The sequence below is a fragment of the Schistocerca serialis genome, chromosome 2, assembly GCF_023864345.2.
Source record: "Schistocerca serialis cubense isolate TAMUIC-IGC-003099 chromosome 2, iqSchSeri2.2, whole genome shotgun sequence".
Taxonomy (NCBI): Eukaryota; Metazoa; Arthropoda; class Insecta; order Orthoptera; family Acrididae; genus Schistocerca; species Schistocerca serialis.
Window position 1 is genome coordinate 982,853,025 of NC_064639.1, and position 1,153,433 is coordinate 984,006,457.

The window sequence follows — 1,153,433 nt, forward strand, 5'->3', positions numbered from 1 at the left end:
AGCCGATGCTTTCTGTTGACACTGAGAGTCGTTTGAAAGATGTGACGAGTAATAATTATCTGGGCTGACTCGAAGTATGCAATACAAAAATGAAATTGCAAATATCTGCCGAAACACCAGAGAAAAGACGCCCGACGATTCTTAGGAGAGGACGCAGTATAAAAGACAAACATAACTGGAAATGTCGTCAATGTTTAGTAAGTGCCACAAAAAGAAGTAAGGAACACACCAATTTGAGAAGAAAAAATAATAAGTGTCTGAAATAGATTTAGTGATAATCGCTTCAAAATATCAAGAACATGGAGGGAGTATCAAGAGCTAGATATGAAATATAAAGGACTCAATCAGAAACATCGCTAAGCCCAAGAATGCACTGAGGTTACTGACAGACCTATATCGAGGCGATCCTGCACCTTTTGGAAGAACTCCCAAGACTGCACCTTCCTCTCCTCGCCCTACCACTGTAAAGAACCTTTCGAGACAGGTTTGCGAAATTTTGTATTTTGTAAGCCAAGTTCCATTAAAATAAACCATTATTGAATAATATTGCTTAATTGAGCTTTAGAGCTGGAAACTATTGCACACAACAATTTAAATGTTATTATTACATCATCATCATCATCATCATCATTTATTGCCTTATCGGGCCTTTAAGGCCTACAGCAAGAAGAACAAAAGGAAAAGTAAAGACAAAAAGACTTACAAAAGTACTCTATACAGTAGTAAAAGTTACATATGTACATTACAGCTTAAAGAAAAACGAAAAAATAAACAGGGCATTCAATCAAAGGTTTAAAAGGCAAGAGGGATACATTACAGAAACAAAAAAAAAAAAAAAAAAAAAAAAAAAAAAAAAAAAAAAAAAAAAAAAAAACAAAAAAAAAATGTTATTATTACAGTAAAAAATTCTAAAAATTGAAAGTAAAGAAAATCTTATGTTATTGTTTATGAGAGCTACTGTGCATTGATTTTAGTATGATGTGTAGTAAAGAGAACACTTGATTTGCTCTTCATTAATTATTAGTAGTGCATTAATTAATTTAAATTAAGAAAAGGCTATACTTAAGTGTTGAAAACAATACGTTTCTTTATAATTTTTACTTTCCATTTCCTTGTTTTAAGTGAAATAAGCTCATTGATTGTGTCACTGAAGTCAAATTTAGCTGATGTCTTGCATTTTATGGACAAGACAGCTGAATTTAACAGTCTGCATCAACCTACACTTGATCTTAAGCACTTTAATCATCACCTTTAATTTGTTGAAACTGCATTGACGAGATGCACTAGTGAGTCGCACTGCTATAAATATTCTCTAAGCTACTTCAGTATTTCAATAAGCAGCTTGTTACCCCTACATTGTCTGCCCCCGGTAGCTGTGTGTTCAGTGCGACAGAATGTCAATCCTAAGGGCCCCGGTTCAATTCTCAACTGAGCTGGAGATTTTTTCTGCTCAGGGACTGGGTATTGTGTTGTCCTAATCATCATCATTTCATCCCCATCGACCCGAAAGTCGCCGAAGCGACGTCAAATCGAAAGACTTGCATCCAGCGAATGGTCTACCCGACGGGAGGCCCTAGTCACACGACATTTCCATTTACCCATACATAAAAAGAAAAGGCAAAATATTCAAATGGGAAACATTGTCAGTATTCTTCATAAGCTCTTTCTACTGGGATTTGGAAGACGCTATTTCGTTAACTAGCTCTGCTGTATCAATACATACCAAAGATTTTGCGCTGAAATCTGCAGCTCCGTTAAGGCCTTCCTGATAGAAAATTAAAGTGAGATGAGACGATGTGTTATATGTGAGATCTGTTTCCCACTTCACTTAATATTCTCTCCAATGCTTTCAAGCACAATTTCACTCCAGCCCTCATTTGCAGAAATTGGCCAAAATCGGAAGCCTTTGGTTAAAAGGCATATTTCCTTCAGCACCCTCTCGACAACCTTTTGAGGTCCCCCATTTTCGTACCACACAAGCAGCAAAACCTCCATTGTTCAACATGAGCTAGCTGTACATGTGGCAGCCGTATGAATTAATTGCACACACAACCCATGTGACATTTATTTGTTAGTAATCATTTATTTTTGATGGTACTTGGACGAAATATCACTTTGACAACAGCCAGCATTTATAAATTCGAGCCAAAGGAAAACACTTCTTCTCAAAGGCAGAATGTGGCATCATGTGGTGCATGAAAACTTGTGTACCTCTCACAGTATTTCCTAAATCGTCTTTCTTGTTCTTTCTTTCAGTCAGTTTTTGCCCCCCCTCTCCCCTGTGCATACATCCTTGGTGGGTGCCTATCTCGCCATGGCCTCTGTGTGGCCTTGGTTAACAGACATTCCTCGTGTGGCCACTGCCGAAAAGTGAAAAGATTTGTCTTATCCGCAAACCATTTTCTTTGGAGCAGTTCGATGTCCGCTTTCTCATGTGCTGTAACACGTTTTCTGCTGTATTGTGTCCAATTATTCAGTGTTTAACAAATTTATTTCAATCAAAACATGTGTTATTAGTGACATATGTTACCTTAACTGTGTTAATAACCACACTGATAACCCCAACAGCCATTAGTGACATCAGAAAAAACTGTGAGTGTTTATCGCCTTTCTTTTGTGTGCTTCGGTTCCCATTGTTCAAAAAATGGTTCAAATGGCTCTGAGCACTATGGGACTTAACATCTATGGTCATCAGTCCCCTAGAACTTAGGACTACTTAAACCTAACTAACCTAAGGACAGCACACAACACCCAGCCATCACGAGGCAGAGAAAATCCCTGACCCCGCCGGGAATCGAACCCGGGAACCCGGGCGTGGGAAGCGAGAACGCTACCGCACGACCACGAGATGCAGGCGTTCCCATTGTTCATCGACAACATGGACCACATTATTCTTTCACTTTCGGACTTCTCCATGTCTACAGTGAAATTTGACTGTGAATCTGCTATCGTATCCACCTTGTCACTCATGGCTAAGGCAGAACTATGTGACTTCCTTTCACAGGTTTCTGATGCCATTGAGTCAGCCTCACCCTGCACAATATGGCCGACCTCAACTGCTGCCCTGCATGCCTACCATGCCACACTGAGCAGGTTGCTCACCAACCTTGTCCCTGTAAAGCATGTCGCCACACTTTTCCACACCACTTCGCCAGCCCACAGAGACGTTTCAAGCCACCACTTGGTGAGTCTGCAGCATGCTGCCTTGTTCCATTCAGTTTCTCATTCTGCAGTGTTCTCACAGTTCATGTCGACGACGCTCACTTGCCCTGCCACGATGGACTCCGTTCACACAGTTTCATTTTTACACACTTACCCGGCGATGATAGTCACCTCTGCCGACTCAGTTATCCTGTATGCTCACCAGGTGTCACATTTCCTCTCTTCTGCATCGGCTCTATGGCCTACTTTAGCGGCGACGCTGGTCGCCTCCGCCACGTCGGATGCCTGCACCTTCACTCATCTCGCCTCCCACACACACGGATTTCAGCGATGCTGGGCTTCTGCTGTGATAGCTGCTTTCGCTCTCTCGCTTTCTGCGCCTGTTCCTATCGCACTAACCTACAGCACCCATACTCTGTTCACGCCCGTTTCAAATGCACCAGCCCATGGCGCCGCAGCGTCCTTCATGCCTGCCTCGCTTGCACCCACTCCTGCTGCTATGGAGCATGGTGTTCCTTCCTTGCTCGCACCTAATTCTTTTAGGCCTGCTGCCTCTGACTATGGCGCTGCTGCCTCGTGTGCACCTGCTCTGCTTGCCACTGCCGCCCACCCGCCTTACCCTGCTGTTAAGGACCATGCCACTCCTGCTCTGCTGCTTCCTCATCCACTCTTAATATTACCCCTCCAAGGTGTCCCAAGCTGCCAGGCCTTTGAAAAGACGATCCGAGGACGTGGTTTGCCCTAGCGGACAATATCCTAGATTTCCATGGTATCTCAGATGATAGCATGAGGTTTTTCGACCTCATCAGTGACCTACCACTTTCGTCACCTAAGGACGCAAATATATTTTGACTAAAAATTGCCCCATCGAGTGCCTCTCCAGTCCTCCAGTGGAGGCTGTATACCACTTTACTCATGATGAACTACTAGGCGAGCGCACTTTCGCTCCCAAATAGACAGAAATTCTGCCTGACGTCACTCTCTGAGCCCTTTGGCTTGTCAAACTTCCTTACATGATACAGCTGCAAATGCATTTGCATGTCACAGTCCCTCTGGAGTCACGCCCCCGTTTCGTTGACCAAACATTCAATATTATTCGCCACCGCCGGCGTGTGCCTCGAGCGCTGTCGCCAATGATGGTGGTGGTGACAGCGCTTTCACTGCTAACCCTCCCTCACGCGGCCACAGCCGCCCTCGACCGGGCCGCTCTCATTGCTACACTGCTGCCGCCTGGTGGCCTCCAACCTGCACTGCCCTGCCAGTGTCAATAACCTGACGTGCACCGACTTTAGCCGAAGCCGTGCCCAGCCAACCCTCGATCGCTCAGCAACGACGCGATCCATCTGCCATCACTGCCTCCCCTCCCTACCTATCTGCACAGTTCATTTCACACGACGTTTGGCGCCGCTGCAGGCAACTGCAGGCCTCTGTGCAGTCACCCAAACGCCAACGGCGGGCACGTTTAGGCACCATGTCCTATCTCGATTCTACATAGTGCCTACAGAATCCTAAATTATCGCACAATCGTCAATAACTACCCTATTCCCCACATCCAGGACTTCAAACAGTTGCTACATGGTGTCCAGGTATTTATAACGCTTGACTGCCGTAAGGCATACCACAAAATTCCCATGCACCCACCTGACGCATCTAAGACTGCTATCATTACGCCTTTTGGGCTCTTTGAGTACCAATTCATGCCTTATGGCCTTAAAAACGACGCCTAAAGTGACTACGTTCTATCGAATCATTTTTGTTTACGTTTCCCTTTGCCTATGCATAGCTCGAAGATATCCTTGTGTTCTCATGACCACCTCGACCTCATCTGCCAGGATTCCACAGACACATGATACATCCATGGGCAGAGGATGTGGTGGTGGACTACCTCTCACGCATCATTATCATTGCCACACGTGTCGACCTCGAAGACCTCACACACTGGCAGCCTGCCGACACCCTAGTGCAACAGCTCCACACTGACCAATTGAGTTCACTTGCACTTGAAATGTGCCACCTTCCCAGAACGATGACAACAGTACTCTGAGACAACATCGACAGGCATGGTCTGTCCAGTCGTCCCAACTGAATTGCCATGTGACATAATTGTTGCCTTACAAGCTGGTAACCAAGTGTTGTATCTGGCCTGGAGTCAAGCACGACTGCCGCATGTGGGCTATGGTGTGCACCCCTTCCAAAGTAGAAAGATTGGCAAGCATGCCTCACCCATTTCAGTACCTTTGTCATCCCACCCCAGCAGGCTGAGGCACATCAACATCGATTTCATGGGCCAATTCCCTCCAGCCGAGGACTTCTGTAATCGACGGGGGCACCTAGTGAGTTGAAGTGGTTCCTCTGGAGGACATTATGGCTGACACTTTTGTCCATGTGTTCGTCAACATGTGGATTTCCTGATTTGGCTCTTCTTTGTGCCTGACAATGGACCAGGGCTCCCGTTTCAAGTCTAACCTGTTCGACCGGTTGTGTGCCCTGTGTGGTGTGTCAAAGTTTCACACCACGCCCTACCACCCATAGAGCAATGGCTTGGTCAAATGCTGGCACAGGTTACTCAAAGCTGCACTCATGTGCCATGGCGGGCTCTGGTCTGAGGCACTTCCCTGGGCACTTCTAGGCATGGGTGTGGAGCACAAGGAGGACCTAGACCATCACTCACAGAAATCCTGCATGGCAAGCCACTAATCCTACCCACCGATTTCATGGACAAAGTTCCACATTCCTCTCTAAACTCATTACCTGCCCTGGTCGAGGATGTCTGCACACACATCTCTAACTTTCAGAGACCACCACCTAAGCCTCACACCACTCCATGCATGTTCCTCCATAAGGACTTGGAAACATGCCACTCTTCATGTTACAGGGCGATTCCGTATGTGCAGCTCTTCAACCCCCCTACTCAGGGCCACATAAAGTGCTCTCATGCAGCACCAATACTATGTGCATCATGCTTCATGGATAGCCTCAGACAGTACCGGTGCACCATGTCAAATCCGCTTGGACCCCGGAAGACTCCCCCAAAGCACTGGCTTCCCCATCGCCCCAAGACGACGTCCCTTCAGGTCTCCCCTCTGTGTACGGACAAGATGACAATACTTCCGCTGAACTGATGCCAGCTGATGCATCTCCTGTCTTCAGAGATGGATACTGTATTCAACCACCCTGCTGGCTTGAAGACTACCATGTTTTGCTGCAGCCAGCCTCCTACACACCCCCAAGAGTGTGCTCCCTGCCGCCATTGGATAAGCAGCTGAGCAGCAAGTCGTATACTCCTAGCTCACTCGTTTGTTACATAGTTTAATTCTTAATTTCTTTGCGTGTTTTTGGTACTTGCATTGTTTAATTCATAAATTTCGGGCGTATTATAGTATTTGAGAGTTGTAGCATCGCGTTTTAGTACCTGAATAGTGTAAATTCGCGTAGTCGTTTGTCTACTGTTTTTGTTTTGAACGGCCAGTGTCGGTTGGTCACAGTCAGTGTGCTCCCTGCCGCCGTTGGATAAGCAGCTGAGCAGCAAGTCGTATACTCCTACCTCACTCATTTGTTACATAGTTTAATTCTTAATTTCTTTGGGTGTTTTTGGTACTTGCATTGTTTAATTCATAAATTTCGGGCGTATTATAGTATTTGAGAGTGTAGCATCGCGTTTTAGTACCTGAATAGTGTAATTTCGCTTAGTCTCCTTCCGCCGCCGAGCAGTGTCAGCACTGCGCAAGTAGCTGTATTACTGCATTTACTAGGCAATCTTGTATTTTAATAACCGTTTAAATTTTGTCGATTTGTTTGCGCTCTCTGTAGATTAGTTCAGACATTCTTTGCAAAACAGTTTTTAGCATGGATAGGGACTGCAACTGCTGTGTTCGGATGCAGGCTGAATTGGCATCCCTTCGCTCCCAGCTTCAGGCAGTGTTGGCTTCGGTCACACAGCTTGAGGTTGTTGCCAACGGGCATCACTGTGGGGGTCCGGATGGGGGTTTGTCGGGGACGGCCAGCTCGTCCCACGCATCCCCTGATCGGACTACGACTGTGGTTGCCCGGGATACTGCCCGCATTGAGGCTGATCCCTCACCTGTGGTAGAGTGGGAGGTCGTTTCAAGGTGTGGCAGGGGGCGAAAGACATTCTGGAGGGCTGAACGGAAAGCCTCTCCAGTTTGTCTGACGAACCGGTTTCAGGCTCTGTCTCAGGCTGATACTGATCTTCGGCCTGACATGGCTGCTTGTCCTGTTCCAGAGGTTGCCCCTCAGTCTGCAAGATCCGGGCAGTTGCAGAGGGTGGGATTACTGGTAGTTGGGAGCTCCAACGTCAGGCGCGTAATGGGGCCCCTTAGGGAAATGGCAGCAAGAGAGGGGAAGAAAACCAATGTGCACTCCGTGTGCATACCGGGGGGAGTCATTCCAGATGTTGAAAGGGTCCTTCCGGATGCCATGAAGGGTACAGGGTGCACCCATCTGCAGGTGGTCGCTCATGTCGGCACCAATGATGTGTGTCGCTATGGATCGGAGGAAATCCTCTCTGGCTTCCGGCGGCTATCTGATTTGGTGAAGACTGCCAGTCTCGCTAGCGGGATGAAAGCAGAGCTCACCATCTGCAGCATCGTCGACAGGACTGACTGCGGACCTTTGGTACAGAGCCGAGTGGAGGGTCTGAATCAGAGGCTGAGACGGTTCTGCGACCGTGTGGGCTGCAGATTCCTCGACTTGCGCCATAGGGTGGTGGGGTTTCGGGTTCCGCTGGATAGGTCAGGAGTCCACTACACGCAACATGCGGCTACACGTGTAGCAGGGGTTGTGTGGCGTGGGCTGGGCGGTTTTTTAGGTTAGATGGCCTTGGGCAAGTACAGAAAGGGCAACAGCCTCAACGGGTGCGGGGCAAAGTCAGGACATGCGGGGACCAAGCAGCAATCGGTATTGTAATTGTCAACTGTCGAAGCTGCATTGGTAAAGTACCAGAACTTCAAGTACTGATAGAAAGCACCGAAGCTGAAATCGTTATAGGTACAGAAAGCTGGCTTAAGCCAGAGATAACTTCTGCCAAAATTTTTACAAAGGTACAGACGGTGTTTAGAAAGGATAGATTGCATGGAACCGGTGGTGGAGTGTTCGTCGCTGTTAGTAGTAGTTTATCCTGTAGTGAAGTAGAAGTGGATAGTTCCCGTGAATTATTATGGGTGGAGGTTACACTCAACAACCGAACTAGGTTAATAATTGGCTCCTTTTACCGACCTCCCGACTCAGCAGCATTAGTGGCAGAACAACTGAGAGAAAGTTTGGAATACATTTCACATAAATTTTCTCAGCATGTTATAGTCTTAGGTGGAGATTTCAATTTACCAGATATAGACTGGGACACTCAGATGTTTAGGACGGGTGGTAGGGACAGAGCATCGAGTGACATTACACTGATTGCACTATCCGAAAATTACCTCGAGCAATTAAACAGAGAACCGACTCGTGGAGATAACATCTTGGACCTACTGATAACAAACAGACCCGAACGTTTCGACTCTGTATGTACAGAACAGGGAATCAGTGATCATAAGGCCGTTGCAGCATCCCTGAATATGGAAGTTAATAGGAATATAAAAAAAGGGAGGAAGGTTTATCTGTTTAGCAAGAGTAATAGAAGGCAGATTTCAGACTACCTAACAGATCAAAAAGAAAATTTCTGTTCCGACACTGACAATGTTGAGTGTTTATGGAAAAAGTTCAAGGCAATCGTAAAATGCGTTTTCGACAGGTACGTGCCGAGTAAAACTGTGAGGGACGGGAAAAACCCACCGTGGTACAACAACAAAGTTAGGAAACTACTGCGAAAGCAAAGAGAGCTCCACTCCAAGTTTAAACGCAGCCAAAACCTCTCAGACAAACAGAAGCTAAACGATGTCAAAGTTAGCGTAAGGAGGGCTATGCGTGAAGCGTTCATTGAATTCGAAAGTGAAATTCTATGTACCGACTTGACAGAAAATCCTAGGAAGTTCTGGTCTTACGTTAAATCAGTAAGTGGCTCGAAACAGCATATCCAGACACTACGGGATGATGATGGCATTGAAACAGAGGATGACACGCGTAAAGCTGAAATACTAAACACCTTTTTCCAAAGCTGTTTCACAGAGGAAGACCGCACTGCAGTTCCTTCTCTAAATCCTCGCACAAACGAAAAAATGGCTGACATCGAAATAAATGTCCAAGGAATAGAAAAGCAACTGGAATCACTCAATAGAGGAAAGTCCACTGGACCTGACGGGATACCAATTCGATTCTACACAGAGTACGCGAAAGAACTTGCCCGCCTTCTAACAGCCGTGTACCGCAAGTCTCTAGAGGAATGGAGGGTTCCAAATGATTGGAAAAGAGCACAGATAGTCCCAGTCTTCAAGAAGGGTCGTCGAGCAGATGCGCAAAACTATAGACCTATATCTCTTACGTCGATCTCTTGTAGAATTTTAGAACATGTTTTTTGCTTGAGTATCATGTCATTTCCGGAAACCCAGAATCTACTATGTAGGAATCAACATGGATTCCGGAAACAGCGACCGTGTGAGACCCAACTCGCCTTATTTGTTCATGAGACCCAGAAAATATTAGATACAGGCTCCCAGGTAGATGCTATTTTTCTTGACTTCCGGAAGGCGTTCGATACAGTTCCGCACTGTCGCCTGATAAACAAAGTAAGAGCCTACGGAATATCAGACCAGCTGTGTGGCTGGATTGAAGAGTTTTTAGGAAACAGAACACAGCATGTTGTTATCAATGGAGAGACGTCTACAGACGTTAAAGTAACCTCTGGCGTGCCACAGGGGAGTGTTATGGGACCATTGCTTTTCACAATATATATAAATGACCTAGTAGATAGTGTCGGAAGTTCCATGCGGCTTTTCGCGGATGATGCTGTAGTATACAGAGAAGTTGCAGCATTGGAAAATTGTAGCGAAATGCAGGAAGATCTGCAGCGGATAGGCACTTGGTGCAGGGAGTGGCAACTGACCCTTAACATAGACAAATGTAATGTATTGCGAATACATAGAAAGAAGGATCCTTTATTATATGATTATATGATAGCGGAACAAACACTGGTAGCAGTTACTTCTGTAAAATATCTGGGAGTATGCGTGCAGAACGATTTGAAGTGGAATGAACAGATAAAATTAATTGTTGGTAAGGCGGGTACCAGGTTGAGATTCATTGGGAGAGTGCTTAGAAAATGTAGTCCATCAACAAAGGAGGTGGCTTACAAAACACTCGTTCGACCTATACTTGAGTATTGCTCATCAGTGTGGGATCCGTACCAGATCGGTCTGATGGAGGAGATAGAGAAGATCCAAAGAAGAGCGGCGCGTTTCGTCACAGGGTTATTTGGTAACCGTGATAGCGTTACGGAGATGTTTAATAAACTCAAGTGGCAGACTCTGCAAGAGAGGCGCTCTGCATCGCGGTGTAGCTTGCTCGCCAGGTTTCGAGAGGGTGCGTTTCTGGATGAGGTATCGAATATATTGCTTCCCCCTATTTATACCTCCCGAGGAGATCACGAATGTAAAATTAGAGAGATTAGAGCGCGCACGGAGGCTTTCAGACAGTCGTTCTTCCCGCGAACCATACGCGACTGGAACAGGAAAGGGAGGTAATGACAGTGGCACGTAAAGTGCCCTCCGCCACACACCGTTGGGTGGCTTGCGGAGTATCAATGTAGATGTAGATGAAGAGCCTCCGGACAGTTACTCCATTGTGCTCTGCACTTCCAGGAAAGGGGGGGGGGGGACTCTGTAACAAGTATCTGTGAGCGAAAAGTGTGTTTATCTGTGAACGACTTTCCTTTGTGTCTAGTTATTCGGAGTTTAATAAACGTATTTCCTTCGAAACGTGTGTTATTAATGACGTACTTTGTCTTAACTGTGTTATTAACCACACGGGCATTAAACGTGTTGTGTGCTGAACAAAAGGTGTAAGCAGGGCACAACACAAAAGTACAGCCCAGTGACATTGCTTCATAGCCTTAAAACTTGTGTTACAGAGACAATTGCTCAAGAATCATACTGGTTTAAAGCACATGGATTTCTGCTTAGTGAAAATAAAACTCAGCAGATAGTATTTAGTCTAAAAGACAAGCTACCATCTGATGATCCTAGTTATGTTAATTTTTACGGGTATATTTGGATGACAATTTATCTTGGGGCCAACATGTCAAGTACGGTATCTTAGTGGTAAGTTGTCTAGGGCAGGGGTCTCCAAACTTTTTAGTCTGCGGGCCACATTGACTCCTCCACGAAGTCATAAGGGCCAAGATCTACCTAGTGGGATTAAAGCACCCTAGCAATCCACGATCACCGTAATGTAACGCTAAAGGACAGATGAAATCTCAAAAATCTAAGGTTTTGGGAATAGCTAGCACTGAAACGAACTACAATTTTTATTTAATTACATAATTTTGATTGGTGGACGTACCTGACCGAAATTCTGGCGTATTTTATTCTGGCGAATTTCACCGACAAAAAAGTATGTCACTGCACATTCTTCACGAAAGCGTCCTGCAAAGTTAACGAAATCTCAAAATCATTGTTAGCAACACTATTACTGCAAGACGTAACAGAGGTAGAGTATGTTAACGCATTGTTATTTCAAGCGGCGCAACAATAAGTTTAGTTATGCAGTCTTGTAGCGAGTAGCAGAGCCAATGTCGCGATGTATTGGTCGCGATAGGCCTCGAAACTCAATTGTTGTCAGTATAGGTACCACCTCAACTATTTGGCGGGCCGGATACGGGGGATGTCCGGCCAGCTAACGCGGGCCCGTTTGCCGGCTCTCGCAGGCTGGTTTTGGCCCGCGGGCCGTAGTTTGGAGACCTCTGGTCTAGGGTAAGCTATCTGTCAAGGCAACTAATCGATTATGTACCTAAAAATTATGTTAAAATATCCTATCTCTCATTCTTCCAAAGCATAAAAGCCTATGGTATCATTATATGGGGAAACTCCAGTTGTCTTCGTGACATCCTTCTACTGCAGAAGAAAGCTATTAGGGTAATTACTGGCTCACCATATAAGACACACTGTAAACCTTTGTTTTCTGAGCAAAAAGTATGACAATAGTAAACCTATATACATAATATGTCTTAATCTATACCTAAAAGAAGCTACCCGAAGCTAAACACAGAGAAAATATATATTGCTGCAACACTAGGACGAATAGATGTATTTATACTCCATTCCACAGACTCTTAAAATCACTGAACAGTTATGAACTAACGGGACAAATTATTTAATAAACTTCAACTCGCTATGCAAGATTTACCAGAGCAATCATTCAAACAAGCACTGTATAGTATGATTGGTTAGTTGCCCACCCACTCTATGACATAACAGATTTCATCAGTTGTAATATTATACTGTAATAACAAAGCAATTACTCTTTTGCAACAGGAATTATATAGTATTATAAGTATGATGTTGTAGGATTTCACCAATCGTAATACTACACTGTTGACTGTACTAACAAACCTTTTGTTCTATTGCAACATGAGTTATACCGGTACTGTATTATATATATGATTTTGTCTATTGCCTTAATGGCCTAAGGACAATAAAATTATTCTTATGTATTCTATTCTATTCCATTCATATAAATTTTAGGCGTCGGACACTGATTGTGGTAATACAACCATGTAGGCGAACCGAAAAACATTGATAAAACTTTCGAAAAAGTTTCGGTAATCAACTGTCTGATGCAAAGATGCATCAAATGAAACCTACTGTGTGCTACAGTGCCTACAGACATGAAAAACAACCTCTACACAAGCGTTTTTTCGAAGGTTAAGCCCCGTCCCATATTAATTGAAGTGGGAGAATAAAAAAAAAGTTCATGTTGTGATTATAGGCAGCAACAGCGATGCTTACAAAAACGAAAACAGGCCAGCGATGTTTGCAAAACTTATTGCATAAACTATTTCATACGAACATCGTGATCACAAAATTGCCTGTGAGACTTGTTCCTCTCTGCGACAATGGTCATGTGTAGACAAAGAAATACAGTTCTACAATTCTGAGTGAAAAAACGGTATGAGACCCAGTTAATGCAACAGGCAATCGTAAAAATTATAATTCAAATAAATGTGATTCGTGCAATGTGATAAATCAACAAGAAGGGACAATACTCTTAAAGCTGATACATTTAAATATTGAGTATCTCAGAAAAAACTCGATTTACTACAAATGTTCTTAGAGAAACACAAATGTCTTGCTAATACCATTGATTAAAAACCTAGTGAAACAACATATTGTAGTTTAGAAGGTTACTAGCAAACAGTTATTGCAGGTAATGTCATAAAGGTGATGGTGTGACAATTTATATTAGTAAGGATATACCAATTTAAAAAATTACTTTTCTTGAATACGGCATCACAGAAGGATCATCTGAAATCTCAGATCTTGTGCTCCATGGTAATGACCTTAAGTTAGCTAAGCATCAGTTTTCCCAGGGGTCTGGAAACAGGAACTGGTTAAGTCAGTACATAAAAAGGACATTGTCACAGCACCCTCTGATTACAGATCGATTTGCATTCTTCCTACACTTCCAAGGCCTTAGAATATATAGTCCACAATCCGCTAATATCCTACATAACTACAAACAGCCTACCAAACGAATACCAATCAGATTTCCGTAAACATCGCAGCACGACATCTGCCTTAACAAAGGTTACAGATGATCTGAAGCTTGCTTTTGGTCCACAAGAGGCAAATATCGTGTACTTCTTAGACATCAACAAAGCCTTTGACACTGTTGACTGCAACATTTTAGGTAGCAAATTAGCAGCCTAAATTACTTGTCAAGTATTGTGCAGTGGTTTCGCTCATACCTGACGTCATATGCATCATATGTGGCACCACAGAGTCACAATGGAGGCAGGTAGTATTAAGCGTCCGCCAGGGTTCAGTATTGGGTCCTACACTCTTTTCATTGTACATAAACGATGTGTCATCAGTTTGGCCTTTTGTAAAAAGCAAATGTACACTGATGGCTCCAGCTGTATCTGAGTCAAACCAATAACGATGAACACCACTTTCAAGAATCTCAATACCAATCTGTGTACACTATTAAAATGGGTGCAAGATATAGGGTTAAAACTCAACCCATCAAAAACCCAGACATACTGGCTGGTCATTCGAGGCTTATTAGCCCGAAATTTCCGGAATCCCCTACCATCTTTAACTCTAAATAGGAACAAAATGAACTTCTCTCCTTCAGTAAAGAGTCTAAGAATAATAACAGATGAAAATATAATTTGGACTTAGCACATAACTACAGTGTGCAAGGAGGTCTTAGCATCTCTCCATGATGTACAAAAATATACAGAACTATTCCTTCTCGACTTGAAACAGAACCTTGTACAAACACTTATACTTTCAATTATAGATTGCAATGATGTTATCCTGAAAGTCCTTTCTCAGGAAAGCTCAAAGCACATATAATTTGATATTGCCTATGTTCCTTACATCTGTGATGTTCAAATTTTTGAACATATTTCATCATCATACATACAACTATCCCAGCTACATGCAGGCAAGCACAGAGTTTTCCATACCCTCTGTCTTCTCTACTGTCTTATCAACAAATGCTGTCCCTCATATCTCTCCTTAACCTTGATACTCATATCTGAACAACATGACATAAACACATGTTAGCATCAGAGGAAAATCTTTTCTGTCCCACTCCATCCTTCAGCCACTTTCTCACAGTGCCTCTCAGCAGAAGCAACCCGACTCTGAGTAACTTCTCCAGCTTCAGAAGACAGTTAATGAATGACCTATATACTAAAGCGACAATAAGAATTACCTTTGTCCTGTATGCACTTGTTACCCTTGTACATCCTTATTTACAACCAGATCTTGTTACTGGTGCAGTCTCCTTAAATTTCCTTTCCTGAGGACTCGTTACATCAAAAACATCTACCTTGTACACCTATAAATTCTTTTGATATCCATCACTATCATTATTGTTATTATTGCCATTAGTATTATTATTGATATCACTACTAGTAGCAGCAACTGCAGTAGTACAATTACTACCAGTATTATCATTATTATTTGTTCCTAGTCAGTATTATTTACTCTCATTGCCACTTAATACACTCAAATCATTTTAGTACTTTTTGTCATATTAAAGCTGTTATTTTTCTAGGAAAATTTCTTTTAAAAAATGTGTGAAACTCAGGTTCAATGTAAAAGAGGGCCTGATGACACTAATTAGATCAGATGAAACAAACAAATAAAAAATAAACAAATGAAATAGTTTGGATACAGGGTCCATCAAATGCAGACAGATGTATACTTTGTGGATAGACTTAGCTGGCTTGTTGATCAGACTGGTCATAATGACCTTACTAAATCTTATGACTTAACTTAGATGCAAACTGTACCCACAACCAGAAGGATGCTGACCTCTGAGCCAATGTCTGTTAAAAACCTTAAGCCCAGAATCTTGTCAAACATGTGCAACTGACGCCATGCCATGCTGCGACTCATCAGAGCAGAAGTGAGTATGCCACCATGGACCTCAACTTCCCCACGTGTCCATCTGTATGTAGCTGTGATATGACTTTTCTTATGTTGACGGTACTGTTTGTGAGTGCTGCAGCCCATAGCACCTAATTCGGACTACCCTTGCCATTTGGGTGCCTGTTTGGTATCATGCACTTTGTAGCTTGGGGACCGAACTGTTGTGACAGTGCCACGACACTTAACAGTGACGCCACGACAGTACGCGCAAACGGCGATAGAGGCGCTCCGCAACTCGGCTGAGCGCGGGAGCGCCACCTAGCTACGAACGGCGCCGGCAGCATGTCACGGCACGGCAGTCGAATAAGAGATACTGAGTTGTTATCATGTAACCAGCTATTGTTTCGAAGTGCGTGTTTGACTATCCACGCAATTATTAGTGATTAAAGGTTATAACACTTTTTGGCGACGAGGTCAGATATTTTCACTGCGTTGTGGATTTGTGTGTTCGTGACGGGGCAGACATGGAACAGCTTATGCAAGCGCTCATTGAACAACAAACACAGCTGACGGCTGCTATTCAGGCACAACAAACACAGCTGACGGCTGCTATTCAGGCACAACAAACACAGCTGACGGCACAACAAACACAGCTGACGGCTGCTATTCAGGCGTTGTCGACGTCGCTTACTCATCGTCTGTGTTCCTCTCCTCCGCCTCCATTCCCTCCTTACGACGAGGTCGCTGAAGACTGGGAGGATTATGAGAAGCGTTTGCGGCAACACTTATTGGCTTTCGGCGTTGTCGACGCTCCTATGTGTAAGTCGTTATTTCTATCTTGGATTTCCCCACGGATCTATCAGCTGCTATCTCAGTTAGACCCTCTGCGGGAACCTGCCTCTCTGTCCTTCCAAGAAAAGTGTGACTTTTTGTCTAACTATTACCGAAAAAACACCCACGTCGTTGCCGCCCGCGTGGCGCTCTACCGGTGTCGTAAACAGCCCCATCAATCTTACCGGGCTTGGGCGGCGGAACTACACGGTCTGAGTAGGAAATGTCAGTTTGTCACGGACACTCATCATGAGTCTTATGCTGATTCAATGGCTAGGGATGATATTCTACGACTTGCTCCTGATAAAGAAGTTCGGCAACGTGCCCTACAACTGCCAAACCCGTCGTTACCGGAAGTTCTAAGCATCGCTCAATCCTTTGAACTGTCTCACGCTGCTGGCGCGCAAATAGACGCGTGGTGTGATGTAGGCGCTGTACAGTCAACTTTCGACACGGACAATTTGCCTGTTTCACAGGCGAACGAAGATGTGGCGGCGGTTCACTCGCGTAAACAACGTCGCGTTGGGCCGCAACGCTCGCAGCGAAAACAGCAACCACAGAAGCAGGTTCGTTCCGCACTTCCTTCTTGTCCACGTTGTTTCGTACAGCATGACAGGGCCGCGTGTCCAAAAGGTTGGGCCACGTGTAATTCATGTAGGAAAAAAGGCCACATTGCTTCTGTGTGTCAGTCCCCTAAAGTTCCTATCGACGACAACGAGGCATCGGACATGGATGTTAACTGTGTGCTTTCTCAAACAAATAAGTTGTTTGTTACTGTTCGTGTTCTGGATAAAGACATTCGCATGCAAGTGGACACTGGCTCTGCAGTAACTCTCATTAATTCTCGCACGTATTTGGAGTTGGGCTCCCCTCCCTTGTCTCCAGTTACGTGAAATCTGAGAACTTATAATAAACAGAAAATTCCTATCATTGGCGAGTTTGATGCTTCCACTGCCTACAAGTCTGTTGTTATGCCCCTCACGTTTTATGTGGTGGATCATGCGGGCACTGAAAACCTGTTCGGTTATGATGCTTTCCAGTTGTTCGGGTTCTCCATTGATGATGACGTGCACCTCATATCTGAAGATATTCCGTATCAACAGCTGGATGGATTGTGTTCTGAATTTTCGTCCGTGTTCTCTGCTGGTCTGGGTCGTGCCAAGGATTTTGGAGCCCACATTAGTCTTAAACCTACAGCTCCCCCTAAGTTTTTCCGGGCACGCCCTATTCCGGTGGCGTTGCGTGCACCTGTCAAGGCTGAGACAGACAGGTTAACAGCTTCAGGGATTCTCCTTCCTGTTACCTCCAGCGAATGGGCATCGCCAATCGTGGTGGTTTCTAAACCAAACGGGAGTCTGCGATTGTGTGGTGATTTTAAAGCCACCGTCAACGCTCAGAGCCTCATTGACACTTATCCTCTTCCCCGTCCTGAGGAGTTATTTACCAAGCTCGCTGGGGGCCAGTTCTTTTCCAGACTTGACTTATCAGAGGCGTACCATCAGTTGCCATTGGATGCTTCTTCCAAGGAATTTCTCATCATCAACGCTCCTTGTGGGTTGTATCAGTACCAGCGGTTACCATTTGGCGCCTTGTCTTGCCACATTCCGTCCGGGTCAGCACTTGGTTCTGGCGACTGACGCGTCACAGTATGGCCTAGGGGCTGTTCTTGCCCATCGGTATGAGGATGGGTCGGAACGTCCCATCGCCTATGCTTCCAAGACCCTCAATGATGCGCAACGGCGTTACTCTCAAATCGAAAACGAGGTGCTCGCTATCATTTATGCTCTAAAAAAGTTCAGCGTTTTTTTGTATGGTTCTAAGTTTCACCTCATCACTGACCACAAGCCACTGGTCTCTCTGTTCAGCCCATCGGCGTCGCTTCCGGATAAGGCAGCTCACCACCTGCAACGTTGGGCCTTATACTTGTCTCGTTTTCACTATGAGATTCACTATCGCCCCACGGCCCAGCACGCCAATGCTGACGCATTGTCGCGATTGCTGATGGGCTCCGACCCGGTTTTCGATCATGATGAACTACTCTGTTTCCACATTGATGAGGAAGAACGTCATGCGATCGAGGGTTTTCCACTTACAGGTTCGCAGGTCACGTCGGCTACTGCGCGGGACCTGGTCCTGCGTCAGGTGATCGGTTTTGTTCAACAGGGTTGGCTGGACAGGACCAAGGGTCGGGCATCGGATCCCCTTCGCAACTACCATGCCTAGTGCCTTCGTCTGTCTGTTCGTGATGGTGTTGTTCTTCTGGCCACGGATGGCGCTTCTCCACGGGTCATGGTGCCAGCCTCTCTTCGAAAAGATGTTCTCAAACTGTTGCATGAAGGCCATTGGGGGATTTCTTGGACTAAGTCCCTGGCCCGCAGGCAAGTTTATTGGCCCGGTATTGATTCGGACTTCGCCCATATGGTTGATGCGTGTGGTCAGTGTGCTCAACAACTGGCTGCACCTCGTACAATGCCCTCTCCGTGGCCTGATCCGACGGCCCCTTCCTCGGTACTTATTGGCTACTGTTGATTGACGCCTTCTCGAAGTTTCCGTTTGTTGTTCGATGTCCCTCACCCACCACTGCGGCGACGACACTGGCTTTGTCCAAAATCTTTGCGCTAGAAGGTCTTCCATCCACGATCGTCACGGACAATGGCCCTCAGTTCTCTTTGCAGGCCTTCCGTGATTTTTGTACTGGACAAGGGATTCATCATGTTACAGCACCGCCCTTCCATCCGCAATTGAATGGGGAGGTCGAGCACCTTGTCCGCACTTTCAAAAGCCAGATGAAAAAATTCCTTAGTGATTTTTCCACAGATGATGCTCTGCTGCAATTTATGAGTTCTTATCGCTTCACGCCTCTGGGTGATTGCAGCCCTGCTGAACTCTTGCATGGCCGCCAGCCGTGCACTCTACTGCACCTGCTTCACCCTGTCAGGCCTTGTGCTGTGTCCCCTAGTGCGGGAAAATACTCGGTGGGCGCCGACGTGTAGGCATGAGGGTATGGATCTCGCCCTAAATGGATTCCAGGGATGGTCAAGGCTCTTTGCGGCCGCCGGCTTTGTGAAATACGTACGGACGACGGCATGGTTGTTCGCCATTACGACCAGATGCACCCACGAGTGGTGGCCACGCCGGTGCCACCGCCCCTTCCTTCGCCTCCACCAGCCCGAGAAGCCAGTCCTGCCGCTGCTGCCGATCTACCGTACCTGTTGATGCAGCCGACGTCGCTACCGCTTCCGAATACGCCCGCACCGGCCCCAGTCGCGACGCCGCCTTCTCCGGGACCCATCTCGCTGGAGCACACCCCCAGGTCCACGACACCTATGGATGCTGCTCCGGAGTTTTCACCCATCATCTCGTCCAGGAGGCACGTTCCACGCACGAGCTTCTGTCCTGGATATTTTCGACCATACTCTCGTGTCTCTCCGCGGGATCTTCTCGGGGCCTCACAAGAGGCCATGGATGTCTCCGCACTGTCCATGTCTCCAAGGAAGTGAGTGTTTTTTTTTTCAAGGGGGGAAAAGTGTTGTGACAGTGCCACGACATTTAACAGTGCCGCCATGACAGTACGCCCAAACGGCGATAGAGGCACTCCGCAACTCGGCTGAGCGCGGGAGCGCCACCTAGCTACGAACGGTGCCAGCCGCATGTCACGGCACGGCAGTCGAATAAGAGATACTGAGTTATCATGTAACCAGCTATTGTTTCTAAGTGAGTGTTTGACTATCCACGCAATTATTAGTGATTAAAGGTTATAACACGAACCATGTGTGGTATCAGAAGATATTATCAGTGCTGGCTTGACCTTAACTGGGGTATATTGGCTGTAGGTTGGATGTACACTGTAAGTATGTCCTCTTATCAGAGTTCATTCATAAGTCTAAGTTCTGTAAGGGCATTGCAGTCCTTCCAGCTGTGGTCTGCAGCTCTTGGAGTTCCTCAGTGATGTTCAGTAATTGTTGATAATGTGTAGCAGCAGAATTTGGCATATGCTCCTCCAAGAACTTCAGTGTTTGTGGCATCCCGCTGTGAAGCTGGTAGTTGTCACTGCTACGGATACCACAGCAATCCACTCTAATGTGTCATATGTTCTATCAGCTACATGTAGTTACATATCCAACCGTTGTCCATCATATGCTATTAATATCAACTGCACTTGAGGCGGAAGCTGTTGTCACTGGAATTGTATGTCTGTCAAGCACATAAGAAGATTAAGAACCACATGCTTAACAAATGTCACTACAGTGTAAGTGAATAGCTCTGCTCAACTGTATAAGAATATATGATATCATAAATGTGTCAAATGGAATCACAACATCAAGGAATAGGTCTGTCAAGCACATAAGAAGTTATGTTATAAAAGCACTTATTAGTTGTATATTATATTAAACATTAGGTAGATTCATATGAATTCAGCATAGAAAAATTTTTTGTAAAAATATTACATAGTTTTTAAAATGTATACTGAAAAATCCTGTATCACAAATGTGATCATTGGGATGATGATAATAAATAAATAAATAAATAAATAAATAAAAGCAACTTGTTAGATATTATGCTAATGTTCACTATCACATGCAAATGCCTCCAAAATCCAGATGGGTTTTTGTCTCCATGTTTCTCCTGGTAAATCGCTTCCGAAAGCCTCTGCGCAAGTAACTTTGTGCAGTGTGTGATTAATGAAGTCTTCAGTATGAGGTATGCATGTTGGTGAGGTGGAAGTAGAACTATGTTGGAAAGTGTCATTGTTGCTCTCTGGTCCAAATTGCTGATTGCCAGTGTAAATCATTCAGTCTTCTGTAATCCATTGTTGTGTGGAAATGCTCTCCAAGATAGCAAACCATATGTCCTGTTGTATGGGTGTCAACAGTGATGCTTGCAATTGTAGGCACAGGATAGTTGATGTGAATGTGACAACATATTAAAAAATTTTAGCATGGGTGTATGATCGTGGTGTAGCTGTGATTGCTGAAGCTTCTTATCTCATTATGTCCATCTTGCTGTTATCTCTCAGCTTCAAAAGTTCTAAAACTTCAAATTCCTGTTGCAGCAACCAAATCTCATCACCAATGGTTTGTAATAAAGAGATTTTTGTGCTTTGCAAGTTTAACTAATGTTATGTGAAAAGTTTTGTTGTGACTAAAACTTCCTGTTTTTGGGATCAAGAATTACACAGGCCAGATGTGAAATCCAGATATATTTCACAACGTTTATTTTTCTCAGTCACAATTAGAAGTAAGAGTTCTAAATCAGCAAAGAATAAAAGTCTTTCCCAAAATCCACTATACTTACAATGAACAAACAGTCCAGCTTACTGATCAGTTTCTCATGCCTACAGCATAAGAGTCTCTATCCCTAATCAGAAGTGGTGTAATTAACATATACTGTGTTATAGAAGCAGAGAACTACAAAAGCACTTTAAGTGGCTTGGCAGTGAACTTTGAATACTAGAAAATATGGCACAAAAATCTGTGTTTTTAATTCAAAATACGTGTTTTAGATGACAATGTCTTTCATTTACACTTTACGGGTGAGCTTCATACTCTAATAGTAAATTGCGTGTCTGGAAACCAATAGGTATTTGTGACCTTGCAAAGTAATATATCTATTTGAGAAATGTGAATCAAAAACTAAGATTAACTTCTCATATCTGGGGTTTACATGGGCATGCATGTTTCCTTCGTTTTCTGTCGGAAGGAACATTTTGAATGAGTGAGAGAGTATTTTCGTGTAGTCCCAAAAAGTCATTATGGAAGGGTAGCCACAAATTATCAGTTCCAGCAACATCTGTATGGAGACTTTTAAGAAGATGCTTGCAACTAGATCCTTATTCACAGTTGTTACAAGCTATAAAGCCTACAGACTCTAGTTTAGGTACCAAATTTGCAAGTGAAACATTGCTGTGTGATGGTGAAGTTTTTATGGATTGTTTTGTCTTTAGTGATAAAATGATATTTCACCCAAGTGGAAATGTGAACATGCATAATATGCACATCTGGGGCTCAGCAAATCCCCATGAAATGGTACTGTTGCAATGAGTCTTCCAGATGTTGAATTTTTTTTGTGCCATATCCCTTTAGAAAGTTTACTGGCCTTTAATTTTCGTCGAAGCACCTGTAACTAGTGTTTTTATTTTCATGTTCTAGAACTATTGCTTCTTTCACAATTGGAAGAGTATGAACCACAGAACTTTATCTGGCAGCAGGATGGTGCACTGTCTCATTGGCATATCTGAGTACTGGTATGCGATTGGTTAAACATTGTCATACCTGACCGCTGGATTGGCCACAGGGATCAGATGACAGAGCTGGTTTCACATGGTCTCCACATTTGCCTGATCTAACACCATTCAGTTTTTACTTTCATGAAGGATAATGTGTGTGCCACTGCTACCCTCTGACTACTTGACGCAACGAAGAGGATTAAAGTTGAATGTCATATGTTGATTTTGGTACAGATTTAATTAACTCTAGAACTCATTAATTTGAATTGTTTCCTTGTCTGTTTCAAATTCAACTGAGTAATACTGATGCTCAGTTACCCGCATTTCAGCATATTTTAAAATGTTCTTTATGGTTAAATATCTCTACTCTGTGCTTATTGACTTCCTTGCATGAAAATGAATTGCATAAGTTTAGCTGGGTGTTGCTACTCTGCCTTGCTGGAGGACGCCAGGGAGAGCTGTTAGCTTTCATGGGACACTGGCCACTGGCGGGATGGATATGAAAAAAAAAAAAAGAAAAGGGTTGCACATTTCTTTGTGAGCTATGTGACTCATGGGATGTAAGAGGGTGGAAAAATGAGCTTTCGCTCCAAATTTTTGGGCAAGATGTTTCATTGGATTTTCAGATTTCTCAAGAGAAGATTCAAGAAGGATCTAACAGCTTTCTCTTTTCGCAAGGGAACCATTGAAAAGTATTCTTGGGGGTATTTCTTGGATTCTGCGCTATGCAGAGAAGTGTGACAGTGTATTCTTTGAGAGGACTGCAAAAGAGGTGGGAGGGAGGCAATGTTTCTTGCTGGCCTGTAATCATATAGCCATGGGGTTTCATAGGGTACAGCCAGATAGCTGTGGGAGCGATAGAAACTAGCTGTGTGTTGGTTATGGAGAGTAATTTTGATGTTATAGAGTACAGTCAGCCAGCTCTGAGGAGATGTATAATTCAGTCCAACAGCAGGGGGAAGTTATAGAGAGCATTTTTTATGTTCAAAGTATCAGATAGAGATTGGGTGCTGTATAAATCATACCTATGTTGCTCACAGCAGAAGGCTAACGGAAGTCTTCAGAGGTTACTACCATGCAGTGCTGCTGCAATCTGAAAGCTGAGATGGTAACAGAACATGTAATTGTAAGTGATGTTAGTGAGGAGGTTAGCCATGGTGTAATTTTGTAACATCAGTGCTTATGGGACTAGAGAACATTCTGTGTTGCACAGTTTTGCTTTGCATGTGCATATGAAATGTGGCAATATATGACCATTAGGATGCGTGTGACATGAAGTGTTCATTTCATTTGTCAGGCTCCCATATTTACTGGTTTATATACATTTTATAACCATCTTATTTCACTTATCTGGTCACTTTAGAACTCAATTCTTATAATGATTCAAATTGTGCCTATAATTTCTTTTTGATTTTAGCAATCATACTCTGTGCTGGTTTCACTATTACTAATCGATACTTCAAGATAAAACAAAAACAACTCTGGTTTTGAAATAACTTTCAGAAGAAGTGACACAAGTGTCCCATTAGTATTTATGGAATAAACCCATGCAAATATTAGAAACACTTTCCAAGTAATAGTCGTCATGACATAAGCAACTTCATAAAAAGCATTGTTATCAAACATTTTTGTGAATTTCAATACTAAAAGCTAAAAGCCATATATAACTTTATGTTGAAATCTGGTAGGAATGAACTAATACATAATTTCATGATGTCAACCTTGATACACCAGCATGTTTATGATTGCAATCCATAAATTTTATGTGTCTAGTAATGGATGACATAACAAATAATTGTTCAAATAATATATAAGGCATGACAATCAGTCACCAGAGTCTCATTTTCCTATCAGTTTATGTGAACCAGTTTTGTTATAATTTTGTAACCATATTACACAGTAAACATGTAATTCTGACAGAGAACATCATGTCAACCCGAATTTCTTGAAATTTCTTGGAAGTTCCAAATAATTAGCTACACTGTCAATAACTCGGAAAGTGGCAGCAAATTGTGGTGGAACAGATACTTGTAAATCTTTTTACAGCTACTGCAGCAACGGAGATCACCGAGAAATGAAGATGAGTGTTTGCTATTAATTGTTACACCCTGCTGTATTTCACACACACGTATGTACAGACAACTTAGAGCCATGCTTTTAGGTTGCAAAATTGACTGGTGAGCTCTTTTAGAAAAGGGAGAGCCTAAGAGGATCAAAGCTTCAATTAACGGTGTTCTAGTTTAAATGTCAAAGAAAAACGCCTTCAGCCATCTAAATTTGCGGTTTTACTTTATTTGTGCAAACAGTTTTAGCATTACATTACTTCACTGTCAGGCCCCTAATCGATGTTATATAATCAAAATATGGGCTAGCATTCAGTTACTGGTATCCATAGATTATTTCTTAACAGAGCGATCCCTTTGATCATGACTTGCCAACTATGTGGTCTACCAATCGACACATTTGTTGTAGTACATGAGTTTAAAGCCTTGCTGAATATGAGATCTAATGGAGAGAACTCGAAATGTAACTCGTTTCTGTTGTACCCTTGTGGATTACATTCTTAATGTTTTCTGAAGTGGGAAAATTTTTTTTATATTTCTTTAAAAGTGAAGTATACATATCAAAGTGACTTAAAACTGGTGTTTCATTTTAAGAAAGCATATGTACACCTGAAATATGTCATTTTGGGAGCACAACTGATCTACTTTATTGACGACTGTGTTTGCTGAATGAAGGAATTATGTCACAGTATTAGGACCAAGAGGAAGACTAACATGTTGTTCTTAAACACTTTCGAGACCCAGGAACCCTCTCAGTGAAATCATGTTTCACTTATTTTCGGGACAATGAGAAACAAGAGTAACATCTACAGATACAAACAGAAATATGAGTATTGTTTCCAACTACTGACTTTTTTTACGATGAGCTGTGTTAATGAATTAGTTCTTGGATCTATGTCTTCTTATTCAACTTAATAACTTCTATGTCTGGTAATTAAGGACAAAATTATAACAGTACTTTTTTTACATCAGTTAGGCAACAATAATTTCAATTATAGGCAGGACAGGGTACCATTAGACTCCCCAATAAGAAATTACATGAACAACAACACATTATCATATCTGTACAAGACACAGCCATAGAATAAATTCCAACTCCAGAGATCACCTGTGGAAGACCACAGTCAATAATCAGTGAGGTTAATAAGTTGTGACATTCCAACAAGATAAAGAAAATTATTCAAATAGTTAAAGCAGATAAAGAAAATTACTCAAATAGTTAAAGAAGATAATGAAAATTATTGTTAAAAGAGATAAAGAAAATTATTCAAACAGTTAAGGGATCTGAAATTTTAATTGTGGTGGGTGACTGGAATTCTATAGTAGGAAAAGGAAGCAAAAGAAAAATAGTATGAGAATATGGACTGAACGAAAGAAATAAAAGAGTAAGCCATCTGATAGAACTCTGCACAGTGCATAATTTAATTATCATTAACACTTGGTTTAAGATTCCTGAAAGAAAGTTGTTTATATGTGGAAGAGACATGGCACCTCTGGAAGGTTTCAGATTAATTATGTAATGATAAGAGAGAGATTTTAAACTGTAACAAATTTCCAGAAGCGGATGTGAAGTCTGGTTACAATTTGCTGGTTATAAATTGCTGATTATAGATAAAGAAATCACAAAAAGTGGAAAATTAAGAAGATGGGAGCCATATAAATTGAAGGATCCAGATGCTGTTGACAGTTTCAAAGGGTGTGTCAGGAAAAGTTAGGCTGAAAAAGGGAGAACGAATGCTATACAAGACAGATGGGTAGCTTTGAGAGATGAAATAGGGAAGGCAGCAAAGGATCATGGAGATAGAAAGATGAGGCCTGGTAGAAATCTCTGGATAATGCAGGAGATATTGGCTTTAGTTGGTGAAAGGAGAAATATAAAAAGGGATCAGATGAAGCAGGCAAAAGAAAACACAGTTGTCAAAAAAATGAAATTGAAAGAAAGTCCAAAAGGGCCCAGATTTAATGGCTAGAGCTCAATGCAAGGCTATGGAAGCATGCGTAATTAGGGGAAAGGTAGAACAATTGAACAGGGCTTTGGAGAAAATATAAGGTTCTGTATGAATAGTAAGCACTCAGAGGGCAACCCAGTACAAAGGAAAGGAGATAAATCTGGAAGGTAGAAGGAACAAACAGATTCAGTGACATCAGTGTTGCACATGAAAATCAAGTTATGGGCGAAGCTCAGTCCATTAAATTCTTGGAACTAAACTTGGACAAAAATCTAAGCTACCAAGCACATATAGATTATTTAACTACAAAAGTAAACAGGCTTGCCTTTGCAGTGGATTTACTATCTGGTATAACAGACATAAGCTGCATAAAAGTTACTTTGAATCCATGATTAGATATGGTTTAATTTTTTAGGGAAATTCAAGCTACATGTCACAAATACTGATACTTCACAAAAGAATTGTTAGAAAAATGTGTCCTACCCCTCCAAGAACATCTTTCAAGAACCTAAAAATATTATCTGCCCCTGCATTGTTCATATTTGAAATTATCATCTTTTTACATAGTAACTGTCAGGTAACTGAAGAAAACCATTTCAAACATATGTACAACACTAGACACAAAGAAAATTTCATGCTTCCACAACATCACCTAAAATTCTACCAACAGACACCACATGAAACCAGAACAGCTGTTAGCATGTGACATAAAAGTTGATATCTTAGGTGTTGTGAAATAACTCAAATCACTTAAGGAAGGCAAATTTTCTGGTCCAGATGGTGTACCAGTCAGGTTACTTTCAGAGTATGCAGACACAATAGCACCTTTCTTAGCAATACAACTGCTCACTTGACATAAGGTCTGTTCCTAAAGACTGGAAAGTAGCACAGGTCACACAAATATTCAAGAAAGGAAATAGGAGTGACCATTGAATTACAGACACATATCACTGACCTCAACTTGCAGTAGGATTTTGGAGCATATACTGTACTCGAACATTATGAATCACCTTGAAGAAAATGACTTATTTATACATAACCAACACAGATTCAGAAAATATCATTCTTGTGCAACACAGCAAGCTCTTAATTCCCATGAAGTAATGAGTGCTGTCGACAAGGGATCTCAGATCGATTCCATATTCCTAGATTTCCAGAAGGCTTTTGATACCGTTCCTCACAAATGACTATTAATCAAATTGCGTGCATATGGAGTATCATCTCAGTTGTGTGACTGGATTCGTGATTTCCTCTCAGAGAGGTCACAGTTCATAGTGATAGATAGTAAATCATCAAGTAGAACAGAAGTGATATTTGGCATTACGCAAGGTAGTGTCAAAGGCCCTCTGCTGTTCCTGATTTACATAAATGATCTAGGTGATAATCTGAGCGGCCCCCTTAGACTGTTTACAGATGACGCTGTAATTTACCGTCTAGTAAAATCTTCAGATGATCAATTCCAATTACAAAATGATCTAGAGAGAATTTCTGTATGGTGCGAAAAGTGGCAATTGGCATTAAACAAAGAAAAGTGTGAGGTCTTCCACATGGGTACTAAAAGAAATCAATAAATTTTGGGTATACGATAAATCACACAAATCTATGGGCTACCAGTTCGAATAAATACCTAGGAATTACAATTACGAGCAACTTAAATTGGAAAGACCACATAGATAACATTGTGGGGAAGGCAAAACAAAGACTGCACTTTGTTGGCAGAACACTTAGAAGGTGCAACAAACCCACTAAAGAGACAGCTTACATTACACTTGTCCGTCCTCTGCTGGAATACTGCTCCACGGGTTGGCATCCTTACCAGATAAGATTGATGGAGGATATCGAAAAAGCACAAAGAAGGGCAGCTCGTTTCATGTTATCGTGCAATATGGGTGAGAGTATCACTGATATGATAAGCGAGTTGGGGTGGGAGCCACTGAAACAAAGGTGGTTTTCTTTGCAGCGAGATCTATTTATGAAATTTCAATCATAAACTTTCTCTTTCGAATGCGAAAATATTCTGTTGATACCCACCTACATAGGGAGAAATGATCATCATAATAAAATAAGAGAAATCAGAGCTTGAACGGAAAGATTTAGGTTTTCCTTTTTCCCATGTGCCATTCGAGAGTGGAATGTTAGAGAAGTAGTATGAAAATGGTTCAATGAACCCTCTGCCAGGCACTTAAGTGTGAATTGCAGAGTAACTATGTAGATGTAGATGTAGTACATGGGAATGAAAAATTACAATAAACTCAAGGGTAGAGATGTACTGAGCATGGTGATAGGTTCACTGAAGAGAAAACTATATGATCTCCTGGTGGAAAAATGCTACTATTCAGTTGAGGAATTTATGAATGATGAAATCATCATTTGAACAGTGCGACTGTTTAATATTATTGCACTGTGTATAATACTGTATACATATATAAAGATAATGTACTGTTAACCCACAAGAAAAACAATTTAATAATATTACTGTGTCCAATGTCAACCTGTACTGTAAAAAGTTGTGTTAGGGAATTACGTAATTACATATATCATAAGACTAAAATTGACATGTCTCCTGTACAACATGATTGGACGGTCTGTAAGTGTATGTTATGAGATGAATAAAATAGAAATACAAGTACAAATACAAAGTCTACATAAGGAAAACAAACTTGTGGACAATGTTATAGAAAAAGAAGAGGAAGAAGGTGAAGATATGTTGAGTGATACAATACTGTCCAAAGAATTTGTCAAAGCACTGGAAGCTCAAATTGAAAACAAACCACCAGGAACAGACACCACTCCCTCAGAAAAATTGAGATCCTTGGAAGAACCATCTATGACCTAATAATTCCACTTAATGTGCAAGATACATGAGACAGGCGAAATACCCTCAAACGGGAAGAAGGGAACGATTTCAGCTCCAAAGAAGACAGCTGCTGATAGATGTGAGTATTACTGAATCATCAGTTTAATAAGTCATGGTTTCAAAAAAATGACACAAATTATTTACAGAAGAATGGAAGACTGACAGAAACCAACATTAGGGAACGTCAGTTTGGGTTCCAGAGAAATGTAGGAACATGTGAGGCAATACTGGTACTAAATGTACATCTTACACTGAAAGGTAGACTGAAGAAAGGCAGATCTACATTTATAGCAGTTGTGGATTTAGAGAAAGCATTTGACAATGCTGATTGGACTACACTCTTTGAAATTTTAAGGGGTGCAGGGATAAACACAAGGAGTGACATGTTATTTATAACTTGTAAAGAAATCAGACTGTAGTTATATGAGTCAAAGGATATGAAAGGGAAGCAGTAATTGAGAAGACAGGGTTGTAGCTTATCCCCAGAGTGTATCAGTCAGTACACCAAGGAATCTGTGAAGGAAAGCTAGGAAAAATTTATAAAGGTCGTTAAAATTCGTGGTAGAGCACTTGCCCGTAAAAGGCAAAGGTCCCGAGTTCGAGTCTCGGTCGGGCACACAGTTTTAATCTGCCAGGAAGTTTCATATCAGTGCACACTCCGCTGCAGAGTGAAAATCTCATTCTGGAAACATCCCCCAGGCTGTGGCTAAGCCATGTCTCCGCTATATCCTTTCTTTCAGGAGTGCTAGTTCTGCAAGGTTCGCAGAAGAGCTTCTGTAAAGTTTGGAAGGTAGGAGACGAGATACTGGCAGAAGTAAAGCTGTGAGTACCGGGTGTGAGTCGTGCTTCGGTAGCTCAGTTGGTAGAGCACTTGCCCGCGAAAGGCAAAGGTCCCGAGTTCGAGTCTCGGTCGGGCACACAGTTTTAATCTGCCAGGAAGTTTCATATCAGCGCACACTCCGCTGCAGAGTGAAAATCTCATTCTGGAAACATCCCCCAGGCTGTGGCTAAGCCATGTCTCCGCTATATCCTTTCTTTCAGGAGTGCTAGTTCTGCAAGGTTCGCAGAAGAGCTTCTGTAAAGTTTGGAAGGTAGGAGACGAGATACTGGCAGAAGTAAAGCTGTGAGTACCGGGCGTGAGTCGTGCTTCGGTAGCTCACTTGGTAGAGCACTTGCCCGCGAAAGGCAAAGGTCCCGAGTTCGAGTCTCGGTCGGGCACACAGTTTTAATCTGCCAGGAAGTTTCAAGAAATACAAAGTTTGCCGTGAGCCCATCACTTTGTAAATCTGTCAGAGACAGCAAAGGATTTGGAAGATCAATATAACAGAATGGATAGTATCTTGAAAAGAGGTTATGAGAGGAGCACCAACACAAGGAACACAAGGGTGTGGGGATATCAGTGCCAATGCTGCTTGGATGTATAAGCATTGCTGGGTGGAAAGAAGGCAAGAACATGAAATATTGAACTTTATTCAGAAAGTTTTAGAGTAAATACAAAAGTGTACAATATTTCAGAAATCAACTAATTCATTTTCAAACTACATGTTACACTATGGTAACTATTTACAAAGAGAATATATCATATATTAATGATACTGTACAGTGTGAATATGAGCATTAATATTCAAATAAATGGGCTCTGGTATTTGAAAACAGTCCTGTGTTGTTAGTTGTGGCGGACTGATAATTCGTATTAAAACCTCCAGTTGATTAAATGGTTTATATTTTTGTTCTGGACATTTGTAGTAGGATGTTGTCTTGCCCATACACTCCACTCATCACTCACAACAGTCAAAATTCTGGGATATTCTTTTTGTCATATAAAAGTGTAACATATTACTCAATTGCAGTAAACGACCGTGCTCTTATGGATATTGATCCATCCACCACTACCAGCTGCCATCATGTTGCTTACAGCCTGAAGATTGTCTAAATTGTAGGTTGAAACCAATTGCCTAATAAATAAACATCCTTTGTGATCAAGACTGTGGTACTGAATTTTAACATTGGAAGATAGCCGCAATGAGTTAGCTGTTGTTCAACATCATTAGCCAGTTCATAAGATCATGTTCAATGTGTTTATCTTTGATGAAGAGGAAAGTGTGCACCACTTCCATGGTGAGGTCATTAGGTTGTAAATCACTGGTCGACAGTGAGCGTCGTCTACACGATTGCATTGTCACGGATCTTGGTGGGGGTCGATTTATCGGCAGTGGGTGGATTGTCTTGAAGTGTCCACATCAGTTTCAAGTGGTTTATTGATATTGTGGTGGCTTTGCCATTGAGAAGTATGTCAAAAGTACGCATGTTGTATTTCAGCTGCTTGTGCAGGCTTGTGTAAGGAGACTGCAAAGCAGGCCGGATTGTATCATTCTGGAGCATGATGTGGGTGCAATCCAGAAGCACTTCATATGTGAAAATCTTAGGGGCACAGTGAGGTCGTAGAAGCAGAATTTTCTGGTGAGTAGTATGTTCTTTAACTCTTGTGATGAAGGTGGAAAGTTCAGTAATATACAACAATGGTACCTGAAGCATGATATCAGAGGGAGGGTGAGCAAATCACCATATAAGAGTTTGGTGAGGGATGCATTGGGTTCTGTCGTGTGTGGTGCATATGCCTAAAAGCACCCATAGCAATGCTTCAGTCCAGTAATCTCCAAGGGACATAAGTGTAACATTCAACAGGCAGGGTCATTGTTCCACTACATCACTGATTTGCAGGTGGCACACACCAGAGGCTGATACTCAGGTGGCTGACTGTGTGTGGGGTGCATACAAGGTTTTGTTTTAAATTCAGCAACTCTCTGTCCAATCCAGATAACAGCAGCTGTTGGAAACTGAGAAGTATAAATGTAAGATCGAAAGAAATTCCTCCCACAGATGATAGTATTAAAATGCTAATGGTAAACTGCCTAAGCATTTGCATCAAAGTGCCAGAGTTTGAAGTGTTCATGAAAAGCAGTGATGCTCACTTAATACTAGGTATAGAAAGCTGGTTGAAACCTGAAATTGACAGCAGTGAGATTTTTGGGGAAAATTTAAGTGTATATTGAAAGGATAGACAAATGGGAAATGGAGGTGATGTATTTGTCGCAGTAGACAAGAAACTCAGATCCACTGAGATAGAAATTGGAGCTGTCTGTGAGAGTCTATTGGCAAGACTGGGCATCAGGGGAGGGCACAAAATGATAACTGGATCCTTATATAGCCCAACAGACTCATCTCCTGATGTAAATGAAAACTTTAGAGAAAAACTCAGTTCACTTGTACATTAGTTCCCTAGTCATATCGTAATCATCATTGGAGACTTTAATTATCCAGCAGTTAATTGGGAAAATTACAGTTTTGTTAGTGGTGGACGTGATAAAACATCCTGTGAAACATTACTAAATGCCTTCTCTGAAAACTACCGAGAACAGATATTTAGGAACCCCACTCATGACTAAAATATATAGGATCTAATGGCAACAAATAGATCTGACCTCTTTGAGGATATCCACATCAAAAGTGGTATCAGTGACCATGATGTGGTTGTGGTAACAATAATTACCAAAGTACAAAGGACAACCAGAACAAATACAAAGATATCATATTCTGTAAACTAACTTAAAAAAACCAGTAGCATCATATCTTAATGAGGAACTTGAAACTCTCAGCACAGGGCAGGAACATATGGTATATAGTCACTGTAAATAAACTTCTAAAGAAACAGAGATTACTGCATAACAGGTGTAAAACAAGCCATAGGGCTATAGACAGAGAGATGCAGGGCTATAGACAGAGAGATGCTGAATGAAACACGTTTGGCTATCAAGAGAGTGATGCCTTCAGTGACTAGCGTAGCAGAATATTCTCAAGTAGTCTTTCACAGAACACAAAGAAATTTTCGTCATATGTAAAGGCTGTTAGTGGCACCAAAATTAGAATTCAGTCCCTTGTAAATGAGATTGGAACTGAACTTGAGGGTAGCAAAGCAAAAGCAAAATGCTTAGCTCCATGTTCAAATGATCCTTTACAAAAGAAAACTCAGGTGAATTGCCCCACTTTAATCCTCACACCACTAAAAAGATGAATGAAATAAGTGTTGATGTCTGTGATGTTGAGAAACAAATGAAATCATTAAAACTGAACAAAGCTCCAGGGCCTGATGGAATCCCTGTTGGATTCTATACTGACTATAATCTATTATAGATTCCCCCCCCCCCCCCCCCCCAAAAAAAAAAAACAAACCAGTGCCCTGTTCTTGGAAAAAGGCACAGGTCACACCCGTCTACAAGAAGGGTAGTAGAAGTGATCCAGAAAACTCAAATACAATGAGATATCTTGAACAGAATGACCTCCTCAATGCCAGCCAGCATTGATTTTGAAAACATTGATCATGTTAAATCCAACTTACACTTTCTCACATGACATGCTGAAAGCTTTGGATCAAGGTAGTGAGGTAAATGCAGTATTTATTGAATTCTGAAAAGCATTTGACTCAGTACCCCACCTACCCTTATTGTCAAAAGTACATTCATAGGGGGTATCAAGTGAAATTTGTGACTGGATTGTGATGGGAGAGTCATCATCAGTTGTAGAAGTAACTTTGGGTGTGCCCCCAGGGAAGTGTGTTGGGACCCCTGCTGTTCATGTTGTATGTTAATGACCTAGCCAACAATATTAATAGTGAAATCATCCTTTTTGTGGATGATGCAGTTGTCTATAATGAAGAACTATCCAAAAGAAGTTGCATAAATGTTCAATCATGTCTTGATAATATTTCAAAGTGGTGCAGAGATTGGCAGCTTGCTCTAAATGTTCAAAAATGTGAACTATTGCACTTCACAAAACGAAAAAAATGTAGTGTTCTCTGACTATAATACCAATGAGTCACTGCTGGAATCAGTCAACTCATACAAATATCTGTGTGGGACACATTGTAGGGATATGAAGTGGAATGATCACATAGGTTTAGTCACAGGTAAAGCAGGTGGTAGACTTTGGTTTATTGGTGGATACTAGTGAAGTGCAATCAGTCTACAAAGGAGATTGCTTACAAATCACTCATGCGACCGGTTCCAGAATGTTGCTGAAGGGTGTGGGACCCACACCATATAGGTCTAACAGAGGATATTAAATGTATACTGAGGAGGGCAGGTCACAAGTTTGTTTAATCCATGGGAGAGTGTCACAGAGATATTGAAGGAACTGAACTGGCAGAACTGGAAGTCTCTTGAAGATAGACACAAACTATCCCAAGAAAGCCTGCTAACAGTGTTTCAAGAACCAGATTTAAATGATTACTCTAAGAATGTATTGCAGTCTCCTATGTATTGCTCACATAGGGATTGTGAGGATAAGATAAGAATAATTACTGCACACACAGATGCATTCAAACAATTGTTCTTCCCACACTCCATACCTGAATGGAACAGGAAGAAACTCTAATAACTGGTGCTATGGGAGACATTCTCTACCTTGCACCTCATGGTGGTTTGCAAAGTATAGATGTAGATGCAGATGTAGGTATATGCAGTAGTTTGATAACTGTGAGTACCATAGAGAGTGTACAGTGCCTAAAACAAAGTGAACTCGAAGTGTTGGCCCTCATCAGTGGTAATGGACACAGTGCATCCATAGTAAGCAATCCAGGGGTCGATGAAAGCTCTGGCTGTTCTCTCTGCTGACATGTGTAGATGAATAGCTTCCACCCACCAAGTGATGTGGTCAACGATTGACAGTATATTTCAAAACCCTCAGATTCAGGAAGAGGTGCCACCAAGTTGATGTGAAGTTGAAGCCACACTTTTAGTAGGGTAAATTGTCCAAGTGATGGTTTTTGCATGCTGTCTCACTATATCTTTCTGATGAAGTATAGATGTGCATGCCCATTCTCTGCTATCTCTCTTGACACATGACCATACAAGATGGCCAGTAACAACTTCTGTCATTGGTTGGATGCCGGGGTGTACTAAGTTGCACAGCTGCTTGCAAACGAGTTTCCTAAATTGCCATAGTATTAGTGGATGAGTTTGATTTTGTGAGACATCACACAAGACTTGTCTTATTGTACCTGGTTGAAGGTGGTTTTCAATCTTGAGATTTGTGGTTGTGTCTTTGAGCAGGTCTTGAATTTGTATACCTTGCTGTTGTGCTTTCAAGAACTAGTCATAATCTGTATCGAGGTAGCTTTGAAGCATTGTAAGTAATCAGTGACAATGATATCCACAGCCTTTAGGTGATTTACATCCATTAAGAATTGCGTGATGTTATCAGGTTTCAGAAACACCTCAGGTGTAAGTCTTTTGGGGGGTTATGGATTGAGTCTAATAGTTGCCAGTGGTGCAGGCAGATAATTAATGTCTGCCCTTGACATCGTTCTTAAACTGGGGAATTGCCTCATAGACTGTGAGGAGTTCACTTTTGTAAGTTGCCCAATTGCTTTATAAGGCAGAGAGTTTCTGGGGAAAGAATCTAAGCATAGTTGGATGCCTGTTGCTTGACCCACCATTACTGGTAACTGTGTTACTGATAGTTGTTGCAAGGTTGTTGCATGGGTGAGGTAGTCTTTTAGTTGTTAAAAAACTGTCTGCATGTCAATAGTCTAGTGCACTTTCCATTTGCCATTGGTGTTTATGCCTTGTAGCACCTGTGTTAGTGGGGCCTGTAAGGTAGCTGTGTGCGGTAGGTGGCACCAGTAGAACTTTATCATCCCCAGGAAGTGGCATAATTCTCGGCAGTTGTGGGGAGGGATGGTTGATAGATGAGTTCTATTCATTGTGATGTTGGGCAGATGCCTGCTGTGTTAAGTAAGTGACCCAGGAAGGTAACTTTGGTATGTCATAGTTGGCTTTTTTCATTCTTGATAATGATGCCATTTTTTGAAAGAACATTGAAAGATTGTTTGAAGTATGCAAGCATAGCAAAAGGACAACTTGAACAGGACACTGTCTACAAATCTGTAGCACATCTGGGCAGCATTTTTGAGGCCATAGTGCATGAAGAGATATTCAAATAGGCAGAACAGCACAATGTTTGCTGTCTTTAGAACATCTTCCAAGTACATTGGTATTGGATGATAAGCTTGTTTACAGTCCAGACACTGAATACAGACACACCCACAACACAGTTAGTAAAGTTTTGAATACTGGGTTGTGGATAACTATTGATGATAGTACATGTGTTACACTATAGAGCAATCACCACATAAGCATAAAGTACTGTCTTTCTTCAGCACTAGTTTGATGGGTGAAGCTCAAGGGCTGTCTGAGGGCCTAACTGTTTCTTATTTGAGTAGGTCATCAACTGCTGATTTTGCTCGTGTGGTCTGTGTCAAATCAGGATTCCTGTCATGGTAATATTCCAGTGTACAACACTGTCTGTGATGGCACATTGAGTGAAAGACACTCATGCAAGATGCATAGGTGGCTGCAGGTGCAGACTGGGTGTACATTACTGACATTGCTGGAATGTGAAGGTTCTGTATGCGGTGGCTCTTCCCATAAGGCAGATGGAGACATGCCTTGGCTGTGTTGGGTCTGCATGGTGAAGTCATCATCAATGGCTGGAATTCATTGCAGGTCATGCTGTGGCAAATTCATTGAATGCTTGTTGTATTGCCGGTCTTAGTGTTTCATTATCCTCATGGAGGTTTAGAGTTTCATTGTAACGGAACTAGTTTTGTTGAATTCGTTCAAGTACGGTGAAGCAGTTGTGGAGATGATGGTAGTGTTGACCCGTTTCAGAACTTTGCTGTTCATTGTGTGAGGAAGAGACACCATAGACTACACAGACACTGTTGTATTGGATTAGTCTGCAATAATGGAGGAAATCAGCTCTGAGTATGAGTTCATTAACCCCTGCAATTTGAAAGTCCCCAGATCTAAGGTGCATGTTTCAGGGCCCTAAACAGTGATTGTAGAACTGTTCACTGCACAAAACTGCAAAGTCAGTTTGCTGTACACTTTAGGGCTTGAAGTCAGGGGTGCCACACTAACATCTGAGCCTGAATCAATGAGGGAGTATCACTCTCCGAGTTGGTCTGTGATACAGAGCGTGCCATTATTGCATGTTCATGAGGCATGCAGTGAACCATTGACACTTGAAATATGGCAACTTGCATGGTAATCACGGCTCTGTGTGCCTATTGCATACTGTCTGAATCTTTTGGGTTGAAAGAGGGTGAGTGACAATTATGTGTGGTGTCACCAAACTGTGCATGATACAAGCAGTAGCACAGGGTGGTCGCCAATGGAGCACAGTTGCCAGTGGTTTGCTTTGTTGTCCCAACTATGTGGGGGTCACTGTGCCAGGGAGAAGTTGTGATGTATAGGCCAGCAGCAGTCAGAGGCAGACGGGCCGGTTTGGCAGGTGCAGGGGCAGTGCACGACAAGGCTGCTGCTGCTGGCTGCATGCAGTGGCATTGTTGTCAACTAAACTGATACACAGTCTGTGCTGTATAATGACAAAGATTCTATCCTCTAATATGTGTTTATGGTCCAGCAGTTCCCATGCAGTAATCATGGTGACACGTACTTGGGACAGAAGTTTTGCTGCCCATATGGTTCACAGTGTGTGACTAGACATTAATTGTGGATTTATTGGTGTACATGTTGGTGCCGTAGTTGGATGGTCTTCTATTTGTTAGATATTTATCTCATGTTACTTCTTGTAATGGCACTTCAGGCAACCTGGAGGGATGTTGCAGGAGTGTTGATTTTGCTGTCGAATATTTATTTTCCACTGGCAATGCCAAGATGATATCACTAATCATGTGTGCACATTAACCTAGGTTGTGACAAGTTTAGCTATGTCACTTGTGACATTTTGGGTACTGGGAATGGTGAACCATACAAAGGTGTGATCCGGGGGAAACGGTGGAAGTATGGGTTGGACTCCAAATCATGAGAGCTGGATTATCAGTGGTTGGTTGAATCTGTGGTTGTGGTAGAATGTGCACTGGTAGTGCAGATGAATGTCCTGTTACTGTATGAAGCACAGTTGGTAGCATGAGGGAACCATGCAGTTGTATGGGCATTTTTGTTGACATCAGTTCAAAATTTAGTTCATGTGGCGCAATAGGATCATTGTGCACTTTTGGTGGTTGTTGGTGTCAAGTGGTAAGGGTTCAGAATGTACCCAAATGTGAAGTAGTAGTGGTGCTGGAGTCATACGGTAGGTCCACAGGAGGACACCGTTGTTCAGCCTTGATGTTGGTAGTTGCTTCAGTGCACTGTTGAGTGCCACAGTCACTTTTAATTTAAACACTTTGTTGGAAAGTCAGATGTGAAACACGGTATGCCACAGCATTGTACTTATGGGTGGACATTGCGAATTGTGATGTACAATGACTACATATAAACTGCATTGTTGTTGTGTAGTATCCAGTTTTGGTACATATTTGCTATGATTCACATTCATCGTGGGTGACCAGTGTAGTCTGGTATGGTGTAAGAGCAGTATAATTAAAGTACAGCATGTTAGGATATGATAACAATTCTTTCTTTCTTGAATATTACATTGTAAATGAACTGACAGACTCTTGAAGACAGACATAAACTTGCCCGAGGAAGTCTATTAAGAAAGTTTCAAGAACCAGAACTAAAGGATTACTCTAGGGATATACTACAACCTCCTACATATCGCTCACATTGGGATCTTGAGGATAAGATTAGAAAAATTACTGCATGCACAGAGGCATTCAAACAATCATTCTCCCCCATGCTGCAAATGTGAATTGAACAGGAAGAAACCCTAATAACTGGTACAATTGGACATACCCTCTGCCATGCACCTCACATTGATTTACAGAAGAGTATAGATGTGGATTTAGATGTAAGCCACACACACACCTGTTCTATCAGAAAGCATAGGATGTGCTGTCTGAGCATACAGGCAGGTCAAAGACTCTCCGCTCTTATGAAAATCAGTTTTCAGTAATGTTACATAGCACAGAGTTCCCACATGCCAGATCTCATGAACTTCCATGGCAGTTAAATGTTGTTAGTGAAGAAAAACAATAAAGAAAAGTATGTGGATATGTCATGAAAGCAAATGAAAAATTAAACTTATTCCATTGTGCAATGTTGAGTGATAGAGAAAATATGAAGCTAAAAGAAGCCTTCGAAATTTATCAAGAGTTAAAGCTAAAGCTCTGTCTACTGGTCCTTTTGGGCCAATCAATACTGACTAGCCACCATGTCAGTCTCTGCCAGTGCCATTGTTCAGAGGAACATTGGTTCAGCACACTGCTCTCCTGGCCATTGTCAGCTTCCCAGACCTTGGAGCTGCTTCTCACTCAGTAGCTCTTCAGTTAGTATCATGAAGCTGATTTCACTCTATTTCTCTCCTCCCACCAAGCAAACATCCCCGGTAGACTGGGAATCAAACTCAGATCCTCCTCATAGTTATGAAGAGTGCAAAAAAGATTTATTAACAGATCAGGAGCAACTCCATTGCAACCAAATTCAGGCTTCACACAATATTACTGAAGATGTTTAGGCAGTGCTAAACACTTTCAGAATGGGCATAGACAAATTCTGCGTGGACTTTATTATTAAACTGCAATCGTATATAAATAAAAAACAACTTAGAATTGCTAGAGTATACTGTGAATACTTTTCTTCAGTAGGGAAAGCCATCAATGACAGATATAAAAACCTACAGTATAATTACAAATGAAAAGCACAATATAGTGTACGTTACATAGTATTTTCTACTGTATTATGTGGAACATACACAACATTATGCATTTTGTTTGTAATAATGAAATTGCTGTTCTAAGAAATAATGGGATGATAAGTTAACCTACAGTATAAATTAAAGGCAGTCCATCTCCTCATAGCATATATATCTAACTCCTACAAATTGCAAAGAAATAGTGAACATCATTAGCTCTTACAATCTTCCAGTTCTGCAGGGCATTTTGGCCACAATATAACATACTAAACATGTGTAGACAAAATGTCTCTTTATCTCTGTCTGTAGCAGTAAGCAATATACCCTAGACAATTAAAAAATGGCCTAGGTAACATGTATCTTTGAAAAAGATTCCAGGCACAAAATTGCAAATGCAACTGAAGGGGTGGTAAGCGTCATTGAGACCAAGGAAATTGCTGTTGTTACATACCTACACCTTGAGAAAGCTTTTGACTTAACAAGGATTCCTAACCCATTATTGAACACTGACGTAATAGGCGCTGCTTATGATGTAACGAATTCCTACTAAAACCCATTTGACTGCTTAAAACTGAAAGTGGTGTTCACAAATCTAAAATTACTAGTATCAAATATAGTTTCTCATAGGGCTCAGTGTTGGGCCTTTTCTGTTTTTGATTTTTGTGAGTGACATTCAGTATCACTCTCTAAGCTCCAAAGTAGCTCTGTATGCTGATGTTGGATCCATTTGTGTTAAAAGTGATCAGTTAATGAACTAAAAACACCTTGCAGTAATGTGACAACTGAAGTTGTTTTTTTATTTTAATGAAAGCCACCTAAGTATAAGCACCAGTAAGACATGACTCATGGAGTTCAACAGCATTAAACTAAACAATGAAATTAAACTGTACATAAGTAATGAAGTGGTAAAAAAAGAGTTTAGTGTAAATTTCTGTGATTTAAACCTTTAAAGCAATCTAAAATGAGGCATGCACATTGGCTCTTTAGTGTATGAGTTATCTAAGTATATATTTGCATTAAATATGATCAGCAACTTTTGCAAGGATGCTGTTGTCCTAAGTCCTGCATACCAAGCATTATTTTTTTCATGCCTAAGCTATGGAAATTAAATCTGAGGAACAAGAACCAAAGTAAATCTCAATAAGTTCCTGATGCTTGAAGACAGGGCTGTAAGAATCAGATGCAGAGCTAAACATAAGGAAACATTTTGTGGCCTTTTTCCAAAACCTGGCATGCTGACCAAACGTTTATTTATTTATTTATACTTTGCCCATGAACTCCAGCTAAAAATCCAGCTGAGAGTATTGGGTGTGTCATATGATAGGCTATTAACATCAAATTTGATTTCATTATTATAAATGAAACAAATAATTAAACAAAAATAGTCTATAAGCATACAAAGGTATTAATGTTTCACATTATATATATACACAAATTCAAACACCATACAGAAATGATAATTTTTGAAGGTACATTTCAGTAATGATATAACATATTTAAACACCATCTTAGTATTCACTCAAACTGTATATACATTTCTCTGTGAGATAAAGTTTCCCATGATTTTTAAAACATTTTAGGTCTGTTTCTTGTTTAATGATTTTGGGGAGTTTATTAAAAAATCTTTTACCTGCTTCTTCAGGGGCACTCATAGACAGTTGTAAATTTCTGTTTATCATATAGTAATTTTCATTTCCTCTTGTACCGTGTTTGTGTACATCTTTATTTAGGTGGTGTTTATAGCTTGACCTTACTGCCATTATGCTTTGGTATATGTACAGTGAATATACCGTCATAATATTATAGTGTACAAAAGCTTGCCTACATGGCATTGGTTGTATTTTTGCAATGCATCTCACTGCCCTTTTCTGAATTGTGAATATTCTTTTTCAGTAGCCAGCTTGTGCACTTCTCCATATATGAACTGAATAAGACAAATGTGGGAAGAGAAGTCCATATTACATTGATCTGAGGACTTTATCATCCACAGTCTTAGCTGTTTTATGCATGATGAAGATCTCTTTGTTTATCTTTTTACACAGTGCATCTATGTGTTCCCCCCGTGCCAAATGTTTGTCTATTATAGTTCCTAGAAAGTTTGTGCTGGTTACTTCTTTAATAGTTTTTCCATTTATATTAACATTTATGTTATAATTTTCACTATGCTTGGTCTGAAATACTACATTCATTGTTTTAGACTGATTCATAAACAGGTTGTTTTGTGTTAAATATTTATTTGCATTTTTGATATTCAGGAGTGCTTCCTTCTCAAGCTCCTCCTTTGTGTCACCTGTGCAAATGATTGTTGTGTCATCAGCATACATTATAAGTTTCTGATTTATATAGCTAGGGAAGTCAATTATGTAGAGTATAAATAGTATTGGCCCAAGCACCGACCCTTGCGGCACACCGTGTTTAACTGTTTGCAATTCTGATCTGTAGTTTGTTATATTTCCCTCACTAGTATGTCTGATTTCCGTGCATTGTTTCCTATTTGTAACGTATGATTTAAGTATGTCATAGCATTTCATCTAATTCCATACTGATATAATATCATCATTAATTTTGAGTGGTTCACACAATCAAATGCCTTAGACAGGTCCATAAAAATCCCACAAGTCTTTTGTTGCCTGTCAATTAAATTAAGAATGTGCTCGATTATGTCTGTTGATGCTGCTTTTGTTGACTTCCCTTCTCTGAAACCATGTTGTGATGAATGCAGTATACTATACTTTGTTATAAAACTTACAATTCTATTCTTTATTATCATTTCATAGATTTTAGCAAATGTTGAGATCAATGATATTGGCCTGTAATTTCCTAATTCATCCCTGTTCCCTTTCTTAAATATTGGCTTCACTTTACTTACTTTCAGTGAATCTGGAAATATACCTTCTTCTATCGCAGCATTCAGCATGTGTGTCAATGGTTTTAATATACATTCTCTGCATTCCTTTATGAGATGTGATCTAACACCATCCACGCCAGATGAATGTTTAATTTTAAGTTGTTTTATTAGGTTTGACACATCTGTATCTGTTATAAGTATGAAAACCATGGTATGATTTGTATGTGGGGGGTTTAACAATTTACTTACTGCATATGTTTTATTTTGTCTTATTAATTTGTCTGCTACAGTAATATAATATCTCTTAAAAGTATTGGCTATTTCTAGAGGGTTTGCATTGCTCAGTGGGCAGATGTCCTCTGCCCGATTTGTTACTTTTTCTCTCTCTACATTAATGAAAGACCATAAACCTTTTGAGTAGTTCTTTCCCTTATTTATAGACATCCTGATGAATGATGCTTTAGTTTCTCTGATGAAAGTACAGTACTCTTTCTTCTTTATTTTATACAGTGTGTTGTAGGCCTCAGTATTTCTTTGTTTGGAGAGGTCATAATACACTCTCAGATTATTTCTGGCATGGATTACTTCTCCAGTCATCCAGATTTTCTTTTTTTGTCACTTTTTGACAAGCCTTTTACTAACAGGACATGTAACATCCTAATAATAATTGAATAAAGAAAAAAACTGGTTCCATTTTGTGTTTGCATCTTTAGCTGCGTATATTGTTTCCCAGTTTTCTGCCTCTTAACATCTTTTTAGCAGATTTATGTTATGTGGGTAGTTCTGTCTTCTCATCTCCCATATCTTCTGCACTGAATCACTAGTCTTTATATTTATGTCTATCATGATTGCAAAGTGGTCTGCTAATGTGGAGTTTATTACCCATGTGTCACAATAGCATGTAGGAATATTTGTTATTACATGATCAATTGTAGTTTCACTGTGCTTTGTTACTCTGGTTGTTTTATCTATTTTTATTTTTATATTGTATATGGACAATAAGTCCAGTAGGGTCTTAGTATTGTCTGTATTTTTACTTATGTCTATGTTCAGATCTCCTATAATGATCAAATAAGCATATGTTTTTGAGAGGTGTTGGATTATATCTTCCAGCTGTTCAAAGAAGGTTTTAATTACACCATTTGGTGATCAATACAAACCTAATACACAACATAAATTCCCAGCAATTTTAGTTTCCAGTGCTGTAGCTTCAAAGCTCAATTCTATAGTATATTTTATTATATTTATGGCTTTAGTTGATTTATAGTTAGAAAAAATGGCAACCCCACCACCTTTATAGGAAGTTCTGCGAAAACTGTCTACTTCCACATAATTTTTCAAGTTGTACATTTCTATGTGATTTCTTTTAGCCCATGTTCTGTAACTACTAGAATGTTGGGCCTATATTCCTGTAATATTACCTCTAGTTCCTCTGTTTTATTGTTTATGTATTGAACATTTTGGTGAAGTATTCTAACAGTTGGCTTTAAATTTAATACTTCCCCTTCCTGTAATATACTAAGCACTTCACCTGCTCCCTTTGTTTCTGGTACTATGCAGTAATTTTTTTCAGTCTGTGTCATTATACCTGGGTCATATCTTTGTCCTATGTTTATATTCCTCTCACTATTGTCACACTGGTATTGAAGATGGACAGTTTTACTTACATCATTTTCCATGCTCTCTTTCTGCTTACTCGATACCATAAAAAATCCTCACTTAGTGTAGCAGGTCTCCTAGTTCTCAGGCATCTTTCTTGATTGGAAGCTGCTTCTGCTGTTGATCTCCCAGGCCTCAGGTCCCTCTTCTGTGTGGTTGCTGTTGCTGGTGGCTCCTGTGCTCTCCGACTTGGTGACTGCCCTTCTTTGTTAGCTGCTGCAGCTAATGACCCCTGTATGTTTTCCTCACCAGCATTTTCATTGCCTTGAGATGGTATTATGGGGTCTGCTGTTCTGGATGCTGTTGCTGGTGATGACAGCTCTGCTGATGATTGTGATGATTCTGCTGCTAGTGGTTTATCTGACACTGCTGCTGAGAATATCAGAGCCTTTCCTGCTGCTACTGGTGTTTGTTGTAGCTCTCCTGCAGATAATGATGGTTCCACTGCTACAGACGACTCTTGTTTTGACGGAATTGGGATTGGAGACCCTTTCATTACAGATGACTCATTAATAAATTTAAGTATTTCAGCACTAATAATCTTTTTTCCTTTTACGTTCACATGGAGACAATGTCTTGTGAAGTGCTCTCTGTGAATACTGTTTATCTCTACAAAAGTCGTATTCTGGAAACCTCTACATATTTTCTCAAATAGCCTGTTTGCTGTAACAATCTCGATGTTTACACATGACTTTTCCATCAGATCATGTCTCCTGGGGATACTAACAATGTAGAAATACACTCGAGGCATCCTTTTGATTGTTTCCTATAGGATTCTCGTTGCACACCAAGTTTCATTACAGTAAACGTCATTTCCGCCACCAATTATGACGCAGCTGTTACCGGTCATCAATATGTTGTCACTGTTTTTCAAAATTTCGCGTAGTGGCGCACCTGGTTTGGTGATGCCTGTTACATTAAGGTCTGGGTGATTTCTTCTCATAATTTCTGAAACTCCTCTCCCATGACTATCTGCAAAAATATATGTCTGTTGCTTGTATCCTTGCTTATGCATAATGTGGTTGTTTACTTTTCTTTCTTTACAAATATTTACCTTGTGTTTTTCTCCATTTAATCCACTTGCATCTTTTTGTGTGGATAGTTTGTCCATATTTTTATCCATAGATGCACTATTAACACTTTCTTTTCTTGCATTTAATTCACTTGTGTCTTTTTGAGTGATCAGTTCGTTCATATTTCTAGTTACAGTCATACTGTTTACACTTTGTACATTTGGCTGTGCAGACCTACGAATTTTATGGCCAGCATTAATGAGATCTTGTTGCCTTGACGATTCAGTCAGTTCCCATATGGTTAGTGCCACATTTCCCATTGTTTTTATACATTTTTTTATAATATCAAGTTCTTTTTGAAGTTCATCATGCACGCTGTCTTATAATCCCACGTATATCATTAAAGCTGTATTGCTTGTTAAAAGCAAAGAACTATGAAACTTAGCAATGCAGAGAGTTGTACCATAGTTACAAACCCAACAGGGGGTACCTGTGGAGAGGTCAGACTGACCCCTAACCCTTGGTTCTTGAAGAGAGCAGAAGCCTTTTCAGTAGTTGTAGGTGCACAGTCTGGATGACTAGCTGATATGGCATTCTAACATCAGCCAACATGGCCTTGCAGTGCTGGTACTATGAATGGCTGAAAGCAAGTGGTAGTTACAGCTGTTGGTTTTTTCCTGATGGGATTAAACTCTACAGTTTGGTTAGATGATAAGGAATTCTCTTGGTTAAAATATTCCTGTTTAAGTGATAAGGCATCTTCTAGGATAAAATATTCTGAGGTAAAATAGTCACCTATTCAGATCTCAGGGCAGAGACTGCACAGCAGGATGTTGTAATAAGGAAAAACAAAACTGGCTTTCTACAGATTGGACTGTAGAATGTGAGATCCCATAATGAGTAGATATGTCAGTGAATTTCTAAAAGGAAATGAATGGGTGAAGTCAGTTATAGTGGGTATTAGAGAAGTGCTATGGCAGGAGGAACAGGACTTCTTATTTTTTAAATTCATTATTAGACTTTCTTCTGCATTACTCCTATTTGATTTTGAGTAACCCTGTACTGATAGTGTCAGTACAGGGTTACTCAGAATCAAATAGGGGTAATGCAGGAGACAGACAAATAATGAATTTAAAAAATAAGAATCAGGTGAACTACTATGAACAGCACAGCGATTGCCTTATCATAGCATGGACATGAAGGCAACACCCACTACAACGGTACAAGTTTGTTTGCTAAGTAGCTCCATGAATGATGAAGAGGCTCAAATAATGTATGATGAGGCAAAATAAATTATTCTGATAGGTAAAGGAGACTAAAATTTAATTGTGATAGGTGACTAGAATTTGTTAGTAGGAAAAGAAAGAGAAGTAAAATGGGAAAAATTAACTAGTGGAAAGGAATGAAAGAGTAAACTATCTGGCAGAATTTTGCAGATAGCACAATTTAATCATCAATAACATTTGGTTTAACAAACCTGAAAGAGGATTGTATATGTGGAAAAGAGCTGGAGATGCTGGAACATTTAAAATTGATTATATAATGGTAAGACATAAATAATGGACCCGTGGTCTCAGGGCATCAAAATGTCTTGGGCTGAACCTAATCACTGCTTAAATTTTGGATAATAATCATTAGCAATGTTGGCTAAAGACTTCTGCCATAAGAACTCACACATGTTCTGCTAATGGGTTTGTCAAGTAGGATAGAGGAACTGATGTTCATGTCAACCTTGTGCCCTTCAGGTGGGAAACTTTCTCTGAAAGGTGGATGAATCAGCAGTGATCAATGGCATGAGGATGCAGAAGGAAATGGAAGCCACTGCATTGAAGACACACAAGGTCTGGTAATAGTAAAAGTGTCATGATTCTCTCTTCATTGGCAAAATATTTTGGACTAGTCCTGGGAGGAAACTGCCAAGAGGGACGTGAGCATGAGAAAAGGATGTAATAACAAATGAGAGGGTAACATTCTGTGAGTCAGGGTGTGGAATGTCAGAAGTTTGATCATGGTAAAAAAGCTAGAAAATCTGAAAAGGGAAGTGCTGTGGGTCTATCTAGTTATAGTGTTGGTCAATGAAGTGAAATTAGAAGAAGATGAGGATTTCAGTTCTGACGAATATAGGGCAGCAGCAGAAAATGGAGTAACAGGAATAGGACTTGTTACGAATAGGAATGTAAAGCATAGAGTGAGTACTGTGAACAATTCAGTGATTGGGTTCACCTTACCAGAATCAAGAAGTAAACAATACCAACAACAATAGTTAATGTAAACATGCGGACTTCACAAACAGAAGATGAAGAGAGAGAGAAAGTATCTAAGGATATTTAATGGGTAATTTTTTTCAGTGTATAAAGACAGATGAAAATCTAATAATCATGGGGGTATGGAATGCAGTTGGAGGGGAAGGAGTACAAGAAAGGGTTACACAAGAATGTGGGCTTGATAGAAATTAGAGAGGAGGAAGACTAACTGAGTTCTACAATAACTTTCAGCTAGTAATAGCAAACAAAGTGTTCAAGAATTACAAGAAGAGGAGTTATTTTTGGAAAAGGCCCAGAGACATGGGAAGATTCCAGCTGGATTGTATCATGGCCAGACAGAGATTACAAAATCAGATATTGGATTGTGAGGTGTACCCAAGAGCAAATGTAGACTCAGATTGCAATTTAGTAGTGATGAAGAGTAGACAGAATTTTAAGAGGATTGTACAGAAGAAACACTTTGGAAGGAAGTGGGTACTGAAGTACTGACGAACAATGAAATTCATCTGAATGTCACAAAAGATGTGGATATTGCAATAAGGAATAAAACAACAGGCAGTATAGTTGAAGATGGGTAGACATCACTAAAAAGATCAATAACTGAAGTCGGAAAGGCAAACACATCTTTGAGTGACAGAAGAAATACTTCAGTTGATCACTCAAAGAAGGGTGTACAAAAATGTTTAGAGAAAGACTGGAGTACAGCACTATAAATCATTTAGGAATGAAGTAAATAGTAAGTGCAGGGTGAAGGAAAAATGTTTTCAGGTAAAATGTGAAGAAATGGAAAATGAAATAGTTGAAGAAGGGTAGACATCACTAAAAAGATCAATCACTGATGTTGGAAAGGCAAACACATCTTTGAGTGACAGAAGAAATACTTCAGTTGATCATTTAAAGAAGGGTGTACAAAAATGTTTAGAGAAAGACCGGAGTACAGCACTATAAATCATTTAGGAATAAAATAAATAGTAAGTGCAGGGTGAAGGAAAAATGTTTTCAGGTAAAATGTGAACAAATGGAAAAAGAAATAATCATCAGAAGGACTGACTCAGGATATACAAAAGTCACAACAATGTCTGGTGAAATTAAAAACAAAAGTTGCAACACTAAGAGTGCAATGGGAATTACGCTGTTAAACACAGAGGAGAGAGCAGATAGATGGAAAGGTACAATGAAGACCTCTATGAGGGAGAGGAATTGTCTGATGATGTGACAGAAGAAGAAATTGAAGTCAGTATGGAGGAGATAAGGGATCCAGTACACTGAAGACCTCTATGAAGAGGAGGAGTTTTCTGTTGATGTGATAGAAGAAGAAATTGAAGTTGATATGGAAGAGATAGGGAATCCAGTATTACAGTCAGAATGTAAAAGATTTTTGGTATACTTGAGATTAGATAAGAGAGAAGAGAGAGATAACATCCCATTTGGATTTATGCAGAACCAAACAACTATTCAAGTTGGTGTGCAGAATTTATGAGGCTGGTGACATACCATCAGACTTTCAGAAGAATGTCATCCTCAGAAATCCAAAGATAGCAAGATAAATTAAGTGTGAGAACTATCACACAATCATCTTAAGAGCTCATGTATCCAAGTTACTGACAAGAACTATGTACGAAAGAATGGAAAAGAAAACTGAGGACCTGGTAGGTGATGATAAGTTGGGCATTGAAAAAAAAAAAAAAAGAGGACAGCAGAAGGGCAGTCTTGACATTGTGCTTGCTATCCTTCTGAATCTGCTTAGTGTATTCATCTCTTGGTCTCCCTCTACAATTTTTATCCTCCACGCTGCCCTCCAATGCTAAATTTGTGATCCCTTGATGCCTCAGAACATGTCCTACCAACTGGTCCCTTCTTCTTGTCAAGTTGTGCCACAAACTCCTCTTCTCTCCAATTCTATTCAATACCTCCTCATTAGTTATGTGATCTACCCATCTAATCTTCAGCATTCTTCTGTAGCACCACACTTCGAAAGCTTCTATTCTCTTCTTGTCCAAACTATTTATCGGCCATGTTTCACTTCCATACATGGCTACACTCCATACAAATACTTTCAGAAACGACTTCCTGACACTTAAATCTATACTTGATGTTAACAAATTTCTCTTCTTCAGAAACGCTTTCCTTGCCATTGCCAGTCTACATTTTATATCCTCTCTACTTCAACCATCACCAGTTATTTTGCTCCCCAAATAGCAAAACTCCTTTACTACCTTAAGTGTCTCATTTCCCAATCTAATTCCCTCAGCATCACCTGACTTAATTCGACTACATTCCATTATCCTTGTTTTGCTTTTGTTGATGTTAAAGCTGCATGCCCTCGGGAAAAATTACCGCTGTAGTTTCCCCTTGCTTTCAGCTGTTCGCAGTACCAGCACAGCAAGACCGTTTTTGTTAGTGTTGCAAGGCCAGATCAGTCAATCATCCAGACTGTTGCCCCTGCAACCACTGAAAGGGCTGCTGCCCCTCTTCAGGAACCACACATTTGTCTGGCCTCTCAACAGATACCCCTCCGTTGTGGTTGCACCTATGGTATGGCCATCTGTATCGCTGAGGCACGCAAGCCTCCCCACCAACGGCAAGGTCCATGGTTCATGGGGGTAGATAAGTACTGGGAGATGAAGAAGCTTGCACAGGATAGGGTAGCATGGAGAGCTGCATCAAACCAGTCTCAGGACTGAAGACAACAACAACAATGAAAGAAAGACTGAAGAAATATCAAGACATGTTCATAGGATCTGTTAAGCTGGAGAAAACGTCTGACAATGTAAAATGGAGCAAGACATTCAAAATACTGAGAAAAATAGGAGTAAGCTATAGGGAAAGATGGTACATTATATACAAGAAACAAGGGGTAACAATAAGATTAGAAAATGAAGAATGAAGTGCTCAAATTAAAAAGTGTATAAGACACTGATGTAGTTAGTCTTTCACCCCTACTGTCCAATCTATACATCAAAGAAGCAGACAGAAATAAATGAGAGGTTCAAGGTGAAAGGATATCAATGATAAGATTCCTTGATGACATTGATATTGTCACTGAAGGTGAAGAAGAATTACAGGATCTGTTGAACAGAATGAATAGTCTAATGAGTACAGAATATGGATACTGTGTAAATCAAAGAAAGATGAAAGTAATGAGAATCAGCAGAAATGAGAAAATTGAGAAACTTAACATCAAAATTGGTCATCATAAAGTAGACAAAGTTCAGAAATTCTGCTACCATGGAAGGAAAATAACTCATGACAGACGAAACAAGGAGGTATCAAACTTAAGTCTTAACTTGAGGAAGACATTTCTGAGAACATTCATTTGGAGCACACTATTGCATCATGGACTGTGAGAAAATCAGAACAGAAGAGAATCAAAGAATTTGAGATGTAGTGCTACAGAAGAATGCAGAAGATTGGGTGGGCTGATAAGCTAAGGAATTAGGAGATTCTCTGCAGAATCAGGAAAGAAAGGAACATACGGAAAACACTCACAAGAAGAAGACACAGGATTGTAGGACAAGTATTAGGACTTCAGGGAATAAATTTCTTGGTACCAGAGGAGACTGTTGAGGGTAAAAGCTATAGAAGAAGACAGAGATTGGAATACATACAACATATAACTGACAATGTAGGTGTTACTATGAGATGAAGAGGGTGGCATGGGAGAGGACTTTTTCATAGGCCACATCAAACCAGCCAGAAGACTGATGACAAAAAAAGAAGAAAAGAGAGCTAGAGAGAGAGAGAGAGAGAGAGAGAGAGAGAGAGAGAGAGAGAGAGTGTGTGTGTGTGTGTGAGAGAGAGAGAGAGAGAGAGAGAGAGAGAGAGAGATAGAGAGACAGATAGAGATTCTGTGACCAGATTTAAACTGTATGACTTTTATGGGGGCAGATTTGGAGTCTGACCATACTTTATAGGTCATGAACTGCAGGTTAAAATAGAAGAAATGGTAGGAAAGAAAGAAATGAAAGAGATGGAACATGGATAAATTAAAGGAACCAGAGGTTGCTGAGAGTTTCAGAGGGAGCTTCAGGAAACAATCGACTGATAAAGCAGAAAGGAGTACAATGGAAGACAAATAGATAGCCTTGAGAGTTGAACCCTGGAAGGCAACAGAGGTAGAAAAAGAGGCCTAGTAGAAATCCCTAAGTAATACAAGAGATAATGAATTTAATTGATGAAAGTATAAAATATAAAAATGCATCAAATGAGATAAGCAAAAGGGGACATGGATGTGTAAAAATGAGATTGGCATATAGTGAAAAACAACAAAACAGGAATGGCTGGAAGACAAATGCGACATTGTAGAAGCATGTGTAACTAGTAGATAGATAGATACTCCCTGCATGAAATTTAAAGTGGCATTTAGAGAAAAGAGAAGTAGCTATACAAATATAAGAGCTCAGAAGGTAAGCCAGTACTATGCAAGAAAGAGAAAACTGGAAGGTGGAAGGAATATATAGATGTTCTTTACAAGGAAAACAACTGGAGGATAATGTTATAGAGAGAGAAGAGCAAGTAGGTGAAATTGAGATGGGAGATATGGTACTGTGAGAACTCTGCAACAAAGAACTGATAGATTTAAGTGGAAACACGGATACTGGAATACACAACATTCCCTCAGCAGAATTGAGACTCTTGGATGACCTATCCATGACAAAATAAGTCCAACTGATGTGCATGGTATATGAGACAGACAGAACACTCTCAGACCTCAGGAAGAATATAATGTATTCTAATAAAAAAATAAATAAATAAATAAAAAAAACTACACACCATGAAGAAATTATCTGAATGGGACAGAAATTGGTAAATGTACAGACAAACAAATGATTACAATTTCAGAAAATTTGGGTCATTTATTCAAGAGAAAGAACTTCACAAATTAAGCAAGTCAGTAATGCACTGGTCCACCCCTAACCCTTATGCAAGAAGTTGTTCTTTTTGGTGTAGAGTTGTTGGATGTCCTTCCGAGGGATGTTGTGCCAAATTCTGTCGAATTGGCACTTTACATCATCATAATCCCTAGCTGGTTGGGGGGGGGGGGGGCACGTTACAACAAAATGTTCTTCTCAGTTGGGGAGAGATCCAGTGACTTTACTAACCAAGATAGGGTTTGGCAAGCATGAAGACAAGCAGTAGAAGCCCTCACCACATGTAGGCAGGCATCATCTTGCTGAAATGTAGCTCAGCATAGCTTGCCATGAAAGACAACAAAACAGGACATAGAATATCGTTTAGTTGCCATGGTGCTGTAAGGGTGCCATGGATGACAACCAAAGAGGTCCTACAATGAAATGAAATTGTGGTGTCTGAAATATATGTGTTCAACTTGACATTATAACAATTGGGCTTAGGTGGCACAGCTGCTGCATGGCTGGCAGACAGCGCCGCACTTAGAGGACGTGCGTAATTGCGCGGCGGCGCTTTGAATGATCGTCGAGTCACAACACATTCTTTTTGTCTTAGAGTGTAATTACAATTCCACAGAAATCAGGTGCTGACAGGCATTGTTACAAAATATTGAAATGAATTATGTATAGAAAAATGGAAAGACTGGTAGAAACTGAAGTATCCCAATGTTATTTGATCTGAACATTCAGCAAACTGTGAAAGAAGCTGAGGAAAAGTTTGTAAAGGTGCTTAAATTTCAGGGAGAGAACTAAAAATTTTGTAGGTTACTGATGGGACTGTGATTCTATCACAGACAGTAAAGAACTAGGAAGAACTGTTTAATGGAAAGGATAGTGTCTTGAAAAGAAATTATAACATGAAGATCAACACAAGTAATTCAAGGATAATGGAATGAAGTTGAATTAAATCAGATGATGCTAAGGAAATGAGACACTAAGAGTAGTAGATGAGTTTATTTATTTGAGCAACAAAATAACTGATGACAGCAAAAATAGAGAGCATGTAAAATACAGACTGGTTATAGGTCGAAAAGCGTTTTTGAAAAAGAGGAATTTGTTAACATTTCATATAAATTTACATTTTGGGAAGCTTTTTCTGAAGGTATTTGTCTGGAGTGTAGCCCTGTATGGAAGCAAAATGTGGACACCAAACAGCTGAGCCAGGAAAAGAATAGAAGATTTTGACATGTGATGCTATAGAAGAATGCTAATGATTATATGAGTAGCTCAAATAACAAATGAGGAGGTACTGAAATGAATTGGTGAAAAAAGTGGCAAGTTAAGTGTTTCTCTTTTACTATCTTTCCCTTGTAGTATATCTCTAAAATTTTGTGCATGTTTCCATTTAAGAGGTGTAACCTCACATTTTGTAAGCGTATATTTGGGCAACCTGTAGCACAGGTTGCATTTCTTCTAGACAGCCAGCTACATAGCTTATTGAGGCATCAGCATTGATTGATGGCACATCAGGAGGATAGGAAGTTACATATCTAAGATTTGTCTGCTTTTATAGTTTAATTTCTCATTTAGTCTTATTAGGATGGGTGCATGTTGTGTGCAGATGCAGGAGGTGCTGCCAGCAGTCCATGAACAGCTGAATGCACTTTTGGCTACGGTCAGTCACCTTCAGACTGCTGCCCCAGGGTGTAGCAGTGGTGGAGAGTCTGGCACGTTGCTTGGCACACCTCAGGTGTTGCTTGATTCACCCATGGGTTGTGGTACCAAGGCACCTCCTCACCTCCTAGTTTACCCGACCTGGTGGATCTGCCCTCACAGCAGAATGAGTGGTGGGTGATAACGCATTCGCATTGCTCGTCGATTCACCCTGCGAGAGGACATGCCGGGGGAGGGGTTTACTTGTTATAGGGAGCCCTAACGTTATGCATATCATGGAGCCCTTTAAGCAGGTGGTGTTCAGGGCTGGAAAGAAAGCCAATGTGAACTTGGTATGTCCAGCAGGTGGCCTCATCTGAGATGTGGCGGCAGCTTTGCATGCAGCTATTGAGTGTGCAGAGTGCAGTCATCTGCAAGTCGTGGCTCACATAAGCACCAATAATGCCTGTTGCATGGGTTCTGAGGCCACCCTCAGTTCATATTTGTGGTTGGTGGAAGTGGTAAAGGCTGCTGGCCTCACACATATGGTGCAAGCAGAGCTTGCAATTTTCAGCATTGTTCCCAGAGCTGATCGGGGTCCTTTCATTTGGAGCCAAGTCTAGGGCCTCAACCAAAGAATTTGATGGCTCTGTGATGGTATTGGCTGCAGATTTCTAGATCTGCATTATCAGTTACAGATTTGTAGGATTCCCCTTGATAGGTCAGGGGTGCACTATAGAAAGGGAGCAGCTACTCAGGTAGCTGTGGAGTGCACATGAGGGATTTTTATGCTAGGCAGTAGTTTGAGACACTTTGATGAACACTCACCAGTCAATACACAGCAAGTGAAGTCAGTCCATGTTCAGAGTAAAGATACTTTGACTGTCAAAATTTTATCAGTACTATTACTATATGAGCGAGGTTTCTACAGCTGCCGCCGCCTCTTGCATCCCAATCTCCATCATGCACGGTCATTCCAGTCTCCATCATTAAGACCTCTCGCCACCATTGCTTCGTTGATGTCATCTTTCCAGCATCTTGCAGGTCTACCACGCTTTCTTCTTTGATGTGGAGTCAATTGCCATACCCGTTTTGGCCAGCTTGTGTCTGGCATACACTGTAAGTGACCATACCAGAGTAGGTGCTTCCTTTCTATGTGGTCTAGGATTGTGCTTTTGACATTCATAACCTCTCTGATCCTATCATTTCTAATATGGTCAAGTCTGGAGTATCCACAACTCCGTCTCCAGAAATCCATCTCGACAGCCAGCAGGTGATCTTTCTGCCTCTGAGTTAGTTCCCACAACTCTGCACCATACGTTGTGATACTTTGAACAGTTGTGTGGTAGATGGTATGTTTTGTTCTGCACGTTATGTTTTTGTTGCAGAGAATACCATTTAGTTGTTTTATGTCTCACTTGCCCTGGCCTATTTTGTTGTTTACATCATCCATACTTCTACCATTGGACAACAGTGTCACTCCCAAGTACTTAAAATTATGACATCCTTTAACAGTATCAGAACCGAGCTGTAAGTCGTTAACAGTATTTTCTCCCACTTTCAGATATTCTGTTTCAGATACGTTTATGACAAGACCCCATTTTTCATATTCTTCTTTCAATTTGCAGAGCATGTAATTTGCATCTTCCTCATCTACAGCTACTAACACTTGGTCGTCAGCAAAAAATAGAGTGAACAAGATCTCGTTGTCTATAGGGACACCCATTCCTCCGTATTTCCTTTTTCATGATTTTAGTGCCTCCTCTAGGTAGATCTTAAAGAGTGTAGGGGCAAGTGTGCATCCCTGATGTAGTCCCTTTGTCACCTCAGACTCTTGAGATAGTTGATTTCTCACTTTAACCATTGCCATACAACCTTGGTAGAGGAGTCTGACAGCTTTCACATAGCTCGGTGACACACCATTATCAATTAGACTTGTCCATAGCTTGTTCTGTGGAACTGTGTCATAAGCTTTCTGGAGGTCTACAAAGACAAGGTGGGTTGTAAGGCTCCTTGCTGTCCTTTTCTCCACTAGGTTTTTGAGGGTAAATACTCCACCAGTACAGGAGCGACCAGATCTGAATCCATTTTGTTCTTCAGATTCAGTTATTTCTTCTTCTATCCTCTTTTTTAGTATACAGCCATAGACTCTCACCATGGATGGTATCACACTAATACCATGATAGTTTGCACAATTCCTCCTGTTGCCCTTCTTAAATATTGATGTAATTGTTGCCTTTTTCCACTCTTTTCGGGTTCCGCTGGATAGGTCAGGAGTCCACTACACGCAACAAGCGGCTACACGGGTAGCAGGGGTTGTGTGGCGTGGGCTGGGTGGTTTTTTAGGTTAGATGGCCTTGGGCAAGTACAGAAAGGGCAACAGCCTCAACGGGTGCGGGGCAAAGTCAGGACATGCGGGGACCAAGCAGCAATCGGTATTGTAATTGTCAACTGTCGAAGCTGCATTGGTAAAGTACCAGAACTTCAAGCACTGATAGAAAGCACCGAAGCTGAAATCATTATAGGTACAGAAAGCTGGCTTAAGCCAGAGATAAATTCTGCCGAAATTTTTACAAAGGTACAGACGGTGTTTAGAAACGATAGATTGCATGCAACCGGTGGTGGAGTGTTCGTCGCTGTTAGTAGTACTTTATCCTGTAGTGAAGTAGAAGTGGATAGTTCCCGTGAATTATTATGGGTGGAGGTTACACTCAACAACCGAACTAGGTTAATAATTGGCTCCTTTTACCGACCTCCCGACTCAGCAGCATTAGTGGCAGAACAACTGAGAGAAAATTTGGAATACATTTCACATAAATTTTCTCAGCATGTTATAGTCTTAGGTGGAGATTTCAATATACCACATATAGACTGGGAAAGGACGGGTGGTAGGGACAGAGCATCGAGTGACATTATACTGAGTGCACTATCCGAAAATTACCTCGAGCAATTAAACAGAGAACTGACTCGTGGAGATAACATCTTGGACCTACTGATAACAAACAGACCCGAACTTTTCGACTCTGTATGTAGAGAACAGGGAATCAGTGATCATAAGGCTGTTGCAGCATCCCTGAATATGGAAGTTAATAGGAATATAAAAAAAGGGAGGAAGGTTTATCTGTTTAGCAAGAGTAATAGAAGGCAGATTTCAGACTACCTAACAGATCAAAATGAAAATTTCTGTTCCGACACTGACAATGTTGAGTGTTTATGGAAAAAGTTCAAGGCAATTGTAAAATGCGTTTTAGACAGGTACGTGCCGAGTAAAACTGTGAGGGACGGGAAAAACCCACCGTGGTACAACAACAAAGTTAGGAAGCTACTGCGAAAGCAAAGAGAGTTTCACTCCAAGTTTAAACGCAGCCAAAACCTCTCAGACAAACAGAAGCTAAACGATGTCAAAGTTAGCGTAAGGAGGGCTATGCGTGAAGCGTTCAGTGAATTCGAAAGTAAAATTCTATGTACCGACTTGACAGAAAATCCTAGGTAGTTCTGGTCTTACGTTAAATCAGTAAGTGGCTCGAAACAGCATATCCAGACACTACGGGATGATGATGGCATTGAAACAGAGGATGACACGCGTTTAGCTGAAATACTAAACACTTTTTTCCAAAGCTGTTTCACAGAGGAAGACCGCACTGCAGTTCCTTCTCTAAATCCTCGCACCAACGAAAAAATGGCTGACATCGAAATAAGTGTCCAAGGAATAGAAAAGCAACTGGAATCACTCAATAGAGGAAAGTCCACTGGACCTGACGGGATACCAATTCGATTCTACACAGAGTACGCGAAAGAACTTGCCCCCCTTCTAACAGCCGTGTACCGCAAGTCTCTAGAGGAACGGAGGGTTCCAAATGATTGGAAAAGAGCACAGATAGTCCCAGTCTTCAAGAAGAGTCGTCGAGCAGATGCGCAAAACTATAGACCTATATCTCTGACGTCGATCTGTTGTAGAATTTTAGAACATGTTTTTTGCTCGAGTATCATGTCATTTTTGGAAACCCAAAATCTACTATGTAGGAATCAACATGGATTCCGGAAACAGCGATCGTGTGAGACCCAACTCGCTTTATTTGTTCATGAGACCCAGAAAATATTAGATACAGGCTCCCAGGTAGATGCTATTTTTCTTGACTTCCGGAAGGCGTTCGATACAGTTCCGCACTGTCGCCTGATAAACAAAGTAAGAGCCTACGGAATATCAGACCAGCTGTGTGGCTGGATTGAAGAGTTTTTAGCAAACAGAACACAGCATGTTGTTATCAATGGAGAGACGTCTACAGACGTTAAAGTAACCTCTGGCATGCCACAGGGGAGTGTTATGGGACCATGGCTTTTCACAATATATATAAATGACCTAGTAGATAGTGTCGGAAGTTCCATGCGGCTTTTCGCGGATGATGCTGTAGTATACAGAGAAGTTGCAGCATTAGAAAACTGTAGCAAAATGCAGGAAGATCTGCAGCGGATAGGCACTTGGTGCAGGGAGTGGCAACTGTCCCTTAACATGGACAAATATAATGTATTGCGAATACATAGAAAGAAGGATCCTTTATTATATGATTATATGATAGCGGAACAAACACTGGTAGCAGTTACGTCTGTAAAATATCTGGGAGTATGCGTGCGGAACGATTTGAAGTGGAATGATCATATAAAATTAATTGTTGGTACCAGGTTGAGATTCATTGGGAGAGTGCTTAGAAAATGTAGTCCATCAACAAAGGAGGTGGCTTACAAAACACTCGTTCGACCTATACTCGAGTATTGCTCATCAGTGTGGGATCCGTACCAGATCGGTTTGACGGAGGAGATAGAGAAGTTCCAAAGAAGAGCGGTGCGTTTCGTCACAGGGTTATTTGGTAACCGTGATAGCGTTACGGAGATGTTTAATAAACTCAAGTGGCAGACTCTGCAAGAGAGGCGCTCTGCATCGCGGTGTACCTTGCTCGCCAGGTTTCGAGAGGGTTCGTTTCTGGATGAGGTATCGAATATATTGCTTCCCCCTACTTATACCTCCCGAGGAGATCACGAATGTAAAATTAGAGAGATTAGAGCGCGCACGGAGGCTTTCAGACAGTCGTTCTTCCCGCGAACCATACGCGACTGGAACAGGAAAGGGAGGTAATGACAGTGGCACATAAAGTGGGTGGCTTGCGGAGTATAAATGTAGATGTAGATGTAGATGTAGTTTTGGGGCTTCGTCACCTCTAAGGCATTTGTCAAAAATCACTGCCAATATCTCAAAGAGTTTTGATGGTGCTGCTTTAACCAGTTCTATATAAATTAATCCTGGACCTGGCAACTTTCTGTTTTTCATGGCATTAATTGCATTTTGGACTTCCTTTGGGGTTATCAGTGGTATATTATCATTACTGGTTTCAATGCCTGGTGGGTTCTCAGTGAATGCAGCTCTGTTCTCAATTAGTAGTCCTTGGTAGTGTTGTACCCATTCCTGCATGCTAATGAGGTTTATATTTGCTTTATCTTTATTCTGTTGTCTTATTGCATTTAATACCTTCCAGGCTTTATCTGCTCGTGTATTCCCCATGCTTTTTTCTATCTTTTCACTGGTTTTCTGCCCGGCTTCATTTTTTGCCTTAATTATTGTTTTCTGTGCATCTTTTCTCTGTATTCCAGCCAATCATTGTCTGATCTTGAGTTTAACAATTTATTATAAGCTTCCTTCTTACTTTCTACCTTCTCTTGTACTGAGTGGTTCCACCACTCATCACATATTCTATTACTCTTTTGGATTTCTTTTTTTCCCAGTGCTTCATAAGCTGCATTATTGATGGCTTCTTTAAAAATCTCATACATCTTATCTGCAGAGGTTTCTTCAATGGCAGCAAGTTTTTCTGCTAGCCTTTGGTGGTACAAGAAGTGGATAGAACTATGGTCAGGGCTTTTTAAGTTATATTGAACATTCTTGGCTTTCTCTGGTTTGGCTTCCACTTGAATTTCTGTGTCTTTCATAAACTTGAATAATATCTTAGACATTAGCACAAAATGGTCTGATCCACACTCTGCACCTCTCATACAACTATCAGTACTAAATTGGTGAAGTATTCATAACAAAGTTCCTGAATTTACTGTTCTCCAGGGGAGTTCTCATGCTCAAATTATTCCAGGACCAAGAGCTGGCTGAAACCCAAAGTCGAAAGCTCTGAGATACTTAACAAGTCATGGAATGTATACCAGAAAGACAGATTAGAGGCTGTAGGAGGGGGAGCTTTCATTGCAGTTGACAAAAATATTGTCTCTCTTGAAGTCAAAGTTGAGTGTGACAGTGAAGTTACCTGGTTGCTTGAAGCAGGTGTAAGTAAAACAAAGTTAATTTTTGGATGTTTTTACTGGCCAGACAATTCTGCTATTACAATTCTAGAGCCATTCAAAGAATGTCTATAATCAGTAGTGTGTGAATATCCAGATCATGCATTTCCTGTCAAAGGCCACTTTAAACTACCCAGTATAGACTAACATGTCTATGGATTCATTGCAGGGGGGACAGACAGACAGTCATGTGAACTACTTCTGAACACATTTATGAAAACTGTCTTGAGCAGCAACTTCAGCTGTCCAGATGCAATGGAAATACCTTGGACCTTGTAGCTACAAAGAGACCAGACCTTATCGACATCAGTATAGAAATAGGGATTAGAATTATGATGTCATTATAGCAACTATGTTACAAAAGTTAATAAATCAGTTAAGAAGGCTAGGAGGGTATTTATCCTAGAAAGAGCAGATAAGCAGTTATTAGCATCTCACTTAGACGGTAAACTGACATCACTTTGTTCCAGATAGATGTAGAGAAATTATGGGTAAAGTTTAAGCAGACTGTAAATTGTGGTCTGGAGAATCATGTGTTTAGTAAGTGGATTAAGGATGGAAAAGACCCACCATGGTTTAATAACAAGCTTTGGAAACTGCTGAGAAAGCAGGTGCTGCTGTACTCAGCATCCCTAACACAGAGAAACTACTGAAGGAGTTGAAAAAAATAAGTCACCATGCCTGGATGGAATCCCAGTTTGGTTTTCCAAAGAGTACTCTACAGCATTGCCCCTTACTTAGCTTGCCTTTATCACAAATCTCTTGCCCAGCACAAAGTCCCAAGTAAGTGAAAAAAAAAGCACAGTTGACTTCTGTGTATGAGAAGGGCAAAGGAACAGACCCGCAAAATTATAGGCCAATATCCTTAACTTTGGTTTGCTACAGAATCCTTGAAAATATTCTAAGTTAGAACATAATAAATTTTCTTGAGAGCAAAAAGCTTATGTCCAAAAATTAGAATGATTTTATAAAGCATCACTCTTGTGGAACTCAGCTTGCCATTTTCTCAGATGATACACTGCGAACTATGGATGATGAGCAACAGACAGATACCCTGTTTCTAGGTTTATGGAAAGCATTTGACACAGTGCTGCACTGCAGGCTGTTAAAGAAACATATGGAATAGGTTCACAGACATGTGGGTCACTTGGAGACTTCTTAAATTATAGAACCCATTACATTGTTCTTGATGGAGAATGCTCATTAGAGACAAGAGATCATCAGGAGTGGCCCAGGAAAGTGTGATAGGGTTGTTATTATTCTCTACATACAGAAATGATTTCGTGGCCAGGGTGGGCAGCAATCTGAGGTGGTTTGCTGATGATGCTGCAGTGTTCGATAGGGCATTGTCATCGAGTAGTAGGATACAAGATGACTTAGACAAAATTTCTAGTTGGTTTGATGCATGGCAGCTAGCTCTGAATGTATAAAAATGTAAGTCAACGTGAATGAGTTGGAAAAACAAACCCATAATGTCCAAATACAGCATTAATAGTGTCCTGTTTGATACAGCCACATTGTTTAAATATTGGACATAACATTACAAAGCAATATGAAATGGAATCAGAATGTAAAGATTGTGGTAGAAGAGGCAAACGGTCTACTTCAGTTTATTGGGAGAACTCTAGGAAAATGTGGTTCATCTGTAGAACAGACCACACATAGGATGCTAGTGTGAACTTTCTTGAATGCTGCTGTAGTATTTGTGATCTGAACCAGGTCAGATTAAATGAATTCATTGAAGTAATTCAGAGGCGGGCTGCTAAATTTGTTACAGATAGGTTCAAACAACAGGCAAGAAGCAGATGCTTCGGGAAATCAAATGGGAATCGCTGGAGGGAAGGCGACCTTCTTTTTGAAGAACACTATTGAGAAAATGTAGAGAACAACATTTGAAGCTGACTGGAGAATGATTCTGTTGCCTCCTACATACATTGTGCATAAGGACCATGAAGATAGGATACAAGAAATTAGAGCTCAGATTGAGGCGTACAGATACTTGTTTTTCCCTCGTTCTGTTTGCGAGTGGAACAACAAAGGAAATGACAAGTAGCAGTATGGGGTACCTTCCACCACATGCCATAAGATGGACTGCTGAGTATCACCATAGATGTAGATGAGAAATGTAAGGCAGAACCTGAGTAAAAGAAGGGATCATTTTGCAGCAAAATAACTGATGATAGCAAAAGTAGAGAGGACATAAAATGCAGACTGGCTATAGCTCAAAAATCATTTTTGTAAAAGAGGAATCTACATACACAACTACATATATGTAGTTATCAAACAACCATGAACTGCATTGCAGAGGGTACATCCCACTGTACCAGTTGTTAGTGTTTCTTCCTGTTCCATTCATGTATGGAGTGCGGGAAGAATGATTGTCTGAGTGCCTCTGTGCGTTCTTTAATTATTTTAATTATATCCACAGGATCCCTATGTGAACGATAAATAGGAGGCCGTAGTAAATCCCTAGGGTAATAGTTTAAAGCTGGTTCTTGAAACTTTGTTAATAGGCTTTCTCAGAATGGTTTAGATCTCTCTTCTGCCAGTTCAGTTGCTTCAGTATCTCTGTGACACTCTGCTGTAGATTAACCAAATGTATGACCATTCATGCTGCCCATCTCTGTATACGTTCAGTATCCCCTGTTAGTGCTAACCCGGTCACACAAGTGATTTGTAAGCAATGTCTTTTGTATAATGGTTGCACTTTGCCAATATTCTACCAATGAACTGAAGTCTACGACCTGCTTTACTTATGACTACACCTATGTGATCATTCCATTTCATATCTGTACAAAGTGTTACACCCAGATAATTGTACAAATTGGCTGAGTCCACCAGTGACTCATTGATATTATAGTCATAGGATACAACTTTTTTTCGTTTTGTTTTCTGAAATGCAAAATTTTACATTTTTGAACATTTAAAGCTAGTTGCCAATCTCTGCACCATGTTTAAATCGTATCAAGATCTGATTGAATATTTATGCAGCTTTTTTTAAAGATAGTACTACATTATAGATAACTGTATCATCTACAAAAAGCCTGATGTTACTATTAATGTTGACTGCAAGATTATTAATATACAACCAAAACAGCAAGGGTCCCAACACATTCCAAGGGGTACACCTGAAGTTACTTCTACATCTGATGATGACTTTCCATCCAAGATGATATGCTGTATCTTCCCTACCAAGAAGTCCTCAGTCCAGTAACAAATTTCACTTGACACCCATATGATAGTACTTTTGACAATAAGCATAGGTGTGGTACTGAGCCAGATGCTGGCTTGATGCAAAGCTTTCAGTATGTCATGAGGGAAAAGTGTGAGTTGGGTTTCACATCATCGATATTTTTGAAATCCATGCTAGTTGTCACTGAGGAGGACATTCTGTTCAAGATACCTCATTGTGTTTGAGCTCAGAATATGTTCTAAGATTCTGCAACAAACTGATGTCAAGGGTCTCGGATGGTAGTTTTGTGGACCACTTCTAGTACCCTTCTTATAGACATGTGTGACCTGCGCCTTTTTCCAAAACTGGGCATGGTTTTTTGTTTGAGGGATCTACAATAGATTATAGTTAGAAGAGGGGCTAACTGAGCCACAAATTCAGTATAGAATCCAACAGGGATTCCATCGGGAGCTGGAGCTATGTTCAGTTTTAATTATTTCAGCTGTTTCTCAACAACACTGACTAATACTTATTTCATTCATCTTTTCAGTGGTATGAGGATTAAATTGGGGCAGTTCCCCTGGATTTTACTGTGTAAAGGAACATTTGAAAATGGAGTTAAGCACTTTGAATTTGCTTTGCTACCCTCAGTTTGAGTTCCTGTCTCATTCACTAGGGACTGGACACTAAATTTGGTGCTACTAACAGCCTTTACATATGACCAGATTTTCTTTGGATTTTGTGAAATGTCATTGAATGCATCATGCATCTATACATATATAGAGGGAAAAATATATCTAAAAACAAAGGTGATGTGACTTTACCGAACGAAAGCGCTGGCAGGTCGATAGACACACAAACAAACACAAACACACACACAAAAAATTCAAGCTTTCGCAACAAACTGTTGCCTCATCAGGAAAGAGGGAAGGAGAGGGAAAGACGAAAGGATGTGGGTTTTAAGGGAGAGGGTAAGGAGTCATTCCAATCCCAGGAGCGGAAAGACTTACCTTAGGGGGAAAAAAGGACGGGTATACACTCGCACACACACACATATCCATCCACACATATACAGACACAAGCAGACATATTTAAAGACAAAGAGTTTGGGCAGAGATGTCAGTCGAGGCGGAAGTGAAGAGGCAAAGATGATGTTGAATGACAGGTGAGGTATGAGTGGCGTTACCCACCAGGCTTCAATCTCCACTAATTTTATGTTGCCGCCACTCATACCTCACCTGTCATTCAACATCATCTTTGCCTCTTCACTTCTGCCGCGACTGACATCTCTGCCCAAACTCTTTGTCTTTAAATATGTCTGCTTGTGTCTGTATATGTGTGGATGGATATGTGTGTGTGTGTGTGCGAGTGTATACCCGTCCTTTTTTCCCCCTAAGGTAAGTCTTTCCGCTCCCGGGACTGGAATGACTCCTTACCCTCTCCCTTAAAACCCACATCCTTTCGTCTTTCCCTCTCCTTCCCTCTTTCCTGATGAGGCAACAGTTTGTTGCGAAAGCTTGAATTTTTTGTGTGTGTGCTTTTTCTAATACTATTTGTCTATAGTATAGACCTGTATGGAAGTGAAACGTGGCCAACAGACAGCTGAGCCAAGAGGAGAATAGAAGCTTTTGAAATGTGATGTTATACAAGTGGTGTTTGAAAAGTCCGTGCAAAAATAAAAACTACTTACGTGTTTGAGGTAAACCTTTTTTATTTTTTGACATAGTCTCCTTTTAGACTTATACACTTCATCCAACGCTGTTCTAATTTGTTGACCCCTTCCAAATAATAGGAATTGTCCAAGTCTGCAAAACAGCTATTAGTTGCTGCAATCACCTCCTCGTTTGAATAAAATCTTTGTCCCGCCAGCCAGTTCTTCAAATTGAGGAACAAATAGTAGTCTGAGGGAGCCAAGTCTGGAGAATAGGGGGGATGTGAAACGAATTGGAATCCTATTTCCATTAATTCTGTGACCACAACTGCTGAGGTGTGTGCTGGTGCATTCCCGTGATGGAAAAGGACTTTTTTGCGGTCCAATCGCCAGCATTTTTTTTTTTTTTTTTTTTTTTGCAGCTCAGTTTTCAAATGGTCCAATAATGAAGAATAATATGAACCTGTAATAGTTTTACCCTTTTCCAGATAGTCAATGAGGATTATCCCTTGCAAATACCAAAAGACAGTCGCCATAACCTTTCCGGCTGAAGGAATGGTCTTTGCCTATTTTGGTGCAGATTCTCCCTTGGTAACCCATTGTTTAGATTGTCCTTTGGTCTCAGGAGTATAGTAATGTATCCATGTTTCATCCACAGTGACGAAACAATGCTTAAAGTCCTGCAAATTCTTCCTGAACAGCTGCAAACCATCTTTGGAACACTTCACACAATTCCGTTTTTGGTCGAGTGTGAGAAATTGTGGAACCCATCTCGTGGATAGTTTTCTCATGTCCAAATGTTTATGCAAAATATTATGTACCCATCCATTCAAGATGCCCACAGCACTAGCAATCTCATGCAACTTAACTCTTCTGTCATTCATCACCGTATCATGGATTTTATCAATGATTTCTGGAGTCGTAGCCTCCATAGGGCATCCAGAATGTTCAGCATCACTTGTGCCCATATGGCCACACCAAAAATTTTGAAACCACTTACAAACTGTTCTAATTGAAGATGCAGAGTCACCATAATGGGTATCAAGCTTCTCTTTAGTCTCCTGAGGCGTGTTGGCATTCATAAAGTAATGTTTAATCACCACACAAAATTCTTTTATGTCCATTTTTTGACAATCACTTGACTTCCTTCATTCACGCGAATGCCAAACACAAAGAAATAGACCAATATGGCTGAAACTTGGTGTGCGCTCTTTCCAAAGATGCTACTAACTAAACATGACCTCGATACATGCCAGTCGTAACATCTCTCAGACTTTGCACGGGCTTTTCAAATGCCCCTCATAGAAGAGTGCTGATGATTAGGTGAGTTGACTGAATAACAAATGAAGAGGTACTGAAGTGGATTGGGGAAAAAGAAATTTATGGCAAACTTGATTAAAAGAAGGAATCATTTGACAGGACATTGTAATGTGGCAGATTTCAAAAACAACATTATGTACTTACCAACACTGAGACTGATAATCAGCATGATCCATAGTAAATTTTAATTGTAATCAGGCTTTTCCCTGCAGCTTCATTCAACACACATATTAAACACACCAACTCCTCTCCCTCTGCGTGTCCATCTCTTTCTCCCTCTGTCTGCCCACCTATCCTCCCACCTCCCCTCTCTTTGTTTTCCGCCTTCCCACTAACCCTCTACACCTTCCACCTGCCTCATGGATCTCTCCCTGCTCCCATCTCTCTGTCCATTTCCTCCTACCCATCACTCTGTCCTTACCTCCTCTATCCATCTCAACCTGTCTCCAGCCCGCACAACACCATGTGTAGCCCTGCAATACAGTTCAACAAAGCAGGTTGATAATATTCCCAGAACACGTCATGCAGGGCAGGATGCAAATCAGGGGCCCGACAATAAATTATTTGCCCGTGAAATACAGGCTGCCGTGCAAAGCAGGCTGATAAAGGAGGCTGACACTATTCCAACACAACACACCTGTCATGCAGGACAGCCTGTATATCAGTTTCTTGCCCCTGACATGTAGGCTGCCTTGCAAAGCAGTTTGATTTGGTAGACCAATACAGCTCCCAAACATGCCTGTTTTGCAGTGCAGCATATGCACCATGGGCTGGGAAGTACATGTTTTTGCCTGTATCTTTGCTACAATTGGAGCAAGACAGTTATAAACCCCATAGTGCTGATACTTGTGAGGGCTGCTGTCTCTGTACCAAATTTGGCTGAAATCAATCCATTAGTTTGGAAGATGATTTCCGGCGCACATACATAGACTGTGCTTATATATATGTGTGTATAACAAATTTCATTCATGTAAGTGACTTAAAATGACTTATAAAATTCTGATTGTTAAAATATGGCAGATTCCACACAAGGCAGATTTTGTAAATAGTTTCTGATTGTTAAAACATGGCAGAAGCCACAAAAAACAGTTTTTGTGATCAGTTCAGTCCAGACAAGTTCAGTATTACTTTTTTTCCATGTACAATATGCTGATATTAAACTGTATTAGAACTTGAACTTTATAAATTCTATGAGAACTGTGAAACATGTAATTGGAGAATAAAATAAAGATTTGGTATTCATTTGAAGCAATAAATAAAAGGTTAAGAGAAATCTGAAATTAGGTTATTGATGATGAAGAACATATTTAGGCAACAATCAGTTTAAGTAATTTTTATTATAAATCAATTTTAATTCTGCATTACCATTTAGTACTGTTAACTTTTGGTTATGTAGATTGGCTTGTTGCAGTCAGATCACCTATAGGTAACAATTTTTAGCTGTTTGCAAATTTTGATCTTTGACATATGATCAGATGGTACCGTTAGAACCCATGCTGAGGCATTAGGGAATTTTCAATTTGGTAATACAATGAAATGCAGTAAGTGAAGATTCTAGATGGAGACCATGGTTTGAATACAGTAAGCAAGTTCGTATGGATGTAGGTTGCAGTAATTATGCAGATATGAAGAGACTTGTGCAAGCTGCATAAACCAGTCTTTGGGAAGAAGTACACGACAACAACAATATGAGAAATGAAGAAAAAATTTACATTAGGAGCCACAGTATAGAACTCTAGGAAAAGGATTCACAGTATACAGTGTTGTAATTAGCCAATGCACTGTCCAGTACAGTTATCACTCTTCCCACAGTGAAGCTTGAGTTTCAGTTTCAGAAATTCCTTTCTTTATGTTGGAAGAATATCATAGTTATACACAGAATAAGAACTGTTTTGAAATATATGTAAGAATCAGCAAATCATTATGTATAATAGCACCAAATCTTAATCAATGATGAATTCAAAAGAATTTATTGTTGAGTTGTGTATCAGGAATTGTAGCCACTGCTGTTTTTGTACATATACAATGAGACATTCAATGTTGAATAAAGCATTATTATTATTATTATTATTATTATTATTATTATTATTATTTTTATTATTATTACTATTATTATCATTATATATCGATACCTAGTATGCAGAAGTCAGTGCCTCAATATTCTCTGTTACTTGACCAAGGCCACTGCCAAATTTTACAGTACTTGTTACATGGTACCCCGATCCTATTTTTTCCTTCCGATGTTGGTGTAGAACCCTCTGATGTCTGCTACCTAGCAACAGGATATTTGTTTTTGTACTAAACTTAGTTCCTGACCTATCAACTACATTCTTATTATTGGTGTACTGTGTCCTGTTTTCTTTTACAGCTGAATGAGGCTCTCTCCCACCCATTCTAGCAGGCAACAGGCAATATGTGTTGTACATCCTTCTTGTTCCTATCCTGTTACCTTTTCCCACTTTCCCCAACTACTCTAACACAGTTTTCATGTCCTCATTCTCTGCCTGAAGGGCACATATCTTCACCTGTTCTTCTGTGATCTTCCACTCTTTTACATATCCAAGGGAGAACCTCACTATGACCTTTTCTTTATCCCTCTGCATTCACCTCAGTGAAACAACAATTGACAACTCCCACACACCAGTGCCATACCATTAACCGAACTATGGCAGCATGCACGTCTCTCGCCCATGGCTGTAATACGAGGGCAGTTCAATAAGTAATGCAACACATTTTTTTTCTCGGCCAATTTTGGTTGAAAAAACCGGAAATTCTTGTGGAATATTTTCAAACATTCCCGCTTCGTCTCGTATAGTTTCATTGACTTCCGACAGGTGGCAGCGCTGTACGGAGCTGTTAAAATGGCGTCTGTAACGGATGTGCGTTGCAAACAACGGGCAGTGATTGAGTTTCTTTTGGCGGAAAACCAGGGCATCTCGGATGTTCATAGGTGCTTGCAGAATGTCTACGGTGATCTGGCAGTGGACAAAAGCATGGTGAGTCGTTGGGCAAAGCGTGTGTCATCATCGCCGCAAGGTCAAGCAAGACTGTCTGATCTCATGCGTGCGGGCCGGCCGTGCACAGCTGTGACTCCTGCAATGGCGGAGCGTGCGAACACACTCGTTCGAGATGATCGACGTATCACCATCAAACAACTCAGTGCTCAACTTGACATCTCTGTTGGTAGTGCTGTCACAATTGTTCACCAGTTGGGATATTCAAAGGTTTGTTCCCGCTGGGTCTCTCGTTGTCTAACCGAACACCATAAAGAACAAAGGAGAACCATCTGTGTGGAATTGCTTGCTCGTCATGTGGCTGAGGGTGACAATTTCTTGTCAAAGATTGTTACAGGCGATGAAACATGGGTTCATCACTTTGAACCTGAAACAAAACGGCAATCAATGGAGTGGCGCCACACCCACTCCCCTACCAAGAAAAAGTTTAAAGCCATACCCTCAGCCGGTAAAGTCATGGTTACAGTCTTCTGGGACGCTGAAGGGGTTATTCTGTTCGATGTCCTTCCCCATCGTCAAACGATCAACTCTGAAGTGTATTGTGCTACTCTTCAGAAATTGAAGAAACGACTTCATCGTGTTCGTAGGCACAAAAATCTGAACGAACTTCTCCTTCTTCATGACAACGCAAGACCTCACACAAGTCTTCGCACCCGAGAGGAGCTCACAAAACTTCAGTGGACTGTTCTTCTTCATGCACCCTACAGCCCCGATCTTGCACCGTCGGATTTCCGTATGTTTGGCCCAATGAAGGACGCAATCCGTGGGAGGCACTACGCGGATGATGAAGAAGTTATTGATGCAGTACGACGTTGGCTCCAACATCGACCAGTGGAATGGTACCGTGCAGGCACACAGGCCCTCATTTCAAGGTGGCGTAAGGCCGTAGCATTGAATGGAGATTACGTTGAAAAATAGTGTTGTGTAGCTAAAAGATTGGGGAATAACCTGGTGTATTTCAATGCTGAATAAAACAACCCCTGTTTCAGAAAAAAAAATGTGTTGCATTACTTATTGAACTGCCCTCGTATTATAAATATTTACACTGATGTACTTGTTTGTATGTATTGGTGACCTATTACAGGTATAGTTACTCTCACGGATACGTGTAAACAAGTTAGGTCTACTGTCGTGACTCCCAAAACTAAGTTTCATGTGAAATTAATTGCTTTGTGGTGATGAGAAAGGCAGCTGCAGGTAAACTTCATCACCAATGCATTTGAAATAATGGGTCTGACTTAGCACGCTCTTGCACAGGCACTGTTTCCTTACTAGATACAAATTTTTGGGTATACATATTGATGAAAATGTGAACTGGAATAAGCATATTACTGAGCTTCTCAAACACTTAAGTTCAGCTTCTTTTGTCTATGCATAATTGCTAATCTTTGAAACAAACATACCAGCTTCCTGTCGTATTTTGCTTATTTACATTTAATTATGTCATATGGAATAATTCTCTAGGGTAACTCATCACTTAAAAAAGGAAGGAATTATTGCACAAAAGCATGCAGTAAGAATAACACTGATTTACAAATTTCAACTTTGTAATATTTTGAAGCAACAGAATAGGCTATCCAAATGTATTTTGATCTGCTGAACATGAATTTGGCACTGGTTTGTTCACAGCACATACAGTTTTTGTGTGAATTGTACTCGTCACTATCTAATTGTATTTTGTTTTTGTGTTAAATAAAATGTAGTGTGACTAGGGCCTCCTGTTGGGCGGACCATTCGCCGGGTGCAAGTCTTTCAATTTGCGTGTCGATGGGGATGAAATGATAATGATTAGGACAACACAACAACCAGTCCATGAGCGGAGAAAATCTCCGACCCAGCAGGGAATTGAACCCTTAGGATTGACATTATGTCACGATGACCACTCAGCTACCGAGCACGATTAAACAATTTTATTTCGTCTTTAATTGCTAATTTATCAACACAAAGAGCATGAAATGCTAATGAAATATGTTTTCATGCATATCTAAATTATTTTTGGACATTTACTGCACCTCTTACATATGGCACTACTATCCTGCGGTAGTGTCCAGCAGCAGTCAGCCAGCATACTTGTCACACCTTGCCCCTGACAGCATAGCTCCAATGTAGGTATGATTTGATGAAATCTTACTCCATGTTCATTTGTCCGAGAGCACCAGCATAAAAAGAATCCAGCTGTGAGTGAAGAACATGCAGTTTTAATGATGTGTAACAATCAAGATTATGGTAAGACTGTAGCAGTTTGTTGACTAATACATCACTATCATCTGCTCTCTTGTTTTCAAAGAAATCAGAACACAGTTTTTTGAAAGAATTCCAGCAGTCCAGTTCAAGACGGCTCAAATCAGGATCGTAAATAAGCAAATAAGCTGTATGATTTGAGAGCCAACAAACTCATCTGCTTTCACTTTGATGTCACTTGCGCGGTGGGTTTCTGATGTACGCACATAATACCAGGACAACTTTTGTCCTTGCAACAATGAATCACTTCATAAGTGCAAGTTTTATGTTATGTGGTGGCAACAAAATGTTTTTCAAATTCACCAATCGAACATTTGCTACATTCTTGCAACCAGGTTCCATTTGTGTACAGGCAGGGAAAATCCGTCTATTGTACTGACAATTATGATCACAGATATCCCATTTACAAAGAAAACAGCAATGCTTTGTATACCCAGATCGTAATCCTGAAGTATCCCAATTACTTTGAAGCCAGCAGAGATTTGTCACTTGTGGGTGTGGTATTGAACTTCATTCAATGAAAGTTCCATACTGCTGTATGTTTTCTTAAAAATAGTGGGATAAGTTATGGGAACAGGACAATATACATTGCTGTTGTGAAAGAGTACTGCTTTGAAGCTAGTTTTGGAGCCATCAATGAATAGTCGCCATTCCATTCATATATGTTTCATTCCCGAAGCATTAAACAGACCATTCATGTTATTGCAGTAAGTGAGTTTTCCATTTCAAAGAATGGTGTGAAGGTAGCCTGTGATGTTAAAAGAAACAAACTCTACCACCTTTGTCTAGTAAATTCCACTGTTTTAGATGCAAACCCAAAAGTTTAGCTTGTGCCTTAGAAAGATTTGGGTTCCTAATGAGGTCATTTAAATAATTTTATGTCAGGAGATGTGCCATTATTTCTTCCTAATTGAAATCAGAGCTATCATTCTCTGCAACTGTACTAGATTTTACTTGGATTTCAACTTTCAGTAAGCATGTGTCTGCAGGAATGGCGACAGGTAAGGAAGAACTGTATGGTACAAGTCGAATAGCTGACTTGATGGAGGGATACTTGATCGTCTTTGTATCCTTGCCCTTCATCCCTGCTATTTTAACCATGCAGAAATAGCAATCATGTATGTGATTGGTTGGTTCCCTCCATATCGTTGGAATAGCAAAAGACATAGCAACTTTACCTTTTTCCTTCACCCAGCCATTAAGATGAGACAAATAGCTGACACAGAAAATATGTGGAGCCCATTTTCGGTCCTGATCATCTAACTTGCACCTGAAATAAAGATTATACAATTTCCTCAATATGGGTGTCATATGTCATCTGTGTGATTTAATAGTGTACTCCCCACAGATGTAGCAGAAGTTATTTGGTGATTTAAACATACCCATGACATTGTACAAACATAACACAAGTGCACCACCAAACCAAAACAAAACACTCAGCACAAGGTATATTTAGACAGCACAATTCACACTAGAGAATGCTCAGCCAAACAAAGGAACCATTTCCTCAGGTCTGATAAGAACATGGTGTTCAGGAGCAAAAGATGATTCTCACACACTGTTGCCATGTTGGGAAAAATTAATTACAAGAAAACTTTCTGGGAGTCACATCATGAGGGCACATGAGGGCGGCATTAATAGGTTGCATTTCTTAAGAAATCTACAAAGATGATGTGACTTACCAAACGAAAGCGCTGGCAGGTTGATAGACACACAAACAAACACAAACATACACACAAAATTCAAGCTTTCGCAACCAATGGTTGCTTCATCAGGAAAGAGGGAAGGAGAGGGAAAGACGAAAGGATGTGGGTTTTAAGGGAGAGGGTAAGGAGTCATTCCAATCCTGGGAGCGGAAAGACTTACTTTAGGGTGAAAAAAGGACAGGTATACACTCGCACACACACACATATTCATCCGCACATACACAGACACAAGCAGACATTTGTAAAGGCAAAGAGTTTGGGCAGAGATGTCAGTCGATGCGGAAGTACAGAGGCAAAGATGTTGTTGAATGACAGGTGAGGTATGAGCGGCGGCAACTTGAAATTAGCGGAGGTTGAGGCCTGGCGGGTAACAAGAAGAGAGGATATACTGAAGGGCAACTTCCCATCTCCGGAGTTCTGACAGGTTGGTGTTAGTGGGAAGTGTCCAGATAACCTGGACGGTGTAACACTGTGCCAAGATATGCTGGCTGTGCACCAAGGCATGTTTAGCCTCAGGGTGATCCTCATTACCAAAAACACTGTCTGCCTGTGTCCATTCATGCGATTGGACAGTTTGTTCCTGGTCATTCCCACATAGAAAGCTTCACAGTGTAGGCGGGTCAGTTGGTAAATCACGTGGGTGCTTTCACACGTGGCTCTGCCTTTGATCGTGCACACCTTCCGGGTTACAGGACTGGAGTAGGTGGTGGTGGGAGGGTGCATGGGACAGGTTTTAAACCAGGGGCAGTTACAAGGGCAGGAGCCAGAGGGTAGGGAAGGTGGTCTGGGGATTTCATAGGGATGAACTAAGAGGTTACGAAGGTTAGGTGGATGGCGGAAAGACACTCTTGGTGGAGTGGGGAGGATTTAATGAAGGATGGATCTCATTTCAGGGCAGGATTTGAGGAAGTCGTATCCCTGCTGGAGAGCCACATTCAGAGTCTGATCCAGTCCTGGAAAGCATCCTGTCACAAGTGGGGCACTTTTGGGGTTCTTCTGTGGGAGGTTCTGGGTTTGAGGGGATGAGGAAGTGGCTCTGGTTATTTGCTTCTGTACCAGCTCGGGAGGGTAGTTGAGGGATGCGAAAGCTGTTTTCAGGTTGTTGGTGTAATGGTTCAGGGATTCTGGACTTGAGCAGATTCGTTTGCCATGAAGACCTAGGCTGTAGGGAAGGGACCGTTTGATGTGGAATGGGTGGTAGCTGTCATTGTTGTGGGTTGGCAGGAGAGCCAACACGGTATTAATAGAGGAAGCTGAAAGGCACGTGTTTTAGCTCACGCAGGCTGGCGTGAGGTCTGGAACAGGACAAGGAAATTAGAATTTAGAAAAACAGACGTAGCTGGTGGAATACTTAACTTTAATCCATTAATGGTGAACGTTGGTCTGACGGTACATGAATCACAAGATCAATAGCAACTGGTAATGGCGCCTTGCTAGGTCATAGCAAATGACGTAGCTGAAGGCTATAGTAACTATCGTCTCGGCAAATGAGAGCGTATTTTGTCAGTGAACCATCGCTAGCAAAGTCGGTTGTACAACTGGGGCGAGCGCTAGGAAGTCTCTCTAGACCTGCCGTGTGGCGGTGCTCGGTCTGCAATCACTGATAGTGGTGACACGCGGGTCCGACGTATACTAACGGACCGCGGCCGATTTAAAGGCTACCACCTAGCAAGTGTGGTGTCTGGCGGTGGCACCACAGTCGTAATGGAGGTACTGTTGCTTGTTGGTGGGTTTGATGTGGACGGACGTGTGAAGCTGGCCATTGGACAGATGGAGGTCAACGTCAAGGAAAGTGGCATGGGATTTGGAGTAGGACCAGGTGAATCTGATGGAAACAAAGGAGTTGAGGTTGGAGAGGAAATTCTGTAGTTCTTCTTCACTGTGAGTCCAGATCATGAAGATGTCATCAATAAATCTGTACCAAACTTTGGGTTGGCAGAGCCACGTGTGAAATCACCCACGTGATTTACCAACTGACCTGCCTACACTGTGAAGCTTTCTATGTGGGAATGACCAGGAACAAACTGTCCATTCGCATGAATGGACACAGGCAAACAGTGTTTGTTGGCAATGAGGATCACCCTGTGGCTAAACATGCCTTGGTGCACGGCCAGCACATCTTGGCATAGTGTTACACCGTCCGGGTTATCTGGATACTTCCCACTAACACCAACCTGTCAGAACTCCGGAGATGGGAACTTGCCCTTCAGTATAACCTCTCTTCTCGTTACCCGCCAGGCCTCAACCTCCGCTAATTTCAAGTTGCCGCCGCTCATACCTCACCTGTCATTCAACAACATCTTTGCCTCTGTACTTCCGCCTCGACTGACATCTCTGCCCAAAATCTTTGCCTTTACAAATGTCTGCTTGTGTCTGTGTATGTGCAGATGGATATGTGTGTGTGTGCAAGTGTATACCTGTCCTTTTTTCCCCCTAAAGTAAGTCTTTCCACTCCCTCTCCCTTAAAACCCACATCCTTTCGTCTTTCCCTCTCCTTCCCTCTTTCCTGATGAAGCAACCATTGGTTGCGAAAGCTTGAATTTTGTGACTATGTTTGTGTTTGTTTGTGTGTCTATCAACCTGCCAGCGCTTTCACACAAATCTCAAGCTTTCACAACCCACGGTTGCTTCATCAGGAAAGAGGGAAGGAGAGGGAAAGATGAAAGGATGTGGGTTTTAAGGGAGAGGATAAGGAGTCATTCCAGTCCTGGGAGTGGAAAGACTTACCTTAGGGGGACAAAGGGAAGTATGAGCTTGTGGGATCAAAATACATAAGAAACCCCCATTTACACACTTGAAAAGTTCTCATTGTTGACCAATATAGTATGTTGTGTCCACCCACAGATATCATGTAGGTACCACTTTAACTGTGCTTTTGTGCTTTCACAATACATAGTTTCACTAAGGGAATACATCATAAATAAAAGATGGATAGTAAAGCAAGTTTTAAATCTGACTGAAAATCATTTCCCCTGGACAACTCCTTCTATTTCACTGATGAATTTCTACTTAAAAACTGGTAGCCAGTGTAAAAAATAATTAAACAAACTCATTTTTAAGTGTAAATGCATGAATAGGAATAAAATGATAATGTAGTCATTAATGTTAAAAGTAATCATGTATACATATCCTGTAAACTGATTTGTTCCACATCATTTTGATAAAAGAATTATTGAAATGATGTATGTAACTAACTGACTGACTAAATCCTGGATATTATCCACTCACCTAAAATGATTTGCAGTGCAACTCATTTTTGTAGAAGAATAAACATCTCATGCAATGAGAACCAAATAATTAATGTGATGTGTTAAGTTTTGTTGACGGAATTGACGATTTCTAGTTGCAAACATGACAATCTGGAGATTAACATAATGCAACATGTTACATGACAGTGAATCTTCTATGATAACTCATTAAACTGCCTGAGAATTTATGTTTGTTTGAGATCCTCAAGTTATACTGATCTGGGACTGAGGTTAAGGAATCACAGTCTATGGAACAAAAAGCAAGCTACATTTTTGCTTGTGACATTCATAGTTCAAAAGATTAAAAAAAATTCAAATAAATACCACTGAATTATAGTATTCCTTTGTTGCAAATTTTACTGCAATTGATAAGCAACATGTCAATGACGGAGGAGCCACTTAGCATCTCAAAGACATGCATGAATTTCTTCAGTGGTGTGAGAACAAGAAACCTGTGTTTTTGCCTTTGAGACACAACATCTCATCCCTGTTCAGGCCCCAGCAAAAATACAACAGCTCATGAGACCTTTGAAGGACAATCTAGATCTTAGAATGCCTACAGTGTACAAAATACCATGTTAGTGTGGCAGCTATTAAGTTGGTCAAACAGTACATTTTGTGGAGCAATGTCAGATGGAATGCGAGAGATGCTTAAGTCTGTGCTATCCTGAAAAATCGACAATGGCGGAGCTTTCTTTACAAAATTGACACCGAATTCTATTTGATGAAACATCTGTCATTATGAGGATGAAGGCATTTTGGGATAGTATCATAAAAGAAGTGGTACAAATTAAAATATGTGAGAACATCATCAACAAGGATAGTGGTTTGCTGCTCAGCACAGCATGGGACCTGGTCATCATGAGGCTGAAGTGAGTGTGACAGACATGGGACGAAAACATTCCATAGTTCGCAAGGAAGAGGGCACCAATGACGTAGCAGCCAGCAGCATGGCTATATAATAGTGGGGCAACGGCAACACGACAGTCGTTTACCACTTGACAATGGCCAAGGAGGGATTGGTCGAAAGCTCGTGAGATTTTAACCACCTTATGCAGCTGGGAGCCTGAGAAGATTTTATTAATTCATATCGTGGTGAGACCGTGCGTTCATACAAAGCTAATAACAGGGAATGTCAATGTTGCTTCTCACATGTTATTCACTTAAATAAATGGGTGAATCAGTGATATTTGATATAAAATATGAACTCTAATACCAGCATATTATCAAAATATTTATAAGGAAACAATGATACATACATAATGAACCTTGAAGGACAAGTAGGTTACAAAACAATTTTATAATGAAATGAAGAAATGAAAAAGTGATAAACTTCTTGTTAAATATTTATTGTTTCCAATTTCACTTCTTTTTTACAGTATAATTCGGCAGAGAGATCAAGGTTGAGAAGATGGGTGATAAAAAAACTATTCTACATCAAGACACAAGTAAAGACAACATTAAACTTTACATGACTATACAAAGTAGATTAAATAAGGACTTATCTTAAGATATCACAGATTTTCCAGGTAGAGTCATTATCTTTTGTAAGATATAAGTGTGAAACAAAGTTAAATGTTGTCATAAATCATAATAACATAAGAAATCTTAGTAGCAGTCACCTGGATTTTTTTCAGTATAATATTACAAATGCCAGACGGAACTTTCTGTTGTGTCATAATCTGTATACACTAGTTGTTCTGCTGTTTATTGGTGCATGACAAAGATGACAATGAGCATAATCAAAATGCTGCGGTAATTCCATTTGAATTTAAAATATAGGTGTCAAATAAGTTAATGTTAAGATGAGAGGCATTTATGTTAGTTTACATTGTGACAATTTTTGATGTGATTTTTAACATTAGTCATTTGCATATTCCGTTGATATCTTAAATTCTTTTCATTAATCATTTGTACACAATTATTTTCTGTTTTCTTATGAAGTGGTACATTGTTGAGTGACATGCATACATCTAATTTCTTATTGTATAGTTAAATTATGGCCAAATCCCATATTTTATGGACACTGATGATAATATATAAATAATAACAACAGTTGTAATAATGGTTGTTTTACGCAAATGCAGATGTTAGCAGTCTTCCATGCTACTAGTAACAAGTGACTGATAACATTGTTCAGGCAGTTATAGGATTATTAAAAATAAATTAAAAATAATGATAAAATCTTGAGGTTAATAGATGATAATATTTTATCATTTCTTTTTAGTAATGAGTATATTGAATACCAGAGGAATAAATACTATCGTAACCTTCAGTTGCTTATTGAACTTAATTTTCTTTGAAACTTCCTGGCAGATTAAAACTGTGTGCCCGACCGAGACTCGAGTCTCACACAGTTTTAATCTCCCAGGAAGTTTCATATCAGCGCACACTCCACTGCAGAGTGAAACTCTCATTCTGGTAATTTTCTTTCTTCGTAAGACGAATAAAAATTGAACACTGTTAATTGTTTTCTTTATATTTAATTAATGTTAGGTACTTAATTTGACACCAATCAATATGTTGTAGGGCCTACATTCTGATTTGTATAGTAATGAGTTAAAATAGTGTTGACTTCTGATGGAATTATGTACTGAAACTGAACTGCTATTTTCTCTGTAGACTTATATTTGTGTGTGCCTATAAATACGAGTAATAATGAAATGTGGGATAATTTATTGTTACCTCTTCTCAATTTAATTTCACTATGGGCAGTGGACAACATAAAAAGGTAATGACCCAAAAAAGTGTAATAAGTTACATTTGTTCTTACCAAGACATAACATTTTTTGGAGTAAATAAACTTATGAAATGAAAAACACAATACAGGTTACAGAGCACTGAAACCATATGGTACCTTTAATACTTAATGTTGTAGAGTTACTTTCAATTATGCACTGGACTGTGATATGCATTTTACTACTGTCTTTTAGCGGCAACTTAATATAACATTTTAAAAAACATAATCACTACATTTGAAGATAGGTCCTACAAGTGATTTATCACTCTGCAGGTGAACTAGAAATTTGTGTAACTGTTGAATTAGCATAGCCAAAGAAGTCGATATATAACTGTAAATACCATAATTGTTAATGTAGTTTTATAATGCCAAGCACTGAAAGGAAGTTCTGTTTGTGTTCATATTATTCTATTCTTAATGAAATTAAAATGGAAACCATCATTCAGGCTGTATTTCCTTTGTTAATACCACTCTATTGTGAAATTCTGCATAGTTCATAACTGAAGATGAAATTAAATCATGAAAGAAAATTGCAGAACACAGATAAATGGTTCTACTCACTGAATATTCACTAGGTCAATTGATGCTAAAGTTTTAAGAAGCAGCATGTTTTAATGACATGCCACAGAAAAAAATGTTATATGGGTTAGAGATGTGGAGGGTGTTTATGCCTAAAAACAACAACAGATACATGATAGAAGTAAAAAGATGGAGGAAAAATTACTTTTGGAAGAGAAATGTAGAAGAAATGCAAAAGGAAAGTAAGTAGACAGTTTACCTGTATGCAGCAATTTTTAATTTTCTTAAGTTACTTGAAAATTCAGACTAGAAACTATGCTTTAAGAAATATTGAATAAAAATTCTGAAATTCAAGAACAGTTGGGTATATGGTAGATCTGTCATGGCTGATACCTTATTCTGGCCAGAAATCCAAATGCCAGTAAATCAGTGCTTGTTGATTTACTAACTACTACATACTGGTACATGTTTGTTAGTTTCCTACTGTGGATAAATAAGTTTTGTATGAGATTATATTGTGTAGCATTTATTATAAGCAACAATATATACAGCATCACTCATGTAAATTGTGCACAAGTACTTCGTGCACATGTTTTGAAAGCACACATTATGTCATAAATGACAAGTGATGCTCAATCAAATACACAATGAATTTTTACACAACAGTATGTTAACAAATATGGTATTCCCTCCTCCCTCCCAATATGAATGGTATGGTGAACCAAAAACTCGGAAATAGGGTGCGCATAGTAAATAAAATGTGTCACGTAAGACAAATTTGATAATAAAAATTTACTAATTTTTAGTTATTAATTCACAGTTAGTTTACACAAATTAGATGCTGTTTCTAATGGAAGCAGTCTGCATTATATAGGAATCACTATGACTGCTCTGCTAGGGATTTATTTGCTGTAGCACCTGATCTGCTCAATATATTTTCCAGTTTTCTTTTAATATTTTGTTGCAGGTGAAAGTATGCATACTGAAGCTTCAGTGCTTGCAAATAGCTTTCAAAAATAAATGTTTCAGCCTGCAGCTTCCTTCTCTTACTGTATAGTTTGCAAAAGTAAAATCACTAATAGATGTTAAGATAATTTATTCAAACAGTCTTACAAGAATTCCAGAATGGAATGTAACAATATTATGAAAAGGAAAGTTGCTACTCACCATATAGCAGAGATGCTGAGTCGCAGGTAGGCACAACAAAAAGACTGTCACAATATAAGCTTTCAGCTAGCAAGGCCTTTGTCGAAAATAGATCTCACACACACACACACTCACACACACACACACACACACACACACACACACACACACAACTCCCACACATGACTGCAGTCTCTGGCGTGTGGCTTCAGCTGCCAGAGGCTGCTTTTGTGTGTGTGTGTGTGTGTGTGTGTGTGTGTGTGTGTGTGTGTGTGTGTGTGTGTGTGTGTGTCGTCTATTTTTGATAAAGGCCTTATTGGCCGAAAGCTTATATTGTGACAGGCTTTTTGTTGTGCCTATCTGCGACTCAGCATCTCCACTATATGGTAAGTAGAAAGTTTCCTTTTCATAATAGTCTTACATCAACAGATTCATGAAGCACTGTTATAGTAGAAAGAATTGGATTGATAGTGAATGACATATACATATTAGCTGTTGTGGATTACTACATTTTGTGATACTCTACTAACTGAAATATATATTACTAGTGATGGAACAAGTGTTAGCAGGTGTATCCATAGGACAGGTTTGCAGTGGGTGCAGTCCCAAAGATGAGAACAAGAGAAAGGAACTTTTAGAATGTTCCAGAATGCACGGGGAACAGAAGACTTCTTTCAATGGCTGGTGTAAGACATATGTGGCCCCTGATTGGAGGGTTATGAAGCACAAGTGAAAGTTAAATGCAGTACCAGATCTGTCCAAGGCTAAAGTTACTGTGAGAGGTATGTAATGTAGAAATATGGTAATTTAGGTGGTGTGCTTGCTAAGAAACTTTGTGTTAGAACAGATTGACAGATAAAGAAACCATGCCTAGACTCACAATCAAAATAAAGTGATAGGCACATAGATTTTGAAAGAGTATGCATCAGTTTATTGAGTAATTCCAGGTGAAATTCAAAACAGAAGTTATCATATCTATGTTAAAAATGTCATCGTTACTTCTTACTTAAAAGGTAACAGATAATAATGTATGTGCTAATGAAACTATATCATCAACACCATAGTGTAATTTCTCTTCTGGCCAAATAAAGAAATTAAGAATGTCTTTCATTGATTGTTCAAAGGCTGTGAAAAACTATGGAATTATAGGATAATGAATATTCATGAAATGCTTATATGATAAATTATTTCCATTCCTTCATTTATAACTCCTATTTGGAGATGACCTATACAATGACTGAGGCACTCAAGAACAGGCTGAAATTGCTACCAAACTATCACACTTTTGTAGTTTTATCAGTAGTGTTAAAGAGTTAGTGGAAGAGCTTGCATATGAAACATGCTTTCCCCATCATGTGCTTGTATCTGATGTAGATGCAAACCTTAAACTTTATGGCTCTTCTTACATAGCTCATTCATTTACATGATACACAATTATGAGAATCTCCTTTGCTCACAAAGTTGCTGCATAAGTTAGTGATGAGATTTCAAAAATTTATCATTTGATTTAGGTTATGTCTTACCATTATTAAAGAAAATCAATTTTGTGTGTGTTTTAGAAGATTTTGGTTGACTTTGCCTTTTTTGGAAGGTAAAAGGGAAAGACTATAAATTCTGAAAATTTCCCGTTGAAGTATGTTCTAAAAGCTGTCAAATGTTTCAAACTTCTAAGGCGGAGATAACTATAACTGACTTACCCCCCATATATTAACAAACCATTTTCAATGGTATCACATTACCACATATATGCAAGTGTACAGAACCAAAAAATATTACAGTATTATTTGCCAAACTGATACAAATCATATACTGTTCATACCACATTTCATGAAAGGTACTTTAAACACATTGTTTGCCTGTGGAAACACAGTATCAGTGTTAGATAGTAGAAATTAACCACAGATACTGGGTTATAATATCAGCATTCATTTCATTATTGGTACTGGGAAAAAAGTAGGGCGGCAATATACCCAGAATTTTCTGTTCAAAATGCAAGACATGTATTCCTATCATATCTTTCTCACAATATTTAAGAATGAAGTGACAAAATTAAGAGATTGAGTAACTATCCAGTTTGAATGCACTGTGCAGGCATATAATTAATGCGAATTACTGATAATACACTCCCTCCACTTACATTTCTTTCCCCTTAGTTTTTTTCAGTTCCATTTATAGTTATTCTGCTTTCGACAGATTCTAAGTTTACGACAAAATAATACATTGATAATAATATTTTTTATGCTGAGTAGTTTGATACAAGCAGTGGTACTTTTGAGTTCAAACTGAAATAATTTTCATATATCTTTCTTCTTTACTATTTATGAAGATGTTAATCTTTTTTAAGAAGTGACATGTTGTCAAACAGAAGCATATGTCCTTATAAATGTTTACATAATAATTTATGGTGTGAAGACTGCCTAACAACTATGTTTCCCTAACTGATTGCCATCTTCATATGTGATGAATCCAGTAGCAGCTTTGTCATACTATATAAAAATTCTGTTCATGCACTATGAACGTAAAAGTGGTATAAATATGTCAATGAATTATGCATCATGTCATCAATTCATTAAAGATAGTTTCTTCTGCTTTGTGTAAAATGATGCATAATTTGTTGAGGTATATTATAATATTTCATGATGTTCAGAGAGCATAATGAATTTTTATATATCATGACGGAGCTGTTAGCAGATTAACCACACCTAAAGATGCAATATACTGTCAAAACCAGTAATGTGAATTTTTTCGTTATTAGATTATCTCGATGCAATAAATTATTATACAAACATGTCTTTTTCCCAATCTAATCTAATAGAAATATGCATACAAACACTAGTTATTGTAAAATGTCTAATATTTATAACAGAATTTTTAATTTAGATTATCAATCTGGCCTGATTATGTTTTAGAATTTATTTCAATTTATAACCCATATTTAATGATTTTTCTTTTTTCATAATTTTTTTCTCACATCAAATAATCACTTTATCCTTAGAATATTGTTTTTTTTTTCATTTTCTTGCTTGATTTCTTTTTCATTTAATTTACATTCTACATCTCATTTACTGTGTCATTTTAATTCTGCCTGATTTATCATGCCATATTTCCACCATGTACCTCCTTTGTTGCAATACTGGCAGTACAGTGTTAGCATCCTCTTCAGTTTAAATGTTTTAGCCACTATAACAAAAATTCAGTTTACATAAAATATTTCAGAATAGGTATTCAGCAGCCAAAATTGAAACATTTTGCTGTATCACTATAGAGTTATTCAAGTATTCAAACATTTCACCACATTCTTCTAATCCTTTCATAGTATAAATACAAAGTACCCATTCATTTCGATTACAAGCTGAAATGAAGTATGGTATATGCGCCACAGGCTACAATGTAAAATTCTGAAAGCCATAAAGTATTGAGAACAATGGATGTGAAAAGTTGACAAAAAGTAATGAAACCTGGAAATCATGCAGTTATAGGTACAAGTGGAAGCAGAAAATGGAAAAATTGCAGAAAGATGAGTAAAAAAACTGTCAACCTTGAAACAAGAGAAATATGTGTGGTCATGAAAGAGAATACATGGATTATCTCTTATTTGATGAGCGGAAAACCACATTCAGGAGTCCAACATTCATTGTCTGCCGTCATTTGATTATACTGTGCTGGGCAAATTCTTCTGTGCCTATGTATCTATGTAAGAGCTCTATCTGGAAAAGAAACAGTAATTTATGTACACCAATTTACCAAGACATGAAAATTTATAAGTGTGTTTATCTTCTCATTTAATTAATAAGTTGTTTTACTAAACAAGAACTAATAAATTATGACAACTGAGAAAACATCTGAGGTTACAACTCAGTTTTGTGCTTGATAACGATATAAATATGGAAGCACTGAACAACATGAATAATGCATCTTCACCAATGATTTAATCTTCTCTGACTTTCTCTGAATGGATGCTTTTTCTATATTCAGTATTTTATTTGAGTGAGGTAATGACTTCTCTTCAGATCACCATCTATAGCTGTGATTAGTGATACTTCCGGCCCCACTAGTGAGTTATGCCAAAAGAATGAGTTTCACAGAGCCTTCAGATGTAATGTAGAAAACAGTGACAAAATTAAGTCTGTGTGTATAATGAACATGTATAAATACAGAAAACATGTAGGCAGCCATACTGATTTCCAGGCTTTGGAAGGAAAAATCAATATAAAAAAGATTCAAGTGGGAACTGAAAAGCCATTAGCATAATGTTTAACCATATGAAATAATTACTTTTTATGAGAAAGGGGAAGGAGAGAAATAGATTATAGGATGCCATTAAAAAAGGAGCAAATTACCAAGTTATTCTTATTTTTACAAATGGCACTGCTTCATTAGTCTATGTGGTAGTGTATTACAAAATATTTTAAGCAATAAGAATTGTGTTGCAAACAGGGCCAGCATAGGTGTAAGCAGGAAACACAAAGAAAGTATTAAAATGTCTGAAATCTGATGCAAGTCAGCCTAGAAACTCAATCCTGTTCGACTACTCAAAGTAAACTATAGTGTATGTTGTAGAAAATACGTTATGTGCAGCAATGTCACAAACTTTTTTTCTCAAAAAATTGATTTCTTTTGTTCGTCATATTTGTTATTAAAAAATAAGAATCACAGTGATTTGAAAATAAATAATATTCCCAGAATGTTGAGTCAGCACTATAGTTTAAGCACACCATGATAATTTTGGTTTTGAAATTAAATTTGCCATAGCTGCATCAGTATTTTTCTTGATTTTTTAAAAAAGAAGGCAAAACCTATGTTTAACTTTGTTTCACAAAAATTTGCATCTTTATTAGTTGCTGTATATATCAGATTTCCTTAAGACAACATATTTATGTAGCAGGACAGTCATCAGTACTCTGTTCAATTCACTATCAATTCCTTGTGTAAGGAATGCAAACTTACTTTTCCTAACAAATAATTTTCTCATTAAATTCAAATCATATGCGTACTTCTGACATTTCTCTTTAACTTCACTTCAAAGGTAAAATCATACATGAAAATTCTACCATTAAATGTTAGATACTACTGGACAGAGACAGAGAGAAAAGTTATAATTAGCTCAGTTAATAGTGTGGTAGAGGTAGCGGATTATTTAGAGGTATTACATGAATTTAATCATTTGGTAAGCAAGTAACAACTGGTGGCCAAAACTGCACATTCCTATTTCCTGAATGGTAGCTCCCTCAATGGCATCACGTTATCGATAGAAGCATAATGATACTCAAAACTTCATCACAAAGTGAAATAGATTTTAACATTAGAATTATCTAGAAGCATGTGACAGAGAGTACCATTAACTTATAATATATGTTTAGGATAGACTGAGTGTTTATTGCACAAAATAACTGTTTTGTGGTTTGTAATGATGTCCTCCATACACACACAGTTCAAATTTTGTGTTATGTACGGTTTTCATATGGTAAAAAAATATCATTGTGCTACAACGAACTAGTAATCAGTGTTTGCTTTTTCTCTATAATTAGAAAAATATTCAGCTATACAAATTCAAAGCAATTCTACCAATGATATATGGTATGCAATGAAATTATTTCCAAGCTCACATCTGAGTGAACAGTCCTTTCCACAACATTGTTTGGAGCAGTAGAAAGAACAAAGGATAGATGAAAATCTATTGTAATCTGCAGTGTAATAATTGAAGACAACTTAAAACATGTCTGTCCATATGAAAATGTTACATATAAAGTTTTAAAAACATTGTTAATTTACTCATTCATAGAATATTTCTAGAATTAAAACTGGAAAAAACTATTTAGTTGCATTTGTTTCAGATGTTGTTAGACTAACAGATAACTACTAATAACCCACATAACATTTTTGCAGTTCTACACCATTGAAATTTTAGTGTTGAGGAATGCCACACAAATACTGTAGAAATGTTACAGAAACATCTTGCTACATGGACTTAAGATCACAGATAATATTAAGTGTAAGTACCAGTCATACAAGTTTGAATTTTAATTGCACTTAGGACATTATATACAGCTTCCAATAAAGATGCTTTGTAGATTCTCATATTTAGCACTGGCTATCAATACAGTGTAGCAACAAGTGTAGTTGCTTGTACTAAAATAATGCTATTTTATGAACATTAGAGATCTACATTCCATACTTTTAGTGAGAATCACTACCTTTGAGGCAATGTTACTGACTACTTTTTAGCATCACAATGCGAAGTTAGTGATGACTTTACCACAATATAATGGTTTATAAAACTATTCAATGAAAAAAAAGGGAATATAAGGACATTATAGTAGCACCAATTAAGCAGGCATAGTAAATCAGAAAGAATATCTGCAGCAGACATGATTTTAAAACATAGTGTGTAGCAGATGAAAAATGACAAACATGTTGAAGCTCCTTACTGTTTTACCATTCCGTTTTGTTTTGAATTTTTATAAATGACTAATATGTGGTCAGTAACGAGAATTAGTTTAGTAAATAAAAATGTTGAGAACTATTAAAAAAATTAAGAGGGAACCAACTAAATAGTAAAAATATTCATGATAAATTTTTATTACTATGATTTTTGTGTGGGTTATACCTGTCAGCCAAAGCATTTTCAGCAAATTCTGAGTCTCTGTCAAAGATCTGAACCAATTATTTGTTTATGCCAATCACAACATATTTTTTAATACCATTCATTAAAATATTCATGCTGTATAATTTATACAACATAACATTTTATACAGACTCTTTTATGATTAAAACAACACTGTACAATTAACAACTGCTAATCATTTATCAAAAAATTGATTGTATATTTTTATAAACAATTTTATACAGGTGTAGTTTTTTGAACAGTTTTCCTTTCATAAATGAAACATAATTTTAGCTGAACAGCATTAGACTTTTGATATAAATAACACAAAACCTTTTTTAAAAAACTTTATGCTTACAAAAATTGAATTTGATGTACTAACATTACTAAACCTTTTTGAAACTTGAATGATCATACAAAAATCTTTTTAAACATGAATTAGGATAAAAATGTCATTTTCTTGATTTGTAATTAAAATAATGTTACTAATGACACTTTTATGGAGAAACGAAGAGACCCCGTTGCCACAGATATGAAAAACTTAATGAAGACACAATTCTTGTGTCCCTAAAATCATATTGGCTCCTGTGTCACAGGTTCTAATTACGTTCCCATGTCTGTTCCTGTGTACTGGAGCATTTCTTTCAAACATTGCAGGCACAATGTGCCAGACCTGGGAAGTAGGAGAACCTGCTGATATTTCTGATTTTAACTAAATTTCAAGTATTGTTTATGCAGTTTCTCACTGTCAGAAATTTACAAAGAGGTGCTAGTTATGGATGATGAGAGTTTTAATAGTTAGAAGTAAGAGAAAATGGAAAAGTTAAAATAAAAAGATATGACACATTTTTGCAACATTTGAGGATCCTTTTATTTCAGTACTCTTTTAAACTAAAATAACCATGTTTTAGAAGAGAGTACTATATGCTTGCTGTTTAATTTGGTAATCTCTTTCTTAGCAGAACATCTATTTAATGTTGTCTCTATTTTTATGCACCTCCCTTTTTGAAATGACAGGTACTGATTTCACCTAATTTTAACAGCGAATAGTCTATGTACCTCAATTTTCTCTCAGATACTATTGTCATCCTATGTGACTGTTATTACTCACATCAACTATGATATGTGTCTGTTAGCCATTAAAAAGAAATTAATCAAACTTCAGCAACAAACTATGAACTAAATTTATTATGAACAAAAGTATTAAATACATAATTAAGTTTTTGACCAGAATGTTTACTGCGTAAGTCATTTGGATATTGTTCTTGGTTCACTGCTGTGTCCAGCACTTTTACTGTCTTCTGAAATGAGACTTCTGTAAATTGGTTCGGTAGCACTGTCATCCACCTCAAATGAAACTTGGAAAAGGTCACACGTATCATCACATTCCTTATCTGCTTTGCACTCTCTTGTGTCTATATCTATTTTACAAACATTGTCCTTTTCACTGTCCACACTGTCACAATCTACAATGATTCTGTCAGTAACTTCACCTACAATGACCGGTCTGGAGGTAGATGGAGATTTTCTTCCACTGTGTGATGAGGATGAAGAACTTGGAACTGATACCGTAATTTCACTGTGTGTAACAAACAATGGTGTAACATTTGTTAATTCTAAACTGGAGGCATCACTTGAAAGACTATCATCTGCATGTTCACCTTTTGATGAGGACTGAAAGTGAGTATGCACTGCCTTTTCTGTTAACAGTGCTGGTGGGGACTGAATAGCAGTTGCTAATTCACAAATGTTTTCACTTCTTAAGCTGCTAGTCATACTGCCACTTCTGTTTAGATCATGAGCTGTTACTAAAGTCAAAGAGGGAGTTAAAAACCGTGGACCAGCCATAGTTCTGTCTAAAACAGGGGCTTGTAGAGTAGACTGTTCTGCTGTGGCTGCACGATAAGGTGGGGGTATTAGTGTAGCTGTTGGAGATACACAGTCAGGGGAAATATCATCAGATGGAGTCACGGACTCTGGATCTGCCCAGTCAGTTCTCCTTGACTGGGTGCCAACCAGGAGCTCTAGACGTTGTGTGCTGCCCAGATCACTACGTCGCAAGCCAGGCACTGCCAGCAGACCTCTACTCCCCTCATGTGGGTCACTTGCAGTTCTTTGTATTGGTGCTTTCTCTTTCACCTGAGGCAGCAGCTTAAAATTTGAAAATACATACATTAATGAAGGTGCCAAGAAACATCTTTTCAATAACACAATTAAAACGATCTTTATTAATAACGAAACAAGAACAGTAGGATAAGCAGTCTGACAAACATAAAAATAAATAAATTAAGAACTGGTTCAGAATTAAAAACAGAAGCTTCACTGAAAAGCAAAAGATGTAAATGATGTTTCACAATTCCTATTAAGGGCTTCTAGGGCTTGTAGTGGGAATGATAATGTTTTGATAAGGAACCCATGTCTAGAAATGTACCATTTGGTTATGAAATAAGTTTGAAGTTTGAATTACTTTCAAATCTCCTGCTTCCTGGTATACATAGAAACCAAGAAGAGGGCACTGTCATCAGTCTCTGTTGTAGTTATGGCGTCAGGTACCATTTTTGTCCACCTACAACAATGGCTGCAAGGAACTGGTACATCTGCAACTAGGAAGGTTGAATGTAGTGCTCCACAGATGTGCCTCACTCTTGATTTTGAAGAGGATGTCCTCCATCACTTAGAGGAGGACCCAACAATAAGTACTGCTTACAATGAGTACTCAAAGCATTGTCATTTACATGGGCTCCTGTACAGCATGCAAGTAAGAGTTCATTGGCTCTACTGTGTTTGTACTGTGATATGGGAGATTTGAATGCGAGAATTGAATGTGGTCTGATCTTGAAACATGTTTTACATCCAACTGATACATTTCCAGATGTGGGTTCATTATCTAAATTTTACCTACTTAGTCTCCTCTACAACCCCTCGAAGCCTGTAAAAGTAATTGTGAAATACCCTGTATAATAAGTGTTTTGGTGCCTGTCACCTGAAAAGAAATGGAAATTCCTTTCCCAGTCCAGGGCTTATAGTATCTATTAGTAAGTATGGAAGTAGATTTCCATTAAAGATCAATATTAATGGTTTTGTTAGGGACTATAATTCGGTCTTCGTGAGGTTAAGATGTAAGTGTAGGTGTGTGTGTGTGTGTGTGTGTGTGTGTGAGCCCAAAAACAGATTTCATTAATGATGCTTCTTTAACTAAAGTTTTACCTTTCAAACTATTAATTTGTTACTGAGTAAGTATATGAATGGTTCTGAACTACTGTCAGAATTGTTACTTATCTATCCATTTTCACAATTACGGCGGAAAAGTTCTTATCGTGCTGACATCACGCAGTTTCCATACAGATTAATTACCCAGTTCATTCCAATGGCCCTTAATGAAAGCACCTCAAGGATGAGAAAAAGTCGGACAAACAAAAATACATAAAATATGATATGCTCGTGTTTCTTCCACATACCCTCAAGAGTGTTTTATGTTTAAAAAGTGAAAAAAATACCATTTTTATTTATGTACATGTTAATTAAAATGCTTACAACAAATTATTTAAATGTCTACATACTAAGCTGCATAAGATAATTCCAATGCTATTGTAACCAAGCACCACCAAAAATGAAAATAGTTTGCAAAACTGACTTACACAAATTGCAGTACTGTTCTGATGCTAACTTAAGTCAAGTGTTACAGCACCCATGTTACATGATATAGTACGTAAATTGGTTCTGGCATGACTTTGCCATCAGACTATTGGAGCAACTGGATTGGCTATACACTGATTAAAAATAGGTATCAGTCTATAGACTTAGAATACACTATTCTCATAGATGAACCTTGTACTAATAACATTTGAGGTCATACTGACAGAGAGGAAGGATGTAATGCTAGTACATATAATCAGTAACTCACAGTGTAATCATACAGCTACAATAGCCATGATTCGAAAGGCTAAGTGGAATGTTTAGAAACATTTATTCCTGTTACAAAAACCAATCCATTACAGAAAAATTACGTTGTCCACAACATTTTAAACTAATGGTGTTAACTATTTGGATCTAAATAAATTCACGTTGTACATTATCATTTGCAGAGACCACAATAATGTGATTTTTATATGCAAAGAAGAAATCCCCTCCAGGATAATGTACCGGTATGTTGATGATGATGGAGGCAATAATAAATGGCAAAAACTACTTAAAGATGAAAAATTAAACAACAAATTCATATTTTTAATGTGTATTAAAAAAGCATTTTATGATTTTCAATGAATAGATTGCTGAATGTAGCAAAGGGAAAAACAATTCTATCCTTATATATCACATTATCAAAAGTGCTAAATTAAATGCCATTGTCAAAACCAAGCTTCCATGTAATTCAAAAGGAAAGCTTACAATCAATATATGGAACCAGTTATTACTTAATGGGAGTGAGACATGGACTTTTAATGAAGAAAAAGAACACCCCAGAACTGAGGGTATCAGGGCAAGCAGAGAAGATATGCATGTTTTGAATTATCGAGAGAGACAGAATGAATAGAATGGAGTAGAAGACATAATGACTGTTCTGAAAATGAATTGGAGCAGGAGGGAACTTATACCCAAGTGACTGGAATGTAAATCCACATAAAAAATCCTTTGGTGGATTCCAAGAGATAAGAAAACACTGACACTATGGCTTAATCTAAAGTGGCAAATGAGACTGGAAGACACACAGAATCAACATGGATGTGCAGAGGTGAAGACTGTAATCCATAGGAAAGGCCTGTATCAGCAGTGGATATTGAACAGGTAAGATTATGGCATTAGTTGGAAAATAACTCATTATTCACTGAACAGCTGAGGGTTGAGGGAGATTTACTCAGTTCTGATATGCACACTCAGGCAAATTACAAAGTAAGGATTGCAAAACTGTATAGCGAATAGTTGGTTGAGCTAGAAGAAAACTATTTAGGATTTACTGTTTGGGAGAAACTTTTTATGAAACAATGGGCACTCTCCGGAAGGACACCTAAAGAAGTGAGTGCTTAAATTTCATTTGAGACACTGAGAATTCCTCTGTAAGTTGGAAATATTTGCTTGATGAACTTTAAAAAATTCATTCATGGCAGGACAAACAAATCTGCTGGGAAAGGCATCTATGTTTATACAATGTAATAAAGGAACCTATAGCTCCAAAGACTCTGATACTATCTCTGTGTGCCAGTTACTGCTATCACTTTGTACAATATTCTTCTAGCTTTACAGTTTTATTTTGGTGCCAGTTTCCCTTATGTATGTAAGCTCAGAATAAATATATGAAGATGGACCAATTTGTTAAGGAATTACATTGATTGATTCCTTTCTTCTGTTCATATACTGCAAGATGAGGTAATATCAGATGGAATTTTCATTTTATTTAAGGTAACTTCATAAAGAATATTAAATTCTTGAGACAAAAAGTGCAAGATATTTTGGATGACATTGGAGAATAATATGATCAAAGAACTTCAGTCACAAATATTTTTAATTAGTTAGAATCCAACAAATAAAACTGTCTGATGTTACCCCCTTGATGGGATAATTACTGACATTCATTGGATTTACACACAAAGGTCTATATTACATCTAATGGGATAATTTTGTACAGTGACTACCTTTTTAAAAAATAGACATACTTAGAAACACGTTTTACGTGTTTAGAAAACATTATTTGCAGATGGCTACAAAATATTCTACACATCTTCAATAAACATTTGACACATATTCAGAAAACTTTCACAGACATATTTACAAAATATTTCATTAATTAAGGCAAACTACTCATACAACAAATCAATAATAATCTACAATATGGTCTCAGTTAAAGAAAACTCCCCCTTTTCTTCTCTTTGAGTCAGCAACACTCTTACAAGTTGGCCTTTGTCTACAGTATCATCATCTGGAATGACAGGAAAAATAAATACAGATTTGCTGCTTGAAATGGATGCAGAAATCTGACTTCCACTTCTTTTGTGCCCACATTTGTTGCAATTCCAACAAACTGCCTATTTTGCTGCTGCCCCCCAAACATTTGTGGACAATCCACAAGAACAAAAGCCTCCACTTCCAAAACTGCTTCCCCTCACTGCTGCTTTTGTCACCAGTTGGTATTACATCATTATTCACAAGCAATTCAGACACTGAGTCAGCATTATATATCTTTCTCTTATTGATGCATAAAATGGATTTTCCTTGGGAAACATCTAATTTTCACTTTTGTTGGACACTCGTGTTATTTTTCATTCCATAGTGAACATTCTGAAGCATATCTTCAAAGCTTGAAGACAAGGCTTCTACAGAACTGTTTTGAGAATGACTTCCATCAGGTAATTTTTTGAGGACTCTTTCAGGGTCAAATGGAATTAATCCCATTGCATGAAATGCAGGAGCTTTTCTTCCATTGTATAAGCACTGCCCACCAAGCAGCTTTTAAAGGTCTGAAGAAACCTATGTCTAATGGCCACAAAATATGAGTACTGTTTGGTGGCAATAAAATAAAAGAGATTTTATTCTTCTCACATTTGTCAATTACTCACAGTCAAATGTGATTTGAAAGGTTGTCTCCTATCATAACTTTCTCCCCATCCACTGAGTTCAGGTAAGGCACTGCAATAGTAATACACCAGTCTTCAAATATAGACAGACAAAACCATCCACTTTTATTGTGGTTATAGCACGTTCCTTTGGATCTCCTTCTTGCCAGGTGTCCCATATATGCTCCAATTTGAAGACCACATAGGGAGGTAATAGTTTTCCATCCCCAGTGGCAGAAGAATCTAAGTGCAGAGCAACGTTGCAGTAGAAGAATCTAAGCTCCTTTCAGGATGTTTTGTTCCCCTTCTATCATATGCTTCCTCTGAGGGTCATCACACAGATTGGTCTTGTCATAATTGATTACATTTTTGGGATCGATATTTTCCATTTATTCACCAACATTCTGGAAATATGATTTCACTGTCTCTAACTCGCTTCAGCACATTGCCTTTTAATGTTCTCAGATAGCTGGACACTTAATATGGCAGAGTGATGCTGTAAGAATGAACGCGACCACTCAATCCCTGTTGTGTTACAAGGCAAGCAATTTTCCCTTCATCCACATTTATCACGATATCCTTTCACTATGTACCAAACATCATCAGAGGTAAAAGGAAAACCCCAATGTGCAGGCCTTAAAATACCACAGACAAGTGTGTTCGCTTCAATAGTACTTAAGGCAGAAGGCCTTCCAATCACTAGAGGGTTTGTGTTATTAACTTCATTCTCTAATGTTGAACATGGTACATTGAATTTGCTTGACGTCTTTCAGTACGATAGTTTTCCTGATCTTACAGCAACAAACCACCTTTTCAAGATTTTCACGATCACCTTGGAAGAGCACCAAGCCTCCTTTCGTAAGTACATGGCATTGTCCGATATTATCTCAATATTTGTAGTTATCTAAAAATAGTTTACTAGTCACTAGTGAAAGTGAGATGTGGAGACAAACTGCATTTACATTTTCTTCTTAACATTTAAGTAAATAAACTATAAGCAAATTAGGCTTACCAATTTTTCCTCTTCTTGTACAATGCTGAAAGTATTCGCATACAGATAACTAGCAACCACAATTGCACACTGCACTGTAACCTGCTAAACACCACTGTTTCAACTTCCAACTGCAACAATGTGTATTCGTATATGCTTGACAATAATTAAGGTACGCAAAATGTGCACGTGAAATAAAAGCCTGCATTCAGTGATACCAAGGTAAGAACAGAAATACACTGTTCCCGTCCGAAATAACCTGTGTGTCTGATATTTCCCCATCTTAAGGTACTGAGAAAGAGAGACTAGGAAGGGAAGAAGAGACTGAAGTCAGTTGAGGATACCAAATTTACTTACTGACTTACAGAGCTTATTTTCATTATAACATGAAGCAATAACAATAATAAAAGTGCAGTACTATAATCCTTTGGCATGTAAAAGGCTCATATATAAGACTTTATGGAAGAATCTCATTTTGGAATGTGTGTTCCAACATAAATCATCATCTTTCACAAGAAATTTGAGTCAAATGTAGGCTCATTAAGCAGCAATTTCAAAGCAAGTCAGATTCGACAAACAACCTTATAATCATATACATACATATCAGTTGTGTCAACTCAAGCCTGACACTGATATCAAGAGAGAGAAATTGGTGATGAAAACCTCATGCTGTGGCAGTCTGAAGTGGAAAGCAAGGGCTACTGTGAACAGGAGAAGGTCCACAAAGGAACCTCAAGCAGTTAAATTTCATCTCCTTTTAGCTAAGATAGTGGCTATGTTCCCAAAAAGCTTTGAATTTAGTTTTACCTTGGTGCATTTTGTGTACTAGAACTGACTGATGTGCTGATTAACAACAGTAACTTCAATCAGTAGTGAAACTGGTTATTTAACATATGTACAGCCCATCCATTCATTCCAGTACACTATATCCAGCCAATGGCTGTTTGTGACTGGCATGATATTTCTGTAATTTCACGGTGAACCGACCACAGCTCGTGGTCTATCGGATAGCTTTGCTGCCTCTGAATCACCGAGTCCTGGGTACTGTTCGCAGCTAGGTTGGGGATTTTCTTCACCCAGACACTCGGTGTTTGTGTTGTCCTCATCATTTCATCATCATTGAGGAAACTGGTGAACCTGGACAGTGAAAAGATTGGGAATTCGTACGGGCACTGATGACCATGAAGTTGAGCACCCCACAAACCATATACCATCATCATCATCATCATAATCATCATCATCACATCCACGGTGAACAATACCTGTATTTAGGCTATTATTACAATGGGATTGTGACCCCGAAAGACATTTTAAAGCTACTGCTGCCTTCAAGCTCCACCCTGCCCCCTACTTGAGGAGGAATCCAATTACCACTGTTATCTGTGTCTAGTGATATCACATGGTCAAATGTGACATAGTTTTTCAGCGTGTTAGCACATCAAACAACTGAGGCAAAACCTGGGAAACAGACAAATATTTATCTAAGTCGACGTGCAAAAGTGCCTATAAGCCGCATTCAGACTGGCCAGCATGCCAGCCCTCATTGTTAATCTATGAGACAGATTGATCAGGAGCTGGCACACATCCATGTCCTGGAAGGGGGTGCTTTAATGCTCTTATCTATCCTGGCGAGTGTTTAACATACGTAAAGGACACTGAGCTAACAAGATTGTGTAACACTGAAAGACTTTGATGTTTTAAAATATATGACCTGTAAATAATATAATTATCCAGAAACAAATGAATTGTGTGAAATATGTCACTCCATATACCAGTATTTCCTACCTGTGTATTACTTCAAAGAAAGTATGGGGTAAAATTAGTGGATACTATGTACTAGGTACCTTACTTACCCAGTTTGGTGATTCTTCTTCAGCATTTTCCTCAACTGTATCAGTATTGATGTCACTGGCTGCTTTGTAGACAGCTGTATATTCAGTTGCAGGATATGCAGGAGGAATGCTGGGAGGCAGAAGAGGCCCCTGATGAGAGTGAAAAGTCTGCCGGCGTCGATTATGTGCTCCACGTCTGCTGCGAAGCTCAGTGGAATCTCTGCGCCTCTCATTCATACCACATAATCCTTCATCTATTGAGAAAGTGTTATCTTAACACATTTCAAGATGCTTACAGTAAAATAAATTAGGAGGAAAACGTGAAGTATGAATCTATCTGTTTTAGTTACGTGGATCCAAAGATTCTTTCATTATTCCTTCAAAACTATTACTTAAGAGGCAATTAGTGTCATTTGTAGCTGATAGACATTGTATATGTTACATATAAATACAAACTAAAAGATTAGTCTTTTTAAAAAAAGAAAGGATTAATTTGCTTTGAGGAATGTACTTCCAATATTGGAGTGATGCTTTTAAGTTTTACAGTTGAAGCCCATAAATTTCTTTGTTCATTATTCTTAAAATAATTGAAAAGAAAAATATGATGTGTAATAATTGTCACATCTGTGTAATGTGAGTTTTTGTATTTTTGCTATGTGAGTACAACTGAATCTTTGAACTGGTAAACTGAAAGTACAAGGGTTGGAACTTTAATAGTGGCAACTATTTATTTACAACTCATACAAAATAGATACATATTTCAAAGTTTTACTGACCTTCAAAGTAGTCACCAGCATTGTGCGAAACTCACTGCCAGCAATGTGTAAGTTGTAGGATACTCTTAGCAGTGCCAGTTGTATTGACAGTTTGAGCCACGCGGTATACTGCCCAACGAATGTGTAGCAGTTCTGAAGCGAATGCCATGAAGTGTTTCCTTCAGTTTAGAAATTGAGTTGAACTTATGAGGGCTTAAGTCAGGTGAGTGCAGTAGGTGGTACAGAACTTAGCAGCCCCACCAGTCAAACAAATCAGTAACAGCTTGCACTGTACGTGCTTGAACATTTTCCTGCAATATGATGGTCAGGTCCTGCAGAGAGTGTCATCACTTCTGTCTCTAAGCTGGTCGTAGGTTATGTTCCGAAAATGAACAGTGTAGAGACAGAAGTGATGACATTTTCTGAAGGACCTAACCATCATTTTGCAGGAAAATGTTCATGCACATACAGTGCAAGCTGTTACTGATTTGCTTGACTGATGGGGCTGCTAAGTGCTGTACCACCTACTACACTCTCCTGACTTAAGCCCTCATAATTTCAACTCTATTTATAAACTGAAGGAAACACTTCACGGCATTCACTTCAGAACTGCTATAAATTCATTGGGCAACAGACCACGCCACTCGATCTGTCAACACAACTGGCACTGCTAAGAGTATCCTACGACTTCCACATAGCTGGCAACAGGTTATACACAATGCTGGTGACTACTTTGAAGGTCAGTAAAACTTTGAAACACATATCTATTTTGTACGAGCCATAAATAAATAGTTGCCACTATTAAAGTTCCAACCCTCGTATTTGGTATTTTATTGTTGTCAGTACATCTCTGAAGAACCAAGCTTTGCAAATTTTTGGTAACCTGTTTTAAATAAATAATCCTAATAGGTCATGGGCCCAAAGTGTGTGTGAACAGTTGTGAAATGTTTATTTTACTTGTGAATAATTTTTTGTAAAATAATGTGAATCTGGCCACTGTTTTGTGTTTGATGAAAATGGTAGCTGGCACTAGTGATTAAAAAATAGAAGTGGATAAACTCAGAGCACCTTAAGACTGGGAAAAATGGAAAAGGTATGTGGTGATGCTGCTCCAAGCATAAGCACCTGAAGATATTGTTAACAGTATGTACAAGTGTCCTGAATTGGCAGAACATGTGAGCACAGAAACATTAGCAATACATGAACCGAGGTTGAAAGTCATTGTAAAGTGACATGTTTATTAGCATGCAGACTAGGAAAATCTGTTGCTGAGCTGGTGCTGACATGCATTCACACAAGTGAAATTTGGGATAAGTTACTTGCTTGATTCGAACAAATGAGTACACAGCAGCTGCACAAGCTGATCAAATCATTTTTCTGTGTTCAACATGATAACAAAGAGAACATTAGTACACATGCTGTGAAGTTGCAGAAGGTTTTTGTGGATTTGAACGATGACTGCAGAAGCATGAGAAAAATGTTTTGTCTGAAAGAAAGGTTTTTGTGGATTTGAACGATGACTGCAGAAGCATGAGAAAAATGTTTTGTCTGAAAGAATCTTAAATGGTCAAGTTTTATCCTCGCTAGGCAAAGAAAGTGGCAATTTAGACCAGTGGGAAATGATTGCTTTTGAAAGTTTAAGTATGAACCATTTGATTGAAAAACTGTGAACGACTGAATTGCATTCAAAGTATAGTTGAGTCAACTGTGGTTGCTGCATGCAATGGTCCTAAGGAGAAAATTCAGTGATGTAAAAGTGAAGATATTGCAATCTTTAAAAACAATCTTGAATACGCAATATGAAAATTCGTTGTCGTAAGTGCACCATTGGGCATCAGAGTGTGTTGAGCAAGACAGTTAGTAACACTTGCATCAATCAATTTCAAAAGAGTGTTGCACTTCTGATACATGTTTCTGGTGCCTCAGTCAATAAATGTGTTGAAGTATACTCTTAGTACTGCGACAGTGGTGCCACAAATCACATCAATGTAAATAAACTATACCTTGTATTGTATACAAAATTCGTTGTTGGAGGGAGAGAGAAGCAGTTGAATAATGCCAGAAAAAATGCTGAATTGAAAAATGTACTTTATGTTCCTGAAGCAAGTGCTCCTTTGTTACCCACAAAAGCAGATGCAAGAAATGGTTTTTGGAAGAGAATTGATAGCAAAAGTATCAAAATTGAAGACAAAGTGACTCAGGAAAAGATGATGACTGGTCATGACAGTCATGGTCTCTCATGAGAGTTTTGGTCACCAACACAAGCAACACATAAAAATCATCTTGAAGAAGAATGATTGTAGCTCTTAGGGAGTAGCATGAGACAGGAATGGACACTATGTGCGCTCAGTGGGTATGCCTGGGGGCCTCATTCAACATGCTGAAAAGGATATTCCAACAGTCACTGAGCGAACAGGGTGCAACCAACTGCAAAATGTGGTGCACTCTATCCAATACAGATAATGACAGCTGTAGAAAACCCAGAAGTAACTGTGTAAGATTGAAAGAAATACCTCCCACAAGTGTGAGTATTAAAATCCTAATGGTAAACTGTTGAAGCATTCACAACAAAGTGCCAGAGTTTGAAGTGCTCATGAACAGCTGTGAAATTCACATAATACTAAGTACAGAGAGCTGGTTGAAACCTGAAATTGATAGCAGTTAGATTTTTATGGAAAATTTAAGAGTATATTGAAAGGATGGGCAAATGGGAAATGAAGGTGGTGTATTTGTCACAGTAGACAAGAAACTCAAATTCATCAGGATAGAAATTGAAGCTGTATGTGAGATTGTTTTGGCAAGACTCAGTATCAGGAGAGGACACAAAACGATAACTGGATCTTTTTATCACCCAAGAGACTCATCTCCTGATGTAACTGAAAACTTTACAGAAAAGCTCAGTTCACTTCTACATTAGTTACCTGTAATCATCATTGGAGACATAATTATCCAACAATTAATAGGAAGAATTACAGTTTTGTTAGTGGTGGGCGAGACAAAACTTCCTGTGAAACATTACTAAATGTTTTTTTTTTCCATAATGTGGGGCCAGTCATAATATATTTCCTTAAAGTCAGTACTGCCATTAGACTGTTTTTTATTTGCAGTGTTGCATTTACACGGTCACGATTTTGGCTTTACAATGCCATTTTCAAGTGTTTTAATGTTATACAGTGCCTAAGATGGCATACTGTCGTATTTAAAATACACTATTAGACACATTGTCTAAGGGTCAATATTTCTGGTAAAAGCCTACTGCTTTATTTTATCACTGAGTGAAAAAAAAAAAACACTGTTAGACACATTGGGCTTTTACCAGAAATATTGACCTGACAATGTGTCTAATAGTGTATTTTAAATATGACAGTATGCCATCTTAGCACTGTATAACATTAAAACACTTGATAATGGCATTGTAAAGCCAAAATCATGATCATGTAAATGTAACATTGCAAATAAAAAACAGTCTAATGACAGTACTGACTTTAAAGAAATTACTAAATGCCTTCTCTGAAAACTATCTAGAACAGATAGTTAGGAACGCCATTCATTACGGAAATATATTGGATCTAATGGAAACAATTAGTCCTGACCTCTTTGAGGATGTCAACATCAAAACTATTGACCTTGGCATGGTTGTGGCATCAATGGTTACCAAAGTACAACTGAAACTAGTAGAATGATACATATGTTCAGTAAACTAGATAAAAAACCAGTAGAGTCATCACTGACGAACTTGAAACTTTCAGCACAGGGCAGGAGCATGTAGATGAACTATGGCTCAAGTTCAGAAGAATAGTTGACCATACACTGGATAGATATGTACCCAGAACAGTTCATAATGGGAGGGAACTTCCATCATATACAATCACTGTAAAGAAACTTCTAAAGAAACAGAGATTATTGCATAATAGGTGTAAGACAAAGTGTAGGGCTATAGATAAAGAGATGCTGAATGAAATGTGTGGATGTCAAGAGAGAAATGTGTGACACCTTCAATGAGTACCACAGCAGAATATTGTCGAGTGATATTTCACTAAAACTAAAGAAATTTTGGTCATATGTAAAAGCCGTTAGGGACACCATAGTTAAGTGTCCAGTCCCTAGTGAATGAGACAGGAACTGAATTTGAGAATAGCAAAGCAAAAGCTGAAATGCTTAACTCTGTTTTAAAATGCCGCTTCACAAAGGAAAACACAGGAAAACTGCTCCAATATAATTGTTGTACCACTGAAAACATGAATGAAAAATAAGTATGGGCATCAGTGGTACTGAAAAACAGCTGCAATCGTTAAAACTTAACAAAGCTCCAGGGCCTGATGGAATTCCTATCAGATTCTATACTGAATTTGTGGTTAAGTTAGCCCCTATACTAATCAGTGCCCAGTTACTGGAAAAAAGCATGGGTCACACATCTACAAGAAGCGTAGTAGAAGTAATCCACGAAACTACCATCCAGTATCCTTGACACTGATTTGTTGTAAAATCTTAGTATACATTCTGAGCTCAAACATAATGAGATATCTCAAACAGTATGACCTCCTCAATGCCAGCCAGCATCAATTCTAAAAACAACGATCATGTGGGGCCCAGCGCGCATTTTTCCCACCTGACATACTGGAAGCCTTGGATCAAGGCAGATTGCCGAAAACATTTGACTCAGTAACACACCTACACTTATTGTCATTATTAGGATCATATGGGGTATCAAGTGAAATTTGTGAGTGGATTTAGGCGGTTTTGGTAGGAAGAACACAACATGTTATCTTGGCTGGAGAGTCATTGTCAGATGCAGAAGTAGCTTCAGGTCTGCCCCAGGGAAGTGTGTTGGGACCTCTGCTGTTCATGTTGTATATTCATGACCTTGCAGTTATCTATAATAAAGTACTGTCTGAAAGAAGCTGCATGAATGTTCAGTCAGATTTCAATAAGACTTCAAAGTGGTGCAAAGACTGGTAACCTGCTTTAAATGTTCAGAAATGTAAAACTGTGCACTCCACAAAACAAAAGAACATAGTATCCTATGACTATAGTATCAATGAGTCACTGTTGGAATCAGCCAACTGATACAAATACTTGGGTGTCACACTTTGTAGGGATATGAAATGGAATGATCACATAGGCTCAGCCATGTGTAAAGCATGTGAATAACTTTGTTTAATGGTAGAATAATTGTGAAGTGCAATCTGTCTACAAAGGAGACAGCTTACAAATAAATCATGTGACCAGTTATAGAATATTGCTCAAGTCTGTGGGACCCATATGCACAAATGACTGGCAATTCCAGCAGCTCAGGCTAGAATGGCTCCAGATTTGGCCATCATGTGCAGATGAGGTGTGCTTGCTTGTGTGTATGAATGGTGTGTGTTTCTCTTTTGCTGATGAAGGTTTTGGCTGAAATCTTTGTGTAAGTGTCTTTTATTTGTGCCTGTCTGCAACTTAAACATGTCTTCTTTATGGTAAGTAGCAATCTGTCTTTTCCTACATTGTTGATATTCCTACCTCGAGTTTCCATTGTTTGACTATGTACTTTTAAGTGGTCAGCCTTGGCCATTTCATCTTTTCCATTAAAATATGAAGTATTGCCAATTCAACCACTTTCATTTTCGTACAGCCATAGTATTATTAGAATTACTGAATTTAGTGTAAGAGAATGATTTTATTTATGTTCAGTATCATTTGGAGCTGTTGTAACATAAGGTGGCAGAGTCAACTTTTCAATACACCTGTAGCAATTATTGATAGTCCACCAAGCCTCTATGATGATAAATGCTAACATCTTTGGGCTTTGCTGTCATGATGTATACTTGTGATCTTGTGTATACAGTTTATTCAGACAATCAAGTTCACATTGTTTCTTATAGCTGGGTTACCTCTCTTACCTCCAATGAGTATAGGGATAAAAATCCACACACCAAAAAGACTTGAAACAAAGAAATTTTGTTTTTATTGTGGATTGATGTGCTTGTTAGTTAACATGAAATTAACTCACAAAGATGCTGACATAAAGAATGTCACTGGCATGCTTTGCTCTTAAGGTTCTGTCATCAGTTTGCAACAGCCAATGTCTTGTGATGACATACTATTGCTACATGCACTCACTTCTTTGCTAGGAGATTCTCTTCTGGGGCTTGATGGCACAGGGCACGGACACAACTTTTAATCTGCAGAAAAGGGCTATAAGACTAATAACTAGAAGTAGTATGTGGGCTCATTGTAAGGAACTGTTTTTTTCTTTTGTTTTTTAAAAAGAAAAAAACTGGATACTGTATCAAGTGCGTACACCTATGAATCTGCTATGCATATCAGGATAAATATAACTAAGAATTTCACCAACAAATCAAGGAGCAAGAACTAGTTTGAACTTACAGTTTTGACTCACATTTACTAAGGAGAAACATACAAAAATCCAATACAGCATTTTCTATCAAGGAATAAAATTGTATAACAAATTGCCCAAAGATATGGAAAAGATTTCTAAAATACATCTATTTAAAAAGGCAGGCAAACCATTCTTCATAAGTAATACATACTGCTCAATCAAAGATTACTTAGAGGATTCAAAACAGTGGTTAATAACAAAAGGGTATAACTACAACAATTTATCACATTACAATAATGTAATGCTTTTACAAGAACATTATGTGCCAATATCAATAGCACATGATAGTAATATCTTGTCCTTCTTGTGAGTACAACACCTCACTCATTGTGGGGGATGCTGACTCAGTTTTTCAGGTGGACTGAGAGGATGACACGAAGAAGGCCTCATGGGCAATATGGCCGCGAGTGTAGAAGTGTGTGAATCTAACTTGAGAAATAGTTACAGTTATGCTGTTAAAAAGGGAGTTTGTAAGAATTGTAACACTGAAATAACAACGCTAAAAGAATGAATTGATAGCTTACAATTCATAGTCAGTTCCTTAAGAAGCGATATTGACTCACTCAAGAAAGAAAATCGGGATCTGCGATCGAAGCCAACACTAAGTGAAGTGATACAAGACAAAAGTAATATATCGTCCGAGTGGGTAAAAGTGCCATACAAAAGTAGTGTTCCATCTACAAAAAGAACAACAAAGTTTGCTAAAACTGTCACATTTTCGGAAAAAACAAATATCATGTTTTGCAAACAAGTGACTGTGATAACGACTCTCCAAATGATTGTGAACTTGAAAAAGTCAGTGAACTAAAAATGAATAGCGTTTTTTCAAATAATGCCAACAACAAACACAGATCTTCAGGGAAAAAGAGTAATGTACTATTACTAACAGACAGTCATGGCAGGAATCTATCCAGCATGCTCCGTGAGAAAAATTGCGACATAGCAGTGACTAGTGTAGTGAAACCGGGAGCGGGATGTAAAAATGTTGTAGACATTAACTCTCAGACGAAATTAATGCAAGAAAATGACTTTATCGTCTGTATAATGGGTTCAAACGATGTGGCAAAAAATGAAGCAGAGGTTTGCGTGAAAACACTACAGAATGTTTTACAAGCTAATAAATGCAGAAACACAGTAGTTGCCACACTTCCTCATAGGCATGATCTGATTTATGGTTCATGTGTAAACAAAGAAATTCCGAAAACAAACATTAAAATAAGGAAACTGTGTTCTCAATACACTAAGTGCGATGTACTGGATATAAGCAAGCTGCATCGAAATCTGCACACGAAGCATGGAATGCATTTGAACTATGAAGGGAAAAGATTTGTTTGTGATCGTGTTAGTGAAATAATTAAAGAAAGACTTGTAAGGGATAGAACAATTTATCAGCTTCCTGAACATCCTTCCAACAGCGAGGAAAACAAAATAAACAAGAAAGAAGAACGAAAATACAACACTGCTGATGTTCCTAATTTAAACTAGAGGTATGTGATGCTGTAAATATGATTCCCAATTACCAAATCGTGAATACGCCTGAACTAAAAATTTATCACCATAATGTGCAATCCCTGCATAATAAGATCAATGAAATTAACGTTCTATTAACACATGAACTTAATGATATCTCAGTGTTATGCATTTCTGAGCACTGGCTTAACCCAGAATTAATCCAGAATACGAAAATAAACAAATTTGTCTTGGCTGCTTACTACTGCAGGAAAAACAGCAAGCAGGGTGGGGTAGCAATTTACACAAAGGATAATGTAGATTTTATTACACTACCTGACTTAACTAGGGCAAATGTCGAAAAGGATTATGAAATTGCAGCTATAAAAATTACTCAGTTCAACCTGGTTATTGCTACAGTTTACCGATCACCGTCCGGGAATTTTGAACTTTTCTTAAACAAAATGGAGTAATTGCTAAATAAAATAAATAAAATGGATTGTGAATTGATAATCTGTGGTGACTTCAATATTGACTTCCTCACGAATAGTGGAAATAGGGAGACCATTTTGAACCTTGCAACGTCCTACAATTTAAAGGCTGAAGTAAAAGCAGCTACCCGAGTATCAGAAACTTGCCAAACAGCTCTTGATCAGTTTCTAGTCAAGAAGAGTTTACACAACACCTCACTAAAAATTTTCAATCCAGGTTTTAGTGATCATCTTGCTCAAATATTAGGCATAAAAGTACAAGGCAGTATTATTAACAACATGTCTTTCAGAACAGCATATCGAAGTTATAATCAGCATAATGTGAACTACTTCAACAACTTATTACAGAAAGAAAAATGGCTAGGTGTGTACAAAATGAACGATCTAAATGAAAAATTCAACACTTTCATTGATACATTTACCCATTTCTTTGAACTTGCATTCCCACTGAAAACATTAACCATACGGGGAAACTCTAGAACAAACAGCTGGATCACAAAGGGAATAAGGGTTTCATCCCAGAAGAAAAGACTACTTCATGAAATATGTAGCTCAAAAAATTCCTCACCTGTAGTACGCGCATACTATAAAAAATACTCCAAAATATTAAGAAAAGTAATAAAAGCAGCAAAAATAATGGATAATGATGAAATCATTTATAATTCAGCTAATAAATCAAAAGCTATGTGGAGTGTTATAAAAAAAGAATGTGGAGAATACAGACAACCTTGGAAAAATATAACACTATCACATAAAAATAAAAAAGTAACAAACCCCTTAGAAGTAGCCAACGCATTTAACAACTTTTTCACAGGTGTTGCTGAAAATATGTCACAGTCAAACTTTAAGAGCACCCAGGCAAATGAATACAAAATAAGTGCATGTAGAGGATCAATGTACATCAGTTCTGTTTCACAAGATGAAGTAGCTAAAGCAATAACAGGACTAAAAAATTCCAAATCGGCAGGTATTGATGGTATACCTGCAACAATGTTAAAGAAGAGCACATCAAACCTAATTGAAGTACTCACACATTTATGCGACTGCTCACTTCAGGCAGGCACTTTCCCTGATGTGTTGAAAACATTAAAAGTTATTCCTGTGTATAAAAAAGGGGATAAAGACAATGTAAATAACTACAGACCCATCACAATTTCCTCCTGCATCTCTAAAGTACTGGAAAAAGTTATGTATGAGAAACTTATGAAATTTATAAATAAAAACAGCATCCTATGTAATGAACAACATGGATTCAGAAATAAGAGGTCAACGACTACTGCTGTCTATGAGTGCATCAATTCCATCCTAAATCTGATGGACAAAAAACAGGAAACAATAGGAGTCTTTATCGACTTGTCAAAAGCTTTTGACATGGTGGACCATAAAATTCTGCTATCAAAGCTAGAAAGATATGGTATTCGAGGTCTGTCCAACAAGTGGATCAGTTCCTTCCTGACAAATCGTATGCAGGCAGTGTGCGTCAAGCACACAAATATTGAACTAAAAACTGTATCTAATCACTTATCTGACTATAAACAAATACAATGTGGTGTACCCCAAGGATCCGTTTTGGACGCCTTCTGTTTCTTCTGTACATAAATGATCTAAGCTTAAATATTGATGCGCACAAAACAATCATATTTGCAGATGACACCACGATTCTACTAAAAGGAGACGACGATGAACAGTTACAGCAGACAGTAAACACGGTCACGAAACAACTTAGCAGCTGGGCACAGAGTAATCAGCTTGTAATAAGCAGTAAGAAAACCATTGCTCTAAAATTCCACAATGTCCCTAACAAGGACATGTTTATCCCATCAGTCTCTATCAATGACGAGCCAGTTGGTAACAGTACTGAAACCAAATTCTTAGGGCTTTGGCTGCAGAGTAACATCAGATGGAATAAGCATATTGAATATCTCAATGCAGAACTGAGCAAAACATGTTATCTTCTTTGTTCATTAAAATCATGCTGTAGTGAGAAAACAGTATTGAATGCATATCATGAGTACTTTCATTCTCGTCTTACATATGGGGTCACCTTCTGGGGAAACTCTAAAACAGCTAATAGCACTTTTAAGCTACAAAAAAGGGCCATTAGAATCTTGTTTGGGTGCAAGCCTAGAGACTCTTGTGAACCCCTGTTTAAGAAATCTGGTATTCCTCCATTACCGTGTGTATACATTATGGAAACCCTTTTGTTCTTTAAATTAAATGTAATAGGCAAGGACCGGAGACTACAAAAAAACTGTGATATACATGAGCACTTTACCAGACAAAACAGAAACTTACATATGACTCAAATCAGCACAGCACTGTGCCAAAAAGGTACTTTTCACATGGGAGTTAAGCTTTATAACAAACTTCCTGAAAACATAAAAGCTATCACTGAGGTCAATACATTTGGAAAATCTCTAAATTCATATTTACAGCATCACTGCTTTTACTCCATTGAAGAATATTTAAATTTATGAAATGTGTTATATAAATACTTACGTGTAAAGTGTATTATTGTAAGCTTAAATATGTATGCCTTGAAATTACTTTCAGCCTGTATATTTATAACTTGACTTGTCCAATGTCTTATGCATAAGCTGTATGTAGACAACAGGATCAATAAAATACAATCTACAATCTCTTAAAGCACAACTGCATAGCCTATGTGTATATACATTTTTCAAGCTATTTATTTTCATTGTATTAAGATGACAAATCCATTACCATTGTAAGATGATCCAGGGATGAGTACATGAGTAATATTGATAGTAATAAAAATTATCCAGTCCACAGCAGACAATCACAAACCCTCTACAGCAGAGTGACATGTTCCTTTATGCAACTGTGACATTAGCAAACAGTAGCAAGTGGTGCAAGCACATCTCATGAGGAGAGAATTTGACAGTTGAGAAATTTTTGGTGAGCTTGTGATATTCTCATTTTACAATTGTTTGATGTATAACCCACTTATGAAGACTTTCTAAGGACTTTCCTAGGTGACACAAATATTATGATTGGAAGAAACTGAAGTAAAAATGGTTGAAAATTGAATTAATGAGAATTTAGCAGCTTATCGTAAATGTTACATCCCAACAAAGAAAGAACTTTGCAATCAGTTATATGGTAAGTTAAAGAAGTAAATATAGAAGTTCTTTCTTTAGCTTTCTGTTTATTTCACAAGTTTGTTAAGTGATTTTCACTTTTTTTATTTCAGAGAAAAATGTCTACAACTTAATTTCAGCGAGACACAAGTCATTGAAGAGCATCTTAAAATTGATGACAGCTTTCTCTACGAATGTCCTATTATATGGTTAAAAATGCTTCATTTCAAAACGCCAGAAAGCAGGTTTCAATGCTGAGGGCAGTGAACAATACAGCTTAAAGAGCAGTCAAGTTGATGCAAGATTTTCATGGTTTTTTCATGGTTCAGGAGGAACAAAAGTAATTTTTATTACATTGTATACAAAAACATCAGAAGATTTATTCTGAATGCAGAAAGTTTACTTTGAAAAGAAAATTTAAAGAATAATATTTTTTACATTTTAAACAGTAAATAAACATGATCTGGACGTATTGGCGTTTTATTTAATAAATAAACATTAATTTATAGAATCCTTCCATATTTACAAATTTTTACGACTTGTGTTTGGTATTGAGTCAGCACGTGTTATTGTAATTAAATCAAAGTAATATTTACCATGTGAGTTATTAAGGCCAAACAGAAAAAAATATAGGGTATGCATATTTGATTTCACAAAAAAATATCTCTTATGACTTGGGACAACCTAATGCACACATAAAGCAAGAAATTGGAGACCCCTAGACTTTCAAAAGAAAGTAACAGCACATCTTAGCAGCCACTATTTTACAACTCATCTAATTGTCTGCACTGAATTGTCTACACTGGAGCACTGGAAGTCTTTGTTAATAATTTGGCAAGAAGTAATACTAATTTCAATAGAGCTTCACTCTTGCAGTCTGTAGGTACATTATCTTTCTTTAATTTTTGAAGAAATGATTAGCTTTTTGTGTGTTAAAACTCTTTGGTTCATACAAAATCTCTGTTATCATGCCAGACTAAAGATGCCACACAAGTTACATTTTTTTAAAAGTTTATGATGAAATCTGACCTGTTTCTGCTGCAGAATCAAGAGATGTGAACATGAAGTCTGCTGGCAGAGAGCGACCTCTAGTGAGAGTGGGATGGGCTTGCTGCAACTGAATCTCTTGTTGTTGCTGCTGCTGCTGTTGTTGCTGTGACATTGCAAGTTCCATTTCTAGAACACGCTGTAGTTCCTCTTGCTGCTCTTCCTCCAGGAGTTCTTCTTGCTCTGCTGCAAGTTCTCGTTCTAACTCCACTTCCATGTCCAATTCATCTTCCATCTGAAAATAAAGGTGATTGTAACTTCATCCTAGATACTATAATTGTAGGTCATGCCAGTCCTGACTGAAGCTATATTATATATTTATTTTTGCATTCTTTGACAGTTTTTGTCACATGATGTGCAATGCAGTACTACTTGTTTTGGGTGGAATTACCACAGTATTAGAAATCCAAAAAAATGATAAAACCATTTGATAAGTATTTTCTTATGTCTTCTATTATTTGCAAAATACTGATCTCCATTTCTGATCTGACATGATCTTTGTGCTTTCCTACCTGTGTGGCTTATGTTTCCATACAATGTGCATCTTCTTTGCATAACTCATGTATTGTCTTAGCAAATGAATGAAGTGTGAGTAACTAAAAATATACATATAATGGAAGGAAACATTCCACATGGGAAAAATTATATATAAAAACAAAGATGAGATGACTTACCGAACAAAAGCGCTGGCAGGTCGATAGACACACAAACACAAACATACACACAAAATTCAAGCTTTCGCAACAAACTGTTGCCTCATCAGGAAAGAGGGAAGGAGAGGGGAAGACGAAAGGAAGTGGGTTTTAAGGGAGAGGGTAAGGAGTCATTCCAATCCCGGGAGCGGAAAGACTTACCTTAGGGGGAAAAAAGGACAGGTATACACTCGCACACACGCACTTTCCATCCACACATACAGCCACCTCATGTCTGCTTGTGTCTGTATGTGTGGATGGAAAGTGCGTGTGTGCGAGTGTATACCTGTCCTTTTTTCCCCCTAAGGTAAGTCTTTCCGCTCCCGGGATTGGAATGACTCCTTACCCTCTCCCTTAAAACCCACTTCCTTTCGTCTTCCCCTCTCCTTCCCTCTTTCCTGATGAGGCAACAGTTTGTTGCGAAAGCTTGAATTTTGTGTGTATGTTTGTGTTTGTTTGTGTGTCTATCGACCTGCCAGCGCTTTTGTTCGGTAAGTCACCTCATCTTTGTTTTTATATATAAAAATATACATATATTAATGTGGATGATCGCTCCCACATGTGGTGACCCAGACAAGACCATGGCAGATGACAAATGCATCACACATATGGATACTACCACGTGTGCCACCTCATCAGGTCACCTGTTTGGTACTTCATCTGGTACTGTCGAGGAAGTGACTACATTCCATCAGTGGCAATAAATTTCTCACACATGGTCTGCACTTTCCACCATATGCAGCTCATGGACAATTCACTAAAAAGCTGCATCATGTATACCATGCCTTGTGGAAAATTTGCCACCCCGCTGTACGTGACTGAACAGCTAGATCTATGATATCAGGTTCTGGACCTTTCTTTTGAAGCCTATAGCATAACATGATAACCTGCAATTCATCCTGACTTTAAACACTTTGGACTCTCTCACCTATTTGTTAGTGACTGATGTCATGCATACCACATCTTTGGTGTGCAGGTACAAGCATCTCAAGGACAATGTGCTTTGCTAGACATGTAACCAGTTGAACTGCAAATCCAACATGATCTGACAAGTGAATTTATCAGCAACAGATCACCTTCTGCATTCTGGCATCATCTTCGACCCTTTGTGAGTAATGCCAAAGTGTCTGAAACCACACTTAAACAGTTATGGATAATCTAGTAGCCTTTTGCCATCACTTGTGCTGCAGTTGTAATTAATGCCTCAAACGTATACTTACAGTTACTCATTGCTGATCAGATACATATTTTGTTGTTAGATGATAATGCAAGTGGGGCCCCATTGTGACCATAGATCCAGAGGCCACTAGAGGGGAGCAGCATCGACTCACAGAACAAGTTGACTCTCTACAGTGTGACGCCAGCACTTTCCAATGACACTGCAGGCAACTTCCAGCAGATCCCAGCATTCCTCAGCTTACTGCACAACATGGCACTCGCCATGATGTCAGCACATGCTCTAATGTAGAAGTAATGCAACACTTTTTTTCTGAAAGCAGGTTGGTATTATTTACAATTCCAATACACCATATTATTTCCCACTCTTTTGCCTGCAAAACCCTTTTTTTCAACATAATAGCCTTTCAATATGACAGCCTTATGCCACCTTGTTGGGAGGTCCTGTATGTCGGCATGGTACCACTCTACTGGTTGTTGTCAGGGCAAACGTCCAGAAATAACCTCCCCATCATCCACATACTGCTTCCCGCGGAGTGCATCCTTCATTGGGCCAAACAGGAAGTCAGAAGCTGTGAGATCTGGCTGTAGGTTAGATGAGGAAGAACAGTCCAATGAAGTTTTGTGACATCCTCTCAGATGTGCAGACTTGTGTGAGGCCTTGACATTGTCATCTGCATTTTTGTTTCGATGCACAACACTGAAGTCATGTCTTCAGTTTCCTGAGAGTTGATCAGTACACCATGAGGGAGGACATCAAACAGAACAACCCCTTCAGACTCCCAGATTGATTGTGGTCTGTCAGTCACCTCAAATGAGAGTGTCTGCACTTTCCAACATTGCACCAATGTGCAGCCTGCTGGCACACAGAAACTGGACAGGTTTACACTACCTTGTTGCAATAATTAAGACACCTCACCCAATGATTCATTGTGCTTTTGTTCACTGCCAGGTCTCTGTAGACATTCTTCGAGCACCTAAGAATATCTTTGATGCTCTAGCTTTCCAACAAAAGAAATTCAATGACAGTTCTCTGCTTGGAATGCACCTCCATTATGGGCATTATTTTGAAGGCTATATTTAGCACCATCACCTATTGGAAATCCAGGAAACTATATGGGCTGAAGCTTGAATATTCAACGATGTCCCAAATTAAATTCCACATTTTTTTTTCAACTGAAATTGCCTGAAAAAAAAGTGTTGTATTACTTATTGAATGTCCCTTGTCAATATCTGCAGTCCTCTACTAGGCAAACAAAGGATCTTCCATTCCACATAGTATTGCATTGACTAACGACAATCATTCTCAAGAGGGCAGATGCCTTAATAATATTGGATATGTGACTCTCCCTGACATTTAAACTCGACAATCTACAGCTCAAAAAATTGGTACATCATGTCATTTACATGTCCAGAAAATGTGTGTGTTCCGAACACACTTAATAGACTCAGAGTTGCACATCAGCAAAATCTGAAGCCTGAGATTCTACTGTATCCTGGCTAATGGCAGCAAAAAACTCCAGAATTCCTACTTTCAGATGATTTGACCTTTGTGTTTGGGTTTCAAGAAAAAATTCTAGCAGATGTTTGTCATGGATGTGGCCAAGCCTATTCATTGAGCAGACTTTCTGCACCATTTCAACACTTGTGTGTCCATACAAGAGGCTCAATTCTGAATGAAGAATGAGAGTATTTACAGACATACAACATGTTCATATGATGCTCACACCTATAGGTGACAGCCATGCGGGAAGTGATACTGCCCACTGTTAACAGCAATGAAACATATCGAGCTGCTGCTATCAGGACAGCTCTGACAAAACTCATAAAGATAAAAGATGACATCATTCCCCTGTCTATTCTGCTGCCACTAAACAGCTGCATGCACCTCTCATTGCCATGTTTCAAAACAGCTGCCATCGCTTTCCTAACCCACCAGGATGGCCGATCACTTTTCTGCCATCCAAGTTAACACCTGGCCAAGAACAAGAAAAAGAGCATTTGACATTCCTATACACTGTGGGCATGGCCCCTCCTATCAGCACAGCAGACACCTCCAGATTATTGCCCACATTGCACCACGCACCAGCTGACCACTTCACACAATCCCCAGATAAACATGCACAACCAATGCCTACACTGATTGACACATCTGCCAAAGATGCCATGCCATTGCTAGATGAGCCTCCACAGGATACTTCCCCAGTTTCTTCCATTTTATGGCTGGTCCACATGAAGACTGGCCGGAGTGTACCACTTGAATGTTCATTCATTCCAGGAGCTCCACTCTATAGGGATAGGGGTAGTCCAAGACAGATTGAAAATGTGGAATATCTTCCTTTCTGAACTGTCATGATTTCTGTATCTGTTTTTCTGCCAGTGTGTCTTACCTTTCCACAAAAGGTGTATCCTCATTTCATAGCTTCTGTATTACATTAGTCAATTAATAACGTTTCCAGAATGAGATTTTCACTCTGCAGCGGAGTGTGCGCTGATATGAAACTTCCTGGCATATTAAAACTGTGTGCCCGACCGAGACTCAAACTCGGGACCTTTGCCTTTCGTGGGCAAGTGCTCTACCAACTGAGGTACCGAAGCACGACTCACGCCCGGTCCTCACAGCTTTACTTCTGCCAATATCTCGTCTCATACCTTCCAAACTTTACAGAAGCTCTCCTGTGAACCTTGCAGAACTAGCACTCCTGAAAGAAAGGATACTGCGGAGACATGGCTTAGCCACAGCCTGGAGGATGTTTCCAGAATGAGATTTTCACACTGCAGCGGAGTGCGCACTGATATGAAACTTCCTGGCAGATTAAAACTGTGTGCCCAACTGAGACTTGAGCTCGGGACCTTTGCCTTTCGCGGGCAAGTGCTCTACCATCTGAGCTACCGAAGCATGACTCATGCCCGGTCCTCACAGCTTTACTTCTGCCAGTATCTTGTCTCCTACCTTCCAAACTTTACAGAATTCTCCTGCGAACCTTGCAGAACTAGCACTACTGAAAGAAAGGATACTGCGGAGACATGGCTTAGCCACAGCCTGGGGATGTTTTCAGAATGAGATTTTCACTCTGCAGTGGAGTGTGCGCTGATATGAAACTTCCTGGCAGATTAAAACTGTGTTCCTGACTGAGACTCGAACTCAGGACCTTTTCCTTTTGCGGGCAAGTGCTCTACCAGTTTCAATTAATAACGTGTTTGTAACTAAAAGTATACTCATATTAATATGGATTGTCATTCCCACAATCATTTGAAAAGCTTGTGAAGAATTCAAGTAACTCAACACATAAGAACTGCAGGACGACACAGCCCACAACTGTTTTATGAGTATGTGCATGGCAAGCATAGGGGCCCAAGCTATTGAGGCACTTCTTCCTTCCCTGTGATACAATTTTTCTCTCTGATTAATTCTCTAGGGCGGATTTCCTGCAACAGCGTAGTTCACTCATTGGATATTGATCAGCTTCTTCCACTTTGTACTCTCACTTTATATCACACATTTTAGTTAAGTAATGTCTGGTCCTCACACTTTTTAAAATTTTGTACAAATTGTGTGGGCCATGAGGTGGGGGTTGCTCACTACTTAGCAAGGTAGCCAGACAATTTGGGGAAGATCCTCAGGTACACTTAAAGTGATAGCCCCCTCGACTGCACAGGGATCACTCTGTTGCTGCCCGAACTGCACCTCCTCATGCATATCAAGCAATACGTATCTCCCATTTGCAGGCACCAGATATTCAGCTACTGGCCATCATATGAAGTGACCTTTGCTCAGGATCGGTGGTGCCTGTGTGGAGAGCACTTATTTGGAGTAGGTGACATGATGGCAGGTACTCAGCTTAAAGACCAAAGTTATCAGCCCGTGGCCATGAGACTCTGGCAGTCTCTTTAGACAGACCAAAATTTAGTGCCAACTGTTACAACCCTAGGAACGTTCCCTCCTTGGTTCCACTGTGGGAGGAAAGCAAAACCCAGAAACTTGTAGACAGGTATTCCCCACAGTTCCTGATTTGCACCCACAGATGGAACATCTTTTTTCCATATTTAACCAATGTTTCTTTGTGGAGAATATTGAAAAAGTATTTGGTGAATCTCTTCCGTTAGCAAAATTTGAAATCATTTGAGGCGTAGCACCTTACATCATGCCTATTGAGATTGTGACAGCAGTGAACAGACATGCAGTATGAGTCACGCGCAGGATAAGTGGAATCAGATGCTCGAATGTATGTAGTTTCTATGCGATCTGGTGGAGGTCACTAGCTGGCAGACACTGTCTGAGCTGCAGTCAAAATATTGTCATTTTTATTTGCAGTTCTGTTTTTTTAACGTTCTAATTGTTTATTGATTACTATTATACTTGTGCTTAGTTATGAGAGTAATGAAGGTGTGAATGTGAAATAATGTTCTATATAAAATTTTTATACTATACATTCAAGTAACTGGTCTTGTGAGGAACGTTCATACCATGAAATTTGTTATTAACTACACTACCATTTGTGGAAACTGCAACACAAAGAAGAAAATGCATGAATTCAATTAATTTAATACCACAGATTAGGTACATGACAAGCAACAAATGATTACCTTTTCAAATCTGTACATGTCCTTTGAGCCCTACTATTCAGGATGTTGTGCGGCCACTGTGTGCTGCAATTAGAGCTGCTATACATGGTGGCATTGAATCAGTAAGGTTGTGAATATGTTCCTGAGGGATTTTCCTCCATGCAGTTTGTATCCAAGCCCACAAATCTGTGACACCAGTTACTGGAGGATTGTGACACACCAGGTGCTGACCGACCATATCCCAGACATGTTCGATGGGTGACATGTCTGGCGAATATGCAGGCCAGGGAAGCAATGATACTTCACTCTTCGACAAAGGCCTGTACATTCCTCGCAATATGTGGCTGGGCATTGTCTTGTTGAAATGTAGCCTGTGGAGATTCCTATGTGGCCTGTGGAGATGACTGAAGCAGGGGAAGTGCCTCAGGCTCCACAACCTCCGTTAGGTATTGGTTGCTGTTTAAAGCACCCGCAATATGTATGAGGCAAGATTGATTGTTGTAACCAATGGCACCCCAAACTGTCACATCTTGTGTTTGTCTGCTATGCCACTCTAGCCCTCCAGGTTGCGTTCACCACAGTACCGCTGGACACGTATGCAGCTATCACTATAGGACACACTGAAGCGGGACACATCCGAAAAGAATACATGTTGCCACTCAGCACCCCAGTGGCGGTGTTCAAGAGCCCATTGCAGTTGGAGGAGCTTGTGGTTTCTGGACAATGGAAGCCGACGTAATGGCATGCATGCAACCAGTCCAACTACAGCAGACATCGCAGAACCGTTGAAGCAGACGAGTTCCCACCTGTTGCAGTGTTCCAATGATAAGCCAACATTGGATGATGCTGTAAAGTCCGTAATGGCCATGCTGACAAGATGATGGTCATCCCATGCTGTGGTCATGTTCCATGATCCACTTCCTGCTCATCACTGCGTATGACCTTCCTCTATCTACTGCTTCCACACAGGCATCACTGTCATAGTAGCATGTCCTGTGCGAGCCAAAATGTCACGGTATGTCAACACTGTTTCCTGGAGACTGATCATTCTGCCCTGTTCAAACTCGCTGATATGGCTCCCTTTGACGTCAATGCAACATACTGGCTCTCACTGTATTGTTTCCACATTGTGTGACAGCTCTGCACCAACTACACCAGGCGTAACACCGACCCTGTCAGACTGACACAAGAGGGCTCTGCTCAGCCTACATGTACCCCATCTCGATGCAATGTATCACGTATTGCTTGCACACTTGCTATTCAGGTGATTCCTTCTCGGTGTTGCGCTTTTCACAAAATGCAGTGTATTTCATCAGTTTATGGTACTGGGGGAATGATATTGTGATTTCAGTTAAGTAATTTTGCTATGAGGGAGGTAATTCTATATTTGTGGGTTTTCAAAATTTATTTATGTTTATTTACTGTTTTGATTTAGTGACATGTTTTGATTGGTTCTGTGCATATGTGAGGGATTGAGTAGGTTCAATGTTGCTTTCTGACTGGCTGTGATGTTTCTTTGCCAATCAGAAATTAGCATATTCACATGTATTTTGGGAAACAGAACTTCTTTTGTGTAGAAAGATGAATAGAGCTCATAGTGATCAGACCTATTGACAGGTACTCTGATGAAAATTATTAATATTGTGATATTTTGGTACCCAAATGTTTGAGAAGTGCCGTAAAGTGTGGTAGAGAGTACAATTTAATGCACGGTGTGAAATTCAGAACTTTTGGTGATATTTTAAATAATTAAATTCTGCATGGCTTGTTGCTTACTCGCGAACATGAACATTTTGTTATGTGAGACTGATTATAGCAACATTTGAGTGAGCTATTTTAAAAGTAACAATCCATTTGTAAACAATCAGTGAAGGATAACTAATAATTACTGTAAACTGGATATGGTTATGAATGATGTGTACCTGTGGACTTTTCAGACTTTGTACGTCTTAGAGTAAGGCTTGGTAGTAACTGGTGTATGCATGCTTACCATAAGAGAGTGAAATTTTATGCACATGAATACTTTCATTTAACTGTTATTAACCTTCCACCAGCAAAACAATTTTTAGTGCAACTTTTGGTTTCTAGGTATACAGCTGTTTTTTTCTATAGCTTTTTCTGGCTGAAAACTGTATTTTAGTAGCTTCAGGGAGGCATGCATGTGAGAAGAGATTCACCACAAGATGAGTGGAACTTCATACGCAGCAGAATTGCACTGCACCACCGCAAATGGTACATTGGCAGGGAAGTATAAAAAGCTGTAGAGAAGAGAACTGTGATCGAGAATAAATGTGAAAATGAACAGAGTTGAACAGTGATCAAAAGATGGGATACAACAGTGCATGACAAAGTGGAAAAGCAGGACACTGCAATGAGAACTGTAACCCCACGGTGGGAAGAAGAAGAAGGGATGTTGTAGATATGACAGAAGAAGCTGTGTGGATTTAGCAGATGGAATGATGAATGTAGCGGCAGCCACTATCTCAACAACTGCACTGACGGTGTTGGCAGTAAATGATAGCCCACGAACTGGTGTAGTTGGAGGCAGAGGACAGACCTGCAGTTTTTGCACGCTGTGACTACAGTCATCAAATAGAGGTGAGTTAAGTTTAGTTCATCTGTTGTTTGCTTGTATCAAAAGACTTTTTAAAATGGAAGATAATGATAATTCTGTAGCTGTGAAGGAAGAGGATGTGATTTAGTTTGATGGAAGTGCCAGTCAGACAAGCACTAAAGGGCAGAGAAAAATGGGTGAATTAGAAATGAATTGTGTTTCACTTCCTAGTTTATGACAGTTATCTACAATTGTGGGAGAGAAACAAGGCCAAAATGTTTTAACAGATGTAACTACGGGAGATGGTATCAGCTCTTTTAACAATAGATAGAGTGATTTTAGTGATACTGATTTATTTGATATGAGCCAGGGTGACCTAAATAAACAGATGCCACACTCGATATGTTGCCGGTAAAGCAAACTGAACAGGAAGGTATAAAGGAGATGTTAGCAGCATTTATGATTAGCATCAATGAAGCGAATACAACTATTAATAGGAATACTGATCAGCAGTCCAATACTTCAAATGGTTTAGTTAGTGAGATTAAATAGCAGTGTGTTACTACTATTAGGATTTAGTTGGTGAGCTTACATAGGTAAAAGTTGAAAATGATACTAAGTTAAAAAAAAAAAAGAAAAAAAAAAAAAAAAAAAAAAAGCGCTTCTGACCTGAAGAAGATGTCACAAAAAGAATTGAAGGCTTTTGACGAAAAGTTCAAAGTTAAGGTTTCTCAAGTTGAGGAAAGTTGTAAGAAATCCTCAGATAGTGTAAGAAACGAATTAAGAGACTATACAAAGGGTAGCTAATGAATGCAAGCAAAGAATGGGTCAGATCCAAGAACATGTTCATAAAGTAAAGCATAAAATAGCTATAGTTACAGGTGTATGTGAAAGTGAGCATACAATTTTGAATAGTAAAATCAATGAAGAAAGTGAAAATTGTTTAAAAGCTGCAAAGGTTGTGTCTGAACTAATCGCAGGGGGATGGTAGCAAACAAATTGCATGATCATAACAACAGACTAACTAAAGTAGAACACAGTATATACCGTAAGTTGGTACTAACAGTCTGGGTGGTAGTCTGATATCAGAGTTGGCTGAAGTAGGTTACAACACTAACACAAAGTTCTTACATTCTGATCCTGCTGGACATGTGCATCCAAAGGAATTTTGGAATGATTCTGAAAATGTGTTACCAAGATTGTGGATTGATAGACAAAAGATCAGCTTTATTTCAATAAGTTTTACGGGGGAAGCCAGGACCTGAAGTGTGAATGCTACTGAACAATATGATACTTTGGAAAAGTATAAAGATGCTATTTCAGAGAATACTGGGGTAAACAAAAGCAGATGGAACAGCAAAACAATTTATGGGCTGGTGAAAACTTTAATCCCAGAAAGGAGACTGTGAAAAGATTTGCTTTAAAGTGGGTTGCTAATTTATTGTATCTCACTGACAAACTAGAGCCTTAGCAGATTATAATGGGTTTAGATGGGAAGTTGCCTATAAACTGATATAACAAAATAATTGCTGCTCCCAGAGATGAAATTAACAAATGTATTAATTATCTGGAAAGAGTACAGAGGCTAATGCAGGAGGAGGAGAGACTAAAGCAGTAGGAGGAGCAGGCTAACAGAAACTTTAGGCCTCCAAATAAAGCACAATTTCAACAGAATGTAAATGTAGAGTGGGTGTGTCTTGAGATAATGACAGGGGAAGAGTTGTAAGAGGCTGGCGCCAGGCTATGGCAAGTAGGCAAGCTAACTCTGATAATGACATGCTAACAGATTGCGATCTCCAATATATTAAGATAGTGATGTCTAAAACAGGCAACAGAGGAGTCTGTGAGCACTAGCAACACCTTTTGTGATGTGTACGATGAAGCAACTGAAAATGAAGCAATGATGTGGGCAATACAAATGAGGTAAATAACATCAAAAAATGGGTATTTAACAGTGGCTTAGGTGACTTCCTGAATAGGAACAGGTGGAAGGAACACTGCAGTAATGAGGATTTGATACGAGTGTGTACAGATGATGAACAGGTTCAAATCAATAAGGAAATGTAAACAATGTAACAGACAAGGAATCTTTTGATGAAGAAGGGGAGAGCACAGATAGTAAAGAATTGCAGAGAAATATCGTGGATGTGGCTAATGAGAATTTGTTTGCAGTAAGGGCAGAGGTGCATGCTCAGGGTGACCATAGAGGGGGTCAATTAAGTGATAGATTAGAGGTTCAGGAAGAAAAAGGAGATGCGTCAAGGTGTTTCGATTTGTCATTAGTGGACAGCAGTCTGCTACTAAGAGGATAAATCCTGGAAATGTCTCTGTAATCTCTAGGCCTGGGGAAGGTTTTGAGAGAAGGGAAGTTGTACGTGATTTACTAGATGAATCTGAAGTCAGTAATAGTGGGGAGAAGACTGGACAACTAGCAGTTAAGTTAGTGGTTCTAGGAGAGGAAGTGCAGTGTTTAGCTGACAGTGGCAGGGATTTTGAGCTGTTAGTCAAAAGTGGTCAGATACTTTGACAAATGAGGAGGAGTTAGTAATAATGCCTGTTATGAGGATTCAAATAATTGTAGTAACAGAAAATGTTAAGAAATCCATTAAATATGAAGTATTGCTGTCTCTTAAAGTAAATGGTATACAGGTGGATAATAACTTCCTGGTAATTCAAGGATTAAGTATGGACATGTTGATAGAGATGGACTTTTTCAATAAATACCAAGGGAAGTTAGATTTCAATGAAGATTCTACGATGCTGGAAATACAGGGAAGAAATGGAATGATGCCATTTTCTAGGAAAAAGAATCCGGCCGCTGAGGAGAGTGACAGTTTTCCCATTAGGTACTTCAGAAAAAGGAAATATATGAAAGGGTATAATGAATATGGCACTGAGGAAATGGGGATTGATCCATAAGAGTAGCTGGTTGTACAGGTAAAGATAGAAGGGAAAGTAGAAGAAATAGCTGAATTAAATGATAGTCAGAAGAAGGAGTAAAATGAAGTAGGGTGTCTGCTGAATTTGGTAGGCACACCACTTGGTGAGTAGTACCTTCCCTGGCTGGGTGTGTCCATTCTTATTTTCTAGTGCACTCTATCTTAACTCTCTTATATCCGAGTTCTATTCCCACAGTGCTCTTCAATTTTTGTTTTACTGTTTTCTATCTGGGTTTCCATTTTATGTGACAACTTTTGTGGATGAAGTGATTTGGAAAAGGAATCTTTAGAACAGTTCACACTTGTAACACCTGCCATCTCTTGGATAAAAATTCTAGCAAAGTAGGGCAAGAAAGAATTTTTGTTGTAGTATAATTTTATGTTCTGAGGGTTCAATGTACTGTATGGAAGTTAAATTTGGAAGTAATGAGGTTCTGGTATCCATTCTGGATGATAAATTAGAGTCAATTGTGGAGTTTGGTAAAATGAATGTTACTGTGGTGATAAGAGATTAATGATGGACAGCAGTGACAGTACTGAAGGAAGTAAAGTGGAGTCTGCTTCAGCAAAAATCAGTGGTTATTGAGTACAGGCAGAAGGGACTGAAACTGGTGTTTTTGCATGCAGTAATACATCAAAATGGGTGCTTACTCCAATGAAAAAGTGGAAGTTTAGAATGTTGTGGTTGAAATGGTAATGCACAAAAAGATGCTTACTTTAAGGAAGTATGAGAGGTTTATATGGAAGAAAAAGGTGTTGATGTCGTTCTGATAGCTGAAGCTGTAAGCAAAGAAATGTAGCTTAATGAGGTAAGTTCTGCTGCTTGTGTTATGAATGTACGTGTTGACCAGGCACATTTGTTTTGTTAAACCATGTGAAAGTAAGATGGGGAGAGAATTGGATTGTAGTTATTGGTAAACCAAGGGAAAATAGATTCAGAAATGAGCCCTTGAAAGTTGTGAGTTTAGTAACGCTGAAGGTAGTAGGCAGATAAAAAAGAGGAGTTGGGGTAAATACCACAGAGGGCATTGCACTCTTTGCAATGCTAGATAACTGTCGATTACCAGATACTCAAGTTACTGACAGTACTACTTTAATTTATTTTTGTGTTGTCAATCTTTCTCTTCTCTCATTCTGAACTTTTGTCTATCATCCTCAACTTTTTTCACTTCTGTAGAAAAGTAGAAGCAACAGGGGGTACTGCATGTTGAAGCTTATAGAAAGAGAGAAATGTATAATTGTGGAAGGGAGGGTTAAGGTAATTTGAAGTGATTATAGGATTTGGTCGTGAAAATGAAGTGACTTATGATAATTTGAGGTAGCTTGGGGTAATGAGAGGTTTTGTGTAATGACAAATGGGTAGTGGATTTCGAATTGGTTTTGTAAAGTTTGTTGAAGGTGACAGCTATTTATGTATTTATTTATTTTATTTATCCATCTGTTGACAATAAATATTGTATGGATGTTGTCAAGGGTACATGTAAGCCATTTCAAAGAAATGGGACACAAACAATATATACTTAAAAAAGTACAAAACAAAATAATACAATGAAATTAATATAGCCTATATACATCCCTGCTTGTTATTTTAAATGCATAGTCTGTTTTTCATAAGGCTTTAGTTTTGTCCTCCCTAAACGGCAAGACCTTATATACACAACACTGCTTAAGTATATATTTACATCACACAACAGCTGTCCTTTAAGTATGTGAATGTAATGAATGATTAGGTAATGAATGATTAGGTACAGATAGAGTATTTTCCATTTTGCCTTTATAAATATCATCAGAAAACATTTATTGACCTACATAGTCATTTACAGAATAAAAACATTATTCTACTAGAAATTTTTGAAATTCTGTTTTAAATTTGTTATCGTCTTCTAACTGCCTGATGTTGACTGGCAGTGCATTGTACAGTTTTGCACTGATATGGCTCACATGCCTTTGTGTACTTGTTCTTTTTGTTTGCTGAGTATGGAGTGCTGCGCTATTACGGGTATTGTAGTTATGAAAGTCAGCATTTGTCTGAAAGTCTGCAATGTGGGTCCTGACATACAATACACATTTGTATATGTATAATGATGGTATAGTAAGTATTCTAAGCTTTTGAATATGGGTTTGCAGTGTGTCTGTGGATGACTGTGAGTTATTATTCGGATGGCCCTCTTCTGCAACAGAAAAATTTGTTTTAGGTGCCCTGTTGTGGAACCCCAAAATATTATTCCGTATGTGGCAAGAGATTGAAAATAGCCGAAATATGCCATTCTGGCACCTTCTGAGGTACAAACATTTCCAATAATTCTGAGGGCAAAACAGGCTGAATTAAGTTTCTGTGCAAGTTTTATTACGTGGTCATTAAAATTTAAGTTTTCATCCACATGATCAAATGGTTCAAATGGCTCTGAGCACTATGGGACTCAACTGCTGAGGTCATTAGTCCCCTAGAACTTAGAACTAGTTAAACCTAACTAACCTAAGGACATCACAAACATCCATGCCCGAGGCAGGATTCGAACCTGCGACCGTAGCGGTCTTGTGGTTCCAGACTGCAGCGCCTTTAACCGCACGGCCACTTCGGCCGGCATCCACATGATCCCCAGCAATTTTGTGGATGTCACTCTGTCTAAGGCTTTGTCACCCCACACCAGATCGAGATTTACATTTTGACATCTTTTCCCAAACTGCATATAATTTGTTTTATTTAGATTAAATGTCAACCTGTTTGCATGTAGCCAAGAGTGGATGTAGTTTAGTACTTTATCAGCAGTTGTTGGTAGCAATTGTTTTGGTGCACTTATTATCACACTAGTATCATCTGCAAATATTATTGCTTTGGCTGCATCATCTGAGGTGTGAAAATCATTTATATAGATGAGAAACAATATGGGCCCTAGGATGCTGCCTTGTGGTACTCCTATTTCTACATTTTTTGCCTCTGATACTGAATTTATTTTGTGGTTGGAGTAAGTTGATGTCAGTCCTACAACCTGTGTTCTGCTTTTTAGGTATGATTCAAACCATTTTTTTCCTATCCCATGTATACCCAACGCTTCCAATTTTTCTAAAAGAATGTCCTGGTTCACAGTGTCAAAAGCTTTGGAGAGGTCTAGATTTACTCATACTACACTATAATCTTTTTCTAGATTTTTGATTATTTGTTCAGTGTAGCGCATTACTGCTATTTCGATATTTTTACATGCTTGGAAGCCATGCTGATTTCTGTTAAGTAAATTATGGTCATTTAGATATTTGTTGATTCGGTGCTTCATCAGTTTTTCCAATATTTTTGAAAATGCTGGGCGAAGGAACATATTAGTAAGTGGGGACTAATGGGGAATGAGATGTTTTGTTGCAACCAGTGGTGTGTTGTCATGATGAAAAACAAATAACAATGTAGTAAGATGACTTGTTGGAAGGAGAGGCATGTCATTTTGGTGGAAAATGGTTAACAGATTTTTGTGACATGGGAAAATACTGGATGTGATTATTGAGATTAACTGATTAGTATGGTGATGTAAAGAATCAACTAAGTTTGGAAAGGAGAATACAAGTATTGACATTAGCTAAATTCATATGTCAGAGAGTTGGAAGGTGAAACAAAAAAGTTGTAAATGAGTTTTTTTGAATTTGTAAAGTCAAAACATCATGTGAAGATAGAGAGAGACATTGTGGCTACACTCTAATATTTTTACCAGATGAGTGACTGTACATGAGTTGTAATGAAGTAACTGATATAAGCAGTGGTAACTATGTTGTGTTGTAAATATTGCCAAAGAATGATTTGTACTAGATGAAATCAATTTTTAAATAACTTGAATCTACTTAATGTAAATACTTCACTTCACTAAGTAAATAATCAAGGCACTTGCTGAAGTTTGGAAATTATTTTGATTTGTTTACTTATGGTGTCAAGTAAATTTAATTGAGTGCCATTTTAATGCACTAGTTAGGGTAAAGTCTCTGTTACTTTAATTAATAGGGAAATGAAATTTAAGAAACATATGTAATAATGATTCATTTCTGGAAGATGTAATTGTTATTTGCAGGTTTAGACCAAACTCTGTTTTTAGGAAGTATGGACTTCTAACTGAAACTTGGACTGTAGCTGAAGGTCAAATGTTATGGATGCCACATACCAGGGTGCCCTACATATATGAGAAGCAAGTGTAGAAAAATTGTGAAGCTAATGAACTGCCAACATGAAGGTAGGAGAGAATTTAATTGGTGTAAAATACAGACACACAGTCCATTACGAAAAAGGAAAATTTTATAACTATTGGAAAGTGCACAGGAAATAAAAGTTTCACTGTTATGTGAAAAAAACTAATTTTGTATGAAAAACTACTTTGATGAATTTGAAAGCAATATAACTTTGTCAAATAATATACTAGGTTAGTTTTAGAACTACTACGTCTGAAATAAGGGAAATGTAATTTACTATATTTTGGTTTTGGTATTGGCCTGATGTCTGAGTTAAATAATCAAAATTTTTATTTGCAAGAAAAACTTTTTCATATTTAAAGGGGGCATGAGGCATAGTGCCCTACATCGTGCCTATTGAGATCGTAACAGCAGTGAACAGACATGCATTATGAGTCACGGGCAGGACAGGTGGCATCTGGTAGAGGTCACTAGCTGACAGACACTGTTTGAGCTGCAGTTGAAATACTGTAATTTTTATTTTCAGTTCTGTTCCTTTAATCTCTTAATTGTTTATTAACTACTATTACAATTGAGCTTAGTCATGACATTAATGAAGGTGTGAATGTGAAATAATGTTACATGTAAAGTTTTTTATACTATACATTGAAGCAACTAGTGTTGTGAGGAATGTTTGAGAATGGCGTGTGTGTTAGTCATTCATTCCATGGAATTTGTTATAAATTATTTCATCAGTTTATGGTACTGGGAAACGAGATTATGATTTCGGTAAAGTAGTTCTGTTAAGAGGCAATTAATTTTATATTTGTGGGTTTTCAAAATATATTTATGTTAATTTACTGTTCTGGTTCAGTGACAAGTTTTGATTGGTTCTGTGCATGTGCATGGGATTGAGTGGGTTTGATGTTGCTTTCTGACTGGCAGTGATGTTTCTCTGCCAATCAGAAATTAGCATATTCACATGTATTTTGGGGACTAGAAACTTCTTTTGTGTAGAGAGATGAGTAGAGTTGGGGCTTAGCTCACAGAGTGATCAGACCTATTGATAGGTCCTATGATGAAAATTATTAATATTGTGATATTTCGGTACCCAAATGTTTGAGAAATGCCGTAAAGTGTGGAAGAGAGTTCAATATAATGCATAGTGTGAAATTCAGATCTTTTGGATATATTTTAAATAACTAAATTCTGCATGGCTTGTTGCTTACTCGCGAACATGAACATTTTGTTATGTGAGACTGATTATAGCAACATTTGAGTGAGCTATTCTAAAAAAAAAAAAAAATCCATTTGTAAACATTCAGTGAAGGATAACTAATAATTACCATAAACTGGCTATAGTTATGAATGATGTGTACACATGGACTTTTCAGACTTTGTAGATCTTAGAGTAAGGCTTGGTAGTAACTGGTGTATGCAAGCTTACTATAATAGAGTGAAATTTTATGTACAAGAATACTTTCATTTAACTATTAATAACCTTCCACCAACAAAACAATTTTTAGTGTATGACTTGTGGCTACTAGGTGTACAACTGCTTTTTCTGTAGCTTTCTCAAACTAAGAACTGCATTTCAGTAGCTTCAAGGAAGTGTGCATGTGAAAGGAGCAGAACTTCATATGCCGCAGGTTCCCTCAGTCCAAGTTGTTACTCCCCTGTAATATGATGGTGATTTACATGGTACAGGGATTAATTTCCCATGTAAGATAATGCTGCAAGAAGACAAAGAACTATGCAAACATTTGGAGAGGCAAGGGATACCTTGCGTATACCATGGCCATCCAGAGAGCAAGTAGACACCAGTGTAGTTATCCTCTTTGTTAAGGGGTCTGCTTCCATAAAATTTTAAAATCAAGTGTTACCACTGTGATGCAAAGCTGTATTTCCTGCCCCAAACGTGGCATTTTAAATGTCAAAGTTTCGCACATATGTGTTCTCAGAGTACATACAGCATGGTTTGGGGAGACAGTGAGGTCCACTTCATGGAAAATCATCATGTGCACTATCATCTGTCTGTCTCAGTTGCAGGGATCACTATCCAACCCAATCCCCAAAGCATCCTAACCTACTCACAAAATGCTAAATCTAGGAACTGAGAGTCACAGACCATCTCTCATATTTTGAATCCCAGAAAAATATGATCACTTGTATCTAGCTTCACTGATATTGACCTTTGCAACTGCTGTGGCTGGTTGTCAGCAGTATCTTAGGCACTTACCCCTTCCACATAAACATCCAGTACCCACAGAAATAAACTTGACGCTAGGGGCAATAGTCCTTCCCCTCTCATAGTTTGAATGGAACCACTTCAGCCACTTGCCTGGAGAGGCAGCATCCTCCTCCAGCACGTACCAGTGACATGGCTCTCTTGCATGAACCCTTTTTCTGGAAATCTAGAGGTCAGAGGCCTGACACCAGCCAGTGGCTGAAGGAGTCATAGACTGGGAATCTCATCGTTGCCTGCTCTTTTTCCATTCCTATACCCACAGCGGATAAGCCCTCAGAAGAACCTCAACTGCCAAACGTCATGAAAGAGAAGAAGAAGTCTTGGAAAAAGGCTGTTCTAGCGACCCCGGAGGTGAGAGGTTCCCCCATGCCTGTGGATTTCACATCAGTGTTCGCTGAGATTGTTCAACTGCCTACAGTGACAGACAGTATGCTGAGGTATAAACTGTCCCCATGGTGCCTTCATGCCTAACAATGAAACCATCAGTCTGATGATCCAGTGGAACTGCAATGGATCTTACTGTTACCTGCTGGAATTAACTAATTTCCTCTTGTTCTGTGATCTGTGTTGTTCACCAAGAATACTGATGACCATTCCCCAACTCTTCAAGTTACCATGAATACTGTTGGAACCACACTGGTCCTGAGAGAGCATCTGGAGGGGTTTGTATCATTGACATAGATGTCATCAGTGAATGGATTCTGCGAGGCCTCCCCCTCTTCCGTGCACCATATTGGAAACAATAGCATTGTGAGTGTTAAAGACCAAAAGACCCAAGAGTTCATCATTTGCAACATTTCTTTACTTACAGGTGGGGCCACTGCCTGTTCTGAGATGACCACCTTAATCCAACAACTTTCTCCCCTCCCCCTCCTCCTTTCTTCCACCTGGGTATTTGAATGCACACTACTCCCTGTGGGGAAGTACCACTTAATCTGGTAGGGGCCTTCTGATTAACCAACTTCTTTCTGGTCTCAATTTGTGTCTCCTAAATTATGATACTCCCGTCTGCTTCAGTAATTCCTGTGGCACCTTTTCAGCTACTGACCTTATGATGTTTTTCCTAAATCTCGTGACTTCACTGCATTGATCACTACACAATGATCTGCATGACAGTGACCACATTCTGGTGATCCTGTCCATTGCCTGTCATCACCTGACAGATGAATTACCATGTTGCACTCTTCAAAAAGCCAATAGGCAGTCAGTTGTGTACTCTGTCGTCACCTTCGCCCTCTCTCTGTTAGATTGCATCCATAAAGTTGTGGGAGACATCTCCAATGTGATGAACTGCACTGCTGGAACTGCTGTTGCCTTTCTGCAGTCTCCCTCCACCACCAGATAGTACCATGGTGGACCAAAGACATTGAAACAGCTATTCAGAATCATTGAAAGACAATGAAGTGTCTCAAGTGATATTCTTCACAGACCACCATTCTCATTTGTAAGTGGCTTCACACTAAGTCTAGCTATCTAAGGAAACACTTCCTTCAGGGCATACACATATCAGTTCTTGCGGAACACCTTGTGACTGACTTTGTGACAGCATTAGTGTCCTCTTTCTATCTGGCTATCTACAGAACACATAAAGGCAAATTGACAACATCCCCCTATCCTTCATCCACACCATTCCGAATTATATAATGAATATTTCGCTGACAGGGAACTGGTTTGCCACATGATGTGGCCCCAGATGCTGATTGGTATTCACAATCAGATAATCCAATATCCAAATGTTACTCAAGGACTCCACCAATTTAGAATATTCTACCATATTTGGGTACAGCATTTTTTCCCTTCACAGTGGGGAGATAGTGTCAATGTCGTGATCCTTAAGCCAGGCAAAAAATTCAACATCCACTGACTGACAGCCATCAACCGATTAGCCTCATTAACACAAACTGCTTGAAAGGATGGTAGGCAGCTGATTATGCTGCATACTCAAAGCATGGGGCATTTTGTTGCTCTATCAGTAGGTTTGTGGGAAGAACTATCCACAACCAATCATCTGATTATGTTGGAAAGAGCAATCTAACAGGCTTTTTCTAAATGCTGACACCATAAAGCAGTCTCTTTTAACCTACACAATGCATATGACACAGCTTGGAGTCACTACATTTTACTTTCCCTCCATGACTGGGGCTTTTGAGGCTCTCTATTAATTTTTATTCATCAACTTTTATTCCAGTGGCTATTTGGGTTAGAGTTGGTACAACACTCAGCTCCTTGTGGGTCCTAGCAAATGGCATCCCCACAGGACTCCATGCTGAGTGTTGCATTCTTCCTCATCGCCATGGATTGGCTAGTAACCTCCATTGGCCCACAGGTATCCCTCATCTTATATGCTGACAACTTCTGCATTTGGTAAAGCTCCCAGTCTGCAGCCTTGGTTGAAAACCAACTCCAGGGCATCATCTGAAGGGCATCCACTTTGATCCTTTCTCATATTTTCCAACTCTCCTACAAAAACATGAGCCATGCTCTTTTGATGATGTACCGCTGTACATTCTGACTCATAAATCCACTTGGAGAGCCATCTCTTGGACATTTCTGCACAGTCCCCATTTTAAGGACTCCCCTTTGATAAAAAAAAGCTTGCAAGGGCATCCCATAACATGAATTATAGACTAGTTTCATGCAATACCTTAAAACTCTCTGCTTTCTTGCCCTCTCCTTTTTGGAATGTGGAATGAGGACTGAGGCAGCTGGTTTCCCACTTTTATGTCAGAATCTTTTAAAGGAATCTTTCAAAGAGGAACGTATTTATCTTTTATGTGCTTCGACAGGAGCATTTTTCAGCTGCTTCCCTTCTTTCCCCTTTTACAGCAGGGTGCACTGCTTATATAAAACTAATTCTGTTGATCAGTAAAGTTTTAATGGTTTATTTATACACTTTGACACACGTACATACTTTTGCACATATAAGTATACATAATATAAAAATGGAAATTAAGTCCCATGCTTCTTTACAGAGCATAGGGGAACGATGCGGGAGACCCGCACCGCCTTACTAGGCAAGGTCCTAATGGAGGTGGTTTGCCGTTGCCTCCCTCTGACCGTAATGGGGATGAATGATGATGATGAAGATGACACAACAACACCCAGTCATCTCGAGGCAGGAAAAATCCCTGAACCCACCGGGAATCGTACCCGGGACCCCATGCTCGGGAAGCGAGAACGCTACTGCGAGACCACGAGGGGCGGACATACATAATATAAGGTTAACACAAAACTGTTTCCCATCCAACGCAAGTTCACTTTACACTACTTTACATTAAAATGCACATTTTTAGGCTACAAATTCAGTACACAAAAAAATCTGATATCTGATTTGCAACTACAAAGAATTTTGAATGACAAAATAACTTTTGAAAGGTGCTTACACTGTCAGGTGGCACAATCAATAACTTCCAGGTCAAGACAGCCTGTATTGCCATGAAGTGCCCATTATACAGAGATAGTGCATCAACAAGTTTTATTGGTGAAAAATGGCAACTAAAAACATAGTTTTGTGACCTCAGAACTCTTGCAATGACACCAGTGCCTTCGCCATTATGGCAGTTAAAACTACAATTACATCTCAGGCTGGATATTATGAGTATATTTTATGTGCATAAGTACAGTAACTGTGAACCTCTGGATATCAGTAATGTATAATTATATCAAAAAAGTTTCCAGGTTTCCTGAGAACATCATTTTAAGAACATGTAATAAAAATTTTGATGATTTGCCATGAATAGAAATTATAGAAGTGGCCACCCCCACAGTTGGTACTTTTAGTACCTAAACATCATGGTTCTTCAGGGTTTTCTCAGGAACTGCACATGAACTAATAGGGCTTTTATAAGTCATGTGTGGCTCACCCTAGATCACACTTAATACAACAGGACCAACCGATTTGCTCAATGTGCCTGGGCTGGAGGAAGTGTGTGTGTGTGTTTAAATTTTGACCCTGTATTGTAGGATACCTATAGTATGACCATCCTTCTGATAGGTATATAAATGGTAACAAGGCCACAGTCTATCCAGAACACTTGAACCCTTATCTCCACAATGAATAGAACCCAAGATATAACTTTCTGAAAAGTCGCATTTTCGTGCATGCCTTTTTGAAACATACTGGTACTACGCGCTGTCATGCAAGGATCGATTTCCTGCACCTGTTGAACATACATGGAATGAAATAATGCATAGGCAGAATTTTGACATAATTCATGCTAGTGATCTATGGAACATGTATGGACCTAACTTTGCCTTGGGAAGAATAGACATAACTGCTGTCTTTACTATATTAGAGCTTAGCAGAGAAGCTACTCCAAACATTGAATGGTGTAATTAGTAACAAAAAGAAATGCTAGACACTGTCTATATGGCTTACATATCAGGCACAAACTGCAGTCAGTTTCTGGGGACTTTAGGATATATCTTTCAGAATTCAAGAACTGTGGAATAAATTTGAAATCTAATAGCATTCATTCAGCGTATCATGTTTACAAAGAATGAGTTCAGCTTCATATGTATATACTTCATGAAGACCACTCTCACTTTTGTGGAGAAATTCATTGTTCCCATGTAATATAAGTATAAAAGAAGTGTCAAACAGAAATGATAGTACAAAACTATACCACACAGAATTTTCATACACTTCTACATTGAAAATATTTGTATCAGCATCTATACTCAGCAATTCCTGTTAAGTGTGTGTCAGGGCTACATTTTATCTCACCACATGTGCTACTCAGGGATAGAGCATGGGAACAGTGATTTCTAATTTGTCTCTGTGTCAGCTGTTGTCAGTCTGATTTTACTGTTCCAATTTCACCAGATAAGAGTCTGAAGAACACTAACATTCCAATTTGCAAACTAGCTCTGGGGGGGGGGGGGGTTACCAAAATAATTTTTGAAAGCTTTTATATGCCCTTCAGGTTTCTGCCTTTCTGTTTTGCACCTTGTCTGTTATGTTCTCAAATGAGTCAATGAAGCAACTGGCAATTTTTGTTGTCCATCTTTGTATGTGCTTGATGTTCCCTGTGAGCCCATCCTTCAGAACTATTTCAGTATAGGCCATTATATTGTTTTCTGTAAGCAGTCTGGTTTATAATGTACTGCAGTTTCCCAGAGGCACCCAGAAGGGGAGGAGGAAATGAAATTAAACATCAGGGTTGAGGGATATTTAATGTTGTTTCAGTGACTACAAAAATGAGTCAAATTTACAAAATTTGACACTGTGAGCCCACTTATCAGTGTGACACTGCACTCCCTCTGGCCTGGATGCATGCCCTGATTCAGTTGGGAAAATATTCAAGCTGAGCCTTGATATGTTGGGTACTGGCACTGGTATAGAGTTGACCTCCTAGCTGGTCCCATGCATCTTTTATCGGGGACAGATTTGGGGATCTTGCTCACCATGGAAGTTCCTCAACATCACTCAGATAGTTCATAGAGACATATTTCCTTTGTGGATGAGCATTATCCTATTGAAAAGTGGCACCAGAATACTGTTAATTGAGAGGTAACACATGAGGATGCAGGATGTCCATGCATACAGTTGTGCCCTCAGAATTCCCTCAATCATCACCAGCCAAGACTTGATGTCCTACCCAATGGATTTCCAGACCTTGATGCAAGGAGTAACATCAATGTGCCTCTCCATAACTTTGGAAGAATGGAACCTCTCCCCGGGTCACTGTCATACTCGCCAATCATGGTCATCCACATAGTGAAGAACTACAATTCATCACTGAAACAACATGATATCATTCATCAGCAGTCCATGCTTCATGGTCAGAGTACCACTCAAAATACAGCTGTTTGTGTTGTGCTGTTAATGGCAGCCTATGCGTGGGAGGCTAATGCTGGAATCTGACTGCTGCTAGTCACCAACCAATGGTGCAGGATGACACAAAATGTTGAAGGGAGTGCATTACTTGTTCTTAGATGGCAGGCACTGATGTGAAGGGTTTACAGTGGACTTAGTGCACACTATGGTGATCCTCCCTTGTGGTGAACAGAAATGCTCAACTAGAACCTTGATGACGAGTATGCCAGCCCTCATGTTCCCATCTGGTCACATCTCTATGCCCCTCCAATCTGGATATTGCATCGTTTGACCCTGTGGCCAAAGGGAGACGCACAATGAGGCCCCTTTGAAACTCTATCAGGTGCTGATAACACTGTCTCACAAGAGTATGTCGCATCTCTCTGTCCTTCACAGTGCTCACTCAACATCTAACACTATCCAGTCACCTATTATATACCCACTATCTTTGTAACACCATCAAACATGAATAATGCTAACACATATTGATGGCTGTTCTAGTTGCTACAGAACTGTATCTCTAATTATTTACATACAGGGTGTTTCAAAAATGACCGGTATATTTGAAACAGCAATAAAAACTAAACAAGCAGCGATAGAAATACAGCGTTTGTTGCAATATGCTTGGGACAACAGTACATTTTCAGGCGGACAAACTTTTGAAATTACAGTAGTTACAATTTTCAACAACAGATGGCGCTGCAAGTGATGTGAAAGATATAGAAGACAACGCAGTCTGTGGCTGCGCCATTCTGTACATCATCTTTCTGCTGTAAGCGTGTGCTGTTCACAACGTGCAAGTGTGCTGTAGACAACATGGTTTATTCCTTAGAACAGAGGATTTTTCTGGTGTTGGAATTCCACCGCCTAGAACACAGTGTTGTTGCAACAAGACGAAGTTTTCGACGGAGGTTTAATGTAACCAAAGGACCGAAAAGTGATACAATAAAGGATCTGTTTGAAAAATTTCAACGGACTGGGAACGTGACGGATGAACGTGCTGGAAAGGTAGGGCAACCGCGTACGGCAACCACAGAGGGCAACGCGCAGCTAGTGCAGCAGGTGATCCAACAGCGGCCTCGGGTTTCCGTTCGCCGTGTTGCAGCTGTGGTCCAAATGACGCCAACGTCCACGTATCGTCTCATGCGCCAGAGTTTACACCTCTATCCATACAAAATTCAAACGCGGCAACCCCTCAGTGCCGCTACCATTGCTGCACGAGAGACATTCGCTAATGATATAGTGCACAGGATTGATGACGGCGATATGCATGTGGGCAGCATTTGGTTTACTGACGAAGCTTATTTTTACCTGGACGGCTTCGTCAATAAACAGAACTGGCGCATATGGGGAACCGAAAAGCCCCATGTTGCAGTCCCATAGTCCCTGCATCCTCAAAAAGTACTGGTCTGGGCCGCCATTTCTTCCAAAGGAATCATTGGCCCATTTTTCAGATCCGAAACGATTACTGCATCATGCTATCTGGACATTCTTCGTGAATTTGTGGCGGTACAAACTGCCTTAGACGACACTGCGAACACCTCGTGGTTTATGCAAGATGGTGCCCGGCCACATCGCACGGCCGACGTCTTTAATTTCCTGAATGAATATTTCGATGATCGTGTGATTGCTTTGGGCTATCCGAAACATACAGGAGGCGGCGTGGATTGGCCTCCCTATTCGCCAGACATGAACCCCTGTGACTTCTTTCTGTAGGGACACTTGAAAGACCAGGTGTACCGCCAGAATCCAGAAACAATTGAACAGCTGAAGCAGTACATCTCATCTGCATGTGAAGCCATTCGGCCAGACACGTTGTCAAAGGTTTCGGGTAATTTCATTCAGAGACTACGCCATATTATTGCTACGCATGGTGGATATGTGGAAAATATCGTACTATAGAGTTTCCCAGACCGCAGCGCCATCTGTTGTTGAAAATTGTAACTACTGTAATTTCGAAAGTTTGTCTGCCTGAAAATGTACTGTTGTCCCAAGCATATTGCAACAAACTGTGTATTTCTATCGCTGCTCGTTTAGTTTTTATTGCCGTTTCAAATATACCGGTCATTTTTGAAACACCCTGTACCTGCTGATGGTGTACATGTGTCTAAACTTACATTGACATACAGCCATATCTTCTGGTTGATCACATTTATTGTCAGGCAGTTGATACATAACAAATGAGTTTTGGAAGTATATTGCACTGATCAATACCACAACTCTCAGATCATTTAGGGCAAGTAATCACTGAGATTTCAATTAATGGCAAAATTACAATATCCAAAAATTGTTAGAAGCAGTTATTTCTGCCTTTTGAAGAATATAAAATATAAATTACTATGAAACAGCAATATCTAATTTACAGAATTTGGTCAATTGGTAGGAACGTCAGAGATTATCATATTCGGTTGTAATTAACATGTAATGAAGTTATATAATAGAATGCTACTCATTTTCCTTCTGTTCACCAACTTGAAATAGCATATGATCTTACACTGTCAATCTGTAAAAACAAATCTATGTGAAGCAAGTCTTTAATTTTCAAAGTAATTCAAATAATCTGCAAAATAATGCAGCCTTAAAGATGTCAACAAAATTATCAAAAAGTACTTTTAGTCTGACGCACAGAACTGCTGTTTGTACTTGTACAAAGATCTAATTCTATTCCTTAATCCACATAGCATGCCAAATGGACCAAGGATATGAATCCAGTTCTCAGGAAGAACTCCAGGACAATGAGCAGATATTAGGTTAAGATTTCTAAGCTGCACCACCCATTTAGACTGCTCACATTTCATCAAATTTAAAAATGAAGCAAATTTATATCATTTCAACTGTAGCAAGTTTACATAAATTTATTTTGTTTAAAGTAGGAGATGGTATATCATAGTGTGATTGGAATATCTGGAATAAATTTGAGTGAAGCCTCACACAGTGTAGTTTACAATATCGTCAAAAACTGAATGGATATTATCATTATTATCTGGTTATATTTCCTATTATGTTGTTACGTTATGTGCAAAAGCCCTAAGATTCAAATCAGCACTATACAATACATCACACTTCCTTGAAAAACATCTTAAATTCATTCTTCACTCTTGGATGACTAACTAGGGCCTATCAAGTAGTCCTCAATCCAGTTGTGAACCTGGCTAGATATCTTATGTAGTAGGTATTGGTGTAGTACTAAACTAAAGGTTTCTGAAAACATAGAAACTCAGAATCGAGTTGTATATCTCTGTTTATGGCTTTTAGGATGTCACATCTGCAGAAAATGATAACAACAATGACACATTGAGTTGCAGACAGGCACAAGAAAAAAGGAAAAGGTAGTTACATATTAACTTTTGGCCGAAACCTCCTTCAGAAAAGGAAACACATACACATTCATTCACACAAGCAAGCACACCTCATACATGCATTATTGCACTTGAAGTGTGCTTGCTTTTGTGAATGAATGTGTGTGTATTTCCTTTTCTAAAGAAAACTTTGGCTGAAAGCTAATGTGTAACTGTCTTTTTGTTGTGCCTGTCTGGAACCCAACCTCTCATCTTTACAGTCAGTAGCAATCTGTCTTTTCCTTAAGTTGTTCATATTCTGACATGGAATTCCACTGTTTTTCAGATAGGTTACAGTGTCTGCACTCATAATATGTTCTAAAACATCACTAGAGATAGAAGTGGAAATTAGGACAATAGCTCAGTCAATCACTTCTGCTGTTCTTGTTGTAGATAGGTGTGACTTGGGCTATATTCCAGTTCCCATGGTGTCTTTTGGAATTTAAATGTATAGAAACATTCACCAAGGTGCTTGGTCAGCGGAGGCTTTCCTGCCATTTTATGCAATGGCATCTGCTTCCTCTGCTTACAGTTTTGCACTCAGGACTCCTTAATGGTATTGGAAATTGCGCTTATACTGAGTTAATATAAATGTTCATAGACTTGATCTGTAGAGCCCAGTACAATATCTACAGATTTATTGTGTTGCACTGCATTGTATTTGACAATTTTTAGTTCAAGTGTCATCATTCCTGTTTACATGTCTGTATGTTTGTCTACGGAACATATTACAAAAAGACTGTCTGATAACTCTCAAACTTTCATGCATGTATTTTCTCCATTACTTATGGATGTAGTTATTTTGAAACTCCTAGAATGAAATGAGAAAGGATCTCAGCAATAATAGAAATTCTAATAATTACCATTTCAATGAAAAACAACAATACTAATTACAGCAGCTCTGACTTCTGCAATACCTAGTCCATGAAATGAGAAAGGATCTCAGCAATAATAGAAATTCTAATAATTACCATTTCAATGAAAAACAACAATACTAATTACAGCAGCTCTGACTTCTGCAATACCTAGTCCAAGAACTTATCAGTACTACGATTAAAATTTTTTGCAGTAGTTCCCTTCGGTGTTGACACAGATTGCCTATCATGATTTTCAAAGTTGCTAGGCATCCTCAAAGGCCTTTTCTGTAATGATGATTAGGTGCCCTTTTATGTCTCTTTCATGCTTCCACTGTCACATCATTTCAGTACTCTTTTTATCTGGAACACTCCTTAGTTCAGATTCATTATTCCCTCCCTTCACCCTTGCCCTTGGTGAATGCAGTGAGCATGGCATGCCTATGTGGTCCAAAGAAGCTGGCATACATGTCTTTGGTCTTTGGAATCTTGTATCCAGATCATACTAAAAACAGAGTTATTATTGTCAATAATTAGAATTTAGAAACATGCTTCAAATTTTCTGGAAAACAAGCACATGATCATTCAGTTTCTTCTGCTCACTGCATAACACTTTGAACATCAGCCTTGCACTCAATTCCTCATCTGCAAATTTAAGGTTCAAGTTTTTATGTTCAGTACTTTTTCCATCCCTACAGTCTCTACTATCACTTATCTGTCACTTCAACAGCCAGTATTCTAAAATTTATGCTTATAGCACATTTTGTCCTAAGATTTATCACTTGATTGACATCCAGGATGGACTTTTCCTTCAGTCTCTCTTTGACCCATCTTGAACATCATGTGCTATTTCAAAACTTATGACTTTGAGAGGCACTACACTCCTAAGGCCCACTAAATATTGGCAATACCTCACTTGTGGTTATGAGGAGCACCATAAGAAAAACTGATGGTGTATTTATTACTCAATGGAACATAACATCTTGAGCTTATGACTATAATCTGTTTTATATTCTATGAGAATTACGGATCCTGCGCAGACATCCATATCCTTCTTCCATCATGTTACCCAACTGTGTAAATTCATGTTACCATACTGTGTAAATGTAACTAAGAAATATTAAAATGCTATGAGACTGGAAAACATAATTTTTCTGGAGATGAGTGTAATGCACGAATAATAGCAACAACAAATTAGTAAGTGACAGTGCATAGTTATTTTATAGTCTGCAAATGAAACTTCAACAGTTTACTTGCCTGTTTGTGTGATTCTTCCAGATGTTTCATTAGCACAGCAACGACAACATTCACAAGCACAAACTGTGCCATAAGAACAAATATAACAAAGAAGATGGGTGCTATCACTGTCGAAACACAGCAGTTTCTGACACAGTCAGCTGAATTGTCACAGTCTTCACGTAATGTGTCTTTCATTATTCCATTCCAGTTGTCTCCTGTAGCTACACGGAACAGAGTGAGAAATGCCATTCCGAAGTTACTAAAGTGTGCATGTTCACCCAGTCCCTGGCATGGTCTCTTTTCGCTGCATTCTGTAAGATATAAAATACTTTGAACTTCTGATCTTTCAAAACTTGTTTTCGTGAACTGTTTAGCTAAAGTTACATTAATTATATCAGTCATATATTTAAACTGCAACTAGTGACTGAAATTTTTATGCAAGAAGATATACTTTTGACTCTTTTTCACAAATCTTGTTCCACGTTAACTAGGTTTTGATATAGATAGCAATTTTCAACTAGATCATTTAGAACCAACCCTGGTTACAAAGGATAAACTTTGTGTGAGGAGGAATAGGATAGATGTTTATTGTCTCATAACCTACCATTTCAAGTTATTGATTTAATGTACAAGAAACTTGTCAAAACACAAAAATTGATTAACAGTTTTTCTTAAAATATCTTTAATATAATATACTGTACTGGACACATAACTGAAACACAATAATTTTTTTAAAAAATAATGAACTTTAATTCTAAGTATGTGTTCTGCTCAAATTTTCAGAGCATCCCTCATGAACTTTTCAGTTGAATAATAATATTCTGCACCACTTTGTCATACAAGTTTTTTCAGTATTCTAAATTAATGCTGAGCAACTTTTTTCCTTTCATTTTTCATAAATTTTCATACCCATTTACTGTGGAGATTGGGCATAAAGTTATAAATAATGGGTGGGTGGCATAATATTATTTTGATTCCTGGTGTTGTAATCATTTTGAAATTGATTTGCTACAAATAAATTGGACTATAATATACAAAAATAATCAGTTCATAGATGTACAGTGAGGGAATACTAAACATACATAGGTAAAGATGAAAGTAGAGGCATCAGAGAGAATAAAAGATCAAGGGTAGTATGTTAGAATGCACTATGTGAGGTTAAATTCACAAATGATAGGAAGTAGAAACTTAGAAGTGGTGATACATATACAAGATGAAGAAGAGAAAATGGCAAGTGAAAGAATAATATGAAAAAAGTATTGGAGAATAGAATGAACAAACAAATAATAATAAAGCAGCTTTGAGGAACACAGTGGAGGAAAGAAAGAATGAGTGTTAATCTAATGCAGTTTTAGCCCATGAGGGTGACAGGATATGGAGGTTGGTTGCAATAAATTTGAATCCACAATCAAGGACTGAGGCAGCAGGATTAGGGAGCATGGGAAGGTATTCCATGGCAAGGATACACTTGACAAATATCACCCTAGCTCAATGCTGATTGTATGAGATGCCCAGTAAGCACTACTAGAAAATAAATGCTGCTTCTGCTGCCTTATGGGTAGGCATTCAACACCAGGTTTAAAGCATGGCAAACCACAACAGATCACTGTTGGACAGAAATTCATATGGTGAAGTGAAGCCAGTCTCTCCATGGGAATAAACCCACATTAATACTGGTCCTCCAGGTTGGAGATTGAACACTGGGCTGACAACCCACTCTGTTACAAAGACCTTCTATGAAACACTGAAAACAAGCCTCAGAGATGGCTTCATATGTTGACAGTTATGGCAAAGAACAAGGACTAAAATACAAACATTTATTTGTGGGGATATGGAATTTCAAAACAGTGAATGGACTGAGATCAGTGAAGGCAATGGATGATAAATTGTGTAACGAAAACATGGATGTGGTGTCTCTTCAGGATCAGGTGGAAAGATGAATCCATACAGAAAGGAGAGAAAGACACCACATTTCACTACAGGTCTGGAGAAAGGAAAGGACATCCTTGAACAGGAATAGCAGTCGACAATAAAATAGTGTACAAGAAATGATCAGTCTTAATCGGAAAAATATTTTTTTTAATGTTCTATATTAATGGTAACTGGTTTCAATCTTGACAGTCATCATCAGACCCTTATAAGTCTCTTTAGGTGATGTGCAGAGATGCTGAACAGAGTATGAACACAGGTCAAGAGACACACGTGTCTCTTGGCATATGTTCGTGTTCAGTTTGGTGTCTCTGCACTCCATCTATGGAGACGTGTAATGGACTGATAATTTTCATCAACACTGATAAACCACTTACCATTAAAACACAACATTAAAAAAATATTTTTGCGATCAAAATGATTATTTCTTCTAAATTTCAATACAAATCACTGTTTTTCCACTAATGTTATACAAAATCAATAAAACTGTGCATGATCTAACTAAATATGAAGCAACCAGTGAAAAGCTCTGCTATTTGAGACTCAAGGTAAGTTTTAAGAACACTTCCATCCTTGCTGTACATGCCTGTTCTAGAAGAAAAGGATGATGAGGAGACGTAACGTTTTTATGAAATATTTGAACAAGTGACTTACAAGATGCCACAAAACGACATGAAGATGTTGACGGGAGACTAAAATGCAATCATTGATAGCTGCATCTACTAAGAGATTTATGAGTGGGTCATACATCTTGCACAAACAATCTAATGACAATGGGATAAGACTTGAAACATTTTCAACTGCAAAGAACAAGATGTTTGTCAGCACAATGTTCCTGCCTAAGGAAATACAGTTAGAAACTTGGAATGCTCCAGAAAGGAGGTTTACCAACCAGACTGACTGTGTGTGGGTGGTTTCAAAACATGTAAGTAGAATCAAGGGTGCCAGAGTAGCATGAGGAGCAGAAGTGGGAAGAGATCATAATTTTGTACAAATTATAGTAAAACAAAGAACATCACAAGACAATATGAAAGACAAAATAGATATAAGTCTATGTGGGACATGAGGAAATAAGAAGCAAATATCAACTGAAGCTATAGAATTGATTTCATATTCTGCATAAGATAAAAGAAGAAGGTGAAAGAAAAGTGACAGAGGGGGGGGACAAAAAAAAATGGGAAACATTTAAATCCACCACGACTGAGACTGAAAAGAAACACCTAAAGGAGTACCAAAAGAGGATGCTACACAGAGGCAGCAAGAGAAACAAGGAAAGTAAAATGAAGAGAAAAGAGGTAGTTCATCAACAAGCAACCAGAGAAGGCTGAAGAAGGACATAAGAGAATTATGTAGATGTCAAATGATGGAAAGATGAGGATGGAATAATAAGTGCATGGAAAGGACAGACTACTACTCACAAAATACAGGAGGCACTGAGTTGTAGATAGGTATAATGAACAGAACACTAGAAATATTTAAGATTTTGGACAAATTCCTTCCTCAGGAGGAAAGACTCTCCAAAAGTTTAAATATTTGTAATACTGCTTTCATTGCACCTACGTATGTCTCAATGCCTCCTCTATGTAGTGAGTAGCAGTATACTTTCCCTGTTGTTTTAATTGTATAGATGTACAAGATATTTAAAGGTGAGGTGCAAAACCAAAAATGGATGGAAAACAATGGAGGGGAGTTGGTGACCAACCAAGAACATGGCATGAACTTATGGAAGGACTGTTTCGAAGAACTGTTGAATGTCCCTATAGAAAAGAGATGACAGAGGAGATTAACCCTTCTGTCAGAAAAGGATCCATTGGCTCTGAAATCTCATGCATTTCCATATCTTTTATGTGTTTTCTGCTGCCACTGCATGTTGAGCAAATTGTTTATTTTAAGAACCTTTCAGAAACTTTCATGTAGTGTGTAAGTAATTCAAATTTGTATTAAAATGGAAATAAATAGTACAGGATTTCCACATCACAGACTCACATAACCTGTGCTGTTTAAAGATTAATTATATAATAGTAATAACACTAACAGTGGGAATGTTTACCTTCTGGAATAATTTAATATCCTCAAGACGATAGTCTTAATGTATTTTATCTGCCAAAATTATTCCGTATGTTGGAAAAATGTCAATATAAAACTGGTAAACTTCAAAAACATAATTATAAGTTTACATAACTGTGGTAGGTACATTGCATGAACACTTACCTAGGCGCCCAAATAACTCAACACCAAGTGCTGCAAAAATGAAGAACAGCAAGAAAAATAACAGCCCTAGGTTCCCAACCTGTGGTAGAGCCTGCATTACTGTGTCTAGCAGGGCCCGTATTCCTTTAGCCATCTTTAGCAGTTTGAGCACTAGGGATTGAAAATAATAACTGTATTACTGTGTAATGTAACATATGAAATAACTTCAAGAAATTTTATGAGCGTGTCTGAAAAAACAAATATATGACTGAAGTCACATGTGCATACCTCTTGCTATCCTGAGGACCCTCATCACTCTTATAATTGTTGGATTTATAGGAATAAATTTTGATTCAACTTCTTCTAGCACAATTCCAACAATAGATAATATTACTATAATAACATCCAGCTGATTCCACCTGGAAGAAAATCAGAGTGCTGATTCAAATGATAAATAATGCAACAAAATAAGTTAAAGGCTAAAGATGTACATTAAAATATTAATACGTCACTTCAATTTTAGAAAGAAGGAAAAAAAACAGTAGAAAGTTACCGATGACACATATAGGATTTCCAGTGAAGGAGTCCCTGATTTCAACATTAAATAGCTCAGAAACTAACATCAATAGATGAGTGCAGCAAAAAGTATATTTAATGCGGGAGCTGTAAGAATTTTATACAGAAGTTTCAAAATAGTTCAAAAAGCTGTTAACAGGCAGTACTGTATGCTGTGCAGTGCATACAGTATCAGTGTGCATACTGTATCTGCAAACAAAATTGACACTTGGGTGCACTGGCTGCCGGGAGCGACCGTAAAGGCATTTCCCGTATATAGCCACTCCCATCAATACCGTGCTGAGTGTCAACTTTGTTTGTGTGCATAATAAGTAAACTCATCTTCTCAAGCAGTCTCTGCAGTCACATCACAATCTTCTCAAAATGTCCACCACTTGCAGTACAGAGGTAGGGAAAATGCACAATGAAATTTGCCATTATGTCCTGTATTGTCTCAAAGAAAATTGATTCGGGTACCACACAGATCACCGATTCAACCTCATCCAGCATGACATGATTGTTTTGTTGGACAGGACTTTTCAATGTGCCTCACAAAAAGTAGTCACAAGCAGTCAGGTCAGGTGAATATGGAGGCCAATCCGTTCCTGTGACAGTTAATTTACAACAATCCAACACAATGACTGTTTTCTTGAATTATTCATCAAGAAAGTGGAAAACCTTTTCAATGTGATGTGGTCTGGGCCCATTTTGCATGAACCATTTCATGCCTTGTTGATCCTCCTGTGTGGCGACAAATTGTTCCACAAGTTGCAACATAACATTCAGTAGTGATCATTTCTCACATGAAAAAAGGACCAATAATGCCTCTGCTGCATACCATAGCCCAAACAGTAATTTTGGTAGAAAAATGTAGCTTCGCTTCACACTAATGGGGATTTCCGGAAACCCAGATTTGCCAGTTTTGTTTATTCATGGCTCCTTTCACATGGAAGTGTGCTTCATCTGTAAATCAGATATCCAACATCATTATTGATCATTGTGAGGATACGGTTCACAAAGTCAGCCCTCTGTTACACACCTCCTACAGTTATGGCCTGGTGGCCTCAGATCCTGAATGGAAATGTGTAGGATCTGCTTCAGTATTTTCTGCATGCTGGAACTCTTCAAACCAGCCTCTGCTGCAATTCTTTGAATGGAGTTTCTTGGATTTTGCTGAATAATTTCAGAAACAGTAGGAAATATTTTCAAGAGTAGCTACAGTTTGCTCAGTGCCAACATTCCCTGCTAGATCATCAGCCATAATGTCTTGAAACTATGCCCTCTTGATAAAATTCTTCAAAGGAAAAATCCTCCAGCTAAATGAACTGAAAACTGTGAATGATTTAAACGTTTCACACACATATTTTGTCGCATCAAGAAGGCACATTTCAAATGCAGTAGGTTATCTTTTATGCTTATAAACCACATGAATGTCTTCTGTAAGACCTTTTGTGATCTGAAAAGATAAAAATGTCAGTAATAATTATTCCCTTCACCATTTAAAAAAACTGATAACTCAGGCCAATGCGTTTTAATTTTCTGCTGATATTGTTCAGGGATTCTTGACTATGAAAGCATAACAAAATTCTTACACTGGATAAATGTAGAAATTAATGTAACTGGACTTTGATATAGATGAAATAGTTCCTTTCTCTATCAAGAGAATAATTAACAAAAGAGCATAAATGAAGCTAGAATCATTTGGTCACTAACAGTCTTGCTCCGACCTTTTGAAAATGGTCTCTGAAAATCATAAATAACACATGAAATCAAAAAATGTTATTCAGATATGGTAATTTCATCTGGCACTATGAAATTAAACAGAGTAAGACAATTCATGTTAACTTATTGTTCCATAAGCAGACTGTACACGACACATAATGTCGCACCCACAGTGACAAGACAGAGAACAGGTAAGTAAGTACAGAAGTGACAAGTGAAGTTAAAACATACTCTTGATAAAACAAGATAATGTAACCTGTGGTTCATCACTCAGGTTTGTTTTCTTAGTAATATACATTGGTATTCAGACATTGAGCAATTAAAGTTTTATTTCTTTTTTGATCTTAAATACTGCACATGCAAAAACGAATAATTCTGTAACACATTTATGTTTGTAACTAAAAAGTAATGTGTTAGCCTATCGATTGGAATTTGGCAAAGAGCTTGTGAATGGTTTCTGCATTGGGTTGTTTTGGAACATTAAGTCATGTTTGAAAATTGTGCCTTGTTGCCATTGGATTGTATTCTAACCTGTTGTTTTCCAGTACCAGAGAAACACACTGTTGAATGAAACACAATTTCAAACCCTTCCTTCAGCACACTAACCTCTTTCATATTTCAACAATGGAACTGATCGCTCTGAGCTGTGGCACACTATTATAGGCACTATGTATTGTGATTACAGTGCCATCTGTTAGCAGCTTCCTGAACTATTTTGAAACTTCGGTATATCTAATATGTAAACTGTGAGTGGAAGGGGGTGAAAGGAAAGGGAAGGGAAGGAACTACTGATGTCAGCTGTATTGGGACTTTATGTGGAATCAGAGGCGAGGAGTGAAAATGTGTGTCAGATCGGGATTCGAGCAGGGGATCTTCTGCTTACTAGGCAGTTGAGTTAACCACTGCACCATGTGGACACAGTGTTTATTGCAATTTTTTTAGTTGATGTAATTACAGATTAAACAATGGAAACCCAGGGTGGAATATGACATTATTATGAAAAGAATAGTTGCCACTCAGCATACAATCGAGATGCTGAGTCACAGACAGTCACAACAAAAAGATTTTCAGAAAGTAAGTTTTGGGCCAACGTTACTTTCTGACAGTCTTTTTGTTGATCTGCGACTCAGCATCTCCACTACATGGTGAGTAGCAACTATTCTTTTCATAATATTGTCAAAATTACAAATTAACAATTTACAGATTCTTTTCCTTTAGTTGTAAATTCAAACCTTGCTTCCTGTCAAATTTCTTGATTTTAGGCCAACAGGAAGTATCCTAGAGGTTTTAATGAGTGAGTTTGCAAGCATCAAAATATGTGACATACATGGTCTTATCTTTTGATTGCACTGACTTAAAAGTTAAGTTTTTTACTCAACCAAGGGACAAAAGACCTAAGTATGTAACATAAATTTCAACTTGATATGTCTAAATTTTTCTGAGGAAAAGGGGTCTTAACAGATGGACAGACAGACAGATTACGAATGAAAAAAGCAATTTCTTTGTGAGACATAACTACAAATTAACAATTTTCAGATTTTTTCCCTTTACTTTTACTGTAAAACTTCACTTCTTGCCAAATTTCATGATCCTAGACCAAAGCGGAGTACCCTATGGGTTCTGATGAGTGAGTTTGCAAGAATCAAAATATGTGGCATAAACAGCCGTACCTTTTGATTGCATCGACTTAGAAGCTTACATTTATTATGTATTGACTTAGAAGCTTCAATGTTTTACATCACTAAGGAACTGTAGACTTTTGTATGTGGCATACATTTTAAGCTGTTATGTCTAAACTGTTCCTGAGACAAAAGGCTTTAAATAGTCGGACAGACAAACAGACAACAAAGTGATCCGGTAAGGGTTCCTTTTTTACTAATTGAGGTACAGAACCCTAAAAAGGGTAGTAGAAGTGATGCAGAAAGCAGCTGTTCAATGTTACTGACATCCACCTGTTCTACAATCTTAGAAAATATTCTGAGAGCAAACATGAGGTGTCTGAAATAGAATGAACTCCCTCATGACAACCAAAATCGATTAGAAAAACAATGATCACGTGAAACGTAGCTTTCAATTTTCTCACTTGACATCCTGGAAGCTATAGATTAAGACAATTATGTGGGTGCAGTATTTCTTGACTTCTGAAAATAATTTTGACTAATATCACAGTAACACTTTTTAATGAAAATACAACTGTGGGACATAAAACAAAATTTGTGACTAAATTAAGGATTTCGTAGTATAGAGGAATCAGTATATTTTCTTCGATGAAGATGCAGAAGTAACTTAAGAGTGTCCCTGAAAAGTGCATTTGGTTCCTTGCTGTTCTTGTTATGCATTAATACCTTGGCAGACAGTATTAATAGTAACTTACAGTTTTTGAAGATGACCGACATTGAAGCACTGTGTGAAATAGCTGCATAAACAGCAGTAAGATTTTGAAGTGATGCAGTGATTGGCAAACTGCTTTAAGTATTCAGAAATATAAACTAGTGTTGTTATTGTCGTGGTCTTCAGTCCAAAGACTGGTTTGATGCAGCTCTCCATGCTACTCTATCCTGTGAAAGTCTCTTCGTCTCCAACTAACTACTGCAACCTACATCCTTCTGAAACTGCTTACTGTATTCATCTCGTGGTCACCCTTTACAATTTTTACCCTCCATGCTTCTTTCCAGTGCTATATTGGTGATCCCTTGATGCTTCAGAATGTGTCCTACCAACCAAGCCCTTTCCTAGTTAGGTTGTACCACAACTTTCTCTTCTCCGCAATTCTATTCAGTACGTCCTTATTAGTTACATGATCTATCCATCTAATCTTCAGCATTCTTCTGTAGCTTCACATTTCAAAAGTTTCTATTCTCTTCTTGTCTAAACTGTTTATCATCCATGTTTCACTTTCGTACATGGCTACACTCCCTGCAAAGACTTTCAGAAAATACCTCTTGACACTTAAATGTACACTCAATGTTAATAAATATCTCTTCTTCAGAAATGCTTTTCTTGCTATCACGTGTCTGCATTTTATATCCTCTCTACTTCGACCAACATCAGTTATTTTGCTACCCCAATAGCAAAACTCATATACTACTTTAAGTGTCTAATTTCCTAATCTAATTCCCACAGCATCACCTGATTTAATTTGACTACATTCCATTATCCTCATTTTGCTTACTGTCCATTCCATTCAGCTGCTCTTTCAAGTACTTTGCTGTCTCTGACAGAATTACAATGTCATCGGCAAACCTCAGAGTTTTTGTTTCTTCTCCCTGAACTTAATACCCACTCCAAATTTTTCTTTTGTTTCTTTACTGCTTTCTCAATATACTGATTGAATAACATGAGGATAAGCTACAACCCTGTCTCACTCCCTTCTCAACCATTGCTTGCTTTTCCTGCCATCTGGTTTCTGTACAAATTGCAAATAGCCTTTCGGTCTCTGTATTTACCCCTGCCACCTTTATAACTTGAAAGAGAGTATTCCAGCCAACATAGCCAAAATCGTTCTCTAAGTCTACAAACGCTATAAATGTTGGTTCGCCTTTCCTTAAGCTACCTTCTATAAGGAGTTGTAGGGTTAGATTTGCCTCATGTGTTCTTACATTTCTCTGGAATCCAAACCGATCTTCCCCGAGGTCAACTTCTACTAGTTATTTTATTTTTCTGTAAAGAATTCGTGCTAGTATTTTGAAACTGTGACTTATTAAACTGATAGTCTGGTAATTTTCACACCAGTCAGCACCTGCTTTGTTTGGAATTGGTATTATTATATTCTTCCTGAAGCCTGAGGGCATTTAACCTGTCTCATACATCTTGCTCACCAGATGGAAGAGTTTTGTCATGGCTGGCTCTCCTAAGTCTATCAGTAGTTGTATCAGAAAGTTGTCTGTTCCCGGAACCTTGTTTTGACTTAGGTCTTTCAGTGCTCTGTCAAATTCTTCACACAGTATTATATCTCCCTTCTCATCTTCATCTATGTCCTCTTCCATTTCCATGCTATTGACCTATGCTATAATGTGTAGTATATTATGATTACAATATCAATCAGCTGCACATACATGAACCTAACAATTTGTGGGGATATGACACAGTGTCACTTGTAAGTAAAGCAGATGCCAGACTTTGCTCCATTGGTAGGACACCAGAACAATGTTGTCAGTCTACTAAAGAGATTGTTTACAAAACACAGATTTGAACCATTCTGGAGTATTACTCAAAACCGTGGTTGGAACTCAGGAGATGCTGAATGTCTACAAAGAACTGCAACACAAATGTAACTTTTTTTAACAGCTCCTGTTAAAACATCATGCAAATGGTGAAAAACATCAGCAGGAATACAAATGTCAATCATCTTGCAAAAACCTTACTTAGCATTTGGGAAACACTACCAAATGAAGAATATGGGAATATACTACAGTCCTCTTCATATTAGTTTTGAATTACAGCATGAACAGAGGCATTTATTTGACCATTCTTCCTGTACTCTATATGTGAATGGAATGGGATAGAATTCTAATACATAATAATACAGGAAGTACCTTTAGCACACAGTGGTTTGCAGAGTACAGATGAAGATGAAAATGGCAGAATTTTGCACAAAACACATAGCTAACATTGAGTTTAAGAATGATGAAAGAAGGATAGAAATGTGGAGCCAAGATAATGGAATAAGTGGTAGAAGACATTGTGGTGGAATATCAGTTTGGGTTCTGTTGACATGTAGAACCATTTGAGACAATACTGACTCAACTACACATCTTAAAAAAAGAGACTGAAAAGAGCCATTGACCAAGATTTGCAGATCTAGAAAAAGCTTTGACAATGTTGAGTTTAATACACTCACTGATATTTTGAGATATCAGGAAGAAATTACAGGAAACACAAGGTTATCTATACCTTGTATAGGAACTAACTGATTTCCAAGTGTTGACAGAAGTGATAGCGAGGTATTAGACAAGAAGGGAGGGCACTTGGATAGTAGCCTGTCCTTCAAGTATATAGCAAAACCGATCCATTACTTTTGGTGCCTCATTTCCTACAGTAATTCCTTCACCATTGCTTGATTCAATTCAACTAAATTCCATGCCCTGACTTAATTTGGCTACATTCCATTACCACTGTTTTACTTTTGTTGATGTCCATCTTATTACCTATACCAACACATTACCTACTCCCTTCAACAGCTCATCCAAGTTCCCTGCCATCTCTGACAGAATTTCAATAACGTTTCCAAATCTCATAGCTTTTATTTCTTCATCCTGAATTTTAATTTTTTCCCCAAGTTTCTCCTTGATTTTCTTTACTCACTGCTCTATGTACTGACTGAGTTATGTAAGGCTCAGTTACAACCCTGTTCCACTTGTTTCTCAACTACTGCCTCCCTTTATCCTTCATTCTTTTATTTGTAATCTCATTTGTGTTACTCTTTCATTTCCTATAACTGGTACCATGCCAGCTGCCTGGCAATTACTGCCGCCAACATACATCTGCAGCCAGTGAGTTGCTGTACTCCTGACATCATCTGTCGAAGCCAGCTACATGCAACCACACATACTGCTTGATTACTAACATCGGCAAATGATGACAGCACACTGCTGATCTGTGTACACAGTGCATGTCACTCTGTGTACACAACAGGCTCCACTACAGGAAGCAGCATCACCCAACAGCTGTGCATGCATCCAACACAGTGCTGTGAGCACAGTACTATGTTGCCTATGCATGTCACATGACACCTCATGGAGATCCTCCCACTGGATTATTTAAGACACTATATGACCGCAACTTGACAGCATTCACTCATGCTCTGGGCTCGACACCAGGTGCACCCTGCAGCCCATCTCTCAGTACCATCCAGCACAGCACAGGTTTCCAACCAAAGGTTAACTCTAACTGTACTCCAACGTAGACACTGGCCAGAAATGGTCTATGACATTTTTGCTGACTGAGCTCTTCGGCATCCTCACATCCTGGCAACTGACAATGGTTCAAGCACAAGTCTCCCACTGCCTGCCACCACTCAGCCTATGTCCCACCAGCCAGCCTGCACCTGACGGGATATCACTTACGACATTACCACCTGGACAAGTCTGTTGGCACCTTTGCATCTCAACCATCACCATTGGTCCGAGCACAAGTTCCCCACTGGCTGCTGGCATTTGACTGACATCCCACCGCTTAGACTGCACCCTACTTATTCAAATACCATCTAGGACCTCAGCCAGATACTGACCCAGGGTCTTGAGCTGTACTCCAGTCGAGAGGCTTTATTATTCTACGAGAAGTGGCTATTATTTTCTGTTTCACATCAGAACTGTGAATTGTTCACTTATGTATTTACCAATAAATGTGTTTCTTTTACTGTATCTTGGGAGCTAACTTTATTAAATGATGTCCTTGCCACCATGTGAGGACAAAAGATATAAAACATGTGTTTTACCTATGATGATTTCACAATTTCAAGAACATATTCCAGTCAACACTATCAACCAATTTTTTTTAAATCTAAAAATGCTGTAAATGTGGATGTCTCTCTGCAGTCTATCTTCTAAAATAAAGAACCAACCTTGTGATCAGCGTGGGAGCAGGTTGCAGAGCATGCACTGCCATCTGCGGTGATCACGCACTATGCTAAGAAACATGCCCATTTTTTGTAATGTTCAGGGGACCATCATGAACCACAGTGACTTCAGTGTAATTATTGCCTGTGAATAAAACTGTCATTTCTGTTCATCTCATTGGATAATTCTTTGTTTAAGTTCTGCACACAACGGTATTTAAAAGCTCCTATCGGAGCACAAAAACAAAGATGAATACACTAAGCAGATTCAGAAGGATGTAGGTTGCAGTAGGTACTGGGAGATGAAGAAGCTTGCACAGGATAGAGTAGCATGGAGAGCTGCTCATCAAACCAGTTTCTGGACTGAAGACCACAACAACAACATACAACAATTTACATTTCTTGTATATCAGTTTTGTTGTTATAAACAGTAGGAATCATGACCCATAGTAATATCACTATTCTGCAAACATGCTCTATTTTTATTAGTTTTCACTGTAAGAAAACTACTAAACTGTTTGAAATATTTGTTGACAAAAATGATGGTATTTCATGGATAGTGACAAAGATATTAGAGAAATTATGGTAAAACTTGCTGCTATGACTGAAATGGAATGGCTGAGGCTGCAGTACTCCAAAACATCAAAATCTGGATTAATATAGGCAAAAATGAGATAATACAAATAATAAACACTCATTATTGAAATGTTAATTATGCTAAATATTAATGATGCTACATAATATTTTATCCAATGCATGATTAATAATTTGCAGTTTTCTTGTCTGTCTTTAAAAGATAACAATTTTTCTAAGGTTTATGAAAGAATTTATGGGCTGCTTACCTATCTTTAAAATACAATAGGAAACCCAGAGCTACAAGTTTCATAACAGCTTCCAAAATGAACACAGCCGTGAAGAAATAATTGAAAATTTTTAATGCATACTCCAAGGGCTGAAACAAATAACAGGAAGTTATTTTAATTTTTTTTTACCAAATATCAGATTATTTATTTATTAGGAATATTATTTGAGGACAGTACCTTAGGCATCTTGTAGAATTCCAAAGCCATAGTTACCACATTCAGGCCAATTACTGCAGCAATAGCCAAGTCAAAATATTTAGATGTCACAACATTGTGAATCATCAGCCGTGAATGTGTGTAGTTAGTGTAATATGGCGGCTCATGCATCTCTGAAAGAAATTATATATTACTGAATGTATTCAAAATGAGATGTAACAAAGAGGCAAATATATTTATGAATGGTCAATGAGTTTTCATTTTTAGGAATAAATATGTTTATGTAACAACACCTGTTTTGATCAAATGAAAGTAAAACACAAATGCAACTGCCAGTTAATAGCGATCACTGAAGAAGTTGTCCAATGCTGTAGAGAAGCAATGCTATTTCAACTTTTGTTGTTGTACAGAGACATTAATGTTATTCCAACACTTTAGCAGTACTATTGTTATAGTCAATGATGAGAAAGCTATATAAAATATGGTATTCTACTGAGATGTCATGACATGTTACACATTTTCTGTAGAACTTCTGTAACTGCTAAGAATGTGAATCTAAATACCAACATTAGGAGTGATGATTTGTACCGGGTGGTTATAATTAAAGTGCAGCTACCCACAGAGGTCCAATGTAGGCTGTAATTATTGTATGACAGTAAAACATGGTTGATATTCTAATGCGTTAATGTGGAACCTAATTATGCTAGAAAAAAAAATGGATCCAATTTTGGTCACCAGGTGCAAATCTGGTTCTGTGAATGCAAGAAAGACGTACAGAAATGTTTCCATATGTAATGGATTAGGAATGGAACATGGGCAGGAAAGGTCAAACAAGTGAAAAAGGCATAATTTGATTTGATTATTAACCACTGCTTACACAATTTGTTCAATATGAGCACTGGACACATCGATGAGATGCTGTACAGTGCCAGATTTGCACCTGGTGGCCAAAACTGGAATTAATTTTTCGAGCGTAAATCAGTTCTGCATTAATGCAAGGGAATATCTACCAAGTTTCACTGCCATTACAGCCCAGACTGGGATTTGTGAGTAGTTGCAGTTTAATTATAACCACCTGGTACTACATAGATCTGTAGAACAGTGCTTATTTTCAAACAGGAATGTTATGAGGAAATCTGATATGCACAAACAGAGAAAAAGGCAGTATTCTGAATTGTCGAAACATTGTAAGGCAGATGCAAAAGAGGAAAATATTCACGAATGATTTAATTTTGATAAAAAATAAAAATAATAAAAGTATTGAGAACTCTGGAACAGAGCCAAGTTGAATTGTCAAAACATTGTAAGGCAGAAGCGAAATAGGAAAATATTCAGGAATGATTTGATTTTGATAAAAAATAAATATAATAAAAGTATTGAGAACTCTGGAACAGAGCCAAGTTGAATTGTCAAAACATTGTAAGGCAGAAGCGAAAGAGGAAAATATTCAGGAATGATTTGATTTTGACAAAAAATAAAAATAATAAAAGTATTGAGAACTCTGGAACAGAGCCAAGTGCACACATAGCAGTTCTTAGGGAAAGGAAAAAATATAGTGTTACCTGGTGTTTTTCTTCCAAAAAAATATTTAAATGTCGGTAGTAAGCAGATTTTTAACATGGTTGGAACTGCAACTTTCTTATGGCTACTTACAAGTCACCTATCATCTTACAAAGTATTAAAAATACTTAATGACCAACCCCCCTCCCTCCCGGCTGGTTTGGTTCCCACTCTCCCTGCAAACTATTGTGTGGGTGCTCTTGAACAGAGCCACACTAGGTAAAGATACGAAATCAAAATTTGGAATAACTGGATTTTAATTCGTAGAGCACAAACAATGAAAGATCTGGTATGATGATAAAGATAGCATATTAAAGAAAGGGCTTTTTAACAAACAGGGTGTCCACAATTAAAGTTTCAGTTTCAAAATGCTGCAGAAAGAGAATCACTGCTCGGAATGATGTCAGATAAAAAAAAAAAATGTAACAAAAATTTTATCAGTAGATGACACTGTAAATGTCTCAACATAAATGAGGTCGCCACAAATTTTATCAATAGATGACACTTTAAGTGTCTTAACATAAATGAGATCGTCCACAAATGACAGGTGAATCGCAATACAATGACAATCGTTGAAGCTGCATGTTACACCATCTGAAATTTTCAATGTGCATGACTACAAAAGATTCGCATCCAAAAGTTGTGGCACTGTATAGTAAGCCCATCCACCACGGAAAGATTGTGCCACATTAGATGGGAAAAATCGGTTTTTAATTGTCCTAAGGCCAAAAACTGCATAAAAAGCAAAATGGCATCATTTTCTAATTGTCCTGGAGCCAAAAACAGCATAAAAAGAAAAATGACATTGGTTTTTTATTATTCTGGGACCAGGAACCCACAAAAAGCAAAATTTTATCAGTTTCTAATTGTCGTGAGAGTAACACAAGACATGTTCCATATGCTGTCCACTGCTTTCTGCCACAAGTTGAAATTGAGAAACAGCATGTTCCACAACAGATCATAATGTCTTGGGGGTCATATTCAGAATATGTTGCACAATGCATGCCTTTAGTTCAGCAGCATTTGTAATTGGAGCACAGAACACAACACATTTCAGATAACTCCACAGCCAGAAATCACATGGATTAAGATCAGGTGATCTGGATGGCCAGGCTGTAGGGAAATAATGACTGATGATTCTAGAATTTATAAAATTCCTCTGCAGCAGCCACTTCACTGGCTGTGCATTGTGCAGAGGAGTGCCATCTCGCATAAAAATGACCTCAGACATCCATGCTATAGAAGGGTTGGAATGACAGTGGTGTACAAAAGACACTTATAGCATTCACCAGTGGCTGTACAGGTAACAGGACCCTATGACTCACCTCCTTGAAAAAATACAGCCCTATGTTAAAGCATGTCATGAACCTGCACCAAACAGTTACTTTTGCAGAATGAGGTGGTACCGGCTGATGTGTGTGTGAGTGTGTTTGTTGCCCATATTCTGCAATTCTGTGTATTGACATATCCTTGGAGATGGGCTTTGTCTATCCACAGAATGTTCCATCGACTTTCATTGTCCACTTCCAAGCAAGACAGAAATTCTAGAGTGAACATTTGTCTTGCTGTCAAGTCAGCAGGAAACAACTTATGAACATGGGTGATTTTGTATGGATAGCAAATTAAGATGTTTCATAGGATTTTATGCAATGTGCCTGCAGGCATGTCCAATGTTTGGGCAGTTGCTTGTGCACTGCTTGTTTGCATACCACTGCTCAATCTCTCTTGCAATGCTGTGGTCACATCTTCAACAGAGGTTGGATCAACTCTTCCCTCCCTCTGCCACATTGTAGTCCAAAAGAACCCGTATTTTTGAATTTCATCATTTTCCACAGACCTTTAGCAGAAATTGGACCAATGCATTTTTCATGCCCTTGAGTGTCTGGAACTTCTGCGGGGCTACGGGTGCATGGCTTCTGTAAAAGAGCTTTACCAACAGCATGTGAACCTTCATGGAAGCCACATTGGGTGTCACAGACACAAACTGGGGAACAACCCTGTGCCTGTGAGCATATTCTGACACTTACAGCGCCATCTGTTGATCAAATTTTAATTAAATTTCTTTTTGTTCTGCCACCTTTTCCTCTGCATCAATAGTACACTGTTCAAATTTGACATTATTCTGGGCAGTCATTCTCTTTCTACAGCATTTTGAAACTGAAACTTTATAATTATGGACACCCTGTATAACAGCAAAATCATCCTACTGACTTCAGGTTCCCTGCTGAATGTGTTTCTACTTTAACTGACTATTACCTACAAATCATTCTCTATGATACTAACCACTTTACTGACCTGCCAAAATATGTAAACATCTTGTCCCTACTAATATTCATCCCCCAATTTCACACATCTGCACTTCCACTTCAGACTTAACTTTTATCTAACTCTGTTAGGTAAACAAGGCACCAGTTGTGTGTAAATAGTATAAATATTACCTTTAGTTTGCTTATAAATTTGCATTGGCAGCTATGAACCAACATTGCTTGTGCTTCAAATTGTATCATCAAGCGCACACACACTGTGGGCAGAAGGGAGCATACCAGTTATTGAGCTGCCTGCACATTGCTTAAGTTTTAAATCCACAACAGTGTGAACATGCAAAATATCAATAACCAAAGCATCTACATCTACATCTACATGACTACTCTGCAATTCACATTTAAGTGCTTGGCAGAGGGTTCGTCGAACCACAATCATACTATCTCTCTACCATTCCACTCCTGAACAGCGCGCGGGAAAAACAAACACCTAAACCTTTCTGTTCAAGCTCTGATTTCTCTTATTTTATTTTAATGATCATTCCTACCTATGTAGGTTGGGCTCAACAAAATATTTTCGCATTCAGAAGAGAAAGTTGGTGACTGAAATTTCGGAAATAGATCTCGCCGCAACGAAAAACGTCTTTGCTGTAATGACTTCCATCCCAATTCGCATATCATATCTGCCACACTCTCTCCCCTACTACGTGATAATACAAAACGAGCTGCCCTTTTTTGCACCCTTTCGATGTCCTCCGTCAATCCCACCTGGTAAGGATCCCACACCGCACAGCAATATTCTAACAGAGGACGAACGAGTGTAGTGTAAGCTGTCTCTTTAGTGGACTTGTTGCATCTTCTAAGTGTCCTGCCAATGAAATGCAACCTTTGGCTCGCCTTCCCCACAATATTATCTATGTGGTCTTTCCAACTGAAGTTGTTCGTAATTTTAACACCCAGGTACTTAGTTGAATTGACAGCCTTGAGAATTGTACTATTTATCGAGTACTTGAATTCCAACGGATTTCTTTTGGAACTCATGTGGATCACCTCACACTTTTCGTTATTTAGTGTCAACTGCCACCTGCCACACCATACAGCAATCTTTTCTAAATTGCTTTGCAACTGATACTGGTCTTCGGATGACCTTACTAGACGGTAAATTACAGCATCATCTGCGAACAACCTAAGAGAACTGCTCAGATTGTCACCCAGGTCATTCATATAGATCAGGAACAGCAGAGGTCCCAGGATGCTTCCCTGGGGAACACCTGATATCACTTCAGCTTTACTCGATGATTTGCCATCTACTACTATGAACTGCGACCTTCCTGACAGGAAATCACGAATCCAGTCGCACAACTGAGATGGTACCCCATAGGCCTGCAGCTTGATTAGAAGTCACTTGTGAGGAATGGTGTCAAAAGCTTTCCGGAAATCTAGAAATATGGAATCAACTTGAGATCCCCTGTCGATAGCGGCCATTACTTCGTGCGAATAAAGAGCTAGCTGCGTTGCACAAGAACGATGTTTTCTGAAACCATGCTGATTACGTATCAATAGATCATTCCCTTTGAGGTGATTCATAATGTTTGAATACAGTATATGCTCCAAAACCCTACTGCAAACCGACGTCAATGATATAGGTCTGTAGTTAGATGGATTACTCCTACTACCCTTCTTAAACACTGGTGCGACCTGCGCAATTTTCCAATCTGTAGGTACATATCTATCGGTGAGCGAGCGGTTGTATATGAGTGCTAAGTAGGGAGCTATTGTATCAGCGTAATCTGAAAGGAACTTAATCGGTATACAATCTGGACCTGAAGACTTGCCCGTATCAAGCGATTTGAGTTGCTTCGCAACCCCTAAGGTACCTACTTCTAAGAAACTCATGCTGGCAGCTGTTCATGTTTCAAATTCTGGAATATTCCATTCATCTTTCCTGGTGAAGGAATTTCGGAAAACTGTGTTCAATAACTCCGCTTTAGTGGCACAGTCGTCGGTAACAGTACCATCGGCACTGCGCAGTGAAGGTATTGACTGCGTCTTGCCGCTTGTGTGCTTTACATACGACCAGAATTTCTTCGGATTTTCTACCAAATTTCGAGACAATGTTTCGTTGTGGAACCTATTAAAGGCATCTCGCATTGAAGTCCGTGCCAAATTTCGTGCGTCTGTAAATTTTAGCCAATCTTCGGGATTTCGTGTTCTTCTGAACTTCGCATGCTTTTTCCATTGCCTCTGCATCATCATAGTGAACAGTGTAAGTTAAGTTATAAGAGGAAAAAGGGGTTGCATTACGGTTCAGTGCTTATAAATCAGTAAATTAAAGCCTCACTATTGAAGTTATTCATGTGTTATGAATCGGGTATGATTTCATATCCCAGTCCATTGATGAGAGATTAAATTGGAAGAAACACATTGATGATCTGCTGAAACGTTTGAGTTCAGCTACTTATGCAATAAGGGTCATTGCAAATTTTGGTGATAAACATCTTAGTAAATTAGCTTACTACGCCTATTTTCACTCATTGCTTTCATATGGCATCATATTTTGGGGTAATTCATCACTGAGGAATAAAGTATTTATTGCACAAAAGTGTGTAATCAGAATAATAGCTGGAGTCCACCCAAGATCATCCTGCAGACATTTATTTAAGGATCTAGGGATATTCACAGTAGCTTCTCAGTATATATACTCTCTTATGAAATTTGTTATTAACAACCAAACCCAATTCAAAAGTAATAGCAGTGTGCATAACTACAATACTAGGAGAAAGGACGATCTTCACTATTCAAGATTACATCTAACTTTGGCACAGAAAGGGGTGAATTATACTGGCACTAAAGTCTTTGGTCACTTACCAAATAGTATCAAAAGTCTGACAGATAACCAACAAGTATTTAAGAAGAAATTAAAAGAATTTCTGAATGACAACTCCTTCTACTCCATAGAGGAATTTTTAGATATAAATTAAGAAAAAAAAGAAAAAAAAACAAAAATATTAAAAAAATAAAAAAAAATAAAAAAAATAAAGAAAAACAAAAAACACAAAAAAATAAAGTTGTTATATTAACTTAAGTATGTTGCTAAATTAATCTAATTATGTCATGTATTGGAAAATTCGACTCGTTCCACATCATTACGAAATATCGTATTCATGATCCATGGAACTAGTATTAATCTAATCTAATCTAATCTAATCTAACCAGTGAAGACTGAATCTGTTTCAAACCAATTGAGAGCTTATACATTGTGGATGGGGACTGAGCAATTCTGGATTAGAATGGCTTTCTAACACTTTTGGTGTTGCTCACAAATGTATATTTCAATTACAGTGAGTTTGCTGTGCAACACATTTTCTTCTCCTGTGCAAGCTTGAGACATCATACTTATTACCATTACCATTTCTCATTTCCTTCCTTACTTCATTTGTTCACATATCATGTTCTGTTATTCACCTCTTGAGGAAAACTCTCTGGGGAGTAGATGAGTACAACCATACAACAGCACAGAGATGCAGATCTGTTGATTACATTTACAAACAGCTAATCAGTGACTTGTTGTTTACCAAAGGTACTTATCATACACTTTTTGCACCAAAAAGGTTGCAAATTAGCATTTTAGACAGTTAAAAAAATCGCAGCTCTGAAAACAGCTCTTGCTTTTATAATCATACTATTTAGTTGCTCTTCATGTACAGCAACAAAATTTACAAGCTTGTGAGTATACTCGTTACTTTTCATTCTAGTTCAGCTTAGAATTTTAAGTGGCATGTTATTAGTACCTATTCAAAAACAATTAAGACTATTCAAACAAAGAAGAGAAATTAATAAAATTGTGAAATTAAAAATTAAAAATGAGTTTAACGCTGTAAGAAATTAAGCAATGTGGAAATACATTAAATCTGCCTTTGTAACAATTTGGGGATAAAATGTGTTTCCTCAGAATTTTATGACACATTTGGAACTGGCATTATAACTGCCAAAAATTGGATGCCTATCACCATTTTAACCATTTGATAGCTCTGGAGGGGATACAAACAACTCTGTCAAATAAAGTAAATTATTATGGAACATAACAAACTATCTGTCTCTCACAATGAGGCAAAAATATGTAGTTTTAAGAGCAATTTGCCGTATGTAAGTGATGTAGAATAACCTCTTTTCACTGTAAAGTTACTTAAATGATTAATTTAAAATATTGGTAAAAACAGCAGCTGAATAGTGTATGGGAAAGGGCAGTGACACTTTTCAAAATGGCAGCTGTTTTGGAACATGATCTGCAACTGAGTGAATGAATGATTGTAACAAACAGTTGTTTAATTACCTTAAATATCTCTGGTGGAGATGTTAACAACACTCTAATTTTAGTATGTCTGTGATCAGTATTTCTCTACTGTTATTGGTGTTCCTATTCCCAACTTAGTGGTATCGTTGATTGGGTTTAGAAACTTTAGCCATGGCCTTCCCCAGTTCCTTTGATTATCCACTGAAAACTCCAAATCAAAGGGCAACTACATAACGCACTGATGGTTTACACATGAACCACCACAGTTCTGCCCACCTATCCATAACTGATGACTCACACTCATCTTTTTCCTACTGGATAACAGTTGTCTTGTAATTACTCATCTAGATATATTAATATCTGGTGTGGGTATTTATAACAAATGAAGAGAAATAGGGAAGATGCATTGGTTAAAAATTGATAGGAGAGCTATTTTGAGCAATTCAGTAAGGGCTGACTTGATGAGACACTCATTCAGTGAAACATAGATGAAATAAATGACAGTATCAGGGTCTAATGTAAACGAAAGAGTTTCACCATTAGCAGTACACAATACGTCTCTTTACTACACATCATGATACACTGCAACTTTGTTATATGTACACAGATGAAAGACATTCAACAAGTATTGCACCACCTTTTTTTTTCTCAAAGCAGACTGGTTGTATTCAGGTAATGGGAGCCTGGTATCTAGAACACTCTTTTTTAGATGCATATTGTTTACTACTAACAATGTTCCTGAGTGCATTGTGTGTTCCCACCGTTCACCAAATAAGGGTACATCCAGCATTGTCAAATACGATTAATGTAATTCTGTAACTGTACTCCTCCCCCACGTGCACCTTTACAGGGGAGCATTTGGCCCTGACCTCATTTTTATGGATGACAATCTGTGATCGCATTGAACAGTGTAGCTGGGGGAGCTCCCGGAAGGAGAGAATATTCGGAGAGTGGATTAGCCTGCCTATTCCCCCCCTGCACCAAGTTAAATTCCATTGAGCATGTAGGTGAAACATAGGGAAGGCATTTAGCAGCATGCTAAAATGCACTAATGACAATCCAGCAGTTGTCAACTACACTGGAGGAGATGGAGTGCCTACCAGAAGAACTACGTACCAACCTTGTGGTCAGCATGGGAGCAGGTTGCAGAACATGCACTGCCATCTGCGGTGATCACACACTATGCTAAGAAATATGCCCTTTTTTGTAATGTTCAGGGGACCATCATGAATCACAGTGACTTCAGTGTAATTATTGCCTGTGAATAAAACTGTCATTTCTGTTCATCTAATTGGATAATTCTTTTAGTTACTGTCTGTACTATACTGCAGCAGTTCTTTCACTGTTTAGTCCAAGTTTCATCAAGTATAGTCCAAGCTTCATCAAGTTATGTTCCTTGATAGTGACACATCAGGTGAAAGTTACTTTTGTTGTTTAAGTTCTGCACACCACGGTATTTAAAAGCCATGAAAAAATGCTCCTATTGGAGCACAAAAAGGCAAATATGATTGAAAAATGCAATATCAGCTGCCTTAGCACCTGTAAAATTTTTCCCAAAAATTCTGGCATGCAAACATATTTGCACTCTTTTTAATGTGGAACTCGTCCCTCACTCCCACAAGCTCCCCCAACTGTAACTCACTCACACCCACTAGTCCATTGCTGCTAGTCACTCATACCCCTCCACTCCCACTTGCCCGTGCTCACTCAGTCATTCAGCCCAACTCAATGTCATTATCTCTCTAACTGTCACTGTCTCCTGTCTCAAAGCCACAGCCTCTTTTGTTCTGTAATGCTATTACTGCCTCCTCTCACTGTTTCTGTCTTCCTTGTGCTCCTCTTATTGCTATTATCTCATTCATTCCTTCCCACTGCTGCTGTGTCTTCTCCATGTCACTATTTCCCTCTTCCTGATTGTCACTGGCGTAGTCTCTGTCTCTCATTACCACTGGCTCTCACCCACTTCCATTTTCTCCTTCTCTTTTCTCTTTATCCCTCTCCCTCTCCCACTGACAATTCAGGACAGACTCTTGAATCTGCACGAGAAAAAAATAATATAATATTTGAAAAATCGGTTCATTGGTTTAGTGCAAACTCCCTACTCATAAATGAAACAAAACCTGAGGAAATATTCTTTAATTTGAAGGTATCAAACAAATAAAATAAGTCTGTTAAACTGCTAGGAATGATGATTGACCAGAAACTTAGCTGGGATAAACATATCACATACCTCTGTTCTAAACTTGCACATGCTATGTTCCTACTTTATAAGCTTAGGAGTAATGTCAGCCAAAACTTACTGCTGCATTCATATTTTGCTGATATCCACCCCTATCTTTCATATGGTATTCTGCTCTGGGGAAATTCTCCCAATTCAATATCAATTTTCAGATGGCAAAAAAAAGCTCTTCGATGTATAGTGGGTTTATCTCCTAGGGATACATGCAGGGAACATTTCAAAAAACTTAACATCATGACAGTTTCTTCCAGAATGAGATTTTTCACTCTGCAGCGGAGTGTGCGCTGATATGAAACTTCCTGGCAGATTAAAACTGTGTGCCCGACCGAGACTCGAACTCGGGATCTTTGCCTTTCATGGGCAAGTGCTCTACCATCTGAGCTACCGAAGCACGACTCACGCCCGGTACTCACAGCTTTACTTCTGCCAGTACCTGCAGGAGAGCTTCTGTAATGTTTGGCAGGTAGGAGACGAGGTACTGGCAGATGTAAAGCTGTGAGTACCGGGTGTGAGTCATGCTTCGGTAGCTCAGATGGTAGAGCACTTGCCCGCGAAAGGCAAAGGTCCCGAGTTCGAGTCTCGGTCGGGCACACAGTTTTGATCTGCCAGGAAGTTTCATGACAGTTTCTTGTTTGTACATCTATTATTGCTTACTACACATAAAAGAAAACATAGCTCAATATCCCCTTAGGTCATCTGTCCACACCCACAATACAAGGCGAAACCACACAATTGATCTGCCATACTCTAGACTGTCTAAGATGCATAATAGTTATACATATGTAGGCCTCGAACTGTTTAATATGCTCCCTAAAATTGTACAAACAGTATCTAAAAGTAAATTTAAGACAACATTGGGTCAATGGCTCAAAGGTAAAGCATTTTACTCAGTTGATGAATTTAAAGATTGTAATATGGCAGATTTGCTGTTTTAACATAGAGAAAGGTACCGCTGCCTGTTGTAGGACCTAAATTTGTGTCAATAGCTTAGGATAATGACATAGTGTTATCAACATGTATATGATAATGACATAGTGACATCAACATGAATACTCCCTGCTTAATATAAATCTACATAATGTTTTCCTTTTTATTGTAAAATTAATAATATATAAATTTCCAATTGTGTGCTATTGTACTACACTAAATTTCATATGATTTATATACACATTGTTATGAGAATATTACCATCTTTATACTGTAATTGAACTTACTGACAAAGCCCATTGTATAAGAAAATACTGAACGGCTAATAAAGATTCTTATTCTTATTCTTCACTCTTTTCCTAACACTGTCCTGTCACTGTCAACATTTTCCGCTGCCACTGTGATCCTCTTTCTGTCTCACACTGCCATTGCCTCATTCGCTCTTTCTATAATACAGTCACTGTCAACTACCTTCCAGAATTTATAACTTTTCCATCTCTTTATTATTATTAATTGAAAAGTGCACAATGTGCAAAGAGAAATCACAAATTACAAATGAATAGTTATTCCAGAGCCAGTTTTATAATCGACACTTTCCTCATTTTACAGTTTTGAGCGTGGTATCTCTCACAATGTTTCTTACACAAATCACAAACACAGTCTTCATTCGGCTGGTGAAATCTCTTGTTTTGGCAGAGTCTATGGTGAAATCCATGTGTGATGTAGCTTGTAGTTTGCTTGTTTCCATTTGTCTGTCATGGAGTAGTCTGTGGAGTAGAAATCAGGCCAGATGGCTCTGCACTTCCTGGTGAGGGTTTGACGTGCTTTCTCGTAGAGCTTGGTATTTGGCAGCCAATACTGCATTTTGATGTCATTGATGAAGTAGTTTCCTTGGTTAATGCATATCTTAGCCTTGACGATGCTGACTTCTCGATGCCTAGAATCCTCTTCATTTTCTATTGTTATCAGGTCGCTTGGGGTGAGTTTTTCCCATATGGGGAAATGGCTGTCTTGAACAGTAACATTGCTGTATCCAGTGATATTTGTTGAGTCTGTAGGATGTGGTAGATGGCTTTTATGGCATAGTTACTGAAGGATGACAAGGTGGTTTGCAGGGTGACTCCAAGATACTTGAATTTTGTCACTACCTCTAAAGGTTTACTGTGCAGGGTCATTGTATTTCTGGAAGCGTGTTTCCCTCCTTTCCTAAAAAGTCATCTGTTTGGTTTTGCTGTGGTTTATTTGCAATCAATTTCTTTCTGCCCATGATGTGAGCCTGTTGGGACACCTTTGAGCTCTTCTACATTTCCTGAGCCTATTGCCATGTCGTCCGCATAGAGAAGAAGTGATGCTGAAGTGTCTCTGATTTTGTGTGTGATGTCTGCGGTCATGATGTTGAATAACGTTGGACAAATTGGGTCTCTTTGTAGAACTCCATTTGTCTGGATTATGTCCTTGGATATTGCTATGCTGTTTGATACTTGGATATGTATGTATCTGAGGATATTTGAGATTGTGGTTGCCAATGGGCGTGTGGCTCCTATCAGATGACTGAGTGTTTGGACTAGTTCACTCTGTTGATGAGGTCAAAGGCTTTACAGTAGTCCACGAAGACTACAAAGTATTTCTTTCTTGGATGTCTGAGTGTATCTTGTGATTGCTCCATTAGGTAGCTTACGGCATGCAGCATGCTTCTTCCTTTTCGAAAGCCAAATTGATTCTCTGGTATTTGTGAGTCTATCATTTTTGTGAGTCTGTTTGTTAAGATTTGCATGAATATCTTGATTTTTGAGTCCTATACCTTGGTATGAGTCAGGACTGCAGGGGTCTCCTTTCCCTTTGAACATCACCTTGATTAATGATGACCTCCATTGCTCTGGTATTTTCCCGGAGTGGATGCATTCGTTGAATAGTTCTACCCAGTAGTCTTGCATGACATGAAGTGATACCTTTAGGTGTTCGATACAGATGCTGTTTGGGCCTGGGGCCTTTCCATTTTTTTGCTGTTGTTATTGTCTCAAGTCCCCCCCCCACCCCCCCATGAACCATGGACCTTGCCGTTGGTGGGGAGGCTTGCGTGCCTCAGCGATACAGATAGCCGAACCATAGGTGCAACCACAACAGTGGGGTATCTGTTGAGAGGCCTGACAAACGTGTGGTTCCTGAAGAGGGGCAGCAGCCTTTTCAGCAGTTGCAGTGGCAACAGTCTGGATGATTGACTGATCTGGCCTTGTAACACTAACCAAAACGGCCTTGCTGTGCTGGTACTGCGAATGGCTGAAAGCAAGGGGAAACTACAGCTGTAATGTTTCCCGAGGGCATGCAGCTTTACTGTATGGTTAAATGATGATGGCGTCCTCTTGGGTAAAATATTCTGGAGGTAAAATAGTCCCCCATTTGGATCTCCGGGCAGGGACTACTCAAGAAGATGTCGTTACCAGCAGAAAGAAAACTGGCGTTCTACAGATCGGAGCGTAGAATGTCAGATCCCTTAATCGGGCAGGTAGGTTAGAAAATTTGAAAAGGGAAATGGATAGGTTAAAGTTAGATATAGTAGGAATTAGTGAAGTTCGGTGGCAGGACGAACAAGACTTATGGTCAACTGAATATAGGGTTATAAATACAAAATCAAATAGGGGTAATGCAGGAGTAGGTTTAATAATGAATATGAAAATAGGAATGCGGGTAAGCTACTACACACAGCATAGTGAATGCATTATAGTGGCCAAGATAGATACAAAGCCCACGCCTACCACAGTAGTACAAGTTTATATGCCAACTAGCTCTGCAGATGACAAAGAAATTGAAGAAATGTATGATCAAATAAAAGAAATTATTCAGACAGTGAAGGGAGACGAAAATTTAATAGTCATGGGTGACTGGAATTCATCAGTAGGAAAAAGGAGAGAAGGAAACGTAGTAGGTGAATATGGATTGGGGGTAAGAAACGAAAGAGGAAGGCACCTGGTAGAATTTTGCACAGAACACAACTTAATCGTAGCTAACACTTGGTTCAAGAATCATAAAAGAAGATTGTATACATGGAAGAAGCCTGGAGATACTAAAAGGTATCAGATAGACTATATAATGGTAAGACAGAGATTTAGGAACCAGGTTTTAAATTGTAAGACATTTCCAGGGGCGGATGTGGACTCTGACCACAATCTGTTGGTTATGAACTGTAGATTAAAACTGAAGAAACTGCAAAAAGGTGAGAATTTAAGGAGATTGGACCTGGATAAACTGAAAGAACCAGAGGTTGTAGAGAGTTTCAGGGAGAGCACAAGGGAACAACTGACAAGAATGGGGGAAAGAAATACAGTAGAAGAAGAATGGGTAGCTTTGAGGGATGAAGTAGTGAAGGCAGCAGAGGATCAAGTAGGTAAAAAGACGAGGGCTAAAAGAAATCCTTGGGTAACAGAAGAAATATTGAATTTAATTGATGAAGGGAGAAAATATAAAAATGCAGTAAATGAAGCAGGCAAAAAGGAATACAAAAGTCTCAAAAATGAGATCGACAGGAAGTGCAAAATAGCTAAGCAGGGATGGCTAGAGGACAAATGTAAGGATGTAGAGGCTTATCTCACTAGGGGTAAGATAGATACTGCCTGCAAGAAAATTAAAGAGACCTTTGGAGAAAAGAGAACCACTTGCATGAATATCAAGAGCTCAGATGGAAACCCAGTTCTAAGCAAAGAAGGGAAAGCAGAAAGGTGACAGGAGTATATAGAGGGTCTATACAGTGGCGATGTACTTGAGGACAATATTTTGGAAATGGAAGAGGATGTAGATGAGGATGAAATAGGAGATATGATACTGCGTGAAGAGTTTGACAGAGCACTGGAAGACCTGAGTTGAAACAAAGCCCCGGGAGTAGACAGCATTCCATTAGAACTACTGACAGCCTTGGGAGAACCAGTCCTCACAAAACTCTACCATCTGGTGAGCAAGATGTATGACACAGGCGAAATACCCTCAGACTTCAAGAAGAATATAGTAATTCCAATTCCAATACATGGTACTATGTTTTATGCAATGCCTGTGTTTCTCTACCAAAATTTTGTAGAATTCATTTTCACAGTAACATTCTGTTATATTTTAGTCCTATGAGCCACCCTGCCTGCCTCTCTTGGTCATATGTTACAAAAATTTAGAAACACCCTTATAGTTTTACAGTCACTAATGACAAAACCAGCAGAAGGAATAGTTTCAAGCTTATTACAGTTTTAAAACCACTTACTTGATTTCAAAATGTATTTCTATTTCCACAAACAATACATGACTGGAATAGAAAGGAAAACCGATAGAGGTACTCAAAGTACCATCCGCCACACACCATCAGGTGGCTTGCGGAATATACATGTAGATGTAGAGTGTTACCATGACAAAGAGTGAATGTGTTTAGGTATCTGCTTGTGATACTATGTGTAGTTGCTTATACAAGAAAAAGAGCAGTAGCTTGAAAGCTAATTGAGTACCTGTGCTATGTCATGTGTCTATGTGCCACAGATCAACCAACATCAGTGAATTTTGTTTCCAAAAGTCCACATGTAAGCAAGATTAAATTTTAAAAAAAAAGTTTAGTTCTCATGTAAAATTAGCAGCAGTATGTCCTAAAGAATGGAAATTTAAGTATCACTTTATGAATAACTTTGACATTGTCTCCTGGAAAGCTACCATAGCTACAGAAGCAGTACTAGTAAATCGATTTCTGATACATAGTTTTAGCATATCATTAATAATATTTCTTGCCTTGTTGAAATATAGAGTGAAACTGAAGCAATTTAATTTGCACTAATTATGGAATTTCATCTGCATAGGTGGATGCAGAATGGGAAATGGAAAATGCAGTGTTATTTTTCTTGTGATCCACGCAAAAATAAGGTTCAGTATAGTTCTTTTTTCCATGGTAGCTATAGTTTTTGTTCTTGGCAAAAACTTAATAATAAAATCTATCTCTTATCTTTATAGCATTTTTACTATGCCAGTTCTGTAGCTAAAGTTTGATCAACTGCTGAGGGTGAAGCTATGAATTCAAAATATACAGTGGTGTAGTAAAAATGCTTTAGACAGCTGATAGATTTATGGCCAAGTTTTTTGCCTCAGTATTGTTGTTTGTGTTTGTTTCCAACACTTTTAAAGTGATAGGTTAGTCGTTTACCATGTTCGCAGTGGGTTAGTGAGTTTTACTACAAATTCAGCGTGATTTGTCAATCTCCTTACAGGCGTACTCAAACTAATTATTTTTGTAACAGTAATGAGCACATTGCAGCTCACTACAAAATAACAAGTTTCCTTACATGTTGATTCACGGAAAATGATTTAACCAAGCCAACATCAAATGTACATGCAAATAATTTTTCAACAGTTTGTAGTTCTCCCATTGTAATTTTAATGCTTCCATGAAAAGATGAAAAATATAATACATGAACACTTAAGTTCAAAAACTTACTTCTCCTTTTCTTCTCCATTTGTTTTGCTCTTTTAGCTGCTCTCCTAACACGCTCTTCTTTCTCTTGCTCTTCTCTACATCTATGGAAGTTTTCCACCACAACACCAACAAACATGTTAAGGACAAAGAATCCAACAAGCAAGATAAATGCGATGAAATAGAGTAGTCGCCATTCTGAATAGTTTTCAATTGGCTGAAAAAAACCACAAGAAAAACAAAGTATAAGACATTATGGGTCAGTTTACTAAAGTGCTGCATTATTTATAACATGCATTCCCTTACAGGTTAACATTCCTGTATTCAATTAACAATATAAGGAAAAGACAGATTGCTACTTGCCGTGAAGATGACACGATAAGTTGCAGACAGGTGCTTTTGGCCAAAGCCTTCGCCAGAACAAAAAACACACATACATTCATTCAGACAAGCAAGTACATATCTCTCTCTCTCTCTCTCTCTCTCTCTCTCTCTCTCTCTCTCTCTCTCTCTCTCTCTCTCACACACACACACACACACACACATACATATACACACACATTGTGCCTGTCTGCGAGTCAACATCTCCACTACATTGTGAGTAGCAATCTATCCTTTTCATAATATTGTGAGGTGCATTGGTACCACATACAGGCCTTAAATTAAGGAGGAAATTTCTCTGAATGTAGATCTGGAGTACAGCATTGTACAGAAGTAAATCATGGACTGTCAGAAACCAGAAAAGAATCAAAATTCCTGATGTGTAGTTTACAGAAATACACCGAAAATTAAGTGGACTGATAAGATATGTAAGGGAGAGGGTCTGCTTTGAATTAAATATAAATTTGTGCGTCTGCTAGTCTTATTGAAACTGTAGATGTTTTAGCGACTGGTGAACAAACATACATATTTTTTCACAAAGATTATTAATATTGATGTTTGACTTTTACTATACAACATACTTAGTAACAAATAATACAAAAGTTTTGTACCATTACTAAAAACTAATATTAGTAAATACGCCTATGGAGAAAGCTATATATATTTACTGAGGGCCATGTGTTCACAATAGGGGAGCTTGCTTTGCTTGAATTTTGTGAGGATATTGATTAAGTTTGCATTATAATTCTTTAGTCTATTTTTAAACACACTTAATAATTAACAGTAAGTTATCATGAACATATGCCTTATTTGAGGACATCTATACTACAGTTTATATATTCTTTAAAAATAAATCTACATTTAATATGTGTGGGCAACACTTACTTGTTGATCTACTCCCACAGCATCAAGACCAGTGTACATGATGTTTACCCATCCATCTCTTGATGAGAGGACAAACAGAGACATGAGTGCCTTTCCCAAGTCATCAAAATTGTATTTACGGTTAACCCATCTATTGTTTTTGTCCTTCAGGCAGTCTGTTTTGTTGCGAACATTCTTTATATCCGCCCCCTCACAGTAGTAAAATGTACCTTTAAATAACTGAAAATTTTGCAGTGTAAGGTCAAGCATACAGAACTGATACACAATAAAACAAAAAATAATTGAATGGGCACAGAAATTTTTTTAATAATCATATAATTAACCCTCAAGCAGGTGCGCTCATTTTCATAACACGAGCGGACGTGCAGCTTACTTTATACACAGGTAGAGAATAGTTGTCTTTACGTTACTAAGGTAAACGTGTATGAGCAAATTCATGGCATAATGTTAGTTTAATTAAACAACAATAAAATACACTCCTGGAAATTGAAATAAGAACACCGTGAATTCATTGTCCCAGGAAGGGGAAACTTTATTGACACATTCCTGGGGTCAGATACATCACATGATCACACTGACAGAACCACAGGCACGTAGACACAGGCAACAGAGCATGCACAATGTCGGCACTAGTACAGTGTATATCCACCTTTCGCAGCAATGCAGGCTGCTATTCTCCCATGGAGACGATCGTAGAGATGCTGGATGTAGTCCTGTGGAACGGCTTGCCATGCCATTTCCACCTGGCGCCTCAGTTGGACCAGCGTTCGTGCTGGACGTGCAGACCGCGTGAGACGACGCTTCATCCAGTCCCAAACATGCTCAATGGGGGACAGATCCGGAGATCTTGCTGGCCAGGGTAGTTGACTTACACCTTCTAGAGCATGTTGGGTGGCACGGGATACATGCGAACGTGCATTGTCCTGTTGGAACAGCAAGTACCCTTGCCGGTCTAGGAATGGTAGAACGATGGGTTCGATGACGGTTTGGATGTACCGTGCACTATTCAGTGTCCCCTCGACGATCACCAGTGGTGTACGGCCAGTGTAGGAGATCGCTCCCCACACCATGATGCCGGGTGTTGGCCCTGTGTGCCTCGGTCGTATGCAGTCCTGATTGTGGCGCTCACCTGTACGGCGCCAAACACGCATACGACCATCATTGGCACCAAGGCAGAAGCGACTCTCATCGCTGAAGACGACACGTCTCCATTCGTCCCTCCATTCACGCCTGTCGCGACACCACTGGAGGCGGGCTGCACGATGTTGGGGCGTGAGCGGAAGACGGCCTAACGGTGTGCGGGACCGTAGCCCAGCTTCATGGAGACGGTTGCGAATGGTCCTCACCGATACCCCAGGAGCAACAGTGTCCCTAATTTGCTGGGAAGTGGCGGTGCGGTCCCCTACGGCACTGCGTAGGATCCTACAGTCTTGGCATGCATCCGTGCGTCGCTGCGGTCCAGTCCCAGGACGACGGGCATGTGCACCTTCCGCCGACCACTGGCGACAACATCGATGTACTGTGGAGACCTCACGCCCCACGTGTTGAGCAATTCGGCGGTACATCCACCCGGCCTCCCGCATGCCCACTATACGCCCTCGCTCAAAGTCCGTCAACTGCACATACGGTTCACGTCCACGCTGTCGCGGCATGCTACCAGTGTTAAAGACTGCGATGGAGCTTCGTATGCCATGGCAAACTGGCTGACACTGACGGCGGCGGTGCACAAATGCTGCGCACCTAGCGCCATTCGACGGCCAACACCGCGGTTCCTGGTGTGTCCGCTGTGCAGTGCGTGTGATCATTGCTTGTACAGCCCTCTCGCAGTGTCCGGAGCAAGTATGGTGGGTCTGACACACCGGTGTCAATGTGTTCTTTTTTCCATTTCCAGGAGTGTACATTTATAATATATGAGCTAAATTGCTGTTCAATTAAACAATAATAAAATAAACTTTCACTGTATCACTCTGTTGCCATTTATGAGTGTTACACCCAGTAACAACCTACTCAAAGCATTAAACAGTGCAGTTGCATCAGTTTCCAGCCAAATAGTCACAAATTATCTTGTAGACAACTGTCTCACTGTGCAACTGAGTTGCTATCTTGGAATCTGGATAATTTTCTTTAACAGATCATAATTTTTTTCTCACCTAGTTCACTGTTTGTTTTACATTACTGCAGCTCAATTGGACCCATGAAAACATAAGATATCACTGTGTTAGCTGAAGCAATAATGGCAGAGTAGGTATAGTCTCACAACTGTAAAACTACAATGGAATGGTACAAGATAAAGTTATTTGTGCTTGGCGTACTTTACATATAGGTGCACCCACTTGAGGGTTAATATGACTGAGAAATCTGTTTCCAGGGTTTAATATGACTGAGAAATCTGTTTCTCTTCCTGTGCCTCTCAGTTCAAGCCATGGACTTATAAAAGGAGACATTTAATTTCATCCAAAATGATGATTTCTATGAAAAGAGGGATATTACATGAGGCAGTATCTTACAAAATACTTTTTAAAACACATTCTTTCTATTATAGTCATTACTTTTACTTTCTTTGGTTGTTTTTATTAATATTAATATGTGGTATGACAATGCGTAAATTATCTTGTTTTCATTTGGAATTTATTTTGATGTATGAAAATTGAACTTTGCCTTTTGCTGTGAATTAAGATTACAACTGTATGCATGATACTTTATGGGTACATGCAGTGTGAACATAAATTTTAATACTTTGACTGTAACTGTAACTTGCCAACACAGAAAGCCTATCCTACTGTATGTGGTCAATGACAAAAAAAAAATCTGGATAAAGACAACATACACCATCTGCATCCAAATCCACTTCAGCAGAAAAAGAAAAGTAGGAAGTGACCTCACATTATAAGTAAATTAATATGTTGTGGTATGTGAACCTTTGTCCTTTCAGTGTTATTTAATTAATGATTGCACAATTATCTAGGATTTTTCTTAAATTATGAGAATATGATTGAAATCAAACTTATATATTGATGTAGATTCCAAATTAAAATGGTCAGCAAATCACTTGATACCATCTGACATTGCAATTTTTGGCTTTGATTTGTTTGAAGTAACTCCTTTTTAAATTATTGGATAAGGAATAAAATTATTTTTTAAATCTCCCTGTTGATGCAGTGAAACATAGGGAATATACATCAATTTGTACAGTTAACCCAAGAACAGTGGATGTTCTTGCTGTTCTGCTTTCACTATTCCTGAAAATGATTAGTGAATCCAGCGCATAAAATAAACATTTGTTAATTATTCTTTTGATCTATTTGCAAGTTGCATAATTCTGTCTTTCATCTAACTGTACTACTTAGAATATTTATGGAAAAATCATGGGTACTAACCTGCACTCCTAAAATACCAAAAATAATGAAGAATGTGCAGCATATAAGCACAATATTTCCAATGGGACGTAGTGAAGACAAAAGTGTTTGTACAACAAGTTTAAGTCCTGGGGCACGGTTGATAACACGCAACGGGCGAAGGGAACGCAGCAGCCGAAAAACCTGTGGAATATGTAATTCTATCATCATTCTGTATATCTAGCAACAAAAAATGCCACAGACATATTATCTACGTAATATGAATTCAGTAATTTATCACAGACAATGATAGTATTTGGAAACAAATATTTTCATTTTTTAGCACTCTGAATGAAGAATTTATATTGGAAGTGCTGTGTAGAATTAGGGCAACTAACTCTGTAAACAGGATTCCAGATGCTGAAGTAACTAAATCATTTTTAGCCAAACTACAGTGTCTTTTTGGGAAACTTAAAAGAAACTGATCTGATGCAGGACTCTGGTTTCATCCTAAATTTCACCAGTTTTACTAGGACAAATGGTAAGTCAGTTGTGTGTAGACCTTAGACAATATTTTCGCAAATTATGTATTTGACAACACTGCTAAGTTCAGTTTCAATCCAGAAATTTCAAATCATTCTTCTTTACTGGTTGATTTGGTGTAGTAAACATCCAGAATATCAGGAAAACATTTCCACAAGAAAATTCAGTCAGGAAAACATGAATTTGTTATGTAATAACAATATGAAAGTGTACATAGCTACTCATCAAGTAGAGGAGGCAGCGAGTGGCAGACAGCACTGCTGGATATCACTCAGCTATTGGACTAATTTCTTCATCAGACACCAGTAACAAAACTCTCACACTCTCACACAAGCACAACTCACACACACATAGCCACTGCCATCTCCAGGCACTAAGGCCCAACAGCAAATGCATTTGAGATGAGCACTGATCTTTGGTGGGATGGGTAGTGGGGTACAGAGGAGTTGTGGAGCAGGGAGGGATAGCAGGATAGGAGTGGAGGAAAATGACAGTGCTGCCTGTGGGTGCATACAGGCAGGTGATGGAGGCAAGACAATGGGCTGCTAGGTGAGATATTGGGAAGATGTGCAGGGAGGGGGGTGGGGGGGATGCAAGGGGGGACAAGTACAGAATGTCAAAGGACTGTGCAGGTGCACTGTCAAGACACACGGTGTGTGTAGGGCTGGAATGTTGCAGTCAGACCTTAGTACAATGTGTGTGTGATTTGTGCATGTGTGAATATTTGTGAGTTTTGCTGTCTATTTCTGAGGAAGGACTTAGTCCAACAGCTAAGTGATATCTAGCAGTCTTTTCCATTGTGCCAGTCAACCACACACAATATTCCCTTTATGTGGCAAGGAGCTATTTATCATTTCATACTGTTATTATCGTATCCTGGATTTTTCATTGTTTAAATTTTTTGTTGCAGATTAAATGAGATTCATTGACCAGTACAAATTAATCTTCACTATGTGGAAATTTTTGGAATTTTTTACAGAGTTTTCCACTACTCCACAAAGAAACATTTCCACCACTAGACTACCATAGAAAGGCAGCTAATAAATTGAAATGGATTACTGCTGGCCTAAGAAATCTAGCGACGAATACATGGAACTATATGCAGAACTGAAATACAATGAAGTCCAAATTTATAAATTATGTCGAAAACTATAAAAATATTTAAGAATGTTGTAAGACAGGGAAAGAAATGACAAATAATAAATTTATTAAAAATGTCAAATGAAGTTTGCAAATAAAGCCAACAGTCTCTTTAAATCCTGCTCATATACCACAATATTTCAATAATTTCTTTATAACTGTAGCAAAATATGATGTCAATGTAGGATTATCTAGAAAATGAACATTTATTCATTCCCAATAAAAATGTGACTAGATGTTTTAGTAAATTTGGCGAAGTAACAGACAAAGACACTCAAAAAATAATAACTCTGTAATATTGGATGAAATATTGACCAGGTCCTTCCATTACATGGTGTCCCAGGACAGGGATATGACAGAAATGACCAATCAAAGCAAAAAAGTCTACTAAACATGGTCTCTAAAATGTATGTCTTAAGAGCTGTGAGCACTGCTTCATCTTTGACACTATTAAACAAATTTCTTGTACTGCGGGCACTTTGCTTTCCACCCAAAGTGCGTACCTAAAGACTGGGCACTTGTTCTGTAGAAGAGATGTCTCGCAGTAGCAATGATGAACAGGTGCTCATAGTTCTTAAGGTATGCACTTTAGTGCCTATGTCTACTGGAATTTTTTTCTGGGTTCGGTCCCTACTACAACCTCTCAAAATGAGGAAAGCAAAGAACTTGCAACAGAAGGGGTTCGTTTCACAGTATTGAAGACGAAGAAGTGCTCACAGCTCTTAAGATATGCATTTTAAAGCCCACATTTACTCAACTTTTTTAGTTCCATTCCTCTCATACACCTGAATACTGACCTTCCTCCTGGGACATACCGTACAATAATGCGATTATTATCCATAATTACAAATCAGTTATTTGAAAATGTGATACTTCCCAGATGCATTGAAAAATTCTGTGATGTAATTATGCAACTATGTGTGGGCCAATGCAACCTATATTTAAGTAGTTAAAACAAATCACATGTATCTAACTGTGGATTACATCTTAAGCAGCTTGAAAGCTGTCTTTGAGCCAATAAATAAATAAATAACTTAAAAAAGTCTTCACAGAAGATATGGGACACCACCACTCCATCTCTATTGATCTAATGTTTTCTAAAATCTTTGAAAAACTTTCTGCAATACAGGTTATAAATTTCACGAAAAATTTAATGCGTACTCAGAATATCAATTTCCAAAAATGCAAAAGCACAGGTTGTATTATTCAAGATTTTGTGGAAAGAATTTGTTCATATATAGATAAGTCTTAGAGACCTGCAGGAACTTTCTGTGCCTTATTAAAAGCCTTCAACAGCACACACAGCTGTTCACTTCTGCACAAATTGGAAAAATATGGAATTGAGGGTTGCATTTCAAGATGGTTTAAGTCATACCTGACAAAAAGAAAACAAGGGGATCTCATCTCCTCAGGTAATAGAAAATGTTCCTCACAACAGAAGAACTTTGTAAATAGAGTTCCAGAAGACTCTGTATTAAGGCCAATTCTATTCATTTTTCACATAAATGACCTACCACTAAATGTAAAATTTCGATTCTGTACTATTCACAATGATACATTAGTGCTGAATGAAAATAGTAAGGCAGACAAACCTCCCAGAAATACTGTAGATGACCTAAAAATAAATGTAAATGTCGTATGACTAGGGCCTCCCGTCGGGTAGACCATTCGTCGCGTGCAAGTCTTTTGATTTGATGCCACTTCGGCGACTTGCACGTCAATGGGGATGATAATTACAACAATCCAACACCCAGTCCCAGAGCAGAGAAAATCTCTGACCCAGCTGGGAATTGAACCCTGGCCCTTAGGATTGAAATTCTGTCACACTGACAATCAGCTACCGGGGGGAGGACTGTAGATGACCTAGAAAAATTAGATACCTGGTTCCATCTAAATTGATTAAAATTAAATACACTGCCTGATGAAAAAGAGAAACATTCAGAAGGGGAAGATGAACCAAAATGAAAATTCGCAGGTTTGTACACTGCAACTGTAGCTCAAGGCACTTCATTAAGTTTACAGTGTGGATTTTTCATTTGAGTATGTGGTTACCTGTAGTCCTAAAAATTTAACTACATAATGAATTCTAAACTGCATGTACTGAGTCTTGTCAAAATTTAATAAACTTTATTTGACTTGAACCCATAACATGACAGCCAGTGGGAAGCTCCTCACTGCCAGGAACCTGGACTTAAGACAGGGATGGTCACCACAGTAGCTCCTCCAAGTACTATATGTGCTGCCATATTTTGTTGGTTGGCTACATGCACACAGATATTAAGTCAAGAAATACTTCCTTCACCAACTCCCAACCCCTTTACCACCTGGATTCCTACTCATCACTGTTGAAGCCACCTACCTACACACAAACATCCTCCTTATCCACGACTCATAAACAGGTTGGCAAAGGAGGGTGCCATGTGGGTGCACATGGCCGTGTCACAATTTGTTTTGAAGGCTATGCTACGAAAAAAAGAAGGTAGTCAGCTCTGGCTTTGAGACTTTTAAAGGTGATAAAAGAATCTTTCAATGAATGGCACTTGGAGTACCCTTCTGCAGCATTTAATGACTGCAGAAATTTCCTGTACCTACCACAGAACTGGCCTCAGAGAGTAGGATCTTGAAAAAGTAGTATCACCAGTTCTGCTGAGAGTAAGATCTTGGTTGCTGTATGTCTGAGGGTCTCTTCCATAGCCCCTTGGGGAGATGTAACGAACATTAGGGAAAAACTAAAACTGTGCTTGCCAGCATTCTTAAAACCCCATTGCAGGTACTGTCCCATTGAGAATCAGGAAGGGAGGGATAAAGTGACCACATAGTGATCGCTATCAAACAGGTCATCGTGAATCTTCCTTTGATGAAAAGGGTGTAGACCAGGGCTACAGACTATTGGGTCAATGGCTGAATAGGCTCTGTGCGCTGTATTAGAGTGGACGAGTCATTATTTGGTATACAAAAGTCAAGAATCAAAAACACCAACTCTAATAAATAACCAAGTTTAGTGGTCTTACAGCTCCCTCATAAAGGCTTATGAGCATTAATATCACCAGTAAAAGAGAGGGTGGAGTAACTAGGAGATCTTCACTTAGGGGAGAGCTTGGGGGGGGGGGGGGGGGGAGAGCTGTTGCAAATAATGAATTCTATATTCGTTCATATGTATGTAGTGCCATTGTTGGTATTAAGTGGTTTTTGAACACTAGGGCTAGTCTCTATGACTATTATATATACACTGCCAGGAGTTCATTTAGGCCCAACTCTGTTCTTACAATAGGCTAGATAATTACGTAAAATGGGTGAACATGTTGTAGGAAATCAGGTTTCCAGCAGAGCTATGCAAAATGCTGAATAGATCAAGGACAAATTTTCTGTTTTGCATGGTGATGAAAACAGCTGATAAAATTCCACTAGACTAGGTTACTGTGTGCATCCTGTGGCAGTGCAGAAAGGATAGAAGTGTTAATAATAATACAGTTTGGGTTAGCAACACTTTCTGGTAGTCATCTACCTACATGATTTTGATAGTAGTGGAGGGGTGACCTGGGGCAGGTGGGGCTACCAGGTCTGCCTTCACCTTAGGGTTTTTCTCCTTTTTCACCTCCTTCTTCTTCTTATCCTTATGGGATTAATATCTGATGGGAGAAGTATCCAGATAAGAGTCTGGTCCAGGTGAGAGGTAGACAGTTCTGTAGCCTGATGTCCATGTCTCTTGCAGCTGCTGGCTCTTACTACAGTGTGGGGTCATGGTGGTTGGGCAGTAGGACCCGGAGGTAGTAACACTCCACTAATGGATGTAAACCAGGTAGGAGTCTTTATTAAACAAGTTGAGGGGGCCAGGATTTCAAGTGCAGATGTAGAAGTAAGAGTGGGGTGGGGGTAAGAGTGGGGTGGGGGTGGAGATTTGGGGGTGGGGGGTGGGGGGTGGGAGGTGTCGATGGATTAATTAATGTGGGCACCAGGACCCATTGACAAGAAGCTGTCTTCTGGACTTGAAAAAGGCACTTATACTTGTTCCTTACTTCCCAGTATGTTAAAGGATCAAAGATATTGAAGTCTTGGAGCTCACATTCCCTCCTTACAATGTGGCAGGTTGGTGTCCAGTGACCCTCTCGGCAATTGGTGCAGTAAGGCAGTTAGAGGGCATCCCCATGCAGCGACTATCTGCAGTCACAACAAATGTGTTGATTTGCAGATGTAGACTACATGTGGGCAAATTTCATATATTCGAAGCACCTCATGGTGGGTGTGATAATAAGGTTTGGCATCACATAGACTTAGCATTATCCGGCTGGCACGATAGATCAGCATGTTCGGTCAGAGTGTAAGCTGCCCTCTGTAATAAAAATACTGAGTTCATCGATCAACAACAAACTTAAATGGGTGTCTTACGACGTCCGCACCAAGCAGATGTAATGAACGAAAGTGGGGGGGGGGGAAAAAAAAAAAAAAAAGAGTAGTACGTCATACTCAAATCCAAAGATAAATATTCTGGTGTTTACTTTATTATCTTCAGACTCTTACTGGATTGGAGGATAAAATGGACACAATGTCAGTCCAAATTAGCACATAATTCCTCATATATTCGAAGCACAAGGTCCCTGTGGAAGGTCATATTATTAATCATGTTTAGGACCCTTGAGGGATAACTGTGAGAAGAACTTCACCAAGTTCCTTGCAGCTTAACAATGCCCTTGACAATGCGGAGATGGATGTTTTGATCAGTACAGATCCATTCCACATTTTTTATCGAAGAGACCTCACTATACTTGTCTTTGATTTCCTCTACAAAAAATAATGGCTCAATATTTAGGAAGGATTCACCAACAGGCCTGATACAGACTACGAATTGAGGTATACATCTCTGTCCTTGTTTGACAGGTCAGTTTCCATCTTGATATGTACCTAATGAGGAAAACATACTTGGATTATAACCTTCTGCGTTAAAATGACCTGTTTGCTTTGATGAGACTGTTGGGGCCAGTGAGGTTCACCTTAGTTCTCTTTCACTGTACTTAGTCCACCATGTTGGTAGCTACTGTCACCCAGGGCTCCAACCTGCGTAAGTGATGACCACACAGCCTAGAGGTCATTGTGGAGTCCCTATATATCAATACACATTCCTCAGCATTCACAGGGAGGAAATAGTGCAGAAACCAACAGCAAGAGGTTACCACCATACTAGTACCTGACAATCCATACCATAGACAGGGTACCATGGTTTTGGGCAACCTTTCTCGCATGGCCTGTGCTACTGAAAAATTTTGAACATAAATTGGAGGTCAAAGCCAGTAACAGATGCTATTTTTAAACAAAAGCCAAAAAAGGTGTATGATTTAACAAAAAAAGTAATTAACTGAGTAACAGAAAATGGAGTCAACATTGATAGGTCATCTGTTAAAGATTAACTTAAAGGAAAAGAAATAGTTTGAGAATACAAATGTGGTACACAAAGAGAAGAAATGCCACAGTGCTTGGGCCTTAACTTGCCACACATGTACTTCCAAAAGAGTTGTGACCCCCTGGGGGTACTGTATAGAAAACAATGTAGGTATTAAATTAACTGAAAACTCTCAAACCACTACCAGTGTCCTAAAACAGCAGGCAACAACTTACACCATTTTTTCTGAATAAGTCCAATGTCAGAACACATGGATGGTGCAGTTGAAGAGAAGATCAACAAATAATCTGTGGTGTCATTACACGCATGGTGTCTATGTACAAGAAAGGAGACCCAGAAGTAATCTCTAACAAGATTTTAGGGTTTGTGCAGGCCATATCAACATTTTAGTTTTACCTATCTGTGATTACTTTAGCATTTAGTCATTTTTTTAAAAGTTATATGGGATATAATGTTAATGCAGCGCAATAGACATGCTGTAATGGCAGGAAATGCTCACATGTCACGTGAGCAGTAAGAGCCCAGGAGCCCTCTAGGACACTACTGTTTGATGCAGAACATGAGTTGTCACAGTGGAATGCTCTAAGTCACTTCTGTAATAGGCTAATGAAGAAAACAATGTAACTGATGAAATGAAGAAGTCCCAGTTAGGACTCATGTAAGCCTATATGTGGCAAACTTCAAACAGGATCTGAATCTACAAATACATGCTACAAGCCACATTACAATATGTGCAGGGGAGACTTAATATAGCTCTGTCTCTTCCCACTTTTCATGCCCCACACATACATATATAAAGTACACTTACATACATATATAAAATACAGGATGTGAACGGTAACCTACAACTTGTACAGCAGCCAGACTGTAGTTGTAAGAGCTGAAGAATACGAAAGGGAAGCAGAAGTTGAGAAGGGAGTGGGACACGATAGTCCGCAGTGTTATACCTTCAAGGGAGATTTTTGGTGTCCAAAATAGTGAGCAAAAAGCACGTTCCATAACTCTACAACTGACTGGCGACTGCAATTTTACAATATGAACTATAGCAAATATTTGTCATCATGTGCCAAGAAGAATTAATTTCCACATGACTATACGCAAGTTGTTAAGGTTTACAGCATAGTAGTGGGTATAGGTAATCTCAGTTATACACCTACAGCTCATGATGGCATCAGGCACATTACTGAGAATGCTCCTCAGATCTCTGTGAAGAATGTATCGCACATTGAGAGGTATAATAGTCCTGAATGAAGTGTTTTGTGAACCATGTTAATTCAGAACTTAGAAAATTACTCATGGGCACTATCACTCAAAAATAGAATGAGCCTCAGAAAGGACAGATTTAATTGACAACAAACAGGCTATAAACAAGGACTAAGATTTGGAACATTAGATATACAAACAATGACTGGAGAGGTGGAGGAGATGGTAGACATGATGGAAAGAAGGAAGTTAGAGCTACTGGTGTTAGATGAAATGAGATGGAAAGGAGATGGAAGGAGAGAACTGAGGAAAGGCTACCACCTGTACTGGAGTGGAAATGAGGAGGGAGGGAGAAATAGAGTCGGAATAGTAGTAAGAGATGGATTAAAAGAGGAAGTAAAGAGAATAAGTGATAGGCTGATGAAGACCAAAATATCACTCAACGGGATGACCATAGAGGTAATACAAGTGTATGCGCCACAGGTGGGTTGAACTTCTGAGAAGAAGCAAGAGTTTGAAGAGTAAATGCAGAAGCAGATGGGAAGGAAGAATATGATGGTAATGGGGGATTTAAATGCACACATTGGAAAGATAGACAAGGCTGTGAAAGTGTGCTTGGACCAGAGGGTTGGAGCTGCCAAAATGAGGAAGGCGAAAGACTGTCAAAGGAATGGCTTGCTGGTTGGGAAGTCTTGGTTCAGGAAAAGGGAGAGCCACAAGATTACCTGGTACAGTCAAGACTTAAAGAGAAATAGTGAGATGAATAGGAACATCACTGACATAAAGGTATTACCATCAGGGGCCTTGGATAGCGACCACCGTTTGATGGGAATGAACCTGAGAGGGACTAAGGATAATAAAGGGACAGGAAACCAGGAAATAGGTATAAGGGTATGGAAGTTGAAGGAGGAAGAAAGCAGGCTACAGTACCTAAAAGTAGTAAAGGAAAGCATCCCAAAGGATCAACTAAAAATGGTAGAAGAGGAATGGGGTAGATTCAAGGGAACATTAGTAAGTGCGATGGAAGCAATATGTGGGAGGACAAGCAACAAAACGAGATGGAAAGAAACACCCTGGTGGAATGATAAAACAAAGGATATAGTACAAAAGAAGAATAGAGCCTTTAGGGTATGGTTCCAGAAGAGAACAGTAGAGACAAGGGAAGAGTATCAGGCAAGAAAGAAAGAAGCAAAAAGAGTGGTGGCGGAGGAAAGAAGAAAGTTGATGGAACAGTGGACCAGAATGATGGAGGAGGATAGTGAAGGTTCAAAAAAGGTCTTATATGAGATGATTAAAAGTAAGAGGAAGAACTGTATGAGAGATTATGCTCAAATGGTGAACAAAAGTAGACAAGATGTAGAGAATAAGGAGGAACTCAAGAATATGTGGAAGTGTTTGCAGATGATCTGATGATTTGGGGGAATGAGGAGGAGGAAGTACAAGAGCAGTTGGACGTATGGGAATGAACAGTACAAGAATATGGGATGAAATTTAGTATAAGTAAGAGTGAGATTATTATCACAACAAGAAAGAAGGAGAGAGGAACAACTGGAATAACAATTGGTGAGGAACAATTGAGGAGAGTGGATAGTTTCAAGTACCTAAAAGCCTGATACAGGAAGATGGAAAAAACGACAGAGAAATAAACAAGAGAAGATGATGGAGAGGCCTATGTTCCATACAGACCTGACCAGAGGCTGGAAACTGTCCAAGATGATGATGATGATGATGATGACTATCCCTCAGACCTATTCTGCAAACAGATCTGCTACGCCATTTCCCCTAACACCCCCCCCCCCCCCCCCTCTCCCCATCCTCCCACACCCCAGGAATCAGTCACAAAGGAGGGTTCCCTTCATCACCCAGTACCATTCTTGACTAGAACAACATCCTTGGCCAGAGCTTTGATTACCTATAACCATGCCCTGAAATAAGGACATCCTACCTGAGATCCTCCCCACCCCTCCTAAAGTGGTGTTGTGTCGCCCAACCAACCTCTACAACATACTAGTCCACCCCATGTGCACTCCCAATCCCAATACCTTGCCACAAGGATCATAGCCCTGTTGAAGACCCAGGAGCAAGACCTGCTGAATTCACCCATCCAGCACTTCTTATTCCAGTCCTGTCAGAGGTTTATCCTACCCCATCAGGGGCCGGGCCACCTGCGAATGCAACCATGTCATTTACCAACTCTACTGCCATCGTTGCACAGCTTCTTATATTGGTATTATTACAAACCAACTGTCCACCAGGATGAAAAAATGGTTCAAATGGCTCTGAGCACTATGGGACTCAACATCTGAGGTCATCAGTCCCCTCTAACTTAGAACTACTTAAACCTAACTAACCTAAGGACATCACACACATCCATGCCCGAGGCAGGATTTGAACCTGCGACCGTAGCGGCCGCGCAGTTCCAGACTGAAGCACCTAAAACCGCTCGGCCACACCAGCCGGCCCACCAGGATGAAGGGCCACTACCAAATCGCAGCCAAGAGCAAAGTAGACCATCCTGTGGCAAGAGGGTTGATTTCAATGGCTGCTTCACTACCTGAGCTGTGTGGATTCTCCCCTCCACCATCAGATTTTCTGAAATGCACAGCTAGGAGTTATCCATACAACACATTCTCCACACCCATAATTATCCCGGCCTCAACCTATGGTAATGTACGAGGTGAATTCAAGTTCTAAGGCCTCCGATTTTTTTTCTAATTAACTACTCACCCGAAATCGATGAAACTGGCGTTACTTCTCGAAGTAATCGCCCTGCAGACGTACACATTTTTCACATCACTGATGCCATGATTCCATGGCAGCGGCAAAGGCTTCTTTAGGAGTCTGTTTTGACCACTGGAAAATCGCTGAGGCAATAGCAGCACGGCTGGTGAATGTGCGGCCACAGAGAGTGTCTTTCATTGTTGGAAAAAGCCAAAAGTCACTCGGGCCCAGGTCAGGTGAGTAGGGAGCATGAGGAATCACTTCAAAGTTGTTATCACGAAGAAACTGTTGCGTAATGTTAGCTCGATGTGCGGGTGCGTTGTCTTGGTGAAACAGCACACGCGCAGCCCTTCCCGGACGTTTTTGTTGCAGTGCAGGAAGGAATTTGTTCTTCAAAACATTTTCGTAGGATGCACCTGTTACCGTAGTGCCCTTTTGAATGCAATGGGTAAGGATTACACCCTCTCTGTCCCAGAACATGGACACCGTCATTTTTTCAGCACTGGCGGTTACCCGAAATTTTTTTGGTGGCGGTGAATCTGTGTGCTTCCATTGAGCTGACTGGCGCTTTGTTTCTGGATTGAAAAATGGCATCCACGTCTCATCCATTGTCACAACCGACGAAAAGAAAGTCCCATTCATGCTGTCGTTGCGCATCAACATTGCTTGGCAACATGCCACACGGGCAGCCATGTGGTCGTCCGTCAGCATTCGTGGCACCCACCTGGATGAAACTTTTCGCATTTTCAGGCCGTCATGCAGGATTGTGTACACAGAATCCACAGAAACGCCAACTCTGGAGGTGATCTGTTCAACAGTCATTCGGCGATCCCCCAAAACAATTCTCTCCACTTTCTCGATCATGTCGTGAGACCGGCTTGTGCGAGCCCGAGGTTGTTTCGGTTTGTTGTCACACGATGTTCTGCCTTCATTAAACTGTCGCACCCACGAACGCACTTTCAACACATCCATAACTCCATCACCACATGTCTCCTTCAACTGTCGATGAATTTCACTTGGTTTCACACCACGCAAATTCAGAAAACGAATGATTGCACGCTGTTCAAGTAAGGAAAACATCGCCATTTTAAGTATTTAAAACAGTTCTCATTCTCGCCGCTGGCGGTAAAATTCCATCTGCCGTACGGTGCTGCCATCTCTGGGACGTATTGAGAATGAATGCTGCCTCATTTTAAAACAATGCGCATGTTTCTATTTCTTTCCAGTCTGGAGAAAAAAAAATCGGAGGCCTTAGAACTTGAATGCACCTCATACTGTCCCCACACCCTCCACCTAACAGTTTTCACCCCTCTGTCGTGTCGTCATCTCTGTCTTCCACATTTTAACAGACTGCATTTTATACTGTGATGCAAGGGCAGAAGCACAAGTTGATGGGGATATGCCATGTGTTTTAGCTAATGATGAGACGTGTGTGTCTAGGGTTTTAAAGTTTTGTGATGTGTCTGGACTCTGGCCTAAACTTTTAGGCTGGAGTTTTAGTGTATTTCGAAGTGGCTGGCTCCTCCCTTTTTTCCTTGTGGTCAGCCAGCCACTTCCATCTGCTATATTGTTTTAGCTCCCTCTACCACTTTCTTCCTGTGTTGTCCATGTTTTACTGCTGGCGGCATACTCCATCCCACACTTCGGTGTGGGTGGGCACATATTTTTCCAAGTTTGTTACCTGTGTTGTATGTTCTGTTTTATCTTATTGTTCTGAGTCTTTTCTTGACACCCGTCTCAATCTGTTACTGAGTGGGTGCTGAAGACCTATCCGTCATGTGCCCATACAACCCTCTCCATCCACATCCACATCCTTCCCATTCCTGTCTCCCACCCTCTTTGTTTGCCACCCTCTGCCAATGCACCCATCCGTCTTTCCCCGCTCCCCTCCTTTTTTCCTCACTTCCCTGCCCCACAACCTCCTGCATCTGTTGGCATTTTAGTCCCTGCATGCTACGCCAGACAGTGGTCACCTCTCCCCCCACCCATACACTGCTGTTCCGTCTCCTTCCCTGCCCCTTCAGATTGCTGCTTGCATCCCACGTGATGCTTGCATTCCAGCTCGAGCTGCTGGAGTTGGCCGTCATGTGTTCACTAGGTGTGCTTGTTTGTGTGTATGAATGGTGAGTGTGTGTTTCTCTTTTGCTGATGAAAGCTGTGACCGAGAGCTTTATGTAAGTGTCTTTTAATTGTGCCTGTTTGCAACTTAACATGTCGTCTTTACAGTAAGTAGCAATCTATCTTTTCCTCCATTGTTGATATTCATGGTAGAGGGATGTTCACACATAGGTGTGACTGATACATCACACCTCAGCAGGACACATCACACAGAGCATGCTTTGCATTTGAATGCTGCTGGTACAAAGCTATTTGCATGGCTTATTGCCAGAAGCAGCCAGTCTGACCATAGCAGTGTCCACCCTATTTCACCATTCCATACGCCTTTTTAGAGCAAATTCACCCAATAGACAGGGCTGTAAAATAAGTATAGTTACAGCTGAAACAATTACTAGAAAATAAAATACTATAGCTCAGTCAAATCCATGGATATTGCGTATTACAACATTTCCAGTCACCACCTATGTAATTGATACATACAGTACTTAGCTGAAGGAATTTTATAACTAAGTGTTCTCTAACTAAGTGCATTTTTTATTGTAGAGTGACCTAGATATCTTTCTTTTAACTAAGAATTGAAGAAAATGAGACCACTAGTTTCTGAAAGTGTCTTGAAAATATGAGATGTTACTCACACGGAGAATGCCAAAGATGCGAGGGCTGGATTCAGAGACGAGTGACATCAATAGATCTATGATTGATATTATAACAAGTGAACCATCCATAATGTTCCAACCAGACGTGAAGTATGCATCTCGGCCATAAATCATACCTGTAGCAATAACCTGCAAGAAAAGATTTGTTGCAGTTTGTAACATACTGTACTATTCCTAAAAACGAACAATTTTTCCTGAAAGTGAAAAATAATTTCTTATTAGACAGCTCCAGCAAAAAAATAAGAATACTATGTCTGTTATTCATAAATACCATATGATAGAACAGGACATAGCACATGCACCTGAATAGGAGAGGTAGGACAGAAAATGTGAATTGTAAACAAAAAGGAAATATTTCTTTGATGTCTGGGGTCAGAGGGGATAACATTTTTTACACTGGAATCAAGTTGCAGACAGCTTGTCTTGAAAGAAATCAGAATAAAATATCTAACAGTTTAAAAAAAAAAAAATAAATAAATAAAATATGCCACCTTGTTTCACAATCACAGAGCTAGTAATATCAGATGGAAGTGACCTTGGGTTCTCACCATTTTTGTGCATAACCAATATGGAAAAAAAGTATTACTCTTTGTGTAAAAGTTGAACACAAAGCCAGAAATATTTTTATTGTTAGTTTTTGTGTATCTCAGAACTCAGAAGTATGTGTTTGTGAATTGTTACTGAAGAGTAATAATTATAACAGTCTACAGATCAATTCTGGGAACATTTCATGCACTTATGAGAAATCTAGAGTAACTATTGAGGTACTAGCTGGACATGAAGAAACAGTGAACAGTATGAGGAGATTTCAGTTTGGATTTCTTCAGGTTCTGACAGGAGAAATGAGTTGGATAAGTAATTTTGCTGATACAATCTGTTTCAATGTAGGACTTTGATAATATTTTCACAGGCAATATTCACACAAAAAATTACTGTTTATCCCACTGTCAGTACACTATTTGGCCACGGTAGACAAATACTAAAAATGAACAATATGGTACCATACAGCCATGCTATATGTCCATTGAAACAATGAATATTACTGACAATATCAGGGAACAATATTTGGAGAATAAGATATAAGAGTGGTTTGGTATGGGGTACACAGGCTGGTAAAAAAGGGTGTCAAATGTTTTGAGTGGTGGTAGTTACTCCAAAACAAGGAAAGAAGTCCAATGAACATGGGCTCTAAAATGCTTGCCTTAGGGTCTAGAACCACTTGTCCATCTTTGAAACTGTGAAATACATCTCTTCTACTGCACGTTCTTTGCTTTCTATATCTTGGGAGGAAGTAGTATAGAGCAAAACAAGGAAAAAAGAAAGTTCCAGTAACACAAGCTCTAAAATACAAACCTTGAGAGCTATGAGTACTTGTTCATATTTCGTATTGTGAAACACATTTCTATTGAACAAGTGCTCACTGCTCTTCAGGTACACATTTCAGAGTATATGTTTACTGGACATGTTTCCCCTGTTTTGGGGCATGCTACCATCTCCCAAAATATGGCAAGCAAAGAGCTTGCTGTAGAAGAGATGTGTTTTCCAGTACTGAAGATGTGAAGATGAATGAGTGCTCACAGGTCTTATGGCATTATTTTAGACCCGATCTTTATTAGACTTTTTTTGGTTTTGGTGGGTAGTATCGTCTCTCAAAATATTTGACACTATTATTTAATACCCTCTGTAAGGAAAAATATGGTTTTGTAAAATTTAAAATAATGTCTAAAAATTTATATCAATATTTGAAAGTATCTCTCTAAACAACACTTCAAAAAGTTTATTAAAATAATTAGAGCACCAGCGATAACTAAAATAGATTGTAAACAGCAAAGGAAAATATATATAATTGCCAGTGCAAATGAAGTTATTTTAATGAAGTCAAAAGTCGTGCCACACTGAAATAGAAACAGTATACTCAACACAACAGTTTGGTTCTCATCACATTTACGGCCAGGAAAATAATTGCAAAAGACAAAAGGGAGTGAACCTATAGAAAATAAGCCAACACACTTGTCTTTTGGTTCCCTTGTTGAGGAATATTTCTAAGTGCAAATCAGCTGAACTGAGCTTCTCAATTAGTTTATCTATGTGTAAGTTTTAATTCAGTTGGAGCCATGGGAATTAACAGTGTGTTTCATTTAGTATATGATCATTTATGTCCTCTTTTGGTGGAAATAGGTCATTATTGTCAAGTCTCAAATTTTCGAGGTGTACTGGATGCTCAGTGATGTTTTAGGAATGCAGATGGTCATTATTTTCTGCCCAGCCTGATATTTCCTCTGAGAACCACCCAGACGTCTATAGGTGAGCTGTTCAAGTCTGACACTGCTCACCCACATGTATGTGTTTGCAATTGTGTTACCATTATAATTGCAAGACTGACCGGTGCTCCCCCATTGAGGGTATAGCCTGTAAGCAGTGTGGCTGCCCCTGGAATTATGATCATTCTAAAAATGCATACAATACACTAATAAATTGTGTAACATGGATAACTGATGTCAGTCTTTGATGGCTCACCTGAAGATGTTTGGCGGGTGCCGAGATGGAATATCATGCTTGGTAGACAATAACAACCAGCTGCTCTCCTGATCATCATCAAGTATTCAATACACCTCAAAAATTTCAAGCTGCACAATAACGACTTCAATTGAGTAGGTCATTATTGCTTGTTTGAAATTATATGATAGGAGTCTTTGTGAGCATAAGTTTCAAAATGGGACCTTTAGAAAACCTGTAGGCCTGCAAAAAAATCATCTGAATTGTATTTCCTAAGGTTGAGTTTGCACCATTGAAATGAAAGGTGATGTGGCTAGGGCCTCCTGTCGGGTGGACTGGTGTCAGAAAGCCTTCGTATTCTCTCCTGAGGCAAGGTGACTGACTGACTGTAAGTGGTCGTTGATACCTTGGATATTGGCACTGGGGCAGAGATTATACCTGAGCTGGTACCACACATGTTCTATCACAGAAAGATCTGGGGATCTTGATGCCATGAAAGTACCTCAGTAGCATGCATACAGTTCATAGAGAGAAGCACCATGTGTGGAGCAGCATTGTCCACTCAAAAAATGGCAAAAAAATACTGTCGCATGAGATACTGTACATGAGGATCCGGAAGTATGTGAAATACTGTTGTGCCATCAGAGTTCCCTCAATTACTACCAGCCTTTACCTGAAATCATACTCAATGGCTCCTCACATCATGACGCCAGGAGTACACTGCTGTGTATCTCCCAGGTCGCTGCCACACTTGCCAACGGTGGTCGTCCACGGTAATGCAGAACCGTGATGCATAATTGAATGTAATGCAACCCCAGCATCAGCAGTCCATACTTATCAGTCACAGTACCTCTATGAACACAGTCACTTGTGTTGCGGTCGCGCGGTTCCAGACTGTAGTGCCTAGAACCACTCGGCCACCCCTACCAGCAGCTAGACTGCCTGATAAATCAAACTGTACACCTTTTATCTGAGGTAACTTTCTGTCTTCGTTTACAGGGAGACAACAAAATAGTGAAAGTATTATGTAGCTCACCTTGACAAACATTTCAATAGCAAAGACAGCGGTGAACACATAGTTGGCGGTGGCGAGGAACAAACGCTCTGGACTGTCTGGAGGGATGTTGGGCCGCTCCATGGCCAGCGTGATGCAGTTGAGCCCAATGAAGAGCAACACCACGTTGTCAAACCACTTCTGCTCCACGAACCAGCAACAGAGCAACCGGAATCTGTGGCATCCAGAATAGTTGCATCATAAACCAGAGTCAGGGTAAATGACAGAGTACAACTTTCTACTGGTAAGAGGTGTATTTTAGTATTCATTCATTCTTTCATAAAGTGTACACTCAACCAGCTTCAAATGCTGGTCTTCAGTAATAACACAGCAAATCATTTTTAAAAAGGAGCACAAAGACAAAAAAAAAAAAAAAAAAAAAAAATTGAAAAAATGTCACTCTCTCATACTGAACCTAAAGGTTCACTTACAAGGGCATATTCATGGCAATATTATTGCAGACAACACTGATAAAAAAGGACTGCAATACATCACAGTATTGTGATATGGTCAGCCAGTATTGCTGATGGAGCAGGCTGTTGCAGACTTACAGCTGATGTGTTGCTGGTGTTGCCCACCAAGCCCTGGAAATATTCTGTATGGCTGGGCCATATCTATCTCTATCCTTGTCTGTAAATCTTTCCTCTGCATCTTGTCAGCAATGCATCTTCTTTCTCACACCTACAGAGCTACAGTGTCAAGTCATGCAGATAGCCTACAATGAAGTCATATAATCTGAGTGGTGAAGCAATATTATTTCAGTTCAACTGCAAGTTGGTTTAACTTAGAGGCATTCGATTTGTTTGTCGCCGACAGGTATGCAGAAGTCAGTAAAAGGAAGAATTTCATAGGTGTTACACACACATCTACAGCCAGAGCTATGGAAAATGGAAAATAATCAATACTAACATCACAATCTGTAAAAATGACTTCTCACTGCTACTATAGCGTTACAAGATGATCTGCAGCCAGGGCCATAATTTATTTTATGACTCCCATTCCAAAACTTCAGCATTACTGTTCATTTTCAGACTGCCAACAATAAATCTGCGTACGGTAATCATTAACTTCACTTCTATACTTTACAGACGTAGCCTATTTAAACAATGTATAGCACAAAAGTAGGTAGGTAGGTAAAACCGGCTATTAAACAGTAGTGCTTATTATTTAACTTGCACATGTACTTTGTGCTATGTTGTTGTTGTTGTTGTGCTGAAGACCACAACAACAACAACATAGCACAAAGTACATGCGCAAGTTAAATAATAAGCACTACTGTTTAATAGCCGGTTTTACCTAAAACTTAATACAGAAGCATCGAATTTGGGCACTATATATGGTAAAAATACAAAGTAAATCATTACAGTTTAGTAACCTACACCAAAATTACTTCTGCAATATCATTTAACTGATCTTTTCCCCTTCACGCTTCTGTTCTTGATTCTCTTTAACAGACATAACCCATTTTTTAAAACCAGCATTCTATAGAGAAATGGAAAAGGGGTCAACTTGTCCCCCATCTTCTTTCTTCATAGATTACAGATGGCTTTTAAAATGTACACATTGTTCACAAAGTTGGTCTACGTCAGAAGTTCCTCTACAACATAATAAATCTGAACAGCTTCCAGTTTGGTGATATTTGAGAGAAATGAAAATTTTAAGTTATACTCTCTGTAGGCTTTAACTCTCTTCTGTAACTCAATGATAGCTGCAACAGTCAGAAAACGTGCTTTGTTGGTGCTGCACATTTTAGCGATTTTCATCGAGATAAACTTACTCTGCAGTGTTCTTCTTCGGCGCACTAGTGTAGAAGCGTGTACAGAATCAGGCAAGTGAAAAAATCCGCGCAATACGCAAGTTTGTTTATATGTAAAAGCCAACTTAGAAATTTTCCCTTGTGTGAGACCGCTTGTACAAGATCGTGTGCCGCTTTTAAGTTCTAGATTCGCATATTTTACTGTTCGTGTCGTTTCTTGTGCGTAATTTTTCATTGATTTTATCAATACCCGTTTGTATTGTGATATAATGTGAAATTTCGAACATTCGGGAGTGCTGCGATAAACTAGTAGTACTGTTATCGTCGATTGTAATCTTTAGCTAAATTGTGATCCTTTAAAATTTTTTGAGAACATTGGGACTGCCCTCGTTCAAAATAATCTTTCTCTAATTTCATTCTACAATTACGTGAGAAACACGTTAGTTTCAGAATTTGTTGGGCGCTTACAAAACTATATTTTGCTACGTTAGCGGCGCGAGTGTTATGGATAGGTGATTAAATTCGAAGCAAATCAACGTCCGTGTTTCACAGTTCAGCCAAAGTATGCCTCAACCCTGAGTTTCATTGCATATCGACTCAAATAAACGTGCGTTTTTGAGAATTTTCGGAAGTTATCATCGTCCTTTGTATAATTGTAACAAATCGTCGTTTGTGGTCAAGATATTAACTAACATATTGTATTACATCTAGTTTTCCGTTAAAGAGGGGTAGCCCTATATATTATCTGCAGTTATGGTAAATTAACTCTGTTTCCGAGTTTCCTACCAACTATAACTAACATCAAAATATTTTAGGAAACTGGTAATTTTACCATAGGTTTTTATGTTACCGTAATAGAAATCTTGTTTTGTGAATTTGCTTCAATTCTGATAGGAAATTAACAACGTCTTAGCTCAAAGGATTAAAAGAAAGTCAGCAGGTTTAATTTAAAGTTATTTGTTCACTGCCTTGTAACGCATTGCACCAGCTAAAATACAGGCCCCCTGTGAATGGTGTTCTCAAACACGGGATGAGTTGGTTGACGTTCGTAAGCAGCTGGAAATCGCCGTGGTACAGTCAAACGATTGGCAGCTGATGTGAATCGGTGTGTTGGAGGAGCTCCCGAAAGTCGTGTGTCTGTGATACCTGTACCAGAAGTAACTCAAGTACTGTCCTCTCCTGTGGATCTCTCCTCTGTAGAAAGTACAGGATCTGTCATTACCCGCCCACTTGACTGCGAGTGACATGTGAATGACGGATCTAGGCGTCCTGTAAAGGGTGGACGAGGACCAGGGAGGACTCAGGGTGTTGTACTGATCGTCTTAACCAACAAGTTTGAGATGGTGTCTTTCACTGAAACTGAAGCTGAGCCAGTGGGATTCACTTCACCTGCTTTAGAGAAACCTGTTTTGTCGGGACTCAGGAGGAGGCAAACACAAAAGGGTAGGGGTATAGTAATTGTTGGCAGTTCAAACGTATGGCGAATGGTGGTACGCCTTAGGGAAATGACGGCAACGGTCAGGAAAGGACACCAGGTGCTCTCAGTGTCTATGTCTCGGGACCTCATTCAACATGTTGAAAAGGCTATCCCGGCAGCAGTTGAGGGAACAGAGAGCAACCAACTGCAGACTGTGGCGCACGTTTGAACAAATGATATCTGTCGTCTGAGCTCCGAGGTCGTTCTTGAGTCGTTCCAGCGACTGGCAGAGAACGCTGAGAAGACCAGCCTTGTGTGTGGAATTTCAGCAAAGCTCACAATTTGCATCATTGTCCCCAGAACTGATCGTAGCCCTCTGGTTCTGAGTCGACAGGAAGGAGTGAACCAGAGACTTTGAAAGTTCTATGACAAGCTAGGCTGGGACTTCCTGGACTTGCGCTATAGGATTGAGGACTGTAGATTCCCTCTAAATAGGTCAGGTGTGCACTACATATCAGAGGCTGCTACTCAGGTAACTGAATGTGTGTGGAATGCAGTCTTTTTTTTTTTAGATTAGGCGACACTCTATCCAATACAGATAACGAGCGCTGTAGAAAACGCAGAAGTATCAGTGTAAGATCGAAAGAAATACTTCCAACAGGTGAGAGTATTAAAATCCTAATGGTAAACCTCTGAAGCACTCACAACAAAGTGAGCTCATGAAAAGCAACGAAGCTCACATAATACACTACTGGCCATTAAAATTGCTACACCAAGAAGAAATGCAGACGATAAACGGGTATTCATTGGGCAAATATATTACACTAGAACTGACATATGATTACATTTTCACGCAATTTGAGTGCATAGATCCTGAGAAATCAGTACCAAGAACAACCACCTCTGGCCGTAATAACGGCCTTGATACGCCTGGTCATTGAGTCAAACAGAGCTTGGATGGCGTGTACAGGTACAGCTGCCCATGCAGCTTCAACACGATAACACAGTTCATCAAGAGTAGTGACTGGCGTATTGTGACGAGCCAGTTGCTCGGCCACTATTGACCAGACATTTTCAATTGGTGAGAGATCTGGAGAATGTGCTGGCCAGGGCAGCAGTCGAACGTTCTCTGTATCCAGAAAGGCCCGTACAGGACGTGCAACATGCGGTCGTGCATTATTCTGCTGAAATGTAGGGTTTCGCAGGGATCGAATGAAGGGCAGAGCCACGGGTCGTAACACATCTGAAATGTAACGTCCACTGTTCAAAGTGTCGTCAGTGCGAACAAGAGGTGCCCGGGGCGTGTAACCAATGGCACCCCATACCATGACGCCGGGTGATGACGAATACACGCTTCCAATGTGCGTTCACCGCGATGTCGCCAAACACGGATGCGACCATCATAACGCTGTAAACAGCACCTGGATTCATCCGAAAAAATGACGTTTTGCCATTCGTATACCCACGTTCGTCGTTGAGTACACCATCGCAGGTGCTCCTATCTGTGATGCAGCGTCAAGGGTAACCGCAGCCACAGTCTGTGAGCTGATAGTCCACGCTGCTGCAAACGTCGTCGAACTGTTCGTGCAGATGATTGTTGTCTTGCAAACGTCCCCATCTGTTGACTCAGGGATCGAGACATGGCTGCACGATCCGTTACAGTCATGCGGATAAGATGCCTCTCTACTGCTAGTGATACGAGGCCGTTGGGATCCAGCACGGCGTTCCGTATTACCCTCCTGAACCCACCGATTCCACATTCTGCTAACAGTCATTGGATCTCGACCAACGCGAGCAGCACTGTCGCGATACGATAAACCGCAATCGCGATAGGCGACAATCCGACCTTTATCAAAGTCGGAAACGTGATGGTACGCATTTCTCCTCCTTACACGAGGCACCACAAAAACGTTTCACCAGGCAACGCCGGTCAACTGTTGTTTGTTTATGAGAAATCGGTTGGAAACGTTCCTCATGTCAGCGCGTTGTAGGTGTCGCCACCGGCGCCAACCTTGTGTGAATGGTCTGAAAAGCTAATCATTTGCGTGTCACAGCATCTTCTTCCTGTCGGTTAAATTTCGCGTCTGTAGCACGTCATCTTCGTGGTGTAGCAATTTTAATGACCAGTAGTGTAATAGGTACAGGAAGCTGGTTGAAGCCTGAAATTGATAGCAGTGAGATTTTTTGGGAAATTTAAGTGGATACCGAAAGGACATGCAAATGGGAAATGAAGGTGGTGTATTTGTCGTAGTAGACAAGAAACTCAAATCCACCAAGATAGAAATTGGAGTCCACCAAGATAGAAATTGAAGCTGCATGCGAGATTGTTTGGGCAAGACTCACTATCAGAGGTGGGCATAAAATGATAATTGGATCCTTCTGTCACCCACGAGACTCATCTCCTGATGTAACTCAAAACGTAAGAGAAAACCTCAGTTAACTTGTACTTAACTTCCCAATACCTACTGTAAACATTGGTGGAGACTTTAATCATCTAACTATTAATTGGGAAAATTACAATTTTGTTAGTGGTGGGCATGTTAAGGCATCCTGTGACACTTTGCTAAATGCCTTTTCTGCAAACGACCTAGAACAAATAGTTAGGGATTCCACTTGTTCCGGCATACAGTTCCGCACTGTCGCCTGATAAACAAAGTAAGAGCCTACGGAATATCAGACCAGCTGTGTGGCTGGATTGAAGAGTTTTTAGCAAACAGAACACAGCATGTTGTTATCAATGGAGAGACGTCTACAGACGTTAAAGTAACCTCTGGCGTGCCACAGGGGGGTGTTATGGGACCATTGCTTTTCACAATATATATAAATGACCTAGTAGATAGTGTCGGAAGTTCCATGCGGCTTTTCGCGGATGATGCTGTAGTATACAGAGAAGTTGCAGCATTAGAAAATTGTAGCGAAATGCAGGAAGATCTGCAGCGGATAGGCACTTGGTGCAGGGAGTGGCAACTGACCCTTAACATAGACAAATGTAATGTATTGCGAATACATAGAAAGAAGGATCCTTTATTGTATGATTATATGATAGCGGAACAAACACTGGTAGCAGTTACTTCTGTAAAATATCTGGGAGTATGCGTGCGGAACGATTTGAAGTGGAATGATCATATAAAATTAATTGTTGGTAAGGCGGGTACCAGGTTGAGATTCATTGGGAGAGTGCTTAGAAAATGTAGTCCATCAACAAAGGAGGTGGCTTACAAAACACTCGTTCGACCTATACTTGAGTATTGCTCATCAGTGTGGGATCCGTACCAGATCGGTCTGACGGAGGAGATAGAGAAGATCCAAAGAAGAGCGGCGCGTTTCGTCACAGGGTTATTTGGTAACCGTGATAGCGTTACGGAGATGTTTAATAAACTCAAGTGGCAGACTCTGCAAGAGAGGCGCTCTGCATCGCGGTGTAGCTTGCTGTCCAGGTTTCGAGAGGGTGCGTTTCTGGATGAGGTATCGAATATATTGCTTCCCCCTACTTATACCTCCCGAGGAGATCACGAGTGTAAAATTAGAGAGATTAGAGCGCGCACGGAGGCTTTCAGACAGTCGTTCTTCCCCCGAACCATACGCGACTGGAACAGGAAAGGGAGGTAATGACAGTGGCACGTAAAGTGCCCTCCGCCACACACCGTTGGGTAGCTTGCGGAGTATAAATGTAGATGTAGATGTAGATAAACACAAGTGCCGGCACGAAGACGAAGAAAGCAGGAGCAAAGAAGGTTGTGAGACGAGGTCAGCCAATAGCCCACTGACAAGGACCGCATCAAGACAGGAGTGCCCTCTAGCGGAAGAGAATATAAGCGCCGCTCCTGCTAGCCTCGCTACCACACAGTATTCGCACAATATTGGACAGTACCAGACCAGCACTACGAAAGCATATCAATTGCTTACATGGACCTTGTATACAGCAAAGAACTCTATTTGCATGTCGCCCATCGCTTGCGACACCATTGTAAATTCAAAGTTAAGTATTGTCAGTCTGCTTTATTGAAATAAGAACTATTAATGTGATTTGTTTGAATTGTTCTATAGCTATCCGAGAACGCAGCATCCTTTGAGCATCCTATAAGCGAAGAGTGGGCAGGGCCCCACACCACTCATGATGGAAACATACTGGATCTAATGGCAACAAACAGACCTGACACCTTTGAGAATGACCACATCGAAACTGGTATCAGTGAAGATCAGTAAACTACTGTAGATCAAAAATCATTAGTGGCATATCTCAGTGAGGGAATAGAAACTTTCAGCACAGGTCAGGAGCATGTAGAGGAACTCTGGCTCAAGATTAAGAGAATAGTTGACCATGCACTGGACAGATGTGCTCCCAGTAGAACAGTTTTTAATTGGAGGGAACCTCTATGGTATACAGACACTGTACAAGACTGCATTAAAGATGTAAAACAAAGCTTAGGGCTATAGGTAGAGAGAAAAATGTTCAAATGTATGTGAAATCTTATGGGACTTAACTGCTAAGGTCATCAGTCCCTAAGCTTACACACTACTTAACCTAAGGACAAACACACACACCCATGCCCGTGGGAGGACTCTAACCTCCGCCGGGACCAGCCGCACAATCCATGACTGCAGCACCTTAGACCACTCGGCTAATCCCGCGTGGCGGTAGAGAGAAAACTGAAACTTTTAACTCCATTTTTAAATGTTCCTTTACAAAGGAAAAACCAGATGAATTGCCCCAATTTAATGCTCATACCACTGAAAAGGTATGAAACAAGTATTAGTGTCAGTTATTCTGAGAAACTCCTGAAATCGTTAAAACTGAACAAAGCTCCAGGCCCCAATAAAATCCCTGTGAGATTCTGGAATGAATTTGTGACTGAGTTAGCCCCATTTCAAACTATAATCTATTGTAGATCCCTCATATAAAAAACCGTGCCCAATTCTTGGGAAAAGGCACAGGTCACACCCATCTACAAGAAGGGTAGTAGAAGTGATCCACAAAACTACCATTCAATGGCCTTGACATCGATTTGTTGTAGAATCTTATAACACATTCTGAGCTCAAACACAATGTGGTATCTTGAATAGAATGACGTCCTCATTGCCAACCTGCATGGATTTCGAAAACGTCGATCATGTGAAACACAATTCGCACTTTTCTCACGACATACTGAAGCTGTGGATCAAGACAACCATGTAGATGCAGTGTTTCTTGATTTCCGTAACGCATTTGACTCAGTACTGCACCTAAGCTTATTGTGAAAAGTAAGATCGTATGGGGTATCAAGTGAAATATGTGACTGGGTTGAGGAGTTTTTGCTAGGAAGACCAGCATGTTATCTTGAACGGAAGTCATCGTCAGATGTAAAAGTAACTTTGGGTGCTCCCCAGGGAAGTGTGTTGGGACCCTTGCTGTTCATCTTGTATGTTAATAACCTTGCAGACAATTAATAGAATGAATAGTAAAATCAGGCTGTTTGCTGATGAGGTAGTTATCTACAATGAAGTGCTATCTGAAAAAAGCTGCATAAATATTCAGTCAGATCTTCATGAGACTTCAATGTGGTGCAGAGATTGATAACTTTTTTTGCTCTAAAAGTTCAGAAATGTAAAATTGTACACTTCACAAAACGAAAAAAATGTATTAACCTATAACTATGACGTCAATGAGTCACTGTAGGAATAAGCCAACTTATACAAATATCTGGGTGTAATACTTTGTAGGGAAATGAAAGGGAATGATCACATAGGTTCAGTCATAGGTAAAGCAGATGGTAGACTTCGGTTTATTGGTAGAATACTGGGGAAGTGCAATCAGTCTACAAAAGAGATTGCTTACAAATCACTCGTGCAACCAGTTCTAGAATATTATTCAAGTGTGTGGGACCTGTATCAGATAGGACTAATAGGGGATATTGAACATAGATAGAGAAGGGCAACACGAATGGTCACAGGTTTATTTAATATGTGGGAGAGTGTCACAGAGATACTGAAGGAACTGAACTGGCAGACTCTTGAAGACAGACGTAAACTATTCCGAGAAAGTCTGTTAACTAAGTTTCAAGAACTGGCTTTAAGTGATTACTCTAGGGGTATACTACAAGGGTAAGTCAATTATTATCCGCAAAGTAGTTATAAAATTTTATTGTAATCAAGTAGGAAACTTACAAGAACATCATTTTTCGACATAGTATCCTTGCATTTCAACGCACTTGGTCCATCGTTGTACAAGCTTCCTGATGCCCTCATAAAAAAAGGTTCTCGGTTGAGCTGCGAACCAGGAATGCACCGCTTCTGTCACTGCTTCGTCCGAGGCCAATCGACGGCCCGTTAATGCCTGTTTGAGTGGACCAAACAAGTGATAGTGAAAAGGGGAAAGATCAAAACTATATGGAGGATGATCCAGTACTTCAAATTTGAGTTTCTGGAGCGTTTCAGCAGTGTGGGCAGCAGTATGCCGACGGGCATTGTCGTGCAACAACACAACAGGCTTTGACAGCAATCCTCAGCGTTTGCTTCTAATTGCAGGCTTTAGCCTGGCAGTAAGCATCTCACTGTAACGTACACTGTTTATTGTTGTGTCCCTTTCCCCATAATGTTCCAGTACTGGATCATGTGCGTCCCAAAAAACCAGAAGCATCAGTTTTCTTGCGGGCGGTTGGGTCTTGAACTTTTTCTTGCACGGTGAATTTGGATGTTTCCATTCCATACTCTGCCGTTTACTCTCCGGCTCGTAATGATGGATCCATTATCGTCATCAGTAATGATCCTGTCTAAGAAGTTGTCCCCTCCGTTACCATAGCGATCCAAATGTTTTTGCAGATGTCCAAGCTTGTTTATTTATGCAACTGTGAGCCGTTTTGGGACCCATCTTGCAGAAACTTTATGAAACCCAAGTCTGTTGTGGATGATGTCATAGGCAGAACTGTGACTAATTTACAGACGATGTGCCACTTCGTCAATAGTTAATCGTCTGTCTAAGAGAATCATTTCACGTGAACGCTCCTCAATGGTTTCTTCATTTGTGGCGGTAAACGGTCGTCCAGCTCCTTCATCGTGCGTAACACTTGTGCAACCATTTCGGAATTTTTCAATCCATTTGTTGACACTCCGTTGTGGTAGAACACTATTCCCGCACTTGTCGAAACTCATCTATTAATTTCGGCCCCTGATACACCTTCCGAAAAAAAAAAGAATCACTGAACGTTGCTCTTCTTTCGTGCAAATAGACAGCGGAGCAGCCATGAAGCCATGGTTAACAGCACGGCAGCGATAACGAAACTAACCTAGCAGCTAGAAAATTGCAAAGATATAACAACAAAGCCGGCCGGCGGTGGCCGAGCGGTTCTAGGCGTTTCAGTCTCGAACCGCGCGACCGCTACGGTCGCAGGTTCGAATCCTGCCTCGGGTATGGATGTGTGTGCTGTCCTTAGGTTAGTTAGGTTTAAGTAGTTCTAAGTTCTAGGGGACTGATGACCTCAGATGTTAAGTCCCATAGTGCTCAGAGCCATTTGAACCACATAACAACAAATAAACAAAGCATGCATCATCAACATAAAACGACAGTCCTACCAAAATAAAAAAAAAAATATAACTAAACTGCGGATAATAATTGACTTATCCTCGTACAACCCCCTACGTAGCGCTCACATAGGTATCGTGAGTATAAGACTGGCATAATTAATGCACGCACAGAGGCTTTCAGACAATCATTCTTCCCGCGCTCCATTCGTAAACGGAACAGGAAGAAACCCTAATAATTGGTACAATGAGACCTATCCTCTGCCATGCACCTCACGGTGGTTTTCAGAGTATAGATGTAGTTTCTGAAGATTTTGTATAATCTTAGATTAAGACATTTTCATTCTTCTCCAGATCTCACAATCTGATCCTGTTTCTTATTCAGGGCGTTTGTGTTCGTCTTCTGAGTCAGATGACTCATAAAAGAATCTCTTGTGTTTAATTTTACGTTTCCTTTTTTGATTCTTAGCAGCTGAAGGAGGTGAAACTGATTCCAAATTCCTGATTTCCATAAGTTTCTTTTCAGCTGAGTCCTTGTGAAATGAAACAGATGTCTGAAGCACAGCTAAAAACACTAAGTCACACATTTCAACAGAAGTACAAATGTTTACATCCTCAGCTTGCAGTTTTTCCATTGCTTTGCCAAACTGTTGCAGTATACAACATCACACTGATCTCAAGAAACCCTACTTAACTTTCTAAGAAGGCCTTCAGCTTCACACCTAACTCTATCACAATCATTTTCTGAAATTGTTTTTAATGAAATAATACAGCTTTCCAATCTGAATTCAAACTCTTACTAGTAGCCTCACATGCACACCACCATGTTGTAGTCAGTGACTTCACTGTCATACAGAATCAAAAACTGTTTCCAGGATATTCCATCTACTTGTAGAATCTGCAAAGAAGTTGTATAAACCTTGAATTAACACAAAAAATCATATTGCAGCTGTGCAGTTCGTGAGCCAACTACATTAAGCGAGTGAGCTGAACATGGAATGAAGAAAACCTGAGAGTTTCAGTCCCTGAGTCTTGCAAGCCTGAATGTGTACAAGACATTTTGGCTGCGTTATCGCGTGACTAACCTCTGCAGTTGTCGAATTTCAGTAAAGGATTCTAAAGAACTCAAAATTTCTTCAGAAATCTTCTCTCCAGTGTGACCTGCATTTTTGGTTCAAATGGTTCAAATGGCTCTGAGCACTATGGGACTTAACATCTGAGGTCATCAGTCCCCTAGACTTAGAACTACTGAAACCTAACTAACCTAAGGACAGAACACACATCCATGCCCGAGGCAGGATTCTAAACTGCGACCGTAGCAGCAGCGTGGTTCCGGACTGAAGCCTTTAGAACCGCTCGGTCACAAAGGTCGGCTGCATTTTTGGTAAAACATACGAATCTTTCAACTTTAGAGCCCATCTTCATTTACATATGGTATCTAATTATTATACTTAGCCAGTTATGGGATATATCCGGAGTAGAATCTACTATGACTGATAAATATTTAGAAGCAATAACCTCATTACATATTTTTTGGGTCACTGATCTCTCCATGTTGTTGTGGTCTTCAGTACAGAGACTGGTGTGATGCAGCTCTCCATGCTACTCTATCCTGTGCAAGCTTCTCCATCTCCGAGTAACTACTGCAACCTACATCCTTCTGAATCTGCTTAGTGTATTCATCTCTTGGTCTCCCTACACGACTTTTACTCTTCACGCTTCGCTCAAGTCTAAATTGGTGATCCCTTGATGCCTCAGAACGTGTCCTATAAATCGATCCCTTCTTGTAGTCAGGTTGTGCCAAATTACTCTTCTCCTCTATTCTGTGCAGTACCTCCTCATTAGTTATGTGATCTACCCATCTAATCTGCAGCTTTCTTCTGTAGCACCACATTTCGAAAACTTCTACTCTCTTGTTGCCCAAAACATTTATCATCCATGTTTCGCTTCCATACATGGCTACACTCCATACAAATACTTTCAGAAAAGATTTCCTGACACTTAAATCTGTGGTTGATGTTAACAAATTTCTCTTCTTCAGAAACGCACTCCTTGCCATTTCCAATCTACATTTTATATCCTCTTTACTTCGATCATCATTAGTTTTATTTTCTCCCCAGATAGCAAAACTCATCTACTACTTCAAGTGTCTCACTTCCTAATCTAATTCCCTCAGCATCATCTGACTTAATACGACTACATTCCATTATCCTCGTTTTGCTGTTGTTGATGCTCGCCTTACATCCTCCTTTCAAGACACTGTCCATTCCGTTCAACTGCTCTTCCAGGTCCTTTGCTGTCTCTGACAATGTCATCGGCAAACATCAAAGTTTTTATTTATTCCCCTTGGATTTTAATTCCTACTCCAAATTGTTCTTTTGTTTCCTTTACTGCTAGTGCAACATACGGATTGAATAATATTGGGGATAGGCTACAACCCTGTTTCACTCCCTTTGCAATTACTGCTTCCCTTTCGCATCCCTCGACTCTTATAATTGCCATCTGGTTTCTGTACACATTGTGAATAGCCTTTCGCTCCCAATATTTTTACCCCTGTCACCTTCATAATTTGAAAGAGAGTATTCCAGACAACATTGTCAGAAGGTTTAAGACGTATTAAATCTTCATAAGTTGCTGGTGACAAGTATGAAGTAAATCCGATTCCATGGTTACCAAACCTTACTATTTGGTCACCCATAAAAGACTCACACACCGCAATTAATTCGAGACCCATGAGGAAATTATCATTTTTCACAGAGCCAAAGACCTCTTCGTCTCCACGAAGTGCAAGACTTCTGGAGACTAGCTTCTTAACTATAGAAACAACTCTTTTTCAGTACATTTCTCCAGTGTGCAACTTAGTATTCATGCTGGGTGAGCAACCGTTTGTCTACTCTATTCATCTCGTTTCCTCTGTTTTTCAATTTTAATAAGCCCCCCCCCATATGGACCTTGCCGTTGGTGGGAAGGCTTGTGTGCCTCAGCGATACAGATGGCCGTACCGTAGGTGCAACCACAGCGGAGGGGTATCTGTTGAGAGGCCAGACAAACGTTTGGTTCCTGAAGAGAGGCAGCAGCCTTTTCAGTAGTTGCAGGAGCAACAGTCAGGATGATTGACTGATCTTGAAACACTAACCAAAACGGCCTTGCTGTGCTGATACTGCGAACGGCTGAAAGCAAGGGGTAACTACAGCCGTAATGTTTCCCGTAAACATGCAGCTTTACTGTATGGTTAAATGATGATGGCGTCCTCTTGGGTAAAATATTCCGGAGGTAAAATAGTCCCCCATTCGGATCTCTGGGCGGGGACTACTCAGTAGGACGTTGTTATCAGGAGAAAGAAAACTGGCATTCTACAGGTCAGATCCCTTAATTGGGCAGGTAGGTTCGAACCTTTACAAAGGGAAATGGATAGGTTTAAGTTAGATATAGTGGGAATTAGTGAAGTTCGGCGTCAGGAGTAACAAGACTTCTGGTAAGGTGAATACAGGGTTATAAATACAAAATCAAATAGGGGTAATGCTGGATTAGGTTTAATAATGAATAAAAAGTAGGAATGCGGGTAAGCTACTACGAACAGCATAGTGAATGCATTCTTGTGGCCAAGATAGATACGAAGCCCACGCCTACTACAGTAGTACAAGTTTATATGCCAACTAGCTCCGCACGTGACGAAGAGATTAATGAAATGTATGATGCGATAAAAGAAATTATTCAGATAGTGAAGGGAGAGAAAAATTTAATAGTCATGGGTGACTAAAGGGTATCAGATAGATTATATAATGGTAAGACAGAGATTTAGGAACCAGGTTTTAAATTGTAAGACATTTCCAGGGGCAGATGTGGACTCTGACCACAATCTATTGGTTATGACCTGTAGATTAAAACTGAAGAAACTGCAAAAAGGTGGGAATTTAAGGAGATGGGATCTGGATAAACTGAAAGAACCAGAGGTTGTACAGAGTTTCAGGGAGAGCATAAGGGAAGAATTGACAGGAATTGGGGAAAGAAATACAGTAGAAGAAGAATGGGTAGCTTTGAGGGATGAAGTAGTGAAGGCAGCAGAGGATCAAGTAGGTAAAAAGACGAGGGCTAGTAGAAATCCTTGGGTAACAGAAGAAATATTGAATTTAATTGATGAAAGGAGAAAATATAAAAATGCAGTAAATGAAGCATGCAAAAAGGAATACAAACGTCTCAAAAATGAGATCGACTGGAAGTGCAAAATGGCTAAGCAGGGATGGCTAGAGGACAAATGTAAGGATGTAGAGGCTTACCTCACTAGGGGTAAGATAGATACTGCCTACAGGAAAATTAAAGAGACCTTTGGAGATAAGAGAACGATTTGTATGAATATCAAGAGCTCAGATGGAAACCCAGTTCTAAGCAAAGAAGGGAAAGCAGAAAGATGGAAGGAGTATATAGAGGGTCTATACAAGGGCGATGTACTTGAGGACAGTGTTATGGAAATGGAAGAGGATGTAGATGAAGATGAAATGGGAGATACGATACTGCGTGAAGAGTTTGACAGAACACTGAAAGACCTGAGTCGAAACAAGGCCCCCGGAGTAGACAACATTCCATTAGAACTACTGATGGCCTTGGGAGAGCCAGTCCTGACAAAACTCTACCATCTGGTGCGCAAGATGTATGAAACAGGCGAAATACCCTCAGACTTCAAGAAGAATATAATAATTCCAATCCCAAAGAAAGCAGGTGTTGACAGATGTGAAAATTACCGAACTATCAGTTTAATAAGTCACAGCTGCAAAATACTAACACGAATTCTTTACAGACGAATGGAAAAACTAGTAGAAGCCAACCTCGGGGAAGATCAGTTTGGAATCCGTAGAAATACTGGAACACGTGAGGCAATACTGACCTTACGAATTATCTTAGAAGAAAGATTAAGGAAAGGCAAACCTACGTTTCTAGCATTTGTAGACTTAGAGAAAGCTTTTGACAATGTTGACTGGAATACTCTCTTTCAAATTCTAAAGGTGGCAGGGGTAAAATACAGGGAGCGAAAGGCTATTTACAATTTGTACAGAAACCAGATGGCAGTTATAAGAGTCGAGGGACATGAAAGGGAAGCAGTGGTTGGGAAGGGAGTAAGACAGGGTTGTAGCCTCTCCCCGATGTTGTTCAATCTGTATATTGAGCAAGCAGTAAAGGAAACAAAAGAAAAATTCGGAGTAGGTATTAAAATCCATGGAGAAGAAATAAAATCGTTGAGGTTCGCCGATGACATTGTAATTCTGTCAGAGACAGCAAAGGACTTGGAAGAGCAGTTGAATGGAATGGACAGTGTCTTGAAAGGAGGATATAAGATGAACATCAACAAAAGCAAAACGAGGATAATGGAATGTAGTCGAATTAAGTCGGGTGATGCTGAGGGAATTAGGTTAGGAAATGGGACACTTAAAGTAGTAAAGGAGTTTTGCTATTTGGGGAGCAAAATAACTGATGATGGTCGAAGTAGAGAGGATATAAAATGTAGACTGGCAATGGCAAGGAAAGCGTTTCTGAAGAAGAGAAATTTGTTAACATCGAGTATAGATTTAAGTGTAAGGAAGTCGTTTCTGAAAGTATTTGAATGGAGTGTAGCCATGTATGCAAGTGAAACATGGACGATCAATAGTTTGGACAAGAAGAGAATAGAAGCTTTCGAAATGTGATGCTACAGAAGAATGTTGAAGATTAGATGGGTAGATCACATAACTAATGAGGAAGTATTGAATAGGATTGGGGAGAAGAGAAGTTTGTGGCACAACTTGACCAGAAGACGGGATCGGTTGGTAGGACATGTTCTGAGGCATCAAGGGATCACCAATTTAGTATTGGAGGGCAGCGTGGAGGGTAAAAATCGTAGAGGGAGACCAAGAGATGAATACACTAAGCAGATTCAGAAGGATGTAGGTTGCAGTAGGTACTGGGAGATGAAGAAGCTTGCACAGGATAGAGTAGCATGGAGAGCTGCATCAAACCAGTCTCAGGACTGAAGACCACAACAACAACGGGTGACTGGAATTCGATAGTAGGAAAAGGGAGAGAAGGAAACATAGTATGTGAATATGGAATGGGGGTAAGGCATGAAAGAGGAAGCTGTCTGGTAGAATTTTGCACAGAGCATAACTTAATCATAGCTAACACTTGGTTGAAGACTCATGAAAGAAGGTTGTATACATGGAAGAAGCATGGAATTACTGGAAGGTTTCAGATAGATTATATAATGATAATACAGAGATTTAGGAACCAGATTTGAAATTTTAAGACATTGCCAGGGGCAGATGTGTACTTTGACCACAATATATTGGTTATGAACTTTAGACTAAAACTGAAGAAACTGCAAAAAGGTGGGTGCAACCATTGGATAAGTCCTTCATGTCCACTCTCAAGTTTCACTATAGTGAGAATGTTAGGCAATCAATGCTCCATAATGATAAACCACTTGGTCCTTATGAGGTAGGTGAACTGTTTGGAAAAGCATACCTAAGGTGCCAGAGTGGTCAAATAGCTGTGAATGGGTTTGAAGTTTGTGGGGGACTTTCCCGTGAAATCGAAGTGTTTTGACAGATGTCGACTTTGGGCCCTCAAACATGGAAGAGTTGGAAGTTAACACCTTCCAGACACATAAAGGAAGGAAGCGTTCTAAAACAAAACCAAGTTTACTGCCTAAAGAAAACCAGCCTGATAACACAGAAGGCTCGCCCAGAATATATGCCAGGCCCCTACTGGTCCACACAAGGCTCACACCAGCGACCAGGGCCACCACATACCGTGTGCCAAAGACCTACCAGAAGCTGGCCCTAGCAGTGCGTCCCACTTTTCAATAGGAAACATTAAGATATCACCCAAGGACATTTTGCCAGTTCCAAAAAATGAGAAAAAAAACAAAGAAAGTATCTAAGCCAGGAAAGGCAGCTGTAATTACAGGATTACCTTACAAAATAGGCTATATTTGGAAGAAGCTCAAAAAAGCATGAAGAAAAGGAAGCTGATAAAAAAAGGAAAATAAAGGAGGAAAAAGAAGTGGACAAAAAAAGGAAGATTGAAAGTGATACTATAAAAGAGAATACGAAGAACGTGAAATGTGGGAAAGGTGTTGAGAAAAGAAAGAAACAAGGAATAAAAAGCAAAACGCCATCAGTGAAGCGAAAATTGATCATCAATCTCCAATCATCATGCTAGAGCTCAGGGGAGGGATCGATAGACTCTGAGAAGTCAGTTCCAGAGCCGCGTATTGGTGCTGAAAGGCCTTGAGATGAAGATGCTACCTGCCTTTTATATGAGGGGTTATATTCCAAAGACACTAAAGGAGAGCTATGGATTCAGTGCCTAATGTGCGAGACGTGGGCGCACAACGAGTGCGCTGACTGCAAAACAGAACATTATATTTGTGATTTCTGCCGACCCTTAATGAACAGCTTGTGATAAACATATCTTAGTATAAAGGGTTTGCTATTTTCTAATTACTCCACAAAAATTTACAGGAAATAATATTGACTTTTTTGTTTTTATAGGGTAGCCAATATTACTACCACATTTCCATTTTTTCACAATATGTCATTTTGATTTAAACTAAAAAATATGTGATTGGCTTTTTTATAACATAATAAAGATTATAACATAATAAAGATTATTTTTTGAGGTTTTCATCAAATTTCAGTAACAATTTTGGAATTTATGGTTTAAAAATAAAGTGGTAGCCCATAATACTACCTTCGCCTTTGCATAGTAAGCTGGCAGTGCGTTAATCAGCGTTGTTACGGATTTCACACATTATAAAAACAGTATTTTTTGGTGTGTCTTTCATTATTTGTTTGTCTGTAATTGAAGGTTTCTAATTGTAAGTGAACGAATTGGTGATGCATAGCAATAGATGGATATAATTTTGACGAGTACTTTAACATGACGTTATTGAAAATTGCACTTCAGTGTTCAAAAGGTGAAATTACTACATAGATCCTACCTAATGATATAACAATTAAGCAACCTGAATCAGCTTTAGTGTCGTGTGAAAGATAAACTACATTAGTTCTTGGAATCATCTGAATATTGAGCTGTTACGTTTTATAGTCTACCATCCCCTGTCACATCTCTGACAGACTGCCTGTCGCTGATCCGTTCGTAGGTCAAGAGTCTGTATCCGCATAACCAGAGTTGGTTATGCGGGAAGCAGTTATAAACCAGTAAACCGCCGATTCTTTAAAGAATCGAAATCGCATGTATAAAACAGATTCAAACGTTTGATTACTTTACAAATGAGTTGATGTGTTAAATACTTGACTTTAAGTATGTAAGCGATGAAGAAGTGTAAGAAAGGTTTCAATTATGGTTAAAGTTTGTTGGAAGTCGACAAAGTGCTCACATTATGAAACACTGGGTAAATGCAGCCTGAGTAATTTACTCTTCATTTTGAGCAAAGGCTAGTTTTTCACGTATCTCAAAGTTTATCATGTTATATCTCCTGAAGTGCACGTTGTGAATGATATAATTTTTCACGTACATACAGTGAAATAAGTAGATACTGACTACAAAGTGTGTTGCGAATAGAGTTACCATAAAAAATAGTAAAGAAGTAATAAATCGAAAACGTCATGCCTCATGCGGCAGTTTTCCTGCATAAACAGTTGCGGGCTTTCCAAAAACTACGCACCCTCCGACTCAGATTTGAAATATTAAAAGTTTTGGCTGGCTTCGTTGTCTAGGGGCTGAGATACGTAGTTCCCGCATTACAGGCCAAATACTATTGAGTCTACAGTATACGATAAGAATATACACATGAATCGAATGGTCGAAGGTTTCTATCACTCGGCAATTGCGAATTACGAATGCAACATATAAATTTATAAATGAAAGATTGCAATTAAATAAAATTTGCAGGTACTATCTTAACGACTTTAAATGATAATTGTGATAGTAGAAGTACTTTTGAGAATGCGGTATATTTCTGCAAAACACTTATTGGTGTCGATGGTCCAGCAATGAAATAAAATATAAGTTGAATAACAGGGAAACAATAGATTCCTACTGCACGTAATTAGTTATGAACAACAACGTAGCTCGCGAGATATTCACTTCTGAACGCGTACTGCGACTTCACTGCAGAAGCCACGGAAATCACACAAGAGCACAGGTCGGCACTCCGAAATATTTCTATCCTCCGCGGTCACGCGCAAAATGCTCCACTGTCCAAGTCTTTCTTTCTATCTCTCCCGGCGCACAGCGTCACCAAGGAATTCCCAGCCACGTACTCGATTGATCACATGCTCCGGCCGTTGTGAGGCACCACGCGCTTGCTAACTAGCTGCGCCTTGCCAAACGGCCCGAGCGGTGGCCGCCAAACTCTGAACTTAAGAATCTTTTCAGGGAGCCACAACTCGCCCGTTACCTCACACAGTGAACATGTTATAAGCGGTAAGCTTTTTTCGATTCATAATTTCGTAGGAGGTGCTTGAGAAAAGTAATTTGGGAAAGTATTGGAACCGTGTGTGAAGTGCTTTTATTCTCAAACAGTTGACGAAAATAATGTGGGTAATTTGAGCGCCGTGGGCTTCGCTGCCTCGAGACACAGTGATGGCTGTATCGAAGAATGTCTGAAGGGACTTTGTGACAAAGAGGAGCGCAATATCCTTCTGAGGGAAGGCTAGAGATTACGCAAGTAGTTTTATTTACTCGAAGGGAGGATTCACTCAGTCGGAACGTGGGAAATACGGAAGCGTCCGATCCCACCCGTCTGCTTTGACCCATGACGTCACAAATATGGCGGAAACAAAAACAAACACACACACTTTCCACAAGAAGCCTAATGACACTAACGGGACAAGCGCGGGAAATGGGGTATTTTGGGTGGGGGGCGAACTAAATATAAACAAATTTAGACGCCTTGCGTAGCTACAACGTGTAAGTGAAGACAGCCATGCATGAATACCGACCCACCTCCCCAGGGGTCGTAACCCCTGCAACCCATAGAAGATAAAGATGCTTCAGTAGCTGATTAGTGTTTTTTGTCTTTTAAAAAAAAAAAATCTCACGGGATAGAACGAACAGATCAAAGATAAATATAATAGACTAAAACAGAAATTCGAGGAAACAGATAATTAAAATAAGTAATAAGTGTTTTTAAATTAAAAAAAAAATCTCACGAGATAGAATGAACAGATCAGAAAAGTAAATAAAGTAAGATAAAACGGAACTGGAGACAGCCACACTCAAACCAAACTCCGCGCCGTCATGACGTCACACACAACACCCTTACGTCACGGGTCAAAGCCGACGCGTTGGATCGGACGCTTCTGTCGACTCGGAACGTGTTACGGGTGGGCTAGCAGCGCCTGCGCATTCACGTTACCTGTTGCGCGGAGGGAACATGTAGAGCGAATAGTCGTCGCGCTCTTTCAGGCAGCCGCGGGGCTCGAAGAACATGAAGATTTTCTTGATGGCCTCCGGCGGTGTGGGCGTCGCGCCTTCGGCGGAGCCCGAGCTGAGCGAGCCGTGGGGCGACGTCCGACTGCCGCCCCCGCCGCCGTTTCCGCCCCCGCTTCCGGCCCCGGCTCCGCCGCTGTCGTCCGGCACGGCCGCAGCTCCGACGCGCGGCAGTGGCGAGCCCTCAGCCATCCCTGCAACACGAATGGTGATCGTATCTGTGTACACTGTTAAGTACGCAGGTGGTCGAGCAGTATTGGCTGAATCGGAGGGAAAACAACAATGTAGGATGGACAGTGTCGCAAAAGTGGCAGGGCCACCCTCTTCTTCTTCCTGCCTTCATTACTTCGTAAAATCATGATCTAAATATGTTTTACCAAACCAATTCACCAAGTCACAGATTGTTTCGTTTTGATTGTTTGCACCTTTAACACAACAGGATTATTCAAACTTCCGCGTTTGCACGTTGCACTTCATAGTGATAGAGCAATGGCTGGCTTTAAGAACCTATTGGTCAGCCTGCCTTTTATTTCATTCAGTCGGCGTTTTCACTCGAATGAGACAGTCGAATGAAACAACCGGCAATGTCAGCTATATGAATTTCACTCAGTCTCCGGGTTTCAGTGACTAGAGTTGCATACTTTTCAGCCTTTTCGGTTGTGTATGAACCATGACTAGGGTTGTCAACTTTTTTTGGAGACAAATGATGTATCTTATTTCAAGTGGAGGCGAATAAAAAGTATATTTTTAAAAATGAATTATTTCCAAAATTTGTGTGTTTATTTATTTAAATGCGAATTTTTCACACTTCTGGCATTAAATATGGATTTTTAGTTGGTTTTAAAACATTAATTATTGAGATAAATTAAAGATCTTTTTATAAATAGGTTATCAATTACTTGTAATTTAAAGTTGTTGAAGCTTTGTATCCCTCTTCCCGCTGGTTTGTACTCTCTGCCGATAATTCTGTTTTGGTAAATGCTGAAATGGCGTGAAAAGAAAACATAATTTTATAAAAATTGTTTGTTGACTTAATCGCTTGCTTTTCGAGCATGTACTGTAGCTTATCAGAAGAAATTTATTTTTTATTTTTGAGGGGAATATTTATCATCAATCGTTAATTTTGTTTGAATTTCTTTAATTAATACTGTCTCACAGTATTCTGGGTGCTTGACTATTTTTATTTAGGTTTCCGTGTACTTAAACGATCTACGTGTATAATGTCGGATGGTGACGTACCCCTGGCGACGAGGGCGTTGACGCACTTGGGCTGCGGCAGCTCGTCGTCGGCCCTGCAGGAGACGAGCGACGCCTGCGGGGACAGCGGCTTGTGGCACGACGCCGCACCAGCTGCCGACGCCACCGCCGCAGCCGCCGCCGCCGACGACGTCACCGACCCAGGCGACGACACCAGCGAGCCGTGCCTCGACACTCCAGCCGGCGTCGACACCTGCGGTCCGGTACGAGCATACGATTTTCATTATGTCCCGACATGGTCAGGGTGCAGACAAGCGATCTGTGAAAATGTTAAGCTTTAAAAGACTCCTAACACATTAGAAAAATGGATGTACGTACACTACTGGTCATTAAAATTGCTACACTAAGAAGAAATGCAGATGATAAACGGGTATTTATTGGACAAATATATTATACTAGAAGTGACATGTGATTACATTTTCACGCAATTTGGGTCCATAGATTCTGAGAAATCAGTACCCAGAACAACCACCACTGGCCTTAATAACGGCCTTGATACTCCTGGGCATTGAGTCAAACAGAGCTTGGATGGCGTGTACAGGTGCAGCTGCCCCTGCAGCTTCAACACGATACCACAGCTCATCAAGAGTAGTGACTGGAATATTGTGACGAGTCAGTTACTCGGCCAACATTGACCAGACATTTTCAGTTGGTGAGAGATCTGGAGAATGTGCTGGCCAGGGCAGCAGTGGAACATTTTCTGTATCCACAAAGGCCCGTACAGGACCTGTAACATGCGGTCGTGCATTATCCTGCTGAAATGTAGGGTTTCGCAGGGATCGAATGAAGGGTAGACCCACGGGTCGTAACACATCTGAAATTTAACGTCCACTGTTCAAAGTGCCGTCAATGCGAACAAGAGGTGACCGAGGCGTGTAACCACTGGCACCCCATACCATCACCCCGGGTGATACGCCAGTATGGCGATGACGAATACACGCTTCCAATGTACGTTCACCGCCATGTCCCCAAACACAGATAGGACCATCATGATTCTGTAAACAGAACCTGGATTCATCCGAAAAAATGACATTTTGCCATTCGTGCACCCAGGTTCGTCGTTGAGTACACCATCACAGGCTCTCCTGTCTGGAGCCATGGTCTCCGAGCTGATAGTCCATGTTGCTGCAAACGTCGGCGAACTGTTCGTGGAGATGGTTGTTGTCTTGCAAACGTCCCCATCTGTTGACTCAGGGTTCGAGACGTGGCTGCACGATCCGTTACAGCCATGGGGATAAGATGCCTGCCATCTCCACTGTTAGTGAGTGATACGAGGCCGTTGGGATCCAGCACGGCGTTCCGTATTACCCTCCTGAACCCACCGTTTCCACATTCTGCTAACAGTCATTGTATCTCGACCAACGCGAGCAGCAATGTCGCGATACGATAAACCGCAATCGCGATAGGCTACAATCCGACCTTTATCAAAAACGGAAATGTGATGGTACGCATTTCTTCTCCTTACACGAGGCATCATAACAACGTTTCACCAGGCAACGCCGTTCAACTGCTGTTTGTGTATGTGAAGGCGGTTGGAAATTTTCCTCATGTCAGCACGTTGTAGGTGTCGCCACCGGCGCCAACCTTGTGTGAATGGTCTTAAAAGCTAATCATTTGCATATCACAGCATCTTTTTCCTCTCGGTTAAATTTCGCGTCTGTAGCACGTCATCTTCGTGGTGTAGCAATTTTAATGGCCAGTAGTGTATGTATGTACCTATGTATGTATGTTCCACATCTCATCCTAAACCACTGGACCGATTTCAACCGAACTTGGTACACATATAATTTACTGTCTGGACATTATCGCTGTTGGTTAAGAATCACCACCTATCAAAGGGGTGGGGACAGGGAAAGCAATGTAGCTCACGACCCGAGAATACCCGTACCTCAGCTGTCCAATAGTTGAGAGTGAGAGCACTTAGAGACTTACAACAAACTTTACACATAATGTGAAACTTTTAAAGAACTCTTTCTCGCTGAGAAGTCCTACAAGATGATGAAAGGAAAAATAGTTTATTGTGTACTATGTTTTGGTTGTTCATGCACTAAAACTACCACAAAAAGGATTAAGTTTTAATTTATTACTCCTTTGTACTAACTGTATTCGTGACACATTTTTCAGACAATGTTTGATCTTATATTGAAATTAGCATACGGTTGCTGAATAACAGCCATGTTCATAACTGTACTATTCACGAATGTCATAGAACGAACCAGCAAAATTTTATCATTGTACGACACATAGTTCACGAGATATGGCGTCAAAAAACGCTGACATTCATGAAAAACCACCGCGTCAAACAAGACGTTTATATTTACTACTTCGTTGTTACTTACTCTATTCGCAACACTTTTCGCAGACAGTATCCATGTATGTCGCTGAATGTACCTACAAAATATGTCGTATTACTACACACAGTTCAAACGCCATAAGCACTGCGATGCTTGGAAAACTGCCGCATCATGCATGTCGTTTTAATTTATTACTTCGTTACTACTAACTGTACTCAACACATTTCACAGACGGAAGCCACATATACCACTGGATGTGCGTAAAATGATATCATTCTACAGTACATAGTTCAGGAGATATTGTGTCATAAACATTAAACTGCGTGAGACTGAAACTGCAGAGCGAAATTCAATTGAGACACGGGTGAAACATGTGTACATATATGTGAAATATATCTGACATATGCGTACGCGGGCAAAGCCACGGGTAAAAAGCACACCCTACACCTCTGGAACGATTGCAACCAAATTTGGTGCACATATTAGTTACGATCTGGAAAGAAGTACTGTGGGAGTAAGAACCACCGGGTTCCTATTGGGGTTAGTGTGATGACGTAGAGGAGAAAGGAGGAGGAGGAGATGGCCGGACAACGGAGGGGAAGGAGGCTATGCATACAGACAGGGGGAGGGGGGATGGACAGAGAGAGGGGGCAATGGACAGAGAGAGGGGAGAGGTGAAGATGAACGGACAGAGGAGGAGGAAGGGATGGACAGAGTCAGGGGGAGGAAGAGATAGGCAGAGAGAGGGGGGAGAAGGAGATGAACAGAGGGAGGAAGGAAGAGGAAATAGACAGAGAAAGGGGCAGAGATGGACAAAGAGTGGAGTGAAGAGGAGAAGGGCAGAGGGAGGGGAGATGAGGAGATGGAGAGAGAGGGGGTAAAGGATGAGATGGGGGACAGAGAGAGAGGGAAGATGAACTAATAGAAGATGCAAATGAATACATACTTGGGCAACCCCGGGTACTCAGCTAGCTTTTATATAACATCCTTTAACAATCCAGATTCCAATATTTTAACAATCATTGATTACAACTTTCGGGTGAGCAATCAGCCATATTCAGATCTGAATTATTACGGAAAATTGCACGTAAAGGAGAAACAGTGTAAAGGACGCTGACAAATTTACCGAGAGGTAAATGAAGGCAAATACATACCAACTAATAAAATGAGTGTAATGTCTAATCTTAAGACTGGACTCAGACACAGTGTCACCAATATAACACTTGCTTGTTGTGCGTGAAAGAGGCCACCGTTTGTGTTACAAACATGTATTCTTTATTTAAGTGTGTTTACGACAGTGGCACCTATAGGCATGTAGTTGGGGTGAGGCCGAGCGCGTAATATCAGTCGGTCCGCTCGCTGCTCCGAATTGGGCACACATCACATCACTATTGTTGCCTGATAACTACGTCACAGCTGCACCTTTTTTTACGGCTCCGTATTGGGTATATGACCCATGTTGCTACTGAGGTGCTACAATGTTGCTGTACAATGTGTATGACTTTTTTTAATTTATTGGCTTTCGGGACATGTCCATACAACCATCCCAGTAGTGGCAAGTCAGTTATGACGGTACTAACGTGAGACAACCCAACACCTAGTCCCCGAGAAAAAAAAAAATCTCCGGCCTGCCCAGGAATCGAACCCGAGCCGTGTAGGACGTCCTTACGCGTTTGAAGAAGGAAAGTTTATCTTCATAAACTTACACTCGTGTAGTGGTGCATTATGTCACGTTTTATATTACTCGGATTATTTACATTTTCTGAGTATTGCTCACATACAGCTTCATCGATTTGTAACATGCAAAACTTTTCCTGTGGTCACTTTTGTGCACAAGCATCCATTTTTGTGATAAGACACTACACTCTTTTTATCACTTGTATGTATTTGCCTTCACTTACTTCCTGTTCAATTCATTAGCGTCCTTTACACTGTTTCCCCTTTACGTGCAGTTTTCTTTACTGTTCAGATCTGAAGACGGCTGATTGCTCAGAAAACTAATAATCAATGCTTGTTAAAATATTGCGATCTAAACTATTAAAGAATTTCATACAAAAGTTCTTTAACGTTTAACGCGTCTCTTACTTAGGTGCCGAGATGCATGTGACCCAGTAACACAGCTACGCTTATTATGGACAGTACGATCGTATGGGGTATGAAGCGAATTTTGCCACTGATTTCGTGTCAAGGAGGACGCAGCATGTTATGTCTCATGTATGCACAGATATAGAAGTAACTTCGTGAGTCCGTCGGAGCCCTTGCTACAAGACTCATCCGACCAAATGACGTTCTTCTTCTATTGCTCGATAATCCAGGTTTTAAAGACTTCGGCACCTTGCTTTCCTGTTGTGGGCATTTGCACCACTGGTGAGTTGTTATGGGATTCCAGCTCGCCCTGCAATTTCATGCTCATGGAGTTTATTTTATACTTCGCCTAACATGACGCTGTGTACACTTTTATGTAAGTGATATTCCGTTAGGCATTCGTTGGTGTTGATATTTATATCAGTTAACACATTCGGAACAGCTTAAACCATTAATGTTACTTATGTACTATTTTATTTGGCATATGGGAACTTGATGATGGTCAGACGACTGAAACTGGTGCAGAACTATAGACCTATATCTCTAACGTCTATTAGTTGTAGAATTTTGGAACACGTATTATGTTCGAGTATAATGACTTTTCTGAAGACTAGAAATCTACTCCGTAGGAATCAGCATGGGTTTCGAAAAAGACGATCGTGTGAAACCCAGCTCGCGCTATTCGTCCACGAGACTCGAGGGCCATAGACACGGGTTCCCAGGTAGATGCCGTGTTTCTTGACTTCCGCAAGGCGTTCGATACAGTTCCCCACAGTCGTTTAATGAACAAAGTAAGGGCATATGGACTATCAGACCAATTGTGTGATTGGATTGAAGAGTTCCTAGATAACAGAACGCAGCATGTCATTCTCAATGGAGAGAAGTCTTCCGAAGTAAGAGTGATTTCAGGTGTGCCGCAGGGGAGTGTCGTAGGACCGTTGCTATTCACAATATACATAAATGACCTTGTGGATGATATCGGAAGTTCACTGAGGCTTTTTGCGGATGATGCTGTGGTATATCGAGAGGTTGTAACAACGGAACATTGTACTGAAATGCAGGAGGATCTGCAGCGAATTGAAGCATGGTGCAGGGAATGGCAATTGAATCTCAATGTAGACAAGTGTAATGTACTGCGAATACATAGAAACAAAGATCCCTTTTCATTTAGCTACAATATAGCAGGTCAGCAACTGGAAGCAGTTAATTCCATAAATTATCTGGGAGTACGCATTAGGAGTGATTTAAAATGGAATGATCATATAAAGTTGATCGTCGGTAAAGCAGATGCCAGACTGAGATTCATTGGAAGAATCCTAAGGAAATGCAATCCGAAAACAAAGGAAGTAGGTTACACTACGCTTGTTCGCCCACTGCTTGAATACTGCTCAGCAGTGTGGGATCCGTACCAGATAGGGTTGATAGAAGAGATAGAGAAGATCCAACGGAGAGCAGCGCGCTTCGTTACAGGATCATTTAGTAATCGCGGAAGCGTTACGGAGATGATAGATAAACTCCAGTGGAAGACTCAGCAGGAGAGACGCTCAGTATCTCGGAACGGGCTTTTGTTGAAGTTTCGAGAACATACCTTCACCGAGGAGTCAAGCAGTATATTGCTCCCTCCTACGTATATCTCGCGAAGAGACCAAGAGGATAAAATCAGAGAGATTAGAGCCCACACAGAGGCATACCGACAATCCTTCTTTCCACAAACAATACGAGACTGGAATAGAAGGGAGAACCGATAGAGGTACTCAAGGTACCCTCCGCCACACGCCGTCAGGTGGCTTGCGGAGTATGGATGTAGATGTAGATATAAATAAAGTATTTTACGAGCAGCTCAGGCCGGTAATATGACGTTTTTCAAATATATAAGAGCTGTGGCGTACAGAATTCTGAAGATAAAGATTACGTTGAACGCAACTGCCCCATTAACCCTGTTTTGGGAATCTAGGTAAGTTGCGAGGAATGTTGCTGTGGACTCTACAATACATGGATGACTGGATCAGTCCTGGAAGGATGCACGGATAGCCGAGTACTTAAGGCGACCGCTCACGATAAGCGGGGAATGCGGGTTCGAGCCCCGATCCGGCACGAATTTCTTAGCATAAATATCCAATCAAGAATCGAACTCCCACAGATAAAACAACTTCAGACGTCTGATTACTTTGCAAATGAGTTAATGCGTTAAAGATTTCACTTTAACAATGTAAGCGAGAAGCAGCTTAGGAAAGATTTGAAGTTATACATAAAAGTTTGCTGGAAGTTGCTAAATACTATAGTTCCCTATATTTACATCTACATACATACTACGCAAGCCGCCGTACGGTGGTTTCCTGTTCCAGTCTGAAATGGAGCGAGAGAAAAGCGACTATCTATACGCCTCCACATGAGCCCTAATTTTTCATACCTTATCTTCGTGATTCTTAAGCGTAATATTTGTTGGCGGCATTAGAATCATGCTGCAGTCAGCTTCAAATGCCGGTTCTCTAAATTTTGTCAATAGTTTTCGTCTAAAAGACCATCACTTTCCCTCCAGGGATTCCCATTTGAGTTTTCGAAGCGTCTCCGTCATACTCGCGTGTTGTTCGAACCTACCGGCAATAAACCTAGCAGCCAGTCTCTGAACTGCTTCGATGTCTTCTTTTAACCCGACCTCATATGGATCCTAAACACTCGAGCAGTACTCAAGAACACGCCGCACTAGCGTCCTATATGCGGTATCCTTTACAGATGAACCACACTTTCCCAAAATTTCCCCAATAAACCGTGGTCGACCATTCGTCTTCTCTACCACAATCCTGACATGCTCGTTCCATTTCATATTCCTTTGCAACGTTATCCCACAGACATTTGAACGAGACGACTGCATCAAGCAGGACACTACTAATACTGTATCCGAACATTACGGTTCTTTATCCCTACTTAGCTGCATTAACTTACATTTTTCTAGAATGAGATTTTCACTCTGTAGCGGAATGTGCGCTGATATGAAACTTCCTGACAGATTAAAACTGTGTGCCGGACCGAGACTCGAACTTGGGACCTTTGCCTTTCGCGGGCAAGTGCTCTACTAACTGAGCTAACCAAGCACCACTCACGACCCGTCCTCACAGCTTCAATTTGGAAGGTAGGAGACGAGGTACTGGCAGATTTGAAGCTATGAGGACGGGTCGTGAGTCGTGCTTGGGTAGCTCAGTTGGTAGAGCACTTGCCCGCGAAAGGCAAAGGTCCCAAGTTCGAGTCTCGGTCCGGCACACAGTTTTCATCCGTCAGGAAGTTACATTTTTCTACATTGGTGCTAGTTGCCATTAATTCTACCAAATATAAATTTTGTCTAAGTTGTCTTGTATCCTTCTACATTCACTGAACTTCGACATGGACACACACAACACTGTGTGAATATAAACTGAGTAATTTATGCTCCATTTTAAGCAAAAGATAGTTTTTCAAGCATCTCAATGTTTATGACGTCGTGTCTCCTGAAATACGAGCGTCACTTTGATATAATTTTGGAGATACATTGCATGATGTATGTAGTTACTGTCTACAAAATCGAATCGAGTTAGCAGTTAAGAAGTAACAAATTAAAACGTCATGCTTGCTGGTGAAAATGTGTAAGCGATGAACTTTTTTTTCCTTTTGTCATTTTACGGGCGATGTCAGCAAGGAAACGTCCGTAAAAGTTTCAAATTATGTATAAGGTTTGTTGGAAGCCGCTAAGTGTTCTCATTCTAAAATACTGGAGGAATGAAGTCTGTGTATTTGTGCGCCGTCAGTTACGCTGCCTCTAGACAAACACACTGTAATGCTTGCCTTACTGTGTTAAAATTTTAACATAAGATATACCTCTTAATGAATAGATTATGACAGCATTTTGGCCGGCCGAAGTGGCCGAGCGGTTAAAGGCGCTACAGTCTGGAACCGCACGACCGCGACGGTCGCAGGTTCGAATCCTTCCTCGGGCATGGATGTGTGTGATGTCCTTAGGTTAGTTAGGTTTAAGTAGTTCTAAGTTCTAGGGGACTTATGACCACAGCAGTTGAGTCCCATAGTGCTCAGAGCCATTTGAACCATGACAGCATTTTAGATTTTTAAATTTAGTGGTACGAGGGCTGATAAAAAAGACTGAGACTGATTTTTTCCTGTTGCTTCTGTGCTAGTTTCCTACTTGTACCATGAATTTTGAAAAAAGCGAGTTTGCATGTATAATGTTCGTAGTTAGCAGTACTCTTGCGTGGGTAGGTTGGAAGTAAGCTCTATTTCGCAGATGTTCTTTGCATTTCGCATACCAAACAGTGAAGTGATTTAAGAGGAGCAGTACGGCGCAATAAAATTCTGTGTTCGTTTAAGCCGTGCCGTCACTGAAACTTATGAAAAGCTACAGCAAGTGTACGATGAAGATGCACTATCTCATAGCTATCTTGTTTAGGTGGTTCAAGGAATTCAAAGAACGGCGACCTCTTTGTGTTAAGCAATGGTGTTTCGGCTTCTGCTGTGACTGAAGTCAGCATTAACGCAGCTGCTGTGATTGTCCATGAGGATTAGCTGATAACACTGCGCAACATCAGTCAAGTGTTGAGAATTTCATATGACAGTGTCTTAAGGATCATGCCGATCATGCATGATCACCAAGTGAGGTGGCTCAGTGGTTAGCACACAGGACTCGCATTCGGGAGGGAGACGGTTCAAACCCGCATCCGGCCATCCTCGTTTAGTTTTTTCGTGATTTCCCTAAATCACTTCAGGCAAATGCCGGGATGATTCCTTTGAAAGGGCACGGCCGATTTCCTTTCCCATTCTTCCCTAATCCGATGCGACCGATGTCCCCCAAATCAACCACCCAACCTTCCACGATCATCTCATATGACCCGTTTTTGTGTCCGTTGAGTGCCACGTCTGTTGACTCCCGAACGAAAGCGTGTGCGAATAAAGACAAGCCGAGAGGGGCTGCGTCTCTTTGCTGATGGATGGTATGCGTTTCTGAAATCGATTATTACCGGTGGTGAAATATGGCGACATCATTATGATCCTGGAGAAAAACGAACCAGAATAGCGCGAAATCGCCAGATTCTCCAGCACCAAAAAAGGCGAAAGTTTTTCCATATGCAGTGAAAGTGATCGTCATCACATTTTATCACTATTATGCAAAGATTTACCAGAATGCAGTTCCCTCTCGCATTACCGTTAGATTTGCATAGTACATGTCAGTATTGGCTAGACTGAGGACACGTATTCCAAGGAAAGAACTAGAACTTTCACAGAGTGGCGTCTTCATCATGACAATGCACGGCCTCATGTCGCAAATCAAGTCATGCAGTTTCTGGCTCAATCCAACATTACCCGTGTACCGCATCCGCCCTTGTAACCACGATCTTGCACCATGTGATTTTTTTTAATTCCCATAACTAAAGGCAAAGCTTCGGGACACCTTCAGCTTGAGAACTCTGAGTCAGTGCTTAAGAAATGTGAGGCGATTTTCAAGGACCTGACAAAGAATGGTCTGCCTCTTTTGTTTGTGGACTGCCAGAGGCGCTATAAGAAGTGCATTCAAGTAGGAGTGGAGTACTTTGAAAAATATCATGTTAACAATGAAATGCAGAACAAACATCAGTGAAAAAAATCGGTCTCAGTCTTTGTTGATCAGCCCTCGTAATTGGGCGTAATACTGACAATCGAAATTTTGTTGCCTTAACGCTGCAACTGGTTCCGTGTTCGGGGATAACGTTTTAGTAATATAAGTATGACAACAGGGATGTAAGAAGGGTGTAAATAAAAACAAATTGTTGTATTTATCGAAGATAACTTCGACATCACGACGTATCGATACTCTTCTATTGATGCCGATCGTGAGTAAAGTATCGATACTGTATCTCCGGCAGCGGGAAGAAGGAGGCGCGACCCCGCAGGGAGCCCTGCGGGCTGAGCTGCGGCTCATTTTTTTTTTTTTATCAAAGGTGGATTCAATATGGTATCGATACTTTCCTTTCCATACGGCTAATGAGCAGAGTATCGATACCCTGCGTTCGATACTGTACCTGCGGCAGCGGGCAGTAGGAGGCGTGTCCCCGCAGCGAGCCCTGCGGGCTGAGCTGGCGGCTCGCGCCGTTGCCGCCCCCGCCGCCGCCCCCGCCGCCCCCGCTACCCGTGTCGTTGCGGATGCTGCCCACCAGCCCGCCGTTGCAGTGAGCGTGTGCGTGCTCCCCGCACTGGCTGCAGCTCCGATGGCTCGTCCTGTCACTGCGGCAAAAAAATACATCACGACTGCTGTTACGACAGCCTGCGAACAGAGTAGCGAGGCGCAAAAAAGCAAGCGAGGCCAGCTGACTCCAGTGCGTAGAATTCACATTACTGTCAGATCAGCAGAAGCGTGGAGTTCCCCATCAGATATCAGGCAACGTAGTTTCACGACACTCTTCATTATGCTAAAGCTCTACTAGTTGTTTTCGCCAATGCTGCAATCGTTATCACTATTACACCTACTACAAATTGGGGAGCATGAAACGTTTGATATAAAGCACGCTCCCGATTATCCGGCTAGTTCGGTGGTTTTTCAAAAAAACGAAGCCTGAAGCCTTTTCTTGTAATTAGAACCAATAGTTTCGTTTAGAATACGTTATTATGCATGTAGCTCATGTTTTACCGTGCACACCGAGGCAGTGAAATGCGTTGATCTGTTATTAAACTATTTATGACAAAATTTGTGTGAGCATGCCAGTATTTTGACCCTCCAGAAAATAGGAGCATCGTCAGGACGGAAAATGTAAGTGAATGAAAGAAACAGAGAAAAGTTGTACGATTATTTCCCGAAAGTAACTGAAAGCGAGGGTACGAAATACAGTGTATTTAAAGCGCAATTTTGTAAATAAGTTATTAGTTTCCGGCGAGAAATGTGCAAGTTATCAGTGACACGCATCATGTATTGCAGATACAGTAATTATAGCAGTTTCCAATGATATGTATTTTAGATTATTGGTATTTCTTACTTCTCAGTGCAGTCTTGGTTACGAATTAGCTTATTGTAATAATAATAATGATGATAATAATAATAAATGATGGAGGTTCCGAAAAATACTAGAGGAAGAAAAAAAGGCTTGTTGTGAACTAATATAATTTTTGACGGTTACTAAATGTGATGTATGCGACATAGTATTGTAAATGACTTCTGCAGGGATGTGCTCAAAATGAATGACTCCGAATTTTTTATATGAAAACTCTTAAAGCTTTTTAAATGGAACAAACTTTAGTAACATTCTACATCATTATTCTTCATGTATTCATATTTATTTCTCTGCATACTAACCGTAGTGACTAACACATTTCTCCTAGCGAAGGGTCAGATTGTTGCTACAGTCACTGCAGAATGTTCGACTTCGTTGGCAGAGCCACAGCCTCACCTCTGCTTCCACCGCTACATCACTATCGAAGTGAAGGCTTCGAAGGTGTTATTTAAGTTTTGGAAACAGATGAAAATCGGATGGGTCCATGTGGGAACTGTATGGAGTATGGTCGATGACTGTGAATCCAAAGCGTCGGATTGTTACAGATGTCATAGCGCTCGTACGTAATGTTGTATTGTCATGGCGAAGGTGAGAGTTCTCCATGTGTGGACGAACTCTTCGAATTCGAAACTTGATTAGAGCACGCTGTTTCTCACGCACCGATATAGTTCATTACACACCGACATGTGACACGCTAGGGAGCCTATACTCGTATACGGGGAGAGGAAGTGGCCACTGCTCATTAGACCATAGATAATAAACACTGTCGACTGTTAACTATCACAAGACACTCACATTATAGCAGAAATTCCAGCTTGTAATATAATGTATGACTGCTATGCATTTAATACGACGTAAATTAAAGTGTATCATGATGCAGCATATTAGCCATTTATTACGATGTTCCGCAAAAAATGGGAATCGACCAGGAAAAAAAGTATTTCATTTATATTACTTGATAGTCTCTAAACTTTATGTAGTTTTTTCCTTCCGAGATAATATATTTTAGGTGAGATATTGTGAATCTACAAACTGTCTCATACTGGGAAAATCCAGCACACATACTTCTGTAATGATGCTTAGAAACACTAAAGAACGGAAGCATGGCAAAACAATTTCACAGTAGCTGATTTTCGAAAACGAAACATGTGTTATAACAGATACTTGCATTTTCAGGCGATTAGCAATTAAACATAAAAAGATTACGATTTATGGTTCAGAATTTGTTAATCGACATTTCAGTTCGATAAAATAAGCAATTCCAAAAAAAAAAAAACTAATTTGGTAACATCGAGAAACGAACTGCCAACAGAATAGTTTATAATCTTCAATTGTTCTTACGAGCTACATGCGACTTTGAGACACACAGGTGAAATGTTTGAAATATTTTGTACATAATGGTGCCCACAAATTCTGGAATCGTACTTTTTTCCCTTTTGTGCGCTATAGACTGGAACAGTTTTCCAACTCCAGCAAGCACTGTGAATATACGAATTGAGAGGAACATATGGGCCAAAATGGCGTCGCAGCTGATCAGCCAATCACCAACGGTCGCTCCCCCTCTGTGTATGGGCTCTCTAACTACACGCTACAATTCGGGTCCTTCTAGCGGCAGAGGGTTTAAACTTATGTCAGCGAAGCGGGAAAGTCGACCGAATAACATGCATGGCATGTAAAACCTCAACTGATATTCAGTACAAAATAAAAATTGGGAGGCATTACTTTTCAGCAACGCCCTCGATTATTGGTGTATTTGACATGCCAGTTTTTAGCCCCGTATTGCATTCTCTCGATGATGTGGTTGATTCTGTATTTACGAAGTTTCCATATTAGTATTCGTCCTTCGACAGGTAGTCATAAAGTTAAATTATCATCTCAATAATAGGGTTACATAATTAACTTTTGTCTGCAGTCATGGTACACAATGAAATACCCGCGCCGCGGTACCGTAGCACTCCACCAGAGGATCCAAAACAAACTGGCAATACGTTTTCTGATTTGAAAGGGAAAAGTACTGAAGAACCCATGCAGAGGTGTGGAAGGTCACCAAAGCGTCATCAAGAGACACATTGGTTAAGGGGTGCAGTCGCTGCAACTGTGGTCAAACGAATCTCAACTGTAAAAACGAAGTGGCAGGTCAACTCGCAGTGAAGATTCGAAAAAAGCAAGATAAATGGAGGCCCTTCTGCTTTAAGGCCGGCGTATCACTTTCGAAGCGATAGTGGTAAAAATGAAAATCAGTCGTGGCCAAGTTTTCTACATCTTGCAGTACAATTGGAACATGAGAAAAGTCGCCGGGACTCACCGTGTTCCGCGACTCTCACACCCACTGAAAAAAAAAAAAAAAATCCGCCGAACCGAGGTAGCAGCAGAAATGTCGCAGCAGTGTCTTTGGTTGTATAACCGTCATGGACGAGTGGTGATTGTGTCACAGTGATCCGTAGGCAAAGGAGCAAACCAAACAATGGAAACATACGGATTCACTACTTCTAGTAGAGACGAGGTGTTGCTCATTCCCGGCCGGTGTGGCCGAGCGGTTCTAGGTGCTTCAGTCTGGAACCGCGCGACCGCTACGGTCGCAGGTTCGAATCCTGCCTCGGGCATGGAGTGTGTGATGTCATTAGGTTAGTTAGGTTTAAGTAGTTCTAAGTCCCATAGTGCTCAGAGCCATTTGAACCATTATTTTTGTTGCTGATTTTTTTGGGGGGGAGGTGTCATGGTGTTCTGTTACCTGATTAGGCTCGTAAGAGGCAAACTGTCACTGGAGGATACTACCGGAATCTCTTGACGAGGTTACGGGAGGCTATCAAGTCGAAGCGTCACGGGAAGCTCTCCTAGACAGTAGTTTTGTTCCACGATAACACCCCATCCATTTCTAAACAGGAGAAGTCACATAGGCTGCTACTTTGAGCTATCAAGTTTTACCTCACCCCTTTCGTGTTTTCCTAACAAATTGAAAATGGTTCAAATGGCACTGAGCACTATGGGACTTAACTTCTGAGGTCATCAGTCCCCTAGAACTTAGTACGACTTAAACCTAACTAACCTAAGGACATCACACACACCCATGCCCGAGGCAGGATTCGAACCTGCGACCGTACCGGTCGCGCGGTTCCAGACTGAAGCGCCTAGAACCGCTCGGTCACACCGGCCGACAACAAAATTAAAGGGTCACTTCTTCGAAACCCCGAAATTATCTCCAATTCCGACGTATAAGTTTGAACTTTGGCTCAAAGATGCCTACAACTTTCTTTTGTGATGGTGTAAAGGCGTTGGCTCCCTGCAACGTTACTCTCGGGCTCGGCGAAGCTTCAAACAGCAAGGTGTTGACACGTGCGAAGAAAGAGGACACAGCTCAGAGGTCAATGTGAACTGCAAGGTAGGTTAATAATGTCACATTGGCACCAAGTTTCACCACAATTGTGCCTATACACGTTTCGCTCCATGGGAAGGCCATCAGCCATTGTTTCCCACATTGCACCCCCTTTTTTTTCTTTTTTTTTTTAACTCTTCAGCGTTGGAGGTCAGAATCGCGACGACCAGCGTTGAAATTACGCGTGTTTCTTGTGGGTGGCCGAGGAAAGTATTTCAGACACACTGCCGCTCAGATTCGAGGTGAAAACGTCTCAGGTTTTGGCATAAAGGGCGTCAATGAAACTATCTCCTCGCTTGGGGAGTTCATTCCCACACATTTCGCGGTCGAGAACGACAACTTTCGACACTGCTGACATCCCTTGGACGTTCCAGCTATAACCTAAGGACATAGTGAGGCTGCAACCTTATTGAACGTGATCTCACCGCTGTGGAGTCTACCGCGACCGCAGCTTTTGCTCTTCCAGACAGCTGGGAATCACTAGGGACTGTTAAAAACTATTCGATGAAACCTGAACTTGATCCTAAACAGCAAAGAGTGCTTTTGCTACTTCATCCCTCCTTCTTCGCACCCTCCCATGACGTGATCATCGAGGGGGGGGGGGGGATGTAACATTAAAATATGCCTGAATTAAACGGCAATGGGGCCCCTGTAGGACCCTGCAGTTCGGAAACACCCTCGGTGCCACCCACGCACCTTAGATGAGCAAGTTACAAACATATACACTATGTGATCAAAAGCATCCTGACACCCCCGAAACCACACGTTTTTCATATTAGGTGCATTTTGCTGCCACCTACTGCCAGGTACTCCATGTCAGCGACCTCAGTAGTCATTACACATCGTGAGAGAGCAGAATGGGGCACTCCGCGGTACTCACGGATTTCGAACGTGATCAGGTGATTGGGTGTCACTTGTGTCATACGTGTGTACGCGAGATTTCCGCACTCCTAAACATCCCTAGGTTCACAGTTTCCGATGTGATAGTGAAGTGGAAACGTGAAGGTATACGTAAAGCACAAAACGCACCGCCGACAATTGAAGAGGGCCATAATGCGTAGTAGGCAGACATCTTTCCAGATCATCACACAGAAATTCCAAACTGCATCAGGATTTACTGCAAGTACTATGAAAGGTAGGCCGGAGGTGAGTAAACTTGGATTTCATGGTCGAGCGGCTGCTCGTAAGCTACACATCACGCCGGTAAATGCCAAATGACGTCTCGCTTGGTGTAAGGAGCCTAAACACTGGACAATTGAACAGTGGAAAAACGTTGTGTGGAGTGACGAATCACAGTACACAATGTGACCATCCGATGCCAGGATGTGGGTATGGCGAATGCCCGGTGAACGTCATCTGCCAGCGTGTGTGTGCCAACAGTAAACTTCGGAGGTGGTGGTGTCTTGGTGTGGTCGTGTTTTTCGTGGAGGGGCTTGCAACCATTATTGTTGTGCGTGGCATTATCACAGCACAAGCCTACATTGATGTTTTAAACACCTACTTGCTTACCACTGTTGAAGAGCAATTCGGGGATGGCGATTGCATCTTTCAACACGATCGACCAACTGTTCATAAAGCATGGCCTGTGGCGGGGTGGTTACACGACAATAACACCCTTGTAATGGACTGGCCTGCACAGAGTCCTGACCTGAATCCTACAGAACACATTTGGGATGTTTTGGTACGCCGACTTCGTGCCAGGCCTCACCGTCCGACATCGATACCTCTACTCAGTGCAGCCCTCCATGAAGAATGGGCTGCCATTCCCCAAAAAACCTTCCAGCACCTTATTCAACCTATGCCTCCGGGAGTGGAAGTTGTCATCAAGGCTAAGGGTGGGCCAACACCATACTGAATTCCAGCATTACAGATGGAGGGCGCCACGAACTTTTAAGTTATTTTCAGCCGGGTGTCCGGATACTTTTGATCACATAGTGTATGTCAGGAACTTAGACACATACATTCAGTGAGGGCTAGGCAACCCCTTCGGAACCTGAGAGGTGTATCGACACCTCGCTGTTCGAAGCGCCGCCGAGCCTGAGGGTGACTTTGCAGGGCGCTACAATTTTGCACCATTACAGAGGAAGGTTCTAGGCATCTTGAGCCAAATTTCAAACTTAGTTGTCGGATGGAGAACAATCATGGCACTTTGATAAAGTGATCCTTTAATGTTGTTGTGCGCTTTAGAATGTCGACGAGGTGACTTTTGTGATGCAGACTTCTACAACCGAAGTGCACACCAAGTCGTTCATTGTTGGGAGAAATGAATCGCGTTGAAATGCAGAAGGATAAACAGCATCGCCATGTTTTACGCTCACAGTCTGATTTTTTTTTCGAGATTATACTTACAGCTTTATGACAAGCCCTCATATATTAAGTGCAGTCACCTTAGTTTAGAAGCTTTGTCAAATGGTCTGTACGTAACTCATCAATTGTCGACGAGTTATTAGATGACACTAGCGTTGAAAATTAGGGGGCAGATGAGGCGGAAATAATATTTCTCTGAGAATGGACAGAAAATAAGGATGTGATTGGCGTATAAAATAGAAGAAACTATATAATCGTTATTACCGGGAACACTAGACGAGGCAGCTGTTTCGAAGTGCGGTGATTCCAGAAAAGTGGGAGAAGCGTTTTACTCACTTTGTATCAATGAAAAACTTTTGAAATAATTCCTTAGCCGTAACACAGACACATTAATTTTCATTTTCAACACAAAATCATCAGTAGGATAGTAGCGTTACTATTATTTCTTTCTTCTAGGCGTATAAATATCTTTAGACACTATACCGATCACTAAATGTCTCCTCGAACCTGAGATAAAATTGGGACATTAACTGTTAATAGATGTATCTTTTTACGTATCGTATTTCATTACCGCGTCCTTCGTTTAAATATGTCCGATTTCCAATGCATTCCAACTACGGCATCGTGAATCTGCGTTGCTATACTGTTATACACAAAAGTAAGTGTCTGTTTGGCACATACTGCACTTTAAACTGGAAAGGAAGTAATAGTTTATCGACTAAAGATGGAGACGGCATTTCTACGAACACCAAATTTCAAAGGAATTTGAGCGTACTCTTTTCAAAATACGAATTGTGCATTATTATACCTGTTCGCGGTATTTGCCATTTCATTCATAATAGACAGCTTCTTGGCTGCTGATTAGGTGTAAAGCATACTGCGTCACTGAAACCGAGAACTAAGTGACAAATTGCCTGTGTACAATTGTACGAATGGCATTAAGAGTGAACCAGTGTGACAGTATCGCGAGCATTTTTCGCACTGACAGCACCCACCGGGATGCTGGCAGCGGTCTACGAATATTGTCGCACATGTGCAACAGGTTCAGTACAGCCTGTCCGAAAGACTTAACAGTCGACTCAGCCACATACGAACACCTTGAAACACCCGTTCTGACCTACAGGTATCGATAACAGTTCCTGCACAGTTGATTTACTACTTAAATATGTTCTTCGACGCGTACCAGTTACTGCCGCGAATACGTATTAAGGGGGAAATATGTAAGAATCTATATTTCGCAGAATTCTTTCGAATCAGCCCCTAGCGTTAGTAGAGTGTCTTTGTCAGATGTATCCTCCTCAATATTTCCGCGGAGAGGACAGCGCACCGATACACATCTCTTATTGCGTTAGGTGCTAGTGCGCTTGGATATCAACTTCTGCAGATTTCACTCAAGAAATCTCACGGATGCCGTCAAATTCTTCTGTGATGCCTGACAGCTCAGTCAAAATACTTTTACTCCTTTTTTAATAAGATTTAGTAGCACAAATCAACAAAAACTTAGCCGGCCGATGTGGGCGAGCGGTTCTAGGTGCTGCAGTCTGGAGCCGCGCGACCGCTACGGTCGCAGGCTCGAATCCTGCCTCGGGCATGGATGTGTGTGATGTCCTTAGGTTGGTTAGGTTTAAGTAGTTCGAAGTTCTATGGGACTGATGACCTCAGATGTTAAGTCCCATAGTGCTCAGAGCCATTTGCACCATTTGAACAAAAACTTATTACAAATTCTATGCACTGCGGCCATGCAATTATGGTTGTTATGACTGCAGAATTACGGAGTTTGCTGTTACACGAGATCGTATAGCTTTGGGCACAATACGACTCGTTTTCGTAATTTAAACCTGAAACATTCTATCAAATTTATAAATAAAAATCTCGTAATTTCTGTTCCTTTTGCAGTTTTTGCTTACAGTTTCGCGTTAGAAAAAGAAATGGTTACTAATAAACTTGCAAAATCCATGTGCAGTGTTCGCCTTTTTCCCCAACCCGGTCAGTAGTGCTGACCTCCGAAGGTGTTCACATGAGGTACCACCCAGCATCCGCCGTTCCTCGATGGGAGGGTCAGCGGCGACAACTGGCAAGCCGACAGAAACAGCTTCTCTGCACTGCCTAGGTTCAGCACGCCGCACCATGGCTAGCGTGAAGAACAAAGCGCGATCTTTACCAATGAGTGAAATAAAAGAGAAAATTACAAGATTTACCTGAAACGTCGCAACTTGCCACAGACATGTTACAACATGTGAACAATGATCCACATACGACTTTTCAGCAAATGCGTCGTGAATGCAGGTTAGTCACGTGTTTGTGTGGCGTATTGTTCTTGATGATATCTAGTATCCACACATCATATAAAAGATGCAGCGACTAAGCGAGGCTGATTGCCATCTACCGCCATAATTTTGCTGTACATTGCTCCATATGCCTGCTGTCTATTGCGCTGCCCATGTCGTCACCGATTATGCAGTATTTGAGCGATATAGTATTAAAGCCGTATGTATCACTCTTGGGCATATGCAAATGCCAACGAAATAGTTGCCGCTAATCATCAATAGAATATTGGCTCATTTGGTATATTTTTATCCAGGACAGCCCACACATGCTGCCCCGACGACTGAATGGACTAACGTACTTCACCTCTTGTGTGACAACATACTGTAGTTGGAGTCACGAACGATGGCGATCGAGTTTAGGCTTGTTCTGTGCAGCTACGCCACGCATTTTCCGAGGTCAATGGACGTTCAGCATGTTCTGAGCGCTCTGCCGTGAATGCTGTAGCTAATGCGAACATTAAACGTGACCGTAGCGAGTTGTAAATTTCGATTCCATTTGTTGCGAGTTGTCATCGCTGATTGTGGTGGTAAGTGACGAATTCTGCATAAGCAAGTGAGAGTCATAATTTGCAGCATATACAATGTCTTCAAGCGGAAAGCACGCGCATGCGCACACCGTTACTGTCGCTTGGAATCGTTAACAATGCAGTCCGCATCCGTGCCTCGAAGTGCGCGAACCGCTTCATTCGTGGATCGGACTATAGTAGTGGAAGAAGTTCTTGTGGTAGTTCGCTGCATTATGCGATTCATGCATGATGGAGCCCCCGCAAAATTTGCATATAAGTAAGGTTTTGGACGAAATCTGCCCATGACAATGGATCAGGTGCCCGAAGTCTAGTGCATCTACCTACCCAATCTCATGAACCTTTTTTATGGCGACATTAAAAAAGTGTAGTGTGCGGTATTTCCTTTTAACGACATCTGTTACCTTGAGAAGTGTGTTCTTATCGCCTGTGCAGCTCTTGAACAGCGATCATCGAATAACTTTACTATGCTGTTGTTGTGGTCTTCAGTCCTGAGACTGGTTTGATGCAGCTATCCATGCTACCCTATCCTGTGCAAGCTTCTTCATCTCCCAGTACCTACTGCAACCCACATCCTTCTGAATCTGCTTAGTGTATTCATCTCTTGGTCTCCCTCTACGATTTTTACCCTCCACGCTGCCCTCCAATGCTAAATTTGTGATCCCTTGATGCCTCAGAACATGTCCTACTAACCGGTCCCTTCTTTTTGTCAAGTTGTGCCACAAACTCCTCTTCTCCCCAACTCTATTCAATACTTCATCATTAGTTATGTGATCTACCCATCTAATCTTCAGCATTCTTCTGTAGCACCACATTTCGAAAGCTTCTATTCTCTTCTTGTCCAAACTATTTGTGTTCCATGTTTCACTTCCATACATGGCTACACTCCATACAAATACTTTCAGAAACGACTTCCTGACACTTAAATCTATACTCGACGTTAACAAATTTCTATTCTTCAGAAACTCTTTCCTTGCCATTGCCAGTCTACATTTTATATCTTCTCTACTTCGACCATCATCAGTTATTTTGCTCCCCAAATAGCAAAACTCCGTTACTACTTTAAGTGTCTCATTTCCTAATCTAATTCCCTCAGCATCACCCGACTTAATTCGACTACATTCCATTATCCTCGTTTTGCTTTTGTTGATGTTCATCTTGTATCCTCCTTTCAAGACACTGTCCATTCCGTTCAACTGCTCTTCCAAGTCCTTTGCTGTCTCTGATAGAATTACAATGTCATCGGCGAACCTCAACGTTTTTATTTCTTCTCCATGGATTTTAATACCTACTCCGAATTTTTCTTTTGTTTCCTTTACTGCTTGCTCAATATACAGATTGAATAACATCGGGGAGAGGCTACAACCCTGTCTCACTCCCTTCCCAACCACTGCTTCCCTTTCATGCCCCTCGACTCTTATAACTGCCATCTGGTTTCTGTACAAATTGTAAATAGCCTTTCGCTCCCTGTATTTTACCCCTGCCACCTTCAGAATTTGAAAGAGAGTATAACTTTACTAGTCCATATTGAAAACCTACCATGTATCCATTGCTGCTTATGGAGGCTGCTTTGTGCGGTTCTAATGACTGACTGATTGAGGCGGCCGCTGTACGTTTCGTACACTAACATGTACCTGAGTAATAACGCACTGTGCGTACGTATGTCTTGTTTTGACTGAGGAGACGGAGCGAGGTTACGTAGTTGTATTACCCTGGAGGACGGTGATTCAAACTCACGTCCAGCCATCCAGACTTACGTTTCCAGTAGTTTCACCAAAATTCTCAATGTAGATACCGGAATGGTTTCTTAGGAAAGGATGCGGCTGTATTCCTCCTCCATTCTTCCTACACCCCTCCGTAAAGTCACCGTAGTCGGTTGGACGTTAAACAGTAATATTCTTTCCTGTTCTGATCATGGCAATTAAGCCCCTCCCCGTCTTTTCCTCGCCCTGTCGCTATTGCACAGGTGCAGAAATACTTAGAAAGTTCGGGTTAACTTGCTCTGTCAAATAACGATTAAATCCTAACATTTCGATGATTTCCTACATCATCGTTGTCAAAGGCTACGTCTGGCTGCCGTGAAACTTGCGAGTCTTCCACTTTTATGCCCAGAGAACGGCATATGATTGGTTGCATTACATCATGATGATGTCAAAGCTGAAGTGGCGCCCTTTTGCGCCCAAAGACTAGAAAAATCAGTGTATGCTCTCAGTGAAGTAAACTTTGCTGAGAACCTCTACCATATAAGCAGGACAGGCAAGAGAAACTTTTATCAAGAGATATACTGTCCATAATTAGGCTAACTGCTGCATTACAGCATTTCAGTACAGTTTAATGAACAATAACGCATGTAATGTTAACGATATTTTAACTGGAAAGAAACAAAATATTTTAAATTTCCCCATAACTGTAAGGGATATTTCGCAAGAAAAAGCATCTAGTCAGTACTTGCAAGGTAGTAAAGATACACGTTTTAAGGAGCAGCTTTTCATTACTTAAAAGCAGAAATTATAGCGTCGAGCGAGCATCTTTATTACGTTCGTGGAGGTACTACAGAGAGACACGTTTATGAGCACCAGGAGATGTTTTAGAGACAAATTGCTCATCTTTCTTGAAACTATTTGCGCTTGGAAGATTAAACAGTCAGGGGGATACTCGGAAACAAAATTTTTATTTGATGTGACAAACGATAATTTTTTTTAATTAGCCCAGATGACAGCAGGCGCTTATCAAGTGTTTGTACGGTACGCAAAATAAGCTTAAGTTTCAGATACTCATTCTCTATTGAGCCATTTGTCCCTGACAAAAGAGGTAAATAACAAAAGAATAGTTGTTCCTTATTTGTTTTCCATGGCGGATAAGGTGATTTCAGGGGTGGTCCCTCGATACCATCTAAATAATACGTCACGTTCAAATAATTTGACCCGGAAGCGCACATAATGTAAATTCCACTTTGCAACGGAGAGTAATACGAACCTACCTGATTCGGGAGCCTGACCGTCGAACTTGTTCTTCAGGCGAATGATCCGCTGTCTACATTACCTAAATGCTCTTTTAATGGTTTATATCAGAAATGAACTGGTTGATACGCAGGATGTTCTCCATATTGTCACATAACAGGAGTTTACAGGTAGGTCTGTATCTGACACATAAGGGCCTGCGTTGATATGTTCCATTACTTTTTCCTAACGAAAGCAATAGTTGAATTTTCGTTACCTGTTCTTTTAATACATCAAACTATTTTTTTTTTTGTACACTTAGGTTGTCTTTGACAATCTGTCCAGCTGTATCCACTTGAGTATTTGTTCTAGGCGGTTTGCCATCGCGCTAGTTCCTGTCTATTCTCTTAGAGTTTTTGATATAGATGAAGAGTTTTTGGGTTACGGTGTGTGTGTTTTAAATTCATTACCCGTTCTCCATAAACTATACTTCAGATTTTCTTTTTATGAGTGTACCTTTTCTGATGTTTTGACGTAGTCCACATTTGGCTGTATTTCAAAGGCTTTCAACTCCATTCAGTCATCCAGTTTGTGGAATTCGACGCCTTGGATAACTCTTATTTGTTATATTAAAGCTTTGTCCAGACAAAGTTTAACCATTGATATCGCAGTCGTCGGCCGCTAGTCGTGGAGTACCGGTCCTCTTAGAAGTCTTGTGACTGATGAAGAATGGTTGACCAGCGGATGGCAAGACTTTTGAATATCTGGACGTTCAGGTCTATTGGTACTGCTGAAACGAGTTGCCCACACTCAGTGGCGTTCTCTTCCTCCAAGGAGGTAACGGCCGCACCAGAGAGGTCAATCCACAAGCAGTCCAACGCCGTGTCTTGGAATTACTTCACGAAGACCATTGGGATATGGTCCTCACCGAACGGTTGGCCTGCCAACGACTTCTGGAGGGGCATGCTGCAGCATCCCCGTGGACCCGCATCCATCTAAACTTTCTGGCTTACTCTTTGTTGGTCGTGATAGATGCTGGCAGCAGTTTGCCATGAATTTCAAGGATGCATCAGTAAAAACCTTCAAGGATTTATCTCTTGTCTCCTCAATTGAAGGACGGAACATGGCTCTCAGTTTCGCAGTTTTTGTATGGTGAACGGCATATCTTTGGTATTTACAGCGCCATTCCACCCTGCTTCTAACATAATGGGGGCGATGTTCATCCACTCTTTTAATACTCAGTTGGTGTTATGAATAACATCACGGACGGTATTGGGAAAGTTTTGGCCAGGTTTCAAGTGGAGACAATCTTTCGACCTACCAAGAAAATTAGTGAAAGTTTAAGATCGGTGAAATAGGCACGACACCCCTTAGCAACCCCAGGTGTGTATAAAATTCCGTGAAGCTGTGGCATGGTTTATGTTAGAACAACTAAAAGGAGTGTTAATACCCGCCTAAAGGAACACAAAAGGAACTGTAGATTAGGACAAATTGACAAATCAGCTGTATCGGAACACGTTTTCAAAGACGGTGATCACGAAATAAAATTTAGTGAGACATACGTGATAGCTAGGACCTCACATTATTATATCCGCATGTATAGAGAAGCTGTAGAGATCTACAAGCACGAAAATAATTTTAATAAACAAGAAGAAGGATTAGAACTAGACAAGATATGGCGGTCGACTTTGTACCAACGAAGTGACACTCGATTACCTGTAATCGAGAGAGATGGCACTAGCCAGAGATAGTTTTAAAGTCGAAAGCACGTGATGAGTGGTGGCGCCATCTAGGCGTTCTATGTAAGTGGGACCTCAAGCGCCTAGCAGCCAGTCGCCGACTCACCTCGGAAGATGTTGCCCGCAGTAGGCAACGAAACGTCAGGAAGGAGAAGAAGTTTTATATATGGACCACGGCAATTCAGCCCGGAAGTTTTAATTAATGAAGACGCCGGCCGTGAAAGCTTACATGTTATGATACTGCGATGTTATTACCAAATGCATCCAAACTGAACCAACGTGCTGTTATTCTTTTTTTGTTGCCGAAGGACAAACACCGCTAGACATCCAACAGACAATGAAGAATGTGGATGGGGTAACCTGTCTGCCAAAAACCACCTTTGTGGAATGGTGCATGAAGGGATACTGTTGCTTCATGATAACGCACTTTCCCACGTCACAAATGTCGTAATGCCGAAGTTACGCCAACTCAAGCGGAAGACACGCGACACTCGAACGCCTCCCCCTCCCCCCTCCCCCCCTGCCTACTATAGTGAGGATCTTTCCCCATTCTCCCCATGCGATTATCACACCTTTCGTCCCTTAAATAAATCCTCGAATGGTCGACGGTTCCTGTCGCATGAGGATGTGCAGCAGGCAATTACATACTTCTTCATGCCGCGAGACACGGTGTTCTGCCAAACGGGTATTTTCAACCGGGTCCGTCGGTAGAATGATTGCCTTAGTGCTCACGGGGGTTTTGCCTGATTGGCATATCAGTACTGGACAGTGCAGCCTTCGAACGGAAACTTTTTTTATCTCCTCCTACGTTTCTTGTGTTATCTAATTACGCTCTGAGGAATGGAGAAATGAAGTTTTATGTTTATTTCAATAAACTCCTTTTCATTGTCTATCCGGGCTTTAGTTTTTCTACACCCGACCCGGCGTGGGCCATTTTAGCTAGATCGTCTGCTACGATGGCAGGGTCGTCTGCGTGTCTGATGTAATTAATAACTTGCTTCCTTGAAAACTGGCACAGAACTTACGTTGAACAAAAGATAATACACAGCCTTGACAAACACCCTGGCCGGCTGCTGTGGTCGAGCGGTTCTAGGCGCTTCAGTCTGGAACCGCGTGACCGCTACGGTCGCAGGTTCGAATCCTGCCTCGGGCATGGATGTGTGTGATGTCCTTAGGTTAGTTAGGTTTAATTAGTTCTAAGTTCTAGGGGACTGATGACCTCAGAAGTTAAGTCCCATAGTGCTCAGAGCCATTTGAACCATTTGACAAACACCCTTCGTGACTGAGGCCGTTCATGTAGTTCTTTGATCAGTTTGACATCTGCTATCTGATTGCAGTATATGTTAGAGATCATGTGTAAATCATCGCGGTCAATACCATTTTGTCGAAGAATCTCTATTCGTTTTCAGTATGACACATCAAAGCCCTTTTTGTAATCTATAAAACAGGCATAGACACCGACATTCATACCCCTGACCCGCTTTACGAGTATATTTAACGAGAACATTCCCTCGCGTATGACAACACCGTTTCGGGAACCGAACTCTGATCCTTGAGAGTTTCACATTTTTCTGTTTTCGCGTGTGTATGATCAGTACAAAAACTTTTAGTACGTGAGACATCAAGCAGATGATATGGTAGTCATCACACTCAGATGAGTTACGCTTTTGGCAGCAGTATCAACATTGATTTCATCCATTCAAAAGGTATCACTGCTAAGTTACATATTTACTTGAATAACCAAGAGAGATAATTTTCATAAAGTGAGTATTATGACAATTATCACGGTTGAAACTTCCTGGGAGATTAAAACTGCGTGCCGCGGCTAGACTCGAACTCGAGACATTTGCCTTTCGCGGGCAAGTGCTCCACCGACTTTTTTATTTTCATTTTGTTCGTGATTTTTCATTCTATTTGTTTGGGGTGGACGTCCCATGATGCTTTTTTTATTACAGAGGGTGGCTAACCCTTTGACCGAACACGCGGAGCTTCCGGTGCGGCGTCGACTGAGCTATCCGAACACGCCTGACGACCCGTCACTAGAGCCCACGAAAAGGCAAAGGTCCCGAATTCGAGTCTCGGTGCAGCATGCAGTTTTAATCTGCCAGGAAGTTTCATATCAGCGCACACTCCGCTGCAGAGTGAAAATTTCATTCCGGAATTATCACGGTTATTCAAAGAGGCAGTTAAAATTTATTGCCAGGTTAACATCACACTCTGCAAACTGGTGGGTAATCCAAGAGATCTAAGATTCTCTTAAAAACCCGAATGATTATCTTGATTTTATGCTACTGCCTTGCACTATACCTGTAGAGTCTAAACAAACCGTGGTTGAATAAAAAAAAAATCTGTGAAACGGAGACTACTTTCTTATACTGTAGGGCAATTTAGAATGTACACAAAATTGGAAAACTGGAATAGAGATCAACATAAATATCATTTCCGCCATTTTTATTGCTCATGAAAACCATACATTGCATGTTGTACCATCATACAGCGAGACCTTCAGAGGTGGTGGTCGAGATTGCTGTACACACCGGTACCTCTAATACCCATCAGCACGTCCTCTTGCATTAATGCATGCCTGTATTCGTCGTGGCATACTATCCGCAAGTTCATCAAGGCACTGTTAGTCCAGATTGTCCCACTCCTCAACAGCGATTCGGCGTAGATCCCTCATAGTGGTTGGTGGGTCACGTCGCCCATAAACACCCTTTTCAATTTGTCCCAGGCATGTTCAATAGAGTTTATTTCTGGAAAACATGCTGGCCACTCTATTCGGGTGATGTCGTTATGCTGAAGGAAGTCTTTCACAAGATGTACGCGATGGGGGCGCAAATTGTCGTCCATGAAGACGAATGCATCACTAATATGCTGCCGATATGGTTGCACTATCGGTCGGAGGATGGAATTCACCTTCCATGACTACCAGCGGCGTACGTCGACCCCACATAATGCCACCCCAAAACAGCAGGGAACCTCCACCTTGCTGCACTCCCTAGACAGTGTGTCTAAGGCGTTCAGCCGGATCGGGTTGCCTCCAAACATGTCTCCGACCATTGTCTGGTTGAAGGCATATGCGACACTCATCGGTGAAGAGAACGTGATGCCAGTTCTGAGCGGTCCATTCGGCATGTTGTTGGGCCCATGTGTACCGCGCTGCATGGTGTCGTGGTGGCAAAGATGGGCCTCGCCATGGACTTCGGGAGTGAAGTTGCCCACCGTGCAGCCTATTGCGCACAGAGTCGTAACACGACGCCCTGTGACTGTACGAAAAGCATTATTCAACATGGTGGCGTTGCTGTCAGGGTTCCTCCGAGCCATAATCCGTAGGTAGCGGTCATCCACTGCAATAGTAGCCCTTGGGCGTCTTCAGCGAGCCATGTCATCGAACAGTTCCTGTCTCTCTGTATCTCCTCCATACCCGAGCAACATCGCTTTGGTTCACTCCGAGACGCCAGCACACTTCCCTTGTTGAGAGCCCTTGCTGGCAGAAAGTAACATTGCGGACGCGATCGAACCGCGGTATTGACCGTCTAGGCGTGGTTGAACTACAGACAACACGAACCGTGTACCTCCTTCCTGGTGGAATGACTGGAATTACATCTTTGGGCAGGTTTAGTGAAATCTCTGAACAGTCAAAGGGACTGTGTCTGTGACACAATATCCACTGCCAACGTCTGTCTTCAGGAGTTCTGGGAATCAGGGTGATGCAAAACTTTTTTTGATGTGTGTATATAGTGATTCCAAACAATTACAACTATTTAATACGTAGCGATACCCAGAGAAGAATGATATAGAATTTAAAGAAAGTTCAGAATTTCGATTGATGTGCAAGTTCAGTGAATCTGAAGCCAGCGCGTGCACGGTGATAATGTAAGCGGAAAGTTCCGTGTCATAAGAGAAAATGGTTGATCCCCTACAGAAAGCATTCTTAATGTAAGAATAAAACAATTTTCGTTCTGTCACGACAGTGCAGAGAAGATTTCGTTGGCGATACGAGCAAGCACCTCCAAATGCCATAAACATTGGAAGATGGCATCGGCTGTTCGAAAAAATAGGACGTTTGTGCAAAGGAAGAAGTTCCGGCCGGCTGCACGTATCAGCGCTAAACGTGGAAATAATTATTCTTTCGTTTATCTTTCCACGAAAATCGACATTTTAATGCAATAGGTGGCTTCAAATGCCACAAACAACGATCGCAAATCGAGCTGAAAATGAAACCGTACGTAATTCAAAGTTTACAGCAAGACTACGTTAAATGTACGTATTATGGTACGGTACTGTGGGCTATGGAGAAAGAAACATTTATTGCACGTCTCATTTCTAGCGATGAGGCAACCTTCCAAATAAGTGGCAAGGTTAACCGGCACAACATTCGAATACTGGTACAGAAAATCCTTCATGAGTAAACTCAACATCAGTGTAACTCACTGAAAGTTAATATGTTCAGTGCAATGTCAGCACAAGAATGGTGTGGTCATTTTTTCTTCACTAAGCTAGTTGTTTCAACATTTATCTGGACATGCTTGAGCAATGGCGGATGTCACATCTTGATAGGGATTATATTTTTCGGCAAGATGAGGCACCCCCCACGTTGAGGTGTGGAGATTCACCCATTTCTAAATTAACATGTTCCAAACCGCTGAATCGATCATACTGCATATGACGACGTTCTGTTGCGCTCTTGCCCATCTTATGTATCCCGACCTGACATTCATGGATTTCGTTTTATGAAGTTATGTGAAAGACACTTGCGGTGACTCTGCACATGATTCAGATTGTATGGCGTGGAATGGATTACCGCTGAGCTGTAGCTTGTGTGACCAAAGGGAATTATCTATAAATTATATAAAAACGTTCTGTAACGTTCTCTGTAATTATTATTATACATTAAATAGTTGCAGCCTTTTGTATTCGCTGTACTCACTTCGAATAGTCCTGTATTTCAGATACGTAGACAATGGCACGGAATTGAATATGGGAAGACTGCCGGGCGCTACTGTTAGTACAAAGAACAGAGCGGTCACACCTGATGTCAGCAGGGCGGGGACAATGGCTGCTGATTGGAGGGAGGCGGGATGAGCAGCGCCCCCGCACTCGCAAATTGCTGCACCCGTGGGTCGAAACTGCGCGGGCAAGACGCTCCTGCAATTCACCTCTCTCTGAAGGAGCGCACTCCCACTGTCTCGACTGACTGAAGAACCGTTCCAGTACAACATGCATGTCTTTTTTTTTCAGCAGCTGTGAATGAGAAATGTGTATAAACCGCTTCATTTAACCGATTTTCAGTTTTGATAGTCAATGTGAATTTTCAGGCCTAGTGTATTGTACTAACCGTTCTTCTGTTGCTAAACTTTTACGAACTTTTGAAATAATTTAATGTTAGTTAAATACGCGAGTCACTCCAAAAGAAATGAACGCTATTTTTTTAAAATCAATATTTTATTCTACATGTTAAAGGAACCTTTGGAGAAAAGAGAACCACTTGTATGAATATCAAGAGCTCAGATGGAAACCCAGTTCTAACCAAAGAAGGGAAAGCAGAAAGGTGGAAGGAGTATATAGGGGATCTATACAAGGGCGATGTACTTGACGACAATATTATGGAAATAGAAGAGGATGTAGATGAAGATGAAATGGGAGATATGATACTGTGTGAAGAGTTTGACAGAGCACTGAAAGACCTGACTCGAAACGAGGCACCGGGCGTAGACAACATTCCATTAGAACTACTGACGGCCTTGGGAGAGCCAGTCCTGACAAAACTCTACCATCTGGTGAGCAAGATATATGAGACAGGCGAAATACCGTCAGACTTCAAAAAGAGTATAATAATTCCAATCCCGAAGAAAGTAGGTGTTGACAGATGTGAAAATTACCGAACTATCAGTTTCATAAGTCATAGCTGCAAAATACTAAAACGAATTCTTTACAGACGAATGGAAAAACTGGTAGAAGCCGACCTCGGGGAAGATCAGTTTGGATTCCGTAGAAATATGGGAACACGTGAGGCAATACTGACCTTAAGACTTATCTCAGAAGAAAGATTAAGGAAAGGCAAACCTACGTTTCTAGCATTTATAGACTTAGAGAAAGGTTTTGACAATGTTGACTGGAATACTCTCTTTCAAATTCTAAAGGTGGCAAGGGTAAAATACAGGGAGCGAAAGGCTATTTACAATTTGTACAGAAACCAGATGGCAGTTATAAGAGTCGAGGGGCATGAAAGGGAAGCAGTGGTTGGGAAGGGAGTGAGACAGGGTTGTAGCCTCTCCCCGATGTTATTCAATCTGTATATTCAACAAGCAGTGAAGGAAACAAAAGAAAAATTCGGAGTAGGTATTAAAATCCATGGAGAAGAAATAAAAACTTTGAGGTTCGCCGATGACATTGCAATTCTGTCAGAGACAGCAAAGGACTTGGAAGAGCAGTTGAACGGAATGGACAGTGTCTTGAAAGGGAGAGTCTAAGATGAACATCAAGAAAAGCAAAACGAGGATAATGGAATGTAGTCGAATCAAATCGGGTGATGCTGAGGGAATTAGATTAGGAAATGAGACACTTAAAGTAGTAAAGGAGTTTTGCTATTTGGGGAGCAAAATAACTGATGATGGTCGAAGTAGAGAGGATATAAAATGTAGACTGGCAATGGCAAAGAAAGCGTTTCTGAAGAATAGAAATTTGTTAACGTCGAGTATAGATTTAAGTGTCAGGAAGTCGTTTCTGAAAGTATTCGTATGGAGTGTAGCCATGTATGGAAGTGAAACATGGACGATAACCAGTTTGGACAAGAAGAGAATAGAAGCTTTCGAAATGTGGTGCTACAGAAGAATGCTGAAGATTAGATGGGTAGATCACATAACTAACGAGGAGGTACTGAATAGGATTGGGGAGAAGAGGAGTTTGTGGCACAACTTGACTAGAAGAAGAGACCAGTTGGTAGGACATGTTCTGAGGCATCAAGGGATCACAAATTTATCATTGGAGGGCAGCGTGGAGGGTAAAAATCGTAGAGGGAGACCAAGAGATGAATACACCAAGCAGATTCAGAAGGATGTGGGTTGCAGTAGGTACTGGGAGATGAAGAAGCTTGCACAGGGTAGGGTAACATGGAGAGCTGCATCAAACCAGTCTCTGGACTGAAGACTACAACAACAACAACATGTTTGAAAGTTTTACAGTGTGTAGATACATCCTTTAGGAACAATATTTTCATTTCTCCACATAATTTCCATCCCTCTCAAGTGTCTTGCGCCGTCTTGGAACCAGCGCCTGTATACCCGCACGGTAAAATTCTGAACCAACCTGTTGGAGCCTCTGTTTGGCAGAGTGCACAAGGGAGTCATCATCTTCAAACCTTGCTCCACGAAGAGAGTCTTTCAGTTTCCTAAAGAGATGATAGTCACATGGAGTCAGGTCAGGCCTGTAAGGCGGGTGTGTTATTGTTGTCCATCCGAGTTTTGTGATCGCTTCCATGGTTTTTTGACTGACATGTGGCCGTGCATTGTCGGGTAACAGCAAAACATCCTGCTTTTGCCGATGTCGTCGAACACGACTCAGTCGAGTTTGAAGTTTCTTCAGTGTTGTCATATATGAATCAGAATTTGTGGTGATTCCACTTGGCATGATGTCCACAAGCAAGAGTCCTTCGGAATCGAAAAACACCGAAGCAATAACTTTTCTAGCAGAAGGTGTGGTTTTGATTTTTTTTTTTTTTTTTTTTGGGTGAATTTGCCTCTTCGTCTCTGGTGGAAAATGATGAAGCCATGTTTCATCAACTGTCACAATTCTTCCAAAAAATTCATCTCCACAATTTTCGTACTGTTCCAAAAGTTCGCTGCATACCGTTTTTCTTGTTTCATTGTGAGCCACTGTCAACATCCTGGGAACCCACTTGGCACAAACCTTTTTGAACGCCGACACTTTCAGTATTCTGCAAACACTTCCTTCCCCTATTCCAACGTAGCGTGACAATTCGTTCACTGTGATGTGTCTATCAGCAGTTACCAATTCGTTAACTCTCTGCACGTTGTCTGGAGTGTGTGCAGTACGAGGCCTGCCGCTGCGAGGACAATCCTCAATATTGCCGTGCCCGCTTTCATCACGTAACCTGCTTGCCCACCGACTAACTGTACTGTTATCGACAGCGGCATCCCCATACACCTTTTTCCACCTCTTGTGGATGTTTCCCACTGTAGCAGCCATCTTGAAGACATGCTGTGACGGCGCTACTCACGGGAACAGGTTGAACTGAGTTTTAAAACAAGCGGGAAGGATGTATCTACACACTGCAAAACTTTCACACATGCAGAATGAAAACTGTATTTTTACAAAAATAGTGTGCTTTTCTTTTGGAGTGACTCTCGTAATAAAATAATTATTTAAATAAAAATAAGTTTTTAATATGACATCTTTCTATATTCGACTAAAAATATAAAATAATTTGTCCTAAGTACATAAGATTCGAGGTGAATTATTCATGCATCAGTTACTTATTGAACACGCTCCACGTTTTTCGTTATAAATCTTACAAGTATTATTATAGCTATTAAAAATTCACAGTTACCAGTTTTCAGAATTATCTATGTGGCTGATTAAAAAGAAACACGTATCTTTTTTTTTCTAACCGAGAAGTCGAATATCATTTGTCATAGATGTAGCCATAAAAATTCTTTACTAGTTCTTTAGTAATTATTTATTTCTAAAAAACTTTTACCCAATATTTTACCCCCTTAGTGGTTGAATTTCCAAAAATGCTTGATTACCAATTTTTTATTTTCTTGCCGGGAAACCAAATACCATGTTTCGAACTTCTAGTTTCAAAGTTCCCTTAATAGAGATATTGTTTCAAAAAGGCTTTCATCCCCTATTTCACCCCCTTATGAACGAAATTTCGAACAACTCCTTCCTGAACGATACCTGCAGTATAAGTTCCACACCTTCTCCAAATTTCAAGTTTCTATCCTTAGTGGTTTGAGTTGGGCGATGATGAGTCAGTGAATCAGTCTGACCCTATTTCAACCCCTTAGGGGTTGAATTTCCAAAAACAGTCAAACACGTATATTTTAATCTCTATCCGAGAAGCCAAACATCAATTTTCAAAGATTTGGCTTTAAAAATGCTTTCGCAATGAAATAGTTTCATAAAACGTTGCACCCCCTATTTCACTCCCTTAGGGGTTGAATTTCCAAAAACAGCGACTTGCGTAAGGGAGAGCTCGGCTACAAGTTACCGAGGTAAATTGTTCCGACTGAAATAACTCCGCGAGGGAAAGAGATGTGAATATGAAGTAAACACATCGTGAAATGAAACGCCACAGCGCACCGTCGGCAGCCATCGTAAACAGGCCAGTGGTGGCATTTTTTATCTCACGAATCTTAACGAGTAGCCTTTAGTGTTTCAATGTTTTATTGTAAGGATTTATCTACTGTTTTGGTACACAATGCGTAAATTACCTATGTTTCGTAACGTAACCAATTTCTTGCTTTTATTTAAACATGTGTGATTGGAGCTAGATGTTCCGTTTTTCGGGGGCACGTTGTGACCTCGGAACAACTTGCCCCAATTCATTTGTACCACCAATGGAATATAAACATCGTTATTTTTTTCTTTTGTAGTATGAGGACGTATACCCGAAAAACAACACGATGTTCTGTGTCACAGGAGTTGATGCAAAAAGGCAGCAGATTCAGTTCTCAAGGATGGCGGGAAAATAAAAACTGTTGCCAAAGAACTAGATATTTGTCATATGACTCTATACAAATGTTTCAAAAAGCTAAGATCTGGGGTAGAAAATACCGCGACTGGTTACAAAAAAGCAAGATTGGTCTTTACTGAAGAACAGGGAGATAAGTTAGCAGAATATCGGTTGTAATGTGCTTCAATTTTCTTTGGTCTTCTGCCAGAAGAAGTCAAAAAGTTGGCGTACGAATGTGCACTGAATTTCAGTGCTCGCAATATTCCACCATCGTGGCACGAAAATATAAAAGCTGGTCCAGACTGGCTGAATGGTTTTTTAAAAAAGACATCCTCACCTGCCAATAAGAACACCAAAGTCAACGAGTGCCAAAAGGGCGACATCACTTAACAAAACAATGTTACCCAATTTTTTAAAAAGCTGAGCACAGTGTTGCATAAATATAAATTTCCATCTTCAAGAATATACAATTTAAATGAAACAGTCGTAACCACAGTGCTAAAGCCAAGGAAAATTATTGCCAAGAAGGGAATGAAGCAAGTTGGACCATAGTAGCTGCTGAGCAAGGGACATTTGTTATAGTGGAACTGGCAGTAAATGCATTAGGTCATGCAGTTCCTCCCATGTTTAATTGCCCAAGGTTTAAATATTAGGATTTGTTTATAAAAGTCGGACCACCGGAACCTATCGGCGCAGGAAACAGTTCAGAATGGATGACAGCTATGGAGCTCGTGAAATATGTGGATCATTTTGACAAACGTACTAAACCATCACCTGCACATCCAATTTTGTTGTTGCTCGATAATCACCAATCTCATATTGTTATCAGTGTGGTGGAAAAAGCGAACTCCATTCCCACCTCACTGTACACACCACCTACAGCCATTGGATGTTGAAGTAAATGCACCTTTCAAAAGCTATTGCGCAAAGGCTCAGGACAATAGGCTACGCAATAGGCCTGGCAAGACAATGTGGATATATGAGATCCCAGAAGTTATTAGATACGCGCTACCTCGTGCATAAAGGTAATGAGCACTTTCAGAAAAGCTGACATTTGACCTTATGACCCAACGTTTTTACAGAAAACGTCTATGCTCCATCATCGTATGTTACACATCGCCCTTTAGCTTTAGTAAACGTATCAGATGTGGCTTTAGGCATTTCACATGACATCATCACCAATACGTCGGAAGCAGTACCAGAGGTTGTTACTAGCATAGACGCTAATGTATCTGAAGTTGTAAACATTAGTACAGATACAAGACAAATCGTTGATGCGACAGGGCCATCAGGGGTTGTTAATCTGCCCGCATCTTCTGGTGTCATAGAAGAACAACTCGGAGATCAAGTCCCTTTCTTTCCAGATGCAGTACGTCCTTTTCCACCACTAAGGATTGGAACAAACAAGAGACGTCTTAGAAAATCTGCTATTTTAACTGATACTCCAGTAAAGCAGACCTTAGCAGAAGAGCAAAGCAAGAAAAGGAAAGTGAACATCAACGATGAAAAACTGAAAAAAATAAAGGAAAATGGAAAGGTAAAGCAACACAAGGAAATGGAAAAGGAAAAGGCAAAGGGAAGGGGAAGTCTGTTAAACGACAGGCTTTGCAAACGAGTTGTGAAAGGTCTGAGAGTGAAGAGGACAGTTTAGAGTATTATTGTCTAGTGTTCAGTGACATTTACTGTAATTCACGTTCTAGGGAAGAATGGCTTCAATGTCAAGAATGTAAGAACTGGGCCCATTCCAGATGTGGGCAGAATCAAGCCTTATTAACCTACCTATGCCCGAACTGTGATTGTGGTATATCTTCTGATGATTAAGTAATTGTGAGTATATGACGGTAATATGATAGACATTTTCAGCGAATGACAAGACCAATATGATTGAAGACTGAATTATCAAGGCTGAGTAGTTACCTTCCCTGACTCCAGCCGTAACACCGTGAAGCTGATTCCACTGAAAGTTGTAGTCATAATATTTAAATTTAAATTGTATCACAACGTCTCGTGTTCCATTGAGTTTTATCAAACAAACTGAAGTACCGTCGGCGGGCCGCATGAACTGACAACGACGGTACAGTACTAACGAATGATCCAAGATATGACATAGAGTTAGGGCCCTTGTCATTATGGAGATGCCACGTCTTAGTAAGCTATTTTTGTGATGTTACCATGGTGGTCTATTGGTGAAGCGCGTGACTATAAAACCGAGAGGTCGCAGGATCGAATCTCGACCGAACCACGGAAATTTGTCAGTCTACCTTTAACCTAGCCTTCACGTCTCAATGCTGTGGATTCACCAGGGCCGGCCGCGGTGGTCTAGCGGTTCTAGGCGCTCAGTCCGGAACCGCGTGACTGCTACGGTCGCAGGTTCGAATCCTGCCTCGGGCATGGATGTGTGTGATGTCCTTAGGTTAGTTAGGTTTAAGTAGTTCTAAGTTCTAGGGGACTGATGACCACAGATGTTAAGTCCCATAGTGCTCAGAGCCATTTGAACCATATTTGATTCACCTGGAACAACAAGTGGCTCGTGTTCTACATTACACTGGAGGTCCCCCTTCCCTAACAGGATACAGCCGGCCACTGTGGCCGAGCGGTTCTAGGCGCTTCAGTCCGGGACCGCGCTGCTGCTGCAGTCGCAGGTCCGAATCCTGCCTCGGGCATGGATGTGTGTGATGTACTTAGGTTAGTTAGGTTTAAGTAGTTCTAAGTCTAGGGGACTGATGACCTTAGATGTTTAGTCCCATAGTTCTTAGAGCCATCTGAACCACATGAACCCTAACAGGATTATTAGGGTAGTCGAAGTGGCGTCTAGGAGAAAGACTTGCACCAGACCGTTGACCCTACGAAATCATTTATTAATACACTGCTCTGCAAAACTTAATGACGAGGTAGATAAAGTATCGTAACATATTAACCACTCGATGTAAGTGAATGAAAGTGCTGATGTCTGCCAGTGGTGCACCGAAAGTTGGACGTAGCATGGCATGAGGTCAGCGTGGCTATAGCTTCAAAAGAGACTGGACCCGAAAACGAGGCAGTTGAACGAATGGGAAAAGACAGTGCGTGTCAATCAGCAAGCAGTTACGTTGTACTATTGTGGTATCCTCCATTACAGCATGGCTCAGAGGCAACATTTGGATGACTTCACACGGGGAAGAATTATCGGAGAACTGGAAGACGGACAAAGTGTGATGGGCGTAGCCCAGGAGTGTGATACTGCTCACAGCACTGTTTCACGTGCATGGAGAGCGTTCCGAATCAATCCCATGCTGCCCGAAGAAGAGTAGGCGGTCGACGACGATCAAATGCAGCAGCAGATGACCCCTACATTGTGCAAGAGACCAGAAGTGACCTTAGTCAAACGGTGGGTGCAATTGCAACAACATTTAACAGGACTGAAAGATACGTAACCTCATGCTGCACAATGGCACAGCAACTGCAGGGGGGTCGTGTCTTTGCCCAATGGCCAGAGCGTTTTGTTCCGTTGGCACCTCCGCATCAATGACACCGTTTGCGATGGTGCCAAGAGCATAGGGGCTGGGTCAACGGGGAGTGGGTTTGTGTGGTCTTCTCATATGAGAGCAGATCCAGAATGAGTAGTGATTCTGAACGTACAACCCTATGGCGTCAGGTGGAAATACATAATGCAATCAGAAACATTGTCGAACATTAACGTTTTGGTAGTCCATGCGATATCGTATGAGGAGGCGTAACGCTGCATGGTCGTACTGGTATCCAAATCTTTGAACACGGTACACACACCAAACGTTATTGTGAAACTATACTCTGTTCCCAAGTGCGTCATTTCAGGGTTGCATTCGGTCCTGATTTCATTGCCGAATATGATCGTTTTGGTGGTCCGTGTGATGTATGGCGAGGCATACTGTTGATGGGCGTACTAACCTCCAAATCTTTGAACACGGCACAGTCACCGGTGAACGTTTTGTGGAACTGTACTGTTTCCACATGTGCGCCCTTCCTAGGGTCCATTCGGCGCTGAATTTATTATTTAAGAGTCGTAATGCTCAACCGCGTCGAACAGCGCATGTGGAAGAGCTGTTGGAACGAGAAGATGTTCAGCGAATGAATTGGCGTGTCCGTTTCCCCGACTGAAATCCATTGAGCACGTGTAAGAGGCGTCGGAGAGATGTATTGCAGCGCATCCACATGCACCACCAACCATCCAGCAGTGGTCAACGGCCCTGGTGGAGCAGTGGATCGCCCTGCCTCAAGAATTCCTTCCCTAGCATGTGACCATCATGGGAGCGCGTTGCAGAGCGTGCATTGCTGCCCGAGATGATCACACACCGTGTTAAAAACCACGTCCTGCCTTTTTTGATGTCCAGGGACTGTCATAAATCGCTATGACTTTAGTGTAATAATTGTCTTTATATGTCCGAAAGAACAGATACCACTTCATTTATATATAGTTAAGGCTCACCGGCCATTTGACCATCTTCTTCTGTGCGGATGGACAAACAGTGCCCGAACTCTTACGGGAATCGGCAGTAAAGCCGCGAGTAATGAGTATGATGGGCAGGGGCATTATGAATATAGTGCGGGACAATAACTTGCGAATGCGGGTCTCACGGGAGGCGTGCCAGAGATAAGTCCCGGCAGTCGAACTATTCTCTGTGTTCTCGGGGTCTCAGATGGATGCCGGCACGGTAGCTCAGCATGTTCGGTCAGAGAGTTGGTTGGCCTCTGTAAAAAAAAAAAAAAAAAAAAAAAAAAAAAAAAAAAAAAAGAAAGTGAGTGAAAAGATCAACAACGAACTTGAACGGATGTCATGTGACGTCCGCAACGACCAAACGCAGCGATCAACAACGAATAAAATGGAAAAAAAGATGGCTAGAGCGTCTGTTATGTAAGCAGGAGATCCCGGATTCGAGTCCCGGTCGGGTACACATTTTCAACTGTCCCCGTTGGCTTATATCAACGCCTGTATGCAGAGAAGGGTATTCATTTCATTGTAATTTCATTATTGTCTTTGATTAAAAGTGTCATATCTGTTCGTCTCAACGCGTATTTCTTTAAGTTACTTTATGTTTTGTACTGTAGCAGTTCTTTCTATGAGTGGTCTAGGATTGGTCGAGCTTTTTTACGTGGCATTGTTTCATCTTACGGAAGTTATTTTCGTCCTTGAGTACCAGCGTGTTATGCTGCTTGTAGCTAAGAACCGTAGCGCCATGAATACTGCACAAAATAAAAATTTGGTTCATTAGACATAATTGCACTTTCAAGTGTCCTAGGGTTTCATAAATGCGTTCTTTCGCAGAAGGAAAATACAATGTTGCTTATTTGTTCGTACTGTTTTGTTTAGGTGCAAATAGTCACGGAAATCCTCCCCATATACATGTACGTGATTACTCTGCTATTCACAATAAAGTACCTGGCAGAGGGTTAAATGAACTACCTTCAAGCTGTCCCTCTACCATTCCACTCGCGAACGGCACGCGGTAAAAACGAGCACTTAAATTTTTCTGTGCGACCTCTGATTTCTCTTATTTTATCGTGATGATCAATTCTCCCATGTAGGTGGGTGCCAACAGAATGTTTTCGCAATCGGAGGAGAAAACTGGTGATTGAAATTTCATGAGAAGATCCCGTCGCAACGAAAAACGCCTTTGTTTTAATGATTGCCACTCCAATTCACTTATCATGTCTGTGACACTATCTCTCCGATTTCGCGATAATACAATACTAGACGCCCTTCTTTGAACTTTTTCAATATCATTCGTCAGTCCCACCTGATAAGGAACCCACACCGCACAGCAGTACTCCAGAATAGAGCGGACAAGCGTGGTGTAAGCAGTCTCTTTAGTAGACCTGTTGCACCTTCTAAGTGTTCTGCCAATGAATCGCAATCTTTGGTTTGCTCTACCCACAATATTATCTATGTGATCGTCCCAATTTAGGTTATTTGTAATTGTAATCCCTAAGTATTTAGTTGAATTCACAGCCTCCAGATTTGTGTGACTTATCACGTAATCGAAATTTAGCTGATTTCTTTTAGTACTCATGTAATAACTTCACACTTTTCCTTATTCAGGGTCAATTGCCACTTTTCACTCCACACAGATATCTTATCTAAATCATTTTGCAGGTCGTTTTGATCATCTGATGACTTTACAAGACGGTAAATGACAGCATCATCTGCAAACAATCTAAGAGGGCTACTCAGATTGTCTCCTATGTCGTTAATGTAGATCAGGGACAATAGGGAGCCTATAACACTTCCTTGGGGAACGCCGGATATTACTTTTGTTTTACTCGATGACTTTCCCTCTATTACTACGAACTGTGACTTTTCTGACAGGAAATCATGAATACAGTCGTACAACTGAGGCGATACTCCGTAGGCTAGCAGTTTGGTTAGAAGACGCTTGTGAGGAACGGTGTCGAAAGTCTTCTGGAAATCTAAAAATATGGATCAATTTGACATCCCCTGTCGATAGCATTTATTACTTCATCAGTATAAAGAGCTAGTTGTGTTTCAAAGGAACGATATTTTCTGAATCCCTGCTGACTACGTGTCAGTAAATCGTTTTCTTCGAGGTACTTCATAATGTTCGAATACAGTATATGTTCCAAAACCCTACTGCAAATCAACGTTAGTGATATTAGGCCTGTAATTCAGCGGATTACTCCTACTTCCCTTTTTGGGTATAGTTGTGCTTGTTCCTTTAGTTGTCTACAATGGGAATAATTGCATCGCTCTGTATGATGTAAGTTTTAGCAACACATATTGCTTTCGCTTTTGTGGACGTCTACATACGTCCTGCTCCATTGTTCCCCAGGTGCTGTGGACGGGTAAACGCGTATTTTCCTACAGTGCTCTTGAAGTCTGTATGCCCCCTGAGCCGCTGATCTTTCAATGCCGCGGACGAGTTACTTTGATATCTTGGTGAATAAAACAGTTTTGAGTATTTATCAAAAAACATGTATGCCTCTTTAGGTGCTATCATTTGCTAAAAAACCTCGTTTCGAGATCTTGAACCGTTTATGAAATACGATTGTTGTGGGCACATGGTTCCCGATTTGCAGGGATGGAAGTGGGCGTGTCTCCTGCGGCCGTCTGTCTGATACAAAAATCAATACCTAGAGAATGAAATGAGATATCATTCTGCTCTCAATTTTAAATAAAATTAAGATATATTATCTATATTTTGTATACTCAAATGTATGGGCTGAAATCAATCCTAAGCAAAGATTAGACAATGCATTTTTTACCTCTGCAGACTGTAGTGTTTTAGTTCGTTTGATGTAGCGCAGTAACTGCTACGTGTAACGAATAAAAATTCAGCCCTATACCGAGCGAAGATCTTAGACTGTAAGGTGTGGAAAAATCAATCTTTTTCGGTTATTAGCTTTCTTAAAATCGGATGATAAGTATTTCATAGCTGCCGGAATGCAGCACAGGTATTAGCATTTGGCGATCAGTACAGCCTAAACAAAACTGTGCTCAGCACGGAATGCAGAGGCCACGTCTGTAGCAGTGAGAGGATTAAGCAACATATATTTTATTGGCCTCTAGCCCCTCCAAGAAACAAATTACGTAATGCTGAAACTGGCAGTGATGTATGAAAACCCCATACAGGACCACCGTTTAAAAAGCGTGTGCAGATGAGCATTGACGCGCGATGAGTAATGAATCAACTAGTAAGCAAGCAAGGTGAGTTGTGTACTCACGTGGGGCTGGCCAGGTGGTTGTGGTTGTTGAGGCCATTGTTGAGGACGGGCGGTGCGGCGTCGGCGTCTGCTTCGGCGGACGCGTCGTCGGCGTCAGAGGAGCGTCGCGACGCCCTCCTCCGCAGCGACGGCCGGGACAGTTTCCAGGGGCAGCCGCGGCTCCCACTGGTGCTGCAGCACAAGCAGCAAACTGTTAGGTCAGGCTGGCGAGGCGACTGTTCGTGAGCGAGCTCGTCGTGGATTCGTTTCGGACTCCCAGGAACGAGCACTCTACACTGAAGTGACAAAAGTCTTGGGATAGCTATAAGCACATACACAACTGGCGGTAGTGTGGCGTACACAAGGTATAAAAGGGTAGTTCATTGGCAGAGCTGTTCCACATCCCACCCACTCTCCATCTCTCCACACTCCATATCCTTGCCCAAGGTGACTTCCGCCAACTCCCCCTCCCTGATGATGCCTTCATCCCCTCCATCTACCCCTCCTACCAACTCTGATCCTCCCCTTCCTCCCCCTGTGTTTTTCCCCCAGGGCACCCTCTCATCCTTCTCTCCCTCCTCTCTTCCTCCCTCCGTCCTTTCCCCCAGTCTTCCCCTACCCCCCCCTACCTTCTTCCCTCCGCCACCCTTCTCCTCTGGCACTGGCATCTACATCCTCTCTCTCTACCTCCTACCCACACCTTTTCCCTTTGGCAGGTCCCCGGCTTTGTGCGTGAACAGTGAATCTTTTCTTGCGCCGGAGATCGTCGCCAGTATAATATATAATGTCGTGTGACGAGAGTGTCCCGCCGGGTTGACCACTCGCCTGGTGCAAGTCTTTCGATTTGACGCCACTTCGGCGACTTGCGTGTCGATGGGGATGAAATGATGACGATTAGGACAACACAACACCCAGTCCCTGAGCGGAGAAACTCTCCGACCCAGCCGGGAATCGAACCTGGGCCCTTAGGATTGACAGTCTATCGCGCTGACGACTCAGCTACCAGGGGCGGACATCGGTGCCAGTGCTTGTGTGTGTCTTCGTGTTAGTGCTTAAGTGTCTCTAGGTTTGTGCTCCACCGTTCACGTGTGTAATTTCTGTCTTCTCTGATGTGTACAAGTGTTGAACGTTTTTTATTCGGACAATGCCCCTGCGAACGGCTACATGTATTTTAATATATCTGACTACCGTTTTTTATCCACCATGTTTTTTTGTCTCTCATTATGCTGTATGCGTTATCTGTGGTCGAAGAGCGGCATAGATAGACTGCTGACCACCTACCTTTCCTGTAAAGGTGTTAAAATAACATTAAAGAAAAAAAAAGCGGAGCTGTCATTTGTACAAAGGTGAGTCTTGTGGAAAGGTTTTTACCGTGATTATGGCCGGACGACGGGAATTAACAGACTTTCAACGCGGAATGTTAGTTGCAACTAGATGCATGGGACATTCCATTTCGGAAATCGTTAAGGTATTTAATATTCCGAGATTCACACTGTCAAGAGTGTGTCGAGAATACCAAGTTTCAGGCCTTACCTCTCACCACAGACAACGCTGTGGCAGATGGCCTTCACTTAACGACCGCGAGCAGCATCGTTTGCGTAAAGTTGTCAGTGGTAACAGACACGCAACACTATGTAAAATAACCGCAAAAATCAATCTGGGACGCACGACGAAGGTATCCGTTAGGACAGTGTGGCGAAATTTGGGGTTAATGTGTTATGGCAGCAGACGACAGACAAAAGTTCCTTTGTTAACACCACGACATAGCCTGCAGCACCTCTCCTGGGCTCGTGACCGTATCAGTTGGACCCTACGCGACTGGAAAACCGTGGCCTGGTCAGTTGAGTCCCGATTTCGGTTAGTAAGGGCTGATTGTAGGATTCGAGTGTGGCGCATACCCGACGAAGGCATGGACCCAAGTTGTCAACAAGGCACTGCGCAAGCTGGTGATAGGTCCATAATGGTGTGGGCCGTGTTTACATGGACTGGATTGAGTCCTCTGGACAACTGAGGCAATCTTTGACTGTAAATGGTTATGTTCATCTACTTGGAGAATTTGCAGCCATTCATGGACTTCATGTTCCCAAACAACGATGGAATTTTTGTGGCTAGCAATGCGTCGTGTCACTGGGCCACAATTGCTCGCGGTTGGTTTGAAGAACATTCTGGATAGTTGGAGAAAATGATTTGGCCACCGAGATCGCCTGATTGAATCCCAACAAACATTTATGGGATATAATGGAGAGGTCAATTCGTGCAGAAAATCCTGCAGCAACACTTTCGCAGATTTGGAAGGTTATAGAGGCAGCATGGCTCAATATATCTGCAGGGGACTTGTTGACTCCATGCCACGTCGAGTTGCTGCACTAAGCCAGGCAAAAGGAGGTCCGTTATTACAAGGTATCTCGCGACTTCTGTCACCTCAGTGTATGAATTTCTTTTCAACAAAAGTTAATCTACACTCATGCTCATAAATTAAGGACAATCCTGATACATGGTGAAACAACGCTCTGGTGGGGGGTTTGCTGGTTTAAATCACCTCGGGGTATGACCATGCGGTGCATTTGACCTGCAGTCGTCGCACGGTGGCGCTGGCAGCAGTCCACATACGCAGAGGTGTGTTGGTGCTTGTCAGAGTACGGTGCAGCGAGTAAGTGTCCAGACGTTTTCAGATGTGTTAATAGTGACTGTGTGTTGAAAAGAATTTTCTGTGAACACCTTTATTTTTAAAGTTACGATAGTAAAAGATATTTAGTTCTTGTAGGTGTTTTATAGAACCAGGAACCAATGCTTCAGAGAGACTACTGGTACTACTTATCACTAGCAAAATTTTTTTATAGAGTGATGAAGCAGCTCTCAATGCATCGCAAGTGCCACCTACAGCTTCTTCGCAGAAAAGGAAGCTAACATGTTTCATTTGCACCAATCCTATCCCTAGCGACACTTAATTCACCCACACACTGCTTCCTAATTTAAAATAAGTCAAACTAAAACGCTTACACTAGAATTACTGTTTGTAAATCACTTGCCTGCTGGACTCCTTACTTCTGAACTGACAGAAATGGGAAAACTTCGGGCTGCCAATGCTTTGTGTCTGACCACAGCCGCTAATGATAATAACAATAGTACTGTACAGGCCCTACTGCAATGTAATAACCATTACCTAGCTACTGTTGTGTTATGCTGTCAGTAAATTCGTTTATCCGTTGCGAAGTGAATAATGGCGCAAATTCCTGGTCCATTGTGAGAACTACCAACTTGGAAAAATGTGTTTTCATAAGACATTTTTATGTCTCAGTTTTACTATCTTGGAAGCATAGTACACAGTAGAAAGTATGTATGTAGCTTATGCGATAGAAAGTAACATTTTATTCAGACATTCGTTTCTACCCTCCACCACACTGTGTTACGGGTAGAGTTGTGCCGGCCGAAGTGGCCGCGCGGTTCTGGCGCTGCAGTCTGGAACCGCGAGACCGCTACGGTCGCAGGTTCGAATCCTGCCTCGGGCATGGATGTGGCCTCGGGCATGGATGTGTGTGATGTCCTTAGGTTATTTAGGTTTAACTAGTTCTAAGTTCTAGGGGACTAATGACCTCAGCAGTTAAGTCCCATAGTGCTCAGAGCCATTTGAATCATTTGGTAGAGCTGTAAAACTTACGTAGGCTACCGTAGACTATCATACCTACGGCGGTGTTCCTAGCAGCCCTGGTGACTTCAGATCGTAGCCGCGTTACATGTACACTAGGTGTGTTGCATACCGATCGGGCGTGGTCTCATTCCATCGCCTTGTCTGCGTATGTGATCTGTGTCTTACTAGATTCCCCCAGAAACCGGCAGCGGTGAACCGTCTAGAAACTGAGTGTGGGTATGTAAAGGGCCGCGTAACCTACAGAATACTTTTTTTCTACATACTTGTCCTCCTGTACGTTACTTCAAAATAAAACGTCTTTATAGCAAAATTGAAACATTCAATGTTAAGTTCAGGTTTTATTTGAGAACAGAGGGATCTGTAGTTGTTGTTGTTGTGGTCTTCAGTCCTGAGACTGGTTTGATGCAGCTCTCCATGCTACTCTATCCTGTGCAAGCTTTTTCATCTCCCAGTACCTACTGCAACCTACATCCTTCTGAATCTGCTTAGTGTATTCGTCTCTTGGTCTCCCTCTACGATTTTTACCCTCCACGCTGCCCTCCAATACTAAATTGGTGATCCCTTGATGCCTCAGAACATGTCCTACCAACCGATCCCTTCTTCTGGTCAAGTTGCGCCACAAACTTCTCTTCTCCCCAATCCTATTCAATACTTCCTCATTAGTTATGTGATCTACCCATCTAATCTTCAGCATTCTTCTGTAGCACCCCATTTCAAAAGCTTCTATTCTCTTCTTGTCCAAACTATTTATGGTCCTTGTTTCACTTCCGTTCATGGCTACACTCCATTCAAATACTTTCAGAAATGACTTCCTGACACTTAAATCTATACTCGATGTTAACAAATTTCTCTTCTTCAGAAACGCTTTCCTTGCCATTGCCAGTCTACATTGCCAGAATCTGTAGTATAAAATGAAATATGAAATATAGAGCAGGAGAATAAATAAAAAATACGTAAAACAGGGACATATCAAAAATCGCGTCAATAGCTCGTCGAGCTTATATGAAATACGTTTCTGTTATTTATGAAATAATTTCGCTCTTATCACTAATAACACGAAACAATTGCCTTTGGTCATGACGAAGAAAGTTCTATCGAGTATAAAATTACAAAAGTAATAATATACTTGCTTTTTTCATGTTTGCGCATGAAAACCAAACTTACAGCAAAAGTAGTTGCTTTGGTTACCTTAAAGCTCAGAAGTTACGCGACCGAGTAATTTTTATTGCTTAAAAATGCGATTTATAATTTGTAGGGACATAAAATGCACAAATGAATAACACTGAACGAGGTGCGGTTCTAATTAAGTGTGAAACAAACATACAAAAACAACCAGAAGTCTTCAGCTCCCAGTCTCTTTCCGTACCAATGCTACCAATATCACCGGTAACACTACAATTTGCTGCGTCATGTAAGTACTCTAACAAAACTACCAAACCGTCGTTTTGGTAGAGCGCTCCTCAAGTCACGCGTTATGCTACTATTTGAGAAAAATGTAATTATTGGCAACTTCTGCAATCAGTATTACACTCATACGAGATAGTGATAATCTTTTGAAAATAATTTAGTTTCGTGTCAGAAGCACAATCGAGCCCTTTTGTTTTACCTTTGAGAACATTTCATTTCCCCAGGTTGGGAACGACTGATGTAGGCAGAATAGAAATTAAAGAAAAATATAAAGGTGATTTTAATCGAAGACTATCAAACTTGAGAAATTAACGGGAAGATATTCGGTACCCGTGTTTCCAACTGTGATAGAAGCACTAGAGTGAAATGCATATACTTTCGGAGTGAATGCAAGTAATAGTTCACAGAGGATTAAGACGAGAAAGTATTACATAGGTGTTGCAACGCGTAATTTTTAGGAAGTAAAGTTGCCGAATGTGGAAGCACAGAAGTATAAAAACGGTAACGAATAAGAAATGAAAGTGCGCAACGTGCAGAAATCAAAGGTGGAAAGAAACCGAGGAAAGATTTTCTTTTGATGGAATGTGGTGATATAGAATTCTTGAACTTCACATCATATCCAAAAGCTGTTTGATATAGCTACAGCAATACGAAATTTGTATTCATGTTATTACGAATCCACCAAGCGAAGACGGTTAGCGTGCTAATCTCGACAGGCCATGAGAATAACAATAATGAGAGTGATTATTAATACGCAGTGTGGTGCTCTTAAGCAGAATTCTTAGCTTATCACGATATTTAGCCTGCCTGGAGTTTACTCTTTTGCTCACCTGGAAGCCGTTGACTCCCGCCGGGAGCTGACGATGGCCACCAAGCTGACGCGCCGGCCCTGATGCAGCTGGTGGCCGTTGTTGTTGTTGCCGTGGTTGTTGTAGCTGCTGCCGCCGGGACCGCTGGCGCCGTTGCCGCTGAACTTGGTGTTGGGTGGCTTCAGCAGGCCAGGCACACTTTGCTCGGATGTCTGCCAACAAAGTAAACATGTCAGTGTTGAGTAGTGGTCACTCCAAGTTGGACCCAGCTTGCACTGAGAGGAGAGAGAGAGAGAGAGAGAGAGAGAGAGAGAGAGAGAGAGAGAGAGAGAGCGAGAGAGAAGAGAGTGCGTGAGAGAGAAAGAGATGACGATAGACAGACGAGAGGGAGGGTAACTATCTGAGTCTATCTCGAGTTGAGTAAATTACAGAAGTGGCAAATTTTTTTTAAGAAATCGAAAGATACCTGCTGACAGGAATGCTAAGCTACAGTAAGATTTTCAGTTACTACGGTTCTCAAAACTGTCCAATAATTCGTTCTTGGATTGCTGAGTTCTTTCGCTTTGGAAAAGCCAAAGATACGACTTCGAGTATTGGTCTCGCACACGATTTTATTCTGTCATATAAGTCAACATCAGCAAACGTTATTTTATTTTGTGAGAGCTTTAAATATGAAATAAAGAGGGATGAATAGAACTTCGGTAACGGGAGCACCTGCACATATCTGTGTCACAACTAAAACATCAATCAATTGATCTAAAACTGTTTGTAGTGAGATTAAACAGTGGCTTCGTTCTTGGTTTTCTTAAGTGCATAACTTGTTGTACAAGCATAAAACGACCCACAATTCAATCAATCACAAAACACAACGTGACATTATAAATTAATTTAAATCTAATTCTCTCATATATTTTCCCAAAATGGAATTATGCACCTTCTATTTTCCATCTCTCTTTTGTGTGTTGCTAATATCTCTTTGTTTCTATCTTATTTTATACGTTACGTCTCTCGCTTTATTTTTCCTCAATAGTATTGCAGTCGATTTGTCTAAAACACCGTTAAACAAATATTTGAAACGTGCGTTCCGTATTTGAGGAGGGTTCCACAACTATACATGATTAGTAGTAGGTAAAGCTGGTATAAACATGTGATCAACTTTAAGCTAAAGTAGGGTTTCAGCTGTGTGAATGTTGCACATAAATCGAAAATGAACGTCAGAAACTGATTAAGAGTATGTAGTGTTTATTAAAGGGAGAAAGACGAACGAATTGAGTTTTGGTCCACTATTTATTTCTTACAACCGATTTTCAAGTCATTGCACCTTTACCAGGTAGCTACTGACTAACATTCACCGAAGACACTAGTGTGCAAGGTACAAAACCCTGGAAACGAAAGTTTTTACTAACATACAGACTCACTGGTCATGACATTAGTCAGAATATGTCAAATCGAGTAATCATCACTCGTCTTATGTATGAAATATATTACGATAATTAGAGCATTTTCTAATAATAGTGGATGAATTACAATTTAAATTATACCAACGTAATGGAGACTAATTTAAATACAAACATTGGCTTTGGTTTCTTGCACACTAGTGTTTTTTGGGACACTAGTCTGTTATGACCTGATGATGATCTAATAAGCTGAAAACTGGTCTGCAATAAATTTCTCTTCACCTTTAAATATGAAGTAGTTGCACCACGAACTGGAAACAGAATTCATTAAAACGTTTACTATTAAATTATTTGAGTAAAATGCAATTAAATAACTCCCAGTACTCACTTTTCATAGAAAACATTCATGGGTGTAATGCAGATTTCAATTCTCGTTGGAGTATCATGCTTAATTTTTTTCGATTTTTCTATTATGGTAGCAATATCTATAATGGGACTGTTGGATTGAGTGGGTGTGTCATCTCACTGCTAGAATGCGGACGAGCTCCTCAAAGAAGTTGCCTAGTCGCTTAATAATAAAGACAACTCATTTTACTAAGAGGCTTGTCCACTTAAGCCTGTGGAATAAATAAGAGGTAATTAGTTGTTATCTAACACAACATACTACTCATTTTCAGAGAAGAGGCATCAATGGAATCCAAACTAGCTTTGGGTTTGCCATGTAGAGTCGGTGAAAACGCTGACGACGAGAAGGATACAGGATATTCTGACGTGTTCATCCAAAAGCCTCACGGAAAGTCGTCGAAAAGGGGAGAAAATTGGCGTTCAACGGATGGCTGTGGAATTATGAAACATACAGAAATTCTTGATGCGGTGGTTGAAGACTGACTTCTGTTTCATCGACATCACGTTAGTTTTGCATGCATCACAAAAACATTCGTACACATCTGTTGTTCATCCCAGAAGAAACCAAAATTTAGGTATGTCGACTAACTACGGTAATTGACTTTGTATAAAGAAGCGAAGCGTGTGATCACATGCATAATTGACTGGCAATGAAAACAATAGACATTTTGGGTTAAAACGACGAATTGCAGTGTAGATTTTGTAAGACTTTGCTTAATAAACTTCAAGAAACGTCTTTCAGGTCAAGAACTGTTCTTGAGCCCCTTACGTAATTGTCTGAAAGAGGCTGTGCAGATGGAATTAAGCAAATAATAATTCGTACGAAGGCGTACAAGCAGTCATTCTTTCCAGGGTGCATCCTTAAACGGAAGGAGAAGAATTGTTATTACGAGTATATAAAGCGTCCTTAGCCACGCAATTCACTGGGTTCCTCAGGGTGCAGATGTAGCTGTTGGTGGAGTTGAATGCTACTTGTTGACAGACTTCCTATTGGCTCCTGTGTCGGGTTCTTCGGACGAAGTTCATCTGATGATTTTACTGACGTTTCGCCAGTACGAGTGTCTGGCATTGGTCAAAGCTTCACCCTCCATTGCTGGTGGTGAACTGAAGCCGAGCTCGCGGCCGCAGACTATACTGTACGTACCTACAATGTTGGGAATATGCCGCATACCATGCACATGCGGAAAGGTTTATGTCGGAGTAACTAGACCATCAATCAACACCATGATCAAAGAATATAAGCGACATTACAGGTTGCTGCAGATGGAGAAATCGGCCGTGGCAGAGCACGCACTGAGCGAAACCGACCACGTAATAAAATTCGCCGACACGGAAGTTCTGGCCGTAGAGAAGCGCTATCACACCCGCTTGTTCAGAGAAGCTATAGAAATACAAAAACACGGGAATAGCTTCAACAAGAACGAAGAAAGCCTTAGGTAAACGGATCGTGGCTTCCCGTGCTGCAGCGAACGACAGTCGCTGGTAGCAACAGAAAGCCGCACCGGAAATGACCGCGGAGAATCCCTCGGACGTTGGCGTGCCAGATACATTCAGTATAGTCTGCGGTCGCGAACTCGGCTCCAGTTCACCACCGGCAATGGAGGGTGAAGCTTTGACAATGCCAGCCACTCGTGCTGGCGGAACGTCAGTAAAATCATCAGACGAACGTCGCCCGAAGAACCCGAGATGGAAGCATATAGGCAGTTTGTCATGAAAATTACACAAAAAGAAAATAATCTAGAAAAATAATGCCCTTTTTCAGCATACTGCTCTCCCTGCTCTATGAAGCATTTGAAGCATCGTTTCACAAATGTGTGGAAGTAGTAGCCAACAATTCTTTTGGAGGCCGTCGAGTTTGGCTAAAGTCTCTTCTTTCTTTATCTTAATCTTCAAGAAAACGTTTGCACGTACAATTATGTTAAAGAACAAAAAGCAAATAAAGCTTGCGTTAAACAAAGCGTATTGTACGTAGAGGATGTTTGAGGATATTCCACTGGAAATTTCACGTGGTCTCATTTTTTTTGTTGGCACGGTAAATTTGGATCACACGGAGCATTTTCAGTTCGTCCTTCATGATTGTATACAGTGAACAGTACAGTTATCGTTTCGGAACTCAATGAGTTGGATCGCTATGCCAGCAGAAGGTCTTTTCGCTGGCGATGGTTTTTAGATTATTATTTTTACATACGTAAATTCACTGTAAAATAATATAAGTCCTCAAACTATAATGTATGCTGCAACTGTTTATTGTAAATATACACTTACGCACCCAAACAGCAATCAAAGGATGAATGACTAAATAAACTGACGAGCTCTCTGTCTGATGATGATGAATCACGAATCACCTCCTGTCTGGGGTCGTGAACAGTCGATAGCAGTGTCAGTAAAGCGCCTGATAATGCTTCTTTCTTCTCAGACTTAGTCTTCTACACTCTTGATATTTGGCTCTGTGGTAATCATTGTTGCTTGGCTTGCACAACGTGCACAATCACTACGTGCTCATCGATTGAAAATTTTATCGTCTAACTCTAAATAGCTTGACATGACATACTCTGCTAACCGTAATTTCTTTATGAAAACTCTGTCAGCCTACACATTTTTGCTGCAGTATTCGTACAAGTGTTGCTGTTCGAGGGTTTTACATTCATCCAGGGGAGCCTCCGCCTTGTAACTGCGCTTTCGAAATGTCTCGTGCTGAAAGTTGTCTGTTGTCTCCGAACTAATGCCGCCTTCTTGTAGTACGCAGTAATTCTCGTCTTTCTAGCCTTCCCTTCAGTTAATTCATACTGTTGCTTTTCAGTCTCATCAGCATAGAAATGTTAGTCTTACGATCAGCTGCAGTAACAGCAGAACCCTTCACCTTCTTATCAAAATCAATTGTGTTTTAGGACTATATTTTAAACAGATATATTATTCCGTTCATCAAATACATCGTAGATTGGTAAGTGTAAAATTACTTTTACTTCTTTACGCTCCAATACGCCGCCCCCTTCCCCCTTCCCCCCTGCAACCCCGCAGGAGCCCTCTTCTGTTAGATGGGAAACAAGATGTGCCGTAATATTTTCTGACGGAAACTACAGAAGAGTCAGTGCATACTGTCATTTTTTTTCATTCTGTACCCGAGATGGTATAGTGAATTGTTTAAGGACCTGCCAGTTCAATTGTTGAGCCTTAGTACTATTCAGCCAAATACCTGGATGTTTGGTAGTGATGTAGAGTGTTCCCCAACTGGAAATAAATGGGAGGGGATTACCAGTTTTGGTATTTGCCACCCAATCGAGAGAAATCTTTTGAAATTAGGGATTGGAACCATGGTGAGTAAAACTGTATATCGCCCCAAACGAACATCAGAAGTAGGTGTATGTGTTCGCAATTGGGAATAAATCTGGAGCAGATTACAAATTGCTGCACTCGTCTTACATCTATGAGAAACCTCAAAAACCTTGGTCGGTTCGGGGATCATCAGATAGTAAAGGCAATGTATTGTTCATTTAGCGATCCTTTTCTGTCTCTCGCCATCTGTACGAGTTGGTTGTAGTTGCAGTTCATTCCGTTGATAACACTTTGTAATATGCACGTGCAGAACCTGCCCCTTGATTTTTTAGGTAATTTCTTTGCAAGAAATCTGTTATGTCTAATTAATTCGCCATAGGTGGCGAACGTACGCGAGGATCGAATGGCTGCCGATAAAAGCCGTCTCCTTCCTTATGACCATCATGAGGTAGTCAGTGCAATCTCTTGTCTTGGGTTAGGGAAACTGAACCAGAAGGCGGACGAATCTCGCTGAGGATCAATGGAAATGGGAAGGCAAGGAGGAACCAGCGCAAAGTCCTTAAGGATATCTCAAGCTCTGTAGCCAAAATGAACAGAAGTGAGGCCCAGGGGATTGAAATTATCATTTGTTTCGGATAGAGTTAAAAGCAGGAAATTTGAATCAATGAGTGAGAATTGGGATTCAGAATAATACTGCCTGGTTTCTCACGAATAGACAGGTATGAAATGAGTATGTATTTGTGTAGAGTGATACATAAAGCACTAGTGCGAAAATTGGATAGTTTCAGATACAGGTTGATTGAACATCTGATCTGCTAAAAGCTCTGCATCCCCACCAGCCTGGCTCTGTATATGACAGTTAAAGTTTTCTGATCGAGTGGAAATTGTTTCAAGAAAAGCTGTTAAGCGTGAACTCGACAAGAACAAATGCACAGAGGCAGTTCGTCCAACACGTCGGTTGAACATTTTACACTACTGGCCATTAAAATTGCTACACTAAGAAGAAATGCAGATGATAAACGGGTATTCATTGGACAAATATATTATACTAGAACTGACATGTGATTAAATTTTCACGCAATTTGGGTGCATAGATCCTGAGAAATCACTACCCAGAAGAACCACCTCTGGCCGTAATAACGGCCTTGAAACGCCTGGGCATTGAGTCAAACAGAGCTAAGACGGCGTGTACAGGTAGAGCTGCCCATGCAGCTTCAACACGATATCACAGTTCATCAAGAGTAGTGACTGGCGTATTGTGACGAGCCAGTTGCTCGGCTACCATCGACCAGACGTTTTCAATTGGTGAGAGATCTGGAGAGTGTGCTGGCCAGGGCAGCAGTAGAACATTTTCTGTATCCAGAACGCCTGTACAGGACCTGCAACGTGCGGTTCAAAGTGCCATCAATGCGAACAAGAGGTGACCGAGACGTGTAACCAATGGCACCCCATACCATCACGCCTGGTGATACGCCAGTATGGCGATGACGAATACACGCTTCCAATGTGCGTTCATCGCGATGTCGCCAAACACGGATGCGACCATCATGATGCTGTAAACAGAACCAGGATTCATCCGAAAAAATGACGTTTTGCCATTCGTGCACCCAGGGTCGTCGTCGAGTACACCATCGCAGGCGCTCCTGTCTGTGATGCAGCGTCAAGGATAACCGCAGCCATGGTCTCCGAGCTGATAGTCCATGCTGCTGCAAACGTCGTCGAACTGTTCGTGGAGATGGTTGTTGTCTTGCAAACGACCCCATCTGTTGACTCAGGGATCGAGACGTGGCTGCACGATCCGTTACAGTCATGCGGATGAGATGCCTGTCATCTCGACTGATAGTGATACGAGGCCGTTGGGATCCAGCACGGCGTTCCGTATTACCCTCCTGAACCCACCGATTCCATACTCTGCTAACAGTCATTGGATCTCGACCAACGCGAACAGCAATGTCGCGATACGATAAACTTCAATCGCGATAGGCTACAATTCGACCTTTATCAAAGTCTGAAACGTGATGGCACGCATTTCTCCTCTTTACACGAGGAGCATCACAACAACGTTTCACCAGGCAACGCCGGTCAACTGCTGTTTGTGTATGAGAAATCGGTTGGAAACTTTCCTCATGTCAGCACATTGTAGGTGTCGCCACCGGCGCCAACCTTGTGTGAATGCTCTGAAAAGCTAGTCATTTGCACATCACAGCATCTTTTTCCTGTCGGTTAAATTTCGCGTTTGTAGCCCGTCATCTTCGTGGTGTAGCAATTTTAAAGGCCAGTAGTGTATTACCTGCTGCATAGTTAAATCTGCTGCTTCAGAGAGGGAAGAAGTCGTACTCACCAGAGAGCGATCGATGGACTCGAGCGACATGGAGGAGCCGTGGAGGGCGAGCACCGGCGCCAGACGGCAGTCGCGCATGCCCGGGTCCATCGTCGTGTTGGGCGAGTCCTGGGGCGTCGCCGCCGTGTGCGTGATGATGGGCGGCTGCGACAGCATCTTGCTCTCTGCAACAGGCCGCGGTCGACGGTGCTCTGGAACATCTCTAGTATACATCAGCTGGACGCTCCCTTTCTCGTATTACTAACGTAATTCTTTACTTCCTTTGAGCCCAATTTTGCTTCGTCACTTGAGTCCCGTGTCACGTGTTGCGTTGGATAAACGTAACCTAATGCTCGTTAAAACTGCAGCTCAGTTGATGGAAAGAATAAGATTTTAGTGTGAGACCAATGCAGCCACATTAGCCTAGGTCCGCCAGCATTTCTGGTTCTAGGAGCCTTAATATTTACAGGTATTACGATGTTGCAGTACCTGTTTGTAAAGAAGGAAGATGCAGGGAACAGGCACTACCGCATTAATCCCGCTATAAAATACGTGAAATGTACTCTCAGTTGCAAAATGCAGAACTATTACACTCATGCTCAGAAATTACGGATAATACTGATACATGGTGAAACAACGCTCTGGTGGGCCGTTTGCTGTTTTAAATCACCTCTGGGTATGACCATGCGGTGCATTTGACCTGCGGTCGTCGCACGGTGGTGCTGGCAGCAGTCCACATACGCAGAGGTATGTTGGTACATGTCAGAGAACGGTGCAACCAGTAAGTGTGCAGACGCTTTCAGACGTGCTAATGGTGACTGTGTGTTGAAAATGGCTCAAAGAACACATATTGATGACTTTATGAGGGGTAGAATACTAGAGCGACCGGAGGCTGGTCAAACACAGCAGGTCTTAGCACGGGCCTTTCGTGTGCCACAAAGTGTGATCTGAAGGTTATGGCAACGATTCCAGCAGACAGGAAACGTGTCCAGGCGCCACAGTACGGGACGTCAAAAGTATACAACACGACAAGAAGACCGATTTGTCACCGTCAGTGCCCGCAGACAGCTACGGAGTACTGCAGGTAGCCTTGATCGGACCTTACCGCAGCCACCGGAAGAGCTGTCTCCAGACACACAGTCTACAGACGTCTGACTAGACATGGTTTATTCGCCTGGAGACCTGCAAGGTGCATTCCACTGACCCCTGGTCACAGGAGAGCCCGTAAGGCCTGGTGTCAAGAACACAGTACATGGTCATTGGAACAGTGGCCCCAGGTTATGTTCACGGACGAGTCCAGGTATAATCTGAACAGTGATTCTCGCCGGGTTTTCATCTGGTGTGAACCAGGAACCAGATACCAACCTCTTAATGTCCTTGAAAGGGACCTGTATGGAGGTCGTGGTTTGATGGTGTGGGGTTGGATAATGATTGGTGCTCGTACTCCCCTGCATGCCTGGCAGAGGAACTGTAACATGTCAGGTGCATCGGGACGTCATTTTGCACCAGTATGTCCACATTTTCAGGGGTGCAGTGGGTACCACCTTCCTCCTGATGGATGATAACGTACTGCTCCACCAAGCTGCCATCGTGGAGTAGTACCTTGAAACAGAAGATATCACGCGAATGGAGTGGCCTGCCTGTTCTGCAGACCTAAGCCCCATCAAGCACGTCTAGGATGATCTCGGTCGACGTATCGCTGCTAACCCCTATGGCACTTCAGGCACTGGTGCAAGAATGGGAGGCTATACCCCAGCAGCTGCTCGACCATGCGATCCAGAGTATGCCAACTCGTTGTGCGGCTTGTGTACGTGTGCATGGTGATCATATCCCTTGCTGACGTCGGGGAACATGCGCAGGAAACAGTGACGTTTTGTAGCACATGTGTTTCGGGACGGTTTTCTCAACTTATCACCAATACCGATGGACTTACATATCTATGCTCTTAGCGCAAGTTTTGTGTAGTGCCACGTTGTGTGGCACCACATTCTGCAATTATCCTTAATTTATGAGCATGAGTGTAGTTGTATAAAGGAATGAAGACAATGAAAATTTATGCCAGACCAGGTCTCGAACCTGGATTTTCCGCTTTAAGCGAACCGTCGCCTTTATCGCTCGTCACAATCTGTACTCGTACTTACACTATGTAGCTCCTGTACAGGGGAGCACGTTTTGTAGGGCAATCAGATAATGTGTGTACGAGTACAGGTTGCGACGCAGGAACGATGACATATGAAGTTTGGGTCAAGCCGTGGGTCGGGCACGGATAGACAACACAGTTAAGGCGACAGCTCGCGTAAAGAGGGAAATTCGGGCGTGAGACCTGGTATGGCACAAATTTTCATTGTCGCCATTCTCTTTTACAGCTACTTGTTGTTAGTATTCGCAACTAAGAATACATTTCGTGTATAAGATTTGTTCGCAGTTGCTCACTTGTCTGCGTGCCGCACTTGCTCACCTTTCTGGATGTTGCACTTGGGCTCGCAGTCGTGCAGCAGGTGTCGGCGCCGGTGGCAGCTGTTCTCCTTCTCGCGGTGGCCGTTGTGCTTCGACTTCCTCAGCTCCTCCGCGCTGCGCCACTCGTTCGTCATGCCCTGCCGACACAAACGCCCCTTCTGGTAATGCTTCATTAGTGCAAGATAGTTGTCTGTTAGTTGACACAAAATACACAAGAAGATATTGTGGAACAGTGTGAATAACCAATAATTATAATCATCTGTATGTCATCCATAACAACCACTGTTAAGCATAAAGGTGTTAAAACACTACTGGCCATTAAAATTGCTACACCACGAGGATGACGTGCTACAGACGCGACATTTAACCGACAGGAAGAAGATGCTGTGAGATGCAAATGATTAGCTTTTCAGAGCGTTCACACAACGTTGGCGCCGGTGGTGACACCTACAACGTGCTGACAAGAGGAAAGTTTTCAACCGATTTCTCATACACAAACAGCAGTTGACTGGCCTTGCCTGGTGAAACGTTGTCGTGATGCCTTGTGTACGATCACGTTTCCGACTTTGATAAAAGTTGGATTGTAGCCTATCGCCATTGCGGTTTATCGTATCGCGACATTGCTGCTCGAGATCTAATGACTGTTAGCAGAATAAGGAATCGGTGGGTTCAGGAGGGTAATACGGAACGCCGTGCTGGATCCCAACGGCCTCGTATCACTAGCAGTTGAGATGACGGGCATCTTATCCGCATGGCTGTAACGGATCGTGCAGCCACGTCTCGATCCCTGAGTCAACAGATGGGGACGTTTGCAAGACAACAACCATCTCCATGAACAGTTCGATGACGTTTGCAGCAGCATGGACTATCAGCTCGGAGACCGTGGCTCCGGTTACCCTTGACGCTGCATCACAGACAAGAGCTCCTGCGATGGTGTACTCAACGACGAACCTGGGTGCACGAATGGCGAAACGTCATTTTTTGGAATGAATCCAGGTTCTGTTTACAGCATCATGAAGGTCGCATCCGTGTTTGGCGACATCGCGGTGAACGCACATTGGAAGTGTGTATTCGTAATCGCCATACTGGCATATCACCAGGCGTGATGGTATGGTGTGCCATTGGTTACACGTCTCGGTTGCCTCTTGTTCGCATTGACGGCACTTTGAACAGTGGACGTTACATTTCAGATGCGTTACGACCCTCGCTCTACCCTTCATTCGATCCCTGCGAAATCCTGCATTTCGGCAGGATAATGCACTACCGCATGTTGCAGGTACTATACGGGCCTTTCTAGATACTGAAAATGTTCGACTGCTGCCCTGGCCAGCACATTCTCCAGATCTCTCACCAATTGAAAACGTCTGGTCAATGGTGGCCGAGCAACTGGCTCGTCACAATACGCCAGTCACTACTCTTGATGAACTGTGGTATCGTGTTGAAGCTGCATGGGCAGCTGTACCTGTACACGCCATCCAAGCTCTGTTTGACTCAATACGCGGGTGTATCAAGGCCGTTATTACGCAGGCGAATGAGAATTCAAATGGTTCAAATGGCTCTGATCTCTATGGGACTTAACATCTGAGGTCATCAGTCCCCTAGACTTAGAACCACTTAAACCTAACTAACCTAAGGACATCACACACCTCCATGCCCGAGGCAGGATTCGTACCTGCGACCGTAACAGCAGTGCGGTTTCGGACTGAAGCTCCTGGAACCGCTCGGCCACAGCGGCCGGCTGAATGAGAATTGAACGAGTACATCAGAGAATAGGGAAAATGTTAAGCCATTGTGTGAAGTGCCATCACAATGACTGGGATACCCTTTCGCCATACAAAATCGCTGCATGTATTTCTAAGGTTTACAAGAGTATGTATCTATAACCGTATGAGACAGCAGATGGACGGAAAATGCCATCATCATTAGAGATAGTCATGCCTAAAGTAGGGAAAAGTGAGGAGTCGGTAAGAAATTTCGCAAGAACTTTACGGGAAGCAAGTACAAAAAGCCAGTACGAAGGGCCTTGAACGTCAGGAATGTGTGAGACAACGGAGTGTGGAGTTAACTGAATGCTATATAAGACATTATGTGATGTTAGCGAACCCGTACACCCTATAGGGTAAGAAAAAGGAACTCCTCACACATTATCAGAGTCAATACCAAAAGGGTGAAATGACTTCACCAGTGAATGTAAACCTACAACTTCCTGCCCGGACTATGGTCACTCACACTTGGCACATCCATCCCTTTCAAGGCGCACCAGACTCTTTATCAGCATTGCTGGCACCAGGCCCAAAAAGGGAGCAGGATGTAGAAAAGGGAAGAGAATGCAGAACATCGAGCAGACAGTCCCTGCCCCATCTTTCCATACATTTCCTTTTGGTTGAGATCTTGCACTGGACGTTAAAAGTGTCATAGAATCGCCTGGCCATTGAGAAATGAGATTTGGAGGGTGGAAGAACAGAGGGAATATCTATTAATCAGTGTCGCCTATGATCATTTTCGGGAATGCCTAGAGCAAGCCATGGATTTGATTCCCCACACTCAGAGGAGATGGAATCAGCGATAGATTGATGCGGGGGTTCGATTGTTGAAAACTGTGGGAGGAACAAACGACAGCGACGATGTAAGACAGGTAAACGATACACTGATTCCCGTACTGGGGGAAACGGAAAATATCAGAGTCCCGGCAGACTGGCATAACCCAGCTGGCAAACTTGGAACAGGAGTGCTGAATAACACTAGGTTGCCATGGGGGTTAACAGCAGGGGGGCTGATTGTGTGTGGATGACAACCAGTTCGATGAATCGGATTCTGAGCGTGTTGCAAGCCCAGACGGACCTATTGGGTGCCCAGTCTTCCACGGCAAGGTTGTACTGTTCAGTTATAGAAATCAGCACCTGATCCAAGGAGGGACAGGCAAAGAGTACAAACGCTTGGGATTAGGGGGCAGCGAGATGTGCTGAATGGCATGAAGTACAACATCTCAGGATTGACTTCCTGACTTACTGCAACAATAACGGAGGTTACGGCTCTACACAAAACATATCCACCACTAGATGTGCCTGACAATCTTTTGAGAATACTACCCGGTAAGAACTTGACTTTCTTGAATAATCGCTTGGATCCTACATTATTCAGTTCTCTGGACGAGCTTACAGCGTCCCAGAAGAAGCGGGTTAGTGTAGAACATATTCCAATATATCCAACAGTATCGCAGCAGATACCAGTACACGATCACATTGATCGGGAACCATCTTACTCCTGGCTACAACGGAGAATCATCCACCTTTCTGAACTCTCATTCCATCACTTACCGACCGAGAGGGTCATCCCTAAGATATAAATAGTTAAGAATGTACCATTATCAGTACACCATGTGGCAGAGTGTACAAGGGACAGTCATTGCAAGAATTATAAATAAGAGTGTAAGAGAATGTAAATAGTACTCTGTAAATGTGTTTCACAGACGTAGCTACAGTCTTGGATTCAATGGACAAATCTCTAAAGGGGTCGAGTATTGAGGCTACATAACGCGTGATCGAGGCGAGCAAGCTAGCTATCTGTGAAAACCTGATGCCAGCCCTGAAATATTGGTGAGGCGGAATGGCGCAAGACTCGAGTCTGTCACAGTGGCGAGCTGAATTACCTCTTGCCATGGCATAATGGTACGCCGCTTCGGTCCCCAACGTGGGCAAAGGTGGGTCCGGTCACAGCAGAGCTGGGCAAATCCACTGTAAACACTTCCCACGCAGACCTCACAGTATCTTGTCTTCGACTACTACGGACGCTGAGACATACACCGTGGTAGCTAACGGCCCGATAGGGGCCAACCAGCTTCATCTACATCTAGTCACTTCACCTGCTAGCTGCTGCTCTACATACCATTGCAGTACTAAATGATTTCAAGATTCGAGCTGGAGACACCGACAGTAAGCCCCCTTTAGGGTGACTTCATCCAGTCTCTGGGCATCTCCAAGGGGTCTTGGATTCGGACCCTGCACCCAGTGTTTGCGAGTACGACGCAGACTTGGTGAGTGCTGTCTCGTTCATTCGTCCAAGATACAGTGGCCCCACCCCAGGCCTCACAGTCTGGGATGGACAAGCTACAACTCTCGTTCACCTTTGGCGTTTCTGGAGGGGACACTAACCAGGGCTCGGTACGTGAAGAATGTTGTTAGACACGTTCTTTTATCCTTCTTGCAAAAAGAAGGTGATGTGTTGCACCAACAGGATAATGTTCGCCCACACACTGCCCGTGAAGATCAACGTGCTCTGCAAGATTTGCAGCAACTTTCCTGGGCAGCACGATCTCCGGACTTGTCTCCAATGGAGCACGTGTGGGATATGATTGGACGAGAAGTGACTCGTGCCACTCATCAACCAACAACTCTCACAGATCTACGTGATAGGTTGAGCAGGCGTGGTATAATGTATCCCAGGACAGTATTCGGCATCTGTATGATTGACTCGACGCAAGAGTCAGTACCTACGCTGCAGCCAGTGGGGGCTGTACCACATACTAATACAGGTTACCAGCATGGATCGACACTTGGTACTTCAATACCGCTCGCGCTATTGATCTGTAAATGTAATCATTTCACTGACACCACATGCACTGTTGCAACGATAAGTCTTGAGTCAATTGGAAACCCCTTAAAGGGTGTACAAATTTTTTCGGGCAGTGTATAAACAGCTGTAGTCTACGTTCAAGTTACTTACGGGAATGGTCGGCTGCATTCCTTTAAAGTATCTGCACGTTGTATACGCCTGGAGAAACTTACGCCTCACAACTGTAGTCTATACGATACTGCAGTGCCTGTATTATTTCGAATTACGATGCAAAGTTCCTTCAGACACGCGTATGTGGTTGAAAGTGCGAGTACAGTTTGCAGACACATGGTTGACGACATGTGGGAGTTTGGATCTGGCAGTCAGTCTTGCTCGTATAGCCTCATGGCAAGGCGATCGTTCGCGATAAGAGAGAAATTCGGGTTGAAGTCCCAGTTCGGCACAAATTTTCATTGTCGTCATTCAATTATACAGCTGATGGTAGTCTATATCGCAACTGCGAATAAATTTTTTTGTACCCCATGTTTACAAGCTGAAATATCGCTCGGTCCTGGCGAAACAGCGCTGTTTCCGGTTACTTAATAGACATGATTTTCGGGCACGCGCGTGCAGGTGATGACTATAGAGAAGTGAACAGGTACATGTATACACACAGAGCCGTGTGTTTCCATAATACCGTAACCTATCACACTTACAGTAGTGTGTAAATGAATTGGGACAAGTCGGTTAAACTTTAACTGCATTTGGTTGAACAGCTCATTTCATAAGACGCCTCTTCACAGTACTCCACAGCTTCTCGATGGGATTTCATTGGTTACAGCTAACAAACTTCATTTCCTTGTAAAATATGAGCTCGCCTCAATTAATTTGCACACTACTGTATGTGGTTCCAACATAACTGGAGTCGCAACTCACTTTGTAACGCCTGCGACGGGCGTTCCCTGAAAAGTGGATAGGAAGAGCAGCGACTGTTTCGTGACAAGGGTGTTCGACTGCTCTGTTGCCACCTGGTGTTTGTACGATGACGTTAGGCACACATACAATCTGGAGGACGCAACTGTGTTATGAGTGTAGCATCTTGTGCAGGTTACGGATATAGATAAAATTATTTCGTGGGAGTGAGGCAGGGTTGTAGCCTATCCTCAATGATTTTCAATTTGTACATTGAGCAAGCAGTGAAGAAAACCAATGAGAAATTTCGAAAGGGAATTTAACTTTTTAGAGACGAAATAAAAACTTTTAAGGTTTGCCACGTTCATCGTAATTCTGTCAGAGACGGCAAAGGAGTTCGAAGAGTAGTTGAATGGAATTGATACAGTCTTGAAAAGTTTTATAAGACGAACATCAACAAAAGTAAAACAAGGGAAATAGAATGAATTAAATCAGGCTATGCTGCGGGAATTGGGTTAGAATACGAGACACTGAAAGTAGTAGAATTATTTTGCTACTTGGGCAACAAAATAATTGACGATGGTCAAAGTAGAGAGATAAACGACTAACATATGGATTGGCTAAAGCAAGAAAATAGTTTCCGAAAAACAGGAATTTCCAAAAAATGTAATAAATCGTTAGAACTTCAGGAAGTCCTTTCTGAAGGTAATGTTCTGGAGTTTAATTTTGTTCAAAAGTGGAACGTGGAGGTTAAAAAAATATTCATACGGCAGGATTGTTTGGGAGTCCCTCCAGAGTAATGTTCAGCCGTCTGGTTCACGTCTTTTAAAGAATGCCACTTAGGCGACTTGTGTGCTCCTAACCTATCTCAGTAACTTACGGGGAAAGGGAAGCTACAGTATAACCTCAAATTGGAACCGCGTTTCCTGATGTGCCCTCACATCACTAAGAGGTGACGGCTAGAGTAAACGCAGAAATGGCTCTGAGCACTATGGGACTTAACATCTGTGGTCATCAGTCCCCTAGAAATTAGAACTACTTAAACCTAACTAACCTAAGGACATCACACACATCCATGCAGGAGGCAGGATTCGAACCTGCGACCGTAGCAGTTGCGTAGTTCCAGACTGAAGCGCCTAAAACCGCTCGGCCACAGTAAAGGCAGACTGAGAAGTTTAAGCTCTGACCAGGGTTTGATTTCGCGACCATTCAGTTCCCGGGCATGAGTTTTATCACTAAATCACCAAAGCCGACATAAGTGGATGATAATTTATATAGCAAGAGAATAGAATCTTTTGAAATCTGGTGCTACAGAATAATAGTAAAGATTAGATGGGCAGATCGACTAACTAATGAAGATGTCCTGAAATAAACTGGGAAAAATGAGCGTCGTGGAGTAACTAAACTGAAAGAAGGGATCAGTTGATAAGACACGTCCTGAAGCGTCAAGAAGTAGTTTCGTTATGGAGGGAAGTGTGAGTCGTAAACGTTGCAGAGGGAGACCAAGGTCGACTACGGCAAGTAGTTTGAAGTGGATGTAAACTACAGTAATTGTAGACATATCAAGAGTCCTGCACAGGATGGAGTAGCGTGGACAGCTGCATCAAACGAGTCTTCGAACTGAAGCTCGAACGGAAGCTCGAACTGAAGTCGAAAGCTAAAAGACGACTTACGTTTTTATCCCAGTCAGCAAAAGACGGTAAATTCAAAAATTCATCGTTTTTGCTCATAACTTTAGATTCAGTTGTTTCCAAATCAGAGTTCTTCATTTCACATTAGCTCTTAACAGTGGCTGCACCCACATGTCAGTAGTTTTGTTATGATGAATGACGGTCACTAAGTAAACATCTGTTTGTGCAACAATGTCAGCTGCCTCCCCTAACTGCCCTACATAGGCGCAATGTTGTTGCCGAGTGGTGTGTGCGGAGGGGTGTGGACGTGAATGCAAATCTGTGCATCGTGCTATTGAAGTGGCTATACATTATAATACGTGCACATTATGTAAAATATGTTTTATGTTCAATGATGTAAAAAAGATTTTCTATTCCTTGCTTTAGCCTAGTAGGGTTCGATAGTTTAATTTTTTGCTTTTTGAGGTACAGTGCAGCCTATGCTCTTCCTCAGGGTTCCAGCCGTCTCCATACCAAATTTCATCAAAGTAGGTTCAACGATTTCGTCGTGAAAGCGCAACAGGCAGAGTTAGTTTCGCATTTATAATATTAGTATGGAACTATGGATTAAACACGTTGAGAACTGTAGATGCATTGAATTCTTTAGTTTGAATCGTGCTATCTACAATATATCAATCAATAAACGCATTTTCACAGATATGACAAAGTTCAAAAGCCAAAGAGTAAGTAGCTTTCTCAGCAAGTAAATATTTTTCCCTAATGCGCGTTATATTCCTCAAATCATCTTGTACACTTTCTTAAGTGTACTATGTTCTTCTTTATGATTCAAACCCTCCCCACACCAATTTTCATCAGAATCAGTTCAGCGGTTTAGTCGTGAAAATGTAATAGAAAGAGTTGATTTTGCATTTATAATATTAGTACGTATGAATACTTATTCCCTTCTCTGTCATCGCGATAAGTTCGCATCATCATCACAGAAACGCCCTGTATATTTAATATTGTTATTCCTATTCTTCGTTTATCTGTGTCATGCTGTGGAGTCCATCCCCGAGCTAACAGATGTTCGATAGTTACATGTGGTGGAGCCTGTTATATGCAAATTTCTCGTGATTATACATTGTCTGTACGCATCAAAATGCCGACACACACGGAAATATAGCCATATTCAAAACACGAGTGGTACCAAAAAAGTAATGCAGGGGACAGGATTCGATCCATCCAAGAGAAGAGTGCAATATTTAGCTCTAAGCAAGTACATAGATTTTCTAATATGAAGCAATGGAAACGAAGATGAACTGAATCAGTGAATACTTGAGTTTTTACGTATTTTCTATTGGAAATAATTTACCAACAAAAGAGAAAATCAATTGCATGAAACGACATTCGGCCTGCAGCAGGTTACTGACAGAGTGCCCAGAACGTTTGACATAAACAATTCGTAAACAGAGAACTATATAATTAACAATTTACCCACTCTGATACAAAATAGATATTTATCTGTGTTTAACGAAACATATTTGAGCAACGTTTCGTTTATTTTATTATGCTAAGTTATTGTACGTTGCTGTCTCTGCATTGAAAAGTTATTCAAACTGTGTGCAGCATGTGTCTAAAACACAACTGTTTGTCTGTTGTAGATTGGTTTTATCTGTTGTGGAACATTGTGTCGTTTGATACTGAGAATTTATGTTATCGATTTTTGTTTTCTATTACGAGGCATAGGGAATCAGGTTTGTTTCTGTTTCAATTGTGAAACGCATTTTGTTGATTTCTCTGTATAACACCTATGTTCCGAAACGTAATTCATTGTTATCGACGTTAGAAAAATTACAACCATTGTCATTACAGTAACTACTGACGCAGTAGTTTCCAACCTTTCTGAGACTATTACCCACAGGTGAAATCAGCTATTGGGTGGTACCCACCACGCCACGCCCCCCCCCCTCCCCCCCACCATCAACAGCCTAACTAAACATTAGAATGAAACAGAATTTTCTATGAACGCTTTTAATTTGTAAATGATGGAAGGTAAATGATACGTGTTTTCGTAGGTGTGTTATTAAGTCCCAAAATAAAGAGTCAATGAGACAATTGGTACCGCTTAATTCTAACAACCTTTCATTGATATTTATAAAAAGATGAGATTGTTCTTAGTGCATCGCGAGTGCTACCTAGAACACCTTAAAAAAAAGCTAACCATCCTGTTTGATGGTAGATACTCAGTACAAAATGTGCTTCCTCTGCAGCACTTCTCTCGCTAGTGACTCTTGCTTCCCTCACACCCTGCAATGCCATTGTAAAATCAACCGAGCCAAAGACTGTACATTACACTTACTGCGCGTGTGCCACTTGATTCCTGGACTCCTTACCCCTGGAATGGTAGAAATTTGAAGACTTTAGGCTGCCATTGATTTCCGTGTTACCACTGCCGCGCAGCAACGTAGTAGTCATTACATAATTACAACCATTTTGTGATCTCAGTTAAATCGTTTATTGTAGCGAAGTGAATAATGAAGCAATTTCTGCGGGAACTACATACACTACATACAACTCGGAGAAGGCATTTTCATGGGATATTTAAGCATATATATATCAATTTTACTGTCACAGACGGAGATACAAAGTTTGTGTGCAGCAGGTGAAATATGTGAGGAACAAGGAAGATGTTCATACATTCGTTTCACTAGCTGAAGCCTCCGCCACATTGTCTCACGCGTTAATGGTAGTATTTGAAACAAAAAATGTAGTTTTTGGTGACTTCTGTAATCATTATTACGTTTTAGGAAACAGTGATGATGATAGTAATAATGATCTTTTGAAAATAGTTCAGTTTCGACACCCAAACACTATTGAACCATTTTTTTTTTTGCCCCTCAGAAAATTTCATTTTACCCCTCAGGGGGTATTTCCCTCAGGTTGGGAGCTATTGTACTAGTGGAACTATAGTTTCTTTGAAGTTATTAAGTTTACTTTTCTTTGCAGGCAGAACTGGGCATGCGAATCCCACTTTGTTTCCACTTCGAGCTGTACAACATACAAATTGTGCTTCATCCTCAAGGACATAGACTTAAACGTTTCACGTTCGCCAGTATCTCGTCGATATTTCCTCACAACGAATATTCTTCTGCATTTCATGTACCGCTGTAACTTCAGAAAGCTTTAACTCTGCGATCTCGTCTCCTTCAAAGACTTAAGTGAGGACCACCTTGTGATCGCGAAATTCTGGCCAGCCCTGACCTATGCAGCCTTATGGAAATGTGTGTCAGTATTCTTCGCCTCCGGCAGGCGCGAAACGGCCTCCTGCAGATTTCCCAGAGGCACGTCTCAGAGCTATAAGTGGCGCATGGTAATGTGGAACCCTCGTCTGCACATTACGAAAAACTGAGTCTTATTTTCTACCAAGCAATCTTATCTGAAATGTTGCCAAAACCACACATATCATCTGCATCTATTTATCTTGCGGGATGTACGTTCCTTAGGGCTGACAGACCAAATAAACGAGGCGGAGATGTCAGTGTGTATACACAATCTTACCTCAAACCCAAGGTCGTTAGCACGTAGAACCCTTAAGAAGAAACACAGGCAGAACTTACGTCCATTGCAATAAGTATACAGAGCCGAAAGTGTTTAGCTAGGGTTGTATCTAAATGCCTAAAAATCAGCTCAGTGACTTCCTTTCAGTCAGAAACACATTAATTTCAGCGCCCGTGCTTTTCACATTACAACCCACACACCGCATGGCGCACAGACACATTCTTATAGATGTAATCGCAACTAGAAAGGAACGTTAAACGTATAGTGCGAGACGTCTAATAACTGGACTGCTCAGAAACTAAGTGAACTCAAATATTCAGAGTAAACCATAGCTGAATGCAAAATCCATGAACTTAGTGATAAGTTCACAGCTCTCTGCGACACACACTTCTATACGTACGATCCGCATAAGAAAAAGCCGTCCTCCTTGGCAGACAGCTGACTTACGTCTGAAACTTACTGGCAGATTAAAACTGTGTGCCGGGCCGAGAGTCGAACTCAGGACCTTTGCCTTTGATAGGTAATTGCTCTACCAACTGAGCTACGCAAGTATAACTCAGGACCCGTCCTCAAAGCTTAATTTCCTCGGGTACTTCATCTACTACCTTCCAAACTTCACAGCAGTGCTCCTGCGAAACTTGCAAGACTAGAATTCCTGGAAGAAAGGATACTGCTGAGACATGGCTTAGCCACAGCCTAGGAAATGTTCCCAGAGTGAAATTTTCACTCTGCAGTGGAGTGTATGCTGACATGGAACTTCCTAGCAGATTAAAACTGGCGGAAGTAGCGCTGAGAGAACGTGTCCTGAGTCATGCTTGGGTAGCTTAGTCGGTAGAGAAGCCTGCGAAAGGCAAAGGTCCAGGATTCGAGTCTCGGTCCGCCACAAAGTTTTAATCTGCCAGTGACTTTCATATTAACTCAAACTCCGCTGCAGAGTGAAAATTTCATTCTGAGTTACGTCTAATGATGAACAGCAGGGACCCTGCTCATACAAATTTCGAGGCAAATCCGAAACAGGAACACTACGAAGCATACAGAATGCTGCCAAACAGGGCAAACCAATGCGTCCGCAGCGCCGAATTCAGGAACGCTCGTTCCATTCCATGCAGTGATACGACACCCGAAGATCTGTGGAAGAAGCTTCGTAGCTCGGGAGTCGGAAAAGCAAAATGAAAAATAGTTTTTCAGGTCTCAGCTGACGAAATAGGCCCCAAAGCTACAAAGCGCTGTCGTCCGCAAGAATCCCCGGACTACATTCTTAACCAAGACACTTTCCATCTAAAACACGTTAAAAGAAAAGTAACAACGAAACTCTCTTCTACAGAGATAGGCAACTATGCTTTCAGCATTGCAATGATCAAGAATGTTGTAGAACAGGCAAATTTAATTTTCCTCTCGTGAATGAAATATATTCCACGCCATGGAACTGAAGCTATCCCTAAGAACGAAAACCCGTAGCTACCTTGTGATTACCGTCCAATCAGCATTTAACCTGTTTTGCCCAAAGGCCTGAAATATATTGTTTACGACCAAATTACTGAAAACTTAGGCAAATTCAACTTTTGTGACCAATATCAGTCCAGCTTTCGCAAACACCATAACACAAACACAACATTAATTGGAATAACTGATGGCCTGAAATAGGTATACCACGGACAAGCGAGAGGCCACAATATTGACACTAGTAGACTGAGACCAAGGAGAGCTACCCGAGCACGTATCACTACCTGTCTCCGTGGCATTAAAGCTTTTGTTATTGCCCCAAAGATTTTGTTTTCAAAGTTGTTTAGGAAGATATTAACCAGAAGGCCTCTTCCTTTGGATCAGTGGGTACCTTGCGCAGAAAATTCATTATTAAATTTGAAGTTTGTTCTCTGATTACTTTTAGGATGGCTGGTACTTCCTGTATCTGTTCAAAAATGTTCAAATGCGTGTGAAATCTTATGGGACTTAACTGCTAAGGTCATGGGTCCCTAAGCTTACACACTACTTAACCTAAATTATCCTAAGGACAAACACACACAACCATGCCCGAGGGAGGACTCGAACCTCCGCCGGGATCAACCGCACAGTCCATGACTGTAGCGTCTGTATCTGTGTTTCTAGTTTAGTTTGACCTTGTTGTAACAGTTTTTCAGTTATGTTTATTGTTGTTTCTTTTGATGGGTGATAGTACATTGCTGTGGCATCAGTTGAACGAGTGTGTCTGTTACAGGTAAGTTTGTGTCTTAAATTTAGAGATTAAGTACTTGCTGTTTCTACGCATATGTTGTTTATGCGTAATGCTTTCGCAGGAAAGTGTGCATGTATCTTTACAAATCGTGCATTAGAGCCGTTGTAAAATTTATCACCAATCTGATTGTGAGTGCGTGTTTCTAGTTCAAGAGCTTTACATATTTTTATGAAATCTTTGAGTTCGGTTGCTTTCTAGTTGCATTATTTTGTTTTCTGTTGCAAGTTTCGATGTTTTTATCTATCTAATCCTTCTCATGTATGATGGTTAGTGTGTTACCTTTATCTGCATTAGTGACCATAGTCCCGAGTGAACATAATTTCTTGTTTTTATCTCTGCAGTTATCTTATTATGGTTAATGGTGTTTCTGTTCTTAAATCCAAACCTCCAGATGTCAGACACTCAGATCGGTACCATACGTTGTATGACGATAGAGTATCAACCAAAACACCGATTTACTTCGTGCTATGTGCTGTCGTCCAGTAGAACATGCGTAAACGTAACACCAGAACTATGGAGGACAGGAAAAGCGTATTTGTGAGTGATTCTGCAGTAGATCTCGCGCAGACGCGTTGATGGAGTGTGATGTCGACGTATCAAAGGACCTGCCATTCAGATACCAAAGATGAAAATTTTTTTAACTGTTTCTGCGTGAAACTGTATAATGGGTGAACTTTCTCCTGACATATAAAAGGACTTTCGGAGTTTGCAGCAATGTTCCCATGGCACTACTTTCGCTTCGGTAGTTGAAAGTAGCAGACCTATAGAGTATATTCTTATAGATAAATGTGGTGTTCTGTCAGACATGTGTTCTATATGGGATTCCATCCTCTATGTAATTCATTAGGTATGACAATTGTTTCGTTGCATTTCCTAGTTGATTGAGTGCTTTGTATTATGTGTTGTAAGTAGACTGTTTACGTTTTTTTGTTGTTAACGCCACGTAGCGGTCTATATGAAAATCACTGACTGTGCTGTGTGAAGGCTGTGGTTGGTTTGCATTGTTGGAGTATATGCTATTGTAGTGTTGGGCAGTTGGCCGTTAACAGCGCGTAGCGTTGCGCAGTTGGAGGTGAGCCGCCAGCAGTGGTGGATGTGGGGAGAGAGATGGCGGAGTTTTGAGAGCGGATGATCTGGACGTGTGTCCATCAGAGACAGTAAATTTGTAAGACTGGATGTCATGAACTGATATATATATTATGACTTTTGAACACTATTAAGGTAAATACATTGTTTGTTCTTTATCAAAATCTTTCATTTGCTAACTGTGCCTATCAGTAATTAGTGCCTCCAGTAGTTAGAATCTTTTATTTAGCTGGGAGTATTGGCGCTCGCTTTATTGCAGTAGTTCGAGTCATTACTCGATTTTTGTGAGGTAAGTGATTCATGAAAGGTATAGGTTATTGTTAGCCAGGGCCATTCTTTTGTAGGGATTATTGAAAGTCAGATTGCGTTGCGCTAAAAATATTGTGTGTCAGATTAAGCACAGTCATTTATAATTTTTCTAAAGGGACGTTTCAGTGTTGTTGAGTGACGTTTTGACAGAATGGTTACATATTTCCTTTCTGTGACATGACATGTTGCTTCCATTTTATTTGACATAATTAGGGATAACATTGCTGAATAAATTTGTTTTGTTAAACTTGATGTCATACGTGGTCTGGTTGAGCATCATTTTTGTCTTTCCATACTTGTGGTAGAGCTTTGAGGAAAATGACTGGCAAGACCTTGCTGTAATCTTTCTGTATTATTAAGCTCTGTTCCTGTGTTAATATAAAATTTGATTGGTAGGATCCACAAACCTTTTATTTGTTTGAGTTTACCCGACCACGTTTCGTCACAGTTGTGGCACACTCAGAGAGATACGTACACAGTGTTTCAGATAAGGCATTTTTCTCTGTCACTTGCAAAATAATAAGTGAAAGGAATGGAGTTTTTAACTTTGTTTTTGTTTTGTTTTAGACAGTTATAGCAACGAGTTGTAATATTTGTAATAGAACATTATTTTTCTGTCGAGTAGCTGATGTGTTTAAACAAACTGTGTACAAATCAATTTAAATGAAATTTCTATCAATATTCGTTAGGAAACTAGAAACGTTCAAAGTTTTACAGATGGACGGAAAATGCTGTACATAACAGTATGCATTCAGATGGATATTAGAGTGATGGAATGTTCATTTAAGTGAGATGTTCAAGCGTGTGACAATTTTTCTGAACGCAAAACTTAGTGCGCCCTCTAACAACCTACGTCGAGATGTAAAATTGCTGGTGTTTAGAAGGCGAGCTGAGTTTCGCACTCAGGAAAATGGGCACTTGTTTGAAAATCTCATTTACATGGAAATTCCGCCACTGGAACATCCATCTGAACACAACCAATTATGTACTCCATGTTGCATCCACCACCAAAATTTTCAGCGTTTCTGAATCCCTAAATAAAACTGACAAAAATTTCAGTTAAACTGGTTTGTACACACTTGGTTTTAATAGATGAGCTACAGCACAAAACAGTTTTATTTAAAAATTTTGAGTCATTGCTGCAAACCTCTGGAAAATAACCAAATAAATGATGTTCATAAGTACGCAGAAAGAGTAACGTTTCTTACGTTTACTTGTGTAAATAAATATTCCTTCCATTAATTATTTTGTAAGTTGCATAAAAAACAACACGTTACGTAGAACACCGTCTATCCGTTGAAACGCATGAGACAGTAATCAGAGAAAATAAGAACTATGAAACAAATGCCTCTCCGACATATAGGCGGGCAAGCTAACGGGTAAGACACTAGATGATTGTCGATTAGGTTCCCACTTAGCCTTTCGGACGTCACTATTGAAAGAGTTTGAGAGTAACGTAAATGTAAGATCATTTAGGGGGTCTGAAATATTCTACAATCAACTAGATGAGATGATAGCGTTTTAGTTCGTAGGGAACATACTGATCCGGGTCATCGGTGGCCTCCATAAAGAGATAAGCTTCGCTTTCAGTGAATAATCTATCGTTACGTTATGGCGGCAAGTTAAAGAATGTGGTATACTAGAGATTATAATTTACACTCGCTGGCAACCCTGTACGACGAAGAGAGGTACTAGCGGTGCGAGCTGGAACATTAGATGTGCTCAGTTGGTCTGAACTTTGCTCGGGATAGAGGATACAGCTTCGAATCCTGGTCTGACATGGGTTTAATCTGTCAGCAAGTTTACGCTGCACAACGAGTTCCACCCGTGATATGCCTTTTCGGCATCTCTTTAGTAACCTCCGATAACAACATCTGTGGCTGCAGGTATGACCGCCGGAAAAAGGGTGATTAACTCAGCTACGTAGAAGGTCAGATAGATTATGTAATGGTAAGACAGAGATTTAGGAACCAGGTTTTAAATTTTAAGACATTTCCAAAGGGCAGATGTGGACTCTGACCACAATCTATTGGTTATGAACTGTAGATTAAAACTGAAGAAACTGCAAAAAGATGGGAATTTAAGGAGATGGGACCTTGATAAACTGACTAAACCAGAGGTTACAGAGAGTTTCAGGGAGAGCATAAGCGAACAATTGACAGGAATGGGGGAAAGAAATACAGTAGAAGAAGAATGGGTAGCTCTGAGGGATGAAGTAGTGAAGGCGGCAGAGGATCAAGTAGGTAAAAAGACAAGGACTAGTAGAAATCCTTGGGTAACAGAAGAAATATTGAATTTAATTAATGAAAGGAGAAAATATAAAAATGCAGTAAATGAAGCAGGCAAAAAGGAATACAAACGTCTCAAAAAAGAGATCGACAGGAAGTGCAAAACTGCTAAGCAGGGATGGCTAGAGGACAAATGGAAGGATGTAGAGGCTTATGTCACTAGGGGTAAATTAGATACCGCCTACAGGAAAAGAGTACCACGTGTATGAATATCAAGAGCTCAGATGGAAACCCAGTTCTAAGCAAAGAAGGGAAAGCAGAAAGGTGGAAGGAGTATATAGAGGGACTATACAAGGGCGATGTACTTGAGGACAATATTATGGAAATGGAAGAGATTGTAGATGAAGATGAAATGGGAGACACGATACTGCGTGAAGAGTTTGACAGAGCACTGAAAGACCTGAGTCGAAACAAGGCCCTGGGAGTAGACAACATTCCATTAGAACTACTGACGGCCTTGGGAGAGCCAGTCATGACAAAACTTTACCATCTGGTGAGCAAGATGTATGAGACAGGCGAAATACCCTCAGACTTCAAGAAGAATATAATAGTTCCAATCTCAAAGAAAGCAGGTGTTACAGATGTGAAAATTATCGAACTATCAGTTTAATAAGTCACAGCTGCAAAATACTAACGCGAATTCTTTACAGATGAATGGAAAAACTGGTAGATATCGACCTCGGGGAAGATCAGTTTGGATTCCGTAGAAATGTTGGAAAACGTGAGGCAACACTGTCCTTACGACTTATCTTAGAAGACAGATTAAGGAAAGGCAAACCTACATTTCTAGCATTTGTAGACTTAGAGAAAGCTTTTGACAATGTTAACTGGAATACTCTCTTTCAAATTCTGAAGGTGTCAGGGGTAAAATACAGGGAGCAAAAGGCTATTTACAATTTGTACAGAAACCAGATGGCAGTTATAAGAGTCGAGGGGCAAGAAAGGGAAGCAGTGGTTGGGAAGGGAGTGAGACAGGGTTGTAGCCTCTCCCCGATGTTATTCAATCTGTATATTGAACAAGCAATAAAGGAAACAAAAGAAAAATTCGGAGTAGGTATTAAAATCCATGGAGAAGAAATAAAAACTTTGAGGTTCGCCGATGACATTGTAATTCTGTCAGAGACAGCAAAGGACTCGGAGGAGCAGTTGAACGGAATGAACAGTGTCTTGAAAGGAGGGTATAAGATGAACATCAACAAAAGCAAAACGAGGATATTGGAATGTAGTCGAATTAAGTCGGGTGATGCTGAGGGAATTAGATTAGGAAATGAGACTCTTAAAGTAGTAAAGGAGTTTTGCTATTTGGGGAGCAAAATAACTGATGATGACAGTAGTAGAGAGGATATAAAATGTAGACTGGCAATGGCAATGAAAGCGTTTCTGAAGAAGAGGAATTTGTTAACATCGAGTATAGATTTAAGTGTCAGGAAGTCGTTTCTGAAAGTATTTGTATGGAGTGTAGCCATGTATGGAAGTGAAACATAGACGATAAATAGTTTGGACAAGAAGAGAATAGAAGCTTTCGAAATGTCGTGCTACAGAATAATGCTGAAGATTAGATGGGTAGATCACGTAACTAATGAGGAGATGTTGAATAGAATTGGGAAGAAGAGGCACAACGACTAGAAGAAGGGATCGGTTGGTAGGAAATGTTCTGAGGCATCAAGGGATCACGAATTTAGCATTGGAGGGCAGCGTGGAGGGTAAAAATCGTAGAGGGAGTCCAAGAGATGAATGCACTAAGCAGATTCATAAGGATGTAGGTTGCAGTAGGTACTGGGAGATGAAGAAGCTTGCACAGGATAGAGTAGCATGGAGAGCTGCATCAAACCAGTCTCAGGACTGAAGACCACAACAACAACTACAACAAACTCGGCTTCTGATAATTTGTTTTTCTTCAGTGTGTTGAGGCCGGTAGCCAAAGATGAACTTCGCAGTCCCATCCAGATGCTACGCTCTAGTTTCAGTCTACATAAATAATAAATTTGTTAATATGTTCTTCAGATCATTGCATCGATTAGCAAAAAAATCATATGTATCCAGAGAGAACAAAAATAATCGAAGACGTTTGTCACATTTTTGAAACTCTACATCTATACTTACATCTGCATATGTACTCTGTGAGCCACTGTACAAAGTCTGGTGGAGGGTATTCACACCAGTATTAGCTTTTTTGTGCCCTGTTCCATTCGCATATCGAGCGAAGGAAAAACGACTATATACACTACTGGCCAATAAAATTGCTACACCACGAAGATGACGTGCTACAGCCGCGAAATTTAACCGACAGGAAGAAGATGCTGTGATATGCAAATGATTAGCTTTTCAGAGCATTCACATAACGTTGGCGCCGGTGGCGACACCTACAACGTACTGACATGAGGAAAGTTTCCTACTGATTTGTCATACACAAACAGCAGTTGACTAGCGTTGCCTGGTGAAACGTTGTTGTGATGCCTCGTGTAAGAAGGAGAAATGCGTGCCATCACGTTTCCGACTATGATAAAGGTCGGATCGTAGCCTACCGCGATTGCGGTTTATCATATCGCGACATGGCTGCTCGCGTTAGTCGAGATCCAATGACTGTTAGCAGAATATGGAATCGGTGGTTTCAGGAGGGTAGTACGGAACGCCGTGCTGGATCCCAACGGCCTCGTATCACTAGCAGTCGAGATGACAGGCATCTTATCCGCATGGCTGTAATGGATCGTGCAGCCACGTCTCGATCCCTGAGTCAACAGAGGGGGACGTTTGCAGGACAACAAACATCTGCACGAACAGTTCGACAACGTTTGCAGCAGCATGGACTATCAGCTCGGAGATCATGGCTGCGGTTACCCTTGCCGCTGCATCACAGACAGGAGCGCCTGCAATGGTGTACTCAACGACGAACCTGGGTACTCGAATTGCAAAACGTCATTTTTTGGGATGAATCCAGGTTCTGTTTACAGCATCATGATGGTCGCATCCGTGTTTGGCGACATCGCGGTGAACGCACATTGGAAGCGTGTATTCGTCATCGGCATACTGGCGTATCACCCGGCGTTATGGTATGGGATGCCATTGGTTACACGTCTCGGTCGCCTCTTGTTCGCATTGACGGGACTTTGAACAGTGGACGTTACATTTCTGATGTGTTACGACCCGTGGCTCTACCCTTCATTCGATCCCTGCGAAACCCTACATTTCAGCAGAATAATGCATGACCGCATGTTGCAGGTCCTGTACGGGCCTTTCTGGATACAGAAGATGTTCGACTGCTGCCCTGGCCAGCACATTCTCCAGATCTCTCACCAATTGAAAACGTCTAGTCAATGGTGGCCGAGCAACTGGCTCGTCACAATACGCGAGTCACTACTTTTGATGAACTGTGGTATCGTGTTGAATCTGCATGGGCAGCTGTACCTGTACACGCCATCTAAACTCTGTTGGACTCAATTCCCAGGCGTATCAAGGCCGTTATTACGGTCAGAGGTGGTTGTTCTGGATATAATTTCTCAGCATCTATGCACCCAAATTGCGTGAAAATGTAATCACATGTCAGTTCTAGTATAATATATTTGTCCAATTTATAGCCGTTTATCATCTGCATTTCTTCATGGTGTAGCAATTTTGATGGCCAGTAGTGTACTTCTACAACCACCCTAATCTCTTTACCAACCTTGTGGTCTGCACGGAAGCACTTTGCAGAGCACGCACTGCCGTTCGTGGTGATCACACGAACTATGTCCCGTGTTTTATAGTGACAGGGGACTGTCATGACTCCCGGTGAGTTGAGTATAGTTTTGTCTTTGAATTAAAGTGTTTTTTCTGTCCGTCTCATAGCGTATTTCCCTCAGTTAGCTTCTGTACTACAGTGTAGCAGTTCTCTTTCTATGTATGGTCCAAGCTTCGCAGAATTATGTTACTTGGCAGTGACACTTCATGCGAAAGTTACTTTCGTTCTACAGTTTTGCGCACCAGAGTATTTGCGGAGCTACTCCATATAATCGTATCTGGGTTAGTAGGCGACAATGTAGGGCAGTGTGGAATGTATTTTCGAAACCTAGGAGGGCGGAATCGATCTGTTCTCAAGCATCTACTGCTTGCTATTTGTCATGACTTGTAAAGTGAGATTGCCGTTGTAATACCGGGTGGTTGTAATTAAAGTGCAGCTACTCACGGATGCCCAGTGTGGGCTGTAATTTTGTTACGTTAATGCCGAACGTATTTACGCAGGAAAAATAATTAACTCCAATTGTGGCCACCAGATGCAAAGCTGGCTTTTTACAGAGTTTATCTGACGCTATGACATCCACGCTGTCATTTGCAACCCATAACTTGAGTGAAGAGTATGATTATTGAGAAAAGAGACAGTGAACTGTTAGTGAAACCGTTTTATGTCAACGGCAGCGAATAGCGTTGCATCGATAGAATATCGTCGACTGAAAAGCCTGAGGAGAGGATCGATGTCATTAAATGGCTTAAAAAGATCATTTTAAAAATAGGGAACACGGGTGAGTTTGGTGTGGTACCTGGAAGAGGAAGGAGTCCTATCCTGGTGGAATTTATTGACGAGATTGCTGTAACTGACCAGGCATCACGCGCTTCGGGTGTAGCTAGTGGTCGTGCAGTGTCACAAGAATTATCCACCCCAAGGTCAACAGTACGGCAAGTTTTGCGATCTATTTTACGCTGATCCATATGGTGCTGAAAAATAAACCTCATGACCTGCAGCGATGTTCTGAATTTGCTCTTCGGTTTCTGGCACGGTTCGAAGTTGATGACCTGTGGCTGGGCAATATTCTATGGAGTGACGAGGCGTATTTTACACTACAATAGGCAGTGAACACAGAGAAATGCCTAATTTAGGGTATTGTTAAATCACGTGTTGTGCACCAAGAGCAAATGCGATCACTGTATGTACTGTGTGGTGTGGATTCACAAGCAAATTTACTCTCGATCAGGTCTTCTTTGAAGAGAGTACACCCAGAAGACCTGTCATCTGTACCGTGACGTCTGCACATTTTCGGAACTTCCTTGTACAACATATGATTCCCTCTGTGGAAGAGGGCAACTTTTTTGATGCAAGACGGGGTAACTCTTCATGTTGTTCGTCCAGTGAAAAATCTTATTGCAACCTTCCACGAACGTGTTAACTCCAGAGGTTTTCCAGATACATGGTCTGCAAGGTCACCTGGTCTCAATCTATGCGACTTTTGGTTCTGGGGATATCTAAACGAACCCGTTTACCAGGGACACGTGAGATCTCTTATCTGATCTGAAGGCCAATATACAGGAACACGTTGCTCAGAATCCACCAAAACTGCAGCGAGCAACTGTTAATCACGTCGTTTTACGGACGCAGCATCTCGTCGTCGTGTCCGGTATTCATACTGAACAACTTCTGTAAGCGGCCGATAACAATAAAATCAACATTATGCTTTTCTCACTTGTTTGATTTTTGCTGCCCCGTCCTAATCGATTACATATGGAAACATTTTTATACGTCTTTTTTGCATTTGCAGTGTCAGATTTGCACATGGTGGCCAAAACTGGAACTAATTTTTTCTAGCGTAAATCGGTTTCACATTAACACATTAGAATATCTACCAAGCTTCACTGTGAGCCGTGGCGGCTGGAGCTAGGGTTTTCCATTTGCATCACTGATATCGATATTCGGCTGTCCTGCTATCTTTGACTGCTCCCCCAGGCGGTTTTCATGGTACACGTGTGACGAGTGAGTCTCCGGTCGGCGTTCAACGAGCCAACTTGTGTTGAAAACAAGCCCGCTTCCCTAACAGTGGTGCATGGGCCTCGCCGTGCTCGCCGCCCTTGTCTTTTGGCTCGCACTGGATGTACAATGCCGATCATTGACGTGCAAAATTGTGGTGGGTTAGTCGTATCACGCTGAATTGCTTCCCAGCTCGTAATTTGCAAGCTCCAAGTTACGTATGACTTTTATTCTGTGTTTAACTAAGAAGATTATTGAAACTTACTGTGACATGGTTAGCTACCGGAGATGGTTCTGAACTTGGTTCCACAGTGGCTATTTTAAGGAGGCTGATGTTCCTCATTCCGTTTTTGATCATCTGTGGAGTGTGTGTTTTAAGTGGTTTTCACGCAAATTTTAACTTGTTTTAGGGCATATTGTCCGCTTTGGGACTGGCTGCGGTTGTGTACGTGCCCGGCAGCCGTAGAGTTAACGGTTTAATCATTTGTCACGGCAACATTTGGTATGTTTATTTAATGTTGAAAGTGCCTTAAGGCAACTGAAAGTGATCTTTAAGTTTCCTGCTAATTTACTGGGACACGGGTAATGTTAGAGTATTGCTCCTTAAGAATCTGGGGGCGTGGTTATTATATATTTCAGTGTGGCTATGATTTGACCTTGTTTTCATTGCAATCTATTTGTGCTACAGGCCATTTGTTAAGACTGGTCGTTCCCTGTCGTCGGCGCGGTTATGGATTCTTGTTAGAACCGCTCATTGTGAGGCCGGTCGGATTGTATATAAATATATACCGCCTGGTATGTGACACTGTGCCCAAGCCGTGGGGAGTGAACGCTGGTATAGCCTGCCGGCCGTAGCGTTATTGCTTCCAAACACTGCTGTGGGCCTTAACGCTGTTCTCTAAAGTTAAGTGCAATTTGGGAATCATTCTAAGTCATTATGTCCGTTTGTTAAGTGAGGCCACCTTGTTAATAATGGCGCTTCTGTAAGTAAGTTTATTGACTGAGTTACTACTAGCCCTTCTTATTTAACTCTTATGTTAATCATTTGTGTGTCTTTAATGAACGTGAAACTTGTTATTATTCCTGTGTGCAAGTTTTGCTACCTTGGTTGGCCCACTTTGTATTTTTGGTATAAGCATGTTTCACTGTGCACCTTTACGTGGGTAGTTCAGTTTTATTAAGCTTTAAGATGTCTTTGTTCTTTATGAAGTTGTGGTATTATGTGGCTGTGTAACTTCGGTTGGAAGTGTATTGTATTATTAGTCTCTTGAGACACGGTTAAACAAGAACGATTGTTTGTGATTGATTATTCACCGTGCCTACTGTCAATGATTTTGGTTGCGGACGTAAAATAATGATTGTCATTCGTGTTTATGTAATTCAATCAAAGTGAAGATTGGTATATTGCATCAGTAAAGGGGCAAATGCCCGAATTGAAGTTTATAATAAAGTCTGTTTTGAGTCAAGTTAAAATTGAAAAACAATCACAAGCTTGTCCATCACCAGTAATCCAGGGCTTCCTATTTCATTTAAATAACTATGGTGAGATTGTAATTTTGATTTTCTAATGAACGGGGTAGTACCACGGTTCAGACTGCCATATGATAATTACCATCCACATTAGACCTCTGTGAGTAGCTTCACTTCAATTATAACCACATGGCACAAGAAGTAAGGAACTGTTAATTCTATGTCACGTGTACCAATTACTTAATTTACAGTCCCAGAGGGCTGTCATTCGGGAACCATTGAGAACAGAGCGCATTTTACAGGATGTTTTGTCCGTTCTTAATGGCCCATAATGTGACCCCCTCATCAAACTTACTCCATAAAAAGGCAGCGACATACACCGATGAGTCAAAACATTATGACCACTACCCACCGCTAAGTTGCTTGTTGCGGACACATGACTCGGTAACAGAAGTATACAGGGTGTCACAGGAGTAATGGTTAACATTCGGGGATATGACAGGAACGATCATTCGAAGCAAAAAAGTCTAGTAAACGTGGGTCTAAAAAACATAACTTAAGAGCTATGAGCACCCTCTTTGATATAGTGAAACATATGTGTTTTACTGCTAGCTCTTTGCCTTCCACATTTAGGTGGGAGGCTGTATGGACCAAAACAAGAAAAAACTGTCTAGTAAACATGGACTCTAAAATGCATAAGTTAAGAGCTACAAGCACTTATTCAGTAGAAGAGATGTGTTTAACAGTAGCGAAAATGGACAAGTGCTCTTAGCTCTTAAGGTGGGCAGTTTCGAGCCCATGTTACCGGACAGTTTTTTCTTGTTTTGGTCAATACCATCACCTCTTAACCTGGGGAAAGCAGAGTGATTGTGGTTGAAGATGAAGAACTGCTCATAGCTCTTGAAGTGCGCATTTTGGAGCCCATGTTTGCTAGACTTTTTTGCTTCGAATGACCGTGTTTGTCATGTTGTTGTTGTAGTGGTCTTCAGTCCTGAGACTGGTTTGATGCAGCTCTCCATGCTACTCTATCCTGTGCAAGATTCTTCATCTCCCAGTACCTACTGCAACCTAAATCCCTCTGAATCTGCTTAGTGCATTCATCTCTTGGTCTTCCTCTACGATTTTTACCCTCCAATACTAAATTGGTGATCCCTTGATGCCTCAGAACATGTCCTACCAACCGATCCCTTCTTCTAGTCAAGTTGTGCCTCTTCTCCCCAGTTCTATTCAGCATCTCCTCATTAGTTATGTGATCTACCCATCTAATCTTCAGCATTCTTCTGAAGCACCACACTTTGAAAACTTCTGTTCTCGTCTTGTCCAAACTTCTTAACGTCCGTGTTTCACTTCCATGCATGGCTACACTCCATACGAATACTTTCAGAAACGACTTCCTGACATTTAAATCTATATTCAATGGTAACAAATTTCTCTTCTTCAGAGACGCTTTCCTTGCCACTGCCAGTCTACATTTTATATCCTCTCTAGTTCGACCATCATCAGTTATTTTGCTCCTTTACTACTTTAAGTGTCTCATTTCCTAATTTAATTCCCTCAGCATCACCCGATTTAATTCGACTACATTCCATTATCCTCGTTTCATCTTATATCCTCCTTTCAATACACTGTCCATTCCGTTCAACTGCTCCTCCAAGTCTTTTGCTGTCTCTGACAGAATTACAATGTCATCGGCCTGTCTGTCATATCCCGGAATATTGACCATTCCTAGTGGATCGCCCTGTGTGAACGGAGCAGCGGCGAATGTGGAATCATTTGACTATAAGTGCCGCAAATGGACTAATCCGCCGACTTAAGCGACTTTGACGAAAGCCAGACTGCTGTGCCCCCGTGCCTGGGAGCGATTATCTCGAACGGCGAAGCTGTTCGACTGTATGAGTGCTACTGTCGTGAGTATCTTTGTAAAGTGGTAGAAGAATTCTGAACCACAAGTAGACGGCAAGAAGTTAAACGTCCATACATCGCCACAGAAAGTAGAGATCGAAGGATTGTCCGCTCTCTAAAGCAGGATAGGCTGCGATCTGTGGCAGATCTGACGACAGAACACAATGCTGGCGCAGGCAAAAGCGTTTCGGAGCACACCGCGTACCTCACGGTGTTCCGCAGCAGAGGACCCCAACGTGTTCCCATGTTGCCCCAACAGCATCGTCAGTTACGATTACCGTGGGCATGGAATCATCGTGATTGGACCGCGGATCAATGAAATCGTGTCGCCTGGTCGGATGAATCCCGTTTATTTTAAACCAGGCAGGATGGTCTTGTCCAGATACGCCGGCATCCAGACGAACGGCTGCTAGAAACATGCAGCGCGCCATGGACGCAGGCCGGTGGGAACAGTGGGACATTCATCTGGGCATCCACGAGACCTGCGGTTCTAACAGGAGGAACCATGGCAGCAGCGGACTACGTGAACATTATTAGGGACCACCTGTAACTCCTTATGATTGATGTCCCCTCAATAGCGGTAGCACCTTCCAACAGGATAACTGTCAGTGTCACGAAGCCAGAATGCTGCAATGGTTTCAGGAGTATGATAGTGGACTCACGTTAATGTCATGGCCATCAAATGCGGCTTGTCTGAATCCGATGAAACCCAACTGGGACGCTATCGCGCGCTATCTCGGTGCCCGCTAACCAGCAGCGTGTAAATTAAGGAAAGTATGTGACCTGTGCGTAGGCATCTAGTGCCACAAATCTCTGGAAAGCTATCAAGTTACTTATCGAATCCACTGCACGCAGAATAACCGCCGAATTGCGTTCCAGATGTGGACCCATACGCGTTTAAGCAGGTGGTCATAATCTTGTAAATAATAGATTTCAGTTATCAGTCGTCCTTCTTAAATTTTATTGGCAGATCTAAATTTCAGCTAGAAACTAGCGATTCTCAATGCTAAGAATACAAAAGGTACATAGTTAGATGGTGTCATCAAAAAGCTGCAATTAATGGCTTAACTCATATGGCTTGTATATTACGTATCACTATCATTTTTGATCAATGGATGTAATGCATGTTGCTCCGGCTTCATCCACAGTTCATTGAATACTACTATTTGCGGAAGGCGGGCTGTATGGAGAACACTCCGGTTGGTTACATGGCGCCATCTATATGAACTACGTATGAACCTCAAGGGAAGTAAACCACTTCAAATTTAATTACACAAAATGAAACATAAGTGAAATTCTAACATTGTAGTCCGATTTATTTCATATTTATCACCAAGTAATAAAATTTCCAGGTTCACTCCTTGAGTCCGTTATTTTTATTAAAACATTTAAATTACGTCAGGTGGATAAAACTTTTTTGAATATTTTAAAACATTTTTTTTAAATTTATACAACACTAGAATACACGTGCTGTGTAACACATATTAGTTGATGTGGCTTAAATATATTTATTTTTATATTATATTATATTATATTTGCATTCACAAGGAAAATCGGTTTTAAGAGAGAAAGAGGTTAGCACCCTCTATATCTATAGCGGAATAGCCAAATTGTAATAATCATGCAGCTGACTGATGTTTGGCGCCATCTATGAACTATTTAGTAAATATGATGAACAATATACTTACTATGTTTTAATAAAGGAAGATATAATTTAAAATAAATATGTTTAAGCGATATCAACTAACATGTGTACACAGCACGTGTCTTCTAGTGTTTTAAATACTAAAAAAAGTGTTTTAGAAAATTCAAAAAAGTTTTACCCACGTGACGTAATTTAAATGTTTTAATAATAATAACGGACTCACAAGGAGTGGACATGGAAATTATGTTACTTGATGATAAATATGAAATACGTCGGACAACAATGTAAGAATTTTACTTATGTTTCATTTTGTGTAATTAAATTTGAAGTGGTTTACTTCCCTTGAGGTTTATACGTAGTTCACATAGATGGCGCCATGTAACCAACCGATGTGTTCTCCGGACAGTCCGCCTTCCGCAAACATTAGTATTCAATTAACTGTGGATGAAGCCCGACCAACAGGCATTACATGCATTATGACATCTATAACTACACTACTGCCATTAAAATTGCTACACCACGAAGATGACGTGCTACAGACGCGAAATTTAACAGACAGGAAGAAGATGCTGTGATATGCAAACGATTAGCTTTTCAGAGCATTCACACAACGTTGGCGACGGTGGCGACACCTACAACGTACTGACATGAGGAAAGTTTGCAACCGGTTTCTCATACACAAACAGCAGTTGACCGGCGTTGCCTGGTGAAACGTTGTTGTGATGCCTCGTGTAAGGAGGACAAATGCTTACCATCACGTTTCCGACTTTGATAAAGGTCGGATTGTAGCCTATCGCGATTGCGGTTTATCATATCGCGACATGGCTGCTCGCGTTAGTCGAGATCCAATGACTGTTAGCAGAATATGGAATCGGTGGGTTCAGGAGGGTAATACGGAACGCCGTGCTGGATACCAACGGCCTCATATCACTAGCACATTGGAAGCGTATATTCGTCATCGCCATACTGGCGTATCACCCTGCGTGATGGTATGGGGTGCCATTGGTTAGACGTCTCCGTCACCTCTTGTTCGCATTGACGGCACTTTGAACAGTGGACGTTACATTTCTGATGTGTTACGACCCGTGGCTCTACCCTTCATTCGATCCCTGCGAAACCCTACATTTCAGCAGGATAATGCACTACCGCATGTTGCAGTTCCTGTACGGGCTTTTCTGGATACAGAAAATGTTCGACTGCTGCCCTGGCCAGCACATTCTCCAGATCTCTCGCGGACTGAAAACGTCTGGTCAATGGTGGCCGAGCTACTGGCTCGTCACAATACGCCAGTCACTACTCTTGATGAACTGTGGTATCGTGTTGAAGCTGCATGGGCAGCTGTACCTGTACACGCCATCCAAGCTCTGTTTCACTCAATGCCCAGGTGTATCAAGGCCGGTATTACGGCCAGATTTGGTTGTTCTGGGTACTGATTTCTCAGGATCTATGCACCCACATTGCGTGAAAACATAATCACATGTCAGTTCTAGTATTATATATTTGTCCAATGAATACCCGTTTATCATCTGCATTTCTTCTTGGTGTAGCAATTTTAATGGTCAGTAGTGTATGTACCTCTTGTTTTCTTAGCATTGAGAATTGCTAGTTTCTAGCTGAAATCTAGATCTGCCAATAAAATTTAAGAAGGACGACTGATAGCTGAAATCTGTTGTTTGCAAGTCAATATAACAGTCACGAGATATCCCGTGGTCTAGGAGTAGCGTCTTTGATTCATAATCAAAAACGTCTTCGGTCCCGGGTTCTATCCCCGCGACTGCCTAAATTTTGATAAATAATCAGCATTGGCGGCCGAAGACTTCCGGCATAACAAGTCAGCCTCATTCTGCCAACGGTCTTGTCAAAGAGGGCGGAGGAGCGGATAGAGGTTCAGGGCACTCTCTTGTCCAAGGGGTGGGAAATTGCCCCTAAAGGCGGAAGAATCAGCAATGATCAACGACATGAGGATGCAGAAGGCAATGGAAACCACTGCATTAAAGACACGTAACGTGTATCCACAGGACATGTGGCCTGTAATTGAAGAAGTGTCATGATGATCTCTCCATTGGCAAAAGATTCCGGAATAGTCCCCCATTCGGATCTCCGGGAGGGGACTGCCAAGGGGGAGGTTACCACGAGAAAAAGATTGAATAATCAACGAAAGGATAACGTTCTACGAGTCGGGGCGTGGAATGTCAGAAACTTGAACGTGGTAGGGAAACTAGAAAATCTTAAAAGGGAAATGCAAAGGCTCGATCTAGATTTAGTAGGGGTCAGTGAAGTGAAGTGGAAGGAAGACAAGGATTTCTGGTCAGATCAGTATCGGGTAATATCAACAGCAGCAGAAAATGGTATAACAGGTGTAGGATTCGTTATGAATAGGAAGGTAGGGCAGAGGGTGTGTTACTGTGAACAGTTCAGTGACCGGGTTGTCCTAATCAGAATCGACAGCAGACCAACACCGATAACGATAGTTCAGGTATACATGCCGACGTCGCAAGCTGAAGATGAACAGATAGAGAAAGTGTATGAGGATATTGAAAGGGTAATGCAGTATGTAAAGGGGGACGAAAATCTAATAGTCATGGGCGACTGGAATGCAGTTGTAGGGGAAGGAGTAGAAGAAAAGGTTACAGGAGAATATGGGCTTGGGACAAGGAATGAAAGAGGAGAAAGACTAATTGAATTCTGTAACAAGTTTCAGCTAGTAATAGCGAATACCCTGTTCAAGAATCACAAGAGGAGGAGGTATACTTGGAAAATGCCGGGAGATACGGGAAGATTTCAATTAGATTACATCATGGTCAGACATAGATTCCGAAATCAGATACTGGACTGTAAGGCGTACCCAGGAGCAGATATAGACTCAGATCACCATATAGTAGTGATGAAGAGTAGGCTGAAGTTCAAGACATTAGTCAGGAAGAATCAATACGCAAATAAGTGGGATACGGAAGTAGTAAGGAATGACGAGATACGTTTGAAGTTCTCTAACGCTATAGATACAGCAATAAGGAATAGCGCAGTAGGCAATACAGTTGAAGAAGAGGAATGGACATCTCTAAAAAGGGCCATCACAGAAGTTGGGAAGGAAAACATAGGTACAAAGAAGGTAGCTGCGAAGAAACCATGGGTAACAAAAGAAATACTTCAGTTGATTGATGAAAGGAGGACGTACAAACATGTTCCGGGAAAATCAGGAATACAGAAATACAAGTTGCTGAGGAATGAAATAAATAGGAAGTGCAGGGAAGCAAAGACGAAATGGCTGCAGGAAAAATGTGAAGACATCGAAAAAGATATGACTGTCGGAAGGACAGACTCAGCATACAGGAAAGTCAAAACAACCTTTGGTGACATTAAAAGCAACGGTGGTAACATTAAGAGTGCAACGGGAATTCCACTCTTAAATGCAGAAGAGAGAGCAGATAGGTGGAAAGAATACATTGAAAGCCTCTATGAGGGTGAAGATTTGTCTGATGTGATAGAAGAAGAAACAGGAGTTGATTTAGAAGAGATAGGGGATCCAGTATTAGAATCGGAATTTAAAAGAGCTTTGGAGGACTTACGGTCAAATAAGGCAGAAGGGATAGATAACATTCCATCAGAATTTCTAAAATCATTGGGGGAAGTGGCAACAAAACGACTATTCACGTTGGTGTGTAGAATATATGAGTCTGGCGATATACCATCTGACTTTCGGAAAAGCATCATCCACACAATTCCGAAGACGGCAAGAGCTGACTAGTGCGAGAATTATCGCACAATCAGCTTAACAGCTCATGCATCGAAGCTGCTTACAAGAATAATATACAGAAGAATGGAAAAGAAAATTGAGAATGCGCTAGGTGACGATCAGTTTGGCTTTAGGAAAAGTAAACGGACGAGTGAGGCAATTCTGACGTTACGGGTAATAATGGAAGCAAGGCTAAAGAAAAATCAAGACACTTTGATAGGATTTGTCGACATGGAAAAAGCGTTCGAAAATATAAAATGGTGCAAGTTGTTCGAGATTCTGACAAAAGTAGGGGTAAGCTATAGGGAGAGACAGGTCATATACAATATGTACAACAACCAAGAGGGAATAATAAGAGTGGACGATCAAGAACGAAGCGCTCGTATTAAGAAGGGTGTAAGACAAGGCTGTAGCCTTTCGCCCCTACTCTTCAATCTGTACATCGAGGAAGCAATGATGGAAATAAAAGAAAGGTTCAGGAGTGGAATTAAAATACAAGGTGAAAGGATATCAATGATACGATTCGCTGATGACATTGCTATCCTGAGTAAAAGTGAAGGAGAATTAAATGATCTGCTGAACGGAATGGACAGTCTAATGAGTACACAGTATGGTTTGAGAGTAAATCGGAGAAAGACGAAGGTAATGAGAAGTAGTAGAAATGAGAACAGCGAGAAACTTAACATCAGGATTGATGGTCACGAAGTCAATGAAGTTAAGGAATTCTGCTACCTAGGCAGTAAAATAACCAATGACGGACGGAGCAAGGAGGACATCAAAAGCAGACTCGCTATGGCAAAAAAGGCATTTCTGGCCAAGAGAAGTCTACTAATATCAAATACCGGCCTTAATTTGAGGAAGAAATTTCTGAGGATGTACGTCTGGAGTACAGCATTGTATGGTAGTGAAACATGGACTGTGGGAAAACCGGAAGAGAAGAGAATCGAAGCATTTGAGATGTGGTGCTATAGACGAATGTTAAAAATTAGGTGGACTGATAAGGTAAGGAATGAGGAGGTTCTACGCAGAATCGGAGAGGAAAGGAATATGTGGAAAACATTGATAAGGAGAAGGGACAGGATGATATGACATCTGCTAAGACATGAGGGAATGACTTCCATGGTACTAGAGGGAGCTGTAGAGGGCAAAAACTGTAGAGGAAGACAGAGATTGGAATACGTCAAGCAAATAATTGAGGACGTAGGTTGCAAGTGCTACTGTGAGATGAAGAGGTTAGCACAGGAAAGGAATTCGTGGCGGGCCGCATCAAACCAGTCAGTAGATTATTGACAAAAAACAAAAAAAAAGAAATATATAACAGTCACTGCGTGCAACAGCCTTTTGAATGGAAGGTAACCTGAGGTGGTCATAATGTTTTGGTGGTGGTGGTGGTGGTGGTGGTTAGTGTTTAACGTCCCGTCGACAACGAGGTCATTAGAGACGGAGCTCATGCTCGGGTTAGGGAAGGATTGGGAAGGAAATCGGCCGTGCCCTTTCAAAGGAACCATCCCGGCATTTGCCTGAAGCGATTTAGGGAAATCACGGAAAACCTAAATCAGGATGGCTGGAGACGGGATTGAACCGTCGTCCTTCCGAATGCGAGTCCAGTGTGCTAACCACTGCGCCACCTCGCTCGGTATATAATGTTTTGGCTCGTCAGTGTACAGAAGGCGACGCAACGGATAAAAGGGCACCGCCTGAGAAAGGAACATTAACGAGAGGGAGCTTTTGGCAGTAAACTGACCTGGGTGGCGAAGTAGGAGTCTGTGGTGTCTGAGCTGGAGTCGGTGCGCGAGCACTCGTAGCTGGAGGCGGCCAGCTGCGCCTCGCGGTGCATCTCCTCGTTCTTCAGCTGCTGCTGCTTGGCCAGCTCCCGCTGCTCGCGCTCCCGCCGTTCGTTGCGCTGCGCACAAAGGATCACAGTTGGTAACGGAACAACAACAAAGTACATATGGTTCTTCAGTTTCTCCCGGCGTATTTGTTGCTCGAACAGTCCACGGGTATACTGCCGGTTCATAGTGTCCAACGGGCACAATATTTCGGCGATCAGACATGTCGCCATCGTCAGGTGCGCTGAGGAACTGAGCCCCTGAGGGCGGGCGGCCGATTTAAATCCCCTCCCCCGCGGGCCGCTCTCTTCGCCATCCGCGCCCGCGCGCCGGCGGTCGCGAAGACGTGGGCGTCGGAATCTGTCGTAGCGTCGATGTGCTAGCTACGTCCTCCCTGGTCGCCAGTTCGTACTTCTTGCTGAGAGTCTTCTTAAGTACGAACTGGCGACCAGGGAGGACGTAGCTAGCACATCGACGCTACGACAGATTCCGACGCCCACGTCTTCGTGACCGCCGGCGCGCGGGCGAGGACGGCGAAGAGAGCGGCCCGCGGGGGAGGGGATTTAAATCGGCCCCCCGCCCTCAGGGCTCAGTTCGTCAGCGCACCTGACGATGGCGACATGTCTGATCGCCGAAATATTGTACCCGTTGGACACTATGAACCGGCAGTGTACCCGTGGACTGTTCGAGCAACAAAGTACATGTCTACACGCTGAACAATTTAAAACTTTTTTATGACATTGTATATTGGTAAAAATATTATGTTGAATCGATACTGAATTATAAAAGAAAGCTTATCTAACCATGATATACGGAATAGTCACATTAACGTGACGACCAGCTATTTTCGATGTTAACGTGCAATAATCACTCACACACAGCAGGCGAGAGCACTTGGAGTGGAAGCTATACAGGGTGAAAAGTATTTAAACCGACAAACTCTGGGAGGATGTAGGGGACATCAAAACAAATATTTTTCCCTAATGTCATTTTGTCCTACGAAGATTATTTAAACCAGTGGAGGCCGTATTACGCTCTTCAGTTGTTAGAGGCTGTATTACGATCTTCAGTTGTTAGAGGGCGTATTACGCTCTTCAGTTGTAGGCAACTGCTGTCCACCAGTGTAGTAGTGCTTTGTCTGTGTTTACTAATGGAGCGCTACACCTGGAGTGAGTACACTGATATGGTTGGTGCGTACTTACGTAGCGCACCACAACGGACGAACTGCACAGCGGGTTTATCAACAACAATATCCTAATCGCCGTATCCCGCATCATAAGACCTTTGCTGCTGTGTACCAACGTCTGCATGAGACCGGGTCATTTAGCAGATTACCTGGACAGGGACGCCGTCGCACGGTAAGAAAGCTGCAATTTGAGGAAGCTGTCTTGCAGCATGTGGAGCGGGATCCTTCAATCAGCACTCGTGTAATTGCACGTAACATGGGGACGAATTAGACGAATGTAAGAACAGTCCCTCGAGAGCAATTGTTACGTCAATTTCACTTACTGCGCGTCCACAACCTAGAACCAGTTGATTATCCACCCGGGGCACAGTTTTCGCAGTGGTACCTGGAACAGTGTGAAGTGCAGCCTACATTTCCATCCTCTGTGTTGTTTACTGATGAAGCAACGTTCGGGCGTGATGGAGTCTTCAACATGCACAATTCGCATGTTTGGAGTGAGGATAACCCACATGCCACAATTACTAGCGCTCATCAAGTGCGGTTCTTCGTTAATGTGTGGGTCGGTGTTATTGGGAACTATTTAATTGAGCCGTATCTGTTGCCTAGGCCATTAAATGGCAGGCACTATTACAATTTTCTCGCCAGAGCGTTGCCATAATTGCTGGAAGACGTCCCGATCCCTACAAGACAACGCTTGTGATTCCAACATGACGGGGCGCCGACACATTTCAGTAGTCGTGTGCGTCGTTTCCTGGACCGTCGGTTCCCAGGAACGTGGATTGGCAGAGGTGGTCCTGTACCATGGCCTGCTCGATCCCCAGATATGTCCACTCTGGACTTTTCTGCTTGGTGAGTGATGCGCAACCTTGTTTACGCAACCCCTGTTGCATCAGAAGAGGATCTTGTTGCCCGGATAGTAGCAGCAGCAGGAACAATTCAGGATACTCCTGGGGTTTTTGCCCGTGTCAGACAGAACATGATCCGACCGTGTAACCTTTGTTTACGTGTCAATGGAGGCATTTTTGAAAACCCACTGTAATTGAAATTGGGTTGTGTTAATGTGTTGTCTCTTGGTCATAAAAAAATGGAAAAGTGTATTTTGGTTTAATTAATTTGCTGCCAGAGAAATCTGCCTCTACCGGTTTAAATACTCCTCACAGGAAAAAATGACATTAGGGAAAAATATTTGTTTTGATGTCCCCTACGTCGCAGGTTCGAATCCTGCCTCGGGCATGGATGTGTGTGATGTCCTTAGGTTAGTTCGGTTTAAGTAGTTCTAAGTTCTCGGGGACTGATGACCACAGAAGTTGAGTCCCATAGTGCTCAGAGCCATTTGAACCATTTGATGTCCCCTACAACCACCCAGAGTTTGTCGGTTTAAATACTTTTCACCCTGTATAAAACGTGTCGGGGAGACGTCGAAAACATTGCGGTCGTTGTCGTACTGAGGAAACGGAGCTGTTTATCTGACGCCCAAAAGGGTCTGATCATTGGCTTTCGGGCGAAGGGTGGAAGCATTTCCGAAATGGCTAAGTCTGTTAAATGTTCGCGTGCCATCGTGTTTAAAGTATACCGTGCTTGACAAAATAGCGCTATTCAAAACCGGCGCCGAGGCAACTGTGATACACCACAACTAATATACATGTGTAAACTGTAGCTGCGGCGATGTCTACGGGCGAACAGACGTGCATTTGTTGAGCAACTGACCGTTCGGGTGAACTACAGGACACCAGCAGTGTCTCCTCAACGATCTATCAGCGAACGTTGATGCGTATGGGTTTCTACACCGGGTCCCTGGTTCATGCATCCATGCTGACTGCTGTTCACCGCCGAGAAAGGCTGGAGTTTGCACGCCAATACTGCAACTGGGCGAATACTAGGTGGCGACATATGGTCTTTTCACACCAATAATGTTTTATGCTCCATCTGACAGACGGGAAACACCTTACAACAAGCGTCGGAAGGTTCCAGGCCGTAGGAGGGAGCGTTTTGGCCTACTACTTGTTTTCGTGGTAATCACTGGTTGAACTCAGCATTCTGGAAGGCACAGTGGATTAATACAAGTATGCATCCATCCTTGGAGACCATTTTTACCCCTACATGCACTTGCAGTTTACATGCATGGCTAAGAGCACCAGGGTGAGTTTACCGTGCTCCCCGACCACCAAATTCCCAGGATTTAAACCCATCTAGAATCTATGGAACCACCTCGATCCTGCCGTTCGCATCATGGATCCTCAACCGAGAAATTTAGCGCAGTTTGTCACTACACTGGAGTCGGCATGGCTCCACATCCCTGTCGGTAGCACTCCCATCCTGCAAGCCTCATATCGGCCCGCACTCCAAAAGATAGTTACTCAGGCTTTTGACGGGTGGAGACACTGATGTGACTGGACAGTGTATATTTGGATGTTTAAAAATTGATACGAGTTGTTAATTGGAATGCAACGTAGAATAGTTCGTTAGTTGTAAATAACTGTTCAACTCCTAAAGGAACTTTATTATACTGGATTCACATGTGTAAAAACTGTTTCGTGTAAGGCAGGGAACAGGGTTTTTCTTTGGCCACGGAAGTTTGGAACACCTTGCCGAGCTTAGCGACCGAGGACAGTGCCGAACTGGAAACAAAGCGAGGCTAGGTAGCAGACACTAAAGCCGTGCAATCGATGTTTTGAAGAGAACAATGAAAACAATCAGTTCTGTGCGTCGAAAATGCGATTACAAGACCAATGGCATTGTGTCGGGACAGTTTGCGCGATTATAAGTAAGCCGTGCTGCGGCTCGCATTGGTGCTGTTTTTAGGTTTCCGTCCTCTGTTGGAGGCCAGACTGTATTGTATAGCTGACATGGCTGCGGTTGTTTGTATTCTTCTTGTGTTGGCTGGCGCCACTTGGTTTCGAAAGCGTTGCCTGTCCACTAGTGGCAGCAGCGGCGTTATCGATATGTAGTAACTGTGGCCCTATCTTTGGGGTGACGTCGTTGTTCTTCCGGGTCGTGTGAGTGAGCAGTTCGGTTGGGGACTTCGGAGGAGCCAAGAGGGCAGTGCGAGAACATGCCGGGACCACTGGCGGCACGCATGCACTGCCAGATGGAATGGCTGTGGTCGCGAGGGTACACGACCTAGTCGTCAACCGGATCCAACAAGCTTTAAGTTCAGTGGATTTTAATTCTAGCAGTGAAACCTCAACCGTTGTGAGATCTCGCGATTCTCCAGTGAGATGGGTTCGTGTTGCTGCTCGCAGTGTCGCCGAGACGAGGAGCAGCGAGTGGAGTGCTTGGGGAAGGCGGATCTAAATAGATTTCCTCGACTTCTTGTTACTAATTGCTGCATTCTATGTGTTACTATTTGTTAAGTTCAACCAGCGGTATTTTTCCTGCCTGGTGGCCGCTAACGCTCCAGTGACCTGTCCTGGAGGTTAGTGTATGTAACGGCAGTGTACGTTTCCTCGCCTTGCCGCTGCTGTCCGGTAAGGCGTGTTGTTTTGACAGTTTCCTTGATTTGTGGGTCGGTTGGTGTTTCTTCTACTCTGGTAGTAGTGGTTCCTTTCTCCTTTCGGACGCTCGAAACACAGCATTGGTTCAAATGGCTCTGAGCACTATGAGACTTGACTTCTGAGGTCATCAGTCCCCTAGAACTTAGAACTCCTTAAACCTAACTAACCTAAGGACATCACACACATCCATGCCCGAGGCAGACTGTAGCGCCTAGAACCGCTCGGCCACAAACACAGCATTCTGAGGACGTAGTGCTGACCGCCGGTTCCGGCTTTGGCGTGGTGCTTTGGTTATCGGACGTTAGGTAGCTTCAGCATGTTATCATTAGTCATTCGTTAGACTGCCACTAGTCTCAGTTACCATCTTGTGAAGTGGATGCAACTCTTCGCTGCATTTCTCATCGCTCGCGAAAGTGTTTTTGGCCTGACCTACTCAGAGGTCGATTCCTGGAGCATCGTCTGTGACTAGCCCTTGTGTTTTATTATGGTGCTATTATTTTATTATTGTATTACCAACGTGCGACTGCTACGGTCGCAGGTTCGAATCCTGCCCCGGGCATGGATGTGTGTGATGTCCTTAGGTTAGTTAGGTTTAAGTAGTTCTAAGTTCTAGGGGACTGATGACCACAGCTGTTAAGTCCCATAGTGCTCAGAGCCATTTGAACCATTTTGTTAAGTCCCATAGTGCTCAGAGCCATTTGAACCATTTGCATTACCAAGCTACCAGTTGCTTGTCCTTTTGAATTAACCTTGTTATTATATTTGCTGTTTTATTGTATGTTTCTAATTTTTTTTTAAATATAATTGCCATTCCTGGCGTTACAGCACGTTTAAACGGTTGTGCCATAAAGTTTACTATCATTTTATCTCACTGTTTGGTGATCAGTTGCCTGTCTTTTAAATTAGCTTTTGCTATTGCCTTGCTGTTTGACAGTATGATTGTTAATTTTTTTTTAATAGTTGCCATTATTGGCGTTAAGGGCCTTCAGCCGTGACTGTCGCTACATGTCCTAAAATTCTAATGTGGCAACTGTATTTTAGCAGTTAACCTTTAAGACCTAAGTGATTTGTTTTCAGTATTTTAATAACTGTAGTTTGTAAGTTGTAACAAGTTATACAATTCTTAATTTATTGCCATTAAGGCCTTCAGCCGTGAAACTATTCTTAATTTTTTATCATCAAGGCCTTCAACTGTGAGTGTCGTTACTTGTATTAAAATTTTAATTTGGCAATTGTATTTTGCAGCGAGCTTTAAGACCTTGGTCACTTGTCTTTTGTATTTTAATAACAGTAATTGTAAGTTAAAGCAAGTTTAATCAATTCATTAAGGCCTTCAGCCGTGAAACAATTCTTAAATTATTGCCGTTATTTTAATTTGTTGTTGATTTTAAATAAATTGTGTGTGATTAAAAGAAAAGCCAACCAATAGAAACTGATTACGGCCCCGTCCACAATCGTAACCGAATCCTGCCTTCCTTGACCACCAGGTCTCAATAAGCCTTCTCAACAAAAGTTTCGTTGCGGGTGTAAGAATTTCCGGACATAAATTGTGGAGAAGTAAGTGCTCCACAAGTACATAAGAAACAATGGCTGTGGGAGACACCACAATAAGCCATAACTGCCTACGTTATTTGAATGATAAGCTGCCGACAGGTGTTGTTGATATACCTCGATGGGGACAACTGAAAATGTGTGCCCCGACCGGGACTCAAACCCGGGATCTCATACTTACATGTCAGACACTCTATCCACACACACACACACACACACACACACACACACACACACACACATATATATATATATATATCATTTTGTTCGTTTTCGTTCGTTGTATCTGCTCATGGCGGATGTTGCTAGACATCCGTTTCAGGTCGTCGTTGATCCATTAACTCAGTTTTTTTATTACAGAGCGCAGCTAACTCTCTGACCGAACACGCTGAGCTACCGTGCCGGCAGTCCATCTGAGCCACCGACGACACAGATGAATATCGCGACTGCAGGGACTTATCCCTTGCACGCTTCCCGTGAGATCCACACTCCCAACTGTCCACAATCACATACGTGATGTTGCTAATAGATATTTTCCCATCCAATCATTACTCGCGCCCACTAAGGTGACGATTCCCCTAAGATTTCGCGCAACCTGTGGTCGGGTAGCCATTCAACTATATATGAAGATAGGTATTGTTCTCAAAAGAAAAGGTACCATTGATGACCGTGCAGCTTCTCTAGAATAAATGATAACTGACTGAAACCCTCAGATGCCGACAGGTGTTGTTGATATACCTCGATGGGGACAGCTGAAAATGTGTGCCCCGACCGGGACTCGAATCTGGGATCTCCTGCTTACATGGCAGGCACTCTATCAATCTGAGCCACCGACGACAGCTCTACTTAGCTGGTACCCCGTGTCACGGTTCATGAGATTATCGGTCACTGTGGCATGTCCTAAATTGGCCAGACGACAAGAACAGTAGATATCACGTGCAAGGAACATCAGAGGCACACCCGATTAAGACAGGCAACAAAATCAGCCATTGCTGAACACTGTCTAGAGCTAGGTCATACCATGAATTATGAAGAAACCAAGTTTCTAGCACAGATGCCCAGATTTTGGGACAGTGCTATAATGGAGTCAATAGAGATAAAAGTGACCGGGAACAGCAAAACGGAAAAGGGAACAGCAATTCTCCCGAAGATCACAGCGAGCGGGCGCGGACCGCAAAGGGGGCGCCTGATGGAGGGGGAAGGCCACAGGCATAAATACTGGACCAGGTCCACTCGAGTAGTAGTCTCAGGTCGCACCTGATGAAGGTAACGAGCTACGTTACCGAAATATCGTGCAAGTACGACGCTGATATCCGGCAGAACGTCGAACAACCCAAGATGTCATCTATGAACTGGCTTCCGTAGAATACTGTAAAAGCAACTAGCAACTCAAGGTGGAATATTGAGTCACCGAAACTGGTTACAATATCATAAAATTATCTCAAAACGACGGCTGTAGGTGTTTCATTTTATTATGTCAATGCCCAATGTCTGCGCCTCTGCTATAGCTTCCAAAAAATCCAAGACATATCTGATAGTCCGTTTATCAACGCTAAATATTGTAATTTCTGCAACACGCTTTGGGAGTCCGTGATGATTAGTTCGAGCTGGTACGTCTGTGTGCCGTAATAAATTGTCTCACAGATGCCCGTAACTCCGCTGTGTAGATCGACGCCTCAGAGAGGCAGAAGAAGGCATACCTCGCACCATCCTCACTGCAAGCGTTCTGTGACCAAAGTTGGGTTCGTCCCCGTTCTGATATCGGATATCAAGTAAGAAGGGTAGTGCAGCATTCAATAAAGTTACTTGGCCTGCCATAATAATGTGTAACTTACTTTTCGAAATGCCCTCGTAGCCGCGCGGGATTAGCTGAGCGGTCTGAGGCGCTGCAGTCATGGACTGTGCGGCTGGTCCCGGCGGAGGTTCGAGTCCTCCCTCGGGCATGGGTGTGTGTGTGTTTGTCCTTAGGAAAATTTAGGTTAAGTAGTGTGTAAGCTTAGGGACTGATGACCTTAGCAGTTAAGTCCCGTATGATTTCACACACATTTGAACATGTCCTCGTAGTAATGAGTACAGGATTATATCATTGTCAGTCATACTGAAAGGGTGTTAAGTAATTTAAGTAACAGTGACTCAAAAGAAAAAAGCCTTTTGCACTGTTGCTCGTTAGATTTTTTTATTTATCTTGTGCATACAGACGCGTTTCGCCTTAATTACAAGGCATCTTCAGCGGGTGGCAGATCAGCGTCTAATTCTTTATTTCTAAGCCAAACAGCTTTCTCTCGGGTGACGAATTGGTTGAAAGTTTGCACTTTTTTTTACCGTTTTCAATGTATAGCAGTTTAATTGCCATTTTTGTGTGTCACTCAAAACTGACAGTTAAATTGCTACGTATTGAAAACACTGACAAAAAAGAAAACTCCCAGAAGCTGGAAATTTCAGCGTGAGCTGGAATTCCAAAACCACTCATCAGTGATGCAAATTCCTATAACATAAACGTGCTGCTGAAGCCATAAAATTTGAACTATGATGCAATGGAAGAAAGTCATTTGGTCCGATGTATCCTGTTTCACACTGTTTCCAACTTCTGGCCGAGTTAATATCCCAAGAATGGAAGATGACGAGGATTCGGTACGATATGGGTAAGGATATTATGCTATTCCGTGGGCCGTTTTGTTACTCTGCTGGGTCACATTACTGCGAGGATGAACTGTTGCACCTCTCCTGGCCACCACAGTTATCGCATCACGATGTTATAGATGATTGAGCCTTTGTGGTCTACGTTGGAAAAAAGGGTGAATGATCGCCTCTCTCAGTGTTACCGAACTTCCCACTATTTTGCAGGAACAATGCTGTAAGACTCCCTTAAAATCCACACAGGACCTGTATTTATCCATTCCGAGATGACTGGAAGCTGTTTTGAACGCTAACGGGTTACCTACATCGTAGTAGGCATCGTAATGTGTTGTTTTTCGTGTTACCATACTTTTGGCTCCCTCTTTTTGTGAAATATTGAAACGCAAATTTGTGTTGCCCCTGGAAGTCGTTAAACAGGCAACCCACAATATCTTTAAATAGGCAGCCTGTAGCTGAGAATGGTTAACTGCGTTCCAGGTTACCGGTATAATACTGTAGATTTGGACTCGCATTCGGGAGGACAACGGTTCAATGCAGCGTTTGGCCATCCCGATTTAGGTTTCCGTGATTTCCCTAAATCTCTCCAGGCAAATGTCGGGATGGTTCCCTTGAAGGCCACGGCCGATTTCCTGCCTCTTCCTTCCTTAATCCGAGCTTGCGCTCCGTCTCTAATGACCTCCACGGGACGTTAAACTCTAATATCCTCCTCGTCCAATACTGTACATTCTCTGTAATTCTTATCCATGTATCGCTACGCACTGAATAGTTATAGCCGAATGTAACCGCTATATTCGTTTTGAATTGCTCTGTACACGAAAAAGCATTTGAGATTGAACCTGTGGCCCTAGCCACAAAAAATGTACGTAAACGAAATGAAAGCAAAAGGCACCTGCGAAACATATATTTTGAAAACAAATACTTTATCAGTTACGGAACAGCAAACAGAATTCCTCTTGGTAAATAATGTACCAGGGTTGCCCAGGAAGTAAAGCACCGCATTCTTTTTCTTTAACAATTCTTTATTGAACATAATGAGAATTACACACACGAAGCAGTAGTGTTTTATCTACACACTCTATTTTTCCACGTAATCTCCATCCCGTTCTATGGCCTTTCTCCAGCGCGAAACAAGGGCGTGTGTACCCTGTCGGTACCAGTCTTTGTCCTGGTGGCGGAGTCGAGTGCTTCACTGTGTGAACTTCCTTTGCTGATTGACAGATGCAGCGCCGACTGCCGAGTCGTAATGCGTCTGACCTCGTGTATGACAACATCAGCTCGCTGCAATATGTCAGGTATCCTCGACCGCTGCAAATCGTAAAGCTCCAACGAACCGTCTTCTGATGATCTCACCCTCCATGGCTAGCGATTAACTGTATTTCTGTCGACAATAGATGCTCCATAGACTTTGCTCAAGCGTTTGTGAATATTTCCCACTGTTTCTTTCTCTGCAGTGAGAAATTCAATGACAGGACATTACTTGCAACGTACATCGCGTACAGACACCTATTTGAAACTGTCCTGCAGCTACGCTATCTGTCGGAAGTGACAGAAACCTGGCGCGCTCACTCAGGAGATTTCAAATAACACATATGTAACGTTTCGCATTCGAAGCATTGTTTTTGGCTGAGAAAAAAAATGCGGTGCATTACTTCCTGGTTAACCCTCGTATAAGATAATGACAGATGTTAGCTGCCTATTTCTCTTTCAAGCACTGATCACATTTGTTTTTCCATTCCATAATAAATGCCTAACTATAGCATCTCCGCCGTCCGGTGTGGCCGAGCGGTTCTAGGCGCTTCGGTCTGGAACCGCGCGACCGCGCGACCGCTGCGGTCCCAGGTTCGAATCCTGCCTCGGGCATGGATGTGTGTGATGTCCTTAGGTTGGTTAGGTTTAAGTAGTTCTAAGTTCTAGGGGACTGATGAGTTCAGATGTTAACCGACAGGAAGAAGATGCTGTGATATGCAAATGATTAGCTTTTCAGAGGATTCACACAAGGATGGCGCCGGTGGCGACACCTACAACGTGCTGACATGAGGAAAGTTTCCAACCGATTTCTCATACACAAACAGCAGTTGACCGGCGTTGCTTGGTGAAACTTTGTTGTGATGTAAGGAGGAGAAATGCGTACCATCGCGTTTCCGACGTTGATAAAGGTCGGATTGTAGCCTATCACGATTGCGGTTTATCGTAAAGCGACATTACTGCTCGCGTTGGTCGAGATCCAATGACTGTTAGCAGAATATGGAATCGGTGGCAGGAAAGTAATACGGAACGCCGTGCTGGATCCCAACGGCCTCGTATCACTAGCAGTCGAGATGACAGGCATCTTATCCGCATGGCTGTAACGGATTGTGCAGCCACATCTCGATCCCTGAGTCAACAGATGGGGACGTTTGCAAGACAACAATCATCTACCCGAACAGTTCGACGACGTCTGCAGCAGCATGGACTATCAGCTCGGAGACCATGACTGCGGTTACCCTTGACGCTGCATCACAGACAGGAGCGCCTGCGATGGTGTACTCAAAGACTAACCTGGGTGCACGAATGGCAAAACGTCATTTTTTGGGATGAATCCAGGTTCTGTTTAAGCATCGTGATGGTCGCATCCGCGTTAGGCGACATCGCGGTGAACGCACACTGGAAGCGTGTATTCGTCATCGCCATACTGCCGTATAAACCGGCGTGATGGTATGGGGTGCCATTGGTTACACGTCTCGGTCACCTCTTGTTCGCATTGACGGGACTTTGAACAGTGGACGTTAAATTTCAGATGTGTTACGACTCGTGGCTCTACCCTCCATTCGATCCCTGCGAAAGCCTACATTTCAGCAGGATAATGCACGACCGCATGATGCAGGTCCTGTACGGGTCTTTCTGGTTGCAGAAAATGTTCGACTGCTGCCCTGGCCACCACATTCTCCAGATCTCTCACCAACTGAAAACGTCTGGTCAATGGTGGCCGAGCAACTGGTTCGTCACAGTACGCCAGTCACTACTCTTGATGAACTGTGGTATGGTGTTGAAGCTGCATGGGCAGCTGTACCTGTACACGCCATCCAAGCTCTGTTTGATCCAATGCCCTGGTGCATCAAGGCCGTTATTACGGCCAGAGGTGGTTGTTCTGGGTACTGATTTCTCAGGGTCTATGCACCCAAATTGCTTGAAAATGTAATCACGTGTCAGTTCTAGTATAATATATTTGTCCAAGGAATGCCCGTTTATCATCTGCATTTCTTCTTGGTGTAGCAATTTTAATGACCAGTAGTGTAGAACCCATGTGGATGACTTCACACTTATCTTTGTTTAGTGCCAATTGCCACTTTTCTCACGATACAGAAATTCTCTCTAGATCATTTTGTAATTGGAATTGATCGTGTGATGATTTTACTAGACGGTAAATTACAGCGTCATCTACTAACAGTGTAAGGGGCTGCTCAGATTATCACCTAGATCATTTATCTAAATCAGGAACAGCTGAGGGCCTGTGACACTACCATGCGGAACGCCACATATCACTTTTGGTCTACTCGATTATTTACGGTCTGTCACTACGGACTGTAACCTCTCTGAGAGGAAATCACAAATTCAGTCACACACCTGAGACGATACTCCATATGCACGCAATTTGATTAATGGTCGTTTGTGAGGAACTGTATCAAAAGCCTTCTGGAAATCTAGGAATATGGAAGGGATCTGAGATCCCATGTCAACAGCATTCTTTACTTCATGGGTATAAAGAGCTAGCCGTGTTGCACAAGAACGATATTTTCTGAATCCGTGTTGGTTATGTTTCAGTAAGTCATTTTCTTCAAGGTGATTCATAATGTTAGAGTACGGTATATGCTCCAAAATCCTACTGCAAATTGAGGTCTGCGATATGGGTCTGTAATTCAATTGATTACTCCTATTTCCTTTCTTGAATACTGGTGTGACCTTTGCTACTTTCCAGTCTTTAGGAACAGACCTTTCGTCAAGTGAGCGGTTGTATATGATTGATAAGAAAGGCGCTGTTGTGTCTGCATACTCTGAAAGAAACATGATTGGTATACCATCTGGACCGGAAGACTTCCTTTTCTTAAGTGATTTGTTTCGCAACACCTAAGATATCTACTTTTTTGTCACTCATGCTAACAGCTGTTGTGGTTTCGAATTCTGTAATATTTACGTCGTCTTCTTTCGTGAAGGAATTACGGAAAACTGATTTTAGTAATTGCGATTTAGTGGCACCATTAGCGGAAACATTCCCATCGCTATCGCGCAATGACTGGTGTACTTTACATACGACCAGAATCTCCTTGGGTTTTCCACCATATTTTGAGACGATGTTTCATTGTGGAAAGTATTAAAAGCATCTCGAATTGACGTCTGCACTAAATTTCGATCTTCCTTCAAACTTAGCCAGTCTTGGGGATTTTGCGCTCTTCTGAATTTGGCATGCTTTTTTCGTTGCTGCTGCAGCATAGTTCTGACGTGTTTTGCTACCAGCTAGCACCATGACTGTGCGTGGGGAGTTAGAAAGACTGGGGAACAACGGTTGTCAGTTCCTCATAAGCCACACATTCCTGCAGTATCAGCTAACAGACGCTTGGGGTGGTATAAAGAACGACGCCACGAGGAAGAGGATCACTGGAGATGAGTAATTTCGAGTCATGAATTCCGCTGTATTCTGTAGCAATCCGATGTAAGGGTTTGGGCTTGACGAATGCCTGAAGAACGTTACCTGCTGTCATCTGAGCAGTGCCAACAATGAAGTACAGAGGAGGTGGTATGGGTGCCGTTTTCGTGCTTAAGTTGTGGTCCCCTTACTGCACGTAAGAATATGCTAAGCGAGCAAGCATCTGAACTCATTTTACAGCATTATGTACTTGCATTTACAAAAAAAAAAAAAAAAAAAAAAAAAAATACGTACTTTATTTCACTAAAGTTAGAACTGACAGTAACTAGCTCTCCAGTCGATATGAATCTCTCCGTTGTTCCGAACGAACACTAAAAATCGATCATACTAAAGCAGATGCAAATTATTACAATGATCCTGTATCTACAAAATACTGAACTCAACCTTACACTGATTAGCCAAATCATTATGACAGCCTGCTTAATAGCTTGTTTGTCCGTCTTTGGAACGAATTACATCAATGAATCTGCGTCAGGGATCCGACAGTTTGTTCGTAGGTTTGTGGAGGTATGTGACAATAAATTTCTACGAAGAGGTCATATAATTCGAGTAAACAATGGGCCGCTGATTTGCGTACGTGTTGACGGCACCCGATAGCGACCCAGGTGGGTTCCATAGGTTTTACATCAGGCGAATTTGGTCGCCGAGACATCAACGGGAGTTCACTATAATGCTGCTCAAACCACAGTAGCACGGTTCTGACTCCTAGACACGGACAATTATACTGCTGAAAGATGACAGTGCCGTCGGGGAGGACATGAAGCATGAAGGAATGCAGGTGGTTCGCAGCTGTCAGCGTGTCTTCGATTACTATCACAGGACCCACACATGCACAAGAATGTCTCCCATAGTATAATACTGCTCCAACCAGCCTGTGTCCGCGGCGCGCTGCACCTTTCGAGGCGCCATTCACCGCTTCTGTGGAGACGACCATCGTCCTACTGTAGGAAAAATGTGATTCAACTGAAGAGTCGACACGTTTCCATTGATCGACGGTCGAATCTCGATGGTACCGTTCCCACTGTAATAGTAACTGACAATGTCATTGGGTCATCATGTGAACACATGGGGTTGGCCTGTTGCGAGCTCCGTGTTCAACGATCTACAATGAACATTGTGCTCCGAAACACGTATGTGTGCACCAGTATTGCGCTCTTTCGGCAGAGGTGCCTCAGTTCACCATCTATCCTACTTTACAGAGCAGACAAGCCTACGAGCCCCAAGTTCTGTGAAGAGTCGTGGACGTCCAAGCGTTTAGCGCCTAGTCGTAGTTTTCTGTCCTTCTACCTCTTTCCGCAGATGGTCACGACAGTAGCACATTCGACCAGCTTCACCGTTTTCGAGATACTCGTTTGCAGGCTCTGCATGAAAATAATCTGCATTTTGTCAAAGTCGCTTAACTCAATGGATTTCCCCATTTGCAGGCCATATCTTCGCTAGGGTGATCCCCCCATCCGTGTCTGCTTCGCTTAAATAGTTTTTTTTTTTATTTTATTTTATTTTATTTTTTTTTTTTTTACCGCGTAACGTGCCCGCAACGCCACCAGGCGGCATCCAGCGTCGTTGTTCGCAGTGGTCATAATTTTTTGGCTCATTGATGTATACTTGCCGGAACGGGGTCTCGGGTTCGATTCCCGGCGGGGTAGGGGAGTTTCAATTGCCTCGAGATAACTGGGTGTTTGTGTTGTCCTCATCATTTCATCATCATTCATGAAAGTGGCGTGATTGGACTGAGTAAAGGTTGGGAATTTGTACGGGCGCTGATAAACGCGCAGTTGAGCGCCCCACAATCTGAAACATCATCATCATCATACTTGCCGGCTCCGTACATGGACCTGTGATGATCGTTGCAACCTAGGTAAGCAGTAATAAAATGTTCACCCTTCGCCGCAAAGTTGATTGATTTCTCACACGGAATAATATTTTCCATTTTCAAGTGTGTTTAAGTGAAATATTTAGATTATTCGCGAAATTAAAAAAAAAAAAAATGTTCAAATGTGTGTGAAATCTTATGGGACTTAACTGCTAAGGTCATCAGTCCCTAAGCTTACAGACCACTTAACCTAAATTATCCTAAGGACAAGCACACACACCCATGCCCGAGGGCGGACTCGAACCTCCGCCGGGACCAGCCGCGCAGTCCAGGACCGCTCGGCTAATCCCGCGCGGCGCGCAGAAATACACTCTTGAAATTAATTTAAATATTCCGCCTAAACACACGAAGTTGGAAGGTGCCTTCCGAAACATGTAGTGTGCGGAATGAATCAGCTGAGGTTCAAAGATTCAGCATTTTATTACTGACTGTATGCAGTCGTGTAGCTAAGAGCGTGCTGTAATATTTTAGTAGATAATTTTGATTGCACGATTTCAAAGAGCGTCTGTTAGAAATTTAAATGTTTATTTTTCCCGTTTATTGTTTAGTTTTCAACAATAGATCAATCACGAACGTACCTGCGTAAAGCCCTGGTTTGTGACACAATGAGGTGTACCAGACTCGTTTCGAATCCGCAGTCCATCAACGACCGATGGACTGGTACAACGGCCAGACTGGGTGTGGTTTTGGCTCGGTTGCATACAGCCATGTACCTGCATGTTAACCTGATTCGCACCCCACACACAACACACAGAACGTGACGTGAATACACACAGAACAAAGTGTACACGGTTCATAGTGGTCACGACACTTCTCCCTTAGATTACAATGACCATGTGTCTTCTAGAAGGAGACAGTTTCATATAAACAAGTCAAAGAGACCCTAAGCACGGAAGAGACCAACTTTATATGGGTAGCAAACTACCTAAACATGAATTTTTTATTTTACATTGACATAATTCTACGTTGACGTTTATAAAAACTCCCCAATATGTTTGTAAGACATATTCATAGCGTAGATTAACGATAGCTCGCTGCTATGACAATGTTAGTAAATCTCTGCAAATCACTGTGAACTGCACGATGAAGGGTATGTGCCATTACCAATTATTAGGGTTTCTTCCAGTTCTATTCACGTATGGCACGCAGGGGGGATAATTGTTTAAATGCTTCTGTGCGTGCTATAATTAATCTAATATTGTCTTCACGATCCCTATGTGAGCAATACGCAGGGAGTTGTAGTATAAGCCTGTATTCATTATTTAAAGCCGGTTCTTGAAACTTTTTAGGCAGGCTTTCTCGGGATGGTTTACGTCTATCTTTAAGAGTCTTACGTTTCTTCAGCACCTCTGTGACACTCTCCTAGGGGTCAAATATATGTGTCAACATTCGTTCTGTCCTTCGCTGTATCCATTCAGTACCTCCTCTTATTCCCATCAGGGTCGGCCGGTGTTGCCGAGCTGTTCTAGGCGCTTCAGTCTGGAACCGCGCGACCGCTATGGTCGCAGGTTCGAATCCTGCTTCGGGCATGGATGTGTGTGATGTCCTTAGGTTAGTTAGGTTTAAGTAGTTCTAAGTTCTAGGGGACTGATGACCACAGATGTTAAGTCCCATAGTGCTCAGAGCCATTTTTGATTCCCATCAGATATGACTCCCGCACACTTAACAAATATTAAGGGATGTGTCACACAGCTGTTCTGTATGCAGCCTCCTTTGTAGAATGAGCACATTTCCTTAGTACTCTACCAATGAACCGCAGTCTGACACCTGATTTGCCTACAGCTATGTGATCCTTAAAAATAAGAGTGGGTAACCTAGAACGAAGTGCTCGGATTAGAAAGGTTGTAATACAGGGACGTAGTCTTTAGCCCCTACTGTTCAATCTGTACATCGAAGAAGCAATGATGGAAATGAAAGGAATGTTCAGGAGTGGAATTAAAATTCAGGGCGGTCGAAAGGACATCAGTGGTACGATTCGCTGGTGGCGTTGCTATCCTGAATGAAAGTGAAGAGTTACATGATCTGCAAAATGGAATGAACAGTCTAATGAATACCGAATATGGATTGAGAGTAAATCGAAAAAAGACGAAAGTAATGGGAAGTAGCAGAAATGAGAACAGCGAGAAACTTAACATGAGGATTGATGGTCACGAAGTGGATGAAGTTAAGAATTCAGTTATCTAGGCAGCAAAATAACCATGACAGATGGAGCAAGGAGGACATCAAAAGCAGACTGGCACCGACAGAAAGAGCATTCAGGGCCAAGAGAAGTCTACTAGTTTAAAACATAGGCCTTCATTTGAGGAAGTAATTTCCGAGAATGTACGTCTGGAGCACACCATTTTATGGTAGTGAAACATGGACTGTGGGAAAATCGGAACAGAAGAGCATCGAAGCATTTGAGATGTGGTGCTACAGGCTAATGCTGAAAATTAAGTGGACTGATAAGGTCAGGAATGAAGAGGTTCTGCGCAGAGTCGGAGAGGAAAGAATATGTAGAAAACACTGACAAGGAGGAGGCATACGATGTTATCTTAAGACATCAGGGAATTACTTCCATGATACTAGAGGGAGCTGTAGAGGGCTAAAACTGTACAGGAAGAGAGAGATTGGAATACATCCAGAAAATAATTGAGGACGTGGGTTGCACGTGCTACGCTGAGATGAAGAGTTTGGCACAAGAGAGGAATTCGTGGCGGGACGCTTCAAACCAGTCAGAAGACCGATGAGCCCAACAAAAAAGTGTAATTCTTCTGTCCTTCTGTTTCATATCCTTATAATTACACCTTGGTGTTCGTGAGAGTTGACCTATTCCAACTGTGACTCATTGATATTATAGTCATAGTCACGTTCTAAATCGTTGCATAGTTTTCTTCATTGAAAATAATTAAGCAACATTTAAGGTTTTCTACTTCGCAATATTTCCACTGTTGAATGAAACTCAATTAAAAACCCACAAGTGAGTCATTTCATGAATAACCCGGAGAATAAAACCCTCCACGTCGTATGCTTGTTCGCAGTGACAGTTAAAAGGTATTTCCATTTTCAGAAAGAATATTTCTCTAGCACGAAAGGTTCCCGTCGTTAACAACAGTTGTTCGTGGAGTTACAACACCCGCTCCTTTCACCCCCACCGTCCACTGTCATGATATAAAGGTCTGAGGATGATCAAAACCTGACCGAAACAAGTTACCATCAAAATAAATATTTTTGCGGTCGACACTGTTTGTGTCCACTTTTAAACTGTTAGAGAACCTTGACACGCCTAATGTGTTTATCCACTCTTAATCATTTACTGACCAACACAGCATTAATTACGCGACCAGAGGAGCGATAAACAGGGATCCGATACACGAGCAAAGACTTGCCGCAAGATTCGACCTTTATCGCCGCTATTATTTAATCTGCAACTGCGGATCTAAATTTAGTTGTGCAAGACAATTTCAAACTAATACAATAAGCAAACGACCTATACGTCTACACCTGAAGCGTAGGCCTCACGGAACGCGAACTTTAGATGTCTCTCATTATGGAAAAGTTTCAGGATTGGTTCCATCGGTTTTCCTTAGAAACAGCGCTAACCAAATCCGAGGCTCTCTTTACACTCGGCCTAGACGACAAGAACCAAGAACGATAGTACTGAGTCCTGTTTGTATACCAATCGAAGAGGTTCTCAAATAGCTTGGATTCGGGTGTTGGCAGAGAAATTCTTTACTAATGTATGTTGGTTTATACAGAAAATTCAACAACTAGCACATATCTTTCATGATATTTTACCTCTGTGTCACCGAACTGCAACAGTTGCGCACCCTGTGTGTCTAATGATATATTGTAGGAAAACGCTAACAGATTTACACATTCGAACTGATACATTATGGAACCTAATACGACCACACAAATGTTAAAAGATTTTTAAGTGGATGGGAACATGTGCATCATCTCTACACAGGTGGATCACGTACTTCAGATGTCGTGGGAAGTGTGTTTTGTGGCCAATTGCTCGCCACAGCGGCCAGTTTCAGCTCCCTCCGGAAGCAATACTAGATATGCTGATGGCATGTCATCAGTACCAGCAACAATTACTTTGTGTATCACATTATAGACCATATTGCCGGCCGGTGTGGCCGTGCGGTTCTAAGCGCGTCAGTTTGGAACCGCGTGACTGCTACGGTCGCAGGTTCGAATCCTGCCTCGGGCATGGATGTGTGTGATGTCCTTAGGTTAGTTAGGTTTAAGTAGTTCTAAGTTCTAGGGGACTGATGACCTCAGTAGTTAAGTCCCATAGTGCTCAGAGCCATTTGAACGAATTTAAGCATCGTAGCAAGAAAATCATCAAGCTGTCGTTAAAGGGGCACTATGACGTCAGGAGCAATGAAATTGTCGGTGATCTCACTAAGGATGCCATCCACCGTGGGACAAAGACGTACTAACATTTTCTTTACGCGTACCTCCAGCGAGACGTGCGGCAGCAGATCAGAACTTTGCGAAACAATAAATGGCGCCTGTAGTACCAACAAAGGGGTAGACATTAAGCAGCTATTCTATCAAATATTCCTGCACGACCGTGGTACTAACTTGCGATATGACACAGAAAGTTTCTGGTCACAATACTAAGCCCAGTTTTAGCCATGGACGGACCGACTGCACCTCTACCGGCTAGAACTGACAGATTCACTCCTATGTGACTTTGGCGCAGACGAGGACATTGGCCACTTCGTTTTCAGCTGCCCACTGTGATTCCACGTGAACCGAACTGCAGCAATTCTTGGCGTTTCGTCGACAACAGTTTCCTACCAGTGTGAAGGCACTACTCGCAGCACGTGGACATATGTATAACATTTTTGGTGGCTGAATAAATAAATAAATAAATAAATAAATAAAAGTGTACCCCCTCCCCTTTGAAACACACCGTACTCTAGCTTGCGGGGTAGAGCAATTTCTATTATCATTACACAAACGTCCATAGATACGAAAAGATCCACTTAGAAAAAAAAATGAAAGGGTGATAACGGCGCAGATAAGCCTCAAAACAAACAGAAGGTTGCCGTCAAAACTTGTGCAATGTATTTACAAAGTTCAAGACATCATTGTGAATTTATTATTTATGGAGAATATTTAATATATGAAACCGAAACAGCCAGCACTCTAATCTATGTAGTTCATAAGAAAAATAGAATGAAAATCCGTCACTCGATTCTATTCTCAAGACACGGGTACCCTGATCCTAGTAAAAACAGTAGAAACAATAATAAATAGGCGAAATTATAGACTAGAATGTTCTAAGCAGAGTGAACGGCGAAAGAAGGGGCAGGGGCAGAGATAAGAATAGGAAACTGTGGGGTAATAAGTCGTGATCAATGGCGTTTAGTTTCAGAACAAAAGTGATATCATGACGTGAGAGACAGGACAGAAGCTATACATTGTACAAATACATCGTTTTTAATTACGAGGAGATATTCTCCTCTGGAAATTATCCAACTCGAATCTTCGAATGGTAAATCTTCAAAGACAAATAGAAAGGGATGATGGTGGAAAATTACACAAGAAAAAATGATTTTATGAATGCTAGTGTGAAACTTTGGGTTTGAGTGTCGGTGCTGTGAAAAGTCTAAATGAGGCGGAAGAACTGTAAGGCTAAAAACATTTATTTTAAATATTTCAGTTTGCAAATTGCCATTAATGACTACTAGATTCGATCACTTAGTCATCTTCTTCAGATCTTATTAATCATGAGCTGTGAAAAGCTTTTTTTCTTTTTTTGAAGGAACCCAGTCATAAACTGTAAATTAGTTTTGCTGCAAGATATTTCACAGCTTATGACTGAGTTCCTTAGAAAAAAGACTTTTCACAACTTCTGATTAATCAGATCTGAAGATGACTATTAAGTGATTGAAACTAGTAACCATCTGTTAGAATTTGCAATTAAGGCTGTTAAATATTTAAAAAAAAGTAGTTGCATTATGTTTGATGACAGTATGTCACCTATTATCAAAATATACAGTATGTCACCTATTATCAAAAAATACAGCATGTCACCTATTATCAAAATATAGAGTTGTTCAAAAGATGGATACTACAGAAGTTAAATGATGTGAAACAGGGGAAAAAACCAATTTTCGTCAGGCAGCGATGACGGCAGTGATTGTCGCGATAAATGTGACATTTAAGGAGAAATAAATGAATAATGATAGTAACTTAGATTGAACAGTAAGAACTACACATTAAACACGAAGGAAAAAAATAATAAACGACGTGAGAATATTTAGTTGTAGGGGAAGCAAGTTGCGCAACATAGCAAATGAAAACTATAGATGTACTATTGATTGTTGAAATTAAATTGTGCTGATATTCGAATCGCAGGTGACGTAATTCGACCAAAATTGTTTTCTATCGTGGTATTTCTTTCTAATATTATATAATTTCTTCCTCGAATGTTTCAAAGTGAAAGAAACCGCAATCCTGCTACACCGTGAATATGCCTTTCTTTTCGGAGCTTTATTTTCAAAGCTATTGCAGTTTCCAAATCAATTAAGTGAAAACAGTTAATTATTTTCAGTTGAATACAAAAGAAAGAAACTGAAAGAAACGACATATCTGCACACGCTCACTGTGCTGTGGTTTACGATGTTTCTGACAAATTTTTGATATGTTTTAAACTGGCCATAAAAATAATTATGCCAAAACGCAAAGTTTGTGAAAATTTCAGTTACTTGTGATTCGTAAGTTAATAACTTGAACTGAATACCACGACACTATACCTTGTGGAAGACTTTTGCACGTTTGGCATCATTCCACCTTATCCTAGGCAGGAATGGAAAGACGAGGCACAGCGCCGCAAACGGATCGAAAACTTCTCGAGCACCTAGTTCTTGGAGCAGAGCTCAAGCCGCATTGAGCAGTGCTTCAGCCAGGTGCTGTTAAGAGTTTTACGAGTTTTTGCCGACACCACACGTCGTAGCACTACGTCACGGTGGCGTCAGGAATTGGCGACATCATTTTCTTCTTATCTCCGTTACTTACAGACTGTATGAATAAAAGTGATTTGGTACATTTCAAAGACAGTTAATGAAATTGGACTGTAGATGTACGAAAAAAAAAAAAACAGTCGAGAAGTCGGCAGTACTGTAATTTTGTACTGAGAAGCTTCAGTATGCGTGACGGAGACGACAGATATGATTTGGATTTAAAAGAATGCAATAGGTGGCTTAATTGAATTTAGTTATCCTTAAACACAAGTGCAAAATCCTCTGGCACTGAACGGTCTTTTAAGAGGAACATTGATTTAAATTTTTCGTGTTATATTTTTCAGAAGGAAACTATCCGCAGCAAGAACTGGTTACAACGTAGGATCAGTATTTGTTACTGTAAGAAACTGTAACAGCATTCAAAAACTCAGAAGTTACAATGGCACCAGTTACGAATATGTTTATATTTATAATCCGGTGACCCTGTAAACTGAGCCAATGGATATCAACTTATGAAAGCATTTGCTGATGTCGACTGAATTATACGCATATTGAATTTAAATGTACATGGAAGAATTTGTGCATTCAAAACAAATCACTGAAAACGATATTTATTGAGCCGCAACTCGTCACGCTGCAATTATTTCACAAGGATGTTCCCAGAACACAATATTTTTCGAGAATTCTTCGGAAATATTCTGCGTATCAAAACGGAACACATGTCATCCGTATGTCCAAGGCTCGCATGTCTGCATTCGAGAGACAGGTGGTCTGCACACTTCATCCTGGTCATTAATTTCAGCTTCTCATAAATGAGCAGTTTTTTCAAATAGCTCCTCATTAGCATCTCAGTTGTTTGTGTCTAAGCTCGGATGGTGCACTGATTATCTATTAATCATGCAACTGAACGAGGACAAAAGACCCTATCCCCTTTGTATACTTTCTCATATTCTTCTGCACTAACTTATACTACACTCCTGGAAATGGAAAAAAGAACACATTGACACAGGTGTGTCAGACCCACCATACTTGCTCCGGATACTGCGAGAGGGCTGTACAAGCAATGATCACACGCACGGCACAGCGGACACACCAGGAACCGCGGTGTTGGCCGTCGAATGGCGCTAGCTGCGCAGCATTTGTGCACCGCCGCCGTCAGTGTCAGCCAGTTTTCCGTGGCATACGGAGCTCCATCGCAGTCTTTAACACTGGTAGCATGCCGCGACAGCGTGGACGTGAACCGTATGTGCAGTTGACGGACTTTGAGCGAGGGCGTATAGTGGGCATGCGGGAGGCCGGGTGGACGACCGCCGAATTGCTCAACACGTGGGGCGTGAGGTCTCCACAGTACATCGATGTTGTCGCCAGTGGTCGGCGGAAGGTGCACGTGCCCGTCGACCTGGGACCGGACCGCAGCGACGCACGGATGCACGCCAAGACCGTAGGATCCTACGCAGTGCCGTAGGGGACCGCACCGCCACTTCCCAGCAAATTAGGGACACTGTTGCTCCTGGGGTATCGGCGAGGACCATTCGCAACCGTCTCCATGAAGCTGGGCTACGGTCCCGCACACCGTTAGGCCGTCTTCCGCTCACGCCCCAACATCGTGCAGCCCGCCTCCAGTGGTGTCGCGACAGGCGTGAATGGAGGGACGAATGGAGACGTGTCGTCTTCAGCGATGAGAGTCGCTTCTGCCTTGGTGCCAATGATGGTCGTATGCGTGTTTGGCGCCGTGCAGGTGAGCGCCACAATCAGGACTGCATACGACCGAGGCACACAGGGCCAACACCCGGCATCATGGTGTGGGGAGCGATCTCCTACACTGGCCGTACACCACTGGTGATCGTCGAGGGGACACTGAATAGTGCACGGTACATCCAAACCGTCATCGAACCCATCGTTCTACCATTCCTAGACCGGCAAGGGAACTTGCTGTTCCAACAGGACAATGCACGTTCGCATGTATCCCGTGCCACCCAACGTGCTCTAGAAGGTGTAAGTCAACTACCCTGGCCAGAAGGATCTCCGGATCTGTCCCCCATTGAGCATGTTTGGGACTGGATGAAGCGTCGTCTCACGCGGTCTGCATGTCCAGCACGAACGCTGGTCCAACTGAGGCGCCAGGTGGAAATGGCATGGCAAGCCGTTCCACAGGACTACATCCAGCATCTCTACGATCGTCTCCATGGGAGAATAGCAGCCTGCATTGCTGCGAAAGGTGGATATACACTGTACTAGTGCCGATATTGTGCATGCTCTGTTGCCTGTGTCTATGTGCCTGTGGTTCTGTCAGTGTGATCATGTGATGTATCTGACCCCAGGAATGTGTCAATAAAGTTTCCCCTTCCTGGGACAATGAATTCACGGTGTTCTTATTTCAATTTCCAGCAGTGTATATCCCTTTTGTTATTAAATCTCTTCATAAACAAGGTGACAAGAAAGACCTGAATAATTGTTGTCCAGTTTCCTTACTGACATCTTTTTTTCAAAAATATTCGAAAAATTGATTTACTCGAGAGCAGTCTCACATTTAAATACATACAGTTTCCTTAGCTTATCAATGTGGATTACAGAAGGGTTACTGGACTAAGAATGCTATTTGTACATTAACTTATCAAATACTACAAGCATTAAGCAATAAAATAGCGCAAGTTGGTATTTTTTGTGGTATTTTTAAGGCGTTTGATTAAGTAGACCATGTTCCACTCTGAGAAAAACCGAAGTTTTGAAGGCTTTACACACAACTGGTTTCAATCATACTTAGCAAACAGTGTGCAAAAAGTTGTGCTCAATAATGCAGACAATGTCAGGAGGGTAGAATATTTTAGTGACTGGGAAGAAATCACAATGGGAGCCCCACAGGGTCCAAGTTTTGGTCCACTCCTATTCCTTACATATGTGAATGATCTTCCTGTTACATTCAGCAAGCAGAATTGATATTTGTCGCAGTCAGTACTAGTGTTATAATAAGTCTCGTTGAGAGGAAGCCACAAAAAAGACTGTTTTTCAACGAATTGTTAAATTGTTCTTTGAAAGTATTCTCATTAAACTTTGAAAAAAACTCACTATATTTAGTTCTGTAAAACAAACAGACCCATACAAACAATTAATGTATCATATTAATAGAAGTCAGTAAATAGGGCAGAATGCTCCAGATTTTTTGGGTGTACTTATATATGAAACTTGAACTGAAAAGAACATATTACTTACAAGGGAACCTCCCCATCGCACCCCCCTCAGATTCAGTTATAAATTGGCACAGTGGATAGGCCTTGAAAAACTGAACACAGATCACTCGAGAAAACAGGAAGACGTTGTGTGGAAATATGAAAAAAATAAGCAAAATATACAAACTGAGTAGTCCATGCGCAACATAGGCAACATCAAGGACAAAATGAGCTCAGCAGCGCCGTGGTCTCTTGGTTAGTGTGAGCAGCTGCGGAACGAGAGCTACTTGGTTCAAGTCTTCCCTCGAGTAAAAAGTTTAATTTTTTATTTTGAGACAATTATCAAAGTTCAGGCACTCACACATAGTCAACTTCGCTCTCCAAAATTCCAGGACATGTTCAGATTTGCTTGGACATATGCAGGATTTGACGGTCTACACACGGAAAAATTTGAAATCGCAAAGACATATGTTTTGCCAGAGCACAGGGAAAACTGTGCGACTGTGAAACTGTTGCATTCATTTTTTGCAGTTTATGTGACAAACTCTTATGTTTTCATCACTTTTTTGGTAGTGATTATCACATCCACAAGAAAACCTAAATCGGGCAAGGTAGAAGAATCTTTTTACCCATTCGCCAAGTGTACAAGTTAGGTGGGTCGACAACATATTCCTGTCATGTGACGCACATGCCGTCACCACAGTCGTATAGAATATATCAGATAAGTTTTCCTGTGGAGGAATCGGTTGACATATGACCTTGCGATCAAATGTTTTCGGTTCCCATTGGAGAGGCACGTCCTTTCGTCTACTAATCGCACGGTTTTGCGGTGCGGTCGCAAAACACAGACACTAAACTTATTACAGTGAACAGAGACGTCAATGAACGAACGGACAGAGAGAGAAGACTTGAACCAAGGACCTCTCGTTCCGCAGTTGCTCACGCTAACCATTTTTTTTTTTAATCTCATTTGGTTCACTATCGTTCGTTGCATCTGCTCGGGGCGGACGTCGGAAGACGTCCGTTTAGGTTCGTTGTTGATCGATTAACCCAGTTTTTTTTATTACAGAGGGCAGCTAACCCTCTGACCGAACACGCTGAGCTACCGTGCCGGCGTACCATGCGACCACGGCGCTCCTGAGCTCACACTATCCTTGATGTTGCCTATCTTCCGCATGGACTACTCAGTTTGTATATTTTGCTTATTTTTTCATAGTTCCACACAACTTCTTCCTGTTTTCTCGATTGATCTGCGTTCAGTTTTTCAAGGCCTATCCACTGTGCCAACTTATAACTAAATCTGAGGGGGGTGCGATGGGGAGGTTCCCTTGTTAGCTCCTATAACCGCTAACTTCAGCTGATTTTGTTCTTCGCTCAATTGCTCTTTTGGAAACAAACGAATTAACATCCTGAAATATTTCGCAATATTTCCGCTCAGTAATGTTTTACGCAATAATTTTCTGGGGTGGCTCACCACTTAGGAAGCGAGGAGGAAGAATAATATCTTGTGATCTATCATGGTCATCATATAGGCACCTGTTCAAAGAAACAGGCATTTTGCCTTTACCGTTGCAGTACATATATTCCTAATGAAATTTGCCATATACAATCCATCACAATTTGTGAACAGTGATGTTCATACCTGCAACACGAGAGGAAAAAATGACTATTACTAGCCATTATTAACGCCGTCAGTGGCTCAGAGACGAGTTCAATGTACAGCAACAAATATTTCATCATTTTCCCAATAACATAAAATGTCTGACAGGTAGCAAAGCAAGTTTTAAATCTAACGTAAAATAAGTTCTCATGGACTAATCATGTATACATACGCTTTAAACTGACTCTTTCCACAACATTTCGATAGATTTGTTCAAATGATCTATGGAACAAGTAACTAACTAACTATGTACAGAACCCTAGATTTTTGACTACACTTTCGTTGACTTCAGTCTCCGATAAAATCGCTTTTATCATAGCCGTGTTAGAATTTTGTTGCCTGTGGGCCGTATGTGGTGGGACCAAAAAGTTCTGGCTCGGTGCTGTCTTCACCGTAATTCCTTGAGGACAAATGGAGGAACAGAAAGCAAAACAAGAAGTAACCTTATAAAAAAATTTATTTCACCCTTCCATGATGTGCGCAGTTTGCATTTTTTAGTTCAAACACTTTTCTACAATACTGTCTTCAGCACAGGAATTCGTAATTTACAGCCACCTGTGTAGTGAAAGTAAAAGCAAACCTGCATTCAAAGTATAGTTGAGCGACGTACTGTGAACGCGGCAGTGTGGCTTGAGTAGGCTGTCTAGCCTGTCAGTATGCCTGAGCAGGTCATTTCAAGCTTAGACTTCGCACACATTGCCACTTTAAGAGGAAAAAAGCTGCACACTGAACTGTTGTGTATCACAGCGACATCATTCATACGTTCGTGAGACACAAAATATCAAAAGTCTGCACGGAGTAGTCCACTGTGTTCAACACCACTGACCACTGCCTTCAAACTGGCTCATAGCCAGTTACGCAGCAAGGACTGTGTTGAGCAAGACAGAACGCAGCCTTCTCCACATGATCAGTCTGTCCTGTAGGTGTACAATATTAACAACTGTGGCCCCCTCCACACTTACCTACCATTGGAACGACTAGAATGGAAGCTGGATCAGTGGCATTGGATTCTCTTCACCGACGAGTGCAGCTATTGTCATAGTAGAGTGTGGAGGTTGTCAGGTGACAAAGAATGTCAAAGACATGCAGAACGACAGATTCAGCAAGGAGGTGCGTCAATCATGCTTTGTGGGCGGATATCATGTATGAATGACTCTGATCGCCATCAAAGGTAGACTGAGAGCAGTGAGGCACTTGGACATTGTCCTCCACCTTTCATCCAGTCCTACAGTCAATACTTCGGCAACAGGTTCTTCTTTCACGATTATAGAGCACGAGGACACTGCCCCTCCTCATGAACACATTTTTTCAAGAGGAAGGAATCAACTGAATGAGATTGCCTACGTTATCTGGTAACATGAACCCAGTGGAGTAGGATGTTCCAACGCTGTCCCATTTGGGGGACCACCAGACGGTCATGTTGCACTCCTCCTGCACATGAGCACAGGTGCGCGCTTAACCTGCCCATGGTTGTCTATTAACCTAAGAGGCTGGCAGCTCCATCCAAGTCAAGCTATGCCCAACCTAAGCAGGCTAAAGAAGTCTTGCTTGCGCTGCCCGTCTTTCCTCTGCGCTGCGCTACGTAGCAATTTATTCTGTATGCTGTTGTAGTCTTACGAGTAGTAGAAGGTGATGAAAAGTCTTTTTTTTTACCGGAGCATCACATTTATTTATTTAAGCGTATGGCTACGGCCCCACGTCGGACAGGCCGTTCGCCGGGTGTCGGTCTTCCAATTTGACGCCATGTCGGCGACCTGCATTAGATGAGGATGATAGGATGATGATGAGGACAACACAAGGCCCAGTCCCTGGGCGGAGAAAATTCCCCGACCCAGCCGGGAATCGAACCCGTGTCCAGAGTTTTGACAGTCCGTCAAGCTGACCATTCGGCTACCGGGGGCGGACAGGGAGTATCAAATGACGAGACTCAATGAAATATACATTCATTTTACGTCTTTCTAGGCCAAAAAACGATGATTTTATTTGTTCTTGTTTTCCTGTTTCCTTATTTCGGCTTATTTACTTATTTCGATATGAACGGTTATCTCTGCAGTTTCACCCTCTTTCGACTAGTACTGACTATTCTCCGTTATGACCAGCATCAGGTCATCTCTAACACATGTTTTCTGTAGTAAGCAGAACCATCTCTGAAAGGCGAGATCCTTTGCACCTAAGAACCTGAAGGTGTCTATTATACTGCAACACCAACTAAAATAAGGTTTTGGAAGTCTTTCTGTAACCTAAGTGTTTTCCAGCCAAATATGACCCCAATTATACAGATTTTAATTACTTTCTCCAGGATGTGTATTGTGAGTTCGTCGAATGCCTTATAAATGGCAAAAATAGTTCATTCTAAATTCCTCAAATGCTTTTTAGCTAACACGAAGTTCGTTTTTCATACTATGTTAATGTAAAAAGTGCAAGTATGAAAGAAGAAGCTTTTCTTTCAAATTAAGCTTTCTTCACTCTACGTTGTGTACCACTGGTATGTGGTCTTTAACATCCAATAAGCCACGCTTTTTTCCTGTTTCAATAAATGTTTGCCCCAAATTTAGGATGTCTGTATACTGCTAAATGGCTTCAGATATTTAACAAACATTTCCACACACTTGTCAGCCCCCAAATCGTTGTCCTACTTCGAAATATTTCTGGAGTGATGGAACAGGTGGCCAAATTTACAAACAATCTCGTTACGTACTTGCGGTTCCCGAATGTGTGTTTATTAACTTTTTGAACAATTTGCATTACGAGATACCAATAGGTTTCTTTAAAGCTCTCTTATACACACAACTTTTCCCCTGCTGAACTTGGGCTCTGTTCCATGTCTGGTATATATTCCGCAACTCTTAGTTTCTCCTCAACCTCCCTTAACCCAAGAACACTAAAGGTGGGAAAATGTTACACTGTTACTAAACTATCGTAAATTTTAGTACTCCGTATCGTATTTTATTCAAGTCACAATTTGTGGTTTATGCACTAATTAATTACAATTATAAGGTCTCCAGTGATATGCCACATACAAAATAAGTATAAAATGCCTTGTTTTATACCCTACACTGGCAATACCAGATTGGCGTTAACCTGGAATTGGTACCAACTGCATTCGAATATTTTACGAGGGTTTAGTAATCTAGGGTTAAGTCCGGAACCACCGTTATGATAAATGAGCTGCAGCGAAACTACCTATGCAAACATATAACTGGCTATTCTGTAGCCACGTTGGATCGACAGCGCAACCTTTTACAACCTCTTATCAGGTGGAGCAGGTTGAACGGCTCCCGTTAAACTAGCCAGGCCTGCAGAAAACCAAGTTGGTCTGCTTTAACCCGAGCTGTTTGGTCACCCCTGGCCGCGAGCGGCCTGTCAGTGGATTACAATCGTGTGCATCACGGTTTGGCTGCAAAACTGCTTGCACTTCAGCCATTTGTCCACCCCTGTCCACCTGTGCCCGTGTCGGCCCAGCTGCCGCTGTTGCACACGTTAGCTGGAATAGTCTACGGACAGAACCAGTTGAAACTTACAGTGTGTTATCTCAAGAATCAGCCTCACAGACTGAGTGACCTCAGTAGCGCCGCTATTGGGTAGTGGGCCAGGCGTGTGCATCAGTGTCTCCACTACTTTGTGGACAGCATGCTATGGAGGCTCCACGAATGTTACAATGCAAGAGATAAAGCAACACGGTATCAAATGTTACGCTGTGGCTATTATTGATCTCACAAATTTGCAAAGGTGTCAGGATGCAAGTCATAAAATCACGGCTAGACAACAAAATGTCTGGATAAATGCACGAAGGTTTCTAAAATGTAATATGATATTAAACAGATATTGGCAGCAAAGAGACACTACCTCTTTGAACTTCTGTATGATAGGTTTGAAATTTTTCTATGCCGTTATCACCCTTTCACATTTTACTAACTGGTTCTGTTCGTATCAGCGTGTAACGACAAGAAAAATCATTTCTGCATCTACAGGTCTATTCCGTAAACCGACGTACGGTGTGTTTAGTGGGGTACATAGGACACAAGAATCATTCCCATCGCTTCCTGCTTCAATGAGAGGTGCTGCGAGGAGAAAAAGACGGTCGGTATACAGTTTTCACAGATTCCTCAATATTTAGCTTCGTAATACTTACGCGAGATGTATACTGGCAGAAACTGTAGGTTTCTTGTTTGGCATCGTGGGCTCTCGGAATTTTGTAAATTTCTTCACGATGTAAAAAGTCTTTCATCTAACGTCTTCCACTGAACTGTCTTCAGCATCTCTGTGACATTCTCATGGTGATTAAACCAAATGGAGACAAGTCTATCTCTTCCTTGAATCTCTTATCCTGTCTGACAAAATCCACCTTGGTAAGGGTTCCAGACAGACGACTGGTCTTATGAGAAACCTTATTTTGTGGCAGAAATACGTTTCTGATAAATCAGAGCCTGACATTTGCCTTCCACAGGGCTAGATTTGTGTGGTGGTTCGCCTTTAAAACGCACCATACAATTGTTTGAACGTTTTCACCAATCCTAGTGGATTATCATAGACGCAGGAGTAATGACAGTCTGTTAAGCTTCACTGAAACCATGTCACACTGATCAATGTTGCCCAGCCTGCTACTTGCTTGCTGACTACAACACCAAGGGACAGTCAGCTGATGCATACCAATGCCATGGTCAGTCACGGATGCCTTCTGGGACATTGCGGATGAGATGACTGGCAAGCAGCCAGAATTCCTTCACTACTGGGTCATCACAGATGATCTGCAAGCCGCCATCGTCGTACCGACCAGGCTAGGCGCGTCCGTGCCGCCCCCTGACCGATTCGAGAGCACCTGCTAAAGTCTTAGTCGATCCCTAGTGGGTGACCGGAGTCTAGTCTTCACGACAAGCATCATCCTAGATCACAGTCGGCACTCTACAACTGAGCACAAGCGGGCTGTCTTTGAGAGCGCTGAGATGGATGCCGCACTGGGTCATCGCATTGCCTCTGAGTCGGTCATGCCTTCCTCGTCCAGTTACCGTCACCAGAACAGCTTGCGAATGTGGAACTGATTTGTGGTGGCGACAACACGACTCGCTGACGGGGCGTCAGTATACCGACGCAGCACGTGCCCTCATGGCTGGCCGCCGCTTGCAGCTCTGAAGACGTTTGTAAGCTCAGATCGTCCAGTAAATGTTGTTACAGATAACGATGTATCCTTGACGCCCCTGAGCATGCACTGTACCATTGACCCTCACTCTGTGCTCAACCTCCTGATGACAACGTGACAGGTCCGATGAATGGGACCAATGCAGTCATACAACAAGAGCCACTAAGCCGTAGATGCAAGCTCGATCTGTTAATTAGAGAGGCTTTTGCATCTCAGTAACACATTCTGTCGTGCTCCCATCGTGTCTGCGTGGCTAGAACCAGGGAGAATGCCAGTCTGTTGATTTTTAGTGAAACCATGACACACCGTTCGATGATGGTCATCCTGCTACTTGCATCATAACTTCAGCACCAGGGGACAGTCAACTGGTGCATACCATAGCCGCGGTCTGTCACAGCTGCCTACTGGAACATCGGGGCTGAAAGGACTGGTGAGCAGTCAGTACTGGGTCATCGTGGATGATCAGCAAGCTACGTACCATCTTCGAACCGATCAGGCGAAGCGATCTGTGCAACCTTCTAGCCGACTCACGAGCATCTGCTGCAGTTTTGCTGCATCCCTGGTGGGTGACTGGGGTCTAGTCGTCACGGCAAGTAGCATCCTGGACCACAGTCGACAGTCTCCACCTGAGCACTCAATGAGCTGTCTTCGAGAGCCCTGAGGAGGAAGTCACACTGGGTCATTGCAATAGGCCTGGGTGGGGTGCGCCTTCCAGTACCGTGTCCAGCACAGCACGCATCTGTCACACTAACCTGCGGGGGCGACGTCAAGACACACTGGCGAGGCGTCAGCATTACATCGCGGCATGTGTGCCTGTGCCCGGCCGCCGCCTGCAGTTCTAAAGACAGTTACACCTTTGTAAATTCTGCTCGACCAATAAATTTTATTACAGACAATGCTTTATCAATGACGCCTCCAGGCGTGTGCTGAACCACTAACTCGCATTCTTTGCTAACAACGTGACTTCCACCCTGGGTCGTTGAAGAATGATCAACGACCACACAGTCAAACAATACCTGATCTTTCCGTTTATTTATGAAACAAGGCCCCGGGAGTAGACAACATTCCATTAGAATTACTGACAGCCTTGGGAGAGCCAGTCCTCACAAAACTGTACCATCTGGTGAGCAAGATGTATGAGACAGGCGAAATACCCTCAGACTTCAAGAAGAATATAATAATTCCAATCCCAAAGAAAGCAAGTGTTGGTAGATGCGAAAATTACCGAACTATCAGTTTAATAAGTCACAGCAGCAAAGTACTAACCCGAATTCTTTACAGACGAATGGAAAGATCAGTTTGGATTCCGTAGAAATATTGGAACACGTGAGGCAATAGTGACTCTACGACTTATTTTAGAAAATAGATTAAGGAAAGGCAAACCTACGTTTCTGGCATTTGTAGAGTTAGAGAAAGCTTTTGACAATGTTGACTGGAATACTCTCTTTCAAATTCTGAAGGTGGCAGGGGTAAAATACAGGGAACAAAAGGCTATTTACAATTTGTACAGAAACCAGATGGCAGTTATAAGAGTCGAGGGGCATGAAAGGGAAGCAGTGGTTGGGAAGGGAGTGAGACAGTGTTATAGCCTATCCCAGATGTTATTGAGCAAGAAGTAAAGGAAACAAAAGAAAAATTCGGAGTAGGTATTAAAATCCATGGAGAAGAAATAAAAACTTTGAGGTTCGCCGATTATATTGTAATTCTGTAAGAGACAGCAAAGCACTAGGAAGAGCAGTTGAACGGAATGGGCAGTGTCTTGAAAGACGGATATAAGATGAACATCAACAAAAGCAAAACTAGGATAATGGACTGTAGTCGAATTAAGTCGGGGGATGCTGGGGGAATTAGATTAGGAAATGAAACACTTAAAGTAGTAAACGAGTTTTGCTACGAGGTCGAAGTAAAGAGGATATAAAATGTAGACTAGCAATGGGAAGGAAAGCGTTTCTGAAGAAGAGAAATTTGTTAACATCGAGTGTAGATTTAAGTGTCAGGAAGTCGTTCCTGAAAGTGTTTGTATGGAGTGTAGCCAAGTATGGAAGTGAAACATGGATGATAAATAATTTTGACAAGAAGAGAATAGAAGCTTTCGAAATGTGGTGCTACAGAAGAACGCTGAAGATTAGATGGGTAGATCACGTAACTAATGAGGAGGTATTGAATAGAATTGGGGAGAAGAGGAGTTTGAGACACAACTTGACTAGAAGAAGGGATCGGTTGGTAGGACATGTTCTGAGGCATCAAGGGATCATCAGTTTAGTACTGGAGGGCAGCGTGGAGGGTAAAAATCGTAGAGGGAGACCAAGAGATGAATACACTAAGCAGATTCAGAAGGATGTAGGTTGCGGTAGGTACTGGGAGATGAAGAAGCTTGCACTGGATAGAGTAGCATGGAGAGCTGCATCAAACCAGTCTCAGGACTGAAGGCCACAACAACAACAACAACATGTGCTTTACATTCATTTATCAAGATCAAGGTCATATCCCAATTTTCGAACAGACTAAGCTAATTCTGATTACTTTTGTTCTTATTTCACGAATTTTAGCCTCATAATTCATTCATCCTCTGTTCGCATATAACCCCCGATACGTTAGGAGATAAGCACAGGGAGCGAAAATGTTTTGAGCGTTACACTTAGTTTTGCTAACTCAGAACAGACGGTGTCGGTGCACGGTGAAAAACGGGGTAGGAGGGAAGCTGGCTGTTGCATTCCGATACGGCGAGGCAACAGATAGCGCGCGCCCGAGGCGGGCCACGGAGCCACGCGCGTGACGTCAGCGCGATATTGACGCGCCGCGTGCGCTGCGGCCTCCAGTGCGAGCGCGAGCGCCGTGACTGTTTAGGCGGGCGTGCTCGTTACGGCTGCCTGCTGTCGGCCGCGCCAGGCAATCATCTCCTGGCCTGGCGTTGCGCGGCGGGGCAACCGCCCCTCCCGTGGGGACGCGGTGCCGTGCTGCCACTGTGGGCCGCCGCCTGGCGTTGCCCCACCTGTACCGCAACCCGGTGCGCACGCGACACACTCGGCACACCAACAACCATCTGACGCCAAAGATAGTAATGCGCACCAGCGATGTGAGGACATCAGAGGAGTAGCAAATTGCACGAAGCCTACTGGGGAGTTGCGTTTTTTTTTATTGTAAATTTTCATACCTATACAGATACATAGGTAGGCTGGAAGCAGCATCGTACGCTGCTCTTCAGCCTTCGATTTTCCAATAATAAAAAATAGTAAGAAGATACATAATAGTTAGAGTGACGGGTAAAAAAAAACAGTAAACATACAAAAATACAAAACACAGAGCCGTTCACACTCGATGAAAATTACACTGAAACACGTTGGCACGGCGCACAAACACTGATGATTCGACGGCACAGGTGAACGTAGGAGTGTGACGGTGAACACTAACACAAACACGACGGCACACACACGAGAAACTGATGGCGATGATCTCCGGCGCGCGAATGTCCACGTAACGTGTGCGAGTCCGGGTACCTGCCAAGAGGGGAAGAGGGGTGAGGGGGAGGGAGAGGGGAGAGCAGAGATGGCAATAACCAATGACAGGGGAGATGGGAGGAGGAGTAAAGGGACGGGGGTAGGGGAAGCCCAGGGGAGGAGTCGGGAGAAAGGGAGGAGGGAGGGAAGGGGGAGAGAAGGGAGAGACGGTGCCCAAAGGAAACAAACACAGGAAGAGGGAGGGAGGATCAAAGTTGGTAGGAGGGATAGATGGAGGGGAGGAGGGCATCATCACGGTGGGGGAGCTGGCGGAAGCCACCTTGGGAGAGGGCGTGGAGGGTGGAGAGATGGAGAGCAGGTGGGGCATGGAGGTACAGGCGCGGCAGCGGACGGGGGCGGGAGAGGATGGGAAAGACCAGCGGGTGAGGAGGATCGAGTTTGCGGGAGGTGTAGAGGATCCGTATCCGTTCGAGGGAAAGGAGGAGGTGGGGGAAGGGAATTAGGTCGTACAGGATCAGCATGGGGGAGGGGAGACGGATGCAATAGGCGAGGCGAAGAGCATGGCGTTCCAGGATCTGAAGGGATTTGTAAAAGGTAGGGGGAGCGGAGATCCAGGCAGCATGGGCGTAGCAAAGGATAGGGCGAATGAGGGATTTATAGGTATGGCGGATGGTAGAGGGGTCCAGACCCCAAGTTTGGCCGGAGAGGAGTTTGAGGAGACAGAGGCGGGAGCGTGCCTTGGCTTGGATCATGCAAAGGTGGGGGGTCAAGGGTGACACCAAGGTACTTAAGGGTGGGGGTGAGGGCGATAGGACGGCCATAGATGGTGATGTAGAAGTCGAGGAGGCGGAAGGGAGGAGTGGTTTTGCCTACTATGATCGCCTGGGATTTGGCAGGATTGACCTTAAGCAACCACTGGTTGCACCAAGCGGTGAACCGGTCAAGGTGGAATTGGAGAAGGTGTTGGGAGCGCTGCAGGGTGGGGGCAAGGGCAAGGAAGGCAGTGTCTTCGGCGTACTGGAGAAGGTGAATGGGGGGTGAAGGCGGCGGCATGTCCGCCGTATACAAGAGGTACAGGAGAGGGGAGAGGACGGAACCCTGGGGCACACCGGCGGAGGGGAAAAAGGTGTAGGAATCCATGTCATGGACGGTGACGTAGGAAGGACGGTGGGAAAGAAAGGAGCCGATCAGACGGTCGTAGTTTATAGGAAGGGCGAAGGTTTGGAGCTTGAAGAGGAGACCGGAAGGCCACACGCGGTCATAGGCTCGTTCAAGGTCAAGGGAGAGGAAGATAGCGGAAAGACGGGAATTAAGCTGTTCGGAGAGGACATGAGTGAGGTGAAGCAGAAGGTCATTGGAAGAGAAGGACGGCCGAAAGCCACACTGGGTAGCGGGAAGGAGGCGGTGCTGGCGGAGATGCTGGTGGATGCGTCGGTTGAGGATGGATTCCAGGACCTCGCTGAAGACCGATGTAAGGCTGATGGGACGGTAGGAGGAGACAGCGGATGGCGGTTTACCGGGTTTAAGGAACATGGGAGTTGCGTCTAAATGACGTGCACTTGTCCCGCACATTCGTCGACTGCTATCGAGTATCGCATTGTTTTTTGTGGATGTTATGTACCGGGTGATCAAAAAGTCAGTATAAATTTGAAAACTTAATAAACCACGGAATAATGTAGATAGAGAGGTAAAAATTGACACGCATGCTTGGAATGACATGGGGTTTTATTAGAACAAAAAAAAAAAAAACTTCACAAAATGTCCGACAGATGGCGCTGGACAGCAAAACGTCAGTGACTGCGCATGATAATCGTGTATAAAAGGAGCTGTAATGAGAGAGAGAATCAGATGCGCCAGCAGTCGCAGCATGTTGACGTTACCTGAAAAGGCGCTTTTAGTGAAGCTGTGTTATCAGAATGGGGAATGTGCTAGTTCAGCGTTACGATCCTATCGCCATAGGAAGGGGATTCGATCGGGTAAAGGTCCGTTGACAAATGCAGCTGTGACGAGAATGATTTCGAAGTTCGAACCCACGGGTTGTTTAGACGATAGACCCCGTAGTGGCCGACCGAGCACAAGGCGTAATGCTGCTGAGACAGTTCAGGAAGAAATGGAGACTGTAGCGGGTTGGTCTATGCACGGTGAAGTCAGCGCTCGTGCAGTCGCACGTCGCACCGGCATTCCATACACTACTGTTTGGTAGGCACTTAGGCGTACCCTCCGATGCTATCCGTACAAAATCCATCGGCATCATGAACTGTTACCTGGCGATTTAGTGAAGCCGAGGGCATTTGCGGTGTGGGCGTTTCAAAAGATGGCGGAAGATGACGATTGGTCGAGTAACGTGTTGTGGACCGACGAAGCTCATTTCACGCTCTGAGGGTCTGTCAACGTCCACAAATGCAGAATTTTGGCTACCGAAAGTCCTAGAACTGTCGTGGAAACTCCATTACGCGACAAGAAAGTCACGGTATGGGTTGGATTTACCACATCTACCATTATCGGGCCTTTTTTCTTCGAGGAAATGCGTGATTCTGGTTTTTTAACTGCTACCGTGACGGGTGAGAGGTACGCCGATATGTTACAGAATGCCGGCCGGAGTGGCCAAGCGGTTCTAGGCGCTACAGTCCGGAACCGCACGACCGCTACGGTCGCCGGTTCGAATCCTGCCTCGGGCATGGATGTGTGTGATGTCCTTAGGTTACTTAGGTTTAAGTAGTTCTTAGTTCTAGGGGACTGATGACCTCAGATGTTAACTCCCATAGTGCTTAGAGCCATTTGAACCATTTTTTTTTGTTACAGAATCGCATCATTCCCAGCCTGGCTGATAAACACCTGCTGGAACGTACGATGTTTATGCAGGATGGCGCACCACCCCATATTGCTAGACGCGTGAAAGATGTCTTGCGCGCGTCGTTTGGTGATGATCGTGTGCCGAGCCGCCACTTTCGTCATGCTGACCTCAGTCCGTGCGATTATTGGCTTTGGGGTTACCTGAAGTCTCAAGTGTATCGTGATCGACCGACATCTCTAGGGATGCTGAAAGACAAAATCCGACGCCAATGCCTCACCATAACTCCGCACATGCTTTACAGTGCTGTTTACAACATTATTCCTTGACTACAGCTATTGTTGACGAATGATGGCGGACACACTGAGCATTTCCTGTAATGAACCTCATCTTTGCTTTGTCTTGCTTTGTTATGATAGCTATTGCTATTCTGATCAGATGAAGCACCATCTGCCGGAAATTTTTTGAACTTTTGTATTCTTTTGATTCTAATAAAACCCCATGTCATTCCAAGCATGTGTGTCAGTTTGTACCTCTCTATCTACATTATTCCGTGATTTATTCAATTTTCAAATTTATACTGACTTTTTGATCACCCGGTATGTGAAGAGGGGAAGTAAGGTTGGTTGAGGAGTGCTTAGGGGGAGGAAGGGTTTCACTGGAAGCCGATTCGGCAATAACGAGGCACTGTGGTCGTGTTGATACAACGCAAGCAGGTATGAAACGTTTTTGTAAGAGAGAAGATAATGTCACTTTGAGCTTACAATTCAATGCCAGTTAATTACAGATCAGCGGTAAAGCCTTTCATTTTGACAACAGTGCAGAAAGAAAAATTTGTAGTTAACACTTTGCCGTCCGCACGTCTCGTAGAAATTTATTCGCTTGGCGCCGGGCGCTTGTCACCTTTCCGTTGATGACAAGTTTCAAACACATTGCGCGCTTTAATTTTCCGTAAATCCTCTATTTTGCTGTATCGTTCCATAAACTCCAATTTTCTTTTCAAGTAACTTCTTTGCAAGTTCTACACTGCTATAATAATTATCCATGCAGAGGTGATGCCACTTTCCATCAGAAGGTGTCAATAGTTCCTTCACCGTTTTTTCTAAAGACTGTCCAGCGCCGGAACATATCTTGAATGAGGAAATGTATCCTGTACTCGAATCACACAGCATCCGAATGAGTATGCCGTATTTCGCAATTTTCGACGTATTAAAATTTAACCGTCCACGCCACGGTATCATTCCTACATCAATTGAGATGTTTTGACTTAGATTAAACGCTTCTTTAAACTTTTTGGAAAAATAATCAATTACGAATTGCAATTTGACAAGCCGGTCAGCACTATTCAGTTTATTGTTGCTGTCGGAAAAATGTTAAAATGATAATATTTGCCGGCCGGTATGGCCGTGCGGTTCTAGGCGCTTCAGTCTGGAACCGGGTGACCGCTACGGTCGCAGTTTCGAATCCTGCCTCGGGTATGGATGTGTGTGATGTCCTTAGGTTAGTTAGGTTTAAGTAGTCCTAAGTTCTAGGGAACTGATGACCACAGATTTTAAGTCCCATAGTGCTCAGAGTCATTTGAACCATTTTTTGATAATATTTGTCTGAATCGGTTGCGGGAGATCGTTTTGCAAAATATCGGTGTGTCTATCAACGGATTCGTTGACCAATGATCATTGATCCCAGCTTTTCTTACAATTCCCATAAGGATAGCAAGCTCAAACCATTTTCTAAGTTCGGGTCCCGTAACCTCGACAAATTTGGCAGTTTTTTTATCCAGTTTCCTTCCATTGCAATTTTGACTGCAGTACTTTTTGGTTTCGTTGCTAATATATTCAAATAGATCGTTCCCAATATATAATTGTACGACATCCTCGACGCTCTGTGTATCTTTGGGAAATATGTTTGGACTCGGGGATCTTTCAAATTTATTATTGGTCCTCGGTAAATCAAAGTCTGACCACTGTGAACTGTCTTCTTCGTCTGATTCAGCCGAATCAGTTGGCAATCATAGCGTTCACCGAATTCTTCTTGGACGTATTTCACTATCTTCTTACGATTTTGTTTCACTTTCATTTTTTTAATATCCAATGTCTTCTTCCCAATCGGCCAAGTCATCCGGAACGTCAGGCAAGACATCCACGCATTCATCGTAAATAATCCTGTTGTCTCTTACGTCCTCCTTGATGAAAGGGCACAAGTACTTATTAAAACAAAACACTTATAGACGTGTGTAACTTATTCAAATGGTTCAAATGGCTCTGAGCACTATGGGGCTTAACTTCTGTGGTCATCAGTCCCCTAGAACTTAGAACTACTTAAACCTAACTAACGTAAGGACATCACACATATCCATGCCCGAAGCAGGATTCGAATCTGCGACCGTAGCGGTCACGCGGTGCCAGACTGAAGCGCCTTTAACCGCACGGCCACACCGGCCGGCTGTAACTTATTGTTACCTAAACAAAACACCAACAGAATGCAAAAGATACTAACGTGCTGTTGCCGGCCACTGCGCGATACTATGCAGACGACACCACAGTGGTGTCGCCGGCCGTTGACCGCAATTGCGCGCACGACACCACTGTGGTGTCGCCGGACGGCAGACTGTTAATACGGGATAAATCATAAAGTCTTCTGTTGTCGTGTTTGAATTAATTACACTGCTTCTGTTGATTCAGTTGTGATACAAAATCTATTCTACAAATCTCTTCCAGTTACACCATGTCGTTATTATTAAAGTGCTGCTACCCATAGAGGTCCAGCGTGGGCTGTAATTATCGTATGGTAGCAAAACTTGGTAGATACTACAATGTGCTAATATGGAACCGATTTACGCTGGAAAAAAATTAGTTTCAATTTTGGCCACCAGGTGAAAATCTGGCATTGTGAATGCAAGAAAAACGTATAGAAATGTTCTCATATAAAGTGGATTAGGAACAGGACATGAGCAGAAAACGTCAAACGAGTGAGAAAGGCGTAATGCTGATTTTCTTATCAACCGCCACTTACGCAGTTTGTTCACTTCGAGCACTAGAGACGTCGACGAGGTACTGCATCCATAGAACGACGTGATCGACAACGGCTTCCAGAAGTTTCGGTGGGATCTGAGCAACGTATTCCTGTCTATTGGCCTTCAGATCAAGTACAGACCGAACACAACCCCGGTAAACGCATTCTTTTACATATCCCCAGAGCCAAAAGTCACATGGATCCAAATCAGGTGATCCTGCAGGCCATATATTTGGAAATCCTCTGGAGATAACACGTTAGCGGAAGGTTGCATTAATTTCACTGAGCGAGCGACATGTGGTGTTTGTTGCCTCATCTTCTATGAAAACGGTGGTTTCCACACACAGTTCTGTTCTTTCAAAACAGGAATCACTTGCTGTACCAGGAGGTCTTGACGATGTGCGGACGCCACGGTGCACATGACATGCCCTCTAGGTGTATTCTCTTCAAAGAAGAAAGGACCAAAAACAATGGTGCTTGTGAATCCACACCACAAAGGCACATACGGCGAGTGAAATGAGTCTTTCGTGCACGACACGCGGTTTAACAATACCTCAAACGCGGTAGTTCTGTGTATTTACCACTCCGTGTACTGTAAAATGTACCTCGTCATTTCATAGAATATTGGTTCAAATGGCTCTGAGCACTATGGGACTTAACATCTGAGGTCATCAGTCGCTTAGAACTACTTAAACCTAACTAATCTAAGGACATCACACACATCCATGCCCGAGGCAGCATTCGAACCTGCGACAGTAGCAGTCGCGCGGTTCCAGATTGACGTGCCTAGAACCGCTCGGCCACCGCGGCTGGCTATAGAATATTACCTGGACACATGTCATCAACTTCAATCCGTGCCAGAAACCAAAGAACAAATTCAGAGCGTTGCTGCAGATCATGATGTTTCAGCTGCTGCACCGTCTGGATCTCGTACGGGTACCAGCGCAAAGTAGACAGCAAACTTTCCGTGCTGTTGACCGTGGGTCGGACAATTCTCGTGACACTGCACGAGCACTAGAACTAGCCGGGCACGTGCTGCACTGTCAGTTACAGCAACAGCAACCTCCTCAATAACTTCCACCGGGATAGGACGCCTTCCTCTTCCAGGTTTTTATTTATTTATTTATTGTTCCGTGGGACCAAATTAAGGAGAAGTCTCCATGGTCATGGAACAAGTCAATACATCAAATTATAGCACGATTGTAAAAACAGATAAAATGAAATGTAAGAAACATATTCAGGCGACAAGTCGTAAGTTTAAATAAAGAAAATCAACAATGAAACACGGGAATTTGCTTAATTTTTCAGCTCTTCCTGGAGCTCTTCTACAGAACAGAAGGAGTGAGCCATGAGGAAATTCTTCAGTTTAGACTTAAAAGTGTTTGGGCTACTGCTAAGATTTTTGAGTTCTTGTGGTAGCTTATTGAAAATGGATGCAGCAGAATACTGCACTCCTTTCTGCACAAGAGTCAAGGAAGTGCATTCCACATGCAGATTTGATTTCTGGCTAGTATTAACTGAGTGAAAGCTGCTAACTCTTGGGAATAAGCTAATATTGTAACAACAAACGACATTAAAGAAAATATATACTGTGAGGGCAATGTCAGAATTCTCAGTCTATTGAATAGGGGTCGACAAGAGGTTCTCGAACTTACACCACATATAGCTCGAACAGCCCATTTTTGAGCCAAAAATACCCTTTTTGAATCAGAAGAATTACCCCAAAAAATAATACCATACGACATAAGCGTATGAAAATATGCGAAGTAGACTACCTTTCGTGTTGAACTGTCACTTATTTCAGATACTGTTCTAATGGTAAATAAAGCAGCATTTAGTTTCTAAACAAGATCCTGAACATGGGCTTTCCACAACAGCTTACTATCTATCCGAACGCCTAGGAACTTGAACTGTTCCGTCTCGCTTATAATATGCTCATTCTGTCTGATCAGAATAACGGTTCTTGTTGAATTGTGAGTTAGAAACTATAAAAACTGAGTCTTACTGTGATTTAGCATCAAATTATTTTCCACAAGCCACGAACTTATTTCATGAACTACATTATTTGATACTGTTTCAATATTACACACAAGATCCTTCACTACCAAGCTAGTGTCATCAGCAAACAGAAATATTTAAATGCTCCAGTAACATTGTATATACAACCTTCTCGATAACTTTAGCCAACACCGATGGCATAGAAATAGGTCTAAAATTGTCAACATTATCCCTGTCTCCTTTTTATAAAGTGGCTTCACTACCGAGTACTTTAATCGGTCAGGAAACCGACCACTCCTAAAGGAAAAGTTACAGATATGGCTAAGTATTGGGCTAACCTACATAGAACAATACTTCAGTATTCTGCTAGATACCCCGTCATATCCATGAGAGTTCTTGGTCTTCTGTGATTTAATTATTAACTCAATCTCCCTCTTGTCAGTATCATGGTGGAGCATTTCAGGTAACAGTCTCGGAACACTTTTTTCACCACCCTGTTGGGACTAAGTTTCTATTTAGTTCACCTGCTATATTGAGAAAGTGATTATTAAATACTGTACATGTATGCGACTTATCAGTGACACGGACATTCCCACTACGCACTGATTCTATATCCTCGACCTGTCTCTGCAGACCAGCCACTTCCTTTACGACTGACCATATGGTTTTAATTTTATCCTGAGACTTAGCTATTCTATCTGCATACCACATACTTTTTGCCTTCCTAATAACATTTTTAAGCACCTTACAATACTGTTTGTAATGGGCTGCTGCATTTAGATTCTGACTGTTTCTAACGTTTTGATGTAATTGCCACTTTGTTCTACAAGATATTCTTATCCCTCTAGTCAGCCACCCAGGCTGCCCATTTGTGCTAGTACCCTGTTTTGAACGTTCTAACGGAAAGCAACTTTCAAAGAGCATGAGAAAAGTCTTGAGGAAAACATTATATTTATCGTCTACTGTATCAGCACTACAAACATCTTGCCAGTCTTGTTCCTTGATAAGGTTTACATAGGTCTCTACAGCAACTGGATCCGCTTTCCTAAAACGTTGGTAACTATGTTTAACATGTGTTGCAGCGCAAAAATCTTTTAGAGTTAACAGAATGGCCTTCTAGTAATGAGGAATGAACAAAAATGTTGTCTATGGTTGTTCTACTGTTCCCTTACACTCTCGCTAGAAAGAATACGGTTTGCATAAGATTATATGAATTAAGGATGTCTACCAGCATCCTTTTCCTTGCACAATCACTTATACAATTAATATTGAAGTTACCATATATAACTAACTTTTTGTATTTCCTATAAAGTGAACCAAGAACCTCCTCTAGCTTTAGCAAAAATGTTGTGAAATCGGAGCCTGGGGATCTAGAAATAACAACAGTTAGAAGTTTAGCTCCACTAAATTTAATCACACCTGCACAACATTCGAACACCTTATCAGTGCAGTACTTTGAAACATCAATTGACTCAAATGGGATGCCGTTTTTCACATACATGGCTACACCCCCACACCGCAAAGAGCTCCTAGAAAAGCTGCCAGCCAACCTGTATCCTGGTAAAGGAAGCCTCTGAATTGTTAAACTAAGCTCACCGGCGTTTTCGAATTTCATTATCATCTCCTTTAAACCACGTAGTGACATCGAGTCTCTCCTCAGACTTCCATCCGGCGACACTGTAATTGCTGCCGTTCGCATAAAACAGTTTCACTAACAGCGCACGGTCTCTCTTCTCAGTAGTCATACTGTTCACTCACGGCTTGTCATATGACAGCGTGGATGTATTACAATCGTAGAAACAGTGCACAGCGCCAATTTGCAACACTGGAACTAATTTTTTCCTGTGTAAAATGGTTCCGCATTAATGCATATGCATATCAACCAAATTTCGCTGCCATAGGATAATTACGGCTCAGATCTGGCCTCCGTGAGTACGTACATTTTATTTATAACTATGCAGTATTTACAGAGAATTACGTGTGCTCCACACCTTAGTAATGAAATTCAATGCTAATACACGCACTCCAGGAACAGTGAGTGTAGAATCCAAAAACGTGTGTAATTGCTTCGGCGGAAAAAGAAACAAGGCAATTGGTTGCAAAGTATACACGTCATTCTTATTAAAAAACGAAAGTTATCACGCAACTCTAGTACTTTACTTATATTTTCATTGACTATTTGAAATTAATTATATCAGCACGTCATTTATAAAATTCATTACCACGTTATATCCGCAATTTTCGCGATTAATGTGGATGTGGTTTAGATCACCATTCTTCCAATTTTTTCATCCAAATTCACAAAACTGAACAAACTCAATCATGAGAAACAGCGCTCTTATAAATATGTAACTTCGTTTACTACAGAACAGCATAAGAAAATTTCAGAATCTTTTACAAATGGAAAGATGTATGAAAAAATATTTGAATATACCAGGACGTAAACCTACTCCTTTCGACTCCGCAATCACAATCCTCCATCTACTACACTACGATGAACTCTTTGCATTTCATTTTACACTTAGGATCACCTGAAGACTTTTACCACCGATAGATCATTAACTGACATTTAGTTATAAAAAATCATACCAAGATTGAGGTGTGTGTGAGCGTATATTCATAGGACGTAGGTAAAATCGACGAATTTCTGTATGGTGCCTTCAAAGTTCTTAATTTTTCGATTGCTACCGAGTTTCGTGTTCGTATCGTGTGTTACGGAAGACACGTCATTTTGGCGTCACTTCCCAGTAAGTTACAAGTGACACAAGCTTCACCCAAACATCAGAACAGAAAGTAAGAAGTATGAAGCGCTTAGGAGAAATGAAAAGTGAGGAAGCCGAAAAGTGATGTGGAATAGAATGTGATAAACAGGAAAGAGTGGCTTTCATCGAAGAATATGGGTTGGGGAATAGAAACGGAAGAGGGGACAGGAAACTGGAGCTCTTTAAAGAGGGGTACTATGTAAGAATATTGGACGAGAGGGGGGCTGCAGACTGTAAAGTAAAAAATAAGGATTGGGGGATGCAAATAGAAGAAGAGTGAGATCTAGAACTCTTTACAGAGGGAAAACGTAAGGAAAGTAAGGAATTCTGAAAGAGGTGTGGTATAGACTATGACAGAAGGCGATGGCTGGCATTTATCAAAAAAATATGGGCTGGTATATAGAAATGGAAGAGGAGACAAGAATCCGGAGGTCTTCAATGGATTTGGCCTGTTATTTATAAATCATAAGAGAGAAACGGTATTTAGAAAATGACTAGAAAAAAGAAATACACCATTTAAACTTTATATTTACACAGACATTTAGAAATCAGTTTTTTTTTTTTGCAAAAAAGGATACTAAGATTATTCTGATAACAAGTTTATAACTATGACTGAAAATAACCAGAAATTCAGAGAAATGAAGGAAGAGGTATACCACAATGGAAAATGGGGGCACAGACAAAAGGAAAAGATAAATTAAGAAAGCTTTCGAACAAAGTACTGAAGGAAATTTGATAGTTAGGGAAAAGAAGTAAAAAAGAACGAAATACTTGAGATTATTGAAATGAGTTTACAACTAACGAAAGACAGAGATAAGGAAAGGGTAAGAATAATTGAAGGAAGACGGTATTTAATCAATGAGACGAGGGAATGCAATTAACAGGTACAAAGGAAGTGTAGCAGGTTTTGCATAGAAACATCAGCGAAAGACAAAGGAACACAAATGTAGACTGGCCCATGCACGGGGGTCTGAAAAACCACAAATACAATCCAAGAAACGAAAGCGTGGAATAGGAAAAGACAAAGAAATCGTATAAATGTACCTATATCAAAGATTTTCCTTTGACTCAATGGAGACTTGTAGGAGACCGAAGAAAGGGACTTTCAGAACAGGCACTCGACTGATGATTAATAGAAAGATCCCTAATCGTACATATCTTCAATATGTTTCATCTCATATGTAAAGGTACAGCGGTCAGTTCCGACTGTAGAACAGTTCTTGTCGAATATTGCGAAAATGGAAAGTGCTATTGATATGCGGTTTTCACAGAATGGATTGGTAGTCAGGGGCTTGTCTTGTTAGCCAATGAACAGTTAGTAATAATACTTAGAAAGTGTATTTTTTGTGCAAACACACACTTTTTTAAGCGGAACAATGCCTATCGTCAACAAGCTAAAAGTAGGATAATCAGAATGTCAGTGTTGTTTGTTGCAAGATATCGTATTTTGAAAAGTTTTGACCCCTACATTGTCTGTGTCATTTAACTTGCGTAGTTGCTAGGTACGTTGTTGTTATATTTGCTTATAGTGTGCCTGTGTGTTCCTTGATTGTATTGCGACTTACCAGTGAGTTAGTCCAGGCAGTAGGTCGTGAGTGGTTGACGGGATTTACCAATGCAGAAAAAGCCGACATGCTCATGGTGTATGAAGAGTGTAGGAACAATGCAGTTCGTTCTAGTACGGTGTATGCGACACGATATCGCAATAGACGTGAACCATCTTGGCAATTATTTATCGATCTCTTCAACTAGTTACGTGAAATTGGTAGTGTAACACCTAGAGAACGTAGTAGAAGGAAACAACAGATGACAAGAGGGGGTAATTAATGTTCATGTTTCAGTTGATCCGCACGTTAGGTCCTGCGCAATCGCACAAGGAAATGGCATGAGACAGGTAAGTGTCCTGAGCATTGGTTCAAATGGCTCTGAGCACTATGGGACTTAACATCTATGGTCATCAGTCCCCTAGAACTTAGAACTACTTAAACCTAACTAACCTAAGGACATCACACACATCCATGCCCGAGGCAGGATTCGAACCTGCGACCGTAGCAGCCGCGCGGCTCCGGACTGAGCGCCTAGAACCGATAGACTACCGCGGCCGGCTCCTGAGCATTCTCCATCGACATACGTTCCATCCCTATCACATGTCTCTCCATCAAGAGTTTCACGGAGACGATCATGAGAATAGTGTTAACTTCTGCACATGGACATTAAGACAGGATACTCCTTACTCCTGTACCTAATTTAGTGATGAAGCCACGTTTACCAATCACGGCCAGGTAAACCCCCGAAACATGCACTATTGCTCTGTTGACAATCCCTGTCCATCCAGCGTGAATGTTTGGTGCGGTATAGTGAACCCTCAGCTCATAGGCACGCTTTTCGTAGACGGAACATTGAAGGCGGCACCGATGCTACTAGTAGAAGACGTTCCTGTCAGGCTAGGAGGAAACTGCGGCAGCAACGTGATGGCTGTCCAGTCCAGCACGAAGTACTACAGCATGTCTTCACGAACAGTTTCAAAGTCGTTGGAATGGACGCTGAGGACCCGTACTTGGCTGCTCCCTTCCTCAGATTTGACTCCTGTACACTTTTTTTTGTGGGGAAAGTTGAAAGACGCTATCTGCAAGGACTTATCAACTACACCCGATGACGTACTATTGCAGCCTACTTGGACACCTCCGCTAAAATGCTAGCACGTGTGCAGCAGTCGTTCCATACCAGACTGGAAGCGGTGTATTGCCGCTGCCGGAGGTCATGGTGAACACAACGTGTGTATGGCACGTGTCTCGTTAATGGTCAGAATACACAAAAGTAGTGTATGCACTCGGCTGTTCTTTAGTGTGTGCTGCCACAAGTATTGTCCAACTGTCGGTGTCGGAACTTTATAAAATACGATAACCCATAAACGACTCGCACTAGAATCCTGCAACAAACATCACTGCCATTGTAATTTAACCTACTTTTAGTTTGTTAATGTCGGTAGGCATTACTCCATTTAAAAAATGTACACTCCTGGAAATTGAAATAAGAACACCGTGAATTCATTGTCCCAGGAAGGGGAAACTTTATTGACACATTCCTGGGGTCAGATACATCACATGATCACACTGACAGAACCACAGGCACATAGACACAGGCAACACAGCATGCACAATGTCGGCACTAGTACAGTGTATATCCACCTTTCGCAGCAATGCAGGCTGCTATTCTCCCATGCAAACGATCGTAGAGATGCTGGATGTAGTCCTGTGGAACGGCTTGCCATGCCATTTCCACCTGGCGCCTCAGTTGGACCAGCGTTCGTGCTGGACGTGCAGACCGCGTGAGACGACGCATCATCCAGTCCCAAACATGCTCAATGGGGGACAGATCCGGAGATCTTGCTGGCCAGGGTAGTTGACTTACACCTTCTAGAGCACGTTGGGTGGCACGGGATACATGCGGACGTGCATTGTCCTGTTGGAACAGCAAGTTCCCTTGCCGGTCTAGGAATGGTAGAACGATGGGTTCGATGACGGTTTGGATGTACAGTGCACTATTCAGTGTCCCCTCGACGATCACCAGTGGTGTACGGCCAGTGTAGGAGATCGCTCCCCACACCATGAAGCCGGGTGATGGCCCTGTGTGCCTCGGTCGTATGCAGTCCTGATTGTGGCGCTCACCTGCACGGCGCCAAACACGCATACGACCATCATTGGCACCAAGGCAGAAGCGACTCTCATCGCTGAAGACGACACGTCTCCATTCGTCCCTCCATTCACGCCTGTCGCGACACCACTGGAGGCGGGCTGCACGATGTTGGGGCGTGAGCGGAAGACGGCCTAACGGTGTGCGGGACCGTAGCCCAGCTTCATGGAGACGGTTGCAAATGGTCCTCGCCGATACCCCAGGAGCAACAGTGTCCCTAATTTGCTGGGAAGTGGCGGTGCGGTCCCCTACGGCACTGCGTAGGAGCCTACGGTCTTGGCGTGCATCCGTGCGTCGCTGCGGTCCGGTCCCAGGTCGACGGGCACGTGCACCTTCCGCCGACCACTGGCGACAACATCGATGTACTGTGGAGACCTCACGCCCCACGTGTTGAGCAATTCGGCGGTACGTCCACCCGGCCTCCCGCATGCCCACTATACGCCCTCGCTCAAAGTCCGTCAACTGCACATACGGTTCACGTCCACGCTGTCGCGGCATGCTACCAGTGTTAAAGACTGCGATGGAGCTCCGTATGCCACGGCAAACTGGCTGACACTGACGGCGGCGGTGCACAAATGCTGCGCAGCTAGCGCCATTCGACGGCCAACACCGCGGTTCCTGGTGTGTCCGCTGTGCCGTGCGTGTGATCATTGCTTGTACAGCCCTCTCGCAGTGTCCGGAGCAAGTATGGTGGGTCTGACACACCGGTGTCAATGTGTTCTTTTTTCCATTTCCAGTAGTGTATGTTTGCACAAAAAATACACTTTGTAAGTATTATTACAATCTGTTGATGGATACGAGCCCCTGGCTACCAACCCATTCTGTGAAAACCGCACATCAGTAGTACTTCCCATTTCTGCAATATTTACGTTGCAAATTTTAGGTGATTCACACTTTACGTATACAGGTCGACGAAAATATACCGCATTTGTAGGTTGGTATGCGACTCCTCCTCCAGATTCTATGTAGTAAAATCAGATCGGGTGCATTTTTGAAAACACATGTGTGATAACGAGGAGCTGACAATTCACATCGTGCAGCGCATCGGAATGCACAGAGGAACGTATCATCCCCCACTACCTTCCCAGCCGCCATAGCTCACTGAATACACTGCTGGGACATCAAACCCACATGTTATAGTTTGAATCCTCATTAGGTTCCTTTTTTTTAATTTTTTTAAGACGTCCGTTCCCTAGTTCTCGTCGTTTATAAGGAGGACATAATTTTGTTGCATGACAATAGCTTGTGACATGACAGTGGAATCCGTTGAACTGCATGCACGTATCTACTAAACACGCAGAGCACAACAATAAGTAGTTCTGTCAGTTTCATGTAGGACGTCTTTCCGATGAAGTACGCAAACGATTAATATGTCAATATGCTTTTCGTGCTGGGTGCAACCGATAACGAAACTGCTGCTATTGCTGCTCCTGTGTATGGTGCAAGGTATCATAAAAGGCACGATCTCTATAAGATTGTATTTCGTCACCTGGAGCAACGCCTTCGGGTAATCAGTAGTCTTCGCCCACAAGTATTGGACACAGGTCGTCCAAGGACAAAACGTACTCCACACACAGGGATGCGATTCGTAAAACCGTTTACCAGTCACCTCGGCGAAATATCCGTGATCTTGCAAGGCAGTTCCAGTTGAAGTGTTGCACGATGAAGAACTGTATCCATATCACTACACGTTAACTCAGCACCAGGATCCAGAAGACTGCATTCAACGAGTACAGTTTTGTGAATGGCTTTTGCACTAAGGGGAAGATAACGAACATTTTATAAACATGCGATATCACTTAGGGATCTTGCGTCACTCGTGAAGGTATTTCCAACCTCCACAACAGCCATTATCAGTCAGAACACCTCCAACATGTCACCCGCAAACATGGCTTTCAGGCACGCTTTGGCGTAAACTTGTGGGGTGGAATCGTGAGAGAAGTGCTTTCGGGCCCTTACCTATTTCCGTGCAAGCCGACTGTCGTACGTTTTTTTGCAATACTTTGACTGACACGCTAGAAAACGTTCACTCGGTGTTTGGTGACAGCTATGGTTTCAGTATAATGATGCACTGCTACACTTTGGAATGAATGTGTGTAACTATTTAAATGAAGCGTTTCCAGGGAAATGAATTGGTTGTGGAGATTCAGTGCTCTGGCCTCCATGTTCCCCGCACCTTAATCCACTATAATTTTTATTTGTGGGGACACTTCAAGGAACGAGCTTATAGTAGGCCACCAGTGCATGTACCGACCTAAAAGTTCGCGAGTATGCCACCTCGGCAATGGTGGATGCAGGTGTGTTGCGCAGAGTCCAGAAAAGTATGAATCAGCAAGAGGGGAAGTACTTGAAAATGCAAGGTAGTCGCTTTGAGCATCTTCTCCGAAATGAACGTTGCTCCTATGTGTAAATACTGTCTCTGCGAAAATAAGGCTGGACGTCAAACGTAAAGAATGGAATTACTGTGCTTAGCATGATGTGCAGTCTAGTGTACCCTACCTATTAGGTTTTTTTGTACCTCATTGGATACAGAGGATGTTACTGTATCAACTATTATTTTATATTGGCTTTATTTGTGTCATAGACAAAACAAAGTGGTCGTTTACGTCAATATGACGTTCGTATTATATCTTAATGTATAAATAAAGGTCGGAGTAACAGAGAGAAATACACAAGATATCGCATTGTGGAGGTTTAAACTGAATACTATCTGATGCTTGAACTGAAGAATAAGGAGGGTTTGACGCGAACGCAACTCAAACGTTGGTGAGCTTGTCTACCTGTTCCCCACCGCAATGAACTATTTGGGCGGCTCCTGCTACCTGTTCTTCACCACGCAGCATGCCGATACAGTATAGCCAGAGTCTCTGTTTCTAAATCGCATCTCTATTAGACCTATTGTTGGGACTAGGTTTTGCTAGATACACCTTTGTCTTGAATTGAGATGAGAAATCGCACGCCGACCGACCGCCCATTCGCCGCCCATCCACCCACACGTAATATAGGGCGTAATGGGTATAAGTGCAAATATTTGTACTGCTGAGTGCGGATGGTTTACTCAACAACACCACATCAGTATTTCCGTCATTTGCAGGCCAGTAATTATAGTTATTACAAGTTGTATGTTTTTAGGTTGGTTAATACCTCGAAGTATATGTGGCAAGAACAAGCCGTAAATGCTTATTTTGTCCTGGGTAGCAGATCAGGTGTTAAAGTGTGGATACGTGGACTGCAAACAGTCTAATGCAGTTACGACTGTACGGAAAACATCAAGCAGTAAATTACCCGTGGTATTAGTGAGACGATTGTTAGACACAAAGAAAAAACGACCAACTCACTGATGGGTGTACATAATAAAGTACCACATATAAAAATATCTGCAATTATACCCGTTCACTCTGAATACACAAAAAGTTTTGATTTTTTTTCGCTCAGTGCTCGAAACTGTTCCTGAAATAAATTAAAAGTATGTCCAAACTGCTCCTTGATTCCGCTCCTCGTTAAGGCAAAAAAACGTCGGGAGCTTATTCTAGGTATTACTTTTTTGTTTCACTCTCTACTTCAAGAAGAGGAAGCAGAAGAGAGGCCATTTGTGATTCGGCTCATTATAGAGTCACAGTTCTTTGCAGGCAACGGCGAGGCGAGCCTGAATTGGGGCAATGGAGTACTCAATTTGTGAACAGGACGGAAAGAGTGACTAATACGGGATTCGCCTTACTAAGAGAAACCGCTAAATAACTTTGACTGTAAAGGGGGGAAGCTAAATCTATTTCCAGTTTATTTCAGGAACAGTTTTGTATTTTGTCCCAAATAATAAATGAGTACATACGTGACTCCTAGTATATCAGGTGAAGAATTAAATTCGCTCACTAGAGCAACTGTCCACCACGTAGATCTAGATTTATCGTGATGTTCCAAAACGACCCGAGGAAAATGCTGAGATTATTGCTTTGAATATACCACGGCCGGATTTTTGCCCCATCCATCTTTGACAATTGTAATTATGAAGTACGTAGTAGCACACTGGTTACTACCGTGAACGTACGGAAGCAGAGGCGGCAGTCTTACATCAACGTTCTACATGAGGTCCTAGTGGAGATGGTTTTCCGTTGCATTTGTCCGACCTGGTATGTAGTGTCAAGTGTGTTTCCGTATCATGTGACAAGTGCTTGTACAATACAGTTGATTTAGGTTGTTACGGTGAGGAGAAGAGAGAGGATGGAGTCCCATACCAGCACATAGTGTACTCCTCGTGAGTAGCAACAACGGGGCGTCAAACTTATTTTCCCCATTTGACGGACGGATCAACAGGACATTGGCGCAAAGACTGATAATCAGCACCACATCTGTGTCCTACTGCTGGCCAAACACTGCCAATGAAAATTTCATCCACCACCGGGATTCGAATCGGCTTATTTCCGAGTCGAGCGCTACCGCACATGCGTGCCGAGGTGAGTGATGACTATAGGGGCCATGGTTAAATTCCAGTTAATAAAAAAGGACAATCATTGCTCATGCCCTTCCTTGTAATGTTATATTGCCCCTTTCAGTATCAAAACAGTTTTTTTCCTGGCACGACTGCAGGATCCAAACATGATGAGTATTTTGTCGCCTTGGATCTGACGCTAATTTCTGTGTCCAGATGTCCTTCTGACAGTAGAATGTTATGAGAGAGGCGTCACGTACGCCACCTGTGTGCCATTGCGTTTTCTACTATTTCGTTTCAAACTGGTTATCAGTCTTATACCCAGATGCAGAGGTAGGTGCACAAACCCGAGTTCAAATGAACGATAGTGGGAAAAACTATGACATAAATATCAAGCTGGCTATTGTAACGGGCCATCGAAAGCTAATGGTCTACTACGTCTTATGCTGCACGAGCAGACCTCAGAAATGACTGACTCTTTGTATGTTATCAACAAAGACTACTGAATACTTTCCAATAGTAAGTGTTTCTGAAGCTGCTAGTAACTAAACGATGATCAACTGTACATAACAACATCAAAATCGTCTTCGACTCAAGATCACAGTTTATTGACAAATATTACCGAGGGATAACCAAAAATGCCCGTTTGACGTCGTGTTCTTTAAAGAGTAGGGCAAAATCAAAAAAATTCTAGGTTTAGACTGTCTACATTGTGAATTTCTATTGCATGTATACTAATGAACAATTTTTATTTGACAGTATATTAAGGCTTCGTCCCTTTGCATTTACGGATGGACCATGGAAAGATTGATTACCTTTTATTCTATGTGCTAACTGTTGTTAGTCTACTTTGGTCCGCGCGACAACTGCGAGATCTGTATGCAGTGTATTCCAAAATATTCGAAGTACCCAACCTGTACCCCGGTTTCTGGATTTTTTAAATTTAGGTTTTCGCAAGAAATACGATTTCTTCCAGTGCCTGGCCTTCCTTATATGTTCTAGGTATCCCCTGTTAGTCAGATCTGATGTTGATTACACACATTACAAAACTTCCGTACAAATATTTTATCCCACTTTTTTAGCAGACAAATTACGTTCTCCCAGCCATCATACCCATAAACTGAAGTCTTCTGTTTGCTCAACCTATAACTAGGCTTACCTGTTCGTTTCATTTCATCTCTAAAACATTGTTACTCCAAGCTATGTGCACAACGAGACTTACACCTTACTGCCGGCTTCTGTTTGTCAAGAAATATTAGATCAAACCACACGTGTGTGGAATCTTTGATGTAATGAATATTGTGATTTATGAAGTATCGAGTAGCGAATGTTTTATCTTTGGTTATATCTTGATGTATCTTTGATTGTATGATTTTTGATGAAATACGAAACGCATACGCGACATATAAAGATGCTGGTATCGAAAGCCGGGAATACCCTTAACTCCAGTTCAACTGAGTATATTTAGCGTGGAGATCGCAGACTGGCGGAACACGTTGCATCACGCCGTATCGTAATACTAGGGAATTGCGATGGATAGTCGCGTCACGCGTTCTGCGTCTCAGGAAATCGCTAAGGTGAGTATCCCCAACATTCTGATACTGTTTAGGTTCCTTTAGTCGTTTTTGGGTTAGTAATATTCCGCAAACGTGCAGTATTATTGCAGAGTAAGTATGCGCTTTTGTATTCAAAGAGGTATAATTTTAGCAAATTCAAAAGTGATTTCAGGACAAACTTTAAATACATGTATATGACACTAAACTGTAGACAATAGTCATGTCTATTACTTGAAATCATAAACATTGTCATAAGGTGCGCTAGAATGGGGTTTAAAGAAAAATGTGCGAATTTCGGCGTCATAATGAAGTGTTACTTTTTAGGACATGACAACAACCAATGTGGAGTCAAATTTTAGCACTAACCACCACTTCGGAAATCAAGACATAATGTATTCCGAAAGTTTGTGACAGTCATGATTGCAAATATTTTTGCTGCTCGTAGCAATTTAAGCTCTGCTATTAGGTGCCAAACTAACCGCCATCTCGGAAATTGCGACGTATTCAGAAAATAAACGTACGTCGAACATCACTTGATAAGATACCAAGGCAAATCAAAGACGTTTGAATTTGTTTCCTAAACAGAATCTCAACAAATCTCATTTAGTTCACATATATTCCGGAAGAGGCGCCACATCAGCGTTGATTCGAACCTAGTTCGTACATTGTCCGAAAGAGGCGCTATCACAGTCCTTGCCAACTTCTCTTATGTTCAGAGCCCAGAAAACGATGCGTTACCGTGTGACACAACTTCCGGAGGACGAAAATCGAATTTAGAAACCATTTTTGCCTGTCCTGTTTACATGTGACTCCTGAGTCAATTTTGATAAACCTGTCAAATTTTGGAAAGATCATTTTTTGGATCGGTAGATGTTTTACACAAATGGCCTCTGGCCATTCAGTGTTCCGTTTTCCGATTAAGTCAGCACGATAAATTAAATACTGTTGATTAAATTCCTGTTGAGCCTAATACTCGTTCTTCTTTGCCGCACAAAAGTCATTCCACTCAGATTAACTGACACTTTTAAATGCTTGAATGAATGAACCTGACAATCCAAGCAGAATTCAAGAAGCGGTTGGCGCGAAAATCGATAATGGAAGAGGAAATTCAGCACTTCCTAAATCGCTTTTGAAATATTAAATGACCAGTCAGAAACGGCATTAGGAAACCGGATTACGAAAGCCGGTTTTCGGAGCCCCTTGTAAACGTTATAAAAGAGTATCTATTTCTCCCTGTTTACACCAGTTCTACTGTATGCACCTCGTTTGCACTACGTTGTAGACAGAACACAATTTATATAGGAATGGAATTTCTGTAAAGGTGTCAGATGTAGAAAACTGGTACTATAACGCACGCAAGTATCAATTAAGAAGTCGACGGACATGCAAAACAACAAACAATACGCGCTTTGTCGGAGGTGCAGGAGTTTACCGATTCGGAGCCACTGGAGAACGTAGAATATAGAACGGTCAGATTACAGGAGAAACGATGAGCTGAAAGCGACTGACGACGAGATTCATAACTTTGTTGACGATACAGAATACGCTGTTGACGTAAAAATAAATGCAACGAATATATAGAAACAAATGGTTCAAATGGCTCTGAGCACTATGGGACTTAACAGCTATGGTCATCAGTCCCCTAGAACTTAGAACTACTTAAACCTAACTAACCTAAGGACATCACCCAACACTCAGTCATCACGAGGCAGATATATAGAAACCATCAAACGTGTTCTCTCAAGAATTTCGCAGAAAATGAGGACGAAACAGTCAGGTACTGTGTCACGTGCTCAGTCATGGAGTGTGCGGCTGGTCCCGGCGGAGGTTCGAGTCCTCCCTCGGGCATGGGTGTGTGTGTTTGTCCTTAGGATAATTTAGGTTAAGTAGTGTGTAAGCTTAGGGACTGATGACTTTAGCAGTTAAGTCTCATAAGATTTCACACACATTTGAACATTTTTTTTGTCACGTGCTACCATTAACGACACGCGCAGCGATTGTCTTATCAGTTGTCTATTAACTACAATAAAACTCCCCTGAATAAAACTGAAGCCATTTTCAGTAGGCATGGAAACAGGGACACGCTTTTGGAAACAGTTCGAGCAGTCAGTTGACCACCGAAACATGCGAAACAACGAAGGAGATAATTAAGCCTAGCTACGTCAGCAAGGATAGAATATGTATAGAGTTAGGCAGGACTATATGGATAGTACGAAGCCTATAAAGAAGCACTTGACCCCACCTATATCGAATGTAATCGAGGCATTATGACTTTGCACGCACTCGACGAAGGTGTGAATGCGTATGGTAGAACATTTGCATCGAAGATACTCAGAGCATTCTCCGACGATATATAATGTCTTTAGATCAATAATGTTAAGCGAGAAGGTCTTTCAGACGACGAAATCCTTAAACTGATGGAATTAATTGGATAGGAAGCGGACGGACAGTAGGTCTGTCAAGGCACTGAATAACAGATACAATTACCATAATTTTCTTTTAACTAGTGTAGCATACAACGAACATAATCTATAATGCTGTGATCATCCGATCTGTGGTTTATTGCAGACCATGGGGATTATATTAGCCATTAATTTCCCATAGCGTAGCATTTGTTTATCCTGTTCGACAGTGCATTTAGTACACTGAGAGAACAGTGCCTGTTAATAGCTGCGTTCTCCCTATCATTAACACACTTTAAAACATCGTATGAGAACGGTATTTCTGTTTGTGAATTACTTTTCTCTGAACTGAAGTCTGGAAGAAATTAGGTCCTAGCTACAGAACAACGTTGTATATTTTAGATGCTTAAATGTTGAAGGTATGAAAACTTGATTGTGTTGGGACGAGGGAAGGAAAGGACCAAGTTGATAGACGCGAAACTGGTGGTAAAGAGAAAACAGCCAGGGACACTTGACACAGGAACGAACTGATTCAGGTCTATTTTCCACTTACTGAATTCATATACAGGCAAAAAAGAACAAAATAAGTACGTGTCTAAATTGTGCAAATAATTGAAATAAGAGGAAATCCATTCTGAAGCGGAGATTAAATGCAGCGTTTTTTAGTTCGTTAGATTCTTATTTTTCAGAAGAGATTGAAAGTATGAACACATGAGACGTAAACAGCACTTCATGACTCCTTTGTCATCATCATCGATACCAAGAAAGTAACAAGCTTTCTTACTAAAAAAGATCAATAAATGGGGTAAGTCATCCGATTTGCTAGGATAAAGGTAAAAAGCAAATGACGTTTCCAGATCTTAAGACCTAACATAATTGTTTGTGTAATCTTTGAATGTTATCTGTAACTCAAACAATACCGCTGACTAGCTATAACTACTCTGTAAATATACAGAATCACTGAGAACTGTCAACTAGCTGTCAGATTACCACGTGACATTGTTTTACCAACATAAAAACAGCGACAATTGACAAAAGGATTCATCAGTGACGCAATATGTATGTCTCGCCCAGCTAGACGTAAGTATACATGAACAGTTAACTAAAAATGAACTCTCGCGAACAGGCTATGAAGGCCCAACGGTACCGACCGGCCGCCTTGTCATCCTCAGCCCACAGGCGTCACTGGATGCGGATATAGAGGAGAATGTGGTCAGCAAACCGCTCTCCCGTCCGTTTTGTCAGTCAGTTTACGAGACCGATGAAAGGTTAAATCAATATACAAAGTAAATGAAACTTACAAACTGTAATATTCGCAGTTGGACTTGATAATGGTAATACCGCCGAAATAGTATATATATATATATATATATATATATATATATATATATATATATATATATATATATATATATTGGTGAGCTATTTTGAACAGTTAAACGGTGAGCGATTATTTGACAGGGTAGAGACGTCCTTAACGGGACGCATCTTCACTTCAATTGGGAATGTGAAACGTGACATCGGTTATACAAATCAGTCTTTCAGCTGAAACCATCCATTGTACAAGTCGACTTAATCTACCTATCGTGCTTAAATCAACATCATTTTATATGCTTCTCTCCACACCCCTCTAGTTTCTCTTCTTTTATCTTCCTACGTTTATACGATAGCGGTCACATTGTGTGGACCTCTGTTTTTTAATTAACGGTAGAGGACTTAATGTTGAGTATGAGACGCCTGACTATTGTGCGACGGGCAGATACGTACCTCTGCGGAGAAGCCCTCGACGAGGATGGCGACCAGCAGGTTGAAGAGCACGTAGTTGCCGAACGTCATAAGAGCCACGAAGTACAGGGCTGCCCAGTGCGTCGTCTTCTCCATGCCGTTGAACAACACCACGTTCCAATCTTCCTGCGTCAGGATCTGTATGACACGCACCAAACGCACACTTACTTTCCGCTTGTACCTACATTTCTTATCAATAAAGAATTTATCGGATCTACTACAGAAACATCGACTGACTGTTTTAGTGTGGCAGTTTAATTTCTTTCTTAATTCTTGGAAGTGTACACGGCGTAGTCATGAAGTTTTAATTATAACCTCGGAAAAATAAAATTAGATAATTACCTTTTTTTTTTTTTTTTTGACATGCAAATGTCTCAAATCCCAGTACATACTGAAATCACCACGCCACAGTACCGTATGATGCCTCCAGACGAGCCAAACCAAAATGTGGAGCCCATTGATAAATCGGTGTATCAAGTGGCAATTCGTTTACAGTAGCCGCAGAAATGTTGCAGCTGTGTCAGGCGAATTCTGAACGTTAAAGAAGTTACCTGGATTGGCGTGACACGCCTCAAACTTTTCCGCTGTTGCTGAAAATGGATTGCCACATGATACCCCAATTTATCAATTGTCTCCGCCATTTTGCTTTGGTTCATCTAACGGTATGCTAAGGTATTATGATGCGGGATTCCAATACAGAGAGTGATATCATGATGATATTACAAACTTCCACGAATTATGGAGAAGGGAAAATGTATCAATTTGAGTTAAGGGACCCCTGGTCGGGAAACGAGGAAGTCGATGGTTATAAGCGAAAATTGTTCTGATACCTCTGACCGTAGTCCTTTTCAATTGCAGTCTCTTTATTTTTCACATTTTAGGAGAATGTAAGATGAACCAAAACAAGGAAAAAATGTCTAGTAAACACGGGCTTTAAAATGGCTACCGTAAGAGCTCTGAGGACTTGTTCTGTAGAACAGAAGTGTTACACACTAGCAAAGATGAACAAGTGCTCATAACTCTTTAGGTATGTACTTTAGCGTTCATGTTTGCTTGACAATTTTTTCTCGTTTGGTCCCTACAACCACCTCCACTGTCAGAGGCATCAGAAGGATTTTCGCTTATAACCATCGCTTATAGCTTTCGATTCGACTTTTTCCGGACCAGGGTCCCTTACCTCAAACTGATACATTTACCCTTCTCCATCACCCATGAAAGTTTGTAATATCATTGCGGAATCACCCTATGGGCCAGCACACAAAGACTTGACTGCGTAACTTTATTTTTTCGAGGTGGTACTTAAAACTTTATTTGTGCTATTGCAGCCTTAAACATGATAGGAATTAATTTGATGTCGATTATTTTAATACCGTTGTTGCTCACAGGTATATGATGGAAAACTGGATGGAGATAAAAGCTAAGAATGAAATCTTTTCCATACATTACCAACTACAATTTCAATACGAAGTCTAAAACCATTCAAAATTTCGGATTTAGGTTAACTGCAGTGTCAGTGATGTACTTTTTATTTCTCGACTCCACTAATAGAACTCTAAATAGGCAGTGGAAATGATTTTCACTTGAAAGTTTAAGATGAACAAATATTGGAAGTTATACAGGGTGGTCATAAACATTCCGAAAAGCTTGTAAGGATGTTGCAGAGTAGATTGTGCTGAGAAATAAATTTTATGGAAGAATTCTATACGTTTCATCGTTTCAGAGTTAATTAGCATTGAGGTTAGCTGATCAGGCCGAAACGCGCGCAAATTCAGTGGTCCGCCAGAAACAATTAGTGTCGGTTGTTCTCAAAGCGCAGATGATAGAGCACGAGATCGCTCAACCTTTCGCCCAGGTTCGACGCTTACTACCATCTCATGTGCAACTGTTGTATCGCTCTCTTGTTCGGATTTAGGAAACCAAACGAAAAACACGTTTGGCGACACTGTCGCTGGCGGGCCGCTTGAATTTGTGCGCGCAACCGCCAGATTGGCTAACTTCAGTGCTAATGAACTCGGAAACGGACAACATACTGACTTTTTCTTTACAGTTAGTTCGCAGCACAGCCTACCCTGTAACACTCTTACAAGGTTTTCGGACTGTTTCTGCCACCTTCTGCTAAGGGAAAGAAAGGGCATTTGCGGCTTGTTAACGCACAACTTCGTACAAATACTTTACCCAGTATTTTTCTGACTCGTTGGAGTATCCTTATATTGTGACAATTGAACAGATTAAACCTTATTCTGTGACGATTGAACAGATTAACGTGGACTGCGAAGAGCTGTATAATTAAAAATGATATTTAATTTGCATGTTCGAGAATCAATGAATTGTGAAAAATAAAGCTCGCACGAGAAATAAAAGTCCAAAGGAAAAGACTTCATTGATAAAATTTGCAATTGAGGAAAGTAAAGAAAAAGAAGAAGAAATTTTCAATTTTATGGACAGATAGTTTTGGACAGCATTCGATTTAAGAATGAACGAAAGCAAGATCTGCTAAACACCAGATGCGGGGAAGACAAATTAGAAGAAATTTTTACAGGGCAGGTAATGTACGAAATACGCAGGCTTAGCTGGAAGATGTGTGGAACTATTCTACCTGACGTTCTTTCCAGAATAACGAGCAGGCTAGTGGGATGTGTGCCGCCCCCGGAAATAGTTAATCTTGCGACTGAAGAAGCAGGAGAGAGGAATAACTGAAGAGGACCACAAACATTGGTATACGTCTCATGGATTCTTCACAGTATTGGGTGTAGCAGTCATGTCCACACGAAGAGGGACTTGGGAATTATAGACTCCAAGCTCTCCATTGTCTTTCGGGGAAAATGAAAATGGGACAATTTGCAAGGATCGCTCTGATAAATGCAAGCGACTGCGGGTTTTTTGAAGCTGATGCTGTAAAAAATCTGATGAATGTATTTTCCTCTTCCAAGGAAACTGACGCTTTCGGCTAGGAAAGTTTTATTATCAAGGTCGGTCTCTGTCCTTGAAAGTAATGACTGTGAATGATATCAATTTTTAAAAGAAGTGATTTCGAGAAGCTATGGCATTTGAATGTACGACAAGCAAGGCCACAGTGCCCGTCTTAATTGATATGAGAGACAACAATACGTTGTCATTTGGACCATATTTTGGAAGAATTATTACATTAAAATTCATTTTGTCAACATAAGTGCAATTTTTCTGCACAGTTAACGCAGAGATATGAGGTTGCATCCTCTCACAACAACTGCTGATATCAGATGAACACTCAGTCATTCACCTAGGGAAATGAAGAACTACGATAGTATTTGTGACCGTTTAACGGTTCGCTTGGTTGGACGTTAATCACAAACAAAGTGTTACAGTGAGGGTGCATTTACTGAATAACGCGGAGTAAATATTCGCAAAAAACTTGGATATAATTGATTTGCTGTCTAAAATGGGTAGGCCATGCAGTTGTAGAGCTTGCGGTATTCCATTAACAAAAGGAATGCTAGTTGACAAGAATCTGAGGAAGGTGTTACTGTTCCATCACTTTCCTTGCAACCGATAGAAATCTCCTTAATTTCTACTTGTAATCGGGGACGTGTACAATAAAGATCAAGTAAAAATTGATCAAGTGTATAATAATTTAAAGAGACGATATTGTCGTGGAGTAATATGCTATATCATGTTACTGATAGTCTCAGTAGCGCCCGCTGTGAAGCATTGCTCAATAGCTAGAACTTTGATAAATATGAAGCAGCGGGGACACCGGAAAGCTGCGGAATGGAGACCGCAGAATTAAAATCTCCCGCGCTTTGGCTTCGACCTGTGCTTGCCTTCCAAGTTAAGGAAGATAAATAAGCTTGCTGGAAACGGGAGACCTGTTATGGGCAAAGAAAAGAGCTTTCCAAAGTTTACAGAAGCAAGAACAATACGCGCTTCATAACTTCATCAATTCGAAATTGGCCGATGAAGTTTATAGAGTTTCCTCATATTTTTAAGGCGTTTCCTGCGGAGCTCTGAGCGACGAACTGCCCATAGCCACTGACTCCCAGATCGTAAACGTTGCCATAAGAGCATGCATTCCAGAGGACTCGTTGCCGCAGGAGGGTTTCTGTTTGCATAATGTGAACTTCAGAGTTACCTTACAGGTAATTTTAAACCGTGGTATGCATTCCTAGTATAAAAATATTTGTGAGAACCTCAGCAGTAAGACAATACAGAAGACTCTGAATAAGTATTGTGTCAGAGTGTAGAACGATTAATACCATATAAGAAGTCTGTTTTGTGCGCCCCCGGTAGCTGAGTGGTCAGTGCGACAGAATGTCAATCCTAAGGGCCCGGGTTCGATTCCCAGCTGGGTAGGAGATTTTATCCGCTCAGGGACTGGGTGTTGTGTTGTTCTAATCATCATCATGTCATCCCCATCGACGGGCAGGTCTCCGAAGTGGCGTCCAATCGAAAGACTTGCACCCGGCGAACGGTCTACCCGACGGGAGGCCCTAGTCACACGACATTTATTTAGTCTGTTCTGATATAACAATGTACTTGGCTCTTTACCCATTTGTTTCCTAGGCTATATGGCACAATGACACAAGAGGCGCAATAATATATCGTGAGAGAATCTACTACAGTTAACCTCACCGTATTTTGATTCCATGGTTAATTTCAAAGAAATTACCGTTTGACATCTCACGTACAATACATTAAATCATAATTATTTTTTTAAAGATAAGGTAAACATATTGTCGGAAAAAGCAGTTATCGTTGAAAGAACTGTTTTAGTCCTGGAGATAACGGTCATAACACTACGATAATCATTATATCTACTATTTGTCAAAATTTTCTAACAAATTAATAAGTGATTCGATAGTCAGACTTAAATGTAAGGAACCAGTACAAATTAATTCACAACAGCTATTCTCAGTAAATTATATATCTAGCAAAAAATAGAATAGAAACACTACACATGTAAACAATAGACAATTTGTATCTTTATATTAATAATGAGTTGAAAATAACTTGCATATTAATCGTGCAGTAAAGAAATTAAAATTTATGTGTTAGTCCAACTACAGTGAATTTGAAAGCACACAAATAAACACAAAATTACAATTGTATAGAGAAATTTGAGGCTTACCTGGAAAACTGTGACTGTTGCCCAGAGAATATTGTTAAAGTGTTTCCTATCACAGACACAGTTCGGGTGCCTCGTGATGATTTCGTGACAAGTACATCTTCTGGATCCGTCTGAGAGCATGCAAAACTTACCACCAAACAGGTACATTCCTAAGATACTGCAAGAGACAGAAACACACAATATAAACAGCCCAAAACAAGTGGTGACGAAAAGTACATGTAAAGATGAGTAACTATAGAGGTAAGGTGAGGTAAGCGTGGCAAGAGAGTCGCAGGGACGGTTGGCTGGCTTGTGTCATTGTAAAGGCGACACCGCCCCGACAGGAGGCAATGTTCGGCCCTGGCAAGCACCACCCAACGCCCCGACGTCGCTCCCGCCGTGATAAATACAGAAGCGCTTGCAAAATATCTATTTCTATCTGTCTGCACTGTTACTGTGAGTAAAGACAGAGTTAAAGCAGGGTGTGGTACAAAGTATGTCTTAAGGAAGATTTTCAACAGGCACTCGATACATGTTTATACACGACTCGACTGCATGTGGCAGAGTGGGGAAGTATAGTACAGGTGTCACACTACGTGAGGAGCAGCACTTTAATACTAAGCGTTCGTCTCTCAGTTACCCAACAACTGTGCAACATGCGACATTATTAATCAGTGGTGGTTGTTGCCGTGATTGCATGTGTTACAGGTCTCCTTTACTTTAATTAGTTCTTGGACTGCTTCGGTATACAAACGCTAGTTTTTATTTTCTAGGTATCCATGCGCTAACAGTGGGCATGTGACAGAAATGCTTTATCAATTTTGCACACTAGAAATTCGAAAACCACTACAGCAATCAGTTACGTTCTGAGCACTACAATGGTCCTAATTTTTCGATTATATTTGCAGAGTTAGCTTTTGAAATACAGTAGTTTTTAGAACTTGTAATTCTTCTTATGCAGCTATTTATAGGGCCGGAATTCATTCACACGGAAAATATGTGCATGATGTCCATTGTGTTACGTTCTCAGCACCCGGCAAGAGCTCACTACCCACCAGTAATGTTCAGAGGTTTTTGTTGCATGTTGGTAAACAAATTCAGTACTTCTTAGGCCAGAGAGAGATAGAGCGAACGAGAGAGACAGAGATAGACAGAGGGAGAAAGAAGGAGAGAGAGAAATAATAGAAGAAAGCAAATTCTCTCAAATTTAATGCACTTTTTAAAATAAAGGAAAAACAGTTCATGTAATGTGTTAATAATACATTTTTTCTGTATATAATTCCGCAAATCACTACATCGTGAGATTGTATTGTTGATTCCCTTCAGCTGATATGGTATGTTATGTTTATAAGCGAGATGAAGTTAGTTGTAGTAAGACTAAATTAATGTGGCATTTTATCATCTAATATTTGTTTAAGAAACAACACTTTATAAAAACGAAGTGTACAGCATTAGTGTTGTTTCCTACCAAAGACTAACATGTGCTTGTTGTAAGATAGTTTCGACACCATAAATAAGACAGACATCGTGGATAGTTCTTGTACAGGGTTAGTCATAAGTACCTCCAGGGTTTGAGAAGGCGACTGCGCGAAAACTACAATACATAGAGAAAAATGACACATTCAGTGGACAGAGCATCATTCCAAGTTTCTATTCGTCATATATGCCATGGAGGAGTAGTAGATCTCACCATTAGGGGACAGACGTGTAAGAACATGCAGACAAATCATTTGCTCTGCATTGTCGCATCGAATTAATTTACGAATGTTGATAGGGAACCCAATGAACACAGTTCGAATGCGCTGTTGTGATTGCACGTTCCTGGGCAGCAGTGACTTCAATGAACTGCATGTGCGTGCTCTTGCATTCGTCGTTTGCCGCATCAGAAAAGGTACCCGTATTGAGCAACTGTAATGCGAGTTAAAAAGTTGAAGAGATGCTCTACCCATGAATATATGTTTGTTTTCTATATGTCTTCTAGTTTTTGCGCAGGTGTCTTCGGAAGCACTTACGAATGACCCTGTCTTTATTGCTCATAACAAGTAAGTGTAATCTATTTGTTTCTAGCTTTCAGTTTTCTTAGATATTTGGCAATAATGACAATTGCATTATTTCAGTCAAATTATTCTTGATGTTGACATAAATTATTATAATGACGTAATTATCAACAAATACTACGATTAGTACAATGACTGCCCAGTCATGTTCTTCGAAAGCATGTTGTAATCCTGTGCCACACGATAAGACGTATCGGTCGATCTCTATTTTTTAATCAAGTTAATCCCTGAAGACCTTTTCTCCCCTATTCGAGTCAATACCTGTTTTTTTATTTATGTCGGGTATTGAAAGCTCGCGAAGCAAAGATACCACAAGAAATCTTCTTTATTTGGGTTAATTACTAGTTTCAGCTAACAGTCTAGTCATTTCAGATCATAAAATATTCTTGGTAAGTGTTGGTGCCATTGCAGTTCCGCACATCGTTAAGATGTATCTTAAAACGACAACATCCATACATAACATAATGAAAAACAGCTTTTCATCGTTTGTGGTCAGTGTAATTGAACGATGATCATAAAATAAAGGCGTTATACCTTTACAACTTTGAACCTGACACCATCAGTCTTTACATCATTTCGTGACAGACATCGTCATATATATATATATATATATATATATATATATATATATATATATATATATAGCTGTAACGTGGTACATGTGAATAATGTGCATATATAGATGCAAATACTGTTTTTTCACGTTACAGCAATATATATATGATGATCTCTATTACGAAATGATATAAATACAGATTGTGCCAGGTACAAAGTTGTAAAGGCATAACGCCTTTGTTTTGCGACCATCGTTCAATTATGCTAGCCACGAACGATGGAAAGCTGTTTTTAATTACGTCGTGTATGGATGTTGTCATTTTAAGAAAGTTTTTAACCATTGTGAAGCCGTAACGGCACAAACACTAATCAAGATTTTTTTATGATTTAGAGATGGCTAGATTGTTAGCTGAAACTAATAATCAATCCAAATAAAAAAGATTCCATGTGCCACCTTGAATTGATGGGTTTTCAATCAAAACTTAAATGTAAAAAATCATGACACATCGCATATCGCCTGGCTGACGATACCGAAAAACTTGATTCAATACCTTTCCGTTTGATACTCTATTTTCATATCTGACCTTCGATATTTATATGTTTTGTTGTCTTTGCTGTTTTATTTCCGTATACACTCCAAATACCTTCGGAAAAGACTTCTTAATACATTAATTTCCGTTAGATATTGACATAATTGCCATTTTTAGAAAAGTTTTCCTAGCTGCTGTAATCCTCCATTTTCTAGTCTCTCTATTTTTGCCATCGTCCGTTATTTTGTTCCGCAAATGGCAAAAACGTGCCTACTACGTCCTGAAGAAAAAAATACTAGCGTGAGATCAGACACGGTAAAGGTAATGCACGAAAATGAAGTAATGATTGATTTGAGAAGTAAGATTACTAGTAATATCAGTTGAAAAGTGTGGGAATGGTCTACACGCAAGGATAAGTGCCGTGTGGTCATTCGACCCCACGTTACCGCCCCCTCCCCTCCCCTGCCCATCCACCCCTAAAGTATCTGTTTACTTACGAAGCTTCTAACGGTACTGAAAACATGAACAAGCACTACATAGCAGCTGTACGCGACGTCGTTTAGCACTAAACATGTTAGGCTAGCGCCTGAATTCCATGATGTAACACCGATAGCATTTCAGTTTCTAATTTTACAGAGCCAAGCAAAACAGTATGTAAGGAATATTTCCGCGCTATTTTGCGTGTTACTTGTAGCTGCTTTAAAACCAACAGCGTTTCAAAGCTCGTACTAATTACTAAGAGCCAGCCATAACTGTTCTGCTTGGTATGCAAGATATATTGCCGCGGGTTGTGGTCCATGTCGAGTGATATAGAAGTTAGTGTCGTTGGCTGGCGCGTTGCGATGCATCTGTGATGTGGTAGTACTGAGATTTTTCAGTACTGAGAGAGTTTCAATTTTCTTACAACCCTGTAATAATATCTGCGACGTCAACATCGTTTGAAAGGGTTAAATTTTTCATTGTTACCGTCTGTTTTAAATATTTTTAAACGTTGGAAGTAAGAAAATACTTTTATCAAATATAAGAATAAATAATTCGAAATTGTCTGAGATAAGAATAGCTTCTGTATTGTATTGACAATGGTAAAGGGTAAATATTTACTGTTATGATTACCACCACATAGCCTCATGTGTAATTTAAACTTTGACTTAATTTTATCTATAATAAATTATGTTGTTGGACGTATGCAACAATACCAGTACAGAATTAGAATAGCAGATTAACTTCACTAACTATGTTTTTTGTGTTTTTAATACAACGTGCTTCGGAAATTGATTCATATTTTCAAGTGCTTCGAGAACTACATCCACTACAGAGACATCATATTTCATATGTTCCCAGACCACTTGATATGGGAAGAAATTCCCGAAAAGCATTGTGCCACGGATATATAGTGCAACTGGTGCAGTTCGTTTGATCCTCTGAATGTTTGCTTTTCTTTCATTTCTCGTGAGTTGTTATCTAGCTTCATCTTTTCTATACATTTTCAGCAAATGGTTACAAAGCAAAGCTTAACATGTCAAAGCCATCATATTGTTACAAACGTTAACAACATCAGGTCTACAAAGCTGTATTACTAAGGTTTGCTCCAGATGTTTCTTTCATTTACGGTTATCGTGGGAGAAAGTGTTGCCTGGTTAGACACTTTGGTTTGAAACCAGTTTTTCTTTTGAAGGCATTCACCGAGTAATAAATTTCACATTATCAACTGGCAATGCACCTCGTATGATAGATTAAAAGTTACCTCTTATGTACGTCAATTTCCAATTTATCGCATTTTATGCGTCTATTACCTCGTAAGCAGTTTCTGTGACAATGTGCCCCCTCTAGTCGATATATGCGGTGTAGACAGCCCTGGTTCAGTTCTTAGAGTGAGCTGCGGTTCAGCCAACAGGAATTCTACACGTCCTGTGCGAGCAGCGTGGTCAGTATGTTTTAATGAGGAGTAAAGGAGTTATTCTGTTCCGTTTTGGTGCATTCTGTGGGGTGTTGCGCTTAGGGATGAAGCGTGGCTACCCAGAGGTATGTCGAGAGGGAAAGAGGTTGGTTCATGATGGCAACCTGGATTTGTTTGTGAAAACTTGTACTGTTAATTGCGACCTGGATTTTTCTGCGCACGAGCTTCTATATACGAGGTAATATATGCTGCAAATGCTTTACTTGACCTGCCATGTTGATGCAAAATATTGTCGTGAGTACCGAGATATTATGAGTGATATTGCGGGACATGAAGCTTCCATTATCATGTGCCAGAATTTGTTTTCTCTGTGCTATGCATTTATTTCGTAGGTCAGCTATGTTTATCCATTCGTTATTCGTCTAACGATTATTTTCATTTTGGTTGCTTCCATGAATTTTTGCAAACAAAGTCTTCGTCATACTGTGGTAGAGAAGCCATGCGGTTCATGCAACTTCAACTATTTTCTTCGTGTAATGTTCCTTTGGGTTTTAATAATTAACAACTGATATTAAATTTTTCTGTATTTATTTATGCACCTTCCCATTATTAAATTCAGAGCAGTTATATGCCATTTCTTTTCAAGAATACAAGTGGTCGTCGACTTATAAATTGTTAAGTCGTGGGGATCCTAATGTAATCTTTTGCCTTCAGCAGGAGAATTCATTCAGTGCGAATTGAAGACCTCAGCTGTATACATTGGTCGGGGACAGTTGATGAGAAACGGATCTGTCGCATGCAAATCATATTAAAATTATTCGTATTAGTTGATAGTTTCACGATAAACCGAGAAATGGCAGCTCCTATCTCCAATTTCAGGTTCTCGCTAATGGTAACTTTGTCGGGATATGTGCGTGTAAACAGTGACAAGTGCCAGACACGAACTGCCAGTGATAGTAACACGTGCGGTGTTCGTGGCAAGAAAATGCTTTTCAGGGACGATTTTTAGGAATCTGATGATAATTTGGGTAACTACATGTTTCCTGAACATGTTTCCGTACGCATATGCGCTTCAAAACCATCACTAATCAGGTAAATGTGAATATTTATTTATGCAAGTAAACAACGTTAAGCTGTGTTCCTTGCCATAGTTTATGTGAATTTATATGAGAGGGTGATAGTAGACATGTTAAGGGGCATCATTAACATTATTTATGAGCTGTAGTAAGTTTCTTGCTAAAATAAATTTTATATTTTGCTGAATCATAGATTGATTTTTGAGGTTATTATACTTTAGTATTACAAAAATTGTTAAAGCAAATCATATTATCAAGAACTGGAACAATTCGGACCTTTTCAATTTCTATTTTTGATGGGTTCTGTCGCCCAGCAACTATACATTGGTAAGTCCATGCAAACACATGTTAAGTGCAATGAAATAGCAAGTAAACAGTGTTAAATACCCATTGACGAAATTTTAAGAATAAAATTTTGGGTGGACTTTATCATTTTAATATGTCATTATTGTAAATATATTTGAAACCCATGACCTACCCAAAATAAAAAAAAAATCACACTGCACGTTTTGGAATATCTTATTTTTGAGATTTTGTTGAACCTTTGGTGAGAAATTTCTTTAAAAAAAGAAAAAAAAAAAGAACTTGCCCTTTGCAGCTGTTTACAGCCGAGATCTTCAATTGTTTTCCATGTGCTGCACGCATTTAGTCAGCATAAGTGTGCTAGCAGTGTTTTTCGTCTAGATCTTCAGAACGGCAAATACTGTGTCATGTGTTACGCAGTGTTCGTCTATCGTTCACTATCTTCAGGTTCTTTGTAGAAAAGTGTTTGAATTACAATTATGAGTCAATAATATTCACTGTACATAGCTTGCTTATGAAATGAACTATACTAAATTTTTCCAGAGCCAAATAATGGTTCTTTTGTTAAGAATCTTGATTATTAGAGTGAATTAAACATTCTTAATACCCAGTTTAACTGTTGCTCGAAGTAAGAGGTTTCTGTGTTAGCTTATTCGTGGGATAAAGTCAGATCACATTATAATATTACTTTCATGAGTCAATACTGACAGATACAAAAGGACATTTTAATCAGGGTATTTTTCTGTCGGGATCCTATGTGCTATCAGATTAATTTAACATAAAGGCTGCTTACAAGATGAACTAAAAATAATTTTCTTTTGTTGAAAATATTACACTTTTATCAGTTGTGGTGTCTTAACTCTATAAATGATAGCTGTTTAATTTTGAAGGTTCCCGTGGGGTATCTAAGCAAAATCAGACTGATTCTGTCAAATGTATTTATCGTCTCCTGTGAAATATGACACCGAAGAAATGCCATTACATCATCTTATATCTGTATTAAGCTAGAATATCAGCGATTATTTATGATGTGGTGGGAGTTTGAAATTTTTTACAGCAAGATTACATTAATTACACCACGCAGAGGGGTATTTATGCAGTCATTGTTCGTACGCCGTTGGAACGGGAAAAAAGCCTAACATTTCGTTCTCAGAGTTTGTGGCACGTAATTTTATTCATTTTGTATGCACTTGTATACGTGAATTCAGTTTCTGCGTCCTAACACAATCTAAGAAAGAAAAAGAAAATGAAAAAAAGTACACGATGCACTACGAAGGAATTCCCCGAAGGAGACGAAACTTGGTTGATGTGACGTACATGTACAGACATTCAAATTATTATTAATTCAGAAAAACTGGATGATTTATTCAAGAGAAAAAGCTTCGCAAACTAAGTCAATAATGCGTTGATCCACCTCTGCGCATTATTCAAGGAGTTATTCGGCTTGGGTTGGATTGACAGAGTTGTTGGATGTCCTTCCGAGGTACATCGTGCCAAATTCTTTCCAGCTGGCGCATTATTTTTTAATAGTTGGAGAGCCTTCGCATAATACCCCTAACGTTCTAAGTTGGTGAGAGATCCGGTGACCTTGCTGACCAAGGTAGGGTTTGGCAACACGGAGACAAGCAGTAGAAACTTCGCCGTGTACGGGCGGGCATTATTTGCTGTAATGTAAGCCCCAGGATGGCTTGCCATGAAGGTCAACAAAACAGGGTGTAGAATATCGTCGAGGTACCGCTTCAGCCTGGAACTGACTGAAGTAGAATTGTCTGCAGTTATATGTACCACTTAGAACTGAGCCCCGATGACCAACGAAGACGTACACCCCAGACAGCGGTGGGTTACTAACCTGACTGTCGCCCGCCATATGGCCCGACAACCGAAGTAATGGTCTGAGGTTCCATGGTTCCATTTCATTTCATAACAGGACCAGTTTGGTTGCCAAACGCGGCACCCTTACATCGCAACGATACGTCGACGGTATTCTATGCCTCGTTTTGTTGCCCTTCATGGCAAGCCATCCTGGGGCTTAAATTAGAGCAAATAATGCCACCGCGCACGGCGAGGTTTCTACTCCTTGTCTTCGTGCTTGATTAACCGTACCTTGACTAAAAAGGTCGCCGGATGTCTCCCCAATGAAGAACATTTGGAAGATTAGGAAAGGGCGCTCCAACCAGCTCAGGATTTTGACGATCTAAAGCGCCAATCGGACAGAATTTGTCGCGATATCCCTCAGGAGGACATCCAGTCAACCAATGCCAAACCAAATAACTGTTTGCATAAGGGCAAGAGGCCGACCAAGGCATTATTGACATAATCAATTTGTGTAACACTTTCTCTTGAATAAATCGTCTAGTTTTTTTGAAACTGTGATTATTTGTTTGTCTGTACATGTACATAACATCTACCTATTTCCGTCCCATTCGCATGATTTCTTCTTGATGTGTCGTTTTCTGTCTTAGTGTATATAATGAATCGTTGCTCTAATGTGTTATTACGGACGTCATGGCAAGTTTTTCAAATTAAATCATAATCATTGTAGACATTCTTGTACTATAAACGTCCACGTAGAATACAATTATTTGATCGCAGGCTGAAAGTTATTTCAGAATAGCAACTAGAGGGGAATTGAAGCATGAATACTGGTGATACCTAAACCTAGTGCTAGAGAAACTCAAGAAATAGCACGCAGAAACTGAGAAATTGTGTAACAGTCACATATATGTCAAGAAATTAGAGGGGGACACGTATGCGTATAAACAGAGAGCGCAACTCCCCTCTGGCATCAGTGCAGCCGGCCGCTGTGGCCGAGCGGTTCTAGGTGCTTCACTCCGGAACCGCGCTGCTGCTACGGTCGCAGGTTCGAATCCTGCCTAGGGCATGGATGTGTGTGATGTTCATAGGTTAGTTAGGTTTAAGTAGTTCTAAGTCTAGGGTACTGATGACCTCAGATGTTAAGTCCCATAGTGCTCAGAGCCATTTGAACCATTTTTTGCATTAGTGCATGGGCGCCCCTGATGTTGACAGCGTCGTCTGTTGTCAAAATGTTGTGTATACCTCCATCTCCCGAGAACTTTTAGTACAACTGATTCCTCTTTCAATGAAGGGTTCCAAGGGGTTTCGTCGTTAGATGCTGACGTTCTAATTCGAAGATCAGTATGACAAGAACATATTTATCCATATATGCCTGTTACAAACTCGCAGAGATATACATCGTCCGTCCAAAAAATTTCGAGACTGTTCGTATCCTATAAGCCACATCAGTGCAGTAACTACGATAGCAGCCTGAACCAAGAACTGTAAGAAATATTATTGCTTTCGACCGGTCTGTTGCCAATATTATTGTGTTACAAATCGCAATGGAGCAACGAACTGCATCTCTAAATCGATGTTCAAAACATTCTTCGGGATCTTTTTCTGGAAAAAAATCATCACGGGTGACGAGATTTGGTATTATCAATACGAATCTCTCAAAAAAAAGGAAAGTGCACTTATTCCCATAAAACGTCAACGCTTTGAGGACCTAACCGACATGCAAGGCAGTGGGAAGCGGGAGCTGAACTACACCCCGAAGACGGACTTTTCTGACAGTGACGAAAGCAGTAAGGGTAGCCGTTTACCTGCACAATGCTGTATGGAGAAACAAATTTACTAAAACTAAGAGGAAAAATAAAAACATGTAAAACAATGGTGCGTCCTATTATGACATATGCAGCAGAAACTACAGCGGAAACGACAAAGGTAACATAAAAGTTAACGGCAGTGGAAATGAAGGTACTAAAACAGATCCAAGGAGTAACCATGTGGAACAAGAGAACAAATGTATTGATAAGGGAACGGTGTGGAATACAAGACATAAATAAAAGATGAAGACAAGAAAAAGAAATTGTATTGATAGACCGCACAAGATAGATAATTTGCAAACATGAAAACGACTACCTGGACGACCACATAAGAGATGGAACAGCAGTTGGTCCAGTACATCCACAGAATGTGGCAGACGAACTGGGTAACCCTAGTCATCAGAGAGAGAGAGAGAGAGAGAGAGAGAGAGAGAGAGAGAGAGAGAGAGAGAGAGAGAGACCACAAAGATTAAAAGAAAACCATGTCAAATGTAATTTATCGTAAATATTTTTACATTTTCCCAAAAAACGTAAGTGTCTTACTGACTATCGGCCCAGCACAAATCTGTAAACTGTTATACATTTTCAACGCATCATATACTCAGTTCAACATTAAAACACTCTTATGTCAATACTGACAGTGTTTGTTTAAGCTTTCAGCTTTTACGCTTCCTGCCGGCCGCGGTGGCCGTGCGGTTCTAGGCACTCCAGTCCGGAGCCGCGCTGTTGCTACGGTTGCAGGTTCGAATCCTGCCTCGGGCATGGGTGTATGTGATGTCCTTAGGTTAGTTAGGTTTACGTAGTTCTAAGTTCTAGGGGACTGATGACCACAGCAGTTGAGTCCCATAGTGCTCAGAGCCATTTGAACCATTTTTTTTTACGCTTCCTCTCCATGATTGGTTAGATGTTGCACGCTTCAACACTTCCCAATACTTTCATCTACACTCCTGGAAATGGAAAAAAGAACACATTGACACCGGTGTGTCAGACCCACCATACTTGCTCCGGACACTGCGAGAGGGCTGTACAAGCAATGATCACACGCACGGCACAGCGGACACACCAGGAACCGCGGTGTTGGCCGTCGAATGGCGCTAGCTGCGCAGCATTTGTGCACCGCCGCCGTCAGTGTCAGCCAGTTTGCCGTGGCATACGGAGCTCCATCGCAGTCTTTAACACTGGTAGCATGCCGCGACAGCGTGGACGTGAACCGTATGTGCAGTTGACGGACTTTGAGCGAGGGCGTATAGTGGGCATGCGGGAGGCCGGGTGGACGTACCGCCGAATTGCTCAACACGTGGGGCGTGAGGTCTCCACAGTACATCGATGTTGTCGCCAGTGGTCGGCGGAAGGTGCACGTGCCCGTCGACCTGGGACCGGACCGCAGCGACGCACGGATGCACGCCAAGACCGTAGGATCCTACACAGTGCCGTAGGGGACCGCACCGCCACTTCCCAGCAAATTAGGGACAGTGTTGCTCCTGGGGTATCGGCGAGGACCATTCGCAACCGTCTCCATGAAGCTGAGCTACGGTCCCGCACACCGTTAGGCCGTCTTCCGCTCACGCCCCAACATCGTGCAGCCCGCCTCCAGTGGTGTCGCGCCAGGCCTGAATGGAGGGACGAATGGAGACGTGTCGTCTTCAGCGATGAGAGTCGCTTCTGCCTTGGTGCCAATGATGGTCGTATGCGTGTTTGGCGCCGTGCAGGTGAGCGCCACAATCAGGACTGCATACGACCGAGGCACACAGGGCCAACACCCGGCATCATGGTGTGGGGAGCGATCTCCTACACTGGCCGTACACCACTGGTGATCGTCGAGGGGACACTAAATAGTGCACGGTACATCCAAACCGTCATCGAACCCATCGTTCTACCATTCCTAGACCGGCAAGGGAACTTGCTGTTCCAACAGGACAATGCACGTCCGCATGTATCCCGTGCCACCCAACGTGCTCTAGAAGGTGTAAGTCAACTACCCTGGCCAGCAAGATCTCCGGATCTGTCCCCCATTGAGCATGTTTGGGACTGGATGAAGCGTCGTCTCACGCGGTCTGCACGTCCAGCACGAACGCTGGTCCAACTGAGGTGCCAGGTGGAAATGGCATGGCAAGCCGTTCCACAGGACTACATCCAGCATCTCCACGATCATCTCCATGGGAGAATAGCAGCCTGCATTGCTGCGAAAGGTGGATATACACTGTACTAGTGCCGACATTGTGCATGCTCTGTTGCCTGTGTCTATGTGCCTGTGGTTCTGTCAGTGTGATCATGTGATGTATCTGACCCCAGGAATGTGTCAATAAAGTTTCCCCTTCCTGGGACAATGAATTCTCGGTGTTCTTATTTCAATTTCCAGGAGTGTATAAAATAGCCACTGGCTGTAGAACTTGATTTACAGATTGTTACCTTTAAAAAGTTTCACATCGTCGTCCACGTAGCTGGAATTATAATACGAATGTGTTTAGTAGGGTTATCTTCGACTTTTTCTTCGTAAAGTATACATGGTACCCTGGAAAAAACGGTCAGTATTCAGGAATATGACAGGAATGGTCATTCGAAGCAAAAAAGTCTAGTAAACATGATCCTTAAAGTACGTGGCTTAAGGACAATGGCCACTTATACATTTTAGCTACTGTAGAACACATTTCTACTGAAGAGGTGCTCATTGCTGTTAAGGTACGAATTTTAGATCTCTTGTTTACTAGCGTTTTTTGCTCAGAAAGATCGTTCTTGTTATATCACCGAATATTGACCATTCATCCTGGGACACCCTATATTAACACTGACGCAATTATTTCTCTCAGAATCTAGTAGCTATTGTAATTTCAGGCGACTTTGTATCAGGTTTAGAGGAGCAATAACTAGCTCCATAGTGGGAAGTGGCAGGTTCATCCGCACCTATGAACTGCTAACGATGTGCATGACACCTCCAGTTAAGACTGACTTATTTGATGACAGTCACTGTCTGTTTCGGACTCCTGTGATGCTACTATCAAATGGGGGCATGTTCTTGATTCGGTGTATCGAGCTACGTCAAAACTTGATAATGGCATCCCATGAGACTTAAACTGGTCGTTACTTACCAAGAAGTAAATCAGCTGCTGTTGGAGCTGCTTCGTTCATCATTAACACCAACGTTGACTTTACAACCACGACGCTCCATTGCGTCCTTACATCTACAGCCCTTACATCTACAAGTTCCTTAACGAACATGTGGAACACGGAGTTGGACATATTAAATGAACCGTGTTCTATATTGTGTTAGTCATAAACGAACACGGAGATTCCAAAGGTTTCAGCGGTCGTTATACGACAGATCACAGACATCCTAATCGTCACCTAGCTCTTCACAGTCATACCATTAAACTACAACGGATATTTTTCCATGTGATCCCATAAAAAGCATGGGTCAATCTGAGAGATTATCTTCACTGCGGTAGTAATTTCGTCAACTGAATTCATAATTTGTTACATTAAGATGAAAACCCACCAGTAATCAACTTTACAATTCTGTAGGAAAGAAATTACAAAGCGTAACTGCTGTCGCTTGCACGTTGCTTAATTTTTCTGTTATAATAATAGGATGGTTTGTAAGCCACAATCAATGACTGATAACTTTATTACCCTAAGTCAGCAAGATAACGGAAAAAATATAATGGTCTCTCGGCTGGCGAAAGATCACAGGAAACCGTTATCGCGTAGAGAGGGGAGTATGCTTGTAATTTTCGTAATGTGGTGTAGTCCCCGGAGTATAATTTACCGGTAAAAAAATTTCAATAGCAAACTGCAGAAAACATGCATCAAAGTACTCTGCTAGAGTAGGTAGCATAATGCTCACAGTTACGAAGAGAAACTGGCAGTGGTGTCTGCAATACCTTCTATATCTACTGCCGAGAAGGGGTTGTTCTGTGTTTGGACAGGTCACCTGACGTCGATACATATGTTTACCTCTCATATTGTTAGTGGACTGAGTGTGGAACGGTCTATGAGTTTACCCTCCCTAGGGGCCATGTTTATGTCTTACTGTGCACAACGATAAATGCACAAAATTTTTACTCTCAGGTGACTATATTCCTGCAGAACTTTCCTCTAGTACACAGCAGGTTTCTGAGATGGTTAGATATTACGTGTAAATCAATAATACACCAAGAAAAAAAAAGAGACACACAACTAAGATCCGAATGGGGCGGAAACCGATATATGTAATGTACATTTACAGACAAACAAATAATTACAACTACAGAAATATTGGATAATTTATTAAAGAGAAGGACTTCACAACTTGAGAAACACAATGACGCGTTGTTGGATGTCCTCCTAAGGGATATCGTTCCAAATTCTGTCCAACTGGTGCATTAAATCATCAAAATCCCGAACAGGTTCGAAAGCCTTGTCCATAGTGCTCCAAACATTCTCAGTTACGGAGATATCCGGCGACCTTGCTGACCAAGGCAGCGTTTGGCAAGCACAAAGACAAACAGTAGAAAGTCTCTCCCTGTATGGGTGGGCCATATCATGCAGAAATGTGAGCCTAGGACCACGAGGGGAAACAAAATGGAACGTAATATATCGTCGACGTACTATTGTGCTGTAATGGTGCCACGGATGACAACTAAAGGGATCCTGTGTGGAATTTGCTACATACCGTGTCCGCCCCCGGTACCTGAGTGGTCGCTGGCACGGTAGCTCAGCGTGTTCTGTCAGAGGGTTAGCTGCCCTCTGTAATTAAAAAACTGAGTTAATGGATCAACGACGAAATGAAACCGGTGTCTTGCGACGTCCGCCCCGATCAGATGGAACGAACAAAATGAGATTAGAAAAATAAAAAATAAAAAAAAACTGCCGGCACGGTAGCTCAGCGTGTTCGCTCAAAGAGCCGGTTGGCCTCAGAAAAAAAAAAAACTGAGTGGAAGGAGTGGAAGGATCAACAAATGAGCTTGAACAGAAGTCATGTAGTCATGTGACGTCCACAACGATCAAACACAACGATCAACAACGAAAAAAAAAAAAAATGCTGGCACGGTAGCTCAGCGTGTTCGGTCAGACAGCCGGTTGGCCTCTGTAATAAAATAATTGAGTGGAAGGATCAACAAACGAACTTGAACGGAAGTCATGTGACGTCCGAAACGACCAAACACACACACACAAAAAAAAAAAAGAAAAAAAAAGTGGTCAGCGTGACAGAATGTCAATACTAAGGGCCCAGTTTCGATTCCAAGTTGTGTCGGAGATTTTACTCGCTCAGGGACTGGGTGTTGTGTTGTCCTAATCATCATGATTTCATCCCCATCGACGTGCAACTCGCCGAAGAGGCGTCGAATCGAAAGACTTGCACCCGGCGAACGGTCTACCTGACGGGAGGCCCTAGTCACACGACATTTTTTTGCTACATACTATGCACTATAATGTCAACATAGCATTTCTGATACAGTCATAGCCGGCCAGAGTGGCCGTGCGGTTCTAGGCGCTACAGTCTGGAGCCGAGCGACCACTACGGTCGCAGGTTCGAATCCTGCCTCGAGCATGGATGTGGGTGATGTCCTTAGGTTAGTTAGGTTTAATTAGTTCTAAGTTCTAGGCGACTGATGACCTCAGAAGTTAAGTCGCATAGTGCTCAGAGCCATTTGAACCATTTGATGCAGTCATAATAGAAACGAACGTATAACATGTTTTCTGAAGGTGAAAATGTAGGATTTCCATTTCCTCATTTGTAATGGCAAATATAAATAATGGTTATAGATGTACTCTGTGTAAATGAATCAGTTTACAGATCATAAGATGACAGTCTTAATTGCTGAAACCGGTCTTCAGGTATCAGTAATATAAAGTATCTTATGCGATCTTGGCTATTAAAAGCTGCTTCCAAGCAAATACAAAAATGGCTCTGAGCACTATGGGACTTAACGTCTGAGGTCATCAGTTCCCTATAACTTAGAACTACTTAAACACAACTAACCTAAGGACATCACACACATCCATGCCCGAGGCAGGATTCGAACCTGCGACCGTAGCAGTCCCGCGGTTCCGGACTGAAGTGCCTAGAACCGCTCGGCCAAAGCAATTAAAGATCGTTAGTTCTAATTTCTGATTATGAGGAATTTCAGTTAATAAGAATGTACGAAAGTTAAACATTTACTCAATTCTAAGAGAGCTTCGATTTTATCTTGTTCTGTTTGTGAAAGACTTGTTTCTACTTGCACTACGTTTACGTACCTTCAAAATTTTTTCATTGTCTGATAACCTTGATCTGTACCTGCACTACTAGTGCATTTATTTTCTAGGTTTAGGTATATTTACCCATTGTCATTTAACTTCGATCAAATAGATTTGCTTTTACCTGCAATACTACTGCGTGTTCTCTCTTGGTTTTGTATCTTAAACATTTTTCGTTGTCAGGTTTGACAGGCCAATATGTGTGTTGTAATTTATGTAGTTATGTAAATTCTAGTCTGTTAACAAGTACTTGTGAGTCAAACGGACTGAGCTGTCTGCCCTCATTTCCGCTGTCATGGGTGGGGGCCTGTGTGTTATTTTTGTTACGTAAGTTTACTGTATTTTTTGTGTGTACGTTTTAGAATGTGTACTGAATCGAGCAACAGTTCGGGGTGTCAGTCTTTAACATTCTTCCTGCAAAACAATGGCAAGTTCGCATAACGATGATGGAGGTTGGTAGTCACAATCCTCTTCAATGGCCGCCTGTCACGGTCACTCAGCACACACATTCTTCCGAGTTGTGACTTAGCGGATTATTTTTTTCCTCTTCTGTCCAAAACCGACCAAAATGTCTCACTGATATACAGATATGGCGACTGTGGTGGCCATGGGAGATGCGACAGTTCATCCTCAACCAGTCCTCAACGATGAGACCTGTGTGAACAGGTACCTTGCGGAGTACCCCTAGGGCTCATATCATCACCCAACTCCCGCCATGTTTCCTTCTTGGAACTTAAACTCGACTTGTGCAACAATACTCACCGACCAAATGACTTTCTTCCACTGTTCCATAGTCCAGGTTTTATGGCTTCGGCACCATGGTTTCCTGTTGAGGGCATTTCCACAACTGTTATGTGGTTTTGGGACTCCAGGTCGCTCTGCAATTCTCAACTTATGGAGCTTCATTCGTGATGTTCTGGTGCTGGTAGTGTAAGGACACGGGAGATAATGTGGCCATAGAGCAGCTTTGCTGGCAATGGAGAAATGGATGGGACGTGAAAAGCACAAAGAAAAGTCAATAACTGTTATGTGCATGGCCACAAAGTTAGAATTTTTTTTTAAATAAATAAGTTTCAATCTGAACTTGTATAGTGTACCTCATTTTGCGCAAGGTTGAGGTATAGACAATTGTATATTCAATTCACTGCTGTTCAAAGGGTAGCCAATATATGACTCAATATTAGGGGCGCAAATGCAACCGTTCACTACCAACCCCCTCTGCAGATCAGCCACGTGTAAAATAGGTAGTGAATGAACCCGAGTACAGTTGCAGTAGGGTTTGCGAGTTCGATATTCAGTGCTGCAGTGATTTTTGCAGCTTTTATTTTTCGTCACAGTCCCTTCAATGGCCATCTGTCACGATTACTTAACACACACTTTTGTCAGCAGTGTGTCTTAGTGGATTATTTTCTTTCCACTCTCCCTGCATGTGTTATGAATCTTCGATGAGTACCTCTTGAAGCACCAGGCACTTAGGCTACCTTGGTTACGGAAGCATCCAAAATACGAGCACCAACATTACGCGCACGTTAGACTTCACTGAGCTCCAACATAATGCACTCACAACTGCACAGAACACTGTTCTGTCCTTAACTAACACTTTCAACGTAATGAGGACATTGCACGGGTGTCGCTCGTGGTCAAATTCAACAGCGTAACCTCCATGCTTGGTTAGCATCTGCATTTATGTTCTCACGGTGTTTCCGTATTTTTGTCCAACCTCTGTATATCTCGCACAGGATTGTGAGAAAGATGTAAGAGAGATTAGGGTGCATACAGGCGCATTTATACAATTTTCCCCTCGCTCAGTACGCGAATGGAACTGGAAACAAATTCCATAATTACGATGTACCCTCCTCCACGCACCGTGCAGTGGCTTGTGGAGTATTTATCTAGGTTTACACGCATGGGCTGCCCCCGGATTTCGGGGGTCTTCTGCCCTCGTAGGCAGGCCCCTATCATCATTGGACACTCGCGCCCATTGGTCAGCATAGGAGGTAGCGCAACGAGAGCAAACTAGACGAACCAGGGGTGGTGCTGGACAGAAGACAGAGTAATTTGTTGTGCCAGTTAGCACTTCACACTGCCATGTCAGTAGTGTGTGGTCACAGAGCTTTGCAAATGCTCACATATACAGATGGCAGTAGTATCACGCACACAAGGTATAAAAGAGCAGTGCGTTGGTAGAGCTGTCATTTGTACTCAGGTGGCTCATATGAAACGGTTTCCGAAATGATTATGGCCCCACGAATATAACTAACAGATTTTGATTGAGGAAAGGTGGGTGGAGCTAGACGCATTGGGCGTTTCATTTCTGAAATCGTTAGAGAATTCAGTATTTCGAGGTGTACATTGCCAAGAGTGTGCCGAGGATACCAAACTTCACGCACGACCACTCATCATGGCCAACGCCTTGGCCGATGCCCTTCACTTAACGACCGGGAGCACCAGTTACCAGTGCTAACAGACAAGCAGCACTGCGTGAAATAATAACAGAAATCACTGTGTGATGTACGACGAACATACCCGTTAAGTGCGGCGAAATCAGACGTTAATGGGCTATGGTACACTACTGGCCATTGAAATTGCTACACCAAGAAGAAATGCAGATGTTAAACGGGTATTCATTGGACAAATATATTATACTAGAACTGACATGTGATTACATTTTCACACAATTTGGGTGCCTAGATCCTGAGAAATCAGTATCCAGAACAACCACCTCTGGCCGTAATAACGGCCTTGATACGGCTGGGCATTGAGTCAAACAGAGCTTGGATGGCGTGTGCAGGTACAGCTGCCCATGCAGCTTCAACACGATACCACAGCTCATCACGAGTAGTGACTGGCGTATTGTGACGAGCCAGTTGCTCGGCCACCGTTGGCCAGACGTTTTCAGTTGGTGAGAGATCTGGAGAACGTGCTGGCCAGGGCAGCAGTTGAACATTTTCTGTATCCAGAAAGGCCCGTAAAGGACATGCAACATGCGGTCGTGCATTATCCTGCTGAAATGTAAGGTTCTACAGAGATCGAATGAGGGGTAGAGCCACGGGTCGTAACACATCTGAAATGTAGCGTCCACTGTTCAAAGTGCCGTCAATGCGAGCAAGAGGTGACCGAGACGTGTAACCAATGGCACCCCATACCATCAAGCCGGATAATACGGCAGTAAGGCGATGACGAATACACGCTTCCAATGTACGTTCACCGCGATATCGCCAAACACGGATGCGACCTTTCGTGATGCTGTAAACAGAACCTGGATTCATCCGAAAAAATGACGTTTTGCCATTCGTGCACCCAGGTTCGTCATTGAGTACACCATCGCAGGCGCTCCTGTCTGTGATGCAGCGTCAAGGGTAACCGCAGCCATGGTCTCCGAGCTGATAGTCCATGCTGCTGCAAACGTCGTCGAACTGTTCGTGCAGATGGTTATTGTCCTGCAAACGTCCCCATCTGTTGACTCAGGGATCGAGACGTGGCTGCACGATCCGTTACAGCCATGCGGATAAGATGCCTGTCATCTCGACAGCTAGTGATACGAGGCCGTTGGGATCCAGCACTGCGTTCGGTATTACCCTCCTGAACCCATCGATTTCATATTCTGCTAGCAGTTATTGGATCTCGACCAACGCGAGGAGCAATGTCGCGATACGATAAACCGCAATCGCGATAGGCTACAATCTGACCTTTATCAAAGTCGGAAACGTGATGGTACGCATTTCTCCTCATTACAGGAGGCATCACAACAACGTTTCACAGGCAACTGCTGTTTGTGTATGAGAAATGGGTTGGAAACTTTCCTCATGTTGTAGGTGTCGCCACCGGCGCCAATCTTGTGAGAATGCTCTGAAAAGTTAATCATTTGCATATTACAACATTTTCTTCCTGTCGGTTAAATTTCGCGTCTGTAACACGTCATCTTCGTGGTGCAGCAATTTTAATGGCCAGTGGTGTAGCAGACGACCGACCCGAGTGCGTTTGCTAACAACGCGACAATGCCTGCAACACCTCTCCTGGGCTCTTAGCAACATCGATTATACCATAGACGACTGTAATACCGTGGTGTGATGAATCGTGATTTCCGTTGGTAAAAGTTGATGGCAGGGTTCGAGTGTAACGCAGACCCACGAAGCCATGGACCCAAGTTTGCAACGAACCACTGTGTAAGCTGGTGGTGGCTCCGTAATGATGTGAGATGTGTTTACATGGAATGGACTGGATCAATAAATGGTTCAAATGGCTCTAAGCACTATGAGGTCATCAGTCCCCTAGACTTAGAACTACTTAAACCTAACTAACCTAAGGATATCACACACATCGATGTCCGAGGCAGGATTCGAACCTGCGACCGTAGGCACTTCTGGACTGAAGTGCCTAGAACCGCTCGGCCACAGTGCCGGCTGCACTGGATCCTCTGGTCAATTGATGCGATCATTGACTGGAAATGGTTAAGTTCGGCTACTTGCAGACCATTTGTAGCCGTTCATTGACTTCACGTTTCCAAACAACGATGTCATGTCAGCGGCCCACAATTGTTCGCTATTGGTTTGAAGAACATTCTGGTCAGTTCAAGTTAACGATTTGGCCACTCAGATTGCCCGACGTGAATCACATCGGACATTTATGGGACATAATCGAGAGGTCGGATCGTGCAAAAAGTCGTGCACCGGCAACACTTTCGCAATTATGGACTGCTAGAGAGGCAGCAAGACTTTCAACGACTTGTGGAGTCTATGCAATACACCGGGCAAAAAGAGGTCCGACGCCATATTAAGAGGTATCCCATGACTTTAGTCACCTCAGTGTATAATGGAGAGGTTGATCCAGAAACGCTGTTTTTTCTGGTGAAGCATGGCTGTACTTAGTGAGGTACGTGCACTTGCAAAGCAATCGACGTTCGAGTTCTTAAAATCCTCTTCGAGGTCTTCTGCATGATGTGAAAACAGGTGTGTGGTTGCAAATGAAGCAATATGAAATATTTTACCGAAGGTATTCCATCTTATCGTAACTTCCAAAACATCTGTAAAAAGTTACAGCAAGTTTTTTCAGAGTTTTAATGAAGTAACTAACGTTATTTATTGCAGGACAGTGCAAGAGCGAACACCGATAACACATACACAGGTCTGCGAAACTGAAGGACGAGATAGATAAAGTAGTATAAATTATTGACCACTCGCTGATAATGAATGAATGTGTGGGGCATGTTGCCAGACGACTTCTTGTCGGGCATACAAAGCTGGATTTCACATGGCTCGAGGTCAGTGTGACTGTGGCACCAAATGGGGCTGGCCCCACAACGCGAGGCATTTGAAGGAACGGGAAAATATAGTGTCTGCCAATCAGCGGGCAGTTACTGTGCACTATGATGATGTTCTCCATTATTGTACGTTTTTGTGCCTGGAAAACTTTAGCTTGGCTTGATGAATTACCCCAAAAAAAAAAATCCCATATGACATTATGGAATGAAAGTAAGCATAGAATGCCAACTTTTTCATTTTTATATCCCATATGTCTGAGACAATTCGTATTACAAACAGAGATTTGTTAAGACCCTTCAACACCACAGAACTGCTGAAGCGTCTTAACAAATCTCTGTTTGTAATGAGAATTGTGTCAGACATAGGAGATATAAAAATGCAGTAAATGAAGCAGGCAAAAAGGAATACAAACGTCTCAAAAATGAGATCGACAGGAAGTGCAAAATGGCTAAGGAGGGATGGCTAGAGGACAAATGTAAGGATGTACAGGCTTATCTCACTAGGGGCAAGATAGATAATGCCTACAGGAAAATTAAAGAGACCTTTGGAGAAAAGAGAGCCACTTGTATGAATATCAAGAGCTCAGCCGGCCAGTGTGGCCGTTCGGTTCTAGGCGCTTCAGTCTGGAACCGCGTGACCGCTACGGTCGCTTGTTCGAATCCTGCCTCGGGCATGAATGTGTGTGATGTCCTTAGGTTAGTTAGGTTTAATTAGTTCTACGTTCTAGGGGACTGATGATCTCAGAAGTTAAGTCTCATAGCGCTCAGAGCCATTTGAACCATTCAAGAGCTCAGATGGAAACCCAGTTCCAAGCAAAGAAGGGAAAGCAGAAAGGTTGAAGGAGTATATAGAGGGTCTATACAAGGGAGATGTACTTGAGGACAATATTATGGAAATGGAAGGGAATGTAGATGAAGATGAAATGGGAGATACGATACTGCGTGAAGAGTTTGACAGAGCACTGAAAGACCTGAGACGAAACAAGGCCCCGGGAGTAGACAACATCCATTAGAACTACTGACGGCCTTGGGACACCCAGTCCTGACAAAACTCTATCGTCTGATGAAGTCTCAGACTTCAAGAAGAATATAATAATTCCAATCCCAAAGAAAGCAGGTGTTGACAGATGTGAAAATTACCGAACTATCAGTTTAGTAAGTCACAGCTGCAAAATACTAACGCAATAACGCGAATTCTTTACAAAGAATGGAAAAACTGGTAGAAGCCGACCTCGGGGAAGATAGTTTGGATTCCGTATAAATGTTGGAACACGTGAGGCAATACTGACCTTACGACTTATCTTAGAAAATAGATTAAGGAAAGGCAAACCTACGTTTCTAGTATTTGGAGACTTAGAGAAAGCTTTTGACAATGTTGACTGGAACAGTCTCTTTCAAATTCTAAAGGTGGTAGGGGTAAAATACAGGGAGGGAAAGGCTATTTACAATTTGTACAGAAACCAGATGGCAGTTATAAGAGTCGAGGGACACGAAAGGGGAGTAGTTGGCAAGGGAGTGAGACAGGGTTGTAGCCTCTCCCCGATGTTATTCAATCTGTATATTGAGCAAGCAGTAAAGGAAACAAAAGAAAAATTCGGAATAGGTATTACAATCCATGGAGAATAAATAAAAACTTTGAGTTTCGCCGATTACATTGTAATTCTGTAAGAGACAGCAAAGCACTTGGAAGAACGGAAGAACGGAATGGGCAGTGTCTTTAAAGACGGATATAAGATGAACATCAACAAAAGCAAAACGAGGAAAATGGAATGTAGTCGAATTAAGTCGGGTGACGCTAAGGGAATTAGATTAGGAAATGAGACACTTAAAGTAGTAAAGGAGTTTTGCCATTTAGGGAATAAAATAACCGACGATGGTCGAAATAGGGAGGATATAAAATATAGACTGGCAATAGCAAGGAAAGCGTTTCTGAAGAAGAGAAATTTGTTAACATCGAGCATAGATTTAAGTATCAGGAAGTCGTTTCTGAAAGTATTCGTATGGAGTGTAGCCATGTATGGAAGTGAAACGTGGACGATAAATAGTTTAGACAAGAAGAGAATAATAGCTTTCGAAATGTGGTGCTACAGAAGAATGCTGAAGATTAGATGGGTAGATCACATAACTAATGAGGAGGTATTGAATGGAATTGGAGAGAAGGAAAATTTGTGGCACAACTTGACTAGAAGAAGAGGTCGGTTGGTAAGGCATATTCTGAGGCATCAACGGATCACCAATTTAGTATTGGAGGGCAGCGTGGAGGGTAAAAATCGTAGAGGGAGACCAAGAGATGAATACACTAAACAGATTCAGAAGGATGTAGGTTGCAGTAGGTACTGGGAGATGGAGAAGCTAGCACAGAATAGAGTAGCATGGAGAGCTGCATTAAACCAGTCTCTGGACTGAAGACCACAACAACAACAACATAGGGGATATAAAAATGAAAAAGCTGGCATTCTATGCTTACTTTCATTCCCTAATGTCATATGGGATTATTTTTTGGGGTAATTCATCAAGGCAAGCTAAAATTTTTCGGGCATAAAAACGTGCAGTAAGAGTTATATGTGGTGTGAACTCAAGAACATCCTGCAGAAGCCTGTTTAGTGAAGCAGGGATTCTAACTACTGCTTCCCAATATATTTATTCCTTAATGAAATTTGCATTAAAAATATATCACTTTGTCAAACCAACAGCTCAGTTCATGGAATCAATACTAGAAATAAGAATAATCTTCACAAGGATTTAAAGTCACTTACTCTTGCGCAAAAAGGTATGCATTATTCTGGAACACACATTTTCAATAACTTGCCAGCAGCCGTAAAAAGCCTAACAACCAATGAAATTCAGTTTTAGAGAAGCCTAAAGGATTTATTGGTGGCCAACTCCTTCTACTCCATTGATGAATTTCTCAGTAGAACCAACTGTTTTGTATATATATATATATATATATATATATATATATATATAACTTCTGCACCATTTCAGTGCAGTAATGTGTTCATTGTAAATAAGTGTGTGTGTGTGTGTGTGTGTGTGTGTGTGTGTGTGTTTGTGGGTGGCTGGGTGTGTAAGTACAATCTAACTTCTGCGTCATTTCAGTGCAGTAATGTGTTCATTGTAAACAAGTATTGTAGTAGTTCTATTACATGTTTATTGCCTTATAAATTAAAAAAAACCTTTTTTATTTTAAATTCAGTGCATTAGTGTTTGTAAAATGAATCTTTCATATAGTGTTCATTAAAAAAATGTCTATCATTCCACTTGGGACCTGTGGAAAGTACATTAGGTTATTTGTTTCAGTTGTAAATATATCTCATGTATTATTGTTTTTCTGACATGGTCTACATCCTGGAGGACCTCCTCACTACGTATCAATTAGAATGAAAGTAAATCTAATCTAATCTGATCTAAACAACATGGGCCGGAGAGAACATTTCGATGACTTCACACGGTGAAGAAACATTGCGAAACGGGAAGAAGGACGAAGTGTGACGAGTATAGCCGAGGAGTTTGGTATTGCTCGCAGTTTTGTTTCACATGCATGTGCAGCTTTCCCGAAGGAGTGGAGGTGATCGACCACATTTCAGCTACAGAAGCAGACGTCCGCTACATTCAAAAAGGTACGCACGTCAAAGAGCGGGTGGAATTACAACCACATTTAACAGGACTGTAAGTCACTTAATCCCACGCTCACAAGTGGCACGACGACTGCATGAGGAATGGTGTCTTTGCCTAACGAGTAGTACGTTATGTTCCGTTGACACTCGCACTTCAGTGGCACTGCCGGGTATGGAGCCAAGTGCCCAGGGACTCGACTAACAAGGAGTAGGGTCGCATGCTTTTTTCGGATGAGAGCAGATTGAGTCTGCGTAGTGATTCTCGACATATTCTCATGTGACAAGAAGTGGAAATATGTAATGCACTCAAGAACATTATCGAACATGATCGCTTCGGCGGCCCAACTGTAAGGATGTGGCGAGGCATAACGTTACATGGGCTCACTGTCCTCCAAAACTTGCAGCACTATACTTTCGACGGTCAGCTATTGTGAAGCTGTACTTCTTCCTTATGTCAGGGATACAATCGGCCATGACTTCATTTTTATAGATGACAAAGCGCTACTGCATCTAATGGCGCAGGTGGAGGACCTGTTGGAACGACAGAATATTCGCGAATGAACTGACCTACCTGTTCCCCTGACTTAAATCCCATCGAGCACGTGTGGGATGCAGTGGCAGACGTGTTCCGGCACGTTCACATGCAGAAACGACCATCAGTTTTGTCTGTTACGCTAGTGGGGGAATGGGAAGCCCTACCACAAAAATTCCATACCGACTCAGTGGCCAAAACGGGAGCACGCTGCAGAGCAAGCATCGCTGTCCGTGATGAGCACACCTTATTAAGAACCATGTCCTGCCTTTTATAATGTTCATGGAACCATCATAAATCGCGGGGACTTCAGTGTAATTATTGTCTCTGAAAGTGTCATTTCTGTTTGTGTCAGAGCGTATTTCTTTCAGTTACCATTTGTACTACACTTCCGCAGTTGTTTCTAAGTATGGTCCAAGTTTCAAGGAGCTATGTTACTTGGCAGTGATATATCATGTGAATGTTACTTTGGTTTTACTCCTGTGTATCCAGGGTGAGTCACCGAAAACTTGCACAGCAGATGTTGCGGAAATGGGAAGTGCTATTGATATACTGTTTTCACAAAAAAATGGTTCAAATGGCTCTGAGCACTATGGGACTTAACTTCTGAGGTCATCAGTCCGCTATAACTTAGAACTACTTAAACCTAACTAACCTAAGGACATCACACACATCCATGGCCGAGGCAGGATTCGAACCTGCGACCGTAGCGGTCGCGCGGTTCCAGCGAAGCAAAAATTCTGCTGAATGTACACGCTGCCTTGGCTTTGCATACCCTCGAAGTCCCCTGTTAGCGCAACCTAATATTGATATCACACATGTCTGAAATATTACTGTAGGTGTTACAAGTGTTTTCGGAAACGAACTTTAGCGTAAAAAATTGAGTATACTATCAGTCAAACAAAATTTACCATTTTCTTCACATAGAAATGACTCTAGATGATTATTCCATTTCATTTAGTTACGTTTTGTCATTACAAGCTGTTTTTCAATGGCTCTAATTGTGCTTTATTAACTATGTAGTTAAAGACCAATAACTTTTATGTTCTGTGAAATGCACAGCTTCACATCTGTCTCGCTCATTGCGACTCACTCATTGCGACAAATTTATCTATGAAGATCTGAAGGGATGCTACCACATTTTAATCGTACAATTCACGGACGGGAAAAAAGTCGCAACACCAAGAAGGAGCTGTGCAACATAAACTAAAGTTGGTAGTCGTGTTTCCACATCTGAAAGACGTTGTCTGTTCAAATTTCGCGTCAGTCGCTAGTAGCGCCAGTATGAGGATGCAGATCAGGTTAAATTTAAATATACGTTGTAACGGTCGTGAGCGTTGCTTACCTTTGAGATTGGACGTGGTGACTTGATGCTGGTCAAGAACGCCTTTAAGGCGAGAAAGACGCAATTATCAGCAACTCACTGAGTTTGACAGAGGTCGTGTAATAGTGCTACGAGAAGCTGGATGTTCCTTCTGCGATATTGCACGGAGACTAGGAAGTAATGAAGTCACCGTATATGACTTCTGGCAGCGGTGGTCACAAGAACGTACTGTCGCAAGAAGACCGAGCTCCGGGAGGCCACATGGCACTACCGAGAGGGAAGATCACTGTGTTCGGCTTACAGCCCTGGCTCATAGTACTGCATCTGCAGCAGCAATTTTCGCAGCAGTTGGCACCACAGTGACACAACGAATTGTAACAAATCGGTTACTTCGAGGACGGCTTCGAGCCAGACGTCCTGTAGCGTTCACTCCACTGACTCCAAATCACAGCCATTTGCGACTTCTGTGGTGCCAAGTGAGAGCTCATTGGAGGGCAGAGTGAAGATCTGTTGTGTCTTCTTATGAAAGCTGGTTCTGCAGGGTGGTGGTCCGTTGTGATTTGTTATGAAAACTGGTTTTGCATCGGTGCCAGTGATGGCCGTGTGTTGCTTAGAAGGAGGGCAGTTGCTACACACGCAAGACCTACACCTGGAGTCATGGTCTGGATTGCAATTTCGTATGACAGCAGGAGCACTCTCGTGGTTATCCGGTGCACCATGACTGTAAATTTGTACGCCAGTCCGGTAATTCGACCTTTGTGCTGCCTTTCGCGAACAGCATTCCAGGGGTGTTTTCCAACAGGATAACGCTAGCCCACATTACCGCTGTTGTAGCCTAACATGTTCTACAGAGTGTCGACATGTTACCTTGATCTGCTAGATCATCAGATATGTCTCCAATCGAGCACATATGGTACATCATAGAACTGCAGCTTTATCCGCAAACTGCATTAACTGTCCCTGTATTGACCAACCAGAAGCAACAGGCCTGGACCTCTATCCCACAAACCGATATCCGATGCTTGTACAGTACAATGCATGCACATTTCCATGCTTGCATTAAACATTCTGACGGCTACACCGGTTGCTACTATACCAACATTGCACATTTGCAATGGCTTATCTCCTTCTTACACTAAACTGTTGATCAGTTAAGTATGTTACATACAGAAATTTTAATACTCTATATGAATTATGTTTTGGTGTAAGGATTTTTTCCGGCAGTATATTTTTTCCAAGATCCAATTTCAGACTTTTGCAAACGATGCGATTATTAATCCTATCCGCTAAATTATTAATATATAATGGACGATAACAGCCCAATCGAACATCTTTAAGACACGCCCGAGATTATTTGTGACTAGTTCTATTGATTTTTCCCACTGCTTATTTGGTAGACAACTGTGGCCCATGCCTATTCCAGTCTCTGATGGACATGCCTTCTCTTGGAATCAATTATAAATTATGGTTATGAATGAAGCTGAAGCGCTTACAAAATTCTGTACAGAAGCTGATAAGGGTTCAGCCGCCCCTGGGGCCTTGTTTACTAGTTTCAGTACCACCAGCACGGACTACTGTGTACTCATCCTTCGAGTGGAACGGATTTTGAATGTTGAAAACTATCCTAGATTCTGCCTCGTGGAGAAATATTTGAAGTAAAATTCTACCTTTCTTCTTTTATTTTTCTGATATCTGAGTTGGTTATTTAGTTATCAACTAACAACATAATTTTTTGTGTTCCATACTGTCTCAACATATTTCCTTAATTTGTTTGGACTATGGAAAATGTTTTACGTTAGCGTTATATTGAAGCAGTCGCTTTAGGATACCTGGATTGCTCTTCCGGTAGCGACGTATGTGCTACGATCAATATCTGCATCATAGTGCAACAGGCATAGTTCTTAAGACGCTTCCATGTTTTGATTTTATACAAATGCAGTTGTTATCATCTCTAATAATTATTCTGGAGCTACTTGTCATTTTCTAGTGGTGTATCAACTGACTGCATCAGTTTGAACCATAGTTTACCTATATGTTAATAAATAACCTGAATTAAATGATTCTGGGTTCTGCATGGAAAACGCAGGGGACCTTCTCCATATTTCGTACAAACCCTCGATGTCAAGATCATTACAGACAGAGGACAATATCAGATTTAACACAGAAGGAAGACACAAGTCGTCCAAGTAGTCGTCTCAGATGGATTGGGAATTTCATGAGAAATATAAATGGGGCTGGCTGGGTAGCTATTTCAAACCTCCGCTTCACGAGTACAGGCCCAATATCATAACTACATGCTCCGCCTAGCTCAAATTATAGGTCTGGCTTAGCTCTGTCACGTTGCAGTGAAATTGTATGAAACTATGTGCTTTTAAGCTCGAGAACATACCATACTTCATATGCATAGTGCTATTTTGTTCTTAAAGTCATTACTGTTAACAGTACCTCATTATGTTTTTGAACAGAGAATCTGAGTAAAGTTGTATAAGTTTAACAGAAACTATTTGATGCGATTTTTATGTATGAATTTATTCGTGAACTGATGAACTAATGTCACGTAAGAAAAGCAGAATGCCTTAAGAAAATTTGTTTTAATGGACCTCGTTTTCGAGCTGCTGCGTATAGCACTCTGAGATAAAGAAATTAGAACTGTTTTATAGTAGCACAAAATGCTAAACAAGCTGATCCTTCTAGTTTTAGAATACTCAGCAGATATGTATGGTTCTAGAAAAGTAATTACGGGGGCACATCCTTCCCACTTGCCTTTCTTTCGAAAGAGAACGCTGCGGAAGAATTACTCCTTGATCATATGTTCACGATTCAGAATATACACTTATAATCCAAAACATTAAGACCACTGCAACAGCGATGCTGGATGCCGCCTGGTGGCGTTACGGGCACGTGATGTGGTAACAAACACGATCGGGGGATCACCCTAGCGAAGATATGGGCTGGAAATGGGGAAATCAATTGAGATAAGAGTCCTTGACAAAGGGCATGTTATTATTATGCAGAGCCTGTAAACGAGTATCTAGAAAAAGGCGAAACTGGTCGAATATTCACATGCTATTGTCGTGAGCATCTACGGAAAGTGGTAGCAGGACAGTGAAACTACCACTAGTCGCTAAATGGTTGGACGTCCACGACTCTTCACAGAACATGGGGTTTGGAGGCTTGTCTACTCTGTAAAGTGCGATAGATGGTGATCTGTGTCATTTCTGCCGTAACAGCACAATGCTGGTGCACGCCCAAGTGTTTCGGTGCACACCATTCATAGCACGGTATTGAACATGGAGCTCCGCAGAAACCACCCCTACGTGTTCACATGTTGACCCAACGACATCGTCAGTTACGATTGCAATGGGCACGGGACCATCGGAGTTCGACTGTCGATCAATGGAAACGTGTCGGCTCTTCGGGTGAATCACATTTGTGCTACACTTTGTCGATGATCATCTTCACAAACGTGTCACCGAAGAGAACGGCGGCCCGAAACGTGCAACGCGCCACTGGCGCAGGCTGCTGAGAGCAGTATTATGCTATGGGTGACATTCTCTTGCGCTTGCATGGGACCTGTGGTAGTAATTGAAAACACGCTGACAGCTGCGAACCAACTGCATCTCTTATTGCTTGATGCCTTCCCCGAAAGCGATGTAATCTTTCAGTAGGAGAATGGTGCGTGTCTCGGAACCAGAACCGCGATACAGTGGTTTGAGGAGCATTATAGTGAACTCTCGTTGATGTTTCGGCAACCAGATTCGCCTGACTAAGTCCTACGGAACCTATCTGGGTCGCTATCGGGCGTCATCACCGCGGACTCAAACCAGCCGCCCGTTATTTACGCGAATTACATGACCTGTGCGTAGACGTCTAACGACACATATCTCCACAAACCTACCAAAGAACTGTCGGATCCCTGATACGCAGATCAGTGATGTGTTTCGTGCCAAGGACGGAGAGAGAAGCTATTAAACAAGTGGTCAAAATGTTTTGGCTCATCCGAGAACAAACTTTTGGTTGCCAACATGTTATCCGGGTCGTCTAATAGGGCCTTGTTGGAAATGTGTACTAAAGTTTCCACGGTGTATGGTTAATGTTGAGACGTACAAAAGAGCATATTTCTCATAGTATGACGTTGTCATCTGAGCTAGATCTCTACAGGCACTATGAGGTTGCGCTCCTGAAATAAAACTAGGTGAACAATATGGGGTATACTTGATGACTATCTACTACTATTGACCGACCAACAGCGTGCTTCTTAATACTAATGTAGATGATAATACTTTTATGTTGTACAGTGCTCTGGCAAACTAATCTTTTCAACACAGATACTTCTGGTTTTCTAGTCTGTTGCCTTCTGACACAAATCATGGTTCTTGTCGTGGTAGTTCGGCTTGCGTGCCTCAACGACACAGACAGCCGTACCGCAGGTGAAACGACAACGGAGAGGTATTTATGGAGAGGCGAGAGTAACATTGATTCCTGAAGAGAGGCAGCAGCGGTTTGAACAGTCTAGATTATCGACTTACCAGGCCTTATAACATTAGCCATGGTCTTGATATGTTGGTACTGCATCCAGCGAGAAATTGCAGATGTTATATTTTGTGAAGACATCCAGCTCTACATGCTTGGGTAAAATACTTTGGAGAGTGAATGATCTCCTATTCGGACGTTCTGTCGGGGACTACTCGGGAGAATATTATCATCAGAAAAATCAAACGTGGCGTTCTGGGCGTCGGAGCGAGGAATTTTAGATTTCTCAATCGGGAAGGTGGATTAGCTAATTTGGAAAGAGAAATGGGCAGGTTGAAGTTCTATATAGAGAAAATATTCCGGTGGCCGAAAGAACAGGATTTCTGTTCAGGTGAGCACAGGATTGCCAGCACAATATCAAATAGGGATAATTCAGGAGCAAGTTCAGTAATGAATTAGAAAGTAGAAACACGGGTGAAACACCTAAGAGAGACACAAAGCTAAGACCAATCATAGTCGTGAAAGCATATATGTACAAGTATATATGCCTGCTAGCTCCGCAGATGCTGAAGAGATTGAAAGAATGTATGATGAGACGAAAGAACTCATTCATTCCGTTAAAGGAGACAAAAATTAACTGTGTCAGTGGACGGGAATTCGGTAGCAGAAAAATGAAAAGAAGGAAAATTGAGAGGAGAACATGGAAAGGAATGATGGGGGAAGCCGCTGGTAGAATTTAGTAAAGAGCGCAATTTAATCAGTAGTAAACCATGAAAGAAGGTTTTGTACGTGTAAGACACCTGGAGGCACCGGAAGTTTTCAGACATATTATAATAATGGCTAGATAGAGGTTTAGAAACTAGATTTTAGACTGGAAAGTATTCCAGATTCCAGGGATGGATATGGACTCTGACCATAACTGACTGGTTATGAACTGAAGGTTGCAAGTGAAGAAACGACACAAAGGTAAGAAATTAGAGATCTGGATTTATATAAAAAAAAAAGAAAAAGATAGTGGTTGTTAAGAGTTTCAATGGATGGACTAGATAGAACTTGACTCAAACAAAGGAAAGGAACGCAAAATAAGATGAATGAGTAGCTTTGAGCGATGCAATATAATGAAGGCAGCTGAGGAGCAAATAGGCAGAAAATATTTGGATAATATACGAGAAGTCGAATGTAACTGGCAATAGGACAAAATATAAAAATTACACAGATGAGGCGGGCACATGTATATATAGACTCTTAATGTATGAGATTGTCAGGAAGTGCAAACTGGCAAGAAATAATGCCTAGAGGATTAATGGACAGTTGCAAAAGAATACACTACTATGGGAAGTACAGATGCTGCAAACAAGAAAATGAAATAAACTTTGGAAAAAATGTTCATGTGGCAAGCAAAGAAAGCATTGCTGACAGTTGGCATTGTTATGTAGACGGTTTGCACAAATGAAACTAAGTTGAAGACAGTATTATGGAAAGAGAAAAGGAAACATATGACCTTGAGTTGGGAGTTACAATATTACGAGACGAATTTGACATAACACTGAAAGACTTAAGTCGAAACAAGGTGTTTGGGCTCTACGACGTTCCCTTTTAATTACTGAAATGCCTGGGAGAACTTACCAAGACAAAACAACTCGGCCTAGTGTACAAGATACATGAACCATGTAAAATATCCTAGGACTTCAAGAAGACTGTAATAATCCCAGTATAGAAGTAGGCAGATGCTGAAAGGCGTGAATGGTACCTAGCTCGCAGATTAGAAAGTTGTCACTGCAAAATAAGCTCACTAATCAAAATACAGGGTGATCCAAAAATCCGTTACCATTTGAAAATTCAATGCTTCACGGAGTAATGTAGGCAGTGAGGGAAAGAGTAAGACACAAGCAGCCGCGGCGGGGACGGAGCCTCTCCGTCGCTTCTAGGCCTCCGGTTAACATACAATACAATACAAAGTCACGGCCGTGAAGTGCCCTGTACTTGCCAGACGGGTGTATGGAACCACTGATGTAAGATGGTTTGACGTTGAGACGTGTCAGAATGCCAGAAAAAAGCTAACGTGCTTGGAAAAGCACATGACCACAACGTGAAAGAAATCCACGATTTGTTAGTGTCCCAGCTCTGTTCAACATGCCTACAATGAGTGGTGTGCCACTCATAGTCATGTTACACGGCGTGGTCATAAGAAGAGTCTAACTGTCGGGACTAGTGAAGAATGTGACGCCTTGTTAACGACAATGTTTCAGCTCCGACAGGGACTGCTGCTGTCAGTTATGCAAGTTCATCTTAAACACTTTGCAAGCGACGGGAACTGCATGCAGTGGACATTTGAAGTCGGATGCCCCACAAAACGTCCCTGCTCACAGCGGCACATGAAACTGCACGTCATCAATGGACCAAAAGTCACAGGAACTAGAGAGTAGCTGTCTGCAGGTGTGCAGTGTGGTGCAAAAAGTTGTAATTTCAAGTCTTTTCAGACTACGCAAGGTGAAGACTGCCAAATGAGATGTTTAACCGACCATGTGTGGTGGGTGTAGTTCAGCTCGGAGGTGGATCTGTGATGTTTTGGGGGATGTTTTTCGCGACACGACTTTAGGATTGCTGGTCGTTGTGGCCGAGCGGCTCTAGGCGCTTCAGTCTGGAACCGCGCGACCGCTACGGTCGCTTCGAATCCTGCCACCGGCATGGATGTGTGTGATGTCCTTAGGTTAGTTAGGTTTAAGTAGTTGTAAGTCTAGGGGACTGATGACCTCAGATGTTAAGTCCCATAGAGCTCAGAGCCATTTGAACTTCAGGATTACGGTGACATTCAGGTAACCGTGATCATGAACCCGGACCTTGAATAGTTCTCGGGTATTCAGCCGAGTGGTGTCGTCCAAAAGGCGCGACACTTCCGCAAGCCGTCTTCTTGCCATCTTGAGGCTTTTCTGATGACTGAGTGATATCTGCTTGGTGCTGCCTTTATATGCTCTCTCCCTCCTCCCTCCCGCCCTCTCCAGCCGGCGCCCCCGGGTGTGGGTGTGATGCCGTGGTGGGGGAAGAACGGCGTCGGGCGTCGATCCGGTCCTCAGTAGCGCCGCGTCCGGCGCCGGGCGCGGACCCCTGCTGGCCAGGCGACAATGCTTCTGCATTCTTTCCACTTGTCATGACGAGAGCAGACCTCCCCGAAGACTGCCACTGTGCGGTGATTGTGCCAGAGATGGATCCCAGGCCTTCTTAGTTGAAAACCGCTGTCCTTATTTATTAGTCTGTCACGCAGTGGGATCTCTACAGTTCCTTTGAGAATACAATCCCAGAAAGCGTTGGATTGTTGCAACAACTTGATGTCGTCATGATCCATGGTATGTCTGCGGGAGATGCAGTGCTCTGCCATAGCGTACTTTGTCGACTGAAAGTTGTCAGTGTGCCGTTTAAGCTCATTGCATCTGTCCTGTACTTTCCGGATAGTCTTGCTTACGCAGGGTGATCCACTAACTATTTCTAGCTAGAATCACTCCGAAAGTATGATAATAGCTGAAAAGTTTGTGGGACAAATGTTGCATGAGACAACGGGGGCCATAATATGACGTAGGATTTTTGTTGCTCGGTGGGGTCGCGTCAGAGATATGAAGGTCAGCTTTGTTTTTAAATAGGACGCTATAGTTTGGTACTTATTTCTGATAGCGGCTATCGAGACGAATCCAATGATGTGTAACACTAAGGTCTTTGAAGGTCAACGAAGGTCTAAAAGGTGGCATGAACGTCCATTTAAAGAAGGTGTTGGAAGTGATGAGCATAGGTATCAACGCAATGCTGCAATCTTCTTATCATGGATTGAAAGGGTATTCCTTATCGCTTTGGCACTTATCGAAACACATTCTCTGACAATTCTGTCCCGTATATAGTGCAAATAGTAAATATTTGCCGAATACGGTGTATCCATCTAACGTGCCACTGATATGTGAACGCCATTCGACGGTTTTGCAATACATCACTAATGGGAACGGTAAGACTAGTATCGTCGAATCAAGAAAATGTGAATGATGTATTCCTTGAAGAGCAAGTCGGTATGCTTCTCAATTACGGAGAATTCCAACGAAATTCAGTGAGAGCAAGAGACTTATACGCTGAAAGAATCCTCAATGTACTCACTCTACACGTCGTACATCTAAATATGTTTATGATAAATTGATAACAACTGGATCTTTAGCACGTCGGAAACATATCTGGCAAAGGAAAGTTACTAACCAGGAAACGGGAATTGGTACTCTTGCCACTGTTCGAGATCCTTGTGTTAGTTCGTGTCAAATCGCAAGGGAATCTGACATGAGCCAGAGTAGTGTCGCTCGTGTTCTGCATCACCATAAATATCATCGTTACAATATCAGTCTCCATCAAGAATTAACTGGTACGGATTGTATGCGTCGCACTGAATTCTGCCGATGGGCTCAACTTCAGATTCAGAGGGATCACCCATTTATTAATTTGATTTTATTTACTGACGAGGCTACATTCACGAACCATGGAAATATTAATTTGCATAACATTCATTATTGGGCAACTGAAAATCCATCTTGACTGCGGCGAGTTGCACATCAAAAACCGTGGTCGATGAATTTATGGTGTAGCATTCTGGAGGACAGAATTATAGGCTCATATTTCATCGAAGGAAATCTTAATGGTATGAAGTTCACCACATTACTGTAAAAACATTAGGTCTGTTATTGGAAGAAATACCTTTTTGAACAAGTAACAGAATGTGGTATCAACACGATGGGTGTCCAGCACATTTTTCGCTGATGGCTAGAAATGAGTTGCAGAGACAATTCCCAAATCGTTGGATTTGACGCGGAGGGGATGTGTCGTAGCCGGCTCGTTCGCCAGACTTAACGCCTCTGGATTTTTTCTTTTGTGGATTCGTAAAAGACATTGTTTATGGCTCTGAGCACTATGGGACTTAACATCTATGGTCATCAGTCCCCTAGAACTTAGAACTACTTAAACCTAACTAACCTAAGGACAGCACACAACACCCAGCCATCACGAGGCAGAGAAAATCCCTGACCCCGCCGGGAATCGAACCCGGGAACCCGGGCGTGGGAAGCGAGAACGCTACCGCACGACCACGAGATGCGGGCTAGACATTGTTTATAAAGACGTTCCAACTACACCTGAAGATATGCTGGAAAGAATTGTCAGAGCATGTGCTTCGATAAGTGCCAATGTGATAAGGAATACCACTCATTCCGTGATTAGAAGATTGCAGCACTGCATTGATACCAACGGTCATCATTTCGAACACCTTCTTTAAATTGACGTTCATGCCACCTTTATGACCTTCACTGACCTTCAAAGATCATAGTGTTACACATCACTGGATTCGTCTCGACAGCCGCTGTCAGAAAATAAGTACGAAATTATAGCATCCCATTTAAAAAACAAATCTGACCTTCATATCTCTGACGCGACCCAACCTAGCAACAAAAAAGCAACGTAGTATTATAGCCCCCGTTGTCCCATGCAGCTTTTGTCCGACAAACTTTTCAGCTCCTATCATACTTTCGGAGTTATTCTAGGTGGCAATAGCTAGTGAGTCTTGCCGGAGGAGAAACACCCCCTCTGAAGATGTCCAGCGAAGCACTGGACGAAACGTCAGGAGCTGAAGAGTTTCATGGACCACGACCTTACATCCCGCAAGGTTTACCAGAAGATATTTCATCCGGTCGTGAAAGCCTTCATACTATGAATAGCTAGTGACTCACCCTGTATATGAGGGACGTTCATACGTAATGCAACCCATTTTTTTCCCGGCCACTTACGCCTGAAGAAAACGCAGAATTTGTTGTGGGACATCGTGGAATATTCCCTCTTTAACTCCTATACTTTCATGAAGTTGGGATAGGTTGAGTCGCTATACGTATCCTACAGAATGCCGTCTGTAACGAAGGTACGTTCCAAGCAGAGAGCTATAACTGAGTTTCTTTTGGCGGAAAATCAGCGCACCGCAGGCATTCATAGGTGCTTGCAGAATTTCTACAGAGACCTGGCAGTGAACAAACGCACAGTGAAACACTGGTCGAGGCGTCTGTCATAATTGCTACAAGATCGCAGCAACCTGTCCTGTCTCCCGTGTACCGGCCAACCGCACACAACTGTGTCTCCCGCAGTGTTGGAACGTGCGGACACACTCATTCGAGGAGATCGAGGGATCAGAATCAAACAAATCGCTGCATAACTGGGCGTCTCTGTTGATACTTCTGGAACAGTTGTCCACCAGCTGGGGTACTCAGAGGTGTGAGCCTGCTGGATTCCTCTCCGCCTAACAGAAGACCATAAAGACTTGCAACTAGTTGGGGCCAGTGAAGGTTGCAGTCCGCGGAAAGCAATACTTGTATGACGGGGAGATTATTGATGCAGCAAGATGATGGTTCCGACGTCGACCAGTAGAGTGGTAGCATGCGGGCATGCAGGCTCTCCCAGTAACCTGCCGTAAGGGCGTCAAATTGAAGATTACGTTGAAAAAGGGGTTTTGCAGCCAAAAGAGTGAGGAGTCATATAGTGTATTGGAATCCTAAACAAAGCCAACTTGCTTTCAGAAGCCGGCCGGTGTGGCCAAGCGGTTCTAGGTGCGTCAGTCTGGAACCGCGTCACCACTACGGTCGCAGGTTCGAATCCTGCCTCAGGCATGTATGTGTGTGATGTCCTTAGGTTAGTTAGGTTTAAGTAGTTCTAAGTTCTAGGGGACTAATGACCTCAGCTGTTGAGTCCCATAGTGCTCAGAGCCATTTTGCTTTCAGAAAAAAAATGATTTGCACTATTTATTGAATTCCTCTCGTACATTTTCGCACACTGGCGAGGTATGCTATAGGCTCCCGGTTACCGGAGTCGTAGGTTAGCCTTCACTGGTCCGAATAAGGATTTCGTCTTGGTTGGTGGACGGAACACGCACTTGACATTTCCCGGGGTATTCTTCTGATTTTTCCTGATCTGTTCGCAATGTGTGGAATAATCACCGTCGCAACCAATCTTCAGCAGGTTGTGGTCGTGGCCTCTTCGTTCTTGAGGCACGTTGTATCTGGCGGTTGCTGTTACCGAAGTATCGTACCTTTTGGAAGACGCCACTCGAAAACTGTTCAAGATATCCCCAGGCCAGGAAAACCTAAAATCAAGCATGAACCGGGATGTTTATGTTACCAAGTGTTGCTCTTTCTACTACTTCTTCATAATGAGTAAGCTGTTGAATTCCCGTCTTCCTGACAAACAACAGCTGTGCTTATAGGACTACAGGCTTACTTTTCTGATTGGACCTCTAAACAAACCTATCTTAATCCCAGAGGAAACGTCTTGGACTATTTAAAACAGCGGTTGAAACAGAGCAGTCGGGTTTGATCATCAAAGAGTAGCTTAAGCTGATTGTGTCGTGCCTGAAGAAACATGTGTATTTTCTAATTTTGTGCAGGGTAAAGGCGGTGTTACACGAGTTTCGCCTGATGTACCCTGGAGATGACACATTTCTTGTCCCATGTCGTAACTAAGACAAATTACACTCCCGGAAATGGAAAAAAGAACACATTGACACCGGTGTGTCAGACCCACATACTTGCTCCGGACACTGCGAGAGGGCTGTACAAGCAATGATCACACGCACGGCACAGCGGACACACCAGGAACCGCGGTGTTGGCCGTCGAATGGCGCTAGCTGCGCAGCATTTGTGCACCGCCGCCGTCAGTGTCAGCCAGTTTGCCGTGGCATACGGAGCTCCATCGCAGTCTTTAACACTGGTAGCATGCCGCGACAGCGTGGACGTGAACCGTATGTGCAGTTGACGGACTTTGAGCGAGGGCGTATAGTGGGCATGCGGGAGGCCGGGTGGACGTACCGCCGAATTGCTCAACACGTGGGGCGTGAGGTCTCCACAGTACATCGATGTTGTCGCCAGTGGTCGGCGGAAGGTGCACGTGCCCGTCGACCTGGGACCGGACCGCAGCGACGCACGGATGCACGCCAAGACCGTAGGATCCTACGCAGTGCCGTAGGGGACCGCACCGCCACTTCCCAGCAAATTAGGGACACTGTTGCTCCTGGGGTATCGGCGAGGACCATTCGCAACCGTCTCCATGAAGCTGGGCTACGGTCCCGCACACCGTTAGGCCGTCTTCCGCTCACGCCCCAACATCGTGCAGCCCGCCTCCAGTGGTGTCGCGACGGGCGTGAATGGAGGGACGAATGGAGACGTGTCGTCTTCAGCGATGAGAGTCGCTTCTGCTTTGGTGGCAATGATGGTCGTATGCGTTTTTGGCGCCGTGCAGGTGAGCGCCACAATCAGGACTGCATACGACCGAGGCACACAGGGCCAACACCCGGCATCATGGTGTGGGGAGCGATCTCCTACACTGGCCGTACACCACTGGTGATCGTCGAGGGGACACTGAATAGAGCACGGTACATCCAAACCGTCATCGAACCCATCGTTCTACCATTCCTATACCGGCAAGGGAACTTGCTGTTCCAACAGGACAATGCACGTCCGCATGTATCCCGTGCCTCCCAACGTGCTCTAGAAGGTGTAAGTCAACTACCCTGGCCAGCAAGATCTCCGGATCTGTCCCCCATTGAGCATGTTTGGGACTGGATGAAGCGTCGTCTCACGCGGTCTGCACGTCCAGCACGAACGCTGGTTCAACTGAGGCGCCAGGTGGAAATGGCATGGCAAGCCGTTCCACAGGACTACATCCAGCATCTCTACGATCGTCTCCATGGGAGAATAGCAGCCTGCATTGCTGCGAAAGGTGGATATACACTGTACTAGTGCCGACATTGTGCATGCTCTGTTGCCTGTGTCTATGTGCCTGTGGTTCTGTCAGTGTGATCATGTGATGTATCTGACCCCAGGAATGTGTCGATAAAGTTTCCCCTTCCTGGGACAATGAATTCACGGTGTTCTTATTTCAATTTCCAGGAGTGTATTTACCAAACAATGAAATACTGGTAGAAGCCGACCTCAGGGAAGATAATTTTGAGTGAAGAAGAAATGTAGGGAGACGCGAGGCGAAAGTGACCCTACGATTTGTATAATATGTTGAAGAAAGGCAAATCCACATTTGTAGCGTCTGTATATTTAGAGAACACTTTTAAGAGTGCTGACTGGACACACTATTTGAAATTATTAAGGTATCAGGAACTAAATACAGGGCGCGAAAAGTTATCTCCAGCTAGTATAGAAGAGTTGAAGGAAATATAATGGTGTTAATAGTCGAGAAGAGATCGACGAAGGGGGGTAGCCGGTGCCTCATCTTATTCAATCTGTGCAATGGGCGAGTACTTAAGGAAAAGTAAGGAGAAACGGGAGAAGGGAACTGAAATTCAGGAAGAAGAAATAAAAAAAAAAAATAAGTGGGTTGCCGATGGTGTTGCAATTCGGCCGCAGACAATAAAGGGCATGGGAGATCACTTGAACGACATGGATATTGCCTTGAAAAACGGATATATGTTGTTCAGTAACAAAAGTATAATTAGGATAACGGAACTTTGTAGTATTAAATAAGGTGATGCTGAGAGAATTAAATGAGGTAATGAGAAAAAGAAAATTGTAGTCGAGTTTTGTTGTATGGGGAGCAAATTAACTGATGATGTCAGAAGAAGTGATAGCACGTTTTTTGATAAGGCTTAATTTTTGGTCACTGTAGTGGAAGACAGAAAAAATAGAAGAGTCTTTCCACCAAATAATGACAGCAGTTACTTCTGTTGTGTTACGCATCTTCACAACAATGAGCTGTTTGTACAACGTTGTCGTTTTCTTGTTAGTTATTGCTTGCTAATTATTGGTCCCATACTGGCTCAGTCAAGGTAAATCTCAAAGGTCAAGCCGGAATTAGAAGCAAACGCTCAACACTTTATGCTTTATATCTGTCTTACTGATGATTGCTCAGTACCAAGAGGAGACGCCAACCTAAAGTTATTTGAACGAGGTGTAAAGATCTAAGTAAGTAGGATTACAATGGAGATTTTGCTATACAGGTCTGGTCAGGATAAATGAACAAGTTTAATCCGTCGTTGACAGCGGAAACATTTGTTTTCTTTAAATGCACGGATTTAAGTAAGGATTAGTGTTATGTAATACATGTCCAAGATAATCAGCACAATGTGTAAAAAAGGGCTGTACACATAGGCTCATTTTCGTGTCATTCAGAAATTCTTATTTAAGTGACCGAGCCCACTGGCTTAGTAAAAGCTAGATCCAGGTTAAATGGAAAACAGATATATGAGATATATAATTATAAGATGAATCCGGGGAACTCATTTAAAAAGAAAATGTAAAAATACGTCATTGGCATAATGCATCACCAAGAAACTGCAGTTAAATCGACTGGAAATCTGGACAGTAGTGATTATCAGATACTTCCAGTAAAGCAAATTGAAGAAGCATTTCACACCCTGTTCAGTTGAAATGCACCGAGAAGATCCACTGAGATCAAATCCGACGAGAAAATCCACTGTGACAGATACAGAGTCGTCTCTGAACCGATAGAGAAGCGCGGGGGGCCACGAGAAGAGCGATGAGCCACGTGTTGCACTTCGGAGCGGCAATCGACGTAGCGTAGTGGGGAAGAAGCGAGAGGTTGTGGCAGCCCGTTGTGAGAGAATAAAGCACGATGAACGACTGGAAAGATATAGACGCTGGCCGCCTCTTCCTGTTACACGTGTTGCGCCCTACTTAAGCATGTAGATAAATATCAGCACGTTGAAAACGGGCCATAGCCTATATATGTCAACACATTTCGTTGCCTCGTGGGGCTTAAATTTCATACGAGGGGCGTTGAATTACAGATCCATACCACTGACCTCAATTTGCAGTAGGATTTTGGAGCATATATTGTACTCGAACATTATGAATCGCCTTGAAGAAAATGAATGGTTCAAATGGTTCAAATGGCTCTAAGCGCTATGGGACTTAACATCTGAGGTCATTAGTCCCCTAGACTTAGAACTACTTAAACCTAACTAACCTAAGGACATCACACACATCCATGCCCGAGGCAGGATTCGAACCTGCGACCGTAGCAGCAGCGTGGTTCCGGACTGAAGGGTTTACAACTGCTCGGCCACAGCGGCCGGTGACGAAAATGACTTATTGATACATAACCAACACGGATTCAGAAAATATCGTTCTTGTGCAACGCAGCTAGCTCTTTATTCCCATGAAGTAATGAGTGCTGTCGACAAGGGATCTCAGATCGATTCCATATTCCTAGATTTCCAGAAGGCTTTTGACACAAGCGACTATTAATCAAATTGCGTGCATATGGAGTATCGTCTCACTTGTGTGACTGGATTCATGATTTCCTCGCAGAGAGGTCACAGTTCTTAGTGATAGACGGTAAATAATCGAGTAGAACAGAAATGATATCTGGCGTTCCGCAAGGTAGTGTCATAGGCCCTCTGCTGTTCCTGATTTACGTAAATGATCTAGGTGACTATCTGAGTAGCCCCCTTAGATTGTTTGCTGATGACGCTGTAATGTACCGTCTAGTAAAATCATGAGACGATCAATTCCACTTACAAAATGATCTAGAGAGAATTTCTGTATGGTAAGAAAAGTGGCAATTGGCATAAACAAAGAAAAGTGCGAGGTCATCCACATGGGTACTAAAGAAATCCGATAAATTTTGGGTATACGATAAATCGCACAAAACTAAGGGCTGTCCATTCCACTAAATACCTAGGAATTACAATTACGAGCAACTTAAATTGGAAAGACCACATAGATAATATTGTGGGGAAGGGGAAACAAAGGCTGCGCTTTGTTGGCAAAATACTTAGAAGATGCGACAAACCCACTAATGAGACAGCCTACATTACACTTGTCCGTCCTGTGCTTGAATATTGCTGCGCGGTGTGGGATCCTGACCGGGTAAGATTGACGGAGGACATCGAAAAAATGCAAAGAAGGGCAGCTCGTTTAGTGTTATCGCGCAATAGGGGTGAGAGTGTCACTGATATGATACGCGAGTTGGGGTGGCAGTCACTGAAACAAAGGTGGTCTTCTTGGAGGTGAGACCTATTTATGAAATTTCAATCATTAACTTTCTCTTCCGAATGCGAAAATATTTTGTTGAAACCCACCTACGTAGGGAGAAATGATCATCATAATAATATATGAGAAATGAGTAACCATGTAGATGTAGATGTTCAATGCAACACATTTTTTTCTCGGCCAATTTCGCTTAAAAAATGTAGAATTTGTTGCAGGAGATTCTGGAATATTCCCACTACAGCCCCTATAGTTTCATGAAGTTCCAATACGTGGCTAATTTCGATTAAAAATTCAGAATTTTTTGCAATTTTGTCATATGATGACATGGTTGGAGACCGTGGCTGTTATTTAGACAAATGTTGATGGTGTTGAGACAGCAACCAGCCACAAATTTATTTTCAGCTCCTTTATTCAAAAGGTACCGTTACCGGTTTCGAGTCATTACGATTCATCTTCAGACGGTTTTCATGCTTTCATTAGAATATGTGGTGCGTTTTGTTACAGATTAATTGTCCTAAAATATAAATAATACATAATTATAAGCACGCCACACAGATGGTTGTGTTACAGATTTGCATTGGATGTGTCTTACGTGAAATGTCGGATGGAGTGTTTGTTTCAAGAGTTTTCCTCCAACAGATGTGAATACACTCCCACTGCATTCATATCGTTGCACACGTAAATTTTTCTCACTGAACTTTTTAGACTTGTCGCAGAATAGATTTCTAATATGCACCACATATTTTGATAGCTACAAAGTGCCTACAATCATATGAGTGTCAAGGATGCTACGATATATCGTAACATTATAATGATGTCCCATGTTCGGAAAAAGATCATATATATACTTATGCAACTGAAACGCCTTTTACACTAGTACAGAGAGACATTGATTTTGTGAGTTTTAGAGTGAATATTGTTATATTAATTAAAAAGATGTTCCATGTCAAAGATAGATTTTTTTTGGGAGTACTGTATAGGCAAGACAGTACATTATTTATTTACATTTAGCATCATGAGAATTGTAGTAACATATAAATTTTTGCTTGATCTGCAGATAGGTGTAGGAATATTACTTGCTTTGGAGGGTGGAAAATAATTTTTGGAATTTTTTTAGGAAAGGGGTGTTAGCTAACTCGGTTTGTTCATTAAGGATATAGTGTGGGGTGCTGTTTCTGCGTGTGTGTGTGTGTATTTCTAATTCTTCTAATATATTCATAGTGGCTCCTTTTCCTGCTAGATGTAAATTTTTTGAGTTGTTCTCAATGTTCCTTACTGAATGGTTTTCTTCAGCAATATGGGCTGCAAATGCAGATTTGTTCAAGTTGCCAAGACTTGAAGCATGAATGTGTTCTTTGTATCTAACTTCATAACTTCTGCCTGTCTGTCCAATTTAGAATTTTGGGTATGTATCACATCTGAGTCTGTATATTCCTGATTTACCGTAGGGACTCTTGGAGGTATTTACATGCAGAATTTGTTGCGGAACATTCTGGAATATTCCAATTACAGCCCCTATAGTGTCATGAAGTTCCAATACGTGGCGCTGCCATACGTAGCACTGAAAATTGTGTCTTTAACGGAGGTGCATTCCAGACAGTTCTTTTGGTTGAAAACCAGAACATCGCAGCTATTCATAGGTGCTCGCAGAAAGTCTACGGAGATCTAACAGTGAAAAAAAGCACGCTGAGTCGTTAGGAGAGACGTTTGTCATCATCATAAAAATGTCGCGCAAACATGTCTGATCTTTCACGTGTCGGCTGGCCCTACGAAGGTGTCACTCCTACAGTGTTGGAACGTGCGGACCCTCTCGTTCGAGGTGAGCGGCTGATCACAATCAAACACCTCGCTGCTCAACAAGACGTGTCTGTTTGTAGTGCTGACACACTCGTCCACCATTTGTGGTACTAAAAGGTGTGTGCCCTCTGGGTTCCACAGAAGACCATAAAGGGCAACGAGGGACCATCTGTGCGGATTGCTTGCGCGTTACGAGGCTGATCGTGACAATTTTTGTCGAACACCGTCACAGGTGATGAGACAAGGGTTTATCACGGCAATACATGTAGTGGTGCCACATACATAATTGTAAGCACGCCACACAGATGGTTGTGTTACAGATTTACATTGGATGTGTCTTACGTGAAATGTCGGTTTGGAGTGTTTGTTTTCATAGTTTTCGTCCAACAGATGTGAATACACTCACACTGCATTCTTATCGTTGCACACGTAAATTTTTCTCACTGAACTTTTTAGACTTGTCGCAGAATAGATTTCTAACATGCACCACATATTTTGATAGATACAAAGTGCTTACAAACATATGAGTGTCAAAGATGCTATGATATATCGTAACATTATAAGGATGTCCCATGTTCAGAAAAAGATCGTATATACACTTACGCAACTGAAACGCCTTTTACACTAGTACAGAGAGACATTGATTTTGTGAGTTTTAGAGTGAATACTGTCATATTAATTAAAAAGATGTTCCATGTCAAAGATAGATTTTTTTGGGAGTACTGTATAGGCAAGACAGTACATTATTTATTTACATTTAGCATCATGAGAATTGTAGTAACATATAAATTTTTGCTTGATCTGCAGATAGGTGTAGGAATATTACTTGCTTTGGAGGGTGGAAAATAATTTTTGGGAATTTTTCAGGAAACGGGTGTTAGCTAACTCGGTTTGTTCATTAAGGATATAGTCTGGGGTGCTGCTTTTGTGTGTGTGTATTTCTATTTCTTCTAATACATTCATAGTGGCTCCTTTTCTTGCTAGGTGTAAAAATTTTAAGTTGTTCTCAATGTTTGTCACTGAATGGTTTTCTTCAGCAATATGGGCTGCAAATGCAGATTTGTTCACCTCTCGTTTGAGGTGATCGACTTATCACAATCAAACACCTAGCTGCACAACTAGACGTCTGTTGGTAGTGCTGACACACTAGCCCACCAGTTGTGGTACTCAAAGGTGTGTGCCCGCTGGGTTTCACAGAAGACCACAAAGGGCAACGAGGGACCATCTGTGCGGATTGCTTGCGCGTTACGAGGCTGATCGTGACAATTTTTGTCGAACATCGTCACAGGTGATGAAACAAGGGTTTATCACTTCGAACTGAAAACAAAACGGCAATACATGTAGTGGTGCCACATCACCTATCCTCGAAGAAAAAGTTCATAGCCGTACCCTCAGCCAGTAAAGTCATGGGGACGTCATTCTGGTATTCTGAAGGTGTTATTCTATTTGATGTCCTCTCTCGTGGTGCAACGATCAACTCTCAAGTGTCCTGTAATACCCCCAGGAGATCGAAGAAACGACTTTAGTATGTTCATCGCCACATAAATGCAAACAAACTCCTCCTTCTCCATGCAAGGCAAGGCCTTACAGAAGTCTGCGCACCCGAGAGGAGCTAACGAAACTTCGTTAGGCTGTTCTTCCTCATCCACCCTACAGCCCGGATTTCGCATCTTCAGACTGCCCTTTATTTGGCCCAATGAAGAACGCACTCCTGAGGAAGCAGTACGAGGATGAGGGACAGGTTACTGATGCAACAAGACGTTGGCTCCGACATCGACCAGTAGAGTAGTACCACGCAGGCATACAGGCCCTGCCAGTAAGACCGCCGCATTGAACTGGGATTATGCTGAAAAATAGGATTTTGTAGTCAAAAGAGTGGAGAACAATATGATGTCTTGGAATCTTGAATGAAACCTGCCTACTTTCAGAAAAAAAATGTGTTTCATTACTTACTGAATGCTCCCCGTTTGTTACGTATATATCAAAACAGGAATACACGTATAAATAAGAAACTTAGCTGGACATTCACAGTGATACACAGCAGTACGGATAGGTTTGGCGGTGACAAGTTGTCCTACATGCACATCGTGTACAGGTTCACTAAACCAATGGAAGCCTCTGCAACAAGCCATCAGAGCTGACGGGTCTCTTAAACAAAAACATTTCTAGAATATTCCTGAACAGTCTGTAAAATTTTGTCAGTGGAGTTCGGGTTCATGTCGTAGATTTACAAGCGTCCGCCCACTCAGTTTTCTTTTCTCCGCAACGAGATTGTTTCATGTGACTACCGGTGGGAAAGCTTTACACAAATACATAGTAAATGAAATGAAACAGTGACAAAGTTAGCACATCTTAAGTGGCAGAATGTCATGTTCAGTGAGTGTGCACGTTGTGTCGATTTAATTTGAAAACACACGAACGAATATAGATTAATTTGTTCATATTTAGCGTGAAACATTAGTTCAGATGCGTCCATGTTCTTCTGTCAGACAGCAGACTGCGCAATTTGGTAACCTGAAACAACGACTTAAATTTATTTGTATAAACCGTTGTAAACTAATCTCCGTAACTCGAATATGTATGTCACGTAAGAGGTGTAACGTCATTGATCTACCTATTTGTAGAAATAGCGTGTAGCAGTTTTTTTAGTTTTAATTTATTTATTTTAGATGACATGATTTCATAAAAGGTGCAACACTTTTTTATGTGTCTTATAAAATACATTTTCCTTCCGATCATAGGTCTCATTCATGTCCTATCATTTAATTACTAATTCGTCGTCTATCAAATTGTTTTACTGCAGTTACACAAAAAAATCGATATTAGAATTTCATGTTAAAAATTTTCTTGAAAACCTCACTGTATTGCAATTACTTTTTCTTTAATTCAGTTTTTTACGTTATTACACTCTGTCACTCGTTTTCACTCTTCAATAGTTGAGTCGCTTCAAGTGGTTATTTATCTGCAAGCTTTTGTACAAGTGCTCCTCCGCCGTTGCCAAGTGGTGACTGACGTGTGGTTGCTGCTGCCGTCTTGTCAAGATGTACTGCCGCCTGGTGCCCAGCCGAGGACTATGCTGTGACATACAGTCAAATGAAAACCGAAGACACTCCACAGCGGGACTATCGAATGGTTTCACTCGACAGTAACCACCATACGCGTTAAGACATTTATCCCACTGAGAGACGAGACGATCAGTTCTTGTTTCGTTGAACGCTGTGGTTCGCTGCCGGGTCCACAACCACGCCCAGTCTTGTACTTCCTCGTTCAACTGAAACCTACATTCTCACGCCTTTCTTCATGTCGATGAAGGTGAAAATCACATGGTGAAAGATCCCGGCTATTTGGAGGATGTTGCAGTGTTTCCGAAGCAAATCACTGATGCAGAGCTTTCGTCCGATTGTGGTTCCACGCCCGAGGAACTTGTTTCCATGTGATCGCCAGGGTTCGTGCAGCGATGTGCTGAGGTATGCAGGCCAGCTCTGCTGTCTGAAAGGTAGTGGAATCGTAGGCACTAGCCGTAGGATACTATGGCAGCTGGACGAACACGCTAGACCCATCCGCCAACAACCAAGTCCATAACCCAACAACTGTGTGCAGCTGTGATGTGGCACTATACCCTTGCCGCACCACAGCGGTGGCAGTATGGGAGCGTAACAGTGGGACCACTTGTCGCTAAACTGTGTATCACTGCGGGTATTTAGTTCTCATTTGACTCGCCCTTACACGACAGTCACTGAGTTTTGAGACTGACCTCTGGAGAGCAGGCATCGACAAGAACTTGGATATCTCTCGTGTTTCCGCAGAACACAGTGTATACTTTTTTTTAAAAAAACTGACATTTGGCCTGAATTCTATACGGCAAAGGCGTACACTTACACAGATTCACATCCCCCATCGCCGGCCTTGTGGCCGAGCGGTTCTAGGCGCTTCAGTCTGGAACCGCGCTGCTGCTACGGTCGCAGGTTCGAATCCTGCCTCGTTCATGGATGTGTGTGACGTCCTTAGGTTAGTTAGGTTTAAGTAGTTCTAAGTTCTAGGGGACTGATGACCTCGGACGTTAAGTCCCATAGTGCTCAGAGCCATTTGAACATCCCCCATCATCCTGTGCATGTCTGCCAGCGTCCATATAGCTTCTGAAACGTACTGGCAGGGAGGTACCGTACGGTTTGTCTTTGGCAGTTATGATCTCTTCGGACGAATGAAATCTTTTCCCACATAGGGGTGCTTTCAAATAGGGAAAGAGACAAAACCCGCATTGTGCGAGATCAGGTGAGTACGGTGAGGGTGGCAACACGGTGTCCTATTGCTTTGCAAGTTCGTCTTGGACGAAGACAAATCCAAGTGCAGGGGTGTTGCCGTGCAGCAACAGTTAATTCGTCCCACGCCGAAGCTGAGGACTCTTACAGCGAACTGAATCGCGTAAACGGTCAAGGCTCCCCTTGTAGTGTTTCTGTTGTTGTACCGTCTCGGATGGATTCCACGTGAAATATTTCCTATGAATCAAATACAGTTCAAGCGTCACCGTTCAAGCGTCACCGTGCCTTTTGACTGGACTTGTCTCTGTTCTTTCTGTCGAGGCGATACTGGCGTTTTCTGTTGCGGGTCGTGCAGGAAACACCGTGTTTCGTCGTCAGCTATGATCCGGTTGAGAATCGACGTCTCATCGTCACCACCATCCACCAAGTCCCCACAACTCATCATGCGAACATCACGTTGGTATTTCTTCAGGATACATAGCACACCGTGTTGGATAATACACCACATGACAATGTCATCAGTCTGAATGTTGTAGCAGATACTACGTCTGATCCCTATTGCTGCTGCAAGATCGTCTACCATTTGGTCGGAACGCATCAGCATTGCAACCTCTTAAATTCTATATTCAGTTCGAACCATTTGTGGCCGACCATCCTCCAAACTGTCTCCCCCTTGCAATAACGTCGGTATCCATCCCCTCCCCCCCAAACACAACACTGCTTCTCATGTATAGGTACGTGAAAAGAAAGTAAGAACATTTTTGCTTGCGAAATAAAACGAGAGAGGTTAGAGTACGTAACGGCGATGTATTGACCGCAGGATTGAGAAAATTTGGTATTTTAAGATACTGCAATCTTTGTAAGATGTGTTTAGCAGTCGGCCGGTGTGGCCGAGCGGTTTAGGCGTTTCAGTCTGGAACCGCGCGACCGCTACGGTCGCAGGTTCGAATCCTGCCTCGGGCATGTATTTGTGTGATGTCCTTAGGCTAGTTAGGTTTAAGTAGTTCTAAGTTCTAGGGGACTGCCGACCTCAGATGTTACGTCCCATAGTGCTCAAAGCCATTTGAACCATTTTTTTGTGTCTAGCTAAGAGGTCAACATCTTGTATGAATTCGACTTAACATGAAAGAAATTGACGAGGCGCTTCAGCGACATGGGTTAGAAACTCGTGTGAAGTATTGGAAGAAGACGTGATACCGGACAGAACCGAATTTCAGTTTGGAGGACAAACCATTTCGGCACGGGTATATAACAGGGTGTTTCGTGCAGAAATAGAGGGGTTGGACAAAATTATATGGAAATAGCTCCAGAAATGCACGCTTGATCATAAACACAGATGCTAACCAAGCCTGCGGGTTGCGTTCTTGTACCTGATCACAAACGGCATCTGCGCATTGTCCTCAATACAAGTATCAGTCGTGGTGGGAACAGTACTCTGTGTAGAGCATTAAGAGCTAAGTGAAGTCAAACGTGCGCCAATTGTTGATGCTAGTATGGTGGGTGCTTCCTTAATCAAGGTAGCCGAAGTGTTTGGCGTCTCAAGAAATATCTGTCGAAGATTTATATGGCGTACAGTGGAAGCGGGAAAACATCATCCGCCAAGTAGCGACGCAGACGGAAGTGCGTGTTGGGGTGATCGTGACATACGATCATTGTAGATGATTGTTACGAAAAATTGGAGGACGACACCCGCAAAAGTCACTGCAAAACAGACTGTCCCACTCGCGAACCCTGCCAGCACCAAAACAAAACGAGGGCAGCTCCATAAGCTGGGAATTGTAGGGCGACGTGGAATCCCAAATCCACACATCAGTGGTGCGACTGCCCTTAAAACATGGACAATGGAGCAATGAAAGAAAGTCATTTGTTCAGATGGTTCTTGTACAATGGACGAGTTTACGTCCCAAGAGTGAAACGTGGCGGGGGTTCTGGATGATCTGAATTGCCATACTGTGGTATTTCATGGGCTCCATGGGAAATCTGCAGGGTCATTACTGCCAAGGATTATTTGACCATTTTGGCTGATGAGATCCTTCCCACGCTAAAATGCATGTTCTTCATTAGTGATGCCGTTTTTGAAGACCGCGCACAGCTCGCATCATCCATGACTATTTTTGTGAGCATCTCCGTTGGCCCCCCAGCCAACAGATCTGAATATTATAGAGCTTTTGTGGTTTTCTTTGGAGGCAAGGGTGTTTGATTGCTATCCACTTCCATCATCGTTAGCTACAGTTGCCAGTGTTTTGCAGGAAGAATGCCATAAGATTTCCTTGAAAACCATACGGGACCTGTATTTATCCATTCCGAGACTACTGGAAGCTGCTTTGAATGTCGACTATTTACGTGTACGGTGTTAGGCATGATAATATGTTGTGCTTGCGGGGTTTCCACATTTTGTTCACCCCCTGTACACTATGTGGTCACAGAAGGTTGTGTACATCCAGTGTAGTACGTTTCAAAGAGTCACGTAACAGCGCCTATGATCTCATTTTTCTGCTTCTGCAGCGTGTAGTCCCCGTAATTTTATTAAGCTCTGGTACGCTGATGACAGAATTTGTTTCCATTCTTGCTGAAGAGTGGTGAATTGTTGCTTTTACGCGTTTGGGCGAACTGGTCCGCCGTGCCGTAGTTACTCTAGTTCACCCTAAAGACGCTGGATTATTTCAGACTGCGGTATCGTGTAGGTCAGTTTCTTCGAATCGCAATGCAGTGTTCCATGCTTTTCAGGCAGACCTCATACGGAAAAAGGTCCAACAACAAACTATGGTGACAAGCTTGACTGCAGGGTGTTCTCTAAAATGTTCTCATGAGCAACCGAATTCATTTTACCATAGAGAGAAACTAGTTGTGGTAGCCCAAAACAGGAATAAAAAATCAGGTCATGGCCTTCACACTGCGTGCACAATTTTCACTGTTGCCACATAGACTCCGGTAAATACCTTGTCCAAGCACTCTTCATGTCCACATTCGCCCGTATGATTTTTAGGTCATGTATCGTGATCGTTATTAGTTTCGAAAACATTCACGGCATCGATTGGGTTAAGTGGTTGAAATCTGGAAGTTAGTAAAGAGTGATGCTTAAGAATTAGTGCTGCACAAGATAATCTTACTCGACGTACGAAGGAAGCTAATATGAATATAAACGGTGGATTTTACTCAGTGAAGGTAAAACAGAAATCATAGTGGTAGATGCGCTGGTTCCTCAAACTAAACTACACTTGTTATAAGTTAAGTTTTTACCATTTCCGTTGCGGTCCAATATAGCAGGATTATATATTTATAAACTCTAGTCTTATTGCAATGTTTGCTCTAAAGTCTAAAACAATATTATTTCTGTGCTTTCCGTGCACGACCAGAATAAAACGTAGGGCGATATTTTCGCTTATTTCGGGGGAGCACTTCATTTCACTGCTGAGAGAAGGCGATATGGGGTTCGTTGTTCATTTTCCACCAACTCTTACTTCGAGGCGCTCTTCAAGCGCCCAAAACTTGAACGAATTTTCCGGAACTTTTTCTATCACGATTCCGCCGGCCATTCGCACTTGCCGACGCTCGGTGCTTGTTGGCAGCGAGGCTTCAACGTTTTGTATGCGATATTTCGATATTACAAAAACTTTCTTTGAATGTAGTTCTGTGTGCAACCGAAAAAATGTTTATGTTTGAGGAAGAACCGCAGTATGGGTGTCAAGGTTACGAGCTCGTCAACAGCCTCCTTATGTTCACACTTGTGTCATTATTAAGTGCTGACCCGTTGGAGCAGTTTCATCTAGATCTACATCTACGTGAGTACTCTGCTATTCACAATTAAGTGCCTGGCAGAGGGTTCAATGAACCACCTTCATGCTGTCTCTCTACCGTTCCACTCTCCAACGACACTCGGGAAAAACGAGCAGTTTAATTTTTCTGTGCGAGCCCTGATTTCTCTTATTTTATTGTGATGGTCATTTCTCCGTATGTAGGTGTTTGCCAACAGAATGTTTTCGCAATCGGAGGAGAAAACTGCTGATTGAAATTTTATGAGAAGATCCCGTCGCAACGAAAAAAGACCTTTGTTTTAATGATTGCCATTGCAATTCACGTATCATGTCTGTGACACCATCTCCCCTATTTCGCTATAATACAAAACAAGCTGCCCTTCTTTGTACTTTTTCGATGTCATCCGTCAGTCGCACCTGATGTGGATCCCACACCGCACAACAATACTCCAGAATAGGTCGGACAAGCGTGGTGTAAGCAGTCTCTTAAGTAGACCTGTTGCACCTTCTAAGTATTCTGCCAATGAATCGCAGTCCTTGGTTTGCTCTATCCACAATTTTATTCATGTGATCTTTCCAATTTAGGTTATTTGTAATTGTAATCCCTAAGTATTTAGCTGAATTTACAGCCTTCAGAGTTGTGTAACTTATCGTGTACTCGAAATTTAGCTGATTTCTTTTAGTACTCATGTGAATAACTTCACACTTTTCCTTATTCAGGGTCAATTGCCACTTTTCGCACCATACAGATATCTTATTTAAATCATTTTGCAAGTCGTTTTGATCATCTGATGACTTTACAAGACGGTAAATGACAGCATCATCTGCAAACAATCTAGGACGGCTACTCAAATTGTCTCCTATTTCGTTAATATAGTTAGGAACAATAGAGAGCCTATAACACTTCCTTGAGGAACGCCGGATATTACTTCTGTTTTACTCGATGGCTTTCCGTCTATTACTACGAACTGTGACCTTTCTGACAGGAAATCACGAATCCAGTCGCACAACTGAGGCGATACTCCGTAGGCACGCAGTTTGGTTAGAAGACGCTTGTGAGGAAGGGTGTCGAAAGCCGTCTGGAAATCTAAAAATATGGAATCAATTTGACATCCCCTGTCGATTGCACTTACTTCTTCATGAGTGTAAAGAGCTAGTTGTGTTTCACAAGAGTTTCTTGAGTACAATTACACTCTAAGGAAAAAAAATTATCCAAATGGGACTGAAAACAGTAGATGGGAGGTGCATATATAGAAAAACAAATAATTACAATTTTAAAAAATGGATGATTTATTCAAGAGAAAAAGCTTGACAAAGTGAATAAATTAATAATGCGTTGGTACCACTTCTGGCCCTTATGCAAGCAGTTATTTGGTTCGGCGTTGATTGATGGAGTTGTTGGACGTCCTCCTGAGGAATATCTTGCCAAATTCTGTCCAATTGACGCGTCAAAATCCTAAGACGGCTAGAGGGCACTGCCCATAATGCTGGAAACGTTCTCAATTGGGGAGATATCCGAAGACCTCGCTCATCAACAGTAGCAAGTCTCGCAGTGTGGGCGGACATTATCTTGCTGAATGTAAGACTAGGATGGCTCGCCATGAAGGACAACAAAACGAGGCGTAGAATTTCGTCGAGGTGCCGCTGTGCTGTGAAGGGTACCACATATGACAACCAAAGGGTCACCCCAGACCATCACTCCTGGATGTCGGGCTGTATGGCGGTCGACATACTGGTTGGTATCCCACCGGCGTCCGGGGTGTCTCCAGAGACGTCTTCGGCCTGGAATCTCATTGACTGAAATAGAACTGTCTTCAGCGATGAGTCCCGATGGCCAGCGAAGACGTGTCAGAAGTCATCACCGAGAGTGGGGGGTTACCAACCTGACTGTCGCCCTCCGTACGGACCGAAAAATAGGAGTGATGGTGTGGGATACCATTTCATTTCAAAAAATGGCTCTGAGCACTATGGGACTCAACTGCTGAGGTCATTAGTCCCCTAGAACTTAGAACTAGTTAAACCTAACTAACCTAAGGACATCACAAACATCCATGCCCGAGGCAGGATTCGAACCTGCGACCTAGCGGTCCTGCGGTTCCAGACTGCAGCGCCTTTAACCGCACGGCCACATCGGCCGGCACCATTTCATTTCATTTTTCATTTCATTTGGTTGTCGTCCGTTGCACCCTTACATCACAGCAGTACGTCGACGATATTCTACGCTCATTTTTATTGCCCTTCACGGAAAGCCATACTGGACTTACAATTTAGCAAGATGATGCCCGGAGCGAGTTTCTAATTCTTGTCTTCGTGTTTGCTAAAGCCCTACCTTGGCCAGCAAGGTCGCCGGATCTCTCCTCAATTGAGAAAGTCTGGAGCATGATGGACAGGGCCTTGCAACCAGCTCGTGATTTTGACGATCTAGCGAGCCAGCTGGACAGAATATGGCACGATATCCCTCAGGAAAACATCCAGCAATTCTATCAATGACTTCCAAGCCGAATAACTGCTCGCATAAGGGCCAGAGGTGGACCAACGCCGTATCGACTTGCTCAATTTGTAAAGCACTTGTTCTTGGATAAATCATGAATTATTCTGAAATTCTAATCACTCGTTTGTCTGTGTATGTACATCATATCCATCGGTTTCCGTTCCACACGGGTAATTCTTTCGGGGTGCGTCATTTTTCCGTATTTGAGTGTAAATAGGGAAACACACTGATCAGCCAGAACATTATGACCACCAGCTTAATATCGTGTTGGCCTACCTATGGAACGCAATACAGCATAAATTCTGAGTGTCATGGATTTGACAAACCCTTGGTAGGTTTTCGGAGGTATGTTGCGCAGTATTTACCGGTCAGTAATATGTGAGTGCGGAGCTGGCGCTCGATAGCGTCCCAAATGTCTTACAGAGGGTTCAGATCAAGCCAATTTGGTGACCGAGGCATCACTAACATGCTCCTCAAACCACTGTAGCACGATTATGGCCTTATGACTGAGCCATCTCTTGAGTTTTATAACCCGGCTACAGTGCAGACGGCTTTAGTTCCACCTCTCGATATTATTCTGCATTCACCTTGGAAATGGTTAATTCCATTAGAATATCTTTATCTTTTGTCATCACCTCTGTCGCATAAGAGACTGCCATTGGGTGTAATTCCATCCTTCCAAATGGGCACCGTATCACTGAAATAGCCGCAAGCTTCTTTGATTGTATTTGTTTCTTGATCTTGCTGACACAACCACCAACCTGCCCATATTCTGCTCTGTACCATGTACACAGTTCTGTAGTAAGACTAATTCCCAGGGAACCACCTACTCGCTGTGTACATAAAACTTGATTTCCGCTTTGATAGTGAGGATAAGCAGATACTATGTGGCTGACTCTTTTAATTGAGTTTTGAATACTGGTTGCGTAATCCTGCTACAAATCCAAGGTTACATAGTCATAAGAAAAATTAACGGTGTGACCCCTTGTTTGTGTAATTTCCATGTCGCCCGTGCAGTAACGTGTTTGGCAACTTGTGCTTGTATACCAATTTTCTAAGGTTGCTACAAGTGGTTTCCAGTTCCTCGCTGAATAACGCATCTGAAGTCACCATCTTTTGGGACGCCTAACTCACTCTAAAATCAAGTTAGGTTGCGAAGTGGCACTGTCGTGCAAAGGAACCTTTGAACGTTTCCTGTCTCATTCAGGACTGCACGTTAATAATTTCATGTATGCTGTATTAAAATGTAATTTTATAATTATGGCGTTTATAATTCTACACTAATGTCTTTTTAGATCAGTAAATAGTTTGTCGATTACTTGCGCAAGTACAGAGTGTGCCACATCACGACCAGAGTCACTGAAGAGCTATGCTTTCGTATTTTCAAAGGTGAAGCTTAATTTCTCCTCTTAAGTAACAGAACAGGTACCCAGTTGGCTACACTGTATGCACAAGTTAACTGCTCTCCGCTGCGCACGATAAAAGAAATTATTGTCCTCATGCACAGTGAACGAAGAGTGCAACATACCAGGTAACCCAACTGAGGGCCGTTAACGATTATTGTCTGTTGTTTCACCTTCTGAGGTCAAACTAATGAAGTCTGCTGATCACTTCAGGTTATCTGCAAATAAGTGATGGAAATTTTGTAATTGTTAAGTTTGTTAACCCACGCGGATTTATTTTCTTACAACGTTTTAAAAAGGACATTTCATGATAATCACCGTTGTTGGGGTTTATACCATTTACAGAACAAAGCTTTTGTCTTATGACAGTGAGACACGGACTTTTGATGCGAAAAACACACGGAAACTGAAGACTGCACTACAATAACGAAAGACGCAGGATGCGAATTACTGTAAGGGACAGGAGAACTATCGATAGCATCATGGGATCGCGTGTAGTGAGAGACGAAATTATTATCGCAATGAAAATGAGATAAACGTGAGACATGTAGCGAGACGAATTAATGGTAGACGGAACAAGGTGTTTTTGCTGAATTTCAAGAAATCATAAGATGAGACGACGACTTAATGGAAGTAGATATACGACACTGGGAAACAATCAGGAGCAGGTGTAATGCATGAAAAGTGCAGAGGAGGCCTTCATTCACCAGTGCATGTCAAACGGCTGATGATCATGATGATTGCTTAATCTCCTGCATACGCTCGTCATCATCGACAGCGGAATCATGACCCACAACAGCTGTCAACAGCCTAAGCCTACAGGGCGCTGATAACCTCGCCTTTGAGCGGCCTTAAGCTCCAACCGCACACACACATTCTACGGAAGTGGACGAGGCCGAATCCAAGAAGTGCAAATATGTTCAACAGGACTGAAGTTAGCAAACCACACCACCACTGTCATTTGTGTGTGGCGTTAATCTAACAATTCTCACAAAATCCGGGAATGACGAACAGGTACATTGTTCTGCTTTATGTTGACGCGATGAGACAGCAGGTTCTCGTATCAGTTATCCGTGAGAAATGGTAACAGTCTGGAACGTCGTTCATCCCATGTAAATATCTTCCGTTCAAGGAAACCTTCACGTGTCCGAATGGTGAACCATTACACCACAGCGGTGCGTCGACGTAATTCTACGCCCCGTGTTGTCGTCCTTCATGGTGAGCCATACTAGGCTTAAATTTCAGCAAGATAATACCCACCCTCACGCGGCGAGAGTCTCTACTGCTTGTCTTTATGCTTGCCAAACACTACCGTGGCTAGCAACGTCGCCGGATCTCTCCCCAAATGAGAACGTTTGAAGCATTATGGGCAGAGTCCTCCAACGCGCCAATTGGACAAAATTTGGCACGATATCCCTCAGGAGGACATCCAACAACTCTATCAATTAGTGCCAAGCCGAATAACTGCTTGCATAAGGGTCAGAGGGTGGACCAACGCACTGTTAACTTGCTCAATTTGTGAAGCTCATTTTCTTGAAAAAATCATCCTGAGTTTCTGAAATTGTAATCATTTGTTTCTCTGTTCATGTACAGCATATCTACCGATTTCCCTCCCCTTCGGGTAATTCCTTCGTGGTGAGTTTTTTTTACTTAGGTTGTAAAAAAAATGGTTCAAATGGCTCTGAGCACTATGGGACTCAACTGCTGAGGTCATTAGTCCCCTAGAACTTAGAACTAGTTAAACCGAACTAACCTAAGGACGTCACAAACATCCATGCCCAAGGCAGGATTCGAACCTACGACCGTAGCGTTCTTGCGGTTCCAGACTGCAGCGCCTTTAACCGCACGGCCACTTCGGCCGGCACTTAGGTTGTATTTCTAACATAATTTCTCACGAATGTAAGATACACTATAAGCAACTGCTTTCTATGTCACTTCCCAGACCGTAAGGGCTATAATTTCAGATGGTTGTCTGTCATCTATAGCGACGACGAAGTGTAATTGGAGAGCGTCTCCTGTAACCATGTTGATCTTGGCAGGTGAATGAGTGAGCGTGATAAAATTTCTTGGTCCGCCAAATTATACAGGTAACGTCCAATCTTCCTGAAAGTGTGTGCTGTGATGGTATTTCGTCTGAATGAGGGAATACGTATTGTATAAAACAACATTTTTGTAATGGTTTTTTCTCGAACTCTGTTACGAAGAAAATGAAACAGAAATAGAGCACTGGTCCGCAACAATATTGTCCTACATACTGAACTTGCATCCTATAATTTACATATTTCAGTAGACCCTTATAATTCTCAGCTGTGCTTGTAAATGAGACTTTCTTTCGCCGGCGTACGTCTGTAGTGTCTAACATGTAGCAACGCAATCGATTCCCCAGCGAACCTATGTAACCGGAAGCCACCTGAAAGTTTATTGGAAGAAAAGTAACCTTCGTAAATTTAATCTATAATAAGTGGTAATTTAATGGCCTCCTATATCTTTTTAAAAAGAAAAATATTCGTGTCAGATAACGTAATGGATCGACTTTGTCTTTGCCATATGGTTTAATATTTCGATTCTTTTCCATCATATTTCTATCTCATTTATAATTATCTGGTCATGACATTTTAAAGTATATACGAGGGTCGTCCACAAAGTAAGTTCCGTTTCTATTTCTATCCGCGGCAGCGCTGCAATCGTAGTTCCGAGCATGCGCGGCAGTTACTCTGACTCAAGGAGAAGACATGTACACCATTTTCAGGTCGCTGTTGCCGACGTGTGCTTTGTAGTGCTTCTTTATTCTGTCAACCGTAATTGAAAATGCCGCCGCGTATGAAATCAGATCTGTGATTCGTTTTCTAAATGCAGAGAAAGTTAAACCAAAGCAAATTCGTTGGCAAATCTGCGAGGTTTGCGGTCAAACTGCTATGAGTGATTCATTGGTTAGAAGATGGGTCAGACTGTTCAATGAAGGACGTGATCAAGTGCACTATGAAGAACGAAGTGGACGCCCGACTGTGGTTACTGATGAACTGGTTCACACAATTGAAGAGAAGATTAAGCACAACCCTAAGTTTACACTTAGTGCCCTTGATATGGAAGTTCCGGAAATCTCACGATCACTAATTCATGAAATTGTTACTGAAAAACTGAAATTTCGAAAACAGTGCTCACGTTGGTTACCCTAAATTCTTACTGAACAACACAAAAAACAACGGATGGGCATGCTACAATGAAGAAGGCGATGGTTTTCTTCCTCGTACAGTCACGGGGGATGAATCTTGGATATCGTACGACACCCCTGAAACAAAACGGGTGTCAAAGGAGTGGAGGCAAACTTCATCCCTACCGAAGGTTAAGCCTAAGCAAATCTTGACACCTCGAAATATCATTTTGCCGATTGATTTCTTACCACGAGGCCAAATAATCAATGTACATGCTTACTGCGCAATAGGGAATAAGTACCGAGGATTACTGTCAAAAGGTGTTGTTTTGTATCACGATAATGCCCGACCTCACACAGCGAATGTGACCAAACAACTCTTATGGGAATTTCACTGGGACGCGTTTGATCATCCTCCGTACAGCCCGGACCTCGCTCCTAGCGACTTTCATCTCTTCTTACACCTAAAATCTGTGCTTGGTGGTCACCACTTCAACGATGATGACGAGCTGAAAGAACACGTTACCACATGGTTGAATACACAGGCGGCAACCTTCTATGAAGAAGGCATACAAAAACTTCTGCCACGCTACGACAAGTGCCTACAAAATTTCGGAAGCTATGTAGAAAAGTAGTTTAACAGTTGTAGATTTTAGTACAATAAATATTTTTTCTGTATCTGTACACGTTTGTTTCATATAACCAAACGAAGCTTACTTTGTGGACATACCTCGTATTTCGGAACCTTGTTTTATCCACTTCAAAACTTTAGAGTGAAGTGCTCGAAAGATATACATCATTTGGATTTGCAGCTCTTTGTGTTTTTCGTGTTTGTAGTTAAATTTGTCGGATGTAAGGTCCGCCAGTTATGCAAAACATAAACAGCTAAAAGGTCTACCCACACACACACACACACACACACACACACACACACACACACACACACACTCAAAGATATAATGTAAACAAAAAGCCGGCCGCGGTGGTCTAGCGGTTCTAGGCGCGCAGTCCGGATCCGCGCGACTGCTACGGTCGCAGGTTCGAATCCTGCCTCGGGCATGGATGTGTGTGATGTCCTGAGGTTGGTTAGGTTTAAGTAGTTCTAAGTTCTAGGGGACTGATGACCACAGTAGTTAAGTCCCATAGTGCTCAGAGCCATTTTTTTTGTAAACAAAATTCAAATTTGGCACCAAACTCACTGGTGAACAGATGAACACTGATTGGGCTGGGTCACACAACAACCACGGCTACAGTGTGTTTTGGTGAAGCGCAAAGTGATTTTACGACCAATTACTGAAAATATGTGTTATATTTACGTGTGCTTCACACCACCTCATCAGGACACTGAGAAAAAAGGGCTTGCCGCAGAAAAACGTAAGTGAAAACGAATATAGGCGCGAAATATCGCGACAAACTGAATTAAAGCATAAAATGATAGGTTATCTTCTAATAAAATTTCTCATCAACATCGTTTGGTTGCAGACGACAAGTTACCTGTGATAAATAATACACAAGTGGTCCTGAAAAACCATACCAACCGAGTCTAGAGAAATTAACCAAAAGGAACAAATTGTTGTTTGAGCTAAATATTCCCGTAATTTTGTAATCATTTAGTAAAATCTTTCACATTATAGATTAAATAAAACAGAAACTACTGATGATGGCAAAGAGGTTCTGAAACATGTTTGGGAACTTGGAAAAACAGTGTTTTGCGTAACTGACGGACCTTACATCCAATAACGTGCTCAAAAGATTTTATTTCAATCGAAGAATTGTTTGATCCAGTCTCCATGAACTATTAAACCATGGAAATTAATAGCAAAATTCCTCTTTAATTTGTGGAATAGGAGAGGCGTTTGTGTTGAGACAGCGTATACACATTGTTACAGTTTTCATTGATATTTTTCTCTGCTTTAAGCGGTTCGCATTCTTACTGTGACGGATAATTTTGATGTAGATAGTTTTGGAGTGGTTGCTGTTTCTTAGCCGATTCTGGGTACGATTGATGTAGGTAGTATATTCTTACCACTGCTCAGCCGCCATGCTATTTTTATTTTTGTAACTGTTAAAGCTTTGTAAAGCCCTTACAGCGTAGTATGAAGACTTTTTTAAGACAAAGAAACTCACCTTGTCCACTGAAAGGCCACTTGACAAAACAGAGCCTCTGTCAATCACTAATAAACTCAATGTTAAACGAAGAGCTCATACAATTGCAGTAATTAAAAAGTTGAAAGAATTATCTCAATTCTTTCTCGTGAAATGGAAGCTATAACACTTTCGTTTCCGTCTTTCTTTGCTCAAATTTGATTTCGTAAATCACAACACTCAATTAATTACGCGTGTGTTGAATCGGCACTCAAACTTGGATCTCTGCGTTTCTCTAGAAAGCTAGAAGTCGGCAAGTTATTTCATCACGCCTCGTGATTCGAAGTAATGTTTCTTCTGACCATTCCGGCTTGATGTCATCGAAAAAAGCCTGATGTAGCAGAACTACAATTGTCGCGAACTACAAGGCAAGGAACGGAGGAAGACATCTTTGAATGAGCCGTGAGAGTTACGTAGTGCAGCCACAGATCTCATTTCTTTGATACCACCACTTGCTGGCCACCGCCGACATTTCCTGGGATAACAAGGCGGGGAGTCAATGGGACCTGAGGCTACGGAGAACAGCCAACCGTAATCCGTCTTGTTATCGACTTGCTGTCGTGGTACGTTCCCAGATACGGCCGGCTAAGTGATTTAAAGCTGCTGATATCTGCCCCAATTCAAAATACAATCTAAATTCACATCAGCACTACGCCTATCGCACAACGCAGTAGTCTTCTCTTGATAGATGAGCTCACTGACTTCTTTCTTGAAAGTATCGCTGGGTTGTAAACTTCGACAATCAAGAGTTCTTCGATTTGTATTAATGTCTTGATTACGGTTGCGTTTCGAAGAGAATATAAAAGCTCTTTTGAAAACTTTTTCTGATTTTAGAATTTCATTTTGGAATATATCATCGCTCTAAGGTTCAAATGGCTCCAAAGACTGTGGGACTTAACATCTGAGGTCATCAGTCCCCTAGACTTAGAACTACTTAAACCTAACTGACCTAAGGGCATCACACACATCCATGCCCGAGGCAGGATTCGAACCTGCGACCGTAGCAGCAGCGCGGTTCCGGACTGAAGCGCCTAGAACCGCTCGGCCACAACGGCCGGCTATTTTACAACAGAAACGATTTTACCTTACTAGAAAAGTAATTCTTGCAGCGTGTCTTTTAGGTGAAAAGAGTAAGGAAAGATTCTGCTAAATGCATTACAAGCATTTAATCATATTTCACGTTTCACATTCTCACCTATTGATTAAATATTGTTTTAGTTACTTACAACGCACATTGTGGTACATGTTACCCTAGGAGGAGGGTGCAGTTTATCGTGAGGCCTTAACAATAGTCCAACAGGCGACTTTCACACATATATCTGTGTTGCCAGAGCTTAAGCTAACAAAGCAACAGAGGAAAGAGGAAACATACGAAAATCGAATATCCATCTTCGACATATTCGATTAATAATTGATGCGTCACTGAACCATTGAACTTAAATTGCCAAAACTAACTTTTCTGATAATTTTTCGTAATCACATAGTAATAGGTACATGTTTTTGATAGTGGAAATAGCAGAACTTTTGTTTTCACGCATTTTGGAGCATCTGTTTTGTTCCTTCCTTTAAATGTAAGGAACACCTCTCATTTGTTACGAGTACTTCCATTTATTTGGCACTGTCCAGGAAAAGTTTGCTATCTTAAATTCGCTTACTTTGCTGCTCTAATAGTTCATGTCTAAATAAGTGTTTGTGTCTAGGTTACAGCACGTGAAAAATAACTGAAGTTAACATATAACCCAGTGAGAGAATGATAGGAAATTCTCTGCGTCTTGTAAACACAAACGTATTTTGCTTGCTATGTTACAACTTACGAAGCTATATTATCATTACCCAAATACTTATTTCGTTATACTTTTAAAGAAACTGACTAACATTAATGCCTTAGAGTTTGGTTTAAGTTGTTTATATATTTAAAAAATCACAAAAATTCTACAGTTCACTTTATTATCGACGTACAACTGTCTGCATCGTACCTCGGACAAAAATGTACCTTATGATAAACATCTCTCACTATCATTTCTTTTGCTGCTAGTAAAACAAATGAAGCAGCGGCCATATTAAGAAAAGTTACTGATCAGTTGCATATGATATACATTTCTGTAGTCACCTGTTTCTGTTGATGTTAGGTGCAGAGTGAAAGTGCAACGCATCAGCAGTTCACATATGAGACAAATGTAACATTTGTGTGTGTGCTTTTCAGCAACACAACCTGTCTGAGTTCACTGAGGCATAATACACGTTTCTATGCAAGTCTGAAAAACTACCTCCCCAGAATTTATTCTCTCACAAGTAGTAATATCCTGTCGAAATACTGAAGTTTTTGGATGACACACTTTCATTCGTTCTCCTTAACGCAAAACATTTGATGCAGTCCTACTGCAACGGGCACTAAATATTCCACAAGATGGAAATAAAATTTTGTCGAATGTGAACGTATAGGAGTACAACCAATATTTCAGTGAGCTGAATGTTGCAGTAATACGAGCACAAGAGAATGCAGAATCAGATAAAGTTGCTTGATTAAATGTGGCAACTATAAGTGACAGTATAGTGGTACCAAAATAATACTCCGCTACTTCTATCACGTGCCCTAAGTTGTTCGTGTTCGCCGCTTTACTACTGACGTTTATCGTAGTACAGAACGGTTGACAGTGTAGTGTTCAATCAGGGATTTTCCAAAAGAAGATCCCGTATTGCGGAGCTTTAATCATATTTCTGCTGTTGACTACTTTTACCCCAAAAAGATAGAAAATTCCAACTTTATCGAATTTAGCCGTTAGAAGTCAGTTCACTGACGGAGGGTAGCGCGACCTTTTTTCGCTTTTCTTTGTGTTTTCCGTATAAAGTAAAATCAGTAAAAATTAAAATGTTTTCTTTGAAACATTGCATGTGGTCGAAGTCAATAGAAATGTACTGAAGAGAACGTAAAAAAAGATTCAGAAGTCATAAATGAGATTTTAGGCAATTTTGACTATGTTTCCCTTTCTTGCCACTAATGTCAGAGTCTGCTCCAACACTCTTTTGACTGACACTTGGTGCTACCTGCAAAACTCAGCTCCACGGTTCAGAATAAACTGAACTTGAGCCTTTTAGTTCTGAAGTTAGTAAAGATTTTATGGCTAGGTTTGTGAAATACTTGTTGTTGCTTGCCATGCCTTCTGTGTCGGTGAAATTGTTTGTTAAACTGTCATTTTCGAAGAAGAGTGACAAATACCGCTTGAAGATCTAATGAGTAATATGAGTGGCTTTTTGTCGTTATCGACGGATGCCCTGTTGGTCTCAGTAGCTGAATTAGAGGCTAACGTGCGTGTAATCCACGTCGGTCGTATAATTGTATATTAATGCTATGGTTGGCTGTTTCATGCTCAGGCATGGGGCCGTTGACTGCGCGTGAGCTTGAACTTACAAATGAGTCTCGTTAAAGTGGAAGCCGGTGCAGTCACAATTTTTTGGTGTCCAGAGGCATTCTATTAACGCATTAATGTACTGGAAAAACATGTTCGACTTTTCAGAGTGCAGTTGGAGCAGAGTGCCTTCCATGGGCGATATGCTTGCGTGTCACGTCGGTGTAACTTATGAATTACCTTGCATGGAAGGATATTTGTCCCAATGACTAGCCACATGTGTTTCAGTGTGTAAATCATACATATCACGAACACCAACACTGCAACTGACTTCCATCAAAAACTCCATTCTCAGAAAACTTATCGGCTGCCAATTCACTAGGGGTAAGATAGATACTGCCTATAGGAAAATGTAGATGAAGATGAAATGGGAGATATGATAATGCGTGAAGAGTTTGACAGAGCACTGCAAGACCTGAGACGAAACAAGCCCCCGGAGTAGACAACATTCCATTAGAACTACTGACGGCCTTGGGAGAGCCAGTCCTGACAAAACTCTACCATCTGGTGAGCAAGATGTATGAGACAGGCGAAATACCCTCAGACTTCAAGAAGAATATAATAATTCCAATCCCAAAAAAAAAAAGGTGTTAACAGATGTGATAATAACCGAACTGTCAGTTAATAAGTCACAGCTGCAAAATACTAACGCGAATTCTGTACAGACGAATGGAAAAACTAGTAGAAGCCGACTTCGTGGAAGATCAGTTTGGATTCCATAGAAATGTTGGAACACTTGAAGCAATACTGACCCTACGACGTATCTTAGAAGCTAGATTAAGGAAGGGCAAACCTATGTTTCTAGCATTTGTAGACTTAGAGAAAGCTTTTGACGATGTTGACTGGAATACTCTCAAATTATGAAGGTGGCAGGGGTAAAATACAGGGAGCGAAAGGCTATTTACAATTTGTACAGAAACCAGATGGCAGTTATAAGAGTCGAGGGACATGAAAGGGAAGCAGTGGTTGGGAAGGGAGTGAGACAGGGTTGTAGTCTCTCCCCGACGTTATTCAATCTGTATATTGAGCAAGCAGAGAAGGAAACAAAAGAAAAATTCGAAGTAGATATTAAAATCCATGGAGAAGAAATAAAAACTTTGAGGTTCGCCGATGACACTGTAATTCTGTCAGAGACAGCAAAGGACTTGGAACAGCAGTTGAACGGAATGGACAGTGTCTTGAAAGGAGGATATGAGATGAACATCAACAAAAGCAAAACGAGGATAATGGAATGGAGTCGAATTAAGTCGGGTGATGCTGAGGGAATTAGATTAGGAAATGAGACACTTAAAGTAGTAAAGGAGTTTTGCTATTTGGGGAGCAAAATAACTGATGATGGTCGAAGTAGAGAGGATATAAAATGTAGACTGGCAATGGCAAGGAAAGCGTTTCTGAAGAAGAGAAATTTGTTAACATCGAGTATAGATTTAAGTGTCAGGAAGTCATTTTTGAAAGTATTTGTATGGAGTGTAGCCATGTATGGAAGTGAAACGTGGACGATAAATAGGTTGGGCAGGAAGAGAATAGAAGCTTTCAAAATGTGGTGCTACAGAAGAATGCTGAAGATTAGATGGGTAGATCACATAACTAATGAGGAAGTATTGAATAGGATTGGGGAGAAGAGAAGTTTGTGGTACAACTTGACTAGAAGAAGGGATCGGTTGGTAGGACATGTTCTGAGGCATCAAGGGATCACCAATTTAGTATTGGAGGGCAACGTGGAGGGTAAAAATCATAGAGGGGGACCAAGAGATGAATACACTAAACAGATTCAGAAGGATGTAGGTTGCAGTAGGTACTGGGAGATGAAGAAGCTTGCACGGGATAGAGTAGCATGGAGAGCTGCATCAAACCAGTCTCAGGACTGAAGACCACAACAACAACAACAACATTTCGAGGATGCGTTGATCCTATACTATAGCCATAGTTTAAAAAGGGATTTTTCTAAACTTCACCTTTAAGAGGCTGAAATAGGGGATAGAAGGTTTTTGGAAAATATGTCGGTATTAAGGCAGTTTTGAGGCTAGACCTACGAAAATTGGTATTTGGTTTCTCCATTAGAAATAAAGAAATACGTGTTTGACTATTTTGGAAAACTTATCCCCTTTGGCACTGGATGAACATTTTTGGAAATAAATGATTATTAAGGAGCAGCTAAAGTACTTTTATAAGGCTACGCATATGAAAATGGTCATTTGAGTTCTCGGTTAGAAATAAGAAATACATGTTTCACTGTTTTTGGATATTTAACTCCTATGGTGGTGAAGAAGGGATTGTAAATTTTTAAGAAAGACCGTACATTACTGAAATGAGTATGTCGATTTAGAAAGTATCAATTTAATTTTTTTGTGGAAGGAATGTTCTATAATACTTACAGCTGAAGGACGAAACACATTAATTATGTGAAATGTAACCATTAATAAAATATTCCAGGCTGTTATGTCATGGTCGGATGGATTTCACATTAAAAGCCAATGTTTTGTCCCCATCTACGGAGGACGCTTTCAACGGGCATCGTAGCTTCTTTGAATATTCGTTTCACACCCTGGCTCGCTAGTGACTGTAGGAAAATTCCGTTTACACCTTTTCCCGCGTAGTGGTGCGACAACACATGCTTTGTATAACCAGACGAAACTGGCCGCTATCGGTCACCATCGTCCGCTATTGCTATCACCCCATGGTGGAAGAAACGTACACTTATTCTTCAGTATCGTGATCCAGATGTCATTTAGTTCCACGCCCTGCACCTTTCTATTAAAATACCTGGGGCGTTTAACAAACTCTATGGTCTCTCTGCATAGACTTTCGTGGTACCCACTTGTGGCTGTCAGTACTTGAGTCCTACCAAAATGAATATTGTGATCTCCTGGCTACGTAGTATGTTCCGCAACAGCTGATCTGTCAATGAATCCCCTTTTACAGTTGCAGCTGTCCTTTAGTAGTCTTTTTTGACCGGTCCTTTTTCGGTATCTACGTACACCTCCACATAGATACATGGAATCTTATAACTTCTTTGTTTTTTCAGCAGTTTGCGAGCATTCTTGGTCAATTTTGGGTGATCTTGTATCACCAGCCCAGGTGGCTTGTAGATTACCGAATGTCCGTTTTGTCAAGATTTTTCCTCTGCGGTTAGTAACGTCCTTAACGGAAGGCAGGAAAAATTCCAATTCAACAGGCGCTTGTGTATCGCTGTGATTTTTGCACGGTGGTCTTAATGGAGGGATAATAATTACTGAGCTATTCATTGGTGATTCCCAAATGTTTCTTGCTCGGTCCGCCAACGTTTGTTGTTGCCTCACTTTTGTTGTGGGTGGTAGTTCAAATCCCGGCATGGATAATATTAATTTCATAAATAGATAAAATTCTTGAAACAAGCCGACAGGCCACATTTCTTTCGAAACGCCTGGGCGAACACAACAGCTAGATAGTAGTGTAATATCTATCGACACAAGACGAAATGCTACGAAAAATACGAAGTTATGGTTGCTCAAATATATAAAGCAACAATATCACATCGGCGGTCGTAGTTTCACTGCAGCAGATTCAAATTATAGTGCCATGACAAAAGGAGACTGACATGAAATTCACTGTGGCTCGTTATCTCGATAACAGAGACAAAAACGATGCCCAGCATACCATTCGATGTCATTTAGAAGGATGATCCAGATTTCCTGAATTCTCAGTTGACGTTTTACGAATAACCTCCAGAAGTATCATTTACTTTACGGAAGCTATTACCTGTTAGCTCAGTAACTGTGGTGGAACTGCGGGTTATTACTGGGAAGACGAGTGCATTGTTAAACAGAGGGAAGAACGTAGTGAGACGTAGGTGGCAAGTGATAAGGGACAACCGTACAGCACGATCAGGCGCTAACGATGTACTCGGCATTTTTCAGTACTTCTTTTCTTTTTATTTACCTAACTGGTGTTGCTCTCTATTGATCCCAAGGTATTTTTAATGCGTTTCCTTATTTATCTATCAGGTACCTACAATTACCGCGCGCACATACTCCAGTCCACCTCTGAGTAGTTTTTAAATGTTCGTACGGTACAAAATGATCCAGGTAAAGGAATTTTCCTAACTTTTCAGTTTTTTGATTTCCACATAAGGATTATTTCTGATTCAAGTATGCAATTACATCGTATCCGAAACGTCTGCTAACTTGTGACTTTGATGCCATGACTTTATGTTTGAACTTTAAACATTGCTATTGTTATAGCTTTCATTACGCTTAGAGCTCCAAGTCTGTTTAGTACGATGGAAGTTGCAATCTCGTACATAAATTTGTTACCATCTGAATAGCTTTTTACCTCTTAATGATAGCGTTTGCTATATTATCTCCACAATAAATATCACGGTTTAGAGTTGAGCGCTATAATTAGGCGTGGTGTAAGTGTTTAAATTAGGATTTACTTAAAAGACATATATCTTCTATTTCCAGAGCAACATTAAGGGAAAACGTAAATGCAAGACAAACCCCTAACTGTAGTTTGATAGATATCGTTTCCGAATACGTTAACACAGCAACATTACTTTGTAATGTGTCGCAAAGTTCATTTTACAGCAGAAAATAGAATATGTGCTGTATAAAATGACAACCACACAATCACATTTTATATTTGCATCAACCGCTTTTTGCGTTTTTTGTTTTAGGTGTTTATTCCGTTGAAATCTCAGCTAATGCCTTAGGCTGCTCGTAACATATTTTCTTCTGTCGAATTTTCTTGCAGTTCTTGCATGGACAGCGTTTTAGATTTAGATTCCTTAGGAATGCTGAAGTCTAGTGAGAGACTATGTGGTACATCCGAATGGTTTCCTGGCAGTGCAGTGATAGTGTTACTAATCGTAACAGCGAACAGCTATAAACTGCCGTGATATACATCTTTATGTAAGATATACAAAGCCCTATATCTTCACAGGTAAATATTGTAGTTATATAGCATTACGTAAGTCATAATCATTTTTAATCGATGACAGTTGTGAATGACATCATTATTTGACATCCTGAGGTGTCGGGTGTTCTGACGGCTATGCGTGACATCATACTTAATCGTCATAAACGTCACAAATTTTAAGACGTTCATTCCTTAACGTGTATGGTGCGCATGGCAATTGCAAACATCTCCATCAGTTTAAACAGGATATCATTGTGGGTTGCGCGTTTGCGGAGCTATTCATAAATTAACCTCCGATTGGTTATTAAATAAGGAAAACAATAGATTATTATTTTGAGGTGCAGTCTGTATTTGCATGTTACATGTTACAAATTCAAACATCTGTCGTACCGTTGACACCAGCTTCTCTAACCATTCATCATAGAATGGTGCCACCTGGTGCTCCAATTAGTTGTGAACATGCTTGGGCTCGTCGCACGTCGTGAAGTGTGGATTAGCCAATCAGGCCTTCATACTGGGAAGGAGATTAAAGTCACTTGATGGTAAGTCCGGACTTAGGAGGAAAAACCTCCCAGTCAAAACGTCCGAGTTTTCCTTCGTTTAGTTCGCAGTGCTGGGTCGTCCATTGTCACCAAGGATAATGATTCCTTCTCGCCGTTTGTTTTGGCTTGACTTTCAGAGTTTCGTAAGAGTCACGATAAACCTGTGATGTCACAGTAGTCTCCCATGCTACTCTCATGAAACCTGTTGTCAAACTTCTTTTTCTGTCTCAAAAAGTACAGCCATCATTTTGCGGTCTGAAAACCTTTGCTTGAATTTATGGGCTTATTTGGAGAATAAGTGTGCAGCTGCTGTTTGGACTATTCCTTTTTTCAGAGCTTACGCGTTGCACCCATGCTTCGTCCCCAATCACGTATCTGTATAGAAATTCCTCCGCTTTTCAGGATAACAGTGAAGGAATGTCTAGGCCGAACTGTCTAGGCCGAACCCATCCTTTCAGTTTTGTGAACATCGTTTACAGAGTTTGGTGCCCACCGTGCACAAAGGGTGACAATGTTAAAAAAGAGATTTGTCCTTGAAATCTGAGGTACATTTTCAGAAAGTTGTGAAGCGATGTCTCGCACGCATCATCAACATTTTGCACAAGCTCATTAGTCACATCAGAATTTCTTCAGCGATCACAATCATCGTACACATCCTTGTGACTAGCTTTGAATTTCTGCACGACTCCCTCAGAACACTACCGCTCAGTCCTATTCCCATACATACGACACAGTCGACGATGGATCCCGGCGACACTGACTCCCACTTGAAGTGAGCGAATGACAGAACGTACCTCGCAACTGGAGGGAGGCGAAATAACACAGTTCATTTCAGTCGCTTGCTGCTTACACACTAACTAACGAAAAGTAGAGCTAACTGAGGCAATGTGACCTTCAAAGTCTGCTTTTGTAACCGCGCCAGCGCCATGAAGCTAAAAGCATTTATTTCATTTTAATAGACAATTGAAGGTTAATTTATGAATAGCCCTCGTATTTTACTTTGAAATCTGCAGAAAGTATTCCAGTAATTAAAACCACGAACTGTGGTGCTATCTCTAATTAGGGCAATGAATGTAAACAATACATGCAACACGGCATAATGCTACCTCTTAAGCGGCTCTAGGCGCTTAAGTCTGGAACCACGAGACCGCTACGGTCGCAGGTTCGAATCCTGGCTCAGGGATGGATGTGTGTGATGTCCTTAGGTTAGTTAGGTTTAAAGTTCTAGGGGACTGATGACCTCAACAGTTAAGTCCCAGAATACTCAGAGCCATTTTTTAAGCTGCCTCTTAAGTGACGACAATGATGCATCAATGTAGTGTAATCGTACAATAGGAATGGAGAAACGCTATTTTTCCTGAGAGTTGTTACTCTGGTGCATTTCTATATTTTACTTGTCTGACGCCGAACCTTGCAGCTGTGTAGAATTATCTAGAAACCCCGCACTACAGACCGTAGCCAAGCAATATTGCAAGTATTTGAGATTAGATTCCTGAACCTAATTAAGATGGTGTCTCTCCGACTGCCAGGCGACCTGGAATACGGTGCCGTAAGGCTCGAACCTCACCGCTGATCTATGGACGATGTCTAATAGTATCTTTATACAGTCATTACAGTCAGCCATTTTCAACACTCATTTCGCCGTCAGCTGTAGCTAATTTTCGCTCCAGCAGTTTCTGTAACCATGATCAGAAAATATTCAAATACTATAGGACCTACAAAGCGACCCGGAATACTCGTCAGCATCGATTTCGTCCAATTTGTGGTATGTGCAGGGCTCGGTTAGAAATGAAAGTGGTAGATGTGGGAGCTTTAGATAGCCAAACATTTAGAAAAAATAGCAGTTTTGGCGCGTAAAAAGCAAGGCATAAGCCAATTATGGTAGCACAGCTCCTAAGCAGCGTTTGGCGCAACGACAAGAGTTCAGAATGGTAATCCGAGAGTCATGGGGTTGAGCACCTGTGCAGAATTTTTTTGATGTTCAGTTTTTACGTTACTTACACTGAAAACAAACCGAAATAATACTCAATATATTGCATATTTTATGGAAATTTAATTGCAGTCCCAGATTTTCCTTTGCTTTCCTTTTCATGCTTTTTATGAAAGTATGAATAAATATAATATATTGAGCATTATTTCGGTTTGCAGTGTGAGTATTATAAAAATTGAAAATATGAAAAACATCTGCACAGGGACTCGAGTCCACGACCCACGGATTACCGTTCTGCACTCTTTCAGCTGCGCCAACAGCTGCCTGGAAACTTTAGTAACATGCCTCGTCCCACCCGCTCCGAAAATCCTATTTTTTTAAACGATTTACCATCTGGAGCCCCCTCTTCTGTCACTTTCATTTCTGGCCAAGCCTTGCATACACCATGAATTTAGACGAAATCGGTGATGACGAATAGGCGCTGTTCCCTTGTTAGATACTTTAATTCCACACAGCAGGAAAAGTCGCCTTTACTCGTTGTTAGAAATACGTCGACGATGTGGTTCTTGAAATATTTTACTTTTTGAATTCATATAAATTTTTAACATACTAGTTTGAATATTTTTTATATTGTTATTTTAAGAAAAACAAATGTTCAAGCAAATGTCTGTGGCAACCATTGTTATTTGAGAGCAGTGATGCTCAGATTCCCACCGGATAATCTGATTTCGGTTTCCTGAAGTTTCCCTAAACCATCTCAGTCGCACGCAGTGACTGTTTCTTAAACGGGTCTTACTTCTCCAGATGAAGCAGTGCTCTGGGTGTAACAAGGTCGTCGTGGAAGGGATGATAGATTCTGACTTTTCTTTCGCCTAATCGTGCGAAAAAGAGAACAAGGCTAAATATGCTGCTTCGTTCGGTTAACGTACATCCGATCGTTACACTTTCGTATCCATTCCTCCAGGTGATTCTTGAGACTGCGGGGCAAATATCAAAAGTTTACAAAGTGTGGGTAACCTTCCAGCCATTTCTGGTAATTGTGAGCGTGAAAGTCATTTGCGGAACTGACACTGAGGGATGGCATGGGGAACATGTACGTAGAACATAAATTTGTTTTCATTTGGTACTAGCTTCATCGATCGGCGCGTCGCCAGTCGTCCCTGGAGATTCCTAAAGTTGTAAGGAGAGCTAGATTTTGTTTCAAGTATGGGATATTGTTCTCCTGGAATCATTCTTGTTACGTGATCGTTTGCCTGTCTCAGTATTACTGTCTCCTTGGACTTCTTTTAGTTTTTCACAATATCACTTAATAGCAGTAGTCCCAGAAGAGTCCTAAAACTGGAAGGAGAGCTAGATTTTGTTTGAGGTATGGGATGCTGTTGTCCTGGAATAATTCTTTTTACGTGATCCTCTGCCTATCTCTGTGTTGTTGTCTCCTTGGACGCCTTTCAGGCATACTCAGTACGATGGAGTCGATGAAGTCAGAGTAGTGAGATGCCCTGAAAAAACAGTTCCTCCCTTTCGCTTGCCGCACATGCTTTAACTCTAAGCGAGCTTGAAGTGCATCAGGCAGCAGGGAATGCACTCGAAGCTTCAGCAGCGTAGCTGCTAAACAGCCAAGGCAAATCAACTGCTCAGTTTCTCGCTAACTTATGCTCGCACTTTAACGTGCGAAATACGCGGCACAGCTAGTCTTAGAATGATAGACACTATGAAGTACAATTTTTTGTTTGGTTGTTGAACTTCTTTTAATACTTTACATTTCGAAAGAAAATGGCGGTTGAATTTAGACTTTTTTTGCGGGCCTTACTTTTAATACTAAAAAGAAGCAAACAGTAATAGTATTTGCTCTACCAATGTACCAAATTTTGTTTGATTCAAAGGCATTTGAAAATGTCTTTAACTCTGCTATAAACGCTGTTAACTGAAGTTTACGGACGTTAATATCATAAGTTTTGTTGTTGTCTTTAGCCATGCTAATATGGCATGATAAATGTATTTCGTATCTTGTTAAAATATTTATTGGGATAGGATAGTACGGTGTGTTAAATGTTTATTTGCTAGGGGGACACAGATGTGGTGTGTAGATGGCATATCTACTTCGAACCACCACTTTCCTTAGGCTGAAACGTCCTGTTCCCTCTTGCGCGTGTGTAAGAATGAAAATTTTATTTTTAAAAACCTCCATTCCGCGAAATACAATTTTTTTCCTTATTTTTTATATTTTTCGAGATTTACAGTACGCATCAACATATTTTATTTTTGTAAAATATTGTACAAACTTTTAGTTGGTTTTCTGTTTTAGGCCTAAAACTACAACATATGAAATAGTGATCACTCATCTGAAGTTTCATTTATATGAAACGTTGAGTTTAGATGATCGCCTGCTTATCGTACAGTAATCTTTGACCTAATAGAATGTCATCTACAAAATCGCAGCAAAAATGTTTTCTTGATTGAACAATAATTGTTTTTGTTGTTTTGTTCTAGAGTAACAGTAGTGCACGTGCAATATTTATTTTTAATCAAGTTTATAATTACGTATTTATGATTAAATTATACGAAACACAGCAATGCACAGTAAGCGAAAAAAAGTAAATGCGGATAACATGAAGTCAGTTTACAAAATTCATAACAACAGGCCACCGTATAAAATCAAGCTTTTAAATTATACAGCTTCAAACGAGCAATAACGACAAGAAATATGCACGTGTTATAGTTTTAGGCCTAAAGTAGAAAACCAACCGAACATTGGAATAATATTTTGCAGAAATGTAAAGGAGACCCACAGAAGATGACAGACACATTTTAATCTCGACTGAAAGCAATACTGTGTGATTTCGCCAGTCACAATACCGCGACTGTCCTCACAAGAGACTCTCAAAACATTGGTACGTGTTCTCTGCATTTATTTTAAAACTCCGTCTTCGGCAAAGCGCAGTGTTTCTCTATTTTGAGACACATTTTATTTTGCAGAAGGTGGAGTTTTTAAATCAAAAGAATACACAGAAAATGTGTATCAATGTTCTAAGAATTTCTTCCGAGGACAGTCGTGGTATTGTGGTAGGCGAGATCACGGAGTACTGCTTTCAATCAACGTTAAAAAAAAGTTTCTGTACGGCACAAAATTCATAAACTTACTTTCAATTCCTCGTACCTGAGGCGACATTTTTTAGGTGGAATTTTTGCAATCAACGAACCATGAGACTCCACCGTGACTAAACGTTTACCCCACCAAAACTCTGAACTGATTTGAGGGCCTTGGATCACTACAATCATGAGAGAAAGCCTGCGAAAGAAACCCTGCACGACCAATTACTCCACTTCAAGCTAGTTTGACGGCCAACTTGTGTATTGAGATTATCATGTAGCAATGCTTCATGTCAATTATTTGAAATCAGCAGATTCATTTGGCTGTAGAAATTTACACAATACAGTGGTAGAGATAAATCAAGGTTCGTAGAACACCCCCATTACGCAAACGCGATTCCTCTCACAAATATCTCTGATTAAATTTCTAGAAATGTGATTATAGAATAACAGATCTGTAGAAATAAGTTATATCTTAAAATATATAATGTAAATAACTAAATGGAAATTAAATTTCACTATGATATGGATGAATTTAATTTTTTATCGTATTTAAGAACATTATAAGAAATCATATGTCTTAAAACTTGAACCGTCCTTTTATTAACCGCTTTATTCGGACAGTTTGATTTTTATGCTTCGGCCATCACGCTAGAAAATAATTCCAAAGCTTTGAATCTGAATCAGTTTCATGTGATTTTGAAATTCTGCTTAGACGTCGTGGAAGTTCACTTAGATTCTATTGTGAAAGTATGAGAAGGAAGCAGATCGTGGGAGGAAAGAAAAACAGAACATTTTTCAGTAGAATTTACCTTATTTGAAAGTGGAAACAGTAAATTGCTTTAAATACTTTGCGGCTTAAATCACATACATTTCACCTAGGGGACCAAAGTCTTGGAACGGTAATAGCATAAATTAAAATTACAACAGATGGCAGAAGTAATGAGTATTAATGAAATATTTTCCACGCATGACCATTGACTGCAGTGTGGAACAGTATGAACGATATTTCCGGCAAAATAAAATGTTACAAAGCAGTTGTGTATTAGGTCTCACAGTGAAATCTCACCGTGAAATTTTAAAATCACTCAGTGAATTAAAAGTCCAAGTAGCAATCTGTAACAATCCGTCATAAGATTTCAACTACGACTAATTACTGTTTATATTTTACGTTCCTGCGGTAAATGTCTGTAGAACACTTTGCATCGAAGAGAAAATAAAAGTGTCAGAGTTACGACATATGATGTCAATATAACGTTTCAGAGCAATGTCTCAGCATTGCAGGTACGAACAACTACTTATAAAACATACTCAAGGTGTATTTGAAGAACAACAAGTGAAAATTTCGAATGTAGTGTGTGTGAAGATGATTGCTGAAAAGTTCGATTATCTCAGCAACTATCGTTGAATTCCGATATCGTGTTTGCGATTCAGCAGATTCCTGATACTTCAGTAAGACAATTAATGACCGCATACCTATCACACGATCGGTGCCATTTTCATAGCACAGTAGCCTACATGCTTATCAGATGTGTGTTCTGATACATATGGTGTGGTCTGGTCATCTAGAAATTGTTCAGTTCATTAGCAGAGATTAGCAAAGAAGTGATAACTCTTATCGGAGGAATCTGGAGGCAACCGACAGAGGACTTAGTGTTGCAATTCGATATTACAATGTATTGTTTGTGGATGCTTAACGGTTCACGAAGTAGCTGTTCTGGATTGGAAAAGTTTTCTACCTGTCTACAGATTTTTGTGTTGTTGTTCCAGTCTAATTTCCGACCTTGAACCTGAATTCAACTTGATACGTTCTGCTTTCCTTTAGTTACTGAAACTCTCTAATGTTTGTCATAGAAGGTTACTTATGCCGAAACGTTTTTCATCTGATACGTCACTTTTTAATTATGTTTACTGCACCGAGCGTGACACGGTTCGAGGTTTTGCTCATATGAGAAAAAACAGTTAATTATAGTGTTGTCAACAATTCACCTGTTTCTAAACATTCTGAAAGTCATAACTATAGTGCTTCATAAATTTCAGCACAGTTGTATTAGTCTCTCTCTTTCTGTAGGCCGAACGAAACTAAAGTGTGAAACGCAAAATCGCACAAGAATACACATGTCGCCAGATTGACATAAGATTATAACTACGGTACGAGAATTGGTGCGAAACGTGACGTGCTTAGAGCAATGAAGACAAATAAAAAGTGACGGTGCAATGGAATAACAGCTTGTAAACAATGACAATGGAAGAATAGAAGTTTAAGCAAAAGTAACCCGAAGAACGATCTCGATCCCGTGACTATAAATCGTTTTACAAATATTTGCTTAAAGAAGCCTAGCGATGCCAATTTCGTACGCGCGGTTTCGGAGATTCTCGACAGTTTAGATCTTCAGTACATAAATACGTCAAAGGAATTCTATAATAATACTAAATAATGGATTTTGCGTTACATTCGGTCTCTCCGTGGCGTAGGAGGTACACTAGCGACTACATCTTTGTCATTGGGAAACGGTGATCTAGGTGAGACTTTACTGAAGCAACACGCAACGCTAATGTACAGTACGTATCGCTGCGTCTCTCTAGCCAGGCTTTACTGTCAAGCGTAAGCTGTAAACATTCTGCGACCAGTCCGAATTGAGTGTTTAAGCAAGTAAGCTTAAGCGTGGCTTCAGCAAGCATTACGATAACTCTCTGTCGCAGTGCAAGGCTATCTGATTACGTCACAAGTGTGCTTGTTTGAGGAATGCATGCGCATGCTATTCTAACACACATCAATGCCATACTTCCGTCAGAAATGGATAGATACAACACTTACTAAACAGTCATTATGACTAATCTATTCACAGATACGTCACAAATTCTTGGACGGCTGAAGTTTCCTCTGAAATAGAAAGAGTGTCCTACTCGTCCGAAACGCGGGAAAGCTTTCCGTTTCGAGAGAAAACCGCCGCAATAGAAAAGCATTTTATCAGCAAAAGAACAGAATTTGTACTGGGCTAAGTGAGCTACTACTGTAAACATCAATAATTTTTCCTAGTAGAGAATACTTCTGCAAGATAAAAAGAATAATAAAAAGATCCCAGAGAGGAAACGGAGAACATTTATTCCTTGTAGAAGTTAAGTATGAAGTAATCGACGTACTATTTCATTCCATACCCATTAAAGAAGTAAGCTGACATCGAATTCGCAAAAGTTCAGGCAAATCATACCGTAGGTATTCTACACTGCCATTCTCAGAGTTACAAAAATAATAAAAACACTTAATCATTCACGCAAATAGATGGCAGATTAGAATAGAAGATCACACTGCACAGGCATTCCTCTGAGAATGCTAGAAACGCTATTTCGCTATGAGATAGCATACAAGTACATGCACATATAACACGAGTTTTTGAAGGAATACATTTAACAAACATAACATTTTCTTACTATTTGCAGTCACACGTACTCAATGCGGGATCAACAACGTGTCGCATCTAAACAGACGTTGCATAGTGTGTTGGGTAAGTAGAAACAGACAAATCACGGTCACTTCCAAGCTCCCTCGCACGGGGAAACAAAGGGCAGCTCAAATGCAGAACAAGGATAATGATGCTCGCTCTGCGTTCTTCCAAAAAAGAAACAAAATCATAGAGAAAAACAGTTAATGTCTCCCAGAAATCCACGAATGCATTCAGAAAGGGAAACAACAGTGCCTGCTGAATGGAAATTTGGCCGATGCGCATTCAGCGTGCTGGACAGGTGGGCGCTAGCTACTCGGTGGCATGCCTGGGCTGGTGGGATGGAGCATGCACTAATCTAGGGCAAGATGCCTGACCACATGTCCAGGGCCGACGTTCATCTCTTTGTGACGTAATCAGTCTGCTTGCATCGTCTTCGGGGACAGGCTGAGTGCATGCGATTATTCTGCATTGGCGTGAGAAAAATACTGTTAGTATTATCATTAAAAAATTTTGGTGAAAAATGTTTCTCTGTCTCACAGAGATACTTTACCTGTGACGGCTACAGAGCCGCGAATATTCCCGAAGAGAAGGGTTGGGATTGTGAGAGAGCGACAGTTAGTGAGTGAAAAGTCGCAGCGCTGCCTCCCAGGTGGCGTGCCGCTCACCGCCATCGACCAACTGTGTGACAACTTTTACCTCTACGTTCAGCTCAGATATAATTTTCTCAACGAGTACTGGTAACTTAGTAGAAGAAGAGTTACGTACGTGTCATACTCACATCCAGTCTCTCAACATTACGTTAGGCAATTAATCGAGAAGTCGGTTTACTGTATCAGCAAAATCCATCATCATCGCAACGTTGATGTTTGTCAGCACAGAAGTCATGAGAATGGCTCGTGTGATCCCCTGTTACTTGAAGAAATGTGAGCTTTCAGCTTTTGATACATTCGTTAACTGAATGGAAGCAATTTTGGAAGACGGTTTAGCTGTGTGTAAATAGAAACAAATTTCTTCTTTTCCGTGTGCCATTGTCCCACATTTACGAAGGGTCGGCATGGTCGGAATGGTTACTCCCCTTCCGGGGTGTTTGGTGGCCGGGAGAGCACGGTACCTCATCCTGCTGCTCTTCGAGTCACGCACGTACACCGCGAGCTGTGTGACATGTTGCATTTTCCTGTTGGTGATTGCCATCGTGACGAGGAAAAAATAAACTGCGTGTAACTGTGGATAGGTATCCTTGTGTTGATTCATTGTGCTTCCAGAATGATAACATCACTGAGGGAACGCCACGAAAACATTCCCCAGACGCTAACACTCCCTCCACCGGCTTGGACCCTTCCGACGATTGATGCTGGGCCAACGGCCATATATGTCCGATGCAGCATAAAACGCGAGTCACCTTTCGCCACTCGGTAGACGTCCAGATGCGGTATTGACGTATAGATTCCAGCCTTTGTCGCCGATGAGAAGCAGCCAGTATGAGTGTATGAACCACGGAGAGCCCATACGCAGTAACATTCTCTGTACGGTCATTGAGGAGACACTGTTGGTAGTCCCTTGGTTCATCTGGGCGGGTAGTTTCTCAACAGTTGCACATCTGTTTGCCGGTACACAACCGTCGCTCACCCCTGTTTTCTATAGCCTTTGGTGAGTCACAGTTGGCGCCACTGTTGCCTAGGCGCCGGTTTTGTATAGTGCTGTTTTGCCACATACGCTATACTTTAACCAAGGCCGCACGCTAACTGTTTACAAACTTAGCCGTTTCGGAAATGCTTCTACCCTTGATATGGCCAATTATAATGCCCTTCTGGACGTCAGGTTTTGGATAGTGCTGTTTTGCCACACACGCTATACTTTAACCAAGGCCGTACGCTGTTTACAAACTTAGCCGTTTCGGAAATGCTTCTACCCCTTGATCCTAAGGCCAATGATAATGCCCTTCTGGACGTCAGGTAAGACGCTCCGTTTCCGCATTGCGACAACGGGTGCGTTTTTTCCTGCGTCCTACCGAGTGAGGTACGCAGTGGTTAACACACTGGACTCGCATGCGGGAGGACGACGGTTCAATCCCGCGTCCGGCCATCCTGATATAGGTTTTCCGTGATTTCCCTAAATCTCTCCAGGCAAATGGCGGGATGGTTCCTTTGAAAGGGCACGGCCGACTTCCTTCCCCGTCCTTCCCTAATCCGATGAGACCGATGACCTCGTAGTTTGGTCTCTTCCCCAAAACAACCCAACTTTTTCCGCGTCCCCCTTCGACGCGTTTTATGTACTCTCCAGTACTGGTGTTGCCACCCGACGTCTGTGCGTGTTTGTTGCACGTTGACGTCGAACATAAGCGATTCCTATGCAGTAACTGATTCTACGAAGATGAAGCACGGATTGCTACTTCCACAAAAGCTAAGAAAATAAATAAGCAAATGACCACAGTCTTTCGTAGAGGCTTTCGCCAATTAATTATTCCATGAAAGGTACCCGACCCTCTCATTCCAGTAGCTTCTCCAGAATCACAATCCAAGATCTCGTGACGTCTCCGCTATATCCAAATGCAGCCTCTAGATACTGTGTTTTCTGTATAATCCACATGTTTCTCTGACAAGTATTAATGCCGTGGCAGAGACTTCTTGGTGAATCATTCACTCCTCTTTCTCTTGGAAGGCAATAACGACTCCATTACCTTGTTGGACGTGTTTTGTCTATGTTCTGTACTAACGAGCTTTATCCACAGCGTCTTGTCTGTTACTGCAGCCATTTATTACTGGCCGTTACTGTTCGCTGTCAGCACAGGCCACTTCGCTGCCGACACTGCTAATACTTTGAGTGCAGTTTGCCGGGTGCTTTTGTGGCATGGTGGATCCACGAACTTCGACCTCCAGAAGAGTTTTGGATATGAAGTAACCCATTGGGTGTACCATCAACAGGGAGTTCTGTACGGCCATAACTTCTTGTCACGAGAAGGAGAACCTGTCTTCAAGGAATGATCGAAACCAGTTGAGACAGTCTTGCAGCTTACATGGTGACAGGAGCTGGTGGGGACGCCAGGTCCACGGACGAAAATAAATACTATTTATTAAATTTTTATTTATATGTTGAAACGGTCATATTATTGCTTTCCACTTTAATTGTTATATGTTCCAGAGCTACTAGCAACTTGACGCACAAAAGCCAGGAATCGACGTACAGTATATCCGCAAATATATCATATGAGTGTGAGGAAACTGCTCATCCATCCATGAAGAGGTACGGAAACACCTTAGCTTCTTGTAGATGTATTGTACATCGACTACTGCATTTTGTGTCTGAAGATGAAGCCTCGGGCTTCGAAATCGATAACAATTGAAGTGGAAGACAATAAATGAATCTGTTTCCATAAAAACTGAAAAATAAATAAATAGTATTTATTTCCCACAGTGAAAGCCATTTGAGAAAGGCCTCTGCGTAGCCAAGCCATAACACGCTTTATACTTGTATCGATATCACTTCACTAAGCCATTCCCATGACCTCTGCACTGCAAATGTAACACCGGAACGTGAATGAAATAGGACACGTACTTTTAGGGTTTTACAGGTCGTAGGAATTCAAATATGAATCCTACGCTAGAACAGATAATTTTGACCATTAGGGGAAGAGAGAAAAAGTGGCGTAATTTCTTCGTGTCTGTTACGTTTCGTCTCAAGCTGTTGGACGGTGGCCACGATTGGCAGGCGCTATGGGAGGCAGCGCATGCGCAGTTTTGATTCAAGAAGCCGAGTGTACCTGAAACACCGTCACAATTGCCCAGAGCAAGGAATCGAAATTCTTTCTGTCGCATTCATCTGTCTCTCCGTTGTCGGCCTTATTGCAGAATTTGCAACCGAACAGGTTCATTCCAAGTATACTATAACGAAAAGAAATACGGATAAATGTAATCAATGTATGTAAGTGAAAACTTGTAAGTCATCAATTCGATTCACTAACACAATTATTTATTATGTATACTAGCATTCTCGTGAGGCGACGGTGTGATAATAAGTTTTCAAACTACATTATCCTTTTAAACGTTCTGCTTTTATAGTATGAATATTTGTCAGTTTCTAACTAATTAAAGTATAAAAAGCAGATTCTGTGCATCTATTCCGCAACATTTCTGTGTCGATCTATGATTTAATAGTAATGGCGTAAAACTGAGGGACATGAGTCCTTGGATCATAAGGACAGACAAACAGGTGACAGTATACCAATTTTATTAGCAAATTTGCACAAATTTGTAATGAAGACACTCTTTTTATATAAATGCAAGTTAACTCATACGTTATTTAGTTATAATACTGATTTAAGGGCTACATAAAACTACAAAATTGAATCATGGGTGAGTGTTTTGTATTTGATATTTACATTACTGTTCTTAATGTGGCAACTGCGTTGACAATACAGTGCAAGTAAGGGAAAAAGGAAATAAAGAAACAGTCTACAATAAAAATGATAAAATTGTTGATGAATAGTTGTGTGTGTCTGCGATTGAATTTAATGAAATATGTGATAGCCAGGTGATGAATCTTTAAGTTAGAAACAGTCTTAATTAAGAACTGAATTTACACACAGATTTGTGTGAGAAGAGTTATATAGCAACTATTTTTCGCATGAGTATGATACAGTGTATTGCTCTAATTTTAAACGTGCATAAAATATATCGCGTTCAGTGCAGACACTAATATAATTTAACTATGAAAAAATTCTGTGGTCTCAGGGAAAAGAAATTTGCATCGTTTAGTTGTACTACATGAGAAATTGCTACTTTTATTCACTAAGAGAAGGAAGAGATCCATTGTCTTAAGGGTAGTCTCTGCTATGAAAGACGAATTCTGTAGGCATACAGTTCGTCGCCTGTTGGAAGAAGAGAAAAGACAGTTATGAAGAATACAAGAGAAAATTCAATGTAGGTGAGAAAAAAAGGAAAAGAGACAGTTGTTGATAGAGTGAAGCTTTATACGTAGTCTACAAGCCCAAAATATATGGATCTTATAATATATCAAACGGTGCTCAAAAGATTTCAAATTTAGTTTTCATCTTCAACGACAGAATAATGAAGAAGAGCGGGTACACTGAAACGAAACTGCTTCCAATAAATAAATGCCGTAAGTACCGAAACGTTGTTAAGAACTTACAACAGCGCAAGTTCATTTATAACCAAACATACCACAGACAAATTTCCAAAGTAAAGCCTGAGTTGACAATATTGTTTAGATCGTGGACATACATTTGGAATCTTTTGAGCTACGATAACAACTTTATAGTAATTTATTCAGTATTGTGTGAATTTACTGTGAACCTGTACAGTTGTCTTTGTGCAGTGACATTTGTTATGAAGTATATGATGCAGGCACTTTAGTTTAAGACTTTTAGCTGTATAGACATGCATCATTTAATTTTTTCATTTTTGTTTTGTTTGTTTTTACATGTGCATTTTCATTCAAGTAATTTAAGCAGCAGTCTTAGGAACATGCTTTAACAGTTTGGTTTTATAAATGGATGAGCACAGCACGCTTTGCTTTTAGCAGTTTTATTGGAATGCTTTATTTGATGCCTTATTGCTGTAAGGTGAATGAATCAGCAAACACCTAAGCAGCATAAAGGAACGAGCTCTGACACGGCAAGCCATATCCACGAAATAATAAGAACCTGAATTTGCAACAAATCCACATTCAAGGCAAGTCTTCATTAGAACGTCAAAACTGCCAAATTCTAGTGCGTTTTTACTTGACTAATTTTCAGATGAAGCATTAAAGCTACTAGATATATCTTATCGGAACTACATTATGTGCTGTACCCTGGTGTAGCACCTATCCAAATATATTCATGAGCGTATCGATAAATTAGAGAAATTCAGAAATAATACCATTATTCCAAGAACTAATCCTTTTATTTGTTATTTTATCCCTATACCCTGTGACAGTTACTGAAGTTTATTGTACTCATAATAGCCTTAGTCAACGTGACACAGATCGAAAATAACATTAATAGACTTAAAAAACTATATCTCAATATCGACCAAAAGCAAACAGTGCCAGTATGGTAGTATTTAGCCATTGTTTAACTGCGAAACAAATGGAATACTGGACGCCTAAGGTACTTTAAACACAAGAGATGTTAACGATGCGTTCTTTTTATCCTTTAAGTGTTACCTTCCTTCAAAACATTTAGGACACATACGGTGCGCAGTGTGTGTATAGTCTTTAGTGGTTAACTCCCAAAATTTCTTCAGTACGTTGGCTGAGTGGTCTGATATAAGTAAAGCACGATCTCCAATTACTCGTTACGAAGTACCTGAATATTTCACAAGTACTGATAACACTCGCCTACAAATGGTTTTTTGCCTATGTGCTCCATTTCCTGTAAGGTGTGCCAGTTACAGTTGGTATACTTAAGTGAGTTCTATTAACAAAATAAATATTTCACTCAGCAACGGAGCGTGCGGCATTACGAAACTTAATGGCAGATTGAAACTGCGAGCCGGATCGGGGCTCGAACTTCTGCTTGCTGGGAAATTCAGGACACTTAGGACGAAATTTTTGCACTATCTTTACTGTAAACTTTGACCAATGTGGAATATGTTGTTGCACTCTTGTTCTATAGCTTTCTAGCCCACCATAAATGAAGATGGGACTGTCAATGAAAACAACAGATTACGAGAATTCAGTCGCTACTCTAAAGCATTTGGTTTGTAGGATTCTTGCAGTCTTTGAAATTGCTCGACTTTCTTATGGGATGGCCTAGAGCTGTATACTGAGCAGCACCGCAATTAAAGTATACGTGTATCGTCTGAGAATATTTGTGTTACTCAATAAAAGTATCATTGTTCACTTTTGTTCCATTCTTGTAAAACACGGTGTTAATTTATCAGGGGGTAACGGACATTTATCGATTTATTTGTCATATAAAAATCCATGGCATTATCATAGAGGTGAAAATTTTGCAAGAAACAGAGATCAAAGCACTCGGTAACGAAGCAATGGAGATCATGGAGTTCTCATGTGCAAACTGCTCAGCAAACCTCTTTGATTAGCCACCTAAAATCTTACCACTAGAGTCAGTACCCACTGCGTACATAATGTTCTGTATAACTTGAGCAACTGAACAATATTTTATTACAAATGTTGGGGAAACATTTGACTACTGCACTTTAAAGATACGTAGTTCATTGTTGTACTAGAAATGAGAATTGGAAAGGAAACTTAATTTTGCTAAAGGCAATCGTAGCAAAACAACTATAACTCGCAGGAATATTATGTCGTTTTGTTGTTACAGGCGTATCAGTGAACACGAAGGACTATTGGATGTATTTGAACACAAACGCATTTGCCTGATACAGGCTTTAAAACGAGAGCAGCAAAAAAACTTAACGAAATGTGCAGGACGTAATACATTTCTTATTAAAATGGGTGTGTTGGTTAAATTATTTCAGATTTGTGGTTTTCTGCTGTTACTGCGGGAAAGATATGGTGGGAATGACCAGCGGCAAAAGCAGCAGGAACTGTACCAGACTCGAGCTCCGGAAGGTCTCAAAAGGTACCTCACAGAGTTCTACCAAGCCAGCATCCGAAGTAATTAAAGGGGGATCTATTCATTTAGAGAAGAGCAGCTCGAGTATTTCTCGCGTCTGTACAGATCTGCGCCACGGCTGAAAGTGCAGGTATCTGTTGTTTGCTGCTAGTTCTTTGAACAGGGCTTAACGAGCTGGGAGGCGTCCCTGCTGTGTCGAAGGAGTGTCGGCGCTTTGTTTCGCAGCGAGCCAGCAGCGAATGCTGAGCGGCGCTCCGGGGTACGTACCTGAAGATGAAGATGAAGAGGATGAGCAGCGAGAAGAAGACGGCGACGTTGTCCATGGTGCGCAGCATGACGAACAGCTGGCGGCGAAGGTTGGGCATGAAGCGCACCAGCTTGAGGATGCGCAACAGCCGGAAGGTGCGCAGCACGCTCAGTCCCGAGCTGCCCTCACCCTCTCCCAGGTACGTCTGGCACATCTCGATCACGCTGCGCAACGGACACAGACCAACCTTCATCCACTTACTCTATACAATTACTCACACAGTGGCCAAAGGTCAGGGGGATGCACTGTGGTGCGAGTCAACATTTGACTGCTTCGGACTATGCTGTACATTTTTCTCCATACGGATTTTACAGTGAACTCAGCATATCGTTCATAAAGGAGAGAGGTCTTGAGACGCAAAAGTAACTTCGGGCGACCACGAAGGCAGCGTTATACGGCCATTACTATTCACGATATGCACAGATGAGTCGAAACATTATAACCAACCTTGGGACCCGCACCCCAAGCCCCACCAGTAAGATTGATGCCATCGGGCGGCGAGGTGGGCACGTGACGTGGGTAGGAACGTATACTAGGGTGCAAAACTTTAGCATCAAATTAACTTTCTTGTCACCTGTCACTGCCAAGCTCCATCAAACTTGGACCATGCGTGGCAAGAACTGCTGTAGAATACACTGTGGTGACAACAGTCAGCCGGCCGTTGTGGCTGATCGGTTCTAGGCGCTTCAGTCCGGAACCGCGCTGCTGCTACGGTCGCAGGTTCGAATCCTGCCTCGGGCATGGATGTGTGTGATGTCCTTAGGTTAATTAGGTTTAAGTAGTTTTAAGTCTAGGGGACTGATGGCCTCAGATGTTAAGTCTCATAGTGCTCAGAGCCATTTGAACCATTTTTTGACAACACCTATGGGGTACCGATATGCACATATAGAGGTAGCGGTAGTATCGTGTACACAAGGTATTAAAGGGCTGTCATTCGTTCTTAGGTGATTCATGTGAAATGATTTCCGCCGTGGTCGCACGACCGGAATTCATACACTCTGAGTGCGGAATGGTAGTAGGAGCTAGGTGAATCGGATATTCCATTTCGGAAATCGTTAGAGAATTCAATATTCCGAGATCCACAGTGTCAAGAGTGTGCTGAGAATACCAAATTTCAGGCACTACCTCTCAACACGGACTACGCCGTGTCCGACGGCCTTCACTTAATGACCGAGAGCAGCGGCGTTTGCGCAGAGTTGCCAGTGCTAACAGTCAAACAACACTGCGCGAAATAACCGCAGAAATCAATGCGGGATGTACGACGAACGTATCAGTTAGGACAGTGTGGCGGAATTTGGCGTTAGTGGGCTACGTTAGCAGATGACCGACAGCCTGCAGCGCCTCTTCTGGGCTCGTGACCGTATTGGTTGGACTTTGTACGGCTAGACAACCGATGAGTTCCGATTTCAGTTGGTAAGAACTGAGGGTAGGGTTCGAGTGCGGCGCAGACTCCACGAAGTCATGGACTCAAGTTGTCTGCTAGACACTGTGCAAGCTGGTGGTGGCTCCATAATAGTGTGTTCTGCGTGTACACGAAATGGAATGGGTCCTCTGGTCCCACGGAGCCGGTAATTGACTCTAAATGGTTACGTTAGGCTGCTTGGAGAACATTTGCAGCCATTTATGGACTTCATGTTTCCAAACAACAGTTGAATTTTTATGGATGATAATGCACCATATGACGGCCACAATAGTTCGCGATTGGTTTGAAGAACATTCTGGGAAATTTGAGCGAATGATCTGGACATGAATGATCTGGACACCCAGATCGCCCGAAATAGGACGTAAACGAGGAGTCAGTTCGTGCACAATATCCCGCACCAGCAACACTTCCGCAACTGAGGACGGCTATGGAGTTCGCATGGCACAGTATTTCAGCAGTGGACTTCCAACGCTTTGTTGAGTCCACGCCATGTCGAGTTGCATCACTATGCCGGACAAAAGGAGGCCCAACACGATATTGGGAGGCATCCCAGGACTTTCGTGACTTCGGTGTACTTAAATGGGGATCCTAGGAAGAAAGACGCCCTTTGTACCTTGGTGGGAGAATGTGGAGATCTGTATTCCAATAAGACTGAGTGATCATTATCCTGCCCCCATTATAGGAATCATGATAGTAAAAGAAGAGAAATTATGACACGTACAGAGACATAATTTTTTCCTCACTCAGTACCAGAAAGGAACAGGAAAGAAAGTCGCTAGTACTTGTACCATTCATTTCGCCATGACCTGTACTGTGGGTCCCTTACATCCCCCGTTGATCAAACACCTGTGGTGTTCCTGCGGAAAAAATATCTCCGCGATGTTGAAAATCCACCACACACACTGGTGATCTTGGAAACTTGAATTCTTCTGTATTTTCCGAAATGCTATGACCCACGAATCTTGCACCGATTATCATCTCACTCTTAAAGTCCGTTAACTGGCGCCGTGTTGCTGTGTCTGTAACAGACAACTCTGATACCATTTCTATATTTGTGCCAAGCGCCACATCTAACCACAACATTTGGGCACTGTGTATGGCACATTTTCAAACGGGACAATGCTTCCCCTGACTTTTGGCCTCTGAATTTACAAGTTGCTAGGATCTTTACTTTGTTAGTTACATGTTCCACAGATAATTTGCACAATTTTTATCGAAATGATTTGGACGGATTCACTTTACTTGCTACATGTGTTAGAGCTGTTTGTGAGTATGGCTATGTGCTATGTGTTTACATGGTACTAAATAGCAAAAACTGACTTAAAAGGAATACGAGTGAACATATTAGTCTTTAATACTACTCGCATAACTATTGACACACTTAAATTCTGTATTATATTAGTTTTTAATAAAATTATCGTCTGCGGAGTGGAAAGTGTTGTCCACAACAACAATTATTGATTCAGGGTTAGTAATGTTAAACAAACCACCAATTTTTAATTAAAAATCCGTCTACTGACAGGAAAGAGTTCTCCAGAAGAAGTAACATAAGGCTACTCATGTAACTAGTGAATCAATTAATTTTAATATTTTTAGTTATGCTTGCTTCCAGTTTTTAATTACAAATCGTCTATGGAATTGCTGGTGCAGTTAGAAAAAATAATTGGAGGTTTTGCTACCTGTCAGACACATTTTGCTATTGGGCAAGTGATTAAAGGTTTTTTTGGATAAATATAGATTTCCTTTCTGAGCCACTGACAGTTGCGTTGACGAGTAATGCAAGTCAACTGTCTTCTAATGTGCGATTTCCAATGCACAAAGACTACTGGATAGTTGGAAGCGTCGCAGAGGATGGCATCAAAGAGGCTGGTAAGTTTCCTTACTAGCATGATGTGGCGAAGTGGGCGCATTTGATTATATGGTCCCTGTGGACCCCAGAAATATTTGCACTGTGGACCACACTAATTGTGCAATTTTCATGTATGCAACGAACGCGAGCAGTATAAAAACATTTCAGTACGTATGTAAGGCAGCAGAATAAATGAAGGTCAATATTGCACCTTACATAAGAGTTTGATACGTCTTAACAGGAAGGTGAATACGAAACCTAACTTACTTTTGCGGTAATGAGCAGATTTGCCTATAAGTATGTAAAGCAAAAGGTATGACACTCAGTCGACGGTATTAACACACCACTCGTATAAAATGCATGTCAATGAGCAGAAGGTGAAAGAAGGAGCGAGAGGAAACGTTTTGTGTGGGAGCAGGCGTGGACAGAAGCAGAGGCCACACCATGGATGGGAGGCACCACGAAAACCTCTTAGGGGGCGTTCCGCGGCGGGAGTCAGTGACCGGGCAGGTGACGCATACTGGAGAGCAAGTAATGAGCTAACAGAAATAGGACAGAAAGAAGCTTCAGAAAACTGCCTTTCAGAATTCCAAATGGACATGAACAAAACCAGTCACGCAGTTGATAACGTGAACAGCGAGTGGTACACTTGTGATGTACGCATGTAACTTTTAGGCATCTGGAGCGGGTACAAAACGTCTGATTGGCGGAAACAAACTAGGAAGGAGTAAAGTGCCGAAATTTCAACGCAGTTTCATGGTAGGGCCTTTGCGATTGGCAGGGAGAGTTTCCTCAAAATAAGAGGAATGCTCCTATTGGTCGAAAAAAGCTGTGATGTGGAGAACGAAAGAACCCAGGTTGGGAGATAGTTCGGTTACAAGAAAGACAAGAGGGAAATTTTCAGGGACTCTTCTCTGAACTGGCGTCAAGTGCAGAATGGAGCGCATAATGCTCTGTACAATGCAGAGGAGAAATTTGTGTGAAAATGCGTTCACTGTGTCTGACATTCAGCTAGATATCATCTGTAGCGTCGTTTAGCTCGAACTGTGGGGAAACGATCAAGCCAGTTAGTTAATTGTTCTTGCGAGGACTGAGAGGGCATTTTAATATACAACCTGCTCCAGCTACGCAGTGTATATCGCCATATTCCAACGAGAAACATACGGAGGTTTTTGCTGGAAAAATCAGTAAAGGCTTAGTTAGTTTTTATAGGAATTTCAGAGGACGAGAGCAGCTATTCAGACGACAGCTCATCACAGCTAAGGTAAATACCGTGAGCAGAGGCGTAAACTTTGTTGGTTCACCAGCTTGCATCCACTGTAAACCTGAGCGACCTTGGGTAATATTTTGCTCAACTTGTCACAAAACTAACCACCCTCCGTAGACTTGACTGTTATCCTAAATAGTACCGAACTTTGAACCGGAATCGGATGATTTATTGCAGTACTGGTCAACATCATGACGTAGTCATAAGAATAATTTTGTAAAGGAACTTGTAGTTAAAATTTACCATTGTTGTGTTTAAGATTATTTCACTTTCTGAGGAAGAGATGCGTTCGTTTGACAACTGTCATAGCATTGTCACATTGTAAACTGTGTAAATGCATATCTTTCTGTGATAAGATTGCAACATTAAACGAAAATATTTACAGCTTACACAGTTGTTCTGTCGTCAAAACCTTACACATATTATATTACAAATAAGACATATGTCGTTTTTGTGGTCTTCAGTCCAAAGACTGGCTGCATCTTTCCATGATACTCTTCCCGGTGCACGCCTCTTTACCTCCAAGTAACTACTGCAACCTACATCCTCCTGAATCTGCTTACTGCATTCACCTCTTGGTCACACTACGATTTTTACCCTCCACACTTCCCTTCAGAACTAAATAGGCGATCCCTCGATGCCTCGGAATGTATCCCATCAACCGATCCCTTCTTCTAGTCAAGTTGTGCTACAAATTCCTCTTCTCCACAATTCTATTCAGTACCCCTCAACTTTGTGGATTCTAGGGAGCATGTTCATAGCGATCTCGAAGGTTTATGTATTTTACTATTCGCCTCGTTCGTGTTTATATCTCCCACGATATTTTCGGTGGGATGCAGGTTGCTGAAATCTGGCTCATTATTTCTCTAATCATGATGCGTATTCTGTGCAGTCATTCTTCGCCGTCAAAGGGTGTTGCGAAACTGGGGACCATGGAAGCTGAACATGTTAGGTGATCTACCCATCTAATCCTCATCATCCTTTTGTAGCATCACATTTCAGAAGCTTCTATTCCCTTCTTGTCTGCACTGTTTATCGTCCATGTTTCTCATCCATGCATGGTTACACTCCATACAAATACTTTCAAAAAAGACTTCTGACACTTAAATCTATAATCGATGTTAACAAATTTCTCTTCTTCAGAAACGCTTTCCTTGCCATCACCAGTCTACATTTTATATCCTCTCTACTTCGACCATCATACGATATTTTGCTTCCCAAACAGCAAAACTCATCTCCTACTTTAAATGTCACTTCCTAATCTGATTCCCTCAGCATCACATTCCATTATCCTCGTTTTGCTTTTGCTGATGTTCATCTTATATCCTCCTTTCAAGACACTGTCCATTCCGTTCAACTTTTCTTCCAAAACCTTTGCTGCCTCTGACAGAATTACAATTCCTTCCCCAAACCTCAAGGTTTTTATTTCTTCTCGCTGTTTTTCAATTCCTACTGCTGTTTTCTTTACTGCTTGCTCAATATACAGATTGAATAACATCGGAGGTAGGCTACAACCCTGTCTCACTCCCTCCTCAACCACTGCTTCACTTTTGTGTCCCTCGAATCTTGTAACTGCCATCTGGTTTCTGTACAAATTATAAATTGTCTTTCGCTGCCTGTCCTCTGATCCTTCAGAATTTGAAAGAGAGTATTAAAGTCAAGACTATCAAAAGCTTTCTCTAAGTCTACAAATGCTACAAACGTAGGTTTGCCTTTTCTTAACCTATCTTAAAAGATAAGTCATAAAATCAGTATTGCATCACGTGTTCCAACATTTCTGCGGAAGCCTAACTGATCTTCCCCGAGCTCGGCTTCTACCAGTTTTTCCCTTCGTTTTTAAAGAATTCTTGATATTATTTTGCAACCGTGACATATTAAACCGATAGTTCGGCAAATTTTCACACCCGTCAGCACCTGCTTTCTTTGGAACAGGAATCATTATATCCTTCTTGAGGTTTGATGGTATTTCGCCTGTCTCGTACATCTTGGTCACCAGATTGAAGTGTTTTGTCATGTCTGGCCCTCCCAAGGCTATCAGTACTTCTAACGGAATGTTGTCTATTCCCGGGTCCTCGTTTCGACTTAGGTCTTTAAGTGCTCTGTCAAATTCTTCACGCAGTATCATATCTCAATCTCATCGTCATCTACGTCCTCTTCCATTTCCACAGTACTACCCTTAGGTACATCGCCCTTGTATAGACCCTCTATATACTCCTTCGACCTTTCTGCTTCCGATTCTTTGCTTAGGACTGGCTTTACATCTGAGTTCTTGATATTCATACAGTTGGTTCTCTTTTCTCCAAAGATGTGTATCATTTCTAAACGTAACAATTGTATTTTTCTCATCACGACTTGCGAGAAATGTTTATAACTCATTCTGTCATTTGTGTGCTTCCCAGTCGCTGCAAATGGTCACGTAGCGCCAATTAACTTACCAGGTGCGCGTGAGAGTGATCACTGAACTGAAGACTTGTCTAAATAATAATATCATCTAACGTAGTCGTTCCACTGGTTCCTCTCAACTGACAGTGATTATCCTCAAAATAGTTCATAATATTTCTCAAAATGCCAACTTCTACTGCATTCAGGGTATCATTGATGGGTGCCTTCAAAATCTAGGATAGCAGTGAAGATTGCAATTTTTTTAAGAGTTGGAGTCGACATGACTGGATTCACTTGCCCTGTTACTTCGCGCAGTTCTATATGTTTTAATCACTCCAGTGAGGCAGTTACTCGCTGCATTGTTCTAGTCTACTGGATATAATAAATGTTACTACATTGAGCAAGCAGTAAAGGAAACAAAAGAAAAATTCGGAGTAGGTATTAAAATTCATGGAGAAGAAATAAAAACTTTGAGGTTCGCCGATGACATTGTAATTCTGTCAGAGACAGCAAAGGACTTGGAAGAGCAGTTGAATGGAATGGACAGTGTCTTGAAAGGAGGATATAAGATGAACATCAACAAAAGCAAAACAAGGATAATGGAATGTAGTCTAATTAAGTCGGGTGATGCTGAGGGAATTAGATTAGGAAATGAGGCACTTAAAGTAGTAAAGGAGTTTTGCTATTTGGGGAGCAAAATATCTGATGATAGTCGAAGTAGAGAGGATATAAAATGTAGGCTGGCAATGGCAAGGAAAGCGTTTCTGAAGAAGAGAAATTTGTTAACATCCAGTATTGATTTAAGTGTCAGGAAGTCATTTCTGAAAGTATTCGTATGGAGTGTAGCCATGTATGGAAGTGAAACATGGACGATAAATAGTTTGGACAAGAAGAGAATAGAAGCTTTCGAAATGTGGTGCTACAGAAGAATGCTGAAGATTAGATGGGTAGATCACATAACTAATGAGGAAGTATTGAATAGGATTGGGGAGAAGAGAAGTTTGTGGCACAACTTGACCAGAAGAAGGGATCGGTTGGTAGGACATGTTCTGAGGCATCGAGGGATCACCAATTTAGTGTTGGAGGGCAGCGTGGAGGGTAAAAATCGTAGAGGGAGACCAAGAGATGAATACACTAAGCAGATTCAGAAGGATGTAGGCTGCGGTAGGTACTGGGAGATGAAGAAGCTTGCGCGGGATAGAGTAGCATGGAGAGCTGCATCAAACCAGTCTCAGGACTGAAGACCACAACAACAACAACTACATTCTTCGCCAAAAATAAGTCTGCTAATATGAAACACACAACTTAATTTGAGAAAGAACTTTCTCAGAATGTACGTTTGGAGCACAGCATTGTATAGAAGTGATAATGGACTGTGGAAAAACTGAAGGGTGAGAGAATCGAAGTGTTTGAGATTTATTGAATTATGAGGTTGATGCGTAAGTTCGTAGCGTTTTTCCAGAAGCTTAATAAGCATAACAGATACACTTGTCAGAGACTTCACACCCCAACGCTGGGGTGACTTTTCGATTACGCGACTGTAGAAATCACGTGGCTTTGAATGAAGAACTCCCTGTTCGGAGCGCATTTTCATCCGGAAAGGAAGTTTCTTGAAGGTTGTTCGGTAGAGAGTGGAAAAGGTGAAAGTCTGAGGGAGGAAAATCAGGTGAATAAGATGGGAACTGAAGCAGAATGCGCTCGGACGTTATCGTGGAGTTGTGTCACTTGATGCAGTGTTCCTAATCGTTGTTATTGGATTGCGTCTGCGACACACCATTTACCGTCAATAGTGACGAAACAAGATGGGAGTGGTCGATGTTGTTCAAGCGCCAATTGATGACGAGCAAGCAGATGTTCACATAGAGGACCTCGCAGATTTGTGTGATTTTGGCTTAAATCATGCGGTACCCATACACCCGATTTTTTAAGGGTCCCCATTGCATGCAAATGTCTTACGATGGTGGAATGATCACAGTGCACCACATTTGCCAGTTCTCGAGTGCACTGTCATGGATTATTATGGATTAATGCTTTTAAACGATCTTCATCAAACCCCGAAAGTCTTCCTGAATGTGGGGAGTGACTAATGTCAAAACGACCCTCCTTAAAACGAGAAAACAGTTTTCTTATAGTGCTCTGTCCAACTGCAATACCCCATACAGGCGCAAATGTTTTTGGCTGCCTCCGTTGCTATCACCTCTCTGTTGAAATCAAACAGGAGGATATGTCGGAAATGTACCGATTTCTCCACTTGGAGCTCATACTCTAGTGAAGACAGCTCCACTCACTATCTCCAAATGACAAAATCACAGTACATAAACTCAAATAACAACAGTGAACTGAAAAGAAAAGATATTAGTAGGAGCTTCCAAGAATCGACGAGGAGAGGAACATTCGCAATCATTGACAAGGAGGAGGGACAGGATGATAGGATATTTGTTGAAACAAGAATAATCTCCATGGTACTCGAGGGAGCTGCAGAGGGTAAAAACTGTACGGTAAAACTGAGATTGGAATACATCCAACAAATAGTTAAGGATGTTGAATGCAACTATTACTTCGAGATGAAGAGGTTGGCACAGGAGAGGAATTCGAGGCAGGCTCTATCAAACCAGTTTGGTGGTTGACGAGCTGAGTAAGAAGTATGAACTGTAGCTTTTAGTGTTAGTAAGTATTTTAAGAAATACTCGAATGAAGTAATAAATCAAAACAGCCAGTTATAAACGTAAAATTGTGTCGAGGAAGTAAGTGGGAAGTGTATGTAGCATAACAAAGTAAGGAAATGAAAATACGTCATATTGTTTGTTCATTAACTTTCGACTTTTTAATGCAGACGATGAACAGGGGTGAACAGGGATTAACTATATTGCAGTCAATGTTTCCGTTTCGTCAGGCAGAAAGGGCGGAATTTTCAGAAATCGAAGACGGGCGTTCAAAGGGAATCGGATTGAGCTCCGGGCGGGCGGAGGTGCGCGGTATTTTTAATCTGCCGGCTTCGCGGGCCGCTGGCTGTGAAACGCGCCCTTTGGGAGCGGCGTGGGCGGCTCAAATGTCGCAGCAGGTGAACCAGGGCCGTGAGGGACGCCTCGCAATGGGCCAAAACTAAGTGGAAGAACACTCTAAAGGCGTAAGACGAAGTACCTGCAGCGAAACTCTAACATCCGCCGGCGGTGTAGCGACGACACTTGTAACACTGATATGTCGTGCGACCCAGCTACGAAACATTTGGAGGCAAAGTAGCAGCCAGTCCAAATCTCTAATATAGGGAAAGTGCCCCAATAACATTTAGTCATAACCTTCGACAACAGATTTAGCTTCGTCCTTAGATTACGAGTCGATAGGTATAAGTCACGGGCTGATTAAAAGCCGAGTTAATTAATTTCCGATTAAATAATATCAAATGGATTTTCCCCGGCAATGAGGGACCTCCGTAGGCTTGCCTAACAACATGACTCGCGGCCAGTGAAGAGATTGCAGTTTTTTGACGCATGGTTTAGTTAGTATAGAACTGGCACTACAAGTGGGACACACACTTCGCCCTCCGTTCTTGCGGAAGACCCGCTATTCCAGGTTTCCCAACTGAGAGGTCGCCGACACTGCCTTCACGGGCTGGAACGAGTGCGCAAGAGGCGGACCTTTTAAGCTGGTCACGGAACTTCTCTTCCTGTCGGCGGAGGCAGATAGTGCTGTTCGATCTTCGGACACGAAAGTGATGGGAGACGCTCTCGATGTCCCAGTCGAAGGCAGCTGCAAGAAGGTAGCTGCAAGTTCGTGACAATCGTCCGCGAGTGAGCCGCCGCCATAATTCACAGACGTACATGCTAGTTACATTGGTAGCGGCCATTCATCGCGCGACACAATACAGAATGGTCAGTAAATAGTTTACTCATGCTAATCGGAAATAATTTCGACATGACACGATACGTGTTCACCAAATTGTTGGTGCAGGAATCGTATTATGTTTCCGTTAAAGCAATCTCAGTCACCCCTGCCTGTGCTGGTCTCGTCAATTCTCATGACTATTAGTACTTCAACATCCCTCAGTGCACTTCCTCTTAATTCAGGGGTTGGATCATTCAATGTTTTGTCCGTAATTTGTACTGCTTGATTGTTATTGTGTCTTGACCTGCAGCAAGACGAGTTCTCCCCAGTTTCTTAACTTCGTTGGTGAGGAGTAACCATTATTCACATCTAAAAGGCTACCTCTCGTTTAACGTTTTGTATTGAAACAATGTACACATCATACCAGTTATGTCTGTTTTCTTGGTCTGTTGTCTCTCCCTGCTGTCTCTTTCTTTAGCAATCAATCACTGAAACCATGCTAGACGTGATGGAGCCTAATGCTGGCCGCGGTCTGGACAGCGGAAGCATCACGAGTGAGATTTAATATCACCAGTTCTTAGGGGAACAAGGAAAACAGACAGCCAAATTAATTATTCAATCATTCTCCTCGAGTAGCCGCACTCTGACGGGAAAGGAAGGTACCGAACCATGAACAGCTCCTTCACCCCTGCGTTATCAAAGTGATACTCAAGCATTTCCATACCACTGGGGATGATATTCTAAATTTGATCCTTATGCAAGCGTATTTTAAATATATTTATCCTGGAAAAAAGCCATTCCTAGAGATGAAGAATGACCTGAGTACATGATAGCTGTAGGGCGTATCTAATGTTACTTGACATTTTAGGGTGGAGATCGCAACACAGCATTCCCTGAGGTCGTTCACACGTAGCCTATCGCCTCTCTGGGGCTTTGAGAATGGTCAAATCATCGCCATGAGGGATGCGGAAGCGTCATAGTGACACATCGCACGAACAGTTAGCTGCAGTAGAATGGCAGCAGAACGCCTGTTGACGAGATGGAACCAACAATTTGACAAGAAGATTAGACAGTGGTTCTTTCAGAATAACTACACCACTATAAGACTGTAGAGTTGATCTGCTAGAATTAAATTTTCCTTATCTTCGATAAGGACAGAAGCTGAAGTAATGAATTTAAATTTGTGCCAAGGTCAGGACTTGAACCCACGTCTGTTGCTTACTAGGCAGGTGTGCTAACCGCTACACCATCGTGGCAGAGTGGCTACGACATCTGCGTTGACTACCACAGTCCAGTGCTCTCTCTAACGCAAACTTCAATTCATGCCTTCAGCCCGTTTTCCCCTTCTTAAGAGTCGCTACTGCCAAGACTATTTGATATTGGGATAGCACCCCAGCTTTGTAAATAATGGGAAAATACCGCCTGTATCTTAGACGTAGGTGATCTATTGATCTGATAGAATTACATTTTTCTGAAGACATGTGAGTTTCATCTTTATCTTCGATAAGGTCAGAAGATAAAGTAATGAATTAAAATAGACTCAAGACGTGAATTAATGTTTGTGTTAGGGAGATCACTGGACCACGGTAGTCTGTGCAGGTGTGGTAGCCATAACGTCACGGTGAGGTAGTAGTTGGCACATCTGCCTAGTAAGCAGGACACGGGGTTCAAGTCCTGGCCTCGGCACAAATTTGAATTCGTTACTTCAGCTTCTTACCTTCTGGAAGACTGTCGAGATGTTCGACTGGCACTGATAAATATGCAGATGTTACCAGCTGAAATCCGGGCTGTGCTTACAGGTAAAGAGTCACCACAAACCATCGATAACAGATTACAGTGACCTGTAATGAGATCTCGAGTTACCGCTGAAATCATATCACAAACAACACAGACTTGCATCGTGCAGAATCAGAGTCAAATGGGACATTGAGTGCTGTCCTGCTGTCCTCAGCGGTGAGTCTAGCTTCGGTTTATGGCGATCAGATCGACGCCCACGTGTTCTCAGACTACTTGTGAAACGATTCAGGAAGCTACGATTTTCGAGACCCATACTTCTCCAACTCTTGGAATTATGGTGTGGGGATGTATTGGATGTGACAACAGAAGTGATGTACCAATTGTGGAAATGAGGCTGAATGCTGATGTGTATGTGTCATGATGGGAAACGCTGTTGTCATGCCCTTCCTGCTGGTATGTTCCAACAGGATAATGCAAGACCCCATACTGTAGTTCAAACCACAAGTGCCGTGAAGAATATACAGATGCTTGACTGGCCTGCCAGGCCCACTGATTTTCTTCTATCAGAGCATGTCCAGGATGAAAAGGGTAGCTGTATAATTTCACACCATCCTCCACCAGCAAAATTTATGAACTGACACAAAAGGACATTCACACATGCCAAGAAATTCTTCATGGCATTCAGAGGCTGGTTGCTCCCATACCACAGCATATACCAGAGTGTATTTAGGCTCGTGGGGGCTGCACTTCATACTAATGCAGATGATGGACTTGTGTGCCCAAAACATAAACACCAATGATGAAGCTTTATGTATATTCCGACAGGCCCACAGCTGCCTACAAGGCAGTACGAGGAGCGATCTATGGTCGTGGCATGTGTGCTCAGCATTTCGCCAAACCTGTATCCTAATGGTGCGGCTGCATTTTTATTCAAGCAACTCCTTGTTTGGCCTTGTGAGGCCGTGTGTAGCCCCTTCCAGATCTCCTTATCTCAGAAAAAAATTGCAGTGTTACCGGGAATAGAACCCAGGTGAAGCATGGAAGGGAGCGGCATTAACCATTTTTTTCTATCATTTCCTTCATCATTTTAGTCAGCAATTCTGTGCGGATGTCACCTAACACTAGTAGTGGAACAAGGGCGGTGTGGTCCCAAATCCAAGATGGTGGCGATGACGTCATCAAAGATGGCGTCTGTGATGTCATCTGCTTACGTCATCCAAGATGATGGCCATGATGTCATTCAGATGGCAAATGTTGTTGGGAAGATAGGTCAATTAGGCTACCTCCACTAACCTAACCCCACTCCCCTTCCCTTCCCCAAAAGATGGTGGAAAGTTCAAATTCCATCAGGACAATGCAATACACCTATACTAACCTGAGAAAAAGGCACGAAAATAGGTCACTTCGGCTACCTCCACTAACCTATATCATGTGACCACCACCTCCTCCTAGGAACTGGCTGGAAAAGGACTCAATCTGTGATGGACCAAAGTCTTTATTTTGCATGCACTATTTATTTAAACTATTAGAGGCAGTACTGCCATCAAGTGTGTTCACCCTGAGGTCCAGAGTCCAACTGGCCTAGTACACAGTACTGCCACCAGAGGGCACTGTTATCCATTCTGTGATGTAATGCGAGATGGTGATCTGGGGTGGGGGGAAATGGCAGGAAACAGTGTGGTCACCATGGGGTCAGGAGTCCAACTGACCTAATACACAGTACTGCCACCAGAGAGCGCTGTCATCCATTCTGTGACGTAATCCAAGATGGCGGGGAAAATGGTGGGAAACCGTGTGTTCACCAGGGGGTCCGGGTCTAGTTCACAGTACCGCCACCAGAGAGTGCTGTCGTCCATTCTGTTACATAACCAAAGATGGCTGCCTGTCGGGGAAAATGACTGAGCCTGGCTGCTGAAGAGAGGAAGGAGTGTACTTTATCTATTTTGGAACAATTTATTTAGGGATGGATTTGAGATAGTATATTTATCACACTGTTACAAAACACATGATCTGACATACTTGGGGTCACGCCACACATCCTACAGACCTGTAAACTACTTGTAAATTACCGAAATAACGCTCTGCAGACACGCAAACAACTCCTAAATTACCGAAATGATTTCAGTACACAGCACACTCCTCCTAAATAATGCAGTACACTGTTGTGCAGACACGGAATCAATTCATAAACTGTCCAAATAACGCATAGCACAGCCTACAGACCTGCTCACAAAACATTGCAACAGACACACAAACAATGTTTGCAGGTACCACCTCCCACCCCCTGTCCACTGAACCACACAGGAGGCTACTGTACACGCTCCCAGGAGTCGGGATACACCAGCAGCCCCAGTGAAGAGGAATTTTTCAGGTGTCAAGTATGAAAGGGATGCCACCACCTTATGCTTAAGGGACCAGAATGGGCACCTGGGTCTGGCTTGGCAGCTGACAGCCACGTCACTTCGTGGGGGCTGCTGGTGTATCCCGGCTTCTGGGAGTGTGTGCTGTAGTCTCCTGTGCAGTCCAGTGGACAGGGGGTGGTGGGTGGTGCTTGCACACGTTATTTGCGTGTCTGTTGCATTGTTTTGCGAGCAGGTCTGTAGGCTATGCTATGCGTTATTTGGACAATTTGCAAGTTGATTTCGTATCTGCACATCAGTGTACTGCATTATTTAGAAGGAGTTTGAATGTCTGTGTGCTGTGTACTGATATTATTTCGGTAATTTAGGAGTTGTTTGCGTGTCTGCAGAGCGTTTTTTCGGTAATTTACGAGTAGTTTACAGGTCTGTAGGCTGTGTGGCGTGACTCCAAGCATGTCACAGCGTGTGTTCTGTATCAGTGTGATAAATATGCTATCTCAAATCCATCCCTAAATAAATTGTTCCACAATAAATAAAGTACACATCTTCCTCTCTCCAGCAGCCCAGCACAAGCTGAGTCAGTTTCCCCTCCAGACAGCCATCTTGGGTTACATCACAGAGTGGACGACAGTGCCCTCTGGTGGCAGTACTGTGTACTAGGTCAGTTGGACTCTGGACCCCATGGCGACAACAGTGTTTCCTGCCATTTCCCCCCACCCCAGACTGCCATATTGGATGATGTCATGGAATGGATGACAGCACCCTCTGGTGGTCATACTGTGTACTAGGCCAGTTGAACTCTCGACCTCGGGGTGAACACACTTGACGGCGGTACTGCGTCTAATTGTTTAAATAAATAGTGCATGCAAAAAAAAGACTTAGGTCCAGCACAGGTTGAGTCCTAGGAGGAGGTGGTGGTTGGATGTCTTAGGTTATTGGAGGTAGTCAAAGTGCCCTTTTTTCCGCATTTTCTTAGGTTAGTGGAGGTAGTCGTGTTGTATTGCATTGTTGTGATGGAATTTGAACTTCCCACAAATCCCTAGGAAGATAAATTAAGAAGCGCTGGATGAAGATGAATTTGGTTTCAGAAAATGTATAGGTATCACAAATTTCTGTCCTTGAGCTCATTAACAGAAAAATGGGAAAGGAAAAATAAGATCGCTTTTATCACATTTGAAGAACTAGAAAAGGCCTTTTGTGATGTAAAGAGGAATAAGGAGTTAAATATATATAGATGAACAAGGATAAAAAGCAGTGATGGATGAGTACTGTACAGTATTTCCGAGAATTAGATGGGACTAATGAAAATGGAAAATCAAGAAAAAAACATTATTTGTGGAATGTGCAGGGACAGAATGCAGTTTATCCTTTGTCTAAGAAACAATGAAGAAGACCAAAGATCAAATTTAAAAAAAGAAGTAAATGTGTCAGGAGGGCAGATGCGACATAGGCCTTTTAGGTGAGCGTAAGGAACATTTAGAAGAACTATTGAATAAAATGAACTTAATACTTTGTGCATAACTTGAGTAAAGAATAAATAAGGCAAATAAAAAAGTGATGAAACGTAGAAGGAGACAAATAATTTCATAAGTATCGACAATGTAGTACGTGCAGCAGAAGTACAGAAAATTTTTTCCTGCACGATAAGTACGACTGCAAGGAATAGACGGACCGAGGAAGACATCAGAAAGAAATTGACACAGACGAAAAGGAGATTTAAAATACAATATTGCTATCAAATATTGACAAAGAATAGAGCTGGATGTTCCTGAACCATTATGTGTGGGGCACAACATTTTTCGGAAGTGAATGTTGACTGTTGAAAAATAACTGAATAGAAAAAGTGGTAGCACCTGAAATATGGTGGCACGGAAGCGTGTTAAACATCAGATGCACGAGGAAGTACGAAACAAGAGGCATCTGGGACAACAGGCCGTGATTAATGTCTAATTGAAATCATTGTCAGAAAAAAGGACGGGCTTGTCCTTTATTGACGTCGGCGTTTACGAGTTGCGAACTTGACGTTGGTGGGAACAGTAGAGAGAAAAAACTACAGGAGGAAACACGTGTTAAGTGTAACCGTGACGCCGTTGAGTGGAGTAAGTATGCAGAAACGAAAAGATTAGCTCATGATGGAAATAGATGGAGAAGGACGTTGACGGAGTATTAAAAAATACTTGACGAATATATGTTACTTTTTAAGGAATTAGTAGAATTTTATATAAGAGTGCGTTATTCGGTAACATCTGGCGTACAGGGAGAGAAATGATGTACATACCGAAATGGATTACCTTCTTAAGGTTATAAAATAGTATTTCGAAAACTAAATTCGGACGAACAAGTAAACATTGCCATTACTGAACAACACCTATACAGTAGTAGTATCAAATATAACTTGACGTAGAAAATATGTTGGCGCAATTACGTTCAGTCAGAAAAACACCAGATTAGGTCAGGATAGAAAATAACTTCTGTGTACAATAAGATTTGACCCACACGGCTTGTTTGCATCCAAGTGTCACGTTTGTCTGCTTAGTTCAATGACTTATTTTGAGACGCTACTACACATCTCACCGTATGACTAACAGTGAGTTGGTGAGGAATGCATATTTATATTTGGTGCAACAGCAAAGATATGGCGCAGCTTCCGTGGCAACACTGCCGTTCTACATCTACATCTACCCAACGGTGTGTGGCGGAAGGCACTTAACGTGCCACTGTCATTACTTCCCTTTTCTGTTCCAGTCGCGTATGGTTCGCGGGAAAAACGACTATCTGAAAGCCTCCGTGCGCGCTCGAATCTCTCTAATTTTACATTCGTGATCTCTTCGGGAGGTATGAGTAGGGGGAAGCAATATATTCGATGCCTCATCCAGAAACGCACCCTCTTGAAACCTGGCGAGCAAGCTACACCGCGATGCAGAGCGCCTCTCTTGCAGAGTCTGCCACTTGAGTTTGCTAAACATCTCCGTAACGCTATCACGGTTACCAAATAACCCTGTGACGAAACGCGCCGCTCTTCTTTGGATCTTCTCTATCTCCTCCTTCAACCCGATCTGGTACGGATCCCATACTGATGAGCAATACTGAAGTATAGGTCGAACGAGTGTTTTGTAAGCCACCTCCTTTATTGATGGACTTCAAATCGTTCCGCACGCATACTCCCAGATATTTTACAGAAGTAACTGCTACCAGTATATGTTCCGCTGTCATATAATCATACAATAAAGGATCCTTCTTTCTATGTATTCGCAATACATTACATTTGTCTATGTGAAGGGTCAGTTGCCACTCCCTGCACCAAGTGCCTATCCGCTGCAGATCTTCCTACATTTCGCTACAATTTTCTAATGCTGCAACTTCTCTGTATACTACAGCATCATCCGCGAAAAGCCGCATGGAACTTCCGACACTATCTACTAGGTCATTTATATATATTGTGAAAAGCAATGGTCCGATAACACTCCCCTGTGGCACGCCAGAGGTTACTTTATCGTCTGTAGACGTCTCTCCATTGATAACAACATGCTGTGTTCTGTTTGCTAAAAACTCTTCAATCCAGCCACACAGCTGGTCTGATATTCCGTACGCTCTTACTTTGTTTATCAGGCGACAGTGCAGAACTGTATCGAACGCCTTCCGGAAGTCAAGGAAAATAGCATCTACCCGGGAGCCTGTATCTAATATTTTCTGGGTCTCATGAACAAATAAAGGGAGTTGGGTCTCACACGATCGCTGTTTCCGGAATCCATGTTGATTCCTACAGAGTAGATTCTGGGTTTCCAAGAACGACATGATACTCGAACAAAAAACATGTTCTAAAATTCTACAACAGATCGACGTCAGAGATATAGGTCTATAGTTTTGCGCATCCGCTCGACGACCCTTCTTGAAGACTGGGACTATCTGTGCTCTTTTCCAATCATTTGGAACCTTCCGTTCCTCTAGAGACTTGCGGTCCACGGCTGTCAGAAGGGGGGCAAGTTCTTCCGCGTACTCTGTGTAGATTCGAATTGGTATCCCGTCCGGTCCAGTGGACTTTCCTCTGTTGAGTGATTGCAGTTACTTTCCAATTCCTTGGACACTTATTTCTGTCAGCCATTTTTTCGTTTGTGCGAGGATTTAGAGAAGGAACTGCAGTGCGGCCTTCCTTTGTGAAACAGCTTTGGATAAAGGTGTTTAGTATTTCAGCTTTACGCGTGTAATCCTCTGTTTTAATGCCATCATCATCCCGGAGTGTCTGGATATGCTGTTTCGAGCCACTTACTGATTTAACGTAAGACCAAAACTTACTAGGATTTTCTGTCAAGTCGGTACATAGAATTTTACTTTCAAATTCGCTGAACGCTTCACGCATAGCCCTCCTTACGCCAACTTTGACATCGTTTAGCTTCTGTTTGTCTGGGAGGTTTTGGCTGCGTTTAAACTTGGAGTGAAGCTCTCTTTGCTTTCGCAGTGGTTTCCTAACTTTGTTGTTGAACCATAGTGGGTTTTTCCCGTCCCTCACAGTTTTACTCGGCACGTACCTGTCTAAAACGCATTTTACGATTGCCTTAAACTTTTTCCATAAACACTCCACATTGTCAGTGTCGGAACAGAAATTTTCGTTTTGATCTGTTAGGTAGTCTGAAATCTGCCTTCTATTACTCTTGCTAAACAGATAAACCTTCCTCCCTTTTTTTATATTCCTATTAACTTCCATATTCAGGGATGCTGCAGCGGCCTTATGTCACTGATTCCCTGTTCTGCACTTACAGAGTCGTCGAAAATTTCGGGTCTGTTTGTTACCAGTAGGTCCAAGATGTTATCTCCACGAGCCGCTGCGCGTCGCTCACCTGAGTACCACGATTACTCCGTCGAAGACGTTGAAGCCGTTGCTGATGTAGCCGAACGGCCCTTCGGCGATTATCTTGAGCATCATCTCGACTGCGAAAATGGCGGAGAACACGATGTTACTGATCTCCACCGTCACGGTCAGTTCTTCGGGCTGTACAACAAGAGAACAAATAATTTACGACAATACTCTTATTAAAGTAAGAGAGAACTATAGTGTAGATGAAATCATTGCCATTACTGAAAAGCACTTATACAGTAGTAGTATCAAAACGTACTGTCAGCTTACGAAATTAATGTCAGAGTGGTAAACAGGACAAATTCGCAACTAGGACTTGACATCAAATCTTCCAATGCCTTCATTCGGAATTACGATAATTTTTTACTAAAATACCAAAAACACATTTTTTTGCATCCATTTCGCGTGTGTCATATTTAGGTGCCACCATTTCTAAGTTTGGTTTAACACAGGCGGTTATTTGTTTGTGCTATACTTCATATAACTGGTTACAGATTGGCATTGTGAAACCGAACAAGTGAATTAAAAGTTTATGATTATTTTCTCTCTTATCCTCCTACCACTGCACAAATTAGGATTGGGTGAAAGAATCAGAAAGAATTTGGAAGAACTCGAATCGGCAAATCACTGTTGTCTCTCAACACATTGTAATTTAGCCACTCTACAAAGCTCAGATATAGACGTAGATGTCGTTCTGAGATGTAAGTAACACACAAATTATATAACACGAGCAGGTGGGACTACACCAACTGTATGATGAATGTTTAATTACTTGAACGAGAAGCTACCTGTACATCTTAGGAGTATCGTTAATGGGCTACGTAAATAAAGCTATAGCGAAATACATTTCGTTACATTATTTTGGGACCTGTAAATTTACTACATAAAATGGATGGGACAGCGTTGGTTTTTCTTCTCGAACATGAATGTGTACCACAGTAATGCTTGTCTAGTTTACATGGCTATTTTTATGATGTGCTGTTTGATGTCAACATGTGTTTGGACTGTAGAAATGATGCAGATATAAAGGCGGAGACAATGTTGCAAATGTTTATCCACTGGTGCCACCTTGCAAGCATCAGTTTCAGTATTGTATACTGCCATTATCTCAGTTGATACGCACCCAGAGATGTACAGTCTAACACTAAACATTGTGTAATCTTTAGCCTAATAACTACTACTGACATATGTTCAGTACCACATTTCCCTTATTTATAGGTAGTGTTGAAGCGTGGCTGCAAACATCGTCTCATTACTAGGATACAGTTGTTTCAAAGATGCATTTATTGGCGTTTAGCATCTCCAAAGATGCGCGCAGTAGTCGATCCTAGCATGACTTGCGTTGTGTTTTTTGAATTAGTACGTAGGCAGTAGTATCTTCGTGAGTTCTCAGCCCGCCTAGACAAAGAGCGGCAAGCGAACTCTTTCCAGGTGAAAGAGTTCTATTGGCGAAATTTAGCCACTCATTGTATGTGAAATACGTTGCAACAGGTAATTTGTCTGTCATTGCTAATAGGCTTCCTTAGTCTAGTGACTTTGTGCGAGTGCGTTTACCAGTCGGTTTTCATAACCATTACAATTTCATAATGGTTTTGCATGAGGTGGCCACGTTAATAAGTCTATCCATATGATATTTGTCCATCGGTATTTGTATCTAGTCTAGTCAAGATCTTTCAAACAGAAATGACAGTAAGCTTCCTCTTGCCGTTGTTATTTTGTTTTGGTAATGTTTAGTTTTTTGTGTCAAGATTTCCTGCCAAGTTCTTTAGTTAGAAGTGACCGGAAACAGTGTGTAGCCATTAATTATTACATTCTGCATTTTGACGATGTGTGTTTGTCCAGAAGTATTAATAGAAACATACCGTGGAGGAAAATTTAATTTTTTTTCAAGAAGTCTTTGAGAGTCTGAACTTTTATAGTGTGAATTATCTTGGTCAGGTGGCTTATGTATAAATAACGATTTCATAAGCTGGTTACCAAGTACTATCAGTGGTCACATATGTAACTGCTTGTTAAATAAACAGATGTCTGAAAATTCATTTTTGCCACATGAGAATTTTTTAAAATTATGTTAACGTCAGGCTATCCGTTACGAACGACCTATGCCAATGCCTGAGTACTCTAAAACAATCTTTTAAATTATACAAATGTCTCTACGTTACAACCTCCTACAGTAATAAAGCGGTTTTTATGTTTGTTGTAATTTTAAGGTGAGTTCAGCTAGATGTGACAACATTTAGTACAAATTTTTGTGAGAGTCAGGAGTCGAACTCTGTTGCGGACTATGGAGACAGTCAAAAGTGTATCAGTGCTTCGACTTTTTCTGGGATTGCAGACAAATCAATGGAGGTATTGTTATCATAATCAGATGCATGTACTCGTATATGTGTTCAGCTGTCAATATTTCAACTTCTCTTTAAACTTGTAGACATACGAGTGGACCTATTATGATCGTAGTCAGATGCATGAACATTTTCTCAATTATTCTTTTATGCAATTGTTGATGAAATGCAGACAGAAAAAAAAGTGTCCTGCACAGGTTTGCCCTGTAATTAATGACCTACTTACACTAAAGTATTATCAAATGATGTACAGAATGTATCAAAAAATCATCCGATTTAAAAAAAGTCATAACAATTACGTTATTTGAGATATGTGCGTGAACAACGTACTGTTGGAAAGAGCAAATTCTTGAGTTTTACATGGTTCCCGCTAGGTAGCAGCAGTGTTCGCCCACTTCAGTTCTAGGGAAAATGGTGTCGGGACAACAGAAAGTGTTGCGTGTTCTACGCTTTGCGTGACTTTCGCACTAGGTATGGTGTGGACCCTCTTACAGCACAGAGCATTAGACGATGGCATGAACAATTCCGAGCAAGAGATTGGTTGTGTAAAGGCAAAACGCCGTGCCATCTCCGAGTGTCTGACATAGACATCGAAAGCATCTGCCATAGTTTCACAAGGAATCCACAGAAATCGGTTCGCCGTGCAGCTCGACAGCTCAACATGCCCCCGACGTCCGGCTGGCGTATGTTGCGTCGATTTTTACACATGAAACCATATAAAATTCAGCTACTGCAAGCTCTTCGTGAAGGTGGCAAACAACAGCGTGTGGAGTTCTGCAATTTCGTTCTTGGCAAGATCAAAGATGACAGTTTTCTTCCACACTAAGTGTTTAGTGACAAGGTAACATTCCTTTTAAATGGAAAGGTGAACCTTCATAATGTGAGAATATGGGGTATGGAACAAGCACATGAAGTTGTTCAAGCGAGGGACTCGCCAAAATTTAATGTGTTTTGTGCAGTTTCACGGGAGATGGTGTATGGCCCATTTCTCTTTGCCGAGAACACTGTTACGGGAAGCACATACCTCGATATGACTGACAACCTTCTTTTCCCACAGTTGGAGACTGATGCGGACGACTTCATTACCAAAAGGATGGAGCACCGCCACACTGGTATCAGAAAGTGCGGGAATTTTTAAATTATACGATTACTGAAGGATGGATCGGTCGCACTGGGCCAAATGATTCAGCCTTACATTACTGGTCTCCAAGGTCACCGGATCTGCCTGTATGTGATTATTTCTTGTGGGGGGTTTATACAAGACTCTATTCATGTGCCTCCATTACCAACAACAATGGATGACCTGAGACGTCGCATAACAGCAGCTGTAGAAGCTGTAAGTTAAGACTTGTTCGTTGCAGTGTGGGAACAATTTGAATACCGCATTGACATATGCCGTGCATCTCAAGGGGATATGTTGAACACCTATGAAAAGGTATAAAAGCCCGCATCTCGTGGTCGTGCGGTAGCGTTCTCGCTTCCCACGCCCGGGTTCCCGGGTTCGATTCCCGGCGGGGTCAGAGATTTTCTCTGCCTCGTGATGGCTGGGTGTTGTGTGCTGTCCTTAGGTTAGTTAGGTTTAAGTAGTTCTAAGTTCTAGGGGACTTATGACCACAGCAGTTGAGTCCCATAGAGCTCAGAGCCATTTAAAGGTATAAAAACAACTTTTTGAGTTTATCATTAATCAAAAAACAAAATTCATTGTATATTTTTATTAGTTTCAGAAATATAGACGTGGCAAATCGGATGATTCTTTTCGATGCACCCTGTATGTTTCCAGAGATTAACCTTTTACAATGACTATTTTGTTTCATTTCATTTGGCAACAGCTACCAGGATATTAATTGATAACACAGATCTACAAATTAAAACTTGTTGAGAGATGTGATTCTTAACGTTTCAATGCCATTACTTTAAAAATGACTTTCAATCACGTTAGATTTTACTATCATTTTAGCATTTTATCATTTAGCATTTTACTATCAAATTACAGGCCTGTTTACCTTATAAGCAGCACGTTAGTAAGATCTTATTCGTTTGTTCTAGAATGTTTGTGTCTCGGATTTAATCTTGTGTTTTTCTTTAGACTCCCTACACAGCGTCCAGCGGTAATCTGCAATCACTGAAGTATTCCATCGTTCTTGGTGTCTCCTCTTCATTTCTCGGAAACCGTGATGCAACCTTGTTCCTCACTGCCCCCATGTTCCCAGGAAACATGCCCAAATATGAAAATAGATAGTGTAATCTGAGACTCATGTTGAATACTAATGTAATCAGCTTCTGTAGCATGTTGGTTGCAATTTTGATATAATAACTGCTCCTTAGAAAATCATCCATGACTTCTTTCAATGCACACCAAGCATTTTTCTCTTTGGAAGTCACAGTAGCTTCAAATTGGCTGGCTTTAGCTAGGACTGTGATTTGAAGATCTACAAAGATTCTTTCTTCAATTTTGGTTCCAGACAGAGCAGGAAATTTAGCACTGAGATATTTAAAACAATCACCATTTTGATCAAGAGCTTCCGCAAACTGTTTCATTACACCAGCCAAGAGAAATGGAGGCCCTATTACTCGATGACCAGTGAATCAGAATTGAAGAGATAGTGGAAAAATCGAAAATCAGTCGGGTATCAGTTGTCTACATCTTATGGGAACGAAGTTTTTCGCGACGACACTTATATGTAAAACATTCTCGGTATTCTTGCCGCGTCAGTTCTGGATAAAATTTCGAGCCTTCGACGATTACCTCCATCGTCATCGTCATTATCATTGTCTATATCTTGCCTGACAATGGAACATCACAAAGGTCGCCGCCGCTGATTTCCGCGACTGCTCACACCTACAAAAATTCCCCTTAACGGATCTGTAGTGGAATTGTTGCAGCTCTGTGAGTCGAATCCAGATGACTCTTTTAGGCGCGTAATAACCACGAACGAGAGCTGCATGTAGATCTATGACCCTTAGACAATGGAGCGAAGGAAATAGGAAATAAGCGGGTTCAGAACCTACGCAAGAGACGAATACCGAATCGTAATTAGGCAAGGTAATACTGAGTGTTTTTTGAGATTGCCATGATACTAATGGATTACTCGCAAGGAGAAAACCGTCACTGGAGCGCATTACCGAATTTATCTGAGGGGATAATGGGAGGCTGCCAAGGCGGAACGTGTAGTAAAGCTGTCCAAGGGTGCGTTTTTGCTAAATGACAACGCATCAGTTCGTTCTGGACACGACAGAGCCACACATGCTGCTTCTTTGGACTATCAGTATTTGCCTCACCGGCCGTATTCTCTTGACGTAGAACCCAGTGTCTCTCTCTTTCGACGGATGTAGAAGATATTTCTAGAAAGACGATGAGATGATTACCGACGTGATACGGTTCCTGAATAGGCACACTTCTACTGCCGAGGCCTCCGCTAAGTCATCCATCGTTGTGAGAAAGTCTCGGTCTGAAGGGCGAATATATAGAGGAGGACTAACACCAGCACCAAATTTCGTGGTTGCAGTGTGATTCCTTTTTTATTGAGGTTTAAGTACCGCCCATCTCTACAGTGTGCTTACTACGAGGGGTGTCCAGAAAGTAAGTTCCGGTGAGTCGCGAAATGGAAACCGCAATGAAAATTCTATGAAGTGTAGAAAAATATCCGCTACCAGTCACAATAAAAGGTTATTTGTTTGTCACACTATCGGTTTCGGGCTTGCGCCCATCTTCAGGTGTTTATACATTCAAAAATGGCTCTGAACACTATGGGACTTAACTTCTGAGGTCATCAGTACCCTACAACTTAGAACTACTTAAACCTAACTAACCTAATGACATTGCACACATCCATGCCCGAGGCAGGATTCGATCCTGCGACCGTAGCAGTCGCGCGGTTCCAGACTGTAGCGCCTAGAACCGCTCGGCCACCCCGGCCGGCTTTATACATTCATGTATATGTTTATACTGTTGGAGATCACTGTATAAAGACAAAACATTAATTAGCTGTTGACTACACAGATACAGGTGGGACAATTGTAAGTGGTAGGGTAGCATTTGACGAAAATGTATCTGTACTTACATAAATATGAAGGACCATTATTACAGTTATGCTGTGGTGATAATTTTACCACTTAGTTACAACTATCACCACAGCATAACTGTAATAATGGTCCTTCATATTTATGTAAGTACAGATATATTTTCGTCAAATGCTGCCTTACCACTTACAATTGTCCCACTTGTATCTGTGTAATCACCAGCAAATAATTTTTTTGTATTTATACAGTGATCTCCAACAGTATAAACATGTACATGAATGTATAAACACCTGAAGATTGGCTCAAGCCCTAAACCGGTCGTGTGAAAAATAAATAACCTTTTTTTTGCGACTGGTAGCGGATATTTTTCTACACCCCATAAAGGAACAGTCACGGAGTTCGACAGCATCCACTATGGATAGAATTCATTCAGTCCTATGAAGCTTTGCACTGAGGTATTGGGCGGTGTCTTTAGTATCCTTGTCGAGCGCGTCACACTGCACTTTGCACTTCTGAGTCCTCAATGAGCACATAAAAATACCTAGAAAATAACCACCCCGCAGTTATGGATGCCGGCCGAGATGGAACTCCACATAACGTAACTGTCATGCATTTCCTTCTTCAAGCCAATTATCGGCCGCACACTGCAGGAGCAATGAAGACGCTTCTGCAGTGTTTTCGATGGGAAGTGTTTGATCACCCACCACACAGGCGGGAGGCGGCTTCCTCTGATTTTCATCTCTTCTTACCTACCGCTGGCCATGAAGACAACACTTTGGCACAGAAAACGAACTGGGGACCAGTGTAGGGAGCTGGCTGCTGCCTTCTATGATGAGGGCATTGGAAGGTTGATATAACGCTACGACGAATGTCTGAGCCGGAACGGCGTCAGGGTAAAGAAGTACCTGGAAGGTCTAGCTAACTGTTGCAAATAAAACGCTGTGGTTTCCATTTCGCGACCGATCGGGGCTTACTTTTTCTCGACAACCATCATGCATGATGAATCTATTGGTGACAACAGAGAATGGATCGACTGTAGGTCTACGCGGATGATAGTTAGCTGGGTGTCGCTGACCTGGTCGTGGTACTCGATGCCCATGCTGAGCGTGTTGATGAGGATGGCGAAGAGGATGCCCTGCTGGAAGTACTTGTGCGTGACGAGGGAGCGCACGCCGCGGCGTACCCAGCGCAGGCAGCCGGTGCAGCAGGCGAGGGCGTGCCTCCAGCGCTGCCTGCGGCGCCGCGCCGCCGCCCCCGCCGCGCCCGCCGCCGCCGCCGCCTTGTCCTCCAGCATGGCCGCCCACGGCTGCTCGGCGCAGCACGCGCCCTCCGACAGCCCCGACTCCAGCTCCAGCTCCCAACACCCCGCCTCCTGGCAGCACAGCGGCTCGCCGCCTCCTGCGGGCACCAAAATCACCAGATTGTGAGGTTACACGAGAAATTGATTGAACACCTGGGTAAGGTATAAGTTGGCTCTTTTTAGAAATTGCTCGGAAAATTTTCAATAAAATTTCGTCTTAAGGATAGACGCTGAAGCAATGAATTAAAATTTGTGCGAAGATCGGAACTTGAACACAATTCTGCTCCTTACTAACGAGGTTAACTAGCCGCTACACTACCGACTACTCCAGTCCAATATACTTATGTAGATGTGGTGTCTCTTCTTTCGGACATGTCCGAAAGAACAGGTAGTCCCTGCAGTCCCACTATCCTCTGTGCCCTCGGTGGCTCAGATGGATAGAGCGTCTGCCATATAAGCAGGAGATCCCGGATTCCAGTACCGGTCGGGCACACGTTTTCACCTGTCCCCGTTGATGTATAACAACGCCCGTCAGCAGCTGAAGGTATTAATATAATTCTAATTTCACTCTAGTCCAATACCCTACACAACACAAACCTCAGTTCATGACTTAAGATTGGACTAGAGTTCCGTGCAGCTGTCTGAGCCACAGTGCTCTTGTGGGGTAACGATTACAACATTTGCCTACTAAGCAGGAGACTCAGGTTCAAGTCTGGACGTTGGCACAAATTTTCATTCATTACGTCAGCTTCCATCCTTATCAAAGACAAAGTTGAGGCTCATATGTCACCAGGAAAAAGTAATTCTATCGTATTAAGACATTGAATCCATGGTGATCTTTCGTCATGACGTATTATTAAAATCGTCAAATGTATCAAAATTGATATTCTTAAAAATACGTCAATGGGTACTTAATATTGTTTACTTGCAAACTAAGTGGGCTTAACATCAGTTCGCATTGACTTAGCATTGCATATTTGCCCGGTTAGGTAACGAAACATTCCTTAAATACGCCTTTAAAGGTCAGAATTGTTGCAGTTTCTGATACTAACAAGGGGAGGCCACGACGTTTGGAACGCGGATTTACTGCAAACTTCGTACACTCGTAGTACTCCATGAGGACAACAAAATGTGTAAGCAGTAGCTCGTACTTCTCAAACGTTACTGAGAAAATCGCAAGATAATTTCGGTCGTCAAATATATATCTGTGCGTGGCCATTTTAACCATGAAGTGGCTGCAGCTGAGTGGTCGTGGCACGGCAGTTCAGCGTGTTCGGTCAGAGCGTTAGCTTTCCTTTCTAATAAAAGAGCTGAACAAACGGACCGTCGAACAAACTGAACAGGTATCATCGGACGTCCGCCCTGAACAAATTCAACGAATAATATAGAACAATTAAAAAAAAAAGTGGTTGGCGTTCAAGTCGCTGGATCGCTGGTTCGAGTTCCGTTCGTTAGTTTTTTTTTTATTTTCGACACAGTCATTTTCTTTATTATTTATATGACAATTGATATAATGGGGAAAATACGTGTAATCGGATGAACTTTTATTAAATTTACAATGTTAGTCTACTAATATTTGACGACCGAAATTATATTGCGATTTTCTCAGTAACCCTTGTTAAGTACGCGCTACTGCTTACACATTCTGTTGTCCTCTTGGGTTACTACGAGTGTACGAAGTTTACAGTAAATCCGCCTTCCAAACGTCGTGGCCTCCCCTTGTAAGATCTGCATTACCAGTTACTGCAATAATAAAGTACGCTGTTTGACAACTGCTAATGAATGACACATTATAGGACGGGAATAATCACAGGCAATGTTGGACAACATGGAACACAGCATACGTAGTAATGACGGCTCTCTGGAAAGTGAGGTCCAATCCATCACGAAATGCAAATGACAGTGAAAATCTGATGAATTTTTGCATAAATTTGATAGATAGGGTCTGTAATATGCCCGTCGATGGCGTCGTAGCGCTCTTTTCAATTCTGCATGCGTAGTGAGCACGTGGCGATGCGTAGAGAGCAACGTCTCCCGCCAAGTGTGAGTGCCTGTGAGAGATTTCGCCTGATTTCATGCAGCCCGTAACATCACGTAACTGTTAAGCATTTCCTTCTTCATGACAAATCTCGGTCGTACACTGCCGGCGCACTGAGGACCTGCTGCAGCATTTTTGTTAGGAAGTGTTAGACCACTCTCCATACAATCCGGACTTGGCTCCCTCTGACTTTCGCCTCTTCCCACATGATCCGCTGGCTGTGAAGACAACGTATTGGCACAGCCAACAAGCTGCAGATAAGCATAGACAATTGGTAGAAAGCACAGGCAGCTGCCTTCGCTGACGAGGGCACTGGATAGTCGGTACAATTCTCCAAGAAATCTCTCAATTGGAGCGGCAACTATTAGAGCGAGGGAAAACGACCATCTATATGCCTGCGTATGACCCCTGATTCCTCGTGTGTCATATTCGTGGTAATTGCGCGCAATGGATGTTGCCGGCAGTAGACTCGTTCGGCAGTCAGCTTCAATGCCGGTTGCATCTCCTTGTCTCACTCGACCCTCAAGGCCGTTCGGGGAGGGGCCAAGAGGAACCAAGAGCATCCCAGGCATGATCTATTGGGTTTAGATCTAGGAGATTACATAGGACACTCCATACGTTCAATATCTTCACTTTCAAATTTGCCCGACACCTCAGCAGTCCTGTGCTGTAATGGTACCTCGCACAAGGGTATGCTGCAGCGTTCCATTGTGCATAGTTCCTGCCTACACCAAAAGTCTAAGCCATATAGTAGACATTCATGAAACATCTGTGATATAACGTGTTCCATTCCCTCTCCACACTAAATTGTGGCCGTACGTGAAGCGGGATTCGTCGGAGAACATCACTCTGGACCGTTGTTGCTGGCCCCAACCAACATGCTTACACCAACGAACTCGTTCTAGATGTTGGCGTGTTTGAGGCGGAATGCACTTAACAGGCTCCCTAGCATAAAAATCGGCCTGATTAAAGGTAGCGAAATGGTTGTAGCAGAGACACGTATGCCAGTTGCAAAGACTGCAACGACGTGCCTATGAGTGTGCGTCTGTTCCTTTTCGCCAGTTGAACTACGTATCAATCCTCTTGCGGTGTGATGGTCCGTCTACGACAAAGGGCGTGCTTTCGCATAGCATTTACACGTTCGGCGGTATTTTTTTAATCGTGAAATGACAGTTTTCGACACACCTATTACTGTGGTCACAATAGTGACACTCTGACTGGCTTCGAGCCGTCCAGCTGCACGTCACCGATCTTAATCACTTGAATAATGTCTTCCAGGGATATTGGCGTACCACACGGAATGTCACACTAATTCGTTACACAACAACCTTCGTCAAACACGGTACTGCATGAACTGTCGAATGCATACAGAGCATTCGTGCACAGGCCTCTCTGCAGTTAACGCGTCCCACCCTCTACATTTCCTTTCACTATCATTGGTTGGGTGGTCCGTAGCAATTGTCGGTTGTTCCCCAACAATCAGCTGTTGTTCCTTTGCAATTGGCAAGCAGTGTATAACAGCCTCAAAAATTAATCTATGATGCAGCACAATATAAAAGTATTTCGCTGTTGCCATAGTATGGAGTTTGGCACAGGAGAGGATTTCGTAGCGGGCCCGCATCAGACCAATCAGATTGGTGACTAAAAAAAAACACTCTTATTTAAATCCACGTAAATCATTCTACGGATCGGAGCGTGGAATGTCAGATCCCTTAATCGGGCAGGTAGGTTAGAAAATTTAAAAAGGGAAATGGATAGGTTAAAGTTAGATATAGTGGGAATTAGTGAAGTTCGGTGGCAGGAGAAACAAAACTTTTGGTCAGGTGATTACAGGGTTATAAATACAAAATCAAATAGGGGTAATGCAGGAGTAGGTTTAATAATGAATAAAAAAATAGGAGTGCGGGTTAGCTACTACAAACAGCATAGTGAACGCATTATTGTGGCCAAGATAGACACAAAGCACATGCCTACTACAGTAGTACAAGTTTATATGCCAACTAGCTCTGCAGATGATGAAGAAATTGATGAAATGTATGACGAGATAAAAAAAAATATTCAGGTAGTGAAGGGAGACGAAAATTTAATAGTCATGGTGACTGGAATTCGTCAGTAGGAAAAGGGAGAGAAGGAAACATAGTAGGTGAATATGGATTGGGGGGAAGAAATGAAAGAGGAAGCCGCCTTGGTTCAAGAATCAATCATAAAAGAAGGTTGTATACCTGGAAGAATCCTGGAGATACTAAAAGGTATCAGATAGATTATATAATGGAAAGACAGAGATTTAGGAACCAGGTTTTAAATTGTAAGACATTTCCAGGGGCAGATGTGGATTCTGACCACAATCTATTAGTTATGAACTGCAGATTGAAACTGAAGAAACTGCAAAAAGGTGGAAATTTAAGGAGATGGGACCTGGATAAACTGAAAGAACCAGAGGTTGTAGAGAGTTTCAGGGAGAGCATAAGGGAACAATTGACAGGAATGGGGGAAAGAAATACAGTAGAAGAAGAATGGGTATCTCTGAGGGATGAAGTAGTGAAGGCAGCAGAGGATCAAGTAGGTAAAAAGACGAGGGCTAATAGAAATCCTTGGGTAACAGAAGAAATATTGAATTTAATTTATGAAAGGAGAAAATAAAAAAATGCAGTAAATGAAGCAGGCAAAAAGGAATACAAACGTCTCAAAAATGAGATCGACAGGAAGTGCAAAATGGCTAAGCAGGGATGGCTACAGGACAAATGTAAGGATGTAGAGGCTTGTCTCACTAAGGGTAAGATAGATACTGCCTACAGGAAAATTAAAGAGACCTTTGGAGAGAAGAGAACCACTTGTATGAATATCAAGAGCTCAGATGGCAACCCAGTTCTAAGCAAAGAAGGGAAGGCAGAGAGGTGGAAGGAGTATATAGAGGGTTTATACAAGGGCGATGTACTTGAGGACAATATTATGGAAATGGAAGAGGATGTAGATGAAGATGAAATGGGAGATAAGATACTGCGTGAAGAGTTTAACAGAGCACTGAAAGACCTGAGTCGAAACAAGGCCCCGGGAGTAGACAACACTCCATTAGAACTACTGATGGCCTTGGGAGAGCCAGTCATGACAAAACTCTACCATCTGGTGAGCAAGATGTATGAGACAGGCGAAATACCCACAGACTTCAAGAAGAATATAATAATTCCAATCCCAAAGAAAGCAGGTGTTGACAGATGTGAAAATTACCGAACTATCAGTTTAATAAGTCACAGCTGCAAAATACTAACGCGAATTCTTTACAGACGAATGGAAAAATTTGTAGAAGCGGACCTCGGGGAAGATCAGTTTGGATTCCGTAGAAATGTTGGAACACGTAATGCAATACTGATTTTATGACTTATCTTTTAAGATAGGTTAAGAAAAGGCAAACCTACGTTTGTAGCATTTGTAGACTTAGAGAAAGCTTTTGATAGTCTTGACTTTAATACTTTCTTTCAAATTCTGAAGGATCAGAGGACAGGCAGCGAAAGACAATTTATAATTTGTACAGAAACCAGATGGCAGTTACAAGATTCGAGGGACACAAAAGTGAAGCAGTGGTTGAGGAGGGAGTGAGACAGGGTTGTAGCCTACCTCCGATGTTATTCAATCTGTATATTGAGCAAGCAGTAAAGAAAACAGCAGTAGGAATTGAAAAACAGCGAGAAGAAATAAGAATCTTGAGGTTTGGGGAAGGAATTGTAATTCTGTCAGAGGCAGCAAAGGTTTTGGAAGAAAAGTTGAACGGAATGGACAGTGTCTTGAAAGGAGGATATAAGATGAACATCAGCAAAAGCAAAACGAGGATAATGGAATGTGATGCTGAGGGAATCAGATTAGGAAGTAAGACATTTAAAGTAGGAGATGAGTTTTGCTGTTTGGGAAGCAAAATATCGTATGATGGTCGAAGTAGAGAGGATATAAAATGTAGACTGGTGATGGCAAGGAAAGCGTTTCTGAAGAAGAGAAATTTGTTAATATCGATTATAGATTTAAGTGTCAGGAAGTCGTTTCTGAAAGTATTTGTATGGAGTGTAGCCATGTATGGAAGTGAAACATGGACGATAACGTTTGGACAAGAAGAGAATAGAAGCTTTCGAAATGTGGTGCTGCAGAAGAATGCTGAAGATAAGGTGGGTAGATTACGTAACTAATGAGGAGGTATTGAATAGGATTGGGGAGAAGAGAAGTTTGTGGCACAACTTGACTAGAAGAAGGGATCGGTTGGTAGGACATGTTTTGAGGCATCAAGGGATCACAAATTTAGCCTTGGAGGGCAGCAGTGTGGGTAAAAATCGTAGAGGGAGACCAAGAGATCAATACACTAATCAGATTCAGAAGGATGTAGGTTGCAGTAGGTACTGGGAGATGAAGAAGCTTGCACAGGATGGAGTAGCATGGAGAGCTGCATCAAACCAGTCTCAGTACTGAAAACCACAACAACAACAACAAAATCATAGAAACGGAAACAACACTGCTTCTTGGTTAAGGGTTATTCACATTATCTGATTAGCAATAACTTTTGAAGGGTATTTATGTTCAGGAACATATTCAGAATCTGAATCGCAGTTATCTACATCATTCTCGGATTTGTTCAAATTGTCCCAGAAAGGCATTTTCCTGGCACCGAAATCACACTAGTTACTATTGCTGGCAGCTATGTTTCTGTTCATATGCAGACAACCTGGTAAAGTTACCATTGACTAGAATGTGAATATAGAGATAGAGCTGGCATTTCTCAGTTTCTCGTGTAACTGTCAACTAATATGAACGAAGCACAGCATGTAACATGTTTTATATGGAATAAGTCTCCTTCTCATCGACTTTCCTTAGCGTTGGTTAAGCTGAGATATTCGGTTTACCCACGTTAAAGATGGTCTGTTGACCGTGGATCGAGTTACTTGAAGCAGTACAGGTTAACAGCCACTTTTTACGTAAACTTTATTTATGCTAAAACGCGTTTCACACTTTCAGCCGTCTTCAGCTGGTGTAATTCATTTACATCTTCAACTACATAACGTTTTTGTCGACTGTAATTTGAACGTTAATTTGAGTATCAGTGCTCCACCAGTGAACCTAAACGTGGTTTTGTTTTGTAGCGGGTAGTTATGATTAAAGTGCAGCTACTAACGGAAGTTCAAAGTGGGCTATAATTATCGTATGTCCTAATCAAATGACGTATGGATGCATTTCTATACATCTTTCTAGCGTTCACTGAGACAGATATGCACCTGGTAGCCAAAATTAGAACTAATTTTTTTCCAGTATAAATCGTTTCCAACTCGTTAATGTGGAACCGATTTACAGTGGAAAGGTCTGAGGAGAGGCACGATGACATTAAATGGTTTAAAGAATATAATAATGAAATTCCCAAACACGGGTGAGCTTGACGTATTACCTCGAAGACGAAGACGTCCTATCCCGGTGGAAGTTATTGATGAGGTAGCTGCTGCTGCAACTGATCATGCAGCTAGTTCTAGTGCTCGTGCAGTGTCACAAGAATTGTCCATCCCATGGTCAACAGTACGGAAAGTTTTGTGGTCTGTTTTTTTACTCTGGTACCCCTAAAAGGCCCAGACGGTGCGGCAGCTGAAAACTCATGATCCGCAGCAAAGTTATGAGTTTGCTGTCTGGTTTCTGGCACGCATCGAAGTCGATGACAAGTCGCCAGATAATATACTATGGAATGACAGGCACATTGTTCGCTATAGTGTGCAGTGAATACACAGAACTGCCGAATTTGGGATACTGTTAAACCCGTTTTGTGTACGAAGAGCCGTTGCACACGCCGTATAAGTCTGTGTGCTGGGGTTTCACAAGCACCTTTATTCTCAGTCTGTTCGTGTTTGACGAGTGTACACCCAGACAACCTGTCACTTTTACAGTGACGTTTTCCCGCTAACGAGGTGTCCTTGAATAGCGTGTGATTCCTGCTTTGGAAGATTGCGACTGTGTGGAAACCGTTGTTTTCATGTACGATGGGGCAACACCTCATGTCGCTCTCCCAGTGAAATATCGGCTTAATGCAGCCTTCCACGATCGTGTTGCCGACCACTGCGCCGTATTCTCCCTGTTAACATATCTCTGTATTTGAATACGCCAGCCTACACCAGTTTCTTTAGCTCTTCAATGTATTGTCGTCACAAATCCGATGTAATACCAGGATATAATTATTGAAATGCAGTTACTCACAGATATCCAATGTGCACTCAAATATATCGTATGGCAGCGAAATTTGGTAGATACTCTAATTGGTTACTGCGGCCCCCATCTCTACTGGAAAAAAAATAGTTTTGATTTTGGTCACATGGTGCAAATATGGCGCTGTGAATGCAGGAAAGACACATTGCGGAGGTCTTTATTTTCATATTTCGATGACGCATTTCGCTTGTGGTGGGCATCTTCAGATTACAGAAACTTGTCCTTGAGCACGCCATCCCTAAGAACGATTACACGATGCGAATGCATCGCAAAATGCGACCAGAATAACAAAAACTTGAAAATCACCAATGCCTGTCTACTGGGTTCCTTACTCATTGCCACCCATTTGACAGGCAATGAGGTTTTTCAACTTTTTGATATCCTACACTAGTGGCCATTAAAATCGCTACACCAAGAAGAAATGCAGATGACAAACGGGTATTCAATGGACAAATATATTATACTAGAACTGACATGTGATTACATTTTCACGCAATTTGGGTGCACAGATCCTGAGAAATCAGTACCCAGAACAACCAAATCTGGCCGTAATAACGGCCTTGATACACCTGGGCATTGAGTCGAACAGAGCTTGGATGGCGTGTACAGGTACAGCTGTCCATGCAGCTTCAACACCATACCACAGTTCATCAAGAGTAGTGACTGGCATATTGTGACTAGCCAGTTGCTCGGTCACCATTGACCAGACGTTTTCAATTGGTGAGAGATCTGGAGAGTAGGCTGGCCAAGGCAGCAGTCGAACATTTTCTGTATCCAGAAAGGCCCGTACAGGACCTGCAACATGCAGTCGTGCATTATCTTGCTGAAATGTAGGGTTTCGCAGGGATCGAATGAAGGGTACAGCCACGGTTCGTAACACATCTGAAATGTAACGTCCACTGTCAAAGTGCCGTCAATGCGAACAAGAGGTTACCGAAACGGGTAACCAATAGCACCCCATGCCATCACGCCGGGTGATATGCCAGTACGGCGATGACGAATACACGCTTCCAATATTCGTTCACCGCGATGTCGCCAAACACGGATGCGGCCATCATGATGCTGTAAACAGAACCTGGATTCATCCGAAAAAATGACGTTTTGCCATTCGTGCATCCAGGTTCGTCATTGAGTACACCATCGCAGGCGCTCCTGTCTGTGATGCAGCGTCAAGGATAACCGCAGCCATGGTCTCCGAGCTGATAGTCCATGCTGCTGCAAACGTCGTCGAAGTGTTCGTGCAGATGGTTGTTGTCTTGCAAACGTCCCCATCTGTTGACTCAAGGATTGAGTCATGGGTGCACGATCCGTTACACCCATGCGGATAAGATGCCTGTCATCTCGTCTGCTAGTGATACGAGGCCGTTGGAATCCAGAACGGCGTTCCGTATTACCCTCCTGAACCCACCGATTCCATATTCTGCTAACAGTCATTGGATCTCGACCAACGCGAACAGCCATGTCGCGATACGGTAAACCTCAATCGCGATTGGCTACAATCCGACCTTTATCAAAGTCGTAAACGTGATGGTAAGCATTTCTCCTTCTTACACAAGGCATCACAACAACGTTTCACCAGGCAACGCCGGTCAACTGCTGTTTGTGTATGAGAAATCGGTTGGAAACTTTCGTCATGTCAGCTCGTTGTAGGTGTCGCCAGCGGCGCCAACCTTGTGTGAATGCTCTGAAAAGCTAATCATTTGCATATCACAGCATCTTCTTCCTGTCGGTTAAATTTCGCGTCTGTAGCACGTCATCTTCGTGGTGTAGCAATATTAATGGTTGGTAGTGTATTCTTAATATTCTTATACGGTGCAGGAGAGGACGAAATGCTACTAAAGAATTGAAAAAATGAGCCGTCTGAAGATGGGCATGATGAACTGAAGTAGGTAATGACATTAAAATACATATTTTTAAAAGTATTTGTCACTGGTTGCGTTGTTCACCAGCAGCAAAAAATCGCATGTTCAGCTTCTGGTTTCCTTCCGTGAGGTGCACATATGCCGGCAACTCTTTTCTGTCTTCGAGATGACGCAGGACGTCTCCGCCTTCGACTCTGATGCCTGGCGGTGGGGAGCACAAAGGCAGCTGTGCTGCCAGTGGCGCGCGGTACACGGCCGCGAGCAGCTGTCACACGATACTCGCGCTCCCACACTGCAGGGTAACGAGGTGGCGGCAGGCAGGCGCGCGCAGTAATTGGGCCGTGGGTGTCGCGCCACGCGTGTGCCGAATCACGGCTGCCGACTGCTCCTCATTACAGCGCCGGGCCTAGCCTTGTTTCGCCTTGCTTCCCGTCTCGTCTCGCCTTGTTCGCCGCCGCAGACGGGTACACACGCTGCCGCGACCGCACGCCGTGTCCCACCAGCAGACGTCTTGTTCAAAGCGTCTCCTCAAACTCTCTACACTTGCGTATGAATTCAGTTTACTCGTACACACACACATACACACACACACACACACGCACACACACACACACACACACACACACACACACACACACACACACACACACAACCTTCACTGTGGCCAAGTCTTCTTAATGTTTTCGTATCTACTGGAAATTGTAACACCGATCTACACAGAGGCGACAAAAGTAAGGGGACACATCCTAATATCGAATGGGACCGCCTTTTGTCCAGCATAATGCAACAACTGCATGTGGTATCGACTCAACAAGACGTTGGAAGCCCCTGCAGAAATACAGAGCGATGCTAATCCTAGAGCCAATACTGAGCCATGCTAATCCTATAGGCGTCTATAATTGTGAGAGTGTTGCCGGTGCAGGATTTTGCGCACGAACTGACCTCTCGATCAGGTCCCACGAATTTTCGATGGGATTGATGTCGGGCGATCTGGGTGGCTCGAACTGTCCAGAATGAGATTTTCACTCTGCAGCGGAGTGTGCGCTGTTATGAAACTTCCTGGCAGATTAAAACTGTGTGCCGGACCGAGAATCGAACTCGGGACCTTTGCCTTTCGCGGGCAAGTACTCTCCAACTGAGCTACCCATGCACGACTCACGACCCGTCCTCACAGCTTTACTTCTACCAGTACCTCGTCTCCTACCTTCCAAACTCCACAGAAGCTCTCTGCATACCTTGCAGAACTAGCACTCGTGGAAGAAAGAATATTGCGGAGACATGGCTTAGCCACAGCCTGGGAGATGTTTCCAGAGTGAGATTTTCTCTCTGCAGCGGAGTGTGCGCTGATATGAAACTTCCTGCCAGATTAAAACTGTGTGCCGGACCGAGATTCGAACTCGGGACCTTTGCCTTTCGCGAGCAAGTGCTCTACCAATGCAGGAGAGCTTCTGTGAAGTTTGGAAGGTAGGAGACGAGGTACTGGCGGAATTAAAGCTGTGAGGGCCGATCGTGAGTCGTGCTTGCGTAGTCCAGTTGGTAGAGTACTTGCCCGCGAAAGGCAAAGGTCCAGAGTTGGAATCTCGGTCCGACACACAGTTTTAATCTGCCAGGAAGTTGCTGCCCAGAATGTTCTTCAAACCAACCGCGAACAGTTGTGGCCTAGTCACAGGGCGCATTGTCGCCTATAAAAATTCCATCGTTGCTTGGGAACATGAAATGCAATGGTATCCAAATAGCCGGACATAGCCTGCTGGATCAGACGACATAGTACATTCCATGTAAACACAGCCCACACCATTAAGGAGCCGCCAAAAGCTTGCCCAGTGTTTTATTGAGAACTTCAGTCCATGGCTCCGTGGGTTCTGTGTCACACGCGAACCTTATCATGAGCTTTTACCAACTGAAATCGTGATATGGCTGTTAGGAAAGGCACTGGCGTCTGTCGTTTGCTGCTACAGCCCATTAACGCCAAATTTCGCTGCAGTATCCTCTCTCGGGCGTTAAGTGAAGGCCGTCGGACCCTGCGTTGTCTGTGGTGAGAGCTAATGCCTGAAATTTGATATTCTTGGCACACTCTTGACACTGTGCCATCGGATTATTGGATTCCCTAACGACTTCTGAAATGGGATATTCCATTCCTCTACCTCCAACTACATTCCGTGTTCTAAGTCTATGAATTCCCGCCGGAAACCTTTTCACATGACTCACCTGTGTAAATATTACAGTTCCTTTTATACTTTGTGTACGCGATACTACCGCCATTTATATATGTACGAGTACATATCGCTATCCCCTGACTTTTGTCAACTCAGTCTGTGTAATATTAGATGGTTCAAAATAAATTTAGATTCTTAACTAACTTCTTTTGACATCTATTCCCACATCGGTGGAATTTGGTTGTGTAACAAAATACCATCAGATTTGAATCCCTGTTATCTACGAGACTAACAATGCGAAAACAATGGTTGAGCCCGCAACAGGCAGATATAGTCTATATGTTTTTGTTTTGTCTGTGACGTCGTCGTACCAGTGTAGGCGCATGCACGTGACAGTTGCGAATTAGCTTTATATAAAGTTATAAATTGTTGTAGCGTGGAAACGCGTTTAGCTAAGACGTTGATTCGGACGTCATTATGAATAGTTTAAGGTGCACTGCTAGGACTCAGATTGAGACAATAAAAATATTCTCCGGAAGAAAGGCAATATTAAACTGAAAATTGCAAAATAATGGACGGCGTAGTATCATATGACTAGTAAACATGCTTGGAATTGCAGAAAACGCAAGTAAAAACAAAAGATGCGTCGAAACTGTGACAAGTAGGCTGATTCCCACTATCCTACTTTGTGTGCACTCCTGTTTCATGTATTAAGGTCACATAAAATGTTCGCTTTCTTTCTAAAATTCCGATATTAAAGTTCCTACATTAAGCAATTAGTGTTTATATTATCAAAATGTAGAAACAAAGACCCCACCACAAAAGTTTATTATTGAGATCACTCAATTTGTTGCCTTTGTTGCAATGAGAAAATTAGTTTCTTCAAAAATGATGGCAATCAAACGTTATTGTAATCATAAAAGTTCGTACATCTAGTCGTAGGGAAATATCTTATGAGCTAGTGGTTAAACCACTTCCAAATTAAAGAGCTGTTTGTCTTCTTTTCAGTAAAGTACTTACGTTAACCCAAACCCAATTAGTTCAAAAGATATTGTTAAGTAAATATTCTACCTGATCAAAACTGTAAGTGCCAATTGTAGACAAATTACGTAAATTTCCGTGATCTGTTGATATACTTTCGATCACCTGAGTTTTCTGAATCTACTGACACCCATAGTAATGATCAAGTGTTATTTTCAGTAACTAAATTTTAATCACCAAAATGGATTCCATGGCTATGAACCCGGGATTCTAAACTGTGTAAACAAGAATAAGTACTGCATATTTTAGCAAATGCTGCTCATGATAAATAACATAGAAACAAAATACGACGACAAAATCAATAGCAAGTAAAAGATGGATTTTATGACCTATAGAATTAATAAGATACTATAAATTAAAAAAATTGAACAATATGCTGAAGCGAATCTTTATTAGGCCAAAATACGCTCCATTTACAGTCAGGGAGTCTGCGTCCGCGCTCGTTCTGTTCAGTGTGACTCTGTTCTTATTCTGCTCTTAGTCTTTATGTGGCATTTCTTCGGGTTAGCTACCCTGTATTCTAAAGTAGCCTCGGGAACCGTTTGGATTGCCTCTACTTTCGTTTCATTCAAGCTGAGAAAGCACGGCTTATAATTATGAGCAACAGACTTCAAAAATTTGTGATCTTGATCATTTAAATAATATTTGTGAGTTTAGGTACTGTGTGCTCTTTTACGTTGTGACGAGAGAAGAACAATCAAGCTTCGCGTATGTCCATAATAACTACATGTTTGTAAACCTAGAGACTGTAAGAAATCTGGTCAGCACCAGTAGGATCTTAAAGACGTGATTAAAGGTTGGTAAACTTTCAATTTTGAACTGAAAGAGGAAGCTTCTGGCTATTCATTTCAAGGACAAGTCCTACAACAACACTTTCAGGTGGCGGTCCAGCGAAACTTCGCAGCTGACGAGGCTTATTCCACAACTTGTAGTACTAATTTAAGCCACAAAAGGAACCGAGAAAGCCTAAAATGTCAGTGCCGAGTGAATGCGAGAGCTATGGCAGCGTCGAAAATGAAAGCCATTATGTAGTTGGTCCATCAGGCGTGCAGCGGCCAGCGACAGTCAAAAACCGTAATTTATCTATACTGTAGTCATTATACTACACAGTGCTACCACTGTATTAAAATGATTGATTATTAAATTACATATTAATACGAAACGTTTGGTATTCATTTCTCCCGACATTTTCACGGAAAATCTACGGCGCAATCCCGAATTGTGCACAGAGAACTTTGAGATGCTGATTTTGAGAACTATTCTTAATTTTCTTATACCACGTACAGCTTTTCTTCGGAATGGAATATGTTTTATTTTTAGATACCAGAATTTTACTAGGACAGTAATGTAGGTAAACCAAAATGCCCTGATTTATATGTGAATGGGGTAGCTGGGGCAAGCAAATTTATCTGAGTGTAAAGTTTTGGCCAAATAGGAGACATTTCACGACTGGTCTAGAAACATATTGCATGAACCACTTGAAGACCACAAAAAATTACTGCTCCCACTACTACATATCAAACTAAGATTGATGAAACAATTTGTAAGAGTACTTCAACAATACGGATTCTGCTTTAAGTAGCTTTCTATGAAACTTTTCTTCATCAGTCTAGAAACACTGAAAGCTGGAATTTTCGTCGGTTCTCAGATTCAAAGACTGATGATGGATCCCTAATTTGACACTAGAACGAATTTAAGGTTTGTTACTGAAAACATTACAGGAAATTAAAAAAATCAAAATTAAAAGAAAAATGTCAAAAATACGGTGGAAAAGTTCATAAATTTGAGTAAATATGAGTGCAATAGCCCAATTCACATATTGATAATTCGTTGAAAATCTGAAGCATTAAAGTGAAGAACAAGGAGAGCTCTTCAATTAGGACGTTAAGGAGTGGAGAACAGGTACCAGGAAAGACGGAATGACCGTATGATGGCCGACTATTGCTAGACGTTGAAGAGGGGCAGTAAAGATGAAGGTTCGTCGAAGCAACAAAAAAGAAAATTTGACATAAAACAATTGTTACAAAAACACAGACCTCGGTTGAAATTCTATTTTAATCCTTAGGCCTTAGTTACATAAGTATTTCGAGTATGATACCTTATTTTGCGGAAATTCCTGACGTGACAGGAAACTAATTTTCAGAATTATAGCGTTATTATTTGATCCTAACCCTACTTTTAAGAAGTCGTCTGACAAAAATTTTAAAATGTACGCTTGTGTAATCAATACTTACAATATGCAGCTAAATAAGTCAGGAAATGAGCGGATGCAGGAGTCCTATATTTTCATTTGATATGAGGTCCTAGTGTAGATGATTTTCAAATATCTTCCTCCGATTGCTAAAAGGTCACACATCTGTACCTATGTCATGCAGATGCCCGATGAGCTCTTGTACTGAGGCGAACTTTTTATGTGAAGACTTTTAAGGCTTTTCAGATAAAACGAATGTCATTAACAGTCTACATATTTATATTCATGCCTAAACATTTATTTCTCAACATAGACAGCCTGATGACAAACACATTTCTCCAAACGAGAGACGAGTTTGTTGATACCGTCACCATAGAATGTGTTGATTTGTTGATGGAGCCACAACCTCACCCCTGCTTGCTCCGCTTCATCACTATGAAAGTGAAATTAGTGACAGTGTTCTTTAAGTTTAAGAAATATATGAAATTTGGATGGACCAAGTCGGGATTGTATGAAGAATGATCGATGACAGTGAACTCAAAGCGTCAGATTGTTGTCGATGTCGCAGCATTCCTGGCTGGTGACGGAAATGGTGCATGAGGCTGAAGAAGTCAACGCCCCCCTCCAAAATACCAACCACCGTCAACCGTATGACATTTCAACAGATATAGCTAAGGGGTTAGGAATTTGATTATGTTCTATGGTGGAAGTGTGTCACCTTTGCTCTCGTGCCGGCCAAATACTGGTGGTGAAAAGCACTTCCACCATAAGATTTGTAGTGCCTACTCACTAGTTGTGGATTACCGCAAAAGCGTGTGTTAACGATTTCATATACGGAGGTGGGTTCAGTTAAGAGTCGCTTCGGAAAACTGAGACAAAGAAAGACCTTGTGAATGTTGACGGCAGGTATGGTTGTGGCTTATAGCGCCGTGATATTACTTCCATATCTAAAAGACGTTGAAGGAAACTAAAAATAAGTTATCAAAGAGGAATAAATGCTAGAATTCACTGTTGAAGTTAACTTTCTCTCCATAAGGGTGGGCAAGCTCTTGGCCTAAAATTTTGTGAATAACAAACGAAGGTAAGAGAGTAGATATGCACTAGTAACTTGCTGAATATCACAATTGAGGAATAGTACTTATTTGTGCGCAAAAAGTCAGTTTATTAACAATGTGCCGTAGAAGCTTTAGAGGAGTGGATACAGAGATATATGATAACATCCTATAACAGCACAGTTGTCATAGACTAAAAGAAATTCATTGTATGTATGTTTGAAGCAAGACTAGTGCCAGTAGCAGAATGACAAGTAAAGAGACGAAGAGCAGAACAGGAGGATACAAACCTGTAGCAAGGTTCCTACAAAATGTAACTGCGAGACGGTATCGTTCGCATGTATGGTAAATGCAACATTAGCGGTAAGATTTTTTCTTTACTGTTATTTTTATTTCAGACGACCGGGGTGGTCTGGAAGCAGGTAAAATCGCTCTTCATCTCAAGATTTTGTGTCATTAACGACTCTTTAATTCTATAAAATAGATTGAACAAATTCTGTCTTTAAATATATTTCGATGAAAAATTTTTATGATACATAAATTTAAATGTTCTTTACACAGCAGGTAAGATATAATCACATATAATGATATTGGTCTATAAAAGGTCGTTTTTATGATGGAGGGGGAATCACGAATACTACAGAATTGAAAATGCAAGATAAAGGGGAAAATAAAATAGTATTTTTCTTTACCTTGCGCATTTGAATTTTTTATATCTAATACTTACTTTTTCTGAATTTTTAGTTCTGACGATGACTCATGCAGCTGCATTTGCATGGTTACTCAACAATTGACACTAACACCTTTGGCCGAGAGTTCATAGAACCAATTTCAGACTGTTTCTCGACCATTCCATTCTCGAATAGTACGAAGGAAAAATTATCACCAAAATTTTTCCGTCCTAGCTCTGATTTCTCTTATTTTATTGCGACGGTCATTTGCTCCTATGTAAATAAGAATCCAGATAATATTTTGGCCATCTGAGGAGAAAGATGGTGATTGAAATTTCGTGAAAAGATGCCGCCGCAGCGAGAAACGCCTTTGTTTTAATGTTTGACAGCCAAACTCGATTACCCTATTCATGCAGTCTCTCCTGTATTTCGCGATAGCACAAAACGAGCTTCCCGAATTTGAATTTTTTCAATGTCCTGCTTCAGCTCTGTTTGGTAAGGACCCACACCGTGCAGCAATGCTCTAAAAGAGGACGGAGAAGCGTAGAATGGCAGTCCCTTCAATGGATTTGTTGCCTTCCAAGTGTTCTGCCAGTCTTTGGTTCGTATTCGCCAACACATTTTCCATGGGATGGTTCCGATACAGCCGGCCGCGTTGGTCTAGCGGTTCTAGGTGCTCAGTTCGGAACCGCACGACTGCTACGGTCGCAGGTTCGAATCCTGCCTCGGGCATGGATGTGTGTAATGTCTTTAGGTTGTGTAGGATTAATTGATTTACGCACCATGCAAGAATTTTATCTAAAGCACTGTGCAATTATTTTTGATCTTCTGATGATTAGCGGCTAAACGACACCATCATCTGCGAACAGTCTAAGAGGAAACACCTAAAGCATTTATAATGATTAAGCGCAGTGGAGGACCTATAACGCTACCTTGATGAACTCCTGATACAATTTTTGTTTTTCTAGGAAACTTCACGCATATTACAAAGAACCATGATATCAAGAGAGGCTTGTCACTTGCTAGACAGTCAGCGTCGAATGTTGACAACGTTTCACGGAGCAAAGGTGTAGCTTTAGCAACATTTATTCATACAGTGTGGACTATTTGTATAGTAAGGCCTGTTTGTGCTGCAGAGATGTGAGATCCAGACCACAGGAAAGAGTGAACGTAATAGAATAGACTCCATTGAATTGTGGTGTTGGGGGAAATTCCTTAGTGTTTCGTGGACTGCAAAGATATTAATTCAGTATTACTGCAATTGAAACAAGGTTGCTCTCTTTAAGCTGTGATACTGAAACATAAACAGATCTACTTTGGGAAGGTCATGAGAAGACATGATTCCCTGGAAAAGATCTTATACTAGGTAAGATGGAAGGCATATAGCGAAGAGGACTGCAAAGGATGAAATGGATTGACGACAATTCATTAGTAATGCATTCCACCTTGGATAGTCTTCGGGAGATTGTACGGGATAGAAGAAATCATGAGGAATCAGAATTGACTAAACGAATAGAGACAGAGTGAGAGAGAGACAGAGAGAGAGAGAGAGAGAGAGAAAGAGAGAGGAAATGACGAATCCAGTCGCACAATTCAGTCGATAACTCCATAGGTCGGAAATTTGATTAGAAGCCGCTTGTGGGGAACGGCGTCAAAATTGTTCTGGAAATCTAGAAAAAATGTAGAAAGATGGAATCAGCTTGAGACCTGGGTCGGTAGCACTCAGTACTTCGTGTGAATAAAAGGCCAGCTGTGTTTCATAAGAGCGATATTTCTTGCATCCGTCCAGTTGTATGTCAATAGATCGTTTTCTTCAAGGTATAACATAATTTTAGAACACAGTATATCGATAGCAGGCAATGAAAACGTCGTAAGTCCATCTGTCTATGAAAACCACGTAATTACATTAACCACTAACTCCATTATAAAAGACAGATTTGAAAGTGCATGGATTTCTCTAATGTGTTAATAAATAGGTTTCTACTATAAAGTTGCACATGCAGCAAATTTATCTGTATCACTTAATATTTTTTAAGAAATCGTTTTTGCTTCTCCTTTGAAATTAAGCAAATATATTTATGAGGTTTTCATTGCCTTCCATCGATATGTTCCAGAATTGCCACTCAAGTCGAAATTGATAAATTGCTGCGAGTCCAGCCAATGTGTTGAAGAAAACTGAGAACAAAAATGTATTTTTGAAATTATGAGTGCCATTTTTTTCAACCTCCGATCGATCGCGAAATTAAAACCATAGTGCAAATTGGGTGAAGCTTAGTGCATAGGTGTTGCGCAGTGTGTCTAATTTGTCCATCTATTACGTCACTTCGCATGTTTCACTTCTGAGTGCACAGTGAGCAAGTAAAGATGTGTAGAAAATAGTGTCTCCCACCAAGTGTGAAGTCCTGCGAAGGCTTTCGCCTGATTTCATGCGCCCCGTATAATGTAACTGCCATGAGTTTCCTTCTTGATGAAAATTCTCGACCACACACAGCAGGTGCAACGGAGACTATCCTACTGCGTCTTCAATGGGAAGTGCTTGATCACTCACCATACAGCCTGGACTTGGCTCCCTCTAACTTTCATCTATTGGTTCACATGAACCACTAGCTATGAGGATAGCATTTTGGCACAGATGACAAGCTACAGACCAGTGTAAGGCCGTCGGCCCATGGGACAAGGCAGAAAATGCTGACATGAATGCAGACGGAACACCCAGTGACACCGCTAATGGCACAGAGCACAAGCTGGTTAACATTTTTTTGCGTTGTCAGCGCTCTCCTGCGCCAGGTGTCGGCTTTATTTTCTTGCTAACCATACAGTATGTTCACGGAAGTGGACGTGCGTAGAATTCCTGTATTAGCTCTACTAAAACGCATAATTGCTGTCTTGACTGTATGCTAGTCATGTTGTTCTGTCTATGCTATATGAGGGTTGCCCAGAAAGTAATGCACCTCGGGCGTGTATGCCCTGTCGGTAGCAATCCTTGTCCTGGAGGCGGAGACAGTGCTTCAGTGTGTGAATCACCTTCTCATCGCCTTCAAAATGTCGTCCGCGAATGGCATCCTTTAATCGCCCAAACAAGTGGAAGTCTGAGGGGGCTAGGTCATGGCTGTAGGGTGGATGGGGTAATACCATCAGACCCTGCTTTGCGACGTGTTCAGCAGTCCTCAGACTTGTGTGGGTCCGAGCGTTGTCGTGTTGCATTTCCTGGATTGCTGTGGCGCCGAAGTCGCCGGAAGCGCATCTTGAGTTTTGTTAATGTGTTGACATATACTTGTGAATTAACGGTACCGCGTCTTGGCATCATATCAATGAGAATCACATGTGCACAGTCCCAGAACACGGAGATCATGACCTTACCGGTGGAGCAGTTGCTTTGAATTTTTTTCTTCTGTGGGGAGTGGGAATGGCGCCATTCCATCGACTGTCGTTTTGTTTTGGGCTCAATCAGGGACAAGAAGGCCTCCCCCTCAGGTTCAAAACGTTGCAAAAAAACAACATATCAAGGCAAATGTTTTTTTTCTGTGCGATTTGTGGTCCACAGTTAGACACCGCGGGAACCATCTTGCACACACTTTTGAATATCCGAGAGGGCGGATAATTGCATCCACACTTCCTTTACTGATTGACAGATGCAGCGCCAACTGCTGAGTCGTAATGCGTCTGTCCTCGCGAATGCCAACATCAACTCGCTGCAACATGTCAGGTATGACAACCATGGATGTTCTCTCCGATCGCTGCAAGTCGTGGAGCTCTGCCGAACCGCCTTCTGATGACCTCACTCTCCGTGCCCGGAGACTAAGTATACTTCTACCGACAACAGATGCTCCATAGACTTTGCTTAAGCGTTTGTGAATATTCCCCACATTTTCTTTCTCTGGAATGAGAAATTCAATGACGGCACGTTGATTGTAACGTACGTCATCTACAGACGCTATTTTGAGGCTGTCTTAGAGCTACGCTGTCTGTCGAAAGTGACGGAAACTTGTCGTGCTCACTCAGGAGACTTGAGATAATACATACGTCACGTTACGCATTCGTAGCAGTGTTTTTGGCTGAGAAAAAGAAATGCGGTGCGTTGCTTTCTAGGCAATCCTCGTACAGAAATAAAAGCTTCAATAGCTGAGAACGTATAATAAGACAAAAACGAAAAATACATTTTCATTCAGTAAGGGTATCGGTTTATAAAAGTTCACCAAATCAAACAAACTCACTCTTGGCAGACAGAGGACTTATACAGGGTGTTACAAAAAGGTACGGCCGAACTTTCAGGAAACATTCCACACACACAAAGAAAGAAAAGATGTTATGTGGACATGTGTCCGGAAACGCTTTATTTCCATGTTAGAGCTCATTTTAGTTTCGTCCACCTACGCTCAATGGAGCACGTTATCTTGAGTTCATACGGCATACTCTACCTGTGCTGCTAGAACACGTGCCTTTACAAGTACGACACAACATGTGGTTCATGCACGATGGAGCTCCTGCACATTTCAGTCGAAGTGTTCGTACGCTTCTCAACAACAGATTCGGTGACCGATGGATTGGTAGAGGCGGACCAATTCCATGGCCTCCACGCTCTCCTGACCTCAACATTCTTGACTTTCATTAATGGGGGCATTTGAAAGCTCTTGTCTACGCAACCCCGGTACCAAATGTAGAGACTCTTCATGCTCGTATTGTGGACAGCTGTGATACAATACGCCATTCTCCAGGGCTGCATCAGCGCATCAGGGATTCCTTGCGACGGAGGGTGGATGCATGTATCCTCGCTAACGGAGGACATTTTGAACATTTCCTGTAACAAAGTGTTTGAAGTCACGCTGGTACGTTCTGTTGCTGTGTGTTTCCATTCCATGATTAATGTGATTTGAAGAGAAGTAATAAAATGAGCTCTAACATGGAAAGTAAGCGTTTCCGGACACATGTCCACATAACATATTTTCTTTCTTTGTGTGTGAGGAATGTTTCCTGAAAGTTTGGCCGTACCTTTTTGTAACACCCTGTATTTACATAACATACTAAGAAATTATTTCTGTCAGTTTCATAGGAAACTCCCACAACTTTATAGAAAAGGGGAAGTGAAAAAATATCTGTACAGTAGGATACGAACCCTCTACCGAACTAGCCTTGGTTCCGTAACGGGGCACCTCGGCCAACTACGCTATACTTCATCTCAACTTCTAGCAACCTCATATTTTATGCTTCTAAAGACTTTACTGGCCGACATTATTGACATTTAATTATAACAAATCCTTATAAGAACGATACCCTTTCATGACTCTTCAATATGTGGTTGCCTTGAAATGGCTTACTCTCCTAGCACACGAGTTATAACGTGAAAGGAACTAAATACGTAAGTTCTTTAACGACCAATATGACGTTTCCCGCCATTTTATTACAACAAATCGTACCAATAACGATTCTCTTTCGAGAGATTCAACTGCTTAGAAACAGCAAATATTTATAGGGTGCAACGTATAACATAAAACTCGCCGAATATGGACTTCTGCTGAACACGCCAAGTACAGTACGGGGGTCTTGCTTTATACTTGTGATGCAGGAAGCATTCTTGTTACCTTTTGGTCCTACTACACGTGGTACGTTGCAGAAATATCGCAGAACTTGTTTTGTGTCTCACGTGACGAAATGGCTCCTCAACGAGAAATAGCAGGAGGTGAAGTCGGAAAACTCGTAGAGCGCCACGTCAATGTTGGCTAACTCCTCCCGTGTGCTGAAGGCTTAAGGAGTTGGCGGAAATCACAGGCGGCTGCCCTCTATGGCGAGGGTATTGGAAAGATGGCATGACACTGCGACAAACGTGTATATCGGAGCGGCCACTATTTAGATCAGTAGCTAGAAGGTGAAGCTAATGAAATGATAGTTAAATTAGGTGCAAACAGACGTTGATATACGTCATTGGGGACATGTTGAAAATGTGTGCCCCGACCGGGACTCAAACCCGTGATCTCCTTCTTATATGGCAGACGCTCTATCCATCTGAGCCACCGAGGGCACAGAGGGTAGTGCACCTGCAGGGACGTATCCCTTCCACGCTCCCCGTGAGACCCACATTCCCGACATGTCCACACCACTACATTCGTAGTGCGCCTAATAGATGTTTTCCCATCACACTCATTACTCGTGGCAGATTAATCTACCAAGTCCCGTACGAGATGGGGCATAGCGAGAGCGTTCGCACTAGAAGGTCAATGGCCGGGTAGCTATACCTTCATATATAGTGTAGCTAAATGTTACAAGTAAAACATTTTTGATTTTCGTTGTGGTTTCCATTTCGCGACCAATGGGAGGTTAACAAAAAAAATGACTAGATGCTAGCAGGACTCATGCTCTAAGGTTTCTGCACAAGTTTAATTATATACATACGCTGTTCATCCATTCCTGGGAACCAAGAATCGCTACGATTTTTGCCTATTATCCACATTGTTACTTGCAAGATATCACTCCCAGGAATTCCAAGACTTCAGAGTATGTTTTAATTTTAAGTACAAAGTCGGGTAATGAACGTAAGAAAAAAAATTTTCGTGTGATATAATTACAAATTAATTCTCTGATCTTTTCTTTACTTGTACTGTGAGGTCTTGTTTCCCGTCAGATTTCAAGACTCTAAGTCAATGGGAAGTATCTTTTAGCCTTTGATGAGTGTGTTTACAATTGTCAAAATACGTAACAGCCGGCCAGAGTGGCCGTGCGGTTCTAGGCGCTACAGTCTGGAACCGAGCGACCGCTACGGTCGCAGGTTCGAATCCTGCCTCGGGCATGGATGTGTGTGATGTCCTTAGGTTAGTTAGGTTTAATTAGTTCTAAGTTCTAGGCGACTGATGACCTCAGAAGTTAACTCGCATAGTGCTCAGAGCCAATTGAACCAATACGTAACGTATACAGCCATATCTTTTGATTACATTGACTTAGAAGATTAACATTTTTACGCCACCAAAAGATGTGGTGACATAAATTTCGATTTGCTGCCGGTTACTGAGGAAAAGGGTTGTTAACTGTCGCACAGGGACACAGGGACACAGACAGACGGACAAAAACATGATACTATGAGGATTCCGTTTTTACCGATTTAGGCACGGAACCATAAAAACATCTGTCGTAGGTCACGTGGCAGTGTCAAAGTTACGACACAGAGGAATTACAGACAATGGCTACGAATTGGCATTGATTTAAATCGATGGGGAAAATTAAAAATATGTACCAGATTGGGACTCGAATCTGGAATCTGGGTTCCCTGCTTACTAGACTGTTGCTCTGCTCACTTTTTTTTCTTTTTTGGGCGGACGTCATAAGAAATCCATTCAAGTTGGTCGTTGATTCCCTTACTCAGTTTTTTTTTCTTTTTTAGTACAGAGGGCGAGCAGCCCTTTGACCGAACGCGCTGAGCTACCGTGCTGGCTCTCAGTAAGCCATCCAGACACAGCGAACATCGCAGCTGTACGGATTACCCTAGCACGCCTCCCGTAAGACTCAAATTCTCCATTTATCCACTCACTCCAAGTGTAGTGTTCCTTGCCCATTATCCTCATTACTCGTGGCATTTCGCCAATTCCCGTAAGAGTTCGAGAATGATGTGTATCTGCGCGTAACAGATAATTGGCAATCGTTGCCTTAATTATATATGTATTTTAATGCCAAAGTTGATGACTATTTTGTTAGGCAGTGGTTATTGGTAGCAGTGAGAGGAGAGGCTTGCCTTACCTGGTCCCTTGCTGAGCGACGAGAAGAAGGAGTCGAGCGCGAGCTGTCCCGTGGGCAGGGCTGCGCTGAGAGCGCCGGAGAGCGCCAGCAGCTCCTGGCACGTCATCGCCTCGGACGCGGCGCCGCACGCGCTCTCCGACAGCGGGCACTGCCACAACAACGTCACAACACTCACACTCACTTCACGAATAACTTCCATGTTGTTTGTTTCTGTAGAGCGCGCACAAAGTAACTCGGATCGTAGCTGCGCAGACTGCGCGGTAGCGGAGGGGACAGTGGTGCTGGTGGGGGCTTCGTTGTGAAGGTAGGTGTGGTGCAGTTCGGCGTTTGAAGCCTATCCACAAACGTATTATCTCGCATAACTTGTAAGCTACACTAATGAGTCTGCAAACGGCAGTACAGTGGTCAAAATAAATGCTGCATTTTGCGTTATTGTCTATACAGAAAATAATAGGAAACAAACGTGATTTCGTTCTGTAGGTACGGTCATAAGAAAACAAAATTAAAAATGATAATTGATAAACACAAACTAAAAACAAAAACAACACCTTACAAGGGACTCCACACAGTTTGCTCTCACTGTCATCTCGCATAACGCATTGTTCGTGAAGCAACTGGCCCTCTTCGTAATTGGCCGCACTTTTGAACCCTGTTAGGCATACTCCTTAGCAAGTTGTCTAGATAAGTCTTTCGGATATTGTCTCATTCGTCCATAGCGGCCTTTATGATGCCCTGTAAGGTTTACGGTGGGACAAGACGATTGCAAACCGCTCGTTTTAGCATGGCTCCTGTTTTCTAAATGCAGTTGTGATCTGGAGAATATGGAGGCCACTCCATCCGAATAATTCTATGCTCTATTAGGAAAGTGGTCACAAGATTGTGACGATGGGGCGTGCATTGCCATCCATCAGCGTGAATCCCGCTCTGATATGTTAAGCAAATGGAACAATAATGCGTGCAAGGATGTTGTCCCAGTCCTTCACACGAATCACCCTCCCATGTACTGGGACAAGGAGTGTCGTTTGGAAGTACATTATCCCAACCCAAAACATGAACGAAGCACCTTAAGAAGAGTGGCAGGCTACAGTTATGGTGTAAACGTTGTCTTTGTTGTCTCCACACACGGATATCAGTACTGTCAACGCGGAGACTGACAGAGTCTTATCAGAAAATAGTAGTGTGTGCCACTGTTGCCTAGTACACAGACTGTGATCTTGTGCCATGCAACACGAGCCCCTCTCCAAACCCAGTTTGGAGGAGGAGCCTTGAGAGACAATGCCTGCTCATGGAGCCTGCTTCGTACTGTTTGTGTTGACAACTGCACTCCTGAACGTGCTTGGAACTGCCGCTGTAGACGTGTAGCATTGTGTTGAAGGTTTCTGATTGCTGTTATACGCAGATATTGGTCTTATACACTTGTTACTATTCTTTCGCGCCCACTTCTGTGACAATTTTTCTGTAATGATTTCGAATGTCACAGATAAAATGAATGCATGATGTGTTGGACATGTGCTCAGAATGTTAGACATACCTGTGATAATCCATGAATGCTGATTAAAATTCTGTGTTATCTGCCCTTGACTGGATCCAAAAATATGTGACGAGTTGTGAAAACTTCACTGAGTCACTGAGAATCTATAATGCTTCAGTATAATGTGTATGTGTGTGTGTGTGTGTGTGTGTGTGTGTGTGTGTGTGTGTGTGTGTGTGTGTGTGTCAGAGAGAGAGAGAGAGAGAGAGAGAGAGAGAGAGAGAGAGAATTTGTGCATGTGTTGCATGCATATTTCTACAGTAATTCCATTTCTCTTCACCAAAAGGACTTCTTTACCATATAATGCCAGTGTTAGATGATGATGATGATGATGCTGATGTCAAAACCACAGCATGCTCCCAGCACGCACCTAAAAGAGTAATTTTGAAGTAATTTCTTCATAGGTGCCAAATGAATGAAGCGTGCAGCTACTTTTCATTGTGCAATATTAATAAAAAAATGTATCCCATTAACTCTTCGTGCAGATTGGCCGATTACAGTAGTAGTACACGGTTTTAAAATCATTTCATTTTGCATGTTGAAAGTGTGAATCATATCAAATGTACTTAGGACCATTTGTGTGCTATTATCGCCATATTGCATATTTAAGTAGTACCACTCGGCTAAGTCTACTATCTACGGCGTTTCCCATCGGAAATGTAGCGCTGCTAAGTGGGGCTGGCACTTAAAGGAGGACAGGACGGTGGAAAATCTGGCAAAAAAGCTGAGTGCGTCAGAATCAGCATTTAATAACTACTGATGTTCAGATTTTCTACAGACATTTAGTCGCCTATGACCTGGTTTATTTAAAATAATTTTACATTTTCGGTCACATATTTGAAAGCGTTATTTATTAGATATTACTAAGAAGCTGAAGCTCCTGTGTGGTTTTTTATGTAAATACAATCACCGCTAAAAGCATAATTTTATAATTGTAGGTTTCAAACATTCTCTTTTCGTTTTGTTTTCTAATATCAGACTTAACTGATCGAGATGACACAGGAAGAAAACTTCTATTTGGAATGTAATGTGGTTCAAATATCGTTCATATCGTCTTCATTTAGCTTCCCCATGATTTTCTATTCAATGAGATAAATCAATGGGCTGAATTATTTCTTTACAAACATACAGTCCATTTCCTGCTGAGTTGTGGGTCCATTCGCAATGACCCTGAGGTTGTCAGGTCACAAATTACAAAACAAATGGTAAAGGTTATTCTTCACAGAAGTGTCAAGGGTCCTTCAGAAATATGACTGCAGATACGAATATTATAATGTTATAGCTCAAGTCAACATCTGACCAGTTATCCTTTCCGAAAGTTGCATGTTCACAATTGAGCTTAGTCTCATTATGGTGATCTTGCACTATCTGCCAGTAATGGTTTATTATGGGTGTTTAACATCTTGCTACTTCCGACCAATATTGCATCAAATCTCTAACTGCGTCACGTGGATGACTGCGTGTTCTTGTGCGATAATTCATTGAGATTTTGTTGGTACAGTTCCAGACGCCACTGCATAACCATCCTCTGTTAAAAGCAATTGAGGGTCACAGAGTTGAACATTCAATTTAGAAAGAGCAATTGCAGTCAGCATCTTAAGTATTTATTTGGCTTTACAAATGTAAACCCGCAGTCTTGGAATTTGTATGGCGGGTCGAAAGTTTCGCTGACAGTCATTCATTTTTTTTTTGTAAACATACGAAAGTAAAAATGTACGTGTAAACAATGTTTATAGCATACAAACAATGTTGATATAAAACTATATATAAAATGAAAGAAAGAGAATATTAAATTTTGAATCATAATGCTTAGGATAAAAACGATCACAAATGTGCAAAATAAAAGCTGAATACCTATTACCAAAAACATCATCTGAAACTAGTAGGGTCGACGTCAACATTAATGGGAAATGAAACAAGAAACATCCTCCCGTCCCATCCCTCCATGTAAAGTGGCATCAGTTGAGTAGCTACGATTAACAGCCTTAAGATATGTTCCACTAATGAGTGAAACGCCAAGGGAAACTAGGAAATGCAGGGGGTATATTTCTTTCTTGTATGAGACTACTTGACGTACCATTAGTAACCGGTTTGAAACGAACAGACAGTGAATCGTGACAAAGTAACTAAGAGGCGGTGTTTAAAATTAGCCAATGCAAGAAAACCGTAGTACGTTTCATTTCGTTTTTATCTTTCGTTGTCACTCTTTTCGGGTTCTGTATGGCGACAGCATTTTATTGACATAGTTCTGTCAAACGAATGGAAAGTCATGTGTAACATTTATCTGAAAATTTGATTAATTTTTTTGTGTATTACTTGTATTTTAATTAGTTAGGTGTTAATGTTGCTGTACAGATTTTCGTGCTTTTGTGTTGGGTACCTGAAAAACTGAAATAGTTACCAATCCATTAATTTTCTTAGATGGATGTGTAGAGCATTCCCAGATTACCGTCGGACCACATCAACAATGGTTAATAAGGCGGGCGGTTTTGGCCCACTCTTATGTCTCGGAAAGCTGCGTTCTACACGCAACACAAACCTAAATTGAACCTCAAAAGAGATACGAAGTGAGATCTGCTATCCCCATAACGCAGCAATGTACTTGAAATAGGCATGTGATACAGCAGATTAAACACAATCACATAGTGGGTAATAGCGTTAAATACTAGGTGCGTCTAACAGACTTGGTGAATGGTCTAATACTCAAATGACAACATGTGATGAAGATGCATGCTTGCAGAAACATTGCATAACACGAAACACATTTAACACGAAGCAGAATTATCAACTACAATCAGTGGAGGGTAGCGAGGCTGAATACTTGCGTCATAGACCAATGGAGCAACGCATTAATCTGAAACATTTTTGAAATCGTGGAAGATGTCCGAGAAGGTGCAAGTGTACAGACAAAAGTTGTTCAAACACGTCCGGGGCTGATGACGCATCACATTTTGATTAATCATCAAGATGATCAGCAACAAGTAACACTGAACAAGTGAGACACGCTCTGGCACAAAATCGACAACTGTCAATGAGACTCACATAGCAGGAACTGCTGACGCAGCACGGACATCGTCAACACCAGATTTTACAAATATTTTTGAAAGCGGAGCACCTATTGCGGAACTGTGTTGTACAAAGTGACTAACGAGCAGAAGACAACACAATTGGAAAACAGGTGGAGCTCTCGTTGAAATGTGTGACCGAGATCTGTCTGCGATCATTTCAATCTGGAGTAAGGCAGTCAACTATCAGAGTTGCGCTGCAGAGCTGCTTTGCATTACATTTCGGCTGTTATTGTAAAATGTGGAGCATCAGTGCCTTGACTTAACACAAAGTGGTCTTCACTGACAGTTTTACACCAGATTTGTAAGCAATAACATAAATGCTAACGACGTATTCTGTTTATATGTTGAGTTTTATTTGCCTTATGACACAATTCCGCGATCTCATTAGACTTCTCTAGTAAAAAGTAAATAAATAAATAAATAAATTCTGAGCCTCCCAGATTTTCATTCAGATTTAGCGGAAGAACCAATGTCACAATTTGTCAGTGTTTATCATAAAAACAGGCGAAATGTCTGAAAAAAATTTATGACGGTTTTTAATCAACTAGAAATTAAAAAATTAAAAACACAAGTAGTCTAAAGGGTAATATCCAGTATGAATAAACACATGAAATCTGAAAATACGTTTTTGCTGTTTATCTTGTTATGTTTTTATTTTTTATGTTGTAGTTTAGATTTTAGAAGCATTGGTAAAATACTTTATATTTTATCAGTAATTTCGTTTTCTCATGAACAATTGTTTTTAATTAGTGATAATTTATACAAAAATTTGTTATCCTGTAACTCACTGGTGAACGGTAACTTTATGTACTTAACACCTCCTACTTCCCTCCCCACACGCATCCCCAGTTTCGACGTACAATTCAGCGAGATGCTCGGGTGTTCCCTCTCATTATTTGAACATCGAGACAGACATGAACGGTGACGAAGTAATGAGTGTTATCGACAGGGTATCTCAAGGTGATTCCGTATTTCCGGATTTTTGGAAGGCTTTTGGCACAGTTTCTCACAAGCGAGTTCCAATAAAATTGCATGCTTAGGAATATCGTCTCAATTGTGCGATTAGATACGTGATTTCCCGTCAGAAACATCATTGTGTTGTAGTGACTGACAGGAAGTCATCTAGTGAAACTGAACTGACTCTTGGCGTATCCTATGGGAGCGTTCTCAGTCTAAGTAAACGATTTAAGTTGAGCAGTTCTCTTAGATTGTTTACAGATGGTGCTGTCGTTTACCGTCCAGTAACGTTATTAGAATACAAAAATGATTTAAAGAAGACGTTTCCATGGTGCGAAATGTCCACGTTGACCATAAATATTAGCAGGTGAGAGATCCCCTACAAGAGTACTACAAAAAATTCCGTTAAACTGGGTCTGCACAATAAATCACAAAAATTTAAAGATCGGAGGGGCACACAGAAAATGTTGTGGGGAAGGCGAACCAAATATACTTTTTGGTAAAAAATTTAGAAGATGCCTACACGATGCTTGAACGTCCTCTTCTGGAAGCCTTCTTGGATAAGATTTATGGACATCGAATACGTTCAAAGGGCAGCTCGTTTTGTATTATCACGAAGTAGGGGAGAGGGTTCACGTTATGATATGCGAATTGGCCGGCAATCATTAAAGCAAAGGGGTTTTCGAAATTTCAGATGCCAAAATTCTCGTCCGAGCTAGAAAATATTTTGTTGGCTGCACCTACGTGGTGAGAAATGACTATCGTAATAAAGTATGAGAAATTAGAGTTTGCTCGGTAAGATTAAGTTTTCCATTTTTCCCAAGTACTGTTCGAGAATGGAACGGTCAAGAAATAGTCTGAAACTGGTATCACGAACGGTTTGCGAAAAAAATTAGTGTGATTTGCAGAGTAATTACGTAAATGTGTATACAACGTATCCAGGCTTAAACAGTTAATGTAATTTTGTACATGCACCGGGTGCCCCTCTTCAGAGTCGTCGGGCGCATTTTCTCCGACGTTTCGGCGGATGTTTACAATTTTTTTTTCGCAATGTGGAGCTTGCGTTAACCCATGGAAATTCTGCTCGTCACGTCTTTCATGCGACGGAAAGCGTCGGCCTGTTTTTCGTCACAAACAGTACGATTTTTAAAGCGGAATTTCGCAGGACCATTCGATAGAGTGGTCCCCAGTTAGTGTAGTTTTATCGATATGTGTTAACAGTGACAGTAAGATACGATGAATAACCAGCACTCCAGGAGCGATCGAGCAGCGCTGCTGCACGGCAGTAGCAGGCAACGCGGCGAGGGCTGTGCTATCGCTGTAGGAGTTCTGCTTAAAACATATCACGATGAGCATTTATTTGGGCTAGCTCCAGCTAATCGCCGGAGAGTATTGAAACGATTGCAAATGATGGGCAAACTAAAACTGGCCCGGAAAATGTTTCATGCACCTTAAGATAGGCAACCCAATTTACATCGTGCACGTCTGGGGTAGATGGTGTAAGTTGTTTTTTCTGTTTTGAGACGCATGAAATATTTTCCGGACCAGTATAATTTGGTCCATCTTGACATATTTATTTACCTAGTAGTGTGGGGCTTCCTGTATATTTGTCATTTTTGTAGCTGTGAAGACAGGCTTCAATGGCCGAAACGAGTAATCAAATTTACTAGGTTGTTGTCCACCTGAGTAGCTGCGTAGTAACGTGCTCACCTCCCATGCAAGTGGGCCCGGGTTCGATTCCCGGAGGGTTGGAGACTTTCTACACTTGGGAACTGGGTGTTGTGTTGTTCTCATCATCATTTCAACTCATCGCCGGCGCGCAAGTCGTGAGTCGAATGAAATAAGACTTGCACTTGGCGGCCGAACTTCCTCGAACAGGGGCCTCCCTGCCAACTATGCCGTACGCTCATTTCCATTTATCGGGTTGTTGTATTTAAGGGCAGCTACACGTGAAGGTTCATTGTGGGTTGTAATTATTGTATGGCAGCGAAACGTAGTAGATAAACTAAGGCTTTAATGCTAAGCCAATTTGCACTTGAGAAAAATTCCATTGCTGCCACTAGATGAAAATCTGGCGCTGTAAACTGTTTTATGGCGGTGCTACATCTAAGTTCTCATTTGACAAGCCATAAAGTGAATGAACAGTATGGCCGTCGAGAAGAGAGACCGTGCGCTGTTAGTCAAAGTATTTTATGTGAACGGCGGAAATTGCAGTGCTGCATTGAGAGAATATCGCCCACTGAATGGTTTGAGGAGAGGCCCAATGTCATTACATGGGTTAAAGAAGATGATAATGAAATTCGAAAACGGGTGAGCTAGGTGTAGCACCTGGAAGAGGAGGGCGTTCTACCCCGGTGAAAGTTGTTGAGGAGATTGCTGTGGCTATTACTGACCATGCAGCACGTGCTACTGTAGTGCTAGTGCTCGAGCAGTGTCACGAGAACGGTCCTATGGTCAGCAGTCTGTTTTGCGGTCTACTTTAAACTGGTACCCGTACAAGATCCAGATGCTGCAGCAACTGAAACCTGATGGGCGCAGCAACGTTCTGAATTTTCTCGCAAGGATCGAAGCTGATGACATATCGTCAGGCAATATAGTACGGAGTGACGAGGAACGTTCTTCACTCAAGAGTGCAGTGTGTACACATAACTGCCGAATTTGGGGCCTGTTGTGCACAAAGGGCCATTGCACTCGCCGTATGTGACTGTGTCGCGTGGATTTAGAAAATGGTTCAGATGGCTCTGAGCACTATGGGACTTAACTTCTGAGGTCACCAGTCCCCTTGAACTTAGAACTACTTAAACCTAAGTAACCTAAGGACATCACACACATCCATGCCCGAGGCAGGATTCGAACCTGGACCGTAGCAGTTGCGCGGTTCCGAAATGAAGGGCCTAGAACCGCTCGGTCACCACGGCCGGCGTGGATTCAGAAACACATTTATTCTGGGTCCGTTCTTTGGAGAGAATATACCCAGAGTGCCTTTCAGATGTGCCGTGACGTCTCCAAACTATAGAGACCTTGTACAGCATGTGATTACCACTCTGGATATGCGCGTCTGTGTGGAAACCACTCTTTTCATGCAAGAAGGGTAACACTTCGTGTCGATTGCGCAGTGAAAGATCTGTTTAATGCAACTTTCCACGAACGTGTTATCTCCAAATGTTTTCCAGGTGCATGACCTGCAAGATCACCTGATCCCTTCCATGTGGGTTTTGGATCTGGGGTTATTTGAAAGAACGCTTTTAAACGTTTTTATCAGGGGCACGTTCGGTCTCTACATGACCTGAACGGCAGTGGGCAGTACACAGGAACACGTTGTTCAGATGCCACCGGAACTGCTGCGAGTAACTGTTGATCACCGCGTTTTACGGATGCAGCATCTCGTTGATGTATCAGGTGCTCATATTGGGGAAATTGTGTAGCCGGCAGTTCATAATAAAATCAACATTATGCCTTTATCAGTTGATAATCTTTGGATAGTTTGGGGCAACAATCACATAATAGCGCTTAAATAAAGTTTCAGTCAAAAGTGCAGTAAAATGGCGGAATTTTTATTTAAAAAAAGTTTCTCACTTGTTTTCTGCCCACGTCCTGTTAATGACTCATTGCATACGAAACACATCTATTCAATTTCTTCCATTACACCGTTGCGGCTGATTCAGCAACCAGTGTAAGATTTTAGCAAAAAATGCAATCTTGGTTGCAGAGAATTTTATTTTCAAATTTGAATTACGTGTTTTGCTATGTAGGAATTTGTACACAACGGTAAGGACAGGTGGGCTACAGAGTGGTCCAGTAACTTTCGTCATGGCAAAGCTGGGCACGAGCACGAATGATTAACGAACAAGCTGACACAGCAAGCAGAAGATTTACTTAACCTGTATTTCTACATGTGGACGAAAGTTCATTACAAAGAATGCAGCAAGAAATAGAATCCAGCTCTCAAGGTCAACAAGGAAGATACTCCCTAAAGTAAGCACAAACAACGGTGTCGTAGCGATGAGGCTCCCAGTGCAAGTGGGCTGAGCGGCTGCCGCCGGCCGTCCTGTACCATGGCGGCTGAGGGCACTCGTGGTCCAGAGCCGCTGGAGTTGTGGCTCAATGGGCACACACCATTGGGTCTGCCTGATCCCGCCTGACCGCTATCAGCGTCTAACGGAAACTTACAATTCTGTTACCAACGGTGTCGATATCTGATACCACACCTTTAGCCTGTGGTAGGTATCTTCAGATTATAGAATCTTGTGACGTCACACACAATACATAAAAGTGATTACACGATGCAGACACATCGCAAAATGCAATTATACTACTGGTCATTAAAATTGCTACACTACCACGAAGATGACGTGCTACAGAAGCGAAATTTAACCAGCAGGAAGAAGATGCTATGATATGCAAATTATTAGCTTTTCAGATCATTCAGTCAAGGTTGGCGCCGTTGGTGACACCTACAATGTGCTGAGATGAGGAAAGTTTCCAACCGATTTCTCATACACAAACAGCAGTTGACCGGCATTGCCTGGTGAAAAGTTGTTGTGATGCCTTGTGTAGTGAGGAGAAATGCGTACCATCACGTTTCCGACTTTGATAAAGGTCGGACTGTAGCCTATCGCGACTGCGGTTTGCGGTATCGCGACATTGCTGCTCGCGTTGGTCGAGATCCAATGGCTGTAGGCAGAATGTGGAATCGGTGGGTTCAGGAGGGTAATACGGAACGCCGTGCTGGATCCCAACTGCCTCGTATCACTGGCAGACGAGATGACAGGCATCTTATCCGCATGGCTGTAACGGATCGTGCAGCCACGTCTCGATCCCTGAGTCAACAGATGGGGACGTTTGCAAGACAACAACCATCTGCACGAACAGTTCGACGACGTTTGCAGCAGCGTGGACCATCAGCTTGGAGACCATGGTTGCGGTTACCCTTGACGCTGCATCACAGACAGGAGCGCCTGCGATGGTGTACTCAAAGACGAACCTGGGTGCACGAATGGCAAAAAGTCATTTTTTTTCGGATGAATCCAGGTTCTGTTTACAGCATCATGATGGCCGCATCCGCGTTTGGCGACATCGCGGTGAACGAATATTGGAAGCGTGTATTCGTCATCGCCGTACTGGCATATCACCCGGCGTGATGGCATGGGGTGCTATTGGTTACCCGTTTCGGTCACCTCTTGTTCGCATTGACGGCACTTTGAACAGTGGACGTTACATTTCACATGTGTTACGAACCGTGGCTCTACCCTTCATTCGATCCCTGCGAAACCCTACATTTCAGCAAGATAATACACGACTGCATGTTGCAGGTCCTGTACGGGCCTTTCTGGATACAGAAAATGTTCGACTGCTGCCTTGGCCAGCACATTCTCCAGATCTCTCACCAATTGAAAAGTCTGGTCAATGGTGACAGAGGAACTGGTCACAATATGCCAGTCACTACTCTTGATGAACTGTGGTATCGTGTTGAAGCTGCATGGGCAGCTGTACCTGTACACGCCATCCAAGCTCTGTTTGACTCCATGCCCAGGTGTATCAAGGCCGTTATTACGGCCAGATTTGGTTGTTCTGGGTACTGATTTCTCAGGATCTATGCACCCAAATTGTGTGAAAATGTAACCACATGTCAGTTCTAGTATAATATATCCGTCCAATGAATACTCGTTTATCATTTGCATTTCTTCTTGGTGTAGCAATTTTAATGGCCACTAGTGTAGGATATCAAAAAGTTTAAAAATCTCATTGCCTGTCAAATGGGTGGCAATGACGAAGGAACCCAGTAGACAGGCATTGGTGATTTTCAAGTTTTTGTTATTCTGGTCGCATTTTGCGATGTATTCTCATCGTGTAATCGTTCTTAGGGATGGCTTGCTCAAGGACAAGTTTCTGTAATCTGAAGATGCCCACCACAAGCGAAATGCGTCATCGAAATATGATAATAAAGACCTCCGCAACGAAGACTATATTTTTATCTCACAATTCTATGTGTCTTTCCTGCATTCACAGCGCCATATTTGCACCCTGTGACCAAAATCAAAACTAATTTTTTTCCAGTAGAGATGGGGGCCGCAGTAACGGATTAGAGTATCTACCAAATTTCGCTGCCATACGATAATTTGAGTGCACATTGGATATCTGTGAGTAACTGCTTTTCAATAATAATATCCTGGTATTACATCGGATTTGTAACGACAATACATTGAAGCGCTAAAGAAACTGGTGTAGGCTGGCGTATTCAAATACAGAGATATGTTAACAGGGAGAATACGGCGCAGTGGTCGGCAACGCCTCTATAAGACAAGTGTCTGGCGCAGTTGTTAGATCGGTTACTGCTGCTACAATGGCAGGCTATCAAGATTTAGGTGTGTTTGAATGTGGAGTTACAGTCGAGTGATGGGACACAGCATTTCCGAAGTTGCGATGAAGTGGGGATTTTCCCGTACGACCATTTCACGAGTATACCGTGAATGTCAGGAATCTGGTAAAGCATCAAATCTCCGACAGCGCTGCGACCGGAAAAGATCCTACAAGAACAGGATTAACAACGATTGAAGCCGCCGGTGTGGCAGGGCGGTTCTAGGCGCTTCAGTCTGGAACCGCGCGACTGCTACGGTCGCAGGTTCGAATCCTGCTTCGGGCATGGATATGTGTGATGTCCTTAAGTTAGTTAGGTTTAAGTAGTTCTAAGTTGTAGGGGACTGATGACCTCAGATGTTAAGTCCCATAGCGCTCAGAGCTATTTTAAGCCAACGAGTGAAGAGAGTAGTTCAACATGACAGAAGTGCAGCCCTTCGGCAAATTGTTGCAGGTTTCAAAGCTGGGCCATCAGCAAGTGTTAGCGTGCGTACCATTCAACGAAAAATCATCGATATGGTCTTTCAGAAGCGAAGGCCCACTCGTGTACTCTTGATGACTGGACGACACAAAACTTTACGCCTCGCCTGGGCCCGTAAACGCCGACATTGGACTGTTGATGACTGGAAACATGTTGCCTGGTCGGGTGAGTCTCGTTTCAAATTGTCCACATCTCGAGGTCTAGTGGCTAGCGTTGCTACCTCCGGATCACGTGGTCCCAGGGACTGGGTGTTCGTGTTTCCCTCATCATTCCATCATCATTTATTGCGAGATTGGACTGTGTTTAGATTGGGGCAGTGTACGGACGCTGATGACCGCTCATTTGAGCGCCCCACAAACGAAACATCATCATCATCGTCATCATCAACATTTCTAATTGTATCGAGCAGATGGAAGTGTACGGGTTTGGAGACAACCTCATGAATCCACGGACCCTGCATTTTAGCAGGGAACTGTTCAATCTGGTGCACGCTCTGTAGTGGCGTGGGGCGTGTACAGTTGGAGTGATACGTCTATATACGACTCTGACAGGTGGCACGTACGTAAGGATCCTGTCTGTTCACATGCATCCAATCATGTCCACTGAGCATTCCGCGGACTTGGGCAATTCCAGCAGGACAATGCGACACCCCACACGTCTAGAATTGCTAGAGAGTGGCTCCGGCAACACTCTTCTGAGTTTAAACACTTCCGCTGGCCACCAATCTCTACAGACACGAACATTATTGAGAATATCTAATGCGTTGCAATGTGCTGTTCACTTCTGCGTGTGTGGGACCCCTATACACTATAAGGCAGGTGTACCAATTTCTTTAGCTTTTCAGGGTACTTTAGTAGTGTTTCCGGTTCTCGCAAACAGGGCTGGAAAGAAGGCGTTGAGTATTCGCGGCGGAGCTTTGTGACAAACGTGAATAAACTGAGTGCGGTGGACGGGGGGGCGTGCGGCTCACCTGTCGCAGCGGCGGCGGCTGCGGCGCGGCGGGCGTCCAGACGTTGCCGTCGCCGGTCTGCGTCATCTTCTCGCTGGAGCAGACGTTGCGCGCGGCGCCGCCCGCGCCCGCTGCGCCCCCGGGGCCGGCGCCGGCGCCGCCGTGCAGCAGCACCACCTCGCTGAACATGACGCTGGAGCGCCGCCGCGGGCCGCCCGGCGGCGACAGCAGGCCCGGCGTCGCCTGCGGTGCACGGGCCGCGCTCGGCTCAGGGGATCGCTCCACACTCACTACTACCGTCTCTCTGTGCCTCAACAAATCTGCTAGCGTGGGACAAGGAAGCAGGACAGGTTAGGATTTAACGTCTCGTAGAGAAGGAGCACTCGAGCTCACGTGGGGGATGCATGGAGGAGAAAATGGGCAGTGTGCTTTTTAAAGAAAATGTCCGTGGCGTTTGCCTTAAGCGATTTAGGGGAAAAAAACCGGATGTCCAGACAGAAATATGAACAGTCGCCCTACCAAATGCGAGTCTGTTGTCTTGGCAGTGCGTCTAGATGCAGCTGGAGAAGTCACGTTGGAAAAGCGAATGAACAACCAGAACGATTTTAATAGACAATGGATCACTTCTTTTAAATACTTATATGGATATGGTGTCTGTTCTTTCGGACATGTCCGAAAGAACAGACACCATCGATGATCTGCAGCCGTATAGAACGAAGTTAGAATTATATATTAATACCTTCAGAGGGTCTATACAAGGGCGATGTACTTGAGGACAATATTATGGAAATGGAAGAGGATGTAGATGAAGATGAAATGGGAGATATGATACTGCGTTTGAAGAGTTTGACAGAGGACTGAAAGACCTGAGTCGAAACAAGGCCCCCAGAGTAGACACCATTCCATTAGAACTACTGACAGCCTTGGGAGAGCCAGTCCTGACAAAACTCTATCGTCTGGTGAGCAAGATGTATGAGACAGGCGAAATATCCTCAGACTTCGAGAAGAATATAATAATTCCAATCCCAAAGAAAGCAGGTGTTGACAGATGTGAAAATTACCGAACTATCAGTTTAATAAGTCACAGCAGCAAAATACTAACGCGAATTCTTTACAGACGAATGGAAAAACTGGTAGAAGCCGACCTCGGGGAAGATCAGTTTGGATTCCGTAGAAATGTTGGAACACGTGAGGCAATACCGACCGTACGACATATCTTACAAGGGAACATCCCCATCGCACCCCCCTCAGATTTAGTTATAAGTTCGCACAGTGGATAGGCCTTGAAAAACTGAACACAGATCAATCGAGAAAACAGGAAGAAGTTGTGTGGAACTATGAAAAAACAAGCAAAATATACAAACTGGGTCGTCCATGCATAGATATGCAACATTAAGGGGTTGTGACACGAGGAGCGCCGTGGTCCCGTGGTTAGCGTGAACAGCTGCGGAACGAGAGGTCGTTGGTTCAAATCTGCCCTCGGCTGAAAATTTTAACTTTTTATTTTCAGTTTATGTGAAAAACTCTTATGTTTTCATCACTTTTTTTGGAGTGATTATTACACCAACAAGAAAACCTAAATCGGGCAAGGTAGAAGAATCTTTTCACCCATTCGCCAAGTGTACTAGTTAGGTGGGTCGACAACATATTCCTGTCATGTGACGCACATGCCGTCACCAGTGTCGTATACAAAATATCAGACGTGTTTTCCTGTGGAGGAATCGGTTGACCTATGACCTTGCGATCAAATGTTTTCGGTTCCCATTGGAGAGGCACGTCCTTTCGTCAACTAATCACACGGTTTTGCGGTGCGGTCGCAAAACACAGACACTAAACTTATTACAGTGAACAGAGACGTCATTGAACGAACGGACAGATCATAACTTTGCGAAAATAAAGAAAGCAAAATTTTCAGTCGAGGGCAGATTTGAACCAAGGACCTATCATTCCGCAGCTCTTCACGCTAACCACGGGACCACGGCACTCCTCGCCTGAGAGTGCCCTTAATGTTGCCTATCTTACGCATGGACGACCCAGTTTTTATATTTTGCTTATTTTTTCATAGTTCCACACAACTTCTTCCTGTTTTCTCGATTGATCTGTGTTCAGTTTTACAAGGCCTATCCACTGTGCCAACTTATAACTAAATCTGAGGGGGGTGCGATGGGGAGGTTCCCTTGTTAGAAGAAAGATTAAGGAAAGGCAAACCTACCTTTCTAGCATTTGTAGACTTAGAGAAAGCTTTTGACAATGTTGATTGGAATACTCTCTATTAAATTCTGAAGGTGGCAGGGGTAAAATACAGGGAGCGAAAGGCTATTTACAATGTGTACAGAAAGCAGATGGCAGTTATAAGAGTCGAGGAGTATGAAAGGGAAGCAATGGTTGGGAAGGGAGTGAGACAGGGTTGTAGCCTATCCCCGATGTTACTCAATCTGTATATTGAGCAAGCAATAAAGGAAACAAAAGAAAAGTTCGGTGTAGGTATTAAAATCCACGGAGAAGAAATAAAAACTTTGAGGTTCGCTGATGACATTGTAATTCTGTCAGAGACAGCAAGGGACTTGGAAGAGCAGTTGAACGGAATGGACAGTGTCTTGAAAGGAGGATATAAGATGAACATCAACAAAAGCAAAACGAGGATAATGGAATGTAGTCTAATTAAGTCGGGTGATGCTGAGGGAATTAGATTAGGAAATGAGACACTTAAAGTAGTAAAGGAGTTTTGCTATTTGGGTAGCAAAATAACTGATGATAGTCGAAGTAGAGAGGATATAAAATGTAGACTGGCAATGGCAAGGAAAGCGTTTCTGAAGAAGAAAAATTTGTTAACATCGAGTATAGATTTAAATGTCAGAAAGTCGTTTCCTAAAGTATTAGTATGGAGTGTAGCCATGTATGGAAGTTAAACGTGGACGATAAATAGTTTATGCAAGAAGAGAATAGAAGCTTTCGAAATGTGGTGCTACAGAAGAATGCTGAAGATTAGATGGGTAGATCACATAACTAATGAGGAGGTACTGAATAGAATTGGGGAGAAGAGGAGCTTGTGGCACAACTTGACTAGAAGAAGGGATCGATTGGTAGGACACGTTCTGCGACATCGATGGATCACCAGTTTAGTATTGGAGGGAAGCGTGGAGGGTAAAAAAGAGATGAATACACTAAGCAAATTCAGAGGGATGTAGGCTGCAGTAGGTACTGGGAGATGAAGAAGCTTGCACAGGATAGAGTAGCATGGAGAGCTGCATCAAATCAGTCTCAGGACTGAAGACGACAACAACAACAACCCTCAGCTGCTGAAAGGCGTTGATACATATCAACGGGGAAAGGTGAAAATGTGTGCCCCGACCGGGACTCGAACCCGAGGTCTCCTGCTTGCATGGCAGACGCCATGGGCACTGAGGATAGTGCGACTGCCGATGTCCGAAAGAACAGACACCATATCCATATAAGTATATAGTTCTGGCAATACCGGCCATGACCTTCCTCTTCTGTGCGGATGCACATATATTACCCGAACTCTTACGAGACTTGGTAAGAATGTCTTCTACGTGTAATGAGTGTGTTGGGTAGGGACTCTGCGAATTTAGAGTGTGGACATATAAGGTGAGAATGTGGGTCTCGCGGGAGGCGTGCGCGAGATAGTCCCTGCAATCGCACTATCCTCAGTGCCATCGGTTGCTCAGCGTGTTCTGTCAGAGGGCTGCTCGCCCTCTGTAATAAAAAAAACTGAGTACAGGAATCAACGATCAACTTGAACGGATGTCTTGTGACGTCCGCCCAGAGCAAACGCAACGAACAATACCGAACAAAAATGAAAAAAAAGACGGATAGAGCTTCTCCCATGCAAGCAGGAGTTCCCGGGTTCGAGTCCCGGTCGGGGCACACATTTTCACCCGTCCCCGTTGATATATATCAACGCCCGTCAGCAGCTGAAGATATTAATACATAACCTTTTTTATAGGTCTGCGTAGTGTCTACTCTTTCGGACAAGTCTGAAAGAACAGACACCACTCTTTCTGTTAGCTGACTCGCTTCGATGGGCAATGGATGCACCACCTTCAGTGCGGGCGCACAATTCTATGCGAGCTCCTGCGGGAATCTCAAAGTAGCGAGCAAGGAGGACGTCGAGGGGGACTGCCGATGGGTAGCGCTAGGCGGGAGTGTGTGTCAGCTGAAAGGCTTGCCGAGACAGTCCGAGCAACTGCGGTGAACACTGTGTCCAGAAGGCACAGTGGTTAACGCAACTGCCTAGTAAGCAGGAAATACTGGGTTCGATTTCCGGTCCGAGCACATTTTCACTTGTCGCCGCTGAATCCGCATGAAGTTCCCATGCAACTAACATCAATAAACCCTCCCCTTCCCTTTCCTCCCCCCCCCCTGCCTCTCCTTCACTTCAAATTTAAATTTTTTCCCTTGAAATCGGCCTGGTTTTACAACATATTATTACCTACTCTTCTGGGTAAAAAAAAAAAAAATCCTACCGAGCGAGGTGGCGCAGTGGTTAGACACTGGACTCGCATTCGGGAGGACGACGGTTCAATCCCGCGTCCGGCCATCCTGATTTAGGTTGTCCGTGATTTCCCTAAATCGCTCCAGGCAAATGCCGGGATGGTTCCTTTCAAAGGGCACGGCCGACTTCCTTCCCTGTCCTTCCGTAATCCGATGAGACCGATGACCTCGCTGTCTGGTCTCCTTCCCCAACACAACCAACCAACCAACCAAAAAATCCTATTCTTGAACATAATCGCAATTTAATGCGACGGCCTTACGCCACCTTAGTGAGAGGACCTTTGTGCCCACGTAACACCACTCTACTGCTCGACGTCGGATAATGTTCGACAAAAGATTGAGACACTCAATCTCATAACGCGCAATCTATTCCGCGCAGATGGTCCTTCCTTGCTCTTTATGGTCTTCACTTAAGTGGCCAAGAACTCTCCGGACATACAAACCTGAGTACTCCAGTTGGTGTAAGAGTGTGTCAGCACTGTCAATAGAGACATCCAGTTGAGCAACGAGGTGTTTGATTGTGATCCGTCGATCACCTCGAGTAGAGTGTCCGCACATTCCTACATTGCAGGAGTCACAGGTGTATATGGCCGACAAGCACGTGAGACATCCGATAGGTTCGAGCAACATTATTGCAATCATGATAGACGCATCGCCCAATGATTCACCGTGCTTTCGTTCACTACCACGTCTAGGTAGACATTCTGCAAGTGCCTATGAATATCTGAGATGCTCTAGTTTTCCGCCAAAAGAAACTAAAGAACAGCGCTCTGCTCGGAACGTACCTTTGTTACAGATGCTATTTTGAAGGCTATGTACAGCGCTGCCACCCCTCTGAACTTCATGAGACTATAGTTTTCCGCGATGACCCACAGAAAATTTCAAAAATTTATTCAACCGAAATTGGCCGAGAAAAAGATGTGTTGCATTACTTATTCAACGTCCTTCATACAGTCGGATTCCGATGAAGCAAGTTTCAGAGTACCAGGAAAATATTACGAGTGGGAAACCCACAACACCAGATGCTACGAGTTCTCCCAAGAATTCCACGTGTCGTGACGAGCAGATGGGAGGCTGCACAAGAGCAGAAACAAAGGATGAGTCCAGACGTAACAAATAAAGTGACAGATTCGGGACCCTTTGATGATGAGCAACCCGCTGGTATATTAATAATTTGTATACCAATTTTACTTCGTTTTGTCTAAAAATTCAATCGATAATTACAGCATTAGAGTAACATTTTGGGAAGTAATGAGAAGGGTTGTTGAGAGAAAAGTAGATTAACCTGGTTAAAATGTTACACATGAACACAAAAGTAATGAATGACATGGGAAACAAGCTTACTCAAAGTATTTTACTAGACAAATGTCTAAACCAGGTTGTGGAATGTCATCTATTATTTATTTGGAACAGGCTACGAATGGCTGATACAAAAAACGCTCAGGCCGGTGATCAAGTTATTTTCTCTCAAGATCAAGAGGATATGGATACATGCTGAGGAAGCTTAAGAGGGGGACATCAAACGGAGTTCGGCAATAAGTCAGGAAAAGACGCAGTGAATGTTTAGGGGACTGTATTTGATGAAATCTGACGCTGAGAAAGCTAAAAATATTCGGGAACAATAACAGATAACTTGGGTACATGTGACAAGGATATTAGTTCCAGGACAACAGTGGGGAAGAGAGCTAATAAAGCTTTGCGTGGAGTAATACGGAATAATAATATTGAGCAAGACACAGAAAATGATATTTAAAATGTGGTGGACAAAATAGTTTGATATGGAGCTGAAATGTGGCCTGAAACAATGAAAGTTACGCAGGAAGTAGAACATGGGAATTGAGCTTTATGAGAAGATATCTCAGTTAAGGAGGCAAGATACTCGTAGGATATGAAATGTGTAGGTGTGGAGGCGAATGGAGATAACGCGCTCCGTAACAAAAACTTTGGAGGTTGGAACGCTTCAGACGTACAAGCATGTACAGAGAGTGCCCAGCCATAGATGGCCAAGGAAGATTTTAAACTAGCAGCCTCCCGCAAGAAGAAGGAGAGGAAGGCCAGCACTAAGATAGAAAAAATCATACAGGAAGCAATGGAAGACACAAATCTAGCCCCGGCAGACTGCAACGAAAGAGGCCTGTGGAGGTCGAAAACAGCTAACTCCTGGGGGAAGCTCCGAAGTAGAAGAAGAAGATATTTCAGAAAGGAAGAAAGCGATGTAATTATAGGCCAGACATACAGAGGAGCTGGAATCTCGGCTGCCGTCGTTTTGAGAGCAGTTAATAGCGTGTTCGAGATGGCGGTATCGTTAAAACGATTCAAGTTTGAAGGGGGGTCTTCTTAGTCGTGAGACGCACTAAAACACAGAAGAGACAGCCGCTCTAACGGTTGATACGGCGCCAGGGCAGGGAACTTCTGTGGCCAAAGGAAAGTGGCCAGTCTCTGTGGCCCATCAGGCTAGAAGTATACGCTCTTCCTTTGAAGGCGTAGGTATATTAATGTGGGGCAGCAATCGGTCTTTAAAAGGCCTGGCCAGCGTCACTTCTGCCCATTGTGTGAGAACTTCTCGGAGCGACTAGTAGATGCCGATTCTACACCGCCTGAGACCGCATTGTTCTATACTCACAGCCATGCTGTAGTAAAGTTAAACTGTTCATTAGTTTGAATACAGGTCAGTAACGTCGATCGATTCCATCGCCGTTTCGTTCGTTTGGTCATAGCGAGTATTTCTACATCTGCATTCCGCAAACTACCTTACTTTGAGTGGCGGAGAGAGTTTGTGTATCACTGCCACATCCCCTTTTTCTGCTCCAGTCGCGTATGGTTCACGGGAAGAACGATTTGCTGGTAAGCCTCCATGTTGACTCGAATCTCTCTAATGTTATCTTCATGGTCTTTTGTCGATTTATACATAGGAGGAAGCAATTTACAGGGTGTTTAAAAAGGACTTTACAACTTTGAAAATTCATATAATTAATTCATAGTACTTTCAGAGGTGATTGTAATGTCAGTTTGTAGGGAAATACATCAAATTTTGTCTCGCGTAGTTCGCTAGTGCCAAATTAGAACGTAAGGAGCACTAGTAGTTGTTGTGTTAAGGATGGCGGCCTTCACTGGACTCGAGCGTGCTAGCTGTTTGTTTTGATTTGAAGAATCGAAGTCGGCGACAACAGTTCAGCGTAATTTCCGTACCAAGCACGCTAAAGACCCTCCTAGTACGCCTACAATTTATGAGTGGTACAAATGTTTTGTGGAAACAGGGTGCTCGGTAAGACATGGGGAATCCTCAGGTCGTCCAACCACATCTGACGACATCCTTGAGCGAGTGAGACAACGTTTTGTCAACAGCCCTACGAAATCGACCCGGCTTACATCTAGCTAACTGCAAATCGCACATACGACTGTTTGGCGTGTGTTGGAAAACCGTTTGCATTTGAAACCGTACATATTGACGTTCGTACAAGCAATAAAAGACGCTGATAAAATTACTCGCAATAACGTCTGTACGTATTTGTTAAATCGATTACTTGAGGATGAACATTTCTTGGACAACATCATCTTTTCTGACGAGTCGAATTTTTACTTAAGTGGCAAGATTAGTACACCTAACTGTAGGATCTGGGGCAGTGAACATCCACATAGAACATTGCAACGTATTCGTGATAGCCCTAAACTGAACGTTTTTTGTGCATTGAGCAAGAACAAAGTGTACCGCCCCTTTGTTCTGTGAGAGAACCATCAATGGGATAGTGTATCTGAATATGTTACAACAATTTTTGATACCACAGATCGATGAGGATGACTAAGAACGAAATGTTCACTTCATGGAAGGTGGTGCACCACACCATTACTGCCTGACTTCCGGGATTTTCTCAGTGACCGCTTTCCAGGTCAATGGATTGGCCGTGATGCGCCAATTGCATGGCCCCCACGTTCCCCAAACCTGACACCACTCGATTTTTTTATGGGGATTCATAAAGGACGTCATGTTTGTACCTCCTGAGCCGGCTTCTCTATCTGAACTTAGAGCAAGAACTTGCGCCTCCACTGAGCAAGTTACACCTGCAATGCTACAGCGAGTTAGGGAAGAAATAGACTTCCGATATGTTCAGGATAACCAACGGAAGTCACAAACAACATCTTTAGTGTAAGGTAAAATAACTTGATGTGTTTCCCTACATAATAACACTAAACCCAGCTCTATATCTTGTTTCAACGAATTTATATGAATTTTTAAAGTTGTAACGTCCTTTTTGAAACATCCTGTATTGGTTGTCTATTCTAGAAATGTATTCTCTCGGAATTTTAACAGTAGATCGTATTGTGATGCAGGACGCCACCCTTGCAGCGTCTGCGTCTGAGTTGAGTGATCATCTCGCGGATGCTTTCGCGCTTACTAAATAAACCTGTAGCGAAACGTGCTGCTCTTCTTTGAATCTTCTTAGTTTATCAATACTATCTGGTACAGATACTCAGGTGTTGGCTATACGAATGTTTTGTAAGCTAGTTCCTTTTTTGATGGATTGCGTTTCCTGAGAATTCTTCCAGTAATACTCTGACATCTGATGTTTACGTGGCCTTTTCATTTCATATCGTTCCGTACGTTACGTTGAGGGTCAATTGCGACTCCCTGGGCTAAGCGTTGATCCTCTGCAGGTCTTCCTTCATTTCGCTAAAATTTTGTAGCGTTGCGTCTTCTCTGTATACAACAGCATTATCCGCTAAAAGCGTTATGGAACTTCCGACGTTCTACACACATCGAAAAAAGTTTTTCATCACCTCGGTTCCGGGAGTTCCGGAACCTCTACAGGAAATTGGAATAGAGATCAACATAAACATCGTTTCCGCCCTTTTTATTGCTCATGGAAACCACACATTGCATGTTGTACCACCATACAGCGAGACCTTCAGAACTGGTGGTCCAGATTGCTGTACACACCGGTACCTCTAATACCCAGCAGCACGTTCTCTTGCATTGCACGTCGTGGCATACTATCCACAAGTTCATCAAGGCACTGTTGATCCAGATTGTCCCACTTCTCCACGGTTATTCGGCGCAGATCCCTCAGAGTGGTTGGCGTGTCACGTCGTTCATAAACATCCCTTTTCAATCTATCCCAGGCATGTTCTATACGGTTCATGTCCGGAGAACATGCTGCCCACTTAATCGAGCGATGTCGTTATCCTGAAGGAAGTCATTCACAAGATGTGCAGGATGGCGGCGCGAATTGACGTCCATGAAGACGAATGCCTCGCCAATATGCTGCCAATATGGTTGCACTGTCGGTCGGAGGATGGCATTCACGTATCGTACAGCTGTTAAGGCGCCTTCCATGACCAACAGCGGCGTACGTCGGCCCCGGATAATGACACCCCAAAACAGCAGGGAAACTCCACCTTGCTGCACTCGCTGGGCAATGTGTGTAAGGCGTTCAGCCTGACCGGGTTGCCTCCAAACACGTCTCCGACGATAGTCTGGTTCAAGGCATATGTGACACTCATCGGTGAAGAGAACGTGATGCCAATCCTGAGCGGTCCATTCGGCATGTTGTTGGGCCCATCTGTACCGCGCTGCATGGTGTCGTGGTTGCAAACATGGATCTCGCCATGGACGTCGGGAGTGAAGTTGCGCACCATGCAGCGTATTGCGCGCAGTTTGAGTCGTAACACGTCGTGCTGTGGCTGCACGAAAAGCATTATTCAACATGGTGGCGTTGCATTCAGGGTTCCTCCGAGCCATAATCCTTAGGTAGCGGTCATCTACTGTAGTAATAGCCCTGGGACGGCCTGAGCGAGGTATGTCATCGACAGTTTCTGTCTCTCTGTATCTCCTCCATGCCCGAACAACATCGCTTTGGTTCACTCCGAGACGCCTTGTTGAGAGTCCTTCCTGGCACGTCTAGGTTTGATTGAACTACAGACAACACAAGCTGTGTACCTCCTTCCTGGTGGTATGACTGGAACTGATCGGCTGTCGGACCCCCTCCGTCTAATAGGCGCTGCTCATGCAAGGCTGTTTACGTCTTTGGGCGGGTTTAGTGACATCTCTGAACAGTGAAAGCGACTATGTCTGTGATACAACATCCAAAGTCAACGCCTGTCTCCAGGAGTTCTGGGAACCGGGTGATGCACAACTTTTTTTGATGTGTGTATATTAGATCGTGTTTATACGAGAGCTTGCTAAAAAGTAATGCCTCCGAATTTTTTGTGTGAAAGCTCATCAAACATTTTAAATAGAACAAACGTCATTAACATTCTACATTTTTTTCTTTACGTCTACATAGTTTTTGGGGTGTCGTGTTTCAATCGGTAAAAACGGAACCCTTATTGGATCGCTTTGCTGTTCGTCTGTGTGTAAATTTGGCTGTAAAAACCCTTTTCCTTAGGAACGGGTAGACGTACGAAGTTGAAATTTAACATATTGAGGTGTACAGCCCCTTGGTGGTGTAAAAGATCGTAGCTTCTGAGTCAATGCAATCAAAATATACGGCTGTTTATGTCACATACGCTGATAGTCGCAATCTCACTCATCGACTCGTGTAGGGTACTTCTCATTGATCTGCAGTGATGAAATTTGGCAAGAAGTAAGGTTTCACAGTACAAGTAAAGAAAAAAAATCTCTCCGTCGTTTCTAGGTCCCCAGTTCAATACATACATACATGCACCTGTTGCAAATGTAGCAAGAGAAATACGACTGTTGCTACGGTACCGTACGAGCTCTGGTTTCTTTTGTCTTAGCGGTCCTCATGCGAGATACCTGTCGAAGATAGTAGGATAGTTCCGTATTGTGTCGCAAATGCCGGTTCCCTAAACTTCCTCAACCGTGTGTCGCGAAAAGAACATCTTCTCTCCAGAGACTCCAGTGTGACGTCATGGAGCGTTTTCGTATTACTTTCGTGTTGACTAAACCTACCGGTAACCAGTCTTCTTCAACGACTATTTTTAACTCAACCTGTGGAGATCCTAAACACTCGATAGTACTCAGGAATGGGTCACACAAGTGTTCAACAGTCTCCTTTATAGATTTACACCTTTCTAGAATTCTCCCATTTCTGAGTCGACCATTCACCTTCACTACTACTGTACGTACTTGCTGCTCTATTTCTGCTTTGCAACATCATCCCTAGATATTTAATCGACGTGACAGTGCCAAACAGTGCATCACTATAACAGTATTCGAACATTACAGGATTGTTTTTCCTACTCATCTGCATTAGCTACATTCAGAGCAGGCTGCCATTCATCACATCAAACACAAATCCTGTCCAAGTCATCCTCATTTCTCCTACAGTCTCAACTCAAAGATAAGACTTCCCGTGCTGCTCAACCTATCTGTCAGGTCGTTTACTTATAGGGTTTTTATAAATTAATTACACAAAAATAACTTTAAATTGCGAAAAAAGATGAATAACTTGCAAAAATGTTTGATACAGCACTGAATGCCGTCGTAAATGTTGTTTTAACTGACGAAATGATCACATGGCAAGGGTTCTATGGTCAGAGTAGCTTTTCTGAGGTCACTAAACTATGTTTTCATCAGCATATTTTCAGCAATTAAGCTTTGTGACGCGCTGTCTCTGTATAATGGGCACTTCACGTCTATAGAAATATACCCAAAGTGGTGCTGCAGTGACAAAAAATGAAGACAAAGGTTCTTAACATGCCTGAAAAGAGCTTAGAATGACACGAAAAATTATCTAAAATTGGAAAGACTGAAAATCGAGTAAACTATTTAAAGTAAAATTTTTAAATTTTTAAAATGCAAACCATAAGCCGATCTTTCGCAATAAACTGCAACCGAGGAGCAAAGTACGCAGGAAAAAAATTAAAGTGAGCGATTTCGTGTTAACCTTATATTGTGCCTAAGGTCTTGTTAAGTATGTCAAAGCACATAAACCTGCCGAAGTGCACTACCAGAAAAAAATTCGCAGCACCAAAACAATTAATGTTGAGCAATAAACTTTTGGGAATACTTTTGTCTAGGTAACAATGAAAGTGATCAGTGCTGCAAAATCACAAGTAAATGCTGGCATATTAATAGCTTGTGTAACCGCCAGAATGTTTAACGCAAGCATGGAAAAGTGCATGCGTTGTGTTGCACAGGTGCTAGATCTCAGTTTGCGTGATGGAGTTGTATGCTTGTTACTCTTGGTCGGTCAATACAGGGACGGTTAATGCTTTTTGTGGATGACGCTGGAGTTGTCGTCCAATGATGTCTCACACGTGCTCGATAGGCTACAGTTCTGGTGATTGAGCAGGCCAAGGCAACATGTCCACACTCCGTAGAACATGATGGGCTGCAACAGTGGAACGTGGGTGAGCGTTATCCCGTTAGAAAACACCACTTGGAATGCTGTTCGTGAATGGCAACACAACAGGTCAAATCAGCAGGTTGACGTACATATTTGCAGTCAGGGTGCGCTGGATAACCACGAGATTGCTGCTACCGTCATCCGAAATCATACACCAGACCATAACACCACGTGTAGGCCCAGAGCGTCTAGCACGCAGACAGGTTGTTTGCAGGCTTTCAACTGGCCTCCTTCTAACCAACTCACGGCGATCACTGGCGCCTAGGCAGAACCAGCTCTCATCAGAAAACACAACAGACCTCCGCTCTGCCCTCCAATGAGCTCTTGCTTGACACCACTGAAGTCGCTAACGACGATGGATTAGAGTCAGAGGAATGCACGCTACGGGGTGGCTGTCTCGGAGCTGTCCTTGAAGTAACCGATCAGTAACTGTTGGTTGTGTCTCTGTGATGCCAAGTGCTGCTCAAACTGCTGCTCCAGATGCAGTATGATGTGCCAGAGCCATATGCCGAACATGATGGTCTTCCCTCTTAGCAGTGCAGCGTGGCCTTCTGGACCCCGGTCTTCTTATTCTCGTGACCACCACTGCCAGCAATCATGTACAATGGCAACATTCCAGCCAAGTCTTTGTGCAGTAACTTCCAGCTTCTCGTAGCCTTATTACACGATTCCATTCAAACTCAATGAGTTGTTGATAATGGCGTCTTTGTCCCCTTAAACGAATTCTTGGCTAACATCAATTCACCACGTCCAATGTTAAAGATAACCAACGTTCACGACTTTTACAGCATGTGCGTAAAGGAAACCTGATTTTCACCCTCATGGTGGCGCTATACGCCACTCCTATGCGTTCGATACAGTTCCCCAAAGTCGTTTAATGAACAAAGGAAGAGCATATGGACTATCAGACCAATTGTGTGACTGGTTTGAAGAGTTCCTAGATAACAGAACGCGGCATGTCATTCTCAATGGAGAGAAGTCTTCCGAAGTAAGAGCGATTTCAGGTGTGCCGCAGGGGAGTGTCGTAGGACCGATGCTATTCACAATATACATAAATGACCTTATGGATGACATTGGAAGTTCACTGAGGCTTTTTGCGGATGATGCTGTGGTATATCGAGAGGTTGTAACAATGGAAAATTGTATTGAAATGCAGGAGGACCTGCAGCGAATTTACGCATGGTGCAGGGAATGGCAATTGAATCTCAACGTAGACAAATGTAATGTGCTGCGAATACATAGAAAGAAAGATCCCTTATCTTTTAGCTACAATATAGTAGGTCAGCAACTGGAAGCAGTTACTTCCATAAATTATCTGGGAGTACGCATTAGGAGTGATTTAAAATGGAATGATCATATAAAGTTGATCGTCGGTAAAGCAGATGCCAGACTGAGATTCGCTGGAAGAATCGAGAGGAAATGAAATCCGAAACAAAGGAAGTAGGTTACAATACGCTTGTTCGCCCACTGCTTGAATACTGCTCAGCAGTGTGGGATCCCTACCAGATAAGGTTGATAGAAGAGATGGAGAAGATCCAACGGAGAGCAGCGCAGTTCGTTACAGGATCATTTAGTAATCACGAAAGCGTTACGGAGATGATAGATAAACTCCAGTGGAAGACTCTGCAGGAGAGACGCTCAGTAGGTCGGTACGGGCTTTTGTTGAAGTTTCGAGAACATACCTTTACCGAGGAGTCAAGCAGTATATTGCTCCCTCCTACGTATATCTCGCGAAGAGACCATGAGGATAAAATCAGAGAGATTAGAGCCCACACAGAGGCATACCGACAATCCTTCTTTCCACGAACAATACGAGACTGGAATAGAAGGGAGAACGGATAGAGGTACTCAAGGTACCCTCTGCCACACACCGTCAGGTGGCTTGCGGAGTATGGATGTAGATGTAGATGTGGATGGAACAAAATTTCAGATGTAGCCTTCCAATTTCTTTTATGTCACACAACTCCTTCTTGGTGTCCCGATTTTTTCCGTCAATACATGTAAAAAAAAAACAGTCAAAATCTATTTAGCTATATAATTTATAGCTGGCCGCTGTGGCCGAGCGGTTCTAGACGCTTCAGTGTGGAACCGGGCGACCGCTATGGTTGCAGGTTCGAATCCTGCCTCGGGCATGGATGTATGTGATGTCCTAAGGTTAGTTTGGTTTAAGTAGTTCTAAGTTCTAGGGGACTGATGACTGCAGATGTTAAGTCCCATAGTGCTCGGAGTCATTTGAACCATAGTATTTATTTTCTATAAGCAGTACATCTTGCTGTAGCTGCGAAAAGAAGGGACCCACTGGAAAAATGCTCCTGGCGCAGCACAAAAAGGGCGACTATGTTCCCCTAAAGGTCTCTGACAGAAAAGTGGGGAATCAATTACCTCAGTCCCCAGTCTGCCTTCTTCACCACAAAAATTGGACCTGGGACATATTCGCATTTCTTTGTACTAAAGGAGAGTAGGAGAGCTACCGTGACCAGTAAGAGAATGGAGGGAGGCCATTGAGAGAGAAAAAGTGAAGAGACCGTGATGATGAGAGAGAGAAAGTGACAGTGAAGGAAAAGAGAGATGGATGAAGACAATAGCAGCGGAGTAGAAAGAGGGAGGAGATTGCGGTGTTCGGTGAGAGAGTGAGAGTAAAAGTGAAAGAGAGATGGATGGAGGTAGAAGTAGTGGGAGCAGAAGAGAGAGGAAGGAATGGAAAAGATTAAAGAGAGATGACTGGAGACCATGCATGTGCTTGCGGGGTCTAGACCCACCTCAGACCGACGAACTTGAGCGGGGTCTGAACCCACCTCAGACCGGCGAACTTGAACACATAGATGTAGGGAAGGGCATATTTTTGAATGAATTTTGTAACGCGTGGATATAGGGGAAAAATAAGTTGGAGCCCCCAAAGTTTTTGAGCTGCCGAGGTGTAGTGGAGACAGCGGCAGTAAGAAAGAAAGACAAAAGGGGTCAATGTACTGAGAGAGAAGATAGTGAAGGTGGGATGTACTATAAATCGATGGGAGAAAAAGAAGACAGTGAGAGAGATGTACCAGGTGTAGAAGTATGAAACCGGAATTTGGTTGCAGTAATTACACGTCTGTGGTTTGAAATTGATAAACAATATTTCATTCAAAATAATCTCCATTGCTATTCATACATTTCTCCCACCGCTCTGGCGGGTTATGAATGCCACACCAAAAGAACAGTTCTTCTTTTGAAGCGAACCAGTCAGCGAGCCATTTTCGTACATTTACGTACGAACTGAAATGTTGTTTAGCGAGAGGTGTCCCAGTGATGCAAATAGACGATAATCGGAAGGAGCCAAGTCTGGAGAATAAGCCGCATGCCCTAGTATTTCCCAGACCCGTTTTACTGTGTGTGATAGGGCGTTATCATGGAGCAATATGACTTTGTGTTGTCTTTTTCTATATTCCGGTCGATTTTCACGTAATGCTCGATTTAAATCGATCATTTGCTGTTGGTAGCAATCAGTGGTAACGTTTTCACCAGGTTTTGGCAGCTCATATTCGGTGATACCTTGTGATCCCACCAAACACAGAGCATTGTCTTCTTTCCAAAGCGATTTGGTCTTGTAGTGGATGTCGATGGTTTGCCTGGATTCACCCATGATTTACGACGCTTAGGATTCTAGAAATATATCCATTTTTTGTCACCTGTCACTATTCGATGGAGAAACGACTTTCTTTTGTATCTGGCGAGCAGAATTTTACAAGTGGTCTTTCGATTTACTTGCTGTATCTCATTCAGTTAATGCGGAACTCATTTTCCCACTTTCTTCACCGTCCCCATAACTTCCAATCGAAGAGAAACGGCTTTCTGCGTCACATTCAACTGTTCCGCGAGCTGCTGTTGAGTTTGAGTATCATCTTCATCCAATAAGGCCTGCAATTCGTTGTCTTCGAACTTTTTCGGTGGTTTCCTGCGCACGTCATTTATCAAGTCAGGACCACCACTTTTGAATTTGAACCACTCGAAACATTGTGTTTTCCCAAGAGCATGTTCGCCTACAGCTTCGATTCTGCAGCAGTTTTCTTCAAATGATAATAGAAAACCAATTCTCTCCACAAATCGTAGTTCGTAGTCACAAAACTCGACATGTTTACGGGTTTGAAGCAGATACAGATGTATGGAACTTGGGTTACTGGGTGTTGGGTGTGGACATTCGTAGTCAGCCGTTACAGGAACAGGTGGCGCTGCAGACGCGGTCCCACGGGCCCTGTACTGACGACTAGCGCCGTCTGTAGGGAAATTCCGGTTTCATACTTCTATACCTGGTATACTTTGAATAGACAGTGGCAGTGAGAGGTAGATGCTGAGTATGAAGGCTTAACTGCAAAGAGAGACTGAGTAAAAGGATTTAGAATGTTGCATTTTAAAAGAGCACGAAAATATTCTTATGCCAAATTTTTTTATGAGGACGGCGAAACCAGGATTGAGACAAGTGGTTCCCCATTTTCCTGTCAGAGTCTTTTAGAAGAACATACCACTTTTTTGTCCTCCGACAGGAGCGTATTTCCACTTGTAGTTATGTAGTTTATAAAAATGTCAAATCAAAATACCTTCAGCCGTCCAAATTTCCAGTTTTATTTTATTTGTACAATCGGTTCAGCGTTATATTACGCCATCTTCATACCCCTTGACCGATGTATGGGAAGAATCTACCTCTGCCCCAACCGAAATAGGGACCAGCATTCAGTGACTGGTATCCGTAGATTTCTTCTTAACACAGCGATCCCTTCGATCATCACTTGCCGAACAGCCGATGTCCAGCAACGATCTTGCAAAAAGATGGACTTACAGAGCTTTGATATACTTCAGTTTTTGAATGCCGTGTGAAGTGGCTGTGTCAGTTTATTTGTTTTTGTTTTTTGTTATGTGCTGTGAAATTATATCTGTTTGATGTTTACTATAGCACTAGTTTAGTGCAGTGTATTTGATGTCGTTTATTTCTGTCTCGTAGTCGGCAGCATTAAGTGGGAAGTTCTTTGCTCTGTCTAAGAAGCATCGTAATGCAACTTGTTTATGCGAGGTGGGGTGTGTGGAGGATTTATTAAAGGCAGTGCCTGCGTTTGTTGGTTTTTCTGTGCACATTGCTGTTCAGGATCTGGTTTGTATTGTTTATTGTTAACTTCAAAAAATGTATTCTGTTACCCTCCTGATATTGTGTTATTATGAAACTGTCACAGTCGCTCATTTTTTAGCATATTTCGCTACCCAAAATCAGTGATGCGACAGCAGAAGACACTGCAAGTGACTGAGAACAACAAGATCGACATATCAATAATCAAATAGAAATAAACTTCATCAGGTTACCCTCCATTCAGAGACTGTTGCACGCAGCGATCGTTATTTTGATTTGTAAATAATAGATTTCAGCCATTAGTCGTCCTTTGGGATTTTAATTGCAGATCTAGATTTCAGCTAGCAACTAGCCATTTTCAATGCTAAAAATAAAACAGGTACATAGTTAGCTGATGTCATAAAAAGTTGGAATTAATGGTTTAACTCATATGGTTTGTATATTACATACCACTATCCATTTTTAGCATTGAAAATTGCTAGTTGCTAGCTGAAATCTAGATCTGCCAATAAAAATTCCAAAGGACGACTGATAGCTGAAGTCTATTATTTACAAATACAAAAGAAATAAACTTTGTTTTGACCGCCATCTTGTATTCTGCACTGTTGATTTGTTTATGATATCGTGTTTCAAGTTACATTTAGAAATTTGTTAACAATGGCTTACAAGTTCAAAAGGTTCATAGAAAGAGGGTGGAGCACCTCAACACATCATAAGAAGACTATCACCTCACAAGAACAAACTCAGTAATTATTTTTGAAACATTTTTCATGTGAACAGCAGACCAACAGACAAAGTGGCATCGCCATTTATTAGCTCGTCCTTCTATTTCCCCATATACCAAGACTATACAAAGAAACGTTAATATCTAGGTGCACTTGTGTTAAATGTTTTTTGTACTATCACTGTAGCCTGATGATGAGATATAACCTCGAACGATTCAGCTAATTAAATAATTTAAGTAGTTAACAAGTTTTATGACAGGGAGCGATATTTGTGAAAGGTTTTCTCTTCTTGTCTGAACTGTTTATTGATCACATTTCACATCTGTACAGGTTTACAGTCGTAAAAAATGCCTTCAGAAACAAGTTTTTAACATTTAAATTTATATTAGATGTTAACAAACGTATCTTTTTCAAAAATGTTTCTATTATGGATCCACTACTTCTGTATTATCAAATCGACGGCCACAAATTTCTTTAGTCAGGGTTCCAAAAAAATTTACATGGAAAGAGATTGGGCTGCATGGAGGGTGTGTAAAGCCTTCCGCATACTTAATTAAATCCAGAACTCTCCCCATGCGAGTTCTATATTTTTGGAGCCTTGACGAAGGACATTCGTGGTAGTCGATTTGTTTCGGACGAAGATGTGCTTGCCTGGGTACAATCAAGGTTCCGTAGGCAACCGCAATAATTTTTCCATGAAGGCATTGACCGTCTTGTCTCACATTGAGATAAATGTATTAACAGTTGTAGCGGTTTCTTTTGAAATAATGAACAGTTTATTTACTTTTTTCCCGTCTGTCTCTTTTTGATTTTACTGCCTCTTATAATAACTTTATTTTATTTTCCAACAGATGGTGGCTCTAGTTTCCTCCATTACATGACTGCAATTGAATGCATCGCCAATGAAATGCCGTAGATGTAAACGTAAAGTGTGAGTAATAACATAAAACAATATTCAGAACTTTGATAACTGATCTTCACTGTTGCTTTTTTTCAGTATCTTTGGAATTAAGGACAGAACTAGACCCTGGATCGAAGCAGGTGCTTTAAAGTGAATTAGGCGTGTTACAGCAAAAGATTCCACTGTGCAGGTGATGGTGCACATAGCTAGCGGTAGTTCAAACCTACAAGCCGTGAACACTGGTAAGTAATACACAGTGCAGTATGAAGGTTAAGATAAACTGCAAAACTGCAAATACGAGAGCGCTCATTCATTAAAATAATTCGAGAATTGGATTCACAAATTCTTCTGTTTGTAAAGTTTCCCGGAGGAATCAGGGTACTGGAACAAGACAGAAAGACATGGATAAGTTTGCTGGCACTTCCGACAACCACTCCCATCACACTTTCAAATTTCCTTCATCTGTAACCCAGTGCATTTTGCTCCGACGTAGTACGTTTCCGCCTTATGTTGAGCCCTCATGTAGGACGTAATTACTGGCAGTTCACTGGTCCTGCTGTGAAGGTTGTCTTCTTAATCAATTTGAACATTACATGATTTTCTCCTGTAATGAACAATGATTTTAATTCATAAAACATTCCATTTGACTGAAAAATCATTCCACCTGTCCTTGTCTTGGATGAACTAATTCAGTCCCTTCTATGATGGAATTACAGGCAACCATAAAAGGAAGAAGAAAATTTGTCCTTTCCACTCACAGAATTTTTTTAAAAAGGAAATTGTATGTACGAACTTGTGTTTGGAGCTCTCAGAATTCGTTGTCCAACACCATCGTTTAACTGAGAGCCTGGAGCTGGTACCATCGTCCAAACAGATGTTAAAGTGTTATGTAATTGAACCGTTGGCGATGGCTTAGAGGTCGGTAATGTACGTAGCGGAACTGATTAACTGTTGAACGTTAATCCAGTCTCAAGCTTAGTTTCTTAAGGGAAAGAAACATACTGCGAGGTACCACCCTTTCATAAGAAATTCTCTTTATGTGGTCATGTCCGTTTACTGCAACTATTGCCATCCAGCAGGAATTCTCACTGCAGCGGAGCCTGAGTTGATTTGAAACTTGCTGGCAGATTAAAATTATGTGCCAGATCGGGAATCGATCTGGAACTTTTGTATCTCACGGAAAAATTTCTTACCAGTGGCTCTACCGCCATTATTTCTTATCTACTTCCCAAACTCCACAGAATTTACGTCTTATGGGAAGAGTTGAGTGCTAATGAATACCACTTCATAACTCAAGGAACTAGAATCCATCGTCTATAGTCGGCTTAGCTACAGAGAAGAAAATCATGGAATTTTTTGCATATCAGTTTGAACTCAATAACACGCGGTCGATGTGCGGGTACATGCAACAGAACTAGCACGGGACAGAATTCAAAAAGCTTCTGTCAGGAACATCGTATGAAGATATCGGAAGTGCTCCATGTGCCTGTATCGCAAGATCTCACAACAGAATTGCGTGGCTGATTTTTAACCTCCACAAAGTTTGGCTTGGACAGAAAGATGAGTCTACGTGGACATCATCTGATGTGGGATGGAACTAGAATTCAGCGATTAAAACGTTTGAGCACTTGAGTAAATACACTTGAGTAACTACAGTTTCTTCTGATCTCGATACTTGTTGTTGTTGTTGTGGTCTTCAGTCCTGAGACTGGTTTGATGCAGCTCTCCATGCTACTCTATCCTGTGCAAGCTTTTTCATCTCCCAGTACCTACTGCAACCTACATCCTTCTGAATCTGCTTAGTGTATTCATCTCTTGGTCTCCCTCTACGATTTTTACCCTCCACGCTGCCCTCCAATACTAAATTGGTGATCCCTTGATGCCTCAGAACATGTCCTACCAACCGATCCCTTCTTCTGGTCAAGTTGTGCCACAAACTTCTCTTCTCCCCAATCCTATTCAATACTTCCTCATTAGTTATGTGATCTACCCATCTAATCTTCAGCATTCTTCTGTAGCACCACATTTCGAAAGCTTCTATTCTCTTCTTGTCCAAACTATTTATCGTCCATGTTTCACTTCCATACATGGCTACACTCCATACGAATACTTTCAGAAATGACTTCCTGACACTTAAATCTATACTGGATGTTAACAAATTTCTCTTCTTCAGAAACGCTTTCCTTGCCATTGCCAGCCTACATTTTATATCCTCTCTACTTCGACCATCATCAGTTATTTTGCTCCCCAAATAGCAAAACTCCTTTACTACTTTAAGTGCCTCATTTCCTAATCTAATTCCCTCAGCATCACCCGACTTAATTAGACTACATTCCATTATCCTTGTTTTGCTTTTTTTGATGTTCATCTTATATCCTCCTTTCAAGACACTGTCCATTCCATTCAACTGCTCTTCCAAGTCCTTTGCTGTCTCTGACAGAATTACAATGTCATCGGCGAACCTCAAAGTTTTTATTTCTTCTCCATGAATTTTAATACCTACTCCGAATTTTTCTTTTGTTTCCTTTACTGCTTGCTCAATATACAGATTGAACAACATCGGGGAGAGGCTACAACCCTGTCTTACTCCCTTCCCAACCACTGCATCCCTTTCATGTCCCTCGACTCTTACAACTGCCATCTGGTTTCTGTAAAAACTGTAAATAGCCTTTCGCTCCCTGTATTTTACCCCTGCCACCTTTAGAATTTGAAAGAGAGTATTCCAGTCAACATTGTCAAAAGCTTTCTCTAAGTCTACAAATGCTAGAAATGTAGGTTTGCCTTTCCTTAATCTTTCTTCTAAGATAAGTCGTAAGGTCAGTATTGCCTCACGTGTTCCAGTGTTTCTACGGAATCCAAACTGATCTTCCCCGAGGTTGGCTTCTACTAGTTTTTCCATTCGTCTGTACAGAATTCGTGTTAGTATTTTGCAGCTGTGACTTATTAAGCTGATAGTTCGGTCATTTTCACATCTGTCAACACCTGCTTTCTTTGGGATTGGAATTATTATATTCTACTTGAAGTCTGAGGGTATTTCGCCTGTTTCATACATCTTGCTCACCAGATGGTAGAGTTTTGTCAGGACTGGCTCTCCCACGGCCGTCAGTAGTTCCAATGGAATATTGTCTACTCCGGGCGCCTTGTTTCGACTCAGGTCTTTCAGTGCTCTGTCAAACTCTTCACGCAGTATCATATCTCCCATTTCATCTTCCTCTACATCCTCTTCCATTTCCATAATATTGTCCTCAAGTACATCGCCCTTGTATAGACCCTCTATATACTCCTTCCACCTTTCTGCTTTCCCTTCTTAGGCAACTTTAAAATTCTAAAGCATGGTGTCATTTGATAGAAAAATTCGCCGATTGAAAATAAGTGATGAGTTATTTTAGTTCATCTCAGCTAGAATGTGAGGACTCGTCAGGTTTGTAGAACGTTTAAAGGTAAGATTTTGAAAGGTGTTGAGAGTGATCAGTACGTCTGAGTATCACACGGAGAATCGTGTTTGGATCGCAGTTTCGTCTGTGGGAGGGCTGGATCGGGATCCATTCAGTTTGTTGTGATCTGCCCGAATTGGAAGCAGTTGCTCTTGTTTCGCAAGCGAAATTTTCTGAAGACCCCATAATCGAAGGAAGTTTAAAACCAAAGCTTCTTCCTTTCTTTTCTTCTTCGAAAGCGGACTTTAATGGTCAGGAGAGCGATATGCTGCTTCAGCTCTGGAGTCCAGTGTCGTATTACGCTTAGGACGAGGCAATGGTAATTCATAGCGCCACGTCTCTACTGATAGTTTTCGTAATATTTGTACGCGATGACAATAATAGAGCAATAAGTTCTCCTGTGGTGTTGGATAAGGAGCCATTCCATTGTTTGTCTGCATTAGTTTGAATGTATGTGTCAGGAATCAACTCCACATCATCTTGGACACTTATATCATTGAATTACACGAAATAGAACATGCGATTCTTAACAGAAAGAAACCTTCAGAAGTAAGAATAATCCTGGGAGTACCCAAGAGAGTGCTATGGGATTATAATGTACATAATAGAGAGTGATTTTACTAAGTCGGAACAAACTGCAGGAAAAGATTTCGGAGAGGTCAAGGAGCAAACACGGTCTTAGAGACATAAGGCTGGAGATACGTTCCTACTAGGGTGGTACACCCACTTCGGGCTGTCTGACAGATTTCGAAGGTTCAAAGCGTACACGAGATCTACGGATGGGAAAAACCGACCGGTTAAAACAGATACTGGTATTTTAGTTCTGCTTAACCGGCACTTTTAGGTATTTGTTTATTTTCGGTCATAGCAGCTTTTTTATTTGTTATTAATATCCGGGTAAAAAGCCATTATATAAATTTGCCATGTAAGTGACGCTAAAATTTTTGATTTTTAAATAAAATGTTTTTAAAAATGGATAATGTCTATTCGTATAGTTTCCATTGCTTTGAAATATTGGGTTATTATAGAACATGGAAAACCGATCGGAGCTATTTTAAATAAGAATGCCAAACGAAACGAGCAAGAAAGATACATCATAAGCATCGGCACAGCATTGCTGAGGAAATAAGGTACCTGTTGTCTTTTACTACCCAGAAGTTGCGATACGTTCGTTGTTTGGGAGTAGAGTAGAATACTTGTCATTTATAATACAAAAATATTTCTCGTTGATAGGAAGTTCTGTGCCTTCTGATGGACTGGTATCGTCTTCGAATGATGATGTTTCTGACGAAATGAGTCGACTAGCAGATCAACATATTATAGAACCGGTATTTATGAACAGACTGGACAATAAATATTGGCCGGTCGATTAATTCGTTGCCGACATTTTTGTCGAGCAATGGTTCCTACTATAGGTTCTGTTTTACCTACTGTCTAAACTGTTCATTTAAAATTTTTGGTAGAGCGTTTTTAATTTTGTCATCAAAAAATTAACTGCATTCAAATTCCTGTTAAAAAGCAAATATAGATATTTGACTAAAAACCGGTTTTTCATTCGAAATTATTAAACAAACAACCTACAAATTTCGCACATAAGCTTATTATTTATCTGATGTTTCTATGAAATAATAAAAAAGACAGGAAATTAAGACAAAAGTAATAAATTAAAAATCAACAATTCATTCATTTCTTATAATAAAAATGGGAAGTAGTTGGCCAGCTGCCTGTGTTTACATAGTATGCCTTTGTCTATTTGTAGCCCGTGGAAACGGACAAAAACACGAAAAATAGAGTTCTCCAACTTCAGTTTTCATCCTTTAAGAATGATTATACGTACTGCCCAAATAGTTGAACGATCCTAGATTACAGAACAATTTTTGAGCAGAGTTTCAAAATAATTAGAATCAGTAGGAGAATACCAGTGCTTTTTTGAAGTATTCAGCGCCCCATTACTTTTATAAAAAAACCTAACTAACCTAAGGACATCACACACATCCATGCCCGAGGCAGGATTCGAACCTGCGACCGTAGCGGTCGCTCGGTTCCAGACTGAAGCGCCTAGCCGGGCGGCGTGGCCTTGCGGTTCTAGGTGCTGCAGTCTGGAACCGAGCGACCGCTACGGTCGCAGATTAGAATCCTGCCTCGGGCATGGATGTGTGTGATGTCCTTAGGTTAATTAGGTTTAATTAGTTCTAAGTTCTAGGCGACTGATGACCTCAGTAGTTAAATCGCATAGTGCTCAGAGCCATTTGAACCATCTGAAGCGCCTAGAACCGCTCGGACACTCCGGCCGGCTAACAGTCAGGTTAACCTGGAGATGGAAAACGTCGGTATAACCGAGAACCTGTTGTTTGAGCGATAACTGCCAACTATAATGAGTACGCACGAGGCAAACGAGGATGTTCTGTCGTTACGAATGTTTTAGCCGCACACTCAAGAGAGCAGTGAGCTGGAGCACCATCATGTAGTAGCCACGTTACCATCGTACTAAAGGCATTTCGTGCAGAAGGAGAGGCAAGGTCATCTACGGGAAAAGCAGATATGCCTCGCCTGTGAGGCTTTGTGGAAGGATAACTGGTGCCGCGAGGCGGTCAGCAAATATACTCTCCCACACACTGGGACTGAACTGGTGCTGATGGTTTGGTGCCACCATATCATGGGGTTTCTCCATAACTCACAGGTGACTGTTGATCATACAGCCCTTCGTAAATGAGGCCTCGTGTGTAAATAGGATAGATGACAGAGTTCCCAGCACCATGATGGTCTGTGCAACGAACCAGCCATAAAATCATCGCCACGGGAGCAAGTCCGTAGGTGATCAGGCCTGCGTACACTGAGGTGAGAACAGTCACGGGATAGCGATATGCACATGTACAGATGAAGATAGTGTCGCGTACACAAGATATAAACAGGCAGTGCATTGGCGCACCTGTCATTTATACTCAGGTGATTGACGTGGAAAGGTTTACGACGTGTTTATGGCCGCACGACGGCAATTAACAGAGTCTGAGCGCGAAATGATAGTTGCAGCTAAACGCATGGGAGATTCCACGTCGGAAATCGCGAGGAATTTCATATTGAGAGATCCACAGTGTCAAGAGGGTCCGAGAATACCAACTTTCAGACATTTCCTCTCACGACGGATAAGGTAATAGCCGACGGCCTTCACTTAATGGCCGAAACCATCGACGTTTGCGTAGAGTTGTCAGTGCTAACAGACAAGCAACACTGCGTGAAATAACCGCAGAAATCAATGTGGGACGTATGAAGAACGTATCCACTAGGACAATGAGGCGAAATTTGGCCTTAATGGGCTGTGGCACTAGACGACCGACGCGACTGCCTTTGCTAACTGCACGACATCGCCCGCAACGCCTCTCCTACGATCGTGATAATATCGGACGGACCCTAGGCGACTGGAAAACTGTGCCCTGGTCAGATGAATCCCGATTTCAGCTGGTTAAGAGCTGATGGTAGGGTTCGAGTTTGGCGCAGAGCCCACGGAACGAAGTTTTCAACAAGGCACTATGGAAGCTGATGGTGGCTCCATAATGGTATGATCTGTAGTTACGTGGAATGGACCGGATTTTCTGGTCCAACTGAACGGAACGATTACTGGAAATAGCTATGTTCGGCTTCTTAGACCATCCACAGCCATTCGTGGACTTCATTTTCCAAACGTCATCTGTCACCGAGTCACAGTTGTTCACGAATGGTGTGAGGAACATTCTGCACAATTCGAGCGAATGATTTGGCACCCAGATCGCCCGACGTGAACCCCATCGAACATTTATAGGACGTAATCGAGAGGTCAGTTGGTGCACAACATCCTGCACCGGTAAGAATTTCGTAATTATGGACGGCTGTAGCGGCAGCATGGCTGCATATTTATGCAGGGGACTTTCAACGACTTGCTGAGTCCATGTGACGTCGAATTGATGCTCTCCAGCTGGTAAAAGGAGGTCCGACATGATGTTAGGAGGTATCCCACGGCTTTCGTCACCTTAATGTACGTTGGGAGCCAACGGCCTTGCCACAGTGGTAACATTGGTTACCGTCAGATCACCGAAGTTAAGCGCTACCGGGCTGGGTTAGCATTTGGATGGGTGATCATACGGTCTGCCCAGCGCTGTTGACAAGCGGTGTGCACTCAACTCTTGTGAGGCAAACTGAGGAGCTACTTGACTGAGAAGTAGCGGCTCTGGTCTCGTAAACTGACATACGGCAATGAGAGCGGTGTGCTGACCTCATGATCCTCCATATCCGCATCCAGTGACGCCTATAGGCTGAGAATGACACGGAGGCTGGTCGGTACCGTTGGGTCTTCCAAGGCCTGTTCTGACGGAGTTCAGTTCAATTTACGTTGGTACGGGTAGTGGTAGTATTCGTGGAAGATGTTCCACACTGTTGTCTGGCTTACCCCACGCTGGCTGGCCACCTAACAGTTGCTGATACTGGAGTCACTATCAAACATCTTTTACCTTAACCTTCAAGCTGGTTGACCTCTCTTGGAGTACATATCCAATCTTACGCCCCTGTGTTATTTTTTGCTCCTCATTCACTCAGCGATAGTTTCCTGCAGTCTGCTCTCATTTAAAAAAATCGTCCTGTGTGTGTTAATGTGCCAGCATCTAGTCTATGTCTATGAGGCTATTCACTGATGACGCCTTTGGTTAGGGAGAAGTCGCATTGCTATAATATTGCAGCAAAATTCAGAAAGAGTTGCAAAAGATCGTCGGTTGGGGCAGAGATTGACAACTGACCCTCAAACTAATGAAATGCAAGCTGTAGGGAGAAAAACTCTTTGTTGTATGACTAGACAACAGCTTATCAATCACTGGAGGTAGTCACATCCATTACGTATATGGAAGTATGGGAGCGGCGTGATTTAAAGTGGAATGACTAGGCCGGCCGGAGTGGCCGAGCGGTTCTAGGCGCTACAATCTGGAGCCGAGCGACCGCTACGGTCGCAGGTTCGAATCCTGCCTCGGTCATGGATGTGTGTGATGTCCTTAGGCTAGTTAGGTTTAAGTAGTTCTAAGTTCTAGGGGACTGATGACCACAGCAGTTAAGTCCCATAGTGCTCAGAGCCATTTGAACCATTTTTTGGAATGACCAGATAAAATTAATCATCGGAAAAGTAGATGCCATATAGATTGATTGAAGAATCCTCAGAAAATGTCTTCCGTCCATGCAGAATATAGCTTTCAAAACCCTTATTTGACCATTACTCGAATACTGATTGTATGGCTGAGACCCACACTAGAAAGGATTTATACAGGACGTAAGAGAAGATCCAAGCAATTCGTCACAAGTTTGATTAGCAACCGCGAAAGCGTCACGTTGATGCTTATCTATCTCTGGTGGCAGACGCTATGAACGAGGAGTTGAGCATCGTAGTGTGGTTTACTATAAAAATTCAGAGAGTGCACGATACCGAAAGGGTCAACCGACATACTGCTTACTCCTACGCACACCTTGCGAAAAGACTATGAAGGCAAAATGAGGAAGATTCGAGTTTACATGGAAGCTTATCATAATAATTATTCACTAAAGGAACAGGAAGGAGGGGTAGGGGAAGGGGGAGGGGAAAATTAACAGTAGTACACAAAATATCTTCTGTCCACACTGAAAGAAATATTGCGGGGTGCAAATGTAGATGTAGAGATCATTACTAGGAACTATAGGAAGACTATACCAAGAGCAAACTTCTGTCTAAATTTCGTTAGTGATAAAGCAATTAGTTCGCGTAGCCTGAACAAGAAGGCTCGGTCGTTAAGACACTTATTGAAAAGCCAGATTTGCTTACGGATATCAGTAGATAGTTGTTCAGTAATAACTACGCTGCCAATGAAAGGAGTATTGCTACCTATTTGGCAGGTCATTACGTGAGGATTGGGTCAAATCGCAAGAAGACTGGACCAAATTTCAAGACTATTTGTTACCACAAGAAGAATCTGAAAGCAAGAAAATCACTACTTTTGCGAGACACCCTTCCGGGTAATCCGAACGAAATTGACATGTGGTGTGTGTTATATCCTAGCCAGTAATGCCACCCGAGCCCGCTGCCAAAAGGTTGGCAGCATCAAAGTCCGGACGCCGTCCGCATAAGCAGCGCCAGCGAGACAGGAAATCGCCGCAAGTCTGCGCGCGCCACCGCTGGCTTCTGGGTTCTTAAGCGCTGGAGTCGCGAGCGCTAGGACAGTTCTGTATTCGCCGCTCAGTTGTATACTCGCCACCGAATTGTGTACTTGCTAGTCAGTTGTGTGTTCATCGCAGCAGAGTTGTTGTTTGTCGTCAGCCGACGCTGACCTAGCCGCTCCGACTCGAACTAGACAGATTTCTGTAGACACGGAGTTCACTACTGTGTTTCTGTATCTTCGTTAATAAAGATAAGTACCGACTTTTATTTAATCAGAGTATTTGGGTTTTCATCTTTCTGCCCACTGTTCCAGCGGACCGGTCGGCCCGCTATTAAAAGTGTGGCGGTGACTTCGTAAGCCGTTTCTACAGCGAATTGTTTGTCGCTACGAACGCCGCCACAAAACTGGCGACGAGGGCTTCCGAACTCGTGTGCAGGGCTGGTTCAACTTGTTTCTGGTTATACTAATTATAGCGATAAAATTTTGGGGGGTGGTTTAATTTGTGTTCACTATGTCTGCCGAATTACAACAGTTGATCTTGTTACAGAGTCAGCAAATACAAAGTTTGGGGGAAGCAATCGCCAAACAAACGGCTAATCCTCCAACACAAAAGGAACAAGCACAGGCAGCACCACCTTTCCGTGCTTTTGATGCATCAAGAGAAGAATGGCGAGAATATTTCGCGCAGTTGCAGGCGCACATGACAGTCTACAAAATCACGGGTACTGAGCGGCAGCTTTATTTAATTTCCATGGCAGGCGTGGAAGTATATCGACTACTTTGTAAGTTGTTCCCGGAATCCAAGCCAGAAGCTTTAGACTATGACGTTGTTGTTAACAAGCTTGCTGAGTATTTCGAGTCGCGAGTACATGTGGCAGCAGCCAGATTCAAGTTCTTCAGATTAAAGAAACTGCCACATCAATCTAATAAACAGGGGTTAACAGATTTACGGGGCCTCACCCGTCAGTGCCGATTTAATTGTGTGTGTGGAGCTTCCTACAGTGATGTCATGTTACGAGACGCTATTACTCAAAACATTGCAGATTCTCGTTTCGTGCTGCTATCTTAAAGTTGCCTGACCCGTCATTAGAGACTGTGATGAACATCATTGAAGCCCAAGATACTTTTGACTATGCTGAGTGTGAGTTAGATCAGCCATGTATTTCTCAAATTGCCTGTGCTAAGCAAGTTATGTCACGCCCGCGGCCCCACCGGCAGAGTCATACTGTAAACACTAGCCGGCCGCGTCATGTTAAACACATTCGTCAGCCGCGTGTGCAAAATGATAGAGTTAAGTCTTGCCCTAAGTGTGTTCTTGCTCATCCTCGTGAACGTTGCCCGTTCAGAAACGCGGTTTGTCACTTTTGTCAAAGGAAAGGACACATCCAGACTGTTTGTTTGCGTAAACGCAAGAACAATTCTAGTGCTGCCCAGCCCATGGATATTCATGTTCTTCAAAGCCAGCCCGCCCAGAAGGTCGCGTTTAAAGACTCTTCCACGGTTCGTGTGGGTAATAAACTTGTTCGCAATAAGCCACCCACCCAGCCTTCTGCTATGCGACCCAGGCGTAATGCAAACGTTGTAAAAAGTAATGTACAGACTGCACGTGAAGCGGGAGTTGTTGTTCCACCCGCCCAACCCACGAGTTGTCGTAAGCAGCGAACACGCGCTAAACGCGCTGATTTTGTGTCTTCCGCCTCCACTGCACCGATCCAGAGACAGTGTAATAAACTATTTGTGAAGCTACGCATCCAGGATAAGACCTTCACTTTTCAATTAGACACTGGTGCGTCTGTGACTCTCATAAATAATGCTACGTATGCGGCTATCGGCCGCCCTAGACTTTCAGCGGCAAAACATTCTTTGGCTACTTATAGTGGAGAACAAATTCCTGTGTTAGGAATTGCCACATTCCGTGGCAATACAAAAACAGTTTCATTCACAGTGCTCCGCGCTACAGACAGTGTAAACATTTTCGGATTAGACTGTTTTGACTTGTTTGGCCTGTCTATCCAAGACAATGTGTTGCAAATTAATTCTGTTGTTGTTCCTCAAGACAGCATAACCGATTTGTGTAAACAATACAGTGACATATTTAAAGACGAACTAGATTGTGCTGCGAACTTTGCCGCTCATATTACGTTAAAAGATAATGCTCAGCCTCGATTTTTTCGTGCTCGTCCAGTGCCTCACGCCCTCCGGGCACCTGTAGCAGATGAACTTCGTCGTTGGCAAAACAACGGTGTTATTCAACCCGTTTCAGGGAGCCAGTGGGCTTCTCCCTTAGTTATTATAAAGAAACCGTCTGGCAAGTTACGTTTGTGTGCTGATTTTAAGTCGACAGTTAATCCTCAGACTGTCATTGATTCTTTTCTTTTGCCTAGACCGGACGAGCTGATGGATAAGTTAGGGGAAGCTCGTTTCTTTTCCAAAATTGATCTCCGTGAAGCATATTTACAATAGCCCCTCGACGAGCAATCACAACAGTATTTTGTCATCAACACGTCGTTGGGGTTGTTCCGTTTTCTGCGTTTGCCTTTTGGTTGTGCGTCAGCTCCAGCTGTTTTTCAGCGTTTTTTGTCACAACTTCTGGCTAATGTGCCATCGTGTTGCAACTATTTAGACGATATTGTTGTGTCCGGTCGGACGCCTGCTGAACATTTCCGTAATTTGGAGTGTTTGTTTACAGTGTTGTCTCAGGCAGGCCTACGTTGCAACATCGATAAATGTTCATTTTTCCTTACGGAGATGGAGTATCTGGGACATGTTATTAATGCTCAAGGCATTCATCCCTCCCAGTCACATTTAGCAGCTATTCGTGATTTGTCCGCCCCTCGCAATCTGCATGAATTGCAAGCAGTTCTTGGCAAATTGACTTATTATATTAGGTTTATACCTAATGCATCACAGATTGCTGCACCGTTGCATCGTCTCCGCCGTAAGAATGTTCCGTTTGTGTGGTCAGCTGATTGCCAATCAGCCTTTCAGCAGCTTAAAGAGGCTTTATTGAATGATCGTTGTCTGGTCCATTACGACCCTAACAAGCCTCTGGTGTTAGCTTGTGATGCCTCTTCTTTCGGCCTCGGTGCTGTGTTGTCTCACCGAGTCGGTAACACCGAACGTCCTATTGCGTTCGCATCTAAATTGCTAAACAAAGCTCAGTGTAATTATAGCCAATTGGACAAGGAAGCGTTGGCTATTGTGTTCGGTGTCACAAAATTCCATCACTACCTCTATGGTAGACCATTCTATTTAGTAACAGATCACAAGCCCCTGACGTCACTGTTTCATCCGTCTAAACCAGTTCCTCAGCGGGCAGCTCAGAGACTACAACGTTGGGCTCTTTTGTTATCACAATACCAGTATGAGATACTGTATCGCCCTACAGCTCAGCATGCAAACGCTGACGCGCTTTCTAGATTGCCGATTGCTGCGGATGATGTCTTCGATTCCTCTGACGACTCTTGCCATCAGATTGACGCTGATGAGCATCAATCCCTCCGGGATTTTCCGATTGATTATCGTCAGGTGGCACGTGAGACAGCTACGGGTCCTCATCTGAGTTTACTATTACGTTTTGTTCAACGTGGTTGGCCGTCCAAGGCAAAGGACATATCGGATCCTGTGGTTCGTCGCTATTATCCGCAACGTCATCTGTTGTCTGTTTCGCACGGAGTTTTGCTGTTACGCACCGAGAATGACCAGCTTCGTGTAGTGGTTCCCCAAGTGCTCCAATCCAAGGTCCTCGACTTGTTGCATCAAGGTCATTGGGGAGTGGTCCGCACCAAGCAGCTTGCCCGCCGTCATTGTACATGGATCGGCATTGATAAGCAGATTACGCAGATGTCTACAGATTGTTCGACGTGTGCCGAACACCAAGCTGCTTCGCCTCAACGCTATTTTGAGTGGGCACGCCCTGCCGGTCCCTGCCAGCGAGTACATATTGATTTTGCTGGCCCATATTGGAATTCTCGTTGGCTCATCGTGATAGATGTATTTAGTAATTTTCCGTTTGTTGTGCCCATGCAGTCTACAACGTCTGCACAAACTATACAGGCGTTGACTTCAATTTTTTGTATTGAGGGTCTTCCAGAAGTTTTAATGTCTGACAATGGTCCACAATTTACCTCTGCTGAATTTGAAAGTTTTTGTTCTGCCAATGGCATTCGCCATGTTCTTACTCCGCCGTTCCACCCTCAATCGAATGGTGCAGCGGAACGTTTTGTACCCACATTCAAGGATCATATGGACCGCCTTCGTGCTACGCACTCTCGTCAGCAGGCCCTCATCACGTTCCTGTCATCGTACTGGACCACGCCACGCGGCGGCCCTTCGCCTGCGGAGCTTCTCCACGGCCGTCGTCATCGCACCCTACTACGGTTGTTGCACCCCCCGGATCGACCCGCCGCTTCTGAGCATCGCACGCGTTTTCAGCGCAACGACGCCGTTTTTTTCAGAGTTTATCACGGTCGCCGTCGTTGGAAACGTGGTACCGTGATAAGTGTCCAGGGTCGCGGTTTTTATACTGTTCAAGGTGCTACTGGGGTGCACAGGAGGCATCAGAACCAGTTGCGCCGCGCTGGCCGCCCGGATTCTGCCGCTCGTTCTTTGTCCACAGATTTGGTCCGCGGCGGGTTCCAGGCGCGCCTTCCGACTTCGCTGCCGCCCCCAGGGCAGCAGCAGCAGCCGTCGCCGCTACCACGCCGACAGCCCGTCCCGTTGATGCCTCCCGCGCAGCTTCATCCGGGAGCGCCCCAGGTGGTCGCTCCGGCGCCTGCGGTCCCTCTTCAGTCGCCACCGCCTTCGGAGCTGATGGACGTCGACCCCTCAGCCGGGCCGCCTTCCCAAGCGGTGGCTGTGCAGCCTGTCCTGCAGCCGCTTTCCTTGGGCACCCCCAAGAAGTCTGACACCGCAGCGCCTTGTCCGGCGCCCACTCAGCAGCCGTCGACGCAGCGTCAGGAGACGCTGCCTCTCTTCGTGGGTCCCGACGCCCCGTCGCGTCCAGTACCAGAAGCTGCGCCCGTGGTCACAGGCGTGCACCCTGACCTCGGTTTTCAGTCGGTGTTTCCCGAGGCCCCGCGCAGCCAATGCTGGGGTGCGGACCGGGGACTGCCACCGACAACAGTCTCCGCCCCGGTCTCTTCTGCTACGCCTGCGGCCAGACCCCTCCCCCGCCGTCGACGCTCGCCACGTCATTATTCAACGACGGTGCGGCGATTTGGGGGGGAGGAGTGTTATATCCTAGCCAGTAATGCCACCCGAGCCCGCTGCCAAAAGGTTGGCAGCATCAAAGTCCGGACGCCGTCCGCATAAGCAGCGCCAGCGAGACAGGAAATCGCCGCAAGTCTGCGCGCGCCACCGCTGGCTTCTGGGTTCTTAAGCGCTGGAGTCGCGAGCGCTAGGACAGTTCTGTATTCGCCGCTCAGTTGTATACTCGCCACCGAATTGTGTACTTGCTAGTCAGTTGTGTGTTCATCGCAGCAGAGTTGTTGTTTGTCGTCAGCCGACGCTGACCTAGCCGCTCCGACTCGAACTAGACAGATTTCTGTAGACACGGAGTTCACTACTGTGTTTCTGTATCTTCGTTAATAAAGATAAGTACCGACTTTTATTTAATCAGAGTGTTTGGGTTTTCATCTTTCTGTCCACTGTTCCAGCGGACCGGTCGGCCCGCTATTAAAAGTGTGGCGGTGACTTCGTAAGCCGTTTCTACAGCGAATTGTTTGTCGCTACGAACGCCGCCACAAAAGTGTGCTATAAGCCATTTACGCAAGTTGCGGTCCAGGAATAGGAGGAAGGGGATATCCACTTGAATAAGTGAAAAAAGACTTTAATTGGAGTAGGTTACGGAGATAATGTGTTTGAAATTATCGAAAAGGTACAGATAAGCAGTAGAGAAAGGAAGATAGTATACATTATGTACAACAACGAAGAGGGAAAGCCTTCATGAGTATACGAAAATACGTATATGTACTAAATATGTACGTTATAAATGAATATGTATGTTGCTAATACCTTCCTTTCGATATATTGCACTTTAATAGTTGTAGACACAAGGAGAATCATTTCACCATGTCTGAATTATATAACTAATCTGCACTAGAATAAGCCGGCCGGTGTGGCCGAGCGGTTCTGGGCGCTCCAGTCTGGAACCGCGCAACCGCTACGGTCGCAGGTTCGAATCCTGCCTCGGGCATGGATGTGTGTGATGTCTTTAGGTTAGTTAGGTTTAAGTAGTTCTAAGTTCTAGGGGACTTATGCGCGCAGCAGTTGAGCCCCATAGTGCTCAGAGCTATTTGAACCATTTTTGAAGAGGGAAAAATAAAACTGGACGACCAAGAGAGAATTTCTCAGATTAAAGAGGGTGTAAGGCAGGGAAGCAGGCTTTCGCGTTTACTGTTCAGTCTGTACATTGAAGAAACAACGACGGAAAAAAGAAACAAGATTAGAATTAAAATTCAGGTGAAAAGACATCAACGATAAGATTCGCTGATGATAATTCTATCCTCGGAGAATGCGAGGAGCAATTATTGCAGGTCCTTTTGAATGGAATGCACAGTCTGATGAGCACAGAATATGGATTGAGAGTAAGAGTGTAAGAGGATAGACAAAAGAAAGACGAAATTTATGAAAAGTACGATAAATGATAGTAGCTATAAACTTAACATGAAAACTGGGGACCACTTAGCAGATGAAGTAAAGAAATTTTGCTGCATCGCACTACATTTACATTAAAGCAGTCATAATCCATGGATCCTATGGAGAGTGGACTCTGGGATGTGGAAAGAAGTCAAAGGTAACATTTAGTTTAGTGCAGTACATGGAAATGACATTACATTACTATACTACAGTGCTAATTATAATTGTAAATTAATTTGAAACATTAAATTTAAGAGTTTTTGTGACGAAACTCTTCAGTGGCGTAGGAGTAGCCCAAAAGAAAGTTCGTTAATGCAGTTTTAAACTCAACAACGTTATCTACAAGACGTGTGCTCTGGTAAGTCGTTGGATTCATGTGTACTGATTTATCTAACTCCATTGTGGACCCCTGAAGTCTTTGTAGATGTTGTTTTTGGTGCTAGCGATAATTCCTTGTTGTTCACTATTTTTGAGAAAGTCGAAGTATTGGTAATAAAAAAGGATATTGAAGAGTGCTTGTACTGTGAAATAGCCGTCAAAATAGATTTTTGAAGAGGTCTCTACACGATGTACCAGAATTAATAATTTTTATAAGATGCTTGAGTATTCTGGAGATACTATCCTTGCAAACAAGCTACCGCATGACAGCCGAAGCGAGGAGAATATAAGAAGCAAACTAGCACAGGCAAAGAGAGCATTCTTCGTTACGAAAAGTCTGTTAGCGTCGAATAGAGATATTAACTTGAGAAAGAAATTTATGAGAATGTACGTCTGAAGCAGAGCAATGTAGGGAAATGGGTAATGGACTGTTGGACGACCAGAAAAGAAGGAAATTGCACCAGGACATGGAGTTACAGAAAGACACTGAAAATGAGTTGGAGATCTTCTGGGAAGGAAAGGAAGGTATAACAGGCACTGAAAGAAGGACACGATAATGATACATGTGATAAGACATCGGGGAGTAGCTTTCACGGTATTAGCGGTAGGTAGCTAAAACTGCAGGACACGCCAGAGAGTGAAGAAAAGACCTGGGACGAAAACTGGTAGATGTCATGTACATGCTTGGACAAACAAATGATTACAATTTCAGAAAAATCGGATGATTTATTCAAGAGAAAGAGCTTTACAAGTTCACCACGTCAATAAAGCTTTGGTCTACCTCTGGCCTTTATCAAAGCATGTCCTCCTCAAGGATATCGTATCGTGCAAAATTTTGTCCAAATGACGCGTTAGGTCGTCAAAATCCTGAGATGGTTGGCGAGGCCTGCCCATAATGCTCAAAATGTTCTCGATTAGGGAGAGATCCGACAATCTTTCTGGCCAAGGTAGGGTTTGGCAAATACGAAGACATGTTGTAGAAACTCTCGCCATGTGCGGGTGGGCATTATCTTTCTGAAATGTAAGCCCAGGATGTCTTGCCATGAAGGGCAACAAAACTCGTCGACTCGTCGACGTGCCGCCGTACTGTAAAGGTGCCACGGCTGACAGCTAAAGGGGTCCTGCTTTGAAACGAAATTAATGAAATTACACCATAGACTGCTACTGCTGGTTGTTGGGCCGTATGACGAGTAACAGTAATGTGGTATCCCACAGCTGTCTGGGACGTCTCCAGACACATCCACAGAGTAGAGTATTGCTGAGTGGAAAAGCATTGTCTTCACTGATGAGTCCAGCTTCGAGCTGAGCCCCGATGACCAGCGTACACATGTTTGCCATCTTGACTGTCGCTCGCCATACGGACCGAAAACTGGGCATGACGGTCTGGATTGTCATTTCCTTTCATAGCAGGGGCCCCTTTGTTTGTCATCTGCGACACCCTTATGGCACAGCGGTATGTCGGAAATATTTTACGGCCCGTTTTGTTGCCCTTCATGGTAAGCCATCCTGGGCTTCCACGCCACGTAAATAATCCCCGCTCTCACACGGCGAGAGTTCCTATTGCTAGTTTTAGCGTATGCCAAACACTATCTTGTCCAGCACTTCGTCGGATCTTTCCCTAATTGAGAACGTTTGGAGCATTATGGGCAGGGCCCTCCAACCCCCTCGGGATTTTGATGATCTAACGCGACAATCAGAATTTGGCACGATATCCCTCACGAGGGCGTCCAACAACTCTGTCGACCAATGCCAAGCCGAATAACTACTTGCATAAGGGCCAACGCGTTATTGACACGCTCAATTTGGGAAGTTATTTCTGTTGAATAAATCATCCAATTTATCTGAACATTCAATCACTTGTTTGCCTATACTTGTACATCACATGTACCTGCACGCATGGTGCAGGGAATGGCAACTGAATCTCAATGTAGACAAGTGTAATATACTGCGAATACATAGAAATAAAGATCCTTTATCATTTAGCTACAATATAGCGGGTCAGCAACTGGAAGCAGTTAATTCCATAAATTATCTGGGAATAGATATTATGAGTTATTTGAAATGGAATGACCATATAAAATTAGTCGTCGGTAAAGCAGATGCCAGACTGAGATTCATTGGAAGAATCCTAAGGAAATGCAATCCGAAAACAAAGGAAATAGGTTACAGAACACTTGTACGCCCACTGCTTGAATACTGTTCACCGTTGTGGGATCCGTACCAGATAGAGTTCATAGAAGAGATAGAGAAGATCCAACGGAGAGCAGCGCGCTACGTTACAGGATCAGTTAGTAATCGCGAAAGCGTTACGGAGATGATAAATAAACACCAGGGGAAGACTCTGCAGGAGAGACGCTCAGTAGCTCGGTATGGGCTTTTGTTGAAGTTTCGAGTACATACCTTCACCGAGGAGTCAAGCAGTATATTGATCCCTCCTACGTATATCTCGCGAAGAGACCATGAGGATAAAATCAGAGAGATTAGAGCCCACACAGAGGCATATCGACAATCTTTCTTTCCAAGAACAATACGAGACTGGAATAGAAGGGCGAACGGATAGAGGTACTCAAGGTACCCTCTGCCACACACCGTCAGGTGGCTTGCGGAGTATGGGTGTAGATGTAGATGTAGATACCGATTTACGTTCCATTCGGATACTTTTTGTTGTGCATCATTTTTTTAATCGTAGGGTATATATCCAACAAATAATCGAGGAAAAGATGCTGGGTATAGGTGCTACTATGAGATTAAGAACTGACGAAGAAGAAGAGGGCTGCATCAGACCAGCCACAGATTAGGCGAGGTGTAATCTACAGAGCAATAAGGTGAGAGATTCGACAAGTGTCTGTGTGAGTCGCGGCTAGAGTAGGCTACTCACGTCGCCGGCGACGGAGGCGGAGTCCCAACCGTTGGTGGCGGAGGAGACGCGCAGCAGGCCGCGCGGCGAGGGCGGCGCGTCCACGTCGGCTGAGTCGGGGGCGGCGCGGTCCCCGGCCGACGGCGGCTGCTGCTGCGGGGGCGGCTGCGGCGGCGGCAGCGCCTGCGGCGGGGGCGGCGGCTGGTGCTCGTGCCGCGGCGTCGCCGCGTGGTGGTGGTGGTGGTGATGGTGGTGATGGTGGTGGTGGTGGTGGTGCGAGTGGTGGCCGCGGTGCCCGTGGTGGTGGTTGCTGTGGTGGTGGCCGTGCCCGTGCCCGTGCCTGTGGTGGTGGTGGTGGTGGTGGTGGTGGTGCGCGTGGGCTCGCAGCATGCCTGCAACACACACATATTCCTTTCGTTTAATGTCCATGGCCTGACACTCCAACATAACTGCCCTTAAGTGGGGATGTTTATGATACTGAGAGAAAATGTCAATTTTCAGTTTACTTTTAGTTATTAGTAGAACAACAAGTGGACAGCAAGTTTCAATGATCAAATTGCATCCGAAGAGGCTGAAAAATAATTAAATGTTTGACGCGACCTTCTTGCCACGCCCACTTTTTGAAGCAACACTTGAGTACTAGCTCGGTGAACAACGATTTCGTGGATTACTTTTAAGCATAATTACACGAGATACTTCTAGACGGCTGTGATATTCACTCTTTGGTTTTGTAGGTCACCTGTGACCTTGTTCCGTATCTTACAAACAATAACAAACCAGCTGCTTCGTTCACGAAGAAACAGTTACTGTTTTTCCTTGTGCCACTGGCCTATTTAGTCCAGAATTGCATCTTATAATGCAGTTCTTGAATTTGATGATGAGAACGTTGGGAGGATGAAGGTATGAGAGAGAATTGGCTTTAAGTTAGGAAATTTTGCGCAAGGCATCGTAAGAAAAATAAATTTACAGCGCCTCTCTGCAGCTGAAAAGCCAATTGAAGACCTAGTAAAGGAAAAGAAGGCAGAATACAATAAATCTGAGGAGGTGACGTAAGAAAAAGGCAGAAACAAGGAATCTGAAGAGGTGACATAAGAAAAAATATTAAGTTGGATTTTAAATTGCATTTCCGGAAAATGATGCTTCTTTTCCTTTTTTTTTTTTAAATTTGTGTACCTTTTTCTCAGTATCTATGAAGGCTGGAATTATAAAATTTTGTACACTTATTTATATAAACTCAATAAACGTTTTCTCAAGATTAAATTTTGGAATTCTGAGTCCAAGCTAAGGTTTGGGCAAAATGCTTGGAATTCTGCATTAATTGCAGAATTATAGTAAAAAAAAAATATTAAAATTCTCTTGTTCGACATATTCAAGAAATCTTATGAGAGAAGCTTACTACGCGCAAAGAGATTGAACAGATAAAGTGTTGGAGAAGTGAGAATGAAACTGTCAAATATGCGAGGATTACAGAGAATACGGCAGTACGAGGATTACAGAGAATACCGCAGTACCACCAGTTATCGGCTTTAATAAAAAGAAATTGCCGAAGAGACAAAAATAATTACATCAATGTAACATGTGAGAGAACTGAGAAACCTTGCAGGTTCGCAGGAGAGCTTCTGTAAAGTTTGGAAGGTAGGAGACGAGATACTGGCAGAAGTAAAGCTGTGAGTAACGGGCGTGAGGCGTGCTTCGGTAGCTCAGTTGGTCGAAATTATTGTTTATGTGCGCAATACTGCTTCACTAACTTTTAATTTTTGAAGAGGTGCATCTCATTGTGGTGTGTACCTCGTAGCCGGCACGGTAGCTCAGGGTGTTCGGTCAGAGGGTTAGCAGCCCTCTGTAATAAAAAAACTGAGCTAATCGATCAACAACGAACTTAAACGGATGTCTTACGACGTCCGCCCCGAGCAGATGCAACGAACAAAAACGAACAAAATGAGATTTAAAAAAAAAAAAAAAAAAAAAAAAAGTTGGTAGAGCACTTGCCCGCGAAAGGCAAAGGTCCCGAGTTCGAGTCTCGGTCGGGCACACAGTTTTAATCTGCCAGGAAGTTTCATATCAGCGCACACTCCGCTGCAGAGTGAAAATCTCATTCTAGATGAAAGATATTTTTGAATTTACAACTGTAATCTACTATTTATAGAATTGAAAGTTAATTTAAACGTGGGGTAAAAGAAAATTGAGTTTGACATTCTGTATCATATAACTATTGATGTGAAATATTTTCAGTAGGGTCATCGTTCTGATTTTCTTAAAAGCTTAAAAAACTTCACAATCTACATCGCACGTGTGGTTTCTGTTTTGAGATGTTCTGCAAATCGGTCTGATTTACTCCACAGCTCCTCTCATATTCTGATAACTTGATTTCCGAGGCATTATTCAGAACATGAGAGAAGCTAGAGCCTACGAAAGATAGGTTCAACCTTTGCAGAACATCTTTTAAGAAAAAATCATCAATAGGATGTGGCATGTAACGTGTCACATACTGTTAAGATACGCAGAAAGAATATCCAACTGCAAATACTTGAAATCAAAACATATGACACGGAATGCCAGCTTAGTATTAAAATGATTAAACTGTATTTTTTTTCCCGTGTCTTAAATTAAGATTCAGGTATACATATATTAGACTACAATCGTAAATTAAAATCTATTTTTCTTAAGTTGTGAAAAGTAACAATATCGACGTTAGAAACGTTATGTGTCATTTTTAGTTAAATGTAACTATTCCTGTGTGACATAAAAATGTATTACTTTCCCTTGTAGGCATTGTATATGTCGTCGTTTTTATATCTGTTGTATAAGCAAAATCTTTGAAAACCGCTCATCATTTATCCGTGTTTACGACATTCAGCTGTCAACTGATGGTGGCCTAACAAACCGAAAGGCGGTTTGTGACCAAGTAAATAATATTTCTCAGCACATTAGGAAAGTGTTACCTACACTACTGGCCATTAAAACTGCTACACCAAGAAGAAATGCAGATGATAAACGGGTATTCATTGGACAGATATATTATACTAGAACTGACCTGTGATTAAATTTTCACGCAATTTGGGTGCATAGATCCCGAGAAATCAGACCCAGAACAACCACCTCTGGCCGTAATAACGGCCTTGATGCGCCTGGGCATTGAGTCAAACAGAGCTCGGATGGCGTGTACATATACAGCTGCCCATGCAGCTTCAACACGATACCACAGTTCATCACGAGTAGTGACTGGCGTATTGTGACGAGCGAGTTGCTCGGCCACCATTGACCAGACGTTTTCGGTTGGTGAGAGATGTGGATAATGTACTGGCCAGGGCAGCAGTCGAACACTTTCTGTACCCAGAAATGCCCGTACAAGACCTGCAACATGCGGTAGTGCATTATCCTGCTGAAATGTAGGGTTTCGCAGGGATCGAATGATGGTTAGAGCCACGGGTCGTAACACATCTGAAATGTAACGTCCACTGTTCAAAGTGCCGTCACTGTAACGAGGTGACCGCGACGTGTAACCAATGGGACCCCATACCATGACGCCGGGTGATACGCCAGTATGGCGATGATGAATACACGCTTCCAATGTGCGTTCACCGCTATGTCGCCAAACACGGATGCGACCATCATTAAGCTGTAAACACAACCTGGATTCATCCGAAAAAATGACGTTTTGCCATTCGTGCACCCAGCTTCGTCTTTGAGTACACCATCGCAGGCGCTCCTGTCTGTGATGCAGCGTCAAGGGTAACCGCAGCCATGGTCTCCGAGCTGATAGTCCGTGCTGCTGCAAACGTCGTCGAACTGTTCGTGCAGATGGTTGTTGTCTTGCAAAACGTCCCCATCTGTTGACTCAGGGATCGAGACGTGGCTGTACGATCCGTTACAGCCATGCGGATAAGATGCCTGTCATCTCGACTGCTAGTGATACGAGGCCGTTGGGATCCAGCACGGCGTTCCGTATTACCCTCATGTACCCACCGATTCCATATTCAGCTAACAGTCATTGGATCTCGACCAACGCAATCAGCAATGTTTCGATACGATTAATCGCAATCGCGATAGGCTACAATCCGACCTTTATCAAAGTCGGAACGTGATGGCACGCATTTCTCCTCCTTACACGAGGCATCACAACAACGTTTCACCAGGCAACGCCGGTCAGCTGCTATTTGTGTAAGAGAAATCGGTTGGAAACTTTCCTCATCTCAGCACGTTGTAGGTGTCGCCACCGGCGCCAACCTTGTGTGAATGCTCTGAAAAGCTAATCATTTGCATATCACAGCATCTTCTCCCTGTCGGTTAAATTTCGCGTCTGTAGCACGTCATCTTCGTGGTGTAGCAATTTTAATGGCCAATAGTGTATTTAATACTGTCTCCACAAAGTTTGATAAATAACGGACTTGTGCTTCGTGAGATAACAGTTGCACTTTCGATAACTGTATTTTATACATTGTAGTACACCCTCGAGTACGATCTTAATTCAGTGAAACGGGGATTTGGAAGGTTTTACTCCGCCTGCCAACGGCGGCTTTGGTTAGTGAAGTATGAAGTGTTGACACCAGCCGAGCGCATTTGAGCGTGTGGCTGGTTTGAGGAGCGAGCGTGCTATTCTTTTGTACTCGAGAGCGAGTTGATCGCCGTGTAAAGCTCGTTCTGGGAACGGCGGCGCGTCTGCTCGAAGAGACAGATGGACCGTTTTCCCGGAATCTCGGCGACGGGCATTAATCTCGCTCAATGCGAGCCTGCCGTCCGTCTCCGGGGGCCCAACGGCACGGCGCGGCGAGATTTTCTTTGTCGCCACGAGACAGCGTCTGCTATTGTCACGTTAAAAAAAAAAAAAAAAAAAAAAATCCGGCATCCAGACATCCGATTCCGCTTTAAGTGGGAGGACTTCAGAGGTGTCATCGCGTTTTAATCTCAACGCCCCCTTCCGAAAATAAAAGCAACGTGCCTGACTTTGTTGCACTGTGTAAAGTTTTGAGGACATGATAAATGGTACGTTGTTGAACGTCGGAGTAGTAGCGCCAAGACAGAAAGTACAGCAGCGTAAGGAGCAGGCTTTAAGGTTGCACTTCTGAGCATTGTGGCGTTTATGCTACATCCCTGCCCATGTTTATTACATTTTTGTTGCTATGTTTTAATGTACAGTATAGAAAGATTTTGTTACGGGAGACTAACGAGTAAGTAGGGTCACAAACAAACTCATCGAATGACGCGCCAGATGTTCACATAGCGTGGGAACGGCCGGATGAATAAGAGCAGTATCATACTGGAACAGATAGAGATTGTGGGGATTCACCTACAACGCTGGGCGCCAAGTAGCGAATTTTTTGTTATTTATGTTGACTGCTTAAATATGCAGCTCCAACCGTGCTGATGGCGTTACTTGCACTGAGAACTTGTTAACAATAACTTCAGTATTGCTCAGTTCATCAGGATATGATAATTGCAAATTTTAGTTACTGTTGTGGTCATTGATGGAAGGGATGGGACAATCAGATGTGTGCCCTGAGAGGGCAGGCGTCAAACTGCTGAGGTAGATCACTTATAGTCTACAGTCTCCGAGGAGGCAATACATGAATCCGTGTATAAAATCTGATCTCATGTAAAGACGGAATACTTTGTTGAAAAATTGCCTCGGATGATGTGCGATGTTGCGTTAATCCAAGGCAGTCTACGATCAGTTTTCAAGGTGGCAACACACGAACTAGTGTGTAAAGTTTGATTCCATATAAAGACGTCCAATTTTAAAGTTGCCTCGGAAATCATATTTGTACGGTCCCATGTTGATTCTCAGATCACGTGAAGTATTTTGTGACTTTTGCGGTGCCCATGAACTAATGATTAATGATCGGGAGTTTTGTTAAGAGCCGTGCGGAATTAGCCGAGCGGTCTAAGGCGCTGCAGTCATGGACTGTGCGGCTGGTCCTGGCGGAGGTTCGAATCCTCCCTCGGGCATGGGTGTGTGTGTTTGTCCTTAGGATAATTTAGGTTCAGTAGTGTGTAAGCTTAGGGACTGATGACCTTAGTAATTAAGTTCAAAAAATGGCTCTGAGTACTATGGGACTCAACTGCTGAGGTCATTAGTCCCCTAGAACTTAGAACTAGTTAAACCTAACTAACCTAAGGACATCACAAACATCCATGCCCGAGGCAGGATTCGAACCTGCGACCGTAGCGGTCTTGCGGTTCCAGACTGCAGCGCCTTTAACCGCACGGCCACTTCGGCCGGCTGTAATTAAGTCCCATAAGATTTCACACATATTTGAACATTTTTTTTGTTAAGAACACTAACGATAGAGATGCTCTAAAAATCGTTGTACTACTTTTGCGAGTGGACAAATAAAACAAGATTGGCTGGCATCCTAACATTTTACGATTCTCATTATGCTTAAGCATTGAAACCTACACTTGACATATTATTATGTACTGTTTACTGCACAAGAGTTTGGGCTCTTGACCGACGGAGAAGAAACCAATTCAGGCAAAGTCTGCAAGATGCGAAGCAGGCAAACTGGCTATAATTCACTTACGAGAAGTGGGGGGGGGGGGGGGGGGGGGCGGACGCACTGGACTCTCATACGTAAGTTGTACGTAGCGTCGTTGTGTGTCACCGTCTACACACTGTGGCAGACGGTATTTCGAACATTCATTCCCCTGTGTACTTTAATAGTGTTATAGCGTGTCTGTATCTCGTGAGGACGAGTCTTGCAGTCTTTTGATATGCAACACAGAGTGGAACAGCAAAATTTTTTAAATGATTTGTTTGCAATAGAAGGCTATAACAAAATATGAAGCACTTATTAAGAAGGGTTATAATTAATGCTATACGTGCCTTGTGAAGATATAAACAGAAAAGGTTCACGTGTCAGCGTTAAGACAGAGACGTTATTCCTGAAACTCGAAACTTTGCGACGATGTCAACACCTGTCTCTGATTCGTTTTTAGTATTGTTTCGGCTAATAATATCATCATCATCATCATCATCATCATTTAAGACTGATTATGCCTTTCAGCGTTCAGTCTGGAGCATAGCCCCCCTTATACAGTTCCTCCATGATCCCCTATTCAGTGCTAACATTGGTGCCTCTTCTGATGTTAAACCTATTACTTCAAAATCATTCTTAACCGAATCCAGGTACCTTCTCCTCGGTCTGCCCCGACTCCTCCTACCGTCTACTGCTGAATCCATGAGTCTCTTGGGTAACCTTGCTTCTCCCATGCGTGTAACATGACCCAACCATCTAAGCCTGTTCGCCCTGACTGCTACATCTATATTCCCAGTTTTTCTTTGATTTCCTCATTGTGGACACCCTCCTGCCATTGTTCCCATCTACTAGTACCTGAAATCATCCTAGCTACTTTCATATCCGTAACCTCAACCTTATTGATAAGGTAACCTGAATCCACCCAGCTTTCGCTCCCATACAACAAAGTTGGTCGAAAGATTGAACGGTGCACAGATAACTTAGTCTTGGTACTGACTTCCTTCTTGCAGAAGAGAGTAGATCGTAGCTGAGCACTCACTGCATTAGCTTTGCTACACCTCGCTTCCAGTTCTTTCACTATGTTGCCATCTTGTGAGAATATGCAACCTAAGTACTTGAAACTGTCCACCTGTTCTAACTTTGTTCCTCCTATGTGGCACTCAATCCGTTTATATTTCTTTCCCACTGACATTACTTTCGTTTTGGAGCTGCTAATCTTCATACCATAGTCCTTACATTTCTGATCTAGCTCTGAAATATTACTTTGCAAACTTTCAATCGAATCTGCCATCACAACTAAGTCATCCGCATATGCAAGACTGCTTATTGTGTGTTCACATATCTTAATCTCACCCAGCCAGTCTATTGAATAATAGTTTGAGTAAAAAATTGTGTAATTGATTTTACCACGTTTGGCCATTACAAGTAATTCTCGAAGTAGCGTTTGGAATAAAGCACGTAACATTAGAAAGAAAGATGACTTCCACTGTTCACTGAGGTGAAATTATTATGGCAGGGGTAGTAACACGTTCTAAAAACATAAATACAGCCCAGAACTTCATAAGACGATTTAACTTGACTCAATCTGTGGTCTACTGTGACTTATTACAGAATAACTGCATTTCGTTTGACTCCTTACCACCTCTCCTCTCTCCGTTCCATTTATCTTTGTATGTCTATTTCACTAAAAATATATGCACATCTGTGTCAATGTGGACGATATGCGCTGTATGTTGTTTGCAAACGAGCTTGTTCCAAGTACTCACAATAGTTTCTGTTGATAAAAGAAAAGACCACTTCACTCCCAGGCCTCAAACTTGTATTCAGTTCTGCACTGGTCTGTCTCTGGTTTATTTTTCCGACAGTGTTAACTGTAACTTAACAGTCGAATGCAGCAATGTGGATACGTGTACTGAAGAAGACTTGACCGATATGCGTATCGTGTGAAGGTTTACTTAGTGCAGTATAAGAACGGCAAAAATCGAAATTACGCTAAGCTGTATTGGCAGCGAAGGCAGCCACATCACAGCAGTTTTGACATCTGTGTAAAAGTTCTTCGATTGCTGTGTATTTTATGTTGTACTGTTTGGCAATTCAATATTACATGCTTATTCATTACTGTAAAGGAATTTGGAGGAAACGAAGAAAGCTGGGTTCACCGAAGAAATAGTAATTATATTATTTCTCTGTTACGAGTCACCGAACACAGTGGAGCCGTAGTAACAAAGTACTGAGAAAATGGACCTAAAAAACCTCCCCAGTTTTTTCGCATAAGTACAGATTCATACTGTAGACAATAAAAACAATTTTTAAAAGAAATATTGAAAAGATTTGATCCATAGCTTTTATTGTTTAATGCTTATATTCCTAGTCTGTAATATTTTAAATTCAGAGAAATATGGCGAATGTGGCCCTTTGGATGCTCGAAAAACCTTACTCATCTACCTATTGTCGTGCGAGTAGCTATAACACAAGTGCTGCAAAACAATATTGAAATTACTTAAGCAAAGCCAGAGTCTGCGCATAGCAAGAGAAGCAGTCACAGATTGACCGAGGGACCTTGCGGTCGTGGTCAGGAGGCGCGAACCCCAGTAAAATAAGCTAGGAGACAGACTTAACGAGGCAAGGGCTAGGCGATAACTCAAGAAGTTATGTGACAGAATTTATGAAGGGTGTCCTTAGAGGATAATGGAGTAAATAAATGAACAGAGTTAATGAAGGCTGTGTTTATACGATGAGAAATAAGTAACGTAACAGAGGCCATGGCCTTAGAGACAAGGGGCAAGAATTAGGAGAGAGAGAGAGAGAGAGAGAGAGAGAGAGAGAGAGAGAGAGAGAGAGAGAGAGAGAGAGAGAGAGAGAGCTTATGGTGGGAGAAACGATGCGTCGTAGGAAGAGAATGAAAGGCTTAGAAAGCTTTTCTTTACCTTATAGGGAACTGCTTCTTATCCTCCCTCCTCATCCTCCGAAAAATAGCTGAAGAATAAAGCACAAGGAGAGCAATATGGCGATGTGAGGTCTTCGACCCTGCGTCACGTCTGGGACTGATGGGAACCAAGTTGAACAAAATCGAGAGGTCCTGGGGTCCAGAGAGTAGTTTATAAACATGTAGTCCGTCGTCAGAGAACTGTGCAGGCAGAGATAGAGTCAGAAACATGTGGCCATCCGTCGGAATTGGAGGGCTGAACAGAAATGATACGGAGATGTCTGAAGTGTTGCTGAGTAGACGGTATGGCTTAGGCAAGACAAGCGATCGTCGACGGAGGCAGCCACTGTGTTAGGGTGAAGTCGCTGCGAAGAAGTTACATAGCTGGAAGGGCTCTGCTGATCTTGAGATACGTACGAAGGTTTCTGTAAGTAGAGAGAACAGTGATAACAATCTCGGTCAATGGACCGAATTCCATTTAGCATAAACTCTTGTCGCTCAACCCCTTGCAAAATCCATACTCGAGACTCTACATTCTGAATGAGTACCTTCGTTGGTGAAGCTATGTTGATTCTGTTACGAATATAACCGATAGCTTATATTAAGTGACAATTGTAGAACACCGTTTGGTGGTGGTGGTGGTGGTGGGGGATCTTCCTACGGAGGCATAATACTAATTTATAGCGTCTACAGGAAAGAATGTTAGTATGTTGCTTGTAGAAGAGTACAAGAAAAGGAAAGATAAGCAAAAATTTTCTACATTACAGTTTTTCGCCTCTGCTTTTTAATTTAGAAGGGACACGAAAATAATAAAACATAAAAAGAGGAGAGTGATAAAATCACAAAGCGTGCAAATGCTGACGTTAAATTTAAGCCATTATATCTTTGCCTACGTAATACTGAGTTCGCTTTACAAAGCAATGTGGTTGGATCGAAGAAGAAGACTTTTAACAACTTGACAAACATCACAGTTGAAGACGATACAGTTGTAGTAGATGAAAGAATTCTACTGCTTATGGAGCTATACTGAACAAGACGGCCGAGTAAGAAAAAAATTAGAACTGTAGAAATATGTTTCTTAGGTATCTACTAGTCTGTATTGACAAGCTAGATCGAAGGAAGAGTTGAAAGCCATCTGTTATAAACGTCTTCCATGTTATGTATCAATGCGCAACTCGCAAACCACACGAATGATTCAAAGTTCACACAGTCCATGTTTTCGTCTGCTACAGAAGTGTTATCTTTAGCTGCGTATAGAGAAACATGTCTTCACGCAGTATTTTGAGAATAGAGCCTTCTCAGTCAATCACGTTACTTGGCGCAGAGTTTCAAGCTCTGTTGGGCAGTGTATCTTGACGGACGTTCTGTTTTCTTCTGCTTTGCGTGATCTGCACCAGACGCTACCTGTACCGTAAGTAAAGACTGCACAGAAATAATTACGAAACTTATCAACATGGAGACTATATTCAGTTACTGTGATGAGTTGCAATATTTTAAATACACTATCAATGACCGTGTATTTTTTTAAAAAAACCGTTGTCTTTTGAGTAGTTGCTAAATCGATCTACCTGCATCTCCAAGCATTTAGCTACTCACTGGATTATGCTGTTCTGGAGTGTTCGCTTAAAAATAGAATCAATACATTTCATTAAAGCATATGTCATGCATGTATGTGGGTACGTATGTATGCTCCACATCTCCTCCTAAACAGCTTGACCGATTTCAAGCAGACTTGGTACACATATCGTTTACTGTCTGAAAAGAACCACTGTGCGGACAAGAACCATCTACCTCTCAAAGGGGAGATGTGGGCCTGAAAAAGTAGCGTATCTCACAACGCGTGAATAGCCAGACTACATTCATATTATTTGAGAATGAGAACGCTTATTGACTTGCAACAAACTTTACGCATAATTCAAACCTTTATGATAATTCTTCTCGCTCACATCCCCCAACCCTCTCCTCCCCCCTCCCCCCCCCCCCCCTTCCCGCGAAACGATGGAACGAAAAAATTTATCACTGTATTTTGCTGCTCCCGCAGTAAAACTGCCGCATTAGGCATGACCTTGTAATTGATTACTTCTTTACTTATAACTCTATTTTCTAGATATTTTGCAGACGGTATTCACATATACCACTGAATGTTCCTCCAAGACGACACACAGTTCAAAAGATGTGGCGTCGATAACATTCATTTGAGTGAAAACGACACAGCAGGCCTAAATTCGCCAGTGGTACATGGGAAATACGTATGCAAATATGTGTAAAACAGAGTAGATATACGTTAAATATATGTGACGTGTGTATATGGTCAAAGCCGTGGGTAAAAAGCAACCTCCCTTTGGAATGAGGGTGATAATGTGGAGAGAGAAGTGGGAGAGATAGAGATATAGAAACAGAGAGGAGGAAGGAGGAGATGGACACAGATAGGTGGGAGGAGGAGAGGGATAGAGAGAGGGGAGGGAAAAATGGACAGAGAAAGTGAATAAATGGACAGAGAAAGAGGGAAGGAGATGGATAGAAAGATGGGGGAGCAGTAGGTGGACAGAGAGATGGGGAGAAGGAGATGCAATTTGAAAAGGTACGGAGGAGATAGGAGGAGATGGAGATAGGGAGGGGAGGACATAGGTGAGGGGAGGAGTTGATTGAAAGAGAGAGGTGATTAGCTGACAAACACAGGTCCCGGTGGAAATGGCCAGACAGTGGTGGGTGGGGTAAATGGATAGAGAGAGAGTGGAGAAAGAGGTGGACAGAGAGAGGGGAAGATAAGATGGACAGGGAGAAGGGAGAAGGAGGAGATGCACTAATAGAAGTTAAATAAACACATACCCCCGGAAATGCCAAATACTGAGTTAGTAACGTTTACGATTGTAATATAATTTCTTCATTAGTGCTAAATAATTGCACGTCTTTTGTATAACGCCTGCCGTAGTCACTGTACAACGAATAAGAAGCTACATATTGCATCACGCAATCTGAAGTTAGGATGTTAAAAAATAGACTTAGACTCGGAACTGACTTCACAGATTATTTCAGTGCCAGACTTTATCCAATGCTCTACCTGATTTTGGTTCACCATCTGCATATAGCTTTGTTCTTAACTCAATGTTTCTTTGTTTCACAGTCATATTTTCACTGGTACATGTTTTCGTAAACGATCGGTTATCCGAAAATCTCTTCCCCCCCCCCCCCCCCTCCCCAAACCTCCCGATTTCGCAGTGCCTTCGGATAATCGATGCGCTGCTGTAATTTCATTGCACGTCGTAAGGAACACATCTCAGAACAAATTGCTACAACACTACACGAATCTCTACTGTAACGGCTCCCTCAGAACTGCCAGGCACAAGGCTTTGTGCAACGGAAATGGTAACACAAAGGTAGTCAGCAATGTCAGGCTCCCGTTAAGTGTTGGGAAGACTCGAGGCCGCTAGCTGTCAGATGCCAACTGGTGGCCGATGTGAGGGGCGCGGTAAGGGGCAAGTGCCCTTAGCGCGTACGCAGCACTAGTAGCGAGCGGCAAAGATCATTGTTTGTAGACACGGTTATCTTCTTATTATTGAGGTAATATACCATGATTACACATTTCAGTGGAATTAAATTGCCGTCTTTATTTCATTTCTGTAATTGTTTTTTAAGGACCAATCCATTTCGTCGACTGTTCATATTAATTGGACACACCTGTTATATACACAAAGGAACAATTATGGAAAATTCTAACATCAAACCAACACAAAATGCAGACAAATTCGTAGTAAATATACCTTATAGAGACGATATTCCACAGTATTGTCTCTCGTCATACAACAAGAGAATAGCTGTGTGAGCAGTACACAATAGTCGCAAATAAAGTACACAAGACGTGTATAAAATCCTTTCATGTTGTATCCTTGTTGACATTTGATAGGAAACTTATGAGAAGCACTCAATGGAATAATCGTACATTGTGTTTTGAGGTGCCACCGGATGGCAGCTGCCTTTTACAACAAACGATTATATCTTTGGAGTATTATTAATTGATATATTCTATGAAGTTGGTAGTTTTATTGATATTAATGAGATCTGATACCTGCTATTGTAAGCTTTGTAATGGTCTCATTATTCACTGCATTGACACCTTTTTTTCAACATATTACGCTGGAAGGCGCTGCAAGAAATTAAAAAAGAGCTCACCAGTGTGTTTTATACCTGGTATTGTAAGGTTTGTACTGTTGTTTTTGTAGGTACTGCACTAATGATTTTTTAATATATTCATGTCTGTTACATAACGGTATGTGCTATAGCGCTGGAAGGTGCTGCAGTAGATTAAAATAGAGCTCACCAGCTTGTTTTATATATGTAATAACAACATGCCACCTGTGTTGTTTTTATGGTTTCGTCTTGGAACTCTTCTCCCGCTTTTTAAGATTGAAGATGAAGTTTGGTCCGAAACTTTTGTATAATTAGTGAGTATGAAACACATATCGTAACTTAGACCATGACTCAGATAACAGACTTAATGCGTTGGACCATAACCTAGACCTCGAGCTACTCGATACAAATAATTAAAGACACATTATTATACGAGAGTCTACACTCGCATGTAATAAAGTCACACAACACTGTTTTCATAATTTTAAACTTTTTATACTAAGAATTCGTTATTATAACGTTAATACTTTAACACTTTATATATCTGGTAACAATCTCCATAAGACTGATACGTGATACAGTGAAACTATTCTTGTAACAATCCTTTTACTTTTATAGATTTTTGTATGAATGAAGATTATAAAAAATGCAAAATTATTTACATTCTGTTTCGAAGATATAACTGTATGTTGTAAAAGACTCCTGTCATCTGGTGTTACCTGGAAACATAGTGTATTCCGATGATTGCCTCATAAGTTTACTAACAGATGTCGACAAGGACACAACATGAAAGAATTTTATAGGCATATTACGTATTTTATTTGTGACTATTGCGCACTGTTTGCACAGCTATTCTATTATCGTATGATGAGAGACAGTACTATGGAATATCGTCTCTATATGGTATATTTACAGAGATCCTGGGTAAAGTGTGACCTGACGAAGATTGCATCAGCATCGAAGCATACTAGTGTTGAGTTTGTATCTGTTCTTGGGCGCCATGACCGACTTCATTTGAACTTCATTTGAACTCTTCTGTCAAGAGAGTTAATTTGGAGCTGGAACGGCTGCTTATGTCGGGTGCAGGGTCACACATTGGTGTGGTTCCTGTTGATCTCTCAGTAGGTGGGATTATACTAGGCATGGCCTTCACCTCAACAGGAAGGGGAAGGGTAAACTGGCTGAGGAAATAGCAGGAAAGTTAAAGGGAGAGGCACGTCATGAGTGGTAAAATACCAGTGGTTGTAGGGTTCAGAAAAGACCCTTTTTTAGGGTAGGGATGACAGAAAGAAAGCAAATTTTAAGAGAGGTTAGAACTCAGACAAACCTTAAGTTTGAGAAAGAAATCAAAAAACACAATTCCAGCTTATTACATCAGCATAAACAGCTATTGGTTAAGAATTTTCAACAGTCAGCAGATATTATAACTCTACCAAATTTTAACTCAGTCAATGTGAAATGTCAGCTATCTTTATTGCATCAAAATATTCGAGGACTGAGAAATAAAATTAATGAATTAACTATCTGCATAGATGAATTAGAGTCTTCAAACCCATCTGACATAATCTGCCTCTCTGAACATCATGTGACCACTGGTATAGAACTTTTAAGTGTTACAGGGTTTAGGTTAGCATCTCAATTTTGTAGATCAGAAATGGAGAAAGGAGGAGTTGCCACATTCATTAGGAACTGTCATAAATTTAAGAACATAGACATTCATAAATTTTGCCTAGAACAGCATATGGAAGCATGTGCAACAGAATTAGAATTTCACAAAAAATCCTTCATAATATTAAGTGTACATCGAGCACCTGCAGGTAACTTTAATCTGTTTGTAAACCGCCTTGAAGCTGTACTGGCCCATTTAACAACCAAAAACAAAGAAATAGTGGTTGCTGGTGATTTCAATGTAGATTTCCTTAAAGGCTCTCCCAATAAGAACTTATTTGAGTTAGTAACACTATCATTCAACTTAATTTCCACTGTAAAGTTCCCCACTAGGGTAGCCACTTGCTCACAGTCAGTCATTGATAATATCTTTATAGAAAAGTCCAATGAACAAAATTATATTACAAAACCAATAGTCAATAGCCTCTCAGACCAAGACATGCAATTCCTTCTGTTAAATGTTAATACTGAACAGGATATAATATCTGTTAAATCTGAGCTCAAGAGGGTAATCAATAAGCCAAAAACTGATTATTTTAGGACACTCCTCAGAGACATTCACTGGACTGATGTTTACAGTGCTCATGGCATGAATGAAAAATATAACACTTTTGCTAATAAAGTGCTTACCTTATTCGAACACTGTTTTCCCACAAAACTTACCAAGGTTAGAGCAATGTCTACAAAAAAGCCATGGGTTACTCGAGGAGTAGGGGTATCTTGTAGAACAAAAAGAAAACTGTATCTGTCAATCCGAAACAGTTCTGATGTTGATGCTATAGCACATTACAAGAAATACTGCAAAATATGAAAGACTGTAATACGGATGTCAAAGCAAATATATTACAAGGAAAAGATAGTCATATCAGGTAACAAAATAAAGACAATATGGGATATAGTGAAGGAGGAGACTGGTAGAACCAGACATGAAGAGGACCAAATACCATTAAGAATAAATGATACATTGGTGACAGATGTGTATAGTGTTGCAGAACTTTTTAATAAACATTTTATAACTGTTACCGAAAAGATGGGGTTGTCAGGTTCAGTAGATGCTGCTATGGAATACCTCAGACCAGATATTTCAAGCAACTTCCATAATATGAATTTGACCCTCACTACCCCAACAGAAATAATGTCCATCATAAAATCTTTAAAATGAGAAACATCTAGTGGGTATGATGAAATATCAACAAAGTTAATTAAAGAATGTGTTTCTGAGCTAAGTAACATATTAAGCTATCTGTGTAACCAGTCATTTATCAGTGGAATATTTCCTGAATGGCTGAAATATGCTGAAGTTAAGCCACTGTTTATGAAGGGAGATAAAGAAATATCATCAAATTTCCGTCCAATTTCACTGTTGCCAGCATTCTCAAAAATTTTCGAAAAAGTAATGTACAGTCGGCTTTATAACCATCTTATCTCAAATAACATACTGTCAAAGTCACAGTTTGGATTTCTAAAAGGTTCTGATATTGAGAAGGCTATCTACACTTACAGTGAAAATGTGCTTAATTCATTAGACAAAAAATTGCAGGCAACTGGTATATTTTGTGATCTGTCAAAGGCATTTGACTGTGTAAATCACAATATCCTTTTAAGTAAATTAGAGTATTATAGTATAACAGGAAATTCTGCAAAATGGTTCAAATCTTATATCTCTGGCAGGAAACAAAGGGTGTTATTAGGAAAGAGACATGTATCAAGCTATCAGGCATCATCCAACCGGGAACTAATTACATGTGGGGTCCCACAAGCTTCCATTTTAAGGCCCTTACTTTTTCTGGTGTATATCAATGACCTTTCATCAGTAACATTACCAGATGCCAAGTTCATTTTGTTTGCCAATGATACAAACATTGCAATAAATAGCAAATCAAGCGTAGTCTTAGAAAGATCAGCTAATAAAATATTTGTGGACATTAATCACTGGTTCCTAGCCAATTCTTTGTCACTAAACTTTGAAAAAACACACTACATGCAGTTCAGAACTTGTAAGGGGTGTCCCACGAGTATATGTCTAACATACGATGACAAGAAGATAGAAGAAGTGGACAGTGTTAAATTCTTGGGATTACAGCTTGATAATAAATTCAACTGGGAGGAGCACACCACAGAACTGCTGAAGCGTCTTAGCAAATCTCTGTTTGCAATGCGAATTTTGTCAGACATGGGGGATATAAAAATGAAAAAGCTGGCATACTATGCTTACTTTCATTCCATAATGTCATATGGGATTATTTTTTGGAGTAATTCATCAAGCCAAGCTAAAGTTTTCTGGGTACAAAAACGTGCAGTAAGAGTTATATGTGGTGTGAACTCAAGAACATCCTGCAGAAGCCTGTTTAGGGAACTAGGGATACTAACTACTGCTTCTCAATATATTTATTCCTTAATGAAATTTGTCATTAAAAATATATCACTTTTTCAAACCAACAGCTCAGTTCATGGAATCAATACTAGAAATAAGAATAATCTTCACAAGGATTTAAAGTCACTTTGTCTTGTACAAAAAGGTGTGCATTATTCAGGAACACACATTTTCAATAACTTGCCATCTGCCATAAAAAGCTTAACAACCAATGAAATTCAGTTTAAGAGAAGCCTAAAGGATTTATTGGTGGACAACTCCTTCTACTCCATTGATGAATTTCTCAGTAAAACCAACTGATTTGTATAGATATATATATAAGTACAATATAACTTCTGCGCAATTTTAGTTCAGTAATGTGTTCATTGTAAATGTGTGTGTGTGTGTGTGTGTGTGTGTGTGTGTGTGTGTTTGTAAGTACAATCTAACTTCTGCACCATTTCAGTGCAGTAATGTGTGCATTGTAAATAAGTATTATAGTAGTTGTATTACATGTTTATTACCTTATAAATAAATAAAAAACTTTTTTATTTTAAATTCAGTGCATTAGTATTTGTAAAATGACTTTCATATATTGTTCATTAAAAATGAAGATCATTCCACTTGGGACCTGTGGAATGGTACATTAGCTTATTTGTTTTAGTTGTAAATATTTGTCATGTATTGTTGTTTTTCTGACATGTTCCACATCCTGGAGGACCTCCTCACTACAGATCAATTGGAATAAAAGTAAATCTAATCTAATCTAATTTAATTTACTTTGAATTTGTGTGCATTTTATATTTGTATTATGTTAGAATTTTCCATAATTGTTCCTGTATGTACATTATGTTTGCATCCAATTAATGTGAAAAGTCGACGAAATGCATTGGCCCCATATATTTTTTTCGTGTGCAAATATCTGAAGATGGCGACTTAATTTCACTGAAACTAGTAATTATTGTATATTTTTATGTGAGCTTATAGAAGAACAACCGTGTTTTGATTCTGAAATTATCACCAATACGGCTGACAATGTCAAGTAATCGTCATTGTTTGTGTGGTAAGCGGTGAACATTGGTACTTCAGACTGTACTGTCACAACCAAGTGACAATCGTACGAGTTGCTGCAACATAGTTTATAAATCAGACTATAGTTGAGTTGGCGTAAGCTGATTCCTGACAGTTACCATTGGCTGGTCGCGGTAGCTTCGCATGACAACCTCGACCAGTAACGTAATGCGATTTTGTAAATGTCTGTATTGCAATGCCTCAGTGTTATCACATCTCTATATTGGCTGTGGTCTTCACCTGCAGCCGTTTCCGTATCGCATTTGAAAGCTGGCAACAGTGCTGATGACTGCGTGCTGTCAGGAAGCTTCTTACGCCTTTTCGACTATAATATACGCCATACGGGGTTGCAGCGGGAGTCGTACCGGCGCCGTTGTTGCCGCAGTGCTGCAGGGAGATGGCGCCCGCCTTGGCCTGGCGGCGCTGTTGCCGGCGGTAGCGCCAAACCCGCCACTTCTTCATCAGACGCCGCTTGCCGCGCCGCCACAGGTGCGCCACGTACCTGCCGAAACAACACCACACTCTCACAGCCTCGAATTAAGATTGACTTCAACAAGACACACTCCATAGTGACAGTCACAGACTTGTTTTTTAGTATGTTGACTTCCACAACATTCAGACACATATACAGGGTGTTACAAAAAGGTACGACCAAACTTTCAGGAAACATTCCTCACACAAAAAGAAAGAAAATATATTACGTGGGCATGTGTCGGGAAACGCTTACTTTCCATGTTAGAGCTCATTTTAGTACTTCTCTTCAAATCACATTAATCATGGAATGGAAACACACAGCAACAGAAAATATCAGCATGACTTCAAACACTTTGTTACAGGAAATGTTCAAAATGTCCTCCGTTAGCGAGGATACATGCATCCACCCTCTGTCGCATTGAATCCATGATTCGCTGATGCAGCCCTGGAGAATGGCGTATTGTATCACAGCCGTCCACAATACAAGCACGAAGAGTCTCTACATTTGGTACTGGGGTTGCGTAGACAAGAGCTTTCAAAGGCCCCCATAAATGAAAGTCAAGAGGGTTGAGGTCAGGAGAGCGTGGAGGCCATGGAATTGGTCCGCCTCTACCAATCCATCGGTCACCGAATCTGTTGTTGAGAAGTGTACGAACACTTCGACTGAAGTGTGCAGGAGCTCCATTGCGCATGAACCACATGTTGTGTCGTAGTTGTAAAGGCACATGTTCTAGCAGCACAGGTAGAGGATGCCGTATGAAATCATGATAACGTGCTCCATTGAGCGTAGATGAACGAAACTAAAATGAGCTCTAACATGGAAATTAAGCGATTCCGGACACATGTCCACATAACATCTTTTCTTTATTTGTGTGTGAGGAATGTTTCCTGAAAGTTTGGCCGTACCTTTTTGTAACACCCTGTAGACAAGGACATATTCAGCACCTGAGGTAAGGTGGTCAACCATTGTTAATTTCACGGTGAATGATGAAATAGTTTTGACATTTAATGACTTATGGCTATGTACATTTAGTACAAGTCAATGTCCGCTGCATGTTCTGGCTTTCTTCAAACTCATACTGAACTAACACATGTCTTTTTGGTGGGGCAGGATATGACTTCAGTTTCTGATGATTTTTTTTCTGGACATATGTGAGGGGGAGGGGTGGGGAGGCAACTAATGTTACCTGCCTCTGGCTGGGTTTGCCCTTAAATTTAGGGACTGAAATCTTCCAGGAAGTTTCATACCAGCGCACACTCCGCTGCAGAGTGAAAATCTCATTCTGTAAAAATATGTTAGTTAAACACCTATCACAGCACAAAGATACAATAAGATTTGTGAATGTTCTTGTCCTATAATATTTAGTTCTTCTGGCACGACATGTCTTTAAGGTCATCGAATCAGCTAAACAAATAATGGCAGTTTTAAAATCTTACACCCACTTGACACTAGTTCGCCCAATTCGATAGAGTGAGTGCAGAAAAACTTTTATTAAGATGCTTCAAGTTTGCAACTTACTTGACGATCTCTGCATAGCAGGATGTGGGCTCGGAGTTGTTGGTGCTGGAGGCGAGCGTGCTGCTGGACCGGAAGCGCTCCCGCTCCAGGCGCATGCGCTCCATCTCGCGCTTCTTCGTCTCCGAGAACTGCGTCGCGATGACGACCAGGCACAGGTTGATCATGAAGAACGATCCGATCTGCGGCAACACGCCATCGCCGGGTACAGCCACCAATATACGACACACGCCAAATAACTTATTTTATTTTCGTAATATCTTCAGCAATGGGTGCACTACAGCTTACAGATGGACTAACTGATCAGAAGTATCCGGACACCTATTAGTGGACTGAGCGAGGTGACGCAGTGCTTAGCACACTGGACTCGCATTCCGGCCAACCTGATTTAGGTGTTCCGTGATTTCCCTAAAAATGGTGCGTGTTCACCACGACGTCTTCAGCTCAGCTGGGGACACTTTCGGTGAAGGGTCTGAATGTCTGTGGAAGAAGGGCAGACCATTCTTCCTCAAGAGCCGAAAACAGATGATGCTGAACGCTGCAGCGAAGGCTGGGGTCTGAAGCGAAAGCGACGTGGTAACTCATCCCAAAGGTGTTCCATTGGGTTCTGGTCGGGGCTCTAGACAGGCCAGTGCATTTCAGGAATGTTATTGTCCTCAAACCATTGTCCTCAAACTATTGCCTCGCACAAGGTGCTTTGTGACAGGTTGTATTGCCATGCTTATATAAACAATTACCGTCCCAAAACTCCTCGTCCACTAAAGCAAGTATATGAGGATTGGAACTTAAATAGTGGCAACTATTTATTCACAGCCGATACAAAAGAGTTACATGTTTGCACCTATTGCTGTCCTTCAGAGTAGTCACCAGCGTTGCGTAGAACCCGTTGCTAGCTATGTGGAAGGATTAGTATACCGTTAGCAGAACCTGTTCTGTTGATTGTGCGAATGGAGTGATCTACTGCCTGTCGTATCTCTGGAACAGTTCCGAAGCGAATGCCACGAGTGGTTCCTTCATCTTCGGAAACAAATCAATGTCACAAGGACTTAAGTCCGGGGAGAATGATGGATTGCACAGTACTTCCCAGTCCCATCGACTGAACAGAGCAGCCACAGCTTGCGCTGTATGCGCCAGCGCATTGTCGTGCAAAATGATGGGTGGATTGGGCAGAAAGGGTCGCCGCTTCTTTCGCACGCCTCTTGAAGACCGTGATGACACTGTCGTGCTGTACGACCTCTGGCGCATTCAACCTCTCTCCGTTTTTCCTGTCTCGATAACATAGTGACACCGTTACATTAGACCGCTCGCTCACAAGTGACTGTGTTTCCCTCGATTGTGCGCACGCCGGTGACGTGGGACGGGCGAATTCATTTGCTCGGAGGTAAGGTAGGAATGTCAACAACGTGTGCTATCAGCGACAATAGTAGATTCCATTGTATAGTGTCTCCACAGCAGTGTTGCCACTATTTAAGTTCCAACCTACATACAATGCTGTATCCTTCCGCACTTAGCGTTTTCTTAGCAGCAATAAGGGGACCAGAGCCTAACGTCGTAACTCCACGTCCTCTGTTCTTGACTGTTGGCACTACACATGATGAGAATTGACTACAGAAACGTGTGGCTTATGAGGAGCTGCTTTTTAATTCTCTACGCATAGTGATTGTGCTAGCTGGACTACTGGTAGAGATGAGGAACTCATAAGGGGTTCCCTCCACTGATTTCACGCAGCTTTTTACAACCACGCTCTGCAATGCTCTATGGTTCCCGTCCGTCAGTATATGAGGTCCGTACATGAGCCCCCTGGTGTTGTTTTAGCTGCGGTTGGTCCTACTCATTTCCACATCACGATCACATCACCTACAGTCGACATGGGCAGCTTTAGAAGTACTGTAGTGTAGAATGAAGACTTACACACAATGCTGTTGGTAATCCTTTCGGGATGTGAGGTCGTGGTCTAAGAAACTCTTCTGTTTCTGACGTTTTGTCCAGGACTGCGCTGGACATCCTCAGAGGCGCTCCTCCGCTGAATCTTGCCGAGTTGGTAAGACTCAGCGGTGGAACGCCACTGAGCATATCCAGCGCAGTCATGGACGAAACGTCAGGAACACAAGAGTTTCTTGGACCACGACTTCACATCCCGAAAGGTTTATCAACAGCTAGTGCTGTATTGTACTTGCTTGATGGATTTGTTACTCAGGTGACACATTCGAGGTGAGTGCTCTCTCCTGGCTGACTCATTCTACTGTTACTGCCTGTCTTCTGACAGAACAGAACTCCTCGCCACCTTTTATATTGCCGGGTCCGCCTCTCGTTACGTCTAGTGGTCAGTTCTGCATTACATTGGGTGTCCGGATACTTTTGGTCATATTGTGTATCTGTCGAAAACCACATTATTACTCGAAATTTACATCATATCGCGGTGTAAACGGCTTCGCGCACATTTGATGTTAATCTATTTCTACACTGAAAAAGCTTATGTTTGACGATGACATGCATACATGTGAGAGGATTTTAAAGTCTGACATGTGCTCAAGCAAAGCCATTTGCAGTACCATTTGCAAACGACCCAAAGGCCGAAATAAAAATTGTCAAAGAATAATTTATATAGTCAGCGAAGAGTATGATGTCCTTTAAAAAGTTCTACATGGCTGTGTACCTCGTGAACGAGAAATTAATCAGTAAACGTTGTTTAATACATGTGTACCCATATTCTCCCATTGAAGTCTTGATAGATTCTATTTTATTTGATGTTATATTCATGCTTTTCACTATTTTCCGAGAAGAAAGAAGTATTTCTAAAGGAAAAGGACACATATAAATATACGTATTATGAAGTAGTTGTCAAAGTACCCAGCTTCTGTTGAATATGTCTCCACAGGATGTTCTAGAGCTAATAAGTGATATATTTCTTATAACATGCTCTGGCATTCTGAAAGTATTCTCCCTGTACGTTTAGTTTTTGGACACAATCATTGCACAGCTCATTATTGAGTAGAAAAATGTAAAATAAATCAGCATCCCCATTCTAAAATTCTCCCTAGTGGTGATCATGTGCAAAGTAAACTAACAGGCTTCATTAATTCTAGGCAGTGGGTTTTCAAATTACGGCTGTGATTACAGTTCCAAGAACTTAACAATTCCTACTTCTTGTATTTCATTGTTTGCGTAACCAGTTGTTATAGCTTGTGGAGTTCTATGAGAAGTATTGAACTGTATGCACTGAATCGTCTCAAAATTCAGTGGTAATCCATTTGTCTTGAACCATCAGTTGATGTTTTCAAATATTGAACTAGCTGCTTATTCAGTATGAGTACTGGTACTATTTTTATTCCTGTACTTGTATCATCTGCAAAAAAGAACAGATTCAAATCTTCTGAAACTGCAAATGAAATATCATTTATGTCTATATACATTGCTTTCTGCCATTCACGTAATAGCTAGTAATGCAGTAATGGACAGGATTCGTAGAGTAGTGGGTTCTCAAGGGCAACAAAGAGTGGGAAATAAATCTGTGAACTATGCTTTACGGAAACGTTTCTGTACAGTCTTTGCAGCTTTGGAAAAACTTCCATCTGCTGCTTCTTGAGTCACGCCTTAGACTCTGTGCAATGCTCCTGCTGCAGGATGAAGGGCATGTACGAGACAAAAGAAACTAAATCGTTATAACCATCACCGCTACAGGCGACTACCTTTCAAAGAGGCTGGCAGATGCTTACATCAGAAATAAGACCTGTCATATGTATCAGAGCTGTGAACGGACAGTCGTTCAGAGGAAATCATTACATATTTCACCTGTTGATATGGTAGACGCTCTACCTTTCAGCAAAATTTCAGATTATAAAACCACAAACAGGTCACTTTACGTCGGGGTACGCAATGGTGAAGAAAGCTGGTATCAAAGTCAAAACAATGTTAATATGCTTTTTCGTATTCATAAACTGCCTTACAGAATTTACGATCACACTCTAAGAAATATAATGCATGATTTTCCCGTAAGTACCTCGTTTATTTATTAGGTATAACTGTGCACAATAACTAATTTCCATTTTTCATCAACTCTTTTAATGTAGATTTCTGGCAATTTAAATTTTCTATAAAATGTCCTAAACAAATATTGTTTACATTTTAAGTTTATTATCTCTGAAGCTATATCTTCTAATAATAGAGAAATCAGGGCTTCGACAGCACTTTTAAGCATCTAGTGTCATTAATTTGCCCTGCAGTCGAGAGCTGGCATTATAATTTAAACGACGGAACACCGAACAGAAAAAAATTGGGCTTTCAGCTTCTCTTACTTCTTTACCCGCCATGACATTCGTTCTCAGTACACTAATACGCGCTTTATTGATTCAGTTCATAACGTCCACCATCTCCACGTCAACTGAAATAATGTTGACAGTAACAGGAGAATGCAGAAAATGATTATTTTACTTCTGCCGTAAAATGCAATGTTAACTACCCAAGTAGGCAAAGGGGATGAGGAAGTCTGAAATAATTTTTGAAGAGTAACATATTAGGTATCGCAGGCAATTTATGTGTTATATTTCTAGTAGAATGTCTTTAGCCCATTCCCCGCGAATTCACATTCTTATTCTCTAGATTTCTTCCGGAGAAGAGACGACAATGTTTTGGACAATTCTACTGAGAATACTCGGAAGCTTATCATTTAGCTTCGTAACGAAAAAATAAGAACAGTAACCAGTTGAGATTAATCTGGCGAAAGTCCTTTCCTAAGTCTACCAGTCTTATTTGTAATTTACTTTATTTTTCTTACGCTCATTTTGAAATATTGTATACCTGTGTTTAGTAATTTGAAAATAATCTAGTCTAGCGCATATGTTACCATTATGAGCGAGGGTACAAATTTAAACACAGCTACAATATTTTTCATCTATTTAAATTCCAATAACTTAACAAGAGATAATAAGTTAATATGTTATGAATACAACATAAAATCCAATACCAATAAAAGCAAAAGAGTTAAAGCAGAAGGAAAAAAGTAATTTGATAACATACTTACCACAATGAGCAATACGAAATATATCCAGTCCCAAAACGAATGGGCATCCTGTACATAATACATAATATCCGTCCAGCCTTCGAGACTGATGACCTGCAACATGTGATCCAGGTTCCATTAGTATTAACAGCATTTTACTACCATTACTATTAAAACTATTATTTACTATCTTATTTAATCTGAAGGTATTATAGCCTTCAAGCACTTCACAATTTGCAGTATAAGGAGGTGAAACAGTGAGTAACAAATCTTGGCATTGCACTATTAAGAAAAACAATGTTCTAGGTCTGATTAGGATGCTGAAAGGGTATCTACCGCTATTGTTTCAGGAAAGAAAGACTTATCTCGTGCACAAATAAAGTACAGTCAAAAACTGTTCATCCAGTCACAAAATGTAAAGAAAAGAAAAGAAAAGTTTACGTATTGTTACAGAACGTGAGTTTCGTTAATTTTTTAACGTATGCAGGGTACAAACGTTCCATGGAGATCAAGTTGGTTAACACTGGGGAACGAGAACTCTTGGTCGATAGTCGAGGTAGAAGAAACCGTGGTATTACTCAGCTTACTTACGATGATATAGGGATAACACAGAATCAGACTCATTATAGCCACAGTGGGACATGAATACCGGCCCAAAGGTACACATCCTTGCTAAGTCCCTTCCTGCTATACAATTGACCGCTTCAGTTCCTTGTAACTTTTCAAGAACGTTAATACACCTGTCACAGGAAAAAAAAGTGTCCACTGACCATTACCCTTTTGCCTACCGTAGCCGTGAACCGACATCGTCAACTTTAGATAATGAAACATTACTATAAAGAATAACCGCATATCATCCAGTGGGTGACATTCGTAAATTAACGTACTCGTCTATCCATAATGTATTGGTTTTGTGGTGCTAATAGAATATCATATGGCACCCCAAAATGTACTACTACAAGGACTTGGAGATGAAAGCAGTCTTCTTAGCAGACTACTGTACAGTTTAGTGGAACATGGTAAGGTATTAAGGAATAACTAACTTTTAACTTGGTGAAGATGTAGAAAGAATAATTGTAGGGGCAGACAAAGACTGGAAACTAGACAATGAATTCTCCAGGGCATTGAGTGTACCTCATAAACTGATATGAAGTTATAGACACAAGGCAGAATGAGCTGGTTGGTGTACAAATATATTACAATAATTTTAAAAAATAATCAGTCGCTGAAACGATATCAGTTACGATATAATTTAAATTTTCGGGTTTAAAGCTGGGATGAAGAGCTAGTGTTTCATAGACGGTATCTCATAGCTACTATTTCAAAAAATGGTTTCATCGAGATGTAATCATCTATCAGGTTGACTATCCGAAAAACTATTTCAAGTCGCCAGGAACACCCGAGAAATCATATCAGTCAAGAAAGTCGTTATGAAGTGAATTATCGAAAGAGATCTGCGAAATATGTCTATGTTGTATTCCTTTTACATGTTGAGCTTATCTCCTTCTTTATCAGGTCGGAAACTTTTCATTTTGCTGTAATGTACACATATGAGCTCACAAAGATATCATTTAGAGGCATGAAACGTTCTATGGTATGAACAGGGGAAAGGGGGGAAGGACAACAGTAATTTTTCATACAGAATTATATTTGTATTTTCTGTTTAATGAGGTACGATGCCTTTTGAGTCAAACCTATCTTTAAGTACACCAAACTGCCTAACTGTATCTGCAGGACAACCAAATATCGTATCGTGGTATGGGCTTACGTTGTCTGTAGGATGTTAAACCCTCACACACTCCGCCTTTGTTTGTGTTTCACTACCTTGCTTGTGCAATCTTCATCGTGTTCAACCTGTCAAACCGTTCCATGAGGTACGATGCTGCTTGCCCAACCCAAACACAATGGGAAAGTGCTCCTTCCCGGATTGCATTATACTACCAACTAGCCTTATGTTTCCAAATCACCAAATGTACGAAGGTACGTAAATCTACAGATTGCCATAAGGCAGAGTTCCTCCGTACTTAAAGACAGAGAACTGCTCGCCGACAATTTTAATAACATTTATGAACAGGTCTGATCAGTATGTGCCTACGATCTTCCCTGTGTCAGAGTAAAACCGGACTTTATCCTCACACTTGAAGAAAAGAACTACTCTCAACAGGATCAGAACAACCCAAGGTAGATGTCAATATGATGATAACAGACAAACTGTGTACAACATCACGGCATGTAAGGTAACAACATCGCACGTATGTATATATCTGACGTTGCTTAGAATAAATTGTATTTATTTCCATCTATGATCAAAAAAGTTGTTTATCCTTAGACTATCGCTTTCGATCAACGATACCATCTTCCGACCTGCAGAAAAATAGGAAAAACCTTATACAACCAATGGACGTTCCACAACTAAAAACCATAAAACTTGCGAGGCTATTGCTCCTAACTACACTACGTGATCAAAAGTATCCGGTCAACCATAAATAAAGCGGAATTGACCACTATAAAAACTCTGAGATTCGCCGATGACATTGTAATTCTGTCAGAGACAGCAAAGGACCCGGAAGAGCAGCTGAACGGACTGGACAGAGTCTTGAAAGGAGGATAAAAGATGAATATCAACAAAAGCAAAACGAGGATAATGGAATGTAGCCGAATCATATCTGGTTATGCTGAGGGAGTTAGATTAGGAGATGAGACACTTAAAGCAGTAGATGAGTTTTTCTGTTTGGGAGCAAGATAACTGATGATGGTCGAAGTAGAGAGGATATAAAATGTAGACTGGCAATGGCAAGGAAAGCGTTTCTGAAGAAGAGAAATTTGTTAACATTAAGTATAGATTTAAGTGTCAGGAAGTTGTTTCTAAAAGTATTTGTATGGATTGTAGCCATGTATGGAAGTGACACATGGATGATAAATATTTTGGACAAGAAGAGAACAGAAGCTTTCGAAATGTGGTACTACAGAAGAATGCTGAAGATTAGATGGGTAGATCACATAACTAATGAGGAGGTATTGACTAGAATTGGGGAGAAGAGAAATCTGTGGCACAACTTGACTTGAAGAAGGGATCAGTTGGTAGGACATGTTCTGAGGCATGAAGAGATCATCAATTTAGTATTGCAGGGCAGCGAGGAGGGTAAAAATCGTAGAGGGAGACCAAGAGATGAATACAGATCCAGAAGGATGTAGGTTGCAGTAGGTACTGGGAGATGAAGAAGCTTGCACAGGATAGAGTAGCATGGAGAGCTGCAGCAAACCATTCTCTGTACTGAAGACCACAACAACAATCTCGCTAGAGGCAAATCCGCCAGTACTGAAGTTGGCGAGCATTGTTGTGTTGTCTGTGGGGAAGCGGTGTCAACAGAAGTGGTGGATCAGGAGAGCTCCCTGACTTCGGAAGCAGACTAGTCTTGTCACCTGAATAACAAAGCCGTCAGCGATATTTCAACTGTTCAATAGCTGATCAAATCGCCTGTTGGTATGATTGTGAAGTGGTGAGCCAGCAGCCCGCCAGTGTGGCTGTGCGGTTCTAGGCGCTTCAGTCTGGAACCGCGTGACCGCTACGGTCGCAGGTTTGACTCCTGCCTCGGGCATGGATGTGTGTGATGTCCTTAGGTTAGTTAGGTTTAAGTAGTTCTAAGTTCTAGGGGACTGATGACCACAGATGTTAAGTCTCATAGTGCTCAGAGCCATTTTTTTTGGTGAGCCAGCACAATGATTTTGCGTTTTTTTCCTTTTTTTTCTGTTGTCAGTGTTCTGACTGGGTTGATGCGGCCCGTCACGAATTCCTCTCCTGTGGCAACCTCTTCATCTCAGACTAACACTTGCAGCCTACGTCCTCAATTATTTGCTGGGTATTTTCCAATCTTCATTTTCCTCTTCAGCTTTTACCCTCTAAAGCTCTCTCTAGTACCATGGAAGTTATTCCTTCATGTCTTAACAGATATCCTCTCATCCTTTGATCATGCTTCCATTATCAACAGCAACTTCAGAATTGCCTCTCTGGTGCCTTTAACTTTCCTAAAGCCCAACTGATCTTCATCTAACTTATCCTCAATTTTGTTTTTCATCTGTTGTATATTATTCTTGTAAGCAACTTGGATGCATGAGCTGTTAAGCTGATTGTGCGATAATTCTCGCACTTGTCAGCTCTTGTAGTCTTCGGAACTGTGTAGATGATATTTTTCCAGAAGACAGATAATATGTCGCCAGACATACATTCTACACACCAACATGAATAGCCGTTTTGTTGTTACTTGCCCCAATGATTATAGAAATTCTACTGGAATGTTATCTATACCTTCTGCCTTATTTGATCTTAAGTCCTCGAAAGCTCTTTAAAATTCTGATTCTAATGCTGGGTCCCCTATCTCTTCTAAATAGACTTCTGCTTTTTCTTCTATCACATCAGACAAATCTTCTCACTCATAGAGGCCTTCAACGTACTCTTTCCACCTATCCGCTCTTTCCTCTGCATTTAACAATGGAATTCCTGTTGCACTATTAATGCTACCACCCTTGCTTTTAATTTCACTGAAGATTGTTTTGACATTCCTGTATCCGACGAGCATTTCTTTTTCGATTTCTTCACGTTTTTCACTCAATAATTTCGTCTTAGCTTCCCTGCGCTTCCTATTCATTTCACTCCTCAGCGACTGTATTTCTGCATTCCTGAATTTCCGTGAACATTTCTGTACTTCCTTCTTTCATCGATCAACTGAAGTATTCCTTCTGTTACTCATTGTGTCTTCGCATTTACGTTCTTTGTATCTATGCTTTTCTTTGCAACTTCTGTGATTGCCGTTTTTAAAGATGTCCATTGCTCTTCAACTCTAATACCTACTGAGCTATTCCTTATTGTTGTATCTATAGCCTTAGGAAACTTGAAGGGTATCTCGTTATTGCTTAGTACTTCTTTGCGTAATGATTCTCCCTGACTGATCTTTTAAACTTGAGCCTACTCTTCATCTGTACCAAATTGTAATCTGAGTTTATATCTACTCCTGGGTACGCCTTACAATCAAGTATCTTATTTTAGATCTCTGTCTGTTCATGATGTAACCTAAATGAAATCTTCCCGTGTCACCCGGCCTTTCCCAAGTCCACCTCCGCCTCTTGTGATTCTTGAATAGAGTATTCGTTATTACTAGCTGAAATTTATTACAGAACTCAATTAGTCTCTCTACTCTCTCATTCCTTGTCCCAGGCCCACTATCTCATGTAACCTTTTTTTCTACTCCTTCCTCTACAACTGCATTCCAGTTCCCCATGACTATTAGATTTCCCATCTCCCCTAGCGTACTGTATTACCCTCTCAGTATCCTTATAAAATTTCTCTATCTCGTCATCTTCAGCTTGCGATGCCGGATGTATACCTGAACTAACGTTGTCGGTATTGGTTTGCTATCAATTTTGATAAGAACATCCCTGTCGGTGAACTGTTTACAGTAACACACACACCACCCTACCTTCCTATTCATAACTAATCCTACTCCCATTATACCATTTTCTGCTGCTGTACATATTACCCTATACTCATCTGACCATAAATTCTTGTTTGCTTTCCATTTCACTTCACTGACCCCCACTATATCTAGACTGAGCCTTTGCATTTCCCTTTTCAGATTTTATACTTTCCCTACCAAGTTCAAGCTTCTGACATTCCACACCCTGACTCGTAGAACGTTATCCTTTCGTTGACTATTCAAATTTTTTCTCATGGTCACCTTCCCCTTGGGAGTCCATTCCCGCCGGCCTCTGTGGCCGAGCGGTTCTAGGCGCTTCAGTCCGGAACCGCTCGACCGCTACGGTCGCAGGTTCGAATCCTGCCTCGGGCATGGTTGTGTGTGATGTCCTTAGGTTAGTTAGGCTTAAGTAGTTCTAAGTTTGATGACCTCAGTCCCATAGTGCTCAGAACCATTTGAACCAGAACCGAATGGGAAACTGTTCTGGAATCATTTGCCAATGGAGAGATCATCATGACACTTTTTCAATCATAGGCTACGTGTCCTGTGGATACACGTTACGTGTCTTTAATGCAGTGGTTTCCATTACCTTCTGCATCCTCCCGCCGTTGATCATCGTTAATTCTTCCGCCTTTAGGGACAATTTCCCACCCCAACGACAAGAGAGTGCCCTGATTTATGACAGAAGTCTGCTTACATTTTTCCAGTGGAATTAGAAAAAAATATTGCTCAAAAAAGTGAAATAGAATCCGGATTCTGAGTAATATGTTGTGGAGAATAGTTAACCGTCAATGGGTCTTTGAGGAAAGCGCATCTCGTACAAAGTGAATAGTGCTTTGTTTTGAGAAGAATAATTTTTCGGATAATTGTATTGATCTATTATTAAAAATATATCTATGAACAGTGCCGTATGTAGTGAGAACGGTAGTTGTTGTTCTGAGGCGGTATTTTAATCTGAGAATGAGTGCAAATGAGGCTCATAAACCAGATTTTAATGAAATGTATACTATTGTAAAGATTTCAGATAATTCGACACGTTGATAGCTTGTGTTACATAGAGAGCCCAACATTAACAGCGATTTTAGCTACCAGCGCTGTGGTACTGTAGATTTCGTAACTATAGTTAACAATAACTGCTTTATTTCTCACTTACAAACGTGCTGGCTTGAATTTCCAAAAAATGATATAACAAGTTTATTTTGGGATTATTTTGTTTAATGAGGTGAGATCCTTTCTGTTTGTCTTTTGTGACAAGAGGCGGTGTCAATCCAGAAGCTGTCTGTTCCTTTTTTTGTAATCAGGGAAGGCCAAGAGTATGAGTGAGCCAGGGAACGTTGCGGAACTGAAGTTCAGTGAATGTATAAAAAATGAAAACAAAATAAAATAAAATACCTAATTATTTCATAGCGAAATCGCAAAAATTTGATTTCGCATGTTTTTTTAAGTCATTAGCCCTCTGATTTGTTTGATGCAGCCCGTCATGTATTCCTCTCCAGGCCCATTCATCCAAGAGTAGCACTTGGCTCCTATGTGTTCAATTACTTGTTGCATATATTCTAATCTCTGGTTTGCCCTACAGTTTTTACCCTCTGCAACCCACTCTAGTACCATGGAAGTTATTCTCTGAGGTTCTATCATCATGCCCCTCTTATTTCTAGTGTATTTCATGTTCCTCTCTCAGCCTATTTAGGGGAAAATCTTCTCATTCTTTATCTCACCAACCCATATGATTTTCAGCATTAGTCTCTAGCGTTATTACTAAAATAGACTCTATTTCTCTAGGGAAAAGACTCAAAATTGAAGTGTATACATAACTGAGAGCGATAAAATATTGAAAATCTCTGATCAATAACTTGTCCCGATTGTATCACAAGAAACCCTGTCAGGTAATACTTCATATTATTTAATTTAAAAACAAACAATATATCTATGAAGAAAATACTTTACAGAAAGCAAGAATAATGCATATTGCAAAGACCAGATGCTTAGCTACGAGTAGTTTAAATGGGCTTAATCTCTTTGGAATGTTGAAGACATGATTTGAGATATAACAAAGGAAAGTTGCGATGCGAAAGGGAACGCGCACTTTTACGCAAGGACAGAGAAAATTATTTAGTTAATGTCTCAAAGACAATTCCATCTATAATTATTCCTAACGCTTCATCTCCGACTGCGGGAGATATTCAGAAGTAAAGTGGCGAACTGCAATCATAACTTGAGGGAGCGCCCAATATATAGGCAGTGTAGAGTGGGCGACAGTCCATCACATGATATCAGATGCGAGATTATCTCTGGTAATGCATACATTCTCGATTGAATTGAATGACGATCGATTACTTTCAGTCGAGAATGTTTGAATTATCAGTGATGACCTCGTAGCCGACGTCATTTGATGGACCGTGGTGCCCTTTGCGCTGCCTATATTGGGCGCTCTCTCGAGTTATGTTTGCAGTTCGCCGCCTTACCTCTGTAGATATCTCCCGCAGTCGCAGATGAAACGTTAAGGGAAATTTTTATGCATCGACCACGTCTTATCAATGCGGAAGTTTTACGTTAAGTAGAAATGTATTATTTTATCATTATAAACGAACAAAAATTAGGTTACTGTGATCGAAAATTTTGAGAAGATTGCACAATATTGAATGCAGGTCAGACCGTATCACATATCAGCATATAACAGCAAAAAAATGGTTCAAACGGCTCTGAGCACTATGGGACTTAATTACTGTGGTTATCAGTCCCCTAGAACTTAGAACTACTTAAACCTAACTAACCTAAGGACATCACACACATCCATGCCCGCATATAACAGCACATCTATAGTTTTCTTTTTTATTGTAATCATTGGCAGTAATTTATCTGGATTTGCAAATTGTGGCAATCGATGCACTACTTAAATTACCTTTCTTTTGTCCTAACGATATCTTGCTGAGACGTGTCTGCAATCTTCCTCGTCTAGTTTATGTGAAACTTCTGTAGGGTGAGTAAGATTATTATTACCCGGGTACGTCGGCGGAGCGTCACCTTGTATACTAAACATTACGTGTATTACTAATTGTACTAATTACAGTGCTATTTATTATTTGTCTACTGTAATATAAGAATTGAGAAAATTGTGTAGCGAAAAAGTACTATTACATTTTGAATGGGGTCTTCGTGGTGTTCTACCACAGTTTTCTAGCACGAGACGTGGGGAACACCAACGCTTTAAACCTTTGCAGTAATACGAAGCCTTGAAAATTCAACTACTAATGGTACATTGCCTTGGATGAAGAAATATGAAAGCATGTAGGTCAAACTGGAGTTCGTTGCATGGTCTGGTAATGAAAGACGAAGTTTAATGGTAAAGGATTGGTACTATTTGGAAAACACTGAAAAGTCGTGTTGAAATGGACGATCTAAACATGCTACAACTTGCTAAGTGAAAGCTGGATAGCATTTTTAAAGCGTAATAAGACAAGATCTTATTTAGTTACTATTAGATTTTTAGAAAAACATCAGCTTTCTTTCTGCTTCTTGTGTTTGAAAAGAACAATAAATGTGCTCCAATACAATCTTATAATGTGGCAGTAGTTAGACAAGACGTGAATTTCCTAATCTGAGCTATAATCACAATAAGTTTAACAATGTACACAAGTCACTGTGATGATTTAACTGACGAAATTTTGAAGTGGCAAACAAGACTTTACTCGTTCATGTGTAGTTCAGATTCACCAAAGAGAGCCATAAATTCCAGTAACATTTTCTTAAACACTTTAGGAAATGAAATGATCCGGTCTACTGTTACTTGAAGAAGGATTTGTGTAGGAACTTTGAAATGTTTTTGTCTTGTAGCAGTACATAGAGGGTAAGCTAAATTTTGTAACGACGAGAGCTAACATAAAGGTAGACAACTAATGCTTGTTTCATAATCTTGAGATTTGTTAAAACGTTCCAATAATCAAATAGCTGAAGCATAAAATAAATAATTGCCCAAACTACGCCACTATCAAGCAGTCGTTCTGCCAGAAGCATTTTTACCAATTCAGAGATCATCATTAACCATGAATTTCAATGCCACCGAATAAAAGGAAAGACAAAACTTTATTCTTGCAATAGAAAATCATAAAATAATGATGTGTGAAAAGTGTTCGATATCTGGTAGTTTATCTATTTTATGTATAGAGTTGTATGCTAAGAACAAAAGTGTTCCACTGTCCAATTCCATTATAAGGCGCCCGAAAAACTGTCAGTCAGATTTAATTTTCCCTCCCTATATATGATCATATCAGTAAATAAAACAAGATAAACGTGTTCATATAAAAATAAATGGCCATACATGACAAAAGACCGCAAACGAAAAACTTCTTTGCACTTGATTTCATTTTGAATAACAGTGAATAAATCGGATCGCTGACCTGTAGCGGCCAAGAAGTTAAGCTTAACTCACAAATTTCTAATATGACCTAAGTAACTGAAGAAATTACGAAATAACTGTCATCTGGAGTTAATTGCTTAGAGTAAATCAATGTACTCTTCAACAGAACAGAACTTACACAAAAAATCGCTTTCATTAGCAGGTTTGAACTGACCGTGGCCCAAAAGACTAAATTTGTCACTTCCAAGGTTAGCCTAATTCCGAAGAACCTAATACACAACACACGCGGTCGTTGCTGAAACACTTCAACGCTATCATTTCCAATGTTTATCTGTCTAAAACTTGAATTACATACTTTCATCCACTACTGTAGCGCCACAACTCACAAACGCAAGGACTAGCACAGCTCAACTTTAACAGTTCCAGCTCTAAATCAATTTGATCCCGGTGGACAGTTCCCAAAGGACACTTGTTACTACTGTTATTATGAAATCATTTAGCCCTTAAAGAACATTTACAACCACTACCGTAGTCAGCTTTACGCTTCTTGTTTTTATCTTGTCAAAACTTCATCATCCTGGCAGCATGCGTCTGCTGACGTTCTAGTGTCCATGCGGCTTTGAGTTTCAGACTTATCGCTGTTAGTTATTTGGGCGCGAACTTAATGAGAGTCGATCTTCTGTCTGTTAGTGGTCCGTGTGGTTGCTAGTGTTTGACAGCGACTTCCCTGCTATGATTCTGGGTGTCGGCTAGCCATTTCAGTTTGATTTTTGAGTTATACTTGCGATCCCGAAGACGTTTTTGAGTAAACTTACGCCATCCATTTGTGCTACATGTCCACAAAAATTCTGTCATTTTTCGTACAATCAGACTAAATACTTCTATCCCGAAATACAAATATCTTGAACTTTTCTGCATCCACATATTGTTTGCATTTTGGGTCCAAATCTTTTCCGCGGTATGAGTATAGTTCATGTATGTACAAATGGAAAAATGTATGTAGAAGAGTTATTTTCAATGTAATACTGTAGCCCTAAAAATATCAAATATATTATGTATTTTTGAAAAAAATGACACTAATTGTTATTACTCCTCATAATCATCACTAGCATTAATTTTGAATTAAATCGTAATGAAATCAAAACACCAATTTGTAAATGATAAATACACAAAGATAATTTTATCGCATTGTCTAGTAGTGTCTTTGTATAGCTTTTTTAACTGATCTTTGTCCGGTTTCGGTGGGTTTGAATAGTTGGGAGTCGAATAATTTTTTCTTCGACTGCGCATACCATTTGAGCATATTATATTGTGTCGATTGAATGTAAGAAATATTGACAAAATTGATGACAAAGCAAATTAAATTCCCGTGACTTTTCATTCAGATTTAAACACGGAAACATTGTGAATCGAAAAATGTGTTCCATGAAGCAGGAATCATCATAGTCGACAACTAGTTGTGATAAGTATACAAAGAATCTGTAACGGGCGTTGATCAGCTGAACTTCTGTTTTGTTTTTTAAAGTACTGAAAATCATTCACAGCGAACAAGTGAGATATGGCAAACATTTACTTGTGTTTAAACATTGTTGTTATTAACATTGTTGAGGTTAGGTTAGAACCTTAAGATAGGCAGGCAAACTTACAGCATCTGAAACTGGAGTGGATGATGTATATTGGGTTGCCTATCTTGAGGTGCATGAATTGTTTTCTGGGCCATTTTCACTTTGCCCACCATGTGTGATTTGTTATGCCTTACATGAGAAACTAACCTGAGGTGACAAAAGTCATGGGATAGCGATATGCATATGTACAGACGGCGGTAGTGTTGCGTACACAACATATAAAAAGACGTGCATTGGCGGAGCTACCATTTGTACTCAGGTCATTTACGTGAAGATGTTTCCGACGTGATTATGACCGCACGACGGGAAAAACAGACTTTGAACGCGGAATGAGAGATGAAACTAGAAGCATCTGACATTCCATTTCGGAAATCGTTAGGGAATTCAGTATTCCGAGATTCACACTGTCGCGGTGTGCCGAGAATACCAAAGTTCTGGCATTGTCTCACCACGGACAACGGAATGGCCGACGACGTTTCCACAGAGTTGTCGGTGCTAATAGACAAGCAATACGGCGTGAAATAACAGCATAAATCATTGTAGGACGTACGGCGAACGTATTCGTTAGGACAGTGTGGCGAAATTTGGCACTAATGCGCTATGTCAGCAGATTACCGACAAGAGAGCCTTTGCTAACAAAACGACATCGCCTGCAGTCCCTCTCATGCTAGCCACGCGGGATTAGCCGAGCGGTCTAGGGCGCTGCAGTCATGGACTGTGCGGCTGGTCCCGGCGGAGGTTCGAGTCCTCCCTCGGGCATGGGTGTGTGTGTGTTTGTCCTTAGGATAATTTAGGTTAAGTAGTGTGTATGCTTAGGGACTGATGACCTTAGCAGTTAAGTCCCATAAGAAAAAAATGGCTCTGAGCACTATGGGACTTAACATCTTAGCTCATCAGTCCCATAGAACTTAGAACTACTTAAACCTAACTAACCTAAGGACATCACACAACACCCGGCCATTACGAGGCAGAGAAAATCCCTGACCCCGCCGGGAATCGAACCCGGGAACCCGGGCGTGGGAAGCGAGAACGCTACCGCACGACCACGAGATGCGGGCAATCCCATAAGATGTCACACACATTTGAACATTTTAAACCCTCTATGTTCTCATGTCGGTTGGACCCTAGACAACTGGAAAACCGTGACCTGGTCAGATGAATCTCGATTTCAGTTGGCAAGAGCTAATGGTAGGGTTCGAGTGTGGCAGAGACCCCACGAAGGCAGACCCATGTTGTCAAGAAGACACTCTGCAATACGATAGTGGCTCCATAATAATTTAGGCTGTGTTTACATGATCCAACTGATCATTGACTGGAAATGGTTATGTTTGGCAACCTGGAGATCATTTGCAGACTTACATGGATTTCATGTGCGCAAACGACGATGTCATGTCAGTGGGTCACACCTGTTCGCGATTGGTTTAAGAACATACCGGACAATTCGAAAGAATGCCACCCAGATCGTCTGATATGAATCTCATCGAACATTTATGGGACGTAATCGAGAGGTCAGCTCGCACACAAAATCCTGCACACTTTCGCAATTACGGACGGCTAGAGAGGCGTCGTGGCTCAATATTTCTGCAGGGGACTTCCAGCGGCTAGTTGAGTCCATGCCACGTTGAGATTCTACACTACGCCGGGCAAAGAAGGCCTGACACTATATTATGAGATATCCCGTGACTTTTGTCGCCTCAGAGTAAATAATCTACAGCGTCAATAGAAAACGGGGTTGGCAGTGTCCGCCATGTTGTTATGTACTTACGAGGAAGATGGCGACCCAGGCGAGGCCGATGTTGTCGAAGGAGATGGTGCCCTGGAAGGGGTTGTAGGGCGAGGGCAGGCACTCGGTGTAGTACTGGTTCCAGTTGACGCAGGAGGCGTTGGTGGGCTCGTTGGGGCTGTTGGGCAGCGCCGTCGCGTTGCAGACGAGTCCGCTGTCGAGCACGAGCGGCGGCAGGTCCCGGCAGAGGTGCATGCCCGAGTCCTTGGGCGTCGAGCAGATGTAGTCGCGCTCCTGGTCCACGCTGTGGTAGTACTGCGCCACAGCCCTGCCGGCAGCCGCGCCCGAGCCGCTCAGCTCACTCGTCCCCGCCTCGCCTTAACAGCTCTACTACACATCACGGCCGTACTTCCTTACACGTCTGTGGGACGTGCCAGCTCTGGGGTCAGTTATGCTAACTACCAACTGCCTGCTTTGTTTCAGTATACGATTTCACAGTAGCTACAATAGACACAGCAAAAAAATACAGTCTAAGTCCGTGATGATGTTGCAGACTTTCGGGTTCGGGGGTGATGGAGAAGTGTAAAAGTATCAATCTGAGGTAAGGGACCGTGGTCCGGAAACGACTGAGTCGATGCTTATAGGCGAAACTCATTCTGACACATCTGACAGTCGAATACACTACAGCTGGCCGGAGTGGCCGAGCGGTTCTAGGCGCATCAGTCTGGAAACGCGCGACCGCTACGGTCGCAGGTTCGAATCCTGCCTCGGGAATGGATGCGTGTGATCTTCTTAGGTTATTTAGGTTTAAGTAGTTCTAAGTTCTAGGGGACTGATGACTTCACATGTTAAGTCCCATAGTGCTCAGAGCCATTTGAACCATTTGAACGATTTGAACCAATACATTACAGCTGCTGTTGTTGCTAAGACTGTAGGGTACGCTATATTCGCAGGTACTAGCACAGCGCTCGTAGTTCGTAAGGTATGCGTTTCAGAGCCCATGTCGACTGGACTTTATTTCTTGTTTTGGTCCATATTACCGCTACGAAAAATGTGGAAACCAAAAGAGCTTTCAGTAGAAGAGATGTTTTTCACTGTATCGAAATGAAATAGAGATCATAGGTCGTAAGGTACGCATTTTGGTGCCCATATTTACTATACATCTTTTCCTTGTGTTGGTCCATACTACCACCCCTTAGAAGTTGCCTACCCTACAAGCTTAAGAACAATAAAATCAGTGCACATATTACACCGTCAGAGGTATCACAACGATTCGCGCTTACAATTGTCAATACTTCGTTTCCAGACCAGCAGAGTCCCTTAGCTCTAACTGATACATTTACCACTCTCCATCATCCTTGAAAGATTGTAGCATCACCACGGAGTCACCCTGTACAGAGAATATCTTCAGTTTTCAAGTGTACCACCGCACGAGTTAACTGTCAATACTTCTTTGCACAGAATGAGGCTCTTCTATTTTTAGTTTACTTGCACGCAGTTTCTTTTATTATTTATTAATCTGCATCGCTGTCTCTTCCTGTACTGTCGTACTGTGATCGGTATGACATAGCACCGTAAATGTACCCCGTCCGTACAAAACGTTGCTATTCTAATAAAAATTTAGGAACATTAAAATGCCGGTATTAATGCCACATAGTCTCCCTCGCCTCTAGTAAAACGCTCAGAACGTTCTTACGATATGAAACTGTCAGGGAAGTCCTCCTTTGGGATGTTGTACAGCTCGTGCAGAACACTGGCTTGAATGTCGGATTTGTCGTCAACGCCTTGATCTTTCATGTGAATTTCTCCACTTTGTCGTATGGCTACCCGTGATGATTTGTTCCGGAAAAAAACTGTCCGCGCTTTGCATTTCAATAAAGTGGCGGCAGCCGTGCACGCATCGTTGTTTTTGTTCGGGGATTAGTGTGTGCGGATCAAATTTAATACACATTATTCTCTTCTTCTGAACGCGGAATACGTCTTGAACACTGACAACTGAAGTGGTGATCCCACCCAGGTCTTCCTGAAACCATTCTAGAATATTTCGACGTTTATATAATGACAGACGTGTCTGAATCACTAAGGCACTGTTTCAAGCGTGTGACAATGGCCCAAGTGCCTGAATTGCTATTGCGTATTGAAAAATGAAACATTACATCCAAAGGCCTTCCCATTATGTTATCGTCATTCGACATCCTATAAAAGTTAGTTGGAAGCACGAAAATTACAATTTTGTGGAGTTAGATCATCTCTTACTGGAGACCACTGGGAATGAAGAGAGATTTTGTTTGACACGAGGTCCACAGCTGCTACTATTATTTTGACTGCCTGAAACTGTTGACTTTTTTATCTTTGTACTACTGAACAGTTTCAGCATAGGCCATTTACAGATACTCTGATACATTTGTCAACTCTTTGACTATAAAATATCCGCAATGGCAAATACTGCCAATTTAGCCGAAAGCGATGTATCGATGTTGTAAAAATATATCCAGTTAAGGGAAAATAGCGTAACGCGAAAATAGGAAAAGGAAATAAAAATCGACAGTTGCAGGCAACAACGAATCATTTTAAAAATAGAGAATTGTGATGGAAGGCACACTCATTTCGGGTTTTCTGAAGTTCTGTGTCCGGACAATCACGTACATGAAAGTGAAAGTGATGTAGATGCAGTACAGTTATGTTGCAAAATCAAAACATCACATTTATTCCGTAATTGTGGCTCAAGCCGCGACTACAGCCTGTCCAGGTACAGTAAACCAATAGCACTTTCTGAATAAGAGTGCTCTATAGGTTTGTATGAGGACATAGTGATCAGAATTTATTGAGCTTGGGAAATAATAAATGTGTTCCATAATTACATGACGTTTTTCTATTTAGCTGCTGGTACAAAGCCTTTGAATCTCTAAAATTTATTCAAGTCCGTCGAATTAAAAAATAGCACATATGGTCCCATGTCCTGACACGAATGCCGTCTAGTGGTGCAATCTTCAACTTTGTCACGGCAGTTATTACCAGTAAAAGCTTGGAGATACTAGACTTTTTGCTGTGTCTATTGAATAAGTACTGCAGTTGTATTCTGAAACACCAGTATTACTTATATCTGAGCTGGTAATAGACTTTTAACACAGGACTAACTTGTAAATATAGCAACCAGTCATGGTAAATAACTGTTATTAATGTCGTTACTGGTTCTGAGTTTCATAGCTCATAATCAGAAACAATGATTACGTAGAATGTAAATATTTTGGGAGGTGATACTAGAAACTATTTCGAATAAAACGTTCCATGTAACATACGTACAATTTTCATTGGTTACTGCTATGCAATCGTTAAATAGTAACCCAAACAAATATTCACAGAAGGCTTTAACCAGAAGCATGTAAGTTCAAAGTTGATTTTCATAACTTCCACATCCAGTGTCAAGAAACTTTCGATTTCTCTTGAAAACTGAGATCTTGACGTTGTCTTATGAGAGCAGCGCTATTCACTTCGTGTCTTAGTTTTTATTTCTCTTCATACTACGCCTTTCAACCTTTGCCATGGGTAAGAATATCAAACCGTGTCAAGAAACGTGAACATTTCTGCCGACACATCCTCGAGGGAATATTAGGTTTCGGTGATGTGTCACCTGACGACTAGAATGTGCAGAGGTCCCGTCATGCTGAAAGAATATACCTATCCTTGTAGCCAAAGGAATCTCTTCCAATAATGCTGGAAGCCCGTTTTCAAGAAAGTCGAGCTAACGGGGCCCCGCAAGGCGGTGCAGAAACACAACGCGTCCAGCGAACTCCGGCATTTGTCTGCAGGGGAACAGCGAGCGTTGTAAATTAAAACTGAAGAGCAGCTGAATAGGAGTACCACACAATGGCTGTTTTGATCACTAAACGTGAAGCCACCAGCTGATAAAACACCGACTATATTTGACGCGTTTCGGGTAGAACCCATCGTCAGACTGGCGTGAACATCTTGGTGGTTAGTTATACAAGGGCAATATATAACAAACAAAGCTGTCGTGGTAGACTTCTACGGAAAATTAAGTCATTGGGTTACCAGCTGGTGGCTTGTTATTTAGTGACCAAACCAGCAATTTTGCAGTACTGCTGTTGATATGCAATATGTTGCATTCTTCCTGCGTAACTTGATGTCACTATTACAGTTGTACAGCAGCCAAAAGTTGCGTGTAGATCTTTACTTAATTTTACCTTTTTCACTCGACCAGCACGAGCATCTTCAGTACTGTGGAAATGCAATGTGTTACCCCAACATACAGTAAGATAAATTCTCAGATTTAATTAGAACTGGATAACATACATACTACGAAATACTAGCACGAATTCTTTACAGACGAATGGAAAAACTGCTAGAAGCCGACCTGGATGAAGATCAGTTTGGATTCCGTAGAAATGATGGAACACGCGAGGCAATACCGACCCTACGACTTATTGCAGAAGATAGATTAAGGAAGGCCAAACCTATGTTTCTAGCATATGTCGACTTAGAGAAAGCTTTTGACAGTATTGAATGGAATACTCTCTTTCGAATTCTGAAGGTGGCATGGCTCAAATACGGGTAGCGGAAGACTATTTACGGTTTGTACAGAAAGCAGATAGCAGTTATAAGAGTCGAGGGACATGGAAGGAAAGCAGTGATTGGGGAGGGAGTGAATCAGGGTTGTAGCCTATCCCCGACGTCATTTAATCTGTATACTGAACAAGCAATAAAGGAAACAAAAGAAACGTTTGGAGTAGGAACTAAAATCCGTGGAGAAGAAATAAAAAATTTGACGTTTACCGATGACTTTGTAATTCTGTCAGAGACAACAAAGGACCTACACCACTTGAACGGAATGAATAGTGTCTTGCTGCGCGGGATTAGCCGAGCGGCCGGCCGGTGCGACCGTGCGGTTCTAGGCGCTTCAGTCTGGAACCGCGTGACCGCTACGGTCGCTGGTTCGAATCCTGCCTCGGGCATGGATGTGTGTCATGTCCTTAGGTTAGTTAGGTTTAAGCAGTTCTAAGTTATAGGGGACTGATGACCACAGATGTTAAGTCCCACAGTGCTCAGAACCATTTGAACATTTAGCCGAGCGGTCTAAGGCGCTGCAGTCATAGACTGTGCGGCTGGTCCCGGCAGAGGTTCAAGTCCTCCCTCGGGCATGGATGTGTGTGTGTGTTTGTCCTTAGGATAATTTAGGTTAAGTAGTGTGTAAGCTTAGAGACTGATGACCTTAGCAGTTAAGTCTCATAAGATTTCACACACACACACATTTTTGATTGTGTCTTGAAAGGAGGATATAAGATGAACATCAACAAAAGCAAAACGAGGATAATAGAATGTAGTCGAATTAAGTCGGGTGATGCTGAGGGAATTAGATTAGGAAATGAGACACAAAATAGATGAGTTTTCCTATTTGGGAAGAAGATAACTGATGATGGTCGAAGTAGAGAGGATATAAAATGTAGACTGGCAATGGCAAGGAAAGCGTTTCTGAAGAAGAGAAATTTGTTAACATCGAGTATAGATTCAAGCGCCAGGAAGTCTTTTCCGAAAGTATTTGTATTGAGTGTAGACATATATGGAAGCGAAACATGGACGATAAATGGTTTAGACAACAAGGGAATAGAAGCTTTCAAAACCTGGTGTTACAGCACAATGGAGTAAGTTGTCCGTATACAGTTAACACAAACCTTCTGGTCAGGTACATTTAAGATTAAACGACAAGACATATCGTTTCATGATGATCGAGTAAATAATTGTATTGGGCATTTACAAATACGACGAACATAAGACGGCAACCGAAGGAAGGACAATTTTAATGTCATTTTTATGTTTATTTAAAAGGTATATATAATCAGTTACGAATTTTAGGAATGTGCTCATCCCCGTAAAGGCGGCGACTCTTTACCACGTTTATTGACGTTAGCAGAGCCTACACGAATAGGTTTCGTAATTGCCGTCTGGTTTAAATACGAAAATTCCATGCAATCTGAAATTCCTTTCCTTCATGAGTATACGAAAATACGTATATGTACCAAATATGTACGTTATAAATGAATATGTATGTTGCTGATACCTTCCTTTCGATATATTGCACTTTAATAGTTGTAGACACAAGGAGAATCATTTCACCATGTCTGAATTATGTAACTAATCTGCACTAGTATAAGCGCGTCAGTTTGGAACCGCGTGGCCGCTACGGTCGCAGGTTCGAATCCTGCCTCGGGCATGGATGTGTGTGATGTCCTTAGGTTAGTTAGGTTTAAGTAGTTCTAAGTTCTAGGGGACTGATGACCTCAGTAGTTAAGTCGCCATAGTGCTCAGAGCCCCCCCCCCCCCCTTTGCACTAGTATACGGCAGTTTTAATGGATTTGTGAACTGTTATATACCGGATGGTTTTAATTAAACTTTCCCTATCTAACACTTTACAGCACGGAAACTAATTACTGTACGAGTAGCAAACTTGGTAGCATTAATGTCCAGAGTATGGGATGCGTCACAGCGCCACCGTCCAGTTCCAATTATGGCCACCAGGTGCCGTGGTCAGTCGTCGTGATTCCTAGCCTCATACACCTGACCACTCGCAGTGCACTTGACGTCTCAGCATGAGCTTGGACAAAAGCGGCAGGTGGGGCTCTATTAACGAAACAACAGCAATGCTGCGGCTGCTCCTCGAGAATAACGCTGGCTAAAAGGATTACGGGAGGGTCCTCTTTCTCCGTTTGCCGTGCGAAGCATGATGAAGTTCGAATCAACTACAGAACTGGGCGTCGCTCCCGGAAGTGGCCGATGACCGGTTGCACCACAGGTGGTTAATGAAATCGCAGTTGCTACGGCAGACAATTCCCGATCGTCAGGCAGTGGGCGTGTCACGACAGTTGAACATCCCATGGTTCACTGTACGGAAGGTGCTTCGAACCGTTCGCAAATGGTATCCGTACAAGATCCATATCGTACAGCAGTTTCCAGCACAGGATGCACAGCGACGTGTTGTTCGCTCTCCACTTTCTCGCAAGGACTGAAGTTGGCGAGAGCTGGCCCTGGACCACCGTATGAACAGACGAAGCTCATTTTTCTCTAACGCTTGAGATGAACACACAGAATTGCCAAGTGTGGGGTTTTCATGGTTGTTTGGGGGAAGAGACCAAACAGCGAGGTCATCGGTCTCATCGGATTAGGGAAGGATGGGGAAGGAAGTAGGCCGTGCCCTTTCAAAGGAACCATCCCAGCATTTGTCTGGAGCGATTTAGGGAAATCACGGAAAACCTAAATCAGGATGGCCGGACGCGGGATTGAACCGTCGTCCTCCCGAATGCGAGTCCAGTGTGCTACCACTACGCCACCTCGCTCGGTGTGGGGATTTTCACTTCCAGTCACTATCCATGAAGTTCCCCTGTATGGTGAAAGCGTCACCGTATGGGGTGGCTTCAGGGCTACGCTGGACAGGCTGGCGCTCAAGGACCAAAGACGAGCAGTGTGACTGGCCAGCGTTACCGCGATGTGCTTCGCCAGCATGTCATACCCGCCCCACAGGAGAGAGACGCATTGGACTCAACAGTTTTAATGCAAGATGGGGTCACCGCAATCGCTCGTGAAGTTCACCTGCCGGCCGGTGTGGCCGTGCGGTTCTAAGCGCTTCAGTTTGGAACCGTGTGACCGCTACGGTCGCTGGTTCGAATCCTGCCTAGGGCATGGATGTGTGTGATGTCCTTAGGTTAGTTAGGTTTAAGTAGTTCTAAGTTTGTGGGGACTGATGACCTATGAAGTTAAGTCCCATAGTGCTCAGAGCCATTTTGAAGTTCACCTGCTTCTCCGAAACACATTTGCAAAAGATCAAATTATTAGCCGATCGTTTCCAAATGCTTGGCCGGCACGATCACCTTATCTCACACGCTGTTATTTCTGATTGTGAGGCTACCTGAAGGACAGGGTTTACCAGGGGAACATTCACGTCTGATCTGAAGCGCAGCATATCGAGAGAAGTAGCCAGCGTGCTTACGTACATGCTTCGTTCTGCTGTGCAGAATGCAATACTGCGCTTACAAACTCTTATGGACACTGATGGCCGCCATCGTGAGTCACTTTCGTAGCAGTCCGGTACCGGCATGTAATGGTATGACGTACCGTGGAAGCACATTAAAAGTGTTTTAATTGAATTGATTCTGCAGTATTTCTCTTCCCCATATTCGTGACATTTGTGTTTCAACAGTTCAGAAGATGCTCGCACTGATCGAGTGAAACATGTAAAAATAAAGAAAAAGTTATTCGCAACTTGTGGCTGCTCAACGATTTTAACAACACTCCGAGTCAACTGATTATCACACCACACAGCACAATTCCAGGGACGTGCTCTTCAAAATACGACTCCTCGTACGGTTGTTAGTTTCCGTGTTAATACGTATTAAGTAGGGAAAGTTTAATTATAACCATCCGGTACATGACACATGTGTATCAACGCCTGGAAAAGCGACAGTTATAATTTTAATTTGTAACTGTACTACGTTTTTTTAAAATTATTTTAATAACCAGATATGTTTTTCAGTCATACCTCTGTGAACGCCCGAGAAAGCGGCGGATATTTCCCTGAGTTTAGTGATGGTAGCGGTTTTTTTTTGTATTTCATTGTTTTACATTGAGCTTAATGAGGTAGTTTCAACTAAAGCGCGTATTGCTAGGGCTTTGACTCACTCAACAAGAAATGACATGTCTTGCTGTTTAATCTTAGAATGTACCTGACTGGAGAGATTACTTTAACTGTACACAACTAACTTCCTCCGTTTCAATCATACACAGTTGATGTTCCTGACATATATAGGGTCTCATCTTTATGTATGATAATGATGAAGGCTGAATTAAAGTTTGTACCAATGCCAGGATTCGCACCCAGGTCTCCTGCTTGCTTGACAGATGCGCTGCCCTTTCCGCCATACAGGCACTCCAGCGGCGCTATACGCAGTGATAGTGGCTTCATCAGTAAAGAGTATTAATGCGATTATTCGGCGATTTGTAATTAGTCAACAACACTCGAATCCTCTACTTTCGTTACGCGTGGCTACGGCTACATAATGCAAGTATTTACATTCTAAGTTGATTCTATGACTTATTGTGTGGTGGTGCAACACATTGTGTTTCAACAGTTCAGAAGATGCTCGCACTAATCGAGTGAAACATGTAAAAATAAAGAAAAAGTTACTCGCAACTTGTGGCTGCTCAACGATTTTAACAACACTCCGAGTCAACTGATTATCACACCACGCAGCACAATTCCAGGGACGTGCTCTTTAAAATACGACTCCACGACGACGTGGAGGTTTTTGTCGGGTCACGGATGTGAGTCAGATATCTTACTGAAACCTCCACGAGTGATAGTGGCTTCATCAGTAAAGAGTATTAATGCGATTATTCGGCGATTTGTAATTAGTCAACAACACTCAAATCCTCTACTTTCGTGCCCTTCTTGAAGGTATCCAATCCGCTGTAAACGATAAGGGGCGAGCGTGCATGCGTAATGTAGTCATATTAATGCATGTTGCGCATCAATACGTGCAGGAATTCTGCGTATGCTTATGGAAGGACTGCGTTCAGCCATGTGAATAGTGTATTCTACTTCATCCACACTCTGTTCATTTGACTTTCAGATGAATTGGACTGCTGGGCACTGCGCCAGTCTCAGGCACTTTAGTTAAAGATTAGAGACTCTCGAATCTGGGACTGTGCGGTTAGGAAGTAGTCCAACGTAGTTTCTACAAGCAGCAGCAGCGTTTCCATTACAAAACCTGTACACAAATAGCGTATCGGCATATTTATAATTTGTAAATAAGTGCGTCATGCTTAAAAGGTACCGTGGAACTGTCCAGCGGGTCACAATCACAACTGAAAAATTTGATTATGTTAACTCAAGCACAACTTCACAACTTGAAATTCAAACCAAAAATAACAGTTGATAAACAAACCGATAGCAGTCTGCTCAGATAACACACGAATATGCAGCCGAGTGACTTCGTCGACAACCGCCGATATTTGGAGAAGAGCACACCCCGCAATTTTCTAGGCTTATCTGCAGCAAGTAAGCGCTGCGCAAGTGAATTTAAAATCTCAAAATCTCGGTTTCAGAGAAACACAGGAATGATAACACACACACACACGCACACACACACACACACACACACACACACACACACACACACACACACACTGTAGACACTAGCGACATCACAAGCCAAAGGTGACCGATGTCAGAAGTTTTCGGTTGAGTTAGCCCATATCGAAGTCACCTTTCGTCGGAGTGGTTACAATGAGAGACAGATCGGACGTGCGTTGTGCTACCGGTCAACTGTGCATCTGGTGAGTCATGGTAGCACAGAAGTCTACGGCCTTTTTACCTTACGCGTGGAGTATTTTACGGAAATATGACGTGGAGTGTGTTTCGTTATCACCATCTATGATCAGGGTCATTTTAGGGTCCCTGAAGGATGATTTTTGTTTGTGTCCACGGTATTCCTTGCAGTTGTGGCATATCATATATTGACCAGACTACCAGGAATGTGAAGGATCCGTCTACTGAACATAAGCGTCACACTCGCTTACAAGAGCCGAGCAAATCCGCCATTGCAGAACAGAGTCCCGGTACCGGTATTCTTGGAATATAACAACACGGAGATTCTGACATACAGTTCTAGCTATTGGGATAATGTTATTAAGGAAGCAGTTGAAATTAAATTAGAAAGCAACATTATAAATAGAGATGGTGGATTTTGTTTAAATTCTACGTGGAATCCTGCTCTCGCCATTTTCAAGAATAAAAAAAAGTAACAGAGACAGGGGGACAGAGTTTATGCTACCTCACCCGTTGATTATTAATTTCTGTATCGATAACTTCTGACGTCTGTCATCTTTGGTTTATGATGGCGCTAGTGTTCACAGTATGTGCGTTTGCTTGTATGTGTGTATGTGTTTTATACTTCCGGAGTTTCTCTGAAAACCGAGGTTTTAAATTCCCTTACACAGCGCTTACTTCCTGCTCACTCCCGTCGAAATATCGTCGGCTGTCGACGATGTCACCCGGTTGCATTCCCGTAAGTTATTTGAATACTGCATACGCCGGGAGAAAGTCAGGCTTCACAACAGAAACTTTTATAGCAACACACGAATTTAAAACTTATCTCTGAAACCAGGCGTACCTCTGTAACAAGCCGTACCTTTGTAACCAATAAAAATTGGACATATGTTATATGGAATGTTTTATTCGAATTAGTCTACGCTACCACATCCTAAAATATTTATTATTACTCCTGAAACGCTCCTTGTATATGTTCGAGGACGTTTATCATAGGCCAGTTATAAAATATTTCGTTCATTATTTCAGCAAATAATTATGTAGGAGGTGAAAATACATTTTTGTAATAGTTAAAATGGGTTCTGTGTCTGGCGCGAGGTAATTTAGGTCATTTGTCTGCATGTTTTATGGTGCTAAATTAAAACATATGGTAACCATAGGGCACATTAATTATGTCAACTCGGTCATTGACACCAATCAGCATGTGTGACATTTAATGGAAACCGAAGATGTCATACGTCTTCCTTTGAAATTTGTAACACATTTTGAAGAATATTCAGTTAAATATTTATGAACAGCATCTACATTTATGTGTATGAACAAGAATACACTCAATTTATTGATGAGCTTCGTCCCTCTAAACCAGTAATGGCATATTCAACGTTCATTAAAGCTAATGATTTAAGTATTTATTTATGAAACTTTTATTTACTGGAGTCATGAACTCTTCTATAATATAAATTATAAATAAAATGAAACTTTTACAGTAAGTGTAAAGGTGTTCAAAGTGCTATGTGTTTTACACAATATTACATGCATAGTAACAGAATTATTTTATATTTTATCATCACCGCTTACATTGGATGAATAGTTACAATATTTTCCGTATGCATATTGATCTAGTCTTTGATGAAAACTATTTGATAAGAAAATGTCAACATGTGTAGTTATGGCTGTTAAACAGAAAAGAATAGGTATCCAGTCATGAAAATATTATGTTGTATTTCGTATCATTTGGTTAAACGTTTCTTCAGATGGTTTCTGTTGTAGAAAATAAGCCTTGTTTATGTAAACCGCAGTTAACATTTCGAAAGTTTACCAGGTTTCCAAAAATAGACGTCAGAATACGAAAATGGAAGATATTTACTGTGTCCATTTTACTTTGATTAAATTTCTTATATAGCATACACTTCTAAATCTTATCTCATCTTTCTTGTCTTATTTACGGCACTTCAGGTGTTTCGTTGTGTCCTGCACCTGACATTACATCAATGTAAATTAATCAGCCATTTATGTTGCTTTTCGTATCTCTAACAGTAGATTGTGTGAAATGAAAAACTTGACAGTGGTGTAGTTAACTCGGTGGATGGTTTCGAGACACACTGTGAAAATCACATGTCGTGGAAATGAAACTGTAATAAGTACATTATGTTTCCTTTTACGCATTCGTGTGCCAGGTCTGATAGAAACAATGAACTTAAATCCTTATTGGAACACGGCAGCTAGGTCATTTATAACTGTGTTTCCTTTACAACAACTGAAGATATTTTTACCAAAATCTTTAATTTCAGGCGCTAGGTATTCTGAACAGACCGCTTCGCCCAGAAGTTTTTAGAGAAGAACAGACAGCAGCACTATGTGTTTCAAGAAGACCGGCCACTTTCATTATTCCCTGACAATCTGTTGCCCCGTGAATCACAAATGCACTTAACGTTTTTGTCGGAAACGTGACACGTGTAATATTGCGGAAGAGGAACCCATCTATCAGGAACAATTAGCAAGTTAATCAGCTGGTGGCATTTCGATCGGATATGTAAATGTCTTACTTCTCTCAAGCAGTGTGTAATAGTTGGCCGGGTATCGCCGTCTACGGTAAGTAGGTCGGCCCTTTTCGGACAGTAAATTCAAGAGTAAACACACAGTCATTTTATGCGCTTATGTTGCTGCAGTGAAGATGTGTTTATCAGAATCCTCTCAGCAATGAGCAATTTTTGGAGGCATTTATGAATGTTGTGTATTTCATTTGATTGTGTATGTAGATGCGGAAAAGTCATTACTACAGACAGAATAACAAAAGGAAAAAGGGCTTGAAAGAAACGGTAGGTCTTTGCGATACCAATCAATCGAACTGATTTTGTCCATTGTGGAATTTTCATGAGGTAAGACTGTTAAGCGGAGATACGATTGTGAGTTATCAGTAGACAAACTAATACACAGCTACTTACTTCTATAAGTATTATTTGCATGTGAAGGACTTTCCATAAGTAAAAAAAAAATGTACCGTGATACAAGAACAAAATATACACACTCAGCTACCTATTTCCATCTGCTGCTCAGCACGTCACTTTGAGCCTTCTGGTGATTGTGAAACTTAAATTTGCCTCCTCTTCATGCCATGAGAGTACCTGTGATTCAGGTACTCTCTGACAACATGTTGTCAGTTCAACCGAAGAAGGGATTATCTTCAAGTTCTTTGCACTGTCAGTGCAATTCCAATTCTTACAGATATGTTACCATATGCGAACCTTTTTTTACTTCAGGCGCGCTGGTTGATGCTTCCTGCCACGACTTCCTTTTCCGTGCAAAACTCTTTACCTTTGAGTTTTCGCCAAAAACCGTGAATTATTTTTAGAAAATATTTCAGCCGGGCCTTACCCTACTATTTTTTCACTCTACGCTTTATTCTAATACCGTGGAAGTTATTTCCTGGTTTCTCAACACGTGACTTAGCTTCCTTTCCCGTCTTCTTGTTAGCCATTTCCTCTTGTTCCTTTCGGCACCGATTCTGCGTAGAATGCCCTCCTGTTATCAGTGCACTTTATTTTCAGCGTCCTTTTATGACACCACACTCAGACGCTTAGAATATGTTTTTTTCCTGGTTTCCCTGAAGTGGATGATTCACTGTGCTCCGAGCGTACACTGCCATAAATTTCCTCCCCAAAGTAAGGCCTTTGTCTGATACTAGTAGACTTTCTTCTAGCGAGGAATGCCCGATTTCACTGTGCTAGTCTAGTTCGTACATTCTCCTTGAATCGCTCATGCGCTTATTTGCTTTCAAGGTAACAGAATCCCTCACTTCGTCTGCTTCGTAGTTACTCTTGATCCACATTCTGAGCTCATTAGACTGTTCATTATAGTAAGGAGGGTCTGTAATGTGTCCTAACTTTCACTGTGGTTTACAATGTCACTGGTGAGTCTTATCATTGGTATCATTCAACCTCGAATTTTAATCCCACTTCTGAACCTTTCTCCTTTACTTAAAAAAAAAAAAGTATGGTAATGCAGATACTCTTCCCGTACCTATATCGTTGTATGCAACCCGCAGTTTTATAGTTCCTTCAGAAACCACTCGCGAGATTTTCATAGCCTTTCGCTCTCTAAGCGCGAACTATTAGTCCCACAGAAAAACAACGAGCAAGACCTTTTCGTCGGGGATTTAATGTAGTCAAATTTTGTACTGCGGTACGTTCACCCTAGATGCCGTAGTTCTCAAGTTATTAAAAAAAATGGACAAAAGTGACCTCCAAATGCAGCACCACTCCCACAGTCAGTCCCTGGCGGTCAGTATTTCTAGTATGTTGTTCATAGCACTTTCTCCTACCGCTGTACGAAAATTTACGACTCCACGAATTATTTCCCACTTTCTACCTTTTTTGGTATTCACTGACTGGCCTTGTTGCACCACCGGCTTAGTCGAGCACTTAGAAACTGTTTGTGAAAATTTTACTTCATAATTTTGTAAATTTTAACAGCATAAAATAAACAATTACATTGTTGTATTCTTCAGGGCTTCTGACCACGAAACTAGTGTGGTTCTAAGGATTAAGTTTGGATCGAATCGTCATCGTAATCAGTATCAGCTTAATGTTTACAAAAGTCATTTATATTCAATTATCCTCACGGGCATGTTTAAATTAGTCATGTTAACGAAACAGCTGATTATGCTGGTGGCGTAATAAGTCGGTCAAAAGACATAAAAAAGATCGAATATCGGGAATAGTTCGTGTAGTCAAAAAAATATGTACAACTGCAGGAGGGAGTGCCACGAATATCATACCAGAAATCATGACTGGTGAGGGATGAGTGTGTGGGTCGAGGTACGTTAGAAGGTAACTTTTGTACATTTTTCTTCAACACGACTGAAATCTCATTGCACGCCGATGAGCATCTCAAACGAGTTTAAACTCTTGGAGAGTTTCGTCTACATTCTCATTTTATTCCAATGGCTGTGACATGGAGATACTTCGATTTTTACTATCCATGCCCCAAAAATATTTTTTTTTAGATTCTACGCGGATACAGCATCTTTACATTGATGAGCCGAAACATAGTGATCACCTGCTTGACAGCGTGTTGATCCACATTTGGAATGCAGTGCGATGGCGATTCTGCGTGGGACGGATTCGTTAAGTCCTTGCTAGGTTTACGGAGACATGTGACACCAGATGTCTACATACAGGTCACCCCATTCCCAGAAGGTATGGGGAAGTTGTTTGTGGATGCCGAACTGGAGCTCGATAGCGTCCCCGATGTGTTTCATCGGATTTTATCAGGCGACTTTGTAGCCAAGGCTTCAATATGAATTCACTACATGCATCTCAAACTACTGTAGCACGATTCAAGCACGTGACAAGTACAGTTATCCTGTTAGAAGATTCCATCGCAGTCGGGAAGAGATCAACCATGAAGGGATCCAGGTGGTCTGCAATAATGTTTATAGCTGTCATGGTGAGTTCGAGTACTAACACAGTCCCAAGGAAGCCCAAGTGAATGTTCCTCCCCACTGTGCACCCACCCCAAGCCTAATACTGCACCAATTGTCCTGTGTCCGTGGCACGTTTCGAGCAGTCGTGCGCTTGGATGACAATGTATATGCACTGTTATTTTCTTACATTTTTTTCCACTCGCAAATGGTTCCTAGCAAAATCGAACGCTGCTAAGCCTCTTCAGGTCCTCTAGTTTGGGATTTTCCATTCGCGTTCAGCCGGCGAGTCATATTCGTGAAGATATATAGCTTAACTCTTCTCAGTACGCGTGTTCTCAGACGTTTGATAATAAACCTTTCCGTATTGCAGATCGCCTGTCTTGTCTGCCACTCGAGATTGTTCAGCATCTTTTTATCACAGATGCCCTTACCAAACGGCCCCTTGACTAAACCTGATGCTATTCTCTATCATCTCTGTTAATCCTCTCTGGTAAGAATCTCTGACTGCTATCAAGAATTGGTCGGTTAAGTGCTTTTGTAAGTTACTTCTTAGTTCATGAACTACATTTGTTTTGGATTCTACCAATGAATGTCAGACTGAAACAATGCGCCACTCTTGCTGTCCAGTTGTTACAATGGGACGACAAGTGTAAGTTAAATGAATGCAGTCATATCGATTCTAGCCAATGGCTGAACGTTTCGTGACTAAGGGCGTCTCGCTACGGATCAAACTTGCTGCTTGAAGGGATTTTAACATCACGCGGTGGAGTTACTGGCTGTTCCGCACGCTAAGAGCTCGCTCGCCTAGAACGAGGTGTAGTCGCCGTGTGGAGGTTGACGGCTGTTCACAACGTTTACATGTGTTCCGAGGCCATTTGAAGAATCGTTGCTGCCTTTGTGGGCGCGGAATGCATCTTTGGAGCCGGTCGGTTCCCATTTCTGGTGCATTGGTTGATGGATGTAGTCGTGTCACCATACCTGGTACTTCCGGGGTCTGGCATAGAAATAAATGGTGAGACCTAGTTCGCGTGTGATTAAATATTGAATGCGATTTGCAGAAGCCCGTGTTCTTTGTTGAGCACTGGTAACTCAGATTTGTGTTATGTTCACGTATACCGCGTGTGGTGAACTTTATTTGGGGTAGGTTTTAAAAGTGGATCAGCATCCTTTGTAACCGGAACATGATCGAAGTATTTTTAAGACTGTTTTAAAGGCGGTCACATTTTGGCTGGCTTTAGTTCCACTATTACTGATTAAGAATAGAGATTTTTTTAATACTGTACCAATGACTAATTTTGAATGCTGAGGGGTTCAAACCTTGTTTCATTTTTTGTATTTAAAGCATTCGTATGTTGATTCTTGAGAAGCATATTTGCATCTCATTGTGAATGACCGGTTGTTTACATTGTTTTAAAATATTTGCGTGTTAAATATTGTGTTTGTTTCTGTGGGTAAAACGGGCACACTTTGTCTTATTCTCAGGCCAAGTACCCGCATGATGCAACCTGCAATTTGTATCTGTTTTACAACTCTAATTTGTACCCTTTGTATATATGAGTGTGGGCTGAACCAAGCAACTGATGCGTGGCCTGAGCCCACGTCGGTAACTTTACCTTGGTTAGTGCATTAAATGTCAGCTCCCTATTAACTATGCCGTGAATCCGTCAATTAAAGTGTTTTTTTTTTGTTTTTCGGTTATTTAATCGGTGTCAAATTTTTCGTATCTTGATAAATTTTGCTATCTTACTGACTTTAAAAGACAGACGCAGTTAAACATGCTTGGAATCTAAAATATTTTTCCTTAAATTTTAATAGTGGTCATTCTAACGCCTGTATTAAAAGTTCCTTGTAACTGTCTTTCGAAACCGCAAGCAAGTTTTTAAATGATCTTGTATACTGTGATCTTTAACGGCCTTACAACACTCTCTTGGGCAGCCGAAGTTACCTTTACATCCCCGCTGAGAACTACGTGTTGAGTACCATCTTCCAATATTATTCCTCGTTGAAAATTTTAACAGCCTTGATGGCATTAAAATATTCTGTAGGGGATAGAGGGAGGATGGGAGATGAAGGACGGGAAGTAAAATGGAGACCCTCAAAACGTAATAAAAATTCAATTTGCCTCTTCGTTGTTCTGCAGATTGGTAGTAAAAGTAACAATGCTTTAAATAACACCCAATTTACGGTAGAATACTGCACAAAAACAAAACGCTACCACAATACCAATTTAAAATTTCTGCCTCACTTGCGACACGCACCAATGAAGAACGTAGTTCATATGTTTCTTGATCAGTGAAGGTACGAAACATATTGAAATGGTGCAAGTCCACTACAGTGAGGCATGTTTATCACTGCTAAAATGTATTAGTTGAGTAGGAAGTTCAAATACGAGGTGATTTCTGTGGCAGATGCTACTAGCCCTGGACAGGCATGTCGTGTTGTGACACCGGAGTCCACTCCAGCAGCTGAAACCGTTGTGATGGACGACCGCCGTGTGACGGTAGATCAATGAAGGCTCATCTGAACATTACCTGCAGCTCAGCATATCACGTTACTTATGACACGTTCAGATTTCGCTAACAGTCTGAAAAGTGGATTACACGGCATCTCACTCCACATTTGAAAGAGCGAAGCGTTGACGTCTGTGAATAACGATCGCGGCGCTTTGAAGCAGAAGGTGATGATTTCCTTATGAGAATCATTATAGGAGATGAAACCTGAGGACTACCTCCAACTGGAAACTAAGAGAGGAAGCATGGAATAGTGCCTTTCTTCATCACCAAAACCCAGTAATTATCGAACGCAGCCATCTACAGGGAAGGTTGTTTTCACTCTGTTTTGGGATGAACGAGGCATTATCTTCGGAATCTACACACCTAGGAGAAACACCATTCCCAGTCAGTCACATTCCGATTCGTTAAAAAATCATCTCCAGCGTGCAATCAGATCAAACTAACGATGGCTTCTGACCGTAGGTGACATTTTTCAATGCATGACATGATAACGTCTGTGCAACCAACTGCAACCATCAAGGCCTTCACTTTTAAACTCTTCCACATCCACCGTACCGACCAGATCGTACCCAAGTGATTACTAGACGTTTGAACCACTCAAAGAGGCGGTGGGAGAAAAGATTTTGTACACAGGCAGTGCAGCGCAGCGCTGATAGAAAGCACCGAACCTGAAATCGTTATAGGTACAGAAAGCTGGCTGAAGCCAGAGATACATTCTGCCCAAATTTTTACAAAGCCACAGACGGTGTTTAGAAAGGATAGATTGCATGCAACCGGTGGTGGCGTGTTTGTCGCTGTTATTAGTCGTTTATCCTGTAGTGAAGTAGAAGTGGATAGTTCCTGTGAATTATTATGGGTGGAGGTTACGCTCAACAACCGAGCTACGTTAATAGTTGGCTCCTTTTACCGACCTCCCGACTCAGCAGCATTAGTGGCAGAACAACTTAGAGAAAATTTGGAATACATTTCACATAAATTTTCTCAGCATGTTATAGTCTTAGGTGGAGATTTCAATTTACCAGATATAGATTGGGACACTCAGATGTTTAGGACGGGTGGTAGGGACAGAGCATCGAGTGGCATTATACTGAGTGCACTATCCGAAAATTACCTCGAGCAATTAAACAGAGAACCGACTCGTGAAGATAACATCTTGGACCTACTGATAACAAACAGACCCGAACTTTTCGACTATGTATGTGCAGAACATGGAATCAGTGATCATAAGGCCGTTGCAGCATCCCTGAATATGGAAGTTAATAGGAATATAAAAAAAGGGAGGAAGGTTTATCTGTTTAGCAAGAGTAATAGAAAGCAGATTTCAGACTACCTAACAGATCAAAACGAAAATTTCTGTTCCGACACTGACAATGTTGAGTGTTTGTGGAAAAAGTTCAAGGCAATCGTAAAATGCGTTTTAGACAGGTACGTGCCGAGTAAAACTGTGAGGGATGGGAAAAACCCACCGTGGTTCAACAACAAAGTTAGGAAACTACTGCGAAAGCAAAGAGAGCTTCACTCCAAGTTTAAACGCAGCCAAAACGTCTCCGACAAACAGAAGCTAAACGATGTCAAAGTTAGCGTAAGGAGGGCTATGCGTGAAGCGTTCAGTGAATTCGAAAGTAAAATTCTATGTACTGAATTGACAGAAAATCCTAGGAACTTCTAGTCCTACGTTAAATCAGTAAGTGGCTCGAAACAGCATGTCCAGACACTCCGGGATGATGATGGCATTGAAACAGAGGATGACACGCGTAAAGCTGAAATACTAAACACCTTTTTCCAAAGCTGTTTCACAGAGGAAGACCGCACTGCAGTTCCTTCTCTAAATCCTCGCACAAACGAAAAAATGGCTGACATCGAAATAAATGTCTGAGGAATAGAAAAGCAACTGGAATCACTCAACAGAAGAAAGTCCACTGGACCTGACGGGATACCAATTCGATTCTACACAGAGTACGCGAAAGAACTCGCCCCCCTTCTAACAGCCGTGTACCGCAAGTCTCTAGAGGAACGGAAGGTTCCAAATGATTGTAAAAGAGCACAGGTAGTCCCAGTCTTCAAGAAGGGTCGTCGAGCAGATGCGCAAAACTATAGACCTATATCTCTGACGTCGATCTGTTGTAGAATTTTAGAACATGTTTTTTGCTCGAGTATCATGTCGTTTTTGGAAACCCAGAATCTACTCTGTAGGAATCAACATGGATTCCGGAAACAGCGATCGTGTGAGACCCAACTCGCTTTATTTGTTCATGAGACCCAGAAAATATTAGACACAGGCTCCCAGGTAGATGCTATTTTCCTTGACTTCCGGAAGGCGTTCGATACAGTTCCGCACTGTCGCCTGATAAACAAATCAGCTGTGTGGCTTGATTCAAGAGTTTTTAGCAAACAGAACACAGCATGTTCTTATCAATGGAGAGACGTCTACAGACGTTAAAGTAACCTCTGGCGTGCCACAGGGGAGTGTTATGGTTCTATTGCTTTTCACAATATATATAAATGACCTAGTAGATAGTGTCGGTAGTTCCATGCGGCTTTTCGCGGATGATGCTGTAGTATACAGAGAAGTTGCAGCATTAGAAAATTGTAGCGAAATGCAGGAAGATCTGCAGCGGATAGGCACTTGGTGCTGGGAGTGGCAACTGACCCTTAACATAGACAAATGTAATGTGTAGTGTTGGCAGAAGAGCCAACACTGTGTTTCTAGAGGAGGCCGAAATGCACGCGTTTAATTACACGCAGATTGGCGTGAGATCTGTAACAGGACAATATCTTGAGAATTGCAAATAAAGTACGTAGATGATGTAATACTTAACTTTAATCCACAATTGTAGAACAGCTCTCGTTACGGTACATGCTTCATAATATTAATTATCAATTGAATACGGCGCCTTGCTAGCTCGTAGCAAATGTAGCTGAAGGCTATGCTAACTATCGTCTCGGCAAATAAGAGCGTCTTTGTCTGTGAACCATTGCTATGAACGTCGGCCGTACAACTGGGGCGAGTGCTAGTACGTCTCTCTAGACCTGCCGTGTGGTGGCTTTCGGTCTGCTATCACTGACAGTGGCGACACGCGGGTCCGACGTATACTAATGGACCGTGGCCGATTTAAAGGCTACCACCTAGCAAGTGTGGTGTCTGGCGGTGACACCACATAATGTATTGCGAATACATAGAAAGAAGGATCCTTTATTGTATGATTATATGCTAGCGGAACAAACGCTGGTAGCAGTTACTTCTGTAAAATATCTGGGAGTATGCGTGTGGAACGATTTGAAGTGGAATGATCATATAAAATTAATTGTTGGTAAGGCGGGTACCAGGTTGAGATTCATTGGTAGAGTCCTTAGAAAATGTAGTCCATCAACAAAGAGGTGGCTTACAAAACACTCGTTCGACCTATACTTGAGTTTTGCTCATCAGTGTGGGATCCGTACCAGATCGGATTGACGGAGGAGATAGAGAAGATCCAAAGAAGAGCGGCGCGTTTCGTCACAGGATTATTTGGTAAGCGTGATAGCGTTACGGACATGTTTAGCAAACTCAAGTGGCAGACTCTGCAAGAGAAGTGCTCTGCATCGCAGTGTAGCTTGCTGTCCAGGTTTCGAGACGGTGCGTTTGTGGATGAGGTATCGAATATATTGCTTCCCCCTACTTATACCTCCAGAGGAGATCACGAATTTAAATTAGCGAGATTCGAGCGCGCACGGAGGCTTTTAGGCAGTCGTTCTTCCCGCGAACCATACGCGACTGGAACAGAAAAGGGGGGTAATGACAGTGGCACGTAAAGTGCGCTCCGCCACACACCGTTGGGTGGCTTGCGGAGTATAAGTGTAGATGTAGTTGCAGGAATTGCTGTGCACTCGACCACGGGATTTTTTTCCATAGGAATCCGTACACCTCCTGTACGCTGGAGGAAGTGTACCGAACTTGAGGGAGACTGCGTTGAAAAATGACGTAATTGTGTTCTACATTTTTTTCAACGAATCACATAAAATATTTAAGTTTTACACTTGACTCTCCCTGTAATAGCTTCCAAACTGCGCTGATCCATAGGTGCTTTTTTAAAATGTTCTACTCCGAAAATTTGAGTTTTTCTTTTCTTTTTTTAAAAATCCGCAATATTATGTTCGAAAGGTAAAAGCGTAGCATGTCCAATGTTGACGATGTTCTCTCCGTCATCGGGTTTGCAGACAGGTCCAGGCATTAGGCCAGATTGCGCTCCTGCTGGCGATGTACTGTACACATGGTATCAGACGTCACCTCTCCAGCTGCTGATGTTCGCTCCCGTACTACGATACGTGTCGCTGTCGGAGCCAATGGGCGCGGACAAGCAGTGCGTATCATTGACTCCCCGGAGATCGGCTCTACATGACGTCAGTAAACGGCGCAATGTTGACTACGGTGGTTGGCCCTCTCTCTCTCTCTCTCTCTCTCTATCTCTCTTCCTCCCAACCACCCTCGTCCAGCGCTGTGTCAGAATTATGCATCCGACAGGCGGCTCATTAGCGCTCGCACCCTGTTCCCCCCCCCCCCCCCCCCCGCCCAGCCATCTCATTTATATTCCCTGCGCCTGTTCACCATGTCTATGTTCCTTTCTTATTCTCTCGCTAACTTGTTCGCCCGTCTGTTTGCTGCAGTGTTACCTTGTGTGTTCATGTGTACTGTTCTGCATTTCGAGGGAGCATTTGAGCACTATAGTTATTACATGAGGATATGATAGCTAAAATTCGTATAATTCGCCATGCTTGCAATATTCAGTACATATGTCATGCCACATCACTTCTTCCATCCCGTTAGCCTCATCCCCAGACAAAACCAGTTTTAACCACAAAAAGATCGTACATAAAAAAGGTGGCAGGCCTCCGAGAATCAGAGTTACAGACTTGTGCTAGAGTCGCCAACATTGTAAAACGAAACTCAAATAAACGTTTCTCAAAACTGGACACATGGGGCATCCGCAATCCATATTCATAATTTGTCTAATTTTTTCAGTTTGTGAATCAATACTTCACTGGTTTTTATTTCCAAATCACTGGTTTCGCGCAATGTCGCTCATCTTCAGACCATATGCTGCAGTTGTACGGTACCTGTGATATGACGGTGACATAACACTTCCTTATCGACGGGCTACTTTGTAAGTACAACATATGATATGAAGGTGGAGGACATTGCCAGAAACTGGTAATTCACTGTCATTTGTCAGTGTCATATGTCACATGACAGTCATTTGACTGTCATATGACAGCGACACGGGTAATTCACTATCATATGGCAGTGAACGAATAGTTCCTTAACGACAAATTACTTTGTAACGACAACACACACTGAAGCGCCAAAGAGGCTGGTACACTTGCCTAACATCGTGTAGGGCACCCGAGAGCACGCAGAAGTACTACAACACGACGTGGCATGGACTCGACTTATGTCTGAAGTAGTGCTGGAGGGAACTGACACCGTGAATCCTGCCGGGCTGTACAGAAATCCGTAAGAGTACGCGGGTGTGGAGATCTCTTCTGAACAGCACATTGCAGTGTATCCCAGATATGGTCAATAATGTTCATATATGGGGAGTGTGGTGGCAAGCGGAAGTGTTCAAACTGAGAAGAGTGTCCCTGGAGTCCCTCCGTAGCAATTCTGGAGGTTTGGGGTATCGCATTATCCTTCTGGAATTGCCAAACTCCGTCAGAATGCGCAGTGGACACGAATGGATAAAGGTGATCAGACAGGATGCTTACGTATATGTCACCTGTCAGAGTCGTATCAGGGGTCCCATATCACTCCAACTGCACACGTCCACACCATTACAGAGCCTCCATCAACTTGAACAGTCTCCTGCTGAAATGCAGGGTCCATGGATTCGTGAGGTTCTCTCCATACCCGTAAACGTCGATCCAATCGATACAATTTGGAACGAGACTCTCTTTTCCAGGCAACATGTTTCCAGTCATCAGCAGTTCAACGTCGGTGTTGACGGGCCCAGGAGACGCCTAAAGCTTTGTGTTGTGCATTCATCAAGGGTACACGAGTGGGCCTTCGGCTCCGAAAGCCCATATCGATGGTGTTTCGTAGAATAGTTCGCACTCTGACACTTGTTGATGGCCCAGCATTGAAATCTGCAGCAGTTTGCGGAAGTGTTGCACTTCTGTCACGTTGAACGATTGTCTTCAGCAGTCGTTGGTCCCGTTGTTACGGGATCTTTGGTTCAAATGGCTCTGAGCACTATGGGACTTAACTTCTGAGGTCATCAGTCCCCTAGAACTTAGAACTAATTAAATCTAACTAACCTAAGGACACTACACACATCCATGCCCGAAGCAGGATTCGAACCTGCGACCGGAGCGGTCGCGCGGTTCCAGACTGAAGCGCCTAGAACCACTCGGCCACCCCGGCCGGCCTACGGGATCTTTCTTCCAGCCGAAGCGATGTCGTAGATTTGATGTTTTCCCGGATTCCTGATATTCACGGTACACTCGTGAAATAGTCGTGCGCCGACCATAATACCACTTTCAAACTCTCGTAAATCTTGATAACCCACCACTGTATCAGCAGTAATCGATCTAGCAACTGCGCCAGACGCTTGTTGTCTTATATAGGCGTTGCCGACTGCAGCGCCGTATTCTGCCTGTTTACATATCTCCGTATTTGAATAAGCATGCCTATATCAGTTTCTTTGGTGCTTGATTGTATGATCCGAAGATGGACGACATTGCCCAGAATCGGTAATTTGGAAATAAAAATCAGTGATCTGCATAGTGAAAAAATTTGACAAGTTTGTACAAATATAAATTACCATTAATAAGAGGTGGTAAGTGTTATAAGATGTATCAGCGAATTTCTTATTCTTTTGTAGTCAACCATCAAGTTCGTTAACAGCAGCTCTCTAGGCATTTCTGTCTTCGGCCTTCCTCTTGAGAATGGTGTAGGTGGTGAATCTGGTATCCTGCATGATCTGGTTGATATATTGTAGTCTCGGTCTACCTCAAGCATTCTTTCTTGCTAGTGTCCCTTCAATTATGCTTTTGATGATACCATCACGTCTAGCAGACGGCCAACCCGTGCGTCCCTTCTTCTGCGTTTCGTGAGCTTCAGGAGACAAGGAGTCTCTTCCTCCACTCTGTGGAGCACCTCTTCGTTTGCTATCTTGTCTACCCAGGAAATATTGAGCATTCTGCTGTAGCACCACATCTTGAAGGCTGTTATTTTCTGTTCTTCTGCTTTCCGACTGTCAGTGGTTCACTTTTCTACAGACGCACATTCCAAATAAACGTCTTTATGACGTCTTTCCTGAGAGGTTTGTCTATGCTGCTGGATGTGAGCATGTTTCTACTCTTGTTAATAGGAGCTTTTGACTGGTGGATATGAGATGCAGCATCCTTCCTAGATCTTCCGTCGTAATTTTGTTCCTTAGGCAGGCAAAGGGTCCGACGACCTCCGGTCGCTCATTGTTAAAGTGAGCGCTACGCTGTTGTGTTTTGTTAACTCACCACTAAGATTTTTGTTTTGCCTTTGTTAATTTTCATCTTATAGGAAGCTCTCAGTATTTCCCTAGCTTCATTTATTGCCCTGTGAATGAATCCAACGAACATGGGAGGATAGAGTGAACAGCGCTGTATTACGCCCTGCTTAATAGTGGCTTCTTCTTGATGTTCTCGACACCTTATCACAATCCATAAGCCGAGCGTAGTAGGGCAGTTGTTAGCATAATGGACTCGCATTCAGGAGAACGGCTTTGAAATCCACGTCCGCCCATCCTGATTTGGGTTTTCCGTGATTTTCCTAAATCGCTTCATGGAGATGCCGGGATAGTTCCTTCGACAATGCACGGCCGCTTTCCTTCTCCATCCTTCCCTAATCCGAGTTTGGGCTCCGTCTCTAATGACATCGCTGTCGACGTTACCTTAAACGCTGTTATACTCCTTCTCATCTTCTCAATACAGTCTCTGCATTACTCTTCCGTACATATACTTTATGCCAATCTCTCTCAACATCTTCAAAAACTGTCGCCAATTTATCCTGTCAAATGCCTTTTCTAAGTATATGATGGGCCTTATTTAGTCCTTTCTCAAGAAGTAATCGTATGACGTGTATTGATTCTAGTGTGTGTACACCTTTTCTAAAGCCAAATTGGTCGTCTGTGACCATTACATGTTTCCTGTAGTGGACCCTCCTTCGAATCATAGAGATCAATATTTTCCAGGCCAAACTGAGGTTCCCTTATTGTACACATCTATTTGTAGAATTTATTTGCACGAAGAAATGGAAGCGCATGCAGAACTGTAAAAATAAGCGGAACATTTATGACTGTTTGTAAGTTGTCGTCTACTTGTTTGTGTGTCGTGACATAATTATTATAAATTCACCGCCTTCAACAATCAGACATCGACTGCAAACACTCGAGCGATATATTTGGTACTCTAAACGAAATTGTCAAATATCAAAAGTTGAGCCTGATTTATTACAATGTAAGGTTGCTTCAAACTTCCTGTTTCTTTTCTCAACAGTCTTCTGACTAGTGTTTACCCTTACCCTCTACAGCTCTCTCTAGTACCACGGAAGTTATTCCCAGATGTATTAACACATGCCCATTCTGTACCTTTTTCATGCCAATATTTTCAAACATCTCCTTGCCGATTTTGCGAAAAACCACCTCATTCCTTACCTATACACTTATATGGATGTGGTGTCTGTTCTTTCGGACATGGTCCCGGCGGAGGTTCGAATCCTCCTTCGGGCGTGGGTGTGTGTGTTTGTCCTTAGGATAATGTAGGTTAAGTAGTGTGTAAGCTTAGGGACTGATAAGATTTCGCACACATTTTTGAACAGTACGGCCATGATCTTCTCCTTATGAGCAGATGCACATATATTCCCCGAACTCTTACGGGACTTGATAAGAATGTCTTCCACGAGTAATGAGTGTGTTGGGGTGGGACACTACGAATGTAGTGTGTGGACATACAAGGTGAGAATATGGGTCTCGCGGGAGGCGTGCGCGAGATAGTCCCTGCAGTCGCACTATCCTCTGTGTCCTCGGTGGCTCAGATGGATATATCTAACAAAATGAAAAGAAAGTGGATAGAGCGTCTTTCATGTAAGCAGGAGATTCCGGGATCGAGTCCCGGTCGGGGCACATATTTTCACCTGTCCCCGTTGATATATATCAACGCCCGTCAGCAGCTGAAGGTATTAATATAATTCTAATTTCATTCCTTACCAGTCCATCTAATTTTTAGCAGCCTTCTGTAACATCACATCTCAAACGCTTCTATTCTGTTCCGGTTTTCCCACTGTCTTATGACTCACTACCATAAATTGCTGCGCTCTAAACGTACATTCTCATAGCCTTCTCCAAATTAAGGCATACCTTTCGTACTAGTAGATGGCTTCTTGGCAGTAATGCCCTCTTTGTCTGTGCCAAAGTGTTTCTTATGTCCTCCTTGCTTTGTCTGTCATGTGTTATTTTGTTTCCGAGGCAGCAGAATATTTGAACTTCATCTATTTCCTGGTCACCATGTTTTAAGTTTCTGGCTGATCTCATTTCTGCTACTCCCCATTACTTTCGTCTTTGTTCGGTTTACTTTCAATCCATGTTCTGCACTTATTAGACATTCATTCCATTCAACAGGTCCTGTAACTTTTCTTCACTTTCACTTAGGACAACAATTCCATCAACGAATCTTTTCACTGATATCCTTTAACCTTGGGATTTAATCATACTCTCGAACCTTTCTTCTATTTCCGTAATTGCATCAATTTATAGATTCAACAGAAGGGGCGAAAGGCTGGTTCAAATGGCTCTGAGCAATATGGGACATAACATCTGAGGTCATCAGTTCCCTAGAACTACTTAAACCTAACTAACCCAAGGATATCACACACATCCATGCCCGAGGCAGGATTCGAACCTGCGAACGTAGCGGTCGCGTGGTTCCGGACTGAGGCGCCTAGAACTGCTCAGCCACCCCGGTCGGCTGCGAAAGATTGCATCCCTGCCTTACACCCTATTTACTCTGAGCACTTCGTTCTTGGTCTTCCATTCTTACTGTTCCGTCTTCGTTTTTGTACGTATCGCGTATTTCCCAGTTTACCATCATTCGCTATAGCTCAAGCTTTTTGTCCTGGAAATTTCGTTTCACATTATCGTACGCTTTTCCTATCTCGCCAAGTCATATGAAGGTGTCTTCCTTCCATTATCAAGTGCTACATCAGAATTGTCTCTCTGGAGCGTCTTCCATTCCGAAAGCCAAAGTGATGGTCATCTTAAAGATCCGCAATTTTCTTTCCTATTCTTCTATATTTTGACATAAAAGTGTTCTGAGCACTCGTACCTGTATCGTAATGTACATCGTACATGTTCAGTGGCCTTCTTCTGGGTCTACTGATGTTCTATTGCTATTGTTTGTCATTGCTGCTTACTAAGCATTACGTTACGTCATGATTTTTAAAGGTCGTTTTTATGACTTATCACCTGAGGCGGAAGGAGCGTGTTCTGTGTAATAATAGGTTGCTGCGGTGGAAACAGTGGAGCTCTGCTGCCGTCTGTGACTTCTTCCATTGTTTACTATGATTGGTGCTCATCGGCGAATGAGCCTGTGTTCTTCCTGCAGGACGCAGGCCGCGCGGCGGCAGTTACTCGCCGTTGCGCTCGTGGCAAGTGATGTTGCTGCGGTCTGTTCACGTTGTTGGGGTGTTTTTATTATTTCTATGGTTTCTCTGATCTTGCGTTTTGTCAAGGCCGGCTGCTTAGCCAGAACGCAGGATTCGTTAAATTTGATTTCTTCGCTGCACTATCGCCGGTGTTCGGCCACCTCAGCCTTGTACAGCCCCAGACGAATGTAGCACTCATGTTCTCTTATGCGCGCTACTATCCGCTTGATTTATGCTTCTCCACTGTGACGTTCCACCTTGTTCACACCTGCAGCGTATACAGCATCTATCTTGTCCTCCCTGAAGCCTAGCACGTCCTGAATCTTGCGGCTGCTGTGTTAAACAGACACGGCACCAACCCTGCGAAGGAGTTTACCAATCAGGTCAGTGATATTTTTCTCTTAAGGTATGTGCGCTGCTGGCTGCAGTCTGTCGATTTCTTGCCTATCTCACTTCTTTCTGTACTTTATTCTTGTCAGGAATTTGGACACATGAGACATTAAGCTGATTGTCTGATATAATATTGTTAACAACGGGTGCTGAAAAAAATTCGTTGTACCTGTTATAAAATGTTTCTCGGCTCTGAAGAAATAAAAGAAGCAGATAATTTAATAGTGACAAAGGATAGTCGAGGGAAAAATATCACCCAATGATGTAGTCACATGTGTTTCATTTCTAAACTAAACTTTTGAAAATATCCTTAAAGCAAGGGAAATTTTTTTCCTACAGCAAACAAATCAAAGAAGTGTACTTGTGAAAGTAGCATCAAACAATGTGTCCCGACATTTGTTTCCTGAATACCTTTGTATATACAAAAGCACGCACCTGACACCAAGTGAAGTTATGCTGTGCAAATATTTTGTTAAAAACTTTACACAGGGAAAAAGTGATGTAAATGACACCATTTGAGTTATTCAGTCGCTTAGTGCAAGTCACCACTCTGATGACTAGTGCAAAGGCGAATGAAGAAACATACTGTACAAATTTCTTGTGTGTGTGTGTGTGTGTGTGTGTGTGTGTGTGTGTGTGTGTGTGTGTGCGCGCAAGAGAGAGAGAGAGAGAGAGAGAGAGAGAGAGAGAGAGAGAGGGAGAGAGAAAGAGAGCAAGCATTACTGTGAGATACTCAAGTAATTATGTTTCAGTATGCTTTAGCGAAAAAAATGAGCTGTTTATTTGTCTTCTCCTTGAGTACCACCATTAAATAGACTCAGTACCATTTTCGCCCTATTTTTTGCTTGTTTGAACGAAAAATAGCAATAAATACATTGGATTGGCATTTGTGCACGAATTTTTCAGTAAATATTTTGTACCTGTTTGTGATACCATTTTTTCTACCTCCAAAAAAATTGTTTCTGTAGTTAAATATAAAGTAAAAGCTCTGAGCCGAAACTTACCTAATTGTAAACGCTTATTTGTAGAAAGTATATGCTGTAAGTACAATACATAAAACTCGATATTCATAGATATTTTGATTTAAAAGTACTTGTTCCAACATACGAATAACACGAGTCTGTTATGAGAGCTTTTATGTTTTTGAACCTAGTGTAACAGAGCACACAGCACTTGCTTAGCCGTAAAAGGTTTCCGCATTTTTGTTCACGTCTTTCTTTAAACGCTGACTGAGGCAACGACTTCAATGCAGTGCCACAGTCATGACGTCACAGTGTGCGCCGTGAGCCTTTGTTTTTTAGGTAGCGTTGGCTAGGGAAGATAGACATTGTCTGCGAATGGCGGTGGTCGATATCGGACGTGTGGTGTTTTGGACCGGACGGCGTTGTGGCGTGGTATCGTGAACTGTCATTGTATTAATCTGATGGATGAAGCTACCTATTTTTGTGCTTTTCATTCTCTAGGTAGTGAGAGCCGATCGGTTGATAACCCATGTAGGTTCAGGGTCTTTTGAGGCAAATACTATGCTAGCTGGTAGTGGGACAGAGGAAGTTCCGATTGGGAATATTTTGGACGGAATTTTCAGTTTCGTCATTTGTCTTACAACGAAGTGAAACCCGTGATCAAAACCTGGGGAAGGGAACTATTCTTCCTCTAATTCTGGAAGTACACGTATTACGTGAAAGTGTGTCTGACGGAATAAACACGATGACTTTATCGACATCTGCTGTGTTCCTGACTGGCTGGAAGTGGCCATAACGATAGTTGATTGATGCTGCTTCTAGGGAGTTACTTACACTACTGGCCATTAAAATTGCTACACCAAGAAGAAATGCAGATGATAAACGGTATTGGACAAATATATTATACTAGAACTGGCATGTGATTACATTTTCACGCAATTTGGGTGCATAGATCCTGAGAAATCAGTACCCCGAACAACAACCACCTCTAGCCGTAAAAACGGCCTTGATCAAACAGAGCTTGGATGGCGTGTACAGGTACAGCTGCCCATGCAGCTTCAACACGATAACACAGTTCATCAAGAGTAGTGACTGGCGTATTGTGACGAGCCAGTTGCTCGGCCACTATTGACCAGACATTTTCAATTGGTGAGAGATCTGGAGAATGTGCTGGCCAGGGCAGCAGTCGAACGTTCTCTGTATCCAGAAAGGCCCGTACAGGACGTGCAACATGCGGTCGTGCATTATTCTGCTGAAATGTAGGGTTTCGCAGGGATCGAATGAAGGGCAGAGCCACGGGTCGTAACACGTCTGAAATGTGACGTCCACTGTTCAAAGTGCCGTCAATGCGAGCAAAAGGTGACCGAGACGTGTAACCATTGGCAACCCAAACCATCACGCCAGGTGATACGCCAGTATGACGATGACGAATACACGCTTCCAATGTGCGGTCACCGCCATGTCGCCAAACACGGATGCGACCATCATGATACTGTAAACAGAACCTGGATTCATCCGAAAAAATGACGTTTTGCCATTCGTGCACCTAGGTTCGTCGTTGAGTACACCATCGCAGGCGCTCCTGTCTGTGATGCAACATCAAGGATAACCGCAGCCATGGTCTCCGAACTGATAGTCCGTGCTGCTGCAAACGTTCTCGAACCGTTCGTGCAAATGGTTGTTGTCTTGCAAACGTCCCCATCTGTTGACTCAGGGATCGAGACGTGGCTGCACGATCCTTTATAGCCATGCGGATAAGATGCTTGTCATCTCGACTGCTAGTGATACGAGGCCGTTGAGATCCAGCACGGCGTTCCGTATTACCCTCCTGAACCCACCGATTCCATATTCTGCTAACAGTCATCGGATCTCGACCAAAGCGAGCAGCAATGTCACGATACGATAAACCGCAATTGCGATAGGCTACGATCCGACCTTTATCAAAGTCGGAAACGTGATGGTACGCATTTATCCTTCTTACACGAGGCATCACAACATCGTTTCGCCAGGCGACGTCGGTCAACTGCTGTTTGTGTATGAGAAATCGGTTGGTAACTTCCCTCATGTCAGCACGTTGTAGGTGTCTCCACCGGCGCCAACCTTGTGTGAATGCTCTGAAAAGCTAATCATTTGTATATCACAGCATCTTCTCCCTGTCGGTTAAATTTCACGTCTGTAGCACGTCATCTTCGTGGTGTAGCAATTTTAATGGCCAGTAGTGTATTAGTGTGCCAGCATATACCACGTTGTGAGCGTCGATAATGCTCTGAACTGCGCTACAGCTGAAGGTGGTGGACAAAACAAAAAACACAGTATGCTACAGTGTCTAATATTGTGTAGGGAAACCGTTGGTCTTGTTGCCTCCACTCGTCTAGGACTGGATAAACGGCTTTGAAGAGAATCTTATACCATCCTTCCTGGAAAATAGCGGAAAGTTCAGGCAACGATAATGGGAGTGGGTAATGGTCACACACCATTTTCTGATAAGCTGGCCACAAAGGCTTAATAAAACTGAGATCTGGTGACTTTCGTGCCGAGGGGTGTTGCGACAGTTCATCCTCGCTCCCACAGAACCAGTCCCGGGCGATACGAGCTGTGTGAACGGGGGCCCCTGTTGTTTTGGGACACGGTAACACCATTGGGGAACAAACATTGTGCCATCGGTTGGACCTGTTGAACCAAAATGCTACCTTGCAAGCAACCATGTGGCCCACTGAATACCACGATATGGCCGCCCAAATCATCACCGGACACTATCGTGTTTCACTTTTAGGACGTAAACTTGGCCAGACGTTGGAGCAGCGTGGAACAAGATTCATCCAACCAAACGACTCTTCCCAGGTTTTATGGCTTCGGCACCATAGTTTCCAGTTACGGGCGTCAGCATCACCGATGAGTGGTTTTGGAATTCCATCTCGCTCTCTAATTCCCTGCTTACGGAGCTCCCTTCGTGTTGTTTTGGTGCTGACAAGGTTCGCGAGTGCGACATTCAATTCCGCAGTGACTTTTGCAGCTGTCGTCCTCTTTATTTTTCGTCCCAATCCTCTTCGATGACCATCTGTCACCATCACTTAGCACACACTTTTGAGCGCATTTTGACTTAGCAGGTGATGTTTTATGTTTTCCCTGTAAGCGGTATAAATCTTCAACATGGTGCCTCTTGAAACACCATATATTTCGGCTACCTTGGTTACGGTAGCAGTACCAACAATTTGCTCAAGTTCGGAGTTACTTAGATCCGACATACTGCGCTCACAACTACACAGAACGCCGTCCTGATCACAGCTGAGACTTCGCACAGGTGCCGTTCGTAGTCGAATAAAACAGAGCTGCACGCAGGCTTTATGTTCAAGAATGTATTTCTCACGGTGTTTCCATGTTTTTGTCCAACTCCTGTAATTAACACTCTAAAAGTCAGCTCTCTCTCTCTCTCTGAATTTTGATTTAATTACAAAAGAATAAACATCTGAACTGTAGTGATATCTCAGACTGTTCTTTTAAGTATCAGACTTCTCCTGTTTCCAACCATAATTTCGCCGAGAAAGAGAGACCGTACCATGTGTACCAAGATAAGCAACATACTGTCACAGAGTGATTTTTAGTCTTGTTATAGACAAACACTCAACAATGTTGGGTAAAATTGATTACTGTTTTGAGTGAAGTCAGTTCAATTGGAATTATTTGACAGATCTGTGACGACATTGCGAGAATATAACTCTTGGAAGCTGCGGTTACTGGCTACGTCGTTCGTCATCTCCCTGGAAACACGGCGCATCTCAGCCGTGGGCTTCGTTAGGCAGCAAATGCCGTCACCGTGGTGGGATTCCCAGCGGATGCCTCTGCCCGCTCGTTCGCCATCCGCGCCTACCAACGTCTTTCACGGGGCACAATTTACCTCGTCCTGCCATTTGCTTTTATTCGTTAATGTTATTTGAGACACCGCTCCGCTCCTGTCGCAGAACGCGAAATGAAATTAAAATTAAGTAAGCGAGCCGTGTTTCCTTTTGTGACGGCAGCGAGAAACGACTAAATAGGCAGCGGCAAGTAAACTGAATCGTTTGCTAAAGTACCCCCAACGCTTAAACGCGAAAACATGCAAAATCACTTCGCTGAGGATGAGAATGTTTAGATAGGGAAGGTTTGCACGTCCTCATGGAGAACGAATTACAAAGCAGAAAGAGCTTTATTTTCTTCATTTCGGAATAGCTAAGAGTGATTAACTACCAGTGACAATTGTCTTCGCTTCACTCAAACGTTATACACGGTAATGCTAGAGTTTTTGATACATCTTAGAAAATCAGTACAAATAAACGTAACAAACGATACACTGTGCGAAAGACAATTATCAAAGATTTTTTACAATATTTGTTCTACAAGGGCAAATCAGAAAGTCTTTGCCCCTATAATTTATTAGCCAATGTAAGGTACACACAGGTAATAACAAATATGCATTCTGTTCTACGTTCCTCACACTATTTTTCCACATAGTCCCCACAACGGTTCACACATTTGTCCCATCGCAGCACTAAATTTGAGATGCCACTGCAGTACAATTAGTCTGCCTGACTAAGGAGCCACCACTGGATTGCCGTCTTGGCATTATCGCTAATTGTGAATCGCTGTACTTCCATACGATAAGCCAAGCTCCCGGAAAAATGGCCGTGACGTGCACACGCCGACTTGCTTTCACCATTGCATCCTTGCAGGAAATGTTGTCATCAGTCAGCAACGTACGCGGCCTCCCCGTCTGCTCATTGTCATACGAGACTTCACAAACTTTGTCGAACATTCAGCACCAACACCTCACAGTTCTCAAAGCGAGACAGTTTTCCCCATATGTGGGCTAAATTTTCCTGTATATCTCGACGGACGTTCTTCCCTTTCTCCTTCGAAAACGAATCACACTTCGTTGCTCTAACGCCGTGGACGTGTGAAGCACAACCGCCATCTTTAATAACTGACAGCAGTGCACTAAGCCAAGCTGCCGGCAGATAAGGCCGGCAAAAACCAAGAAAGGTCCAACGCTGGGAATGGATATATTTATTTCACATTTACAGCAGTAATTCGGCTAAAAAATTGGAGCAAACACTTTCTGATTTGCCCTCATATGTACCCACCCTTCGTCACATGGCATGCATCTAATCGATAGACCAATTACGCCCATATCCGACAGAGGTGTGATGTGATGTCGCGAATCTTCGAGGTTCTATGACAGAGGTGGAACATAAATGCTATCGTTGATGTAACCACAAGAAAAATTATCAAGGCGTCCAGTGCGACGACTGTAGTAGCGACAGGTCAGCGACCGTAGCGCAGCCTATCCAGCGACGTGGCAACGCCTCATTCAGGTAATCTCGTACACAGTATTGTGGACTTGTGAAGGGGCGCTATCTTGGTGAAAGATGAATTCCCTGTTATCAGTTTCACGCTGTGATGTGAGCCGCTATTACTGCCTGTCGAGATATGCCATAGACAAACAACCATCCTCCTCAAATATCTCGTACCACTGCACTACGCTGACTCGTGATGCCTTGTGAAACTTGCCGTAGCAATTGTTTACGCGCTCACCCGGACAAATTCTAACACACAAATTACTTACTCGTCGTTATTTTCTGTAACTGTGAACAGTGACGCCCCTGGCGACCGTTTTCCATACTAAGTTGCCAGCACCATGTTTTACGTTTACCCATTTACCTATACCATTATTCAAAAATGTTCATGTGCTTTATAATTATCCTGTAAATAAATCGGCAATAAAGATTTAAAAATATTAAAGAAGTGAAAAAATTGAGTCTGGATGGTCAACTGGTGGTCTTGTAACACAATAATGGTCGTGGTGAAACATATTTGTGTGTGATTGTTTGTTTGTGTGTGTGTGTGTGTGTGTGTGTGTGTGTGTGTGTGTGTGTGTGTGTGTGTAATGGTTTTTACGAGGTCGTGTGGTACCATTAGTGTAATTTTAAAAAGACTTATGAGAGATTCTACCATCTTTCGTTAGCTGTAGTCCACAGCATTTTCAAAATTTGTCAATGCAGTATTCTGTGTTACTATAATTGAACTAGTTATAGCGTTATTCCATTTTCAACTTCGTTCTTTTAATCAAATATTATCTGAAGCTTCATTTCAACAATTTAACAATGAGTTTTGTACACAGAATGTAACAGGATGAACGCTTGGTAGTTCATACCGTTTCTACGGTTCTGTTTTATCAAGAGCGTTTGTGACTCGAGGTGCTGATGTTTCCTGTGGTACTACTAAACGTTGCCAACGTCCATTGTAAGTGTATAAGCCTTGAGCGGAGGACGATGTTCTAGTACTGAAGAATCATTGTGTTTATGTTACTGCTGCTAGTAACTTCCTTTTTCTTGACTTCCTGCTACAGCTCTTTCGACGTTAACGCAACTACTTAATTGTCTCCTTGGAGTTTAATTTTCAATTTGTATAATATTTTCGGGTGCCACAATTTCACCAGCTATAATGCATGTTTATGCATATGCAAGGTGGAATATACGTAAATAATAATAATAACAACGATGATGTACTACTTCATCTATTTCTTTGTGTGTGTTGTACTGAAAGTTCTAATGGTAAACTTATTTCCCTTTGTTTGTTACATTAAAATGCACTTTATTACACTGTCTCACTATATTGTAGGCTACCTCTTGTCTTACACGTTCATTAACTTTTATTTCTGCGATGAAAATCTCCCAGGAATACTGACGTTCCTTTTCCATTTTCGCTATACTTCTGCCCTCTTCGACTTGGAAAATGCTTGAACTGTGGCCATCGTTTCTTCTTTACTGTCACTCCGAGTTCTTCGCCGCACAGCAAGAGTCTGGCTTTTCCTGATTTTCTTATTCTTTCCTCTACTTGAAAAAGGCCGCTTTTCCGTTAGTTTACGGTCGTGTCGCCTTTAATATATTATGATGATACAGGTTTTTTGTGTATCTTTTTGTGCAGTTTAAAGACATCTACCGTGGTGTTTCTAATTCTGGACCGGCGCTCATCCATCTCATCAATTGTCAGATGTGTACAAGACTATTTAGTGGCAGTATTTGGGATGAGGATTGTTCCTAAACTGTGACAAAATCTGAATAATGAGTGTTTGGGATCCAAGCGCGTCAAGTGATTAAATTACACTAGCTTCCAGGTAAGCGCTACTTGGCCATTGTCAAGTGGTATGACTGAAACTGGGCTGCAGATACGCCCTTATACACACTAGCTGCCGGCTGCGATGTCACTGTTCTCGTGCCATCCCCATACATGGATATACATTGATTCGGTGTTCGATGTACCCACTTCAACGACGCGATCGCTGGGTCCCATGCCGCGATGAGCTGCAGGCTGTCGTCTCTATTAAGGATGTTATTGCTGCCTTTTATTTCAACGGCTTCTTTAACTAGACAATTAAATGGTTCAAATGGCTTTGAGCACTATGGGACTTAAGGGGCTCCGGAACGGCTCAAAATCATGAAAAGTTCAATTTTTACTTTTTTGCGTTTTCTGAATCTGCAGACTATTACCTTTTAATAGATATATAATTTATTCAATTCCGAAGACTACAACTATTTTTAAATTTTTTTTGAAATGTGTTCTACATGGGCGTGACCCACTGTGGCGCTGTTAAACTGCTGTCAAATGGTGTTATTATTAACGTCCGTGTTCATCAGGTACATTTTAGTGATGTGAGATAGAGTATGTGTTGTGGCTAACCTGTGATGGTTCAATATATATCGCTGGTGTGATTGTCGATTGTTTCATGTTTATTTACTCTGTCGTTATCTCGAAAATATTCGTAATTAATTCTGTTTCTTGAGTATAATAATGAGTAAAAGTAAAGTTATTAGAAATCCTCTGAAGGCTTTTAAGAAAAGGAGAAATGTTGGAAAGCCAAAGGTATGTGTTATTACTGTAAACAATAAAGACGATAACCAAGTGAGTGAACCTAGCCTCTCAAGTACACCTGCCCATAGCAGTCAAAGTGGGAAAGAAAATACTTCACAGAAGAAGCTTGGTTCAATGAGTGAAAACTATGAACGTTTTATGGGCGAATCGGATGTGAATGAAATATTTGATATGTCGGTTCTCAAAGGAATTTTTTCAAACTGTGTAAGATGTATTCATTGTAGTGAAGTTGGTCTGGAACTCTCCATAATAAAGCACGTAGGACTTGCTAGTGAAATACAACTGAAATGTGATGAGTGTTCATACATGACCACCTTTTGGAACAGTGTTGCAGTAACTGCAACTGAAGAAAATGGTAGCAAAATCTACGAACACAACAAGGAACGCCTTCGGGCTGCAGACAGGGCTGTAAAGAGTCTGGAAATACAAGCAAGAGTAAACAGGAGGAGGAACAAGAGGAAGCTGGAGGAGGAGTTTGCAGAGGATGAAGATAATCCATCCTATGGACCTGGAATGCACTAAAAAGTTAATCCAATCTTTGTCGCTCGATTCCCAAAACTTTTATTTTCTCATACTAATTACATGTTTTCTAAGGATCTTCCAAACATATTTGTTTCAAACTTTCAGTAAATGTTACACAGTACCTTCTGCATAATTTAACACAACATTTTTCCAAAAAACTGTATATTTTTGAATACATAAATAAAAAATTGCAAAAAAATGTTGTGAATTTTCATTACAATTGAAAAAAAAAATCATCTTTAATAACTGAACTAAAATTTTGTAAAATCCCTGTGTTAAATTGTAGCCCATATTCCAATAAATAATCTGTAAAAAGTTCAACTTCCTACCTCAAATATTTTGTGAGGAAAGATGTAATTTATAAGCGTTACTTTAACATTGCAAGTATAGGGCGTTCCGGAGCCCCTTAACATCGGAGGTCATGAGTCCCCTAGAACCTAGAACTACGTAAACCTAAGGATATCACACACATCCATGCCCGAGGCTGGATTCGAACCTGCGACCGTAGCAGTCACGCGGTTCCGAAATGAAGAGCCTAGATCCGCTCGGCCACTGCGGCCGGCAACTAGACAATCCCAGAAACCGTTAGTGCGTCACGACATGGGTGCCGGCAAATTTGAAACGTGAGCCAACGTATGGCCATACATGGCGATGTCGCGAACAATAGTGACGTCACAACCGGCAGCTAATGTATATAAGGGCGTTCCAGCGCCCTACTGGCAGCCATACCAGTCGACAACGGACAGAAACTGCTTGGCCCAAAGCTCGTGTAAACTTCATCACTTGACGCCGGTGGAAACCTGAAAACTTTTTATTCAGTTTCACTGCTGCGAGACTCTGCATTCTTACGTGACAAGATCTGATAAGGATATTAAGCTTCTAGACGTCCTTATGGCTGTCTTTGTGCCTAACAATTTGTATGTCTCAGTAGCAAATTGTCTTAACTCCATGCAGTGTAGGTTTAATTATTAGTTCGGCAAAACCATATACAATTCGATGTATACATGTATGTTGAAATCACCATTGATTAAAACAAAACTTAATGTCCTCCACTGGAGCAGACGCACTAGTCTTAAATAATGATCTCTGATTTTATTCAACCTCTTGGTCACAATTCTTTCACTTTTATAAACTAACTGATTATCTTCCGCTACAACTTTTTACCTACCTGAAGTGCTATGTGACATTCTAGTCTACTCCAGAATAAATCATAATTTGAAGCCTCTTCTTAGCTAATTTTACGGTATTCTTACTACCTAGTCCCTTGTTGTTGTCCCGCAAACATCGTCTCCGTCTTTCGCTGTGTGACGTTGGTTAGTACAGTAATTGGAAGTGTCCCCCGAGCGCGTTGCGGCCTTGTGGGGGTTAGCCCAGTAGATGGGCTGCCACTCAGATGTCCCTGAGACCCTGCGATTCGTTCTCGAGTTTTTCTTCCTAGTTAAGTTGGCTTCGCCTTTAGAGCTCGCCCCGACCTTAAAGCTGCAGTCCATTACATTAAGCATCTGATTTTCTGAGTAGCATATTAGTCGATCCAAACCGAAGTCTCATTTACAAATGTTTACGAGTAGGTGTGGGCTAAAATAGTCTAATACCGCAGTTCTGATCATATAACAGATCCCAGAAACCTATTAACTATTAAACAGGTTCTATGTTGATCGTGAAGTACACTGAAACCAGCTTGCATTAATGCGAATCTCTCACCCACTGCAAAGTCCCAAGTGAATGGAAAAAAGTTCAGGTGACACTAGTACATGAGAATGGTAAAAGAAAGGTCCCGCTAAACTACAGATCAACATCCCTAACATCGATTTGCTGCCGAATTCATGAACATATTCTCTGTTCGAACGTAATAAAATTCCTCGACACTGATGAGTTTATGCCCACGAATCAGCAGGGATTTAGAAAGCATCGCTTGTGCGAAACTCAGTTCGACCTTTTCTCACATGATATATTGTGAACTATGGATGAAGGACAACAGGCAAATTCCATATGTCTGAATTTTCTGAAAGCATTTGACACTGTGCGCCACTACAGACTGTTAACGAAGGTACGGCCGTATGGAATAAATCCTCAAACACGTGAGTAGCTCGAAGACTTCATAGGTAATAGGACCCATCATACCGTTCTCGAAGGGGAGTGTTAGTCAAAGACAAGAGACAAGGGTATCGTCAGGACTACCCCAGGGAACTGTGATAGGTCCGCTTATTTCTTCTATATACATATGTGACCTGACAGACGGGGTAGGAAACATACTGCGATTGTTTAGGTGATGGTGCTGTGGTGCACAGGAAGTTGAGTGACTGTAGTAGGATACAAGACGACTTAATTGAAATATCTGGTTGGCTTAGTGAACGGCAGCTAGCTCTATATGTAGACAAATGTAAGTTAATGCGGACAGGTAGGGAGAACAAACACGTGATGTTCGGATACAGCATTAGTAGTGTGCTGCTTGATACAGTCACGTCGTTTAAATGTCTGGGCATAACGTTGCAAAGCTGTATGAAATAGAACGAGCATGGCCGTGCCGGATTAGCCGAGCGGTCTAGGGCGCTGCAGTCGTGGACTGTGCGGCTGGTCCCGGCGGAGTATGGTTCGTCTGTAAAGGGGACCGCATGTAGGAAGCTAGTGCGATCTATTCTTGAGTACTGCTCTAGTGTTTAGGATCTCCACCGCTTTGGATTAAAGGAAGACATCGAAGCAGTTTAGACACGTGGTACCTGATTTGTTACCGGTAGGTTCGAACAACACGCTAGTATTACGGAGATGCTTCGGGAACTCAAATGGGGATCCCTGCTGGAAAAGCGACTTTGTTTTCGAGGAACAATATTGAGAAAATTTAGAGAACCGGCATTTGAAGCTGACTGCAGAACGATTCTACTGCCGGCAACGTACATTTCACGTAAGGAGTATGAAGATAAGATACAAGAAATTAGAGCTCATACGGAGGCAAATAAACAGACGTTTTTCCCTCTCCGTATACGCGAAAGGAGCAGAAAAGGGAATGACTGGTGGTGATACAGACTACACTTCGCCACGCAACGTACCGTAACTTGCGGAGTGTGTATGTAGACGTAGATGTAGAACTGTATACATTATCGTAGCAACTTTTTCTAAGTTTTATATGTAACTAAGGATGTCATTTTGAATTTTGGTTTACTTGAAATTTCCTGGCAGATTAAAACAGTGTGGTGGAGCGAGAGTCGAACTCAGGACCTGTGTCATTCGCGGGCAAGTGCTCTACCAACTGAGGTACCCAAGCACGACTCACGACACATCCTCACGGCTATACTTCTGCCGGTGCTTCATCTCCTACTTTACAAACTTCACAGAAGCTATCCTGCGGTACTACCACAGCTAGAAGAAAGGATACTGCGGAGACATGGCTTAGCCACAGCCTGGGGGATGTTTCCAGAATGAAATTTTCATTCTACAGTGGAATGTGTGCTGATATTAAACTTCCTGACAGAGTGGAATAGACCGAGCGGGGTGGCGCAGTGGTTAGACACTGGACTCGCATTCGGGAGGACGACGGTTCAATCCCGCGTCCGGCCATCCTGATTTAGGTTTTCCGTGATTTCCCTAATTTGCTCCAAGCAAATGCCGGGATGGTTCCTCTGAAAGGGCACGGCCCACTTCCTTCCCCATCCTTCCCTAATCCGATGAGACCGATGACCACGCTGTCTGGTCTCCTTCCCCAAACCAACCAACCAACCAGAGTGGAATAATGTGCCGGACCGAGACTCGAACTCGTCTTTCGCTGGTAAGTGTGCCCGAATTCGAGTCTCTGTCCGGCACACAGTTTTAATCTGCTGGAAGTTTCATATCAGCACACACTCCGATGCTGAGTGGAAGTTACATACTTAAATTTTTTTTTAAACAACGCATTCATGTTTCCTCCAACAAATAGCAAACCAAATTTCGATAAGAGAACCTTGGTTATACATTTCACGCTTCAGCGAGTGAGAGGATGCTTGTGAACTGGCAAATCTATTGTTGGACAACCTCGTTCCGTATGTTTTCTCAGCTTACTCAGTCATGACTCAATATGAAATATAATAGTTCAAACGGTTCAAATGGCTGTGAGCACTATGGGACTTAACTTCTGAGGTCATCAGTCCCCTAGAATTAGAAGTACTTAAACCTAACTAACCTAAGGACATCTCACACATCCATGCCCGAGTCACGGTTCCAACCTGCGACCATAGCGGTCGCGCGGCTCCAGACTGTAGCGCCTAGAACCGCTCGGCCACTCCGGCCGGCAAATATAATAGTGTCACGGTTTCTACGTACAAACGGGTACAGCTTGTGCAGCGGAACGGCTCAACACTCAGCAGTCTTCTCCTACCAGTGTTATCAATGGAAAAAATAAGTTCCGGGTACGAGTAATATCCTTACGGCGAGAGACATAAATGTGTCATGGCTGCCACTTGGATGGGCTGCTATGGAATGCTTCGAGGAAATGATTGCGTTGGAAGTGCGTGAGTAACACCCTGACCGCCCGCTCTGTGTTCTGTAGGTTGTGAGATGGTAATTCTGAGGTTGACAATGACTTGTTTAAAATTACTGAAATACGGAAAAGAAATAAAGATAACTCACAAAAAACTGAATAGTGCATTCATTGCTATCCATAAAAAGAATGAATAATGAAAATACTCTTATCCGTTGCTGAAGACAACCCTAATAACAAGTTGATAGGGTCAAGCATGGAACTAATTACCTCCTCAATAGGTACGACACAGTAACTGCATTATTTTATTAGTTACGTTAAACATCGCCCATCCCTCCTGTCGAGTAAGTAGCCGCTTCTCTGTTGCTGAAAGACTGTTTAATTACCCGAAGTCGAGTAGGGGAGGTTAGGTTGTAGTATGTAGTTTGTAGTCAAAAGAGTGTTCGTCAGTATTTTATGTTCAACGCCATACCTCCGTGAAGTATCTCAGGGAACGAGAGCATAGTAGATTCTTCGGTTGAGAACTATGTACTTGACGGTCACTTTAGTGCGAACAAAATCGAAAGCTAATGAACCGAGAAACTGCATAAAACTAAACTCTCTCTGGCGGAAATTTGGAATGGTAGAACTTCTCTAGAGTTTGGCAGCTGTCTAAATACACGCAGAGAGAAACTGCGTAGCACATACGGAGGAGGAATGTAACCACACAACGGTTCCACCTAACTTTATTGATAAGGACTTGTTGATAGTGATTTGTCATTGCGTTTCCGGAACCTATTGGTAATGTGTCATATGAATTACTGTACGGCGTTGAAGACTCTGATAAGTGCTGAAGTAACGGATTATTGCGCAAATCTACACCTGAATTTGCTAAAAACGTACTTATTACTGCCTTCCCGTCAAAAGTATCACTGCTTTACTCGAACGTGAGAGTAGTTTGGTTAGGGTTCTCGTCGTAGTCCGACAGTCAATGAAAACAAAATTGCGAGCAAAAGAAAGCAGTGTCATCGTTGTGCAGCTAGCTATTTACTCTTCTGAAGACGTATCTCGTATCTCTTACTCTTTCAGATTTAATGACCCCTTTGAAGAAAATCTGCGAGTAAATGAGCCGCAACGTCGTGTTTATTTCGCGATGCAGTGAATCTGTTCCCCTAAAGGATTATGGTCGTTGAGTCAACGTGGACGGTGCCGGGCACTTCCGTAAACTCTGGCCCCGCCTGTATTATCACCCAATAAACTGCGCACTTAACGCAGGCCCGTTTTCGGGGGTATGGGAGGCAGCTTCGCATGGTTATCAGTCTTTTAACTAGTTTTCACGAAGCAGTATCGGTATATTCTTCCTGTGATTTTCAAGTCATATCATTTCAGTTTTTGCATTTATGTTTGATTGCAAATGATGAAGTGCGCTGAGATTGCATGTTTATTATTAATACGATTTGTATCAGTAGACATGAGTTAGAGTGAATTTGCCATCAACTGTCTAACAACGTAACTGAATTTTAAAGCATCAAACTAATTTTTCTGTACTATGTCTGGGAAGTTTAACAATACCAGTTAAATTGTTATTTTGGATAAATTTAAATTTCGTACAGTGATCATGGTAGCTCAACGGTAAAGATACTTGCATCGCATTCCACAAGAATTAATGTAGAATACAGGACCAGCCATGTATGAGGGCCTCGTTATGCAAGGTTGTGTTCTCGTCACTTGTTTTCCCGAAGCAGTATCGATACGTTCAATTTGTGACTTTGAAACCTTTTTTTTTAGCTTTATCATTTAAATAAAGTTTCCTGTAAAGTAATTTCATAGGAACCAGAAATGTGCATGGTTCTGTTGCATCAGTCCATGGAGGTATAATAAGGAAAGCTGTCATGATGTCACAAACTTGAACCCGACGTCGGCAGTGTTAGTTGGACCAAACATCAGCTTCTGGTGGAACTTTTTTGGTAAAAAATGCCAGCTTCAAACGTTTACGGCTGTAGCAATTATTCTGATTATAGTTTACGAACTGTAGAGGAATCACATTTCATTTGTAAGGGGGCTGTCAAGAGCGATATTATTTTTTTATATATACATGAATTTTGATTGCACTGCTTACTTTTACTGCAGCGGTTTTATTACTGTCATATGACCTTTGGTTTCCTATCAGCTCATCTCAAATGCTCATGACATTATTTATATTGCAACTAAATGCTCTTGGAATTGATTACTTCTGTATGGGTAGACGAGACGACTCAATTTACAGTACGTAATGGTATTTATATTTTCTAAATCACTTGAGACTTATGCGTGGCACCTTTTTTTATGCAAACCAGGGATCAAATCTAGTGTCCAATAGCAGCCGTTAGTTTTGCCCAGTGACGTCATAAGTTTATGATGTGAAGGATGTAAGCCGCCTGTTATTAAATTTTATCTGCGTTTGGCTTGGCATCTGACATAAACTATGCTGTTTATTTCAAATATGTCGCGATTTCCGAGTACGTGGTTAGTCCGTAACCTAAGAGTACAGCCTATATAGCTGCTTGTGAAACGATGTACAGTCCTATTTACAAGCTCAGTTCTCACAAATATTTTTTTGCGAATGTGTCACGATTTCCGTGGGTTAGGTTAGGCGGGAAGCTAAGAGCACAGATTACATTGCTACAACCGAAACGATGTACTGTCATATTTATAATCTTGGTACTAACAAATATTTGACTATAGACTGTTTTCCGAGGGTTAAGTTACATTATGATTTCTTTTTTCTTTTTCTCTTTTTTTTTTTTTTTTTTTTTTTTTTTTTTTTTTTTTTTTTTTTTTTTTACTTTTCTTCCAGTTGGTGTGTGCAATGATATTTTATAGATACTTCAGTTTTGGACGATTTGTCTGTACTATTTAAAATAATAAAGAAACTAGTAATCTAGAAGTACATTTGGCCTGTACAGGATGGTCAGAAACAGGCTGGAAAGCTTGCAAGGGTGTTGCGGGTTAGGCTGTGCTGAAAAATAATGGTTAAGGAAAGAATTCGATTCGTTGCTCCGTTTCCGAGCTAATTAGCACTCAATCAGGCCGTTGCGCGCACAACTCCACGTGCCTGACAGGGATAGTGTCGCCAAACGCGTTGGTTTCCTAACACCGAACAAGACAGCAATACAAAAACTGGACATGGGGAGGTAGTAAGGATCGAACCAGAGCAAAAGGCTGAGCACTCTGTTATCTACGCAGTGAGAACAGTTGACACCAATTGTGCCTGTAGGGCATCTTGAATTTGCGAGCGCAACGACCTGATTGGCTAACTTCATTGTTAATTAACTCGGAAACGGCGCAACGTATCGAATTTTCTCAACAATTGTTTCTCAGCACAACCTTCTCTTCGACACCATTGCAAGCTTTCCAAACTGTTTCTGACTTCCCTGTACAAGTGAATTCTTCTTGCACTATTACGAAAAATAGCGAATCTTGGAATTAGTAACTACAATTGACTTGAATAGGTCAATTGTCGTTGTCGATTCCAAGATCTTTTATTTATTAAGTCTCTGAAGTAGTTCAGAGAACGATATCATATATGCAAATTCTCAAAGAATGCACAGTACGGACCTTGTGAAACAACTTTAGTACAAAAAGCAACACGAAAAATAGGAGTGCTATAACAAACCACTGCACAAACCTACTCAGAAAACGCGAAAAATAATGAACCATGCAATCAGTAACTGTAATTCATCAATATAGCTTATTCTAGTTACTGATTTCAAAGCTCATTATTTTTCGCAGCAATCCAGAGAGAAACAGAAAAATAGAAATCCTACATCAAATCATGGCACACAGCTACTGGTAAAACACTAAAAACAATGAACTTCGGAAGTGACAACAAGAATTCACCTATGTAGGTCAATTCTAGTAACTGATTGGAAGGTTTTCTCTTTTTCGCGTTTTTATGACAGATGTGCGCTATTCATTGTTCTAGAATTTTATGTGGTATCGCTCTAACTTTCGATTCCATGTTCCTTTACTACAAATTTTCATCCGTTGTGGTGTGCTAATTCGTTAGCGATTTAACCATATGGTATCACTCTCTATACTACTTCAAAAAACTCAATGAATAACAAACAATGGAATCGACAAAGAGAACTGAGTTGTAGACGTCAATTCTAGTAAACGATTTTTATTTATCGCAACAGCAGTGAAAGCAGTACCAGAAACTGAAATCCATGAATTCAAATAAGTGCACACACCTACTGCAAAAAAGCTGAAAATAATGAAGCTTGGAATAGGTAGCCTGAATTATCCTATGTAGCTGAATTCTAGTTACCGAGTTCAAGATATTTTATTTTTTCATGAATTTTCGTTACATGTGTAGTGCCTTTTCTTTTAGGATGTCTGCGATACTTTCTCCTTACTTCCTGTTTACGTCCTTTTTACGCTTTTTATGTTATTGTTGATTTCATTTTGCGGTTGTTATGTTACATTTTAGTTTGTCTCCGTCCAAAACACACACTTACCCGCGATAGTCCCCTTACATTCAATATTTATTAAGAATTACCGCTATTCCGTTATATTAGGAGTTTACGATGCATGATATTGTAGCGGATTTTAAAGGTCATCTGTGGTTCTTTCACTTACTGGCGTAAACTATGATAGCGTTTTATTTCACATGTGTATATTTCATTTTCTCTGGTTTTTATTTTTTTTCGTTTCCTTAATTTCTTTGCGATTTATCCTGTCTGAAAAAAAAAATTACGTCACCAAGAAGGAGCTGTGCGACATAAACGAAAGTTGGTAGGTGTTTTTCTGTATCTGAAAGATGAAGTATATTCAAATTTCGTATCAGTCGCATAAAAGTGGCGTTAGCAGCGTCACTATGGATATGCAAATCAAGTTTGCTTTAAATACACGCTGTAACGGTCGTGAGCGTCAGTTACCTTTGAGATTGGACGTGGAGAGCTGATGTCAATCACGAAAGCCTTTAAGTCGACGAAGACGCCATTATCAGTACCTCAGTGAATTTGAACGAGATCGTGTAATAGGGCTACGAGAAGCTGGATGTTCCTTCTGCGATACTGCAGAAAGACTTGGCAGAAATGTAGCCACTGTATATGACTGCTGGCAGCGGCGATTGTGAGAATGTACGGTCTCAAGAAGACCGATCTAATGACGGCCACGCGGCTCTACCGAGAGGGACGACCATCGTGTTCGGCATACGGCTCTGGGCATCGTACAACACTTGCAGGCAGCAGTTTAAGCAGCAGCTGGCGCCACAGTGAGACAAAGAACTGTTACAAACCGGTTACTTCATGGACAGATACGAACCAGACATCCTATAGTGTCCATTCCATTTGCGACGTCCGTGGTGTCCAGTGAGAGCTCATTGGAGGGTAGGGTGGAGGTCAGTTGTATTCTCTGATGATAGTTGCTTCTACATCAGTGTCATTCGTGAAGGCTGTGAGTTGGTCAGAAGGAGGTCAGTTGAGGGCCTGTACCCATTCTGTATTCGGCCTAGACACTCTGGAACTACGCCTGGAGTTATGGTCTGGGGTGCGATTTCGCGTGACGCTAGGAGTACTCTCGTGGTTAATCCACGTATCCTGACTGCACAAATGCACATAAGTCTGGTGATTCGGCATATTGTGCCATAATTCATGAACGTAATTCCAGGAGGGTGTTTTCCAACAGCATAACGCTTGGCCAAGTACCGCTCTTGTAACCCAATATGCTCTGCAGAACGTCGACATCTTTCATTGGCCTCCTCGATCACCAGATATATCTCCTATCGAGCGCGTATGGGACATTATCTAATGCCAACTACAGTGTCATCCACAAACAGCATTAAGCGTCCCGGTATTGACTTAGTGCAATAGGCATAGAACGCCATTTGACAAATTGATAACCGGCACATGAACAACACAACGCCTACACGTTTTCATGCTTGCATTCAACATGCTGGCAGTTATATCTGTTATTAATGTACCAGTATTTCACATATGAATCGGCTTATCTCATGCTTATATTAACCTGTATTCTTGCGATGTTAATCACTTAAATATATCACGGAGGCAAATGTATTCCAGAAATTTCATTACTCTACATTAATTATTTTTTGGGTTGCGATTTTTTTCCGTCAGTGAAGTTCGTGGTTGCGTAATTAATCGTGTGAAGTATAATTGTAATTTATTGTATGTGTGTGTGTGTGAAATTTTTTTCTGTAATACATTCGTTTGTTTTGTTCGTTTTTGCCTTCAGATATCCGGTAAAATTTCACAAGACTTTCTGCAAACGAGACCTCATTTTGATATCATGCGCAACGAACTTTCGTTAGCATTCGATACGGGCCTCTCACAAGACGTTACGCAAACGCATCGGGATTTATAAAAACACGTCGTTCTTGCTACGATTTATTGCAATTTTTGTTATAATTAAAAGTCATATTATGATTCATTGAAAGTTTATGCTTTCATGTATGATTTCTCTCAGTAGTCAGTTTTTAACGCCAATAATTTACAAATAAAACAGGAAACACACTTCTATTACAATTTGCAGTATTCCGTTTCAAGCAATGGCGCACTGAAAATTTATTACAAACGTGGCAATGTCAATTAATAACACATCAACGATATAAGCCTTCAAAATATGCTATGATATCCAAGTCAGGAGATTAATATCACATGACAAAGTGGAAAATGGATAATGAGGGGGCTTATAGAATTGAAGGAAGGAGGTTCGCACAAAAAAAAAAAAAAAAAGGTTTCAGCTTAGCGTTGTTAACACATTACGGGACTTCCTCATGAATGTGATACAAGTATGTTCTGCGGTATTCTGTGGCACTTACGTTTCTGTCTGATTAGAGAAAGAAGAATGAAATAAATATTAGGCGATTTCCGAGTGTGTGGTTAGGCAGAAACCTAAGAGGACAGATAAATTGTTGCGAGTGAAACACCCTGAAGCAATAACATTAATATTCTTCTTTGGCACAAATACTTCGCTGTTTATTTCCGAATACGTAGTGATTTCCGAGTGTGCGATTATGCAGAAATCTAAGAGGTTCTTCATTGCTGCGACTAACACGAGCAGCAATAAAATTCATATTCTTCCTTCTCACAAATATTCGACCCTTTATTTCCGAATATGTGGCGATTTCCGAATGTGCTGTTAGGCAGGAATCTAAGAGCACAACCTATCGCTGCGAGTCAAACGAGATACAATAACTTTTTTATTCTTTCTTGTCGCGGTTGTCGATATTTCACGTGACGTGGTATGACGTCACCTTTGCAGAACGTCTTGTGAAATGACTGTCACCCTCAAAAATCGCTTCTGTAGCGTCTTAGTCTCAGGTATGACCTCGCTGGTCAAACCAGACGTTTGGAATCGGTCGCTAGAATTCATCCCTTCAACCCATTTCCCTTTGCTGTCCTTGTTCCCATCAGCTTCGTCTTTAGTATCTTCAGTGTCAAAATATTAAAGTCTATTTTTATAAATTTGGTTGAATCCGAAGGAACGACTAACAGCTGGTTGTCTTCATAAGTAACTGTGAAACAACGCGTTGTTTTAAAGGTCCGCTCAGTTAGTAAAGCTCAGTTATCTCCCAGCTAGGGACAAATCACCACCAGCCTGCCGTACAGTTCAACACTGGAGCCACATCTCTTCTTGTTTCATACTGGCACCACTCCTGTTTCTGTCCTAAATAGTGACATTCCTGGTGAAGCGAATAAAACTCTGTTTAATGATGACACAAGTATCGTAATTAAGGTATCCTTAGAAGCGTATCGATAGAAAGAATGATGGATAAAATTACTATTTATATTGAAATTTTTGACTGACTTTTCGTAGTCTGAAAGAAACACAATACAGACAAATCTGTGTGAAGCTTACGCAAAAACAGCAGAACCTGGGGTAAAGGAAACATCTAAATCAAAGTGTTAATTATTTCTGTATGTGTTTGTTGACAAAGAGCTACCATGAAAATCAAATATTACAAATATCTTGGAGTGCTGAAATTCGAAACTTTTCATGTGTGTTGGACTAATGACTGTGGTGATGAATGCCACAGAAGTTTAGCCTTTTTTCCTCTCCTTAAAGTCATACTGAATAATAGTTTCAAGAATTCTGAAGTTTGATACAACGTATAAAATAATTTTGATTGACGATAACATGTTGTATACATATTTAAACATCTTGTAGGTTGCTTTTAAACTAAAAGCATACCCTAATAATTATTCTGATGTTAAAACTGTCCCCCAATGTTGTATCAAATTAAAGATAATGATGCACAAAATTTAAATTTAAAAACAATTGAAATTATAGTTTCATGAAACTTCTTCAACTTCTTTGTGTAGTTACTGGAATTCAGATGTGTGTGTATGTGTTTCTAGTCAGAACGTTTAACCTGGATTATCAATAATGTGAATGTAAATTCAAAGTATTCAAGTAAATAGTATTCATTTATCCTTGCCATTTTACTGAAGAAGATTTTTTTCTGAGACAGTTGATACTTGCTTCGTTATTGTTATATGCTGAGGACTGAATACGCCGAAAATACAAGTAACAAGCTAATTAACTAACAACTCGTAAATTTTCTCCTAGTAACAGAATTTTAGACTTCAGCTGAATGAAAATTGTTATGTGATCGACATCATTCCATGTAGGTTTTCACGGCCAGCGTCTTCATCAGTAAACACTTCCGGGCTAAGTTGCCGTGGTCGATCTGTAGAACTTCTTCTCCCTGACGTTTCGTTCTCAGCTACGGAGAACATCTTCCGAGGTGAGTCAACGACTGGCTGCTGGAGCTGGGGCCGCCACTTATATGGATATCGTAGGGGGCGCCACCGCACGTCACTTGGCGTCGATGTGCAGCTATCTCTGGCTATCGTCTATTCTCTCGATTGCAGGCAATCGATTGTCACGTGATTGATGCAACGTCGACCGCCATATCTTATCCAATTTTAATCCTTCTTCTTTACGATTAAAATTGTATTGATGTTTGTGGATTTCAATTGCCTCTCTATACATACGTGTATAATAATGCGACGTCCTCGCTAGCACGCATGTTTAACCGAATTTTATTTCGTGATCTCCATCCTTAAAAACATGTTCCGCTACTGCCGATTTGTCGATATGTCCCAAGCGACAGTTTCTTTTGTGCACCGTCAACCGTGTATTGATGCTTCTTTTTGGAGTTCCTATGTAAACCCTGCCACAACTACACGGACTTTTATATACCCCTGGTGTGGCTAGGGGTTGACGACATCTTTTGTTGATCTTAGGCATTCACTAATTTTCTTAGTAGGTCTAAAAATGGTCTCTACCTGCAACTTGGCTAGTACCTTCCGAATGCGATCCGTGATATTATGGATGAACGGAAGAAATACTTTTCCAGCTGATGGTTGTTGCTGTCTCCTATTTTTAGCCATTTTTCTATTTGGGTGAAGTGCTCGGTTAATCTCGTTTTCCGTATAACCATTTTTCGCAAAGGCCATTCGTAAATGATTTAGTTCTTGTAAGCAGCCTGGTTCACAAATATTATTGGCCCTATCCACTAGTGTTTTTATGACCCCCTCTTTTGCCTAGGGTGGTGGTTTGAGTTCTTATGGAGGTAGCGATCAGTATGTGTACCTTTCCTGTAGACCTTATGGCCTAAGGTCCCATCTGCCCGTTTGATAATTGATACATCCAAGAAGTTAAGTTGTCCATTTTTCTCCTTCTCCATAGTAAATTTAATCTTTGGGTTGATGCTATTTAAGTGTACCAGGAAATCATTCAAGTCTTCTTCCTCATGATTCCATATTACGAAGGTATCATCCACATACCGATACCACTTCGAGGGGCTTTTTTTGGCCGACTGCAGTGCTTGATGTTCAAAATATTCCATGAATAAATTCGCAATTGCGGGACTTAGGGGGCTTCCCATGGCTACCCCATCGATCTGTTCATAAAATTCACCATTTTACTGAAAATAGGTCGAGGATAGACAGTGTTGGAACAAGGCTACTATATCAGTAGAGAACATATCGGCTATATGGGAGAGAGCTTCATCAACTGGAACCATCGTGAACAAAGACATTATATCAAAACTGACAAGGATGTCATTAGGACCGACAGTAATTTCCCTCAATTTCTCAATGAAGTGGAGAGAGTTTTTAATATGACTCTTAGTTTTGCCTATGTAAGGTTGTAACAAAGAGGCAAGGTGTCTGGCTAGTTCTTGGGTAGGAGCTCCAATTGCGCTGACTATTGGTCTGAAAGGAACATCAGGCTTATGTATCTTTGGTAATCCATATAAGCCTCCGTTTTACAAAGATACTTTTAAACCTCTGTAGGAATGGAAGACTGTTTTATCAGACGATTGGTGGCATTCAGCACATTCGTTGTGGGATTCTTTTTCAACTTCTTGTATGTGCTGGGTTCCAGGAGATCACTGATCTTCTTGTGATAATCCTCAGTATTCATTAAAACAGTAACATTTCCCTTGTCAGCGGTAACTATAATAACATTCTTGTCTGCATTGATCTCCCACAATGCCTTCCTTTCCCCTTGAGACAGATTGCTGCTGGGTGGCTTAGCTTTGCGTAATATCCTGGAGGTTTCCATTCTAATTTCATCAGCAGAATATGATGGTAATTGACGAATTCCTGCCTCTGTATTAGCAATAATGTCCTCCATAGGAACCTTGGATGGAGTTATTGCAAAATTCCCTCCTTTAGACAGAACAGAAAGTTCTTCCTTAGACAATTCTTTTTCCGATAAATTAATAACCGTTTGGGAATTGTTTGGAATCGGTGTTTCCTGTCGACCCTCTTGTAGACAATCAAACTTCCCCTTCTGCCTATTGGAAGACACTTCTGCACTAATCTTCATAGATCTAAATGTTAAACTGTCCACTTTGTTCCAATGACAAAACTGCATAGTATTGCTAATAAGTAAATGAAGATTTAGCAGTTGACCATCACATACCGACAGTCCTCGTCGTGTCTGATGTATCTGCTCGCGTAGTAATCCCAGTTCCATACGAGAGTAAATACTGTTAGCTTGTGCCGAATGAAACATTCTTCTCCTTTTTAGAAACTTGGGAACTATACCGGTATCACCACAGCGTAGCAGAAAAGTGAGTGTGCAAAGTTGTTGACCTTTCTTCTTGCGTAGGTTCTCCAGTCGTCGTACCCTAGTTGACATTTCCTCCCCGTAGAGGCGTCGAATCATTCCATGTAGGCTTTCACGGCCGGGGCTTTTTTTGGCCGACTGCAGTGCTTGATGTTCAAAATATTCCATGAATAAATTCGCAATTGCGGGACTTAGAGGGCTTCCCATGGCTACCCCATCGATCTGTTCATAAAATTCACCATTGTACTGAAAATAGGTCGAGGATAGACAGTGTTGGAACAAGGCTACTATATCAGTAGGGAACATATCCGCTATATGGGAGAGAGCTTCATCAACTGGAACCATCGTGAACAAAGACATTATATCAAAACTGACAAGGATGTCATTAGGACCGACAGTAATTTCCCTCAATTTCTCAATGAAGTGGAGCTCCTACCTAAGAACTAGCCAGACACCTTGCCTCTTTGTTACAACCTTACATAGGCAAAACTGAGAGTCATATTAAAAACTCTCTACACTTCATTGAGAAATTGAGGGAAATTACTGTCGGTCCTAATGACATCTTTGTCAGTTTTGATATAATGTCTTTGTTCAGGATGGTTCCAGTTGATGAAGCTCTCTCCCATATAGCCGATATGTTCCCTACTGATATAGTAGCCTTGTTCCAACACTGTCTATCCTCGACCTATTTTCAGTACAATGGTGAATTTTATGAACAGATCGATGGGGTAGCCATGGGAAGCCCCCTAAGTCCCGCAATTGCGAATTTATTCATGGAATATTTTGAACATCAAGCACTGCAGTCGGCCAAAAAAAGCCCCTCGAAGTGGTATGGAGAAGGAGAAAAATGGACAACTTAACTTCTTGGATGTATCAATTAACAAACGGGCAGATGGGACCTTAGGCCATAAGGTCTACAGGAAAGGTACACATACTGATCGCTACCTCCATAAGAACACAAACCACCACCCTAGGCAAAAGAGGGGGTCATAAAAACACTAGTGGATAGGGCCAATAATATTTGTGAACCAGGCTACTTACAAGAAGATCTAAATCATTTACGAATGGCCTTTGCGAAAAATGGTTATACGAAAAACGAGATTAACCAAGCACTTCACCCAAATAGAAAAATGGCTAAAAATAGGAGACAGCAACAACCATCAGCTGGAAAAGTATTTCTTCCGTTCGTCCATAATATCACGGATCGCATTCGGAAGGTACTAGCCAAGTTGCAGGTAGAGACCATTTTTAGACCTACTAAGAAAATTAGTGAATGCCTAAGATCAACAAAAGATGTCGTCAACCCCTAGCCACACCAGGGGTATATAAAATTCCGTGTAGTTGTGGCAGGGTTTACATAGGAACTCCAAAAAGAAGCATCAATACACGGATGACGGAGCACAAAAGAAACTGTCGCTTGGGACATATCGACAAATCGGCAGTAGCGGAACATGTTTTTAAGGATGGAGATCACGAAATAAAATTTGGTGAAACAAGCGTGCTAGCGAGGACGTCGCATTATTATACACGTATGTATAGAGAGGCAATTGAAATCCACAAACATCAATACAATTTTAATCGTAAAGAAGAAGGATTAAAATTGGATAAGATATGGCGGTCGACGTTGCATCAATCGCGTGACAATCGATTGCCTGCAAATGAGAGAACAGACGATAGCCAGAGATAGCTGCACATCGACGCCACGTGACGTGCGGTGGCGCCCCCTTCGATATCCATATAAGCGGCGGCCCCAGCTCCTAGCAGCCAGTCGTTGACTCACCTCGGAAGATGTTCTCCGTAGTTGAGAACGAAACGTCAGGGAGAAGAAGTTCTACAGATCGACCACGGCAACTTAGCCCGGAAGTGTTTACTGATGATGCGACATCGTTCATGACGAACGGGATCTGCTCGCTGCTGCTGAGAGCTGGGCAAGTTTTGCCAAACTTTGTTTACTTCAGCAGCTCATCCCACCCAGTAAGCTGGAATTGGGGCAGAAAGGTTAACAACTGTGAATATCTGGGGGCAGATTTTCAGTTCCTGTTTTCGCCTGGTAACGAAGGGAAACCTCCAGAATACCTTGGGCTGAAGCAGTGGACTGAAATTATTTTAATTTATTTTGGGACAATGTTGACTTTTGTCCAAGATAAAAATTAAATTTTATGTATTTGTGTTCTGTGTGTATTTGGATCAGAGAAATTGTTTTCTGCCATTGTCACTACATAGTGTTGATGTGGACGTGAACTGCGAATTCTGTCTGTGTCGAAGACTAGCCAGTCATTACCGTATTTGAGTGCCTCTCTAGTAACGGCTGTACTAATTTCCTGTGCATTTGGTAGCTACATGTTAATGTCCCTGTTTTAAGTGTCGAACTGTAAAACAACAAAACAGTAAACATGAAATGTGTTGTAGCAGGAGCTAAACACAAAAATATACTTTGAACAGAGATGCTGTGGAAAATGGGCATGGTTAAATTACCTGTTTAAAACAGAACGTCTTTTTACTAACACAATGTTATGAGAGGAGCCACTGAAATCAGAAACGTTCCCTGAACTGGGACGGAGATCCGCATTTACGCCACGGATTGGACCCAGTGGTATTAAACTGAACTGCTGCAACGGATTCGCGACTAAAAAATGCTTTCAGCTCTTTTGCTCGAAAACGCTGCTTTCCAGCTCCCTCGGGTGTAATGCATTTTAGGCCAGCCTGCAAGGGCCTAACGAAAAGTTCACCTCACATCACCTAAAATGTTCTGGACACGGGAGCGAATCGTAGTCAACTGCAGAATTTAAAATACGAAGCCGGTACAGAATTAAAATTTTTGAACATAGCACCCAACATGGAATAAGGCTTTTTTTCTTTGAAATGTGTTTTGGTATCTTCCAACGGTGCTTAAGGAATGACCTCTACATTTTGATGTGTAGTGAACTGCTTGAAAGTACTAATGTTTTGCTGGAAAAACTTTTTTCCTTATCCAAGTAATTCTATTTACATGAACGTTCTTGCCATGCTAACAGTGACAAATTCAAGATTTGAAATTTAGAAATGATCTTTTATTTCAAATTTACTGTGGGAGAACGCATTGCGTATTTTGCGTCTGATATTACGGATTTTGAAATTGCTTTCTGCCTTCTTTAAGAATGGCCGTGTTCGTGCTCTCCGGGTACGCAGAATATTTGTGGAACTCACAGGGACTGGCTTACTTCCAGACTTGCTTTTCACTGTTTATACAGCGTCTCTGATGCGTCCCAAAGTAAATAAAAAGGAGAGGTAGGGGATTTCTGACGGCTTTTGCGACCCGGCCACTGGACCCCTCACCCGTTGTACAGACAGGGAAGAAAAGAATTTCGAGTATTCTGGTCACCAGTGAAAAATAAGCCAACTAGTAGTGCTCTTGTTTGTGTCTTAAGAACCTTTTTTGCTAATCGAATGTTCTGTAGAATTTCATCAACGCGCTTTGCAAACATTCATATCTCCGCTCATCAGTAAAAAGCTCATTAAAGCTAAATTTGATAACTTGATTACAAATGAGTTTACATCAAGTGTAGAAGCTGCCGAAGCATCAGAAGTCTTACCGATTAACAACAGGCGCTTTCAATAGTGAGTATAATGGATATCTGGGACTGCGTTAGATGGGAAAGTAGTCTCGTCTATTAACTGAATGATACAAAAATGCAAATTTTGATTAAAAACAAGCTGCAGAAGGAAACTAATTTCCGGATATCTTCTTGATAGTAGTAGATGTGGTGTGAATGTTAAGTACAGAATTCTTCACATGGTAGGGTAGATCGTTGTACATAGAGGATAGTATACCCAGGAAAACATGATGTTTTTTGTTCGATACTTCAATCTAGCGATCGATTTCAGATTCGCGCGAAGGAATACACATTAGAGACCGCCATAAGCAGTTTCCGCCATTTTTTACAGTTTTTGTGTTGGTAACATGAGGCTGTGTTTCGTGCAGCGTTTGTAAACATTTCGTGTTCTATACATTGGGACCTGATGGGATACCAGTTCGATTTTACACAGAGTACGCGAAGGAACTTGCCCCCCTTCTTGCAGCGGTGTACCGTAGGTCTCTAGAAGAGCGTAGCGTTCCAAAGGATTGGAAAAGGGCACAGGTCATCCCCGTTTTCAAGAAGGGACGTCGAACAGATGTGCAGAACTATAGACCTATATCTCTAACGTCGACCAGTTGTAGAATTTTGGAACACGTATTATGTTGGAGTATAATGACTTTTCTGGAGACTAGAAATCTACTCTGTTGGAATCAGCACGGGTTTCGAAAAAGACGGTTGTGTGAAACCCAGCTCGCGCTATTCGTCCACGAGACTCAAAGGGCTATAGACACGGGTTCACAGGTAGATGCCGTGTTTCTTGACTTCCACAAGGCGTTCTATGCAGTTCCCCACAGTCGTTTAATGAACGAAGTAAGAGCATATGGACTATCAGACCAATTATGTGATTGGATTGAAGAGTTCCTAGATAACAGAACGCAGCATGTTATTCTCAATGGAGAGAAGTCTTCCGAAGTAAGAGTAATTTCAGGTGTGCCGCAGGGGAGTGTCATAGGACCGTTGCTATTCACAATATACATAAATGACCTTGTGGATGACATCGGAAGTTCACTGAGGCTTTTGAAGATGATGCTGTGGTGTATCGAGAGGTTGTAACAATGGAAAATTGTACTGAAATGCAGGAGGATCTGCAGCGAATTTACGTATGGTTCTGGGAATGGCAATTGAATCTCAATGTAGACAAGTGTAATGTGCTGCGAATACATAGAAAGATAGATCCCTTGTCATTTAACTACAAAATAGCAGGTCAGCAACTGGATGCAGTTAATTCCATAAATTATCTGGGAGTACGCATTAGGACTGATTTAAAATGGAATGATAATATAAAGTTGATCGTCGGTAAAGCAGAAGCCAGACTGAGATTCATTGGAAGAATCGTAAGGAAATGCAATCCGAAAACAAAGGAAGTAGGTTACAGTACGCTTGTTCGCCCGCTGCTTGAATACTGCTCAGCCGTGTGGGATCCGTACCAGATAAGGTTGATAGAAGAGATAGAGTAGATCCAACGGAGAGCAGCGCGCTTCGTTAGAGGATCATTTAGTAATCGCGAAAGCCTTACGGAGATGATAGATAAACTCCAGTGGAAGACTCTGCAGGAGAGACGCTCAGTAGCTCGGTACGGGCTTTTGTTAAAGTTTCGAGAACATACCTTCACCGAAGCGTCAAGCAGTACATTGCTCCCTCCTACGTATATCTCGCGAAGAGACCATGAGGATAAAATCAGAGAGATTAGAGCCCACACAGAAGCATACCGACAATCCTTCTTTCCACGAACAATACGAGACTGGAATAGAAGGGAGAACCGATAGAGGTACTCAGGGTACCCTCCGCCACTCACCGTCAGGTGGCTTGCGGAGTATGGATGTAGATGTAGATGTAGATTTAAGTGCTGGATAATATTATAAAGCTGCTTGGAATATAGAGTTAATTTTTCAGTTACAGAATTATATAACTAGTAAAATTTTATATATTTTTGAAACTAGTTGTACAGCATAAAGTTTGTACGGTAAAACCATGTTTAGTCAGTTGTGTACCTCTTTGTACAATGAAACCGAAGGAGGTCTTCTACGATGAAACGTGGGATATTTGCAAATTAACTGAGTTTCGTTCATGTCTTAACAATTTTACCTGTCATGAAAATGGAAATTTGTGTTAGTTTCGAATAGCCTCAGTTTCAAACTCTATTTTCTTTGTAACTGGCTTTTGATAATAATTCTGCTTAATTTCATTTCACTTGGTCATTACTGGGGTGAAGTACAGAAATAAGGTAACAGGTAGCCGACTAAATACCATATTGACAAGATGATTGCAGCACTGTTAAATTTCAATAGAATATTTATTCCTGGGTGCATGACCATCTTGTACCTCGGAACACTTTTCCACATTTCGTAAATCCTTAGTTGCCCCAAGTAATTTTTGTAATTTCAGGAAAAGAGTGGTGTCCACAAAAATTGAATTCCATCATTCACAAATAGTATAGGGAAATATATTAAACTTCTATTACAGAGCTGGCAGAGGCGAAAGATTTTGAAAAGTGTCCCGACGTACAACAAAGTCTATTACTTTTGCTCGCCCTTGAATCTCATACAGTTCCTGGAATACTTCATCGTACTGCCCCGATTTTTACGAATGTGGGACAATTGCAGTTACTCAGTAATGCTTCTGGCAGTCGTCGACGAACTTGCGTACGTCTGTATAAATCATGGAGGTTGCCGGTACATTCTGCAGAATTCTGCTAGAACGAGAACAATATAAAGCGGTTCTTTATTAACAAACGCCATTGTCTGAAATAATTAGAAAAGATGCAAGGAACGTTCAGAGTGCACATGCCGCCGGAAGTCCTCTTAAGGCGAGGCAAGGAACAGCAAGAAATGAAATACGGGTAATGTTATCTCGTACTCTTCTTAGGTCTGACACTGTGCGGCTGGAGCGATGCATTGCAACATTAATGCACTTCCATCATTAGGTATTTCACTTCTGAGACCTTCGTTAGACGATATTATATCGTACCGTCTTCCTGTCTAATATTCTGAAAGTGTTCTTCAGAGTTCTCCGGTTCCTATGCAGTGCATGTCTGATTTTGGTTTTATCCAAAAGATTCGTCAAAACCGCTGTTTACCCGAAAAACTGTAAGCGGTATTTATATCAATAGTGGTATGACGTAGTCAGTCGTATCGTTGATTGTCTGTAGCATTCGGAGCCGAACGCGCCTTACTCGCCAGGTAACACATTCTTGCTGTTTCCGCGAGGTGAGGGCAGTTCGTCACTTTCCGCGTGGAACGGACGTATGAAGGCGTAACGTACTAGAAATTATGTACGGTTTGCAGATGTTGACAAAATATCAGTTTGGACGTTTTCTATCCATAGCAGGGCAACAATGAGTCGTTTATTGGCCGAGGGTGTGCTTTAATTACTCACAAAATTACTGGATAAATCTCCGGATAAGTGAGTATCCGTTGACGGACTATATTATTACTTCAGCAATTATTAAGAAGACCGCAGATATTTTAACATATTGTATAACTCGGGAAAGTGGTACAGCAATGGTAGACTCCAGTGTGAAACTGGAGGTGAATATTACTGCAAATAAGAGCATGTTTGGGTTCAGCCATTGATAAAAAATGTGCTACTTATGAACTCAATGAACGACGTAAATAGTTTGAACTATTCTCCTTTAAAATCAGCCATTTCGCTTAAATTAATGAACTAATGAATTCAATAATCATACAGAAAACAGACACATGATCAGGTTTCGTACGAAGCGTGTTATCTCTGTTAGCCATCCATTCCCCGTATCCGATTGCCGCCAAGAAAATCAGAAACCATAGGTGCGAAGGGAGGATACAGCGTTCTGATACGACATTCTTGAGAAAAGAATGGCTAGAACGCGCCATCGGCGACATCAGAACCTGTAGCCGATCTTTTCTATAGCCACTGCACAGCATTTATTCACTTGACGATGGTCGCGATGGACCCTGCCGAAAGTTCGACCGAGGGAGGTGACGCAGTGGTTAGCACACTGAACTCTTATTCGGGAGGACGACGGTTCAAACCCGCGTCCGGCCATCTTGATTCAGGTTTTCCGTGATTTCCCTAAGTCGCTTCACGCAAATGCCGGGATGGTTCCTTTGAAAAGGCACGACCGACTTCCTTCCCCATCCTTCCCTAATCCGATGGCACCGATGACTTCGCTGTTTGGTCCGCTTCCCCAAATCAACCAGCTAACCGAATATTCATGCATTTGTAACGATTCTGCACAACTTTAGAACCGAAAATATTTTTAAACACAAGCTGTCCTTTCTCTGTCTTTTCTGAAGAACAAAGTCACACGATTCCATTTATTTTGTCGTTTGCCAAGATATTAGCGATGAAATTTACTGCGCTACTTCGAAAGCCACCGTGGGCGTGTGGAAGATGTCACGTAGTGTGCTAGTAGCACCTACCTTCCATTCCATTCAGTGATGGTACACAGGAAGAAAGTATGTTAGTATGCCTCTAAATCTACATCTACATCTACGTGATTACTCTGCTTTTCACAATGAAGTGCCTGGCAGAGTGCGGCGCGGCACCTTACTTTTTACCGCCCTGCCAGTGTCCAGCAATGTTCATTTGTCTAGCTAAAAGCTGTAGTAGAAAATACTAGACCACTAATGTCTATTGCAGGTCGCAACCTACATAGAATTGTCCGGTAAACGGGATGTGGCTAGCTACTGAAATAAAAGTTTTAACTTGGCAATGTAAATTTTCAGGTGTATTTTTACGATAAAGATCACATTTAATACTGCCAAGTCCGTATTAAGTGGCAACACAATGTAAAGTTCACAATCACACCACAATCACACACGTAGCCAGTTTATGGTATTTACACCCGTTACCGAAGTTAATAGAGTTCACTGGATCGTTTAGTTATGGAAATGCTCTCTCAAATGTTGTGCACTCTGCTCTACACGTAACACCTGTTCCAGTCTCAGATCGCACAACACGCCACGCGGCTTTAACTAACAATCAAAAGCAATAATTTTGATATTCCTTCCGAAATTCCACAAGACTTCCACCACACCGTTCACTTAAATACACTTTGTACTACTCGTAATGAGTATTTTTCCGCGATTTTACAGTACTTTCGTCGGAGCTGCTTTCAATCAGACGTTACTTGTTCGAACCCTCAGCCCCAACCCCCCTAGATCACACCAAAGGCTTTGTTCCCAGCATAGATTGGCGCGAGCCTGCATTTTTCTGATTGGCTGATATCACAAACAGCAAATCAGGTTGCAGTATTATCCCGCGTTAACCAGCGCCTTACTTCAATGACCAATCGTAGTAAAACATTTCTTTCTATGGCAATTGCTAAATAAATAAATTTAGAAAAGTATCAAATATAAAATTACTCCTTCTGAAATTACCGATTAATTTGTGTTCTACTCACGATTTATTAGTACCATAAACTGACTGCACATTTAATTATAGTAAATCCCTTGCATAGTTTAACTGGTACTTCGTGAATAAACAAAACAATTTTCATTTACTTCTGTTCTCCTTCATCACTCATACAGGCCGACCGTTGTGGCCGGGCGGTTCTAGGCGCTTCAGTCCGGAACCGCGCTGCTGCTGTGGTCGCAGGTTCGAATCCTGCCTGGTGCATGGATGTGTGTGATGTCCTTAGGTTAGTTAGGTTTAAGTAGTTCTAAGTCTAGGGGACTGATGACCTCAGATGTTAAGTCCCATAGTACTCAGAGCCATTTGAACCATTTTTTTCACTCATACAACACTCACACTGCTAATTACTACACTTATAAAACAATTATAATTACGCAAATACGTTAAATATTAATCAAACATAACTTTACAACATTGTTTTGACTACGAATGCTAGCACTGTCCGTCAACTGCTGACGTCTGCCACTTACTAGTACAACTACGCGCAGCTCTGTAACTCAGGTCCATGTTAGCTGGTGACATCTGTCGATGACTCATGCCTTTAATGATATCGTCCTAACAAGTGCCAGGAGCGATGCGAAGGCGCAATGCCTGGCAGAGGGTTCAATGAACCACCTTCAAGCTGTCTCTACCGTTCCACTCTCGAACGGCACGCGGGAAAAACGAGCACTTAAATTTTTCTGTGCGAGCCCTGATTTATTTTATCGTGATGATCATTTCTCCCTATGTAGGTGGGTGCCAACAGAATGTTTTCGCAATCGGAGGAGAAAACTGGTGATTGAAATTTCATGTGATGATCCTGTCGCAACGAAAAACGCCTTTGTTTCAATGATTGCTGCTCCAATTCACGTATCATGCCTGTGACACTGTCTCCCCTATTTCGTGATAATACAAAACGAGCTGCCCTTCTTCGTACTTTTTCGATGTCATCCGTCAGTCCCACCTGATGCAGATCCCACACCGCACAGCAATACTCCAGAACAGGGCGGACAAGCGTGGTGTAAGCAGTCTCTTTAGTAGACCTGTTGCATCTTCTAAGTGCTCAGCCAATGAATCGCAGTCTTTGGTTTGCTCTACCCACAATATTATCTATGTGATTGTTCCAATTTAGGTTATTTGTAATTGTAATTGTATTTGTAATTGTAATACTCAGTTTGATTACGCGAAATCCGGCAAGTTAATTTTCAGATACACTCATGTCACCTTTATTGTTAATAGGAATGGTCCTCGCTTTTAGCCAATTCTCAAGTATTTTTCCATGTCTCCAGCATATGAGTCCAACACAGTGGCTCCCAATCTTTCTGAGAGCGTTGCCCCTGAACACAATCATATTTGAGGTAGTTCTCCCTCCCCCCCCCCCCCCACATCCCCCTCCCACTCTCATCGTCTTTAGTGCCTAACTAAACTCTGGCATGAAAAAGAACTTCATTTGAACACTCATTTTTAAAATGACAAACGAAAAATAACATTTAGTGGTAGTAGGCGTTTTTTAAACGACGGACTAATGAAAGAATTGATACTGCTTATTCTGACAACCCTTTCTTTTATAGAATGAGAAAACAATTCTCAGTGCATCAACTAAGTTAAAATACGCGCACTATACTCACTGTTTGTAAATCGCTTGATTTTTGGACTTCATCATTTAGATGGGTTCGTCAAGTAAGCAAAATTGGCGCACTTGGTGGACTGAGAAATCGCATTTCGTGATCGAGAAGTCTCTTCACCCTTAACGGGTGACTGTGTGGGGTGCAGTGTCCAGTCACACAATAATCGCTGCGATATTTTTTGATGACACTGTGACTACCGAACGGTACGTTAAGGTTTTGGAAGATGGTTTCATCCCCATTATCCAAAGTGACCCTGATTTGGACAAGATGTGGTTCATACAAAACGGAGCTCGACCCCATCTAAGCAGGAGAGTGTTTGATGACCTCGAAGAGCAGTCTGGGGACCGCATTCTGGCTCTGGAGTACCCAGAGCCACTGACATTGGCCTCTGTTGGCAGCCATATTCTCCGGATCTGGACACATGCGACTCCTTTTTGTGGGGCTATGTTTAAAAAAATGGTTCAAATGGCTCTGAGCACTATGGGATTTAACAGCTGTGGTCATCAGTCCCCTAGAACTTAGAACTACTTAAACTTAACTAACCTAAGGACACCACACACATCCATGCCCGAGGCAGGATTTGAACCTGCGACCGTAGCTGTCGCGCGGTTCCGGACTGCGCGCCTAGAACCGCGAGACCACCGCGGCCGGCGCTATGTTTAAAGACAAGGTGTATAGCGAAAACCCCAGACCACTGCTGAGGTAAAAACAGCCACTCAGGAGGTCAACGACAGGGTCGATCTTCAGACTCTTCAGTGGGTCATGCAGAATTTCGCCATTTGTCTGCGCCACACCATCGCCAATGATGGCAGACATATCGAACATACACTACTGGCCATTAACATTGCTACACCAAGAAGACATACAGATGATAAACAGGTATTCATTGGACAAATATATTATACTAGAATTGACATGTGATAACATTTTCACACAATTTGGGTATATAGATCCTGAGAAATCAGTATCCAGAACAACCACGTCTGGCCGTAATAACGGCCTTGATACGCCTGGGAATTGAGTCAAACAGAGGCACAGGTACAGCTGACCATGCAGCTTCAACACGATACCACAGTTCATCAAGAGTAGTGACTGCCGTATTGTCACGAGCCAGTTGCTCGGCCACCATTGACCAGACGTTTTCAATTGGGGAGAGATCTGAAGAATGTGCTGGGCAGAGCAGCAGTTGAACATTTTCTGTATCAAGAGAATGGCCCGCACAGGACCTGTAACATGCAGAGGTGCATTATCCTGCTGAAATGTAGGGTTTCGCAGGGATCGAATGAAGGATAAAGCCACGGGTCGTAACACATCTGAAATGTAAGGTCCACTGTTCAAAGTACCGTCAATGCGAACAAGAGGTGACCGAGACGTGTAACCAATGGCACCCCATACCATCAAGCCGGGTGAAACGCCAGTATGGCGATGACAAATACACGCTTCCAATGTGCGTTTACCGCGATGTCGCCAAACACAAATGCGACCATCATGATGCTGTAAACAGAACCTGGATTCATCCGAAAAAATGACGTTTTGCCATTCGTGCACTCAGGTTCATCGATGAGTACACCATCACAGGCGCTCCTGTCTGTGATGCAGCGTCAAGGGTGACCGCAGCTATGGTCTCTGAGTTGATAGTCCATGCTTCTGCTAACGTCGTCGAAGTGTTCGTGCAGATGGTTGTTGTCTTACAAACGTCCCCATCTGTTGACTCAGGGATCGATACGTGGCTGCACGATCCGTTACATCCATGCGAATAAGATGCCTATCATCTCGACTGCTAATGATACGAGGCCGTAGGGATCCAGCACGGCGTTCCGTATTACCCTCCTGAACCCACCGATTCCATATTCTGCTAACAGTCATTGGATGTCGATCAACACGAGCAGCAATGTCGCGATACGATAATCCGCAATCGCAATAGGTTACAATCCGACCTTTATCAAAGTCGGAAATGTGATGGTACACCTTTCTCCTCCTTACACGAGGCATCACAACGTTTCACCAGGCAACGCCGGTCAACTGCTGTTTGTGTATGAGAAATCGGTCGGAAACTTTCCTCATGTCAGCACGTTGTAGGTGTCGCCACCAGCCCCAACCTTGTGTGAATGCTCTGAAAAGCTAACCATTTGCATATCACAGCATCTTCTAGCTGTCGGTTAAATTTCGCGTCTGTAGCACGTCATCTTTGAGGTGTAGCAATTTTAATGGCCAGTAGTGTATCATAACCTAAATCCGAATATTTGTAGTGACGTGTACACTTTGAATAAAGTGTGTGCACGTAGTAGTTTTTAACTTATTTACGTTTTTTTCACATAGTTCAATAATTGTCATATTACAAAGTATGTATGTAGTGAGTGGCTTATGTACGGAAGGTGATGTGCATACGTTAGTTCCGCAAGCTGTAACCTCCACGACATTGTGCTACACGTTAATGCTAGTATATGAAAAAATGTAATTACTGATAACTTATGTAATCAGTATTATAGTCTAATGAAATAATGATGCTAGTAATTATCTTCATAAATAATTTTGTTTCGTGACCGAAACACAAATGGACACTTTCGCTTTTACCTTTTGGAAAACTACATTTTCCCCTCAGGGGGAATTACCTTCGATTGGGAATCAGTGGTCTAGTACGTAAGTAGCTTCCACCATATTTCCAGCGCTCAGCACTAATCCTGTCCATTCCTGCTCCTTTTCTGTTTTTAAGTTTTTGACCATGTCGATGACCTCGTCAGGAGAAACAACCACACTGTAGAGCGGGATCGAAGGGACTCCAACTTCCAACGAAAAACACTTATTCTTTTATTAAATGCGGGTACTGGATTTACTAAATCGTCAAATGCACTGAGATCTCAGTTCTTGATCGATACGTAAGAGACTTCGTTTCGGTCAGACACTGCAGTGACCGACTGGACAACGCAGTGGCATATGGACGATGAGGTGAGCTGACAGGTCTGCCGTCTCTCCAGCATGACAAATGAGCGATGCCTAATTCAATAGCGCATCAGCTTAATTAGTATGTGGCGTGGGCTTACCGTGCCCACTCAGCAAACCTTGAATCGGTGAGACATAGAGTGGCAGTACTTAATGTGCCCATCCAAGATAATTGGTCAGGAAAGCAATGTGCACTTTAATGATGACTGTTTGGTAAATACAAGTATTTCATCAGGGGTAGAGTCTCTTAATGTGAAACACAGCTCTTATTCCAAGATGTGAAAACGATTTTTGTGAGTTGTCACTGTAAAAGCTCAGGGTCTTACGCAACCGGGTATCATTGCTTATTATTTATTGAGATGCACATATGTTGCAGTAACATTATTGCGAAATAAATATATTATTTTCTCAGGTTGATTAGTAGAAAGGTTCCAGGTGTTCTGCCGAGTTGTTTCCATTTTATACACCTGGAGCCCAGGCAGCGAATACACATAGCAACAAAACTCCAGGCAGGAGGTACACTTGCAGCTAAACTCTCAGCACCTGGAGAACACGGCTGGATCGGTTGACGAAATATTGTACACACAATGGAGACAACTCGGCAGATCCCCAGGAAGCACGCTATTGAGTAAACAGTTCAAAAGAGTTAGGCGAACACTTGTATCAACGTCCAGTATATGAAATCTATTTTGATTCAGGTGATACCTGTGGTCTTGCTGCATGGCTTGATCTTCGCTTTCAATGTCGGCAACGATTAAAATCATTCGCCTTGTATTGGCTGTGGTATTATTTACAGTGAAAGGTGACCCTCCGAAGGAAGTGGGTACCAGTGTCCCAGTGTTTTCTAGTGAGATACGCAGATGGCATTTGTCATTTGTGGACGTTGTGTTTAACCACATATACAGGGTGTTACAAAAAGGTACGGCCAAACTTTCAGGAAACGTTCCTCACACACAAAGAAAGAAAATTTGTTATGTGGACATGTGTCCGGAAACGCTTCCTGTCCATGTTAGAGCTCATTTTATTACTTCTCTTCAAATCACATTAATCATGGAATGGAAACACACAGCAACAGAACGTACCAGCGTGACTTCACTTTGTTACAGGAAATGTTCAAAATGTCCTCCGTTAGCGAGGATACATACATCCCCCCTCCGTCGCATGGAATCCCTGATGCCCTGATGCAGCCCTGGAGAATGGCGTATTGTATCACAGCCGTCCACAATACGAGCACGAAGAGTCTCTACATTTGGTACCGGGGTTGCGTAGACAAGAACTTTCAAATGCCCCCATAAATGAAAGTCAAGAGGGTTGGGGTCAGGAGAGCGTGGAGGCCATGGAATTGGTCCGCCTCTACCAACCCATCGGTCACCGAATCTTTTGTTGAGAAGCGTACGAAAACTTCGTCTGAAATGTGCAGGAGCTCCATCGTGCATGAACCACATGTTGTGTCGTACATGTAAAGGCACATGTTCTAGCAGCACAGGTAGAGTATCCTGTATGAAATCATGATAACGTGCTCCATTGAGCGTAGGTGGAAGAAGAAACTAAAATGAGCTCTAACATGGAAATTAAGCGTTTCCGGACACATGTCCACATAACATCTTTTCTTTATTTGTGTGTGAGGAATGTTTCCTGTAAGTTTGGCCGTACCTTTTTGTAACACCCTGTATGCAGTGCGACATCTTAATTCAATGCAACTTGCAAGGGCGATTTTTTTGATCCAGAAAGGACTTTCAGTCGTTTTCCTGCAGGTGCCATCCGTGTGTCATCCGTAGTCTGTGGACACGCTGCAATGAACAAGTCAGTACACAAGGCGAGTTGGACAAGGTCGCCGACTCATTACAACTCCACGTGAAGAGCGATATATGGTCGTCTCTGCATTGCGTAGTACCGCCAGAGCACAGAAAGACGATCTCAGGAGGGTCAGGGGAACCGCTGTGTCCGATAGGATTGTAATGAACAGGTTACGAGAAAGGATCTTACGACCCAAACGTCCTGTTCGAGTACCCCACCTGACAAGACACCATCTTGCAGCTAACCTCCAGTTGTACCGTTCCCATGTTAACTGGCAACTTCCTCACTGGTGAAACGTGTTATTCGCATACAAGTCGATTTAATCTGACGCAAGGGGATAGTCGTGTTCGTGTGCGGAGACCCGGGATGAGGAGTACCTGCCAAATGTTGTCGAGGAAATCGACAGATTTCCAAGGTTCTGTGATGCGGGGACACTTGAGGGTTGACAGCCACATGGATTATGTCACTGTCCACGGTCGCCTTACCGCAGGCAGAACATCCAACAGATCCTGTTGATCGTGTGGTGGCAGCTGCATACTGCGGTGGCACTGAATTCCCTCTAATGCTAGGGCTTATGTGGCGGGCGTCAGAATGGATGTCTTGAGAAGCCTCTACATTGAAGTAATGGAGAGGCCGGCAGTGAGTCCTGATCTAAACACCATCGTGGATAAGTGCGACATGCTTAACACTGTGTTTGTGATGTCCTGTTCCACCACAGACTCTTTAAGAACTCTCATGGGCTGTCATTGAAGAATAGGAACGGATACCACAAGGTGACCTCCGTAGACTTATATGGAGCATGCATATTTTTCGTCTGTACGCTAGTTTTCTCTTGGATAAAAAGCTATTGGTGTGCGTAAGATATGTGAGAGACCCTTTATAGTGTGTAAAGGGAATAAGTGTAGATATTTTTTAATGTGGTACCTTAATATGTACATTCATAAGTCTGTTGATTGTTTTGTCTCTGCATCTAACAGCCTTCCTGCAAACTCATCTCATAATTTTCTACCTGATGTCTTCTGCACGGTCATAACTCTGCTGTGAAATGCACTATACTGTCGGTATAGACTGATCGTTTCGCATCTACGCATCCTCACATCAATATTTGACCTGCTGCCCAGGAGAAAATAGACATTTTATTATTTTGTTGTTTAGTATGCAGTGTTGCTAAATCACCAGTCATATCGTTATATTTTACTTGGACAGATTTCTAGATCTGCAAACAACAATTTACTGTCAATTAACCGGAGGGAAGTCACTCGTCTGTGAATCACGGAAACGTTGCCCTGTGTGTATTGAACTTTCTGAGGGGGAGATTGGGGACCAGCCCAGCATTCACCTAACCGAGCTTGGAAATTCGCCCGAGAACCACGCTGGATTGGTCGACCAGTTGTCGTTAACCCGCCGAGCGGATTCGATTTGAGTGTGGTCCACCACGAGTTGAATTACAAGAGCAGGGCTGGTATGTTGATCTCTCTTCATGGCAAGAAATTGGTTGCAGTGGTAGTCTGCAACTTTTGCACTCATTATTATGAAAAAGTGAAAGCATTTGTTACCATAAATTTGTTATTGTTGACCGCATCATGCAGAAAAATGATGTGTCAATATTTCGGCGAAAATAACCAGCTGCCTTCATTAACGGTATATAACATTACTGGAACAAGGCATCCTCAATATATTCTCTTCTCCCATAACCCTACAGTTACTTCAAATGAGTGTATTTCGTCGTACTAGTGGAAGGCGGATCCGCAGCTCGTGGTCTCGCGGTAACGTTCTCGCATCCCGCGCACGGGGTCCCGGGTTCAATTACCGGTGGGGTCAGGGATTTTCACCTGGCCGAAATGAGTGGGTGTTGTTGTGTCTTCTTCATCATCATCATTCACCCCCATTACATTCGGAGGAAGGCAACAGCGAACCACCTCCTTTAGGACCTTGCCTAGTAAGCCGGTGCGGGTCTCCCCCATCGTTACCCTACGCTCTGTCAAGAAGCATGGGACTTCATTTCCAATGGAAGGCGGCAGTGATAATGAGCGGAGCTCATGTTCTTTATGGATTGTAACTGAAAGTGGATTGGCTCACACTGGCGAAACAGGAGGTACTAGGGTTGTCCAGAAAGTAATGCACCACTTTTTATTTTCTCAGCTGAAAACAATGCTACGAATGCGAAACGCCACATATGTATTATTTGAAGTCTCCGGAGTGAACGCGCCAAGTTTCCGTCAAAAAATGGCTCTGAGCACTATGGGACTTAACTTTTGAGGTCATCAGTCCCCTAGAACGTAGAACTACTTAAACCTACCTAACCTAAGGGCACCACACACATCCATGCCCGAGGCAGGATTTGAACCTGCGACCGTAGCGGCCGCGCGGTTCCAGACTGAAGCGCCTAGAACCGCTCGGCCACTTCGGACGGCCAAGTTTCCGTCACTTCCGACAGATAGCGTAGCTGTAGGACAATTTCAAAATGGCGTTTGTAGGTTAAGTACGTTACAAGCAACGTGCCGTCATTGAATTTTTCACTGCAGAGAAAGAAGCTGCGGGGAACATTCATAAACGCTTGTGCAAAGTCTGCTGTTGACAGAAGTACAGTTAGTCGCTGGGCACTGAGGGTGATCGGCGGAGCTCCACGATTTGCAGCAGTCGGGGAGATCGTCCACGGCTGTCACATCTGACATGACGCAGCGAGATGATATTGTCATTCGCATTACGACTCGGCTGTTGGTGATGCATCTGTCAATCAGCAAAGGAAGTGTGGATGCAATTATCCGCACTCTTGGATACTCATAAGCGTGTGCAAGATGGCTCCCGCGGCGTCTAACGTTGGATCACAAATCGCACAGAAAAAAACATTTGTCTTGATTTGTTGAAACGTTTTGAAGCTGACGATGAGGCCTTCTTGTCCCAGATTGTAACAGGTAATGAAGCCTGGGTTCACAATTTTGAGCTCGAAACAAAATGGCAGTCGATGGAATGACCCCGTTCCCATTCCCCACAGAAGAAAAATTCAAATCAACTGCTTCCGCCGGTAAGGTCATGATCACCGTGTTCTGGGACTGTGTGATTCTCATTGATGTGATTCAAAGAGGCGGGCCCGCATCTCGTGGTCGTGCGGTAGCGTTCTCGCTTGCCACGCCCGGGTTCCCGGGTTCCATTCCCGGCGAGGTCAGGGATTTTCTCTGCCTCGTGATGGCTGGGTGTTGTGTGCTGTCCTTAGGTTAGTTAGGTTTAAGTAGTTCTAAGTTCTAGGGGACTGATGACCATAGATGTTAAGTCCCATAGTGCTCAGAGCCATTTGAACCATTTGAACCAAAGAGGCGGTACCATTAATTCGGAAGCATGTGTCAACACATTAACAAAACTCGAGACACGGTTCCTGCGATTTCAGCGCCACAGCAATCCAGGAGATGTTTTGCTGCAACACGATAACGCTTGGCCCCACACTAGTCTGAGGAAAGCTGAACACAACGCATAACAGGGTTGGACAGCGTTGCCACATCCACCCTACAGCCCTGAGCTAGCCCCCTCAGATTTCCACTTATTTGGGCAATTAAAGGATGCCATTCGTGGAAGACTTTTGAGGACGATGATCAGGTGAGTCACACAGTGAAGCACATGCTCCGCCACCTGGACGAGGATTGGTTCCGACAGGGCATACACGCCCTTGTTTTGCGCTGGAGGAAGGCCATAGAACGGGATGGAGAGTATGTGGAAAAACAGGGTGTGTAGATAAAAAAATTTTCAAATGTGTGTGAAATCTTATGGGACTTAACTGCTAAGGTCATCAGTCCCTAAGCTTACACACTACTTAACCTAAATCATCCTAAGGACAAACACACACACACCCATGCCAGAGGGAGGACACGAACCTCCGCCTGGACCAGCGGCACAGTCCATGACTGCAACTCCTGAGACCGCTCGGTTAATCCCGCGCGGCGTGTGTAGATAAAACACCATTCTTTCGTGTGTGTAATTCACACTAGCTTCAATAAAGAATTATTGGAAAAAAATGCGGTGCATTACTTTCTGGGCAACCCTTGCAGCTGCTATTGAGATTTACTGCTCTCACGCTATCGAGTGGAGCAGTAAGTGTCGAGCATGTCCCATGCTAAGACCGCTGCGCAATAAGAGTGATACACTGTCAAATGTAAGAGCACCTTCCTGGTTTCCTGCAGAGACAGTTCTGTTGCAGTACGAATAACAGGTGCATCGCAGAGTGTGAGTGAAATGTCGCAGCAACTGAAAACTTTCTCCAAAGTTGAAGTACTCGGGACAGTACAATTCTTGTGGGCAAAACGTCTAAATCGCTCTCAGATTGGCCGTAAAATTTTGGCGACATATGATTCAAATGCAATATTGTGTCAAGCCGTAGTGAAGCAGTGCTACCCAACTGACCAGGGCCGCACAGGTATGAGTTGATGGTGATTCGCTGCAATCACAGACGAAATGATCGTACGGGACTACTGGCTGGGAGGTCCCGTCTGGGATAGTTCGGCCGCAAAAGTCTTTCTATTTGACGCCACTTCGGCAAGTAGCTCGTCGACGATGATTAGATGAAATAACGAGGACAACAGAAACATAAACTCCCAGAGTGGAGAAAAATCGCAACCCGGCCAGCAATCGAAGCCGAGACCCCAGTATCTAGAGGCAACGAGGTCAACCACGGGATCACTAATTGCGGCCGTCGCAGACTGACTATCGCGGGTGTTGCTCCGGAGATGCGTATAACAATAAGAAGTGACCACATCAGTGAGCGTGGTCGTCTGCACTATCGGAAATTGTGCACAATCTGGACCCCGCAGCCAGCGTCACCTGCACACAAAAGGCAAAAGGTTTACGGCCGTAAAGAGCAAGTGCCGTGGAAAATTAAGCACACAAAAGGCAAAGAGGTTTATGGCCATAAAGAGTAAGAGCTGTGGGCAATTAAGAATTGGTATTGTTCTCCTGCACGACAACGGAACACCCCACAATGCGCGCCAACACAAGCTTCGCTTCGACTTTTCGGTGGGAGGTTTGGAAGCATCTGCTATATACTCCAGATCTTTCGCCAAGCGAAATCCTTCTCTTCACAGGCTGAAAGAATTATAGACATGAGTGGTGTCTGTTCCAACAGAACACACATTACTTATGGTGAAGCATCGGGCTAGGACAGTTAAATGAATATTTTTATTTTTGTGTTTTTGAGGGGACGCGTGGAATAGAAAGAGATGGGAAGGAAATAATGACTTACAACTGCACAAGGCATTGCGGCAACGGAACGGCGAGAGTTGAAGCTCAGTGCAGGATCGGGACTCGAGTCCTGATGCTCCGCTTCTCTAGAATGGTTTCCGTAACCGCCTCGGCCTTCCGGAACGCGCTTTGCGTCAGACCGGCAGGTGCCGTCTGGGATAGCTCGGCCACAGAAGTCTTTCTATTTGACGCCACTTCGGCAAGTAGCGCCTCGACGATGATCAGATGAAATAACGAGGACAACAGAAACATAAACTCCCAGAGTGGAGAAAAATCGGCCCGGCAAGCAATCGAAGCCGCACCGCACCGCAGTGACCTCCCCCCATTAACCCCCTAGTCGCATATTTCCGATCCTTATAGGATTTCGGACGTTGATTGTGCATCCACACTGAAAATTTTCCATCAAATAGCCGTGGACACGTACGCGACGGCCGTTTGATGACAAAGTTTCATTGCGGATGCACAACCAGCGCCCGAACTCCTACGGGACTCAGAAATCTGCGAGTAGGGGGTAATTGGCTGGGGTCGTTCCATTCGGTGACCAGAACGTTGCGAATTTGGATCTGACGGGAAGCGTGTCCGGATGGCCGAGGCGGTTATGGCAATCGTTCTAAGGAACCGGAGCATCTGGGTTCGTGTCCTGGTCTGGTACAAGCTTTCAACTCTCCCCACTGCATTGCTTCAATGCCTTGGGCGGCCGGAAGGCATTATTTCCTTCCCATCTCTTTCCCATCCCGTTCCCTTTCCATTTCTTTCACCTCAGAACATTCATGAAGCTGAAGGAACCTCCGGGGAACAGATATTTTCCAACGGTGAGGATGTTAACAGAGTAGTTCTCGAATGGCTCGGTGACCACGGAGCGGATTCTGTCGAGGAACTGAAAGCCTGACAGAAGTAATTATTTTACTTTGGTGTGGAGACACAGTCATATAAAACTTTTTGAAAGATTCAACCACTGTTTGACTGTACAACTTGTTTCATTCCACAATCTAGATTTCGTCCCTAGGCTATTTTCAAGTGTTACAACTGCAACAGATCAAAGCACAATAACAGCGCAAAATCAGAAAAACAGCAGGGCAAACAGTTGAATTAATGTCTGGGCTGCATGATTTGTTCTCTTACTTATGTATCAAAAATCATTACACTGGGAATTGGGAAGTTGTCTCTTCACACCATATAATGTAAACACTGGCATCTTGTGCCTTCTTCAGAGATAATGTAACCAGTTTCATTTTTCTACCTGGGATTCACAGTCATGTAGAACTTCATAAAAGATATCATATTTACGCCAGTGTCTGTAACACTTTCTTTATTTCACGATTGCAATTTCGCCCTTAGGCCATTATCAAGTGAAGATGATATGGCTATTAGGCCATGTCAACCTAAAATGAGCTGACACATTTATATGTCGTTGTCATTACTGTTAAATAAATTGGTGACCCTGTTACATAGTGCGAGCACACACATCCATATGTCATAAAACAACATAGTTTGTAGACACTCATGTTCGTTAGCCCATCGCTATGGCAGTTTAGTGCCTATGTGACTAGTGATGGGCTAACAAACATGAGTGTCTACAGACTATGTTGTTTTATGACATATGGATATGTGTGCTCGCACTTTGTAACAGCGTCACCAATGTATTTAATAGTAATGACAAAGACATATAAATGTGTCAGCTCATTTTAGGTTGACATGGCCTAATAGCCATAACATCTTCACTTGATAATGGCCTAAGCCCGAAATTGCAATCTTGAAATAAATAAAGTGTTACAGTCATTGGCGTAAATATGGTGTCTTTTATGATTACGTAACTAGCTTTTATAATAAAGAGTTCCACTACCTGTCCCATGACATAGCACACATCACATGGTGTAAACTGGAATGTCTTTATGACGGTCTTTGACGATTGTTTCACTTAAGTTTATGTCACTGGCTAGTTAGGCACAGTGTAGCGAAGTTTAAGACTTATGATTTGGTCATCTGTTTTTTTTTTTTTTTTCCAGAACCATATCAAGTGAGTAAGTCATGCTAATTTGCTAGTAAATTAGCCTATTACACAAATTTTATCGCATTTACTTTTGACAAAATTGGTTTATGTAACCGAAGATGCATGTTTTGGCGAAAGTCTAATGATTTTTGATACATAAGTATGAGAACAAACTATGTAGCTCGTACATTGATTTCACTACTTACCCTGCTATTTTTCTGATATTTTTGTTATGCATTAATCTGTTGCAGTTGTAACACTTGAAAATGGTCCATGGCCGAAATCTAGATTGTGGAATAGAACTTGTTGTATAGTCAAATGGAGGTTATATGTTTCAAGAAGGTTGGTAGAACGTTCCAACCATTGTTTACAGAGATTTGGTGACTATGTTGAAAAACAGTGTAAAACGTGTTTCATATTTATATGACATTTCTGTTACGCAGTCATCTGTACTAAGAAGGAGACATTTTAAATATTTGATTGGATATTGCAATTGTGCGATGCATAGCCGAATACTTTTTTTGACCCGAGTGCTCCGTCTGACGCAAAGCGTGTTCCGGAAGGCCGAGGCGGTTACGGAGTTGTTATGAGCACCTTGAGCTTTTTGCGATGGCGGCACATGAAAGCAGTTGATGGAAATAGTGCTCGGAGCGGCCGGGGTGGGAAGTCTGTTGTGAGCCTACCACCAGGGAGATCTTCATCTACATACATACTCTGCAACCAACCGTATGGTGCGTGGCGGAGGGCACCCTGCACCACTACTAGTCGTTTCCTTTCCTGTTTCTGGGGATCCGGAACGATGAAAATGACAAAATTAACGTTATTTTTTTTTCATTATAAAATTATTTGGAGTTTTCTGAATAAAACAGATCAAGTTTCACCCTTTTAAGTGAATTCTAAGTGTGTTTTTTTATCTCTACAAAGTTGACGCACCGCGTAAACGGTTGTAGCGATTTGGTGTGTCACTTCTGACGGAGCCACTCGCTGGCTGCAGGCAGGGTATCTTTGCGGAATTAAACAGTGTTTTATTTTCCAATGTTGTATGGCTTTATCTCTGTGACAAGTGACTGCTCATATCGGTAAACATAAACGCTATACCGTGTGTGTTGACTTGTGGAGTTTGCTTTGTGTTGTTTAGCTGTTCAATTTTGCGTATTTGACAAATTTTGCTCGTACCTGTTTTACGTATTTGGTTTGTAGATATCAATATGCCACGTTTCAGCAATCGAGTGTTTAAGAAAAGGCACAATGAGTGGAAGAAGAAATCTTTTGTTGTTTCGAAGGGAGATGCTGCTCAGACTGCATCACCGACTACTCCAAATGAATGTGATAGAACTTCCTCCAGCAAGAAACTTTGTGCCAGGAAAGAAAACTTTGAAAACTATGAAAGTGACAGTAATGATGTGAATGAAATAATTAACATTTCGTTGCTCTTTAATATTTTGAAACGTAACGTATTATTCCACGTTTGCAAAGAAAGAGGACTGGAATTGAAAATAACTTCACACATTGGTTTGGCATGTAAAATGTTTTTGAAGTGTAACAAATGTGCTGCAGAAGTCTCGTTCTCTAATTCTAACAGTATTCCTCGTAGTGGTAATATTGGAAAGAAGGTGTATGATGTAAATGTTGGGCTAGTGTATGGAATGCGTTGCATTGACAAGGGCAGTGCTGCAGGGACAATGTTATGTGGAATTATGAACTTGCCAAAACAACCAACCAAGTTTGGATTTTATAATGAATTGGTGGAATCTTCTGCTGAAGATATTGCTCAAGCAACAATGAAGAAAGCAGTTGAAGAAGCTGTGACAGGTAATGGGAATTGTAGAGATTTAACTGTTGCTTTAGATGCATCATGGCAACATAGAGGTCATAAATCTTTAAATGGAGTTGTGACAGCTACCAGTGGAGACAGTTGCAAAGTAATTGATGTTCCTATTCTCTCAAGACATTTTAGATGTAAGGACAATACCAAGGACCAACATAATGAAAGTTGTGAAGCAAATTTTCACGGCACGATTGGAGCGATGGTAGTAGAGGGAGTGAAAGCAATTTTTTCCAGATCGTAGGAGTGGTATAATGTACGATGCACTAACTGTCTAGGAGATGGTGATTCTAAGGGATATAAAGCTGTAGAGGAACTCAAACCTTATGGCAATGAAATTCACATTAAAAAACAGGAGTGCATTGGACATGTGCAGAAGAGCATGGGGGGCTCGCTTTCGCAAACTAAAGCAGACATTAGGATCCCAGAAGCTTAGTGATGGTAAGACCGTTGGAGGAAGAGGAAGATTGACAGATGAAGCAATTGATAGAATGCAGATGTATTATGGGTGTGCAATTAGGCAAAATAGAAGAAGCATTGAGCATATGAGGAGAGCAGTATGGGCGTTATTTTTCATACTGCATCAACAAATGAGCACCCACAACATGCACTGTGCCCCACAGGCGATGACTCATGGTAAAAGTACCAATCAGGAAAGGTATATGCCCATAAAAACAGTTTTCCAAATGCTGTAACTGATGTAATTAAGCCCATATTCAGAGATTTATCACAGCCAAGTTTACTGGAAAAGTGTTTACATGGGGAAACACAAAATCCAAATGGAAGTGTAAATAATTTAATTTGGATTAGGATTGCCAAAATAGTGTTTGACAGATAAAAACATTGAATTTTGGAGTGTACGATGCAGTGGCAACATACAATGAAGGAAACTTTGTCAAATGTGATGTGCTGAAACGTTTAGGTTTCCAACCAGGACACAACACCATTTCCACAATGCGCCTAATTGATGAAGAAAGACTAAGAGGTGCAGGAAGAAGAGGCAAAAGTCTACAACATGCAGCAAGAGGGAAGAAAAGACCAGCGAAAAGGAAATTAATACTAGAAAAAGAAGAGGATGCTGATAATCCATCATATGGGGCAGGAATGTACTAAAAAACTTAGGAAGCCATTTCCCGTAACTTTAAAATTTTCATCTTTGAGGAACATTTTCTCAAAAACTGCTAACAGCATATCAATGAAATTTATACGCAATATTGTTTACTTCTTTTCCTTCATTTTTATAACAAATTGTAAAAAAATATTCTATAATTCTAGAGTTATAGAAGAAAAAGTGCAAAATTTTAGAGAAAAAATAAGCATCTGTTTAAAAGAATTGTAAAACAATAACCAATTAATATTTCATAACATGGCGTTATAACTTTGTAGAGAAATATTCACTGAACATGTAGTCCCAATTTCAGAGCAATATGTTTAATGGTTTTAGAAAAAATGTTCCTTCTGTTTGCTAAAATTAACATGGAGGAGATGAATCGTTCCGGCTCCCCTTCACTCGCAAACTGAGTGAGACTGTTTACGTGCCTCTGTATGAGCCCCAATTTCTCGTATCTTTTCTTTGTGGTCCTTAGGCCAAATATATGTTGGTGGAAACAGAATCGTTCTTCAGTCAGCTTCAAATGGCAGTTCTCTAAATTTTCTCAATAGTGTTTCCCGGAAAGAACATTGCTTTCCCTCCAGGGCTTCCCATTTCAGTTTCCAAAGCGTCTCCGTAATACTGGCGAGTTGTTCGAACCTACCGGCAACAAACCTGGCAGCCCACCTCTGAACTGATTCGATGTCTTCTTTCAATCCGACATGGTACGGATCCCAAACACAGGAGCAGTACTCGAGATAGGTCTAAATAGAGTCCTATATGCTGTCTCCTTCAGAGACGAACCACACGTCTCTAACATTCTCCCAATAAACCGAAGTCGACCATTCGTCTTCCTTATTACTGTCCTCACATGCTTGTTCCATCTCATATCGCTTTGCAACGTTACGCCCAGATATTTAAGGGGAGGTTTACTATATTCTGGTTCAAAAAATCGATTTTTTAAAATTTAATTTTTGGATCCATAACAGTGTTTAGAATCCACCCCTGAAAGGTTTTTCCGAATACGGAACGGAAATGTTTGTTATTCGCGGTTGAACAAAAAAAAATGCTCCTGCCTGAAATCGGCCTTTTACATGCACCAGTTTTTTCCTTTCGGAGGACGAGTTATTGTACCGGTGCTTGGGAGGAAACACACAAAATTCAAATGAAAGTTTGAACGCGTGTGTTTGGAAATTAGCCCCCAAGCATTTGCATTCTGGTGCGAAAACTGTGAAGATTGCTACTTTCCTGGCAGTGAGCAGCTTCAACGAAGGGTATTCAGCAATTCTGATGACCGTGACAACGATGGACGTCGCTCTGGTTCGACGCAGTTCGCCAAGCATTCGGACGACCACCGGATTCAAGCGGCCGAAAACCGCTTTTCACCGGCCGTACGAGCGGCTCTGGAGCAGCGCAGGATGGCCCAGATCGAGCAGAACGCCCTCTGTGAGGAAGAGGAAGGACTAGTTTATGGACCCGGAATAGTAGATTGAATGTAAGTTGCATAATATTGCATTTATATGGAGTCAAAGCTTCAAACGCCTTTTTCTCTAAATGACGCTTTTTTTATCGCGCGGTATGGTAATTTCAAATCTACTGAAGCGATTGGCATGATTCTTTGTTTCCGACGAAGCTAACTAAATTGTCTAGGAGTTGTACCACTTTCATTCCGTTTCATTAACTATAAATATTTTTACTTGGCCGACGAAGTCGAAAAATCGATGAAAAAATAAAATTTATTTTCAAATGGCCGCCATTTTGTTTCCAATCGTCCAAATAACTTAAGCGAGGTACAACTCCTAAAGAATGTTATACACTTTGCTAACTTCAACTCAATTTTGATTTCAGACGAGCCGGTTCACTTGTGACACACCGCGCGTGGAGGTCTACAACGAATTTCCGACGGAATTTCCGTTTTTGCTCTTCGACATTTCCGGTCGAAAAAATTCCAGTTTGTAGAGGAAATATCAATAAACATTTTGACCAAATTTGACATGGTATCTAAAATATATCCTGAGAAAAAAATTCTCGAAGAACATGCTTTTTTAGAGGAAAAGATAGTTAAAAATGGCTCTGAGCACTATGCGACTTAACTTCTGAGGTCATCAGTCGCCTAGAACTTAGAACTAATTAAACCTAACTAACCTAAGGACATCACACACAGCCATGCCCGAGGCAGAATTCGAACCTGCGACCGTAGCGGTCGCTCGGTTCCAGACTGTAGCGCCTAGAACCGCACGGCCACTCCGGCCGGCCCAAAGATAGTAAACCTCCCCTTAAACGACATGACTGCGTCAAGCAAGACACTAATAATGCCGTATCCGAGCGTAACGCAACATTAGCTTACATCTTTCTACATTTAGAACTAGCTGCCATTCATCACATCAACTAGAAATTTTTCCCAAGTCTTCTTGTATCCTCCTACAGTCACTCAAATTCAAATATTCAAATGTGTCTGAAATCTTATGGGACTTAACTGCTAAGGTCATCAGTCCCTAAGCTTACACACTACTTAACCTAAATTATCCTAAGGACAAACACAGACACCCATGACCGAAGGAGGACTCGAACCTCCACCGGGACCAGCCGCACAGTCCATGACTGCAGCGTCTTAGACCGTTCAGCTAATCCCCCGCGGCCACTCCAATTCGCCACCTCCCCGTGCACCACAGCGTCATCAGCAAACAACCGCAGCTTGCTGCCCACCTTGCTCAAAATGGTTCAAATGTCTCTGAGCACTATGGGACTTAACATTTGTGGTCATCAGCCCTCTAGAAGATTACAACTACTTAAACCTAACTAACCTAAGGACATCACACACATCCATGCCCGAGGCAGGATTCGAACCTGCGACCGTAGCAGTCGCGTGGTTCCGGACTGAGCACTAGAACCGCTCGGTCACAGCGGCCGCTGCCCACCTTGCCCGCCGGATCATTTATGTATATAGAAAATAGTAATGGTTCTACCACATTTACCTCGGGCACTCCTGATGCCGGAATGCTTGCAAACTGCAGTCAGCTGATAGACCAACGGAAAGCGTGTTGTGGTCTGGCTCTTGATCACGTTTTCTGCAGCACGTTGCTGAGTGGCATTTGTATTGGAATCCGGATTAGCGCCCAGCGCTAAACGAACTATCTACGATACCTTGGAATATTATGCGTGTGCAGCTGAACCTCCAGGGCGGAAATCTTTCGTGATACAAAATGGTTCAAATGGCTCTGAGCACTATGGGACTTAACTTCTAAGGTCATCAGTCCCCTAGAACTTAGAACTACTTACACCTAACTGACCTAACATCACACACATCCATGCCAGAGGCAGGATTCGAACCTGCGACCGTATCGGTCGCGCGGTTCCAGCCTGTAGCGCCTAGAACCGCTCGGCCACCGCGGCCGGCTTTCGTGATACACGGCCCTTCAAGGAAAATTAAAGATAAGCCGTACGTCTCTTCTGGTAACTAAAGTGACTTGTTTAATCTGGTAAGTGTTTGGGCGTATTCCGTCCCAGGTTTGTAGACTGACTGTCTGGGGTTTCGTTTTCTAATTCGCGTGGTTCTTTTTAAAAAAGGAAATTTCTTCAGATATCGCAGGCGTTGCCTCGGTTTTGATAGTGACAGTTACTGACGTAGCTAGCTAGACATTAGGGCTTGTGCTCATGAGTTTATTTCCACTGTGGTTGTTGGGCGTTAACATTGTACTAAACAGTTGTAAGAAGTGGTATCTTGATGTATATTTTACCACGGTGTTTGGAGTATTTAACTGATTCATTATTCTGGACCACAGTGTTGGCCAGAATGTTTGACGAAAAAATTTTATGTATTGCTTATTAAGAGATGTCTTGTAGCAGTTTGTAATTCGGCCTTATAAGTTATTTTATATGAATTGTGGTTTTAGAATGTAAGTGGGGCTCCTCATGATAGTAACCTAACAGGATGTAATTTGAAGTTACTTTATTGATATGCTTGTTAAATGTTGAGCCTCTATCTGAGTGAGTTTTGTATTTAGGTGTATTCTCCTGTATGTGGTTTCTGGATTTGTTATTGTATTTTGAGGAGTTAACTTTGAGTTCGGACCGAGTTATAATATCCATTTCTCGGCCGGGGCTGGATGGAAGTTCAGCAAACACAGATGAAATTTTATTCGACAAGCATTGTAACCGCTCTTGGCAAATGGTCTTTTTTTCAGATGGCCGAAGTCATTTTCTTAAGTAATCTGTAAGTGAGTGGCCACATGGAACTTAAATATTGATGTCTTGTAGTTGTGGATGCACCTCCGTCTAAGTAGCTACCAACCTTACTCACTGAATTATTATTCTATTACACTATTTTTCTCTATTCCTTGGCTTACAAATCTGGTTTTTTAAAATTTTTGAGTAACAGGTTGTATATGATTAATTCGTAAATATCTTTAGCTGTCAATCTGCAATTTAATAACCAGGCCTCGCTCCACTACTTACTGTGCAACACGAAGATGGTCAGATGCATGCCTAAAATCGTCTTTAACAAAAATAAAGTAATATAGCTGTGTTTTATACGATGCAATTTTTAAAATTTACTTGCGCTGGCAAAATAATATGCAACATACTTTCAGAAGTACCGTCGTATATCGTATAAGAATTACTTGTGACGTGACACTATTTCAAGGTCCATACTCTCTCAAGTACGATCAAAACAACAAAATAAAATCATTCTCACACGTTCATCATAAGTGACACATGATACGCCAGACACCAAATCCGATCCTGACTAACTACTTAACAGATTAAATTGCAGTACCAGAATGTCGTTAACCTTCTTGCCATCTTCGCTTTCCGGCCTCATGACACACTGGCAAGTGTTTTGTAAAACTTTTATTTTTGGCAATTAAAAACAGAAATGAAACAATCAATTTGTAAGAACTTTATCCTTTCATCGATACCTGAGCCCGTTGTCTATTTTGTCCAATATTTATTATTAATGTTTTCCGTTTAGGCCCGAAAACTGCAAGCAGACTCCGATGTCTCGTTACTAGCTCTATGAGGAAGACCGAGATTACACTTTTGTTCAGATGCTTGTGTCAGAGGTTGCCCACGGCCTTCCTTATAGCCCATAGAGGACTTGGGACACGGGTGAATCCCACAGAATGTGTGACCAAACACCTCAGGCGAGTGTCCCTACGTGCACCACAGCACCTTTTAGGGTGGAATTTAGACAGCAGTAATGGTGGAGTTATTTTACGAATTTCATACGGTTGCACCTATTTCCGCCTAATAATCGTGCGCGCAATAATATAAAGAGGACAATACAGCGGCCGCATCAATCCAGTATCAGCCAATCTCATTGTCTGGTAATTGAAATGTCCTGTATGCTACAGTTAAATATTAAAATCCAATTTCTCTTTTGCTGAGTTATCAATTTTCTTCTGGCATTGGTTCCATTTACAAATGCATGAAGTTATTCATTAACCATTGGATTTATGTTGCAGTGAACGGGTATCGCGCAGAATGCTTCAGTATAATTTCGGAACGTTAAAGAGCGACGTTAAAAAAGTGTTGTACAGTAGAGGAAATCACCAGAACAATTTCGGCACGACCAACTCTTGGTACAGACTAAATTAGAAGTTCCTATACACTAGTTTCCGCTAAAAACTGCAGTAGCTGCAATTGGAAAATTTCATGTGTATAAAAAGGAACGACAAATTGCATTAAGATGTTGCCTCCATACGAACACTGAAGCATAATCTCTTTTTCTTAGGGAGATAAACGTTTAATAAGATGGAGAATAAGTCAGGAATTGATTTAATTACATGTGGACGCTCGGTGAAAATGCTTTGCTACGGAGATGTAAAACTGCCACAAGATACAAAAATAAAAGAACATATTCTTAAAATAAAGCCAATACTTCACCTAGTTCACATTTCACGTGTGGATGTGGAAATTGTGAGATACACTCAGTGTTCTCTTGAAATACGATCGTTCCAAAACTTACTAGTCTCAACAGAGCCAAAACATTTTTCTGTAAGCTATCAGAAACCTCAAGTGTGTGGTAAATTAATTTAGTGCCAAGCCAAAGACTTTTCTTAGTTCATATGTTTTCTCGGACAGTGTCAATCTCCACAAAATTAGTTTAGGTTGCGTATGTCATTGTGTTGTAAAATACTGGACCGCGTAAGTGTGGAAACCGAGAGGCTACGTACCATTCCCAGAATTAAGGGGTACAACGAAAAAGTATGCAAAAATCATGTCCTAAAATAATAAGAGCAACAGAGACGAGGACAAAAACACCCTGCTCTTCTACAGATGCGCAGGAAGTTATACATGCGTGGGGAAACTTGTTAGCCCTGTGAACATTAAAATTCTCCATCGCAGCAACGACGGAATAGAGACCTGCTGTCGACCACGTTAGGTGACGTGGATATACTGCACGCTCCTGGAGGTTACGAGATCTGTTGTTGTTGTTATTGTTGTTGTGTGGTCTTCAGTTCTGAGACTGGTTTGATGCAGCTCTCCATACTACTCTATCCTGTGCAAGCTTCTTCATCTCCCAGTACCTACTGCAGCCTACATCCTTCTGAATCCGCTTAGTGTATTCATCTCTTGGTCGCCCTCTACGATTTTTACCCTCCACGCCGCCCTCCAGTACTAAATTTGTGATCCCTTGATGCCTCTGAACATGTCCTACCAGCATATCCCTTTTTATGGTCAAGTTGTGCCACAAACTCCTCTTCTCCCCAATTCTATTCAATATCTCCTCATTAGTTATGTGATCTACCCATCTAATCTTCAACATTCTTCTGTAGCACCACATTTCGAAACCTTCTATTCTCTTCTTGTCCAAACCATTTATCGTCCACGTTTCACTTCCATACATGGCTACACTCCATACAAATACTTTCAGAAAAGACTTCCTGACACTTAAATCTATACTCGATGTTAACAAATTTCTCTTCTTCAGAAACGCTTTCCTTGCCATTGCCAGTCTACATTTTATATCCTCTCTACTTCGACCATCATCAGTTATTTTGCTCCCCAAATAGCAAAACTCCTTTACTACTTTAAGTGTCTCATTTCCTAATCTAATTCCCTCAGCATCAGCCGACTTAATTCGACTACAATCCATTATCCTCGTTTTGCTTTTGTTGATGTTCATCTTATATCCTCCTTTCAAGACACTGTCCATTCCGTTCAACTGGTCTTCCAAGTCTTTTGCTGTCTCTGACAGAATTTCAATGTCATCGGCGAACCTCAAAGTTCTTATTTTCTCTCCATGGATTTTAATTCCTACTCCGAATTTTCCTTTTGTTTCCTTTACTGCTTGCTCAATATACAGATTGAATAACATCGAGGATGGGCGACAACCCTGTCTCACTCCCTTCCCAACCACTGCTTCCCTTTCATGCCCCTCGACAGTTGGCAGTACGGAGTATCAATTATTCAAAATGACAGTCACAACCGCATAATTTATTTTGCCGCCAACCGGTTTCAACCCGCGATGGGGTCATCTTCAGGGCAGTTTACACCATTTGGTCGCTCGCTGGATTCGTCACCCTGCCTGTGCACGGTAGGTAATTATAATAGTTGCTGGAAAAACAAATAATGCGATTGTGACTGTCATTTTGAGCAATTGATTATAAGTAATTTAATCGCTGTTTATCTCCATACAAGTATGGTGTCTAAAAAAAAGTACGGAGTATCTTACGTTTAACAAACGGGAGGACCTATCGGGCCACGGCGTTACACACAGCTCAGACAACAGTCTGCGAAGGAAACACACCAAAATGAATGTCGGAAACATATACAGTTTGGGGTCCGTAGGGTGGCAAAAATCACGGGATAGCGATATGCACATATACTGTTGGCGTCAGTATAGCTTACGCAAGGTATAAAAGGCAGTGCTTTGACGGAGGCAGATGCGTCATTTGTACTCAAGCGATCCATGTCAGAAGGTTTCCGACGTAATTATGGCTGCACGACTGGAATAAGACTTTCGACGCGGACTGGTAGTTGGAGATAGACGCATGAGACATTACATTTCTGAAATCATTAGACCACTCAATGTTCTGAGATCCTGAGATCCGAGAATACCAAATCTCAGGCATTACCTCCACCACGGAAAATGCAGTGGCCGACGGCCTTAATGACGAAAAGCAGAGGCGTTTGCGTAGAGTTGTCAGTGGTAACAGACAATCAATACTGTGCGAAAGAAAAGCTGAAATTAGTGTGAAACGTACGACGAACGTAGCCTTTACGACATTGCGGTGAAGTGTGGCATTAATGAGCTGTGGTAGCAGACGACCGACATGCGTGCGTTTGCTAACAGCACGAAATCGCCTGAGCACCTCACTTGGGATCGTAACCATTTCGCTTGGACCCTAGACCACTGGAAAACCGTGGCCTGGTCAAATGAGTCTCGATTTCAGTTCGTGAGAGCTGATGGCAGAGGTCGAGTGTGGTGCAGACCCCACTAAGCCATGGTCGCAAGTTGTCAACAACGTATTGTGCAAACTGGCGGTGGCTCCATAGTGGTATGGACACTGTTTACATAAAATGGACTGAGTCCTCTGGTTCAATGAACCGATAATTGACTGAATTGGTTATGTTCAGCTACTTGGGGTCCATTTGGAACCGTTCATGGACTTCATGTTCCCAAACAACAATGACGTTTTCACCGGGTCACAGTTGTTCACGATTTGTTTGAAGAACATTCTGGGCAATTCGAGTGAATGATTTGGCCACCCAGATCGTCCGACGTGAACCACATCGAACATTTATGAAACATAATCTAGTCGATGTACAACAAGCTGCACCGGCAACTATTTCACAATTATTGACGGCTATAAGGGCAGCATGGCTCAGCATTTCTGCAGGGGACTTTCAGCGACATATTGAGTTCGTGCTACGTTGAGTTGCTGCACTATGCCGGACAAAAGAAGGTCCGACACGATATTGGGAAGTATCCCGTGACTTTTGTCAACTGAGTGTAAATCGAGTACTAGTCATGAAACACCAGTTCTCAGCCACGTATTATACGCAATTCTCAAAAAATATTTGTGCAAATATATTTTATTAACACTCTCTGTTGCGAAATTTATGCTCTTTCCAATCAGTAACTTCGGTTTCTACATCTACATCTACATCTACATTTATATTCCGCAAGCCACCCGACGGTGTGTGGCGCAGGGCACTTTACGTGCCACTGTCTTTACCTCCCTTTCCGGTTCCAGTCGCGTATGATTCGCGGGAAGAACGACTGCCGGAAAGCCTCCGTGCACGCTCGAACCTCTCTAATTTTACATTCGTGATCTCCTCGGGAGGTATAAGTAGGGGGAAGCAATATATTCGACACCTCATCCAGAAACGCACCCTCTCGAAACCTGGACAACAAGCTACACCGCGATGCAGAGCGCCTCTCTTGCAGAGTCTGCCACTTGAGTTTGCTAAACATCTCCGTAACGCTATCACGCTTACCAAATAACCCTGTGACGAAACGCGCCGCACTTCTTTGGATCTTCTCTATCTCCTCCGTCAACCCGATCTGGTACGGATCCCACACTGATGAGTAATACTAAAGTATAGGTCGAACGAGTGTTTTGTAAGCCACCTCCTTTGTTGATGGACTACATTTTCTAAGGACTCTCCCAATGAATCTTAACCTGGCACTCACCTTACCAACAATTAATTTTATATGATCATTCCACTTCAAATCGTTCCGCACGCATACTCTCAGATATTTTACAGAAGTAACTGCTACCAGTGTTTGTTCTCCTACCATATAATCATACAATAAATGATCCTTCTTTCTATGTATTCGCAATACGTTACATTTGTCTATGTTAAGGGTCAGTTGCCACTCCCTGCACCAAGTGCCTATCCACTGCAGATCTTCCTGCATTTCGCTACAATTTTCTAATGCTGCAACTCCTCTGTATACTACAGCATCATCCGCGAAAAGCCGCATGGAACTTCCGACACTATCTACTAGGTCTTTTATATATATTGTGAAAAGTAGTGGTCCCAACATACTCCCCTGTGGCACGCCAGAGGTTACTTTAACGTCTGTTGACGTCTCTCCATTGAGAACAACAGTGATGTTATCAACAATTGAAAAACACGAATCTGATGAGAAACTATCATGTTACAGGTCATGAAAGACTTAGGTAAGTTTGAAACCATACGCAGTTTTTGGCAGAAGATTATATGTCACTTCTGTTTTTATCTCAGTTCTCCTTTCGAATCGTATATGATTTTGTATTACTGTTCTTAGGTATCTTTTCAGATTTTGCGATAGCTCTGCTGCTACTGAAAAGTTTTCATAGATCGAGAAGATGCACTTAAACACGACCGATTCGTCATAATTTAGCGAACCTGCCACCGACTGAAATACATTTGCTAATGAAACCGTATAATGAGCAGCGTGTATGTAAAACGGGCTTATTAATTATATAACATGTTTAAAAATGAAAATCGCATTTCAGAGACGCCAACGATACTGATTTCCTGGATGAGAAATAAATATTTCATGAGCCGCGTAACAGCTACACAGCGTACTTACGGCCCATCATCGTGTACAAAGCTTTTTTTAGGAGAGCCCCGATTTTTAACTAAAAATTCCAGAAATTCTGCTCCATGGAAACACATCTTTGATTAAAAACAGTATTCCTACAGAATGAACTTCTTGCTGTGTACTTTATTTGCATGTGCATTCTTCGAAAATTTCACGTAGAAAAACCGGAAATAGTTTTTGCCAGATACGGCATAGTAGGCGAATTGTGAACTACATAATTGTGTAACAGTCTTGAACTGCTGAAGCTGTTAGGTTTAGAGATTTAGAATTGTGTTCGTGGTAGTGTATTGATATTCCTGATTATTTGTGTCGGATTACAATCTTATCTGTGTTGTTAATATCAGTTGTGATATTGGAAGTTAAAATGATGGGACAGTTTTGTTTTAGAACGACAGTTTTACTTTTGAAATTATCTGCTGCTCTTATTCTGTGAGAAACTTCGGTCACTGAAAGAGTACGCTTTCAGCATGGGGCGGCTGTGGTGACAGTTTACGCGGTACGTGTGACTTCTTTTTTCATTTTTTGGAAACCTTTTTCGCAAAAAGTAACTACGATAAATTATTATTATCAGTGGTAGAACTTCACCTGGAACGTCGGTGTGCTGCCAAACGATCAGCTCCTGGTGTAATGGTCTTATTCTGCTCTTAAAACTGTAAGGTCCTTTTGGAATATTATGTATAATTTTAGATTTTTTAAAACAAGAACGTAATGGTACTGTTATTAATGTGTAAACATTAGAAAAGTGAGACATATGTTAACATTTTACTGCGATTTTCAAGACAGGTTTAATACCGTGTGTGGCAAATATAGGGTGGGCAAAATACAATTTGTCTGTTGAATAGTGCACCTTAAGATAGGCAGCCCAACTTACACCACCTGGCTAAAATGCAGATGATGTAAGTGGGATTGCGTATCTATTTCACAGACCAGTATTATTTTGTCCACTATGTACAAGGTGATTCCGTGATGATCCTAGAAATTTAGGGGGACGATGGAGAAGAGTAAATGTATCAATTTGAGGTGAGGTCCCAAGACGGGAAAGGATCAGGTAGAAAGTTATAAGCGAACGTCGTTCTGATACCTCTGGCAATGAAATACATGTATCGGTATTGCTGTTACTAAGATTTTAGGATGGGCAGCTTTCAGAGGTGGTAGTATCGACCAAAACAAGGAAAAAAGTCTTGTAAACTTGGGCATACGTTAAGAGCTATGGACAATTGTTCGATGGAAGAGATGTGTTCCACAATATAGAAGATGAACAAGAGCTCGTAGCTATTAAGGTATGCATTTAAGAGCCCATGTTAACCAAAATTTTTTTTATCGTTTTGGGCCATTCTACCACTTCTGAAACTTGCTCACTCTACAGTCTTAGCAACAACGGTAACGATAGACGTATTTCACGGAGATATCAGAGAGTTTTTTGCTTATAAATTTCGACCAAATAGTTTCCAGATCGAGGTCCCTTACCTCGAATTGATACGTTTATCCATCTCCATCATCCCTGAAAGTTTGTAACATAATCATGGAATTATCCTATATATAGAAATGAAATGTTATTCCTTTCTGAAACAAAAGTACAATGAATAATATTTTTACAATCACAGCGATACAATGCATTTTCTAGTCTATAATTGCATTCCTTCGTGTTGCATTTTCAGTCATACCGTTAAATAACTTTAACACTAAATAACATGAGAAACATTTCTTGACTTATGTATACTTGACTAAATTACTCATACAACACATACGTTTAATCTATGATGCAAATTCCAACAAGAGATGAGAAATTAGAATTTTTTTCAGTTTTTCTTTCTGTTCTAGAGCATTAACAAGTTTGTACTTTTGTAGATGATTCTTAAAAACTAATACGAACACTGAGTACACATGTGCATGTAATTGTGACAAGAGATGATCGGCAGACACAAGATAATCAGACACAGAGATGGCAAATATAATGAGACAGAGAAGGAGAATAGGAGAGAGAGAGAAGAGAGACAGAGAGAAGAGCAGTCCGCAGTCCGCAGTCTCCAAGTGCACACGACACAGCAGGCAGCACACGAGCAGTGGGGAAGGAGGTGCCGTGGGGCGGTGAGGGGGTGGTGCATGCAGCAGTCGGGTGCAGCCGCCACAGGCGCCCGAGCTGACTCCGTGGCAGGTTATGAGGTTTCTACACGGTCAGTTTAGACGCTTTCTTTAAATTTTGGCTTTCGGTTACCATTCCATTCAGTCAGGGTAACCTGATTCTAATTTCGTTCTGCATCTATCTATACTTAATCATAAGTAAACACGTGCACCAAAGAAATATTCTGTGGAGTTGCTACCCTATCCTGAGCAAGCTTTTTCATCTCCCAGTACTTACTGCAACATACATCCTACTGAATCTGCTTAGTGTATTCATCTCTTGGTCTCCCTCTACGATTTTTACCCTCCACGCTACCCTACAATGCTAAATTTGTGATCTCTTGATGCCTCAGAACATGTCCTACAAACTGGTCCCTTCTTCTAGTCAAGTTGTGCCACAAACTTCTCTTCTCCCCAATCCTATTCAATAATTCCTCATTAGTTATGTGATCTACCCATCTAATCTACAGCATTCGTCTGTAGCATCACATTTCGAAAGCTTCTATTCTCTTCTTGTCCAAACTATTTATCGTCCATGTTTCACTTCCATACATGGCTACACTCCATACAAATACTTTCAGACACGACTTACTGACACTTAAATCTATACTCGATGTTAACAAATTTCTCTTCTTCAGAAACGCTTTCCTCAATATTGCCAGTCTACATTTTATATCTTCTCTACTTCGACCATCATCAGTTATTTTGCTCCTCATATAGCAAAACTCCTTTACTACATTAAGTGTCTCATTTCCTAATCTAATTCCCTGAGCATCACCGAACATAATTCGACTACATTCCATTATCCTCGTTTTGCTTTTGTTGATGTTCATCTTATATTCTCCTTTCAAGACACTGTCCATTCCGTTCAGCTGCTCTTCCAGATTGCTGTCCCTGACAGAATTACAATGTCATCGACGAACCTCAAAGTTCTTATTTCTTCTCCATAGGTTTTAATACCTACTCAATATTTTTCTTTTGTTTCCTTTACTGCTTGCTCAGTATACAGATTGAATAACATCGGGGAGAGGCTACAACCCTGTCTCACTCCCTTCCCAACCACAGCTTCCCTTTCATGCCCCTCGACTCTCATAACTGCCATCTGGTTTCTGTACAAATTGTAAATAGCCTTTCGCTCCCTGTATTTTACCCCTGCCACCTTTAGAATTTGAAAGAGCGTATTCTAGTCAACATTGTCAAAAGCTTTCTCTAAGTCTAGAAATGCTAGAAACGTAAGTTTTCCTTTCCTTAATCTTTCTTCTAAGATAAGTCGTAAGGTCAGTATTGCCTCACGTGTTCCAAAATTTCTACGGAATCCAAACTGATCTTCCCCGAGGTCGGCTTCTACCAGTTTTCCATTCGTCTGTAAAGAATTCGTGTTAGTATTTTGCACCTGTGACTTATTAAACTGATAGTTCAGTAATTTTCAGATCTGTTGCCACCTGCTTTCTTTGTCATTGGAATTATTATATTCTTCTTGAAGTCTGAGGGTATTTCGCCTGTCTCATACATCTTGCTCACCAGATGGTAGAGTTTTGTCAGGACTGGCTCTCCCAAGGCTGTCAGTAGCTCTAATGGAATGTTGTCTAGTCCTGGGGCCTTCAGTTATAGTCTACAGTTCATAACCAATAGATTGTGGTCAGAGTCCACATCTGCCCCTGGAAATGTCTTACAATTTAAAACCTGGTTCCTAAATCTCTGTCTTACCATTATATAATCTATCTGATGCCTTCTAGTATCTCCAGGATTCTTCTATGTATACAACCTTCTTTTATGATTCTTGAACCAAGTGTTAGCTATGATTAATTTATGCTCTGTGCAAACTTCTACCAGACGGCTTCCTCTTTCATTTCTTACCCTCAATACATATTCACCTACTATGTGTCCTTCTCTCCCTTTTCCTACTCTCGAATTCCAGTCACCTATTAAATTTTTGTCTCCCTTCACTACCTGAATAATTTCTTTTATCTCATCATACATTTCATCAATTTCTTCATCTGCAGAGCTAGTTGGCATATAAACTTATACTACTGTAATATGCGTGGGCTTCGTGTCTATCTTGGCCACAATAATGCATTCACTATGCTATTTGTAGTAGCTTACTCGCACTCCTATTTTTTATTCATTATTAAACCTACTCCTGCATTACCCCTATTAGATTTTGTATTTATAACCCTGTATTCACCTGACCAAAAGTCTTGTTCCTCCTGCCACCGAACTTCACTAATTCCCACTATATTTAACTTTAACCTATCCATTTCTCTTCTTAAATTTTCGTGGTGTCACCGCCAGACACCACACTTGCTAGGTGGTAGCCTTTAAATCGGCCGCGGTCCGTTAGTATACGTCGGACCCGCGTGTCGCCACTGTCAGTGATTGCAGACCGAGCGCCGCCAGACGGCAGGTCTAGAGAGACGGCCTAGCACTCGCCCCAGTTGTACAGCCGACTTTGCTAGCGATGGTTCACTGACAAATTACGCTCTCATTTGCCGGGACGATAGTTAGCATAGCTTTCAGCTACGTCATTTGCTACGACCTAGCAAGGCGCCAGTATCATTTGCTATTTATTTTGTGATACATGTACCATCAGACCGATGTTCGCCAATTATGGATTAAAGTTAAGTATTCCAGAAGCTACGTACCTTTTTTGCAAGTCTCTATTCCTTTAACTGTTCCAGACCTCACGCCAGCCTGCGTGAGCTTAAACGCGTGCCTTTCGGCTTCCTCCTCCTAGTGGCTTGGCTGTCTTGCCAAGCCACAACAGTTTGGCGACGAGGCCAATTCGCGTTCGTAACTATACTTTCTTATTTACTTGTGTAATGGCTTCGCCACAATCTCCAGATATACTGTCCGAATTTTATCGCTTACAGAATCAGCAGATTCAGGCCCTACTGGATGCCCTTGGACAGCTCGTCCAGGGTCAACGTGCAATGCAAAACGATGCGGCCGCCGCCGCTCCACCGCACCTGCAGTCACAACACACAGTTGCACCACCTTTTCGTCCTTTTGATGCTGCACTGGAAAACTGGATGGAGTGGTCACGCCAATTTGGATTCCATCTCGCCGCCTACAGAATTCATGGTAACGAGCGGCAGCCTTTCTTATTATCATGCGTCGGCATGTCCACGTACCGTGTGATAGTCAAATTGTTTCCCCGACGCGATGTAGCAACTCTGTCCTACGAAGAAATTTTGTCTGCATTAGTTGCATATTTCAAAGAATCAGTCAATGTAGTTGCCAAACGGTATACGTTCTTTCATACAAAACGTACGGCTGGTCAGACTAACCGGGAGTGGGTTGCAAATTTGCAAGGCCTTTTTAGGGATTGTGCTTTTGAGTGTCAATGTGGACTCCCTTATTCCAATACTATGGTACGTGATGCAATTGCACAGAACGTTTCTGATGTTCGTATACGGGAACGGATTTTGAAACTAGTCAATCCCTCCCTTCAACAAGTGATAGACATATTGGATCGGCAGGGCACACTTGACTTTCCTCAGGAATCATTTGAAACTTCACCAGCCGTGTGTCACATTCACCGGCCCGCCGGGCGCGCTGCACGGAACAGTAAACAGCTCTCGCGCCCGTCCGCGCAGCTGCTGCCAAGCTCTCAGCCACATGTGCGACGCCAGCAAGCAAATGCAGTGAAATCATGCCCGCAGTGTGCTACTAGACATTCGCGTGAGAATTGCCCGTCACGCCAGGCTATTTGCTTTTTCTGTAATAAAAAAGGATATGTTCAAAGCGTTTGCCAGAAAAAGCTCCAATTGGAAGCTCAAAACCATTCCAGGCCCTTTGCTTCGCACCGGAAGCGGAATCGAACCAAGGATATTTCGAATCGCGACACTTCGCTCTTGGAAATTCATATAGTTCATGCCACTCCGCCCAGTGCCACTCTCTCTAACAGTGACTGTGTTCGTCCCACAAATAGTGTGCGTCGACATCGCCGGAAATCACGTCAAGTCGCAAGTGATTATGTCCCAGTGTCAGTTCACGTTGCACGAGACTGTCGCTCTTGTAGTCAGCAGGACAACAAACTTTTTGTAGACTTGGACATTAATGGCAAAGTGCTCCCTTTCCAGCTCGATACAGGAGCTGCAGTTTCACTGATCAATCAAGACACGTACAAACAGCTGGGCACACCTCCGTTGCGTGCCGCAAATGTTAAGCTAACTACATATTCAGGTCATGGGCTACCTGTGTTAGGACAGTGCAGCCTTCTTGCAACATACAAGGGAAAAACAAAACTTGTGTCATTGTACATCCTTTGTTCTTCTTCTGGAGTGAACTTGTTTGGTTTCGATTTGTTTCAGTTGTTTAACTTGTCTATAGTAAATCAGGTCCTATCAGTGAACCAGACTGTGCCTTCAGCCAGTGTTTCTCGTCTATGTGAAGAATTTGCAGACATTTTTGCACTGGGCCTCGGTTGCGCTAAGAACTATAAAGCACATTTGGAACTGAAAGTAAACGCGCAACCGAAATTTTTCAGAGCACGCAATGATCCCCACGCATTGCGTGATGAGGTCGCAAGAACGTTAAACGATTTGGAATCACACGGTGTGATTGAACGTGTGCAGGCTTCTCTCTGGGCATCCCCCTTAGTAATTTTGCAAGAACCTTCCAGTAAATTGAGATTTTGTGTGGACTTCAAGGCAACAGTGAATCCACATCTAGTGATTGCCACTTTTCCTTTACCCCGCCCGGAAGATCTTTTTGACAAACTGTGCCCGGGTAAATATTTTCCGAAGTTGGACCTAGCAGATGCGTACTTGCAAATACCGGTGGACGAAATATCCCAGCGCGTTTTAGCGGTTAACACGCATCTTGGTTTGTACCGATTCAAACGACTGCCATTCGGGTGTGCATCCGCCCCTGCATTGTTTCAGCAATATCTACAAACTGTTTGTGCGTCGGTCCCTACTGCAGCAAACTATCTGGACGATATTGTGATCTCCGGAATGACGGAAGAGGCACATTTAGCCAATCTCAGAACATTATTTCAGGTCTTGCGACAAAATGGTCTTCGCTTGCGGAAGGACAAATGTGTGTTTTTTGCTCGGGACTTACCCTATCTGGGCCATGTACTCAATGCCCAAGGCATATATCCGAGTCCAGAGCACCTCCGTGCCATACAAGACTTGCCTTCGCCGCAGAATTTGAAGCAGATACAGAGTGTGCTGGGAAAAATAAATTATTACCATAAATATGTGCGCCACGCCTCTTCCATTTCAGCTCTGCTTCATCGCTTACGCCGTAAAGGTGATCCGTTCGTCTGGACGACGGAATGCGAACGCGCCTTTCGCCAGTTGAAATCGGTGTTGCTTTCCAATACTTGCCTTACGCCATTCGATCCCCAGAAACCCCTTTTGTTGATGGTGGATGCATCGGATTTCGGGATCGGTGCTGTGCTTGCGCACAAAGATGGTTCGCACGATCGCCCTATTGCCTTTGCGTCCAAATTGCTCTCGTCTGCGCAAAGAAATTATTCACAGATCGAGAAAGAAGCTTTGGCTCTCGTACTTGGTGTTACAAAGTTTCATGATCTCTTGTATGGTCGTCACTTTACCATCATCACAGACCACAAACCTCTGACATCGCTTTTTCATCCGACCAAGCCTGTACCTCCACGTACAGCGCAGAAATTCATTCGCTGGTCTATTTTCCTCTCGCAGTACCGCTACGACATCTTGTATCGGTCCACTGCTCAACACGGAAACGCGGATGCGTTGCCCCGTTTGCCTGTTGCTGAGGATAGAGCATTCGATTCCTCCGAACTTGCTTGCCTGTTCATTGACTCGGAAACCGATGACGTGGTCGCATCGTTTCCGATTGATTTTCGTCGTGTAGCTACAGCCACAGCTGCAGACCCTGTCTTTGCTACCGTTCTGCGTTTTGTTGCTACGCAGTGGACCTTGTCAAAGTCACGGATCGGGGATCCGTTGGTTCGCCGATTTTTTGCTCACAAGGAGACTTTTTGTACGACGTGGTGTTTTGCTGTTGCGTTCTGATAATGATCAGTCCCGGGTCGTGGTCCCACGTTCGTTACAGTTCTCTGTCTTACAGCTTCTCCACCAAGGACATTGGGGTATAGTGAGAACGAAACAACTTGCTCGTCAGCACTGTACTTGGTTCGGAATCGATGCTGCGATTACGAATACGTGCTCTTCTTGCATGGCGTGTGCCGCACAACAATCCGCACCACCGCGGAAATTCTTTGCATGGCCGAAAGCCACTACCCCTTGGCAACGCTTACACATCGATTTTGCTGGTCCATTCTGGAATGCTCGACGGTTGGTTGTGGTAGATTCATTCAGTAATTTTCCTTTTGTTGTCTGGATGTCTTCCACGACGTCATCTGCCACCGTCCAAGCGTTATCCGCTATCTTTTGCATTGAAGGTTTTCCACAGACTGTCAGCTTCGCCTCTGTCGTCGCACGGGATCTGCCGCTCCCCATCTGTTTTCAGCGACGGTGCGGTCCGGTCAGCGCCCTGGGGACCCATCTACTGGCTCGCCTCAGCCCCAGGTGTTACCGACGCTGCCTTCCATTTTGCCCCATGGCGACGCGCCGCCGCCTGTTCTCCCGCCGGCGACGCCCGCAGTGGACGCGTCGCTGCAACCGCCGGGCGCCTCCCTGGGTCACGCGCCGCCGATCGCTTCCCGTGACCCGTTGTCCTCCGCCATGGACTTCTTGCACGCTCCGGACCATATGTCATCTTCGCCCGTCGGGTGCCCCGACCCGATGGAGGTCGACCCTTCGGCCCCTCCTGTCTCTCTACGGGCGCATACACCGCATGTTGGCGTGCACCCTGCAGTAGGTTTTCAGGCGTTTCCTAGCTCCCCTCGGGCCGAATGGCAGGGTGCGGGTGGCACAGCCTCGCCTGTTGTTAGGCTCCCCACCTCGTCGCATACGTCAACATGGGGTCATCCCCACGGCGGGCGGAAGCCTTATAACACAACCGTACGTCGATTTGCGGGGGAGGAATGTGGTGTCACCACCAGACACCACACTTGCTAGGTGGTAGCCTTTAAATCGGCCGCGGTCCGTTAGTATGCGTCGGACCCGCGTGTCGCCACTGTCAGTGATTGTAGACCGAGCGCCGCCAGACGGCAGGTCTAGAGAGACGGCCTAGCACTCGCCCCAGTTGTACAGCCGACTTTGCTAGCGATGGTTCACTGACAAATTACGCTCTCATTTGCCGGGACGATAGTTAGCATAGCCTTCAGCTACGTCATTTGCTAATACCTAGCAAGGCGCCATTATCATTTGCTATTTATTTTGTGATGCATGTACCGTCAGACCGATGTTCGCCAATTATGGATTAAAGTTAAGTATTCCAGAAGCTACGTACCTTTTTTGCTAGTCTCTACTCCTTTACTGTTCCAGACCTCACGCCAGCCTGCGTGAGCTTAAACGCGTGCCTTTCGGCTTCCTCCTCCTAGTGGCTTGGCTGTCTTGCCAAGCCACAACAATTTTCTAACCTACCTGCCCGATTAAGGGATCTGGCATTCCACGCTCCAGTTTTCTTTCTCCTGATAACGACTGTAAAAGTATGAGACGGAAATGCTGACGTGTACTAACTGCTGAAAGGCGCATACGAGGTGTGATCAAAAAATACGGTGAATAATTTTATTAGACATTTGATGGTTAATGGGTTCACAGCCTTTGTGAAATTTTTTTCCGCTTTTGGCTGTTAAAACATTATTTATTGTGATTGCAATTGCGACAGGTTGTCATTTTCAGGAAAAGGAAGACAGCTTAGTTATTTGGAAGACATCGGTAGGTCATTTCGTGAACAGCCAGAATGCATTTTGAATGAACAGACTGACCTTACAAACGCCAAATTCTTGGTCTGCTCGAAGTACGTCTTATAACCTAGTTAATCCTAGCAAATGTAGGCGGCGCTATGCTTAATACTACTTCACACCTCTCCAACGTTCATGTGTTTATTGCAACTGTTGTACGTATGTTTTCATCTGTATCTGAGATTTTAGACCCTTCTCTATATTTGTATTTTTGGATATTGGTTTATTTTGACCTAATACTCATTTCATCTTTACCTATTTTTGTAAATATATTCTCAGTATCTTTTGTAGATTCCCTTTTTATTTCACATGTATTTCCGTCACTTTTCTACGCACGTATTTCCCAAAGCACACCGTGCCCACTCCATATATTAGCATCGTTGGACCCCATAGCTCACACTCTTTGTGTGTTTACGTCTTTGCCGCTTTTATGATCCACGCCTACGACATGAAATTTAAAGTTCAAGTTCATGTAATTATTTCACCAGCTCTATCATGTATACAGTAGACGGATCAGCTGTATATTATTGAGTGTATTACAACATCACACGTAAGTAGCTTCAAAATTTTCACTCTCAGTGTTTGTCAGTTTCATAACTACGTGTATTATATTTGACGACTAACCGTTTTCAGAATGCTTGAAAATGAGTAACATGTCTAAATTGCAATCGCAATAAATAAAGTTTTAATAGACAAAAATCTGAAATGATTTTTTTTTGAAAATTTTATTTACGTTTACATGGAATTTGATTTAACCTCCTTATAAGTACTGTCCCAGGCCAGCAATGCACTTATTCCAAGTTGTATCCATGACTGGATGCATACTTCTAGAACGGCGTTCAGCTGCTCTGACGTGGCCCTCCAATCAGAAATGGTGCCAAAACATTTTCTTTGAAGCACAATTTTTTGGAAGACCAAGAAGCCGCATGGTGCTAAATCTGGTGAGTAAGAAGGATGTGGACAGGCTGGATCACTTTTTCCGTCCAAAAACTCGCGAACAAAAGCGAAGTGTGGCACGGCGCGTTTTCGTGATGAAGAAGGAAGCCATTGGCCAATCTTTCCGGCCTATTTCTCCGTTCATCCATTCGCGAACGTTGTAGTATGCCGATGTACAATTCGGCGTTTGCAGATGTTCCCCTTGGAACGAACTCTGATTGCGCTATGCCCTCAATAGCGGAAAAAACAGCGAGCATGACTTTGACAGTCGATTTTGACTGACATGCCTTTTTAGGACGAGGAGACTCCTTGATTTTCGATTCGTCTCGGAGTCATACTTGTTTTCATCTCGAGTTACAATTTTCGACGTGAAGTATGGATCGTAATGAAGATGATCCTTCAGTTCCACGCGATATGACTCACGATTTTCGTTCTGTTCATCACATGAAAGTCGGGTAACAAATTTGGCACTCACTCGTCTCACAGCAAATTATCGGTTAAAATGCTTTGCACAGACCCGCTCTCGACTAGTTATTTGGTCTTTGACCGAAAATTTTTTGCGCTTTTTGCCTATGCCTCTTTAAGAAAAATTTGAGGTAACTATGTATAATACATTAGAAAGCGAGATACTAAAACGATCTTATTTTCATAGCCAGAAGGTAGGTCGTACAGACCGAAACTAGTTGCACATTTCAGTAAAATTTTTATAGCAGCTGATATTGTAGCTCCAGAAATACGTCGTTCATTAAACTTGTTACAGTTGTGGAACACCACTTACAAAGATGTTTTATATAGTACTCTTACTTTATGATCTTCCCCAATGTAATCCTAGTTCCAAAATCTGTAGTTATTTCGTGTACTTTTATATGTACTAATAATCTCGGTTCCTAGAGGTATGTACTGCCCAGAAATTCTCATTATTAGTGATCATTTTTGTTGCTGATACACCGACACAGAGAAAGAAAACTGGCGTTCTACGGATCGGAGCGTGGAATGTCAGATCCCTTAATCGGGCAGGTAGGTTAGAAAATTTAAAAAGGGAAATGGATAGGTTAAAGTTAGATATAGTGGGAATTAGTGAAGTTCGGTGGCAGGATGAACAAGACTTCTGGTCAGGTGAATCTCTATATTGAGCAAGCAGTGAAGGAAACAAAAGAAAAATTTGGAGTAGGTATTAAAATCCATGGAGAAGAAATAAAAACTTTGAGGTCCGCCGATGACATTGTAATTCTGTCAGAGACAGCAAAGGACTTGGAAGAGCAGTTGAACGGAATGGATACTGTCTTGAAAGGAGGATATAAGATGAACATCAACAAAAGCAAAACGAGGATAATGGAATGCAGTCGAATTAAATCGGGTGATGCTGAGGGAATTAGATTAGGAAATGAGACACTTAAACTAGTAAAGGAGTTTTGCTATTTGGGGAGCAAAATAACTGATGATGGTCGAAGTAGACAGGATATAAAATGTAGACTGGCAATGGCAAGGAAAGCATTTCTGAAGAAGAGAAATTTTTTAACATCGAGTATAGGTTTAAGTGTCAGGAAGTCGTTACTGAAAGTATTTGTGTGAAGTGTAGCCATGTATGGAAGTGAAACATGGACGATAAATAGTTTGGACAAGAAGAGAATAGAAGCTTTCGAAATGTGGTGCTACAGAAGAATGCTGAAGATTAGATAAGGGATCACCAGTTTAGTATTGGAGGGCAGCGTGGAGGGTAAAAATCGTAGAGGAAGACCAAGAGATGAATACACTAAGCAGATTTAGAAGGATGTAGGTTGCAGTAGATACTGGGAGATGAAGAAGCTTGCACAGGATAGAGTAGCATGGAGAGCTGCATCAAACCAGTCTCAGAACTGAAGACCACAACAACACCGACACAGAATAAAGTCACAATCAACACTCCCAGCAAGGCACAAAGAGGAACACCAACCCACTTTTCAAGCTGATGACGTTTACTTGAGACCTCGGGGTGCACGGTTTATGCTTCAAAACTGGTCAGCCCCTCCAGCCATCTTGATTTTCTCTGGATTTCCAGAAGATGGCATTAATACTTGCTTCAGCAAGTCCGATGCTATTTCCCTACCTATATTTTGATCGCCTGTGGTGTGAGTAAACCTTCTGTAATGCTCTCTGATCTTTTGATGATGATCTTTTATTAATAATCAGTAATATAATGACCTCAATATCGACGAAGAAGTGAGAGTTTTGCAGGTACCAGTTTCGAACCCTAAGCATTCATGTTTAGCACTTAAGTTTCACCGTGTTGCTCCCGTTCAGTGATCGCACCTGCAGTAGACATGCCACCATATAGCCTGTGTCTAGTTTCTCACTAAAACAAAGCGTTATGAAAGACACACATTTTTGAAATTTATTTTAACAAACGTTACAAGTGTTTGCTTAGAAGAGATACGCATAAATATACGTGGAAGCAACTATATACAGGGCGTTTCAACATCTGCAAATCAAACGTCTCAGAGAGACAGATCACGTTATGCGGAACAACTTTTGCTAGAGACGAAATGTGCACTGACGGTTCCCAGTGACGAAAGGCGTCATTTATTATTGGTTATGTCTATAGTTGTAAAACTACTATAGGCTACCGTAGGCTAAGTAGCCGTCGACTACTGAATTTTCCTAATATCTGTGGTGAGTTAAGGTCGTACCCACGTTAAATTTGCGTTAGGTGTGTCGCATACCAGTCGGGCGTTACCTCTTAATGATAGCTTTATTTACATATCCAATCAGTGTCTTACTAGATTTCGCTAAAAACCGAAACGGTAAACTGTCTAAAAACTGAGTGAAGATATACAAAGAGCTGTAACCTACGGAACATTTTTGTACCACACAGATATCCTCCTGTCTGCTTTTAAAAATAAATAGTATTTACAGCAAAATTGAACTTGTCAATATTTAATTCAGGTTTTATACGAAAACTGGTAATTTGTAACGTGAAACTGAGGGGTATTGCAGTAAAAATAAAGGAAACACTACATATTTATCATATGGCGTTAGAAATCGTGATTTCCTCAATAAAAAGGCAAAATAAAGAAAAATGCAAAACAAAACTATATATAAAACATTATTTCAATACTTCGTTAAACTGTTATAAAACATGTTTCTGTTATTCATAAACAAGTTTCGCGTTTATCAATAATAACAGGAAGCTCTTGCCTTTGATCATAATGGAGAACGTTGTACTGAGTATAAAACTTTTATTATATAGATTTTTTTTGTATTTGTGCACGTAATCTCTACTTGTATGAATGTAATTGCTTTGATTACATAAAAGGTCAAAAGTTATGCGACCAACTAATTTGTATTACTTATGAAATGCTGTTTACATTCTGTAAGGGCATCAGATACGCAATGGACTAACACTGAATTATGTGTGATTCTAATTATGCGCTAAACAAAGAAAAAAAGTGAAATTATTGGCTCCCAGTTTCTCTCTAACATATTCATTTATGTTTTTTTCCCCCACCAATGCTACCAATACTAAAGGTAAACCTACCATTTCCTACGTCATTTATGTAGTGTACCAAAACTATCGAATCGTAATGTTGATAGAGTGCAACACTAGTTATTCCCCTGAGAGGCAGCAAGGCATAGGCACTCTGCAGCGTTTAAACGCACTGTGTGCTGCCTATAAGCCAGCCATCTGCTCCATTTGAAAGGCGATAGCGAAGATCGCAAAATATCTTTCTCTTCTTAGACAATCATTCTTAAGGTTTTATTTTTGAAAATCACTCTGTCAATTCAATGGGGATAGGCAGCATGCAGATGCAGCTCATCTAGTTAGTAGACCCCTATAGCTAGGTATAATCTCGTCGACCCATTGCCAGCGAATTCAGAAGAAGATGTCTGGCGTCGCCAGGAAGCGCCGAACGTAGTTTCCTATGACGTGATCCATCACCCTTAGACATTTTACGGCAACACCTTGAAACACTCTGTAGATGCTCGCTTCCATATGTGCGCACACATATTTCTTTGTAAGCATAAAACAAGTGAAGGTTTTTGAAATAAATTTGATGATAAACGCATACATTGCTATCTTTTTCCTGAACTGTTGTTGTGGCATATATCTCTCTTAGCATCGTGGCTTTATTCATTACTTATAGACGTCTTTTCCGGTCCTTTTCATCATCAAAAGCAAGTATATATTGAATCTATTTGTTCTTCTATCTTCCAATGCAAATAAGCTCCCGGCATTTCACTATGACCTAAGATGCATCGTGGTTTACTGAAGTCACTCCTGGTGTGTGGCCTTCAGTACGAAGACTGTTTAGACACAGATTTCCGCGATAGTCTATCCTATGCCCTCTGTATTTCCGAATAACTATTGTACCGTACATCCGTTTGAACTTGCTTACTGTATTCATTCCTTGGACTCCATCTACAATTTTTAACCTCCACACTTCCATGCGTCAGCAAACCCACGATTCCCTGATGCCTCAACATATGTCCTGCCAACCGAGCCCTTCTTTTAGGCAAGTTGTGCCATGAATTTCTATTTTTCACAGTTCGATTTAGTACCTCCTCATTACTCGATCTGCCCATGCTGCCTTCAGAATCCTTCTATGACATGTCAAACAACAATGTTTTTCTTCTCTTTTACCATTACAGTATATTCGTCGTCCGTAAGTATCGCAATCATTTGAAAACAGATCATAGATATTTTTACAGCGTAAATAGAACTCGAGGGCGTGAACTTCTGTGCAAAAATTGGAAGTCATTGTTATGTGTATCTGTGTTAATATCAAAAGATATAATCACTGAATGAGCATAAACAATATCATTCAATGGGATACCCTTGTAAAGGGGTGGAATACTTCTCTTGTCTCAAACATTGTCAAGTAATAGCAACGATATTTCATTTCGCTATAAAAGCCAAAGGAGTCATTTCGAGCACCTGTGGGTCGCTGTGATGAGGTATACAGTCCATGGCACAATGCAAACATCAGGAAAATGCGACGCACGTTTTAAACATGAACGTACTGTCCTATCACTGACAGACAAGGCAACACGTTGACACATAAATGCAAACATAGCAAAGTTCCTCTCAAGCTTGATCCGAGTTGCAATAACAATTCTTCAGGGTTATCTAAGGTAACGCAGTGGCCTGAACTGTGACTGTAAGAAATTTGGAACGAATCACTGTTCCGCAAGATATTTTAACGAAACAAGCAGTTTCCAGAACGCTGCATAACAACATCACATTTATGATATTGCTCTTCTAGCATCTTTCGAATTACTGTGTTTCAGAGAAAAGGCCAAACCAGGAGACAATGATGTTACCCTGGCCTGGAAGGAAAAACTATTATTCTGCAACTCGACACCAAGGGAGAGAATATGCACGGAGAGACACACACATACAATACAAAACTAAGCCCTAAAGGCAAACATTTTTACAAAACACAGGAAATGTAGGACTGCTTTCCGTCAACGGCATACGTTATTTTATAAGATAAACAGAACATGACCGTGGAGGGGTGTTTTCATTTAATTTTCTGCTTACAGAGTAGCTCTGGTATGGATCGTGAACTCTTCGTCGAGCTCCCTGCAACAGACGAAACGAGAGTGAAGGTGGGTGGGGTGGGGTGGATGCATGGGATGTTAGGTTGTGGGGCAGAGGGTGGCGGCTGCCGGCTCGAGTTCCTTGAAGAGGGTGCTAGGGGGTTGGGGGAGGTGCACACGTCACGTCCCAGAGGCTCGTGTGCGGGGCGGCAGCAGAACTCTTTCACAAATTCGGGTCCGGCAACCACAGACAAGCTGAAAAATCGATTATGCATGCGCATCTCGTCAGAGAACGCTACACTGAAATCAATGTGTGTACCAGACATGCCAACCAATCACAAGTCGGGACCAAAAAAAGAGAAAAATATAGTAGGCAGGCGTAAATCTAACATTTATTGTTTATCAAAATCAAAATTAAAAGGAAGAAAAATCTATGTCAGTAAAATATTGTGATCTTCTTTCCAAGACAAAACTATTAGCTAGGCTGAATATACAAATATTATTTGGAGTGGAGGAATGAGAGCTTTAACTTGCAGCTTACTTATGATTGGGTGTCTCTGCGTAGAGCCATCTGAAACATTTGAAATTTCAGTGCAGATAAGCAATATTCACATGTAAATCCACTCTACCATTTTTGAAGCGCATTTTATAGGATAATTTTGGAAGTGTCTTTGTATTAATCAGAAAGAAATGATTTACCTTGTTATGATATAATATTTTATCAAAGAAACAAAAATTTGAAAGGTTTTATTTTAAGAATATTACTAATTAAAATGAATTAATTGGTGTATTTAATTTACCTGCTTTAAATCGAATTCATTAAGATTATTTTAAGAAAATTCAATTACGGATTTAATTCGAAAAATGATTAGGATGTGAATTGATTTTTTGTACTACTTGATGTATAGAGGATGACCTGAGTAAGTGCTGTCAAACATTCCATGGATATTTTCTAGACACACCACTTATTATTTTGCGCTGATTTGATCCAGTATGTTCCATGTTTTTTTTAAAAATTCGCTTATGTTGTTGTAAATGTATTGAAATCTTTTCATCAAGAATAATAAATTTTAAGGTTGTGAAATTGTTGGATTTCTACACTTTTCGTACCTTCTAGTGAAATATTAATTTCTGTATTTTATTTGAGTAACGCTAAAGTTTCGAATAAAAGGGGAGAAACGCTGATTGAACGACACTAATAAGATGGCTTTGTCACAGTTCCTTTCTGATTCCGTACTTCAGAACTCATATTCAGCCCAGAAGTTAACATTTCTGAAAGTGTTTCGCATCGTGTGGAAAAAAATTCAGATTGCTTTACAAGGCTTATGTCAAACGTTTTACGCAAGTGTGTCCATTATTGCTGTGTGTTTCGTCTTATTGCTGCATCAGCTATAAGTAACATATGACTCTAAAGCGTGTGAAGGTACTCAGGCTTCCACGTAGCAATTACTGTGGCAATCCAAACTAATGTTGTCGAACCGATAGATTCCATGTCTTCTACTGCCTGTGGCATTTCTCAGACAGACAGAATACTTCGACGATCGCCAGTAATAAACACAAATTGCTTTTCTCGAGAGACAATTGGAGCTTTTTAAGGTATTTGAAGAGTACTTGTGTGGCACATGACTGGATGCCTTGTCATAAATTTCCACAAATATGCGTGAAAACGTTTTATTCGGTCTATCACACTTACTTTCCATTCGTATTCTTCTTTCTTTGCACTTGTCTGGTTGACCATCCCTACTCTCCGTCCTGCTCAGGTTCGTAGAAATTTGCTAGGGTATGAACAGAAAAGTATATACATGTATGGAATAACTCGACCGTTGAGATCCAATTTATCGCATTTGGCCTCATCATATTTTTACTTCGCAAGTAATAGTTATACTATTGCAAGCGTATCATCGATAGTTGTTTTAGAAATTTATTAAAGACATGAAGTGATAATGATCCCTGTACCATGGCTCTTGGTGCGGAAGCTAGGAATAGTAAGTAATACGTTAGCGTTTCTGAAAGAGGAAGAGCTGTCAGTGGTCACCTGCAAATCAACTAAATCAACAAATAAACTCAAAAGAATGTGGCAGCTTATCTGCTTGTTCGGCTTCCTTGTTAAGGATATATTATATTTGTGATATGATCAGGATGTTGTTTAAATATAATACTATTTTTTGGTCATTGCCACAACCACTGATTTGTAACTGAGGACTGTATCAAATAGCGTTTAGAAAGTTACGTTTCACGACAAAAATTAGTTACTGTACACTGTACAAATTACATCCATGCTGGGTGACATTGCGCTTGGAGGTCACACGGACATGCTTTAAAATTGGTTTGTGTTTGGTCATGATAGTAGCTAAATAGAGTATTTTCATTAACAGGAAACAGTTGGGTTATGAGGGAAACTTCAATTATAAATATTTTACATGCGAATTGGTTAATGAAATATTAAGGGAAACCATTTGTGCAATCACTGCAAAATGTATGATTTATGGTACATACCTTATCATGGCTTTATGTCTATAATCATTTTTATATGGTATTTACAATGTAGTGTGCTATGATAGATTATTGATGTCTGTCTAGCGATACGTAATTTGTCATTTAGCACTTATGCAGTTAAGTTTTAATATCGTTAATAAATTATAGTATTTAACTGAATTACCACATGATCCTGTGGCTTTAACTTCTGATCTCATTTGATGAGAATATTTATATTTACCATTACTATAATCATGTTAATTTTTCAGTAGCTAAAGGTTTATATTTGTATCGATTAAATACATTTCTATTATTTATACAACATTTAGTATTATAAAATTTGTGAATTACTTATTAACTATTATAATTATCCTTCATTATTTTTGTGGATTTAAGAAACATGTGACAGCTAATTTCAGGTTAACAAATAAAACACACTCTGCACTTGACAAAATGAATGGAAGATTTCGTAGATAGTAACAACATTGGAAAATTCAATTTTCATTCCTGAAATCAATGTTAGTTTAAGGAAACAAAGCCAATTTTAAACACACATAGTTTGAAGTTGCATTTTGATGAGAAACTAATAGCTGCTTATAAATGTAACGTAAATCTGCACAATATTAAAAATTACTTTTTCTGCCGATGTTATGCTTCAGACAAAACGTACTGATTTATTTAAAAGCGTGTGATATGGCATGAGTGTATATTTATTATTGTGTATGTAAGAACTACCTATTACATATATATTGCACAGATTAATACTTGAGAGATGATCCGATATTGAAACTTAGTGAAATGAGTAGGTAGAACATTTAAAGCATAGAAGCAGAAGCAACATTTCAGCAAAAACACTGACAAAGGCTTGAAGTCAAGCAGATAGCAGGAAACAATAAATCAAGTAAATCAAGCTAAGTGCACTAATATTTTTTGTCTTATTATGTGATCAACGCAAGCGATGTTTCTGAATATTGTTTTAGGTAACAGTCTGGAATAACTGCAATATGCAAAAGATGTCCACTACTGGATATCTTACAACGCAGTATTTTAATAAAATTTATTTACCTGATAGATGAATTTTAGTGGTTAATAACATTACTCAGTTTACTAGTCCATTTTTGCATAGACTGTCATATTAACAACTGAAAAAATAATGCGAACGGCAAAAACAACATGAATCTTCTCACCAATGCTCCACACGTTATCTGTCTCTTATTTTTCGACCGTACTACACGCAAACAAACATTGATAATTCGTAATGTGGACATTGTTAGCGTGTTTATTAGAGCAGAATCAATTGGAGGAAGGAACAAATTCAGCGTGTTTTGTACCCACGAGCTTCATCAAATTCTAAAGCGACGTCTTTTGTTAAAACGTGATGAGCACGATGCATGGCATCCAGTTCGATGCATATTTCAGGCACTCTCTTAGTCGACCGATTTGTGGCTTTTCGCAAAATTTCTCTGTGTGTCTATCTGCCTCTCTCTCTCTCTCGCTGACTGGAAAAGGCTAGGTAATTTATTTTAGTTCACACAGTTTCACTGTGTCTGTGGAACATAGAGTAGTTCAGTAAATGGTAATAAAGTGATTACTGGAACCTTCACTGCACATAACCACGCAAAATGTGTACACTTGCATCTATAATCTACAAATCAAGTCTGATATTGTACTTAATCAGTCTTTTGTTCACTGAATTTAAATGAAAAATCTCCTGAATAGAAGCTCTGTTTCACTTGAAGGCGAACTGAAGCAGTCTATAATATTGTTATTTCAGTTATTGCTGGGAGTACAAACAGGCTTGAAGAAACAGTGTTCGATCGGTGATACATTACAGGATGCTGCAGTCGGACGTTAGTAACATGGTGGAGGTTAGAGTTCAATTTACGTGGGTCATAAATTATTTGAAATTGGTTTTTGCTCTGTGCAATGCAGTTCATTTTTTACTCGAGACTCCTTTAGAACTGATTTTGATGTTTATTCGTAAACTACTGGATGCCACAAAGCATGTTAAGACATAATTATTAATTTTGCATAACAATGAACGGCATGGCCTTCTCCAACTAATTTGGTGGAGCCAGCGAGAACCTTGATTGAAAAAAAAGTTCTTTTTCATCTACTTACAACCCTAAAACATAATGTTTTCATTCTTTTTGCTGCGGCAGAGGGGTCATAAAGTTTAAGGCAGGTAACATATTACAAACACGGCAGTTGTGCTGTCACATTCGAGAACACGTGAATCAGCAGCAGGAAATTTTAAACCAAATTTATTTTCAGATGACTACGTAACTAGGTGGAACTTAAAAAAAGTAATTTCTTTCATTTAGAAATAAGTGATGGAAGCCGAATGTGTAGCTGTTGTGGTTCACTCTGGAGATATAACGTTCCTGTGCAATAGCTCCCCCTGGGAAGTAAAGCTACGAGTTTTCTGCCACGAAAGACGGGCATCGCTGATCTATAAATTAAGGAATTTTATGGCCTTTGAGCGTAACTGTTTTACTACATGCTAACCCAAATTCGTAAATAAACACCGCAACTGCTGTTCTGTAGAGTTCTTTATTGCTAATAACGGAGACGTAAAAAATGAGAGAGAGCGAGAGACAGAATTGCAGGTAATATTCCCAAGAGTCTTTGAAAGAGATGCATTACTTGGGAGGTCTATACAAAAGAGAATGTCCGTTAATTAAAAGGTATCTGTTGATGGTGAATAGGTAATACCGGTAGGATAAGCTAACTGAAACGTACCTGATAATGACTGTATATAAGAGAACTCCCTTTTCAGAGTATGTCACTTTAAACGTTATCAGCCAGTATATGGACAGGTATCACCTGATAATGTTCTAAGCATGTAACCAATAAAGCACTGTACGGAATAGCAGCTGATGTGTTGATTTACGAGGTTATAATTTTGAAATTCGTATATCGGACTTTTGCAGCAAAATTCGGCATGTGGCAAGTGATATTACGAATTCCTTGTTAAAGGTGCATGCTGTATTAAGGCGTAACAGAAGAGAACGGCCAACTTTTCAGGGCTTATTATTCACACATTTAAAGAAAATATGTATTGCATGTACGTGGATCTGGAAATTTCCACTTTTTCCTGCAGCCCTTCATAGTATTTTAATCATGGGAGGCACATAGGAAGGGAGCGTACGTAGCACATAAACGTTTCAAGTTCCTTCTATGTTATATCGGTTTAAGTTAATTGTAAATACCATGAGTCTCTAAGTGGCAGATTCAGCGCCAGGTGGTTAGGAAAGGGTAGCCGGAATTTTTCGTCTTCGCTTTCTCCACGCCTGAGCCAGTAATTTGTGGAGGCGTTTGGAAGTTCTTGTTCGGACTGCGAAACGGTAGAGATTACGTACTCCAGGGAGTCGTCAGCACACCAGAGATTAAGTGTGACTGTGGGTTGATTCAAGCGTTTATGGTAGCAGTAGCAGTGGGAATTTTGTACAGTTCATGTAAGAAAGCGTTATGTGGTATGCTGGTACGTTCATTTTCTGACTCTTGACTATGACTGATGTATTATTAAGAGTGTAGGATGGAAATAAAGCATTTACGTACCGATGAGCATATATTTCATTTTATGGTAATGAATTAAGGATGGGTTCACTTTTTTACTAGTACACAAATTATTGTTTTGTTTTATCATCCAAAAATATCTCGCCAAAGTTGTGGGATCCTGAGCGGTTTTTTCTAATTTTATTTTCCTGAAATACATACATAAAAATTATGGTTAGCTTGGGGAATGTGAAACATCAGATTTTGTTGTTATTTCGATTGTATATGCACTTTACCTTTTATTTTACATTGTGTGTGTCCTGTAGCTGCCAACCAAAATCAGTCACAGGTCTAAATTAGCACAACATTTCTTCTGCAAAGATGGGGGATGTTGGAAAATAGTCTGGATTGAATTTTGGTTTATTACGCAAGCTTTGAAATCTGTGCTCTGGTAAAATTCATAGCATATGCCTGTTTTTGGCTTTACCGTTGTGCTTTGTTGAGTGTTGTGTTTTATCATTCTTACCTTTTGTAGTACGTATTTGCCTAGTTCTGAGCTGTGACAAGTTCGTTTTTATGTGCTAAACGTGTTATTCTGTAGTTGAGCTCAACCAGCGGACATCGGAAAAAGTATTGTGAAGCTTAGCTCCTGCGAACTATTTGCCATAGCATCAGCAAGAGCACCGTATACGTAAATTTGTGCAGTGAAACGTGTGTCCACGCCACAGGAACATAGCAACACGCAGTATTCACAAACAGGCAAAAGAAAACGTAAGTAAACACTGTTAGAATACGAGATATAGCGTATGAATAACAAACGACAGGAAATAGTTCACCATAACTAAGCTTCACAGAACTTTTACCGATGTTCACAGGTTCAGCTCAGCTATACAAGAGCACGTGTGTTACATTAATACAAACTTGTCACAGTTCAGAACTAGCCAAACACTACAATGGTAAGGCCAAAAACGGGCATATGCTACGAATGTTCCCAGAACATACATTTTAAAGATTGGATAATAAACAAAAATTCAGTGCAGAAGCTTTTCCAACAACCCTCATGTTTTTAGATGATATGGTGTGCTAATTTAGACCTATGACTGACTTTGGTTGGCAGTCACAGGATATATACGAGGGTTGTTCGGAAAGTAAGGAACGATCGGTCGCGAAAAGGAAACTACAGTGAAAATCAAAACTGTTTTCTTTCCGCATTTAGCTACACCTTCCAGGCACTTATCTGCATAGTCGCAACTCCGAATTAGACATTTGTCGGAGTGTTATACCAAATTTCCAACACCATCGTCATAGAAAGCAGCCGCCTGTGCTTTCCGATAATTCTCTACGCTGGTCTATAGCGCGTAGCCTTGCGCCCAAGTGTTGTCTTCGTATCTAGCGTTTCATGTTTCACGACGAGCCAGTTAGGGCTGTGTTGTGAGTGATCGAACACTTCCCATCGAGAAGGCTGCAGGAGCATCTTCACTACCCCTGCAGAGTGCGGCTGAGAATTTCCATGAAGAAGGAAGTGCTTGGCAGTTGTGATAGGTGGGCTGCATTCATTAAGGCGAAGCCTCTCAGCGGGCCCTCCTACTTGGCGGGAGATATTGTTGTTCTAGGAAGCTTTACTCGCTCACAACTGAAAAGAGCTGTTTAATGCGATCGACGGCCGTACTAGAGACACTGATCAAAACCTCTGTGAAATGTCTCTTCGGATTTTCACAGTGGTTTCCATTTCGCGACCGATTCTTCCTCACTTTCCGAATAGCTCTCATACAATGTAAAATAAATGATAAAGCGCATATATAATTTAAATAAGAACAAAATCTGAAGTATCATATTCCATAACCTAAATGTAGTCTGTATGTATGAGTTTTAGGAAAATAAAATAAAAGACCCACTGAGAATGCCACAACTATGGTGAAACATCTTTGGGTGATAAAAAAAATAACAATTGTGTACTTGCAAGAAAAAGGCCCATTATTTATTCATTGTTATTTGTCTGTAAGCACCAGAACTGAACTGAAGACTCTAATAAGATACTCTACTTTATCCATACAAGTGCGAGGAACATGTCCCGAAAGTTTGATCGCTACATTTTGTTGCACAATTTATAGAAGAGAGATGCAAGTGAAGCTTGGACAAGGGGAAAACTAGATAATGTTCGGTGGGATAGCTATGAGTTTTACAGCCACAGGGGAAGTACAATCTGAAGAGCTCGAGTCTCTTTGTTTTATTGCTATCAGTCAATTCTTTGTATTAGTTTTCTGTTTGTTCTGGTTTTATAAGCGTTTCGCAACGGGAATAGCATGACTGGAGAAGTACAAAAATGAGTGCTATCGAATATTTCTGATAAAACTATTAAAGTGGTGTTATCGTATTTGGTGCAGCTGGCGTACTACGAATGAGTCCTTTGTACCAAAGCAACTTGTGTTTTCAAGCATCGAGATCGACTGCAGAGCAAGGTAGTGGCGCAGTGACGCTTCAAATCTTTGTACGTTCATCCAGATTTAGGATTTCCGTGGTTTTTGCCATGGAGCGCACAGCCACGCAAATGCAACGGGCGGCTACCGCTGCAGAATAAGCCGTAACTGCAACGTAGTTCCGACGCGTTCCGCCAGCCGGCACTAGAGGCGTTTCCCGCCAAACATGGAAGCAGCCGCGGAAACACACGCGCGCAACCCCTTTTTCCGACGCGGATGGTAATACGACGACATCACCATCCGCCAATCGGGTATCGCCAACGGCCGCCAATCCTCACGACAGAATCCGCGGAGGAAGACTAGAGCCGCCGGGTTAAACAGCCGGCAGGAAAGGAAACAGGCGGATTTCGACCCGCCGCGGACCGCCGCCAGGAGGAAACATCGTCGCAGCCTGATCGACCAGGTGCCCGTCTTCAATACGCCAGTCTTCGACCCGGAAGCGGCGCCCGTCTAACTGCTCGGCATCCGTTGGAGAGCATCGAGGCAGCACTACCAAGGAACGTAAAATCAGTTCAGTTATAAAAGTCAATTTTATTAAGGTTGTATGTTCTACATCTACATACATACTCCGCAATCCACCATACGGTGCGTGGCGGAGGGCACCTCGTACCACAACTAGCATCTTCTCTCCCTGTTCCACTCCCAAACATAACTAGGAAAAAATGACTGCCTATATGCCTCTGTACGAGCCCTAATCACTCTTATCTTATCTTTGTGGTCTTTCCGCGAAATGTAAGTTGGCGGCAGTAAAATTGTACTGCAGTCAGCCTCAAATGCTGGTTCTCTAAATTTCCTCAGTAGCGATTCACGAAAAGAACGCCTCCTTTCCTCCAGAGACTCCCACCCAGTTCCTGAAGCATTTCCGTGATGATCAAACCTACCAGTAACAAATCTAGCAGCCCGCCGCTGAATTGCTTCTATGTCCTCCCTCAATCCGACCTGATAGGGATCCCAAATGCTCGAACAGTACTCAAGAATAGGTCGTATTAGTGTTTTATATGCGGTCTCCTTTACAGATGAACCACATCTTCTCAAAATTCTACCAATGAACCGAAGACGACTATCCGCCTTCCTCACAACTGCCATTACCTGCTTGTCCCACTTTATATCGCTCTGCAATGTTACGCCCAAATATTTAATCGACGTGACTGTGTTAAGCGCTACACTAACAATGGAGTATTCAAACATTACGGGATTCTTTTTCCTACTCATCTGCATTAATTTACATTTATCTATATTTAGAGTTAGCTGCCATTCTTTACACCAATCACAAATCCTGTCCAAGTCATCTTGTATCCTCCTACAGTCACTCAACGACGACACCTTCCCGTACACCACAGCATCATCAGCAAACAGCCGCACATTGCTATCCACCCTACCCAAAAGATCATTAATGTAGACAGAAAAGAACAGCGGACCTACCACACTTCCCTGGGGCACTCCAGATGATGCCCTCACCTCCGATGAACACACACCATCGAGGACAACGTACTGGGTTCTATTACTTAAGAAGTCTTCGAGCCACTCACATACTTGGGAACCAATCACATTTGCTCGTAACTTAGTTAGGAGTCTGCAGTGGAGCACCGAGTCAAACGCTTTCCGGAAGCCAAGGAATATGGCATCCGTCTGATACCCTTCATCCATGGTTCGCAAGATATCACGTGAAAAAAGGGGGAGTTGCGTTTCGCAAGAGCGATGCTTTCTAAACCCATCCTGATGCATGGACAGCAACTTCTCTGTCTCAAGGAAATTCATCGTATTCGAACTGAGAATATGTTCAATAATCCTGCAACAAACCGATTTTAAGGATATTGGTCTGTAATTTTGAGGATCCGTCCTTCTACCCTTCTTATAAACACGCGTTAGTAAATTTTTGGGTAGGAGAAAAGCCTTTTTATTTTCCAAAGAAGGTTATCTGGTAAAATTAAGTCGTGTCCTGGCTACACCTAATAAAGCAAATTTTACTATCACGTGGATGTTGATAAGTGTATATAACAGTTTCCCTAAATCGTTTGGAGAGAGCATGGCCTTCTCCAGCCTTTGCCAGTCCGAGCCTGTGCTCCGTCTCTGATGACCTCGTCGTCGACGGGAAGTTAAATCTCAGTTTCTTACTTCTCCTTGTTCCTGAATGATAACAAGAAACATCGCTTACGCGTGACCACTGTGCAGGGGAAGTGTCTAGTCGTAGCGCAAGGCGGTGGGCGGCGCCGGCGGCGGACTCACTTGGGCAGCGTGACGTTCGGCGGAGTCTTGGGGAAGCAGCGCTGGCGCAGGATGCCCTGCCACAGCTGCACGCCCACGATGCCGAAGATGAAGAAGACGAAGAAGCACAGCAGCAGCACGTTCCCCAACATCGGCAGCGTGTCCAGCAGCAGCATCACCAGGATGCGCATGCCTGCCAACATCAGCACACCGGCGCCGTTACCACGTGACATGGCAACAGGCAATAAACTCTCTCACCGGTCCTGTGTTTATAAATTGGTTAAACAAAAGTAATCTATAATCGTGAAAAAGGTTAATAACTTACAGAAATATTTGATACAGCACTGAATGCAATACATCTTCTACATTTATTCCTGTCTAATACTGTCAGTTACTGACGTTCCCGCTAGGTGACGTGCGCGAATGAGTCATCCAATAATCATCTGGAGTCGTATAATGGTGCAGAGCGTGCACAGAGTTATCTGTTGTTTCAGGAATCCAAAGCCGCTGCTATAGTTCAGAGACAACTCAGGACTAAATATCGCAAGCTACCACCACAGAGGCAAGTTGTTTTAGTTTGTATAATCGTTTCACCGAAACTGATGTGTACCACACAGGACGCTGGGTCAGGGTCGGCCAATAGTCACTGATGTAGCATTTGAACAAGCTCGGTGGTCATACATTCGTAGTCTGGGTAAATCAGTGAGGCGTGCCAGCCTAGAACTGAATATGCCTAATGTTACAGAGTGGAAGGTATTACCGAAACACCTGTCATTCAAATCCTACGAGTTGGAACTATTGCAACCTTTAAGAGAAAGTGACAAAGAAAACGAGCTGAATTTTGTATAGAAATGTATAACAAAATACGGACTGTAAATTATTTTCTTAATAAAATTCCGTTCAGTTACGAAGCCACTTCCATACCTGTGGTAAAGTGAATCGGCATAATGTCCGGATACAGGATGAGCAGTAATCTAACATGTATTGGGCTCGCCTAAGATAAATATTTTGTGTCGAAAGACGTCAAAGTTTACGGTTTAGCTGTAACTGGCATGTCGTACGTGGACAAATTGAACATTATCTAATGCCTCAATTACAACAGGATATAGACACAGAATTGATTTTCCAGTAAGGTGGTGCGCTACCACTTAATTGTCGTGAAATTGTAGCACATCTCCGTAGGAATGTGCCGACTTGGACTGGGCGTGGTGGAGCAATATTCTGGTCACCGCGAATACCTCATTTAACCCCAACGGACTCCTGTGTATGGGGCTACATTAAATATAAAATCTCTGTTCCTCCGCTTCCGGGTAACGTTGACGAACTGCGAAAACGATTAACACAATATTGGTATAATGGACGATCACCGTCGTTATTTGCAGTCTTGTGCACTATTTTCAGTGCAGTACACGTACAAGGCTATTTGGGACAAGAAACAAAACGCAATGACTCTATAATGAGTCGAATGACACCTTGGATTCCTTCTACCAAAATAACCTCTCAAAGTTTTTACAGTGGCGTTCTGGTTCACCACATGTATGAGGCGTAACTTTTCAAAACATATAATGTCACAGAAAGCAAAATTTCCAGAAGTGGCGAAAAACATGTCACAAAAAATATTTTGTTTACTTCTTCGGACTTTAAACAAAATACTCAGTCAGAGTTGTTCATAAAAATGTATTTATTACAATTTTTTTTACTTTCAAGATCTGAGGACTTTTGTGATGGACTAAATGTCGTTTCTTGTGTTCTATTGGACAATAAGCCTTTTGATGTAAGCTTATGTGGACATAATGCATTTTGATTAGTTCAGATTTACACAGAATTGGTAAATACTCTGTATTTTTTTGAAAATTCACTTTATCATACTCAATAAAGCACCTTAACACCAAAAGTAGAAACAAAAAAATTAGTTTGCTTCGTTTCCAATGACAGTTTTCACATTGTATTTCCAAAAACACGCTCGTCTTCTAAGAATCACAAACAGTATCTTGTGCAATAAAGTCATTACAAAGAAGGCTGATAATCTAGATGAAAAACTTAAGTAGCAAGCAGTACATCATTTTCTCTCCGATATTTCCCAAATCTGAGGTTTAATAGTTTTTCTCAAAAATGGTTCAAATGGCTCTGAGCACTATGCGACTTAAATTCTGAGGTCATCAGTCGCCTAGAACTTCAACTAATTAAACCTAACTAACCTAAGGACATCACACTCATCCGTGCTCGAGGCAGGATTCGAACCTGCGACCGTAGCAGTCGCGCGGCTCCAGACTGTAGCGTCTAGAACGGCTCGACCACACCAGCTGGCTGCACAAAGATGCTTTAATATTTAAAACCAATCCCAACTGGTCATTGTTGATCACTTTGAAGGCTGTCTTCAGTTTACCAGTCTTATATTGTAGCAAATGTAGCTTGTTGTTGTTGTTGTGGTCTTCAGTCCTGCGAGTGGTTTGATGTAGCTCTCCATGCTACTCTATCCTGTGCAAGATTCTTCATCTCCCAGTAGGTACTGCAGCCTACATCCTTCTGAATCTGCTTAGTGTATTCATCTCTTGGTCTCCCTCTACGATTTTTACCCTCCACGCTGCCCTCCAATGCTAAATTTGTGATCCCTTGATGCCTCAGAACATGTCCTACGAACCGGTCCCTTCTTCTTGTCAAGTTCTGCCACAAACTCCTCTTCTCCCCAATTCTATTCAATACCTCCTCATTAGTTACTTGATCTACCCATCTAATTTTCAGCATTCTTCTGTAGCACCACATTTCGAAAGCTTCTATTCTCATCTTGTCCAAACTATTTATCGTCCATGTTTCACTTCCATACATGGCTACACTACATACAAATACTTTCAGCAACGACTTCCTGACACTTAAATCTATACTCGATGTTAACAAATTCCTCTTCTTCAGAAACACTTTCCTTGCCATTGCCAGTCTACATTTTATATCCTGTCTACTTCGGCCATCATCAGTTATTTTGCTCCCCAAATAGCAAAACTCCTTTACTACTTTAAGTGTCTCATTTCCTAATCTAATTCCCTCAGCATCACCCGACTTAATTCGACTACATTCGATTATCCTCGTTTTGCTTTTATTGATGTTCATTTTATATCCTCCTTTCAAGACACTATCCATTCCGTTCAACTGCTCTTCCAAGTCCTTTGCTGTCTCTGACAGAATTACAATGTCATCGGCGAACCTCAAAGTTTTTATTTCTTCTCCATGGATTTTAATACCTACTCCGAATTTTTCTTTTGTTTCCTTTACTGCTTGCTCAATATACAGATTGAATAACATCGGGGAGAGGCTACAACTCTGTCTTACTCCCTTCCCAACCACTGCTTCCCTTTCATGCCCCTCGAGTCTTATAACTGCCATTTGGTTTCTGTACAAATTGTAAATAGCCTTTCGCTCCCTGTATTTTACCCCTGCCACCTTCAGAATTTGTAAGAGAGTATTCCAGTCAACATTGTCAAAAGCTTTCTCTAAGTCCACAAATGCTAGAAACGTAGGTTTCCCTTTCTTTAATCTTTCTTCTAAGATAAGGCGTAAGGTCAGTATTGCCTCACGTGTTCCAACATTTCTACGGAATCCAAACTGATCTTCCCCGAGGTCGGCTTCTACCAGATTTTCCATTCGTCTGTAAAGAATTGGCGTTAGTATTTTTCAGCTGTGACTTATTACACTGATAGTTCGGTAATTTAAATGTAGCTTAATACAACAAAATAAAATAAACTAACGGACTTAATTCATATTTATACATTCATACCAGAAGGAAAAATGGTATTTGTTGTATTTACTACTTTTTACCGGCGATTTTTGAAGGTTTTAGAACGAATTTTGACGGGAGTTGATTATAGGAGTTCGTAGAGCGGGTCAAAAAACATATGATTTCATATCAAAAAATGGTTCAAATGCCTCTGAGCATGGGACTTAACATCTGTGGTCATCAGTCCCCTAGAACTTAGAAGTACTTAAACCTAACTAACCTAAGGACATCACACACATCCATGCCCGAGGCAGGATTCGAACCTGCGACCTTAGCGGTCACGCGGTTCCAGACTGAAGCGCCTATAACCGCACGGCCACACCGGCCGGCCATTTCATATCAGACTCGAGTTTGACCACCAGTGTACATCAAGTGTTTTGAAAAGTTGGTCATTTGTATGTAGCTGAATTAATTATGCACATGAAAACATCTCTTGCAATATTTTCTTTACCAATAGACTTAGTCAGTAATTAACATCAGAGTTTATTGGTGATCAGACTGCTATATACCATGTCATGCAGAGGCTCCGCGCAGTACAGTGGTGTCATTTGGGTTGCCTGAATAGCAGGCGTTAAGCACCGAGTTCACGTGCGGCTGAAATCGTAGTATGGTGTGGTCTACATAGGGCGACACGTTTGCGCCCTACTTTGTATCGCCTGTCGTTGGGCGGAAATAGAGCGTTGCTTGGTATCATTCTGCCCGCCTGGTATTTACATGGGCTACACAGCCCGACAAGAAAGTCAGCTGGAGAGTCATTCGGTGGGTCTACTTCTGGAGCCGACGCTCAGATTTCTAGTTACGGCGAGTGCCAGCAAACTGTCTGCAACCTGTCTTCAATGGTCACCGCTGATGCAGTAGTTCGCCGCTTCACGACTGGATCTAGAATAATTTCTTGGAAGTGTCTACAACCGGATTGGGACCTTGATTCAGAGTGATAATTGGCAAATTTTGTACCTGACGTAGGATATCTTTCAAACGGGAGTTAAATTTCGTATATTATTCATTACATAATAAATAGTGTAAACTTCGACACAGTGACTCAGTAGTTGTGTCAGTTGTAGGCGGCTTGGTAGAGCAGTTATTACCGCCTTTGCGGGTGCTAAATGTTGTAGTACGCACAGGCCTAGCAAATCCCCTTGTTAAAGCGCACCGGCACCCTATTTCAGTGAAGTAACGACCCTTGGAAATCAGCTATGGAACAAGCAGCTACGTTGACGATTTCCTAGTCTAAGTTGACCACATACGGCGGATACATACAAGGAAAGGTATGCCACATCCAGTCGATGACATTTGCCAGCTAGCGTCGTTCACTACTGGAACTTTTCGTTCAGTTTGTGACCATCGTTCATTTAGACGAAGCAGCTCCATGAAATCTATGTAATACGATAATAATTTTACGTATCCGTTAGCTGTTCGTGAGCTACGGGTAAGTAGCGATTGCTCCCTAAGTATTGGTTACATTGAAAAGTGTTACATAAGCTATAAATAAGGCGAATCGTAACTGCAGAAAAATATTACTTAGCACAACAGCTAAAGAACAGTTTTCACTGTACTTATTATTCACAAAATCAACAAAAAAGTTAACGTTTCAACGAGCCACTGGAGAACTTCCAGATATGGACATGTTACATTTGCTGCATGTTAAAATTACTGGTACTTCTATTATTATTATTTTCATTGTTATTTACTTCTGATATTTCTTTGTTCAATATTTTATTATTATGCTTTTCTTGTGATATTTACTACCTTACATTATCGATAGAGAAAGTATACATAGTTAAAATTAAGTAAAAACTGAGGTCTAGTTTCACAGTTTTTCTTCACATGTGATGAGCAATACATCTACATTCTCGAGGTTTACCATTCATTCAGCATTCAGACCTGTATGACTGTGCACTAACATAGAATTACTAACGGGAATTACCTGTACCAAGTCCAAAACGTGGAGAACTGGAATCGTTATAACCAGTAATAAAATGATCGCCCAAATATAGAACATGGAGTGTCAAAAAGTTCCATAAGTTTTTCGCGTCGAAATAGTTGGAGGTATCTAAATACCTCTAGAGTGAAATGAATTTAGGATTCTGATTCAGAAGTTGAGATTAGAAAAAATGACTTTTAGATTAAACTGTGAAACTGAACTGAAGCAGATAATGACATTAATTAAAAGTATTTGCGTCCAAGTTCAGGTCAGCGGTTGTTACACAACGTGATAAAACTCCCATCCACTGCCCCAAAACGGTAGTTGGTTTTACGAAATATGTCGCACGTCTTTTGCTTTCAGTTAATTTGGATTCCTGTAAAGTGTTGTAACTACCTCGTAGAATCGTGTTATGAAGTCATTTCACGCACTGTCAAGGTTGTAAAAAGATGCAATACAATAAAACGAACATCATTTTCACAGGTGTACCATAAAAATCAAAACGTGCCCAGTCTATATATGACAGACAAACTGTAAGCTTACTCGTCTGTGCCTGCCTATGTCGCAAGAAGGAACCATATCAATCACGGAATGCTAAATGTAGATTCGATTACAGAAGTAGTTAAGCAATAGCTGGAGACATGTAATAAGTCTTTCGACACAATGTAAGCTCTATTTCAGTGAAGTCACCGGCATAAGCATGAAACAATCAACCACATAAAAATTAATCTAATAATTTACTCTTTTTAGTATGGTAATGTTTAGGTTACATGCAAAAATATTGGCTAGCAGTGAACAGGATGCTTGAAATGATTAATGACACTAGAAATAGAAAGACACTGGGATCAATGAAAATTAAAAAGGCAGTGGGATCAATGAAAATTAGAAAGGCACAGGGATCAATGAAAATACTGAACATGATCAAGAAGCTTTAGTCCGAAGACAACTAAATCTTATAAATATGTATTGGCTACAGAGTAACTTATGCAAAGAAAATAATGAAACTATTACGAGGCCATTGATTACTGAACTTATATTGTTGAATGAGTGGTAAAAGACAAAGGTCAGTGCCACTCATGGGAACATTTGCACAGCAAAACAAGCCCAGCATGGGTCTATAAAAAAAAAAAAAAAAAAAAAAAAAAAAAAGTGTGTGTGGGGGGGGGGGGGGGGGGGGCGACCGTATGCACATTGCACCAGCACGATCACCAAAGGTAACGTACGAGTCAAATTTGAGAAGGTGTTTTCAGAGATGTGGAGGAGACAACTTTTGGAACACATATACGACACGAGAAGCCGCGCAGTAATCCAACAGAAAACTGTATAGTAACTATGTCTTAAGAATAAGAACGAATAAAATAATCTTACAACTAAAATACAATAAGGTCATTGGCGGTTCTTCTCCATCGATGTTATGCAAGGCAGACGAACAAAAGGTGGCGGATAGACCAAGGACATTTGTCGTAATACTACAGCACTGTTCGCGTATTATCGAGTTTATCTTCACAGAAAACAAACACGACTCCCATTTAAGCAGAAAATTAATTCCGAACAAAAGCAGTTTGAACTGTATAATCGCTGAAGCGCTACAATGAATGTAATAGATATAGAAGTTTCCTGAATTCAGTGCAGTGAATGCTAGATCACAAAAGTAAGAAGGGAATCCTCATTCGTATTATATAAAATAATTGCATTACCGTTCCTGAAACCAATCAAATCGTCTCATATCTTTAACTTAGTTTTTCACTGTTCGGTTATAATGAGAAGTAAACGAACTGTGATTTAAAAACCAAATAACAAAAAACAGAAATAACTGACTATAGAATTTGCTATGCATTCCTGAATGTAATGTAGCTAGAACAACATGGTAATATGAAGCAGGCTGATGTTGAAGATATGAGTGTTCGTGGAAGAGAGTCTGGAGACTAAAGAACTGGAAGACCTAAACATTGATCATTGTGGCTTCATCGCCAGAAGAAGAGATACGCAATACATTAACAACATACACTGACTCTCTTACTGTTGGTTTATATGTTAGCACAACAGCAAGTGTAACAGCCTCTTACGTTATTCACTTGAAGTCACTTATACGATAAGTAGTGAATGCTGTCGCTGTTGGACTCTTAAAGTAGAGTTCTCTCAATCACAATCCTGTTCCCTACTGCCGTGAACAGAGCACTGGAATCTTTAACAGTGTGCAAGCAAATGGTGCTGACTGTCACACTACCAACGATGAAAAAAATATAGACATGTTCCAACGGTCGAATCACACAAGCGATTTCCGGGATTTGAGCATTCACGTCAAGAAATGATGTCGTCACCCTGTTCAGCGTCACGGTTCTGAATTTGTTTGCGACGCGGACGGGAACAAGAAGTGAAATGTAATTCGTCGGCAGGACTGGCTCCCCACGGCCACTGGCGCCAGTTCGCTTCAATTTCCCGGCTGCATTATGCAGGCAGGCCGCCGGCGCCTTGTTGCTCCCGCTGCCCCGGGAAATGGAATTCGTACGGCTCTTCCCACAGCCGAAACTCCGAAACTGGAGTCGGCACTTTCTCTCTCGTTCCGGAATAATACCTGCTGTGATCGTGGTACGAGCGAGAAGCTGACCAACGCGGGACACAGATGCCTTCCGGCAACAAACCACTGTTCACGTATTCACAGGAGAGAGTGCGCTCACACATATAGACAGGTAGTTACGTCACCGTGTTGAAAAGTTCCGCCGGCCGCGGTGGTCTAGCGGTTCTAGGCGCTCAGTCCGGAGCCGCGCGACTGTTACGGTCGCTGGTTCGAATCCTGCCTCGGGCATGGGTGTGTGTGATGTCCTTAGGTTAGTTAGGTTTAAGTAATTCTAAGTTCTAGGGGACTGATGACCGTAGATGTTAAGTCCCATAGTGCTCAGAGCCATTTGAACCATTTGAAAAGTTCCTTAATACCGAATCGAAACTCGGGACAGTGTTGTGAAATAGTTACACGCCACATACAGCACTGAATAAATTAGAGTACCTCCAGGTGGAATGTGACAGCTGGTGACTCGAGAATGGGCCAGTAAGTGCAGTTGATATGTTCAAAGCCTTGCAAGGGTATGCGCAGAAGTTTTCAGATCCAGTGAGATACACTATCTGATGAAAAATACGCAGACAACTATTAATGGGCATTAATATGGAATTCGACCACTCTTTGTCTTTATGACGGCTTCAGCTGTGCCAGGGACTATTTCAAAGAGGTGTCTGAATGTCTGTGGAGGAATGTCGGGCTACTGCTCTTCAAAATCTGTAACCAGGGAAGGTAGTGATGCTGGACACTGTGATCTGAAATGAAATCGACTTCCTAACTCTTTGCCAAAGTGTTCCATTGGAAAGTTTCAGACATGGCTGCTTGATTCTTTCACCATCCAACTTGAAAACGAGGCCCGCCAATTAAACTTTCTTGACTTGACGCTTACAATAGAAGATAATAAAATGTCATTCAATAATTTTCGTAAAGAAACATACACTGATGAGAATGTAGCTGCGCCTTCCATTCATCCACAGTCTCATAAAAACGCCTTCTTTCATTCTGCTATTCACCGAGCTACTTCCATTCCACTTTCGAAAGAAAAGTTCAACGACGAAATCAATTTACTCAAAACGATAGCACTTAATAACGAGTATAAAGCTAGCATCCTTAAAAAGATTACTAAAAGAGTTACTACGCTCGGCACCTCTATCATTGAATCTAACACAAAAAAATATTTCTCTATTCCTTTAGTGGGGCCCGTCTCCTATCAGATCCAACACCTTCTTCGTAATAAATACAACTGCAACGTTGCATTTTCTATCAATAATAATTTGAAAGAAATCTTCATTCATAATTTAAAATTGATTCGTTCCCCTTTAGAAACTTCTGGCGTCTATAAGATTGTCTGCGATATCTGCTCTTCTTGCTACATAGGACAAACAGGACGTGCCTTTAAAACCAAATATAAAGAACACCTTTTAAGAAAAAATGGCACTAGCCCCCAAAATTCGTCTTTTGTCGATCATCTTCTAATTACAGGTCATGCGCCTAAAGCTGTTTGTGATGTCAACATTTTGCACACCGAGAAGAAAGGACGTAAATTAGACATTCTGGAAGAATTATTTTTAGACATCTTTCTCGAAGTGATAGTCTTATTCTCAATGAACAGCTGCAGTTACGTAATAAAAATTTCTTCAACGTTAGAAAGCTGTTATTTCACATTTAATTTCGGGTCTCCTTGTGCAATGTACCGAAACTTTTTTTCCGTCTAAGTTAACTCATAATTTTTCGTTTATTAAATGTTTTATCGGCTGTATTTCATATTATATCGATTTCTACAAGCTGTGTCATTTAGCCTTTACCGTATTTTCTATAATGACGTTTTTATGCTTCAATCTGTACTGCTAAGCTCTGATGCAGACAAAATGTTACTTTATCTGTCGCTGTTAAGCAAAATATTACTTTTTACATTATGTACTGAAGAGTATTCATTATAATTTTCGTCTGTCTACACCTGAATGTTAAGTAGCCAAGTTGTACCTGCGGCTACCAAGATGGCACTCTCGATGCAATGTCATGTTCACCTGCCCGCACTAGTTAACGTGGATGCCTCTGTCTGTTGCAAGCTGTGGCTGTACAAGTACGAGCAGCCCATAGTGGCTCACTTTCAAGCATTCATTTTTATATATTTTGTGACTAAAGCTTTTCTGGCCTGTTAATTATTTTATATGTGACATGTAAGTACTGCCTCTGTCTTTTACTGTTAGTCAGTACTTACACTTTTTATATAAGAAAATGTGTCTTTTCCTATAGATTTGTAACTATGTTATATGCCATTTTAATTGTTTTAACTCTGATGAAGGCACTCTTAGAAGTGATGAAACCTGGCCAATAAGACTAAACATAAGTGTTCCATTGGGTTCAGTTAGGACTCTGGCTAGGCCAATCCGTTTCAGGATTGTTGTTGTCCAAAAATCATTGCTTTACTTACAGTGCTTTATGACATGGTCATACTGGCACAGTAATCATCGCTGAACTGTTGTTCTACTGCACGCAGTACACAGCGCTGTAAAATGTATTCTGCTTTTAATGTTTTTGTAAGCCCAATAAGGGAACCATACTTTATCAAGAAAAACTCACTCATACCGTAACACACCACTTCTTCCGTACTTCGCTGTTCATACGAGACGTGATGGTGCCACACGAACTTTTTTCACAAAAATTTCCTGTAACTAATATTAAATCAGAATTAAAAAGACTAATTAGAACAATTAAGCCCAACTAGCTAATGAGATGTATTACCTGTGACTGCCAGTAGTTAATCAATGTATTTTACATTCTTTTACTGTGTTTGGGTCATTAAAATAAAGGCCACTTTAGAAACATCAAGTTTAATTTTAACCAAGCAGGTGTGGTTAGATCATGCAGACCAACAAGAGAGTCGCACCCCCAGAAGGGCCCAGCCGTGAGCTGTAAAGGTCAACGACACATGCCTGAACAGCTCTACTTTGAGGGCTGCCGCATGGTATCCATCATTGGAGTGACAGTAGCCTCCTCTGCAGGGCCACCAGCGTGTGGAAGGAAAAGAAATGCCGTTTTCAGCAGGTTCCGGAAAGATACTTCTGTGACCAAAACGTAGAAAATATGACTTTCTTCGAAATACACCTCCTCCAGGAGATAAAGATCGAAATTCGGAATGAGAATCCACAGTCAAGTCTCCTTTGTGAGCGTGAAATGCTGCTGACCACTAGCACTACAAAAACCAAATGTTTAACAAAATGTAAGAACTGCCAGGACTGGCTAACGTAAATAAATTAGGAGCTAGAAAAAGAAACACAGCTGCTCCGTCGAGGACCCACCTCACTTCCTATGAAAAAGACCGATTTTTGTGTGTTAGAAGGGAATTGAATTTCAGTGCGTACGTGAGATTTGAGAAATGTTACCATAGGGTGATTAGATTTATTCTAAGGTTAGGTGTGTTAAAGTTTAACAATGGTGTTAGTGATGTGAAGATCGATGACAGCATGTCATCACCTTACACAAATGCAGGATGCTTTTCAATCGGTATCCCTGGGATTTGCAGTGGGATGATGGAGGCTAGCAGGAGTGGGGTGGTTGTAGGAATCTGGAACATTCTATAATAATTAGTTCTGGAATGCTTTAGTTAATAACTTAACTTTGTCGCCGGCCGCAGTGGTCGAGCGGTTCTAGGCGTTTCAGTCTGGAACCGCACAACGGCTACGGTCGCAGGTTCGAATCCTGCCTCGGTCATGGATGCGTTTGATGTTCTTAGGTTAGTTAGGTTTACGTAGTTATAAGTTCTAGGGGACTGATGACCTCAGATGTTAAGTCCCATAGTGATCAGAGCCATTTGAACCATTAACTTTGTCCTGCTCTCCAGGAACATAACTAATAACAACTATCTTTCTTGAATACAAATGACTCATTGACGAACATTAACTGGATTACACAACAAGCAAGATAGGCTAACACAATTCTGGTATTATGTGCGTAATACATGCGCGAACTAGAGGCTGCGAACCTAGTGCACTGAAGGCTATTCTAATCTGACTTCACTCACGATCTGTAGCTGACTCGGCCAGTGCGATCTGCCAGTCTCTGTCCGTGCCATACGGCGGCGCTGCAAGCGCTAGCGAGCCCAGAGAGGTTGCAAGTGCTGGACCGCTATCGACTACCGCAACCTCTAGCGTGGTGTCTAATGTTGAATCCAGAGTTAGGATATGTCAAAACATACCAAAGTGAAAGTTAGAAGTTTACAAAGAATGAGCCTTGAAATAATTTAGAAATAGAAGACATTAGTTCAGAAATGGAGCGACAAAAGGAAATATTCAAGATGTAGATACTAGGGAGCTGTGGGAAACAGCATCGCAAACCGAGAATAACATGGGGAACAAGCAGGATCACGTCCATATTAATGACGGAGTATGCAAAGTAGAATTTAGCAGAGATGACGAGAGTAATATGTAGGGGAAATTCAGAAACAAGATTCAAATGGTTCAAATGGCTCTGAGCACTATGGGACTCAACTGCTGTGGTCATCAGTCCCCTAGAACTTAGAACTACTTAAACCGAACTAACCTAAGGACATCACATACACCCATGCCCGAGGCAGGATTCGTACCTGCGACCGTAGCAACAGCGCGGCTCCGGACTGGAGCGCCTAGAACCTCACGGCCACCGCGGCCGGCTCAGAAACAAGAGCTCACAGGGATGCAGCTCAGAGTGATGCCACTTCTGAGTCCGCACCTCAACTCCTTATAGAATTTGAAATACAGAACCTGCACTTTTCAAAGAAAAAGACGAAAACGGGGAAGCACGATTTAAGAGACTGTAACACCGAAAGTGCACATAAAATACCTTCCGTACCATCAAAAGATACTGCCATTTAATATCCGTTGATAACTTGTACTGTGCTTCTGATTCTGAATCTGTAAGCTGTATTACAGAAACTATATTTAGTAATTAATCAATGTAATTTTGTATTTATTTCTGACTGTATATAATTGATTGTAACTATAATGAAACTATTATAAATTTCTTGGTAATACCTAAGGAAACTTTATTTAATATATCGACAGCAACGACGTAATGGCAGTAGCTGTGCTGTTGTTATCTTTGCGTATGGAGACTCTCTGTCGCGTTGCAAGCAGAGAGGAGGCAGAGCAGCTTGAGTAAAGAAAGTGTGGAAGTGTTCATTGGGGGGTCCCGCCGACGAGGCGTGCACTATGCTTGCGCCAGTGCAGACGCGCCTGATTCGTTAATCCGCGAGTATTGGGAGCACGTTAGCAGAGGACAGGCGGAGGAAGCTGAAATTCTAACTAGTGCCTGTCCCGTAGTTACCCACGGCTCTGGAGACGACTCGGGGTTCTCAAACAGCAGCAGCAGCGACAACGGCAGCTCAGAAATGTCTTCGTTGTCTGCACAGCTACAACATCGTACGATTGTTAACTGACAGATATAGGAATGTAGAGGCTTTACCCAGATCCATTTCTTTCACAAAGCATGATTAACTTGCAGTAGTTAAAGATTGTAGGGCACCTGTGTTGTTATTGTCCTCAAACATTATTACCTGGCAGGGTCCTTTTCTTTTCCATGCAATCACCGTGTGTTGTAAGCATATGAAAACTGATTAACTGCTTACTGCCAGTTTCGTGTGTTTGATAATGACCAGTTTCAGTCTAAATTTTCTGCCTCAGTAACTGTTCATTCTTGTGTTGCATAAGAGAGGCTAAACTAATTTGTAAATTTTAGTATTAACTTCATTCAAATAAAGTAACGTAAAGTTTCACTGGCAAAACTGATAACTGAAGATACAGCACAAATTAAGAGTCGGCAATTTTATTTATTCTCTATTTAGCTTAGCGAGTAACTCCTCATGGATTGGTATGTATTTTATTGTTATTTTAAAAGTAAAATCACTTGCTCATTTGCTTATAGTAAATTCAATTGAATCTTTCAATAACAATATGTAAATTGCATGCCTTTTTCTAAAATTTGTATTACGTCACCCTGAGGTTAGTGAAAGTCATTTTTTTACTAACAAAGATTAAGTTAAGCCAGTCATTTATATATCCAGTAACTCCATTTAACTTTCAAAATTTATTATTTCAGAACAAGCAACTGCAAACTCAGCGCTTCCTGATTCATTTATTTTCTCGTGAACTGTTGTGCTGTGGAAAACCTTCAGTTGCACACACCAGTAATTTATTTGCTTATATATCGTTCCTGCTTGCCTGAGTACTCCTTCTTCTTGTTATTTGCTAATTAGAGCATATGCAAATGAGCCATTCGTTATCGAAAAGAGAGATGATATTTATCGTGGGGAATAACGTTTTGCTACGGTCAACGAAACATTGCTCACCCCAGTGTCGTAGAATAAGAAACACCGCAGAGCCACAAGTCGATTGGAAACTATCACATTTCCCATAGCAAAGTATTCAGAGAAACATTGAAGAAGTCAGCAGAGACGTGATACAGTTTCAAGTCCGTTGTAAGAAGATGAAGTAGTAGTAATTAAATAACGTTATCCTATGAAAAATATAAGAGTTTTGAAGTCATAGTAAACGAGATTTTTCTCATGAAAGAAGTTCAGTTGTCATCAGAAGGAGTCAGGAAGATGGCGAGGGAGATACATCAGTGTAACATTAAGTGGATCATTGGCTGTAGTTGCCCTGATGAAGATTGCATATTGTTTTTGTTTTGTTTTGTTATATGTTCAACAGATGTGACAGAGCACTATGCGAAAAGCCAAGGAGCCTCTTAAAGGTCGCACCAGCCACATACTGGACGGAGACATGGGAGTGGAGCAGATGCCATCCGGAACGAGAGGGCTGGAACGAGTATGAGGTGCAACTGCTAAAGACTCTGCCAGGCACACGCACACAGCAGACCGTCAGACAGTTGGGGGAGCGTGCCAGGGGTTGCCGCTTCTCAGTGTAAACGGCCGTCTGAAGCCAGAAGCCTAGCGGATTACCTGTCGCTGACAAAAGAATCTGCTACGCAAGCAGCCATCTCAAGGGGACTGACGGCTGGGTATCCTGAGGGCTCACCCACGTTATGAAACCGGCAAGCGCCAGCCGCACTGTTTACATACAAACGATGATATGTGAGGATTCCATGCAGCTGTCAACAAATCACTACACGATGTCCGAGTGAACCTTACTGTTGTTTTCAAACCTAAAGAACACTGAGACTGTGTGTTTACACTTAATGAACAAAGAGACTGTGTCTTCATACCAAACTAACAGTGAAACTTTCTGTTGTGAAATGAGAGGAGGCTGCTGGCCGCTTCTCAACTTAACATTAATCACAATCCGAAATGTTCAGCAAGTGAAAGAATATTAGCCACTCAACGTTGATGTAGCTTGCGACGTTATTTCTGGACGAAAAGACATTGTTGGACACTATCTCTACATCTATATTTAAAAATATTAGTGTGCACAACTGTGATCGGATCAGAGACTTGGAGTTATTACAGTCACCAACGCTGTGTACACCTGAACTTGTAATCTCGTGGGTATGTGTGCCACAATGAAAATATGGAAAGACTCTATGCTGTAGACAATCTTGCATCGCAATCAATTCACCCGTTTTTCAAATTTAAGACAATGTGCGTCATCCACCTGGACTTATTTCCACGAATGTTGAGCACTGAAAATAATCGCGTACCCATCGAACCAAGACTATGACATCGTGTGTGCCAAACTTGTTTTGTGCCTCAAATAAAGACCAGTTTTGTGTGCTTCTTTTTCAGGGACATTTCATTTTGTACTTCGTGTGTTGTACCACCTTTTATGTGACAGAGATTGATCTACAGATCTTGAAATGAACTTTATTGTTGATTTTTGTAAATTTTTATTGTTTTAAAATACGTAACCATGATCACCTGTGGAGAACTAGTATGCTGTAAACTCTAACTCCACTTGTACGTAGCCTTCTTCATATCAATTTATATATTATTTATAAACGTGTACTTCGTTTCATACACTGTGACTCAAGTGTGATTTGTAAATTGAATACTGAATTTTGTGTTTTGTATGCTGAAGTTGACACTATCTCGAGCAGAGTTTGTGATTTATGTTTCTCGTTTTATCTTTCAGCATATATATGATTTGAATCCTCTTTCGTTCTGTAACAACTATATTGCTGTATATCTTAATTCACTGTACAATGATGTAATTTTTCAAGATTTTTGTTGTTGTTGTTGTTGTTGTTGTTGTTGTGGTCTTCAGTCTTGAGACTGGTTTGATGCAGCTCTCCATGCTACTCTATCCTGTGCAAGATTCTTCATCTCCCAGTACCTACTGCAACCTACATCCTTCTGAATCTGCTTAGTGTATTCATCTCTTGGTCTCCCTCTACGATTTTTACCCTCCACGCTGCCCTCCAATACTAAATTTGTGATCCCTTGATACCTCAGAACATGTCCTACCAACCGATCCCTTCTTCTGGTCAAGTTGTGCCACAAACTTCTCTTCTCCCCAATCCTATTCAATACTTCCTCATTAGTTATGTGATCTACCCATCTAATCTTCAGCATTCTTCTGTAGCACCACATTTCGAAAGCTTCTATTCTCTTCTTGTCCAAACTATTTATCGTCCATGTTTCACTTCCATACATGGCTACACTACAAACAAATACTATCAGAAATGACTTCCTGACACTTAAATCTATACTCGATGTTAACAAATTTCTCTTCTTCAGAAACGCTTTCCTTGCCATTGCCAGTCTACATTTTATATCCTCTCCACTTCGACCATCATCAGTTATTTTGCTCCCCAAATAGCAAAACTCCTTTACTACTTTAAGTGTCTCATTTCCTAATGTAATTCCCTCAGCATCACCCGACTTAATTCGACTACTTTCCATTATCCTCGTTTTGCTTTTGTTGGTGTTCATCTTATATCCTCCTTTCAAGACACTGTCCATTCCATTCAACTGCCCTTCCAAGTCCTTTGCTGTCTCTGACAGAATTACAATGTCGTCGGCGAACCTCAAAGTTTTTATTTCTTATCCATGGAATTTAATACCCACTCCGAATTTTTCTTTTGTTTCCTTTACTACTTGCTCAATATACAGATTGAATAACATCGGGGAGAGGCTACAACCCTGTCTTACCCCCTTCCCAACCACAGCTTCCCTTTCATGTCCCTCGACTCTTATAACTGCCATCTGGTTTCTGTACAAATTGTAAATAGCCTTCCCTCCCTGTATTTTAGCCCTGCCACCTTTAGAAATTGAAAGAGAGTATTCCGGTCAACATTGTCAATAGCTTTCTCTAAGTCTACAAATGCTAGAAACTTAGGTTTGCCTTTCCTTAATCTTCCTTCTAAGATAAGTCGTAAGGTCAGTATTGCCTCACGTGTTCCAGTGTTTCTACGGAATCCAAACTGATCTTCCCCGAGGTCGGCTTCTACTAGTTTTTCCATTCGTCTGCAAAGAATTCGTGTTAGTATTTTGCAGCTGTGGCTTATTAAACTGATTGTTCAGTAATTTTCACATCTGTCAACACCTGCTTTCTTTGGGATTGGAATTATTATATTCTTCTTGAAGTCTGAGGGTATTTCGCCTGTTTCATACATCTTGCTCACCATATGGTAGAGTTTTGACAGGACTGGCTCTCCCAAGGCCGTCAGTAGTTCCAATGGAATGTTGTCTACTCCGTGGGCCTTGTTCCGACTCAGGTCTTTCAGTGCTCTGTCAAACTCTTCACGCAGTATCGTTATCTCCCATTTCATCTTCATCTACATCCTCTTCCATTTCCATAAAATTCCCCTCAAGTACATCGCCCTTGTACAGACCCTCTATATACTCCTTCCACCTTTCTGCTTTCCCTTCTTTGCTTAGAACTGGGTTTCCATCTGAGCTCTTGATGTTCATACAAATGGTTCTCTTATCTCCAAAGGTCTCTTTAATTTTCCTGTAGGCAGTATCTATCTTACCCCTAGTGAGATAAGCCTCTACAGCCTTACATTTGTCCTCTAGCCATCCCTGCTTAGCCATTTTGCACTTCTTGTCGATCTCATTTTTGAGACGTTTGTATTCCTTTTTGCCTGCTTCATTTACTGCATTTTTATATTTTCTCCTTTCATCAGTTAAATTCAATATTTCTTCTGTTACCCAAGGATTTCTACTAACCCTCTTCTTTTTACCTACTTGATCCTCTGCTGCCTTCACTACTTCATCCCTCAAAGCTACCCATTCTTCTTCTACTGTACTTCTTTCCCCCATTGCTGTCAATTGTTCCCTTATGCTCTCCCTGAAACTCTGTACAACCTCTGGTTCTTTCACTTTATCCAGGTCCCATCTCCTTAAATTCCCACCTTTTTGCAGATTCTTCAGTTTTAATCTACATGTCATAACCAATAGATTGTGGTCAGAGTCCACTTCTGCCCCTGGAAATGTCTTACAATTTAAAACCTGGTTCCTAAATCTCTGTCTTACCATTATATAATCTATCTGATACCTTTTAGTATCTCCAGGGTTCTTCCATGTATACAACCTTCTTTCATGATTCTTAAGCCAAGAGTTATCTATGATTATGTTGTGCTCTGTGCAAAATTCTACCAGGCGGCTTCCTCTTTCATTTCTTAGCCCCAATCCATATTCACCTACTACGTTTCCTTCTCTCCCTTTTCCTACAATCGAATTTCAGTCACCCATGACTATTAAATTTTCGTCTCCCTTCACTATTTGAATAATTTCTCTTATCTCATCATACATTTCTTCAATTTCTTCATCATCTGCAGAGCTAGTTGGCATATAAACTTGTACTACAGTAGTAGGTGTGGGCTTCGTATCTATCTTGGCCACAACAATGCGTTCGCTGTGCTGTTTGTAGTAGCTTACCCGCATTCCTATTTTCCTATTCATTATTAAACCTACTCCTGCATTACCCCTATTTGATTTTGTGTTTATAACCCTGTAGTCACTTGACCAGACGTCTTGTTCCTCCTGCCACCGAACTTCACTAATTCCCACTATATCTAAGTTTAACCTATCCATTTCCCTTTTTAAATTTTCTAACCTACCTGCCCGATTAAGGGATCTGACATTCCACGCTTCGATCAGTTGAACGCCAGTTTTCTTTCTCCTGATAACGACATCCTCTTGAGTAGTCCCCGCCCGGAGATCCGAATGGGGGACTATTTTACCTCCGGAATATTTTACCCAAGAGGACGCCATCATCATTTAATCATACAGTAAAGCTGCATGCCCTCGGGAAAAATTACGGCTGTAGTTTCCCCTTGCTTTCAGCCGTTCGCAGTACCAGCACAGCAAGGCCGTTTTGGTTATTGTTACAAGGCCAGATCAGTCAATCATCCAGACTGTCGCCCCTGCAACTACTGAAAAGGCTGCTGCCCCTCTTCAGGAACCACACGTTTGTCTGGCCTCTCAACAGATACCCCTTCGTTGTGGTTGTACCTACGGCACGGCTATCTTTATCGCTGAGGCACGCAAGCCTCCTCACCAACGGCAAGGTCCATGGTTCATGGGGGGGGGGGGGGGGGGGGGGAGATTTTTCTTATGTTGCTATATCTTAGCCCGCATAATTTCGAAAATGCGTGGGTTCAGTCTCGGGAACTGAAGTGGAAATGAGAGATTAATCGATGTTTTAAAGGATGGAAAGTTCGACTGTGTATAAGTAATCAGTGCTTGATTGAACAAGTAAAGTAATATTATATAGCTTATGAAGTCATTTAATGTCAGTGTGTGTCAGGCTAGGAGCTAAGCTGTAACTTCAGTTTTAAGGAGGAGTCAATGAGTTGTTAAATGGTACATTAAAGGACCCTGTTATCAAATTGACTTGACACCACCGATAAAAGAGTGAGTGGAAGTAAAAAAGTGAGTGGGTGATGGTTTTGAGGGTTAATTAGTAGTAGAATAAAATGTTTTTGTGTACTCTTGGCAAAGTCCAAACCCCAAACAGTGCCTCAAATGAGCTCATAATCTCAGTGCCCCATAGACAAAATCTTTTGATGCGCTTATCCTTTAACAAGTTCCGAGTGCAACTGCATCTGAACGAATTTAAAAGAAAGCAGGAGTGGGTGCTGTTACATGACTATTTTTCCCAAAACTGCCCCATAACTAATATACAATCAGAATTAAAAAATTAAGCGTATCACAACAATTAATGCCCACTGATAATGAGGTGTATATACGTACTTGTGATTGATAGCAGTTAATCAGCGTAGTTCACATTCTTATACTGCATCGCATGGTTCAATTTAAATAAGAGGCCTATTTCGGAATATAGTAAGCTGAGCTACAAGCAGTCAGGTATGGTTAGGTCAAGCAGGCCGACAGGAGAGGGTTACCTCCTGTCGAGTTCCCAGATGGGAGCAGCTGTGAGCTACACCGGTCAACACCACATGGCTGACCAGCTTTTCTTTGAGGAGGTGCTCTGTGGTAAGGATGGCTTACAACTGGAACGTGGAAGGAGAAGAAATGCCAGTTCTGGCAAGAGCGGGAAACGCTTTTGTGAGCAAAACATAGAGCTTTCTCAGATATGCATTTCCCCCAGGAGGTAAAGATTGAAACGTGGAGCAAGAACCCACAGTGAAGACACCTTTGTGAGCGCGAGGTAATGGCGACCTCCGGCACCTCAAAAACAGAAATTTTAACGCACTTTAAGAGCCGCCAGAAGAGAGAAAAATGGCTGTGCTGTCGAGAACCCGCCTCATTGGACATAGGAAAAGACAGAGAGACCAGAACACAGTCTTCTAGCAGCAATTGTTAGGCTATGGTTTATTGGTTAACGCCTGATACCAGAGATGGAGAAGGGACCAGTTTCTTTTAAGGCTTCTTTTTGCTAGTCGACACTCTGAGTACCCCTTTCTCAGCCAATTAGAAATGATGCAGAGAATGGAAAAGCGAAAACCGAGTCTTCCTGATTGGAAGCGGATGGAACAAAACCGTTTCAGCTCTAGACTTCATCCTAATGCTTCATCTTCATCGCCAAGGTCCGTCACCACCAGATGAGCAGTCTACATCTCATCTACATCTACATCTACGTGATTACTCTGCTATTCACAATAAACTGCCTGGCAGAGGGTTCAATGAGCCACCTTCAAGCTGTCTCTCTACCGTTACACTCTAGAAATGCACGTGGGAAAAATGAACACTTAAATTTTTATGTAAGAACCCTGATTTCTCTTATTTTATCGTGATGATCATTTGTCCCTATGTAGGTGGGTGCCAACAGATTGTTTTCGCTATCGGAGGAGTAAACTGGCGATTGAAATTTCGTGAGAAGATACCGTCGCAACGAAAAACGCCTTTGTTTTAATCATTGCCACTGCAATACACGTATCATGTCTGTGACACTATCTGCCTTATTTCGCGATAATACAAAACGAGCTACCCTTCTTTGTACTTTTTCGATGTCATCCATGAGTCCCACCAGATGCGGATCCCACATCGTACAGCAATACTCCAGAATATGGCGAACAAGCGTGGTGTAAGCAGTCTCTTTAATAGACCTGTTGCACCTTCTATGTGTTCTGCCAATGAATCGCAGTCTTTGGTTTGCTCTACCCACAATATTATCTATGTGATCGCTCCAATTTAGGTTATTTGTAGTTGTAATCCCTATGTATTTATTTAGTTGAATTTGCAGCATTCAGAAACTCGGTGAGCGCTGGGGGATTTAGAAATATTTTGAGCTGAGTTGCACTTAGCCTCAGGTGAAATTTATTGGCGCGAAATCTATGACTGATTCAGCAGCCACCTGAGCCTCCAGCTGCAAACAAACAAGGTGAGATCTAGCCGAAACAATGAGATTGTAGGGACAGCCAAATCATTCCAGTAATTTTAAAGCTTCACTCTCGAGACTTGCTTGCAGATTATTTACGATCAGTCTCCTTTCAATTCCTCCCACAGATGTAAATGAATGCCCTATCTATCTTTTAACAGTAACATTTCAGCAACCACGGTACGAATTCACCAATATTATCGTTTTATATCGGGTCGGCATTTATTAGAATCGGACACCCGGATTTTCTACCCAGATTTGCCAAGTTAACAGTTTGATACTCTTTATGTTTGTCAGATGATTTAAAGCGACTTAATTCGAATGCTGCCAACTAAATTAAGTGTCATTATTGTTTAATTTTGTAGCTCAAGATTTACTCATTCACTATTTTTGAAGGCTTACGATTTATTGATGTCAGATTCACAGGACAACTTTTTCACAACTTCAGGAAAAAAAGGTCACATATCATATAGGAAGCAAACGTTCTCTAGGCCTTCGTCAGATCAAAACACTTTTATCGAATTGATGCAAGATACAGTGTGATCAGTTCAATTCACTCATTTCCAATCTTCCACTTGCCTCTTGTGTCGCTCTCTAGAGCGTCAGTTAGCAATGACAGAAATACACTACTGGCCATTAAAATTGCTAAATGAAGAAGAAATGCAGATGATAAACGGATATTCATTGGACAAATATATTATACTAGAACTGACATGTGATTACATTTTCACGCAATTTGGGTGCATAGATCCTGAGAAATCAGTACCCAGAACAACCACCTCTGGCCGTAATAACGGCCTTGATACGCTTGAGCATTGAGTCAAACAGAGCTTGGATGGCGTGTACAGGTGCAGCTGCTCATGCAGCTTCAACACGATATCACAGTTCATCAAGAGTAGTGACTGGCGTCTTGTGACGAGCCGGTTTCTGGGACACTATTGACCAGACGTTTTCAATTGGTGAGAGATCTGGAGAGTGTGCTGGCCAGGGCAGCAGTCGAACATCTACTGTATCCAGAAAGGCCCGTACACGAACTCAACATGCGGTCGTGCATTATCCTGCTGAAATGTAGGGTTTCGCAGGGATCGAATGAAGGGTAGAGCCACGGGTCGTAACACATCTGAAATGTAACGCCCACTGTTCAAAGTACCGTCAATGCGAACAAGAGGTGACCGAGATGTGTAACCAATGGCACCCCATACCATCACGCCGGGTGATACGCCGGTATGGCGATGACGAATACACGCTTCCAATGTGCGTTCACCGCGATGTCGCCAAACACGGATGCGACCATCATGATGCTGTAAACAGAACCTGGATTCATCCGAAAAACTGACGTTTTGCCATTCGTGCATCCAGGTTCGTCGTAGAGTACACCACCGCAGGCGCTTCTGTCTGTGATGCAGCGTCACGGGTAACCGCAGCCATGGTCTCCGAGCTGATAGTCCATGCTGCTGCAAACGTCGTCGAACTGTTCGTGCAGATGGTTGTTGCCTTGAAAACGTCCCCATCTGTTGACTCAGGGCTGCACGATCCGTGACAGCCATGCGGATAAGATGCCTGTCATCTCGACTGCTAGTGATACGAGGCCGTTGGGATCCAGAACGGCGTTGCGTATTACCCTCCTGAACCCATCGATTCCATCATATTCTGCTAACAGTCCGTGGATCTCGACCAACGCGAGCAACATTGTTGCGATACGATAAACCGCAATCGCGATAGGCTACAATCCGACCTTTATAAAAGTCGGAAACGTGATGGTACGCACTTCTCCTCGTTACACGAGCCATGGCAACAACGTTTCACCAGGCAACGCCGGTCAACTGCTGTTTGTGTATGAGAAATCGGTTGGAAAAGTTCCTCATGTCAGCACGTTGTAGGTGTCGCCACCACCGACAACCTTGTGTGAATGCTCTGAAAAGCTAATGATTTGCATATACAGCATCTTCTTCCTGTCGGTTAAATTTCGCGTCTGTAGCACGTCATCTTCGTGGTGTAGCAATGGCCGGTAGTGTATATGGCTGATGAGGAGCTACTCGACCATTAAAAATCCATTGTTTTTAATCCATAAGCACAGGGATGCACTTTTGGAAGTCACGAGTGATTGCCTCAGCTGGTTTCACGTGTTTTTCTGCAAACACCCTCCTCAAAGCTCGACGGTCCCAGTCAGTAAATGATGTCTGCCTGGCCTTGGTTTAGTTGTGACTGTTCCTTCGCGCTTCCATTTCACAGTCACATCACCAACAGCCGGACTAGACAGCTTTAGGAAGACTGAATTGTGCCTGAAGGATTTGTTTTCAGGTGACATCCAATCACTAGTCCATGTTCGAAGTCACTTCGCTCTCGTGACTGACAATACAGTACTGTTCCCCTCCTTCTTACTATAATAGTATATACTGGTCAATTTCTCGTTAACTGGGCATGTCCGGATTCTTTATGATCGGATAGTGGAACATTAGGCAGTGGAAGTCATTTAAGAGCCTCGATGCCGTTGCGCGACTGCGCATAGCAATTCATCATATCAAACTGACATGTCCATTCCTATAGTTCTCGGGGCCTCCGTGGCGTCGTGTAAAATATCATTTGCTGCCAGAGCCGAATTTGACGCCCACGTGACGCATGAAACTAATTACGCGACCCATTGATGCGCAGATTTATTAGGACACGCTTTTTGATGGAGTTGGATTAATTCTATGCACTGTTGCCACACTATTAAACTCAGTCCATGTAAGTGTAGCCAGACTCGCTTTAACAAGCGAGACAGGCTTAAAATTGTCTCTCGTCAAAAACCAATAGTAATGTGCTGTAGCTAATTTTCTGCATATAGCAAGATTCCGATATCCCGCCACTGGACTCGAAAACGGATACTTGTGAGAGTCAATACACCATCTCCATTGTTCCCTATGAACTTCCGACAACCTTCACAAAGACACAACAGGATTACCGTTCAAACACAACACCTCACAAGACACGTGAAAACACCATGCTGTAAGATTCCATGTAAACAATGTCACTTATTGACTTTAGTTGGCCCTCGCCTTTTAGTAACCATCACCCCCAACTAGCCGATGATTCCTTGCTTTGGCATAAACACCCTTCCTACCGAGCTCATGTGCACTTACTAAATCGAAACACTCGCTTACAGTACCAGTAAGTAAGTAACCAGAAATCCGCGCCCGCACTTGGAAACGCGCTTTAGAATTATTGTAGGATTTTCGTTTTGGAAAGGTATGTTAATCATTAAGCATCACTATGTTCGGCCTTCAGACGCGTTACTCTACACTGACGGAAAAAACATCACAAAATAAAAAAAATAATTAATGTAGAGTAATGAAATTTGGGGGATACATTTGTCGATGTAGCATAGTTACGTGATTAACACTGCAACATCACAAGTTAATGTAAGCGCAAGATACGTCATTGCAAATTGAAATGCTGGCACACAAATAACCGGTGTAACCGCCAGAATGTTGAATGCAAGCATATAAACGTGCAAGCGTTGTGTTGTACAGGTGTCGGATGTCAGTTTGTGGGATGAAGTTCCGTGCCTATTGCGCTTTGTCGGTCAACAAAAGCACAGTTAATGCGGGTTGTGGATTACGCTGGAGTTGTCATCAGATGATGTATCGTATGTGTTTCTCGAGAATACGTCTTATCTTCGAGGAAAGAACACCCACACATGGCAAAAAGTCTTGATCTCAAGGTATTATTTTGTTCTTTCAGATCACATTCTTGCATTCTAGAGTTCGCATTGAATACTCTGCGAATTTGTTTCTGGGACTATCCATTCGCACTAAAAACGCTCTTGAGGAGTGTGAGCTCTTCTTACAAATTATCATTACCAGATATACTGTGTGCCCTGTTCACTAAGATCTTAAGGACGCTTACGTTTTGTGAAGGGTAATGGCAGCTACTGGCATGTCAATATGTTCTGAAGAGCCAAAGAAACTGGTACACCTGCCTAATGTCGTGTAGGCCACCGGGAGCCCTCAGAAGTGCCACACGACGTGCCATGGAGTCAACTAATGTCTGAAGTAGTGCTGGAGGGAATTGACACCATGAATCCTGTAGGGCTGTCCGTAAATCCGTAAGAGTATGAGAGGGTGAAGATCTCTTCAGAACAGCATTTTGCAAGGCATCCCAGATATTCTCAATAATGTTCATGTCTGGAGAGTTTGGTGGCCAGCGGACGTGTTTGAACTCAGAAGAGTGTTCCTGGAACCATTCTATAGCAATTCTGGACTTGTGGGGTGTCGCATTGTTCTTCTAGAATTGCGAAATTCCTTCGGAATGCACGATAGACATAAATGGATGCAGGTGATCAGACAGGATGCTTATGTACGTGTCATCTGTCAGAGTCATATCTAGACGTATCAGGGGTCCCATATCACTCCAACCGCATACGCCCCACACCGTTACAGAACGTCCACCAGATTGAACAGTGCCCTGCTGACATGTAGCGTCCATCGATTCATGAGGTTTTTTCCGTACCCGTACACGTCCATCCACTCGATACAATTTGAAACGAGACTCGTCCGACCAGGCAACATGTTTCCAGTCATCAACAATCCACTGTCGGTGTTGACGGGCTCAGGCGAGGCGTAAATCTTTGTTTCGTGCAGTCATCAAGGGTACACGAGTGGGCCTTCGGCTCTGAAAAGCCATATCGCTGATGTTTCGTTGAATGGTTCGCAAGCTGACACTTGCTGACGGCTCAGTATTGAAATCTGCAGCAATTTTCGGAAAGGGTGCTCTTCTGTCAATTTGAACGATTCTCTGCAGTCGTCTTTGGTCCCGTTCTCGCACGATGTTTTTCGGCCGCAGTGGTATCGGGGATTTGATGTTTTACCGTATTCCTGATATTCACGGTACACTCATGAAATAGTCGTACGGAAAAATCCTCACTTCATCGTTACCTTGGAGACGCTGTGTCCCATCGCTCGTGCGCCGACTATAACACCACATTCAATGTCACTTAAATCTTGATAACCTTCCATTGTTGCAGCAGTAACCATTCAAAAACTGCGCCAGACAGTTGTTGTCTTATATAGGCGTTGCCGATCTCAGCGCCGAAATCTGCTTGCTTGCATATCTCTGTATTTGAGTACGCATGCCTGTACCAGTTTCTTCGGCGCTTCTAGTTTGCGATAAACTGTCAACGTTACGATAAACGAAAACATTAAAAAAAGAGAGACATTCACCTTTTGCTAATTCCATAGTAAATTTAACACTAGCATGGGTAGAATCCACATGCTCAAGTTGTCGATGTAATTCGCCTTCCTGTGAGGCCTAATTACAAATGCGTCGTCCACGTACCTACAAAAGACAGTTGGTATCAAACTTTTCATCGAAGTCACTCATAAATAAATTACCTACCAGAGGGGAGAGGAGGCTTCGAATAGCAACTCCACCAATCTGCACATAAAATTCACCATTAAACTGAAAATAAAATGACAGAAGTACATGCTCAAATAAAAAGGTGGGGCTTTTATCAAAATGTTGGCTGATACGAGACAAAGAATTCTTTGAAGGTATATAATGATACCACATCAAATGTAAACAGCACACAGGGTACTATTGAGTCTGAGGTTGCTAGGTCTCTGAGTAAAATCTATAGAATTACGAATGTGATGACTACATTTTCCTACCAATGGTTTTCAAAATGGTTCAAATGGCTCTGAGCACTATGGGGCTCAACATCTGAGATCATCAGTCCCCTAGAACTTAGAACTACTTAAACCTAACTAACCTAAGGACATCACACACATCCATGCGCGAGACAGGATTCGAACCTGCGACCGTAGCGGTCGCGCGGTTCCAGACTGAAGCGCCTAGAACCGCTCGGCCACACTGGCCGTCACCAATGGTTTTAATAATGAAATCAAATATTTGGCAGAAAGATACGTTGGTGAACCCTTAGTACCCGCTATTTGCCGCATAGACAAATCGTCTAGACGCTCATCTTTATCGATCTTATGAACCTTAGGAAACCCGTAAAGTCTCGGTGGTACCGCGCCTCACACTTCTCAACCTCTTTTAACTTCCTTTGGTACCGATGAAGCGTTCAGGAAGGTACCACTTCTTATTGTCACGTTGTTGGTTATATCCCATTAGCTACCATGACCCTTCATAAAACCTTGGTGTCTTTAAGACCTTAGTGCACAGCGCACCCTGTATATCCGATAATTATAATTTACAAGAAGAGCTCACATACCTCACCAGCATTTTTAAAACGAATGGATAGTCCCAGCAACAAATTCGCAGAGCATTCAATGTGAATCCTAGAATGTAAGAACGTGATCTGGAAGAAAAAAATACCTTCAGATTAGGGGCGTTTTTGCCTTATGTGGGTGCTCTCTTCTCGAATATAAGCCGCACTCTCGAAAAAAACCGTGTTAGGGCGATCCTCCGGCCTCCTACGAACATTGCAGCCTTACTCGTTTCTGTGAAGGATTATTTATTGCTTGGTAGGGGGTGTGTGTGCATCAGATCCCTTGCGGATGTTGTGGTACGACATATATAGGTGCGACAACACGCGTGCAACATCGAAGATACACGCGCTTACTACAGCCAGACAAGTCAGCTGTGGGAGAACGTTGTATGGATACAGGTCATTCGATGAACTACAGTGACGCTAAGATTTTAATATCTACATTCACTTTGGGAGTCTATTTTTAAGGAATCCATATAGATTACATTAACCAATAACTTTATAAACAGAGATAATGGTTTTAATCTGGGTGGGGCATGGATTCCCACTCTTGGTGTAATTAAATTGCAGAGAAGTTGTCAAGGTATTACCGCCGCCGAATGTACATCGATAATTGAATGTATGGACTCTTTCACAATAGGTGGCCCGTGTATTAGTGTACCTCTATGCTGCCGACCAGCTGCTGTGACCCGCATGCGTAGCACTGCCGCCTTGTGGTATATAAGACAGCGCTTGGCAACTTTTCGTAAGCCTTGCGACTCACTCTGAGGATAATCGGACGATACACGGCTGAAATATCAACAGAAGAAGTAGCATTCGCGCGGGTGCATGCCCGAAATTTTATCGGGTCGTCAGAATGCCCAACTCATTGAACAGATGTCTACAAGATGATCGTGGGGGAGCGCCATATATTATCCCAACAACATGTTGCTACGCAATTGAGACTTCTTTTCTTAAAGATTAGTTACCCCTGAACATCATTCCATGTAACGCTATCGAATGAAAGTGTGCAAAATATGTCAGCTTACTGATTTGCCTCTCCTCGAGATTTGCAGTGATTCTAAGTGCAAACGTGGCTGAACTCAGTTGTTTTACGAGTTCCCAAATGTGTTTTTTCCCATTTAAATTCTCATGAATATGGACACCTAAGAATTTTGAAGTTTCCATCATATTTAATATTTTCTCACCATGTGTTGCACTTACCGTTGATGTAGTACCTTTAGATGTGCAGAGCTGGATACGTTGTGTCTTTTTTAAAACTGAGGGTGAGACATTCACAGAAACCAGTTAATGATAGTTGGAAGAACTTTGTTTACCATTTCTTGTCTTTCTGTATGTATGCTTGGATTGATTACAATACTAGTGTCATCTGCAAAGAGAACTAATACTGCTTGTCGTATATTAGACAGAAGATCGTTTGCATAAATGAGGAACAATAGTGGACCTAAGACGGAGGCTTGGGGAACCCCATAAGTGTATTCTCTCAGTAGGAATTATGTTCCCAAACTATACTGATTGAATAACTAAGTACAAGTGTCTGCATTTTCATCAGATATGACATTATCCACGGGTTGGCTACCGTCAGTCTCATAAAACTTCACTTTATATAGAAGAAGACTGTGATTCAAATGCCTTAGAGAGGTCGCAGAAAATACCAGCCCGCGCTATTTCATTATTTAATGTTTGTAATATGTAGTGAGTGAACGTGGAAATGGTATTCTCAGTAGACAAACCCTTCCGAAATCCGCCGGTCGGTGTGGCCGAGCGGTTCTAGGCGCTTCAGTCGCAGGTACGAATCCTGCATCGGCATGGATGTGTGTGATGTCCTTGGGTTAGTAAGGTTTAAGTAGTTCTAAGTTCTAAGGGACTGATGACCTCAGATGGTAAGTCCCATAGTGCTCAGAGCCTTCCGAAATCCAAACTGTGATTTGCTGATGATATTATTGATGGTAAGGTGAGATGCTATTGTGGAATACATCACCTTCTCAATGACTGCAGTAGTAGTGGTAGGCACAAAGATACCAAGTGGTTATAATTAAATTGCAGCCACTCACAAAGGTGCAGTGTGGACGTTCATTATTGTACGGCAGGGAAACTTGGTAGATACTTGAATGCGTTATCGCGGAACCGATTTACGATGGAAAAAATTATTTCCAATTTTAGCCACCGGGTGAAAATCTGGCGCTGTGAATGCAATAAAGACTTATAGAAATGTAGTGGGTTATGAATGGGACGTGGGCAGAAAATGTCAAGCAAGTGAGGAAGGCATAATGTTGATTTTATTATTAACCGATACTTTCACAATTTGTTCAATATGAGCAGCGGAGACCTCGGCGAGAAACTGCACAAGAAAAACGACACGGTCAACGGTTGCTCGCAGCGGTTCTGTTGGAATCCGAGCAACGTTTCCTGTATACTGGTTTTCAGATCAGGTAGAGAAGAACATGTCTCCCGTAAAGGCGTTCTTTTAGATATCCCCAAACCAAAACATCACAACACTGGTAATATTGCAAACCATGCATCTGGAAAACCTCTGGAGATAACACGTTGTTGAAAGGTTGTGTAAGGCAGATCTTTCTCTAGGCCCCTTCTTCCACGGAAACAGTGGTTTCCACACAGTTTCGCTCTTCCAAAGCAGAAATCATATGCTGTACAAGGAGGTTTCGAAAACGTACAGACATCACGGTACACCTGACAGGCCCTCTGGGTGTATTCTGCTCAAAGAAGAACCGACTGAGAATAAAGGTGACTAAATCCACCCCACACAATCACATACGGCGAAGCAATGGTCGTTCGTGCGCGAAGGGCGGTTTCACAGTAAGCCAAATTCGGCAGCAACCTCATCAATAACTTCCACTGTGATAGGATGCCTTCCTCTTCCATGTGCCACACAATTTTCGAATTCCATTATTATCTTCTTTAAACTATTTAAAGACATCGGGCTCTCCTCAGACCTGGCAATCGGTGATACTCTCTCAACGCAGCACTGTATTTCTGCCGTTCACTTAAAACAGTTTCACTAACAGTGCGCGGTCTCTCTTCTCGATAGCCAGACTGTTCAATCACGTTATGGCTTCTTAAATGGCAGCGTGTATGTCATACATTTACACAAACAATATACAGCACCATATTAGTACCTCGTGGGTAAACTTGGAACTATTTTTTTCCCAGCGTAAACTGATCCCGCATCAACGTATTTGCATATCTACGTAGTTTCGCTGTCATACGATAATTACTGCCCACAGTGGACCTCCATGAGAAACTGCACTTTAATTATAGCCACACGGTATAAGTAATGCATACATTCTGCGTTTTCAATGCAAGATAGCAGATATTACGCTTTAGGGAAGAGCATCTGGAAACAGCTACCGTGACTAGGATAAATTAACAGCGAAAACTTCACAGGACCGAAGTAGAGGCCAACGGCACATCAGAGACATTTACGAGGATCTTTCTGCTCTAAAGAAATTTTAAGAGCCAGTATCGCTGGCGGAAGCGTGTAGATATATGTAAGACGGGGCCTTTCATCTGCCTCGTCTGCTATAGAACACGCAGGGGCGTATTTCGGCAAGCAGATAATTTTGAATTGATGTAGCGAGCTGCATGAATCATGGGTCGGTATTGGAAACAGGCTTCGACGGCGGATAATGTGCTCAATCGGTCGTTTAACAAATTCCTTTCGTATTGTTTGGCACTCTGCGAAAGGGCGAAGCCAAGCGGTAAAAGTGATCCATTGTGGCACGGACGTCGCCGGCTTAATCCGCCTGAGAAACTCCTTTGTAATGCCGTGACGTCGTGGAGACAGGGTCTGCGAAAGCTCGCATTATTCTCGATACGGCGGTTTTAATGTACACCAGGCAGAGACAGGTCAAGGGAAAGAGTATGAAGAAACCTTTCTTATGTGTTGTGTTTTGAGATTTAGTTTGATCAAAGTAGTTCGTTCGAGCAGGAGCTAGAATGTACTCATGCTGAACTCTTTTTCCTCAACAAGTCTTATCTGTTTATTTTACTCGGAAGCAGTTGAAGTGCGTGAACACCTAAAAGTAATACCCCATATTCGGTAAGTGCCTTTATGTTAAACTCCTGCATGAGTTACATAATCGTGTGTCGAAAAAAAAATAACTTTCCGAATTAGTAGATACATTGAGTATATTATGATCTCGTTACTTTTCTCGGTGGATTGAACTGATGTATAAAGTTGGAAACCTGAGAGATTTATAACAGTAAATTGTTTTACACATGCCATCTTTCAAAGAGGCCATTAAACAGGGTGGCCAGAAACAGTCTGTAATGCTTGTAAGGGTGTTGCAGGGAAGACTACGCTCAGAAATAATTATTAAGAAAAAAAAACATACGTTGCTCCTATTCAGAGTTAATTAGTATTGAAGTTAGCCAATCAGGCTGATGCACGCGCAAATTCAAGCGGCCCACCACATACAATTAGTGTCTACTGTTCTAGTAGTGCAGACGATAGCGGACGAGAATGCTCATCCTTTGAATCTGGTTCGAGTTTACTACTGTCCCATGCCCAATTTTTGTATCGCTCTCTTGTTCGGTTTTAGGACACCAAACGAAGAACACGTTTGACGACATCGTCCCTGGTGGACCACTTGAAATTGCAAGCGCATTGGCCTAACTGGCTAACTTCAGTGTCAAGTAACCGGAAACAACGCAACGTATCGAAAATGTTTTTCTTAATTTTTTTCTAGCACAATCTACCCTGCAACACCCTTACGAGCTCCTCAGACTGTTTCTGATCACACTGTATGATTCTTACTTCTTACCTGCTCCTAACGAAATGTAAATACTATGGCCGAGCGGTTCTAGGCGCTTCAGTCTGGAACCGCGCGACCGCTACGGTCGCAGGTTCGAATCCTGCCTCGGGCGTGGATGTGTGTGATGTCCTTAGATTAGTTAGGTTTAAGTAGTTCTAAGTTCTAGGGGACTGATGACCTTAGAAGTTAAGTCCCATAGTGCTCAGAGCCATTTGAACCATTTGTAAATACTACCAGTTTACGTTTCATATAACTGCAAGCTTAACTTGGCAATTAACATTTTTTTAACATATGCTTCTTGATGCTTGTTCGCAGCTCTTGGTCTCGCGGTAGTGTTCTCGCTTCCCGAGTACGGGGTACCGGGTTCGATTCCCGGCGGGGTCAGGGATTTTCACCTGCCTCGAGATGACTGGGTGTTGTTGTGTCGTCTTCCTCATCATCATTCATCCCCATTACAGTCGGAGGAAGACAATGGAAAACTACCTCCGCTAGGACCTTGCCTAGTACTGCGGTGATGGTCGCCCGCATCGTCCCCTACGCTCTATCAAGGAGTATGGGACTTCATCATCATCATCTTGATGCTCTCATAACAACATGTATTATACCACCACTGCAGCCATTCTTTTTTGTTTGCTTCTTGAATTATATATAACATGTAGATAAGTATAAATATTACCAGTATCTGTCTTTCGCAATGGAAATATATTTCTATTTTTAACAGTGATATTTCATCTAATCGTGTTAGATAATTTCAATGTCTTTAAAAAAAGTGCGGTTGGTTAAATACGAAGTTTTTGTGGTGAAATAGATGATCTATTAACTTAATAGTCGCACTACGTAGAAATACAAGATTGTGATTTAGCACTTAGTTTTTGTCTTCTGTTCTCTGTATGCGATAATTGGCTCTTGTCTATGCAGTAAATGAGCATGTACTACGTGCTTAGAAGAGCTATTCAGCCAGCTATGATTGTTATTGAGGAGAGGTGAATTTGCTTGCTTGGCTAGGCAAGGAGACTGATTGGCTGTTCCACATGAGCTCAAATACAAAAGCGATCGGCGTGTGGCCAAATATGGGTAATCTCAAAGCATGGAGAATTAGGATGGCAGTTGCTCACAAGGGCAGAGCGCAAAAGATGTATCAGTAATGGTGGCGTTTAAGACAGTCTAAAATATGGCTACTTGCTAGAAATTCAAATCGTAGTTCCATAGTGAAGCAAATGTGAATACACCTGCAATCTCAGAAAATTGAGGTGCATCCAGGTCAGGTGTCCACTATACGCAGGAGGCGGCTACCCGGGTAGCAGGGGCTGTGTGGCATGGACTGGGCAGTTTTTTTAGGTTAGAGGGTCTCGGGAAAACACAAGATGGGCTTCAATCACAAAGGATGCAGGCTGAACACAGGAAGAACATAGATACAGGAACCATTGGTGTAACAGTTGTAAATTGTCGTAGCTGTGTTGGGAAAGTACCAGAGCTCCAAGCGCTAATAGAAAGCACTGATGCTCAAATCGTTATAGGCATTGAAAGCTGGCTAAAGCCGTATATAAGCTCAGCTGAATTTTTTGCAAAGAAGCTAACGGTGTTCCGAAAAGATAGGCTAAACACGGTTGGCGGTGGCGTGTTTGTTGCTGTTAGAAGTAATTTAACTTGTCGCGAAATTGAAGTAGATACTTTCTGTGAGTTAGTATGGGCAGAGGTCATTGTTGGCAACCGGATTAAAATAATAATTGGATCATTTTACAGACCTCCCAGTTCAGATGATGCAGTTGATGAAAGGTTCAAAGAAAACTTGAGTTAGATTTCAAACACCTACCCGACTCATACGATAATAGTTGGCGGTGACTTTAATTTACCCTCGATATGTTGACGAAAATACATGTTTAATTCCGGAGGTATGCATAAAAAAAATAATTTCAAAATCTTAAAAACTACAGAAGTTAAATACATACAGTGACTGAACGTTTTCCCAATAAACCTTGAAATTAACCACTTTTAAATGATTGGATGGCAGCTTAGGGCTATAGGTGTCATTCCTGATTTTCACTTATTGGTTTATTACGTTGTTATCTTTTTCATTATACAAATATCTGTCAGAACATAGCATTCTCCACAGCAACACAGCAACTGGATGCAGCATGAAAGCCTCACATCTTACCGTACTTAAGCAGTTATTTAATGAGTATTTTTCAATTCCTGCCAGTAAGGTTATTTAAATGTTGCTTGTAGTTCATATTAAAAAACACTGTAATTTAAAAGTGGTCAGTCACATGTATTAACTGGTACCACAATTGGAATGAATGCCAAAAGATGCTTCTGTCAATCAGGTCTAAGTAATAGTTAAACTAATATTTAACAATATTAAACAGTCATCTACTGTGAGTGCACATGCACAACAATGCTGGGTAATTTATTTATGAACAAACTGTTATTTATACTTATTGTGAATGGTCTAAGTGAGACTGAACGTTTATAACATTTTTTTATTAAATGTTGTTGTAAGTTATTAGTGTAGTGCAGGAGTGGTCAAGCTGAGTCAAACTGTATTGGTCAACAAAAGAACGAGTATTTGGGATGGTATTCGGCCAATGAGAATTGGGCAACGACAGAACACTACTGGAGACAATTGCAGACAAATATCTTTTTTTGAGGGGAGTCGTATAGGTGATGGATTCTGGGCAGTAGATTGCCGTTAGAATACTATAACTTTCGAAAGGATTCTAACTTCGATGAAGTCTGAATGTGCTCAAGTTCAGATCTTTGACCCTTTCCGTTTAGTTAGGAAATTGTAGACGGGCATGAGGATCTACTCTTTATCTCTTATCTGTTGGTGTGCAAATCGCCATGATGAACTCTGAGTTATTTTGAGCTGGCTAATATTTCGTTTATCCTTAACATGAAATGGACCTTGTTTTTGTGTGCCTTGGATGACTACTTGGGATTTCTGCTGCCATTATTGTCTGCACTTACTGCCACTTAATTGCATGATAATAGGGGTCTCCTTCTGGCTGTTTTATAACTGTTAACTATAGAACTACTTTCCATTTATTTGAGATTTCTTACTTGAATAAACATTATTCAGCATAATACTTTGGTCTCATCTACATGAATTTCAGATTCTTAATTGTGGGCAACATATAAACTGTTTGGCTGCAGTATGACGGGTATATGGTATTATCTGCAACGAGTCTAGCTGCAGGGCATGAAAACAGACGTGTACAGCTCGACCCTTCGATTGTATTGAGTCATCCTTTTTTAACATATCCATGCCTAAAGCAATTACCTAGGTATAACAATGTGGAGGTAAAGTCTCAAACACAACGCATGTTTTTAGCTAATTACATATCACAATTTAGCTTGTTACTGTATATAGCCTTGTTTGGTGAGCCATGCTGTCCAAACGCTGAAACATCAGTAATATAATTTTGTTAATAAGACGCTCATTTGTTCACTTTAGGCTGCTTGGCTAGTCTATGTAACTGAAACAAAGTTGGCTAATGGGTTGGTGGTATAATGGTATCTTTATCTTGGCAGACAGAGAATATGTAGCGGTGAAGCTTATGTTGATCTTACTACCAAGAAATTACCTGGCACCTCAGAGACTGACATCAGTTATCAGACAGATTGTTTATTTGTTCAACTTACTTTTGTATAAAGTGCATAAAATATCTCATTCAATAGAAGCAACCATCCATCAGATACTTGTAGAATGGATACTAACTAATAATAAGTAATGTAAGTGGAAAATGTAAATAGTGTATAGAACTAGTACAGGAGATGAAGCACATTAATTAAGCTAGGATTCAAGATTTACATTGAGAAGCAACACAGAAGGCAGGTACTCTGATTAGTATTAAGTGAAAGAAAGGTAAAATTCTGGACGAATTTCTTAAAGAGGATGGATGTGTAACATCACAGAATGGTAAAGGGTAGGAAGTTAGAAATTTTCATTAAAATTCATTAACACTGTCACAGGCAAAACAAAGTTATGCCTGAGGCAGAGGCCATATCAGGAAGTGAGCCAGTATATCACAAATGGGTCAAGCCCTCAACACATTGCGAAACCATCAGTCAAGTCAGAACACACTTTCAGTAGAAAGGAAGCGAGACAAGCATACTTGTTAGCTCACAAGATATAGTGCAAGAAACTCTCTTACGCAAGAACATGTAGTGAAGAACTGAAGAGCAGTTAACAGCCTATTAAGTTAATACAGCAGAATAAGGACACACAGATTCATTACAAACTGAGTCTCATGTCATAACCTCACCTAGCTCCATTTAAACACTCCGGCGTTCCAGCTCTTGTCAGGCATTGGTCGTTGTGGTTGATGGCATTCTCAGTAATAGCTCTCGATTCCGTGATTACGATGCTACAGTGAATCTATGTCCTAGATGCTCGAGCACAGTCTATGAACTAGCCAAAGACGTATTACAGATGATGGTCTCACCTGATGATCTCCCTGCTGTCCGTTGCCTATCGTCTACTGATGGAGAAACTGACTGTCTTCCGATAACAACATATTAGAGGGTGCTGCTAGCTCTGAACTTCAATGTGATAGCCATCAACAACGTCTCTTAGGCTCCATGATCCTGTTGAATATCCAGATGCAGCTTGGGTGCTGAAACTTACCACTCTCCAGGGAGGAGACCTACAAATCACACCACTACCAACATCAGATATACCGTTGGTGAATCATCAAATGTCATCATAGAATGTGGAGTGGAACTGAGGACACTTCAGCAGCCAGCATGAGACGACTTCGCTGGGCAACGGCCGTGCCTACTCGCCATCAACTCACTGCAATGCTGATGTCGTTCGCACCATTGCCCAGACATGCAGAAGCTGAGCTCACTCGACAGATGTCAGCTAGAATCGAACATTCTGCTGAATAAAGCATCAGTCGGGGCTGGTGCGGAAGAATGACGACTTGTGAACAAATGAGTGAATACGAATAATGTTTTACTATGCCGAACACGATCCACAGGTTCCCAACAGCTACCCTGGCTTCACACAGAGGTGCTTGCCCTCGACCTTCTGCAGAGCTAGATGGAGTGTTGTCAGTTCACGCAAGTACGGCACCTGATCCTGACAACACAATTTTCCCCATGCTGTATAATTTGACTGAACAAGGAAAAAAATCACTTCAGCAATATGTTTAAGCAATTCCTCGTCCAGTAAGACTTAAGCTGCTGCAGACAGTGTTTCCAGTTTTGACGAATGGAGAATGTCCGGATCAATTGTCATATATACGTGTTGCGCTAAAATCGTATTCACCGAAGATGTTAGAAATAATGATAAAACATTGAAAAGAACAGAGGGATCAACATAAGGGCCTGTTCAAACTGGGCTGATGAGCTTTTCAGAGGCAGTGGAACCTTTGAAACGTTTTCCAAACTTATTACAGATATCCTGCTTTGTCTCAGCAACAACGGGTTGCTAATAGCTGTTTATATGGCTATTGAGAATGCATATGATGTAGCTGACCTTTGGTTACTAGCCAAGAAGATGGAATGGCACAATATCCCCAACTCATTGCAGCCTCATTTGTCTACTTAAAGATAGAGAACTTTTTATGAATATTGGTAATAGCAGAATGGGACCAAGGAGGACGAGGAAGCGATTACGGCAAAGATCAGCTCTATCACCCATATTGTTTAGTATCTGCACCGCAGATATCCACACCATTTTCGGCAGCAATATCAACATACTACAATATGCCGATAATTTGTGTATATATACAACAAGCGACCGTTTAGTAGGACAGCGTAAAATGATGCTGCGATGGCAGTCCTCTTCTATTAGCTTGAGGAAAACAGACTGACCATTTCAGAGACCAAATATGCTGTAAACATCTGCACCAGACATCGGATGCAAAAGATCCCCTCTACGACTCTACGAACCAGTGGGGAGATATCCTGACCTGTACATCGACTGTAAACTGCGACGGATATAACACATAGATCAAGCAATCGTAAAGTGTGTGACAAACATTAAGGTATTAAGAACAATGGACAGAATAATATGGGGTGCAGACTATTGCACATGCATGTGCATGTATCGCGGTGTAGTGCAGTCGCGTCTTGACTATAGATGTAGGTATATTCTACGGATCGATGGCGGACACCTTACTATAGAAGTTTAATACGATACAACAAAAAGGGCTTGGAATAGGTCATGGTGCCATGAAGTCAACACAAACAGATGCATTACTTGTGGAAAGTAACGAATCACCGCTACACTTGTGGCGCAAATATTTAAGCATTAATTTCCTAATGAAGAGGGCCCAATATTCAGAGGACACCTTATTATCTTGCATCCAGAAACCTTGTGTAATATGTTACACGTCTAATTATTGGTTGTGTAAGGATCTGCCACCACTAGCAAGGAAATTTAAAGACATAGCACTGGACATTCGATTAGACCCCTCTGGACGAAGAGTGCTCATGTTTGAACAAAGTTACTTATGCATTGTTGCTGGAACAGATGTGCGATTCGGTCAAACAGTTCAACTACTTCAAATCATGCCTTGCTCGAGTTCCGAGCCAAATATCTACAGACGATGATGCTTTACACAGACGACTCAAAGAAGTAGGAGGAATACTAATGTGTAAGTTGGAAATGGCAATGTTGATGGCAGAACTTTCGGCGGTCTTGGAAACCCTTAAAGAACTGCTATGAGGTGCCAGAGGAAAACTTTTTGATCTTCTCGGATTCTGTCTGCGATCACTCTTCTTGAATACTTTCATTGAGGACAGCCGATAGCCAACGAGATAACAGCATACGTAAAACAACTGGGACGTCCTGTCACAGGTTCTCCATCTATTGCAATTATGCGCCAACGTCGTGGGTAACGAGGTCGCAGCCACTTTTGCTAAGAAATCGGTGACCTCAGGTGTAGAGTACTATACAAGATGACAGTTCGACCTGAGTGTGACAAATAATGGCAAGCTTCCCTGAAAACTAAAGGAAATACTAAGTTCAAACAACGCCAGTGCTACTAACCAAGCCTTGGGACCAATGGAATTGTGTGTTCACGGAAATTTTCAGATACCACAGCGTAGCTGAAGTTCAATCACTGTCGATATGCACAGCACCTACACCGCACGGATATCATATTGTCTCACTTTGTCATTATGGTGGAGTGGGAGTCACAAATCACATACTTATTGGATGCATCCATCGATGGGACCCCATATCGAAATTGTGAGCAAGAAATACCAGTTACCAACTTCTGTGGGAACATTTTTGTCAACCACAGACTTTGCAGTTTATAAAATACTTTACTTCTTTCTAAGGGAACCGAAAAGAGAGGTATGAACTAACTCATGCAGACTAAATATATTCTAGGAGAGAGAGAGAGAGAGAGAGAGAGAGAGAGAGAGAGAGAGAGAGCGAGAGAGAGAGAGAGAGAGAGAGATGAAGAAAAACAAAATAAATGAAAATCGACGCACACGAAAGAATTATCGGAATGGGCTGCAAATTAGTAGATGCGATATACACGTACAGAAAAACAATTTATTACAATTTCATAAAAATTCATAAATTGACCAAGCTAATAATGCCTTGGTCCACCTCTGGCCTTTATGCAAGCAGTTATTCGGTTTGGAGCTAATTGATAGAGTTGTTGGGTGTGCTCCTGAGGGATATGGTGCCAAAGTCTGTCCAATTGGGGCGTTAGATCGTCAAAATCCCGAGATGATTGAGGGGCCTGCCCATAAAGCTCCAAACGTTCTCAATTGGGGACAGTCAAGTTGATATCCCACCGCTGCCTTGAGTGTCTCCAGACACGTCTTCGGCCTGAAATCTCATTGACTGGATTAGAATTGTATTAAGTGATGAGTCCCGCTTGTAACTGAGCCCCGAAGGGGTGTCTGGAGATTTATCGGACAGCGGTGGTATGCCAAACTGACTATCGCTGCCATATGGCCAAACAGCCACGAGTGACGGTCTGGTGTGCTGTTTCTTTTCACAGCAGGACCCCTTTAGTTGTCATCCGCGGCGCCCCTACAGCACAGCAGTACGTCGATGATATTCTACGCCCCGTTTTGTTGTCTTTCATGGCAAGCCATCAAGGCTTGTATTTCAGCACGATAACGGCCACTTGCACTCGGTGAAAGTTTCTGCTGCTTGTCTTCGTGCTTGACAAATCCTATGTTGGCAGCAAGGGCTACAGATCCTTTCTCAATCGGGAATGTTTGGAGCATTATGGACGGGCCCTCCATCCATCTCGGGAGTCTGACGATCTAACGCGCCATTCGACTGAATTTGGCATGATTTCAGTCAGGAGGGCATCCAGCAACTCTCTCAATTAATGAAAAGCCGAATAACAGCTTGGGACATTATTGACTTGCTCAGGTTGTGAAGCCATCTCTCTTGAATAAATTATCCAATTTTTATAAAATTGTAATAATTTGTTTCTCTGCATGTGTACATCACATCTACAGATTTCCGCCCCATTTGGATAATTCCTTCGTGGTGCGTCTTTTTTTGTCTTAGAATATAGTTTTGTGTTATTTGAGTACGTTATTTCAAGTTGCTGTCGATTTTGGTTTCTCTCACCAACGTTAATGTTTATTTTTATCAGTTTGCTTTTGTAGCCACAGCTGATTGTATGTCGTTATGATTTACTTGCGTAGGCAGCTATACAGAGGCAGAGCTAAATGCCAAAAAACAGTCTCGTATAAGTGCATATTTTGTGAATAAAACTATGTACATTGTTTAGTATATTTCGTTACTTACGACGTAGTTTAGACTTCTGCCACTGTCATATTGAAACTTAGAAGTTGTGAAACAAGGCTCAGGGTCAATATGGAAAAGCACCCCAAAGAAGCCTAGGTTTCTTGTAGTGATACAGATATATTAAGAGATCTAGACGGTTTAAGATGAGGTGTGTTGTCGAAGAGCTGTTGTTGTGTGATAGTCCGCCCGCAGACGGCTTGCCACACCGTTGAATCCACCAAGAAATCGAGTTTTGTGCTGTTCGAACTTCTGCCCTACTGCAAAGGTATTTATCATTTGGATTTTTATTTGTTTGGGTCACTCAGGGATACTTTGTGATGTCTTTGGTTTTTCCACAGATGCGGAGCTTCCTTCTTGGGAGGAAGGCGTAAGCCTGTAGACCGATAGACCAAGTGCATTGGAAAGGAAGGTTAATATGTTGTAAAATAACGTACTTATCAACCACCATTTTTCTGTAAATATGTTACAATACGAAAAATGTAGATAATTTTTGGCTCTCCGTTGCGGTTTCTGACTTTGTGTTGGGAAAGGAGATGTGAATTGTTTTAGTTTCCTGTCAAGATCAGTCTTCAATATTTTACTGTGTTAGAGACAGGAGTCGTTCGGTGTGGATGGAGACTGGAACCGGCCGTACAAATTCCCAACCTGTTCTCAGTCCAATCTCGCCACTTTCATGAATGATGATGAAATGATGAGGACAGCACAAACACCCAGTCATCTCTAGGCAGGTGAAAATCCCTGACCACGCCGGGAATCGAACCCATGACCCCGTGCTCGGGAAGCGAGAACGCGACCGCGAGACCACCAGCTGCAGACGAACCGTGATGGGGACAGATAGAGTTGCGCTCTGCCAAAACAACGGTTCGGTCGCTCTGGCACAAGACATAAATGAAGTAGTCAGTTGGTAGTATTACTGGTAGTATTAGCAGCGTTGGTATGGAAAGAAACATAAATGTATGTGTCAGAGAGAAACAGCGGCTGAAGACTTCTCTTTGTTTTTTGTTTGTTTGTGTTTCACATAATTAGATCCAAACATCGTTCAGTGTTAGCCCACTGCACTGCACTGCATGCAAACTCCATTTTATGCGCAATAAAAATTCGTTGATCGCGTAACATCTGGACTTTTATGTAATTACTTTTGATGCAAATACAGTTTAATGCAGAAACATAAAAAATCTATATTATTATTGTTGTTTTCTGTACTCACTAGAATGTTCTTGATCATAACCAAAGGGAAGAGTTTCCTGTAATTATTATTAGTGATAAATGCGGAAGTTATTTATGAGCAATGGAAACATGTTTTATATAAGCTCGGAAAAGTATTGAAGCAATGTTAGATATGTTTTGGTTTTGAGCTTTTTACTTTCCCTTTTTTTGAAGACAGCTTTTGCTAGCGCTGTATGACAATTTTGAATAGTTTTTTTATTTTTTACTACAACATCACTCTGTTTCACGGTACTAATTTCCGAATAAAGCCTGAATTTACGACTGACAATTTCAGTTTTACTATAAATAGTACTTATTTTTAAGGAAAACACAGGAGGATAATTATGTGGAACGAAAATGCTCTATAGATTACACGACACTTTGTATATCCTCACTCATTTTCTGTGGCCAAGCGGTTCTAGGCGCTTCAGTCTGGAGCCGCGCGACCTTACCGGTTGCAGGTTCGAATCCTGCCTCGGACATGGATGTGTGTGATTTCCTTAGGTTAGTTAGGTTTAAGTAGTTCCAAGTAGGGACAGTACGTCAATTCAGTTTTGTTGTAATACAGCACTGAGTTGCAAGTACTGGTCATTTACGCTATTCTGAGGGAATCTGGAGACGTTCCGCTTTAAAACATAAAGCGAGCGTCACCAGAGGGGGCGGCAGAGAGACGCGCCGCACGCTGGCCACGGCGGCCGGCGCTGCCACCTGTTATGGCGCCTAATGGCTGTGTGTCTGGCCACGCTGACGGATCGCTGGCCGAGCCGCGGCGATAAAAGTCGCCATCAGTCAGCGCGCTGAGAGCCCGTCGCCGCCAGCGGACCTCCCGTCACGGCGCTTTTCCAGCTTTTCTCGGCGAAACTAGATTCCGTCTCCTCGTATTTCGCCGCGACATTTGCATTTACCCCTACACCTGTACTTTGCAAACCATTGTGATGTACATATTCTGCCGCTAAGCCATCGTAACAGTTCAGAAACCCAGCGGTTGGACAAAAATACGGAAACATCGCGAAAAATGCGTGCTTGAACAAAAATGCAGACGCTAGCCGAGTTGCGCTGATGTATTTGACGAAGAACGCCACGGCGGCAGGTGTGGCCGTGCGGCTCTAGGAGCTTCAGTCTGGATCCGCGTGGCCGCTACGGTCGCAGGTTTGAATCCTGCCTCGGGCATGGTTGTGTGTGATGTCCTTAGATTAGTTACGTTTAAGTAGTTCCAAGTTCGAGCGTTCAAGAGTTCATCGAAGAGTTATAGATTGAGATGATCGATAGCTTACGTCAGTTACCATGTGAGTGAGCAGTTTAATCAGTTAACTTTGTGCACTGACAAGGACTTGAAAAGCTGGCCTATATGTAGCTCATCGTTCAGATATCTACATGTACCCATGTCTGCATCACATTGCAACGAGTACTTGAATCTAGGGTTCAGTTAGAACAACGCAATCTGGCACCTCCATGATTCGTGCTCTGTGGTACCATACATTACTGTTTACACCCGAATCTTCATCACGTTATAGGCCGGTGTGGCCATTTGTTCTGGTAATTTGTTGCAAGCGTCATCTATGTCCTACATTCATTGAATTTAGCCGGCCGCGGTGGTCTAGCGGTTCTAGGCGCTCAGTCCGGAACCGCGCGACTGCTACGGTCGCAGGTTCGAATCCTGCCTCGGGCATGGTTGTGTGTGATGTCCTTAGGTTATTTAGGTTTAAGTAGTTCTAAGTTCTAGGGGACTGATGACCACAGCTGTTAAGTCCCATAGTGCTCAGAGCCATTTGAACCATTTTTTTTTTCATTGAATTTATAAAACTAGTGTTCGTGCTCGTCTAGTTGTTCGTTGCAAACACGATAAGAGGCTATAAAAAGCAAGCCAGTGAACCAACCCAGTGTCTCATTTCCCGTATCATTACCATATCGACCTCCTTAGCCCAACATCTGAGTTATTCTGTTATGACTCGAACCACAGAGCACAGAGACCAGATAAAACTCAGCTTGACCCCGTCACTGTTTCAGTATTGTACGTAGCCGCTCGCTTACCAGGGAACGGACGACCAAAAGTTGACCTTCACTTCTGATTTGAGCGTAAGCTTCTAAAGTGAGGATGTCGCGACCCACGTCGGGTTGCGACAAGTTTATCTCGTCTGAGGGTTGTTGCGGTACCCAAAGAGAGCACATATACTGGTAACCCAATGTGTGTCGCACGGTTTCTAATGGAGACGTTTTGCTCTCTTGCAGTCAGCCTCACATGATTGCAACGTTTGGCTGGAATCAACCCTTCGAGCCGGCACACTTAGTTATCTGAGATGGACGTGGCCGTTGTGGAAGTAACCGTTGCCCGTCTCGCACATTTGTTCTGCCTTCATCAAATTCCTGCCACCAAATCCACACCTGCTTTCGAGAATTTACACTCGCTAGCCGGCCGTGTGGCCGAGTGGCTCTAGGCGCTACAGTCTGGAAACCGCGCGACCGCTACGATCGCAGGTTAGAATCCTGCCTCGGGCATGGATGTGTGTGATGTTCTTAGCTTACTTAGTTTTAAGTAGTTCAAAGTTCTAGGGGACTGATGACCTCAGAAGTTAAGTCCCATAGTGCTCAGAGCCATTTGAACCTTAACCATTTATAGTCGCTACGCAAACGTTCAACAGTTGACAATAAACTGCGGCTGAGGACATTTCTTTAAACGCAAAAATCTTACTGAACTTCGTGCTTCAATCACCAACAATGTATCCTTACAGAAATAAATAATACCAAAACCTGTTCTTTTCTATAAAATGTAGTAATTATTACATCGTAGTTTCGAAACTACATATAAGTGTCATCTTCAGGCCGCTATGCGAAATGAATGGTGATATCCAAACCTCGGTGAATTATGTCAGCTACCATATATATACACTGATCTCATGGACTTTAAAGTTGATAGTTGTTATTAGACAGCTGGAGTGCACACATCCAATAAATAGAAATCCACGATACCAATGAATATACACGGTACCTGTCCCATTCAGCATGCATAGAGGCCTGAAGATGACACTAACGTAGTGTCAAAACTGGTCACGTAATTAATACATTTTGTACACTAAAGCGCCAGAGAAACTGGTGGTGGTGGTGGTTAGTGTTTAACGTCTCGTCGACAACGAGGTCATTAGAGACGGAGCGCAAGCTCGGGTTAGGGAAGGATTGGGAAGGAAATCGGCCGTGCCCTTCAAGGGAACCATCCAGGCATTTGCCTGAAACGATTTAGGGAAATCACGGAAAACCTAAATCAGGATGGCCGGAGACGGGATTGAACCGTCGTCCTCCCGAATGCGAGTCCAGTGTGCTAACCACTGCGCCACCTCGCTCGGTGAGAGAAACTGGTATAGACATGCGTTTTCAATTACAGAGATATGCAATGTAAACAGGCAGAATACGGCGCTGCGGTCGGCAACGCTTATATAAGACGTCTGGCGCAGTTATTACATAGGGTGCTGCTGCTACAATGGCAGGTTATCAAGATTTAAGTGAGTTTGAACGTGCTGCTATAGTCGGCGCACGAACGATGGGACATAGTATCTCCGAGGTAGCAATGAAGTGGGGAGTTTCCAGTTCGACAATTTCACCCATGTACCATGAATGTCAAGATTCCGGTAAAACAGCAAATCCCCAACATCGTTGCAGCCGGGAAAAGGGGATAAACGACGACTGAAGAGAATTGTTCAGCGTAACAGAAGTGAAACCCTTGCGCAAATTGCTGAAGATTTCAGTGCTGGGTCATCAGCAAAAGTTAGCTTGCAAACCATTCAACGAAACATCATCGATATTGGCTTTCGGAGCCGAAGGCCTACTCGTGTACTCTTGATGACTGCACAACACAAAGCTTTACGCCTCGCTCGCCTGGGTCCGTGAACACCTACATTAGGCTGTTCAAAATGGTTCAAATGGCTCTGAGCACTATGGGACTCAACTGCTGAGGTCATTAGTCCCCTAGAACTTAGAACTAGTTAAACCTAACTAACCTAAGGACATCACAAACATCCATGCCCGAGGCAGGATTCGAACCTGCGACCGTAGCGGTCTTGCGGCTCCAGACTGCAGCGCCTTTAACCGCACGGCCACTTCGGCCGGCCATTAGGCTGCAGATGACTGGAAACATGTTGCGTGGTCGGACGAGTCTCGTTTCAAACTGTATCGATAGGCTTGACGTGTAAGGGTATGGGGACAACCTCATGAATCCATGAACCCTGCATGTTATCAGGGGACTATTCGAGCTGGTGGAAGCTCTGTAATGGCGTGGGGCGTGTGCAGTTGGAGTGATATGGGACCCCTGATGTGTCTAAATACGACTCTGACAGGTGACACGTACGTAAGCATCCCGTCTGTTCACCTGCATTCATTCATGTCCATTGTGCATTCCGACGGACTTGGGCAATTCCAACAGGACAATTCGACAACCCCACTTCTAGAATTGTTACAGAGTTGCTCCAGGAACACTCTTCTGAGCTTAAACACTTCCGCTGGCCACCAAACTTCCAGACATGAACTTTATTGAGCATATTTGGGATGCCTTGCAACGTGCTGTTCTGAAGGTATCTCCATCCGCTCGTAATCCTACGGATTTATGGACAGCCCTGCAGGATTCATGGTGTCAGCTTCCTCCAGCACTACTTCAGACATAAGTCGAGTCCATACCACGTGTGTTCCGGCACTTCTGCGTGCTCGTGAGGTCCTACACGATAATAGGCAGGTGTACCACTTTCTTTGGCTCTTCAGTGTGGAAAGTACGGCTGCTGGTATTCGTTATTTGTACAAGTATGTGACCAGTCGCAGCCCAGCGTCCACTTTAATGATGGATCATCTGAAAATAACAATGCATCCATCAACGCCTCCATCTTGAAACTGTATTTCGACGTACAAGAGCACATCTTCCTCCCCCTACTGGCGTCGTTTAAAAGCGTTGTCTGTTCTACCCAGACGTGGAATTTAATTTTTCGGGGAGACCTCTTGTTAGCTTACTTACTGAACGAGCCTCGTTCCAGTATTATAACCCTTCCTCTTAGTGTACTAATCACTAAAGGCGCACCTCCGGTTGTTTCTTAGGAAAGAAGAGGGGGAAACCATAAATGACAGTGAATCTTTGGGGTGGTCCTGTATTGTGTACTAGTGGCCTAATAAAGCAAATGGCCAAGATAAGCACGAACTTCGGTTTAGAATTTTTGTGTCCCACAAAATTTCATTTGTCACAAGTTCGTTACGTTGGAAGCTAGTAGTTCTATACAGATTTCGCTGATTTCATTTCATATGGTTATATTTCATTGACTTCTTACTCATTTACTCTATTTATTTCTCTTGAGTAGATTTGTTGTTTTGTCGCATGGATTCACTGATATTATTTCTCAGTTCTTCGGAGAATCTTTTGCTAGCATTTATGAGGAGCCATGTGCGGCTTTGGAGCAGTCGTAGGAAATTTTGCTGCATCTGAAGTGCGCCATTCAAGCGAATCTCATGCAGAATTGTGATTACAGCATTAAGGTGCGTTTAAACCTGTGCGCCTTGAGTTTAGTCGGCGTGCGCTGGAACTCGCTCCACACGTAAATAAAATCATGCGTGTAGGTGCATGCCTTATCCTCAAACTGTGCGTTCGAGTGGTTCCATTCACAACCGTCTTCACAATGGGCTCCGCTACTTCGCCACGGGGCAAGCTACAGCCGTACGGCGACGAGCTGCAAGACGCACAGGTGTAAACGCACCTTTAGAGTGGTGTCCTCACATTGTTCAAATAGCTCTGTCCACTATGGGACTTAACTTCTAAGGTCATCAGTCCCCTAGAACTTAGAACTACTTAAACCTAACTAACCTAAGGACATCACACACATCCACGCCCGAGGCAGGATTCGAACCTGCGGTCGTAGCGGTAGCGCGGTTCCAGAGTGTAGCGCCTAGAACCGCTCGGCCACTCCGGCCGGCCCTCACATTGTGTTTGATGCAATGCCCACTAACGGAGTTGACTGGGGACGGCCATCTTCATCCACGAGACAGAAACAAATTGCCTTTGAGTGGCATACTGTAGAAGAAAATGTCAACGGAGAAGTTCCTGTGCTTAGCATCTGTTAGAGAACCGTTTGGGATGATAGGCAGTGTCATATGCTTTCCCGTGATGAATCCTGCACCCATAATTATGCCACGGAGTGTTTTTGGCACGTAGTTTCAGATTTCACAATGTCCCCTGATACAAAAAAATTGGTATCAAGCTCGATTATAAATTTCGATTCCACTCCACTGTGCGTGATATCAGCTTCAGCGTACCCACATCGGCGATATTCCCTGCTCAATGTCTCAGAAACATTCCTACCGTCTTCTTGAAACAGTACTCATCTTGGGAATAGTTTGACTTAGACCACTGCTATGTGCAAGAGATGACTTTCATATCCTGTTATAACTGCTGCACCTCGTCCTCATCTTCCGTACCACTGCCCTATAGACATTCCTTTGTTATCGTAAGACTACCACCAGAATTACCATTATCCCTTAACATCCCACCGATCTAAGGATATGATGTTGCTGAAACAATGTACTTCCTGTAAAACGATTTTAAGAGGAATCTATGACTGCAAACAGACGAGTAATGGAGTTCAAATATTTGAAAGAAGGCTGAATTTATTGCTCATATTTGTAAGGCTGATTATTATTCCTACAGCAATAATGAATGTCTGCACGCCATTTAAATCACAATATTATTTCCATTGTACAACATGATATCTTAACTAATCTAATTGGACCACTATATTTTGCCAAATATGTCGGATGTTGAAAAACAGAAACAAATTTTAGGCTGAAACTTCGTGGCAGATTAAAACTGTGTGCCGGACTAGGACTCCAAAATACGGGACCCTCCCCTTTGCGAGTAAGTTTAGAAGGTTGGCAGCATTAAAGCTGTGAGGGCGTGTTGTGAGTCCTGCTCGGGTGGCTCATTTGATAGAGAACCTGCCCGCGAAAGACAAAGCTCCTAGTTTCGAGTCCTGATCCGGCGCACAGTGTGTATCTGCAAGGAAGTTTCATATCAGCTTACACTCCGCTGCAGAGGGAAAACTGATTCTGGAAACTTTAGGTCGATTACAGCGTGCGGAAATTATAATTTTGGGAGAACACAGAAATTATCGTAAAATGTAATTCTCAAAAAAAAAAAGATAAAAAAGGACGATTACATCGTGGACCACAATGTTTCGACGACTGACCTAGCTGCCTTCGTTAGTGCTGCAAGCTCTCTACATAGTTGGAGTGCAGTCTAAGTAACCTAAACTCTGTGCAGAATATGTGACCCTGATTCGGTAGGACACCCAGACACGCATAGGTCTTCTCTCAGACATACTGAGAAAATTACGTAAAGCAAAAGTTCAGTTAAAGTTATTTACTACTGCAACTATTTAGATTTTGTGTAGACAGTGAGCCCAACTCCTTCGACAAACTTTCGCAGTTGTTGAGGGAAATTTTCTGAAGGCACCAGTGATTGCGCCATAGTATTTATAGTGTCTGAATATCCGCTTTTCATATCAAATGTTGTTACGGATTTTCCGGTATTCCAACAATGCCCTGCTGATTATACCCGTGTTAAGTAGCAATTTTAGACAGCCTACGGAAGAATAATACGAATAATACAAATCGATGTACCTTCACATGGGATAGTTCTACAGACCAAATATTTATGTTCGCTTGCTGATTAACCATATTTAAAGAAAAACGTAGGCAGGAATATAAATATTACAAATAAAAACATAGTAGAATCACAATCAGCCGAATTTCGCTAATCCGATCCTCCATTTAGTTCGAACCGGTCTGCGGGAGAAAAGGTGACTGTCGAAATATTCATAACATTAATGTATTTGGTCAGTTTTAAAGTTTTTATTTACCACTTTCCACCTCACCCAGCCTTCCTACGCATCCGACCAGGCTACGCCCAGTTTAGGTCGGATAAATGAGGCTCTGCTGTATAGTATAGTACCAAATAATATAAATAACGTGAATCACCGCAGTATTCACAATGAAGCCGATGTATCTAAGTAAGAACAAGTCACAGAGGAAGCACAAATAACACAAATACCAGGAATTATTATAGTATCCACAATGAAGCCGATCTGTCAGAAAAGAACAAGTCGCAGTCTCGCCTCATCGCATCGAGCTTTGGCCAGAGACTTTCAGCCAGTGCGCAAAATGGCGGGGCAAAGTAGCATATATACTGTTACTGTTGGGTAATCGAACCTTGGCCACACCTCTCAGCCAAAGTTCGAAATGGCTGGCCAACTCGGCAACTGGCCACATTTCGGGTTTTGGCAGTAACACATACACCGAAAACGTTGGAACATACTAATTTGTTTACTAACTGTTATTCATATGCTAAATATGTTGTTGCAATGACTCTGTTTGTTATTCAGGACAGAATATAGCGTATTTCCTCAAAACTAAGGAAGAGTCGTATTTCAGAGAACCACTTAATAATCTTTTGAAAAATATCATTAACGATTTCTTGAGTTGCTTTATCTCCATCTGGAGTCTTCATAATACTAGTGTCGTCTGTAAAATGTACCAAGTTTGCTTGATGAGTGTTAAGTGGAAGGTCATTCCTTATATAAGGAATAGCAGTAGACCCAAAATTGAACCCTGTGGGACTCCATACGTGACACAAGCTGCTGTCGTGGCAGTTCAGTATTGCGAGCTGAGCTGTGAAACTTGCAACAAAATACTAAAACTCACAGCAACGAGTAGTCTAGATTCAGCTGCCTCTATAAAAGAAGACGAGGGCTAGGAGTGGAGACGCAGCTGGTGTTTACGGCCTGTCTAGAGTTGCCACGTAATCCGCAGCTGAACATACTTCTCCGTGCTTCGCTCCAGAGGCAAAGCCGGTGCAGCGGTCCGCCAATGCCGCCGCGGAGAAATATATGATCCTTCCGGCTGACGTTACGAGCTCTGAAGGTCGTAAATTCTCCCTACCTGCCCCGGCTTCGGTGAACGCGTGTCGCTACCGCAACTAACATAATTACGGGTCGAAAAATACATAAACGTTGCAAGACGTGAAAGAGAATTCGGAACATGACGTGTGTCAGTATAAACATGATCTAATACAAAAGAATGTGCGAAACACCGGGTGCTAATTCTGTAGCTGCATATGTCTAAATTATTCTATTTCGACAGCCAGAGCTGTTACGTGTAAACTAACACAATTACGAGGGAAAGAGATCTATAAGTTCAACGAACAAGATATTAATTACCCCAAGAGATATTACGTTGATACCGTGTAACACCGACTATAGTCTGGCTAGGAAGTGAGTCCGTAAGATATTACTAAGATATTTCAGTTATACGATATCCACCAAGCAAGGAAGAATGATTGTGCAGTAGATGAGGCTAGGAAGTGAGTCCGTAAGATATTACTAAGATATTTCAGTTATACCATATCCACCAAACAAGGAACAATGATTGTGCAATAGATGTTCGTACCTATAGAGAAAGCAACAAAAGCTGAAGTATAAAATATTTTGTACTTGATTGCTGTTTGAAAATATGTGTCTAATAAAACAAAATTGCATGAGTTAAATATACTCGTACAGAGGGACTTCCGAAAGTAAGTTACACATGTCGTCACACCCAAGACCACTGCGGATATTCAGAAGAGAGTACGTGTTCGCAGTTTCCTGCAGAGACACTTCAGGTACTGTACGAATAACAGGCACGAGTGAACTTGAATGTTGTTTGTTAGGACTGCCAACTTCCGATTTCCCATGTTTTACGGGTCGGCGAACTCGTGAGCAGTTTTTGTTATGGTAATCTGTGTCCACAGATCGATATCTGCGCAGTAACCATTTCTAGCTCAGCTGCGGTGATTTCCCTAACGACGCTCTTTGGGGCGAGCCGTGGTTTGGCCAGTGAGAGAAATGAGGAGCAAAGGCTCTAATTCGACTGACAAAGTGAGGCGTAGCGCCGTATACCGATCCTGCCTTGGAGGCGGTTAAGTGGGAGATGTGTCTCAGAGCTGGATGGTGACGCGGGACTGGACGCGCACGTAGTTTATGTATCAGCCGATAGAGGACAATATTGGATAGCGGGACTCTGATTTTAGTTTCGATTGTGCCCACTAGAGTGCACTAAAGTAATAGAATGTTTTTCATAAACAGTTCTAGTATTTTTATAAAGTGTTATTATGTCTTAAAGTGTGTTTTAGCAGTATGAATGATGCGTGAGTGTGGTTTAAGGTTAATAAGAAGATAATTCTTTAACGAGTTGTGTAGTAGGATTTAGTGTGGGAACATTTCGAAGAAGTATGGATATGGACAAAGGGGATTTTTGTAGAATAGATTTGTAAATTAAGTTTATGGTAAAGGGAAAGTTAATTGAGCTATAAATAACAATAGTAAATAACTTTATGCATAAGCAAAACTTCAGCATATTAGATAATTACGTCGGTAAAAAGTGCAGTCGTTAGGTTTACTATTTTGCAATTGGTTATTGATGAAAAGTGCGGATTGACGCGGGAGAGTGTTGTTCTGCTATTGGCTGTTGAGTAAACTGGCCAGTGGTAAAGCAATATTCCTTCCGCGCCTTTCTCTGCTGGTAGAGAAGACAGAGTATTCTAGGGAGGAGTCGGAGCCTAGCCATGAAAGAGATCGGACGTGTGTAGTAGTAGTTCAGATGGAAATAAGTTGCCGGATCTAGTAGTGTTTCATACATCAAAAGTGTTGGAAAGTGACGGCATAATTATTCCGATGTGTGTGTAGAAATTTCGGAATTTTTAAGTGAATTTTGTGACGAGAAAAGACATATATTCCGCGTGGCGTATTGAGCAGGTCGGTGGCTAAAAACTGTGACTGTTTTAGGTACCGACAGACTTAATATTTGGCGAGCATTCTCAATCAAAAACAATCCGTATTTTTGTAGCTATTACGTTTTCGGGAAATGCAACACCATAAACTTGCTAACGTGAGTGAAAGGTATTGTGAGTGACTGTGTTAGGACTAGCACGGGCTTGGCAGTGATACTTGTTCACCTAAGTTTCAGAAAATATTAATGAAGGACGAAATTTCCAACCTTTCATTTCGTGTGAAAACTTTCTCCCGAAATGTAGATTTAGTGACTTTTATTGCAGCCTGGTTCACGTCGAAGTACAGTAGGTTTCGCTCGGCTTCTCTACGGATGATCTGCTGAGACAACGTTCACAGGTAAGTGCAGGTTCGTCGTAAAGAGACGGAAGGAACCGCGCCGCTGCAAGAGCTGTTACGTATAAATAAAACATTTACGAGGAAAAGAGATCTGTAAGCACAACGAACAAGATATTAATTACCGACAAGAGATATCACGCCGATACCACGTAACGACGCTCTTTGGATCGAGCGGTAACTCGGCCAATGAGGAATGCACGTGGCCATTGAGAGAAACATCTTGAATAAGGAACAAAGGTTCTAGGGAGTTCTGTTCCGTTTTTGACTGTGCTGTGACGTGCTCGTAAGGAATGGCGATACATGCGTTTTCTGTTAGCGTTAGGGCAGAATCTGCTTCCGTATGGAGTTTATTTGGTTCGTAACTTAGCTGTATACAATCCGTTCTCCGTTCAACTAACGTCTCGTTGCATTTTCCTGGGGTTCATGTATATTGTGTGAGTGAAGTCTTTAACTCGCCGTGGTGGAACCACTACTTGTTTCTTGTAATACTGTGTTCTTTCTAATGAAATGATTATATTTTTGAATTCCGATAATTATTGTGCGATACGAGATATTTTTATATTTATTCGAGCAGCTTTCCTTGCTACCGTCCATGCTACCACCAAGCATGCAGTTCTACTGAGTCGCTGCTGCAGTACAGCTATTCTTCGTGTTGTATTATCCCTGATAACACACATGTCGATAGACCCATACCGGAGTAGATTAATTTTGGACCGCTCTATCGAATGGGCACGTAAAATTCCGATTTAAAAATTATATTGTTTGTAAAGGGAAACAAAAAGGTTCCGTATGGTTTTAAGAGAATCTTATTTCAGTTCTCCTGCAAAATAGAGCCAAGTTCAGGTAACGGTGTTACTGGTGCATGCGATCACGCACTATTCTCTCAAAATTAGACCACAAAGGCTGAATAATATTGAGATCTGGTGACAGTGATGGCCAGGGGATATGCGACAGTTCATCTGCATGCTCAAATAACCAGTCCTGGACGATGCCACCAGTGTGAACAGGGCCTCTTCTTCTTGGAACACAGTTTCACCGTTGGGGAACAAACATTGCACCACGGGATGGATCTGATCAGCAAAAATCGCCGTGTAATCTTTGGCAGTAATACGACCTCGCAGAGTAACCATGGAGCCCATTGAATACCACAACAGGGCAGTCTTGGGACTTAAACAGGGCCAAAAGTTGGAAACAGTGTGAAAGAAGACGCATCCGACCAAACTGACATTCGCCCACTACTCCATAGTCTATGTTTCATGGCATCGGCACCACGTCTTCGAATTATGGGCATTTAAATCACTGATTTGTGGTTCTGGAATTCCATCTTCCCTTGCAATTTCCTACTTATGGAGTTCCCTTCGTGTTATTTTCGTGCTAGCAGGGTTCGCGAGCGTAGCATTCAGTTCTGCGGTGACTTTTGCTGCTGTCACCTTGAATTTTCAGCTTCAATCGTAATTCCATTCTATAACTTTCTTTTATTTCCGTCATTGCTTCTTAGATGTATAGACTGAACAGTAGGCGCGATAGACTATATCCGGACACTTTTCATTTGGACTTCCATTCTTACTGGTCCCCCTTGGCTCTTGTACATAATATGTATTACCTCCACTTTTCTCAGAATTTCGAACCTCTTGCAACATTTGAATTTGTACAACGCTTTTTCCATGTCGATAAATCCTGGGAACGAGTCTTGATTTTTCTTTGGTCTTGCTTCCATTATCAACCTCAACGTCACAATCGTCTCTCTGGCGCCTTTACCTTTCCTGAAGCCAATGTGATCCTCACCAAACACATCCTCAATTTTATTTTCCAGTGTTCTGTATATTAAACTTGTCAGAAACGGATGCATGAACTGGTAAGCTGATTGTGCAATAATGATCGCATCTTTCGGCTCCTGCAATCTACGGAATTGTGTGAACGATGTTTTACCGAAAGGCTGATGGTATGTCGCCGGTCTCATACATTCTTTACAGCAACGTGAATAGTCGTCCTGTTCTCACTTCTCTCAACGATTTTAGAATTCTAATGGAATGTTGGTTTTCCCTTTTCCCTTATTCGATTTTAAATCTTCCAAAGCTCATTTAAATTTTGATTTTAATACTGGATCCCCAATCTTATCTATAGCGACTCCCGTCTTTTTCTGTCACGTAGTCAGACAAGTGCTCCTCCTCATAGAGACCTTCAATGTACTCTTACCGCCTATCTGTTGTCTCCTCTGCATATAACAGTGAAATTACCATTGCATTTTTAATGTTACCACCTTTCTTTTTAATCTCACCGGAATGTGTTTTGCCTTTTCTGTATGTTGACTCTGTCCTTCCGACAAATACACTATGTGATCAAAAGTATCCGGACATCCCCAGAAACATACTTTTTTCACTGCCAGGTACTTATATCAGCGACCTCATTAGTCATCGTGATAGGGCGGAGTGGGACGCTCCGCAGACATCACGGACTTCGAACTTGGTAGGTGATTGGGTGTCACTTGCGTCGTACGTATGTACGAGAGATTTCCACAAACTTGAAGGGACACGTATAGCACAAAAGCGCACAGGCCGACCTCGTCTGTTGACTGACAGAGACCGCCGACAGTTGAACAGGGTCGTAATCTTTAATACGAAGACATCTATCCAAACCGTCACACAGGAATTCCAAACTGCATCAGGATTCACTGCAAGTAATATGACAGTTAGGCGGGAGGTGACAAAGCTTGGATTTCACTGTCGAGCGGCTGCTCATAAGCCACACTCCACGCCGGTAAATGCCAAACGACGCGTCGCTTGGCGTAAATACCGTAAACATTGGACGACTGAACAGTGGAAAAACGTTGTGTGGAGTGACAAATCACGGTACAGGATGTGGCGATCCGATGACAGGGTGTGGGTATGGCGAATGCCCGGTTAACTTCATCTGGCAACAGTACAATTCGGAGGCTTTGGTGTGATGGTGTAATCGTGTTTTTCGTGGAGGGGGGCTTACACCCCTGGTTGTTTTGTGTGGCACTATAACAGCACAGGCCTACATTGTTGTTTTAAGCACTTTCTTACTTCCCACTGTTTGGAAGAGAAATTCGGGAATGGCCACTGCATCTTTTAATACGATCGAGGACCTGTTCATAATGCACGGCCTGTGGTGGAGTGGTTACACGACAATAACATCCCTGTAATGGACTGGCCTGCACAGAAATCCGACCTGAATCCTGTAGAACACCTTTGAGATATTTTGAAACGCCTATTTCGTACCAGGCCTCACCGACCGATATCGATACCTCTCCTCCGTGAATAATTGGCTGCCATTCCCCAAGAAACCTTCCAGCACCTGACTGAACGTATGCCTGCGAGAATGGAAGCTTTCATCAAGGCTAAGGGTAGGCCAACACCATATTGAATTCCATCATTACCAATGGAGGGCGCCACGAACTTGTAAGTCATTTTCAGCCAGGTGTGCGGATACTTCTGATCACATAGTGTATATCTTTTTCGATTACTTCGTATTTTTCATGTAGCCATTTGACCTTAGCTTCTCTGCGCTCCCTATTTATTGCATTCTGAGTGATTTGTGTTTCAGTATTCCTAACTGTCCGAGAACATTTTTTGCTCCCTTCTTTCGTCGATCGACAAGTACCTCGTCTATTATCCATGGTTTCTTCGCAGTTACCTTCCTTGTACCTACGTTTTTCGCACAAGTTTCTATGATTGCCGTATTTAGAGATGTCAATTCCTCTTCACCTGAACTGCTTACTGCGATATTCCTTAACGCAGTATCTATAGCCTCAGAGAAGATGAAGCTTATCTCCTTATTCACTAGTACTTCCGTATCTCACTTCTTTACGCAGTGGTTCTTCCTGACTAGTCTCTTAAATTTCAGCCTACTCTTCATTAACAGTGATCTAAGTCTATACTTGCTCCTGGGCACACCTTACAATCCAGTATCCGATTTCGGAACCTCTGCTTGAGTATGATGTATTCTAACTGAAATCTACCCGTATCTCCGGCCTTTTCGGAGTATACATCCTCCTCTTGTGATTCTTGAACAGAGTATTCACTATTACTAGCTGAAACTTGTTACAGAACTCAGTTAGTCTTTCTACTCTCTCATTAATAGTGCTAAGCCCACATCCTCCAGTCACTCTTTCTTTTACTCCTCCATACAATCACATTCCAGTCCCCAACGACTTAGATTTTCAACTCCCTTACGTACCGAATTACCTGTTCAGTATCCTCATATACTTTTTCTATCTCTTCCACTTGTGATGTCGGCATGTGTACTTGAACTGTTGTTGTTGGTGTTTGTTTGCTGTCGATTCTGACGTGAATAACATTGTCACTGAACTGTTCGCAGTGACGCACTCTCTCTCCTACCTTCCTATTCATAAAGAATCCTACTCCTTTCATACAATTTTCCTCTGGTGTTGATATTATCCTAGACTCATGTAAACAAAACTGTTCTTCTTGGCTACTTATAGATCGTCAACTGTCTTCCAAAATATTAAAAATACTTCACATCCCCTGGTCTAGGTACCCGACTACAAACTGTCGTAACCGCGCCGTTGACTGGAAAGACTTTTTAAATCAGAAATACGTGATGACATATCCGTTTAAAAACCAACCAGTGAAGGAAATTGAGGCCTCTTCCATTCAGCCTCATCTCATAAACTGGAGAGACACGTATTCCATGGTATCCAGCATCATATGAAGCTTGACAAAGCTACATCAAAAGTAAAGACAGGAGAAGTCAGGCTTCCTTCTTTGTCCTACACAGGGAATTTTAAATGGACATTTTATTCTTCTACTTCAAACTTTCCTTTAAAATTGGTTGTGTATAAAATGTACCAAAAGCCTCTATTAAATGCAGGTTTCCTGCCCATCTCCAGACGAAAGCACCAGGATTTAATGAGCTTCATGAAATTCTTTGGGCAGGAAGCAGAGAAGTGTTTTCGTGGAGTGTCACATGAATGATAACTTGGAAGATAAGTGTTAGTATCAATAGTTATAACAAGAATATTAGACCTGATCACAATAATATTAGAAACGATAATTATAGTATTAGAAATCATAATAATGACGATAGAAGTGTTGTTGTTGTTGTTGTTGTGGTCTTCAGTCCTGAAACTGGTTTGATGCAGCTCTCCATGCTACTCTATCCTGTGCAAGCTTCTACATCTCCCAGTACGTAATTGGTGATCCTTTGATGCCTTAGAACATGTCCTACCAACCGATCCCTTCTTCTTGTCAAGTTGTGCCACAAACTCCTCTTCTCCCCAATCCTATTCAGTATCTTCTCATTAGTTATGTGATCTACCCATCTAATCTTCAGCATTCTTCTGTAGCACCACATTTCGAAAGCTTCTATTCTCTTCTTGTCCAAACTATTTATCATCCATGTTTCACTTCCATACATGGCCACACTCCATACAAATACTTTCAGAAACGACTTCCTGACACTTAAATCTATACTCGATGATAACGAATTTCTCTTCTTCAGAAACGCTTTCCTTGCCATTGCCAGTCTACATTTTATATCCTCTCTACTTCGACCATCATCAGTTATTTTGCTCCCCAAATAGCAAAACTCCTTTACTACTTTAAGTGTCTCATTTCCTAATCTAATTCCCTCAGTATCACCCGACCTAATTCGACTACATTCCATTATCCTCGTTTTGCTTTTGTTGGTGTTCATCTTATATCCTCCTTTCAAGACACTGTCCATTCCGTTCAACTACTCTTCCAAGTCTTTTGCTCTGTCTGACAGAATTACAATGTCATCGGTGAACCTCAAAGTTTTAATTCCTACTCTAAATTTTTGTTTTGTTTCCTTCACTGCTTGCTCAATATACAGATTGAATAACATCGGGGAGAGGCTACAACCCTATCTCACTCCCTTACCAACCACTGCTTCCCTCTCATGTCCCTCGACCCTTATAACTGCCATCTGCTTTCTGTACAAATTGTAAATATCCTTTCGCTCCTTGTATTTTACCCTTGCCACCTTCAGAATTTGAAAGAGAGTATTCCAGTCAACATTGTCAAAAGCTTTCCCGAAGTCTACAACGTAGGTTTGCCTTTTCTTAATCTAGCTTCTAAAATAAGTCGTAGGGGCAGTATTGCCTCACGTGTTGCCATATTTCTACGGAATCCAAACTGATCTTCCCCGAGGTCGGGGAAAGAATTCGCGTTAGTATTTTGCAGCCGTGACTTATTAAACTGATAGTTCGGTAATTTTCACATCCGTCAACACCTACTTTCTTTGGGATTTTAATTATTATATAGACTCTTAATATAGACAGATAGATTATTATATAGATAGAAGCGATAATAAAATATTTGAAATGACTGTAAAGCATTGGTACATACAAAGAAAACCAATAGCAGCAAACTCACGTCTTTGGCTCTGTTTCTGTTTCAGGGGCTTAACTGTTTCTTTCCTGAAAATCTGGTAGTTTGAATTTTTTGATTTACTTTAGTATTATTGATGTCACTCACGTCAAAAACCATCTTATTTTGAATTCAATATTTCTTCTAGGTTTGAAGCATTACTTTGTATGAAAAGTATTTATCGGGTTTTGACATTAAAATTTCGTTTCCTTAGTTTCATTGGTACTTTCTCTCAGCCCTTTGTGTCATAAAGGCCGCCACATCATCTCCAAGGTGCACAATGCTCCCATTCCTTGGTTATCCAGCTCTCGCTTCCGCGATAACGAGAAGAAAGATCCCAAAGACTAGGTCAATACCATTTCTTCCATATCCTTTACATTTAGTTAGATAACTAAATCACGAGTGTTACTTGCTTGTTGGGTATGCACCTTGTTCGACCTATCTTTGGACAATTGGCTGCGAAACGACCTGAGTGATGGATAGGTTTTTCTTTACGGTGTAGTCATCAGAGCTGCTCAAGCTATGACACGTAATACTATTCGTCATGAATTCATTACAGGCTTAATCCACGAAAGTGAACACCAAATTCACCGCTACATTTGTATTAACACCAAAATAAAGTTTTCCACGTATGTTTTCTTAACGCCTACCACTGTCATTCCAGATTATGTACTTCATACGCTTTGCTTTTAATTCTGACACACACAGAGTTCTAATATTCCGTGATGTACTTAGCCAGACATTTGTGTCTGTGGACCCGACACTTCTACAACTGATCCCGGGTACTAAATTTCCGAACGATTTGCAGCTACTAATAAGTTCCACCAATCCTAATTTCTTTCTATGACAGACAGTCAAATTAAATGAAAGTTGAGCAGCATGAAATTGGGTTCAGTACTATTCACATGTAAATGAGCAATTCGTAAGGACGCTGCTTCGAGTTCTCTAAGATTCTTCTCTGGTTTCTGATACTGCTACTGCATCCTGTGCGTTAAAAAAATTCCAAGGAGCAGAATTAGCCACTTTACCACTGAAATAATTCGTAATTACATTGGACAAGATAAAGCTAAGTATTGGTAATTTGGTATCTTTTATTCTATTTGTTTAACATTTGCCCTCACTTTTTCAAGTGTTGTAAGTGAAGGACATTTTATCCTCTTGAATTTGAAACTTACCGTACTATGTCTACAATGTGTATTAGCCGGCCGGAGTGGCCGAGCGGTTCTAGGCACTACAGTCTGGAACCGCGCGACCGCTACGGTCGCAGGTTCGCATCCTGCCTCGGGCATGGATGTGTGTGATGTCCTTAGGTTAGTTAGGTTTAAGTAGTTCTAAGTTCTAGGGGACTGATGACCTCAGATGTTAAGTCCCATAGTGCTCAGAGCCATTTGAACCATTTTTTTCAATGTGCATTACGTCATTTCAGTTCAAAATGTTCAAATGTTCAAATAACTGCTAAGGTCATCAGTCCCTAAGCTTACACACTACTTAGCCTAAATTATCCTAAGGACAAACACACACACCCATGCCCGAGGGAGGACTCGAACCTCCGCTGGGACCAGCCGCACAGTCCATGACCGTAGCGCCCGAGACCGCTCGGCTAATCCCGCGCGGCACGTCATTTCAGTCACTATAGTCACCATAAACAAAGACCAGTGAACTACTGATGTAGAACATTTGTTCGAAAATGGTGTGATCCTTGTTCCACATCTTCATTGTTTTACCTGATAAGTGCTATGATGATTAAGCGTGTCTAGAAGTTGGTCCTAGTATAAGGAGGCTTAATTATTCATGTTGCGCCTACATATACCGACGAGCCAAACGATTACGACCGATTACTTAATGGCTTGTTGGACAATGTTTGTAATTAAATAAATCACAGATTCTGTATTTAATCGATGCTACAGTTGGTTGGTAGATTTGTGGAGCTATGTGGAACCAGGTGTCTATGCACAAATCAGGTAATTACTCTAAATAACAGGCCGCTGATTTGTCTACACGATGATGTCGCTCGATAGCCACCCTGATGGGAACCATCGGATTCACATCAGGCGAATCTGGTGGCCAAGACATTGTGATTTCACTATCATGCTCCTCGAACTACTGTAGCATGATTCTGGTTTCGAGACATGGAAAATTATACTGCTGAAAGATGACATCGTCCTTAGGAAAGACATCAAACATGAAGGGATGCAGGTGGTTCGCAGCTGACATAATGTTTTCAATTATTACCACAGGTCCCATGTAAATGCAGGAGAATGTCTATCATAGCATAATACTACCCCCACCAGCCTGCGTCCCTGGCGCAATGCAAGTTTCGAGGAGCCGTTTGCCTGGATGACGGCATTTGTGGAGGCGACCATCGACCTGGTGTAGCATAACGTGATTCATCCAGTGATACACGGTCCAATGTCAACGATCCCAGGCCCACTATAATTGTATTCGACGATGTCGTTGTGCCCACATGTGAATACGTAAGGGTGGTCTGTTACGGAGCTGCATGTTCAACAATGTACGATGTACGGTGTGCTCCGAAACACTTGTGCGCCCATCACCGTTGCGCTCTTTCGACAGAGATGCCACAGGTCACCATCTATCCCACTTCACAGAACAGACAAGCCTCCAAACCTCACGTTTTCTGAAGAGTCGTGGACGTCCAACCACGCAGCGCCTAGTGGTGGTTTCACTGCGCTTCGAACACTTTCTGTAGATGCTCACGACAGTAGCACGTGAACATTCGACTAGCTTCGCTGTTTTCAAGATGCTCGTTCACTGGCTGTGCGTAATAATAATCTGCCCTTTGGCAAAGTCGTTTATCTCAGTGGATTTATCCATTTGCAGCACACATATTGGCTAGGGTGTTCCCTCGTCCGTGTCTGCTCTGCTTACATGCTTTTGTTACCGCGTCACTTGCCCGCAACGCCACCAGGAGACATCAACCTTGCAGTGGGCAGTGGGCAGTTTTGGCTGATCAGTGTATTTTTTCATGTTTATAGGCCCGTTTAGTACTCCTCAGGCCTATCAACATAATGCATGTGTAACTGAGGTGTTCCTTGCATAATACGTATTACTACTTGCAAAATGCATGTGTAATTCCACGTATTGCCTACGGTCAAGGTAGGAATTAAACTAGCTGTTTTCTTTGGTTTGTGAGAAGCTGTATTTTTCCGTTTATTCGGCACAGGAATCTGAAGAAAGACGGCAGAAGCACGCAAGCACCCGACCTTTATTACGGCCATAAATGTATAGCTTTAAGTGAGCTTCAGAGACGGCGCGGCGACCACCCTCGTTGGTTCCCCCAACTTGGAGCTGGCAACGTTATCACGACGGAAGATAAAGCGCTGGGTGGCTAAAAAGTGCTTGTTCAAAGGCGCGATACACACGTGGAGGAATGCTCCTTTGCCAAAAGAAAACGGCGGTTGGAAGTGGGAATCACAAAACACAGCGTCTCAACGGCTGCTCTGGAAGGTGGCTAGGAAGAAATCTTAGCTTATGCCTCTGTCCCCGCTCACAAAATAAACAGAAGGTCGCACTCTTTTTGATGCTCTGTCGAAATCTTGAAATTTTGTTGGGGCGTTGGTCGCAGCCTAAGCAAAACTTGGCTGAGTTTGGACGGCGCTCGGAATCATTAGCATCACTGGTGGATGACTTGGAGCTTTCCCAGAACTTGTGAGAGAAGTTAGAATTTCAGTTTAGGACTCTTCCCTCCTATTTACATGAACGACGGTCTTGGTCGGATCCTCGCAGGTCTCACATGGGAAGATGGAGTCAGTACACTGTTACCTGCCGCTCACAGTTGACGCGCATACATTCGAGTACTGGAAGTTTATTTGGTAAGATTCGGCCAACAATGCTTTTCCGTGGGATATTTTAGGGGCCACAGTTATTGTTTACTTTGCAGAGTTAGTTGATTTTGTAACTGATGACCACACTTTGTTGTTTGATGCAGGATAAACTACTATCTGTGAGGGGTGTCTGTTCTTCCGAGTTCACTTTTCATTATCACTTTCTAATTTACTCTTCGCTTGACCATTGGCAATATTCATAACACAATCCTAAAATTTGTACCAAAATCTGAATCAAACGGAACTGTTCTCCACCTTTGCGTTCATTGCTGTCTTGTTAAAGGGTTTCCCACTTGAATGCTCGTTAATGGAAATAAATGACATCTTTTCTAAATGTGCATTTTCATTTAGTAGTTAGATGCCTCGCTTAACTGAAATGAGCTGTCGTGTGGTGGTTGACCTGTGTATTTCATGCATTACTGTTAACTTTCAGGAAGGTGTGCCTACCCCTGTTAAATTCAGACTTAAAGAGTCGTTGTCCATCGCGTGACTGTTTTATTAACATTTAAAAGTAAATCCGCATGATTACATAGGGAGTTTCACTCCGTTTTCAATCACGGGGAGTTTGATTCTGCAGGTCAGTGGGATGGACACTACAACTGCAACCACCCCATCTCACACTACGAAAAATGTGTGACATTCAACTTAGAGAGCGTTTTATGTATATGGAGACTTTCGAGCGTGGCAGTGTTTCAAATGGTGCATTACACTGTTGTACCCCTGTAACTGGCTACGTGAGGTGATTCTTGGGACGGATGTTGGCATACCATCTCCAACTGGACCGTGTATAAAAAAGCACTTCGTGATTCGGACTGCCGTTCTGGTTGATGACTGCTTTATGTTGATTATCTGAGTGAGGTGTCTGTTTAAATGTTTTTGTAAATCGACTTAGTGATATGCATGGACTGCTCGGTGTAACTGAACAGAGGTCACCAAACCAGCGCGCTGATCCTGTCCATGTTCGGCTCACCCCCCTTTGTCGGAGAAAGACCCACTATTAAACTTGTCCAATATATGCGCTGTTTCTTATGCGGTATTATAAGTGATCAGAACTCAAGAACCTCGCGAGAATTTAGCGGAATACAAGTTGCAGGAACAAAAATTAACGGACAAGGTTCATTGCAAAGTGAGATAGAGTTAACGTAAACAAAACATGATTCTGAAAGCGCCATAACCAAATTATGATGAGGGTTGTGTAATCCTGAACATTCTACTCCATTTCTATGCAGATGACGAGCTTCTGAAAAGTGAAAGTTCTGGCGTCTCGCAGTGGTGGGCCGTCGGCACGAGTTATGACCTCTGGGAATCATCCTTTCAGATTTACGAGACAGTCGAGAGAGATTTCCTCTAAAGAGCGAAGTACTTTTTATTACATGGAAAATCATCTGCCACAGAAGTTAAATGGACCATTATGCAGCTGGTATGAATCACCATTTTTGTTCGTTTTACATGTGGAAGCCATTGGGTAACACCGTAGACATGACTCCTTGCGAAATAGATTGTCTTCGTACACCTAGTAATTTTGATGAATCAAGTAGTTCAGTGGAAGCCCAAAATCAGAAAAAAACTTTACAAAATCTTTACTGTAATTTAAATTGTGGTGTAGCAGAGGATATTTCTGCAGAGCGAAGTTTTGTGCATCCAAAATTACGAATGTGGCAAGATACAAGGTTACAGATTTTTCAGTGAAATAGTTTTCCAAAACGACTTAAATATTCAGAAATAAAAGACGAAAATTTGCTGTATGCTCCTAGGTGTGACCCAGGCACTGCTCCTGTCATCCGTAATCCTGGTGTTGCAGTTGTTGTTGAATGCTGTCTTACTATATGGTGAGATGACAGCCACTACTGATTCTGGTAAACGTGAAATTATTCTTCCTAAGTATATATCGGTAGATTACATTTCTCAAGTTACTTCAACAGGTGCTAAATTGGTTCTTTTGTGCCATCGGCCTCTTTATCAGACTAAGGTTTTATACTTTTGACGTGGAATGCTAGAGTTAGCAGTATGAGGAGTGGCATACTGTGTTATGTATGAAAAATATGGTAATACCAAAAATATCTCTTCGTGACTAATCTGGTTCAACAGTGAATGGCAACTAATGCCTCAAAGGAAATGAAGTAAGAGCAAAGCGCTGTGGGCACAAGGGGCACTTTATGACATCATGAGATAATATTCTCCAGGAAGAGGATTTAATGAACGTAAATATTCGTCTATCTTGCTTTGAATGGGTAGGTATGTAAATCATTTTGTCTGGCGCCTAATTCCTTCAGAGACCAGGAGTGTAAAAGTGAAAACATAAAATGACACCTTAAATTTATATGATGCCATGAAGACAGAAGGTTCTACGAAAAAGGAACTCACGGAGTACAATGAAGGTGGAGAAAACAGCTACAGCCTAACTACCGCCTCCGCACACTGTGTTTTAAACGGGTGATGCGTTGCATCACTGGAGAGAGTGAATCTTTTGACTCGTTGGACTCCGTCGCACGCCTCCAGTCAACTACAGTCTAGTTTTTGCGTTGTTTGGCTCACTAAAGGCATACCGCTTTATGTGGTGCTGTGAGCAATGAGCAATGGCCTTTTCGAGACGTATACGTCTCCAAATCTCCACCATATGCAGTTACCCCCACATTCTTCACTCGAAAACCGGTTGAGAGGGACCTGCATTCACTGGTAGCATCAATTCATGTCGGATTTGAAATTGTTTGTCCCTGAAAATGTGTGATACTCGTCGGCAGTGCCTGAAGGTTATAGTTTTCTTACGACCACTCTTCTCAGTAAAGGTGGTACAACATTCCTTGTAGATATGGTGGACAGTCCACACTGATACACCAACAAATCGGTCAAATTTGTATACTGTGTGTCGTGAGCGTGTTTCTCTCTTACTGCGCTGACTGCATGCAGCCGATTGGCAAATTCAGATCACTACACGACCATCAAGCGGAGGGGTGGGAGAAGAAGCCAGTCAGTGAGGATCCAGCTCTCAACTGACAAATACCTACACAGCGGCAGGTTAAGAATTTATCCTTTCCTCTCTTTTCCTTGTGCGTGTTTCTGTTTAAGAGGTGTAAGCTTGCGTTTTGTAAGTGTAAATTCGGGCAGCCTCTAGCACAGTTTTCATTTCTTCTGAACAGCCTCTTTGAAGCATCAGCGTCTATTGATAAGGATAGAAAGTTGCATGCCTAGGATTTGTTTCCTTTTATAGTTTACTTTTCAGTGTTGCTAGAATGGGTAGGATGTGTGTATATTGTGTGCTCCCACAGGAGGAGCTGGCCGCAGTTTGCCAACAGATGTATGTGCTTTTTGTTGTGGTCAGTCGCCTTCAGGCTGCTGCCTGGGGGTGTAGCAGTGGTGGAGAATCTGGCATGAGACATCTCGGGCGTCGCTTGTTTCACTCGCGGGCTCTGCTACTGAGACACCTACTAGTGTATCCGAACGGTGGATCAACCTTCACAGCAGAGTGAGTGGTGGATAGTAACGTGATCGCGTCGCTCGAAACGGAAGGACAATGTGGAGACTGACCATTTGGCCTCCCCCATTCACCCTGTGAGTGGACGGGTGGCTGCTCCTTCAGTAGGGTCCAAGCACGCACACGGTGGGAGGGGTCTACTAGTTATTGCGAGCTGCAACGTTAGGTGTGTTATGGAACATCTTAGGTAGATAGCGTTCAGGGCTAGAAAGAAAGCCATTGTACACTCAGGATGTGGAGGCGGCCTTACCTGCGGCAATAGAGCGTCCAGGGTGCAGTCGTGTGCAGGTTGTGGCTCACGCCGGCACCGACGATGCCTGACACTTGGATTCTGAGGCCACTCCAGACGTACATCCTCAGAAATTTCTTCCTCAAATTAAGGCCGGTATTTGATATTATTAGACTTCTCTTGGCCAGAAATGCCTTTTTTGCCATAGCGAGTCTGCTTTTGATGTCCTCCTTGCTCCGTCCGTCATTGGTTATTTTACTGCCAAAGTAGCAGAATTCCTTAACTTCATTGACTTCGTGACCATCAATCCTGATGTTAAGTTCCTCACTGTTCTTATTTCTACTACTTCTCATTACCTTCGTCTTTCTCCGATTTACTCTCAAACCATACTGTGTACTCATTAGACTGTTCATTTCGTTCAGCAGATCATTTAATTCTTCTTCACTTTCACTCAGGATATCAATGTCATCAGCGAATCGTATCATTGATATCCTTTCACCTTGTATTTTAATTCCACTCCTGAACCTTTCTTTTATTTCCATCATTGCTTCTTCGATGTACAGATTGAAGAGTAGGGGCGAAAGGCTACAGCCTTGTCTTACACCCTTCTTAATACGAGCACTTCGTTCTTGACCGTCCATTCTTATTATTCCCTCTTGGTTGTTGTACATATTGTATATGACCCGTCTCTCCCTATAGCTTACCCCTACTTTTTTCAGAATCTCGAACAGCTTGCACCATTTTATATTGTCGAACGCTTTTTCCAGGTCGACAAATCTCAACCAATGGATTTGTCGACTGTATGATCGTCTTGGCTGCAGATTTCTAGACCTGCGTTATCGGCTGGGATTTATAAACTGCCTTTAATAGGTTAGGGTTTACCTACACAAAGGAAGTAGCTGCTCGGTTAGCAGAGTACTTGTGGAGTGCACAACCGTGTTTTTTGAGCTAGGCAATAGTTCTAGATTCTATGATGAACACCCGCCAGTCGATGCACAGCAAGGGACATCACGTTCAGAGTAAAGACACTTCGACTGTCAAAATTTTATCGGTGAATTGTCGAAGTATTCGTAACAAAGTTCCCGAATTTACTGCCATCCAGGAAAATTATCATGCTCAAATTATTCTCGGGATTGAGAGCTGACTGAAATCCGAAGTGGAAAGCTCTGAGACATTCAGTGAGTCGTAGAATGTATATCTGAAAGACAGATTAAAGACCACAGAGGGGTAAAGTTCACTGTGGTTGGCAAATATATTGTCTCTACTGAGCTCGATGTTGAGAATGACAGTGAAGTTATCTGGTCGCGTGAAAGAGCTCTAGATGAAACCTAGTTAATTGCTGAATGTTTTTAACGGCCATCAGATTCTGCTGTGGCAACTCTAGAGTAATTCAAAGTTCATGTTCAGCAGCACTTAAATACCCAGATCCTGCATTGCTAGCTGGAGGCGATTTTAACCCACTGGGTGTAGACTGGGATGTCCATGTTTCTTTACAGGGGGTGCGGACAGTCATGCGAAGTACTTTCGAACACGTTTTCTGAAAACTGGCTTGCGTAGCTACTTCGGCAGTCCACATGCAATGGAAATATGTTAGACCTTGTATCTACAAGTAAGCCTGACCGTATCGACAATGTCAATGTAGAGGCGGATATTAGCTGTCATGATATCATTATAGCAACTATGACTACGAAAGTTAATAAAACAGTGACAAAGGCTAGGAGAGTACTTCAGCTAGACAGAACAGCTAGAAAGTTCCAGTAAGATGGATGTAGAGGAATAATGAGAAACCTTTAAGATGACTATAAATTGTGGTCTAGAGAACTACGTGCTTAGTAAGGGGATTTGACGACGGAAGAGGCCGAGATTCGGGAACTGCTGACGAAGTAGAGGTTATTGCACTCTGGGTTCAAAAGAGAATCCGAAAATGACACAAGCAAAGATTAATAGAGATTCGTGCGTTGTGAAAAGATCTATGTGTGAAGCTTACAGCTACTACCATCGTCATACCGTAGTAAAAGATCTGGCAGAGAACCCGAGAAAATTCTGGTCCGGTGTAAAATCGCTAAGTAGGCCTAAGGCTTCAATCCGGTCACTTGCTGATCACTCTGGTGCGACAGTCGAAAATAGCAAAACTAAAGCCAATTTTTGAATTTCAAGTTCAAGAAATCGTTCACGTAGGAGAATCGTACAAACATACCGTCGTTTGACCATGGAACAGAATCTCGTCTGGACGACTTAGTAGTAAAGCATCACTGGCGTAGAGAAACAACTGAAGCAGTTGAAAACAAATAAGCCACCGGGTTCGGACGGAATTCCAATCCGCTTTTCAAAGAGTAATCTGCGGAAATGGTCTCTTACTTAACTTGCATTTATCGCGAATCGATCGCTTAGCGCAAAGTCCCAAGCGACTGGAAAAATGCGCATGTGACTCCCGTGTATAGGAAGGGCAGGATACTGACCCGCAAGATTACGGAGTAATATCCGCAACATCGATCTGCTGCAGAATCCTTGAACATATTCTCAGTTCTGGAAATGAAGTCCCAAGCTTCTTCACAGAGCCTAGGGGAACGATGCGGGAGATCCGCACCGCCGTACTAGGCAAAGTCTTAACGGAGGTGGTTTGCCGTTGCCTTCCTCCAACCGTAATAGGGATGAAGGATGATGATGAAGTGACACAACAACACCCAGTCATCCCGGGGCAGGTGAAAATCCCTGATCACGCAGGGAATCGAACCAGGGACCCCGTGCTCGGCAAGCGAGAACGCTACCGCGAGACCACGGGCTGCGGACATTCTTAGTTCTAAAATAATAAACTATGGATGAGGGCAATAAGCAGATTCCATATTTCTAGATTTCCGGAAAGCGCATGACTTGGTGCCCCATTGCAGGATGTTAAAGAAGGCACTAGCATATTGAATGGGTTCACAGGTATGTGAGTGGCTCGAAGACTTCTTAAGTTGTAGAACTCAGTATGTTGTGGGTGGCGAATGTTCATCAGAGACAAGGGTAACTTTAGGAGTGCCCCAGAGAAGTGTCGTAGGACCGCTGTTGTTGTCTCTATACATAAATGATTTAGCGGACAGGGTGGACAGCAATCTGAGGTTGTCTGCTGATGATGCTGTGGTGTGCGGTGAGGTGCCGCAGTTGAGTGACTGTGCGAAGATACAAGTTCACTTCTAGTTGGTGTGATGAATGGACGACAGCTCTAAATGTAGAAAAATATAAGTTAAGGAGGATGAGTAGAACCCGTAATGTTCGGATACAGCGTTAGTAGTGTCCTGCTAGACACAGTCATGTCGTTTAAATATCTGTGCGTAACGTTGCAATGCAACATGAAATGGAATGAGCATGTGAGGATTATAGTAGGGAAGGCCAATAGGCGACTTCGGTTTATTGCGAGAATTCCAGGAAAGTGTGGTTCATCTGTAAAGGAGAGATCATATAGGACGCTAGCGTGACATTTTCTTGATTACTGCGCGAGTGTTTGGGATCTGTACTAGGTCGGGTCAGAAGAAGACATCGAAGCAATTGAGAGGTGGGTTGCTAGATTTGTTACTGGCAGGTTCTTTTCAAGGAACACTATTGAGAAGATTTAGAGACACGTCATTCGCAGCTGGATGCAGAACGATTCTGATGCCTCCAACATACACTGCTCGTAAGGACCACGAATGCAAGATACTAGAAATTACGGCTCATACGGACGCATATATACAGCCGTTTTTCAATCGTTCCGTTTGCGAGTGAAACAGGAAAGGGAATGATCAGTAGTGGTATGGGGTACTCTACTCCACGGGAGCCGAGGTGGATTGTGGAGTATCGATGTAGATGTAGGTGTAGATGCAGAGGTAGACGAGCTAGTACCAGTTGCACACCATCTACAGAACCCTAAAGCGACCTCTGCACTCTTTACGACCACTATTCTTAAGCTATGTCATAAGGCTGCCGGTAGTATACCAATCTTTTTACTAATTTAGACGGCCTACAGTGATACATCAACAAATGGGCGCCGTTAACATGATGGCTCCGCTCTCTTATTCTGTCATGTCTCGCTATCAAACCATCTTATCACGCTGATTCCATATAACCAACTGACACGCCAGTTCATCTAAATATACGTACGGTACGCTGCGTGGTGGACGGAACCTGTTACGTTTAACATTCCCTGAGCGAGCCGCAAATGGAGTGAGAGGAAAAAGCCTCCGTATAAAGAATATGGATTGAGAGGAAATCGAAGAAAGATGAAAACAATAAGAATTAGCAGCAATGAGACCAGCGAGAAATGTAACATCGGAACTGGTGATCACGAAGCAGATGAGGTTAAGGAACTCTGCTAGCTAGGCAGCAAAATACGCATGACGGATGAGGCTTGGAGGACATAAAAAGTAGACTAACACTGGTAGAAAGCGCATTGCTGATCAAGAGAAGTCTGCTAGTGTCAAACATAGCTTTTAAGTTGACGAAGTCCGCTCCCGGTAGCTGAGTGGTCAGCGCGACAGAATGTTAATCCTAAGGGCCCGGGTTCGGTTCCCGGCTGGGTCGGAGATTTTATCTGATAAGGATTTAGATGTAGTGTTGTCCTAATCATCATCATTTCATTCCCATTGACGCGCAAGTCACCGAAGTGGCGTCAAATCGAAAGACTTGACCTGGCCAACTCAGTCTGCTTTCCGCAGCGCTGCGGCGAGGACATCTTGTTTATGTCCCGTTGTGAAGGCATTGCTAATTACGCATATAAATTTTTTTTCGTGATTTTCTTTAGATTTCTATTCTTTTTCTTTTGTTCATATGGGCATTTCTAATTGTGACTATGTAACATTCTACTGTGGTTTTTAAATGTAAAGATGTAATTGTGATTATTTCGTTTGCCAATGGATAAATATGTTTCTTGCTTTGTACCTGTGGTAAAGTTTCTAAAGTTCTCCTTTGGAATATTATTAATTGTGAAAAATGCAGTCAATAAAGGTTTATGTAATTTACGATAACGATATAACATCTATAGACAGGGGATAGCGATAGAGATATCGAGAGTTGAAAGGTTGTTGCGTAGTAGAGGGAATGGTGGATGGCGTGTCTGTGAAGCGTACGCGGGAAAAATAGTACTGTGTTCCATGAAAAGCATACGTAATTGTATGAACAGTGATACCGAACTATCAGATTGTTAATTCTCTTTACCACTGCGGTGTGTAATGCCATCGCCAGCGAACTTTAAGAGCAAATAAACCGGACTGTGAAAGTGCCGCTAACATTACTTTGTTGTGGCCGACACGAACTGTGCCTTTATTCGAATGAACTTTGCTGGTATTGGTTTTGGGTGGTGGAACTGTTGTATATCACATTCTATCAAGCCATGAAAGTGAAGACTAATTAACTGTGCAATATAAATGGCTTTCAGTGACGTTGTCGAAGTTTGAAATGCGAGAGCAGAGTGGACATTGTTTACGGTGTGCTTCACATACATGAACAATTATATGAACTGTGTATTTGTGGCTAAGACTATATGAATGTGACGAACCGTGTAATTATGGACGATAGCGTCACGGACAGTGCATAAAGTGTGAAAACGAGCGATGTCTACGTAATGTACTTTGAAAGAGAGGACATGTCAACAACGTTCGTGTACTGGCGTCTTGTGGTTTGTTAATCACCACGGGGTTAAACATACAGCTGTGCCGGAACTTTATTTGCGTTTCGCCGGAGAAGATTAACCAGCTGAACTGTCTGTATCCTGCTCTCATCATCGGAACCCGCCGACATCGTGCTGCCTAACGCAACGCTTCGTATGCAACAAAAAGTTAAGGGATTTCGCCGAACGCTACCCCCTGACCTAGAAACTTTCTTTCTCTATTAAAAGTATAAGAATTACAGACTCTATTTAATTAAATTCTTTGTTTAGTTTGTTTGCTTTCTGCTAACGAAAATAAAATTACAATCAGTGAATTAAAAGTTGCCTGGTAGTCATCGTTGAAACACCAGTAAATATAAACTTCTTCCTCTCATTAGGACTAATTCTCCTTGCATGTCAAAATTATTGTAGTTATTTTATGTAGTTTTATGTATTGTTATGAGACTAGATGTATGACAGTGACTAATAAGAGTATTTTGTCGCGAAATATGGCTTCGTGCGAAAATTACGGCGACCGCCATAATTGCTTGCGTTCTGACCAATAACGTAAAAGCTGCTATTCCCGTATTGGTGCTTTTCCTGACGTGAGCGGGAATTATAAATGTCAGCTGTCAAATCGCGTAGTGACTGTTTACCCAGTAATAAAAGTTTTTGATATTGTATTACTACGAGTCGTAGTATTAAGAGATATACTCAAAAGTGGGTAGATGTATGGTGAAACCCCCCAGTGTTCATGCGATTGTTAACAGTATTGTGTGTGATTCACGAAATGTTGTCACTTTTTCTAATTCCTTTCAGATATTGTCTTAGATGACTTTGAAGTTTCAGAGAATATATACACAATTTTGTCGGTTCAGGTTAATTTCAGAGCAGTTTCTCGTGAATATTAGAGTTTTCAGATCATAAAAAAGTGGGATCGTGACCAATTGAGAAGTATAACAAAGAGTGTGGTTTTCCAACTAGAATTTTGGATGACTTCACAGTTCAGATTTTGATAATTATTTTTCCTGTGGGTTGAGGTCATCACATATGGCGCCGTGTTGTGACAGGACCGTGTTTTAGTAATACTGTCTTTTCGAACCTGTCAATCTTAGGATCGATGTTTGAATTTGGAAGAGTGAAAATTGTATTGTTTCGTTTTGTGTGGGTTACCTGTTGTAGACAATATGACAATGAAAGAAGATGAGCGTGTAGCCAGTTTCAAGGTATGGGAAAGTGAGCAAAAATAAAAAAATAAAGAAGAAGAGTTTGTTATGGAAAAGGTAGATAAAGGATTAGACATTAAAGTGGAACCAGGTGTCAGAAGAGAAGCAGATGACAGGGGAGGAGTGGAAAGTATGTTAGCATTGCTCTTGACGAAACTGGAAAGAATGAAAACAGAAGTGAGTGGAATGCTAGAAGCTGTCAGCAAATCACAGGAAAAAATGGGTGAAGAAATAAAAAAGCTAGACGAAAAGTTTGAAAAACGTCTGAGGGGATTTAAACAGGAAATGGAAGATGTGTTGGAAAAGTAAATCTTGTGCTTTAAGTCAGAGGTTGATAAAAATTTTGAGAAGTTTAAAGATGACGTTAAAGAGACTTTTAAAGAGACAGAGTATGAGTTAAATAAGAAGCAAGAGAAGTTTGAAAACATCATAAAGGAAAGTGTAGAATGCTTGGATAAAACATTAAAACCCAAGCTACTGAATGTATGAAGGGGAAGGATGAAATTAAAGATTATTGCAAAGGAATGTTCCGTGAATATAGACAAGAGACTAAGCCAGAAGTGGAAGATATTAGAGAGACCACTGCTAAGATCGAGAATAGGGTAGGCAGTTTAGAAAAGACAGTACGGGGTAAGCAGTTTACTGCATCACCAGTAATAGTGCAGATAAGGGATGGTAGTAGTTTCAATAATATAGTTTTTTATCCTAGTGGAGATGTACATCCCGTGTCTTTTGTGAATAGTTTGAGAAGTCAGTTTACTACAGATTGGACAGAAAAGGACAAACTAAGGAGGGCAAGTGCTTGTTTAAAAGGGGAAGGTTTAGATTGGGGAGCTGATGCACCAGAAAAATATGAAACATTTGAGGATTTTGTGTCAGCGTTTTTGAAAGAATACTGGTTGAAAGAAAAACAAAGTGATGTCATAGAAGCTTTTAAGAAGGCCCCATGGTATAATAGGAGTAGTAGGGAGAATATGAGAGAATATTGTGAGAAATGGATAAGTAAACTAAAACATTTGGACAGCCCATGGAGTGACAAGGATACTACAGAAGTATTGATAGGGAAGTTGCCTCCTAATAGAAGATGTGGGTTGATAGGAAATTTTAGTACTATCAAAGAGTTTCTGAACAGAGTGAGGGATGTGGATAGGTGGCAAGTGGGCTGTTCATTTGATGAAAATAGACATGTGGATGGTCATTATGATAATCAGGATAGAGTAGGGAGAATGAACCAAGTAAATGTTAGAGGTAGGGGAAGAGGCCGAGGAGCTTCTAGAGGAAATAGCCAAGGTTATCAGACAGTAGGGGAATCACGAGAGGGAAATGGGACCCTGCTACAGTGAAGGCCTGTGCTGGGGCGGGTCAAAGGTTAGGGCCTATTGAATTTTCAAATCACCATGGTAATGTAAGGGATACAGTGATGGGTAATAGTATTAGTAATGATTATGGTGATAGGGTGTGTAGTCATCATGGTCTGGTGATGGAAGAAATTGGACCTGAGGTTTATGGTGAAGGTGGTAAGGAATTAGGGGACTCTTGCATGGAGAGATTTTCCCATATGTATGAGGGAGTCAAAGAATATGAAAGGCAGCCAAAGGGAGTGATAAATGAAAAGAAATTATTTCAAAATGCAAGTGGTAGTAATGAAAGGGAGAGTATGAGTAATGGTTGCAGTATGGGAGGAGAGAAGGAAAGTAGTGAAAGGGGTGCTTTCCATGAATGTGATGATTGAAGGAAAGATGCTAAGCTAAGAGAAAGCTCAATTTCTGAGGTCAATGGAGGGGTGATGAATACACATGCCTTGAACCATAAAGAGAAAGTAAGTAATGAAGAAGATGTCAATGTTTTTATTATTCACAGAGATGTAGGAATAGCAGCTGATGATGAGGAGGAAGTAGGTGTTTGTGCTCTTCAGAAATGTTTAAAGGGAAGGAAAGTTCAAAGTTGAATTGTGATGACTGGGCTCATAATGAAATTGAGCAGGATTTGTTATGTGAAGAAAGTAGTGATGATGGTGATAGGATTAAGCAACCTTTTGTGAGAATTGGAATGTATGGTAGGGAAGGAAAAGCTCTTTTGGATACAGGTAGTGAAATTAGTGCTATTGCTGAAAGTTTATTTAATTACATAAAGGACCATAATGAAGTGATGAATGTACCGGTAGTAGGTTTGAAGATAGTGGGTGCTACAGGGAAATTGAGCAAGGTAATTAAACACCAAATAATTTTGGAATTTGAGATTGGGGGCATAGGTTTAGTGCATAATTTTTTTGTAGTACCTGGGTTAACAGTGAATATTATATCGGGCATGGATTGGTTGACAGAGTGCAAGGCAGAGATAAATTGTGGGGAGAGTTTTGTTAATTTTGAGGGTGATGGGTCAAGGATCAGCGTGAAGTTTGATCGACTGGTGATAGATAAGGACCGATTGTTAGGGTATTTAAAAGTGAAAATGATGCCTGTAGTAACTAATTTTGGTGATGATAAGCTGAACTTGGAGTATAAGAGTGAGGAGGATATAAGTGGACTTATGGACGAATTGAAGAACCAAATGTCTAAAGTTGAAGGGTTAAATGAATGCCAGAAAGAAGAACTGAGAGAAGTTTTGTGGATGAATAGGGAAGTTTTTTTTCTGACAGGCCAGGAAGAGTAAAGAATTATGAATGTAAGCTGGATATCAAACCACATGAACATTTTTCGAAAAAACCTTATTCCATATCATTTGCACAGAGGGAGGCGGTAAATAAATAAATTGAGGGGATGTTGAATTGTGGTGTTATAGAGCGAGGGAAGAGTGAATATAATTCACCTCTGGTCATTGTGGGCAAGAAAGATGGTAGTGTGAGACTAGTTATTGATGCCAGGATTTTAAACGAAGTGGTAAGGAGAGAAACTGATAGGCCAGAGAATATGGAGGGGATGTTACAGACGTATCACAAAGTAAACTATCTTAGTAGTCTCGATCTGACCTGCGGATACTGGCAGGTGCCACTTGCTCACGCATATAGGAAGTATACAGCATTTTTGGTAAACGGGAAGTCTTATCAATACACTGTTGTCCAATTCGGGCTGAATATTAGTGTGTCTCTTTTTATACGAGTCCTTGATCAAGTATTAGGACCAGAGCTGAGTTCAAAACTGACATTATATGTGAATGACCTATTAGTTGCCACTGAGTTATGAGAAGAACATTGTTGTTTATTAAATGAGTTGTTTCAAGCCTTAAGGAAAGGGGGCATGACCCTGAGACTCAAAAAGTGTGAATCTGTTCGCAAAGAGATAAAGTTTTTGGGTAGGATTTTGTCAAATACTGGTATTAAGATGGATCCAGACAAAATGAAAGCAATGAAAGAGTGTCCATCCCCAAGAAATAGAAAAGAGTTGAAATCATTTTTGGGTGTGTGTAATTTTTACTGGAATTTTGTGCCAGGGCAAGCTTTTAATGTCCCATGTCTGAACAAATTATTGAGTCCTAAACTGAACTATGTTTGGACAGAAGAGTGTCAGAAAGCCTTTAATGAACTTAAGGAAGCTTTGAAAGTGGAAAAGATTTTACACCATCCGGATCTTAGTAAACCATTCTGTTTGGGGACTGATTCGAGTGGGTACGGTATTGGAGTGGAATTGTTTCAAAATTTTGGGGATGAGGAAAATGAAGATCATAGGACCATAGCCTTTGCAAGTAGGTCATTGACCAGGTGTGAGAGAAATTACACTGTGACTGAGTGTGAAGCATTGGCAATAGTTTGGGGATTTCAAAAGTTCAGAGATTACCTATGGGGAAATAAAACTATCATATATAATGATCACAAAGCCCTTATATTTTTCAAAAAGTTTCGGCTGGTACATAGACGGTTAACAAGATGGACTTCGTTCTTACAACAGTTTCCTTTTGAGATAAAGTATATTAAAGGTACACAGAACAAAGTAGCATATGCTTTATCCAGCTTACCATTGTGTGAAGGTAATGATACAGGGTATGATGTTGATAAAGAGCATGTAAAGTTGTTTTATATAAAAGGTGTTCCAGGAGAGAAGAAAATTGAAGGTATTTGCAAAAACATGAGATGGTATCAGAATCAGGATGAAGTGTGGAAAATTGTGAAGCGTGAACTGGAAAGGAAAGATAGTAACAATAAGTTGCCAAAGTATTACAAAATTCATGATGGAGTGTTGTTTAGACAAACTGTTGAAAATTCAGAAGATTGGAAAGTATGTTAGCCCGTGGACATATAGATGAGATAATAGACTATATTCATTTGAGTTTTGGACATGTTGGTGCTAAGAAGTGTATACAGAAATTGAGGGAATGTGTATCTTTTAACAACATGGCAAAGAGAGTGAATAACCATATTAAGACATGTGACAAATGTCAAAGAGCCAAAGTTAGCAACCAAACATGTAGGCTCCCTATGCAAAATATTAAACCGCATGATGTAATGGAACTGTTATCGGTGGATCTTTATGGTAAGTTACCAAAAACCAAGGGACGTTTTGCATACATTTTTGTAGTTTTGGAGGTGTTTTCTAAATTTATAAAACTTCATCCGCTATCCGCTATCCGCTATGTAGAGCTACTGGAAAAGCCGTTTTGAGTAAATTGGAAGGTGATTATTTTGTGAAGTTTGGGAAACCTAAGGCCATATTATCCGACAATGGGTCACAGTTTGCATGTAAGAAGTGGAAAGAAGGCCTTACCAATCAAGGAGTTACAGTAATTTACACTTGAACGTATCATCCGCTAGGGAATCCAGTAGAACGTTATATGAGGGAGATTGGCAGATTCTGCCATACTTATTGTAGCAATAACCACAGTTCATGGGGAGACATATAGGATGTAATGAATACTGTTGTTCATGAGGTAACGGGGTTTACTCCTCAAGAGGTGAGAGACAAAAAAGTCTGGTGGAGGAAAATTTATCTTTCCCTGCCAAGGAGGAATTGAGTTGGGGTGAAAAGAAGAAAAGGGTAAGAGAACTGGTAGAGAAGAAACTGTTGGAAAGAAAAAAAAAGACATGGTGATAAGGTGAAGGGTATTGATATAAGGATAGGAGATTTGGTTTTGGTCAAGACATATGAGAAGTCAAAAGAGATAAATAGTGAGATTTCTAAATTTTTTGATGTATACAAAGGACCATTTGAGGAGGTTGGTATACCCCACTCAAATGCATTCTATCTGATTTATCCCAAGTCCAAAAAGAAATTTGCCCTTAAGAGTGTGGTTGATTTAAAACCATATAAGGCAAGAACAATACACTAATACATTTGCCCATTTGCAGTTTTCAGAGGAAATAAATTTCAATGTAAACAGTGTAAAGATTTGATTATGAACTGTAAATAAGAAGTGGTTTAAGAATGATTTCTTGTATACCATTATATAAATTTCTTTTTGAAACCAGATATTTTTTTTTTACATGTTTGATGATGTGAAGAGTCAAGTAGTTATCAGATTCAAGCAATGAAATGTGAGTTGTTATAGTAGACTGTGGCTTTGCTTACAAATTCTTCCAAAGACACTCCAGTGTGTGTGATGATAAGTAGTATATACAACTGTAAAGAATCTAGCAAGATTTGTCTGCAGCAGCATTGTATAGGTTTACTGTAATTATTTGTTTATCCTAGAATTCTGTTTGTGCTGTAACTAACACCTGTCTTAGTTTTAGTCTTTACTATATGAAATATTCATTTGTTAATTTGATTTGCTTGCTTTATGTCAGCATTCTCAAAGAACTGTGTAAAATGCTGCTTCATTGTTGTTAAGTTTATTTGTACTGTTATATGATGTATCCAATTATTCATGTCAAATAGTCTGAATAGAAGCTTGAATACTTTAGGGCAATATATATACTCATGACATGACCTAGCTTTATGACGTTGGTTGTCTCACATGAGTCAATGACATTTTATCTTGAGAGGTTCCTGGGAACATCTCATGATAAAATGGGGGGCATATGTGAAGGCATTGCTAATTACGCAAATAAAATTTTTTTTCGTGATTTTCTTTAGATTTCTATTCTTTCTCTTTTGTTCATATGGGCATTTCTAATTGTGATTATGTAACATTCTACTGTGGGTATTAAATGTAAAGATGTAATTGTGATTATTTCGTTTGCCAATGGATAAATATGTTTCTTGCTTTGTACCTGTGGTAAAGTTTCTAAAGTTCTCTTTTGGAATATTATTAATTATGAAAAATGCAGTCAATAAAGGTTTATGTAATTTACGATAACGATATAACAGCTATAGACAGGGGACAGCGATAGTGATATCGAGAGTTGAAAGGTTGTTGCGCAGTAGAGGGAATGGTGGATGGCGTGTCTGTGAAGCGTACGCGGGAAAAATAGTACTGTGTTCCATGAAAAGCATACGTAATTGTATGAACAGTGATACCGAACTATCAGATTGTTAATTCTCTTTACCACTGCGGTGTGTAATGCCATCGCCAGCGAACTTTAAGAGCAAATAAACCGGACTGTGAAAGTGCCGCTAACATTACTTTGTTGTGGCCGACACGAACTGTGCCTTTATTCGAATGAACTTTGCTGGTATTGGTTTTGGGTGGTGGAACTGTTGTATATCACATTCTATCAAGCCATGAAAGTGAAGACTAATTAACTGTGCAATATAAATGGTTTTCAGTGACGTTGTCGAAGTTTGAAATGCGAGAGCAGAGTAGACATTGTTTACGGTGTGCTTCACATACATGAACAATTATATGAACTGTGTATTTGTGGCTAAGACTATATGAATGTGACGAACCGTGTAATTATGGACGATAGCGTCACGGACAGTGCATAAAGTGTAAAAACGAGCGATGTCTAGGTAATGTACTATGAAAGAGAGGACATGTCAACAACGTTCGTGTACTGGCGTCTTGTGGTTTGTTAATCACCACGGGGTTAAAGATACAGCTGTGCCGGAACTTTATTTGCGTTTCGCCGGAGAAGATTAACCAGCGGAACTGTCTGTATCCTGCTCTCATCATCGGAACCCGCCGACATCGTGCCGCCTAACGCAACGCTTCGTATGCAACAAAAAGTTAAGGGATTTCGCCGAACGCTACCCCCTGACCTAGAAATTTTCTTTCTCTATTAAAAGTATAAGAATTACAGACTCTATTTAATTAAATTCTTTGTTTAGTTTGTTTGCTTTCTGCTAACGAAAATAAAATTACAATCAGTGAATTAAAAGTTGCCTGGTAGTCATCGTTGAAACACCAGTAAATATAAACTTCTTCCTCTCATTAGGACCGAGCGAGGTGGCGCAGTCGTTAGCGCACTGGACTCGCATTCGGGAGGACGACGGTTCAATCCCGTCTCCGGCCATCCTGATTTAGGTTTTCCGTGATTTCCCTAAATCGTTTCAGGCGAATGTCGAGATGGTTCCTTTGAAAGGGCACGGCCGATTTCCTTCCCAATCCTTCCCTAACCCGAGCTTGCGCTCCGTCTCTAATGACCTCGTTGTCGACGGGACGTTAAACACTAACCACCACCACCACCTCTCATTAGGACTAATTCTCCTTGCATGTCAAAATTATTGTAGTTATTTTATGTAGTTTTATGTATTGTTATGAAACTAGATATATGACAGTGACTAATAAGAGTATTTTGTCGCGAAATATGGCTTCGCGCGAAAATTACGGCGACCGCCATAATTACTTTCATTCTGACCAATAACGTAAAAGCTGCTATTCCCGTATTGGTGCTTTTCCTGAAGTGAGCGGGAATTATAAATGTCAGCTGTCATATCGCGTAGTGACTGTTTACCCAGTAATAAAAGTTTTTGATACTGTATTGCTACGAGTCGTAGTATTAAGAGACACTGGTTATACTCAAAAGTGGGTAGATGTATGGTGAAACCCCCCAGTGTTCATGCGATTGTTAACAGTATTGTGTGTGATTCACGAAATTTTGTCACTTTTTCTAATTCCTTTCAGATATTGTCTTAGATGTCTTTGAAGTTTCAGAGAATGTACAGGGTGTTACAAAAAGGTACGGCCAAACTTTCAGGAAACATTCCTCACACACAAAGAAAGAAAATATGTTATGTGGACATGTGTCCGGATACGCTTACTTTCCATGTTAGAGCTCATTCTATTACTTCTCTTCAAATCACATTAATCATGGAATGGACACACACAGCAACAGAACGTACCAGCGTGACTTCAAACACTTTGTCACAGGAAACGTTCAAAATGTCCTCCGTTAGCGAGGATACATGCATCCACCCTCCGTCGCATGGAATCCCTGATGCGCTGATGCAGCCCTGGAGAATGGCGTATTGTATCACAGCCGTCCACAATACGAGAACGAAGAGTCTCTACATTTGGTACCGGGGTTGCGTAGACAAGAGCTTTCAAATGCCCCCATAAATGAAAGTCAAGACGGTTGAGATCAGGAGAGCGTGGAGCCCACGGAATTGGTCCGCCTCTACCAATCCATCGGTCACCGAATCTGTTGTTGAGAAGCGTACGAACACTTCGACTGAAATGTGCAGGAGCTCCATCGTGCATGAACCACATGTTGTGTCGTACTTGTAAAGGCACATGCTCTAGCAGCACATGTTGAGTATACCGTATGAAATCATGATAACGTGCTCCATTGAGCGTAGGTGGAACGAAACTAATATGAGCTCTAACATGGAAATTAAGCGTTTCCGGACCCATGTCCACTTAACATCTTTTCTTTATTTGTGTGTGAGGAATGTTTCCTGAAAGTTTGGCCGTACCTTTTTGTAACACCCTGTATACACAATTTTGTCGGTTCAGGTTAATTTCAGAGCAGTTTCTCGTGAATATTAGAGTTTTCAGTTCATAAACAAAGTGGGATCGTGAGCAATTGAGAAGTATAACAAAGAGTGTGGTTTTCCAACTAGAATTTTGGATGACTTCTCAGGTCAGATTTTGATAATTATTTTTACTGTGGGTTGAGGTCATCACACCGTCCGCGCGGTCGCGAGTGCCCGTAGTTGTTTACTACTGCGTTGTCGCTAGTTTAGAGTCCATCACTACCGACGCAACATGCCACATTCATACAGACAAACCACCATCAAGATCAGTTTTCAACCCGATCATGCATGACCTCGAGCTTTTGAAGTGGAACGTTTTCTACGTGACGACGTTAAAATTGAACCGCGAGACATAAATGGTATCCATCTCTCTATCACGAGCAGTGTTGTCTACGTGAAGCTAGTAAGTGACGAGGTGTACAACAGAATCGTGCGCGCACATGCGAACGATCTTAAATTCAAACATTCTGATGGCCATCTTGGGGCGGTCTCTATCGATCACGCGGGGCTTGGCCTCCGTACGATTCGCGTCTTCGAACTCCCTTTCGAAGTACCACCGGACGTAGTCAACGCGGATTTCCAGCCCTACGACAGAGTGATCAGCCATATGGCCGAAAAATGGACCACCTTTACAACGTACCTCGTTCTTAACGGGGTACGACAGATTAAAATTGTACTGACCAAACATGTTCCGTCATATCTTGTCATCGGCGGATGTAGGGCGATCATCATGTATGACGGTCAGCCACGCACTTGCTCTGGTTGTGGCCAAGAAGGGCACGTCCGGTCGGATTGTTTCCGATGACGGCTTACTCAAATCCCGACAGGTGAATCTATGACTCCTTCTACGGTGACGACCCTTCCTCTCAATTACGCCGAAGTTAAACGGGCAGCAACCCTTTCCGATGCTGACCACATTAGTCCGATAGCCTCCCCCGATAGCAAGACCATGATGGATTCTGCAGTACAGGATCCGGCCTCTACAGCGGCGCCCCCACCTGAAGATAATCACCGACCGGCCTTGCAAGAAGGCGTGGATGCCAGGATGGACATTGACCCACGGGTTGTGCGGACAGCGGCTTTTCTTCCAGATACCGGAGCAGCTGAAGAAATCCACCCACATTCAGATACTGACACACCGGCGTATTCCATCGGACGAGTGTTTGCAGCGATCGTCTGACATGGACTGTGGAAATTCCGACGACGGTACCGGCGGTACAGAGGCCGCTGTAACATCAAACTCAACAGATCGCCGTGGTGACGGCTTCAGCCCCTCCGACCGCACAGAACAGTAGGATCACAAGCAGACAGCCGCTGCCAATTTCCAGACAGCAGAGCCGATGGAGTCAGCGCCGAGTGCCGCAGCAGCCACTAACAGCCACCAACAGCCGATGGTATTTCATGGCGACTGGGAGGACGACTGTGAGGAAAACTCCTTGCCCATCGCGTCGGGCGACACGGGGGAAAATTCACCCCACCAATGTTGATCCTTTCCCGACATCAGATACAGTGACGAGACAGCCTTCCAAGGGTATTGATGGTCAACACGGGTGCTATGGATAGACCTCAACACTATACGGACGCGCGCTAAGTTATCCTTCCTTCAGGATATGTTGAACTCTGCTTCCATGGATATAGCCCTTCTCCAGGAAGTGTACGTCGACGACTTCCCAGGCATGTACGGTTACGATGCTTGCGTCTCTCCAGCTTCCCCAACAGGCAGCGGTGTCGCTGTACTTCTTCCGGAAGGGATAGTGGCGGACGATATCCTGTTTCTGCCTGGGGCTAGAGGAATGGCACTCACAGTACTTGGTGTCCGCCTTATCAACATCTACGCACCCTCCGGTACGGACAAACGTCGCGAACGTTCACGATTCTTTGCGGAAGATGTCGTCCCGCTCTTCCAAGGCCGCCACGACCATCAGGTGTTTGGAGGTGACTACAATTGCGTACTGGCGCCCAGAGACCAACTCCTACGACATAATCCGTGCTCGGAACTCGAGACGCTAATTCGAGACCTGGAGATGGTGGACACTTGGGAACATCTTCACGGCCACCGACCGGGATTCACGCACTTCACGAGTCACTCTTCCAGTCGTATCGATCGGATTTATGTCTCACGCTCTCTCGCCGCTGGAACACAGGATGAGGAACTGTGGCCTGCAGCATTCTCGGACCACTCAGCTTACATTTGTGCCGTCACCCGGCGGCGGCAACAAGTGTGGAGAAGCCGCAGCCCGTGGAAATTAAACATCGCTCACCTGTCGTACCCGGATTGCCGCCAAGCCGTTGAGGATACGTGGCATTCGTGTGAAAATCGCCTCCGTGCATATCCCACAGCGATCCGCTGGTGGTTGGACTGCGCCAAACCGGCACAGAGGCGAACGTTGATGACCTACGGTCGCGACCACGCTACTTGGCGAAGACATACTCGACTTTTACTTCCGGGTCCTGCGCGACTGCGATGCTATGGCGCCGTCTCCGGAACGACAAACGGCGGTCCACCGTGCTAAGACTCAGATCCTCGCTCATATGCGACGCCACCTAGAGGGGGTAGTCATCCGCTCGAGGACGCAGGATCGGATACCGAGCGAACGCCCGTCAATGTTCCACGTCCTTCGTGAACGTAAACGACGCCAACGAGCGCTGATACGCTTCATCGACACGGAGGACGGTTGTCGCCTCACCACGCAACAAGACATAAACACAGCGTTCTACAACATCATTCCCAACTCTATTCCGCTCAGACCCCTGATCCGACAGCACTGGAGGACGTCTCTCAGACGATTTACGGCACCGTCACCCCGGCAATGGAAGCGGCCTTGATGGACGAAATTACAGAAGAAGAAGTGATCGACGCCATTAGAAAAGGAGCTGTCAAAAAGTCTCCGGGTCCTGATGGCCTCTCCTTGGAATTTTACCGGACTTTTCAATATTTAGTAGCCTCCCGATGGATGGACATCTGTCGCGAACTACTATCCCGACTCACGACTGCAGGACTACCGCCAGTTGACGCTATTGAACTGCGACTTTAAGATTTTTTCTCGACTGTTGGCGGCGCAGATACGCCAGACCTTACGAAATGTTATCTCACCCGATCAAGCGTCATTAGGAGGCGACAATAATATTCAAACAGCACTCAGTGAATATCGTGATTTGATCTCACTGGCGAGGGCATGTCCTCTGAAGGGTGCACTGGCGGCAATCGATTTTAGTCAAGCTTTCGACCGAGAGGACCACGACTATTTGGAAGCGGTCCTCCAACATATGCGGTACCCACAGCCATTCGTCACTGTCGTTATGCGACTACTCCGTGGCGCGACGTCCAAGGTGATCGTCAACGGCCGACCTACGCAGCCACTCAGCATTTCTCGATCGATACGCCAAGGCTGCCCTCTGTCCACTTTACTTTACGCTGTGGCCATGGAACCTCTCCTCTGCTGCCTGCGCCAACGACTAACGGGTATGACGTTACGAGGCCACACCTTCCGATGTAAAGTGTACGCTGACGACCTGGTGATTGTCATCCGCAACGGTGACGACACCGCTAGCGCACTGAACTGGATAGCGAAATATGGCATGGCCACTGGTAGTCGTATCAATGTCGCAAAATCGGTGGCGATGAACATCGGGGTCGGATTGTCTGAGAACAGTATCACCCCCTTACAGCTCAGAGATAGTTTGAAATGTCTCACCATTGATTTTCAGACGATATACGACGGACCGCTGCTCACAACTTTCGACGGCTTTTACGAAATGTTCGAACTGGAATTGCCAATAACCGCCTACGAGACCTGCACATCGTCCAAAGGACCCAGTATGTTAACACACATTTAGCGTCACGCGTTCCGCACATCGCCCAGATATTACCTATACCGGTGATGTTAGCTCGCCGTATACTTGCGGCTTTTGGGTCCTTCGTGAGTTCAGGAATGCTTTTCAAGATCAAATATGAGACTCTACCCTTCCCCCGGATCAGGGAGGGCTTGGCCTTTATCACGTTCATGACAGAGCGGTCGCCCTATTTGTGAGCACATTAGTCAAACTATGGCACCGCCGTCCGGACAGTCTGACAAGTTTGTTAATAGAAGAACTAGCACCGCCCTCCCTGTTGCCACCTGTGCCGATACACCAAGTGCCCTCCTCGCTCTTCTACTTCGGTGTCTTTTACCTCGAACTCAGTTACGTTCGACTTGCCTTACCAGCGACTCAACTGACGACGGCAAAGACGGTTTATAGGGTCCTGCAACGTGGACGACCCGATGACGTCGTGGAGAGGAAGCACCCGAACGTCAACTGGCGAGTAGTGTGGAGGACAATTCACCACGTAACACTGGACACTGACGTCACGGCGATGTGGTATACCACTGTCAACGGTAAGCGGGTGACCAGACCAAGGCTACATGCGATCCACATGGTAGACTCACCCACGTGCACGAGCTGTGGCGTTCAAGACAACGACGAACACCGTCTTAGCTGTGGCGAGTCTACGGCAGTGTGGCACTTAGTGAGGCAAATGTCAGCATACTTTCTTCGGGTAACGCCGAATCATATCGACCCCAAGACTATCTTATTCCCGGATGAGACGTATTATCTACGCACTAAAACTAATGCAATGACGTGGCTTCGTGGACATGCAGTGCATTATTTATTTCAAGACGGTACTAAGGACACTTTAGACTTTTGAAACTATTTGCAGGAACGACATTGGAAGATCCTCCGTAACCCAAAGTATCGACAATATTTTTCCAATTTTTTGTGGAGTGCGTTCCACGACCCTCCACGTAGCTGGAACATCACGGGTAAGGGAAGCTAAAATTACAAGACGATGAGAGAGCACTACACGGTACAACGTGGGATCTACTTTCATCATTACGAGAAGTCATACCTGGATGATACAGCAGATGGAGAGTTTCGTTGTGAACCCTCACACTCTGTAGCAGTATTTGCTCCATTTCCTCTTTTTGTCCCCGGTGCGAAAAGGTCTTCGCAGTTTTTGTTTCCCATCCCGTGCAAGATGTAGCACTGGTTAATGGTGGTATGGATTCCACCCTTCAGTTCTGTTTCATGGTTTCCTTCGCCCCGCACTTTGCTCTCTTTCTTTATGCCTTTTTCTACAACTATTAGCATGGTTTTAGTTGTGTGCGTCCCAAACACGACGCAACGTGTGCACTTACTAGTTTTCAGCTCCTTACTGTTAAAAAAATACGAAACAAAATTTAAAAAAATTTAAAATAAATAAATAAATAAATAAAATCACAATAATACACCAACTGCATCCTTTATACCACATCACATCCCCAGGATGGGAGGGAGGAGACGTCGTGCCCACCTTGCCTCCGCCAGCCCACTACCTCCACTACATGATCCATCACAAAAAAAAGCTGTCAGACATCATGACAAAAAAAAGTGGCGTCAAATCGAAAGACTTGACCCGGCGAACGGTCTACCCGACGGAAGGTCATAGTCACACAACATTTATTTATTCGACGAAGAAATATCTGAGCCATGGACTGTGGTAAAACCGGGACAGCAGAGAACCGAACCATTTGAGAAGTGATGCTACAGAAGAATGTTGAAAATGTGCTGGACTGATATGGGAAACACTGAGAAGAAGGAGAGACAGAATGACGGTGCATATGTTACGACATCAGGGAATAACATCCATGTTACTGGAGGTAGGGATGGAGGGTAAAAACTGTAGAGGAAGATAGAGATTGGAGTAAACACAGCAAATAATTGAGGATGTAGATTGCAAGCGCTACTTTGAAATGAAAAGCTTGGCACTATAGAAAAATTCGTGGCGGGCTGCATCAAACCAATCAGAAGATTGACGAAAAAGTCCTAATTTCTCTTCTCTTCGTGGTCCTTTCGCGAAATGTAGGCTATGTTGGTGGCAGTAGAATCGTTACCTACAAGTAATGACAGTTCTCTTAATTGTCACATTAGTGTTTTGCGAAAAGAACGTCTTCTTCCCTCCAGAGTTCACGAATGATTTCCGTAATTCCTTTTTTTTGTTTTTTGTTTTTGTTTTTTTTGAACCTACCAGAAACAAATCCAGCACCACGCTTCTAAATAGCTTCGATGTCTTCATTCCGGCCTGTTGGGGATCCGAACAGTCGAGCAATATTCAAGAACGGGCCGCACGCGGGGTCTATATACAGTCTCGTTTATGGATGAATTACGTTCTCGCAATAAACCGAAGTCGACCATTCGTCTTCCCTACTACCAACTTCACGTGCTTGTTCAATTTCATATCGCTTTGCAAGTTTAAGCATAGATATTTAAGCGACGTGACTGTCAAGCTGCACACCATTAATTCTATATTCAAACATTACAGGAATGTTTCTCCTAACTATCCCAATTAACTCACATTTTTCTCCTTTTAGAGAAAACTTCCATTTATCACATCAAACAGATATTCTGTTCAAGTCATACCGTACAGTTCTACATCACTGAATACCAACACTTTTCCGTACGCTGGAACAACATCAGTTAATAGTCGCAGATTGCTGCTCACGTTTCCTATCAGTCCTTTATGTATACAGAGAGCAGGAGTGGTCCTGTCACACTTCCCTGGACACTGCTGACGATATTTTCACAATACGCGATTTTCATCAGCGGTGGAGCCCCACGACCAGCTGCTTTCTATACCGCTCCGCAGCGACCAGTGAGAAAGATGTGGTTAATACGCTGGTCTGCAAAACAGAAGGCCGAATAACTTCCGCATGATGTATCGCTGCTAAGTAACATAGCTCGATGAAAGATGGACCATGGAGGTAACTGAAGGAAATGCGCCATGAGACGAACAGAAATTACGCCTTTATTCAACGACAGTCACTACACTGACGTCACCATGATTCACGACGGTACCCTGGACATTATAAACGGCGGGACATGGTTCTTTAATACGATGTGTGATCACCGCATACCGTAATGACTGCTCTGTGGCTTGGTTCCATGCCGGCCACTACATTGGTAAGAAGATCCTATGTCAGGACCTTCCATTGTTCAAAAAATGGTTCAAATGGCTCCGAGCTCTATGGAACTTAACATCTGAGGCCATCAGTCCCCTAGACTTAGAACTACTTAAACCTAACTAACCTAAGGACATCACACACATCCATGCCCGAGGCAGGATTCGAGCCTGCGACCTAGCAGCCGCGCGGTTCCGGACTGAAACGCCTAGAACCGCTCTGCCACAGCGGCCGGCTTTCTATTGTTCCACCAGCGTAGTTGGCAACTGATGGATGGTCGTTAGTGAATGCGGACATGCTGCAAAACGTCTCTCGAAAGCATCCTCCATGTGCGCACTGGGATTTAAACTGTGTGATCGGTCAAGCCAGCCCATTTGCCGAATGTCTTCTCCTTCCAAGAAATCCTCCACCTCTTCTGTTCGTTGCTGTCACGCACTGTCATAAAAGGAACTTAGGACCGAATGAACCCCTGAAAAAGCAAACTTGGGGAAGCAGTACAGTGCCACAATAACGTTGAACAATGACTGTCCCCGGCTGATAGATTCTGAGGCCTAAAGGCCAATGCAACATTATGCCTCTCAATACCCTGGAACACCAAAACGACCACTTCGACGTTGTTCTCGCATGCATTACAGTTACACGTTCCCACCTACCAGAGGAGGGTAGTAATTCAGGCAGAAACATAGGACAACATAACCGATTTGGTGGTCGACTTTGCTACGGTGTGGGGAGTCATAATGTTGCATGGACGTACTGACTTCCTAATCTTTGAACACGGTATGCTGAATGGTCAACGTTGTTGTGACATTACATCTTCCACATGTGCATTCGGCCCTGACTTCAACTTTCTGGATGTCAATGCGCAGCCTCACTGAACAGCAGAGGCAGAGGATCTCTTGGGACCTTAGGATATCTGGAAAATGGACTGTCCTGTCCGTTTCCCTGACTTAAATGCCATCGCACACGATGTGGGATGCGTTGGGGAGAGGTCTCGTAGCACGTCACATGCACCAACCGTATTCCAGCAGTTGTCAACATCGCTGGTGGAGGATTGGACTGCCCAACAACAAGTATTCCTTACCAAACTAGTGCCGGCCGCTGTGTCCGAGCGGTTCTAGGCGCTTCAGCCCGGAACCGCGCTGCTCCTACGGTCGCAGGTTCGAATCCTGCCTCGGGCATGGATGTGTGTGATATCCTTAGGTTAGTTAGGTTTAACTATTTCTATATCTAGGGGACTGATGACCTCAGATGTTAAGTCCCGTAGAGCTTAGAGCCATTTGAACCATTTGAACCAAAATAGGGGCCAGCGTGAGAGCATTGCAGAGTACTCATTGCCGTGCGTAGTGGTCACGAAAGAACCATTAATTGCTGTCTGAGTATAAAAGTGTCGCTTCCGTTCGTCTCATTGCGTACATCCTCCAGTTTGCTTCTGTACTATATCATTTCTTTACGGGTAACCCAGGTATCATGTGGCTATGTTCCTTGACAGTGGAACATCAAGCCAGAGTTACTTTCGTTCATTAGTTCATTAGTTCGTTCATTAGTTTTACGAACTAGTGTATTTTGGCTGTGGAAGTCAGAGCATTAGCAAATGTTACAGAAGCAGAGAAAGCCCAACTGACCGTAATTTTTATTTCAGCGTAAAGTCAAGCGCCGGCACGCCAGTCGGGAACGACAGGGAAGAGAAGGCTGTGAGAAGAAGTCAGCCAATCGCACACGGACCGGACAGCAGTGGTCACTATGTGAAGAGGACACAGCGCTGAAACCGACGGATGACGGCCCAGTTCAATAGTAGCTTCAAGACTAATCACTTCGGTTGTACTCTCTCCGTAGCACAGACTTCGAATTGTTTATTTGAGAAGATTACTTACACTACTGGGCATTAAAATTGCTACACCATGCAGATGACGTGCTACAGACGCGACATTTAACCGACAGGAAGAAGATGCTGTGATATGCAAATGATAAGCTTTTCAGAGCATTCACACAAGGTTGGCGCCGGTGGCGACACCTACAACGTGCTGACATGAGGAAAGATTCCACCGATTTCTCATACACAAACAGCAGTTGACCGGCGTTGCCTGGTGAAACGTTGTTGCGATGCCTCGGGTAAGAAGGACAAATGCGTACCATCACGTTTCCGACTTTGATAAAGGTCGGATTGTAGCCTATCGCGATTGCGGTTTATCGTATCGCGAAATTGCTGCTCGTGTTGGTCGAGATCCAACGACTGTTAGCAGAATATGGAATCGGTGGGTTGAGGAAGGTAATACGGAACGCCGTGCTGGATCCCAACGGCCTCATATCACTAGCAGTCGAGATGACGGGCATCTTATCCGCATGGCTGTAGCGGATCGTGCAGCCACGTCTCGATCCCTAAGTCAACAGATGGGGACGTTTGCAAGACAGCAACCATCTGCACGAACAGATCGACGAAGTTTGCAGCAGCATGGACTATCAGCTCGGAGACCATGGATGCGGTTACTCTTGACGCTGCATCACAGACGGGAGCGCCTGCGATGGTGTACTGAACGACGAACATGGATGCACGAATGGCAAAACGTCATTTTGTCGGATGAATCCAGGTTGTGTTTACAGCATCATTATGGTCGCATCCATGTTTGGCAACATCGCGGTGAACGCACATTGGATGCGTGTATTAGTCATCGCCATACTGGCGTATCACCCGGCGTGATGGTATAGGGTGCCACTGGTTAAATGTCTCGGTCACCACTTGTTCGCATTGACGGCACTTTGAACAGTGGACGTTACATTTCAGATGTGTTACGACCCGTGGCTCTACCCTTCATTCGCTCCCTGCGAAACCCTACATTTCAGCAGGATAATGCACGACTGCATGTTGCCGGTCCTGTACGGGCCTTTCTGGATACAGAAAATGTTAGGCTGCTGCCCTAGCCAGCACATTCTCCAGATCTCTGACCAATTGAAAATGTCTGGTCAATGGTGGCCGAGCAATTGGCTCGTCAAAATACGCCAGTCACTACTCTTGATGAACTATGGTATCGTGTTGAAGCTGCATGGGCAGCTGTACCTGTACACGCCATCCAAGCTCTGTTTGACTCAATGCCCATTCGTATCAAGGCCGTTATTACGGCCAGAGGTGGTTGTTCTGGGTAGTGATTTCTCCGGATCCATGGACCCAAATTGCGTGAAAATGTAATCACATGTCAGTTCTAGTATAATATATTCATCCAATGAATACCCGTTTATTATCTGCGTTTCTTCTTGGTGTAGCAATTTTAATGGCCAGTAGTGTATTTTCTGTGTCGCCGTTTGCTTGCGACACATCTGTGTAATTGCAAAGGTTAAGTATTGTAATTTGCTTATTGTAATAAAACTCATTAATACGGGTGGCTCGATTGTGTGTCCAGCGATCCGAGTATGCAGGCTTCCTAGACAGCACAATTTCTGGAGCATATCAAACTTGGAACAGATCATATGAAAGTAAATTGAAAAGCCAAGGAAAATACTCGGCGGACGAGAAATAGCGCAGAATAGGGAACTCCAGCACACAGCACTCTAAATTAACAGAGGCACACGTTCGTTAATTTATATTTTTGGGTGACACGACCGAAAGTGCGCCCTAGGACAATATGCGCATACGATGGCACGCGGCCGAAATACGGGTGCCTGCTGTTGGGAGGAAGCGAATGCGCGAGACGACGGATTTCCGCTGAGCGCTACGGAAGTCCTCCTGCCCCTGTGAGGGTCGGAGAGGGGGGAGGGAGGAGGGGCTGCCCTGAATGCCTCATAAAGCTCCGGCCCCGCCCTTCAGGGAGTCCGAGTGCGGGCTAAAACGCGCGCGGACGGCGTATTTCAATAAAGGCATCTGCACCAGTGTTATGGCAATGGGCGCGGAAAATGCGGACGAAGTGCAAACGATGGCTATAAAAGACACCCTGAAGCTGCAAAACTACTTTCTCCAGTACATATTTGTTTCGCTCTGACATCGTACCGCATTACGGCCAAAAAAAGAGTAATATAAAACTTTTAACTGGTCCCTAAAACCTATATGTGCAACTGTTTCCTTTTATTTATTAACTAGCTGAAAAGCCCGACATTGCCAGGTTATTCATTTTGCCAATTTTCTAGTATAAGCGAATTATTGTACTGCTGTAGTAGAGTCGGCGTGAGATGATACTGGGCAGTTTCTGCAGGCCGAGTGCAGCTACTTCGGATGTCTACAACGCTGTTTTGTAAACGTCTCTTTGGTAACGTGTCTTCATAGTTCTACAGACAGGTTTGTTTTTGCCTACTGCTGTTTGCGCTTCACGATTGAAAACTGTCAAAAGCGCTGCCAGGTGACAAGAATTTTCGTAAGTTGCCTCGATTATAGGAGTGTCTTACACTACTGGCCGTTAAAATTGCTACACCAAGAAGAAATGCAGATGATAAACGGGTATTCATTGGACAAATATATTATACTAGAACTGACATGTGATTACATTTTCACGCAATTTGGGTGCACAGATCTTGAGAAATCAGTACCCAGAACAACCACCTCTGGCCGTAATAACGGCCTTGATACGAATGGGCATTGAGTCAAACGGAGCTTGGGTGGCGTGTACAGGTACAGCTGCCCATGCAGCTTCAACACAATACCACAGTTCATCAAGGGTAGTTACTGGCTTATTTTGACGAGCCAGTTGCTCGGCCACCATTGACCAGACGTTTTCAATTGGTCAGAGATCTGGAGAATGTGCTGGCCATGGCAGCAGTCGAACATTTTCTGTATCCAGAAAGGGCCGTACAGGACCTGCAACATGCGGTCGTAACACATCTGAAATGTAACGTTCGCTGTTCAAAGTGCCGTCAATGCGAACAAGAGGGGACCGAGACGTGTAACCAATGGCACCCCGTGCCATCACGCCGGGTGATACGTCAGTATGGCGATGACGAATACACGCTTCCAATGTGCGTTCACCGCGATGTCGCCAAACACGGTTGCGACCATCATGATGCTGTAAACAGAACCTGGATTCGTCCCAAAAATGACGTTTTGCCATTCGTGCACCCAGGTTTGTCGTTGAGTACACCATCGCAGGCGCTCCTGTCTGTGATGCAGCGTCAAGGGTAACCGCAGCCGTGGTCTCCGAGCTGGCAGTCCATGCTGCTGCAAACGTCGTCGAACTGTTCGTGCAAATGGTTGTTGTCATGCAAACGTCCCCATCTGTTGACTTAGGGATCTAGACGGGGCTGCACGAGCCGTTACAGCCATGCGCATAAGATGCTTGTCATCTCGACTGCTAGTGATACGAGGCCGTTGGGATCCAGCACGGCGTTCCGTATTACCCTCCTGAAACCACCGATTCCATATTCTGCTAACAGTCATTGGATCTCGACCAACGCGAGCAGCAATGTCGCGATACGATAACCCGCAATAGCGATAGGGTACAATCCGACCTTTATCAGTGTCGTAAACGCGATGGTACGCATTTCTTCTCCTTACACGAGGCATCACAACAACGTTTCACCAGGCAACGCCGGTGAACTGCTGTTTGTGTATGAGAAATCGGTTGGAAACTTTCCTCACGTCAGCACGTTGTAGGTGTCGCCACAGGCGCCAACCTTGTGTGAATGCTCTGAAAAGCTAATCATTTGCATATCACAGCATCTTCTTCCTGTCGGTTAAATTTCACGTCTGTAGCACGTCATCTTCATGGTGTAGCAATTTTAATGGCCAGTAGTGTAGTAGAAAGAATAAATGTATTCAAACTTCATACACGATGTGGGCATTTTTTCCACTCATCTCAGCGTTTATGACAGCATATCTCTTGAACCATGTGTCGTACAGTGACGTACTTGTGTAGGTACATTCAGTGGCATATGTGGAAATCATCTGCAAAATATGTTGCGAATTGAGTTAGCAGCAAGACGTCTTACATAATGCAGCAGTTTCTCACGCATGTCACTGTTTATGACTACATATCTCCTGATCTAAGGTAGGTAGGTTGGTCTTACCCCCACGGCGATTATTTTCTGACAGTAAGGGATATGTTTACCAAGTTTGGTTGAAATCGGTGTAGTGGTTTAGGAGGAGATGTGGAACATACAACACACACACACACACACACACACACACACACACACACACACATATGTTGAACACTAGTGCCACCAGAGATATCGATTGTGAAAGACTACGAACTAGCAGCGTAACACTGATCTGTCCCTCTGTTTTTTGACAAGGGAGAGAGTAGGATTCTAGGCAGAGTTTAAACAAAAACCTCCATCTCTGTTTACAAGGTTTCTCGCTAATTTAATCTCAACTGCCTCCTTAATAACCCTGTCCAAATAGCTGGACGTGCATACCAACATCTCGGTATTCTTATATAACATGGAGTGACCATTATCCAAGCAATGCTCGGCAATAGCAGATCTACTTGGCTGCTGTAATCGTGTGTGCCGTTTATGCTCAATACATCGGACCTCCACGGTTTTGATAGTCTGACCGGTATGTGGCATGCCACAGCTACAAGGAATGCGATATACACCCGCCTTACGCAAACCAAGATCATCCTTAACAGAACACAAAAGCAGTCTAATTTTAGATGGAGGTCGGAAAACACACTTCACATAGAATTTCCGTAAAATACAACCGATCTTATTGGAAGTGCTTCCTGCGTAAGGCAAAAAGGCAGTAGACGTAGGTGACGTCTCAGTATTATCATTAATAACCCGATGTACAGTTGGTCGATAGCGCAACGCACGTTCATCTGTCTTTCACTATAACCATTTTGACGAAACGTAGCTTCAAGATGGGACAGCTCAGCTAGCAAAATCTCAGAGTCGGAAATGACAGGTGCCCTGTGTACCAAGTTACGAAGTACCCCTTCACGCTGAGCTGGATGGTGACAACTATTAGCCTGTAGATACAAGTCAGTGTGAGTACCTTTCCTGTAAACTGAATGCCCCAATGATCCATCACCCTTCCTCCTAACCAAAATGTCGAGAAAGGGTTAAGAAAGGGTTACGGTCGCAGGTTCGAATCCTGCCTCGGGCATGGATGTGTGTGATGTCCTTAGGTTGGTTAGGTTTAAGTAGTTCTAAGTTTTAGGGGACTGATGACGTCAGATGTTAAGTCCCTTAGTGCTCAGAGCCATTTGAACCATTTTTTTCGAGAAAGGGAAGGCAACCATCCTCTTCCACCTTCATCGTAAAATAAATGGTCGGGTGGATCGAGTTCAGATGCGCTGACTTCGAGAAACATGCGTTGGGGTCGGCGCCTTTGAAACGCGCCCTTTTCTTCAGATACGTTGATGATACGTTTGTTGTTTGGCCTCATGGTAGGGAGAATTTGAATGCCTTTTCAGAATATCTGAAATCGACCCACCCGAACATTCGTTTTACGATGGGGGTGGGAGAGGATGGTTGCCTACCCTTTCATGAGTTTTCATTAGGAGGAAGGCCGGCCGCGGTGGCCGTGCGGTTCTGGGCGCTTCAGTCCGGAACCGCGGGACTGCTACGGTCGCAGGTTCGAGTCCTGCCTCGGGCATGTATCTGTGTGATGTCCTTAAGTTAGTCAAGTTTAAGTCGTTCTAAGTCTAGGGGACTGATGACCTCAGATGTTAAGTCCCATGTGCTCAGAGCCATTAGGAGGAAGGATGGTAGTTCAGTGCCACAGTTTCTGTCGTAATTCTGTAATGCCGAAATGAGGGTTCCTGCGCTGTCCTGAAGTCTGCTACAGGCAACTCTTGCTCTGCACATTAGGGCAGAAAGTGGGACGCCTTTGTCATTCTTTAAAGTCTACGCCTTTCAGAAAGTATGAGGTTTAAGACAATGAAAACAAATCTATTGTTACTAATTGTACCTCTAGTTTTCATTTCTGTAGAAAAAACATGCATGCGTCAGTTAGAGAAACCTAACTTTGCCTTGAAAGTGATGTTTGCTTACATTTGTGGATTGTACGTTCCTGCCCATTGTGTGAGCCACTAACATAGGTGCATCGCTGGCCAATTAAATTTTTTACATTTTGTTTCATCCCCGTAAATAGGGCAATCGGAAACAGTGTTGATTGTGCTGAGAAATAATTGTTAAGAAAATATCTGATTCATTTTGTCGTTTCCAAGTTAATTGGCATTGAAGTTAGCCCATCAGGCCTTTTCCCGAGTAAATTCCTACGGCCCACCAAAGGCGGTGTCGTAAAACATGCTCTTCATTTGGTTTCCTAAAACCGAAGAAGAGAGCGATACAATAACTGGACATAAGATGTTAGTATCAAAAAAAATGTGTGTGAATTCCTAAGGGACTAAACTACTGAGGTCATCGGTCCCTAGACTTACATACTACTTAGACTAACTTATGTTAAGAGCAACACACACGCCCGTGTCCGAGGGATGACTCGAACCTCCGGCGGGAGGGGCCGCGCAGTCCGCGACATGGTGCCTCAAACCGCGCGGCCACTGCGCGCGGCGACGTTAATATCGATGGAAGCCGAGCAAAAGACTGAGGAGCCTCGTGCGCTGTCATCTACACTATGATAACAACTGACACTAACTGCATCTGAGAGGCCGCTTGAACTTCCGGCACAACGGCCTCATTGCCTAACTTCAATGACAATCAACTCGGAAATGACACAACGCATCGAATTTTTTCTTAACATTTATTTCTCAGCACACCCTAATTATGACAGTGAACGTCATGTCGATTACAAACTGAGAAAGGACCAGACCATATATGGAACAATTAATGGTACCTTTTCTAGAACGAGTGACGGCTGTGCCAGCGCAACTTTGCCGCTCAGAGACGTGGCTGACAGTGAAAAACAACTTAATAGGGGTACAGGGATCAGTAACGAGATTCCTGAGATCTACGAAAGGCTGCAGGAAACTGGATGCATTTAAAAATGACGATGCGCGGAGGGGATTGGACATTTTTGTAATAGACGATAAGAGTCGACGAAAATAAAGACGACTCTCACACCTGGCGCAGAATGCAAGAGGAAAGAATACCAAAATAAGCGTGTTACACTCCTACCAAAATAAGCGTGCTACAATCCACAGAGTGGAGAAACAAGGTAGTGATGTTACCCAGCAGTAAACTTTCATTGAACATGTGTAAAGATTTGTAATTTCGAATATGCTGACCTAACTTTGGTTGTTTATTTTCTCTTTGCAGAAACAGTTTTTTCTGGCTTCGTAAGCTTAGCAGCCCGCTGTGTAAGATTTACTCTTTCATTCTCTGTTCTCCAAGGCACTACTCACAGACACGTTCACAGATGTGCAGGTGGTGCCAAACTTTTTGCGCAATTCTTGGCAGTTTTCATTTAATAGTGAACTTACAGTGCTGGTTCGAAAAAGCTTCTGCATTCATTTCCTTCTCTTCTTGACAATGAGCCAACACATGTTTGTAGATATGCAGGTCATACAAAACTTCTTTTCAGCAGTTGCATTGTTATCGTAATTGAGGAACTCAAGTCTTCCTACAGCCCAGAGAAACGCACATCTCGTCAAAAGTATCCCGACACCTCTTAGCTGAAATTAATGTAGGGTGTGCCCACTCTTCGCCTTTATTACGGCTTGAGCTCTGTTGGGGACAACGAGATGTCTGAATGTCTGTGGAGGAATGGAAGCCATTCTTGAAGAGCCGAAACCACAGAAGATTTTGATGTGAGACGCTGTGGTGTGGAGCGAAGTCGATGTTCTGACACATCCCAAAGGTGATCCATTGCTTTTAGATTGGGACTCTGTGCAAGACAGTCCATTTCAGGAATGTTATTGTCCATTCTTCAAGAAGAATATAATAATTCCAATCCCAAAGAAAGCAGGTGTTGACAGATGTGAAAATTACCGAACTATCAGTTTAATAAGTCACAGCTGAAAAATACTAACAAGAATTCCTTGCAGACGAATGTAAAAACTGGTAGAAGCCGACCTCGGGCAAGATCAGTTTGGATTCCGTAGAAATATTGGAACACATGAGCCAATACTGACCCTACGACTTATCTCTGCCGGCCTGTGTGGCTGTGCGGTTCTAGGCGCTACAGTCTGGAACTGTGTGACCGCTACGGTCGCAGGTTCGAATCCTACCTCGGGCATGTATGTGTGTGATGTCCTTAGGTTAGTTAGGTTTAAGTAGATCTAAGTTCTAGAGGACTGATGACCACAGATGTTAAGTCCCATAGTGCTCAGAGCCATTTGAACCAGTTTTGAACTTATCTTAGAAGAAAGATTGAGGAAAGGCAAACCTACATTTCTAGCATTTATAGACTTAGAGAAAGCTTTTGACAATATTGACTGGAATACTCTCTTTCAAATTCTAAAGGTGGCAGGGGTAAAATACAGGGAGCGAAAGGCTATTTACAATTTGTACAGAAACCAGATGGCAGTTATAAGAGTCGAGGGGCATGAAAGGGAAGCAGCGGTTGGAACGGGAGTGAGACAGAGTTGTAGCCTGTCCCCGATGTTATTCAATCTGTATATTGAACAAGCAGTAAAGGAAACAAAAGAAAAGTTCGGAGTAGGTATTAAAATCCATGGAGAAGGTTCGCTGATGACATTGTAATTCTATCAGAGACAGCAAGGGACTTGGAAGAGCAGTTGAACGGAATGGACAGTGTCATGAATGGAGGGTATAGGATGAACATCAACAAAAGCAAAACGAGATCATGGAATGTAGTCGAATTAAGTCGGGTAATGCTGAGGGAATTAGATTAGGAAATGAGACACTTAAATAGTAAAGGAGTTTTGCTATTTGGGGAGCAAAATAACTGATGATGGTCGAAGTAGAGAGGATATAAAATGTAGACTGGCAATGGCAAGGAAAGCGCTTCTGAAGAAGAAAAATTTGTTAACTTCGGGTATAAATTTAAGTGTCAGGAAGTCGTTTCTTAAAGTATCCATATGGAGTGTGGCCATGTATGGAAGTGAAACGTAGACGATAAATAGTTTAGACAAGAAGAGAATAGAAGCTTTCGAAATGTAGTGCTACAGAAGATTGCTGAAGATTAGATGGGTAGATCACATAACTAATGAGGAGGTGTTGAATAGAATTGGGGAGGAGCTTGTGGCACAACTTGACTAGAAGAAGGGATCGGTTGGTAGGACATGTTCTGAAACATCGAGGGATCACCAATTTGGTATTGAAGGGCAGGGTGGAGGTAAAAAATCGTAGAGGGAGGCCAAGAGATGAATACACTAAGCAGATTCAGAAGGATGTATGCTGCAGTAGGTACTGGGAGATGAAGAAGCTTGCACAGGATAGAGTAGCATGGAGAGCTGCATCAAACCAGTCTCAGGACTGAAGACCACAACAGCAACATTGTCCATAAACTCTTGTCTGAAGGACGTTTCTTTATGATAGAGTGCATTGTCATGGTGATGTAAACAATCTTCGTCTCCAAGTTAATCCTATACTGTATGGAGTTCACAATGCTGTAAAATGTATTCATAGCTCTCCACATTTAACGTTTTATTAAGCGCAATAACGGGACCGCACTCTAATCATGAAAAACGGTCTACGTACTGTAACATCACCTCCTACGTACTTCACTGTTGGCACCAAACTTGATGGCAGGTACCGTTGTCCAGGCAATGGTCAAATCTAAATCCTTTCATCAGATTTGCACACGGAATAGCGTGATTTCTCATTCATTTCCAGTCATCCAGTGTCCAGTGACGTTGTTTTTACACAACCCCAAGACGACTCAACTCTGCTGGACGACGCATTCTGGTGTTACTGTCTATTTACTGACCACAGAGTACTCCCCGTCTCCTTTGATACTGGCGTGTCCGCCTCTCCTACCATCTAGCCGTCAGTTCCGCATTACGTAGGGATGTTCGATTACTTTTGAATCTGATAATTCATGGGAAACTGTCGGGAACCTTGCGTTTTCGTATTTTGTTTTTCGACTGTACAGAGATTCTTTGCCGACAGGGCTGGATTTTTAATACAAACAAATTGCGAATAAATAACAATAGAACACACCGACAATGTATCCTGAAGCTTCGCGATAAATGCGCGCCCGCTATGTTTCCAACTGCGCATGCGTAGCCTATTAAACAAACATGGCAGGCTGGATAAACAAACATGCCGGACGCAGTGTATTTGCTACGTAGGATAACATACTGCAATAACATTGCTTGTGCAGCAGAATATGAAATAGAAAAAAATTGTACTACACTCGTGGCATGGTGTGACAAAGATTCACTGTCGAGGGCAAGGGTGTATCAACCGTTCGGTGGAAAATTAAATGAGGTTTGAGCAACTACTGTCGCACCACTGAATGTTCAACAACTGCTCCTTGCGTACAGTCAAGTAATTTTGTGCGATACTGCAGCAGATCTTTCCCCGATCACCTTTTAAAGGATAGACCATTTCGTTGTCTGACACTTGTTTGCACCCCAAAAGCCTTAGATATCTCTTTGTTTTGATTCTTATTTGCCTAATTATGTTTTTTGTTTTGTCATCCGCACCAAACTCTTTCAATAACGGGTATAAAGATGTCCTGTCAACAGACTCGTATGCCATTTTGATGTCTACAAACACAGCGATGTGGTAAATGCATCTCGCTACTTTGTGTTGGAGAGTGAGCTTAAGGCTCCGTTCAGTTCCAGGCATGACCTTCCCTTCCGAAATTTACTCATCTCCTTGTCGTCTATCTGCTTCTCTAATCTGTGAAGTACCGCTTGTATGCAACTGGTAACAGTGACATGTAGTTTTTGGCATCAGTTTTATTTTCTCTTTAATGTAAAGGGTGAATTAATGCGCATTTCGAATCCTTTGGAATTTTTTATGTTAGCCATATATTCTGTGAGTGGCGTTCAACAAGTAATGCAACACATTTTTTTTCTGTAAGCATGTTTCTTTTATTCAGGATTCCAATACACCATATTATTCCCCATTCTTTTGGCTATAAAATCCTATTTCTCAACATAACCTCGGCCCTACGCCACCTTACTGGGAAGTCAGGTATACCCTAATGGTACCACTCTACTGGTCGACGTCGGAGCCAACAATTTGCTGCATCAGTAACCTCACGCCACGCGGTGCGACCGCGCGGTTTAAGGCGCCATGCCATGGATTGGGCGGCCCCCACCCCGCCGGAGGTTCGAGTCCTCCCTCGGACATGTGTGTGCGTGTTGTTATTAGAATAAGTTAGTTTAAGTCAATTAAAATAGTGTGTAAGTCTAGGGACCGATGACCTCAGCAGTTTGGTCCCTTAGGAATTCACACACACACACACACACACACACACAGACACACACACACGCACACACACACATACACAGTAACCTCACCGTCACCCACGTATTGCTTCCTGCGGAGTGCATTCTTCATTGGATCAAACAGATGGTAGTTGGAAGGTGCGAGATCCAGGCTACAGGGTGATGAACTCATGTTTCATCGCCTGTAGCGATGTTCGACAGAAAAGTTGTTACAGTTAGCCTCGTAACGCGCAAGCAGTCCCACACAGATGATCCTTCGTTGCTCTTTATTGACTAGTGTTAAGCGGTGAGTTACCAAGCGGTTGTGTCAGCACTACCAACAGAGACGTCTAGTGAGTACGTGTTTTATTGTGATCTGTTGATCAACTCGAATGAGAATGTCCGCACGTTCCCACAACAGACGCCTCACACAACGACTCACAGTGCTTTTGTTCGCTGTCAGGCCTCAACAGGCATTCTGTTAGCTACTATAAATACCTACAATGCTCTGATTTTCCACCAAAATAAACTCAGTGACAGTTCTCTGGCCGGCCGCTGTGTCCGAGCTGTTCTAGACACTTCAGTCCGAAACCGCCCTGCTGCTACAGTCGCAGGTTCGAATCCTGCCTTTGGCTTGGATGTGTGTCATGTCCTTAGGTTAGTTAGGTTTAAGTAATTCTAAGTCTAGGGGACTGATGACCTCAGATGTTATGTCCGATAGTGCTCAGAACTATTTGAACAGCTCTCTGCTTGAAATGTCCCTCGTTACAGACGCCATTTCGAAGGCTTCGTACAGCGCCGCCACCTATCGGAGCTTCGAAACTTCATGAAACTATAGTGGACCACTCAAGGATGTCCCACAAGACATTCTGCATTTTTTCATCCGAAATTGGCCGAGAAAAAAATTTGTTGTATTAGTTAACGCCCCTCGTACATTATTTGTTTTAACGTCTGCAGTAGGTTTTCTTCAGCTAGTTTCCTTAGTGCAGCAACTATTCCAGCTCCATCTGGTGCTTTTTGTTTTTCGTATCGAGAATGATTTTTTGCAAGTTCCTTCTTATCTGTTGGCTTCGGTTCTGGAAAGTTCACTTCACTAGTTAAGGTGGCGAGTCTCTTTTCTTTAATCGCAGTTTAATAGTTTCTCAGAATATTTAATTAATAATCCACAAATCTTCTTTATTGGATAATGCTAGTTTTACACTATAAAAAAGGTTTGATGGGGGGTGGGGGGGGGGTGGGGGGGGGGGGTCTGTTGTACCTTGAGAGTTTGTATTATGAGGAAGTCTCGGGTCATGTTTTACTAAAAATAATTTTCAGCTGGCCGGAGTTAATTTTATCATCAAGTTTCTTATAACTTCAGCTATTTGTTGTCGATATTCTTTAAATTTAAAAAACCGAGTACCGCTCTTTCCATGCCTGTTTCCGTTTGGTCAGGGTTTCTTCACACTCTTGCTTCCACCAGTTATGTTCCTTAGTTCTACTTGTTGAAGTTATTTTCTCAGCATTTTTATCGTCTTGCCCTTCGTTTCTTATGCTTGTTTACCAGTATCTCGAAGTTATTATTATGTTCTCTAAATTAAATCTATTTACACTTTTCTTCTTAAAGTTTAACAAATTTTGAGGGATGAGCTTCATCCTAATAAATGTTAGATAGCTATCTTTTCGATATTTAGCCCATTCTCTAACTTCATATTCATAATGTTTTTGGGGCAGTCTCTTGAAATTTGTAGACATCAATTTCAGGTGAAACGGTTGATACAGTTCTACAAGTCTTTGTCATTTGTATCTGTTTGTTTATGTGCTGGAGTCCCCAAGAACTTTTATGAAATCGTTTCATTGTCCTACTTTGGGCGTTAAAGTCTTCAAGTAGAATTTTAATATTATTATCTTGTATTTTCAAAGTTTCGATTCTAGAAGTTTACAGAAATTTTCAACTAGTTTTGGGTCGTTGCTGTTAACGCCATTGACTGGTGCATGAGTATTAATTGAAATATATGTTTTGTTTGCACATTTCCTTGTTATAAGAGTATTTCTTTCAGTGGGATACGTAAATTCCTTCATAAAGGTCACAGTAACTGTTCACAAGAACGGCATGCCTTACGTTATCATTTTATCCTTTTTCCGGGTTTGGCCTTAAATCCATTACTTGTTCATTTCTATATAGCTGAAATTATTCTTTCCTTTTCATCAAGGATTTTAGTGAACTGTTTCATTTATTCTACCCACGTAAATGTGTCCCAAAGAAATATTTACGTCTGAATTGTATTTTAGAGTTTCCAGTTTCCATAAACCTCCGCGTCTTTCTTACCCCTCCATATTTGTCTGGGACCTGCTTGTTGGAATGACAGATTCACCTTTAAGTGTAGCATCTGGAGTAATTTCTTCTGTATTTGTTTCCATCATGCAAAGTTATTGTAAGTATTTGGAGAATGCGCTGCTGCAGCCCAGAAGTTACGACCGACGTTATGAATCCCACAATAAATGAATTAATATTATTGTTATCCTAATGTCAGTCACTATTATTCGCTATTATTATTTGTGGTAGTAATTATAATTATCATCGTGATAATATTGCAAAAGGACACACTCGAACCATAAATTTGCAAATAAACTGAGAATGCTTTGTAATACCTTGTTAGATGTACAGTTCCTGGTCCGATGTAAGAGAGGACCACAGGGCCCTAATCCACCAAGCTAAGTAAAACAATAAACAAATAAATCTTAACCTGCTTCCTATATTTCGGTTTTTATCCGTGGAGACGATTATCTGATATAACAGAAGAGCATCTGAAGGCGTGGGGCGAGAATGAGCGCAGCTGCCAGATGTAACGGAAGCTGGAGAACAATTGGACTCAACTATAAAACTTTGCTAGTATCTTTAGTGGAAAGCGTGGACTGTGAACGACAGCGTAGAAATGGAGGCAAACTGCAGAAGAGGAACAAAGAAGTAACAACAACGCAGAGAGACTTCCTTGAACAAGGAGTGCTGTGAAGTTGGGCCGCTTGGTGGACTAGTTAATAAGCCGCTAATTGCCGCACTGGATGCCCTCATTACGCTTGAGAAGGCAGTGCAGTGCGTCGAGGGCCCACTTTGAGCTGTTGGTTGAGTTCGCGCTCTGCGTTACTGTTTTATTCCATTACTGCATGTCGTAGAGTGCTGTACATACTTCTTTCCCGTGCGCAGCAACACACGGAAGTTGCATCCCTTCTGAGAACTGAAAGGAGCTTAAGTGGCTTTGCTGGACGGTTGTTCAGCTCTAGCTTTATTACAACTGTCCAATTGAGGAATTTTGTTTCCCACAAGGTTTTGGTACGAGTTCCGGATGATTCAATAATTCGTCTCACTGGCAAGGTAAGTGTCCGTGGAGGTTCTAACAAACCAATTCTCTGATCCAAGAGCAGTTGTAACATCAGAATACGAAAACTGATTAATTTTATAGAAAAACAATGTTATTTGCGCACAGGAACTTATCTTTCATTGCTTGGATTTCGCTCCTCACACGTTTTTCGCGACATTCGGATTTCTCGGGCTCTGCCATTTCCCGGCTTAATATTATACGCGTATTTAATCTTCTGCTAGGTCAGGAACAAAGGCATTTATGTAAAAATGCTATCGTATAGTGTGCCAACGGGGAGGATTCATTAAAAAAGGTAACTAGAAAATAACAGGTTAGAAAACCAAACTTCCCACATTGTTAATGTGTTTTCTGTTAAAAAAACTTTTTATTTATGTTGTTTGGCGTTCCGCGTACTGTTCAAGAAAACAGCTGCGAGAAATGAAAGGTAAAGTTCTATCGGTGATATTCTACATATTCACAGCCTGTCTGGATTTGTGACTAACTATCTGTAATAAGAACGATAGGAGTTTCATTATACATCGTTGAAATCAACTAAATGGTTGTTGTTGTTGTTGTGGTCTTCAGTCCTGAGACTGGTTAGATGAAGCTCTCCATGCTACTCTATCCTGTGCTAGCTTCTTCATCTCCCAGTACCCACTGCAGCCTACATCCTTCTGAATCTGCTTAGTGTATTCATCTCTTGGCCTCCCTCTACGATTTTTACCCTCCACGCTGCCCTCCAATACTAAATTGGTGATCCCTCGATGTCTCAGAACATGTCCTACCAACCGATACCTTCTTGTAGTCAAGTTGTGCCACAAGCTCCTCTTCTCCCCAATTCTTCTGTAGCACCACAATTCGAAAGCTTCTATTCTCTTCTTGTCTAAACTATTTATCGTCCACGTTTCACTTCCATACATGGCTACACTCCATACAAATACTTTCAGAAACGACTTCCTGACACTTAAATCTATACTCGATGTTAACAAATTTTTCTTCTTCAGAAACGCTTTCCTTGTCATTGCCAGTCTACATTTTATATCCTCTCTACTTTGACCATCATCAGTTATTTTGCTACCCAAATAGCAAAACTCCTTTACTACTTTAAGTGTCTCATTTCCTAATCTAATTCCGTCAGCATCACCCGACTTAATTCGACTACATTCCATTATCCTCGGTTTGCTTTTGTTGATGTTCATCTTATACCCTCCTTTCAAGACGCTGTCCATTCCATTCAACTGCTCTTCCAAGTCCTTTTGCTGTCTCTGACAGAATTACAATGTCATCGGCGAAGCTCAAAGCTTTTATTTCTTCTCCATGGATTTTCATACCTACTCCGAACTTTTCTTTTGTTTCCTTTATTGCTTGCTCAATATACAGATTGAGTAGCATCGGGGCTAGGCTACAACCCTGTCTCACTCCCTTCCCAACCACTGCTTCCCTTTCATACCCCTCGACTCTCATAACTGCCATCTGCTTTCTGTACAAATTGTAAATAGCCTTTCGCTCCCTGTATTTTACCCCTCCCACCTTTAGAATTTGAAAGACAGTATTCCAATCCACATTGTCAAAAGCTTTCTCTAAGTCTACAAATGCTAGAAACGTAGGTTTGCCTTTCCTTAATCTTTCTTCTAAAATAAGTCGTAGCGTCAGTATTGCCTCACGTGTTCCAACATTTCTACGGAATCCAAACTGATCTTCCCCGAGGTCGGCTTCTATCAGTTTTTCCACTTGTCTGCAAAGAATTCGCGTTAGTATTTTGCAGCTGTGACTTATTAAACTGATAGTTCGGTAATTTTCACATCTGTCAACACCTGCTTTCTTTGGGATTGGAATTATTATATTCTTGAAGTCTGAGGGTATGTCGTCTGTTTCATACATCTTGCTCACCAGATGCTAGAGTTTTGTCAGGACTGGCTCTCCCAAGGCTACCAGTAGTTCTAATGGAATGTTGTCTACTCCGGGGGTCTTGTTTGGACTCAGGTCTTTCAGTGATCTGTCAAACTCTTCACGCAGTATCATATCTCCCATTTCATCTTCATCTACATCCTCTTCAATTTCCATAATATTGTCCTCAAGTACATCGCCCTTGTATAGACCCTCTATATACTCCTTCCACCTTTCTGCCTTCCCTTCTTTGCTTAGAACTGGGTTTCCATCAAAGCTCTTGATATTCATGCAAGTGGTTCTCCTTTCTCCAAAGGTTTCTTTAATTTTTCTGTAGGTAGTATCTATCTTACCTCTTGTGAGATAAGCCTCTACAGCCTTACATTTGTCCTCTAGCCGTCCCTGCTTAGCCATTTTGCACTTCCTGTCGATCTGATTTTTGAGACGTTTGTATTCCTTTTTGCCTGGTTCATTTAATGCATTTGTATATTTTCTCTTTTCATCAATTAAATTCAATATTTCTTCTGTTACCCAAGGATATCTACTAGCCGTTGTCTTTTTACTTACTTGATCCTCTGCTGCCTTCACTACTTCATCCCTCAAAGCTACCCATTCTTCTTCTACTGTACTTCTTTCCCCCATTGCCGTCAATTGTTCCCTAATGCTCTCGCTGAAACTCTGTACAACCTCTGGTTCTTTCAGTTTATCCAAGTCTCATGTCTTTAAATTCCCACCTTTTTGCAGTTTCTTCAGTTTTAATCTATAGGTCATAACCAATAGATTGTGGTCAGAGTCCACATCTGCCCCTGGAAATGTCTTACAATTTAAAACCTGGTTCCTAAATCTCTGTCTTACCATTGTATAGTCTATCTGATACCTTTTAGTATCTCCAGGGTTCCTCCATGTATACAACCTCCTTTCATGATTTTTGAACCAAGTGTTAGCTATGTTTAAGTTATGCTCTGCGCAAAATTCTACCAGGCGGCTTCCTCTTTAATTTATTAGCACCAATCCATTTTCACCTACTATGTTTCCTTCGCTCCCTTTTCCTACTCTCGAATTCCAGTCACCCATGACTATTAAATTTTCGTCTCTCTTCACTATCTGAATAATTTCTTTTATCTCATCATACATTTCATCAATTTCTTCGTTATCTGCAGAGCTAGTTGGCATATAAACTTGTACTACAGTAGTAGGCGTGGGCTTCGTGTCTATCTTGGCTACAATAATGCATTCACTATGCTGTTTGTAGTAGCTTACCCGCACTCCTATTTTTTTATTTATTATTAAACCTACTCCTGCATTACCCCTATTTGATTTTGTATTTATAACCCTGTATTCACCTGACCAAAACTCTGGTTCCTCCTGCCACCGAACTTCTCTAATTCCCACTATATCTAACTTTAACCTATCCATTTCCCTTTTTAAATTTTCTAACCTACCTGTCCGATTAAGGGATCTGACATTCGACGCTCCAATCCGTAGAACGCCAGTTTTCTTTCTCTTGATAACGACGTCCTCTTGAGTAGTCCCCGCCCAGAGATCCGAATGGGGGACTATTTTACCTCCGGAATATTTTACCCAAGAGGACGCCATCATCATTTAATCATACAGTAAAGCTGCATGTCCTCGGGAAAAATTACGGCTGTAGTTTCCCCTAAATGGTACAGAATTTATAATTATCAATATCACTTTTATTAATGAACATTTTTTACTCAATATGTGAATGCGTATACTCGTATATTGTTTCATTCTTCATCTTAATTTATTTGTGGCGATCTTTTAAAGTACTCGAATATTGTTTGCTAGTTCATGTATTACTTTCCTTTTCATGACAAAAATCTCGATTCCAACCATAACGAGAAAATGCCGGAGCCGGACGACATCTTCGGTCGCTGGATTAAAAAAGACAAAATTTTCCTTTCATTAGTAGCTATGTTTTCTGCACAGAGTTGTAGGGACTGTTCGTTTCCTAATCTTTTCTGCGTGCGGAATCTCTTGCAGAACCTAACTTTCATCATGTTTATTTATGTACGTTCGAGGCATCACTTAGTGACTTCCTCTAGAGGACATGATTCTCCTGCAAACGCCCCAATTACTCCATTGCTGAAGCATCTAAGACTCCATATCTAGGAATTTCTTCCGAACGCTTCTGCACGAAGAGCTTGTGAGGAAAATTCGCTTAGCTGGCTATAACAAGAAACTTGTTCGTTCATCTAGCGGGAAATGAATCATATGAAACTTTTCGAAATCCTTGTGGCAGACGTATGAGATTAAAGTACCAAGTTCAGCGGCAGAGTACTTGATACAGTATCGATTCGCATCATCATATAATTTCAAATTCTGTTCTCCTGTTCTTGAACAGTAATAAAATAAGTAGACAAATACCGTCTTTTTGCAAGATTTTTTGTTTCAGTGTTGTTTCATAACCCCACGAACGGCTGTTCTGAAAATCATCTAGGCATGTCATATCCCGTTGAGGAAGGAATGCAATTTGCTTTTCTTTTAAACTGGTTTAAAATTTTTTGTACAGTTCTATAACGTTTGCAGAAGAATGGTGAAAAAAGTAAGCTGCAGTTAATAAACTGGAATACAGCTCTGACATAAGTGCCTGAATAAGCGTGCTGAAAGTGACATTTTTTTTAGACTGTGTACGTACTAGGAAATTGTACAATCAGACTCATTTTTGTAGCACAAGAACGGCTTATAACAGCGGTTTGCATAACTCTTCCTGCCTGGCGCGCGACTCTGCGAACAAATAGACGCAGCCATGACAAGGGAACTTAGTGCCGCGTACCTCGAAGTGCAAAGTGTACACACGGGAATTTTGAACACTTAAACCGTATAAAAAGTCTCAAATCTTTAATTTTTTGAATAATTGCAGTTCATATCGGCAGCTGAACTGTTGCAGATGTAATTGTTATACAAGTGACTAGCAGAGGAAAGAACATGAAGGCAATGTATGATGTTAAATTACAGACGACTTCTATCGATCGGAACATCACTATGTTGATATAAAATATTTTCTAAGAATTTCTGTAGCGCTTCTCTTATGATAGTGTTGAATAATGTAAATTTTACTAACAATGAAACACTTTCTTGATTATTTCCAGTAGTCGTTACAAAAATGCGCAGTGTCTATTTGACGGGGAAAAAAACATTTTTTTTCCACCATACACTTCTGAGAAAGGAAGGATTTATGAATTAAGCACGTCACAGTAATTACTAGTTTTATTTATACAAAACTGGGATGTACTAAGAAATGCCTATGGGCGTTTTTTCGTGTACTGTGCTGCGTAATTCATCATATCCTTAAAAGCCGTTGTTGCAAACTGACAACGCGCAAGTGACTGAAGTTTAAGAACACTGTTCCGCTGACAAGCCTGAAATGACCAAGAGGTATAAAAAATTCTGTTGTTTGGCAATTTTCTGAAAAATGCTTTACAGTGCCGAAAAAGTTCTTCATTGAGAGGCTGAATCTTTTCGCCCTCCTAAAGACAGACGTGATGTTCTGTGTAGGCCAAGAGTCCAACAAAAGCAATGCGTTACTTGTTGTAACTGCTAAGATGAGGTTTCGTATGTAGCACTGAAAAGTACTCTCTTCCATATTTCCAGATTCTGCTACGTCGTTTGTAATAGCTTTGCAACTAAACATTACTTTTTTTAAATTGTTGACTCTAATTTGCCTTGAGGTTCCTGAATACAGGAATAAAACTGGCGAAACAATAATCCACTGACACGTATCACTGGTGTTGTTGTACAGGAATGTGTTATAGCATTCATCGACGGAAGAAGCGACTCTCTAGTTCTTTCACTCGAAATGACAAAATGTAGTTTACACGCAGTTCTTGCACGAAACCGGACTGATTGGCTTTATACACAGTGTCTTAGGGTATAACAAGAAGCTTAATCTTTACGTCAGTTACGAATTTCTCTAAAGTGCAAAATGGCTCTGAGCACTATGGGACTTAACATCTATGGTCATCAGTCCCCTTTTCTCTAAAGTATTACGTTTAATCACACCTCCTCTGCACGTTTACTTCAAGAAAACTTCGTAATTTTGCGACTTCCTTTTTCGTATTATTTCCTGAATCTGTTGAACTAGGTCGAAGAAACCAGGAAATCTGTATTGTTAATCTCATTTGCAGTTCAGAGGGCCATGTCACGTAGATCTCTTTCGGTAAAGGTGCATTGATTCCCACGAGCAGTTCTAAATCTTTCAGATAGTTTTTCTTTCACAATTTAGCGAGTTTCATTTTGGCGTGCATTTCGTACTTCGTGTAAATGTTTGTTCTTTTTATACAATTCCCATTGCTTAACTTTAAGTGTTTTGTCCCTTCTTCGTTTGACCAAATAATTTATAATCTTTTCTTTAACACTGAAAGCTGTTTTCTTAGGTTTAGGGAGGTAATGCGTTTTTGTTTCGAACTTTAATTAGCAAGACAATCATCGTTCGAACCCCAGTTTATGGAATCGTCAATTATATCCCGTTTCTTCTATTGTTTCCATAATTTCTAACGAAATGTCGACATTATTTGAATGAATTTCCAAGAAATTAACTAATAATTAACACATATGTAGGTCTTCAGGAAAAGCAGATGTTTTCGTCTTTGAAATATTTTTCTTGTTGTGTTTCACATGTAATAGATAATAGATAGGGACGACGACATTAGTAGTGTTTTCGCTAATGGCTCCATTTGTCACTGTTGGTAAAAATCTGTTAATGTTGTGTTCCGAGGCGATTCACCTTTAGTCTCGTTGGTAGTGTCTTTTGTGAAGTAAATTCTCTGTCCATTCTCCAAATCTAGAGCTAGATGTTGTACAGCCGGTTCCCGTTCGTGTACGAGGAAACTGAAAACCTACAACTCTTCTTCTTTGCTGTTAAGTTATCTTACCATATGGTAATATGGTACATCATCTCGCCGTCTTTTATTATTTTTTTTCGCTGCCTTTGGCTAAATGAAATACTGCCATGTCACTGCCTTCGCATACATACAGACATATTTGAACTGCAGTATTCTACGTTTATCTGTGTTTGGAACATTTTGGAAAGTAGTGTGTCATATGGTACTTTCCATTGATTATCTATTTACAGTTCGTCGCTACCTCGTATTCGTATTTTTGTTGTGAAGCCACCTTTCCTGGGCGATCGTATTCTGTACTTGTGACAGCTATCAACACCAGTTTGAGCGTCTCCAAGAACGGTTTGTGGCATTTTTTTGTACATTTTCCATCACTCATGGTGAATCGGGTTTAAAGGCCACATGGTCCGTGAATCATGCTTTCAGCTATGCATCGCACAGTTCCAGATCTTCTTGGGGATTCGTAAATTCGGCTTAGATGATTTTATCGATATCCGTGAGATGAATTCTGTCGTGTGGCCACACGACATTGTGTGAGGTAGTCCTCGGTTATGCCATTCGATTGTGTACATCCAGCAAGGAAAGGTATGGTGCTTTTGTGATGAATTCAATAAATCTCACTTGTTTTTGTCGGAAAACTCGGGCTCTTATGTCTTGCCGATGCATGGGGGCTTGTCCGTATCATAGTTGTTGTTTGATTTCTGGCCACGATGAATTGCATGTGACGTTATGAAGAGGTCAGGTGGTCCATATTTTCTTGTGTAGGTCATAGCATCTTCAGTGTATTCGTGCTTGTATCTCGGACTTCCTATGTATGATGAGGGTAAGATTACCATTGTTCCAATGTCATCAGTGTTTCCGTCGTTTATGACTGCGTCTCGAAGGTGGATGTATTCTTCCGTGCGTAGTTTCTTCTGATTCAGTCTTGTGTAAGTCATCCGTTCCGCCTCTATTTTTGCATGTATATCTTCCTGGAATTGTTGGAATAAACGGCTAGCGTTGAGGATGTGACAGTATGTTCTATTGTCCCTGATCATTAAGCGGTAAGGATAGAACTCCGTGGAAGTGACTTTTTTGTTTGTTTCTACGCCTGGTTCAGGTTGGATTTGTTTCATATTAAAATCATACCCGTCCTTTCCGTGCAGAAATATTAGCAGATATCGGAGGACATCAAATGAACGGCGAGTCTCTGCTGTGCATTTTAGTCGTTCTCTTCTTCAATGTACATCTACGTCACGGCTTGTATTTTCATTGTCCACAATTACGATGACGACTTCGTCTGTCTAACGTGCATTAAATAGACGTTCGCGTTCTCCAGGTGGTCTTCTGTCGGCTCGAATTATAACTTTATAGTCATCAGAAATAATTCGGTGTAGTGCTGTTTTCAATATGTGAATCAGTTGATAGTATTTGTGTAAGATTCTCTGTACATCAGGGACTACTTCTCCTCTCATTCCACTGATATTTGTGCATCGTTGATCAGTTTCTGTTTCTTCATTTCCGATGAAATATACTTGCAGAAATTTTTAGTGTTCGTTGCGTAGTGGTAGTAATGACCCCATGCTGTGATAGAGTTGTCCTTGGATGGAAAGAAAGAACATAATCTATTTCATCCCTGTTAGTGTTGATGGAAGTGACATAGAAAGAAGTCATTTGGAAGCATACAATGTACACTTTTATATTTTGAAGTTATTTTGATCCGTAGTTTCTCTGGTCATGTAATGTAAAAAATCCTGCTTAGGTGTTTCTAGTGGTGGTAATCAAATTTTTCCATTCAAGCAACCGAATCCTGGTTTTTTCGCATTGCAAAATTGATAGATGTTATCCATTTTTATGATTTTTGTCCATGTTATATTCTTTCATCGGGTCATAATGGAATGCTTCATTTGTTAGGTTGTAGGTAACATTTTCATGGCTGGTTTGAGTTGGCAATCGTTTATAAGAAGATTTTGTCGGAATTCTTGATTCTTCCATCCGATCATTTCTTTGTTCTTCGGTTTCTCTGCTTCTCATGGTGCTCATTGTCGTTCGTCAGGAACTTAAACATGCTTCGCGCATTTCGTCTGTTTCGTTTTTTCGCTGTTTTGCCTCAGAACAGGCAAGATCTCCTCCTCTTTTGTGTTTGGGGAGCGTCTAAAATATAAGCCAAATCAACTTGTTATTAACAAATACACTAAGTACACTTAACATGCTTTTCAAACTTTATTTTCGGTTGATATTCAGTCCACTGCACCACTTTGATCACTCGCTCTTCTCTGTTTGTTTTTATTCACTCACTCGACTATCTTTCGATTCCTCCCTTCGTCACTGATAATAAATTGACTTTCGAACCCACGACGGGTCTTGCTTTATGTACTCCTACCAATGTAGCCCCGCCCCCCCCCCCCCTCCCCGAAAATGGCGAATTCCATAACATACCAGAAGGCTTCGAATTGGCCACAACGTTCCAGAACATTCCACAACAGTCGAGAGTGTTCTGAAATATCCCACAATGGTCTGGGAAGTGGAATCTTCCCGAATATTCCAGACTATTCCCAAACATTCCAGAACGTCCTGGATCATTGTGGAACATTCCGGAACATTCTGGAGTGATGTGGAATGCTCTAGAATGTTCTGGAATGTTCTCGAATACTCTCGGATGTTCTGAAATGTTCTAGAATTACTAGAGGGGAAACTTCCCAGACCTTATTATCTTCTAAAACGCGCCCTTCAGGTAAAAACGGGCCCCTTCTTCACTGAAGGGGATAGAGGACTACCAAACTATAAAATTCTGTTTATCGTACTGGGACTCGTTTCTGAGTTTTAGTGGCACGCATATTGTAGACTTACTTTTACAATATCTATACTGATTACGGGGACTGACGGTCACACTTATGTCACCCGGGTTGTTACAAGCGAGCAGCGCCCGTGACTGGGCAGAGGACGCTGTTTTGACCGAAATTGACCTATTTTTCATTTTAGAGATGGCTGTCACTTCCCCAAACTTGTCATCTGAGTTCTTCACAAAGAATAAGGGTTTTGTGGCCAAGAAGAAATCCCCATCATTTCTTGTGCAAACTAACTATTGGGGGGGGGGGGGGGGGGGGTAATTTGTCTGCTTCTGCTTGCCGCTTAGCCCTCCCACAGTGCCACGATGGAAGGGAATATTTTAGTCACATCTCTCTGCATTAGAAGGAGGACTTTTCAACCACAGATACTGCGGGGGCATTATGGACATCAGCAAGAAGTAACTTCATCCGCCATTGTGCCACCAACTCCGAACGGGGGCTCTCCCCATGGGCGCCACAAAAAATGGTTCAAATGGTTCTAAGCACTATGGGACCTAACATCTGAGGTCATCAGACCCCTAGACATAGAACTGCTTAAACCTAACTAACCTAAGGACATCACACACATCCATGTCCGAGGTAGGATTCGAACCTGCGTCTGTAGCAGCAGCGCGGTTCCTGACTAAAGCGCCTAGAACCGCTCGGCCACAGTTGCTGGCGCATGGGCGCCACCCAACCTCAGCAATGGCTACCTGGCCAGTAGTCCGTTGCTTGGAATCCCCGAGCCCCAGTGACGATGGGCATATACTCCTTCGAATCCTGCCTCGGGCATGGATGTGTGTGACGTCCTTAGGTTAGTTAGGTTTAAGTAGTTCTAAGTTCTAGGGGACTGATGACCTCAGATGTTAAGTCCCATAGTGCTCAGAGCCATATACTCCTTCGCCTACATGGCGAGTTTTCAACTAAGGCACCAACAGTGCGATACATATGTAAGTCTACAGGCTTTAGGGGCCGTTGTCACTGAAGTTAAAATCGTCTAGGTTACTAGGCCGCATCATATTTCTTCTCAAATGATCGACATTTCGACCCAACTGCTGGGATCATCCTCAGGATCTTCCGGTGTCCACTACTACTGATCCTGAGGAAGATCCTAGCAGAGGGGTCGAAACATCGATCATTTTAGAAGAAATATGACGCTGCCTAATAACCCAGAAGGTTTTAACTTCAGTGCGATATTTGCTTCGTCATGGGGCTACCACCTTGCAGGTGCTCGATGACGTCGGACGTGGGAATTCGAGTCTCAGTCATAAACTAGGTCCAAGCAGGGTCAGCATCAAGAAAGCCATCCGATGGAGAGGCAGAGGAGAAAGGGATAGTGGAAATATAAACATACAGTACGGAAAGAAAGTAATGGGGCAAAGGTTGGGACTCCATGGCTGCCAACCACGTAGTCACAAAAGACTTGTGAACCCCCTGGGTTTCATCTGCGACACCCTTACAGTACAGCAATACTTTGACTGTTTTCTGCGACCTGTTTAATTGCTCTTCATGGCAAGCCACGTCTGCCTGTGCCTGCATTTCAGGAAGATAATGCCCGCCAGCACACGGCGAATGTTTCTACTGCTTGTCTTCGTGCTAGCCAAACCGTACCTCGGCCAGCAAGGTCGCCTGATCTCTCCCAAATTCAGAACATTTGGAACATTATGAGCTGTGCCTTCCAACAGGTTCTGGTTGTTGACGATCTAACTCTCTAATTGGACAGAATTGGACATGAAATCCCTCACGAGGACATCCAGGAACTCTATCAATCAGTGCCAAGCCAGATAGCTGCTCGCGTAAGGGCTCGAGATGGACCAGCGTGTTCGTGAAGCTGTTTCTTTTTAATGAATCATCCAATTCTCCTGAGATTGATATCATTTGTTTGTATGTACATGTACGTCGATCCTACCGGTTTCCGTCCCGTTCAGATACTTCCTTCGTGGAGGATTGTTTTTTTGTCTTAGAATGTACTGCGGTAATCTCAAAAATATCTTTAAAATATTTTCACGGTTTTTAATGAAGGAAAAGGAAAGTTTGACAAGCTCGTCAATCGACACCACAGTTTCAGCCTTCTTAGCAGGCTAGAACTGAACTCGATAGTAGCTGGTTTGAAACATTATGGCGTTTTCTAAACTCGATGATACTGAACAGTTAAATTCTGAGCCACAGACCTAACTTGAGGATTTCGTAACATGCTGAATTAATGAAACCGACTGCAATCCATTCCAGGAGTCTGGTCCCAGTGTTCACTTGTGCTCGTCATTGTGTTCGATGAACCAAGCAAAGACGAAACATGTCTCCATCACATTTATTACGTAAACACAGATTACAAGCAGATTTCACAATAACTGCAAGCATCAACCATGTGTTTCCAGTGTTGTCGACCTAACTTTGGCAGGCAATCGTAAAAAACAATGTACTGGAAGTCTAACGAGCTACCTCAATTTTATCTAACTCAGAACTGCCTTTCGAGTCTCTTAAAAATCTTTATACAAGCGCCCCTCCCCCTACCCATTTGAAGGAGGTGATGCAAGAAAAACGAAATATAAATATATAATTCCTAATAAAATTAAGCTGCCTGATGGGTAGTACTACTTGAATCTACACTACTTTCTACTTAAATGAGTTTATATTTCGTCTCATAAATTAACCGAAATGCATATTAATGTGCTGGAAACAATATGTAAGTGTATTATTCCTTCCACATCTCGTTATGACTTCTTAGTAAAGTAAAATAAACATAATTTTCACGAAATTTATAGCGATTGTGAAATGACGCATAAAATATCTTATCTTGAAGGAATTTTTTGGCAGATTTCAAAACTGGTATTAGATTTTGCGAGTCTGTAATATTTCCGAAGTTCTAGAGAACTTAATATTTTTTACTGATATTGCGTTACTATCAGCTCAGCTGATGCACTCGGTTTATAGTGATATGTATAAAACGTGACCTTTTGTTCTTAACATCAGTTAAGTGACCGCTACTTTTAAAAATAGTTGTGTAGTTGAATTTCAGTATTGCATCATGACTCATCGTTGATACGTGAAAAACAATATTTGGAACTAGCCAAATGAGTGGGTCCCAAATAAAACTTATAGTCTTATTATGATCTTCAGTTGTTATAGACCTTGAGTTCATGGTAGCGAAATATCGCGTGACGAAGGTTTAGCTGGTTACAATATTCGAAATACAGACTTCTCACATAATTTCGGAAGCATTGAACGGTATCTTGAAATCAGGAAGCAGTTAGCAATGGTATGCTGTTGTTATCAACAAATATTATGCATAAAAATAGAAATTATGTAATATCAATTTAGGTTAGGATCCAAGACTCTGTTGCTAGTTGTCGCGGTCAAGTTTGCTTTAATAATCGATAATCGATTATAAAATTATATCATAAAGTGGTGTTAGAAAAATGAAGATAATGAAGATGGAGCAGGCTTGTACCGAACGTCACCCACTTTCATCCTACATTTTACTTTAGTACCTAATATTTTAACATTGCAGTTTTTACAACACCACAAAGGGTAGATAGATAAGTGATGATTCTGAGAAAGCAGAGTGTATCATCGTGAGAAACACCTATATTACAGCCTCAAGGGGTTTGAGTGCAGATTTTTGCTCTCGGATTCATTTACTATTTTTGTTTACATCGTCGTCCAATAGTAATTCCATAATGGCTAAAAACTTGCATAAAAGTGAATAAGAAAACCAGTATTCGGTTATTGTCATAGCACCTAGAACTGGAATAAAATTGTCAGCGTTATGGGAAACAGTGTTAGACAAAGTTAAAAGTTTCGACTAATCTGCCACTATGCTGGGATGTGCCATTTACGAGAAGAAATCGTTTTTGGAGTGGGGATAACCGAAAGTTGTATTTTCGTTACTTTACACTAGAGCTTTCTCTGGGTATTATACATGCTTTAAAATAAAATGATTTTACGTTGTAAAGTTTCTTATAATAAACATTAGTGTCGGCGAGTGCGGGTAGCGTGACGGAGTAGAACTCACTTGGTATCCTGTTGATAGCGCGCAGAGGCCGCAGCACGCGGATGGTTCGGATGGCGGACAGGTTCATGTTCTCCACGTTCAGGCAGTACTCCAGTGCCCTGGAACAAACAAGACAAGCAAAGTGCCGTAAGTACCTGTCTCTGCGTTTTTGGCAGGAAGGAAGATTACGAATGACCTAGAGAAAACTGACCTGTCTGATTCGACTAGTAGTCCAGTCAACAAAGGAAAATTAGAGGAAAAAAAATCGTGTAGTCGCAGATTTTTGTGCAGTTATAGGGAGTGTCGTAAACAACATACTAAAAATCCTCACCGGCGGGGAGCAGCATTGGGGTGGCGGAGTTTAAAGGTTACTTTCATTACGTTTTACTCGAATAAATAGAAATCCGCGGCTTCAAGTGAAAATGTTTCCGAGTACAAAACTTAACTAAATTAAATTACCTGCAGAAAAGTTCCTATTCATATTTTCTCTAGGGCTAATACTTTCTGCGTTATAGGGGATAGAAAACTCGCGGACTATTAAAAATAATGCCTTCATAGGATAAAATTAATGCTTATTGCTAAACGAAGTTGGTTAAAAACAAATATTACATTTGTGCACCACTTCTGAGGGCAGTAGAGCCGTATTGATAAATTGCGTTTCGGGGCTGTAACCGACACCCCCGGGATAACAAGGCCGTCCAGCAGTGTTAGTGACGTCACACTAAGCGGCCCATAGCCGACGCAGCAGTCCACGGACACCTCCGTACAGACGCGCCTGATGCTAACGATCTTCTGTCCATCATACAGAAAGGAGCGAACTATAATTCGAACCAAAGACCAAATTATATATATTCTTGTAAACAGCATAAAGGTTCATAACGAAATACCGATTACATATACGGGCAGGAATAGGTTCTAGAACTCCTCTGAAATGTGTTTATCTTCAGTACTAGAATGAACATCAAATTGTCAGGTTTTCTAAACAGAAAAGCACTTTGTTAGTAACAGACAGCAATAATGAGACTTGCAGTTGGTGATTTATACGTGGAAAAGCTGTAGAGAGATTGAAAATGGTAAGTAAAGAGAGCCTCAGCCTTTTGCTCACATTCTTACATGTAATGCACTTGGTTGTTTTTCATTTCCTTACCTTTCATAACATTTTTAATATTGTTTCAAGAAGTGTATCTTCAATAACAGAGTGAACTTCAAATTGTCAGGCTTCTCTTAAAGGAAAGAACAATCCCTTAGTATCACAGTGCAAGACAGAATCTTGTGTTCAGTGATGTCTATGTTAAAAGGAGAATATTTGATATCTATCTTTTGTTTCCATTCTTTATTTCTGGGGATAAACTTGTAAAAATTCTTGAAAAGAGCTGTCGCCATGAACATACGAGTAAATTCACAATAGTCATGTGTTGTATGAGATAAAGCGAACTCTTGTTACCTTATTGTAAACGAAAGTTGTGAAGGTTTTGCTATGTATGACAGTGTTTAAGATAATTTACTTTCAGTGTAATAGCTTGAAAATGTTAATTCTTGCTGTCAGTTGGCATTTGTCACCACCTGTATGCGAGTTTTAAAGCTAAATAGTGTTCTGACAATTATAAAATAGTGGCAAAGTTCCTCAATCGATTAAACTTATTCCTGCCCGTATATGTAATCGGTATTTCGTTATGAACCTTTATGCTGTTTACAAGAATATATATAATTTGGTCTTTGGTTCGAATTATAGTTCGCTCCTTTCTGTATGACGGACAGAAGATCGTTAGCATCAGGCGCGTCTGTACGGAGGTGTCCGTGGACTGCTGCGTCGGCTATGGGCCGCTTAGTGTGACGTCACTAACACTGCTGGGCGGCCTTGTTATCCCGGGGGTGTCGCTGTAACAGGGTGCAGACGACAGGGGTGGAGGGTAGATGCGCGAGGGAAGACGTGTCGCCGGAATGTTGTCATGCAGCTCCCTCCATCGTAGGCCTGCGAAAGGTGATTCCCCAACCTATCTACCACACCACATCACAAAGGACAACTACAGGATGTTTCACAAAGCTGTATCGACCCTCGGCTTCGCGCCTTTTGAATCACTGGCGATACAGCGTGCAGACATACCAAGGGGATGTTTATTTTCCTCAAAGTGCATTAACACTATGTTGAATATAGATATGAGTTACTAACGCCAGAAACGCATATGGACAGAATCCACATAAATCTCTGCACACTGTTCTAAACTGCTAGTGCCGCCTATACTGCAGCTGTAGCGTTCTTCGGGGAGAAGCCACCTTATCTAACAATGAGCGCTGCTCGATTTTCATGTTAATGACAGTCTGTACCTCCCCAGCATTTCCTGTCCAGTTCTCTTAAGTGAGACAACAAAATATTTCACTGAGCTTGTGTTTATACGGTGGAGTTGTTTACAGTTTATTAAATGAGTATTTATTTGCAGTTGTTAAGTGAGCTATTATGTAAAATAAATCAACAGCTGGAGCTGTCAGCTGTTTACCATACTGAAGAGCCTGACCCATGTGTAACCTGCTGTCAATATGTTGTCGAAATCGGCGATTTCATAAGGGTATCATATGCGTTACCCCAGCCTCAGCTCTCCCGATATCTGAAGATGCTTAAATGGTCATCTAGGAGTTATGGATTTATTTCAACATAAGTCAAACAATGCATTACTGCAGATTACTGTTCTAGACCTGAAAACGATTCCAGGAGACATATTGGCACCCTCCTTGGAAGATATACTGTGGGTGTGTGAAAAGTGGCTTCACTAAAGTTAAGTTTTATATCAAGAATGGCTGGGAGATCCCGAAGGGTAGGTTCAGCCGCCTTAACTGCAAAGGTTTTCCCTACGCTACGCGGCCGCAGGTATAACTTGTTCGCGAAGTATGAGAGCTGTATGTGAGTGTGTCTGTTAAGTTTATATGACTGTAGTGTGTGTGTGTGTGTAGTATTCGACATGATAAGAGAAGGGAGACGATGAAATACCTCGCTGGCACATAGCTTTCTCTTCTCGAAGAGCACAGAGAGTCCCGTTGAGGAGCATAACGGTTCTAGGCACTTCAGTCTGGAACCGCGCGACCGCTGCGGTCGCAGGTTCGAATCCTGTCTCGGGCATGTATGTGTGTGATATCCTTAGGTTGATTAGGTTTAAGTAGTTCTAAGTTCTTGGGGACTGATGACCTAAGATGTTAAGTCCCATAGTGCTCAGAGCCATTTGAACCATTTTTTGAGGAGTATAACGCCTCATCCGACAGGTGGATGACAATCAACAGTGTTGCATGCCCTCACTTCGTGAGACTGCGGAGAGGTTTGGAATTGAATCTAGGACACTGGCGCAAAGATTGGCGATCATGAACCCTTACGCCACCACCCCTCCCACTCTTTCTACTGTAAAGGAAAATTTGTTAACAGGACCCGGACAGTTACCCATTCAAGAACTGGCCACACACGATGGTGCTTAACGGTGGTTATCTAACAGGAACCTGTGTACCCACCTTTCTTATTTTTGTTCGCCATTGTTCTCATCATTTGGTCTGAGCGGACATTACATAACACTACTTCAAATTCATCGTTGAATATTTCACTCAGCTTTTTTATTACAGAGGGCGGCCAGCCCTCTGACCGAACACGCTGAGCTACCGTGCCAGTAAACTCAGTACGGCCTTAGATAGTGGCTTCAATCAGTGCAGCGCAGTGTCCAGATGTCAGCAATTTCTGAATGGAAAAGGCTTATACGGTCTACTAGTAACATAATTAATAGTGAGAAAAGTGTAGTAACTTCTTGGTCATTCATCAACCAGCGGAAAAATGCTTCTGTCAGAGCCCAAAAAATGCGAGTGTGTTCCTGTTTATTTAAAAGACTGGGGCTGAAAGAGATCTACTAGCTTCCACATTTTACTTTCCTCTGCATCTTCAAAAATTTTCCCAAAAATTTTGCCATGCGAACATACTCGCACTTTTTTACCACTTAACTCACCTCAAACTTCCCTTAACTGCAACTCGATCACACACACACTAGTCCATCGCTGTAAGTCGCTCATACCCATCCAACCTCAGCCGCCCTTTCCCGCTCACTCATTCGGCCCAACTCATTGTCATTATCTCTTTGTGTGTAACTGCTACTGCCTCCAGTTACACAGCCCCAGCCTCCTTCGTTCTCTCCTGCTATTCAATCTCCTCTCAATGTCACTGTCTTTCGCCGTCTCTTACTGCTAGTATATCATTACTTCCTTCCTACTGCTGCTGTCTCTTCTCACTGTGACTATCTCTCTCTTTCCCATTATCAATGTCATATACTCTTTGTCTCATTACGAGTGGCTCTTGCCCACTTCCACTTTCTCTTTGCCTTTCTTCCTCTCCCCCTCCCTCCCAAACCCCCCATTCCCCGGGAATGTCTCCTTGACTCTTTTCTGAACACTTTTCTGTCACTGTCAATGATGATCCACCGTCACTGTGTCCCTCTCTTTCTCTCACGCTGCCATTGTCTCTTTCGCTGTTTCTATAAAACGACAACTGTCTACTACCTTCCAGTATTTATTACTTTTCCGTCTGTTTGCCACTGCCACTGTCTCCTATCTCAGCATAAAAATGCGAGAGTATATTCTCATGCCAAAATTTTTCGGAAAAATTTTAAAGGTGCCGAGGAAGGTAGGATGAGGCAGTTGGTACCCCATTTTTCAGTCTGAGTCTTTTAAATAAAGAGGAACACATTCGGATTCTTTTCTGCTGGATCCCTTCTTTTCTCTGCTGCAGCAGGGAATGTAACTCACATGAAAAGAAATGTGTTGGTGAGTAAAATTTAGATAGTTTGTAAGGTAGGAATGCCATATTGATTTTTGTAAGTTATCGATGTGTACGTCAGGGAGAGAGCAAGCTATGTTACTGTTAAACAACCCTTGGCCTTGTTGGGGCACAGTCTTTGCCTCTGCGCAGTCTGATACGTTTTTAGTTGAACACTTGTAGGTGATAGACTGCGCAGCTAGTTTGTTGGGATGATTAATGTCAGCTGATTCATAATTTTCACTTGCTCAGAGCTGAGACAAAGACCACCCCACTTCCCTGAATCATACATTTACAAGTAAACTGCCTAAGATGTTTGGATTTTATAGAAATTCTCTGTTAAAATTGTACCCTTTTTAAATCATTGTTCACTTTGGTAAGCATAGTATTGTTCAGTCCAGTGCTATGTGTGGAGATCACGCAAAGTTTTACTCTATCTTTTTGAATACGTACTTTATTCTAAAATCGTTGTCTTGAAATATTATTTCATACGAATAGTTACTCTCCTCATCCCACGTTTAAAAGAATGTTTATCATTACGCATTACCACCTTGAACCATGTGGTATGCAACAGTCTGAATATAGTGTAGAAATTTTACTTAAAAGTAGAAATCTAGCTTATCCGGTGCCTGCTTGCTGCTTGCTATTGTGCTTTCTAGAAATCTGCAACAATGTTCCCGAAACGCGAGGTAAGAGGAAATGTTGATTAGGACCAGATAATTGTTTTAGTTCAGTTGCGCATTTAATATAAGGACAAGTGGTAGTCAGACAAACTACAGTTCAGTTCAAATTAGATTCTGTTTAGTCAAAGGTTAGCGTACGAGTTTAAGTTGAATAACAGTTTGTGGATACATAGTTTTGGTAATACGTAGACTTCTCGTACAGTGTGAGGTAAATTTGGGCTAAATTTCATACAGAAACATATACTGCGGAACTTACAAGTTTACTTATGTGAAACTGAAATAGGTAACGCAAATGTAATTTTTCGTCTTAGACTGGATTTTACGTGCAAAAAAATTGCATGTGCTTCAGTAATGCAAAAAGGGGCTCCCAGGTGAAGACGGAGACAATTTATAGCATATTTCTCCTTGCTCCGTCACCTTATAAACTACGTTTCCGCCTCAGACCGGATTTTTACGTGCGCATTTTACGTGTATACCCTGTATCTCGAAAACGGGTAACATATCAAAAAAAGTTTCAAGGTTGTTAGAGAGCGGGATCGTAGGAATATATAACAAAAATTTCAGCCACTTGCTGTGCGTAGCCTTCTTGGGGTATGCGGCACGGTTTTGGTACAAAAAATGGCAGGAAATTTTTTTTGGGGTTTTCTAAAGTACCGTCCACGAACTAGAAATGACTCCATAAGCCCCTTGAGGCCCACCTAGACCACATCAAATACAAAAAGCACCAACCAATTTGCTCCATTTGTGTACGCTGGAGGAAGTATGTAGTATTCTTACTTTGACCCAGTGCTGCAGGTTACCACAAGGACTATCCAAAATATTTGACCCTACCTTCGTGTCACCAATAGAACCCGAGGTATGAGCGCCGGAAAAAAAAACCTGTTTTTATGTGCTGTGGCTCGGAATATATTAGGAATATATTATGTTTAGCGCTACATCATATAGCGCGTCTGGGATAATAGTAGACAGTACCTTTACCGTGCTGCGTGAAAATACGACCCTACCAGTCATCTACAGTTGTAGCTCACTTATTAATTATAAACTCCTGCCGGTATCATTTCAATGTCATTTTGGTGTCACCGCCAGACACCACACTTGCTAGGTGGTAGCCTTTAAATCGGCCGCGGTCCGTTAGTATACGTCGGACCCGCGTGTCGCCAGTATCAGTGATTGCAGACCAAGCGCCGCCACGCGGCAGGTCTAGTCTAGAGAGACTCCCTAGCACTCGGGCCAGTGTACAGCCGACTTTGCTAGCGATGGTTCACTGACTACATACGCTCTCATTTGCAGAGACGACAGTTAGCACAGCCTTCAGCTACGTCATTTGCTACGATCTAGCAAGGCGCCATATTCAGTTACTATGTATCCAGAACAGATAATATTGTGAATTATGTACCGTCAAGAGCGACGTTCATCATTAATGGATTAAAGTTAAGTATCAAATTAATTACGTCCGCTTTCTGAATTCTAATTATTTGTCATGTCCCAGACCTCACGTCAGTATAGTTCTTCCCTTCTCACGCCAGCCTGCGTGAGCTAAAACGCGGCCTCCTCTAGTAACAAGGTGTTGGCTCTTCAGCCAACACAACAGTCATCATGACGAGTTTCATCCGCTGACAAATGTTGACTGTGACTATTTACTATTTCATCTTCTGTTAATGTTGGCTCGTCTGTAAACGTGGCTGAAGATACGAATGACGGATTAAAAGTTCGATAGTCAACCAACAGTAAAATCGGTGCTGCGGTTGAACATCCACAGGTGAAAGAACTCGCACAAGTTGAAGATATTGTGAGTCCACCAGTCTATTTATTGGTTTGATGCTGCCCGCCAAAAATCCCTCTCTTGTACAAATCTCTTCATCTGACAAAGACACTGCGCCTAATCATCATCACCGATTTCGTCCAGATTTATGGTATACGCAGGGCTTGTTAAAAAATGAAAGGCCGGCCGGTGTGGCCGTGCGGTTCTAAGCGCTTCAGTTTGGAACCGCGTGACCGCTACGGTCGCAGGTTCGAATCCTGCCTCGGGCATGGATGTGTGTGATGTCCTTAGGTTAGTTAGGTTTAAGTAGTTCTAAGTTCTAGGGGACTGATGACCACAGATGTTAAGTCCCATAGTGCTCAGAGCCATTTGAACCATTTTGAAAAAAATGAGAGAAACTGAAGTGGGAGCTACAGATGGTCAAAAATTTAGAAAAAAGTAGTATTTTTAGGTCGGACGGGAGACGTATGACACTTTTGTGTGAGCATTGCCGGTACTGAGAGATTGGAGCAGCGGAAAGAGGATAGACTGGTACTCCGAAGGTAGTGGGTTCGAGTCCCTATGTGGAAACATTTTTTTCATTTTCAATTGTTACATTACTTACACTGCAAGTGAAACAAAACATTGGTCAGTATATTCTGTCTTTTAATATTTTATACAAGGCAGGAAAAGAAAACGTTAATGAAAATTTGGATTGCAAATAAATTACGAGGAAGCGATTCTAAGGCATAAAAGAGAAATTCGTATATAAAATTAGATTCTTTTATTATTTAACAGTTTATATTCATACATTCCTGTGGGGACATTCATCGTAAAAATTGTATTGGGATCTTGCGCACATTATAAACGACAAATTTTTACAATGACATGATGACTTTAAAGTTTCCATAGAGAAACAAAGTTGGCTTGCCTTCAGAAAAGATTCTTTCTCGTCTCACAGGGTCGCAGCAAACCGCGGGTAACGCATCCTTTCACAAAATTTGGCAATGAATTTATTACGATACAGTCTTCCCGGGATGGGATTTCTATTTTTCTCTCGATGAGGTAAGAGCAGCTTTAAAGATTTTTCGATCAAATTCTTCACATGATAATAAAAATATCTGAGCGTTGCTCCAGCTGATGCATTTGGGTGGGGGGGGGGGGGGGAGGGGGAATCACTTTAATACTACATGATGGCAATCCTTTTTCATCTTAAAAGATCTCGTTATATAATCGTGGATTTGCGTTTTCTCCCTACGATTCAGTTGACAGAAGAAATTTGTTTTCCTGCACGCAATACTCTTCGAATTTTGTATGAGGTTGTTGCAAATACCCAAGTTTCTTTGCAGTTATGACGACATTCCCATGTTTTCCCACGTACACATAAACCAAATTTTGCTTTGCCTTTGATTTTCATGTCTTTTACGAAGATATTAATAAATACGATATAATGATTAATATTTCAGTACATTTGCAGTGTAGTAACGTAAAAATTGAAAATAAAGGAAGGAAAAAGTTTTTTCACCTATGGTCTCGACCCCCCGATCCTTGGATTACTGTTCTGTATTTTTCCCACTGCGCCTAACGCTGCCTGTAAAATACGCTAGCACAAAAGGATCACGCCTCGTCTGATCCTCGCCAAAATGATATTTTTTTTCTAAACGCTTGGTTATCTGAAGCTCCTTGTTTGCCTCCTTCGTTTGTGGCCAGTGCTGCACACACCATTAACCACGACGAAATCGGTGATGACGTTTAGGCGCCGACTCCTATTCAGAGTAGCATTTGTACACGAATGCCTCTGAAGTATCGCCTTCTCACGTGCCGCTATGATATGTATCATTTGCTTCGGCGAAAAATTATGTGCTGATGTCAGAGCCTTCTTGGTCAGCGAGCGGGACATATTCTTCTCGCTCAGGCATATTAGCGAGTCTTAAACTTCCATAATTAGTCGTTTGTGATATACGGTAAAAGTTTGTGATATTCGGCAAAAGTCAGCAGCTGACTTTCGTCATTAAACGCGTTCGGGTGCAACTGCAGGGCCTCTCGTCTTAAACCGTTGGCGCGGCTTCTCATAAAATTAAACCTGCCTGTTCCCGAAATGAGGATAGAAAAAGTTTATCATGTAGCTCACCACCAATCGACGTGTGAATTTTTTGACCAGAATAACCCCAAATCTTACAAATATGAAATAGAAACACGTATCTGTAGCAATATATCGCCAGTCTCATTGGCCTTACGAACATTGCGAGTCCTTATAACTAGAACTGAAATATGATGTTAACGATGTCCCTGTTTAAAGCTTCTGATACCTGAAATGCGCGATAAGCAATAATGTCTCGAGTGTTGAAAGTTTCAAGACCAAGCTTACCTTTAGTATCACCACCTACAACCATGTTGGGCAGTATCATTCTACTAAATATAAAGTTAAAAACTCCTCCACCAAAAACCGATGGCCCGTGAAAACGGTACTTCTGTCTGGACAATATAGTTCGAAGGATTTAAATTTTTTCATGTGAACAAGGCTAGCTCAAATTATACGAAAGTGTTTCAGAAACATTCTTTATATGTGACTACATATTTCCTTCTATAAATTTACTATATTATAAACATTCAGAATGCATACTTTAACGCCACTATTAAAACATCAGCATGCCCGAGATCGAATCTGAACCAGCAATATTCATCTTACGAGACATGGACGCCGCTGTGGAACTAAAAGGCCGACAGATTTGTCGCTTTCTATTCATTTCGGTGAAGTGCGTGTCTGATGTTCTCCTAGTAATTAATGGGCCAGTTAAGCATGACTTCCCAATGAAGTACGAGGGATGTAGAGACTAATATTATTTCTTTGTATGATCCATTATACTATTGTAAAGATAAAAGACTTGTTTATCCAGAAAAAAGCCAACGAACCACGTACGTTGTTACCTAAGAAACATATACATTTTACCTTTAAAGTCGAAGAAGGAATATGTTATGAGAACGGAGGAGAGATTGATCAGAAGTTCTCAGCACCAACAAGATCCATAGTGGACCAAAATACATTAAAAACTGTGGAAGACATAACAGAGCAAAGTACATAACGCACCCTTAATTGAGTGATTGTATTGTTAAGGAACTGAATCACAAATTCACTCACCCAGCGATGACGATGAAAAAGTCCAGCCAGTTCCAGGGATCGGCGAGGTACGTCCCCTTCCCATAGGCCCCCATCGCAATCATCTTCACAGACATCTCCAGCGCGAAGAAGGCGAATATAAAATCGTCGAATATCTGAAATGCAATAGATAAAATTACTAAACATTTAGTCAATAAAGAGAATAATAGTTGTCACTTTCACAGTGGACAGTGTCTTGTTATTGCTTGAATTGCATCACACTTTACTGCAATATTCTTATTGATTTTATTGTTTTTAGTAATTGCAGTATTTAAATTAACTTTGACTAAACTACAAGAAGGGTTTAAGACAAGGCTGTAGCCTTTCGCCCCTACCCTTCAATCTGTACATCGAGGAAGCAATGATGGAAATATAAGAAAGGTTCAGGAGTGGAATTAAAATACAAGGTGAAAGGATATCAATGGTACGATTCGCTGATGACATTGCTATCCTGAGTGAAAGTGAAGAAGAATTAAATGATCTGCTGAACGGAATGAACAGTCTAATGAGTACACAGTATGGTTTGAGAGTAAATCGGAGAAAGACGAAGGTAATGAGAAGTAGTAGAAATGAGAACAGCGAGAAACTTAACATCAGGATTGATGGTCACGAAGTCAATGAAGTGAAGGAATTCTGCTACCTAGGCAGTAAAATAACCAATGACGGACGGAGCAAGGAGGACATCAAAAGCACACTCGCTATGGCAAAAAAGGCATTTCTGGCCAAGAGAAGTCTACTAATATCAAATACCGGCCTTAATTTGAGGAAGAAATTTCTGAGGATGTACGTCTGGAGTACAGCATTGTATGCTAGTGAAACATGGACTGTGGGAAAACCGGAACAGAAGAGAATCGAAGCATTTGAGATGTGGTGCTATAGACGAATGTTGAAAATTAGGTGGACTGATAAGGTAAGGAATGAGGAGGTTCTACGCAGAATCGGAGAGGAAAGGAATATGTGGAAAACACTGATAAGGAGAAGGGACAGGATGACAGGACATCTGCTAAGACATGAGGGAATGACTTCCATGGTACTAGAGGGAGCTGTAGAGGGCAAAAACTGTAGAGGAAGACAGAGATTGGAATACATCAAGCAAATAATTGAGGACGTAGGTTGCAAGTACTACTCTGCGATGAAGAGGTTAGCACAGGAAAGGAATTCGTGGCGGGCCGCATCAAACCAGTCAGTTGACTGATGACAAAAAAAAAAAAAGTACAAGTCCGGGAGGAGATATCCCAACATTGATGTATTACGCTTATTCTTCTGTAGGAGTTGTCTATTTCTGTGTTGGTCCGCCATGGACAGGGGACATCGGCTGGTTAAGTAACTGTCAATGTCAATCATATTCAACAACAGCCGTGTAACTTAAGATGTTATTTTATTTTGAAGGCTACCAGTTTCAGCATTTGACAATGCCATCTTCGGGCCCCTGCATAATAAAAGAGTATACATGCAGTGTACATCAGGGTGTACAAAGCAAGCTTACAGAAAGTGACAGGTAATCATAACAGTGCTTAAAGATAAAAAATGAAAGTAGTGACGTTAAACCAAATCTCTGTGTACATCCAGGACAATAGACTAAAACATGCGTACATATTTATTAGTAATAAAACTATTTAACTCCACCGATTTACAAGAAAACATGAAAAACATTAAAAAGATCAGAAGTAGACAGTATACAATCAGGAGCTCCGTTGAAACAAAAGATTGTCGTTGTTTCCTTTTCTTTTAATATATGTGTACAAAATCTTATAAAACTGTTATAGATGAGGTAACCTCTAGTATATATGAGGACCCATCTTAATTTAAAGTAAAATATCACACAGTAACCTACGAAGTACAATAATATGGATATTTACGGACTAGGTACTACTACAACTGGCGACATATTAGTTGTCACAGCATCAAAAAAACAGTTTGACGCAAAACCCAATGGCAGTCGAAATATTAAGGGAAAAACAGAATGCAAAGAGGACGCTAAGAATATTCACAAATACCTTGTGGTCCTAGGTTATAAAGCAAATCGAAATAAAAAGATATGATTTGGTTTCCTTTGTATCACTTAATAGGTCGGCATTACCACTTTGAAACGAACCAACAAGGATCTCAAATCCTACTTAACCAAGGGGAGTCCTTCAAGTTCTCAGCCAACAACGTCGTACTATTTCCCTTGAGTGTAATGCAATACCCTGAAGACTTATTTATAGATGACGAGCCCATGTAAATAATAAGATATAGCAAGTTGTGTCGCGATAGGTAACGTGGGTATGGAAAAAGATAAAAGGCAACTGATTGTGCGAAGACCAGCATATTATCAAAGCTGAAGCCCAAAAAATGACTAACATCATAAAACTCCATGGTTTTGCTGTTCATGAGATTAGCATCACCACAATGAGCAACAGCTGCGGTTATCCACCCACAACCACGTTGGGCAGTATTATTACACGTAAACGTAAAGTTCAAAACCCCTCCACCAAAAACCGATGGCCCGTGAAGAACAGTATTTCTGTCTGGACTGTATAGTACGAAGGATTTCAATTTTTTCATGTAAGCAAGGCTACCTCAAACTACAGGGTGGTCCATTGATCGTGACCGGGCCAAATATCGCACGAAATAAGCATCAAACGAAAAAACTACAAAGAACGAAACTCGTCTAGCTTGAAGAGGAAAACCAGATGGTTCTATGGTAGGCCCACTACATGGCGCTGCCATAGGCCAAACGGAAATCAACTGCGTTTTTTTAAATAGGAAGACCCATTTTTATTACATATTCATGTAGTACGTAAAGAAATATGAATGTTTTAGTTGTATCACTTTTTTCGGTTTGTGACCTCGTATTTGGGGACACCTCTGAGACGTCGAATTGCCGACGCCTCAGTGTCAATCTCGTCAGTCGACCCAGTGATTCTTATAGGCCCATCAGCCAGCATAGGGATTGGTTGTCTGTCACAGTTGTGAATCTTTTATCTAATACATGTAGCTGGAACTTGTTGATGGCCGAAACAACTGTAAGGCGCTCTTTCTAGATTGTAGATCAGTTACACTGGGGTGTGGGATGTACTTTGGAAGCACAAGATGTCATTTTTTTAGCAACTCTGTGAATTTGTACCATAACTGTATATATCCCAAAACTACTAGCATCTGTATGAAATTCTGTCTCGGAATTCTCGTCATACAGAGCTAGTACTGAAGTAGACGTTAGTACATCCCTAACAACAAGCAACAGCTTATTCCAGAAAAATCTGGCGTCTTCCTACAGTAGTACCTGCAAGGGACATGCGATGGAACAGAAGTCGTTTATGAATCGCCGGTAACTTCTCACATCATTTCTGTGTCATGGAGTTGGAAAATATGTGAGCACTCTTATTTTATCTGATTCAGGATGGGCGCCGTCACCATTAGCTAGGGCCTCAAGACTTTTGTTTTTTGGGCAGTGAAGACGCACTTCGTCAGATTTAGCTGGAGGCTTGCAGTCTGCACATAGTTCAATACGATTTCACGTTTATCACTTTACCCATTTTCTTCAAAAGTGCATTTTTCGAAGAAATCAGCTAACAGGTGTACAAAGAAGTATTATTTCTTTACTCATTTCAGGTACATAGTGCCCTTCTTCAGCAGATTATAATTATCACGTTATTAACGAGTGTCAAAACTAGGCGGTTAACGGAACATTGTATATGTAGGAGTATGGTATAGGGCCACCAAGCGACAAGTGCAGACACATTGCAAAAACTGGAACCATTGATAATGTCTGCACTTGCTGCTTAGGGTCCTTTTATCGTATTTGTGATAATTCGAATCTTCTGAAGAAGGGCACTGGGTGCCCCAACTGGCAAGAAATAAAATTTATTTTGTGCAACGATTGCTGATTTATTCAACAAATTTTCATAAAATGTCTTCGAAAAAATAACAGTCATTCTGAGAGTAAAGGCACATCGTCCACTAAGGTGTCGAAGTACGTTGTCTACCACATACTTGAAGCATTACATAGTCCAAATGGCGTAACTTAGAACTTATGGAGTCTGTCAGGGCCATGATGGGATTTTTTGCCCCAGACAAAATTGTCAACTTCGATTTCCCAATAGGCTGTCAGCATGTCTGTAGTTGAGAAATACTTTGCACCTCTCAAGTAGTGTAGGATATTATCAATGCCAAACAATCGGTAGACATGTTTTTTCACGCTAATCGCCAGTCGTCGATGCCATGTGCCATCCTTATTCACAAGGATCACAGGAGAGGACTGAGGACTCTCTCAAGGTTAAATAATATCATCCTGCAGAAATTCCTTCCCGATTATCCGTTGTTCAGACAGAAACGCCTTATACGAACGCTGGCTGATGGTGAATGATTGCCACTGTTGATATGGTGTTTTACCATAAGCCTTTAGATCTGTCTTTCCTCTACTCCAGATCTGAAAGCATCCGGAAATTGTCGCAGAAAGGATAACACTCACCAACGCTGTCCCTCAGACCCGATCCTGTGGGCAGTTCGATAGCAGCTTCCTCCTTTACCTTGCCTGCAATATTAGCGAGCTGTCATTCTTCGCCGATGGCTTTCAACTGCGCCTCCTGGGATAGTTCAACTGTCTCGACACACGTACCTTTAGGAATGAGTTGTGGTTGCTCGTGACAGTTAGTTATCTTAGGTTATTGACCAGCTACAATGCTTATGGCAGTCACCGCATGTACATTTCTTCTCTGAGCCAAAGTAACTTTTGCAATCGAGAAAAGCTTCACAGTTTAACTGAGGATCTAGGTTGATGATTGAAACTCGTCTCGCAGATAACAGCAGGACGACAAACAACTGTCTTGAGTAACCTTTATTATGATTGCTTGTTGAAATAGATTCGTCAGTCTGGAGCTCTGTTATTCGACAGTTCATGACTACTTGTGGCTACTGCAAGACATTCGATTCGAGAGGATGGTTACGGCTACATTCTGATAAAACAGCAAAGGGTTGTGTTCTGTCATTGATAGTAATGATTGCAATACAAGTTCCTGTTTGCTGGACATATTACCCTTTTGTGACTTTCGGTGCAATCGCTTTCGTATCACAGAACAAATACTTCTTTAACCGGTGACGGTAAGCATTCGACATGAATTCCCCTGAGTCGATTGGCACCTGGAGTGGTAAGCCGTCGATGATGACACCAATGAGATTTCCATATATATTGCTAATAGTCGTTCATGGAGGATTTTTATCTGTGACGGCCTCATTTCCATAAACAGTTAACTCGTTTAGTTTTCTCTAATTCGACGGTTCGACGAACGGCTGGTGCCTCTATATGACGACGGGGAACAGCTACCTGGTGTTAGGGAGTGGCCACGTCCAGGGTATGGCGATGAATGTCCCACAGGTCGACTACACCGAGGTTATAGCGATATGCTCATATACACAAGCTATAAAAGGGCAGTGCCTTGGCAGAGCTGTCATTTGTACTCAGATGATACATGCGTAATGATTTCTGATGTAAACTATTGGCCATTAAAATTGCTACACCACGAAGGTGACGTGCTACAGACGCGATATTTAACCGACAGGAAGAATATGCTGTGACATGCAAATGATTAGCTTTTCAGAGCATTCATACAAGGTAGGCGCCGGTGGCGACACCTACAACGTGCTGACATGAGGAAAGTTTCCAGCCGATTTCTCATACACAAACAGCAGTTGACCGGCGTTGCCTGGTGAAACGTTGTTGTGATGCCTCGTGTAAGGAAGAGAAATGTGTACCATCACGTTTCTGACTTTGATAAAGGTCGGATTGTAGCCTATCGCAATTGCGGTTTATCGTATCGCGACATTGCTGCTCGCGTTGGTAGAGATTCAATGACTGTTAGCAGAATATGGAATCGGTGGGTTCAGGACGGTAATACGGAACTCCATGGCTGCGGTTACCCTTGACGCTGCATCACCGACAGGAGCGCCTGCGGTGGTGTACTCAACGACGAACCTGGGTGCACGAATGGCAAAACGTCATTTTTTTGGATGAATCCAGGTTCTGTTTACAGCATCCGCGTTGGCGACATCGCGGTGAACGCACATTGGAAGCGTGTATTCGTCATCGCCATACTGGCGTATCACCTGGCGTGATGGTATGGGGTGCCATTGGCTACACGTCTCGCTCACCTCCTGTTCGCACTAACGCCACTTTGAACAGTGGACCTTACATTTCAGGTGTGTTACGACCCTTCATTCCATACCTGCGAAACCCTACATTTCAGCAGGATAATGCACGACCGCATGTTGCAGGTCCTGTATGAGCCTTTCTGGATACATAAAATGTTCGGCTGCTGCCCAGGCCAGCACATTCTCCAGATCTGTCACCAATTGTAAACGTCTGGTCAATGGTGGCCGAGCTTCTGGCTCGTCACAATACGCCAGTCACTACTCTTGATGAACTGTGGTATCGTGTTGATGCTGCATGGTCAGCTGTACCTGTACACACCATCCATTCTCTGTTTGACTCAATGCGCAGGCGTATTAAGGCCGTTATTACGGCCAGAGGTGTTTGTTCTGGGTACTGATTTCTTAGGATCTATGCACCCAAATTGCGTGAAAATGTAATCACATGTCAGTTCTAGTATAATATATTTGTCCAATGAATACCCGTTTATCATCTGCATTTCTTCTTGGCGTAGCAGTTTTATTGGCCAGTAGTGTAATTGTGGCCGCATGACGGGAATCAACAGACTGAACCAGGGATGGTAATTGAAGCTAGACACAGGGAGCAGAAAGGAATTTAATATTTCGAGAGCCACTGTGTTAAGACTATATCGAGAATATAAAATTTCAGACATTACCTCCCACCATGGCTAATGCAGTGGCTGACAGCCTTCACTTAGCGACCGAGAGCAACGGAGTTGTCAGTGGTAACAGACAAGCAATGCTGCATGAAATAACCTTAAAAATTAATGTGAAAGTTACGACGAATGTATCTGTCAAGACGGTTCGGCGAAATTTGGCGATAATGGGCTATGGCAGTAGACGACCCAAGCGAGTGCCTTTGCTAACAGCACGACATCGCCTGCAGCGCTTCTCCTGGGCTCGTGAACATATTGTTTGGAGCCTAGACGACTGGAAAATCGCGGCCTGGTCAGATGAGTCCCGATTTCAGTTGGTAAGACCTGATGGTATGGTTAGAGTGTGGCATGAAGCAACGAACCCAAGTTGTCAACAAGGTACTGCGCAATCTGGTGGTGACTCTATAATGGAGCGGGCTGTGTTCATCAGTCACTGGAAATGGTTATGTTCGGATACTTGGAGATTATTTGCAGCCGTTAGCGGACACTTATTCACAAACAACTACGGAATTGTAATGGATGACTATTTACCCTGTCACAGGGCCACAATTGTTCATGACTGGTGAGAAGAACATTCTGGACAATTTGAGCGAACGGTTTGGTCATCCAGATCGCCCGAAATGAATCCATCGAACATTTATGGGACGTAATCGAAAGATCAGTTCGTGCACAAAAGCCCGCCTCATTATTTCCACAGGGTACTTCTAGCGACTTCTTCAGTTCGTGCTACGACGAGTAACTGCACTATGTCGGGCAAAAGGAGGACCGACGCGATATTAGGAGGTATGCCATGAATCCTGTCACCTTAGTGTGTAACTGTCAGCAGATGCCTGGCGTGAATAGGGATGTTGCGACGGTTGACGCCTGGTAGAGTAGTTATTGTCAAAAACCCATTTTCTTTTTCTGCAGCAGCATATAACTGTCCAGGGTGCCCGCTTTGCAAACATACTGGTGTGTTGTCCTCTTTTCTTCAAATATCAGTGGGACAGATGACCTCGCTGTTTGGTCCCCTACCTCAAATCAACCAACCAATTTAAATATCTGTTCTTGGTCCATTCGACTGTGGATTGGTGCTAAAGATTGATACGCCTCTTCTTCAAAATTCTATATTACCCCCTAAAGTTGGTGTCGACTTTCATGGCTGTTATTTCTTGATTACTCGATCCGACATTTCTGGATGCTATAAAGTGCTGTATTTCTTTCCGTACAAGACGGTGTATGACAGATGAGATCATGGTCCGCTTCCACAATTGCCATAGGATCCACATCTGGGAGTACGTCACGCCTCGTTCGGGTGAACTTTTTCTGTTCATTTAAGCAATGAGCTGGGACCGCCTTAAGGATTCCTTGGTTCTTGTGACATAATTACCAGAAGAGCTTTTACATGTTTTCCACAACTCCTTTTATCACGTGTGAGATTTTCTCAGCTTCTGTAATGCTATAATTCACACTGTAACATAGGGTCAAATCATTCCGAACTATGTCGTTTCCCACTATCGTTTCCACATGAATGGATCCTGTTCGTTATTTATTCTTCTAAGCGGAATTACTAGTGAGTTGTTGCCACATGTTCTGTTCAGATAGGCCTGGAATTTATCCCAATTGTTAAGTTTTAGAATCCATTGATCTTCTGAATATGCGGACCGTGGGAACGATGTGGTGCTTGTACTACGGATCCTGTGCATGTAGGAGGCGGGTTTTACTTTGCCTAATTGGAATCTCGGAGATGTTGGTGTTTGGAGTAACCAGTGTCTCCACCAAGCAGTGTCACCTCGTCACCGGACCAAGTCCAAATCCGAAACCAGGGTCGTTATTGAAGTATAAAACTTAGAACTAGAAGCGGGTTTACAACGAACAGCAATGTACAGCCAGAACAGAAGTGAACTAAACTCCCTTACAGAGAAGGGTGCTATTTAAACGAACATCGAATGTTCTAGAACATAGGAACATACAAACATAGGAGGTTTCGAGAACCTTACAGACACGATAAATTTTAAATAATTAATAATCTCCAGTGCTTAGGATTGAACTGGCGATCTGCAATATAGCATTGGTATGCAGAATCATCATCATCATCATCATCATTTAAGACTGATTAAGTGTTTCGGCGTTCAGTCTGGAGCATAGCCCCCTTATAAAATTCCTCCATGATCCCCTATTCAGTGCTAACATTGGTGCCTCTTCTGATGTTAAACCTATTACTTCAAAATCATTCTTAACCGAATCCAGGTACCTTCTTCTTGGTCTGCCCCGACTCCTCCTGCCCTCTACTGCTGAACCCATGAGTCTCTTGGGTAACCTTGCTTCTCCCATGCGTGTAACATGACCCCACCATCTAAGACTGTTCGCCCTGACTGCTACATCTATAGAGTTCAATCCCAGTTTTTCTTTGATTTCCTCATTGTGGACACCCTCCTGCCATTGGTCCCATCTACTATTACCTGCAATCATCCTAGCTACTTTCATATCTGTAACCTCAACCTTGTTGATAAGGTAACCTGAATCCACCCAGCTTTCGCTCCCATACAACAAAGTTGGTCGAAAGATTGAACGGTGCACAGATAACTTAGTCTTGGTACTGACTTCCTTCATGCAGAAGAGAGTAGATCGCAGCTGAGCGCTCACTGCATTAGTTTTGCTACACCTCGCTTCCAGTTCTTTCACTATGTTGCCATCCTGTGAGAATATGCAACCTAAGTAATTGAAACCGTCCACCTGTTATAACTTTGTTCCTCCTATTTGGCACTCAACCCGTTTATATTTCTTTCCCACTGACATTACTTTCATTTTGGAGATGCTAATCTTCATACCATAGTCCTTACATTTCTAAACTAGCTCTGAAATATTACTTTCCAAACTTTCAATCGAATCTGCCATCACAACTAGGTCATCCGCATATGCAAGACTGCTTATTTTGTGTTCACATATCTTAATCTCACCCAGCCAGTCTATTGTTTTCAACATATGATCTCTAAATAATATGAACAACAATGGAGACAGGTAGCAGCCTTGTCTTACCCCTGAAACTACACTGAACCATAAGCTCAATTTACCGTCAACTCTTACTCCTGCCTGACTATCCATGTAAAGACCTTTAATTGCTTGCAAAAGTTTGCCTCCTATTCCATAATCTCGTAGAACAGACAATAACTTCCTCCTAGGAAGCATAGATACAATAAAGCATAGATACAATTCCCTGTTCCACTCATAACACTTCTCCATTATTTGCCGTAAGCTAAAGATCTGGTCCTGACAACCTCTAAGAGGCCTAAACCCACACTGATTTTCATCCAATTGGTCCTCAACTAATACTCGCACTTTCCTTTCAACAATACCTGAGAAGATTTTACCCACAACGCTGATTAAAGAGATAGCTCTGTAGTTGTTATAATCTTTTCTGTTTCCATGTTAAAAGATTGGTGTGATTACTGCTTTTGTCCAGTCTGAAGGAACCTGTCCCGACTCCCAGGCCATTTCAATGATCCTGTGTAGCCATTTAAGACCTGACATTCCACTGTATTTGATGAGTTCTGACTTAATTTCATCTACCCCATCTGCTTTATTGCACTGCAATCTCTTGACCATTTTCTCCACTTCCTCAAATGTGATCCTATTTCCATCATCATTCCTATCCCATTGTACATCGAAATCTGACACATTACTGATCGTATTTTCACCTACATTGAGCAACTCTTCAAAATATTCCCTCCATCTGCCCAAGGAATCCACAAGATTCACCAGCAGTTTTCCTGACCTGTCCAAAATACTTGTCATTTCCTTCTTACCTCCTTTTCGAAGACTGCTAATTACACTCCAGAATGGTTTTCCAGCAGCTTGACCCAAAGTCTCCAACCTGTTTCCAAAGTCTTCCCAAGATTTCTTCTTGGATGCTGCAATTATCTGTTTGGCTTTGTTTCTTTCTTCAACATAACTTTGTCTGTCTACCTGAGTTTTAGTATCTAGCCATTTTTGATACGCCTTCTTTTTCCTTTTACAGGCTGCCTTGACTGTGTCATTCCACCAAGCTGTTTGCTTCATCCTACTTTTACACACCACTGTTGCAAGACATTCTTTAGCCACTTCTAGTACTGTGTCCCTGTACCTTGTCCATTCCTTTTCCAATGACTGTAATTGACTGCATTCAACTAACTGGTACCTTTCTGAGATCGCTGTTATGTACTTGTGCCTGATTTCCTTATCCTGAAGTTTCTCCACTCTTATCCTCCTACATATGGACCTGACCTCCTGAACTTTCGGCCTCACAATCCCAATTTCACTGCAGATTAAATAATGATCAGTGTCATCAAAGAATCCCCTGAATACACGTGTGTCCCTCACAGCCTTCCTGAATTCCTGATCTGTTATTATATAGTCAATGACAGATCTGGTTCCTCTGCCTTCCCAAGTATACCGGTGAATGTTATTATGTTTAAAAAAGGAGTTTGTGATTACTAAGCCCATACTGGCACAGAAATCCAAGAGTTGTTTCCCGTTCCTGTTGGCCTCTATATCCTCTCCAAATTTTCCCATAACCGTTTCATATTCTTCTCTTCGATTTGCAATCCTGGCGTTAAAATCACCCATGAGCAGAACACTGTCCTTGTCCTTTACTCTAACAACTACATCACTGAGTGCCTCATAAAAACTATCCATCTTATCTTGATCTGTCCCTTTGCAATGCGAATATACTGACACAATCCTAATTTTCTTGGTAGACACTGTCAAATCTATCCACATCAGTCGTTCGTTTACATACCTTATTGAAACTACGCCGGGTTCCATTTCTTTCCTGATGTAAAGCCCTACACCCCATTGTACTACTCCTGCTTTGACTCCTGACAGGTAGACCTTGTATTCTCCCACTTCCTCTTCTTTCTCACCCCTTACCCGAATGTCACTAACAGCTAAAACGTCCAGCCCCATCTTACTTGCAGCCTCTGCCAGCTCTACCTTCTTCCCAGAGTAGCCCCCATTGATATTAATAGCTCCCCATCTCATTACCATTTGTTTGCCAAGTCGTATCTTAGGAGTCCCTGGTTTGTCAGTTAGAGGTGGGACTCCGTCACCTCCAAAGGTCCGAGGCATTTTGCTCTGATTGTTGCCAGCATCATATTTAAAGCACCAGGGAAGCAGGTTGCTAGCCTTACTTGCGCCGAGTCCCATTGGGTTTTACCCCTAACGGTTGAGGGACTAACCGGTGGATTTGGTAGTCTTTGCCGTATAAGCACAAAGGTGACCACGACTCAGAATATGTCCGAGATGCCCAGCCATATTCCAAAGTAACTGGTATCCCGACTGTCGGGACCACTTACTTGGCCACTCATACGTTGCCCGTGGTTCATGAACTAGGACATGACTACAGGAACCCACACCATGAACCGCTGGTATGCAACATGTTTAGATTATACATAATTTTGTGAAATATTGGTATACAGAAATATTTCACAAAATTTTGAGTAATGTAAAGATCTTGCATATAATGTAAAAGCTGTTGTAAACCAGAAAATTACGAATTTTGTTATACTATGGGACAAAAATGTGAAATTTGTACGAGAAGTCCTCGCTGGCATACAACTATGGGCCAAGGACCTAAAATAACCAGGCTGAAAAAATTCATTTATTCAAAAAGTGCGACTGGTTGCATTTTTTCTTCAGATGTATTTGCGAAAACAGTGGAGGTGCTTTCAACTATTATTGATGAGATGATCTTATCGTTTTTCGTACATTATTGTGGTCAATAGGATGACATGTCAGTTTGATTGACCGATGCATTTCACATAGATCAACATTTAGCTCTTGGTTAATGGGATAGTAACGCTTGTTGTAGATACTGTAATTACTCATGTGTCACTGTATTTTATTTTGAATATTTTACATCGGCGAAGACTTTCTCTAGGTCTCCAAAAGAGATTGAAAAATTCACGTTCTTCTGTTTACTTTCTTTCATCTCTAAATACGATGTTAAAATTTGTTCTCTGATACCTTGATCACCTCTCAAGTCTAGAACTTTGGTTTATTCAATTTTTTCTCTGTTTTTTCATATTTTTCTGGCTAGCAGTGAGAGTGTCACGCTTATCCGTTGATAGCTTCTTAGTTAATGTTATGGTAACGTTCATCTGGTAATGTGAGGTGCAAGTCGCTAGTTTAATAGTGTTTTGGCAGGACATTCAACTAACTATTGGCAGTCGCATCTGTCATTGACTTCAGCAGCTTCTGACATATATTGACTACTCCTGAAATGTTTATACTTCAATAATTCAGTCCTTTGTCAAACTCTGGCCACACTGCTTCATCATTAATTTGTTTCACCTTTTCCTCCTAATAGTCCACCCTGCACTCGCCTATTCTTCATTGCGTAGATCTTAGATGTAGTCCTGTCTTCTCACTCCTCTTTCTTCTGCACTTGACTGTCCATTCTTCACGTTGTAGTTTAGCTGTGAAATTACACCTCGCCATTCTGTAAGGCACATCAAATTAGCCTGCAAACATCTTTCCCTGAAAATTAATCAATGTCGTCCACGATACTCTTCATAGTTAGTATGTATATGTAGCTATGGCTTATACAATGTTATAATAGTTTCCTTTGCGAGAGGACACTTAGTAAATTAAAAAATTCCTGGCCTACTTTGTTTATAGCTGCAGGTGTAGGCCATTACCTGAGCCGCACGCAAAGTAGTGTGACGTTGCTAAGGACGGTGACCTGGGAGATAAGATGCCGCCCGATCGATGCTACGGCCGGAATACATTTCATTAAGATACGGCGTGATCCAATTACTGGCGCGTGCAGGGTCTCCGCTGTGATGAAAATGCCTTCTGGCCTCTGGTGGAGGCACGCTCCAGTGCCTGGTTTCATAATGCAGGAGCTCAGCACTTCCAGGCAGGTGCCAAGTGGTTACAGCTGATACAGCAATAAACGTTTGCAGGAAATACACGGTTAACCTTATCGGCCACAGGCGCGCGATCATCCACATTTATCCACGTGCGAAATTTCACATACATTTCATTAAGTTTCAGATAATTGTTTCGTCAGTAATGGGATGTTTGCAACTGCCTGATCATAAGCTGCTATTGGCTGACAGAAATGTCACTCCTCCGCTATTGAAACATCCCTTACATTGTAATTCATATTATTATAACACGAATGGGAGTTGAATTTTCATTTTAGATGTCGTGCTTGCCTCACAGACGTCCTGCCTACGTTGAGTTATATTATTAATAAAACATTCATTCTCTTTTGAGATTATTCAAATACAGGAAGCCGTCACTATTCTGCCTATTGACCTGCCCTTGGCTCTTGCACTCAATGGGATTACTTCGTAGAACGAATTTTCACTTTGCAGAAGTGTGCTCAGATGTGAAATTTTACGTCACATTAAAAGTGTGTGCCAGGCCGGGATTCTAAACTGGGAGCTTTTCATTTCCCAAGCAAGGGCTCTACCGACTGAGTTATCTAAACACGACCCACGATCCACCCTCGTAAATCCATTTCCGCCGGTAACTCTTCTACCACCCAGACTTCATAGGCGTTCTTATGTACATCTTGCGAGTCTAGCATCCCGTGGAAAGATGATATTGCAGAGAAGTGGCTTAGTTACATCATATAACAGTAAGTCCAGAACGAATTTTCACTTTGCAGTGGGAATGAAAGGATATTTCGGAGACATGGATTAGTCACAATCTAGGAAATTGAGATGTTGTACTGGCATTGATAACAGGAGTCATTGGCGTTTGGTGCTGCTACCACAATAGGCTAGAGACATGGTGTTCCGGAATATATAATACGGCATGACATTGACGAGACACCAACAGTTCGTCCACAGAATCGGGTTTCGAACGACGTAAGAGTGGAAATACAGTTTCATGACTATACAATTGGCTTTAGAGAAGACAGAAAAGAATATTCAGCAAATAATAGATCAATTTCTCTACAACAAATTTTTGTAGGTACTGATATCGACCCTCTTCCTGCTGATGCAGCTTCTTTCTTTATGTGGAACATTCCGGACTCTTGACTTTAATGCGCCGCATGGCGTACTGTTCATGGGCAGACAACATTGCTCCAGGGTGGTTAGTGGCCTCTTAAGGAGGTACGACTTTGCAACCCCGATATCGTAAATTAAAGTTGCCGGAGGACGGCGAGGGCGGGGGAGGGGGGGGGGGGAGGGGGGGGAGGGGGGGGAGGGGGGTTGAGACATGTCTGTACTAGTGTGCTTCTTACATATCCCTTGCTTAGTCTGTCCTCCGCTATTTTGCTTCCAAAGTAGTAGAATTCTTTCATTATTTCGACCATGTGTCCTCAAATTTGATATTAAGTTTGTAGAAAATTTTATTTCTGCTGCTCCTCATTACTTTCGACTTTCTTTATGTATTCATCACATCATTTCGTTCAATAGCTCCTGTAGTTCTCTTTTACTTTCACTGGATAGCAATATCGTCTGAAATTACTGATATCCTTTCATCATGAATGTTAAACTCGCTGCTTATCCTTTCTTTTCTGTCATGGCAGTTCGTTGGATATAAAACTTCTTCAGTATTAGATGTACAGACCATTTTTGCTTAGACTGCTCAGTCCGTTTAATCAGCCAAATGTGGGTTCTGCTGTGAGCATCCTAGAATTACGATAAACTGACCAGAAAAATACTGAGGGAAATTTTTGAACTGCAGTACTTCACGATTTACGAGAGGATGTAATTCGATTGCGTTAAGCCTTGGAGGATATAGCAGTTGGAACATCCAGACGGGGCAGTGGTTTTTTAGTGTCGGTCGTTTAGAACACAAGGCATTATAGTAGAAAAAGAAGTTAACTCCGGCTCAAGGAAAATTGTCTCGGCAAGATTAATCTTTTATTCCTGCAGAATTGCCACTTCCGAACCGCTCAAATTGTCACTCATAAATGATGACCAATTTGTCTGGACAAATAAAATCGCTTGGCGCAAAGAATTAATTAATAAAGCCTCTTTCGCTCAATTAAGAATTAGCCTATTCTTTCCCGCACAGCATCATATAGTTCCATCCTGAATTCTCCTTTGTAGACTGAAGTGTTATTTATACTTTGCTTCCCTGACTGATATATAATCGCTCGGAGTTTTCGATGATACAGAAAAAAATATGAGTGAAGAATTCAGAACATACAGCGAACAGCTGGACTGAAATGTTATCCAAACGTACAAGAGAAATGCCGCGTATTTTTATATTAACGGCACGCCTGGTATTTTAACTTATGTTGGTTTTGCTGTCGCCTGTCACAGAGAATGAAAAATATTCCCCGATGTGAAAGCGTGAGCAGGCTTCCGGAACAGTGGAGCTGAAATAACACAAACTGTAGGTTTAATGAAAGCTTTTGTGATGTGGAACGATAATTGATGCCCCATACTTCTGCGAAAATTAATCGTATTTTAAAACGGTGGCCAGCTTGTGCCCTTGTGAATTATGTCCTCAGGGTGTATATAAAATAATTGCTGTTGTGATTAGAGCATCGAGGGCAACGATACTAAAACTGAAACATTGTCATCATCGTCAATCGTTTAGGAACGCACTCCAATAGAATTAATGTGTAATGAGGAATGAACAGATTTAGGAAACCATGTGTTGTTATTTGAGATCTGAAAATGGCGTAAAAGGAAAACAAAACGAATGATGTTAATTTTTCGAAATAAGCGGTCGGTTTCGTATTTGTGTACTTTCTGTTTTCATTAGAATGCAGACTAAAAATTGAATTAAACAATGTATTTTTCGCTAATGACCTTCGTTCGACTTTCAGAACAATTTCTTTATACCGCTTCTGTAACCGTCATTCGTCTTAAATATGATGGTCCTGTAAATTATTTTGTGATTGCGTCTTAAGCACTTACCATTTTATTCCATTGAGTTGAGAGAACTAATGAAGTGGGGCTATTAGTATAATTTTAATTTTATTATTGTGTCTGGTTTCCATGGCCATATTCTACCTGTGATTTGGATCAGCGGTCTGTTACTGACCATTATGATTCTCCCTTCCTTGTCAGTTTACGTTAGATCTCAAGATTTTTCAATAAAATCGTTCTACGAAAGTCTGCTCCTTTAGTTTCATATATTTTGAAACCTTACTATGTTGTTGTTCTTCCTTTGTTATATACTGTTGACATTTGAGGATATAATATTGCTGTCAGAAGGAATAATACGATTTTTTAACCGATTATTGTTCTGATCCACAAGGCGCGCACAGATGCCTTCTGGTTATCAACTGTTTAAGGAGGTTGTGATCTCAAATTCGTAATTGTGCACAAGCTATCCCTCCTCATACGACGTAATTATCTGAGTCATCATGTTCTGAGGCATAACCAGCCAAGGATGACATTCACAATTATGCTGTTTGTGAAAGGTATGTATGAATGAGTACTAAATTCTACACAAATACCGTGATAATAATTTATGAGATTTCCCAGTGTACGAATTTGTTTGCCATGTTGTGAATACAGCTTTACCACGTGTCTCTATACATGCTATGGTTTGCTAGTTATTGGGAGCTCCAGCGTTAGGCTGAGTCCCTTAGGAAGAAAAATTTCAGGTGGTGAAGACTGCTGGCCTTGCACACTTGGTGCAAGCGGAGCTCACAATTTGCAGCATCGTTTCCAGAGTTGATCGGGGTCCTCTGGTTTGGACCCGAGTGGATGGTCTCAGCCAATAGCTTCGACGTCTCTGTGACGGTCTTGGCTGCAGATTACTGGATCTGCGTTATCGGGTGGGCATTTGTGGGCCTCCCTTGATAGATCAGGGATGCACTGCACAAAGGAAGCAGCTACTTGTATGCTAGAGTACTTGTGGAGTGCATTCGGGGGATTTTTAGGCTAGGCTCTAGTTTGAGGCACTCTCATGAACACTCGCCGGTCGATACACATATAGGGAAATCAGACCACGTTCAGATAAAGACAATTCGACTCTAAAAATCGCAAAAAAGTTTCGGAATTTACCGTCCTCTTGGAAAGTTCTCAACCTCAAATCGTTCTTGGGACTGAGAGGTGGCTAAAAGCCGAAGTAAAAAGCTCTGAGATATTTAGCGAGTACTAGAATGTTTGACGAAAAGACAGATTAGACGCTTTAGGAGGGTGTGTGTTCATTGCAGTCGACAAAAATATTGTCTCTATTGAGGTTGAAATTAAGTGTGATAGTGAAGTTATCTGGTCGCGCATTACAGGTCTAGGTGAAACCAAGGTAATTGTTAGATGTTTTTACCGACCACTGTGACTCCGCTGTGACAGTTCTAATGTCATTCAAAGTAAGTTTATGGTTAGTTGGGCATAAATACCCAGATCAGACTAGTTGGAGGTGACTTTAACCTACCGAGTATAGACCGGGACATGTATGGATTCATTGCGGGATGTACAGACAGACAATCTTGTCAAGTACGAGGATGGTTTGTAAAGTTCTTGGAATCACCACGAGAGGTCAGCGCTAGCGCAACGAGTTGTCAACGTGATATTCATTGGACTGTTGCCTGTAAACATGTGACACGTCAGTGCTCTCGGAAGAGATCTGTGGCGGTGACGTGGCTCTGTTGTTGTTGTACCCACGTAGTGATTTGCGAAGAAGAAAAATATCGAGATTCGAGCAGTGATTAAGCACTTCGTAAAGAAAGCTATGAAAGCAAAGGATATTCATGCCGATTTCCAGAATACACCGGGGGACTCTACTCCTTCATATTCAACTGTTGCCAACTGGAAAAATCAATTTAAATTTGGTTGGGAGACCTCAGATGACGATCCGCGCAGTGGTCGGCCAAGATGTGTCACTACTCCAGAAATCATTGCAAAAGTGCACTAGATGGTCATGGAGGATCGCCAATTGAAAGTGCATGAAATTGCTCACACTTGCCAGATGTCATCTGAAAGTCTATATCACATTTTAACTGAAGAATTAGAAATGAAAAAATTATCTGCAAGATGGGTGCCGGGGCTACGAACTAAGGTATGAATTGTTTCCACGCCCACCTTATTCGCCTCATATGGCACCGTGCCCAAAACTGAAAATTTTTCTTGTTCGACGAAGATTCACTTCAAACGAAGAATTGATAGCCGGAATTGACAGCTATTTTGCAGATGGAATCAAGGCACTGGAACGTCGTTGGACCAAGTGCAATAATCTACAACGAGACTACATTGAAAAATAAAAAAAAGTTTCAGTGATGGAAGTAGCTTTATTTCATTTCGTGCTGAGAACTTTTCAAACCACCCTCGTACTTTTGATCATGTATTCAGAAAACTGTCGTGAGCAGCTAGTTTGTCAGCTCATATGCAATGCAAGTAACCTTGGACGTTATAGCTACAAACAGGCGGGACCTTATGGCGTCATTATAGAGTCGGAGATTAGTGATCATGCTGTCACATCGATTATGGTTACGAAAGTTTATAAATCATTCAAGAGGGCTAGGAGGGTGTTTCTGCTAGAAAAAGCAGATAAGCAGTTGTTAGCAACTCACTTAGATAGTGAACTGCAATCATTTAGTTCCAGAATGATGGGAATAGAGGAATTATGGCCAAAGTTTAAACAGGTTGTAAATCGTGGTGTGGATAAATACGTGCGTAGTAAGTGGATTAGAGACCCAAAGGACTGTCCATGATTTAATAAGGAAATTCGGAAAATGCTGAGGAACCAAAGGCTGCTGCACTCTCGGTTCCAAAGAGGACGCGCAAATGACTACAAGCAAAGGTTAGTAGAGATACCTTAACTAAAGATCTGGCGGAGAACCCGAAAAATTCGGGACCCATGTAAAATCTCTAAGCGGGTCTAAGGCTTCCATCCAGCTACTCGTTGGCCGTCTGGTTCGGCAGCAGAAGAGAGCAAAAGAAAGGCCCAAGCTTTAAATTCCATATTTAAGAAGTTGTTGACGCAGAAGAATCGAACAAACGTAACGTCGTTTGAGCATCACACAGTCCCCCGTATGAATAACATAGTAATAAGCATTCATGTCGTAGAGAAACAACTGAAAGAGTTGAAAACATGTAAGTCGCCATACCCGGATGGAATCCCAGTTCGGTTTCACAAGGAGTACTCTACGTCATTGGCCCCTTACTTAGTTTGCATTTATAGTGAGTCTCTCGACCAAAGAAAAGTGGCAAGCAACTGGAAAAAAAGCGCAGGTGACTCCTGTATATACAAGGGTAAAGCAATGAACCCGAAAAATTACAGTTAAATATCTTTAACATTGATTTGCTGCACAGTTCTAGAGCATATTCTGAGTTCGAAGAAAATAAGTTCAATAGAGACTGAAAAGCTTATGTCCACGAATCAGCACGGCTTTAGAAAGCATCGCTCTTGTGAAACCCAGCTTGCTCTTTTCTCACATGGTATACTGCGAACTATGGATGAAGGGCAACCGGCTGAGTCCATATTTCTAGATTTCCGAAGAGCATTCGACACGGTATCCCATTGCAGATTGTTAAAGAAGGTACGTGTATAGGTAATAGACTCCCAGACTTCTCAAGTAATAGAACACAGTACGTTGTCTTCTACGACGATTGTTCATCGGAGCAGTGTCCAAGGGAAGTGTGACAGGACCGTAGCTATTTCCTATGTACACAAATGAGCTGGCAGACTGGGTGGGCAGCAGTTCATGGTTGTTTGCTGATAATGCTGTTCTCTACAGGAAGGTATCGAAGACAAGTGACTTTAGGTTGATACAAGATGGCGTAGACAAAATTTCTAGTTGGTGTGATGAATGGCAGCTGGTTCTTAATGCAGAAAAATGTAAGTTAATGTGGATAAAACAAACCCGTCATGTGTGGATACAGCATTAGTAATGTCCCGCTTGACACAGTCATGTCATTTAAATATCTGGGCGTAACCATGCGAAGCGCTATGAAATGGAACGGGCGTGTGAGGATTGTGGTCGGGAAGGGGAATGGTAGACTTCAGTTTATTGGGAGAATTTCAGGAAAGTGTGGTTCATCTGTAAAGGAGACCGCATATAGATCACTAGTGCACCCCATACTTTAATAATGTTCGAGTTTTGGGATCCGCATCAGGTTGGACTGAAAGAAGAGATCGAAGCAAATCAGTGGCGAGCTGGCTACATTTGTTACCGGTAGGTTCGATCAGCATGCAAGTGTTACGGATATGCTTCGGGAGCTCAAGTGGGGTGTGAAGTGTGAAATCTTATGGGACTTGACTACTAAGGTCATCAGTCCCTAAGCTTACACCCTACTTAACCTAAATTATCCTAAGGACAAACACACACACACACACACACACACACACACACACACACACACACCCATGCCCGAGGGAGGACTCGAACCTCCGCCGGGATCAACCGCACAGTCCATGCCAGCAGTGCCTCAGACCGCTCGGCTAATCACTCGCGGCTCTCAAGTGGAAATCCCTGAAGGGAAGAAGACATTCATTTCGAAGAACACCTCTGAGAAAGAGAACCGGCAATTGAAGAACTGCAGAACGATCCTACTGCCACCAACTTACATTTCACGTAGGGACCACGAAGACAAGATACGAGAAATTAGGACTCATACGGAGGCATACAGACAGTCGTTTTTCCTTCTCTCTATCTGCGAGTGAGAGAGGAAAAGAAACGACTAATCATCGTGATAAAGGGTTCCCTCCGCCACGCGCGGTACGGTGACATGAGGCGTACGTATGTAGATGTAGGTATAGATGGTCATTTAGCACTGTTTAAAGTTATTAAGCTTCGTAATATGTCACAAAAATGTAGAGGTAGTACCAAGAAGGAATTTTAAAAAAGTGCCAGACTGTGTTGATTTCTTGGTTCGCAACTGCGTTTCACTTGTATAAATCGGTTGTTAACAGTAGAATATCTCTATTAATACCCATTTTGACACTTCCTGTGGGAAACATCCACATTTAATCGAAAACTGGATTACATTTTTCCTCTTTGCTCTGAGAGACGATGGAAATAAATGTAACTTTTTCTCTTACTTTATCAAAAACGAATCATCAAAAAAAAAAAAAAAAAAAAAAAAAAAAAAAAAAAAAAAAAAAAAAAAAAAAAAGTTAAACGGATTTTAACATCCTGTTACAGTTTCTATTTTTCGTATGTTAAACTATCTGTCTATAAACATACAACTTGCTTGTAATATCGTTACAGTCAGATTATATTTATATCGGGCCGCCAAACTGAATCACATCATTTGGATATATTTGAATTATTACTCCTTCTTGAGTGTTGTCATGTCCCCTTCATAAGGAAGTAATGGTTTAAGTGTATGGTATAAACCGCTCATACATCCAAGTTGATAATATAAATAATATATAGAGGAACGGGAAAGAAAACTACGGATCAATTTGATGACGAGTCCGGATTTAGGTAATGTAATCGCACCAAAGAGGCACTACTGACGTTGCACTTGTTACTGGGAGCAATACTTAAGAAAAATCAATATGTGTTCATCGGATTTGTCGAAAAAGTGTACGATAATGTAAAAAGTGGCAAGATGTCCGAAATACTGAGAAAAATTGTAGTAAGCTGTAGGAAAAGACAAATAATATACGACCAGCAAAAAATGGGCAAATATGTTCCTCTTTAAAAAACCCTGACAGAAAAGTGGGGAACCACCTGCCTCAATGCTCAGTCCACCCTCGTCACCAAATATTTTGGCCTGCTACGATGTTCGCGCTCTTTTAATACAGAACATTTTAAAGTCATTAACCCAGCTCCTGTTCTAGATAAGCTTTCGAACTGGGCGTCACCCTCTCACTGCCATTATCCCTCTCTCACGGTCTCGATTTTCTCCGGTTTATGTAAAATATAGCTACTTTTGTCTTTCTTTCCCACTGACAGTCTCCACCATATGCCTGCAACTCAAAACTTCTAAATGGTACAACGTCTTTTTCCCCCTATACCCATAATTTCTGCCCAAAATGCATCCTACGTTTCACCAAAGTGTTAAAGTTCGCCATTCTGGGAGGTTCCAAACCCCAAAAGCCTATCTATGGTCTCTACTCAGCTGCATTTTTCATTTACACAGTCTGATCTGTCTTTTGCTCCCATTGCTTCTATCTCCATCCATCTCTCTCTTTTACTGCCACTGTCTCTCACTGACCTTCAATGTCTTCTCTCTCTTTGGTTCCCACTGATATTGTCTTCATCCGTCGCTCTTTCTCTTTCACTACCACTTTTTCTCTCCCTCTCTCTTACTCTCCCACTGGCATTTTTTCTATCTCTTCCACCATCACTGCCTCTCTGCTGAGAATTGACGCTGGTAGTATCCCACTTTTCTGCCACGGTTTTTAAAAGAGGAGCGTATTCGCCTTTCGGAGCATTTTCAGCTAGCTACCTTCTTTTCCGTGCCACAATAGGGTGTGCTGTTTATACAAAGCGAATTCTGTAGGTCAGAAAAGTTTTAACAGTTTATTCGTATACTTAACCTATTTTTATGCTGTGACACATATAAACAACAACTCTGTAAGCATAGTATAAGGTTAACAAAAAATCGTTTGCTTTAGATTTTTCCTGGATACTTTGCTCATCGGTCGCAATTCATCGACAACAACCGGCTTAAGATTAGTATCTTAAAAGAGTAGTAGTGGCATTAGAAACATTTTACTTAGCACTCTTTTCAGTTTAACATAATTTTTGGCGGTCATTTTAAGTCTTTTTCAGGTATGTTAAGACACTTTTTAGCCCACTTTTTGTCGCTGATGTACCATTGTGGGCTGATTCTTTTATATGCGTGAATCGACCATTACGCAGAGACAGCGCGTCATAATGTATTATTGGTGAAAAAATGCTGATTAAAACATAGATTAGTGGTCTCAAAATCCTTGCGATGACCCTAGAACTCTTATCATGCGTTCACTACGTCAGTTAGAACTATGCTTCATACCGAGTGTTATATGCATCTTGCACGAGCGTAAGTACTGTAAATTTGAACCTCTGTATCTCCGTAATGGATAATGATATCGAAAAAAAATTCAGTGTTCCCCGAGACCATAATCTTAAAAAGATATTGAAAAAATTTAGAAGGTATTCCATAAACTGCAATTATAGAAGTGACCATCACCACAAATAGTACTTTTCTCGCTCAAAAATCAGTTTTCCGGGGTGTTCTTAAGAACTTCCCATGAACAAATCGTGCTTTTAAGGCCGCCTAAGGTCCACCCTAGACGACTAATTTGCTCAGTTTGTCTGGCCTGGAAGAAGTGTGTAATGTTTAAATTTTAAACCTGTGTTGTAGGATAGCTACAGTACGTCCGTTCTTCCGATAGGTATACAAATGGTCGGCAGGCCTAGGTCTATCCAAACTATTTGATTAATAAAACCTGAGGCATGACCCCCTGAAAAATCACAGTTTTGCGCGGCTTTTTGGAACATACTGGTAACGTGCACTGTCGTGAACAGGTAGTTATGTACAAGAAACAAGAGGCATTGATAAGAATGGAAGAGCAAGAACGAGGCGATAGGATTAGCAAAGGCCGTGCTTAGTGGCCGTGTGGTTTCAGGCGCCAAGTCATGGACTGCGCGGCCCCTTCCGCCGGAGGTTCGAGTCCTCCCGTGGGCATGGGTGTGCGTGTTGTTCTTAGCATAAGTTAGTTTAAGTAGTGTGTAAGTCTAGGGACCGATGACCACAGCAGTTTGGCTCCTTAGGAACTCGCATACATTTGAACATTTGAACATTAGGAAAGGAGTCAGACAGGGATGCAATCTTTCGCCCGTACTATTCAGACTATACACCGAAGAAGCAATGCATGAATCTGTTCAGGACTTGTCTTAATATAGCTAATATTGTGCTAGCTGGCTCCATACAGAAAGGGTTAGTTAGTTTCATTACGGATGTCCTGCGTCTAAATAACACTGTAGTTATCTTTAAGACAAAACTTTACATTTGGAACTTGGCGTCTTTAGACTAAAGCTTATTACGTTTTCCAAACTCAGATATATTTAGGCTAGGAATTACTTTCGTGGGGCTTGTTACACATCGACGACAATGTTTGGAGATTTCCAGTAACGGCGGCCAAATTTCGCCACATCCACTCCGAAGCTCTGAATTCGAGTCAGCTAGTTCATTAATTACAGCCACATGCGATAACGCAACGGGAACAGTAAGCCGTTCCAAATGCGATAAGTAGTGTCAACAGAGCGACGGTGTCTGTGTGTCAACAGCTGCCGCCATTCTGCGGGAGGCGACGTAATGGGCTGGATATTCGAGCATATAGCCTCGATAAGTGCGCGTCTGCATCGAATCCTATTAATTGTAGCTGTGATCCAATAGCGGTACTAGCTGCTGACTATCCGCGTGAATCATCCACAGATAATTTTGAAACGAGAATGTTAGAAAATGTTAATCAATGACGTAGGAAGGAATACAAAACTAACTAATTGGACCGTTCATCGTTTTCATGTCAAAGGTCTACCAATTTGTTTGCGTCAAGAGGCAAAGTGTGTGCAGTTGATACAAGCACTGTTGCAAAGCCGAGCAAAGACCCATCAACAGAAGAAATAGTAAGCGACGTTTTTTCGAGATTTACTAACTGGTTTGAAGAAATAGGCTAGCTTTAAACTTCGAAAAACCCCGGCTCATACAGTTTTGTACTATCAAATATACCACACCTCCTGGAAAAATGTTGCTCTTCCTTTCTATAATGCAATCTCGAGCACCAATTCTAAAGAAAGGAACGACTGGTAAGTCGAAGTGGGGGAGGATAAGTTTCGCTTCCAGAGAAAATTCGAATCAAGCAAGGAAGTATTACCCGTGTGAGATATCAGAAGATAGACTGAGGAACGTCATACCTACATTCACAGTATGTCCGAGGGGTGCTCAGTAAGTAATGCAACACATTTTTTCTTGTCCAGTTCCAGGTGAAAAAATGAGGAATTTGTTGTGGGTCAGTGTGGAATATCCCCGCTTTAGTTTTATGAAATTTCAATAGGTGGCGACATAAGTAGCCTTCAAAATTGCGTCTGTAACGGAAGTGCATTCCAAGCACAGAGCCGTCATTGAGTTTCTTTTGGAAGAAAACCAGAGCATCTCATATATTCATAGGCGCTTGCAGAATGTCTACGGAGACCTGGTAGTGAACAAAAGCACGACGAGGTGCTGACAGAGGTTCAGGGTGCTCTCTTACCCTTTGGATGATAGCCAGCCCCTGAAAGACGGAGGAATCAGCAGTGATCAACGGCATGAGAATGGAGAATGCAACGGAAACGACTGCATAAAGGCACATAATGTGTATTCACAGGACATGTGGCACGTAACTGAAAAAGTGTCAGGATGATCACTCCGTTGATAAAAGATCCCGGATGAACCCCCATTCGGGTATCCGGGAGGCGACTGCCAAAGGGTAGGTGACCTTGAGAAAAAGACTGAATAACCAACGAAAGGATAACGTTCTACGAGTCGGAGCGTGGAATGTCACAACCCGAACATAGTAGGGAAGTTAGAAAAATCTGAAAAGGGAAATGCAATAGCTCAATCTATATGTGGTGGGGGTGAGCGAAGTAAAAAAGGGAAAGAAAATGAGGATTTCTGATGAGAAAAACGTAGAGTGACATCAACAGAAAAAAATATAGCATAACAGGAGTTATGAATAGCAAGGTATAGATGCCAACGTCACAAGCAAGAGATACAGATAATATATATAATATATGATGATTGTGAACGGCTAATTCAACACGTAAAGGGAGATGAAAACCTGATAGTCAAGGGTATTGCGTCGCTGTTGTATGGGAAAGAATAAAAGAAAGGGTTGTTGGAGAATATGAGCTTGGCAATATGAATGAGAGAGGACAAAGATGGTAAGCATAAGAGGAGAAGGTATACTTGTTGAAGACGGGGAGACACGGAAAAGTTTCACATGGATTACATTTTGGTGAGACAGAAGTTCCAAAATCAGATATTGGATTGTAAAGCATACCTAGGTGCGGATATAGACTCAGATAACAATTTAGCAATGACGAAGAGCAGAATGAAATTCAAAAGAATTGTCCCAGAGTATCATTGTGCAAGGAAGTGCAATACTGAAGTGCTGAAGAGTGATGAGACGCGTTTGCAGTTCGCTTAGGATGCGGATACTGCGATAAGAAATACCAGAGTAGGCAGCTCAGTAGAAAATAGTGGACATTTCTAAAAAGTGCAATCTCAAATGTTGGACAGACAAACATAAGTACAGGGAAGATAACTGCGAAGAAAGCTTGGGTAACAGCTGAAATACATCAGTTGATCGATGAAAGAAGAAAGAAAAAAAAGTTCACGGAAAGACAGAAATATATCAGAGTAAATAAATTAAGAAATAAATAAATATCAAATGCAAGGCAGATGTGAATAAATCGAAAAACAAATGGAAAGGATTGATTCAGCTACTTGGAAAGACAAAACAGCTTTCAGTGAAATTAAAAGCAAGGGTGGTCACATAAAGAATGCAACGGGAATTCCACTGTTAAACGAAGAAGATAGAGTACATCGGTGGGAAGAGTACATTGAAGGCCTCGATGAGGAGTAGGACTTGTCTGGTGTCGTGTTATAAGAAGAAATTGGTGTCTGTAGGGATGACATAGGGATTCCAGTATCAGAGTCATAATTTAAAAGAACTCCGAAATACTTGAGAGAAAATAAGGGGTAGGTAACAGTCCATCTGAATTTCTAAAATCACTAGGGTAAGTGGTAACAAAAAAAATGGCTCTGAGCACTATGGGACTTAACATCTGTGGTCATCAGTCCCCTAGAACTTAGAACTACTTAAACCTAACTAACCTAAGGACATCACAAACATCCATGCCCAAAGCAGGATTCGAACCTGCGACCGTAGCAAGTGGCAACAAAACGTTTATGCAAGTTGGTGTGCAGAATCCAAGAGACGGGCGACATACCACCATACTTTCGGAAAATATGATCCACGCAATACCGAAAATGGCACTGGAGATAAGTGTGAAAACTATCGCACAATCAGTTGAACAGCTCATGCATCTAAGCTGTTGACAAGAATATTATACGAAAGAATGGAGTGGAAACTTGAGGAATAGTTAGATGACGATCACCTCGGCTTTAGCAAAAGTAAAAGCACGAGAGAGACTGTTCGTACGTTGCGTTTAATCTTAGAAGCAAGGTTGAAATAAAAAAAATAAATAAATCAAGACACGGTCATAGCATTTGTCGAGCTAGAAAAAGCGTTATACAGTGTAAAATGGTGCGAGATGTTCCACATTCTGAGAAAAATAGGAATAAGTTACAGGGATATACGATTAATATATAATTTGTACAAGATCCAAGAGGGAATAATAAGACAAGGAAGTAAGACCTCGGATTTAAAAATGTGTAAGAAACTGATGCGGTGTTTCACCCCAACTACTCAAACTATACATCGAAGAGGCAATGACAGAAATAAAGGAAAGCTTCAAGAGTTTGACTACAAATCAAACCGAAAAGGACATCAATGACAAGATTCGCTGATGACATTTCTATTCTCGGTGGAGAGCGCTAATGCGCTGCTTCCTGGATTCGGGTAGGCGCGCCGACCCCGAATCGAATCAGCCCAGCGGATTAACGACGAGGGCCGGTATGCTGGCCAGCCTGGATGTGGTTTTCAGGCTGTTTTCCACACCTCCATAGGTGAATACCGGGCTGGTCTACACGTTCCGCCTCAGTTACACGGCTCACAGACATTTTGACTATTTGAACTATTTCATGGCTTACACTAGACGCAGACAGCTGGCGTACACCACTTACATCACGTGGGGTTCGGGGTAGGGCATCCGGGTATGCTCTGCAACTAACACTGGCAAATCGGTAATAAAAACGCCGACCCCGCTTAGGCGCGGAACAAGGCGCAGAGAAAGAACAGAAAGAAAATTGCTATTCTCGGTGAATGCGAAGAGGAGTTACAGGATCTGTTGAGTGGAATGGTCTAATGTGTACAGAATATGGACTGAGAGTAAATCGAAGAAAGACGAAACCACTGAGAAGTAGCAGAACTGAGAACTGCGAGATACTTTACATCAGAATTAGGGATCATGAATTAGATAAAGTTAATGAATTCTGCTATCTAGGCAGCAAAATAACCCGTGACGGACAAGCAAAGAGGATTTATAAAGCAGACTAGCAAAGAGGGCATCCCTAGCCTAGGCAAATTTGCTGCTATCTAATGTGAGCCTTAATTTGAGGAAGAAATTTCTGAGAAAGTTCATTTAGAGCACAGCGTTGTATGGCAGTGAATCGTGGACAGTAGGAAAACTGGAATAAAAGAGAAACAAAGCGTTTGAGATGTGGTGTTACAGAAGGATGTAGAAAATCAAGTGGATTTATAAGATAAGGTTCAAAAATTGTTCAAATGGCTCTGAGCACTATGGGACTCAACATCTGAGGTCATCAGTCCCTTAGAACTACTTAAACCTAACTAACCTAAGGACATTACACACATCCATGCGCGAGGCAGGATTCGAACCTGCTACCGTAGCGGTCACGCGGTTCCAGACTGAAGGGCCTAGAACCGCTCGGCCACACCTGCCGGCTATAAGATAAGGAATTGTTTTATTTTGCTTTATTTTAGGGCACAAAAAATACTAAGGCCATATGCGCCCATGTCAGAACCGTAGAACACGAAGACGAAAAACGAATTAAAAGCGATTGCACGTTAGGCCCAATCGACGGAAGGAAAGACACCTAAAAACAGAGACTTAGGGAAAGGTCCATAAAATACGGCATAGGGCCAACGGAGGTCCTGGACTAAAGATTAAATGTCCTTCGCCGTATTGCTATGACGGATAAAAAGTAAACCGCGGTCGACAGCCCGAGCGTCATTCGCTAAAGCAGCCAGTACAGATGTATGGTACATGAAATTTCCCTTCATTGGAAGTCTTAAGGTCGATACAGCGCTAGATCAACACCTCAGTGCTACGATCATTAACATACTGGCAATCTGAAATATTTGCAGTGATGTTTTAGTGCAGTAAAGTAAGTCATAGAACATTCGTTGGAAACCTGTTCATTCGAGGATGTACCATCATTTGTTAAATCCACACTGGCGGAAACATCTAATGTGCTGATTAATGATGATTGTTCAGCACCTGATATATAATGCGTTCAAATTTGTTTTAAGGCTTTTTGTATCATCCCACTGTCCTCAGAGAGTCATCCTGGATACCATATTACTCAAAAATGATAAAGGTGAGGTCAGCAGTTATCTGATTATATCGGCAAGTGTTGTAATCTCTTTCACTGAGTCTGCTAAGTAGATTAAGAACCTATGATTTATGTGTGTACTAATAATGGATTTCTTTCTGAAAGTGAGAGAAGTATTATTACAAACTTATATGAGATCGAAGTTTCTAATGATGACAGTGTTACGTACCAATTTATTCCCAAACTGTCACATAACATATTTTACAATGTAATATGCATATCCAGATAATCAGTATATTTGATCCTTAATGCCGCATCATAACTGCAGACAATATTCACTACTACCAATGATTGCACAGCTCCTTATTTGTTCTTCCACTTTTCCATTTATTATGGTGAGGGGGACTTGTCAATTTCTGCAGCCGGCCGCGGTGGTCTAGCGGTTCTAGGCGCGCAGTCTGGAACCGCGCGACTGCTACGGTCGCAGGTTCGAATCCTGCCTCGGGCATGGATGTGTGTGATGTCCTTAGGTTAGTTAGGTTTAAGTAGTTCTAAGTTCTAGGGGACTGATGACCACAGATGTTAAGTCCCATAGTGCTCAGAGCCATTTTTTTGTCAATTTCTGCAGCCTTGGGAGCTCTTCCTATCTGGCTCTGGACATTGATCAGAGAGTCACAAAAGTGTTTGGAGCTGAGAGCATCCCTCCCAAGCTATTAGATGTGAAAGAATCCGCTGTTTCCCATTTATGCACAGCAGGCACTTCGGGGACCAGCCTGTGAACTGTAAAATTACTTTGTTTGAAATGCTAGGAGAAATCCTTTTAGGAAAGATAAAATTTAAAAGCCAAGTGTAGCCCTCAGGACAGGAGAGCGTGGACCACAACATGAAAGTACATCCGTTTAAAATCCTAGTAATACAAAATACAATTAGTCCACAGTAACTGCAGGCGTCCTACTGTAAGACTTTTGGTTGGATGACGCTGAGACTTGTCATGGAGTGGGAGAGCTTTTCTGCCTTCCTCTTCACATCAGACTATCACTGGTTAACCACGATAAAATCCGAAAGAGTAGGACATTGTTAAGCTTAGTTATGATATTATTATTGATTAGAACTCGCAAGGCCTGCTGTAATTGGCGGTGAGATTCCTATATTGGCAGATCCAGTCATGTTTCAAGTAATTAGGTGAGAATATGCTTGCTGCCAAGACATCAGTGTGTACATACATGCTGCTGGGGAGCTGAAGAGTAGACTCTGGCGGGCGGGGTGGCCGAGCGGTTCTAGGCGCTAGAGTCTGGAACCGCGCCACCGCTACGGTCGCAGGTTCGAATCCTGCCTCGGGCATGGATGTGTGCGCCGTCCTTAGGTTAGTTAGGTTTAAGTAGTTCTAAGTTCTAGGGGACTGACGACCTCAGAAGCTAAGTCCCATAGTGCTCAGAGCTATTTGAACCAAGTTGACTCTTGCTGCTGAGGCGTCGCACAGAAGCACGTCCCCATATTAGAACTGAGTATGGAGGTCGAGTTAGACTCAAAATATCCAGCCGTTATTCCTGCCGTCTTCCACATTCACATTGTATTAGAGAGATAGAAATGAGCCATCAATGCAGTCAGTAAACAGAGGGAGTCTGAAAGCTGGTTGATCGACATCCGATTTATTTGCTTCCATTATGCACTTTGGTGGTTCTAATGGTGTTCGCACTTATTTTTCTGAGTTATTTGTTTAAAACAGTAATAATTTTCGCAGCCATATCTGTTGCAAAGTTTCATTTTATGCTTTCATGTGTCCACCTGCCTGTCCCAAAGCTGTATTTCGCGATCACAAAATTTTTATCCACTCATGAAATGTTTAGATGCTTAATTCATTTATTTGATGTCTTATTGTAATAAACCAAACTGTTACAGTGACTACTGACTTCTTTTGCAATTAGATGAGTCCCTTCTTAATATATAAGTCTACATCTACATCGAAACTCCGCAAGCCACCGTACGGTGCTTGGCGGAGAGTACTCTGTTCAACTACTTGTCATTTCCTTCCCTGTTCCGTTCGCAAATAGAGCGAGAGAAAACCTACTGTCTATGTGATTCCGTATCAGCCCTAACTTCTCGTGCCTTATCTTCGTGGTCCTTAGGCGCAATGAATGTTGGTAGCAGTAGAGTCGTTAGGCACTCTGCTTCATATGCCGGTTCTATAAAGTTTCTCGATAGTGTTTCTCGGAAAGAAAGTCGCCTTCCCTCCAAGGTTCCCATATGAGTTCCGTAATCATCTCCGTAATACATGCATGTCGTTCAAACCTGACGGTAACAAATCTGGCAGCCTGCCTTTGAATTGCTTTGATCATGTATGGTGTGGTACCTGTACTTCCGTGCTTAACTAGGCCACCCCTAGTAGTTTTCTATTGAGAAAATGTTTCCATTGCGTGACATTGTTTTTTCTCAAATTTGTATGATTCTTATGAGGAACTCCCATTCCTTGTAGGTCACCGGGGATCGGGCATACAGCATCTTAGGGTTATACTAAACAGCTCAGCCATACCTCACAATATCCTATGTAAAAAAATTTCGGTTTACTTTCCATTGTCTTCATCAGGAGTAACTGTCTGATTTGACTGCCGCTGTGGTGACTATTCTTAGCTTATAGAGGGCTTGTGACAGGTCGGTGAATATCACCATTACGTCATACTGCCAGAATATGCACCCATGTTTGCACTGGTGTTCTCAAAGGTCTCGTAAGAATGTAAGCAATTCAGTACATTTCCCTGTTCCGTTGCGGCGTTGACAGCTCGCTTCCACACACTACTAAGATGACAGGCACTGTTCCAGTTGAAGTTGCTTTTGCTCATTCGAATTTCTACTGTTCCTGTAATAACATAATGCCGGCATGAAGAAACGTACGACAAGATATTGGCTTCATTAAACATTGATCTGTGTTTATTTGTGAGGCTGTATTTAGCAAGTCCTGATTTCCCGAATTCTTGATTTTTGAACGGAGCTCAGCATCTCCCTATCTCCTTATGTTGCCGGGAAATACGAGGTACATTCACGTTATAACAACTCCAAAGTTTTTGTCTCAGGACTCGAAGCAGATAGAAAAATGCGGTTTGTTTTAAAATACGCGTGCAATCATTGTAAATGCGTGGCAGTCGTGGTAGTACTGTACGGCACACAGAGCTCTAGGGACAGCGGCGAGTGACGGCTGTCTTTGACACTTAAAATGGCGACGTTTTCATTACGAAACAGAGTGCAGTCATTCGTTTTCTACATTTGCGTGATGTGACACTGACTGAATTTTGTCGTCAGCTGAGTGAGGTATGTGAGAATGGTCTCACCGATGTGTCTAATGTGCGTTCGTGGGTATGACTGTTCAAAGAAGGTAGAACGCAGTGTGACATCAAACGACAACAATCTCAGCTTCGCAGCGGCTGGTATGACGACATGATCGAGCCAGAGCGGAAAGATGTTTTAGAGGATCGCCGAAATAGTATGAAATACGCCGCCACCGAAGTTGGCTTTTCCGTGGGACCTGTGCACACAATCCTGCATGAAGACCTGGTAATGCGAAAAGTGTCCTCCAGTGCATCGTGCGAACGTGATGCCGCAGTTTCTTCGCGACAACATTTCTGAAGTGATTTCTGATGCCTGCTACTCACTTTTGGCTGTTTCCGACGATGAAAAGCACTCTCCGTGGTCACTCATCCACTAGCCGAGCCGCTATTGCATTAGCGATTTTCCATTGGTCAACCCAGACACCTAAAGCTCTTGCAGTGGCTGCGGGATGATGGCGTCGACGTTTTGAAAAATTTGTATGGCTGAAGGGGTATTACGCCGAGAAGTGACAGAAGTTTCACGTTTTTAGTGTTATTAGTTTGTGAGCAAAAAGTCAGAGGTGCCACGAATTGATTTTTATGAGTACTAGATGAAAGTGGAATTATACGTACCTGCAGTATCTTGCAGCGGTTGGTAGTACAGGGGTCGTCGATGCACGGCCTGTACATGCCCAGCGTGACGCAGTTCAGCAGGATCACCAGCATGCTGACGCGTTCGAACCACGTGAGAAAACGTTAAGGAAAATCCAGAAACTGACAGGTGTACCACATTAATCACTAATAAAATAAACACACATCAAGAGAATGCTGAAGCTTATGCAAACATGAATCTTCAACAAAGAAATACACATTAACACACTCTCAATTATAGTGGGAGTTTCACTTATAATTATAGAGAATACATAAAGCATGAAAATGAGAGAGATGGAAAAATGTAATTACATTGTTTGTTAATTCAAAATTAATCGCCATAACTGTTAGCACATTTATCCCACTATGAAACAAGACGGTCAATGCCCTCACGAAAAAATGTTCGCGGTTGCCGACTGAACCATGACTGTCCCCAGCAGTACGCCTCTTCGTCCGAAGCAAATCGACAGCCACGAATGTCTTTCTTTAGGGCTCCAAAATATAGCAATCGCAAGGGGAGAGATCGGGACTATATGGAAGACGTCTAAAGGTTTCCCAGCGAAACGATGTAGTGTTGTGGAAACAAGCTTCATAACATGTGGGCCCGCTGACGTGATTCCCGTATTTTTCGAGCCATGAAGATTTGAGTGGCTGTCGATTTACTTCGGACGAAGAGGTGAACGCTTGGGTGCAATCATGGTTCCATAGACAACCGCAAATATTTTTCCTTTTACTTTACTTTTACTTTTGAAAGAGTAAAGAGTTTTTTTACTTTTATCCATCTTCAGCTCTTTCATTTGACTGCCCCTTGCATAGATACAGAGTGAGTCACATAAGATTTGACTCCCCTTTTCCTTGATTCAATATATCGTTACGAAGTTTATCTGACTCCCCTTTTCCTTGATTCAATATATCGTTACGAAGTTTATCTCAAATAACGGTAGGCAGCGAGGCACATAACTTTGTCACATGTTCTGTTTAATACTCTTGAATCAACCGAGATATTGAAACAAGTATGTTTTATTCTTTTAAATGGAATGATGAACTCTTTAACAGCTTCCAAAAGCTTTCGAAAAGGCAAGGAGATTATATAAAGTTTGTTAACGTTAACGGTGAAACTTCTCGCAAAATATAAGTTGAACTTGTACTAAAACTGAAAGGCAAAGCACCCGGAATCGGCTACTTCTGTTTATGCAGTGCCAAACGAGGCTCTCGTGCCGTCGATGTATGTAGCCTATCGATTGTATATTTGTTTCCACAAAGACTGTTCAGTTAACACGAGGATGCACAACTTATTTGAAATAGTATTCCTAAGCGTCTTTTGTTTCGCTAAAGTTGGCAAATAGTTCCATTCACAAGAATAGCATCTGAGCCTCTATCTCTGGTGTATATATAGGATCAAGAGGAAATACATTTTATCCTATGATCTTAGGTATATCTTCTGGCTGCACGGCGGAGACTGCCACGAGAGTTCAACTTGACGGGGCTGAAGCAGGTCAACACTAAGACGCCATTTGGATCCCCGGGATAGATTTACTAATTGAGCTTACTGCTAGTGTAAACGCTGTTCATTGTTGTATGAATGCACTACAGCCACACCATTTAGTCTCTCTATTACATGCCGTTTCTCTTTTTGTTACTGCTGCTTAGTTGCACAGTGTGAACAGATACCTAGTAAGCCTTTCTTTTAAAAAAAATGTGGTCTGCCGGTGTGGCCGAGCGGTTCTAGGCGCTTCAGTCTGAAACCGCGCAACCGCTACGGTCACAGGTTCGAATCCTGTCTCGGGCGTGGATGTGTGTGATGTCCTTAGGTTAGTTAGGTTTAAGTAGTTCTAAGTTCTAGGGGACTGATGACCTCAGATGTTAAATCCCATAGTGCTCAGAGCCATTTGAACCATTTTTTAAAAATGTGCCAACGTTGTACCCCTGTCTGAATGCATCCAAATTCCTTGCATGTCCGATACCCACAATGTTGTCTGAAATTCTGAAAGCATTTTTACACTCTTTCTCATTCATTTACTTTGTAGCAGATGCAAGTGGCATATTCGGTTGCTCGTGGTCAATCGTGTTGATGCAATAAAGGGAAGTTTTTCAGGAAAGATAATGTTAATGGCAGAAACAGTGTCATAAACCTTCAATAGACCTGCTGTGAGGAAAAAGTCTATCTATTAATCTTTCTTTCTCTCATTAAGTAATTGTGGAGCGTTATTTGCTTGTTCTGAAACACATAAATTCTCGATGTTTACTATCAAATATAATAAAATTTGTCTTAACGATGATACTGAGCAAAGTTTCTAATGGGCATAACTATAAATAAAACGAATCATACGCAACCTGTACATGAATCTTAATTGGTGACAACAGTTTCCGAGAAAATGATGCGTAGAATTCACGAAAGCCGCATCAAACGCAATAGTCTTGGAATCGCCTACGATGGAGGCTAGCCCGCGATGCGCTACTTCACATAATGCCGTGTTTCTGCGTTCCGATGGACATTCTATACTCAGTAATACTTTTTCTTGGAAAGCAATGTGGATAGCACACCACTCTTCCAGTGCTTAAAGTTAGTTTTTCTACACATGAGGCGCTACATCTCCGTCAAGTAGCCTTTGAGTCGGCCGCACGAGGTTGTGTACACCTTGTTTCCATTATTCCCATCCAGGAAAAATTCTTAGAAATACTGTGGCAGTCAGGTACGCTAGCAGCCATGGTATGGTGTAGCACAGTTTAAAGTTAAAAATCGGCGTTAAATTTTTCCTATTCCTCCTCAAAATCTTACGAAACCAGAAAACTTGTTTCGCAAGCTATTTTGAACTTGGAAATTGCTTGAGGAGAACATATGTATTAACCGTTTTATATAATAACATTATTACCACAAACAATCATTGTGCTTTATTGTTGTTTTGTTTGCAAATGCTTAGCTAGTTTCGAGTGGTGAACAACTCATTTCAGATGCTTGCATATGTGTGTCGAAAAGATTCGTGCTAACAGACAATCCACTGCGTCAAAATAAGTAGTAACATTTTATTCTCGAGGAATGTGTTTGAAAAAAAAAAACAGTGATGAGAGAAAGAAACGTTACGAGAAATAGCTTGACGTGTATTGGCGCAATTGTATAGACACACGACTACTCTCCAGCAGTTAGAGACTTAAAACTCCAAACAATTCATAGATATACACTAAAATGATAAAATCCATGGGACAGCGATGTGCACATATACAGATGACGTTGGTATCGCTACACAACGTATAAACGGGCAGTACATTGCTGGACCTCTCGTTGGTACTCAGATGATTCATATGAAAAGGTTCCCTCGTGATTATGGCCACACGACGGGAATGAACAGACATTGAACATGGAATTGTAGTTAGAAGCCGGCCAGTGTGTCCGAGCGGTTCTAGGTGCTTCAATCTGGAACCGTGCGACCGCTATGGTCGCAGGTTCGAATCCTGCTTCGGCATGGATGTGTGTAATGTCCTTAGGTTAGTTGGGTTTAAGCAGTTCTAAGTTCTAGGGGACTGATGACCACAGATGTTAAGTCCGATAGTGCTCAGAGCCATTTGAACCATTTTGAACCATTTCATTTGGCCACCGAAGTCTTTCGCCATGAATACCATCGCACATTTATAACCAAGATGCCAGTTCGTGCACAAAATCCTGCACCGGCAAGACTTTCGCATCACGGTGCAATATTTAAGCGGGGAATCTCCAACGGCTTGTTTAGCGCATGCCAAAGAAGATCAGGTACGGTGTCAGGAGTTTTCCCATGACTTTTGTCACCTCAGTGTAGTGATCCCATTGAATATAGTCAACACATATTTCTCTAACGTGTCTTGGGCAAGACACATGAACGAGTGGCACGAAATAATAGCTAGACTGAATCTGACGAAGCGATGTGCAAATAAAATCTGTAAAACATGCAGTAGTTGTTAGTAGACAGTCTTTGAAATAATATTAAGTTCGTTAAACAGTAACGTAAATCTGACCAATGTAAATATGAAGAAAGAAAAGCACTTCGAATGAAACTGTTCCTTCTAACATCAAAGATAAGAGCTTGAGACATAATCTGGTATGCTAGATTAACGATAGGTATGCTTTTAGGACGTATATTAATGGCGACGAGTTTTGTCGAGAGCATTCTTCTCAGTAGCGCACAGTAAGCTCTTCCTTTGCAAAAGGCAAGTGGAGGTATGATAATTGATTGAATCCTCATCTGACGACAGGTGTTGTTGATATATGTGGTGTGTGTACTGTAAGACCTTCGGTACACACACCATCAGATTATTTTACTTGTCGCTCTAACGAAGTAGGCGAGTGTCAGCAATATGTCTCGTGGTCTTATCGTGGCGTGTTTTTCTTCTGCCGTTAGGTCAGACGATAGAAATGTCACTTGCACGCTTAGAGTAGCAGATTGACGGTGACTAACTTTAAACAGAACTTGATTAATTTTCACACACATTTATTAAAATGATAACAAGCATAAAAATTACTTAACTTGGTTCTGGATGCTATTTACAATTGACAATCTGAAGTTCCTTTGGTATTGGTACGTTAATATTATTCTCACACACATCTCTGAGACTTGACAAAAGTTTCTATACATTTGTCTTCATGGCTATGTACAGGAATATGGTAATCTTATTAGGCGCAGACGGAAACTTGACTATAGACTGGTACAGACAAATGTAGAACTCGTACAGACTGTGCAGACAAATGCAGACTGACTAATCGGAGGTCTGTACACTCGTTATAATACCTCGCGCGTTCATGTACCACTGCGCGAGTGTGATCAGCGAGGAGAAAAGGTTCTACGTTAGCAGCAATCTCATTGGCTGCGTTACATATTAATACGCGGATCGGCGGAAGCAGAATTTGGTCTGTCTCTATGGCGGCGCCATCTCGTAGTGCGGAGACGGACGAGCGCTGCGCCTGCGCTGTTGTTCTTAGCGGGGCGCGCTCTAGTGGGAATGTTGTGTACGCGCTGACTACGCGGAACTATGTACACAACAATATACCTCGATGGGGACAACTGAAAATGTGTGCCCTGACCGGGACTCGAACCCGGGATATCCTGAGTGGATGGGCAAATATCTACTAGGTACATCACGTATGTAGGTTGTGGACAGTTGGGAGTGTGGATCTCACGGGAAGTGTGCAATTGATAAATCCCTGCAGTCGCGCTATTCATCTGTGTCCTCGGTGGTTCAGATGGACAGAGCGTCTGCCATGTGAGCAGGAGATCCCGGGTTCGAGTCCTGGTAGGAGCACACATTTTCAGCTGTCCCCACCGAGGTATATCAACAACACCTGTCGGCAGCTGAGGGTTCAATTAATTATCATTTATTCTAGAGAAGCTGCACGGTCATCAGTGGTATCTGTTCTTTCGAGAACAGTTACTATCTTCATACAAATGGGGGTATGTTTGGGCCGTTTGACTAGACCTGGCAGACGGCGATTTACACAGCGGCGGCTCGGCAGCAGACGTGGGAGCAGAGACAGCGGCAGCCGCGGCTGTATCGGGCGCAGCCACCTGTTGCCGCACACCTCCGCCTCCGTGTCGCCAAACAGCGGCTTCCGGCCGGTCGCTGCCGGAATCACGGCCAGCGGCGTCACACACCTCGGCCGTGGGCGGAGCACACAGCTGCCGCGCTCAGAAAAAGGAAGTAAAAGCGGGCGCGACTCTTCCGAGAGCTCCAACGCTCAGCTGCAGGTTTTTCCCTCATGTACTAGTCGCCTGCCTGGCTGAAGCGAACTAGGGAGTAACTGGTAATAGAGATATTGCAATCTCTGTAAACCTTTCATATCTACACTACTGACCATTAAAATTGCTACACCACGAAGATGACATGCTAAAGACGCCAAATTTAGCCGACAGGAATAAGATGATGTGATATGCAAATGATTAGCTTTTCAGAGCATTCACACAACGTTGGCGCCGGTGGCGACACCTACAACGTGCTGACATGAGGAAAGTTTCCAACCGATTTCTTACACGCAAACAGCAGTTGACCGGCGTTGCCTGGTGAAACGTTGTTGTGATGCCTCGTGCAAGGAGGAAAAATGCGTACCATCACGTTTCCGACTTTGATAAAGGTCGGATTGTACTGTATCGCGATTGCGCATTATCGTATCGCGACATTGCTGCTCGCGTTGTTCGTGATCCGATGACTGTTAGCAGAATATGGAATCCGTGGGTTCAGGAGGGTAATACGGAACGCCGTGCTGGATCCCAGGGACCTCGTATTACTAGCAGTCGAGATGACAAGCACCTTATCGGCATGGCTGTAACGGATCGTGCAGCCACGTCTCGATACCTGAGTCAATAGATGGGGATGTTTGCAAGACAACAACCATCTGCACGAGCAGTTCGACGACGTTTGCAGCAGTATGGACTATCAGCTCGGAGACCATGGCTGCGGTTACCCTTGACGCTGCATTACAGTCAGGAGCGCCTGCGTTGGTGTACTCAACGACGATCCTGGATACACGAATGGCAAAACGTCATTCTTTCGGATAAATCCAGTTTCTTCTTACAGCATCATGATGGTCGCATCCGTGTTTGGCGACATCGCGGTGAACGCACACTGGAAGCATGTATTCGTCATCGTCATACTGGCGTATCACCCGGCGTGATGGTATGGGGTGCCACTGGTTACTCGTCTCGGTCACCTCTTGTTTGCATTGACGGCACTTTGAACAGTGGACGTTACATTTCAGATGTGTTACGACCCGTGGCTCTACCCTTCATTCGATCCCTGCGAAACCCTACATTTCAGCAGGATAATGCACGACCGCATGTTGCAGGTCCTGTACGGGATACAGAAAATGTCCGAATGCTGCCCTGGCCAGCACATTCTGCAGATCTCTCACCAATTGAAAACGTCTGATCAATGGTGGCCGAGCAACTAACTCGTCATAATACGCCAGTCAGTACTCTTGATGAAATGTGGTATCGTGTTGAAGCTGCATGAGCAGGGTACCATCCAAGCTCTGTTTGACTCAATGCCCTGGCGTATGAAGGCCCTTATTACGGTCAGAGATGATTGTTCTGGGTACTGATTTCTCAGGATCTATGCACCCGAATTGCGTGAAAATGTAATCACATGTCAGTTCTAGTATAATATATTTGTCCAATGAATACCCGTTTATCATCTGCGTTCTTCTTGGTGTAGCAATTTTAATGGCCATTAGTGTACCTTAAATACTGTTAGACAACGCATGAACAAACATAGGGCTTACCTTAAACTTTTTATGGACGCAAAACGCCCAATAAAAACGCGTTATCAAAGACTAAAATTTAACACCGCACGGACAGGCAATATAGGCCCAATGGTACTGGCCGGCCGCGGTGTCATCCTCCACCCACAGGAATTGCTGGATGCGGATTTGGAGAGGCATATGGTCAGCTAACCGCTATCCCGGCTGTTTTGTCATTTCTCAGTGAAGTAGGTCCTCAGTTTGTCTCACAAGGGCTGAGTGCACCCCACTTGCCAACAGCGCTCGGCAGACCGGATGGGCACCCATCCGTGCGAAAACCCAGTCCGACAGCGTTTAACTTCGGTGATCTGACCGTAACCCGTATTACCTCTGGGCCTAGGCCGTTGGCCGTTATCAAAGACGGCATCATGTAATTAATTCTGCTAATGATGTGACACCATCATACAACTGAAACTTCCGGGCAGATTAAAACTGTGTGCCGGACCGAGACTCGAACTCGGGACCTTTGCCTTTCGCGGGCAAGTGCTCTACCAACTGCGCTACCCAAGCACGACTCGGTGCGCCACACAGTTTTAATCTGCCAGGAAGTTTCATATCAGCCCACACTCCGCTGCAGAGTGAAAATCTCATTCTGGCATCATATAACTGTTATTCAAGCAATACTAAGGATGTTCAGCACAGTTGTTTGTGATTATTGCCACAACTTGTCCCGGGACAACGTTATCCCATTTTCAAGCGCTCAAAAAATGATTTTGTGCCGTTAGGCCTCGTCACTATGTAAAAACAAGCACCACACGTGCTCCAACTCCAACTGTAAAACATAAAATATCACAAGCCGGTGCATCTCAAGGTACAATTGCAAACCGAAATTATACCTCGGGAACAGTGAATGCGCCGGCATGTGATATATTTTTGTTTTATGGTTTGAGTTGACAGTGCACGTGTGCTGCTTGTTTTTAATTTGTGACGAGGCCTAAAGGCATAAAAAAATTACAAGCGCTTGAAAATGGTGTAATGTTGTCCCAAAAGATATTGTGGCAATAATCACACGATTGACAACTGTACTCAAAATACTCAACATTAATTCTGCTACTATCTACAGATCCGTTTGGTGCTTCGATATGAATTCGAAACTGTAGTATAATCTCTTTACCTGTGTAGCTAAGAAACGGTCTCCTTCGCATCCCACCAGGGGTTATACGCACTCTTCACTGCGCCGTAAGACCACAGTGAACGCAACTGCACTGCAACAGAGCGGCACGTCACGACGCGACCCAATACAATTTTCCGTGAAGTGCATTCGTAGTTGCGAATACTGACTACCATCATGTGTGTAACAGAATGACGACAGTGAGAATTTGCACCGGACTGGGACAATAACATGGATTTCCCGCTTATCTCGAGCGGTCGCCTCACCATTAGGCTATCCGAACATGACTCATGGTCAGATCCAAACTTTGGACAATAACCTGGATTTCCTGCTTATCTCGAGCGGTCGCCTTACTATTAGGCTATCTGAACATGACTCATGGTCAGATCCAAACTTCAGACAATAACCTGGATTTCCCGCTTATGGTGAGCGGTCGCCTTACCATTAGGCTATCCAAACACGACACATGGACAGATCCAAACTTCCATATGCTGTCAACCATGTGTCTACAACCTGAGTCGTACGTACATTATGTATATTCCCGTCAGGAGAAACATTTTACTTGAAAGTCTCTTGGCAAGTGTCGGCGGATAAATACTACATTGCTATGTCTGTATTATTCAGAGTTATGATGCAAAGTCCCTTCGGTCATGCATGCATGTAGTTCGGAATAATACAGGTACTACAATATTGCAAATATTGTTTGTATGAAACCGTGTGAGACAGAACACAGTACGTGGCAGTTGAAGGGAGCGGCCTAGCACTATGAGCCAAAGTTCACTCACTGGCCAACTACGACGCACCACGCAGCATCGCGTAGTTCTGTTGTCGCTAGTGGGGTACATCAAGTGTCGCAACACTGCACATCATTCATATCGTAGCTCTAATGGCGTGCGAAACCAAAGTTTGTTTACCAAAATGGCATCAGACGAGGAAAATTTAATCGTATGTCTAAGTGGATATCCAAAGTTATATGACCTTCAAAATCAACTTTATATGAATTGCACCAGGAAAAGCAATGTTGTCTGAAACTCTTCGGGCTGTGTTATGTCTGTAACTGTATATTTTCTGATTGTGTACCATCAAATAGGCAATTGTTGGAAAAGCTTCGTCTCCAACAAATACGTGAGGTGAACTATCGTGCTTGGTAATTCTTTTGGGCCTTGTATATGCAAAGTATTATTTCCGATTTTGTTGCTAAACCTGACCGTCAAAAGATCCCCGCATCGTTATTCTTTCCACTGTCACCAACGTTTACGTATATAAATTTATAGTCTTTTTTCTCACATAAGAAAGAAATTATTATCAAGCCACGTCACTTTCCTCGGAGGTTGCCGGACCATTTAAATACAAAATTTGCTACGTTTTTTCGCGCCACTGCAGTTCAGATGTGCTGTACTTAATAGCGGCGCGTCCTACCACGCCGCTCTGCTACAGTGTGGTCTTATCTTTAATGGACGTGTGCGTTTTTACCACTGGTAACTGCAGGATGGCCATTCAAGGACAAATACCGTCTGTTATGTGGCACGTGGATGCTACACGCATTTGCCAAATATGAATATAGCTCCCAGTGGGAGAGTGATTCTTTATTCTGAAAGCTTACATGCCCGAGAAGCACGTCATTACCATTTTGTGGAACATGACGTTTTACTTCTACAGAGTTCAACGGGGAAGTAGGATTGGAAAGCCGTAGTTATCAGCTGTTCTTGGACTTATTTGATAAGCATCTCAGTGTGCAGACTGTTCGAAAAGTTATTCCAACCTTCCAGACTATCCACCGTGCCGTAGGTTCTTTAAACGATGTGTTTTACTGTGTTTAGATTTGAGTTAACTCCTGGTTTACGTAAAGGAATTTTGGTTTATGCCACAGTTATTGCTGGTGGATTTTTCTAGTTCTTCTCTATTGTGTTTGATATGTGTTGGTAATTTGTGAATATTATGTGTTCACGTTTTGTATAATTTATCTTGCATTCACAATTAGTCTAAATTCAATTTTACTTCCTGCTGGTTTAGTTCAATCCACGTGAGTGTTGTTGCTTAAATTTGTGTTACACATTCTTTTGCGCTCATTGACGCATATTCTCTTGGACAAGATTTGTACTCCACCTAATTCCATGTGCGACTGTTTGTTCCTAATCTTCGGCTATTTAATGAGATGACCGCTACATAAGCTGTTAAGAAGTCGACGCTCGTGCAGTCATAACACCTGCTCCCTTCACCGCCACCGTCTACCATCGTGGAACTAGTGTAAATGGTCTGAAGATGGTCAAATTCTGACCAAATTCGATAACCATTGCAAACAAATATTTTATTGCGGTCAAGACTACTTTTAAAATATTTCACATTGGTTTGAGGTCTGGTGTGTTTACAGGTGTTAACCCTAGCAATACCAGTACAATTTCCATAACATGCATTACGAAGGGTGGTTTTTTTTTGGGGGGGGGGGGGGGTTGTACTTAAAGCTCACTCTCAAAATTTAAAAAAATTCTTTAAATGTTGTTGAATTATATTAACAACATACTTTTTAAATAGGTACTGATATGTATGTATGGTACAGAACCTGAAGATACATTTTGACACATACCTAGCAATATCAATGCTCTTTCAATAGCTTGTACTATCGACGTTACGACTACCACAAAAAATTTAAAAATGCGAATTTCATTCATTGTTGTCGACTTTTACTCTCAACATACTTTTTAAAGTGATATTGATATGTAAATAAAGCTTTGAATATGGAATTATTCAATAACACATTCAATGGATGAAGCGACATCTACGATTTAGGCTTAATTTTTTTGGTTATGTTTAACAGAAAAACAATAAGTATTTTTTCAAAATTTTAAAATATAAAGTAAGTTAGTAGAATACAATATTTTTACAAGGTGGATATAAAGTCCTCCTCCCAGCTTAGTACTGTTAGGGTTAACTAATGACTTAATTAATTCTTCTTGATACATTTATGATTCTGGGACATTAGTTAATTGAAATATTTTTCTACCTGTTCTAGTAGTACCTGGTGGTGGTGGTTGTTGGGATGTTTAAGGGGGACTAAACAGCGAAGGTCATCAGTCCCCCAAGTAGTACCTGAATGAATACTATACCTAACTGCATTTTTTGAGATAGAACCACCTGAGCGACATGAAGCTCTAGGCCAGGTATTACCAGCCTGGGGATAATTATCACCTGAGTGGTAAAATGATATTTCTGTGGGGTAAAAACAGAATGGGTTCGATGAACATGCAATGACCGACCTAAAATTTGTTAAAAATAAACTCTGTTATCACAGTTTCGGCAGACTAATACATAACACATCATCATCAGCCATTTGATAAGATCCCCCTCTAGATACTTCCATGTGTTGCGATCTACAGCGATAAGAATCACTGATTCTCCTGCATATCTTATACAGTCGTCTACCTAGCTGCCGCAAATTTGTCTTCTCAGTTTTTTTTCTTATTTCTTAAAATCCAGAAAAGAACTTCTGTAGCCCACGAGGGTACTATCCAACTGACATGCACTCTGTTTTCATCACTATCATAATTATGTTTTAGATTCTAATCTGTTCCCAAATCCATTTATTTGTCAATGGACACAAAACACGATAACTTCTTGTTCGCAATGCTGGCAATTTGGACAGTAGGCATCACATTTCTTACGCTGTACCCTATCTTTGAAGTTTCCGTGACTTTATCTATCAGTAAGATAATGCAAGACCACATGCTGTTCTGAACTACTTCGACAGAGAGCGTTTTCGACTGTTCAATAACCAGCTGATTCTCCAGATCTGTCATTTATTGGAATCATCTTATCATGGCTTGGCGAGAGACTCGTTCGGCTTCAGTCATGAGACAGACGATTTTACTGTGGCAAAGAGTTGGTACAGCATGAACTGAAGTTGTGATATATGCTATCGAAGCTCAGTTCGACACGATACCCGCCACGCATAGTGCTGATGTCGCTGCCGGTGTCGATAGCTTTGTATATTACAACAAATTTCAGAGCTGGTACTCTTACAAATCACCTTAATATTTGTATACTTATTATTAGTCCCATACAGTGGAAGTTTATTTGCTCTTCTTCCTGGTGTTAAAGTTCACCAGTCAGTACTGTATTTGACTATTCTAATCTTAAAATCGATTTGATTTAATTGTAATTTACAGAGCACCAGCAAAGCGCCCCTTTGACTGTATAAATGACTACATGATGCAAAATATTTGTTGTCTAATAATGTGTGCGATACGTGTTATTTCTTTCGAATGCTATAAGAGGCAGACTATGTATCCACGGCTTTCCGGGCGAGAAGGAGCGCCGGTCCCCGGCACGATTCCGCCCGGCGGATTTGTGTCGAGGTCCGGTGAGCCGGCCAGTCTGTGGATGGTTTTTAGGCGGTATTCCATCTGCCTCGGCAAATGCTGGCTGGTTCCCCTTATTCCGCCTCAGCGACACTATGTCGGCGAATTCTGCGCAAACAAGTTATCCACGTACGCGTACACCACCATTACTCTGCCACGCAAACATAGGGGTTACACTCGTCTGGTGTGAGACGTTCCCTCGGTTCGGTGTGGGGCGGCGGAGGGGTGAAGTGGACTGCGGTAGTCGTCGTGGGGTTGCGGACCACTGCGGCTGCGGCGGGGAAGGGGCCTCTCCGTCGTTTCTAGGTCCCCGATCAACATAACATAACATAACATGTAGATACTCATGTTATGAACATGGTGCTTAGTTTTATGCAGGTGGGTGGCTACTGCTGATATACTCGTGTCAGTATTTTGCAACGATGACTTATTGAACTAGTTTTGATCATATATGCATCTGTCAGCCCTGTCCTTGAGCCTCGAGGGGTAGCCGAGCGCTCTAAGGCGTCTTGTCACGATCCGCGCAGCGTCCCCTGTCGGAGGTTCGAGTCTTCCCTCGGGCATGGGTGAGTGTGTCGTCCTTAGCGTAAGTTAGTTTAAGTTAGATTAAGTAGTGTGTAAGCTTAGGGACCGATGACCTCAGCAGTTTGGTCCCATAAGAACTTACCACAAATTTTCAAATTCCTGGCCTTGAAATTATGATGCTGTTCTGAGATTTCACCTTGCACACCGATGAATTATTTTCGTCATGGCTTGCTTTCGCAATTATCTCAATAATCCTGAGGCGCCTTCTTTCGATATAGATCTTTCCACCCTCTGTCAAATTCTTCTCTCAGTACCGTATCTCCCATCTCATCCTCACTTCCTTAATATAATAGATATTTTTTTTACTAAGGAAGGAGCTCTGAATTGAAAATACTGCAGGAATTGTTTGTTTCATGACAACGCTGGTGAATCTAGTGGCATGGAGCGTTCCAAGGAAATATCTGGTGGTACTGGAAGTTGTCGGTATGCTCATTATCTTGAGGTTATTGTTTATTGTGACGTAGCGGTTGGGAGCAGGGGGTAGGGAGTGGAGTAGCAGCCGCGGCAGAGGCTGCAGCGCGGTCACGGAACGGCGGCAGTGGGGGGCTGTTAGCGGTAACGAACGCCACTCGGCTGTGTTCGCTTCATTAGGGCGCCGCGGGGAGCACGAGGCAGCCACCTGGCCGCCAGTCCTCAGGCGCGGCCGTAAGCTCTGCCGCTTCCGACACAGGTGCCGCTGCTCGGCTACCTGCTGCGTGCCAGCACGAGCTGAGACACAGTACACGCAGTGACTGACTCCCATTCAAGTCTGAGAAGACTGGAGCAGCTCTTCCACCTATATCTTGCGTTAGTAGTCAGTTTTTCCGGAACCAATCTCGCAACATATACAAATCAGTAATGAAACAACTACACTAATGGCCATTAAAATTGCTACAAGAAGAAGAATTGCAGATGATAAACGGGTATTCATTGGACAAATATATTATACTAGAACTGACATGTGATTACATTTTCACGCAATTTGGATGCATAGATCCTGAGAAATCAGTACCCAGAACAACCACCTCTGGCCGTAATAATGGCCTTGATACGCCTGGTCATTGAGTCAAACAGAGCTTGGATGGCGTGTACAGGTACAGCTGCCCATGCAGCTTCAGCACTATACCACAGTTCATCAAGAGTAGTGATTGGCGTACTGTGACGAGCCAGTTGCTCGGCCACCATTGACCAGACGTTTTCAGTTGGTGAGAGATCTGGAGAATGTGCTGGCCATGGCAGCAGTCGAACATTTTCTGTACCCAGAAAGGCCTGTACAGGACCTGCAACATGCGGTCGTGCATTATCCTGCTGAAATGTAGGGCTTCACAGGGATCGAATGAAGGGTAGAGCCCGGGTCGTAACACATCTGAAATGTAGCGTCCACTGTTCAAAGTGACGTCAATGCGAACAAGAGGTGACCGAGACGTGTAACCAATGGCACCCCATACCATCACGCCGGGTGATACGTCAGTATGGCGATGACGAATACACGCTTCCAATGTGCGTTCACCGCGATGTCGCCAAACACGGATGCGACCATCATGATGCTGCAAACAGAACCTGGATTCATCTGAAAGAATGACGTTTTGCCATTCGTGTACTCAGGTTCGTCGTTGAGTACACCATCGCAGGCGCTCCTGTCTGTGATGCAGCGTCAAGGGTAACCGCAGCCATGGTATCCCAACTGATAGTCCATGCTGCTGCAAACGTCGTCGAACTGTTCGTGCAGATGTTGTTGTCTTGCAAACGTCCCCATCTGTTGACTCAGGGATCGAGACGTGGCTGCACGTTCCGTTACAGCCATTCGGATAAGATGCCTGTCATCTCGACTGCTAGTGATACGAGGTCGTTGGGATCCAGCACGGCGTTCCGTATTACTCTCCTGAACCCACCGATTCCATATGCTGCTAACAGTCATTGGATCTCTACCAACGCGAGCAGCAATATCGCGATTCGATAAACGGCAATCGCGATAAGCTACAATCCGACGTTTATCCTTACACGAGGCATCACAACAACGTTTCATCAGGCAACACCGTCAACTGCTGTTTGTGTATGAAACTTTCCTCATATCAGCACGTTGTAGGTGTCACGACCGGCGCCAACCTTGTCTGAAAAGCTAATCATTTTCATATCGCAGCATCTTCTTCCTGTCGGTTAAATTTCGCGTCTGTAGCACGTCATCTTGGTGGTGTAGCAATTTTAATAGCAGTAGTGTATTTGGGCGGAATACTCACATCGATGAAAATCATACGCCACAGCACTGGTGACTGATAGTAATTAACTAATGCGGTAGGACGAGGAATTCCGCCTTATGCAAGGCACCTTTCTCAATTTAGTTTTACCCAGACATGTTTCTACACTTTTTGTGCTATCTTCAGTGGGTTATTTTTTATTTTCTTACTGTAAAGTTGTTGTTACATATTAACATGTAATGAAATTTGGTATATAATATTTACATTTGTGAATGAATAATTGTTGTAAAATGTTATACATCATTTGTTCATACTTCACAGTTGAGATATGTATTACCGACCTGACGCACTGTGTGTTGTTTATAGCATTATGTCTAAGGTTCGAGATATAGCGTAATTGGATAAAAGAGTGGATGTATGCAATAGTTTACATACCTTTATTGAAAGTTATGTTGGTAGCTAGTCTGCTATACAATCTACAACTTCCCATCCGCAAACAGCAGACTATAATTTTAATTTTTCTATTTATTATGCATTTACAGACGGAAATGAGTGTATATTAAATTTTTTGTGTGTAACTTAAGGCTTTGAGGTTGCAGTGCTTTCTCATATGTTGTTGGCGAGGTGGACAGGCTGATTTCGTGGCCTATGGTCGCTTGACACTGAACTTCCTCCGATTTTTCAAAACATAGGTGGAGTTTTCGCCGCCATTACGTGTTGTTGCGGATTTGTAGAATTCATTTGTTTCGTGGCCTGTTAGGCTGGGTGAGGCGCGCGAGTTTGATGTATATTTGACGTCTGTGGTGTTTGGTTTGTGTGAGTGTGCGTGCGTGTGTATGTGTGTGTGTGTGTGTGTGTGTGTGTGTGTGTGTGTGTGTGTGTGTGTCTGTATGTATGTATGTTCAGGACTGGGGCAGAAAGACAGAGAGGGAGGGAGAGAGAGAGAGAGAGAGAGAGAGAGAGAGAGAGAGAGAGAGAGAGAGAGAGACAATTTTTTTTTTCTCATGAGTAGTTTTGGTGTGCGTGTTATTTGTATAGTTCTTCTATTGTGGCGAAGAGGGTTTTATTCCACAGTGTTGTGTATTCATTTAGTACTTTCTTTCCTCGGCCTACTGACTGTTGGATGTGATAGTTTTCTTCTACAGTTAATTTTTGGTATAAGCTGCTTCTAGTTTTCAGGATGCGTAAGTCAAGTTCAGTGTTTGTCGGATGGTGATTGTGTGCTACCAGGTGTTCTAAAAATGGTTAAAATGGCTCTGAGCACTAAGGGACTTAACATCTGAGGTCATCAGTCACTTATAACTTAGAACTACTTAATCCTAACTAACCTAAGGACATCACACACATCCATACCCGAGGCAGGATTGGAACCTGCGACCATAGCGGTCGCACGGTTCCAGACTGAAGTGCCTAAAATCGCTCTGCCACAACGGCCAGCGCCCAGGTGGTCTACAAATGTTGAGTGTGAGCTATTGCTTTTCAGTGCTCTGAGATGTTCTCTATACCTGGTTCTGAAATTCCTGCATGTTTGGCCGACATGTACAAATTGACAGCAGTTACAAACACCTTAGATGATTAGAACGCATAGGAACCCACTAGAAGATGTAAAAGAGAGCCACCATCAGCGCCAGATTCTTGGAAGCTGCAAGAGGAGGTCAAGAGTAACTGGCCACCGGCCTGCAGCTTTTCCTGTGGTCAACCGCAGTGTGATTTCAGGCTACTGTATAGAATCACAGATGCATCTCCCATGGAGAAAACGCTTGGCAAAAACATTTTAAGACCAACAAATGGAGTGAGGAGACTCTCCAATTTACCAGGCAGAAACCATTGTACTCAGCCGGCCGAGTGGCCGAGCGGTTCTAGGCGCTACAATCTGGAGCCGCGCGACCGCTACGGTCGCAGGTTCGAATCCTGCCTCGGGCATGGATGTGTGTGATGTCCTTAGGTTGGCTAGGTTTAAGTAGTTCTATGTTCTAGGGAACTGATGACCTCAGACCTTAAGTCCCATAGTGCTCAGATCCATTTGAACCATTGTACTCAACATATAGAAAGCTAGCTGTTTCCAGAACAGCACAGAAAACGAAAGATAAACATCTAACTGATGTATAGGGGACGATCGATCCTGGGCCACTGTAAGCACGAGGGTTGCCGAACGCTTCGACGTTGCAAAATTGAATGCTTACTTGGTGTAAAACCTACCATTACTGGCTGGCCTAAATAGATTTTAAGTTAGAATGAGGTATTGAACTGAGAACAGACAGAGCATCTTATTGGCCAGAGAAAGAGACATGGAGAGAGGTAAGTGACTTTTTTCGGAAGAGTATCGTAGGATGCAAGTCACTGGTCAATCTGTCAGAGGAAAGGGACGAGTGTGTTATAAGGAGCAGTTCGATCACTCGCCACTCGAAAGATCTGGAGCGGAGCCAATCTGAATTCAGTGAGCGACAACAAATGTGGCAGTGAAACGTGTTCACATTTGATTAAAAGTCGGATCAAGATCATGATCCAGAGTGTCTGCTCCTAGACTTCGAAGCTGAGACTCACTGAAGAGGTGCCTGAACAGGTACACTGGGGGCTTAGAAGCATTTCGGTCTAATTTGGGCAGTCATTGGGATGGATCATCAGTCCCACCAGTGATCGGTTTTACAGCCCCTTCACCCACCACCTAATATGTTATGATGTGGTTCAAAATGGTTCAAATGGCTGGTTCAACTGGCTCTGAGCACTATGGGACTTAACTTCTCAGGTCATCAGTCCCCTAGAACTTAGAACTACTTAAACCTAACTAACCTAAGGACATCATACACATTCATTCCCGAGGCAAGATTCGAACCTGCGACCGTAGCCGTCACGCGGTTCCAGACTGTAGCGCCTAGAACCGTTCGACCACTCCGGCCGGCTATGATGAGGTCATGCCGCATTTGCGAGATGAGGTGTAAGGAAATTAGAGTCACTTTTTTATTCCGATTACTTTAAGTTTCATTCTGAACACTTGCATTTTTACAGTAATGAATAGTTTGCTTTCAAATTTACCCACAGATGTGACGTATTCCCTCTCGTAGTACTTTCCATAAACTTTGCAACCGTCACTATTCATTCGGTCGCTACCAGTTATTTTCTCTATGCTAAGGATTTAATGTTTCCATGGGCTGTCATTTATTTATCGATAATTTTATCATATTAATGCTGCCACAGATTGCCATTTGTTTAATAATTCTTTTATTGAAATAAATCGAAGTAATTGTAACCATTGCTTCATTTAAGAGTAATGTTTCCCCATTCACAATTTTGGAGGGTAAATTTGCATATGTTTATCGACGCCTCCCGTAATTAGTATGCAGATTCCACACCATCACCCAATACTTGTATCAGCGTCAGCTAAGGCCTGAAGCAACGAAACTGATATCCGTATGTTAAATGACATCAGTAGGACGGCTGTAGGTGTTCCACTTTATTACCCAAGTGAGCGGCCGAAGTCCCTCAGACCTCCAGTCACAAGGATGGACATACAAAAACTTGTGTTAGTAATTGTTAAAGGACGGCTATATGCTCGCCAGTAGAGGCCAAGGATGGTAAACCTGTTTGTCATTTTCCTCCTGTCCAGGTTACCAAATGGCGTACTCCAGAACGATGACGCAAGGCACAAGACTGCAATTCCTTGACTGCTGTGACTCGTTAGTTACCCATAGAGCATGTCTGGAATGCGATGGGAAGGTGTCTACTTCCATACCTACCTCCACCCAGCACTTTTCGTGAACTGACACAGCATCTGTTTCAGGCATGACGAAAAAAATCGTCAGTATGACATTCGGACGCAGTTCGTTGCACCAACGAATGAAATGATGAGCAGAAGATGCTAGTGAAATTAAATATTATCTATTACTATCCGTCATATGATTAACGTCTCAACAATTTTTGACGACTGTCGAACTCGTGTTTCATGCTGTAACTCTTTCTATTTTCGCCAAAAAAGAACAAAAAAGAATTAGTTGAATAAAAATGAGTTTTGACTGTACATTTTTAAGTCGGACTAAAACGTATAAAATATTTTCTCCTAGCCCAATTACATAAGGATAGTCTTGATAATTTGTGATTACGAATTTTTAGCAGCTATGAAAAGAGTTAAACGTCGGTGTGGCTATTGTCTCCTGTCAAGTCGACCAGTCCCCTGGTGCAAGCCTTTTTATGTGATGCATGTCGGTGAGGATGAAATGATGATGAAGACAACACAACATGCAGCCTTTGAGCGGAGAAAATCTCTGACCCGTCCGGAAAACGAACCCGGGCGCCGCACCTACTTTTCTAGCACGCTGACCATTCAACTTCCGAGGAGGACTGGCTATGTAAATACTTGTAAGACTTAAAACCAAAAACGTGCGGTACGTACAACAGAGAATAGCAAGGAGGTGAAGTATTTGCGCATCGGTTAGTAATTAGTGTTACAGTGCAGAGGTGAACTATTCATCCATCAATCAGTCTGTAATTCGTCATCTCAAGATACAAACAGAAATATTAGTTGCGAGTTGACAGTTTATTTTATTCTTTACAACTTGTCCAGGAGCTACTAGCTAACGGTTTGACATCAGTTGGGACATTAAAAAGGAAAAAAAAGAAAACAGATACCAGCGAAATTTCAAGCAAGAAGCGATCGTGAAATTGTACCTCGCCTTTATGGCTTTATAAAAGACATGACCCTGTTTTCTTACGTCTCCCCCCCCCCCCCCCCAAAAAAAGGGGAAACTTAGATGTTTCTTCAGTGCATCATTCCAGTTACACAGAGCTGCGCCACAAAAAGTGGAATAGATACACTAAGCATGAAGTGCAGTTTTATTCTGCTAATCGTAAAACAAGAGTGTGGCCGTTGGCTATTTTCTACCACATGGTGGCAACAGGTAGATCAAATCCAAATACTCTTTATGGACATTTTTAAGAAAAACAACCAAATTACGTTTCGATTTCCACAGAAGTGTTCTCTATATTTGATCCTCGATTTCGTGCAATACTAACTGGAAACCTCTAATCTGTCTCAAGAGCTACAAAATATCAATTTTTCTGGAGGAGAAGAGACGTCAAAGGAAAAACAAAGCGTTAGGCAACGCAATAAATTTTTAGTTCGAGGTGATGAATGACACTTCATGTCCAACGGACAAGCTTGAAAAACGAAAAACTTATCCATTTTGTCCATGTAAAAAAAGAGAAAAACTGCCTGTAAGCGTATTTCTCGTGAAGAGTCAGCGGTCTAGAAGTGTTCACGAAAAGTGTGCAAAACTTACACTTTGAAAAATAGACCTTAAATTTTCTTGATTTATTACGTCTGCGTATTTAATTTAAGTACATTTTAACTGCAATAATGTAAAAAGAAATGAATTTTTATATTTTTGTTTATAAGGTTATGGTTTAATAACACATTATTGTGTTAATTTATACCTCAATGAGAAACAAAAACGATGTGGAGGAGCGAAAAAGTCAAAAAGGAGGACGAAAATACACTTTAAAATTCCTAGAGGTCTATGAGAGCGACGTTCCATCTTTATTGCCGCATAAAAGGCGTACCAGTTAGAGGCTCTATTCCTCTTTATACAGGCAACTCCCCCTCCATGAACCTTGGGCCTTGCCGTTGGTGGGGAGGTTTTGCGTGTCTCAGCGAAACAGATAGCCCTACCGCAGGTGCAGACACAATGTAGGGGTATCTGTTAAGAGGCCAGGCAAACTCGTGGTTCCTGAAGAGGGGCAACAGCCTTTTCAGTAGTTACAGGGGTAACGGTCTGGATGACTGACTGATCTGGCCTTGTAACATTACCTAAAACGGCCTTCTGTGCTGGTTCTGCGAACGGCTGAGAGCAACGGGAAACTGCAGCCGTAATTTTTCTCGAGGGCATGGAGCTTTATAGTATGGTTAAAGGATGAGAGCGGCCTCTACTACGGAGGTAAAATAGTCCCCCATTCGTATCTCCGAGAGGGGATTACGCAGGAGGACGTCGTTATCAGAAGAAAGAAAACTGGCGTTCTACGGATCGGAGCGTGGAATATCAAGTCCCTTATTCGGGCAGGTATGTTAGAAAATTTAAAAAGGGAAAAGGATAGGTTAAAGTTATATATAGTGGGAATTATTGAAGTTCGTTGGCAGGAGGAGCAAGACTTCTGGCCAGGTGAATATAGGGTTATGAATGCAAAATCATATAGGGATAATTCAGGAGTAGGTTTAATAATGAATAAAAAAATTTGAGTCCGGGTAAGCTACTACCAACAGCATAGTGAACGCATAATTGTAGCCAAGATAGATACGAAGCCCACGCCTACCACAGTAGTACAAGTTTATATGACAACTAGTTCCGCAGATGATAAAGAGATTGTAGAAATGTATAAGGCGATTAAAAAAAATTTCAAATAGTTAAGGGAGACGAAAATGTAATAGTCACGGGGACTGGAATTCGATAGTAGGAAAAGGAAGAGAAAGAAAAGTAGTAGGTGAATATGGACTAGGGGTAAAGAATGAAAGAGGAAGCAGCCTGGTAAAATTTTGCGCAGGGCGTAACTTAATCATAGCTAACACTTGGTTTAAGAATCACGAAAGAAGGTTGTATACGTGGAAGAGGCCCGGAGACACTGTAAGATTTCAGATAGATTATATAATGGTAAGACAGAGATTTAGGAACCAGGTGCAGTTGTGAAATCTGACCACAACTTATTGTTCATTAACTATAGACTAAAACTGAAGAAACTGCAAAAAGGTAAGAATTTAAGGAGATGAGAACTGGACAAACTGAAAGAATCAGAGGTTTTAGAGAGTTTCGGAAAGAGCATTAGGGAACGATTTGCAAGAACGGGGGAAAGAAATTCCCTGTGTCTGCTGCTTTCGGATGTTTTTATGTACATTCGACCTTCAGTTAAAATGATCGATTTGTAAGTGTATCTACCAAAATAATGACACTACACAGAGTCTAGCTCGATGCAGCCAGACTCTATGTGTCGCGAGACGACAACATCATGCATATGTAAGTGGTTTGTTTAACATTATACGCAAATTTACGGTTTGTTGCCGGATGGAAACATCGTGCAGTAGCGCTAATAAATGCAGCTAAAATAAGAGATTTTACGGTTTTCTTACCACTCTTATTGATCAACTGATGAAGCACGACGTGAGCAAGATTAAAGAAATTTATTTCAGTTGCAGAAATATTTTAGATCCAGTGTTTGTGTGTTATGACTGGTGAGCGATCGGCGCTAGGCCGCGGATGTGATGCGGCCGTTCGATCTGTGTGAGGCGGAGCGCCGCGGCGCGTCGGCCGCGGCGCGGGACCGGCGTTAATTTAAGTTTGTAGGAACTGTCGTGTTTGCGGCGCGGCCCGTATTGACACTGGCATCCATTCTGTCGCGCGGCTGTTTGTGTTGTCCAACTCGACGCCAGCCCGCTGCCGGCGGCCGCTCTGAGCAAACGTGTCGCCCGCGGACAGTCCCCTGGGCGCGGAGCGCTTCTGCTGCCGTCGCATCGGCTGCTGCTTGCGGGTTTGCAAATAAATATTTTCTGTGATCCCATAGACAGCCCACCGTTCTCGCGGGGCGATGACCTGCCAGGCCATTCCAGAGGGAGAAAAATTTCAGTTATTAAGGTACGGCCACATCGTTTACATTTGTTTCGGTTTCACCAACGTACATTATACACTACGCACATTAAAATTGCTACACCACGAAGATGACGTGCTAAAGACGCCAAATTTAGCCGACAGGAATAAGATGCTGTGATATGCAAATGATTAGCTTTTCAGAGCATTCACACAACGTTGGCGCCGGTGGCGACACCTACAACGTGCTGACATGAGGAAAGTTTCCAACCGATTTCTTACACGCAAACAGCAGTTGACCGGCGTTGCCTGGTGAAACGTTGTTGTGATACCTCGTGCAAGGAGGAAAAATGCGTACCATCACGTTTCCGACTTTGATAAAGGTCGGATTGTACTGTATCGCGATTGCGCTTTATCGTATCGCGGCACTGCTGCTCGCGTTGTTCGTGATCCGATGACTGTTAGCAGAATATGGAATCGGTGGTTTCAGGAGGGTAATACGGAACGTCGTTCTGGATCCCAATGGCCTCGTATCACTAGCAGTCGAGATGACAGGCATCTTATCCGCATGGCTGTAACGGATCGTGCAGCCACGTCTCGATCCCCGAGTCAACAGATGGGGACGTTTGCAAGACAATAACCATCTGCACGAACAGTTCGACGATGTCTGCAGCAGTATGGACTATCAGCTCGGAAACCATGGTTGCGGTTACCCTTGACGCTGCATCACAGACAGGAGCGCGTGCGATGGTGTACTCAACGACGAACCTGGGTGCACGAATGGCAAAACGTCATTTTTTCGGATGAATCCGGGTTCTGCTTAGAGCATCATGATGGTCGCATCCGTGTTTGGCGACATCGTGGTATTCGTCATCGCCATACTGATCACCCGGCGTCATGGTATGGGGTGGCATTGGTTACACGTCTCTGTCACCTGTTGTTCGCATTGACGGCACTTTGAACAGTGGACGTTACATTTCAGATCGACCAGTGGCTCTACCCTGCATTCGATCCCTGCGAAACCTTACATTTCAGCACGATAATGCACGATCGCATGTTGCAGGTCCTGTCTGGGCCTTTCTGGATACAGAAAATGTTCGACTGCTGCCCTGGCCAGCACATTCTCCAGATCTCTCACCAATTGAAAACTTCTGGTTAATGGTGGCCGCGCAATTGGCACGTCGCAATACGCCAGTCACTAATCCTGATTAACTGTCGTATCGTGTTGGAGCTGATGGGCAGCTGTACCTGTACACGCCATCCAAGCTCTGTTTGACTCAATGCCCAGCCATATCAAGGCCTTTATTACGGTCAGAGGTGGTTGTTCTGGGTACTGATTTCTCAAGATCTGTGCACCCAAATTGCGTGAAAACATAATCACATGTCAGTTCTAGTATAATATATTTGTCCAATGAATACCCGTTCATCACCTGCATTTCTTCTTGGTGTAGCAATTTTAATGGCCAGTAGTGCTTTAATGCTTATTTCCCCTTAGGCAACAGGTCGGCTTTTGAACTGTGGGTGCACTGACGCACAGCGGTTAGTCTATACTGACGGGCATAGTCTACTTAGTGGTGCATTACGGCCATGCAGAACGTATCAGGTCGTAAAGCTTGTGACGAGCTTGTGGAAATACTGTTCGACGCAGAGAAAAAAACAGACAACACATTGATGTGTGTACGTATTAAGGTACCAAATATGTAAATATCTGAAGTTGTACCGGTTACAAACTGTATAGATATAAATGTATATGCGTGCATATATATGCATATAGGGAGATTCTTGTTAATATTTACAAAACCCCGAAGCAATTTCCTCGTCGATGTGACAAGTAATTTAATATAATACCCATGGGCCACAAATGTCGGGAAATATCGCGGAAGTGGATGACAAGTGCTGAACATGTGACGTCACCGAATGACGTACATCACCACACGTGTTGCGATTGAGCCTATCGGTTTGTTGCACCTGATCATCCCAATACAAGTCTAGTATTCACGTCAGTGTGGTTTTGCACCTACGTGAGCGAATTTAGCCCTTGGGAATTAGGGTTTGAGTCTTGTGTGTGGCAGGCAGTACATTGTTACATTGCATTGGACAGCTATGTGTTGACATTGAGATACGATTTACTTTGTTGTTCACCGGTTTCGTGACCTCCACTGGTTTACTGCAAAGTCCAGTCAAACAGATACCTAGCGTATTGCGTCACACGTAAATGAGTATATGCTTCTGAATTGCGCCACTACCAGTAAATGTTCTACGTTTTCCTTACTAAATAAGTCCACAAACAAAAGAAGGTACAAAAGGAAAGAAACACAAAATGAGAACAATTTTTGCTTGCTTGTACGTTTACATGAGATCACTTTACAAAAAGCGTTCGAAAACTGAGTAGCCTGGCTGAGCGAAGTGCAACAATGCCTCCTGCCAGCGAGGGCAGGGTCGACAAGCTTGGAGGTTGCTCATGTGCCAAGGTATGTCATCTGCTGATTTCATACGTTCAACATTTTTCATCCAGTTTTGGGATATTTCCCGACATTTGCGGCCCCATGTCTCTTATAACAAATTACTTGTCTGAGCACCGCCTAAGGTGCTTCGGGCTTTTTAAAATGTTATCATGAATAACGCTATACATGTATGAATGTATACACATACAAGTTCTTCAGCATTTTGGTGGCGATCTCCCACGGTTCGAACAAGCCTGTGACCATTCGTATTGCCCTTCTTTGCACACGTTGAGGAGCCTCTGCTAGTCTTATTTGGTATGGGTCCAGCAGGCTTGAACGGTATTGTGGAATGGGCCGCACGAACCTTTGTAAACAATGTTCTCTGCAGACTCTGAATTCCTTCAGTATCCTACATATCAATCGAAGATTGCCACCCGTTTCATCTGCAGTTCATACTATGTGATCAGGTCATATCCCCACATATCGTTACACTCATTATAGTTAAATAAATAAATATATATAGAGTAAGGTGGGGTAAATCCGACTGGGTGGGTAAACCCGACCGCCTTCTATTTGTGAGAAACGGCAAAGCGGAGCGATTTCGCATTAGTGTTACCATATAGAGCATTCGAAATAACGAAAATGTCACCTTGACAGCTTTGCCGAATTTGACACTGAGACACTCAGAAGACAACAAGTATTTTTTCGATTGTTTCAATTTAATTTTTGTGAAAATTATCCTGCGCCCGGGTTCCCGGGTTCGATTCCCGGCGGGGTCAGGGATTTTCTCTGCCTCGTGATGACTGGGTGTTGTGTGGTGTCCTTAGGTTCGTTAGGTTTAAGTAGTTCTAAGTTCTAGGGGACTGATGACCATAGCTGTTAAGTCCCATAGTGCTCAGAGCCATTTGAACTATTTTTTGTGCAAATTACATCACTAGATTTACCTTATTAAATAAAGCGATCACAAAACAAACGGTAAGTGATTTTTGTAGTGCATTTAGTGACCTATTCAGTGTATATATCGTTTTTGTTGGAAATGTCGTGTAAACTGTTTCTATGTGTGTTAAATGAAACATGACATGGTGGCGCAAATCCGACCGATAAATAGTAGGGTAAATCCGACAGCAAATTTTTTATTGTTTATGTGTATGGAATTATTTATTTATGTAAACAAAGTTAATTTTTGTTTATATTTAGGAAAATGGTACGAATTTACAAACGAAAAACGACAAAAAGCAAACAAAACGATATTCGCCGAGCAATTGCTGCAATGTAAATGGGAATATCTTTACGAGCTGTCGCTCGTGATTTTAACATTCCGAGATCGACATTGCTGTTGCACCGCCGTGCAATGAAATCATCTATTGTCAATTAAAATTTACATTCATTTAACTTTCAGTACATTTAATACTCTAAACATTGTTATTTTTTAATACATTTTGTTCCTTTATGTAAAAAACATAATTGCTTATAATTATTTCCCAAGAAACCGTTCATTTAGAACTATTTCTGTGCAAAATTAGCCAAACAATAGGGGGTTGGATGTACCCCACCATTTTTTCAAACAGCAAAAGTGGACGTTTCATAAAATACGGATATCTCAAAAACTATTGATGGTATAACAAAAATATTTTGTAAACAGTTGCTCCTTTGTATTACCTATAATTTAAAGTATATAACGTTAAGATACGTCCTCGGATAAGCGTTTTATAGCCACAAGAAATTACTAGGTCGGATGTAGTCCACCTTGTTTTTGTTGTTGTTGTTGTTGTTGTGGTCTTCACTCCAGAGACTGGTTTGATGCAGCTCTCCATGCTACTCTATCCTGTGCAAGCTTCTTCATCTCCCTGTACCTACTGCAACCCACATCCTTCTGAATCTGCCTAGTGTATTCATCTCTTGGTCTCGCTCTTCGATTTTTACCCTCCACGCTGCCCTCCAATACTAAATTGGTGATCCCTTGATGCCTCATAACATGTCCTAACAACCAATCCCCTCATCTTGTCAAGTTGTGCCACAAACTCCTCTTCCCCCCAATGCTATTCAAAACCTCCTCATTAGTTCCATGTCCTACCCACCTAATCTTCAGGATTCTTCTGTACCATCACATTTCAAAAGCTTCTATTCTCTTCTTGTCCAAACTACCCTAAGAAGTAATGCAATGCACCCTTCTTGCATTTTTTGTGCAGAGCACAGTTTTTCATTTGTACACATTTACTAACTGCATTTCGTTACTGAAAAATGTAACAGTAGGGGATACATAGTCACAGTACCTGATAATACTAAAATAGCAGTGTTGTGGTTGGCAGGAGAGCCAACACCGTTTTACTAGAGGAAACCGAAAGGCACGCGTTTTAGCTCACGCAGGCTGGCGTGAGGTCTGGAACAGGACAAGGAAATTAGAATTTAGAAAAACGGACGTAGATGGTGGAATACTTTAATCCGTTAATGAAGAACGTCAGTCTTGACGGTACATTATTACAGTATCAATAGTAACTGGTAATGGCGGCTTGCTAGGTCGTAGCAAATGACGTAGCTGAAGGCTATGCAAACTATCGTCTCGGCAAATGAGAGCGTAATTTGTCAGTGAACCATCGCTAGCAAAGTCGGCTGTACAACTGGGGCGAGTGCTAGGAAGTCTCTCTAGACCTGCCGTGTGGCGGTGCTCGGTCTGCAATCACTGATAGTGGCGACACGCGGGTCCGACGTATACTAACGGACCGCGGCCGATTTAAAGGCTACCACCTAGCAAGTGTGGTGTCTGGCGGTGACACCACAAGCAGCATTTTATTATTACATTGTGTTTTTAACAGTACCAAAGGGCAACCACAATGCCAGAGAATGATGATAAAAAGTTACTAAAAGTTGTTTTGCAAGATTAAAAAATATTTCCTTTGAACTTAAGAGCGTAGACTAGGGAGTAATCGCAAAAAAAGGCGAAGTTGTTCTTTTTGATGGCACACTGACCTCCAGGATCAGTGGTATTGGCAGCAAGCGCTATGAATAAAGCAACACAACGGTACATCGCGATTTCTAAGTCGATTAGACGCGGCGTGTTGGGAGTATGGCGCGTGAGGCGAATGGGCAGTGCCGGATTAGCATTAGCGGAGCCCGCGCTGCGAGCTGGGAGCCGCGCGCCTGCCCAGCGCAGTGGCGCGAACGGCGGCTGCGTTCTGCTGACGGTGTCACACGCTTCGAAACGCGATTATTCACGCTGCCGCTTCTTTGAACTCGGCTGAGCGTGGAGGCGTGAACGCTTTTGTCGATTAAGAATGTCGGGATTGCCGCGCGGCGAACTAATACTGAAAGTATAGCGGCGACACAGGCGCGCGTGCGCAGAAGTGCGCGCGTCTTTATTCCCTAGGACGGTAGACGCACAGACTTGTAACACACTTTTTGACTGGCACAAAATTAATTTGTACGAATATCACATCGGAATAAATCATTAAAATATTTCTCTCTATTATTTAAATATAGGCTATAGCTACATGAGTACCATGTATACATCCACCTGTAACAACCCTCCGCCTCATAATTCAACACCCATGCTATTCTCAAATGGCGTTATGCGAGTAACATCTCACGCCACATTGCTGCAGGAGCACAGACTTTTTTTTGTCTTGGTAAATACATGTGATGCATCTAGAAGGAAGAAACAAGTTTATTAGTGTCTTTTTTAGTTGTGCCTGGCTAAGGATGTTATTGCCACTTCACTTATTTTTTTATTTATTTATTGATTTATTTAACCTGGCAAGATTAGGGCCATCAGGCCCTCTCTTACATCTAACCAGGCATTCTACTTATTTTACATTCATATGTTTTAGTAGGCATGTTAAACTACATCTAGTACAAAAACTGAAATAAACAATTTGAAAGGTACACCTGGAAAAATACATACATATAGAGCTTATATTCTTAGGTCACATGTACTGTTATAATTAGACATTATTGAAGAGACAGATTTTAGATAGGAGTGCTTGCAGCAGGGAGTATGAGGGAGACTCATGGTGAAGGGAGGAGAAGAATAGAGACATGATAAAACATAATTAAGGAAATATAAAGGAAAAGAAGATTGCGTGGCTAATAGAGATAGATGAAGAGGAAGGCATCTCAGGAGCAAGATAGGAGACGCTAGCTTTGCTATTTGACAGATGAGGGGATTGTCCTTGTACATTAATTTTGTGGAGAACTTTGTGAGGATGATAGTAGGAAATGCTTCAACTTCTTCTTAAAAGCAGCAGGAAATCGAATTTTGCGCAAGGTAAGGGGCAGTTTGTTCCAGAGGCGGACAGCGGCAACTGAGAAGGAGTTTGCAAAAGTTTTTGTTTTGTGAGTGGGCACAGTTAGGATACCAAATAAGAGTGACCTCGTGTTTCGATTATGATTACATGACAGGTTTTTAATCTCTGAAGCAAGGTACTGGGGTGCTTGCGCGACGAGGAGTCGGTGGAGTAGACATAGAGCCGCAGCCACCCTAGCTCGGAGTATGAAGCACTAACATGATCATATCGGCGAATGTTGCAGGTGTAACGCACACAGGCATTCATGGTTAGCTCTAGCCGTCTTTTGTTTTCACTACTCATGCCTTGTTGAATCACATCACAATAGTGGAGGTTCGGTAGAACGAGTGCTTGCACGAGCTGGCGTTTCAAGTCCTGTGGAAATATGTTCCGAAACTTTTTGAGAGCATAGAGACAAGCAGACGTCTTTCGGCACACTGCGACTGTATTCTCCGCCCAGTTGAGATGCTCATCCAAAGTTACACCCAAGTTCTTCACTGTTTTCTGATATGGTATTGGAGTACCGTCGAGCAGAATAGGAGGTAGCCGTTCGCGGAAATCTGATCTTATTAATTTCTGATGGGCTATTAAGATTACTTACGCTCTCCGGAAAGAAAATATTATTTATCCCTAAAAAAAGCACACAGGTCGATTTGGAGAGCAGTAGGTGATGTACGATAAAATACGCTGATGGCGTTGCTGTCCTCAGTGAAAGCGAAGAAGCCGTCCGCGGTGACCGAGCGGTTCTAGGCGTATCAGTCTGGAATCGCGCGACTGCTACGGTCGCAGGTTCGAATCCTGCCTCGGGCATGGATGTGTGTGATGTCCTTATGTTAGTTAGGTTTAAGTAGTTCTAAGTTCTAGGGGACTGATGACCTCAGATGTTAAGTCCTACAGTGCTCAGAGCCATTTGAACCAAAAGCGAAGAAGAATTGAATGGAATGAACATTCTAATGAGTACAGAATACAGTCTGAGAGTAAATCGCAGAAAGCCGAAAGTGATGAGAAGCAGTAAAACGAGAACAGCGACAAACTTAACGTCAGAATTGGTGATCATGAAGTAGATGTTAAGGAGTTCTACTACAGAGGCAGCAAAATAACTCAAGACGGTCGGAGGAAGGAGGACATCAAAAGCAGACTAGAACTCGCAAAAATGGCATTCCTGACCAAGAGAAATCTACTGGTGTGAAACGTAGGCTGTAAGTTGAGGAAGATATTTCTGAGAATGTAAGTTTCCAGCACAGCATCGTATAGTAGTGAAACATGGACTGTGGGAAAACCGGAAGAGAAGACAATAGAAATATCTGAAATGTGGTGCTTCAGAAGTTAAAAATTAGGTGGACTGATACGTAAGTAATGACGAGGAGAGAAATGTTTGAAAAACATTGACGGGGAGAACTGACAGGATAATAGGACATCTTTTAAGACTTCACGGAACAACTTCCTTGGTACTAGAGGGAGCTGTAGACGGTAAAGACTCTGGAGGAAGACAGGGATTCGAATATATCCATCAAATAATTGAGTGCATATATTGCGAGCGCTACTATGAGGCGAGAAAAGGTGGCATAGAAGAGGAACTCGTGACGAACCGCATCAAACCGGTCAGAAGACCGAGGAGTCAAAAAAAGATGGCCTACTATGTTCTTCTGTCTCCTAGCTTTTTTTTAAAAAAGTCTCAAAAAGTACTGAAACTAACTTTAAAAATACCTCTAAATTTTATTTTTAAATCAAAACACACACATTCTCAAAATTTAAAAAAAAAGGTGTTGTTGACCCGGTACCAGACAGTCTTGTGACATTTCAGAACTGACGTACGTCACGGCAGTGACGCGCCATTCAGTTAAATAAAATGATCACAGTAACTAATGAGGAATAGCAGAAATGAGATTAGCGACGTAGTTATCAAACTTGTGAACACAAATATGACGGAGGGAAGAACTTTTACTATCTTGGAAGCAAAATAATACATGATCGACGGGGCAAGGACATGTGAAGAAGAATAGGACAAGCAAACAAGTCACTCCTGACCAAAAGAAGTGTGCTACTTTCGACCATAGGCCTGAATTTGCCGAAGACATTTCTGAGAGTGGATGCAACAGAAGAAGATCGAAGCGTCTCAGATGTGGTGCTACAGAAAGTTGTTGAAAATTATGCTGTCTTATAAGGAAAGGAATGACGAGCTTCTCCACAAAATCTATGAGACGAGGAACATATGGAAAGTAGTTGGTAGTAGGACATGTATTAAGACATTAAGGAATTACATCCACGGTACTCGTGGAGTGCTGTAGACGGTAAAAACTGTAGGAGAGGATAGATGTTGAAATAAATGCTACAATGAGGCATTTATCACGCGGTCTGGGGGTGGTTCTGCGTGGTTTTTATCACGTGAACATTAACCAGGATTGAAAGTAAAATCTCCTAGACGTCACATTTTTTCCACAAGGTTTACGTTCCGACCCCTCTGTTGGGATCTTCCTCGGAAAGTCCTGGTGTTCACGGATAGCTAAATGTTCTGCTAACCGCGTACGCCACAAGATCCTGAGATGATCCCAGCAGAGGAGTCAAAACGTCGATTGTGTAGAAGAAACATGACGCTGCCTAAAACCTAGAAGATTTTACCTTATGTGACAACGACTACGTAAGGCCACAGGATTCCGTTAACCAGCATGTTGTTTCAACGTTGTGGGTGGTCCAGAGCTCCGCTTTCTTCTACATCTTAATAACAAATATTATGTGGATACTCTCGGATTCGAAAATGTAAACTGCCTTGTTCATAAGGCTGCACGCTTATGTTTCCTATTTTACGAAGGTTCATACACCTTAACGCACTTCGACTGGCCCATTAAATCAGCCCTTCTTAATCCCATAGAAAATGTCTGGGGCTGCTTGGAACAGCAGTTAGTAATCAGTATGCCAGCAATATGGTAACTGTAGAACGGTGGTCATTACCTAGATTAGGCCCGTGTCACACGGCATTGTTTCATGAGGTTACTGAGTCGCTGGAACGTCAGTAACAAAGCTATTATTCAGTTTAAGGAAAACTATGGTTTAAATTACATTTAACATTGGAATTGCCTCCGCCTCTTTATTTAATTCAGCTTGCTTATGACCCAACTGGAACACTCACTTTTAAGTATCAGTCGGACGAAAATCTGTAAACGTCAATCTTCATTGACCCATTATACTTTACCAAGTTTGTTCCTTAGCACCCGGCAACTATTATAATCGCTCACCTGCGCAGGGATATAACAACATATTTGGCGGTTGAAACTGATTCGACTGAAATGCCCTGCGATTACCAAGTAAAACGCTGCGTACTTGATCGTTTCGCTTAGTTTTGCTCATTATTTTACCATTTGGTAAACTTTTGATGTGTCGATCATCTGCAGGCATTCATGAGTAATGCAGAGATTTTCAGTTGTGAAAATCTTGAATGCCTTGTGCTTCACAGTTTTAAGATATTTGTTAAAGGACACCTTCTGAACACACAAGCAGCACCTGAAAGGTTCATTTCGACAAAGAGATATTCAGTGGCATCTGATACAAAGAAAAAAAATGTATGTAATCAATTACTACAACATTAACAACTGTATATACTGTATAAAAGCTGAAAAATATGTCTACTGACGTTATGTATCCCTACAGCAAGAACATGCGCGTCAGTTGTAAATGCTCTAGGTGCAAATGGCTCTGAGCACTATGGGACTTAACAGCTGCGGTCATCAGTCCCCTAGAATTTAGAACTACTTCAACCTAACTAACCTAAGGACATCACACACATCCATGCCCGAGGCAGGATTCGAACCTGCGACCGTAGCAGTCGCGCGGTTCCGGACTGAGCGCCTAGAACTGCGAGACCACCGCGGCTGGCAAATGCTCTAGGATGTTCAGCTTTGTGTGTATCACAGAAGCAGACAACAATGTCTGCTTTAACACGATAGGACGTGACATGCGTCCTATGTCAAAGTGCATACTTTGGGTTTATGTTACTGCTGTCAAATCTGGGCAGTGACGATTTTTGATCATATGTGACGTAACTGTCATATAGTGTAAACGTGGAACTGACAGGTCAAAGAGTCTATATTTGTTGTTCTTTTGTTACATCTTCATTTTTATATACGTAATTGAATCCACCTCATAGATGTATATAAACACGATCTTATAAATCCTAAATATATCTGACACGGACGTCATTGCTATGTTCATATTGTAGAAATTGGGGTACATACATTTGTTCATCTGTATCAGATGCCACTATCGATAGGTTACACACCCTAATACAAGTTTGTCAAATAAACATTACAAATGCAGCTCATGGTATTTACAAGACTTCCTTCTACAATTTTTCGGTTAGTGCTTCTCCTATGCATGCAGTTGTGCCGTTCGCGAACAGAGAGCTGACTGAGTTACACACTTTATGTGATATTTAACTGACGTTTCTCACGCAGATTGACAGTGCTGCATGAAGATATTTCGATTTTCTCTCCGTTGTCTGATCTGCGTGAGGGAAACGACAATAATATGGGCATTCCATTTAGAAACGCAGACGGCATTACAGAAACTGTTGTAACCAAAAGGTTCACAAGGGGATTACCTTGAAGCGCTCATCAAGGTAAGTCCAGTGCGGATGGAACGAAGTTAAGATTTTGTGCAACTGCAAAAATTTTGTTTGACTTACGTAATGTTTAGAAAATAAAACATTCGTAGCTAATGCTTTGTTGGTAAAAAGTACCACTGTTGGAGCCGGTGCTGTGGTTGAAAAAACTCGTATTAAGTGGAACAGGACTCAAATCGCCACTTGGCTGACCAGTTTTAGGCTTTCCCGACTCATTTTGGCTTTTGATAGTGGTGGTGGTTAGTGTTTAACGTCCCGTCGACAACGAGGTCATTAGAGACGGAGCGCAAGCTCGGGTTAGGGCAGGATTGGGAAGGAAATCGGCCGTGCCCTTTCAAAGGAACCATCCCGGCATTTGCCTGAAACGATTTAGGGAAATCACGGAAAACCTAAATCAGGATGGCCGGAGACGGGATTGAACCGTCGTCCTCCCGAATGCGAGTCCAGTGTGCTAACCACTGCGCCACCTCGCTCGGTGGCTTTTGATAGGTGGTTCCTGTAAAAAGAATAAGTTTGAATCAGATCCAGATGTCGATACCCCTTTAAAAATCTCTTTCTTCTAGAAGAAAAGAATGAAAATTGGATTTGACGTCCCTTCGACATCGGTGTCATTAGAGATGGAACACAAGATCGGACTGTGTCAAGGATGGGGAAGAAAATCGGCCGTGCCCTTTCAAAGGAACCATCGCGGCCTTTGCCTGGAGCGATTTAGGGAAATCATGGAAAACCTAAATCTGGATGGGTGGACACGGGTTTGAACTGTCCTCCTTCCGAATACGAGTCCAGTGTCTTTTTCCAGACCAGAGTTTTAGTTTGAATACACTCAACATCATACACGTACATTCAAGAAATATCTGGAAAACTGTTGGTCAGACCTTTGGAATACACAAAAATACACGAACACATGCCCACAGCAGCAGGAAGGAGAAATATTAGAGGAAGAACAAGATCTTTCCTAGTAATTTGCATATTATCTAGACGGCTTACAATCTGCGGCGCAGTGTGTCACCATGCACCTATCGGGCTGAAATGCAAGGAGTCAACACGGAAGGCTTTGTTCCACCAAAGTTAAGCGTCACTGTGAAAGAGAGAGAAACAATATGAATACGAAAATAATGACACACACCATTTGCTCAAATGTGAGGATTTTTTAAAACGCTTGATGTTTCGGGAAGAGATGATCCCACTACCAACCTCTATAAATAAGGGAAACCTGCGTAATTATTGCACATTATTTCACATACTGACACATACATATAATAGATATCTGTTTGTGTTATCGAATTAATATTCAGTACCTTAATACTCTTAAGGTAAAGTACTCTAATACATTTGTTCAGTAAACAAAAATCCATTATATATACACACTGCAAAAAATGTTTTCCATCATCTCGGTTCCGAGAGTTCTGGAACTTGTACAGAAAATTGGAATAGAGATCAACTTAAATATCATTTACGCCCTTTTCACTGCTCTTAAAAACCACACATTCAGCGAGACCTTCAGAGGTGGTGGTCCAGACTGCTGTACGCAACGGTACCTCTAATACCCAGTAACACGTCCTCTTGCATTGATGCATGCCTGTATTCGTCGTGGCATACTATCCACAATATCATCAAGGCATTGTTGGTCCAGATTGTCCCACTCCTCAATGGCGATTCGGCGTGGATCCCTCTGAGCGACTGGTGGGTCACTTCGTCCATAAACAGCCCTTTTCAATCTACTCAAGGCATGTTCGATAGGGTTCATGTCTGGAGAACATGCTGGCCACTCTAGTCGAGCGATGTCGTTATCCTGAAGTTAGCCATTCACAAGATATGCACGATGGGGGCGTGAATTGTTGTCCATGAATACCAATGCCTCGCCAACATGCTGCCGATATGATTGCACTATTGGTGGGAGGACGACACTCGTGTATCGTACAGCCGTTACGGCGCCTTCCATGACCACCAGCCAGGTACGTCGGCCCCACACTATGCCATCCCAAAAGATCAGGGAATCTCCACCTTGCTGCACTCACTGGACAGTGTGTCTAAGGCGTTCAGCCTGACCTGGGTTGCCTCCAAACACGTCTCCGACGATAGTCTGGTTGAAGGCATATGCGACGCTCATCGGTGAAGAGAACGGTGCCAAACCTGAGCGGTCCATTTGACATGTTGTTGGGCCCATCTGTACCGCGCTGGATGGTGTCGTGGTTGCAGAGATGGACCTCGCCATGGACGTCGGGAGTAAAGTTGCGCGTCATGCAGCCTATTGTGCACAGTTTGAGTAGTAACACGGCGTCCTGTGGCTGTATAAAAAGCATTATTCACCATGGTGGCGTTGGTGTCAGTGTTCCTCCGAGCCATAATCCGTAGGTAGCGGTCATTCACTGTAGTAGTAGCCCTTGGGCGGCCTGAGCGAGGCATGTTATCGACAGTTCCTGTCCCTCTGTATTTCCTCCATGTCCGAACAACATCGCTTTGGTTCACTCCCAGAAGCCTGGACACTTCCTTCGTAGAGATCCTTTACCGGCACAAAGTAACAATGGGGATGCGATCAAACCGAAGTATTGACCGTCTAGGTATGGTTGAACTACAGACAACACGAGCTGTGTACCTCCTTCCTCGTGGAATGGCTGGAACTGCTCGGTTGTCGGACCCCTCCGTCTAATAGGCACTGCCTATGCATGGTTGTTTACATCTTTGGGCGTGTTTAGTGACATCTCTGAACAGTCAAAAGGACTGTGTCTGTGATACAGTATCTACAGTCAACGCCTGTCTTCAGGAGTTCTGAGAACCGGGGTGATGCAAAACTTTTTTTGATTTGTGTGTACATGTTAGTAAATGAAATAATGTGAAATGATAATTCAATTTTATCTTGCTTGCAGTACGTTGGAATGGGTTCGTGTTTTCCAGAAAATGTTGTATTTTTAAAGAAGCCATACATTAGGACAACTATTGCAGCATAGTCTCCATACTGACATCGTAATACAACTGTACTGACGTCACAACGCGTAACACGGATGTAGCTGTGAGAAGGAGCCGAAAGTGATCCTACGTCAGCAGACAATGGCAGTCTATTTCCGGCTCGCACTTGTAGGTTTGGTGACGAAATAAATAAACTCAATGCAAAAAAATGTACTAGAGGAATACAGGTCATGTGTGTTCATGTTTACAGCGTCTTTGGTGCTTTCCTAAGGCAGTTCTGCTAGGTAAACCTTCATGCTTGGAAAGGAAATTGATTCTTGGTAAAAAAACACACAATTTTCGTCGTAAATTGGATTGTTATAGGCTTCGGCGAGGAATCGAGTCCCGGAAGTTTGCTTTAGACATCTACCGCTTCTCCGGGGCGTCAACGACGGACGTGTGTAAACACGATGTCGCTAAAGAGCAGGCTAAAGAACAGATCCTCTGGCGGATCTTCCAAAATTCTGCCTGAGTCACCTCGCTTACTAGCGAAACGTACCAACTTCTAAAAAAGATTATAAAATTAAATTGCTGTTTTATTTCACGCTGTAAAGATAACACAAAGAATAAAATACAAACATGAATGAACAAATATAGTTATGACTTATTAGAACAACAAAACATTCCAATGAACGGAAACCACGTCACACTATCTTCGAATATACTGGGTGTAAACGGTATCAGCTGCCAAAAAGTTCTTATTAGTAGAAGGCAAGAAATTGTTTTAAAACTTTTGGTAATATGTTTGTCCATTTCCTACGGTTGTCCAAGAAAGAAACAGTTTATCTTGTGACCATGTTTTCAAACAAGTAAACACTGGACGGTGCACCCGGATTGGATGTGACCTGTGTACACATTATGTACAGTAGACTAGCGGAATTCATTAAACAGTATCAAAACACTGCATGGTGCCAGCTCTACTCCTCCCCCAACACAGGTGCACCACTTATGTAAGTAATCAGTTCGTGTTGTTTACCGCTGTGCGTACTGACGTCGCGAGTGTGGGTGGCAAACACTTAGGAACTACGGCCTGCTTGGTTGAGTCATTGTAATACACCGATCGTCGACAGTCCTCGAGTTACCTGTGCAGGCGTTATTGCATCTCAGTTAAACAAAAAAGAAAGTTCAAATGTGTGTGAAATCTTATGGGACATAACTGCTAAGGTCATCAGTCCCTAACCTTACACACTGCTTAACCTAAATTATCCTAAGGACAAGCCCACACACACTCATGCCCGAGGGAGGACTCGAACCTCCGCCGGGACCAGCCGCACAGTCTATGACTGCAGCGTCTTAGAACCCTCGGCTAATCCCGCGCGGCCTCAGTTAAACGTTAGGATGTAAGGGAGATTTACTATGGCTGAACTATGCGATATTCATTTAATTTATGGCAAGGTAAAAGGTGTTGCGAGGACAGCTTTACGAATTTATCGGAAACATTCCCACAACAAAGACTTCCTGCTCGATGGCCAACTGTTACTGTTCACCGAAGGTTTTTACTATTATAATTCTCTACTTTTACTCGATTATTTGGTAATTCATTCGTAACAAAGTACAGTAGTTATCTATACCTTTTTACATATAATTCTGAATGTGAAACCTAGTGTCTATTTTGATACGCTTGCATTTTATTTGTAAATAAGTCATGAGAGAATACAACTTACGAGTACGTATTTAAATTTGTATGGATTGAGAGATATTGGCTCCTTTCCGCCCGCGCAGAAGGTAGAGGCCCACAACGCGAAGCATGTTTATTGGAAGCTGAGGAACAACTTCTGGACCGCTACCACGAAGATCCTGTTCAGATTACCAGCAGCGTTGCCCGCCATTTGGGTGTATTGCACATTGTTGTTCGTTGCACTTTGAAAGAGGAGCGTCTGCGGCCTAACCATATTTAACGCGTTGAAGCGTCGAAGCAAGGTCTTCCTCCGCGATAAGAATTCTCAGAGTCCTTTTTTTTTTGTACAAATTGCTCAGCATGATTTTGTAAACAAAATATTCGTCACAGGTGATGCGTGTTTCTCTCGCGATTAACTAATTTCCATGATATGCACACGTGGTGTGTACACAGTCCGTGCCGGTCAGGGTGGCCGAGTGGTTCTAGGCGCTACAGTCTGGAACCGCGCGACCGCTACTGTCATAGGTTCGAAACCTGCCTAGGGCATGGATGTGTGTGATGTCCTTAGGTTAGCAAGGTTTAAGTAATTCTAAGTTCTAGGGGACTGATGACCTCAGAAGTTAAGTCCCATAGTGCTCGGAGCCATTTTAACACAGTCCGTGCCAAGTAGTAGTAACACATTTTCAGCGCCGCTTTTCCGCAAATCTGTGGGCGGGTATAATCGATGACTACATTATTGGGTCTTACATTTTATTTGCACGATTAACTGGTAACAATTACCGAACCTTTCTAGAGGAAACATTGCCACCAACTTTATTAGATGAAATTCCGTTAGCTATACGCCATAATATGTGGTTCCTCCACGATGGTGCTCCACCTAGCAATGGTCACAAAGTACGAAGATTTTTGAATGGATGATTTTGATGACGCTGGATAGGACGTTTTGGTCCATGTCGATGGCCAGCGCGTGGTCCTCATTTAAATTCACTGGACTTTTGGTTTTGGGACCATATAAAGGAACTTATTTATACTCAGCAAGAAAATAAAGTGGGCGGACTTACTTGACGATTTTCGATGCTGCCAATACCAGTGCGACAAAACTGAGTTTGCCGTAATGAAGCATGCGTCGAATCGAACGGTGTGCATCTGAACACTTGTTATAGTATTGGTTGGGTTGTTTGTGGGAAGAGACCAAACTGCGAGGTCATCGGTCTGATTGGATTAGGGAACGAACGGGAAGGAAGTCGGCCGTGCCCTTTCAATGGAACCATCCCGGCATTTGCCAGGAGCAACTTAGGGAAATCACGGAAAACCTAAATCAGAATGGCCAGACGCTGGATTGAACCGTCGGCCTCCCGAATGCGAGTCCAATGTGCTAACCACTGCGCCACCTCGCTCGGTATATTATTGGTAAAAGAGGAAACAAAGTAATATGAGTTTCGTTTTTGTTACGGTTATTTACTACCACGACCTTCGTAACGGTAATATTGTAAAAGAAAAAAAGTCTGATTCAACTTTATTCTTTGTTACGTAAAACGAATTACGCGTTCGTGACAACCCAATGACTGTTTATATGGCTCATTTCGGTAGCACGTAGCAAGTCCAAGGTTTACATCGCTCTGGTTCGTCCGTTACCTTTCTCTGACCGCCGCGTCGTTGTCGGTAATACATAAGCAAGGTCGTGTACCGTCAGTTGATAGTGTAAATAGAAATGTGTCTACTACAATTGCTACAAATATCTGTCTTTTAAGAATACAAAAATAAAGACATGATATAATGGTATTCCAGTAGACTATTTTGTGAAGCACACCGAGATGTACCGTCTGTGTAATTTTGGCAGTTTATACCGTTTACACCCTACATGTGATTGGCTCGATGAATGTTTTATTAAAACCCAGTTTGTTATACTGGATTCGGAATGCTCTACAGGAACGAAAATAACATCGGATGTGTGTCTAAGGACGCGTAACAGCACCTCTATTGTTCCGAATATACACAAATGATTTGAAGATGTAGCTGTAAACAACACTAAAGAACAGTCAATGAGAAGCAGAGCTATTTTATTCAAAGCGAGATACGTGACGCGCTTTATTTGCAATAGTTGATGGTTCCAAGATAAACCAAGAAATGACTGCTCAGTCTCTACTTTCAGATTCTCACGAAAGGCACCTTAGTAAGGATATGTGCATGTAAACTGTGGTATCTACCAAAAACATGGCTTCTAATGGTAGTAACGTGTGCGATGTTCGTTTATGAAAACGCTTTTCAGGGACGATTTGCACAAATTCGGAGGGACGTGGAATCCATGTAACCTCATGAACTGACGTGTTGCAACTGGCATTAAAATAAACTTCTAAATTTGGTGTGAAAGTTAAATTTGGCGCCATGTTTGTATCTCCATTTAAGTAGAAGATGTCGTCTTCTGACATCGGATGATTTTTTTCTTAAACGCTCTATATTGGTTCGAAAGTTCAACAGTTCCAGTTAATAATTCGACCAAAAAATGGAAAATTATAGAACCTGTAAAACGCAGTTTTGAAAGATGCGTTATTAGGGGTTTCATCGATGTTAATAGAAACTTCTTAATCCAGTGAGGAAGTCACATTAAAACATCCACATAGGTTCTGTCGTATAAACGAAGAAATTTAATTCAGTATGCATCTAACGATGTACGAAACTACAGTAAATGCCACTTAAGGCGCGGCATGGAGCCGAGGACACAGAGGCTGATGCTTCACTTCGCAACCTTCCCATCGTGCATTTCCACGAATTAAAGTCGTAAACTGCCAAACTCAAACAACTCCACCCGTAGTTCGACAATCATTGTGTATTCAGGCTGTCCACCTTTAAAGACAAGCTATAGTGGTTGTTGTTGTGGTCGTAAGTGCAAACATTCGTTTGATGCAGTTCTTCGCGCTGGTCTATCCTCTACAAGCCTCTTCATTTTTGCGTAAGTACTCCAACAGCCTACATATTCGTATTTGAACCTTCTCATTGTATTCAACGCTACACCGTTGTTGGCTCTGGATATGTCCTGTCAAACGATCCTCTTTCTTAGTAAAGTAATGACATAAAATTCCCTTTATTTCTTTTCAGTACCTCTTCATCATTACTTATCCCATTTACTCATCTCACCCCCTGTGTTCTTCTGTAGCAGCACATTGCTAAAGCTTTTATTCTCTTCCTATCTGAACTATTTCTTGTGCGCGTTTCTCTTTCTTACAACGCTGCACTTCAGACAAATACCTAGCTATGATATTAATTTATATAAATGTTATGAATATTTTCCAGAAACTGTTTGTTTCTATTGATAGCCTGAATTTTTTATCTTCTCTACTTCAGCAATCGTCGGTTAGCGCCGTACAATAGCAAAACACTTGTACTACTTTTAGTGCCTGATTTCCTAATCTAATTACCTTAGCGTCACCAGATTTGATTCCATTACCCTTGTTTTACTTTTTTTGATTTTTTTCCCGCTAAACTTTAATTCCCTTTAGAAATTTCTCACTGTCTTCTTTTTCTGCTTGCTCATTGTACAGAATGAATAACGCCGGGGATAGGTTACCATCCTGTCTTACTCCCTTCTCAACTATTGTTTCCCTTTCGTATCCTCGGACACTTTATAACTGCAGCATGGTTGCTGTAAATGTTGTAGATAACATTTCGCTGTCTGTAGTTTAGCTCTACAACCTCCAGAATTCCAAAGAATGTACGACGGTGAGCATTGCGGTATGATAATAATAATAAATATTATTTTCGAGCAGCTTCAGTAGCTTTGAATGTAATACCATTTTAATTCCTAATGCGATAAATAACTGATGGAAGGGAAAATCATGAGGAGTACGATTGAACCAGCAAGAGGATTGCAACTGCAGCATCAGGCACAACAACGAGTTGTACCAAGTCCAAGAAGAGATAATCACGTCTATGAGGAAAAGCCGAATGGCCTGCTGAGGAAATTTGAGCAGCATGAACCCCTGCACTCAGAATGGTCAGCACAAGTGGGATAGGAAAAACCTCCAAGAGCAGATGGATCAGCGCAGGAAAATCATACCCGGAGCAACTTAAAATTCCACTACAGACCGTACAGGACCGGTCCAAATTTTGGCAGACCACTCTAGGTCAGGCATTCTTAGTGTCCCTTCAACAAGAAAAAGTGTACATGAACCAGCAGATCGAAGTGGACAGGGGAGGGGAAGCCTGCTCACAACCGGAAACTGAAAGAAACAGAAGATCCGTGTGAAAAGTCAAAACGATCCTACGTAGGCCCAAACGGAAAGGAGTGAGGAAAAAAACGTCTGTTGTCGTGTATCACAAGCGCTTTTGTGGAAAAGGTTTTGTACTGCGGTGTCACTGAAATACCCAGGTCTCTGTGAAATTTTAATATGGATACAGATAAGAGGAGGGCTGGTGCTAACGTCAATTCATTTGCTGACAAACATCCAAGGCAAAGGTAATTTCTCCGCGCGGCGTGAAATGATAATTCAAAACTGTGCCGTATTTGTGATAGCGGTAGAATTGCACCTATAATTAGCAGAACGTGGCTTACCGAGGAACACAAAGGGCGCGCTAAATTAAGTAATTAACGCAGGCGATGAGCTCCGCGACAAGAGACAGTGCCGGCTCTGGCGGTGACACAGACGGAGGAGTGTCTGCCCACAGCCGCGCCGCGGAGAGCTGGTTGAGGGAGAGAGGGAACCACAGACCGGGGAGGCGGCTGCCGGTTCGCTCCCACTTCACCCCCTCCTGTCAACACTGACACTTCTTCTGCCATGCATGAGGGTCTGTACGTTCGTGTCTCGTAAATCGCTTCCACTCGCTCTGCAGTGTTTATAGCCAGTCATTCGTTTTGGTGCCACCTTAGCTCTAAAGAGACTCAAAAGATCAGCTACAAAACCCAATTTTATTCACACATTCAGTACTTGTAGCGTTGCAGTTGTACGACAGTAAGATTGTAGAAGTTTATAGCATTCATGGATACTAAAGGTAGCAGGGATAAAAAACAGGGAGCGAAATGTTATCTACTTTTTTTAGAATCGAAGATGATGAAACGGAACTCGTAGTTGAGAACGGAATGCGATAGATTTGTTAACTACGACAGATATAAGGAAAAAATTAGAGACAGCGAGAAAAATTTGTCGAGCTTCTTTCTACTTTCGAAAAATAAAAGCTACGCTGCTGATGTAACCGAAAATACACTCCGAATTCGGCACAGAACGCCAAAAACTTTTGCAATGGACATTCTTGAAGAATTGGAGATCCATATACACACAACACCCACAAGAAATATTAAACCAGTATACGGAATTTAGACACAAATACTACCTTAAATACTTTCGTTAACTTTTAGAAAAAGAAAATGGATAAATCGGAAATAACACAAGTAACAATCAAAGATAACCGTCACAAAATTTAGTTACTAAAATAATACCGTTGTTCACCTGTTTAATCTTTGTAAATATGTCACATCGTAAGAGTAGAATTGTCAAACCATAATTCACGTATTATTTTCAATATATTTACGTCATTTACCACTTTATCAAAATAGTGGCAGTGGCAGTGGCTGTTCCATAAGGACGTAATATGGACCTCACATTAGTCTAGACGTGGATACAATATAGTCACTTTAATATAAATGACATTCAGATTTATATATTTTCTTACCAAAATTTTATTCGCAGGTATTTGATAATGACGATAAATCCCGAAACAGTCTGTCGTTAATAAAGAATAGTTCCTATAAGGAGCTATTCCGCTGCATCTTTCTAATAATCATTTCTTTACCTGAGATGTTATTCAATCTGAAGTTTGGGAAACCTGTGGAAGAAAATAAGGAAAAAATTGGATACAGAGCTCAGGGAGAAGAAACAAGAAACTTCAGGTTTAGGAATAAACTGTATTTACGTCAGAGATGGCAAAGGACTTGGTGTAACAGTTGAAAGGAATGGGTATAATCTTGAATATGGCTTGCAAAATGGACAGTAACAAAACTAAATCAAGGGTAATGGAATGTAATCGAACTGAATCGTACCACGCCGAGAGAATTAGATTAAGAAATGAGACGCTAGAGTACTAGGTGAAATTTTACATTTGGACAACAAACTAAATGATCATGGTCGAAGTAGAGAGGACAGAAAATGCAGCCTCGAAATTCCAAGAAAAACTTTTACGGGCAAAGATTATTTTATTAACACCGAATATAAATGTGTTAGGTAGTCGTATCTGATAGTATTTATCTGGAGTGTATCTTTGTACGGAAGTGGAACGTGCACAATGAACAGTTCAGACAAGAAGAGCAGGGAAGATTCTGTGATGTAGTGATACAGAAGAATACTAAAATTAGCCATGTAGCTTGAATAACTATTGAGTTGCTGAACTGAATCGGGAAGAAAGAAATTTATAGTATTACCTAACTAAAAAAAATGATTAGGTGATAACATACAACCTAAGAAATGAAGGGATCGTCAGTCAAGTAATGGAGAGGTGAAAATGGTACAGGAAGGATGAGGACTGAATACGGTTTGCTAGTTCAAACGGATAAACGTCCAGTAAGTATGAGGAGCAGTACATAAAACCAGTATTCGGGCTGAAGACGACTACAACGATCTACTTATTACCAACCACATGTTAATGTGATTACACAATTGCAGAATTTTCGTTATGTTTAGGCGTCCGTGTATTTGTGATCAAGCAGACCCGTTGAACTGCAAAAGGCAGTCCTCCTACATTTTTCGTCTTCTGCTTTCTAGGACCTGTTACCGGACTGGAACCAGAACGTTTTAACTTATTGTTCATAATTAATGCTTCAACCTATCCCCGAGAACTACCTCGAGGCAAAAATATGAACCATCTTCTATTGTCGGATTATCTCTGTAAAACTCTAAACACTTTTGAGTTATATCACGTGTCATGGCGCGAATGGAAGACGGAGGCCTGTTCAGATATTGAGCTATCGAGGCACACAGGGGGTAGGGTAAAGGATGAGCTCGGGAAGAATGAGTTTGGCGACTTGTTGCGCTACATTCATCAGCTGCGGCCGCGGCTGGCCTAATGAAAGTACCTCTCGCCATTTCTCCGGCCGAGGCAATTTTTCCGCGTCGCGCTGAACGCCACATTCATCTGCCGCTTCCATCCGCCATTGTTCTCCGCTGGCAATATTTCACCCGTAACGTCGGCGGAGGGATTCCAAGTAATTACCTAAGTCTGCCAGTCATAAAATTAAGCGTTGCTAAATCAAACTATTGCGGGCTTTGTCTCGGCCTACCCACGTCGCCACTTTGCGGTTCATTAATTTTCCACGGTAACAAACATTTGTCAAGCCGATGGGCAGCCCAGATGCTGGTGTGACAGTCGTTCCTGGCACGATATTTACAGAATTAATTGAAGCGGAAAGGAGCATTGAATTACTCGTTCCGGTTGATCAAAGCAATCTCTTATAGTTCTTGATAAATTCTTATGCTGAACAGAAAACGTAAACAGCACAGAATGAGACACTATGGATGTTCTCAGCTATTTGTTTAAGTGATCAGTGTTGTATAGCGCAGTGTAGTGTGATCTACTTTGCGATGGCCTTTGCTGACGTTATGTCTGATAAGAACTGTCGGAGTTCTCATATTGCTCTGTGAAGGGAAACGAAACGCCTTTATTTAACAAAGTAATTCGCCAAACAGCAATGCAATTTGAGAAGTTATTTTATTTTATTTTCACTACCAGTTTACACAATTCAGTATGCCATCTTTAGGCCCCATACGCAGCTGTCAAAGGTTATCGATGTTGGCATACTGGGGTCATTTGTCTCTGGATATTGTGAAAACTTGACTGCAACTCGTGGCTTTTGTGGGAAAGGTCGTAGTACATATGTTTATATCTAGGTTTGCCCCCTGGACGTGAGGGTCTACACGCAACAAGAGGAAATTGCCAGAAAAATGTGACACAAACAAGGTGGCCAAACTAAAACTGACCTTGAAAGTACATTGCCTGACAAAAATGTGAGGCATCCAGAGCTGGAGGAGGATACGAAATGAAACTTTGCGGACTGGTAAGGTGAGTGATTTCAAAATAGAGTCTAATTTACCAAGAATTTAGTAGTTGGGGTCTACTTAGCAATATGACGTTTCACTGCCTGCGGCCCAGATAGATGCACTGCTTAGGTCGGGAAGGGTTTCGTAAAGGCATTGTATCCTCTCCCGAGGCAACCTGGTTTGCAGCTGTTGTAACTAGTTCTTGATCTCTTTGCAGCTGGGGTCCGAGCTGGTCCCACACAGGTTCTATCAGGGATAGTTCTGAGATCTTGGTGGCCACGAAAGTATCTCAACATCGTGCAGGGTGTTCATGGAGTCACGTGCTCGGTGTGGATGAACTGCATCCTGTCGCATGAGAAGTAAAGGTGAAGCCCTTTGATCTCTTTGCAGCTGGGGTCCGAGCTGGTCCCACACACGTTCTATCAGGACAGGTCTGAGATCTTGGTGGCCACGAAAGTACCTCAGCATGGTGCAGGGTGTTCATGGAGTCACGTGCTCGGTGTGGATGAACTGCATCCTGTCGTATGAGAAGTAATGGTGAAACCCTTTGGCATGATTGGCTGGAAGATCCTGAGGGGTAGGTTTAGCCGCATAATTTTAAAAGCTTTTCCTATCCTTCGTGACACTGGCACCTTTCCTTCGTGTAGGCCAGGGTGATAGCTGATGCATGTAGATGGCTGTAATGTGTTTGCGTGTGTTCGTTTTTTGTCATGTTTGTATCGTAGGAAAATGAGAGAAGAGAGGTACATAGCCTGCTCCTCTCGAATACCTGGAATGGACGGAGCGAGGTGGCGCAGCGGCTAGCACAGTGGACACGCAATCGGGAGGACGACGGTTCAATCCCGCGTCCGGCCATCCTGATTTGGGTTTTCCGTGATTTCCCTAAATCGCTCCAGACAAATGCCAGGATGGTTTCTTTGAAATGGCACGGCCAACATCCTTCCCCGTGCTTCCCTAATCCGATGAGACCGATGACCTCGCTGTCTGGGCTCCTCTCCCAAACAACCCCCCAACCTCGAATGGGGCCGCTGATCTTAACGTCCACATCTGATGGACATATCGCCATCAACAGTGTCACATGTCCAAGATCCGAGACTCTGTTGACAGGTTTGGAATGTAATCCATGAGACTGGCACAAAGTCTGGCGATCAGGAACCTTATGCCACCACCTTATGCCTTTCCAGCACAGGGAAGATTGCCAACAGCGCGTGATGTATTAGGGCGGTCGCCCACCCATGTACCGTCCACGCCCGGCGTTGATTCAGTGATCTGACGAGAACTGGTGTGTCCAACACGACAGGGTCGTTGGCACGTGTGAAGTAACGCATGAGGGTGCAGGACGTCCGTGACGTAGCGTTGGGACGTCAGAGGTCCCTCAAAAACCACCAGCCCCGCGACCTGAGGTCACACCCGATTTCTCCCCACACAATAACGCCAGCTGTTGAGAGAGGACAAGTCACTCTCTGACTGTTGTTCTTATTCAAGGCTACTGTTTAATGTTGTTACTATACCACAGACATGATTTTTGTGAGAGGGCAGGAAATTATCAACCGACAGTATAGACCTCAGTCATCTCGAGCAACTCGCTGGGCCGAGGGCAGTCTTAATTGGTATCATGTCTGCCGCTTGACGCTTGTTCTCCTTTCGCGCACTGCCTTATAAATGAATCAGATTGGTATGGCCGGCGAACGGGAGCGTCACACACTGGAATCTACCGAGATCTCAGGGCTGCATTAAAAAGTAATTGCGATCCGTCTGAAAGATCGCCAGCCTGCAGCTCTGCATATTTCCTGCCCACGATAGCGAAATAAACGCGCCGCACATCGTTACTCTGAAGACGCATGCGTCACGACCGTTATCTGACACAGCACAACACATCAAGAAAGGGGTATAGTATTGTTGCTCTGGCTTGTTAGGGCCAACAGAACCACAATCTCGCCAAATGTTCTCAGTTGCACCAACGTAGTATAACTTCTATGTAGAACAAATCCATCAACGTCCATTCAGCATTAGATAATTTCAGATTCCATTTTTCACGTTCTGAGCAGGAGTAAATACACTGAAGCGCCAAAGAAACTGGTATCAGCGTGCATATAAGAATACAGAAATATGTAAACAGGCAGAATACGGTGCTGCGGTTGGCAACGCCTATATAAGACAACAAGTGTCTGGCGCAGTTGTTAGATCTGATGCTGCTGCTTCAATGGCAGGTTATTAAGATTTAAGTGAGTCTGAACGTGGTGTTATAGTCGGCACACGAGCGATAGGACACATAATCTCCGAGGCAGCGATGAAGTGGGGATTTTCCCGTACGACCATTTCACGAGTGTACCGTGAATGTCAGGATCCCGGTAAAATATCAAATGTGCGATATCGCTGCTGCCGGAAAAACGATCCTAGAAGAATGGGACTAACGAGCGACTGAAGAGAATCGTTCAGCGTGACAGAAATGCAATCCTTCCGCAAACTGCTGCAGATTTGAATGCGGGGCCATCAACAAGTGTCAGCGTGTGAATCTTTCAACGAAACATCATCGATATGGGCTTTCGGAGCCGAAGGTCCACTCGTGTACCCTTCATGACTGCCCGACACAAAGCTTTACACCCCGCTAGGCCTCTCAACACCGACATTGGACTGTTGATGACTGGAAACAAGTTCTCTGGTCGGACGAGTCTCGCTTGAAATTGTATCGATCGGATGAAGGGGAAGGGTATGGAGATAACCTCATGAATCCATGGACCCTGCATGACAGCAGGGGACTGTTCAAGCTGGTGAAGGCTCTGTAATGATGTGGGGCGTGTGCAGCTGGAGCGATAAGGGATCCCTGATACGTCTAGATACGACTGACAGGCGAAACGTACGTAAGCATCGTGTATGATCACCTGCATCCCTTCATGTCCATTGTGCAGTCCATCAGGACAACGAGACGCCCCATACGTCCGGAATTGCTACAGAGTGGCTCCAGGAACACTCTCCTGAGTTTAAATACTTCCGCCGGCTACCAGAATCCTCAGAAATGAACTTTATTGAGGGCTTCTACGATGCCTTGGGACGTGCTGTTCAGAAGTGATCTCCACCCTCTCGTACTGCTAGGGATTTATGGACAACTGTGCAGGATTCACGGTGTCAGTTCCCTCCAGCACTACTTCAGACATTAGTTGAGTCCATGCCACGTCGTGTTTCCACACTTCTGCGTGCTCGCGGGGGCCCTACATGATATTAGGCAGGTGTACCAGTTTCTTTGGTTCTTCAATGAAGATTAATCAGAGAAACGTTATTCTTTGCCAACCAATTGCCACACAGTGGAGCGTTAACTATGTTTTGCCTCTATTTGTGTTGCCAACAGTTCATGACTTGTTTGTCATCTTGCTTAACTTGTGTTGCTTGTCCTAATTTATGATCAATAAACTCTTGCCTTCATTTTTTATCAAAGATTAATCCTGTGTTGATTTACTGTCACCCACCAATAAGTGACTACAATTATGACAGGGTCACCATATCATTAAATTATTGTAGCATTCAAGTTTTATTTAGATTATTATAAAAGTGAAACCTCCAATGCATGCTAATAACAACCACTGTCAAAGGGCAAAATCAATTTAGCAGAGGTTTGGGCTAGGTAGACAAGTGGAAGGCGTACAAGTTAGAGTGATTGCTGTCAGGACGTACACTTTTATTCGCCTTTAGCCTTCCCAATCGTACCACAAAGGTAGTGGAGTCTTGCAGAGTAGCTCCGCTATGCTTATCAACAACATTGGAATAATCCAACTTCTGCTCGCGTCACCGTCATACTCTAAGACGGGGTCATTCGTGGCAGTGCAGAACTGCTATTCATGACTGAACACGATGCGATGCCATTCATCAGCAGTACCTGCTCCTCGGTCGCAGCTCCACTCTAAATCCAGGCGTTTGTATTGTGGCGGTAACGGCAACCTACGCACAGGATGGTACTTCGCTAGTCCGAGCGCAGCTAGTCTCCGAACAATGGTGCTGGGCGACACAGGATATTGAGGGGAGTCCATTACTTGTTCTCGGATGGCGGGAGACGATGTGAAGACCTTACAGTGTGTCTGGTGGACAATATTGCGATCCTACCTTGTGGTGGCCAGACTTGATGGACCGGAACCATTACGATGAGTTTCCCTGCTCCTACGTCTCCATGCAGTCCAATATCGGGCCACTGTCACGTCTGAATTCCCCACAAATTTGGTTATTTCATGATTCGATCAGCCGGCCGGATGGAGACCCACGATTACGCCTCCTTCAGACTCTGTCAGAAGCTGATAAAGCTGTCTCACACATCTACATTCTCTTCACAGTGATTAATAAACATGTGCCCTTACCTACCCTACCAGGCGTAGTAACGACACTAAACACAACAACACTAGTGCCCTTGGGTGACCATTCTATTATGACAGTTATTTGTACGAGGGTGAGTCAAATGAAAACCTTAAATATTTTTTAAAATATTATTTACTGTGGAGAAGTGGTACAAAGCTGTATCACTTTTCAACATAATCTCCCCCACGCTCAATGCAAGTCCTCCAGCGCCTACAAAGTGCATAAATTCCCTTAGAAAAAATTTCTTTTGGTAGTCCGCCAAACCACTCACGCACCACGTGGCGTTCCTCTTCATCAGAACGGAACTTCTTTCCTCGCATTGCGTCTTTGAGTGGTCCAAACATATGGAAATCGCTTGGGGCAAGGTCTGGTGAGTACGGTGGATGAGGAAGACACTCAAAATGCAGGTCTGTGATTGTTTCAACTATTGTACGGGCAGTGTGGGGCCTTGCATTATCATGTTGCGAAAGGACTCCTTTTGGCAGCAATCCACGTCGCTTTGATTTGATTGCAAGCAACAGATGATTTTTTAGGAGATCTGTGTATGATGCACTGGTGACAGTGCATGTAATGCTCCAAAATGACGCCTCTTTCGTCCCAAAAGAGAGTCAGCATAACCTTCCCTGCTGATGGTTCTGTTCGAAACTTTTTTGGTGAGGAATGGCGCCATTCCTTGCTCGCTCTCTTCGTTTCCCGTTGGTGGAAGTAAACCCAGGTTTCGTCCCCAGTAGCGATTCTTGCAAGGAAGCCATCACCTTCTCGTTCAAAGCGCCGAAGAAGTTCTTCACAAGCATCAACACGTCGTTCTCTCATTTCAGGAGTCAGCTGCCGTGGCACCCATCTTGCAGACACTTTGTGAAACTGGAACACATCATGCACAATGTGGTGTGCTGACCCATGATTAATCTGTAAACATGCTGCAATGTCATTAAGTGTCACTCGGCGGTTTTCCTTCACTATGGCTTCAACTGCTGCAATGTTCTGTGGAGTCACAACTCGTTGTGCCAGACCTGGACGAGGAGCTTCTTCCACTGAAGTCGCACCATTTGCGAACTTCCTACTCCATTCGTAGGCTTGCTGCTGTGACAAACATGCATTACCGTACTGAATCTTCATTCTTCGATGAATTTCAATAGGATTCATACCTTCACTACGCAAAAACCGAAGAACGCTGTTCTTCCCTGGTGCAAGTCGCAAGTGGGGCGGCCATCTTTCTACTGATACTGCGACGGTATGTGTGCATCTGCACTATGCTGTCACCTACAGGCCATTCTGCACGCTGATTGTAGCACGCTTACCAAATTACAATATAACGGCGCGAAATTTCGGTTGGTTATTACAAATTTAAGGTTTTCATTTGACTCACCCTCGTAGCTTTAATCATCTACATAGCCACTGATGATATGTACATGTACGAAGTTACAGTAAAATGCAGCCATGTCTTGAGATTGTTTCAGCGTTGTTGTAAGGCAGAGTATTAGATGTGGCTTAAGCTGGGAACTCAGCTTGCATCATCCACACCGAGGGAATATTGGGTTGCCTCTCTTAAGATAAGTGAAAAATTTTGCGTGTTTCATTTTTCCCACACAGTATTAAAATTATTATTATGACCTCGTCACGAAGGTGCAAACACACCAACAAAACATTACATCAAAGTTTGTAAATGGACGTTACTGACACCACAGAAAAGCATCAGCTTAGCATGTAGCACGCTGCTGGTTTTAACTGTTGTGGATTGGCAGGAGCCAACCCACGGGGTTTGGAGGAAGCCGAAAGGCACGCGTTTAAGCTCACGCAGGCTGGCGTGAGGTCTGGAACAGGACAAGGAATTCATACTTCAGAAAAAAGGTGGTACTTGATGGAATACTTAACTTTAACCCATCAATGTTGAACATAGCTCTTGTCTGTACATTCTTCACAATATCAATAGCAACTGATAATGGCGCCTTGTTAGGTCGTAGCAAATGACGTAGCTGAAGGCTATGCTAACTTTCGTCTCGGCAAATGAGAGCGTATTTTGTCAGTGAACCATCGCTAGCAAAATCGGCTGTACAACTGGGGCGCGTGCTAGGAAGTCTCTCTTGACCTGCCGTGTGGCGGCGCTCGGTCTGCAATCACTGATAGTGGCGACACGCGGGTCCGACGTATACTGACCGTGGCCGATTTAAAGGCTACCACCTAGCAAGTGTGGTGTCTGGAGATGACACCACATTAACATATGACTCACAGTAATTATATTCACAAAAATCTTACAAGTGAAATAGAAAATAAGTTTTTCGAACAAAAACAAGTTTCAGCGCCGATAGCAACTACTAAGGCCACAAATCACTCCGCCTTCTTCATTCCACCAAGTCTAGATAAAAAATGAAAGCCAGCAAGCCAGCGCTAGCTGTGAACTTTACCATGTCTCGCAGGGAAATGACTGAGGTTCTTGGGAGACGCTGCTTTCTGCTACGACAGCACCTCTTAAGCAACGCCAGCCAATGACAGGGCGGCAATCCCCCCGCTCCAACCTCCTCATCCCTCTTTTCTACATGTTTTATTACTCTTTAATATTTGCATATACACTACTGGCCATTAAAATTGCTACACCAAGAAGAAATGCAGATGATAAATGGGTAGTCATTGGACAAATATATTAAACTAGAACTGACATGTGATTAAATTTTCACGCCATTTGGGTGCAACGTCCCTGAGAAATCAGTACCCAGAACAACCACCTCTTGCCGTAATAACGGCCTTGATATGCCTGGGCATTGAGTCAAACAGAGCTTGGATGGCGTGCACAGGTACAGCTGCCCATCCAGCTTTAACACGATACCACAGTTCATCAAGAGTGGTGACTGGCGTATTGTGACGAGCCAGCTGGTCGGCCACCATTGACCAGACGTTTCCAATTGGTGAGAGATCTGGAGAATGTGCTGGTAAGGGCAGCAGACGAACATTTTCTGCATCCAGAAAGGGCCGTGCAGGACGTGCAACATACGGTCGTGCATTATCCTGCTGAAATATTGGGTTTCGCAGGGATCGAATGACGGGTAGAGCCACGGGTCGTAACACATCTGAAATGTAACGTCCACTGTTCAATGTGCTGTCAGTGCGAACAAGAGGTGACCGAGACGTGTAACCAGTGGCACTCCATACAATCACGCCGGGTGATATGCCAGTATGGCGATGACGAATAGACGCTTCCAATGTGCGTTCACCGCGATGTCGCCAAACACGGATGCGACCATCATGATGCTGTCAACAGAACCTGGATTCATCCGAAAAAATAACGTTTTGCCATTCGTGCACCCAGGTTCGTCGTTGAATACACCATCGCAGGCAGTCCTGTCTGTGATGCAGCGGTAAGGGTAAATGCAGCCACGGTCGCCGATCTGATAATCCATGCTGCTGCAAACGTCGTCGAACTGTTCGTGCAAATGGTTGTTGTCTTGCAAACGTCCCCATCTGTTGACTCAGGGATCGAGACGTGGCTGCACGATCCGTTACAGCCATACGGATAAGATGCCTGTCATCTCGACTGCTAGTGATAAGAGGCCGTTGGGATCCAGCACGGCGTTCCGTATTACCCTCCTGAACCCACCGATTCCATATTCTGCTAACTGTCATTTGATCTCGACCAACGCGTTCAGCAGTGTCACGATACGATAAACCGCAATCGCGATAGGCTACAACTCGACCTTTATCAAAGTCGGAAACGTGGTGGTACGCATTTCTCCTCCTTACACGAGGCAACACAACAGCGTTTCACTAGGTAACGCCGGTCAACTGCTGTTCGTATATGAGAAATCGGTTGGAAACTTTCCTTATGTCAACACGTTGTAGGTGTCGCCACCGGCGCCTGCCTTGTGTGAATGGTCTGAAAAGCTAATCATTTGCATATCACAGCATCTTCTTCCTGTCGGTTAAATTCCGCGTCTGTAGCACGTCGTCTTCGTGGTGTAGCAGTTCGAATAGCCGGTAGTGTATTAAATTCTGGTCTACATGTCTATCACATCTCTGCCTTAACCTAATAATTATCTCGTCTAAATCTTGAGTTTAATTGCTGTCGTATGACTCTAATTACCTCTGTTACGTGATTTGCAGAGAGACTATTGCGTGCGGAGCCTTTGCTATCCACGCCCTGAGACGGCTGTCAGGTACCGTCACTGCTTGCGGAAATCAACCAGCCTCGGGCCTCCTGGGTGGTAATTTTCAAGAATTTCCGGTGTCTTTGATCTGTAAGCGGCACCGTTAGGCGGCGCTCGTGACACCCGCCCAGGCCAGCACAGAAAACCCAGCGCACCCAAGTGTCTACAGCTGGCCGGGAGGATGATATCGGTAAAACTGTCGTAAGTGAAGTGATAGGAGAAAAGACATGTCCCTACTCGCGGTGGTATGCTGTTTCCTTCGTCCAGCATTCGAACCGACTTGCCGAGCCAAGTATAGAACAGTCTACAGATTAATTGCCAAGTACGTTGGTACGTTGGAGCTTTTTATCAAGGAACATCGCCAAAGAACCGTACGTATTTGAGAGGTCAAATTATTTTATTATTAACACTTTAGGCATCTGAGTATGCCAACTTCAAGTCCCATACGCATTTCATAGACATTCGTAAGTATCAGTATTGGTATACCTTAGCCATACACTGTGTGAATTCGTTATTAGAGTGCTGCATTCGAAGAGTTGACAACATTATTTTTTTAAACGCTTAGAGCGGATTTCGCTTAAAAATTCGGAGCCATTACTTTTCAACACGCCCTCGTATATCTGTCCTGCGATCATTCTTGGAAAGGTAAATGAACTGAGATTTTTCCAGTCGCTAGGTACGCATCTCTCACGTTGTGTGATTACTTTCAAAGGAAATTTTCGCTAGGCTTGGTATGCGCGTGTTCCCTTCCTACAGCTGTGGGTGAGATGCTACGCACACAGCTATGCCTGAAAAATAATGGGACGATTATGAAAACGGCCAAGTTGTTCCTCGAGCGACCGTTGCAGCGCACATTATTGGATGCTTGTCAAAGGAGAATGAATAACTTTGATCCTAAACGTAAATGAGAAAAGTGCCGCAAGGTTGTATGTGCATGTTTGTAAAAGATACATACTTGTGTAACCGGACGGATGGTTCTTTTAAGAAACAAAACTTAGTAGATCTACCTTTATTGGCGTAGAAGACACTTTTATTGAAACACGTTGTAATTCAGAGACCAGTAATACCCCGTAATTTGAAGAAAAGATATTTCACGTACAAAATAGCTTCAAACTTGAGACTACTTTACAAATGAGTTAATGTGTCAAGTATTTGGATGTAAGCATTTTGATACAGCGGATGAATGTGGTCTGGGTAGTCTGTTCGAAATTTTAAGCTGAAGCTAGTTGTACAGGCATCTAAATATCTATGGCATCGTACCTACTGAACTATGTGTTACACAATGACATAATTTTTGAGGTACATTCAGTAGTATATGTGGATACTGCATACTGCCTGCAAACCATACCGTGAATAAAGTTTATGGTACAGAAGTAGTAAATTAAAACGTGATGTCTGATGCTGAAGTTGTACTGCAACAGCGAAAATGTAATAAGCGATAAACTTTTTAACTTTTTTGTGCTAGCTGAAGAGCCAACACCGTGTCACGAGTGGAGGCCGAAATGCACGTGTTTTAGCTCACGCAGGCTCGCATGAGGAGGGAAGAACTATACTGACGTGAGGTCTGGAACATGACAAGAAATGAGAATTCAGAGAGCGGACGTAATTAGTTTGATACTTAACTTTAATCCATTAATGACGAACGTCGCTCTTGATGGTACATGATTCACAATAATATCTGTGCAGAATACATTCTTGAAGATAGTTTTTATAGTAACTGAATAGGGCGCCTTGCTACGTCGTAGCAAATGACGTAGCTGAAGGCTAAGCTAAACTGTCGTCTCTGAAAATGAGAGCGTATGTATACAGTGAACCATCGCTAGCAAAGTCGGCTGTACAACTGGGGGGAGTGCTAGGAAGTCTCTCTAGACTAGACCTGCCGTGTGGCGGCGCTCTGTCTGCAATCACTGACAGTGGCGACACGCGGGTCTGACGTATACTAACGAACCGCGGCCGATTTGAAGGCTACCACCTAGCAAGTGTGGTGTCTGGTGGTGACACCACACTTTTTTCCTTCCATCATTTTTTTGGGGGCGTCAGGGAGAAAAAGTTTCTTAAGGGCTTGACATTAAGCGTACAGTTTGTTTATAGTCGCTAATTACTTCCATTGTCAAATACTGGATGAAGAAGTCACAGGTATTTGCGCACCGTCAATTACGCTGCCTTACGACAAATACAGTGTTTCTAACAGTAATAAATGTCTTATTACGTAAAACTTTTAGCATAAGATTGTACCTCTTAATGAGTAGATTATTATAGCATTTCAAATTTTTAACTGTGGTCCGTAATTAGGTGAAATATTCAAAGTAAGCTGTTATATCTGCAACCTGTAACTACTACAGGGTTCCATGTTCAAAAAAATGGTTCAAATGGCTCTGAGCACTATGCGACTTAACCTCTGAGGTCATCAGTCCCCTAGAGTTTAGAACTACTCAAACCTAACTAACCTAAGGTCATCACACACATCCATGCCCGAGGCAGGATTCGAACCTGCGACCGCAGCGGCCGCGCGGTTCCTGACTGTAGCGCCGAGAACCGCTCGGCCACTACGGCCCGCCGTTCCAGTTTCCGGATACTCGTTTAGTAATATACTCGTACGGTAGATCGGTGAAAGGGACACTCCAAATGTCCACTAAACACGCACTACGTCCTTCTTGCTTCATTCCTGGCACCGTTCCTTGTGAATTTCAGCTGGCACAGCTATTCAGTGCGTGCTCGGAGCAGGTGCTGAATCACCCGGCACGGTCTGGGGCGCGGGCCCCTGTGTGATGGGTGGAGCGCGCGCGGCCGCGGCCCGCCGGCCGCTTTATTGAAAGGCAAACATCTGTTGGTGGCGCCGCGCTGGCGCCGCGCGCACCGTAGGCGGACGCCGCGAGACAAATGTGCAATCGATAGCGCGGCCGCCGCCGCCGCCTTGCAAACACGCGCGCCAACTTGCTCGGCACGATTTCTCCCTTCAGCAGGCCTCTTGTTTCCGAAAGGCCTGCCATTAATTTCGGAACCCATCAGAAAGGCTCATTGCTAATGCATGACTTTCTGCGTGGAGCCTGCGCGCCTCGAGAGCTATCGACTCCGGCAGCACCAGAGGATTTCAGTCATCGGTCTGATCGTTGGTCCATATCCCGTGAGGAGTTATTGAGACCCCAAGACCAAGGTCAACATTCCTTTGTCATTCTGGGTGTTTGGGGAGGCACAGTAAATATTTTAGGAGGTGGTAATGTAGATTGATTCGAATAAAATATTCGTTGAAACATTAGGCCAACGGCCTTGTCACAGTGGTGACATTGGTTCCTGTCAGATCATCGACTTTAAGCGTTGTCGGGTTTGGGTAGCACCTGGATGGATGACCGTCCGGGACTGCCGAGTGGTGTTCGCAAGCGGGGTGCTGTCAGCCCTTCTGAAGCCAGTTGAGGAGCTACTTGATTGAGGAGTAGCGGCTTTGGTCACGAAAACTGACAACGGGCGGGAGAGCGCTGTACTGACAACATGTACCTCCGTATCCGCATCCGGTGACGCCTTTCGGCTAAGGATGACACGGCGGTCGGTCGGTACCTTTGGGTCTTCCGAAGCCTGATCGTACAGAGGAGTTAAAACATTGCACACACGTCCAATATTTACTGGTTAGAGCTGTACAGCTGTTAGAGTGTAGGTGTAAGTGAATCGAGAATCTCGACAATTTATGACTATTGTCAATCACGATACTGTCAAAATATCGGTCTCGGGAATTCCAAGACTTCCCGAGAACGTTTTAATTTTAACAGGTTTAAATTCTACATAATGGAAATCAGTTTCCACCAAGATATGCACATTAAGAGCATGCTGTGAAATGCTTAGCCAAATACTCTTGACAAGTCACAAATGACTCCAAATGGTAAAAGTTTGTTAATTAAATTTTATGTAATCTGATTCGTGACCCGAAAAATGGCATTTGAAACAGAATAATCCTTTGAAATCCACCTTGGGGAGAAGTTATTGTCTATGGGTACATATCTTTTCCAGTGTCTTCGAGAAAGAGGAAAGCATGAAACTAGTCAGTAACTATCAATACCTACCTATTTTTCATATACAGGTATCTGGCTATAGCAAGTTATGCCCCTCTGGATGGGTACCGATAGCCATAGACAGTTACTGTTTTGGTCTTCAGTCCGAAGACTTGTTTGATTCAGCTCTCCACGCTACTCTTTCCTGTGAAAGCTTCTTCATCTCTGAGCAACTACTGCAACCTACATCGTTCTGAATCTGCTTAATGTATTCATCCTTTGGTTTCCCTCTACGATTTTTACACACCACCCTTCCTTCAGCATTAATGTGGTGATCCCTTGATGTCTCAGAAAGTGTACTACCAACCGATCCTTTCTCCTAGTCAGGTTGTGCCAAAAAATTTCTTTTCTCCCCAAACCTCTTCAGTACCTCCTCATTACTTACGTGATCTACCCATCTACACTCCAGCATTCTTCTGTAGCACCAAATTTCAAAAGCTTCTATTCTCTTCTTGTCTAAACTACTTACGTTCATGTTTCACTTCCATACACGGTTACACCCCATACAGGTACTTTCAGAAAAAATTGCCTTACACTTAAATCTATACTCGATGTTAACAAGCTTCTCTTTTACAGAAACGTGTTCCTTGCCATACCCAGTCTACATTTTATATCCTCTCTACTTCGACCATCATCAGTTAGTCTGCTTCCTAAATAACAAGACTCATCTACTACTTTAACTGTCCCATTTCCAAATCCAATTCACTCAGCATCACCTGATTTAATTCGACTACATTCCATTATCCTCGTTTTGCTTTTGTTGGCGATCATTTTATATCCTCCTTTCAAGATACTGTCCAACTGCTCTTCTAAGTCCTTTGTTGTCCCAGACAGAATTACAATGTCGTCAGCTAACCTCAAATTTTTTTAATTTCTTCTTCCTGGGTTTTAATTCCTACTCCAATTTTTTCTTTTGTGTCCCTTGCTGGTGGCTCAGCATAGAGTTGGAATAACCTCGGGTATAGGCTATAACCCTGTCTCAATCCTTTCTCAACCATTGCTTACCTTTCGCGCCCCTCGACTCTCATAACTACCATCTGGTCTCTGTAGAAAATGTAAATAGTCTTTCGCTCCCTGTATTTTGTCCCTCTCACTTTCAGAATTTGAAAGAGAGTGTTCCAGTAAAAATTGTCAAATGCTTTCTCTGAGTCTACAAATGTTATAAACGTAGGTTTGACTTTCCTTAACCTATTTTTTAGATAAGCCAATGACAGTAAAATATTTAATATCTGACTAACATGTAAGTGAAACTGAGGATATTAGTATCGTATTTGAGATAGTATCAAGTTTCAAGGTTGAAAGAATTAATTGCATACTTAGTTTCTTTGACAGAGCACGAAGTAATGGCAACTAGCTATAGTATAAATTAATGACAGTACCACTCACGTGTATTGTTAGTCCTTATCTTTCAAGCTACTTACACGAAATGAGTTCTAAAATCTCTGTTATTTGAATGCTTTACCTTTTTTTTTGCTGTTTCTTTAATTGATTAACCTAGTTTCATAATCAGTGTGAAGTATGGAACAGTTAAAGGTCGATAGTCTTTGTATATTCTCATCAGCAGGGTTTGCAGATTTTCATCAGCAGTAACCGAGGCATCCGGTCGGGGAAAGTGTTGTACCTAGAGGGTACTGTGTCTAGGGATTCATGTTGTTTTTTGCTCGGTACTTCGGTCTAGTGGCTGAGTTTAGAATCACTTGAAGGACTGCGCAACAGAATCCGCCATATGCAGTTTCCGCCATTTCTATAGTTCTTTTTGCTGCTGGACGTGAGGTTGTATTTTGTGCAGCATTTGTAAATATTCAAGTTTTAGATATTTAAGTCCTCTATAATATCGCAAAGTTATTTGAAATGTATTCTTACTTCTTCAGTCACAGAATTTTGTGGCAAGTAAAATTATACATCTTAATCATATAAGATGTACATATATAAGATGCATGGTACAGCCATACTTCATCGGCCGTGCACCTCCTTGTACGTGTTGAAACAGAAGAAGGTCTTGTACATGGAACGTGGGATATTTGCAAATTAGCTGATTTTCGTTAACGTTTTATGTCTTGAAAACGGAAAGTTCTGTTAGTTTCCAATAGCTTTAGTTTCAGAATGTATTGAAATTTTCGCTGGTTTTTGATAATACTTCAGCTCAGTTTGATTTCACTTACTGATTATTGGTGTGTGGTACAATAGTATTCTAACAAGTAGACAACTAAAGACAGTACTGAGAAAATTTATCTCTATTTAAACCCTATTACATTTCAATAGAAAGTCCATAGATACATGACCATGTTGTACCCTGGAACATGTGTTAGGAAAAAACTTTAATTATCCGGAGTAATTTTTTTTATTTGAGAAAAAAACCTCAGCACATAAAATGCGAATGCCATAATTTAAAAATGGAATAAGAACATAGATTGAAATTTTAATACAGATGTGTGTAGAGACGAATAGTCTCCCGAGGTACAACACCCTTTTTTCTACCTGTGACCACGGCTTAAATTCAAAATAAGTGAGCCATCATGTAGAAAATTCCGCTCGTTATAACTTACATTATAGAATACATCTTATAGTGTACTTCAGTAAAAAGTAAGGAAATACTAAACTTACACGAGAGTATTATGTATGGTTGAAGTACACAAGAAACAGATAAAAAATTTGTGATTTCTTTCGATAATATAATTTTATAGACCACGTAAGAACTGAATTCATGTAATAAGCGGTAATGTATTTCTATTATTCTTGAGGCATATTTTGTTACTTCAGTCTGAAAGGTTTTAATGAATGGAAATAGGGTGTAATAGGGTCAGTTTTATAATTTTTGCTCTGACTCTTGCAGCCAAATTAAAAACGTAATAGACAAAGCACATATTTCTTAATAAAATCGAATATTAAGGGAATCATTTATGTTCACATCCATTTATCTTAACAACGGTTTCAGGGCGCGGCGTCGCTTAAGTGGAGGAAAAAAATCCTAATAAACACTAACGAAGAGAGATAATTAAGAAACTCGGATCTTGGACGGTCGGAAACTTCATAAAGCTTTTGTTGTGGAAAGTAATTGTTCTGGGAGTAAACATTTATTCGAGCGTAGAACAAAGGCACAATTTCTCTTAAAAATTCGAAGGGTTTTTCTGAACAACGGTACAAATTAGAATGCCCCGTAAAGGACCTCTAACTCGCGGTGCACCATTCTTCTTTTCTTTTACAGTATTTCATATAAGAAGACATTTTGATACTGTAAATGCTCTAGCTTTTTCGATTGCCATTCTTCGAATGCAGTCCAAAATGTAGTCGTACTGTTCAGTAACAGTGCCCCAAACTTTGTGCCACTGTCATGCTCTAGGCTACCAGCTGTGGACGAGTTACTGTTTCACCATCTGTCTACCGAGGGTTTCAGCAGCATATTGTCAGCAAGCCAACCCGTAATGACTATATTTCGCCTCATTTTATATGAATACATTTTCTATACTGCAAGAGACTAGTGTATTGGCATATCTGCGCTCAATTATAAATGACGATAAGATAAATGGGACACGTTTTAAAAGATATTGTGTTACTTACATCTGACCTGTCAGAACTTATGGGCAGAAAATTTTAAAGCGTGTAGCGGATAATTGGCTCCTGCTGTTATTGAAGAAGTGAGCATCCAACCACCATTTCCGTCCTCGCTGTTGTGTGTATTTTCTGATCTTATAACCGTATTTCAGCACCAAATCGCAAGCCCTTCACTCTTTTAACAGTTTTCCGTTTCGAAACGTAAGAAAGAGTGGGAGAGAGCAAACGTAACCTTATCCAATTTTTTGCGTGTCTGTATTTTTCGAATTTGAACTACATTTCCGTGTAAGTCCGTAGTAACCTAAATTATGGTAGATTGGATTATAATACGTAAATGAAACTGGTGTATCAATTTATACCTCGTGTAACAGTGTTTAGGACTCAAAACAAGGCCGACTTTTGCGTGTCAAGCAAGGTGGACCTGGTGTCTCGACTTCTGCTGTGACTGAAGTGAACATCAACACAGCTGCTGTGATTGTCCGTGAGTACTGGTGGATAACATTGCATAACCTCAGTGTTGAGAATTTCATATGACAGTATCTTCACGATCTCCATATGACCCGTGCTTATGCCGGTTGGGTGCCACATCTGTTGACTCCCGAACACATAGCTGTGCTGCGTTTCTTTGCTGATGTGGGAGATGCTTTTACGTGATCGATTATCACCGGTGATGAGTCATGGCTACATCATTATGATCCTGAAGGAAAACGAGCCTGCATAGTGCGAACATCGTTACGTTCTCCAACACCAAAAAAGGGCGAAAGTTCCTCCATCTGTAGGGAAAGTAACGGCGACCACATTTTTTGACTGTCACACAACTGTTACAGAAGCAGACTACACGTTGGCATAGGCTGAACTCAGGAAGCACATTGCATGGAAACGACCAGAATTTTCTCTGATATGGTGGCGACTTCTTCATGACATCGCACAGCCTCACATCGCAAATTCAGTCACGCAATTTCCGGGTCATTCAGTTTTATCTGTGCACCGCATCCGAATCATGGCTATAATCTTGCACCCTATGGTTCTTTTTATCCCTTTCACTAAAGAAAAACTTCGGGACATTCGATTTGAGAATTCTGAAGCAGTGCTCAAGAAAAATGAGACGATTCTCAAGGGTCTGACAAAGAATGGCCTGGACTGACAAGAAGTGCATTTAAATAGGAAGGAAGTACTTTGAAAAAGAACATTTTTTTGAGTCATCAGTCTTATGACTGGTTTGATGCGGTCCACCACGAATTACTCTTTTGTGTCAACTTCTTCATCTCAGAGTAGTATTCGCAACCTACGTCATCAGTTATTTGCTGGATATATTCCTATCTCTGATTTCCTCTCTACAGCTGCCTCTAGTTCCATGGAAATTTTTCCATGACGTCTTAACAGATGTCCCATCATCCTGTCTCTTCTTCTTGTCAATGTTTCCAATATATTTCTAACTTCGCCGATCCTCCAGAGAACGTCCTTACTCCTTTCCTTATCAATCCACCAAATTTTCAACATTCTTCTGAAATGGATCAGTTAACACACAATTTGAAGAAAAAATCAGTCCAGTCTTTGTTGACCAGCCGTCGTATAAGGTAGTTTAAGAAAGTAAACGTTTGATGACTTCTTTCTCCAAGCTTTTCAAAACTTGCGCTGCACCATACAACTTGCTATTATTTCCAATAGTGAATTGTTCTTAGTTTCAGTTTATATCTGCGGACGACAAATTTTGCCCCTAAAAAAGTGGGCAATGTCCCCGCGGAACCACTTACAGCCTAGTGCCCGCAGCAGGTGGTACGTGGACAAATTGCGTCTGGGTGAAATTTCTTGGTGGCCCAGTTCCAAACAGTGGTGGGGTGTTTGCATAAGAATACGGTGGCAAGCCGATTCATTATGACCACCTGATTCATTACCGTTGGTCCGTCATTGGAATGCAATACAGCAACGAACACTGATCCGAAAAAAACCTAGGTAGGTTTCCGGAGACATGCGGCACCGTTTGTCCATGCATCGGTGACGAAGTCCTCGTAAATTACGGGCCAGTCATTTGAGTCACAGAGCTCGCTGCCGATAGTGTCCACATGCATTACATTGTGTTCAGGAAAGGCGAATATGGTGGCCAAGACATCAACGTGGTGAATTCACTATTATGCTTCCTGAAACACGGTAGCATATTTCTGGCCTTATGAAACGGACAGTTACCCTGCTGGAAGATGCCGCCGAGGAAGATATCAAGCACGAAGAGGGGCACTTGGTCTGTAATACTGTCAACGTACTCCACAGTTGGCCTGGTACCTTCAGTTACGGGCACATGTCTCATAAACGTCCAGGTGAATGTTCCCCATAGCATAACGCCGCACCCACCGACCTGCCTATGTGGCGTATTGTATGTTTCGAGCCTCTGTTCGCCTTGTTAACAGCGTATACGGACACAACATCAACACAGTTCATTCGCCTAGGCGACACGTTCCTTAAATGTACAGTCAAATCTTGATAATCCGGTGCTCATTGCAATCCTTATCGGCGATGGGAACACGTAGGTGTCAACCGCTGAGAAACGCTACGTCCAACAATGTATGCTAAGCGATGTGTTCCGAAACACATGTGCCTGCAACAGCACTGAACTCCGTCGTCAGATCTGCCAAAAATTATAATCAGTCCTGCTTTATAGTGTGAGAAAGGCTTAGACCTCTACGTTCCATGCTGAGGCGAGGACGGCCAACACCTTGTCGCCTGCTCGTGGTTTCATCGTCATTCTAGCATATATGCTCACATTAGTAATACGCAAACAGCCAACAAGCATCGCTGATTCGGGCATGCTCGTTCCCGAGCGCCTGACTATAACAGCCTGTCCTTTTGTCGAAGTCTCTTATGTCAATGGATTTTTGCGTCATGTACCGTCGACAGATCCCACTTATGTATTATCTTGGTGTGGTGTCACCGCCAGACACCACACTTGCTAGGTGGTAGCCTTTAAATCGGCCGCGGTCCATTAGTATACGCCGGAACCGCGTGTCGCCACTGTCAGTGATTGCAGACCGAGCGCCGCCACACAGCAGGTCTAAAAAGACTTCCTAGCACTCGCCCCAGTTGTACAACCGACTTAGCCAGAGATGGATCACTGACAACTACGCTCTCATTTGCCGAGACGATAGTTAGCATAGCCTTCAGCTACGTTATTTGCTACGACCTAGCAAGGCGCCATAGCATTTGATATTATTTTATATTGTGGTTATAACATGTACCGTCCACCGAGCGAGGTGGCGCAGTGGTTAGCACGCTGGACTCGCATTCGGGAGGACGACGGTTCAATCCCGTCTCCGGCCATCCTGATTTACGTTTTCCGTGATTTCCCTAAATCGTTTCAGGCAAATGCCGGGATGGTTCCTTTGAAAGGGCACGGCCGATTTCCTTCCCAATCCTTCCCTAACCCGAGCTTGCGCTCTGTCTCTAATGACCTCGTTGTCGACGGGACGTTAAACACTAACCACCACCACCATGTACCGTCAAGAGAGATGTTCTACAATTATGGATTAAAGTTAAGTATTATATCAACTACGTACTTTATTTGCTACTATTAATTCCCTTAACTGTTCCAGACCTCGCGCCAGCCCGCGTGAGCTTAAGCGCGTACCTTTCGGCTTCCTCTCATTGTGACTTGGCTGTCTTGTCAAGTCACAACACTTGGTACAAAAGTTCGTACCGTTTTTCTTTTGCATTTTGGTATTCCGGCGGCTTGAGTTTGCACTTCCACTGTCATTTTTATTTGTAGTTTACTGTTGCTGCTTGAGCTGACATATTGTCGTTTTGTCATTTTGAGGAATGAAGGCTTTCACGACCGGATGACATAGGTGCTGGTAAACCTTTCGGGATGTGAAGTCGTGGCCCAAAAACTCTTCTGTTCCTGACGTTTCGTCCAGGACTGCGCTGTACATCCTCAAAGGCGCTCCTCCATTGAGTCGGCAAGACTGAGGATGGACGAAACGTCAGGAACAGAAGAATTTCATGGACCAGGACCTCGCATCCCGAATGGTTTACCAGCAGCTAAAAGAGTGGAGTTGTGGACGGTAGAAAACGGAGTGCCAGCTGGAGAAATAGGAATATTTCCGAGAAATGCTTCTGGATTTATTAGAGATGTGACAACAGTGGAGGTACCCAAAAATATTTGCGCTGTGTAGGGGGGTTACGCCACTGGACGGAGCATGGCAAGAAAATGATTTTCTCATTTTAAGAAGGATCGTTTTCACATTAGTGACTCTTCACATTCAGGAAGACATTAACGGTTTGATGAATATCATTTGAACACATGAAATCACATTGATCAACGTTAGTAACTCGAGAGCGGGCAGAGGTGACGAATTGTGATCAATCTACCATCGTGTGATAGTTGCATGGAATCGGGAAGGTTCAAATATCGGGTGCATTGGTACCGTATGCTCTAAGCCAAAATAGCAAAAATTAGAGGGTGGCCATATGTGCATCTCTACTTGCTCATCATCAATTGGCTCATGAAAAACACCATTTCTATCCTGTATCGTCACCGGTGAAGAGAAACGATTTCTTTATGCTAACACAAAGAAAAGAAAGGAATGACTGAGCCCAAACGCAACAGCAACTCACCGTACAAAGATCTCCACGTAACCACAAAAGTTAATGTTAAGCATGTGATGGAACAGAAACACTGTGGTGTATTACGGATTGCTTTCCTGATGCATAACTATAACTGCTGACATTTACTGTGAACAACTGAGGCGTCTTGCAGCAAAGTTGGCTGCACGTATCGATACCACAGAGATTAACGAGAGCTCACTGCAATCCGCGACGACGTATGGTAGCTGCTATTGAAGACCACGGTTTCAGTCTCAAGTTAGCAGCACCCTCACGCTGACGTCAACATAATGTCGAGCTTGCAACAGCTCCGCCACAGTTAGAGACGTAAGCTACAGCGGTCAACATCATCGTGTATGACAGTGACAGTTAAAGTTTCAGATGGACATATGCTTTTGTTCATGTTGAATATTGTATCTCAGGAGAACAATTTGTTACGTAGTGCATCACGTGATGCTTTTCTGGTTCACGGCAGTTGTAAATGGTCCATTACTCCTGTGACAAAGAAGTGTGTCAAAGTTAAGTAAACCTTTCATTCATTTATGTAATAAAGTGAAGTTATATTTCATGTGTACTACACTCATGCTCATAAATTAAAGACAATGCTGATACATGGTGAAACAACGATCTGGTGGGCGGTTTGCTGGTTTAAATTACCTCGGGGTATGACCATGCGGTGCATATGATCTGCGGTCGTCGCACGGTGGCGCTGGCAGAAGTCCACATACGCAGAGGTGTGTTGGTGCTTGTCAGAGTACGGTGCAGTGAGTAAGTGTGCAGACGTTTTCAGACGTGCTAATGGTGACTGTGTGTTGAAAATGGCTCAAAGAACACATATTGATGACGTTATGAGGGGTAGAAAACTAGGGCGACTGCAGGCTGGTTAAACACGGTAGGTCGTAGCACGGGCCCTCTATGTGCCACAAAGTGTGATCTCAAGATTATGGCAACGATTCCAGCAGACAGGAAACGTGTCCAGCCGCTACAGTACGGGACGTCCACAGTGTAAAACACCACAAGAAGACCGATATCTCACTATCAGTGCCCGCAGACGGCCACGGAGTACTACAGCTAGCCTCGGGACCTTACCGCAGCCACTGGTACAGTTGTCTCCAGACACACAGTCTCCAGACGACTGAACAGACACGGTTTATTCACCTGGAGACCTGCAAGGTGCATACCACTGACCCCTGGTCCCAGGAGAGCCCTTAAAGCCTGGTGTCAAGAGCACAGTACATGGTCACTGGATAGTGGTCCCAGGTTACGTTCACGGACGAGTCAAGGTACAGTCCGAACAGCGATTTTCGCCGGGTTTTCATCTGGCGTGAACCAGGAACCAGATACCAACCCTTTAATGTCCTTGAAAGGGACCTGTATGGAGGTTGTGGTTTGATAGTGTGGGGTGGGATTATGATTGGTGCACGTACACCCCTGCATGTCTTTAACAGAGGAACTGTAACAGGTCAGGTGTATCAGGACGTCTTTTTGCACCAGTCTGTCGGCCTTTTGTGGGGTGTAGTGGGTCCCACCTTCTTCGTGATGGATGATAACATACGGCCCCACCGAGTTGCCATTGAAACAGAAGATATCAGGCGAATGGAGTGGCCTGCCTGTTCTCCAGACCTACACCCCATCGAGCACGTGTGGGATGCTCTCGGTCGACGTATCGCTGCACGTCTTCAAACCCGTAGGACACTTCAGGAGCTCCGACAGGCACTGGTGCAAGAATCGGAGGCTATGCCCCAGCAGCTGCTGGACCACCTGATCCAGAGTATGCCAACCCGTTGTGCGGCCTGTATTAATTTCTGAGCATGTGTGTAGTTTAATGTGCCACCTTACCGAACAGTCAAAAAACCTACAGTTGTGGCCGGACGACTTAAGCTTCTTCTGGTCACAACATTATGTTGTTCTAAATTCGATTCCATTTAGCTTTCGGATATTTGACAAGCATGATATTTCTTTGGATATCCAGTATGAGAAAGTGATACAGTACTATCTGCTGTTTCAGGATATTTGAATCAATAATACACATAGCTTGGAACCGAGGAATCTTTGTCAAGGCACATCTTCCGTCTGGCATATTTTCGATGACATCTTTTAAAATTAGTGTTGTCTATTTGTCCATGTGTTTTCGTTCTACCTCCATCAGACCATTCCGAGCCTCCAACCAGCTACTGTGCAGTACAACATTTATCCAGGTGCAACACGCAAACGGCAGCTGATGAGCTCAAATTAATTACACTCCACTGCCCTCCTCGAGCGCCGAGAGGCAGATGGAGGACACATTAGCCGCAGGTGAGTCCCAGAAGAAGTCTCCCCTCTGCGAGACCGGGCTTTGTGCGGGCGTTAATATTTGAGCGTCGGCCGCCCCGCGGCACGTATTAGCACCCCATTGAGCGGCGCCACCTTTGTGAGGTGAGGGCTGAATGGCAGCGCGTTAGGGGCTGAATAGCCGCGTCCGCCACACCCGCCTCACCCCCTGACCCACCCCGAGGTGCCTCCCCCGCCATAAACGTCGTCGCCGTTCCGAAACCACACTCCCTCTCCATCCGTGGACTCAACCCGTCGAGACCAGCTCGACATCGTTTGCTGTCGTCTGCGATAGGGCCTAGCCGATTTCTCCATTTCACTCTCTTTGATGGTTTCAGTTTTATTTAGTCTACTGCATAGCACAATACGTTAAAGAAAATGCATCCGGTTTCACAAAAGTATATCTTCCACGTGAAAGAAGATAGAAAATTAAACTCTTCCGTACTGCTTTGTGCACAAACTGTAAGGAGAGGTGAGCTACAGAGTGGTGCAGCATCTGTCATCGCAGGAGATGGACACTACCAGAAACGATTGGCGAACATGTTAACACACTACAAAGAAGTTTTACTTAACTTTAAACTTTCTTCAAGAGTTTCAAAGAAAATCTACGAAAAGAACTAACAGAAATGAAGTCCAGTTAGTACAAGAAGCAACAGGGAGACGTGCAGAGTGAGGTTCCCGTTACTAACGCACGATCAAACTGTCAAAGGCTAAGACTGAAGAGTGCCGAACACCGCGACTAAGACCGTGGTTTGCAGCTACCAGGAGCATTAGAGAGCGCTCGTAGTTGGAGCAGCTGAAGGCGTGGCGCGGCGCGCACGCATCCTTGGATCCTCTGGGTCCCCACTCGAGCACTATCGGCGTCTGTCAGAAATGTGTTTTCTTTTTGCCAGCTTTGAGACGCCAGTGAGGGTGGTATCGATCTATCATAACATGTAAACTAACACGACAATATCGAAACTAGAACTTCAGCTTGCCACCAGCCATAAGCTGCGTGGCTCGTGTGATTCCTGGTAGTGCTTTCCCTGGTGCAGAAAGCTAATCTGTTCATTCACTACCCTAGGTGCGTCTAGGTGGGGTGACCATAACAATAACAAAATGCGCTCTGTTTCAAGAGGTACAATTCAACTACAACTGTGGGGCGTGATTTTCGTCGAAAGTACAGTACGGCACCTCCTGCAGCACAAAGCATTCGACGAAGGAGCCAGCAGCTTCAAGGCACTTGCTGTCTAATAGGACATCCCCGAAACTCCTATGTACTTGTTTAAGACGTAGAGCGAATTCAGCAGAATTTTGCACATACTAAAGAGAAGTCCACAAGGCATACCACCTGTGTGTGTAAAATATTCTTAATGTTTCTATGTGGCAAGTTATAAGGTGACTTTCGTGTTTAAAACCATACAGCATTCAATTGCACACTGATGTGAAAAACTTAAGTATCAAGCATAGCCCTAAATCTTAGGGAAAAACTTCTGAGAAAGTACTTTTGGAGCACAGCATCGTGCGATAGTGAATCATGGTCGGTGGAAAAACCGGAAAAGAAGAGAATCGAAGTTCTCGAGCTGTGGAACTGTAGAAAGTTGCTGAAAAAGGACTTAAGATAAGGGACGAGGAGCTTCTCCAGAGAACCGTCGCAAAAAATGCTGACAAGAAGAAGGGAAATGTTGATGGGGCTGAGGATGAGCTGTAGAGGGTAAGACTATGGGGAAAGATAGAGACTGGATTACATCCAACAAATAATTGAGGAAATGGCTGCACGTGCTAATATGAGGTTAAAAGTTTGGCAAAGGACAAGAATTCGTAGCGTGCCACATCGAACCAGTCAGAAGACTGGGGATTAGAGTTGTGAAGCTACCTGTAGGCTACCACTGACTGTCAGAAGTAAGCGTAGGCTACGGTACCTTCTCAGGTAGTTTCCTTCAGTTACGGTCATACCTGTTTTATACGTATGTTTGGTGTGTTGCCTATCGGCATTTACTTCATATCGACAGCTTTGTTTACGTATGCGATCAGTGTCTCTCTGGATTCTCCTACACACCGGAAGCAGTGAGTAGTCTAGAAAGGGTTATGTAACCTGCAGAACATTTATGTTCTACGTAGATATCGTCCTATCTGTTACTTAAAACTAACAGTATTTATAGCAAAATTGAAATTTTCAACGTTCAATGTGTAACACTCCGGTTTAATCTTCTGACTTATCCCGCTCGATCGGGACCTGATAGCAGCCCAAAACAGGTATTAATTAATGTGACCGTGTGCCTAATGGGGCTGGCAATCGGATTGCACTGCTACGGAGTTGTTACATTCCATTTTGTCCTTCGCAAATACTGTAATAATGTACTGTTTGGTGGCAAGAAGAACAACAAACACAGCTTCACTAAACAAAACCTATATTCTTATCAAAAACCACAAAGATAAGGAGACAGCCACTGCCTTCGTCTTACAGAGTTAATAACGGCTAATCTCAGCACAGGCTTCCTCGCTATTCATAATCGTCACACGCAACATACAATCACTGTAATCCAACACTGTAATCCAAATAATGCCGGCGCGGTAGACGCGGAATCTCAATAACGGCACATAAATATCACTGAATCACTCTGTTAATTATACTTTCTCACTTTCCCGTATAATACTAACACAAAGTGGTTGAACCGCGGCGATGGCCACTCCCTTTGTCGGTAATTTCTATCAATTGCTGGCTTCTGCTCAGCTCTGCCCGCCTGGTGGGGACCTACAACACGCACTGACTTGACTCAACTCTCGCTCTCGCGACCCGACACACTAATCGATAGTTGCCCTGTCGACCTGTGTGAGTGCAAACCTAGTAGTAAGGGCCTGCGGACCCCTTACAAATGCAGATTTTATTCGAATTTGTAACGTCAAACAGAGGGATGTAGTAATGAAAAGGGAAAAAAGATAAAATACAGCTTTATAATATATAGCATTTCGTCAAAAAAAAAGTAAAATAAAATGAAATAAAATAAAAAAAAAATAAAAAATAAAAAAAATAGTCGCTTCAGTGCTTCGTCGAACTTACATAAAACATGTTTCGGTTATTAACAAACAACTTTCGAATTTGTAAATAATAACAGGGAACCCTTGCCTTTGATTACGATGAAAAGCGTTCTACTGAGCATAAAAAAGCAATAATAATTATATATATTTTGTAAGTTTGTGCATGTAAAATGAATTTGCATCAAAAGTAATTTGCTTTGGTTACATAAAAGTGTAGAAGTTACGCGCTTAACTAATTTTTATTGCTTATAAAACGCAATTTCTATTCAGTAAGGCTATACAGGGTGATTCAAAAAGAATACCACAACTTTAGGAATTTAAAACTCTGCAACGACAAAAGGCAGAGCTAAGCACTATCTGTCGGCGAATTAAGGGAGCTATAAAGTTTCATTTAGTTGTACATTTGTTCGCCATTTCAGCCAATAAAGTTTTTGGTCCCTTTTTCTTCGAAGGTGCTACTGTAACTGGACTACAGTATCTGGGGATGTTAGAGAATTGGCTGTTCCCTCAGCTCGAACAAGAAGCACAACAATTCATATTTCAGCAGGATGGAGCGCCACCACATTGGCACTTATCTGTCCGTAATTACCTGAACGTCAACTACCCGAGGCGATGGATCGGCCGCCAGGCAGCCCGTGACAGAGCACTTCATCACTGGCCTCCAAGAAGCCCTGATCTTACCCCCTGCGATTTTTTCTTATGAGGGTATGTTAAGGATATGGTGTTTCGGCCAACTCTCCCAGCCACCATTGATGATTTGAAACGAAAAATAACAGCAGCTATCCAAACTGTTACGCCTGATATGCTACAGAGAGTGTGGAACGAGTTGGAGTATCGGGTTGATATTGCTCGTGTGTCTGGAGGGGGCCATATTGAACATATCTGAACTTGTTTTTGAGTAAAAAAAAAACCTTTTTAAATACTCTTTGTAATGATGTATAACAGAAGGTTATATTATGTTTCTTTCATTAAGTACACATTTTTAAAGTTGTGGTATTCTTTTTGAATCACCCTGTATAATACTCTGTGGGCTGACGGTGAATGATCTGCGGTTCTAATATGTACAAGACGAACAACAAACAAATACAAAAACGAAGAGAACTCGTCGTCTCTCCTAGTTTCTAGCTGTGCCAGCAATACTAGCTACCCCACCATAGTTTAGGTAGAGTGCAACTCTACTGCTGACTCAAATATATATCAAAACCTACTCCCTCACTACTGTATAGCCGTGAAACACATCTTTAATCAATCATGCTACAGAGTCATCAGAGATCACGTCAAATGAACTAGAGTGTTTACCATTACTGCTCTAAACAGCTACTGTATTCCGAGGGAGCCGTTGAGGCTGATTCTGAGTAGCTTTCCAAGTGTTCCGGGGGGGGGGGGGGGGGGGAATCCTGTGTCACGGATTGCCGTAGCGTGGCTGAATCCACTGCGTGCCGAGAAGACGGGTCCTGCTAGTTTGCGCAGCGACGTGGAGAAAGCGGCCAGATCCGGGCGCACCACTCCACTGCCGCGCGTAAAACTTTACGCAGCGGCGGAAGCTACGGAAGTCATCTCTTATAATTAAATTTGTCTGCGAGTGCGCCGCTCCAGCCGGCTCTTTTCCCCTGTTGGCAAACAGACCGCCGAAACACTCGCCTGTCCTCTAATTCATTTCCAGGATTTTCCCGTACCGACCCTCCGACGTAATTCTGTCAAACCCACTATCCTGCTGGTTCACAAAATGCAAGATTTCTATAATTTCGTTATGTTGCATCGAGCTTTTCTAGAAAGCACGTCAAATATACGACGAATGTTATCAAGATTTTTTGTACTTTTCGTACTGTGTCTCACGCCTCTCTATATGGTCGAATCCAGTTGAAATGTTTTGAGGGGTATACGATTTTATTTCACTGGGTAGTGGTATTTTCTTTCATTATAGCGATGCAGTATAGCTTAGTTGATTTTGCTATTCTCAGGATGTAAGTTCCAATCCGATTTCTTAAATTTTCTAGACGCAAATTTTATAAGACCAACAAATGCCTGTGTTTCTCTCACATCCGAATCAGCCACTCCTGCAACTACCATCTATATGCCGACGACATCCAACTGTACATAAGTGCAAGCCCCAAGAACATTGCTGACGCAGTAGCGAGTATGAACGCAGATCTTTGCTCTGTTTCTCGATGGGCACAGAACCTAGGTCTGAAACTAAACCCCAAGAAATCCCAGGTCATACTTATATCTCATCCAAAGTTAATCAGTCGGTACTTTCGTGAAACAGTCCCTCAAATACTCCTCAATGGTACCCAACTACCATACCAAAAAACAGTAAAAGACCTTGGAATAATCTTGGATGAACACCTAAACTGGGAAGAACAAACAGTCACAGCTTGCCGGAAATCGCTCTCCTCCCTACATGCAATTCAAAAATTTAGAAAAATATTTCCAACCCATGTTAAACAAAAATTAGTCCAAACACTAGTCTTGCCTAATCTTTACTACTGTGATGTAGTTCAACACGGCACAAATAGTGAAAATTCGAGACGCCTCGAGCTAGTGATGAATGCTTGCGTTAGATACGTATGCAATATACGGTTGTATGATCATATCAGTCCTTCATACTCCCAGCTAGGTTGGATACGCCCACACAAGGCACGCGATCTCCACACGATGTGCTTACTTCATCGATTTCTTAGCCACTGGTGCCCCCAATACTTATCTTCTCATATTAAACACCTATCATCATTCCACAACCGCAATACCAGATCGGATACGTCTAGCATCTTGGCTGTACCTTTACATAACACAAAATCTTTCTCCGTGTCATTCTCCATCTCAGCCATACGACTATGGAACGCGCTCCCCTGTGATCTGCGTCTTATCCAAAACCACTCAACATTCAAGAGGGAACTCAAGACTTACATATTAGGGACGGTATAGCCACCATTGTTGTGCCCCTCTCATCTTTTTCTTTCTCCTCTCCATCATAGCTTCGAATCTTACCATTCTATTTCTCTTCCTCTAACCTATCTACCTCTTCTATATCTCTTTCACCCCACTCCATCGTCTTATGTCTCTGCTTGATGAGAATAACTCACAAGCTGCAAGAATATAACGAGAAAATTCCCAACTAGCAATAGGACTGACATTCATAAAAGAAAAATATGTTTACTTTCATATACATAGTCATTATTATTATTATTCTTGATTGTCATAATTATTTTTTGATTGTTATAATTATCATTGTACTACTTTTATAATCTCTATTTTTTTCTTTAACATTAATACTGTATAACATGTTATATGTCCTTAATGTTCTGTAGAAACTGAAATTTGTTGAATCTGAGTATGCCTGGTTAGGTTTAAGAGAAGGCCTGAAGGCCCTAATCTTGCCAGGTAAAATAAATGCATAAATAAATAAATAAATAAAATTTACACACTATTATTACTATTATCTAGTTGGAGAGATAGTCAGTCTATGAAGATAAAGGAAAGGCTGTTTGCTTTTGTGCTATATGATAACGTTATACTAGTTACACTGCTCTTTACATGAGTTTTATTGTATAAATTACAGTGAGCTCACCTCGGCGTATTGCCATCGTCAGGTGTTCCGTAAATACATTAAGAGATGATATTCTTGATATTGTAATCTATAACTATGATCATAAAGGTATTATACATTCGACTGGTGTTTATACCTTACATGTAATATCGATGCTGCCATAAGCTGTCTTTGCTGGCCTTTGTGTTCAGACCTTACTTGGACCTTCGTTGTAGGCGTACTGTTATATCTGATTTTCAGGTATAGTTTACTCAGTTTTTGTGCGTTATTTTCCCTCGTGACAGCTTGGCTGACTGTGGATGAGTGAGATTACATGTTTACATAGTTATCATTGGAAGTAGATGATGTGTGGAAATTCCGTTATTTTATTATTATTTTCTTAGAATTGGTTCTGATTATGATTTTTACCTGAAATTTCTTCTGATTTGCATTGACATTATAACGTCCTATTTTTATTTTTTATTTTTACGTAACAATTTTCTTGTGGTTTATGATTTGTGATTTTTTCTTAGTGTTCTACCTCTGTAGTTCGGTGTTTATGCTCTTACTACGAGCTATGTTAGTTAGTATCTTTGGTTTGTTTATTTTATCCGTTTTCCTACTTTATAATATCAGTAAAATTTTGCAATACAGTTTTGTGCTTTAGATCGGTTTGTTTGGTCAGTAAATTTGGAGGGTTATTGTCTACTCGTAAATGATATGTCTATTTCTTCAAGGGTAGTCATGATTGCTCTCTTTTGCGTAATATGGAGGATGTCCAGCGCTTGGTTTACGGATTTTACGTCGTGTTTTTCTATTTTCAGATGTTGAAACAATGTAGCTTGGTTGTTTTCATTGTCTTTGGTGTTTTGGGTTTGCATCTAATGTTGAAGTTTTTGCCGGTTAGTCACATGGTGATATGTGAAAATAAGCTCATTGTGATTTACGCATTAACGTACATATAAAGAGCTGTGTAAGTGGTATACCATTATAGTAATCACGTCACTACCAGACATTTTGCACTGCGGTCCTAAGGAATAAAAATTTATGCCATACATGATTCGCTTCTTTTTATTTTCAAACCACCCTTAGTAGCCTGTTCTACATATTTGTTCTGTAAATGTATATAAAAAGTTTAATGTAAACTCTCAAGATATGTTGCTATATTACAGTTTTTCGTTGTTATCTTATTGTTGTGTAAGAAACAATTTACAAATTACAAATTTGTTCGATTTACGTTTTTTTGAGCTCATATTATCACATATGTGTTGCCTTGGAGTTATAGTGTCGCCAACTGTCGTTTTGGGTGTCGTGGTCGTCTCTGATTTGTGTTGTGGTGGATTTATGCAGCACAGTACTTGTGTATTGTGAGAGTGTCTCTGTGTTATTGTGTGTGGAGAGTAATACTCTGGCGAAAGACGAATCTGAGTAGAAGGAATCACAAGTGTCTGTGTGTGTGTGTGTGTGAATGTGTGTATGTGTGTGCGTGCGTGTGTATGTGTGTGTGTGTGTGTGTGTAGATGTAATGTAGATGGAAGTGACAGTGGTGGGGGGACTAAGTAAATTCCTATTTGGTCTGATTTTGTTCTAATGGACACCTCAGTTTGTTATTGTTTTGATGGCTAACATTATCAGTGAGTTGTCTCTTACATTCATTTCCTCATTTCTCACCTTTTTGATCATTTCAGCGTCTGTTTGTATGAAAAAAGTTTCCGATAATGTTAAGAGTTTTCTGTTGTAATTGTTCATTAAATAATTTTCATTGCTTGTTCCATGTTACACAGGTCATGCACACACTTTATTAGGTGCCCAGCGAAGGTAGAACGACTATTTTCGTACGTTAGGCTTATTAAATGTTCTTTGTACCTTTTTTTAAAATTTCTGTCTGTCATCCCCAGACACACTGATTTGGAGTCTGGCACTCTAACTAGTACATTCCTTGATATTCATTTGATTTTCCTTGACATTCTGACTGATATATCACTTGAAATTTGTCTGATAGTTTTATTTTTGTTTATAAATGTGACTGTATTTTTCTTATTCTGTACGCTTATGTAATCCTTGTTTATTCCGTGTATTTATTGTCTTCTGAGTTGATGGTATTTGTATGTTAATGTGTATCATTTATTTTTTTAGTAATGTCACAAGTGTTTTCGTTCTTTCTGTGTGCTGTAGTGGCTGTATTTGTTGTAGAGTTTTGTGGTGCTTGTGTCCTCAGCTTATTTTAGTTTTTCTTTAGTTTGTGATTGGTGAATATGTTTGCCAATGGTCCTAATGCTAGCGATCCCATATTCCTTCTCAACGTGTGCTTATGTATTCTAATATATGAAGACTGGTCGTCGTTTAACATTGTTACCAAAAATCCCAAAAAGTACATTACCGATTTACTCCAGACTGTTACAAGATTAATAAACATTCGGATGGACATGGGCAGCAATTTTTTAATATATGCGATTCATAAAGATATACATAATATATAAAGGGGAAAAGTTGTTACCATAATCTTGAAAAGTTTTTGAGCGATTTATATCAGATTTTTACACCATACTGTAATGAACATTCTGGTGGACATAGGCTGTATACTTTTAATATATGTGATATGTAAACATATATGTAATATGTAAACGGGAAAGGGTGTTACGAAAGGTTTCGAAAAGTTCTTGAGCTATTTGTTTCGAGGTTTTACATGAGTTTTGGGGACATAGCTGACATATTTTTAACGTATTTAATATCCAAATATGTATTTAATATAGAAAGGAGATATGTTATTAGTGGAAATCTCGAAAAGTTCGTGACTGTTTTCCTTGAGATTTTTACATACGAGCCGGCCGGGGTGGCCGAGCGGTTCTAGGCACTACAGTCTGGAACCGCGCGACCGCTACGGTCGCAGGTTCGAATCCTGCCTCGGGCATGGATGTGTGTGATGTCCTTAGGTTAGTTAGGTTTAAGTAGTTCTAAGTTCTAGGGGACTGAAGACCTCAGAAGTTGAGTCCCATAGTGCTCAGAGCCATTTGAACCATTTTTACATACGCCACTAATAAACATTCAGACAGGGAGGGTCTATGTATATATATTTTTTAAACTGACTGTGAGGAAGATAATGCTATGCTGTGCTGTGAAAATATGCGTTTTTATTTTCATCCTTGCAGTCAGTTTCAACTACGATAACAAGGCATGTTAACCATTAGACAAATTGTTTCTCACATATACATGTTCTTTCTCCTTGTCCCTCTTTTCAGACAACAGTCGTGCTGTTTTGATTTCTTCCTTGCCGTTGGGTTTACAGAAGTCAAGAAAAATGTAATTATGTCAAACGGGTTTATGTTTAGAATACCCTTCGAAATCCGAATCGTCCGAAACTTTATAATCCGACCCATTCACAGATTAAAATTATACGAAATACTTTCATGGAAGCTGTAATCCTCGCAGATCCAGCAGCTGAACAGATCTCTGACATATCTCGTTTACCAGTGAGTCCAACAGATTTCCCCATTCATTTTAAGTGACTTCATTTCCCAAAGAAGGTTTCGTTTGCAATAACAATAAACAAGGTTCAAGGTCAGAGAGAGGGGTTAGAGGACGGAGAGAAGGGTCGAGGAAAGGGACATAGATAGGGGGACGAGGATATGGTAGAGGAGGGAGTAGCTCATACACAGAGACAGACAGGGCTGGAGGAAGAGGAGATAGGTAAAAAGAGGGGGACGAGAAGACCGGTGGAGAGAGTGGGGAAGAAGTTTAGGATGTATCTTAAATTTCCGTACATCTTTAGCAATTACAAAATATTGCCGGGTTTGCCAGTAATAGTACAGAACGAAAAGGAATGACGGAAAAAATGACAAATCTTTATATTTTTTCAAAGTGTAGATTTTCAGTGAAATTAGAACTTAAAATTTCTGATAGATTAAAATTTAGTGTCGGACATTGACTGAAACTTGGGCAAGACAAAGGTCCTGGTTTCGGGTCCCGGTACAGCAAACAGCTTTAATCTCTAATGGAGTTTCATATCAGCGCAACTCCACTGCAGAGTAAAAATTCACACTGTAAATACAGGAATTCAAGAGGAGAAGAGTACAGTAGTCAGTCGCAAATAATGATTACTGAATATCCAGATGGCGATCACTTGTGGTCATCTTCAGTGCAGTAAACTTAAGTTAAAACAAACCAATTATATATGTACACGGTCTCAATTGGACTATTCATGTCAGTGACTATGAGCTTGTATAAGTGATTGTAATGTTTTAATTACATTTACTGCATTGAAGATCGCCACACGACAACCGAAACTAGCATATTCAATAGACATTATTTGCTGCTGATAGCTGCACCCTTCTCTTCTTGAAATAAATACAGTCGCTGCCCACCACTGTTTCCCCATGGGATCAAAAGTGATAATATAAGAAATATTTCACATTGTGAAGTAAAATATTTAATTGCAGCACTTGCAATAATTATACAAGCATTCAAAATCATATTTTGTAAATCACTGGTGATAAAAAGAAATAATTAAAATTTTCCTTTTATGTCTCGGTAATGTATATCTATATCTTTCCATCTATATTTGAAAATACGTATCACTTATGAAACAGATTTCATAGGAGCCAGTCGGAAGATGGAATTGTGGAGAACAAAACTAAACGTCCAAAACGGAACGCGTAACTGTGTTTATTACGTAAATATGAAATACTAAGATAACACGCATTACGTATATTAGTCATAGAATCCAGGATATCTGAAGAATCTGTTAAACAACTGGCCGCAATGAACTACCGCAAAAGTCGAGAAAATCAAGATAACGGGAAATTTAGTTGTACTACTTATACTCAATCAATTTTTAGGATGTTTATTGGGATCGATTGCACTTAAATGTAATTTTTGCACGAGAACGGGTTAGACTGCACAGCCCTCTGCCTTCTGGACGCTCCTCATTATCCTTTCGCTCCGAATTGTATCCTTTACATTATACTGTACAGGAGGTCAACAAACACATTTGCGGCTGGTTGCGAGAACGCTTTAAGGACCTCAAGTCTCTGTAACGTTGTATCTCGCAATTAATACGCCATCAACAGTTCTTTCACCCACTGATTGCTACTGAGGTGAGAGAAGTCGTGCTTTTGGCGTATCAATATCAGTATGTCACAGGTTAATAGAATGCGCTGTGTGTAGTGATAAAACACCATCCTATAATTTTGTTGTCTCTAATTCCAATGTAGATATAGCTCCTTTCTTCTTAGTTTCTACGCTTTATTGTTGCTGGTTTGAACAATCTGCATAAATTCACATCAAAAGAAAACATTTACTGTAACATTCCTATAATTTTGTTGTCTCTAATTCCGATGTAGATATAGCTCCTTTCTTCTTAGTTTCTACGCTTTATTGTTGCTGGTTTGAACAATCTGCATAAATTCATATCAAAAGAAAACATTTACTGTAACATTTATTGATGGAATTTAATGTTCATGTTAGAAAGTCATATCTTTTGTGAATCAGTCGCGTAAGAAAATTTTGGAAAAAAATATCATTTAATTACAGAAAATACACTATAACAAAAATCCCAACACCGAGAAGGAGCCGTGCGGTATAAACGATACTTGGTAGTTTGTTTCTACAGCTGAAAGAATATGTCGATTCAAATTTCGCTCCAGTCACATAACAGTGACGTTATTAGCCCCACTGTTCTTGTACCAGACGCCGCGGGTTTGGAATACGCGCCAGACGGCATGGACCGCGAAGACCCATAGAGGTCTCTGCACCATCGTGCCGTAGGGCGTGGCGGCGCGCGCCTCCTGGCCCACGTTTAACGTGAGGGCGCGACAGTGGAACACGTGGCCCCAGTGGCCAATAGCGGCGCCCCGATCGTGTATTTAAGCGCCTGCCTCTCGCGCAGCAAGTGAGTCTAATCGTTGCGTACGTCTTGTCATATCGCCTCGACAACAGAAAGCGTGTTTACCGTTCTTTGTTTTCGTTACTATAGGACGTCTTGGATTCGTTTGGTTGTCTCTGTCGCCCCATTGCTTCTTGCGTGTTGTCGTCGTAAGTCTCTCTCTATCTTCCATCCTTGTTTCGTGTCCGTCCTTTCCGTTCGATTGTTTGTTCGCGGGCCGCTCTCCGTTTGGTCCCGCCGCGCTTTCTCGGCCACCCTGCGACCGTTCCGGTCGCGGTTACAAGTATGAAGACTGAAATCAGATTTGTTTTAGATACACGCTGTAACGGTCATGAGCGTCAGTTACATTTGAGATTGGATGTAGTTAGTTGATGTTAGTCAACGAAGATTTCATAAAGGCCACTATCAACACCTCATTAAATTTGAACGAGTTCGTGTAATAGGGCTAAGAGAACCTGCCCATATGGGACACCATCCGACGATAAATCCAACGTTATCCTCAACCAGCATTTACCATCCCTATGTTGACCGACCAAGTGCAACAGACATGGAACTACATCACACAGCCGGCCGTTGTGACCGAGCGGTTCTACACGCTTCAGTCTGGAACCGCGCTGCTGCTACGGTCGCAGGTTCGAATCCTGCATCGGGCATGGATGTGTGTGATGTCCTTAGGTTAGTTAGGTTTAAGTAGTTCTTAGTTCTCGGGGACCAGCCGGCTGGTGTCGCCGTGCGGTTCTAGGCGCTTCAGTCTGGAACCGCGTGACCGCTACGGTCGCAGGTTCGAATCCTGCCTCGGGCATGGATGTGTGTGATGTCTTTAGGTTAGTTAGGTTTAAGTAGTTCTAAGTTCTAGGGGACTGATGACCACAGAAGTTAAATCCCATAGTGCTCAGAGCCATTTGAACCATCCATCCCGCAAACTGACATCCGGCACCTGTACAACACAATGCAAGCACGTTTGCATCCTTGCACTCAACACTCTGACGGTTGCACCTATTATTTATGTACCAGCATTTGACATTTTCATGGCTTTTCTCGCGCTTCCATTAACTCGTGATCTTGCAGTCTTACTCACTTAAATACGTTACCTAGACAAATGAATTCCCGAAGTTTCATTACTCTACATTAATAATTTTTTGGTGCTGCGACTTTTTTCCTTGAATTGCAATGCTTCTCAATTTCATCTTCTGGGGCAATGCATTTCTTCCATTGGGAGGTGAATAAAGGCATTCCGTTATACGAAGCAACCGCCTGGTGATTCAACAGCATCATAGAGCTCCTCAGCACCTGTAGATCGATTGCTAGCAAGACCGTAGATACGTGATAAATCTAGCCAGTGCTCTCTCACAGTGATGAAGGCAGTAAACCCCGACTGGAAAACAGCAGGCTTTTAACTTCCGTTGGTACATCCCGATTCAGGTTTTCCGAGGTGTATGCCGCTGTGGCCAAGTGATTCTAGGCGCTACACTCTGGAATCGTGCGACCGCTACGGTCGCAGGTTCCAATCCTGCCTGGGGTATGGATGTGTGTGATGTCCTTAGGTTAGTTAGGTTTAAGTAGTTCTAAGTTCTAGGGGACTGATGACCTCAGATGTTAAGACCCATAGTGCTCAGAGCCATTTGAACCATTTATTTGACTATAACTCCAAATAGATCACAGAAATCGTTCTCCAACGGATTTTTTGCTCCATATCTAATGACCTAGACGTAGAGAGGACATGAAACACAAAGACTATTGATTAGTCGTTATCGCGAGTCTCTGGATGGGTGCTGGAGCGCAGTCCAGGAGAATCAGGCGATTATTGAGAGAACAGGCAGTCAAGCTGGACTTCTGCATATCTCCAAGAATCGTAAAAAATGTTCCACAACTAGTCGCCTGAGCCAACAATAACACTCTGTGAATTGTATTCACAGTATTAAAGAACACCGAGTGAAGTATTCGACTCATATAGAGTTAAGGAAATGTAATTCAGTTGTTGCACAGTACAGCCTCACACAGCCTACGCCGTCTGACGTCACTGAACTTTTTACGCAAGACTTCAATTACAACGACTGAGGAACTAACGCATCAACTGAGATTCGTTTGTGTTCTAAAAATTATAAGATAGAGAATACCTACACAATTAGCTAGGCGCAAGCTTAACATCGCAATGCGAATACGCCCCATCCAAACCATATGGGAGTCGATCTGGATCGCAGCATTTCAGGAATACGTTAATGAAGGTGGAAACCAGAAATACTAGTTATATCCTTCGAAAGATCGCTCGTAACATGTGGGGATCTCCACGTCAAATCCTGGGAACGACGGCATAGCAAGATGTTACAATGATGCAGTGTATGCGTGCCCAGTCTCGTAAAAATCCACTTGTAAAACACTACTATCTTACAACCACAGCCTCACAAGATATTCGTCGAAGTAGCTGACAATACAGAGAGAACAAATCAGGCTTATCAGAAGACCCATTCATCACATGAGCACATTCCGACAGCCTCAAGTTCGATGTGCAGATGAGGTTTCCTCAAGGCTACTTCAGTCTAGTGAAGCACAGCAACTACAAAAAGGTAGCAATTGAGGGTTTCTCGATTTGAGAATAATTCTACTAGGACTCTCCTTTCGGAAAACCTCCCACCTGTTCATAAACAGAATTGGATTGCATGGAGATAACTCAGCCTGCTTCATTCTGCTGTGGAAGAAGCAGGAGTAACCTCCAGAAGTGGTAGTTACCTGTGGGTTCCAGTAACTTGGGATGGGGAGAACCACAGACAATCGAGAACCTACTAAATTGTCAACCGTGCCCTCATCTTGCACAGATCTTCTGCGCTCGATTCCGAACCTACTAAATTGTCAACCGTGCCCTCATCTTGCACAGATCTTCTGCGCTCGATTCCGAGAGCTATTGAAGTTGCGAGATTTTGTTACTTGATTATTCTTTCTTACATTTGCTCTTAATGGTAGTAACAATGTATTACATTGGTTTCTGAATAAAATTAAAAGAAAAAAAAACTAGCCTCGCAAGCGGCCCGAAATTCGGTAGTTTCGTAACACCATATGTACCGTGAAAGTAGTTTGTCTTCAATCATTTTTCTACGGAACACGGGATGTAATTACATTTTATACATTCTGATCGTTAGTAAAATATCAAGAGATGTGACTGATCGTGTTACTGAGCGGGTGTCAGCAGCAGACTCCGCACCTGTTCGCGAGGCGCACTCGGGTAGCTCATTTCCTAGATAGTCCCTGAAAATGGTAGGCGCCCGATTCGGTTGCCTTTTCTAGATATGAAAGTCTACCAGAATGACTGTGTGTCAGTGTAGCGAGTGCACACTTGTAACAGCACAAACGCGAAAAATAGTCACGAGCTCAAAGAAAGGTAGTTTTCCGATAACGTAAGTCTGGCAGAAGACAGTGCCTATACGCAACCAGAATATCATAGGTAAGAAACTTCTACTTTCTCGTGAGTTACCGTTAAGCCGAAATGTTGTGCTACACCGATGTTAAAAACAGAAACTACAAACACCATTGTAATGTTGTTGCATTAATTTGTTCTGAAATCGGTGCTGATATTCAAGACCATAAAAGTGGGTTAAAAGCTGTGAGCTATCTGGGGAAGTTAACCTTGCACTACTGCGCAACTGTTTCACCAGGTATCCAGTCTAGCTTACCAAATTCCCAACCAGACTAACAGTAATTATAATCTTTTAGTACTCATCTTACGATAACCGGTGATATATATACACTCCTGGAAATTGAAATAAGAACACCGTGAATTCATTGTCCCAGGAAGGGGAAACTTTATTGACACATTCCTGGGGTCAGATACATCACATGATCACACTGACAGAACCACAGGCACATAGACACAGGCAACAGAGCATGCACAATGTCGGCACTAGTGCAGTGTATATCCACCTTTCGCAGCAATGCAGGCTGCTATTCTCCCATGGAGACGATCGTAGAGATGCTGGATGTAGTCCTGTGGAACGGCTTGCCATGCCATTTCCTCCTGGCGCCTCAGTTGGACCAGCGTTCGTGCTGGACGTGCAGGCCGCGTGAGACGACGCTTCATCCAGTCCCAAACATGCTCAATGGGGGACAGATCCGGAGATCTTGCTGGCCAGGGTAGTTGACTTACACCTTCTAGAGCACGTTGGGTGGCACGGGATACATGCGGACGTGCATTGTCCTGTTGGAACAGCAAGTTCCCTTGCCGGTCTAGGAATGGTAGAACGATGGGTTCGATGACAGTTTGGATGTACCGTGCACTATTCAGTGTCCCCTCGACGATCACCAGTGGTGTACGGCCAGTGTAGGAGATCGCTCCCCACACCATGATGCCGGGTGTTGGCCCTGTGTGCCTCGATGGTATGCAATCCTGATTGTGGCGCTCACCTGCACGGCGCCAAACACGCATATGACCATCATTGGCACCAAGGCAGAAGCGACTCTCATCGCTGAAGACGACACGTCTCCATTCGTCCCTCCATTCACGCCTGTCGCGACACCACTGGAGGCGGGCTGCACGATGTTGGGGCGTGAGCGGAAGACGGCCTAACGGTGTGCGGGACCGTTGCCCAACTTCATGGAGACGGTTGCGAATAGTCCCCGCCGATACCCCAGGAGCAACAGTGTCCCTAATTTGCTGGGAAGTGACGGTGCGGTCCCCTACGGCACTGCGTAGGATCCTACGGTCTTGGCGTGCATCCATGCGTCGCTGCGGTCCGATCCCAGGTCAACGGGCACGTGCACCTTCCGCCGACCACTGGCGACAACATCGATGTACTGTGGAGACCTCACGCCCCACGTGTTGAGCAATTCGGCGGTACGTCCACCCGGCCTCCCGCATGCCCACTATATGCCCTCGCTCAAAGTCCGTCAACTGCACATACGGTTCACGTCCACGCTGTCGCGGCATGCTACCAGTGTTAAAGACTGCGATGGAGCTCCGTATGCCACGGCAAACTGGCTGACACTGACGGCGGCGGTGCACAAATGCTGCGCAGCTAGCGCCATTCGACGGCCAACACCGCGGTTCCTGGTGTGTCCGCTGTGCCGTGCGTGTGATCATTGCTTGTACAGCCCTCTCGCAGTGTCCGGAGTAAGTATGGTGGGTCTGACACACCGGTGTCAATGTGTTCTTTTTTCCATTTCCAGGAGTGTATATATAAAAAGACAATTTAAATAAAAAGAAATAAATCAGTTTATATTTTGACATTTATTTTAACATTGATCAGTGTTCCGTTAAAATTTCAGCATATCAAACTTGATTCATAACTAAACTGATTCCTTATTTAGGATTGTGAAAATGTGAGTTTGTAATCTTACGGAACACATCAAATAGGGAGCCAAGATTGGGAGACTACATACAACACTGCATTCATAAAATAACACCCGAAGAACGTTGAAACATATCCAAGAGGAAATTAACCACAACCAACCGATTCAATTTTCACCCAAAGACGTTACGTTCGTAGCGCAATCCTATCCGTCATGAAATTACCACACACTGGTATACTAAATTCATACTAACTCTCTGTGAAATCTTCCTGAAAAGAATAGCTGAGGGCTACTTTGAAGCTTACACCACATGCTTCACGTGGTCAGCTTGGTTTACACAAAGAGTGTAACTCCACAATAATTTTGATAATTAAAATAAATTACATCGAAACGCAATTTACAAAAGAAAAACCTCGAACTGGTTACTATCGTCGTACTATTAACCTGATGGGTCAAACAATTGTATAAGCACGTGGTACTGGTCTCACAAAGTACACCCCATGTGGGCTGAACATAAAGAAAAGTTGCTATATTGAAAAATATTATCAAGACGAGACGTTATAATCTTATGCACATTCGCATTTAAGATTGATGATCTTAGTTAGAGTTACTGATCAACATGTGGTTCCACTTTACTCACAAAGTAGTGACAAAGCAACTACCGGAAGATATTCTGAACTTCACACTCAAATTACACTGCGTTGCAATTTAAGATAACATTAGATATTTTAGAGCTAACCTGAAATAAAGGTGATTAAATTTTCAGTTAGGCTGAACTTAAGAAATCCATTGTCCTACGGACTTAGCAGACACGCGCTTAGGCGGAGATCTTACCACTTCAGACGCTCGCTGCGGACCGACCGCTGTGGGCCCCTACCGAGGGTGCTTCACAGATACAAACGGAAGTGACCAGAGAGGCAGCTTCCTATACCAACATGACAAGGGACGGACAGGACCATACTAAGAATAGAAACCTCTCTGCTTTTAGAAAGCGTAGCTACCTGTTCCAACGTTGGTCCTACTGTTCTCTAGCAGACAGGCTTGTCTGCTACCATCAAGCATGCAACTAGAAATACATTTGCTCACTCATCCTCTCACACAGAAGGGAAGGGGGATGACAGTATCTTATCATATACAGTATATAAAAGAAAGCGGATGTAGGTTCCGTATGAGACTGTGTGACATGAATTACATGTAAACTGTGTTTTAAAGTGCAGTAGTGTGACAGATCGTTCTTGTTTATGTGTAAAAGTAACGCGTTTCACAGCTCAGCCTCCTCCCAGATAGTCAGAAACACCACAGTAAATTTAGAAGAGGAATTTATGCTGTAAATGACAAAAGATTTAAGAAATTAACATGAAAGGAATCCAACAGAGACCTTTCACCATTAATTCCTGATTGATGATGATAATGTTTATTTATGGCGGAGGCATTAATTCCTAACGACTGACATATCACACTACTGATCTCTGTGTAACTGTACAAACAACTAAAGTCTTGAAATCTTTTCCGCATTGGGGATTTGGAGTTTTTATTGACTGCAATGCAGGATTGTGAGTCCACGAAAAAGTGTGAAGTTTTAGAAAGTGCCCTCAGTGGCCAGGGACGGACATGCTATTTATCTGCTCACCGTCGTACTGACCTCATCAACCAAAAAATGGCTCTGACCACTATGGGACTTAACAGCTGAGGCCATCAGTCCCCTAGAACTTAGAACTACTTAAACCTAACTAACCTAAGGACATCACACACATCCATGCCCGTGGCAGGATTCGAACCTGCGACCGTAGCGGTCGCGCGGTTCCAGACTGAAGCGCCTAGAAGCGCTCGGCCACACCGGCCGCCACCGGCAGCCTGTCGGTTTGATTAATGTTTACCCTTGTATATTAAGTGATCTGAATGGATTTATTCGCTTTATGCTTTACGAAAACAGTGCTTGCATAGAATTATTTTAGAAAAATATCATACAAACCTAACTTGTGATGCTTTACACAGACTTGAAGAAATGGGCAACGGCAAAATGAGGTGGTGAATCTGGCGTGCGACAAGCTGTTGCGGCGAGAGCGAGTTAATGCTGGTGGTGAGCTCGATTATTAAATTATATAGCGGGCGCCTAGTTAGCACGACTGCGTGGCTAATTGAAATTTATAAGAGGCGGCGGGTGGTGCTTAGCCGGCTCCCTACGCTCGCAGCTCTGTAATCCCAGAGGCCGCGACTCGCGCCGTGTAATGCCTGCCGCCTTTCCCCCGCCTTCCGCTTCCGCTAACCGACATGTTTCTGCACAAGTGTTGGCCGCAGTAATATGTGTCAGACATAAATCTGGGGTTACTGTGTAGTGAGCGTGGCAAGTGCGTATCAACAGGTGACACGGAATTTTGTGGGCTACAACAAAGGAAATATATCCGTGGCGAATTTGATTGTATAGTTATAGTTCGTGGCATATTTGTGCGACTAATGTTCGTAATGCTGGAGCCGCTATCAGTGCCTACAAAGACTCAGAATGAGCGGAAAAGAGGGTAGATCAATACACTGGTGGGCCGAGCTAAGGGAATCTTTGACCAATTTTACTTGGAGGAAGAGCTCGTGCATTTGAAAAGTGCTTTCTCCAGAAACAGCTTCTCTCACAAAGAAATAAGTAGGGCACTATATCATAATTTGGAACTTGTAGTGAAAAGGAACCAACTAAATCGAAAGTGTTCCTCCCATTCGCAAAACCTGTCATCGCATCAGCAGAGTAATAAGAAGGCACGATATTGACACAGTGTTGAAACCAACAAGAAGGGTGCATGCTTATTTGAACACTGCAAGCGACCTTGGCCCACTGCTTACCACAGCAGGAGTATGTAAAATCCCTTCCATAGGCAATCTAGTGTACCTAAGAAGTATAGAAAGAAACGTTATAACTTGACTTAAGAAATACAAGAGCATCTTTTGTCCAACACGGATGAACTGGGAGTAGCCGATAATGCACTGAGGCCAGGGGACCAACAAATTCATTTCTCTGACACCATGATGTTATCAAGATCGAATCATTACTATACTGTGATGCACAGAGGACCCGTAGAAATTTAAGAAACACAAAAACAATTTTAATCTGAAATAAGAAGGATTAAGAATAGAGAAGCTGAAGACCTTAGTAATATATAAATCAAATAGTGCCAACTCTTCCCGACTTCAAGCTCCACATCACACGTTGGCTAGACTCTGCTATCGGAGGCCGTGGTTTAATGACTTCACGAAACTGTTGTGTGGACGGGAATAAACAGTTCGACTTCCTGAGCTTCCTCGAGTTTCGAACTACTATCTGAATCTTTATTATGTGACATGACTGTCACTTATCGCTATGCGATACTGACTAATTTTCTACCAATGTTTCGTGGTTACTTTATTGGGTGTACTGCCTGGGAGAAAAGCCTTGCGTTTTCTCGCAGTGAAGGTGCGCTCTCAATGTGATCTGAGTTCCTGTTTGCCGGCAGAAGGCAGTCAGTGAGTCTCATTAGAGAGACGAACATCCCCAGGGAGTTAGGCAGTTTCTGCAGGTGTTGGACTGCAGCCTACTCCATGCTACTGATGGCTGGGCAGAGGATACTGTGCCACCACGGCCGTCTCCAGAGTGCAATTGAGCATAAAAGTTTTACCCTTTCTGTAAATATATCAAAGTATGGAACGCCGTGGTGCTGCTCGAGCAGTGTGGCAAAGTTGGTTGCTTTTGCTCCAAATTTTTGGTGTATCCAATCAAATGAGTTATTCGGTTTTTGTTTCGCACTTTTAACTGAGTGTGTTGGTTAACATAAATCTTTTTAAAAATGTTGCATTCAAAATGGACGGAATTTACGTCAGGAACATAAAAAATATCACTGATATATTAATTAAATGTAAATCAACTCGACGAACTGTGCCGTTAGCTACACTGGATGACGAGGAGCTTGGGCACAATCAATTTGAGGAGCATCCATGGAGACATGTTTGTGCTCTTTCGCTGTTATAACTAAAAGCCTGAAGGGAGTTTCCAGTAGAACAGTTTCCAAATATTTTACCTGGTATATGGATGGGGTGTCCATTGCTCTCAACGGAACAAGGCTATTTGTGTTCGTGTAAGCTTACCCCACATCTTCGATGCCACAAAGTGTTTAGCTGGCTTTGTCACTTTTTACTTTTACACCATTACAAGCAAACAGCGCTACATGGTGTCTGAAAGTAAAAGTATCTACGATGAGGTAAAATGAAATGACTACATTGCATATGAATTTAACTATACAACTGTGGTGCACAACGAGTGTTCCGTCCAGGATACTCTCTCCTAAATTGTATTTGCCAACGTTTGAAGGTATTCGCCATGCAGAATTAATAGGCTCTCGAGAGTTAACTGTGTATCGGTGCTACGTGGGTGACAACGATGAAACTTGTATTATGAAAGACTATGTAAATGAGGATGAAACCGTGAGTCTGAGTCCGCAGCTCGTGGTCGTGCTGTAGCGTTCTCGCTTCCCACGCCCGGGTTCCCGGGTTCGATTCCCGGCGGGGTCAGGGATTTTCTCTGCCTCGTGATGACTGGGTGTTGTGTGATGTCCTTAGGTTAGGTTAGGTTTAAGTAGTTCTAAGTTCTAGGGGACTGATGACCATAGATGTTAAGTCCCATAGTGTTCAGAGCCATTTGCACCGTGAGTTTGCCCTACATTACCAGCATCACATGGGCCGCCAAGATAAACTTTCGCATCGTCATCGCCAACAGTAATGCCACATTCCATCATACTCCAAGGCTTTTCAGAGAATTTCGGGCTTTAATATGTTGCCGCTCACTTCTCATGAGACAGTGCACGCCTCAATTCATCATCCAGCTAATGAGTGCAAATTTCTTTCACCACAAAGATTAAAACCCCTTGCCCCTCACTCGGACACCTTCAAATAGCGGGCAACAAGACCTACATAGTGTAACCAGTAGGAAATACAACTTTGTATTTCACAATGATTTCTACGTTCTACTTGAGTAGCGTATATAACCTAAACCACTACTTGCTCTTCATTGTTACCTATCTTCCGAGTGTAGCTTATCTTTCTGGCTGGACGTAATTCACTAACGTGACTGTGTCAGTCTTGTTATACATAGTAAAGGTGCCCGTGAGGCGACGAGGCTCTTGGAGGATCCTACGATGGCGTCAGGAGCTGTTGACTCGGCGCTGTTGACACACGACCGTTACGTCTCCAATTTGTCACAGTGTTTTTCTGGGCTCCTGGCCCCCAGTTACGGGCCATTAGTTTCTGACAGTTACCACACAGGAATTTTCCCGTTCGTTTTTAAGGTTTGCCAAAGAACGAAAAATTTCGTTATTGTGAACTGATTTAACTGATTTCTTCTTCGTTGAAAGTATACTATCCCATATGTATAACTCGTAGTTCCTCTGTTTTTTTTTTTTTTTTTTTTGCCTTTCGAAGGAGGGAGCAAGGAAAACGCGGTGAGAGATAAACTCGAAATCTGTGGATACAATTATGGAAACTGTTCACGGATATTTTTCTGAGTGTTATAGTACCAGTAGAATAGAAAAATGTTTCTATCGGAACACAAAAAAGACGAATATGCTTCTGTCTAAAAGACTGGCTGAAAAGTGGGGTATCAGCTGCCTCAGTCTACCTTCCTCAGCACCTTTGAAAACTGTCGCAAACATTTTGGAGTGTGAACATATACTCGATCTTTTTAACATGCAACTCACCTCTCACTCCCTCAAGCTCCCCTAACTGTAACTCGCTCACACCAACTGGCCCATCGCTGTAACTCGCTCACATCCATCCACGCCCACTTGCCCATTCTCAGTCGCTCGTTCATCTCAACTCACTGTCATTATCTCTTTGTATGTAACTGCTACTGTCACTAGTTTCACAGCCACAGCCTTCTTCGTTCTCTACTGCTATTCAATCTCCTCTCACTGTCACTGTCTTCATTTTGCTCTCTCTTACTGCTACTATCTCTTTCTTTCCATCCTACTGCTGCTGTCTCTTCTCTCTGTTACTATCTCTCTTCTTCATTTTCATTGTCAAAAACTGTCTCTCATTATCATTCTCATCACTCGCTCATACCCACTTCCACGTTCTTCTTCTCTCTGTTCCGTTGCCACTGGCACTGTCTCCCTCACCGTTTTCCTGGCACTGCTCCGTCACTGTCAACTACGTTTCACTGCCACTGTGTCCACCCCTGTATGCCTCACATTGCCATTGTCTGTTTCTTTTTTCATACCACAACCACTGTCTACCACCTGACAGTATTTATTACATTTCCATCTCTTCCTTCTGTATCAGCATAAAAAAGGCACGAATATGTTCACATGACGTAATGTTTGGAAGAATATTTAAAGGTACTGGGGGAGGTAAAATGAAGCAGCTGGTTCCCTATATTGGCCCTTTCGTACTCCGATGCGATTATTTTCCCGCTGGTTGCCTTCTTTTCCCTATCACAGTAGGCCATGTCATTCATATGAAAAGAACTTTATGATTCAGTAAGATGTTAATAGTCTGTTTATGTGAAACCGAAAAACTGCATAACTACTTTTACACCTCACTTGCATAAAACTTTTGTATGTGTTTCAGTACCACATCATAGGGATCCCAGAACCCTTCTGATGATAACAGAAGCACTTTACAGCATATTTCTTTGTGCTACTTTACTTTATAAACTACATTTTCGCCTCACACCGGATTTTAGGTGCGTTTTTACAATTAGCGTATCTCGGATATGGATATCAAGAAAATTGTTAAAGCTTTTCGAAACGGGATCTCAGGAATATACCATAAAAATTACACCTAACTGCCGTGTATAGCCATTTTGAAACCTGTGGATCGGTTTCGGTACACAGAAACAATGTTTGTGGGGTGGTTCTCAATAACGAATGATTTTTAAGACTGGAAGATAGAACGTCTAGATAAATGCCTAATAGAAGATCAAAATTTGAGCAGCTGAGGTTATTTATTTTTTAGGTTTGGCCTCACATCGGATTGTACGACGTATTTTATGTGCACATGTAAAATACCTTTGAATCACTGTATCTCGGAAACTGTTAAAGACATCAAGAAATTTTTCAACGTTTTTCAAGATAGGGCTCTAAGGACAATATCGTAAAAATTTCAGCCATTTTCTGTACGTAGCCGTCTTGAGATCCACGGCTCTGCCATGCTGCAAAAAAGTGTTCAAAGTTTGTTTTTTGGCTTTCGTAAGGATCCACCCATGAACTTTACAATATTTTTGAAAATGGTAAGGAGACATTTCTAGATAAATGTATGGGGAATTTTTTTTTTTTTTGGTCATCAGTCTACTGACTGGTTCGATGTGGCCCGCCACGAAATCCTTTCCTGTGCTAACCTCTTCATCTCAGAGTAGCACTTGCAACCTACGTCCTCAATTATTTGCTTGACGTATTCCAATCTCTATCTTCCTCTACAGTTTTGTCCCTCTACAGCTCCCTCTAGTACGATGGAAGTCATTCCCTCATGTCTTAGCAGATGTCCTATCATCCTGTCCCTTCTCCTTATTAGTGTTTTCCACATATTCCTTTCCTCTCCGATTCTGCGTAGAACCTCGTCATTCCTTATCTGTCCACCTAATTTTCAACATTCGTCTATAGCACCACATCTCAAATGCTTCGATTCTCTTCTGTTCCGGTTTTCCCACAGTCCATGTTTCACTACCATACAATGCTGCACTCCAGACGTACATCCTCAGAAATTTCTTCCTCAAATTAAGGCCGGTATTTGATATTAGTAGACTTCTCTTGGCCAGAAATGCCTTTTTTGCCATAGCGAGTCTGCTTTCGATGTCCTCCTTGCTCCGTCCGTCAGTGGTTATTTTACTGCCTAGGTAGCAGAATTCCTTAACTTCATTGACTTCGTGACCATCAATCCTGATGTTAAGTTTCTTGCTGTTCTCATTTCTACTACTTCTCGTTAGCTTCGTCTTTCTCCGATTTACTCTCAAACCATACTGTGTACTCATTAGACTGTTCATTCCGTTCAGCAGATCATTTAATTCTTCTTCACTTTCACTGAGGATAGCAATGTCATCAGCGAATCGTATCATTGATATCCTTTCACCTTGTATTTTAATTCCACTCCTGAAGCTTTCTTTTGTTTCCATCATTGCTTCCTCGATGTACAGATTGAACAGTAGGGGCGAAAGGCTACAGCCTTGTCTTACACCCTTCTTAATATGAGCACATCGTTCTTTATCGTCCACTCTTATTATTCCCTCTTGGTTGTTGTACATATTGTATATGACCCGTCTCTCCCTACAGCTTACCCCTACTTTTTTCAGAATCTCGAACGGCTTGCACCATTTTATATTGTCGAACGCTTTTTCCAGGTCGACAAATCCTATGAAAGTGTCTTGATTTTTCTTTAGCCTTGCTTCCATTATTAGCCGTAACGTCAGAATTGCCTCTCTCGTCCCTTTAGTTTTCCTAAGGCCAAACTGATCGTCACCTAGCGCACTCTCAGTTTCTTTTTCCATTCTTCTGTATATTATTCTTATTAGCAGCTTCGATGCATGAGCTGTTAAGCTGATTGTGCGATAATTCTCGCACTTGTCAGCTCTTGCCGACTTCAGAATTGTGTGGATGATGCTTTTCCGAAAGTCAGATGGTATATCGCCGGACTCATATATTCTACACACCAACGTGAATAGTCGTTTTGTTGCCACTTCCCCCTTAATTTTAGAAATTCTGATGGAATGTTATCTATCCCTTCTGCCTTATTTGACCGTAAGTCCTCCAAAGCTCTTTTAAATTCCGATTCTAATACTGGATCCTCTATCTCTTCAAAATCGACTCCTGTTTCTTCTTCTATCACATCAGACAAATCTTCACCCTCATAGAGGCTTTCAATGTATTCTTTCCACCTATCTGCTCTCTCCTCTGCATTTAACAGTGAAATTCCCGTTGCACTCTTAACGTTACCACCGTTGCTTTTAATGTCACCAAAGGTTGTTTTGACTTTCCTGTATGCTGAGTCTGTCCTTCCGACAATCATATCTTTTTCGATGTCTTCACATTTTTCCTGCAGCCATTTCGTCTTAGCTTCCCTGCACTTCCTATTTATTTCACTCCTCAGCGACTTGTATTTCTATGTTCCTGATTTTCCCGGAACATGTTTGTACTTCCTCCTTTCATCAATCAACTGAAGTATTTCTTCTGGTACCCATGGTTTCTTCACAGCTACCTTCTTTGTACCTATGTTTTCCTTCCCAACTTCTGTGATGGCCCTTTTTAGAGATGTCCATTCCTCTTCAACTGTACTGCCTACTGCGCTATTCCTTATTGCTGTATCTATAGCCTTAGAGAACTTCAAACGTATCTCGTCATTCCTTAGTACTTCCGTATCCCACTTCTTTGCGTATTGATTCTTCCTGACTAATGTCTTGAACTTAAGCCTACTCTTCATCACTAATATATTATGATTTGAGTCTATATCTGCTCCTGGGTACGCCTTACAATCCAGTATCTGATTTCGGAATCTCTGTCTGACCATGATGTAATCTAATTGAAATCTTCCCGTATCTCCCGTCCATTTCCGAGTATACCTCCTCCTCTTGTGATTCTTGAACCGGGTATTCGCTATTACTAGCTGAAACTTGTTACAGAACTCAATTTGTCTTTCTCCTCTCTCATTCCTTGTCCCAAGCCCAAATTCTCCTGTAAACTTTTCTTCTACTCCTTCCCCTACAACTGCATTCCAGTCGCCCATGACTATTAGATTTTCGTCCCCCTTTACATACTGCATTACCCTTTCAATATCCTCATACACTTTCTCTATCTGTTCATCTTCAGTTGCCACGTCGGCATGTATAACTGAACTATCGTTGTCGGTGTTGGTCTGCTGTCGATTCTGATTAGAACAACCCGGTCACTGAACTTTTGACAGTAACACACCCTCTGCCCTACCTTCCTATTCATAACGAATCCTACACCTGTTATACCATTTTCTGCTGCTGTTGATATTACCCGATACTCATCTGACCAGAAATCCTTGTCTTCCTCCCACTTCACTTCACTGACCCCTACTATATCTAGATTGAACCTTGCATTTCCATTTTCAGATTTTCTAGTTTCCCTACCACGTTCAAGCTTCTGACATTCCACGCCCCGACTCGTAGAACGTTATCCTTTCGTTGATTATTCAACCTTTTTCTCATGGTAACCTCCCCCTTGGTAGTCCCCTCCCGGAGATCCGAATGGGGGCTATTCCGGAATTTTTTACCAATGGAAAGATCATCATGACACTTCTTCAAATACAGGCCACATGTCCTGTGGATAGACGTTACGTGTCTTTAATGCAGTGGTTTCCATTGCCTTCTGCATCCTCATGTCGTTGATCATTGCTGATTCTTCCGCCTTTAGGGGCAATTACCCACCCCTAGGACAAGAGAGTGCCCTGAACCTCTATCCGCTCCTCCGCCCTCTTTGACAAGGCCGTTGGCAGAATGAGGCTGACTTCTTATGTTGGAAGGCTTCGGCCGCCAATGCTGATTATTTATCAAAATTTAGGCAGTGGCGGGGATCGAACCCGGGACCGAAGACGTTTTGATTATGAATCAGAGACGCTACCCCTAGACCACGGTTCTAGAGAATATACCGTTAAAATATGAGAAATCTGCTTCCGTTATTGATTCTTTAGATTTCGCCTCACTGCGGGTTTTACGAGCGTATCTTATTTGTAGATGTAGGGTAAATTTGGCCTCTGTATCTCGGAAACGGATAGAGATATCATGAAAATTTTCTAGGCAGTTAGAGAGCGGGGTATTAGGAATATGTCTTCAAAATTTCTGCCATTTGCTATGCATAGCGGCCTTGAAACCGCGGCCACGTTATGCTACGAAAAAGTGTTAAAAAACAATAGATCTCCGTGAGTCAACTCAACTTTGACAGTATCGATACATATGCCTCTGACTGACGCATCTAACGTGCACATTAAGCTACGATTCGCCATGTCGTCATGTGATGCGACGTCGCAGAGTGATCACGTTCTCAGTTAGAGGGTCTTTCGGGGACGCTGAAGCAAGCAGATGCGTAAATATTGAATGCAATCACCCCGTTATGGTTTTTAAAATAATTATAACGATTGCACTGTCGATATTTTGCCATTTTCGAGCACAGCGGGAAGTTAAAGCGTAGTTTACAACGTTAAATGGTGAAATGCTGGAACTTAGTTTCCAGTTGTGTAAATGTAAATATATATGGTGGTAAAAACGTAACGTGTTTCCACAAACCATGTGATCATGAGTCACATCTTGAGTTACTTTGGGATGAACCCATATTTCTTGGAGGTTACGCGATTTACTTTGTTCTTCTTAATTTTTCTCGAGATACACGTGAGAGCAATGTGTCTGACCGAAAGACTAGTGTTTGTTGTTTGCATGTGATTGTGTGCTACGCGCCTGAACTGTTTCGTGCAGACTGAAGAATATTTCTGAATCGGTTATACCCCACGTCATTAGTAACCGCAAGCCATCCCTCTGTATTGTGACTATTAGCCTCTCTGACGCCAGTCCCTGATAGTGAACTGGATCACGTGTTTTTGAATTAGTTGCCACTGGGACTAGTAACTTTCAGTGCTCTTATGACTGGTAATAAAATGAAACTGTGAATTTCAGAGTGCCTCAATATCTGATTCAGAAAGACAGCTGCAACAGTTTCCCTCTCCTCGTGACATTTCCGATTTTGAATTTTAACGTTTCCCACGCGTTGTCTGTCCGCAGAACTGCTACGGGGTCGGCAGAATTCCCAATCGCGGCCGTTGCCAGAATACATCCTAGGTATGTGCGATGTTGCGACGTATTGCTCGATTCATTTGAGCGGAAACGTTTATGGCGAACCCGGATTAATTTTCTTTACTATACATATAGTATCATTCTAAATATAGGACACCAGACTCGCTTTGACCAGTAAGACAGGTTAAATTTCTCACTGCACCAACGTCAGTAACTAAGGCCATCTAGCTACCTAACTACTTTCTAGAAAATTCAGAAATTGAGAATGATGGGCTGGAATACGTACACAAGTAACTGTTCATAGACCACCTCCAACTGTCTCCGCCGATAATATCTACAAAGGTCAAACGGGATGACAGTGACAGAGAAAAAAAGCACGCAACAACACTGCAGAAACAAACAGTATTTATTGGCTTCAGTTAAACACCCCCTCCAGCTTGCTATCGGGCCACCTGCTACCGAGCGCGTTCATGATAAGTAAAACACAACAGTCTCCGAGAATTACCGGGAACTGGGAAGTAGAGCTGTTTCCATAATATGCTATAGGGGGCGTTCACTTGGACTTCCATGGGTCCTGTGGTAGTAATCAAAGGCACCATGACGACTGTGCGTGACCGTTATTCTGGACCACATGCATCTCTTCGTGCTTAATGTCCTCCCCAACTGCGATAGACTCTTCCCGAAAGATAACTGTCCATCTCACAATCGTGCTACAGTAGTTTGGCAAGCACGTTATTGAACTCACATTGATGTGTTGGCCACTAAATTCTCCTGATCTGAACCTGACGGAACAAATCTGGATGCTTTCGAGTCTCAGATTCGCTCACACTCAGCAACGGCCCGTAAATTCCGGGAATTTTGCGACTTGTACGTAGACGTCTGGTATCACATGCCTCCAGAAACAAATAAAGGGCTTTATATGTAGTAACTGTTCTGGAAAGAACAGATACCAATGATAACCGTGCAGCTTCTCTAGAGTAAATGATAATTAAATGAAACCCTCAGGTGCCGACAGGTGTTGACATACCTCGATGGGGACAGCTGAAAATGTGTGCCCCGACCGGGACTCGAACCCGGCATCTCCTGCTTAGATGGCAGAAGCTCTATCCACCCAAGCCACCGAGGACACAGATGCCGTAAGTGTTTGGGCAACGTGCGAGAATTCGCGCAGACGGAGGTCAATGGCTGGGTAGCCATCGAGGTATGTCAACAACACCTGTCGGCAGCTGAAGGTTTCAATTAATTATCATTTATTCTAAAGAAGCTGCACGGTCATCATTGGTATCTGTTCTTTCCAGAACACTTACTATCTTCATATATAGTTAAAGGCTATCCTGCCATTGACCTTCGTCTGTGCGAATGCGCGCAGGTTGGCCGAACTCTTCCGGGAATCGTCACTTTAGTTGGCGCTAGTAATGAGTGGATGGGCATATATCTATTAGGAACATTACGTATATAGATTGTGGACAGTTGGAAATGTGGGTCTCACGGGAAGCGTGCAAAGGATAAGTTCCTGCAGTCGCGCTATTCATCTGTGTCCTCGGTGGCTCAGATGGATAGAGCGTCTGCCATATAAGCAGGAGATCCTGGGTTCGAGTCCCAGTCGGGGCACACATTTTCAGCTGTCCCCATCGAGGTATGTCAACAACACCTGTCGGCAGCTGAGGTTTCAATTAATTATCGTTTAAATAAAGGACTTGTTGAATCCACGACACGCAGAGTCGCTGCTGTCTTACATTCCAAAGGAGGAGCAACGCGGTAATACGCAAGAGGTCACAATGTTCTCGCTCATTAGCGTAGGTGCGTCGCTGTGAACGTGTGAGAAGCAAGGAAGGACTAGGTCATTTGTGAAGTAAGTGCCTTTGCTATTGCGCGAACAAAGTTTTGAATCGCAAGAAAACTTGTTTAGAAATAGACAAGCCCTTTTCAACCTTGGTACGGAAGATAAGTTGCATGACATGAAATGAGGCAGAAAGGGAGTTGGAACCTGTTCTTTCGGATATGTGAACAAACGCGGAATACGCAGCTGAGAAACAAATTATGTGAACGGGAGGAAGAGACAGGGGGGGGGGGGAGGGGGGGGGGGGCAAGGAAGGGAAATGTAATACTAACGTCAGCTGCATCGGAAGTTTATGCCGTATCAATTGCGACGATTGAAAATGTTTGCTAAACTGGTATTATAATCCTGGCTCTCCCGCTTACTAGGCAGTTACGTTAACCACTGCACCACCCGGACACAGTTTCGCTGCAATGTCGCAGACTATCTCAGCACTCCTTTTGGCGCCGGCCGGGGTGGACGAGCGGGTTCTAGGCGCTACAGTCTGGAGCCGCACGACCGCTACGGTCGCCGGTTCGAATCCTGCCTCGGGCATGGATGTGTGTGATGTCCTTAGGTTAGTTAGGTTTAAATAGTTCTCAGTTGTAGTTGACTGACGACCTCAGAAGTTAAGTACCATAGTGCTCAGAGCCATTTTGAACTCCTTTTGGCCGACCCACATCGCCACCTATCCGCAATCTTTGTCCTCAATGCTCGCTGCTTTAAGATTGCCACTGTGTGTCAGCACTAAACGTGGTGGGTTGATTGCCCATCGAGATGAATCAATTACATGAATGCATGGAGTCTGTTCTTTTGGACGTACCTGACACCACGCGGAATACGCAGCTGTGGTACATACGAGAGGCGTTTGAAAAGGCCGTGCAAAGTCCGAGAGATGGCACCACCGGCGCGTATCGAGGTCATGTTTAGTTAGTAGCATCTTTGGAAAGAACGCACACCAAGTTTCAGCCATATTGGTCTAGTTCTCTGTGTTCGGCATTCGTATGAATCAAGGAAGTCGAGTGATTGTCAAAAAATGGACGAAAAAGAATTTCGTGTGCTGATTAAACATTACTTTATAAAAGGCAAAACGCCTCAGGAGACTAAAGAGAAGCTTGGCAAACATTACGGTGACTCTGCATCTTCGGTTAGAACAGTTTATAAGTGGTTTCAAAATTTTCGGAGTGGCCATATGGGCACAAGTGATGCTGAACTTTCTGGACGCCCTGTGGAGGTTACGACTCCAGAAATCATTGATAAATCCACGATATGGTGATGGATGACAGAAGAGTTAAGGTGCGTGAGATTGCTAGTGCTGTGGGCATCTAGAATGAACGGGTACATAATATTTTGCATAAACATTTGGACATGAGAAAGCTATCCGCAAGATGGGTTCCGCGATTGCTCACGCTTGACCAAAAACGGAATCGTGTGAAGTGTTGCAAGGATGGTTTGCAGCTGTTCAGGAAGAATCCGCAGGACTTAAAGCGTCGTTTCGTCACTGTGGATGAAACATGGATACATTACTATAACTCCTGAGACCAAACAACAATCTAAACAACGGGTTACCAAGGGAGAATCTGCACCAAAAAAGGCGAAGACCATTTCTTCAGCCGAAAAGATTATGGCGACTGTCTTTTGGGATTCGTAAGGGATAATCCTCATCGACTATCTGGAAAAGGGTAAAACTATTACAGGCGCATAAACGCCGGCGATTGGACCGCAAAAAAGTCTTTTTCCATCTCAATAATGCACCGGCACACACCTCAGCAGTTGTGGTCCCAAAATTAATGGAAATAGGATTCCAACTCGTTTCACATCCTCCCTGTTCTCCAGACTTGGCTCCCTCGGACTACTACTTGTTTACCAAATTTAAGAAATGGCTGGCAGGACAAAGATTTTATTCGAACAAGGAGGTGATTGCAGCTGTTTTGCAGACTTGGACAATTCCTATTATTCGGAAGGGATCAACAAATTAGAATATAGTTGAACGAAGTGTATTAGTCCAAAAGAAGACAATGTCGAAAAGTAAAAAAGGTTTACCCCACACACGTAAGTAGTTTTTATTTTTGCGCGGACTTTTCAAACGCCCCTCGTATTATGTAAAGTGAAGTTGGAGGGGAGAGTAAAGAAAGACCGTTGATGTCAGCAGTATCGGCTCATTACGTGTAATCAGCGGTGACAAGTGAAAATTCGTGCCAAAAAGGGATTCGAACACGGGGTCTCCTGCACAATTACGTTTACCTCCTCCGGGAATCTCAAAGTATCAAGCGTAGAGGACGTTGCTAGGGACTATGGATCGGTGGCGCTGGGTGGGATATGGGTCGAGATATCCCGCGCAATTGTAATGAACACCGTGTCTCGGTGGCGCAGTGGCTAACGCAACTCCTTAGTAAATAAGAGATCTCGGGTTTGCAACTTGGTCTGGCATACATTTTCACTCGTCGCCACTGATACCGCATAAAATTACGATGCAGTTGACATCAACAATGCCTTCCCTTTCCTTTCCTTTCTCCCTTCTCCTACTTCAATTTACATAATGGGAAAGGTAGATGTTCACAGGTAAAGAAAACTGCGGGACTGAATGACGGGAGATTGGACAGTGGCGAAACCAACCGATACGGGAGCACTGCAGACTGTGTTGTCAATGGGCACGAGATCGGAGCCAGTGTTGGCAGACGGCGACAAGCAGTGGCGGTACCGCACTCTTTTTTTTTTTTGCCCTTTTTCCTGTTTCTCGCGGAATTACGCAGTGGCGGCAGCTTTTTCCGGCCTAACACGATACGCCACTCTTCATCAGGCGGGAGCGCTGCGGTCCGTGGTTTCAGGGGCTGAGCTGCCACTCCCCTCCTACTACCTCCTCCCCCCCTCCCCCCACCCATCCCATCTTTCTACTGTGCCAGTGGCCGCGTGGCCCACGTCTGGCTCACATTACCGCAGCTAACAGCTCGGCCAGATGAATCCGCGACACAATAGCGTTGCCTGACGGTGGCCGCCTCTCAAAATGCCTTTCGTAATGAAGAGAGAGAGCAGAAAAGGAAGCCCGCTCGAGCGGAAACCGAATTTGTGTACAAAGAGGAAACGCAAATTTTTTAATTCGTAGTGTGGTTGTGCCGAGAGCCGGCAATCTCTCCTGTGATCCTCTACGACTGTTTTGAATGTTGTAAAACAACACGACAGACACGATAGGAAAATAAAAGAATGAATCTGGTGGCCAGAAATCACAGAGGAATGTTCAAAGCACTTTGAAGCTGATCAAATGCTACTCTATAAAACACAATTCACGGGAAATTTTCTTTTTTTTTATGTAAAAGCGAACTGAATAGAACTGGAAGGTAAGCTACGAAACAAAAGCACAAAGATGAATCAGGGATAAAACAGGGTATAGACGGAATTTAGTGGCACTACTAGAAGCAAGGTCTCTGTTAAGCGGATATATGGGGAAACCTTGTAATTTCTATCAATAAACCAGCTTCAGAGCTCATCCATACTGAACTCGCATACCGAAGACAGAGCAGCATTATTATCAGGGCTACCTAACAAGAAATAGAGAGAACGGGCCTCATGTAATCGGACCAGAAGTTTAACCGATGACGTTATTTTGACAGAGATGACAAAGGATTGGAAGATCAGTTGGAAGTAATTGATAATGTCTTGAAAAAAAGGTAACAAGATGAATGACGTTGTTATTTTGACGGCCGGCCAGAGTGGCCGTGCGGTTCTAGGCGCGCTGTAGTCTGGAGCCGAGCGACCGCTACGGTCGCAGGTTCGAATCCTGCCTCGAGCATGGATGTGTGTGATGTCCTTAGGTTAGTTAGGTTTAATTAGTTCTAAGTTCTAGGCGACTGATGACCTCAGGAGCTAAGTCGCACAGTGCTACGAGCGATTTGTTATTTTGACAGAGATGACAAAGAATTAGAAGTTGAAACTAATGGATAACGTCTTGAAAATATGGTAACAAGATGAATATCATCAAAATTAAACGAAGGGTGATGGAATGTAGTCAAATGAAATCAGGAAATGCTGAGGCAGCGAGATAAGGAAATGACAGGGAAAGTACTAGACGACTTTTGCAACATGGGCAGCAGAAAAACAGAGTATGAACCAAGGAGAGAGCTTTATAATATTAAGACTGATAATAACAAAAACAGGGTTCCTGAAAAAGGTAAATGTAAGACCTCAGCTGCCTTGTGGCATTGGTTTAAATCAATGGGGAAAGTTGAAAATTTGTGGTGGACTGGGCTTCAAAACCAGGTCTCCTGCTTGTTAAGCATATGCGTTGACCACTTGACAGTCACGCCTTCCGGACACAGTGGTGATCGCAGACTATCGTAGCACGCCTCCTGTCAGTCTCAAATTCCCAAGCTACCCACACACAACTGATGTGCTCCTTGCTCATTATCCTCATTACTCGGGGCACTTTTCGGACTCCCATAAGATTTCGAGCTTGGTGTGCATCTACATTGAAGGATTCATTGCCCGTCCTCGTCTTAATACACCGCACAACTCGAGATGCACTGATTCGAAATGGGGACAAAATGAATGCATGGCAAAACTGTGCTAAAAGAAGGAATCGGTTGATGCGATTCTGAGGAACAATTAATTTGGTAACGGAGGGAAGTGGTTCGGCGGAGAGGGCGAGGGGGGAGGGTGGTGATAAAATTATAAAGTGAGACGGAGTCTTGAGTACAGTAAGGAGGTTCAAATTGATACAGGTCTCAACAGTTATGGAAAAATAAACTGGCCTACACAGCACAACATAGCCTTAGGGCTGAGAACCACAATAACAATATGTCCCTACCATCTAATGCCTCGTGATGACTGGGTGTTGTGTGATGTCCTTAGGTTGGTTAGGTTTAAGTAGTTCTAAGTTCTAGGGGACTGATGGCCATAGATGTTAAGTCCCATAGTGCTCAGAGCCATTTGAACCATTTTTGAACCTACCATCTAACTTTGAAGGCCTACAACAAATGAGACGTCCTTGAAAAGCAGCCACTGTTGGTGTCAGAAGTAACTAAACCTGACCTCTGTGAGTTCTGAAGTGCTGTCGGAATGCAAAGCATATGTATTTCAGAAGAGGAAAATGAAGCGCACGGAACCTATAAAAGATATTCCTGCTACCTTAAGAGATAGGTCTGTGACTCTCACCTTTCATCAGCTTTACAGAGCGGAGCAAAAGGAATAATCTGAATAATATTGTACAACTATGATTCGCAAATAAACAGTAATCCAGATTATACCTCATCTAATCAGCAAGAGAACGTAAATTTTACAAAGCTGTTGCATTGATCTACAAGTAGTTGCTTCATGAGGTTGGGTGATGCAACAGGTAGACCACGTGTCATAAATGAACGGTCAGTAATATTGAACCAAATCTACGTGTAATTGAGCACATAGTTCATCGATCCCATTTACAATTGATCATTGTTCCAGTGATATTTTACAGCGTTCTTGTCAGATATTGCGAGAACATCCTCATAGGGCACTTTTTAAGGTTTTATGACAAGTTGGAGGATTTCAACAATAAGTGGAAATGCTGATCCTTGGAACAATTTATACTCACTACACGAGTTGTAGAACTAGCATTTCGTTTCCGTAAAGATTTGACGCTTGTAATATGGCTTGCATTTTTCAGATCCGGTGCTGGCATATAGTCATTGTTATGAAGTATAGACTTATTTGCTTAAGATGTATAGCACACTGAATATGCATCTAATAAAACAATAATTATTTTCCCGAGTATTTTATCCAGCTCAGTACACATTTCAGCTACGTCGTGATTCTAATTTATAATACGTTCGTATTTCACAAAGCATGCCAAGCTCTACGTTAGACAAAGGAGATATCGCAATTCTGTTATTTCTCAGTTTGTTTTTCCACACTTCATATGATTACGATTTCAGCATGTCCACTTTTCCTGTGAATCATGTTTCACCCTAGATGGGTTGTGCTCCATATTAACGAATATCTTCCCCAGTTTCTTGTCAGTATTTAATACCAATAGACCCATCTGTTGAAAATATAGGGTTTTCCTGCATATTTCAAGTGTAAAGCTGATCTTCGCTCTCTAGATTGCGGCATTTGCTAATTTGTTCCCCAGTTCGTCTCCCTGCCACTTTCCTTGGGTTAAATTCAGTCCTCTTTCACATCGTTTCATCAGTTTCTTTGTCTTCCTTAATTTAGGATAGTAGGAACATAACGACTGCAAAACCCTACTGTTGCAGTGCTACCCTTGGATTTTAGGTCTTGTCCTAGTATCTCCATTGTTTTATAGACGTAAGATGCTGAACAACAATGGTATTAAACGGCAAGGCTTAAAATTCACCTCTTTCAGCGCAAGCTTTCCACATACAACACTCTTCAACTAATTCCATCATAGCGCTACCTCTGCTGTTTATCCTCTATGTTCTAACAGTTATAATCACATTATTTTAGATAACACTAGCGAACCTGGCAGTGCTTCACATTCACTAAATACGAATGGATATTAGATGTGAGTCCTAATCTCCGTTTCCCTTCTCTCTCTCTCTCTCTCTCTCTCTCTCTCTCTCTCTCTCTCTCTCTCTCTCTCTCCCTCTCTCCATCTCTTCCTCCTTGTCCGTCTCCTCTCTTTCTCCTCCTCTCACTCTCCGTCGTCGTCCTCTTAGCCCCCTCTCTCTGTCCACCAACTACTTCCCCCTCTCTATGTTCATTTCCTCCTCTCTCACTGTCCACCTCCTCTTCCCCCCGCCTGCCCCTCTCTCTCTCTCTGAATTAGTGCCGTGTTTGTTAGTGTTGCAAGGGAAACCTTGATTGGGAATTGAAATCTCTTAAAATTAAAGGGTAAATTAGTTGGAATTTGTATACATGAGCGAGTTCTCGTCAGTTGCTGGACCTGTGAGGATAGTACCTTCATTGATAGTATTTCTCACGGCTTTAATCTGTTGACGGATAGGATTACAATGTTTTTTGACGTTTCAGATTCCGCAGTAGTGTTCTAATGATAAGCCGATAAGCCAGAAATACAGCTTTCCTATTTTCTGTTAAAGCCGACTGCAGGGAATAAAATGAAACAGTACATTGTTGTATACGCAATATTTGTATAAAATTGTATATAAGTAGAAAGAAAATATGTAAGACAAACATTTTGTCTAATGGTCTAAAGCCCCTGATATCATAGTTAAAACTGTCTGTGAATAAGAAAATTAAAACCACACATTTTAAAAGCACAGCATCTTCTTTCCCACTGTCGGTTTTAACAGTAAAACTGTAAACTGTTTTTAAAAAAAGTATATAGCCCATGTCTGTCTGAATGTTTATTAGAGTACTGTGCAAAATTTGATGTAAGTCAATTAATAACTTTTGAGACTTTTTGCTAACAATGTTTACTTACTATAACTTACATACATTCACATATTGTATATATTTTAAAAATTATATGTTCTATGGCCATCCAAATGTTATTAGAGTATCACGAGAAAATTTTAAGTATATCGTTGAAGGACGTTTCGTGACTTGTATAGCAACGTTTCCTCTTTATGTACAGGTATTACACATATATTCATATACAATATATAGTTAAAAATATGTATCCATTGTCTGTACTAACTTTTATTAGAGTATTTGGAAAAATCTGAAGCAAAATATCAAAACAATTTTTGAAATTTTTGATTGCAATACTTCCCTTCTTTACATATACATATACATGACAAGATTTTTGCCAATAATGTTCCTTTTCTATGTATTATGTATATACTTATACAGGGTGTTACAAAACGGTACCGCCAAACTTTCAGGAAACATTCCTCACACACAAATAAAGAAAAGATGTTATGTGGACATGTGTCCGGAAACGCTTAATTTCCATGTTAGAGCTCATTTTAGTTTCGTCCACCTACGCTCAATGGAGCACGTTATTATCATTTCATACGGGATACTCCACCTGTGCTGCTAGAACATGTGCCTTTACAAGTACGACACAACATGTGGTTCATGCATGATGGAGCTCGTGCACATTTCAGTCGAAGTGTTCGTACGCTTCTCAACAACAGATTCGCTGACCGATTGATTGGTAGAGGCGGACCAATTCCATGGCCTCCACGCTCTCCTGACCTCAACCCTCTTGACTTTCATTTATGGGAGCATTGGAAAGCTCTTGTCTACGCAACCCCGGTACCAAATGTAGAGACTCTTCGTGCTCGTATTGTGGACGGCTGTGATACAACACGCCATTCTCCAGGGCTGCAGCAGCGCATCAGGGACTCCATGCGACGGAGGGTGGATGCATGTATCCTCGCTAACGGAGGACATTTTGAACATTTCCTGTAACAAAGTGTTTGAATTCACGCTGGTACGTTCTGTTGCTGTGTGTTTCCATTCCATGATTAATGTGATTTGAAGAAAAGTAATAAAATGAGCTGTAACATGGAAAGTAAGCGTTTCCGGACACATGTCCACATAACATATTTAACTTTCGTGAAAATTTGGGCGTGCCTTTTTGTAACACCCTGTATGACATATATTTTAAAATATGTACTCTATGTCTGTCTGGATGTTTATTAGAATCTCGTGCAAAATTTGAAGTAAATAGGTTTAGAAATTTCCAAGCTCTCCTTTTTACAGTTTACATATATTCATACCCATACATATTAAAAAATATGCAGCCTATGTCCGTTAGAACATTTAGTAGAGCATTGTGTAAGAGTTTGAAATAACCCAGCACAGAAATTTTCGAAATTTTTGCCAACGACGTGTCCCTTTACGTATTATGTATATATCTATATAATATATGCATTAAAATATTTAGTCTCTGTCTGTCCAAACATTTATTTGAGTATCGTCTAAAAATATGAAATAAATCACTGACGAACTTTCTGAGGTATTTGGTAACGGCCTTTCCCATTTATATAGCGTATATATACTTACATACCATATAAATATGTAAATATTAGAAAAAACGTGTAGGCTATCCCTGTCCAAAAGTTTATTAAAATATCGTGTAAAAATCTGAAGTAAATCGGTCAAGAACTTTTCGAAGTATTCGGTAACAAAGTCAAACTACGACTTGTCTTTATATATATGATAGTATAGAGTATCGAAGGATTTCCTTTATTTCACGCCGACGACATAAATCTATTCCTGCACATACTACACAAGAGCAGGTCATCGTTAAAGCTGTCTCTCTCTCTCTCTCTCTCTCTCTCTCTCTCTCTCACACACACACACACACACACACATATATATATATATATATATATATATATATATATATATATATATATATATATATATATATATATATATAGGCGCATGCGCTGCGGTCATACGTGTTACAGAGACGTAATATTTCTTCACCAGTACCCTGTGTAGGTCAGAATACTAGGCGCAATTGAGAACTGGCTCTTTTTTTCAGTTTTGGGAATCTTGTCTAAGAATTAATACGGCAACTGAGGTATCGCGTCCGTTCTTTGCAGTATACGGGGATACAGCTTCGGTGCAAATTCTGAGACATGTCAGCCCTGGAGGGTAGCTATGAAGCAGTTAATGGTAGCCATATGCTGGCAAAGCGGATTAGTGGACACGTAGTGCAACTTGAACTCGGACTAGCAGGCTCATCGAGCCTTAGTGCGGCTGCCGCTCATTTAATCGCCGCGCATTTGCAATGCAGATTAGCGGGTTAGCGCGCGACCGACCTCTGCGGAACACAAGCCGCCTCGCCTCCTCGCGAGCAGCAATCGCTGGCCGAACTCTTACTCGGCCATCAATGGTCGTTAGCCGATGTGGAGTAAGCGTTAAACGCCACTGCCGTAGTTTCATCATTGCGCGGTGATTTTTACGACACAGAATTATTTGATTAGAAGTATTGTTTGCAGTGGAAAGTGAAAGAGTGAGAGTCCGAAGAGCAACAAGACGCAGAAGTGTCGAAACGTTTAAACGTTTGCACATCACACACTGGAGTGCAAAACGTAAGGTTGAAATTAGCTTTCGCGCTCTATATCAGTGCCAAGTAATATAGCTACACTCATGCTCATAAATTAAGGATAATTGCAGAATGTTGTGCCACACAATTGGCACTACACAAAACTGGCGCTAATAGCATAGGCACATAACGAACACACACGACCAGATCTGTAAGTCCAAGGTATTGGTGATAAGTTGAGAAAACGGTCCCGAAACACATGTGCTACAAAACGCCACTGTTTCCTGCGCATGTACCCCGACATCAATATGGGATATGATTACCATGCAGAAGTACACAGGCCGCACAACGGGTTGGCATATTCTGGATCAAGTGGTAGAGCAGCTGCTGGGGTATAGCCTCCCATTCTTGCACCAGTGCCTGTCGGAGCTCCTGAAGTGTCGTCGGGGTTTGAAGACGTGCAGCGATACGTCGACCGAGAACATCCCAGACGGGCTCGATGTGGTTTAGGGCTGGAGAACAGGCAGGCGCCTGATATATTTTGTTTCAAGGTACTCCTCCACGATGGCAGGTCGGTGGGGCCGTGAGTTATCATCCATCAGGACGAAGGTGGAACCCACTGCACCCCTGAAAGGGTGGACATTTTTTTTCTTTTTTTTTTTTTGGTCATCAATCTACTGACTGGTTTGATGCGGCCCGCCACGAATTCCTTTCCTGTGCTAACCTCTTCATCTCAGAGTAGCACTTGCAACCTACGTCCTCAATTATTTGCTTGACGTATTCCAATCTCTGTCTTCCTCTACAGTTTTTGCCCTCTACAGCTCCCTCTAGTACCATGGAAGTAATTCCCTCATGTCTTAGCAGATGTCCTATCATCCTGTCCCTTCTCATTATCAGTGTTTTCCACATATTCCTTTCCTCTTCGACTCTGCGTAGAACGTCCTCATTCCTTACCTTATCAGTCCACCTAATTTTCAACATTCGTCTATAGCACCACATTTCAAATGCTTCGATTCTCTTCTGTTCCGGTTTTCCCACAGTCCATGTTTCACTACCATACAATGCTGTACTCCAGACGTACATCCTCAGAAATTTCTTCCTCAAATTAAGGCCGGTATTTGATATTAGTAGACCTCTCGTCCAGAAATGCCTTTTTTGCCATAGCGAGTCTGCTTTTGATGTCCTCCTTGCTCCGTCCGTCATTGATTATTTTACTGCCTAGGTAGCAGAATTCTTTAATTTCATTGACTTCGTGACCATCAGTCCTGATGTTAAGTTTCTCGCTGTTCTCATTTCTACTACTTCTCATGAAAGTGTCTTGATTTTTCTTTAGCCTTGCTGCCTTTATTAACCGTAACGTCAGAATTGCCTCTCTTGTCCCTTTACTTTTCCTAAGGCCAAACTGATCGTCACCTAGCGCATTCTCAACTTTCTTTTCCATTCTTCTGTATATTATTCTTGTAAGCAGCTTCGACGCATGAACTGTTAAACTGATTGTGCGATAATTCTCGCAATTGTCAGCTCTTGCCGTCTTCGGAATTGTGTGGATGATGCTTTTCCGAAAGTCAGATGGTATATCGCCAGACTCATATATTCTACACACCAACTTGAATAGTCGTTTTGTTGCCACTTACCCCAATGATTTTAGAAATTCTGATGGAATGTTGTCTATCCTTTCTGCCTTATTTGACCGTAAGTCCTCCAAAACTCTTTTAAATTCCGATTCTAATACTGGATCCCCTATCTCTTCTAAATCGATTTCTGTTTCTTCTTCTATCACATCAGACAAATATTCACCCTCATAGAGGCTTTCAAAGTATTCTTTCCACCTATCTGCTCTCTCCTCTGCATTTTACAGTGGAATTCCCGTTGCACTCTTAATGTCACCACCGTTCCTTTTAATGTCACCAAAGGTTGTTTTGACTTTCCTGTATGCTGAGTCTGTCCTTCCGACAATCATATCTTTTTCGATGTCTTCACATTTTTCCTGCAGCCATTTCGTCTCCGCTTCCCTGCACTTCCTATTTATTTCATTCCTCAGCGACTTGTATTTCTGTATTCCTGATTTTCCCGGAACATGTTTGTACTTCCTCCTTTCATCAATTAACTGAAGTATTTCTTCTGTTACCCATGGTTTCTTCACAGCTACCTTCTTTGTACCTATGTTTTCCTTCCCAACTTCTGTGATAGCCCTTTTTAGAGATGTCCATTCCTCTTCAACTGTACTGCCTACTGCGCTATTCCTTATTGCTGTATCTATAGCGTTAGACAACTTCAAACGTATCCCGTCATTCCTTAGTACTTCCGTGTCCCACTTCTTTGCGTATTGATTCTACCTGACTAATGTCTTGAACTTCAGCCTACTCTACATCACTACTATATTGTGATCTGAGTCTATATCTGCTCCTGGGTACGCCTTACAATCCAGTATCTGATTTCGGAATCTGTGTCTAACCATGATGTAACCTAATTGAAATCTTCCCGTATCTCTCGGCCTTTTCAAAGTATACCTCCTCCTCTTGTGATTCTTGAACAGGTTATTCGCTATTACTAGCTGAAACTTGTTACAGAACTCAATTAGTCTTTCTCATCTTTCATTCCATGTCCCAAGCCCATATTCTCCTGTAACCTTTTCTTCTACTCCTTCCCCTACAACTGCATTCCAGTCGCCCATGACTATTGGATTTTCGTCCCCCTTTACATACTGCATTACCCTTTCAATATCCTCAAACACTTTCTCTATCTGTTCATCTTCAGCTTGCGACGTCGGCATGTATACCTGAACTATCGTTGTCGGTGTTGGTCTGCTGTCGATTCTGATTAGAACAACCCGGTCACTGAACTGTTCACAGTAACACACCCTCTGCCCTACCTTCCTATTCATAACGAATCCTACATCTGTTATACCATTTTCTGCTGCTGTTGATATTACCCGATACTCATCTGACCAGAAATCCTTGTCTTCCTTCCACTTCACTTCACTGAGCCCTACTATATCTAGATTGAGCCTTTGCATTTCCCTTTTCAGATTTTCTAGTTTCCCTACCACGTTCAAGCTTCTGACATTCCACGCCCCGACTCGTAGAACGTTATCCTTTCGTAGATTATTCAATCTTTTTCTCATGGTAACCTCCCCCTTGGCAGTCCCCTCCCGGAGATCCGAATGGGGGACTATTCCGGAATCTTTTGCCAATGGAGAGATCATCACGACACTTCTTCAAATACAGGCCACATGTCCTGTGGATACACGTTACGTGTCTTTAATGCAGTGGTTTCCATTGCCTTCTGTATCCTCATGTCGTTGATAATTGCTGATTCTTCCGCCTTTAGGGGTAATTTCCCACCCCTAGGACAAGAGAGTGCCCTGAACCTCTATCCGCTCCTCCGCCTTCTTTGACAAGACCGTTGGCAGAATGAGGTTGACTTCTTATGCCGGAAGTCCTCGGCCGCCAATGCTGATTATTTATCAAAATTTAGGCAGTGGCGGGGATCGAACCCGGGACCGAAGACGTTTTGATTATTCACATACTGGTGCAAAATGACCTGTTACAGTTCCTCTGTCAATGACATGCAGGAGTGTACGTGCACCAGTCATATCCCACCCCACCATCAAACCACGGCCTCCATACAGGTGTCTTTCAAGGACATTAAGGGCTTGGTATCTAGTTCCTGGTTCACGCTAGATGAAAACCCGGCGAGAATCACCGTTCAGACTATACATGGACTCGTCCTTGAACATATTCTGGGACCACTGTTCCAATGACCATCTACTGTGTTCTTGACACCAGGCTTTACGGGCTCTCCTGTGACCAGGGGTCAGTGGAATGCACGCTGCAGGTCTCCGGGTTAATAAACCATGTCTGTTCTGTCGTCTGTAGACTGTGTGCCTGGATACAACTGTTCCAGGGCTACCTGCAGTTCTGAGCGGCCGTTTGCGGGCACTGATGGTGAGATATCGGTCTCCTTGTGGTGTTGTACACTGTGGACGTCCCGTACTGTAGCGCCTGGACACGTTTCCTGTCTGCTGGAATCGTTGCCATAATCTTGAGATCACACTTTGTGGCACACGGAGGGCCCGAAATACGACCTGCTGTGTTTGACCAGCCTCCAGTCGCCCTAGTATTCTGACCTTCGTAACGTCATCAATATTTGTTCTTTGAGCCAAAAGCAGTCACCATTAGCACTTACTCACTGCACCGTACTCTGACAAGCACCAACACACCTCTGTGTATGTGGACTGCTGCCAGCGCCACCGTGCGACGAACGCAGGTCATATGCACCGCATGGTCATACCCCGAGGTGATTTAAACCCGCAAACCGCCCACCAAAGCGTTGTTTCTTCATGTATCGGCATTGTTCTTAATTCATGAGGGTGAGTGTAGATGAACAAAAATGGAGACAAGGCCGAAAGCATTGCTGAGATGACGCACATGGGGAAGGAATACAGAGTGACACTAACGTTTACCGAAGAGTGTATCGTGTTCAAAGATTTGGAGGTCAGTACGCCGGTGCATTATGCCTCCCACACCGTGACACCTGCACCACGAAAACGATCATGTTCGACAATGTTCCTGGAGGCGTGGTGAGACTTGGGAACACGTAATGCACCAATTAACAGTGTCTAACATAATTGTTTTGGTGATCTAAGTTGTATGGTGTGGGGAGGTATAATGTTGCATGGGCGTACTGACCTCCAAATATTTGATCATGGTACACTGACCGGTCATTTTCACCTCGGAAAGCGTTCTCCGCTACGGCCGATTTGTGAGTTAGCCCTGGCAATAGTTCCTCCTTGTGTTCGGCTAAACGAGTGTCAGCACTACTTTTTGTGGTTCCACTGTATATTTACTGCTGCACGGAATTTTACATACCCAAATTATTGTGAGCTGCCGTTCTTAAGAAAGCATTTATTTTAGTGATGGGTCTAAATATCGTTTCAACGCTTTGTCGGGCAGAAACTTTCCTGTTGCTAACCGTAATCTTACTAATAAAAGGAAACAACTTTTCCAGTTGGTGGCCGTTCTTCTTCATAAGTCCCTTTCTCACATCCTGGACGCAGTGCTCGATCTACTTACTTACTGGAGTAACCATTTCTCTTGAAGGACGACCTTATGTGATTCTGGTCACCTTGTAAATAAACAGGAATGCAGATTTTAGTAGCTCTGTCCACTAAGGTTTTAATGAAACTTTTCTGTCTTGGGTGATGGTTGAATTCCTCATACAGGTATCGATCAGTGCGCAAAGCTTTACCGCATAGCTTATGGCTCAAAATCCCGACCGCCCGTTTGGATACTGCTACAACCAGAAAAGTTGCCCACTGTTCTCTTTCTCCGTCGTAAACTGAATTTTTGGGTTGATTCTTTTGAGATTTAACAAGGAGGTATGCAGCTCCCCTGTTATCAGAAATAATAATAACAACGTTCTCCAAGTTCCCACCTGTTAGCTAGTACCCCAACCGGCCATTGAGGCGTTGATATTTTACAATGAAATGGATACCCCTAGCTGCTTACAGGTGTTGATATAAGTCATCGGGGACAGTTAAAAATGTATGCCCCGACCGGGACTGGAACCTGGGATCTCCTGCTTACATGGCAGACGCTCTATCTATCTTTTTCTTTTTTCTTTCATTTTGTTCGGTATTATTCTTTCCGTTTGGTCCGGGCGGACGTCACGAAACATCCGTTCAAGTTGATCATTGATTCCTTTACTCAGTTTTTTTATTACAGAGGGCGAGTAGCCCTCTGACCGAACACGCTGAGCAACCGTGCCGGCTATCCATCTGAGCCACCGAGGACACAGAGGAATGGAGCGACTGCAGGGACTTATCTCTGGCACGCCTCCCGTAAGACCCACATTCGCAGCTTATTGTCCCGCACTATATTCATAGTGCCCCTGCCCATTATACTCATTTCTCGCGGCCTTACTGCCGATTCCCGTAAGAGTTCGGGCACCGTTTGTGCATCCGCACAGAGGAATATGGTCAAATGGCCGGTGAGCCTTACCTATATATATATATATATATATATATATATATATATATATATATATATATATATATATATATATATATATGAAGACTGTATCTGTTCTTTCGGAAATTTGACCATTTTCTTCTGTGCGGATGCACAAACAGTCCCTGAGCTCTTACGGGAATGGGCAGTAAGGCCGCGAGTGATACGAGTAATGAATATAATGGGCAGGGGCACTATGAATATAGTGCGGGACAATAAGTTGCGAATGTGGGTCTTACGGGAGGCGTGCCACAGATAAGTCCCTGCAGTCGCTCCATTCCTCTGTGTCCTCGGTGGCTCAGATGGACAGAGCGTCTGACATGTAAGCAGGAGATCCCAGGTTCCAGTCCCGGTTGGGCCACACATTTTCAACCGTAACGCGTGTAAGCAGCTAAGGGTATTCATTTCATTGTAATTTCATTCTAATGAGCTGCATGGTCGGACAGTCTTCATATATATAACGTTGATATTTCACAGCTCTTCTGAATAATTTGATGGATCGGCCGGCTGTCATATTGGTAATATTGTAACCTATGCGGGGGTTACTTGACTAATGGTTTAAAGATATGTTGGGTCTGAACGTTTCTTCACTGAATTACTTCTGTGATTGAGAGTAGGTCGAGGCATTTTCTGCGTCTTCTTCATGTTGACCATCTGAAGTTCCTCCGAGGGAAGAGTGCCTAGTCTGTTGATCACCTCTTGAACATACTTAGTAGCATCCTTACGGGGAACGGGAAAACTTTGCTCGAAGACGTCGTGGTCTAATTATGATGAGAATAGTACTATCAGACTTTCTTGCTTAAATTCGTATGTAACATCCTGTACTCTTATCTCGCGGCTACTAGTCATCCTGAAGGAACCTTATTTTTCTTACTCACTAAGCCTAATTACTGAATGGCTTCTTACTTAATAAGACTAATTACTGGCGTGCTGAGACATGTTGAAGGTAATTTTTTGGGACATGTACGCACTTTTTAACTTACACAACTAACTGGTGTAAAGAGAGAAAGAATAAAACTTGCGTTTTAGTTAGTCACATGTACCCTAGGCTTTTACATCGAAATGTTGTGGACTGAATCAGACTACAGGATATGTATACACTATTAGTCTTAATGGACGGCTACAGGCTTGCCATTAGCAGATTCTTAATGGCAGATTGGCCTACACATTTTTATTAATGCACATATTGTTCAGTCCTACTCATGCAGCTACACGTAAAGTTTGGCTTTATCTTTTTTCAAGACATTAGTTTAAAAAATTAGTGTACGGAATAAAAGTAGGTGTCCAGAAGAAATAGTTAGAGGTTTGATTCAAAACTTGTTTTACTGACTTCTAGATATTTCATGTTTTTGGCTAAATTATAAAAAAGATTTTGCTGATGCAAATTGCACTTTCTGAGCCACTGACAGCTCTAGTAATAATAATAATCACCGGCCGGTGTGGCCGTGCGGTTCTAGGCGCTTCAGTCTGGAACCGCGTGACCGCTGCGGTCGCAGGTTCGAATCCTGCCTCGGGCGTGGATGTGTGTGGTGTCCTTAGGTTAGTTAGGTTTAAGTAGTTCTAAGTTCTATGGGACTGATGACCAAAGATGTTAAGTCCCATAGTGCTCAGAGCCATCTGAACCAATAACAATAATCATTTTTTTATCTACTGTTGTACGTATGTTCATCACTACCATTTACAAATTCCGATGGATGATTTATGACTAACTCTATTAGCGAATACATGTATGTTGTGAAGGTGCATTTAAAATGTCTAACCCCTTGAGGAAGCACCTACAAGATACGTGCGGGTCAACACCATATATTCTTACTGCTAACTTTTGTTCAGTTAGTGCTATGTTTCTGACGTAATCCAGAAAGTTGTTCCATAAGGCGTAACTGAATGGAAATTTGCAAACGGTTGGTTCGTTTGTGTCCAAGTCTACTAACAGATAAACAATGTGTTTCTTCCAGTTCAAGTTTTCACCAGAATATACACACAAAAATTTGAAGCATTCCACTTTGCTTACTGAATCTGACACGCACTACATCTGTTGTTGGAATGACCACCTGTTGTACAGAACTGAATATACTTGTAGCGTGTTTTCTCAGACATCCATTTAATAATTCTTTGCATAAAGTCATTAACAGTTCCTTCTGCTTCTTTCCTTCTAACACTGTTTATTATAAGACTAGTATCTTCTGCAAAAATGCCAATTCTGCTTGATCAAAGTTAAGTGGAATATCGTATACACAGGAATAGGAGTTGGCCTAAAACTAAACCCTTCTGAACTTCCTTCGTGATTTACTATAATTTTCTCTCCTTCTAACATTGTATGATCTATCAGCACAACTTTTTGCTCTATGCTTATTAAATATGATTCTTAGCAATCTTTTGTAAAGACGTCAATATCACGAAACTCCCTACATGAGCAGACATTTCCGACGGATGGATTTATTTTTAAAAATTTAAAATAGTTAAGTAATAGCGTCAGTGATTCTGCAATAACGGCAGAAAATCGCCAACTCACTTTACAAGCAATCAGTTAACACTTAAGGGGATCGACTGGATTTTTTTCGTTTAGCTGCAACAGGAATAATTGTGTGGAGGGAGAGGTAAAGCAAAATGAAAAAGCACCCCTTTGCAATTTAATGAAGCTATTATGGCTTTAATACTCCTGATACCACGGAGCGCTGCGTGCATTGTTTGGCAGGCAGTAACGAAGTAGCAATTATTCCGAATAGCATTGTGATTATCCAAGGATATACCTTATTTTTCAGACGGGGACGTGTTTTTGCATCCTGTTTACGGCAATGCGTCTCCATATAACCTCGATAATTACTAGGCAAAGAGTAATTGGAGGAATTGTTGGCCTTGCACTCCCGTCAGCTTTTATCCTCACGTTTATCACATTTTCATGATATTTCTGCGAAGCGCTCCGCCAACAACATTAACTCGGATTTTAACGTAGTTCCGCCTATAAGCCCATTAAATGTCAGAAATGTCGAGATCCTGTATATTTTATTCTACTCAGTAATCTGTAACATTATAGTTTTGTCTTCTACGTATAAACTTTTGTATATGTGACGGGCTTATTTCAATAGTGGTACAGGTCCATAACCTCCACTCTTCTGCCTATAATGCTTCTGAAATTAATGATCCAAACAAACAGAAAGAAAGGTTTATCTCTAGCAAGAAGCCATATGCTTGAATATTTCTGGTGTCTCAACTGCAGATTTTTCAGCGCCCATTTAGCTTTAAGACACTGTATCTCAAAATGAACAAAAACGGACTTGTACCACTATTGAAATAAGCCCTTCATATCACCAACTATAGTGCCATCTTAAACACTCTTATACTGCTTACAGGATTTTCTATCAGCGTCTTCCTACCATTTTAAACTGAAGTCTTCACACGTACCAACAAGCCTGCTCTACTTCACCACATATTTCCTTAATTCTTCTTTTTTTTTGTGGTCTTCCTGTCGAACTTCGGCTTCCATTGAGAACGCATCTTGTGCAGTTTTGCGTTACAGACAGCTATATTCTTTCTGTGACTCCAAGAAAATGTTTCGCAAACTGAGTCGTCGTGATTATTTTTGCCTTCATTTTGTTGATTACATCTAAGTATTGCACAAAAGTTTCCTCAAATTTCTTCCGTGATCATCAGCAGCAGCATTCGTTTGACAAGCACTGCAAGATAATGGCCTTCTTTAGACTTCTCCATGCATTATGACATTCGGTTACACGAACAGATGCGGCTCCCGCGTATTATATAACGTCATCTACATACCAATGAGAACTCGTAAACGCAATACGTCAATTAAAACACTATAATACTATCGTATTAATGTTTTACTCCTGATTTTCTGTCAATCTTTTCATTCTCAAAAATTCTGATAAACAACAATCCTATAAACCATGTTAAAACGTATGTTTGTTAGGTCTGTGGTGAACAACCTCACTTGGTACATTATTACATTACTTTATTTCATACTGCTATTGCTCTATGTGTTTCAGTTTGGAAAAAAATGTAGTGATGTAAATGAGTACCGATATTATATAGGAAATGGTCTGGAAATGGCATTCAACACCGTGCCCCACTGCAGTCCGTTAACGAAGGTCGAGCATTTGGAACAGATTCTGAGATAAGTGACTAGTCGGAAGATTTCCTACGTAATAGAATCCAGTGCTTTGTCCTCGACGGAGAACTTTCATCAGCGACAAGGATATCGTCTGGAATGCCCCAGGAAAAGTGTGATAGGACCGCCATTATTTTCTGTATACATAAATTATGTGGGGGACGGGATGGGCAGCAATTTGCATTTGTTAGACCAAGATGCTGCGGTGTACGGCAAGGTGTCGAAGTTGAGTGACTGTAGAAGCATACAAGATGACTTCTAATTAGTGTGATGAATGGCAGCTAGCTCTTAATGTAGAAAACTGTAAGATAATGCGGGTGAGTAGGGAAAACAAACCCATAACGTTCGGGTACAGCATTAGTAGTATCCTACTTGACAGAGTCACGTTTTTTAAGTATCTGGGCGTAACGTAGCAGAGAGATATGAAATGGAACGAGGATGAAAGGACTGTGGTAGGAAAGGCGAATAGTCGACTTCGGTTTATTGAGAGAATTTTGGGTAAGGGTGAAGGAGACCGCATGTGGGATGCTAATGCGACCTATTCTTGAGTACTGATCGAGTGTTTGTGATTCGGACTAGGTCGGATTGAAGGAAGACATCGAAGCAACTCAGAGGCGGGCTGCTAGACTTATTACCGGTAGGTTTGAGCAACACGCAGTATGACGAAGATGCATCAGAAACTGAAAGGGGAATCCTTGAAGCGAAAGCGACGTTCTTTGAGAGAACTACTACTGAGAAAGTTTAGAGAACCGGCATTTGAAGCTGACAGCGGAACGATTCTATTGCTGCCAACAAAAATTTCGCTTAAGGACCACAAAAGTAAGATACGAGAGATTGGAGCTCTAACGGAAACGTATAGATAGTTGTTTTTCCCTCGCAGTATTTAAGAATGGAACACGAAAGAAAAGGACTAGTAGCTGTACCGGTTTACCCTCCGCTATGCACCGGACGGTAGCTTATGTATATAGATGTAGATTTAGAAGGGCTTCAGTAGCAATACTCCATGTACCTCGAAAGAACCTACAAATCGGTGGAACTTTACGGCTGGAATCATTTCAGGTTTACCAGACATAGTACGTCAGTGCATTCGAGAGCAACGGATGTGGCGTCAAAATCAATATAAAGTCTGCTGTTTTAAAGTAAAACTGATCTCTCAGAGACGCATCGTAATGCAGTGACTGTTGTAACATCAACTATTTACTGAATTACCGTGCGAAAAACATTAACTGCGCGTCGCATAAAAAATGGTTCAAATGACTCTGAGCAGTATGGGACGCAACATATGAGGTCATCAGTCCCCTCGAACTCAGGACTACTTAAACCTAACTAACCTAAGGACATCACACACATCCATGCCCGAGGCAGGATTCGAACCTGCGACCGTAGCAGTTGCGCGATTCTGGACTGAAGCGCCTAGAACCGCTCGGTCAGCGCGGCCGGCTCCGTGTCGCATACATTTAGCTTTAATGCTAAACAGGAGATAGCGCACTGAATTCTAACTTATGTTTCCATATCTCAAATTACTAAATTTAGGATCCTCTAAAGTCTGTCAGTCTGGGCTGTCCTAGACCTATAGGATCACTCTAGGCAATGCTGATGCTACAACTCAGAGGTGTGCAGGGAGTCACATGTTTGCATCATATTTCTGAAGTGATTTATCATTGTATAGCGCCTAGAACCGCTCGGTCAGCGCGGCCGGCTCCGTGTCCCATACATTTAGCTTTAATGCTAAACAGGAGATAGCGCACTGAATTCTAACTTATGTTTCCTTATCTCAAATTACTAAAGTTAGGATCCTCTAAAGTCTGTCAGTCTGGGCTGTCCTAGACCTATAGGAACACTCTAGGCAATGCTGATGCTACAACTCAGAGGTGTGCAGGGAGTCACATGTTTGCATCACATTTCTGAAGAGATTTATCATTGTATTTGAAACATTGAATTTTCTTTCTTTCAAGCTCGAAACCGTCGCCTATTCATGATGGCGTTCCCACGAACTGCGCACCGGAACCGGCCTATGTTTCAGGCCAGGAGTGGTTTATAGCGGCTAAGGACTGCTGACAAGGCACGCTTTCAGCGTGACACCTCGAAGCAACCGACAGGAAATGCGGAAAAAGCGTAATGTGTAGTTCCAGAGGTTGCTGGCAGAGCCTCGATTCCAGACTCTCTTCCAAACCGCCTACCCGACGGCGCGTACTTCTGTCCATCTCCTTCCACAGCAGTTCGCCCATTATGGCGCCTAAAAAAGCCGCTGGTGGCATGTTCACCTTACCCAACCGGGACCATTGTATCCCTGGTATGGAAATGTACGTTTATAATACGTACGTAATAATTACGAGGTACGTTAAGTAAGTAACGCATTATATTTTTTTCTCGGCCAATCGTGGAATATTCCCGCTTCAGACCCCATATTTTCAAGAATTTCCGGTAGGTGGCGGTGCTATACTTAGTCTTGAAAACGGCGTATGTAACGGAGGTGTCTTCCAAGCAGAGAGCCGTCATTGAGTTTCCTTTGGCGGTAAACTACAGCACCGCGTACATTCATAGAAGCTGGTAGAATGTCTACGGAAACCTGGCAGTGAACAAAAGTACGGTAGGTCTTTGGGCGAGACGTCTGTCATCATCGCAACAGGGCGGGCGAACCTGTCCGATCTCCTGCAGTGTTGGAACGTGTGGACACTCTCATTCGAGGTGATCGACGAATCACAATTAAATACCTCGCTGCTTTGTTGGACCTCTCTATTGGTAGTGCTGACACATTCGTCCACCAGTTGGGGTATTCAAAGGTGTGTTCCCACTGGTTTCATCGCCGCCTGACGGAAGACTATGAAGAGCAACGATGGGCCTTCGCTGCGGAGTTGCATTGCGATTCTGATCGTGACAATTTTTGTCGAACATTGTCACGAGCAATGAAATGTGGTTTCATCAGTTCGAACCACGTGGAGCGGCGCCACACCACCTCTCCTCTGAAGAAAATGTTCAAAGCCGCAACCTCAGCAAGTAAAATCATGGTAACGGTCTTATGGGACTCTGAAGATGTTATTCTGTTCGATGTCCTCCATTGACTCGGAAGGAAACTGAAGAAACGACTTGTGCGTCGCCACAAAAATGCAAACGCACTTTTCTTTCTCCATGAGATGGCCTCACAAAATTCTGCGCAGGCGAGAGCAGCTTACAAAACTTCATTGGATTGTTCTTTCTCATCCACCCTACAGTCCGGATCTTTCATCTTCCGACTTCCAACTGTTTGATCCAATGAAGGATGCACTCCGCGCGAAGCAGTATATGAATGCTAGGGAGGTTACTGATGCATCAAGACGTTGGCTCCAACGGCGAGCCGGCCGGTGTGGCCGAGCGGTTCTAGGCACTTCAGTCTGGAACCGTGCGACCGCTACGGTAGCAGGGTCGAATCCTGCCTCGGGCATGGATGTGTGTGATGTCCTTAGGTTGGTTAGGTTTAAGTAGTTCTAAGTTCTAGAGGACTGATGACATCACATGTTAAGTGCTCAGAGCCATTTGAACCATTCCCACGGCGACCAGTAAAGTGGTACGATACGAGCACACACGACCTCCCAGTAAGGTGGCGTATGGCCATAACATTCAACGGACATTATGTTGAAAAATAGGGTGGGGAATAATATGTTGTATTTGAATCCTGAATGAAACCAACCTGCTTTCAGAAAAGAAATACTTATCGAACGCCCCTCGTAATTCTTATTAGAAGCTACCTTTACCGGATGTCGTCCCCCCCCCCCCCCCCCTTCCCCTCACCCATCGCGTCACCGTTAAGGAAGGTAGACCGAAGAAAGACAAACATAAGCCTATAGCATTTGTAGATATAGAAAAAAGCATTTGGCAGTGTTGATTAGAATACACGTTTTGGAATTCTGCAGGTAGTGGAATAGAATACAGGGAGAGAAAGGTTATCTGTAACTTGCGCAGACTGCAGATTGCTATAGCGGTTCTGGACGACGCAAGCTGCCGCCATCATAACCGCGAAGAATGCAGCAGCAGCTGACGCAACATTCCACCTTCGTGGCCTTACTCAGTACACAAGTGAGCTCGCGTGGTCTGCACCCTACAGCGTTATCGAAATCCAGGATGCATTTGACGCTTAAACACCTGTATGTCAATACGCCTGGCCCTGGGAAATATGAGTACTGGCTACTCTGTGGGGCTCTCTAGCCCGGGAAGCATCGTCATACTGCCGCCATACACTAATGCAGAAGTCAACTTCCGGCAGCCTACGGGATGTCCTGCTGCACGATCCAGCATCAACTACGATGCGCCGAGTGTCGAACTCCGATCCTTACAGCCATAGAACCGCTTAAGTTTCCCTGCCGCCAAGCGTTGCCAGCCAGAATCGAAGGCCATTCCCGGAATGATACCGACTCCCTGGGAACCCATCTGCGGGTGGACCAACAACACCACTCTGTCGCTTTTGTGCCGCGAGGCTGGATTGCCTCGACGGGTGTCTGGCTAGCAAACACGCCACACTGTTAACAAATGTAGCCGGGATAAAAGGGCTCAGCCTCCAAGCCTCCAAGGATCATGTTGTGAGCCACGGCAGTTCCAGGAGCTGCGTGTTGACTCAGGTAAACACGCAGCAAACACCCACCTCCCGAGCCGGCTTTCGGAGCACCTACATAGGGTTGTAGGTGTGCTTGGCGTTAAGAGACGGCGTGTTCCACTCAAATTCCTCTTAAACAGATTCCCACTGCGCAACTGTGAGGTCGGTCACACTTGACTCTCATATCTGTTTCATTCGTTTTTCTAATTCTACAGTTTATCCAGCGTTATAAATGATGACGGTTTCTGATTGCGTGTGGGGACGTAATAACAAGACAGCAAAAAATAAAATCGAATATAAATGAAGCTTTATAATAATTAAACAGCACTAGAGTCATGGATTTCGATAACGCTGTTGGGTGCTGAGCCTGTGATTGCATCTATGTACTGAGTGTGGCCGCGAAGGCGAAATGTTGTGCTGGCTGCTTGGTGCAATAAGCGGTTGGTTGGTTGGTTGATTTGGAGAAGTCGGCCGTCCTCTTTCAAAGGAACCATCCCGGAATTTGTCTGAAACGATTTAGGGAAATCACGGAAAACCTAAATCAGGATGTCCAGACGCGGGATTGAACCATCGTCCTCCCGAATGCGAGTCCAGTGTGCTAACCACTGCGCCACCTCACTCGGTGTGATCAATGCATAAAGAATAATCATGTCCAGTTTTCGACAATTTACCCGACACTAGACATACACAGGGTGCTACACGCATATATAGGTGTTGCGGGATCATACTTTTGGAAACAGCCAGTTTCCGCGTTAAAAGGAAAATAATATCGATTTATACTTTAACTCTGTTGGTAATATTGAAGTTTATCAGGCAGTTTCCTCCTGTGGTGGGTAACTTACATTGGGTGCTTACATGAAATGCTCATCTGATGTCACGTAACGTCCTCTGATGAAGATTTTGTACTTCTCGTCCAACATAATCCAACACAATATTCTTGGCAGCTGAGACCTCCCTATTTGCATTCTTTGGACATTTTCTCGTGAGTTAGCATGGAAAGAAAAGGAATCAACATTATGTTTTAACGTATACGATATCGGGGTCATTGGCGACGGAGCACAAGCTCGCAATGTTTCAAGGATGAAGAAGGAAATCGGCCGTGACGTTTCAAAGGAACCATCCCGGCATCTGCCTGGATTGATTTAGGGAAATTATGGAACACTAAATTTGGATGGCACGGCGTTGGATTTAAATCGTCGTCCCCCGAATACGAGTCTAGTGTGCTGATTGCTGAGTCACATCGCTCGGTAGGTTGCGTGGAGAATCTCGAAATATCCCGGCTGGATGTGCCGTCAGTGATTCGCCTAATATCAAGTAATTTTGAAGGGGAGCAGATACAGTTTCTACAGTGTCATGGTAATGGAAATTTCGGGAAGATTATAAAATTGTTTATCTAAGAAAGCTCAATACCAACGTGAGACTCAAGAAAAATATGAGTCCATTTTGTTTTTCTTCATAAATTGTCTACTTTATTTCCCTGATGGATGGATATGCATAGATATTAAATGATTGTAACTGATGCAGTGATGATCATAGATGGTGCATTCAAAGAAACTATTTTCTCCTGTGCAAATATAGGGTCACTTATGTTACTTTGTGTGTGGGTGGTAGGGGGGAGGGAGGGGGTGAGGTAAGCATGTCTTCATCGTGTTAGCGCGATCCGCTATGATTTTTTCTTCTGTGCCAACCTCTTCGTGTCAGAGTAGCATTAGCATCTTACATCCTCAATTACTTGTTGGATATACTGCAATTCCTGTCTTCCCCAACAATATTTGCCCTTTATAGTACGCTCTGTTACTATTGATGTTATTCCATAACGTCTTAGTATATGTTCTATCATCCTGTCCATAAATCTGGTGTTTACACCATACATCTAGTGTTTTAGAGAGAATTCTTCGAAGCAAAATAACCGATGACAAACAAGTCTACTAGTGTTAGACATAAATCACAACTTACGGAAGAAAGCTCTCAGAATTTGCGTCAGGAGTACAGCGTTGCAAGGAAGTAACTGTGATGAAGGCGCAAAAGAAGAAAATCGAAGCGATTTCGATGTTGTGTTACGAAATAGGGAAAATTGAGCAGTCTGATAAGATAAGGAATGAGGTAGTTCTCTGTAGCATCTGTCTTGATGTCATGTCAGAAGTTCTGTGATATATCCACTGGGTTATAGGCGAAGGTTGATTGAGAAGGATCACAAACCGTAGATGGTGTGCTGATTGAGGTCGTAAGAACTGTACATAGGCTTTTCAGATCTCTAGTGTTACACTATCCGGTAGAAATGCTGGAATCAAGTCTTTCCATTCAACCACATATCTGCATTGGATCCTATGGAGAAGTCCTTTAATGATTACTGTCACTAGAGAATCATGGTCCGCAGCTCGTGGTCGTGGGGGGGGGGGGGTGGGTGGGGGGAAGATTAGTGTTTAACGTCCCGTCGACAACGAGGTCATTAGAGACGGAGCGCAAGCTCGGGTGAGGGAAGGATGGGGAAGGAAATCGGCCGTGCCCTTTCAAAGGAACCATCCCGGCATTTGCCTGAAGTGATTTAGGGAAATCACGGAAAACCTAAATCAGGATGGCCGGAGACGGGATTGAACCGTCGTCCTCCCGAATGCGAGTCCAGTGTGCTAACCACTGCGCCACCTCGCTCGGTGGCTCGTGGTCGTGCGGTGGCGTTCTCGCTTCCCATGCCCGGGTTCCCGGGTTCGATTCCCGGCGGGGTCGGGGATTTTCTCTGCCTCGTGATGACTGGGTGTTGTGTGATGTCCTTAGGTTAGTTAGGTTTAAGTAGTTCTAAGTTCTAGGGGGCTGATGACCATAGATGTTAAGTCCCATAGTGCTCAGAGCCATTTGAACCATTTTTTGAAGAGAATCATATTTCTAATCTAGAAACATGGAATCTACCTGTTACCCTTCGTTCATAGTTCTCAATATATCACGTGAAATAAAGGCATGGAATCCGCCATCTTGAACACATTTAGCAACAACGCAATGTGGGGTAGTACAAACTTTGTTCCACTACTGTCATTAGATAGCGACATGCACACATACATATGCATGTAGTATCGCTTACACAAAGTATAAAAGGGCGGTGCACTGGCGGAACTGTCATTTGTACTCAAGTGATTCATGCAAAAAGGTTTCCCACGTGATTGTAGCCGCAAGGCGGAAATTAACAGACTTTGAACTCGGAGTGATAGTTGGAACTACACGCATGGGACTTTCTATTTCGGAAATCGTCAGGGAATTCAGTATTCCGAGATCCACAGAGTCGAGAGTGTTCCGAGAACAGAAAATTTCAGGCATTTCGTCTCACTGACGACCTGCAGTTAACGATCGAGAGTAGGGACGTTTTCGTAGAGTTGTCAGCGTTAACAGCCAAAGAACATTGCTTCAAATTAACGCGAAATCAATGTGAGATATACAACGAACGGCGGTATTTCGCGTTAATGGGCTATGACAGCAGGCGACCGATGCGAGTGCCTTTGCAAACAGCACATCGCCTGCAGCTCATCTCCTGGGATCCTAGACGACTGGAAAACCATCGGCTGGTCTGATGAGTCCCGATTTCGGTTGGTAAGAGCTCATGGTAAGCCCATTGGCCCAAATTGTGAACATGGCAATTTGCAAACTGGTAGTGGTTTCGTAATGTTGTGGGCTGTCTTTGCGTGGAATGGACTGGATCCTCTGGCCCAGTTGGAACTGGCAATGTTCGGCTACTTAGAAACCATTTGCAGCCAAGAGCGATGGAGTTTTTATGAGTGACTAAGCGCCATGTCTCCGGGGGAGAATTGTTCGCGAATGGTTTGAAGAAAGTTCTGGGCAATTCGTGGGAATGGTTTGGCCACTCAGATCGCCCATAATGTACCCCATCGAATATTTATGGGACATAATCGAGAGATCAGTTCGAGTACAAAATTCTGCACGGGCTACACTTTCGCAGATGTGGACGGTTGTAGGGGAAGCATGGGTCAATATTTCATCAGAGAAGCTCCATCGACTTTTTGAGTCCACGTCAAATTCAGTTGCTGCACTATTACGGGCAAAACGAGGTCCAATACGATATTAGCAGGTATCTCATTACTTTTTTCACCTCAGTGTAGTCTATGAAGGTTTCTCTATTTTCCGTAAATCCTGCCTCCACTGTCCAGTGCAAACCAAGAACTTCTGCCGGTGTCTTTATCTTTTCGAAAGCCATTCTGACAGTAATCTAACAGAAGTTCAACTTTCTCTTCCAACTTCGTACCAAGTTTGTTGTATGAGTTGTTGCGTTGATTGTACGATGGTTCTTGCATCTTTCTGTTTTGGTTTCTTCGAAGATATGTGGATGATATTTTTCGGAATCCCGAGAGTATATTGGCAGTCTATACTACTTGTTGATGCACTCGAAACCTTGCAACATTGGAAGACGTAAGATCACTCCTCGTCGGACTATCTTACACATTCTGCCAACTATTGTCCAGTTTGCGTTGTTTGCCTCAATGAAGACTTCGCAAGTTTATTCGGGAACTGGCTGACATGGACCTGAATTCACTGACAGCAGAAGTTCCTGTTGGGTTTGACACCGATTGTCTTTAACTAGGCGTGACACCTGTCTGGTTTCGTTGTTGATTAGGGTTCTATCTGTAACTTCCAACCCCCGCCCCCTCTCCACCCTGATTGTTTAAAGAATGGTACTTCCATGAATAAAACTGCTTCAAACGTCTTATCACTAGACAACTGAGTTATTTTCTTAAATACAGGGTGTTTATAAATGAATATCGGGTTTTTAACTCTTTATAATATTTATTCTATTAAACTTACCGTTATAAATGATATGTCAAATGAAAGAGCAACTCAAACAGTTTTACCAAGAACCTTATAAATATTCAATGTGAGCACCATTTGTCACACGGCACGCAACAAGTCTACAGCCGAGCGCTGGATAGGCCGCAAGGGGCCCAATGACAGGGCTTGCTTTACATGGCTTTCACGTTCACCCAACCTAACGCCATGCGATTTTTTTCCTTTGAGGCTTCATAAAGGATCGTGTGTACGTGTCTCCGCTACCAGCAGACTTCCCTGAACTAAGAAACCGCATTGAAGCAGCTGTAGCTACAATCACTGAAGACACACTTATCAACGTTTGGGAAGAACTCGGCTATAGTCTTGATGTGTGCAGTGTGACAAATGGTGCTCACGTTGAAAATTTATAAGGTTCTTGGTAACACTGTTTGAGTTGCTCTTTCATTTGACATATCATTTATAACTGTAAGTTTAATATAATAAATATTATAGGGCGTTAAAACCCCGATAGTCATTTATATACGCCCTGTATTTGACGTATGGCTTTTAATACCTTTATGGTAGAAGACGCAGTAGACTAAGTATGTTGGTTTCATTAGTTAATAATTATTTACCCGAAGACGGCCGAAATAGTCAAAACCAAAAACTGGTACCTCCTTTGTATGTTCATGTAGGAAATTATTGTCAAATAGTCCACCGTGTCAAGCAGTTTATTTTAGGCCCGATCATAGTAATATTTTGTAGGTATCTTGAGTGGTATATTTTCCGCAAAACGGGTAGTGAATAGAGTTAGTAGCGAAGAAATAATAAATTAAAGATTTATGCTTGATGCTGAAGTCTTATAGCATGAACAGAGATGTAGTAAGCGATAAACTTTTTCCCTTTCATTATTTTGTGAGGGCGTCAGCGAGAAATGTTTCGAAAAAAGCTTGAAATTGAATGTAAAATTTGTTGGAAGTCGTTAAGAGCTCTCATTCTCAAAAACTCGATGAATGTAGTCCGAGTAATTTGCGCGTTCTGAATTACATTGTCATAAGTTGCATAACTTTAATACTTGACTTACAGATATGATACGCGAATTAGGAAGGAAGTCATTACATCAAAGACGTTTTTCGTCGCGGCGAGATCTATTTACGAAATTTCAGTCACCAACTTTCTCTTCCGAATGCGAAAAAATTTTGTTGAGCCCAACCTACATAGGTAGGAATGATCATCAAAATAAAATAAGAGAAATCAGAGCTCGAACAGAAAGGTTTAGGTGTTCGTTTTTCCCGCGCGCTGTTCGGGAGTGGAATGGTAGAGAGATAGTATGATTGTGGTTCGACGAACCCTCTGCCAAGCACTTAAATGTGAATTGCAGAGTAGTCATGTAGATGTAGATTTAAACGCTCAAATGCTACTAGGGTACTCTTGTTACACTCTGACATTTTGTGAACCATGTGATACAAGGTCCAGTCCAATGTTATATCTGGTCTTCATAAATCACGCACAAGATTTTCATATTTTCTCGCTCGCTAGGTGCAAACTACTGGTCCTGTGGAAAAAATGAACAGGACGTTTTTGTAGGAATTTTATGGAGTTAATTTTTGTACTGCAATACTTTTTTGCTAAGAGCCAAAGTTTTCGACTTCTTCAAGAAAAGCGTGCAAAAGTGGCCTTTATTCCCAGCCCCCAACGGTCAAAAATTTGTGATTGCACGAATTATTTCCCACATTCGACCTTTTTTGGTCTGCATTGGCTGGCCCTATTACGCTAAGGGCTTAGTCGAGCACTTGTAAATTGTAAAATTGGCGTTCGCGCAAATTTTACCTATTTTGTGAATTTTACAGCATAAAATAAACAATTACATTATTGTACTCGACATGCTTTTTTGACCATGAAACTACTGTGCTTGTAAGGATTAGTCAAAGTAATTAATTTTGGCGTATCGTTTACAAAAGTAGTTTTTCTTTCATTACCCTCACGGGAACGTTTAAATTAATAACGTTAACAAAATTGCAAACTATGCTGTTGGCGTAATAGCCTAATCAATGAAGACCAAAAAAGGTCGAATAACGGGAATAGTTTGTTTAATCGGAACTTTTTTACAGTGGTAAGAAGGAATGCCACGAACAACATAATAGAAATCTTGACTAGAGTGGGAGGAGAGTGGCGGAGGAGGTGAGAGAGAATATGAAAATCTCGCACGTGGTTTATGAAGGCCAGATATAACATTACGAGCTGCATAAAACGACATCGGTAGCGGGTCCGTGGTGTGCCATGAAAGCCGCATGGATTGAGTGTCGACATCACGGATGAAGAATACAAGAATTTGCTGGCGACTACGATGGGCAGATGTAAGGTGTGTCGTCTTCGGAACATCTGTGGCCTTGTGATTGTTTAAATCGGGGTTCCCGGGTTCACGTCCCGCCAAAGGAAGTGGTCCTGTTGAAAAGCACTGTGTAACTGTGTTACGAACGTGTTTCTGTATAGCAGATTGACGGTGTACTGAGAACACCGTCGACCGAAAGACATTCAGAAAAAGGAACTAGTGCGCCCACTTACATAACTTTCAATCTAATGGCACATTGAGGTGCGGCGAACTAACTTGTACCTTGCGATGTATTGCTAAACCAAGTATCTTGTTGACGCTGAGGCGAGACGGGTGTGGCTTGAGTAACGTGGGAAGCTGACCACTCAAAGCTAAATGTGAAGTAATTGGCTTGTCTTGGATGGAATATGACAAAAGCTGTGGGACATGCAAAAGAACAATGTAAAAAAGTGTGTATGTGGCTGTAAATCTGTTCACTGTGCATAAGTCTTACCACAGCGTAGTTTTGTGAAATTAATCTACTGATCATTCTTGGAAAGATTGGCATTAGTCACAGAAATAGTCAGGGTGCTCTTGTATGTAGGAAGAAAGGCGTAACTGCGCCCAAAGAGGTTGTACGTTTTAAATAAAACCTATCGTATTTGATTAATTTTCCTCAATTCATGATGTGTAAGTTTAAAATTTTTGTAATTTTAAAAGGCTAGTACAACTAAGGTGTTAACGGACATTATAAATACGACTTTTTTGTATTAATACCATTTAATTGATAGGGAATGGTTTCACTTTTGTATGTGTTGAAAAGGTTGAAGGTCTTGAGCATAAAGTAATGTTTGATGGAAAAAGAAGCAAATTATTGGATGTATAATTCAACTGCTGACACTCTATTAACATTATAAGTAAAACTGCTTACATAATGCTTCTTAATTAATTTAGAGAAGTTCTCTAAAATCATATCTATGAACTATCGTTTTTAGCTCTGATTATTAATTGCGTCAATAGAGCACGGTGTGACTGTGCAGCCAATGCTATTTTTTTGTTGGGCTGCTGAGTGTCAATAAAATGTTAAGTTTTCTTTCTGGCTTTTAGTATAACACTATGCAGCACTGATGTATTGTCCTACGTGGCCAAGGAACACATAAGGTAGCAAGCAGTCCAACTTTTTGACAAAGGAATAACATATTCAGCTTGACTACAGATTTAGCTTCATCTTTAGATTACGAGTCGATTGCTATGAGTCACCTGCTGATCGGACCAGTAATTTACAAGTAGAATTCATTAACTGACGATTAAAACATATCAAATGAATTTTTCCCAGCAATTAGAAACATCCATAGGCTTGCCTATGACATGACTACCGGCCCGTGAAGGGATTATAATTTTCTGACGCCCGGTTCAATTAATGCAGAGTTAGAACAGTGTGACGTGTTGCTAGAAGGATAAAGTTGCCGGTAATTCGAATCTTAGTTTTTCTTCGAGAGGAGAGGAGGGGCACACGCTCTGCTCGCCGTCTTTGCGGAAGACCTGCTATACCAGGTGTCCCAGATATGCCTTCACGGATCGGAACAAATGCACGAGTAGCATACCTGTTGAGTTGGTCACGGAGGTACTCTTCCTGTGGACAAACGTAAACTGCGACTTTGGGACACAAAAATGACGGGAGGCGCCCTCGGCACCGCAGTCGACGCCAGTTCTTAGTAGGTAAATGGAAATGAGCGTTTGGCGACATTGGCCGGGAGGCTCCTTGCGGGGCAGGTCCGGCCACCTTGGTGCAGGTTTTATTACATTCGACGCCATATTGGGCGACCTGCGCTCCGGATGGGGATGAAATGACGATGAAGAGAGCACAACACCCAGTCCCCGAGCGGAGACAATCCCTGACCCAGCCGGGAATCGAACCCGGGCCCGTAGGACGTCAATCCGTCGCGTTGACCACGTTTTTGTTTGTAGATCTCATTTTGTTCCATGTTGTTCGCTGAATTTGTTCAAGGCGGACGTCCGATGACACTCGTTCAGGTTCTTTGTTGATCCGTTCGCTCAGTTTTTTTATTACAGAGGGTAGCTGACCGTCTGACCGAGCAGGCTGAGCTACCGTGACGGCTACCACTCAGCTATCGGAGCGGACTTCTTAGTAGGTGCAAGTTCGTGACCATCGCCCGGTAATGAACTGCCATCGTTATGAGCAAATGTGCAAGCTGGCTACATCGGTAGCGACCACTGATCGCACGACACAGTACAGCATGGCCAGTAATTTGTTTCTGCGTGCTAATCGATAATAATTCCGACGCGACGCGATAACGGTGGGTGGGGGAATCGTATCATGTCTCCGCAAAAGCCATCTCAGCCGCCCCTGCCGGGGTTGGCCTCGTCAATTCTCATAGCTATTAGTATTTCAACTATCTCTCGGCGTGCTCTGTCTTAATTCAGGATTTGGAACATTCAATACTTTATCCGTAATTTATACTGTCTGATTATTATTGTCTTGACCTACAGTAACACAAGTACTCGCTATTTTCTTAACTTTGTTGGTGAACAATGACTGTCATTCGTGTGTAACAGGCTACTTCTCATTTGACGTGTTCTGTTGATACAATACATACAGCATCATACCTAATGTATCTGTTTTCTTGGTCTGTGGTTTATCCCTGCTGTCTATTTCTTTATCAGTTAATCACTGAAACCCAGCAAGACATCATGAAGCCAGATGCCAGTCGCGGTCGGAACAGCAGAAGAACCTCAGGTGTGATTTACACTACCGGCCATTAAAATAGCTACACCAAGAAGAAATGCAGATCATAAACGGGTATTCATTGGACAAATATATTATACTAGAACTGACATGTGATTACTTTTTCACGCAATTTGCGTGCATAGACCCTGAGAAATCAGTACCCAGAACAACCACCCCTGGCCGTAATAAGTGCCTTGATACGGCTGGGCATTGAGTCAAACAGAGCTTGGATGGCGTGTACAGGTACAGCTGCCCATACAGCTTCAACACGATACCACAGTTCATCAAGAGTAGTGACCGGCGTACTGTGACGAGTCAGTTGCTCGACCACCATTGACCAAACGTTTTCAGTTGGTGAGAGATCTGGAGAATGTGCTGGCCAGGGCAGCAGTCGAACATTTTCTGTATCCAGAAAGGCCCGTACAGGACTTGCAACATGCGGTCGTGCATTATCCTGCTGAAATGTAGGCTGTCGCAGGGATCGAATGAAGGGTAGAGCCACGTGTCGTAACACATCTAACATGTAACGTCCACTGTTCAAAGTGCCGTCATTGCTAACAAGAGGTGACCGACACGTGTGACCAATGGCACCCCATACCATCACGCCGGGCGACGAATACATGCTTCCAATGTGCGTTCACCGCGTTGTCGCCAAACACGGTTGCGACCATCATGATGCTGTAAACAGAAACTAAATTCATCCGAAAAAATGACGTTTTGCCATTCGTGCACCCAGGTTCGTCGTTGAGTACACCATCGCAGGCGCTCCTGTCTGTGATGCAGCGTCAAGGGTAACCGCAGCCACGGTCTCCGAGCTGATAGTCCATGCTGCTGCAAACGTCGTCGAACTGTTCGTGCAGATGGTTGTTGTCTTGCAAACGTCCCCATCTGTTGACTCAGGGATCGAGACGTGGCTGCACGATCCGTTACAGCCGTGCGGATAAGATGCGTGTCATCTCTACTGCTAGTGATAAGGGGCCCGGTGGGATTCAGCAAGGGTTCCGTATTACCCTCCTGAACCCACCGATTCCATATTCTGCTAACAGTCATTCGATCTCGACCAACGCGAGCAGCAATGTCGCGATACGATATACCGCGATTGCGATAGGCTACAATGCGACCTTTATCAAAGTCGGAAACGTGATGGTACCCATTTCTCCTCCTTACACGAGGCATCACAACAACGTTTCACCAGGCAACGCTGGTCAACTGCTGTTTGTGTATGAGAAATCGGTTGGAAACTTGCCTCATGTCAGCACGTTGTAGGTGTCGCCACCGTCGCAACCCTTGTGTGAATGCTCTGAAAAGATAGTCATTTGTATATCACAGCATCTTCTTCCTGTTGGTTAAATTTCACGTTTGTAGCACCATCGTGGTGTAGCAATTTTAATGGCCAGTAGTGTAATATCGCCGGTTCGTAGGCGAATGTGGGAAACTTACAGCCGAATTAATTATTCAATAATTATTCATTCAGCTTCGTGAACAGCCACAAACAGTTCGCTCCACAAACTCGTGTCTCTACCTTATCGTATCGTGCGGCGATTTTATTTTTTCATTACCTTAATCTTTCTGCCAAGTGATATGTGGTGGACTGACGGTTACTGACACTCGGAGTTGTGACTGAGAGTGCCGAGTTGACGTTTTGAGTGTCGTCAGGAAGCAGGAAGAAACTCGGTCCGCGAATCTGAATCGGCGGGTCCTCATATAGACGGCTGCGTCGCGGGATCAGTGGCTGTGCGGAGCTCCTCGGCAAGCAAGTCGTTCTGCAGTTCAAAGCCGCCAGCGGCCGCCCGGGGCGCAATATGTCGGCTGGCAAAGGAGTCGGCGTGACGTCAGCAGGTGAATGGCGGCGCCACTTGAGGGCGGCCCGGCTGCACTCTGGCCGCCCTTCCTTTGGCCGCGGATCGACCTGTGGAGCCGCAGCCACCTGCCGCTGCCCGTGACCCACTCAGCCGCCGAGCCCCGACCGGCCCTCTTGTTTTCTTAACCCTCGGCTGAGCAGCAGCGCAAGCGAGGTGAACCGACACCAGTCTTTGCTCGCTTCCTATCCCACAGTACAGAGGAAAAATGAGTGTGGTGATAAGGGAACCTCCTCATCCCACCCCCCTCAGATTTAGTTATAAGTTCGCACTGTAGATAGGCCTTGAAAAACTGAACACAGATCAATCAAGAAAACAGGAAGCAGTTGTGTGGAACTATGAAAAAAATAAGCAAAAAATACAAACTGAGTAGTCCATGCGCAAGATATGCAACATAAAGTAGAAGGTGAGGTCAGGAGCGCCGTGGTACCGTGGTTAGCGTGAGCAGCTGCGGACCGAGAGGTCCTTGGTTCAAGTGTTCCCTCGAGTGAAAAGATTAATTTTTTATTTTCAGACAATTATTATCTGTCCGTCTTTTGGGAGTGATTATCACATCCCCAAGAAAACACAAATCGGGAAAGGTAAGAGAATCTTTTTACCCATTCGCCAAGTGTACAGGTTAGGTAGGTCGACAACATATTCCTGTCATGTGACGCACAAGCCGTCACCAGTGTCGTATAGAATATATCAGACGTGTTTTCCTGTGGAGGAATCGGTTGACATATGACCTTGCGATCAAATGTTTTCGGTTCCCATTAGAGAGGCACGTCCTTTCGTCTACTAATCGCACGGGTTTGCGGTGCGGCCGCAAAACACAGAGACTAAACTTATTACAGTGAACAGAGACGTCAATTAACGAACGGGCAGATCATAACTTTGCGAAAAAAAGAAGTAAACTTTTCACTCGAGGAAAGACTTGAACCAAGGACCTCTCGTTCCGCAACTGCTCACGCTGCCCGCGGGACCACGGCGCTCCTGAGCTCACACTCTCCTTGATGTTGCCTATCTTGCGCATGGACTACTCAGTTTGTGTATTTTGTTTATTTTTTTCATAGTTCCACACAACTTTTTTCTCGATTGATCTCTGTTCAGTTTTTCAAGTCCTATCCACTGTGCCAACTTATAACTAAATCTGAGGGGGGGGGGGGGGGGGGGCGCGATGGGGAGGTTCCCTTGTGAGTAATTTTAAACAAATATACAGAAATGTTTGAACAGTTTTCGGGTATCCGACCGGGAAGCGTCGTAATTTCTCCACAATATTTCGGCAGACGTACACGCTGTCATCTTCAGGTGGTTCCTGACGAATGCTGTGCTGCTCCTCTTGGCGCCCTATTTACGCTAGCCATTACCCCTCCACCGTTCCTCTCCTGGTGTCTTCGGTGCGGCCGGCGCGGCGGCTACTGGAGGTGGTGGGGGAAGCGGCGCCTGGGTCTGAACTGGGGTCTGCAGTCTCCTTGCCGGCCGCACCAAAGACACCAGGAGAGGAACGGTGGAGGGGGTAATGGTTAGTGTATATAGGGCGCCAGTAAGGAAAGGAGGGTATAAGATGAACATCAACAAAAACAAAACGAGGATAATGGAATGTAGTCAAATTAAGTCGGCTGATGCTGAGGGAATTAGATTAGGAAATGAGACACTTAAAGTAGTAAATGAGATTTGCTATTTGGGGAGCATAATAACTGATGACGGTCGAAGTAGAGAGGATATAAAATGTAGCCTGGCAATGGCAAGTAAAGCGTTTCTGAAGAAGAGAAATTTGTTAGCATCGAGTATTGATTTAAGTGTCAGAAAGTCGTTTCTGAAAGTATTTGTATGGAGTTTAGCCATGTATGGAAGTGAAACATGGACGATAGTTTAGACAAGAAGAGAATAGAAGCTTTCGAAATGTGGTGCTACAGAAGTATGCTGAAGATTGGATGGGTAGATCACATAACTAATGAGGAGGTATTGAATAGAGTTGGGGAGAAGAGGAGTTTGTGGCACAACTTGACTAGAAGAAGGGATCGGTTGGTAGGACATGTTCTGAGGCATCAAGGGATCACCAATTTAGTACTGGAGGGCAGCGTGGAGGGTAAAAATCGTAGAGGGAGACCAAGAGATGAATACACTAAGCAGATTCAGAAGGATGTAGGCTGCAGTACGTACTGGGAGATGAAGAAGCTTACACAGGATAGAGTAGCATGGAGAGCTGCATCAAACCAGTCTCAGGACTGAAGACCACAACAATAACATATAGGGCGCCGAGAGGAGCAGCACAGCATTCGTCAGGAATCACCTGAAGATGGCAGCGTGTACGTCTGCCGAAATATTGTGGAGAAATTACGACGCTTCCCGGTCGGATATCCGAGAACTGTTCAAATTGGAAATACGCCGGGAAAACTTCAGATCACATACAGAAATGTGCTTGTACGCATACTTATAAACACCCGTAGGCTACTATAGACTCTCATAAACAAGCGCAGATGTCGACCAGCAAGCAGACGGCTGTCCAACGTCACAAGACACAGCGCCATCGGCCTTTAGCACTAGCTCGTTAATGTTATTTTGCGCTCTCAGTGTTTTGCAGCGGCAGTTCGTTCACGAAAATAGATGCGCGTAGAATTCCTACGTTGGATTATGATGATGATTTCAGTTTCTGGGACGCTTAAGGGCGATGTTATCATCGCCCGTAAATATTCCCAACCTTTTCACGATCCATCCTTGCCATATTCTTGAATGATAATCAAAGAATGAAGACAACACAAACACCCAGTCCCCGGGCGTAGAAAATCCCCGAGCCGGCCGGGAATCCTCTATTGAAACGCACATTTCCTTTCTTGACTATACGCTAGTGATGTTGTTCTGCCAGTGTCATTCATAAATGAAAACATCAGTATCCGTGAACATATGATGCAAGGGAAATGTAAGATACACGTCCACTCAGTAAGGATATCAGCTTATAGAATTTCACCACGTTGAAGAAACTCATCCCCCCCGCCCCACCAAACAGGGAGCGCACTTCTGTTTACATAACATAAAATATTACAGAAATTATTTCTATTAATTTCATACGAAAGTCCCACAACCGTTTAGAAAACGAGAAAGTGAAAAAAATTTATTATAGAATAGGATGCGCAACCTCTAGGGATCCACTCACGGTTCTGTAATACACGTCCTGAAGTAACTACGCTAAGTTGGAACTTTGCATATTGCGGAATCGTATTTTATGCTACAGTGTTTTAAACGCTTTAATCTCTGAAATGATATTAACTGACATTTACAAGAATGACACGTTTTCGTGGATCTTCAATGAGTCGTTGCCTTAAAACGACTTACCCTCATTACATGTGAGTTATAACGCGAAAATAACGGACTACGAAAATTCTCTAAGCAGCAATACGACGTTTTAGGCCATTTTTTTACAATAAAACGTGCCAATAGCGATTCATTCTCGAGACATTCAATGTGTTGATGATTATAAACAGCATCTACTCATAGAGTGTAACGTATAGCAGAAAATCCACCGAACATGGGTGTTCTGGGCTCGGAACACCCCACAAGAAAACGTACCAATAAAGTTCTCTATTGATTTAATAACAAAATGATTTTCCTCAACTTAACACAAATGGTCTTCTTTGACCGAGACAAATGCAGTATGGCATCTCTCTTTCTGCTTGTGACGAAGAGGGAGTTCTTGATGCTATTGATTCTACTTTAAGTAGAGCATTGCCAAAATATCACAGAACTTATTATGTGTTTGACGTGACGAAATGGATACTCAACGTGAAATACCAGAAAGTGCCGTCACAAAACTCTTAGAGCGCCACGTAAGTATTAGCTAACTCGTCCCATGTGCTGACGACTTAAGGGAGCTTTTCTTGTAGGACTGGTCATAAAACTCGCACCCGCATTACCTGTACGTTGTGTGTGTTGCATACCTATCGGGGGGCTTGAGTTTAGTGTCTTACCTAGAGTCGCACAGAAACTGGAAGCGGTGAACCGTCTTAAAACTCAGTGAGGATGTGTAAAGGGCCTCGCAACCTATGGAACATTTTTGTTCTACAGTACGTAATTATCCTACTGTATGTTACTTAAAAAATAAACAGTACTTGCAGCAAAAATGAATGTTTGATTCATGTTTTACTCAAAAAAATGTTGATTTGCAACATGAATCAGAGGGACGTTGTAGTAAAAATAATAATATAAAATACAGATTTATCCTGCAGCGCTAGAAAACGCAATTTTTTTCAAAGAAAAGATGAACTAATATGAAAGAAACTGCAAAACAATAATATATCAACTATCGCTTCAATATTTCGTCGACCTTATATAAAACATGTTTCTATTACCCATAAACAACTTTCGTATTTATCAAGAATAACAAGAAACTCTTGCTTTTGGTTGTAACAAAGATCGTACTACTGAGCACAGAATAATAACAATAATTATGCAGATTTTTTATATTTGCGCATGTAAACTGTTCTTGCATCAGGAATAATTGCTTTAGATATATAAAATTGCCGAGGTTTACGTGATCAACTACTTTTTCTTAAACATAAAATACAATTTATGTTCTTTAAGGATATAAAATACACATTGGATTATCTCTGAACGATTCGTGGTTCTAATTCTGTGCGAAACAAACAACTAAACAAACAAAAAACAAAGAGAAGTTGTCGGTGCCCGTTCCTCTCTTACACATCCATTTAGGTTTCTTTCGTCACCAGAGTTCGACCGGGAATCTAACATATCTGAGTTTGTCCGGTAAGCTTACCATTTACTACGTTTATGTACCGTACCAAAGCTACCAAACAGTAGTTTTGATAGAGCGCTGCCCTGCTTATGTGTCATGAACTTCGACTCACCTGCCGTGTACGTCTTTCGTGGTCTACCTTCTGTCCTTAAACTCCTCAAAAGTCTCAGAAGTCCTCTACAGGGTGTAACAAACAGAGGGGAACAAAATTGTGCTATACGGACATGCGTTCGAAAACGCTTTATTTCCATGTTAGGGCTCATTTTCTGAATTTCATAATCATGTTAATCATGGCAAACACACAGAAACAGAACGTTCTAACATTACGTGAAACGTTTTCTAACATGAAAGGTTCAAAATAACCTCCTGGTTACTTTTGGTTAGAACTTCAAGTAAGCTGTAATTCTTAGGGCCGGCCGGGGTGGCCGAGCGGTTCAAACCGCTACAGTCTGGAACCGTGGAACCGCGCGACCGCTACGGTCGCAGGTTCGAATCCTGCCTCGGGAATGGATGTGTGTGATGTCCCTAGGTTAGTTAGGTTTAAGTAGTTCTAAGTCCTAGGGGACTGATGACCCAGAAGTTGAGTCCCATAGTGCTCAGAGCCAAGCCAATTCTTAGGTTCGCTGTGAGGATATGTTGTTCCAGTAGGATGGAGGTATTGTTGAGATGCGAATGACTCATTTCAATGGTTCTGTTGACGTGTGAATAACCTCGCTGCTCGACTAGCATCAGGCTCGTAGCATCAACTATAGCACTAATCAATGGCTGTGGACGCACGCAGCATCAGGACCTCGCTTTCTGGTACGGTGCAATGGAAGCTGTCCATTATAATTATCCGGGCTGTTATGCCGTGGTCGGTTGATGAATTCTGTGCCGATTTCCCAACGTTTCGTCTCCGACTGCGGGAGACATCTTCAAGGGGGTCAGTAGCGAGCCAGTGGATGTGTTGGACCTTCCATTGAGCTACGGACCCCCTTGAAGATGTCTCCCGCAGTCGGAGACGAAACGTTGGGAATCGACACAGAATTCATCAACCGACCACGGCATAACAGCCCGGATAATTATAATGGACATGATATTTCCGGCCGTGAAAGTCTACATTTTAGCAATGGAAGCTACATCTACATCTACATCTACATTTATACTCCGCAAGCCACCCAACGGTGTGTGGCGGAGGGCACTTTACGTGCCACTGTCATTACCTCCCTTTTCTGTTCTAGTCGCGTATGGTTCACGGGAAGAACGACTGTCTGAAAGCCTCCGTTCGATACCCCATCCAGAAACGCACCCTCTCGAAACATGGCGAGCAAGCTACACCGCGATGCAGAGCGCCTCTCTTGCAGAGTCTGCCACTTGAGTTTGCTAAACATCTCCGTAACGCTATCACGGTTACCAAATAACCCTGTGACGAAACGCGCCGCCGAAGCGTACTCAAAAGCAGAACTGGCGGGTTGTACGCTGCGTTGCGATACTAACGGCTGTTTCTTCAAATGCACAGATAGCCGCAATACATCGCACACATCAGTGGGCTTCAGCTATCGTGTTGCCAGCGAATGTTATTCAAAAGTTGTTTGAAGGCAGTGTACAACAGCAGGGCACCGTTGGTTCATCACTGGCGTTCTTTTGGTATGTTGAACTTAGCTTTTGTTCTTAACGACATTATTAGATACGCAGTCTTAAAGCCGTTCCTTTTAAGCGCTCTCTTAACAATAGTGGTCCAAACAATTTAAAAATTTTATTTACGGTGACTGGTTTGGGTTGAATTTTTGTTTGCACATTTGGCTCCTAAAATATTATATGATGTCTTACAACTAATTTAATCAAACATGGCACATATTAATGCCATATTGATGGTATTTACGTGTACAATGTTTAAGAAAATCCTCTGGTTGATCAAGAAACTACTTACAGCTTCAGGTGCTTATTTTGCGGTTGCGCTTCTAATGGCTTTTTTATGTTTATTTTTAAATTTCAGTCAGGGACTGTTAAATTTTACTACTTATTTTACCTTGCAGGAGTTAACGATATGTATGTTTCTTTTTAAAATGTTGTTTTAAGAATAGAAATTGTTAAATAAGATTTATTAAATCTATTGAAAGGGAAATAGTTAAGTTGTTCTGGGTTACTTACAGATATGATGTCATTTTTTGTTTAAAGGTATTGCGCACGGGAATATAGACATTGTAAATGATAAATACCTATCCAGAATCCTCTGTAACTATTCCTTAAATAATGTAATGCGGAAGCAGAAAAACCTGCAAGCTCTACTTCCCAAATCCGTGTTTTTCCTGGCTCATTTATCAAACATTTAAAAAAAACTTAATACGCCAGATCTTTATATCCGATTGTCCACAAGAAAATAAACGAAGCTGAATAAACTGACGCTTCACGTTCCAGAAGTTCAACATTTATCATAGGATTGAATCAGTGACATTCGGCAGCAGTGGGAAGAAGTTTCATTAGAGGCAATTGGCTGGAGTGACACAGACGCACAAACGAATGTTGGTCTTGGTCTATCACCTTTAGCAAACCACTACTAACCAAGTCCCGCTGCAGTATAGCAGGGACGGACGTTGAATTCGCCTGCGTATATGGGAACGGAGTCCTGTGGTCGGCTATGTTTCTTAGTTTCTCAGGTGACAGACTTGGGTGGCCGCCGACCACGTCTTGCGGGTACCGGCTCTTGTGACACATCCGCTATACCGAAAATGTCCACTGTTTCTGCCACCAATGCAACTTCTCCACCGACAGCTAGCATGTAAAAATTTTGGGCTGCTACCACGGCTCTACTACATTTTCTTTTGTCAATGTCCATGTCCTCCATACCCTGTCTGAAGGCAACTTCAGGATCCCTCCTCCAGTTCCAGAAATGTGCTATGACATCTACTCAGCCTACCAGCTATAAAAGTGTTAGGTCTTTCCTGAAGTGTATGGAAGTGAAACATGTGCAACAAGTAGTATAGGTGGGAGAGAATGGTTGCTTTGGAAATTCGGTGTTACAGAAGAATGCTGAAGGTTAAACGGATATATCCAATGAATAATGAGCAAGTAATGGGCAGAATTGGAGAGAAAGGAGAGTTATCGCACAACTTGTTAAAAGAAGGTATGAATTAATAGGACAGATCCTTAGGCGTCAACGAATTGTCAGTCTGGTTATGGAGGGAACCTCTTTTTGTTTCTTTGAGTTATCAGTCTTCTGACTGGTTTGATACGGTCCACCAAGAATTTCCCTCCTGCGCCAATCTTCTCATATCGGAGTAGCACTTGCAACCTAAGTCCTCAATTATTTGCTAGCTGTATTTCAGCTTCCGTCTTCCTCTAAGGTCTTTACCTTTAGTATCATGGAAGTTATTCCCTAATGTCTTAACAGATATTATATCATCCTGACCCTTCTTGTAAGTTTTTTCCGTATGTTCTTTTCCTCGCCAGTTCTGTGAAGAACCACCTAATTCGACCTAATTTGCAACTTTCTTCTGTAACACCACATCTTAAATGCTTCTACTCTCTCCTATTCCGGTTTTCCCACAGTCCATGTTTCGCTACCATTCAATGCTGTGCTCCAAACGTACATTCTCACAAATTTCTTTCTTAAATGAAGGCCTATGTTTGACACTAGTAGACTTCTCTTGGCCAGGAATGCCATTTCTACCAGTGCTAAATGTTCAAATGTGTGTGAAATCGTATGGGACTTAGCTGCTAAGGTCGCCAGTCCCTAAGCTTACACACTACTTAACTTAAAGTATCCTAAGGACAAACACACACACCCATGCCCGAGAGAGGACTCGAACCTCCGCCGGGGGCAGCCGCACAATCCATGACTGCAGCGCCCCAGACCGCTCGGCTAATCCCGCGCGGCGCTACCAGTGCTAGTCTGCTTTTTATGTCCTCCTTGCTTCGTCCGTCATGGGTTTTTTGCTGGCTTTATAGCAGAATTTCTTAACTTCTGCTATTTCGTCATCACCAATTACAATGTTGAGTTTCTCGTTGTTCTTATTTCCACTACTTCTAATTACTTTCGTCTTTCTTCGATTTACTCTTAATGCATTTTCCTCACTCATTATCTGTTCATTCCATTGAACAGGTTCTGTAATTTTTCTTCGCTTTCACTGAGGACAGCAACGTCATCAGTCAATCTTTCACCTTCGATTTTAATTTCACTCTTGAACTTTTCTTTTATTTCCGTCGTTGCTTCTTCCACATATAGATTCAACAGCAGGAGCGAAAGCCTACATCCCTATCTTGCGCCTTTTTTAATCCGTGCACTTCGTTCTTAGTCTTAGGATGAACCTAGGGTGGGTAAAACTTCTAGAGGAATGTCGAGGCTTGACTACTCCGAATGGATATGAGTTGTAATAATTATACAGAGATGAGGAGGCAAAGGATAGACTACTATGAAGCAGCATCAAGACGACCTTTTCAAGATCGCAATAACAACAGCTACAGCTGAAGAGAAAGTAGTTCCGAGACACAGTTGACATGTACTGCTTGTGTGCAGCTGTTACTGGAGGCGATATGAGTTCGTTAAGCCTTGGAGTGGCAAGAGTTAACGCCCTCCGTTACATGGACGCATAAAATTATTTATAGCTGCGGTTTACGAGTGTCACGCTCCCATGTTACACTGGTGCGCCACACATTACTACGAGTGCATCAAATGTGGCGAGCAGCGAACATGCAATCTCTGCTACAGTCATTGCACAATTAGCTTGGAGAGATCGGACTGCGCGATTGCGAAGTTAGCTGAATCTCGCTGAGAATTCGATTACACAGAGAGGAATTGATAGCGTGAGCACGTTATTACCGCCGGTTAGCTACGCCGGTAGAGAGTTCATATAGCAAATGTTGAAACACATTAATCTCAGGTCTTAGTTGAAAGCTAATGATAAACGAAGTAAAATTGATTTCATCTTAACAGAACTCAAGAATGAATTAGCTTCTTTCCAACATGTTAATACTCACTGACAAGAATTAATTTTTACAAGGAAGTGGGTTTCCATCGTAGCTAGTATTTAGGAGCGAAGAGAATATTTGCACAAGTTGTTTGCACTCCACGACACATTTATTAAAAAATCTTTATAGTGGTATACGATTAGTTCTTGAAGGTTAAGAAGTTAGAAATATGTTAATACACACTGATATGATATGATGCACAAATGAGCGTGTTTACGTCGGAGTTGAGGAGAGAACATTTCAATAGGTCGTTGGTAGTCTAATCACAAGCAGCTCCAGTCCCCGTCGCTGCCCAGCCTTTGATGTCTGCCGCATAAAATGATTGACCCTGTGCCTTGTTATTACTCATAGCGAATGCAAGCTGCATGGGAAACTGCAATCGCTTTAAGTCGAAGGGAATATTTGAATCTTGAATCACTGGGTGTCAAGAGAATGCGACGAATGAATACATCTTCATCTGCAGCATTCATAAAAATCAGGTTCTAGCCTTCCGGTTCTGACTTTTACAGATATACGCAAATTTCAGACCAAAAGGTTAGTAATAAAAATTAAATAATGATTATACTTTGATTTATTTTTAAATTACAAATTAAAGTAGTTTATCCGTAATGCGTAATGTATCTAAAATCTAATACAAAATACATACATTTTTCACTTCAATACACTTTATTTTCTGCAAGAAATATTTTGACTTTAAAAATATGCTGTATGAAAAAATAATAAGTTGAGTCCTATGTTGTCACATTTTGCGATTAAGTATCTCATTCTGTTTTTGTAGAATTCGTCTACTATTGTTCAGCTCAGTTTTCAGTATTTTAAGTAGTGCTGTGTTTGAGCACGACTCGAACTGTTCGAACAGGTTACCTCACAGATCGAGGAATCTCAGGTTCTGTTCGACTCTTGATCGACCCGCGATTTAGTGACTTCTGTTGGTATTATCCACGACCTGCCTTAAGGTTTGTATGACACTTTGGATTTTAATAATAAAAGTAACTGTGAAACACTGACTAAAATACCTTTTAGGATATATGTCATATGTAACAACGACAACTAATTAATAAATGGGAGTTTTCAATCATGTTACTGTCAAATTCTCGAGTTTTCGCTCGTCCCACGATCTAGTGAAGTCTGACGGTAGTATCTCCAAGACGGATATTGCCGTTGTAATTTATTCTTGAGATAGGAATTACAGTCAGCTTGTCACGATATATTTCGTTTATTAGGCTTTTAATTTTCCATTAATTTTCTTCATTGTTTCATCCGAATGTAGAAATTTGAAGTAAACTGGCCAACTTTGAAGTAAATCGATCAAGTACTTTTCTAGATATTTGGTGACGACCTTTCTCCATTATGTATTTTACTTATATATTTATATTCTGTGTATATTAAAAGTATATAGCCTATGTTTGCCAAAATATTCGTTAGAGAATCGTGTAGAAATTTGAAGTAAATTGGCCAAGAATTTTCAGAGACTTCTGGTAACTGCCTTTCACAAAGATTATGTACGTATATACCTCAACTCAGATTACGAAATCTTCCTCTTGTCCTGAAGGTAAACTGTGTAAAATATCATCAACAGTGGAATAAAACTGTAGATTTGTGTGAATCACAAACAAACAAACGGACACTCTTCGTTGCATACAGGATGGGCCTTTTTAATCCGTAATGGGGAATAAAGCGGGATGGAGATGAAATACAGGAGAATGTTTTAGATAAAAGTAGTAGGTGGCAAAGAGGGTCACGCATTGCTTCTAATTGTCGTGACCTTGCACGTAATTTTCGAGGTGATTTGAAGGTTAAAGGTTTTTTTATTTTTTTATTTTTTTTTGTAATGGGAGCCTTAATATTTGATTTCAGATTCATTTTAAGGTGTTTGCCAGCTCTAAATACACAGTGTAAAGTCTACAGAGCCCTTAGTTGCGAAACTGTAGAATATACAGCGCTTTTATGCATGAAACAATTGAACATCAAGAAGTTATGCGCCGTACATACAGATGCCATTTATCCTGTATTTGCAAGCTTGCTTACATTTCCAATAAATCATCCGTCTGTGTGACGCGCAAACAGCTCACAGCCCGAAAGCGCGGTAATTAGACCTAACCCTGATTTAATTCTGGCCGAATTTGAAGTAATGTAAGCGGAATTAATTATTCAAGTAAACACATTAAATCGTTATCCATAAACCCAAACGAGAACCTGCGTGGCTGTAGGCATCAGAGTTATTAGGTTAATTCATTACACCACAATCGATATATATGTGTTCTCCCATACTGTGACCTTTTCTTCGTTTTTCGGCTTTATAGATATGTCTTCGGGAGAAAAGTGCGTTAGAGACTAAGAGGGAAGTTCAGATTCTGCTTCCTTTGCAGCAAGTGCTTTGAGATGAAACTCAAGCTCTGGTGCTGTTAAATTCGACACTGATTTATAAAATCTAGTGACCCAAAATAACAGTTAAAGTTCACGTACGTAACAGTATTCGTAAACTAAGTATAGAAGTTTTTGTTTTACTACTCTTTTGATATTAAACCTTCCTCATGTCAATTTTTTTTATGCCTTTGATATTAAGGGTGGGCTCCCTTGTGCATGAGGTTCAACGATAGAGTTAACTTTGTACATTCTGCCAGGTAAACTGAATCGTAATAGTTTCTATTACGTCCAGGTTTACACTTTATCCCTGAAAATGTTTTCCTGTACTACGTTATTATTAACTATTCCATTCCCTCGTAGTTAAAGTCGTTAATGCGCATTGGGCCAGAGGCTTCAGGCTCTAAGGTATTAGGTTCGAGTTTGGATCCAACAATAAACTTTCGTCCCTACTATTTCACCAGTAAGGGGAACAGTTGTGGTGGCGACTAGTTCTTAGTCATCAGACTTTGCTCCACAGTGTCAGGATAAATTATCGTAGAGTAATGGCATTAGACACTATTTATGTCGATTTTTACGGCGCAAGAAGATGTTCGAAGAGATCGTTGACTCCTTGGTGCAATTTCAGAGAAACTGGGTACGTAGTAGAAGCGATTTACAGCTTCCTTCTTACAGTGTCGTAATCATTTCTCAAAATTCAAACGCAATACGTTGCAATAGCACTGTTCACAGCCATACACCAGAGACTTACCAGAGACACACTTAAATCACTTACATGAGGAAATCAAATGACCAGACCTCAGTATTTGAATAACACTATGCTCATATGTATAAATTGCAGAAAATGCTGACGTTCGAATGACTAGACGTGCATTACTATTGACTTACCTATAGTGGTATAAACTCCTAGATAAACAACACTCATTTCTTTGTCCTTATTATATAAGAAATTTAAAAAATATTGATCCGATTTCAAAAGATCATGTGAAGCAAGATACGAACTTTTTTATGCATTGAAAGTAAAAGTTTATGTTGACAACAGTTGTTAGTTGCTGGTGCATGGGAATCAAACAATTGGGTATGTCGGATTAATTTTTAAATAGGACGTAGCATCACTGCATGCGCACCTTCGTGTAAAGGCATTACTTGACAACGAGCTGCCTTGGTGATGAATCGGTAGTAAGAGCCATATGGGTCCTGTACTGACCATTTTGGTGTCACGGTATGTAATTTTATTTGCGGGGGCGACGGGAGGCAGGCTGCAAAAGACCTTGATCAATTCCTACGTAGGTGCAAGCAGGCAGTGACTCGGCAACCTTCAGCTAAGTGGCACTACGCTGCTGTCATGGCATCTACTTGCGGGCATGCGGAATCAGAGAGGTGTTGGAGGGTTTGTCTGCCTGCAGCCGCCAACGAATCAGTCAAGGGTTGACTCTGTAAAGTTATATTTTAAAGTACTCAACTACGGTGTTGCCAAATCTGTTGCCTTGCCATTTGGCTATCCAAGCACGACTCATGAGCATACTCAACGATGTGTCTCCTATGCTCGTACATCCATTATGTACATTCCCGTACAGGGCAGACATTTTACTTGAAACGTCTGTAGTCGCCGCAGTGCCTAGTTTTGAACAACAAAGGCGCTGCAATTCGTATTTATCTGCCAACACCAGACAAGCGAGCTTCAAGTAAAATGTCTCTCCTGTATGGGAATGTACGTAATGTTTGTGCGAGTATAAGTTCGGTGATACGTGGTTGACGACATATACAATTTTGGGTCTGGCCTTCCTTGAGTCGTGATCGGATAGCATTATGGCAAGACGATCGCTCGGTATAATCGGGAAATCTGGGTTCCAGTCCCAGTCCGGCTCAAATTTTGGTCGTCGTGACTCCATTCTACAGCTCACAGTTGTCCATGTTCGCAATTGCAAATGAATTTAATGTATTTCATACCGGCAGCAGTCACCGCAGTGTCTCTTCCTTCAGACATCCATACTCGCGTAATCAGTAAAATGTCCCTCCTGCACCGGAATATAAATTGCATCGTAATTCTGAATAGCGCAGGCAGTGCATTATCGTACTTTGCTGTTTTATGAATGCACTTCTCATTCGCGTACTTTCGTGTAATTAGAAAGGTTGAAAAAGTGTAAATTTTTTCGAATGGTTTTCAACGGAGGGTGTCAACAGTGTGAGGAACTGTCAAGAACGACGTTATGTTGCACACCGCCCTGCAAACTGTCGTTTTCGAGCGCGAAATGTTTGTAAATGAAAGCCTATAGGGAATTGGTGGTTTCGTTGTCGCCGTTTATGCCACCTCCTGATGGCTTTTCACGTCGATTCTGAGCAGCGGTGTATCTGAAACCTTTTCCTCGGCCAGCCGAAAGAAAACACCTTGTATTCAATGCTGGGAGTCGCGGTTCTGATGTGCATCACAGAGGCAGAGAAGGGGTGAGGTCTTGACAAGGAGAGGTGCGACACGTCCAGAGTGGCGTTGTACAGGATTTTGGTGACATTTGATACCATCGTGACACCATTAGCTCACTTTACACCTCACATGAACTTCTGAGCTCTGGCCTTTTTTGTTGCGTGTGTCGACACCTCGGTATGTGAAGCGTCGCCCAGCTCGAGGGTGACGTCTCCCCATGGACACCACTACAGAGGAAAGTTGTATGCATCTATGAGCCAAATTTTAAGCTTCTTTGTCGCAATGGGGAAAAATGACGAGGTTTTAAAGAAGTGTCCCTTTAATTCTTTTGCTCAGTGTATCAAATTCTACGCCTAAATTAAAATCCACCCTAAGTTTCAATCTTCATTTACGTAAAGAGGACATGGTACCGTGAAACTCGATGAATATTTTTTGAAACGCTCTGTATGTTCCAGAAACTTGGGAAGATTCAGAGCTCTTTGGAACTTCCCACTCGAACAAGCAGGATTCCGCAGCTGATATTTTTAAGTCAGTTTCCATTTGGTACCAGAGTAACTTCATAGTGGTCAACACTCAAGTAAAATTACTGTTTCATCTCTGTGTGGTCAATCCTTAAAGCTTGAAGTGTGAATCTCGAAATTTGAACGTCAATTTGCTCCATTAGCTAGTTCTAATTCCAGTGATTTACTAGGTTCTACGCATAGTGTCTCACGTATGGAACATGTGCACAGAAATAATAACGGAAAGTGACAAAGTTGCAGAAATAAATTCTGATGTCTTGCTAATGGGCCTGACATGAAATTACTCACTGCGTCGATGGTTTGTTAGTCTGCCGTGATCGCTACAGTCTGGAGCCGAGTGACCGCTACCGTCGCAGGTTCGAATCCTGCCTCGGGCATGGATGTGTGTGATGTCCTTAGGATCGTTAGGTTTAATTAGCTCTAAGTTCTAGGCGACTGATGACCTCAGAAGTTAAGTCGCATAGTGCTCAGAGCCATTTGAACCAATCTGCCGTGATCTGAGACAACAGCCATTAGTGTTAATGTGGGAGACGCTGAGAGGCGAAACTAGATGAGTGAACTGATACAGGTGCTTTTCCTGCGGGTCTCAAAAATTCCATACCTGGAAATGCCCAGATGGGTCACCCAGCCGAAGCCAGCTGTTACCTTAACAGAACTGCTTCCAGAGTTTCACATAGATGTTTCAAGTAGTATAGTTTATCATAATTTAGAGAGATCCGCTTCAGTTCTACTAATATTTATTCAAACAACGACCGATTTCGGGATTTTAAAATCCATGGTTTGAATAATTATTAGTACAGCTGAAGCGGATCTCTCTCAATTATCATGCCTCTCAGTTATTTATACGAAAGCAGGCTGCCTGTTCCTATCTTTAGAGAAGGTCGAGAAGAGAGATACTAGTCAAAAAAATATGTTATTTTACCGCAGTCTTCTCGGCGTCAGTCACAGGTGCGCAGAACATTTATACAGTAGATGTTCTGAATCTCCGATAGTCGCTTTCCGACCAGGGGTGCAGAACTTTGCATTTTCGCTTCTCTCCTCTCTGCAGTCAGCGTGGCAGCACTATCCCTCAAAAGAACTTGAATGGTTTGTATAGACCCTTTATACCACCTATGTACCTCCTGTGTAGTAGCTTGTGTCCAAAAACAGAAAATACGAAACTGCTGGACTTCAGTGTTGGCTTCTGGGGATTTCCATTTTTCACAAGATTTCTTCAATTAGTTGAGTCCAGTGTAGGTATTCCTACTACACAACATATAGCCACACCGATTTTAGGTGTTGACCATGCGACACATAGGCTCTGATTGTCGACTGCAACGCCTGAAATTGACGCAGTAGACAAAGGGTGTACAAACTTGCTAGTACCGTGGGATGCAAACCCCTCGCGTTGACTACCTAAGGGTTGCTCAAGTTAAAAAATAACGTGCTGTGAGATGAGTTATTACTTCGAATTTGATTCCCCTTCTTCCAATGCCAGCTATACTGAGCTCAAAAATACTAGGCTTTACAAGGCCCCATTCTCTCCTTCTCAGGAGGGAATGAAAGAACTTTTCTTCTACAGGGTCTATATTTGACTGAAAAGAATCCATGGTATATTTACGGTTACTTATGCTATGACGGGGCTCATAGCCCTTCACATAAGAGACCTGCACCACGGGTGACTTACACCAATGGTCGCTGGGGTTACAACGGCGTCTGGAAAACCGCTACTCTAGTTCTGAGCTGGCGGCAGCGGCATCGACCCAAGAGGACGCAATTAATTCAAACCTCTCGATTCAAGAGGATCACGTGCTCGAAAACAGGTTTCCCTACATCCTGGCGCCTCAACAGTATTTGGGCCTGCGCACGGCTACAGTTAGTCCTCCATGGACAAGCTTTGTTGGCTTTACGCCGACCACTGGCACTGTCCCTTAGGCAGAAACTTTCCTGGAACCTTCCCTCAACCTATCCTCCTGCCATCGACTCTACGTGGAGCCACCAGCAGTCATCCTCTAGCTACGGAGAGGCGTGGCCTCTACAGGGGGACGTACGGGATTCTGGTATTTTGACCCAGCATAGTGTTTGTGCAATCACTGATAATCACTTCCTCATGAACCAGTAGTTTAACTCTAGTAATTGCAGTTCAGTTTTCGGTGGCTAAAAGTTCACAGGGTTCACGTGTCTCATCCACTTCAGAGACGGAGACTTAATTGTGAGATATTTCTTGTGATGTGTAACTAGGCTCCGAAGAAGGAGAATTGAAGGCTCAAAACTATGTTCTCGATCGAGTGTACTATGCCATCAGTTGTTTATAAACAAGACAGAAGTACATTTTATACACACCCACAAGTCACATGGGTAACCACTCGAAAATGCATAAAGCAGCAATTGAAAAAAAAAAGTCTGTCACCGTACTACAACCAAGACGGACAATGAAATTAATATATTCTTAGTCAGACATCCGTAACTGTGTAATATCTTCACCTTCACGAGTTCGCTCGTGTTGTTGTCGTGATCCTAAGTCCGAAGACTGGTTTGAAGCAGCTCTCCACGCTGCTCTGTCCTGTGCAAGCCTCTTCATCTCAGAATATCCACAGCAAACTACATCCTTCTGAATCCTCTTACTGTGTTCCTTTCTTTCCCTCTCTCTACGATTTTTGCCACCACACTTTGCTCTAATAGCAGACTGGTGATCCCTTGAAGTCTCAGACTGTATTATGAAGCAATACCTTCTTTGAGGCAAGCTGTGCCGCGAATTTCTTGTCCTTCCCGATTCTAATCAGCACCTCCTCATCAGTTATTTGATCTACATATCGAATCTTCAGTATTCGTCTGTAGCCCCACATTTCAAAATTCTTCTATTCTCTTTCCGTCTAAAGTGTTTTTCGTCCATGTTTGACTTCCATAGATGCATACAATCCAGACAAATACCTTCAGAAAGGACTTCCTAACAATGAAGTGTATAATTGATGATAACAAATTTTTCTTCTTCAGACTTTCTGTTATTTCCATTGCCAATCTAAATTTCATTTCCTCTCTACTTCGGCCATCATCAGTTATTTTGCTGCCCAAATAGCAAAACTCATCTACTACATTCCATTATTCTTGTTTTGCTTTTGTTGATTTTTATCTTGTATCCTCCTTTCAAGACATTGCCCATTCTGTTCAACTGCTCATCCAAGTCCTTCGCTGTCTCTGACAGAATTACAGTGTCATTGACAAACTTAATTTTTTTTATTTCTTCTCCCTGAGTTTTCATTGAAGTCTACAAATGCTATAAACGTAGGTTTGCTTTTCCATAATCTATTTTCTAATAAAAGTAGTAGGGTCGGTATTGCCTCGCGTGTTCCAACATTTCTCCGGGACCCATACTAATCTTCCCCGAGTTTTTCCATTTTTCTTCTGTAAAGGATTCATATTAATACGAGGGTTGTCCAGAAAATAATTTCCGACCGGTCGCGAAATGCAAACCACTGGGAAAATCCGATAAAGCTTTGCACAGATATGTTTGGCAGTGTCTCTAGTACGCCCGTCGAACGTGTCACTTCGCTCTTTTCCGTTTTGAGTGAACAGTGAGCATGTAAAGATGCGTAGGGAATAGCGTCTCCCGCCAAGTATGAGATTTCGCCTGTGTCATGCAGCCCACATAACACAACTGTCGAGCAGTTCCTTCTCCATGCCAATTCTCGGTCGCACACTGCAGGGGCAATGAAGACGCTCCTGCAGCGTTTCCGATGAGAAGTGTTTGATCACCCACAATACATTCGTAATTGGCTTTCACTGAGCCTCATCTCTGCTCCACAGAGCCTGACTTCCTTCAATTCCTGCAGATCACTGGCTGAAAGCATAGGCCGCTGCTTTCTATGACGAGGTTATTGGAAAGTTGATACAACACTACGACAACACTCGAAGTTGGATGGTTCAAATGGCTCTGACACTATGGAACTTAATTTGTGAGGTCATCAGTCCCCTAGAACTTAGAACTACTTAAACATAACTAACCTAAAGATATCACACACATCCATGCCCGAGGCAGGATTCGAACCTGCGACTGTAGCGGTCGCGCGGTTCCAGACTGTAGCGCCCAGAAGCGCTCGGCCACTCCGGCCGACTCGAAGTTGGAGCGGCGACTAGTAGGTGGAAGATGTACCTAACTGTTGCAAATAAAACGTTTCTGCTTTTCCCTGTGGTTTCCATTTCGCGACCGATCGGAACTTACTTTCTGGACAACCCTCGTATTTTGCAACCATGACTTATTAAACTCATAGTTCGGTAATATTCACACCTTTCGGCACCTACTTCCTATGGTATTGGAATTGTTATATTATTCTTGGAATCTGAGGGTATTTCGCCTGTGTCATACATGTTGCACACCAGTTGTAAGAGTTTTGTCATGGCTGGCCCTCTCAAACTACTGGATAAATTTGTTAATTTTTCTGTGTGACTTGTAAGGTATGGGAGCGAAAGCTGGGTGGATTCAGGTTACCTTATCAGTAAGGTTGAGGTTACGGATATGAAAGTAGCTAGGATGATTGCAGGTACTAGTAGATGGGAACAATGGCAGGAGGGTGTCCACAATGAGGAAATCAAAGAAAAACTGGGAATGAACTCTATAGATGTAGCAGCCAGGGCGAACAGGCTTAGATGGTGGGGTCATGTTACACGCATGGGAGAAGCAAGGTTACCCAAGAGACTCGTGGGTTTAGCAGTAGAGGGTAGGAGGAGTCGGGGCAGACCAAGGAGAAGGTACCTGGATTCGGTTAAGAACGATTTTGAAGTAATAGGTTTAACATCAGAAGAGGCACCAATGTTAGCACTGAATAGGGGATCATGGAGGAATTTTATAAGGTGGGCTATGCTCCAGACTGAACGCTGAAAGGCATAATCAGTCTTAAATGATGATGATGATGATGACTTGTAAGGTTTTGTCGTGCGCAGTTAAGTAGAACCTGAAGACGGGATTTGTGTCCTGGAACCTGGGTACTGTAGATGCCTTTATCCAAATAAAAGAACTTTGAAGTTAGAACTGTAGCGTATTTTATTCACCATGAAAGCGAAATCGTCGTTTCATATTTCGATTCGATCTACCTCGCTAAGAATTTCTTTTGTTTCTCCTAATAAGCACGGTTCTGAAATTATCGCTTCTTTGTCTGTAGTTTGAATTCCATTCTGAGAGTTTGTTTAAGTTGTGTGAGACTACCCAGAACCTAGTTGTGGTTGGCACGGCAGGCGCAGTTTCTCGTGTGGCTGTGCGCTCTGTACCCTTCCCACGACGTATGTGTGTGTGTGTGTGTCAGAGAGGGCGTGCCGCGGTGTTTGCGTCCCTAATTGGCGAGCGAACACGGCGACGGATGTCCCGGCAGGCGGGCCGACGTCTGCTCGTCTCGCGTGCGGTCGCCAACTCAAACAGGCGCCCGACCCGCTGGTCTAAAATAATTGACGCGCAAATTGCAGCCTCGTCCTCCTGCCTCTAGTTAATACTTGATTCGAAGCCACTGGAGTTACGCAACTCACTGCAGTGTATTCTTAACCAGCCAAACCACCGAATAGGTTTGCCTGTGAACGCAACTCGTGTATCACATGTTTCTGAACATCCGCCCCACAACGATTTAGTTTATTGTTCGGGATCAACTCCTCACAACTGGCAATGTTAAACTGAATATTTAGCTGGCATCTGGAAACATTTAGAGACTGCGATTGGCGGTGATTTCGATTTATCAATATTTGTGCTTTATTACTTTACCTGAAACATTAAAACTTTTTTTCTGGAAGGGCACACGAACCCAGAACACTGCCTCTTGCAGGCAGTGACTGTTACCGGCGGAGCAAACAAGGCGCGACTGAGGACCCCTTCTCAAAGCCTGACTTCCTCCATTTCCTCTCTCATCATGCGCAAGCATCACGAAACTTACTCTGTATACGCTGCTGGACTAGCAGCCATGGAAGACGAGATATTGCGAAGAAATGGCTTAGGCACAGCTTAGGGAATTGTTCAAAAATGGTTCAAATGGCTCTGAGCACTATGGGACTTAACTTATAAGGTCATCAGTCCCCTAGAACTTAGAACTACTTAAACCTAACTAACCTAAGGACATCACACACATCCATGCCCGAGGCAGGATTCGAACCTGCGACCGTAGCAGTCGCGCGGCTCCAGAATGTAGCGCCTAGAACCACTCGGCCACTCCGGCCGGCAGGGAATTGTTTCCAGATTGCATCTCTCACTCTGCAGTCGAAGCAAGATTTCGGGTTCACCGGGAAGTTTCAAACCAGCGCACACTCCGCTGCAGCGTGAAACTTTAATTCTGAATTCAGTTTCACATGCGAATTCTTCATTATGATTCATCGCTGTCTTTCCGAATAGTAATTTCTATTTATTATACATTTGAGAGCTGATCATCTGTTCTTCGTATTGGATGTATTGGTAACTACCCTTGTGTACAAAACTTATGGACGAAAGTACTTTTGCATGATATGTCACTACGAGGTAACACAGCTCGCTGAAACTTTGACCATACACAGAATCAACTGCTGCAATACTGAAGCACAAAGAAACTGATGTAGGCATGCGTAGTCAAATACAGACATACTTAAACAGGCAGAATACGGTACTGCAGTCGGCAACGGCTATATAAGACAACAAGTACCTCGCGCAGTTGTTAGATCGGTTACTGCAGCTACAAACGCAGAACGTGTAGCTATAGAAGGTGCACGGGCGATGGGACACAGTGTCTCCGAGGCAGCGATGAGCTGGGAATTTTCCCGTACGATCATTTCACGAGTGTACCGTGAATATCAGGAATCCAGTAAAACATCAAATCTTTGATATCGCAGCGGCCGGAGAAAGACCCTGCAAGAACGGGACCAACAACGACTGAAGAGAATCGTTCAACGTGACAGAAGTGCAACCCTTTCGCAAACTGCTGCAGATTTCAACGTTGGGCCCTCAACAAGTGTCAGCGTGCGAACAATTCAACGAAACATCATCGATATGGGCTTTCGGGGACGAAGGCCCATTCGTGTACCCTCGATGACTGCGCGATAAAAAGCTTTACGCCTCGTCTGGACCTGTCAACACCGACATCGGGTTGTTGATGACTGGGAACATGTTGCCTGGTCGGACGAACTGTATCGAGCGAATGAACGTCGTACGGGTAACGCCATGAATCCATGCACACTGCATGTCATCAGGGGACTGTTCAAGCTAGTGGAGGCTCTTTAATCGTGTGGGGCGTGTGCAGCTGGAATGATATGGGAGCCCTGATACGTCTAGATATGACTCTGGCAGGTAACACGTACGTAAGCATCCTGCCTGATCACCTGCATCCGTTCATGTCCATCGTGTATTGCAACTGACTTGAGAAATTCCAGCAGGACATTGCGACACCCCACACACGTCCAGAATTGCTACGGTGTGGCTCCACGACCACTTTTCCGTTCACTATCAAACTCTCCAGACACGAGCATTATTGAGCCTATCTGGGATGCCTTGCAACGTGCTGTTCAGAAGAGGTCTCCACTCCATCATACTCTTACGGGCTTATGGACAGCCCTGCAGAATTCATGGCGTCAATTCCCTCGAGCAATACTTCAGACATTAGCCGAGTCCATGCCATGTCGCTCTGCGGGACTTCTGTGTGCTCGCGTGGGCTTACACGATATTAGGCAGGTGTACCAGTTTATTTGGCTCTTCGGTGTATTATAGTAGTTATCTGAAAGAAACACAAAATGAGATGTTAATGATTCTTTTATTCAAATGCAATTGTTGCACTGAAGTAGCCGTGATTCATGATGGTCCCAAGGAGATTTCAAAAGGCAGGACATGATTCATTACAGTGTGCGTTGACAGCTATCGCCATATGAGGCTACGATATGCACCCTGGAACACTGTCGAACATGATGGTTTAGGTGGTCCAGGTGTTACGGTGTGGGGAGGCGTAATGTTGAATGAGTGCTCCGACATCCAGATCTTTGAGCATCGTACACTCATTGGTCAACGTTACTGACACTATGCACTTTCTTCATGTCTAATGGTGTATTCGGCCCTGACTTCATTTTTATATGTGACAATGTGCGACCACCTAGAACAGCGCAGATGCTAGAATTCTTCTAACGAGATGATATTTGGTGAATGTATTGACCTGCCCCTTCCGTCGACTTAAATTCCACTGAGCAGATGTGGCATGCGATGGGGAGACGTATTACAGCGCATCCACCTCCTTCAACGACCTTCCAGCAGTTGTTAACCACTCATCTGGAGGAATGGAACGACCTTCCCCAAGAACTCCTTATCAAACTTGTGGCCAGCACGGAACACGTTGCACAGCATGCGTTCTTGTCGTACCTCAATTATACTCGTAAAAACGGGGCAATGAAAGAAGAATACAAGCTGTGAAAGTGAAATGTTGAAAAACAGCTGGCTATAGATTATCGGATGTGATAAGGAACACGGCAGAGAGACAACAACTAACATTTAATAGCGCAATAGATCAGATCAAGGATTATAGAAACAATTGCGTAGGTCGTGTTACAAAATGAATGAAAACAGCATGCCTAAAATAATAATAATTACCGTTTAATAGAGAAAAGGTATAATAAGTGGTAAAGGGATCAAAGAAAATCTAACCACACACAACAGGGGTACTGAACAAGATGAGGTAAACGGCAAATGCTTGAGACTGGGAGAAAGAAGATATAAAAGAAAGAGATAAGGAGAGGGAGAGCTGAATCAGCAATGGCCAACTTTTCTACAACAGGAACTAATAAGAGAAAGTGATTCTTACATATTTTCGTATTCAGATTACGTGGATGTTCTATGTTTGTTTTATAGAATATCTGATGCAACACTAAGTGATGAATTTTCTTATGTTTGTTGTTCACAGTCAAATGAAACTTTTTAAAAGATATCATTGTTACATTATTAAATTCACTCATAAAATTCAATATTCCTATTTCATCCGTTTAGTCATTTTCAATTGGAATAATGAAAAAATTTTGTGCTTCAGCACCCATCAAAATTTCAAGATTATGTGGTATGTATAAAATGTTATCATTACATCCATAAGCTGAGTGTTCAACTTTGTTGACATTAGGTCAACTACACCTTTCCAGTTCAGATCATAGTTCTGATACTAACGCCATATATCTGAATGAGACGCATTTAGCTGCGTTTTACTGTTCGAAATTCGATAAGAAGTCTTAGAGAAATTGCATTATGCAGAAAGTTTTCATCTGTTTGGAAAATCAAAGGGATTGCTTCCTCGTCAAGAAGTTTGTGATTTTATACGAAAAAAAGAAAATACCTCACGTCGGATGAGAGAAAACAAGGTATCGTCTGTCGCATTACAAGTCTAAAAGGTATATGGAGGAAATGTAGCTTTGTGTTCTACCTGTGTGGCTTAAGTGTATCGAGTGGTGGTCATATATATATATATACATATATATATATATATATATATATATATATATATATCGGATGGTTATAATTAAGATGTGGCTATTCACGGAGGTCCAGCGTGGTTGTCATTATCGTGTGGCGTCGAAAATCGGTAGAGATGCTGATGTGTTAATGCAAAACCGATGTACGCTGGAAAAAACTCTTTCCTACTTTGTCAACAAAGTGCAAATCTGGCACTGTGCAGAATCTCGTCGGCGTGCCCGGTACTCATATTGAACAAATTGTGTAAGCGGCTGTTAATAATAACATCAAAATTACGCTTCTTCACTTGTCTGACTTTTTGTGCCCACATTCCGTTCCTAATCCATTACATATGGAAACATTTCTATACGTCTTTCCGGCATTCACAGTGCCAGATTTGCACCTGGTGGCCAAAGTTGGAACTATTTTTTCAGCTTATATCAGTTTCGCATTAACACATTGAATTGCACTCACTAGGTTGTCCTGACAGAGACTGTCAAAATAGCATAACATAGTAGCGTATGTGCAAAAAATTGTTATTCTAAGAGCACTTGAATATTACGCCATGATACGGGGCAAATCTGCAACGGACGGAGCGAAATAAGTAGTATTTCGGGGAGGTATTGCTCACAATCCAGAAACATCAAATACATAAAATTTCTCGAGAGCTAACGTGTGGATTTGAGTAACAGCCAACAGAAAACATGTCGTTGGAACGTCGATTTTGTTAACGCCTTCATTAAGTTCTGCATCACGATGTCATAAGAACGGCATTTAAATTACTCGGAAACCCCATTCCTATCCTAATTTCAAAGAGAAAATTTTTCCTCGGTCTTGGAACGCTATTTTGGATTTCGGCACTCCGCTCAGAGGAAATCAAAGGAAGAGGCAAGCAAAAGCGCAAAGAAGGCAACAGTGTTAAAACGGAATGACAGTGATTAAAGAGGTACTGTGCGGAGACGTAAATAACTCAGTCTCGGGAAGATCAAAGCGTATACAGAGATCTTCACGTTTCTGTGATGACAGAATACTCTGCCCACGAATAAAATGACCCTTTAACATTTTATGCATCGTTCAGGGCTGTCCAGCAACGTTACGACGAAGTGCGGTGAAAAGTAGTTATAAATGGTTAGTGTGTGTCAGATAAGATGGCGATAAACACAGGCTGATTTCGATGCAGATAGGAAGTTGTAGTTCACTTCCAGTGAGTGACAAAGAACATTAAACAAGTTTCGTGTGACTTATCTGATGTCATCGGTCACGCTTAAATGTACTTACATTGGTTGTTAACGTAACTGTTTCCGGAAGCGTGAATAACGCAACGACTGAAATACTGAGATATCAATATCAGCTGCAGTGATATGCCGCACAGTTTCTACTAATATCATTTTGACAAATTGTTTCCTACTGACTTAACTTTTCGCTTTCAGTGAAATACTGCAGAACAACGAGTTAAATTTAAATTTAAGCGACGTGCGACGTCATGGTAGTGATAGCAACGCTGTAATCTGGCCATTGGTCTACTTGTCGAACAACACAGTCAGTTATTATGTTCATATTGTTTGACATGGCATCTAAGCTATGGACCCAAAGTTTTTTCAGTAGTTGCCGTTCGGTTTAGTACGACAGAAATGAAGGGGTATGCCACAGAGAAATATTTGACCTATATACTATTATTATTACAATTTACAGATACACACGAGTAAGTGACTATCATTTGTTATGGAAATACAACTGCAAGTTGTGTTTGTCTTTAGCACTCCGTGTTTAAGTTCCACCGTTTCCATTACGATTTGTGGGCGTCTGTCTCCAGGGGATCTTCTTAACCTTGTACAAGGGTTATGCAGAATCCGAGTTTGTCTATTTAAAAAAAATGGTTCAAATGGCTCTAAGCACAATGGGACTTAACATCTGAGGTAATAAGTCCCTAGACTTGGAACTACTTAAACCTAACTAACCTAAGGACAGCATACACATCGATGCCCGAGGCAGGATTCGAACACGCGACCGCAGTAGCAGCGCGGTTCCGAACTGAAGCGCCTAGAACCGCTCGGTCACAACGGCCGGCCTTTTAAAGAAAACGCAGTTCCATGAAAAACTGTACTGGCAACAGCTACATGAACGTTTCAGTTATTTTTCGACATTATCACCTTGAGAACTGAAATACTTGTCATAACCTGAGATCAACTTTTGCATTCCTGTGTCGCAGAAGTCTGCCGCCTGCGAATGGAACAAGCCTTTAACAATCGTCTTTGGCTTTCCGTTATTGAGAAAATGGTGACCTTCGGACACGAATTTCTTCAGGTGCAGGAAGAGACGGGAATCGCCGGGAATAAGATCGGAACTGTACTGGTACTACTGTCCATAATGCGCTACCACACCAGCTCTATAAGGTCCTGATTAATAAGAGCCGGTCACTTCAATGTAAATAGTTTGACAGCCTTCGGAAAATTACCTGCATGACCATCTGTTTTCTCATGATATTCAACATGCATACCTGACACAGACGACGATGAATTTTGATCGGAACTATATTTCGTACATTAAGAAATTTTGTCACAGACTGAGTCTCGCAGTCAGCGGTGGGAAGAACGGAGGTTTTCAGCCACTGCTGTAGCGCTTCTGACAGTCGAGAGTTGTCTGGCCGTCATATGACTGTTACGCCATATCTCTGTCATGCATGCAACTTTCTGGCGAGATACGTTTACTTTTTTAAAAAACAGAGAAGCTTAATTTATGGATGACTCTCCTATTTCATTTGTGCCGAAACTACGATTGACACACCGCTTGGACACAAGTTTTTTTGCAACTAACACCGAAGTTATTTTTGAGAGCTCTTAGTTTTAATATGGTAATGGCAGTAGCCGAAACGTCGCAATAAAACTGAAAATGTAATAAGCAGAAATTCACAGTGATCGAAGACTCACTTGGCAAATATTTTTTGTCTGTTAAAAACTTACGAATACGTAAATCTGGATGGACGCCGGGACTTCGAGTGTGACAGTCCACCTGTTTGGCGAACACGGTTTGAAGGGTTCTTGTAAGTCCCCATTAAATTTTACTTTGGACTTACAGTGTCCCCGAGTCTTTTCTTAACCAGGTTAACGTATGGGTCTAATACCTGACCTCCTGTGATGTTAAAAAGAGGCTGTTGGTCAAACGGAGGTATACGCCCTCTTGAAGTCAGAGTGTAAATGATTGGGCTTTTTCCTGTTGTCTTGTATGTGAGACTTTACTTGAGTTGGAGATCTGGTCTACACATGAGCGCTGTGATCGAAAACCCAATTGGTTTTTTCCGATCATATGTTGAAGGTGCATTTATTAATAGACCTCGGTGAGTGAGTACTCAAGCAGGTAAACCGCATCCCGTCGGCCATCGAGCAGAAACCAGGTCAAGGTGGCAGTCTACAGGAGGCGTCAGATTAGCTGCTAGAGGTCATGTTGTACCTGAAATCGTTTATTACGGGTAGACACGTGACTGAAAATAGTGCACGGAGTATTCTGCTGCGGGTAGCCACTTTAACGCTGCACACAGACCATAGATGGCAGCCTTCGCCGAGTAAGCCGTTTGGGCATGTGGTGAGAGCGATGGCTTTTCCGCAGCCTGGGGCTTTCTGCCACCAAGTCGTCCTCCCGGGGGAGAGTTAGGCACCGGACAATTACCAGTCGACTGTGGCCAACGATGCCATATGAACAGTTCCCTGTAATTAATACTAATTGCTGCACCTAACCCTAAATCCTCTCACCCGCTGTCGTTCTTGACTATCAGTGATTGGTATTTAGCTCCGGAAACAATAATTGATACCTGCCATCATTCAGGTTTACGTTGACACCGTTATCCCAATTTCAGCTGGTTTAAATATTCCTCAATTCAGGCCTTCCTCCAAAACTAATTAGTTGATGTATTAACTGTTGTTCTTATTAGATTTGGCCTTCTGCCAAGAGCTATTTTGCAGTCTGGACAATTAAGTCATAAACTGTTTGTTCTTTGTGTAATTCAGCCTTCAGCCCAGTTATCGTTTCTTAATTAGGCCTTCATTTCGCAGCCCATTGGCACTGGAAAAGGAATTGTGTTTATTTATAGCGAATAAATTTTGTTTCCTTTACATCCTGAGAATCGTTTCTGTTCGCTGAGCGCAGATATAGCACTTATGTTCTTTGAAGTACATATGCTGAGAACATCTTGTATGTGTCTTGGTAGAAGAGAGAAATCCAACTGCAGTTATTTATGGCTGTCCTGACGACTTGCTTGGGTGAATGCATTCACACTAACATGCATTTTACACTCTCTCTCGCGCAGCTGTTTATTTTTCTTTATACAATTTGCTTCTATGTAATGGACTGTATTATACATTTAGTGATGAGGTCAAAAAATATGGCTCTGAGCACTATGGGACTAAACTTCTGAGGTTATCAGTCCCCTAGAACTTAGAAATACTTAAACCTAACAAACCTAAGGACATCACACACATCCATGCCCGAGGCAGGATTCGAACCTGCGAAGGAGCGGTCGCGCAGTTCCAGACTGTAGCGCCTAGAACCGCTTGGCCACCCCAGCCGGCAGTGATGAGGTCAGACAGTGTATACATCTGCCACTATTTCACATGATTGTAACTAGTGAAATGGGCTTTACCAGACACTAATAAAAAGATACTGGATTTGATTCATAAAACTCATGTGTACTGATTTGTTAAAAGGCAGTTATCCATCAGAATGATGTTTGGTGAGTTTTCTCCAAAATTTATCCATTCCAGAACACTTACTACCACTCTTACTGAGAATGGTTGATCTGAAGTCTTTTATAATGAGAAGAATGATAATGTTATTACATTTCAAAAACTCCAGACGTCCACCTTTCTAACAAATTTTGAAAATAAACATATAAATAAAAAATAGCTCTCTTAAAGGTCCACTTTTCTGTTATGCTTGAAAAGGAAGTTAAAAGCAAGAACATAAGTAACAAGTTCACCTTAGTCCTCTAATTCGGTATTTTTTTCAAACAACGCGTCTTCAGAATGTCCATATGAAATTCACCGCAACTATCTTCCACATGCTGAATGATTTTTTGAAGATGCTCAGTCTTTTGCTTCTCTTATGGGCAGTTTACTACAAAGATAGCATACACTTCTAGATAGTTCAACATGCTTACATCGGCCGGCATTAAAGGTGTGTTTGACCAGACCTCCGTCAAATGAAAACCCCAAGATATAGCAATGGGGTCATAAAGGAAGTGATCTAGTGAACTTGTACTAAAATTAATCCTATCTTTTCTTTGTCTGAACGATGCTTATAGGAAGATAGCTGTCTTCTTGTAGAAGTGATTTAACTTAAGGAACAAAAATACTAAATGATATGTAAGTACCAGGATTCTTTACAAATACTATTTTAGCTTCTAGCTTCTTTCCAGAGTAATTCTTTATAAGCTGCTCCTCTCAGTCTTGCTTGCTTTATTAGATTTCTCTTATATTTTTGAGGGGTTTGATTTTCTTTTCCCTGAAAGAACACATTCATCTTCATCTGAAGAAACCACGGTGCTTAATTTGCTTTCAAACAATAAAATTTACACACAACAATGCAGATTTTGTAAAGTATTGTTTTGGTCTGAACTAACAGAGGCTAGGTATTTTCAGCTATAATGCATTGTTGTGATCTCTACTAACAGGTGTCAAACCAGATCACAGACTCAATAACAAGGTAACATGAAGTATGTTCGTAAAAAGGTAGATTTCCAAGACATTTGACCTTCTCACAAAAGTACGAACGAATAACAGAATTTTAAATCTACTTGCAATTAAGAGATTGCTGCTCTTTCAACGTAGAATGACAGGAATACCTACACCTTTTCATAATAAATGAAAAGAGAAATCCTAAAAAAAAAACGCGATATCTGCGTTTTTACCAAATTGCTGCATTTTTTTCTCTTTCTGTTTTATAATCTACCGCATCCTTATGTTCAAACGTACTAAACTCAGAGAACTTAACTGTCTCGTCACGTTCATCTCGTTGGGAATTGATGGCTTTCTCGTCGACTGTTTTATGTCCTTAGGAACGCCGACGTCGCTTTAAAACCGCCGAGAGAGTCTTAATTAGTGAGTGAAGCGAGGAAGGCGGCCACCGAGCGCTGCTCCGTCCGGCCGCGACGCGCGAGAGAAAGTCTGAGTCCGCCCTGCAAGTGGAGGACGCTAATTACTGCAGCCGAGTTGGCGGGGGTTCTCCGCGGCCGCCTTGTTGCACCGGCGGGGCGTGGACGTGCCGGCCTAATTACGCCCCCATCCCCAGCCCCGCCCCCCCCAGACACTCCTCCCCCTCCCCCTACCGCTATGGACCGGGCTAATCACCGGAGCGGCTCAGAGCGGGCAGGCTTGCCGGCTGCTCCTCCACTTATCGAAAACCTTTCTTCACTCTGCAGCAGCAGCAGCAGCAGGTGGAAGGCGGCGAACCGATCAACCGGAAAGCACTTCTCCCCTTTTTCCTCGTTAGCGCACCAGAGATAAGTAACTTTCCTCTCCGGCTTCCTGATAAAAATTGGCTAGAAGTTTGACAAGGAGCCTGGATATGCAGGAGGAGAACCGATGCAAGCTATGCATTCGTCTACAGATCTCTACAGGCATCAAAGCGAATTCCACCAACGTAAGTGGGTTGGATAAAAAGTACTAACAAAACTCTTCTAATTCATATCAGACTTTGACAAACGTTCACCATATTACATGCCCTCAGTACACTGCAGTGAGCGGTATGGTGCAACAACTATATGTGGTATAGACACAACAAGTCATTGAAACTTCCGTGCAGAAATACTGAGCCATGCTGCTGGGGCAGGATTTTGTGCACAAACTGACATTTCTATTGTGTCCCATAAATTTTCGATGGGATTCTTGTCAGGCAACGTGTGTTGCCAAATAATTCGTTCGATTTATTCAAAATGTTCTTCAGACTAGTCACGAACAATTCTGGCCCAGCCACATGGCCCATTGTTGTCCATAAAACTCCCATCGTTGTTTGGGAACATGAAGTCCATGAATGGCTGCAAATGGTCTCGACTGGTTCAGTTGGACCGAAGGACTCAGTCCATTCCATGTAAACACAGCCCACACCATTATGAAGCCACCACTAGCTTGCACAGAGCCTAGTTGGCAACTTGGGTCATTGGGTTCGTAGGGTCTGCGCCACACTCGAACCCTACCATTAGTTACTAGCAACTGAAATCGGGACTCATCTGACCAGGCACTGATTTCCAGTCGTCCGTGAACCAGCCGATATGGTCACGAGTCCAGGAGAGGCGCTGCAGGTGGTGTCGTGCTGCAGGCGACGTTCTTTCGAGGTATCGACAGAGACATACGTGCTGATGATGTACGACGCCTTCCATCGGTTCGGAGGATTGTAATCGAGATGTGGGGAGATTATATGAGGTCATGTATCATGGACAACGTCTGTCAAAAAATGGCTCTGAGCACTATGGGACTTAACATCTGTGGTCATCAGTCCCCTAGAACTTAGAACTACTTAAACCTAACTAACCTAAGGACATCACACACATCCATGCCCGAGGCAGGATTCGAACCTGCGACCGTAGCAGTCGCGCGGTTCCGGACTGAGCGCCTAGAACCGCTAGACCACTGCGGCCGGCGACAACGTCTGTCAAAGTTTAATATGAACCGAAGGTGTTGCCACTGTTCTTTATCCAACCCTATTAATTCAGGAGGTTGTTCACAAATTTTTCTGTGTATTTTGGTAAAAAGAACTGGCGTATGACTACAGGAAGCATTAATTGACAGTAAGTAAAATACATGGGGTGGACAAAAATATGGACACACCAAAGACATAAGACATTACTACGCCTAATATGGTGCAAGAAAACCATTGGCATTCGAAACAACTGTCTCTGGTCCCGGAATGGATAAATATGGGTCCAATAGTGTTTGAAACAGACTCTTACACCATTCTTCCTGAATATTATTGGGAAGTTTGGGTAACGACGATAGGGGTGGATAGCGAACACACACCCTTCTCTCCAAAGTAGACCACAAAGGATCAATAACATTGAGAACTGGTGTCTGTGGTGGTCAGGGAGATGCAGCAATTCATCTTCGTGCTCACAAAACCAATCTTGGACGAAGCAAGTTGTGGGAACAGGGGCCCTGTTCTCTGGGGACACAGCATCCCCATCGGGGAAGAAACATTGTACTGTAGTCCGGACCTGATTGGGCAAAATGGTAACTTAATCCCTGGCAGTAATTCAACCTGGCGCCCATGGATTTGCACGATGTGGTTGCCCAAATCATGACCGAACCCCCGCCATGTTTCACTCTTGGGAAGTAAACTCTGTCAAAAACTGGAAAAAGTGTGAAACAAGACTCATCCTACCAAATGACATTCTTCCATTGCTCGAGAGTGTAGGTTTTGTAGTTACAGCTCCTCGATTTCCTATTAAGGGCATTCGCGTCACTGGTGGGTAGTTTTTGAATTCAAGCTTACCTTGCAGTACTCTACAAATGGAGTTGGTTTTGTGTTGTTTTGCGGCTTATAGGAGGCACGAATGTGACGATGAATTCTGCAGTGACTTTTCCATCTGTGGTCTTCTCAGTTTTCGTCACAATCCTCTTCAGCTGCGGCTCGTCAGGATCACTCAACACATATTTGTCCGCATTTTTACTATGCTGATGATGTTTTTGCGCCCTCACCGCATGCGATATAAATCTTCGATACCGTGTCAAACGCCTCAGCTCCGTTGGTTACGGAAGCACGCCAGCATACGAGCATGAGCAATTTGTCGACGTTCGAATTCACTTAACTCTGACATAATGCAACCAAAAGTACACTGAACACAGTTTTCGCCACGGCTGATACTTGCAACGTATTGATGATGTTGCACACGTACCGCCTGCCGTTCGTGGTCAAATACAACAGCGCAACCTGCAAGCTTGGGTATCATCTGCATTTATGCTCATGCAAGATTTTATCTCACTGTTTCCATATTTTTGTCCAGCCCCTGTATGTCCATTTGTCTGTATTATACTAGGTTCTTAAAAATGGCTAGCCAGTCTGAACTGTGCGAAAGTGGACAATCTAAAATAAAAGGATGATTTATTGTTGTTAACGACAACCTGTATGGAAAATGGTTGTTATTTAAAAATTTTGTTTTATCTGGAACCTCATTGCAAGCAAAATTAAGGGGAGCAGGACGTCAGACAGGCCGACTTGGTGTAGGAGAGTCACCAAAGGACATTTTAATTTCCACTGTCTATATCTTACAAATAAATTCACAAGACTTTCTCAGAATGACCAGGAAGGATTCAGGATTCACACCATAGCAGTGGAAGTTAAGAAACATAACAAAATAATTTTTTTTACATGTGAAAGTTCATCATTTTTGTCACTTAGTATTGGCTGCATTTGTTGCTATAGGTACACTTTTCTTCATAAGTAAGAGAGATTCTTCGATGAATTTTGCACAGCATACAAACTTTACTTACAGGTGTACGAAACTATAAAATTTTCCAAATCTGTTAAAAACTGTGGTAAAAATTGAGATAATTATCTATAAAATTTTAGTTTTTGTAAACGTGAATTTTAAAATGTAACAGATCATTCATTTTTTCATGAATTAAATAAATTCTAGAGTTTCATACACCTGTAATTATGGATTGTATGCTGTGAAAAATTCATCGAGGAACCTCTCTTACCTATGAAGAAAAGTGTACCTATAACAACAAATGTAGCCAATAGTAAGTGAAAAAATGATGAAACTTCACATATAACAAAATTATATTGTTATGTTTTTGAACTTCCACTGCTATCAGTGTGAATCCTGAACCCTTCCTGGTCATGCTGACAAAGTGTTATGAATTTATTTGTAAAAGTATAGACAGTGGAAATTAAAATGTCTTGCGGTATCTTTCCTGCTCCAAGTCGGCCCGTTTGACGTCCTTTTCCCCTTGAACGTCTAGCCATTGATTTGAAGAAATGACTTACGCAGTGAGGAGGATTTCCTCGGACGTGCTGGATGAAATGACATTCACTTTCTATATATAGATCCTGTCTGAGGTATCACGATGATCGCAGTATCCTGTTTACTGTTTAGGCGGAGAACAGGAGAACTAGTGTGGCTGAAACCAATAACGCATCCAGATCAGCAATACAGGCAAGCTATGAATATAAAGCAGAGTAAATTGATTGGCGATGAAGCGTGGGCATTGCCAACAACATTAACATGCAGACACGGCGCCGTGTCACAGGGAGGACATGATTTCCATAAGAGAAGTTTCCTCTCTCAGACGGATAGGGACGGGTAGGGAGAACGCATATGGAGAGCGGCCAGTTAAGGGCAGTCGCTTTCTAGAGATCTTTTATCACATGTTACTGGTTGTTAGTTTGCACTAATCTCTACCACCTTTGATTACGACGAGACAATCAAACATTTATTGACACAATGCTAAGCGTGTGTCATTTAACTGTGTGGTCAGGGTGTTTCACAATGTTTTGAGGATTTCAAAATTTGAGTAAAGCGGGCTAAAAACAAGATAAGCAACGGCGCCGCCGTCTATTGGTAGTGCTGAGTGTCAAGTTCCATCACACACACGGGTCAGCAATCACGTGCTACTGGTCGAAAAATCATCGTGCGTACGCGTTGGAATGCTATTTTCGCTACGGCGAATCTGTCGAGCACGTGCGAAGGCACTTTCTTAAGCATTCCAAGATTTAGCCGCTATGTCCAACTGCTGCTCGTGGGACAATACTGAATAGGGTAAGAAATCTGAGCAACTACCAATGCGTGGAATCTAATTCAATGGCCGTCGGAAAACCGGCCGAACTCCTGAGAACATCGAACTTGTGCGTAGCAGTTTACAGGCAAGCCCTCGTAGTTCATTGCAAAAACTCGGTTCCAAGAAGACGGCGCGATATGCCACAGGTCCTACAAAACCTTGCAAGTTTTCCGTGAAGCGTTTGGTAACCGCATGATTTCCAAACGTGCTTGTATCGAGTGGCCGCCTTGCTCACCTGATTTAACCGTTGGCTCTGAGCACTATGGGACTCAACATCTTAGGTCATAAGTCCCTTAGAACATAGAACTACTTAAACCTAACTAACCTAAGGACATCACACACACCCATGCCCGAGGCAGGATTCGAACCTACGACCGTAGCAGATTTAACCGTGAAAGCCTTTTACCTATCGGGTTATTTGAGGCGAGACTGTATTGCGAACGGCCGAGAAATCTGTAACAGTTAAAAGCTCGAATTCACAATGAAATTTTCAGAATTCCTACAGTCGTTACGAAGGGTGTGTACAGAAACTGGGTGAAACGCCTCGAGTATCGTGCACCCGAGAATGGTCATCATTCGTCTTTGAACGAATCTGAATAAATGTTGTAGCTTGCATATAATTTTCAACCTTGTTTCGCAGTTAATTTGTGTGACATTCAAATTTGAAACCGTCAAAACGTTGTGAAACACCCTGTACATTCTAACAAGTTCGATTAAATAAACCAAAAACAAGTACGTTTTCATCCACCGTAACATTTCGGCAAACTCTCTTGCTTGCGGGGCTTCAGAGTAACCTGTTGCCTGTGTCCATATTCACTAAGAAACTACCACAACCGGAGAATTAATTCGGAAATGGGGCTCATAGGAGACGTAAATTTTACGTCCAAATTGCGGCATCCATATTAAGGTTTGAACTTGGTAAAATGACGTGAACTGATATCAAAATGAGATTATGGCTACGTGAATTACACTCCTGGAAATGGAAAAAAGAACACATTGACACCGGTGTGTCAGAACCACCATACTTGCTCCGGACACTGCGAGAGGGCTGTACAAGCAATGATCACACGCACGGCACAACGGACACACCAGGAACCACGGTGTTGGCCGTCGAATGGCGCTAGCTGCGCAGCATTTGTGCACCGCCGCCGTCAATGTCAGCCAGTTTGCCGTGGCATACGGAGCTCCATCGCAGTCTTTAACACTGGTAGCATGCCGCGACAGCGTGGACGTGAACCGTATGTGCAGTTGACGGACTTTGAGCGAGGGCGTATAGTGGGCATGCGGGAGGCCGGGTGGACGTACTGCCGAATTGCTCAACACGTGGGGCGTGAGGTCTCCACAGTACATCGATGTTGTCGCCAGTGGTCGGCGGAAGGTGCACGTGCCCGTCGACCTGGGACCGGACCGCAGCGACGCACGGATGCACGCCAAGACCGTAGGATCCTACGCAGTGCCGTAGGGGACCGCACTGCCACTTCCCAGCAAATTAGGGACACTGTTGCTCCTGGGGTATCGGCGAGGACCATTCGCAACCGTCTCCATGAAGCTGGGCTACGGTCCCGCACACCGTTAGGCCGTCTTCCGCTCACGCCCCAACATCGTGCAGCCCGCCTCCAGTGGTGTCGCGACAGGCGTGAATGGAGGGACGAATGGAGACGTGTCGTCTTCAGCGATGAGAGTCGCTTTCGCCTTGGTGCCAATGATGGTCGTATGCGTGTTTGGCGCCGTGCAGGTGAGCGCCACAATCAGGACTGCATACGACCGAGGCACACAGGGCCAACACCCGGCATCATGGTGTGGGGAGCGATCTCCTACACTGGCCGTACACCACTGGTGATCGTCGAGGGGACACTGAATAGTGCACGGTACATCCAAACCGTAATCGAACCCATCGTTCTACCATTCCTAGACCGGCAAGGGAACTTGCTGTTCCAACAGGACAATGCACGTCCGCATGTATCCTGTGCCACCCAACGTGCTCTTGAAGGTGTAAGTCAACTACCCTGGCCAGCAAGATCTCCGGATCCGTCCCCCATTGAGCATGTTTGGGACTGGATGAAGCGTCGTCTCACGCGGTCTGCACGTCCAGCACGAACGCTGGTCCAACTGAGGTGCCAGGTGGAAATGGCATGGCAAGCCGTTCCACAGGACTACATCCAGCATCTCTACGATCGTCTCCATGGGAGAATAGCAGCCTGCATTGCTGCGAAAGGTGGATATACACTGTACTAGTGCCGACATTGTGCATGCTCTGTTGCCTGTGTCTATGTGCCTGTGGTTCTGTCAGTGTGATCATGTGATGTATCTGACCCCAGGAATGTGTCAATAAAGTTTCCCCTTCCTGGGACAATGAATTCACGGTGTTCTTATTTCAATTTCCAGGAGTGTATGTTTGAGGGAGTCTATACGTGGGGTATGTACAGATGACATACTTGTACGAACTCAGGAGGAACCTTTGAACCTTTTGCCTTGTGCTTTGCTTGGTTTACAGAAAGGCCGGCTCAAGTACTGGAACCTCCCCCTCCCCCCCCCCCCCACCCTTCTCCTGCAAAGAGATGGTAGCTGCCGCTGAGTCATATCAAGAAACTGACGACTGTGAACTAGAAAACTTTCCAAAAAATAGTAGATGTTGAGACAAATCTTCCCAATTTTCACCCAAAACGTGAAGATAGCGTAAACTGGTGGCTTCCTGCAAGAAAAACCTTAGTAGGACAATTCCTGTTCCTGAATGTGTCTCCAGGACGCTGTAACGAGGCTTCCTATAGGAATTCGATCCTCTTGTCAAGCTTAACATACTCGTCTAATATGTTGGACCATGCTTTATGATGCAGCATAGCTTGAGCAAGCACATCACTAATTCGTGGCACACAGCTGTTACTTTTAATTTCTCCCTAATCTCATTTCTGGTACCACTCATTACATTTCCCTTTCTTTGGTTTATTCCACTACAGTCAACAGGTCCCATAATTTGTCCTTTCTTACACTGAGGATAGTAATGCCATCAGCGGTTAATGTCACTGATGTTCTTTAACCACGAATTTTAATCCAACTGCTGAACCACTATTTTGTTTCCATCACTGCTTGTTTGATGTTCACATTGAACAGAAGGCGAGAAAGACTGCAGCCCTGGGATAAACCATTTTAGCCTGAACACTTCTTTCTTGCTCTTCAATTTTTATTACTGTCCCTTGGTTCTTATATGTATTGCGTATTACCCGTTTTCGGCAATAACTTATTTAAAACACTTTGCACCATTTTCGTCGAAATTTATGTCGACAAACCGTATGAATATGTATTAATTTATTAAGTCTCAAGTCTTAACACGTACAACGTAAATGGCGTCCCATGAGAATGCACATTTGAAGTGCAGCGTTATATGCAAGTAACTCACGGACTGAGGCAAAACAAAAGAGGATAATCGAAGATTTTGATAAGTAGCGCTATCAAATGGTGTGGAAAATTTGTTGGACTGATAAAATAAAAAAAAAAGAGGTTCTCCGCAGAATCGGCGAGAAGAGAAACATGTGACAAACACTGAGAAGAACAACGGACAGGATAACAAGTGGTGGGCTACAACATGAAAGAAGAACATGCACGGCACTCGAAGGAGTGTGTGTGAATTCCTAAAGGACCAAACTGCTGAGATCATCGGTCCCAAGACTTACACACTAGTTAAACTAACTTAACCTAACTGATGCTAAGAACAACAAACATCCATGCCCGAGGGAGGACTCGAACCTACATCTACATCTACGTGATTACTCTGCTGTTAACAAGTGCCTGGCACAGGGTTCAATGAACCACCTTCAAGCTGTCTCTCTACAGTTTCACTATCCAACGGCAAGCGGGTAAACGAGCACCTAAATTTTTCTGTGCGAGCCCTGATTTTTCTTATTTTATCGTGATGATCATTTCTTCATATGTAGGTGGGGGCACTAGAAGGAGCTCTAACAACTGTAGGAGAGGGCAGAAATAGAATTACATCCAACAAATAATAGAGGATAATAGTGGCAAGCGCTAAGATGCGATGGAGAGATTGGCTCGGCAGGCAAGGAATTCGTTATGAGCCTGATCGAATTAGTCAAAGACTGGTACTTCTACCTTTTACAAAGCCAAACTGAAAATTATCTAACCCATCCTAAATTTGTTTTTTCATTCTTCTGCATGTTATTCTTGTCACCAACTTGAATATGTCACTTGTTAAGATTATTCCATAATAGTTTTCGCATTTATTGGTCCTTGATGACTTTATGATTTTCGGGTATGTTTGATGTTATTTCTCCATATTCATAAATTCGACACACACACACACACACACACACACACACACACACACACAGTCATTTGGATACTACTTCCCCAGATAATTTTAGAAACTGGGAAGTAAAAGACACAGTAATAAGTAAGCATGAGTAATGCATAGCTACGACATTCAAGAATAAATTTTCTTAAAACATCACTTTTCAACGTTACTTTTTTTCACTAGTTATCACATTATATACGAGTATTTTAGAAATACGGGCACGTATTTTTCTTTAATACTGACAGCTTCTCATAATACTTTTGTTTTTATTTTCTAGTGTATTACTATCTACAACTATTTGCTGTAGAGACATATACGAGTATTAACAGATACTGCTTATTTATATCCTGAGACTGCATCTAGGAGCGTTTTCTACTAAGCTTTATTTATCGATATTTGTGGCTGCATCAATGGAAACCGCCCAAGATCAGCGTCTACCATCTCCATCGTAACCAACTATATGAGAGATCTTCTACTGGACATCGCCTACCGATACTCACAACCATCTGTTTGGAAATCACCCTGCTGGTACATCTTTGAAATTGCGACCATCATGTCCATAGAAACCAACAACCTCTACGCAATGATTGTGACGTTTATTTGTCTCCTTTTTAAACTTCTTAGAATATTTATTTGACAATAGCTGCATTATCAAACTGTTTCTTACTTATTACAAAATTATTCTGCCTAATTTTGACGATCAATTCACTAATAATACAGGGTGATTCAAAAAGAATACCACAACTTTAAAAATGTGTATTTAATGAAAGAAACATAATATAACCTTCTGTTATACATCATTACAAAGAGTATTTAAAAAGGTTTTTTTTCACTCAAAAACAAGTTCAGAGATGTTCAATATGGCCCCCTCCAGACACTCGAGCAATATCAACCCGATACTCCAACTCGTTCCACACTCTCTGTAGCATATCAGGCGTAGCAGTTTGGATAGCTGCTGTTATTTCTCGTTTCAAACCATCAATGGTGGCTGGGAGAGGTGGCCGCAACACCATATTCTTAACATACCCCCATAAGAAAAAATCGCAAGGGGTAAGATTAGGGCTTCTTGGAGGCCAGTGATGAAGTGCTCTGTCACGGGCTGCCTGGCGGCCGATCCATCGCCTCGGGTAGTTGACGTTCAGGTAGTTACGGACAGATAAATGCCAATGTGGTGGCGCTCCATCCTGCTGAAATATGAATTGTTGTGCTTCTTGTTCGAGCTGAGGGAACAGCCAATTCTCTAACATCTCCAGATACCGTCCAGAACTTTTCCCTTTGCACAAACACCCATCCTCTGTAAACTGTTTATACCAACGTTTAATACACCACCTATCAGGAGGTTTACCATACTTCGTTCGAAATGCACGCTGAACAACTGTCGTCGATTCACTTCTGCCGTACTCAATAACACAAAAAGCTCAACTGACGCTGACGCCTAGTCAACAGCGTCTCAAGCGAACAAATGTACAACTAAATGAAACTTTATAGCTCCCTTAATTCGCCGACAGATAGTGCTTAGCTCTGCCTTTTGTCGTTGCAGAGTTTTAAATTCCTAATGTTGTGGTATTCTTTTTGAATCACCCTGTACATCTTTTTGAACATAATTCTTTCGATCCTGATTGGCTAACGTTGACATCATGCTGTCAGCTGTGGGCGGAGCCTGCAGTATTTAAGAATTAGCTGTACTGCTCTCTCAAGCAGTTAACTGTCATCCTTCATCGGTTCCTGCTCCACATACATCCATTGTCCATCAGTGTGAGTGTGTGTTTTGCTGCTTTTTTGCTAATTGTAAGTTATTTTTGTGTATCTCTGTAATTTATATCCTGTATTATATTATAGCTGAAGGTGTGAACATGGTCATGTGATGATCGAAACACGTCATCTTTTAATAAGAGTGCCTCGATCTAGACTATTTGATAATTAATTTAAAATATTCAGATATGAACCTAGAAATAACTACATATCAGGATAGTGCAAAGGGTGCCAGTTTCAGTATCTGTGATGGAAATCTTCCGTTTCTTGGAACTTTCAATAAATCTCCAGCATTTTTCGGTTGTGGAGGTGCTGACAGCCACTGAGAGCTTTATGAAGTTTGTGTGGCGGTGCCGGGCGTCCCTCGGCGCTTTCCAGAGGCCGCTGCCAGGGGAAGTGGTGGGGCCCATAGGAGGCGGTCGGGCATTCTCGCTCGCCTTTGACGTCTGACGTCTGATACGGACTATCGGCGCGGAAAATACCCGCCCTCGGCAGACAAAGCGCGGGGCGCGGCTGTTTGCTCAATGCGACCGCCTGGAAAGTTACCTCCTCCTGGCGGAGCCCGGCAAAGAGAGGTCAGGCCTTGTGTGAATTGTCTGCGACAGAGCGCCGCGGCCATTCTTCACAGCTCACACTGCACAGCTTACTCGGTGGCAGGCCACCGGCCCACCTGCAATACGATGGTCTACGCTACTGTTCATTAATGAGGGAGATCAGGGTGACGCTCGGTTTTCGAGCTGATATTCATGATTTTTTTCAATAAAATAACGAACAAATTAACAAAGTTATTTTAGACCTTAAGACTGTATTACGCACTTTTTTAAAATTACAAAATTTGCAGCCAGAAGGCACTGCACGACATCGACGAAAGGCCTTCGCGGAGTGCGAGGCCGCCTCGTGAGAGGTCGGAACGCCAGAATTTTCAACCTAGAATAAATTAAAAAAAAAACTGCTTTGAAGCTGATGATATTGTCTAGCGTAGGACGTGGGGGTATCTAAAAATTGGTTTTTGACAAAATGGTGGCACTCTGAATTAATCTTCTCGGCAAAAAGGTTGTTATGAAAACGTGCACCAAAAACCGAAACTGTAAAGTAAAATTTATTTTTCTCCACTATTTTTCAACGCTGAGACTGTAGAAATCACGTGGGTTTGAGTCGAGGAACTCGTCGAACCATATTCTGACCACATTTTCATCCGGAAAGGAAGTTCTTTGAAGAGTGTTAGACAAAGGACGGAAAAGGTGAAAATCTGAGATCGCAAGATTAGGTGAAAGAGGTGGGTGGGGAATGACTGGGTGTACTGTGTTTTCTGTCAGTCTAGCAGAACGCGGGCGGGCTTTATTGTGGAGTAGTCTCACTTCACACAGTCTTCTAGGTGGTTGTTCTCGGACTGTGTATGCAAAACGTCTCAGATGTTGACAATAAATGTCAGCACCAGATGCATAACATTTTCTTTTGTGGATGCGCGAGTGTCTTTGTACGGGATGTTGGCGCTTTGTCTAGGCTCAGCCATTTCTTTCTGTTCCTTACGATAGCACAAAGACTACCATTTCTCACCACGGGATAGGAATTGTCGGTGATGTCGACGAGCCTATTGATGACGCGGCAGCAGAGATGCAAATATGGCCACCCGGTGACTTTTGCGATTTTGGCTTAGAGCATTCGGTACACGCCCGATTTTAAAACCTTCCCCGTTGCATGTAAATGTCGCCCGATGGTGGAATGGTCACCGTCGATCACATTTGCCAGTTCTCGAGTACAAAGACGTGGATCTTTGTGGACTAATGCGTTTAAAAAAAATCTATTGTTAAAACCAGAAGACGTGTCCTGTCCAATGACATTATCCCCACACACGGCACAAATGTTTCTGGCTGCCTCCTGTGCTGTCACGCCTTTAATGAACTTAAACAGAAGAATATGTCGGAAATGTTCGTTTTTCTCCACTTGGCACTCCAATTTCCAGCACCACCCAGTTCCATCCATTGTCTCGAAATGACAAAACGACAGTATGTAAACTCAAATAGTAACAGTGAATAAAAAATAAAAAATGGAAATCCATAAATAAATCCAAAGCGACCGGAACACCAACATGCAAAACAAAAACGCTACGAACTAACGCACCAACAAAGTATTTTAGTCCTATTCTAATGTCGTCTTTGATAGTACTAGAAAGTAACAGGACCCCTCATCCGTCGGTAACTATTATAGTAATATATCGGTTGGCATTCGAGCGCTCGGATGCACCAGACGCCCCTCAAGGAAATAGCGGTTTTAACGTATTTTAACATTTATGACACACTTTATATGAATTAATCTTAAAGGCAGATCTGTAAGAAACGTTTTAATCCAATAATAAATTGGGCTTGAAAAACTATTACCCTGCCTACCTCTTTAAAACTGTAGTACAATAAACGTGGTAAGGTATAAATTTTGCATGAAGCTCATTATGTGGTTGGACATGCAGAAGATTAACATTTCGGCGCTACTTCACACAGAAGGCTGGAGTAACACCAACTACGTTCTGTGTAACAGGAAAGATTCTGCAACGAATTTATTGTTCACAAATCACATTTAATGCCATTTGTTTGTGGTACAATCGTACTAGCGGCTGTCAATAAGTAACGCAACAAATTTTTTCTCGGCCAATTTCATTTGAAAAAATGCGTATTCTTTTGTGGACATTGTGGAATATTGCTATTAAAACCTCTATAGTTTCATGAAGTTCCGATAGGTGGCGGCGCTATACATAGCCTTCAAAATGGCGTCTGCAAAGGAGGTGCGTTCCAAGCAGAGATCTGTCATTCAGTTCCTTCTGGCGAAAAACCACAGGCGCTTGCAGAGTGTCTATGCAGACCTGTCAGTGAACATAAAGGACGGTGAGTCGTTGGCGAGGCGATTGTCATCACCGCAACATGGTCACGCACACCTGTACGATCTCCCACGTGGCGGCCGACCGCGGTCAGCTGTGACTCCTGCAACGTTGGAACGTGCGGACGCCCTCAATCGAGGGGCGACAATGAAGGAGCCTCCGCGAGAGCATTATGAAGCAACATCATCAGACTATAGCAGGCCGGCGTCCCCTGGAAACGCTATCAGTAACGATAACGGCTAATCCTTTCACCACCGGAAATCCTGGAGGAAGGTAATAAATACGCTCTTCTCAGTGCCAATCCTGACGATTGTAAGCCTAAACGTCGAGTGTATTACAAACAATAAACAAGACATATTATCGGAACTATGCCAGACTCATAAATGCTATGTGTTATGCATCCAAGAAACCCACAGAGCCGCAGAAGGAAAAACACCTGAAATACAAGGAATGCGACTAACTGAGGAAGTACCACATCCTAAACACGGCAGTGCCTTATTCGTTAGAGCTGAGATGACGGTGTTTGAAAATCTACAGCCAATGATATCGAAAAACTAACAGCTGAAATTGGAAACTTTACAGTAACATCCGTGTATAAACCTCCAGGAAACAATTTGCTTTCACCCCTCGAAAAAACTTCACAAACCGAAACACCAAATTCATTGTAGGAAATTTTAACTACCAGTGAAACAGGCGAGAATGGACACCTGTTGGAGGAATGGATTGAAACAAGAAACTTCAGTATCCTCCATGATCCAAAACATTCTTCCCCCCCCCCCCTCCTCCACACATAAAATATGGAAACGTGGATACAACCCCGACAACTGCATTACCGGGTCAAACGTAGAAGACTGCTATACTAAAGTAGTATATCAACCTATACCTCGAACAAAGCATAGACCAGGTGTATACAGCAGTCAAGGCGAATTGGGAAACTTTCGCAGAGGGACTGGATAAAGCCATAGTAAACCTCCTCTCAGCTGTAGAGAACTACCAGGCATTTGTGTGAATGCTACAGAGAATCTCCAGACAATATATACCACGAGACTGCGGACAGCAATACATCTCAGGTCTCTCACATGACTCCAGGCGCATAGCCAATTACGAGGAATTATACCAAAAGGACCCCTTTAATCAAGAAACAAATAGCTTGTGGGACGGCTTGGATGGAAATGCTAAGTGAAGCTCGGAAAAATAGATGAATGAAGACCCTGGAGAGGATGGATATCACATATACGGCAAAATAGCCTGGAATCTTATCAAAAAAACTTGACGGAGACCCAAATGGTCCCAAAGAGTCTGCCGGGGTAACACCTAATCAAGTGGCTCATCAACTGCTCCTGATTGGAAAGACTAATACAAAACAACAGAAAGTAAAAATTAAAAGGACTTTAGAATCAGAAACTAATAGATTTTTAACACCCTTTACAATGAAGGAATTCAACAAGGATTTCTGCAATATGAAAAGCGGGCAAGCAGCTGGAGTGGATTACATGTGCACGGGGCAGATCAAACGCTTTGGATCGGGCACAAAGAACTGGATCCTGCGACTTTTCAATCAATGTCGCGAAACATGCAAGATCCCCAAGATGTGGAGGAAGGCAAGGATAGTGGCACTCTTGAAACCCGGGAAGGCACCTGGTTCACCAAAGAACTATCTCCCAAAATCTCTCCTGTATCATCATTACAGACTGTAAGTGAGACTTATTTTAAATCGTGTGACACACTCTATTGAGGTGAAACTTATTCCTCAACAAGCTGGTTCTAGACCTGGAAAATCATGTACTAGCCAAATTCTGTGCTTAATAGAACACATAGACGAAGGATGCGAAAAAATAGATAACAGGACTAGTCCTGGTCGACCTTAGCCCTGCTTATGATACAATTAACCACAGGCTGCTGCTCCAAAACTCTGTATTGAACTAAGAGACTATCGATTTATTAAGACTATCGAGTCCCTATTAAAAATAGACAATTTTATGTTGTCCTCAATGGGAAGAAGAGCAGATGGAGAAACCAGAAAAATGGTCTGGCCCAAGGAAGCGTTTTGGCGCTCTCCCTATTTAACCTGTACACCAACGACTAACCCATGCCTAAGCATACAAAACATTTGCTGTATGCGGATGACCTGAAAATTAAAGCATAGGGGAGGATCTTTGAGGATGTAGAACAGAAGGTGGAGAAAGCTCTTAGAGAAATGTCAGAATATTATAAAAACAACTTTTGTAAGCCAAACCCGTCCAAAACACGTCAGCACCTTCCACCTTCAATCCTGGTAAGTTAACCGTAAACTTAACCTCTCTTGGAATAATACCACACTGGAGAAAACCGACAAACCAACTTACCTGGGCGTGGTCTCTGGCATACAGGTACCATTGCAAAAAGAAGTGACAAAAGGTAACTGCCAGAAATAATATTCTGCAGAAACTAGCTAACAGCAAATGGGGTGCTAAACCTTCCATATTAAGAACCACCGTAGAAGCATTATGCTTTTCTACAGCCGAATATGCCTGCCCAGTATGGTCCAGATCATCCCATGCAAAGAAGGTCGACATAAGTCTTAATGAAACATGTCGATTAACAACGGGATACAGGAAACCTACTTCCCCACCAAAACTATATAGAGCTGCCGGGTTTGCGAATCCCAACTCTGGGAGGACATCACATGAATTCACAGGGAGCCTCAGACTATTGACGATCGGCATCCCCTTTTTGGCTGTGAGTGTAAACCCGGGCGATTGAAATCCCTTAAGAGGTGCTTAGCCACCATAACAGAAGAACCACCAGCTGATTACCCACCTGCACAGGAAGTGCCCAGCGGATTCAGTACAAACTGGAAGACATGGAGGACACTGAACCGAATAACGACAGGGGTGGCCCCAGTCAAGACAAATACGATTAGGTGGGTTCTTGGAACCAAGGATGGTAAAGTGTGACAGGCGCTGTGCGGGATATGGAGCATCTGCTCGCCTGCCCAAATTGATCATATAGGTGCAACCCCGACGATTTATGGCTGGAACAGAAAGAAGCCTTGGACGTGGCCCTATACTGGGCTGAGAGATTGTAACCTGGTTTCTGGACACAAAAAAGTAAAAGTAAGTCTCAATCGAGGTGGTCGACGATCTCAGTCGAACACCTTGCTGCTCTGTTGACGTCTCCGTTGGTAGTGGTGACACTCTCGTCCACCAGATGGATTACTCAAAGATGTGTGCCCACTGGATTCCCCGCCGCATGAGAGAAGACCCTAAAAAGCAGCGAAGGGCCGTCTGCGCGTAATAGTTTGCACGTAGCGAGACTGATCGTAATAATTTTTGTTGCACATTGGTGCAGGAGACAAAACATAGTTTCATCACTTCGAACAGGAAACAAAACGGCAATCCATGGAGTGGAGCCACCATCTCCCCTCCGAAGAAAAAGAAAGCTGCACCCTCAGCCGCTAAAGTTGAAGGCCACGGTTTGGGACTCTGAAGGGGCTATAATGTTTTGATGTCCTCTCCCATGGCGCAACTATTAATTCTGAAGTGTACTGTGCTATCCTCAAGAAATGGAAGAACGACTCCAGCGAATTCGTCGCCACAAAAACGAACTTCTCTTTCTGCATAACAACGCAAGGCCTCGCACAAGTTCGCATCTTCCGACTTCCATCGGTTTTTCGGAACGGAAGATGCTCTCCGCGGGAAGCAGTACGCGATTCATGGGAAGATTATTGACGCAGCTGACGTCGACCAGTAGAGTGGTAACATGCATGCACACACGCTCTCCCAGTAAGATGTTGTAAGGCTATCTCATTGAAATAAGACTATATTGAAAATACAGTTTTTAGCCAAAAGAGTGGGGAAGTAATACGGTATATTGGAATCTTGAATAAAACCACCCTACTTTCAGAAAGAAAAACGCGTTGCCTTGCTTATTTAATGCCCTCCGTATTTCTGCTAGTGTAAAAGGGAGAAACGTTTAGTAGCACATGGAAGAACTCGACAGCCTGTCGACACAACGGTTTATCGATCAAAGTTATTGGATACTGAGATTCACATATGGAACTGGTCGACTGAGGAGGGCATACGCAAACCCGTGCAGAATTTACACTCAGCTAGACTCAAGGGAGCAAACATATCATTCGCGGGGCCGCACAGGATCGTCCAGCCTCATCACGTGCCTTGAGTTAGGAAATGGACTTGTTTTCAGCAAGACCGGTAAATATCCACACGGAAGGAGCGACGACATCTGGAACACTACAACCCGTCACCACGGTGACAACTCTTTGGTTTCCCTGGATACGACAGCAGTGAGTGGCGCGTTGACTACGATGGCACATAGATAAGGAAAAGTGGTCATGGCGACGGAATGTCATACCTAACGCCCCGGGTTCGATTCCTGGCTGGGTCGGAGATATTTTCCGCTCAGGGATTGGGTGTTATTTTGTCCTTATCATCATCATTTCATCCCCATCGACACGCAAGTCGTCGAAGTGGCGTCAAGTCGAAAGACTTGCACCAGGCGAACTGTCTACCCGACGGGGGTCCCTAGCCACACGGCATTTCCATTTCCATCGTACGGCAGCGAAAGTTTGTACATATGCTAATGCGGAACCGATTTACACTAGAAAATATTACGGCCATTAGGCGAAAATCTGGTGTCGAACACAATTTGTATGACGGTATGACATCCATGTTGTCATTCGGCAACCCATAACGTGTGTGAACGGTATGGCTATTGAGAAAAGAGACCGTGCGCTGTTTTTATGTGAACGGTAGCATTAAGAGAGGAGTGTTGAGAGAGTATCGCCGATTGAAAGATCTGTGGAGAGGCCCGTCCTCATTAAATGCTTTAAAGAAGATTCTAATGAGGTTTTAAAACACTGGTGTGTGTGAAGAGGATGGAGTTCTGTCCCTGAGGAAATTATTGACAAGGTTGCTGTTACTGTAACTGGCCATGTAGCAGGTGCTGCGGGCAGTGGTAGTGCTCGTGCAAGGTTACCAGAATTGTCCATTGCATGGTCAACAGCAGAGAAAGTTGTGCGGTCTCTTTTACACTGGTACCCCTACAAGAGCCAGACGGTGTAGCAGCTGAAACCTCATGATTGGCAGCAACGTTCTGAATTTGCTCTTCGGTTTCTGGTACGGACCGAAATTGATGACACGTGGCCGGGCGATATTCTATGGAGTGACGAGGCACGTTTTACAATACAGTGTGTAGTGAATACGCAGAACTGCCGAATTTTGTGCAGTGTTAAACAATGTGTTCAGCACGAAAAGCCACTGCTCTCGACGTGTGTGACAGTGTGGTGCGCATTCACGAGCACCTTTATTCTTGGTCCGTTCTTCGAAGAAAGTACATCAAGAGTGCCTGTCCGGTGTATCTTGACGTCTGCACATTATTGAGACCTGCTTGTACAATATGTGATTTCTGCTTTGGAAGAGCGCAGCTTTGTGGAAACCACAATTTTCATGCAAGATGGGGCAGTACCTTATGTTACTCACCCAGGGAGAGATATGCTTAGTGCAACCCTTCACTAACGTATTACATACATCGGATTTCTGCACTCATGACCTGCAAGATTAGCTGATACGAATCCATGTCACGTTTGGCCCTGGCGATATCTAAAGAACGCATTAATCAGGGAAACTTTCAATCTGTGCCTGATCTGAAGCCAGTGTACGGAAACACGTCTGCATCTACATCTACATGGTTACTCTACAATTCACACTTAAGTGCCTGGCAGAGGGTTCATCGAAAAATTTTCATACTACTTTTCTATCATTCCACTCTCGAATGGCGCGTGGGAAAAAGGAACACCTAAATCTTTCCGTTCGCGCTCTGATTTCTCTTATTTTATTATGATGGTCATTTCTTCCTACGTAGGTGGGTGTCAACAAAATATTTTCGCATTCGGAAAAGAAAGTTGGTGATTGAAATCATAAATAGATGTCGCCGCAAAGAAAACCTCCTTTGTTTCAGTGACTGCCACCTCAACTCGCGTATCATATCAGTGACGCTCACACCCCTATTGCGCGATAACACGAAACGAGCTGCCCTTCTTCGCACTTTTTCGATGTCCTCCGTCAATCCTACCTGGTAAGGATCCCACACTGCGCAGCAATATTCCAGCAGAGGACGGACAAGTGTAATGTAGGCTATCTCTTTAGTAGGTTTGTCGTGTCTTCTAAGTGTTCTGCCAACAAAAAGCAGTATTTATTTCGCCTCCCCCACAATATTATCTGTGTGGTCTTTCCAATTTAAGTTGCTCGTATTTAGTCGAATTGATAGCCCTTAGACTTGTGTAATTTATCGTATACCCAAAATTTATCGGATTTCTTTTAGTACTCATATGGATGACCTAGCACTTTTCTTTGTTTAGTGCCAATTGCCACTTTTCGCACCATACATAAATTCTCTCTGGATCATTCTGTAATTGTCGCTTCGATTCCACCGAAACTGCTGCGAGCAACTGTTGATCTCGTCATTTTACGAATGCAGGATCTCGTTCACGTCTCCGGTACTCATATTGGACAAACTGTGTAAGCCCTTGTGTATGCCTTTGTCACTAGTTTGACCTTTTCTGCGCATGTCCTAATCAAATTACATATGAAAACATTACTATACGTGTTTCTAGCGTTCACGGCGACAGATATGCAGCTGGTAGCCAAAAGTGGAGCCAATTTTTTCCAGTCTAAGTCGTTTCCTCATTAATACATTAGAATGTCTCCCAAGTTTCGCTGCCGTATGACAATTGCACTCCATACTGGACTTCTGTAGGTAGTTGCACTTTAATTATAACCACCCGCTACCTCCAGATACAGGAATTTTCCCTGGTCAGTTAATCCTCTGAAAACATCTGGTACTGAACAGCAGAGGATCTGGTACACAACGCTTGTTGGCTGCTACAGTTGACAAATGGCATTGACTCGAAGCAGCGTGTAATGTCATACCTTCTCTGTATTCCAAGTTCCGTTCGACTAGATACTCTGCCGTGTTAGGACCCTTCCCTGCTCTCAAATCACCTAAAATGTAATTGTATATTCTTCCTATTGTACTGTGCATGCACGATAAGTAAATTTCATTATTTTCTATACTTCATGATTAATGTAATTTGTAACAGTGTTCCCTCGGACATGCATGTTTGTCCTAAAGAACATTACATCGCTCTTCTTAACATCGCAGGCCTGCAAAATCGTATTTATCCGCCTATACCAGGAAGCTCCTTTGAAGTGAAATGTCCTACCATGTAAGGGAATTACATAATATGTGTACGAGTACAGGTTGTGACACAGGAACGACGACAGACGGAAGTTTGGGTCTGGCCTTAAAGAGCAGTGTACGAATAACCAAAGCGCTTAAAGAGAACGCTGAGGTGAAGCGGGAAATTCAGGTTCGACTCCCGGTGCGGCACAAAGTTTCACTGTCGCCATTCCCTTGTTCGTATTCGCAACTGCGAATACATTTCATGTATTTCAGTGTGTTAATTTGTCAGGGAACGCCCCGTCCCACAAGTAGGTAAGACACCAATGTTTTGCACAGTCGGCAATGAGCAGGATCTTAACTGAAACTCAAGGGCTACCCTGCAGGGCAGGACCAGCTCTGCGAAACTGCTGAAGGGTGATACAATTTTCAGAATATGTAGTACGAATTACGAACACTCTTTGGAGGCCTGAAATCGACACGAACAGTGTTCACCACTGCCTCCCTTCTTCTTAAAGAACGCATAATAAGCTCTGTCCCGAGAGAAGAAACCCACGGCAGGAGCTGGGGAAAGAACGTCGGCCAGTTCGGCAGTAGCGCAACAGTTGTGCCGTTCGTTATTTGTCTTGGCGGGAGTTTAGCGGTGCCTTTATGCCTCGTAATTGCCGCGCCGAATTTGCATATGAAGCGGAATCCGCGCCGGCCGCTACACGCAGATTAAAACGGCCAGGCTGTGAGCGGGCGCCACTCTGCCAAAATTAATCCCTTCTTTAAATTTGGAAGTGTGTGCTCAGTCTGCCCAGGCAGAATCCACTTCCTTAACTAGTTCAGCATTCTCGCGCTCACGGAGTAATCTTTCTTCCTAGAGAAAACTACGTAGCTCTGCAACTGGCAATCCAAGTTAAAGTTACAGAGAACCTGCTTTGACGCTTAACGTGGAAGAAAGTTCCTAGTTTGTTGCAGAACTCTAATTCGAATAAGTGCATACGAATGGAACGAGCACAGTATCACATTGTGCTACTGAAGGACTTATTTATTTGGTTCAAATCGCTCTGAGCACTATGGGACTTAACTTCTGAGGTCATCAGTCCCCTAGAACTTAGAACTACTTAAATCTAACTAACCTAAGGACATCACACACATCCATGCCCGAGGCAGGATTCGAAACTGCGACCGTAGCGGTCGCACGGTTCCAGACTGTAGCGTCTAGAACCACTCGGCCACACCGGCCGGCTCTTTTCTTCGATACTGTGAAAGGAATCTCTTATACTGCAAACTCTTTACTTTTCATGTTTTGGGAGGTGGCAGGATGGTCCAAAACAAGGAAAACTGTCCAGAGAACGAGGATTCTAAATGAATGTCATGAGAGCTATAAAAGCCTGTTTAGTAGAAGAGATCTGTTTCAGAGTAGCGAAGGTGGAAAGTGTTCATAGCTCTGAAGGCAGGCACTTTAAATCTCATGTTTACTGGGCATGTTTTTCTTGTTTTGGACCATTCTACCATCTATCAAAATACGAAAAATAAAAAGCTTGCAGTAGAAGAAATTCGTTTCGTATTACGAGGACGAAGTGCTCATAGAAGGTACGCATTTTAGAGCCCATTGTACAGTAGACAGGTTTGCTCCGAATGATCGTTCCTGCCACATCCCTGAATGTTCCTATTTGTCCTAGGATACCCAGTCCTTTAAAAGAATAAAGAAGAGCTGCAGCTTTTCAGTATTGCGTGCCTCTCAACTGTGTAGCAAAGAAGGGTACGCTGCCACTTTTGGTTTTTGAGTATCTTTCGCTCTTCTGGCAGGAGGAATTTTCGGCCCACTCGTATTCTCATTTTTGCCGCCAGACGTCCCCAGCAGTCCTCTGGCGGCCACTCATTTCATTACACGCTTCTGCTCTCCACACAGCTCCGCGGCTCTTTCGGGAGCCAGCGAACAAATGACTATATCATTTATTCATGCGCTTACTGCTGTCTTATATGATACCGCTCCCGTTTCCCGGCGGCGCCGAATCGCCTGTTCCAACGCTTGTTCTGCTGTACCCGGTCAGACATATTTAAAATTTATTTCCTGTAATTAAATGCTGCATTGAATAATTATGCTTACATCATTGCGTTAGGTTCGGAAGCTGTAGTGTCTGTCGAGGTTTCTTAGTCGATGAAAATTAATTGCCTAGTAGATGATTATTCAGTTTTTGACACAGTTTTGAAACTAGTCCCATCAACGAATGAGTTCAGTCTGCGGAACTGACATATACTTTCGTCATATTGTCCCACTAAACTACTAGTGTGACTGTACGACTCAACTGCCCCGAAGGAAACCACCACAGATAATATCTGCTCGGTCGCTTGTAAACCCTCATGTCACAAAATAGAATACAGTTCCGTTTAAAATTACAATAAATATACAGTTTAAATGCTTACTATGTTGTTAACAAAACACAAATAGTCTGTTCTTCTCACAGGGGAAAATTGTACACGTTGCGTGGCTCATGGATACAATTATGCTCTCAGTGCCTGAGTGCCTATTTACAAGCTTCTCAAAGCACGCAAAACAGCGGGCGGTAGAGTGAAAGGGGAAATTCGCGTGCGGCTAAATGTGCCACGAAGCGCACGTCAGCAGACCCTACTGCACCGACAGGGGGCGAGCTATTCGTGACAGACAACAAAGCGAAAAGAAGAAAACTGTCATTATGGGTGAAAAAATGGTTGAGTAGGTGGAAGGAGAAGGAAAGATATGTCTTTTCTAAAATAACTTGTTTTAGCGGACGAATACTCGTTTAGAAATTCATTGAGGAAGGTCGAGGATATTTATCGACTACTACTTGGTCTACCACTACAGAAGTTAGCGTAGCAGGGCACTAAACAAAATGAGCATTTACTACTTCCAAGACGTTATCAGCTACTCTAACTTTCCACGCCACTGGCGAACCGAAGTTAATAAAAAAACAGTACCTTTGGTACGCGAACACCCTTACTGCCAGCACCACTTCTTTTTGAGATCTCATTGACTTACCTTTCTCGGCAGTACTGTGAACACAATTTTTATTCTCATTCTAATTTCCTTCACTGTTTTCTGACGGCCTACACTATTTTTAACATAGACCATATTTCGTTTAATGCCATATCGCTTTCGTTCCTGTTGCGATAAGTTTCACTTGTGATGCCAGAAGAGTGGGCTTCAGTTCATATTGTTCTTGTAAAACACTCTCGTGTTCTTTGCACCAAGTAGCGATACTCTACGTTCATCCTTCACTTTGTCACCGAGCCGCAGGAGTTAAAGTGTATAACTGCAAACGTCTTCCTCACTTGAAATAACACCTTTGAGTGAACAGTGAGACTGCTAGCGCCCATCATTCCTGTATCACTGGATGAGGTTTCAAATGGCTCTGAGCACTTAACATCTGAGGTCATCATTCCCCTAGCACTTAGAACTACTTAAACCTAACTAACCTAAGGACATCACACACATCCATGCCCGAAGCAGGATTCGAACCTGCGACCGTAGCGTTCGTGCGGTTGCCGACTGAAGCGCCTAGAACTGCTCGGCCACTGCGGCCGGCTAATGTCGTTTCAAGCTCGCTTATGGACTTCTCTTTCGTCTCGTGCAATATTCGGATGCAGTACAGGGTAGCGAGGTTAGGCGTGTATTTGCCATGTCATCCATTCTAAATCATTTCTCGTTCAATATTAAGGATTTTGTCCAAAGTATAAGAACAAACTGTAAATTATGTAGATAGTGAAATTTAATAGGGAGTCTCGTCCTCTCTGAAATTTTTAAATAATATCAGGCCGAAATGGATTTTTAATTCGAAGCCACCGGTTAAAATAAATATGTGTAGATCTGTAGTTGAATCGCATATAAAGTCATACAGCAGGTGAAGAATGACTTTATTCACCACAAAGTAAGCATGACCCGTTTCGTAAATATAACAGAAAAACTTATGTCTAATCTTAAAGTCAGCTCTATCCCTTCCCTAAAGTGGAACAGATTTTTGATATTGACTCTGTTTGTTTTGAAAACTCTAATTTTTGATATGATGATGTCAGTAGTCGAAACAGCGTATTACGTTTACTAAGCGATCCAAACGGTTTTGTTCACAAAATAATCACAGTAATCTCGGACTCATATGATTAATTTATTTTATTTATTAATATATTTGAGTTATAAGCAGCGATCCAAACGGTTTTATTCACAGAATATTCACCATTATCTCGGATTCATACAGTTACTTTATTTTCTATATCTTTGAGTTAAATGCAGTTTCTGTGGATGCCCTGCGCTGGGACTTAAAGATGCTGTTCAAATGCTATAGCAGTTACATAATTCGGTTGTCTTTTTGCTTATTGGTATCTAGTATTATCTTGAATGAAATTTTCACTCTGCAGCGCGGTGTGCAACGATATGAAACTTCCTGACAGATTAAACCTGTGTGCCGGGCCGAGACTCGAACTCGGGATCTTTGCCTTTCGCGGGCAAGTTCAAGTCTCGGTCCGGCACACAGTTTTAATCTGCCAGGAAATTTTAGTATTATCTTGTTTAAAACTGAATATTAGTAGAGCCAGCAGAGAGTTATTCATGTGAACGAGTGGTGACTGCAGTATCAAAGCATAGTGCGGAATAGCCGTCGTTTTGGGAGAGCGACGCACCTGCGCCACTACAAAGCCAGAGCAAAGTTAGGGAAATCCCCGGTAGCGCAGAGCGCGCATGCGCAGACGCAGCAGTAGCGGCCCACCCGTTGCCTGGTCTGGCGTGTTTGTGGCCGCCGCCGCAGCCGCTGCCACCGCAATTAGGGCAATTACGGCGGCCGCTGCTGCTACACGGGCGCGCGCAGCGGACGAGGCAGACACTGGCCACTTTGTTCCTGCCGCCGGCCGCTCGGGCCGGCCGGATTTCCAGCACTACTGGGCTTTCCACCCGCTACCCTCTTACTGCTCGGCTCATCTTCACCTGGTAGTAACACAACCTACATCCATATCAACAACTACCATCTACATCCGTACCACGAAAAACACAATTTGGTGTATGGTGGGGGCGCTTACTGTAGCGTATCAGTACCATTTTCGCCGCTTCCTACTGCGTTTGATGATGGTACGCAAGAAGAAAGACGGTAGGTGCTCCACTCTATGAACCCGAATTTCTCTATTTTAACGCTGAGATCATTGTGAAAGATACATTTTCGAGCACATACAGCGCACTACAGAATGATTCATCATGTTCCGTAACACTATATATTCTACATGATTGAATATAGAAACCTGGAATAAATTTCATCTTGCACATCGAAAATAAACGTTTATATTAGCGCCAGTTGTCAGATTTTAACTTCTCTACTAGGAAATTATTACCACAAATCCATTAATGTTTTGAAATCAGACTGTTTAATTAGTAACAGAACTCACATCTGTGGGCTTATTTGTTTTTAGAATTCCGTTCCTGATCGGTAAAAACGGAACCCTTATACGATCACTTTATTATCATGGTGTCTGTCCGACTGTTACAAACCCTTTTTCTCAGGAACGGGTATATGTATCAACATTTAATTTATGTCACATACTGATGTGTACAGTCCATTGGCGGTGTGTAGAAGTTAAACTTCTAAGTCAATGCAATCAAAAAATACGGCCATCTATGCCACTCATTTAGACGCTTGCAAACTCAGTCACCAAAACCTGTAGAGTAGTTCCCGTTGACGTCATGAAATTTGGCAAGAAGGCAAGTTTTCACATTATAACCAAAGAAAAAAGTCCTAAAATTGCTAATTTGTGCCGGCCGGTGTGGCCGAGCGGTTGTAGGCGCTACAGTCTGGAACCGCGTGACCGCTAACGTCTCAAGTTCGAATCCTGCCCCGCGCATGGATGTTTGTCATGTCCTTAGGTTAGTTAGGTTTAAGTACTTCTAAGTTCTAGGGGACTGATGACCTCAGAAGTTAAGTCCCATAGCGTGTAAGTCTGTGAAAACATTTTACAGTCGTTTTGTAAAATTAAAAAACGCACAACAGTTGCTGAATCAACAGCCTTTTATTGTGTACACGACCGATTTCGTAACACATAAAAGTTCCATAGTCTGATGTAAAAAAATAAAATCATTCAACCAGCTGAGGTCATCCTGTCACTGTTGCCAGTCGGGCAGCGGTTTATATGGAGTTTATGTCCACCTTTTCATGCATTTGAAACGGAAATTTCGTTGCATGACAACGTTGAGGTAAGGATAACCGCAGCTGGGTAAGCGATTTTATTTTTTACACCAGATGGCGGGACTTTAAGTGGTCTGAAACAGGTAGTGCATGCAATAAATGATTACTGATTCAGCAACTTTTGTGTCGTTTCTGCACTTTACAAAATGGGCTTACAAAGTGCGGCCACCTCATAAGAAGAGATATTTGTGCATTTTAAAGCATTGTGTTCTGCACAGAGTAGAGGAAAAGTTTGGTGACAGTGATCAGAATCTCATTGTATCCTATCACAAAGCAGCATCTGTGAGGCGATGGTTCTGTGGACTTTAACATTCTTGAGGTGGACTGTCCAGTGTCCCAACACTGTCACTGTCACCCAATGAAACACCTTTGGGCTGAGCCAGAACGTCACGTGAGTACGTTGCACCTGTTGTACGCCACCTACGCCACTCCGAGGCGAGAGGTGTTATCTTTGAAGGAGATGACAAATACTTTGTCCACTGAACTAGCACTGTTGTGTATTGTCGACACAAACGTATAAGCAGGTATTCGACTTGCACAAAATGTGCACTGCGGACAGGTGCCGATCCAGGACTTGATTGTGAAGGAAAGAGGGTGTTCACAGAATTTTTATTATCTCTCCATAAGCCAGGAGCAATGGTTATAGAATAACAGAGAGGACGAAGGAGATATCAGCTCTATTATGACCAAGGATATATATAAAAATAGATACAAGCATAAACGAAAGATGAGTTACTACAAGGAAACGCTGAGGAATACTGTACTATATGCAGCTGAGACGATAAACTAGGACGAAATGGTGCAGGAAAGCTGCAGAGAGAAGACAGAAAAATGCTTAGGAAATTACCAGGAACTTAAAGGGGGGAGGTGACAGATGGATGCGAAGACATAGGGAAGAACTGCAATGGACCATGAAGAGAATATCAAGAGAAATCAGAAGTAAGAATTGCTGGACATGTGGCCGGTCGTTGTGGCCGAGCGCTTCTAGGCGCTTCAGTCCGGAACCGCGCTGCTGCTACGGTCGCAGGTTCTAATCCTGCCTTGGGCATGGGTGTGTGTGATGTCCTTAGGTTAGTATGATTTAGATAGTTGTTAAGTCTAGGGGACTGATGTCCTCAGATGTTACGGCCCATAGTGCTTAGAGCCATTTGAACCATTTTTTGCTGGACACGTAATCGAGATCAATATGGACAGAAAGACGAAAAAAGTGTGGAAACAACAGGTAGAGCAAGAGGAAAGACAGGAACCAAGTAAGTGCTGAACTTCGAAAGGATTGGTAAAAATTGGGGATCGATGTGGAAAGACAGGATAATTGAAGACGCAAGTACACACTGACCAATATGCCGAAGATCGAAGTCAGAGAAAGATACGGCGAAAAGATGGTTACCAGCGTAGCAGATAAGAGACGAAGATACAGGAGATAGCGCAAGAGGTGCGGGAGAAAACTAGGAAGACGATGAAGAGGTCTTAGGAGGAGATGAATAAAATGGAGTCCTTGGTCGTATAGAAGAGAGATAAGAAGAAGAAAATAATAATTTGTTAATTTGCTTACATCAGTGGTTGGAACAGTGCTTTTGCTTCTTGAGGATGGGAGGGGAGTCATGACCGCCATGATAAATCCCTCCCTCGTCCTTGGATCCTCGCCTTATTATGGAAACAAGTGAAGAGGCAGATATTCGCCTCCTACAACAAGGCTGATCGCGCCGCATATATGAGTGAAGCCTCTGGAGCGCGTACTTGGCTGTTGTTCCGACAGCTGCCACCGCCTTTGTCCTCGCCGCCCGGTGCAGCCCGCAAAATTAATTCCGGCGCCGAGCAGAGGGGCGGCCAGAGGTGGCGGGCAAGGGTGGATGTCGGCTCAGGGGCTGTCAACAGACGGCCTGCTACGCGCCAATTCCGAGAGCCGATAAAACGGGCAGCGGGCCGCCATTTGCATGCTAACCGGCGCGCCGGCGGGTCGCCCGTTAGCACCTCCGCCACGCCGCGGTTTTAATGACACTTGGGTTTTACGGCAACCCCTTAAGCATCAGCTCTGCCGGCGGTACGTGGCGATTCATAATACGCAATGTACGGGAAGTGAATAGGAGGAGCAGTCAATATAGTGCCGTCCTCCGTCTACGAGCAAAACAGGATGGCCTACAAATAGCATCTCGTATCAACCACCCTCCCAAACAATCACATACACACACACACACACACACACACACACACACACACACACACTCACACATACAATTTCAGTTTTGTGTGGTACAATGTTCCGGAATGTAATTACTTAAAAATGGTCCCAATCTTCTGATTCCGACTAATATGGGGGGTTTCCCTTGGTTGTAAGGCAAATGTCATCGAAGTTCTTCGTGGCGTTATCATTGTGCAAAATCTTCTCGGTGTACACCCTGTGGGAAATCGGAATTAAGAGTCGAGCAGTTTCGTCGGGAGGCTGGCCGGAGTGGCCGTGAGGTTCTAGGCGCTACAGTCTGGAGCCGAGCGACCGCTACGATCGCAGGTTCGAATCCTGTCTCGGGCATGGATGTGTGTGATGTCCTTATGTTAGTTAGGTTTAATTAGTTCTAAGTTCTAGGTGACTGATGACCTCAGCAGTTAAGTCGCATAGTGCTCAGAGCCATTTCAACCAGCCAGTTTCGTCGGGAGGTGAAGAACAAAACACTACCTTCGAAAACTCGAGTTTTAAATCTGATTTGACGGTCTGTACACAACGAAGATTTTACAGAAATGTCGGATCTGGTGATGTAGTCCCAAGCATTCAGAACCCCACTACACCACCAGTTCCTCAGGTATTTGGGTGTATATGATAAGATTCGCTGATGTCATTGCTAGCCGGCTGGAGTGGCCGAGCGGTTCGAGGCGCTTCAGTCTGGAACCGTGCGACCGCTACGGCCGCAGGTTCGAATCCTGCCTCGGGCATGGATGTATGTGATGTCCTTAGGTTAGTTAGGTTTAAGTAGTTCTAAGTTCTAGGGGACTGATGACCTCAGAAGTTAAGTCCCATAGTGCTCAGAGCCATTTGAACCCTTTTTTTTTGACATTGCTATTCTCAGTGAAACTGAAAAATTGTTACAGCATCTGCTGAATGGAATGAGCAGCGTAATGAGTGCAGAATATCTGCTGATCGTAAATAAAAGAAAGAGGTGAGTAATGCAAAGCAGCACAAATGAGAACATAAATTTAACATCAAGGTTGGTGACCACGAAGTAGATGAAGTTAAGGAATTCTTCTGCTTAGCAGTAAAATAACGTGTGATGCGTGGAGCAAGGACATCCAAAACAGACTAGCACTGCCGGAAAACCGGGACAGAAGATAATCGAAGCTTTTAAGATGTGGTGCTGCAGAAGAATGTTGCAAATGAGGTGCACTGTGCACTGATAAGGTAAGAGGTGATTAGCTTCTCCACAGAATCGGTGAAGAAAGGAATATGTGGATAAGACTGACAAGCAGAAGGGACAGGACACCTGTTGAGACATCAGGGAATAAGTTTCATGGTACTGGAGGGGAAGACAGAGATGGGAATACATTCAGTACATAGTTGAGGACATAGGTCGTAAATGCTATTTTGAGATGAAGATGTTGGCATAGGACAGGAATTCATGGTAGGCCGCTATAAACTAGTCAGAAGATTTGTGGAAAAAAAGGAAAAAAATGAAAAAAAACAAGGCTCAGTAACGGGCAGCACAGCAAATATTCTGCTCTGTCCCTCGGACCAGAGAATGAAAGATAAAAGATGGCCCTCCAGCACGGTATGAGATGTGGAGGAAAGTGTAGGCGAAGAGCTACATTTATTTGCTTCTATTCTGCAAAAACACATGGTCTCTCGCTCATGAAACGGAGTCAATGTACTCACCATTCGATACAATTTTAATACAACAATGCAAAACTATTTTTTGAACAGTAGTTTTGGTGGTCGACCAATTGATTAATCATTTCGGCGTACTGGTGCATGCCTAAGTGCAATAGGACTAATTGCATTACTGTAGAACCGTCGGCTGCGGCGTGGTAGTGGGCATTATCGCTAGGATAGGTTAACAACACTAAAACTTCCGAAGTGGCCTCTGATTGAAATACTTGTCGCCGTATTAGCTGAGTGATTCTGAGAGAATTTGATTACCAAATGAGACACTGAAAACGATAGCCACGTTTTGCTACAAAATAAGAAGCGATGTCAAAAAGAAAGGTGATACAAAACGGGATACAAAATGCAAACTTGCAGGAAGAAAAGCTGTTCTCAAAAAGAGATATATTTTAAGAAGAAATATAAATTTAAGCGTGCAGTTCCAACATTGCTTCATAGTTACGTTCACGTTTCTGTTAATGGTGACTGCTTTCGAACGAATTTGTTCAAATTCAAACCGTGACGGCATCTGACTTGTTCTTATGCGAATAAACAAATAATTTCTTACTATAACATTTATATATTTCGAGATGTTCTCATCTGTTCACATTCTGTGTCCCTGTTGCTGTTAACTACCATACACACAGTCATCCGTTAGCGAAATATCCTTCCAAACTAGTTGCCATTAACTAAAATGTGAATGGAACTAAGACAGAAAATGAAAGAAATAGTAAGTAAGGTAAATTTAATGCTGGGGTATGTTTCATGAAAGCCATTGTCTCGAGCGTAGGCAAGTACGAAAGTAAAACGTGGACGTTAAATAGTACTGTCAAGAAGAAGTTATTGAAATGTGGTACTACGGGAGAATGTTGAAAATTAAATGGATAACTCGGATAGCTAACTAGAACCAAGGATTAGAATCAATGAGAAAAGAAATTTATCTCACCACTTGACCAAAAGAAAGGCTCGTTCGGTAGGACATACCACGGGGCATCAACAAAGAGATGATTTGGTGATGGGGGAAAGTGCAGTCTGAGAAACTGCAGAGGCAGGCCAATGCTTCAGTATAGTAAGCAATTCAAGTGCGTGCATTTTGTAATTGTTACCTTGAGTTGAGGCTTGCAGGGTGCAGACTAGCGTGAAATTGTTTCAAACCAGTCTTGAGTCCGGATACCACACCACCACCATCATCACCACCACTAGTAGCAACAACAACAGAAGCAACAACAATTTATATTCGCAGTGATACAAAAGTAGAGTTAACCACTGTGTGCAAGAATGACTCGAATGTTTCTTGATTACGTGCACAAATTACATGTATTGATTTGTATCTGGAATACAAAAGGGTCTGCGCTAAACCAGTTACTTTCCATGAACTGCGCTTTTGTAGAGGGTAAAATTAGGCTTGATTTAGTGAAGCAGCTTTCGTTGGATTTCGGGCTCTGCTTTACACCTTTTGACGTCGTGCGCCTTGTTCTGGCTGATAAGCCAGATTTAATTTCGCTGCTCTCTCTTATAAGCTGTTTAAATTTCATAAAATCTCATTTTCCACGTCGAATGCACGACGAAATTAAATCTGATGAACTTGCAGAAAATAGTAGCTTCCTCACAATATTTCTCGCCGTTTTTCGGCTGAGAAGCCAAACAGGTATAATGAAATTCATGTTATGAAGAATCCTCGCTAAACTAGGCTCTGAAACGGAAAGAACTTTGAATCTTGATACATTTGCCACAGCTTCAAATTTTCTTTTGTTTGTTTACTATTATGAAAATTTCCACTTCGCTCGACTTGAAATAAGAGCGTCATCAGTCACTGCATTATGATACAGACTGAAAAAAAAGAGACGCACACTGCTAAATCCCCACTTCATACAAAAGAAGTATTTGGAAAAAAATTAAAATTTTACGCGTGTTTCGAAGGAGTAACATGGTTTCTTCTTAGTTTACGTCATAAGTTAATGTGACGTCATCTATAATTAATTTTAAGATTTAGACGAATTTACTTCAACGCGGTACAAATGCATCATTCTAAATGATATAGACCTGAAGACGATTTACAAATGTGTGCTCATAAGACGTTAATTGGTTTCATATGAATTTAAAGACGTTGGGATAAGCACAATAAAAATAAATATCCTAAACTACTGCTAAAGGAAATGTTATAATATGATTCACGATATGAATTTGAAATTTATATTTCTCGCTACAAAACTATTAGAATACCAAAATAAGCAAACGTATAGTTGAAAATGTGTGATTTCTGTATTATTCTCTGTAGCGGATTATTCTTAATATTATCATTTTCTAAATTCTATCACTTATGCTGAAAGTCTTTATGTCAAACAGGTCGACGTTCTAAGGACGTAATTACTCAAACGCCTGCAGCTCTGAGACATTTGCCTGTAATGTCCACTTGGTTGATATTATTGATCCTTCTAGCCTTTCCTCTTTTTTCCGAAAGATATTATGCCCACTCGATAATAATTCCTAGCCGCGCGGGACTAGCCGAGCGGTCTACGGTGCTACAGTCATGGACTGCGCGGCTGATCCCGGCGGAGATTCGAGTCCTCCCTCGGGCATGGGTGTGTGTGTTTGTCCTTAGGATAATTTAGGTTAAGTCGTGCGTACGCTTAAGGACTGATGACCTTAGCAGTTAAGTCCCATAAGATTTCAGACACATTTGATTTAATAATTCCTAATTAAGTCTGATATTCTGACATTTCTATTGAAAAATAATACTTACTGCTTGAAACAAGTAATATTAATAAAAAATAGGATGGACAACAGCTGCATTTTAACTTAAAACGCATTTTTAGATCGAATATAAAGAAATACTCTGAGTTTTGTAGTCGGGAAAAATCTTTTTCGTTCTTACACAGTCATTATTACAGTTATAGAAACGTTATGGGTTTGCATTCTCCACAGTGATCCATTAGCCCCTTTGCTGCACACATATTTAAGTGGCAAATGTTAAATACTCCTAAATGTCGTACCAGTGTATTATAATTAATCTCTTTTGCAGATAAACCTCTGTACTTAACAACGAACCGCAACGACCTGTAGATCAGACGATCGTTGTTATCCGTGTTAACACATGTCTGTTGCCCCAGAAATGGCTCCTGGCGTAACTCTTGAATGTTAGTCATAGATGACTACCCATTTATGCCATAAGTAAGCAATATTCTCTCGCCAATTGTCATAACAAACTGAAACCTACGATTTGACTCAATACCCACAGCATTATTTTAAAGAACCTTATGCATAAATAGTTGTGTAATACTACTTGAAACTGAAATTGCACGTAAAATTACCCATTACGTTGTCATAAGAAACAGAAAGAGCTTTAGTGAGACGCAACACACGAAGCTACTTCTTTGTCAGTCAGTTTCAGGTTCTTCGCTAACACGAAAAGTAATGATATCTACATCAATGCATCTATGCAGTTATACTCGTAATTAAACGGGAGCAGTTTCCTTTATTATCCATCGCGATGGAAAGTGCAAAAACCAAGCTTCATCTTTGGTTTGTGTTTTTGGGTTGCGAGATCCGATTTCCGAAACACATGGATAATGAGTATTGTCCCACTGAAAACCAAGCGATGTTGTCAAAAGTTCTGGTGACATGAGGCGTTAGATATTTCCAGCGCCTGATACTGAATTCTTCTTTCCATTTTGTGGTAACGAACATTGTTTCAGTGAACCTTTACATTACTTAAGTATACGCTCTTTTGTATCTATCATGGAAATTCACTTCGCTGGACAGAAGTCTAACAATCGTGACAAATCCCAAATTACCAACAACTCCATTGCCTTACGAGTATTCGTAATGATCAAGAATTTACTTACAAGACAATGGTACGATGGTATCGTGGGTGGCCCGTCACTTTAATTTCGATCTGCCAAAACATAGAAAAACTGGCAAAAATCGGCACCCGCAAGTATGGATATCGATCGAGGTATTCGTTCTACTCAGTCACACGCTATGGTTAACTATTTGGATGAGGATTTTATCGATGAGATCAAACTCATACATCACAAACAGAAAAGCAACAGGAAAATCATGACTTAACACATCACCAAAAATCATTTATTCTCCTGGCGGATGGATTTAAAGAACGCAGTTATTATTTACGTGGAAATAACCAACGGAACCTTATCAAAAATATTTATACTAGGTGTGGTTGTAAGAACATGCCTTACTCACCAAGCCTACGCTTGCAGAGTGCTCTCACCCGACTTTTTAAAAACCTGCGCTCTCCTCCGTTTGAGCAGCGTATCTTGACAATGGGGAAACCTTAGCCGGCCAATCGCGAAACGCTCAGGAGGCACTTAGCTTATTACTTTGTATACAACATGGATTTTTGAACAGTATATGCTACAAACTTATTACAGTTTTTAGTTTTGCATACATTGACCTGTTTTGCTCGAAATGGGTTGCAAAAATGGATGCATGTTCAAAAAAGTGAGGAAACGTCGAATCTCACGTGTAAAACGTGCATGAAATTTAAATAACAGTGTTACAGATGATGCTGCTAAGAGTGAAGAACAATTTTCGACAGTCACTGAGTTCATCGAAGAAGAAACTTAGTGAAGGGACTGATGAAGCTGTGTACAGTGCTAAAGACGAGTAATTGTGCGTCAAAGGGGTTTCAGACTGTATGATGACAGTGTACTCAACTGTTGTGAAGATAGGTGCATGTGATGCCTGCCTAGTGTCCAGTAGTGGAAATATATGTTGGATTAAGTGCTCGTAGAGACTAGGCTATCATCCAGGTGCATTATCACTGATGATACTCAGAAGCGTCGATGAAGTGCGACGGGAAAAATGCAAAGTTGACTGGAAGACGACAAGGACAATAAAGATTATTGATATGGAGAGCATTAGTCACTAGAGGAATAACAATATCGTCAAGAATTGAAATAAAAACTTTAAATGCGAAAAGCCGTAAACTGACTTTTTTGGGCTGCAATGTACGTTTTCTCAGGATCTATAAAAGCTAACATCCTGAAATTTGGCCTAGTTCTAATGAATTACTTACCGAATAATCATTTGCAGTACTTTTACGTTATCTTATTTCTGAGAAAAGTTCTCCATAAAATTGGAAAAATAGAGCATTCCAGGTAACAAACAATGGAAAGTTAATTTCAAAACAATTGTGACCTTAAACAAACAGTCCGTACATTCTTTTAGCCTCTTCTGCAGATGTGAACTGTGGAATTCTAATTTTATTGCTAGATTAGTTTACGAGGAAAGGTACGTTATTTAGATAACGGTAGTTAAAAATTCAAGTCCTTAGAAAATTTATATCGATACGCATTTTCAAACAAAAATTGCATAGAATATCATCCATTATGTTGTAAATAATAATCTCAAGTTCTACTATCTAGCTGTAATATTATGGACATATATATGTTTAAGTACAAGAATTCATTTTGCCCTTCGTTTGTCCTTAATAAACGAAGGAGCTCATCAATCTCCACTGGGAAACTGTAAGGGGTCCGTAGGCCCTTACTATAAATTTGCACTCGGCACAGGGCGAACAATCGATTGTGTCGTGTTGCGAGAGCGAGTGTAGAGTTGAGGGAGTGCCATGTTGCGGGTAGAGGTGTGTGGAGGCCAGTTGTTGTAATGTAAGGCTTTAACGACAAAGGGAGTTGCCATCGCCGCCGTTTAACCGCTTTGTACTAGAATAATACCGGGAAGGTGAAGAAGTGTAATTACGGAAGTGATTAGTGACATTTATAGTGCCGATATTTTGGTTTCGTGTCTACCGCGCCGGCATCACTTTGGATTGCAGTGTTGGATTGCAGTGATGGATTAACGTGTGACGATAATGATAAATGAAGAAGCCTGTGCTGAGATTAGCCGTGATTAGATATGTATGACAAAGGCAGTGGCTGTCTCCTCCTTTTTGTGTTTTTGAGACGAATATAGGTTCGTAATTAGTGAAACTGTGTTGGTGTCTTTCTTGTTACCAGACATTTCATTATTACAGCATTTGAGAAGGACGAACTGGAAAGTAACAACTTCCGTAGCAGTCAATTCCGATTGCCAGCCCCATTAGGTACACGGTCACATTATTATAATTATTGGGCTGCTATTCGATCAGATCAGATCGGGATAAATAATCGGAGATGTTACAAAACGCAGACGCGTTGAACGTGTCAGAGAGGTTTACTGTTGAAATTCTGAGAATATATGCTCCAAGAAAAGACAGCATATTACTTCCTCCCATATGTGTCTCGCGGGATGACTGCGACGAGAAAATCCGAGAAATTAGAACTCAGAGCATACGCTGGTTTAGCAACAGTCGTTCCTTCTAGCGCACTTTTCGCGAACGGAGCTCGAAAGGAGGAAGTTGGGAACAGTAGGAGAAGTACCAACCGTCTACACCACCACTTGCTGTGTACAGATGTAGACGTGGTCGAAAATTATAACAAGACGGTATTCTAACTCGGCACGGAGAGGAGGCTGGGCGTTGCCTCGTTAGTGTGTGACCGGGGACTCTGGCTGGGTTAGGCGCTGCTGGCGGCGACACTTCAAAGCGGCGCCTCGCTACGCCGCTACTCAGTGATTCCCTACAGCCGGCAGGCAGCTCGCGTAACGAGCATTTTCTATGCAGCCACGCGGGCGCCGTTGCCGCTGCAGTCCTCGCAATTCCAGCCGCCTGCGAGGATGCGTCTGTGGCTGTGCGCAGCGGCGCGTGCGCACTCGTCTCTGTGCCCTAATGAAATTCCCGACACACCCTGCTGACGCGCAAAATTAATTTCAGGTGCAGCGGATGAACCTGACAAAAAAAATGAAGATCAAGTTTATGCGATACGCTTCATGCATCTGGGTAGTATTCTGCTTTCCACCTGATACGTAGTCCGAGTGCTCATGCAAAGGGCAATGACACATGAAAATTTTCCTTACCTATCGAACGTAAGTGGTTCATCTAATAAATTTTAGAGAAACAAATATTTCTACTTTTCTTGTGGCATTGTCCCACATTTCGTGCTGTGTCAGCATGGTTATTACCGGATTTGGCATGGTTAGTTAAAGGGGTGGCGGAATGCACTTCCTGTCGCCACACCATTTCTCCAAGGAAGAAATACATGTGCCCCAACTGTCTGCGTATACAGGGTATTCCATTGATAGTAATCGGGCCAAATATCTCACGAAATAAGCATCAAAAACTACAAAGAACTGTACACGACGTTCAAAGTCGTCATCATGCAATTCCTGGTGCATTGAAATATGGTACGGGTGCAATCGATGTTGATGTAGCCTTCTCAACACCGACGTTTTTGAGATTCCCGATTCTCGCGCAATTTGTCTGCTGCTGATGTGCGGATTAGCCGCGACAGCAGCTAAAACACCTACTTGGGCATCATCATTTGTTACAGGTCGTGGTTGACGTTTCACATGTGGCTGAACACTTCCTGTTTCCCTAAATAACGTAACTAACCGGTGAACGGTCCTAACACATGGATGATGTCGTCCAGGATACCGAGCAGCATACATAGCACACACTCGGTGGGTATTTTGATCACAATAGCCATACATCAACACGATATCGATCTTTTCCGCAATTGGCAAACGGTCCATTTTAACACGGGTAATGTGTCACGCAGCAAATACCGTCCCCACAGGCGGAATGTTACGTGATACCACGTACTTATACGTTTGTGACTATTACAGCGCCATCTATCACAAAGCGAAAAAAGTGGTTCTACTAAAACATTCATATTTCTTTACGTACTACACGAACATGTAATAAAAGTGGGGGTACCTATTTAACAAAACGCAGTTGATATCCGTTTGACCTATAGCAGCGCCATCTAGCGGGCCAACCATAGCTCCATCTGGTTTCCCCCTTCAAGCTAGACAAGTTTCGTTCTCTGTAGTCTTTTCGTTTGACGCTTATTTCGTGAGGTATTTGGTCCGGTCACGATAAATGGACCACTCTGTAGTGTTATGCATGTGAAAGTGAGTGAAAGATCTCTAACTGTGTGCAAATATTGTTGTTGTTGTTGTTGTGGTCTTCAGTCCAGAGACTGGTTTGATGCAGCTTTCCAAGCTACTCTATCCTGTGCAAGCTTCTTCATCTCCTAGTACCTACTGCAGCCTTCATCCTTCTGAATCTCCTTAGTGTATTCATCTCTTGCCCTCGCTCTACCATTTTTACCCTCCAAGCTGCCCTACAATACTAAATTGGTGATCCCTTGATGCCTTAGAATATGTCCTACCACCCGATCCCTTCTTCTAGTCAAGGTGTGCCACAAATTTATTGTAACTTATGCGAAACTTCGGTACCAGCCCAATGGGATGTGGAAAACCGCCTAAAACCATCTCGAGGCTAGCTGTCACAATGACCCTCCTCATTAATACTAGAAACGCTGATATTTGGTCATACCTAGAACAATGACTGGATTACCTACGAATTCTGTGTCATTAGGTAATTGTTACCGCTAACAAATCTAATAGAAGTTGAAGTACTGAATATTTTATTACAAAACCAACTAAAATAAAGTAGCTTTTCTCAAATTGTCAATAATTATTAAGAAAACTTACATACCTTTCTTGGGTGCCTTTACTAGCTAGCATCGCATATTGAGCACAAATAATAGTCTTCTGAAGTGGATTTATTGCAGACAGTTTTCTTACATATATGACACTTTACAATCGATTTGTTTCCAGCACAGTCAGGCTTTACCGGGCTACGTGTTCGCTTTTCTTGTATCTCAGGAATATCTTTAGGTGTGACGTAGGTACTAGTCTTCCTGGTTCCTGTGCACTTCTTAGCAAGCTCCTCCGGCAGTTGCAGTATTAAGTCCCTGCGTTTTTACTTTTTCTCGTTTAGAGCATTGTACAATACCCAGGCACATCCAGTAAGTTGTAAAAGTGTGAACAGGCCAAAGTCTGCATGGCGCTTTGAGTATTTGCGAGCCATTTGGTCGAGACACCCACTTCATATTTAGAGAAATTATTAAATGCAACTGTATCTGGCTTCTTTTTCAAACCAGCCTCAATTTTCACGTAAAGATTCTTGCTGCTCTGATAAACAATGTCGTATCATTCTTCTTTAAGGAACTCTGCTCCATAATTCTCGTCTTGCCTTCTTGAGAGAGACTGGTATTTCTCTCTGAAATCGATGCCCACCACATTTTTAGCATTTGATTTCAATTTTTGAGAGACAGCCAAGGAGATGAAAAAATTGTCGCGTGATGTAGGATTACAATACCGGATGCGGTGGTGGGGTCAGAACTGACCCATTCGTCGTTCTAAGTGAATATGGAATTTTCTCTTTTAAAATTTCTTCGTAAGAGGTAAAATTAAGTGTGATCGTTAATTAACTTATTTGATACAAAGACATAGAAATTCAGCAGTCTAGGCAATAATATAAAATAGTAAGCAACTAAAGAATTAAGGAAAGGGTCATGAGTGACAGGACCGCGGTTCTAGCGATATCGCTGGGCAGATTCGACCTGAGGTCAGAGCAGCTACCGGTCCCAGAAGCGAAGCTTTTAGCAAGCAAGGATATCTTTTTTCTTTTTTTAAAGGCTTGTTTATTTTATTTCTTTTAAATGATGGTCGCTGGGCTTTGAGAGGAGCTGAGTGGACAAGGTCGGATCTCAAGGCCCGGGTACGGTATCCCCCATACCTCCAACTGCCGGGACCGATTTTGGGAGCGACAGAAGGGCAAAGCGTATTGACACTACAGAGAAATAACTTTTTATTGTTTTTTAACCACAAATATCTGAATACGTCAACAATTAAAAGGAAATAGTAAGAAATAAACGAAGAAAGGTGGGAGATATGATGCTGCGCTTAGTGATTCCTGCTGGGTCACGCATCCGGCGCTGGACATATCAGCTACGTCTTGATGGAAAGATGTATTAGTTTCCCAGAGAGCGGTTCTGCATGTTCGGATTTTTCAGTTCGTGGACGTGTGCCGTCTCCTAACGAGGAGGTTCCAGTTACTCGGAGGGTCGCGGAAAACACTGCCTATGTAATTTGAAAAGAACTGCTGATACTTTGGGTTGTGAACAAAGATAGGTAAAGGAACACGTGTCTATTGAACCACGCGACTGCACTGGCTTTCGCAAGAGCGCAGTAGGAGGGTCTGTGGATGAATATGTGCCGGCGTTGATTATGAAATTTTCTACCAGATTAAATGGCTATCAGAGGCTGTATGGAAAAAAAAATAAAAATAAGATATTACAGGAACCATTCCATTGTTTCCTGTCGGCAACAAAATATCACATCTAACATACTACGCTCCGTCAAAATGAGCACTCATCACGATTCGACATGAGCTGCCGGACAAAGCCCCATCTCCAGTGCTGTTCAAGTGTTCCAACATTCATCTGCATCTACATGTTCTTCTTCTGACAACACACATATCTACATCCCTACTCCACTCCGTTTCCGAATGCAGCGCGGGAAGAATAACTATTCAAATTCCTCAGTGCGAATGGTTGTTACTCTAATCTTTCTTTCGCGGTACCCAAAGGAGCGATATATAGAAGGCTGTATTACAATGAGGTGACAAAAATCATGGGATACCTCCTAATTTAATATCGTTTCTCCTTTTGCTCGACGTAGTGCAGGAAGTCGAAGTGACATGGACTGAACAAGCCGTTGGAAGCCCCATGCAGAAATATACAGGTTGCCTCTATAGCCGTCCCCAATTGCGAAAGTGCCGGTGCAGGATTTTGTGCACGAATTATCGATTACGCCAGATAAATGTTCGATGAGACTCGTGTTGGGTGATCTGCGTGGTCAAACAAATCGCTCAAATTGTCCAGAATATTTTCCAAAACTACGTCGAACAATTGTGGCCCTCTGACGTAGCGCATTGTTATCGATAAAAATTGCATCATTGTTTGAGAAAATGAAGTCCGTGAATGGCTACAAATGGCCTCCAAGTAGCCGAACAAACAGGGGACCAAGAGCATTCCATGTAAACACAGCCCACAACATTATGGAGCCACTTCTAGCTCATAAAGTGCCATTTTGATAACTTAGATCCATGGCTTCGTGGAGTGTCCGCCACACTCGAATCCTACCATCATTTCTTAACAACTGAAATCGGAACTCATCTAACCAAGCTACGGGTTTCCAGTCATCTAGGGACCAACCGATACGGTCACGAGTCCAGGATAGCCGTTGCTAAGCCGTGCTGTTAGCAAAGGCACTCGCTCCGGTCTTGTGCTGCCATAGCCCACTAACACCGTATTTCGCCACACTGACCTAACGGATACTTTCACCGTACGTCCAACATTAATTTCTGCTGCTATTTCTCGTATTTTTTTTTTCTGTTAGCAATGACAACTCTATGCAAACGCCGCTGCTCTCGACTGTTAAGTAAAGAAGTCGGCCAAAGCGTTGTCTGTGGTGAGAGGTAATGCCTGAAATGTGGTATTCTCGGCGCATTCTTTGCACTGTGAACCGCGGAATATTGAATTTCCTAAGGGCTTACGAAATGAAATGTTATGCGTCTAGCTGCAACTACCGTTCCGCGTTCAAAGTCTGTTAATTCCCGTCTTGCAGCCTTATCTCGTCGGATACCTTTTCACATGAAACATCTGACTACAAATGACAGCCCCACCAATGCATTGCTCTTTTATGCCTTGTGTATGCGATAGTATCGCCATCTGTATATGTGCTTATCGCTATCTCAAGAATTTTGTCAACTCAGTGTGTATTGACAAATGGTCATTTAATACTAGCGTTTGCATCTGTGAAAGGAAGCTTCGTGGAACAGTTGGTGTCTGTCTTCAAGTGTCTGTCAGTTCTATTTTTTCAGCATTTCCGTGAGCCGAACAAACCTGTGTCTATTCGTGCTGCCCTTCCCTGTTCACATTTAATGATCCAGTTAGTCTTATATGATGCTGTTCCCATAGACATGAACAAAATTTTAAACTGCGACTGAGGATATGTGATAATTTTGTAGATCTAGAACGTGTTGCATCTGGGTATTTATATTATTAGTGACTCATTAATAGTTACGATTCTGCGTTTTTTAAACTACATAATTGCACTTTCGTAAGCATTTAAAGCAAACAACCGCGAAGATAAGGCAAGAGAATCTTGGGCTCGTACGAAACCAATAGACGATCGCTTTTCCATCACTTATTAAAACGAATCACTAACAGTCTGTAAAATTTCGGGATCTTGCAGCTTCAGTTGCTTTATTGTCATCCACAGCAACTGACGTCAAATGTTGACGAAGCCAGTAAAGGGCTGAGCTTCGCTACAGCTCCGCAAGAGCTACCAGTGTCCGATATTATCAGTGGAGTAGAACAAGTGGTTCATCATCTCCCTGTGGAAGCGGCAGATGAGGTAATGTTTGCTACTAGCTAGATTTTAGCGACAGCCAAGCCCCCCATGTACAATATTAGCAGAGCGGAAAAGCATGGACTGAAAGCGCTGAAGAATTAAGAGTTATTTGTCTTACCAGCTGAGAAGGGGAATGTTGCGATTATTTTCAGTTCAACGGATTATCATAAGGAAGTGGGCCTGTTATTGGAAGATAGTTCGTACCGAATTGCCAGACGGGTTCCACATCGGCACTTTGCAAGAAGACAGGGGAGCTACTTAAGAATTCTGGCTTCTCTGACGAACTCTTGAAGAATTTAAGGCCAAGAGCACCTGGGCCAACCAGGTTGTACGTTCTTCCTAAACTACACACAGACGGGTACCCTTTTAGACAACTATTAGCACTGTCGGCTCTGCTACATGCAGACTGGCAAAGTATCCGACTAAACTATTGGCACCCACAGTCGATGTCTGTAGACATAATATTATAAATTTGCAAATATTTATTGATATCAGAAAGCACATGAGGATAGGCTCGAATGAAGTCATGGTTCGCCTTGACACGGTCTCCCTGTTTGCGAAAGTACCAGTGGAACACACATTAAAATTGTTGGCCATTCATTTCTCCACAGGAATTTTGAAATTATTTCGGCACACTTTGACGACCACGTAGATCTTGTACAGTGGAAATTATCCTTAAAATACTGATGGGACAGCCATGGGTTTGCCACTGCCACAAACCATAGCTGATTTTCTCATGGAGTTAGAGTCAGAACCATTTCGGACATGAGTCATCTCGTTTCCGAGGTTCAGAAGGAACAGGTATTCTGTCCGTGACATTAGATCAACGCTGTTGAGAAAACCAAGAAGCGACGCCGTTCAAACTAGCCAAAGGACGAACACATAACGCGGCTTCCATTCTGTGGTGCAGCAACTAGCAAGATAGGCTGAGTCCTAAACAGGGAATTAGACCAGTCTTCTGGACACCCAGAAAATTAAAGAAATTAGCGAGCAGTTAAAGATAATCTCGGGAATTTATTAAGTTCCACGAGAGTGTTGCAAGATTTACGTGGGCCAGTCTGTACAGACAGTTGCCGATCCTTGCGTCGATCCTCAACGTGACCTTAAATACTGGCATTTGAATAAATCAGTAGCAGCAGAGTACAGTCTGTTAAATAAGCACAAGATTTCGTTTGAACAAACAAGAATACTTCCTCATGCATCGAACTGTTACTCTGTGATCAGAGAAGTCATTCAAATTAAACTTTGCGAAAACAACTTCGATAGAGACACCGGCTATGCACTTAGCAATGCATGGAAGCGTGTCGTTGACAAGGACAAAACACAGAATACATCTCGCAGTTCACAACCTTATGCGATGGTTGGCGCTGCACGCAACGCTCGATAGAGAGCGTGAGAAAAATCTATGGGCTTAGAGGGCGTCACTTCTGTACGCGACATCATGACGCAACCCAACCAGTAGGATGTCGTTCTATATGTGTAAAAGAGAAAACCTTGCCTGTTCACGCCCAGTCTGCTCACGATGTGGGGAACTGAAATAACAAGAACAACAAAAAATTTCACGTTAGTCGTACTCCTTGACGAAGATGATGGAGAACATGATGCAGGGTATCATCGAAAGCTTGGGATTTTATCTGAATTTCGTGACAAGTGTACCGAGAATTTTTTAAGCAAGGACTCCGTCGCCAGAAACTTCTTAGCTAAATGTTTTCACTGATTTCACTGAATATCTTTGTTGGTGCGCAGTTCAGTGTTCGGTAATTTTCTGGACTGATCTCGTATGGAGCTATAGATCAATCGATACGCTCTCGTTCAGTAGGTAATTAAATCGGGCCTCTCCCATTCTAAATCAGGGTTTTCATTAATTTAGGGGAATAGCATGGTAGCCTATTTAGGAGATCACGAACAGAACCCTCTTTAAGTTTCACTTGCCGGACTAGTGTTCCATGCTATGTACGAGACGCCAAATTTCATCCACCTCTTTTCCACTACAGGTTGCCACCAGTAAGAGCGCACCGTCAGCATGTGACTCCGCTGATGGAACGCCGCTGCTTGATGTGTGGTGCTGTCGCCAGCTCAGCAGACGCCGCAACGGTGCGGGAGCATTTGCCGCGCGGCTGCCTACCGCTCAGGCGCACGGCGCTCGCGTGACAGAGACGGACGGCTGCTGCGGCTGGGGAAGGTGCAGGTCGGCCTTACGCTAAGGCACGGCGCCTTGCCCGGGCCCGGGACCGGCTGGAGCTCATTGCGCCGCGCTGGCGGGCTATAAATACCGTCCGTGTCCATTACGCGGCGGCGGTGGCGGCGGCGGCGCACCTGGATCCCAGCGCTGATCGATGGCTACGCCGCCGCTTCCTGGTTCCTCTGCTCTCACCTGCCGGATCTGCTCGAGGAGCTGCGCAGATTGCCGTACGACATCTCGCCAGCAGCTGGAGCTGATGGGAGCTTCTCTGTGCAAAACGACTCGGTGCCTTCCGATACTCCATGGGCTTTCCGATTACTCGAAATTAGAGAGCTCCGTCTCTCGTTCTGAAACTAGCAAGTCTTCGAAGTCTCTCGTCTTCTATTTAAATTACCCTACGTCCTGCAACGGGACAGAGCGTATATCTAAGAGGACAACCAGTTCAACACGTTCACGCCGGCGCTGAGAAAATCTGTTTCTCGCTGTGGGGAGGCGTGCGTATTCAGCTTTGGCGGCGCAGCTTTTCCTGTTTCTCGCCATGGCCTCGCGGTCATATTCAAACGCCCTAGGCTGCTATTTCAAGATATTAAACTTTTATTTTACAACAACGAGAGGACCCATAAAATAATTTTACATTAAATTAGTCACAAGGTAATGGATAAATTCGTAGCGTTTTCCATAAATTTAATGAACACAACAGATTCTCAAAAATGGCATTGAGCACTATGGGACTTAACATCTGAGGCCATCAGTCCCCTATAACTTAGATCTACTTAAACCTAACTAAGGACATCACACACATCCATGCCCGAGGCAGGATTCGAACCTGCGACCGTAGCAGTCCGCGGTTCCGGACTGAAGCGCTTAAAACCGCTCGGCCACCGCGGCCGGAAATAAAAGTTCAAACCCAATAAAATAATAGTGGAACGATAAACTCTGAAGTATACTATGGTAGTGAAAATTAAAGAAACGACAGCAGTGTATTCTCGCCACAAAAATGTAAACGACCTTCTCCTTCTCCATGACAACGCAAGGCCTCATCCAACTCTAGGCACCCGACAGGCGCTCATAAAACTTCATTGGAATGTGTTTCCTCAGCCACCCTACAGTCCTGATTTCCTGCCCTTCGACTTCCATCTACATGGCGCAATGAAGGATGCCCTCCGCGGGAAGCAGTACCTGGATAATGGGGAGGCTATCAATGCAGCGAACCGTTGTCCCTGGCCTGGACCAGTAGAGTGGTACCATGCGTGCATACACGCCCTCCCAGTAAGCCGGTGACTCAGCCTGTCCAACTGAACGGAGATTATTTGAAAAATACGATTTTATAGCCAAAAAAGTGAGGAACAATATGGTGTATTGGAATCCTGAATAAAATCAACCTGCTTCCAGGGGAGTAAGTATGTTGCATTACTTATTGAAAACCCTCATATAATGGTGCCACCAGCAACACAGAAAGTAACTACCGTACAAAAGCATCTACAAAAAGCCAATACCAGTCTAGTAACAGAGACTGAAGAACCGAATGATTTGAAATAACAGGTATTTTGATAAATATCCGTAACGTTGCTTCACAGAAAATAAATGAACGAACCCCTTGGGAAAAATCTGTATAAGCTCCATTACAGCAAGTTTTCAGGGCCAATACGGTGAGGGAGACAGGGGCATTATGTTTTGTTACGAGTTTTTAACATTTATGAAAGCATTAACCATTATGGCTTCTCCTGTAATGAGATGCTTCTGGGAGGCAGGATATTTGAGGCCCCTCGCCGCTAGCACTTTGCGCGTCGTGTGAAGGGAGCGGCAAGCCATCTGCTGTCGCGTGTTCCAGAGATTGCCTCCGCCGCTTATGGGAAAGCTCCGGAAGATGAATTACGGGCGTCAGGGCGTCTCCTAGGCGAAACTAGCAACCTCGCTGATGGATACGACCTGACTCAAAACGAAGGCGAGCTATGCGCGTGGCTGTGTTAGCAATTTCAAGAGTGAAGAATGAAAGTAAATTACCTGTAGCCCTTGTATGAGTGACCTGTTGGTGCTCAGTACACTCCTCAATCATCTTGCTCAAGGATATTACTGGATACACTAAACGAAATACTTTTTTCCTTTTTTCACAAAACTTCAATCTTTGTGACCAGTTCCATTTTCCAAAACAAAACTGATTCCATAGATTGCACCCAAGCAAAGAAGAACAATATCAGTTCCTTAATTTAGCGCTTGAAAACTTAACCTATAAAAGTTATCTCTGTCGACAATCACAAACGTATTCTACAGCGACATTCATATGGATAAAGTAGTGAACAGAGATAATTTTTATTGTTAAAGTGGAGAATCGATAGGTTAAGGAGTTGACATGTGTTCATCAATGGTTAGGTGACATCTTTTGAATCAGTCTATTGAAAAATGGGCTTACAGCAAGAAACCTATATAATGTCGAAATGAAGTATTTCGAAACAAGGTAAAATAGCGTTTCGCTTAGTTTATATAGCTTACAGTATTTCACCAAGGGCGTGCAGTTGAATAATTAAAATGCTGTTATCGGAATAATAAATACTAAAGTTGCAGTTTATTGAATCCACGCGTTGAACAAGTGATATACGAGGTATTAAAAGTGTTTCAATAATATTTACCCGATTTCACAAGACTACGTTTTCTACATAATCGTAGATAGAAAATTACATTGAATTTTAACTTAGGCGTCGACAACTGATGTTCACCTAGGCGTCAGTTCGAGTCGTTCGTGTGGTTGCCGATTGCTGAGGTAACTCATTCGTTCATTAGACCTTGGGTGTCAAATCGAAATGAAAACATCACAGTAACATAAGAAGCATTGAGTTCTCCATTTCAACTGGTGCAATTCAGTTATCACTGTGCTGTGTGATTTTCATTGCCATTACGGTCTCAAATGTGGACCGACCGAAAGGGTTGCACGGAACTCGATTTGCAACAGTGGCTTCCGTTTTTTGATCTCACGGTATCTGATTTGTTTGAGGTGTTTCTAAAAGACTGCACGTGCGTCCCCTTCCAAAAACTTTGCGTGAACTTCGACGTCGCATAGCATCGTCATTGGACATAGTATCTCAAAATGTGCTCGTATGGGATGAGTCTGACAGTCGTCTGGATGCTTGTTGTGCGTCCAGTGGAGGACAACTGAACATTTTTGAAACGTGAAAGGAAGCCTTTATCCTAAACGTAACTGTACAAAGGATTCCAAATTTGTATGTGCATGTATGTAAATGATACACTCTTGTTACATGTGATGGTTCTTTTGACAACGAAAGCTTTATAATGATATGCTTGACTTAAAAGGACATAGTGAAATGATGGAACTGGTAGCCTTCAAAATAAAATAAAATAATATTTTATGAACACGGCACTTGGAGAACTTCATTGATATAGACAATATTCTATAACAGGCCTGGCACCACAAACGCGAGCGCTCCGGCAGCGTTCCTGCCTAGCGCTCCGAGAGCATTGGTAAGCGGTCTAGGGGGAGAGGCGGGAAGTGAACCGGTAGGCTGCTGCTGGACATGGATGGAAAGAAGCAGTCGCCTTTGACAGACGCCAAGCAATTCCCTGACCATACTGCTTGCGTTAAATTAGATTTACGTTCTGAACTAGGAATGCTGTGCGATCTACGCACATGTCCAAAAAAGAGAAATTAGAGAAGCCATATCATTCAACGCTGAATGGGAATTGCTTTACTTTGCGTATCGTTTGAAGATCAGGCAAAGTGATTAACATATGACCGCGCTATTATAAGCTGGAGAAATGCTTGTTGGTGCGTCATTACAACACCAGCCACAAAGAATATATATGCCTTTATCTTACGACGAACGATTGCATGTGCTGGCTGGAAGTGCCATTAACGAAAAAACAAGGGTAAGCAGAGCGGTGACAAATATTTTATGGTCGGCTTCAGCAATTGTTTGATGTCACTGTATGTCTTAATGCAAGGGGACAATAATCAGGAAACAGATATAGCCGACAAAACTGATGCTATTAAACAAAACGTAATCCTATGGAAAAAACAGCTCAAAATCCACGACATGGAACATTTCCCGGCACTAAAAGCACTCATTTGCTGACCAGACATGATTTACTACGATTGAATAATGGAAATAACTCATTATGAGTTCTTATAAGGAAGTGACGACTCTTCCCGACTTAAGATTGGTTTAGATTTATTTGTCAGATCATTTTTACTTTTTACTGCTGGTGTTCCTCATTACTTGAGCTGACAGACGTACAGTATAGCACACAACTCAACTACCTTTTTGTCCAATCTGGGAATTTACAAGACTTAAATGAAGTGTTGCCCCCAGAGCAATATCATCCACTGTACAAGCAAGTCGCTAAAGTTATTTCCATGTTTAGTTCAACATATGTGTGCGAGCTTTTCTTCTGTGATGAAACTGACAAATATTCGCCAACATTCGGTTTAACAGATTTTAATCTTCGTAATACCCTGAGTTCAACTGTATCATGGATGCTACAATCAAAGCTTCTATAAATGGAAAATTGTTTAAATCAGTAATAAAAGTCGTTGCTTTGGCAGAAAAATAAAAAAGTTGAAACTAAACACGTATGACAAAATCCTGATTACAAAAGTGATTATTCACCTCTTAGAAATAGGAGAGCGAGGGCACTCTGCGAATGCTAATCTAGGCTCGGCCTATTCTATACGGATGGCTGCTCGAGATGTGTGGCGGAACGTGACAAGGAAGACATTACATTATAGTACTGGAAACCAAAATTATCAGTGAATTATTGAACATACAGTGCACAATCTATGTGTGTTTGCATACTGGTGAGTCAATAAATAAGAGGCAAACTGGGACAGAGGTATCACAACCGCGTGTACCAGCCTGAAATTTGTTTTCCTTTTCAACATACTCCACTTGTAAACTTAAACACTTATCCATCAGTTCGAGAAGGCGTTAAAGGGTCTGCCAACTAGAATTCGTGTGCCAACGTTTGCATCTACGGAGTGACCTCTCGGGATGTAACGGGCTTATTCGGATACTTAATTTGCTGTAACTCACAAGATAGATGTGTCCAGGGGATAGCGAAATAACCCTAGACGTGGAAACAACGTGCCATCAGTGCATAAAAAGGACGGCCAGCACTCTCCTTGTTTGTGACTTTTTCTTTTCCTTTGCTAAATTCCTGTATCCAGTTGAACACAAATTTCCAGTAAGTTCATTTGTAACCATATACGGGACGAATTTTTCTGTAGAAGTGCTTTGCATACAGTCCCTCGGATCACAAAAATCGCTTTCTTCTGGTTCGGTATACATTCATAGCACATTTGCCGTCTTGGTCTGACTGCAGATCATTAATCATCAGCCGCAGAATAGTGTGTGTCGGATACCTTCCACGTGACAAGAGCTGCCAGTTTTTAGATATGTACAGGAGCGAAATTTAAAACTAATTGCGGTATTCTGGAATGTGCGACTTATTTATTGACTCAACCTCGTATAATTAGATTATTCCGCGTTACTTCGTATCAAGAGGTAATGGAAACATTAAATCGGAAAATCGCGAGCGTTTACAACTGACAGACCTGTCTGAGTTCAAGCTACGGTCTTGTTTACTACACGTGTCAAAATACTGTGCGACAGCTGTGTTAACAGTTCGTTTTGCAGCGGGTGAGTATAGGGTGACTTTGGCTATAATGGATACTACAACTACTGACAATACAATGGTTGTAGCACTCTAAAATTTTCGTCACATATTTAAATAATCATTATGAATATTAAAAAAATTGTTTTATGTTGATTACTATTACTTCATGCCCATATAATAATTTTCTTTGAGAGTATTAATTGTGGGACTGTAGTGAGTGTCACTCTCACATAGGCTCTGTAACTCCGGAGGGACGACACTCCTCCATCAGCACGTGGTGGTGTCTTAACGACGATACAAATGCTAATGTACAAGAGTAGTTTCTCAAAATCCAGGAAGACTGACTGATTTGTTCACATTCCGTGACAGCTGCAGTAGATTCGTGGTTATTAGTTTACTAAGTGGCTCGAACTTTTCTCCATTGTTCCTCTTCTGATGTCTCTGTGCTGAAGCAAAGTTCATTCTTATTTTAATCTGTTCTTCTTATCGTATTCCCTTTATGAAACCGAACTACAGTTGCTTTAAGGATATAAAATGAGGTTCTGGTACCTATCAAATAGTTTGTGGTTGTTAAACTACTTCACGTACGTCTTCTTTGTGAATAGATAAGTGTACACTTATTTTTAACAGCCTTCTTCTGACAGTTCCATGAAGACTGACGCCTCAGTAACACCAAGTGAATCTGCACGCTACTCCCAATGTTCCGTCTTTTGGCATTTATCTCTGACAGTTTCTTATAAACCTCTAACTGATGGTATCACCGTACTAAATAAGATTCTGTGAAACGAGACTCGTCGGTAATAACATATAGGACTCGCTGCTCATTACGATAACAATGATATATTTAGAAATCATTCGAAAGTAAAGTGTTCTTGTTGCTTTGACTGCTACAATTTACCTTTTGATATTTATTAATTTCATCGAACAAATTATTTGCACCACATCGACAAACAAATAATATATGACTATTAACAGTCAGGAAAACAAACTACTTGGTTAATTTTTGTTTGCGTGAATTTGGTGACAGAAAAACTGGAACACAAAGAGTTATAGCAACTAGTTGAAATTTGGCATGGTTCATTAAAACAGTTTTAACACAGATAACTCAAATCACAACACCCCACGTATCACATTCGACCACTGGATGAAGACGATTCGCTAGCTTAAAACGCGTAAGGGAACGTACACCAGCCATACGTTCTCACAGTGCATAAATACAAAATACACAGCTACGCAGAAAATGAGGCGAAACGGGTTAGAAGGAGGAGACGACAATACATCTGTTAACGATTGTCTCAATGACAACACGATTAACTCATTAAGCATCAACGGTCGGACACTGAAATAAAAGTATATATTATAAACGTTTCTATTTTTTACTTCGGTCTTCATCTTAAATGTTCATTTCTTCTTCGATGAACATAATTCAGTTCGTATACTGAAATATCCATGTTATAAGTCCATAACGATGTTACAGTGATTTGAGGAGCATGAAAATGAACTCAGATTGATTTATTGGCCATCAAATGCGCCAGAATCGGGATTTGCGTGACTTATGCGTAGTCATCTGGTACCACACACGTCCAGAAACCAACCAAGAACTTGTAGAATCCATGCTACGTGGAATCGTTGCTGTATTGTGCTCCGATAGTCAGCCAACGCGCTATTAAGAACTTGACTATAGTGTTATGGCTCATCACTTCTACAACATCATCAAAAGAAGCTTGTGCTCATACAATACGCTGTTCCCTGGGTGTTTTAGCGGAAATTTCGTTCTGCACAATATCTCACTTCTGTATTAAAAAGGCTCACAAAGTTTGTCTCAGCTTGCAGTCAGTGTAGTAACATCTAATTTTTCTCGAAAATTGAATAAAATAATGAAATCATAGCTGAGGTTTCAATGTTCTCATTCTTAAAAGAAAATAAAGTCGTTATTATGAGCAATAACAAAATGAAGACGTTCCCATGCGATATTTTGCACTTTCATGTCTGTTACTAAAAGAAAATGCCTTCTAACTCATCTGTGAGCCACACTATGCGACACAATCGTATTTGAAACTGTGACAGCGGCGGGATACATAATTAGAAAGCTGTCGACAATGCCGCTAATTTATATTTTTACCTAAGTTAAATAAAATCGTGTCATATTTCAAACGACAGCGTGGCAAATTTTGCCGCAATGCCATCTGTTCGGATATATTGAAATCAAGATATTTATTGCAGTGGCGGTAATTAGTAAACTGCGGCTTGTTCAGTTTAGCATTCATTGCCATATATTGAGAAAAATCCATTTATCAATCGGCCTGTAATTAGTTTCAGCATTATGACATTGTATCTACCTATTTTAGAAACCATTTGTTTCCTCCTTTGGTGCTGGCTGTTTTGAGAACTAAAATGGTATTATGTTAAACTGTCAATGCAATCTTGTATGACAATAATTAAAGGGAAAAATGAGACACAGTACCTAAGCTCTAAAATATATTTAAGGTCGTGTGGACCAATATATTTTACTGTACAAAGTAGAAACTAGGCCTTTATATATCAATCCAGCATTAAGATGCTGAACTGACGATTTTGTTGAAAATGTAATAATATTTCGTACAGTATTTCAGTTTTCTTTCATAAAAAGTTTGGTAAATATATGCTGGCCCATCTATTTAGAAGTTTTAACCTTACGTGCTGAATCTCCTTTTGTGTGAACGATATAGATGAAAGAAATTTTTGTTTTGTAATGATATAAAATAAAATATGACGACAGATATTAGTTAAAAATGTATCTCTGACACTCCAGATAGGACCTTTAGTTAGCAGCACTAACACATTCATAAGCCTTTAGTTATCAATTGTCTAACCTAGTGTACAGAGTGACATGAATTCGTTAAGAATTATTATAGCAGCTGATGTGTCTGTAATATATTGACTGAATTCGTGCTTGAACAACTAGTTTGACATGATGCGTTTATTTTTAGTGACGTGCTGTGCCCTTTCATTTTCAAGGTGAGCCAGAACTCCACCGACAAATTTACAGAGGAAATGTTCAGAGATACCTTCCGAATATTTTGATACAAGGGACCCACGGCTCGTGGCTCGTCACAAAATTATTACGTTTCTTTTGTTTTCTTGCCTAAATTATCATTGTGTCTGTACTGCACTGAAAATAGTGCACAACAGTGCCAATGAAACCCCCTCACAGATCTTTCCGTCCTTCCAGCTTTAACAGAATACCTTTTTTCCTCTCCATATCTGAACTGCTGCACTTCGCCTCTCCACTCTGCCGTCCTTATTCCGCCTCCTCCCCCCCCCCCCCCCCCCTTCCTTTAAAAAAAGCTGCACTATTCATTTCACTAAAACAATGTAATGTCCACATCTTGTAATTTCAGTATAGTGACGTGCTTCGTTTCTATAAAAACTACTGTCAACTGAGTCTATTTTAAAATATACAGCCACATTTCACTTTAATTATCCAGCGAGTGTTGTACGCAGAGGTAGTCTCCCTGGGAACACATGATATTTTTTGGTCAGTACTTCACTCTAGTGACTGATTTTAGAATCACGTGAAGGAATTCGCATTAGAGAACGCCGTAGGCAGTTACGGCCATTTTCTACAATTTTTGTTGTTTTGTTGTTGTTAGACATGAAGTTGTGTTTTGTGCAGCATTTGAAAATTTTTGTAGTACTGATTTTCTCGATTGCAACGTTCTTAAATTTCGGCACATGACCAAGTTGTACCTTGGAACATATTTGCACATTCAAAAAATCTTAATTTTCCGAAGTAATTTCCCTAATTTCAGAAAAAGACTGCAGTTTATAAAAAGTAAATGTCATCGTTTAGAAATGTATTAAGAAAACATATTAAATTTTTAATTCAGGGCTCGCTAGAGGTTAGGGAAGAATTTGAATACTATGCCCGTGTGTTTCATAAATGATTTCGGGTGAAGAGCGGCAGTGTTCCGCAGCCACAAAGGCGAGGAAACAAAATAAAGGGAATAAATCCCGATCTGTTACGCATATGAAATACTCTAATAGGAATAGCGCGACGTGATGTTCTTTTTAGATGAATGAGTGTGCAATGACGCACTGCATAGTAAGATACAAATAGTACAACTTTACAAAAATAATTTGGATCTTACAAATTTTTGAGAACAATATTTCTTTCTACAACTAGATTGATCTTGCAGCAATTTGTGTAGTTTATGTTGTGGGATAGTTCAAATGGCTCTGAGCACTATGGGACTTAACATCTGAGGTCATTAGTCCCCTAGAACTTAGAACTACTTAAACTTAACTGACCTAAGGACATCACACACATCCATGCCGGAGGCAGGATTCGAAACTGCGACCGTAGCGGTCGCGCGGTTCCAGACTGAAGCACCTAGAACCGCTCGGCCACGCCGGCCGGCTTGTGTTATGGGACAATAGCCGAAATGGCGATCGTAAGTAAATAAATACATTAAATAACAATAAGCCCAAAAATCAGCGTCATTTGTAGAAAACAGCTGGACTGCGCGCGCAAGTAAATAGAGAATAGCCGCGCGGGGTAGCCGCGCGGTCTGAGAGCGTCTTGTCACGGCCCGGGCGGCTCCCCCCGTCGGAGGTTCGAGTCCTCCCTCGGGCATGTGTGTGTGTGTGTGTGTGTGTGTGTGTGTGTGTGTGTGTGTGTGTGTGTGTGTGTCGTCCTTAGCGTAAGTTAATTTAAGCTGGATTAAGTAGTGTGTAAGCCGATGACCTCAGCAGTTTGGTCCCATAAGACCTTACCATAAATTTCCCAAAAAATAGAGAATAGCAGTTTCATATTTGAGTTTTAGTTACTGTAAAACTAAATGAACGATTCTGCCTATTCTCCTTCCTCAATGGGCAAGTTATGTTTCTGCTTTAGTGTGTTGTGTCGTAACTCTGTGAAAACGAGGTTCAGGTCGCGAGACACAGCCTGCTTCATCTTCCATCCATCTCTAATAAATGCTATGTATGTTTCGTTAGCACATATTTTATTCGTTTGGTTATATTTCTGCATGACGTCCAGTAGCCAGATAGGTCTCAGAAGGCTTTCGTCAACTCTTAGGTGTTAGCGACTGTGGAAATAAGGCGTTATGTGGTTGCGCCTGGAAGCTTTGTTACGCTTTTCTTAGGGAAATCATGGAATATCGTACGCTTCGTTTGCCACAGAATTACGGGAAACATTACAACGAGCGAAGAAGCTGTCCCCAAATCTTCCTGACTGGTTTCTGCTTTATTTCTACTTTCTTAAATTTTTTTGAGAATACATTTCTTAAAATTCATACCAAACAGCTGTGAATCCATTTTATTAACGTCAACGCGGTGATACTAACTTGCGTCCCTCGTGTCACCTCCTGAAACAGTTCTCTGTAGTGTTTTGCGGTTGATGATCATACTGCTCGCCGCACCAAAATGTCGATAAAGCCCCAACTGTGCAGAGGTAGGGGTCAAACGTATGAATAACTTACAACCTCATTAGTCTGGCTAATGGCCCGTACACCTTGAGTGCCCTTCGTTAATTTTGATCACTTGCCTTTCGCGGAGGAGAAAAAGTACTTTAAAAGTGTAAAGGTTTGCTAGTGCTCTGAAAATTAATTTTGTGAGAGTTACTTGTACGACATAGGGTGACACGAGATTGCCGTAATGTAAAGTAACGCTTCTTCACCAGAGCTTTTGCATTGACTATTTTATCTCAGAGCCATTACTCCTTCTCACTCTATTTCTTTCTGTACGAAAAGGCCTATGTGTTCCTTGTGTGTGCTGTATAATAAATGTTGTACCGAGAATCGGTAGAAATGAAATTCATCCGCCTTGTGTAGCTAAGACAACTTTCGCATGCTGTCATGGAATACGATACACTATAAAATAAATCTCTCAAACGTAAGAACAGAAAATCAACGTATGTTTCAAGTAGAATCTTCAAGCCTATTTCCTGATCTAAATCTTTTTGGGATTTATAGTTATAAGCAATCTTTAAGATCATTGCCATAAGAAATGAAGTAGAAGCGCTGATGTTAGAGAACTAAATCTATTACGAAATCTTTTTGAATTGGCGTAAGTGTGTCATTTCTCTTCTCGCTTTAAGCAGAGAATATGTTGTATCAGTATTATTTCTCCTGTAGAAAGGTGGCTGAAAATTTGAAAAGGGGCTTTGCAGAAGATCCTCTTTCATTAATTTATTTTTGAGTAGATGTATGAGGTAGAAAAAGGAGACGTGTTAGAATTAGTGAAAAAGGAACTATGGAGAAAAAGAACAAGTGATAAGTTATATCCCCGATTAGCGAATTTGGGATGTTGGGCAAATGAAGGGAAAGGGGATAAGTGGGTGGGAGAAAGACTGGGGTTCGTAATACTGGCTACCGAGGATCTCGATTTAGTAGGTTTTCAAAAATAACAAACTTGTCACACAATAGGAAGAAGCAGAAATCTGCATTATTCTAAGTGAAGATAGCCAACGCCTCATGGTTTCCTTTTTCTGAGAAGTTGAATTTTGTATTGCTTCTCCGTGGAAACTAAATTAATATGCTTATCTGTAGTACCACCTCTCTTTTACAACGACATGTAAACTGTCACCAGAAAACTTAAGCTACCGTGACCAATGGAGCGTTTATTGATAGCATTTATGGTCTCCTAAATCTTTCGAACACTTCTGCTCAACGTTTGTAATAGGGTAACATGTGTCAGTGTCCTACAGGGTGTAATTTGAAGAAATTTGAGATCAGACCTTCCATCCACACAGTGCTGAAGGCAGCAGTGAGATCTGTAAACGCCGATGATGTTTTCTTAACTTTATTTGGAACCAAGGCTTTGTGAAGGATGTAAGAGACAACGCTTGGTTGCAGCAGGTACGACCTGGTCTGAAGATTGCCTGATCAAGTAAAATATTTTTTAGTATAGCACTATTTAGTTTGCTATCGTAGAGTATAATCCAACTAATCAGGCACGCTTCAAACCAGGACGGAGCTTTCATGCAGATAGTGTTCCAAATCAAGTTAAAAGAATCCGTGGCGATTTTGGTCTAACACTGTGAGGAGGGAAAACCTGATCCTAAACTTTTTCAAATTAAATCCTGCAGAACGATGACGTGACTTATCAACAGCATGTCAAGTGTTTGGAAGTTCCACGTATCGTTGGAAGCTTATACGAAAAAGCGGAGGAAGTTTAACACCGGATTGCCCCACGAATCAGTTCTCTCATCATTACTGTTCAACTTATAACTATCTAATCTTCCTACCACCTCGTCCAGAAAATTCCGCTATTCTGGCGAACTGGCTCTTGCCGTACAATGTAAGAAATAGCAACAAACAGAATATACCGTGGCCAAAGACTTGTCTATACTGGAAACTAATTTCAGACTCTGGAGACTCCATCACTGAATGAACAAGATAGAGGTGTCTTGCTCCCATCTGAATAACCATCTGGTGTAAGAGAAACTGAACATATGTTTCAGAGGGCAGAGTTCTTCACACTAACTAGAACCTAAAATATCTAGGCGTCATCTTAGATCGAACACTGTCCTTCAAGCAACACTTTCTGAACCTAGCTGTGATGCTGAAGACTCTTAACAACATTCTCCCCAAGTGTAATGAAACGACCTGGAGATCCTAAGCAACCACCCTGTACTCTTACGCATTGAGTTAGGTGTACTCAAGTGCTATGTATTGTACACCTGTCTGAATAAATAGCCATCAGCCATCATACAAAGCTGTGTAGTACCAACGGAGTACAACTACGGACGTATTACCTGACGCTGTCAGATCTATCACAGATCTTTGGCTTCCTCCGTTAGCAGGTATTACGCTGGCTGATTTGTGCAGATATACTACACACATCAAAAAAAGTTTTGCATCAGCCCGGTTCCCAGAACTCCTGAAGATTGACATTGACTGTGGATGTTGTATCACAGACACAATTCCTTTGACTGTTCATAGATGTGACCAAACCCGCCCACAGATGTAAACAACCATGCATGACCAGCGCCTATCAGGCGGAGGGGGTCAGACTGTCGATCAGTTCCAGGCATTCCACCAGGAAGGAGGTACACGGCTCGTGTTGTCTGTAGTTCAACCATGCCTAGACGGTCAATCCCGCCGTTCGATCACATCCGCGTTGTTACTTTGTGCCAGGAAGGGCTCTCAACAAGGGAAGTGTCCAGGCGTCTCGGAGTGAACCGGAGCGATGTTGTTCGTACACGGAGAAGATACAGAGAGGCAGGAACTGTCGATGACATGCCTCGCTCAGGCCGCCCAAGGGCTACTACTACCGTGGATAATTGCTACCTACGGATTATGGCTCGGAAGAACCCTGACGGCAACGCCATTACGTTGAGTAATGCTTTCCGTGCAGCCATAGGTCGTCTACATCTACATCTACATTTATACTCCGCAAGCCACCCAACGGTGTGTGGCGGAGGGCACTTTACGTGCCACTGTCATTACCTCCCTTTCCTGTTCCAGTCGCGTATGGTTCGCGGGAAGAACGACTGAAAGCCTCCGTGCGCGCTCTAATCTCTCTAATTTTACATTCGTGATCTCCTCGGGAGGTATAAGTAGGGGGAAGCAATATATTCGATACCTCATCCAGAAACGCACCCTCTCGAAACCTGGCGAGCAAGCTACACCGCGATGCAGAGCGCCTCTCTTGCAGAGTCTGCCACTTGAGTTCGTTAAACATCTCCGTAACGCTATCACGGTTACCAAATAACCCTGTGACGAAATGCGCAGCTCTTCTTTGGATCTTCTCTATCTCCTCCGTCAACCCGATCTGGTACGGATCCCACACTGATGAGCAATACTCAAGTATAGGTCGAACGAGTGTTTTGTAAGCCACCTCCTTTGTTGATGGACTATATTTTCTAAGGACTCTCCCAATGAATCTCAACCTTGTACCCGCCTTACCAACAATTAATTTTATATGATCATTCCACTTCAAATCGTTCCGCACGCATACTCCCAGACATTTTACAGAGGTAGCTGCTACCAGTGTTTGTTCCGCTATCATATAATCATACAATAAAGGATCCTTCTTTCTGTGTATTCGCAGTACATTACATTTGTCTATGTTAAGGGTCAGTTGCCACTCCCTGCACCAAGTGCCTATCCGCTGCAGATCTTCCTGCATTTCGCTACAATTTTCTAATGCTGCAACTTCTCTGTATACTACAGCATCATCTGCGAAAAGCCGCATGGGATTTCCGACACTATCTACTACGTCATTTATATATATTGTGAAAAGCAATGGTCATATAACACTCCCCTTTGGCACGCCAGAGGTTACTTTAACGTCTGTAGACGACTCTCCATTGATAACAACATGCTGTGTTGTGTTTGCTAAAAACTCTTCAATCCAGCCACACAGCTGGTCTGATATTCCGTAGGCTCTTACTTTGTTTATCAGGCGACAGGTGCGGAACTGTATCGAACGCCTTCCAGAAGTCAAGAAAAATAGCATCTACCTGGGAGCCTGTATCTACTATTTTCTGGGTCTCATGAACAAATAAAGCGAGTTGGGTCTCACACGATCGTGTTACGACTTAAACTGTACGCAACAGGCTGCATGATGGCCAACTTCACTCCCGACTTCCATGGTGAGATCCACCTTTGCAAGCACGACGCCATGCAGCGTGGTACAGTTGGGCCCAACAATATGCCGACTGGACCGCTTAGGATTGGCACCACTTTCTCTTCACCGATGAGTGTCGCATATGCCTTCAACCAGACAATCGTCGGAGACTTTTTTGGACGTAACCTTTCGAGGCTGAACGCCTTAGACACACTGTCCAACGTGCGCAGCAAGGTGGGGGTTCCTGCTGTTTTGGGGTGGCATTGTGTGGGTCCGACCTACGCCGCTGGTTGTCATGGAAGGCGCCGTAACGGCTGCACGATACGTGAATGCTATTCTCCGACCGATAGTGCAACCATATCGGCAGCTTAATGCCGAGGCATTCGTCTCCATGGACGACAATTCGCACCCCCATCGTGCACATCTTGTGAATGACTTTCTTCAGGATAACGACGTCGCTCGACTTGAGTGCCCAACATGTTCTCCAGATATAAACCGTATCGAACATGCCTGGGATAGATTGAAAAGGGCTGTTTATGAACGACGTGACCCTGCAACTATTGTGAGAGATCTACACCGAATCGCTGTTGAGGAGTGGGACAATCTGGACCAACAGTGCCTTGATGAACTTATGGATAGTGTGCCACGACGAAATCAATCATGCATCAATGCAAGAGGACTTGCTACTGGGTATTAAAGATATCGGTATGCCCAGCAATCTGGATCACCACCTCTGAAGGTCTCGCTTTATGGTGGTACAACATGCAATGTGTAGCTCCCTGAGTAATAAAAAGGGCGGAAATGATGTTTATTTCGATCTCTATTCCAATTTTCTGTACAGGATCCAGAATTATCGGAAACGAGGTGATACAAAACTTTTTTCGATGTGTGTACTTTTGTGAGACAATGCAACAGTATCTTAAGAAATCCTACTCTACCCATGCCTAGGGACCTGCCCATTTTAAATTTTAAAAGGGTACAGTCATGACGTCCTCATCTGCTTGATGCTTTAGACTTGGTTGCCAGAGGTTTCACATCTTTTCAAGAATGGAAATGTTGGTGGAAAGCAGTAACAGATGTGCACTTGTGTAACATCTTCTCAGGTGCTAATCTTCCCAAGTGGTAGGTGTACCACGCGAGACCTGCACTGTCCCGAATCGAGTCCCAGCGGTCCATGGCAGGTGTAACGAGCTGTCCAGTCCATATTTTGGTTGCGGAACTTCACGTCAGACTAAATATCCACACTGTCAGCGACTGTAGGATTCGAGCACATCGCGATAGTGATAAGAAAGATCTCCTGCTGGCAACAGCACTAGCCATACGCTAAGTACAAAACATACCGAGCGAGGTGGCGGAGAGGTTAGCACACTGAACTCGCATTCGGGAGGTCTACAGTTCAAATCCGCGTCAGGCCGTCCTGATGTAGGTTTTCCGTGATTTCCTTAAATCGCTTCAGTCAAATGCCGGGATGTTTCCTTTGAAAGGGCACGGCCGACTTCTTCCGCATCTTTTCCTAATCCGATGGGACAGATGCCCTCGCTATTAGGTCCCCTCCCAAAAATCAGCTAACCAACGCTAAGTAAATTATAAGTCATAATGGTTCATTACTTTCAGTGAGTGCTCATTACTGTGGAATAATACATACAGATTTTTAATCCAGCACATCTGAAAAGTAGCTTTATAGTTAACGCGAACTGGTATACTCATTCCAAACTTTCACGTTGCACGCATGTGTCAATACAATTCTCTTGGTGTTTTTAAATATAAAATAAGCTTCACTGAGTAAAGAGTTCGATTTCTCCAGAAAACTATTTGTTTTAACCGGAAAAAATTTATGTAACAGATTTTATAAACCATATGGACTCCAATAAAACAAAAAGTTGACAGGTTTTAGAGTTTGTATCACAGTTGTCATTTTATCGTTACACGATCCTACGCCTACCTGCTTAGCTGTCTAGTAGTGAATCTAGGCCAATAACGAAAGCTGCCAGAATCATATACATTTCGAACGCTGGCGCCATTCCGGAAAATCTGGAGAATACTTCTAAAATACGGTTTTCAACCTATATCGATGTATTCAACGAAATTCAAAGGTCTACTGTGTATTCTGAAAGATAAACTACTGTTCCGAAACCGGATTTACACTAAATACCTTGTGACTGTGACATGTCGTATGGTGAACAGACTATAAGAACTGTTGAATAAAGACGTAAAAAACACAAATATTACCCCCAAGTCAAGAGCCAGCTAGATAAACGGCCGCCTTACTAGTGAGCATGAAATGAATTACAAAGAACCAGTATCGTGAAGCACGTGGCTACTGTATGTTCTTGTACAGTACTGTGTAATAAAGAAGCCTAAGTGAAGTGTTAGGTACTGAAGCAGTTTGCTTGAACGTTTTCTCTTTGTGCTCAAAGATAAGTGCGTTTTAAGACTTATTTTGCCAAGTTTATTTGTCTTAAGCATTTTCCTTACTATTGACGCATTTTGGCATAGCCTTGCTGTTAGTTTCGTGTTTTTGCTGACAGTTGAATTGTTGAAAGGCACCAGGAAACAACCGCTCGGCGGCTCGCAACACCGCTGACAGACTGGTTGGTGTCTAAATAATGAGCAACGAAATGTGTGCTCGGTCCGTAACAGGGACAACCAACCACAGGCATTAACCCCCCATTTCCTCGCTTCTGGGATGTGGAGTAAGAATTTTTTCCTTTACAGAATTTTCTTACGCTTCTCATACACTTCTATTCTCTTAGATAGAATAAGTGTTTTCCTGTCACCTATAAAATTTAATTCTTGTGATACCAGAAGTCTGGAAAGTGGGCAAAGCTATATCAAGACTGGACAAATTTCTGCGGACGCCCATGGTGACAGCTAACGAAATTGTCGAATTATTGTGTAAAGAAAAAATGACTACCTTTAACGGTCTTAATACGTATGTCTATTTTATTGCCCCTTGAAGTACTATTAGAAGAAGATTACGTATTTTAAATAGTTGCTGAGTGATGAGAGAAGGTAAACCATGATTTTATTAACAGTTGTGTAAAAACCTGTTATGTGTCTATTGCAGAGAAAGTCCGCGCCGCCACGAACATCATGTTCAGGGAAATGGAGTTCCTGGAAAACTAATTCGGGTTCTGCGAAGGCGCGGAGTGCCTGGAAATCTAATTTGGATGCTGCGGAGGCGCGAAGCAACAGGCACGAAAGGAGGGGCACCAGATAACCCACCGGCAGGTATCTTGTTAAAAAGTAACAATTGAGATTTGATTGGAAAATGGTCAGTCCTTGTCTTATATTGATCTTAGACCGACGTGCCGGTATTTTGCGCCTCCTGGAGGTATCGCAGTTATTACTAACCCTCTATTAGATTTCTTACGAGACCCAGTGTATGTAATATGATTGGAAAAGTATAGACTCTAGGGAAAAAAATGCGCAACAAAGGAATAATCCGAATGGGACGGAAATCTGTAGATGTGGTTTACATGCACAGACAAAGAAGTGATTACAAGTTCTGAAAAATTTGATGATTTATTCAACAGAAAGTGCTTCATAAATTGAGTATATCAATAACGCGTTGGCCCATCTCTGGCCTCTTATGCAAGCAGCTACTCAACTTGGTACTGACTGATTGAGAAGTTGTAAGCTCTCCTGAGGAATATCGTTCGAAATTCCGTCCAATTGGCGTGTCATATAGTCGAAATCCCGAGATGTTTGGGGAATCCTGCCCATAAAGCTCCAATCGTTCTCAATTGGGAAAGATCCAGCGACTTTGCTGGCCAAATTAAGGTTTGGCAAGCACGAAGACAAGCAATAGAACTTTCGCCGTGTGTGAGCAGGCTTTACCTTGCTCTTTATTTCTTCTACACAAATCATTTAACAAAATGTTCGGCCGTATTTTTTCAATTTTTTTTTATTTCAAGTTTTTTGAGGCTTAAATATCACACCAATGTAGCTTTATACGCGCAAAATTTCTGGACCCCGAAGAGATGAACTTTTTGATGCTTTATTTACGAAACTAGCGGCAGCAATACGTCAGATATATTTTTTTATTCGAAACAGTACATACCATAATAACCCTGTAGCAATCAAACATATTTTTGTAACACTAGAACTCACGCTTCTCCATTTGATATCCCATTTGACCATTTCTCAGTCTTGGTTTGGCAATAAAAATTCTGACAAATATCGAATGTGTAATTTTCCCTCAAACCACATATTTAGTTTTTATTAATTACCATAGTTATTTTCAAGCAATTAAATATATTTTTTTTACAGAACTAGGCTTCACGCTGCTCAGTTTCATACCCATCTGTCCATTTTCCACTCTTCATTTGGCCATGAAAATTGGGACGCTCATTTTCCTCAAGTCACTAACTCAGTTTTACTTAAGTACCTCGATTACTTTCAAACAACTAAAAATTTTTTTGAAAAAAAATAGAAGTGACGTTGTTCGATTTGATACCACGTTAGCTTATTCCCCTATCTTAGTCTAGCTACGAAAATTCGAACCAAAATCGATTGGGTAATTTCTATGGAGTCTTGTATTTGTTTAGTTCAAACGTTTCACCAAAAAGTGTGAGGGCGAGGTAAGCACATGAAGATGACACATCGGCGAAGTCAGATGTTAGTTTCGTATAAATGAGTGTGACCATAAAACAGCCAAGTGGAAAATGTAAGTATCTTTTACAATTACTTATTCCGTGGATAATGTGTTTGTTGAACAGTTTCGTTAACAGCGCCCGTAGGGGCGAAACATTTTCACTGTAGTCAGATGCTAATATAGCGCCCCAGTTATTTCATACTGGCGAATTCCCGCGGGATTTTTATTTAGGCCCCAAGCCAAACAATAAAACGTACATTCGTACAGGACAAACCGTAGCGCTCGGGAGTCAAGTGACTTTTAAATAATGGTTCAAATGGCTCTGAGCACGATGCGACTTAACTTCTGGGGTCATCAGTCGCCTAGAACTTAGAACTAATTAAACCTAACTAACCTAGGGACATCACACACATCCATGCCTGAGGCAGGATTCGAACCTGCGACCGTAGCGGTTGCTCGGCTCCAGACTGTAGCGCCTAGAACCGCACGGCCACTCCGGCCGGCTTTTAAATAAAATCCTGCTCCTTTGGAGAAAGAAACCGCCACCAACTTGGCTGCCAGCCCAAAAACTGGAAACCTTAAGTTTCGAAGAGAAATCCTGAAGAATCGTAAGAAGTCAAAACGCGGTGTAGCTGAGCGTCTGCGTTATGTCGCGGATCCTTGCGTAAGACAGTACTGTTAAAGGCGACGCGCGGGAAGCGAAGGTCGGAAGCACTTCTAATTTAAGCAACGAGTGCGTTAAATGGGGCAATGAGCTTAACTCGGGATAAGTTACGGTCTGATCCCCGCAGAGATATGCTAACGGGGGCGCTCCGGTTGGGAAACCTATTTATGGAGCGCAGAACAGTAGGGCGGGAGGCGCAGAGGACTAGGCCGACTGTCGCAGCTGTAGCAAGGGCGTCCCTAAAGGGCCCAGCTGCAAACGCGTCTGCATTACTCACGTCTCGAGAGTCGGTAGCGAAACGCAATCAGGAGTACTAAGTGCACTATTAATTTATTTGCCTTGAACTCAATAACAGTAACAGTTCAGATAAGCAGTTTCCGTTGTTGAACAAGCATTTTCAGATCTACGAAAAGTCAACGGAAACGGTTATCAGAAAGGGCGAATACTCAAAATCGTCATCATCATCCCCACTCCAAGCATTACGGTCCTTTTATTTTTTTCCTGCTGCAATACCCATGGCTTCTTTGGTCTTTCTTGATTCCTTCATCTAACTGGGATAAATCTTCTTATCCGATTGCAGGCTGCCTACCTCACGGCTCTTCATGGGCAAGAAAAATTTGATTTTACGAATCTAAAAATTTGAAGGGCTGTCAGAATCCACTCATTAAGAGATATGTATCAGTTATAGTCTTAACACAAGAGTCAAGTTTTTCAGTTAGAAACCATATCGCACAGCGTAATTCACGGTTCTCAGACTACTCATACTTTATTTCATCCAGTATCTGAAAATGCGAGCATAGCAAACTTTTTACCGAAGTTCAGATCTTTTCGAAACTTTTTCCTCGACAGTCTCCATAAACTAATGAAAGAAAAAACGTTCATTGCTCAGTAAATTTTTCGCTGTTACGCAGTAGAACTTCAGCACTTGTTCTAAATTTTTTCATTAGTATATGAGTGAATCATCTCAAACTATTAAAGTCAACATTATTTGGGTTTTGCGCCTTCAACTACAGATACTTTTCCTGCTTATCTTCAAATATTTAACACATTAACTCATTTTTAAATAACCAGACATTTGTAACTGTTTTGTACATATGTGTAATATTCTTTAACGAATCGGGTGTGGGTTATTGCTTTATTTACATCTCACGATTGACTTCCGTAAAGAATAATTGGGACTGCTATTGTCCTAAAAAATTTCAGTCTTGGTTCTTTCCTCGGTTTCTATTTTAGACATTCACGTACTGATCCCCACATATTCCCAAATTTGGCTAAACACTTCCCTAAGCCTTCGTCATTATCATATGTGTCGTCGCAGGCTAAATACCTACAATGGTCAGCTGTTCTATTATTCTATTATTAATCACAATTATTGACCGTATAGGATGTTTCCTTTTAACACCCACCGACGTTCAGAAAGCTCCATATGGTACTCTTCACAAACCTTACGTAAGGAAAGTATTTTGCTTTGTAAGTTATCTTCAGTCTCCACCTACAATGTGGCGTCGTCTGGATTTAAAAGGTAATGCAAAATCAAGTTATTAAAAAAAACTTTTCTTAGTAATTGGTAATGTGGCTTTTGTGTATGTTTGCATTGGAATGGTAACTGTACTTTTTTCCTTTGCACTTTTGTTGTAACTGCATGACTCTAATTGCCCCGCTAATTTTTGTATTTAGAACGTCTGAATGGTGTCTGTCTATCACGCTGGTAGTGCATAGATCACATTTTGAGTGCCTTGATAATTTACTGTTCGCAGCGCACTCTTATTAGTTACGTCTCATAATGTGCTTTGCGCTGCCATTTGTTCTTTACATGACAATCACGACAAATAAATTTATACTAAACTATTAACGCTCGAGTATGTCCTTAACTAACTACGACAGGTCTTACAAGGAGATACCGGCTATCACGGATTTCATTTATAGGTAAAACTAGTAGAACGAAGAGAATTGTTGCATCTCGTAAGTGCGCGTAGTCTCAAAGTGTTGGCAAGGTAGCTGAGGCTGGTTGGCGTTAGTTTAACTGAATGCATGAGATACAAAACAGCTCGAGTTTTGTTAACACTGTTCTCAGAAAACAAGCTTTAAAATGTGTATGGGTCTCTGATATACAAACAGTGGTAAAGATTATTGTTAGGAAATGGGTGTTACAACATTGGCCAACAACAAATGATACATCATGGAGAACAGAAATGGAAAGAACGTCGACGAACGCTGTTTCTAAATTCAATCTTTTTAGGATTACTTACTGCAGTTTTGTACGCTCAAAATGTAAGATATTAATGCTATTCTTTGACTTTGTCAGTGAGGATATACGCGATCTGTTGTTTTAAAACATGTGCGGGTAAAAATTCTACATCTAGATTGCAAATTATTTTTATTAATTACCAGTTTTGGCTCATTGACGACTCATCCTCAGATCTAAAATAATGCGATACGATGTGAAATAACTGTTACACACTGAACAACATTTTAGACTGGTATGTATTGCGCAATGGAAATTCATATATTGATTGTTATTTAATTGTTCTCTTTTTATATGCAAATTTCTATATTTTAGATCTGAGGATGGCTCGTCAATGAGACGAAACAAATAATCAACAAAGAAAATTTTCGATCATGACGTAGAATTTTTATCCACAAACCTTTTATGTTAGATATTGTACAGAAAGTCCTTTTGAATACATTTCACATCTCCTTTTCATACGCTGAACATGGTCTGTATAGATAATTCATAATAGAATCACTATCTGAGTAAAAGTAGCTTGTCTTTTATAGAGATTGAAATATTTTAGTAAGAGCGCGCCAAGGGGAAGCTCTGTCAATGCACTGGACAACAATGTACGCATTTTATTGCAAAAATTTAGACGTCCGAATAAGGCAGTGAAGAATGTATTTTGTGAAGGATGAATCTCCCTAAGACATGGCTAACATTCAGAATTTGCTCTGCTGCTGTTGCTATAGCCGAAATTCTATTTATTTGTGAGTGATAAGGAGGACTGTCGTAGAACCTGTTACAAGAGGGAAAATTAATCGCAGTATCTTTTAACCTGCCTTAGGTTTTCCCGTAAGGAAATAGAATATGTGGTTGACAATTATTAGCTGTTCTTAAGAATGGAGCAAAGAGATCTGGGAATATTATTAAACCTGAAAAAATGATGATGGTTGGTAATAGTCTTAACAGAGATTGAAGACAGACACCTAAAATTGAGAACAAAACGCACGTTCAGCTTTGGTCATGTCTAGAGAACGAACAGTGCAAGTAGGACCTCGACCGGTATCTTCCGGCTCTGTTGATGTGAGGGCATTTCGAGCAACAGGTGATCAGATCGGGTCTTGTGAATCATTCACAACGGGCTGGACGAGTTAAGGCGCCCGTCTTGGTCTGACAGCTGAGGTGGAGTGTTTTCGGAATTTCCGTTAAATTGGTTATCATGCTAATTCGTTACATCCCCACATAATAAATCATCGACTCGATCTATACACCAGTTACGACAACTATTTATTCACTCTAAACTTGTAAATTAGTTTCATGGCGGATTAAAATTTTTATTTTAAAGCAGTTATAATCTACTGAAGAAGTTATCAGCTCAAATGAGAACTCTGTTTGAAGAAATCTTTCCTAGGTCTAAAGCATTGGACGTGGCTCTTATGAAGATTACGTCTGGTCAAAAAAGCTTGAATGATGCTGACGAGGGTTTTACCAACATACGGCGGTAGCTGAGGTCAGTACGACGGTGAGCAGGTAAACAGCATGTCCGTCCCCGGCCACTGAGGGCAGTAGTTGCCAGATGCAAGGGGCTCTCCGTACATTGTTTACTTTCCGTTTATGTCTTGGCACTAAAGGCAGGAGAATGTGATTCGATGAATTTAAAATGACTCGGTGTCAATAACCTATGAGATACCTATAACTCACGTAGCTACTGGAGTAGGAGGAGTAACGAGGCAACGTTTGAATCCGATTCGCAGTTCAAATTCAAAATTAATCCTGTTGTAAATCTTCCACTTTCTGTAAACCTCTGACTTCTCTATTACCATACTTCTCCAGTGTGGTGATAATTACCACCTCCAGTCATATTTGCTAACTGATCAGGTCTGTGGCACCCATACAAAATAGGACTAACTGAGGATATTGGCCGTATTCGATGCGACACTAGTTCGATTCAGGTGTAGAAGAGCATCATGGAGAGCTGAAAAACATGATATGGTAGATGCCAGACGTACAGCTAAGGCTACTTAAGCTTCAAGAACCAGTATTAAGTGAAGAATGTAGTTCTGCCGCCCGACGTTTTGCTCCAGTAGGGACCGCAAAGACAAGATTGGACTGGTAACAAAGCTCAGAATGACAGCTAAGTAATCATCCCTCCCGTGCTCCATATGCGAATTGAATGGAAGCAGACCTAAGTTGTAGTACGCTCTGCCACCCACTTCACAAAGCGTTGCAGAGTACGGATGTAGATAACTCCCAGACACTTAAGGATGAATTGAAATGTAGACATGTAGGTAGATGTGATATTACTGTCACATATCATCACGTGATAAATATACACTTTTGCAATCATTCCGTGGTTAATTTTGTTTAAAATGTTCTGGGCGTGTTCGCTGAGAGGAAAGCTTTGCGTTTTTCTCACTGGGAAGATGTTCCCCGATGTGGTCTCTGGGTGCTCTTTGTCGCCAGGAGACGGACAGTGAATCTCATTAGGAAGGGCGAAGGTCCCCTGGCAGTTACACACTGTTCGTGGAAGTAAGGCTGCGACCTGCTTTGTGCTTTTGTCGTCAGGTCCGACGCCTCTCCTAGGCCTGAGCGGAGGACAACGAGCCATCACTGCCCTCCCCAGAGAGTTACTGGGCACGACATTTTTGCTTATTCTGTTTGGGCATCAAAGGACGAAATACCAAGACACTGTCTGGCCAACGAGGAAAAGTCCGTTGCTTTCGGTCAAAAATTTAGTTTACCTTATCGAATTGAGTTCTGTCTCCACCTTGCTTCGCGCGAAGAAGCCATCCGGTCGACGGGACACGGCGCCATCCCAATACCAACCTCTTACATGTTTTGTAGCCAAGAGTGGAAAGTGTCTGCAGCATTCCCCTGTGATGTGCGCGGAGGCACGAAGGAGGGGCACCACTTAACCCACCGGCAGGTACCTTGTCAAAAAGTAACAATTGAGATTTGATTGGAAAATAGTCAGTTCTTGTTTTGTATTGATATTAGACAGACGTGCCGGTATTTTACGCCGGCTAGAGCTATTGTCAACGACGTGATACACGGCTCAGTCACATTAGTGTGACCAAAAGCCTGAATGACCACCTTTGGCCGCGCGGACGCGCAGGAGCAGAGTCAGTGAGGTTCTGGAAGGTACAGACAGGGATGCGGAGCCATGCTGACTCCAGTGCCGTAGACAGATGCGCAATGTTTCTCTGTTGGCGATCCATGGCGCGAACAGCCCGATCGAGATACTTCCACTGGTTCCCGACTGGGTTTAAATCCGAGGAGACTGGTGGCCAGGGGAGCACGGTAAACATCCACGTGCTCTTCGAACAACGCACGTACACTGTGAGTTGTGTGACGCGTTACATTCTCCTGCTGGTAGTACCATCGTGCCGACGAAGAAAATTGCATGTAGTGACGGACATGTTCCCCAAGTGTAGATGCTTACTTGTGTTGATCCATGTGCCTTACAGAACGATGACATCATCCATGGATTGCCACGAAAACTTTCCCCAGACAATGGCGCTCGTTTTCCGGCCTGGACCCTTCCGACGGCTGTTGCAAGGCCGTACACCCCAATATCCATCTGTCCGATGGAGCACTAATGGTGATTCATCTGAAAAGGCCACCTGTGGCCACTCAATGGGTGTCCAGTTGCGGTATCGGCGTACAAATTCCAGCATTCGTCGTCGACGAACAGCAATCAGCATTGGTGCATGAAGCAGATAGCTTTTGCGGTAACTCTTACGCAGCAACGTTTACCAAAGGGTCGTCGTGGAGACGCTGTTGGTATTCCCATGGTTCACCTGGAAGTCAGTTGCTCAATAGTTGCACGGCTATTCAGCCGTACACATCTCCGCAGCCTTCGTTTACTCCCGTCATCTATTTCACGTGGTGCACAAAAGTTTCCTCGGCACCGTTTTGGAATAACATAGTTTTCCCGTGCATGGTATACTTCAAAAATTGCGACACCCAAACAGTTTCTTAATTTAGTCGTTTCGGAAATACTTCCACCCCAGACTCGAAAGCCAGTGATCATGCCGTTTAGGACATACACTACTGGCCATTAAAATTACGACACCAAGAAGAAATGCAGATGATAAACGGGTATTCATTGGACAAATAAATTATACTAGAACTGACATGTGATTACATTTTCACTCAATTTGGGTGCATAGATCCTGAGAAAACAGTACCCAGAACAACCACCTCTGGCCATAATAACGGCTTTGATACGCCTGGGCATTGAGTCAAACATAGCTTGGATGGCATGTACAGGTACAGCTGCCCATGCAGCTTCAACACGATACCACAGTTCATCAAGAGTAGTGACTGGCGTATTGTGACGAGCCAGTTGCTCGGCCACCATTGACCAGACGTTTTCAATTGGTGAGAGATCTGTAAAATGTGCTCGCCAGGGCAGCAGTCGAACATTTTCTGTATTCAGAAAGGCCGCTACAGGAACTGCAACATGCGGTTGTGCATTATCCTGCTGAAATGTAGGGTTTCTCAGGGATCGAATGAAGGGTAGAGCCACGGGTCGTAACACATCTGAAATGTAACGTCCACTGTTCAAAGTGCCGTCAATGCGAACAAGAGGTGACCGAGACGTATAACCAATGGCACCGCATACCATCACGCCGGGTGATACGCCAGTGTGGCGATGACGAATACAGGTTTCCAATGTGCGTTCACCGCGATGTCGCCAAACACGGATGCGACCATCATGATGCTGTAAACAGAATCTGGATTCATCCGAAAAAATGACGTTTTGCCATTCGTGCACCCAGGTGTGCAGAAGGTTGTTGTCTTGCAAAGGTGCCCATCTGTTGACTCAGGGATCGAGACGTGGCTGCACGATCCGTTACAGCCATGCGAGAAGATGCCTGTCATCTCGAGTGCTAGTGATACGAGGCCGTTGGGATCCAGCACGGCGTTCCGTATTACCCTCCTGAACGCACCGATTTCATAATCTGCTAACAGTCTTTGGATCTCGACCAACGCGAGCAGCAATGTCGCGATACGATAACCCGCAATAGCGATGGGCTACAATCCGACCTTTATCACAGGCGGAAACGTGATGGTACGCATTTCTCCCCCTTACACGAGGCATCACAACAACGTTACACCAGGCAACGCCGGTCAACTGCTGTATGTGTATGGGAAATCGGTTGGAAACTCTCCTCATGTCAGTACGTTCTAGGTGTCGCCACCGGCGCCAACCTTTTGTGAATGCTGTGAAAAGCTAATCATTTGCATATCACAGCATCTTCTTCCTGTCGGTTAAATTTCTCGTCTGTAGCACATCATCTTCATGGTGTAGCAATTTTAATGGCCAGTAGCGTAAGAGATATCGGGCGGATTCCGCATTACGGCAGCGATTGCACTGTTTTCGATGTCTCACACATACGCATTATGTACTCTCCACTGGCAGCTTTGCCTCCTGCCTTCTGTGAGTGGGGTATTGTACACTGACGTCGAACACGGGTGGTAGTCACGTAATCATGACTGGACCGGATATTTCTTAAACTGTTAAAGTTATCTGAAAAATGTTGTTGACAAGTCGATACAAAGAAATGGCAAGAGAAATATGATCGATATTAGATTCAAAGATAAAGAAATAGTCTCACTCGGTCCAACCTATGTCATGACTTTTTACATAGTAGTTCAGGTGTTCAGGTGCCATAGCGAGGTGCCATCAGCCGTGTCCCATTTATTAATTATTCCTTTATCAGTTTAGTAAAAAAGAAGCGTAAGGTTTTAACAAATGTTAAATGGCTAAGAGTTTTCAAAGCCCTTCAAATTACTTTACAACAGCATCTCGTTGTCATCTATGAAACTCATTCGTTCTGGAATCAAGATCCGGGTTAAATAATTTTTCAGCCCTCTATTTGTTCATAGGGGCGCTCATACGCTTTTTAAAGCTTACTGACTTGCCCTCGTTGGAAATGTTCAAAGATTGGTAGCCCCACAGAAGTATATCAATCGGCGAACTGTCGCCTTTTTATTCTGTGTGCCAGGGTTTTTACTTTGTGCAGTTGCTTCTCCTAACTGAGCAAATCTATGTTTTCTTAATTTTTTGAAAGCACCTTAAAAAGGCTTAATTGAACATAGAGTAAGTGAATTTGGAGGAGTTTCTCTTTCGGTAGAAGAAAGGCTTTGTAATCCTTCTGTGTGGATTAAGTAGCAGGTACGACTCCAAGCTGAAATTCCTGTCCCACTGACGAGGACACTGAAAATTGCTATGGCCGGTTTCTAAACCAGGACCCAAGACGTTTTTATTACTAGTCAAAGACGCCACTTCTAATCCTCGGTGTCCAGTATTGATTACGTAGGCACTTTGGCAGATCGGGACCGTTCCTTGGTACGATGTGCGTTCCCCAGTGGTGATGCTGTGCTTCAAGACGACACGGCTCCTATTCTCGCAGCTCGCTTCGTTCAGGACTAGTTTTGTGTGCACGAGCATGAATTTTCACCTCGTTCTCCGGCCACCAGGGTCACCATATCTCACTATTGTTCAGCCTTTACTGTCTGCTTTGGAGAGAAGCGTTTGTGATCTCTATCTACCTCCATTATCTTTACCTGGTCGTGCCGCTATTTTGCAGTAATTGTGGTGTAAGATTCCCTTGAAAACCATACACGACATGTATTTGTCCATTCTGGAGTGAATGGAAGCAGTTTTGAATACTAACACGTTAGACATGGTAATGTGTTGTCTGTTAGGTGTTTGCATATTTTTGTTCACCACGTTATACGCGCGCGCGCATGTGTGTGTGTGTGTGTGTGTGTGTGAGAGAGAGAGAGAGACACATACAAAGATTGGATATTATTTGAGCAGATGATAAATAAGTTCAAATTTTTATCAATATGTACGCCCATTCTCGTCGATAGGTTGTGGGAAAATCTAACACCTTTTCGACGTTATTTACTTCACAGCTATTCGAACACTTTCGTTAAGACTTCAAAGGAAACGTATGACAACATCTGACGCCCTTCATCGTTATTCCGATAGAGCCACAAAAATACCAGGACACCTACTTTAGTTGAAGTTACGTAAAACAGCAAATTTCCCGATATTCCGCGCAGGTATTCTGTCTTATGATTGGCCTGCATCCCTGGCGTTTTGATTTACTCATTGTATGGCGTCAAATTCCCTGTATATGGCTTGAACGTATTCCTTTCAATGGCAGAGAGCTGGACTTCGTACTATGACTTATTACATGGTTATTATCTTACATATCGAAATTTCTATTAGGCAGATATCCGTGTTTGTATTGGCTATGTGTTCGCCATGTAACGTGCTGACGGGATCAGTGTGTCTATAAGAGTACTCTCCATTTTCTGGGTGTAGCGAAATGCAATCAGGTGCAGATATTATTAATAATGCTAGGGTATTTTATTTCAGAATCATTAGTAATCGAGTCAAGTCTTCGTTTTCGTCCGAAACACCCAAACGAAAACATTTTAGAACTGCACGGATGAAAGTCTGCTGATTTTTGCGTGAAAATCCTAGCGGTCGTCGCAGAATCGTAAAGAAGATCAAGATTAGAAAACACGTTTCTGCCACTGTTTAGGGTTTGCAATTCGCTACCGCTAATTATAAACGTCTGAATAGCTAAAAGCGGCATTTTCGGAAAGTTTGGGGCAACTATATCTTAACGGGTATTATAAGGAGGATACACTCTTTGTTGTAATAATAGAACCAGAGCAGCGAAGCAACAATATCGCACCCGATTTCCCCGGAAACGGCTGCTCAACAGAGCCGCAGTGGCTATATAAGGAGATGCGCTGCCCCCGAAATTCAGTCCAGTTCTGGAGCAGGAGAGGGCAACACGGGGTGATGGCAGCTGCGAGTTTTCACCTGAGTGTAGCTGAGTCTGTGACTCGACAGGTTCGTCGGCGACTATGCGCCTACTGATCTTCACGTCTGCGATTTTTCACATCTGCGAGTTACACGCCTGCAATCTACGCGTTGGCGACTTTACGCCTCTTTGGTTCAGTGTATCTGTGTGGGACTACTCTTTTGTGACTCCGACATGTGTGTGGCAGTACCTCTGGGACTCTTCTTTTGTGCATACAGGGGTGTGACTGCCGAATTTGGGACTCCACATCTAGGACTGCTGCGTTTTTGTACGCTGCACATCTGTGAATGAAGCCGTCGACGACTCCGCGCTGCGCGTCTGAGGATCTTTCCAGCAGTACGCGGTCCGCGAGTCTGTGCTGTGCGTCCATTAAGTCTACGCATCTGCTATTCTAAGTTACGTGTCCATGAGTTTACGGTATGCATCTACACTATACGTCCACGAGCCTACACTGTGTGTGCGAGAGCTTACGCGATGCTTCGGTCAGCAGAAGAACACTGCAAGTGTGCAAGTGTAACACCCAGAAGACCTTACGCTGGACCTTCTAGGCCATGCGTCGCCTTGCTGGACCGTTCGTCGGTCTTTCGCAGGAGGGTCTTCGGGTTAGAGCTTCAGACTGTAGGGGCTGACCGTTGGCGAGTGGACACAGTGTAGTCTCTTGTACGTGTAGCGTAGGCTGCTTAGCGTAGATTCTTGGCCGTGCAGTGTAGAGTCGCAGACGCTTAGACTCTTGGATGCCTAGTATAGACTCGCAGAGCGCGGACTCATTGCGAAGATTCTCAGACGCGCAGCTCAGCGTCCCCGACAACTCGATTCGTATATGTAACAGTACAGACACGTAGGAGGGTCAGGTATGTAGTCCTAAATACGTGAGTCACAATCCTGCATGCAAAAACTGTGTCCCAGATGTACTGCCCCAAACATGTAGGAATCACAGAAAAGTAGTCCCAGAAGTGCTGAACCACAGACGCGTATAGCTGCCAATGTGTAGTCGAGCAGGCATGTGATTCGCAGAGGCATATCCGTCGGCAGGTCTGTGGTGTTCACGAACTTATCTCCACTCACGTGAAAAATTCTCGCTGTGTAAAGCTGCCGTCGCTCCCCGCTGCCCTCTCCTGCTGGAACGAACCGGACTGATTTCCATGGACAGTGCGACACTACGCTGCGGGCCGGTGATGGTCTGCTACGTGTCGGCCACCCTACGAAGAGGGGAGGACTACTGACTCTTCGCACCTGTGTCACGCACCGTTGGCCGACGCCTCTACGTGACAGATGCTCAGCGCCGTCTCCCCATCCAATGCGTCGAACTGACTACGGACCCTCAGTTCCGACCAGGCTTTTCGGGAGGTTTTCCTTGGTTGTAAGGCAAATGCCGGAACTGCTTACCCCCTCCCATCGATACAGAAATAAATCATGTACAGAAGAAGAAATAAATGCTATAAACTTACTTTACCTTGTCTTTTATTTGATATGAAGAAGTTGAGAAATACAGTATGTGACAATCCCATTAAATGTGACTACAATTGCGGTGCATAGCTAGTTGGCTGCATTACAGGAAGCTGTAGTATACGAAGAGAGATCAGTGGACATAAAACAAGTTGCGCGAAAGACAAGACACATACGAAACACGAGAGAGAGAACACAGACGGAGGAAGAGAGAGAGAGAGAGAGAGAGAGAGAGAGAGAAAGAGAGTGAGCGAGCGAGCGCGGGGGGCAGAAAGAGAGAGAGAGAGAGAAAGAAAGAAAGAAAGAAACAGTGGCTGACATACAATGCACGACAGCCTGCTTTCTCGCAAATGCACGATCATCCTGGCATTGAGAGAAAACGGTTGTATCCAACTGTTCATAGCTCATCGAAGCGTCAAAATACAGCAATCTCTTGCAGCCCGACTTCTAATGGTGACGAGATAGTGCACTGGAACTAAGCGAGCTTAACATTCCGGTAGAGCAGACGTGGTAAACCTCATTCAGCCTTCGTAATCTAATAAATCCGGGTGCTTCGAAAGTCGGAATCCGTCCATTTAATTTAGTATCTTCCTAAATTTACCTGCCACTGTAGTCGAGGATGCCAACGTAAGACTTTGCTCTGAGGAACGCCGATTCGAATCCTGGTGGTGGGGAATTTACACTAACAGTGTGTTCCCGGCAAGGGGAAGAGACACAAATACACACTTGACACTTCGTAGCAGATCGGGAGGCATTGGCAAAATATCTCCACTAGTTGTTTACTCAGGACGGCGATGCAAGATTCCTGCTCCCCTAAATTTGTTGTCTGATTATGGGACTCTAATGTATGCATCGCACATTTACTTACGGCAACGAAAAACAACTCATATTGCCTCATACAGAGTGTTTCAAAAATGACCGGTATATTTGAAACGGCAATAAAAACTAAACGAGCAGCTATAGAAATACACCGTTTGTTGCAATATGCTTGGGACAACAGTACATCTTCAGGCAGACAAACTTTCGAAATTACAGTAATTACAATTTTCAACAACAGATGGCGCTGCGGTCTGGGAAACTCTATAGTACGATATTTTCCACATATCCACCATGCGTAGCAATAATATGGCGTAGTCTCTGAATGAAATTACCCGAAACCTTTGACAACGTGTCTGGCGGAATGGCTTCACATGCAGATGAGATGTACTGCTTCAGCTGTTCAATTGTTTCTGGATTCTGGCGGTACACCTGGTCTTTCAAGTGTCCCCACAGAAAGAAGTCACAGGGGTTCATGTCTGGCGAATAGGGAGGCCAATCCACGCCGCCTCCTGTATGTTTCGGATAGCCCAAAGCAATCACTCGATCATCGAAATATTCATTCAGGAAATTAAAGACGTCGGCCGTGCGATGTGGCCGGGCACCATCTTGCATAAACCTCGAGGTGTTCGCAGTGTCGTCTAAGGCAGTTTGTACCGCCACAAATTCACGAAGAATGTCCAGATAGCGTGATGCAGTAATCGTTTCGGATCTGAAAAATGGGCCAATGATTCCTTTGGAAGAAATGGCGGCCCAGACCAGTACTTTTTGAGGATGCAGGGACGATGGGACTGCAACATGGGGCTTTTCGGTTCCCCATATGCGCCAGTTCTGTTTATTGACGAAGCCGTCCAGGTAAAAATAAGCTTCGTCAGTAAACCAAATGCTGCCCACATGCATATCGCCGTCATCAATCCTGTGCACTATATCGTTAGCGAATGTCTCTCGTACAGCAATGGTAGCGGCACTGAGGGGTTGCCGCGTTTGAATTTTGTATGGATAGAGGTGTAAACTCTGGCGCATGAGACGATACGTGGACGTTGGCGTCATTTGGACCGCAGCTGCAACACGGCGAACGGAAAACCGAGGCCGCTGTTGGATCACCTGCTGCACTAGCTGCGCGTTGCCCTCCGTGGTTGCCGTACGCGGTCGCCCTACCTTTCCAGCACGTTCATCCGTCACGTTCCCAGTCCGTTGAAATTTTTCAAACAGATCCTTTATTGTATCGCTTTTCGGTCCTTTGGTTACATTAAACCTCCGTTGAAAACTTCGTCTTGTTGCAACAACACTGTTTTCTAGGCGGTGGAATTCCAACACCAGAAAAATCCTCTGTTCTAAGGAATAAACCATGTTGTCTACAGCACACTTGCACGTTGTGAACAGCACACGCTTACAGCAGAAAGACGACGTACAGAATGGCGCACCCACAGACTGTGTTGTCTTCTATATCTTTCACATCACTTGCAGCGCCATCTGTTGTTGAAAATTGTAACTACTGTAATTTCGAAAGTTTGTCCGCCTGAAAATGTACTGTTGTCCCAAGCATATTGCAACAAACGGTGTATTTCTATCGCTGCTCGTTTAGTTTTTATTGCCGTTTCAAATATACCGGTCATTTTTGAAACACCCTGTATGAAACAGTGGCCACCTACTGGATGCAGAACCGAGATCACAAACTACTATTCCAATGTTCAGTTACAGAATCTATTGCTCGTATAGAGCAGAGTGAAAAATTCGCTCTACGAGACGTTGAAATAACCCCTGTCTCGAATCGAACAAGAACGTCGTATTATCGATCATTGCTGGTTTGCGAACCGCTCCACGTTAAACAAGGGGTAAAAACACGACACTATAGCCTATCTTGTGACTTCGTTTGGTGCATACTTTGAGTCTTGTGTAGGAATGCCAGTGTAAAAAGCGCCGCAAAATGTTTTGAGCTGTTGAGCAGTGGAGAGACTATTTACGTGACACAGCTCGAGTATTGACTGCAGAATTTGTGGCATATGGTGCTCGGTCGGCTATAGCTACAGCAACTTCATCAACTGCCATGGAAATGGTCTGCCTGCCTCTCTCTGCTGCACTCTCTAATTCACCTGTTTCTTCAGACTTCTTGCTAATATTCTGTAGCGATTCTTTAGACCATTTATTGACTTGGGCCCCCTTCGCAGCTATTTTTGTCGGCGATATTTCCGCAATTGCTGTAGCTCTTATAAAACAACTTTACCAGCATGGACTTTCTTCTCGACAACCATTGTGTTTTGTAAGGAAAACTTCAATCGACAGAAGAAATCATCAAGCGTCGCCAAGCATACTGACCTCAAAACAGGAAACATTTCACATTAAGACTGCTTACAGTTCTACATTTTCACCTGGTGGCAGAAAGTGGAACTATTCAAGAATGACATTTTTACTCTGCGGCGGAGTTTGCGCTGATATGAAACTTCCTGGCAGATTAAAACTGAGTGCCGGACCGAGACTCGAACTCAGGACCTTTGCCTTTCGCGGGCAAGTGCTCTAACCATCTGAGCTACCCAAGCACGACTCACGCCTCGTCCTCACAGGAAGGTAGGAGACGTGGTACTGGCAGAGAAGTAAGGCTGTGAGGAGGCGGCGTGAGTCGTGATTGGGTAGCTCAGATGATAGCGGCACGGTAGCTTAGCGTGTTCGGTCAGAGGGCTGCGTGCTCAACTGAGTCAAAGAATCAACGATCAACTTGAACGGATGTCTTGTGACGAACGCCCAGACCAAACGCAACGAACAATACCGAACAAAATGAAAAAAAAGATGGTAGAGCACTTGCCCGCGAAAGGCAAAGGTCCCGAGTTCGAGTCTCGGCCCGGCACACTGTTTTAATCTGCCAGGAAATTTCAGTGGAACTATTATTTTTCAACATACTCGGCAAGCATATCGATTAATGAATGTCGATTAATTAACAAACTACTATGTTTCAGCGTCCTGCAATATACACAGCGGGTATTGAAGGCTCGGAACACCGTCAGTTTAATTGTAATCACCTAGTAGTAGTTTTGGTAACTGAAAGCTAATTGCTCCTCTGCAGAAAAGGAAGCACTGTATCTGGTATTTGAGGAAAATACTGTAAGTTAATACCATACTGTCAAGTGCTGTTCATTTTTAAGATCATTTCGCCGGTGTCTGAAGCTCTATAGTAGTTTTTCTAAACTCGTTACTCAAAACCTACAGGAAAACGTGACACAGCTGGAATCGGCCCAGGGAAAAACCTACCTCTGAAACCATTGGTACAGTCCGTCAAGAGCAACGGATATGGAGAGGGCTGCTCTTATTGTAGTTGCGACAAGTTTATCTTATTCAGGATGATGGAGGTCTCTCGATCACGAAAGTAGCAACATCTGCTACTCAGTACGGGTCCAGTGGCTAAAAGCAATTGGTGGTAGCGCGGCGCGTGCCACTGTGCGTACGGGGACACCTGTTGCCAGCGGCGGTGATTGATGACTGTGTGACGTGACGTGGCACAGCGCGGGTGCGCGTGCTCTTGTCGCGCCACGCGTCGCCGTCGCTTGTCGCGGCCGGTCGCGCGTCTGCCACACCGCCAGCTGATGCTCTGGCCGGATCAGAGGCGGCGCCGGAGCGGATCGGTTCCGTGCAAGGGCGAAATCCTCTGTCCCGTAGCGAGGAAGACGGACATACCAGCTGCAGTACTTGGGTAAGCGCGAACTAAGACAGCGGCAGTTTAGCAATAACTGCGTTACCCGATTTACTCAAATAACAAACAATGGTATCGCGACCACAATAAACCGATGAGCCAAAATGTTCTAAGGAGTATCCACTGCACCACTGAATGCTACCTGGTGGTGCGCGGGCAGGTACTGCCGATTCAAAAAGGAAAGCAGATGTTTATTATAGACAAACTGTGAAAGGTAGAAACACACTGTGAATGTCACTGTATAGAGGAAGGTTGGAAGTTTTATTTCGCACAAACAGTATACTATACACATGGGCAGTAAGTGGTGCTCCAGAAACATCAAAATGATAGTTCATTTCATTCCTTACACGAACGAACAGGACCCTGTTTATTGAATCGAAAGCTTCAACAATTTGAATTCTCAGATCTTGAAGAGTAGCTGCCGTAGATGGGACGAAGACTGTCTCTTTTATGTATCTTTACATCTACATCGACATGGATTCTCTGCAAATCACATTTAAGTGCCTGGCAGAGGAACCATCTTCACAATTATCTATTATTCGAATCTCGTATAGTGCGCGGAAAGGATGAACACCTATATCATTCCGTACGAGCTCTGATTTCCCTTATTTTGTCGTGGTGATTGTTTCTCCCTATGTAGGTCGGTGCCAACAAAATATTTTCGCATTAAGAGGAGAAAGTTGGTGATTGGAATTTCGTGAGAAGATTCCGTCGCAACGTAAAACGCCTCTCTTTTAATGACGTCCAGCCCAAATCCTGTATCATTTCTGTGACACTCTCTCCCATATTCTACTTCAATTTCGCGACAAGTTAGACTACTTCTAACAGCAACAAACAAACCACCGCCGACCGTGTTTAGCCTATCCTTTCGGAAAACCCACCCTTAGGTTCTTCGCAAAAATTTCGGCTGAGTTTATATCCGGCTTTAGTCAGCTTTCAATGCCTATAACGATTTGAGCATCAGTGGTTCCTATTAGCGCTTGGATCTCTGGTACTTTCCCAAAACAGCTACGACAATTTACAACTGTTATACCAATGGTTCCGGTATCTATGTTCTTCCTGTGTTCGGCCCGCACCATTTGAGATTGAGCCGGTCGGTGTGGCCGAGCGGTTCTAGACGCTTCAGTCTGGAACCGCGCGACCGCTACGGTCGCAGGTTCGAATCCTGCCTCGGGCATGGATGTGTGTGATGTCCTTAGGTTAGTTAGGATTAAGCAGCTCTAGGTTCTAGGGGACTGATGACCTTGCATGTTAAGTGCCATAGTGCTCAGAGCCATTTGAACCATTTTTTGTGATTGAAGCCATTCTTGTGTTTTCCCGAGACCCTCTAACCTAAAAAACCGCCCAGTCCACGCCACACAGCCCCTGCTACCTGTGTAGCCGCCTCCTGCGTATAGTGGACACCCGAGCTATTTAGCGGAACCCGAAACCCTACCACCCTTTGGCGCAAGTCGAGGAATCTGCAGCCTACACGGTCGCAGAACCGTCTGAGCCTCTGATTAAGATCCTCCACTCGGCTGTGTACCTGAGGTCCTCAATCGGTCCTGTCGATTATGCTGCAAATGGTCAGCTCTGCTTTCATCTTGGAAGCAAGACTGGCAGCCTTTACCACTTCTGTTATCCGCTGGAAACCAGAGAGAATCTCTTCTGATCCAAAGTGACACACATTTGTACCGACGTGAGCAACCATCTGCAGTTGGCTGCACCCTGTGCTCTTCATGGCATCCGGGAGGACCCTTTACACATCTGGAATGGCTCCACCCGGTATGCACACGGAGTGCACATTGGTTTTCTTTCCCTTCTTGGCAGCCATGTCCCTAAGGGGCCCCATAACGTGCCTAACATTAGAGCTCCCGATTATCGATAACCTCACCCTCTGTGATTGACCGGATCTTCCAGGCTGAGTGGATTCATCTGAAACAGGACAGGCGACAGCATCTGGCTCAATGACAGTGTCAGCCACAGACAGCACCTGGAACCTGTTTGTCAGACAAACCGGGGAGGCCTTACCTGCGGCCGCCAGGGAAGTCTTTCGCCTCCTACTTCGCCCCGATGCAACCTCCTACTCGACCACAGGTGACGAGTCAACCTCAGTGCGAGCAGTAACTGCGTTGGCCGCCGGTGACGACCGATCGGAGGACTCGGACGTGCTGGACGGCCGTTGGATCCCCACGGCCGGCGCACAACTGTGATGCCCATCCACTGCAGCTTCAAGTTGTGTAACCGAAGCCATCACAGACTGAAGCTGAGAGCGAAGTGTTGTGGACTGGCAAGACAGACAATCCACTAGGAGGAAGCCGAAAGGCACCCGTTCAAGCTCACGCAGGCTGGCGTGAGGTCTGGAACAGTTAAAGGAGTTGAGTCTAGTAAAAAAAGTACGTAGCTTCTGGAATACTTAACTTTAATCCATAATTGGTGAACATCGGTCTGACGGTACATGCATCACAAGATAAATAGCAAATGATAATGGCGCCTTGCTAGGTCGTAGCAAATGACGTAGCTGAAGGCTATGCTAACTATCGTCTCGGCAAATGAGAGCGTAATTTGTCAGTGAACCATCGCTAGCAAAGTCGGCTGTACAACTGGGGCGAGTGCTAGGAAGTCTCTCTAGACCTGACGTGTGGCGGCGCTCGGTCTGCAATCACTGATAGTGGCGACACGCGGGTCCGACGTATACTACCGGACCGCGGCCTATTTAAAGGCTACCACCTAGCAAGTGTGGTGTCTGGCGGTGACACCACACGAAGTGTCCCCAACTCGGCTGGCATCTGCACACAACAATCGCAGTCCCTGTCCATACTAAAGACCGTGGAAAACTAAACTATGCAGATAAACGGACTATCGACTGGCGCTACGGGAATCTACTGTGAACCCTGACGAAAACGCAGGAACTGTGTCTAATAATACGCAGATATTCAAAACTTAACTACTGAAGCACTCAGGTGAAACTAGATAATTCGCCCCTGATTAGGAACTTACAATATGTCACAAAATTGTCTTACTTTATGACGCAAACGTAAACGCGAGAACTGTGGCTATTAGATATTAAATTTGTACGCAGAAACTCAAGAAACCAAACTATTAAAGCACACAGACGATATTATAAATTTCGCACCTGGTTAGGAACTCGTAAATGTCAAAAAAGCGGTTACTTCCCTGTTGCTGCTTGTGTCTCGATCGGCTACTACTGCCTGACTCTGTGCGGAAAAAAAAATCTCAAGGTATGAGGACTGGTGACCTGGGAGGCCAAAATCAATGAACAAAACGTCGTTGTCCACCTCTTCCAGTCAAACATTGTGGCACGATGTTGTTAACATAACTTTCAAGGAGAAAGTGAAGCGGGGTGCCGTCACGTATAAAAATGAAATCATTCGAATCTTCGTAAACCTGAGGAAACAATTTTGCAGCAAAATCAAAGTTTCAGAGCGCTAATTCTCTCTGGGACATCGCTTGAAGTGCGTTAGAACATGCCAACGCTATCCGGGCCGGCCTCCACAGCTAATATTTAGAAATCCTGCTACAGGCCTTGTTTAAGAAAGACAGATAATTTCAGCTAATAGAAACGTAGGACCTAACTTTTAGCCTCCTCGAAGCGTAACGAAAACAGCCGACGTTTCGAGCACCGAAGCACATCGCGAATATTTATGTAAGACAAGGCTTCAGTGCCTGTAATGTCACACAAGTCAGGATACCCGAATATGCCAACGTCTACATGACGTCACTCGGCAATTCAAGATCCATCATTGCTTCTGAAGGCACCTTGCATTTTATGGCCTCAGATCTAGGCGTCTTCGAAAGCTGAAACTGTCTTCTGGATGTCGACCTCTCACCTGCGCCGGTAGAGTTCTTCCGAGTGCTACTTATTTGCTAGACAAGATCAATGCTGAATGCGATTTTTGTTGTAAAGTCTAGCTGTATGTGTGGTGTCACCGCCAGACACCACACTTGCTAGGCGGTAGCCTTTTAAATCGGCCGCGGTCCACTAGTATACGTCGGACCCGCGTATCGCCACTGTCAGTGATTGCAGACCGAGCGCCACCACACGGCAGGTCTAGAGAGACTTCCTAGCACTCGCCCCAGTTGTACAACCGACATTGCTAGGAATGGTTCACTGACAAATACGCTCTCATTTGCCGAGACGATAGTTAGCATAGCCTTCAGCTACGTCATTTGCTACGACCTAGCAAGGCGCCATTACCAGTTTATATTACAATAATGTCTAAACAAGAGCGATGTTCTCCAATTTTGGATTAAAGTTAAGTATTCCAAGAACTACGTTCTTTTCTTCATAGGATAATTACTTTACCTTGTTCCAGACCTCACGTCAATCTGCGTGAGATTAAAAGCGTGCATTTCGGCCTCCTCTAGCAACACGGTGTTGGGCCTTCTGCCAACACTTCAGTATGTATTCAAGGTCAGTGTGTAGGTTTCTGTATGGAAGGTCAATGTGGTAAAAATATTATAAGTGCGTAATTATTCATTCAGGATGAGGAAATGTTCCAAAATGTCATGGTTTTCTGGTAGCTGGTGATCGGCAAACACACATTCTCTCAGCTGTACAAGAAAGCATTAGATTCTACTACGATTAAGTTTCTTCTAGGAACATCTTCTACGGTAGTCATTTTTCTTCTTATGACTGACAAATGAGCAGACTTTCGGCTGCGTTTTCACGTATAGCAAAATGTTGCAAACGTTTAAATGAGCCATTTCTCGGTAAATCGGAGCGGTTCCGCCCTGCATGGTCTATAACTAAGGAGAGCATTACTCAGTGTCACTCTCCGGATATATAACATTTTGTGATGAGATACAACTTCATTCAATGTCGTTCAATACGTCGATAACTCTTCAACAACCAGCGGGCTCATACTCTAATTAATTAATGTTTCCTCAAAGTCCATATTTGACTCTTAGGGATTTTAAAAGACTGCCAACGTGGAAGTTACTGTACCTTACAACAGGGTGTGACTTGTGAATTATTTATGAAGACCTAATGAACGTATGAACAGGAAATGTGAAAAGGACTTTCTCTACAACATCTCAAAATTTGATTGTAAAAAATTTAGCCTTAGTAGTTTGCTTATAACGTTTATATAATTATTTAATTATAAGACTTTCTGTACAATAGGACTCTCTGTACATTGTCTCAGATTTTGATCGCAAAAAAAAAAAACCTTGCCTTACGTATAGTTTTGTATAACATTCGTATAATTTAATTGTATGATCTTGCTATTCAGTAAATAAATCTGGATTTTTGTAATTGCCACTGATGATATGCTTAACATTCAGTCTTTATGATTGGGTTGCTCATATCACAGTTTACGTTCTGGAACTTCATGTTCGATGACACAGCGCAGCATGGGATTTATTTTGTAAAATTTTTAGTGCGCCAGAGTGGTATCGGTTTGTATGTTCAGCAGCACATTGCTATATTTCTGATGATACACACGTCAACTAATGGTGTTCTGGCGTAATAACAGTTTTAAAACAGAAAGATGACATTGAGCTTGGAAGTCGGTGAACTTGTTTTATTATTTTATGGACAACACTGTCTTGATCACTTTTTAATGAGCTCTAATGATCATGTCCAGGTTCAACATTTACAGGACTATTGCTACCACTGGCATTAGTTAGTGTGTGTGTGTGTGTGTGTGTGTTTGCGTGTATGTGTATGTGTGTGTTTTCTTACTGCTGTATCAAGCGCATCAGCTAACGGGCAGTACTACATTTAATTTTAACCCTCTATATGGCGTGGTTCGTCTGAAATCTGTCGTTACAGCTGAATAAAACGTGACCTGGGTCATTTTATACATAAAATAATCAACCAAAACGGTCAGGTGCGACTAGAACTCGCGCACTGAAGGTTCGGTACAAACTTAATTATGTATGTAGACAGTGCATGTATTCTGCGAACGGATGATCTCCACGATTTCTACCTACTATCGGAATTGATAGTGGCAAGATATTAGTTCCAGGGATTCCAAAACTTTCGAGAACCTTTTAATTAAAAATCTGAAGTCGCATAATAAATTACAAAAAGTATTTTTTTCGTGTGATATGATTAAAAATCAATTGAAGGATTATGCAAAGGTGAAGTCCCCTTCAGATTTTAATGAGTGAGTATGCGAGTATCAAAACATTTGCCATAAATCGCTGTATCTTTTGACTGCATTGGTTTGGAAGCTAACATTTGCTATACCGCCATGGGATCATAGCCCTTAGTATGCGACATAAATTTCAACTTGATACGTCCACACGTTTCTGAGAAAAAGGGGTCTTAGCAGACGGACTGACAGACAGACAGTCTGACAACAAATGACATATTTTTTTGCGATTGATATAGTTACAAATTAACAATTTTCGGATTTTTTCCTTTCGTTTGAATGTGAAACCTCACTTCTCGGCAAATTTATTATTCTAGGTCGACGCCAAGTAACCTGTAGATTTTGTTGAGAGAGTTTGCGGTTGTCAAAATGTTGTTGTGGTCTTCAGTCCTGAGACTGGTTTGATGCAGCTCTCCATGCTACTCTATCCTGTACAAGCTTCTTCATCTCCCAGTACCTACTGCAGCCTACATCCTTCTGAATCTGCTTAGTGTATTCATCTCTTGGTCTCCCTCTATGATTTTTACCCTCCACGCTGCCCTCCAATACTAAATTGGTGATCCCTCGATGTCTCAGAACATGTCCTACCAACCGATCCCTTCTTCTAGTCAAGTTGTGCCATAAGCTCCTCTTCTCCCCTATTCTATTCAATACCTCTCCATTAGTTATGTGATCAACCCATCTAATCTTCAGCATTCTTCTGTAGCGCCACATTTCGAAAGCTTCTATTCTCTTCTTGTCTAAGCTATTTATCGTCCACGTTTCACTTCCATACATTGCTACACTCCATACAAATACTTTCAGAAATGACTTCCTGACAGTTAAATCTATACTCGATGTTAACAAATTTTTCTTCTTCAGAAACGCTTTCCTTGTCATTGCAAGTCTACATTTTATATCCTCTCTACTTCGACCACCATCAGTTATTTTGCTCCCCAAATAGCAAACTCCTTTACTACTTTAAGTGTCTCATTTCCTAATCTAATTCCCTCAGCATCACCCGATTTAATTCGACTAATTCCATTATTTTCGTTTTACTTTTGTTGATTTTCATCTTATACCCTCCTTTCAAGACACTGTCCATTCCTTTCAACTGCTCTTCCAAGTCCTTTCCTGTCTCTGACAGAATTACAATGTCATCGGCGAACCTCAAAGTTTTTATTTCTTCTCCATGGATTTTAATACCTACTCCGAACTTTTCTTTTGTTTCCTTTATTGCTTGCTCAATATACAGATTGAATAACATCGGGGATATGCTACAACCCTGTCTCACCCCCTTCCCAACAATTGCTTCCCTTTCATACCCCTCGACTCTTATAACTGCCATCTGGTTTCTGTACAAATTGTAAATAGCCTTTCGCTCCCTGTGTTTTACCCCTGCCACCTTTAGAATTTGAAAGAGTGTATTCCAGTCAACATTGTCAAAAGCTTTCTCTAAGTCTACAAATGCTAGGAACGTAGGTTTGCCTTTTATTAATCTTTCTTCTAAGATAAGTCGTAGGGTCAGTATTGCCTCACGTGTTCCAACATTTCTACGGAATCCAAACTGATCTTCCCCGAGGTCGGCTTCTATCAGTTTTTCCATTCGTCTGTAAAGAATTCGCGTTAGTATTTTGCAGCTGTGACTTATTAAACTGATAGTTCGGTAATTTTCACATCTGTCAACACCTGCTTTCTTTAGGATTGGATTTATTATATTCTTCTTGAAGTCTGAGGGTATTTCGCCTGTCTCATACATCTTGCTCACCAGATGGTAGAGTTTTGTCATGACTGGCTCTCCGAAGGCCGTCAGTAGTTTAATGGAATGTTGTCTATTCCCGGGGCCTTGTTTCGACTCAGGTCTTTCAGTGCTCTGTCAAACTCTTCACGCAGTATTGTATCTCCCATTTCATCTTTATCTACATCCTCTTCCATTTCCATAATATTGTCCTCAAGTACATCGCCCTTGTATAGAACCTGTATATACTCCTTCCACCTTTCTGCTTTCCCTTCTTTGCTTAGAACTGGGTTTCCATCAAAGCTCTTGATATTCATGCAAGTGGTTCTCCTTTCTCCAAAGGTCTCTTTAATTTTCCTGTAGGCAGTATCTATCTTACCCCTAGTGAGATAAGCCTCTACATCCTTACATTTGTCCTCTAGCCATCCCTGCTTAGCCATTTTGCACTTCCTGTCGATGTCATTTTTGAGACGTTTGTATTCCTTTTTGCCTGCTTCATTTACTGTATTTTTATACTTTCTCCTTTCATCAATTAAATTCAATATTTCTTCTGTTACCCAAGGGTTTCTACTAGCCCTCGTCTTTTTACCTATTTGATCCTCTGCTGCCTTCACTATTTCATCCCTCAAAGCTACCCATTCTTCTTCTACTGTATTTCTTTCCCCCATTCCTGTCAATTGTTCCCTTATGCTCTCCCTGAAACTCTGTACAATCTCTGGTTCTTTCAGTTTATCCAAGTCCCATCTCCTTAAATTCCCACCTTTTTGCAGTTTCTTCAGTTTTAATCTACAGTTCATAACCAATAGATTGTGGTCAGAGTCCACATCTGCCCCTGGAAATGTCTTACAATTTAAAACCTGGTTCCTAAATCTCTGTCTTACCATTATATAATCTATCTGATACCTTTTAGTATCTCCAGGGTTCTTCTATGTATACAACCTTCTTTCATGATTCTTAAACCAAGTATTAGCTATGATTAAGTTATGCTCTGTGCAAAATTCTACCAGGCGGCTTCCTCTTTCATTTCTTAGCCCCAATCCATATTTACCTACTATGTTTCCTTCTCTCCCTTTTCCTACTGACGAATTCCATTCACCCATGACTATTAAATTTTCGTATCTCTTCACTACCTGAATAATTTCTTTTATCTCATCATACATTTCATCAATTTCTTCGTCAGCTGCAGAGCTAGTTGGCATATAAACTTGTACTACTGTAGTAGGCGTGAGCTTCGTGTCTATCTTGGCCACAATAATGCGTTCACTATGCTGTTTGTAGTAGCTTACCCGTACACCTATTTTTTTATTCATTATTAAACCTACTCCTGTATTACCCCTATTTGATTTTGTATTTATAACCCTGTATTCACCTGACCAGAAGTCTTGTTCCTCCTGCCACCGAACTTCACTAATTCCCACTATATCTAACTTTAACCTATCCATTTCCCTTTTTGAATTTTCTAACCTACCTGCCCGATTAAGGGATCTGACATTCCACGCTCCGATCCTTAGAACGCCAGTTTTCTTTCTCTTGAGTAGGTCCTTTGCATTGCATTGACTTAGAAGCTTCACTTTTTTACATCGTCAAGGGGCCGCAGACCTGACTTAGCTTTCAACGCTGATAAGTGTACCCGTTTCTGAGAAATAGGATTTAGAATCTTATAGTTATTATTCTTTTAAAATGGTGTGGGTTCCTGTAGTCATGTCCTAGTTCATGAACCACGGGCAACGTATGAATGGCCAAGTAAGTGGCCCCAACAGTCGGGATACCAGTTACTTTGGAATAAGGTTGGGCATCTAGGACATATTCTGAGCCGTGGTCACCTTTTGTGCTCATACGGCCAAGACTACCAAATCCACCGGTTAGTCCCTCAGCCGTTAGGGGTAAAACCCAGTGGGACTCTGGCAAGCAAGGCTAGCAACCTGCTTCACTGGTACTTTAAATATGATGCTGGCAACAATCAGAGCAAAATGCCTCGGACCTTTGGAGGTGACGGAGTCCCACCTCTAACTGACAAACCAGGGACTCCTAAGATACGACTTGGCAAACAAATGGTAATGAGATGGGGAGCTATTAATATCAATGGGGCTACTCTGGGAAGAAGGTAGAGCTGGAAGAGGCTGCAAGTAAGATGGGGCTGGACGTTTTAGCTGTTAGTGACATTCGGGTAAGGGGTGAGAAAGAAGAGGAAGTGGGAGAATACAAGGTCTACCTGTCAGGAGTCAAAGCAGGATTAGCACAATGGGGTGTAGGGCTTTACATCAGGAAAGAAATGGAACCCAGCGTAGTTGCAATAAGGTATGTAAACGAACGACTGATGTGGATAGATTTGACAGTGTCTAGCAAGAAAATTAGGATTGCGTCAGTATATTCGCATTGTGAAGGGACAAATCAATATAAGATGAATGGTTTTTATGAGGCACTCAGTGAGGTAGATGTTACAGTAAAGGACAAGGACAGTGTTCTGCTCATGGGTGATTTTAACGCCAGGATTGGAAATCGAACAGAAGGGTATGAAAAGGTTATGGGTAAATTTAGAGAGGATATGGAGGCCAACAGGAACGGGAAAAAACTCTTGTATTTCTGTGTCAGTATTGGCTTAGTAATCACAAACTCCTTTTTTAAACATATGAACATTCACCGGTTTACTTGGGAAAGCAGGAGAACCTGATCTGTCATTGACTACATAATAACAGATCAGGAATTCAGGAAGGCAGTGAGGGACACACGTGTATTCAGGGGATTCTTTGATGACACTGATCATTATTTAATCTGCAGCGAAATTGGAATTGTGGGGCCGAAAGTGCAGGAAGTCAGGTCCATATGTAGGAGGATAAGAGTGGAGAAACTTCAGGATAAGGAAATCAGGCACAAGTACATAGCAGCGATCTCAGAAAGGTACCAGTTAGATGAATGCAGTCAATTACAGTCATTGGAAAAGGAATGGACAAGGTACAGGGACACAGTACTAGAAGTGGCTAAAGAATGTCTTGGAACAGTAGCGTGTAAAAGTAGGATGAAGCAAACAGTTTGGTGGAATGACACAGTCAAGGCAGCCTGTAAAAGGAAAAAGAAGGCGTATGAAAAATGGCTACATACTAGAACTCAGGTAGACAGAGAAAGTTATGCTGAAGAAAGGAACGAAGCCAAACAGATAATTGCAGCATCCAAGAAGAAATCTTGGGAAGACTTTGGAAACAGGTTGAAGACTATGGGTCAAGCTGCTGGAAAACCATTATGGAGTGTAATTAGCAGTCATCGAAAGGGAGGTAAGAAGGAAATGACAAGTATTTTGGACAGGTCAGGAAAACTGCTGGTGAATCCTGTGGATGCCTTGGGCAGATGAAGGGAATATTTTGAAGAGTAGCTCAATGTAGGTGAAAATACGATCAGTAATGTTTCAGATTTCGAGGTAGAATTGGATAGGAATGATGATGGAAATAGGATCACATTTGAGGAAGTGGAGAAAATGGTCAATAGATTGCAGTGCAATAAAGCAGCTGGGGTGGATGAAATTAAGTCGGAACTCATCAAATACAGTGGAATGTTAGGTCTTAAATGGCTACACAGGATAATTGAAATGGCCTGGGAGTCGGGACAGGTTCCATCAGACTGGACAAAAGCCGGAATCACACCAATCTTTAAACATGAAAACAGAAAAGATTGTAACAACTACAGAGGTATCTCTTTAATCAGCGTTGTGGGTAAAACCTTCTCAGGTATTGTTGAAAGGAAAGTGCGAGTATTAGTTGAGGACCAATTGGATGAAAATCAGTGTGGGTTTAGGCCTCGTAGAGGTTGTCAGGACCAGATCTTTAGCTTACGGCAAATAATGGAGAAGTGTTACGAGTGGAACAGGGAATTGTATCTATGCTTTATAGATCTAGAAAAGGCATATGACCGGGTTCCTAGGTGGAAGTTATTGTCTGTTCTACGAGATTATGGAGTAGGAGGCAAACTTTTGCAAGCAATTAAAGGTCTTTACATGGATGGTCAGGCAGCAGTTAGAGTTGACGGTAAATTGAGTTCATGGTTCAGAGTAGTTTCAGGGGTAAGACAAGGCTGCAACCTGTCTCCACTGTTGTTAATATTATTTATCGATCATATGTTGAAAACAATAGACTGGCTGGGTGAGATTAAGATATGTGAACACAAAATAAGCAGTCTTGCATATGCGGATGACTTAGTTGTGATGGCAGATTCGATTGTGAGTTTGCAAAGTAATATTTCAGAGCTAGATCAGAAATGTAAGGACTATGGTATGAAGATTAGCATCTCCAAAACGAAAGTAATGTCAGTGGGAAAGAAATATAAGCGGATTGAGTGACAAATAGGAGGATCAAAGTTAGAACAGGTGGACGGTTTCAAGTACATAGGATGCAGATTCTCACAGGATGGCAACATAGTGAAAGAACTGGAAGCGAGGTGTAGCAAAACTAATGCAGTGAGCGCTCAGCTACGATCTACTCTCTTCTGCAAGAAGGAAGTCAGTACCAAGACTAAGTTATCTGTGCAGCGTTCAATCTTTCGACCAACTTTGTTGTATGGGAGAGAAAGCTGGGTGGATTCAGGTTACCTTATCAACAAGGTTGAGGTTACGGATATGAAAGTAACTAGGATGATTGCAGGTACTAGTAGATGGGAACAATGGCAGGAGGGTGTCCACAATGAGGAAATCAAAGAAAAACTGGGAATGAACTCTATAGATGTAGCAGTCAGAGCGAACAGGCTTAGATGGTGGGGTCATGTTACATGCATGGGAGAAGCAAGGTTACCCAAGAGACTCATGGGTTCAGCAGTAGAAGGTAGGAGGAGTCGGGGCAGACCAAGGAGAAGGTACCTGGATTCTGTTAAGAATGATTTTGAAGTAATAGGTTTAACATCAGAAGAGGCACCAATGTTAGCACTGAATAGGGGATCATGGAGGAATTTTATAAGGGGGGCTATGCTCCAGACTGAACGCTGAAAGGTATAATCAGTCTTAAATGTTGTTGATGATGATGATGATGATTCTTTTAAAATTTTGTCTCTGTGTTTCATTCAGTATCACCAGAGCTGTTGGGCTAACTGAACTGGCGTGTTGGTCCTTGCTTTATTTGATTCACTAGTTGAGGCACCTTGGAGGTACGGCGCGTAGAACATAGAGCTCCTTGCTGGTAAGCTGCTCTCTACCAAAAGACGTGTTCGAACGTTTTGGTACAAAACGTAAACGACATAGTAAATGATAGGATTACAGGTGGTATTAGTAGCTTTGGTATGGATAGAAATATAAACCTGTGAGACAGAAAGTGGGAGCTGTCGACTTCGTTTCCTGTTTGTTTTCTGTATAATTAGCACCGGCGTATCGTTCAGTGTTAGTCCATTGTATATTCTACATCCTTACAGAAAAGAAATTGCAATTTTATCAGCAAAAAAGAAAATTAGTTCATCCTGTAACGTCTGCGCTTTTGTGTAAACAAAGCAATTTAATTCTGAAACTTCCTCGCAGATTAAAACTGAGTGCCGGACCGAACTCGAAGTCGGGTCCTTTGCCTTTCGCGGACAAGTGCTGTACCATCTGAGCTCCCCAAGCACGACTCACGCCTCCTCCTCATGGCTTTACTTCTGCCAGTACCTCGTCTCCTACCTTCCAAACTTTGCAGAAGCAATCCTGCGAACCTTTCAGAACTAGCACTCCTGAAAGAAAGGATATTGCGGAGACATGGCTTAGCCATCTGGCAGGAAGTTTCATATCAGCGCACACACCGCTGCAGAGTGAAAATCTCATTCTGGAATTTAATTTTGATTAAAGTACAGTTCACGTGCACATATGACATCAATCTTGTTTTCTGTATGCAATAGAATGTTCTTCATCATGATCAAAGGAAGGAGTTTCCTGTTGTTATTGATAAGTCCGATAATTGTTTATCAGTAACAGAAGCATATTTACAGGAGTTCAAGGAAGTGCTGAATGTGTTTTTGTCATCCCTTTTTTCAGTTTCACCTTTCTTCTGAGGAAATTGCGTTTTCTAGTGCTATATCATAAATCTATATTATTATTTTCTCATTTTTATTACAACATCCCCCTGTTTCACGTTACAACAACCAGTATTAAATATCGACAGTTTTAATTTTACTATAAATGCTGTTTATTTTTAAGTAACAGAGATGAGGATAACTATGCAGAACAAAAATATTCTGCAACTTCCTGGCAGATTAAAACTGTGTGTGGGACCGAGACTCGAATTCGGGACCTTCGCCTTTCGCGGCCAAGTGTTCTGCTCCACTGCAGAGTGAGAATTTCATTTTGGAAACATCCCCCAGGCTATGGCAAAGCCATGTCTCCGCAATATCTTTTCTTCGAAGAGTGCTACTTCTGCAAATTTTGCAGAAGAGCTTCTGTGAAATTTAGAAGGTAGGAGACGTGGTACTGGCGGTATTGAAACTGTGGTGACAGGTCGTGATTCGTACTTGGGTAGCTCAGATGGAAGAGCACTTGCCCGCGAAGGGCAAAGGTCCCGATTTCGAGTCTCGGTCCGGCACACAGTTTTAATCTGCCAGGAAGTTTCATATAAGCACACACTCCGCAGCAGAGTGAAAATTTCATTCCAAAAATATTCTGTTGGTTACATGGCCTTTTACATATCCTCACTTAGTTTCTATAAGGTTCACCACTTCCTGTTTCTAGGGAGTCTAGTAAGACACTGACCTCAAACGCAAACAAAGCGATCGAAATGAGGTAACCCCCCCATAGGTACGCAACATGCCTAACGTACATGTATTGCGGTTACGATCTTAACTAACCAAATCCGATAGGGAAACTACTGAGTCTACACTTACTAAATATACAGGGCTATTACAAATGATTGAAGCGATTTCATAAATTCACTGTAGCTCCATTCATTGACATATGGTCAAGACACACTACATATACGTAGAAAAACACATAGAGTTTTGTTCGGCTGAAGCCGCACTTCAGGTTTCTGCCGCCAGAGCGCTCGAGAGCGCAGTGAGACAAAATGGCGACAGGAGCCGAGAAAGCGTATGTCGTGCTTGAAATGCACTCACATCAGTCAGTCTGCAACGACACTTCAGGACGAAGTTCAACAAAGATCCACCAACTGCTAACTCCATTCGGCGATGGTATGCGCAGTTTAAAGCTTCTGGATGCCTCTGTAAGGGAAATCAACGCGTCGGCCTGCAGTGAGCGATGAAACGGTTGAACGCGTGCGCGCAAGTTTCACGCGCAGCCCGCGGAAGTCGACGAATAAAGCAAGCAGGGAGCTAAACGTACCACAGCCGACGGTTTGGAAAATCTTACGGAAAAGGCTAAAGCAGAAGCCTTACCATTTACAATTGCTACAAGCCCTGACACCCGATGACAAAGTCAAACGCTTTGAATTTTCGGCGCGGTTGCAACAGCTCATGGAAGAGGATGCGTTCAGTGCGAAACTTGTTTTCAGTGATGAAGCAACATTTTTCCTTAATGGTGAAGTGAACAGACACAATGTGCGAATCTGGGTGGTAGAGAATCCTCACGAATTCGTGCAGAAAATTCGCAATTCACCAAAAATTAACGTGTTTTGTGCAATCTCACGGTTTAAAGTTTACGGCCCCTTTTTCTTCTGCGAAAAAAACGTTACGGGACACGTGTATCTGGACATGCTGGAAAATTGGCTCATGCCACAACTGGAGACCGACAGCGCCGACTTCATCTTTCAACAGGATGGTGCTCCACCGCACTTCCATGATGATGTTCGGCATTTCTTAAACAGGAGATAGGAAAACCGATGGATCGGTCGTGGTGGAGATCATGATCAGCAACTCATGTCATGGCCTCCACGCTCTCCCGACTTAACCCCATGCGATTTCTTTCTGTGGGGTTATGTGAAAGATTCAGTGTTTAAACCTCCTCTGCCAAGAAACGTGCCAGAACTGCGAGCTCGCATCAACGATGCTTTCGAACTCATTGATGGGGACATGCTGCGCCGAGTGTGGGAGGAACTTGATTGTCGGCTTGATGTCTGCCGAATCACTAAAGGGGCACATATCGAACATTTGTGAATGCCTAAAAAAACTTTTTGAGTTTTTGTATGTGTGTGCAAAGCATTGTGAAAATATCTCAAATAATAAAGTTATTGTAGAGCTGTGAAATCGCTTCAATCATTTGTAATAACCCTGTAAGTCTACGGTAGCCTACGGTATTTTTGCAACTGTACTTGCCGTCTTTCGACGGTGGTAGTTCGGTACACGGACTGTGCACACACCGTTTATATAACCCCTGACACAAACACACACACACACAGTGAATTGTAAATGAGCTCGTGTGCCACCCGTGTACCACAATCAGCGGGACGGAGAGTGACCGCGTCCGGTTGGCAGCAACAGGCGTTGCGGAAGGTCTGCGCGCGAGCGCGTCGGTGGGCCATCGATCTGCACAGCATCTGGCAGTGGGCCCGGGGCCAGGCAGCGGCACTCGCGGCATTGTCCACAGGCGCTCGCTGTCGTCAGCGGCCGGGAGATACCGGGCCGTGGATCACGAAGCCTTTCACAACAGTCGCCGTCTTAGCCTGCAGCGCGTCTTAAAGAATGTCGCCGAATCTCTCCGCCACGAGACACAAACCACCAGTTCTATTTCTTTTCAGCGTGATCACTCTCTCTCCACTTCGCTCTAGTTGTTTATATCTAGTGCCAGAGTCTCAGTCTACTGTATGTCTTCTACACACATTGTGGTGACACCTTCATCGGAATGTTTAACTTACAAGGGGAGGCCGCCAATTGTGAAATTCAGATTCCATTCATACTGCGCATAATAAAAGCTCATGGCCAGAGGTGTAATGTGGCATAGCACCAAGATGCACTTCTCAGCCGTCGTCGAGAAAATCGACAGTTAAAAGGAACCGTTGCGGTAAATACTCTCTACGATTAATAATTTCCTACAGCGTCGTGGCGCAGAGGTAAGCGCTTTGGTTCGTAATCCGAAGGTCGCCGGATCGAATCACGCACAATGCAACTTTTTTTCATTATTAGTTTTTTGTAATTCAAATATATATATATATATATATATATATATATATATATATATATATATATATATATATATATAAACTATTGATGAAGTGCTTATGCATGTTGGAGAAGGTGGATCGCTCTCCAATTGTACCGCCTCCATTTTTCCGTTTGTTTAACAGGGTGTACCAAAACTCTCACGTCCGCACTGATTTTCAACGATGTTATAAGTTGCGCTAGGGATCGCATCTACGTTCTTTCGAAGTTAGCACGCAACTACGCTGTTATGCGGCGGCTCGTTTCGGCCCATTCAACATCTGTCCATAAAGTGCAACGAGCGAGTAACGGAGTTTATATTTCATACCTGCCACAGCAAATTTGTGTTCGTGGGGTCTCTATTCTAATTCGAACGTTTTACTTACGCTATACGTATTCGTTTCGGAATATCGTTTCTACGACTTCCGTTAACTATACGTGGTAAACATTATGAAGACAATTAATAACATTTGTGAAATACAACTTTATTTGCGGAAAACATAATGATGTTCGAAGTCGCCAGTTTTTCCACGACAAACGACTTTCAACAACTTATTATATGCATAATTGTTGCAACTGATTGCCGTATACCCGTAATAAGAAAAAATATCTGTAAATGAGTCTGCATTCATTTGGATTAAAGGCAAAGGTGTATGTGAATATGTAAAATTTGTTGGTGATTGTACTTTGTATTTCCATAAATAAAGTGATCTGCTGCGGAGTGTGTGCTGATATGAAACTTCCTGGCAGATTAAAACTGTGTGCCGGACCGATACTCGAAATCGGGTCCTTTGCCTATCGCGGGCAAGTGCTCTTCCATCTGAGCTACCCAAGTACGACTCACGACCTGTCACACAGATATCTATATATATATATATATATATATATATATATATATATATATATATATATATATATATTTGAATTACAAATACTAAAAAAAAAAGAAAAAGGTAGCATGGCGATAGAATCGATCCGGCGACCTTCGGATTACGAATCCGACCGTTTACCGCTGCACCACGACGGTGTAGAAAATTTGTAATCGTAGAGAGTATTTCACCGCAACGGTTTCTTCTAACTCGATTTTCTCGACAACGGCTCAGAAGTGCATCTTTGTGCTTTGCCACATTATACCTCTGGCCATGAGCTTTCATTATTCGCAGTATGAATCGAATCTGAATTTCACAATTGGTGGCCTCCCCTTGCTAGTTTACTTTACATACACTTAAGGAATAAATGTCGCAGCACCAAGGAGGGGTTATGCGACATAAGTGGAAGTTGGTAGGTGTGTTTCTGAAAGATGATGTTTATTCAAATTTCACACCAGTTTTATTAGAGTGGCCATTATGAGGATGCAAATCAGGTTTTGTTTGAATAAACGCTGTAGCGGTCGTGAGCGTTAGTTACAACACCTCACGAGTTCGAACGAGGTCGTGTAATAGGGCTATGAGAAGCTAGATGTTCTTTCTGCGACAGTGTAGAAAGGCATCGCAGGAATGTAGTGCTTGTATGAGACTGCTGTCAGCTTTGCTCACGAGAATGTGTGGGCGGCCAAGTGGCACCATCGCGGGTGAAAACTACTGTATTCCGAGTATGGCTGTGGCGCATCGTACTGCATCCGCAGCAGCAGTTTGAGGAGCAGTTTGCGCGAAAGTGACACAACAAACTGTTACAAGTCGGTTACCTCAAAGACAGGTCCGAGACAGATGGCGTGTAGCGTGCGTTCCACTGACCCGCAACTAACGTCATCTGCGACTTCAGTGTTGCTCATTGGAGGGCGGGGTGCAGGTCTGTTGTGTTTTCCGATGAAGACTGCTTATACCCCGGTGCCAGTATTTTGTTTAGAGCGAGACATCCGACCAACCTGTCTGCTTGATAGACACACTCGACCTTGTAATGGTACCTGAATTACGTAACCATTACGGCACCTCACCTCAACCTCTCGATACCAGCAATATTCTACTGTGTTTCTGTAAAATAGTTAACGTATTTCTGTGACAACATTTGGATTTGATTTCATTAATATAGAGGTACTTCGATACATCGATATGTATATGTTACAATGATATTATTTTTATGTGTATTCTTTATTTTGTCACTATGATCTTTGACGTACTTGTAACTCTGATTTTTGGGCGCGTAAGCGGTTACTAGATAGTCAAGCTTTGGTCATCATGTTAAAAAGACGCAAATTGTAGTCAGTTTATGAAATGTGAACTTGTGAGGAAGATATTTTCAAGTATGCTTTATATTGTGATGTTTTGGAACGAGTTGCGTGATATTGCAACAAAAGTAATGAAAAATAAATGTAACTTAAATTTGGAGTGCTGATTGTATTTTTACATCACCATTGTCCCAACTTACAAAAGTTTAATCTTCAAGAATGGTTTATGAAACACATCTATAAAACTTTTGAACATCGCAGAATAGCACCTAGGCCTCTTTGCATCCGAGCTTGGAATCATCACTACCTAGATTTTCGACGATTGAGGCATGACTTTACAGCGAAACCAGCGTGGGAAACAC

At 42.1% G+C, this 1,153,433-nt stretch overlaps 1 protein-coding gene and 1 non-coding gene across 2 annotated transcripts; one reads left to right on the forward strand and one right to left on the reverse strand.

Annotated features, from left to right (window-relative positions):
• Nucleotides 1-88,424: 88,424 nt before the first annotated feature.
• LOC126456574 (voltage-dependent T-type calcium channel subunit alpha-1G) lies at nucleotides 88,425-884,411 on the reverse strand. Its single transcript, XM_050092321.1, has 39 exons — nucleotides 884,312-884,411; nucleotides 850,499-850,632; nucleotides 840,180-840,277; nucleotides 719,550-719,721; nucleotides 602,294-602,579; nucleotides 589,097-589,189; nucleotides 584,080-584,258; nucleotides 582,452-582,588; nucleotides 563,793-563,856; nucleotides 558,238-558,473; nucleotides 524,535-524,794; nucleotides 511,129-511,276; nucleotides 485,952-486,274; nucleotides 478,498-478,649; nucleotides 458,783-458,986; nucleotides 454,733-454,853; nucleotides 366,083-366,238; nucleotides 305,782-305,940; nucleotides 273,029-273,164; nucleotides 270,592-270,755; nucleotides 263,197-263,387; nucleotides 257,332-257,502; nucleotides 225,765-225,966; nucleotides 215,330-215,402; nucleotides 214,260-214,284; nucleotides 214,017-214,175; nucleotides 192,975-193,167; nucleotides 189,422-189,571; nucleotides 175,709-175,870; nucleotides 172,332-172,550; nucleotides 171,090-171,282; nucleotides 154,378-154,529; nucleotides 154,180-154,289; nucleotides 144,793-144,923; nucleotides 144,526-144,675; nucleotides 140,404-140,696; nucleotides 110,801-111,053; nucleotides 97,615-97,847; nucleotides 88,425-90,376 (listed from the first exon to the last, which is right to left on the reverse strand). The coding sequence occupies exons 1-39, from the start codon at nucleotides 884,402-884,404 to the stop codon at nucleotides 89,474-89,476; spliced, it is 7,278 nt and encodes a 2,425-aa protein (XP_049948278.1). The 5' UTR covers nucleotides 884,405-884,411; the 3' UTR covers nucleotides 88,425-89,473.
• A 100,841-nt stretch (nucleotides 884,412-985,252) lies between these two features.
• On the forward strand, nucleotides 985,253-985,326 carry Trnai-uau (transfer RNA isoleucine (anticodon UAU)). Its single transcript has one exon. It is a non-coding gene; the product is annotated as a tRNA-Ile (tRNA).
• Nucleotides 985,327-1,153,433: the final 168,107 nt, after the last annotated feature.

Coding starts and splice junctions, on each gene's coding strand:
- LOC126456574 (XM_050092321.1), bottom strand. CDS start 884,404: ATGCTGGTGATCCTGCTGAACTGCGTCACGCTGGGCATGTACAGGCCG. Junction 175,871..189,421: donor GCATCTTTGGCATTCTCCGT/GTGAGTAACATC, acceptor CATATTCCACAG/GTTTTTCGGCTGCTGCGTTC. Junction 111,054..140,403: donor TGGAAGAATCACACAAACAG/GCAAGTAAACTG, acceptor CTTTATTTTCAG/ATGGAAGATGAATTGGACAT.